This window comes from Anser cygnoides, chromosome 8 (assembly GCF_040182565.1).
Source record: "Anser cygnoides isolate HZ-2024a breed goose chromosome 8, Taihu_goose_T2T_genome, whole genome shotgun sequence".
In the NCBI taxonomy this organism is placed as follows: domain Eukaryota; kingdom Metazoa; phylum Chordata; class Aves; order Anseriformes; family Anatidae; genus Anser; species Anser cygnoides.
The window spans coordinates 31,128,834-32,224,894 of NC_089880.1; the positions used below are offsets into that span (position 1 = coordinate 31,128,834).

The window sequence follows — 1,096,061 nt, forward strand, 5'->3', positions numbered from 1 at the left end:
AAAATACAAACCCTGGCAGCAGCCTCCTAAGCAATGCCTTGTTTATGCCAACGCTGGTTGCAGCTCCGTTCGGATCAGAAGCACAACAAATTGTCTGTTTCCCTGAATCCAGCAGGCTCTGATAGCTAGTGACCATGCTGACAGAGCCCATTGCCTGCATTTGAATGGGAACGATGAATAGTAGAAACAGCTACACTTGAACACATACAAGATTGCTTTTATAAATCCAAGACTGTATTTACAAGTTCGGCTTGTAAGGCCAGGGTATTTTATTTACTTTGCTGGTTTTTCAATGGTGAAAAAGCACAAGGGCAATCCATCTGTCTGAACTGGAAGCTTCTTATAAATAAACAACAATAAAAAACAACACACGAAATTCATTTTCCCCACTTCTGTTTTGTCTGAGTCCCCCCCTAGAATCTAAATCAACAAGAGATCAGACTCGAGTTTGTGAGTAAATTTCTTTCTACTGAAACAAACAAAAATAGACAAAGATAGCCGTCCTCCTTATACTTTATGCACAGTAATGCAAGTTATTTTCCACTCCATTTAGACTTTTCACCTTCCTTTCATTTACCCTGTTTTTTACAGTTCAATAAATATTTTTCCAAGCTCCACTTGCCAAACAAAAGAGTTTAGCTTCAGTGTTACTCCTCTGACAAATATCCTTATGGTGTTGCACATGTGAGCCATTGATAAACAAATTAAAATTCTGTCCCAGCTCAGAGCTCAGCTGGCCCATTTCATCTTGCGGTATGGGTTTGTAAAGGTCTGGGTGTCTGTCATCCTCCCCTAACCTTGTCTTTGTCAAAGGGATACAAAAGCCTGCACGCTCGGGGCCTTACGATACTGATTAGTGTGAGTGACAAAGTGGAGTAGCAAGTCCACTCAGCCCTTCGTAATAAATCTATCAAAGAGTAATAGAATTCCATCAATTCTGCATCATCCCCGAGGGTCGCTGTGCTGGGATGGAAAGTGTGTTCCGCTGGGATTGTACAACTGTTATTATTCAATTACACTCTTTTCTTCCTAGTTAAAGACCATGATATCATTATCACTTAATGAATACATATAATTGGATCTGGACTCTATGTTTGGCTGATGAATACCACTCACTATTCATTCAGTCTCAGCTCATCTTCTGACCATTTATTATAGACTTTTGGCTGAAAACCATGATGACAAAGGGAATTTGAAATTAGCTGAGATTTCATTCAATGCTCAGTTAGACACAAAGGCAAAATACAATTCTGACGCCTAAACGAGGCTGAGACCACATGGAGAAGTTTTGCCTAAGTTAATAGCTGTTGATTTCTACGTAAACATATTGAGGTAAATGCAAAGATATTTTTCAAGACAGTGTCATAACTTTAAAACAAGCAGAGATTTTATCCCATCTTCCCCAAAGTGAAAAAAAGAAATTGACTCAGAGGTAAATACTAGATCTTTTAAGTTGGTACTTTATTTCCCAACTTAGGCAAAATATTAGCTTTGAAGACATCATCTGAGGCCATTATGATCTTTAACTCAGCCCTGCTAAGCCAAACACCATTTTATGATTAAATAACATTTAAATCTGACCAAGCAGAAGTGCTTTCTATACAGTATATTTATTACACCTAATATCGAGACCATCATTAAGTTTCATCAAACAGTGTGCCCCCAAAGGAAACTGGCCCTCCTATTCATATTGTTGGGAGTAAATGTAGCATACCTCCTTTGGATCACTGGTGAACAGGCCACCTCATTAATCCTAGTTAGTAGATGCTGCTGGGCATGTGGAGCAGCCAAATCCAGATGCTACCCACAGAGCCTCTCCAGGCAGTTAGGGAATCACAGAGTACCACCTCAAGCCCTCCATACATCACTTCAAATTAAATTTACATTAAGTGCTACTCCATCAGAGCCGAGAGAAGCTGACATCTTTGGAAAATGCAGATGATAATCCATTAAATCCTATTATATACATGTCTTCTAATTTTACTTAAGCTCATGCATACCAAAGTGTGAGTTTGTGTTAAAAATTAAAGACCCTTTTACTAGAACAAAAGACTTTATGAACTGTTGACTTTGGGAGGGTTTATTACAGGATCAGGCTATTCTGTCAAGACAAGTAGACTTTTTTTTTTTTTTTCCTGTAAAATTTCTGGTTAATCATTTGTTCCAGGGATCTTTTTTCAAACGCACAATGTGTCTTTGCTATTTCCATCTCAAACTCTTTGTTCTCTCAAACAGAAGTGCAGCCTCTTTAACTTAATCAAATGTTATGAATGAAACAGTGGGACACATATTGTCTCCTTTTGCAATTAAGAAAATATTTGCTGGCAGCTTCCAAACTGGCAACAGTAAGAAGATGCTATAAAATCATCACAGTGAAAAAGCTAAGGATTTAATTGCCCTATTACCACATATGTTAATCCCTTTATATTTTCATAGTCCTTAGTCACAGTTACTTTTACTTTGATGAGTCTCTTCTAATTTCATAGCAATGATCTTATTATTTTTGATTCCAGGTACTTAAATTTTTATATTTAACCACTGTATTTTATGTTTATGCTTCTGTCTGATTTACTTTTCTGCAAAACCCAAACTAAAATGGAAAATACACAGATTTCACAAAAAGGTAATAATTATTTCAGATATTTGGCAAAGCACATTACAAGAAAACATAACAAGAAATAAAATACACAGACATATACATACTATTAATTTAAAAGCTATTTATCAAACCTTTTAAAATTTAATCAGAGTTTGGATTTCAGGCACTTAGATTTGCTTTAACTTTCAAATCATTTGTTTCCAAACTGTTTTCCTGTATGTCTGCTTTACAGTACATATAGTATGCATGTGTTAGTTTTGAACTGTCATTCTTCAGCAACTGAAAAAGCAATGGGGCAGGTTGTCACCTAGAATAAATTCATGCAGCACCATAATATTCGACTGAATTAATAAGCTGGACTGAAGTTTGTGAATGGAATATTCCTGATGTGTGCAAGCTGAGGATGTTTTCCCATATTATTTTACACCAAAGAAAAGAGAAGCAGCTATCTGTATAGCCTGAGTTGTTCCAGTCTGCCAGTCCAGTCTGGGCAATGGATATCAGCGCTGGTACCACCATGTGCGTGGCTCCAGATGCTGCGGCACTGCGCCACAAAATACTTTGCACTGGCAGGTTAGCTCACCAGAGCTTTAGCTCAACACACATTCTAATTTTGCAGGTTTTTGGGGTTTTCTTTCTTTTTTTTTTTTAATATTCCATATACTGGTTTTGAAGAAGACTCACAGAGGACACACATGATTTGGAGGTGGCTGTCAGAAAGTATGCAGCAAGTTTATCTGTCCCTAGGAGAGGCACTCACTGCCTTGCAAGCCCTCACCAGCCAGCCTCAGGAGTGGGCCAGCGGTAGTACCAAGGCTCCCTTACCAAGTGCCAAGGACAGTGCTTGATGAATAAAAAGATGTTGTAACTGATAATTAAAACTGGAGTGCTTAGTTTCACCTTCTTGAAGCACATGGATTTATGAACGTTGCTCACATTAAAACTCGTAGGAATTCCCTGCCTAAATAAATTCCCATTCATCCAGATTAGAACATTATCCAAAATATATTGCTCTTTAATATACTTATACCACTCACCATCACGTACAACAGGGCAGTGCCCCTTGTAACCGTAAGAGGATCTGGTATAAAGAGCTATGGGAGAATGCGTAACTGTGATTATTGTGTTCTTTATAAATAATTGCGAAAGTTGTTGCTGTTTACACCACTAGGAAGCATTTCCAAAGAAGTGCTTTTGAATACTGAAACTGAATGCATCTTAAGTTGTTTTTTTTGTGTGTGTCCCCTTGAAATGACCATTAACACTGATGCACAACATCTGCCTAAAACACCAGTTTTTATTTAAACTTCTACATTGTATTTTGAAGATACTGCTATTTGGGGTAGGGTAAACACAGCTTGCTGCTCTCTCTCTGTTACAAAACATCTATGACCACCCCAATGAGAAACGAGTCCATAAGCCTGGAACTTCTTCCCTTACCTCTGGACATCCCTTAGCTCTATTTTTAATGCATCATCCCATTAGGAAAGTATCACACAAGATCCGTCACTTCAATTTTCTTACTTCATTTTTAACAAAAGAACTTAAGTTGCTATTTATCTGCATCTGATGGGTCAAGTTAAGTTTTCAGCATCACCAGTAAGTAACTATTGAATTGGATGATCACCCCAAAAAGCTGATCTTAACTATTACGCTACACTTAGGATTAAAATGAGTCTTCAAAAGCTGGTGCTAAGGACAAAAAGCAACATGCTGAATTTCGTATTCAAAACTATGCAGCATAATGCAGGATCATCCTCTTTCTTTTGATCTTTTAGACCGCCTTTTACGAGGACTAGAGGGGAGTCAGCCAGACGAGCACAGTACCAAATAAAATCCCAGGCTTCATTCTGGAACACGCTGCCTGACCTCCATGCCTGATTTCCACCAGAACAGAATATTTCCGGAATCTGTTATCTGTTATCTGTTTATATGTCTCTTAAGGCTATCAAAAAAAAAAAAAAAAAAAAAAAATCCACTAAAATAATGAACAAATTGTCCACAGTGTCCTGAGGTATCCTCGTCTACAGTAGACAAGGCGAGGAGTGCTGGTATGCAGGTTTTACTGAGGGAATGCCAAGTACAACCAAAGCTTACCTGCACCTAAAAGAGGGGCTTCAAAACCAGAATAACAGCTAAAAGGATCCGTGGGAAGAGGCACTGCTGCCACACATGAAAACCATTCCTGACACAGTCCTGCTGAGGCTCATGGATCTTGCCATTACATGGGAGTTCCCCTGAAGTACAAGAATGTCAATCTAATCCTTCTAGAAATAACAGACATAAAGTGAGGGCTCACCTGAACAACACAGGGCTGGGTTACCACAGCTTTCCAACCGGCCTGCAAGAGCTGCTCTGCTGTTCTCCTTGTCCACACTATATGCGATATAACATCATATAATCTAGCCTAATTTGGGCCAAGAAAGTCACCTTAGTTTCCATTTGGCACATGGCAGGAGCCCATGAGCACATCTGGCCCAGTCCCTGAGGCTCCCAACGCACGGTAAGTGCCCCTAAGTGGTGAATCCGTGCTTGGAGAGCTCAGGGCAGCTAGCCATGGCCAAAGCAGCCTTGCGTCGTGATCTGTGGGGCAGGGAATATCCTTCCATTCTGTGCTCGTTTACCACATAGCAAACGTTAGAGGCTCTTCCTCATTTCTTTCTAGCCTGCCACTGGACTGTACAACTGTCTCCCAACTCCTTCTCTTTCTGTGACTTCCTAGATGAGGGGCTGGACGTTGTTATTTACATGCAGCACCACTCAGAGCTTAAGCCATCACCCAGGTCCCAGTGTGCTAGGCATGGTACATACATACAAGCAGCAAGAGGTAGCCCTTGCCCTCAATAACTTACAGTCCAAATAAACAAGACAGACAGAAGGTCAGAGAGGAAAGAGAGGCACAAAGAAGTGACGTGATTTGCCTGTAGTCACCTAGCAGATGATTGGCAGAGTCAGGATTAGACTAATAGATCACTGAATCAATCCACTGACTAAACATACTGCTTCCCATTATTTCTTGGGAGGCAAACCAGGAAGAATGATCTCACTCGGCTAAGAGCCATAATAAAAATAACAGCAGTACTGAGGGCAAGTTCAGAGCTTTCTACATGATGTGCTGAGGATCAATTGGTGGAGAGGCTGCTCTCTCCACCACCATATTTTGAATTGTCTTCACAGCAGGAATGATGGAAGACTGAGGAATGGCTGACAGTACTGAATAAAACTCCATGTAAATTCCCCTTATGAACATCTGATCAGTATTTATACGGGCATAAAGGGTTATTTATTTCCCTGTCTCCATGAATGATTTACATGCTACTCTACATTTTTATAACGCACACGTTCAGGCTTGAGGAAGAATGTACTCTGACTGGCTCTTTTTCCAAAGAGGCAATTTAACACTGAGCTGGAGCCAGGATGCTGGGTGGGGGTGGGCACATTTCAAGTGGTTTTAACTATCTTTCATGGTAGCCATTTTCCTCCCTGCTTCCTACTCTTGACCCTTCTTTTTTTTCCCTCATGTCACTTGAGTTTTTCTTCCCATAAGTCTCTATAGTCTCAAAATCCCTTTGATCATTCTGTAGGTGGAATATCCCATTTTTATGCAAAACCTTTTCGGGATGAGATTCAGGAAAGAGACTGCGGAAGTTTTAACAATAATCACTTGGTGCAGTGCCTAGGAGCTCCCTCTGGTTCTCACAATAACTCAAGTTTTGCCAGTGTCACCTCCAAGGGTTTTCCTACCTGAGAGCCTCAGGTAGATTTTTGAGAACTCAGTAGTCCCACACCAAATTGGGACTCAGAGTTTGAGAATGATTTCTTCAGAATCTAGATCCAGTTTTGTGTTTTTTAATGGGCAAAAACAAAGTTTAGATCGTTTCCTGATACAGATTTTACAGTTCTGCCAAATCATAGTATTTTCCCTGAGCTTGTTTCCTTCTCCCTGCAAAATGTGCATCTTAATTGTATATGCAGAACACGGGAAGACGTACTGAGGAATATTACAGATAGATTTTATAAGGGACTTCTAAGGCTCTTGGCCTACAAATTCCAGGCAGATGAGTAGGAGTTCAGCTTGAGGGAGCACTGTTTTTTTTTTTTTCCTGGATACAGTCAAATGAAGTACTGAATACCTCACTTCCAGTGATACCAAATAGATGCAACCCTATTCAGCTGAATTTGATAGCAGGAGGAATAAATGCAGTAAATATGTTTAGGAAGAGTAAGACTAAGATTCATTACTTAAACTTCTAAGAAAAACCTTTTGGAGAGTTTGCCTTTTACAAACCTTTGTCTCTACAGCTCATTCTCTGACCCTTCACCTTCATCCTCCAACATCTTAAGAAAATACTGATACATCTTGTTCAGTAGGACTTCTATGGGAGTCATCCAGAACGGAATTTGCTAATGTTTTCCATCAGCACACATTTCTGTAACTGTTCTGGTATTAGACTATTTTCAGAGTGAGAAAGGCGTGTTTGTAAAATGCATTCGATGATGAAAACAAAAGAAAAACTGAGGAAGTTAAAATACAGAGCTATCCAAAAGCTGTCTCTCACAGCAGTGTGAGGGGCCCCAGGGTCTGGGCTGGGTGTGGGGACAGGGACAGGGACCCTCAATGTCGCTGTCATCTTTGCTGTCCCTGTCCTGGGACCAGTCTGACAGTGTGCAGAGGTGGAAATATCTGGGGTGAACATTCCTTGGGATGCAGTCTCCACTGCCTGGATCGTTCCTTCAGGTGGGCAGACACGTCGGCCTACAACATCTGGGCCTACACCATCTCCTCCTGGCCTCGTCCCGTCGCATTCTGTGGGACTGAGCTGCTCCCACCCAGGCAGCCCGGTGATCACATCCATAGGAATGCTCCCGGCTGTTTGGATCAGCTGCTCTGGCTCTGGGGTTTTCGGCAGCCACAACAAACGACCGGGCTAAATCCACAAGTGGCAGTCCCATGCTCTGCCTTTCCCGATGGGGCAAGGCATCAGAGGCTCACCGACTTCCCAGTGCACTTTGTAGCACTGCAGAGAGCTGTCAGTGACAGCGCTGGTCACATTCGTTTTCAAATGAATTTTGAAATTCAGGGAGCGTTCAAATGAATTGAATTGAGAGCCCAGACATGGAAGAAACCACAAGCAGACCGCCCTGTTGGAAGGAGTCTGTTTTGCTGCTGCTGTGAGCTTTTACTGTTGACTAAATGTCAACAGATTAAATTACCATAACAAAAATATGGCTAAATTTCGTGCAGGCAAAGTAGTGAATGCCCTTCTCTGAAAGCTTTCCCATAGGTAGAGCCCGCAGGCTTCCCCAGCATGTGTTTGCTTGGTCAGCTTCCCTTGGTGACCTGGTTTTACTAACATTTTCTCACAAAACAAAGAAGAAATTATCATAAACAAAGATTACATTTATTTTAACACTAAGCTTTTCACCAACATTTAACCTTTATGGGGAATCAAATTATTTTTTTCCATGACTAAGAAGAATCTGGTGATATATAATTAAAATAACAAAGAAGAGTCCCGTTCTATACAAGTGTAATTATGTTCGTGTGGTATCACTGTAATTGAAACACAGAAGATGTTTCAGTCTGTATTAAAAGAGAATTTCTTTCAGTGGGTTTCCTGAAGCTCATTAGATATTCCCTGGCCTATTCTCCTAAGTAATTAGATTTTAACAGGATTTTCAACAGATCAGAGCAATCTCTGTGGGTGCCAGTAGGAGACTCTCCCTCTGGCCTTACCAGCAGGGCAGCATGGATAACATCCAGGCTGGGAGTTAATAGGACAATTACTGGCCTCTTTTAAATGAGTTACATTAATGCACTTAAGCTAAATGGCTCTGCATATGATTAAATATTAACATCTGCAAAATATGAAATCATGATATGCAATCAAGTTTTGTTGTTTTAATTTCCCAAATGCCGGATTTCGGTGGTGTATGTAAATGTGCGTTGGATAGTGTATGTTAAACTTTCAAAACACAGATCAACACTATTTGCAAATGGTTCTTCTGGAGCTACTTAGTTAAACATCTTAAAATAGCACAAGCCAAGAGGAAATTATCAAAAATGATATAAAAATGAGAAAAGGAAAAAAAAAAAAAAGTTAATTTTGAATGTCTCGAAGGAAGCCAGGTCAAGATTTCCATTGCAAACAGCAAAAAAATCAGAAATTTAAATTCAGTGGCTCGATACCTGTTTCCCAGTAGGAATAGGAAAAAGAACGGGAACCAGCCAAAATATGAAGTGGCATGGCCAGAGTGGATGCATGCTGCAGTGGATAACGTTTGTACCAAACAGTTCTGTATGTGTTGCCTAAGGCTTCTTTGCATGATATGAAAAGTTTATGTTTGTTTCTTCATGCTCTGCATAGCGCACATCCATTTGACAGAATTTTGAGTGCACACAGGCATGTGCACATACACACATATATGTACAGACATACATTCAGAGAGAGGGATGTTTTATTTAGTAAGAAATTTTGTCACCGCACATTCAGAGGATTGAATGATCAGTCCAAGATGTACCCCTCATTTCTAAAATAGTAAACTGGGATTTGATGAAGTCTATTTGTAAGTTCATCCCTGTTGAGGAAAATATATACGTACCAACTTAACTTGCACTGGCATGTGTGACTAGGGGGAGAGGGAGGTGTGAGCTATATAACTATATGGCTCAGATTTGTCCCACATTACATTAACTTGTTCTGTGTATCTCCTCTCCTCACCAAACCCTGTGCCCTGTCCATGCTAATCCTGACCACTTTTTACATGTTGGGTGCCTGAGCACGGCCTCTCTGCACGTTGACTCAGTTACCCTGGCATGCTCCTGCCCTCTCCAACACACTCACAAAATCATCTGACAAGCTAAGTAAGTAGGGATTTTATCTGAGCTGGAAACACACTCACTTTGCAACAAGGAGACAGGCTGTGTGCTGACAGTTCTCCATGATTTTCGTAGAGTAGAGTAGAGTAGAGTAGGACAGAATAGGACAGAATAAGACAGAATAGGACAGAATAGAATAGAATAGAATAGAACAGAACAGAACAGAACAGAATAGAACAGAACAGAACAAAGTAGCATAGAGTAGAATAGAGTAGAATAGAGTAGAATAGAATAGCTTAGTCAGAAGAGACCTTCATCTATCTCAACTGCTAGACCACCTTGAGACTAACCAAAAGCTCTTCTCCAGGCTGCACAACGCACGTGTCCTCAGCCCCTCCTCACAGGACATGCCTGCCAGCCCTTTTACCAGCTCTGTTGCCCTCCTCTGGATGCTTTCAAGGACCTTAACATCCTTTTTATACTGGGGAACCCAGAATGGCATGCAATATTCAAGATGAGGCCACGCCAATGCTAAATATAGCACGAGAATCACCTCTTTTGACCAGCTGGCCAAGCACCCCAATCTTGCTGGATTTCTTGTTGTCACTGAGAGTTTTCCCTGTCAAAACCTCTGAATATTCCTTGGATTTCAAGTGTGGCAAGGACTACACAGTGCAGAAGCACTGAGCTCCATCCTACTGTTAATCCAGAAGTTAATATGTGAGCAATATGAAGCACATTCTTCCCAAAGTAGCCCACAAATATGAAATAATTAATTACCCACTGCAAGTCTGCTGTAGGGCAGAGAAATACTACTACTGTCTTTCAGCTGGGAAATTAGAGCAGGGACTGTGGAGCCTATAGGAGGACTATCAGTCCACAAACTCTCTGTTCCTCCCATTACCCAAATATTACCCTTCGTAATAGCTACCAGGTACCATGGGACTGAGCTTGGGGATACTTTGCAATAGCATCTCTAGGTAGTAGAAGCAGCTACTCCTGGTGGGTAATGAGACAGCAGAACGTTTTATCAGTTGCCTTAATTCGAAACAAATGCAGAACAGCTTCTCTTTAGGAGAAGAGAGAGAGAGAGAGAAATTCCTCTTCTCTGCCCAAATTCCCCAGACTTTCTGACCAGTTCTAGCCACGTCCCTGTCTGAACACATGCCCCAGCCACGGTGCCTGCTTCCAAGCAAGGGAACTCACCTTGGAGCTCATTGCTGTCACCATCTGCTATCTGGAAGCCCTGCCACAAGAGCTGGCCATGCGATTGCAGCCTTCTCACAGGTCTGAGGGAGAGACACAAATGTTCACGTGCTGCAGGAGCTAGTGATGGCAGCTTTTGGAACCAACACGGAAAATATTAGTGTAACAGCATGACGGGAATGGAAAACAAAAGAGGAAAAGCAGGGCAAAACAGAGACACAATTTTGGAACACAAAATTCAGTAAAGATGGAGATGTTGTAGTCAGTGATGTTATTATTATCAGCATGCAGACTTGTGACCATCGAGGAGTAAACCCAGGCAGGCTCCCATGAAAAGCACTATTATGAATACCATGAAAAGTGGGGCAGATCAGTGCCTACAGTTAAGCTTGCCTGACACTTCCCATTGTATAAATCTGATTCCATTTGCCCATATCTTTGCCAACCTCTATCCATTGGAGATGAAATGTCCCATGATAAGTGTCTGCCTCAAGCTGGTTTATCTTGCAGAAGTTCAGGAAAAAAGAAGAGAGGATTCACATCTTCCTTAAAACAAGCATAAAGCAAAAAGAATTTGGTTTACCCACATTAAAACAAATCTCATAGCCATCACATTGAAGAGACCCTGCTTCAGTGTGGTTTAGACTTAGAATTTGGCCACGGGGTTTTCATTGCTTTTGGGAGTGAACATTTGACTCTTCCCACAAAATCTTTCTGGATTTGGTCAAATTAAAAAAAAAAGAAACATAACTTTACTAGAGGTCTTAGAGTTTGGCAACTACATCCTCCAAAGACTCTGTCTTCTCCCTACAGCTCCCATCAGCCAGGCAGCTGAGCCCCTCACAGCAAGCAAGCAAAGAGCAGCCCACAGCCCTGCCACTCAAGCAGGACTTCTTCTGCTCAAGGACACGGGTTCTTCTGTGCCCTCAGGTCCTCACCCACAACATCCCAAGAGCAGAGATCAGAAAAACATAACTCTGGTGCAGAGACAGGAGTCAAACTTGGCAGTGAGGAGGCAAACACAGGAACCTGGAGCAAGGAGGCAAGGCTTAGGGGTGAGGACTGGGTGAGAAGGGGATTTTTAAGTGGGTGAATTTTCAAGCTGCAGACATTGGGATGTGAGCGGAGTGTGCGTGTGTGTTCATGTGGGCTTCAGAAGCGATCACACCCTGTTTGCCACAGGGCACACGGCACGAGTGGGCTCTTTTCTCTGAGTTTATACTGCTTTTGTTGCAGAAGTTGGAACTGCTCCGTTAGAGACTCCGCTCGCATGTACGACAGAGACAAATTAAGGCGACGAGAATAGCCCTACATCAGGCCTCTTCTAGCTTTGTCATACTTGGATTGGCACTTCAGCACTTCCCTCGTGTCGCTTTGGGTGCATTCATCTACTCCTGTACAGCGAGCTCGGTGCCCCTCTTGGCTCAGGAAACCACAGGGCCTTGTCCAGCAGAGCCCAGCTGGAACAAGCCTGGTGGTGGGATGGTGTTAGGCAGGAGATGTTGACAGCTGGAAAGAGATGGATGCTGAAAGGCTTTGCAAAAACACTAGGAGACTACCAGAGCTGTGCCACATCTGGACATGGCAGGTGTAGGAGCAGGGTTCTGGCCCCTTGGGGGTCCGCTCTGCCCCCAAGGCCAGCTGTTTGGGGAGCACATCTGGCTGCGCATTACAGCTGCACAAGGTTGGTCTCTGGGTTTCCTTTGTGATCTGGGCCAGCATGGCTTTTACAGTACTATAAGGGTGCTTTTACGAGATTCACCCCTTGCAATGTGAAGGTTTTTATTAGAAACACGCCTTCCTCTCTGTCATTTATGATAAATAATGTTTATTGATGTTCACTTCCTTCAGTGGAATAAAGTGTCAAACAGCACGTCGGTATTTGCCAATTTTCTTTTCACATTTCATGTTATGTGCTTTTTATGTTACATGCCTGATTAAAAATTTAAACATTGTCACCGTCAGTGCTAAAATACGTTGCCAGAGCATCTCTAATTATGCTTCCTTGTCTGCTCTGAGCGGGGACTGACATTTCTGGGTCAAGATCTGGTTGTTGATATGCAGCACAGGAAGTATCCAATAGCCACTTGCTGAAAAATAGCTCCTTCTCTCTCGCACAATTATGGTACACAATGCAGAGCAGGTACCCAGGGGAGACTGCTCATGCCATGGTAATTCCTGGCTCAAGAGGCCTCATCCACTTTCTGCACATCATCTTGGTTTGCAGTTGATTAACCCAAAATAAAAACAGAGCTGACAGAGTGCTAGAAAGCAAACTCCCCTCGCAGAGCCGTGCTTGCATAGGAGGTGGGCAGGGGTCCCAGCCTGCTCCCACTAAGCCACAGCCTCAGCCTGGACCCTGCAGCACTTGGAAAGGTGAAAACCTGAGCTTCAGCTCGGGCCCAAGCTTTGTTCATCCTCCTGGACACGCCGGGTGTGCGCTTAGGTCCCCACAGCAGGAGATTCTGGGGGTACCCATTTTAGACAGGCCTTGGGAAGCGTTATCCCCTTCTGGAGGAAGGTGTTCATGCACCTTGCATGGGTGAGCCCAGCTCCTTCAGCAAGCCTTCCCATTCATTTTTCCAACAGAAAGTGAAAATAGGAAGCTGCCTTCAGGTTTTTCTTCCTCTGTAGACACATCCAGACTGACAGACCCGTTACCGCTCGGTGAGCAAGCATTTAGGAACAAGCTTTTTCAGCACAAGTTTCATAAGCATACGCACATGTTGGATTTTATACTTTTGCCAGTTTGGTTTTCAAGTACTTTTTCTAAAATATGCAGGAAGCCAGGCTGGTCTGCAAAGATCCACCTGAGTATGCTAAGCGGTGGAGCAGGGCATCTAACAACACAACTGACCTCCAGGAGGAGCCTTTGTACATATAAAAATGCCAACAGTGATATATGCTGTTGGAAATATGGCTATTAAAGAAAAAAGCTACAATATTTGCTACATTTGTTTGCAATGGTAGCACACAAAGTGCAGTTAAAACTCGCCACTTTCTCCAAAGAAGCCGATATTCAGAAAACTCAGCTGTTCTCCTTGGGAGCTGATGGTTGATGAACAGTTATGAAATCCAACCATAATTTACTGTCAATGCTCAAATTAGTTAAAAGGTGGTATTATAAATGGCCCAATGTTTCACCAGTACTTTAGAGAGTGTCCTTATTTGACCCATTAAATGCACATTGTATGAAGACTGATATGTTCCAAGATATTGTAAAAAACCTTCCCTGTTGTTGCCAGAATTTTCCTGCATTTGTATTTGCTGTCAGAAAGTATTACTATTTTCCCTTTCAAAAGAGGAAGAGAATGTGCAAAATCTGAAATGAGGCTAATTAGGTGTCAATGCAAAAATTTTAAGTACCCGTTGCAATTCTGGAGGCTTTACTCAATTTCCCATCATTTTCTGAAAACATTAGAATTATTTTTACATAAAACTTCCTTAATTTGCAGCTGCTAGCTATGTGGCCTGTATATGTCTAAAGAAAATTTGCAAACAGTTGTGAGATCAACTACAGTTGTTGGATTTAGCTCTCCTGAAGCTGCTTTAAGTGCAAAAAATAACAATACCAACAAAACAGAGTCAAATTTGTGACTCACAGTATCAGAAGTATCTGTTTTGGTAGCCTTTTTCCTTTAAGCATGATACATTACTATATGTAGTGTTTCTAGTTTCCAGTCTCCAGCTTGCCAAAGAGCATGTTGGCTTTCGGGACATAAACGACACATCCATCTTATGCAGAGGAAAATGCAACCTGCCACTGTGCTGCTGTATTTGGATAGCTGAACATTTTGTTTAAATTTTTAACCAAACTTCACATATTTTCCAGTAAGCAATCACACTAGCTAAAGAAATGCATTCTTTCTACATCCAATTACTGTTTAATTTGCAGGATTTTGCTGGATTGGGATTTGGTCTTTTATGAGTGGCGTCCTGCCTAATGATTACTGGGTATTAACCATGTATCAATGATCACTGACACGTCTGAAAGTAAGGCCCAACACAGGGTTAGAATCGTAAACAATTATCAACCTCCTGGGCTTTTGTGTACGATTCATAATTTACAGCATTCCTTCCCAAAAGAGAGGGGTGGTTTTGCCATCTGGCTGCAGAAGGGGCGGAGGGACGAGGAGGACTCGCTAGCAAGGAGTGCCTGCCCAGCAGCACAAGGATGGGTTGGATCCCCAAAAAAGTCACGGGTGATCTCAGTGCAGACCTGAGCACGGTGCTGATGCCCCTCCAAGGCTGCCAGGGATGCTCATCGGGGCCAGCACTCTCTTTCTGTTCCCCACAGCACAACTTGCCTCGAGGAGAGCAGCTCACATCACATTGCATGGCCAACGGGAGCCACGCGCCGTCTGTCTCTGCGGCATCAGGCTGAAGGCATTTGTGGAAATCATGTCCGAGACCCTGAGATCCAGCTCTGAGCTCAGAAACCTGTTATCGCTAATGAGGAGGGGAGTCATTCTGCGGTAGCTGTAATAAACATTTGTTCAAACAAAAAGAAAAGTGAGATTAGAAAACACGCAATATGTCCCGGCACTAATGGAAAACCTATTTGTGCCATCTATTTTGGAAAAATTATTGAAGAACAGTTCATCCATGTGAAAATATTAGCACTGTAATTCTGTCAAGGTCAGTGAGACCTAGAGATTTGCTGAGAAATCACCTTCATTTCACCAGGTAAATAAAGAACTCGTTTTTCAAAGGAGCCTATTGAAGAAGGCACTCCATAGCAACAGTTAAATTATGAATACAGCACATATGTTCCATATCATATCATTTACAGCACACTTTAGCATAGACATAATGCTTGGTAACAAACTACAATACCATTCACAAAATGCATTTAAATAGCATAATTTAGTTCATTAAATTCAGTCATTTACAGTAAATCAAAATTATCACAGGAATTGAAGAGAGTACACAGTTGTTTGTTTGAATAGTTAAGCTAGGGAAGTCAATTCCTTTTTGAAGGTCAAGGACACAGTTGTTTCCATTTTCTGTTGTAAAAAAGATACAGCCTGTGTCATAAGATAATTTAGTATCATCTGAATGTGATCAACTCCTTTCCCCCTGCTTGTTCTGTGTTATATAACTGGCACACCTAAAATATATCGAAGTCAAGAAAACGCTTTACATATAACGTTATCAAATTAGACTTCTTTTTCTTTTACGGACTGAATGGATGTGATTCTGGCTTTTTAAAAGGATTTAGTCTTGCAAATCTGCAGCCTATTACTTGGGAGCAAAGATGTATGTTTTCCCCTGCTCCAGCCATCAATTGCTTGGCCTGTGGAAATATTATTATAAAAGAAAAGTGGATTTTTTGGAGCCTTTCTAAGAGAGATATTCTGGCTTTTGCCTTTGGAGGTGCAGTGTGTGTCCCTGGGTGGTGCAGAAAAGGTTTTGCACTGTAGATTGAGGGTCCGGCCCTGCTGCAGGGACAGAGCTGAGGGCAGGGCCAGCGCTTGGGCCTCAAAGCCAGGGAGAGCTGCGAGCATCCCGCAGTCTCACAGCACAGGCACAGACAATCCTGTTCAAACAGCAGCACCGCTTTCAGAGAAATTAAAAAACTAATTTAAAATGGCCAGCAAAACCCCAGGTCCACAGGCCACTTGTTGGGTTGTTCCCCACACTTAAAAACCACGCACTGATTTTCACTCCACATTTGCCTGGCTGCTTCTTCTTGCTGTCATCTTGCCTGATGTGTACAGATTGAAAAGACCGTGGTGAAATTTCTGTTGTCCTTGTTAAAACTTCCGGTTTATCATCAAATTATCATCAAGAAGCTTGGCTTCTTGTCCCCAAGGACGATGTGCAGGCAGCACTGCTCCCTCTCCATGCCCGAGCTGCCCTCCTGGGCACAGGGCTCCACGGGAGGCCTGGGAATCGTGCCATAGCTGCCTCCCAGCCCAGCCACCAGCTGTCTTGGAGGCAGGAACTTCGTAATTGCCCCCAAGTGTTTGCTTGGACAAAGCAAGCCACTGGGTGAGGAGCACAGCAGCCGTTCCCATTTTACAGATGGGGAAACTGAGGCACGAGGAAAACCGTTTCCTTCTTCCTGGAGAGATGCAGCCCGGGGAGAATCCAGCTTCCGCAAACTGGCCTGGAAATTGCACGTAATCATTAACTCACCCTTGAAAATTTTTCATGATAGATTGCAACTGTTCAGTCTGTCATCTCCAGAGCCTGCCCCTCGCAGGAATTATAACTCCGTACCTGCGGGCTGCCACCGCGGGACAGCAGGGGGATACATCACACCTGCTGCCGGGTGAGCCCTGACGCGGCCGTGTGTGATTGCTGGTACTGGGGCTTCTGCTCGTGCTTTAACACGACGCCGTTAATTCGCCACCAAAGCTGCATTTAAGGCTTACGGGAAAGCAATGAGCTCAAGAGGAAAATTCCAGCCTCGGTTCGAGGTAATTATAACTCTTTTCTGTTCAGACACTATATTAAGGCTGCTGCATTGGCCCAGAGTTTTTATCTCCAATTTCCCACTTCTCCTCGCTGCACGGGCTCCAGCCAGGCTCCAAGCGGAGGGGTCAGGCCGGGCGCTGACAAAGGGCCCCATTCACAACCAGCAGCAGCCCCCTCGCTGCGTCCCCCGGCACCCCAGGAGGAGCAGGGCAGTGACAGGAGACACTCGCACGTCGGACGAACTCCAGGCCTCCCCTGCAGCCACCGCTTCCTGAAAACATCGCATCTGCACTGCCGGGCACTGTGCGGGCTTCTGCATGGACCTGCAACGCTTCTCTTGCTACGCTTGGAGACTGCAGGCAAAAGACACCATGAGCCATCTGCCCATGCTGAGGTGTTAGGCTCTATGAATGAGGCTGTCCTTCCTTCCAGGGAAGCATCTCAGATGAAGTTAAAGGAATCTGAGCTACCTCACCATTATTTCTTGGTCTGCTTTGTCAGCTCAGGTGGGATTTGCTGTACTTGGGAGGTGAACACAAGAACCGCCTGTGCCTGCACACAGGAATATTACAGCCTGGTGGCCGGGGAGGGCTTGGGGGCAAGTGGTAGCTGGTAGGAGCCCCCATAGCCTAGTGCCTATAGCATAGAGCAGCCCTTGCCCCTATAGCCTAGCCCCTGTAGTGTTGCCCCTTCAGAGCCTTGCCTCTTCAGCCTCCTCTATGCCCCTTAGCAGTGTGCAGAGGCAGACGGAAGGCCCCAGCCCTTCCGTATGCCGCATGTACACACAGAAACAAGTATTAACATCCCAACTCAAGTGCACAGCACTCATCAGCTCCTCCTCGGGGTTCGTCAAGTAAAAGTCAGCCTGGGGGTGCCGCTGAGCACAGCACCCGATGCCGAGATCAGCAGCAGCACGAGCAGGCCAAGGGCTGGTGCCTGCTGCAAAGGCCATAGAGCAATTTGCGTTGGAGGGACCCTCGAAGACCACCTGGTCCAACCCTCCTGCCCTGGGCAGGACATCTTTCACTAGCTTGGGTTACCCAAAGCCTAATCCAAGTCAGCTTTGTCCATCCATGGCAGTGTCCCCACCAAAACCTGGGGACAAGGGTGGCCACCAGCCCTCCGGGTCACACCCGATGGCAAGGGGCAGCTCAAGGCCCCCATGGCACGGGCAGCTCTGCTCCGCCATCAGCCGGCCAGCCCCAGGGAAATGTTCCAGGTGGCAATAAACCTGTTGAAGGAATAAATTAGCTGCACGGCAAGGTTATGCTTGGGGAACGTCTCCGCTAAGGCATAGGTAGCCGCAGTACCTGGTGATTAGGTTTATATTGCAATGTGGCTTTTAAGGCTCACTGTGCTGAATAAAAATTTAGGCAATTAGCGATCTTATTTCTTAGGAAGAACTGCTTGCTATCGTATATTAATACAGATTTTGCTCAATTAAAATTGTTCGCAGTCAGCAAAAACAATTTCTGCACTGTAATGAAATAATGAAATAATTATATGCAAGGGAGGACTTCTGATCTTTTTAATTATTCTATTCTTCATTTTTAAAAGGGCTATTTGAAAACGCACTCTTATAATTGATTGCTATAAATCAGTCAGAAGCATTCTAAGGATCATAAATATTCTAACTTTTAAAAGACAAAGAAATGCTAAATATTCAATGAAATCCTTCAATATTCAGAAAATTTAATCTAGGGTAAAAGGATAGACTGCTCTTTTGAAAATAAAAAGTAAATTTGTTGTCCTGTGAAAAATGAAATATCTTGAATGTCAGTAACAGAAATGGAATTAACAAGAGATCTTTTTATTGTTTTTTAAGGTCATTAGGCTGTGAATTCTATAATTATGGAAATTGTCAGTCCAGTTCTGTGCAGTGTTTGCTCCCATCCATAAGGTATTGGAATGTTCAATCAGTCTCTCTCGTGGGAAAGTTAGGTCATAACTGTAAGTGTACCAGCAAAATTGAATTAAGCAAAGAGATTTCATTAGTATTTATAGCCAGAAGGCATCTGTAAAAGTACAGGGCAAAGAAGTTATGTGGAAGTCAAAGGAGAAAAAAAAATGGGTTTCTGGTGACAAAGGCGAATCTGAAAGAGATATAAGTGTATAATGAATAAGAGCTATTGAGCGCTGCTCCAAAGAGGGAGTTGCAAAGATGTCAAATATTGATTTTCTTGTGTATGCCTTTGGACTACATATGTAATTGTTTGGATTTGCTGTCTTCATGATACAACAATATTTGTTGTTGAAGGTTAAAAAGCAGAGTGTGAAACAACCCAAAAAGTCTGAAACGTGTTGGAGAATTATAATAATTCTGCAAGGAGGATTTCATGAGCAGCAGTCTGTACTTTCTAGCAAATAAACATTTTTATGACAAGCAAAAGCATTCGGCTATTGAGAGTATTGCTCCTGGTATTGCAGAAGCACACATCGTATGCAATGCCATTGAACCATACTGCATTTATTGACTGAAAATATACAATTTGCTTCTAATGAGTTTCTCCAACTTTTTATCCGTGAATATATTCTGTGATTGAGTATGTATGTGTAAAGTGCTGTGTATGTTGTACTCTGTGCTCTTTGTATGTGCACACTGATAGATAAATATATCCTCATATGTGAGTTATTTATATATGAATGACAGAGCCTCTCGGGGTATTAATGCAGAACGGAGAATATATTTCCTGATGCCAATTAATGTCTTAATGAAGTAAATGTCTTGAAACATTTTAATTCCGTAGAAGCGAGCGCACAAACCACCTTAATAATTATTCTCATCTTTAAGAGTTACATAACGCTGACATGGTGGCTCTTTATTTTCCTACACAAAACGCTATGTGACTCCGCAGTGACACAGCACATGTGACATTTCACACGTGGCCCCCGCGCTGGCGTGCAGGCAACGAGCCCTTTGCTGACGCTGGTGGCGGCTTTGTCCCTGACTGCAGCGGGACGGGGGCTTCAGGAGCACCAGGACCCAGGGGCACCAAAAGCAAAGGGCGTCCCTGCAAAGCTGGAGATAACCCAGCTGTCAGGGCCCACTGAGGTTATTCAGTCTCTTTCTAGGCAGTCAGGCTGGGAGATGAGGTCTTCATTCTTGGAAGCACCAGACTCGGGAGATCCTAATGGAGCCTGACCATCAATTCTTGAACGAAGAAGTCTCAGCAATTTGAAAGAAAAAAAAAAAAAAAAAAAAAAAAAAAAACCAGCTGTAAATAAGAACACAAATGGGATCAAACTCCCATGAACCCTGGCCCAGCTGAAGGCAGTGTCACAGCTCCTGTTGCGCCCTGCAGGTGCGCATTCATCCAGCGCCTACGCGAGCCGGGCATAACACATGGGGAGCCCGAGAAAAGGCACCGTTACCATTCACTTGCCTCAATGGAAAGATCTCTCGGGGATGAAAAGCACAGCCCTTATCTGTTCCTAATCCAGGGAGGCTGCTTGCTGGTCACTTCCTTGCTTCTGTCTTGTAAATGGCACCGCAGCGCTTCACCCCGCAGCCGCAGCGGTAGCAGCAGCAGCAGCCACGCTGCGTGCTGGCAGCACGGGGAGGTCGGGCACCCAGCCTGCACGCCCTCCCATGCAGCGAGGAAGCACTATTATTCCTGCTCAATGGAGAAAAAGGAGGTGTTTTGCTCTGACTCTTCTCCCGGCTGGAGCAGTTTTACCCTGCTGTTCACACGGGTGCAGCTCTATGCACACGTGGCTGTTGGTGAAATGGGATTAAAGCACAGGCAGATGAAATGATTTACCCAGGGCTGTATAATAGGAAAGCCAAGGACTAGAAGTCAATAACTAATATCCAAATCTATATAGTTTTTTTTTTTTTTCTAGGTTAAGCTACAGTATTTTTCCTGAAATTCAACGAATTCTTCGTAAGAACCCATTTCACAACATCCATTGCCTCCGTGGGATAACACTCATCATAAACGAAATGCACGTTTGCTGATCTTCACTAAGAATACTTGGTAATAAGGCACGTTTAACACCAACGGCTGTGGAAATAGGGCTGCCAAGCCTGTTACGCTGGGAAGCTGCCTGATTTTGCTCAGAGCCCTGCGAGTGCTGGGCAGGGATGGGCTGCGCTTCCCCAGCCCCACAGCGTGCTGAAGGGGCCGGGAGTTTTTGGAGCCCTGCTGTCAGAGTACAATGTTGCCTAAGCAAGCATTAAGAGATTATGGTAATAATAGGCATGCTTACTCCAAATAAAAGGTTTCATTAATCAAGCCATATTGAGATAAACCTGTCAGTGGACAGAGGAAACTAGAAATCAAACGCTGTGAAAGTTCTGACAGATTGTTAAATAGAAACCCTTTAAAACTGAATTTAATTTACTGTGATATTACAGATATTTATGCATCAATAGGCAAGTGCAGATTGAGTTCGGAGGTCAGCTGTGGTGCTTGAAAAATAAACGCGCAGAATGAAACAAAAGGTGACAGTTACCTTTGTCGGAAATTATGGTTTATTAAACTAAATATGAAGCTCTCACCTGACTCGCGTTCAGCAGAGAGGCGCGGGGTTGGGGCGTAATTTCATGCAGTAGATTGGGGAACAGCTAATTACAGAAGAGCTGCCCCTTTTTTTGAAGTTGTGTCTAGAAGCTGTACCAGAAGAAGCCAGGAGCAAATGCTGCACCAGGTAAGCGGGCACTACGTTAGCACGGGGCAGTGAGCGCGGAGAACTTTCTGCAGGATTAGTCGCTAATTATGCCATTAAAGCCCAGCTCTCCATCGGGCAGCGTGTATTTGACTTCTATACCTCGCATTTATTTATTTAATTTCTCCTCGGGAGTTTTTCTAAACCTCTCCATTTTCAAAGGAAACAGACTGGTCGCTGAGGTGTCCTGGGTGGAAAACAAAACTTTGCTCCTCCTTCAGAGGGTTGTCCAGTCTCATGTTTTTCTTCCAAAGGAGTGGCTGCAATGCGGAGGGAAAATTTGGACCTAGTCGTGTTCCAGCTCTGCCAATGCCAAGGGTCCTGCTGGCTCCACCAGGCACTGAAGAAGTCCTTGAATACCAGCAGTCCTGAGTGAAAAATACGCCCGTGCTATATGATATGAGCATATTTATCTGCCAAACTTATATGAGATCATATCTAAATACATGACTCCAAAACATATAGTATATTACATTTCACACGCATAAGAAACACGTAAAACACGCAGGACATGTTAGCTACAGCTATGCTGGACATATGTCCTTCCCAGAACGACAGCCCACAAAATCCTGCTGGACTCAAGGGGATGCGTGCGAAGAATGACTGCAATGGAAGCAAGCTCATGAGCAAAGCCCTCCAGGATCTGGCCCAGCTTTCCAAGAAAATTTCCCCTTTTTGTCCACACAGGGGATGCGGGACCAGGCTATTAGTTAATGGTAGAAGCCAAAATGTCAGGATACTGTGACAAAGTCCTGGCCGCGTGCCTGCTCTGGTCATCATCGCCTGGCAAGCCGCGTGTTGACGCCAAGGGGCCCTGCAGGAACCTTCTTGCCGCTGCTCAGGGCACTCAGGAGCTGCCCTCGCTGCAGCTTCAATGTAGGAATGACCATTGCTCCAGGCTGAGTCACCCTAGGAAATGGAAATAAAATGGTAAAAACTGTCAGGAGAAAGCCAGGAAGGAAGGACGATCGTGTTTCATCTACACGAAGATGAGAATTTACCTTACAAATTTTAACAAGACTTAGCTTGGAAAATGAAGCTTTAGTTCAGGTTTAGAATACAGTTAACTCGGAGCATATATTTAAGTCCCATTAATTTACAAGGTTTAAATGCTAAGATGAGTATTTCTGGAAGCACGGGCTCTGGGGCAGGGAGAACATTGAGGAGGCCTCCGCGTTCATCCCTGGGCTTCCAGGAGGGCCCTTGCAGACCTCAGAGCTGCAGGCACATACACGGAGGTGGGTCTCAATGGGGGACCCCTCTTGGGTTTCCAGGAGGAAGGACGTCCGCCCATTATTCCGGAGCAGTAAAAGCCAGGGATGGATGAGGGTGACGTGGCACAGCCCCCAGGAGGGTGAATCCTGCAGGCAGCCACGGACGGGCCTTGCCCAGGGCCATGTCCAGCAGTCAGGCCTTCAGGCAGCAGAGCAAGGAAGGCTTTGGGTCCTCATCCCCTGCCATCTTCCCAGCCACACTTGCTTGTAGCAGAATTTTGTTTATTTAGATGAGTTTAAAAGCAATTAAGACATTTCGGCAAATGCTGAGGTGCAGACTTCCTCCCTTATGATAGATTGTTCCTGGCTTTTTTTCCCCCTCTCCTTCTGGACAGGTAAATGTCTCATGGTCCCACAGATATATATTTTTCTCTGTTCTGTCACTTAAAGTCCATTTAAGCACACCTGTTGAACTCCTCCATCATGTAATATTTTAACAAGGGCCCCTAAATAAACCTCATTTACAAACTGTGCTGCCCCACATGCTCAATACACTGTCATCACCTCCTAAACTGGAATCCCTCTTGGAAACCTTTCTCACCTGGGCAAAGGCAGGGAACCCAACACAAAAACAGTGTTGACGTGGTTTAAGGAGTAAGTCACCCACGTGTGCTCTCATCATGCAAGCACTGGAAATGCTCATCTGGGCCCTCAGCGCTACCTGCAACTCCTCAAAGACGCTTTGAAACCAGCGGGGATTTACGGCATTCCTTCCTTGGAAGGCATTAAAATACTTTAATAAAATGTTTAATAAAGATTCTTCTAATAAGCTGAAGGATCTAAATTGAATTCAGTGAGTACTGTAATGGTTGAACTGACGGGCTTTGTGGGGGATGGCAGGAAGCAGCCCTGCTGGAAATGGTGTGCATGGTGCTCCTTCTGACACCCCCCCCCCCAAAAAAAAAAAAAAGAAAGAAAATGAAAGATTTGGGCCCCACAAAGTGGATTTAGGCCAAAAACTAACAGAAATTTCAGTTTCTGAAGCTGTCAGTTCTCTTTCCAAGATGTTTGTGGAGGGCACCCACTATTTATATGAAGAACTGCGCTGCATTCTGTCCCTGGGAGGTGGAGGAGGAAAATACCGGGCCAGCTGGGGCAGGCAGCCTGTCAGGACAGGCCCTTGGTCAGGTCAGGACACGGAGGGATTTTGTAGCATGGCTTTTCTTTGCCAAAATAAAAGAGTCCTCTAAAATGCCGTGCAGTGTTCTCCGGATAAGGAGCTACCTGGTTTAGCAGGTGAAAAGGAGCTTGGGGAGGGTTTGGAAGAGATATTATGGACCTGACTGCATAAATACCTAGCATGGGTTTTAACCTGCATTTTGGGTAAAATTCACCGTTCTGCAGAAGGCCCATAAAAGGCCCGCGCACCGCTTACGTCCCACCAAGGCACCATTTGCATGGTGCACGTGGCGCTCCGGTGATGCATTGGCCCTGTGCCGGCCGCCCGCGGAAGGGGTTCAGCCGCCACCGATCGATGATGCTCAACGTGGTGGGGAAAAATATTAGCAGAGTGATTTTATTAACAACGGCGCTAATTCACCGCTTGTCTTTCTGTGCTTAATAAAGGGAATCGAGGGTGTTACGCATGAGCCAGAGGAGCGGCTTACGAAACTATCCGGGAAAGAAAACAAACAAACAAAGCCTCCTGCCACCCGGGGAAGCATGAGAGTCCTGGCTGTGCTGGTTAATAAAAATAAATCCTGAGTAAGCTCGGGGTTCCCAGGGGGCTCTCACGATGTGCAAAATCTCAGAGGAGTATCTCAGAGTTTTGTAGGCATTGGCTTCGTGCTGGGAGAGGATGGGGTCAACACATGGAGGGCTCCCATTGACGCTGCTGTCAGCACAGTGATTTCCTCACAGCCCTGGCAATCCTTTTATCTCCTTTTGCACGATTTGCATCTTGCTGGCAGCGGGGAACCCCTGAGCAAAACACCCGCTGTGCCTTCCTTGCACCTTCTCCCTACCTGCAGTCAGTACCAAATCACTGAGGGGTTGGACTGAGCTTCCCTCGCAGCCTCTTGCAGCCCCTCACTTTGGGTTGCATCCCCCCTTTTTGGGTTGCGTCCCCGGGTTTTTCACCAAATATTTGGTGCCCGCACCATCCCTTTGGGCTGCAGTTTCTGCATAGATGAATGGAAAAAGATTATGTCATGTTGATTTACTCCCCTTCCTCTGACAAATAAAGGTGTCTCCAGATAAAATATAACTTCCTTCCCGAGCCCGTTGAGCCTCCCCGCTCCCTCCGTGCACGGAGAAGCAAACCCCGGGTCTGGAAGGGGGAACGATGGCCAGAGCATGTCCCCGACTCCAGCCTGTGGGTGAGGACATCACACCCAGACATCGCCCTGTGCATGGGGCCTGGCCAGGGACCCCCTTCCCAGCCGACCCTTCCCTCCGCAAAGTTGGATAAAACGCACTTAAAGACATTTTTGAGACTTGCCTCTGCTTCGTGTTTCTGTGTATTTATTACACCTCGTGGTACAGGAGCCTCCCCCAGGGATGGTGATGTGACTGGGTGCTCGGAGGACAAGTTTCAGGCATTTTGTTCGAGGTGGACGTGAGCAGGAGCCTTCCAAGAAGCGCCACTGGTGGATGTGTGGGGCGTGCGTGGGCTGCAAGCTGGGGACCCTGATCGATCTGCTTAGAGGGTGGGGTGCAAGATGAAAATCTGAAGAATAAGTGAATCTCAGTCGAATGTCTGCCAACTGTCTGTCCTTTTTTCTTTTTCCCAAACCAGATCGCAGCTAACTTTGCAGCCATCTTCCACAAAAGGCAGCAGAGTTGCTCTGCTCACACACCCCAGTTCACCCAGTGGCTCTTCAGTACTTTGACTTATTCGATGATCTTTGCTCTGTCCTTGCCTGTGAAGCACACAAATCTCTAAGCAGTACTGGGCTCTACTCTTACTTCTGATGATTTTGGCTTTATTTTGTGGATCCCCGGAGGCTGCCTCCTGGGAACCTGAGCCTACATCTTGGTGGGGACACCTGAGCACTGCCACCTGCTCAGGTGGCACCACAGGCCAGTGGGGTGCCCCCTGCAAGCACAGAGGGGCCAGCACCACGGGGACCCCCTGCCAGCCTCCACCCACCTGTGGCGTTCAGCTCCCAGGGGATGGGAAGGCAGAGAGGAGGCAAACAGCCAGCGAGACGAAGCACCTCAAGGAAAATGAGTGCTGGATTCGTGATTTTACGCATAATCTGCTGTTGGCTGGTGCTTAGATCCTGCCAGCACCTGCGGGGTGGGAGCAGGCAGAGGCTTGATGTGAAAGTAGTGTCGTAGGAGGAGGGACACGGTGCCTGGCCCTGATGGGGGGCACATCCATACCCATCCATACCCACCCACACCTATCCATACCCATCCATACCTACCATACCCATCCATACCCATCCATATCCACCCGTACCCATCCGCACCCACCCATATCCATCCACACCCACCCATATCCATCCACACCCACCCATAACCACCCATACCCACCAATACCCATCTGTACCCACCCATACCCACCTATAACCACCCACGCCCACCCGTACCCGTACCCACGTACCCACCCGTACCCCCCTGCCCACTTGCACACAAGCCCCACACACCACTCTCCATGTCCATGCCCACCGTGCAAGCCCCATCCCGGAGGCTGGGTCTCCCCTTCCCTGGGGACAGGGCTGCCCGCACCCGCCGAGTCCCGCAGCACCCCAGCCGGGGCCAGCCCCGCACAGGCGCAAGTCCCGCAGGGCTCTGGCCTCCCCCCAGCTTGGGTTTCCCTGAAGGCGAACTGGGGCTAAATAATGAATCGATCTAAAATTAACCGGAGGAATGGAAATGCTCTAAAAATAAGCGAGCAGCTGCCGCGGCCGCAGCCCCCCGGTCCCGCGGGGCTGCGCGGGGCAGCTCCGCACCCGGGCACGGATGGGGCCCCCCAAAACTTCGCCTCCTGCCGATCCGCCGCCTGCTCCCACCCCGGCTTTTGGTGATGTTGCCGTTTTCCTTTCTTTTTTATTTATTTATTTTTTTATTTTTTGGCTTGGGGAGCCGCTGGGTCGCCTCCCCGGGGGGGCTGCGGTGCGGGGCCGGGAGCAGGGGCGCGCTCCTGGGCGCAGCGCCGGGCTCCGAGCGGCCCCGCACCGCCCAGCACCGCACCGCACCCGCACCCAGCCCCGCTCCCACCTCCTCCTCGTTCCCTCGCCGACCCCCGCAGCCCTCCGGCATCCTCCCTCCTCGCCCCTTTTTCTCCTTTTGTACTCAGGCGCCTTGCCCTGGCCGCCAGGGCGAGCGGGGGCTTTTGTAAAACGGGACGGATAAAAACGAGCGACATCATATTGTTTGACAGAGGGATCCGAAATGATAAAGTGCCTTCTCCGGAGGGGGGCGAAAATGGTGAATTCCTAAAAAACAAGCGAGCCGCTTCTCGCCTCTGCCTCCCTGCGCTGCTCGCCGTAGCCTAAAGGGATCCGCCGCCTGCCCCAGCCCGCAGCACGTCCAGCCGCTCTTTTCAGGGGAAGTCCTCCTTTTAAAAGCCTCCGTTTATTTATTTTTAAAGAAATGAAGAAGTGCTGGGAGGGGGGAGAGAGGGCGGCTTGGGCTCGGGACCCCCCGTTCTGCTGGCGGCGAATGCGGAGCACAATTTTCGAGAGAAAGGCTCGTTTTGATTAAATCTGACATGCCGCTGATAACTCCATGCTAATGTGAAATAATTAACATAATAGCCATAATTAAAAGCACGCTAACAATGCCATAAATTTATCACACAATTTTACTAGCTTTCTGCCCCTAACTGCTCTCTCATCGTTAATTAAACGTGTTGCCTTTCCCGGAATGGATGTTTGTACATTTCCAATCCAAATAAATCCGAAAGCGCTTTGGAAACGCGGCCGATTTCGTTTTAACACCGAGCTCCGCCGCTTTTCCAGGCGATTTATTGCGACTGAAAAAAAAAAAAAAAAAATGGAAAGCGAACACGTGCGGATAGAGGCCTCGAAAAAAAAAAATAAAAATAAAAATAAAAAAAAAGGGATGGGGGGGGACATGAAAAAGGGTCACCAAACGCGCACCTTCGCCCAGACCCCCGTGCCAGGGGTGCGCTTGCCCCAGCCGGTGTAATCCGGGTCAGGTCAACGATTTATAGAAGTCCTCAGTGAAAGTAAGAGGCTTAAGGAGCTGAAAGGGGACACCTTTGGTTTCTCCTTCCTTTAAAACGATTACAGAAGCAGAAATTGCCCCGGCGCTGCCGTTCCCCCTCGTTCCCCCCCAGCCTCCGGCTTTATTTTTAACTCGCCCCGCAGCCCGGCTCTCGCTTGGCCATATTAGAAGCCGATGGGGCTGTAATTAATTTCTCCCTCTCTACCATAACTTATGCCATCCTCCCTCGCCCCGGCGCTTGCCGTGTCTCTATTTGACTCGCTATCGATCCGGACCATACAGTTTGTTTTTCTCCCGTCGCTGAATCTATCTGTCTGTATGGGCGCCCACTTTCCAGCTCCGGAGTTGTCGTTATCGGGGTCGCCACCCCCGCTCCCGCCGCCCGAATTATTTCCTCGCATCGCAGGGCACGGGTCCTGCCGGTGATAAACCCCGAAACGTGCCGGCCGGGGGGGGCTCCGAGCCCCCTCCCCGGGTTTATTTGGGGGATTTCCTCCAGGATGATGCCCGCCGTGACAGCTTCGCCCCTGCTCGGGGTGCGGGTTTAGCTGGCTGGGCTCCCAAAAACTTTTCCCGAAACCTTCTTCCCAAAACCTTTCCCCAAAACTTTTCCCCAAAAACCTTTCCCCAAAAACTTTTCCCCAAAAACTTTTTTCCCAAACTTCTCGCTCCCCGGAGGGGGGGGGGGGGGGGGGGGGGGGGGGGGGGCCGCCCCGTCGGGCCGGGCTTGGCGCAGCGCAGCCCTTAAGGGGGGGGGGGGGGGGGGGGGGGGAAGCTTTTCTCTTCGCCGTAATTAACGGCACCGATTAATTACCGGCGCTTTTCTCGTGCCGAGGAAATGCCCAACAAATTAAGAGGGGCGCTGGGGGGGGGGGGGCGGCCCTCCCCTTCCCCCCGAAGGGCCCCGGGGGGGCAACGGGGGCTGCGCCGCCAAACGCCTGAAAAGGGCACCGGGGAAGCCCCGAGGGGGTCTGGGGGGGTCTGGGGGGCCCTGGCCCCGCTGCCCCCCCCCCCCCCCCCGCTGGGACCCCCCCAGCTCCTCCGGGCGATGCTGCCGGGGGGGGCCGGGGCACGGCGGAGCCTCCCGTGTGCTTCCCCGGGGGGGGGGAGAGGGCTGCTTGGGGGGGGTGCCGGTGCTGCTTGGCTTGCCGGGGCTGTTAGTTTTTATTTTTCCTTTAAAATAAATTTCAAAAAAAAAAACCTGATCGGAAATTGGTCTGTCCCGAGGCTCTGTGCTGATTTCCTTGCGTTTACCGGGATCCCCAAAGCCTTGGGGGAGAGACAAGGAGGGGGAGATAGGCCGGGCCGGGGGGGCCGGGGGGGGCTGTGCCGGGCGCCGCTCCCCGGGCCGGGGCTTACCTGGGGCCGCGGCACCGCGCTCCTCGCATTCACCCGCACTGCCTCATTTCCTACGTGTTCTTATGCTAACGCCCGCAACCGGTAAGTCGTTAACACCTCGGGAAAAGAGGGGAAAAAAAGAAAAAGGAAAAAAAAAATTAAAAGGAAAAGAAAAGAAAAAGAAGAAAAAAAGGAGAAGAAAAAAAAAAAGGAAAAAAGAAAAAGAAAAAAGGGAAACAAAAAGGAAAAAAGAAAAAGAAAAAAAAGAAAAAGAAAGAAAAAGAAAAAAAAAAAAAAGAAAGAAAAAGAAAAAAAGGAAAAAAAAAAGGAAAAAAAAGGAAAAAAGGGAAAAAAGGAAAAAAAGAGGGAAAAAAGGAAAAAAAAGAGGGAAAAAAGGAAAAAAAAAGGGCAAAGAAGAAGAAGAAGAAGAAGAAAAAGGAGCCGGCTAAAAGCTTCTTTATTTATAGTTTCCCTTTGTTATTTTACGTCTTTTTTATTTCTGCCTGCACCTAATGGGATGGATCAATCAATAGCCGCGCTCGGATCTTCCGCTCCCAGCTGGTGCTGCCGATAGTGGGGAAAAAAAAAATGGGGAAAAAAAAAAGATAAAAAGGAAGGAAAAAGGGAAAGGAAAGCGCCCGGAGGGGCTCCCGGAGCCCGGGCTCGCCGGGTCCCAGCGCTCCGGGCCGGGGCCGGGGCCGGGGCCGGCGGCCGCGGAGGGCGAGGAGGAGCCGGGGGCGGCCGGGGGCTGCCGGGGCCCGACGGGGCGGGCGGCGGCGGTGTGAGCTCAGCGGGCCGCTGCGTGACGTCACGGCGGGGGAGCGTGACGTCACGCGGTCACGTGGCGCCGCCTCCGAGTATATCTTTAACGGGAAAGTAATCGATCAGGCAGTCCGGCCAGCCGCGCCGCCACGCTGCCCGGCGAGGCCCCGCGACGCCCTCCGGCCTCCCTCCGGCCTCCCTGCGCTGCCTCCCGCCCCCGTCCCCTCCCTCCCTCCCTCCGCCCTCCCTCCGCAAAAAAAAAAAAAAAAAAAGAAAAAAAAAAGGAAAAAAAATTAGAGGGAGAGAGAGAGAGAGAGAAAAGGGGGAGAGGAAGGGCAAAAGCAGCCCGCGGACGAGCGGTGCGGAGCGGTGCGGAGCGGGGAGCGGAGCGGTGGAGCGGAGGGCGCCCGGCGAGCCCCGGCGGCCCCCATGCCCGGCGGGCACCCGGCGCGGAGGGCGGCTGGGAGCAGCGGCGCCGCCTGAGCCCCGATGCCCGGCGGCGGGAGCAGCCGGAGGTGACCGGGCCGCAGCCGCCGGAGCCCCGAGGGCGGCCCCGAGCCGCCGCCGCCGCCGCCGCCGCCGGGAGAGGAGGAGCGGGCGCGGCCCCCCCATGCCCCGCGGGGGCGGCGCGGCGGGCGGCAGCCGGGCCGCTCGGGTGTAGCGGCGGGCGGCGGCGCTCGGAGGAGCCGCGGCGGGGAGGCGAGGGGGAGGCCCGCCGCCGGGGCCGCCCCGGGGCCGCCGCCGCCTCTGCCGGGGCCGCCGGGAGCGGGCGGGGGGCCCCGTCGGAGGCGCGGGGATGACCCTGTCGGGAGGCGGCAGCGCCATGGCCGGGCAGAGCGCGCTGGCGGCGGAGGACGTGGACATCGACGTGGTGGGCGAGGGAGACGACGGGCTGGGCAAGGAGAGCGACGGCGAGGCCCGCAGCCCCGGGGCGCCGCCGCCGGACGGGGCGGCGGAGCCGGCGCTGCCCGCCGAGGTGGGAGCCGAGAGCGGCAGCAGCGGCAGCGGCAGCCCGGCCCCGGCGGGCCCCGGCGGAGCGGCCGAGGGCGGCAAGGGGGGCGGCGGCGGCGGCGGCGGCGGCGAGGACGGGGCGAGCGGCGCGGCGGCGGCGGCGGCGGCGGGGCAGAGCAAGCCCAAGAGCAGCCTGGTGAAGCCGCCCTACTCGTACATCGCGCTCATCACCATGGCCATCCTGCAGAGCCCGCAGAAGAAGCTGACGCTGAGCGGCATCTGCGAGTTCATCAGCAACCGCTTCCCCTACTACCGGGAGAAGTTCCCCGCCTGGCAGAACAGCATCCGCCACAACCTCTCGCTCAACGACTGCTTCGTCAAAATCCCCCGGGAGCCCGGCAACCCGGGCAAGGGCAACTACTGGACGCTGGACCCGCAGTCCGAGGACATGTTCGACAACGGCAGCTTCCTCCGCCGGAGGAAACGCTTCAAGCGGCACCAGCAGGAGCACCTGCGGGACCAGACGGCGCTCATGATGCAGGGCTTCGGCGCCTACGGCCTGGCCGGGCCCTACGGCCGCCCCTACGGGCTGCACCCCGGCGCCTACCCGCACCCTGCGGCCGCCGCCGCCGCGCTGCAGTACCCCTACATCCCGCCCGTCGGGCCCATGCTGCCGCCCGCCGTGCCGCTGCTGCCGTCCAGCGAGCTGAGCCGCAAAGCCTTCAACTCGCAGCTCGGCCCCAGCCTGCAGCTGCAGCTCGGCAGCCTGGGAGCCGCCGGCTCCATCGTCAAGTCGGAGCCCAGCAGCCGCCCGTCGTTCAGCATCGAGAACATCATCGGCGGCCCCGCCGCCAGCTCGGCGGCCGGAGCCCAGACTTTCCTGCGGCCGCCCGTCACCGTGCAGTCGGCCCTCGTGGCCCACCAGCCGCTGGCGCTCGCCCGGACCACCGCGGCCATCGCCCCCATCCTCAGCGTGCCTACCAACATCATCGCCGGCCAGTTCCTGCAGCCCGCCGCCCCGGCCGCCGCCGTGCAGGCCAAGTGGCCGGCGCAGTAGCCCAAGCGGCCGGCCCGGTAGCCAGGGTGGCCGGCCCGGTAGCCAGGGTGGCCGGCCAGGTAGCCAGGGTGGCCGGCCAGCTAGCCCAAGTGGCCGGCCGGGGAACCCCAAGGCGGCCGGCCCGGTAGCCCCAAGCGGTCGGCCCGGTAGCCCCCGGGCGGCCGGCCCGGTAGCCGGGGTGGCCGGCTCGGTAGCCCAAGCGGCCGGCCCGGTAGCCCCACCGCGCCCCTCGGATGGACGGACAGACGGCCGGCCGGCCGGACAAACAGACAGACCGCTGCCGGCAGCGCCTGCCGCTGCTTTTCGGGCTTTTTATTTTTGTAAAGAGGCGAAAGGACGGTCGCGACCAGCAGCCGCGGGCTTTCACTTTTTTTGAAGGTTCCGGCGCTCCGAGCGGTTTTATCCGAAAGAAGCGAGCGAACGAAAAAAAAAAAAAAAAAAAAACCACGAAAAAAAAAATGTATAAAGAAATAAGCGGGGGAAATTTTAAATATTAAACGAACGAACAGCAGCAACAGCGAGAAAAAAAATAATGAATTTTGGAGACGAAAAAAAAAAGGAGGAAAACGCTGTCATTCTATTATAGAAGTCTGTTTATATATGAATGAATATATGTATTCTAAATGTTATCCCTTCGTGTTGTACACAACTTTGTAAATAAATTTTTAAAACGCTCTGCCCGGCTTTGTCTGACAGGCGCGGCGACGGCGGCTTCGGGGCCGAGCGGAGCCGAGCCGGGCTGAGCCGTGCTGAGCCGGGCTGAGCCGTGCCGGGCCGGGCTGAGCCGTGTCGGGCTGGGCTGAGCCGTGCCGGGCCGGGCTGAGCCGTGCCGGGCCGGGCTGAGCCGTGCCGAGCTGAACCGAGCCGTGCCGTGCCTTTCCGAGCCGGGTCGAGCCGAGCCGTGCCGTGCTGAGCCGGGCTGAGCCGTTCGGAGCCGTGCCGAGCCGAGCCGGGCTGTACCGAGCCGGGTCCGGGTCCCGCTGCTCTCTGCGGGGCCGGTATCGCCGCGGCTCCCCCTGCATTGCCCCGTGCTTTGAGTCCCGGCCTCGCCGTGATTTGCCCCAAAATTTCTTTAATTTTTTCGTGCCCGACCCGGCTCTGCGCGGCGGTGCGGCGGGATGCCGGCCCTTCCCGGCCGGCGCAGGCACGCTTCGGGGAGGCTTTCGCGGCTGTTTTGGGGGAGAATTGGTTTTAAATAAAAAGCCGGGGCCATCCAAGAGCCAAATAAATCTGAGATTTATTTGGGAGGGAAAGAAAAACGAAAACCCGTGCCCGTGCGGGGTCCGAGCGCGGCTCTTTCGTTGGAGGGAGAAGTGCTGGGGAAGCGGCTCGGCGCGGCGGCGGCAGGGAACGGCCTTTCTCACCTAATTCCCGGCAACTAAGTTTGGAGGGCGGCTGCGAAAAATGTACATTTCTGGGCGTTTTCGTGGCTAAAATACAGAGAGCGCCGAGGGGGAGAAAACAACCGCAGCGCTGCAGGGTTTAAAGCCCGGCTGCGGAGGGGCTCGGGCTGGCGAAGGGAAGGCGAGACCTCGGCGCTCGGCACTGCCCGGGCTCGCTGCTTTATCCTCTCCCTGGCGAAACGTTCGGGTTTCGTCGGTGCTGGAAGCCTCGGCGGATTTTGTTCGGGCCCTAGAAAGCGGCTGCGGGGGAGAAACGGGCGGCGGGCGCTGCGAGAGGAGCCGAGAGCGCAGCTTGGGGAAATAGGGGGGAAAAAAAAAAAAAAAGGCAAAAAAGGGCAAAAAAATCCGTCCTTGCTTTCCTGGCGAGGACTAAATATGATTTTTTTCCTAAGTCAATATTTACACCTCCGCGTCTATGCTCCCAGATAAAGGAGGGGCTGGAAGTTTGCAGGCAGGGAGCCGCCGGGCCGGGAGCGGAGCGGGCACCGGGCCCCACCCCCCCCCCCCCGGCCGGGAGAGCCCCGCGGGTCGTCGGCGTGCTGCGGCCATAAAAGTCGCGGGGAGTTTCACAGTTGTGTCTGGCTAATCGGTTTTACACAAACAGCAAATGGTACGTGATGCGGGCAACACGCGCGGGGGTTATTGCTATATTTAGCGGATCCCCCCCCCTGGGAAAAGAGGAAGGAGCCTCTGCTTGAATTCGCTTCTCGGCTCAAGAAGCTGCTGATCCAAGGGCTTCCAAGTGACACTGGATAACAGGGGCTCATTCCATTCCCGAGCCTTTGTTGCTCAGAAAATCGCTCGCTCATATTTCCGCGCATAGCAGCAATACCTCGGGCTCGGCATCTGCGCTCCGGGCCCGGCGGCGGGAGCTGCTCGGTGCGGCCGGCGGCGGCGGAACCGGCACCTTGTCGTGTCCCCCCCACCCACCCCCGGCGGCCCTTCCTCCCCCGGCACCTCCGTCCCCTCTTCCTCTCCCTCCCGAAGGCGGCCGGCAGCACCCCCGGTGCCGCAGCATCGCGGGGAAGGGGCGGCGGCGGCTCCCGGGGCCGGGGCCCCGCGGGCAGGTGAGGGCTCCCCGGGGGGGTGCAGTGCCGGCACGGGGCCTGCAGGGGGCGCGGGGACCGGGAGCCCCCCCCCCCCCGTAACCTCCCCCGGGGGTCGGGATCGCCCCCCCTCGGGGGAGGGGGCTGGGAGCATCCCCCCGGTGCGGGGCCGGGCTGGGCATCCCCCGGGCACAGAGCGGGCTGCGGGGCGCGGGGGGGGGGCAGCGGAAAGCCTTTTTCTTTTTCTTTCTTTTCTTTTCCCTTCCCCAGCCCCCTGTGGCAAAACTGGACGCGGCCGGTGACCGGTGACGGATGCCCCGAGGCGTCCCGGTGCGCTCTGGGGCGCTGGGGGGGGGGGGTCCGGGGCCCTCCGCACAGCTCAGCCCCGGCCCCGACCCCCGTGGCTTTTTGCTGGGGTGGCCGGGACCCCGCTCACGCCTCCCGTGGGAGCTCGTGGGCCGGAGGGACCCGGTGCGACCCCCCCCGAGCATCCCCAAGAGGGCGCGGAAGATGCGCGCCCGCGGCTCCGGCCGCCGCAGCGTCCCCGGAGCCGGGAGGGAGCACGGCGGCGTGCCGGGGGACTCGCGGTGAATTTACGTCGTGGCAGTCCTAAAACATAAAGCGTTATGTACTTAAAAGACACAGAGCATAGGTATTACACCCACAGAAAGTATTTTAAGTCAGTGAATGTTCAATGTAGCAGGTAGAGATGAACTTAGCACGTCTCCCCGACTGAGCTGGGAACAGACTCCTCAGCCATAAAATGCACTTAACAGTCTATTTAATAGTGGCGAGGTCCTTGAAAATGCAATATCCATGCTAATCTCGCCTTTTTTTCCTAAATCAGAAATGAAAAATAGGTCAGCAAGGTAGAACCTTCCCCTCCCGTTTAAAACGTGCCATTTCGTCTATTCGGAGGGCTGAGCAAACTTTATTCATTCGGGCTCGGGGAGCGGGCGCCGCGCAACTCGATTCGGATCGGGGAACGGGAGCTCTGCTCCGGCCGCAGATCCGGAGTGCCGGGGGGGGGCTTTGCCTCGCCTCCGCTCGGCTTTCCATCGCCCCAGGAGCTGGGGGAAGGCAAAGAGCCGGCCGAGCTGCCTGCAAAGGGTTAAGGGAAGGCGTTTGTCCGCCCGTTATCGGCTTCTCCCTGCTGCCGGGAGCCGAACGGCAGCCGCTTGCCGGCCGCCCCGCTGCTCGATGTGTCCGCGGTGCCTTTCCCAGCCATTGATCCGCTCAAAGTCACCGCAGAAATGCTGGTGACAGGGACTCGATTCCAGGCGGCGCGACCTGGTGCGAGCATCCGGGAGGCGTTCGATAAAAAAGCTTTATTCCCGGGAAGGGAACGATCGCACCTCGAGAGCAGGCGGGCTGCGATAACTGGGAGGGTGGGGAGCGGGACGGGTGCGGGACGGGGACGGGGATGGGGACAGGATGGGGTTGGGGACAGGGACGGGGACAGGCTGGGGACGGGACCCCCCGTCCAGCCTCCCTCGCCACCCCGGGGTGTTTTTGCGGAGCCCCCCCTGGTTATCTGAGGTGCCTGCCCTCCCCAGGCACCCCTCAGCCCCCTCGCTGGCGTTTCCTCTAGCGGCAAGGCGATTAATTCACGGATCCGCTCGCAAAGCCCAACAGCTGAGGACCCAAACGGGGCATTTCCAACAGGTTTGGGGCTCCCAGCACCCGGCGAGGGCGGCCAGCTCGGGGGGGGGGGGTTAGATTTGCCCACACAAGCCCACGAACTCTCCGTCTCTTCATCCCTCCCTGCTGAGGTAACGCTGGAAGGCGACCCTCTCCGAAAATGCTGAGGTGACTGCAGGCGGAGAGACACCGGCGGGTCTAAAAAATTTGCTCTCAGCTGGCAAACAGCTGGGGTTATGGAAATCGGCGACCTCGTTGCGTCGGAAAAACCTGAAGGGGAAAAAGCGGTCTCCGCCGGCATGCCGTGCCGAGCCCGTTTTAGAAATAATCGCATTGTCCGGTGTTCGCGCGTTTGGAAAATAACCCGCAAATGTTAAAAAAAAAAAAAATCTATGGAGAATTTTGTTTTCCTACAATCTCTTAATTTTAAACCTGAATATTTTAAGTGATCAGGTGCTTCTTGACCACGCTTCTGTTTTGCGGCGCTTGGTTTTAAGTAGGTTGGGTTTACGCTTTAAATTTTGGTTAGCCCTGAACGGGTCCGGCAGTTGGACTCTCTGTAGGTCCCCTCCAACTGAACTAATATTTTCTATCTATTTATTTATTTATTTTCTCTAAATCCCTTAAAACTTTCAGTCCTGGGATTCCAGCCCAAGGAGAACACGGTCACCAGTTGTTCTGGAAAGTCATGAAAGTCTGAGTATGTGGTGTTGGTTTTAAAAAAAAATAAGTTTTCTACTAAATTGGATGTCCTGATCTCAGTTAGACGTGCAACCTGAGGAAAAACATCAATCTTAAGAACAGAGACCGTACTTTTTGTTGTTGGTACGGGCTGTATGAAGCTGACGTGGGCTCGTTCACGTTATGTTATGTACTTTATTAGGACCTGAAGGGGCACCACAGAAATAAAGCCGAAAGGCCGTCAGACAGAAGCCCGTGGTGCCCAAGGTCCGGCTCCTGGACGTTGTCCCCCACACGCAACGGCTGAGGAGCAGCTCCCGAGATCGCTGCTGAAGCACAGATCCTCCAGCAGCCGCTTCCCTTCTGCTAAAACAAACAAATAAATCAACGATTCGGGCTCCTTCCTGAGGAGAGAACTGACTCCCGGGCAGCGCCCCCCCCCCCCACCAGCACCCCCACACGCTCTCCCCGCGCCCCGCCGCTGACAGGATCGGGCCCCGCCCCCATGCCCGGCTCCGAGCCAAACTGCGCACGCGCGGGCCTCGGCGCACGCGCGCTGCAACGCCCCTCGCCTTTTCCCCCTCCCCGCGCGCCGCCTGCGGGGCGCGCGCGCAGGCCCGGCAGCCTCTTCGAACGCGGAAGCGCGCGCGCGGCGCGGCCGTTGTGTCCTGTGAGGGGGCGCGCGCCGGGGAGGGCCGGGGAGGGGCGGGGCAGGGCGGGAGAGGGGGGGGAGGGGCCCGGGCGCTGCCCGCTCCCTCAGGGCGGGCGGGGGGCGCTGAGGGGGGGGGCGTCGCTGTGCCCCCCGTGTGGTGTGCCCCCCCGTGTGCTCCGTGTGGTGCCCCCGTGTGTGTACTGCCAGCGGCTACCTGAGGGAATTAAGGTCCCCCCCCCGGTGCCCTCAGGCACAGGTGTAGCGCAGGGCGCTGTGCCCCTGTGCTCTGCTGCCAAGGCTGGAGCTGTTTCTTCTTCTTTTTCTTCTTTTCTAACACGGACCGAAATAGTTTTGGTGTTCTGGGTCAAGATTTTGCATCTTCTGTTCTTAGTGGTTTTGGCACAGGGCAGCGTCACCGTTTTCCTGTTACTTTGTCCCAAGGTTGATGCATGTGGCAGGTGTAGCAACATTTTGTGTTGTTACATGTAGCTAACTTTTATATAACTTATTGCATAAATTTAAACCAGAAGGGAATCCCATACTAATCTATGCTTTCCATAACTCAGCTGTGCTGTGTTTAGCCCAGAAATTAAGCTACATTGACCAAATACCAGGGCATTTATTCAGTGCTATAAACTGCATGCTTGTCAATGTTTCTCTGAAAACATTTTTCTTTTCAGTGCCAAATACTAGTTCACGAGCTACTAAAGATACTTAACAATTTTGTGTTGAAGCGTGCTATGTTTGCGTAACAAATATGGTGGCGCTCCTTAGGATGAAGCCTATGTATGTTTCTATGTTTCTATGCATTTTGTCAGATACTTGGTCAGTTTATAGCTCAGAACCGGGAGAAATTATCACTACTGCCATTAAATGCCTAAGAAACAAATCCAGACAGTATCATAGCAATGTTTCTGGTGTTTTTTTTTCAGGTACCTTTGGGCTTCTTACAAAGACCAGCTATGGAGAAGTGGAGCTTAATGACAGTTACTGTTTTACTGGCACTTACCGTACGCTGGACTGTATCGCTTAGTTCTTACTCAGGTAATGCTTGTTTGCAGTCTGTAAAATAACCACAGCTATGTGAGCTATGGAGCTTGTGTTAAATAAAGTAAACTTGCATGTGAAGTAAACATGCATGTAAAATCATGCAACTAGGAAGCAGTGTGTTACTTCAAGTATTGTTGTGTTTTAGGGCCTATTTCCCAAAGGTTTGTATAGTATCTTGTTCTTATTTTTCTGGAGCGTTCAATGTTAACTTTCACAGCCATTCAGAACAAAATGCTGAAAAAAAAAAATACAACTTGTAGTTGGAGGCAGGGCCAGTAATGTTTTAGGAGTAGCAAAAGAACAGCTGGCTGTAGCTGCAGAGTATTACCACAGTCCTGTCGTATATTTGTTTACTCTTATCCTTTAAGTTCTATAACAGATATAACCTTAAATGATTTTTAGATAAGACTGTACTGGTGATAATGAAGATGGCACAAAGGTGACGTGGAGTGAGTGATTATGTTGTGCCCCATAGCTGGACTTGCTTCAGATTGTTTACAGCGTGAACTAGAGCTATATTCTTTTAATAGATGAGTATTTCTCCTCCCCATCTCCTAATACTTGCAAAGAACTACCATTTTTTTTCCAAACCTCTCAATGGCAGTGCTACGCTTAGCACAGACTTGCACAAAGCTTGCTCTCTGTGATTTTTCTCTTTTTTTTTTTTTTTAATGCACTGTTACGTTCAATCTCCATCAGCTAAAAGAATCACAAGCTCAGTCAAATTCAACTCTGTTTTTCTGTTAAGGCAATTGGGATTTTCATCCCCTGTGCAGCTGGAGCTGTTCAGTACTGTTCAGTATTCTAATGATTTTTAAACTGGTAACTCCTGGGTTTTATTTACATGAAGTAGTCTGCTTGAAGATAAATTGCATGCGTACCTTCTTAAATAGTTATTTTTAGTTCGCTTCCTGAAAATGCCATCATAAAAGATCCGTTCTGCCAATAGCTGAGGCTCTCTTCTACCCACCCACATACAGAAAAACAGCCTCTCTTTTGCCAAAATAGAGTAAATTTCCGTACCGCACATATTTACATTTACATTGCTAACTATTTTTTTTAAGCTGACAAATTTCAAACCAGTCCAGATTCTGAAAGAGTCTTAAAATAAAGACTGAACTAAAATAACATTTTTTTTCCTGTATTTTTTTCATGTGCACGCACACTTGTTCCATACAGAACAACCGTATAACTTCTTTTGGAACAAGGAAAACTGAGTCTGACCCGATTGAACAAATTATCAAAGTGTTCAACTTCCAGCTATAGCTGTCTAGAAAAAAAAAAAAAAGACAAATCTGAACGTTAGAGTTGTCAAATGCAAAAGTACACTAGAACCTTCCCCTTCCCGATTTGATTTCCTTCAGATGTAATAAATCTTTAATTACAGGGAGAAGAAAAAAATTGGTCAGGGCAGTGTTTAAACGGACACGGTCCCTTTTTGCTTTCGCCGCTGTTCAGCGCGGTATAATTGAGCGAAGGATTAGAAGTAGTCATCGCTCTCCGACGCGGGCTCTGGTAGAAATGCTGATTCAGCATACTCTGAAGCCATGCGTGGCATGGATGGCCAGATGTGAGGAAGTTAATTCTGCCCTAATTTACTGTATAGGGTTGGATTCCTGTATCATTTCCCTTCTGTTGTTGCTTGCCATCTAGCATGCCTTAGGATCTGTCTCTAGAATTAAGGTCACGATGGGGATAAACAAAAATTCTATGATTCTAAAATAGTTAACTAATACCTGGCTTTGCGAGGTTACTAATTATGATGACCTTAGATGGTCTTGTATAATTATTGAGGAAAACTAGGCTTCGTAGATCTGAGGGTTTTTTTATGCATCACAAAGCTCCTGCTAATTGAGTAGAAGCTAAATACCTGCGTTGAAAGGCAGCTTCAGACCTTTAAAAAATTGTTTCCTGTTTAATACTAAAACTGATTAAGACCACTGTAACTTTAGAGCATTTGTGACACCTTTAAAAAAAATCAGATTTTTGTTAGTTCTGGATTCTTTTTGTCCGTGTACTTGATGCATGCTGCAGAAAGAAGCCAAATACCGATTTGCAAACTAGCTGAAGTGTGTCAATCTCTGTGTTTGGCTTTTAGATATGGAACCTGTAGATTAAGATCTCATTTCATCATTCAGAAGTCAATTTCTTTTTTTCTTCTCCTTTTTTTTTTTTTTCCTTGAGAAGGGATAAAGCTGCAATAAAATGTGTGTGTGCATACGGAACCCCTGGATAACGCCTTTTTGTATTTCAGCAACGCTGTGACAGGTTTCTTTGTTCCACTTGATTTTTAGCTATAGAACGGACCCTGATAAAACTCCTATTCTCCAGTGACCTCAGTTAGTTGGGAAACTTTTAGTTAAATGTTGTACACAGTGAAGATAATCTGTTCTTTCTCCTACCCAGGAATAAATTAGGGGAGGTAATCTACTCTCTCTACTACTCAGGAATAAATAGTAGATATCTGAGCTTGTGTGTCTCCCGCAAACATAGATCACAGGGAAAAAATTATAGATGGCTTCCCTGTATTTTAAGGAAACTCTTAAATCTCTGTCTCTTTAGTGTCAATATTTTACTGGAAGCACTATCAGTCTGGTTTCTGTTCTCAATAAGCACAGGTTAATAGAAGTAAATAAACTCTGTGATGAAGATGCTTAACACACTGCCTTTATCGGAGTTCGGTTTATGTTAAGGAACTGTTTATGAGTAGACACCTGAAGTATTTGTATTGATAAAGCTTTTTTCCATGGAAAAAAAAAAACAACAACTTTATTTTTCTGAGAGACTTATATATGCATGTGATAAAAGTGTCTTTTAACATAATTCCCTTTGCAAACTGCTACATAACAATCACTCAGTTAAAAAATGTGAGAGAGAATTCCTGTAAGCTCAAATGGAACAGTTATTAGTTAGAAGGTTTTGTAGATTACAAGATTTTTTTTTTCTTCTGAACCTATTCTGTGTACTGAGCAGCCTGTTTTAGGAAGTGGCTCGTGGTAACTCTCTATTAAGAGTCATGGGGAGAAAGAACATGCAATGTTCTTGCTAGCGTTGCAGAGCAGGCAGCAGAGCAAAGGGAGAGGAACTGGGGGCTTGTGGCAGGTGCTAGTTCTAAGCAAATTCAAAAATAAGGCTGGTTGTTAATTACAATAGCAAGGTACCACATGACACGGCCGCAGTGCAAGTGGGAATATTGTCAATTATTGCTTACTGAAAAAGCAGAGTTTGTTCAAAATCAGCGTGAGATGTCTATTATGTGTGTTTTCTTTTTTTCAGAGAATGTGGCACATTTTTCATCTCCACTCGGTAATGATTTTTTTTGTCAGATGAGGAAGCCATTCTTCACAGTGGAATATCTTGATAAATGCTTATCACAGAAATATCCAGAAAGCCAAAAGAATGTCTAACACTTTTTTTAACTGTTAGACAGCATAGCAGATGAGGTTGCTATTTTATTCCCAAATGTAATAGAGGAATGGAGAATAAAATTAGTATTATGTAATTATGCAAATATCTTGAGGAAAAGCAACTTGTATAAACAGAATACGTTAATGAATACTGTAACCTCTTTTTTTAGGTGCAGGAAAGCCACCGATGTATGGGGACTATGAAGCCCAGAGACACTGGCAAGAAGTTACTTACAATTTACCCATCAGACAGTGGTAAGTAGGGCTGTTGTAGTTCAGGTTACAAAGGGGTAAATGTAATGAAACTTCGTGTCATGCCTTACTTAAATATACATTTGTCTGACAGCTCTGCAACATCTTTTACTGTTCCCAGGGCTATTCTAAAAATCCTTTTGTGGTAACATAATATCATCCTGTACTTAGAGTGAAATACTTTTTTTTCTTCACAAAATAAACATGCTAAAATTTGGAATTTTGACTTGCTAGGTATTAGCTTGTACAATGGGATGTTCTGGCTGGTAGGTAACTGTGTTGTTGTGAAGCTCCGACTTTGTTTGGAATTGACTGGAAAGGTCAAGAAGCAATTTTTAAGTAAGCTTATATAAGAGGTTGTGGAGAAGCCTCGTTACTCAGTTTCAAAAGAAATCAGTTCGGCTTCCTGAGTGTCAACCAATTCTGCTGTGCAGAAGCTCTCATGATTATCAGCACTGACAAAACCAAAACTCTGCTCATCTCACTGAAGCTGAAAGGCAGGGGCCTGCCAGTGAGTGCAGAGACTTGAGTTCTTGTGCTGGAGGCACAGTTTGTTTTTTACGCCCGTGAATTCTTTGTTCACGCCCATGTTCTTTATATAGATTTTAAACTGGGGGTGCTTGGGATCTAGATGTAAGGATAGTGAACGTATTTCTACAGATCACTCCGAAAAGTAGGAAAATTATTCCCAGTATTTTTACTTTTATATTATTTGTAACGTTCCTTCGAGCTTGCACAGAACAGTAAAATTTATTTAGTCATATATATGCCACAACGCAACCCAGAACAAATTGAAGCTCTGGGTCATCCTTCAGCAGGGATAGTTACGTTCCGTTTGTGGAGTCATTTTTTTTTCCTCAGTTCTCTGTTGGGGAACAGACGTACTTTAGAATAGAATATTAATTCAGCTCTATTTCTGCAAATATGTGGGGCCAATCCTGAAAGTTTGGCACTGTGGAACTTTGCAGATGGCTCTACGGGATGATCTGAAGTCACAATATAGCGTCTGTATTACCGTTTTGTTTCACTCTTTCTGGGATGTCTGAGCCTCTCGTTGTGCCAGAGGTGGGATAATGGAGAGCTGACGTAATAATAGAGTTGGCAGCTTCGATCCCCTCTGCTACACAGAACTGTATGTACTTAAAATTAAGAGTTATAGCAGTCATTATTTCTAGGAATTCCCGGGGGTCAGATGAAACTGTACTGCAGGCTGTGTTTAGCCTATGGGCTGCCAGTTGGGCTTCTCGGTCTTGTTGTATTAGCTCTTCGTTTTATTTATAACAGAAGTTTTTCAGATTGGGTCTGCTTTGGGAATTGAATCTCTGGTGAGGTCGTACTTGGTTTGGGGAGTTTGGAAAAAAACATTTCAGCTGACATACGAGGGATTACTTTGTGGAGTGCTAAGATCTCTTTCCCCTCCTGTGTTATACAAATTTGCAGTATCAAAAGATGTTATACTCTGGTACATAAAAATAGAGTTCAGATCTGAAGCTGAGATTCTAACTGCTTCTAGTGTTATCTGTTTAGTGCTTAGAAAAGCTGCCTAGGCAGCAAGCATGTGTTCTGTGAATTATTTGAGGTAAATGCAGAGAGCAGTTTTCTTGTGAGGACGTAGTCCTGGAAGATCTCTAGATCTCCTGATCTTTTCACAGACTGTTTTTGTCGTTAAACAGCCCTGTGTAGGTAATACAGCTGCACGTCCCACGCATGTTTGCATTGATCTGGAAAAAAGACTTTTTTTTTAAATGCTGGAGTAAACTACAGTATGGTTGGTACTTAGTTTCCTTATGTGAGGTTTCTCTGAGCCAGAGGCCAGAATTTAAGTAGTTCCAGTATATATTTTTTAGAGTCTTGTCATTATGTATTAAATGACATCCTTTCTTATTGTACCGCTAATTAAAACTGTGAAGGCTTTTTTGCTAAATATTACTGGTTTTCTTGGAGCTATGAGTTTATGGAAGGTAAAATAACATAAAAAACCACCTTGCAACATAACTGGAAAGCTTTCTGCTAAGTTGCAGGCTATTAAAATCCGTGTGAAAAATCTGAACTGCCTTGGCACGAGCGATGTTGAATGGTAGGATAAGATGCAGAGATGTAGCTCAAAGAACTGCGATTTATCATGAGTTCATAAGGTACTTCAGACAGCTCATAAGGAATTCAAGAAACATCATTTACAATAATAAATGTCAAAAATTCACTGCATTTGAAGGGAGAAACTGGAAAAGCCAAGAGCGTGCCCCTTGGCGGTAGAATAGACTAGTCAGTCTTTTTCACTGTGCGGTATAACGGGTCTGATGCCTTCTTTTTGTAACTTCTGTTTTCCTTGGGTAAAGCCTTCTGTTCCTCCTTCGGAGGTGACTTAGTTCTACCTGCTGCCAGCCTTCCGTAGGAATACGGACACGATGGAATTACAAATGGGAAAATTCTTTTCCCTTGTTTCTCGCATCCTCTTTGAGTTTTCTTCTGAAGTAGAAAAAGGTAAAGCAGTTGTGGCTGACATAACTGGTGGAGATTCATGACTTTGTGTTGGCTGTTCAGGAGGCATAACTCTGATAACTTGGAGCTTCTAAGAAACTTTTTTTTAGCCCCCTACACTGCTTTTTGTTTGTCTGTGTAATACCTTTATGTCACCTTTTTTCACTTCTGCTTAGTTGCTTTTCAGCAGCATAACTTCCACTGATGTTTCTTCAAAACTTTTGTATTAAGATCTATTGAACAGCAGCAGTCCACAGCTTGGTAAACTACAGTGTAAAAGAGTGACAGGTAAATTTTAACTATACAGAAACCATTGTTGCATATTAAATATGTCTTCCAAGTCCAGAAAACAGGAGCCTAGGATGATTATAAGGAAAAGGACTAGTGAATTCCCATTCTTTTGAAATTACCATTTAACTACATTGTTTCTATTTCCTTATTGGCAAATTGAGTGCTGTCTTCCGGGATAATCGAAAGGCATGAAAAATACAGGTTGTCTTTGCAGATGGAGGTGAGCACCTCTGAAGCCTTCCACATAAATATCCAGATTTATAGTAGATACTGATTTTGTGCAGGCTTTGTCTTAGTCTCTGGGTTTTTATCAAATGTGGTTCTTGTAAAGTATTCTTTTTCCCCTTCAGGTAAGTACGTTCTAACAGGTGTTTTTTTTTTTTTTTAAATCATCTGTTCTGCAAATACAAGTGAGTATATTCTGAATCACTTTTGCTTTTGTTATGTTGCTTGAGATTTTTTTTTGTGTGTGTAGATTAAAATGAGGCAGGTAAAGAAGTTGCTAACTTCCGTTTGAATTTTGAGTACATTGGTAAAAATACTTGGTTTACTGTTCAGCCTTTTCCTTGGGCCAAAACAAAGCTGGAAATGCAGATTCTTCACGTATATGTATGTGTATACATGCATAATTTTTTTTTCCTCAGGTACTTCAATACAAGTGATAACAACCTCCTGTACTGGGGCCTTGATTATCCGCCTCTTACTGCCTACCACAGCTTTTTGTGTGCTTACATGTAAGTTCACTGTTTGAAGTATTTACTACTGGGAGGAACGGAAAACACCAAATTGACTTTTTTTTTTTTCCTGCCTGAGGAGAGGAACTAGGAGCTAAAAACCACTGATCTGATGAAATTGGAAGTATTGTTTGCTACTTTAAAGCTAGGGAAATAAATTTTGAGTATCCCTGTCGCTTAAAACTAATACTGGTATTTTTCTGTCTCATATTTATTGTAAGGGGGACTGAAGGGTTAAATTATTCTGCCAGGTCCTTAAATTTTAGCAGATTTAGATGTGACTTAACTTTTAGTTTTTCACGTAAGCCTTTGTTGGATCAGTGATGCACAGAAAAAAAAAAAGTGTTGTAGGAATTGAGTGCGCTGCATGGGAAACTTCTCTTGTGTTGGGAGCCTGAGTGACATTTGATGACTGGATATCATGTAAATAGAATTCTGTTATTGGAATACTTTTTCCACAAGAGCTTTACTGCTATTGGAATGAGACTTATGGAATAAGAATGTAGGTTAAAGTGCACAGGCACAGTTATGTGGGGCATCTATGTGAACTGTAAATGGTTTATATTTAATACTTAAGCATGAGAAGTATTTACAATTGTTTTTTTAAAAGTCAGTGGAACTGGACTGAAGGTAGCTATCTTGTCCCAATAAATGCTGTGTTCTGTTTTCTCAAACATTTTTTTATTAATTGTGAATTAGCAGCTGAATTCTATAGTATAAGCAGGTCTAGAAGTGAGGAAAGCCTTTCATTGATCATTATTGCTCTTTGAAATATTTCTTCTCATTCATCTTAATTCTTGGAATATGCTCCTGTGCATGTCATCTTTATTGCTGAAAGGAGTGTAAAGGGAAATGAGAACTGTCTCACATTTTGATGTGCCTGTACTTTGTTTTACAGTGCAAAGTTAATAAATCCTGATTGGATTGCTCTCCATGCTTCTCGGGGGTATGAGAGTCAGCCGCATAAGTTATTTATGCGTACAACAGGTAGGAAAAATATATTTCTTAGGACGATTACACAGATTTGTATGGTTTACTAATCTAGTATGTTTCATTTCATGCATCTTCTCTGTCTTCAACAATTTCTGATCACTTGCGTGGCTTGGCCAGGTGCATGTGTTACGGACCAAACTCCTCTGTTCTCTTCACTTCTGCTGTCATTTGTGAAGCTGATAGCTTGAAATGTGCAGAGAAGTTTTTCAACCAAACCAAATCAGTAAAAACTCTAAAACAAGGCTACTTTTTTTGGTAGCCTACAGCCATTTTTTAAAATTTTCTTTTCCCTTTCATTCCAATAGGTATGTTTTTTACTTTCAGTTTAGCTTGTTTTTTATCGTAAAAATATTTCACATGTAGACTGGCCTTCACTGAAGGATCCTTACTGTGAGCTTTTATACCTTACCTGAAAAAGGGACATATTTGATATTTTCAAGATGTCACTTCTTTTTTTTATTTTTAATGGTTGCTACTTTCCGGAAATAAACCTGAGTTAACAAAAAGTAAAAATGTATTTTATCACTTCCATACTAAGTCTCATTTTCTTGTGGTCGCTATTCTGACCATTTGATTATTTTGAACTGCCTCTACAAGAGAAAAGAATAAAACAAGTGCTAAAAAAATGTAAATAACTTAATTAACTGTTTGAGTAGGACAACAAACAATGCATCCAGTGAACTTCTGCTCTCTGAGGAATGGCAGATGCCAAGTTATCTTGTTACTGTTTTCTTTCATTTTAAATCTCTTTTGCTTCACGTGACAGTATAGAGTTCCACAAAATGCTTCCTGATAACTGGCAGGATTTGTTGTTCATCAATAGGTTTTTTTCTGTACTTCCCAAACCTCTCTCTTATAATTGAAATGAAACAAAAAAATCTCTAGAACTTAATTATCCTTGAAATGGTCTTTATTAATTTTGAAATCAACTCACTTGACAAGCCACTGATGGATTTGGAGGACTGATAAACACTTTTTAAACAATAACCATTAAAATAATGTGTTAAAATAATTCAGAATGTTCAGTGTCAGCTGTTGGTGTTGCACCTTTATAAAGTGTCAGTGTATTTGTTTTGCTAGTGCCTAGGCCATATTTGTTTAATTGTGGCTTAAGCTTACAAAATGATCATTACACCGAATAACTGATTCCTTTAAACATTTTCTTCCAAAGCCCGTGACCAAAAAAGCAAAGGATATTTTTCTTGGAATAACAGCACGCTTTCTGAAATTTGTTTATAGAAATAATCTGAGACTTTTCACAAGCTATTAAGGCAACACTCGAGAAGAATTCACCTGGTGGTTTAAGCACAAGCAGGATCTGACATAGCTGTAGGGAGGTGAACATGCTGGTTCTTGTTTTCTCGCTGACCCTCTTACATATACTTGCTGTGGACAGATGATCAAAACCAACTAATTTTAGTCTGTTTAACCACATCGCTGGTAATTCACGCAAAAATATGTTGGAAATTGATTATAATTTAGAACTTGTTAATTATTTGTGCCCTTGAACTATACGTTCTGTCAAAAGAAGAAAGAAAACAAAAGCAAAACACAACCTGGACTGGATCTTCTCATAGCTGATTTCTTTTGAGAATTAAGAATGCCTTTCTTGTTTTGGCATGTGAGGAACTAGTGTATGCTCCGTTATTGACTGAGGCTGTGCCAGAAGTCAAAACAGCTGAACACATGGAAGCAGCAGCTTTTGGACATCAGAAATGATAGCGTTAGAAACGTTATCGAGATCAAATTCTGTAGACCTATTTCATTTTGTCCTTTAAAGTGAAACTACCTAGTTTATTCTAATGAAGAACTTCCTGATATTTTAATGTTTATTTGCCTTTATTTTTCCTTTGTCTTCCCCAAAATTAACTGGGGGGAGAAAACATAGCTTTGGTGTAACTGCTAAACCTGAGCTATCTTTAAAATAATGGTACCTACTGTAACACAACGTAAGGCAATGGAAAAGTGTACTCAGCTGAAACTGTGACCACCTGACTTCTGAACTTCGGTTGAGGTGATTGACTAAAATGAAGTTTTCATATTTTTAAGATACAGCTGCAAAGCCCACATTCAACAGATAGGCAACAAGTTATCCAACACTGTGTAGTTATCCGAGTTTTTACACAAAATACAAACAAGATGTGGAGCGTTAGGAGGTTAAAACTGTAAGCAAAATCTTTTAATTCAGATAAAAAATATGTAACACGAATTGCACTAAGATGAGGTATGTGGGAGATTTCTAATATAAAGGTGATCTTTGTTTTTCAGTGTTTGTTGCTGATTTGCTGATTTATATCCCGGCAGTAATTTTATATTGTTGTTCCTTAAAGGAAACATCTACTAAAAAGCAGGCAAGTATCTGATGTGTGTGCAATTAAAAAGCAAAAACGATAAAACCCATACCGTTAAAACAGTAGGAATTTAACAGGATAAGAGTTAGTTAATGTATAGAACATTGTGATGGCTTCAGTTGACATAAAACTGATGACGATCAGTATATCTTACATGACGGACTTCTCAGGTGAAAAAAAAAAAGCCATTAACTTATTTTACAGCAATTATTTTAATGTCTTCAATAACAGGATGCGCTGAAGTTTAGTAGCCATGAACTCCTGAATTGTATTTCTTTCTGAATTTATTACTTGGGTAGTAAAAGCAAGATTTGTGATTTGGCATGGGGGAATCTAGGAGCTGCTCTGTCTCATACGCTCCTTATGGTGGAACAAATACCCTTCTGGGGTACGACGTCTTCTGATTTTTTGAGTATTTTTGAAGTTTAAGATGGGTATAGGTGGTCTTTGAGCTGGTTGGTGAAGGGTAGGCTCATCTTCCATATTTTCTTATCTATTTTTATTCCTCAAAATATTATTGACAGAAGATTAAATGGAGAGAAAGATTCCTACGTCTAGGATGCATGATGGAGGGGCAAATTTGTCTGTTGGAGAAATAGCATAAGTTCCCATGTCTAATGTTTAACTTACAAAAAATTATTTTTCCCTCTCTGTTTTGATCCTTCCTTCCAGGTTTCCAGCGCTCTCTGTATACTGCTTTATCCAGGTCTCATTCTTATTGACCACGGACACTTCCAGTATCCTTGTTTTGCAGTGAAATGAAAGGAATTTCCATTTATGAAGTAACACTCTTCTTTGGTACTTGTCTTTAGCTGGGGGGAAGGTTACCTTCGTATGTGAAAGCATCTGAGGGGCTTCTGCCTACCCCAAAGCACAAGTGTTAGAGAAAACCATAAAGTCTAGAATATATGGGAGATAAAGAGCTGCTATTGGGACAAATCAATCCAAACACGAATAGCATTCTTTCTGTGCCTCAAGCTCATATTTCTGTCAGTCACTTTATTGCAGAAAACGTCAGCGGTAGTACAACAGTGAAAAGAATAATGGCTTGTGCTCCTGTGATTTGTGTTTGGAGAAGGAGTCACCTGAGATCTTTTTGAGATGGCAGAGGGGTGTGTCAAGCAGAGTAGTGTAAAATGTTCATTTCTGTAGAATGTGCCGTTCTGTCTTGTCTTTGCAATTACCTGAAATTGGATTCATGATATTGATTCATGACTTAATGCCTAGCCAGTTAAAAGTTAGGCATCTAATACGAGTTATGTCGTTGGAACTAACTGTAGTGGTGGTAGACACCTTCACAGGTGGGTCTTTTTTTAATAAAATCTCTGTTCTTACATTTACTCTGCACATCAGCAAGTAAATGCTGTTAGTTGGCTATTCCAGGCAGTGCTGCTTGGTGCCATGTGGCAGAGGGACACGGTCTTGGAGCTGATAAACACGGACACTTAAATATTTCAAGGGGATATTAAATCTCAGCATCTACTAAATCAAGTTTTGATAACCCAATAATTTACTAATTTGTGTTTTTCTTCCAAGAGAGTGCATGGTGAACTTGGAAGACAATGCGTCTTAGAAAGTAGCTTTGGAAGGACAAAAAAAAAAAATCATAATGCTATCGGATATTTGAGTTACAGTTCAGGAATTCTGAAATTCTATTTTTGGCCTCACCCTTTAAAGATATAGGTCGGCTGGAGCCATCATTTACAAGAAGAGGGCTGGGGTTGAACGTAGTTCATCTTAGATGAGAGAAGCTGGTGAGACAGTAGAAGGCTGAGGGTTAGTTTTTTGATTTTGAAGAGATACAAAGAGCAAAGTGATAATTTTTTTTTGTGTGTGTGTGCATGTTATGGTGGATAGGGCAAGAAATAATGTCCCTAAACTAGCCCAGGGAATATTTGGTTTTCAAATACATGGAAAGATATTTTAAACCTTGATTGCAATGACGTGCTGGAATAGGTTGTCTGTGGAAGTTGTGGAATCTGCCGTGTCAAATTCGTAAAGACAAGGTTCAGCAAACATTGTGTGGGTAACGGCCCAGGCGTAGCAGACCCTGTTGAAGGGTACAAATGTACTGCGCAGTCTCCTGCGGTCTCTGCCAGCCCGGTGACTCCTGTGTGAATAACTTTACTGTCTGTGATTGACTCCCAGGAAGTCAAAAGGCGTACTTTGCTGCTGCGTCTCTCTTAAAGATCATAGCCTTTTGGTTTAACAACGCGTTGATGTGAAATTGGTGCGATCTCAAGTGTATGTGGTGATTTTGTGTGGGAAGTTTGAGTGGGCTGAAAACAACAATCTGAATGTGTTGTCACAGCTATTTATACCGACAAAGAGAAAACAAAATATTTTGAAATTTCTGAGAATACAAGCATTTTGTTGTTTCTCTCCTTGTGTAACAATAATAGCAAATGACAAAGCTAATCTTTTGTTGCATTTTAATAGTATCTTTGTCTCTTCAAACTTCACTGAGCTAGGGAACCTGTTTTCAAAGTCTGAAGGAAGTAATGTTGCTTTCAGTGGCTATTATTTGTTGTTTGTACGGTATTAGCAACTAAGGGGTCTGGTCATGGATGTGTTGCAAGTGGAATATAATCTCAAAAACCCCAACAATCTTTGAACTAAAAAATACACAGTTTAAATACTGTCACTTGAAAAACAAACAGAAAAAGGGGTTACTCTGATGCACCGTACTAGGTACTCTCACTAGTTTAGATCAAAGCTTGGTTGACTGACTTCTCCGAAGAAAATAGTCACAACTGTCAAGGTATTTTTAAAACAAACTTGGAAAAACTTTTTTTCCATGCTCCTTCACACTTGTACCTCAGGGCATTTGTTACTAACTCCAGTACTAAGATGTGTCTCTTGTCCTTAACATTAAAAAAACATATACAACTCAGTGAGCCTTGGCTTTGCCTTATGGGGTGTACTTTGCTTGTCTTATGACTGGGACCTTTTGGGGTCAGTGGCATTTTGCTTGGCCTTAAATTATAAGCAAATGGAACTCTACCATTCTCTGCCTTTTTTTTGCTATTTACTTGGAAAATGCTTCAAGAAGGGACTGAAAGGAAAGGGGTAAGTGACTTTAAATCATTTTATCTTGTTCAAGAATACACCCACGCAGCCTGGCATTGAGAATGTGATTCACCTTATTTGCATGTTCTCACTTCTGAATTAATTTCTAGTGCAAGATACTTGCTTTGTCACAGTGTATTCCTCTCTTGTAGAATGAGCATTTCTTGTAGAGATCTATGTTAGAAGTTTCCACTGCAAAGATAGCGAAATCCATTAAGGTGTCTTTTCTCAGCTCTCTTCATTCTGTCCACTAAATTAAACGTGGGCTATGACAGGCAACCAGGTCAGATGGGCAGCAGTAGCTCTGCGTTGTTCTTACTTATCAGGGAACTATGAACTTTTTCTGTGGTACTGGTAGCTCGTTTTGTTCAGACTTCTTACCTTCAGTTCTCCTTTTAAAAAAAGATTTAGGTTTGCTGTCATTTGTTAAGAGCAGCTGGATTTATCTTCTCTGATGTAAGCTTTTCTCTTTATTGCAGGTTGGCATTGTTAACTAAAATAGCAGGGACAGTGGTGGTCTCCTTTGCTGCGTGCTGGCTCCCGTTCTGTACCGACGTGGAACAAATGATGCAAGTACTCAGAAGACTCTTTCCCATTGACCGAGGCTTGTTTGAGGCATGCATGTTTTCTTCTCCCCCGCCCTGCTGTAAATGTTCTGTATTCTTAGATCCCTTGAGAAACCTTCATCATGACCTTTAGGGATTTCATGTGGGAGACACACCACAGAACGAGTAATTTGAGATGGCTTCTTCAGCAGTCATTTCTTGCCAGTTATTTAATCCAGTATTTAACCCCAGCTCAGCTGGCATCTTCCAGAATATTATATGAGTAGACAACACTTATCCCATCATCAAACCCATACCTCAATCCATACATTTTTCCATTGAAATAGATTCCATAGTAATTGACAGTGTCAGAAGATAAAACCTTAAACGTTAACAGATTCAGTCTCTGTCTCCGCTCGTGCTCAACTTTTTTTTGACAGGTTTAATTTTATAAAAACATTTTGGGTGCAGACTAGTTCTTCCTTATTGACCTAGCTTGTATTTTCAGTGCAAGTTTCCTCAGTATTTTCCAAAAGTCTTGGGCAGTTCTGCTTTTACTTTTCCTCATGCTGCTGACATTTGCATATTGCAAGGTGCTGAGTACTGTGGCCTTAATCCAATAAAGCAATTAGTCACTTACCTCCTGTTACAGGAGTAGCACTGATAAAAGAAGGGGTGCTCATTTTCGAAGTAGCAGTGAGTTGTAGGTGTTTTGCTTAGTCAGGCATGAATCTCAGTATCACGCTTTTAAAGGCAGATTCTCAACTTCAAGTACAACCAGTGAAATGAAACTTCGAATTTTCGATTTTTGATGTCACAGGGATTTAAGCAAATACATGCTTGGATTTGTCTTAAATTTTCTTTTCTTTTTTTTTTTTTAAAAGAAACAAATGCACAAAAAGCTTCCCCACTCCCTGAAAAACAATGACCCCATTCCTTAGGAATTACCTGAAATTTATAATTCAGTAGTTTTGGTCACCACACTTTTTATCCAGTGCGAAGCTTAAAATCTATAAGAAACAATAACCGTTGAGTCTGACAAAGCTTAAAGATTTTAGTCTAATATTAGCCCAAATATTTTCTGAGTTGATCAGGGGAGTGACTTGCTGGATGCTAATCTAGATAAAATGAGAAATTGTCCACGTAAGCAAGGCGCAGTAAATTTATACTCGGGTGCGTGTAACAGGTTCTTTGAATTGGTTCCCATTTACAGAAGCAGTAACAAATGCTGATGGCTGTAAAATCATATTGGCTATTAAGTAGGCGTCTTGTGTGTTTGCTGGTGCTGCCAGACCCTCTGTTCACTTGTAATCCTCAGCAGATTTGAAGTGCATATTCTGTATTGCTAGTGAGCATGTGAGGAAGATGGCTCAGTTGCTGGTGCTAGTAGCTTTCTTGCTGTTATGTCTACACAGCTGTGATTCAAGCAGCTGTTTAGGGATGAGTTTCATGAGCATGATAGCTGTAGTTACAAATTTAATTTTGAAAGTGATCCTAGCACAACTGCTAATGTCTTTAGACTTCTTGATTTATTAGTGGTTAACTCTGTCATTGCTTGCAAGCAGTAAGCACGGCTAAATACTTTCAGGTATGTAATGAAATGTGACAGTAGATAGAATGCCTTCACATTTGAACAAAGGTTTGTATGTGCCATTGTTTAATCAGAGATTTCCTGGGGACAGGTGGTTTCAGAGCCTTACTCTCACAAAATGCGTGGTCTCATGAGTTAAGACATAGTCTCTTGCACTAAAGAGCTGTTTCTCATCAGGACTTGTAGCTGAGTCTCCTGGAACTTTCCACATTTGAATTAAGATGAGAATCATTTAAATTATGTCTCAGAACATGACACATACCGGCGATTGTCTTTTTGCAGTAATATAAAAACCCAACAATCCCGCCCAACCACTCTTGCTGTCACTAACATAAGCTTAAATGATGCAGTTAATGACTAATTATCTGTTTGTTTTTCTTCCCCAGGATAAAGTAGCCAATATTTGGTGCAGTCTAAGTGTCCTTATAAAGATAAAGAACATAGTATCACCTCAAACTCAGCTCAAACTCAGGTAAGACATAGCTGAAGTGCTTTAGGTAGCTTTTGATCTGCAAGGGTTTTCACAACATCGGTCATTTTTGTTGAAGAATTATGAGAATGGGTGTTTAAAATCTTCAAAAAATGTTTTCTTTCTATGTAATATGTATTAAAATACATACTAAAATATGTATTTTTCTTCCAAGTGATAAGGGTTTCCCTAAATACTGTTAGGAATACTTATGACGACAAAATTTTCTGCTTGTTTATGTAGTGACTTAAACTATGTAGTTGGTTGAGACTGAATTAAAATTCACATGCTTTCCTCTTGGAGGAATAATTACATCTTTTAATGCTCTTAAAAATAGGAGTTCATGTTTTTTTCAAATAAGTGAACCATTCAAGTTTAGGTTTACAGCATCTGAAATACTAATGGAAGTGCTTTATTCTTTTTTCAAAAGCTCTTATGTCGGCAAAGACCATTCAGTGCTGTCCTTCTGTAATTGAGTCTCCTTGAGGGATTTTATACTTCTGAAAATTACAATCAAATTTCTAACTTCCACAGAGATTTCAAAAGCGATTGTATGATATCAACAAAGTATTAACACTGTTTTTCTTGCTTATTTTTTTAGCTTTGCTGTGACATTCCTGAGCCTGCTTCCTACTTGTATAAAACTAACTGTCCAGCCATCTCTACGAGGATTTAAATTAGCTTTGGTAAGTGTATATTTTTAATTGTTCCCTATTTTACATCCACCCTGAGTGCTGGTGTGTGACTAACCATTCTACTTACAGTTTCCACAACGTGCAGAGGTGTGTGTAGCATTAAATGCTGTGTTGCTTCTGCCGAAGAGATTGGTTTAAAACTGTTTTGCTATCAGAGATATCCAGGAAGGTCTGACTGGTCTTTTAAATCCAGACTTCTTACCTTAGCCTTTTTTATTATTATTATTATTATTTTCCTCTGGAGAGTTCTTAAAAGATTTCCTACAAAACAGAACTTAATATGGAGTCGATTTTTTTTCCTCTTTGTCTTTAGTTTCCAAAGTGCTAGTTTTTCTTAATGTGTTGCCTGCAAAATTCAGTAAAAAGTCTTGTGGTGGACTTCGTAAGCTCATTAGTGGCTTCAAAAGAAAATGATGCTATTTTCCCAAATGTTTACATTTGCTTAGTCTCCTTATATCTTTGAATTAATTAACATTTACATCCACGTTACTTAAATGCAAAATCATTTTGATTTGAAATCAAAATTACGTGGAGCCAGTTCTAAGGTATCAAGGGTTATAACACAATTTTCTATTTTTAATTTTACATAAGTGATGCTTGAGAATTGATCACAATATTGCCTAAAACTAACACTTAGCCTTTCTAAGAATCGGTGCATGTCTTCCAGTGTGTTTCTGTTTGGCAGAAAAAAAAATGGCAGTTTGTTTCCTTTGGGGTATTGGCTGTTTATGATGACAAACAGAATTTATGTCAAAAAAAATGTGTTCTCGCTGTGACTGAAATTTGCCAATGTTAATGTACGTGAATATTGGGTGTACTTGGTGGGGATGCTCTTGTCAGTAAAGCTAAGCAAGACTGGGGACTCTTTACACAAAGCGTTTTATGAGTAATTCTGGGTAAACTTTCAAACAATGTGGTTTTCTTTGTATATATAGGTGGTTGCAGAAGCAGCTCTGTGTACTTGCAAATTGCACTGGAGTAAATGTAGCAGTTAATTAGAAAACTCACATCATTTAGCTCATACAGCCATGCAAAGACTATGCCAGCAGAGAAACTAGAACAGTGCTTTGCATTGCAGTCACATGTATTAATACATCTCTGATTTCCTTTTCTAAGGTTAGTTGTGCGTTGTCATTTTTCCTGTTCTCCTTTCAAGTACATGAAAAATCTATTCTTCTAGTGTCAGTGTAAGTAAATTATTTTTCTGTACATATATTCTGATCTTCTTTTCCTCATCTTATTGCATGCTGCTTTCTCACTTACAAATATATCTGATGTTAAATACTCTATACACTTTCTTTTCTGCGTAACTTGTAAATAAAAATATATAAATACAGCCATGCTGGTCTTTCCTGCTTCATTTGAAGGACCAGGGCTCTGCTGCCATTCACTGGAGCATGATGTGGCACAGAAGGGAGTTTGTTGTCCAGGAGTGGCACCAACTCAGGTCGGCCAAGTTGTGCTGCCATAATCAGCAGACACGTACTCTTGTGTGTGGTTGTCTCACCTGCACCTGGAAGGAGTGTCTGATAAAGGCAGATTCGGAGAGGCAGCCCTCTTAATACTTCCTGCTCACGCCTGAAAAGAAGCCTGAACCAGTAGTTAGAAACGGCTGTTATCTCTGCAGGCAGTTGCGTAGATGTTGCGGTATAGGTGCTCCTCAGAGCCTGCGCTAAGTCCTGCTGTCGAATGGACACTGATCAGGCTCCCCACGCATGCTGGCGGTGTGTTTGGCATCGGGCTCTCCAGCTGCAGACCCTCACGCCGGGCAGGATATTCCCAGCCTTCAGAGGGGAGCAGGGGGAAGCGCGGTGCCCGGGCAGTGTACACAACACTTCAGGTGCTGCCTGTCCTGGGCTTTCTGAGCCCTTGTTAGTGGGGCACACAGAATCCACGTGAAAGGCTGAGGTGACGAAGGGCTGTCACTTCTGTGTTTGTGTACCTGTTTTTCTTCTTCTACCTTTTAGACCAGTCTGCTTAATCCTAAATGAAATCCCTTTTATGGCCACGTGGTTCTTACTTGTATCAACCTTCAGGTGAGTCAGACATCATAATATGTTCTTCCCTGATCCCAGTAAGTGTAAATTAATTATTTTTCTACTCTTTTTATACACATTGGAATATAAGTCAATGTGCACTCACTCGCTTGTGGGTAATTCTGCTTTAACAGTATGTTGCCCCTTCTTCTGAAAGACGGCCTGATGTTGGCCTACACTGTGACCACGCTGGCGTTCCTGTTGGCCTGCGTGGCTTCCTTCTCAATATTTGAAAAGACCTCAGCAGAGGACCTGCAGCTGAAACCATTCTCCCTTTTCCTGAAGAGATACGTTTCGTGGTTTAAGTCATTTCCCAGGATTGTCAGGAGTCTGGTGAGTAACTTTAATTCCTCTAACTCTTACTTGCAGCTCTTCGTGGTACTGAAATACTTGCATCAACCAGTTTTACATCCATAACTATGAATAAAGCCTCACATGGGCAAAGCCACGCTATGTCAGTGTAGAGGTACGCTATAATTTTTTCCTGTGATGTCATCTATATATAGATTGAAGAATACAGAGCACCCAAGTAACAAAAGTAGCAGCTTACTCATTCGAGGTGTTAAATCAATACTAGCTAATACATCGTTCTGTGTCTTGCAGTTCCTGCTTTCTGTAACCCTGATGGGTGTCCTGTCTCTGATGACTGCTACAGTGCGTCCTCCACAGAGGCTGCCGGATTTATTCCCCGTATCAGTGTCCAGTATCTCTTGCTTACACTTTTTATTCTTTTTGGTGTATTTTAATATTATTATACTATGGGACTCAAAGAATAGTAGGAGTCAGAAGAAAGTCAGTTAATCTGTGAAGATCAAGGACTAAACTGTGACAGGACAGTATTTTCGGTGAACAGTGTCTGGCCTTGCAGGTGAACTTGTTTGTGATGTAATACAATTCCTGTGATCTAAAGAAAATCAGAAAACACACTCATCATTTTGTGTTTAAATATGTGTAAAGGCTGTTTTAAAGGCGAAGTACTTTGAAGAAGTATTTTTACTTGAAAATGGAAGTCGGTGTGTTTTCTTCAGAATTGTAATACTTGTTGCCATTTGTAAGCCTAAAATACCCAATAAAGGACCAAATTTTGAATTAACACTAAAATACCCTGGCTTTTCTAGCAGAACAGCAAACTGCTGTGTTAGCAGTAAGCTTCCACATTTCCCAGCATAAGAAACACAAGCAATTCAAAGAAATACAGGTTAAGTACTAAATATTAAGTGGCGACTGCGAGTTGTCTTGCTGAATTGTTGTATGGCACAAACTGTCTTGTGTAGTCTGTCACTGTCTGCAACGTTCTGCCGTCTACCACGCTGCAGATTACCCCAGCTGCTGCACGAGGCTGCGTATCGATGTGGGAAACCCTCCGGCTGCTATGATCTCCACAGAGCGGTTGGTTCTTCAGGTAACATTGCAGGGAAGAAAATTCACTGTTCACTGGTAAGTGACCTGGGCACTCAGCCACATGGTGGAGCACGGCAGGACAACGCTGTAGCAGCAGTAGTTCACCCACAGGTGTTTTTTTAGGTACTATGATGTGTTATTTTCCACAATGCCAATACTTTCAGAACGCTGAAGAGTAGCATTAGCCACAAAGTTAATGTTGGGTGCGGAAGCAGAGGCTGCATCGTTTGGAAAGGGGAAGGTTCCTGCTCCTGGGGGGAGCTGGAGTGCTTTTCTTCCTGTTTTAAATCATCAGCTATGATTTGGTTTTAACACTGCGGTGTTACGTGTCTCTCGACAAGTGTTTCTAACAAAACTGAAAAGCCTATTTCAACAGCTACTCACCAAAAACAAACAGGGAAGCTTGTATTTTCAGCATGGTTAGGTTTCACTGTTAAATACGTCAAGAAAAATATTTTTTGGAGGTTAGCTGAGAGACAACCAAAAAAGTAACATCCAAAAGAACTTGGTTCTGCTGAAGTAAAAGCTGAGGTACTACAATGTAGCTTGAAAACAGAACAAACAAAAAAAACCACCACAAAGCAGCCAACCAAAAACCCTGCCACCTCTTACTGCACAGCAATTTGCAGACGTAAATTGAGTTAAACTGCATTTTTCCCTCGGCATATTGCAGCCAATGCTGCCAATAGTTCAGAGAACACGAATTGATTGAATAATTATGTACATAAAAAAGCATAAAGTAAATCAAAAAGCAATTCATGGTAGTTTATTTAGGAGTCTGACTATTATAATAACGTTACGAAGTTTTTCCTAACTAAAAGAACATTCAACTAAAAGCTAACAGTCAGCGATTGTTTCTGCGCTACGATAATACTGCCATTCCTACAGGCTTCACCAGGAGCCATATCTCCGTATTGCCACACTATTTACTGTTTGAGCCCTTCCTGGAACTGGAGCAATTAACAAAGCCAGTAGCTTGCTTGCTAACTCTTTTTTTTTAAAACAGTGTATAGGTTGGTTCTCTGTAGTCACTTAAGATGGAAGGAAGCAGAAGAGCTTCAGGCCCCAATTAGCCTGTTTTCCTGTACTCATCACGAGATCAGGGCAGAGTCCTTCCCACCCATATAAAAACATTAGTTTTGTGTGTATCTCTTTTCTTTGTCCTTGAGATGGCCTCCAGGGGTGATAAAGTGAGAGTCATACGATCCACCTTGTGTGGAACTGGAAATGGTTCTTAACAGACCCAGCTGCTTCTGAAAGGCAGAAGCCCAGTACACAAAGAGGTCAAAGAAACAGTAACTGCTTAAATAGCTAAGGCATGTGTAAGGAGTATTTGTAGCAGAAGCTTAGGGTAAAAACATATTTCCCTTTCCCTAAAACTGATTAAATACCAACGTTCCTTATTCTGATATTGTGACAATCGTGTAATTTACTGCTGTAGCTGATTGTCCACCCTCATCCTTACTCTTATTCTCTATAAAGTATTTTCTTTTTGTTCTTCTAAGCGCTGTGCAGGACAGCTTGATGTAGGATGGCATACAGTTCATTTACAGGCTCTTTTCAGATCAATAATTATTTAATTTTCAGCTACAAAGGTTATTGTCAGGTTATATAAACTACTGGCAATTCATCCTAACTATTTATTTTTCCATTATCATGGAAGCAATCAGCTAGTGAATCCTATGTATATAACAGAAAAACAGCACAGAAAACATGATGAGAATGGTGTAGAAGTTGAGCAGAGTAACAGACACAATTTCCTTCAATTTTTTTGGAAAGTTTTATTTTTCTTTATCAGACTGCGCAGGTATACAAGTGCAAAAAAGCCTTTTATTAATAAAAATTCCCAAAGCTTGAGTACATACATGTTTAAGCATATACTGCAACACATTTAGCACTTTGATTCTCAGACTTTGAGTTGTAAAAATCAGTTTATCTGTTCAGGTAACAGTACTTTGCAGGGGTAGCAAGAAATGACATTCAATATTGAGCATTTATACTGAACTTTGCTCTTTTTTTCTTTTAAAATCACTTTTTCAACACAATAGAGGCTGTACCTAACTCACCAATTTGAGCAGTATGCTATTCGCTATGCTGTAGGGGAGATTTTGGGCATGATGAAGGAGAAGAAATGGTTCTATAACAACTTTCCCCATATATCATTAAATACCTAAACTAAAACATTGACCTAAAAAGCAAATGTTTAAATTAGAGTCCTGTGTTTTAACTGTGGGTTTGAATTCAATACCTTTATATAGTGTGCCTTGGGTTAGTGTTAGAGGAAACATCTTCACAGATGACTTATGTCCATAACAGGCAGCTAGGGACAGTTAACTGCCTGTTGTAAACAAATGAAATGTGTTCAGTAATCAGAATACTTCCTTGCATTCCGTCCTTTATCTTTTGGTCACAATCATCATTAGAAAAAGTTGTCATCTGTCAAATATTGTAACCTTTTAGGAAGCCTGTTGCAAACCCAGACACATTTGTTTAGTAAATATTTTGCTGGCTTAGTGGCGGGGTGATGAATTGATTAAATGAGCACCCCCTGCCCCAGCAGGAGCAACCCTTTCCTGGAGCACCTTATTTCTGTGAAGTTCTACATCGCTCCCGGGAGGCGTGGGATCTAATGCTCGTCTTTTAACATAGTTTCTTCTCATTCAGTTTTTGGAGGGAGGGTTACGGTGCATTTTTTTTAAGCTAAGGCAGCATAACTGTTATATTTGTGGTAAGAACATACAGAAAAAATAGTTTATATTCCATGCATCAGTAAATCTAAATCAGCCTTCTGTACACAGTTGCATAAAACAACCATGAAGAAATGTATTATTTACATTGAGATTATCTTGTTGTGCACATTGTTAAGTTTAAATAGATGCCAGAAATTTTATCTAGATGTGCACCTGCCTAGCGCAATGAGCAATCCCGAACTGGTATTTGGAGGGGAGATTGGTTTACAGTCGTTTCTTCTCTCCTTTTAAGTACCATCAAGCAGATGTAGAACTTTGGGTTGATGTGGAATGCATTTTTCACATAATATCTGTGGGGAGATAAGGAATGACTAAAATAAATAGCAATCAGAGAGCAGCAGCATCATTCATACGATCTGTTCACAATTATAGGTCTGTCCTATGTCCAGCAGTAGCCTCACTGCATAGAAAATAGACACACACACACACACACATCCTGAGGCAATGCAGAACAACAGATGGTCTCCCCTGAGCTGTAGTAACATTTGAAGTTGTTTGAGAGTTTATCTATAGAAAAAGTTGAATAATTATTAAACAATTGTTTAGTTACCACAGCTATAAACTTCTAAACAATAAGAAAGCAAAGGGCTTTACAGTGTTGGTCACATGGCAGGGGACAGAGAACCTGAAAAAGTAAGTGTGCAAATACAACTGTCAGTGACTAAACAGTCCTAGCCAGTTATAAAGACATGAACTAATAGTAGAGACGTGAGGGCTCCCTGAGCTAACTTCATGTTGAAGATGAGTTTAGCTCAAGCTACTAAGCCTGCGTAAGACTTAAACCTATTAGTTTACCATAGAAAGGCCGCTCTGCATTTTGTAGGACTCCAAAATTACCTCAATGGAGAAAATGAGCTGCTGAACAGGGTGCTAACTTAGCTTTCCTGCACTGCTTTCCCTCCCTGATTGCTCTGTTCCCAGCCCATAAGGTGTAGGAGTGCTCTGTGCACTGCAGGGAGCGAGGCGCCATGGGGATGGGATGTAGCTGCTTTGGAAAAAGCAAGGAGTGGGATAAATCTCTGGCATAAGAATTTGAAATCTCTGGCATAAGAATTTGTCATCAAGCAGGTTTAATTTTCTTTTCTCTTCTAGGTTACTTTTGATTACAAAATAGAATTTTTCACTGAAAAGCAAAATGCACGTGTCTGAGTTTACCCCCACCCTGACTCAGTCATATAGCTTATAAAAAGCAGAGATCTGATTTTTCATATTCCTCACTTACAAGTACTTGAAATACGTTAACTTTCCAAAAGGAGCGATGTTCTCACACTGTAAAGGGAAACCACATAACCTGCAGATACTCTTCTTTAGAGACTTCTTTGGCTCACTGGAATTTATAAAACATAACAGCAGCCAGCATTCCCATGCACAGGTAATATACGATGATAGACAAGGTCAGTCTCTAACTGGGCTTTTGCTTACAACACTGGAACAGACAGCTAGCCAAAGGAGGAAGAATTTAAAAACCCATAAAACATGTCTTGAGGTGTCTGCTACTGTATTGTTTTATGCTTTCTGCTGTGGGAAGGCTAAGAAAGGAGATGCAGCGGATTGCAGAATGAGAGGAGTTTACAATTAGTTTTGCAAAAGATGTGTGTAAATTTGCATATTCAATTACACCAAAATTGTGGTAACTGACCTCTGAAGATGCCCAGGTTCTCCGTGCTGTCTCTTCCCTGTACCCCTCACACATGTGTGTTCTATTCCTGGGCATTCAGAAACAAACAGGGCTTGAAACCTGCTCCATCTTACTGCTGCTGGGCAGCCCCTGCTCAAACCCCGTTGGGACTGATCAGCCAAAACAGGGAGGTGTCCTTTTACTGACCAAAATTCTTACTCTCTAACAGTGATTACCTTAACGTCCTCGTTAGACTATAGCTGTGTGTCGGTGGGTTTGCTCCATCCCAGCTCTGTTACAGCCCCGTGCAGATGCAGGCTCAGAGCGTTCCCAAAGCTGCCTTTTCTCAGCGATTCCGCATTTGCACCGTGTGCTGACTTAGAGCACATGCAGCCAGCCCAGCCTGAGGTGCGTGTGCAGAGATGGAACAGGAACATGAGATGCTCCTGGGAAAGCTGGTGGTTGGAAGCGAGCTGCTGCAGCTGCCGCTTCAGCCAGGCCATCTGCCCTGCAGCCCACTGTGCTCTCTCGGAAAAAGAGAACTGCTTGGAGGCCCTCGGCGGCTGACTTGTTCTGGGTGCCTGCACCTGCCTGCCAGCAGGGAGCTGAGCCGTCTACTTGCGCGTTGCCAACGCAGCGAGGGGTGCACGCAGCAGCTTTGCAGGAAAGCAGAGGCCCCAAGCTCGGGCAGTGAGGGTCTCCTGCTGCTAACGGCGCAGCAGGGCTGCCACAGGCACACTCCTTGGTGAATGCTGAGGAACCTATCGTGGCATCTAAGACGGTATAATCAGTATTTGTGCAGAACACAAGGTTTCTTACTTGGGTGACATGTTACAACTGAATTGTTGTTCTTGAAAAAAACCGTCCACTTACAGACTGACAGTGGTGACAAGGAGAAATGCCATCAGACGTCTTAGAGTTGGATAGATTTTCTAATAGCTTCAAAATGCCACGTTACTTAACAAACCAGTAACAAGTGATGATACATGCAGTTTTCCCATCAAGCTATTGCAGTTTGATTGCAGGCCTACATGCTGGATCACTTTGCAAATGCTTAGAAATTAAGTACCTCAGTCATTGTGATTACACTACCTGGACGTGGCAGCTGGTGGGGCACGCAGCAGACCGAGAGGCTACTGAGAGTCGAGGAGCAACCTGAGGAACGCAGCGCTACCGGCAGTCTGAGCATACTCTGCAGGAAGAAAAGCAGTTTTTCACGAACAGAACAATGGTGTTTGTACAGGACTTGTGAAAATCGCCACACCGATACAAGTTAAATAAATTTCTGCCATGGTTAGCAGAACTCCTTTTACTTCATACAGTTACTGCGTCCCAGCTAAGCAACAGTAAGCTAAGAGAGAGTCTTAATTACTTGCGAGTGTATGCACATATGCCACATCATTAGCAACGTTGACAAAACAGAATAGGATGTATTACCAGTGTCAGAGCCTGGTCTTTTTTTTTCTATTAATAACAAAAGAAGAAATAAAAAGCTGTAAGGACCACAAGTAGCAGACCTGATTGCATGAGAGGGACGACCATCCCCTGTGTCCTCTGCGAGGATGGCAAAGAGAGGTGACCGTACCTGAGCCCTGCTGACTGTTCCCCTTGCTCAGAGGGCCGGGCCAGGGTGAAAGGCTAAGCAGATGGCTGGAAGAAGCAGAGGAAAAGTGTGCAAGGGCAGAAAGGAACTCAGGGAATGAGAACATAAGGGGGAAGGGCCTGGAAGCAGGTGCTTCTGAGTGCCAAGATTTCTGAACGGCTTCCTGCAGCAGATGATCAGCTCTGGTCGCAGGGCTCGTAGTGGCTGCTGACGCTTCACGCTGCGTTTTGATTCCACCACCACAAAAGGGTGAAGAGAGAATTCAGAGTTCTTTGCTATGTATTAAACATACAGAGGAAAACAAGTGTATTTACTGTACTTACAGCTAAAAAGACTCCTCCTGTGAGGAAAGGGACTGCACAGAAACCTCCGCAGGGATGCGTCAAAGCCACTAGAGACATGGGTGATGGTGAGGAGATTCCCTCCAGTTTCCTCATTCTGCCCATTCGGCAGGCTGAGTGCTCAGCTGCCCCACACTGCCAGGCATGAGGGGATGTGGAATCCCTGTCTGTGCCTCCCGGGAGGTGCCAGGGACATTACCTGGAGCAGTCCCGGAGTAAGCCGGAAATTCTGCCCTGAAGTAGGGCTTCTGAGGTTACTCCACAAGAAAGCGTCCAACCCGGCTTTGCCTCAGGTACAACTTTTCGGCATTATACCTAATAAACACCCTTTGTTCATTCCAATTATCATAAAAAAACTACCACTAACTGTCACTTAAAATAGAAAACTGTCCAGTCTTGTATGACAAGCAACAGGATTTAATTACAAGTTGCTATTCTTTGGCTTCTTTGTGCTGAATGCAACTAATTCAGAAGTCTTTATGAACCCTTTACTCGCTGATTGCAGCATTCAGACTACACGGTACTTAAAGAACCCTACACACTGAAGCAACCGTGCCAAGGTCTGCCTTTCACTCTGAGAAGGTCTTAAAAAATGTAAGCTGCCCAGGTTCATGTAATGAAGTTCATAACTTCATTAACTCAGCTTTCTCCCATATATACCATAGATTTCCAAATATATACCATGATGTGTCACATTTATAGTAACGTTTATAGAGATGGCATTAAGATTTCAATATTCAGAGTCAAATAATACTATTTACCACCCAGATACTGCAAAACAACACATTTGTCATAGCAGCTTAAGCTTTTATTTTTTTTGTGTGAGTTAATGAGAATAATCAGTTGCTCAAAAAATGCCTCAACAAGACAAACAAAACAACAACCCCTCTCCTCGTTACCTTACATGCAGAACTCATATGTACCCCTCTCTCTCTTGTTACCTTACATGCACAACTCATGTGTAAGCTCAAGTACATACAAGCAAAGACACCAAACATGAGCAAAACGTGTGAATGAAAACCTGCTGTGGCCGCAGCAGCTAGGAAAGGAGGGGACCTACAGAGGGGACCTGAAAGACTCCTGGGGGCTGCGGGACAAGCCCTGGCTGGGTGCAGGGAGCAGCCTGCCCTCGCTCTCCTCTCATCAGCTCAATGTTTTAGGGTTGCTCACCACAAGACAGCAGCTGGACAGTCACCAGAAACCTCACCCCCCTGTGCGAGTGGGTTGTTAAAAGCCTCGCTGCCCTTTGCCAAGTCTCCTGTCCCCGGCCCGCAACAGCACCAAAAGGGCAGAATCCTCCTGAGTTTCTTCTCCCCTCCTACTTCCACCACCATTCTTCCCCAAGTTTGACTGCTCTAAAACATTTACGGATCTAAAAAGCAGAGAGAAAAAAAATGTTCACCTGTCAGGTGATATAAAACCAATCTTCTACTAAATGTGCCAGAATAATTTTTCTCCACCTCAACCACAGTTAAAACCTTCAGTCTATTCATTACTGTCTTTTTATAGTATTTTTATTTAATAAAACCTATTAAGACTACCATACAAATCTCTTTACTTATGCTTTTATCTTTTAACTGATCAATTTTTATATTGCTGACATCCCTTCTTCACCATTTGCTCATTTAAAAATTCATAGTATATGAGCTATGTCTCTGGAGAAAACGTCTATAAAATTTGTTACAGCTGGCAAATGTGTATGAGTCAGTGATAGCACATGACTAAATGCTTCACAGAAAATAAAATTTGTTTCTGTAGTAAGCAGAACTGTTTAAATGTTATTTATTTTTATGTTTCAAAGAAAATATATTGTGAAGTGCTGCATTGATTTAATACGCAACAATGTCTGTGTACACGCTGTACAAGGAAAATTTATGAAACCTTTGCACAACTCCTTTAATTGAATTTTCCAAATCTCTCACCACACACAAATAATCAATATCTTCTGCAGAGAAAACCAGTCAGAATTATTACAGTCTTTCTTTTCAATTTTGTTGTCATCAGCACATACAGAGCACCTGGATATTTGTAATGTCTGGATAGCAAGTTATTTACACCTCTTAAACATATAATTGCTACTAAGTGAGTCCAAACTAATGTTTCTTTTCTTTTTTATTTAAAATAATTATATTCATGGGAGAAAGCAGCATTTATTCTCATGTAGGAGTTACTACATGTAGCTGTTGAAGGAACTACAATTCTTTAATTTTTCATTAAACTTAATACTCTGAAGTCTAGAGCCACTAGAATTAAAAATTAATAGTTATTGAGTCTGTAAAAAGGTACACAGGAAAATAGAGCATAAACACAAGTGTGAAACTCATGAATAAGTGTGGCTGACACCTAGATATAAAACGCAGGTTGACAGTTCTGTATGTATATACGTCCGAGGCCTATAGTCATACGTCTCACGTGCATTTCTGTATCTGCCACCAAAGTTAATAGCTTAATATTTCATCTACATAGCCGAAGATGTTAAATCATTGGAGAGGTTTGTAAATTGCCCCCTTCTATCCAAAACGCTTATCATGCTTGCAACCTCAGACCCGGATACTTCTCAAATCTCAGGATGTGTTTTAAAATACGGACTCGAGAGGTGCAAGCACGATCCAACAGAACGGTGACCTGCTGGGGAAGGCTGTGGTGGGGGGGGATCCAGCAGAGACCTGTCCAGCAGCTCCCTTACCTTTCAGCAGCACTCCTTCAGTACGCAACACTACTCGCTTGCGCTGGGCAAACCACAAGCACTGCAGATTTTGGGCACCAGGTGCAGTGGTTTCTGCTCTCTCCTCTAGACTGTAAAGGCCTAGCACGGGGACAAACTGAAACAAGACCTGCTTGCACACAACGAGAAGATGTACTGTCAAAATAAGCCTGGGCAACAGGCTTTAATCCACCAAATACAAATCGGGACACAACACTCGCCTCCTTAAGGGTGCATTCTGGGGGTAATCTTACAACTAGCTTTGATTGTAAATGCAGGAGGGCAGAACGATTTCTCTGTCTCTCTGCTCGGGGAAATTCAAAACAATTTATAAGTAAACAAAACGGGTGAGTTGCAGTAAGTCCTTGTGCGCACGTGCAAACTCACACGTTCAGCACTGAACTAGTCCTAATTCAGTTTTGCTTAAGGCAGGCCCACTTAGGAGCATTCACACTGAGGTACAGCTTAAAAATGAAGCTGAGATCAACTTTCCTGCATGGCCACTTGCAGAAAAATCCTTACTAGCAGAACCACAGATAGCTGTCCCACAAAGAAAAGATGAACAAGGCCAGGTCCCATCGCACAAAGTTATGATCTCTTGAAGCTGTCTGACAAATTACACGCAACGTAACGCTCAGAAGGTCCGCTCGTTTCCATCAGCTGCTTTCAGCTCCAAGGCATCACCCCCCAGCTGTGGATGTGTGCCGTGGGTCTGCACATTCTTCTCCTTGACCTCTGCCATTTGCCTGCATGTTAAGGGTCTAACCTGCCTTTTTTTTCGGTCAGTATTAGCAGCTTTTCCCAAACAGAGTAAGGAAGAACTGAAATTCAGAAAACCCTCTCACAAATGCCTGTGAATGGGACTGGCACAAACAAAGCGCATTGTTCGTTCTTACATTCAGCTCACGTACTGGTTCTTAAGAAAGAAGACTGTAAAATTGCTAAATAAAAAGATCTTTTCTAATACCTAGGTCCTACCACTGCATCCATCTCATTACTGCCCTGAAAAGAGAGTAGTACGGACAATCATGGTATTTCACAGAGTCACAGAACAGCTTGGGTTGGAAGGGACTTTAAAGCCCATCCAGTTCCAACCCGCTGCCAAGCAGGGACCCAACCCACCAGATCAGGTTGCTCAGGGCCCCATCCAGCCTGGCCTTGAACACCCGCCTGTGCCAGGGCCTCACCACCCTCTGAGTGAAGAATTTCCTCCTAACCTCTAATCTAGATCTCCCCCCTTTTAGTTCCATTTGCTTTCAAGGAATGGAAATTCTGGAAAGAAACTCAGTTTCTGAGTAAATTAACTTGTGAATTAATTCAGTTCGCTTAGTAATTTCTGATTAGCCAGTTCATTGGACATTACACCCAATAAAGGTGTAATTTCTTACCTGCAAGAGATTGCAAAGTTGGGTTGAGAGAAACACTTTGTTTTTTTACGTTAGTTTTTACAGTCAGAAAAAAACCACCCTATAGATATGTTACTGAAAGCATACAACTAAATTTTGATATCTTTCCCTTTTCCCCAGAAGATTCCATAGGGGAAGGGGAGCAGAAAGGATAGGTGGGAGACAAACACCCAAGTATCTCTAAAGCTCAACAAATTTATTCTACTTCATCTGAGGATGAGTTAGAAATGTATCGTAAAATTGATTTACCTTCACTCACAGCAACCCAAAAGCAGTCCAGACCCAAGTATTTAGTTGCTTCTGCACAAAGACCCAATAAAAAGTCCAAACTCAAACTGACATAAATTGGGTTAAACTGTGGAATACTGTATTCTTACAATTTTATCTGTTTTGAGAAAGTTTCTATATTTTGCAGTGTCTCTGAAATGGGCTTTCACGCTCTGTGATATATGCATAGTTGTTTTGGACACCAAAAATCACCGAGAAGAAGGTAAGAAGGCTAAACTAAACAAAAAGTAAAAAAGGAATCACTTGTTTATGAACAAAGAGGTCAACGTTTTCACCGTGTACTCTATAAAGGACAGCAAAACTGGATAGACGAATGGGAACTCAGTAGTACTTTGTCTCTAATTTCTCCAGTTTGCTTTCATTACTAATTTCATGTGGCGTTAGATGAAAACCCATCCAGTTAACCCTGACCTGGTCCCTTGGAAAGCAACCATTACTGCTGCCGAGAGTACAAACTTGATTCACTTGAATTGAAAATAGTATGAAAGTTAGGAACATTTAGAACTAAACTTAATAGGGATGATCATATTTGGCCTTGGGCTTGTCAGATGAACAAAAAGACAAAAAATCAAGTATTTTTTATTTCATTACAGGACCCAGTCTGAAAAGTTTTCCCTAATGCTATATTTGATCTTCTACAATGCTCTTTACTGTTTCTTAATTGGGCAGCACAGTCATGGACATGATTTATGTCACTGTTTATCTTTTGGGAAAACAGAAATTATTAATCTAGTTTGTAACAACCAGCTTAAGTAGTTTTCTTTTTTTTAGAATATTATCTTCACTCCTTCAAACACTGAAACGATTAAACTTTCCCTTAAAATATGCATATCGCAACCTACACATTTATTCTCAACACACATAAAGCACGTTTTGGAGAGCAGCATACTGACTAGATTTCATCTCTTGGCAGCTGTTTTACAGTTTGCTTACATTCTATTCAAAAACATTTTGTTTACTGTAAATGCTAGTCATGGACAAACAATGATGCCATTTTTTATGCTGGTCACACAAGATGATATACGGAGTCCTGCATAATGCTGCCCATTGAGCAAGGAATGTTTTGTATTAAGTTGTTTTATGTAGAGATTGTTTATGTAAAGTAAATAAATTTCATGCCTCACCATGTGATGATAATGTGACATTCCATCTGTATCAAGCCACAGAATAGTCATAGGTTTTAAATTTTGAGCATAACTAATTAAAAATAATTACAGAAAACCACATCCAAAATTAAAAGGCAAAGTAAAACATTTCTAAATGCTTTCTTTTATCTTTCATCTCTCCTACTCCCACATTTTCAAGTTTGCAAAATGGAATCTATTCTTTATTAAAGGAAAATTGACATCGAAAGTTCATCAAAATCGGTCAGCTTAAGCTCATCATTCGATTTCCCATCCTACTTTCACAAAATACGCCATTTCTTATCCAACAAGACTGATCACTAGATATATGTTTAGTGTTATGGGCTAGTTTCTAGAGCAAAGATGGGACTATAAATGTGTATCCTGGTGATCATTAAAAAGCAGCGCACAAAGGAAGCAGTGCCTGTTCAAATCTGCAGTGGCCCATGGTGCTCACCATTATCACTACCTGATGGGGCTGCGATCATTTGAACAGAAGGACAGGGGGAATACAAGCAGTAAATCAGAAAGAGCAGATTGCACAAATGAATCAAATTCCTTAAAAAATAATGACGCTCCTTTTCATTTCGTGGTAATCAGGAAAACTTAAGTTTTATCAGTTTTCTTCACTAAAATGAAAGAATTCCCCACAGCAGAAAGAATTTAGGCCCGTGGAACAGTAGATACAAACAAAACCAAGGGTTTCCTTGTGATACACTAAGCAGTCCCGCTGGTTGGGACAGCTGGCAGACAAAGCAGTATGACTGCCATTGCTGATTTTGATTCTGGTTTTGCTCCATTTCACTATCGAACATATGAAACTAACAGCAAGTGAATGTGAGTTGATTTCAGTGAGAGTGAAAAAGAAAAAAAAATCTTGTTTGTATCCCCCCAGCCACCTTCCCAGCTAGACATGGCACTAAAGTGGCTATGTGGGCCATGCTATATTAAAAGCCACCAACTTCAAATATTTTCACAGCACCAGTTATGAAGAAACCTAATAGTCAGGATTTCACAGTCCCCTGGAGTGTGCTAAATACCTCCCAATACATATAAGGTGATAAAGGTTCTGCTGCAGAGTGTATGTTACTTGGCTTATACACTGAAAATGCAGGGGGAGGGAAGAGAGTGAGGAAGAACAAGGATAACTGGTATATATAAAGGGTATGTAAAGTCTCTGGGATCTGACTGCACTTATTTCTGTACCGTGCCTCAACTGCAGGACTGTTAATGACTCACAATTTTATGGAGAAATACCCAACACAATAAAATAGCTGGAAAGATGAAATTTACATTTGAATAGAGCATGAGTTTAGGCTGGCCTGCATGCTCAGAAAAAATATATTTGATTATTACCATTTTCATACGCTAACGGTTATCCAACTTATTTAAAGTGGAAAGAACTAAGAAGAAATCAACGAAAAGGAATCATCACAATACCTATTACATAGGAGTTGTATACATATATATATATTTTTATATACCTTGGGCAGGAAGTTTTCCATGGTTTCTTTCCAACAGCTGCAGTTCTTCTGCTTGACCCACTAATGAAGAAATAAAGGTAAAATCAATAAACGTTACCCCAGAGATTTCAAAGAAAAAAATGTCTTTTTTTTCCACTTTCAAAGCATTTGTATTTTTCTTCAAGAGATAACAGAAAAAAACCCCTTATCTATACATTGTGCTCAAAAAAAATTAACAAAAGAATTTCAATATGAACGTAATTTTGAAAAGTTATGCTTACAAGCCTCAGACTACATTTTGTTCCCATTTTTGTCTTCCAGTGCTGTCATGGTGCTTTGTTCCAATTCAGAGGAGTCTTTCCCATTTTAAAGGCAACAGGAAGCTAACAGAAACAGTGGGCATAACAGAAAGTGTCAACAATAGGTCTGGCATCTCATTTGCAACCTTCTCCTGGATATGGTGGTCTTACTGCCCTATCCAGGGTGTAGGGTAGTAATGTAAACACAGACTGTTTTCACAAAACTTCATTTTGTATAAGAAAGCATCTGGTTATATGCATTACAGTGGGAACTCGTACAGTGTATACAAATGCAAAATGAAAACTGAATGAGCACTGGAATAAGTCAGGAAAGAAATGTTAATTTAAACAACAGGAACTGCTGGAATTGTGTGGTGCACACATTCCACTGCTGGGGTGCATTCACCTAATGCATTAGAGGAGCCACAGCGCTCTTTGGTCAGAAACATCCTCTAGTACCTGGGGCTTTACTGTCCACCTGTTTCCAGCTGCAAACATACGTAGCAGTCTCAGCCAGAGGACGCTCTGCTCTCCTACAGCTAATTTCAGTGTTACTGAACTCTGCAGAAAACAGAGCAATCGGATGGGTTGCAGAATAATGCATACCAGTGAAACATCACATCTGCTGCAGGATAACTTTGCATACTTATCGTATTTGAATGCTTGTCCATGGAGTGGACACAGTGACTACATGTATGTATATATTATTTATATTCCTTGGTCAGCTGGGAACTGGATTATAAGGGGGTGGTAAAAAAAAAAATCTGAAGGAACAATGGCATATATGCGAACTTTTGAGGAGAAGTAGTCGTTTGGGATGTACGATCTTAGACACACAGCTGTACCGCAAACATGCCATGTGGATATGGATGCTGTTGTGCTGCTGCTGTGAAAACAAATGAACAAACTGTTCTGAGGCATAAAGATCGGGGCCGGAACACCAACAGAACTCTTTGGTGCCTACAGCTACTTTTGTCTCTACAGAATGACCCGATAAAGGAGATTTTTATTTTTTTTTCCCCAAGAACCTCTGACTTGGAGTAAGGATCTGCGTATCCATTTTAGGAAATTTTTAAAAGAAAATCTTTGACTTTCTGGGTTTCTTTGGAAAAGTATTACAGATGTGCCATTTGTAAAGTGCTCTTATCCCAACAAAATAAGCATCTGGTATGTCCATCATTTACAGACACATGAATAGCGATTTTTAAAGCCTGGAAACCTATATTCAGCCTAATCCTCCTAACAGGCAAACAAACAAAACAACTTCCTTGCAAAAAGAGAAGAAAGGCAATGCAATCAAAGTGCAAACGTTTAGCCTAATCACTAGCTAACTGCCCACTAAGTACCTAACCATTTACATAAGAAAAGGTGTTGCTCTTGCAAGTTTTTCCTCTCCATCTGTGACTGAGTTAGAAGAGTGAGCTGTTGGGGTTGCCTTTCTTTTATGTCCCTAGTTGGGTGCACAAGGACATTTAAGGTGTATTTGTTGTGAGCAGAAGAATTCACATGCTAGAGGCCTGGAGTACAACACTCTGCTATAACACAGAGCAGTGTATAAATCCAGGAAAAAATTGGAGTTGTCATAGTTAAATTTTTATAAAGGGGATAAATATTATCGAAAATCCTCCTTACTTAGCACTTGGGTTTTCTGCACTTCAGCACTCAAGATGCAATAGGAGTCCGAGCCGCCAATAATATTTTCAAGCTCTCTACTGCCCTCTAAAGCCTGGAAAAAACACAATTAAAAGACACTGTTAAGTTTCATTCCCAACCTACCTACTTAGATGTCAACAACTTATAAACAACACCTTAAAGACAGAATTTGGGGGATTTTTTCATAAACTCTCAATGATGCATGAGACTTCACCTCACAGAATCAGTGGGATTAAGGAGTTTAAGGGTGTAAGAACGTATGTTATTTTTGAAAATGGCATTCAGGTGCCTTTAAAAGTATTACTTAAAAATTTCCTGTTATTTGCACTTCATTCGTAAGTCTTCAGCTGTTTAAACAGATTAGCACTTGATCCCCAGAAAAGCAATCTTGGAGCATATACAAGCTTGCTATAATATGTAAGTAAAATGGAAATCTACAAGCATCTAACACTCTATGGAACTCACTCCCCAGCATTTCATGGTAAAAACTTATGGTATTAATCTTACGAGAAATACAAAGGATTTTTCAATAGGATTCTAAATAAACATTTCAATTAAAATATTTTAAGTTAGTAGCAGCCTTTTTTTTTTTTTTTAATAATACATTGTCAGACCACACATGCAAGTAAAATAAATCAATAAAATACTTTGAGTACACTGAACTATTTCAAGGATATTGATATACAGCAAGCAACCTTGTGCTAAATTTATTCAGGAAACAAAATTTGAATAAACCAGAAGAATGGTTTGCATTTTAGCATGTATTAAATAGATTCTATTAAAGGATGATACATTAGAGGTAAATTAAATAGTACAATCACTTCAACACAAAGGGATATTTAATTTTCAAGGACATAAAAATCTATGCAGTAATAATTCATACTTCAACTAATAAATAATAGCTGGTAACTACTTCATATGCTTTTATTCCTGTACAGAATGAGGAAAGAGATACAAATTTAAAATGGTGTTCCTGGAAAATCAACTTCACTAATATGAAAAAAAAAAAAAAGCTACTAAGTTCTGTTTTTTTGGGAGTGTGTTTTCTGTATTTCCAGGTCAAGTCTTCCTGGTTTCTAGAATTATTTTTGCTTCCCTATTCCTTTAAACTCAAATGTTGCATATAAGATTTTATTTTTATTTCAATTCCTATATAAAATGTAGATTAAAAATAAATAAAGTGGTGTAAACAAGACCTTTAGGTTTGTAAGACTTGCTCTCGTTTTCAGAAATCTAACCAATGAACTTTTCACTTTGGACTGCAATTCTGTGAACCTGCATATAAAAAATAAAATAAAACAATTTCAATTAGTCACAACACAATTTACTGAAAAATCAATGTTTACAATGTTTCCCAGAATTTCTTAACATCGTACCCAGGATGGATGGAGATAAACTGTGAACAGATGGACTATGCAACCTGGTTGTGTCATATAAACACCAAATACAGTTTGCCTTTTGTAATGATTTATATAGGAAATACCAAAAATATATATCCTAAATTTAAGGACAGGAACTCAGGTTCGGCTATCATGATTTTCTTGTGATCACACAGGACGGCAATGGTAAAACAGGATTTTAACTCATTTATTCCCAAGAACAGGAATTCTATCAACAGCTCAAGCTCCCCAGACCCATGGGCTCCAAGATCGTACACCACTGCTTGTAACCATAAGAAACACAAAAAGTTAATAGTGAGCTCCACGGGGACAAAATAGCACGAGGTCATTTTTCCAGCTTTGTTGTGCTATCTCCTCTTTCACACCACAAATATATTTTACTACCAGTGTAAAGATGGCCAGCTTTCAGAGACGAATGATTTTTGTAATAAAAATTAAAATAAAATACCATCAGATTAGATCTAAAAGGCAGACTTTAATGCATGGTTAAGGATTTGCACTGAATACGTACTGAAAAAAGTCCTATAATAAAGGTTTAGGCTCGTTTCTCTTGGAAGCATGCAAACATGTAAATTAAACAGAGGCAACAGAAATCGTCCATCTGCTGATTCTTTCCACAGAAGGGAGAATCACACTCATAAGAAATCCCAAAGACAGTACTTCGGTACTTAGAAAGACAACTACAGTATGAGAAAATAAAAGTATCATCGTTGCATTTCAACCTGACAACAGAAGGCTATGCTATACAGAGAAGAAAATGCTAATGTCAGTGTATTGTACAATGTATTCTCCACCTGCAAAAATAAAGTGAATGGAAGTTCACATAAATATTGCTGTGTGGGTGTTAGTTTATAAATGTGTTTTTCTGACATGTCACTAACTACTAATCTTCCAAAAGTCTTGTATTTAAAAAAAAAAAAGCATACTGAGTTATTGAATGCAAACATTTACATGTCAAGGGAGACTCTGATTACTCAAATTGTTCTGCAGGTTCAAGGTTCCTATCACTAGGAAATGTGCCTGTAAGTACTGATTGAGAGATTTGCCGTATCACCAAAAAAAAAGACAGAAAACAACCCACAACCAAACCAAACCAAACACCCCTTTTTCATCAGAGTTTACAGCTTTCCACTGATATAACTGTAAGATGGAATTTTTTACTATCTAGCATACCATCCAGACAATTCTACTGTCTGTCAAGCTCCATCACTAAGAAGGTACCATTCGATGATGAGGGAATTTCTACCTAATGGTGGGGAAGTGTCCATTACACACACACACACACACACACAAAAAAAAGAGAGAGACACATCAAAAGTTCATCTGCAATAATCGAACGGAAGAGCTACAACTTCAAGTATAAGAAACATAATAATTAGTTGACCAAATGTCACAAATATTAGTTGTTAGTAAAAACATACATATGAATTAGAGTACCTAACCCCAAGAGAATTTTCATCTGGGACACCATGTACAACTTCAGTGTCCCGCGGTTACTGGCCCTTTATCTTTGGCAGTTAATGCTTCCAAAAATAAGGTAAAGAATGTATACTTTCAGAAGAGTCTGGAAAGGCAAAGCATATCTTCATTTAGGTACCTTAATTACGATACCTCACTATGTAGTACTATGGGTGTATAACTGGTAGAGTGTCATATGCCCCACGCTACCGGTGAGAGCCAGAACTGGCTGGACAGTTGTGCTGCAAACCCTGCATAAATTTGTACCTGTAACTAAGCCTGCCATTCGGTGCCTTCAAATATCCAATCCTGAGGAATTGCAAGTATTAAAAAATAATCACTATTAATTTAATTCTTTATGAAATATTAATCCCTCCTAAGTAAAAATCACGGCACTGCATCCACAAAGCACTTAACATGCTTACGCATGCTTCTCTGCTTCAGGCTGCCCTCTTCTGGATAATCTGCTTTCCAAATTGTTCTGCTCAGTTTCATCTCCTGGGAGGTCTACAAGGAAAGAAACAATGATAAAAACAAAACACAGTGTTTGAAGCACGTGAAGAAGGTGCTAATATGAACCTTGACTGCTGAATGATCTTTTAGGTAGAGAAAAACACTCACTTATGAAGCAGGGCAGATTCCCTTGTAATGAAACACCCTAACTTGACTATAATTTATTGTCATAATTTGACCTCTCATCAGTTCACATGACGTTTATATTTGTGAAAAGCTTGGCATTATCATATTAATAACTGAAAGTTTGTATAATTTTGACACAGTGCCTGCGTTCTACATGTTTTTTTTTTTTATCCTATTAGCTGCCTAAATACAACATATTAGCACAGAGCTTTACCATGAAAATACTGTAATGACTGAGCAATGAAACCTCCATTTCCCTTTAATCAGTGCTTGGTCCCCAGCTCCATCTTGTAAACAACTACAAGGAGACAGCGCAAATTATTTCCAAAGGCTCTGACATACTATACTGACAATATAATACTCCAACTTGTCATACGATGGGGCATGATAAATCATATGCCAGTTGCTATTATTCTGCATGTCGAGCCATATTTCTATATTTCAGTGCACCAATACCTTGAGCAGTTGCATGTTTTGTGAGGGAACAGGAATAGGTTATTACCATAAAAGTCCATTCCTATGGATTTGTTAGCAAAACCTTGACTCACAAGTGGTGTAAGGGAAACAAACTGTCCTCCTGTCATTGTAGGCCGGGCATAGTGAAATGACAAGGTGCCAGTGTGTCTATCACAGACTGCTCTCCCACAGTGGGTGGACAGGCAGGATGCTCTGAGTGAAGCAGATGAGATGAAGAAAGGTAGAGCAGCAACAAAATAACACCTTTAGCTCCTTGGCTGCTGGCTGAAGTGGCTCAATAACCTCATTGCGTATCTTGTGTGTTATACATAATGTATCTCTGATCACAACAGGCTTTCTGAACTTCCATCTATTTAAACAACTTATCACTACTTATACAACTCAGACAGAACAAAACAGACTAAACCTTTATATTGCGTATCAATTTCCATTGCTTTTAAAGTCAGTACATTAGCTTGTCAGTCCTGCTTGCCTTCCAACTAGCACATCAGAAGGGTGATATTCTTGCAGAAAGAGTACTGCATCCCTTTTAACTAATTCCTGAAAAATAGTGTATCCTGTTACACTTCATAGGATCTCACGGCACAAAAGTCTTTGGTGAGTCTACTGAAAGTAGTGAGGCCATAACTACTCACAGTACCGTGCTTCACACAGCCCGTATGGTCACCTTTCAACACCTCAGGTGTTGTACCTATCTATGCTCCACCTAAAAAGAGGTCACATCTGAAGAGATTATTTTTGATTGTGGCTGAAGTCAAAAACATCATATAATGTGAGTTTTTAGTAACTCCCACCTGAAGAATTCCCCCCAGAATTACTCTCATTTTCTGTTGCAATGTACAATTTCACTTCTTTGAGCACAGTTTTATCCTCCTTTGTAACAGATTACTTTTGGATCTGACAGTCATTAAGGAGAGAACAGTGGAGGTGTACATAAATACATATGAAGTGGCAGAGGCATAACTGATGCATTCATTCCTTTTTTTTTTTTTTTTTGGTCTTCTGGTAACAGTGTTCCTCTTAAAAAAGGAGATCATTAACATTTTCAATGATTAGTGACTTTGAACTGCCTACCAGTCAGTCAGCTTTAGTACTTGTACTGTACTTGTAGCCAAACAGTTGGACAACAAGAAAGATTTTTGTTTGTCTAGTGCCAAAGAAGTTCACGACAAGGTGTTTTCAGACAGTTTACATCTGTCCCTACAACAGATATGTAAGGTCTTTACTGTGGCCTTACCAAATGCATTCATCCCTGAACAGACCCTCGAGAATGAGATACTTTTGATGTTTTACTTCAATCTCTCTCCTTTCTGACATCAGACTGAAAAAGAGGCCACACTAAGAATTAAACATTTTGATTTCTTCTAGCTAGATCTAAATTATTACACAGAAGCATCAGCACACAGGGATAGATTAAGTTTTAATTTTAATATTTTGTAAAACATTGAGAAATACCTCAGAATGACAAGCTGCTATAAAGTTCAAGCTGTTCCGTCACAGTAGCTAAAGGTTAAGACCCCAAAAGACTTCATGTTAAATCTAAGTACATTTATTTAAAAGTAGTATCTGTTTGATAACTGATGACTGATTTAGGTCAGTACTATGGAATGACAGAATCCTGGATTGATTTAAATATAAGTAAATTGATTGGGATGGTTCCTGTCTTCTCACAAAATAAATGTTACTTTTGAACAATCTGAGCATTCTGTAGAGATTTAGTTTTCTTTGAGGCACTCTTCCACACTGTTATTCAAAAATAAGACAAGTAATTTCCTTCTGCCTCCAGTGAGATGGATTCATGGAACTTTGTATACTTTATACAATGCAAAATAAGTTTTTGTTTGTTTGTTTTATAGCTAATGGCATTATTTTGTAATAAAAATTAATTCTGTTGTTTTCTTACCCATTGGTCACAGAAAAATAGAATACAGATTATACACTAACACCTCACCTACAGGTAATATCTATAATCTGTTAAAACACTACAACACTTAAAATCAAAGTGTCTTTTCAGAAGGAGAAGAGAAACGGTGGACTTAAAAAGGACAACTTGAAGCTGGGATATAAGGAGTCTGTTCCACCAGCTGGTAGCTATATGAATATGGGGGCAAAGATGGCTAGTACTACATTACTGAATAATTATCCATCTAAATGTCAGCTCTGATCATGTGATGGGTCTTTTTATAGGCAAAATGAATGTTCCCTTATGTCCATATTTAATAATAGTATGGAAATGCAGTACATGTTCACCTTTCCCATTGACATCCTACTAAATAGGCATTTTAGTACAAGACGTTTTGCTCCCTTTTTTCTTTTACCTAAGTGATAAGACATGTAATACAAATGCTGAGCTGCTGAAAAAAGTTTTAAAACATGTAATAGATTTCAACATCCATGTACTACCCTGTGTTGTGTCACAGAAGGACACCTGACTAAAATAAAGAGTCATTAAAGCAGATAAATACAAACACAGAGGAATATTGAAGAAAAAATATTTAATGATCCATAGTATTTTTAATTTTGTATCTCACTGCTACCATCATAAAAAAATTTAAAAACTTTTTGCAAAGCTAAGTATTAAAAAGGATAACATAGAAAGGCGACATAGATTATTCTAATCTGATTCTTCCCTCAGGATACAAGCAATCCTAATTCAGTGATCATCAGCTACTAGGTTTAACATGCAGTCACTTTGCTGGAATCCGATTAATTACTGTTCCATTCTGGGTAAGAATGTAGGATACCATGTCAAGACAAAACAATTAACTGAAGTGTGGAAGAATAACTGACTCTTCTGTGACGTGCCAGATGCCGGTATGGGCATATCAACTGATCGCACTAACAGCCAGATCTCCGATCGGATGGAGAACACCTCTCGGCAACTCTCCTCATTGAAAGGTTTCTTTGTACAGGATATAGAAAGTTTGTCACAAGGGGAAAAAAAAAAGGACACACAGACTCTTCACATAATCCAGGAAATATCAGTTCACAGTTTGTGAAGGCAAGGGTACTCCAAAATATAGGTCCTATCTGAAGACACCTGGCCCACACAACTGGTTGAGAGATGCTATCATTCACCATGAGAGTGGAGAGAAATTAGTCTAATTACTCCTCCAAAGGCTTCTTGGAATGTCGATGGCTCAAAGTCATTTTTGTACTAGTTCTGGGGGTGGGGCAAATGCCCAATTTAAAAGCTGACGGAGAAGAACCTCTGCTCTGGGGAGAACAGAAATCAGCAGTCAGCCTGGTAGGAAAGCTGTGAACCTTCCAATTGGCAGTGAATGCTCATGAAAAACGCAACTGACATTAATTAAAACTGTCTGACAGACAAGGAAGATTTAAAGACAGGTCATAAGGAATAATTGCAGCACGATAAAGAATTGGTATATACCTATTTCTGTTTAGTTTTCTAGCACGACTACTAATTAGGAGAAAAAATAAATTAATGAAAAAACACCGCACAAGGCCTGTAACTCTGCATAGCTATATTCCCACCAAAACACTTGCATGCTTTGTTACTCTGCTACTTTTATTAAGGAAAAGGGATGTAATGATCACAGATTGTAATACCTTCCACTTGCAGGATATTCTAGTAATTCTCATTTTTAGTTTGGCCAGTTTTGACAGAATTCCAACATTCCTTCCCAAAAAAAAAAAAATCTATTATTTGTGTGTGCGTGTGTGAAGAAAATCCACTTTTGCAGATCCTCATGAGAGCATATGGTGCAATAGCTAGCACAAAAATCTGCAGACATCCAGATAAATTTCAAACAGTGGTTATTCTATCCTGCTCAGAATGTTTCTACTCATCATAATTCATGAATGTTAGTGAGGCCTCAATTACTGCACATAAATTCCAAAATATATGGGGCATAAAAAGCTCTTTAACCCAACAAAAAGGCATAACAAGAACTGATGGCTGAAAATTAAAGCCAGACAAATTCAAAATCAGACAGAAGATTTTTTATTTTTAAGATAGTGATGGAACTGAACAAGGAACATGTTAACAAGGGAAGTGATGGATTATTATTATTATTGTTGTTGTTATTATTGTTGTTTTTTAAAATCATTTGAAGTTTTCGGATTGAGACAACCATCTTTATAGGAATTACAATGCAGGGAAACAAAAGCTCTTGGGCTTTATCTGGGGAAAATGACAAGTCTCATTGTATTAAAAAAAAATACAAGAAGTCATAATAGGTGAGTTAGTGATTCCTCTACACTTAAAATCCACAACGTATATAAGCATACAAGCAGGTTAGTCTACCAAAAATATACTTCTTGAGCAGTCCTAGTTTGTCTGCATCAAAAACTGACTGTGTGAGTGGACACGTGTCCTAAAATGAATGGGAAATAAATATAAAGGTATATTTTCTGAGAGCTAGTGACATTCAACGTTATGTTAACTTAATTAAACACTGCCTTACTCTGAAAAACAATGGTACAAAAGTTACATAAAAGAAGGCAAAGAAGAATAGTTAGACTAATTCAGCTTCTTTTTTAGCTTTGATCTGATAACATCTACATAACTTTCAATATTCATAGAGGAAGACTCAGAACTGAGAAATGCAGTATGTGTGCATGGATGCATTCATTTATTTTTCTGGCATGAACAGCTAAACCTGCCCCTCTACCCCAAACTGGGAAGTACATAGCTTTAAGACAAAAAAGAATTCAAACATGAGACATAAATTACTAAATCAAGCCAATAACCAGAAAAATGTTGCAATAAGAAAGACAAAATGTTCAACTAACCATTTGATAGGCCATTTCTGAGATCTTGTGCGTTATGACTTGTGGGAGATGAAAATGGACTTATCTGGCATGTTCCTGTTGTCGGCGAGTACGAGTTTAGATTCTTCTTTTTGGTCAAAGGTGTTGCTTCAGATGGCTGACATGTAATAAAAGACAAAGAATCTGGATCAACATTGGCTGAAGATATAGGGGCATCTGTGTCCATCTGAACCCACAACAGTTACAAACTTTCCCTCTGCAAAGCGAATGCATTCCAGCCTCTACCCTTCCTATCAGCAGAGTTGCATACTGCATCCCAAATCAGCCAAAGCCTTTCGTGAAAGATTTTTTTTCTAAGTAATTCCAAACTTTACTCCCATTTATGGGAAGCACATAATACATGTACAAACATCAGTTTTACTCAAAACTCTACAATCCAGGAAGAATCGAAGCCCAGGGAAAAGGCTGTATTTCATTGCTGAGTAATTTAATGAAAGAAAATATTAATGTTTATAGAATTAAATTGTTACAGTGTTATAACAAGGAAACTCCCTTTAAAAAGTATATGCTTACAGGTGAAATAAATAGTAGACAAGGAACATGAGTTGTACCTATAAGCATAACAGGCAGCTATGTAACCCTCAGAAGTTTTCTTCTCAGTTCCAGCCAGCTGTTAATTTAAGTGTCCTAAAGCACAATACTCAATTTTTCACACCTACACAGACCTGCATTCTATCGTTATCTGTACAAATGAGTGTTTTTATTACAACTTCTACTATGTTCTTGGCTTCACCAAAATTCCAGAATGAGCTCCAGAAGTCATTGTACCAAACTCGTATTAAAGCCTCCTGATCTTTTCACCTCTCATTTGAAAGCATTTCCTGTGCCACTTGTACCACCACCCATGTTCACACTCATTTTATTTCACAGAATGATATTGGTTCAAAGTATAAGATCTGCAATTATACTTTAAAACAGTGACAATACATTTAATTCTAATTCAAGTGAAGATGTGACACTGATTCATGGAACAGCCTTCTATCTCCAGTGCTGCTAGCTATTCTATTTTTATTTCTTTTACACAAAGCTGCAGTTTTGATGCCTGTCTTCCCTTACTCTCCCTTGAGCAGTTATCCTTAATTTAGAGTCTAACAGTGTTAGCATTGGTCATCAGTATTATGACTTACACTGTATTTCAAAGGATATAATTTGCTGCCCACTTACCTAGCTTTCTCATACCACCTGGAAATCAATCTGTCTTGTTTTAGTCTTGAATACCCTAAATCATTTTGCATCAGCTGTTCACACTCTCTTTGCAGACTACTGGTATTTTAAACAGTACCTGACAGAAATCATCAGTCTGTCAGCACTAATACTATGCCACGTTCACCCAGGTTGAAGAAATGTGTGTGTTTTTTTCTTTTTTAATGAAATACTAATTACTGTAAAGTATTGATACCACTTCAGGCATTTAATTGTCATAAATTTTCTTCTGTAACAGGGACAATCTGCAATCTGCTTACACTTTCAGGATATTTTTCCTGCTTAACACTGACCAGCAGTCACCTCAGCCACCATATTTCTGGATATGAATCCAATCTCCTTTGAGCAGCTACCTGGAAAAAAAAGTTACTGTAGCACTTAGAAGGACAGTATTTATTTGGCAGTAAGAACTTCTGTTCTAGATAGAAGGGTCCTACTCCAGTTATGCATATATATATATATAAAAATAAATGGTAGCATACCAAAATTACAAAGTTTAAAAATACTTGATTCTGATCTGGTCAGTTTGGGCATACTTTGGGTAGTCTGACCAGCAGGTGGAACGAGGTCCTCCTGAATAACAGGAGAGGAACTGAAGAAATGGCAATGTAAGGGGCAGAGCTAAAAGAAATACTTCACACAAACCTTGTGTGTTTATTACCTTACATTCCTTTCTACCTTCAATTCTGTTATTTAATTACGGCACACTTTAAATCATCGGTACGTACCTGTTAGAGGCTTTGTATGAACTAAAAATCATAGTGTAAACCCACATTATTACTGAGATTCCAATAAAAGTTTTCATCATTCAGATGGGCTTTTGTTAAGCTTTATGTTGAACAAGGTTTCCTGAACGCAGGTAACCACCGAGCAACTCTTCCTTTTTATCTTATGGGGAGGGAGGCAGGGAAGGAATAGCTTTAAGGCATAAAAAGAATTGTGTGTAATTTCAGCTGGACCACTCATCTACAAAAATGTTACTACAACCCAAGAAACAGATGCAAAATTACAGTCACAGCTGCATTCTGAGCAGAACAAGTTGGGTAATGGTACACTAAGCTGCTAATTAAATTGCTAATGATTTTTTTTAGTGCCATTGCAGTATTTTGCCATCTTTCTTTAAAGGAAGAAAAAATCTAGCAAATTTTTAAAATTGCACATTTCTATTTTGCAAACTACCAGCGAGACCTCCAAGTATGCGCTGCATATAAACAAATCTCTTCAAAAGGACACAGATGTGGAGATTTATTGGGAGCTCATTTACTGACCAGCTATTTCCTCTTTATATACTTTTCCAAAAATTTTCCTTCCTTCAAACACTGCCATCCTCACAAGCTTCTCTGCATTGGTGTCTGCAGCAACACCCACTGTTGGTAGAAGCAGATAATAAACTGACATATGTCATGACATGCTGGTACTGGGAGTATACTATAGCTGCATTTACAAAAAATAATAGCAACAGTACAATTTTATTTTTATTGTGATAACTGTGGTGAAATTTATTGCAGTGTTAGTACTTTATTGTTTCATTATGCCAGATTTGCTGAGGGAGGTAATTATATCCTTGTCATGAAAATGCCTTTAATGTTTTCATTTCAATTTTGCAGTTTATAATATGCAGATTACAGCATTATCATAATTCCATATTGTTACATGTACAATTACATGGCAGAACATTTGCTTCCAGGATAACGGAGCTAGTTTCTAATAAATGATTTCACCAAGGATCTTAACTCATTCAGCTCTTGCGTAAATAGGGAAGGCAATAAAAATATGCATATTTCACCCATTATTTTCAGATGATTCTTTCAGTTATACATTACTTAAAGCCAGGCAGTTCTGTGACAAATAGAATCCAACAGATTTTATACAAATATTTCCATCAGTAATTTTGTGCCTTCCTGAGATTTTTTTCTAGACAGCAACCAATCTGTAACATAAGCATAACTAATGAAATACCATGTTTACATACAGTTATACGTGCATTTACACACAAACATATCCCAAATTATCCCATACCAAGAATACTTACGTTATATTTTTTACCACCATCCAACTTCAGTGATCTCTTAGCTCTGCAAGATAAAAACATGGACAAATTTTATAATCATCTAGACACAAAGATTTCTGGTAGTAAGGTTTATAATCTGTTATTTTAAAAGACATGTTTCTTTTTCATATGTTTCACTTTTTTTTTTAATGCTGCACAAGAAAACTAATCTCATCTAAAACAAATACATTAACTGATCAAAATACTGTGCAACAAAAACATTGCTTGCTTAGAAGGATAAAGCGTTTGCGTAGGAAAATCCAATTCTCCATTTTATAATAGAGATAAAAATTAAGACACTTAAGTGAAATTGCACAGAACACAAAATGTTCAGTTGTCTCTTTCTAAAAGACTATAAACAATGAAAAAACGCAGAAGCATTATTATTTACCTACCTTCTGAGCAAGGGTTGAAATTATTTTTCCATTAGTAGAAATAACACATCAGGCATTTAAAGCCCAGGTACAGCCAAGGTGAAAAAAGTAGTTCTTCCCATCATTTTAGCTCTTAACATGATTCAGTGCTACCAGACTATGACTTAACTGGGGAACAGATGCTCTATGTCTTTACAGGTCCCCAAACCATACGAAACTATTTGCTAGTCTTCTTCACTATACTGATTCAGGAACATGCCAAGCTCTCTCTGCAAAATCTGCTCTGCTGAACTGGATGCCCAGCTGTTAATGGCAACGCTAGAAGAGGAAAGCTGAATATTTATAATACTTTATATCGTACAGCTGTCTTCTAAAGAGCAGTCATCAAAATTTTATTGAATGCAGACTAAAAGCTCAAAGGAAAGAAAGGTCAACATAAATTAAGACTATTTTTCCCAGAGACAACTGAAACTTTTAAAGTACATTCTTAAATCTTAACAACAGTTTAAAGCATTATATAAAACAATGAAGAAAAAAACTAAAATCTTTATATGAACAGTCCCCACGAAACATATATACTGTATCAAATTAAACAAGATTTGGAAAATACATCATATTTCAAGAACTTTGCTCAATTTTCATCTCAGAAAAGAATGTTTTGTCTTGTAGGGAATTAAGATGACCTTATTCCAAATACATCCTCTTCTAATTTACAGTACTGCTCCAAACCTGCATTAAAGTGTTGTAAAAATGGAAACATGGAAAACATGTCTTTGAAATGTAACTCAGGTAAAGGTTTTTAATTAATACTGGTTTACAATCATCTCTGTTACACACACACACACAAAGAAAGAAGTACTCTACCTTAAAAAAAGCCAAGTAAACATGTAACATTTAAATTAAAAAAAAAGTGACTGAAATTCTTGCCAAAGGGCAGTCAAAGCTGTAAGGGTTTGATGGAATTCTTTACAATGTATTTCTTTTTTAAATAGCAACCCATATTGCTTAAGGAATGCAGACTCCATTACATCTTCCACCCCAGTGGCAGCAGGGAAACATTATATTTATTAATATATCTACTCCAAAAGGGTGCTCTAGGGGCCGATGCATTTGCATGTTATACTGAGGCCTGTGATGATGGAAGTTTTTATGATGGACTTCAAAAGATGCTGGAAGCCAAAGTAAAGGAGAATCGGGACTGAACATAGCTGTAGGATAAAGATAAATGAGAAATCGCATGAAAATTGCACTAAATTATAAACATTTAGAAAATTTCTTAGAGAAAAAAGTTGTGGATTGGTCAAGACCATGTTATTTAAAGTCTGTCAAATATTGTGTACGGCAATAGAGCTGTAGACAGCCCGATTTGCCCTCTGCTGGCCTGCAAAACCCCAGCAAACACCCTGAGCCACGGTGCTGAAGAAGCAGCCTCACTCCAGACAAGCACTTCTATCCTGGGAGGAGCCGTATGGGTACACGTTTGGCTTCAGGAGTCAGCTTAGCCTCGCTCATCCCACTCAGATTCTGTCCTATCCAGCAGTCGTTTTTGCTCATTGGCTTCTTTTTAGTTATCGTCCTTCTGTTTCTATAACAAGAGAACGCAAAAATCGCTGGGCATTTGCCATTCACCCAAAACAAGTTAACATTTGTGCTCTTAGCCTGCATGCACTCCTCGGCTAGGATCACCGAAACACGTTAGATGCCTGGATGAGTTTTGAAGACCCAGTCAGCCAAAGCCTTTATTCTCAGATTTTTCAAAAGATGAACATTTTTTTATGTTCACATCTAAGTCCAAACAAAATTCCCAGAGCATTTTAGGAAACACCATGGAGGAAGCGCACCAACTTTAGTTTGGTTTGCCTTTTTTTACATGGCTGGAAAAGCCTTGCTATGGCTCTGGAGTAGAATCCAAAGCCAGAATGTGAAGAAGAGGCAGAAAGATGATGCATATGCGATTACAGTACACATTAACTTATTTATCTGAGTTTCCTACTCTTGAATTGGTTCAAAATTCCCTAACAAGGCTTATTTTACTTTCTGAACTATGCAGAGTATGATGACATGAGTTTATAGCTCGCTGTACACCCTGCAAGGATTATTTTACCCATAACATTTATCAGGTGTAAGAACTACATATTACTGCTATAGCATATTGCTGACCTACCATTCTAGGCCACATTGTCAGTTCCTCACTAATATTCAGAGATTTTTGCTCACTCACATACTGTTCTGGTAAAATCACTAATCTGAGGTTAACTACGAGTCTAGGTATGCAATTTAACTTTCTGTAAAGAAATGGATTTCTTATTTTGTTTTTAACTCCACATATTCTTCTCTTTTTTCCATCATAGTCCATTTATGAATGAACATAATGGTAGCAGTCACAGACAGATTAGGATACAAAAAACTGTATTATGACTATATTCTTTCATTAATAATACTCTGGTGATTATTGTAGCCCGCTTTGAGGCCATTTCATTTAGCTTCCTCATAAGTTTCTGCTTTTACTGGGGGAGAAAATAAAACACCTCCACGCTATTTCTCTGCTGCTCTCTCTTCAAAACTTGCCAACAAAACTGTATTGTTAACTGGAAAAGCAGAAAGAATGCATGATCATTACCTACATCAGTAGTAAAACGGTAGTTCAAGTCACAAACAGACTTAAACGCTAGAAATCAAAGCTTGTGTATTGATCCATTTCTCTGTGTGACTCTTCTATGATTACTTTAACTTCCAGCAGTCAACAGAAAGGCTGGCAGAAGCTGGAACCTATGCTAGATTTAACAAAACTCTTAACTTTGTAAGGAGCTGTGAAGCGGGACAGCACCCCAAGCCCACACGCAGGCGGCGTGCTGGCGTCTCACGGCCTCACCGTACCGGGGTGGAAATCAGCAACATCCTGAATTTTTTTTTCCCCTAGTTGTTCTTCAGGAGGCCACGACCAGCAAAGCTCCACAAAACAGCACCAGAGTCGCAAGACGGACAGGATTCATTCCAGGCGGAGCCAACGCGAAGAGACACAGCCCCGCGGAAAGAGAGCCCGGCGAGCCCCGCGCCCTCCCCACGGCAGGGAGAAGCCCCCTCGGCTCCCACAGCAGCACAGAGCCCAGGTGCACGACCCCCTCACCCCGACACCCCTGACACTTTGCCAGCCCCACCACAAAGCCTCCCCCCGCAGGGGGCCGAGCTCCCCTGCCCGAGCTGCCCCCTCAGGAGGCGAAGAGAGGCGAGGCGAGGCGAGGCGAGGCGAGGCGAGGCGAGGCCGCCCCCCCCCCCCGGCTCCCGCTACCTACGACATGAGGGCGCCTCCAGCCGCCGCCTCTCGCAGCTCTCCCGCCCGAGCACCGCCGTGTAGCGGCCAAACGCCGCCGGCTGGAAACGGAGCCGGGAGGGCGGTGCGCGGCCCCGGGGGGCGGGACGGGGGCGGTGGCCGGGGCGGGGAGCCCCGGGTCCCTCAGGCGGCCGGGCGGTGCTCGGGGCCCGGGGGTCGATCCCAGCGCTTCTCGGTTCCCGGGCCGGTGGGGGCCTCGGGAAGGACGGGCCTCAGCCGGCCCCTCGTCGGGCTGAGCGGCTTGGGGCTGAGCCGAGCCCTGAGGCCACCGGGACGGAGCTCGTGTGGTGAGGGGAGTCCCGGGAGCTGCCCCCCTCAGCCAGGAACCGCGGCGGCCAGCCCAGGAGGACGGTAGGTGCCTCGCCGAGGAGGGGACTCCGGGTTCCTCACACGGGTTTTTGTGTGTTGGGACCTGGGGGCTGAAATCACGCAGCGCTGTTCTCCCGCCGAGCAGGGCTGCGTAGCTCCCCTCGCTCTGGTTTTTGTCCAAAACTTCATTTTTTTTCCGCTCTGGGCCGTGTGCTGCCGGCCCCAAACAGCTCCCCTGGAGCTCCGAGCCGTCTGTGGCGGCTCTTCCCGTCAGAGCTGCAGCCGCGGACCCATCGCTTGTAACAGGGAGTCCGAGGGGCGCGCACGAGGGTGCGCATTTTATAAACTAGTTACTGGAAAATTAACATTTATTCTTCTTTTCCTCCTTGACTTTAACCTGCTTCCGTTGTGTGTGTGTGTACCGCTGGTGCTTAATTATAGTGACACCCGTTTGCAGGAACCAGACTGTATCGCGGTGTCCCTGTGGGGTCCTTCTAATGCCAGTGTAATATTAAAGTGTCAGGCAGGCGGTCTGTGTATTATAAATAGGGTACTTCATCCATGATAAGTGATTATTATCTTTCTTTCCCAAGTGTAAAAGACCTATATAACTCAAGAAGGTGAGAGTGATTTAGGCCTCCCAAGTAAGAATCCAATGAGTCCTGAAGGGGACCCCGCGATGCTGTTGTCTTGTTGCTGAACTTGAGATATTCAATTTATTATACTGGAATATATTTTCTGAAGTCAACATTGGGTAAAATAATATGAGAAGCTGTTAGACCAACAGTACAGCACGATTTAGTGTCCCTCTGTGGTGGTCTTCTAAAAACCCTAATCACCTTTGGTGGAAGCAGAAAGCTGCTGTTAAAGTTTACTGGCCATTAGTGAGCAAACAATACTAGTTACTGCTTTGAATCACTTCAAAAAAATGTTTTTTCAAAAATTCTTTTACAATTATATTGGTAGCATTCTTAAAAGTCCTAAGGCAGTTTTGTACGTGCTTAACTTCAGACTTATATAAGGAACAGAAATAAGTAAGTCTTAAAAATAGGATTAAGTGTTTAACTTCATGCTTGATGAGTTAAAATTTTGACCAATTTTACTATTGGCCATTCTTTTTAAGGAGTTATAACTGTAAAAACAGAAAACAAAAGCCCCTTCTGATATGGGGTGGCAACAGAAAAAAAGCACGTCATCAGTTTAATAATTGTGTCACTTTTTAAACACTAAATGTTATATGGTGTTACGATTACACAGTATCACTGCTGAAGCTGTATAAGACTACCCAGTTTTTCAGCTAGTTCAGAAGATGAAAGTCAACTTTTAGGTGATAGAGGGGAACCCTGACAAATACACAGTCCAACGTCAGCACACTCACCTGTCATTTTCTCTGGAGGGCAAAGGGGATTTCACTCTTCTGCTAACACCAACAAGTGTAATAGGGAGTCCCCCATCACCTGAGTCAGTCCTGATCACAGACACAGAGTAAGTACTGTATCAATTTACTTTGTTATTGTTGTTTGGTAAAAAAGCTTTTTAAATTAGTCTGTGCCTCCCACAACCCATGGCCATGCTTAAATTGGCATCTTTTCCCCAAACCACTCTATTTTTGCTACTGCTGTTGACCAATAGCAACAATGAGAGAGGCACTGGCAGCAAAACAATCACAGGTATGGTATATGGTATGTTCGTTCATTTTACTGTTGTGACAAATTGTGCAAAATAGTGGTGAGTTCATCAGAGCCAACAAGTGCACTTCTGTACAATTTCTTCCGTTGTTTCTGTCATTAGGAGAATGTAGCTAGTGTGGCAAGAATGGAAGTTCTAGTGGAAATATGTTATAAGGACAAGACCTATTGATTTATTTCTGAACGCGGATAGCAATGGTTTGCATCACAGATGATAACTTGAAAATTTGCTATTATGCTTTCAAATAACATGAACTTGTAATCACTGTGGCATCAAATGTCTGAAACGAAAATAAAATGCAATAGAAGAAAACCTTTTACTGTCAATAACGAACAAATTGTGCATAAGAAGTAGCTCAATAACTCAAGCTATTTTTGTTTGTAGGTAAATGCCATGAGATCTGCAAATGTAGATAAGTATCTCATTTAGAAAACGGGAAGCATTCAGTCTAGATGTTAGGATAATTTGTGCTAATCCATGTATCCGAGGACAAAGAAGACTCTTATCAAGCAGGCAAAAGAGTAACAAATTCTAACTGTGATTGTGTTCTTTGCAGAATGGCCAGCAGTCCTGAGAATAATGCGTCCCTCTGTGATCAGAAAGTCACACACTCAGAAAGTCCTCAAGGAAAGAAGTCCCAGCAAGCAGAGGAAGCAATCTTCTACAAGAACTGCCGAGCAGCTTATCTAACTGTTTTAAAAAGCAGTTTAGAAAATATTAAATCAAAAGAACAACTCCGTTTAGGTAATGATTTGATTTTTTTCCCCCATAACTATTGTGTGTGGTGATTGCCATGGGTAGTTTACTAACAGCAGCCAGTAATTCAGCAGTGAGAGTGTCCCAGTGCATAAACTCAGAACCTGCTTTAAGGAATTTACAGTAGTTTTAGATAGGGTTCAGATTTCAAGCGTTGGTTGCCGTATCTTTGAAGACATGTCCATCACTCACCTGTTGTAAAACGTGTCACGCAGTGATTCTTCAAAGTTTATAGAAACTACCATTCCTCAACGGTTTTCATTTTCCTCAAATCCTTAATCTTTGTTGCTAGGTGTTGGATGGCTCATGGAACTGGGAATAGTATACAGAGCTTCTCAGCTCTAAATCACCGCTGTGAAGGGGCAAAAGTCAATACCAGCTGACAGCTTACAGGGGACCTAAGTGAGTTGTTTAACACCGCCAAATTCGATGGCAGCATTGTTGCTTACATGGGGTGGACATAGGTTCTGCTTTTGGACTGTGACATTTCTGCAATAGTTGCTTTTCCCTGACACATGATTAAGTGAGTTGACCTCGGTTCAGTTTCTAGTGGACAATTACCCCTATAATCACAGAAAATCACAATGGTAACTGGCATTGAGTGACACGGAGCTTTGCAGACTCATAGGAGAGGTTTTGTCAGAGGTGTGGATATGATAATTTACCATCCCTAAAGATAGCCTCACAGATCAGTTTTAAGCTACTTTGAGTAATATGTGAAAATGCTGCCTTTCCTATACCAGATTTTTGTGACCAAATGGATTATTTCAGACATTGGCATTTCGTAAGAATTCTTACTCTTATTAAAGTTGCCCATGAGTTAAAATGTTTCCATAGACTAAAATGTTTTTTTCCCCATCTGTATTACATCTTTGTCCTTTGATGAAAAGGATTATTTGTGTTGTATGTAGTAGCATGGGATTGTGTTAGAGAACCCATGAAGTGGCTTTCAGTCCTATTTTCTACCTGGAGTTTTGCGGTTATGTGAAAATCATAGCTTACTTTATTGAAAAGAAATGTTTCTAGCTCACAGAGTTGACAAAGAAAGTATGAGACATAAACCTTCAGTTAGATGAAAAGAACCCAAATGTGTCATTTAAAAAGTCATCGTTTTTTTTTTGATCTTATGGGTTTTGAGGTACAGCTCATAATACGCTTGGGATTGTTGATACTACAGGTTGCTTTCTCCTCGTCAATTATGATGCCAGTAAGAGGTGTGCGCGTTGTGGCATTGCAATCCTTTGTAAGGAAAAACAAGCAATGACTAAAGATAAAACCATGCTGTGTTATCAAATCATTTAATTAGATCAAAATTCTAGTGACCATATTTTTTTTTTCTGCATACGTGAGGAAACATTTCTAATTGCTGCATCGCCCATGCCTAAAGTACACGAGGCCTCCACATGGAAAGCAACCAGTACAAAAGCTGAGTGTACTTTTTGGATCCATTGATTGTAGCTTCTTTCCCTCTGCCACCACTTGCAATTCTACCCGCTAGACTTATTGTTATCCAGGCTTTCTGGGCTGCAATGAAAGTGCTTTTATAACATCCTAATGGTAGTTTTGGGTAATCTGGATTTTAAAATAGGAGTGGTGTGAACAAGTGTCATCTCTTTTATATATGGTTTGGCTTTCATCTCTATCCATGTGGCACTTTGTACGTACCAGGTGTTTGGGCATTTTGGTTTCAAGGTCAACTCAGAAAAGGCAAGTAGTAGCTCAGGCTCCCGGTCTGTTCAGAGATATAAAAGAATCTGCTTCTTTTAAAATGTTAACTACTGAGAGCTATTATAGACTTATGCTGCAACTAAAATTCTGGCAATTATCATGAGTGGTGCTACCTTTGAAGCAGCTGTGACTACATGCTGTTTGGATCGCAATCTAAACTAAGCAACATTCCCTTAGAGATTGGCCCTGCAAAATTTTACTTGTAGGAGTTGTGCTTACTCACAGATAGTAGTTTCATTTCCTGTGTTGTAATATTACTTAGGGTATTTCCAAGAATCAATCTGTAAAGAAGTATAAATAAAAGGCTCAGTCTAATTGAACTTTCAAAACCACAAACTCGGGAGACATAGCGTATAGCAAGTGCTGATCTCTCAGGTTATATAAAAATACAGCAAATTTGAAGGGTACTCTGTTAAATGTAAGTGAATAGTGTGCTACAATTGCTATGTGCCCAAGGTTACCGTGGGTAAAGATGTAAGCTTTAAGCAAAATAATGGTTCTTGTGATATTTTTGTGTTATTAGAAGACTGCTGTCCTGTTTCTTCATTTTTGTGTAGAAGAAAGTGGTTCTCAACAGCATGGATGTGTCATTTCTGTGCCGGATCATACGTTGTGAGGGATGATCTAGAATGCAGGCCTAGAAACAGGCACTGCCTGGAACAAATGTGCTCAGCTGCCCCTCAGGCTGCTCTGAGCTGCCTGGTACTAACCACAGAATTCAAGGCCAGGGAAGGTCACCGTCAATCTGTATCAGTAGAACGCAGGATTGAGATTATAAACAAAACTGTCTTTTAGAGCCAGTTTTCCCTTGGATTGATGGTGCTAAAAAAATAAAAATAAAAAAATATCTGAACATGGGAAGTGATTAAAGGATGTTTTGAGGTAACTCCTCCACTGACAGCTGGAATATGTACTTAGCATTGTGTTTTATTGTTCAGTACTTCAACAGGCTGGAAGAAATCCATCTCAGAAGACAGTTAATAAATACTGGACTTCACAAACAACTACACTGAATTTTGATGATTTTTGTACTATTTTAAAAGAAGAAACACCAGCCACAAGAACTGAATTGCTTGAAGCATTTAGGAAAATAGACACAGATAACACTGGATATATTTTACATGATGAACTTTATAAAATTCTTACAACAGTAAGTATCAGATGAAATTTAATTATCCATTTGTAGCCCTTAGTAGAGATTTTGGAAATTGGATAGTAAAACTATTCTTGATCAAAAGAATCAATAACTGAGTCTTTTTTTCCTTTTTTTTTTTTTACTCCAATTTTGGGTCTTATTTTCTGTGGTCATCTACGATCTTTCTTCCATTCCGTACATTCCGTATAGCCTTTTAGTTGATAACCTGTCTGTCCATTTCAGCAGTTGCTCCTTGATGATGGAAACTGGTGAAGGATGTTTTTAATACTTTCACATACTTTGCTGAAGCTCTATCTGTACAGCAATGGAGCAGCAGAAGGGGAAGCATGTGTATGTGTCTCTCCCTTGGTTCAGCTAGCGCAAATCGCTCTATTCTCTACAGGGTCCCTCTGCACCCCTTTGGGGTTTTCAGATTTTGCAAGAGAGTTAATGATATATGTTTGCTGTTCTCCCCTTACAAGTTGTCTGTGCATATTCAGATACAAAGTTTAAAAACTAATGACATTTATCTACGTTATACATAAAATATTAAGATTAATGTTTTAGTCTTATCACAGCCATGATGTTCTGTCACTTCAGTGATTTCACTGGATCCTATATTTAGTTCATCATCGTCTTAGGCTGTGTGGGGTTAAGTCAATACTTTGGTTAGAGATGATGCATTGTCAATATGAAGCATGCAAATGTTGTAAGGTTTACTTGTATATGTCATTAATATGCCTCAAACTAATGACATATTTTAAAATATCTGGAACTTTTTATTTAGCTACTGAACCATATTATTGGATTTCACTGTATAAAGTGAAAGGTTAGAAACACATTTTTTAAAATAGCAGCTGAGATTTTTGTGGTATTCTGAGATTATAGAAACCGAGACAAACATCAAGGAGCAGGAACAGTTAAAAATTGGCCAGTAGTAGAATTCTAGTAGACTGCTCAAAAGTGGGTATAAAACAAGTTTAAGGAAATGCAGAGGAGAGCAAACTGGGACAGAAGGAAGAAACAATTTACATACTGTATTTGTTGTGGTTGACCCAACAAGCCAGACTCATTTATTCACTTTGAGCATAGTGGCAGAACCTTCAATCTTCATTCTGCATGATCAGAAAGATAAAGTTGCAACGGTAAGGAAACATTCTTCATATAGGAGAAGACAGAAATAACAGATGTTGAGTGCTACTGTAGTTATGCCATGAAGATCCATAAACCCTGAAATGTTACAGAAAGGCAGCGCGTTGCTCTGTACAGACCCAGACCGAAGAACTTACTAGACATGCCTGCAGTAGCAAGTGGTGCTGTTCTAAGAGGGGGAGATCAGGATTAGGTTTGTTGCAATGCACTGTAGCTCCAGGACCATATATCCACATCACATGTTTCTCAACGATGAAGTTCATGTTAGATTTTGGTCCTGGTTTACACCATGCATCTATAGCTGAAAAGTGACGTGGAATAGATTTCCGTACAGCAGTTGCATGCTGCTGGGTCGTTGCTAACAGTCCCACGCATCTGTATAGAGGAAATTGCTGGAGGACCTTGTGGAAGACATGCTTCCTGAGAGGTAAATCTTTTGGCCGCGTTGGAAGTGGGGTGCTCAAGATGATATTCTGAAAGGCGTCTTCAAACGTGGTTCTGAAAGAAGAGAAATTGCTTTGAATGCACACTAATGATTCCAAACATAAACAGGTGCAAGGTGAATTCATACCTGAAATAACCCTTCTAGTGAGCTCAATTGCAGATATAGAATGACCTACTGTAGGTGTCACAGGGTAGTTCAAGTAAATGAGTGAGAAAGACTATTACGAAGTCAGATCTTGGTTGTCAGCATGCTGTATTACAAGTACAAATGACTGAGAACAGGTATTCCCCAGCTTATGGAAGATCTGAAATTGAGTTAAGTGTCATTCACGATGGCTTTCCGGAAGGCACCGCAAAATTGCGTAAGCTGATGCAATTAATCTGTTCAGTATGTAGTAGCATTGTAGGGTCATATTTTTTTTACACTGTTGACCTCTATTTTGGTGATTCAGATCAAAATCCATTTAAATGTATTGCAAGACAAGATTTCCTGAAAGGATATTAAAATAATCTTCGTGTTTTTATTGAACGTGTGCTGTAGGTAATCAGTATTCTTCACTAGAATCCAAACCTGAGTTGTTTTTTGTTTGTTTTTAATTACAGAAAGGTGAAAAAATGACTTTGGATGAAGTGAGCGCTATAACTAACCTAGCTGATTTTAACTGCAGTGGCAAACTCGACTACAAGAAGGTATGGCAAACAGTGATATTAGGTGTTCTTGATGTTACGGGCAGTAATGGTATTATCAAATGCAGTACATACCAATTCCGTGTGTTGGTCCATTGATGACCTTACCCCAGCCCACCAGCTCCCTATGTTCTGCAACATGGTATGTCTTCAGGTATGTATTTCTGTTTCCCTCATTTTTTCTGGCAGGGTACTGCCCTGGCCATTTTCCGTGCTGCAAGTGAACCTAATGCTTTAGGCAGAGGCTAATAGTAAGTGCAAAGCCTAACAGCATGGCTGAAAATAAGGATTAAAGGTAATAAGGATTAAAGGTAATAAGGATGAGAACTGAAAGCAAACTTAGCTAACTTATGAGAATTGCTGTGTCTGTGATATTTCGCAATTCTTTGTATGGGGGGACAATATTGTATATGTTGAGCATCTAATTTTCAAGACACAGCATCTTATCGATTACTGACAGCATCTCTAAGCAATGACTGACATATGGTTACTAATGTTACATCTTCATTCTTAAAACTGAGAAAGAATGTTTTGCTTACCAGATTGCCTTTCTTTATCTCAAGTTTTGTGACTTATATATAGCAACCAGTGAGCAGTGCTGCAAGACTGCACTACAGAAACTGGAAATTGATGGTCGATTGAAGCGTCAGCAGTTTGGAAGTCAAGGTGAAACTTCCACTGAAGGGATCACGCTGCCAGTATTGAAACCATCACCAAAAATCTCCAGGAAGACTGATCACAAACTAGCACCAACAAAAGGTATTTATTTTTCATAATGGGAGCTTTCGTTGTTTTAGAGGTCGTGTTCTGGGTCAATGAGCAGTTGAGTATTTGCTTAAATTTTCTCAGATTAGTGAGGCTGTTGTTGACTAACATTCATTTCTACTGTGGCTAAATGTCTCAGTGGGATATCTGATTCTCCTGTTCAAGTGGACTTAGGCTGCATCTATTATCTGAAGCTGTCAAATTGTTAAGGTTGAATTTGGTTGACTCTCCTGTGACACAGTCCAGATGGAAGAGAGAAAAAAGAATGCACAGGGTGTTGTAACATACCAAATTATTTATTTCCGTTCCACATGAGAGATGAAACCTTAAACATCCACGAATAAACAGTCTGTTTGTTTCAATTATTGAGGTCACTTTTCAGGAAGAACATTAAGCTCTCAGACTGATTATGCTCGAAGTTATAAAGGTACTTAAAAACTTTCCCAAACTTGAAAAAGGTTGCAGGATAATGGACTGTAAAGGTACTACATACAAGATACTTGTTTTTGTATGGAGTGTATACTGTTTAAGTTACTTCGATTCTAAGAAATACTAAGGAAGTGCAAAGATGACAAAACAGCAGTGAACGCTGAATGTATGTAGCTAAATCAACAACTGTACTAGCAGAGTTGCTCTAACATAAGGAACCAGAAAGTAAAGGCCTGGAAGTAATTGCTTTGGGCACCTGTGCGTTTGAAGCAGGTTAAACCTATCCAGTTAGGATAGATTTACCTTGATTCCAAGGTAAGTGGAATCCCGTGGTAACAATTTCTTGTCCTTCAGGCAGATTTGGATTCCAAGGTTCTCCATTTGTATGCCCGTTCACCTGGGATGCACAGTCAGGGAAATAAAGATGTTTGGCTAATGAATGACTGTGTTAAATTATTGTAAGGGAAGTCAGTTTATCAGATTGAAGTTCTTGTTATCCATTTTTTTTTCTGTCTCTCTAAGGCTTTATGACAAATAGCACTAGAGGTGGGATACAATAATGCAATAATAACTAAATATCTATGTTTATAGGTGACAGCAGAACTCCTTCAAGACCCTTATCAGCTCAAGGTTGCAAAGCATCCGTTTCTTTCACTGTCAGCATGGGTGCCAGTAGCAACAGAAACACAAAGCTAATTGAGCCACACACAATAAAGGTATCATGTAAGCTAGTCCTATTGAGATTATTCTGTTTTCCTCTAGGCACATACGTTACTGCATTTTAAATAAGAAACTGTTTTTCTCTGATTTTTCGCTTATGTTTTATTAACAGTTTGTCAAGGGCAGCTATAAACTATCAAGAGGTTTCCTGATACGTGTTATTACTAACATTTTTATATACTGTTGGTTTTGCTGACATCTAATTATTGAAAATAATTTTTCAGGTGTGAAGGTTTAATAGAACAAAGTGTGTTTTTTTATAAATGAAACCACTGTTGGATAAAACGTTTAACGACTTTTTGAGAAATTTAAAATTGAATAATTTATTAGGTTGGTGAGAACTTTAAATGCTTAAGTAGTCTGAAAGATTGTGTATCATAAACCTTTATATGAAAGGTAATTGGAAATAAATAACAGATCTCTGAGCATATTCAGTTTGCTGGGCATTAATTTGTAAATATATGCTGTAGCTTGAAAATATTGATTTTTAGTTAGACTAATATGTCCTATCAGTATTTTCTTTTAAATAAATCACTCATTCAATATAAATTCCTGTGGGAGAAAGACAACAAAGTCACTTTGCTAAGTCAATATTTGTAGAGTGTTAATATTGATCTTTTTCCTTTGTTTTCCCTTTCTCGACTGAACCTTTACTAGTTTTCTTTCAACAGAAAATAATAGCTGTAGAAACATAAAACATTAACTGGAAACTGCTAGGATACATTAAAAATGAGCACCTTGAGACCTCCGTATGAAAGGAAAAAAATGGTTATGACCACATAGTATAACTGCTGCTAGAAAACTGAACTGATTGTTCTCATGAGTTACATTTTTGTTTCAAATAACAACTCTGTATTTGTTATTGAACTCTGAAGTCCTTTATATCTTCGGCATTGCTATACAGTGACATTTGTTCTATATTAAAATTTAAAAACATAATCTCAGAGGAATTTTTTGCAGTCTGTTTAGGTATCTGGACCTCCATGCAATTTAACCTGCAATTTCACCTTGTTCAAACATGATATGTAGTATACAAAACCATTGCGCAGTTTCCCAATATTGGATCCCTCTTTCTTTGTACAAGCCAGTAAGAGCTGCCTCGAAAAAAAGCAGCTGCAGATATTGAATACTATTGATAAGCATCATATAAAAAATAAATCAATCAATAAACATGAATAAGTTTAAATTGAACTGCTAAATATGTTAACCCTAACTATTAAGGACCCAATACAAGCTCTGTCAAAACCAATGAACATATATGCAATGAGTCATTTGAGCTATGGACTGGAATCTAGAGCTCACAAATTCTTCTTTTTTATCTTATATGTAGAAAATATATTTATTCTGCATGTTAAATAAGAATAGCTGTAGAAATTTAAAACATTAGCAGGAGACTTCTAAGATGTGTTAAAAATGTGCACCTTGAGTTCACAGTATAAAAGTATGTAGAAAAGTAATTTTTTTTTTCTGCAGTTCATGTGTCTTTTGGGGACAAGAAGTAAAAATTGTGTGGATGCCCCATCCCTGGAAGTGTTTAAGGCCAGGCTGGATGGGGCTTTGAACAACCTGGTCTAATGGAAGGTGTCCCTGCCCATGGCAGCAGGGTTGGAATTAGATGATCTTTAAGGTCTCTTCCAACCCCAACCATTCCATGATTGCCATTGTGAAGTTGGACTGATTCCAATTTCACTTCTCTGGCAGAAGATTACAGTGAAAGTCAAAACATGGTGAACATCTACACTTAAACACTTCAAAACCCATGGAATATGTTCATAGCACGTTCTATGTGTTTTCTCTGTGTTTTCTTTTTCTTTTCCTGTGGAGTTTTGTGACATATTCAAAGATGTAAATAATTTGAGAATAAGAAATAGACAAATACAGAAGTGTAACTGGTGTAAACAACACACTGACCTGTTGGGCTTCATCTGTAGCTGATTGACAGGTAACTAAAATAGTGCTGATATTTTATTTTTTTTTCCCTGAAAGAAAATTAAAGTAGAATAATTCAGGTGGAAGAGAACTTCAAAGATTACCCAGTCCAACACACAATCATCATTTAGCTCCCTACATTTACATCTCTGTTTCTAGTTTGACAATGATAATTTAGAGAATATAGCACCACCTTATGCTCTCTGCGAGGATAACAGTTTAGTATTTGGTTTCTAACACATTGTCAAACTTTTACTTAACTGTTTCTATAGAATTCGGTGAGCTGTTTCTATAGAATTTCTATAGAATTTGGTGGCAAAACTGTGGGCCAGGACTGAAGGCTCTTAAAATCATGAGTCCCTGAGTAATTTATATTCTTAAGAAACGTAGAGTTCTGAGTAGAGAAATACAAATTGAGGATCAGAGCTGCATGTGTTACCAACTGTGTCATTTTACACCCTGGGTATACGTGTACTAGCAAAGTCCAGTTCTTGCCTGACACCTTTAGGTCATTGCCTGCAAAGTACCACCAACTGAGCGTGAATGCATCGCAGTGAGGACTAACTTTAAGAGCTGCGAAATGAGACATGGCACTCTGATGAAGACTGTTTGGCCTTAAATTGAGTTAGGAGTCAGTCTCCTTGCTGGGAGTTGCGTGCAGACCTTCTGCAGACCTCCACTTTTTACAAGCTCACTTCTGAAATCCGTGTTAATTTACCTTTTACACTGAACACTCTGCATGGATAAGTACAGCCACCGGGACAGAGCTCTCTGCTGAGATTACACTGAAAGATTCCTTCTGCTAGGCTGTGCTCAGAAACTTAATCTTCCATTGCTAGGAAAATAACTAGAAATAATGGACTTAATCACAGAGAAGTAAAATCAAGAACATCTTCCTTTCTTTGAGGCATACAACGTGTCTATAAGGACTTTATTTTTCTTTTGCTAAATGATATTTGAAATTGAAAATAGTGACTTACTGTTTAAAAAAAAAAGTTTTGAAGCTTGTAGCTGTTTTAATATTTTAGCAAAATGATGGCTTCTCTAGGAACTGTACTATTCACAAACACTGCTATCTTCTATTTATGACTTTCCAATGGCTTTAACAGAAGCCAAGAAGAATCACTTGATTTTACTAGTATTTCTGTTTGGCACTCATCTGAGCAATAACTCCTCATTGTTCAGCTAATCAGTTATGTTTTTTGCTTGATTGGTCTGATGGAAGTAAAGTAGCAAAATTGCAGTGTTTCAGTGATAAATCACACAATTAGTCGATTTCATGAATACGGTTTGGTTCTTCATGGCAATTCAAATTTCATTTCAACCATTAGAGCATTGGGGTAATCTGTACATTTTGGAGCATTTTCGTAAGTAAAGCAATGCTACTAATTGGTCTGCAAAACTTGACTATGAAAAGGACTGTGTGAGAAAATTCATTTTAAAAAAGAGCAGAAGATCAGTGCTACACCTTGTGGTGAATTTTATGCAGCATTCATTAAATTATCAAATTAATATATTTCAGAAAAGGAGTCTTTATTTTGATAAAAGATCAAGGCAACACCTAATGTTTCTTTGGTTTCCAGGAATGGCAATGTGCACAGTCCAGAGGATGCTTCTACTTAGAAGAAGATGGTGAAATCATTAGTCACAAGTACAGGTTGCACATACCTCAAAGGTCTACAGTGTGTATTACTATCAAGCCTTTAAACCTTCGTCAGGTAGAAGGTAAATGTATTTGTATCTCTTCGGAGAGTTTTCCTCTCTAAAAAATATTTTCTTTCCTCCTGCTGATACAACTTGCCTTTTCTCTCTCACAGTATTTTGTGATATTTTGCAATTATTGCAAAATTTTCATAAATTTTGCAATATTTTTATAATTAAAAAAATATTTTATACAACTTCAGAAGAGAATATGATGTAAGTTTCCTAAAATCCTTAATTGTAAATATCTGGGATCGAGGAGCCGTAGTATAAAGAGACCTAATAAGTAATAAGGCTCTACTAATTGTAGAAAACAGTGAAATATATAATAGATTTTTTTTTAAATTACATTAACAGGGATCAATGCTGTAAATACAATAGAAATATCGATTTTGGATTTCCAACAAAAAACAATTTGGTGAAATTTAAAGCATTTGTTTTGGGGATTTTTTTCTTTTAGGAAAATCTTGTCATTGGTTGTCAGTGGATACTGCTTTGTATGTTCTGAAGGAAAATGAAACCCAAGAAAATCTACAGCTTGTGAGCTTTACCGAGCAACAAAACAAAGAGGTTAGGTGTTTCTGTTATATTCCTATTTAATTTTTTTATACCTTCAATGTATGTGTTTTTGTTGCATGGGAGTTCTCATATATTTGGAAGGAATTCAAAACTGTACCTAATCAGGCTAAAAGAGAGAAGAAACGTTGTTCTGTGCTTGTTCACTTTCAAAATGGACAGAATTTACACAAGGTAATGTGTAATACCGTCTTAGTTATGACCTTTGGATGGGGTGAATTGAAAGCCACGTGTTTGGAATTTTAATGAAGTGCCTGTGAGGGCCTTATTATAAAGTAGTGTGTTGGCAAGTGTTGCCAAATTACTGGTTATCCATATAGATACTCTGTGGAAACTCAGTTGTATTCATGCATATACAAAACAAAAAGTAATGTTTGTTACAATTCCGTTTAATTTTCTTTCTGCTTGCCGTATATAAGATCTTAAACTTCATGGTGCATAGAACATTCCTATAGTAGGAAGAAGGGAGGAGAAGCAACTGGTACTCAGAAAGTATTCAGCTTGCTTCTTAAACCCTAAGACATTTGTGAATTTTTACATAGGAAGTTGCTAGTTTGAACACACCTGATAAATCATGGAGGAAATGAAAGACTCAGTGGGTTTTGTCAGCTTCATTCTGACTGCTTTTGTTCTGAAGTTTAAGATTTGGAAAGAGTTACAGATCTGAAAAATGATAGGACTGCTATTAGACATTTACTGTAACAGTTGTTCTCCTCTCCTTTCTCGTCCCAAACATCTTCTAATTTTTATTGCAACTAGGAGATTCACTAGTTTTTGGGTCTTCAAAATGACATCACATGGCATCTAACTGTAGGCATTTTTTTTTTAGGAAAGAATCTAGCATTACCAGTGCTTTCAAGTAATTAATCACCTTTGTTTCACTATTACTAGTAATAAAGGAAGGTATCATTTGAGAAGTAACTTACAGATTTGTCTTTTTTAAGAGCAGATGTTTGGATGGAAAGGGGAGCTTGCATCGGGATTTTACTGGCTACTTCCATTCACAACGGGCTGTAGGCTGAAGAAGGTGAAAACACAGATTACTGGAGAAGCAAAATTGGTGTATAGAGGTGAAGACAGTGAACTAGCTCTTACCAAAGAGTGCCGGTGAGCCATTTTCTCAAATAGGCATGGTAGCTGCTACAGAAGTATGCACTCTAAATAACATCTAGCTTTTTATAAGCTATGTTACTGAAATACTGTTGTGAACTGAATAGCTATCAACAATATTATGAAACAGTAGAAAAGTTTGAAGTATTTGGAAATAGTTCTGCCTTTTTCATCTTTTAGAGCAGTTTTATTGGATATATTTGAAACAATTGATTTGGATGGAAACGGCCTTCTGAGTTTGGAGGAATACAATTTCTTTGAGCTGAGAACTAGTGGTGAGAAATGCGATGAGGAAGCATGGGCTGTATGTAAAGGTAAGTTTGTTGCTGCACTTGATACAACTAATTAGAGCTATAAATCTACTTGCAACCTGTTTGTAGCACCCTATTACGTATATAGTGGTGTATAGTCTGGAAGGGCTGAGCATTCTGTATCCTATGCTAAGAACAAGAGAAGGGGGTCCTTGGGAGTGTAGTGATAGGACAAGGAGTAATGGTTTTAAACTAAAAAAGGGTAGCTTTAGGTTAGATACTAGGAAGAAATTCTTTACCATTCTATGATATTGTTCTCTTCTCCCTCTCCCCCTCTTTTTTTTTTTCCTTTTCCAATCTCCTGTCCTTTGTTTTGCTTTCTTCTGGTTTGTGTGCCTCTGACCTTCTTTTAAGAAAATTCTTCCCATTGCTAATTGCAAAGTTCTGTAAGTTAAAGATGTTACGGCTGCGAAAAAACACAGGTTTTCTAATCACAGATCATATAGTGAATTGGGCTATAACAGGTATTTATTGATTCAATTTTCTTTCTGTAGTTTAAACAGATATTGCTTTCATATCTCACAAGGTATTGAGAGGGGCATTTAATCATGTAAAGTGCTTACAAGGGCATCTGGAGCTTACTATGGTTACCTAGAAAATTAGACATTAGAAAACACCTATTTCAACTATATAGTTTTTCAGATATAAGCAGTTTTTTCATTGGAAATCTGTCTTTCAAAGGTTTATATATGGTGTGTCAGTTTGTCCATGTTGTGCTATATGAGAGCTGTGAGATTTCTGAGGCTTCCACGAGTGAGATGGGGAAGCGGACAGATAGCCGAGCTTCTTCCAGCTGTACTTTGTTTTCTGTCTGCAGATACATCTTGCCAATGTTACTGGACATCCTGCCAGCTTGCAGGAGCAGCATTGGGCCACAAATGTCAATTTTGAGAAAAAGGGAATTCTGTGACATTGCAAAGGCCTTTAGAATTGACATATTCACCTCATAACAGGGCTAGGAAAACATAACCACCAGTGTCTGTAGGCTGCCCTGATAACACAGTGTGTGGAAGCAGTGGTTTCAAAGCATTGACAGTTTACCTGAAGTGACTGGACAAACTGGAAATTCAGAAGCCATTGTATGAAAACTAGAAGTTTCTATACAAAATACATGTTTTTTCTGCAACCCATGTCTGAAATACCTGTATGGCGTATCATCACATACCAGCCCATAGTATCTGTTAGGTACAACTGCTTTGTAGCCTATGACACATTGATTAATTTGGGCCAAAATACCTGAGATCTGGCAAGTTGTGCCAACTGTTTCTCCCCAAATCACTCAAAGATATTGGATTTTTTTTCCTAAATTATGGACAGATCATACAAAAATACTTTTCAATAAATCAGTTTCTCTTTCATCCCTTTACATGTTATTCCCCACTTGATTGCTTTGTCAGTGGTACGCATTTGTGAACTAGTCTTAATGTGAGTAGGAGGGGGGTGTGGGGGTGTGAAGTGTGAAAGAGGGGAAAGAAGAGAATATGGTGAATGTATTACCAGGTCATTAATCAGTTGAAGGGTTCAGACGAATATCATAAATCTTGACACCAAAGTTCAGGCCATTTATTACAGCATCTGTACCCTTAGATAGATTTATTAAATTGGTAATCCCTTTTTAATAATATATAGTAAAGATTTAGCATTGTTATGAAGATGAGAAAACCATTTTTAAAAATCCCTGACACAAGGACATTTCAATTATGTGTTTGCTGACATTAGAGTGGTCAATCTACCATATTCTATCAAGAGAGGGCTGTTAGGATTACTGGCATTTTATTGCTTTTTAAGAACTAAGTAAATCATTTCTATATCAAGGACCTCAAGCACTAAGGGTGCTGGCCCCACCAGACTTTCATTTCCCATTCCTAATATACCCTATTCTGCAAATCTCAGCCGCAACAGATACTGCTGGCAAATAAATAAATAAATCAATAAGAATTATTTCTGTTTCAAAACCTCACCCTCTCTTAGGTAATACAAGGGGCCAGCTGTTTCTTGTCATTATCTAAAATCCACAGTGAAGCTCTGCAAAAAGCACGCATCTTATCAAGGGCATTCTTTCCCAAATCGTGTTTGGACAGCCTGAGGCTGCAAGACGGCTCCATCTTGGAGACCTCATTACCATTAAGTGGGAGTTTGGCTTTGGAAAGACAAAGGGTGTTTGCAGAGAGCTCAGACACTGAAGTGTTACCTTCTATTTCTTTTTAAACAGAGAATTTTGATATGAAGAAGAACGAACTAACAAGACAAGGATTTTTGGATCTGAATCTCATGGAAGCCAATGACCGTGAAGGGGATCCTAGTGACCTTTGGGTCACTTTATTGTCACTGGGCTACAATAAAGCATTAGAAATGACAGAGGTATGATAGCTGTATAGCAAAAGTGCTATAGCTTCACATACAACTTGCTGCATGTTTAATTGCAGTACTGTTTCTGTCCAACATAAATTGATTTCAGTAGGTCAGTGATCCAGTCCAAACATTCCTAATACAGGATTTACACCAAGACTTTCAGTCAGTATCTCATTCTTTTTCGTAAGATAACCCTATTATTGTTGAAATAGAGAATTCACCTTTTGCTTTAGAGAAAGACAGTATTTTGTGGAGTTGTACAGGAAGGAATCTTCAACAGGTTATACCTCTTGAAAGAATTCGTGCACCTTGCTGGTGAGCAGTAATAAGAACAGTGACCTGGTAGAACTGTGACCTGTCAGCAAACCTACAAAATGCAGGACTTGCTCTGTTTAAAAGAGTTATTTTGCTGGCCCAAGCCATAAAAGAAGCAAACAGTCATAGAATCATAGAATATCTGAGTTGGAAGGGACCCACAAGGATCATCGAGTCCAACTCCCACCCTCTCAGTGAAGAACTTTTTCCTGATATCCAGCCTGAATATCCTGTCATGATATAACAAAAAAGTTACTGTAGTGCAAACACGTTGTTACTGCTTACAGTAACTTGAAAATTAATACAGTAACATCAGATGGAGAACAAGGGGACTAGAATGGATTTAGAAAGTATTGGAGTGTGTTGTGTTGACTAGGATAACTTTGTTTTTAACAGGATTGAGTTCAAGATTTTCAGACATGGCCCAATGTTGCCTTTCACAATAGTGTCTGAACATGTTCAACATAAAATTTTAATGAAAGGGCTTTGGGTGGCAACTGTTTGCTTAATGAACCAGGTGTTATTTCTTTATTTTTTCTGTGTGCTTATAGGTGTGTTTTTTTTTTTAAACACTATCAGTGTTGGCGTTAATAGTTCTCACTAAAGAAAGAGGATATTTTGAATGAAGAGGGAAAAAATATTAACAATTCATTAAAAACATTAAATATGTAGATAATTTCATAATTAGTTTTTCCCTCCAAGAAAAGATGGCTTCAGTGAAAATGCAGACATCATGGTGAATGATTATGTAACAAGTAGCACTTTCTCCTTTTCTTGCAAGTATGATCAACATTGCAAGTCCAAAACTGTCTTTCTGCATTTAACCCATAAGAGGGAGCTATCCTCTAAGAAAGATGAATTTTGAGGAGGTTTTTATCAAGTTAGATGTATCTTGTAGATATGTTGTGCCTTATTATTAACTGTGGTTCGTGGCTATAGTTTTTGCTTTCCAAAGGAAAACGTAACTTTCTGAATGCTTTACTTTTTCATTTAAAAATGTGTATCTACTTAACCTATGTCTGTAATTTAACCTCTTAATTCCTGGATTTTTGAAGATTTAGTATTTGATATTTCAGGAACATTGAGCCTAACAAGTTCAAGACAGTACTGAAAAATCCTAGCGGGTTCCAATAGCCTTTTGAAAGAAACCAAGCTGCTATTATTTAGTCTAAGAAAATGCAAACTCCTGGTTGTTACGCATACTATTCTTAGCCAAGATACGGCAAGAGCAGAGTGCTTAATGCAACATTGCAGATATTTTAAATCTGTGTGAAATGGCACGAATAGCAAGAGTGTGACAGGTAAAGCAGACAGTTCTATTTTGGACACTGACATTCGTATGTCATCTTAATTCCTGTATGTTTTGCTATCTGAGGAAGGAATGGTTATGTTGGAGTGGAAGCCACCAAGCTGTGTATCGACCGTACTGTAACTGGCACGAAGAACATTCATCTGTCCTTACCTTATGCTCAATTTAAAAGATCACCACAGCTTCAGGTTTTGAAATTTTACTATTCAGCGACACACTTACATTTGGATTATTTCTCTTCAGAGCATATATGCAAATACTTAAGAACTACGGATGAAAATCTGAAGGGAAAAACCAAGGGTAAATTAATGATAAAACTCTTTTTTACTCCATTGCAGGCATGCCCCTTTGTCATTGACATCTATGCAGAAAAATGCAAACCCAGAATTAAAGCCATATATCTAGAGGCAGGCAACTGGCAACTCAACAGGGCTATTTGCAAGTCTGTTGTTAATAAAGGAGATGCCAAAGTAATGGATGGCTGTGAAAACGTAATTGTCTATACCTACAGAACAGGCACGCGAATCACTTCTGTTATTGAAAATAAGGTACGGCATGATACTTCTGTAAGGTACTTCATGTTAATGTCCATTATTATTTATCTTCTTCCCTCTGTGCTTCATTTTTGAGAATTACATTTTCTGATAGCAAGTTTCTCTATCTAGTTCATTAAAAAAATAACTAAGTGCTTGATACAAATTCCTTTTTGAGATATGACTCGGTTCAAAAGTCTCAAAAGTTCCAGTGTTTTTGGAAAGGACAGTTTATGGTAATGAGGCTCTATTAGCAGTGCAGAATATTTTTCTTCAAATTTCAGTTTTTCAATATTTTGATGATTATTGGAGACAGATTTATAATAGAACATAAGTACTACTAAGAACAGGAAGTAGAATTACAGAAAGAGCAAAGACTACAGCATTTATATTTTCAGTGTTTATGGGAAAGTGATTTGCATTGATTGTGTTTTAGAGGCGTAATGTGGATGAATTTTTAATTTGCTAGTCTTACAGGTCTACTTCACTATTAATCTGTACTAACAAATGTAAATCCAGGCAAAAGTGGTTGGTGAGGTGCAGAGATTTTAAACCTTTTTGCGTAGATCCTAGTGGATCTTCTTTTCATTCTCAGTTTCATTTAGAACAGGAATCTTGAGTAAATAAATGCCGTGCAGTACGATGGTAAACTTACGGTGCTTTAAATCTTAAAAGTTCACAGCAAGAAGTATATTTTTAAATGGACAAACATGCAAAAGGGTGTGGGTTGGTGGACTAATATTAGGACTGAATGCTGAGGCTCTCTGGAACCACAGGTTTAGATGTGCACTTCGCCCTTTAGGGTAGATATACTGGAGTTATTTATATGTTTGGGGATATGTCAGAGAAGGAGACAAGTTCTCTACTGAGGAAACTGGATGCTGTCTGGTTAAAATCACTGACCGTTACCATTTACACCATTTCATAAATAGCTCTGCTCTGCATTGAAGCAAATCTCATCAGAGAATTAGTTGGCTGGAGACTTTTTGTATTGTAAACGTCTGGAAAGAAATAATAAAAATGCAGTTTTATTTATCTGCCTTCTAAGCTTTCCACAGTGTAAGCAGTCTGATCATGTCTTCAGTTATTGTGCTGGTGATTTCAATGGAAATAATTGTGTCTTTGTTATTCTGTAATTAAATTAAGAAAATGTACTATACAGGCTATAGTAGCATGTCCTTAGGCCTCGAGTCTGCATATTGCCTGGGGTAAACTGGTGGTTAAGGAATTTTCCATTACCTCAGCTTTCAGTTTTTTATATATTGGATCCTTCTGGGAAGCATTTGCACACCTCTAGTAAGAGTGTCTGTTCTTTGAGTGGCTGTACTTATATTTATTTAGTCAGATATTTTTTAAAATCTCTGCTAAGGTTAGCTGCTTTTCTCAAGGGAGAGTTTGGAACAAACCATGAGCAGCAGATTGTGATGGGTCACATCTTGACGAGCATCTCTTACAAATACCTGTGTGTGGTGTCTTTGATTTGTGACAGTCCAAGTGGTCATTTATTTATGAAAGGAGGTGAAATATGAAGGAATATGAATACTCCTTACGTTGGGCATTTCACGTCACTTGTTAGGAGCCTAGTCTCCACTGAATGCCTACATGGTTGGTGAGAATTTGAGAACGTATAATATGAGCTCCTGAGGAAATGGCCTTTTGCTGGAGGGTTAGGATTTTTGAAAAGTAGAATGGCTATACAATATCAGATAAAGATTATTTTAAGTCAGTGCCCTGTCTCCAAAAATGTCCTGCAGGGGATATTGCAAGTACAAAAACTGGGTAAACATCTAGCGACACTTCTCCAGATCACAGTCCTAGCCACTAGTGATCTGCAACTCAAGGACTACTTGGGACAGAAATGTGTTCTTTGTGCTTAAAAACCCTCCACGTATTTTTTTATTATTATTTTTATTTATTTATTTATTTTTAGTAAGAATTTGTCCAGTCACCTTTTGAAACTATGTAAAGTTTTAGCATCTGTAACACTGTGTGGCAAATAGTTGTCTCACTTAACTGTGCTCCCAAGTTGCACCTTCAAAAGTGCTGAAGTTAATTCAATCAGCCTTAAGTGACTTTTGAGAATGGATTTGGGCTCTGATGATGCTAAGGTACATTTGAAATTTTTACTCTTCGGAGAGAATAGCCATCAACATCCTGAAAGTCCTCGTACCCTGTAAAAATAGCATCGTTGAGGAAGTAAGAGGATTGTGTGATTGTTACATAAAGAGCAGCCACTTAACCTTTAAGGCTAATGAGCTTCTTCATGTTTTTTCATTTGCAGTCTGAAAACAAAGTGATAATTCATGTCAACAATGAGCAGAGTAAGAACTGCCTAAGTAACAGGGGACTTACCGTTTTTGCTGTGGAAGTGGCACCAAAATCCATGACGGTAAGATTTTTCTAGTTTAGCCAATTCAAAATCTGAGCAAAAAGCAAAAATCATGTGACATCTTTGCAGTTTCCTTTTGCAAGTCTTTTGTCATGATAAAGAGCATGTGGATAGTGGAGAAGTCTGTTTTCACCACCAGTACAGATCAGATACAGCTCTTGATATTGCAGAGCTGCAGGCATGTTTGATGTATCCATGTTTCCCAGCGCAGATTGCTGTATGCAGCTGTTCAGTTTTTCATACATGTATTGAACTGAAACAGGCACATGTGCCACTTACTGATACTTTTTAATATTATTTTTCTAAGGCTGTGTTTTTTTTTCCTTAACCAATTTTAATCAGATATATAGATGGCTTTGAGAAGCACACCAAGAATGTGCTAGTCAGAGGCAAAAATATGGTGATATTTTTCTTTATTCATTTATGAAGAAAATCCAGTTTTTATTATTCTAAAGCTACGGTCTCTTTCTTTCAGTGAAGAGGCATCCAAACGATTTTATGTTTCACAGCTTTCTAGTGTGGATGCATTCAGATCCACTTTAATCAGTCCCAAGACACTGGCAGGGTATAGGCCTATTTTAATATTGCTACTGACAATTTAGATATCTATAGCCTGCTCCTGTAAGGTGTTTTATTAATTTTAATTTCTGCTTCATTCAGTACAAATTGTAGGCTCAGCATCCCTTGTGGATTTTTTGCTGTCATGCAATTAAATTAAATACTAAGATCTCATTAGAGATGCTGAATGTGTGTCATTTAATGTTTGTGATATAAGTTCTGAAACACTTAATTTTGCTTACATAATATTTTAGGTATCATACACACAATTCTTCAATAAACATCAGTTTCACCTATGTTTTCTCTCTTGTATGCAGGTTTCTCAGCATGTGATGCCGCTGAACGAGCAGGAAGAATGGCTTTACAATTGTGTACATTCCCTTTTACGTTAAACATTCTAGTTAGAGAGCTGTTTCTTGGCAGTGTTCAAACTAAGCCACGATTTATTTTTTTTTTGGCAGCTTCTGCTGGACCATTTCTAGTCTTGTCCTTCTCCAAAGCTGGCTGCTTCTCAGAGTTTCATTTGTTAAAGCCAGTGAATCACATAAGTACTTATTTATTTCTGGAATCCCACTTTTGCTAATGGCTTTTAAGAAACATGAATAGCAATAGCATAGGGATGGAATAACCGTAAGTATGTAAAATCCTTTGACAGAGTAGAATATTCACATACTGCCTAATGAAATACATTGGCATGAAAACGTTGAGAGACAATAAAAGTAAGTACTGTTCAGTAATATAGCTGACAGTTGCAACATAATTGTGCTTTATAAGGGCTAGTTTCCCTAAGTATGCCCTTATTTTCTGTAATACGTAAGGTAGTTCCATCACATGCCGGAACTGCTTCACTAAGAAAAAACTTTCGTTAAATTGGTCTGATGGATTCCTGATTCAACACTCCTGTGATTTTTATGTGAGAAATATAAAGGGGTGGGGTTCTTTAATCACCTGGTAAAGGATTTGATTTTTTTCTTTTTTTTGATATTATTTTCTTTTATTTTTGTAACTTAATAATACTTACCTTACTTTTTTTCTAAATGATTACCAACTGTTTTTATATTCTTTCATATAAAATAAAGTCTGGCTTTTCACATGTGATAAGGAAATAACATTCATTGAGGAAGGCAATTTTATTTTGTGCTCCTGACTGTTAACTGCAATTAATTATTTCAAAGGTAACTGAAGCAAGGAGGCTAAAGTCCACTAATATAGGCTGCAATAGAAATGAGAAACAACTTCGAGGTACTAAAAATATCCAGGCTGTTATGTTTTTCTAGTTCCTTTAAATGTCTGTTAATGTAAAAAATGATGACCCTGGTCACTGGATGCTTAAAAAGTGCTTGAGTTTAAAATAGCCATTAAATGTATGTGACCTCATCTGCAAGGGCAGCAAGAAGTCCTGAAAAGCTATATTTATCTGCCAGCAACTCCTGTACTCTGGTGTTCCTCTGCTGTAATCGTACACTGGGAAAGTAAATGTCAGTTACAAAATGAGAGTGCTGCTAGAGGCTGGCTGTGATTTATGCGCTCCAGCAACTGGTGCTCAAGGAGGTCTACTGGTGATCGTTCTTTTTTTTTTCTTCTTCTTCTTTCCCCCCCCTAGCAAGTACAGCAGATATCATTTCATTTCCAGAACTGTCTGGAAGAAGTGTTAAGAGACTCCACATATTTTTGGTAACTTCCAGCCAACAACACAGAGCTCTGTAAATGCTGCCTCAGGCAACGTGTGGCTACATCACAAGTTCCCAGTTGCATCTCGGAGAAGGAACAGGGAAATTATGAGGCACGGTAAAAAATGAGCTCTGCCGTATTTTGCCCTTCTTCTGTTTATGACATCAGTCTCAGTAGACGCAGCAGGAATCGATCTGCTGTTCCTCCTGCGTTTCAGGACAGGAATGCTTAAAACTGAGAGACGTTCTTGGCTGAGAGCTCACTGCGTGTGGAAGGACTTGATTTCGCTGCAGTTAAGGTGTAGTGAAACATGACACAGCAGCAGGGCATGGAACCGCGTTGCTGTCCTGATCTCGCTGTTAAGAAATTTCATTATCTGGCTTTTTGAGGGGGAACATAGGCAAGTTCTCTGCTCCGAGGCAGTTTCCACCCTTCTTGCCCAGGAGATCAGAAGCGAGACCTCAGCCGTATCCGCTGGGTGTTCTCCCCTTTGCTCCAATCCCAGGCACCATAAAACCCTTCTGGCCACCACCTGAGGCCGATCACAAGGACTCAGCTACCGGCTGCCCTCCTCGGGGGGGAGGCAAGGGGAGGCAAAAAGTGGCGAGAGCCGTGACACCGCGGAGCCGTGACACCGCGGAGCCGTGACAGGAGGCGGCGGCCTGGCCGCCCGGGCCTCCCTCACCACCCCCGGGGGCGGCCTCAGAGCGGCGGGCCGGGCTGCGCGGGCCTGACCCGTGCTGAAGGAAGCCGAAAGGGGCCGAAGAGTACCAGCCCAGCCCGGCTGCGCCTTTAAGGGGCGTGGAGCGGGGCCGTGCCGAGCCGAGCCGTGCCGAGCCCAGCCCGCTCCCCCCGCGGCCGGCCCGGAACTGCCAGCGGCTGCCGGCCATGGTGCGCATCGTGACGGTGAAGACCAAGGCGTACGGCGACCAGAAGCCCGGCACCAGCGGGCTCCGCAAGCGGGTCTCCGTCTTCCAGAGCAATGCCCACTACGCCGAGAACTTCATCCAGAGCGTGCTGGCCACCCTGCCGCCGGCCGAGCGCCAGGAGGCCACGCTGGTGGTGGGGGGGGACGGCCGCTACTACATGCGGGACGCCATCCGGCTCATCGTCCGCATCGCCGCCGCCAACGGGGTACGTGCGGCTCGGGGCCGAGCCCGGGAGGGACGAGGAGGAGGAGGAGGAGGGAGGCTTCCTCTGCCATCCGGCCTCCTCCAGAAAAGCGGAGCTGAGGATGCCGGGGGGCAGCGTCAGGCGCTGGGGGGGAGCCTGCTGCGCCGGCAGAAATCGGGCGCCTCGGTGTCTGTAAAAGCTAAGGGGGCAAAAGCGCGGCTAGGCCACCTGGGGGCAAAAATTTGAGCTCGCTGCTTTCTGACGGAATAAGGAAGTGGATGAGTGCCTTTTGGAGCCGTGCAGAAATGTGCCTTCTGTGCCCCGGGGTGGGTGCCCAGCCGTCAGCCCGCGCCCCCTGACAGCACCAGCACACACGGTCGATGCAGCCTTCCCTGGCAGAAAAGCGGCCGGCGCTGGTTTATTTATCAGCTCTGAGGAGAGTTGGGGCTGAAATGTGCGCTGACAGCACCTTGGGTCCCAGTGACCGAGCAGGCTGGGGGACGTGGGGCTTCAGCCCCGGTTGGTGCGGGTGTCGTGGGACATGGTGGCCCGCCAGGGCCTGAGGAGCTCCCCTCCTGCACCTCGCCTCAGCCCCACAGCGAGCAAGGCGCCGAAGGCTGTGGCTGAGCTGGGGACCCCTCAGGAGGGGCTCGAGCCCTGTGCTTGTGGCCGTGCAGCGCCCAGGGGTCCGCTCACCAGCGGGCATTTGGCCTGCGGCGTTTTGTCCAAGTTGCTTCCAAGCGCTAGGGCAGAATTGGCTCTGAAGAAAGAGAAATGTTCTGGAAAGGCAAGAGGAAACGGGAGGAGAAAGCAGGTGGGTGAATAAGTGGGTTAAGAGGCACGACACTGCTATACGAAGTGGGAAGTTTTACTTTAAAAGCTTTTCGTTCTGAATCGTTAATTTATAAAGCAAGGAAACGGCCGTGGCCTGAGACAAAATGTTAGACTTCTTCAAGCAAAAATTAAGTGATATGACAGCTCTGCCAGTCATCTGCTTCATCTGCTTGCAGGGTTCTTTATGCCCTTGTTGTAGCAGAATAGAGACAGTGGTGCGGGCTTTCTGGAGTGCTGGAGGGAGCCATGAAATAAACTCCCCCCTCCCCAGCCACCCTGGAAAATATGAGGAGGACTGGCAGGTCAGAAGTGCTGCAAAATCATAGATTTCAGTATCCTATTTTAAAAAAAAGAGGGGGAAAAAGACCTCAAAGGTTCATTAAAGAAATGAGAAAACTACCCCTCAAATCCTTTAATAACTGAAGAGCAGATATAAATCTGAGTAAGGAACCAGAAGGAGGCACGGTGAAGTGCCCTGCAGAGTGCAGGGATATTGAAAGCTTGATACAATCCTGTGACAATCCAGTGATTCTGTGACAATTGCTGGCTAAGTTTGAATTGCACAGGCTTAAACGAAGTTTGGCAATGCAATACTCGAGTGTGGCAAAACCATCAGGTCCCAAGAAATGAGGTAACTGAAGATAGAAAGTGTCTTTATTCAATGCATAATGCTTGTTTTTAATGAATTTCTATGCATTTGCTTTTGTGTTTTGGAGTGGTTAGGGGATGCTTGCTTCATGGTTTTTCTCTGTAATCGCAAGTGCTAGTTCTCTGGTAGGCTCTTACTCAACTGCACCGTGGTAGCTATGAAAATCCTGTTTCTTCGTAATGGATGTGAAGTAACTGGAGGTCACCCACCCTTCAGAGAGAAGGGTGACCTCCTTCGGTTAATGTGTAAGAAAGCGTGCTGCAAACACATGGCAGCAGGTTCCTGGAAACTGTTTTGGCCTGAGCGCTGGGGCCTGCGGGGGTCTCCTGATTCCAGCAGCCAGGTCTCAGAGGAAGGCTCCGTAATCTCATGGTGAGAAATACTAAATAATATAGAGGAAAACTGGACACCCAAAGCACGAGTGCTGTTTTGTCTGTAGGGAAGTGATTATTACAGTGCATGCAAGGGGATCCACTGTATAGGTCCACTGGATACTAAGAACGTGGTAAAACTGAAAAACAAGTAGTAGGGAGTAAAGATATAATAAAGCCAAGTTTGGGCTACGGGCCTTTCTAACGTAACCTTTCTGCTTGTTTTGATCACCAAGGTATGTCGTACCAGGATGCACTCACTTGTCTAACAGCGGCCAGCCCACCTCCTGTGCCAAAGCAGTGCTGGAGAGCCGTATTTCTGGTCCTAGGGAGTAAGAGGTGAAGGGGTCACTACTTTAAAATCCTCGGCCTTTAAGATCTGGCTGAGTGGTCCTCTCAAAGCCACAGGAGAAACAGGAGTACGGTTCATGATTGTTAGTTTTACAAAGTAAAAGGCGAGGATACTAAAAAGTGAGTTTTAGTTTGGTCTGTATCTGGAATGGTTAATATATACCTAAATACTGGCATTTGAATAGCAACACCTCAATTTGTAGTTCCGTGATTAACAAGTGTTTACCTTATTTACAAGTTTGCCTGTATGAAAGTAAACTGAAATAGTCGTTGTTGGTTTCGCCATTCTCAGCTGGCAGCCGGCGTAGCCTTCCTGCTTTGTTTTGGTCTGTTGTGCCAAGCATCCTTTATTATTTTTTTCCCACATAGTTAGCAAGTCTGACTCCTTAATTAACGAATAAGGTGTAAAAGCTCCAGTCGTCAGCTGTTGGAGTAGAATTGTGGCTGTGCAATAGCTTTAAGTCAGAAGCAGGCACAAATTACAGAGCTGAGGTTACATACCTACATCTGATCACGTACCTAGGATCAGGCTGACTCGCTAACGTTGTCACCTGCTATTCAACAAATTTACCGTGCCCCTGGTTCCTTCTCAAATAAAGAGATTTCAAAGTGCTGCAAGGTATCTGCATTAAAGCAAATTGCTTGAAGGTGTTTTGAATGCCAGGCGCTGCTTTGCATGTTAAATGCTAGCCTGGTTTTGTTTTACTGCTGCAGGACAAAACGGTACTTCTGTTAGAAATACTGCTCTCTGCCCCAGAAAGTTTGGTTTCCTGGCTTGGCTGCTATTAAGCTTTTCCCCACCCAATTATCCCAGGGAAACCAAGTGTTTAAATTCTGTTGCGTTGCTCAGCAGCTCGTTATTTGCCAGGGCTCTGTTGTAGCTTACTTTGGTAGCTCTGCTCCGTTTTAATTTTGTGCTGTTCCTGATTCTGCACAATACTGTGAGGTCAGCCTCAGTCCTGTTGCTTTACAGCCCTTCATCCACTTAGCAGCCAGCGACGTTACCCTAAAAAACAGGCTCTGTCAGTCCTCAGGTTCAAATCTTCCCATTTAGTAAAAGCTCCTGGTACTAAAACATCAAATTCAAGTGATGGTGAAGAAATGTGCTCCAAAAAAGCAAACCCTATGAACCAGTCCTGTATGCAGTGATGCTAGATCCTACAGGCCGATAAGAAATCTCAGTTTCTGGTCTCTGTTACGTTGCTGTTTTTCTCAGAAGCAGAAGAGGAAAGTCAGGTCTGGTATCTGAAGTAAGGAGTTAGAGCCCGAGCGTGCAGTCAGCGTTACCGTGCAGGTACGTCCTGGCTCCAGATTGTGGTGGGGTTTAGAAGACAACCATACGTGCAGCAGCTCCCTACAGCTTGGAGACTATTTTTACGCTGGTTTACCTTCTTTTTGCCTCTCACATTCAGTGGTTTGTATCAGTTCACAGTTGAAGGTTATTAAGGCAGTGGTGAGGTTGTCCAGGTTCGGTGGCTTTTTGGAATTTTATCCTCTACGGTACTGAAACCCCGGCTGAAGGGAAGAACCAGGGTGCTTTGCAGTTAATCTTTGCAAATCCAGCAGCCGGAGTGTTGAAATCCACGCTAACAGGGGCTTAACCGTAATCTCCTGGAGCAGTGACTCTAAGCAGACGCCTCAGCTCTGGCTGCGCTGGGAGGCAGCCGCGCAGGGCCTGACGCCTCCTCTTTGTCACGCCGAAGTCCGGGTTAGGTGAGCTGAGCTCAGCAGATGCCTGCAGGCCTCACAGCCAGGCTGAGCTGGTGCAAGACCAGCTCCAGGAAGGCATTGCGGTGGCTCCTTGCCCTCCCATCTCAGAGCTAAGCAATATTCGTTAATGCTTCAAATGATGAACTCAGAAAAAACCTGGAAATAAAACTGGAAATAGTCTCACCGGGAGCGTGGTGCCTGGTGTGGGTACACCCCTGGGGAGGACGCGGGGTGCTTGGGGGAGGCTCCAGCAGGCAGCAGCAGAGAGATCCCGAGGTCGGGCACGTGTGGCCAGCCAGAAAGCACAGGGAGACTCAGCTTAGCCCAGAGCTGGGAAAAACGCTTGCTGTCTGCAGTGATGCTGCAGAGAAGAAGGTAACAAATCGCCCTCTGGTCAGCTGGGGACTGGGCAAGAATTAAAATTGCAGCAGGAGAGGCTTAGGCTAGACGTTAGAAAGCGTTTTTGGAAGCTTAATACTAATGGAAAGAGTGCCTTGCCTGGGGGTGGTCATTAAATGTCTGCCCGGGAAAACGTCTAGCAAGAATGGTTTGGGTAGAGCTGGTCCTGCCCAGGGCAGGGGCTGGGTGAGCTTTGCACAGCACTCCCAGCCCTTCCCTACCCCTGTGCTTTACCTGCTCCTTGCCTGCAGGTGAAGCTTTGCCAGCACGGTGTAAGTTTGTGAGAAAAGCTCCGCGTGCATCCCCCTCTCTCTCCCCTCCCATCCGCGCTGTTCCACGCGAAGCCCCTGCGTCGGGATCCAGGGGCAGGGGCGATCTCCCGGCGGGCTGGGGCCGGGATCCCCAGCTCACGGGTGGGCCTGCGGGAGGTAAACCGGCTGCGATCCCTCTCCCGTGCCCCTGTGCCAGGAAGGGCAGCGAACGCCAGGGCAGCCCGCGGTCACGGGCAGGCTCGGGTGTGCGCTGCAGAGCTGACCTTTGGACAGAAACCCTCGCAGTCGTGGCTGTGGCTGTGTGCTCCCCTTCTGGCAAAGGGGGGGGACGAGCCCCTGCCGGCGTGACAAACCTGGAGCCCTTCGTGGGGGCCGCAGCAGCCCTGCAGGTGGTAGCTTCCCCCCTAGCCCTGCAGAGCTTGTTTCCCAGGGGGTCAGGAATCTGCTTTCTGCCCCCACCTGGCTTCTCCCCGATCCTCACCGGGGTGCACGGTCAGCACAGAGCAGCACGTCTCAGTTCTGGAGTTACCGGCACGTACGTGGGTGCCTGTGTGCGTGCTCAGGCTGTCCGCATGGTGCCAGACACTCTGCCTCTCTCCCTTTCCGCCTCAAAAAAACTACATTTTAATTAATTCTTACGGAAACAAAGAATCTCGCGAGCAGAGCTCGTGCAGTTGCATAACCGACGGGCTCGCGGTTGGTTTATTTTACTTTGCCTCCATTTATCTTGGCAGTGCCAAACGTCACGCCGGCAGCAGGCTGTGATCAGGCAGAAGGTGCGTGGCTGTGGTCAGCCGCGGGGCCATCGGGGCTGCCAGCCCCTCCAGCGGGATTGCACAAGCAGCAGGGCACAGGTTTGCTGCGGGCAGGAGTTGGGGAAACGCGCTTCGTGCTTTAAAGGAAGGCTGTGAAACAATTGCAAAATACCTGGCTTGGATTCTGTGTAGTGTTCTCCCCCAACTATTTTGAATGTCACAGCGTAGGATGGGGTGGGAGGAGGAGAGGTGGCCGAGCTCGTGCAGGGAGCGGGGATGGGGCAGGGGCCAGCGATCTCGAGCCGAGGGAGGGGCTGCGTGCTCTACAAGGTTTCACTGAAGTTTAAGGGCTCTCAGAATAGCCTTGTTTGACTTCGGTTAACGATAAAAGGACAACAGTTCATGGCTTCGACTCTGCTCTTGCGTGTCTGAAGTGCAGGACTGTAAACGGGGACCCACGTGAGCAAACAGCCCTGCCTGGGGCAGGCTGCCTGTTCGGAGGGGGAATGTGGGGAGTGAGGCACCTAGGCAGTGTGGCCGCGAGGGAAAGTTAAGGAAATTGGGATTGTTTCTTGTAGAAAGGAGAGGATGCTCAAACTCTGTTAGTTAAGGATTTTTTTTTACCGTGCAAGAAGTTGTCAGGAAGAGGGTTGTGCTCAATTTGTTCTCTTACAGCTCAGGAGGGCTTGAGCCACAGCGAGGAAGACGTGGGCCAGATCGCAGGGACATGCTCCTAGCTGCGAGGCGATTTATGCGTTGGTGCCGCTTACCCGGAGAGGAAGACTTAAAGACCGGGTTACGTGAACTGTCTGAAGGGTGCCCCGGGTGTATTTGATCCTGCCCCAGTTTTGGGGAGGGAGCCGTGAGCCGCTGCGTTCCTTTCTGTCCAAGCAGTGCCTCCCAGGTCACAAAAATGGCCAGAACATGCACACTTCATCACACAGCCCGGTTCCCAACCCGGTCAGCGCGTGGGCATCTCCTCTGGGGGGTGGCCTCGTGTCCCCGCGTGCCACGGCTTTCCACGGAGCTGGAAGAAGAAGGGACAGAGCTTGCATAGGCCTTTCCCTGCCGGGGAGGCTGCTCAGTGGGAGGCTTGTTTTGGGAGCTGGGTTTTGTCCTCTGTGCCACTAGAGGGAAACCTGTGCCTTTGCATGGAAATTTAGGGCGTCGCAGCTGCAGGATAGGGAATAGCAGATGCTGGACTAGCGTGGAGGTATGAAGTGTACACTGACCGTTTCTGGCTGCCTACCCCAGGCATTCTCGCCGTTGGTATAAAATAAAGATGGCCATAACAGCATGTCTTTGCCCCTCGGAAAAATCTGTTGATTTTTGGAGCAATGACAGAGGCAGCGCCTTGGGAAACGGTCCTGTGGAAGCCTTGGTAAACTGTCACAATCCAGCTGTGTACACAACTCCTTTCTCCCCCCCCTTTTTTAATAATGGGATGAACTGAGTCATTACGAAGTGTACGGTCTCTAGTTTTCCAGTAATATCCATAAAACGCTGCCAGCAGCTCGGACAGGGGACGTTGAGCGTTATTAAAGGGGTTTGGAGGAGACCGTGATTCCAGTCCAGTGTTTGAAGTTACCTTCCCCAAGCTCAGGGAGACGATGCCTCATAAAAGCTTCTTGGCATTTGGATCTCTTCTGTGTGTAAGCTGTTCCAAACCCGATAACTTTATCATGCTGTGTTCTCAAGTATTTGATAGTTTTTTGTTTTTTTTTTTTTTTTAATAACTTTTGGCACCTATGCTGCCCAGGGTAGGACCTGTGGGGGTATTCGGTTGAAACCGTGGTTTTCGCGGCTTTGAGCTGTGCTGGGTTTTCCCCCGTTAAGCAAAGGCTGAGCCACTCTCTCGCTGTGGACGGCGTCCCCGTATCTGGGAGGGAGCCGTGGGGCACTCAGGTTGTCGCAGCGGGACTCGTGTAAGCGACCTGTGGGTAACAGATCTGCTGCCTTCCATTTTAAGAGTGACCTTTAGCTCGCCGGACTCTGCAAAACACCTCCGGCCGCGTGCTGCCGTGCCTACTGGAGGCTTTTCCTCCGGGGCCTGTCGCGCCTGTGGAGATTTGCTGGGCTGGCAAAAATGCTGGGGCAGCGCATCGGTGTGTCTGAGCGGGGCGCCGAGCTGCCTGTGCGCTGACGGAGACCCGGGTGGACGGACGGGTGATAGCACAGAGCGGCGAGGAGCCGTGCCTGCAGGGAGCAGAAGGTGGTGAAGGAGGCAAAAATCGCCTTTTCCTGCCCGTTGGGACAGCAGCGTGGAGCTGCGTGTTCGCCGTGACATTGATCCTCCTCAGCAAGTGCAACGAAACATCTTCAGTTACAGAACCCACGTTCAGCTCGATGTTCAAGGAGCTATTTTTGGGTGCTCAAGAACTTCACTCAGCTTCTGTCCAGTAGGTGTGCCATTGCTGGTGTCAAGATTGAGATATTTTTTAAATTACATAGTTTTTCCTTTGTATTTCATCACAATTCACTTCTTAAATGCGCTTATATGAAAAAAGACCATGGAAGACGCTCCTCTGCCTCTGCTGACCATGCCAACGGCTCCTTACAACGACCAGAAGCCAGGAACAAGTGGACTACGGAAGAAGACCTTTTATTTTGAATCCAAGACGAACTATATGCAGAATTTTATCCAGAGTATATTTTTTTCCATAGATCTAAGAGATCGACAAGGAGCTTCTATGGTAGTTGGAGGCGACGGGAGGTACCTGAATAAGTCTGCGGTGGAACTGATAGTCCAAATGGCTGCAGCCAACGGGGTTGGTAACTGTTAAATGACTAAATTCCTAGGGTTGCGTAGCTGATAAATGCAGAAAACCATAACGAATTAGTCACTATGAGTCACTAACTGCTAACGGTTAACTTTTTAACAGAAAATCCGACTGGTAATGCTGAAATTACCGTTTATTCACTTTTAAGTGGTACAGTTGGATAGAAGCATGGGGGAACACATGGAGCAAAGAACATAAATAGTCCACGTTTTCTGTGCGTTCCCGGTTCATGGTTTGACGTGCCTCCAGCTGTTGGCACTTGTGGACTTCGTAGTATCTCCATCAGGTCGTAAAACCCTGATAACGGTAGGAAGAGGAGTAGGTGGCAGAGCCACGGCTCTCCCTGGGGTGGCAGCTTGGCAAAAGCTCCTTCAGCCTTGCTCTGAGAAGGCAAAACGCAGGCTCTGCTGCTTCTCAGCAGGTACAGGCTGTGGCCGTGAGGTAAGTACTCAGGGAGCCTCCGAAAACTGAAATGAGATGAGAGCAGAAATGAGGGGGAGCCCTTGCAGAGATCTCTGGTTGTGCTGGAAGCGGAGCAGGAGACCGGTCTGTTTGCAGCACAGCGTGGTTCAAGTGCTGCAAGCCTCTTGGGTCGTGTCTTTGCTTCTTTTTGCTTTTTAAGAAGGGAAGACTCTGCCGTCTGTCCTGGATCTCTTAGTGCAGAGCAAAACTTTGTGCTAAGTGACGTGGCATAGGAATTTGCTTGGCAGAAAAGCTTGTTTGAGCACAACGGGGTAATTTGTAATGAGCAGGCAGATAAGAGGAGAGAATTTTCTTAAATCAACATGTTTTCCAGGCTGGAAAAAAAGAATCCTTTGGCATTGCAAATTAATGTGTTCCACTTAAGTCAGCGTACGGGCTGAGCAGAAGAGCTGGGGAATGTGCACAAAGTGAGAGCCAGGCCTGCTGCTCGGGCTTTTTGACACCAGGACAGATTTCCTGATGGTAAAGATGAGATTAAGCTGATCTTCACCAGATGAGGCTTCTCTCCCGCGTTTCTTTCCGGCGGCGTGGCCCATGTCTGGCTAACATCTAGTTCCACCGTTGGGTTTGATATTTTTCATTGGCTGTTTTGACGTAGTCTGGCCGAAACCTGTGACTTCGTTAAGCAGCGTTGTGCTAACCTCGCCCTGTAGAGCAGAAGGGATGAGTCCAAGGATGTGTTAAAATATAAAAAGGCACGAGGAGGGCATGCCTGTCGTGTCTTGGATGTGCAGAAGCGTCTTTATCGGCATGTGCCAGGGACAGGTGCTGTCACCTCCGCAAACGCGGCATCAGCAGGATTTCCGAATGGCGCCAAGCACGCTCGCTGTGCTGCTGGAGGGCGATTCACGTCTCCTGCTTTAAATGCTGGTTATTTGGTTAAAGGAAGGGATTTGGGGTTGTTTGTCTGCTTACCTGCATGGACAGGAAGCTCTGTGCTCGGGGGCTGTAACTGGTGCAGGGTGTTGTGGTGCACGGATTGTATGGGAGGGCAGTGGAGCCGTGCCCACCAGCGTCCTCAGCTAGAAAACGTGGGTTTGGTGTGAAAGCACTGAAAACATCAGCCTGTGTTGCTGGAGGGGACCCGCAGGAGTCCTTCACCGGCTGCATGTCTTAGTGGGGCTTTTGGTAACTCCAGGTGGAAGCTCTGGATTGCATCACGGGGCCATAACCCAACATGGCCTTGGGAATCAGGTTGGGTGAACGGAGCTGTCTGGAGCATCCTGTGGAAGGTGTTTCTGTACCGTTACTTAGCTTTGGCTCATAAGAAACGCCAGAAAACCGAAAAAGATGCTGAGTGTTAGCAGCTCAGCGTGCTGCTAGGCTGAGCAGCCTCTCCCGTGGTTACCCCGAAGGCATCAGCACCGGGCTGCTGGGAAATGACAGCCGAAAACCTCTGACAGCTGAGGAGGGCCCCGAATCGGAGAGCAGCCTATATGGAAGTGAGTCTCCTTGCTGCATTCACTTGGGGTTTAAAAGTTGCTGTTCCAGGTCTCTGCCCGTGGTGCTGCGGGGCAGGAACCGCCGTCATCCTGTGCCGCTGGCTTAGCACCACGCAGGAACCTTCGCTCCAGGCAGGCTGGCTTTTGTTCTCTGGTTTGTCTTGCCTTTGAATGAAATTCCTCCTCTTTCCTCAGTCGTATACAGGGTCTAATCTCCTTGGCTGGTGGGGAGTAGTCTGGTATGTTTTTAAATCTCTGTCACCTCATCTGGGGGCTATGGTAAGGGGCGTGTTCTTCCAGGAGAATATTTATCTTCTGTTTTACTACATGAACTGGATCCTGATTACCTTGTACTGCTTAGCACATCGGTCTGGATTTAATCTCGGTGATATTACCAAATTTATGGGAGGGAGGTGTGTGACCCGCTGCGAGGAAGAGAATTTGCGTCTGGTCCCACGGGAGCGGCGATGATGATCTATTTTGCTCTTGCTTTGGCTTCTCTCAATCCCATTGTGTCTTTTGAAAGCAAAGTTCAAGACCGTAGCCAAAGGGTGTTGTTTTTTTGTTTTGTGTTGTTTTGTTTAGATGGCTCTGGAAAGCTCAGCTCTTCAGCACAGGCTTCCATTCCCAGTTGAGCTGCAACATTCATAAAGGGGGAAAAAAGGCACAGCAGAACGGGGTGGGCTGCTGACCTTCAAACTATGCAGCAGAGAGCTTCACAGCCTCCCAGGAACATGCTCTTTGCTTCAGCACCCCAGCCATCAAGGTGCCTCCTTAGGAGGCTTTGCTTTGCCTGTCGCCAGCATTTGGGGGTCTGGTGCTCTTGCTGTTTTTAGCATTTGGGACTTAAGTCGTTTCTTTTGCCCTTTAATTTTCAGATCGGGCGCTTGGTCATAGGGCAGAACGGCATTCTGTCCACCCCAGCGGTGTCCTGCATCATCAGGAAAATCAAGGCCATTGGCGGCATCATTCTGACGGCCAGCCATAACCCTGGTGGGCCCAACGGAGATTTTGGTATTAAATTCAATACCGCCAATGGAGGTAAGGTTTAGTTCTCTGTTATTTGCTCGCTTTCTACTTGCCAGTTCTTTATTGGTACCGAGGAACCTGATTAAACTGTCTTGACATCACAGAGGTTCAGCGGCCTGAGCACTGGGTTCCCCTAAAAACCAAATCCCAGCATGGTCGAGGTCAGAAGGGACCTCTGGAGGTGACCTGGTCCAACCCCCTGCTCAAGTAGGGCCACCTGGAGCAGGTTGCGTAGGTCCATGCCCAGAGCGATTGATCTGCTCCCCTTGCTTCCCAGTATTCCTCTCCTCATGAGGTATCTCAGGTCGTCTACTGTACGTCTGAAGGGCACTTCTGCAGTCTGTTTCCCTAACTTCTTCCCTCTCGCCCATTATATCTCGTAGGTCCTGCTCCTGAAGGTGTCACGGACAAAATTTTCCAAATTAGCAAGAAAATCGAAGAGTACGCGATCTGCCCGGATCTCCAGGTGGACCTGGGCACCATTGGGAAACAGCAGTTTGATTTGGAGAACAAATTTAAGCCCTTTACAGGTAAACGACTGTTCTTCTTGGAAAGTTTCTTTGCAGGTGAAGTTAGTGTAGACCTGCTATGAAAGGACACTCGGGGTTTTGGAAGGACAGATGCGGCCGTTCTCACCTCTCCTTCTCAGCTGCTGGATAATCCAAGCAAAATTGTCTGTCCTGGTTGCTGTGGATTTTTATTTTTTTTTTTTTTTTTTGCTTGCATCTCACCTTGTCTAGATACTTTAATTCTACTGTTGTTTCTGTCCTACAAAAGGTTCCACTGAAGGAGGTAAATCTGATCCACTGAGCTTCACTAACATCCGACTGTTTGGTCTGTAAGGCTCCCGTTAACACGCATGTGGGAAACAAAGACAAATCTGCAGTTAAAGGTCATTTTCCGGATTAAATGTTACGGCGTTAGTGTTTAATCTTTCCAACTGACTTTTTCCAGAGTTTCATGTATAAAAGAACTGTCTGAGAGTTGGAAAGCCGTGACATTTCACGCATGATTTCTGTCAGTTAGCAGTGAAAATAAAAATACATCTAAAAAAAAAAAAAACCAAACTTTTTTTTAAAAAAAAGTTACTACAAGTATTTTCACAACCTCCTGATGATCACTCATTGTAAACAAAATTAAATCAAAAGATGCTAAAAATCTGTATTTCTCTCATTCTCCATTTCTGTGTACCAGGATTTTTGTGTAAATAGTTTTTTCTTCGCTTTTTTTTTTTTATTTTTACATGGCCCATTAGTTGCAGAGGTGCAACCTTTTCAGACTCTAAGGTGCACAGTTCGTGCTCGTGTTGGTGGAAGTCTGTTTGTGTATGTTTTTTCCCCTCTAATCCCTCTCTACGCATAACCAGAGTGGAGCAGAGGCCTCTCAAAGGACGTCCGGGGGGCTGGGGCTGTGAATGGAGGCAGTGACCAGCAGAGAGCTGGGAACAATGTTTGCCTTCAGGATTCTGTCGCTCTGTTTGGGCTGTAATCCGATTAGCAGTGGCAGCCTGTAATTAAACGGCTCTTAATATAGGACCATTATCATTGTCTTTATGAAATGATTCTGTGGGGTGTTTAAAGGCTTTATGCCAAGCCCTGGCCCTTTGCGCGGAGGACCGTCAGCGCAGTGCCACGTGGAGCAAAATTGCTTTTCTACGTCAAGTTCAGACGGTCAGAGTTAGTTTCTCTCTTCTTTTTCCAGTGGAAATCGTGGACTCGGTAGAAGCTTACGCGAATATGCTGAGGAACATCTTTGACTTCAATGCGCTGAAGGAGCTGCTTTCGGGGAAGAACCACCTGAAGATTCGCATAGACGCAATGCACGGAGGTACGGGAGGCCGTGGGTCTGCGGGTGCCTCCTGCTGCCCAGGGAAAGCTCGCTCTCACTTCTTTGTTGCTGGTGTTTGAGAGCAGAAAATCCTATTGTACCTGGATAGGTGTCAGGCAGGCGTCCGTTCCGTTTTCCTGTTACACGGGGCTGTCACACCAACACCTTGGGGCGCGAGCCCTTCTTTATCCCGTGCTTGACTCGCTTCCTTCCCACGTTCTGCCCTGACAGTTGTTGGCCCTTACGTGAAGAAGATCCTGTGTGAGGAGCTCGGAGCCCCGGCGAACTCTGCTGTGAACTGCACCCCACTGGAGGACTTCGGTGGCCACCATCCCGACCCCAACTTGACCTACGCTGCTGACCTGGTGCAGACCATGAAGACGGGAGAGTACGACTTCGGAGCTGCCTTTGACGGAGACGGGGTAAGTGGGCTGCTCTCTGTTCATCTGTTTGCCCTCTAGTCGGTCGTGGGGCAGGACAGGACGTCAGCAGAGGAGGAGAGAGGCAAAGACCTTTTTTTTTTTTTTCCCCTCCTCTCCCTGCTGTAACTGCAGGTGGACGTGAACCACTCACTGCAGTTCACCACCACGGCAGTAGTTGGCTACTGTGTAAATAATGAAGTCCAAACTGTTTTTAAATAGCTTTAAAGGTTATGAAAAATCAGCAGGAAGGTTGAAATACTGTAGAGGTGTTGCTATTTAACCGTTTCCAAACGTCACATTTAGTTCAGTGCAGTCAAAAACCTCCGTGTCGCGGGGTTCGTAGCCTGCGAAGCAGAACGACTTTGCGTTGCAGCCTGTTTGCACAGAGCAGGGACATGAGCTGTTTCTCTCTTGTCCTCACCAGGACCGCAACATGATACTCGGGAAGCACGGCTTCTTCGTGAACCCCTCCGACTCCGTTGCCGTCATCGCTGCCAATATTTTCAGCATCCCTTACTTCCAGCAGACCGGAGTCCGCGGCTTTGCCCGGAGCATGCCCACCAGCGGGGCTCTCGATAGGTAGCGCCTGCCTCTGCGCGGGGTGGCGGAGGGGAGGGACTGTCCCTTTCCTGTGGTCGGACACGCGCCCGCAGTGGGGAGCGAGTGCGTGGCCCTCCCGCAGGGTGATGCACTGCTGGGCTGCTGCATTAAATCCTCTTTGGGGACATGGCAGGGTTGGGTTCTGCTCTTTGCTCTCTTGCTTCTCTATAGATAAGCCCAAAAAACTGCCCCCCCCCCCCCCTTTTTTTAGTTTAAATCTGTTAGTGATACTTTCTTTGTTAAATGCTTTGACATCTACAACTGCACATTGCTTTAGAAGAGCTGTGTATTTGTATTTATTCCTTAGTTATGCTTCCCAACCGTCTCCCAAAAGGTAACACCGGGATAAAAGAGAGCATTGCTACACAAAGAGCAGTTCTTCATTTAAAAAACAAACAAAAAAAAAGGCAGAGGCGTGAGCTGCCTGCAGTGTTACCCCAAAAGAGATGCTGGTAACAACCCGGGCTCCTATTGCAGTTATTTCACATGGGTGCACTAAGAGCCCAGCTGTGGTGTGACGTAGCCTTCTTGCCTTCGAAGGGTGGCCCACGCTACAAAGATTGCTTTGTATGAAACTCCAACTGGCTGGAAGTTCTTTGGAAACTTGATGGATGCAAACAAACTGTCTCTGTGCGGAGAGGAAAGTTTTGGTACTGGTAAGTGGGTGTTCCTGAGCTCAGTAACGAAGGCGCTGTTCCTCCTCTTAATTCTTTTGCTGGGTAACCTGGGATTTATCTTTTGTGGGTAGCTGTTAATGCTTCTGAAATAAAACAAAAAAGCTTTCAAGAATCCCTGGTGGAAGCGTACACAATGCTGAGAGTTTTGTCAGGCAAAAGCTAGTTCTCTTTCAGTTAGTTGGGAAGGCATACGTCGATATGCAGGAAGTTTAAGGGCCTCTTTACTAGCCCGGTCATTGAGTCTATGGGGATTAAGTGCAGTGTTAAATGTATTTTTCAACTCTTGGTGGCCAGGAAAACCTTCTAAATGTTTTCATTTCTGGAAAGAAATATGGTTTGGAGCATGCAGTTTTATTAGGGGAGGTTTCAGGTCACTATTAAATCTCTGAGCTTAATAGGGCCCTCATTTTCCTGTTCTAAAAACAAGGTATGATTTATAAAGTTTAAATTAACACTTGCCTTTGAACAGTTGAAGCAAGTTATTAGGTTACTGAGAAACAAAGCGAACATCTTAAGGAATTTACTAGGGGTGCGCACGTGACGCACGGCAGTTACTTGTGCAGGGAGGCTGAAGTGAGCGGGTTTCACTCTCAATCAAAATGCGCGGCGTTCCCGGGAGGCCGAGGCATCCCACGGCATCCGCCACGTGGTGGTGGCGTCCCGACGGGGGAAACGGGGCCTGCCCTGCACGAGGGAGGTCAGCACCTGGCGCCTGCACGAAGGCCGTGGTTTATCTGGTCGGGGTTCTCCTCGAGATCCTGTTCGTCCTTCGTCTGAGGACCGCAGGGCAGCCGGGAGGGTACGTGAGGTGCAGGGGCTTGGGGGAATCTAGGCTGAATGATTTCAGGCTCAGGCCTTCTGTGTTTTCCTCCCCCCGCCCCGTATTTCAGCAAAACATTTTAGCCTGCTCCTACGTGTCTCACAGAGCAAGAGTGGCCTTGCATCCTAAAATGCCAGGAAGACTTTGGAGTCTTGCCCTGACCGTTTCCAGCATGCATTAAGTTTACTTTATGGACCTTGGCTGCTGAGAGGGCACCATTTTTGGTAAATACAAACAACAAGCAGCACAGGGTTCGCGGAGCTGCTGATAGGAGAGGGTCTCTAGCGAGCAGCTCCCTAAAACTGTTCCCAGTTTCTGTTGCGTGTGCAGTGAGCTCGTAGCTTCTCCCATCCCACAGCAGGTGACTCTGCCTTACAAATAAATGTGACTGGGACCCTTGGCAGCAGGGGCTGGGAGGGAGGTTTGGGGTTTTTGCTGTGCCGCATCGCATCAGAGCCGCTGGGGATCGGAGCAGTTTTGCAAGGAACAGAGTGGGAAAGGGCCCGGGCAGCCCGTGCTGGGCTCCCCGCGCCGCAGAGGGCGTTTGTCCGTCTGGCAAAGACCTTTTAAAGAAGGAAAAGGGACGAGGGAGGCTGGTTGACAGCAAGTTAATGAGGAGTTGTTTGGAGTCTGACGGAGTGTGGGCGCCGAAGGGGAGCGAGGTGAAGGAGCAGCCACACAGACCCGGTAAAAATTGAAACAAACTGCGAGCCGGCGGGACCGGAGTCCGGCAGCAATTAGAGTAATGCGACGTGACAGAATTCCTGCTCGCCTTCTTGGGGATTTTATTCCAGCAGGAAGTTTGATACATCACATGGGACTCTTTGTTTATGTAGCATTCCTCCCCGTCACCTCCGCGCGGCTCTCCCGGCTGCGCGGGACCGTGAGGGTGATTTACCGCCGCGGCCACAATGGTGGCGTTTGTGTCGAGCACCGCGTGGCCCCAGCCCTTCTCCCCGGGCGATCGCCCACCCTGGCAATTCTTGGGAGGGTAAAAGGGCGGCCGGGGCGTGCTCGCCGTGCTCACAGCCGTACCCTGGCTCCTTGGGGTTTCGGTAATGCCCGTTCGGAGGTTTTCCAAAGCCCAAAGGATGAAGCTGAGAAGTTGTGTGTCGGCGGGGCACGGCACCGAACGCGCCGGCCAGGAACAGGGGGGCTGGGTTGGACGTGCTCTGGGCTGTTCTTCGATCCCGTGTGTGATTTAGGTTTTTGGGGCCAGTCTGAGCTGATTTCCCCGTGTGAGCGACGTCTCCCCTCGTGCTGCTGCCTGCTGGCCCCAGTGACGGGTGCAGCCCGACAGGCGGCTGCGCCCTCCGTTGCCGCATAATTTCGGAGTCGTTAGGGTTTGGCTTCCTCAGCGAGGGCTGACATTTTTCTTGGTGCTCGGCCAGCATATGTGCTGGGCAGGGCGTGCTGATTTGGCAGACGGTACGTGACAGCTGCTCGAGGAGGTTGCCGTTAGCCCTTCTTGAGCTTTGCGTTTGCCTTTTTTTTTTTTGATGACCTTTTTAGTGTGCGTTCCCTGTTGCTTCCTTGGGAGCAGAATTAAGGATCTGTGAACAATGAGCGGGTGTGTGTGCGTTAAAAGGGGCCGAACGTTTTATTTGGGCCGTGGCTGCAAGCAGGTGATATCATGAACCGCTTTAACAATGCAGCGGGGATCCAGCTCGCGAAATGCCTTCCGTTTGTGAGGCTGCGCGGCTGCCAGGTTGGTGGAGGAGAGGAGGCAAGGTGGAGCCGGAGCGCGGGCTCTCTCCTGGCAGGAGGTGGGAAACGTGTTTCTGCTGTGGATCTCTGCAGGCTCCGACCACATCCGTGAGAAGGACGGGCTCTGGGCTGTCCTGGCCTGGCTCTCCATCCTGGCCACCCGCAAGCAGAGCGTGGAGGACATCATGAAGGATCACTGGCAGAAGTACGGCAGGAACTTCTTCACCAGGTGGGGAAAGCACGGCTGACACCTCACGCGTCCCTCTGTCCTGTGGCCAACCAAGGGCGAGCCGTCACGAGGGGGGCAGAGCCCCACGTGCTGACAGCGCCAGCATTGGCTGCCGCAGCGCTGTTTCCATCCCGTTGCACTTGCTCTGCGTGTCCCCTCGCAGCGGTTTCAAACTCCCTGACCGGTTTCCTGCAGTATGCAACGTATCTGGGCTGATTAAAGCTGGATATTCACCTCAGCCTTTCATTGTGTCCAGCGTAGGATTTGTTATGCTGAATGCAGTCTGCTCAGTATCAAGCTCTGTAAAGGTTGTACATTTTTTGTGTCTGCAGGGTAGCTTTTTTCTCTTAGCGGAGGCTTTCCCTTGCTGTTCGAGCAGCGTGTTTCTTTAGGCTACAAGTTACAAGCTGCTTTGTGGTATCTTCAGTGATGGCTCTGCATCACTGGATGGGCATCCAGCTCCTAGGCTAAATAACACCTGGTTGGGTTTCTGTCCAGTTCCAAACTGCTCCAACTTAAGCTACAGCAGACACGGGAGAGGAAAAGGGAAGGGGGAAGAGCTACGCTGCACGTGAGCAGAAGGGGAGGTACTGTCTGGAGGGAGAGCGTTAGGCAGAAATCTTTCACTTTAGAAGACCTCCGTGAAAATTTTGTCTCAAATTGCTGAGTGAAAGAACTTGCCTTTTCATTTTCTTCCTTTTTTTTTTTTTTTTTCTTCGCACCACAAAGCCAGCATACATCTAAGGCATTGAAACCTGTGGAAAAAATGCCAAAGCCTAGAATAAAAAGGCAGTCTTTTAGCACCAGAGGTATGTCTGCGCAGCAAGCAAAGTGCAGCGGTAGGCAAGTTAGCAAGCCCGTGCGTGCTCCGTCAAGCTGGCTGGGCAAATAAAAACCACACAAATCACACTGGCAATCAGAGTACAAAGTCTCGGGTCCTGATTTGCGCTTCAGCACATGCTGGAGCTGCTGCTCTCTGCTGCCTCTCTTACAAGCAGTCGTTAGATCAAAGCTGGCAGCGGTACGTTATCGTGTGCCGCAATCACCCCTTCGCTTTGCTGTGGGAGCACAAGCTAGGATGCTCCGGCAAAACTGTGATCGTGAGGAACCTGCCGAGATCCTATCAGTGGAATTAGAATAAATGCTTTGCAGTCAGTATTGGTGGAGTCTGGCCCTCTGTCCTTAACATAGCTAGCACAAGACAGCACAATTTGAGCTTTCATCTCTCCTAATGGTAAATGGGATAGGTTGTAGTGTGTCCCACAGCCTTGTGTTGGAGGATCCGTGCAGCAGTTTATGACTCCTCTATTTTCTTCCCCTCCTTTTCTCTATTAAGAGTAGAAAACATAACGTGGGGCTGACCACGGTGTTGTTAAACAAGGGCATCACAAAACGCTGCTAACTCATTACAGACCTTCCTAATCTCTGTTTTCTGGTGACTGGTTGTAGATACGACTACGAGGAGGTGGATGCAGATGCAGCTAATAAAATGATGAAGGATTTGGAGACCATGATGTTCGACCGCTCCTTTGTGGGGAAGCAGTTGTCGTCTGGTGACAAGGTCTACACGGTTGAGAAAGCCGACAACTTCGAGTACAACGATCCCGTGGATGGAAGCGTCTCCAGGAACCAGGTGGGCACAGCCCCGCCTGGGCTGAACACGACCTCAGTTTTGCCCATTGCGTCTACACTTCCCTTGAAGCCAAGCACTGCGTTTGACCCCTGGGAAAGCGTCTCCCTTGTGTTTGTCAGCGGGATCCTGGCCTGCGTGAGGGAACTTGCTGCATGAGGCGCAGAGCGGGTCAGGAGGGACGCTTTCGCTCCTCCAGGAGTGAATAGCAGAGGTGCCTTCTGCAGCTCCCCCGGGAGGACGGAGCTCAGGGATGGCGCGGGTCAGGCATGGCCACGCTGGGTGCCATGGGAAGCGCCTCGGTACCCAAGAGGCGCGTGGCTGAGAGGCCCTTCTCCTCCCCTTCTCTCCTACCAGGGCTTGCGGCTCATCTTCTCCGATGGCTCCCGCATTATCTTCAGGCTGAGCGGTACCGGCAGCGCTGGGGCGACCGTGCGGCTGTACATAGACAGCTACGAGAAAGACGCCCAGAAGATATACGAAGACCCCCAGGTAGGTGTTGCTCTGAGTCACGGCAGCGCTGCTGCCCAGCCTTCCTCGTGCACACAGATCTTGGCCCTAAGCAGGGCAGCACTAAGCGGTGTGGAGGCGCTGGGCGTTTTGGAAGCAAGAGCTTTGGTATCTTTAATCCCAGTGCAAATAGCTTTTAAAAAAGCTCTGTGTGGAACAAGCATTACTTATTCAGAACCCCTCACGGCTTCCTTTGGAGTTGCACATTAATTTTCCTGTTTATGTTACATCTGTGGCTGGTTCCAGGTGTGGAAGGACACTTGCAGACCTGAACTGACCTTTTAGGTGAAATGTTGCATTGCTAGGGATAAGATGAGCTCATTCCTATACAAAATTCAGGAAATACTTGTTTAAAACAAATAAATGCGGGTGAGAGGGTGCTGCAGTCACATTTAAGGTGACACTGACTTGTTCTGCACTAAGTTTGGTGCATGTTCTTTACAGCATCATTTAAAAATGCTCTCTAGGAGATACTGGAAGAAAAGAATCCGCATTTTATATTCTGCAGCAAAGAGTCCTTGAACTCTTTCTGCATAACTTATGCTGTTTTTTACAAAGAAGATTTGGGGGGGGGAAAAGTTCTGGGAGGCAGCAACTAAACCGAGCAGCTTGAGCCATTTGGGCAAGGGGGGGCTCGAAGTATCACACAGTGAGAGCAGCAACCCTGGAGCTGCGTGCAGGCTTTCCCTCCAAGCCTGCATGTCGAACGGTGCCTGCCTCAGCGTGCTGCTCCTCCGTCTGTCCCGCAGCTCCCGTGGAGAACCCAAACCAGCCCTTTGCTGGCAGGGACCGAGCCTGAGCCGGGGTGTGCGGGGCTGGCGCCAGGGGCAGGGTGGGCACAGCGTGTGCGGGGTGCGTGCGTTGCTCCGCTCCGCGGTTCTGAGCCATCTCTCCCCTCTCTGCAGGTCATGCTGGCACCTCTCATTTCTATCGCACTGAAACTTTCACAGCTTCACGAAAGAACCGGCCGCACCGGCCCGACTGTCATAACATAAAGGCTTGGTCCTGGCACCGCGCTGGAGAGCATGCCGCGTGAGGGAAGGCACCTGTCACCCCTGTGCTGTCAAATCGGTCACCGTAAAAGGAATATTAATTTTATCTCTGTATTTAAGTACGGTATTGAACCGCTACGGATAGACAATAAAAACCAGCCCCTGTAAACAATTTGTGCGCACGTTGCTGTGCTGCTTTCTTGCGTCACACCGCGCTGCTGGCAAGCTGTGTATGGTGCTCATTAGCACAGCCTTTTGGTTTAGCATATGCACTTTTTTTTTTTCTTTGCTTAAACAAAAGGCTCTAGAAATAACAAAGAGACTAAATTCTTCAATAATTCAGGGGTTTTGGTTCTATCTTGGAAACGGTCCTGGAAAAGAAGTGCATTTTACCCTTGTTAATATATTGTATTTAAATTCGATGTCTCTAAATAAGCAACAGCTGTGTATTAAGGTTGAGTATTTTTTACTCGTGTGGGTTTTTTTCCCCTTTCAAAAACCAGTTATGTAAATTGGTCTCTTTGCCACGCTATCTGTATAAAAAAATGTAACAAACCCTCCCCACAGAAATAAGCAATAACAAACATTGCAGGATATTAAAGTGATGTGGGCTACACTTACTGCTCAGTGCTCTTTTATTTCCTTGCATCGTGACAGGCTCCCTTTTGAAGAGCAAAGGACTGTTTTGATGAGCTCTTGTTTGGTTGAACGTGCGTGGTGAGACTCTTGGAATAATCAGATTTGCAGGCATTAACGTGCAGAATCTTATCCAAGGGCACAGAGGGGTCACTTTGGGAACAGTTGTAGCTGTCGGATGCTAACACAGCTGCCTGCCCCTTAGCTGGAGGCCAGCCCCTGCGAGCGAGCTGTGTTCCTACCGGATGGTTGGAAAGGATGGGACGTGCTCCTGCTGCTGCCTTGGAGCCCCTCATCCACGGAGGCGATGCTCTCCAGCAAGGGGGGCTCTGGCAGATACCCTCAGGTAAATCCACAAGACCCTGTTGGTTTATTGTTTTTTTTTTTTTTTTTTCAAGGCCTTTATGGCTTAAACTGTGTTAATAAAAGTCGTTGCAGTGGTGGGAGCGACAGTAGGGGACTTCCCTCTTTTGGTTGGCATGCCTTTGTCACCCAAGCCCTGCAATGCTCTCTGCCCTCACTGGGCTCCGTGGCGTGAGTCTGGCCACAGCAGCACTGCCAGCACAGCCCAAATTCGGGCTGGGTCCCCGGGCTGCCCTGAGGGAACAGCTCTGTTTGCCAGGAATGTGAAGCATCCTTAGCCGGAGACGCTGCCAGCAAAAACTTCTGAGGTCGGTGCAGATGTGCTGACAAAAAGCTCTTTATCTCATCTTCTGTAGAGATGAGGTGTCTCCTCTGACACAGGCCTGCTGCTGAATCTGCGCTAACAGATCTGCCAGCAGAGCTGTTTTGGTGCAGGGCATGTTAAAAACCAAGCCCCCGCGCCCTGCTGCCGCTGCTCGTGGTGTGCTGAGCCCTGCTGCTGGAGCTCCGGTCCCCTGAGCCGCCGTGCAGCCACGCGGTGCTGGGGGGAAAGCCCCGGCTGAGCCTTGCCACCATCGCCCTGTGCTGCTGCGTTGGGTGGGTTCAGGTCAGCAAGGCAGAAGAATCCCGAGAGAGCCTGAATAAACCCTGTGCCGTCCGTCTGAGGAAGCAATGCTTGTGCTCGGGGAGCTGGCCGCAAACGGGCAGCAAAGATTCCTGCTTAGAATGAAAAATAGCGGTGGCGTATGGGTTTCTCCCGTTCCGAGCAAAAAGGAAAACAAGCCACCAGCCTGTTTTCTGTGTGCACAGGGATGGATCAGAGTACCCGGTATGTGGTAGGGGATAGAGGAGAGGAGCTTTGGTGATGGGGGTCTTTGGAAAATGTGCTGCCGAAGGTCAGTCTGAAATGTATCGGGTGTTGGGAGCACTGGGCAGCCCCCGGCTGTCCCCAAAAATGCCCTGGGCAGGCGCTGGGCTCTCTGGGGGGCTCGCTGATTCCTGCTGCTCACAGGCAGCACAGAAGCCTCACCCAGCTCAAGCCGTGTTGGGTCACTTAACGAAACACAAGGAAGGAAATATGGAAGTCCAGCAAATGCTGCAGCTTCCGTGTTAATGCAAGAAAAGGAAAAAATGCTTAATGAAACCTGAGTTGTGTCTGAATGGAAGTTAAACAGGGCCCAGCCCCAACTCCTTGCTTACATCCTCAGTAGGTGAAAGGTGTATCAAAGGGAATTGTGCGACGCTGGCACCGCCAAGGTGGGAGCGGGGTGCTCAGCTTGGGACTTTGATCTCTGTTGGACAGGATGCCTGGCTGGGTCTGGAGCGTGGTGATGAAAGCCGGAGCCTCTCACGTGTAAATCCTTGCTTCCAGCCTCTCTCTGGGTGGCACCAGCTCCACCTCACCCCCTTGCAGAGTCCCGTGGGTCGCTTCAGGCCAGCTCCTGCCAGGACGGCACTTGTGGCAGAGAACATCAGTGGCGCAGGACTGACACCCGCTGCTTCTCGCCTCTCCTGGCAGATCTCTGCCCCTTCCCCTGGTCCAGCACAAAAGGGTTAGCGTGGGACTCAGCTGCCCCTCTTTTTATTCAAGCAAGTCGCTGCTCTGAGAGCTCCTTTCTGACTGTTTTCTAACACGTGGACTGGCAAGGAGTGATTGCAGTCCTGTGATAGATGCCCTGAGACATTTCCTGAGAGCACTTAGTGCTGGGCTGTGAGGCAAATGCCCCACCTCTGCTGCCTTGCAGCACGGGGCCGGCCCCTCGCCCCTTCCTAGTCTGCAGGGGAGGTTTGCCATTGTTTGAGCGAGGTGTTGGGGCTCTAACGAAGGGCTCCGTTTTGACACCACGCGTCAGGCATCGTTAGCACGGGTGCTGCTGGGACTTGTTGCCGAATGAATGGGTTTGCCAGTGCCAGCCGCATGGCCGGGGAAGGGCAGCTGCAGTCAGCAAGGAAGCGTCCAAATTAATGCGGGGAGTCGCCTTGCTTCTGAGAGCTCGAAAGACCAAGCCTAAATCTGCTTGACAGTTTCTTCTGGAGGGACACACATGGCGTGGAAACATTTGATCTCCCAGCCAGCTAATAACAAACTTGAAAACAATGTAAATCGGTGATTATAAAGTGCTCTGAGAGACAAAAGGAGGATTCACATTTACATCATAGAGCTTTGGTCCGATGTGATTATAAAAACAAGCTGGGATTGAAAGTAATGTATTTGTAAATTGGCCCGTGACCTCTGCAAACCTATCGGAAAGCCTGGGTCACGTCCCCCTGTGGCACAGGCTCGGTGACCCCAGTGCTGCACGTGCCCTGCCGGCGGGTTTGTTCTGCAAGCAGCTGATGGGGAGGTTGTGTGTGGTTGTGTGAGGAGCGTGCACGGGTATGTGTGCATGTGCAGCATCGTTGTCCAGCAGCGAGGCAGCCGCTGACACAGGAAAGCTCGTGCACAAGTTTGGGGGAGCTTTCTGGGCCTGAGCAGTGCTTTCTGTGCTGTGCGACCCGACCTGGCGGGGTCGGGCATCCGAGGCTTCCCCTACAAAGCAGAGCCCAAACCGTTCCCCTCCGTCTGTGCCCTTCACCCCGCGCAAACCACGCGCTGCCTCTGCTCGCGCTGCCCTCGCCCCGGCCTGGTGGGGACGCTCGGGTGGGCGAGGGCCAAGGGCTCAGGGCGGCCACAGCGGAGCTGAGTAGGCTCAGGGCACTGCGGGGTCTGTGCCACGGCCCTTGGTGACACCCGTGTGGGCTTGTCCCCGTGGGTTCGCTGGGCGGGACGCAGCTCAAGTGCCAGCGAGTTTACTGGGAACACGCAGAAAGTGAGGCAAAAGCGGCCGATTGCCAAGGGTAACTCGTATTGCTCTGACTAAGGGAGACTTCCGTTCTGAGCTACTAGGTTGGGTTATTCATAATTTTCTCAGGAAATTCACTTTTACCCTTGGGCTGGATTACAGTGTACTCCTTCCAAGTCAGCGACTGTGTGCAGCACCACAGAAACGTGGTCAGCCCGTCCGGCACCTAATGGGCCGTGTTGGACAAAGACGTGGCAATGGAGGTGTTCGCGGAGACCCAGCCCCTCTGAGCATACAGATATTCGCATGAAAAATTACTCCTGCTCTTTCTTTGCTTCTCTTCAGGCTAACGCTACAGACTGCTGTCCCCAAGGAGCCCAATTAGATCCAGATGTCTCACTATTCGTACGTGTTTTAATCTCTACCCCAACTTTACGTAATGCAATATCTGGTTTCTGCACGCAGCTCCCACCGCCCAGAAAGTGAAAATATATCACAAGGTCTCCCTGACAAAAGCAAGCACAGATATTCAAGGAGTGGAACTCATTCAAGGAGTGGCAATCGGCGCTACCGCCCCGATTTCTTGTCCCAGCCCCAGGCTGGGCGTTTCACAGCCGGAGTTGCCCGAGGCCGGGGCAGGCGGCAGCGGTGAGCGACTCCAGCGCTCGGGCGATGCTTTGATTCCCTGGTGGCATGAGTCCCTGCAGCAAAGGCCAAGTTCTTGTGCTGGCAGCAAAAAAGCTCTGAAGCCCCGTTGTTCTGGAGGACCTGACAGTGCTCCACCCGGACGGACGGTTTCTCTCTAGATGGCAGTATTGGTAAGGAGTCTCCGGGCACCACGATGGACCCAGGGTCTTGCTACACCTCGGCGCTGCGTGATTCCAGCTGAAGTCCAGGAGTTCATTCCCCAGCCAAAATTACACCTCGGAGGTCCTTAAGTGAGCGCCCGGGCTGCAAGGTGTTGTAAAGCAAAGGTCGCTGAGACTGGCTGAAACAATTCAGGAAAACGCTGCGCAGTGCTGGTTGTGTAGCATATAATGTGTGATAAATCCAGAGTCCAACCCCTGAATCTTCATCATGTGGAGTTTGGGGCAAAATTTCCAGTTACCATTGAAAAAAATCTGTTCCTCCAGCTTTGTAGTGAGGAACACGTGTGCTCAGCAGGCGTCAGTCACAGCACCGGCTGCCACGAGCAGGCTCAGGCAGAGGAAGGGGCTGTAGATGGCACAAACCAATTATCAAATGAAACGAACCAATTACCACTCTTTTTTCTCAATGTTTTCACACACAGTCCAGGCGTGTGGGACCACCAGCATGTCCAGGTGTTTGCACTTTCTCCATCATTGGCCCTGGCCAGCAAACGTGAGCTGCGACCAGCGGGGAGCGGGGCCAGGTGGGGGGGAAGGAGCCTGGCTGAGGGGTAGGGGTCAGGGGAGCGTGGCAAGAGCAAGAAGGGATCTGAAGCTGGAGGTGAGGGGAGCAGAAAGATGTATGTGGAGACCAGAAGGATTTAAACCCTCAGAATGCTGATTGATTTGGTTTTACTGTCTGTATTTCCACAGGTTGTGATTACAAGGCAGCGTTAGCAGAGGTAACGGCCCTACTCCCCGTCATGGGAAGTGGCTTTCTGTGCCAGCGCGGGGCCTGCTTTTCACAGCATCCCACCTGTATTTTAATTCTGTAAATTCGAAATTTCCTCTGTGGCTAAAAGATCAGATATACTCACATGAAGCTTGATTACAGGGAATGAACTAGGTTTCAATTGGGATGAGGCCTCCTAGCGAGGAGCAACAGCCCAGATCTGATACTCAGCAGCACAACGTGCGCTTGTGTAACAGCACGTGAGCGGAGCCAGTCCGCTTGGATGGACTCGTACAGCATCTGAAGTCGTTATTAAATATCCACCCTCACACTTCCAACAGCAGAAGTTATAATTTGCATCACCTTCACCCGTGGCAGATTGAATTTGCTGTAAATTCGACCTTTCTCTCTGCTTGTGTGTTTTCATTCTACAATAGCAGCGTGATCGCCGTTTGAGCGCAGGGCATGCACTAATGGCCTGGGGTTAAACGTTTTGCTGCCCTCGGCCCCTCCTGGCCACCATCCCTCCCAACGAAGGCACTGACACACCTGGGGCTGCACGCCCACATCTGCGCCATGTCCCATAATTAGACTGGATGAGATAGCTGTTAGAGGATTTGGGCTGTCTCTAATACCATGACACTATTTCAAATGACTCTGCACCAACTTAAAATCAATTGATATCCCTTGCCTCCTTCATAAAACCCATTCTGGAAGGGCTGTTACAAAGCCTTCATGCTCTGATCCCTCGAGGCGCCTGTTTCGGTGGCACAGGGCGGTATTTAGACGTGCTGCGCCTCGGTGCACAGCACCACTGTGGGGTCATTCCTCTGCTCTTCCAGGCCCAGCGAACCTCCCTGCAGCCACGGCAGAAAGAAAGGTGAAGGGAACAGTCAGTCGGAGGGGGAATAATTGGGCAAAGGGAGGTCTGTGTCCAGCGAGCAAGCACGTGAAGCTCTGAACTATCTGACTCCGTGTTTATCCACGGCTCCTCAGAGACAGGGGGGAGCTGGAGGGAAGCGGAGGAGTTTAGGAAGCTCGCAAGCAGAGTGCTTGTGTTATTTCTGGCAAAATGACCAGCCATGTGTGTCCCTTCACAATGACATTAACCTCCCATGGCAGGGCTGGGAGTCCCTCAGAGACGCTCCTCTCCACCGTTCCTGTTCAGGACGACCTGCTCAGTTGTTCCTGGTGGCAGCAAAGCTCGGACCGCAGGCCGCAGCCAGGAGCAAGTTGGAGCAGGATCCAGCCACGCAGAATTAACCTGACAAATGCAGGCTGAATCTCTCCAGGCAGCTGCTGCTGAAAGGAGAAGCAGCTTTACCTCCGCACGGCGCTCGGCCTAGCGAGGTGCCCGGCGCCGGCCTGCAGCGACATGGCTGCAGCTCTCCCTGGGGTGGGTGAAGGCCGCGGGGTTTGTGCCATGGCCTTGCCTTCCCCTTTGGGGCCATCTGCGGGCCTTACGCAGGGAGAGGCTTTCCTGAGCTTTGGGATCACAGACAAGCACGTCTGTAAGCATTTTCCTCCTCAGGTCGCTAATGCTGTTTCCTCCCTGAACTGAACGTATTGCCGAAGTCTCATTTTGGCTGTGTTAATGCTACGCATCTGTCCTCAAAGAGGGGAAAGGGAAAGTTTCCTGTGTCTTCTTCTGACTATGCAAAACTGAATGAAACAGGAGACAGAGACTACGAATCTACCCTGTCCCAGTGCAGCCCGAAGATAAAAGCGTTAAAATGCTCTGTAATTACCGTCAACCTCAAAGAAGAAATTTTATGATGGCAGTAATCAGATGCTCAGCTCTAACAACCCATGGCACAAAATGAAAGAACGCAATTTTTAAACAATGCTGTTTTTTTTTTTTTTTTTTTTTTTTGGCTCGGCAACGGTTTGAAGGTGTTTCTCCTTTTGTAAGAAATTTGAACTCTCACGATGTGAGAGTCTGACCTTTTGGATGACAGAGAAATTATATATATTTAAATGACGGCCTTGTCTAGTTCCAGATGCCTACATCTTTTAGCATGAAGCGCAGCCTTTTACAAAGAACCAAAGCAAAATGAAAGCATCGGTTATATGCAGCTTAGGCTCAAGAAATGAATTCCTATGTAAGTGTTATTCTAAACAACGATTTGACAACCTCTTTAACAATCAGAGTTTATTAGAATGCTAAAATGGCTACCGTCCCATTAGGGCCTGATCTGCTTTGTCAGGAGTACCAATTTTTACACCTGGAAACCTATTGCCTCGCTTCAATTTGGGATAGACGCAGAGTTAGCAGAGGCGTTAAGTGCTGGCAGCGCTACTTTGCTGCAGAGTGGCACAGCGCGAAGCCCTGGTGAGAGCTCCGAAGGCCGCTCGGGGAGCTCGGCTCAGCCCTTCCCGGGCACCAGGAACCCACACGGGACTGCTTGCCCACAGCACAGACCCGTTGGAAACCAAGCGCTCTTGGCTCTCGTGCCCACGGAGCTACTTGGTTTGTAACGGCCTGTTCAGAAGGAAGGTGTGAGGTTCTTGTGCTTCCCCCCATCTCCTGCTGTTCCCCTGGGGGTGGTGGGGCTGCACGGGGCCCCCGGCCCGGCTCCGCTCTCTCCCTCCCCTCCTAGCAGGCATGGCAGAGCTCACAGAAATCTGCTTCATCCTGTCCCTGGTCGTGGTTATTCAGCATCCAGCTTCTTTTCCACGATCCCTAACACGGTGGGAGCCCTCAGCCCTCCAAACACAGGAGTTTTGTGCTTACACCGACAAAAGGGGATGCCGTAACTCCTTAGGCCCAGACCAACGAGCAGCCACACTCGGTCAGCTGCAGAAGGAGCTGCTGGAAGGCTATATATATATATATATATATTTTTTTTTTTTTCTGTTGCTGTTTACTCAATTTTCTGCTTATTTCCCTAAGGGAAAAGTTGTGGTGTGACCACAGCCTCTGCCTGCTCTGTCCCTTGGCCAGCGTGTGGGTGCGCAGCACCAGCAGCTCAGCACTGGCCGCAGCAGGAACGCGGGGCAAGGACGGAGAGGGCAGAGGCCGGGGCTGCCCGAGGAGGTGGGAAACGGCGCTGGAGTCACGATGGGTGCTGGAAACACCGTGGGAGGCTTCTGAGGTGCGAGTATAAAGGATGAGGGGCACAACACTGCAGGGTGTCACTTGTGCTGTTTGCAGCACGGTTAAAAATTTACACTTTTTCCTTCACTTCGTGCTGCTGCAGGTACGTGTCTGCTTTGGTCTGAGAAAATCGGGGAGGCATTTTTAAGCTGAGCTTTCTGCATTTTCCAGAGAAACTTCCTGATTTTTGTACTTTTTATTTTGATTGAGAGGAATGTTTCATGTCAATTGAAGCTGCTTATTTTCTGCTTTATTACAAAGCAAGACTGCTACACGTACAGCACTGTTCATTAGTGTCCAGCTCACAGTAACAGGTGGGACAGTAGAGCTTCTGGCACCGTTTCAAGCATTTACTGTTGATAACAGCTATGTCAGTACTGGCGATGTAGGACATTTTATTTTTCTGCTTTCACTAAAAAAAAAAAGAGAGAGATGGATTAGATCCATGCAAATTAAAAAGTAGCAGAAACTAAACTAGACATTAGTGGTTTCAAATGCTCAGGCTGTACTGGTAAGCTCTCTGTCATAGTGGGAATCAAAGTCATTTTTTAAGCAGCTATTGTGTGTTCTACTTTGAAGTGATTATTGTAAATGTCTTATAAAAAGCAGCTGAGCTGCATTTTTCAATTTTATATACAGGCCTTGAAAGCCCACTAAGTAGCTGAGTGCCCCTGTGTGTGTATGTTAAACTTGTTGTGCGGCAGAAAGAAGGTACAGAATATACCTCAGCTCATGTATAAATAATATGCTACTAATTTTTTCTGCCATTACCAAGTGGGTTGATGCTGAACAGCATATAACTGCTGGGTATTTTATAGGGATTGCTTTTCAGATGCAGAGAAGTGCTGCAGATTCCTCCCACTATGCATTAATTCCTGCAAAATTAAGCACGATGGTTTGGTAGCTCAGTGCTTGCATACTGACTCTTTATTCCACCTTAATTTCTGGACTTTCTTTTCCTTTTTTTTTTTTTCTTTTCCCTTCTTCACATCCAGCTTTTTCTCTTCTTTGTTCTTCTTCACTGTTTTCCAACTTTCCATCTTCTTCATGCATCATATTTTTTTCCCTTCTGGGTTTTCCCTTCCAGCTTTTTCTCTTTTGTGGTACAGGAACACAGAATTCAAGAGCAGTATTTACCTCCACCACCTGCCACCCTTCCCTTTTCTGTGCTTTCAGCATTGACTAAAATTCCCTTCATACAACTCCAGCTCAGATGTTTATGTAGTTACTGTACTATCAGGAGGGCGTGCAGAAGAGGCTGACCAGACATCCAGTTTTTTATTATGTCCTCCAAAAGTGCTCCCCTGGCTGATGGGGCTGCCGCGGCTCCTTCTGGGCTGGCTGCGAGTGAAAGAGGTGCCTGAGAGTTTTGGCCATATAGCCTCAGCCGTGTAGGTTTGTCCTCCTAAGAGATGTTGTAATGTGTACGGGTATGTTAAAGCAACGAACACGTTCCATAGCAACTGCAGTGTTTGTAGTAGCAATAGCATATGGGAATGCCTCGGCCCCGCACTTGATGGCACTGCAGTGACTGTCTGCACTGACCTGCCGCAAGGAAAATTGGAGTAATGAAGCGCTGACTGGAAAAAAATACGTGCAAAGCCAAATTTTCACAACTGGTATAAGCAACTTATAAACGAATCCCACCGAGGGTCAACGGGAAAGAGGTTTGTCAGGCACCACAAGCTTGAGCGGGATGGATTAAACCATGCCTTGTCCTGTTGCATGACAGCTTCACGGCCACGACCCCATGTGCTCACTGCTGGGAGCAGCTCGGTACTCACCCAGCTCTGAACGTGGGCAAAAGCTTATGCACAGGGGCACTCAGGCACTGCCGAGCAACGAGGAATATTTAACCCCGAAGTAGAAACAAGCATGTTTCTTTGTGCTACGTGCAAGGTCTTGTTCCTCAGCTCCAGCTCTCCTGCCGGCTGCATGGGTCAGTGATATTTGGTGCCAATGTGAAGCTCAAAGATCTTCTTAAAGTTAATCTTGTCGTGGGACCTAACTCCCTCAAAACAACATTTAAAAACATACAAAATATCCTTCAAGAACGAGTTTTCTTTATTTTGGTCCCCTTCATTTTTTTCCCATTAATAATGATTAGCAGTATTTTAAATCTGAGTCAAGCGAGACATTGAGTGGGGGCCAAACACAGAAGGCAGCGGTGGGACGCCAAGAGCAGAATGGAGGTGTCAGTGGTAGGAGAAGGGGATGGGATGGGACGGGGAGGTGTGGGCTGTCATCTCAGAGGATCCTCTTAACAGTATGAGATTTTGCAAAGGGTTATTTGATGGAGTTTGTGGAAAATATCTTTAATTTTTATACATATAAAACTCTGTGGATTTTAATTTTCATTTACTCCATAGAAACTAACATAAATGTAACAAATGTTTTATTCAACATCTTTTAACATAAATAATACGCTAGAAACATAACAAAATATTAAGTATTCAGTTACTTCCCAGAGTCTCATCGCTTTTATTCCATGTACCATGAAAAGTATGAGGCCTGAAGCAGTTTGGGAGGTAAAGGTTAAATTATGGCTCTGTATTCAGCATTTAAAAACTCAAACAAACTCTCGAGCTCTGCAGTCCCTTTTACACAAAGAGCTTGTCAGCACGTGTTGCTGAGATTGGTGGGAGATCTGCACTGGCAACCCAGAGGAGACAAGCAGAAATGGCATGGGCTGAAAAGGATGAAGAAGAAGAGAATTAATCGTGGTCTATAAAACCAATATAACTTGTATTTGTTCCTTTGCATCGCAATACCACTCCAAAACAGAGGCCAACTGTTAACAGAGGCAAAGCCAACTTCATCTTTTGCAGGCTGACAAATGGTCATGTAAGTTACCAAATAACCCAAGACCTTAGGATTAAACTTCTCCAATTGTTTTCACATGATGCAACTTTAAATCTCTCTTTTGAACAGTATTAAATTTCCTTTCATTCCCATAAACTTCAGAAAAAGTTGACTGCTCTCACATTTCAGACTTGACCCAGCTAACTTGCACTTTTCCCCTCTGCTAGTCTGGAGAACAGAATAATGAAATTCAGACAACAGTGACCAAATGTTGCTCCATAGAACTTTCCTTTTACAAAACAGATGAATACTCCTGGGCTCCAAAACACTGCAGGGAACAAAACTTTCAAACCTTATGGAAATAAAACGGTAAGCCTATGCAGTGACTTCATCTCCTTTATCAGATCAGAGACATTTTCACTGGAATTGAAATGGATTTAAAAAACAAAAACCAAAAAACCTCTAAGTAGAGAAAAATAATTAAAAAATCCCAGTGAAGCCATTGTTGAAATAGTGCTTTATTTCAAAAAACACACCCACATGAGTGAAAGCTAAATTTCAGAGAGGAGAAAAGCTGCATCATCCTCATAATTTACAAAATTTGTGTTGCAGATAGAGTTGTGCTATTATAAGAGCCAGGAAAAGAAATATTTTAGCTTTCATTTTTTTGTGATTAAAAAAAAAGATAAGCAAATATACTGTGTATTCTGATCCTGACAAAGGGCTGTAGAAAATGACCACAGATATGTGGCTGCTGCAAGGGCTGGAATTTCTCCCTCGAGGTGCAGAGCACTCTCGGATCTCATGGAAATCCGAACAAGTCAGTCCACCCAGCATCTTGCCAGATGAGGCCCTGTATTTATATAACAAGAAATACCCACTGTGCTGCAGATTTGCTGCTGGTGTGAGTGGAATTGCATTCACTTAAGCCCATTGCAAATTTAGCCACTAGAGTCAAAATAAAAGGAGCCAAAATATATAAATCCAGCAGACAAAGTTTATGGGGGAACTAAACCAAACATTCAACATCAAGATTTAGTGCAGCCAAATTGTTATAACTAAACGGGGTACCTTACATCATTTTGTGTCCTAGGGGCACAGTCTCCATTTTAGTGGCGTGCTAAACTCACGCTGATATCAATAAAAGTTTTACATGCAAAATGAGTGGAAAATACGAGATGTTAGATAGTACGATACAAGTCTATAAACCCGATACCTAAAACCTGCTATCTGGGTTTTGGCAACCCCCCACTAACTTCCATGCAAATTCCACTGATGGATCTCTAGTTGAGTTTGTCTTAATTGAAAGTCTTAAAGGTGAATTGAAATGTTGTTGGAATAAAAACCTGTTTAAGATGCCAAATCCCTAACAAAATCCCTGTGTAGACTTACAAGTAAATAACTTGTAAAGGCAAATGTACAGGCCTTCCTATTAACCTGTCAAACCGTGAATTCTGGAATCTATTTTTCTGCCGCAAAATTTGTGACATTCTTCTTCCTCTAATGACTGAAGTGTTTTGCTGCCTTGCAGGCCTGGCAACAAAGATGATACTGTTTAGGAAGGTGGTGAAATCTCCCTTGTTCACGCTGATGACTGCGGGACCACGTACTGATGAATTTATGTTGAGAACTGGGAGGCAAAGACCAGATGCCACGGCCCTTTCCTGGCAGGACTGCTTACTACACGTTGGGCTTGGGCTACCTGCGAAGTTGTCTAATACGGTGTGAAGTCATGGATCAAGGCAGCGGAGTGTAGCAGTAGTTCAGTTTTCCAAAGTATTGCTTTAATGACCTCCTCCCTGAATTAGATTTTCTAGGGCTGAGTTAAGTGAGCCCTGTTACAAAAAGCAAACAAACTCTATAAGAGAAATTGTGGCCCCTTTGAAGTTAACACGGAGTTTCACCTGAAATTACCTGAAATATTTTGCAGAGTACAACCCTGTCACGCCTGAACCAAGCTGTAAATCTATTACCTTCTTTTCAAGACTCATTTCTGGGGATAATGAGTAAGTCAGAGATAAAACAATTGTAACTCTTTCCTCCCAAAAGATCCCTACAAAGCCCAGCATCTGAAATGTAAATTCGCCAGCCTGTGTGACTATTTGGAAGCGTCGCTGTTGCACGCTTCTGTTGCCTGTCCTGCTCTGTACCTTGTCTGGTTGTTAAATTAACGCTTTGAAAGTGCCCAGCACAATGGATACAGCACCTAATGAAATGCTGATGTGCCAGCACACAGTTATGAAAATTAAATATAAACAACAACAAAAATAATGCATAATAAGCATGCCGATATTTGCATGCGTTATTAAGCAGTTGTTAGCGTTTGTGTCCCATTTTATCACCCTCATTTTTCCAGAAGGGTAACATTACATGTTATAGAGCTATGTAATTCAAGGATATAAAGAACAGAGTCCTTCTGCTACATATATAAAATTCCAGTGTAGTACACATATGAAAGGGAAAGAATTGTGGTCTATTTCAAGGCTTTTCCTTTTATCTTTTCCATAGCCTCCTGCCAATTTTCAAAGTACTCCCAGATCACAGAACTGAAGTAGATTATCTGAACAAGATTGTACTGAACCTCCTGATACTCCCTGCTATCATTCCCTAGGGCTACAACCTGTCCTCTGACCCCTGACAGTGCTCTCTCCCTGTGTTCCCTACAGCTACCCAGGCCTTTGCTTTCCTCGTACGGCAAAGGTTTCAGCTTGAGAAGGGGACAGAGCTGTTGCACGGACTGGCACGAACACCCCCACTCACTGGCATAGCCTGTCAGCCTCAAAATAACCTGAGGCCCCGGAGGGGCTGCGTATCCCACCTCCTACGGACACCCTGGAGCTACTCCGTGGTCTCTGCAGCTGACCTGCCGGGCTCAGGCAGTGCAAAGCATGCCAGGAAACGTCCTGACAAGGACCAGTGCTGGGTTTATCTCTTAACTGAGACAACACATCAAGAGCAATCCATTACCTCCTTGCTCTTGGTGTCTTTTCTTACCCCTGCTGCAAACAGAATTACTGAAAGCAGGCTTAATTGCTTAATAGCATTCTGCCATGATCACCAGGTTTATCAACCATTTTCGCATGTACTTATGAACAAAAGGACAAGCTTTTGCTACGTGACCATATAAAGCAATACTTCTTACTTGCATGTTGGCCAATATATGTATTTCTTAAACTGTCTGTAACAGGTTTTTTACAAGGAATCTCACATGCTGGAAAAAGTGGCATAACAAGAGAGATGTCTTTCTTGTACATGCCTATTCTCTATACAGTAACTAATTTTCTTTTTTTTCTCTGTTTTTTTTTTGAGAATTCATAAAATTTACATTCACTCTTCTATTCATTTTAAAGAAATGTGTCATTATTTGTTCTGCATTTGCTCCTGAAAGCTCAGCTAGAAAGTGAGGGATGCATTGAGACAACGTCATCACGTGTAAGACAGAATTCCTAGCCTAAAGAACTGTTAGTGTAAGCCGAGATATATGTAAATCTCTACTCTTCAAAAACTATCACCAATTGCTGTTTCCTACATTGTGTCAGCACTTAAAAATCAACAGTGAAATCAGATTTAAATGCAGACTTTCCATGGATGTACAGATTCTAGGAATACATGTGAGGGTCTAGCCCTATCTTCAGCTTCCACTCTGGAAGCCTTACCATGGTCTAATTCTAACTGAATTTCAAATGGGCAAAGGATGGTTGTTATAGTCTCAGTAGTTGAAATGAAAAAGATCTGGAATAGATTAATAGGAGTGTTAGTGAGAGATGGAAAGGAAAACAAGAGCTCTCTTTTAATGTGACATGATACTTAAGAACACACATTGTCAGTAAGTACAAATGTGCAATGTTTCTCTTCTACTTTGCTGTACTTCTAACACTGTTCTCTTACAATATTTTGCTTATCATCCTCTTGTTAGGTTTATTGTACTTACAAATCATTCCCAGACAGTCTGCTTCTTAGATATCTTTTCATTAAAAAAAAAGAATAAAAAAAATGCATGTAATACATTTTCCCTGCGGGAACTAATTCCAGAAAGATATTGACTACAAGCCTTTTGTTGTTTTAAAATATGTAGACATGCATCAAACAATTGTTTCTTCTCCCCAGAGCTACCTTCTGAAGTTTTATCTGAGCATCATATCTCCCAAGCATTCTGCAAACCATGTAGGAGAAACCGTCTCTAGTTTGTCCGCCCAGCCCAGTGCTTATCATTAACTTGGCTACTTTTTGCCATCAGATCCTTATGAATACTCTGTGTTATTCATTTTGTAGTGTTTAGGATTGTGTCCACTCTAGTTCCTTTGTTTAATATATTTTTAGTTCTTCCACTGTGGTATGACAGGCTGCAGTTTGTTAAAGGAAAAGTTGGGAGAATATTTGTATTGATTTCAAAATGCTGCAGATTAAGAGCAGATGTACGATGTATTCCCAAAACGTATGTTTCAGCTTTCGTTTATGTGCTGTGCTGAACAGTCTTCAAGCCAGGAAGTGATTTATATTTGCTAATTGCATTCACTTTGGTAGATTTGCAGCTAAAAATAAGTGGTTTGTTTTTTAATTATAAATGATTTATCCTTTCACACTGTGTGTATCTAACACTTTGAAGCTAACCAAAGACTTGGGGAATCTACATTTAGTTTCCTGATCTGCCATAGACATCTTTCGTATTCTTAGGCACTCTCAGTGGGTTATCCCTGGGCCCACCTTGTAGGTGTCTGGACCTCACAGCCATATTGCTTCATTAAACAACAAACAAGGAGAATAAGAAACAATTTAGTGTAACAGCTAAATGAATCTAACAGCAGGTTGCTGCCAAAAGCAGTGGTTCCACCCCTGAACGAGGGTCCCACTCGCCTTTGCTGGACCTAACACCCCAGCAGCTGTGGGGGCAGTGACCCAGCTGGCTGATCTGGAGGAACTTTGCTCTTTTTTGTCTCATCTGAGGGTGTTTTCCACGCAACCAGTGGCTGAATGGACTTGTCATGATGAACATATGAGAAGCAAAAGAGATTTTTTTTATGGTGGGCAGCTTGCTGTTAGATCAGCTTAGAAGTAACTCAAAATGTCACCCTAGAGGACCAGTGCAAGCGAGTCTGGGCTGGTGTTGCAGAAATCCTACCCCAGCTGTACAGGCTGACCTTCTCACTGGCATTAACTCTAATATTCCTGTAACTATAAGATAAGTGTCAGGGCCCTGAGAGCACTCATAGGTCTTAAGGGCCCTGACCAGCCTCACCTGAGGCCTCCACCCACACCCCCACTGCCCACGGACTCTGTTTAAGCTCAGCTCTGAGCCCTCAGCCCCTATTTCAGCTATGTTGTAGGTGTATTTGTCTGTGATGTTACCTCAGCTGTGCCTGGTCATGTATCCTGTGGGTTTCTGAACTGACTTCCCTGCTTGATCTGGGACCTCTCTTATTGCTATGGGCCTGTCTGACCTGATGACTATCACCGGACCTTACTCTGACCTGTGACTTAATTTTTCAGCTTGATTTCAGACCTGCCTCACCATCGTGAACTTGCCTGATGATCTGAACCCCTGTCTTGGACCCGGGCCTACCTCCTTCACCTCACTCAGGGGTAGTGGGTCAGCCTCTGGCTGGTGGCGTTCCCTCAGTTAGTTCCCTGTCCCGTAAGGAACAGACAAAAAGGTGGCTCAGTGGTTTAAAATGGGAGAAACATCTCCATTCTGAAGATATGACTGTCAGCTTAGCTCTTGAACCACCTCAGCTCGTGGCTCTTTGTGTCAGAAACCACATGCAAGACTAGGAAGACCACGTAGCTGCCTAGGGAAGCCGACAGTGTGGGTCTTGAAACTCTGTTAGCATCTGACAAGAAATGTAAGATTCATATGGCAGAAAATGAACCTGGGAGGTTTGGGGGGAATGCAGGAAACAAGGAAGAAATTCCTTTAATCTTGTCGTTCGGTCCATTCTGCAAATGAACTTCTTATTAAGCAGTTACTGACTTCTGAAATCCTAAACCTAATGTAAGCATCCTAGGAATGTGATTGTTCTCCTGAATGGAAAGTGGTCGTCATTCCCGGTAGCTTTGACCAACATTGGCAGCGTCCCTCAACCCCAGCAAAACAGCGCTACTTGCTATTGACCGCAGGTACAGCTGTGGAACAAAGTACTGTGAATTGGTGCTTACAGAGAATGGAGAAAAGGTGGAACAGAGCAGAATTAAAATGCTCCTTTCAGCAGACAGAAGACTTTTTCAGGTAAGTTGATTTTTTTTTTCTTTAAATAAAAACTCTCCAGGAGAGAATTAGTATGTTACATGTTGATTTCTCTCTGTCAGAAGAGGACTGAAAAGGATTCCTAAGATGCCACTGGGACTTCTGAGGTCCTGACTGACAGAAGGACAGGCACAGTAAATTTGAAATGTTGTGAGGGAAAAATTGAAAGTTCTCAACCCATGTATGAAGAACAGCTTCCCCGCACTGTAAGCGCTTGGTTTCTTTGCTTTGTTTCAGTGGAAAATGGTCTTAAACATAGACTGGTACATCCACAGAGCTCAGCAGGATAAATCTGACATAAAACCGACCAGCTGCCCTTCCTGCTGCCTCAGCTGCACCCCGAGCGGTGCTGTTAGCAAGGCCAGAAGGCGGCTGGCACCAACTGCGTGCCTCCACCATGGCTCAGATCCATGGGTGGATCCCACCACCACCCACCCCCGTGTCGGTGAGCCCTCTGTGAGGCTTGGGTGCCCAGGCCTGGGTTAAATCGCGGCTTTAACACCTCGACGCGGGGATTTCACCACCTCCCCGCCTTGACACAACAGCCCCCTCTGAGGGGAAGCCAAGGGCCGAGCGGGGGCAAAATGGCGGCGGGCGCGGCGGGGCGAGCGCCCCCCTGGGGCCGCCGGGCGGGCCGGGATGGGTCGGTGGGGGCCGGGCCGGACGGCAGGGGGCGCTGCCCGGCCGGGCTGCGGCGGGGCCGGGGAGGGGTGGCCGGGGGGGGGGCCCGGCCGGGGCTGGGCCGGGCTCGGCGCGGAGCTGGCGGAAAGTGACAAGTGAGGGGCTGAGGCTTCCCCGCCCGCCGGGAGAGCGCAGCCCCGAGGGCGCGGCGCCGCGGGACGGGTCGGCGGCGGAGCGGAGGAGAAGAGGAGGAGAAGGAGGAGGAGGAGGAGGAGAGGCGGCCCCGCGGCGGAGCGCGGGTCGGGCGGCCGGCCCGGGACGCCGGCGCTGCGCGGTGGATGTCGGAGTAGCGCGGCGCCGGCTCAGGAATGCAGCAGCCGCCCCGGCCGGGCGGCGGGGACGGGAGCCTCTTGCTGCTCCCGCTGCTCCTGCTGCTGCGGGCGGGGAGCCGGGCCGAGCTGGCGGACGCCACGCAAGGTAAGGGGCGCCCCGAGGAGCCCGGCGGCTCCGGATCTCTCCCTTCCCTTTCCTTCCCTTCCCTCGGCGGTTGGTGCCCGACCCCTACCCGGCGGCTTTGTGGAAGCCTCCCGAGGGCCGGGCCGAGGCACCGGCTCGGGGCGACCCGCGATGGTGGCACCCCCCGGGCTGGTGGCACCCCGCGGTGGTGGCACCCGCGGTGGCCCGGCTTGTGGTGCCGGCTTCGGGCGGTGATTTGCCTCCTTTTCCAAGTGTTTCGTTTTGAACAATGACCTCAGACCTTAAAAAAAGCCTCTTCGACTTAGTTTTAACGAGGAGTATTTATTTGCAGCCCTTCTGTTTCGTCAGGGGCTTGACTGCAGCCTTTCGCACGTGAATCGCGTTTAACCCGCAGCGTAGCGCGTGCATGAAGGGCCCTGGCTTGCTTTCGGGAAAAAGGACTTATTTCTTAGGCCAAGTCAGTAAAAAGCGAGTGGTGGTTTTGGACGGCTGCATGAGAATTTCAGTGAGAGGTGGATGTTCACAGGCGCGGTCTCCTCAAAGGTATTTTATGGCGTGTGGGTAAATCGCGAGTCACTTCTGCAAAGTCCTGGGCGATGCCGTGGCCGTGTCTCGTATCTACACAATAAAAAAAGCGAACGCTAAAGAGGTATAAAGCTGATGAGTTTAAATACTTAGGGGTTCAGAAGTGAAAAAGCTGTGGTTTTGAAACCCTTAAGCCAAAGTACAGATACTGTAGGGTAACTGCCAGTAAAAAAGCCGGCTGCAGCTCACAGATACGGCACCCTTCTGCGCCCGCGCGTGGGTTTCTGTGTGTTTTGGAGCGTCCCCGCTGATGCCATTACCTGGAGCCGTGCGGTAGGTGCTGGATGCATCTGAAAGCCTGCCAGGGCCCGCAGCGGGGCTGGGCTGGACGCAGGAGGCTCCCGGCGCAGATTCAGTGGCTGGCCGATGTTCCGGCTGAGGACGGGAATTCTCCGTGACATCTCAGTGGGAAAAATTTCAAATGTTGTTTTCCAGTTTCTCCAGGGAATGCTGCGCATGTTTAACAAATAGCTGCGTTTTAAGAAAGAGGGGGAGAGAAAGCCCAGCAGACAGCACAATATTGAACACGTAGAGGATGTGACTAAAATAAATACACTCAACATCCCCCTTTTTTTTTTTTTTTTAAATTTCTTCTCCTCGTATTTTTTCAGTGTAAGTTCAAAACTTTAGGCTTATAGTAGGAAGTTTTATGGGCTTCTAGGAGCCCAGAGGAAAAGAAAACCCCACAAACATAAAGCAACGAAGCGTACTGGGTCCAAAACTGGATGTTTTCATTTACTGTGAATTCTGCTTGGAAGTTTATTTCATGATATGACTTCACTTTTATGTCAGCACATATGGTAATTAATGACCGTTGATATAGTCATTAAAGTACAGCTACTTTCCACACTGAAATGTTTCCTATATTGAAACCAGTGTCTTTGGCAAAAATTTACAACATTGACTCATGGGCAGATCAAGTGATGTTTTTGATAGACAGACATCCATCACTTATGTTACAACCATATACTACATTTTTTTTTCCCCATACATATTTAAAATATAGGTTTTATAGAAGAATTAGGGAACCTGAACATCTGAAATGGTAATAAAAAAAAAAGTATGAAGTGTTTTGTAAACTTCTGTAAGATATTTGGAGTGGCTGAGTGGATAGATTTTGCTCCACCAGGAAACCAACCAGCCAAACAGAACCCTTCAGTCCCTACCCTTCACCTTCACATTTTTTAAAAAGACAGCTAAATAAGTGAAAGGCATTATTTTTCCTGAGCATGTCAAATGAGGACCTCAGTGCAAGTCCGTCTCTGGTAGTAGCCTGACTTCTCCCAGACAAGCCCCAGTGCTGATGGGCCGGGAGTCCAAGATCTGTCTGCCTGACACAGCGGAAATGAATATTAAAGAGCAGATTCGGCTGTCAGCTCCCAGAGGTGCAGAGGGATGAGAGCCTCGTTGTGCTGCGCTTGGTCCAAACACCTGCGGAGACCCGGCTGGCACTCCAGAGAGCCCTGCCTCGACGCTGGGAGCCAGTAAACATATGCAGATGTGCGCAGACGTCCTCCTGTGAGCAGGCTGATGCGGCTCGGTAGGACGAGTCAGATGTGTATCTGCTCCTAGGGCAGGAAGCTGAGCAGCTATTGTCACGGCTCTTCGGGGGGATCCTTATGAAACCACCTATTTAGCTGAGATGTTGTCAAGTGACCAAAACTGCTTTGCTGCATTGCCTTCCAAAAGCTCTTTTTTGCCCTTTCCACTTTTCCCCTATCATCCCCTGCTTCCTTTTTGTCAGTGACCTTCCCTTGTGGAGAGCGCAGCAAAACAAAAAGCGCATTTTCTTTGTACGCTTGTGCCGTCTTTAATGCATGTTCCTCCCAAAGGTGCTCGCAGGCTGGCCCAGCAGCACTCTGAATAAAACCACAAAGTTTATGTGGATATAAAGAACAGGAACTCCAACTTGGATGTGCTTTTATTCTTTGCAGCATCTGAGGTGACTTTTGGTATTACCTCTTCAGCTTTGTTACTGTTCTACATCATGTAACTGTGCAAGGACTTGCAATGGAAGAAGCTTGAAGAATATTAAAACATTTTAAAAGCATACAGTCTAGCATACAGATCTCTAGGTTATGTTTGAGATTGTAGGGAGGGCTGTCGATTTCCTTGGAAGTTGCTCTGTTGAGATAAAGCTCCCCAGCTCTTGATAAGTTGCTGTAATATCTCGGTGGTTAATTGTTTCATCCTTAGGTCAGCAGGCTGCTGTTTCAGCTGGCATCCTCTTAGGAGTTTACAAACAAACAAAATGATTTCATTGCCATAAGCCTACAAAAGGGTGAGAGAAGGCTTCGCTGTTCCACTCAGCCTGCCCGTGGGCTCACATTTCTTGACAACAGTTGCTCGAAGTATCAGCAAATTGTCTTCCAGGACATCATTTGTTTGCTTCTGTAATTAAAGTCTACTGGAGCTGCTGTGTTGATTAGGCGCACACAGGAACTTACTTAAAGTGTTGCAAATGAGATCAGGGCAGGGAAGCATTTGAAAGCTTGCGTATGGATTTTAAATACAAATACCTAAAGCTAGGCAAAGAGGAAAAAAAAAAAGCTTCCCTGAGGTGTGACACTAGATACCACTCTTTGGAAACACATGCAGTAATGCAGTAGTCTTCTGAGACTTGAAAAAGCACCCCAGAGTTGAAAACCCTCTTAAAAAGCCTCTAACCAAATGCAGCTGCTTTCCACGTAGCGATTGTCTTGCAAGCCAGAAATATCTGGAAAGCTCACTAATACAGAATGAAAAGTGTAAACCTTCTCTTCCCCAAACCCCAGAAAAAATGTCAAGTCATGCCCTCAATGGCAAGCTTTGTGTTTAGACAATTACATGTGTTTTTGAAACTGTCTTTAGAAAAATTGTTTAATAATCCTGTAGGCTGTGGGCTGCGGCTAACTAGGGCTGCAAATAAATATCCATTAGCTGCTGTTCCTGTGGCGTTCTCCTCTTGCTGCAGGTACCCAAGTAAAGAAACCCCAAAATAGGTGCTGGTGCTTCACTGGGGAGGTTGTTCCCCAGACCGCAGGAGGCGAGGCACTGCGCCAGGGCAAAGCTGGAAGGTCTCACACCCTGCCGGTGACAGCGCGGCTCATGTTTTGGTGGGGTCTCCTACGGATCAGGACGCTTAAATGGACAGCAAAATAAGTTATTTTATCGCTGTGGAGCAGAGCCTAAAGAAATGTTTGGTTTGACTGGGGTTGGGACGGCAGTTGAATGGTTAAGTGGCTTTGTGGGGTTTCTTCCGTCGGGGTTTCTTTTTCATACTAATCGTGGAGATAATGAAAGACAACGGATCTGCTCGTTTATAAGCGGAACAATAGTTAAATGAGGAAATGGGAGCACGAGTCCGTGATTCTTTGTAAGCGATAACACAATATTAGCATTAAGCAAAGGGTTCTTCTGTAGGTTTGGTTTTACATGCTTTTACACAGTTTTACATGCTTTAGGATTAATGAAGAGCACTCAGAAATTCCTGAAATTTTACATTTGGTGTAAAATTTCATTCGGTCATGTGCTGTGGAAGAAGTTGGCTGCTTCTTCCTGCTTACAGGCAGAGCCTCCAGCGGTGCGGCGTGTGAGAGGCTTGGCCTTGTTTCATGGCCTACAGTGGGGCTGGGGTGACTGAAGGCATGGAAAGGCTCTGAAGTTTGCTAAGTGGAAAAAGTGAAATAACTTCAGCTTAAAAAGAGACTGCTGGTGTATTATATAATAATACGGCTCTAAATATTAGCATTGTTTAACAAAGTCTTCGAGGTTCTCTAGTGGATGTGATATAAATAAAATAACTTGCATATTTGGAGGCCAATGCAATGTGATACTGAAAATGGTGCTTGGCCAAAGCTGGACAGCTTGGGGAAAAAAAAGAAAAAGGTAGCTTTGGAAAGGAACCCGTTAGTGAGGGAAAGCGATAATGCAGCCTTCCCAGCACACTTCCATGCCAGCATCCCGCGGGGAGGAGCATTACTTTCCCTCCCAAAGTGGAGACGTCGCTGTGCTGCTGCTTCCAAGCACATCTGCGGAGCAGTTAATGAAAGGAAACGGCCAGTGGCTTGGAAAGAGAATCCCCCAGTGCGTGTTCGTGAGACGGACGCGGATTCGGAGGGTGGCACGGTCTGGGCTGCGCATCCCCGTGGGCTGGGCAGGATGGGAGCAGCTCAGTTGGGCTGGCCCAAGCGTGGCTTAATGCACACGAGCCTCTCTGTCCTCATGTTCTGGGACACTCGGGGCACGGTGGGACCACCAAAGGGACAGGAGATACCTGGCCTTGGTGTCAGGGAAGTTGACAAAAAAAACTGCAGCAAGGTACTGTGCATAGAGGCAAGGCACACTCCTCCTCGAGAGTTGAAGTAGAAGTGCTGGTAACTTTGTGCAGATGTTGTATGGTTTTTATAAGTGCTGCCGATGCCCTGTTCTGCATTGTGCTGTGCAGAGTCGTGCTTTCACTCCCAAACAAGTCTTCAGTACCAGGTTTCCTTTAGGACTCAGCCATCCCAAAATGCGGCGGGCCAGTTTCACGAGTAGATGAGCTCTTGAGAAAACAGTTGGCGGAGGCCCCGGTGGAAGCCTGCGCTTTATTAAAAGTGTTTTTTTTCAGACCGGTCAGGTCTTATGTTGAAACTGATCCTTCTCCATGGCTTCCTGCGACCTCCTGCTCCTCTCCTCCGAGGGCTGTCGGCTCCGTGTGCTCCTGCCCCGTTCCCAGCCGTGCCGCGCGGAGCCCCGAGCGTCTGCTGGGAGGGCCATGGGAAATGGAGAGATCGGAGATAAGCAAGGAAAAATGCTTGGCAACTTTATAACCTCATCGCGCGTCCCCTCCGGAGACTGGAAATATCTGAGGGTAGGCTTTTCTTGCCCTTGGAACTTGAGATTATCTTTGGGGGGGGATATGTCCTTCCAGATTCACAGCGTGAGAGTTCCCTTAAGGCAGCTGTGCTGCCTTCTCCTGAAGGAGGTGGCACACACACCTGAGATGCTAAAGCCATGCTTTCAATGTCAGTGCTGCAGGTACAGCGTGCTGCCAAAGTGCCCGTGTGGTGGCTGGTCCGTACAGAACACCAGGGCTGCTTGTGCTGAGGATACGTGCTGGAGGAGGAGGGGTTTTGTTACCTGTGTGGCAGGTAATTAATTCAAATTAATTTCAAAACTCGGGAGGACCTTTAGCTCCTTGGAGCTCTCCTGACTTGGAGAGGTGCTCACTTCTCAAAATCTCATCGCAACGGAGGCACGGGTCGGTCCAAGGGGTTCAGAAGCCCTGTGAGAGGTGGCGCTGCTTGAGGTGATGCAGTGAGATGTTTTGCAAGAGCCCTTCATCTCTTTTTGGGCTGCTGTCACCTTGGAAAGAACCTGGCTTTGCAATCGGCCTTCTGACCACAGCTAGGTACGAGAAAGGGGCTGACATCTGCAGGGAGAAGCGTTGTTACCTTTCATTAGCCCAGCTTTCGAGTGCAGAACGTGGGCTTGGACCTGAAAAGAAGAGTGGTCACTAATAAGACCCGATGGTAACACCACCACCTTTCCTTGTTATTTTAAATTATTGAAGTTGTGTAAATGTTTGAAAAACAGTGGTGAAGCCTCCAGTCCTACGTAGGTTGACTTGTGCTAGGCAAAGGCTGGCGGTTAGTATTTTGTTTTCTTTTCATCTTTGCATTTCCTCTAGGACGAACTCGATAGAAAAATTATTTTGATACTTGCTGCGTTGAAGTATTTTTAATTCAAGTGACTTATCCACCGTCTTCCAGAGAGTTTTTGTCTGATTTGTGAGCAGAATCTGGGCGTCTGTTGATAGGGCTGCTCTTCCCGAAGGCTTTGACTTAAAAGCAGGGTGTAAAGGTGGCGATGTACGTATATAAGGGTTCTTGGGTGATGAAAATGCGCCGAGATGGTATAAGGAATTTTGGGGTGCTGTGACAAGGCTGGCCTGATGTATGTCCCAATAGGTTTGAAGTGGATACAGTAAGGGCACGGGGGTCTCAATATTCTCCTAGAACTGTTGGTCGTGGTGAGCACTTCATCCTTCCTTTCTTAACCTTGGTACCAGTTTTTATTACAAGACATGCGCTGGGTAGGTTTGGGTAATCTAAAACAGCTTGCAAGAGACTTTTTTTTTTTCCCCAAATATTAACATGTTATGGAACTGCTAATTGTTGAAGTCTGTGAGATATTTAGACATCTGGAAAAAAACAGAAAGGATTAGTCCAGCCTCAGTACACCCTGTGAGGTCAGGTGGGTGTGTTCCTGTCTCTCTCTCATGACAAATTGAAAGGGGGTTGGATATTGCCATTAGATTCTTGCATTTGATGAAGCTTTTTAAGTTTTCAGCCCACTTGCAGAAAAATTACCTGCTCTGAGCTACCCAGCAAGCGTAAGTCACCTTTTATGACTTGGTTGGCAGAGAAGCTGTGTTGTAATACCACCATTACATTTGTAACAGCAGCCGAATAAAATGTACAAGCCTTTCTTACAGCCCTGGCATCCGTACCTTTGAACATTTTTGGAACGGACAGGGATTTTTTCTAATTTTTTTTTTAACTATTGAATTCAGTTTCAGTAATTCTGACCTCAAAGATGACTGTTACTGCGTACTCCAGCAGAGACCAGAAATTTAGCAAAATGACAAAAAAAAAAAAGTGAGTATTTGAGCTCAGATTAGACACATTTTTAGTTAAGTCCTTGTTGTAAAACTTCTGTAACCCACCTTCCTCTTCATGGATAAGTGCCATCTTCGTTATACTGCGATTATCGCTCTCATCCGTGACACCTTTATAGAGTTCCTGCATGTCTGAGCGCTGAGGAGTCTATGCCGTGTTTACAACAGTTTTTATTGCCTCTCTCAATTTTTCCTGCAAGAGGTCACTTATCATGGTTGAACATCTCTTCTTCAAAATTAACTTGGCCCCAAATAAAAGGAAGTATCTTTGTAATTGTTTTGTTTACTTTGAATTCTTGATGTGCTGTAAAAGTACCAAGTGCTTGGTACGTTTAAATTTTTAATTTTATTTTATATGTTAATTATTCATTCCATATGTTTTGATTTTTTTTAAAATACATTCTCTGGTGAATTAACTAAAAATTTGTAACCTGCTGGAGACACCCCTTTGTTTCCAGAACAAGTTGAGTGTGGAGAGCTGCATGTTGAGCTCTGCTCTCAGTATGCTTCACTCAGGGTAGCATGAAGAGGTCATTTAATTCCCAGTTGATGGCCGGGAAAATTGATTTATGTCATTAAAAACTTTCAGAAGGCCACGCTAGGTCTAGATAGCACCAGGTCAATCTTTGCTTCTGCCCATTGACTTATTTTTCTAGTGTCCTGAATTGTTTCTCTTTCTACTTTCAAAGCTCTTCTCTAAATTCTCAAGTCCGGCTTTGGGCTTGGTCGTGTTGCAGATGCTTTGTAGAACTCTGAATGGTCCAGAGTTGTGGTTTGGGAGCGTGGTCCTGTTGTCCTGCATGGCATCAAGCAGGTTAGATAAACCTGGGCATGCCGGGCTGCCGGACCTCTGAGGTCAAAGCACGTCGTGCTCCTGCTAGGACATTTGTGAGCTCGGGGCCCCTTACTTCTAAATTCACTTTTTTGGCCGTCTGTCAGAGCCCAAGTCTGGCAACCTTTTGCAAGTGAGATGCAACAAGCCTCACTTCTTAGAGCTATTGGTCTATCGCTGTGTTTTTAATTTGCTGTAATTTAATAACTGACACAATGCTGGAATAAATAAATGGGCTGCGAACATTCTTGTAGACTTCAGAAGTCCAGCTCAGGGCAAGATTTAGCTTTTAATTAACACTGTCCATGAGATTTATCGTTAAAATTGTATCCTTTTAAATAAGTAAATCTGAAGTTGAGTAAGAGATGAGTAATTGAAACCTGGTGTGGGCTCACAGAAGGCGCTGCGGAGCACGGGGCCGTCCCCAGTGGAGCGAGCGAGGGCCCGGCGCAGTGCCCGGCCCTGTTCCTCCCAAGTTACGGGTCATTCCCCTGCTGGCCCTACGCTGGATGTTGTCATTATTTATCCCCCCCTTTATTTTTCCTGTGTACAGTATGTTGCTGTGTGTTGAAAACCACATGTTCTTCGGGGCGTTAGGGAAGGTAGCATTTGACATGTGCATAAACCAGATTTTAGTGCGGCGAGGAGCTCTAGGAAGGCCTTCAGAGGCCCCGCGAAAAACAACTGTTAAAGATTTTTTTGCTTCTTTTAGCCCCTGCTGTTAGGTAAATTCTCAAAAGAGAGGCCCAGGCAAGGGAAGAAGCTGCAAAGGCATCCTCTCATTATAGAGGAATCTTAGTCATTAGCAAAAGTCTAATTCATCAGGGATCAAAAGAAGACATTCTCCTGATTCTCTCCAGTTATGTAGGGGGAGATGATATCTGATTTGCTGTTTCTCCTTGGAGAGTCTCTTTGTGGGATGTGATTTATGGTCTCACATTCTGCTTTTGTGACTTTTTGTTGTTGTTTAACATACAGTTGTCTTTAAATCCTGGTGAGTATTTCTGACTCTTATGACTGGTGCTGTAATGAAGCCTGACCAGCACCAGAAGGCTCACAGACCTGCAGAACACTTTCCATGCAGAAATTTTAACATTTCGTGTGGGTTCCTCCTAAGATATTTGGTTTCCCACTTGTCGTAGCAGAGAAGCAAACAGCTCCAGACATGAGGACTTTGCCATCAACCTTTTCCATGTCAGGCTGAAAATCTGCAGGGAATGGCAAAGTCAGACTGATTTGCTTTTGGTTTATTTTTCGGTTGTGCTACTCAGGGCTACAGAAGTGTGTTAGGTTGGGCATTAAGCTAACTGTTCCGTTCCTTTCTCCCTGAACTGGGTTTAATGGGAGCCAGATTGGGCAGCGGTCAGAATTGTCTTTCTGGTTTCAAACTCTATGAATGCTGTAATAGTGCTGGGGAAGCTCTTTGATCTGTCTTGAAAACATAAAATGTGAGAGGTTGGTACTGGGGCAATGCGGAAGAGGTCTTCTCAGTGTTCATAGTAGGTAAAGTTAATTTCCAGTAAATTTGCTCAATTAAAAAATAAATAAATAAAAAAGACTACCAGCAGACTTGCTACTTTTCCTTGCCAAAAGAGCTCGTGGATGGGTAATATAATCTTTTGTGTGAGTGCTGCAGGTGGAAACTGATCCTATAAATACAAGGATTTGGGGGAACCTGAACACGTACGGTCCCTTTTTTCCTCATTCATGGGGCTTGTTGGGTTCTGCTCCCGTTTGAGGCCAACCTGAAGACGCCGGGCTTGGAGCTCTTAAGGACTGGGCACAAGTTGTTGTCCCGCGTTATGATTACCCTGGGATACCTTTGGTGTAACGGTCCCATATATTTTAAAAATCCTTGGGACCAAAAGGTTTAGACTGAATGAGCGCTAATGTCTGACCTGGCATCGTTCTTCCTGCTGTGCCGGTGAAGGACTGAAGCTGTTGCCCCAGGCTTGTAGATGTGCACCCAGCAAGGGTCATAGCAGCAAGAGCGATGCTCTCATTGCCTTTGATTTGGGAAAATAGCAGTCTGTAAGGGTTCTGCACAGTTTTGTGCTGTAGGTATTTTTTTTTTGTCAGCCGTACAGCAATCTCCTACCCAAAGCCTGTAATTGTCGGATGTTCTGTTAGGCTTTTCCCCCTGCCACTTATTATCTCCGCAGATTATCAAGGGTAACTTCGCGTGGACTAATTGTAATAACTGAAAAGGCCTGAGGGGAAGAATTCTGTCTCTACTTTGCAAGCAGGGGATTAAGTGTGTATATATTCAGTGTAATTTGCTGGGAGGTGTCTTTGTACATAGCTGACAGAAGACCTGTAAAATCATTTGAAATATTGCAAAGGGTAGTGGCGTGGTGATACGCGGGCTCGGCTTTCTTTTGCTTTTGTTGGGTTATCTCACTGAAGCTGGTTTTTATGCGCTTTTAATGCACTTTTTTCTCTCTCTTTGCCTGCGTAAGCTAGTGTCGGGCTCCTTGAGAAGACACTTATGTTCTTGAAGGATTATTGTGCTAATTTAGCTCTCATTTCATCGGGTATTAAGGCCTGATATTATCCTGCTATTTGTTGCTGTACTTAGACTGTAAATTACTGACAGCAGAGGTGGTTGGTGATTACAACAAAGATGACTCCGGTGCAGGAAGGAAATATTAGTTTTCAATCTCTAATTGCTTCGCTGTCTTAAAGATCCTACAAGTGGATATGATCCTCTGGGGCTCAGTGATTAAGTAAGGATGATTAAAATAGTCAGTTTGACCAACTGAGCCAGACTTTTTTTTTTTTTTCCCCAAGTCCTTGAAGAATACATAATGTATCTTCCAGGAAATACAGTGGGCAATTGCTTTCAGTCAGCTAAAATGTTTCTCATCTAAAACAATCCCTGCCGTGCTGGACTCGTGATAGGAAATACGATTGTGTTGGAAATAGCAGGCTCGATTAATTACGTGTTCTCTTTACAAGTATTTCTCTAATGGTCATCTTTTGGTTTCTGCAGAATAAAATCTGAATCTGAAGAGTGAAATCACTGCATTTGCTGACTCAGAAATTCTCAATTATTTCACCCCGTGCATCCACAGTCAGCAGCAGCAGGCACCGGCTCTCCGTCCGGCCTTTACCTCCTTGTTAGCTCACGCAAATGCGTCCTTGTGCTCCAGAAATGGGCATTTCAGCATCCTGCGAAGGTTGTATCCATCTTCTTTTTGTCTCCAATTTTACAGAACTGGGAATTTAGGTATTACCTTGGAAGACTGGGTTAACCTAGACCAAATAATAATTATTAAGTCTAGTCTTTCAGCGGTCTTTCCCTTATGTATTGTTGTCTTCGGAATCTTTTAAAATAGCCTGAACATTCCTGGGTACAAATAGATTTTCCTATTTAACAATGTTTTTGTTAAAAGAAAAAAAAAACAATGTTAAGGGCCCTAGAACTGTGTTTTTTCTGCAGTGTTCCTGGGTTCCAAGCTCTGTCTTTTGAACTGGAAGATATTAAGAAACACGAGGGTCTGAAGCTACTCAGCGTGTCACTTTTATTTAAATAAGAGGTAAAAAGTGAATTATCTCTAAACTGTTTGAAAAGTTTTATCTGTCCTAATTTTGGCCTCTGGAATCACTCTGTAAGCTTTTCTTGGGACTTCTGAGTCAAAAAGAGAGCAGGTTCCAACGTGAAAGTGATGTTGTGCAGTGCAAGGCCGCCCCTTGAGCGCGGTGATGTTATCGCCTGGAAGATGCTTCTTTAAACAGTTAGCAGGAACTCGCTCTGGTTAATGACGGCACTTGTCTCCTGCTAGACACTGAAAAATTACCTCCATGAGTTCTCCTCATTTTTAAGATCCTGCTATGTCCAATCTTTTTCATAGAAAATCTGCTGCTTGCTTCCAGGCGCGTTTCTTGCAGCAGAGAGCAGCGGGAGCCCTTCTAGGGAAGTGGTTTCGGTGCTGAGCGTCCTAGAAAATCCCATCCTGAGGAGCAGGGCAGCGCAATTGTTCTCAGTGACTTCACCTAAAGCACCCGCGGTGCTTTAACTACAGGGAAGCATACGTTTTTTTGGGCCACGTTACCGAGCTGGCTACAAATCCAGAGCATTTCCATCAGCATCAGTGCTCGGATGTTCAATGGTGCCTCCGAGCTGGATGTCCCGTGCAGCGAAGGGAAGGTAACGGGCAGCTGGCGGTGCTCCGGGGTTCTGCCCCTGCCCCTTTCCCAGAGATGTGCAGCGCGCGTGAAACCCGAACGCCTTGCATTTTGTCTTTAGGCAGCATATAGTGTTGCCGTCGCTTCCTGCCCCGAACGCCATGGGAGAAAGGCCAGTTTTGATCAGCGCCGTCCGTCCGGCGATGTGGGGCCGGCTCAGCTTTCGGGGATGAAAGACGGCTGTCATCCGAAGCGCCATGTGAGAAACCAGTGTCTGCTCTCGCATGGCCTTTGGGGGAAGGGAGGCAGCGAGCGCTTTGCATACAGGAAAATGTCTGCTCGGGGGGTATTTGATTTCACTAAACAAAATATTATCCGACCTCCTTTGCATGGCTTTCATACCATAATGGGGTTAAAACGAACAGCCAAATGCAAATGGTTACTTTTCTTGTTCCCTCTGTGTTCTCATGCCCTCCACCAACCTTAGCCATAATATCCTTTTTTTCTTAAAGAAATATATGCCAGGAAATTAAAAAGACATCTCACTTTGGCTAGCACTAAATAGTGTGGAATTCAGTCGAACCCTAATGATTAGATACTGTTTATTTCTCCTAGAAGTACTTCTCAGGCTGAATGTGTGACTTGAAACGAGCGGTTTTGTTTCCAAATTTTAAATTCATGTGTACGTCAGGAAAACGTTTGCAGGATTTGATGAAAGCTGTTGCTACTTGGAACAATATTTGTTCTTGCAGCCTGTGTGTCGTAATTGCATGTGCAATTGGAGGAGAGTAGCAGGAGTTCTCTGAGCATGAACTTACTTTTCACCTTTCAGAGGAATATAAATAAATAAGAAAGGAAGTGTTTAATGTGGTATATTTAAATTAGCTCTCTTAATTGGAAAACAGCTCCTGTTTTTTCGTCTCCCATGTGGCTTCTTTGGTCTTTATTAGTCTTCTCATCACTTCAGAGCTCTGAAATATGAGTGATTTTTGTATATGCAGAAGAAGGATTTTATAATCTTCCATTTTTTTTCTGTTTGCTTGAATCTATCGAACTTTTTTTTCAATAAAGTGAAAGGGAAAACAGCTTAAAGTGGCTTTTTCCTGTTGCACAAGATCTGCTCCTTGCTCAAGTTCTGCAGAACTTGCTAGTTCGAGCCAAACTAGGAAATATTTTGGATATTTTATGTTCGTTAATCTTTGATGTTTTGGGATTTGGTGCTTCCATGGTGTGTGTTGGACATAAGCCTGGGTAAAAATGCCCTGGAAATGGGTGCGCCAGGCAGGTGAGGTTCTGGCAGCCCTTTTCTGGTCTGCACCAGCGGCTTCTGTCCTGGGCCAATTCTCACCCAGGGAGGTTCCAGGGTTTGTCTCCCTCGGATCAGACGCGGGTTTGTCTGAAGATGCAGCGTGCAGGAGGGTCACCCTTAGAGAACACAGACACTCGAGGTTTGGAAATTCACTGTTAATTCGCTGCCTGCTTGCCAAGGCAGTGGTTTTGTTATTTTTTGTGCTGTGCTTTAATGATGATCTTGCCCTCTGTGGAACTCCGCTGTTTGTTGAGATTTGGAAGTGAAATGGCATATGCTGGCCTTTGTGATTTACATTGTCTTTGGCAGAAGGCTTATTCAAAGCTGCTGAGAGCATTTGGAAGCATCATCTGGTCCAGAGCGCGCCTGCATTTCTCCCCTGTGTTCTTTTATCAGCAGCAGAGTGCTCTTTGGGGCAGTGCTGCGGAGTGACTCTGCTGAATTGTTTCTGTTGGCAATTCAAAGGCCTGGGGTTTTGTTTGGGTTTTAGTGTGTTCTTCTGTCAGCCAACATCTGCGTGGATGTTTTCTGTTAGCATCCCTTTAATTTGGGGATATGCTTTGCTTAATTGCAACTTTGAAGTTATAGGAAGATATTTTGACCAAACCTGTTCTACCTTACGCTAATGGAAATGCAGAATAAGTGCATGCTGTGACCGATGCTGGTAGCTTGTCTCTGGTGAAGAGGCCATGATTTAAAAGTTTCCAGTTCCCTTGGTTCAGCGAGACTCCAATCTCTTGACCGTCGAAGCACGTTGCCAGGCTTGCCTGCTCACCTGGGCCGCCCAATGAAGGAGAGATGGAAGGAAGAACGCACCTACAGGTCAGGAACGGGGAGTGGTAGTCACTGATAGCTGATTCATGAAATACTTCACATTTGTGTAAACCAAAAAAAAATAGTAATTAAACGCATGTTTTTGTACACGTGCCAAAAGCGTGGGACAGCTATAGACTAAAATGAACGCCCTGATCTGGCGTTAGGAACGCGGCGCGGTTCAGTTCTCATGTGCACATGATGAACAGCAGAGAAGCATACCGTACCACGAAGGAGCGCAGCAGTGCCAGCTCGTCAGTTGTTTTGTGTTTATAAGCAGATGCTTATTCTTTAATGTAGGGAACGGTCGGTATATTACCCACAGTGTGACTGATTTACCAAGAGATGCAGGCAATTTGTTTCCAAGCAGAGACGTGTCTGGGCTAATACAGTGCAGGCGCTCTAATGACAGTGCAGTTTCCAGTGCTTTTTCTTACTTTCCAGTTTGTTTAGAGACCCGGGGTTATGAGAAATAAAATTAAGAAATCCATCTGTAGCAGTCTGCGTTTTCAGGGGAGACTGTACTGGGGAGCAGCAGAATTAGAGATGCTCACACGCCCAAACCCTGTAAAGGTATTGCAACTGATAGAGCTGCCGCTTAATTCTGGCAAGTCAGCTAAAATGATTGACCTATTTTTCTTTCGGAAACTTTGTTTATATGAGAAGCTTTATATCTCATATAAAATTAGCTTTATGTGAATGGGAACTCTACTTGTAATGATTTAGTTTAGAAAAGTAATGTCAACACCCCAAAAGATTTTTGGCTTTTGATTTCCCAGTGCCCAATGGAAACCTTTCGCAGGGGCTGGATAATGTCTCGTTTTGACTTCTGCTGCAGCACACAAAGAGAAGTGTCTTGACAGCTTCCAAACCAATAATATCTTACTTATGTTTCAATATATGAGTAACAGCCCAGGCTTTCCAGAGATTATCTTTTTGTAATGTCTTCAGTTCTGTAACATGCTGTAGCCAGATGAATGCGAGTCCTTCAGCGTTGCGAAGCCCAGGAATGCATCCCTTTTAAAATGTGCGTTATAGCAGGGATGTGCAGCAACATCAGGTCCCGGGGCCAGAGTTGTATTCTTTTAATTAAGAGGTGCAGTTAGCGGAGCACATGGAATTTCTTCCTCTGCATGCTGTTCCTTTCCTTTTTTCTAATCTTTTCTCCGCTGTGTTTTTTTCACGGTCCTTGGGAGTCTTGTTTTTTCAAAGTGATCCCCTGCTGACTATTTTGAGGTCTGTCTAAGCAGTTTCTTCAGCTCCGGTTTAAAAGGAGCCATTCCCTTTGATTACTTAAGTAATTCCATTGCTGCCCTTGTGATTAGCTTCCTCGGGGTGGAAGGGCTGGGGGGGAGCGGAGGCGAGAGGTGCTGGTGCTGCGCCATCCGACCAGGGCACGTTTTTGTGCACCCTCAGCTTGTCACCCTGGTCCGGGGGTGTTGTAAATGAGTCTTTGCACCCAGAGAGCGAGGAGAAGCTGGCGAAGAAGCCGCCCCATGCAGGCTGGTGCTGGGAGGGCTCCGCTCCTGTTGGAAGAAAAGCTGTTCCACATGGCGCTGTGCAGACGTCTCTGGTCCTTCTCAGCAGGCAAGTCCTACGGCAAGGCCTGCTGCTTTATCTGCTAAGGCAAGGAGCGAGGACTCCTCCTGTTAATCTCCTTACAGAGGCAATTGCTGCGGTGATGAAAAATGCCTCAAGCCGTTCCCTCCTCCGCGGGGCTGGTTTGTTTTCCCTTTGCCCCACAGCGTACGCACCGCTCCTCGTGTTTGCCCTTGGTCTTCTATTGACAGCGAGTATCTCTTATTAGATCTTGCCTTGAGCAGAGCTTTGAAAATAGCAACGTGCTTTCTAATCGAATATCTGCTGATTCCTAGATGACTGCGATGGCAGGATCTGAAGCGCGCAGACTGGGGACATCTGTGTTTGTTCAAGAAACAACAGGAGATGCAGTGGATGGAAAATTGATGAAGTTTGCTGAGGCACAAGGAACTGCCGAGATACATTGAAGAAAGTGTTAAATAACAATCTCTGCTTAAGGCCCCAATCCAGCAAAGCACTTAAACATATATTGTAACTGTAAACAGTCGAGACATCCAGTTGATTTAAATGGAACTACTTTTGTGTTTAAAGTGAGATATTCACTTGAGTGCCTTTCTGGATCAGGGCCTAAGTGAGTGAGAGCTTGAGTTGTTGGTCATTTACAAGAGCGAGGCCTGGAAGTGAGACCTGACCAGTGGTTGCGGTGTCCTGGGGTAGCTGAGCTCTCGGGGAGCCTTCTCAGGGCTCTGTCCCTGCTGCTACCTTTCCTGCAGATATGCTGCTTTTTCCTCACTGACTTGTTTGCTCACAAGTCAAAGGACTTAAGCAGAATGTGGCTCTAAAAGATGCAGGTAATTCACCACGGGCCAGGTAGTGGTGTGAGTGATAACGTTATCAAAGGGCCTCAACCCTGTGTTAGAGGAAGAAAGGAGGAGCAATAAAAATGGCAACGTGTAGGTATGTTTCTACATCACAGGTGTAAGTTCGTACACATCAAACCATAGGTGAGGTTTTAAAATATATCCAATCCTACGTAGATAATTTGCATTTTTTTCCGAGTCTTCAATCTATCCTAGAAGCGTTTCTTAGGGTAACAGGATTTTTTCAAGCAATTATCCCCATATGGCTTTGATTAGTGGGAAGAACTAACTCAGTGTGCCTGATCCCACTGTCCCCCTGCAGCTGCCCTCACCCCTGGGTGCTGCCTGCCCCTCGAGCGCTCTTCTGCTTCGGGTTCCCCGTGGAATTACTCAGCAACCATTTGTCTCCTTCCCCATCCGTGTGAAGTAGGATAATAATGTTTACCCGCCTGTGTAATACAAGTCCAGATCCTTGCATGAAAGGCCCTACTGTGCAGAAACACCAGGTAGCACTGTCGGCAGGCGGGGGGAAATCTGTACTTGCAGCTTCAGACTATTCACAAGAAGCGAGGTGAAGTTTTCCTTGACAAATAGGTAAGGTGCACTGGGTCTGCACTAGGGCATGATGCTGCTTTAAAAGGAAATATTAGGGATTAACACTGCAATCGTCACTAAGTCTTCGAAAACTGTGAAGGGCAATTTTCTCATCCTGTCAGGTGTGGAGTTGCAGCAGCTGCTGTTCCTGAACTGTTCTGTTTGTGCTGAGCACCGCCTGCCTCCTGTGTCCCTCCTGGTTGTGTGTCCGTCCCACTTCTGACTCCCAATGGCAGATATGTTAATGGGAAAATAGTATGCCTTTGAGTTTGTTCCTCAGAGCTACGCTACTAATTTTTCAGGAGGTTGTGTGTTCATGCAGGCTTCTTGGCTGGCAGCTGCAGGCATCGAACGGCACAGAGCTGGCAGAGGACGAAAGTCCCAGTAGCAGGGTGACAAAGAGGAACGAAGATAAGATTCAAATTTGCTAAAGAATAATGCTTAACAGTAGCATTGTTTAATTGTGGGTAGCCCCTGCAGGGCTTAGACAAGGTTTATGCCACAGCTCGTGCTGCGTACACACAGCCGGTAAGGAGCAGGCTCCTTGCTCTGGCAGGTTTCTCGTCTAAATCTCAGTGGCAGCGATGTCAGTGGCAAAACCCATTGCCTTCAGTAAGGAGAGGAGTTTGCCTTAAATACGTGGTGAAGTGTGAGGAGGAAGAGCAGCCCAGAGCAGAGACTTGACCAAAAGTCCCATAAGAGGTTAACAACAAAACGAAGGCTCCCACGTGTCCGGCAGGCACCCTGCAAGCTGCCCACAGCACTCCTCGAGGAGGACCTGAAAGAGTACGGATGGTGAAATAAGCAGCTCTTCTGTTCGTCCCCAGCCGTGGGCAGTGTGTGTGTGTATACAGCCGTGCTCAGTAAGGGCCCATGTGAGTGTTCCCAGCTAAGCCCCAGGTCAGGAAGTACACCTGACAAAGCTATAATTCGTGGAGCTGCGTAAAACACCTTTTCATAAGGCTTTGTTTCATATTTGTTGGGCTAAATCCGCCTACAAATTTTCCTAGCGCACAAACTGTATCATTGTTTTGGAAAATGCAAGTCTGACCACCGTAAATGGGTTTATATTTCCAACAGGGCAGTTATTTAATTTCCTGTTGGAAGTCTGCAAATGTTGGCACTGTTCGCTCCTTGGCGGGAGGCCAGAAGAGAGCACGGTATCGTTAACATGTACAGTCCGTTCGGGATTTCACTTGGGTTCAACCAAACTTTAGGACCGCACTATAAAAAAACGTATATATTTTTTGATTAAACTTCATAAAAGTAGTTGGGGAGATACGGGTGGAAGGGGGAGGCAGGGTTTTCTCTAGCATGAGAGCAGCTTTTGTTCTTCTGTACCTCGCCTTGTGCCTGTGTAATCCTGATTTTGCTGCAGACTTAATCTCACTTTGTAGTTTTCTAGCAAGGCCCCACGAAGTGAGGGTGAGGGCTGATGCCGAGATCGACGCTTTCGGTGTAAGCACACGTTCCTGATGCAGTTACCTTCCTTGGGATCCGCCTGCAGGGTCCCTGCGAGGGTCAGGTGCTGAGGTTTGCAATCCTGGGAGGCACGGTGACGTGGCTGCAAGTCCTGGAGCCCCAGGTGCCTTCCCAGAGGATTCACGAGCATGTTTGGGAAACACTGTCCTTAGAGACAAGTGCGCTGAAATTACTGGGGAAGCAAACCCTTACAAACAAAAGAGAGGTTTGTTCAGAATTTGTTTTAAATACACAGACTCAGCTCTGCAAAAATAATCGGGCTGGTTCAGCACAAGAACACGTAAGTTACCGTGGGTGCCTGATGCTTTAAGGAAGCAGGTTTCCTCTGCACGGCGGTGCTCCTAGCTCTCTTGGGCCTTCTGGAGCTCCTCTTCTGGGGCCGGCATCCTCAGGTGCTTCTCTGTGTGGTCTGCAGCGTAGCTGTACTCTGCACAGCATCTACAGCTTGAAATAAAGGTAGTTGAACCTGAAGGTAGGCAGCCAATTTCACTTTTCTTTTGCAAGTTTTTCGCTGTGTGTTGCAAGCGGGCGTTCAAATGGTGTGGCGGACGCCTCGTCCCTTGGCAGCCTTTCGGTCGGCATCCCCACGGCTGCAAGTGGCTGTGCACGAGGATTGCTGGGGGCAGCGAGCTGTGGCCCGTGCCATGCCGGGGATCAGCCGTGCCATTATTGTGCTCTTCAGTAAATCTCGCACAAAGCGGTACTTCGGTGTAATCCGTGGGGATTTGCCCTGCTCTGAACTGGAGCAGCTGGTTTTTTTTGCAGTGGTTTTGGCATGGAAGAGGCGCTCCTGGAGAAACCCGCGCGATGTGTGCGTTATCGTTAACATTTGCGCTCACTTTCTCCGGCTTATCTGACTCTGTAGTAGGTAAAGCCAGATGATGGAGAGCAGGAGAGAGACAAAAAGCATGTTTTGAACACCTGTCATATTTTGGTATTGTTCCTTGAAAGATATTCTAGGCTGATGATAATACGTAGCTTAAGCATTGAAGCCTTTGGAATCAGAGCTGGGAGTAACGCAGGAACTGCTGTGTGCAGGGGCCGGGCTCTTTTTTTTTTCATCGAGGCCTGAAAGAAAGAGGCAGTGCAGCCAGAGCAAAATGCCCATAAAAACTGGAGCGTATAAAGTGTGTAAAAAACGATATGCCTGAACTTATGTACTGCAATAATGTACTTCTGCTGCTTGCTTTTTTTGCGTGTGTGTGTGTGTGATAACTCATTTAATAAGGCCTGTAGGTCTTTTTTTTTTTTTCTTTTTCAGCATACAGATGAACACATTCATCTGTATTTACATCCAGAAAGGCAAAGCAGAGTGTGTTCTTGCCATATGCTCACGGAGCTTACAGCAGTAATAACTGGATAGGGACAGGAGACCCTCTGGTCCTTTACAGTTTCTTTTGGGTGTTAAATTTCATGCAGAAAATATGGTTCCTATTGCAGTTTGGCAGGCTTCAGAAAAAAAGCAAATCTTTTCGATGTTCCATCTAAAAAAATTATAACGCGCACAATTTTTATTTCTTTGCTGTCTCTCAGTGATCGTGTCCAGAAGTTTTCCATTTTTATATAGGTTTGATCCAGGGATCTCAAAAATGTTTATAAACATTTTTTAAAAAAATATTTTCTCGCTGTTTGTTGCTGTGAGTTAGATGCGTGTTCTCCATTTAGGTACATGCAGAGGAGCACAGGTTTAATCACTTTTTGAGAACCTGAAAGAGAGCCCGTAGCAGGGAATAAAAGCCAGGGACGTTCTCCTCCAGATGCCCCCGTTTTAACAAAAATTTAAGATCAAAGCACTGTATTTTTTTGCAGCAGTTTGAGGCCTTGCCTGTGCCTGTCTCTTTTCCACCTGGTACACAAGCAGTCATCTTACATTCATTGCCCCTTTTTCTTGGGTTTGCCCAAACTCTTCCACCACTGCCCTTCTACCCTTCTACCTAGACGTTCCAAGCCCTGGCACCGTCTCCTGCCATGCCCAGGTTGGCAAACTGTGGAGGGGAGCGGGATGTTGGCAGAAAGAAATTGTCAGCAAATTGGTTTTGGAGCTGCTAATTTCAAAATTACCTTCATCCAACAAACGCGTTTTCTAGCATTTCATGACGTTGGGTTGAAATACCCTTTTCTACGCAAGGCCGTGTACTGATCGGCTGACCGCAGCTGGAGGTGAAGGCTTGCCCCTCTCCGGGGCAGAGGGGGAGCCGTGGTCACACTGCGGCTGCCCGAGATCGTCCCCGAGCTGTGGCTGCCACCTGCGTGCCAAGAGAAACGGAGACGTGGTCCTGGTGTGCAGCACCTTGGCAAGAGTGGGGTCCTTTGTGGTGCTGCCTCTGTGCATTTTGAGTCAAGATGAGGCATGTCAACAGTTCTAACGCAAATTCGGACTAAAAATATCTATATTTAGACATGTAAAAGCAGCCTCATGTAGCAAAAGGAGATAAATAGCTGCATAACAATGATGTCTTACCTATATAGTAATACGCCTTGCAAAAAAAACAGAACTCAGAATGTCCTGTAAGTAGCATGAAACACTTCTTGAAGTGCCACGACTGAGATGCTATGTCAACAAAAACAACAAACGAAAAAAAAATCAAAAAGCTGGACTTGCACCACCATGATAAATAGCTTTGTGTTGAATATGTTTTCCAAGGAGCACTTCCATGTATCATGTGATGTGCGAATCTTAGCTAAACCTATAGCTATCAAATATAAGATTACAAAGTGCTTTAGAGTTTGGTATCTTGACATCGAAAAGTACTTTGCTTAACGGTCCTGAATGATGGAGCTTCAAGTCCTTAGGAAACAGGGAGGACATAAAAATACTGTGATGTAGTAGGCTCACCTGGTTCATAAGATCCTATGTAAAGCAAGTATAAAGAAAAAAGTGCATAAAGGAGTCTCTCGTTCTTCACAGAGGCTACGCTGGTGATGTGAGGATGTTCTCTTCCTACGTGGGAATGACGAGAGGTGCAGATGAGAGAGGCGGTGGCCTCAAGCACGAGAGGGAAGCATTAAAACCAGAAATGAGATTACTGAAGATGAGTACAAAAGCTTATGATAAAGTAACAAAATCAGCAAAGCTAAAGCACGGAATAGGGCTTAAGCTCTAACTGCTGATGAGAGTAGCAGAAAAAGAGAAAGAAAGCCAGGAGAAATGCTGACCTGTGTTTGGTGCAGAGGAACAGTTCTTGGTAGGCGAAACCAAAGGGCAAAATGTTTAATGCCCGTTTTTTCTACTGCTCTTCACCCTGCCCTGAAAAACTAGCAGGCACGATGAATGCAGGACTGTAATCTCAGGCTAGAATAAGAAAAAGATCTCGAGAATCCTTGGGTACTGTGGGTGTTTTCGGATTGCTCCTGTGGGTTCTTTCACAGCCCCGAGCCGGTCGGTCCCAGCCAGTCTCGGGAGCCAGAGCTGCTCACTGTGCGCGCTGCTGGAGAGCTGGAAAACACGAAGCCTGCTGAAAAGAGAAGTGCCAAGCAAGGATACGCCGGTCTGCTCAACAACAGATTGATTATTTGCAAGCAGCTGGAAGGTAACAAGGAGATGAACAGACAACGTCCCTGGGGTTCTGGGAGCTCCTGGTGTCACGTCTTGTGTGCCTTTCCTGCAGGCCGTCTCCAGGCACCTGACTTTAGTCAGACCGTGGTGGAAAGGCAAAACCAGACAGAGGGCATGCCGAGGGTAGGTCTCGGGGTCAGCAGAGCACAGGCAGAGTCTGGGGCCGAGCTGCTTGGTGTTTCTGCCCACATCCCGGTGTGTGGAGCCGCGGCTGTACGGAGGCGCGCGGGTGGGAGCGTGTCGGCGGGTGTGTTGGTCTTCCCGGCCTCGCTCAGCTGGAGAAACAGTCCGAAGAAATATGCTGAAACAGGGTAAGTGTGATATATTAGGCTTGTAAAGGAGCAATCACCTGGATGAATTACAGAATAGGAATGTGGTTGGGTTGCAGCTCTTCTGAAACGACTGGGGAGTTTTGCGGAACAGAACTGGAGCGGAGCTGACAGTGGCGTACTGTGAGGAGAAGGCAAACGTTGTGTTTGGCCGCGGCAGCGGCAACAGAAGCAGCAGGGCACAAGAAGCCGTCTGTCCCCCTGCTCAGCGTGGGCGAGACCTCAGCTGGAGCCGTTCCGTGCCTGGTTTTGGGAAGCACATCTTAAGAAACGTACGGATCAGCTGGGGAAAGCCCAGTGAGAACAACGAGAATCGTCACAGAGCTACGAAAACATGACCCACAAAGGCTGAATGAGCTGGGGCTGCTTCACCAACCAACTAAACAAGCAAAAAAAAAACCAGATATTACGAGTGTTCGGTACACAAGCTGTTAGGGGGATGAGGAGGACAGCTTTTTCTGCAGTGGCAGCGATTGCTAGGACAAGAGATATTAGGCTTCATTTGCAGGAGAAGAGATTTAATTTAGATAGGAGGAAAAGCTTCCCGGGGTGAAGAAAACGAAGCCCTTCACAGCCTAGGGAAGCAACGCAGACTTCACAGACAGTGAAGGTCTTTAACAGACCAGATTTACATCTATTAAGAATGGGTTCGGGGAGGGAGATGGCACGAGGACTCGGCCACATCTCTTTTACCCTAGGTGACTTGGTGACTCGGAGGTCCTGGGGAAGCAAGCTTCCCTAGGCTCAGTGAATAATTTGTGAACAACTCCCTATCCTATTTCTTCTGGTGTTTACAAATATATACGTGAATTAAAGCCATAATGGTATTGTACCTAAACCATTTCTCACCTAAGACCTGGTAGAGCATGAAATGTTTTCTGCTATGGAAGTCCACAAGTAACAAACTTTGTTCCAACCGGAGCTGTAACACACATCCTGAAGCCTTCCTCTTCCCAGCTCCTGGGACTGCTCACACAAGGAAGGATGCTGCGGCACTGCACATCTTTCTTTTGCACGCCGGGGGAGGACAGCGGGGCTGTGGGTGGTATTCACCTGCGGAGTTTCTCTGGAAGCCTATTAGTCTTTCCTTGTAACAAAGTACGTTTTTAGTCCCGTCCAAGGAGATGACAAATACGTCTACTTTATTAATCACATGAGCCACTTGAGAACAGCAAAGCATCAAACATTTTGAAAGGATTGAGTATGTCAGAATCTCTAATGTTTTTTCTGTATCTGTGTAATAGTCTTTGATTCACTTCTGACTTCCCAAGTAGTTCGGGGCTGCCAAGAAGCCTAATCACTCAACACCAACCCGCAAAACTGAATAGACTTAGGTTCACTGTCGTTTTGAGTTAATGCATCAGTGATGAGTCTAGTCCAAGAGCAGAAAAAAAAAAATCCATCTTCCAAAGTTGTGTGAGCCATTAAGAGGGGTAGCTCTGCTGGGACTAGTTTACATATAAGTTAAATACCAGATATGAGGGGTTGTCTGTGCTGAAAAATAAGTAGTCTGTCGTTATACAGAAAACAGAGGCCCGTTTCTCTACGTACATGTGTCTAACTCACAATTTAGGCCCCAAAGGATGTGTCTGTTGAAAAGAGGAGGCAGAGATTGCCAAGAAAAAAAGGCATGCCCTGCTCAAATAACAAGTATTACTTTCCCCTTTCTCCCTCCCCTCCCCATCATACATACACATGCTTCCCCCCCTTCCTTTTTTTTTTTTTTGTGATACTCAATTTTTTATCCAAATGAGTGATTTCCCTAGCTGGGCTGAGCTGTAGCCCCATGAGTCGGAGGGCGATGTTTAACTTTTCTGCCTTCCATTGGAAACCCCAGCACATTTTTGCCCCGGTAACTTCCCCCCGACGTGACCCTCTTTGTGAAGCCTGCTGCTGCTTGCTGTTCCCTAAGGATCAGATTCATCTTTTTAATATTTATTGATTAGATTCGAGGTAAGAAACCTTGTATTGTGTATGATGGCATCAGTCAGCCCTGCCAGAATCACACAGTTTTCTGGGAGGCAGAATATCTGGATTCTGTGGATTTTCTTGTAGTGCTGGCCGAGGGGCCCTGCTGCATCGCGCACGTGCGCTTTACTCCTCTCCGTGGGTTTTGCTGTTTTTCTTCTGGTAGCTCCTCAAGGCCTTGTAAAGCTGCACGTGGTGCGGAGACATCCTGCGGAGGCTGTGGTGCTGGTAAGCTCACTGCCTGGCTCGGGAAGCCGAGAAGGAGATGTCCGGAGAAGTGCGTGCCTCTCCCGCTGCTCCAGGCCAGCCTCAGCTCCTGGCCGAGCTGCTCACGGACACGGCGGCCGTTCGTATGAGACTTGCATGTTGCTTATTCAAATAATCAGTCTTAAGAAACTGCTTAAATACAGTTCGTTCTCCCACCGTGTAAACTACTTCTCGTGCAGCGGTGGAGCTGGACCAGCTGCAGTTTGTCGAGCATTTGTTACCTGCAGCCGTTGCCGGCGTTCTCTGCGTGGTGCTGAGCGAAGGAGGAACCAGGGACGTAGCGAACGAGAAATAGGTGCTTGTCGGTGGGATCTTGCGGTGGTCAAAATGTGCCCAAATCTGGCTGACTGCTGATATTGGGCTGAAGGGAACCTGAAAGCAAATGTACAAGGGATCAGCGAGGTGAGCGGGCCTTCGCTCCAGCTGTCGTGGGAGCACGCTTACAATATTGCATACAGCTGTGGGAAAGCTAATACGAGAAAGCTTTTCAACAAATTGGGGGGAAATCTGAGAGCGAAAACATCAAAATCTTTTTTTTTTTTTTTCTTGGAATGCACATAGAAGTTAAGAGGAACGATCTTTTTGCCTGCACGTATTTCATTTGCATTACCGGCGGGCAGGGGGGTGTTATTGAGAGCAATGCAGAGCAAGACCTGGCTTTAAACAGGAGGAAGGAAATGCAGGCAAGGAAGCCTAAATTTCAGAAGCAGTTTCCTAAGAGAAAAATCTGTTGGACTGAGTAATATTGCGAGGGGGGTTATTGAAGCTATATGGCTTGAAATGTTTAAGTTGGACTGGGCAGCACTGGAGGGGAATAGGCAGCAGGTCCTCCCTGGCACGGGCTGGGATGTACGCGTTGGTCCGGCACCTGGGGAAGTCAACGGGGTCTTTCGTCTAGCTCTGGATCAGACCTGCACTGACCGAAGATGTTGCTCCAGTTTCTGTGATCTCAGCTGTGTGTAAACGTCCGTGCAGGTTTTCAGGTTTCCTAGAGCAGGAGATGGGAAGGGTGGTGGGACTCCGCTTGCAATTGGTTTTACTTATTTTATTTGTCTCCGATGGATGCTGGCAAACGCAGCCTTAGTATCTTATTAACATGAGATTAAAAGGGATTCCCCTTGAGAGGGGAATGCATTTTTTTCTCTTGATTTTTCATAGACAAGTTTAAACTATTTCATTAACATTAAAGTTGCAAGATTTTTCTGTTCAAAAGAAAAAAAACCAACACAACCTACTTAATGCAAAGTCTCTGTAATGTGAGCCTTGGCGGTGGTCTTGGAAAAACCCCAGATAAAGCTTTTGGTTGATAGCGTGTAACGTAAAGGCAATTGGCAGCATGTGCTTGTTTGTTTGTTTGTTTTACTAAGGGACAAATAAAGCACAGCAACTTCAAGCCGCTGGGAGGGGCTGCGCTACGGCCTTAGGTTTGGTGCCCCGGATCGGGTAGCTGCTCTTAGTCTTTGAATTCCAGAGCAATAAAGAGCCGTATTTTTAGTCTCTCAGATTTAAATAACACAGTATGATCCTCTGATACTGCTACGTCTCTGTGGGAAAGGGCTGTGGCATATTGTGCTTTTCCTCCATCGTTTCCCTGCCATATGTAGTTAATAGAGCAAGGGCTGGTGGTGTGCCTGGGCTGGAGAGGACGTGCCTTTGGCCGTCGCTCTGGGGCAAAAGAACTCAGCAAACTGTGGCTTCAACAGCGGAGCAAGCTCTTCGTGGGGACGTGAATCCACCCTGCTGGCACGTGGCAGCCTGCTTGCAGCTTAGCTTGTCGGCCTGTTCCTTAGGTGTTTAAATCTTGCGTTTAAATCTTGTCTATCCGAAATCACCTTATGAAGTTCGTGTTTAGCGCTTGGTATTAATGCACTCTTTTTCCTTAAAGAAAAAATGTTTAAATCTATAAAACCGTATTTTTATCCCGAGAATTGTTTGGAAAAATAGCAACTGAGTTTTTTGTTGTTTTGTTTTGTTGTTGGTTTCTTTGTCATCCTCTGAGCTTTGGCACCGCCGCCGCTCTGCTGCTTATTTCTGCGGTAAGCAGGAAGATGCCTTTTCAGTCATTGCACAGCATGCTGCAGCTGCACAGAAACGGAGGCGGCCTCAGCTCTTCTTCTGCCGTCCCCAAAATCCACAGGGCAGATTTGTGGCCACCATTTTGGATCCTCTCCTGAACGTGCATTCTTTCCCACAGCCGTTTAAGCTTTTCTGAATGTCTTTTTCCATTGGAAAGACGCACTCGGGCACTAAACATGCGCTTTGAGCCTCTGAAGTGAGTACGAAGGAGAGGAAGAAAGTATTTTAAATGGCCACAGCAGACTTGTTTCTCCTGTCCCCGGGGGAAGCATCCTGTGTGTGCATCCCCGTGCTGGCGGCGCTGGTGCCTGGGGTGTGCTGGCGCTCGGGCTGGGCGCTGCAGGGGAGGCAGGAGCTCTGCAGCGGGCCACGCGTTGGGATGTTGGGATGCCAACATTTTGCTAGAGTGAGCAAAGCGAGGGGTTGTTTGGGGCTTCGGCCTGGAGAGACTCTCGTGCATTGTTCAGAGGTGGAGCTCTTTCTGCCCAGGTATTTGTTCGCTGATATCAGGTGGAGGGATCAAGAGGGTTAGTAATTACCTGTTTTATTAAACGCGACAGAACTGAACCCATGCTGCCCTTCGGAGCACTGTGACATGACTTGCAGGCTGATTTCGGCTAAGATGCATTTTTTTCCTATCCTCTGCTAATTACGTGGTTCTTATCAGTGTAACCATCCCAAAGCCTGTCTTTGACACCGTTTTCCCTTATGTTCCACCTGAGGCGGGCATAGACTGCTGTTCCCATTGCTTGGGTGGGAAATGGAGACACAGAGAGGCTGAGTAACTTGTCCAGGCTGACACCGGACCCAGAGGAAATTATTTGGGGTTCAGCCCGGAGCTCAGCACGCTCGGACAGGCCCTGAAACCTCCAGGTGGTTTGCAGGGAGCCCCGGGGACAGCAGGGGTGGTTAAGAAACCCTCATTCATGTGTTTAGTGGACACGTTTGGGGGGTTTACTTCTTATTATACATTCTTCGTAAACAAATCTGATTTCAGTTGGAAACGTTGAATTTTACAGCAAGTTGCTTAAAAAAATCTTTCAAGGAAGAAAGAATCGCCATAGGTGAGGAAGGCAGGTTGCTCAGGAGCTCCAACTGAGGCCGCCCGGCGTTGGGACACCGCTCTGGTACAGCCTCTAGCTGTGTCACCGGCGGGGCAGGGAGCCCTGCAGCAGCCATCGGAGTGGCTTTGAAAAAATCCCAAGCACCCAGCAGTTCATTTAGGAGCCTGCACTTTCCCTGACGCCGTTGCTGAAGTGCCAGGTACTTGATTCAGCTTCTAAGCATGACATAAAAAATTACGAGAGACAGTAAAGTACAACCATACAGACGAGGTGGTGTTTATGAAATACTGCATTTTACATTTTTTATTCTGCTGTGTAATACTTAACGTGAAGAGCGAACGCCCCGCTCCTCTATAGGTTTTGCTCGGAGCAATTTTTCATGTAATTCGGGATAACTGTTACTGTTTTGAGCACTCTGTGTTTTACATGTCCTGTTCTGCAATGAAAAAGCAATGAATTAATTCCAACTGGCTATAAACTGCTCTTATTCTGTCAACACAGAGCAGAAGTCCCGGTCGTCTTTCTGTGCGACACAAATTTTTACACTTTCCGCCCTGCAGCCGCTGCCTGCTTTCTGGGCACGGGACTGGGAACGCATATATTATCCCATATTTTCAAATAATTGGCCCGTACACGTTACAGACTTTGGAACTGGATTCTGGAAAGCAGCAGTGCTTCTTGGCACTGCTTCCTGGCACCGTGCGCGCGTTTTTGCCGGAGGCAGCTCTGCGGGACGGCACAAAGGGGTTAACGCCGATAAGGCTGATAAGTCCCCTGGCTGCAGGGGAGCTGCCTGGCCCCGCTGCCCTGCCGGGGGCCTGGGGGATGCTTTCTGCTTTAATTGGGGGTCTGGGGGACGCTTTCTGCTCTGACCAGGGGTCTGGGGGATGCTTTGTGCTCTGCTCAGAGCGGGCATGCAGTCGGCTGAGTCTCCCACCAAACTCTCCTGTCCTTTCAGTGCCAGCTTTCTGTACGCTAGGCACTGGGACAGACGTTTGCAGCTCCATCCTTCCAATCTGACTACACGGCATTTAGTCTAAAAAAAAAAATAAATCTACGACAATGATGGTCCTATTTAAACAGAGCGTGTAGGGGAAAGGAGCTTTGCTATTTACAACCGAGAACATTCAATACGTTTCAGAACAGAGTAGGTAAATAAACAGAGCGCTCTTACTCTCCTATGCCAAGATAATGCTGCCGGGTTAATCTTATCTCAGCTTTTCTTTAGAAGTAAAGCCTCTAAGTTTTGATTAGGGTGAATGTCATTTTTATCTCTCCCCGAAGCAGCGATTGTATTGCGGCGCTCTGTGTAAACACCGCAGGCACGGGGCCTGACTTCTGCTGTCGCTGCAGTCCGAGCGCCTCAATTCAAATATTTTATGTGGCCACCCAAATAAGAGAGCAAAATTTGACTTTCAGGTAAATAGAAGCCTCCAAATCATTCTCCTTTCTGATGTTTCCCCGCCTTATTTTTTCCTCAGTACACAGTTTGCTTTTGCATTATTTTTTAGACATAAGTACACGAAGAGTATTGCTACAAATTTTATATCCATGTAGAGATGAGGACAGATGGTCCGTAGTCCAGAAGTGCCCTGTGCTGGATTGCTGAACTTGCTGCAGACGTTGCTGACGTCGCACACGGCGTGGAGCGGTGCACGACGTGGAGGCAGGAGCGCTTGGCCTCCACGAGCAGGGCAGAAGGCAGCGCTGCAGTGCGGACGGGGGGGGATCTCAGCTCAAACACGTGGCGCAGGAACAAAACCGCCTTGTCCTGGCTTTCTGTGATCCCTCGGTTGGAGTCTTTTTGAAGATCCTAGGGATGAAGACCCTGTGTTGAAAGACTGGCCTAAGATATGGTCCAAAGGAGGCAGGAGGAGAACGGTTTTTGAAGAATTTAGGGCCCTCTTGATCTGCTAACCCCGCTGAAAAGAGCAGCTGAAGCAGAAAGTCCCCAAAGGGTTACGTGGAGGCAGGTGTTCAGTGGACATGATAAACTAGATCCCTTTCAGCTCCCAAGGAATATCTCATTTCTGCCAGGGGATGGAGAGAGCGACGACTCTGTGCACCTTTTTATTCCTAAATACTTTCTAAGGACTGATTGGGTTTCCCTGAGACCTGCTGTAAATATTCTTATTTAACAAAAAAAAAAAAAGAGCTTTTTTCATAGGGTAAGTGCTTACTGATCAGTTGTTTTTTAGAAGGAAGACTCAATTTGTTTATGGCAGCAGAGACTTGTGTGCAGCCGGCCCCAAGCAGCCCTGGTGTGCCTCCTGCTCAGCGAAGGCACTTGGGGTTTCATGCTAAAATCCTTTTTTCCACTTTTTTTCTTCTCCCAGACAAGCTCTGTGCTAACTTTCTCTCCTGAGAAACGTGCAGGAGCCAGGCTACCTCATCCATCCGGGCTATGTTCGCTCTTTCTGTGCTTATTTCACCCAAGAGCTGTTTCCCTTTGCCTCCCTGCTGTCCTTGCCCTGTTCCAGGCATGGCAGGCTGAAGGAATTGAATTCGAGCTCGTGAGGGCTTCCCCCTTGTTCCCTTTGATGTTAACACGTGTCTGCTAGTTTTGCTGGACATCCCAAGAAGGATGCCAGATGGCATGTACGCGAGTAGTGACGAGGTTAGTGGGACATCAGGAGAAGTATTAAAAAATCCTAGTTTTTAATGAGACATCTGGCAACTCTTATTTCCAGAGCCTCTTTTGCTCCGTAGGTGAAACTGTACAGGATGAGCTCGTACACTGCAGCATTTACTCCGTTCTCATGGCATTGTCTCTGTCTCGTGGCAAGTGTTTGGTGTTGCGTACTCAGAGCCACGGGTGATTTTGGACACAGCTTGTCCGGACTTCATCTGGCTCAGCAATTAGCTTATTTTTGTTGTTTTCCCATCCTCCAGCACTTTTAGGGTAGGTGCATTTAGTTTTCCTTTCTTATAGGAGTCCCAGTAAAAAGTAAAAGAACCTTTTAAACTTTTCAAAAATGGGGGTTTTGTGCAATTTTTGGAAGGACTGACTAATTTTTTACTTTTTTTTTTTTGTGTGTGTGTAATGTATTTAAATGTGAAATATTACTGTGCGTGTTAGCGTGAACAAAAGATTCTAGGAATTTTTCATTTACCAAGATGAATTTTAATTTATCAAAAGCCCCTGACATCTTGAGGCAAGCACGATGCGTTCTTTGTGTTTCAGCCTAATGCTGGCTCCCGGCCACGAGGCTGTGAAGGATCGTTTTCACCCGAGGCCTCTTGTAGTCGGAGGAAATCAATCTTGTGCGATACAAAATGCCTGAGCGTTGGAGGCATGTCCATCTTCAGGAACTTCAAACTCATTCCCTTCCTTTCGGGGACTTGGCTTGAAGGCAAAGGCTGAACTCCCTTCTTGTCCAAGAAAAATGAACAAGCCTTGTAAAGATGCTTTCTCCTTTGACTGGGTGTCTATTGAGCTGGAAGATTTTGACTTCTGCCTGGAGTGGGGAAGATGTGGGTGGCCTTCAGCAGCGATGAGGCTGCTGAACAATGCGGCCATTGTCTGAGCTGCTCCAGGAGGGAGCGGAGCCTTGCTTCAGCGCGGCGGTTCTGTTCTGGTGGGCTGCTAGTACTGCGGCAGCGCTCTTTGTCTTGTAATTACAGCAGTGTTAACTACAGTTTTCTCCCTTGCTGATATTAATTGGGCAGTAATGCTGATGGGATAGTATCTGGGTTACTCTCTGAGGTTTTGTTTGTGCAGGTAGGAATCTTGAAGTGTGGAACCAGGGAACCTGCGTTTTCCTAAGGAGTGAATTTGAGGTAGCAGCTTTTGACTGTGCTCTGAGTTATGATTAAAAAGCAGTAATAACGACAATCAAGCTGCCATCCGAGCATAACAGCCCATCGTATACTGGCGTGGCTGAGGCCCTATTTTCTGCAGGTGATGGTGCCCAAGGCCCTGACGTGGCTGGCCGGCCCCGCAGTGCTCGAGGTGGCCCTGCAGTCCCTCTCATTTCTCCGTTTCCTACTGCAACACCTCTGATTTGGGAAATGCTTTAACGCGGACTTCTGTTTTCTAGCTGTAATTTCTCTCTGCGGTTATTTGGGGAAGAGCGGTTGTTTTCTCTGTTCAGGAGGGAGGAAGGTACCTGACTTAAGGCCCCCCCGGTGGAAGCCTTTACTTGTTGGAGGTGATCTGGAGTTTATTCTGTTTCCCTACTGCCGCTTTTTGGAAAAGGTGCAATTCCTTCAAGCTGGTATTTAAACGAGCAGATAAGAAGTCTGCTTTCTCCTTGCTGGCCTACATGTCATTTTACTGAATAAATCTTCCGTTTTAAGCAGGTGGGATCCGGACCAACATCCATGGTGACATTAGGCACGCACCGCACGGCTTTAAGTCTGTGAGAGGTGAGATCTGGCTGTCACTGGAGGGCATGCACAACGCTGGTATGTGGCAGGTCTGAGTTTTCACGCTTCCTCTCCTCAGTCCTGCCAGATGAATCGCTCCGTGATGTTTTCACGGGGGTTAGGATGCTTGTTTGGTTGGGCTTTATCTTTCAAATAAGGTAAGACTAGGCAGCTGCTGCTGCTGGCGTCATTCAGAATGAGTCATAAGAGAGTAGAGATGAAAAATATTTTGAAATGATTGCTATTTGATTAAGAAAAACAAACACAGAATTCTGAGGTGATTCGGGGCATAATTAACGTGTGGCCCTGCTTCTCAGATGTATGGTGCCTGGAACTTTCCCTGCAGTGCGTATCACCATGCTCAGCTCCTCTGCACAATGTTCAAACCATTACCTCTCCTTTGCTGAGAATGTTGTGTGTGTGGTGCTATGTTCGGTGGGGAAGGAAAGAAGATTTGCTCGAGGATTATTTCGCGGAAGGGCCGAGATCAGAGCAAAAGGCTGGGGTGCCTGGCTCTCCAGGAGGGCCACAGGCCCTCTTCATCAAGCCTAACCTCCGTGACTGGGGGCAAAGGTAGGAGAGCTGGACGATGAAACAGTTGTTACTGAATTTAATTACACGCAGACATGAGAGGGCAGAATTGATGATGTTCTTCCAGTAAGTTAAGGAGCCACCACCATGGGGGAGGCAGTAGTTGTTGTCCACTGGGACTGGGCCTTGAACAGCGGCAAGGGACACACAGAGTGAACCGTCAGTTGTACGATGGGATATCTTTCATGGAGCATTTAGGGAACTGCTGTTATTTAGGTCATTTTAGGGTGTCAGCCACTTGTGGTACGGCTGATACAGCTTTGAGCTGAAGGGAGGGAAGAGGTGATGTGTCCAGCACCTGCCGGCTACGCTCTCCCCACCACCCTCGTCAACGTGTAAAATGGGGGTTACTGAACTTAGAAGGGTAGAAATAAGGCCGCAGAGAGCACAGATTTGTTGGATTGCCACTTGCCTGTCTGCAGTACTGGTTTCATAATAATAATTGAAAGAACTTGCAAAGCGCGTTGGAGACATCAGTGGAAGCCCACTTAGCCTCCGGCTGGTAGGTGAGCACTGGCCTCTTCTCACAGCACAAGGAGCGGAGCGACGACTTGGCAAGGGCAACAAAAGAAGTTATTGTTAAAAGCAGCACGAGAAACTGCGGGCTGCTGGCTCAAAAGCCAGGACCCAGGCTCCCAGGCACATGACAGAATTTACCAACATACAGCCGGGTTTTAGCAGTTTTAATGTCGAGCATATATCATCATTAGTCTCACTCCAGCAGCTTATGTATTTTCCTTTTCTTCATTTTCTTCCTGAAAGCTGTGAGCAGCTCCAGTAATTCTTGAGAATAAATCTTGTTTTATCAAAGTGAGGGCCTCGTCAAAAGCACTGTTTATCTTTGCAGCTCTGTCTGGGCGTTAATGCTCGCGAGGAGGCCGAAGTGGCTGCGCCGTGCTTCCTGGCCAGACGTACGAATGGCAGTCGTGCGGGCACTCGGATGAGGCACATTCCTGTCGTTATTTTGCAGCGATAAGATCTGTGAAGCTGCCAGGACGGTTGGGGTTTGTTATGTTGATCTATAACTGTGCTCGTTCGTGGGATTTGATAAGGTCTGTCAGGAGCACCGGGCTGCCGAAGGGACGTGGGAGCGGACGTAATTCAGATGACTCCAAATCAACCGTGTGCTCATGTGGTGATGCTCTGCACTTTTCCATGCTGATCCAACTGTGAAGCTTGAAGGGATAGAAAGGCCGTAATTATCTGTTTATCTATATAAAGGCAAAAATATGCAAATGATAGTAAATGTTGTGCAGAGTGGCTTTCACTGATGTTGTCAGTGGAAAAAAAAAACCACACTATTATTTCCTAAAGGCAATGTTTTAAAGAGGTGCTCCAGATGAGGGGAATGGCTTTGTTTGGAATCTCTTTGCCTAAAGGTGCTACAAATAGTGATGAAGGTGGTAATAGCCAAGTTACTACCTGTACTCCTCCTCTTTTTATTTTTCTATTTCAATTTCCTTCAGTTTGAGAGTGGTTTGTGTTTAACCTTTATCCCTTTTCACCTTTGTGTTTGTTCAGTTGACCTCTCCTTCCCTTTCGATGGGAAAGACAAGCTATGAAATTTGCAGAATAATTTGGACATGCTTCTCTTTCTTGAACAAAAACAAAAGACTGGTTCAGATGGAGAATTTTTTGTTACATTATTCAAACTGGGATTTCAATTTAAAAGAATGTGATTTTTTTCACATCACTTGATGAATTTGTTATTACAGATGCTTACATTTTATTATTAACCATTGCCTATGGTTTGCTTGTAGGTTGTTTGTGTAAATAAGTGTCACTGAATTCAGACCTGTTATCAGCTACAGATACAAGCTATCTGAATGCATTTTATTTCAGTTGGTGCCAAACTTTTGTGTTCAAGCTGAGTGACTTGCTGCAGATGGTTGAAAAGGAACGGTAAATGCTGAGGTTTTTAATGCCAGGAAAGTGCCTCTTTATTTTAAAGTAAGGCCTGATGGGAAGGAATGCTCCTTCATTTTTTATAATTTGCACAATGGTACAGAAATCTTTGTTTAGTTTTCTTTTGAGGTCAAACTAAAGTACAGCGGTGAGATCTTACTACCTATCGCAAAGAAGCGTTTTCATAAAAATGAAGATATACCTAGCTGAATTCACGCTTCTGTGTTCACTTTTAAAATACTACAGTAATGGAAATAACAAGGTCATGGTTTAAATTAATTACTGTAATTTACAGGTGCGTTGAGGACAAACTGCAATCCCATGTCACTGCTGTGGCTCTCTTTCACCACGCAAGAGACATTTAATCAAACACCAGTTCTAAACCTACCTAATTTTAATACTTCGGGTTCTGTAAATGTGACTTTTGTTCCCGTGTAGTTTTGAAGTAGTCTGTGTTATGGTTAAGAAATGAACTCTAAATAAATACCGGGCAATGAATGTGTCTCAGGACATTCACAGAAGAGCAACGAGCGCACGGAGCTCTCAGCAGTTGGTTGCGTTGATTTAAACAGAGGAGAGCTTTGGGTCCTTCCCTGCTATGGTCGGAGCTGAAAGCTCAGCCTGCAGGTTCCTGATGAGGAGCAGTCACCGTTGGCATCAAGTCTAGGCGCACAGATAAAGAGAGGGCGCGTGGAGTATATGGGAAAAGCCCCCAATCCTTTACAATTCAGAGACATAAACCCCAAGTTACCCAACAGGAAATATTAGGTTGTCTACCCAGTGCTCCCATCAAGAGAAATAAAAAATTTATAGTGGCTATCCCCTGGATATGGTGGACTTGTCGGCCCAGGCTCTGGGGGGCTGTACAACAAAAAGGCACCAGCGAGCTGCACGGGCAGTGGCGCGGGGAGGAGACCCATCGCCCTGGGGGTCCCAGCAGAGCTGGCACCCAGGAGAGCTTGGAAAGGCACTCTCTGTTCCCGCAGCCCATCCCGCAATTAAACGAGGACTGCAGGCTCAGCCCTCCGCGCAGATTTGGAGTTGCTAACGAGTGCAAGCAGTCTGCTAACTGGGGGATGTAGTTGGGAATATTTAAAATTATTTCAGGTATGCTAATTTTGTTAACTTTACAATGGGAAAAAACATTATTTTTTTGAAGTTCATGGCAAACCTGCAGATTTCAGCAGAGCTGGAATTAATCTTCAGCTTTCAGTCTAGAAGTTTCTTTTTCCTTTCTGGCTGTGATGTTTTAAAACAGCATTCAGGTGCAGCTGTTGTCTTGCACTTGGGGTGCTCACGTATTATCTCGATCCTCCCTTGCTTTCCAAGCCAGGGATGCTACAGGTGTGAATTTGGCTTGAATTTTGGCTTCTTTAAGGTGAAAAAAAACATGGAGCGATTGGAGGATTTTTTTTTTTAATCGCTCCGTTTTTTTAGGATTTGCCTTAAAATAAAACGAGTCTCACATGCTGCCATGATTCCCAGCACAGAGCAGAAAGCAGCAGAGCCCCATCTGGCGGGACCATGCCTTGTAGCCCACGTTTCCATCTGTAGGGACTGGCCCCACGTCCCCTGTTCCCCATCGGCAGCCAGTTGGGGACTCGTCCTCAGATTCCTTCCACTGAGCGCGGGGAGACGCCTCTGCTAGCTGTGCAGGCAGAGCGCTGTCCTGAACTCGCCCCGATGGAAGAGCTGAGCCTATAAATGACTTTTCCTGAGTTTGGGAGAGTCCCGTGGGCACGATTTAATAAACATCTGACCCACCCTGGGGGGTTTATTGGAGCTTAGGCTGTCTTAACTCGGTGACTCAGGAGACACCGGCGCAACAAACTGTTGATACTTTTAATTTAGCTTTTTTCTACATTTCTATCAGCGGCCTCAACCTAGCCAGACTGGCTGCCTACCCCCTCCCTTGACAGATTATTTAATTGTGGTCAGTTCTGGATAGTTACGATTTATGATCTGTTGGTTGTGTTCATGAATGCTTTGGGAATGGTGCTCTTTTCTTGGACTGAGTTTGTCCAGATGTATCAATATTTTGGTTTGGATGATATAAAATAAATGGACAAGATTAACTGTCTGCGACATTCTCTTTTAACAAGGAGGTAGGAGCATTTTTCACGTTGAGAGATGTCTTTAAAACAAATACTGAGGTTTGCGAAATGGCTCTAGCAGCACATGCGCAAGTGGCTTTCCATCAGCCTTCGCTCCCTCTTCTTGGCGTCACTGCTCCGCGGAGAAGACCGTGGGGAGCCCGCTTACGATAAGGACTGGGGATTGTGTAACGGTGACCTAAGTGTGAGAGGATTCAGTAAAACCTGCTCGGTGCACGCTCCCAGGCTGCTAGCGCTGCTCTGGTGGGAGGGGAGCCGGGCTGGAGAAGGGAAACGCGATTTTGGCGTCCTTAGCTTGGGGCAGGGCAGGTGTGGAAGGGCCGATGCCAGCTTCTTGGCTGCTGCGGGTGCTCCGGGGGTGCACAGGGGGCTTTATGTCCATGCAGGGGGCTACCAAGGTGCTCGCATGACAAAGGCACGAAGCTCACGGCTGTCAGGGGGTAAAGAGCCCATTTCCCCTCGGCACCCACGGCTGCTGGCGGTGAGCGGGTCGTTAGAGCCTCCAACTGTTATGGAAAAAAAGATGAAAACTCATCCGGTTGTCCCAGACGGAAACCCACCTGCCTGCCAAGGCTCAGCTCTGCGGTGTGTATTCGTTTTTAGGGGAACTTCTGGGTCCCCAGGGGGCCTTGGGTGCCGCCGAGCATCGCCTGCCGCGTGGCCACGGCCACCCGCAGCCGGTGGCAGAAGCTGTGCGGGACCAGGACCCTTCCCTGTAGGGTTTCACGGTAGCAGCTTGAGCTGGAAGCAGTTTGTTAGTGTCGTCAACAAACTCAGAAATTCAGGTGTGTCAGACACCAGTGTAGGATGCGGGAAGACAATGAAACTATTGTAACGAAGGGTTAGCGTAAAAGAGGGCTCGTGGTTGGAATCCTAAGAGCAGTTTGCTCTTAGATGTGTTAATTTGGGCATTTAAGGTGATTCCCGCTAGGAAGGAAGGATTTTCTTCGCTGGCCCAAAGGCAACCTCTGGCTGCACATCCCTGGCTTGACCAAGGTGACCCGAGTCCGCGTTAGCTGGCACCTAGCCCTGCCCGGCCAATACCTTTCACAACGTGCAGGTATTTACCCGGCACGTTTAGGGCTGGAAACAGTTGGAGTGTTTAAAGAAAGAGCTGTTTTCACGGGATTAGGCCTTTGATATTTCTCAATTGTTTTGTTTTTCTAAGCCAGAGGAAGCTTGTGTGCGCAGTACCTGCGGAGCTCCGTTCTTTTTGTAGAAAGCTAGCTGGATGTTAGTACGGCAACAAATGCAACAAAAGAAACACTTTATTTTCCTGTGTGAGTATGTAATACTTCATATAGCAGCTTTCATGTGCCTTTTCAGGGGGATAGAGGTAATTAAAGACCAAACATTGTTCTGTCCTTACCTAGCGGTCAACACTGATAAACCAGCCTAAACTCTTACATTGCAGGAAAAAAAAAGTGGTCTTCCACAAGAAACTTGCATGTCTCACCTGAACTCTGAGACTGATCTACCTAGGACCAGTGAGATTGATCCATATGGCCAGTAAAGTTGCTTCTAAAGTGGAATTTTACCTTTCTAAAGAATTTACCAGAGAAAATCTTTCTCTGTGGATGTTTTCTGGTGTGTCATCCCTACTTCTTCCTTGGTTAGTCTCCCAGTAGCGATGCTTTATCTCAGTGTTATTGTGTTATTTCTTCTTTAAGAACCCTTACAGGAATTACTAAAGGTATGGCTACAGTGAGAACTTGATGTATTTCATTTGAAACCGATTACTTTAACTGAAAATATTTGTCTAAACTTTCATTTGGGTTGCTAACTCATTATATGGAAGTGCCAGTAGTTTAATTAGAAAACACAGTCTGTATTTATGGAAAGTGTTCACATGCTGTCTTTTGTGAAAGCTGAAGCATTCGAGAAGGAACACAATGTTTCCCACAAACCATACATCTCCGTGGCTCCACGCTCTCTCAGCAGCTGGACTAAAAAGGGTTTTAATACGAGATATGTGTTTAATTAGGGAAGGGAGCCTTGGCAGATCTTCTGACTTACAGTTCATTTTAAAGTCTTCAAATACATACATATATATATAAATATATATAAATAAAAAAGAAATCAATCCAATTTGCTGTAATTGTCATATATATTGTCATATATAAATTAAGAACTCGTTTTTTTCCACTTCACAAAGATATCTTCGCTGGCCCCTCCTGATGGATTGCGCGGGGCAATTGCTTCCAAATGAGGACCGTCGACGGGCGCTCAGCATCGCGGTCCCCAGACGGCCCCGCGCTGCCCGGCCCCGCCGCGGGTCCCCCTTGGCTGCCTTGCGGTTTCCTGAGCATTTACATCTGCCGGTCCTCCCCAGAGGAATGCCAGCCCGGGGAGAAGGGCTTCTTCCCACAGCCAAACCCTACCGAGGGCACGGCGAGAGGCATCTCGCGGGCCTTCGTGCCCATCCTGGTGGCACAAATCTCTTCTCGCTGCTGGGTCGTGTCGGGTGATGGCAATAGGAACGCGTTCCCTTCGCACCGCTCTGGCACGGGAGGAGGACAGCGTGACGAGTTAGCGACGGAAACCACAATCAGTTAATGCAAGAGTACAAATTGCCTACTGGTTGCCTTCATTAGGTCGCAGCTCTTGGTTACAAATCTAAAACGAGTTCGAAAGAGAAGAGTTACTGTGAGCTGGCTGCAATTTCTTTGGTGTCTTCACATGGAAGTACACGATAGATCTGAGTTCAGGGAATGTTACATGGTACACTTGACTTAAAAATATCGTATTTCTATGTATCTATCTCTTACCAGTCCTCATAGGGTTGGATGCAGCTAAGGATGGATGGCTCCTTTTTTCTTTTTTTTTTCTTTTTTCATCTAAAGGAGGAACGTCTGGGGGGGTTGCAGAGGTTAGTAGCCTCATTAATTAACTTCCTTTAATGAACCGCCGCGTGTCACTGGGGATGCTGCGAGGCACCGTCGCTGCCCCGCCGTCTCCTCCTTGCCCTCGAGAAGCCAAAATGTTAAAGTGGTGGCGTTTACTGGATCTGACAGAGAAATTCTTCACGTCTGGCCTGGATGTCTAACTAAATTTGGTATGTATCTTGTGGGCTGGGGCAAGTGCTGGAAGCTATTAGAAGGCTGAACAAAAAGCTCTATTCAAGGACTATCGCCTTCCTGCCGGGGTAATCCAAGTATCAGAAATTTAAAAATATGGGCTAGGAGACTGTGGCTGCCACAGAACAGGACTTTTAAAGGTGTCTAGAACATCTACGCACTTTAAAACGTTGCTTCTATGGTATATGATTAATTTGAAAAATGCAACAAAGAAACCCAACATAACATATACATATATATCCAATTAAATAAAATTGAACACTTTTATTGAAGTGGAGTTGCAAGCTGGTAAAAATTTTCTCTTGTCACTCAAAGTTAGGACAGGAAAACATTTTTCTTTCCCTCGAAATAGCTGTATTTATTATATCTGACCTGTTTAACATTGCTGGTTTTACTTAAGAACTAGAAAGAAACAAACGCTTTTCATCGTTTGATGCCTTTTTTGTAGCATGAAATTGTGTTACCAAGAAAAATAAGGTAGAAATGGTTTCCAAAACAGATCTTAGAATAATCAAATATCCTTTTTTTTATTTTTTTTAAGAACTAAGCTGGTTAATCCTAATCGTTTGAATCTATTATAAATTATTTACTTTTTGAACAGCAGCTTGTTCTCATTTTTAAGCTTTAGAACAGCCATGCATATCAACTGTATGTGGTTTTTTTTTGCTCTTTGTAGGTTCTTCAGGAAAGGTGGAAATGCATTAGGATAGTGGTAGTGCTTAGAGAAAACCAGGTCATAACAAAGGATTTGACTCCTCGTTGAGTTACCCTGTCTGTTAGCTGCTTTTAGTTGCTTCCTAATGAAAAAGTTACAGACAGTGAAGTCTGTTCTGTGTCCAGTTTACTTTTAGCGTGTTCTTTGGCTATTATTTTTGAGGTATTTATACAGACTTTTTTTTTTTTGTGTCATGTATTGTGATGGATTTGCCCAAAGAGCAGGCCTGCTCCACGCATGGCTGGGCTAAACATTTTCATCACTGCACAGCTAGAAGCGTGGGTTATTTACGTTATTTGTCTTTTATTTTCCTTTAACCATTTCACATAAGCCATGAACTGTGCAACTGCTACCAGGCAAGTCAGGGAGAACTCGGCAGCCAGGTGCTGAGGGCGCTGGAGCAAATGCGAAATCGCGTCTATTCTGCGTTACATCACTCTCATTGCCCAGAATTAATTCTTGCGTTTACATTTTGTGTTACAGACACGGAAAACGTTCCTCTTTTAATGAAAGTTACATCGAATGTATTTACTACCCATGGCCACTTCTTTGTCTCTCTTGCAACCTTTGGAGGTTGAAAGGCAGCTGAAGCAGCAAAACCTCTGCTCTCAAGGCAGCTCCTGTGCACTTCCCCTATCTTCTCAGGCAGGAATGTGAGCCAAAGCCTACTCGAGGCAACAAGAGTCTTTACATTGGCTGTAGTAAGTGGTGGATTAGCTCTATGAGGTGAAGTTGAGACTGGTTGAGACAGAAGGCAGTGGTATATCAATGCCTTTTAATTTTTCTTCCATAAATGGCAACGAGCCATGCTGGGAATAAAATAATAATAGGATCTGCGTTGTAGAGCTCCTTGTTCCTGCTGCCGTCAAAGCACTTCAAAGTTTGCGTGAGATTTCTTGTCGGAGAAACTGAGGCATGTGGAAGTCAAATTCAGAATTACACAGCGCAATTGCAAACTTGAAAACAGCACAGCCTAATATTCATCCCTTGTGTCTTTTCAGTGTCATGACATAGTCGTATTAAATAAACAATAGGAAAAGCTATGACAGCTAGTGGTGTTAAGTTTTTCCGATTGTCCTTCTTTGTCGTCTAGTTTTCTCTTTGTCCTTAGGAGCTTCCCTGAAGCGTGTTTCTGTTTTCCAGGGTTTGCTGTAGCAGTTGCAGCTCTCCCGACGTAGTGTCACAGACGCGTTTTGGACCCGCTGTAGCTACAGAGATAACCCGGGGTGGGTTCATGCCCCGAACATGGGGCGCAGTGTGACGAGCACCAACACGGTCCGAATCCTGGAGGTTTGTCTGTGCTTAGGATTTGGAGATTTTGCAGTCTTTTGAAATAAAGAGTTATGTATAAAACTATTTCTATATATTTAATCCCTGCAGAGTGGGTATTCACACTGCTTCAGTTTTGTGCTTATAAGTTACCGCATCCATCTAAGAATGATCTTTTATCTTTTTTTTTTTTTCCCAAAAAAGTCGAAGCGTCATTTGGGCAAAACTGGCACTTCTGGCTGGAGCGAGAGTCAGGGGCTAGTTTTACAGCCAGCTGGCTGAGTGGGTGTGTTGCTGATTTCTACTTAGGGATGATACCCTCACAAATTAAAAGACACAGAAAAGAGCTGGAGACTTGCACAGAACCTGCACGGAGAGGAGACCAGAACAGCTTTTGTCTGTTTTCTGCACTTCAGATGAGACTTTTATTTTAGCCTGTTTGGAAATGATTATTTTAAGCTGTCCCTTGCAAGCTAAAGCAACTCAGAGTGATTACAGTTGGCATAAAACTCGAGATAACATTAAAAAAATAAAGGATTCCAGCACTTATACCTTCCATCCCCCTGAATGGATGTGATTTGAAGGCAGATTTCGCTTTCCAGCCAAAACGTGGGGTTTTTTTTTGGTTTGTTTTTTCTTCTTCAGCTCCCATGCTGGCCTCTGTCAGAGGCAGGCTGCTGGCTCCTCTGGTCTCCCCCTGGGCTCTAGGCAATCACATGCATGAAGCTGGTGTACGCCTTTAGTTAGTGCAAGCCTTTAGTTAGTACTTCTGTAATATTGACGTAATTACAAGGATTAACATTCTACTTTGGTCCTCATAATTTTTAAGTAGAAACGTGTAAGAGCTCACTTTCAAAGTAGAAATGCCAAAAAAAATGTGACCGCTCAGGACTAATTTTATATTGAAAATTATGATATGTGAAAAATGGGAAGAGTTGTAATAATTCACTGTTTGACTGCGAGACTTGAGGCAGTCTGTCGTAGCCGGAGGGAATCATTTTTCTCGTGGGACAAGCAGTGCGGTTTCTAGGTATGTGGTGGAGCTCCTAGGTAGGCAGCACATGAACAGAGGTAATTGATTTTAGCTTTTATCACTTTTGTTCATGTAGTTCCTGTGTTTCGGCTCTGTGTTTGCTTTGATAGGGTCAAGTTGTCTCTAGTTGTAAATTGGTGAACGTTTATGGCCTCCAGTAACGTGTACCTGGCTGCACACAGTTTTGGAGGGCAGTCCTAGAACAGTTCAGCAGTTTTAATTATCTTCAGCCTGGTGCTAAGGCAGGTAGAGTGCTCTTTGTGTTACGTTTTACTTCCATCTTTTCTGGAAGAAATGACAAAGGTGGTAACAAAAAGCACCTTCCTGCTCAAAGGAAAGTTGGTTTTAATTTCCTAACAAGTTAATAATTCATTATTTTGTTTCTGTCTGTACAGCTCTTAATGAAATATGCTGTAAAGATCTACTCGATAGCCTGCAGAAAGCTGTTACATGCAACCATGCATAAAGAAATGAAAAGGGTGCACTGGGTCCCACGTAGCGCATGGCTTTAAACTCCGAACAAGTACAGCAGATGGTGTTAAAACGAGGCGCTGGGACCAGCTGATAATCCAGCACTAAATCAAATTTCTAGATTTCACTTCTCTTGGCAATGGTATTCCCAGCTTTCTTGATGCTTTTTCCATTTGGAACTAGCCGCGTGCTTTCCTTACCGCTTTTGTTCTGGGTTTTGCTTGTTCGCAAGTTTTAAACCCGTAACGTGACCGAGCCGAACGGCGAGACCCCCTGAAACACCCAAGGGTTGGCGTTTCCATACTGAAGACTTAGGCACTCTAAATGCCAGGGCTGAAATTAAGTAAGTGCTTAAAAGCTTGACCCAAAGCCTGGTGGGTCAGCAGAAAGACTCGCATTGAATTTTAGCGGGCTTTGATCAGGCTGTAAGTAACATCCAATTTATCAAGTTATTTCCATCCTATTCCTTCTCTTTTCTGCAAGGTTCGCAGAGGAAATAGGTTTTGTTAGTGACAAGAATAAATCTGAAAGATGAATGGAGGGGAAAAAGTATGCATATGCTGAGGGCTTGCTCCTGCTTTCAGCAATGCAGGTGTGGGGCTTGGTATCTTGTAAGATCAGCTGCCCTGCCGATTTTACAAGAGATCTGATGATTTATGCGGTGTGCTCCGGGAGGGGGTCGGCCTTCGCGATGCGCACCTGCGTACCTGGGCTGGGCCGGCCGCAGCTGATTCGAGGGGCAGGTATTTCTCAGGTGTCCGTCATTTGCTAGGAAGAGTTTAACAAGAGCACTAGGAAAGCAACAAATACAGAAGGTATAGCCTTCCACTGCTGGTTATTCTGTCTTTCAATCCCTGGCTCAGGGGCTGGAACCCCTTTCCAAAGCCAAAAGGTTCTGGGATAAGCAGGAATATAGAGGGGGAATCAATGTACAGGGCAAAAACTAGTCAAAAACCTGCGGGCTTTTGACTTATGTTAGCGTATAGATACCACTTCTGTGCTGCTTTAAGCTCTGTTTGTGTAAACGTCTTCTTCACGGGATCCTAAAATAAGGTAACTGGCACAAAGTAAAAGCTGTGGCTGGGAAAAGGGTGGAAAGCCTGGCTATTTAGTACGGGGCAAGTTCTCACGTGCTCTGTGTTGTGCTTTGGGGTAACTCCCTGCTCGCTCCTGCAAATATCACGGTGGTGTCACCTCTCCTGGTGGTGTTTGGGGATAAACTCTGACGGCTAGGTCCTGCGATGCCCGGCAGGGGTGCGCTGCACCTGGGAAGGAGCCCACGGTGGCCGTGTTGGCATTACGAAGTGGGAGATTTTTTCCCCTTTTTCTAGCTGGCGGCTTTTAGCGACTCGCTTCAAAGGTAAAAATGAGTCTCCCGCTCCTGCGTGCCGTTGCCTCGCATACCTCTGCTAATCCGTAGGTTTGGGAGGCGTTCCCTGACTCAAACAGATAAACTACGCAGGATGGACGGATGTGGAGGAAAAAACAGCGGCAAAAAGGAATTTGAGGGGCATGGTTCCGTAGGCGTATTTTATTGCTGCCCTGAGATAGCTTTCTCCTAATTTTGATTGAAAAATAGAGATGGAAAGCGCGGTGGGAACTTGCTTTGTTCTGTGGAGGGCTGCAGAGCAGCTAATGAGCCCTTTGATCCCAGCTCCTCGCTGTGTTTAGAGCTCAGCCCGCAGAGGTGAGGTAGACGGGAGCTGGTGTTTTGGGGGGGGGAGTGCCGGCAGAAGCAGGGGAGGGCAATACCCTCGCGCTCACCTTGCAGCGGCTTGTGTTTGTGTCTGTTTCCTGAAGTGGTTTTCCTCGTTTGGGCTGTTTTCTCATAGCTGTTTTTTCCCGAGGGTCTCTTGGGGTTTTGTGTTTGTGTTTGTTCTGCTTGGCTGGTTGTTTTTTTGAGTTTGGGTTGTTTTTGAATGAATCGCTCCGTTTCACTGCAGTTAATAACCCTCTTCTCTTTTTTTTTTTTTAACTAACCACAAGTGGTTAAGACCTGTCTCCTGGTGAGCAGCACATGCAAAACCACAGTAACTCACACTGCTCCTGACTTGCTTTTTCCACTGCCTCCTGCCGTCAGGGACCTCTGCAGAGCTGAGAGCTGCGTGTCACCTCCGGGGATCGCTGTCAGCGTTTCCTGCAGCCTTTTGCTTTCTTTCGGAGGCCTCACATCAAGGTACTGACCTGATCTGACCTCTGTCACCTTCTTTGACCTGAAACCATCACAGCCTGAGGTGCTGTTATTACAGGAACACCTGTGACATGCATATTTTTTCCTCTACTGGAAAAAAAGATCTCTTTCTTTCGTACCAACTCTGTCTAAGCACTGTAGTTTTTCCCCGTTCCAGTGGTAATGATTGGAAACTACTTAAATTTGCATACAAGACTAGCAATCGGGATTAAATAAAGACTAATGATAGAATTCATTGTCTCACCATAAAGTATTTAGGGGACTGTGAAGGAAAATAGAAGGTTAAGTCCCTGTGCACTGTGAGAAGCAGAAGGCTTCTGCCTGCGTAAGGTCACGGCATATTCTGTCCTTGTCCCAGCTTGTTAGGCAGGGGTGATTCGGAATCCCACTTCGGCATTTTTCTCATTGTTCTTGCCTCCTGCTGCCCACCGGGCAGTGGGAGATCATCACAGTTTGTGTTTAATACATATATATGCAGGGCATGGTCACAAATCAGTGTTAACAGTAGCCACTTCTTTCTAGTTCCCTGGTTTTTGCTCAGCTGTTTCCTGTGCTTGCCACCAGGTCAACCAAAGAGCGAAGTTGGGGAATTCTGTTATTCAGTGCCCATGACTTGTGTTGTATCTGATATATTCAGCATTTTAAAACGAGGTGTCTGGTGGATAGACATAGACGCAGAGCAGCGTGGGTTACAGGTGGGTGATGTGGTCTGAGCCCCCGTTGAAGGCTTTGAAGTCAGGTCCTGCTTTGGCGTTGGGTTGGGTTGCTCGTCAGGTGAATGGTTTATGCCGTGTGGGACCTAAGGGGTTGATATTAATTTGCTACGCAATAGTACTTGAGGTTAATAATATCTCTTGTACACTTAGGACTTTGAAACAAGCTTTCTGGATGTGTCCTGTGTTTCTGTGTAAGCCTGTATTGTCACTAATGGGCTTTCAATAACACTGCATTTTCTCCTAACAATGGACTGGAGGGAAAGAAGGCTTCTTGTCAGTGACTAAATGACACTTATTTGAGTGCTCTGTGTTCGGCCATTCTCCAGCTGCCGATAAAAGGTGCTTTCACTGCATGTGGAGCAGCAAGCCATCTCCTCTGCGCTAGAAAATACCGTAAACTCCAGTTGCCTTGCAACTGAGCTTGGTTGAAAAGTCACATTTGGGGAAAAAAACAACACACCACTCTTCTTTTTTTTAAATGAAAAGCCAAGTTTTGTAGGAAATGATATATTTCAGAGTCTTGTTTACCATTTTTCCTTAGAAGTACATTGCTTTGATTTTTAAATTCAAATGAAAGACCGAAAACTCTTCTGGGAAGATTTCCACCGCTCAGGTTTTAACGTGGGAGAAAACCATTTTCGAGCAGCCGTGCCTTTCGCACCCACTCCCCCCGTTCCCAGCGTTTCTCAGTAGCGCTCGTTCCCTGAGAATATTCGCAGAGAGCCGAGAGCTTTAATTAGGCCTTTGCAAGCACACGTACGCTTGCATCAGCAAGTGCATTTTATCCGCTCCATATGGGCGCCTTTGAACAGGGATTTCTGCGGGTATATTTATTTAGCGCGCGTTTGAGAACCCCCCCCGTTAGCGGAGCTGCCTTGCGAGCGCTGGCGCCACGGTTTCCTAAGGGAGATGCGCCGCGGCGCTCGCTCCGATCTGATCGCCAGGACAGCGATCGCGGTTAGCGATAACGGGAGGATCTTTAATTAAAAGGCTTGCTGGAGAGCAAAGGGCGCTCTGCCAGCTACCAGAAGCAGTGCTGCTGCGAGATTTGCGCTGCACGCTTTGGCACCAGCGGCGTGTGCCCGCCCACCCCTGGGCTTTCAGGTATGTTTTTTTTTTTTTATCTTGTCATGACTTAGTTGTTTGTATTCACAAAGGATGCGGCTGTTTCTTTTTTTTTCCTTCTTTAACTGTCATGTGGATTTCATTCGGCTGTTCCCATTGTGTCTCGGGGTGCTCAGCCCTTTGCAGCAGGCAGGGAGAAGTGTTGCCTTCGTTTATCCTGCTCTGCCAGGCTTCTGAGCATAAATAACCCACGGCGCAGCAGGGACCGCACAGCGTTTCCCCAGGAGCTGCCTTTTCGCCGGGCACCCACCCGCTGCATGGCTTCGGGCATTGGAGCTATCCCCATTTTCAGGCTCTTCTGCAAAGGGACAATTCTTAAAACGTCTTGTTATTGTTATTTAGGCTGATTCAATACTTAGATTTCTGCATTTGTGCTTTAAAGGGACTGCAAATTAAAACCAGTTCAAGTCAGGAATGTGTATTCACTGCAGCTTTGGGAACACGTATGGAATCTGAAGTTTATGGCTTTGAAAGCACTTGCCCTCTTTCAAATGTTTCTAATAAGATAGAGCGTGGTGATTTACACCTCTGGAGATATTGAACTGGTGTTCAAGAATGTTGTTTGGCTCTTAAAGAAAGCAAGCACTGGTGGGCCTGATTTCGGAGAAAAAACCGCCGATGTGATTTCATTGAGACAAGCGCTCTGCGTGTAAAAGGATCCATTATTTACCACTTTCCCTGCGCACTGCGGGCGCGTTTGGGATCCATCAGCTGTTAACTTCTTGGGGGAGCGGAGAGGCGAGGGGAGCCGCTGCCTGAGCTGCTTTTCCTCCTGCTCCGTAAGGTGATGCTGAGCCAGGAGCACCAAGTGGGACTCTGTTTGCCCCCAGGCTCCCAAAATTGGACTCCTCGTCTCCCCATGCCGGGGTCCTACAGCCACTGGCACCTGTGGCAGTTCAAGGTGCTGAACCCCAAATGTCGAGGCCAGCCTGAGGTGACACCGCTGTGCTGGCAGCAGCCCTCCGTGCTTTTACACCTCGGAGAGAAGGCATTTGGAAAGTGAGCTGGCATTTCTTTATTATGTGTGTCTATTCTAATATAAAGCAGGGCGTGTTGCTCTGAAGTGCTCAGGGGTGTGTTTCAGCCTGGATGCAAAACGTGAAGCAGGGGAGGGGAGAGAGGGAGCGGGGCGAAACCCTGCACCAGCGCCCAGCGGGAGGGAACGGGCGCGTGGGAAGAGCTTCGAGGAATCAGAAGCGGTGTCTTAACTCAGGAGCCTGAGGTACATTGCTCAGGGTGATTTCTTAAAAATATTTCCATGTAATTCTTTTTTTTTTTTTTTCCTTAGATGAAATAGGGAATAGGAAATTTGAACTGTTTTGGCTGGGACTTTTATAGGTTCCTTGCACTCACCCCATCCCCGTGGACCGCCGCTGCTTCCACTTGTGCTCTCCCTGCCCTGTATTAGAGGCTGTCAAGTCCCGTTTGGGACCCCTGAGATGAGTTACCGATTATGTTTGCCCATTTTTTTGGCCAAAAGAGCTGTGGAGGGAGGCAAAGGGAGTTAGGGAGGGGATTTGGGTCCATCCTGGCGAGCATGGTTCGTGTTTTCACCAGCGTGGTATTTCCTCCTCCTGCGGGCCAGGAACACCTGCGTTTAAGTATTGCAAGGGACCCATCTCGTTTTGAAGGGAAATGTCTCGGAGCCCATCTGCATCCATCGGCTTCCAGGGGTGTGTGCGGTGCTCTGGCTAACAACTGAAAAATCTAGGGAGAGTGAGATCTGTTGCTGGAGCTCCTGGGACTGCGCTAAACCTCCTGAACGAAGCGTCCAGCCCAGAGAGGAGACCTCGAGGTCTATAAAAATGGCCAGGGAGGCTTTGTGTGATGACGTTTTAAAGCACTTCTTAACCTTGAGGGCTAGTTCCTGGTTCTGAGCTTATGTTTTATTCCAAAGGACAGACATTCCTAGTTCCGTTGTTTTGTACGAATCCGGCTTAGAAATCTGCTCATTCATCAATCTATAAATTATGTTCACTGTTTTCTGTCCCGGACTTTTTCCACCCTGACCATGTCGCTCCGGGGCCAGCAGCACGGTGTTACCCGAACATCTCCAGCACCTTTGTTGGCACATGTAGGGCTTGGCAGGTGAGCGCAGGAGCAGCGCAGCAGGTAGTGGCTCAATCACGTTTCGGAGACAGCTCTGTGAAAGCTACAGGGCCACAAACGCCAGTGGAGAAACCCTCTGTAACCTACAAAACTGGGAAGGGTTTGTTCCCGTTTCCCTCCGTTAACCTGTTTGTGTTTTTAAAGGATTAAAGTTGGAGGTGTGTGGGGAAAGATGATTACCACTTGCGGAGGACTGGAGCGCTGGAAGGCTGCGGGTTTGTTCAGGGCTGCGCTGGAAACCAGACCTCTGAAATCCTCGCTCTGGGCGCGCTGCCTGGGGTGCGTGGAGCCGTCGACCCGCGAGCTGGGGCTCGGTACGAGACCCAGTCCTGGGAGCGATGTTTGCAAGCTCTGGGCTGCCCTTTAATCTGCCAGGTGGGCTGAAGGCAAGCCAGGAAACTGGAAGTCTTGGGAGCCATGGCTCCAACGTGTCTGGCTCAGCTACGGTTGCCGGCTCTGGCTCAGTGTCAGCTGCTGATGGGGAGCCAGAGCTTCCCAGCAGACCCGGGGCGAGCTGCGCTGGGGGGGCTGGCCGGCAGCTCGCCAAACGGGCGGGGAGCTGGGAGGGCAAAACCTCTCCTTGGTGGTGGGCCGGGGTCGGCAGCGAGGGTCCCATCAGAGCCCTGGTGGGGCTCTGCGGCAAATGCTTCAGAATTGAACCATCTCCAGGTAATGTTTTGATTGTGCAGATTTGGCATTCCCCAGTGGAAACTTGCTCTCTTAAAGAATTTCTGACCAGCTTTGTTAAAATCCAAGGACTTTCTCCTTTTCAAACAGAAATGAATTTTGTTGCTTCAAGTCTTGCTTTTCTAGCAATCAGATCACCCGTTTTTTTTCTTTTGTGCCTTTGTTGTTGTTTGTAGTTCAGGATTTCTGTTTAGCCTCTTGTATCAAATGCCCAAGTGGCTGATCAATCCGTCCTCCATATGGCAGAGCGTAAATTCAGGCAAGTACAACATGGGGAAGATCTGCTTCCCGCAGAAGTCCGTACAAACTTGAGACCAATGAACTTTACTGCCATGTATCGGGACTGGAAATTGAGGCCCTGGCCGTGTCCTCAGGTTGACATGTGGCATTGTCATTGTCATAAAACTTGTTGATTGGAGAAAAAAAAAAAACAACTTGTTGATCAGAGAATAGTTGGAAGGTGCATTGCAAGCACTGGTTGTTGTTCTGCTAGGAAATTGTGTATTGCACCTGAAGTGGGGAGAGGAGAAAAAAAAAAGGGCAAACAAAAACTCAACCCCCAAACCAAAAAGCCAAACCCCAAGGATCCCGGGAAAACCACCAGCTTTACAAACCGCTGTGAACTCATAGTCAAAGACCTCCATACATTACTTGCAGTTATTGCATAAACACATTGCACAAGAGCTATGCTGTTTGCAAAACACAAACACATGCTTACAAAGTTTGTCAGCGCCGCTCGCGCCGCGGGGCTCCCGACGCTCTCATGGACTTTGCTGGCTCTTCCAGCAGCCCCTTCCTAGCTCTGCGGGGCGGAGGAACACGAGGAGCTAGGGCACCCCGGTGAGCTTGCACTTTGAGCGCCTGTGCCACGATTTCTTGGACAGGCAGTCTTCCCGGGGCTGCAAATTTCCTTTCCCAGTATCAAAATGATGACTTTGTTTTTTTCTTTGTCGGCTGCCGTTGTGCCCCGGCCCAGCCATCTCACATGTTCTCCTTCAGCAGCATGCTTCCTCTTCTCCATTCGTGCTGTATTTTCTAGTACCTGTCCTGAATTTCTTTTCCTTATAACCAAACCCCAAATCACACATGTGCCACCACATAAGTTGGTGCTTCTTGTCTGAAATTCTTGGTCCGGCCCAAGTTCTGTCCCTTTAGAAGATTTTATATCTCACGGCTGGGGTTCCTGAGAAGCCTTTTCCTCTGTCTTGTTTATTGACCGAGGTAAATAGGAGTTGTGTGTGTAAGATTCTGCCCTCCATGTTTTTCTGTTTTGGAATGCGTGGAAAACATGGAAAAATAAAGCAGAAGAGAGACTGGAGTGTACCAACCAACCCAATATTGATGGTGAGCCATCAGTGTGGGGAGGCAGATGGAAAGGCCTAGGTGTATCAGGTAAGTGGTATTAACAGTAGCGCTGGGGAGGCTTCAGCGTAGATGTAAAAGGTCCTGGGAAGACCTCGTTAGGAATTCTCTGTGCCACTTTGGTTTCTGCCTACAAAGACTATCGCTGAAATGGGTGGGCTCCTTGGTGAGACTCAGGGTTGTTCAGTCAAACCAAGCGCTTGCCGCAGCATCATGCAGCGTTGTGTATGAATAAAGCATTTATCCCCATAGAAGCCAGGAAGGGAGGCAGAGATAAATGCTGATGCAAAATTAAATTTGCCTAAACTGGCCGTCAGTAAATTTAAGTTAATGTTTTCAAAGTGGAAAAGCTGTGAGGCACTGGAAGAGCTTCCCAGCAGGAGCAGTTGGGGCAAGAAACTTAATTAGCTGGAGGATGGCACTCGTTCAGTTCAAGAGAAGTGCAGCGTGCCTGCCACAAAAGGGGACTGCACCAGCTCACCGCCGTGGTGCTGTGCTCCTGTCGGCGGCTCCTGGCATGCTCTGGATGCTGTGCCCCCGTCTGGCACCCCCTGGCACCCCGGTGTTCCCGGCAGCCGTTGCCTCCTGCCCACCGCCGGCTGCCAAGGGCCCACCCGGTGCCGACGCCGCGCAATGAAAGGGCATTTTGTGGAGCTGATTCACTGCTGTGTTTTTACTCTTTGCTCCTTTGTATAATCCGTGCTCTTTCAAGCCAGAAGCTTCCCGTCAGATGGCTTGCCAATAGCAATTGTGATCTTAATATTTCATGCCAGGTTCATCTCGCTGTCCTTGCAGGATAAATGAGGCTTGTGAATACTCCAGAGAGCGCCTCTTCCCTTTTGTACGGCCACAGTTAATTGCAATTAAACAGTCAGCCTTTGTAAAATTAATATTATTATTGCTGTGCTATGGATGTGCTATAACTTTTTTGGAATGGCTGACAAATGTAAAGCAAGTACAAATGTAGCCCTTTGCTTGCTGGCTTTTTTAATATATTTTAATCACCTGTTTGTCTTGGCAGAAGCGTGTATTTCAGATATTGAAATCAGTGGGAACACAAACTGGTAACTTTGCTTTAAGTATAATCTGACATCTGGTCCTTTCTTCTTTTCTGTTCAGCCTTCATTATGCGTTCTCACAGGTCTCTTTGTTCTCGGCTATGTTAATTCCATGGCTTGTTTATACCACACACCTCAACTGGGGATTCCAAAGAGCTCTTGAACGTTTAAAGTTGTTCTTATTATCCCCAAACCCACTTCTACCATCACTCGGACATGTATAAACTGAGCTGTGGGATTAACCCACACGGGGGCCTTACCAACCCTGAGCGTTTCCAGGCTGGTGGAAGTTTGTGGCGTGCATTTGGTGCCTTTCCTTGAGAACGTGAAACTCTCTGCTGATGTCCCCAAGCTGCGCTAGGCTTCAGCTTCCCCTTCATATACTTCTGCCTTTTCTCAGCTCCTGTCATTGCTGCTGTGTGGGGCTGTGGTCTGACTGCAGTAAGGATCTTGTGTTTATGGGGTCGTCTCCTCATATTGGGGTTAACATCCTGCAGTCACTGTCTCTGGCACGCACGGCACGATCGCAAGTCACCCGTAGGAGGCAGATCTCTGTAGATTACCCTGAGGATTACTCGATCTGTTCTCTTGCACATGGCACAAATGATGAGAGAATATGGAGTTCCCTACGATGTACTGATGCTGTGTAATCTTCCCTAACGAACCGTGAGTGCAACTGGACGGAAATATCTGCTTGGAAGGGAAGGAAGCACTTTTAACTGTTACCACGTTAGTTGGGGTGGCAGCCTCTTGCTGTTGAGCAGGACTCCCAAAAACTTAGTTTGTGTGTAATTCCGCACCTTATGAGAGACAAATTGGGTGTTTTGATCCCAAATGGGCCACTGGATCTCCTCAGCGCTGCTGTACCGAGGAGCCTCGCCCCAGATGTGTGCCCTGCCTCGGCAGGGCCGTGCAGCAGCGGCCTGGTGGCTGCAGGAGCAGGGCTCTCCGCCGAGGCCGGAGATAGAAAGGATTCCACTCCTTCTGACCGGTTCCTAACGTTTCACAAGTACGCGTTTTTTTTTTTTTTTCTTTCAAAATTTAAGAGAAGAAAAACTGTATTTTGACTAAGGAATGTAATTCCCTCTCCCCCAAAAGAGATATTTATTCGAAAGCTGGAGCGGGTCCAGTTCAAATGTTGAGCACTGAGGCAGTACAGAGACATACAGCACATGTTCATCACCGTGCAGGTGCGAGGGGAAAGGGAGTTTAGGCTGGAGCCGTTTTGAAATATTACTTTTACCTACATGTTTGACATTTTCTAGCCCTTTTATAAGGAGTGATGGAAATCTACGTTTTTCCTCCTTTAATAAAATGAACTTCTTGCTCGTTAAAGGCGCTAGATTGACAGCCGCGGAGACTGAAGTCTTCTGTTTACCAGAGAATAAGCGCGGCATGGGAAAGCTGCAGCACAGGCTTCCTTCAGGTGCTGCCTAAGCCAACGGGCCTCAGCCTTGACCCGGTGAGAAATTCACCCAGTACTGTCCCCTGCAGCCTTTGGGATCAGACCTGCTGCGAGGGAGGAGTGAGCTCGGGGTAGCTCCAACGACGCCGTTGCTCCTGTGAGAAATTTGTTGGACCTAAGCAGACCACCCCGCGAGCCACCTCCGCGGCGTGTGCAGTTAGCAGAATAACCTCATCATCTTCGCGTTCGCTTCGCACACGCAAAACTGAGCACGGCTTTGATGAACCCCAGGTGAAAACTCAGAACTTGCCATGAAAAATAAGTAGCAGGAAAAGATGACTAACTGAACACATACATTAAGTAAACCTCAAACGACTCCTCATTTTCCTCCCGTAGACTTAATCACTAGCGCATTTGTCCTTCACAATTCGGGAATGCCTGGGTGTGTTTCAGGACAATAATAAATAGTGGCTCTGCGTTAAGAGAAGTCTGGTCTGTGTATCCCAGGAAAAGTGAAGGAGAGGAACTGAGGGTTAAGTACAAAAAATCTTTGCACTTCTCTTACGACTAGCAAAATTCAGACAATTTAGCTTTGGAAAAGTATATGACCTATAACCCGATAGGTCGTCTTCAAAACCAGTTTCTAGTGATTGACTAACTTCAAGTGGAGAAGTACACAAACAGTCCAATTCAACAAATCACTTTAAAGTATAGATTTTTGTGTAATGGAAGTACTACTGACTTCAAAAATTTAGCTTGCCAGTTAATGTTGATGTAGACAGCATTTTCATTACGGTCTTGCCCTATAACCCATTTTTCTTTTTTCCAGTTTTCCAATATTATTCATTCTGTGGAGAACTAAACTTTGGTAAAGTCACCTGCGATGAAACTGGTAACAGGGAGATTTTAGGATGTTAAATATCAGATTCTTCAAAGACAGGTTTAAAGTCAATCTAACAGAATGTGAGAAATGAGGAGTTTACAGGGTTTGCAATAAATAGTGGTGCTTAACTAAGTGGTGCTTGGTAGCCGTGCCTAACTTAGAAAACGTGAATTCAGCTCAACTTGGGCTGGGAGCGATGGAGCACACGCATGTTGTGCTGTTGGGGCAGTAATTCCCAGATAAGGTTTCCAGACATGATTTCTGTGTCAGGCTTTGCCAGTACTAACATTAGACAAGCTTATGTACACATCTATTTTTTCCATCATCTAGATACGTGGTGTTCTTAACTTAAGTTTTAATTTACGTGTCGGGGTAGATAAAACCCATTTGGATTAGCACCGCGGTGAAACTGCTGAGGGGGTGAATTTCGGGTGGGGAACTGTGTCACGCCGAGGGAAGGAAAGAGCGATGTAAGAGGCTTCAGCCTTGTTACGGATCCCATATGGTGAGAAATCACTTTTCTGGCAATTTAAAAAAGATAGCGCTGTGATTTCATCCCTTCATGTCTGTCACCACATCATCTAGCGTGGGGAGCAGCCAAGAGGAATGTGGGAAGGCTGAGCTCAGCGCCGCTGAGTGTGGTGCGCTGGTGCAAAGTGTCCAAACGCTATGCTCTGAAACCCGGCTTTTACCGAAATGGCATTTCAAGTTCGGTTCGGTTTGAAAGCGCACATTGCACGCTTATTTATTTACACACCATTATTTACTACATACGAAGTTTATGTTATTTGGATGGCTGCATAAGGCAGGATCCCCACTTAAGTCCCAAATAAATCCCTATTTGTGAGTGGGGAGGAAGAGGTGTCCTCCTGGGTCCCAGTGAACCAGCAGCTATTTGTGTGTACGTGGAACCGAAACGGCACTGGTGGTGGTTGTGGGTACGTGCTGGGTTTTCAGTGATGTGGCAATCTGGTGACTTGTGCATCATGCTTCGTTTGATAGCGTTGCCAACAAACTCCTATTTAATCTCAGCGATAAAGCTGTTCTGTCTTGCTTCCCGTACTACCCACGTTGTTTTACCATGCAGTAAAATTTAGCACTTGTAATTGGCATGGTATTAATGGTAGTCCAAAAAGGCAAGAGTATGGATTAAGCATTATACAAATATGATTGCCCTTTTCTTACTTTCTACAAAAACAGAACTTCTGTTATTTCTTACTCACGTGTACGTCATTTTATATTACCTAAGGAGCAAACTCCTACAGCGTTGTATTGGCCTTACCCTTCGCAAGTCCCATTTTGAGTCGTCAGAGGTGAGCATCTGAAACTCTACACTCTGCTGTGAAATTCATTACAAAAAAAGAAGTCTTTTAGGTAGTGTTTCCGCAGTGAGGTCCTAGTGGCTCGTTATGTATTTGAGAAGTTGTAGTTCAGAGTCAGACATTCACCTTAGCTAACTGGAGCTGTTTCCCTAAATTCTCTGTACGATGCACAGATAATTTATGCTTTCGCACCTGAGATGCTATCTACAAAGCTAGCTGTTAATGAAAGTACTTAGTATCAGTTAGAATTACCATTGCTAGTGTGTTACAGTTTTTGTTAACTTTAACCTTTCAGCTCTGTTATCAGTTTGGTGTTTTAAATTTACCTTTTTTCTTCTACAAAGATGTTTAGTACATATTACCTCCTCTAACTATTTATCTCTTGAAATCCTACTTTTGCCTTATAAACAAATGCTTTTACATGTGGTAACTGCAGATGTGAAGCCCCAGCCAGGCTTATGTTTGCAAAATGTTTAATGTGGTCACAGTATTGCCAGGGAACGTTTTCCTGGGACTGGATAGCAACTTGACCCTTCATTTTAACAGTAAATCTAAGCCATGGATCCTTTAAGCATCACAGGAGGTGGATGAGCACCAGACCACCGCCTGGCTCAGCAGCTCGCGGACTGTACCCGGTTGTGAGTGTCGTGGAGAAGTTCCCCGCACTGGCACCGACTTACACGGCAGAGCAGAAGGTCTGCTTTCTGAATTGTCCAAGCAGACAAGTGTTTGCTCAGCGGGCAAGTGAGTGTTGAGCAGAGCAGCTGGGCTGCTCTGAGTGCAGGTCTGCAGGCTTGCAAGGTGTCCTCTGGGCCAGCAGGCTGGTTTCTAGAGTTTGTACAAAAACGTGCTGGAGGGAATTGACAGTGCTGTTTGTGAAACACTCTGCAACTTCTACAAGTTAAGGGACATTTGAAAATGTTCTCATACTTGTCTAGTACCTTTATTCAGGCTTTTTCCCTAAAGGTTTCTAACTTTTTATGACCAGCTTCTATGAGCAGATTGTGATGTTCCTGTTCCTTCCTGCTCTTCCTTACCCGTTTTTAAGAGATTTAATCAGAATGCTGCTGACAGAATGAACTCGCTTGGGTTTTTCTTGGGAGGAAACGTGTACTGTAGAATATTGAACAGTCCGACTGTGCTTCTCATACTGACTTATTACCGCTGCGATAAGGTTGTGAGCTTTTTGGATATCGCCCCTTGCTCCAGTGTAGCAAAGAATTTAAGCATCTGCTCAAGTGCTGGCCGTATTAAATCCACAAGCTGCTGGTTGTTAAACTTGCAGAGGTCCCAGTGCAGATTTTACAGACCATGTGAAATACACGCAAAGGTGAAAAACTCAAAATCAGGAATCTCGATATGTATGGCACCAGAGTGGCTACTTGTAGGACACCAAAACCCCCAAATCTTCTCCGTTACGATTTTGCTTAAGGAAACGCACCGAGTAAACAAGAGCTGTTAGAAGGACGTACCAGAGTGCACAGCGTGTGGTGTTCTGATGTCTGTAAATGGTGCAAGGGCCCGGAATGGTGAGAACAGGGCAGGAGGTGGCCGAAGGCAAGGACTTGAGCCTGGCGTCGCCCCTGCCTCCTGCAGCACGTGTCCCCTGGGGTTGCTCCTGCAGAGCGCGCCGTGCTGCCGGGGCCAGGTCCTGCCCTGTTCGCTTGAGATGATGCAGGAGTTTCTCGGTGCTTTTTGGTCAGCCCCTTTGGGTTTTCCTCGAGCGAGAGCGATCAGAAGTTTTCAGTTTGCAGCTCGTTAGTGTTTAATGAAAAGATGGCAGGATGCTGGAGGTCGCAAGTGTCCATCCCATATTGGGCAACGCAAGGAACGGTAAAACAGGCTATTTGGCTGGTTCGTGTGCTTGTGAACTGGTTGCTGTTCCTTTGCTCGTGGATGAATCACTTGCTTAATTAATTAAACAGGCTTTGTTACTTATTTTCATAGGGGTGTAGGGCGCTCAGTGGTCTTTGCAGGCTGGGAGCAGTGAGGTCTCCCGAAACAAATGTGTGCAAGCGAAGTGTTTAGATACGTTTTGCCTCAGAGTGACCTTTCAAAGAATTTCACACACACTCTGGGCACTGGGTTTCTTTCCACGGGTTTACCCTTAAGTGCAAAGCCATATGTTTTAGGTAAGGTTAAGCAATCAGCAGGCTGCACACTTAACCCTTAAGTACCATATCTGGGGCCAGACGTTTTTATTACATTGCTTCAGTCTCTGCATTACTCTGCTACCAAGCGAGAATTTAAGGTTGATACAAGCACCTCTTGAATAGCATGCATTTTTTTTAACTCGCTGATTGATATTTATTCCAGATGTAGGTCGTGGTTATTTATTTATTTGGTATATCTCAGGGCTGCGAAGCAGCGGTCCTCCCGTGGGGCTGGATGCTTTCGGGCTGTTGAAGTGAACTCGAGTGAAAGTGCCTGGGGTCTGCGATCAGGGCCTCGCCTCATCGGTCAGATGCTGCCCAGCCTTTATTCACAGAGTCCTCTGAGCAGTTACTCTCCGTTCTGCCAGCTGCTGACATTTAAGGAGCTGTGCAGTGTCCTTAGGAAAATACGTCAATATTGTTGCACCCTAGATAAGGAAGTGCCGGGGTTTAGCAAACCAGTTGTAACGTTACCGAGAGCTTCCCAAAAGCTCCCGACTCCTCGGCCAGGTGGATCTGGCAGTTTTTTTTGCAGGGGTATCTCATGGACCTCAGAAAACGCAGAGATCTTCTCAGAGATCTTCTCCATGCCTGGTGGTTGGCCCTGACCGTTGAACTTGAGGTAACCGTACTCTGTTCTCGAGCAGTGCTCGGATGGAGAATATTCTCTGTTTGTCACAAAATGCAAAACCCGAGATACAACTTTTGGTTGGGAATGTGAAACTCATCCCCATCCCCTGCCTCTGGAGGAGAGGCGCCCGCCCTGCACCTCCCAGCACTGTCCTGGTGGTGCAGGTGCTGCAAAGAGGTGGCGCGAGCTGATGAATGGCAGGGCTTAGAGCCGGCACTGGGGGCTACATTTTTGAAAGACATTTCTTAAATTGAGCCACTAATGTTATTTTACAGCCTTTTATATGCTCTGAAATTCCTCTAGCAATACAGAATGTTATTTTTCCTTTTTATCAAAGTCTGGGGCTATTTCAGCAATTAAACTTGGCGTGCTTCAGCCAAAAAACATAGTACAAATAGCTCCTTTGACCTGATAAATAACAATTCTTCCTGTATTAGCAACAGAGTAAATATTGCTGTGTTTGGCGTGAAAAGAAAACTTCAAAAGAAGATGGGAAAAATATGTAAGATTGCTTGGAACAAATTTTAACATGTAAGTGAATGATGAATGTAGTTTTTTATAGCTCAGTTAGATGTAATGGAGCTACCCCAGCACCCAGTTGGTGAGGATCTGTTCTGGACTTCCAAACACTTGCAGATTTACCGTTTGTGATCCGAAAAAGGAAAAATGGAAATGGGAAAGGGTAGCAGTGGTCCCCAGTGTTGCCCGTTAGGTGCTCTGTCAGGTGCTGCGGTGAAGGAGATGCCTTGTCCATTATTCTTTAAGCATGGTAAGACAGTGTGATTATTTGGTTAGTTTTGCATGAAGCTTTCGTTTACATTTTCAGATCTATCTAGATTTTTTATCCTTTCTGCGGTGAAAGGAGTGGGTAGCATGGTGTCTTTCTGCTTAATATGTGGGTTTCTTTTTGCACTTTGTTTTTCTGCTGGTTTCCTTTCAGCTTTTCCATTTTGAATTTCATTTTCAGGGATTCTTGGGTTACATGTGAGGCAAAAGCAGAAACTCTTGTCTGTTTTTATGAGGGATTGTCTTAAAAAAAATAAATTCTAAATAATATAAAAATGGGTTTGTTTTTAATAAGTGTGAAGTTTTCCAGGCAGTTAGCTCACTTTATGGACTAGTGCCTTTTGGATAATTTGGATAGGGAAAACAATACGAGACTAAGTTACCCTCATCTTTTTTTGGGAGTCACATAGCATTCCTGCTTTTCAGCAAACATTTAGTCAAGATTCAGGACTCCTGGGAACAGCGTGCATGCACAACAACTAAATAGTCTCTGGATTTAAGACTCCCTAAATACTTGTTGGCACAATAGTTTGTAACTGCTCCAGTGCTGTGAAACCTTGAGGTCAAAAATCGCCTTTATGCAAGTCCCCAAATCCAGGTTTCCACTTCAGTGCTTTTAAAGTCCATCGTGTAAATACTGCCTGTTAGCAAAGATCTCCTGATGCAGCTGGGCCAGGGAGAGGTTTTTGTGTTGGCCCTGAGTTACGGCCTGGGACGTCGCTGTGTGCGAGCGCTTTTCCTGGAGAGCAGCCTGGGACGGAGCTGACTCGGAGGAGCCAAGGTTCACTGGATGGACGTAAGAGGGAGCAGCCCAGGAAAAGGTTGTTTCTGTCTCCTCTCTTCCCTTCTGTCTCTTAAGAGCCTCCTCAGCTGCCTCTCACCTTTTTGTTGTTGTTGTTTTTTCCCCTTTATGCCAATTTCTGTGTGCAGAAGATGTAGTAAAGCTTCTTCGAACCACACCCCAGATCTGCATCGGGTGGGAAATCCTTTTTCCCCGTACCCAAGTAAGACAACGTGCAAGTCTTTGTCTAACTCTTGAGCTGTTTGCAAAAAGCCTGTTCTTCTCTGGCAGCCTGCTGCACGAGCAGGTTCGGGGTCGTGTTTGCTTAATAATAATCTGCAAATAAAATATATAGGAATGAGTGGACTTCTTTGAGCTCAGCAAAACCACCAGAGCCCTGAAAAGGGAAATTAGATTTCTTCATAGTTCCTGTGCGTCGTTGACAGAACTACAAAAATCACTTCTAGCTCTAGCATCACCCCCTCAACTCTGTTATTCTCAGACTGTGCCCTCAGCTGTAGTTGTGCATCCTTGCGAGTAGCAGTAGGTTTGTGAACAGGCATGAAGCAAAGGTAAAGCATGTTTTTTGTGGAAATCGGTGATGCAGTTTTAGTCCTGAGTAAAAATTCTCTGCGTTTCTGATTTTCTTAGGGTCGTGCAGCAATTATCTAACACTGCATTGTAATGTGAATTCAGCACAAAATTCAGCATCGCAGCATGTGCTTGCTATCAGAGCTTAGCTATAAAGCCTTTTATGACCTCATTGAAGAGGCTCCATTTTATACATGGTTCCTAAAAGCCCCTAAATTGTCTCTTAAAAAAAGCTTTTTTTTTTTTTTTGATTATTGCTTTTAATAACCATGTCATCCATGAGAGCTCTGTAGACAAAGCCATAATCTTACTGAGGAACATCAACAAGGCGAGAACTTCGCCCTGTGTTTACAAGTGGGTTTAACGGTGTTGTTCGAGGCAAGTGGCCGAGCGAGCTGTCCCCGAGCGGTAACTGCTGCCTTACAGGCGGCGCGGTCGTGGTTTGGAAGGGAGCCGTTGGGTCTAGCCCAGGGCTGCCCCGAGCTCCTTCGCGTGACTGACGGTACATCTGAAGCCAGGTTGGGGTTGTCTTAATTCAGTGTCTTCGTTAACAGCTCCCAAGACCACGTGGCACTGAACAGACTACCTTTCCGAGAAGGTCTGGAAACTAAGCTACCTTTGATCTTCCCCGAGATGGTGCTGGGTAAATGATGAGGACGTTAATGGAGTAGTGCTTGAGAAAGCTAAATGGCTGCAATGTATGCTTTTAGCGTAGCGTGGATAAACGTGCACCTTTTTGGCTCAAGACTAAACATTCTCCCAGAATCAAATTTAAAAAAGAAAAAAAGTTTATCTGTCTAGAGAACAATATGCGTCCTTTGCTGTGCAAATGTGCACAGGCTTACATATAAACATACGTACAGCTTCATTGAACAACTTCACTGAATATATGGACATTTATGTTTCTGCTTTAATGGAATTCACTAGAAGTTATCAGGAGTTCTACCCGTACGTAAAAATCTCACAAGCAGAAGTTTTTATGGGTGGATTTTTTATTGCCTGATATTTGTGGTGATACAACATCAAGTTGAAAGATGCCACATGTAACTTTTCAGGTGAAAATCCCAACTCATTGGTGCTGAACCACTGGAGAGTGCTGCACGGTTATTGGCCACAAATTAAGCAGTTTGCTCTTGTGATCTAAGTTTTTTTAATTATTATCATTTTTAATTCAGGCTGTAGTTTGCGATTCTCTCTGATTCTGTCAACAGCACACTTTGCATAGGTAGACCTCTGCAGACCCCTCAATAAACAAGCTGTCAGGGCTGTTTGGATAAGAGCAAGGGAAAGGACAATAATAAACCGAATGTGCAAGAAGGTTTGAAAAGCCAAGTTATCTCAGGCTGTTTATTTTTAATGGGCTTCCACAAATAAGAAGGCACTTCATTGTCTGTGGTGCAAATAAATATTAAGAAGTGTGCAGGTCTTTAGCCACTGCTGAACCCTACAAGTTAAGTAATTTACAAAAGCCTTTGATATTCCTTCAAAAGATCCTTTCCAGTGCAGAAGAAAATCAATTGTACTCTCTCTCGTTTAAAAGATAAATAAAGACTGGAATTCCCTGCGCTCGCTTCGGGAAACACAGGTAAATAGCTGGTGTGCAGGCGTAAAGGAATTGCTGCATCCCACGTGTACGGGACGGGCTCTTTGTGCAGTCTGCAGCTGCCCTTTCGTAAATGGAGGTGAAGTCCCCTCCTTACTAAAAGGTTGTCAGGTCTGGTTTGTGTCAGCTCCCTGCACAGACTAAATAGAAAGAAAACCTGATCCTTTCACGAGCCCCGAAGTGCAGGTATGGGGTTGGAAATCCCCCGCGACGCCTTTAGCAGATTTAGGCTCACCTTTCCAGGGCTGCCTTGCAGACCATCGCAGGAATACCGGCTCTGAAACCCCCGTCTCTGCTCTTGGCCGTGACCCTAGAGAGCACCACGGTTCTACCACCAGAATGCATTTGGCCGTATTACTTTTCTGTATTTTGGTTGGGTATGAATGAGGGCCTTCCAGCTGTGTTTGTGGCAGAGCCGATGCTCAGGTACTCGCCTGTATCACTTTCATTGCTCTTCTTAGAAGAGACCAGATAGAATTTATTGTTATATCTTGAACAGCCACACGGGAGAGGTTTCATTTTGGTTTAAAAAGTCGGGTTCCTTATGGGGAAGGAGGAGTGTGGTGACCACCAGGGGAAATTACCAGGACCAGATCTGGTGACCATGGCCAAGGCGCTCAGCACACAAAACCACCCAATGAACTCGAGTATTCCTCTGGCGCTGACGTTTTTGTGATCAATCAGCCCGAGCACAGCCTCTCGGAAATGCTCCTCTCCACTCTCTTCTGCTTTCCCAGCGGTTTTTGTTTGGCTGCCCGCAGCGGGCCGTGGAGGAGAGCTGCCTTTTCCAGCATTCAGACTCGCTCTTTTCGTCCTGCTGGACCTTCACCTGGCTCCTCTCCATCCTCTCCCTTCCTGCTGCCTTGCTTCTCTCCATTCACCTTCGTTCCTCGGCTGTTTCCCAGCCAGAGCTAGGAAGGGTGCTGTAGCGTGGGGCAGCTATGCTGACAAATCACTTGCGGAGTGTGAGGTTTGGATCTCAACTCGGAGCAGTCAGTTTTGTTCTCTGAGCAAAGCACGGGGCTGGGAATTTGGCAAATGGTAGATTTTTTGCGAAGCGAAGCGTTTAGAGTGGAACAAATGGAAAACGAACATTTAAAAATCATTGTTAAAACTTTGGAAAAAGATTCACTTAGAGTCAAATAATTTTATTAGAAAAAATCAACCATCTTCTTTGGTTTTGACTGCTTTAAGTTTTCAATTACATTCAGCAGCAATTCGAAATGAAAGGTCATTTCAATTGAAATAATTACAATTTCCCTGAAGCCATCTAAAGAGGATTCAGGCCAGTATGAAGCTTTTGTTTTTACATAAACAATTCATTAAGATCAACGTGAACCTGCAAAAAATCGTGTCATAAATCAACACGTGTTTTTGCTTTAAAAAAAGAAAAGAAAAAAAAAAGAAGTGTGTTCAAACCAAGAAATCTGGGTTGATTATTTTGCACCAGCACAGATTTATGGGTGGCTGTAAATCAACTTTCCCCTCCTAAGCTGTAAAATGGCGATAATGCTGCTCTTGTTCAAATTGTAGATAGCAAACCTCGCTGAGGGGAGGCCGTGTTGCAAGCAGCTGTTATATATGTCATATATATATATAGATCTGTTATATATGCCATGCTGAAACCCACTTGGGCATGTGTCTGACATGGATAAGAAGGGAGAAAGTAATGCAGCTCCCGCTGGAGATGGCAACTGGCTTTGGTAGAAAGAGGGCTTTGGGAGATTTTTAGCTTTATTAAATGAAAACAGAGCAAATGGTGAGAAATGTGGGCCCTTCTGAGATCGTCTGTGCAGCCTTCTGCTGGGAATTAATTAATATCCTCTGCAGGTTATTATTCTAGGTCTTAAGTAGCAGGATATTATCTTGTCTGTCTCAGGGCTTCACCCCCCCCCCGAGCGGTAGCCAGGATGTCTGAAAAGGTTTGGAAGTTTTTCGCCTTTCGTGCAAGCTCATCTGGTCCCTTGAGGAGCTGGACCGGGAGCGTGCTACTCTTTGAGGTTTGTTTGGAGTCCCGTCTGGACTCCCCCAAAATTCCCTCCTCCCCAGCTTTGCTTTTTGTACATTTTGGAAACTTTTGTCTCCGAAAAAACTCTTTTCTCGTGCCTGTACCAGCTAAACTTGTCCAGATGCCACACGGTTGCATCCGAGAGGTGCAGCGCTCCTTTTGGGTGGCAGAAGTTTTTGAGATCTGTGTGGTGGCCCTACACTGCCTTTTCCCCCTCTACGTCCATGTATTCACCCTAAATGACTTTCTTTCCAGTCACAAATAAAATAATTGTGTTTGTATCCATGCAATCTCTAATACTTGGATTGCGTCTCCAACTTAGTGATATTGCAGAGAAGCATCATATTTTAATCTCTAGAGTTTTGCTTACTCTTGCTTTAGATAATGCTTACGTTTAACCTAATATACAGATGCTGCTTTAGTGCTTTAAAAATGAGCATGGTGTCATCATAGAATCACAGAATGATTTGGGTTGGGAGGGATCATGAAGACCATGTAGTTCACCCCTCCTGCCATGGGCAGGGACACCTCCCACTAGAAGGTGGAAAATAATATAATGGTGTATTATTTGTCTGTCATTGCTCATTTTCTAACATTTGTTCACACAGAGTGATTATTTTTGATTATTATTATTTTTTAATAATGAACTGGAGAGTTGAGAGAGGTGTGGTGTTTTCTTTTCTGGTTGACTACTGTTGATTTTCCTTCTAATGTTGTTTAGCCTGTGTGTGCAGTCATCATTTCCTTGAGGATAATGTTTCCGGTGTTTATTCTAGATTTATGTTTAATCTGAGTTTCAAAGAATGCAAAAAATTACAATACGTTTCTTTCAACCAGGTTTTCATTCTGAGGAAAGGCTGTGCTTGTTGGAGCTGATTTGCAAACAAACCTCATTGCTGCAGCGCCTATCTTCCTGTAGAAGAAGCCTTCTTAACAAGCTTTGAGGGTTTTGTGCACGTAAAGGCAGAAACGAGGGAATTCTGCTAGAGCTTTTTATCAGACTGACACAGATATTCCCAGAAGCTCTTTGTCACTCCTGGGATGTGCAGAAATCTTTCTGGTGACAGGCATCTTACGGTCGATTTCTGAAGCGAATTCTATTTTATTTCTTAAAACAAAACAAAAAGCAGAGAACTTTTCCTGACCCCTCACGCTGACCCATACTTGAAACTGGCACAAATTGCATCTCATAAATCTTTAAAGAGAGTAAGATGTCTTCACTTTTTTTTGTCTCCCCTTCTTCTCCCCAGCCAAAACTCATCAGAAGTCCAAGGACAGTGTTACTGGAGTTGGACACGCACACCAGGTTAGAGGACGGAGGATCCTGGAAGCCAAAAGCAGTAGGTCAGCATTAGGTTCAGTCTCATGCGAAGGTCCGACAGGCAGCCAAGAGCTGCCTGATGGATGCTCCTGTCCTGGCCAAAACCAAGCGAATGTTTCTCCTTCAGTTACACTAGTTTTATTTTCCCCAGCTGACTCCTTATCTTTCCCCCAGCTTCTCATTCACTGGCTTCCCAGGTGGCCAAAGCTGACTTTCCATTGAACCTCAGAGGTCAGAGGGAGCGTGAGGCTACTTTTTGTTTTGGTAGGTGAAACAGTAATTGGAGAATTCTGTAGGTGTGTCTAAATATTGCCACTGAATAGCATTTCAAGTTCCTTAACCTGAGAAAGGCATTCTTCATCCAGAGCACATGCTGCTGCAGGGAAGATTGGGAAACGAAAACCTCAGCAGTCCTAAGCACTGCAGCTGGGTCAGGCTGTTTGCCTGTGTAAATCAGATGAGAAGCAGGGTGAACCCAGGGGGGAGATTTTGTAGCCAGATACATCAAGGCAATTGTCGCCCCAAATATGATGAAGTTCCCATTTTTTTCCTACCCAGTTTCCAGTTCCCTTTTTCCCCAGTGAGACCCAGTGGATGCTCTTTTCATAACTTTAGCGGTGAAGGTACACAGAGTCATACTCAATTTTGCTGATGAAAGTCTCTGCCTGCAGCAAAAAACAACAAAAAGCACCACCACAGTCCTCCGAGTCCTTAGGAAACAGGCCAGCTGGGCTGTGGGCTCACACCTGTTTAAGGAACTCCATTTAGTAATGGAAGAGAGATGAAAAAGGATAAAAATGCAAAAGGTACAAGGGAAGGGAAGGGCTGGGATAAATCCCTACACGTTAGGATAAATCATTTAAACTTGGTTTTGGCAAAATAGGACTGTGTAAATGAGCATGTTTCCTTCTTGAAACTTTTCATATTTGATCTTTTAATGAGAATGGTTGATTTATTTTAGATTATTTTAGTGAAAAAATCACATAGGTTTGTAGTCTGACTCCAAGCTTTACCTTTTTAAAGAAGAAATGTACTCCTAGGAAAGGTTCTTAGTTAAAATAACTATTGTTTTGCTCTTGGGTCAAATAGAGAGCTTATTGTACGTTGCGTTTTCACTTGTCTGTTGTTGGTAAGTTAGAGCCAGGGAGCTGTACTTTATGCTGTGCAACATGTATTTTCCTTAGGACACTTCATTGCATCTCTTACGGAGTGGTGGAAAGACAAAATGAGGGCTCTAGCTTTAGCTTCTGCAGAAGCGGGGTTTGGCCTCCTGTTTTGGGGCTGGATGGGGTGCCATGTCCCAGCATGCAGACAGTGAAAGGGAAGAAATCTCCCTGCACGGGCTGCTGATTCAGGGAACGGCGCTGGGTAACCTGCATGCAGCGTTTTGCTGATCCAGTGTTCCAGTCATTAAACACGAAGGGCTCTGGATGGCAAACGCATGGACCGAGGTCTTCCCTGGGTGTCAGATGCAATCTGCCTCACATCACTTGCTCTGGGTTGTTTCAGTCGTGGGAAGTCACGGCCCCGACGACATGATGCGGTGCGACAGCCAGCCTGACCGAGTCGCGCATGCTGGAGAGTGAATTTCGGGGCGAGGCGGGGGGATTGCTGTCCCCTGCCCCAGCCGGGCTGCCCGAGGGAGTTCAGGCCAGCTGGTTGTGCTGAGAGCCCTGCGGGGTCGCAGCCCTGCAGCTCCCTGGGAGCTGGCGTGCGGATGCTGCCAGAGCAGCGTTTCTCACTGAAGCGTATTTTTGGACGTGTTTTCATCCAAAGAAAGCAGTGCTTTTGGGAGAGACACGTGGGATGGGGGTAACACTTTTTCGCACGAACACGCAGCAAGAATCTGTTGCTGCAAGCAGCACCTTTCTGTAGGAACTTGCCATTTCGTGCCGGGTCCGTGACCCAGCGAGCTGTAATCTTATGTGTAAATGCTGGAGAATTAATGGGAAGTGACAGCAGAGGGGTCGTGTTGCTCTCAACCTGCCTTTCACACCTACTTTGTTGTCGATCCTGCGCGAGCATAACGATACGATGCCTGGAATTTAGAAATCATAAAAAAATGTAGTTGGGAAGGAGTCGCTGGCGGTCAGCTCATCCCACCTCCTGTTGGGACAGGGCCAGCTTCAAAGTGGCATCACGTTGCCCAGGACCCTCTCCAGGCTGGTGCTGAAAATACCCCAAAGCAGAGGTTCTCCAGCCCCGCTGGGCCCCTCTTGCAGCGCCCAGCCGTTCTCATCCTGGGTTTGTATCCAGCTGTAGTTTCTGCAGCTTGGGGCTGTTTTCTCTTGTCCTTTTGCTGGCTCCGTCTCCTCTGTTCTGTGCTTTCTCTTCTGCAGGCAACGCAAGCCCAGGTCCCCGGGACTCCCTCCTAGCTCTGCTCCAGCCCCGGCCACCTTAGTGTCCTGCTGAGCCCTCTGCTTTGCTGCTCACTCTCCCAGGGGAGGCGTGGGGGAGGCAGAGCTGCGCTCCAGATGTGGCCCCGCAGGCCCCAAGCCGAGGGCTGTGATCGCTTCCCAGCCGGCTGGGCTGCGGCTAACGCGGTCCTGCGGGCGAGCAGCCCCCACGGCCCTGCTGCATGGCCAGGGGCTGTGCCCTGCTCCAGGTGAGAAAAAGCGATCCGCGTGTGTGGCTGCTGGGGAAACGGCATTTTGGGTCAAGTGCTAGAGTGCGGCTGCAAACACATCCCTTGTGTGAACACGGGTGTTGCATGACCTGAGTGCTTAATTGTCCTCTGTCCCTCGTGCGTCTGCGAAACTGAGGATAGCATTTCGTTCCCGTTGCTGTTCTTGTTTCGTCTGCTGAACTACAAACCTGCGAGGCTGGGAACTGTCTCTTAATGGGCTTCGGCAGGAGCCAGGGCTGCGCTGAGGATCCTCAGGTATGGCTCTGACCTGAAACAGCAGCGAGGAAAAGACCACAGGACAAAAAGCTGTGCAAATATTTCTGAGATGGCCAGAAAACGCCATGATTTTTAGCAAGGTAAAAGTCAGCTGCCTTAGCTGCATAGCTTCTAGCTGAACCAAATCAATCCAGCTATGGACCTCTAATTATTATTATTATTTTTAATTTTACAAATCTGTGAAGTTTCGTGTCTTTACTAATTGTTAGGGGTGTTAATCCTTCTCACTTCTCTTTTCAGTCTTCTAAAGAAAATGAGTCGCAAGCTGGTATTTAGGCAAGGAAAGGAAGAAATGCGGTCAACTTCAGGTTGCTACAAATACAATAGTATGGAACTGGTTTTGCTTTATATAGGGAACTGCTAATTGGATGTTAGAGGCTGCTAACTTTATAGTCTTGTAAAACTGCAATGACTGAAGCTGACACTTGTATGAAGTCTTTGGGGAGAAAAAGTTTTCATGTCACTGGAAGGAAAGGTTGAAAAACAGCTGAAAGCACAGTTGTTTTGGTGTTTGTGTTCTGCTTCAGCAAGTCTCAGTTCTGTAATTTAAACAAGGTTTCAGACATCCTCGTGGTGTTGCGAAAGAATTGCAATTGTAAGTGCTCATGCCGAAAACAGTGAAAAAAAAAATAGAATGACATAGATTTTTATTTGCTTATGGCCACCGCCCATTTCTAGGATTTCCCGATTCCCTCCGTGTTTCTCAGAGCTGCAGCAAGCTGAAATGGGTTTGCTGCAAGTTTACACCAGCAGAATACAGCCAGCTGCTCAATGCAGTGCATTTATCTTGCGCATGAAAACAGATTAATTGCTTGCATCTACAAAACACAGCGTGGATTTTAAGAGCAAACTGGAAATATTTGCATCAGATGCTTTCCAGAAGAAGATAGCTCTGTGTGCGTCTGCCTGCAGCACCGTTTTGCTCGCGAGCTGAATCCAAACCGTCGTTCCCAGGAGAGGGCCCAGTGGCCGTTCTGCTTGCAGACGCTGTTCCCATCCTGCCTGGGATCCAGCTCATGCAGCACCGCACCGTGCCTGTAGTTCCTACCAGCAGAGCCAAAAAGAGCCTGTTGTTTTAAATACAGGCCACCTACATTTCGTACCCTTTTTCTTGCGTAAATATCAGGAATGACAGTGAAACGGTCCTTGGGATTTTTATAAATCAAATCCCTCTGAGAGAAAAATGCATCGTTTCCGTAACTTTTAAGATGTGTTAAGAGTATATAAATCTGCAGATTGGGCCTTGAGGGACTGCACTCCTGGACTTCTGCAGGTGCACACAGTAGTAAAAGCAATAAAACACGCTAAGTGGTCGGTATACTTTTGTTTCACTCGGATCAATTACCGCGTTTTCATGGATGGAAACCGCCATGCCAAAGACGACCTCGTTCCTTTTAAACAATATAATGAAGTGCAGCGTTTCTGGAGGCTGCAGCAGGGTGAGGATAGAAACAAACCATTGCTGGGTGCCTGATTTAACCTTCAGGTTTTTCGGAGAGAGACCCCGAGGGGGTCGGGTTTATAAGTAAGGTATTGTTGGAGATGTCGAGTGCTTCGCTCCTTTCCCACTCTGCGTACGGGTGGCTGTGAAGGGGCACGGTCAGCCACGATGTTAAATGGAGCTGCCAGTCCTTTACAGCAGCACGTGGAGATTTGTGGTCTTGAAGCAACGGGGTCGAGTGCCTTACACTCAGAAAGGGGGAGAGTACCGCAGGAAGAGGGTGGGAAGGAAAATGGGAGGAAGGCCGCCGAGCCCACGCCGATGTTCCTAGTGAAATTCCCTCTGGTGGAGGAGGGATGAATGCAGTTTCCTAGCCAAGCTGGAGGTGAAAGTGTGCTGTATTTTTCGCCCCGCTGTCTGGATATCCAGGTTCTGCACGGATTCAAGTGGGACTGTGAATTAGGCGCTGCATAGCATGGATTAATAACCAGCAGAACGTGGAGACAGTGCCTTGGCTGGCTCAGGAGAGGTCAAGCAGTCTTGGTCATGCAGAGGTCTCCGAGTCTCCCAAGCTCTCAAATACCTCTGCAGCTGATGGAGATTTTCCTCCCATCCGTTACGCAGCCTTCAGACCCCTTCCCATCCCTCAAAGCCTCGCCGCCAAAGCGTGCTCCTCCTGCTTCAGGGGTGCCACCCCTTGGGCACGGGCCAGATGCCTCGGAAAAGCAGGGGGGAAGCACAGTAAATTATGCCGGTATTATTCTTAGTCGATGAAGGAAATGAGTGATTAAGTGTACATGGGACTCACGAGTGTCCAGCGTATTATCAGTGCTGGTATTTAAACTATGTATAGTATATCAGAGAGAAGTGAAGTATTTCCTTATATCTGTGCCTGCCTTTCTTCTTGACTTTGATACAAAGATAAGGCTGCGCTGCAATGAATCACTGTTATGGGAGATAGCAAGATTGATTGGGCCTATTACTGAGTGAATAGGTCAGATACTTGAAGTACAAAGGTAGACTTCAACTTTGATAGCTCTCAGGCTGTGCTTTTCATGTTTTTTCCCCCCCAAAATAGCTTTTATATCTACAAAGAGATATTTAACTCCTTAAGAAAAGCCTGTTTGCAAAATCTAGATAGACAAAATAAAACAGAATCTGGTGATGGTTTACCTACAAAGCTTCATACCTTTTGTAATTGTATTTGGTCTACACTTGAATGCCAGCTAAATTACCAAGGTGATGAGCATCTCACAGAGACTAATGCAGATTTTTTAAATTGTTGAATAACATTTTCCATCTATATTCCTGTTTAATTCAGACACTGAACATGGACACTTACGTGTTTAAATAATCTAAAGATGTCTGCAGTTGTATTTTAAAGTTGGTTTCTTCTTTCACTTTGGAAAGCGTTAGGGCCGAACTGTGTTGAGCTGCCCTGAAAGCACACGGGGGCAGGCAGGAGGACACGAGTGGCCTTCTGAATGGCAGGATGGCCGAGGCCGGAGGCACCTCGGGGTCCACCCCCCAAGCAGGGCCCAGCCTCAAGGACGAGGCCTTGTAGAGATGACCCCAACACGCAAAGTGACACCCCTGGTAGGCTGCACACCCTTGATCTTTGCAGGTGATTTCAGGACATTTCTGTATGAAGGGAGTTGAGTTTACGTGGCATAGGCAGTGATAATTACCTTACTTTGAAGCAGTTCCGTTTTTGTTAACGCTAAAAGCTGCTGTGGTCGCGGTGGGGTTCCCGTGTGGTACCTGTTGAGGCAGTTCTGGGAATGCTTGCTTCACAGCTCGCTTTGGCATACTTCGGTCGTTTGTGGTTTTGTTTGCTTTCCATCTCCCGTGCCTGTTTATTTCTAAAAGATGCGTAGTTGTTTATCTTGATCATCGGGAAGTATCAAATCTGTTGACATATAAATAAAGGAAGCTGTTGTTTGTAGAGCTTTTGTGGTCTGCGATCTACAAATTGTTATGAAGCCGTTATCTTTGCTATTGTATTGCAGTGTTGCATTCATCACTACTTTAGTGAACCAGATTTATGTGATTTTAATACATGCTATACAATGAAAAGCAGTAGTGAGTAGTAATCAAACTGTGCAAAAAATAGATAAATTCACCACTGATCACATCCCTGTCCTGATACTAACGGAGCTGTCCGTGTGAAACAAAAAAGTTCTCTGGGAATATGATAGCTGTGGATATATATATATATAAATTTATATGTATATACGTGTGTGCGTGTCCTTTTGCTGTGTAGCAGAGGTTGGCTGGAAGTGGTTTGGGTGGCTTCCTCCAGCTCCTGGACCCCGACCAGCCGTCACCCTCGTGGGCACAGTGGTGGTCTGCCTGGTGAGATGCACTGGAGAAGGAAATCTCTCTGACACAACACAGTGGTAGCGGTGTTGGGGTGTCCTACAGCAGCCTTTGAAAGCTTGGAAGCAGATGGAAACGGATGAGAAACACTCGAGTTGCTGTTGAGATTAGGCCTGACTTTCAGCCCTTTTAAAGTAAGAACCTGCCTGCTGAATTGCACTGCAGAAGCCAAGTTTTGTAACCAGCTTCCCTGTTTTCCCCTTTCATCCATTATCTTTTCCTCGGGGAGATTACTCATGTAGGTAAATGTTACTGATGTGAATCAGGTTTGTAGGACCAGGTCCATAGACCTCATGTTTGTGCTGCCGTAAGATTGCAGTTTCTTTTGATGGAGTAGCTTTAAGTATACCTTTGTTGCAACATGTTAAATTGCTTTAAATATAAGCAACCTTCATATCGTGCTTTGGGTTGATCATTGCCATGTTTGTAAAAGTAAGGCTGAAGACATTTTCTTGGCATGTTCCAAACTACATTACACAGCCCGTAACGCAATCGCGTATTGGAGGGAGTTTCGTACTTTTAGGGAAATGATTACGGGTGCGGGAGCCTCGGTGCGGAGATGCTGACATGCCTGGGACTGAAATCGGCTGTGATGTAAAGACTTTTAAAACAACCTCATGCAGTAATTTAACTTTGTTGAATGAGATTTAGACAATTTTGCTTCTAAGATCTTTTAGGTTACATTCTAATTATTTCAAATGCCCTGTGTGACACAACTGAGATAACGCTAAGTGGTTGTAGTTTACTTTTGCAGTTAAACTCTGCATTTAAAGAGAGCCCGTAGGTATAGATTTGTTTTCCTTGACACTTGGCATAGCTGAAAATGCAGAGTCTTGATAAAGACAGGATGGCTGAGATGGCTGTTAACTCAAGAGGTTTCCAGATTTGTTTTTCATACACCCCTAGCAGGTTCTGCGAAGGGAGAGCTCCAGCTGGCTCCAAAGTTGAAGCCATAAAAGAAAAGCTCTGACGTGAATACGCATGATTACCGTACTTATCCTGTAAACCTCAAATCTCGTTTGTCAGCTCAGATTTTTAAAGCAGTTTTGAAATTGGATTGTGAGCGAGAGATTTCCAGGTAAAATTTTAGCTCCCTTCAGAGTTCTTTAGAAGACAAATATTTCAAAAATATCACCCCACTGAGCTGAACAGAAACTTTTTAAACCTCCAACTCATTGAGCACCACTAATTCGTATTTATAAAATGTCACATAGATTTAAACAATGAATTCAGTCATTGTGTGAGTAGCTCCTGAAATACCATTGTTGCTGACCATGACATTACTTTGTAGGCAGCTATCACGTTTCAAAGTTATTAAATGCTATTCAGCCCTCCTCTTACCTCCCGCCTTGCAATTCCCTCAGCAAGCGTGCGCCGCTCGTAGTCCCACTTGATTAGACTCTGTTGAGAAGCGTATAGGTGAATGATCTTCTTGTCTTCTTGTCCACTGTAATGCATTATTTGAGAAACCAGGAGTGGAGGCTCCTATTGCCCCAGCGGGTTGTGGTTAACTCTCTGAATCCCTAGGTTATAACAAGATGAGTCCAGCGTATCCCCGTGTTCGCTGCTCCATGAGCACTGCAGTGGAGTCTCTTCTCTGCTGATGTCAGGTATTCTGGTTGCTCGGGCTTTGGCCACTTGGGCAGCAGAGTTTCAGGTTCCAAACAGTTCTTTTTTATTTATTTATTTATTTATTTTTCTCCTGAAACACATAGCAAAGAATCACAAAGGAACAGAGGCATTAAAATGCAGCCTCCTGGTAAGGTTTCAGGCCTCGGTTTGGGTTGAATTAGAGGTAGGTGAGGAACCCTTAGAAATGCCTGGAAGTGGTACATAAACTATGTATAAAATATCTAGAAACCGGCTGCAAGAAGCAACTCTCCCCCTCTTTCCTCAAAGTTACTTAGAGACCTCACAAAGTCGTCTGGAAGCCCTCAGAAATGTGTTTGAATGGAGAAAGTAGAAACCAAAATCAGCACCTACCCCTCAGTCTCAAGTACACACAGCTTGCCTAAGCTGCAAGACTCCGCGAGAGGGAAGGAATGTATTATCTCAAAGCACAGTGGTAATTATTACAATTCAGCCCTTGCTAATAGCTACCACGCAGTGTCGTCTCGGATGCCATCTTCTTGCCTCCGAGTTTAGAGCGGCAAATAACTCTGTGGGAAGCGCCGACTCCCTTGAAGTGGGCGGTTTTGGGTAGGAAAGGGAAAAAACCGAGCAAAGAGAGGAACTGTTTTAACGCAGTCCAAGGGAATGATGGTGAAACCGAGAAATGGAAAATCCAGAGCGAATGGCAGGAGTGGAGCCCTTAATGCAGAATTATTTAGTCTCGAGGATTAGCTATGAAAGCAAATGGTGGGAACTCCATTGCCTGGGTTTGCTGCAGTAATGTGAAATCTGCTTTTAAGAGAGAGTGGTGGGAAATAGTGCTACCTAGGTAGGAGACAAGAAGAGAGAGAAATGCTAATGTGATTTCCCAGCATAGAGGGGAAGGTTAGGCGCTCAGAATGGTCTGTTCAAGCCTCAACATCATTTAACTTCGTGCATGTTGCCAGGTTAACTTAGCAATTGTGGATTAAACAAAATAAAAAAGCCTTCTTCTGGCCTGGCCTGACCGTGTTGCAATTTGAGGGCTTTTTATAAGCTGTTAAATGAGACGCTAACATCCTGTGTCTAGTATCTGCAGATAGGTTGTTCTGAAAGCCTTGGGGACCCTGAGGGTCTGACCTACATTACTGGTACTGTCAGTACAGCATGCTCATATATCTGTCAAGCTTTTTGACAATTTAAAGGGCAGTCAGCCTAGCCCAAACAGTTAATCTCTCTCTCGCTTTCTGTCTCTGTCTCTCTCTTTTTCCCCTCTAACATTCAAAGGGAAGGGAGAGTGCCAAGAAAAAATTTATTAGAGCACAGCATGCCCATTTCTTTTTAAAAGTTAAATAAAAGAGTGTTGGATTTAGTTAAAATATGTTTTTGTTAAAATGGAAAGGGATTTAACCTCTTACTTTCCAGCAGCGAGGAAGGAAGGATTTACAGAATGCCTGTGCCAGTGATAGCTGACCTGATGTTTTTAGGTTAAAAACCACACATCGTCATCTGAAGGTAGAGGGGCTTCAGCCTGAGAATCACCATTCAAAAGCAGATGAGCTCTTCAGCCAGCAAAAAACAATCATCAAAGATGCTGGGAGGCAAACTGTGGAGCATGTAAGCCCATGTGGCGTGTGGGGGCCAGAGAGCCTCCCAACCTGCAGATCAAAGGCTGCCTGAATCCCTTCTCCGTGCCCCTTGGGAAATGAGAAGTCAGCACCTACACCGTGACTCCTCCAAAAGCAACAGTAGGGAAGCATGACACGTGCTAAATTTCCCTCACATTTTTTGTAGAACAACATATCCAGCATAGAGTCGTGAAACAAACCTCCCTTACTAAATCTGCATCCAGACGTTCTGTTTGCTTTGATCAAGGTATTTGTTCGTTGCATATGTATCTCGGTCACTTCCATGCAAAGATGTCACTCAGAGGCATATTCTCCTTCATTCCTTTCTTTACTGTTAGGTAGGAACCAAGCACCTATTACGTGTAAAAAGTCCATACGTAGACAGACATCTGAATTGTGGCATGAAGGTTGGTGGGGTTGCCCCCAGCCTACACCAAAATAGGCTGGCGGGCAGTCTCAGCGTTAATGTGGTTCTGTGTGGTTGTAAGGGCTGAGCTCACACTTCTGCCTCCCCTCTGTCAGGGCACGTAGGATCTCTCTCCTTTATCCACCCATCTGTATTAACTCACAGGAATTTAATTATAAAGCCCTTGTGCACATACGGGGACGTACACCCAACAGAGAGGCAGCCCAGAAGGAGTTAAGAGGACTCGTCTGCTGCGGTTCAGGACAAATAAATTCTTCAGCCTCTTTTTGCCCAGCTCCATTTCCTCCGTGTGCTTTCAACTGCCTCTTCTTCTTCTGCCGTATCAAATGCAAGCTGCTTCCCTTCATTTTCAAAGCCCATCCCACCCCGCTCTGGTCTCTATCATATTTCCTCGGGCTCAGAAGGGGAGCGCCTGCCTTTTGCCGGCTCAGCCTTCATCATCTACTCATTAAATTTCCAAACAAATGACTTTGTGTTTTCTCCTACCTCTCCCCTCGCGCGTGGAAGGAGCTCCCTGTCGGTATCTGCGAGGCTATTTCATTGTGCTGCTTCCGAAATCCTTCCTTAAAGCTCTCCTTTGCTGAGACCTCACAAAAAGGCCTTGTTATCAGTGGGGCCGAGCCTGCTGCCAGTCACACTGACCCTACTGTTCCCTTGAGCCTTCCTCCCTCCGGGTCACGTCGCCTTTCTAATTCTTGCTGGCAGAAAACGCAATGAAAATTCGAGCTGCCTAACCCAGCCCCCATTTTGATAAGGTCTGAGAGGGAAGAGCAGTGGAGGTAAAGGTGGGTTGTGGGGCCCGGAGAAGTTCAAGGTGGGCAGGGAGGAGGGCAGGAAAGCTGCCGCCTCGTTGCAGCGATCTGGGACACCTCGGGGACGTGCTGGTCTGAATAAATGGTGGAGTTAAGTCTGTGGTACAGGGGTGGTCGATGTCTCAAATGCTCCAAATAACACTACGTGGGTCCAATCCCTAAGTCTCAGTGTGGAAAGTCTTAAGTTTTCTATTTTGCTCAGTTCATCGAGGTATTCGAAAGCTACGCCTTTATTTTTAAAATTATATAAAATTGCTTTAAAAAATATCCAGGCCAAATAACCTGGGCAGGTACTGTGGACAGCCTGCTAGACAAGTGATCTTTCCTAAGGTCGTCTTAAAAACCAGAACAATGTTCAATGCAGAAGGGATGAATTGCTCTCAATTGCTCTCATGTGTCGTTGACTCGGCTCCCTGTGCAGCGCGGCCGTGCTCCCGAAACTCCTCGACGTTGGGCAGCCAGAGGAAGCAGCTGCAGGATAGTTTTCACAGCCCAGGAAGCGAGTTCAAATCGTCTAGATATTTATCAGTCAACGTCAGGAGAAATTTATTTGCAAGTTTAACTTAAAATATGATAGATCCATTCTAGTCCTGTTGTTTCTCTTCCTGCACTGTGTGCTTTTTCTTTCCTGAAAGTATTAAGTTGCTACATAAATCCTGGTAAGCCTTCATTCGTAGGATTTGAGGAAAAAAAATCCAGGAAGAAAGTTGTCAGGAGAACGGACGGTTCTGCGGCTATTTCCAGAGCACGTGCTGCCAGACAGCTCCTTGTTCGAGTGCTTGCAGAGCTTCTGCCCCGCTACGGAACCAGCTAAGTGCGGGGCTTTCTTGTAACAGCTTTTGCTAAAACATTTTCCCACTTGATTCGGGTCTCCCAGTTGATGTTCTCGGATGGAAAAATCCCTCTTTAGTTAACGAGAGCTTTTTTTCTAAATGTGAATTGTTGTAGACAGCCTGGAAATCTCTTTTAGGATGGGAATAAATGATAGTTAGTGATTCTGGGCTGCTAAAACCTGGTGATCCCACCTTTTGGGGACGTTTTGCACATTGCTTTGCTTATAGCTGGGACTCTTTGGGTTCTGCAATTACTGCAGACCTGGGAAGCGCTCAGAAAAATGTGGTTTTTAGTTTAATCATAAATCTGAATTATTGTTACTTTTATGATTCTTTCCCAGATTGGAACCCCAAAGATCAGTGTATTCACAGAGCCCTTTATCTCCAAAACAGATAGAAAGTCAGGCTGGACTTTGGTACAAACTTTTACTCAAGGTAGCTGCAGACAGTACTTTCTAGGCCTAACCTTTCATCTACAGTTGCAGCTAACCTGGCATTTTCCCTCTGTGCTATAATGCAAGTGAAAAGGGATGCTATAAATAAAGTCCTAGCTCCAAGCACTCAGAAGTGTGCAAATAACTCTTCTCATCTCCATCCTCTGCTACGTGCATTTCTCAAGGCTAAGATCTTTTCTTTTGTATGCAGATTTTTTTCCCCGTAAATCTTTAATTTCCTGGGATGCTAGTAGCGTGTAATTCTTTAGAGATCGTGTGTGATACGAGAGGAGAACCATGAATGTAATCCCAGAAAGCAGCTGAATAGCGGAGCTCCAAGTGGTGCGTGGAGGCAGGCTGTCGGGAGCAATCCTGATTCAAAGCCAGTCAAAGTCCACGGAAAAACTCTGCGCCTTCAGTGCCTTTTGGATCTTGGCCTGCAGTCCTGGCTTCCCACCTTGTTTCCAGCTGCTAAAGTGTATGAAAAGAGGCTAAAAATACATCAAATAGTTTTCTAACACTATTTTTTCCATGTAAGCAACTGCCTTGGTTGCCATTTTGTCTCGTGGGTGGTCCCTGACCCTGTCTGTTGGTACCATGGCTGATGCTATGTAGGACCTGGAAGGCTCTGGAGTGATGCTTTTCAGCTAGCAAATACAAGCCAGAGAAGGAGGAACCGTGCAAGAAAAAATGAATAGCGAGTCCTAGCAGCTGTTCCTGCTAACGTAAGGGTAAGGGTGTGTAAAGGGATGGTGTAGTAAGGAAAAAGAAAAAGGTTTATACTGTAAAAGGTAACTTTCATTTTTGAGGACAGAATGCACCTTCAGTGCACACAGTCATGTGTGCAACGCCTGGTTTATTGAACGTGTCGTGTAAGACTATGTGGGTGGAGGCGTCTCAGCTCTTCTCATGTATCCAGTGTCCTTTTCTTCAGGGTATTTCTCTTTTTGAGTGACAAAATATTGATAGAGACTCAAAGACTTTATTTCTCCCTACCCAAACAAATGACGGTGATAGAGGCACCAGCATCCAAAGCATGAATTTTAATTTCCCTATTCCAAGGCATCCATTTAAGCCAGTCCAGAACTCTCAGATTTCAGTAGAATTTGGGTAAAGTTTCCAATTAACGTTGGTTTTGAGGAAGGTAAGTATTCAACCTCTCCGTGGGCAATCGGGGAGCACGCATCAGAAGGGCTAGTGCAGGGCAGCGGGTAGCAAACATGGGCCAAAAATTACCTCCATCATTTTGTGTGAGTGCGGCTCCATCCTTCCTGTGTTTTACCTCCTCGGATGGTGAATTCTTTTAACATGATTTCTTTATGTATTCCAAGCACTCTCTTAACATAATTCTTTATGTATTCCAAGCACAGTAACTGGTGGTAGCAGTAGGAGTGATATTTTCTCAAGCACTGTCCAGGAAATGCTTGGCCAAAGCCAGCTGCATTGGTTTCCAGCTCACAGGATTTGTGTTTCATTTTAGTGATGTATCAGAACAAAACCCAAGGATTTGGGGTAACTGTGAGCTTTGAAAAAAAAATTGATTCTGCTCTGAACTGGAGTCCTGATGCTTTACCTTCTGGAATAAAAGCCCTGCCTGCGAGCATCTGTGAACTCTGCAAGTTCAAAAACCAGAACCAGACCCGCACTTTGTGGCTTCAGCCCATCTTTCATTCATTAATTTCTAAAGTATTTTATGGCCTTGGTTATCTGGCTGCTTCCTGATGCCTTTAACAGCTTCCTCGTAGCAAGTGAAGCTAATAAATTTACAATCACCGTTCCTATGGAAGTCTCAAGCAGACTCACTTTCTTTCTTAAGGTAGGGGAAGACTTTGTTGTTTGATCTCTCTAATGTCTGGCGGTTGGTAGGGAAACAATACAAATAATTGTGACAGATGAAATGTATAGGAAGAAAATTCGATAATTGGGCGTGCAGGAAAATGTACGACCTGGAAGATGCCAGATCAGGCCCTGGAGCTCACGGTTTGGCTTCGGAAACTATTCCCTGCAGCATTCCCAGCTCAGGGCCCTCGGCTGCAGCACAACTTGTTAATCATCACACCATCAGACCGGCCAGAATGCAGCTATATAACTTAGGCTTTTGTGTTGCCGTGGATGCTATCTAAGCATTCCTGGAACAGTAATTTCCTTTTTGACCTCCATGGAAACAGTCATAAAACAATTCTTAAAATGTCAGGAGCAACTGCATCTGATGGCGGTGCTGTAGCCAAAGAAAACATACTTCAGTTTTGAAGCATTCCCACCAAAACACTGAAATCTTAAAGCTACTAATAGGCTGTGCATCAGTGCCTGAGCACTTTACCATGACATTTAATAAAATGTAATTCATATACCAGCTTTACTGAACTCACAGTATCCACCAAGGTGCACTAAAAACTTTCCAGAAGAGCTCAGACAAAGAGAGGAGGGCACTGGCAGCAGCGGAGCGGGCGGCAGAGCCTGCCCAAATTATGGTACAGCGTGAGCATTGATAAATAGTTGAAAACATTTCACACTCTTACGTAAATATCTGTCCACTACGAATGTGCTGTCGGTGCTGTTGATAAACGTATCCCCCAGCAGATGTCACAACAAGAAGTGCCGTCTCGGCAAGTCGGTCCCTATGACCGGCACTGCACGTCCATGTGTTCGCGTTCTGCTAATTACCTGATCTTTTTTTGGATACTGCTTTTTGGCAGCAGGGAAAATTAGAAGATGCCCCGTGCGTTTTTATGGATAAGTTGCCAACCTGCCTCTTGTGTTTTGGTGAATTTGAGGGAGGAAGGGAGGGCCAGCAAGGCTGGAGCACCACGGGAACAGAGGACTTTGACATTTTCTGAGATCTGTTTCCATCCAGAAAGTCACTGCTTGCAGTCAAGTGGTGCTGATAGATACGGGAAAAAAGAGAAAAGAGCACTTAACCAAATTTCTTCGCTGTTGGGTACGGCTTGGGCATGTTTCAAAGTTTTGATGAGCCGAAGTTGGCTCTTTATAAAAACTGGCTCCTGCACCCCCAGTTTGTGAATCGTGGATTCCTGCTTTTGCCCCATGTTTCTTTAATTCCCAGGTGTTTTCACATCGCCTTCCTCTTTTCACCCTGAAATACTTTCTTATAGTACACTGTTACAGTGCAACCGAAGTGTGGAAAGGTTTTAAAAATACTCCATGAAAAAAAAAACTATTTGTGCAATATTTAAACTGCACTTTAAAACCTTCCAGACTCCTTTAAATATTTCTCCCTTACATGTTCTCTCTTAAGGCCCTCTGCACTTTGGGGCATGTTACAGTTCTGAAAGATGCTGCCTATTCGTTTTATCTTTCTAGTTTTATTTTGCTAATTTTTTCTTGGAATCGGGACTGATCTAAGCTCGTTCCCTGTAACTGATATGGATATCATTTAGCTGATGTGGGTGTAAGCTTTTACCCTTAAGACAAGTTTAAAATTATATTTCTAATCCTTTTATCTCTTCCGAAAATCATCAATCTTGCTCGTAGCTTTTCTGGAGAGAGTGATTTAATTATGAATGAATTCTTTCCATTTGGATTTGTTTATTTTTAAGAAAGATAAGCTATCTTCCTTTCCATGGGAGAGATTAAAATATTTCTAATTATAAATGTGAGAGTGGTGCAATTCCGAGTAGTTTGCTGGCGTAGCAGAAACGGAACCGGTGAAAACGTAGCAGAAATTGACAAGCTGTGAATTTGGAAGAACGGGGAAGACGAGGACTGGGCGTCACGGGGAAGCGGTGAGAACTGACCCGGCGGTGGTGCCTGGGGGAGCTGGGGTGGTTGGGGAGGGAGGCCAGAGCAAAGGGGTGTTAATGGCAAGGGGTTTTTTGATCCCGTGTCAGAGAGGAGCCTGGAGGCAGGAATCTGTTCATGGTGGCCATGTGGGTGCAGCTCAGGGGTCCAGCAAGAGCGGGTGATGATGGCCAGCCCCGGCCCGGTGCAGCACCCAGGGCAGCTTTCCCCTTGAAGCTGTCTGTAACAACACCTTAGGTCACTGCTTCCCATTAATTTTTGCAAGTATCCTGGGCATTTTGGCCTGTTTTTTTATGGTTCTGGTCCCTTTGCGACGGGGACCATGAGCCCCTCATACAGGGTATTTAAGCACGTGCTTAAGTCTTATTAAAGTTAAGTATGTGCTGAAGGACTCTGCTGAACCGGGCCCTGAAATGCGCTCAGGAAAAATGGATTTGAGGCTTTTCTGTTAAATTTATACCAGGCACTGGGCATGTGAAGTGTGTGTCATGCATGACTCTGAGTAATTAACATTCCTGCTAAGGTTCCTTTAAAAGTTCAGCAATGTGGGACTCTTTCAAAGAACTCGCTTTAAACCTTTGACCTTTCAGACTATTTCTAAGGAATTACAGGGATGGATACGTTTAAACTGTTCTGAGTCGCTCCTTCCGTGGGATAATTTATTATATGGGTCTGAGTGGCCCAGAGAGCCTTCTTCTGGGGAAAGAGAGCATAAAAAGGGACTTCAGTGGCTGTTGCTGTTCCTCAGGTGGGTGTCTGGAGGAGGCGGAGGGAGGTGTGCTCCTCGCCTCTCCAGCAGAAGACCTTCCTCCCCACCTGGCTCAGCTCCATATGCCAGGGAATACAGAAAATCAGGCTAGGACTGCTGTTCTTACGGAAGAAAACCTCACGCTTCCAGAAGAACTTATTCTCAGCGGTGCTAGAGGCATTTCTCTGCACGAAGCATTTTAAATGGCCATCAAACCCTGGCCCATAGCCATAAAGATGGGTTGTGAGCCACAGGCACCCGGGAGCGAGGATGCTCTGCGGCGGAGCTGAGCAGTGTTGGAACGGGAGAACTGTCTCTTGGCCAAAAAATAAGAACCAGCCCCTTCATCACTTGAAGCCTTTCCCTGAGAACAGTGCTGGAAGGGGCAGGTCCGTGGTATCTGACAGATGCAAACACTGAAAGAGCAAGGAGGGAAATTTTACTGTATTTGGATAATCCTCCAGCACTAAGGCAACCCAATATTTTGTCTCAGATAACTGATTTTTTTTTTTCCCCCTTTTCTATGCAAGCAAATTGGTGCTCTCTTAAATATTGACATTAATCTCCCCAGCTGGAAGCAAACCAAGCTTCTGTATTTCTTATCCTCCCGAATCGTCTGTGCTTCAGATCTGTTTACCAAGCGGACGATACTGCATTCCCATAAATCCTGTAATTCTTGTTTGCCGTGATATTAATTTATTAGTATGCATGCGTTTTCAACATCAATTACGCTCTCTCTCAACAGACATAACTCTCTCCGCGAAGGAGGCGGGAGGCTGTGCAGCTCTTGGGTCTCAAACCCCCCTCCCCTGCCTCTGGCCGGCCGAGCCCTGCTCTCAGCCCCCAGCAGTCTTTACACCCTGCAGAAACAGAGAGATGAATGAGCAGTACCCCAGCTGCAGCGCTGTTTGGGGTTTGTCTGCTATTTTGCTTAAAGGAAGGCTGTGATTATTCATTTCCTTGAACGCAAAACCCCTGTGTTGGTGTTTGTAGGAAGGAGCTCAGAACTATGACGGGAATGCAGACTTGTGACTCAGCGAGCAGGAGAGGGCATTAGCTTCCAAACGCTGCAATTTGAAGTCACTTCAGATTTTAGGGGGGAGGAAGAGCAGCAACTTTTTTTTTAACCGAGCAGCTGAACAGGTGAATAAACATCTAAAAACGTACACATCTTCATTTAAAACCAGGGCTTTCATTACATCAATGTTGTCCATTAAGTGCAAACAACACCAAATGTTCATTTCTTAAAATGAAAAATGACCAAAAACAGTTTTTTGAAAAAAAAACTTCTCACCAGAGCTTAATCTCCGTGTTTTAATATGGCAATACCTGAAGGGAAAATGGCAATGGAAAGGAAAAACTGCTCTAGTGAAAAAGGGACCCGTTAACTGCTTTCATTTTCTTCCTGCAGTCGGGCTGGAATGTAAATGGTGTCTTGCAAGTGAAAAATAACTTTTCTTTTAGATGACCTGTTTAAAACTGGAAATACTGTTATAGTTTAAGAAACGCTTGTCAACCCCTGCCACTGATGCATAGAAAAAAAATGGGAAGCACATGGGACTTTGATCCCAAATTGTACACAGTTTTACCTCGTGCTTGTAGGTGTGCAGACTTTTTGCTCAGACAGCAAGGCTCGCAGGATGTGTTTGATTTCGTTCATACAGGTTTCCAAAAATACAAACTTTGCTTATACAAACTTTGCTTTTCCTTCATCACCCATTAGGTTTTTTATGGAATTTGCATCCGAAATGGGGAGCTTTTCACAGGGACTTTTTGTGGGAAATAGTTATAATAATTGCCTCTGTTTATTTCACTCAACATTTCTGAAATTTAAGAAGTTTTCCATTCTTAATAGTGAAATGAATCAAATTTTCACTTTTTTCCTAACCAACCAGTGAATAATTGCCATCCAAATCGCTTCCTCCAGGAACTGGGACTGGGAGGGAATAGCAAACCCCTGGCAGATTGCTCACTTTTTCCCCATTGCCCACTGAGCCCAGATGGGGTAGTTTTGCATCCCATGAATGACGGCTGTCTACCTTATTTTTTCCCCATCTTCCCTCTATTTCTTTTTTATTTATTTATTTCTATTTCCCTTTTTTTTTTTTTTTGGCAATAGTTATTATTTAATAGGTTATTAATTCAACTGGAAACTGAGTGATTTTTTTAAGTGCCTTTCCGCTGGGATACCTTTCCAGCTTGCCACACTAAGCTGCAGCACAGATGTTATGCACATTTAACTGTGCAGTCAGCGTGTGCATATTTTTAACATAACTTGTCTTGAAAATATTTATTCAAGCCAAGACAACAGAAAATTAGAGTAATTTGATTGCTCAGGCTTAAGGAATAGATTACTACTGTTCCAGATGTAAGAAACAACAGACTACTTGCTCTCTCTAGACTGAAAAAATGTCATTGGCTCCTGATACCAACCATATTTGCTATTATGTTCATAGTAAATCTTTTCAAAGTTGAATACCTTTAAAGAGTTTCAGTTTAAACTTTTGCCAACTGGCATTACGAGAATTCCCCCCCAAAATAAGCTTATTATGAAGGGTTTCAAAATACCCAGTGCTCCAGAGGTGCAATATTACAAAGCAAAGTTATAAATCATCCTTGCTGTGAAATAGGAGTGCCAGATATCTCCGCAGCAGACTCGGGCTCGGCAAGGCTTTCAGCAGTCAGCACTGATTAAGTTTAAAGATCAGGCAGCTGGCACAAAAGATGCGGGCTCCGGGTTGCAGTATTTTTTTTTTTTCTGGTCTTGAACTAAATCTTCTTTGCAATTATCACTCAACCTTTTGGACTTGTTCTCGCTGTTTTTCTTTCTCGTTGCATGACTTATGTTCAGTTATCATTTTATGCTTATTCTTCACCTTTGTGTCCCTCACCACATTTCTGAATGTATAGAAATATGCAAAAGGAAAGCAAGACAGAAAAGCCATCTTATCCAGAGTTTAAAATACATATTATTAATAGCTGGTGCTACTAACTCTATGACCAGATTGTCAAGGCACTGTTGCACCACCGAAGGATATTTTAAGAGATTTTTCCGCAGCTGCAGCTCCTGTATCAGTCCTTCAGAAGTATGTTTTGAGATGTAGGCTTGTATTGCAGCACAGCATGCAAGCCCACAGATATTTTATGTGAACTGACCATAAGTGAAACTGCAGTCTGGTTTGCAAGCAAGGCTAATCCATTGTCTGCTCATTTTTCCACTCATGCATAAGAGCTGCCTTCATACATTTCACCTGGATGTTTTGTATCTTGATGTCTTTTTGACTGGTTAATGTAAACGTGGTGCCCACAGGTGTGGTGTTTCCTTTGTGTAAGAACTGCCCATGCAGACGTGGAAACCAGGCTCACCGCTCCTTCCAAGCGTGACTTCCCAGTGTCCGTAATCGCGTGGAGCTGGGCAGCTACTCACAAGGAAACACCCTTTTTGCTGTGGATCTCATCTCCATTTTCTCCTAGGTATGATTTTTATTTAATCTTTTCTTTTTGACGGTATTTGCAGCTTTATGGCACTTTTGAAACCAGAGGGTCAATGATTAGTGGAGAGAGAATCGAGGTGCCGGGGGCGCAGCCTGTTGAAGAAATAAGGGATCCTCCTCAAGCCATGTTTCTGCTGGATCCCACCAAGCAGTGTGCGGGTCCTTTCTCCATAGGCTGATCTGTTTATTTTGAAGATTATTTTTCAGTGATTATCTCTCTCTTTCTCCTGACCTTTTTACAGGAAAAACCCACTATGCCTAGGGTTTTTCAGAAACCGTGCTGTGCAACATAATGCGTGCTACAGTATGGCTCTTCCCTCTGTGTCCCACCAGCTGCCTCTGCTCCAGTCAGACATGGAGAAAAGACTATAAAACCCTTGGTCCAGTGTCTGGTTTTACTTAAGTACCTTATTATTTTAGGGTGAAGATGAGTGCGAGGAAATAGTCTTCATAGTTGCTCTTGTACAACGGCTCCCTATGTTTGAAATTACTTCCTTAAGCCCATCCTTCTTTTCTCTTCTCTGGACAGCAAAGAATGTCATATTTTCCCTTCTCTGTCTGCAGTATTGCCATTTATTTCTCCTGTCCGAGCTGTGTGGAAGGCATCATTCAGCAGGGAAGTAAAGCACTGTTTCTTCTCCCTTTTGGATCGAACCTGGTGCTTACTGTGGCTGGGTGTAAATATGGATATCCTTATCATCCCGCCAGTGCACACCTCAAAGCTGGTCTTAGCCATCAGTGCTTGGGAAGAATAGCACTTTGAATTTGCAGTTCCCTAAAACTGAGGTAATGAAAGCAATATTTAAGTGGATAAATGTTTTGGGGCTGCTAATCAAGCAGAGGGGAGCTCTAGTAGTGCTGTGTATAGTCTCGCTGCTGGAAATCTAGTTTAGTTGTCTGAAGGGAGGTTTCCTTCATTCCTGTCCTTCCACATTCACCTTTTAAAGACTACAAATGTTTGTGTATAAAAGGTTGTTAGGGGTTGACTTACTGCTTAAAAAACAGCACCTTGTGTCATTTTTCACATAATAGCCAGGACGGAGCACAACACCCTTAAAAAAGGAACCTGAGCCATACTGCTAAATGTTAACTGACAGCCTAGTAAAAACAAAAGTCTTCATTTTTCTTATTTGTCTGCTTTCTAACCAGCCAGAAACTGCGCAGAGCGCCCTTATTAGATCTCCAAGTATGCAACGCGGAGAAATCCTTGGATTCTAAAATTGCTGAGTACACACAAACGGTGCCACAGTGTCCTCTGCCTCTGCCAAAGCAAATTTCGGAGTTATGTAATTCTTCTCTCCAGCGTGTGAGTGAGGTAAAGCGTTCAGCACGTCGGAGTGGCTCCTAAGAGCACGTAATCTGTAGGGTCCTGCAGTGTTTGGGGTGCCACCGGTGGGCTGTGAGGCGCTGGATGTCACAGAGCCTGCCCCAAAGGGTGCTGGCCTCAGGGCCGGCCTGGTTCGGCTGGGCCTGGGCTGAAGCCTGTGGAGGCTCCGGCTGCTCGGGTTCCACAGACTTCCCTAAGTTGACTCTAATGGCTTCAGGGCACGTTTTTTGGCTTTGTCTCGTGAATAAGAGACCTAGCATGTGCAAATAAACATTAAATTTAATTAAAACCTAGACCAAGATGAAGTGGCCTTCAGTAGAGTGTGTGCAGATGAAAGGACTGCTGGAAAACTGGAGCTGCTTATCTAACGTAGGCAGTCAGCGCGTGATGGTTTAGAAGGGCTTTCAAACCTTTCTGCCTCTTTCTTTGCTTTTGCTTTACTTTCTTTGTTTTCCTTGCTTGTAATTGATAGAGGACTTGTGAACTAATAGCTTTCTAAGGCACTTTTCATCCACTTGTGCAGCTTTCAAAAGTGCTCAGCATTTCCTAATTCAATAGCAGCTTTACTGTTGGCTTCAATGGAAGCAGAAGTGAGACCAAGTGCTTCTTTAAAAGCTACACTGCTTTCCTCTGTTTTGTCTTTTTGTCTCTGCCAGTTCCTAGAATAAAGTTAGTACCATCATCAAGTGAGAATTGTAAGTTAAAAATTTCAGCATGTTCTTTGGTTTCTTTGCTTGACTCAAGGGTCATCAGACAGGCCTCGCGATGAGGCTGCGGCAGGGATGGGGCATGTCCAGACACTAATTAGCTGTTAAGGTTTAGTTGTGAAGGAAAAGTTCCTACTCAAATCGAATGTGTCCCTTTGCATACATGGGATTTTTTTTTTTTCTTTTCTGGTACTGCGTGTTGGTTTTGCTCTGCATTTAATTTCTTGGTGCTGGGGAATCTCCTGCTGCCCTCAGTGACCTCTTGCTGGCCCGGCTCTTTCCATTCGTTGGTGACTCTTGTTACAGCTGGGACTTTCTTCTCAACCCGGCACATAAAAAGTTAACCCACCACACTGTTTTGTGCTGACTTCCAAGCATTATGAAGTATTTTTGTATTTATTTATTTAAAAAGTAAACCCACCTGCACTGCTTTACATAAATACATGCTGAGATCTCCGCGAATCTACCAGTCAGTGTTTATCCACTTGGAGCAGAGATCAAGTTCTCCTTGCCTGGCACAATGTCAAGCATAATGGCACTAAGCAAGCCAAATCCTGAAAGCTTTGGGCAGACCTTTATTTATCCTGGTTAGTCAGAACTCCCTCGACCACAGTGGGAACTGGGAAGCAACGTGTGGATGGGAGCCTCCAGCGGAAGAGCTGAGGGCGATACGTGCAGGGCTGGCTCTGTGCGAGGTGCGGGGTGTCCCTGCCCACAGAAGGTCAGCTGCACTCATGTGTGAAGGTTTACCAGAAAAATAAATAGGCTTTTTGGATCTGAAAAAACGGCAGTCTCTTTAGGGTGCCACGGTTTGTGCCGCATGGTGTATGAATGCGGTGATTATGCAGCTTTTCTTCTCTTCCCCTGCCACACATCAAGGTCTCTGGATGTAAAGGGAGACCTCTTGCAAGAGGCAGCTGGAAAATCCACATGTTCCTCGTCCTGCTCACCACCTCCATCTCCTCTCACCTCTGGCAAGTAAGAGTCCATCTTGGGGCTGATATAAGGGTGCAGGATACAAGGATGTCAGCCTCATCTCTGATTCCATTAAGTGAGTTCATTACCTGTTTAAACCCAGTAACACGCTGGAAGAAGTTTGTTCTCATAAGGCAAAGCTGGGAAGTGTAATTTCCCAGTGTCACAGAAAACTAGTTTTGCTCTTCCTTGGTCTTCATTGGATTTGCGCAGAGAGGGGCTCTCTCAGCTCTCATCACTTATTTCTAGATTAGTCTCTTGAATTTGTTAGTGTAAAGCTGCACATGAATGCACAAGTATTTTTAGTCATTATTTCCAACCTGGAATGTGCCTAACATAAATTCTGCTCATCGATGGAAATAAAAATTGCATTCATTGCTTTGGGTACGACACTGCAGGTTACCAAAGCTCAAGGCTGTCGCTGAAGGGCTCAGGTAGGAGTGGGCGAAGTTTAGTGGCATGGCGCGTGTCAGTAATGCTTTGTTTTCAAACAGTTTTGGCCTGGAGGAGCAACAGCAAAGCCTTGGTTAGTAAACTCCTCCACACTGTTTGTCTGCATCAGTTCCATAAATGAAATGCACTTTACAGGTGGTCAGAGTTTCTGGCCGCCAGGCAGGACTTCAGGGTTCCTCATTGTCTGGCAGGACTTGGTAACTTCTTTGTTCACCAGGGAATGACTCGATCAGGTCCTTGCCACCAGTGGTTCTTGTCTCATCTGTCCTCCATGTCTGAGCCACCACAGCTGCAGATCCCCCGATGTGGGAGAGCGCCGGGATTGCCACCTCACCCCACCAAGCACCCTGCAGGGTATTTGGGTGCGTCCCTTCCCGCGGCTGTGTTTGGAGCCTGTGTCTCTGGCTGTGCATGCCGCTGCCTGGTACGTCCACAAGTGGTTCAGTTTGTTAAATCAGAAAGCCAAGAGCAAAGTTATGGCGACCACCACAAAAAACGCTTCTCAATGAACATTGTGCTGTGGTTGCTGCTGTGAAATTCATCACCGGTGAGATGTTCATGCCTGCGATGTGACACCGCGCGTGCAGGATTGTGTGTCTGAATCCCAAACCTGTATCTGCTCAGTTGTGTGCACATGCATGTGTTTGTGTGCGTGTATGGATGTGTGTTTGTATGTATTAAATGGTTTCAGAGCTTTAAGCCAGTAATGCAAGGAAACCAAAATCACAGGGCATGATTTGCTCTGTGGTTTGGAGAGAACCACATCTTCAGAGAGGTCCCGCCTTCGGCATACCAAGCCAAGGCATTTCAAACGAGACACAATTTGCTGAGAAATGTGGTCGAAAAGACACTTTCACGTGATTGATATTTATGGTTTGTGTATGTTTGCACTGAAGGATCACAGCATTGTAGAATCATAGAATGGATTGGGGTGGAAGGGATTGTCTAGTTCCACCCCTTGCCGTGGGATGTTCCTCAGCACCGTCGCAGTGGTACCACCTCAGCGGCCCTCAACACAGCAGCAGTAATTTCATCTCTTTGCCCAAAATATGCCTCTGTGTTGAGTCCAGTTCTCCTGGTCTATTGAGGTGTCATCCATATTTTTGTGAATATACCTGCTAATGGAGCTCTCATTGATTTTTGTCCTGTCTTCGTCATAAATTGAGAAATTGAGGAATTTTCAATACGGATTCCAATGAGAATAGGGAGATTTTTGCTCTGTGCACGTGTTTAGGCATCACCTGAAGTTAATGGACCCTCCAGCCTGAGTTGCAATATCCCGGAGGAGTCCTGGCACTGGGAGATCATGCACTAGGGGAGAGAAGTTCGGTCCTTTCACCCTGTGCATTGCCCACAGGATCACTCTGTCTGCTGGCTGGGCTTCCTGCAGCCGGGGTGCTTGGCTGCACCAAATATAACGTCATTATCAAATCAGATAACCTACATGAAAACCCCTTCTCTTACTTCCTTCTGAGTTTTTAATAGCTAAATTTTTGAAAGATTATTGTAATGCTATAATCTGTTATCCCTGGCACTCTGTAAACAGCATGACTAACAGCAGCTCACAAACCCGCTGTCAGAGTCAATTAATGTGGGAAGCTGGGTAAGAAAATATACAATTTAGCAGTGCCATGTTTCGGGAGGACTAAAGGCGTGCACAAACCTGAAACGGCATCCAAAATCATCATCTTTTGCTGGGTTTTGCAGGTAGCTCAGTACAGTCTGGATTAGGTTCAAATATTCCTTGAACATCCACGTATTAACTAATGGAAAGTTTTTAGTCTTGTACAGCCAGAGGGTAAGCAGTTTGATTACTTCAGCATTCAAACTTAAACTAAACACATGGTTGGTTGTGGTACTTGACCAGGATCACGAAAATGAGGAGGTGATCTGCCAGAATCAAACCCAGGCATTTCCAACATCTTTTTGGTATCACTGGTAGAGCATTTGGACCCTGTGCAACCAGCACTCTGTATCTGTCAGATGGGAGCTCCCCTCCCAAAACTACAGCCACCCCTCAAGAGGCCAGAGTCACGGTTGTGTATGGCCAGTCTTCATCATTCCTTTGGTAGCATCGTGGCTTTGATTTGGTAAAAGGGAGTCTTGTACAAGCTGGCCGGAGCTGAGAAGTGGGACAAAACAGGCAGTGCAGCTCCTGGCGGAGTGAGGACAGGACCTGTGCGTGGGCTTAAGGAAAACTGAAAGATTAAAAAAAGTTTGGCTTTCAAGATTGGGCTTGACCATAAAGAGTCGTTTGGAAACTAATTACAGATGAGTGGAGAGAAATCGGAAGAGCAGTTTGTAAATACTAGGTACAAAACTAACAAGGAGGCCAGAGGACAGTCTTTTGTTTCGTTTTCCCGGTGTCCTGTTTGCTTCGGAGCCTTCATGGAGAATTGTGTTCTCCGTTATTTGCAAATAGGTTGTGCAAAATAGTTCGAGTGTGCCTGAGTGCTGTCAGAACTGCCTGACGTTCATTAACCCACTGGTCACATTTAGCCCTGTAATACGTATGAGCTCATCTGAAATCGTCAAATTCTGCCCATGCTTAGACTTAATTCAGCAGACACTTGCCCTCATCACCTGCTTAGCTCGATGTCACCGCAGTCCTTTGGCCCAAAGAACAAGAAATTCGGAACAGCAATCCCAAACCTGGGTGCAGCTGTGTGGTGTGCAGCCTTAGGCGAGCAGTTGGCCCACCGGAGCTGGATCTGGATGCACCGTGCTCGGCCTGTTCGGACTGCCCTGCCTGACAGAGAAATCCTGGATCCATTTCCAAGCTAACGAGGTTCCTAAAGGATGGCAGTTGCCACGACTTTGAAACCTAATCTCGGTAGATCTGCAGTAGCATTACATCGGAAGCCTGGCTTTTTGTTTGTCGAGCTAATAAAAAAATCATCAGTTGGTTTATCCTTCCACGAGGCTTCCGCGGCTGCAAAAGCAGTTAAGCTTGAACAAGCCAACTTTGCCCTGCTCCTGTTTATTTCCTATTGTGCAGGCTGTTAACTTTTAGAGACTGTTTTTTTTTGTGTGGCATAGACATTACGGGGTCGTGAACACTGCAGATCTTTGTACTTCTGGGTGCAATTAAGATGGAGGCTTGCTAAGTCGTAGCCGTGCTGTTCAGAAGTGGTGCTTTTGCACTGACTATTCCTTCCGTCCTGACTGTGCTTGAGAAAGTGCTGCGTGATTTCAGGGTTCAGGAGGCTGACTTGGCCAAGCCGCGGGGTTTGGGGCCGTTGTTCAGGTGCCGGCACGAGGCTTGCAGGGCTGCGGGACCGGGACTGTGATGGGAGCACTGCAAAGCTGCCCTCCTTCTGCAGTTGTTGAAGCCACGGGAAATGCAGCACAAGGGCACGCTTAAACCACTGATGAAAGCATTTGAAAATCAAATATCAATGGCAACAAATTTGGTCCTACTGTTAAGTTTGGATTTCAGTTTTCTTGATATCAGAGAGATCTGAATCCAGGAGATGCTGCTGAGCCTCTTCTGTAGCAAATCAGTTGTAACTGCGGCTCCTCAGTACAGTAACTCATTCCAGCAATAAAGAGTTTAAAAAAACAACAACTCCACGATATTAATGGAAACCTTTTGTGCAGACTAATTACCTGTATAATTGCTTCTGTTAGCTAGCTGAGGACAGCCCCAGTCTGGGGTCCCATGAGGACGGGACCAGGAGAGCGGCCCCTCAGGCGTCCCCGTGCCGTGTCAGCGTTGCGCGTGGAGCCCGGTGCGGAGCCATCTGAAGGGATTGCAGTCTTCACCCCAGAGAGACCTTGCCTTGGGGCTGCAGGTAAAGGCAAGCTGGCCGGGGGCCACGGTGGCTGTGGTCTCTCGGCACGCTGTGCCTGCACGGGCGGGAGCTGGAAGGAGCAGGGGCAGCACCCTGCTTCCAGCGTGCCTCTCGCCGAGCCCAGTGCCGCGCACACACGCTCGCCAGCTCTTACTCACAAGTGTCGTCTGGTTGACTTCAAGGAAAAATTAAAAAAATCAGCCTTTTAGCAGAAGAAATGAGGTTTTAAGTCTACCTGCTAAAACGTGGAGGCTGTAAGGCTGCCTGAGATCAGGCTTCTGTGGGTTTCGAGCAGGGTGCAAGCTCCTCTCGAACAATCAATGTAGCTCAGTCCTGACTTGGCCAAAGCAACCAGCTCTGGCATCGGTTAAATATTTACATTCCCCCCTTTTTATATAAATTGTGCTCTATTAGCATATGTTTCACAGTGTATCGTTGTGTTTCAGCCTCTTTATAAATTTGGCAGTTTGTACATTAATCAACATCAACCGATGTAAAATCCTAGCCATGAGGCTGAAGCCGTCAAACGTGCAACATTTACTGTTTCATCATACGCAGCCAATAAGTCATGCTGCAATGTGTGCCTTGTACCAAGAGGATATGGTATAAAACGGAGCGTGTTTACACTAGGGAGACTTCTGTGTATTTAAGAAGTAATTGTTTCAGGACCGTTCATTAATTCATGAGCTGACATGGGTACGTTTTTCCTCACTGCAACAAAAATAATTATCGAGCTCGAAAAATAATAATGAATTTGCACGGGGCAGACTTCTCCTGCAATTTTCTTCACGAGTTATAAGCGTTTAATTGTAGATTGGCGGTAGCCTTATCCATTTCAATCACTTCTGGCCCTCAGGTGCTGAGGTGCAAGGAGTTACGGTGTGCTGCGATTTATGGTGGATGTAAATGATTTCTTGTTTGCCCTCCCTGTGCTTGGCTGGCTTTGCCTTCCTTAAAGCTTTCGCGGGTGGATTTAGTGCAGTGGCACTGATGGAAGCCAGGGACAGGCGAGCAGGTGCAACGCAAAGCCCTGGCTGGGCACTTCATGCTTCGTCCGCAAGCACCTCTGTCCCAGCCGTGCGCTCGTGGGCGCTGCTCGGTCGTGCTGCTTTCGGAGATAAACGCACGGGAACTTGTGTGGTTGTTGTGCCGGTGGAGGGGCAGCTCCCCAAAATGCTGCTGTGGGGCGCTGGTGCCTGTCGTGAGCCAAGCATCCGCAGCAGGCGTGGGCCGGGTGATGGGAGCACTCGGAGCCGCTCTGCGAGAGCCCCTTCGTGCCCGGGGCGGGGGGGGGTTCCTGGCACCCTCCAGGCTCAGGACATTTGGGAGAATTGTTAGGAGAGCTCCCAGCCCCTGTGCCCACATGTCGCTGCCATGGCATTACCCCAGAAAGTGCCTAACAGAGCACTGCTCCCTCCTCTTCCTCCCTGGGCTCACCCCAGGTGTAGAAATGTTTGCCCTAACAGCGTCCCGGGATGTATTCCTCCATCTCCCTGCCCTCTTGATATTTTGATGTTTCTCTGTGACTCCTCTGCTTCTTCTCACAGCCTCTTGCCCCATCTCGCCGCCTGGTGATGTCCTGCTGCTGCTGCTGGGTTTCTGCCTTTTCTCCGTTGCAGTCGTCCCGTTCCCTTTGCGGGGTTCCCACCTTCACCTCCTCTTCTCTCCTTCCACAAGCCCGAGGTGCTCAGCAGAGGATAGCTCAGGGCATGGATAGGAACCCCGTATTATCTCAGGTAGGCTAGGAGAGATGAGAAGTCGGCGCTTAGTGTGTAAATTCCCAGCTTTGTAGCTTCGCATGACAACCAGCTGTGCTGTGCTCCCTTCCAGGGTTGTTACACGAAACAACCAGCTCCTCTTGAGATCTGTGTCCAATAAAAGCTCCCTTCATGGGCAAGAAAAAGCTGTGTTCTTCCAACATCTTACTTTCACATGCCTGATGTTTCAGATTGTGCAGAGTACAAAGGATTCAACCTAGAGAAAGCACTGAGGGGCTTTCAGCGGCTGCCAGCCTTAGGGTGGTGGACGTATTCCTTCTGCATCCTCGCTCTGCACTGCCAGCAGGGTCAGGAACCCGTCCCTGACCTCCAAGGCACTATAGCCTCGAGTTAACCTAGATGCCCAGCCTTTATTTTTCCCCGGGTTTGCCCCCAGTTCCTTGGCAGGAGAGGCAGAGGGCCTGGGAGCTGGCGCAGAGCAGGACCCTGCCTGGTCACCGGGAGCCGGAGCCGAGCGTTTTCTGTGCCCTCAGAAACATCAGGGCTGGGCGATGTGCCTTGGGGTGCGAGCGTGGCCACGTTCCTGCCGGTCCTAAGCACAAAGACCCGACTGTGAGCTCTGCAGGGCTGGCGCTCAGCCAGCTGGCCATTTCTTTTCTTCGTTCCCCCGTCTTTAAAAGCTGCGGCTTGCTCCAGGGTGCAGTGTTTTGCTCTTCTTAAGTGGAACTGTTAACGACCCAATTTAGGCAATGTAAAGTGCACCCAGATTCCACAGTGACTTCTAAATCCATCCAACATTAATGATAATCTGTAATTAATAGCGGCAGTGAAAAGGAGTTGTAGTTCAGTAATTAGAAATTTAGGATTAAAGTATTAGCATATAAAAAAGGCTTCTTAAAAACCTCTTCTTCCAAGAGACAGCTCTGATCCCGTGGAAGAAAACAGTTTTAAACTGATACGACCTCAGCCAAAGAGCAGCTTACTAAAAATAGTGAGGTCAGCCCAGACTTGTGTAGGTCATTAGGAAGCTGCCAGCATGTTTAAAGGTGCTTTAACAGTTTGCAGGTATGGCGTACGTAGCAATTGTATAATTTTCTGACGGTACTGCCTATTGCTGTCCTCCCCAGTAGACCTCTTGGGGTGGGTTTTACCGGCATCCTGTTAAGTCCAGAAAACCCCTGTGGCTGCTCACGTTGGGCCAAAGCTTTCCAGGTGTATCCTCATCAAAGAGAGCAGCTCCGCAGGAGGACGGAGGGCAGAGGTGTCAGGTGCATGCAGGGCTCTTGGCTTCCCACCTCCGATCCCAAACGGGTCAGTCCTTCCACTTACCACGACCCCTCAGGAGCACGGAGCATTTAGGAAGACACCCAGGTGGAGAGGTTGTTCGTTTCGTATGTGCTAATGGAAGCGCCGGTAGCAGGGACGGGGTGGCAGAGGCTGTGGTATAAATGAGGTCCCTAACAATTTCCAGTCCTGCACTAAATTAAACCATCCTGTTGCACTTCTTGCTTTGGAAGCTGAAAATTCATGCACTGTATGTGTGAAATCCGCAGAGCTCGAATTGCTCATTGGTGTTGAAGATCTCCCTATCTAATGCCAATCATTAATCTGCCCCAGGCTATCAGTAATGATATACTGCAGATAAAGAACAGATAGCTCTGCTTGAAAGTTTTACACTGTAAGAGTGAGAACACAATTAACGTTTGAAAGCTGTTAGCATCGTGCTGTATCATCTCTGTCCCTATCTTCATGGAGCAGCCTGCAGAGCTCGAGCAAGCCTTTGCCAGTGGGAAGCGTGGTTTCTAGCAGAGCAGTGACTGCTGTGAGCTCTGCCAAAATTGCCTTGCGTCTGCCTGTGCAAGGTGCTGGCACAACAAGCCCTGCATTTGCTTTTTCAGCCACAGAGTAACCAGGCAGAGTAAAGCTGATGACTTAAAGTTAAGCATTGGAAAGAAGTGCCGTTGTGCAACATTTCATCTTGCTTACTGCATAGAGCTTTAGATAAAGTCTGTTCTCCAGCAGCTTTTATTGCATCTAACGTACAGGCTGCTCTCCTTCAGGACATTTCAAGTGACAGTACAAAGGCCAGCAGCTTCACCTGAACCTGCGGGGCTGAGACTTTCAGCAGGAATGTGTTTTCGCCGTGAAGTATTTGCTGTAGCATACCCTATTTTTACACATCACCGTGTGCATAAATCGGTGTATCCATAACTAATCGATGGAAGGTTGGCCATCAGCATGTGGTACTGCATGCCAATAAAGGCAGCATATTCTCCTTGAGACACCTGCCTTATCTGAGGAGCAGAAATGCTCTCGGTAATTTCCCGTCTTCGCGCAGTTTTGCCTCATTCAGCTGAGTGATGTATTGGTGTGATTCCTATCCCCTTTTGAAACACGAGGACTGTGTAACGCGGACACGTCTGCTGACACGCAGAGGTACTGATGTCATGGAAATAAAATCCTTTCATGCATTAAAGATGTAAGCGACATTTGGGGGATATATTATGGAAATCCAGGATGGTGCCAATTAAACAGACAAGAAAATTAGTGAATAATAGGTCGTATCCATTACAGCCTGCAGAAAGTATGTCTAGATTTCCTTCAGCGCCTCCAGGGTGGGCTGTGGATGGGATGGTAACCGGCTGATTGCAAAACGTGCTATCTTGGGAGATCAGATGAGAACGTGTGGGGAACTCACAAAGGATCAGTGAAACAGCGAATGCTGAAGGAAAAAGATGATGGAGATACGGCTAAGAAAAACAGCCACGGGGCGTATTTGTGGGAAGATCTTGGAAGAGATCAGTCAGGTAGGAACCAGACAAAGAGAAAGATGAAGTGTAGATGTGGAATGTGCAGAAAAGCAAAAATTCTGAACACTTAGAGTAATTAGGGCTTACTCTAATTCTGTATAATTTTATCTATGATTTTGGTTTTCCCAATATTATATCCAAACAATACAGCTAAAGAAGAATATGTTCGGAAGATTTTCATTCAGGTTTTTAAGGGGAATTGGTGTTTCTTCTAGAACAGCTGCTATAAATGGTGATTTTACCAGTGATTTGGCCGAAATAGTGGTGCCCAAACCTGCTGTTAAGTTGTCCTGTCCTGACCTTCCTGATGGCGTGGGACGGCTCCCCATCCGTATGTGTAGGAATGTCTTGCCCAATCTTGTTTTTAGTGTCTCGTGTAATTTGGGTTTTATCACTTCCTTAGGCAAATTCCTGCATGGGATAAGAAATCTCACTCGGCTCAGGCATTCTGTGCAGCTTCAGACAGAGATTTGCAAATGGAAAACTTTGTTTTTTATTTAGTTTAAACTTCAGTTCTGCATGGTTTAGTTCGTTACTCAGACTTCGAACTCCTTGGTCACTTTAAAGCCCTCCTTGCTCTTTTTGCTATTTTGGGTCTCCTGCATTGAGGTCTGAATTGCAGGTGTTGCAGTCACATTCCTACTTGGGTCAGAAAAAAATCTAACTCCAGAATTTTGTAGGGCATTTAATGAGGGTATAGAAGGACCCACGGGTACGATACAAAGTGTGACAAAGGATGCCCGTTTAGAAGACACTTTGAATTATTTGTGTGTGTTCTAACTAGACATACCTTCCACGTGGAAAAGTTGGGTTCCTGCAAGACCTGAGGTTTTCTTCTGTGCCACCAAGAAGAAATCCTGTCCCAGGCAACACTTCTGGCCGTGCAAAGTCATACGTTCAGCAGCCATCCAGCCTCGTGCAGCCCTCGGCCTGCCTGGCAAGCAGAATATCCACGTTCATAGACTTATTTTGCTCTCCGCTTTGTTTCTGTACAGCGGATTTATTTCCCATTAAAATCTTCAATCATCTCGGGGGTTGGTGTCGTCCTAGCTATCTGCCTTCTTCCTGTTTTGACTTATGTTCTCTTTACTTTGTGTAGCAGACGCAGAGCTCGGCGATATTAATTAGCCTGGGCACGGGGCCTGGATCTTCTCCTTTTTGGTTCTGTGGGCAGCGGACGAGGCTGCCCCGTCCTTTGATGGGTCTGTAGTCGTGACAGTACAAACACTAGGCCCTGAGTGATGGCTGCTGGTGGTGAGAAAATGAGACAGTGGTGTGTGCCTGCGATAAGAACTGGCTCTGTAGTTTTTCTTCACGGGCAGCTTTCTGTAAACCTTATTGAAGTTTATTTAATCACAAAGGCTTTAAAAGGACTGACTTGTGTGAAATTCGCTCCACGCTTATGCAATATGGTAATAAAGTCAGATGTTAGCCAACTTCTCGGTGGGGAGGGTATTTGAATACACTCGGCTTGGCTTTTCACAGGGGTTTTAATTGACTGTTGTGATTTCTCATTAACTTGAGACCAGCATTTCTTAATCGTGATAGAGGTTTGAACAGATAGTTATCTTTTGTGAATTAAGGATAAGATTCTGCATTCATCTGGGATGATTTCATCTATAAATAAAATTTTACCGGGGTAATGGGCCTCTGCTGATCACGTTTCTCGGATTGCCTTTTTTTCAAACCAAACCTTGCTGTTCAAATAATTAAAGCAGCGTGCAAGAGGGTGTTTTTAGCAGCTAAGGATTAATTTGATTGATTCTTAAACTCCTCATTTGATATCCAATTGCAGTATTAAGCATATGGGGTTTTCTTTTTCTTTTTTGTTTTTGTTCTTTGAATGGTGACACCAAATGGGCAAGGCTGTCAGTACGTCCTGTACGTGGGGTTCACAGGATGAGGGGAGCCATCGCGTGCGGGATGTTTTTAAGGTTGGGTGCACGGTGGGAGGGGTGGATGTGTGCTGGAGAGCTCGGGGGTGGATGCGGGGTGCACTATGTGCTTCCCACGCAGCCGCTGGTGGCTCACAAGCTCCGCAGACCTGCTTTGAGCGTCGTTTGTATAAACCAGCACGTTCATTGTAATGCATATGAGGGGAAGCCAACTTCTGCTGGCCCCGGTGATGCAGTTTGGGCTGAATTTGGCACGTTGCACGGCTCTGGGTCGGTGTACCCGGTGCCCCGGTCACAGCCTGTATATCACTGCTCACTGCCGTGCTAGGTGATGCACCCTGTGTGCTCCAGAGACCCGGATCTTGACGGTGCTTTCCATGCAGAGCTTCGTAATCAGGATGCGTGAGTCTCGGTGAAAATGTTTCAGGCTCAACAGTGGCTGGGTGGGCCATTAAGGGTTGTAAAGTCTGAAAAAATAAAGGGGTGTGCTCACGCATGTAAGGATCAGCTCTTCCTTGCTCTGCCTCCTGCTCCCTAGCTCACAGCGGTTCCTGCGGCTGCCGTGCAGGTGCCTCAGCCCTTCCTCCTCTGCGAAACGCCCGTTTCGTGTAGAACAGAGCTGGAATCAAAGGATCTTGCTGGTGACTCTGTGGGTTAACCTGAACTATGGTTCGGGTTAGGAGACACTACGTTATGAGATGTAGTCCAGACTCTTTTTAAGTATTTAAGAGCCTTCCAAGCACAAGAGGCACTTTCTGAGTTGGTTGGCCGTTTTTCTGTACATTTGAGGGCACAGAAACCTGGCTTTCCCAAACCCAAAGGAAAAAAAAAAAAAAAAAACCTCTTACTCATTCCCAGTCTGTACTTTTTAAATGCATTTTGCTCCTGGAGGCAGAGCGAGGTGGCTTTGGTCCCAGGGGAGGAACCAGCTCGAGACTTTGATCCTCCTCCCAGCCGTGACTCACCTCCCCTGGGCGCGCTTCTCATTTGGCTGGGGGCTGGGACTCGGTTTCTCCAAGGAGAGGTATCGCTGCTCTCACTTGCACGCACAGCAATCCTAAGTCATCGCAGGCCGACGTTAAATTAATGCTGGCCTTGATTGCTCGGTTACTTTTGCTTTCAGCATTCACCGGGTATGAACGGGACGCCCCCGCGCTTTGTGGCTGCTCAGCGTGTTCCTTTCGATCAAATAATTGTTTGAAATCAAAGTGTTAATTGAAGAAGAAAAAATAATATGAACACTCCGGAGTTGTAAACAGTGAAATACTGTATTTCGTCATGGTATTGTTAGTAGTTATTCCTTCATTTTGGTTAATGTGTTAGCTGTCTGCAACATAAAGGGGGCTCGTAGTACTGGGGTGTTTCCAGGTGAACACGAGTAACGTTACCCACAGAAAACGCGTTGTCAGGTGCAAAACTTGAATGCATGAGAAGCATGAGGGGCTTCATCTATTGATTGTGGGTTGGAGCTGCGCACTGTGGACGTATGAGATAAAGTTGGTCTCAACAAGAGGTGTGGAAGGTGGTGGCACCTCTCTTGGAGGGGTTTGGTCCTAAGCCTGCAGGAGTGGTTTGGTCACAAGGAGCTGCTCCATTTCTCAGGTAGGAGGCACGGAAGGGTGAGGCAGAGGAGACGAAGCATCCCAACCTCTGGCACCGACCACGTCCTGGTCAGCATTTGGACCTCAGGGCTGGCCCACAGGTTATTTATCACCTCCTTGACATCTGCGTCATCCTGTGTGGGTGACCATGGTCACCACGAAGCTCTGGAGCCACGCTGTTTGCCTCAAGCCTTGCAGGTTGCTCAGCCAGGCAGTCCCTAGCGTTTGGGTTAGTTAAGAAGCTGAACTTGCGCCTGGGGATAACTGTCCTAAAAGCAGTAAAGTGTGGGGGGGGTGAATTTGTGACAGTGGTGTTGGAAAAAGCCCCACGGGGCGTGCACAGGTTCGTGGTGACACCTGAAGCCAGAGCAAGAAAGCAAGAGCATTGCCCCTCTCACTGAGGGCACAGCACTGGAAAAGATGGCAAATGCTTGGAAAAAAATTTCACAAAAGCGTAAGGATGTTAAAGAGTAAACAGTTCAGGGGGATGGACATGGTGAGACAAAGCCTCACCTTGTATAAATGGGTGTCACTGCTGACTTCAGAGCAAGGCCTTTGCACGTGAGCTCAGGATCTGTCCCCATCAGTGGGTTTCGGCCCTGCGTATCTGCACAGGCCAGGGGCTGTGTTCGGAGGTGAGTTATAATGCCTGCAGATTCTGTGTTTACATTGGAAATACTTGACAGAGTCTTAAATAAGCAGTGCTACCAGGTGGGCTTTTAAGAAAGACGATATTTATAAAAAGTGCAGTGGCTAAATCTGAACTTAACTGCTTCGTGCGTTTGTGTGACATCGTGTTTACAATTTTCTCGTGATTTCTTAATGAAATAGCGAAGTTGCTCACCGATCACAGAAAAGCAGATCTTCGGGTATCCTTGTACTGAGATTGCTTTGGCATTAAAGGAACAAGCTTAAGGGACAGGGGCAAAATAAGAACACTACACTTTGTGATATTTACATTCTCGTCTGGGTTCGTGGTGATGCTCGGCGTCTCAGCTCTGTATTTGCGGGCACTGGAGGTCCAGCCAGGGTGCAGGATCAGGCCACGGGGTGTTCCTTTGTAGCGAGTCTTCTCTGTGTCTGACTCAGATCAGACACCGACACATGGGGCATATTCTTATTTCACTTCAAATGTGCTGTCCCCTCCCGTGCGTGTTGCCGCAGCACCTCCTCTTCTAGGCCAAGCCCTGTTCCCAGGGCTGGGGCACACGAGAAATTTGGAAGCGCGCGGTGTTCCCATGTCACAGAATCACAGGGTTGTCTGGGTTGGAAAGGACCTTCAGGATCATCAAGTCCCAGCATTAACTTGACCTACTGAGTCCCATCACTAACCCTGTCCCGTGGTGCCACGTCCAAATGTCTCTTCAGTACCTCCAGGGCTGGGGACCCCACCACTGCCCTGCACAGCCCCTTCCAGTGCTTGGCCACCCTCTCCATAAGGAAATTCTTCCTCGTGTCCAGCCTAAACCCCTATTGGTGCAACTGGAGATTGTGTCGTGTAATACATGTTCACCCCTCCTCTTCCCAGCCTTCCCCTGCCCCTTACTAAATCTCCTATATACGCGTATTAATTCCCAGGGAAAACAGTGTAACAGCCACGGGGAAATGCTCCTGATGTTCAGATCAGTCTCTCAAGCCTGTGTTTATGTGAGTCATGCGAGGGGTTTTCGTACAAGTAGCCCTATTAACTTCAGTGCATAAATGGTGTCTCTTCTTGTGCACATGGGTTTGCAGGATTAAAATCTCTCGTAAATGTTAATAGATAACATGTTCAGCAGCGTCGGAGCATTGGTGTTTTTCTTTGCTGCAGCACTGCAGAGTCATTCTACCTCTATAAAACCCGTGGAGAGATTTTAAGGTGGGCCAAACACATCTCAGAGATTGGTTGCTTGATTAACACAAGGCCTCCCAGTGACAGCCCTGCAAAACAAGCTCCAGCTTGGCCCTGTGCCTTTTTCCACTTTGCTGGTTCTGCTACCCATATGTGTCAGCCTGCCAACGCAGAGCATCGAGCGCATTTTAATAACTGCTGTTCTTCAAATAATTTTAGTACTGCAACAACAACTTTATAAATGCCTCTTACACTCCTCACGGTACAAGATCAATATACCAACAGCATTTTTCTTCTCTTTTTCCCTTCCAGGAGCAAATTCATCAGTGGTTGCTGATTTCATGCCTACATCATCATGGAACATCTCAAGTGAATTAGATAAAGGTAAGTGGACAAAAAAATACAGAAAGATGTGAAATCAGATTTTAAAATCTCAGTTATTCTTCTTGACTCCACCGCATCAGCAAGCAAAAGGATGAGGGGGCATTTAAGATCAACCTTGTTTGCCTTGTGATCATTTGACATTTAATTACGTGTGGTACTGTGATTTCTGGAGAATGCTGTGTTCGTTTCTTGTTCCAGTAAAATGTTCCACATGGTAAAAATATTTCAAGATGTAAGTTCTGTTAGTTTATGAACTGCTTGACATTTTGTCTGGTGGATCTTAGGATCTGAACTCAAAATTAACAAGCATCAGGCAGAGTCAGTTTGCCTCGTGTTTTATTGTGAAATTTAGAGGGTTTGAATTAATAGAAAGGAAAATGCATTTGCAAGTGGTAATTATGTATGATTTTGAGCTTTCTGAAGGGTATATATTGTGAAAAAAGGGATATATTTCTCATTCCCCTTCATTTTGTAAATTATGCACCACCAACTATTTAAACCAAATTGCTTAGCTTCCTATAGCCCTTATTCCAAGGCAGTGGCCTGCAGCTTCTGAGTCAGTCTGGTCTTTGAAATGCTTCTAATGTATCCTTTACAGTGGAGGATGCTGTTAGCCACACTAACTGTTCAATTTGTCAAACAATCTCTTTTCACTTGTGTATAATTTTGCCAACCATTAACTATTTAGACTGAAATTTCCCATAGTCGAGTTCTGCCACAGATGGTTTTCCCAAATGTTTTTGTCTGTATTTTGTTAATATTTTGTACGAACATGTGTGCATAAAGTTTAATGTTTAAGCTTAAATATGTTTTCAGTGCGTAAGTATGAAAAGAATCTGTAGCTCTGAGCTCTTTACGGAAGGGTTAACTCTTTCCCTGAGAGCAAGAGTGCATCAGTTCTCCGGGAAGCATTTATTGCTGGGAGTGGGTTTGCTTGCGGTTTTATTCCTGCTAAAATGTGGCTGAATTGTAACTTTTTTCAAAACTGCAGCTGATGCACACTCAGGTGGAAACCTTTGTGCATTTGCCTACAGATTCCTGCAGCTCTGCTGCTTGCGCTAAGACCAAATGCGTACCAGACCGGAGACGAAGAAAGCCAAAGGGCTTGTGCTTCCCAGTGGGAAAGGCAGAAAAATATGTAGTTAGTAAGGCCAGGATTTCCAACTCACTGCAAATTGCTCTAAGAAGTCCTTGAGGGATGGGTGTCCTGTCCCACTGCAGTGCCCGTGGCATCGCGGTGCCCCTGGCAGGCCCGGGCTGGGTGCTGGGAACGTCCCGAAGCTGCTGAGGAACCCGGGCAGTGATCCCCAGCAGGATGCCGCTGTGCTTCTTGCTTTGTTTGGCAGGTTTTTTGTTTTTAGGAGGTAAGAAGTGGCCTAGAAGGAGCAGGTAAAGGCCACAAAGGCAAACGCTCCAAAGTTAAGAAATGCCAAGGTAAGGCAATCGGACAGTCTTAATTCAGGCCCCCGATGTGATCCTTAGCAGGCGACCTTTACTAAGCTACAGGGGAGGTTTTCCTCTAGGAACCCAGCCCGTCATCACAGAAGTCAGAGTCACACTTTGTTGAGGTGATTGAAATATTTTTCTGCTTGCCATCATCAGTGAGATATTCTTCATTCTCCCCCGTGAGCCCCAGGGGATTGATAGGCTATGTGCCCATGGTCAGGTTGCTATCTGTCACTGGGTGAAAGCTGTGTGCTCCCAACCAAAACCCGGACAGAGGGGAAGGTACAAAAGTGATATTGAAGACGATATAATTTTACAGCAATTTAAGACTGAGCTGATCTGAAAAAATAGCCCTCAGTAGCTTCTTTGTATATTATTGCTTACGAGAGATTTTGTGTAGACTGGTTTCTTATGACCAAGGTGACTTTTTGCCCATATTTTGGTTAGGCTTGCTCTCAGCTGGCTGTTCAAATGCTGCTTTTTCAGTAGGACGTGCCCCACATGGGCACTCTCCAAACCCTTGCTTTGACTGACCAAGCCTGGAAGCAGAGCAGGCTGCCTGCTGGCAGCAGGGACTGTGTGGATTGCCTGCTTCCTTCCGAGTCTGCTGCCTTCAAAGTACTCTCAACTCCAAATTCTCAGATCATCAAAATGCAAAGTACCAGCTTGTATCAGCCAGGGTTCGGATGTCCCTGCTGTGTCAGAAAGCAGCGACTCAGGAGCTAGCAGAGGTGAGGCTTTGGGCGGCTGCCACCAGCTCGGGCACAGAAATCATCCCACCGGCCTCGACGTTAGTAATTAAACCATTTTCCATGTTATTTCCATGGCACCTGTTCCTGAGCTCCATTGTCAGGAACAGGTAAAATGAAGTTTCACGCTTCTAATCCACCTGGAATGTGGCAATTATCACTGGCTGGGCTGAATACTGCATTCCTGGGGGATTACCGGCCCCTTCGCCCGCCCGCGATTAGCATTTAGACTGCTGTAAGCTTGCACACCTAAACGCGGATTTACATATGTGATTAAAATGCATTTGGTGCCCGAAAAGCTTAGTCAGAGGGGAGGGTTCTTCCAGTGTGCCCGCAAGTGAAGCGAGGCACGCACGTCTCGTCTTGCCCAGGAAAGAAGCGGGGGCTTTCATGTGGGCGCTGCCAGTTCTCGCTGAAGGTCTTTGAAACCCTCGCTTGGGTGCAGCCCGACGCGCCGCAGCACGGGCGAAACCTCGGGGGAGAACACGAGGCATGCGCTTAGTTTCCATTTCTTTTTTGCAAGCAAGCAGCTCAAGAGATCAACATCCACTTGTCTCTGCTGCAGTCAGCCGTGAGGTCACGCAGGCGTCCCAGTAAAACTTATTTTAAAGCCTATTAAGTTCACCACATGAAAGCGGTTTCCAGCCAAATTTCCCAATTAAATGGCTGTCCGCATTAAGTGGCTCTAACTCCGTGTGCTGTCTTTTGGAAGCGAACGTCTCTTCCTCGAACACGTCTCCTGGGTTTGCAGAAGGAGGAACAGCTCATCGTCTCCTTGAACATTCTGCATTTTAAAATAATTACTTAATACGGTGCTTTCCCTAACTCGGAGAGTTCCGCAGTGACCATCTTACAACTGAGCCCTATTCAGGTTTCAATTTCTATTAAATAAGCTAAATCGACAGCATTAAACAGTTGCCTGTTTATTCTTTTTAACAGGAAATGAATTTAAAAGAGACGCAGCCACCCGTGAAGAGCTGTTGAAAGCAACGATTGATGGGAGGGAGGAGGTGGTTTCTCACCAAAACCTTAAAAAAACAAACAAACTATGCATAAAAATAAAAAAATAATCACTTTTAAAATAGGAGAAATTTAGCTATGAACATATTCCTCTTTTCCGACTGGTAAATCATGGCGTGCAGAGGGACTGCCACGAGGGAAAAAGAGAAATGAAAATGCCATCAAATAGGTATTTAATTATATAAGGAGAAATAAGGGGAAATATATATAAGGGGAAAAAAGGGTGTCTGGTGGAAGGAAAAAGCCCAGTTGGGGGCCCAATCCCCGGGGCTTGGCAAGGCTGGGAAACGTCCCACGGGGCACGTCTTCGCTGTGCCTGACTTGGGGATTTCATTGTCCGCCCCTTTCTTCCCTAGGTGTTTGAGTAGTATTTCTCCCCTTTGTTGCTTTGTCCTTCACCACGTTCGTTTCTTTCTTGTCTGTCTTCAACTGCCTTTTTGTCCCTTACTTCTTGCTCTTTTTCCTTCCTGTTGTTGAAGCCACTTTGATTTCCCATTTCTCCGTGCTCGTGCATTGCCACCCCTCTCTCCCCTTCCTCTGCGGGACAGGCCCCTGCCCCAGCTCTTTGTCTGAGGAAGCTTCACATTTACCACAAGCTCTTCTTTTCCCTGATCCTTACTTAAAATGGCAAAGAGCCCTTCATTCAGCTGCTTCTCTTTCACAAAAATGGTCGTGGAAGGGTAGGCTTTTCCTCACATCAGTCTTGTGTTTATTTACAAGGAAATAGATAGGCCTGAATTTGAACGAGAGCCTACTTCCATCTGGTACTGCAGAGGAACTGTTTGGGAGCTCTTCATCCTTAGGCAATGATACTATTGGAGTCTCTGCCAAGAAAGAGTCAGCATTGAAGTATTATTTTCTTTTAATTGTGAGTGGGGTTAAACTCCTGCGGACATTCACTGAACAGGACTCTCCATGGGACTGGTAAGACAACGGTGCCTCTGCTGAGGCTTTCCCTGGTCAGGTCCCCCCCCGTGCCCACCTGTGGCCTCATTGGGAGCTCACGTCATCGTGCAGGTCCCAGGATGGGCACCAGGATGGGTCCTGGCCACTGCTGGGCAGAGCTAAGGACATGGGTGCTGGGTTGCAGCAGTGCTGTGTGCCAGTGCCTCCTCCTCCCACGAGCTTCTCATTTCTTCCTTCATTTTCCAAAGAAAACCTCTTATTGTGAGTTTTTGCAGATCCTGCCTATTTTCCTTTCCCTTTTCATGGCCTGTCTGCTTTGGCAAACAAGTATAAAACGTTGGAATGATTCAGGGCTTGGGAACCATTTTCATTTCCAGACATCCGCAATCCCCAGCCTGGGCTCGGAGCTCCCTGCTGCTCGCAGCTCCTCTGCCTGGCACAGGCCTCAGCAGCACGCCGCAGTCCCGCAGTGCTCCAGGTGTCGTGCAGAGAGCCAACATCCCCCAGGGAGAGGGCAGCGAGAGTCAGGACTCTGCAAAATGCTCCCCAAATCCATCAGTGGTGGTTTAAGGTTAAGCTGGGGTTTATCCCTAAGTATTCAAAGGCGCATCGATAACAAGGATCACCTATAGCAAGCATCGCTCCTCTGGGATGGTGTAGGGGTCCAGAGCAGAAAATTATTGGGGTAGGGCGAAACAGGGCATGGGTGAGCTGCAGTTTTTGTTCCGCTACCTTGTGCATGGCACTGCATGTCATTAACTTCTTGGAGAAGCCAGCCTTGCCGTCCGTGCTGACAAATCCAGGCTAAAGCTGTCACTTCAGCAAGTCTTTCCAGGAAGGGATATGACCTGGCCGCGAGTCTTCGTAGAGAAGATCTTTCTGATGGCCCGGGGACAATTTGACTCTTAGGCAAACTACATCTTAAGAAACATCAACAAAAGCAACTGTGGACAAAGCCGGGTGGATCGAGGCCTCCTGACTTCGGCCCCAGTTCTTTAGAGATTTCCAGATTTTCTTTTGAAATCACTGGATGTGAATTTGATACGCGTGGTGAAAGGGGAAGAATTACAGCTTTCACATTCATGCACAATTTACCTTTTTATTTTCCTTTATTATCTGGGGGATATTCGGTAAATCAAGCTCCCCCGATGGGGCACAGGGTTCGGATTCTATTTGTGGGGTCCCGTTAGTAGCGCGGCAGTAAATTACTGCTACTTTGTTTGAAAATTTTTTTAGCCACAGTACATTAGCTCCTTTTGTTTGCTTTTCCACTGACGAAGTGCACGTTTTTATTTGAGAATTTGTGTTTCTTGAATGTCTCATTTATAAATAATACAGGGTGTGAAATTTGGAGGTCACAGAACAAAACATGAAAAAGAAACCACCCTGAGTAACATGCGGCATTCATGGTAAAAATCTTGCACGAAATGCTTCGCTTAGGTTGGATTTTTTTATAACCTCCGAGTGTGCAGTGAATATCTGACCATTATACATAAGGTAACTATATATAATAACCCTTTCCTGGCTCATCCAGCTATCTTTGTTTATTTGAAAGATTGATAGATCAGAGGGTCAAGGGACGTGTTTTATTGTAAGTTTCTGTTCCAAATTTCCTGACATTTTTGTTTTTTTAAAAAAATAGACCTTTAAAAGGCACAGAAAGGGCTAATAAGAACCAGATCCTAAAGTGATGCTATGTCAAAATGTCAAAAATAACAGCTTTTCTTTGACTCTACAGCATTAATCTTAGGGCACATACCTTTCTATACACCCTTTCTTTAATAGCTTGATTTTTTGTATGTGGCTCTTTACTGCTGAGCAGCTTCTAAAGTGACAACAAAATCCCTTGATGGTTTTCAGTAGTTTGGTTTATAGCTAGATGTGGACGTTTGTTTACCTATCCCAAATCACTTTTTTTGTGATAAAGTTTAGGGGCTTCCTACTTGTGCTATAAAACTGGTTCCTGAGTAAAGAAAAGCTTCATTTCCCCTTGCCAGATTACAGCGTCAAAGCTATCACCAAGGCAGCTGTCCTTAAACCTGGGAGTTAACTCAGAAGAGGAGAGACAGATGTGAACTGTCAGATTCATAGTAAGAATTCACAAAGGCACGAAGGGCAGTGAGTTGTCCAATTCCCATCCCAGAGCAATGGGATTCAGGTGCTCGGCCCCCAATAATTTTTTGAAAGTCCTCTGGTTTCCCTCCAGAAGCCCACCCTCCCCTGTGACCCAAGGCAGTCTCAAAGCTGCTAATTGGAAAGTGACAATTGATTGTGAAAATCCCAAATTCAGTGAATGTTGCGTGTCGACATCTATAAGGCCTTGGGCATCAGTTGGCGTGTTTCAGTTCAGGATGTTATCCTCGGGTGGCATTCGTGCCTCTAGATAATGTCTGGGAAGAGGAAGCCCAAGACACAGCTGCAGTATGTATCCTGAATCGAGCCTTATACATACACACCGCTGAGGAAACTTGTTTGAAAATGAGCTGGGCAAGCAAATGCAGTTGTGTATTTCCTTTTGTCCCAAGACAGTTGACATTGAATATTTCCGCTTCTTTGTCTGGACTTCTTTAACTCTGATATTCTTCATATGGGTTGCCAAATCGTGGGTTGAGTGCTGTATCGCTTTCCTCCCACTGTCATTCCTTTATTTTTATTCATTTAAAATAAGTGAAATTCCAGCCGGGAGTCTTCCTTTTGCCCCTTTTAATAACAAGGGTCTGTTGATCGGGCCCACAGATCGGACCTGCCGGGAGTTGTCTTCCTTTGTGAGTTATGGGCAGATGAAGCAATCAATGGTTAATCCTTTTTCCAACTGAGAAATATGTGCTCTGTCTATGGCTACACTTCAGTAAGAAATCCTGCTGGTTCCTTCTTCAGCGTAACTGGAATAGCTTAAAACCCGACTCGATTGAACATGTGGAACAAACAACAAACCCATCCAGCGCGTTCAGGCTGGGTGGGCTCCAGGTTGTTGACTTTCCCCAAAGAGAACAATTCCACACAGAAAATTTCCGACTGTCTGAGCTCAATGGTGGTGCTGATAAATGTGAGGATGGGGTGCATCCAAGTGTAGCATCAGGCTGGACTAACATGGCTCATCCAAGGCTCAGAGTGAATGAAAATGCTTCTTTCCACACTGGTATAGTACATCGGAAGGGCTCTGACAGGCCCACTGATGAGCTTGGGTATTTTTCTTTTTAGATAAAGATTATCTGCTCTCTAAGTTACCAATCGATGAATGTATTGGTATGACTGAGACTCGTTTTGCGTTTTTTATTGTCACCGTATGTTATGACAAAGCGCTGAGCCACTAGGCCTTCTGGTGCAAAAGGAGGAGGCCGGTAAGCACCCTGCAAGGCTGGTGTCCAAATGGCCCAGCTCCGGCCTGCTCAGACAGCAAGGAAGATTTGAACTTTCAGATCCAGAATTAAACTTTTTCTCTACTTCAGCAGCTGGAAATGGTGTCCCTGCATCTGTAGGTTTGCTTCAGAGAAGGTTTGGAGCTGTTCCTTTTGCCGAGAAGTGTGCTGTGAGCATGGTGGGAAGGCGCTGGGTGCACAGGCCCCTGCTGCACCTGGATGAAAGCTGTTCCTGCGACTGCCGTGGCTTGGATGAAGACTTTGAATATTCTGAAAGATCAGAAGGGCACAAAGAAGAGGATAAATGAAACAACAATTCTTCTCATAAAACGATCATTTCAGGGTCTAATCCTGCATCCCCGTCGTGCTTTAAACACCTAGTGAAACCAGAAACACGTAGCGTGCACGGTGCTTGCGAAAAGACCCTCTCGCTGTGGCCAGCAAAGTCCTCCTCTGAGCAAAGAGGGTGTTACTGCTCTAAGAAGTGTCTTTGGTAATTTAAGATAGAGTAACCATGTGGTCACAGAGGAGATTAACATTCCTTGGCCGGGGAGGACGAGCTTTTATTTTGAAAGCCACCTGGGTTCCACTTAAAAGTAGTAGAATACTTAAGAATTTATTACAACTGGGCAGGCTCCTATTTAACAATGTCAAGACGTAGCTGTGGAAATACACACACTTTTCTTCTTTCAAGACACGCAACGCAGTACATTTCGTCCTCGCACAGCTGTTGCTATTCTGTAACATCAAACCAGCAAAGAGTTTGGCCATGAAGGATACCTAATATTTGGATTTTATATGCAGTGTCTCCAATTTATGCGCTTAGAATCATGAAGATGACTTATGATGTGTTGTGTTTGCATTGGCAACGGCTCAAAACCAGAAATATATTTCAGGCTTGGCTTTCCAGATATTATCTCAAGTCATTTAAAAGTTCATTATAGGGCACCCGCTAGTGCTGCTATAGTAAAGGGGCTGTCAGCATTTTTCAAGGGTTTATAACTCAGCCATTAAAAAAAAAAATCTCTGTGGGCTGAAACTTGGCATTCAGGGTCTAGGCCTAGCAGTAAATTGTTTTTACAAATTAAAAAAAATCAGTTTGACTATTATTAAATTATAGGTGGGCTAAATTTTATTTAGAACTTTTTCCGGCTATTCTCCTGTATTTCTGTAAATTAAAATGTGTCTGAAATGTTTTTATAGAGTGCGACTCTAAAATACGGACTGGCTTTTGTTATGTTCTTGAAATCTTGAGATTTAACTTAAAATATAATAACAGTGCTTATCCCAGCGTAGCACTTTTCACCTTCAAAGTGCTTTACGAGCATTATCTCATTAATGTACATAACAGCCTCCCCATGATGTAAGAGGGATTATTATCCTCACTTTATAGCTGGAGAAATTGAGCCAAAAGGTTTAAGGCTGTTTTTAAAAGGACTTAGTTGCACAAATCCCAAGTGAGCTTTGATTGGCTTTGGGTGTCTACTTCCCTTCGGCTCTTCTAAAAATCACAGCTGAAGTGATTCACCCAAGACTGCTCAGAGCCAGCATTAAAACTCAGACTTTCCAACGGCCCTTGCCACTAGACTATTTAATTCTCAGAAGCACAGTCATTATTTTCTAGGTAAGAACCATCCTGTTTCTAAGAAATTATTCTTTTGGGCAGAGAGAGTCAACTGGGGAGCTCCTCGATGACAGGGAGGCTGTCAAGTGAAGCACGGTAAAAAACGTGCCGTGAGCTAAGGCCACGGCCATGCGACACGGTGTCGTCATCACGTGTACAAGCAGCAACTTCTTCCCATTTCATCAGTGCTCACCTCCTGCTGAGTGCACAAAAGGTGGATTTAGCCCTGTTTTTCTTGGCCTCTTCTGTCCCAGAAGGAGGTGGTGTTAATGCCGACGGCACCAGCGAGTGGCTGATGGGGAGCGGCCTGGACAGAAACCTGGACACAGGCAGGAATTACTTCCTATGTTCTTTGCATAGTTGTTATTAAAAGGAGAGGATGGTAGCAGTAGCTTTGGAGATTTGATGGGCTTTGGTAGGTGAGAGTTGGACAAAAGTGTTAAAAATAAAATTGGGCTTCTTTTTGGGTCCTCCATGCAATGCAAGGGCAGCAATGGATGGCTTTCCTGCGTGCAAGGGGAGGAATGCTCATAATTTGGTACGCCTCAGTAACACTACAGGATTTTTTTGGAAGCACCGTTAGACCTTCAGCTTATTTTCAATTACAGAAATGTTTTATCCATGAGAATCTTCTCATGATGATTCCGGCTGCTTGGAACTTGCCCTGTTTAAATCTCATCTCAGGTGCCTTATAGTCTGCTGCTTGATCAGATTTAAGATTTGGATGCAAAGTGTAGGTATTTAAGAACCAAGCTAAGCTGAATTTAGCAGATGCCTTTCATTTTGGTGTTTCTGTAGTAGTTTGTAGAGGAAAGTGGAGAGAGCTTGAAGAAGAGTCAGAAGCTCCTGACACTGAGAAGTTGTTTCTGGTTGTACCTACAGAGAAGTTTCACCATAACTCGGGCTGTAATAGCCATTTTTCACTGGCTCACTGTTGGTATTTTTGCTTTAGACTCCTTCTCCTGCATTTGGTAACCTACGTTACATCTTTACTCCTTTATTTGCCTCCTCTGCATACCATAGGACCTTTAAAATACTATATTTACTGTGTGGGTTGTCAGCAAGACCGTCACAGGACTGAGGCCATTCTGTTTTCTGTCTGTATTAGATTGTAGATGTCTGAGCCACTCTCTTTGAAATGTTATCAGGAATTATATAAATGACTGTGGTATAGAAATGTTACATTGGATAATTAAGTGTGGTTCTCCAGCTCCGTGCTATTAGTGTGATTTTATTAAACACAGATTGTGGAGGGAACCCAAAAATACGTGTGCTGATTTAGATTATGCTTCCCAGTGAGGTTGTTAAGATGCAAGTCTCAAGCGTTTCTAGTCCTGCAGTGAAGCATGCAGAACTGATCTTGGGGAACTAAAAAGCCAATCTGACATCCAGGTGAAAGACATGGAACCCAGTTGTCTGTCTTCACCAGACAGTGGGATCTCTGCTCTTTTTACGCCATGCACAGTTTGAACTAACTGGATCCGCGGGAGCAGAGGTAACAGTAGTACTTTGCAGTTTCATACCTGCACATTAAAAGACTACTTGATCAGTGAAAGAAAAATGTGTGGGCAGTTTCTTTGTGCTTAATGTTTATCTTAATAGCTCCTCGGGACCAAATGAGATCAGGGACGCGTTGTATAAAGTGCTGTGTAAATACAGGGTAGGAACTTACATGCTAAGTAGATTAAACACAAAGGGAAGAGATACTGATATTCACAAAGCATAATGAAGGGAGTAGCCAGCGAAGACATGATTAAAATAACTAATTAGGAAAGTGGATTAGTTAGGCAAGTTAGTTAGCTGAGCTGTTTTTATTACATGCTGGAGGTCTTTTTCATAATTTTAGGCAGGCTTATTGCTGGAGGTTTCAGTAGACGTACCTTAACACGGCGTAGCGTAAGCGGCACAGCACAGATTTCCTTACTGATGGGCTTTTCTTGACCTCCCGGGCTCGCTCAGAGAGCACGGGAGCAGAGTACAGTCCCTGGGTTTCTCATTGCTCGGCTGCCCTGCTGAGACAGCCACCAGATGATAATGGTTTTTGGCCACTAATGACCACCGTTAGATTTGAACCTGTGACACTGAGATGAAAGCCCGCGTATTCCATTCCTCGTACCCAATCCATCTTGCTCTCTGCCTTTAAAGGATTTAATTAAATGCTGAATACAGTTAACTAGAAATAGCCTTCTTCCTGACCAGTGCAGAATGAAATAGCACTTGACAGGAGAAGGCAATGCTCACGAATGGATTAGAAGAGATTAATTTTGTGAAATTTTCATTTAACATTCCCCATTGTAACAAAATGAAAGAATTCTTGATCTGCTACTTGTACCTATCATGAGACCTATTTCAGATTAAAGATAAACTTTAGTTCTCTTAGCAGGGAAAAAAAAGACTAAGTAAGAAAGAAAGCCTTCATCTCCTAGATATGATCCTTATTCCTTCATCTGTGCAGTTGGTGCGTACAAAATCATTCACAACATACTGCCTGCACTGCTCTGCAAGTCAATTAAAAATGGCTGTGAGACCTTCATTTCTGAGAGATTCATTCCATATATCGGTACATTCTGTGGATCCTAACACAAGCAGGGGCAGATCTCCAAGGCAGAGACAATAAAATGAGCAGCTGAATTTACAAAGGGTGTTTTTCACATTTACTGGTTAGCAAAAAGGAAAAAGGAGATAGACAGAGAAGTAGCATTATCTCCCTTTTCTGCTTTGAATGAAGTGAAATAGGATGATGTTAAGAAAGTAGAGAAAATCCATGGGCATAAGAAGGAGAAGAAACTTTGAAGAGAAACGGTATTACTATAGTGCAATGGAAATTGTGAAATTTGTTCCTTTTATTAGCATGCAAAACTATGTGGAACCTATCACTGGCCCTATCAATTAATAAGTATTTGAGTTTTTTTGCTAAACATAATAGCCACTTCCTTTGTTTACTTTTCAAAGACAGGAATGAGATGACTTTAATATGACATTTTCTGAGCTGGAATTCCTTATTCACCCTTTTTTCTTTTTCCATAACAGATTACTTCTTGACACTTGATGAACCTATGAATAACATAACTACTACCCTTGGCCAGACGGCAGAGCTGCACTGTAAAGTCTCTGGCAATCCTCCTCCCACGGTTCGCTGGCTGAAGAACGACGCGCCGGTTGTCCAGGAGCCCCGGAGGATCTCCTTCCGTGCCACAAGCTATGGGTCTCGACTGCGAATAAGGAACCTTGACACTACAGACACCGGCTACTTCCAGTGCGTTGCAACTAATGGCAGAAAGACTGTTTCTACCACCGGTGTGCTCTTTGTCAAATTTGGTAGGTTTTCTCCTATTAAGTTGTTCAAAGTGTTGCTTAGAAAAACAGTGCAGGAAACTCTGAAGAAAGGTGTGTTTATCCACTGAAAATGAGTGCACTGATGTAGTGGTATCAGCAGCAGCCTGTTTCAGCCTATTTCTGGCAGTTTATCCCTTCTGCCTGTTTGCTCTTTGCTCAGCTGAGGTGCCCACGTTGCCAGTTGAAATGGTGGCTTTTAATATATAAAAACCTGGTGGAAGCAGGACTGAAACACAGGGTCCACTTAAGAGCAATGTTCATTAATATGCTACCTGAGTGGATTCAGACCAGACAAGAAAAACTTATATTCTCAAGTGCCTGAGTGACCTCCTTTTTCTCTAGTAAGTGAGAAATTTCAGCTTGCAAAAGATGGACGGAAATGTTAAATGCAGTATAGATCGGAAGCACATTAATGATACATATGCCTTTCAGATAAAATAATCACATTTTCGTCAAAGTTTATAATGAAATGATTGCCTTCATGGATGATCCTAATACCAGGAAGATTCCGAACCAGAAACAGGTTTTCTGCATCTTCTCCTCCATCTCCACGTTCAGGGTGAAATACTTGACTCGGATGAGAGTGTTTGCATGGAGTCCTAGTTAGTCCTCACAACAACACCCAATGAATGGTGTATTCAGTGCATTTCAGAGTCTTTTGTCGTAAATGTCCCAGATTTTCTAAATCATAATAAGAAATTAATCATTAGATGTTCTCATAAGGCAGATGTCCTTTAGCTTGTATCTGAAATTTAGGAGATTTTTATCTGAACAATGATACTTTTATAGACATTCCTGTAGAAAGCACTGGGTATTTTTCATGTTTTACTGACTGGAGCAATATTTAATCTTACAATTCAGTTTCTAGAGCAAATGCTCATTAGTATGAACTGCTGCAGCAGACTCTTCAGTTTGCTCTGTGTTGGTGAACACGAGCTCAGCCTGTCGAGTATTCGCCAAAATATAAACGCCGAGGGCAGTAACAGCGAAACGCTGTCAGCCAAAGCCTGCAGAGGTCAGAGGAAATTTGATCAATGCATCTGGATCAGGCCAAGGATGAATACCCTGAAAAATAATGAAGATTGGTAGGGGGAAATGACGCTGTTTTCTCCCAGTTACAGTCACAACATGCTTTTGTATAAGCCTCCTGTGGTTTGCTATAACCTTTTTTGTTATGGCCCCGAACTCAGCTGAATTTCAGGATCCATCCCTCACCTGTTTATTGCCCTTATCTATGGCATTTCGCAGACAATCACAGCTACAGGATACGGTCTTGTCTTTGGTACTGAGAAACTGAGACTTGCCTCTTAAACTACATAAACCACATCCAACATGACAGACTGTTACTTTTATCTTTTAAAGGTTTACAAAAGCTTCCTGCTTGTTACCTCGCCATAACTCATCACACTGTTTTTTTTCTGTCACTTTTCCAGGTCCCCCACCAACAGCAAGTCCAGGATCATCGTAAGTTGTTTCATGTCTCTTATATTGATTCATTAGTCTTGCATTTCATCAGTCAGAAGTTCATTTTTCATTTTGTGTGACAGAAGCACTTTTACATTCCACTTTAAGTCAGATAGGACAGTAATTTATTGTAACTGAATTATCTGTCTCGTAGATAAATTTTCATGTTATCATGTCAACTCCTATTTCTTAAGCTAGACTTCTTAATTTCCAATATTATTTCCTTTAGATCCCCTGATGCCTTCAGCCTTTGAACTGATCTCAGTGTACAAACAGAGTATACCGTATAAGTAAAAACCGATCTTCATACTTGTCATAGCCCAGTCCAGAAAAATCTTTGTCGCTATAAGTAAATTTTAGTACCTACGGGATTCTTACTAATTTAATGGAACTAATGGTCATAAGCTGGATTTGTGTCTCTCTGTATCTGTGGTGGTAAACAGTCAAGAAACTGAGTTTTTAAAGATCAGATACCTGGGTTCGAGTAGTGGTTGTTTTTACAGCAGCCTCCCCCTATCCTGGAGCTCAGGATCTGCTCCTGCTGCTGGGTCCATGCTGCTGCCTCTGAGCAGTTGTCACCTTGTATTTGGCAGTTGAGCTTCTGTCTGTGGTAGGCTTTGAGAACATATCAATCTCTAGTTTCAAGATAAATGAACCAACTTGCTCACCTTCTATAGGCCCCCATTTCTTTTCAAGTCTGATCTTCAGCTGTTCTGAAGTTTGAAATTAATTTTGTGATTGTGTCCAGCTCTTTCACGCCTTACACATGTGGAACAACACTGAAAACCCACCTGTCCTAGTGAGGAAGTTGCTCTGTTAGAAATACCGCAGCAACAGAAAAGTGAAATGAAATTAGAATTACATTTACAAGGGATGCAAAAGTTTGGGGACGTGAATGCTCCTGACTGTCTTTACGGAAGATTGTTCACAAAGTATTGCAGAGGAAATGAATTAGCGAAAGCATCTGACCACAAAAGGACATGCTAGGATGCCCTCTAATGGAACATCATAAAATGTGCTTTTGTCTTTCCTTTTGAAGGTACCTGAATCGAAGTTACTGAGTTGGTTTAGGAAGGGGAGCTCTTTGCTCGGTCTCAAACTCCTTTTTGTGACTGCAGTGTTCTGGGGAGAAAAGCTTCACGGCAGGGAGTGGAGGCTGTTGTGCTCTGGTTTGGAGACTTTTTTTAATAATCTGAAAAAGTGTGCATTTTGGGTCTACTTCTGCCTAGTTTGGGGTTTCTAAAATTTGTTACATTAGGCGATATGTCCCAAGCTGTCAGAAGCTCACAGGAGAGCACTGTGAGCAGAGAAAGCAGGGAGCTGTGCTGGAATTTCCCTGTCTGGGCCACTGAGGATTGCCTTGCTTTTTTTGAAACAAAATTGATTTGGGAACCTTTTTCCCATTTCTCTTTCTGGCAATTTATTCCTTCTCCCCCCTGCCCCCTCCCAAATGACTACATCTTAACTAGCTAACAGCCTCACCCAGTTATGGAGAAGTGACAGCAAATGGTCCCACTAATTCAGTGAGAGTCAGACCGAGCTCTGGGGCGATGTCTGCACAATATCATCCAGACCACAAGGAAAAAGACAAACTAGTTTTGTTTTTTTCCATATGCTCCGTATCAAACATGAAATTGACTCTAAAGTGATTTAATGCAAGATCTTCATTTTGCTTTCAGCATGCCCTGCCCATTGTTATACATGCGTACAAACAAAGATGTGAAAAGGTGAAAATAAAGTGAGACTTCCTCTGCAGTAGTTGACTTCAAAATTGTGCCTTTTAAATTTGTAGCCAAGAAAGATATTTAATCGCACTTCATTACCCTGGGAGGCTGTGGGTCTGTCTAATGAGAGGCTGCATTGTATTGAACATTGGAAGGTAACGTATGCGAAGAAATGTGCACAGGCATCTCTGTTTTACTGAATGGGGAACATTTACATTCCTGTAGCAGCTAACCAGATTTAATCTATGAAATAAGAGAATCAGGAAGAAGCTTACGAGAGAGAAACGATAAACTTGGAAGGCATGCTAAATTAGAGTAAAAAAATGTCAGTGTGCATTGTCCTGAACCTGGTTCATATCTGCTGCCAGTGGCTTGAGTGCAGCAGCCTTATGGATTGCAGCGGCTGGCGAGTTCCAGCTGCACTGGGCTGAACTGCAGAGAGAAATGATGTGTCGGGGAGTGCAGGGGGGAACTGCCTCAGACTCTGTGCCTCGCTGTTTGCTCATCTTTCAGTGCTAAAAATATCTTGAGAAGCGTGTGGCTGCTCATACATAGTCTTCTCCTCGTGCAAACTAGCGAACAAATTATTAGCTCTGAAATTAGTGAAAATTTGGTGGAAGTGCCTGTAGGAAGAGTGATTCCAAATTACACAAGTAAATGTCACAAGTGTTTGAAGAACTGTTTAAAGGCAGCAGTACTCTTCATTGTAGAGGAGCAGAGCATTTACTACAGCTTTGGTAAATTTTCTTGTCTGAAAATATTATTGAAGTCCTGGAGGTTAATACCTTTGGTATTTTGATTGTGAATTTCTTCAGATATGAAGAGAACTTGGAGCCTGATCCGTGTAGGATCCTTTGAAGGCATCAGCCCTTGGACTGTGATGTTCTTTCAAAGTCTTGATGCCATTTTAGGACTCCTCATTGCTAGTAGATGAACGATAGGTACAGTCATGAGAAACATCTACGTTTACCTGTGAAAACTCCCCCCATCCATGCCAACCTCGGTGTTCAAGTTCCAGAGCGGTAGATGCACGCACGTGGCTGTCCTCCCTTCCCTTCATGCTAGACTCACGGGAGGCCAAAGGGAAAACGCTATAGGGAATAGTCCTGGAAGCTGAGTCGTAAAATATCTTCCTGCCCTTTTTTCAAGAGTTAAAGCACTAATTCTGGTGCTTTGGATAAACTGAGTGGGGGTGCATGGGTTCAGCTAATTTCAGACCGCGGAATGCAGTGACGGGAACTTAGGCCTCTCTCCCCCTGCTGTGAAGGCTGACCACTGGCGTTGGCTGAACCAATGACACTTACTGTAAGTCATCCTAGGGACATATCATTTCATTTTACAGTGGTTAAATAGGGAAAGCTCTTTAAAATGTGTTGTGTAAATGAAAACTCATACTTTGGTACTATTTGTGCCTTATCAGCATGGGTTTCTTCTCCTATGATAAATAACACAATCAACCAAGTCGATGTCGAGTAGCTGCCTTTCTCAGTGGGCGTGCTTTGCCCATGCTGTCTTTATTAATCTACCATAAGTGGAAGGTTCTGTTCATTTAAGGATTTAATTTGAGGATCATGTTTTTAAAAAAATCCATATGCTCAGCACTTTTCTTCATATAATTTATAGGTGCAGAGTTCTGCGCTGATGTGATGGCAGAAAAATAGATGGTCCAACTGTAGCTTAAAAATAAAAAGGTTAAATGGATAACTTCTGTAAAAGAAGACAGGCAATGCTAGATAACATCATAATTCATGCGTGCGTTACATCCTTATCCTTTCTGCTTTCCTTTTCCTAACCATAACGCTGTTATGGTTAGCTAGAGCCAAATGTCTGATTTGCAAATCAGTCTGAAGTGAATGGAAGAAACTCCAGCAGCAGTGTAAGGGAATGACTAAAGCAAGGTGCAAGGTACTGCCCTAGTGCAAAGCACTGGCTGACCTGAATGTCCTTCCTTTAACTCTCCTGTGTTTGGCAAAGGTCAGCTTTAAAGCCCTTATCTGCAAGGCCGGGGAGCTGCATTCCATCGGCAGGCTCTGCTGCTCAACGTGTGGAACACAGCTTAAAGATGATGATGCTTTTTTTCCCCCCCCAAACCCCTCACTCCTGCTTTATAAATACATCATTATTTATCTTTGTTTTGCCGGAAGGTGCTACAGATACAGGGCCAGCTACAAGCAGCCTGGGGAGCTGTGGGGAGAGTGCGAATGCCGCTGTCCGCAGTCCGGATGCGTGCCCAGGAGCTGAGCGGCTGCGCCGGCTCCGGCTCTTGGGCTGCTGAAATAGTTTCCATGAAGTGGATGGTGTCAAGGGCACCTCCGCAGCAGGCAGGAGTCAGGGGCGTCTCATCTGGCAGATAAGGCAGGTCCTGCTGGCTTTTGCTGTGAAAGGCCACCAACAACCAATTTAGCCCTTTTTTTTCTTTATTTTTGAAGTTCTGATGCTTCACAACACTTTGAAACTCACTTTTTATTCATTGTCCATAGCAAGGTTTGGTCCTTTAAGGACACAGAAGTCTGCACATCAATCTCAAGTCTCTCCAGTGGCTACAGAGGTAGGGGACAGCAAGGACTGAGGTGAGAGCACAGCAGGTTCCAGGAGATGAGATGATTTACTGTAACAGTAGAGGTACTTCGGCCTGGAAAATGGTTGTGTGCCCAGTTTTTTCCACGATTAATATCGTCCTTTTTTCCTCCATCTGTATTGTTTCCACTGCCTGGAGCGATGCTCTGTGCTTGCCCAGAACTTCACTCGCTAACTCCAGGAAAAACCCTGGGTGCAAGTGACTGAAGCTGGAGGAGAGGCAGCTCACCTGCACTCTGTTCAAGAACTGCTGAAGGAGCTGTAGCAGGAGAGAAAACAAATTGCCTTTTTATGTGGTCCAGTCTAAAAATGAGCTAGACAAACCCTGCTGGAGTGTAGTCCGGTGGGAAGAGTTCAGGAAAATGTCAATTCTCTGTTGAAGGCGTACAAAACCCACACGGAATCTATTGCTTTGTGAACACGTCTTGAAAAGGCTTAACCTGCAGGAGAAATGTGTCACTCGGCAAGGCAGACTTCTGGCTTTTTTACAGTGGAAACCTCAGAAGAATGGCATGGCACCTCTTAGAAGCCGCCTGTGAGTTCACAAGACGTGGTGTTTTAGATGTTAAAGGAAAAAAAAATGTCTAGTTCAGCAATATTACTGCTCTTGTTGTGGCAGAGAGAGACTCTTGTTGATCCTCTTGCGTGGCAGAGAGACAAGAGCCCGAACGTAAATCAGCCTGGACGTGTGTGCCACGGACTGGTACCTCCCGTGGGGAGCACACCCGGTCCTGGTGTCGGTATTGCTCTTGAACAGCCCTCTGATTCCTAACCGAGCCTTCTCTCTATATAAGCTAAAGATATGGTATTGTTTTGCTCTTTATTTAACCACTGGGAATGAGGAGAGGAGGAAAAGAGGAGAGGAGAGGGCTGTAATTTTAAGGGGCACTTGATTCATAAAATCAAATGGGGTTTGTGATTCCCAGAAATTGCTTGCGAGGCTTGTGAAACCACAAACCCCGCAGGATTCTCCCATCCTCTTTTTCAATGATTAAGGTTTTTTTTTTTTTCTTTAAGTGAAACACATCTGGGTTTTTTAGTAAAACAGATCTTTTATACAGTGGCTCCGTGTGGCTGGATGTCAGCATGGTTCTCTGCTGCGAGAAAACGCATAACCACTGGCCGGCATCCAGGGGAGGCTTGGCCAACTGCGTTTGATTGAGGATTTCAGAGGGACTTCTCCCCTTTGACCAGAGAAGCTAAATTTTAGAGAAGGAAAAAATACCTGTAAAGAGGCGAGAGTGGATTCACCAGGAGCTGCTGCCTGAGCCCGACCCCCCTGCAGCTGCCCTCAGCACCCAGCGCCCCTGGGCTCCGCAGGCCGGGCACCCAGGCTTGCCGCAGGCTGCAGGTGGAGGAGCTGCATGCATTTCCTTCGCCACGGGGCTTCTGAGATGCTAACTCAGGTGGGATGTTGTACAGGGAGGCCAACGTAAATATGTTTGTGCAAAAAAGTTGTGCAGCCTGAAGATGAAGTCGGAGTGGCTGACGCTGACAGAAACCGTGTTATGTTCCGTTGCATTACTTCATTCGAGTGAAAATAATGCTCTCGTGGTCTTGCCAGGGTCTGAGAGTCAGATTAGCTGCTGCGAGCGTGCCAGTCGTGGAAATGAAATGTTTCCAGGGAGAGCTGGGCTTGCACTCTTCACTGTGTCTTTGATCTGGTGCACGCTTATCTGTTCTGCCGCTGTCTCACCTTCTCCCTTGTCCTGGTTATTCCTCTGTGATTTTTTTTTGGCAACATTTCTGTGGCACCAGGTGACTGCTGCGGCCGCCAGGTGTGTGGTTCAGGAGGGAGCACGCTCTTGTGCTTCCCCGAGCAAGCACACGTCCATGGAAACCTCTGGGTAAATGTAGCACTGGATTTAGGATGCCATATTTATGTCTGGTATTAAATGAATTGGTCATAGCCAGTGTTCTAGTGCATTTTATCTACTTCAAGGTACTTACACAGCTAAATATACATGTTATCTGAGAATCCCAGGCTCCTTTGCCTCTTTACCTTCTCTTATCTCCCAGAGCACATATGGGAAACTGAGCCAGAGTGAGATTAAAGGTGTGCTTCAGTCGCCTTCGCTGCAGCTGTTTTATGCTAGCTCAGATGCAGTTGAAGTCATGCTGGTCACCTTGTCTGGCTCTGACACCCTTGGGTTTTTGCTCAAGATATTACATATACAACCTGTAACGAGACAGAGAATTGAGCTCTGTCTCTGGAGGCCCAGACCGATACCCGAGCTAATGGATTATTGTTGTCTGCTGTGGCCGTGCATCATCCAGGGGCTTTCATGTGAGGAATGCTGCAAAAATTTGAGGTCTCTGCTGCAGAGCTCTTACCCCAGCTCTTACCAATGAAGTGGGTGAAATTGTATTTTGTTATGCTATGGTAAATCTGCAGAAAAGAAACTGGCCTGGAGTTTGGAACGAGATTTACCTTAGAAAGTGCTTTTCATTTTGAAAGGGTACCTGATAAATATTTTTACATATTTTAACTACAGTGTTCCACTCTTATCTGTCCTGTAGTGCAAACAGAAAGCCCTTCTGTCTTCATGTGGTCTGAAGGAAAGGTATGACACGATAGGGAGACATAGTTGTATTATCTGAAAACAAATTAATCACACTGATGTCAATATTTTTTTAGGTAGGCAGAGAGAAGGGAGTAAAACACATTATGACTTGGGCATCGGGAGCCAGAGTTGCCTAATGCATTTTTATAATACGTAGGAAAAGACAATGTGCTATTAAGAAATGTGTTTGTTTTCATTCTGTGCATTATCACCCGTAGCAACTACATATGCAAATAAGTGTTTGGTATAGAAATGGTCTTTGTGGAATGCTACAGATAATATTTGAAGAGTATTTGTACTTGTATTTCTACAAGGCTTTAATACGACCTGGTTGCCCATAGTCGATAACCCCAGGCGTTGCACACAGGGTTTGTAGCAGGACCCCAGCAGACTTGGGGAGCTGAAACGCTGACCCCAGCGTTTTGTCCTGAAGCCAGCTTGTCTGCTTATGAATGGTACTGCTGCCTGCTCACCAAATCTTTTTCAAGCACAGGCAGCTTTGGGAGGGAGGGAGAGGCACGGCCACATCCAGGGCTGAGCGTGCGCCTGGTGCTGTGCCGGCACGGCGTTCAGCGCTCGGCTGTTGGTCACTTCAGCAGCCGCCCTGTGCTACCTGAGGACAGCAGCAAAAGCACAGTCGCTGCCTGGAAGTGAAGAGAAAAACGTGACATTGCTGTTACTTGCCTGGGAAATGCTCGGCTTCCAGCATTTTGGAAATACTGGGTCAGTCTTGTGCCTTTTATATTTAGCATGTTCAATTAGCCATGCTGCATTAGTCCTGTTGCACTGGGTTTGTTTGACTGTGTTCAGTAAGTGCTGAAGATAACACCAAAAGAGGAATTTACGCTGTCATTATGAACTAGGCTCAGATACCTTCCTGTCTTTTAACACTGGATTTAGGAAGATTTCAAATCCCATGCAGAAACCTTAAGGGGCTGATACATGAAGAGCAGGAGAGGATAGATTCTCCTTTCTTTAAGGAGTTTCAGTGAATCATTAGAAAATTAGGCTTGTACAAACACTTAAGGAAATCCTATAATTATATAATTTGACCTTGAGTTACAGACTGTGCTCGTTTTCCTGATTTGTTTTAAAAGGAGCAAAGTGAGCATCATATTGAAGTTTCTTTCTTCTATTTGGCAACAAAATGGGAAAAAAAAAATCAGGAAAAGCTGAGAAGTTGCATTCCTCACCCTGATCATCTCCTGCAGCCTTCGGGATACCATATTTGTGGAGATAGTCTTTAACTGTTGCAAAAAAATGTGATCATTATGCAGTTAGCAATTGGTGTTGGACTAAGTCTGCTAATAAACTGAGTCTTGTGAGTTAAACCACATAGTCAGAGCGGCCAAGTATTGTTCCTGTTTAAGCTATAGATCTTTAATGTCCCACGGGGGCCTTTTTCCCACCGCACTCCTTGCCAGAACTTGCCTGGTTCAACGCACCCCAGGACGGGCGACCCGTGCTGCTGAGCTCCATGTTAGGGCTGCAGCCAAGGCTGGCTGGTAAAAAGGAATTGCATTTGATTAAAAACGTTGAGACTTCTGTATCTGTTTTCATTCCATGTCGAAATGAAGCGGAGACCATTAGGCATTTTTCTCATGGGAAAGAGCAGTGCACAGCCCCCAGCCCAGCACGTGCTCACCGTAGAGGAGGAAGGCCTTGGCTGTGCCGTACAGCACAGATATAACCTGCTTTCCCCATCTCCCTCGTGGTCTTCCCCAATAACTGTGATTTTGAGGCCAAGTTTCCTCTAGCCCAGAAACCCTTCTGCTAAACCCTGCTAAAGGATTGCAGCAGCAATGGCATCCAAACCACTGTGTTTTATGAAACATTCCAGTTTTCAGAAGATGATGTTTTTTCTATCTAAGACAATTCTCCTCAAAAAAAAAAAAAGAAAAAAAAAAGTCTCATTTAGTCTCATTTAAGTCTCAAAAGTCTCATAGGGGTGATTTAAATGCCTTATAAAGATTTCTTTGAGCCTAAAGGCTGGGAGGTAAGATCTGACCGTACTACAGTAACAATGCATGTCACCCTCCTGATCTGTGTCAGGTTACAGTACTAGCTGAACAGAGCCTATCTTTGTGCTGCCTTTTTTTTTTTTTCTTTTTTTTTGGTAAGGGCTTGTCCTGAGTGCATGTCTTGACCTCAAAAAGAGCAAATAAAATTTGATTTTGATGTTTTGGAGGGTCTCTGTGATTGGCAAGTGAGTAGACCCAGATTTGTATTGTATTCAGGCAATGTGATATCCAAACGTTTCTGGCAGAGATTATTGTTCTGTTGTTTTATTTGGGTGTATGTACAGCACAGTCTCATCTCCAATGGCTTTTCATGTAAGAGCTGCTAAAATAGAGCCGGGTACTGCAGTTTTGGGGAGGGAGGGTCATAGGTTAAGATGGAGCTCTTTCTGGTGGCCAAACGTTCTTAGGGCACTTCTCTGGGCATCTGGCCATTCGTGTGGCTGTGGGATTTGGTCAGGTGTAAGGGGTAAAATAAAGAAGTAGTCAGAGTTTTCAGAAACCAGTTAATGTCAGAGGTTGTCCCCAAGGTACAGTGAGATTCTCCTTTGCTGTAAGGCCTTTAATTATAAGGGAAATCCTGTTTAAAGGCTTATAATACATACTTCTGTGGTTGTAATAAAATACCCTGCAAAACCAGGTAGTGAAATCTCAGTGGGCAAATTTCAATCTCTTTCTCGTTTCATTCTTCTTTTCCTTTAGTGCCCAACTGTCATTGATATTCCTTAAACAAACCCTCTTCTGCCATTTTCAGTCTGCACTGATGTGGAGCAACGAGAGATCTGCTGGAGCTTCATCAGATCTTGACAGCATGCAGCAGCTCAACACTGGGCAAACCTTTGCACAGCTTTTTGTTTTACCTGCTGGCTGCCAGGCTCACTGCCAACAGGCTGAAAACTGAAGTAAGGTGAAGCATTCAAACCGTTAGGGTGGTGAAAGCTTCAGTTGCTCGTGGTAGCAATTATTCAAGAGAACAAATAATAATATTAATAACCTAGAGTATTACAGACAAAACTTGGGTACTGGAAGGGAAAAAGGCAGCATAAAAACCATTTGTGGCCTCTGTGTGATGGATTTGTCTCCCGTCCCAGGCTCTCCTTCATCCACGTGAAAAGCAATCGCTCCATACGTGACCCTGTCTTCCTGTCCCCTTCCTGTGGGCTCCTTTTTCAGAGGACTCAGTACTGAGCCTTTGCCTTTTCACCTAACAAAGTGGACATTTTCTCTGGGCCCTCTGTGACATGACGTACTGAGAGTAGGGATGTGCCTTTTGCAGGGGTTTGACGGGAGCTACAAAAGCCCAGGCCTGGGCCCTGGGGCTGCGTGGTGGACTGCTCGCTGCCCACCCCTCCACATCGCTGCCCCAGCTGCGAACCGGCCAGCAGCTAAATTTCCTTCCCCAGTGTATCTATAAGTCTCCCAATTTCACAAATGTCTCAGTGATTATGGGGTGCTGCTCCTTCCAGTGTGAACGGTATCCTGCCTCCCTGGGGCTGGCCCAGCGGGCCTGCTCCTGAGGGAGCGTCAGGAGCAGCACGCTGTAAGGCTCCTCTGGTGAAGGCCACATGAAAATCGGCATGGATGAGCAGTTCAGAAGGGCCACCCAGTATCATCGGCTGGCACGCTGTAATCAGCCAGTGTCGTGAGCGCTGTGACCAAGAGCCCCGTGACGAAGGGGCGGTGAAGCCCCGCGTGAGGCCTGAGGGAGCCGTGCCCACCCTGAGCTCGCAGTGCCACACGTTGCTGTGGGGACGTGTCGATCTCCTGCAGCCAGTGTAAGCATTTACCCAGGGCTTCCACAGCCTTTAGGAGAACCAGTGGTTTCGGTCTCAGGGCGTGTGTTTATTCAGTCTAGTAAAAACATTAAAAATGGGAATAAATCTGTATTGACCCAAGCTGCTCTCACTACTGCCATGTGGTATAAAACCTTCAGAAGGAGTTTTCCTATAAAGATAGCATCGCTGCACAACCCGCTTGCATGTAGTTACCTACCTGCTCGCAATTTGTGTTCCTTCATCACAAAATCATTAAGTGCAGGGAAGAAGATTATAAGGTGTTACATTATTTATCCTGATAATTAAAAACATGCACAACACTTGAGCCTTGGCTGTTCAAAGCAGTAACCCTGGGCAAGTTCAAATACTGTAAAAGGAGTTAATCATCGATTTCAGAAAGTGTCAAGTTTATTGATCTTGTTAACAGGAAAATATGTGTGTGGCTACCTCAGTGGGAAGGAAAGGAGTTATCTGACCTGTTACTAGTTGGATGCTGTTATCGATGCTTGAGCCCACAATGATCCATGTTAAGCAAAAATTAGTCGCAAATGTTACCCTGCCATGGCTTTCCAGGCAAATGTCTTATGTCAGTAAACGTACTTAAAATAAATACATTTTCTTTCAATCATGATTTTGCTTGAGATGAATGGAGACATTCTTTGCCACAGTGCTGCCCGGCAGTTAGCACCAAGAGCGCTCAGCAAGGCGATCCCCTTCCCGAGTTCACAGCCAGTTTAGAGATTCAGAGGTTTTAGAGGTGAGAAGAGACTGGTGCAGTCCTCCACCTACACAGCCTGGGTAATGGCAGCTGTAGTTAGTTTTTCTCCCCCTCAGTTATGTTATGTTTCAGATCTTTCTTTTGACTTAACTGGAACACATCCCTGCAAAAAAATAAGCATCACATTGATTTTATGTGTTTAACTTCTGCACAGGTTTGTGCTGTGTGAAGTCGAATGCCTTTATAAGATTCTAAATATACAAACGTTGTTATCTTTACAAGTCAACTCTTGACTTTGCCAAAGTCCGTCTGAGAGGTCTCCTTTCCACAAACCCCTGGGAGCTGCCACCAGCTCTGTTACCGCCTCAAATCCGTTCTTGTTTGGGCTTCATTTCAGTCATTGCACTGTTTTGTCTTGGACGGCGTAGGGCTAGCAGACGTGGAGTCACTGGGGTCTTTCCATGACGTGTGTGGGTATCAGCAGTGCCAGAGCTTTCGGGAGGTTTGTTAAGTCAACAGCCATGAAAAGATCATGGAAAAGTTGCCTTAGATTCAAGCTCTCTTGACCTGCGTATGTTTAAAAGATCTGATTTTAGTAGCTGCTATCTAACATTTCCTGTAGTTACTTTTGGAATAGAAACTGTTTCCTTGTATTTATGTGATAAGGGTATGTTATGTAAATCACTTTTGCATTTTCTCTGCCCTGTTATTCCACCATTTCCACTGTGTGAAAAGGAGATAGGAATTATCGAGGAATCCCTTGGTCTCAAAGCACTAAAAGCATGGTAAAGCCCTTTTCTTTACTACCTGCATTTAAGCGAGTTTTAGAAATCTCCTTGATGACTTCTGCTTCTCATGGCAATTTTTAGCATTTATTTAAGATGGTGTCATTTATTTAAGGTGGTGTCAATTTTTCCTCCTCAATGGGTGCAAATTAACGTGGACACAACCGGCAGGTGAGGATCTGGTCTTCAGCGAGTGTAGTCTTTTGCAGATTTGAAATGAGCAAAAGATAATGAGAGACAATGTGCTTTTAGCGATGATAAATGTGGAGGAATGATCTGGAGAATGTTTGCTTGCACTGGGAGCTGGGTTTGAGGCTGTAGCTGGCATCAGGAGCTGCCACTGTTCGGATTCTGGTCTCAGCTTATGGGGATAAGCCCAGAGCAACTCCATGGATGTCTGCAGAGCTGCTCCATAGTTTTCCTCAGTGTGAGTAACACAGGAATGTTACACCATCCTTGGCATGTCAGGCACTTTTATGGGACAAAATAGACAGTCATGGTCTTGGCGAAATTAAGCTCCTTGGCTGGATAAAAGGAGCAACAGCGTACAAATACTGGTGTTTCCTTAGATTTTCATCTCACACGTGCTGTGCGTAAATCACTTTGCTGCATGGATTGTGTGTGTGCATGACTTTTTAAATGATGTTTGGCTTAATCCTCACTTAATTTTTTATGCAGTTGTGAAATGCATGTTTTATATTACCACACCATGATAAGAGTTAGTATTGATACAAACCAGCATTTCACCTACTCAAAGATAAAAACCAGCTTTTAGATTTGATAAAGTGCAACTGTAAAAGTATGCCAGGACAGACTTTATTAAAGCAAGGTTTTAGAAACAGTTCTCCGAGCTACTTTTATCTTAAATAATATTTTTCCAGTGAGGGAATGCATTGATATAATTCATAGCATACATATAACCTTATCGATACCAATTAATTTCAGAGTTACAGCTGAAATGTTGTGTCACGCTGTTCAGCTGGGCCGTGCTGAGGCTGGAAGCAGGTAGGAAAGCTGGCAGACACCACTCTGCAAAGTGGTACAGCTGGGTGCTGGAAGGACCCTGACCATACTCCTCATCCAAGCACACAGATTGCAAATTCTCTTAGAGATTTGTGATCCATCGTGGCAGGTTAGCCTAATTACTTCTAATGCAGAACTCAGTCATATCAGTATTTTCAGTTGCTGACACACTGGAATAATAAAATAAAACCAAATAAAACATTTGGGATAGTTTTATTTGCTGGTAACTATCAACTTATTGCGTATCTTGAAAACTTGGGCAACCAGTCCAGGAAAATGTGTAACTTTTCCTTTTTCTGCCACGTGAATCGGAAGAAACATGGCACTGGTGTGGAGAGCAGGAAAGTACATACTTTTTTCCACCTTGAATACCAGCTATTGGCTGCAGATGAACTACAAAATGGCATTATCTTACATGTTTTGTACAACACCTTATTGCAAACAAGTTGGGCTTTTCTTTGGGTTGCTCGGGCAAACATTTGAAGTTTGCAGTGTTTCTAACTGTTTGGCCTTGCAAAATCTGCCATGTTTCCTTCTTTATTTACTACAATGAGACAAAAAAAAGAAAAAAAAAACAACTAAGGGAGGTGAGAATTTGCTTGTTTCAGTGCTGCTGCCAGAAAAATAGAACGGAAGGTGTGTTGTAACCTGTTCTCACTTTTGGGGTATTAGGAGAAAATGACAGTGACTGCCTCTTGTCCTACAAACAGAAGTTTTAGGAGGGATCTGGTCTGTTTCTGAGTAGAAAGCTGATTTTTATGCAGCTCTTCCTTCAAATCAGGCTTTTCATAATTTAGGCTAGGCGCCTTTCTCAAGGCTAGCTGAAATATGAATCTGCTGGTCCCGAGCCCAGTAACTGAAGTGTGGTTGCTTCACGCTGCTCTGTGCAGCTTACATAGCGAGGCATAATGCTTTTAAAGAAAACAAACAAGTTCCCTCTGCCTTATCCTGTTACCATTGGGGAGTGGATGGACAGATCTTAATTTTCACTGAAGCATATTTTCACTCGTGTTTGTTGTGTTAAGAATGAGTTTCTTATCTCAAAAGCAATCTTTTTCACAAGACATTCTCAGTTTAATATAACTCGTGGTGCCCTTTAAAGCAGACTGGCTATTCCCAGCTGAGCAGCCTCTATTTATGTGTGTCTGTCAGTAGCAGAATTTATGATAGACCTGCAAGTTATGTGAACTTTGAATGTTTTCACAGTTGTTAAACTTGACCAACTATTTCAATAAGACTAACTGCTTAAAATGGTTTTGGACTTACCGGCTACCCCCAGCTGAAGTATGAGCATTATGCTCATAAACCCAGCAACCCCCAGACTGCTCGTCAGCAGAGAAAAACGCTGCATTTGTACCTTGACATAACTCCGAGGAAAGCCCTTCAAAAAAATGTGTTTTCCACTAGGATTTTTAAAGGAGTCTGGGATTTCAGGTCACTCTTTTCCACGTAGTTGCTCTCCTTCCTTTGCAAGGGGACCACATATGTGCATTTCAGGGCTAGACTTCCCACGTCCAGAGGAGCAAGGCTACGTGCCTGTAAAATTATTTATCCGCAACCCGTATCTGACTTAGGAGTCGGGCATCCAACAGCAGTTCAAAGAGCTGAGCAGGTACCGGGCTCGTGCATTTGGTACCGGTGTGCTGTATGTGCCCGTGCCAGGCCCATGTGGGCCATCACGCACAGCGTGTGCTCCACCATCCCTCTGGGCAGAGCTCAGCAGCTTCAACAGGGTCTTTATAAGGTTTTATTAAATAAAAGGAGAAGTAAAATAGCTAAGGTTTGCAGTGAGCTTGTGCTTATGGTGGTTACTCTTATTTTTTTGCTGTGATTGTGGACTATGGTAGTTATTGATGGGTGCAAATTTTTGGTCAAATAATAGTTTAAACAAGCGAACATTATATGTATTATTTTTAATTAACTTCTGCTGAGGCATGTGTTTCACTTTTAATTCAAGTGTCAGATTTGTGAAGTCTGTTTTTCATCATGCTTAAGGTTAAAATATTAGGTCACCAGAAGAAAGGCTTACTTGAGTCACATAAGACAAATTAAATGTTAGAAGGAAGGAGAAGGGAGGGAGGAGCAGAAAAAAAGAAAAAAAAGAAAGCTGTGCCTTAAGAAAATAAGGTAGAGCAGGAAAAAATTAGTGAGAGATAAAATGGGCTGCAGAAGTCCTGAAACTCCTTTTGTAGTGTTCAGTATTGACTTTTGGAGCCATGCAAGATTTCGTATCGGTTACAAATGGCTCCGAGCTGTACTTGCAGTGACCTGAGGCCGAGGAGGGAGTGGGATGTTGCCTTCTTCTGTTGTCCCTGTGGGCAGCAAACAATCTGCAGTGGTTTTATCAAGGAACAAGCCAGGTCTTTTAGATGCTTGGCGGGAGAATAGGATGTTTGGGTGCCGTTCTGTGGGAGAAAAGGCAAAAAATTCATAGGATGGGAAAGCAGCTTGAAAATGAAGAGACTTTCCCACGTTATTGAAATGGTCTGTGTGTTAATGCCATAAAAAAGTATCTTTTGCTTTGGATTAACTGTTTTCGTTTGTGATGTTCTCGTTTATGAATGTATGTTATTTCCTATGTATTCCGGAAGACTCGACAGCCGTGTTGCGAAAGTTGGTGTGTGTCGGACAGCAGCAGCAAAATCTCCTGCAGAACACTTGGGCAGTTTCAGTTGTCAGCGATGAATAAGCAGTTGTGAGACAGACAGGAATCGTTAGCAAAGCTAAATGGAAAATGTTAAATGTTAATTTTTCCTATAAAAAGGACATCTGACAAAGGAGATTTAATGTAAGGCAAACAAAAAGGTGTTACTTAAAACCTTGTTATTATTCTCGCTCTCCTCTGTGATTAACAGGGGTTCAAAGCGCCCTTTTCCCTGCTGTTTTCTCAAGCCAGTGCTCCTCGGAGGACCGAGCTCCTTATGCAGTAAAGCCAGGTTATGCCACGCATTTGGTGTAAAGAGACCTTCTCATGTGGTATCAGTTGCATGAGCACTCGCTCGGAGGCCCCGTTATGCCTGTAAAGGGGCAGTTAAATATTTGGGAATAAAGCCCTTAATGTCCAGATGAGGCTGTTTGAAAGGTGTCTGAACCCTGACTGTATTTCTGCTATATGTAAAGTTTCTTTTCGTTTCAAAATGCATTGCAGAGGTGCACTTTTCTGTAAATTTTGGGGGGAAAAGAGTCAAGTTTGTGGGGAAGAGGCACACAACGTCATCTGTGTTGTAGCTGAATGAAATCTAAACAACCTCCTTAACTTCATCACTAAATAATGAATAAATTCCTTGACACTGGGGGCTTTTATCTGACAAGAGGCAGAATACAATCGAAGTGTGCGCTTTGTGACGTGGCTGGCTCTCTGTGCTCCTGCGTGTATCCCCCTGGGAGAGCCCCGCGAGGCAGGAAGGTGTTGTTCTCCCGTTTCTGTGCAAAAAAATGCCAGTCTCGTGCCATAGCAGTAATTCCCCCCTGTGGCAGGATGGAGAACGGTCTCCAGGGGTTATCAGCATCCCGGCCAGGTGGGTCAGTCGGGTAGCTGTGGTGTACGTGAAAGGAGGAGGTGGTTGTGAGGAGCTCCCTTGGATCCAGAGCCTTGGGATTACTCGTGCACAGCAAGCTGCACCGAGACACGGCGGTGGCCTGGGGGGCTGACAGGGGGCTGTGGGACTGTTTGGGGGTTACTTTTGGGGACTGTTGGACAGTTTGGGTGCTACTTTCTGGCCACAAAGGAGACAAGTGTGGGTGTGACGTGGTCTGGGCCTGTCCAGCTGCTCCCCAGGGCCATCAGATGGAGGAATGAGCCCCGGCGGGGCCGCCAGGCAGCCTGGTATCGCTCACGCAGCCGATTTATGGGGTGCTGCCGACGGTCGTTCCATCAAAAGCTCCTTATCTAGAGCTAATGCCTGATGAGAGGCGGATAAGGGACGTGTGTGTGAGATCATCGCAGCTCCGTGAGAGGGTCCAGGAGGAGGGGGGGGGTGTTTTGGTGTGCAGCACAAAGGTCTGATAGAAGAGGCAATGCTCAGCACTCGTAATCTTATCCTGCCTGCCTGCTCTTCAGAAACATTTTACATTTTTCCCCCCGCATCTCGAAACTTCGGCGAAGCGACCTTCCAAGCGTAACCTTAAAATAGCTTTGTCAAACAAAACATGAGTGCGAGAGGTTTCCTGCCATTCCCATAACTGCGAGCATATGACTTGCAGTTCGTCTTGCCTAATGATGTCAGAGATCTGCCAGCAGCGATCCAAACGCTCGCACCAGGGTCGGTCCCTAACCAGCTGCAGCTGCCGAGCAGGCGCTGCCGCCTCTCCCGCTCGCAGGAATGCCTCTCGACTTCGCGGGAGGAGTTTTGGTAGGGAAGGGATTGTTATAAAGTGTTTAAGAGGAGAAAAGGAGTGAATCTCGGAGGCTGACGTCCCGGCTAATTTATTTATTTTTGGTTGATATTTAAATGAAGTTCGTGGCCACCGTTACTGAGCTCTTCCGGGCAGCTCTTGCTTTTCCGAAAGTGAGTGATGGTGATAGAGACGCTGTAAAACTTTCTTACAATGACAAAGAAAAACAAGCAGTCATGAATCGGTGCATCCTTGCCAAGGGATTAATTGCCTGAGAGATGTATTTTATTAAGCTTCCAAAGCTGAGGATTCTGCGGCGCTGCCCGGCTCTGTTAGTGGGAACCACATCAGCTCCCCCCAGCGCCGTTCCCTTCCCTGCACAAACCTACCTCCTCTGCAGCCCCGGGAGTGCTCGGGACAGTGTTTGTGAGCCCGGGAGATGTAGGGGAATCAGGATGTTCCGGCTGTCCCAGGTTTAGCAGGGAATGGCTCTAATGTGGCCTCAGAGCTGGGCCGCTCGGTGCCATCCCTTGTGCTAAGCTGTGCAGAACAGCAGCCCGAAGTCGCATTCATTTTTGGGGCTTTATCCATCTGGAGGCATCACGTTAAACCAGCTATCAGTGCGGAGTGGGGAAGAACAGCTAACCAAGTAAAATAGCTCCTCAGTCAGACCATGTTTGCTCACTGAATTATTTTTTGATTATTTTAGGGAAGGAGGCGTATCAGTGGTGCTGTGGGACTCTGTAAGTTTGGTGATGACAAAGCCCAGCATTATTCATTTTTTATTTTATACCGCTGCATTTCTAGTGATCCAGCTAAGCCCTAGCTGCCCCGTGACTTTAAAGGGGTGTCAAAACACCAATAGCTTATATTACACAGGACTTCTGCTTAAATTACACAGTGACGTGCAAGTCTGGGCAATTCTCTTCTTTTTGCAAAGCAAAATGCAGCCTTCGCATTTCTGAAATATTGTTATGAAACAGAGCCAATGTGTTCCCACTTTCAAAGTCAGGCACAAGCAACTGGTTTTTGCTCTTTGGAAAGTATGACAGAATATTATTCATCTGTTTGCTTTAAGGGCTATCTGCCAAGTAAAAACGCTTTACCTTTTCTTCTGGGTGAAGCTGGAACATGAGAATGGAACAGAACACAATTTATTTAACAATGTAAAAATAATTTATATGGCATTAGCGCATGTATAGAGGGTGTATGTGATATATGTAGCAATAAAAAAGTATCGATACACCTTTTAATTAATGGCAAAAATTGCTGGAGCAAATCTCTTCCCTCCCTGCCGCCACCCATTGGCATTCGTTATGAACTCAGCTCCTCCAGAGCAGCGCCCTCCATAACCCTGGCTTTGGGTTGCAGGTTTGTAGGTGTACAGCAGTAAGTGGGACCCTTGTGGTGCCGCTCTCGAGGACACGGGCGGTCTGTGTAGGGCTGAGGAAGCCAAACCGAGCCGCCCGCCCCCTCTTCTGTTGTCCGCTGCAGCAAGCAGCAGATTTTCCTTGGAAGAGAAGGGCATAAAGCACTCGGTTGTCTGAACTGGGCAACGTCGGCTGCCTTTTCCCATCAGCGCTCCGCTGCTGGATATAAATTATCTAGATAAACAGCTCTGACTAGTTTCGTGCTACGGTTAAAAAAAATAAAATAAAAAATTAAGACAAAACGCCTTTCACTTTGTAAGTGAAAAAAATGTCTGGAGGGTCTTCACACAGAGCCAAGGCTATTCCATCTCCACTGGGCAGATCTCAGAGAGAATAGCACATTTATTTGCTTCTATCTTCAGACCAGTCAGTGGTCCTACAGCAGTCAGGCTTTGCAAACACACCTTAATCCCGTGCCGGCTTTACATCGCCATCTTCCCGTGTCACTGAACATTACGATGCCGTTTCCCCTGCTGCTTTTATAATAAAATCCTCGCTTCCTCTCTGGACGTTCACCTATTTACATTGCTGTCAGTTAAAGATTTGGTTACCAAAATAATGGTAATCCAACAATCCCATCTAAGCATCTAACTAAGCTAAGTATAAATATATATTGGAGTGTGCTGGCATTGGAAAAAGCATCAGGAGGGAGAGCGGTGCTCTTACCTCTTGTCTGGGGACACTCAAAGCACTTGGGACTTCATCTTGCCTTGTCCTACATCTTTCATCTGTCCATTTTCAAAATTTTGTCTATGTCAATTTTTTTTTGTGTCTTTCTCATTACATACTCGTACAAATCCTTCTCAAAAAAAAAAAAAACAGGAAAAAAAGAAACAGGAATCTGTGGGGTGTGGTAGAAATGACTGCATGATTACACCATCTTTGGAATATGTATTTTTAATAAATTGGATATTGTAAAAATAAATACAACATGATCTCACAAGGTCCAGCCTTTCTATTAATTTATTAAATCTTTCTAAGTGAACTCATATTGAAGTCTGGTAACAAAACTTATGCTAAACCAAGTTCCTGGCCCGGTTGTTGGTGTTTGCTGAGGACGTTGTTTAGATGTGAGCAATTTCTGGTAATTTAGAAAAAGACTGCGAAAGAAAAGGCGGCGTGTTGGGAAGTGGGCCTTGACGGAAGGTGAAATGGTTTGTATTTACAAACCAGCCTGCGCAGGGACACGCTTGGCGGAGGTGGGCACCGTGCATCCCTCCAGCTGTAGCGTGTGCGGATAAGAAACAAATTGCGGGTTGATCGTGGTTATTGCCAATTGATCGTGGGTGACCAGGAATACCGCCGGCAGAGCAGGACCTCGAGGTGCAGCCGGGTCACGCTGAGAAAACCCATGGCAGGGGATGAGCAGAAGCACGAATTTGCACCAACCTTTCTTTGGTGTAGGGTTATTTTCTTATTTTCTTACCATTTCAGGATGTGGTGAGCTGCTGGTGACCCAGTGCAGACAGATGTAACTATTGCTAGCACAAAACAAAGGAGAGCTAACGAGGGGAAAATGAACCCAAGTGGTGACAGTGAGTTCTTAGTCCGTTGTTCGCGAATTTACTTTCTGCTGTGACTTGGTCTCTCCTGGAGCTGTCCAGGTGCCCCTTGCCAGGTGACACCTTTGCCATCTCCCTAGCACCCTCAGTAACCAGCGGAAGGATGCTGCTCGACTTCGGGGGTAAGGAAGACGCGGTGCCTCGTGTCCTGCTGCGGGCTCTGGCTGAGGTCAGGTCGTGTTGTCGAGTTGGCAAACACCCACCAAAGCTCTCGCTCTGTCTTCTGTAAACTTGGAGCCATCAGATATTTAAAGGCACCTGAGTATGGTGTAACTTCAGTCCCTGGTGCTGTTATGCGTGAAGCCAGAGGCACTGTTGCACAGGGAGCTGCAGTGGGATCTGAAGCAGTGGGCAAGCTCCAAGATAAACACCAAGGCTGGTCTAGCAAACCGAGTGGAAACCAAATTTGAAAAGAAATGATCTTAAAACATGCAAGTGCTGTATCATCTGTCAGGGATTAAAATCCAGCGATTTCCTTTTTTTTTTGTGTCTTTGCGAGAGCTTTACAGGGTGTGGGAAGAGGGAGAGGTGGGGGCAGTCCCCAGACCCCAAAGCCCGGCTGGGAGGAGCGCGTTGGCTGCTGCAAGCTCGGCAGAGAATTTGCTCAGGTGAAGTCCATCCCCAGTCAGCAATGCCTGCGGGCTTGGACTGACTCCCATTGCACTAGGACTTGAGCTCATCCGTTAATTTTAACACATTAATTGCTGTATCAGGCCTACCTCACCTCCTGCTGGTGCCACAGGGCCCCGTCCTTTAGCTGTGGGAGGATGGTATCGGGACCACGAAGCGGATGTTTGAGCAGTGACGCTGCGATTCGCTTACAAAACACATCCGAAGTACGTGACGTGTGAATCGTGTAGAAGGAGACAGCGATCTGCCTCCATCCCAAGAACCAGAGCCGCATTTTAGCGCCAGCCACCAGAGCGGCTGCCAGTTGGCAGCGGGAGGTGAGGAATGCGTTTAAGCCGGGTCTGAGCTCTGCGGCTCTGCGTCAGGCTACGGCTCGGGTTTGGGGCAGGTTTACTGCCGTTTCTGCACCCCCACTGCTGGATGAAAGCTCTGGCAAGCGGAGGGTGCTCAGCCTCGGCTATAGGTCAGTGGGGAATAGTCTTAGATGGAGGGCTTAGGATGGAGTCCCCAAATGCTGCCGTGTGGGGACTGCCTGGCCGCAGGGGTGTCTCCGGCCTGTGTAGTGCTGGGCACAGCTTCGGTCGTTTGTCGAGGAAGGTAGGGATGCCTGGGGAGCATCTAGACGCTATGTGTAAAATCTTCCATCCTGAGCCATCTTAGAGAAACGAGAAAGAAGGCACACAGAGGGAAATGAGCTCACAGGGGAGGGGAGAGGTATCATTTAGAGGCGCAGAGGCAAGAGAGGATTTCTTGTGGTACGAAGGACGATACAGAAACGGAGACAGGGAGTGCTGTGTGGCCGCTGGTGTTTGCTGCCGAGCACGTGCCAGTAACTTCAGCACGAGGACGTTACCAACACATCCCATGAGGACTCCATCAGACAGAGGTGCCGTTTGAACTCCTGGTAGCTGCCAGGAGCAAGAGATGAAGCTCGCGGCCTGATGCCCCCGGGACCACCTCCTAACCTCCATGACCTGACTGAGCAGAGACCAGGGCACTTCAGGTCTGGTGTCCCGGGGGTATTTCTGTCCCACTCCAGCGTTCCTGTTCCTTTTGTCTGATTTATCCTTCTGCTCCATTTTGGAACTGTCTTCCAAGACGATTCAAAGCAGTGCCTGCTCCACGTGAGCCACTAATCTTCAATCTTACCTCTGCAAACTCTGCTCTGGCATGCAGCCCTGGCAGGGAGAGGCTTCAGGATCCGAGCTCTCCTCTTTCCTCTAATCTTCACCTTCTGAGATAATCTGCCAAATCCTGCTCCTTGGGGCATTTCCATCAAGGTAAGCTGGTGGCCCTGCTCACAGCAGTCCTTACTGCTGCAGCTATTTCAGTTAAATCTTCTTTAGTTCAAAGGTGAACCTCGGTGTGAGGTGAATTTGCTTTGCTGATGTTAATTGCATTCCTCCCGGTTTTGTCTTCGCTAATTGTGTGCTTAAATTGCGCTGCTTGATTGCCTTCAAGAGCAGTTGCCGTTAGGTGTAGTCCCTGAGTTTAATCCCATAACAAATTATAATACAATTTAATAAATAAGGATAAAAACCAAATTGTTAATAAATAAATAATGATGCGTATCCTCCTGGGGGATTAATTGATTAAAAGATGGAGAATTAGCCTCCCGTGCCTGCGGTAGCCGTTGTGGTTTTTCAGTTCAGGTTTCAGCGGCTGCTCCTCTCCAAGAACCATCGTGGTGCTTGTGCCGGAGCCGACTCCGTGCAGAAACACGCGGCTGTGCTCGGGTCTGTTCCCATCTCGGTGTCTGTGCTGCCCGGCACCCAAGGCAGCTCAGCCTACCCTTGTTCTAGGTAATGAGGAGTTAAATTGGCAGATTAGAGGTTGTGCTTTTGCAATCCAGTTTTCAACGTACTTGGGAACATCTTGGGACCATCATCGAGCGCAGCCTGGAGCCCTTCCCACTGATTTCTCAGCTGATGCGGGATGGCTGGGGAAGGTTTCCATCCCTCCCAGCCCGCTTCCCCACCCCCTGTCTTCACAGTCATAAATTACCGCCGCTAATTCCCGCTTCCTAGCTCCTCCGTGTGAACTTACAGCAACGCTGCGTGAGTCCTGGGACCGTGCTCTGGAGCCGGTAGCTGCAGAGGGCCGGGAGATGCTCGGGGTGTCCTGGAAGGCGATCCCAGCGCTTCTTCCCGCTAATCCCATTAGCTCGCCCTGGCCGCTGTGTCAGGGCACTGGGAGCCCGGCTGCTGGGCTGGCCGCTGGCTCTAAGCCCCGCACACAATGAGTGGGTGACTTCAAAGAGGCTAAATGCAATTTGCATTTCCAAGCTCTCACAGCCAAGGTCTTCAGGAGGGGATGAAAGTGTCTTTTGTTAAGCCTAATGGCAGAGTTGATTAAAAAAGCTGTGATTTTTCCCTATTAGAGTCATAGTCTGATTCCACCGTCCTGCTTTTGGCAGCTGGGGGAGGATGAATTTGGGGGAAAAAAAGTACACAAAGTAAGTGACCTGTTGCCTACCCAGCTATGATCATACCTATACATCATATTTCCAATATCAATTATTTCCTAATTTGAGAGCTAAATAGGAGGGTCTTGGAAGGAATAAGAGAAATTGTGAAATTTTCATTAAGCTTCTCCGTTTGCTGTGGCCTCATCAGAGCTGAGGTGTCTGTTCAGAAAACAGGTCCCAAATATCTCCAACCAGATCCTCGCAGCGAGAAGGTAACAGGGCTGATTGACCCACCGGAGGCATGTTGCAGTGACCACGTATGCTCAAAGGTTGACTAGAGGTTGGACTAGATGATCTTGGAGGTCTCTTCCAACCTAGACGATTCTGTGAAATCCTCCTCAAAGCATCTGTAGGGCTCTGCGGTGTGCAGCAGCGAGCTGCTGCTTCTCTCTTCAACGTAAGCAGTGACTGCTCTGGTCTGCAGAGGCTCAGTAATTTCCTTTCTTTGCTCTGTTTGAAGAATATTGGCAAATAATTTCACATCTGGATTTATGTATTAAATGTCTCCTATAGTGTATAAAACAAAGCACCTAATGAAAGAAATCTGTCTATTTAACTCCTGTTTTAGCTTCGGTTCTGTTTTAGCAATAACTGTTACCACGCTGGTGGGGGCTGAGGAAACATTTCCTATGGCAGGGTATCAGCGCGGGGAGGGGGTGATTCTTTGTATGCGCCTTTAATTCTGTCTCTGCTCGCCTGACTCTTCCTGCTGTGCTTATCACCATTAAAGTATAAGTTTGGTTCGCAAATAGAAAACAGCGTCTTAGCTGCCTTAAATAAACGTAATTTTATTTTTCCTGGCAGTTTATGTTTTCTCTTCTGTGCAAGGCTGGGTATATTCCTGAATATAGCCCCCTCTGTCCTGCAAAAACATTTGCTTCACGCGACATTCGCGCATGTTCTTGCAAACCCAAAATGCCATTACCTGATTTTGTGATGCAACTGAAAACTCAAGCTGTTGTATATTCCTAATATTCACTTGGAAAACCTTTGCGAGCTACTGAAAACTACCTGCAGCGCTGTGGGAATCCTTTAAGGTTAAAATCATCGCGGGCACAAAGCCCGGGCCGTGCCCTCTGCACTACCTAAAGACCATATAATCCCTTATCACAGGCTCTTAATGGAGGCGAGGGCGGCGTGCGGGCTCCCGCGCCGGGCGAGCAGCCCCAGAACGAATCGCCGGCTGCGAGACAAACGCGGCGAGCCCCTCGCGTCGGCCGCGGATAATGCGAGTGCCAGCTCCCCGGAGGGACATTCTGGTGCAGAATCGCATGTGAAACGTTTCGCTCTTTTGTGTTTATGATTGATTTCAGTGACGAGTATGAAGAGGACGGGTTTTGCCAGCCCTACCGGGGGATCGCTTGTGCGCGGTTTATTGGAAACCGGACCATTTATATGGAGTCTTTGCATATGCAAGGTGAAATAGAAAATCAGATTACAGGTGGGTGAAAAATGCACTTGCCTCTTTCCCAAGAAGTTTTTCCCCCAAAGCTGCTAAAGTTTCATAAACCGCAGTGCTGTTTTTGTGTGCTCTTTATCCTCTCTTGCTGTGAGCTCCCCATCAAAGCTTGCCTGGGACCCCTGCGTCGCGCAGTGTCAGGGGAGGGAGTCGTCTGGAGAGGGAGGATTTGAGCAGCCTCATGTCTCTGCTGGCCCACTTAACCCAAAGAAGCTACAGAACTGATTTTCCGAGGAGCAGGGGCTGTGTATTTACAGCTCCTGGGGGTGGCTCAATGCCAGGCTGCCCTGAGCTGCTGTTACCCAAACAGGTTTTAAACGTGCAATTTAAAAGCATGAAATTCTGACAAGTCACTTGTGATGGTAGGAAAGCTGTCGTTTTTCACAAAGGTACAGGTTTTGTCGTTGGGCAGCCTGCAAGCACTTTATTTTTCACTTGTTGGGCCAAAAGCGTCCAAATATTCTATGACTTTGTAAGCCATTATAAATTACTTGGGGAAAAAATGTATAATTAGGTTTGGGGTTTTGGTAACATGCTTAACATTAGGCCAGTGTTGAAAACCAGATGTTTTTTCTCTGTCAGCGAAATTAGCATCGTTAATAACTTTTAATGTAATTAGTGCTGTGTATTTCTGCAAGGCCTGTTCGTCACCTGGCTGTCTGAAAATAATAGTCGCAATGGGAAGGGAGGGTTATACTGGGAAGGCGAGAGCACGGGAGCAAAATTCCCACCGGGTTAGGTAAAATCCTTTTGTATATTTTACAGCTGCCTTCACCATGATTGGCACTTCCAGCCATTTGTCGGATAAATGCTCCCAGTTTGCTATTCCTTCGCTCTGCCATTACGCCTTCCCCTACTGCGACGAGACTTCGCCGGCTCCGAAGCCGCGAGACCTGTGCCGCGACGAGTGTGAAATTCTGGAAAACGTCCTGTGTCAGACAGAGTATATTTTTGCAAGATCTAATCCCATGATTCTGATGAGATTAAAGCTGCCCAACTGCGAGGACCTGCCCCAGCCAGATAGTCCCGAAGCCGTCAATTGTATCCGGATTGGGATTCCCATGGCAGACCCCATAAATAAAAGTAAGTGAAAACCGGTGCAGAAAATACCATGGTGAAGACCGTGAAGCTGCTCGTGCCTCAGTGCTGGAGCTAGTGCTGGGCTTTGAAAGCACACAGGCACCGCGCTGTTGCATTACTGTACTCCCACACTTCTTCCCTAGCCAGTCTTGAGTGGGTTGAAATTCAGAAATATTGTTTCAGTGATCCACTGACCTTGGTCTTTGGTCAGGCTGGGCTGCAGCCTGCTCCCAATCTTTATACATCTGAACAGGCAAATATAAAACGTGGCTCCCACAAACTCCCCACCTTCATATGAAAATAATGGCTGCGATTCAGATTCCCACTGTAGTTTTTACTTCTTTTGTGTATCTTATATTAAAAACGCTTGGCATAGGCTGTTTTCATTACAGAAGCATAAGCTTTAAATCCTCCCAGGAATGTGAATGCAAAGCAGGCCCCGCGTTGCAGCCGCAGCAAATTGGGAGCCCGTGCTCCTGAGCTGGCTTTGCCGGCCTCGGGCCAGCAGAAGCACACGGTGGGGGGCTTGGTGCCCACCCCGTCCGGCCGCCATCTGTCTCACCGCGACTGACCCTTGCCTTGAATTTATTTCTTTTTCTTTTCAGATCACAAATGCTACAACAGCACGGGGGTGGACTACCGGGGCACGGTGAGCGTGACGAGGTCGGGGCGGCAGTGCCAGCCGTGGAACTCGCAGTACCCCCACACGCACACCTTCACCGCCATCAGGTACCCGGAGCTCAACGGGGGGCACTCCTACTGCCGCAACCCCGGGAACCAGAAGGACGCCCCGTGGTGCTTCACCTTGGACGAGAACTTTAAGTCCGAGCTTTGCGACGTGCCGGCGTGTGGTAATTGCTGCCTTTTTTTATGTCTCACTTTGAGAGAAAAAGGGAATCTGGTTCTCCCCGTCTGTGCAGCCCTCCTGCAAACCAGGAGCCCGCAGGAGCTGTGTGCACAGTGTCTTTTTCGAATCCCTGAAAAGAGAGCTCTAGGAAAGGATAAATGCAGTGCTTGTAGCTGAAGCCACAGCATCCAGTGCAGGAAATCCCCCTGCTCCAGGGAGGCCTATGAGCACTTACTGCCCGTGCCGCTGGCGCAGGGCTGGCGTGAAAATATTTTACTAAGGAATACCTGAGCGCTCCCCAGGAGGTGGTGGGGCAGCCCGAGCATCCCAGGCTTTCCAGGTTGCCATTCCGATCAGTATGACTCCTTAATCCAAACGAAATAGGATCAGAGAAGTTGTGCTGCTGATGCTGATCCGCAAAGTAGTTAACAAAACATTCTACTTTTTGCTTGGTTTAGTAAGAACCGTCTTAATGAATGCAAACATCACTTAACAGAGCTCAGGCCTTGTTTAAAAAATAGAGACGAGTTTGCCAGATACTTTTAGCTGCCTTTTAGGTTGGTGTTTACCAAACTGCCCTAGCTGCGTTTTGGTTTTGCAAAATGAACAAAAATTGAGGTTCGGCTCACATTTTAGTTTGCTTTTTTGCGACCCAAGGTAAGTGGATGGAAGACCTGAACAAATGGTTCCTAATTGTTTGACCTGCGTTAAAAAACAGCAGTATCAACAGCGTGCCAAGAAAACATGGAGCTATTTGCATGGTCATGCCAGAAATGTGTGCAGAAATGTTCTGGAAATCTGCAGAAGAAAGTTTCACACAAAAATTTTATGTTGCCTCCAAATTGTGACAGTAACAGTACCTTTCCCCTTGGAAAGGAGATAGCTTTTGATGTTACTGTTCGATAGCCAGAACCAAATTAAATTATTTCTGGTTATGGTTATGAACATTCCTGCAGTGAGACATGTGCTGAGCCTGCTCCAAAGTCTTTTTCAATTAATGGAAAGATGGGAATCGATGCCAAAGTGGGATCTAAATTATGTTCTTAGTGAAAGAATGGATCAGGGAAGGGCAGACAGTTTGGGATATGTCACGTGCATCACAAACCCTCTCTAAAATTCATACATATTTTTTAGAGTCTCGTATCTCTTTTCATGTTATTTCAGTGCATATAAGTTCTTTTATTTTTCTTCTTAATTAGGCACAGTGATTGACTGTACAAGAGTACTTTAAGCTATATAAACTCTGCCAGAGCCTTGCTTCAGCCCTTCACTACAGAAACCTGGGTCTAGGCAGCAGTCAGCAAGACTCCCTGTAGGGTCTGGTCAGCGCTGGGCTCTCTGCCCCAGGAGCTGCGTGGCTGTGGGTTCCCGGGCTGGTCCGGGCAAGGAAACGTGGCTTGGCCCTGGGGACCTCGGGCAGCTCAGGCTGGGCAAGCTCAGGGGTCTCTGGTGCCGCTGAGCTCGCGGCATGCCTCGGCACTGTCAGTCTGTGACCTTTCAGCCACGTGCAGTTTGTGTTTCCTACATTTTGTTTCCCGCAGGGCATCGGGATAATTGGGTAGTTGGGAGCTGAGGATGGGGAGCTGCTTCCAAGGGCTGCTCTGGATGGGCTCTGAGATCCCGGGACTGTTTTGGTCTTTTGATCTGGGATAGCTGGAAGCAGAACGCTTTTGGCCGTGTTGCAAAAGTCTCTGATTTGAACATTTTACTAGATAATAAATGAGATAGGCTGGCTGGCTTGAAGAATTCCTAACAAGGGTTTTAATTACTTCTCACCATTGCCTTACATGGTACTCTCTGTACAGCCGAGTTATATGGGATTGTTATTTTAAATACAGACAAATAGAACTATATCAGGTGAGTACTAATTTAATTGTTAAATGCCAATCTGCATATTAAAACCCAGATACCACATGGGACTTGCATTCTGCTGGTTTTGCACTGGCTGAAAGAGCCATTTCAGGCACAGTTTAATAAGTATTGTGCATTCTGCCTCACCAGGAATTGCCTAGATGGGAAATGAATTTAATTGGGGTGGCTCCCAAGAAACCTATTAACCTAATGAGGCTTCATGGCAAGGGCTGCTACTTAATAAGAATAATAATTTCCTTTGACTGAAACAGCTCAGGTGATGAACTAGTGCCCAGGTCTCCATCTGCCTCATGCTGCTGCTTTCTTTTCCTTTCTTCAACTGTATCTTTCAGTTGTCTCACAGTCTGTAAGAGGTTGGTTTCGTAAAAGTTTGCCAGCCTGAATATAGGAAGATTTGAAACATGGAGCAAGTCAAGAGTGAGGCTCGGCAAAGAAATATATAATAAGGTTTTGAAGGAGAGGGAAAGGCATTGCATGTCCGTGCTAGAGGAGGGCAACTCATGGAAGGCACCCACTGATGGCAGTGGAGTGGGGAAGGTAGAAGGGATGGATTGGTCTTTACACCCATGGGCACAAGAGAGCCTCTCGCCTGCTTGTGGCACAGGGATCTGTGCAGGCTGCTGGGTAGAGCTGGATGTTCATTACAGATGGGGTGAGAGCACGCACCGTCCTGCTGGGCACAGGGACACAACAAAGGGGACCTTGCTTTAGTCCCTCTTGTTCCCCAGAAGTTGCAGAAATGTTTGGACAACCTCCCCTCGCAACTGAAAAGCAGATGGCACGACTTAGTATAAAAAGAAGGGTCAGAAAGGAGCCCGTGTGGGAGCAGAAGGACGGGGTGAGCCTGTCAGTAGAGAGGGGCTGCGTAAAGTGACTTTCAGAAACATTCGAACTTTGCCTCTGGCACCATTTGAGCCAAACCAAGCTTCAGACTGAGTGTATGTTTAATTAAGTGCATGAAGGACATCTGTGTGGGCCATTAAGCATTTCTACAAATGCAGCTTGGAAAACACAGACAAACAAAGTGAAATGACTCTGCATGAATAACAAAACATTCCCCGGCCTGCCAGAATCTGCTCGGCCTGATGTTGCTGCAGATTTCCGCCACCTCTCAAAACAAGTGGGCAGCAGCAGCCAGTCCCGCAGCTCCAGGTGATCTTCCAAGTTCCTGGGGTGCCCTACAGTGGGTGTGTTAATCTGTGCGTAATTACACCCTCAATTTTTGGATGCTGCTGGGAAATACCAGAGCAAAGCAAGCTTCGGTGGCCTCGTGCTCAGAGCTGTGTGCTTGGACAGCATCTTTGTCAACACAGGCAGGTGCTGCATGAATGCAAGGGTGTTATCGCCTTCCCAAAGCCTCTCCCTCCTCCCGCACCACACCTTTCCCCTAAGCAACAAGCTCTGTGAGCCCAGAGTCAGCTGGAGAGAGGTGAGTGTCAGATGTCCTCACTGGGCAGTGGTAGAAGAGGGTTTTGTACTCCTAAAATTAGTCACTCTTTCCCTAGCTGTGAAGAAAGCTGTGTGCAGAGGGAGCAAAGACTGCAGCTAGTTTTGGAACTCTGTAAAATAAACTGGCATCCCAACCTCTTCCAGATCCTTGTTTTTTACAGCTTTTATCCATGCCATAGCTTTTCTTTCAACTGTCACTGCGGCATCCTTTGAAAAGTGCTAGATGTTGAGCATAGGAGGCTGGAAATAAATGGGGGGGTGAAACTGTCCCTTGTAACAGCTGCCCATAATCCCACGGGAGCCTTTCTTCCATAAACTATTTTAGAAATTATTTTTTTTTGTGGAGCTCTATTAGACCATTACTTCATTTCCCCCAAGCAATAGCCACGTAAGGCTATCCAGCTATTTCATAACCATAAGTAGGTTTGAACTGACATGCTGCAATGAAATTGTTCCTGGCCTTGTTGGTGTATCTTCCATTCTGTGCTCCTACAGAAACATTACTCAACAAAATGAACTGCTCTGTTATTATTGGAGAAGGTGGATTGCAGTAGTATTACCTGGAAGTTTTATTCTTCTTAATACTTCTAGTTGACCCAGGGGTGTATTCAACTGTGTGGATACTTCACTCATTGTTTGTTTTTTCCCCTGAACCAGATTCTAAGGATTCCAAGGAAAAGAATAAAATGGAAATCCTATATATCCTGGTGCCGAGTGTAACCATTCCCCTGGCCATAGCCTTGCTCTTCTTCTTCATCTGCATCTGTCGCAACAATCAGAAGTCATCCTCCCCTCCAGTTCAAAGACAGCCTAAACATGTAAGAGGACAGAATGTGGAGATGTCAATGCTCAGTGCCTATAAACCGAAGGTAAGCCTGCAGCTCATTTCTGCTTCTGTGTTTGCTGCCTCTAAGGGCCGGGAGTGAAATCCTTTATCAACTCAGCGCTGAAATGTTAAGCTGATTTCCAGCTTGAGGTTTCTGTTGGCTGGTGCCTTTATTTCTTGGGAGGACTTTTCTTGTCAGCAGCATAGCGAGTGTCATGCTGGGCCCGTGGAGGTAATTCCTACATGTCCATGTGTCTGCATATATAGGAGCTGGAGCTTTTAGTGGTAAAAAAGGCAGCCCATTCCTGAAGTACCTCTAGATTAATTAGCTTATTTGGAGGCCTTTTTTAAGTCAGAAAGTAGTACAGATATGATTCAGCATTTTCTCAAGGGAGTTTTTTCCTGGAGCTGCTGTAGTCATACGTCACCTTCACTCAGCTGAAGTCACTGTGGAAAGATTTGTTCCTTGTTTTTTCAGGCCATTTCAGGCTTACCTGATTTCTCAGTTAAAAGAGAAATTAGCACAACAGAGCCCAGGGATCTACCTCTAGCTGGCCAGCACAGCTGGTGCAGAGCTGCTCTTGTTGCTGGTGTTGTTTTGCTTCACTCTAGTCCCCAGTTCACGAAGCGTTTTTAAAATCATTTCAGATTGAAGCCTGATTAACCATGAGCTTCTTGTTTATGGGCTGGGCGGCCAATTTGCGAACCTGTATCTGTCACCCACTTCGGGGCTGTAAATGCCTTCTGCCACCTACAGGCAGAATAATGCCCTGGAAAGATTATTTAATTGTCTTGTTTTGCACACAATGCCAATTCTTCAACAACTTGGTGGAGATTGTTCTTTTGAAGCATTTCGGAGTGAAAATCAACATGTACAAGTAATTAGAATAGAAACGCAGTGGAGTGTGGCGTCTGAAACAGTCAGGCACGCCTTTGGGCAAGATGTTATTTTTGTGGGAAAATGACATGGTAAAATTAACCCAAATTTGATTTTTATTGAAGTTTCAGCCATGTGAACTCTAAGCATTGATTCTTCAAATATATTGCTGGTTTTTTTTTTCAAGTATTGCTGTTGCATGTATTCTTTCTACAGGGTGGAGGTCGCTACTAGGCATTAGGAAAGGTCGCACTTGCACTTCGGAAGCTGTGTTCTCCATCTCTGTATAAGTTCAGGAGTGGTTTCTTCTTAAGTTCTATAAAGGAGCAATGGGCTGCCACTGTTGCTTGCTCTTAAAGGTCAGGTTTATAGAATTAGATTATAAAGAGTTAATTGTGGCAGACCAGGGAAAATTGCTTCAGTCACTGTATCCCACGAGATGCAGGGAGTGCAGTACAAGGGGCAGGGGATGGATGGAGCTGTGCCACCCAGGCATGAGGTGCTTTTTTGGGGGTGCTGCCCGGTGTCTGTAGAGTGGCAGGCTCAGAGCGGTCGGGATAAACACAGAAGGTCGTTGCAGAGGAAAATTCCAGCTCACCACCCACTCACAGAAAGTGTAGAAGACTCTTTTAAGTCAATGATAAAGGTAAACCCACAGCGTGGTTCTGCTGGAGAATGCGGTGCTGCTTTTGCCCTTTAGTAATACAAAGTGCATGCAGAGATGTTTTTACATAGCATAATGCTAAACTGTTTTAAACAGTTACGGACATTGGGACTGCAGGGCAGCTCTGTGGGGTTGGGGTGGACAGGCAGCTTGGCCCATTGGTGTATTCTAACTCCTCAGCCCCAGGACACACACGAGCCCAGTGACTTTATCTTGGTTTTCCCTTTGATGTTCTTAATTTCAACTTGCATGTACAGCTTAGAGCAGCTGAAAATGCTTAATACATGCTTAAAAACAAAACGTGTGCTTAATGACAGAATGCAGGTAATAGTACCAGAACCATTTAATTTGGTAGGTGTCAAAAGTACATCTTGTGTCCAACCACCATGGAATATTTTGATAAATTTGGACTTGCCTCTTGGTTCCCCTTCTAAGGTAGTTTGGTAAAATCCCGGCTAAACAGGAGATAAAGGGAATGTCGGCACCACTTTAACAAGGTCACGATTTCCACCTAGGCTGCCGACACACTGATGCCTTATGCACACTACATAGGGAAGCAACTTACTCAGAAGTGTTCTCCAAATATAGACCAGACTGTTTTCTTTTGATGTTTAAAGTCATATGCTGCAAAAAGCTTTCTGTTTTATTTATGCTAATTGTCTGTTTTCCTACTGGGAAACCCAACTCGCCCTGTTTCAAATGTTTTGATTGCTTTTCAAACAAAATTTTAAAAGAAAGGAAGTAGAATCCTATTTTTAAATACGGTATCCAGTATTAATGTCAACTTTGGGTAAAAACACTCTTAAGCTTTAAGCTCCAAGTGAGGTAGATGTGTGTTTGCTCGTACAAATAAAAATGTTAGCATTTCATCCAAAAGCCTGTTTCAGTTTTAAGGGATTTTAATTGCCTTCAAAAAATATAATAAACCGAGCTTGTCCTGTCATTCACCTAATGGAAGGAGCCGATAAAGAGATAGAGGTGGTGGGCTTCGCTCTTTCTGCTCTTCCTTTGTACTCGGTTTACTTTGGCGTGCTGCCTCATATGTATTTTACACTTCTTTACATTTTGTACACCGATGTATGACAAATACTTGTCAAACAAAAACTAAGCAGATTTATAACCGCTTAACTTGAAATGAGCCCTTCCTGCCAAAACTTTATGACTTCATTTTCTTTCATAGTTTTCCACTATGTTGGTTCAAACAGACAAACCCTGCCTGAGGTCAGACAGAGGTCATTTCACTTTCATTACTAAAATATAATTTACAATATGCCAGACCTAAACAAGTTTTAGCCTAAAGGATTTGTATAATATAAACCATCTGTTCCTCAACAATATAGCTAATTTCCTGCCATCACCGTACAGTCTACTGGCTGCCTGCTTAAATGGCTTTATGATGATGATTATTATTATTATTTATGCAGTATTTGTCTGAAAATTGAAAGTGGTCAATATAATTAGAATTCATTTCTTCTAAAACGCCACTTTTTAATGATTTTTCTAGTATGTCAGTTTTCCTATATTGTTGCTGTAAAGCTGCAGCTATATTTCAGGAAGGCAAATGCTAATGTTTACACTGTTTTATGAAATGTAGATCCCAAACTCATTAGTCTTAAATTACTACCTATGGCTATATGGAAGATCCTAAATGACTGGCTTTGTGTGTAGGTGTTAACAGCACGTGTGGAAGTTGATGTCTGAATATAAATGCAAGTTCTTTATGGTCTAAGAGTGAAGAACAACAGAGTTTTTAAAAAGTTAGCCTTTTTTCTTCAACCAATATCTCATTTTTTCCAGCTGACTCTGTCCAGCATGTTTGAGATTGAACATTCAGTCAAGTGTGAACAGAAAGAGTCTTTATTGTACGTTGAAGGGTTAATAGCAAAGTCAAGGAAGAATTGGCTACAAGAACATAGCTTAAAAAAAAAAAAGGGTTTCTGCTAAAACTTTAGGCGCGGGCCCAGAAAGCACTTCAGCATGCACTTAACTTAAAGTATGTGAATTGCCTCAATTCCTGAAATCAGTCAGATTCAGTTTCAAGTATATAAATGCCCAAGCCCAAGTATATAAATGCTTTTGCTGAAATGCTGATGGTTCCTGAGTATATTTATATCTAATACTTACTACTTTTATCTGATTTTGTGCAGAGGGTAAAAAGTAATTCTAAACTTAGTTTTGGAGCAGGGTACAGAGTAAGATTAAGCAATTTTCAGCCCTGACTGTGCTGATGTTGGGATACTGGTGCTGGGATACTGAACTGGGGCTGCTGCGCTAGTGCCTGCATCTCACAGGTTCCCTGCCACAACGGTTTGCAGCCCCAGGAGCTCTCATATTGGTTTGCATGGATTTCAGACTTCCTGGGTGAAAAGATCTTTTATTTAAAAACACGTGTTCAGGCCTGTTTTTCTAACACCTTTTTGCTGTCATTTCGTTCCCAGAGTAAGGCTAAGGAGTTGCCTCTCTCCGCTGTTCGCTTCATGGAAGAACTGGGTGAATGTGCTTTTGGCAAAATCTACAAGGGACATCTCTACCTTCCAGGCATGGATCATGCTCAGCTTGTTGCTATCAAGACACTAAAAGACTTTAACAACCCCCAGCAGTGGGCAGAGTTCCAGCAAGAAGCATCTCTCATGGCCGAGCTCCATCACCCTAACATTGTTTGCCTCTTAGGTGTTGTGACCCAGGAACAACCTGTCTGCATGCTCTTCGAGTACATGAACCAAGGAGACCTACACGAGTTCCTCATCATGCGATCGCCACATTCAGATGTTGGGTGTAGCAGTGATGAGGATGGGACAGTAAAATCCAGCCTAGACCACGGGGATTTCCTGCATATTGCAGTCCAGATTGCAGCAGGGATGGAGTACTTATCAAGTCATTTTTTTGTCCATAAAGATCTTGCTACTCGGAACATTCTAATTGGAGAACAACTTCACGTGAAAATTTCTGACCTTGGACTCTCAAGAGAAATCTACTCGGCAGATTATTACAGAGTTCAAAACAAATCTCTTTTGCCAATTCGCTGGATGCCACCAGAGGCCATTATGTACGGCAAATTCTCTTCTGATTCAGATATTTGGTCGTTTGGAGTCGTTTTATGGGAGATATTCAGCTTTGGACTTCAACCGTATTATGGATTTAGTAATCAAGAAGTCATCGAGATGATCAGGAAAAGACAACTGCTGCCGTGCTCTGAAGACTGTCCTCCTAGAATGTATAGCCTGATGACAGAGTGCTGGCATGATCTGCCATCTCGGAGGCCACGATTTAAAGAAATCCATGCCAGGCTGCGCTCTTGGGAGGGCCTTTCGAGTCACACTAGTTCTACCACCCCCTCAGGTGGGAATGCCACCACTCAAACAACTTCCCTCAGTGCAAGTCCAGTGAGTAACCTAAGTAATCCTAGGTACCCTAACTACATGTTTCCAGCACAAGGTATACCACAAGGCCAAATTGCCGGGTTCATAGGACCACCAATACCTCAAAACCAACGATATATTCCGATCAATGGGTACCCGATTCCACCAGGATATGCTGCTTTCCCAGCTGCCCACTATCAGCCGCAAGGTCCACCCAGGGTAATCCAGCACTGCCCTCCTCCAAAGAGTCGTTCTCCCAGCAGTGCCAGTGGGTCGACCAGCACAGGTCACGTCACTAGTTTGCCGTCTTCAGGATCCAACCAGGAAGCAAATATTCCTTTGCTATCTCATATGTCAATTCCTAGTCATCCGGGCGGGATCGGTATAACAGTTTTTGGAAACAAAACTCAAAAACCGTACAAAATAGACTCTAAGCAGTCTTCCCTTTTAGGAGACTCCAGCATCCATGGACCTAACGAATCTATGATTTCAGCTGAATTGTAAATAAGTGAGGCCTTTGTAAATATAACTATTTACAATACAAACTAGAATGTCGTAGAAAAGATTTATATTCAAATATTTTATTAAAGATTCTTCTGGTTGTTTAACAGACATTGCAGCAAGTATCTTCTGTGAAGTTTAACTGCTTAACAGGATGGGCAGACTCAACCAGACAAAGATCATTGTGGTATGAATACCCAGCTTTGTGAATGGACTCATTGTTTCTTTAAGTGCCACCGACAACTCAAAAAGGGGAGGGGGAGATTTTTTAGAATAAAAACATTTTATCATATGCTTTTTCACAGCTTTTTAAGCATCTGATGTGGTTTAAATCACAGAAACTTTTTTATACTGAAAACATATTTTAATATTTGTCTCTTTTTTAGGAGATGCAAATATTCGGCGATCTACTGGGTGTGCAATTTCAGTTCCAATAGCTAGTTAAAATATCTGTAAATTTTGCAGTCAAGGATTATGTTTCAAGTACGTGATCTGAGAGCTGAATGATTTACTTCAGGTAGGATTTTGGTCTTTTGTTAAGTTGGGAGTCTGAGTTCCGATTCAGACCAAAAAAGTCTTTTTATATGACAGCACAATAGTTTGAGTTATCAACTTGCAGTCTACAAAAATCATCTGATATTGGCTGCCAAAGATGGCTGGAGTTGTAAGAAATTGCCTTAAAGGAAATGAAATTAAAGTATTTTAATTTCAGAACCTGGATCAACTTATTCAAAGATAACATTTCATAATCTTTATAGGTAGTTAAAGTGGAAATTTTATATCCTTTTGTTGCTATGCAACTGTTTAATGGAAAGGCTCCAAACCACAATTTTATATATGACAATCAGTTTTCCCAGGAATATTTATTGTTTCAGATCGATCCGTAATTTCAGTGATTATGACTCCAGTAACCCCAAAGAAGGGAAACTCACATTCCATCAGGCAGCAAATCCATTGATAGCAATTTAGTCTGTCAATTCTAATAATGTGAATTAGTGTTAATTTTCATCCTAGAAATATCACTTGTATAATTACTAAAGTTCATTCAGGTATAAGCAATCTAGATTATTCATTTGAAACCACTTTAATGAGTTACAAAAGTGCTGTGTACGTTACGGTTTTTCACACTCTCTTTTGTACCGAATAGTATTTTTTATTGTACACAATGAAAACAATCTTTTGCTCATTTGACAATGTTGTATAATATGACTTTATTTTTATCTTTTGCACAAAAGTGTGATGATGTTTTGTACAGCAGAAGTGAAAATACATCTCTGCATTTTATATCTTGGTCTGTTTCTTTTTATTTTTAACCTGATGTAGATGTTCTTGAAATATATTATGGTGATATTCAGCCACTACCTTATACAAATATTTTTCTTCGTTTTCACTGCATGCATTTAATCACTGTATTACTTGATGATTGTTTTATTAATTATGGGCATTTCAATTAGGCAAGCATGAAAATGTAATTACAAAGGCTATTTTATAATTAAGATATGTGCATTTTTGTATTTCACATGCCAGAGATGATATTAAACACTGATTATTTTATGCTGCTGTTTATTAAAACATTGTTTTAACGTAAATATATCAGTATTTCCTCCATCTTGGCAAAAGATATGTGAAAAATTTGGTATTTAACAGAGAGCTAAAATCTGCTCACCTAGCTCTGGTAGGGAGTCTGCTGAAAGGCTCCTTTGAAGAAGACACGAGTTTTGAAAATAATAGTTGCAGACAGGTTACTCAGCCTTAGCTGAACACTTGATTATGCAAGTATTTGTAGAGCACCCAGAAGAAGAGGGCATGTTGCTGTCTTTGCTGTGCTCTCGTAGGTGCAGTTTAGCTCAGTACCGAGCACTGCCCTTTCAGCTCCTTGCTTAGGTTTTATGTCCCGCTGCCTGTGAGCTGTCGTGGTGTGTTGTATTGCAGCGGCAGCCAGAGTCCAAATGTCTCCATTGCACAGGTGTGAAGCTGTAGTTACAGGTTAAGAACAATCAGAAAATAAATAGCAATGGCTTTTGTGACTTCTGAGATACTTTAAGTATCTGAGATGTCACCTTCCATGTGGATCAAAGTTAGGTCTGGATCAGTCATGAAAATATATTACACGTTAGGTAGAATTCAATTTTGAAGATTCAGACACTAATTACATCTTACAAAGTTCTGTATCTGCATCAGGTTACCAGACTTTCAAATGCTGAAAACTTACTTTTGAGCAGAGGTGTTTTACAGAAATCAACGAGATGTGTTCTCTCTGAGCTGTAGCTGTTAAGTAAGCAGTGGCTAGGGAGTTGCTCTTTCTCACTCATTTACACACACAGCTTTGTAGCACTCACTTGGTGTCTTGTTCAGTAGACAGTCACTGTGTTGTCATTCTTGAACCATTTTTCCTCTATGTACTCCTGCATACTTGCTTGAGTGGTTGCACCAGTGCAAACAATTCTTGTGCATCTTAAGCATCAAATGCACTGAGAAGGAAGAAGCCATTTTTTTTCACCAGCATCCTATTATGACATTTCTTAGCCTATACCATTAAGAGCTTGAAATTTCAACAAGAGTTTGTCACTTCATAAATATATAGTTTCAGAAAAAGAAGCAGCTATATGCAGCCAAGCAGGTTTGTGGTCCTTAGGCTAGGCTGCTGTTGCAAAATCTTCATTAAAGAACACGCTGTAAATGAAGGCAATAGGGAAAAAAGAATCTTTGCACCATGGATGATGCATAGTATATGGAAAAACACAGTTTAAAAAGATATGGAGATACCATGATCAATGATCTCAAAATATTTGCTCAGCACTGTTAAGCAGCAGCCTTCACTCGATGAACGTATGAAGAAAATGAAAATATCTTCAGGAGGCCCTCGTTGCTCCGTCAGGCTGGAAGAGACAGCAGTGGAACCAGCTCACTAGACATCAGGTCAGATGGTCTCTGCCAGTTGGAATGGCAAGTGATGTATGTCCCATCAGAGCAAATTTGAACATATTAGACATAAGGCCATATTTAAATTAAATTATGTGAAGACAAGCATGAAACTTAAGTCAAACCACGCTCACATCAATACTGTACGTACTGCCACGGGATTGCTGTCTTATGTATGTTAAAGGTAGCTGTGAATCTGCACACTTAACTTTAATCATCTGGATAGGACAGCGGTAACCCAAGACTGTAATCCCTAATGTGGTCCCTCACACACCTTGTGGTTCTGTGTTGAAAAAGGAGCTACAGTGCAAGCTCACTCACTGATCAGTTTAGTTTGTTTATTTATTTATTTATTTCCCTTTATTTCAAAGCAAGCTGGATCGTTAAGGTTAAATAGACTCAGAGTTACGAGATGGAAACCAGCACTGAACAATACACCTGAAAGCTTTTAGGAAGACCTCTTCCTGCCCTCCTCTCTCTCCCTCTCTCAGTGGGTGAAGTTTGTGAACCGTGAGGCTGAAATCACAGTCTTGGCTCAAAAACGATGCTTAAGGAACAAATGCTAAAGCAGAGAGGCAGGAATTCATCAGGGGGAGATTAGAGGGGAAAAATAAGTCTTCTAAAAACCAATTAGATAATGTGGAAAAGAGATGTTGCCAGAAATGAAAGAATTACTCCTCAGGTGGGAATGCAGACATACAGATAAAAGTTATTTTCATGGCAAATGAAATAAGAGGGAATTTTCCAGATTCCTCATGCTAAATGCAAGAATCATCTTACCTTGTTCCTTCAAAGAGACGGACAGCCAAGACTATTGGAAATGTAATAACGGACTGAGAAGCTCTAGAGATTTGGAAGTAAAACTCTGAATAAACACCGATTAGTAAGCCTCCAATCTGGACAATCTCATCCTCTGCAGGTGAGCTTATATTTCATTAAAAGAGAATAAATATTTGCTGGTTTAAAGACCAAAATACAGCGACTGAAGTGAAGATTTGTATCCTTTGGTCCCACAAAGGAGTGATTATAGTGGGTTTCTGCATTCTCTGGATTGAAAGCAGAAGGTAAAGCAGAGAAGCACTTGTGTGGAAATTGGAGCTGGAAAACTCAGAAACAGCAGTATATGTTTATCCAGAGCATGAGAAATTGTCAAAAAGGAATCTATTACTTGCTTTGCTTGAATAAGGGTAGCCAAGAAAGTTGCAGGCCTGGAAATACCCTGTTACATTTGCTTGTTGTTCCCATATTGTTCTGTAACCTACATTCACCAGGAGAACTTTTAAATGTCCACCTAACTCAAAACACTCCTGACAGTACGGCAGGCACTACAAAAAGTATCTCAAGTACAAACACATGCTGTTCCCTACGGACCCGATTCTATGAAATGAGTGCCTTCAGTATCTATTGGCTCTAGTTAGGGTATTTATCAAAGAGCATTTGGCTTGTGGGCAGGATTCACTCTTTTCAGTACGCCTGACCACTGTCATCGCCTCCTCACAAAATGGAGGCATTTGACCAGAGGATACCTGCCTTCTATTGTTTCGTATTGTTAGGCCGAGCTGCTCAAGGTGGCTCTCAGGAGACACCATGTAGTGCTAGTGGGGAGAGGGTGGAGGTCTAAGCCACCCTCTGCCCTTGCACTCTGTCAACACTGGATATTACGTATACTAAAGTAGCTATGACTTTATCATCCACATGCAAACGTATGACAGAATAACTGTTTGTAAATTATACATATTAATTAGAAATTCATGAAGGTGGGAGAGCTGCAGGCAATGAGACAGAGCCTTCTACCTGTGACAAAGATGGTAATGTCATAGGAATGCCACTTGTGGAATAAAAAACTTCTCGTTCCATATGGCTTGACATAAAACACCATCCGTGAAGTCTTTTCATTGAGCTTAGTGGTGTCTGAATCAGTCTTTTTACCATCTAAAGCGTCCTTAGGAATTTTAAAGAACTTGATGAAGCCTGGAGCTTCAGGCTGTACCTGTGAGAAATTTGATCTTGCAGCACAAGTTTGTAAACAGTTTTGATGCATGCACAATTTATCATTAAGCTGGTTCCCAAGCCAGCCAAAAGAGGCATTAACACATTTGTTCAAAAGACTTTAAATTGGCTTTAGTTCCAAAATGCTACAATAAACCAAAAATAGTCCTTTTTTTCAAGAAAAAAAAAAGCATCTTTACTGTATTTCAAAATTTTTCAACCAGTCCATTTTTTAGAATATGAATTAATCATCATTCTGTGGTTAGGGAATGGAGTGACAAGGCATCCAAAGCTGAATTTCACCATCTCTGGTTCTGCTGGAGAACCTCAGCAGAAAACCAAGGAAGCTGGGCTCCTGTCTGGGTTAAGCTAATGGAGAACAAACGTCTTTCGGTGAGGAAGCGCTAGCTGTGTTTTGAAACAGCGCCTTGGAGCACCTCCTTTATGTCCCATCATCTCTGTGTACTGATGCTGTCTTACATTCCCCTCCCCAGACATCACAATGTCTTTGCGGTATGTAAACTCATACCTTTGTCCCAGATACTTCTTTTGCTTGAGACAGAGCATTTATTCCAGTGGAAAGATAGTAGCCAAACGATTCTCAGCTGTTAGCCTTGCAGAGCAATGCTAAACCGAGGAGGTCTGGGGATGCTGGGACCAATCTTAAAGCATGTAGTCACACAAACCACATCCTCGAGTTCTGGGAGAGCATGCTTTCTTTTGGCTGCATCTTCAATGGCTATGTTTTTTTTGTGGCCCCAAGTCTGCTCTCTCTGTGGGCCTGAAAGCCTCTCTTAAAGATGTGATGTTTGTGGAATCTGAGAAGCAATTTTTATCTTGCTGTGGGCTTTCTTTTATAGGAGGAGAGAATATTGCCCCCAAGTCAGTCACTCTCTATCCCATCATATTTCTTCCTGTTTGATCTCTCAAAGATTAAAGTTCAGTATATTTCAGGACAGTTATATTGCTGAGGTAATATAAAATTATTAAAAACAGAGAGAGAGAGAGACAATATTGTGACTACACATCAAAAGCTCTTCAAGACAAAGGAGGGAAAACTGACTTGAAACTGGAATTATTAGAAGCATCTGTGGTGTCCTTTATTTTCCATTTAACAGTGCAACACATTTTGGAATGTCTTAACTATTCAGACTGGCAACCTGGTACTGCCCTAATTTTCTGATTTGTACCCTAAAACCTGTGGTTTATCTGCTCCTGAAGAGGGAAATCGCAGCTGTTGGTTAATGAGCTTTGACCTTGAGGTACAAAGGAATGTTCTCCAATGCTGCAACCTGCAGCCAGTATGAAGAAGTTGGGTTATTTTTTCCAGTCAGTGGAGGAATTTAAAACAAAACAGAAATATCTATTAGATTCATAAGAAGCACGTAAATTTTTAAGCCACAGCTGGTGCTTGGAGTACAATGTGCATGTGTTTGTTTATATATGTGGGTACACGTATCCATACACACTCAAATGTTTTTGGTACTTATTTCCATAGTTAAAAAAAAATAAAATCCAACAACGTTTTGAAACAGTAACTAACAGGAACCAGGATAACATTTATTTCCAGTCACCCTCAGTGTAAACACAGGCGTGTGTACTTGGGTAGATCCAGAGCTGAAGAAGGCAGAAAACGTTGCCTTTATGGTGCAATCTCTAATTTATGTGTCCCTCCAGCAGGAGCGGTGCCAGGTTCCTCGGGTTTGGATGCTGGCTCTTGGTGCAGCTGTGGGATGAATCAGCCAAACGAGGAGCCAGGCTGCCAGAGTGCTGGGGACCACGAGCAGGATAGCCCATGTGTGGAAAAAAGATCCTCTCACGTGAGATCACCTGCTTTCACACATGTAGAAATCTTCCTATTTTAAGGGCAAAATAGAAAAGGACAAGTGTTCATTCTGGCTTCCTAACAGCAGCCATAATGTGCCCTTCTTGCAGAAAGCCCTAAGCTCTGTTTGAGTATCTCCTTTTGGGCGTGCCTGGACCTGGGGAGCCCATTTAGTCTGCAGCATGCTTAATTTGTCTCACTGATGAGGGCTGAGGTAGGAGCTGGGTGTGGGGAGGCAGCGAGGGAGACGGGCATGTGGAGGAGATGAGGTAAAGATGGCTGTGGAGGGCTGCAGGGCCATGACTGCCCCAGCATGGCAGACGAGGGGGGAACAGGAGATGAAGGTTGAGGTGCCTCCACAACAGGGGATGGGAGCAGGAATGACCCCTCTGGGAGACAGGGACCCTGCTGGGTGCGGTCACAAGGGAACAGGGCAGCCATGACCGCCCGATCCCCCTGACAGCACAACATGGCGCCCTGAGGTGGGTTACCTCAGCAAGGCCGCTCCAGGAGGCCCTGCTGTGGAGACGCTGGTTGATTCACCTCTTGATGGGGCACAGGACACAGATGGGACTTCTCCACACCCAGTCCCACCAGGGCTGGAGTCAGGGCTTGGCCAAAATCTGGAGAGAAGAGCAGAGCCCAGTGAGGTGCTGTGGAGAAGCAGCTGCATCCCACACCCCACTCCCGAGCCCCTTCCTGAGCTCTCCAGAACTGACTTACCGAGAAGTGAAATATTTTCCAGCCGAGCTCTGGGTTTCCCCTGTTTTGGTTGCATTCAGCTTCTCACACCCAGGTTTCCAGCAAATGAAGCAAAATCTCAGTCTGTGGAAGTCACAGCGTGTTTTCTTTAAATACTGCTGTCTTTGTTTTTCATTGGTATTACTCAAAATCATTATGCTGAACCAATGTTGTTTAAACAGATTTTGCTGTACATGACTCTGCTCCAGTAGGTCTTGCTTATTCTCAAATTTCGCTGTAAACTACAGGAAATGTGATAAGAATCTGAGCAGAGTCCAAATCACAGTTCATTCCCTTGTGCAAAAATCACAGTGGTTCTGGGTAGTTTCACATCACGAAGCAGGGGTTTAGCTTGGCTCCGGGGTCACCATAGAAAATGTATTTGCTGTTCTGTTGTAGTTACATTTAATACCATATTTTCTTGTCTCTAATACTTTTATGCATCAAAGAACTTGAGTGCATTAGAGATACTTCTTTAAAAAAAAAAAAGAAAGAAAAAAGAAAGAAAAAAAGGAAAAGAAAGAAAAAAAAAAAAAGGCAACATACTTAAAGGCAGTACAGGTGAGATTTACCCTCTTTTTCCTTGTTTCAGGCATTGTTGCCAGACCTTTAATGAACACTTCCTGGAAAAGTTAGCAGAAATCCAAGGATTCAAGGAGTCTCTCTGGGAAGGTCTGTCATGTTCTTAAAGACAAAGTGTTTGCAGTATCTTATGCAACTTGTCAGTTTATTTCAATTGTTTCATCATTTTTGATCCTTTCAAAAGATTTCTCTGGAAAAAAAATCACTACATGCAGATTGAAAAGTGCAATAATATTCAGTTGTGTTATTATTAGTTATCACTAAAACACTAGTTTTTAGTGCAACTTATTTAACACACAGCATATTTCTTAGCATGTTCAGGCCGCCCTATGGGATGGATCCACTTCATCTGTCTAACAAAGTCCAAGGCCAGAACTTGCTGATTCCATGTGTTTTGGCTTAACAGCCACTTTCCACAGTGCACAGTGAGACCATGTGGGGCTGGAGCTCTGTGGATCACGGAGAGGGAAAGGGAGAAGCAGACAGACACCTCCGTCTCCTGACACTGGTATCAATAAAATAGCAGATTTCTCCTCCCTTTTGCTGGTAGCAGCTATTCCTGCAGCTCAGCTGCTCCTTGTCTACAGTGCCAGAGACCTGAGGAGGTTGTTACTTTCATTTATGACAATATCTTTTTCAAAAGTTCCTAGGGAATTTGTGCAAAAACGCCTTCTCTAAAAGTAGATTATTTCACTTTATTTAGGTTGCAAGTGTTCTCATTTTTGGAATTGGGGTTTGTCCATACCGGAGTCATTGCTTTAGCTTTACTGCAGTGCAGGCATAACCCAGGTACCAGCTGCATCTGCCAGTACAAGCCTCACCACGGGTGGGCTACGGAGCCTGTCTGGAGGTAAAAGCTCTGCTGAGCAGCCCAAGCTGAGCTCCAGGGTTCTGTGTCGGAGGTGCCGCTGGTAGGTGAGGTAGTCATGACTGTCCCAAAAGCTTGCAGTCCTTGGGAGGACAACTGCTGAGCAGTGCCAGCCTGACTGTTGCTTACTGTGAATATGGATTTCTACACATCAGGGCAGGTACTTTGTTGGATGGCCGTGGCTGTCTTGAAGAATATCTGTGCTAGTGAGATAAGGATATTGCTGGACAAGCAGAAGGAGGAAACTGAACAATGAGGATTTTAACATGACTTCACACAGTGACGCTGACTTCTGGGAGAAGAGGAGGATTCAGAACAGTAAGGACCCCAGGCAGATGTACAGCTGCAGCTGTGGAGGATCATGTTTTTAAAGATCTGTACAGAGTTCCCTGGTGAGCAGGAGCAATGTGAGCACTTCTAGCTGAGAAATGGGTGTTCTTCTCCTTCTGGAAGGTCGTTGCCTCTTCTCCCTTGGCACTCTGCTTGCAGAGCCTGATAGTTCCAGCAGCTCCTGTTAGGGGTTCATGCTGCTCAGAGGGCAGCAGGTCCCAGTGGGAATAGCAAAGCCCCGTGACCAAGCTGATGTGCTGAGGGTGGGTGGGATTCTGAGCCTGTAAAACCACCGTGAGTCCCAGCCGTAACGCAGCGTGAGTGTCTTGTGTGCTAGCATTTCAAAGAGGTCAGATCCAGGCAAAATAGCTTAGGCACATTAGAGAAGACACAAATAAACAGATGGTCTGGACACTACGTTATGGTATAGCAGAAAACTGCCAGAAATGGAATAGTTATTCCAAACTAGATTCACATAAGCCTTATCTTCAAAAAAGACTGTTGTTTTTTTTTTCTCCAAAGACAGTTGGCTTCAAATGGATTGGATAGAAAGGTTAAAATTGCTTTTGTATATAGGTACAAGTTAGTTTATGCTAAAAAAAATCTCAAATTCTAAGGAAGCTGGCCTTCCTAAGTAGCCAAACCATGAAGATTGCACAAGAAGCCATAAATCTGGCGTTTCCTAATTTCTGAGTGCTCAGCCTTGCAATATAAATAATGTTCCTTTCAAACATCGCTTTGTAGGCAATTTCTTTGCAATATAATTTATGTATTTATTTTCTTATCTAGTAGCTAGATTCAGTCCTGAAAATATGCAGACCACTTGCAGAGCAGGATCAAGACTTAACGCTATTATTCGTTTGTATCATACAAAAGCTGCTGCTGTGCATGGTGCAGTACTTGAATACATTGTACATGCTGTATTCCTCCTTGCTGGTGCAAAAAGAATGGTCACACACTGTTTCTCCTTTATTCTGCCATTGCAGCAGCTTGCAGAAATATGGTCAGAGTCTGGTTTGCATGCTAGTGTTCGTCTTGCTGACTGCAAATGTGTGCTTATTCACTGCCGGCTGCTTTGTGCCTGTTCATTAGCTCCTCAAAATAATGCTGGTTGAAGTGGCTTGCAGAGGGTTGCAGGAGCCCAGCTGAGGTCAGCATTCAGTTCTTGGTTCAATCCCGCAGCAATTCAAAACATTTAGGCTGTTGATATATGAGGTGGATGGTGTCAACCTAACAGCTCTTTGCCATGGAGGAAAGGTCAGACCTACCACTTCACTTTTGCCAGCTCTTGTGCTTGTCCAGCCTCTTGATGAGCCAATTTTGCTCACCAAGCTGGCAGAAAACTGTGTAAGAAGGAGGAAAAGCATGTGTGATCGCGCAGGGAAGAGAGCATTCCCAGTACGAGGTGGATGATGGTACTATATGGCCAGAAAGGGGCAGGGAGGGAGCAGGGTCAGCCCTTCTTGTAGAGATGAAGTTAACAATCAGATTGCTATGGCAATGTCCATACAGGCATGCTATTAACTAGAAGCTCAGAGGAACATGTGAATTCCTGAAAAATCAGAAAGAAGGGAATGAGGAAGATAACTGATAGGTCACCTGGGCAGTGTCGCCATGGCTGTCTCCAAGACAAGAAGAAGGGACATCTACAGCAGGTAGGACTTGCTGCATTCTGCTGTTTCAGTGCTTTTGCCATCAAAATAGGGCTGAAATACAACAGGCTGGTTGGAACTGTTGAGCTCTTGTTCTAACCTGGCCATTAAATGTCCAAAAATCTTGGACAAAGATAGAAATATTAAGAGTTTTTGCCAGGACAGATTTCTCTGGGTAGAAAAAAATGGGCATATTTGGGAAACCATACAAATAGTCCTGTAGACAGGAAGTCTGCAAACAGGTTTTGAGTCATTTAAAAATACAAGATATATAGGGCAAACAGCAATGATCTCTAGTTCCCTTAGACTCTAGCAACGAAGTCAGTGTACCTTAAAGTTATACAGCATCTGAACGTTTCCCCTTCGTGCAGAGGATTGCTACAGCGGGAGGCCATGCATAGACCTCCCTGACAATCCCGAGAAATGGAAAGTAAAGTTAGCAATAAGTAACGTTTTACTTGCTATCCAGATGAGGAAAAAGATGCAGTTTTACATTCCTCTGTAAGAAAATGTTAAAATGTGCTGTACATAGTAGCTGTGAATTTTAAACTGCAAACTCTGGGTTGACTCCAGAGCTTGGGCTAACAGGATCTGCTGGCCAGTCTTTTCTGCACGCAGGAAAATTTCTTTTCGCTTCTGCCTTTGTTGACCAGTGGCTCATTTGGCAGCGTCTTAACTCTGATGAAACCAGATGATGAAGTGAAGGGCTGTTATTGGAGCTGTTATTAATGCTAATTTTAAGATAGACCAGCCTACCTTGTTCCTTTGATCTTTAGAATTTAAGCTATTTTAACTCATGTAAGTCAACTGCTCAAAAGGTTTGTACCCACCCAGTTCTCTGTGCTTCAGAAAAATGCTTTAAAGAAGCTGATAACTTTACTTTAAAGTAAGGTTATCATGTTGCCAATCTTGATCAAGAGGGTTGGGATGAGTCTTAAGATCTGTGCTAATTTACAGTGTTGTTTCATTCTGCCACGTGGGCCTCTCTGTTTCAGATTTACTGCCCCCCTCCCCCCCTTTTTTTTAAGACAAAAAATAATCCAGATTTTTTGTGGAGCAGTCTTTGCCCTTCTTTATATCCTCATTTCCAGCCTCGCTGCCTGCCATCACTTTGAATAATATTATATTCTCCTCTCATAACTGAATATGTCCCCCAGGTGTATGCATGATTTTTCCAGACAACTTCATATTGATTATGAGTAAAACAAATGGCAAAGTCGTGTACCATTTATGGCTGCCTGCTGGGATTTAAAAAAGAATGAAGGAAAAATTGAAAGAAGCAAGAAGATTGTCTCCTTTTTTTTTTTTTCTTTTTCAAAATACTAAAATTAAAAGGCTACTATGATTGTTCTGGCCACAAAGCAACCAGTTTAACAAAACAGGGTCATATAATTTTACTAATTATGTATGAAATCAGGGGTTTGATAGCTCATGCATTAGAAAGTCATGTGTGTGTTCGTGTTTCCTAAGGTGACGCTTATGCTTTCAAATCCAGTACCAGAAAATGCAGCATCTGTGGATGCAGCAGAAATGCCAAAAACCAATATATATTTATATAGGCAAGTGCTTTTGCCGTGTGTGAGAAAAAGCCTGCACCCAGAAGGTAGGACTATCTCTTTTTTTTGTTGTTTTTGTTCATAATTAAAAGTTCAGAATTTTTAAAACTCTTAAAAAAGTTCTAGAACCTGTTAAACCAAGTGAATTTGAATGGTGATGCAATTTTAATGAAGAAGTAGTGTTTTGAAAGAAACTATATGGCCTGAGTTCAGGTACCTGAGCTTACAAATGACGTGGTGGTGAATGAGACCAGCAAAATCCATGGGCTCTGGTGAGCACAGCTGAGAGGGAACAGGGAGACGGGAAGCGCTGATATGTTCGCTGTGACACACCAGCTGGTTTCTCGACCCTCCAATCTAAGCACAGTGCAGCCACTCAACAAATACTGGCTTTATTTCAAGGAAACAAACAGAAAACAAAACTGTCTATTCAAACCATTCGGTGAAAGCAGCTAGAAACCCTCATTCAAGTCTTCTTCTCCTTCCCTGCTCAGATATTTCTGGAATGAAGGAAAAAAACTTCTTTCCCAAAGGAAAGTCCCTAAAAGTTCTCCGCCTCCAGAAACACGTTTCTGCCATTCCTTCCTGCTCTGCCCTCAGAGAAGCCCTTTAGCCAGGAATCCCGATCCTTGTTGGTTCCCACAGCAGGGGCACGGTGCTTCTCAATGCAGGGGGACGAGCTCTTCTCCAGGGGTTGTAAAGGATGCTGGTGCCATGCTTTTAGCAGAGGGGCTGACCAAGTCCTGTGCTTCTGTTTTACAGTGCTCAGCCGCCAGAATGGATGGCCTGTAGCACAGAAAAGTGTCAAGAGGCTGCTGATCTTAAAGAAGTTCCCATCGTTCTGGAAGCAGGAAAGCTGTGCTTTCAGGCCACCATAATCACGGGTCAGCGGCCCCCCCGAGTTCCTTCCTTTCCCATGTTTTTGTTGTATTCTGCTAGGGGAAAATATATTGCATATAAATGGGAATCAACCCCAATCTCTATCCAAATACATGCGTAGTTCTTGCCAATGTGACTACTAGAGAGGGGGAAGGAGAGAAAATTCCTTCTCTGTTACAAAGTCAGCACCATTTTCCACTGAACAGATTCACATTACACCATGTAGGATCTGGATGAAAAATGATTTAAAAGAACTTGTGTTCCTTTGCAGAACTCCCTCCTGTTGAGAAGGACTGGATTTCTTCTCTGAAGTTTCACCAGCCAGCTCAAGGCTCTTCTCCTGGCACTGTCAGGTAACAAATTACAATGAACATTGTGATTTCACTGCCACTATTTCAGAAAAACCAACATAAGTCCAGGATGTTTTGGGTCTGTACCCTAAAGTGAGCAATTATTTTCTTTTTCCTGTTAGTGAATATTCTCAATTATTTAATTTCCTATGGAGACATTTGGCAAGCAGTTTCCTTCCCAGCTTCTGCCAGTAACTCTTGTTCCTAAATGAAACAAGTTCTTGGCCTACAGGAGCACAGCCAGGAAATTTGTCATTGTTGGGCCAAGTGATATTTTTATTTGACCTAATCAATGACATTTATTTCAGGCAATACATATTTTAAGGTCATTTATTATATTAATAAATAGCATAAGGAAACCAGTGAATTCAATATAAAAAAAATACTAGGTCATTTTCATGATGTATTTCGTTTTGTACTTCTAGGGTTGTACATGGCATCACTGTTGAAATATTTCTGAAGCTAACTTCCAAACTAGCAGAGGGAGCCAGATTCTGTTTCTCAGTTCAGTTGCCTTTGCCTCCCTCCAGAATTTGGCAGTACTTGGCCTGCTGACAGTTGTCTTCAGGACACGAAGTCCTCAGCCCCTGTAATACTAGTGCAGTGGATTCTTAACTCATTCTATTTCCAGACCCGAGTGATGTGGATGTATCTGGGACGTTAAGGATGAAATCTGGGCTCTGATAAAGTTAAATTCTAATTCACTTTGAAAACAGAATGTCATTGTATAATTTTTGCTCTGCGTCAGAAGGTGCAGGATCGGATTGCTTACAAACCCCAAATAAATAGCTGGTTTGTCTGCACAGTACAGTTGATCTAGCTGTGCCTTCAATGCTCAGGTACAACTTCCCCTGGTTTCATCACAAATTCCAAGTGTGGAATGGAAGGAAATTGAAATCTGTAATGGAATTGTTTCCTTTTATGGGCACAGCTTTGAATATTGCTAAAAGCAAAAGGCCTCTGGCAAGCAGTTTTTGACATTTTACAGGAGTACCATGGCAAGGGAGGTTGGAAGGATATCAAAGAGACAAAAATAATGTTGATCACTGAGCGCAAGGCTCCATGTTTTTTCATAACTGGTGTCTTCCTCTCACTTTCATTGGTACTTCCTGAAAAATAATAGACAGTAGCGGGATCACAGGGGATTTCACAGTTCAGACAGTGGGTGACTCAATGTTTTGTTATGTATAAAATTACATTGGTCCAGTATGTTTTGTTTACAATTTAGTCTGCCCCCCCAGTCAACTATTTTTATAGAAGCAGGAGCAATAAGAATGAGATAATGCAGAGCTTTAGGAGGGCGCCAAGTCAGACAAAGCTGGCTAGCTGGGAGTAGACAAGAGTCTGGGGCAAGTTTGCCAGGTTTTTGGTGGAGGCCAGTGAAGGGGATGCAATTTTTGATTTTCCTCCTTCCCATTAAAATATCTTGCCAAATAACCTTCAGCATTCTGAATTGTTTCAAAAGAAGTGCCCTAAGATGGGGTTCAGTGAAGTGATCGGTGCTGGCTTTCGATGTTCTTGGCAGCTCTTAGTTTTATGGTGACTGGGCCTTCAACCAGCCTCCCTCCCACCACCCCAGCCTGCTTGCTGCCCTGGCCCGAACCTCAGCCCAACAAAGGAAGAGGCTCATCCTGGGCTGTTAGATCAGCTCAGCTTCTAGCGGACCCCAAGGCTTTCTGTTTTAAGGATGACGCTCCATGGGACTCTTGCCCTCTCTAAAATGGCTGTGGTCCTGCCCCCTCCCTGACCCGCAGCCCTGGGGCCTGCCTGACCCCGCAGGGTCCCAGCTCAGAAAGCCGAACCGGGAGAAAAAGGATCCTTTTTTGTGTTTTATTTTCCCTTAGTTTATGATGGTTTCCCTCTCAGTTCACAGCAGGATCAGATGAGCCCTGGGGAGGGACAGGAATGCACGGACATAAGCACAGCAGAAGGTGGGGTCACGGCAGCACCGGCTCGGACTGTCTGAAGCTGCCAGGAAACCGAAGGTTCCTGTTTGGCCTTACCTTAAGTAGGTTGCAGCTTCTCTCACTTGGGTTAGAAGAAGATGAAGTAGGGATAGTCTAACCAAGGCAGGAACAGGGCCTGCAGTGCGAATAGCCCACCCAGCAACGTGAAGAGCCATGAAGGAATCATAGTTAAATAGACACTTTGCTTCACTAATTTTCAGTGTTTGTGTAGCAACCTTGAAACTAAGAGAGAAAGCCCATGCAAAAATGCCAAGTAGATTTTACAAAACTCTACCTAATGGCAAAAATATTTCTTCGCTTCATAAGATTTGCTTTTTAAACAATTTTAAGCAACATTTTATTTGCCTTGGCATAGAAGGAGAGGACAGAATGTTAAAAGAATCTTTGCTTTTAGCAGCAGTAATGAGCAGACATACCACTTTCTTGTGAAAGTCATTCCTCTTGCACTCGTTGGAGCTTTGTGCACCTACTTCTTTCTGTCATTGTCACCCATAAGTACTGTAGGAGTTTTAAATGATCTTATTGAGTAAGTTCTTTTGTGAAAGTTATACCTGAGACTGTGTTACAATTCTGTAATTCTCAGTAACTCTTCCCTTGTTCTGTATTTAAGTTTTCAGAGGGATTAGAAGCATTTCATGTGAAGATTACCACAGGACGTGGTCTAGAATAGCTACATCAAAAGCAAGAGAGCGTTTTGAACTTTCATGTAAGTTGATATGCCTGTTTTAAGAAACTGAACATAATGGACTTGATGCTGTCTTCATGTCAGATTTATCTTTGTGTGTCAATTCTGACTGTACCCGGGTTGTTTTTGCAAACCTGTGTCCAAAATTTGCAGTCAAGATTATGTGTTGACGTGAACCCACGTGTGTCAGGACCCCGTGTCAGTTTGCACCTGCTAGGACTCAGGCCTTAGTTATGTGATTCAGAATCGAGCAACGCGCTGGCTGCGTGCAAGCCCAGGACAGCCTTGGGAGTCTGAGTTTGAACTGGACACCATCATGTTGAGGAGACATTGATCACAAATATTAAAGCATCGAGAGCTGAGGAGAAATGTGTGTATGTATGTCAGCTGTGGTCTTCGCAAAGACCAGCATTCTTCTGTAGGATTTTGCTGTACCTAAGTTACTAACCAAACCAGGTAATTAGTAATGATTTACGAAGCTTTTTTATGGGCTTATTATTAATCTGGGTCTGCGGCATGAGGGTTTCATTATTATTTGTAGTACTGTATGGAAAACAAATAGCAGGCAATCCCCATTTGGGGTTTTCCTTCTGCCAAGCAATTCAGTGCTAACTCTGTACTGTCCTGGGAGGTCAAATCTGACCAGTTCTCTGTTACTTGGGAGACTGGGCGTCATGGAGGGTGAGGAAGCCACACAACTAAAGGCAAAACCTCAAGCAGCACCCACCTGTTCGACCCAGGTAGCTGCTAATAAAGCTGCCTCTGGCACCAAAGTCCCCAGTGTGTCTGGGTTGAGGCAATCCCACCAGTGGAAGCAGCTGGGGTTCAGAAGCAGCATATCCAGGAGGAATCACAGTGGAGGCTAAGGGGACTAGATCATTCATCCCTTTCCTTCCCTCACACACACTTACATGGTGTCCACATTGTCTTTGAAGAGGTCTGTTCGTCTGAGGCCTCTGGAGAGTGTCTGAACTCCCTGGGGTCCGGCAGAGCTTGAGGTGGGGACACAGCTTTTCACAAAGGCTGCTGCCTGCCCTTCCTCTCATCCTCCGGTGGCTTTAGATGTAGCAGAGCTGCATTTACATGGAGCGCAGACTGCTCTGGTCTACGCAGAGCAAGTACAAGTATCTCTGAATAATTTTTGACAGCCCAAACAATCCACTCACAGGCAGAGGAGACTGACTGGTTCAACTCTGTGTGTGCTGGGTTGCCACATCCTTAAGTGTAAGTGGACAAATTTATTTCTAAATTACACTAGGAAGTGTTAGGGTGATGTCTAGAAGGCACCAGGGTGATTGCCATAGAGCTCCTTTGAATTTGCCACCCGTGGATGTGAGATCAGATGTACAGCGTGGGGAATATATTTAATTACAGTGCTGAGCAGTAAATCGGTTAGGTCCTTGTTGAAATTCATAGGAAAATTCATAGTGACTTATAATAAAATTAAATATGTGTAGCAAAGTATAATAAAAATGGTATTTTATTATCAGCACTGCAAATACCAGCAGAACTTACGCAGTGAATGGTTTTGGAGAATTTAATGGTTGGTCTATAATTCCATCTAAATGTAATTTTCTGTATTTATGCCATTTTAGTTTCTGAAGACACGGAATTTGTGGGGAACTCCTATGGCTAGAAGGCAAGAAGTGTGAAAAGAACAGAAGACTGGGAAGAGTATGCAGAAGTTTACATTGCTGAACATTTACACCTGGTGGTCTTTGTAAGTGCAGTGGCAATGTTCGGGTATCATGGTATTTTCAGATTCTGGATGTTTGTTCCCGTGAATCCTTAAGTTGTAGCAGCCCTCATCTTTTCTTAAAAGCCCCCCCGTAAGTCCAGTGTTCCTCTGTGAGGTGCATCTGCTGGGGGCAGGCTGGGAGGGAGGACATGGGGTAGCCTGGAGGCCACTTGTCCATCCGGCAGCTTCGCTGGGGCTCTCCGTACCAAACACAGCTCTGACTGTGGAAATAATTCCTTGTTGTAACTGTCAAATTACATGCTTCAGTTTCACTGAACATGTGAGCAAGTTTCTTAAATTCTTGAATTCTTCTGTGAGTCAGTTTGTGGAAAAAATGTAGGGAAATCTCAAAGCCAGGATGCTGCCTTGTCTCACACTGGTAACTAGAGTTTTCTTTCTTATTATTTCTTATGTGGTAACTCTATAACAGTTCAACAAAATCCCTTCTCCCTTTGAATTCCATTTGTTTTCAACATCAATTAGAAAGATAAGGGCTGCTTCATTGAATTTGAAGGACAGCAAGTCCTGGATTCAAATGAAGATGACTTTTTCTTTCACAAGAAGCACCTAGAATGTAGGGTTAATTTTCCTTTGACATAGTTTCCTTGTTTTTATTTCCTTTAACAGAACTCCTTTGTTTTATATGTTTGATAATTGTTTCATTATGCAGTTGCACACCGTCCTACGGGACTCTAGAAAATGCTCCAAACGTCCCTTTTTGCGCGTACAGCTCCGGCAACCTGGACTTGTTTTAGGGTGGTGTCTTCAGCTGGAGTGATTTTTTTCCCCCCATTAAATCCGTAAGAACTGGAGAGGAAATTGCGAGGGTGAACTTTTCAGCTTCGGGGAGATGGGGACAGGACGCTTGGTCATGTGGAAGAAGCACAGCTCGGTGCCACCTGGTGGCAACAGATAATATGTTTTTAACAGATTTCTGCTTGCCTTTGAACTGCTGGGTCTGATTGATCAAAGGCAGGTCCAAGCGTTAAGCTGCAGGTTCAAACACAGGGTGTCTCACTTTGTGTTTGGGGTTTTTTTCCCTCAATTGCAAACAGCTCACAAAACATGCTTGTTTTTTAAAAGCTTGCAGTCTGGTCTTAACTCCTGGCATGGGATTAGAGAGGAAAGAGGCCAAAAATTTGCTGACATAAGTGCAGCAGAAGAAATCTTAATTTCAGTTATATAATAAGGCAAATGTTCGACTTAAATATGTTTTCTTCATAAAATTGGATCTCTAAATTCAATTACTTCTATAAAAGAGATTTGAAATATAGCTTGTTTTTCTGTAATATGCTGTTCACATTACTGTGAGCAGTTTGCCCCTGTTGAGTTTTTACATGTTCGCTAATTGCAGTGGCACTGAGTCAATTCCGACTTCATTAAATCAGTGTAAGCCTTCAGGGACTACTGATTTGTCCTGCTGTAATGAGCAGCTTGTTGCACATCATCCTTAGGAAGAACTGAGCAGTGTTAAAAATGATGGTGAAACACAAGCAAATGTGGAGTTGCAAGGTATAAAAACGTGATTACGATTTGGTGAGCTTTGAGACTTGTGGGGCAAGAAGCAGAGTGGATGGCAACGCAGCACTTCAGCAATCACAGTGGAGATGGTGAGAGGAAGAAGTGGTGCTTACTGTGCAGGGATAAAAGAATAAAACTGAAAACATGTTTTCAGGGAGTTGAACAAGCAGAGAGGACTGCTTCTGCTGCACTGACCGTCATCTGTGTCAGCTGAGAGTAAGATAGAATAAATACCTTCATAGGTATGGCTATCATATCGAGAGCTTCAGTACAGCTTGAAAAAGCCCTCTGAGAAGCTAGGTGAATACTCATGTGGCCAGACATGCTAATCTGCAGGGGTCTGAGGCAGTGCTACAAGACAGGTTACAGCCAACTGAAATATTTCTGCAGCAGCTTGGCCTTCAACCAGCACCAGCATTTGCGTGCCCTTTCTCGTGAGTACCTACAAAACCTGTAAAACAAAAACATGCGCAGCAGAGACGTACTTAGCTCTTTTAGATCTCTTTCCTTTTCTCCCTCTGTGCTATAGCAGGCATTCGCTCTGCTCTCTAAAAACCACTGCTGCTAAGATAAGATAGCAAAGAGCATACAGGCAGCCTTTGTGCGTGCGTTTTGCCAAGATACCTGAACGCAGAGGTGCTGGGGTTTAACTGCATGCTAAAAGCTAGTTTGCCATCTCGTGGCTGGAAAGAGAACGCCACGAGATGCAACCAGATGCTCTGTTTTGATGAGTACTCAGTTTTGTTTCATGAGAGAGAAATCAAACATCTGAGCAACAGCAGTGTATTTAGGAACCGTTTTCCCCCATTACAAATAATTCATGAATGTTCCAGGAAGTGCGAACATAATAAATAACCTCTGAAAGCCAAGGCAGAGTGACAGGTATTAGGCAAGATAATGGGCTGGCCTGTGTTCTAAAGGATATTATTCTCTGATTTTTTTCTGTACAACAGTTCTCTCTACCAGTCCCAGTTATATTTTGACCCAGCATGGGAGAAGTGTTGAGAAGTCAAACTAAAGAGTAATACTTTACTCAAGGGAGTGAAAGTGGAGGACATGAGCAATTTTTAAGAATTGTATTTAATCCCTCTTTTGTTCTGTTTCATCCCTAGTACACCACTGCCTTTCAGACTTGTGCTTTTTGTTTGTCAGATTTAAAATAGAAAAAGAGATTGTTTTGTTTGCTAAAACTGGGATGGATGTGGCAAGTCCAAGGACCATTTCATGTGACAGAAACAAAGCTGCATGTACAAATGCTCATATCACTTTTTTTTTTTTTTTTAATACTAGGTTACATTTCTTGTGTTGTTTTTTGTTTTGTTTTGTTTGTTTGTTGTTTGTTTGTTCTCTTGGTACCCTTTTAACATTTCTCTTCTTTTACAGCATGTAAGTAATTTCAACCAATTTTGTATTTTTTTTAGACTCGGTCCTGAAAGGCGTTCAACAGTTCATGAACCAGCAAAGTCCTTACTGAATAATTATCTACAAAATGGACAACTAGGTAATTGTCTCCAACCTCTTAACTTCAGAGTGCCTTAACAGTACTTGCAGAGTTTGCTGTGCAATTAGTGCTGCTCTGGGGCTGGGTCAAAGTTCTCAGCACTTCACAGGATAAAGCCTCTAAGGCCTGTGTCGTTTTCAGCCCTTTATTTGCTGCAGCTGCTCAGTCAGGTGGCTTTTGCATCTTCCAGAGGTTTCTCATTTAAAAAATGTTCTTAGGAGGAGGTCAGAGTAAGAGACCTGTATTTGTGCTGCATTGCTGGCCCAGGATATGGGATGTGATAGTCTAATTCTCTGCTTTGACTCGAGCATGAACTTTGATCTCCAGGACCAAAGAGAGGGGATAAAGCCGAGCACAGAAGAGGAAGGAGTTTTTTTTCTGAGTTTAGACACATCAAGATACAGAGATGTCAACAGGAATGACATCCTGGTCAAAACAAGTGCACGTGCGTGTCCCCTCAAGTTTGGTTCACGAACAAAGAGCGATCCGAAAACCCGACACATTCCTTCCGACAACTCCCACTCAGCTCTGCCTCCAAATGCATTTTGTAAGCACTGCTTTGAAGATCTTTTATATAAAATTGTCTTAAGCAAGTGTATGCTAAATTGATTTTGCCCATCAAGACATATTTTTGCTTACAGATGCAATGCTATCATCTCTCAACTCATCAGAAAGTGAAGGAAACAAACCGCTAGAGGAGTGCTTGGAATGAGCAAAATAGAGCCAGCAAATCACCCATCATCAGGTAGAGTCTGTACCACATAAATTAATCTTTCCTACGAATATACATGACATTTTCCACTCTTTCTTTCCCCAGTGTGAATCTGCCACAACTTCATTGTAATTTAATGATATCGGGAGTCTTGAATGAAGTGTTTTAATGTTGCCATTTGTGGATTTAACTGTGCTTCCATCAAGGGAAAAAAATCACGTTGGAAATTATGGACAGAACAAAACTTTATGGAAGAAAATCAATGTCACTATAAGTACATGTGAAGATCCCCAGCATATTAGTAACGGTCACAGGTAATTTTATTATTTTTTTTTTTACATATTGACAATTGTAAATAGATGAACTTTTCTTCAGTGAGAGTTGACTAGAAGCCTGCCCTAAGCCAAGCAACAGATCATATTTTTACCAGAGTTTGTAGGTTGGGTTTTTCCCTACCAACTGAAGGAAATCAGGATCGACTTAACTAAAATCTGTAGAAGATTTACCGAAATAGAAGTAATACAAATGAAAGAAGAGCTGGGTTCTACATATCTGAAGTCAGGAGGTGGGTTACATGCTTTTATTAGCATAAGGTTTTATTTACTATTATTTTTTCATTTTCCAAGAGAGAAAAAAAGAACAGATGCAAAGTAGTTAGGAAGAGGTGCTGTTGAAGTACAGCTGTTGCACATTGGTTTTAAATATTTATTACTTTGTGGGAGCACTGTTAATGGCTCTCCAAAATTTATCAGTCTGCTGACAGTCTGCATAGGATTTTTGATATAATTTGTGTTGACCCCATATATTTTTCAAAAATAATGCTTACTCAGATTGCTAAGATCATCAGAAGCCTGAATAGTACTGCATTAAATCTGTTTGTTTCGGATGCCTCAATCTCTAAATTCTCTATCTCTAAATCTAAATCAACCAGCGCCCTCCTGGCTTTAGCTGCGAGGAGCTGCATCCACATGGAGATCTACTGAAATGGCAAAATTCTGACTGCAGAGACCAAAAAAAAAAAATATATATATATATATATATATTTCTGTAAAATCCTGCACCACAGTCAGTGCAGCTTGAACCCTCCATACTCAGTAAGAGAGGGGCAGGACTTGGGGCTGACAGTACAGCAGGCAGGGGAAGCTGTTTATTGAGAACACATGACTGAGCAGTGAACTCTGCAGCTTGATTACACTGTCTTATAATTGCTTTTTCCCTTATAAGCCTAACTGTTTTCATTAACAGGCCTGAGCTTGGAAAGAAAATAGGTGACACATTGAAACCGATGTTTTTGTCAGTACCTCAGAAGGAAAATCCTTACATGTACTTCATGGGAATATGGGCCATTCTTCACAACCTGAAACATTTTACCACATGTTTTGTGTGTGAAAAATACATTTGCTAAGCTCCTTTTTTTTTTTTTTTTTTTTTCAGAATAGTATACAAAGCAAGAGTTTAGTGGTTTGGAGCATTGTGATTTTTTAGCATTCAGAGTAGATGACATCACTAACTGGCTGCAAATTAGTCAGAAAAATGTTTAAAAATAGCACCATTTTCTCAATAAATCTGTTCCTTGTTTGTATTAGAGGCATATGGGCTTACTTAACTGACAAAAACAAATTATAATACTGTTAACACAGCAGAGTCCTAGAGCCATAAAAGAGTAAATAGGAATCCTGCTGACAGAATCGTTAATATTGATAATGCTGGGAGCGGTAGAAAGGATATTTCACTCATTCAGAACAGAACATTGTCATAGGCAGAGCCTCAGATAGAAAGAAACTTTATTTTTGACAGATTGAAAAGCAGTTGTCCAAAATAGTTTGGAAGAACAAATGAAGTTTGAGTTTAAATGGATTAGTGGTCAGATTTCAGAACTGTCAGACAGATGAAAAAATGTAGTTTATTACATTATCCTGCAACTTGTTATACAAATACTTCTCTATTTATAGTGCATGTGAATCAGCTTGTTCCTTGTGTATTTCCAGCAGATGCAGTTCATGTATTATGACAAATCCGGGTCTGCATTTAAAATAAAAAATATGTTTTGGCTTGCTTTAGAAGCATCCTTTCTATTCATCCTGCTGCCCTTCATTTCCTTCAGTCATTATTAATCTTTCTTGTTTCAAACCACAGATGCGCCTCACCTCCTGTCAGAAAGACAAACAGCTGATGAAGATGGTCATGACAAGCAAGAAGAACGATGGGAGAGGGAACGGGATAATCTAGTAGCTTGGACTAACTCTCTGTCTAACAAAAGATTAAGTGATTAAATCAGAGAGGCTGCATGTACAGGTAAGTCCTTTATTATTTTTAAATATCTCATGATTTTTTTCTTACAATTCCTACCAGGCAAATCTTCAGTTCACTGCTTGTTTTGTTTATTTATTTGCTTTCCAGCATGGTGCTTCGGTTAGAGATTGAGTAGGGATGGAATAAGGATCTGTTCTGCACATGCAGGCCTGGCGTTTTATCAGGATTTATGCCCTCCCCTAGTCCTTGGTGGTCTGTTGCTGTAATTTTTTGAATCTTATTACCTAAATAGCTTGGTGTCTTTAGGTATTGTAACCTCTGCTGGTACTACAGCACTGACAGATGTAGGCAATCCTATGAAGAAACATCTAGTTCTGAATGCACAGAACAAAATATCTGTTGAGCGAGAAGATGTTGTTGCTTGTTTCAGAATCAGACTACGTATTCGGAACTGAAAAACCAATAATGTTATTTTTGCACTCCAGCGTTAAATTAGATCTTGTGTTCTTTTGGTCTGTGTACTGTATATGAAATGTGTGAATGTGGCCTATTGTCGTTTTTCTGAAAGAACTGTACTCATCTCTTATCTCTGCCAGGCTTATCAGCTGTAGCCATCACTAAGGAATTAACACAGCTGTGTTTAGACCTATAGAAAGGGCAAATGACATGTAGGTAGACAGGACAGTAGAGATTCCTACAGCTTGGATCCAAGCTCAGGTTTCAAGAGGCAGCCTGGTACACTCATTAAGTAAGCCAGAGCCATGTTGTTACCAAGTCCACAGGATCACATTCACAGAAGATCTCTGAGATTACAAAAGAAACACTTTTACAGTCTTCAGGGCACTGGCTTCTTCACATGTCTGTACACTGCCTAATGAGAGATGTAAGTGTGCTTTAATACTTGTACACTTTGTCCCAGGGAAAAAATAAACCTCAGGACTGGAGCATAATGATGACAGACAAGAGTACTATGGTGTAGGAATCCATTAGAAATGTTGGTTGTGTAATTAAACTTCAAAAATACTTCCTAGCAGAATGTATAGAGATAAAAAGATATGAATGTCAGACCTCTGAAACCTGTTCCCAAGCTGACACAGCAGGCAAGCGGGGCAGCTATCATAAAACAATCCTATTCCACGGCCAGGGCTCTGTGTGTGTAACACACATGACATTTCTTCTCACTAACAGTCATCTTGGGATTTTTATGACTAGGAGGATGGTCCTGAAAGAATAAAAACATCGAAAACTGTATTATATCTATATACAGCCATGCCTGTAGGCACTGCAGTCTTTACGAAGAGAGCACAGGACTGAAGAGTAGATAACCTGTCATCTCTCCACAGCTGTGCTGCTACGATGTGACCGTGATCAAGTCTTTTCACCTTCCTAAGACTTCTTTCTCATTTGACCTCTCCTGTCTGTGAGGGCAGTAAAGGTATAGAGTTTGTTTCTTTGATGTGCTCGAATGTTCGCAGCATGCTTTCCATGCTCTGAAAAGATTGCGGTATTTCTCAAGCAAAGCAGGACACTTGGAGCTTATCAATAAATTCACTTTGCTAAAAAAAATTCTCACACTGGGCTTGCAATATGAGGCATTATGATACCTTGTGTGCATCCCAGCCTCTGATTTGTGACATCTGCTTAGTTTGGGCAAGGAAAATAACTAAACAAGGTAACAAGGTTTGGTAAACAAGGGACAAAGCTGCATCCTGTAGAGACCTATACCTGTACTTCTGGAAAAATAATCCTTCTTGACCTAAAAATGGCATTCACGGTAGCAGGCACTGAACATGCAATAGGTCTGGATAGGCATTAGCTCTGTCATACAGGCGTCTGAAGGCGTGGAAGGGCACCGTGCTGTACCTTTGGTGCCTTTCTAGAAACTGTTCACAGCTGGGAATTCAAGGCGTATCTGACTGAAACTGCAGCTTGTACTTCAGCCCATGGACGCGGATGACATCACTTAATCCTATTGACCATGTGTGGAAAATTATCTGCAGCTACAAATGCCTCACAGCTTTTCTGATGAAAATCCAGCTCCAGATTTTCCTGTGTGCAGGGTAATGGGACACTGAACTGCAGTCCTTTAAATTTCACACTTCTTTATGGGCTCTTATCTGTGACCTTTGCCTCTTCAACCTGCGTGCGTCTGCTGCGAGGAAAAGCGGCGCGGCGCTCGCGGCGGTTCCCCTAAGGGAGGAGGCTGTTCGCTCGCCATTTACCAAAGGCACGAAGTAAAACTAATTGATCCGCAGACCCCCCCGGGATCTGTTTCGGGGTACCGGTGGATCCCGGGCGGCCCCGGCCCCGCCGCTGCAGCCCCGCTCCGCTGGGTGGCACCGCAGGGCCGCGCCGGGCCTAGGCCGGCCTCGGGGCCTCGCGTCGGCGGCACCCCGCTCCCCGGCGGCCCTCGGCTCTCCCCGGCCTTTCGGGGGGCGACCTAGGGGCTTACCGCAGGGGGATGAGTCCCTTCAAAACACAGTGCCAAACGAGTCGGCTCCACGTGCGTCAGTGTCGTTTTGCTGTGCGCGCTCTGCTTTCTCCGGGAGCTCCCGGCTTGCGCGCTCACCTGCGGAGTGCTGGTAGAAGGTAGGGTGACTTGGTGCCATCCCCTACAAGTGATAAACGTCCATGTGTCACACAGCCCCTCAGAAAGCACCGTCCCTGAAGGACTGGGTGCTGGGCACGGTGCTGGTGAGCGCTGTGAAGCACTGCTGAGGGACACACACGCGACTTCTGGCCGCCACAACGAAGGGCATGCCAGTGGGACAGCAGGAATCCGTCTTATTTCTGCAGGGGTTTCTGGCCCTGTTGTTGCACAGCATCAAATGCACGTCTGCAAATTAGCACAGAAATACAGCAAAGATAGTATGCTGTCTTCAGTCTGCGATACAGATCACGGTGCTGGGAGGAGACACAGAGCTGAAGGTGCTTTGTCTCCTGGCTGCTGTACTTTCTAGCACTGTGCTATCCTCATTCTGAATAACATTCCCTAAATAATCCTGTGAATAGCTGCAGGGTTACATGCAGAGGATATTACTTGCTCTGTGCAGCTGTATCACAATGACATTTCATGTTAAGGACAGGCTGAAAAATAGGTCAGAAAGGGTTAGTGAAGTACAGAGGACCTTGTTCGTAGTGACACCAGCCTGGGGGTCAAGTCAATAAACGATTTATTACCCCTGCTAGCAACTTCCACTGATAGGCAAAGTAATACACATGGCTACATGTACTCTAGGTTTGTAAGATGTTTGTAACAATCATGTGCTCCTTTTATAAATACGCTTTTCTTTACATTAAGGGTGACCTCTCTCAGAGCCTAGCCGTAAGCTGGGGTGACTTCAAAGTGCTGCCCTAGATTAGTAGAAAATTCTGATGGCAAGGGATTGCTGAAAGGCTTCCTCCGGTTTCTTTTCTCACTAGGGGTGTCCTGCGGTTTAACATCCAACAAGCAGGTTGATCAAAGGTATCCATTGAGAAACAACGTGACTGGCTCAACCAAGGGGTGAGAGAATGAAAGTTGAAAGATCTCTTTTATCTTGAGCACACTGTAAAATATGTTAATAATTTAGAGCATCCAAGGACAAAAAGATAGCGCTTGAAAAGGAGGGAAAGAATGGCAGAAGTTTATGAGTTGTTTGCGAAGCAGCTAAATCAAACACATCTTTCATTTGACTCTAAGCATAAGAAAGAGGTGTGAACAAATTCTTAATGAGATTGATGCCCAAAGGCAAAGTGCTTTATGCTGAAGTTAGGCTGCCTTTTTTTATTTTTATTTTTTAATAGAAAATAAAATAAGAAACTAAAGTCTTGTGGCCAGGTCCCCCATCGTGCTGACTGTTGGTGTGAATAGCCCTAAATGTTGCAAGATTTGCCATAAAGTGGCAAGCCCTTGCATGCTGCTTTTCTGCAGTGTTCAGTCAGGGATTTTGGAGACTTTTAGAATAGCCCTGAGATAGCCAGAGGATATTTCTTGGATGCTCTGCTGAAGCCACGTGGCCTTATACAGCCCCATGTTTTGGGATATGTGTAGGGAGGCAGACATTATGTTTAATTTTATTTTCCTGAGAATAGCATCCCCAATTCTCATGATAACAACATCCTAGTAATGACCCATTCGGTCATCCTGAATTTGTTTTTTAGCCCCAATACCTTCCACAGGTGTTTCGCTTCTGCTAGAGATGGCTCTGGATCTTTTAATCTGGCCCGTTTAGCAGTTCTGAACACAGAGAGGGCTAAAAAGCTTTTCTCTGTGGAGCTTGGTGTAAATGAATAAAACGGAGCCTTTCAGTGGGTGAATTAAGAACAAATTCAAAATTACTCTATCTAGCTTTTGTCTGTATTTAATCACCCCTTGGATGTAACTAATACTATTCCCTCAATGTATTTGAGTGGTTTAAATAACCTGAACACATACACTTGTAGTTAATGAAAAAATAGTATCAGCAAATACATGATCGGACTTCCTTGGGTGCAAGCAATGTTGTTCTGCCATGAAGGCAGAAATAATCCTAAATAGTTTTGGGGGAGGGTGAGGGACAAAACCAAAATGCTCATAGCTGGGCAAATGAGCCTCCCAGAACCCAAGCCTTTGAAAGCTTTCCAACTATTATCCCGTCTCTGTTGGATATTGTGGCTCTGATGATTTCCGTGTGTCTGCAGAGTAAGGACAGCTGCAATTTAAAATGATGGCACATTAATTGTTAAATTACATCGGAGAGCCCAGGAAATGCTTGTTAGTGCCACATTAAAGCCACGTTAATATATCATGATTAATTGCACAAGGAATATCAAATGAATTATTGATTGCTCTCTTATTACCGCAACAGCTGCCTGTCATTACTGCGTGTGGTGGTTTGTGATAAGTATTACCCTTGTCATTTTCTGGGCTAAAACTCTGTGATGAACCATAATCTACATTCCCACAGCTAACAGATGCCAATTTTCCCACTTTCAGTGGTCAGATGAGTAGGTATTAAAGTTTAGTGCAGACACGGATTAAATAGTCTAGTAGCATTCGGTATGTTGCTAAGGTCTGAAGAATTATGTGGTCCTGGAGGTACAAGGGGCAGCAAGTGCCCCTGAGCATGCCTATTGCTGCAGCCTTTGGAGAAGGAAACTGCTAGGTTCTGTGTGTCGAGGTCAGCCTTGACTTTGACTGCTCTTGCCTTCAGTTTAGTGTTAGGCAATGTGGATCGAGTCTGCGTGGTAAGGCATAGCTGGATATACAGCGATGTGAAATTCATCTGTGCTTGCTCTGACTGGGACGAGGTGCAGGAGCCTCTCTCGCAGCTGGGCACTGTTTCTACCTGTTGACAGCTCAGGCCTTGTGCCCATCTCAGAGCAGGCAGAGGAAGGTTTTCACCTTGCCTTGCGAGGCACAGTCCTGCACTCACAAAAGGCACCAGCACGTTCTTAATTTCTAACCATAGGTTAGCGTTAGATCAAATTGCTGTTTGTGGTGATTCTCGCCAAACACAGCACCCGGCAGTAACTTCCTCTGGATGCTTCTCTTTTCGCGATTTTTTGTGAGTGAGCTTTGTTCCTAACACTATAGGAACGACTTGGTGAGATGCGATATGTGAGGATTATAATGCACCGAGAGGGTATGACTAATTGCAATGACAGGGCAGAGCTGGTGGATTCATTGCAGAGAAATTAAATAGCACATTCCACACCACTGTCTGATCAGCTGTCGGCAAGGGAGGAAGGCGCATACAATGGGAAAGAAAGGCCAGGCTCCAGAGACAACACCCAGATCCCCTCCTCAGCCAATCACCCATTCATACCGATAATTATACCAGGGTATGTATGCCAGAAGAAGCCGAGCTGACATAATGGCCATTGGTGATTGATTAGCGAAATAAAAGAAAAAATGCGGGAGCAAAGACAAGCAAAAGCATCTCCTTGGGGCAGGTATTCTTCGTGCTGCGCTGAATCTAGCATGTTTTTGTCCTCGTCCACCATTCTAAATTGATTTTAAGTAAAACTTCATTAATTCTCACAGGTCTCAAACTAAAGTGAAAGCCGCAATCTCCAGTGACAATGCATAGAAAAACATTATGTGCTTTACTAGGAAAAGCATTGTCTCTGAAGCTAAGTCATAAGAGGTGAATTAACTTACTCACAGTCACTGGAAGAGGTGGGTACCATTTCCTAAGTCATACCTACGGGAACGGACTGCAGCCTCCATCAGCCCTGCTGCTTCTGACACCCCAAGTTGTATCTGAGCAAAACCCAAAGGATTATTTAAAGTTATTGCGTAACAGAACTTGGAGGTTAATAGCTTCCAGGCTGTGGCTCTAAATAGAAAACAAGAATGATGCTGGGTAAATTAAGAGTGGAGACCAATTTGGCAGCTGTTCCCCCTTTCTCTACGGAGTACACAACTGGCAGTCAAAAAAGAGCTGTGAGTAGAGCTGTTGCTGGGTGCTAACAGCAAGGGGATCATTGTTTACGACAGAGCCTCACACGCAGTTGGAAAACATTTAAAATGTGAATGATATTGCAATGTTTTTGCCTACAGTGGAAAGAAAAGTGAAGAAAATTTCAAATGTAAGTAATTTACTGAGAAAACCTATTTAAGCTTAACCTGAATTGTTAGCAAATCTGCATTAAATTTGGCAAACACAATCCGTTGCCAGTTAAAGCGTTGAGGGGTTGCCATGCTCCAGTTAGGAGAAAAATACGGATAGGTGGAGTAGCAGCATCCTGCCCAAAACCGTTCGGGTCCGAGGGGGCTGCTAGCTGCAAATGAGCTCTGTCCCTGCGGGCTGTGTATCTTTTTTCACCGTACGCTGCTTCTGCTCTGCCCACAGGCCAGTTCTGGAGGCAAAACTCCACCAAGCAAACAATCACAGATCACATACTCCTAGAGCTCTTGACGTAAAGCCTGCTGACAACATTCAGCACTGCCTCCATCTCAGGGAGTAACGTGGCTGGAGAAAATGGAAAAATTATTCTCTTCTATGTAAAGAAAAGGCTCAGAGGCCAGGGTGTGGGGCTGGGAAGATGAAAGCTCCTTTCTTGGTTCTGCCAGGGGCCAGAAGTGCTGTGCAAGGTGCCTTGCTTCTCTGTGCTGCGTTTTCCCCAAACGCAGGACGTGATCATCACTTTGACATCTCAGGGTTCCTCAGCAGCTGTGGATGAAATGTGCAGCACTGTTATCTGTACATAAACATCGTTGTTTTGACTTGGTGACAGTTATGAAATGTTCTCCAAACTCTTTCTCCTTTTCCACTATTTTATCTGCAGAAATGAGGCTTTAAAAGGGAGTTGATGTGCATGTTTTTGATGTACCATGAGAGCTTCATTTCTTATAGAAGACGACCTCAGTCTCACGCTAACTTTTCCCTTCCTGTATAAGGCTTAAAAGAAAAAAGGAGGGGGGAAGGAATTAAATATTTAAACCTCTCAGGCTCCTTTTCTGTGCATTGATACTAAGGCATGCAAACCTAGACTCTACCTAATGGCATGCTATTTTTAAAATGCGCTGGTGGATGGCATTGCAGTAACTGGATCCTAATTGGTGCAAATGGATGTGTTCGCATTAGCCGGGTGGAGCGGTGCCAGGGCTGGCTCTGTTTTGAAGGATGCACCTCGGTCTCTCAAGACGATCAGAACATCTTCCTGTGCCCAGAAGCAGATGACAAAGCACAGACTTCTCCTTTTTGAAATCAGCAGCTGAAGTCCAGTGGAGTTAAAGGAGAGCCAGATTGTACCCAGATGTGCACTGAAAGCTGGAAATGGAGAGGGGCTTCACTCACCCTCACATCCTTGCCGCGTGGCAGCAAGAAGAGGGCTGTAGACCCAAAAGCAGAGCTGTGAGGCGCAGAGCCGCGGCGTGCCGGCCTTCTGGCCCAGCTGCAGCAGAAGTCAGCAGGCACCCTGGGTTCCTCTGCAGCTCCCAGAGCTTGCGCTCTGCTGCTTCCAGTCCAAGTCCCTGGTGCTGCTGGGGCTTCTAATCTGGGTGACCCCTAGGTGGATGGCAGGGATTTTTTGGAACTGATGTTGTCAGAGGCAGCGTTAAAGCGAGAGGCACAGGGAAAAAACAGAGCTCAGAGATGAGGGAACGCAAGGAATGGAGATGTTTCTGTGCCGCCTTCTCAAAACAAGACCTAAGAATGAAGCCCAGCTGCCTTTTCTAGAGCACCACAGCAAGGAGCAGGCTGGGGCGAAGGAGGAGGATTATCTAATCAATCTAGTTGCTTATGGCCCCCACTACCTGGTCAGTGTTTTCTTAAGAGGCATCCTACAGGCTTGAGTGTATTTGGGAAATATCCCAGAGCTTCACCTCTCCCTTCCTGCACAGAAAGCTATTTGGCCATGAAGAAGAGACTTTGGCTTCCCAGAGTCATCTTTCGTCTGCCTGGCTTACAACACAGGGAAGGGAAGAGAAGGGATGTTTTGTTCTGTTCTGTTTTTCCCTTTCCTCCAATGTGACCCCTCCATCATGAGCTTGAAAAGAAAAGGCTGAACTTGTCTACATTTTACTGACATCTTAGTATTTGGTTTGGTTTGGGGTTTTTTTGGTCCTTCCCTTGATCTCCATACATGTAAATGTAAAAAGGCCAGCCCTGGGGATACAGTAAGGTGACTTTCCATCTTACCACCTGTATGTCATGTTAATTTAAATCACGTAAGAGAAAATCTTATCTAGACAAGGGAAACCTGTGGTCTAGATTTTACTCTACCTCCAGTGTAGAAATCTGCATGGATCAGAGCCATTTTATGTGACCAAGTTAGTGCGCAAAGGCTAGAGGATGCTGCCCCATCAGGATGCTGATCCAGCTCTTGCAAGCAAAAACATCTCACGATCAGCTTTTAATAGCATGCCGCAATTTGTTAACATTTTAAAGAACATAATGTCACGTTTTATTTCATTCCACTGCTTTAATTCCTTCAGTAATGAAGATAGGCTTGTCAGGATGAATTTTTAATATACTGATTTTGGTTGCTTTGCTTTACTTCACGGGCTTCCTGCACCTCTCCGATGCATTGAAAGGACAGCAGTGCACGTTGCTTTTGCTCCTTTACCTGGAAATGGTTGCAGTGACTTGAAAATACGCTCACTTTTCTGATGTATTGTGAAAGCTCACCGACACGATAGTCTAATATCAAGGCTAATGAACATGAACCATGTTTTAAAAATCTGTTAACCTGATATATCTATGATGCAATTAGAGGCGATAAGGAGAAAGAAGTTTTGGAACCATTATGTGAAAAACTGATTGTCAGAGGAGCTTAGCGGATGAGCTGCCTTCCGGATCATTTTTCCAAGTTTACATTTTCTTCTGTCCCTGCAGCGCAGACCACAGAATAAAGCAGTCAGCGCCGCTACCAGAAATATTCCCCTTTTGTTGCCTGCTGCTTTGGTAAGAGCTTGTGAGAAGTGCAGCAGGGAAGACAAACAAGTTATTACCCGGCCTTCTCGGTGCAGGCTGCAGAGCGGCTGCGGGACACACCTCTGAAGGCCATCTATTCATAGCCAAACGCCGCCGAATGCATCTGCCCCTGCTAAAACAATTTACCGCCGCGGTGATTCACGAGCTGAGTCGTGCCACATGTTTTGCTGCTCGCATATTTCTGGGAGAACGGAAGGGAAATTCCTGTTTTTAGCAGAGAAGAGGGCTCTCCCCGTACCAGGCTGGAAATGCCTGTTGGCCCCGCTTCCCGTGCCTGCTGGGTCTGAGCTTTCTTGACAAACGTGCTCAAAGTTTAGGCAAGTCCAATTTTCCCTGGTCAGGACATTCTTAAACCTCAAGCCCTGAAGTACCGATTGCCAGACCCACGGGAGCAATTCTTAATACTTAAAATTGTCAAAGCACAAAAAGCTTTAAAAAACACCAGCTTTTAAGCACCCAAACCACCTTTGCAGAATGAAGTATAATTTTGGAAACCAGAAACTTGCATCAGCAGAAAGCGGGATCAGTTCTGCAGAGCTGGTGATGTAAGCCCGAAGCATCCTCTGTGCCTTGCTGAGGTCTGTGTTTAACATCTAAATGTTTAGATCAGGTTTGCCATGGCCTCCTGAGCCTTTTGATGAGAACCGCATGTTGCCAGCATTATTTCTCCTCCTCTCTCCTGAAACAGAAACTTGCAGAGCAATCACAAGAAGAATTTCCACTGGTTTCCATCTGTTTGGGACCCAAAGCCTTGAAAAGGAAATCCTTTGTCATGGTCTATCGCCTGTCATTTCAAAGATCCTGCAGATTTATCTAAATACACCTTTCATTTGTAGATCTGAAAGCATTTCTGGTTTGGTTAAGCTATTTATAATCTACTGTGAAAACAGAGATGTGATCTTTGTACTGTCACTCAGCAAAATACGCGGAAACGCAGGGGTCTGAGAAACCACCATTCACGTTGCCCTGTCTGAAGCTATTTAGAAATAAGTTCAAACTAATAATTTAAATTATTTATGAACCTACTTACAGCAAAGTCCACATAACATTTTCTATAAGAAATATCTGTGTAGACACCTCTTGGTAATTTGGGTTTTTTGTTTGTTTGTTTGTTGTGTTTTTAAATTTTAGGTCTTTAAAATAGGATAATTACCATCCTGATAGGTAAGGGGCTCTTTGGTTAATGCGCTTGTTAGTAGGCTGTATTGTTAGTTGCATCTATTTGTAGAGCAAACCAGCCCCTGTAGATTTTCTATCATTTGTGAATCAAAGCTGCTTTTGATGAATATTCAAGTAGGGCAAAAACAATTTTCTAGCAGCTACAGTAGAGGCACATTAGGTCGTGCCATAATAGTCAGTAAGGTCAATCAGTTTTATCTTACTGTTCCTACCATTTAGCCAATAGTTGCTACCTCATCTCTATTATTATTATAAGAAGTTTCTCTCTCTCATTCATTGTATTTCCTGAATGTCTCTGTATGACAGAAAAATGAAAGGCAATCTTGCTTTTCCAAAAGAAATACAGAGAGAAAACACGTAGTAAAGAAAGTCCTTCAGGGCTACTCTGCACATCCCTCTTAAAATACACAAATGGCACAGCTGTAACAGCAGAAAAATTGTATTAAGACAAGCATTAATTGCAAAACTTCATCTCACTTTTTAGTTTTTTAATGCTCTCTCCTTCCAAAATTAGATAATTAAGGGTGACTAATGAATACAGGTTTGCTCCTGTATTTCTTAACCGTCCTAACCAGATGCCAGCAGTACCCCAGCCGATACCTGCTGTAATTGCATACCTACTGCATTCGTGGTCTGGATACTCTTTGTGAATAATTCGCATTTTGTCAGCAGATTGGCGTGGCTCCATCAGAAAGTTTGGCCTGACCACAAGCCATATTGCAACGCCCGAGGAAGCCGAGCGTCCCAGAGAAACGAGTGACCCCAACGCATGGCACTGCCTCTTGTCCCGGTGTTCTGCAGCAGCTGGAGAGGTGAGTTCGGGCTGGCCCAAAACAAGCTCTAACAACTCTGTGCTCCGACCTGTGGAGAGGGAAGGTGGCAAATCTCTTCTACTGCTTGGATGTGGTGCTGTTTTCTTTGCTCCTTAGTACAGAAATACACTACTCTGAGGAGTATCCCTCTTATCGGAAATCACTGCTTTCCGTTTTCTGAACACCCGTGTATTTTTCTGCACAGCACATCTTCACTGGGCACCTTTACTCTGAAGTCTGCTTTTGTAGGCTGAAAAGGAAGAAATATCGCTGTTGATTATAGCAACAGTTTGCTGGAGTGTAACAAACTGGCCGTGTTTGTGCAGCTGGTCACCTGGTTAGTGGCGTACCTCACATCCCATTTATTGCTTCAGATCATGCTCCATATGTGCAGGGATAACAAAACGTAATCCCGTATATCTGAGGAACGTTTCTGATACCACAGAAGCTCAAGCACTACACGTGGATTACTGATGGCATTGTCTGTTACTGACAGCCTTGTCTATGTAAATGATATTAGGCACTAACAGGGGAAAATGCGTGTGAAATGAAAAACTATGATTATGTTCTTTCTTCATCTGTAAAGTAGTTTAAATAGCATCATTCCAGTCTGAATATGTAATTTGGCATTAAAATCTCATAACAGGATTACCCCATCACTCACAGACCCTGCAAGAGTAATTTTAAAGGAAGTTATTTATATGGAGAAGCCAAGACACTTGCGCTTTTTATGGGCAGATAATGGAGACCGAAGAATGATTTATGCCAAATGGAAACAATTCCTCATAATTGCATGAAGTACTTAATATTCCATCTCCACCCCCGTGAACAGGAAACTGTCTGGGTTTCAATTTATGGTTAATTTGTAATAATCATATATTAAATCTATCAGTTGCACTCTGAAATACAATAAGTATTTTCCCCTGGGAGTTGTCTTCCCAACCTTCACCAACCCTTCACTGTCAGCAGCGTTGCTTCCCTTCCTTACATCATGTTTCTCTATTCGATCAGCCTGTAACCAGCAGTGACACATTTAATTCTGCTGACATGTGGCAATGAAATCCCCTGCGCCCTCGTCTTGTCTCCCTCTATAGCAGAACACAAATTTCTGAATACACTGCATCCCAGGTAGGGAAAATGCACTTTCTTTGGGCTACGGGCCGGGAAGTAGCAACAGGCATGGTGCGGGGCAGCAAGAGCTGTTTGTTGTTCACAATATCCTCTGCCGGCAGGGTCTGGCTGTAGTGTGAGCAGCAGCGTGGGTGTGCAGGCAGTGGCAGTGCAGGGGGATCCCCGCAGCCAAGCACAGCTGGCACCTCTGGCTTGCTAAAGGCACAAATTGCTTGAAGGCAAATTGGGATCTGTTCCCTATCTGGCATAGGTGTCAGGGGAATCCTCTCAAAATTGGATTATGTTAAGGTGGTGTGTTCATTTTTTGAAGCTCGGTCAGGATTTTGGCTTGAGCTCTGAATAAAACCCCATAGCCTTTAATGTAGGGGGAAGGCTTGAATCCTTGCCTCTCCCCTCCAGCACACCTTGACATTAACCAGCTTCCCCACCACCTCTTCCTACTGCTATAATTACAACCTGCAAGAGCTGGCAGAGTGCATGTGCCCAAGAGGGCAAGGAGCTGATTTTTGAGGCTGCAAGAATGCAAATAGCCAGAAATATCAAAGCTGGAAATGCACTGCTTAGGTTGATCATTAGGGAGAAAAAAATGCACAGGCTGACAGTGAGGCTTATGGGTTTCTTCTCATAATTTTCACAAGAAGAGGAGAAAAAGGAAAAAAAAAAAAAAAAAAAGGAAAGATTTTTTTTCCGTTAGAGGGAAAATTAAAAGCCCTGGAAACTACACAGAAGGAAACAGCTCTGCCTTGACCTCAGGCTGACATAAGAGGCTTCCTTTGCAGTGAAACACACTGGATATTCATGCAGTCTCTGCATAAGACTCTGTGTTTATTGCAAGCAAAGAGATACGAGCACGGAGCCTGCACGTGGCAAGTCTGGAAAAATCCCGTGTGGATGCTTTGTGAGAAGCCAAGTGGCTGCCAACCTACTGCCGGTGCGTGCAGCTGCTTGCAGCGAGGGTGCACCAGCCAAAGAGTTAACAAGGGAGATGTGCAGGGATTTGGGAGGGCAGAAGAGTTCGTCTGGAGGTTTGACCAAAGGCAAGCAGCAGTCCTTCATCCCCAGACGCAAAACCCCAAAGGCCCAGCCACGCTGCCATCCTGCCCAGCCCTTGCCCGTCACTGCGTGTCTGGGGCAGAAGGGGCGCGGGGGGCGTAGGACAGCAGCTACGTGTTCCCTCTAGCAGCTGCTGCCAACTTCCTGATCCCATTGACGTGACGAGTCAGATTTAATCAGTCTGCCTAAACCATCCACAGCCCCTGAGGGGTTGTTAAGTCTGGGAGGAAAAAGGGCAGTCCGGCATCGGCGTGCGTTTACAAATAAATCTTGTGCAGCCCGGTGCAAAATGACCAGAGGGTCTGCACCCTTCCCAAAAACAAGATCACCAAGTCCCTCATATACCGTGATTTTTCTGGGTCAGATAAACACAGCCTGAAATCTTAAGGGTTATTTCTGAACAGTCATAGGAAAATCCTGAGAGATAGAGTGTACTCAGTCACAGCCAGATAAGCAATGGCTTTTATCAATGACTTCTTTGTGAGCCCGAAGATACCAAAACATCTGTATTATTTATAATCTCCTGTGGAATGCAACTGGGCTTAGAAATATTTTTCTCTCATCTTTTGATTCTTCGCCAGGAAGATGCTTCCTAGACACTGAAGCTGGTTTTGAGAAGCCCAGCTAACTGCAGGCCAGGGGTCTCTGCTCATTTCAGGACTTGCCTTAGAAAACACCTGAGGGAACCGACCATTTAAAAAACAGGTCGGCTTGGTTTGTCTTGCATTAACCACAGACTGGGAACGGAGCTTTGCGAACCCCGCTGCACTCGCAGGCGCCCTGTGAAGGCACAGCAGACCCCGAGCCCCCTCCCAAAGCACCCCGGGGCTGTTTTATCACACGAAGCCTCCCGCAGCCCCGTGCTGGGATGGGGCTGGGAGCAGCGTGGGCGTTTTGTGGTGACGTTGTGCAGTAATTCCCAAAAGCGAGTGTGCCAGCGAGTGTCTTATTAAACGCGCACGAGAGATGCAGCCGAATTGAAGAACTCACTGGCAATGTGTATGGACTCGGTAATAATATTCACTGGGAGTCTGGGGGAACTCTTCCCTCCAAGCACAAAGGTATTGGGAGAGGATGACTTGCAGTAGATGTCTGAGCATAGGGAGCAAAGAACCAGTGTTCCCTGCAGACCGGAGTCCTGCGTCTTCCTTCTGATCCTTCAGGCAGCTCCTCTGCCCACGGCGCCACAGACAGGCACGGGTTGCATTCGCAATATTGACTACACGGGACGCGGGGCATCAGTTTCAGTGCCTGAATCCGGTAGGAATCCCTCGCTGTGAATAATAACGCGGTTCAGCACGACACCCGCAGCCCTGCCCGGTCCATTCCTCACCCCTCCCTTTGCTATTGCTCTGGCAGCTTTTGCAGCTGGGGCTGATGCAGGCTGCGTCCATCTGTTAACGCTATTTCCAAAGGCAGCCGCTCGGCTATGGCTGTTCCTGCGAAGGCAAAAGCCGAACACGAGTCAGAAATACAGCTGTTGTCAGCAGGCTGCCGTTGTGATGAATGAAAACTTAACTTTTCCCGTATGCCGGCCCGTTCTACCCAGTTGCCCCATCTCCTGTCCTTTGCATTCATCAGCCCTTTCATCCTGCTGCTGTGCTGAGGACGCTGCCTATGGTCAGAAGAGCGCCGGCCCCTCGGAGTTCACATAATAGATGTCGACAGGGAATTGAACACCAAAGGGAGGGCTTCAGCCCGCAGCCGTGGCCCGAGCTGGAGGTTTAATGGTTCAAAGACGGGCTCTGCGCAAGGGGAGCATCTGGAAGAAATAACGAGCGGAGGTTTGCGCAGCTGGTTAGCACAGCGGCGCTGGTTGGCATGTTCTGAGCAGGTTGGGCAGTGCTCGTGCAGTAGGGTAATGTTAAAATTGCCCTCTAATTTTGGCCTGCCCTTCCAAAGCAGAAGTCTACTGGACAACGTGCCTCCTGCTCTGCTCTGAAACCTGCCGTTGGGCTTCAGCTCCTGGCGAGGATCTGTTTGTAATGGTTGGAGCCAGAGTCAATCCTATTATTTCTTTTAGTTATGTATTTACCAAACATATGCAGAAGCAGTTGCTGGAGCAAAAGGTAGGGTTTCTAAATGATGAAAATTGAATTATATGGGCATGCATATGCCGCTAGTAATGTAAGGCACTGGGTTTGTATTAATGCAAAATGTGATATTATAGACTAGTACGTCTATACTTGTACGTAGCGTGCGTGTGCATGTGCACACGTACATACACTTACATATGGTTTATATACACCAACCATAACTTTGTGACATATCTAACCCTAGATCTGGCAAGGCTGGCCCAGGAATAGAGCAGACAGCAAAGGCACGTAGGAGAAGGCAGGCTCTGTGCAGCAGCAGCTTCTCCAGCTCTGCAGCTCTCATGCTCGACCCCTGCAAAACAAAGCTCCCGAGGTTTCCAGCTGCCGCTTCGCGCCTCGCCTTGCTCACCACCTCTGCTGCCCTCTTGGTGGGGAAGCTGGCTACACCTCAGCGTAGATTTCAGCATCTATCCATGATGAATTTGTATTTTTCCCCCGTTCTCCAGTCTCTAAATTCTGCATGATGCTTGCCGGGAGCCCCAGGGCAGCCCTGTGCCCTGGCTGAGCTGCAGCCTGGTGGGGCCCCGGCTCTCAGCCTGCTCTGCAGGCGCTGTCCCACGGGCCTTTCGTCAGCCCACGCGGCATTCCTCTCCCGTGGGAGCGTGTCACCAGCTGTGGGCTGTGGGCTGTATCCTTAGCTAGGTACGGTAGCTGAGCACCGTTAGCATTTACAAAGCGATGCTATTTTACACCAACAGAGTATCTGCTTCGTTAAGTCTAAATGCGGGGGGAAGTTGTTTGGTTTGATCCTACAGGCATTGTCTCACTGTTGATAGCTGTGATCACGGGATGCAGATTGCTATTATTCCCTTCTTGTGGGGAAACTGTGTTTCCAGTAAGGAAGTCCCATTGATCCTTACTCCGACCCCGCACATCAGCTGGGTTGTATCCTGCCTGGCGGGCTGTCTCAGCCCTGGTGCCTCTGCGTAGGAAAACATCTGAGGGCACTTCGCTGTATTTATTTTCCCCATCTTTTTTGCAGATGCACCCAACCCAAAATGTGATCTCAATTATTTTTGTCATCATCAATGACAGTTGCAATTCATCATCTAGTTTTATTTTCTTGCACATAATAACTTCTATGAAGCAGAAATACACTTCAGCTGCACATCTGTCAGCAAACCACGGTTCCTTATCCAAGTAAACAAAATAACTTTATTTATTCTTACTAACAAAGACGTTTTCTAAAATGTGCTGTAAATATTTAGAATGAGTTGCGATGCTGTGTGATCTTTATGTGCCTCCCAGATATTTCCATCATTATGTTCTACACTAGAAAACCGGATTAAAATACAAGATCTGCGTCCCACTAAGGGAGCAAATAATAGCATCAAAGCCCTTTGTAGATGCACAGAGTAATTGCTTTTAGCACACTTTAGAAGTAAAACCATTTTAGCTTGACTATAATTGCTGTATATATACTCAAATAAATAATAACCACGTTAACACAGGAAAGAAAGGCTCTAACAAAGCCCAGCGTGGTGCCTGGGCTGCTTCACGCGAGCTGGAGGCTGGGAGGCTGACGGCTGGGAGGTTGATGGCCACGAGGCTGATGGCCACGAGGCTGATGGCCATGCTGGCCGTGCTCGAGCCATGGCCAGGTGAAGCCCCTTCCCCATGAGTAGTGGAGCTCAGACCAGGCATGCCCCCGGCCCCGCAGCCTCTCTGGCTCCTGCACGTCCCCACGGTGCGTATCCAGCACCGTGCCTGGCCCTTGCGGCCTCTCTTGTGGGCCCACGTGGGAAGGTCAAGCGTGTGGTGACTGGAAGAGGACACCCAAACGGTTATTGCATCGAAACACAGGACTGTGGCAGAGAAAAGACTAGGATAAAGCATAAATACTCAAAACACTTGAAGCGCTGTGCTTAGGTACAAACACAACTGCCATTTATTCTTGACCTCCACTGAAAGGGAAGCGTCGCCGCTGCCGTTACCGACCATGCAGCTTTCTTACATGGGGATATTTGTGTGTTCTGGGAACATGGGCACCACATCACACCATAAAGTAATGTAACACAGTTATTTTTCACTTCTCCTTTCTTCAAATTTGGCAGCTAAAACTACCATCGCACTCAACAGACATAGATTATTTAATTCACCAGTTGTCCATTGGCTGCATTTCAAATATGTGTGAAATAAAGCCAGGGATCAGGAGCTATATTTTATAGTAAAAAGAAAAAATATAACATAATAACTTTCCTCCCTCACAGTGTTTAAAACCCAGCTATTTCAGCCCAGTGAGTCTGGGACTGAGGCTGACTTCAAAGGTCCCCATTGTCTGAACCGAAATGTAAAATACAGCCAAAGAGCAAAAATAATGACAAATAAGCTGGAGCTTAATTTATTCACCATTACATTGACAGTTTCTCTTTAAATGAAGTGCTGTGGCTTGCATAATCTGGAGCATAGTCAGTAACGAGGCACTAGCAAGTCAGTGCGGGGTTTGTGCTGGTGTCGCAGCGGCAGCGGCCCCAGTAGCACGCAGTGACCCGAGCAGTTCGCATCCTGCACATGGATGGGGTCGAGCCAAATGAGGGAAATCCCTGCTGTGCTCCTGTGTCTTCCTCACAGGGCAGGACTCCCCTGCGGCATATCGTAGGTTTTGTCCGATATGAGGGTTTTTCACATGCTCGAGTGACTGCTGGTGTTGTCAGAGTTCAAATTTTATTCTTTTTCTTAGATGGGAGTAGAGAGCGACTGCCTGGATGGGGTTTGTGCAGGGCACACAGAGATGAGCCTCTGCAAACAGAGGTGGGATACAGGCACAGGTTAGGACCAGATGGGTTTTTGATGGGGATCTGTGTCAAACGGTATGGGTCTGAAGGGGACTGGCAGAAGGGCCTGTGTCAGTTTGGAAGCACACAGTAAGCTAATAGCAAGCATGACAAGGGAGTCCACAAGGAAAATCTTTCTTCTCACACCAAAGAAGTGTTGAATTCAGCACTGTTTGCGTGGATTGACAATGGGAATGGAATAAATTATTAAATGGCTGCTCATTAGATGAGCACTAAACTAGGTACTGAATGTGTCAATGGTATTTCGAGGAGAAAATATAAATTAAAGTGTCGTATGAATTAGCTGCCTCCAGCAGGGCTGAGCTGAGCTAGCACAGAGCCTCACTTCTGGCATTTCCTTCAGTCTGAATGTTTATTTTTACAATCTGAGTACCTAGGATGTGTGTACGTGCATATGTGCACAGGCAGAAATATATATGGATTCATTAGTGTATAGATCAGTTAGCATTTCTGTAGTGTTATTGCCTAGGCATTGACCCGGTTAATCACCACAACAGCCCTAGGAGGGAAATGTGTATGTCTGTCCATTCTGTCCCCCATGTTTTAAATTTTCAACAGCAGCCATGGTGTTGAGAAAGACCCGGTGGGGAAACCCCTGTGAGACCTCACGAGAGGTTTAGGGGCTGCCTGGCCACAGGAGCGTGCCCAGCACTCAGCCCTCAGCCCCTAGGTCTGGCTTGGGTTGGAAATGCTCGTGAGGTCCCATGCAACCTCCTCCTCTGCCTTCCTGAGCTTGGCAGGACTTGTGAATTACTGTGTGTTATTGTTAAATCTGGGAGCCGTAAAAAGGGGCCTAGGAAGGACCTTGAGGTGTCACCTAATCCTTTCTCCTGGTCCTGGCCAGGTACAAATGTCTATCGATCATCCTCAGCAGGCATCTGTCTCGCTCACTTTTACAGACCCGTGATGGGATCCACAAGCTCTGTGTCTTCTACTGCCATCCTTCAATTGCATAATATTCCGTGGTTTTTTTTTTCTAAGTAGCTAATATAAATCTCTCTTGCTGTGAATTAAGCTAATTTCTTCTAGTTTTGTGCTTAGAGGACATGGAAACCAATTGGTAATTGCCTTCGGTAAAGTAACCTACAAGGATTGTTACAGTCTTTGATCTGTCTTCACTTTTTTGTATGAAGCAAAGTCAACATTTCCCAACTGTCCTCGTACGTCTTACTTTAGAAATCCATCAGCATTTCCACTGCTCTTCTCTGAACCCCTTTCCTGCTGTCAATTGTGTGGGTACAGAACAATCACATCCATACAGGTACAGCATTCCTGCTAGTGCTTGGCAGACTGAGCTCTTCCATACATTTTATAGCAATTCTGTGCCTGTGCCTGGCTCAAAAGCACTAATGAGCAGTTTATCTGTGTTGCAAAGCTCCCTCCTGCTCTGCCTAGACACTCACAGTCAGCTCTGGTCTCTTCATCTGGCATTTGCTTTTAGGTAAATCTTTGCATATCAGAAGCAGCCCAGCAGAGGGGGTGCAGATCTCCTTTTTAAAGAGGGTTAAGAGATGACTTGCATTGAAGTGCATTAATTACTTTTTATTCTTGCACCACCAAAATTTCACTTTATAAAAAAAATGCTGGAGCTGTAAACATTGCCAGATGGTCGCTATCACCCTACGCCACGCATGTAAGAGTTGATTGAAATATTTGCTTTGCTGATGCTTGGAAACAGTCAGAGGAGCTGAGGTCCCTCGGCAGTGTTTAATCAGTGCTTAATGGGGCAATATTCTCTTTGACCTCTGATAGTGCTGCTTGAGCAAGAATTGCAAAATTCAGCCTTTGGAGAACAGCCGAGCGATAGCACAGGTTCTTATTACCTGTCAAAGCAGTGCAATTTATAAAGCAGGCTGAGAGCCGAGGTGAGCCAGAGGGACAAAAAGAGATTTTGAGCTTTTCCCAGAGGCCAGGATGTAATTTCAGGTTTTGGATATATTTGTCCCAGAAAAATACTTGCAGCAATAGAGCTCAAGCTCTCAGCTGAAAACAAGTAACTACCAGGCAGAGTTCTCACGGTCAGCTCTTTCACGTGTGTGTAAGGGAGGTGAGCCTGGCAGAAGCTGTAACTGTGCTGGTTAATTATCAAGGAAAATAGCCCCTGCAAGGGAAAAGAAAATGTTTGATGGAGTCAAATAAGTTACTACTAGAATATCGCGAAACCTAAACAGATCTGGATTGTCCTCTCAGTAAACTGGCACATCAGTGAAATTATCCACTGGTGCAAATGAAGAGAGACTTTGGAGCATCAGATAAAATATGTCTGGGCTCTGCATACGTCGACAGAGCTCCTGAAGTCCTTGAGATGCTTCCTGGCTAAGTGCTCAGGCTGCGAGCTAAAATAACAGTGGGATAAATGTGAACTTTGTTCGTTCCTCTTAATGGAGAGTTAAGATAACAAGTGGCCCGACTGGACAGGTTCTCAAGTTGATGCTTTTGAAAGGGCAAAAATGTGCTATAACACTGGGCTATGAACTGCAGCAAAACCCCTCCGTGCACTGCAGCTGGAGAGGCTCCTCGTGGCAGTGGGGACACTGAACTTTTGTTCTTCGCCCTTTTTCGAAGCTTGTGGTTAAACCACTTGCAATGAACGCGTAGCTCCGGCTGTGCCCGAATTCCCATTGTTGCCCTTTCAGTGTGAAAGGTTCAATAAGGACGGAAAGGAGGGCAGGGTGACAAAGGGGAGGCACGTTCCACGAAACCCCGGTCTTGGAGCTAATCCGTAAGAGAGTCTCTGAGCCAGGAGATGCCCGGTGTCGGGCCTGGGGGAGGCTGGCCCAGCAGCTGGGCCTCCAGAGGCTGGGAGGGGAGTTGTGGATCTTCCCTTCCACGTGCGGGCCAGCACCGGGGCCTCGGGAGGCTCAGGACTCCTTCTGCAGGGCTGAGGGCCTGGATTAAACCAGGCCGACCCCGCGCTGGCAGCGGAAGTGTGGATTTGAGGCTCCGCTGGTTTTGAGGCTGCATTCCTTTGAACGGAGGTGATTTTAAACAAACAGCATCTCTCCCACCTCTGGCATCGAACAAAGGGGACTTGGCACAAAGTAAGAGGAGGCGGGAGGAGAAGCGAGCGCTCGGGACAAGCCAGAACGCGGGGCCGCCGCCCCCGTCCTGCCGCCCCTTGGCAGGCCCGAGACCAAAGGCAGCCGGCAGCACGTCGGCTTTGCCTCGCCTAACACAAATTTCCAAACGCTGTGTCGTAGCAGGACAGCTGCCCTTGTGTCCCCCCATCTCTCCCTCACCCCAAACTCACACCATTGCTGTCCTCAATCTTACACTGGGAAATCCAACCGGCTGGATCTGCCACGTGTGCTCTGCCCCGGCACAAATAGCTGCAGCGGTGGTTGGATCCTTGGTGCACTCAGCTGGAAAGTGGAGGTGTGTTTGCACAACAAAGAAGTGAACCATAATTGTAGAGCGGGTAAGCGTGTCGGCTTTAATCTAGGTAGGAGCGCTGGCAAGAGTGCTGGAGGTGTGACAGTGCGGCTCAAGCAGTGGCCAGCCAGCAGGGCAGTGAGCTACCGTCCTCAGGGGAAAAAATAAAGAAAGAAAGGATATCTTAAAAATCTGGTCATCTATTTCCATTTTTAACACCTTATTTTCACAGAAATTTCTGAATGCTCTTTATCAGCCAGAGTCCGAGAGCTCCCTGCACAAGGACTTCGAGGAGTGCAGCCCCGGGCATGGCCAGCGGCTCGTGCAGGGCGGGGGTCAGGCCCCGCACCACACGGAGCAGCCGCCGCTCCGACGTTTCAGGGCCCTGCATGGAAAACAGCCATGAAAATATCCGTCACAATCACCTCTTCTTTCCTAGTGCCAAATCATCATTCTCTAATGCAAATATAATCTTTTCACATCACCAGACGCGAGCCCCTTATTAGCCAGGGCTGAAGGCTTGCACACCACCCACGCACCGCACACGGCAGAGGGCTTGAAATGCTCCAGGATTCAAACAGGTAATAACGAACAGGAGCTGACAGGACTAATGAGTCCACCAACATTTTAAAGCAATTTAGGGTTTGTTTTGTAAGTGCATTTGATACAGGTGGACTTTTTGCTCATTATTTATAATGGTTCCACCACGAAACAGGAATCACAATCTTTCTGCCAGCTAGTAATGGCAGTTTGCACTTTTATGACATCTTCTGCCTGAAGATCTTACAGGACTTTAAGCACATTAGCTAACTGTGACACCACGCCTGTCAGACAGGTAGGGGAAGGGATAAAGCAGCAGCCAACTTCCCCTGGCACTGCAATGCAGCCGCCTTTGGCTGGTGCGGGAGCAGTGGCTCGGGGAAGGAGTGGAAGGAGGGCATCGGATGCGGTGGGGAACGTAAATCCCTGCAGAAGGAGCTGACGAGGGCAGCATGAGGTAACCCCTGCTGGGATTTGTTCTCACTGCATTTGGAGAATGACCACAAATGCCATGGAGCCACACTGGCCCTGTGGTGCTTAGTTTGGATTTGGGCTTCTTTCGACATGAATAAGGCTCAAGCTCGCTTTGAAAGGACACTTCCTGAAAAAGGCGTTGTCCCGGCTTACAAAACCCCAAATGAGCACTTTGTAGCTCTCTGTAATATGACGGTCTGAAATACAGAATGCCAAACATAGAGAAAACAAAACAGAAATAAAATTCATACTCATCATTCAGAATCATAAACTATACCCACCACTGCCCCAACAGTTGCTCTACCCTAGCATTTGGTTTCCCTGCACACACATGCTTTGTTTCAGCTTGCCCGATGGATCCCGTGCTCTCAAGCAGCTCACACCAGCGTCGTGTGGTGGTTGCTTTGTGGTGGGGCAGTGCTTGGTGGTTTCGATTCGCTCCACCATTTGCTGCCAGGACCATCGCAGTGTGGGCAGGGGGCTTGGGAGGGACTTCTCGGCCAGGCACCAGACCTTCTGGCTGCTTTTCTGAGCTGGGTGTCAGGTTTTCTTCCCGCTGTTCTCCCTTTTGGGCAGCTGGTCCAGAATAGCGTGTCCTGGTGGCTACAGGCCATCCGACCTCCTAGCCAAATGTGCTCGGGCAGTTCTTGCCTGCACGTTCTCTGTGCCGGCATTGCTCCCAAACACAAACAGCCCTTCTCTCCTCTCCTGCTCCCCCACTCTGCCTCCGCTGTCACCTTCCTGAAGTTCTCTCTATTTTTATCCGTTGACCTTGTGCAAGTTACAGCTGAATATTTTCAATGCATTTACAATATCTGCTCATGATATTTTGGAAACTTCCAGGTGTTTTTGGAGAGGGCCAAGCATTATGCCCCCAGTACAGCCCACCTGCAGCTTTGCTGTCCTCACACCGTCATGTCCACGCCCAGAGCCCCCCCCCGTGCTGGCCACCTGCCTTTTCCCATAGCTCCCTTCTTCAAGCAGCATTCTGTTTATTCCTATTGTTTACTTGAAAGTTTGTACTATTAGAAATTCCTTTTTTGCTTTTGAAAATGCAATTTGTCTGAATGTCAGACATCAATTCAGAAGCGCCACGGCTGCATTCACACTTTGGGTGCCCCGGGGCCATTTCCTGCCGTGCACGGGCTCCCTGCTGGCACCACGGCTCTGCCACCGCAGGTCCTCTCCTCATCCCCCACAGCAGCCACAGCCAGCAGATGTGCCGTGGGTGAGCCAAGCACCTCTCTCAGTCCTGCCCATTTGGATGGCAGGATGGGTCTGGATTGTTCCCATCCAGGGAAGTAAAAGCATCCCCAATTTGATAGGTCTGGATGAGTTTATTTCAAGTTCCAAGCCAACTTGTTCCCTTCCATCTTGCCTGAGCCATCTGGGGGAGCTGATCAGGGTGGAAATCGTGTTTTTCCCCCCGGTGGTCCGAGTTTAACCTGCCTGCACGGCCTTGGCTGGCTCCTCATCTGCCCGCATGAGCTTTTGCACCGCAAAATAAGTGCAGTGGTGGGACAAGTGGCCAGGGATAAGGAGAAGGTGGGGATGAGTTACACCAGTTTCACCGTCGCATCTCACGCAGGAGAAGTTTGCTGTGGCCAATGTGAGACTTTTCCATGGGCTCTTCATCTGCACCAATATTCAAGGCTGCTTCTTTATTTGCTCCAGATGGGCTGTAATAGTTTCCTATCTTCCTTCTTTGGTCTTTTTATCTTTTATTTCAATCCAAGCAATTTCTGCACTTCTTGCCAAACTATATATTGTATCACATTCTTGCTTTCTTCAGACACAATATCCTCCTTGACCCATGTTGGCAGGTTTCCACCCACCCTGTTGTGTCTGTTCCTTCTACAAACTCTTACTTGAACATGAAAAGCAGGAGCAGACGGGATGCTACATCCCCTTCTCTGCCCACCTGGTTGCACACCAAATCTCCTGGGCACAAAGGGACAGAGTCCCACCCCAAAGGCCTGCAGCCTTCCATGAGGGCAGGATTGAGACCACCACATTCTCTTTAGCACCCGTCTTGTTGCATACTTCTCTTAAGCATCTCTCCAAAGTGACTCATCTGTTTGCATGTACACCCAGCCTATCTTTCAGGTTGACTCCTGCAGTTGCCTACTTCGGCACGTGCCAAAATTTTTGAATTTCTAAATTGCTTCTGCTCAGCAAGTCAAGACATTGTTTAAGTGTTCTGTGTAAGTACACAGGTACACTTCAACACCATCTACTTCAGACCAGGAATTAATTTTATTAGTTCCAATTTCGTGTTTCTCATCTTCAACGGCTAGGGAAAAAAATATATATATATCTGAGTATTTCTATGTATTTTTTCAATATTTCCAATGTAATCTCTGTATATGTTGGTTCTTTGAGGTAAAGCTAAGGATAGCCTGCATACAGAAATAAATGAAACTCCTACTGATGAAGAGTATCTGAAGTACTGATGCCGCTGTCTTGTTGCCTTTTCTCAGCACCTCTGAATGCCAGGCAATGCCATGCGACTACAGTCAATTTAACAGATGATGCTGCATTTTGCTTTCAACGCATCTCTTTTCTGTTATATTTTAAATTTATTTTACATGGACAATCCAAAAGAGAAATGAAAAGTGAGCAAATTATTAAAATAGTTGCAAGAAAAAAGAGAGAAACAGTTCTACAGCTAAGTTGAAACTAATTAGACTAATAAATCAAAACTAATTCAAGGAAATCATAATTCTGGGGTAATTTACTATAATGTCAAAGTGAGTGAAAAGATGCATTTGAGTAGTTAACTGGCCCACAGGTTTGTTTTTTATTTTATTTTATTTTTATTTTTTTTGAGATTAATGATGAGCAAGGAGGAAGAACCTGGATATGTATGAATATTTATGAGCTTGTTCCAGCATAACTTGCATAATTTAAAATAAATTTGATATCACTGTGGCAAATACTTAGTACAGAGCTAGTTACACTGGGTGAAGATGTATTTAAACTGACCTTTTTTTGTATAATTGTTTAAAATATATTTACTTTGCACAAGATGAAATGTTCTACCATAGAAGTGGCTTTTTAACCTGGAATAATTTTCAGTCTGTTTGTAGGCAAGGGAAATATTTTTATGTTGCTATCTGAGCAGCTTCCACTCCATGTTCTGTTTTAACACATACTCTTCCTATAATAGAAGTGCAATTTAGATTTGCGTAATTGTTAAATAATACATAACAGAAGTGAAAGAATTAATGTCTCTGTGGAGTCAGAGCTAAACAGACGCCAGCTAAAAGATGGACTGTTATCTGTAGATTTGCTCTGATGTATCTGAGGCTGTTGTAACCATGGCCCCATCTTAATTTGTCATTCACACTGGAAAGCAGCTAAAGGGTCTGCTGGGAGATCTTTTCATTGCTGTTGTTAAAAAAGGCCATTTTATTTGCAAGACATTTGTCTCTGCCTTGTTTATAACAGCAGGAGGTATGGCTGCATGTCTATCATACTTTAAAGGGCCATTGGTGATAAGATGATCAAAAGAATGCAGGCTCCTTGCAACCACTTGAGTCCAGCAGGCTATATATATCCAGTATGACGAATGGATTTGTCTACTTTTCTTTCATTTTAAGTATACAGTCATTTCCAATAGGACCGTTGGGTACAAACATGTTCTGCAGAATATATACAGGGGCTACGGAGTGTTGTTAAGTGAATAATTAACTGACAAGGGTATCAGGAGCATTTTATAAATGATTTATATTCCTCTGTCTTTGATGAATCATTAGCAATACATTTTCAAGAGGCTTTGTGGAAATTCTCCACCAGTTTCCACAATGCAGTAATATTATTTTCCTATTAATTTGCTATTAGGTAGAGTTAGGCATACTGAAAATGCCCGTTCTATAACAACTCATACTAAAGCAATTGGACATTAGACATTGCCTTTTGGTAAGGGTGAAGATCACCTCCATGGATGTATGGAGAACATCGCCTTATGTAGCACTCATCAGACGCTCCCATCATGAAATACACTGGTGTTTCAAGTGGGGATTGAGACAAACCCCCAGCCGTTCTAGATGCTGTGGTTCCCATAAGGCATCCATGGCTGCAGCGCTCCAAGACCAAGTCTTGCCACTTGCATTAAAGATGATTGATGTTCTGCTGATTGCAGGCCACTCTGAGCCTGTATACCTATATGGATTCCCTCCCAGGAAGGCTAACAGCGCCTGGAATAGACAAGAACCACTGCAGTATTTCCTGCAGAGCTGCGATCTCATTACTACGTAGCTATCTATCCTTATATCACATTTTTTGAATGTCCTGCTGCAGTGAAACCATGAAAAATCTTTAGATGAGTTCAGTGACATGCTAACAAAGGATTCATTACAAATGTTTGTTTTTCTCCTTTAAAAAAAGTGTCTTTGCCAGATTTTTGTCTTTCTTTAATGATGATCTCCCCTTTTCCCTTCGAATAGGATATCCTCCAGGGCCTTCAAACACCTCCAGACTGACCGTGCTGTCTTGACTGTGTACTTTCCAAACCTGCCAACATAGGGAGAAATTATGAGCAAAGTCAAGCTATGATTACATTATTTATTACATTTGTTGCTACTGGCCAATCTACTAAATGAACCTTTTAAAATGTTATCATTCTCATCTGCCCTCTGACCCTACTTTCATCTTCACTCGTAAGGAGGACTGCAAATAACGCTCTCTGACGTTTCATTCAGTCGCCCAACAAGAGGCATTTCAGGTGAGCTAGATTCAGCCTTCATATTAAGGGCATGAATAACTGGAAAATAAAGGTCTATTGCTTTACCACATTTCAGCTGTTCATTAGGTGGGGGAGCTGAAGTCTGCGATAAGAATCAGCAGGCAGAGCCCAACTGATAAGTATTCTAATCCTGTTGATGGAAGAAGAAAAAGAAAACCAGCTGGGATTTTTCACTCTTTGTTTTTTAATTAAGTCTAGACTGTATGCGTTGTGCAGTGCGGAAATATCTGGAAATATTTATCAAATTGCATTCTGATTATTATGTCAATAATTAAATTAAAAGAATGAGCAGAGAATGGATTTAGGAAAGAAATGAAATATTAGCTATACAGATCCTGGTTGCTTAACAGAATATTGCTGAACTTCAAAGGCAGAAATATTCTTTCTCCCAGTTTGAAATTTATTTTAGCTACATAAAATAAACATTAAAATTTTATTTTTATTTAACTCCTTGTTTCCATGAAACTAGAATTTTACATCACTGATGACAAGGAAGCAATATGAACGAGCTGATTTTGCATCTTGCCCTCTTGGCTTTCCATTTAAAAAATGGCATACCTGTTTCAGTCTTCAAAAAGATTTCTTCAGCAAATCTTGTGTATCATAGGAAAAAAGTAAGTACAGTTTTTTATGATTTTTTTATGAGGCAATGTAGTCTGAGGTTTTAGTTTTCACAGAATATACACAATTTCATTGTATTCCTATATATTTCATTTTAAAAGACTATCTTTAAGATAATAACTCAGGCTTTAAACGTATAATGGCTGATGTATGTGTCTAACTTTAGGTTAGAGGAGAATTTCAGATGAGTATCGGTGTACTTTAAATACAATAAAATAGTGGCAGGATTGGAGCTTTGTGTTGGTACTTGCTGTAACAAAGAAGAAATAGCAATGGACAAAGAGCAAGCCAAAAAAACCTGTGGAGGCACAGAGTAGCTCGATGCTAATCAGGTGTTCAGAAATCACTCGTCCCCCTGCTTCTTCATTAGCTACAGTACCAAAAGCAACATCTAATCTAATCACATTTCGAATTTTAGAAGAGAGTTTCTGTACGTGCAATCTGTCGTCAACATTGACAGTGACATTTATTGGCTTTTTCCGCAAAAATCCTTTAACAGCAGATAAGTGACTGGATCCTCTGGACTCATACCAGAGGTGCATGTTTTGACTGTTATTTAACTAGGCTGTAAACAAGCTGTTTAATGAACACGTAGGCTAAGTAGTTTAGAATACATGGTTATATTCTGAATGCAGAATTAAAAACCATTCTCTCTGATGGGTTCTTTATTTTCTTCAGTGCAGGCAGACTTCTCCAGCTGATTGATCAAAAACCGCAAAGTTCAAAGTAAGTGTGTCATTATTTGCTATTTTCCATTAAAATGAAAAATCTTTTAAAGAAAAATATTTTTTTCTTTGTCTTGTAACATTACAAACTGCCAATTCAGGTGCACTGCAGTCTGTATTGTCAAATCTATATTTCTCTCCTTGTTACTGGTAGCAAAATTAATAACTAAGTTAAAATATGATCCTGACTATATCCTGACTCTAGAGTTTACAATCCTGCCCATGGGATACTGGCTATTTGCAGTGATGACTAAGGTCTAAGATTTTACAAGAATAAATTCTACTAAGAAAAAAAAAAGTCATATATATCATGGTAGTGAGGTGAGATTATAGGGGGTACTTTTTGGAGGGACTTAAAGAAAAGAGATCATAAAATAGTAGTTAAAAATCTGACAAAAGAAATTTTTCACTCTGAAAAATAATGACAAAGAAGACAATTACACTGAGTTTCTTAATTTTGGTATTTGTGCACAGTCTGACACTGATTCTTTCTGATAACTTTCCCCAGAAGAATGCAAATTCTACCTTTTCATTCAGATCTTGTGAGATGCTGATATTCAAACCAGAATACGCGTTTCTGTTACTTCTGTAGGCCCTAAGAGTGGCCAGATTCCAAACCACTGGTTGCAGTGAAAATGTAACTACTTACAGATGGTGTAATTTAGGCATTTACTTAGGTGCACATTAGGTATTCCTAAAATGCAATAAAAGAAAATTCCACTTACTGACTGCCTAATTTCAGAGCCTGTAACCAGCTCAAGGTGTTCCTGGAGCACAGGCGGTGTGGGTGAGGATGCCCTCGCAGCCCTGCTGCTAAGCGCTAAGGAGGGCCAGATGTTTTGGGGCAGAGCAGGAGCACGGGGAGGGGATGACTCCAGGCCACAGACGAGGGTGTTCATGAGGCAGAAAAGAGCCCTGGATTTTGGCCTTCATTCTCGGGATTGTATTTTTATCCATAGTTGTTGGATGTAAAATCCAGAGGGGAGGAGCAGAGCCCAGCGGCCAGGCTTGGAGTCCTTGCTGCTGAGGGACGTACCCGGTAGTGGATGTGTTGGCTGGAGGGGTGATGGTGCTGCACGGAGAGGGCTGTCACTCAGTGCTGTGAGTGGAGCTCCATCCTGCCGTAACTTCAGAAAGGACTTCCCAGGATATGGCTGAGAGATGGAGAAATACCTGTGTCCTGCTGAATGCACGATCCCAAACGACAAAAATGCCCCTCAGGTACCTGATCCATGACTGCCTGCATCCCTGGTCCAGAAAGGCTGGTGGAACCTTTCAGAAATCAAGCTATTGATTTCTATTTCAGAACTTTCAAGCTATTTCAGAAATTCAAGCGATGGCAATCCCTGCTTGCAACCATTCTCAGGTTTTGTTCAGGTGCTGGTGCTGAGAGATTTAAACTCCGCTCTGCTCCCAGGAGCACGCTTGGTCCTTTGCCTAATTAGCGAGCGTGTTCCTGGGAGCAAAGATCTTGTCAGCCCGTGTTTACAAAGTGCCCCATCAAGCCCTGTCAGCAGGCCCAGCAGAAGTTATGACTTCGGCCTACAAGCCTGCCTCGCATGCGGCTGGGCCCTAGGTGCCGGCGATATTAATAGCAGTGCAGAACCGTGTGTAAAGTGCCAGCTCAGCACTTCGGGGGGGACTCGGCTCGGGGATCTCAAGGAATCCCCACTACAGGGACAGCTGAGGTGTATTCTGTTTCCCAAGGGACAGGAGAGAGATGGACGGCTCTCACGTTCTCCCTGTCGCCGCCACAAATGCTTCCGTCCAACTCATCTCCCTGTGACAAAGTGACACTCTTTTGGTCCTGTGGGAGGTCATACTCTTCTGCCCTAAAAAAAAAAATCACCTTTTACACCACCCCCCCAGTACGTGCTGGGTTCATTGCCAGTCAGGGAATAACTGCGTGGTGGGCACTGCTGTGCTCGTGTTCGATCCCGTGGCAAGACACGGCCCCCAGGCAAGAGAGAGGAATCTGCACCTTGTCACAAGACGGGAGGCTGGGAGCGCATGGAAGGCGCCCCGGTATTTTTTACTTTATTTCAAATAACAAAAATGAGATGATTTTAATTTTGAGAGTGAAGCCAAAGGAAAAAGAAAAGAAGAAATGTTTTGGTGCCACAAGTTCCATGACATCAACACGAAGATAAAAGAGGAGATGCAGAGGGAAGATAAAGAGATTAGCCTATCAGAATTATTACAAATATTGCCAGTAGCAGTGCCTGTTCCCAAGGCTGCCTGCCATTTCTCAGGGATAAGATCCAGGTTTTCAGAGCTTTTTTTCTATTTGCGCTGGAAAGCTCCTAGCTATTTTTTTTGCTGTAGGCTCCAAGATATTCATGCTGAAGGGTTCAGCCATTTCCAAGACTGAAGTTATAGAAAACTATAAACAAAGTTGTTTCCTTGAAAAGAAAAAAGCTGAGGTTGTTTAAGTTTTGCCACACTGGCCAACAGCATGCCATCTGATACACCTTTGAAAATCTAGCCTGATTTAGCCAAATTACAAGTCTCTGAAAAGCTATGTCTTGTGTATAATCAGTGAGTCTTTACTGGAGTCTGGCAGCTCCAAGGGTGGAAGCGACTGCCCTCGATGTGTGGACTGTAGGAAACCCAAGTAGTGACCACAGAGGTCGCAGAGCAGCTGGACACGTCCTTGTCCCCAGCACCCCGCAGTCTGCGTGACCGTCCTCACCCTGCAGGGCCGATGGCACTGGCTGCGCTGGTGGCTCACGCAGCCCTGCACCAACCACCTTCCAAACAGCAATAACTCACTTGGAATTTCAGATTTCTTTAAACTCCATTTTATTTCATTTCATTTTAATGGAAATTAAAATTTGGGTTTTAATGGAAAACCAGAATCATCGGTCCCCTCACTGGGTGCTGTGGAAATTGGTGCAGAATTAAGGCTTTGCCTGGAACTGGCAGGAATCTCACAGCATAAAGAAAGCCAGCGATTTTCATAACTAAGGAAGAGGCTTATATTTTTCTCACGATCAGTAAGAAGTCTGATGCTGAATGTAATGAGAGGTCCGACCCTGTACTCTTGGATACCCAGGACTGGTTATTCCAATAGCTGTTTTAGCCTTGTGAAGGTTCATGCGTGGTTCCTGTGGGTCTAACCTAGCATGTGCTGCTGAGGCAAATGTGCACTCACTCCAAGCCAGGGTACTGCTGGTGCAAGTTGATACTGAAATCGGGAACAAGTTTATAAAAACAGAGAAGGCATCTGCTGCCATTTTTAGAAATATTTTTCAAATTATTGTAAAAGTATAAAAAAGTGCAAGTGACACAATATTCTGATTTCAGCAATAATCTCATAAACAGTGTCTTCCTAAGCGTGTTTGATCTTTCCATTAGATGTGTGTAGATAAAAAATGATACAGAATGAGAACAACCACGGAAGAATGAAGATATCAAGAAATGTGAATTAGAAAATCAGCATCCTTTATTTCACAGCATGGGCACATCCTTTTATCCATAAGCATGAGAAATGATAATAATTCACACGGTCTTGATTCAGGACAGAACCACTGATATTCCAAGAATTCTTTGAACACGTTTCAAATGCCACCTGACTCTCATTCACAATTTGCCAGGGTTACCATCTGGTCAACCACATCATTCCTTAGCGGAGCTGCCTCATGAACTGGGTGCCACGTCACTGAAAGAGGTTATCCCAGGTATTACATATATGCAGTACCTGTGCTATACACACACATATATATAGTGTATATCTCTATATAAGTATGTATATCACAACTATTCTGTGATGGGATGTTTTATACCCCTATTACTGAAGACGCTTCACCAGCTGTATTTTTGAAACATAAAGTGAAGCACATATACTTATGTACATATATAGAGATGTACAGCTGATGTAGAACATTAACTGACCTCTTCCTCAGTGATTTAAGATTACTGATCAGGTCAGGGCTGGCTCCAGGCTTGGGGTACAGGAGACAAATGCCGAGGATATTGGGCTGACAGAGTTAGGAGAGACTCTCAGCCAGAGGTTGGGCCAGCAGGAACAGGTACCCAGCACCTCAGGCCCCTTCCATCAGCTTCTAGCTTCCATCCCACCCTGTCTTTCTGCCATCCTCCTTCCACAGCAGGGATTTTCTTCCTTACATCACCTTTTAGTTAAAATTTAGTAAAAGGCTAGTTGACCTGAAAGGAGACCACACCAGTCATGCTGTGATCTAGCTATGCTGCTAGCATCAGGCTTTTTCCGTCCCGAGCTGTACAGCTGGGCACAATGCTCACTTTGAAATCCCACACCACACACTTAGAAACTACATAACGTGATGGTTTTCATTAAAAATATTATCTGGTGATGATGGTGTTATGGAAAGAACGCTCTCACAGGCACACTTACAGACCCAGGCTGGGGCGGGAGGAGTGCAAGGCATTTTTTCCATTTTCTTTACTGGTTGTAATCCATAGGGGAATGACAGATTAGGTGGGCAGAGGCTGCACTGGCTATGAGATAAATCTTGGAGTTTACAGCCTTATTGGCCCTTCCACATGATACATCTGAAAATAGGCGAGTATAAGGAGTGTAGATACAAGGACAGGTATACAAATGTTCTCCCAGTCAGAAATTAACGAAGGATGTTCCAGGGACAGTTCTTTCTGATGTATAACACAGTTTGCAATCTGCATAAACAGAAACTAGGTTTCGAGAAGCAGATTTAAGATGCAATAATCAATTACTACTTGCAATCTTCCCTGCTAAATCAAAGAGTAAGAGATGCCGCTTTTGGCTTGATCCTAGCATGTCGGTATGTTCAGAAGTAACTCTCACCAGGAAGCAAAGATCAAACTTATGGAGAGGGTAAGAACTGTATCAAAACGTAACACAGAGATACAACTTCCAGAGCAGAAAATATTTAAAAACATACCGGGAGGGGTGTGAAACTAAACATGAAAATCAAAATGAGCAAAGTAAGCTCTTCTGACTTAGCTGTATACAACTTACTCAGGTTAGAAGACAAGTAGAAAAGGAATCAGACAAGCGAGTAAAAGCACATAAATTGGGAGATAGAAAAGGTAGATAGCAGAAAATCAAAAAACAGTAACCTCATAAAAAACTTAAATTTTCTCTATTTTAAGCCAGATTTATACAAAAAGATTCAATTTAGTCTTTGCTTCAAGGTCAGAAAGGAGAGGCACAAATACTTTCCCAGCTCCTTGGTGAGTGACCAACATCCCGCTGCTTTTGCGGGATGCAGCTTGCAGGCTGAACCATCCAAAAAGGGCTATGGACCGGGAGAGAGGATCAGGCAGGAAGCATGGGGCTGCCAGACGAACATTCTGCCTGCCTTTCAATTTTTGGAGTGTGTGTTGTATTGCTTGCAGGTGTGAAGATCAGTATCACCAAGAAGTGCCACTTTCAAGGAGATTTTCCAGAGATTAGACCATGCCTTTCCAACATATAATGCTCCTGACTTGCTAGGAGAGTGCAGGGACTTGCTACAAAGTGAAGCAAGTGCAGCAAGCTAAGGACATTGCTTTTTTCTACAGAGGAGAACACTGTACTCTTACAGATCCGTACTTGTATATATAGCTTGATTACAGTTTTGAAAATATAAATTAAATATTTATCAGTAAAGGAACTTCAGAAGATACATCAACAAAGTCATGATCACTACAGAGAGATATATTCAGTTAACAAACCTTGGCTCAGTACATTTTTAATAATATGCTACAGAAATAGGGCTTTTCATTGGTGTTATCACATGTACCAGCACTTGTTTTGTTACCCCTCCTGGCATACGCTAACCTATCTGCTCACGCTGCTCTCAGGAGAATGCTTACTCCCACCATGGCTCCGGGATTTATACCTGACATATGTTCCTCTTCTTCCCATACCCCAGCACTTAAACTCTGTGTTCATTTTTTCCTTGCTGTTTAGAAAAAGGACATTTTTTTTTTCTAGCATGGCCTCATTTTTGCAAATCTGAATGGCTAAATTATTTATGCCTGAATGCTGGTAGCACAGCATAGACCTGATTGCATCTGTTTCTTCCCCATCCAGTCTCCTGCTCTCTGGGACTCCTCTTCTGGCCATGCCATGACACTACTGCACCAACAAGGCCATGTCCCTCTTCTCCAAGGCTTATTCTAAGGCAAAAGGAGGCGGATTTAATCCACAGCTGTGTAACCACATAAATGCATAGAGACCAGCCTGGCTTGAGAGACTGCTGGAGCATCAGGTTGTCTGCGTTGGCAGTTTTGGCTGATGTCCTGTGACTCCAACGATCACGCAATTTGAATAGCAAAGGTTTTTTTAGATATCATATTCTTATCCCGCCCCCCCTGGCGCTTTCCCTCGGTATTTTGGAGGGAGTTGTTTCCTATTTTTCTTTAAAACTTCAGATGTGTGAAAGCTAATCTAGAAGTGGGACCGTGATGGGTACGGGATGCACACGGCTGTGCTGTGAACTGGGCGGCCAGGCTGGGAGGCAGCGACGCTGCCACGGAGCAGACGGGAACTCGGGAGCAGCCCAGATTTGCCTCGAGGGCTGCAGGGTGAATTAGGTTAGGTTGTGTATGAAAATGCAAAACCTGTTCAGTTGGTTACCTTGCCGTAAGTAGGATCCTGGGGCTCTGGAAGCAGAAGGACAATTGCCTCATTCATTTCCTGAGGTTAGTTTGTTAAAAAAAAAAAAAAAAAGACTATTTGTAGCATGAATGTTGGATTTCAGGATCAGGAGCATGAATTTGGTGCCTTGGATAGCTGGAGAGTCCGTGGTGCTGCTAATGCAGCTAGCTACTGACTTAGCTCCAGCTGTAGCCTTGATGGGATAATTTTTTATATAACAAAGTTTACAGAGATGGATTTTTCTTTTCAAACAAGCAGCTAGGGCCAGAAATGAAATAAAAAATAAAAGTGGGTAGCGAAGCCAAGATATTCGAAAACCACTTGGCTTTTCACTATAATTTAAAACCTTTGCGTCCCCCACTAGTGAATCTAATAAAAAAAACATAAAATGTAATATGAAAATGACTGGTGCTAAGAGCGAATTTGGCTCACTCTCTCTATCTCTTGGGCCCAGGGAAAATATTCCAACAGAAGTCCAAGAGCTTCAGCATGATGGAAAGAAAATTCCTTGTCTTTCAGGTAGCTAATGCTACTTTAGCAATGGAAATAAAAGATAGCGATTACAGCAGCTTTGAGAGGCGTCATTTTGGTTTAGTCCTAAACCATAATTCCTGCTCAGGACAAGTGAAAAAAAATATTTTAGACCCATAAATCACCTAGAAGGACGAAAGCCAAGGATAAACTGATACAGCATTTGTATAGTGAGAATTATATTCCATTTATTAAATCCAAACGAAAGGGGGTTGCTGAATCCCGTAGAAGCCTGGTGGCAGGGGAACCTGGTGCAGGGAGGCACCCATGGGAGCAGAGTTTTGGGTCTGACCCAGCTCCAGCCCTACACAAAGAGGGCCTGGGAATTGCTGTGTTAAAGCTGCCTGAGAGAAGCCAACAAAACAACTGTTAAAGATGGTAGAAACTCGATTTCTAGAAAATAGGATCTTTTGTGCCCAGAGAAGCTGTGGACGCCCCATCCCAAGGAGTTGCTCAACGAGGCCACTGGCCTCTGGGCTGGGCTGGGCGCGCTGGATGGGCTTTGAGGTCCCTCCCAACGCAAACCGTTCTGAGATTCTGTGATTATGGGAAATAATATTGAGGCTGTATTGATTGTACTCCATACACCAGGAGCCGGCAGCATGCGCTAAGGGGCAGTCACACGGCTTACACGAGGCACGGCACGAGTAAGAGCATGAGAGCACCGGGTCTGGTGGTGGGTGGTGATGAATCGTTAACTTGTGGAATTTCTGCTGCAGGACACAACGGGCTCTTAGGAAAAGTTATCTGAGCGTGTACCGGGGCCACTTGGGCGCTGCAGGTCAGATGCGTTTAAAAACAGCGCAGACCCTCGAGGTTTTCTGTCAGGGGTGTTAACGGAGCTAAGCCTGGAGGGTGCCGCAGCGCCTGGCGTTCGGCCTCCTGGGCTGGGCTGCCCGGCGCTGACACGGGGAGGAGGGCTGCTTTAAAACAACCAAATAAAAGGCGAATAACAAAGGGTGCCGCCTTCCCAGGTCGCGGCCCCTCAGCGCGCTCCCCGCGGCCTCCTCAGGCGGCGCGGGCGGGCGGGAGGCGGCGGCCGAGGGGAGGAGCGGGGAGGGGAGAAGGGGCCCGGCCCGGCCCGGCCCCGCGCTGCCCCCGGCCGCCTCCTTCTCCCCGCCGCCACTCCGCTGCCGGCCCCGCCGCTGCCGCTCCTCCCCTGCTCCGCGGTTTGCGGCTCTCCGCCGCCGCTCTCCCTCAGCGGCGGGGCCGCGGCGCGCAGGGTTCCCCGCAGCCGGCCGGGCAGCGGCGCCGCCGTCCCCTTCGCCGTCCCTTTCCCCCTCATGGCGGCCGCCCCGCGGCTCTAGCGAGCCCCCCGGCCCGGGGGGAAGTTGCCCTCCCGCCGCGGCAGCATGGCGCGGGGCGGAGGGCGGCGGGAGGAGGCCGCCTCCACCGCAGCCGCCTCAGCCGCCCGGGGCCGCCGCCGCCGCAGCCCGCGGGGCCGGGGGCCGCTGGGCCTCGTGTGCCTGGCGCTGCTGTGCGGGCTGGGCGCCGCCGAGGCGGAGTTCGCCATCCTGGAGGAAGCGCAAGTTGTGGCGGCGCAGATGAGGAAACTGGCCGCCGAGGAGCTGGGGGTCGTCACCATGCAGGTACGGCCCGGCCGGCCCCGCTTCTCCTGCCCCGCCGCCCTCCCACGCGCCTCCCCGCCGATCCCCGCGCTGCCCCTTTTCTCCCTTTCTCTTCCCTCTTCGCCTGCTCCTTTCCCTTCTTTGCGAACTTTCCCTCCCTTTGTGCGGCCCCGGGCCGCCGGGGGCTGCTTCGCCGCCGTCCCCGCTGCGTTTCCGCGGCCCCAAAAAGAAGGGGCCGAGCCCCGCGGGTCGCTCCCCGCGGCCCCACACGCCGGCCCCCGGGCAGCCCCTGCCGTGGGGGGAGCGAATTCAGTTTGAAAAGCCTCCCGCGCTGAAAGGGAGAAGCTTTGATGCGGTCAGCGGGGGTCTCTACCCAAATGGCCTTTTATCTGCTCCGAACTGGCCCCGTCCTGTCACCTCCGAAGCATCTTTGTGTGGGGCGGCCTCCCCGGGCCGCGTTTTGTCCAGGGAAACGCTGAGGGAACGCCGCTCTTGTCCTCGAGGCTGGGAAGACGCGGGTTGAGACGGCTTCGCTTAACGGGGGAGGTTATTGCTGTACCCAGCTCAGGAGAGTCGCTTTTTTCACACCCTGTGCATCCCCACGGACGTATTTCTCCTCAAAAGATAGGAGCGTAATCCTTTAATGCTGGGGTGCCGGGTGGTGGGAAGTAAGGCAGTGTAATTGTATTGCTAAATGTGGCCTGGCGTGTTTTAAAGAAAATCAACTATTAAAAACACCTTAATATGATCATCTTCAGTGCATATTGGCTTTAAAAAAAGCAACTTGCACAGCAATATACGTGGGTACCGTGCACACCGCGCCTTGCAGGGATGAGGGAGAGCCCCATCTCCCTGAGAGTCGCTTGTCCTGGCCAGGGAACCAGCTGGGTGCTGGTGCACGGGGATGCAAATAACGTTAGAAAGCCTTATTTACTATTACTTGGCTATTTAAGGCCCCAAAGTAATGTAATGCGGTGAAACTGGTAGTTAAACTCTGAAAACCCTTTTCATACCGAGCTCTATTTTTGTAAGCTTAATATTTTGGCTGCCTGAACTCCCATCAAGCTAACGTGCAGCCTGTCCTGTGCTCCCTCCTGTAACATTATTACAGCTGTTTAAGATTAAAAACCGGTGGAAACGAACCTCCCCCGATTTTAGAAGCTTCTTTGCTGACCTCCCGCAGTAGAACAAAAAATGTTATGACATGTGTCACTGCAGCCCGTGGTTCGTACTTGATTTGAGGGTAGAATTTGCCTAAGCCTGCCCAGACGGGGCCGGGTGGAGCTGGCGCGGAGTTCCCCTGTCCTCCGCTTGTGTGGGGCTGGTGGTGAGCGTGGAAACCATCGGAGCACAAGCGGGTGCTCTGCCCAGGCATAAGGAATGCTGGTGGGATTTCGGAAGAAGGGAGAGGGCTTTTGTGCTTTAATTGGATCTAAACTGATGGGTGTTGCCCTGGTTTTGGAGGCAGGTCCAAAGTCGGTGGGGAGCCACGGGGACAACGGGTGGTTGGTGCTTGTGGCTGCATAGGGCAAAGGGAGTGAGGGGGCAGAGGTGGGAGACATCGATAATTGCAGGATGAAACTGGGGGAGATGTTTTGGGGAGGTAGGAGACAGGTGGCTGTGGTAGTGAGAAGGAAGGTTAATATCCAAACACTTGGCAGCTGTGGTTTTATTCAATCCTATACGTCGCAGAGGGGGAAGCGGCAGGACCGAACGCTGCTCTTGCACCCTGCCGTCACGCTTTGGTCCTTCTCGGTTGCAGCTCCCGCTCCGCGTGTCCCAGTGATAGGCAGGAGGAGTGTCACCAGCCGCTGGAACGGGACCTGCGTGGGGGAGAGGGCTGTGGAGGAAGGGTAGGTCTGAGTCGGGGAGGAAACGTCCAGTGGGTGGCGGAGCAGGTGGAAATGCTTACTTAAAGAGAGGGAAGGTGAGAGGGTGGTTGGGGTGTGTCTGAGCTCAGGGAAGAGTCTGGGAAAAGAGAAAACTGTAAAAGGAGCCTCCATAAGCGAGGGAAGGGAGGACGAGGGGGAGCCTACAGAGGAGGCGTTAGAGGAGCAAGTGGAAGAGGTAAGAGGAGAACCCCCAAATTTCTGAGCCTTACATGCCTGTGAAGAAGGGCAGGGTGTAACAAGTATGGAAGCTGGGAGTTGGAGAATACACTGGATTTCTGCTGGAGCAGCAGTCAGCGCTATAAACAAGATCCGTCTCGTCTGCGCAGTGTCTCCTTCCTGTCCTGCATTCTCCTTTACCAGAACTTCATGTAATTAGTGCAGCAGTAAGACGAGCTTGGTGTTTTTAACCTAATCGCATTACTTTGCCCCGTTGGGAGGAACAAGATGCGTGTACATCGGCGTTGTGATACCGGCTGAAGCCACGGGAAGAAGGAGGATGAGAGATTTCTGATGCCAGCATCGCCCTGACAATTGTTTTTGGCACTCGCGTCTCAGCTATTTATAGACGCCTGCTGAGTGTCTGACTGGTGCTTCTAAGCAATGCTTTTTCTCATACCTGCGAGTGCTCCGGTTGCACGTGTGAATTTGTTCCTCGCTGGGGCTGCGTGGAGCAGCTGAGGGTGCAGAACCGCGGGGCAGCGGTGTGGCAGCGAGGTGTCGCACGGTGTTCGCCGGGTGGGAGCCCTCGTGTGCCGCTGGGCTGGAGGTGTGCGGGCTGCTGCCTCTGCTGGGTGTTACAGGTCTCGGTGCTGCTCCTGGGAAAGAGATGCGGTCCGTGCCGTCCATCAATAGCCTGACTTCTCTCCGGCACCTATTTATTGCTGTTCCTGCTCTGCAGGGCTGTTCTGCAAGAGCCGCACTCAGTGACGGTGCCGTGTTTGAACGCCGCGTGTGTTTCCTTTCGTGCATCGTAGCGTGGGTTGGTGTATGTGCAAATGTGTGCCCGTCTTTCTGCCCGGGGTGATCTGGTTAAGTTTCCCCCAAAATTCATCAGCGCTGCTCCCAGTCTAACCAGAAGCAGCCACCCCGCAGCCTTTCTTTCCTTGCTGTGCGGTGACAAAGGCAGGAGGAGAAGCCTCCGCTTGGCGTGCGGGTGGATGGACGCGACGTAGCAGTGCAGAAGACGTTTGCCGTTTTAAGATACAGCGTTATTGTTTGTAACTGCCCGTACTGAAGTACTCCAGTGCCTGGGAAATGAAATCCAAAGGAAGATGTCTTTGTGGCAAGATGCCTTACTGGTGCGTGCCCCCCAGCTTTGGTGGGGCTGGAGCGGGGAAAGGCGCCGCTGTGAGGGGCTCGGGCTCTGCTGGCTTCGCCCCGGGGGCAGGATCCTGTCGGGGTGTTGGGAGAGAACCACGCAAAGAAACGGGGTCGTGCACCAGCAGCAGGACGCAGGTACGGTACCTGAAATTACGTATAACCGTTATCCTCTTTTTGGTTAGTGAGAGCGCGTGGGGATGGTGGCCCTGTAGTTATCGGGAACAGATTTCAGTTTGGTGGCAGACTTCAGCGGTAACTACAAACTGAGCACCTCCTTATGCTAAAACTACAGCAAAAATGGGGGCTGTGTCGTGACCTCGTCTGCCAGTGGTATTTCCCTTGGCTCCGTTACCTGGCCAGGCTTAGCCGGGGCTCTGTGACTCAGTTGAAATTACCGAGTAGGTCGCTGCTTGAGCCAACCGAAATTCTTCGGCCGGGAGGTGAAGGCAGGAAAAGAGTAAGTGGGAACTTTTGCGAGCGTTTTGTTTTGGTTTTGGCAGGAGTTAACCCTCTGAGCGGCACGGGGCGCACAAGGTGAGAACTATTGAACCGCGCTTTCTTGGTAGCGTTGGGCAAGGGAGCATCTCCGCCTACAAAATGGGGATATAATGCTTTCGGTGAGAGTTGAAAGGATTAAGCAACGCTTTGAAGATGAAAAGCACTGTTAAGTGCGTTTATAACTTTCAAGATACACGCCGATGTTTCTAGCCAGATAGTAACAAAAGTTATAGGCCCAGAGGGCCTTGAATATTTCTGAAGACAGCTCTGCCATCTGAATCCTTTACGCTCACTCCGTGAAGGAAGCAGGGCCCTTTCTCATCGCCTGTTGGTTGGAAGAAATAAATGGGTTTTGACTGTGAAGATAGCCGCTTGCTGCCCATTTTTTTCCATGATGTGGTGGGTTTTGTTGCTCTGTTTTTGTTTTTATATTAATACTTGCTCAGATGACGTAGGGACATGTAAAAATAATGAACAGCGTAGTGCGTGCTTCTGCAGCCTGACTGGCAAATGTGTTCTGTTTATTTTGCTAATACCTCGCCCAGCCGCATGTTCTTCAAGACACACAGACTGAACGCGGACCAGAACGGTGCAGCAACGCGGAGGTGTCCCGGGGTTCCTGCGGGGAGGATGAGGTGACACCTTCCTTCTGAAAAATCCACGTTCTTTGAAGATTTCTGGGTGATGGCAAAGAGTCACAAGAACTGTCTGCTTGTTTAATCTCTTTGAAAGAGAACACTGGCAGAGTACAAATATATTTTTTTTTCTAGTGGGATGCTCTTCTGGTTAGTGACAGTGGATTTACAGCTTGGCAGAGAGAAATCCCATTTCAAGCTGCACTGCAGACCAGTCGAAATACCAGAGCCTTGGTTCTCCACCCCTGAAATAGGGGTTTCATACACTGCCCCTCTAATTTCTATAAGCATTTGTAAATAAATCTGTGGGTGACTGGGAAGTTCTTGTGCAGCAAGTGGTGTAAAACACTGCGAGTCCTCAAGCACCGGATCCGAAACCTGGGCATCTGCGGACAATTTAGAGCCCTCGACCAAATGACAGCACGGAAAACAGCTTCTGTTTTTTTTTCCTTTTATTTTCAGGTTGATTCCAGCTTGTGAAATTGAAATACAAAAGGGGAAAAAAAATAAGGAAGGCTGATAAATGTTTGAGTAGATCCTTCTTGCAATTTGGCAGTAGTGCTCGCTTTAGTAATAATTACAGGGTAGAAATCAGTGGAGTAAAATCTCATCTGGTTTACATGATTATGTCTTGGTTTGAATCCAGCTCCGCCAGCCTTTTTCAAGGCTCTGTGAAAGCCCGAGACTGCAGCAGTTTTTCATCCTGTTCCACTTGGATTCTTTTTTTTATTTATTTCTAGCATGAAACATTTCAATAGATCCAGAGAGGTCCTGGTGGAAGCGCGGGGAGGACGGCGGCGCGTAGGAGACCGAATCTGAATTTTTAATTAGGCTTTGAGTTGTTTCTTCAAAGCGGCGAGGCATCGTTAGCGCTGTAAGCCTGGGTGCAGTAGCGAAGACTGACATTTCGCTTCAAACGGGGAGAACGCAGCTGTCCTGCGCAGATAAAAGTCGCCGGATGCGGCGCAGCAAGGTGGGTCGGCAGATAGCGAGCTGTCCCCCTGCACCGCCGCGCCGAGGACCCTGCCAGGCGTGGGGGGACGGAGGAGTCGCTAACAGGAAGACGTCCAAGGGAGCCGTAAAGCAAGGGGGAATCTCTCGGCTGTGGCAGGGCTGATAACGCGTAGGTTAAGAAGGCAGGAAAGTAAATACAGCCAGCTTTTTTTCGTAGGTTCCTTCAGCAGCGGAGGTGCCTAATGGTCCTAACGCAGCAGAAGCTGCGGTGGCACCGGTAGCTTGACCAGGAGCTCGTGAGAAGAACTTTAATACTTATTGTCAAGTAAAATTGAATGCTTTCCACTTCATTTCAGATGGAAAGGCAAGATACGCTTGAGAACAGGAGAAGATACAAAGTATTGAAGGATTTTATTATGTTTATCAGTTGTTTTTTACGTTCATGGATAAAAGGATGTATTAAGTATTAGCTGAGTCTTTTATTTAACAGTTACTCTTTTCTGTTTATCAGTTATTGATGAAGAAATTGAAGGGGGGAAAAAAAGCTTGGAACCTTACCAGTTGTGCACGCTGCTGTGGAGGAGTGCCCGGCTGTAAGGAAGTGTCCCCCATTTCCCCATTTCCCTTGCCCGGGCCACTCTGTGGCCTGAACTCGTGGCTGTGATGCCGAGCTGCTTGTGTGCGATGCTGACTGCTCACGGCAACCTGGCGTGCGTCAGGGTGCATGGGAAGCTCTGCTGGGGACTTCTGTAAGGGCTCGATAACGTCCCAGGAATGATTTATTTCCATGTGGTTGAATAGAAACCAGTCACTTTGGGTTCTTTCTTTTTCTTTTTTTTTTCCTGAACACGGGTAATATAAGTTAAAAATCTGAGTAGCGCATTTCGTGTGTCAGTTTTGGTTTTGTATGTCAGAAATTCTGGCAGTTTGAACTAACAGCTGTGCTACCTCTCCTTGTATCGTGGGCTTAACACAGAATAAAGCAGAAAACTGTGAAGTACTGAGCATCGGGCAAAGCAGAGCGCTCTGCAGTCATGGCTTTCCTGGAGCTTCTTGTTGTTGCATAATGCGCAGCGGTAGTGAAGTCTGAAAGGATATCCTCGTGCTTTCTTTCCCATGGAAAACGGAATTTAATACTGATATTTATCCAGCGTCTGTCGTTCAGTCGTGCCTTTTGCAGTGTGGGATAGAGTATGTGCTAAGTCATTGCTGGGATCCTGCACTGCGCGTGTCCTTCTCTGGTACGGGTCTCTGTGAGGTGCTGTGCTAATTTTGCAGAGAATCTGAGCCGACTTGTGAAATAACGACGGTGACACAAGTCAATAGTAGTGGTTTCCGGGACCACGGAAAGGTTTCCCGGAGTCACTTATATCAGCTGTGGGTGAGGTCTCTCTAGAGTCTCCCGAGTGATTTTGCCAAAGTCTATTTGCACAATTCCAATCGTTAGTAAAAACAAACTATTACCTCTCCTTTTACCGGCTTCTCAGCCAGGAGCAGCTGATAAAACCAACTTTTCACTGGCGTCGTTTCCCTTTAAACACAGCGTTGCCCAGTTTTCGCTCTGTGCTTCGAGGCTGCAACCGTTCTCCTAGCAGAGAAGAAAAGCCGTAACACGCTTCTGAGAAAAGCTGCAATTTCACTTGCAGCAGTTCTGTGGGGCTGTCTAGCGAGTGCTCTTTGTCTGTTTTTGGCCCTCTTTTGCACGTACTCCTGCGATGCGAGAGGAATTTTTGGCTACGCTCACGATTGTCACAGGTGGGAATGAGGCCAGGGAAAAAGCCTTGAAAATAGACACATCTGGAAGTTCCTGTAAAAGCTTCTAGAAGCTGGGACTTCTTAAGCAGAGTTTCTTGTGCATGTGCCCTGGTAGGGCTGCAGGAGGATTCCTGTGCTGCTTTTGTGGATTCCAGACCAAGAAAATCCCCTGGAAGCTGCGTTTCCAGAGGCCTCCCTTGGCAGCTCAGTGGGTTTCCTACAAAGCTTGCTTCGCGGCCACAGGGAGGATGAATGGAAGAGGCAACGTTACGCTCCTTATTCTGATGATTGGTGGTTTTTTTACACACCTATCAAGGCTGGAATTTGGTTGTGTGTTGTTGCTTGGGGGTGTGTGTGAAGAAGCAGTTAATCTATTTCCTATTTTGTTGTTAATGAGCGTTTATTTGGATTAAAAGTGGAGCTGTGGAAACCACGTGCCACCTGGTTCAACCTCTGTAACTTTTCCAATTCTGATTGCTATAGCCTTAGCAGCATGTATAGTGCGAGCTAAATAATTGTTATTATTTTGAAAATTGTTTTTAAGTCGAAATCCCTGCTTGCATCCGCAGGTGAGCCGAGCGGCACAAGAGCGGGGTGATGGCACCACGACCCTTCGGTGTGGTGCCTTTGTGACCTCCCTGTCTCCAGTTCAGCTCCTGGTTCGCTCCCTTTCTGCCAAGGAACTATGAGAAATATTTCCTCCTGGGCCGTACTTTCACCTCAGGAGCAATATCGAACGCAGCAGGGGGAGGTGTTTGTGGTGTTGGGGCGGAGGGGAGAAGGTACAGATTGCCCAAAATAATTGTGGTGGGAGCCTGCTTGCCTGGAGCGAGCCGAGGCTGGGAGCCACGGCCGGAGGCAGCTCAGCAGCCCGCGGAGGGCTGCCCCGGGAGCAGGAGGGGTTTACATCTGGAGTAAGAGGGGGAGCAGCTCGTGCTGATTCACTGATACAACCTGTTGGCTTTTCAGGTGCTGAGAGCGCGCTCCTGGCGCGCCGGGGGCTGCGGTCTCCACTGTGATGCCGCAGACCTTCCTGCGGCTTTGGGGGACTTGTGTGTATGGGGGCGGCTGCTCTGTACGCACAGGAGCTGCCCAGTTCTTGCCCAGGCCCTGCTGTGCCATCCCTGCTCTGTCCTTTCCCTGCTTCTCAGACTTCATCCCATCTGTCCCTTGTGGTGGCTCTTCAGGTGCCGTGATTATCACAGAAGCTAACGAGGAAAAGACAGGTACAATTATGCATTGTTGTGCTGAAAAGCTGTGTTAGCAACGTGCCTCTTAAAGATATTCTTTTGCATTTAGAGGCTTCTGAGCTCTGCGTTGCCTTTTATTTGTTGGAAAATAAAGGAACCAGAATTACGTGGGCCAGGAGCATAAGGTCTCACAGCAGGCTTTCCTACTGCGTGCGAGCAGCATTCGGTACTGAAATGGCTTGGAAAGTCTTATGGGATGGATGACTTTGGTTTTGGAGACCTAAATACCATTTGGGCAAAAAAGCAGGTTCTGTCCACGTTGCGACAAGTGTAATACACGGGAGAAAAGTCCCCTCCAGTGGATCAGAAACTGCAATTGAGGTAATTGTACGTGGTGGAGGCTCACCCGGTGCGAGCTCTGGAGGCTGAGCTGCCAGCGGCCGGCACAGGCAGGCCGTTGGCCAAACCAACGCTTTACGGGCAGAACTTGTGTGTTGCATGACAGGCATGTGAAGGATAAAACAAAAGGATATTTAATTTAGGAATAACACCTTTAACAATTTTAACAATGAAAGGACATTTAATTTAAATACGCTGCAACCGTGGGCTAGGCGTTCAGACTTCCTTGGACATATTTTTGCCCAGGGAATTTGATGTAACGTGGGTTTTTTTAGTTGCCTTTCATTTCTCGCCCTGGTGGCTCCCCGGGGCTTGCCTGGTGTGATGTGGGATTTATTCCCTCGGTCTGCCTTGGTGGAGTTTGGCTACAGGAAACGATGTACGGGGAGAACTGCTCTGTCTGGTGCCGGCAGGAGGACGGGAGTGAGCGCTGGGGATGGCAGACTTGGCACGTCCCCCAGCTGTGGGCAGGCACCTGGTTTTAAACCGCAAATTTCAAAGTCTTTGGTCTGTTGGATTAAAATTAGAAAGTGTTATTCCTGGATACGATCTCTTGTATTTTGCTTGTAGGAGACTGTGATTTAAAAAAAAAATCACATTTGGAAAAAAGTTAGTAAATACATCGCAGAGGAGGATGAAAACAGCAATCTTCAAGCTTTTTTAGCTCTAGATTAGCTTCGCCGATGTCAGGTTGGCAAGCGACTAATGGCATTTAGAAGCCTACCTTCCCTCATGCGTTACTGCTTGGGTGTGTGATTTGCAGTAAGGTGAGGGCTGTCTCTCTTGTTTGTTGCTTAGTTTTGACTGAAACGGAGCTATCACTTCAAATTGTAATATCTGGCGCTTTTACAGCAACGTCCTTCCCCTTTGATTTTCACAGTAGTTTCGGGTGTTGAGTTTGGTGAAGGGAGCAGAGTGCAGTGACTCCTCTGGCTTTCTGGGAGGTATTTAATGGTTGCTGGAGGCAGCGGGTGGAAGACCCGGCTGTGTTTGGCCAAGGTGCCTGCGCTGTGCTCAGCTCTCGGCTGGGAGCGTGGCGTTTTATCACAAAGTTCCAGTCAGTTTTTAACAATTTAGATACAGACCTACTTACAGTACTGTATTTCCATTAAAACTTGTGGATGCCAGGCCAAAATGAAAGAAAAAACCTCAATATAACCCTAATAGCAGATATCTACCTTGATAGAAATGGCTAGTCATTTGTTTCTGTCTGGTAAGGAATTGGACCTAATGAATTTTAAAATAGTGCTTCATCATGATGATCTAAGTATAATTTTGCATCCCCCTTCGTATTTATGCATTTATTCAGTAAGTTGTTTGCTGTGGGTCTAGAAATACCTCAAAAAAATACATTCAGGACCCATGAAAAAGCAGCATTTGAAAGTCTGAGGTTGCAGTGACCAAGAATAGAATAACAGCCTCCAAAAATAAATGAAAGCCAACATCCATAACCACAGATCTCGGTGTTTGAAGTGGAGGATTTCTCCTGAAGGAGCAGAGGTGGGAAGGGAAGGCTTCGAGTCGGGCCCGCAAGGAGGGAACATGGACGTGCTCCGGGAGGGGGTGTGTGAGGAGCGGGGCCTGCTGCCTCGTGCTCTGCTTCACGTGTTGTCATCTGAATGCTTTGGAACGGCTTGAAAACCCGTGAAAGGAAAAAATAAGCAGCTAGGATAGGGTAAGATAGTCATTATAAAGGTTAGCAGAGAAACGGGCATTGTTTTGGGGTGCTTTGAAGATGTAATGAAAGCTGTTGCCACCTCTCAGCCAAGTTAGAAAGGGCTGCTAGGCTTTGATGTGCGCTTGGATAGCTGAGGCTTCTTCAGGCTCTTAGCTGTTTTTTATTCATCTACGCTTTGCTATGGGTTTGATACAAAAAGAAAAGTTCTTGTGTATTCAGGGCCTTTGGACCCGAACCTTGGCCCTTCTGGAAGCGCAGGTGACAACTTGGGTTCCCAAGAAGTGGTGCTCGTGTTCTAAGGCCCTAAGTCTGATTGCCTGTGTGTCCAAAAATATATTTAAAATATTAAAATCTTACTACAGTAAGTCTGTGGGCTGGTCGTGTGGCTAGCTGCAGATCCTGCAGAGGCCGTTATGTGAGGCTGGAGTAAAGCCATACCCACGCTGGTGAAGACTGTCAACTTGTGGCCTTGCTTTGATGCAGAAAGGAAAAAAGGTGGATTCTTTCTGTTCTCCCCTTTGGGTTGAAAAAAATAACTAGTTTTTTCCTAGGTCTGGCAGGAATTTTTTATCTACCTGAGTTATTCAAACTCTTGGGAGATCCCAGTGGGCGAAGGAAAGGGAGAAAAACGTGTAGGAAGGGATGTAATGGAGAAGGCAGGTAAGATGGCTGTTTACTGCTTTGGTTTTGGTGAGAGCAGGAGCAAGGAACGTTCAAGGAACGAAGGGCAGCTCACCAGTTGATCCTGGAGCCACCACAGACAAGCAGGATCCACATCAGTCTTTTTTTTGAAGCTTCCCGTTGCCAGCCTGCCGAAGCAGCGATGATGCTGTGACTTCCCCAGAGCGTGTCTTGGGACGACAAGAAGTGACCGGAGCAGGGCGGGACACCCCAGTGTCCTCTTTTCCACTGTGCCCAGTGGAACAGGTCAGTGAGAAGTTGCCAAAAGCACTTCAAGAAGGGAGGGCAGGGACTGCACAGGTGACTTTTAGCGTACCTGCAGCACCCCAGCTTTTGGCGTGCCTTCAGTCTGAGCGGTGGTGGCGTGCGGTGGGGTTTTGCGTGACACAGCTGTCACCCCAAAGGCCCTCGAGGCAGGGGGTACCAATATCCTCCGAGCATCGCGTTTGGTGCGGGGATGCTGTTAGGGCTTGACTCCTCCGTCTCATTTCCTACCTGAACAGCGCCAAATGAGGCGGGATCATGGCCGGAGGTGCCTGCGTGTCACCAAGTAAAGAAATGAAAGCATTAAAACGTACAGAGTACGACTTGGCTGTCACTTGTGGGTGCGAGACCTGTTTGAGTATTACTACAGAGGAGTGATGAAGCATTCCCAGCTACTCGTTTTAAACCCCGGTTTTCTAGTAATAGACTTAAAAATCTTATTGTGCAGTTGAGTTAGTGACTGAGTCTTCACTTTATAATCTCTTTATAAAAATGTATGCACATTAACAGGACGTATTTAATAGACACACTGCCTAGATGAAAGGGCGCTTTGTGGAAGGAGGCTTTTGTGCATTTCTGGATCTCTCAGCAATTCCTGCGGAGCTTCCCAAGTCTGGCTGACACAGAATGGCAGAGGAAAAGACCTTCTCGCTTTCAGCTTGAATGGAGAATAATGGGGAGCGAGAGGGGAGGGGGAGGAACCCCGGCTCCGCAATGCAGAGGTGATTGGTATTGGCACTCATGAGCCGAGCATTTAACACTTTTAGTTCTTCCTACCCCCAGCTGGGGCTTTGCATTTGCAATGAGCTCGCTGCTCTCCTGGCAGTAAAAGTGGGTCTGAGTCAACAATAGCAGCTTCCCAGCCCAGGGAAATTGAGACAACTTTTCTCAGCCCAGGTACCCACCCCCCTTTCTCCCCCCCCTTTTCTTTTTCCTGATTAGGTCCAAGGATTAGGTTTGTCTGTAGTGGCCGTTTTACCAGAATAGCATTTTATTTATTTCTTTTTAATTGAGATCTGATGTTATCTTTCATCTTCTATTTAATCCATCAGCTGGATTTCGGTATTTTTTCTATCTGTGGTGTACCACAGATTCCTGGCAAGGAAAAGGTTTTCTTTCACAAAAAATAAGGTTGCAAGCACACAGATGCCTTCAGTTTGACCTGGCAAACGTCTTCACGAGAGCAAGAATCTAGCAGGCATAAAATTAAGTTCCCACTGAAAGCTAGCAAAAAGAACTAAACTTCAATAAAATAAATAAAATCATGAACTGAAGCTTTCTGATAAACACATTTCCTTTTGCAGTTGCTGGTAATTTATGTGCTCTGTGGGTTACAGAGAGAGCTTCACCTTAATCCTGTTGCAAGAACGACGTGTTCCCAGGAAATGCATTCCAGTTGGAAAACATCTCATAGAAGATACAGAGATTTTTTTTTTCCTTTTTGAACAAAGGCCATGCCCTTTTAATTAAGGTGGTGATGCCACACAGATGGGATTGAAGTCCTTTGGAGTAGGGTTTCTAATATGGTCAGGTGGCTGTCATCTCTTCATTCTTTCATTCATGAACTCAAGCAGCTTTCAACACATCAGCATTGGTCTAACTTCATGTGTTTTTTTCCTTTTTTTTTTTTGAGTTTTCATCTATAACTGCAGGTATTGCTTCAAGTTCTGAGGAATCCCAAATTATGGCTGAGGGAGAGCTGTAGGTCAGTGTCTGGCTTGAGTGTCTGGAGGTTGCCCCAAAGCATAAAGGAGTTGTGACATGGCTGAGAGAGAAAGCTGAGGACTGGGGCGCGCCCAGGTAGCTTCATGGAAGCGTGAAACTAGTAAAGAGGAGCATGCATGGCCAAAGTGAGCACGAATCAAGAGGTGGAAGCGGCAGTAGGCTGTGCTCTCTCCGTGTTCCCAGATGATGTTGAAGGTGCTTCTCTCAGGATTAACTAAGATACCATGCACTGTTGTCATTGTTGTGAGTGATGGTTTTGTCTTAAAAAAAAGTCAGCCAAGTGACTCAATACCTCTTTGCCAGCAGCCCCAGCGTGAGGATGTAGCTTTTCTTTCGGTAAAACCAAAAGCATGCCAGCGTGCTAATTTTGGATGAAGGCGTTATCTCTTTCAAGGTGTGCCTGGATTCATTTCTGGTGCCTCTCATTTTCTTCAATGTCTTCTTGCCAAAGAAAAGATCTTGCTGCAGCAATAGTAAGCTCCCAAATCCTTGGTTTAATTCATCTTCCCAGAGGAGGGTCTCTGTCTGTCTGTGTTAGATTCCATTTAACTGTTCATTTGAAAACTTCTTACATGGATGTATGTGCAACCTTACAGCATTTGTTTCTCTCTCGCTCTTTCATCAGAACAAAAAAAAATCTGGCAAAGGACTGAAGTCCCTAAGCCATTGATTTTTTTTTCCCTTTATTACCTTTATTTACCACCCAAGTTAGAAGCTCCGTGGTTCGTGAGCTCTCCCATGTGTTTCAGTTTTGAGTACTGGCCTTTGTAAGATAGAACGAACATGGAATTTTTGAGAGCACGTTGTTGTAGTGGGTTAATTCAAAAATGAAATGAGGAGTTGATTTCTTCAGGGTTCAGAAACCGGAGATGGCCAGCACTGATTGCAGTTTCCCCGGTAATGTGGATGTTGTTAACCTGGCAGTTTTCTACCACACAGTGGTCTGGCTCCGAATTTCTCCTGATTTGTAGTTCCTTAAAGCCATGCCGTTATTAAAACGAGATTAATTGAATTGAGATTAATCTCACAGACGAGAGCTGCGTGGTGTTAGATGACAGGCAACTTTGGCGTTCAGAACGTGTGGGAATTAAGTCCCTGCTGGTTAATATTGCAGGATCGTCGGCTGCAGCGCCGAGCAGGAATGCCCCAGCGATCGCAAGCAGTCAGCTCGCTTCTAGCGCGATGCATGCGGGCTCCCGAGAGAGGTTCGTGTTGCTGGCACCTGGTGGGTGCAGGCAAAGGAAAACACGTGCTGCAGCGCTGCGAGTCGCGCTGCACCCTGTGCTCCCCGTGTGCGGGGGTTCACACCGCAGGTGTGGTGCTAGCCGGTACCTGGAGCGGAGGCGCCGGGTGGAATTTGTCGTGTTTCTGCACTCGGTGTCTCTCGTAAGCTTTTTGCGGCTTTACCAGTCAGATGCAGCTCTTGTGTAATTCTGAAATTCGGCAAGCTTCGAGCTGCTTTTGCAAAAGCAGGAGGTAATGGAGATTGTTAGTTTCCGAAGGGAGGTAGATGGAATAGGTAAAGCACGCGAAACTGAAGGGCTGTGGTAACAAGCCCCTGCACAATTATCTAACGCCTTTGTGTCCTCCTCGCTTAGCGGAATGCTTAGGGAAGCACAGGGCGTGCTGCCGTCGTCCTGTGAGCTATAAAAAGCACACGGGCTCTGAAAGCGGAAGAATTTTTCTGTTAAAATGTCACTAATTTCATTGCGTATTCAGCACAGCGAAAAGCAGCTTGCGCAGGTATGACTTTGGTGCAGGCTTTGTCGTTTGATTTTCGTTTACTTCAGTTTCTTCAAGGGATGGTTACATGAACACTGAATTGAAAAGCAGGTTCCTGGTTTGTCAGGTGAGTATTGCTCAGGGAGAACAATTTTTATATCTCCTTCATGCTTTGCAGAATGGTGTGAGCGGTGTTCAGTATTTTTGCACGACAGAAACTCCCACTATGATTGTTGTTGTTATTTTATTTTTGGGACTAAATGCTGGAACAGGAAATGACCCCGGCCCCAGTTTCCATGGCTCCCTGTCACTTGAATCCAGTCTTCAAGAAGATGAAAGGCCAAGGCAGCCGTTTGATAGTGGGCAGCTAATTGGGTGGCTGATAGAGACGGGGTTTTATGTGGGGGAGAAAAGGAGAAAAGAAGTAGAGCAGCTGTGTTTCAGGACATGTGTATAATCCCTGATAAAACCCTCCAAGGACAAGGAAATAGAGTAGTGCTGTAACGAAAGGAAAATTAAAAATTATGGGAAGCATAAATGTGGCTTTGGGGGTTGGGGGGAAGCTGGAATTTGGAACAAAAACCCACTGAGCCAAAGGTGCCACTAGAGGTTGGTTTGTGAAGGGAGAGTTGGAGAATCTCTTGCTCCTGGCAAAATGTGGTGGTGGTTTTTGTTTTTGTTTAGGCAAATTCCAAGAAAATGGAGCATGATTTCTCTCCCCGTTTCCTTCGCTGAGTTCCTACGGGTGAAGCCGTACGCCTGCCTGCTGGCGAGGGCAGGGTGCCGCTGGCTCTGCCTTCTGCTCCTCCTGCGGCTCAGCCCGGGGAGCCCATGGGGTCCCCTCCTGTCGCTGCCATTAAACACGGCCCCCTACAGAACTACCGTGTGGAAGTGGGACTTCTTTGGAAGATGGGTTTAAATCTGAGAGGTGCCTTCTGCTGGTAACTGGGGTGCTGATCGGGGGTTAATGCAGCTGTAATGGCCGTGGTGGGCAGCAGCCTTCCGACACGTGGCAAAGGTTGTTGGTTGTTTTAAATAGAGTGAAATACTTGGCAGAAAGGCTTTTTTGATGAATTGTTTGAATTCAGGTAGTAAAGCAATTAACTGTTAGATATTCAGACGGTTTTAAGTTCGTTTTATTTCTGCCACTCGACCATATGGTGCAAGTGCGAGTTCTTGGCATAAGTGGATCACAAATGAGAGTGCAGGTCCTGCAGTCCCCTCTCGTGTTCGTTTTGCCCTCTTCCCTCCCACTCAGTTTGAGAACGCTGACTGTCGGGGAACTTAGGTCTCATCCAAAAGTGGGCGGTTTAAGTCAACAAACCTACAGGCCCGTTACTCAGTGGTGTCCAGCATCTGCTCTTGATTTGAGGGACAAGTCCTGAAGGAATCCCGAGAGGCAGAGTAACACAGCGGGATGTGACTGAGAGCACAGTTTCGAAGTGAAGTGGTGCTCGCTTCCCCTAGAGCTCCTTCACGGACGGTGCTCTTCATTTGCTCTTCCTCGGAACAATGCGGTTGATTACTTTTTTTAAACTGCGAAGTTTTCCTCTAATAATGCAGCAAGAGGCTAGGTTTTAAACCTTGTTTTAATTCCATAAAAACCTTGACTTACAATCGTTTTGAATGAGTTTTCAGACTTACTCCGACGAAGCAGGGGGCAGATACCTGGTTGTGGGTTCAGCCCTGGGCAGCGGCCGGGTACATCGGCAGCTGACGGCGCGTCCAACCTCGTGGCTGGCTGCCGCGGGAGGAGGAGATGCTTCTCTCCTGCCTCATCAGGTCTTGGGGTTGCAAGGCTGCGGAGCAAGCCGAGGAGAACCTGCTTTATTTTCACCGGGGATCTTCGGACTGACTCATCGTGCAGCCTAGCAGCGTGGTTGCAGAGGCAAACCGTGGTGAGGAGGGTTACACAAGCAGTGGAGTTGGGGCTGCCTGCCCAGACGAGAGGGTTTTGCTTGCCCCTCCGCTGCCACCAGGCACGGGGCTGTCCACGGGGCTCCTCGGGCTCTCCCCGAGCTGGCTGCACCAGGAAGACACAACTGCAGTAAAACACGACTCCTCTCCCTCAACCCAAGATCAGATTGGGCTTTCACGAGTGGTTGGGTGGATTTTTATGGCTTTCGTCTTCCTCACGAGGTGTTCTTCTGTCCAGATGGAGAAGCTAATTGCCTTATCCAGTCCGTCTCTTGCTGCTCTGCCTGGGTTACCCTTATTTTCCCATGAAGTTTTGAATACCTGGAAGGTAAAATTGTTGTAGGAATGTTTAGAGGACACTGGTGTCTTGGGACCTCGCTGGTCCTGTAAACGTTTCCAGCTGGGTAGTGCTGTTACCATGCATTGTTTCATCCTTCTGACTTTTTTTTTTTAAGTGCAGAATATGCCATCTTGGTTGGCATACTTCAGACTAGAGGCAAATAGTCTGCTTTTTTATCTCATGTGTATCAAAGCAAGCCTTTTTTGAATACAGGAGATTAGGATCTCACCAGCGAAAGCTATCTAATCCAACCAGTTGCTGGTCTTTCACAAAGACTTCAGTGGTTTGTGAGCCTAAACATCTGCTGTACCACGGGTAAATGACCAGCAGCGATGGCTCTGGAGGAATTTGGCACGGCTCTGCCTGGTTGAGGTAAGACCGTTTTGCTTCACCATTACGTGCTCGTAACTTCTGAAACGGTAAGGAAGCAGCTTACCATCTGAAACAGCTGGTTTAGCATAAATAAATAAAAGCCTTAAAACCAGCCCGACTGCTGCCGTTGGGCAGCTCCTCTGCCTTCCCGGACGAGCATTTTATTAGGCAACAGCTGTGGTCGCGCTGCCTGAGCATGTGCCAGTTTTTCTCTTCAGACTAAGCCTTGGGGACTGCTTGTTAGCTCCCCTGCCTGTCTGCGAGGCAGGAGAATGTAAAATGAATGCAGGAAGAGCGTGCTGCGATCCGACACGGCGGCCGTGCAGGTGGGCTTAGGCGATGCACAGAAATGAAACCGCCGCGCTAATCGCGCTCCTCACCGGAGGGCAGCGGCTGCGCTGCGCAGCGTCAGGGTTTTCTGGGGTAATATCCTGGTGGGTTTCCAAACTCCCTCTGCTCACAGAGCCTTTAAGGTTGTGTCTTGTGAGATTTTGGGTGAGTAGTTTGAGAGAATGTTGAGAAAGAGACGGCTGTGCCCCAGCTCCTGCAGCTGGGAAGTCCTTCCCAAGGCACGGGCGCAGCGCGGGTTGTGCTGCCGCTCCCGTAGTGTCATTTCCCAGTTGCAGTGCTTGTAGCTGAAACTGCTGTGCACTTAGAAATTGCAAAATCCGATCTCCTGCCTGAGTCATGGCATGCACGCTGTGAGAAGCTGAAATAAAATCAAATTGATCCAATGTATGTGGGCAGAGAGTGGCGTGTTCGCGTGCGGCCGTGACAGTCCCACGGCTCCCACCTCCCAGCAGCTCATCCATCTCCCCCATCCCATTCTTGTAGCAAGCCTGTTTTGCTTGCAATTATATGAAAACCAACCTGAAAACTAAAAATGCCAGCAATGTGTTCCAGAAGCAGCGATTTTGTTATAATTTTGAAAGTCAATGTTAAGAAAAATGAGTATCTCTTACAGATGCTGTAGCTGGAGCCCTGTTAAAATGCACTTATTCTCGTGTGCTTTTTCTGGAAAGCATTTGTCAGGCAGGGAATAAGGAATCTTTTCTTTGCACCTTTTTCACACATTTATCTGTGGGACAGGAAGAACAGCATTTATTGACCTGTTTGTCTTGCTATTCGGGAGGCTCTAAAGCAAAGCGGAGACTGAGCAAAGTACGGTTTAGCTACGGGGAAGGTAAAAGAGGAGGTGGGAACCCGCGTCTTGTTTTCACCGGTACTGCTTTACAACGTTGCGGAGGTGCGGGTGCCTCCAGGGGCTTGCAAATGGGCTTTGTTTGCATTGTAAATATCTTGTAGGCTTCCAGGAAAGTGCAAAGCAATGAGGAGACGAGCGTTGGACTTCAGAACTGCCTGATCGACTTTGTTCCATCAGCTGCACCGCTTCCGCACACCGATGACTGCTGTTTCTAGCAGCCCTCTTTCCTGCAGCGTGCTGCGTGCCAGCTTCTGGATCTCTGGCAGGCTGGGGGGCCGTGCCCTGCTGCAGCAGCGCGAAGGGAGGCGTTTTGTCCGGCACTTTGCTGCCCACACCTGGGTGCGGGGAACTGCACCCTTCGGGTCAGCAATAACCGTGCCATTGTCACGTGCCAGTCTGAAAGAATTCCTCCTTCGGAGGCTTGTTCCCGTGCACAGCGACAAAACAGACCGCGCGTTGGTTTGGGCGGTTTGAGCTCACACTGCTTCAGTCCGAGGGCTGCTTGTCAGCGTGCAGCACGGCAGGAGACGTGTAAGAGGACCCCTAAGCTTTTCATCCGCAATTTTAGTTAGGCTGTTGGCGGACGTGCCGTAGGTACGTGTGTTGGAAAACACGCTCGGCGTTGAACAGCTTCTGTGCATCTCAGGGCGCCCCGCTTAAAACGCTGTGGACATGCAGAGATCTTAACGAGAAATTTTGGCGTGGCTCGGATCGGGTAGTGGCGTTCAGAACTTGCAGAATGCTTTTGTCTGAGCTGTGATCAGGGAAAATAGACGGTGAGTGGGTTTGTGACAAAGATCTACAGAGCACTGGGGAAATAATTTAAGGGATCCTATGAAAGGTTTTAAAGGCAGAATTTTGTTCTGTTACGTCAGAACGAAATAGCACTCGAAACCTGTGATAAGCCTTCATCAAGACTGAGTTTAGACTTCACAGTGAGAGAAAAGACCTTTTAATCCTGCTTGAAGTGCGAACCCCATCCATCACAGCTGTGGTGCTTCCTCCAGGCCTCTTGCTGGGCGGATCTGTCCGGGTTCGTGGTAGGGGCAGATCAGGAGGGCAGAACAGCCGATGCTGAGGACCCGATTCCCACGCGTGTGCCGTGACCTAGCTCCAGCCCGATCCTGTGGACTGATCGTGCGGTAGGTTAACGTTGGCAGCGATCTTTCAGCTTGCTTTCATCCAGAAAGAGCTCAGGGAGTGGGAGGGTGGACCTTGGAGTTATTCTTTGTGCTGAAAACCTGCGTGAATGTTTTCAGAATTGTTTTGAAACGTAATCCTTAGACTTGGTGGCGTTTTGAGGGGCTGTAGTGCTCTAGGATCAGCAAGTAAACCTCCCCGACCGCTGCGGAGCTGGCCAGCGAAACCAAACCCAACACCATCCAGAGGCTGCTCCCTGCTTCGTCCTCGGCAGAGCTGGTTTAATGGAATAAATACATCGGAAGTCCTCGTGAGTGTTAAATTTTGTCGTGCGTTCTAGATTTTGCAAAGGATTGTAAGGGGGTTGCTCTGGTTTTCCTGCTTTGAAGAAAAACTGTGTCCTCGCTGCCGTGGCTGAAAAGAGGGGCGGCTTGCAGCAAGGTGGCAGCTTCTCACATCGCTGTTGTGCGAGTAGTAGCTCGGGGTTCTCAGTAGGGGGAAATCGGATGCAAGTAAATGAAAAAATATTGAGTTAGCACAAGTAACTAGTGATGACTGTGGTTATCGAATAGGAGACCTTTGTAAATTGTTTTTAAACTGCTGCGATTGTTGTTGTTCTTCGGCTGATGCACTCAGATCTTTCTTGGCCATAGGGCGGCTGCTTAGGAGGGATTTGGTTAGCGTTCCACTTCCTCACGGCTCCATGTGAAGGTCACCACCTCGTAATTCTGAACATGTGGAATTAAACGCGTGCTGCGGTACGTTTTCTGTCCGGATAATTTATGTTTTTATTAGATAATGCTCCTGGTGGAAATTTGACGTTGTGCGGGGAGAACCAGAGCGCGGAAGCAGCTGGCAGCGCTGCCAGCGGAGGCGTGCGGCTCTGACAGATGCTGGCAGATGTCAGGGAGCCCCAGACGTCGCCGAGGAGTGCTGAAGACACGAGTATGAATCGATGGAGTTCACTTCATACTCGGTGATACTGTTACGATTGCCACATCGTAATTTTAATCCTAAAAACCAAGTGTGAAAGGCTGTGAATCCGCCATGGGAAGATGCAGGCGCTGCGTTAATGCCACTTCTTATTCATCTGCTTCTAAGTCCCAGGATGAATTAGGAAAAACCTGTTGTTGAAACACTGATTTAATGTTCTGTCAGGCACTGCAGAGAACGGACCTTACCTTGCACGGAAAGGTGATCTTTTCAGAGCTTTCAGAAGATTTTTTTCTTTAAAAAAAAAAAAATCAGTATTAAATGACTCATTTTTTGGAATCCTTAGTTCTGTCCCTGAAATACCTGCCATCACTTCACTGTACTGTGTTGTGTTACCTCTAAATTAGGAGGTGAATCATATTTTTTGAATATTTTGAATTTTTATATTCCTTGATATCTTTGCTCTTGTAACCTTGCCCTTGTGCTTGTATCCTTGCTTTACTTAAGACTGAAAAGGCGTAGAAGAATTAAAGTCAGGCAGGGAGGCGAGGCAGAAGCCTGGGTTGCAGTGGTATTGGAGCAAGTTAGAGATGTCTGGAGCTGACAGGTGTAACAAAAATGTGGTGAAAATACTCGTTTGAACTGCGTCATGGAAGGCTTTTGGAAATTAAAATAGAGATTGCATGTCGAAACAGGGAGGTGAAATGAAATTGTGAGTATCAGCCATTTATTAATTCCTTAAAGTTAAAATCTGTTCATTAATTTATTAAGATAATATATCAGTATCAACGCAATGAAAAAACTCTTGTCCGATAAATTACGTTTTCTTTCACTTTCTGGCTGTCAAATACAGATCCCAGGGCAGTAGTAACCGTGTTTGACATCAGGAATATTCATTCTCGGAGAAGCATTAATCTGCCTCAGTTGTGTCTGCATTCAAAGCACCGCTAATGCCTTTATTTCTCCTTGGTGTCTGAACTCGCTAATCCTGATACAAAAGTGGATTACAGAGTCATTTCTGTGTGTTCAGACATATGTGCAATACGTAGATAATTGCACGGAAAAGCAAAAGAAAAGGAATTTGTTTAGGTTGCCGAGTTGGAGGCTGTCTCTGGGCAACCTTAAATGCGTAATTCGATTGCAGGTTTGCCAGACCGCTGTTATCTCGCTCGGGGAAACGCGAGGGAAGCTCTGGCCTTTCCTCGTGCTCGCTGGTAGCACTGGAAGTAACGCAGCTGTCAGAGCCTCCTGAAGACCGTAGTTGTCTATGTGTAATGGAAAACATCCGGCAGTGACAAATAACGAGGTGGGCAGCCGCTGCTTTCCTGGTTTCTCCTCCCAGCCCTAGGTGCTGCCTGGGCGCGCTTTGGTGTGGCGTTGAATGCCTCAACCAGCTGGGCTCCCACCGGAGCGGGATGTCGATGCCCGTTAACACGGCTCATCCAGTGACCCTAAAGACTGGTATTACCATCTAGTGCTTTAAAAATTTGGGAATTACGGGGTTTAGAAAAGCACTGTTCTTTCTAATACAAGTGTAGGCTTTTCATTGATTACTTGTGTTTCTGAAGTTGGATAAAATTTTGTCTAACAAATGGAAGCTTGGAGGATTTACGGAAAGTAGAAAGCTATTTTGAGCAAGAAGCTGATACCAAACACTTCAATTTAAAATATTTTCAAGTCAAAGGGGTTTTCATGTGCATCCTTAAAAAATTAAATATGAATGAATGTTAGGAAACCTTGAACACTATGAACCATTGAGATTTTATAATTCCAAGAGCAAATGTCTGCCTAGGGATTCTTGATTATTCTTAATGAAGATGACACTGTATGTGTGATCAGCATGAGGGCTGCTTAAATAAGAGTGTTCATGTAAGTGGTTTCTTCAGAAGGAAATCAGAGCAGAGATTTATTCGGAACAAACGAGCAGTCTTTTCTCCAGAGGTTCAAAAATACTTTGTCTAAATAAAGTTAAACACGAATTGAGACTTGCAAAAAGGTCAAGCAATTCTCTTCTCTTTTGAAACAGAAATTGTTTAAATTGTGTTCATTTGACAGGAGCAATGGAGCTCACTTGATGGTTTGTCTTTTGTGGAAAAGCAACTTGTAGTAATATTTACAGAAGGAATGAAATAGTAATTGCCTTAGTCATTGTTTTAATTTTAGCAGTGTGTGTATGCATGAGTCCTTTTTGATCTTTCTAATAGGTACAACCCAGCTGGCAATGATATCAGATTATAAAAGGAATTAATATTACTGTAATGCGTTTCCAAGGCTGTGTTGTTTTGTTTTCTTTCGCAATTTGGTTCCTTCCAGTTTAACTTCCTTTTTACCGTGGAAATCCGCTCCTGAGCTGTGGTGTTCGCTCCATTCCTCCTGCCCTCACGGTGCTCTGTGAGGTTGGCTGTAAATTGCAAGGCTGTGTGGATGTGCAGGATCCCAGGACTGTGCTTGTAGGTTTGTAGCGATTGCCTTGCGTGGTTTCTATGTGGTTTTTTGGGTTGCAAGACTTAAACTTGATGTCAGTCAAATGACATCATGGAAGATGTCATTTCCATCATGACAGATGGAAGGGGATGTGGGAGCCGCCAGCGCAGCCTCTTGTCCCGCCGAGCAGTGCTGTGCCGCTGTGCCTGGTGCTTGTGCTGGTCCACCTTGGGCTGGCTGTGTCTTGTGTGGATGTGCTTGTTTTTCGGTAATCCGCAGAAGCCAGTTCAGCTAAGTATTAAAAAAAATAAAAAAAAAACACAATTTTGTATTCTTGCTCCTTTTCTTAGCATTTTCACAAAGAAGTTGAGCTTTTGAAGTAAATCGGAGTACTCTTTTCAAAGGTCTGAAGGAGAACAAACACTGAAGATTGTCCTCCCTTTAGGTTAGAAGAGGAATTCAGGAATGTGCATCTGTAAACTTTGGTATAAACTAGAAGAATTAGCCTTTACCTTTTAAATATTTATCTCTTTCAGTAAGTAGGAAGGAATCATGCCGAAATATATTTGGTTTACCTTTAATACCTAAATAATTTCTGCTCAGCATTATCAATTTGCACGTTTGGTGCACTCATCAAATGACCAGTATTAATTACCCTAGGACAAGTATATTTTGCAAAGACCTGTTAAAACCAACACAAAGCCCAAAGCAATGACAGCTTACAGAGGCTCGTAGCAGCGCAGGCCTGCCGTAGCTGAAAATACTGTGTTTCTCTTGAAAACTGCGTGGCGAACAGTGGCGATGCCGGGCCGGTCCTGGCAGAAAGCTCCTCCTGCTGTAATGCTGAGCTTGTACGGTTTTCACGTGAAACCGCAGGAATCTGACCGCCTGGTGCTGAGGATCTGATATGTTGAAATAGTTGCAAGAAGCCACTCTGCTGACCGTCCGAAACGGGGCATGGCTGGAAACGGGCAAATCCTGCGCTGCAATCGGAGGTCTTCAGAGGGGTGAAACACTTGCCGAGATCTGGGGCGGGAGGGAAATCCTACGAATTTCAGCTGCTGATTTGTAGCATCCATTTTCAAACACGGAAATAATTCGGGTGCTTTCCATCTCTGTATTGCTAATCAGCAGCTCATCAGAAGAGTGCATACGCTGATTTTTAAATTGACATTCAGCGTAATTTCTTGCTACTGAATGCTTGGAAGATAAGTGTATTTGTAATAATTTCAGAAAAAAAGTATCTTTTTTAGAAGGTCGGAATGATTATTTTCAGTTATGAAATACTCTAGATAGTGTCACTCAAAGTGGAACTTGTTTTCATGGTGTGTATTTATTATTTTTATGTAAGGTGATAAATACTGGTTTGCTGATATTCATATAATTAGAATGATGGTTTAGAGAACCTGCCTTGTTTTCAGACTTCTTTTCCATGAGCCTTTGTGCTACGTAGTGTTCTGTTCTTGAAGCATGATTTTTATGTTAAAGTTGCTGTTGTGGCAAGAAACAGAACCTGACCAGGGCTTCGAAACGTAAAAAAGAGTTAGCTAGGGACTCCCTGATTACAACAGAATCTGTCAGGCGCTCTTAGAGACCGATATAATACCTACAAAAATTTGTGTTTAAATGCTTAAATGTCCAACTGCGGAGTCTTTTTAACTAAAATAACTGTGCCTCCGTGGATAGCGTGGACCTGAACATTAAGCGAGCTTGAACTTCCTGGTGCTCGTCACATGAGGAAACACACGATGTATTGCGTGTCTGTACTGGGGAGACCCAGTGTAGAGGTGGAAAAGAAGGGGATGCCAAAGAACCATAAAAATAAAGTAAGGCCACAAAAAAAAAAAGTCAGCTCCTTCTGTCGGTGCCAAGCTCTCCTAGGGCTGGCCAGGGCGCGGGTCACACAGCCCCGACTCGTCTCGCGGCTCCGCGGCTCCATCAGCGAGATGGTTCCCTCCTGCCTGTCCCCGTCCTCCCCTCCCGGCCTCTGGTGTCCCACCCTTGGCCTGCAGCCTGCTCGGTTTGTAAAACAATGAGGGGACGAGATAAAGGCCTGCGCTTTGCAAAGCATCAGATAATTTTTGCTCCCAAAGGCTGGCTGTGGCAATTCTCCTGGGCTGCCTTGGCGTGGGTTTTGGCTGCAGGGAGGCCGTGCTACAAAAGACTCTGAGGCAAGTCCTGCTCTTCTTTGGCGCTTTCCCTCATTAAATCTTGAGCTTTCTCTCCCGTTTCTGGGTTGGAAGCTGCTCTGCTCTTGATTAACACTGGAGTTTTTGTTGTGTTTTTTTTCTTTCAACCTCCCCCCCCTTTCATGTAAATGATGTCTTACTTTTTTACTTGCTTTTTTTCTTTTTTAATTAGAAGAATAAATGCTTGCATTCATGCACAAATTGCTTTGAAGTGCCGTAGGAATTCAATTCATGAGCCTCTCCTTGGTCTCAGTTTTTAATTTCTCTGTGAGCAGATAACATCTAATGGCTCAGCTCTTTCCCGAAGACTGCGTTTGTTTTCTGCAGGTTGCGCTGCCTCCTCCTGTGCCCTGAGATGAGTTAAACGCGAGCAGGACCGCTGAGCCGGCCAGCCTCCGCTGAGCGCGCCTGCCAGGTTTTGTTTGACATCGGGGTGACTCTTGCTGGGCTGCGGCCATCACAGAGCGAGGGAAAAGCGGTCCTGGAGACCTCAGGGACTCTGCTCAGCAGGAGCAGGGCTGCTGGGTGCCCTGGGTCAGCTCCGCTGCTGCTGGTGTCCACTATCTCTGCGAGGCAGCTGACCTTGGAATGAGCTCTAGCGATTCACTTCGATGGGCTCTGGCACTTTCCTCTAGAAGTCTTCTTCAGTTTGACCATCCTAGCAAGTAGTTGCTACTTTGCACCCGTACGTTGTTTTTTGGGGGTCCAGGATACAACATTCACCCCTGGTGTAGGTCTGTTCAGCCGTGTTGATGATGTCTGGTGGTCTTCTGGCTCGTGAAACATAATGGAGAGAGATTGTCAGATAAGTAATCTGTTAGTGAGCTTGTTCCCTGAGCTCATTCACTCCTGGTTGGAAAATGAGAAGAGAAATGGGATCTTTCCAGTGCTGCTTGATGAGTAATTCTATTTTCCTTAGCACTTAAGGAAACGTTTCACTTTACTTAACACTCAGAGAGGACCGGGAGATTTCAAGTGCCAAAGCTGGAGAGAGAAAATTTCAAGTAACTTGTTTCTGTTTTTGTAAAAATCTGGTGATTGAGCCAACGTTTTGGTGTGGGGATCGTGGCTGTGGGACTGGCACCGTGTCCCTGGAGAATCCCGGGATGGCTGCAGTGGGATGTGACTTGTAGGGTTGTTGGAGGGAGGGGGCTCCGCAGCCTCCCTGGGCAGCCTGTTCCAGTGTGGGACCACCCTCGCAGCAAGTAAATATTCTCTTGTGACCAAGTGGAATTTCACTTATTAAATGTTTTAATTTGTGCCCGTTGTCTCTTGTCCTGTTCTCTGGGTGCCACGGAGGAGAGCCTGGTTCCCTCCTTCAGGGATTTGTCCACACGGGTAAGATCCCCCTGGAGTCCCAGCTCTCCCAGCCTCACCTCACGTGAAAGACGCTCCTACCCCTTAATCATCTGGCCCTGGTCTTACCGGGGTTATCACAGAGGGTGACGGTAGAATGAAAGGTCTGCAGAGCCTCTGTCCGTCCCTCAGGTCGGCGCTGCCTGAGCTCTGCCCCTGCCCGTAGCCTCGCTGCGGCCTCCAGAGGAGGCTGTACCAGGCGGGAGGAGCACCAGGCGTTCTCCAGCTGAATCCGGTGTAATGAAAGCTGCCCCGAGCACCTCTTCCTTGAGCCCGGTCCGGCTGTCTCTGCCCCAAACGCCATCTCCAGTGGCTGCTTTTAGCAGAGCGCAGCCCTTCTGCCCCTGCACACCTCCGGCTCTCCCAGCCACTGCGTAAAGCAGGTGAGACTGGTTGGAGAAGTGTTTCGAAAGGCTCCACCTGCAAGTGGGCTATTGCCCCTAGTACATGAAGGAATTACTTCTTTCTAACCCATTTTAATATATATATATCTATGCCATCCTGTAAGGCTTTTTTAACAGCACTATTTTCTAGCTGCAACACCTATGAGAGCAGGCAGCCACATGGAAGCCAGGAGAGGAGTTGAGCTGCAGCGGCTGGAGGTGACAGACCTCGCGGGCATCGGCCGTGCGCTCCCGGAGCACTTCCAGAGGCTTGTCCTGCTCACCTGGGTCTGACGGCCAGGGCTGCTGTGCCCCCGCTGCTGCGCCCACAGACACGGCCGGGAGTCAGTGAGCACCAGGACGGGGCTCGCCTCGGAGCTGGGGTCAGCTGGAAACATATCAGTTACCTGAAAACAGCTTTACATCCAGGTTAGAGAGAGCGATTGAGATAATGAAGATAACGCAAAGCGTTTATCTCCTGGAGTTAATTTTTTACCTGCTTTTAAAAGCATTTGGGAAATTAAACAGTGCAAGGCTTCAGGAGCATGAGGAATTCTTCCTGCTCCCTGCCTCTCAAACAAGGAAATGGGTGGATTATAGCAAAGCAAAACAACACAAATGAGATACGGAAATAGGTGATTTTATAACTTCTGCTAATGAATCAACGTGGTAATCGGAGGGTGCTCTCGTGCTTCTTATTACAGACACCGACTTGGACAGGAAAGCACTTGTGTACGGACAGTCTGCTTCAGGTTGTTACTGATAAATGATTTTTCTCTTGGAAAAAGTGTAGTGTCTTGCTTGGAGACAGCTGAGATCTGGCCACAGAGCGTGTTTAAAGTTTTAAAGCTCATCTCATTGTGAATGCAGGCAGTGTTGGAGGGTTACCGTTCAGAAGCGCTGCAGCAGCGGTTGCAGGGGCAGGCTGCTATCAGGGTGTTTGCTCCGAACGCTGGTGGCTCTTGCTGAGAGATCCTGAAAAATGACGCTCTCGGACACTGAAAGAAAACAGTCTGTGATTGCGTTAGTATCAGCCCATCCATTTTATGCACAGAAGTTCAGTGTGATGATTTATATGTTCCTATGTTTAAGCTGGTCGGTTTGGGACTTTTTTTTCCTGACTCAAGTAGATCTCCTTAATGCGTTGCTCTAGCCTCAGTGTTTCTGTGCTGCAGCATTTGTCCGAGCAAAGCCAAATAGCTTCTGCCTCGCTTGTGTTAAACACATCAGGAAAAAAAATCATGTGCTCTCGGTTTCCCATCCTACCCTCCCTCCTTTTTTTTTTTCTTTTGACTTCACTGTAAAATTACACACTGGAGCGTTAGGTAAATCGATCCATGTTCTGCATACTTGCCGTATCCTGAGTTCACCACCGATCGGACAGGCGCTGTAAGGATACTAAAATGGTGTTAAACTCCTCTGGCTATAGGATTACATCTATTTACCTGTATCGGTCTGCTGCTGAAATTTTGCACCGTTTTTAGTCAGTCATTTCTGACACGAACTTCAAACCAAACCAGGAAATGAAGCCAGAGTTCTCCCCACCGAATGAAGTTTCAGTTTAATTTTGTTCCCAGCAAGTGCTCACCTTTGTTCCCCGAAGGACAGGTGGCACGGAGTGAGGGAGAGCTCTGCTCTGGGGCTGCTGCTGGCTGGGTCAGGAAGAGAGGATGACAAATGGGGGCTGGATTTTAAAATCCTGATAGAGCAACCTAGGGGTAACTGCGCTATTTGAGCGATGGGCGCAACATCTAGACAAATACTGCCTGAGGAAGAACAAGGAGCACCAAGGCAACTTCTCCGTTGACTTAGGAGGACTGAAAAAAGGCAGTGAGTTGGAAAATGTTCTGTAGGAGTACAGATGTTTGTTATTTTTACCTTAAAAGTAATTATTAGAAATACGTTACAGTGCTGCACCGTGGCGTCCTGCATGCCTAGAAGCAGGCGGGTGAGATGGCAAGCTGCTCGCTCGTGTCGGCGTCGGATCATCTCACCCGGGGAGCAACGGAGAGCTCTGCCCGAGTACTCTGCCTCTGCAAGCCTCGTCCTTGGGAAGAGATCAATAAAAACGTCTTCTGGCCGTCCTCCTGGGAAGATAAAAGATAGCAGCCCTCGTCACTGTCAGTTCTTAAATCCCTTCCTGGGAAGGCTGCGAGGCAGTGTCCCGTTCAGGGACAGAGAATTGCGGAGGTGCAGCTTTTATGGGTCTTCTCAAGCTCTCAGGCTGCAGAACTTGAAACTCAGATTCAACATTTTGCTGCATTTGTGTTGCTCAGGGTTGCTCTGATAATTTCAACTCCATTTGGTTATAGACATTTAATCAGTTTTAAATATTAATCAATTTTAAATATACTGGGAACATGAAGAAATCCATATAAATATAAGTTTCATATCCTAAAGTCTAGAAGGAGGGATAAGTGCAGGGAGAAAAAAAATCCAATTTTATTGAGAAGACCATCTGCTTTATATTTTAAGGTTGGGTAGCATAACTTTCCTTTTTCTGAAATACTGCCATTGACATTGTCATGAGTATAACTTTAGTCAAGTTACATTGGCTAAATGAATAATCTTTTTAACATGTGGAACTAATTTTCCTAGGGTATTTTCCCCTCTCACTCTCTTTTTTCCCCACCTCTTCTCCATTCCCTTGAAAAAGAAGAGGGAAAAATCTGCTGGTGCCTGATTGCGTTTTTGGCAGATCCTCAGTTTTCCATAGTTTTCCCTCATTGTAAATGCCAGAAGTTTTCCAGGGAAACACGTTTACAAGAACTGTGCTAAACTCTGACTGTTTCCAAGCAATGCCCTACCTACCTCGCACCCCCAGTTCTGAATGCAGCTCTTGAAATGATCCGAAAGGCTTTTATCGGCCACAGGCTAGTGGTGGTAGGTGAATTATAAACACTGGCTCTGTGACGCTTTCTCCCCTCAGAATTCAGATCCATCTGCAAATGCACGCACGCTCGCATTTTGAGTACCGGGAGGGTCTGCGTTCGGTTTGCTTACGGGAAAGCTGTGTTAGATAGTCTGAGCGTTTCCTCACAACTGAATATCTTCCATCAATTCCTCCCCATTGCAATTAACCTTGCGTGAAGTTTACACGTAAAATAGCAAAATCACTTAATAAAGCTGCCAAAGGGATCTTTTTGAAGGGTGGTGTGGTTTAACGATGCTCCACCGAGGAAGACCTGTGAGCGTGGACTGATTTTTGCCCGCTAGCAACACGCATTTTACTTGGGAAGGCTGTGCAGGTGCTGGCATAGGAGCAAACGATATTCTTGCACTGAGCAAGATGGGAACAGGCATGGGATTTCCACGTGGTGTCCGAATGCTGTTGTCACACACTGAGCCCCAGGTAACTGCTTAGGTGCAGCCTGCTCTATCTTGCCATAATTTTGCGATCATTTACCGTACAGATTACCGTGAATAGTTGCAGGTTAAGGACGCCGGGGGATCTCAGCTGTGCCCGGAGCACCCCTTGCGCGGTGGGCTGCAGCAGCCTGCCTCGGTACCAGCTGCACGCAGGGCTCTGGCCCGTCTGCCTCGGGAGGGATTACCGGGAACTTTTTGGTCCAACAGAACCATTTTGCAGCTTGGTGAACTGGTGATGGCCCCTGCAAGAGTCTGAAAGAAGATGTACGCTCAGGCCTCTGAATTCAAAGCCAGGTGTTTTATTTACTCTCCAGTTACGTGCTGGGCACTGAATCAAACCGCAGGGTCCTGGCGAGTTACTCTCCAGTCCTGAGCAGCGTTACTGGGAAGATTTCTTGTACCCACAGAGCACTATTGCGTTCTGCTCCTCTTCCATGCCATTTAGTTCCTCAAAGCAAGAAAACTGGTGGGCACCAGGCAGTGCCTCAAGGTTTCAAACCTCGTGCTGTATTTGAAGTGGGGGCATTGCTCTCATCGGAGTTTGCCTTTTGCTATGACTTCCTCCAATTTAGTTTCATATATAAATATATATATATAAATTTCTTGGAGGAAAGCATGAAGCATATCCTTGATCTCATGGGAACCCACTATTTAATGTTTCTCAGTTTTAGAAAATGGTAACAAAACATAATGTGATACGGCTTCAGACGCTGCAAAAACAAACTCCAGAAGAAGCCACAGGTTTCCCTCATAACCGTCTAGCTCTGCGAGTTCCATCATAAAAAGGATTTGTTATATATTTGTTTGCTCACTTTAAAACATTAACCTTTAAAATAAGAAACAGACCCTGGTTAGTTGCTACTTGAGGTTAGCAAGTACAGCAGCCCCGCTGAGTTAATACTGCTTATATTTGACATGTGTACATTTTGCTACTGCTGTTCCGTATCCGTTCTTAATACGGTCACTTTTTCATCCTGCATGATCCAAATACGAGGTACCAGCAGCCCATGTCCAAAATCTGCTCAGACTTTCTTTTAAATGCCTTGCAGTATAGATGTTAAAGCAGCCTCAATGTATTTACAGCTCAGTTGATGTTTTCCTGATCTTTTATTTGTTTTTCCCAATGCTCTGGGTTTGTAAAAATTCTGTTTTTGTTGGTGGGGAGAGGGGTTCGTATCTCACCTGGCAAATAGCGATGTGCAGCTGGTTGGTGACTCTCATGAGCAGCTGCTGCTTGTGTTTGGTTGGGGATCTTGGAGGCTTGGTTTTGGGGGTTGTTGCTTTTGTGTCATTGTTTGTTTTGATGCGGTGGTTGTGCTTTTTTGTCAAGTTGGGGGCTTTTGAAGGGCTTTCTTGCTGCAGTGCGTTGCTGCTGAATTTGTTCTCACCTCAAGGCACTGAGGAAACACGTTGGTTAATATTTCGCTTTCTATGTTAAGCTCAGTTTAGTCACCTCCCAAATTTAAAACTACAGATTGTGAATGTCTAAAGCCTCGTTTCAGTACGCTGTGAAGCTGAACCCGAGCTGCCCCTTATCTCGGAGGCTCGGCAGGAAGCCTGACCCCTTTCTAGCAGCAGAGGCTGGCTGCGGCGCTGCGCCCATTCGTCACTGTCAGACCGCACCTGTGGAAGGCATCACGACGGCGGCATCCCAAATCTTCCCTGTCCCAAGGGGTCCCCCACGGACCCCTACCCTTGGAGCCCCTGGTCACATCGTAATTTATCTCGCTCATCGAGCGCTTGTCCACAAAGCTGAAAGCGAGGCAGCTGGTGGCACCGAGAAGCACTCGGTTACATGAAAGTCATTAAAGCTGGTTGCTGCAGAGGAGTATTTTCTAGGAAGTTGCAAGTAATTTGAACCAGACAGGTAATTAACGATCTTAGGAAAGCAAGGGTCTCTAATGTGTTGAAATGTGTGTTTGTAAGACAAAACCCAGTCCTCTGAGGACTCCATCCCGGCTGTGTTCACCCTCAGCGGGCTGACGTGGACGCATCTGCACCTCTTGGTGCTTCTTGTCTGGAGCTGTCGCCAGTGGGCAGAAATCCTGCGGCGGTCCCTGCAGATACCATGATTGATTAATTTTTGTTTTTATGTATTTATTTTCCCTTGGCTTCTGCTCGTGTCGCTGGGCATGAGTGCCACGCGCAGTGAAACAGCGGGCGGTGGGTGCAGCCAGCCCAGCGAGCGTGGGCTCCCGCTGAGCATCGCGGATGCTTGAAGTGACTTGGAAAAGGGAAAATGCAAACTACGCTTTCCCTCATTTCCAGTACTGTAGCCTGGCCAAATCTAGAATTGCATGTCACTGCTGCAGCTTTCCTTCAGAACAAAGTGTGGAAAATGCAGATGATTTCGAACTTATGTAGGTTCTGAAGACGTTTTCAGCTTTGTTTGCTTCTTAAGGTTGTGTTTGAAAACCGGTGCTTTGTGGTGGGAATGAGGTGAAGGTTGCTTGCCGTTCCGGGTAATCTCTGGCAGCATAAAGGGAGAGTGGTAACAGCGCTGGATTTTAAACCATCCTGAAATTTAATTCAGAGTTTGGATCAGAAAACAAAAGCTGCTTTGTCTTTGTGTATGTATTTATTTATTTATTTAAAGTTTATGGAAATCTGCTTGATGAAACCAAGCCACCTGAGGGGCTGAAATGCAGTGTTTGCCCATGCCAGGTGTGTTATGGCACATGGGGACACAGCATAGCCATGAAACAACTGTTCCCAAATCTTTAAAAATGCTGTAGAGGAATCGGGAGTGGACTGACAAGCTTAATTAGTGCCACGGCCAGACCTTGGGGAGGGAGGAATTAAAAAAAATGAAGGCATTTTTCCTGAGGGAGGGAGATGACGGTGGAGGAGAGGTGTGGGGAGGGAGCCCTGTCCACAGGATCTGCCCCCTGCCACCAGGAGCCGGTGTCTTTTACAGATGTGGGGTTTGAGGGAACTTGAGAACCGCAGGGAAAGCGAATGTTTTTCGCACAGGTGAGCGGTGTTCAGCAAGAACCTGAGTACTCCGGACAACGATACACTTAAAATAGGTGGTGATGACAACCCGGGGGTAACCTGGGAGGGATCCTTCAGGCAATTTGTGATCGTGCAGCAGGCTGGGATGGTACCGGCTGCAGGTGGGGTGTGACAGGGCTGGGTGATGGCCGTCGGGGCCTGCTCTGTGTCAGGTGGGGCCTGGTGGAGCAGCTCAGCCGGCGGCCATCTGCTCGGCAGGCCCCGCTGCACGGCCGGGCTGGGAGGAACGAAGTACCAGTGCTAACAAGTGGCTTCTCTTCACGTTCAGCCTATTTTCGTCCTGAGCAGAGGGCTGTGGCCAGGGTTAGCACCTGTGTGGCTCGTGCTCCTTGTCCACGTCGAGTTGTTGGTGTCTGGGGTTGGTCTGTGAGGGCGCTGAGCCGGCAGGCTCCTGCCCACCCCTCTGCACGCACTGAGCTTTTCAGTGGGTAGAAGACACAACATTTTGAAGAATCATAGAATCATAGAGTATCCCGAGTTGGAAGGGACCCATAAGGATCATCGAGTCCGACTCTGGGCACCACACAGGTCTACCCGAAATTTTAAACCATGTAACTAAGCGCACAGTCCAAACACTTCTTGAAGAACGTGTTTAGATTACAAATCAAGCTAAAATAGGTTGAAAGCTTAGCACAAGTAAATTCCTGCTTGTGTTGTGACTCTATATAACTGTGCATGATGGTCTCTGTCGTCGTTTTGGACTTTGGGAAGCGCAGCTGTGCTCGAAAGGCGCGGAGGAAGGGGTCAGCTCCGTGCTGAGGCCAGGAGGGCCCATTCTGGTAGCTGACAGACTGCTTCCTTCTCGCTCCTTTTGATGTCTGCAGACTAAATGCTGCGTGGAGAGAAAAATTCAATTCATTTGAAACATTTTGCATCAAAATGACATGCTTTAATGTATTTTCTTCTGATGTTTAAATTATCTTTTCATCTCATGAAGGGGGAAGGAAAAAAAAAAAAAAAACATGTTTGTAGTTAAAGTGCCCAAGCAGAACTTTAAACAAAGGTCTGGAAGAAGAGGAAGTCTCAACGTACAGGCAGCTTTTAAGAGCAGATTCCCCCCCCCCCCCCCCCCCCCCCCCCCCCCCTCCTTGGCTCTCTGAGACTTGTAAACTGAGGAGATTTATTGCTGCCCTTCCAAATGCTGCTTTAGAATTAAGAGTTCAAATTTCTGAAATTCCTGGAGCCCTCAGGAGGGAGAGGGATAAGGGAAAGTGATGATGGGAAGCGCAGCGGAGCAAACTGAAGGGTTTTCCGGGCTGCCTCTGCCAGCTGTGGCTGCGGGTGTCCTTCCTAGGAGGAAATCAGCCAAACCTGCGTCAGGAAAACTCTTGGAGTTGCTAACCGATGATTACGCTGTGTTTGGAGGAAATTGAGACTTCTTTAGTATCTGCAGTTATTGCCAATAATTTTGTGATCTGATTCTGTCTTGGTATCTTGCTGAAAACACAAGCCTTAGCAATTTCACCAGTATCGCATCAAGGGAAGGACACAAAGCAATGGGTTTTTTTCTGTTTTGTAGTGTATAATCTTAAATATCCTCACTTTATTACTAAAATAACATGTTTTGAAACCACAACCTGTTATGTTTTTTGCCTTCAAACATGAGAACAGATGCTTCATGCAGATCCAGGAGCAGGTACAGGTGAACTTGATTCCCCTTAGGTAGACCTGGCATTAGAGACTTCCAGGTGAAGTGCTCCCTCTCTGACACAGATTTCCTCACGTGCACCTTTTGAAACCGCGTTAATGTGACTTTTGGGATAGAATGTCTCTAATGCATCCTTTCTGATTTTTTTTTGCAGAGGATATTCAACTCCTTTGTGTACACAGAGAAAATATCGAATGGAGAAAGTGAAGTTCAACAGGTAAGTCAGACCCCCCTGCCACCTACTGCTGCCCTGTGGCACAGACAAAAGCTCTGTTTTGCTTCACAAATGCAGTCAGCTTAGCACTTACAGTTCTGTCTGAATTTATTGTGGCCACTTTTCTAACATGCAACACCAAGGAAAATAAGTGGAATAGAATATAAATGGAAATGTATTGTATGAGCTGACTGTGTATTTGACAGTTTTCTTTTGTCTTGGAAAGCCTTTCCATCTGCTTTCTGTGGGTCCTTCCCTTCGGAAACAAAAAAAACAAATGCAGAGGTGGGGCCCTTGTGTAGTATCTCACGTTAATTGACTGGTTTTCACATTGGAAGCGTCTCTTTTAAAACTGTTTTCATTTGAGGTGAAAACACTAATATTGTTTGTAAATGTGGAAATGGTATCAATTGCTGTGTGTAAATAAAGGACAGCTGCAGCCTCCTGTAACAGTTGTTTTAGGATTTTTTGTTGTTTTATGTGTTTTCTTTCCCCATATGAGGTCACATTTGAAGATGTGGGGAAAATAAACTTTCAATTTAACATTGAGGTGATGTATCTTTTAACATGCGGGCTGTTTGCATTTTAATGCATGTATACCTTTGGAAAATTAGTGGTGGATAAATTTCAAGACAGATCAAAGAGATCCAATTTTCATCCTTAAGAAATGAAGGTACCGGTTCTGTACTCTCCCACTTGCACCTTCATTCAGAACATGATGAATTTTGGTAGCAGTGGCAGGCACTGCTTGGGGGCTGGAACAAAGAACCGTCTTTTCCTTCCAGTTGAAGCACAGACTCATTTGTACAACCTTCAGCGAGTAACCTGACCTTCTTAGACCCCTATCAAACCAGTTTTAATGTTCAGCGAAAACAAAAGTGCCTCAGAGTGGAGCTTTCCCTGGGGAAAGGGGAGCTGCTCTCTAGCTGTGCAGGTAGTCAGATGTGCATGTGAGCTCTGTTGGATGTTTCCTAGAGCATATCGTATGTGCACGCGTGCATTAAAAAGAGCCATGTAATAGCAGCAAATTTATGTTTACTGTAAAATAGTAAAATTGCCAGATACTTCTTTTTTTCTCCAAGGAAAAAGTCAAAGCAGAGTTGGATCAAATGAGATTTTGAATCTATGTGCGATGTATTTAAGCTTTGGGTGAGTTTGAAATAGAGAGTGGGGCTCAGCTCCTCTGCTCTTTCCGAACAAACACAGTGGCTTTTGATAGGATTATGATCAATGTGGGAGCTTGGTTAATCTGCAGAAAATGGGGGAGTGCAGGAAAAGTTCCAGAAACGCTGGGTTTCTGTTAGACAAAAACCGAGTCTTTGGTGTAGGAATCCTATACCAGCACTAAACTGCAGTGTGTAGTAATGCTGACAGACAACTGTGATAATATACGGCCATGTGAGTAATGATAAGGGGTTTAAATTAGGCTGTTAGATGACATCATGCAGATTTTAGGATGAATTTCTTGTCTGTTAGCTAAAAAGTGGTAAGGTTTGCTTAAAAAAAAAAGTTGTTTGCACTTAACCTTTGGTACTGCTTGTCTCTGTTTCAGATTTTTGTTTGGTGAGTTACAGATGTATGTAAGAAATGATAGAAGAAACTAGAGCAAAGACTTAATTCTAGTAAATTACCCCAATGCTGGCATTAACAATTGCTTGACCCTGTGGATAATGGTGTCTCAACCCCTCTGATGGAAGTTAAGCATTATGGGGGTTTCTCCTAGCTGCAGTCAGCTAAGGAGCATTGATCCAAGTTTTTCTGGAGGTGTGGTCTTGTTGTGGGACCCTGCCCTACATGTGCAGTTTGGCTGCAGAAGTGGAACTAAACAAAAAAAATGACAAAAGCTGTTTTCACCTAAAGCTGAGGGGAGGGCGCACGGAGATTTTGGATGCCCGAAATGGGATGCTGTGCAAGAAGCCCGCTGCTGGCAGGGCACTGCACCCTCACTTCTGCCGCCAGCTGCTTTCCCTAGGGGCCGAGGTCGGTTGCACGGACAGGAGAGAGGCGCTGGGGCACGCGCAGGTGCGCTCGCTGCAGAAGAGGAGCTGTGGCGTGGCCTCACAAGTGTCAGCCCGAAACCAGCCCGACATTTCCACCGAAGGCTTCGCTGGCTTTGACTCAGCGATCGGGTTTTCACAAGTGTTTCTGGGTGGTCTGCACACCACAAAAGGGCCATGTGGGCTAGATTATACGTATCAGATGGCTCTTGAAAGCCAAAAGTGTTTTCGGGAAACCAAGAAACCGAATTAAAACTACTTTGAAGTTTTGACTGTAGATTCTGCCCTTAGAAAAAGGCACTGCTTGTCTCCCGGTCACAGATGGACGTATTCACTCCAAGTAGATACAAATAACTGTCTAAACACTGTAGGTAGTGTGATGAATTCTGAGCTGTCAGAGGAGAAAAACGAGGCCCCGGTGAAGCGTAATTACTGCGGTTAAAAGCTCACCAGTGAAGTGGATAGCAGAATAATTGAGCACTTCTGTCTCATTAATAACTGGGTCTTCGAGCCCTAATGAATCACAAGCGATGTAACCGAGTTTTATGAGTAAGAGTAGAGCATCGAAGGGGATCATCTTGAGCAAATGCAAACAAATGTAAGCAGATTTCAATCCCCTGTCATTTTTTTCCTGCTTTTGTCATTCATTAACATTTTCTTAGCAACTGATACCCGAAGGCAATTAATTACGGTTATGTCAGCTGGGATTTTTGTCTGGCAGGCCACTGGATTGTTGTGTGGGTTGTATTTTTATATTCCAAACTGTGTAAATAATGACTTCCAGTTTGTTGGGAAAGTGGAAAAACTACAGCTGTTGGCCTTCAGGCCGAACAATTTAATGCGCTTGGCTTTCTTCGTGCCACACAGGGAGAGGTTTACCTTTTGACGTTAATCTGCTTACACTTTTAAGGTCGAGAGTTGTAGGACTGCCATCCAAAGTATCCTTTTTCACTTTGAACAGGTTATCAAAAATGGGATGACAGTTGCCAAAAATAACTTGAGTAGCTTTCCTGACAGTTATTTCCGTAGCAGAGAACTCGTACACTAAGAAAACTGTAGTGGTGTGAACTCAAGATGTAAGAAGTTGGAAAATGGTTAGTTTTAGTCTAGGTTAGCCCTTTTTAGGGAAGGCAGCGTGTGTTCAGCATCGTGTCAGACGTCTGGGTTCTGCAGTACAGAGAGCGTGACACTGGAAACCAGAGAGGAAGGTGGACGGCGGAGCAGCCCCAAGCAGGTGCATGTTGAGCGGCCTCATGCAGAAAGTTTTGTTGCTTGAGCTCTAGCCAGAGAACTGAGAGCGCAGCAGCCACGATACCAGCGCAAATCCCAGGGGCTGTTCCAGGGAGCTGCTTCACCTGGTGGGTCCCCTCTTCCCCGCTGCCTGAACCTTTCTGTCTTGCAAATTATTCCAGTCTCAAACTGGGTTACTCAGTTCCCTTTTGATTGTATTTGTGGGCTAGGCTAAAATACCTCTAGGCTCAAAACCAGCCTAGGAAATGATGCATGGTAAAACAGATTTATTTAATTTTAATCTTCCTCCTAAAGGTGGCTATGTCTCCTTGTCCTTTCTGTCCTGATGGCACAACCAAAGTCAGACAGCAGCACGCCCATCCCGAGCCCTTAGCCCTGCCCTGCCTCCTGCAGCGGTGGGACCGCGGTCGGGCCACGCAGCTCTGCAGGGACGTCCCTGCAGAGAGAAGTGTGTGGTCGCGTCTTGTGGTTCCACAGAGCCTGCCCGTGCGCCCCTGGTGACTGCTTTAATCGAGATGGCCAGTTGTGAGGACACACGTGTCCCTTGAAAATCACCCTGCTGGAATATTCCTGGGCATGGTCACTGAAGTTTGAGGTCTGGGAAGGATGGGGACAGAGGGAAGGATTTTATTTTGCAATAAGTAAATGCGCTAGCAGTGAGATATGTCTTCTGTCACTGGGTTTTACCTGATTTAATAGCTCCTACTCTTTATGTAACTTCTAAGTGTGGAGCTGGAAAAGTCATTTCCTTTCCTGCTAGCTCATCCAGAGCATAATTATCAGCTATAAAAACATCCATAATAACCTAGAGAATCAATTTTGTGTAAAGCTGCTAGGAGCTGCTCAGGAATTGAAGGAAGTTGGTTAGGAGGCTCAGGAACAGAATTTTAAGGCAAAACACATATATTTGCACGTATACATGTTTGTTTCTAATAGAACCAGGTTACCTAAAGGATTCTTTGATGAATAGCGTATCTTAAATAAGTAAACCTCTGAAAAACCTCTGAAAGCTGAAATCATCAGTGGCTTGTGGTTGAATTGATGGGATTATGTCTGCCTCAAAAATGCCTTTTGGAGAAAAACAAAGCGTTCTCGTTAGAACAGCAGAATATATTTTTAATTTAGAAATGGTGCTCATTTTTCAGAGTTAAAGCTCAATCAAGTGGTTGAAAAAAATCAGACATCAAGTGAAACCCGTTACCTAATGTAAGCAAAACTTCTATTTTGTTGTTTACTGTGTTGCAAGGCACACCTAACCGTATTTCTTGTTAATCTGCTGGAGAACTTTTTGTCCAAGTTCGTGGATCCCCTGTTCACGGAGTTCTGTCTGCGTTGGTCCTATGCTCCCGATGGACGGTGTTATTTCAGATACTGATCTTGCTGTCATGCATGGGCGAGTTCTGGGAGGCGCATGTTGTTCACGCTTGAGCTGCAATCGTTAGAAATTGGGCACAAGTGGGGTATGGCTGCTGGGGCACTCTCGGTGGTAGGACACCTTTCTGAGCTGCTCTTAGATACGTAGCGCCACCTGAGCGAAGTGCGTGCGGTCCTGTGGTTGTGAAGGGGTCTCAGGGATGTCCGAGGTGGCAACTTGCACAGAGCTCTCTGGTGACTGTTATCAAAGGAGCTCCTACAGAGGTCAGCTTTCCTTCTGAAAATACAGCAAGGGATGGACGTGGAGCTGCCCAGACCCAGTCAGACGCAGAATTTGGGAGAACTCCCTAAAGATTAAATAGCCATTTTGCAAACTATCTTAGCTTTTCGTCCCATGGAAAGCATTAGACAAATACAAATCCCAGATGATGATATTCTGGGTTCCTTTCACTGGATTGTTGTGCTGTTTGTAAATAATGCTCGGTGTGTTTCATTTTTCCTACCATCAATTGAAATGCTGCAGTTCTGGACTTGGCTTCTGGGAGTTTCATCATCGCTGCTGCTCTCCCATTTGTTTCAGTGCTCCTGGGCTGCTCTCATCTTCTGGATTCGTGGAAGACTTCCACACAACCGGTGCAAAATGGGTTTTTGGAACTATTTTGAGAAAAGAAGGAACGGATTTTGTAAACAATTAATTGTTGGTGAGACTGCTGGGGACTCCCCGTGGTTCTTCCTCTGTAGGGTGGGAGAAACATTGCAGCACTGCCTGCTAATGACCGAGTGGCAATTAAAGGACAGCCTCTGCAGCCTCCCGATGTTTTAGCACGTGACTTGTCTCGTGTCACTCAGGGCATGGCCCTTGTTGGCAGACACGGCTCAAATTTCCAAAGGAAACGAGCACGGTGAAAAATCAAGATTTTACTGTTAAGCATGACATCTCCCTGGCTGGGAGCCACGATATGGTCACAAGATGTTGAATTTTACGTCGGTTAATCATGAGGCTTGTGATTAAAGACGGTCTGTATGGTATTTAACATTTTTCCAGAATAATTTAGGGAATTGTGGCCCTTTCTCTAGCTTCTGCTGTGGACCACATTTGAAATCCCTTTCCTTTGGTATATCTTGGGAAACCTTGCTAAAATTACTGGAGGATGGAGTGCCTCAAATGAGTGGTGTTCCCTTTGAAGAAATGTGTATTGGAAAGTAGTTTCCTGCCTCCTGATGCAATGATCTAGAATATATTTTCATTATCATCCAGAGAAGGAAGAATGATTTGAAGTTAATGCAAAGGTGTACGAATAACCTGGCGGTGGTTCTGCGTCCTTTCTGGAGACAACAAGACCCTCTTCGGAGTCTGTACAGAAGCAGCGGCTTCTTCAGGAGCCCAGCAGGCTGGGAATAAGTATGGGAAAGACCTCTTAGAACAGGGCTCTGTGGATCCATAGTACCGTGATGTGATGCAGCAGGGGGGTGTGTGATGGCCGTCTTTTGTTTCAGATTCTGCTGGTTCATAAATGGGGTTTAAAAACAAAACCACTGCCTGAACTCGTTAGTGTGTAAGCAGCACTTCCCGAGGAGCCCGGCGGCACTAAATCCCCCCTGTAAGTCCGTTAGGGCGTCCATGCCTGTCAGCCTCATTGATACATATTTTATATACAGTCTTCGATAACATGAAAAATACCTTGGCTTTTGAGATGCAGCCAGAACTAAAACCTGACCTCGGAGCTCTGCTTTCCCTCAGCGCCCCCTGAAAAAGGAAGACTTCAGAGCAGCGGGGCTTTGAGGGGAGCGAGGCTTTAACAAAGCTCCAGGGAGCGATGCAAATGAGCAAAATGTCTCTGGGAAAATTAGGGAAGCTCCCTGATGTTGTGATGAAAGGTTGTCAGTGGAGATGGTGACAATTGAAGTGCATTACCCATGGGTGCTGCTGTAATAGGAACAGGTGTCACTGTCCAACCTGTCTGCAAACTGAAAGGCGCTGGCTGCACGCCAGCTGCCAAAAAGGGGGGAAAAATAGAGCTAATGGCTGCATTGTTTGGAGCGAGCACTCGTTTCTTGGTAGCCAGTTTCTTAAAATTAGGGAGAAAACGTAAAAATCTGGCTTGGAAAAAGAAAAAAAAAAACAACAAAAAAACATGCAATGAATGCTGAGCAAGGTGGGTTTTTCTCTTTGTTTTTAAAATGAAGTGAAGAGCACTTTGAGAATTGACCCGGGGATAATAGCATTTTATGTCGATCTCAAGGTATCCGAGTTTATTTCAGCCTGCATTAAAACGGGTGGATTTGAGCCCTTCTGCAGGAGCAGGAAATGTCTGTCCCAGCCGGTCCGCACCCGTGGGTAGCTCTGGCATATGAGCTTCCATCCCCTTTTATGTGCTTGGTTAAGGACACAATTTTCCATTTTTGCCTTCTAAAATATATTAAATAAATCTGTTAGGATGTTTTCGTGTTTCAGAGCTCTGTCCCTCTGTCATTTGCCCTTTCTTTCCTTCTGTACTTTTGAGTTTTGGCCACAGACGTGGCGCGGCTTCAGTGTGCACATCCTTCAGTGTGCAGCTCTGGGCAGCTTGAAAGAGGCAGGGTGTGGGCTGGAAAATTAGCGAGCGATCTCTGGATGAAAGATTTTTTTTTTCCTTTTTTTCTTTATTATTTTTTTTAATTTAGAAAAATAACAAGCTGATTTAAGGCTGCAGCTTTTCTTCTGACAGGCGCTAACAGCCAAGTGCATCCCTTTGCAAGCTGAATAATGTTCCCGAGCTAATGATGTGTGTGCATGCATGGGCACGCCGCGCCGAGATGAGGAGCTGGGAAACGTGTGTTAGTTTTTGCTGCTGGTTTAATCACCCAGAACTGGAATGACTGTGCACTGTCCTGGATGTTAGGGTGTTTTGTGCTCCGGTGAAGCCCAGCTATGGAAGAAAAATCAAGTTAGCTTTGTTAGGCTTCATGCGGATTACACATCTATATTTGATGACTTCGAACCATTTGAAAACAAATTTTTCAGCTGATTGGTGTGTTGTCCTCGGAGTCTTAACGTGATTTGTGCATGGTGATGAATTTTCAATGAAAAAACCGCTTTTGGATCATCTCGCCGTTAATGGCGTGTTTTGAGCCAGCTGGTTTTCATCTGTTCTGGTTGTTGGGAGCACATCCTCTTGTTGTCAGGGGGTGGTGTGTTTTTGGGGTGCTTCGATGGGCCAAACTCTGCCCTTCCTGCATGCCTGTGCCAGGGGCAGGCTGGTTGGATGGGCAGCATGGGGGGGGGCTTTGGTTCCCTCGCTGCTGAAACAAACGTGACTGAAGCGTTGGAGCCCGTTTAATAAAGGTAACGCAATGACTTTGAGCCACGTAGCGGTCCTTAGGTGGGAGATGCAGTTTAGGCACGAAGCATTTGCTTTTTATCAGCTTCTGAGGTGCGGGCTCTTCTGACAACAGGTTGCTCAGATCCTCAGACTCTGCCCGGCAGGGTGAATTCAAAGGGTGCGGGGAGCTTTCATCGTGCAACCTGCAAGGCGAAAGCTCGTCAATAGCTAAATCTCGCCCCGTGCAGCAGGCGTTTATCAGCGAGAGGCAGCGATCGCAGGCGGGCCTCCTTGCGCTCTGATGTTCCACGGTAGTTTTGCTACTGCTAATGAAGGACACGCGGTTCCTTTTTCAGCAAACTTAAGCTCTTACCTCATTTAGAGCTTTCAAATAGGGAAACCAAGAAAGAAGTGTATAGATCCAAGTATCTGGACTACACAGTGCTTAAGCCCAAGTGTTTCATTTGCCCAAACTGAGAGGGGAGCTTGGTCACCAAGAAGTGTAAATGCTGCAGTGTATGAAATCTGCCTTGTGTATTTTGGGGCACTGCTGAAGATGGCGCTACCCAAGGTCGTGTTAAGACATACGGTTGGACAAAGAGAAAGTTTACCTGAAAATAGAAAAGAGAAGGAACCACCCAGCAGCTTATTATCTGACAACTGGGAGCGATTTAACAGCGTTGGATGCCTCGCATGGGGGAGACCGTTGGTAGTCCTCTGGTGCCTTGGCAATAAATCGTTACAGGAAGGTAATTAGGTGTAATGCTGCAGGTCATCTGGGCAAGGTTCTGCCAAACCCGTGCTCCTCAGAGACCTGCTGCTGAACTGCTGCGTGTGATGGGAACGGTGGAGGCCAAGTCATGGACCTTACCACTGTGGGCCTCATTATTCACATAACAAAGTAAATAGTGGTGAAGTGTCCTGTTAGTAACAGGTAGGGGAGACGTTTGTCAGCCAGGGGGTCTGGCACAACCCGCCACGGGTCTGGGCGCAGAAATGCCGCGGCACCGCTTGATGAGCCCGGCAGAGTTGGGGCGTGCAGGAGGAGCACAGCAGGACACGTGGGAGTTGTGAACTCACGAACGAACCGCAGCCCTGAAAGTTTGCAGAAACGCAGGATGAAATATTTCCGAGTATTCAGCACCACAGCATGCTGCTCAGAGAGTATTCTCTTTCATTTCGGGTGCACGTGGGGGGTGACTGTGTAGGTGTGAGAAGCACGCCGAATGTGCCGGCCCAAGTTTTCTGTATGCCCAATCTATTTTATTTATTCCTAACCTCGAATGAAAGATGGAGCAAAACCCCTAATAAACATTCCTCGTACGGCCCGATGCTCCCTGGTGGCTGCGTTTGCTGTCACGTCCGCTCAAATAACAGCCACAAATTTTCCCTTCCAATTTTCCTCTGCAAGTCATTAGGCAAGCTGGCCGTGAAGTGCCTCGCATGATGCACGAGCAAGCGGCTGCCTGCAGCAGGGCGGCTGCAGGGGTCCTGCCCTGTGCCCCTGCAGCACCCCTCGCCTCTTACATTTGGTTCGGAGTCGCTGGGCACAGGGAGAGCAGGGCCATAACCATAGCTCCGGTGGCACAGCCGCCAGCCCCACGCTGAGTGTTTGCACAAGTACCATTGCTAGATGGAAAATGTATTGATTATTTTGACATTTTAAAATAAATGTTTGAAAGACAAATTTAAGAAAGAGGCTAATGTGCGCAAATTAGCTATTTCTAAAGTTAGAATTAGTTTGTAATAGTAGCTCATCTTTGAAGGTCTGAGAATTGTTGGGGCAGGACGTCAGCCTGATTGGTTTTACTTTCCAAAAGGAGAGAAATGTGATTGCCTGCTGTTACAGGTGGTAGTGCAACCTCCAGACCTTGTCCTGGTTTGTGAGAGGCTGCCTCCGTCACAGGGAACCCTGACGACAAAAAGCTTGTGGAATAATTCTGTCTGTGAGACGTTGCCTTCCTTTTCCTATTGTATTATCATAGTAATTGCAGATTTTTCATTTTATTGTTATTTGAAGTTAAACTGTAGTTAAGTAGCTGTAGCCTATGGCAAGCCACGGTGAGCTGCTGGATCTGTAGGAGCCTCACTTGGGAGATGCTCGGGTCGGTCCCTGGGGCACCCCAGGAAGGCAGCAGGAGAGGCAAAGACAGAAGCAAGAAGTGGGAGGGTTCATTTTGCCCAAACCACGGTGAAGAGAAGTACGTGAAAGGAATTGTGAAATGCTTCTGCACCGATCAACCTGCCTGAGGAGACCGCTGATCAAGAGAAAATTTGCATGGCAGTATTTGGAGTTGTCTGGGTCCTGAGCTTGCTCTCCTAAATACGTTCAGTGCTCTGATGGATGTGCTGTTGTCTGTTTGCTCCTGAAGCTGTACGATATTTATCTACGTTTTCACAGGGGGTAACATTAGGGGTATTATTTGTGGTATTACTTAGGAGTCCATTTGTGGATGTTAGACCACAGGTCAAGCTATTTTAGTCTCCATCGTATCCTCATCAGACCTTGCAAGAGCACCATGTTGGAGCTTCAGCGCTGAGCGCATTAGTGCAGGTAGAGCCCTATCAGGGTGCCAGTTCGGTGAAAGGAAAGTTTGATATTATGGAAACTTCACTCCTCGTGCATGCAAAACTCAGAGTTCAAGTACTAGATGGTAAAATTATTATATATACTGCCTTCTTTGGCCAATGTTATTAATTACTTGACTTCACAGTACCTTGAGCCACCAAAACAGGGAGTACAGCGAGCAAGGCAGACAACTGTTAGCTTTAACATATGTGTTTTTTACTTTCTGTTCAATTTTCTTAATAAGCAACATGGTATTGCAGAGAAACTGACTGAATTTTCATCTTTCTTTTTATTATTTTTTTCAGTTGGCAAAAAAAATCCGCGAGAAGTTTAACCGTTACTTGGATGTCGTGAATCGAAACAAGCAAGTAGTAGAAGCGTCGTATACCGCTCATCTCACGTCGCCCTTGACTGCAATCCAGGACTGCTGCACTATTCCACCATCTATGATGGAGTAAGTACCGATTTCTGAAATTACTTAGGTTGCCATTTAACACGTGAAGAAAAAGATGAAGGTCTGTCTTTTGCAAAATAGCACTTATTTTCTGTTACTCTTGTTAACCGGGAGAAAACAGGGAAAGCAATACTGCAAAGGTGCTCCTTATCCTGTCTCCTCCTCTGCTCCTGTGTTTCTAGTATACACATGTTTAATGAGGAGCTCTAAACAAGGACTGGGCTCTGCTATGATAGATCGTAAAATAAAACACAAACACACACAAAAAAGTTTATTTCATGCAATTAAGGGTTGAACAAACTTTTCTACGAAATGAGCCTGTCTGTATCCAAGATACCTGTTTTGCTCTGAGACACTACTTAGGCTGAATAACTCTTCTGAAGCTGGTCATGGGACTTTTTTTTTTTCCCCTTTGAAGTGCAGTAACCAAAATCACGAGCTGGTCAGTACATCACATGCTAGAAGAATTGCGGTACAGCTTAATCAAGTTGACTTGCTGCTGCTTGATACACGGATTTACGGAAACTGAGAACACTGCTTGAAAACCGAGTTTGTTCATTTTCAGTTTGTTTTTTAAAGAGCTTTGAATAGCCCAAATCCAGGCAGTTGGTTGTCTTTAATCAACTTGTATTATGTTGCGTGTTTACAGAAACATCTTTGCGTTTCCTAGTTGCAGGAAGGTGTGATGGAGTGCCTGATTTTTCCAGTAACAGTGTAATTGTTTCTTTTAAACAATCAACATTTTAAACACTTCACTTCCGTATGTGCTAGAAAAGAACAAGAGTGACTTTCTCACCATTTATTATACACAGTAAACTTTGAATACAGAGTATGTTTTCATCGTTTATATCTCATTTCTGATTTAAAAACATTTAAGGGAGGAAGGTAATTTGGGTAATAAGTGTTAAAAGTTTTTTCAGTAATCTAACTTTTTAAGACAGCTCTTAATGACAGCATTAACCTTTATTTATGTAAGGTTTTAAAATATTCACTGCGTTCAAACGTGCGTTATGAATCCGTGTATGAAGAGAGAGGCTGCTTTTTTGGGTTTTATTTGTTTTGCTTGGCATGAAAGGAAGAAACCTGGGTAGGGTTAAGCCTCAGGTGGCTCTGAAGAAAGCAGTACCTTGCTGTTTGGTTGCGGCTATGGGGTAAATCTCATGGTCTCAACGCAGTTCCTGCTGGACAGAGGGGCTGCATAAAATGCTGGTGTACCTGGTGCTAAATGGCCAGACTTCGGGCAGTGTTAGTAGGAAGGTCAAGAATTATTTGAGGATGAAAACTTCTCGGGTGCCTGGTATCTCCATGCAGGAGCCGACCATCAGCAGTAACACCTTCAAGCGAGGGGTGAAGAGGAGGAATGAGGAAACTTATAACCTCCCCTGTCAGGATGGCGTAATTTTTAATAAAAAATGAGAGCTCTGCTCTTAGTCTGGAAGCTTCCATGAATTTCTTTTCACTTTGTCCTCCAAAATGGCTCAGGTTGGAAGGCCTTCAGAAGCGTCCTTCCCGATGGTGGACCTGAGTAAGGAGCCTTCACAGAAAGCAGCTTAAAAAATGAACTGGAGGTGACAGCTTGCAAAGCAGAGACGTGAATTTTCTATTTGCAGAGCTCCTCAGCTGGGCTTTATAATGTGATTTCCATTATTTAGTTACTTGGCTTGATCAGAGTAAATCTGTTTAAGTGGTTACCAGATCAGTCTGTCGGCCTGCAGGATCTTCCGGACTGTGCTTCAGCAAGAGCCAGGCAGGTAGTTCTGATGGAAGAACTGCAGCGTAGCAGCCCACTGGAAGTATATCCACTGCCATCTTTAGGAGGTTGTCTGCAAGTCGTACAGAGAGAGAATGTAAAACCACGTTTTTCTGGTGAAACTGAGCTTCCAAGTTGTGAGCATCACGCTTTGTGAATTGGCCGATTGCCGTCTCGTCAGTCGTTGTCTCCCTCCCTTCTGCCTCCCCTGGCTGTTGCTCTTCCCTTCGTTTTTCTTTGTTTTGTGGGTAGCCTGTTCTGGTTAAAATTGTTTGGAACAAAAGGTGATGTTGATATTCAGGTGGCATTATTAGGTCTGGTGTTTGACCCAAGGATGCTAAGGGGAAGGTGGAAACGTTCCCGGGGGCAGGAGGTGGTTCCTGATAAGCCCGGAGGTCGCCTGACACCGTTCCCCTGCCCTGACTCTCCAGACAAGAGATTAATTTCTAATACATTGAGAGAAGCTTCTTTTTAAGCAGAAGCTTTCCATCAAAATAAATAGATTATTTCCTGGCCAGAGTCAACATTGTCCTCTTGGACATCTTCAAACTTCGTTAAAAAGGGGAAATCAGTGAGCAGGGTGAGTGTCTTTGCAAGGAGACATCTGAAATCAGCAATAGTTTTTCTTTTTTTTTCCTTTCTTTATTTCTTGTCAAAAGAGCTATATACTGACTTTTTTAACAGAAAATACTGAAAGTCAGGAAACCTAAATTAATGGTTAGATTTTTGAGAACAGGGACAGATGTAAGTAGTTGCACATGGAGTTAGGAGTAGTTTTTCAACTTCAGACCCAAGGATCTCCCACCGGGACGCTGTGGTGGTATTTTGAGAGATACTGATTGACCTCAGTTCTTCTGCCTTTGACGTTTGGGCTGACGTGGTCCAGCTACGAGGAGGTCAGTACTTTGAGAAGTGAAGTTAGGTACAGTTTTGCTGGTGACAGCTTATCCTTGAAGCTTAAAAGAAGTGCGTTAGTGTTAGGCGTGAGCACTGTTCCAGCAGCAATAAACGTAATAACCTTTCTGCTTGGTTTAAAGCCTTTAGCAGATGGTGCTGTAGAAGGGAGAGCATTGAAAAAGAGCCTGATTTGTCTGTGCTGTTTAGGAGATGGTTTTAGATTGTGACTTGAAAATTTGTGCGTCCTTCGGGCTGTTGTTTTTCTTCTAGGACAGTTGTGAAATATTTTGTTACCTCTGCTGAACCCCGTGTATTCCTTTTGTTGGTTAGAGCGGTGTTTGTCCAGCAGCCTTCTTCACTTGAGTAAAAGTTTGGTGCAAGCACAGTGTCAGAAGCACGTTACCTGCAGGCTGTGTTCCTTAGGTAGATCGAAGGGCCTGTGCCGGGATCCTTGAGGCTTTCTGTCCCTGTGTTCAGCCTCTAAATACACGCTGACACTCCTCGGTTTGAGGGCAAGCTCATGTTGGCAGGTGATTCCTGCGTTATTCCTTTACACTGCTGCGTAACTTACAGAAATTGCTTTGGGAATGCAAGGAGTTTGGGTTGGGGAAAATTATGTGGAAGGTATTTATAATATCTGTCAGTTTGACTTTCTTGCTGTCCTGTGTGCCTGTCAAAGTGGGGGAGAGACTCCTCTTCCACTTAACTCATTCAGGCACCAACATACAAGATGCCCCTCCATGAAGGGAGCTGATCTCAGTAAAAACTCTCGTATCTTGTTTCTTTCCGTCTGGTCAGAAAAAGAAGAACCTGAGCTTTTTGACTGAAGTGAAAAAACTCCTGAAATGTCCTTCACGTTAGTTGGTTGCATGCCCCTGCCCATTAAAAGAAGGCGGCATAACTGGGAATCGTTCTGTTGGAAAGCGGTACCCAAAGCTATTAGAGCAGTATAATTTAAAGTGCTTTTCTCCACGTTTTTCCTCCAAGTATCTTCATTTGTTTTAAAATGTTATTGCTGTGTGATTTTGTTAGCCTGTTAAAGCCTGTATCAGTTGGTGATGGTGAAATATGTAGAGAGAGGTTTATTGTTTTACTCTTGAGATTTTGGAATGGCTTGGCATCTTTATTTAGTTTGTACTTGCTATTATTAACAAAATTATCCATGTGTGGCCTTGTGTTTGCTTGTATTCATCCTGAAAATCTGAGCGTTGGCTTAGCAGACGGTTTGTGTTGCTGGAGATAAGCTGTGAGAATACCACACCCAGCGCCTATAAATAAATGATACCAAACAGGACCAGCAAAACACGAACTGGAACAGAAAATGAACTTGGCCTTTAGGTTGCTTGTTTAGCGGCGTAGTAAGATATGACAAGGAGAACAATATTTGTTTTATTGCCGTTGTGCGGTGGTGGCTCCTGCAACGAAGAGCCCCAGTGAATGCGCTTCGTGCAGCTGTGGTTCCAGTTAGAGCAGCGGAGCAGAGGCTGTGTTTTTTCTGCAGTTTTCGCTGTTTGTTGCTTCACGTGCAGCTGTTGGTGTTTTCAGTTCTACTCAGGGTTTGGGAATGGAAAAAAGAAGATGGCAACGGCAGGAGGGACGACAGCTGAGAAGAGCAACCAGAGAGAGGCACTTCGAGCACAGCGGCAGACGGTGCAAATCTCCCCTCCCTGCCCTGCTGCCGGGGAGGACGGAGCCTGGAGCCTGGTTCCCCTTCCCAGGGCCACATGCCACACGGAGGGGCACCTGCAGCAGTTGCAACGAGGCAGCACACTCCTGCCAGGCAGGGTTGGGATGGGTAAAGTGCTCCGGGCTCTTAGCGAAGCGCGTAGGTAAACTGATGGGAGATAAGGAAAATGGATGTCAGGTGACAGGCGTCTTCTAACCCTTGAAGAAATCCCTGCTGGAAACACAGGGCTTCGTGTTCCCTCACTTATTGGGCTGCTGAAGAAGCCGTGAAAACAGATTTCAGGCAGTCTGCAGACATTCCCTTTCAGGTTCGAATTGGGAGGTCGTTTACACGACAGCGTTGTAATTAAAGCATCTTCCTGCTGAAGAGGATAATGCCTCCATGTCTCTGCTCATCAGGGATGCCTCTGTCCCGAGAAAGCCCTCGATGGGTTGGGAAGTCTGGGAACTGGGATGGCCTGGTGTATATGGGGGGAGATGGGGCTGCAGCGGGCAGGGAGATGTGCAGCTGCCGTTGGGCTCTGCCGAGTGCCTGCTGCTGCCCTGCCCTTCGGTGGGAACCCACGGGGTTCTTGCCAGAAGTGGATCTAAATAAGGACTTAAGGGGCTGGGGGAGCTGTTTGGGAGCATTTGCTTTCTGCGTGGTTGTAATTTTGCAGGTCTGTGGTGTCTGACTTGGGAACGGCAGCTGGAGCGGCTGTGCTGGTAAAAACGGGGTTGGGCTGCATGGTCGCGAGTAGGGTATGCAGGCGACTTACACTGGAGGTTTGCAGGTGAAGGAAAATAAAGCTCTGCAGAGAAGGAAAGAGCGTGTCTGACAGCGTGTGTAATGCTGGAGTGGCCATCTGCCAGGAGTAAAAACAGCTTTTTGTCCTCGTGCGTGCAGGTGGGGCGTCCCCCTTGCCCTTCGCTGCTCCCCGACACGGGTGTCGCTGCTGGCGCTCGTGGAAAAGCGTCACAGTGACCTGGAGAGGTGCGTGGCTACGCATTTAGTGCTTCTGCTGCTAATGTACGTGGTTTGAGGCAGCTGGAAAGCTATTTCGGTTCTTTGTTTAACAACGTGGACAAATGCTTAAGGAATGCCTTTATCTGAAGTTGTGAACGGAGCAGAATGCAGAAATATTTGGTGGTGAAACACGGCTGGGCAGCGCTGCCTTACCCGTGCTAATCGAGCTGTTTGAGGAAGCGACTTTACAAACCTATTTTGGAAAATCATTTACTCCCGGACCGCGATAGCGCCCTCAGAAGTGGTCTGCCTTTTTCCTTTTTTAAACAGATGGTTAAATATTTGCTAACGCGCTTGGGTTTTATCGCAGCTCTTTCGGTGTTTATCTTTGCTCTCTGAGCAGTCAAGTGGGAGATAACGGGGATCCATTCAGTCGCTGCAGTATCTTAAGAGCTGCTCTTCCAAAGGAGAAGTGGGTGGGCCGCACTCGATGAAATTTAAGCTGTGTTTGCTGTTCCTGCAGAGTATCAGACTGCAGCAATGCATGTGGCTTTCCAGAAGCTGTAGGGAGCGTGCACAGTGCCAGTCCTGGCACGGCCCGGTTTTGTTCAGGAGCTGCAGCAGGTAGGTAGGAGACTCCTCTCGTGGACAAATTTCTCTCTATATACAAATAAATACACTTCGACTTTCTCAAGCAGGAGTTGAAATAATTCGAACAACCTATATGCCATAAGAGAGTGGTGAACTGAATCATCAGTAGCTTTTTCTTGAATTTATTCATTAAAACTTTGTTTTTCCAACGTTCTGTTTAAATAGACGGTTCCTGCTCTACCTAAGTACGTAAGCACGTAAAATATGAGTGCAGATCTTGCCTTACTCTCAGGAAAACATGCCTAGTGGAGAACTTAAGAGGAAATTCTGAAATTTTCAGTGAACTTACCTAATTTCATTTGCATACTGAACCCATCCTGAAATTCGTATAAATGGCCTGGGACAGAACAAAATGAGTCTCAAAACAACGTGGACCCCGCGGTGGCTGCTCAAATGCCATTTTTGTGCACAGCTCCTTCATTTTTCCCTAAACTGCAACTGTACAAAAGAGGTTGATTTACACTGCAAATTCAGGCTGAGCAAAATCCAATTGGAGCTCACTTGAGCGCTGTTTTGATGTAAGATTCAAAGCTTCTGCAAATTTATTTTATCTTCTGCATTTGCTGATCTCCTGCTTGTAAATCCTGTTGAAGGAGAATAAAAATGAGTGCAGCCTGATGGGAATTAAATGTCTGAAGTTCAAAGCAGTTTGCACATCAGAGCAAACGTCAATCAAGTGAACATCTTGCAAGCCAGGCAGGGAGCGCGTTTCTCCATGGGGAAGAGATCAAAGTGGGAGTCGCGGCTCTGTTTGCTCCCTCGGGATGCAGTTTCGATCAGTTGTTCATTAAAGTGAATCCAGAAGGAAGGGATTTTTAGAGAGAGGCAGGGAAAGGGGGATGGGGGGAGCAGGGCTGTTCTTGAATCTGAATTTCAGCCAGTGTGGGGGTTTCTTTTTTTTTTTTTTTTTTGGCTCTTGTTTAAGTTTATACAAAAACTAATTACATCTGACTGGAGAGTTGTGGTGGTGTTTTTGTTTTTTTTCTTCTGGTAAGAATTTTGGAAGACATCCATAAGTTTTGGATGTGGTATTGGAAATTTATGGGCCAGGTTCCAACCGAGGTCTCAGTCAGACAGCTGGTACTCACTTTGTCCACTTTGTCATCTTTTCTGCTGGCAGAAGTGAGAAATGCTGTTAAAATTAAATGAGAAATACTGTTGAAATTCGGTCTCTTCTGTACAGAGAAGGGGTGGTGATCGATGCTTGTCTGCAAATCCTCAATCGCTAATTTTTAATAACTTCTTCCAAACTAAATGATGTGAAGATTTGCAAAGCTCCTGCTGAAAATGTGCATCGCGTGCGTACATCGTAGGGGAGGTAAAGCCAGCAGGTAGAGCGGAGGAAACCAGTGTTCACTGCAGCGAACGCGTTGCGGTGTTGAGGCTTCGCTTTAATTGCTGTTGTAAAGGTGAGGATCATCGGGTTCTTTAATAGCACCTTCTTAATTGAAACAACGTAAAGGCTTCCAAAAGGAGCACGTGAAATTTCCTGGTCCTGGCACCCCCGCTAGCGACGGGGTCTGCTCCCCTCCAGCGCCGTGTGTCGCAGATCAGGTGCATTGTGCAAGGTGCAAAAACCCCAAAGGCAGCTTTAGGGTGGGCTGCACCTGAGGCCAGGCGTGGAGCAGATGTCCCACACGGCTCAGGCTGGAGGAGCCCGGCGCTAGGGCGGCAGCTCTGAGGGCTGGTGTTAATTCGTGGCGTTTAATAGAATTCTTCTGTATTTCATTTATATCCCTTTGACATTAACTTTATCCTCCTGTTATATGTGTGCTGTGGCAAGAGAAAGGAGGGCTGGCCTAGGCTGCAGTAACTTTTCCCTTTCCTTCCCCAGCTCTGCTGCGGATTATTTAGAATCTCTTCCTTCGCTTTCCTGGTGGCAGCACAGGACTCCCCGAGAAGAGCTGAGGGCCTTGCCTGTGTTGATCTTTTGCACAACATTATAAATCCAGATAAATGCAACTTCTCCGTCTGGTAACTTCAAGCTGGTAGTTTGAGCGGTGTAAGAACTGTACGGCAGGGTGCACATGTTGTTTTCAGTGAGCGTGAGAGGTGATTTTTGCCATAAAATAAAATCAGGAGCAGAGGAAGACTCCAGGTGATTCTGAGTTAAACCCCAGCATTTATTGCTGGTGTTCTGAGACACGAACGATGTTAGTTGCTAATGAGGTAGGCTGTTGCCATTGCTAATAGATTTTGATGGGAGCACTGGGGCAATTAGCTAACATCCTGAAAAGTCATTATCCTTCCCTGAGAGTTTGTTCCGTAGTATTCCTTGGAAATATTTCTTTAGCACTGAGATGTGTAATTTGCAGTCTCTAGCTCTTCCCCAGCTGGTTTTGCCCAAAGATAAACGTGTTCTTTGGGCAGCCCATCCTTCATCAACTCGTCTTAATCCTGAGATTCCCTATCCAACAAAAAATCAACGCAACTTTTCCTTGCTTGGTAGGAGCTGAAAAAAACATTGGTGCCTCAGTAACTCTGTGTCCATTGACAGTCTCGTTCATCTTTTTAAGACTAATACAATTACTTTAAAATGTACGTAGTGTTTATGAGTATTGATTAAATCAGTTTTAAAGCATGCTAGTTTAAGGAGATACTTTTTTTTCAATGAGATTTCTACATAGCAGTGAAGATCCTAAAAATTAAAGAGTTGTCATCAATAATGCTTATTTTTGCATATTCCGAAGTTAAGTTAGAGGGCTTCTGCAAACAGAGCCACGGCTCTCGTGAGCTGTAGCCATGTAAAACAAAACATTTTGTGACTCTGCAGAAGTCATAATATTTAATTTGATGTTAAGACCGAAGAAGTCAGTGTCTGACGTTCTGTTATGCATTTGCATAAGAGTAATTATTTGTGGTTCAGGAAGTTATTCAGGAGCTGAGTACCAAGTTCTCAGGAAATGACTTCTCTGCTTGAGGGGCAAATTTCTAAGTATGGGGAAAGCTGTGCCGCACTCTCCACTCAGAAGTTAAGCCTCAGCTTTAAGCAAATAATTCTTCCCAACCTGAAGTCTGGCTGTGCTGGTGTGAGCAATGCCCAAAATGCCAACTCGTGACCTCTGCGTGCGGCAGCCGTGCTGCTTGCAGTGAGCTCTAGCCCCCATTTCAATAACATCAGTTTGGTTCTGTGATGATAACGTTTCTGAAAGTGGATCCGGTCATGTACAGAAGTGGTGGCCTTAAGCCTACTAACATTTTTTTCTTTTCCTTAGTCTCTGTAGATCTCTTCCAAGTCATGAAAGGTTCTGCCGCATCCTGCATGCGAGGGTCCCATAGCCAGGAGATGGGGCAGATCCTGCGTCTGGCGGACTTGAGGCAGCCTCAGCTTTGTTCCTTTAGGAAGAAATTACTTTGAATTGGGCTGAACAAAAAGATAGTGGATTAGGAGAGATTTAGTTTGCTTTAAAAGGCTCACTTCCTGTGGTCATAACTTGATATTTCCTTGCGGTAACCAGTTCCATCTGTCTGTGGGCTCAGTTTTTGTTTCTGTTGATGGTTGTTTTAGCGGGATGATTTAGAAGCATGTTGTGTCATTATCTGTTGTGCCTAGGAGGCCCAGCCATTACAGCACGCACCCTGCAAGTTCAGAACAAGAAAATCCATCTCTTCCCGTTCTTGCTGGGCGGCACCTTGCTTGTTGAACTAGTTGCATCTTCCTGGATTTCAATTTCTTAATGACAATTTTCAACCAGAAGAGCGCTGCTTATTGTCCTCAGCAGCGTTACCCCCAGCATTTTGGGCTTCCACCGTGTTATAGCACGTGTGTATTTGTGTGTGTACATATGTTTATATATGTGCGTATACACGTGCATGAAAAAGTAACCTCGGGTTAAACATCTCTGTGCAGTTGACAGTAAGCAACTAAATGAAGTGTGTATACGACATGTACGTGCTTTGATCTAAAGGGATGGCACTGGGTGAGGGTTGTGTACGTGTATGTAAGCTATTGATGTGCCACTGGTGTTAATCAAGTTAGTATCTTCTGACACAGCCGTATGTCCTCTAATTTGCTATTTCAGCCTTGACAATATTCAACAACCTCCTGTTCTGCCCGGTTTCTCTCCAAGACGGTGTTCTTATCAGCCAGCACTCCAGCAAGACAAGCCAGGCTCCTCTTCCAAAACATGATTTTCTGCAGGCCTCACTTGCAGCTTGTTGTGATTTCTCAGAAATAAATTGATGGTAGGAAAAATCTCTGATAGGAGGTAAATAGTTTTGGAGGTCCGCGAACAATGAGACTGTAAGTCAAATGCCGTCAAGAGTTCAAGGTCACAGGGATATTAATGAGCAAAACTGGCCTTATATAAATGATACAAAACTGCCTTTAAGTCCTTGAAAGCTTCAGAAATGTTTATAGTTACTTAAAAACCTTTTAAACCCTTTTAATTTTAATTTTATTAAGGCCTTGGTTTAATTAGGTTTTGTTGTCATTAAAATTACGCACTGAACTACTTTTTGCATTGACTCGATGATCTTGATGGTCTTTTCCAACCTAGATGATTCTGGGACTAGAATTAGGGATGTATTGGAATTATTTTGCCTAATGAAATGTAACAAAGCTTCAGACTCAAATTCCTTGTGCTCCTCAGAATGTAAATCCTCAAATATTGCTACAGAAAATGGGTTTGTCTTGATCTGCTTCTAGATTTTTTTCCTAAGGACGTAAAGAGGAAATCCTCTTCATAGGAGGTATTTGGTTTATGTGTTTTTTTAAAAGCAACAGAGGAAATATCAGTGCTGATGAAAGGATCTTAGTAGCAAGAAAAAATCTGGTGCGACGTCAGGAGAAGACACCTGCCGAGGGCCTGGGTGCTCTGCCTGTTCCCAACCTGGAGCCTCTACAAATCTAGATGAAAGGGCTCAGTCTCCCCTGATCCTGTCTTTCAGGGAGTACTGAGAGGAAAAATGCAACGTATCATATTAGGGAGCAGATGCAATCCAGCTGCGATGAGTTTATCCCCCCTGCTCTTGGGTTTCACAATTTGTCATGGACTCTAGAAACATGTGTAATGTTGGAGTTTCCAAACAAATAATTCTTTTTCATTGAACCTTCAGAAAGATTTATTTCCACTGTAAATGCTGTGTGTGTTTAATAGGTAATGTCTGCTCTGCTAATCCTGCTGTTGTCGTTCCAGATTTGATGGCAATTTTAACACCAACGTGTCTAGAACGATTAGCTGCGACAGACTGTCCACCACTGTCAACAGCAGAGCCTTCAATCCCGGGCGTGATTTAAATTCTGGTAAGTAGTATAGCTTGGGTATTTTCCTTCTCTTGTAGGTTTTTTCCACTAGACTGTAACATTTCCTTGGCATGGAGAATTAGCACGGATTGCCATAGCAACAAGCTATTTCTCCTTGAAACTGTCACAATGCTCTTAATTTGAGATTTCATGATGGAAAGATGATACCTAAAGTATGCCCTTAGTCTTAAGGACTTTATAAAAATGTCATGAAGATTTTATTCCAGCCTACCGTGGATAATTTTGTTGTGGTTTATGCACTTCGTTCTTTTTTCTTCCAAGGCATTTTCCTTCCTAGGCCTGTCTGCTTTGGCATCAGTAGTGCCGGCTCTTGATGGGGCCAAGCAGAGAAGTTTCTCTGATCTTCTTAGCTGAGTTCAGCTAATGTGAGGCTGTGTTTGCAGTGACGTGCAAAAACTACAAAATAGAAGGACATTCTAAAATATTTCCTTTCTTTGTCTTCTCAGGGCATTTCTATCTTGACTGTCAACCTGTTGTGTTAACACACTTGAGGAGCTGGAAATATGCTTCAAACCATTAAATGCATGTGACTTTTCCCTGAGCAATCAAGCTTTTGGTTCTGCAGTGTGGCACAGTTTGCTTTTTTCTTTCGATTTTCATTTTTTTACACGGTCAACTGAAATTAATACGTGGTTTTCAGGTTCTTCTTTCATGGCTCAGGTTTTGCCCAGCTGTTTTATCTTGCTTTTCAGCTTTTTATGCTTAGTGCTGCAAATTAGAGAGCACTATAGATTTTGCTTGAGGATTTCACTTAGCATAAATTTCTTTTTTTTTTTAACAAGTGATGCAGATTCCAGAGCATCTTTTGTACCAGACCCAGAATTCTATCCTTACCACACACAGAACATTTGCAAAAAAAAGGATAGAATCGGATTAAAAAAATATATAGATATATATGCGTAGCCTCTCTTACCATATCTCTTCTTGTAGCTTTGCATTGTTTCTGGTTAGTTACTGTCTTAACAAAATTGTTAACAAAATTACTGTCTTAACAAAAAAAAAAAGCCCCCTGAAGCCCCCATGGGTTCCTTTTCATCCCATCCACTGTATGCTTGAATACAGGTGCTGGCCAGACAAGCTAATTTCCTGATATGTCTCATCACTGTAATTTGTGCGGTGTTTCCCATCCTGAAGATATGCAGTCTTTGTTCACTTACTGTGTTCTATTGGACTTCGTTTTACTTGCAGGCTCTCTTTATAAAAAAAAAATAAATTAAAAAATAATAAAAAATAGTAATTATTAGTATAGTAATGTTTAGAATCACATTCAATTGTTCATTAAGCAGAATAATTTTTGAAAGCAGATTTTCAGGCAATGCAGTAAAGGCAAATTACTGAATCAATCACTTACTGCTCCTTTGAAACAGAAAAGCCATTCTTTTATAGTGCAGAACATCCATGTAAAAGAATGCATTAAAAAATATCCCTTCTCCTGGAGTGGTGGGAAACAACCTAAGTCGGAGTTTCCCTTGAGCATTCACGTTTGTTTTGAATTTTTACAAAAACAAAGTGAGCGCAAGTTCTCGCTGTCCTGACTTGCCGCTGAGACTCGAGTGCCTCCTCTGCCCTTGCCTCTGTCTCGAAAGCTTCCCGAAATGGCCTTGGCAGCACGGGGCAGCACACAACAAGGGCATTGGAGCGATGGTGAGAGCAGGGAAACGCTGCAGGACTTGGTGACAGTGAACAACTCTCCTCTGGCTTTCCTCTTAGCAGCTCTCAAGCACGGCCTTTGGTGGGATCTTTTCTGCTAGTGAGGAGATGCCCCTGAGAGAGGAATGGAACGGGAAGACGGGGCTGGTGCTGAAAATGGGGCAGAAACAGGTTTCTTTGAGAACCACCAGCTGATGCTGAGGGAAACCCAGGGAAACACCGAGTTAAGTTCTCTGTAGGAGAGCTGCAAGCAGTAAGCACCCCTAGTCCCTCGCCTCCTTTTCTGGAGGTGTTTGGAGGTCCGGTAGGGGAGGTTTCCTACCTTCCTTCCCCGTTCCTCAGGTGGGAACACCTAACGTGCCTCAGCTCTGCTGCCCCGGCTGGGAAACACGGGGCTGGCCTGGCTCTGGGCCGGCGCGGGGCTGCCATCGCACGCTGCCCAAGCAGCACGTCGCCTGTCCCTGCCAAACTGTTTGGGTTTGGGAATAAACGGGGTGTGGGGAGGCCCAGGGGCAGGGTGATGGTGTCTGTTGAGCGGGTGGAGGGAGCTCTTGCTTGTGTAGTCACAGGCCACAACCTACCGTGCCAAAAAAGCAGTCCTGCCCCCAAAATTTACTGTCTTGTAACAACAGATGCCCTTAGACAGGCTGGGGATGTAAACAGACCAGGGTTCTGGTTGGAGAGACAGCTGTGCAGGTTACTGCAGGGTTAGAAATGTATTTTAAAAGTACTTCCTTTGTGTCATCTCTCTCTTGAAACTCGATTTTCCGTCCTGGCTAGTGACCCGGCTCTGTAGGCCACTTGCCTTAGAAGGTGCACCTAAGACAGAGCACTTGGTCTGCGCAGGAGCTGCTTCTGGATGAATAAGTGCATGCAAAGTTGTTATTCTAAACTAACGGTCTCTTCGAAAGAGGATAAAGGTCAAACAAGAGAAGGTTTCCCTAATCTCTTATTTTCCTTACTCCTTTCGTAGGGGTCCCCACACAGAGCTAGTGAGGACTATCTGTTGCACTTCGAATCCAGACTCCTCCTCAGTCTGAATTATTTTCCTGCTCTAAAAAGCTGTTTTGATCATGTTTTTCCAGGCAGGATGGGCAGCCCTGGCTTCCCCAAAATCCTGCCATCCTGCCTTTTCCCCTGGATACGGCGTGCTGGGGATGGACCCCGAGCTTGTCAGCCTTCTAGAGAAAAGCTTTGCAAGCCTTCTGCTGCCCCAGCTCCCAGAGCAGGAGCTCCTGTACCCTGCTCTGGTTTGCTCAGGGTTTCCCAAACGAGGCTGGCAGGTCCGGCAGCCAGGTTGTCCTCCTGACCGGGTCGGTCAGTTCATTCTTCATGTAAAAAAAATCCCCGTGGGTGTCCCTCTTTGCCTGCCTGAATTTTGCAGTTGAAATAATCCGGCCTATAAAAAGCTCTCAGCAAAACGTAAATTCAGCTCCGCCGCGCTGGGCCTCGATGTCAGTTCTTTAAATGTTACTCTTGGCTGGCTCCAGGCAGAGCGTCGGAGCGCGGGGCTGGCGTGGCGGAGCTGGAGGTGTCGGGACGGGACGGGACGGGATGGAATCTGCACCGCAGGCTCCGGGCGAGCCGCAGGACCCGAGCCTCGGAGAGCCCGTGGTGCGGCCAGCCGGCCTGGTTTGTAGTCAGAGCAGTTTGTTAAACGGGGGGAAGCGTAGCTCGTGAAATTTGCAAAAATAAACATTTTTTGTAATTTTTGATTGGACTTTTATAACGTAGAAAATAAACATGATCTTGGAGAAGGGAGGAAGAAGAAAAAAATAGAAAAAAATCTCCCAGCCCTTAAATTCCACTTCTGCTAATTTTTTGTGAGATAAGATGATTTGGTGGTGGTGGTCGTCATTTATTTTTTTTCTCCTTGAAAAGTTTTTGTTTTATCTTGGCTTGAGTTTTCCATTTGGATTACCTTTAGCCATGACTACAAAATAGATGAGGAGAGAGTCTTTATTCTTCACGGGGAACCACAGGCTTCAGTCAGTCAGATTAAGAGATCTGCCCTCACTTTGTGAGTAGCCCTTTATTTATTAGATGACAAAACTCTGCCCAGAGCCTGTGCGTTATGTTATCAGATTGCTTGCTCTTTATCTTCTTGAATAAACAAGGAACCAGTAAATCTTTCTTTTTCTCAGCCTCCAAAACGTCCAAATGTCTGTTTCAAATCAGGCAGCTTTAGCAGAGTGCTTTTCCCCAGGAACATGCAGGGATGGGACCACGTTTCCCAACAGATTTTGTCTGTGCCTTATTCAAGGTCCTGATCATGTAAGACGTGGAGTGCCTTGGTCATGCTCCGTACGTTGCTGTACTTTGAGCTGGTAGCTCGGGTGAGGTAAAGGAGTTGGGAGCCGTTTGGAGGGGGTGGTAGCTCACGGCTCAAATCCTTTTAAAGCTCGGAAGCTGGGATCGCTCCTTCACGTGATGTTTGTTACTTCTTTGCCCTTCAGAGTCCAAACAGCTCCCAAGGAGCGAGCTGGACTCAGTCCTGGCTCGTGCCATCAGCAGAATTCTAATTGGGTTCAAGCTGCAGGCTTTTATTTCTGGAGAAAATGCATGAGGCAGAATGCAGCTTGACTCAGAAAGTCCCGGCTAAGTCTTGTGGGTCTGGGGAGTCAGAGGATGGCTTTACTTGTAAACTAAACACGTTCACTGTCTGCTGCTGTTCCAGAGCGTCACTGAAGTATCTCCGTAACGATGACTTTTAACAGAGGTTCCTCCTGGAGAAGAGCTGCAGCGTGTGTGTGTTTCACTGAAAACTCAACTTCTTTTTTGTGCCTGGCGAGCACTGTGAGGTCTGCAGCTCAGTAAATGTAATGCTGAAGAAGAGGACTGTAAGAAACTCTTATAATGAGCAATTATGTTCAGCAGTTCCTTTTTTTTTCTTTTTTACTGACTGTGCTTTTCTTTGAAGATTAATTAGTTAATGATTTGACTACGCTTTGAAGATGTAAAGTGGTATCTAGAAGTGCTAAGTGTTATCATATCGCATTCCCTTTGAAGTTTTATAAACTCTATCACACAGGGCTTTCTCTCTAAAAGTCCTTTTTGCTTTGTTAGATATTTATAATTAGAGAGAATGATCATTTCAAATGCTCTCATGCTAATTCTTCCCAACTTCTGTCTGCGGCAGCGTTTGGGGTCAGGTGGTGCCGCGTCACGCGTGGCGAGGACGGGGACGGAGGCTCCGGGGCTGCCTGCTGGTGGCAGCCTGTGGGCAGGTCCCAGCTGGACATTTGTGTCCCCGTCCGTGCCCCCAAGTGAGGGACACCTCTGGGATTTCTGGGTTAAGCTTAGACCTCCGGGTTCCTCCCAGTAAGTGGGATATCAAGGCTGGGTCTTTGTGGAGCGGGGAAGTTCATTTTAGAACTGCAAAATCATTGGATGTAAAGCAAAGTAGTTTTTGTGTTACAGTAGGGAGATAGGTGGCTTGCTGTACGTGCAAAAATAACTTGAACCTGACCAGAAAATGAAAAATTATATTGGTGTTTGAGTTAAAATGGTAACCACAGGTCTTAGCAAGCCTACAGAAGCCTAGAAAATGAGTAGCGGTGAAATGCCCTGCGCACGTTTCTGCTGCTGCTGCCTGCTCGGACAAACGTCGATGTTAGCCCTAGGCTGGGCAGGCAGCTCACGAGGTATTTTTTGGGGGTCTTTTGATTGTATAACCTGTCCAAAGCCTGGCTTTGCTGCAGGGATGAGGCGATAATTAAGTACAGGCAAGCAGCTGAGGGAGTGAAAAGTTTAGGGGAGGGGAGGTTTGTCAAAAACAAAACAAAAAAAAAAAAAAGAGAGGCAGAACATTTGCTGTGTGTCCTGGCAAAGACCAAGAAATGATGAAGTATCTGCAGGGCATTGTTGTGACTTCAGTAGATGGAAAATAAGAGTGCACCTACAGAGGAAAAAAAAAAAAAAGAGTATTTTTCAGCTTTTGCTTATCTGATGGGAGTTTGTCTCCTGTGGTCATGGGAAAAAGAAATAAGCAAGGAGTCATGATAAAATTGGTAGTGTCTAGGGAAGGCAATATTGACCTGATGTACTTGTCAAAGGAAGCATGAGCAGAGGAGGAAAAGCAGGCGGGGAGCACTGAGGCTGCGAGGAATTTGTTAGGGGTTCAAAACCAATTGTTTTATTGGGAAAATGAGCATCTAAGCCCAGGTGCTGTCATGGGAAAGTAAATACAAAGCATGGCCTTGTGGGAATGAGGAGTTTACCTTCAATATAGCAATGATTAAAAAAAATCCTTGTAATTATAAACTCCTTTATTTTAATGCACTTGGTGAAATTAAAATGGGCACGTTGTTTTAGCCAGGCTTTGAGTGCTCAAGTACCTGATTTGAAAATACAGTCTTCAGACTCTGTAAGACATGAGAAGAATTTAAATGCCAGAAATTCAGCCTCTTTATGATGGCAATTATATTATAAATATATAATGCTGCTAATGAGCTAAGTTCAGCACTGCTGACTTCTGAGGGCAGGTTCAGCTCCCCTAAGCCTGGGGTTTTGGCAGCTCAGCGTGCAGCTGGCGAGGACGACCCAGTGAAGAGCCCTCGGAAGGTGCCACCTCGGTCTCGGTTAGTAAAAGCAGTCTGAGCAATTAGCTTAATGAGACACCTAGATTTCCCAGTGGTTACAGGAGGGCAAAGGAAGTCTGGGTCAAAGTCTTTCAGAAAATAAAACATTGTCAGGTGATGCTGAGAGGCAGTGTTGTTTAAAATCGATTACATTTTGATGTATTTATGAACTGCGTCTATATATTTCCAAGGTTTTGGTGCTTTTGGGGAGGTGGTGCTGTGTTGTTGGTTTTTCCCCCTTAAGTGTTTCTTTGCAGCTTAATAAAAGGCTACCAGATGCTTCCCTGGATCCCCACGGCTGTGGCCAAGCATCGTGCTCCCATGCGTGGAGGACGAGGCTGAAACACCTTAGATGAGCTTGAAACACATACCGGCTTTCCAGACAGGATTTTGGAGAGGAAAAGAGGATGGGTGCACTCAGGAGGGGACTGGGGAGAGGAATTGCTGGTAGGCCTAGCTATAAAAGCTAGAAATTCGGTGTGGTTTTAGGTTTACTTCATTTGTAATGGAAAGTGATTTTTTTCTTAAAATTTCTGATTTGGCAGTATTAAAATTTCACACAGCTTTGTGTCCCTGCCACACAGAAACTACTTGTCCGTGACAAAAACCTGCTTTTTTACAAAACAGCAATGGCACCGATAAACTGGCATCGTCTCAAGTGTGACACCAGCACAAGGACTTGAGAGAAATTTAGTAGAGAGCAAGAGTGAAACAAAAAAACATTTGCAAATGAGTTTGACTTTTGTTTGCAAGATCACGGATGCTTTCTTTGAAAGTGTGAAAATGAAGTGGAAAAATGATTCGTGCTCCCTAGAGCATCACCAGGTTGATGTTACCTGCGCGCAGGGGCAGAGAAACGAGCTTTTGACATCCTTGTGGGGATTTGGAGCCTTGTTCTTCTGTTTCTTCCTGGGTCCTCTTCCTCATCTCATAAGACAGCAGCTTCTTCGGAGTGAAGATCGTGCAAAGCTGCCGCTTTGGGCAGAGGCCAGCGTGATGCAGCCACGGGCTCACAGGCACAGTGGAAATGCAAACAACTGCAGCACAGGGTGATGGGGGGGGGAGAGATAGTGGTTTTTATGGGGTAATTGCACTGAGCTGAATGCTGGGAGAACGTCGGGGCCACAGCCAGCCTGGGAAACTCGAGAAGGTGCTAAACTGCTGAGGATGGGAACTTACACTGGGGCTGCCTGCGTAGTTTGTTGTAGAACATCTGGTTAGGGTTTGAAATGTGCCCTGCGGTGGTTTCCAACCCAAATATTGGGGTATTTGATAATGAATGAGATCCAGGAGAATGAAGCTGTCTGGCCTATTTTCAGTGGCAGCCCAAAGGGGAGTGCCAGAAGTGAACTGCTCAAGGAAAGGTGAAGAGCGGCGCAGCAGGGCTCCCTCCGCCAGTCCTGCCAAGTCCCTCAATCAAAAAACATGACGGGAGCAATGACAAGAAACGTGTTTTGTTTTTTTCTTTTTAGCACATTTAGAGCTATAAGGTGCATTTAATTGTTAGATGAAAATTACAGAATTCAAACCTTTGAGTTTTGTTTTCAGCTTGCAGCAGCAGAGATGACTTCCCCTAGGTAGAATACAGTCCTGCTTGCGCTGTGTCGGTGAGCGGTGTGGGCCTCCCGTGCTAGTGACTTTCCCTTCCCTCTCTCCTGGGAGCATTTTGCTCTCACTCTAAGGGACTCAGCAAGCCCACGGCTGCCTAATGTCACCCGTGTGGCAAAGCTGGCGATGGCTTTGGTGAGCGCTGTCCCTGTCCCCTCGCCAGGCCTGTGGGGAGCAGCGGAGGTGGCAGCGGGGACATCCCTGTGTCACCGCAGGGCAGAGCCCAGTGCCACCTCTGCAGCCAGCAACTCAAAGCTGGTTCTCCTGACCTGGGCTCTCGGTGCTCATGATTTCTGCGATATCCTTACAAGCCGTTCGTTCAGTGTGATTTAAATATCTTCAAGTTGTTAGCGTGAACGGTCTCAGCCCCGGGGAAGCTGCTTTACTTGGTCGTTGGTTTTGGCGGTGCTTTGTGTTTTTACTGATGCAGGCGGTTTTGTTAATGCTGCTGAGCTAGAGCTTTCGAGTGACTTTGTGGGTGTTAAGTAGCGCTTTCTTAAAGATTATTTGAAAGGGAAGGTAAGCGCATTTTAAGAAGAATGAATGTGGTCTATAAACTACAAGAGGGTTTGAGATCTGTGCTCCCCAGTTACGTTCTGAACTCGGTTCGTGCTTGACCACACCACCTGGAAACGTGCCACGTACCTTCTTTATTCATAGCTTTTATCCATACACTGAGTAATTAATAATCACCTGGCACAGAGGACTTTGAGAGATTTGGAGGAAAGTCACTGTGTAGCTGCTAAGAATGAATGTTACCTTCATTCTTTCTCTGCTTCGATTTTGAAAATGGGAACCTGGTGGTGATGCTCGTGGTGAGTTTGGTGGAACCAGCATGGAGCCACCAGCTGCCAGGCAGCACTTGGACAGGATGGCTGCTGCATAACCCCCAGGGGAGATGCTGTGATTTTCCTGAAAAGTGGTTATTTCTCCTAACAAGCAACATGAGAGCCTGCAGCCCTGTCAATTATGGCATGGGGATAATGAGAAACTTGAAGAAATTCTTCAGCCCTGAGAGTGGCAGTTGTACCTGTCTACCCTTCACAAATGAGAGCATGATGAACAAAGAAAGATTCTCCCTGTTCTTTAACCCTTTCAGCTATTTGTTTGGTGAGGTTTTCATTGATCCACATTTGTTTGTAAAACTATTTTTGCCAAATGTTCATGTAGACATTTTTAAACAGGTGATGTTAGTAGCTTGGGTTACGGGGCTGTAAGCTGCAAACCTATTTTGTATTTTGGAGTTATTTCAGTGTAAAGAACATACTACTTTTAAACATTTCTTTTCCTTTATGAAAATTCCATATGGACATTGTGTTTATGTGTAAATGTATGTTTGCATATATGTTATATATAGTTGCCTTAATCTCTTCCTTCTTTGCTTCTGCCTTGGCTTCTTTCGTCGCAGTTATGCTTCAGAGGTTCAGAAACACTCATCCCATTAAATAAAATCTATCAAGTCTTATGTTAGGTTTCTAAAAGACTTCAACTGTTTGCAAATCAGACATGAAGCTCTAGCAGTCCTCAAACCGAGCTGCTTGGGACCCTGGTTATTCTTCTCCAAGTACATATGAGAGAGGCCTTTCATTAAACATGGCTCCAAGTTTGACCTCCCTTCATAACTCTTCTTCATTTGTCATTTTTCCTGTCCAACTTCCAGTTCTTGCTGATAATCTGAAGTCAAACCCGGGAATTAAATGGCAGTATTTCAGCTCAGAAGAAGGCATTTTCACCGTTTTCCCAGCCCACAAGTTCCGGTGCAAAGGCAGCTACGAACACCGCAGCAGGTACGACTCGACTCCTTACCGTTTGGGGAGCAAAGCACAAAAATTGCATTCCCCGAGTACTGATTTCTTTCCAGTGTTTTGCTTTTCCAAGACAACAACATTCCTGAGTAACTTCTGCTGGGGTCCCTTGGTTTCCTTAGGTTTGTTTTTAAAGTGCTAGATTTCACTTAAGAAAAAGAAACTGTAGAGTACAATACAGTTGCCAACAGGTTCCTCGCCTCTCTCAAATCAAACAAGCTGTACAGAGCAGTAACCTGTAAATTGAAGGTCAGCCCACAGGCAAAATTTGGTTTGTGTTTGACTCATACTTGACCCCTATTAGCAAAGCAGTAAGCACGTACTCTGCTGCTGAGGCAGGTGCATCGCTTTGGGGAAGGGGGCTGGAGATAACAGATGGGAAAGGCCACAGGAGCGCTTCTGGAACCTCCCCCCGAGGTTCAAGTGGCACGTCGTGGGTAGCAGGGAAGCAGCAATAGTGGACGCTTTCTGTTTCTACTGAGAAAATTGTAGGAAAAAAGGATCAAATGGTGACATGATTTTCTTATTCAGGGTAATAACTTGCCTGTTCTATCTGTAGGCATGCAGCAGAGCACTTGCAGTGTGGTATTTTACCCCTGGCGTTTGCTGTCAACGCTATGGGGATTGATCAAGACTGAAGGGTGGATTCTTCTGAGAAAGTGCAGCAGCTTTAGTCACTATTAGGTCACAAGTTAGCTAATTGTACCAGCTAATCAATCTGCGCGGGGGAAGCATTAGCCCATCCAAGTACATTTCCACAGAGTTGAATGCACAGAAGCTGAGCAGCACTTTGGTTTCTCGACAGTGTTGAGCAATCAGATGTTTACTGCTGCTATCTTCTATGTATCATCAAAGCTTGAAGCGTCTGGGCTTGATTAAGTTTCCTGTAGTCTTGGAAAGGTGCGGTCTGAAGACGTGAGAGCTGGGAGTACCCGAGTCTCCATCAGAACTTTGACACTAAAACCATTGGCGATTTCATACGTATCACCTAATCTTGGTCTTAGCTTCTCCATGGATAAATTAGAGATATTATTTTTCTGCTAATATTTACCTTACAGGATAGTTTGGACAGATTAATTAGTTAATACTAAGTGCTTTGAAGATCAAATGCACTATTTAAGTTCTAGGTATTAATACCACTGTAGAGCTGCAGGCTGTTCTACAATTAAGAACAGATTTGTGCCACTTGTATACTGCAGTGTCTTGTCTAAAACCTTCTGCATTTCTTTATCTGTTGATACGATTGCTGTGGTTGTCTTTAATATAACAGAATTTAGGTTCCAGAGCTCACACTTGACTCTTAAGTAGTTTTTGGGTCTGGACTAAAGAGGAAAAAGGGGCCTATCTTTTTTTTTCCCCTTCCTTCTTGCTGAAGATCCTCCTAATTTCTTCCAGGTTGAAACCTTGGCGAGAGAGCTCGTGAAATCTTTCTCACATACCTCACAATATTGCACTATACCTGAGCAGCGCTTCACTGAAAATATGTTTTTTGATGTTAGCACAAACAGACGCGTGGCAGCACTGAGCCCTGACCCAGGTTTGACACAGGTGGGCCATGCGGCTCAGAGCTGCGCATACCCGAGGGGATGTGGAGCACAACCCGTGTGAAATCCTCCAGGGCTCCAAGAGAAAAACTTTTCTTGGCCAGAAGCCTTCTCTTATTAAAATAAACCAAGCTCCCTATGCTAATACAACTCTGCACAGCTGCACAGGTTTTTACTTGTCATGTAACCAGCAAATACCCACCATTGCACTTACCTTTCCATGTGAGTAATGTTCCCGGCACCCAACAGTTATCATTAAACAATTCGTGCTTATCGTGCTCAGTCCAAAGCCTGCTGTGAACAGTAGTCCCAAACACTGCCACTGCTTCAGCAAAATTTTTTATTTCTAGCTGGAAGCAGCTGCTGTGCTAGAGGGAGAAGGATCTGACACCTGACTTGGGTTAAAGTCAGAGGGAGTGAAAGCAAGGGCCTTTTCTTTAGGTCTGGATTCCCAGCTGGTCTTTCCTGGTAGAAGTTCTATAAAATCAGAAATTCCTTTTGTAAGTTACTGTTTCTACGTGGGGCTGTTTTTGTTTTTAGTTCTTGACTATTTTCACTTGTAAACATCTTAGTGGAAATGATGACTCACGGCAGTGCTTTGCGTTCCGTTCTCCTGCAGGCCCGTCTACGTTTCTACTGTCCGACCTCAGTCCAAGCATATCGTCGTCATTGTGGACCACGGGGCTTCGGTCACTGAGACACAGCTTCAGATCGCCAAAGATGCTGCTCAGGTTATTCTGAGCTCTATAGATGAACACGATAAGGTGAGCTTTCTGTAAGTGATGACCATGGTTCTGCTGGTTTCAGCCATGCTTGATGTTTTCAGCCCAAGCAGTGTTTTTAACTTGTGGTCCATGGATTCATGGAGATCTGTGGTCTGCTTCTCATGGGTGATGAAGAATCAAACTCACTTTTGGAAGCCCGTGTTACTGTGGAGGAAGCATTTGGGGATCCAGAGGCTGAAAAAAATGAAATCCACTGATTGAAGGCAAAATCTTGTTTCTGAGTAATCCTTAAAGGCTATCGATCTTGGCAGAGACTTTAGGTGATGGTCAGCAGTGAGATTCAGTAGGCAATTGGAACCATGCTCGGAGCTTGACGACTGAAGTGTTGCTTTGAGTGACTCATTTTGCCTCTGAAGCTGTCCTCTTGCCTGGGAAAATGGAAATGATTTATTCTGCTGTTATACTGGAGCGATCTGAAATGTAATTAGTGTTTGGAAGATTCCCAGACAGCCGTGATACCAGCAAGAAAAGGATAAAGCAGAGGGCCAAGAAATCTGTATTGTATTTCTTGTTCTACCATATACATTCAACTTGACATTGAGAAAGTCACTTAACCCATCTTTTTTTTTGAAGTAGGAATTACAACACGGGCACAAAAGGTGCTTCTACAAGTCCACAAGCAGTCCCCAGTTTTGTCTCCACTTTCAGTAATTCTCTGTTAGTGGGACCTTGCTTGTTCTTGCTGCTTGTTTTCCTAGTTGGAAGGGAGTTTTAGTCAAATTACACTGAAGAATTACTGGTTACAATCTTTGCCTTAAGTAAATAGTATAGAAAAAACACCTCTAACTTCTTTGCTTTTAGAGAGTTTTAATGCAGTATAATAATGCTTACAGTTAACCAGAATTAATAGTACTTAAATTTAAGTGTCAAACATATTTGTCTGAATACAGACCTGTAATGAAGAAAATGCATTTGAGAGAGAGATTACTTGGTCAGTAGCTCAGTGGTTACGGAACCTGTTAAACGAGTAAATAATTGCTGCTTTATTCTGTGACTTTCTTGCATCAGTCATAATTTAGAATAAAGTATGCCACTCATTTAATTAGATTGGTATGTTGTATGTATATTAATGCAAGTGTTACCACTACATGCCTTAACTTATTTACAGGATAAAAATGGGTGGTAGATTTGGGTCGCTTTGATTAAAACATTTTAAAAAAATCATAACACTTCTGTGAAAATTCTGTAGAGGGTTTTCTTTTTTTCATTTTCTGTGCACCCTCCACATTTCTATAGACACCCAAGGATTTCCTGGAAATGCTCTCCACTGATTTTGTTTTCAGATATCTCCAGTCTGCTTAGGTTTGTGCCCTGAACAGAGCAGAGCTGACTTCATCTGAGAAACAAAGACCGAAGTCTCTTTTTCTTGAAATCACCATAAGTCTAATCCTTTTCAAATTTGATGGATTTATGCCTCAAGCATTTATTTCTTAACAATCGAATTTAAATCCACCAAATCTCTTCAGTTGGCTTATCATTGTGTTTTCTATATTGGTATGTAAGGAATTATAAATGGTAAGGTAATCCAATATAGTTTCTTCTCTTTTAAGATCTCTGTGTTAACCGTGGCAGACACAGTAAGAACCTGCTCGCTGGATCAGTGCTATAAGACGTTTCTGTCTCCTGCCACTAGTGAGACAAAAAGGAAGATGTCCACCTTCGTTAGCAGTATAAAGTCATCTGACAGCCCTACACAGCATGCAGTAGGATTTCAAAAGGCTTTCCAGTTGATACGAAATACAAACAATGGCACGAAAATCCAAGGAAGTAAGTCTCTTGTTGTGTAATCCTGATTATTTCTGAGGCTTGCAGTTATATTTTTTTGAGATTCTCACTTTGACAGAGGCCAAAGGAATGTAGTGTCTGGAATATCCACCCCCCACCCAAATATACTCATGGCTTTTATTAAATAGCATTTACTTGATCTGAAATCTTCACAAATGGCTGTTGAATGTCGCCATTCCTTTTAAAGTTATTCGACTTGCTGACTTTCCTCTCATTTAAGCTATAATATGAAATTGCAGGAGTGCATTGCTGATAACAGAATTATGTCCCGGAGGTATGCAGGGGTCCTTTCAATGGAAATTGCTGTTGCTGCAGGTTCACTGGCATATTGCTAAAATGTATGCATGCGGGTAATTCCCTTACTGGAATCCTAGGATGTGGTCCTTACTTCTCAGGGAAAAGGGTGTTTTCAGAATACCAGTTATGGATGATATTTTATGGAATCTGAGGTTGGCCTGGCCAAATTTTTTCTTCATCTAATATCCTCCTGAAGTTTGGTGTATGCATAATGGGCTTTCTCCTTCCCATTCCCCAAACTGTTTTATTTTGTGTGTTTTTTTGTAATGGGGACGTGGTGAAAGATGTGGAAAAGGTGGATGTGAAATCGAGTGGCACGCTTGCTTACCAGGAAGCCAAGGAAAGGCAGCTCTTAAGGCTGTGCTCGAGTGCTCGCGGGAGTCAAGTAGCACTGTCAGGGCCGTGGCAGGGTGGAGGGGGCAGCCTCATCTCTGTCATTTTAGCCAATTTGTTTATGTAACGCAGATCCCATAGCCTGGGCCTGGGCCTGCTCAGACGATTGCAAATTTTTCATTGTCCTGGAGGGCAGCAGCTCAGATTGCTGTACAGAACGGAAGAAGGTTAAAAAGAAAACCCCAGGGATGAAAGTGCTTTTGAAAGACTAAGGAAATGTGCTCCTATTTCGGGTCACTTTCCCTCAGTTTGTAAAATGGTGCTTTTGCTATTAAAGGTTCATTCAACTTCTGAGCTTTAGGCCATAGATAAAATGAAGCATTTATCTGTCTGTACATTGCTTAGCTGAAAGACAGGGTTGTCAAGGGCAGGTTTTTACCATCCTCTGGCAAAATGATGAAAGGGGTGCAACTTTCTAGAGAGAAAAAAAAATCTATGGCTGCTGAAGCTGGCTGGGATAAGACGTATTAGTCATGGGTAGTTATTCCAAGAACATTGTCTGTGAATCTTACAACATCCTCCTACGTACCTTTCTGCTTGGCATTGTTTGTGTATTAGGATGAGAAGGTTTTGGCGTCCTCTTCACTAATGTGGAAGAACACATTTTTACTAGGTTTCATTTAGAGCAATTATTTGGGAGCAGAAGTATGTAAAATTAAAACACAAGGTAAATACTATGGATTTTGGTTTTCTCTAAGTAAAAGATCTTTGAAGATCTAATATGAATGTAGCAAGCTTCAGAATTCGTAGGGTGAGACACAATAGATTTGAGAAGAGGATGTTTATAAACCATGATTCGTTTTCTTATAAATAATCTTTTTATCTTCGAAAACATAAAATAAAGCTAGAAAAAGCATTATTCATTTGAATGTTAATTTTCTAACATCCTGTTCCTGAAGAACAATGTGTGGGTGCGTCAGGGAAGCTATTGAGATACAACCTTGCTATTGAATTCGCATTGGAAAAATTAGAAGGGAACTACTGGTATGTGATGGAGGAATTGTGCTGCTGAACACGTCAGAATTTCCTGCCTTGTGCCAGTTCCTACTGAGTCCTGCTCAGCAGACCTTCATCCCAAAGTGTAAGAAAATGCTGTCCCTGAGAGCCAACACTCCTTGAAAACTCTAGGCAAATAGGTAGTCTGTCTATATGTGTGTGTGTATACACACAGATAGATATGTTAAATCAAACATATATGTTAAAAAAGTGTTAAAAGCACCGTGCCCAGGCTGCGATATAAAATATCTGTGCTGTAGTCTGGGAAACAGATGAATGGTTTTCCTTAAATACAGCTAAAGCTGTATTAATATCTGGCTTTGCTTTTATTTCTGGCTTTAGCTTCTTAAAAAATACAGCAGAAATTCCCCGCAAATAAACAGCTCCTCATAGTCGTTTGTGTCATAACCCAGTTCTGGCTGAAGGTCTTCTCAAGTCAGGAGGACAAAATATACAGGTCAATATTCATAACTACTTAAAAAATAAGAGATAACAGATGGGACAACAAAGTTGGCGTGCAACCAACAAGCCTCATGTGCTTCAGATTATGTGGTGTTGCATGATCACTACAAGTGTCTTAATTATATGCATAAAACACTTCTAACACTGAGATGATGAAATCAGATTGCGTGTAAGCAAAGACCGGGATTTGCATGTTCAAAGGCTTCGAGGCAGGCCGTTCGCATAGAACATAATCGGCTTGAAAAACATGTTCAGCTTCATGCAAAGTGAGCCGGAGATGAAGGGCTGCGCGTTGCGTTGCGCTTCTCAGGCATTACGCTCTGACCTACACCGCAGGAAAGGTAAGGTGCCCTTCGTCCCCTGGCATCCTCAGCTCCCGCGCTGCCTGTCGGTGGCTGAAGAGCAGCAGCGCCGTGCCAGTGCAGGGTGGGGGCCCCGCAGCAGCGGTGCTGGACCCCTGCATGGGGCGGGCAGCAGCCACAGCCAGGACAGCACCACGCACTTCTCTTGTAGGAAAAGCTCAGATGCTGTCCTGCAAGGCACACAGCTCTGCAGAAGTGCACGAGAAGAGCAGGGCTCAGCAGGTGAAACTTGCGGGCTTTTTGCTTTTGTTAAGTCCTGTCCACGGAGTCACAAAAACCTCTGCAGCACGCTTTGTGCTCCTGCCTGGTTGCAGCCAGGCCAGACTGTGTCGGTGGGGTCTGCTCTGCAAACCCCATCAGTGTTCCTTCTGGGTAGCTGGGAGGCACCAAACCAACCAGGGGTTTGCTAAATGGTGTGAATGGACATTTAATAACGAAAGATGTAATTCATAAGGCTCCAGCATGTTTATACACTGTAGATTCCTGTGGATCTTACAAATGAAGCTGTTGGCAGTATATATTTGCAAACAGATGTAAGAACTCTTACCACAATACTTTACTGAGTTAAAACTCTAATGCACCTTCTGCTATATCCGTTTTAGATACTGATATGGTCATAATTTATCTCTCGGCTGGGATCACATCGAAAGATTCCTCAGAAGATGATAAAAAGGCTACTCTACGCGTCATCAACGAAGAAAATAGTTTTCTCAACAACTCAGTAATGATTCTCACTTACGCGCTTATGAATGGTGAGAAATGTTCTCCTTCCAGTGGATGGAAATTCCCTTTCATAGCACAGCCAGTTTATTAAGCTCATCCGAGTGTAATTCCACGCCCTGTTGGGAGCAGTTTGTTAATGGATTTTGGTCCGTGTAATCCCCAGGCCATATCCAGATGTTGCCTCTTTAATGTATAAAACCCTGTGCCACTATATGCTTGTATATCAAAGTGCAGCTGCTCAGGATACAAAAGATTTTTGCCTAGAATGTCTAGTGGTAATCAGACTGAATTAAATTTGATAACTATTGCAACTGTAAACCTTCCTGGCGTTGCCAGTGTTTCTTGCTCCCACAAAATGAGCGTACATGTGACTTACATTGGAGCTGTTAGCCAGTGAGCATGAATGTAACATCAAACAACCTGAAGTGCTTTGATAACTTAGGACCTAACTTGAGAGTGAAGATAAATATGAAGATCACCCGCTCAGTTTGGCTTCCTCCGTTTTCCAGCAAAGCTCTTCACTAAGTAGGCTACATGTTGCATTACTGAAAATGGCACACAGACTCTAGCCAAGGAAACTAATGCTTAAGCTAATATATCATTTTGCTGTACGTTTAAATACTCATTTGAGTCCTAATATGTACAAAAGTCTTTGATTTGCTTGCAGGAATTGAGCCTGGGACTTATGTAAAACGTGAGGCTTTAATGTTTAAGCTAAAGAACAAAGCCTGTTATCTCCAGGGGCGTATAATATGCTCCGGGTTCTTTACGTGGACTAGTCACCAGTGGAGAACAAAGAGCCGTCCTGTGGATTTATAGGTCACATAAGTCTTTGTTAAAAGAAATCTTTGTTTAAAGTGGTGGTATGAACAGCGTGTTGAATTTTTGTGTGCTGTATGTCAGAGTATGTGAGAAGTAACCTTGTTACATTTTGTACTCGCTAATTACTTGCTTGTATTTATGGCGCTTTAGAGTAGGATGCACAATTCTTGATGGACAGTAAGCTTCTTTTATCTCCTTCCTTATATTTCTTGGTTTCAGAGGGAGTGACAGGTTTGAAAGAACTGGCCTTCCTGCGAGACTTGGCAGAGCAGAACTCGGTGAAGTACGGGGTGCCAGATCGAACAGCCCTGCCGGTGATCAAGGGCAGCATGATGGTCCTAAACCAGCTGAGTAACCTGGAAACTACAGTTGGTCGATTCTATACCAACCTCCCGAACCGAATGATAGATGAGGCAGTCTTCAGTCTGCCTTTCTCGGATGAAATGGGAGATGGTAAGTGCTTACATTGAAACTGGGTATAAAAATCTAAGAGATTAGGTTCCCTTTTGCTTACGTATTCCCAAATATGCTGTAGTCTTGTAAGGTGATGCTTCTGGGCATGTTTCCAAGGCAGATGTAAAATTAGCCTTTCATGCCCATAGGCTTGTTATCTGCAGAAAATCTAGTTATGAAAAAAGGGGTAATGGGACATGGAGGTAGATAGATTTAGGTTGGATTCTCAGGGGTGAATTTGTTCTCATGTATGTGAATATATATATATATATATATAGCATCCCTGAATTTAATCCGTGGAGAGAAATTCTTTCTAATTGAGCAAAGCAATCGTGTCACGTTGAAGTGACGCCCACAACCATGCTGCACCATTGCAGGGTTCATTATTTCAATACTTGCATATGGCTTGAGATCTTACAGTAGACTCAGAGGATTGCATAGTTTCCCACAGTGGAAGAGAGAAAACTTATCATCACCTGAGCCTCCCTTTCCTCCTCTGCTCTGGAGCCATGCACATGACTTTTGAGCCATCGTTGCTGCTGCAATTTCCTTTTTTCTGTCCTGTCTGTGAAGATGGAGATGCCAGGCACTGGCAGTCAGACCCCTGGCAAGAGAGGGAAGGCAACCAGCTTAACAATGGCATAAAGAGATTATTAAATGCTGTCCAAAATGTGCTGTCCTTAGCTCTTCCTCTAGCTTCAGCAGAGCTGGGCTGCCCTGACAGCCAGCTGTCCGTGGCCCCGAGCAGTCTGGCAGCAAGGCATACATCGAATTTAGTGGAAGCCTGCTGTCAGTTTTTCCCTAGACTGTGATTGCATCCTGAAGAATACTTTAGTGCAGCGGATGTCTGCAGCCTGGTTCTCCCATCAGTGGCTAATTTGTGTTGACGTGGTGGAAAGTGCGTGGATCTGCCCTTTTACCTTAAAACTCGATGCCACGTTACCAAACACAGTGTGTTCAACTTCATCTGATTTCACTCCTACAGCCAGATAATGGAGAGAATCAAGGAGTAGGCATTGATGGATGTCAGTGATGGCTATCAGTGTATGTACCTGAGAGGTCAGAGCTGTAGGGTTTACCCCTGCTTGGCCTTGGGTAGCTCACCTGACATATCTCTAGGACTTTCTGTAAAGAGAGGTGAAAGACATGACGATGATGTAAGGAAATCACACTGGTGATTTTATATTGCTATGACAATGTACAAATTCTGTATGTGTTCATTCAAGACCTTGCTTATTCTTAGTGTTGGCTATTACCTAGTAGTTAGGGGTTATGTTGAATGGTTTTCAAAGGTGCCTGAGTTTAGGTTTTGAGTCCCAAAACAAATTTAAGACCATTCCCGAGTAAATCTGCTCTGAGTCAGAGTGCTTGTTTCTTGCTGTGTTTCCTAACCTCTGTAATTAAGCTTTATTATTATTCTCTCACAAAGCCATATCCAAGTATAATGGAAAATGTGAGCATCAGAAGGATTAGAAATGGTGCAACAGAGAAAGTTGTGCTTACATAAGCTTTTAAGTACGCTTCAGTATTTATGCATGCAAATAAATTGTAGATTGGTTTGAAGGAAGAGTTTCTAAATAGCAATGGCACAGAAAGTAGGAGCAGTAAGGTATTACCTAAAGTTCCTACCTCAGGCACAAGAGATGCTTCTCAAACGATCGTGTAATTACAGGTATAATTCCCAGTACAGTGTCTATATTGGGATTTAGTTAAGCAGAGGAGGTTTAATATTCTGAATATGCAATTAGATGAGCAATAATTCATCCCTGTTGTTGCTTTACAGGTGTGAATTCTCTGTCTCCCTTCCTCCTTCCTCCTTTTTTGCAGTTGCCTTAAATGATAGCATTGAAGGAACAAAATAGTATCTTGGCTTTTCATGTGAATGATTCTTATTTGTAAGGCATTCATTTGTAGGCTGACAAAAAAAAAATCAACAAACCCAAAACATTACATGTTCTGTGTATTTTAATAAATTGATTAAATGTACCTTAGGTCACTATCAGCAACAAAAAATAACTGGTGAGAGTAGCTAAAAACAGCCAGACACAACAGATGACCTGCTCAGCTTCCCCATAGGTACACCATTTTTTTCCCATATTTCAGCATGTAATACTGTATGAAATTTAACTGCATAACATTTTGAAATGATAAAGCACATGCTGTTACCTCTGCCAGAAATTAACTGGAGATTGCTGATGTTTTTCTGTTATTTCTATCATTCTAAGGCCTGATAATGACTGTAAGTAAACCATGTTACTTTGGAAACCTGCTGCTGGGGATTGTTGGAGTAGATGTTAATCTTGCATATATCTTGGAAGATGTCACCTATTACCAGGACTCCTTGGGTTCCTACACGTTTCTCATCGATAACAAAGGTAACTTTTTGGTTAAAATAATCTTACTCCCACTGAGGTCATTAGCTATCAAAAGTAAATGCTTAATTCTCATGTATCTAAATTGTCTATAAATATTGAATGGTAATGTTTATTAGAGGATTGTGTGGTGTTTGGTTAGTTTTGCATGAGAGTTGCCAGCCAGCTAGAGGCTGTAGGTGGATTCATGACACGAAATTTCAGTATTGGAGTTTTGATGTGGAAATGTTTATTGCTGCTGAAATTGTTGTTACGTGTTCCTGTGTGTAGGGCAAAAGGCAAAACTGGTGCATACCTTTGTCAACTGTTTTCTTCTGTTCCCGAATTGTTTTTTATTGCTTGGTTCTTTGAGCTGTCTTTTGTTGGCAACTTCAGTAGTTTTTACTTTGCAACTTCTTTGATGATAATATTGCTTGTTCACTTCTATTAATATGTACAATTTGAGCAGCACCTGTATGTAGTTACTGTATTGTTTTTCTTTTTTCCCTATAAACATTCATTCTGGGCTTCGTTATCTTAATGCATTTAGTGCATGTCTTTGTCTTTATTTTTTAGGATACACTCTGATGCACCCATCCCTCACCAGGCCCTACCTGCTGTCTGAGCCACCGCTCCACACAGATATTATACATTATGAGAACATTCCGAAATTTGAGCTGGTGCGGCAGAACATCCTGAGGTAAGCGATCCGGAATGCAAATCCAAATGAGTAAATGAATTCTCATTAACATGATCATTAATACAGGACTTTCATTGTGTCCGTTACCTTGCATTACTGTGCTTACAGCTGTAATTGGGTATCTCCTAGTCTTAATCATGTAAGATTTTTTTTTTTGAGGGGGTGAACTTCCTTCACCTTCTTTCCCTCTATGTCTGATAGACTTTGGAGAAATTTCACTTTTATGACCAACATTGCAAATCTTATACTTCACTTCCTTCTTAAGAACTGGCATGTTGCTAAAGTAGACTAGTTCTCGTCTTCAGGCATGAAATTCAACATTTCTTGCCAGGAAGCATAGACAAAGATACAACACGATATATGTAAATGTAAACCTTGCTGATTCTGGAAATTACATCTAATTTCAAGTCTGCCTTGCCTTTCCTAGTTTAAATTTAAAGTGATACTAAATGAGGACCATTCCAGTATTAATAGTGTGCCAGGAAAAGATGAGTTGTGGTCATGTGCTATATGAATGTACAGAACAGAAATTGAAAGGCTTCTTTTTTCTTTTGTTGGAAAAGACAGCTTTGACTCAAAATGTGGTGGTACACAAGTACACTTTCAGCAAACAATTTTTCTGTTCATTGAAGACAGGTAACAGTTGACCTCTTCATATCTTGTGATATGTTTTATAAGCATACTGCTTAGGAGCTTTCTCTGTGTTTAATAAAGCGTTGGATGTTGTTTTTGCCAATGTAGCATTCCCCTGGGCAGTCAGATCATTACGGTTCCTGTGAACTCCTCACTGTCTTGGCATGTAAACAAACTGAGAGAAATTGGGAAAGAAGCCTACAATGTCAGCTATGCCTGGAAAATGGTAAGTGCTTAAAGTGACACTGTTGCATGTTGGCATCAAGTAAGTTAAAGTATTGAAGAGTAGATTAACATATTGAATATAGTGAAGCACGAAACGTTACTGTTAAGGCATGAAAGGTTTCAGTTACTCAAACTGCATGAATTTGTTTTTTTAGTAAAGAATGAGTGAAATTACAGTTTCACGTTTGTTACCATGTAAACTTTAGAGACATGTCTGTATGGACATGTGTGTGCTCTTTCTTCATGATGGCACCCATTTCCTAAGACGTGATGTACAGTTACAGGGTGACTGTGCCCTGCGTTCCCAATGGAAGTAAATCTGTGCGGGGCTGAAGAGCATACTGCGTGCTGAGTGATGTGTAAGGAGGCCAAGTACAAAAACAGGGCTGAGGCACTGTATGGCGTTAAGTCATTCTTTTGTTTATTACTGTTGTTATGTTTGGAGCAGAGTGGTGTTATTCATTAATTAATTTAATAGGGAAAATGTCAGCTTCTCACTCTGATACTATCTCATTGCAGAATTATATCAGAAGCCGTTAATGATGTTTGCTGTAATTTAACACTTTTCTTATTAACATTAGTTATATAACAGCTTTCCTTGAAGCTGAGTACAATGTATATGCAACAGGCTATGTTACCAGTTGTAAGAGCTTTAACAGAGCTTCTAACAGCCGTCTTCATTTCTTCAGTTCAGTTTTTGAACATATCTGAACACTAATCTTGACCTTGGGGTTAAAATGGAACCTAAAATTAAATTTAATCCAGGTGAATTTTACTGATGCCAGAAATAATTGGCTGCTTCTATGTGCCAGCAAGCTTAAGAGGGTGCCTGTGGATCATTTCACAGTATTAAGTTAAATAAAACTTTAAAGATTAAGCTGAGCAACTTTAAGAGATTAAACCTGTCATTGGGTAACAGAAATTCGCAGAAGAGGTTGTCTAATGTTGTAATGCCACATTAAATATCAAACACCCATACAGGGCAGCTGGGCAGCTCCAAGTTTTGCTAGTCTGAAGTACTGGAGGGTGCTTAAAAAAATATAGATAGATATGCAAACCATGAAAGCGTGTGGCACATGCAGCACACAATTAAGTGTGGCAATGATAAAATGTTATTCTCTGGAGTTAAGTTGCCAGTATTCTTCCTAATGCGAATGCCAGTGTGTTTTTATCATGTGAGCTTGGAGCCTCTCTGTTAATGACCCTTCAATAAGTATCCATGACCCGGTGTTAGAAATCACTGCTGTCTAGGCAGTGGAGGGGAAGGTATTACTGACTTGTCTGTGTTTTGCAGGTCCAGGACACCTCCTTTATTCTGTGTGTCGTGGTGATACAACCAGAAATACCCGTTAAGCAGCTTAAGAATCTCAACACTGTCCCCAGCAGCAAGCTCCTGTATCATCGACTGGATCTGCTGGGCCAGCCCAACGCCTGCCTGCACTTCAAGCAGCTGGCAACCTTAGGTAAAGCTCTCGTAGTCCTTCTTGAGGTCATGATGCTGCTGGGGAGCGGGGCAGCAGAAAGTAAATCTCTTCTCACAAAACGCTGGAAATACTGTCCTCTGGAGAGACTTTTTTTTCCTCCAAGGCTGATTAGAAAATCAGCCTTACGTGGCTTTTTTGCTCTTCAATGGTCACAGCTAACTTGCTCATTGGAGAGCACGTGTGTGGGTGAATGCAGTGGGACTGCTCATCCGAGCAGGAGGTAACTACGCTGTCAGTCCTGCTTGATCAAGTTCCCAGAAAGTGGAGTGGGGAGAGTGAAAGATGTCTCACCAAGCTTAAAACTAACTGCTGTTCTCTTGGCTGTAAAGCAGTTTGTTGGCACAAAATACATCCTAAGAACATATACCTTTTATATATCTATATAAATTGCTAACATTTACATTTAAATCTTAATCTTGGTGTTTTTGCTAAAATCTGTGCTATTTTATAAGAAGTTCTGCATTAACTGTTTTTGTTTGTAGGTTTTAAGGTCTTATGATGGATTAGAGAGACAGTAGTGATGTTTTCTTAGCAATAATGCAGTGCCACAAACAGTGAAGTGAGATTAGACTGGAGGAGTAATGGAGGAATTTGACAAACCTATAGAAATCACTGTCAATTGTTTAAAATAGTGGTTTTTTTTCTTTCTTTCTTTAATGTGGTGCCTAGTCTTGATTGTCTTCTATCCAGAAAGACAAGATATAAATGGAGAACATCCAAAAACCACAGTACTAAGCTGACAAGTGGAAAAACCTCATGCAAAGCAAAATGTAGTCATATCAGAATATTTGGTCTGGGAAGCAGATGAAGGACTATAATAGAAGTTCATAAGTTATGACTGCAGTACATATGGTTGCTGGATGTACACTGATGTGTTTTAGAGGAATGTGAATAAAAGCAGATCGCTTCACTTACTCCAGTTAATATTTTCTTCTGGAGACCATTGCACACTGAGAATTGGGTTACATGGGTCAAATATTCAGAAAAGATGTTGTTCTCAACCTTCAGCCCTGTACCATCATCATGATTTTTCTTTTTAAAAAGAAAAAGCTGTCTGGTATTGCAGTTATGTACAATGAAAAATTACTTGCTGGTCTGTTCTGACAATCAACCCTGCCAGCTATATATTTATCAGTAAGCTCCCTCCTCTGTATTTGTAATTCTCTGATTGTTCATTGTCTAGAACTGAAGGCTCCTCTTGTGTCTTCCTCTGCCATAGCCAGCCTTAACATGGAGAAATAATTTCTTCTTATCGCAAAATCTTTTTTTCTTAAGGGAAACCAACTCCTGTAGTTTTTTTCAAAAACCAACAATTCAGAAATTGTTTAGACTTTGAGAACAAGGGCACTAAAGTCTACCAAATAACACACAGAGATCAGAGTAAATGGATTAATTTTGTCACTTCTGTGTTTGAAACAAGAAAGGTAGTTTGTGAGCGTTTAGCGTGGTCTGTTGGGTCGAGAGCTAGCTTCAGAATTGGGAGTTTGTGTTGTGATTTATGTTCTCCACTGCCTTGTGTGAGAGTTGAAGTCCCTTAGCATTTCATATGACTTGCCATATGACGCTGCATCATTCTCTCCATTCTTAGCCTGTTTTATGTGGCATTTTGGGGTTTACGAAAGCAGATAGTTGACATTGGGCCATGCTTTCGTAGCGCTGAGTGAATGCAGGACAACTGTTGGGTTCCTCCAGCTGTTGCACTACTCCTCTGTTTCCTTTTGAGCGTTTCCATCTCTGACTCTTCAGTGGCTTCCCTTTTTTCAATATCTGCTTTTTTTTTTTTTTAAACTTCACAACTCTATTCATGTTACGGTAAGACATTAAATTACTCCACTGCTGCCAGCCTGTTTTCCCAGTATTGGCTTCCCTTGCTGTACACCTTTACACTGTCCTGAATGGCCAAAATCCCATTTAGCCATTTCTTTGTTTTCATTAAGATCTCCTTTCAGGTGTATGGGTAGCAGCATAGCAGATCCGATGCAGTGAGCTGGTATTAACTTTTTTTTTCTCTTCAATTAAGACTATTGCCAGAAGCAAAGAATATGTTGTCTACATCCTGGAAGCAGCGTAGCCCAATGGGCCAGAGCTGTGCCTAGATGACTGTGAGATCGGTACTTTGTCAAAAACTGTATCCAGCGCTGTAGAAATGTTTGTGCAAAGTGAGTTTTGACAGGGCCTAGGGAGACAAGCTGTGCTCATAAGTGTCCTGGTTTGGGTGGAGAGCTTCACATTTCCTCACCGCACTCACAGCCCATTCATTACCCCAAAAAGCTGTGTACTTTTCCTGCTGACGTGTGGGAGAGTGGAGGAGCAAACTGGAGTAAAGAGCACGCTGGTGTAATTCCTTCCATATATCCTCAGACAGGACACCAACATCAGAAGCCCTTTCATGATATGAATGTATTTACAATGCAATACGTCCAATTCACTGTCCTTAACTTTTTTTTTACTATTTTGCTCTTTTTAGAAAGCCCTACGGTAATGCTCTCTGCGGGCAGCTTCTCTTCTCCTTACGAACATCTCAGCCAGCCCGAGACAAAGCGGATGGTGGAACATTACACGGCGTACCTCAGCGACAACACGCGTCTGATTGCTAACCCTGGCCTTAAGGTATGTCCTTGGTGTTGGCCACTCTTCTGTCCCTGCTTTCCTCCCATCCAGGGCTTCTGACTCGACCTGCTGGATTGTACAACATTCATCCCAGAGGGGACTACCTGAAACATTTATTTCCTGGTGCTCGCAGGGCTCTGAAGTGGCATTGTGGTTTAGAGTGGTATCTCCATGCCTGGAGAGACGGCCATGGGCATCAAGGCCCACAGGAGCAGAGAGAGGAAGGGGAGGGCATCCTTCCCCAAGAGGTGGAAAAAAGTTGATAAGCAGCTATTGAAATGAATGTGAGGAAAAATAAAGCTGCAGAAAATTGTTAGTTGAAATTACCTTTGTGTTTCTAGGCATATAAATGAGAAAACTATTTCTTTCTGTGAGCAAAGCAGCATTTTTATTTACCTGAATTAAAAAAGCAAGTGCTGAAAGCCACAGAGATAACGACAACAATATTTCATTATAATAAGCTTTTCCTTTGCTCGGAATGTGCCAGATCCGTCTGATGTGAGAAGACTTTAAACAAGTAATTGAGTTTAGATGATCTCTGATCGCGCTTTAGGAAACCCCGCGAGCAGCTTATTATCTTTTCATGCAAGTCTTAGAGGAACCCTGCTAGGTCTGCCTTTGTTTTGCAGTTCTCTGTCAGAAATGAAGTAATGGCTACCAGTCACGTCACAGATGAATGGATGACACAAATGGAAATGAGTAGCCTGAACAGTTATATTGTGCGCCGTTACATAGCAACCCCCAATGGGGTGCTCCGAATTTACCCCGGTTCCCTCATGGACAAAGCATTTGATCCCACCAGGAGACAATGGTGAGTTTTAGGGTCCTGTTATCAAAGCTTCGGATAATCTGGGAGGGCAATAAAGAAAAATATTTGGTATCGATTGCATAGTCTGGGTTTGTTACGGTCAGCTGTGAACTATTTAACTAGAAATGTTTTCATCGTGGGTAAAAGGTGCTTAAATGCAGCTAATTAAAACCTTTATTGGTTCTAATTTCAAACCATTTTATTTTAAAGGATCGTTTGTTTCGTATCCCTGCTATAGCAGATGGGAATATAAATATTCAGAAAATGAGCATCCCCTTTAGGGATTAGCTAATTCAGCCCTCAGAAGTCTTTTCAGCTCCTCGTGCCATTTTTGGTTGTGAATATTTTAGTCATCTTGTTTGTTTGTGTACAGCGGGTTCTTCACTGCTTCAAAATAGGAATTCGCTGGCTTGGCTGCGAGCTATTAATTATGCACTAGCATTTGATTTGGGAAAATATTTGTATACATTACAAATGAGAGCCTGAGACATGAGAGCCGTCTGGAGTGTGTTTTGACGTGCGCTTTGTTGAAAGCAGCCAGCCAGGTGCTGCCGCACTGTGACTCGGAGCAAGCCCATGAAAGGCTGCGAGGCACGAGCTGAGCCTGGCTCCCGGCCCTCCAGCTGTCCGGGGGGGGCTCTGAATGCTCCTGGCATCGCCACGCTGGAGCTCTCCTGACCCACGTTTTCCCCTGAAAGATCATTACCGTAGTTCTTGATTACCTTTTCTTTAGGTTTTCTTCCTCTTTGTTGTTGCTTATGGTTTTACTGACAAATAAGATAGTGGAATATTGCTCTTCTTTTGTAGCAAGATAAATGGGGTGCATTCATGTTGTAAATGAGCCGACTGTACCTTTACAATCCCTGGTTTCCATTTTAAAGGCCTTTCTTATTGTTTTTATTATTGGTTGTTTTTTTGTTGTTTTTGTTTTTTTGCTTTCATACTTCACTGATTTCCTCAAACCACGTTTTTAAGTCTCCACATGCAGCATCAGATAGTGTCTTGTTTTTAAATAGGGCCAAATGTTAGTGTTTTGGGAAGAAGATGCAAGCAAAACAGTAATAAAGTACAAGTTGGCTCAGCTGCTTGCACAGAGCAGCACAAACTTGCAAGCTAGTACAGTGGGGCAGAAAAAAGCCAGGTGATAGCTTCTTCATGCATAAAAGCGTTTCCAACAGTTAGAATGTTTTAGAAATTTTCTTGTGGCAGTAGGAAGATATTTGACAGGGTTGTGGATTATTTTACATTGACAATAAGTTTTAAAAGATTGTGATTTGTTACTGCTTTCTGACATCTTTCCAGATTTTCATGTGTGAATTCTGCCGGTAGGATGTACTTTCCCCTCTGTTTGCGATGTCACGATTTTGATTGTATTTCCTTTGAGAGTCTGAGACTCCGCTGACACCGCATCATGCGTTATTGTGGGAGAAAAATGTCCAAAATGACATTACACATATTCTATGCACAAGTAAATTGATTTATTTTTTTTAAATGCAGTTGTGTCTACTGAGGAACCATTCATTGAGCTAGTCTCTTTTACATCTGGGTCCTCGTCATGCTTAAGTACTTGGTTAATATTAAGAAGCATTAATTTGGCAGCACGTTGTTCACAGTGTGCAGAATTCAATGCTTGTCTGTGTTTCTGCAAAATCTAGGATACTGCCTTAAAGTTTTTAAAGTAACTGTTTTTCACTAATTGCAAATGTTTCTTTTGGCTCCCCTTAGGTACTTGCATGCAGTGGCTAATCCAGGACTAATTACCTTCACTGGTCCCTACTTGGATGTTGGAGGCGCAGGCTATGTCGTTACCATCAGTCACACAGTCCATTCTTCCAGGTAAATTGTGTTTGTAGGTTTGTGTCAAGTGAGAATACTCTGAAAATCTTCTGAAAAGATTTGTTTTAGGTAGGACTGAAACAGGCTGGGTGACTCCTGTGTGTTCAAGAACTGAAAAACAGCCTGTTTTTTAAGTGCATTTGATGAAATGTAATCTAACCTTGGGTAGATTCACTGGAAATAGGATATTGACGTTGTGAAGAATCCCTGGGATATGAATAAGTTTATATTCTGGTTTATTTATTTAATATATGAATAATAATAGCATAAATGAAAGATTGATTGGGTGGGTGAGAATGTGCTTCTGGATGACCATGAGGAGAAATTTCATGTGTACAAGATGAAGATCTAGGAGAGGGAGAAGGACCACTTCCTTGGGCAGTTTGTGATCTGTTCCCTCTCTGTCACTAGTCAAATAGAATGATCTACTTTCTCATCAAGACAGCTAATCTCTAAATTTCTGGAAGTTTCCTGAAGTTACACACACACAGAAGTCATATGTACCAGGGTGATGTTCGGACAGGGATAGGTGAAAGCAGGTCTGCTGAGCTGCCAGTGGAGGTGAGTCCACAAGGCTGCTCCTTAAAGAGCTGTTTGTGCTCCAGAAATTCAGAGAGCTGCTCGCCTGGGCTGTTTAAATTTAGCACTTCTGTAGCGAGTTGTTCAGGAGGAAGAACAACTTGTGGAGCAGCCCGTAAACCTTGAGCTGTACTTACAGGACTGCAGAGAACAAGTCAGAGTGAAAGCAGCAGCCTGTGCCTTTGGGGTTAAAGCACCACATATAGCTAAAGGAACATCACAGCCAGATGGGAGGGAACATTTTCATAATTAACATCTTCTGTGATTTGAAAAAGGAAAAAGGGAACATTCTAATGTCTCTTTGTTCAAAGTTGATGAAGAGAACCTCGGTGTTCCCGTTATTCTCGGTGCAGTTAGTATTGCTGCCGTGAAGTGGAGGCTGTCTGTCTGGGAAAACCTTCTCAGTGCTGAGGTGACCCGTTCCTCAAGGACCAGACCTTCAGTGTTTCGCCTCTCTCCTGGCCAGGCCCCCAGCCTAAGGCTGTGGTTCATTCTGAGACTTAGGATGCTTACAGGAGTTGGGTTGGTAGAATAGGTACTGAAGCTTTCTGTTACAAGCGCTCCCAAGATTCAGAAATATTGGTACTCAGTTGGGTTTTTACATGGAGGCTCTCCCAAGGTTTTCACTGAGCACGTGGCTTACTTGCACGCTCTATCTAACAGATACAGATCACAAAGCCAGCAAAGCTCAGTTTTTTAGTTCTTGGATGCATCTTTTAGACACGGTTTTTTAGTTCTCGGACACATCTTGGCTTTGTTCGGGGCTTCCCACCGCACAACATCTGCCTCTTTTTTGTCAGGAGCGGTATCAAGCCAGATGCCTGTGTGGTGCCTCTTGCAGAGATTTATTCAAGGGAAATAAGCACTTTTGTAAGACGAGAAGTGCTCTTAATCCAAATTCCGATTTTTATCTAGTAAGAGATGTTTCAGTTGGCATTAAAAACTTAAAGGTTGCGTGGGTTACTAGACCATGATTAAGGAAGAGTTAAATGAAGTCTGGCAGATGTGAGTGTGATTCCTGGGTAAATATGACCTCTGAAGCTTAGAGTCACATGCAGTTATAATCTCCCCCCCAAAAAGGGGGGCGTGGAAGGGGATCAGTGGAGTTAATACACATACTTGTTAGAAACAGCTGTGCAACAACATCAATTTGTCTGGAACTGAAGTTTATCTCGCATTGCCATCTTATGTGTATCTTCCTTCTTTTTTGGAGTCTGGGGATAGAAGATTCATGCAAGAAGTTGCTTAATACAGCTTGCATCAGTAAACCAGAAGGAATTAATACTTAATAATGAAGCTACAATATTTACAGCATTCCTCATGACTTTTTGTCTCTTAGGACAGAGGGCTAACTTCATAGCTTGATGCCTTGTCACAGACAGTTAAATGTGTCTGTGCTGCTTCACTGTCACTCTTTTTCCATTCCTTCTTCCTGAGATGGATAATACTAAAAATAAATTCAATACCATTTTTTAAAGCTACATCTAGAAATCTACAAATTAGAATTGACTACATTAAATTTCACTACATCTTCACTGTGCCTCTTTAAAAGCAAACAAACTTCAGTCCAGTAAATGGAGTTGGTTTTATATGCAGAGGGGGTTGCCAGCAGCCTCCACTTCATACAGTCCAGCTGCGCTGTTCACTTCTCTTCTAAACATTTTTATTCCTATCTTCAGAGATAAAACTATTTTAAAGAGTAGATTAAGTAGCATGTCAAATGCATCTCCTATGTCACCAGTGTAAGGCCTACGTATGTGCAAAATAGCACGCCCTGCCCTTTGCGGATGAGCTGATGGTTTACGTCCTTCAGGGAGGAGAGGTAACGTACTCTCGTCGTGCCAGCTCAATGAGAATGTGGCTGTTAGAAATGTGACGGGATTGCCTGGTCATTCAGTCCAGCCTCAGGCTACTATAGGCCGCTGCAAAATAGGCAGTTTACAAAAATAATTGTAATAAGTATTAGGTATTTTTCCTCTGTTATTGCATTAGAAGGGTTTTGTTCCAGGGCCTCGCTGCTCTGATGCCCAACTTCCCAGTGGGGATTTGCACCTTAATTAATGTGCATCCGGACATGTCTCCTGAGGGGAAGATGGGAACTTTCTGGGACAGAAAGTTATGGAAAAATAACAGCGTAATTGAAATATAACTTCTCTTTGGAGCTGTCAGCAGCCAGATGGTTTCAGCCAAACGTCAAGGCTGTGCTTCTTCCAGGAGAGCTCTTGCAATTACTGTACTGATGGTGGGGAAAGTTAAAAAGATAGGACTGAGCAAAAGTTGTACTTTTTTACCTTTGTAGAGCTGCAAGAAATATGCTTCTGTACATCAGCCTGAGACTGCCTTGTGGTCTTTCATTTATCAGTTGCCAAGGCAACTGTGTATATTCCTGGACTGAGGCACAGAAATAGGAACACAAGCACATTTTCAGTGTGGGCAAGATATTGCAATGCATAGCAGCTCTTGCTGCCTCTGCTTGTAAGCATCCACAGAGACTTCAGGTTCTGCACTTTTCCTGTGGTTTATTGTTGCCCTGCACCGGGGGAAAAATACGGGATCAGAACATTTGTTACGTTACGGGGATTGAAATGTCACTTGGCACTCAGTAGGCAAGTGGGAGACAATGTGAGGTTAATCACTGAATTACTCGTGTTGAATTCCCGCTAGTAGGGGTAGCTGGCCTGGTAATAGCATGCAGTTTCCCTACGTGAGGCATTTAACACAGTGCTCGTTAAACAGCGCCTGATAGAGGTGCTGGAGCTTCGCTCCTCTGCAGGCAGCTGGTGTACGGATGGATCTGAGCCGTGTACGGATGGATCTGAGCTGGTTGTTCACGTGCCAGGGAATCCAGTCCCCTGTTCAAGTAGGGAGCTGAGCAATTAAAATATTAATTAATACAACCGTTAAAGCCTTTTTGCTTTTTTCTCCTCGCTTCGCAGCGCGCAGATGTCTTCGGGACATTCAGTGGCTGTGATGGGCATTGACTTCACCCTGCGGTACTTCTACAAAGTTCTCATGGACCTGCTCCCCGTTTGTAACCAAGACGGAGGAAACAAAATAAGGTAAGCCTTTTCTTTCAGGTAACACCTGTCCTCAGAGATTTTTGGTTTTGTTTTTTTTTTTATTTGACCAGGTGACCCAGAGGTACCTTCCACCCTATTTTACTCTGGGATTCTGTTACCGTTGATACGCATTCCCTGATTCACACTAGAACCTTGTGCTGGTTCTCATACAGATTATGTGGACGTTTTATTGCTCAAGATCAAACTAAGATCATGAGCTAAGAAAACAGTCTGCAGTAGTACAAAAAAAGAAAGATAACTGATTTCCATTTGTTATATTTAGGCTTCACTGAAATCTTGGGGGGGGAGATCGATAGTTTTCATTAAATGAACACACTTCCTCCTTCTTCTGTTTGTTTTGATTTGGGTTTGTTCTAGATACCTCCCTTCTGGAACACTGACCAACCAAGTTCTTGTGAGCAGTGATTATTCATGTGTAATAATGATATATTAGCTCTAGTTATTTTAACTATGATTATTAAAATACACTTTCATTATATTTTTAAAAAATACCTAGCACAGCACTAGTTGTAAAAGGTCCAGTTGCGTCCGGAGTATCTAATGTTAGTTTGACCTACGTGTATCTAATTGTTCTTCCTCCCTTGGTTGTCTTTGAAGAATCACGGGGGAGGGAGGCTGTAGTTTGGATCTGGAGTAACTTGATAATGTAGTTTGGGCATTGTTGTTTTTTCTTTGTTTTTAAATCTTGAATTTGGGAAAGGAAGTGGTTTTCTGTCATCCTTCCAGTTATTTTCTGGTTTGGTTTGGATGTTTTTTGTATATCTTATTACGTTTAAAAAGCGTATCAGGATTTCTGGTTTGGCATTCAGGATTTTTTTTTGTTTTTTTTTTTCCCTCCAGTTTATTCTTTACTTCAGAAGTAAAGAAGTTCTATACTTTATTCTGTTCCTGTATTCCCTAAATCAGGATTTTCAAGCATTATCATTAAATGCTTTGTTAGACCATTCTAATGTAGAAGCTGGATCTAATGCTTACAGCCTTTGCATAAATGCTTGCAGGTATCAGGGGATATCAATTCTAACTATTTGGCAGGCATTTGTTTGTTTTTAAGTGTATCTCTACAAAGCTTTTCTCTGCAGTCATTCTGGGGTAGTCACGAGCCCGCTGGTTTTCCTGTTTCCTTTAACATCTTTTAGGAAAAAAATAGAAGACACCATCCACAACATGAATTTCTAACGCAAAACCCCAAAAGATTGAGGGAGTAAAGATAAATATATGAAAGAAAACCAAGAAAAAACTATGAGATGTTTTCGTGACTCCTTTGGGCAGTGTCGGGCAGCCGCGTTGCCCTCCTCCCGTCTCCCTCGTGCCGGCAGCGGCTCTGCGCAGCTCCCCGGCCTTCCCAGCTCCGTGTCTGTGGCTATGGAAACACGCAGCCCAGGGCTGCCGCGGGCAGGGCAGGCTCCAGCCTCGCAGCATGCTGCTGTCTGGCTGGGGGCACGGATGGGGCATCGCTTCTCTGAGACCACGCAGGAAACTAACAGGAATTGCTGCAAAGGGAGGGGAAAGGTTGGGGGGGCTGCGAGCGAAACAAGTCGTTTCTCTCTCTGTTAAGATTTAATTCTAAAGCAGGACGTCATTAAACGAGTGTGAAACCTCTGTTTAATCAGTAACATGGTAGATTAATGAACTCTTAAAGCTTTTCAAGTTCAGTGTGCTTCCTTTAGTTCAGGATCTTTCCAGATCAGACATGACCATGCACCGATCGGTTTCCCTTTTTGTTGCTAACCAGTTCAGTTTTCAAGTTCTCCATAGCCGAGGCTTGCAGCAGCAGTAACAGGCTTAAGAGCTTCAGGGAAATACTGATGCAGCCTTCAAAACTGTTTTCCAGTGAATTTGTTTAATGGCCCTGTTATTTTAATAAACGGAAGCCCTTAAAAGCTCTTCCTCCAGCTGTAAATTGAAGATCATGCTTTATTTCACCGTGTTCCTGTAATGCCCAAGGAAGCCTAACGGGTGGGGAGACTGACGGCTCTTGTTTGTCGCGGGCAGGTGCTTTATCATGGAGGACAGGGGGTACCTCGTGGCCCACCCAACCCTCATCGATCCCAAAGGACATGCGCCAGTAGAGCAACAGCATATTACGCACAAGGTCTGGCTCCTTTTTTCTTGATCTCTTCCTCCCTTTTTTAACTTCTGAAGTGATAAGGACTGTAGAGAAGTTGCTCTTTGTACCTAATTTAAAAGGCATAAAATACTGCGTTTCTCACTTAGGAGCCGTTGGTAGCGAATGACATTCTTAACCACCCAAACTTTGTGAAGAAAAACCTCTGCAACAGCTTCAGTGACAGAACAGTTCAGCGGTTTTATAAATTTAATACCAGCTTAGTGGTAAGTGTGTTGTTTGTTTTTATTTATTTATTTTGCTTTTGAATGCGCATTGGTTGGGTTGGGTTTCTTTTGGTGGAAACACAAAGCCTTGCCAGGATCAGCAGACATGAGTCTAAGCCAGCCTTCTGTGTGGATTGGCCTCTGTTCCCCCCCTCCAAACACGAAATCAGTGATCTGAACCGCACAAATAGTTCTCACATGAGAAGTCAGTTGACACACAAGGGATTATGGATGGTCGACTGTGGTTGCTGTCAGCAAAGTCTAGGCCAGCATCAGGAAAACGAGAGAGGTTTGCTAGGCAAGCAAACAAATGCATTTGGCGATGCAATGTGCGCGAGCATTTCCAGGTTATCACTTGTCAAACTGCAGTCTGGAGACCTGAATTCCTCTTGTGCTCAGCCGTGCTTCGAGGTCCAAGCCAGGGGCTGTCATCTCTCGCTGCGTGGTGAACGCCGACTGCAGTCTAACAGATCCACCCTTGCAAGATTACTGCAGAATTATTCAGAAGATGTTAAGCTCTGTGGGAGAAGTTGCTCTTCAAATAATACTTTTCAATTATTAATGAGAAGGTGGGAAATGAGTGTCAAAAATATTTGAAAGTTATGTCAGAATACATTGATTTGTGTCAGGTAGGCTTAAACATTTGCCCTGCATTTGAAATGCAAAGCAAAGAGCGTATTACTCTAAAGGAAATTGTATAGGACAGAGCAAAACCTTAAGATTGCGCTGTGCAAATCGGAATCAGAAATTAGCCTGCCTACCAAATAAATCGCAGCTGTACAGTGCTGTGGTGTATGGGTTCTTTATGTACGTGTGCCAGCAAGTTTTCAACAAGTCATGATGGTGTCTCCCCGTCGGAGCTGAGCCTCGTAGCGGAGGTCACGGAGAGCTGGCGCAGTGGGACGGGTGGGGAGAGCAATGCCACAGAGTGAAACGTAACCTGCTGTCAGCGGGATGTCAGGCTCAGCCCCGCCGCTGCATCTCATAATGTTTACAAGCTAAGCATCTTTTTTCTATCTTCATCAAAGTCTTTCCACCCAGTAGCAGCTTGGAAGATGTGCAAAACTCAACAGGTTGAAGAACAACTTCATAAGCCTCGTATTTGTAACAGCAGCTCTCCCATGCATTTTCGTTCCCTCGGCTTTGTGTGTTTCCCGGGAAGGGGGAAAATCTTCAGCTGCATAAAGAACAGGTTTCTTGGTATATCATTAACAGAGCTTTTTTTTCTTTTTTTCCTAGGGAGATCTGACAAACCTTGTCCATGGCAGTCACTGCTCCAAGTACAGGCTCACAAGGATACCGGGCACCAATGCCTTCGTGGGAATCGTCAACGAGACCTGCGACTCGCTTGCTTTCTGTGCCTGCAGCATGGTGGACAGGCTCTGTCTGAACTGCCACAGGTCAGCTGGAGATCCAGGCATTTTGTAAAGTTGATAAAAAGTTTTTTAAAACGTGTTTATTTTATAAGCTAAACAAAAATGTGCAGTGCAAAACTAAAGAGAAAACCAGTTAATTTACTCGTGCTGCTTGTAGGGGTCATGGTGGTTTAGCATTCCTTTAATCCATAGTGTCACTATATTAAGAGTAGTTTGTTCTTGCCATGGTCGTAAGAGGGGGTAAGAGAAGAAGGGATACTGGACAGACAGCTTTCTCAGTGGTGAGCAGCTGCACGGTGGGGTTAAAATTCGCGAGCCGCCTGATGCGTTGTTTTTGTTTTCTGCCTCTGAAGAATGGAGCAGAACGAATGCGAATGCCCGTGCGAGTGCCCTCTGGAGGTAAACGAGTGTACTGGCAACCTCACCAACGCCGAAAGCAGGTGAGGACGAATGTCCTGTCTCATGGGACAGAAGTTAACAAAAATGAGCGTTTGTTCATGCAACTAGCAGGTGGTACGGGAGAGAATATACAGTACTTTTTAGTATATTTAAACAAATGACAATGTAGTAGGTAAAATGATGTTTTTCATGGATTGTTACTTGACCGCTTCTTATGTTACAAGGCTTTACTTTTTGCCCCAATATAGGAATCCTAGTTGTGAAGTACATCAGGAGCCAATGACTTTCACAGCGATCGATCCAAGCCTCCAGGATGCTCTCCCGCAGTGCATTAACACTCAGTGCAATCAGAGGACAGAGAGCGGGTAAAGTGCAGTTCTCCCTTTCTGAAGATACATGGTGTTCTTGAAATAATTAATATTATTCCTTTAAGTGAAAATAGCTCCTCCTTACACGGTTTGAAGGAAGAAAAAAGAAAAAAGGGAAATATGATACCAGAATGAGATATTATAGCAAACACCAGTGATGACATTATGTTGTAGTGCAGGAACACAAGACCTCGCTATTTCTGTCTGAGTCACATAACACCATTAATAACAAACAAATGGCTTTCCAGTCACACTTCATGACTCTATGAAGAACCGAGGGTTGTGCAAGTACAACATTTGCTGTTGAAAGGACAAATTCTTCTTTTTAGTAAAACAGATAGTACTGCTATGTTTGTCTGCCTTCTGGAGGAATATGTGGACTGAAGTGTTCACAGAAAGGAGACAATACATTAACAGTGGTGACTTTGGAACATGCTAGCAATGTTAGCTGCCTGTCAGCTTCCTGTGTCTCTCTTCTACTCTTGGCGTTTTGTGGAGATGCTTGAGGGCTTATTTAGTTTTGGCCAGTTTTGAGTGGTCTCTAGGGAACTGAGATTGCTAGAACACATCATGCTCTGACCAGACTTTTCCAAATCCTTTCTTCTGTCTTCCAAAGGATTGCAGAAAAGGGGTGGAGCTGTAGTCAGACTTCACTATGCTGAGAAGTGTCTTATTGGAGGAGTTACAAATAGGAAGTTCTCCCTTTGCTCAATGCAAGGGAGGGAGAAAAAAAAACACAAATCAAACAGGCTTGGAAGCTCAAGATACAGCTCGCCTGTATGACTTACCTTGTTCTAACTGACCATTTTAGTGAGGAGTTTTTGTGGCCATATGTTACATAATGTGAGAGTTTACAGATGACTTTGGCCTCCCTTTGTCTCATCATTCTAAAATAGGCTGAGCTGTGTCAAATGAAAAGTTCTGGACTTGGCAGTAAATGTTGTTTTCTTTTGTTCCTGATTTTCAGGGATTGCTTTGGTGTCTTGGACTGTGAGTGGTGTATGGTAGACAGTGATGGGAAGACCCATCTGGATAAGTCCTATTGTGCCCCGCAGAAGGAATGCTTTGGTGGCATTGTGGGAGCCAAGAGCCCGTATGTGGATGACCTGGGCGCGATAGGTAACTGTCTTTCTGAACAGTCGCTACATTAACTCTTTTCATTCGATAGCATTAAGCTTTCAATGTCGGAGCATGCTTCAAATTAGTAGAATCATAGAACGGTTTGGGTTGGAAGGGACCTTAAAAATCACCCGATTCCATCTCTAGTCATTAGAGATGTTGATTTAAACCTTTCTGCAGAGCACTTATGGTTTTTTTCCCCCTATGTTTTGTACCTTTTGATTTAGGAGATGAGGTCATCACTCTGAACATGATAAAAAGTGCACCAGTCGGGCCAGTGGCTGGAGGCATTATGGGCTGCATTATGGTGCTTGTCCTAGCCGTATACGCCTATCGCCACCAGATACATCGGAGGAGTCACCAGCACATGTCACCTTTGGCTGCACAGGGTGAGCTGATAACTGTTGAGAGAAGTAGTAGTTATGGGAATTAAAAGCTGAAAACAACAACAACAACAAAAACACATGCAGAAAAAAAACTTATTTTTTTTTCTCCCCTCAGTGCTTCACACCATTTTATTTCTCTCTTGCCAGCCTCTGTAAAAGGTCACGTCCAGGGCGCTTGTGTATTGCTGCCCTCTTCTGGGTGTAGTCCAACCTGCTGCCTCCAGAGAAAAGTCTGCCCGAAAAACTCAAAAGCATTTCCTATCAGGAAGCTGAAGTTATGATTTTTCCAGAGCTAAAATGATAAGCCCAAGTTCACGGCTTTGGGGGCCTTGTCATAGCATGCTGGTCATCTATGTTTATTTCTGCACCGGAGTGATGATTTTGGGAGTATTACAGTTTTCACACCCCTTCTGCTTGGGCTGTCTGGGACATGTTTGTTGTTTTACTTGTATCCCTGCTTCTGTTCCACGTGATGTTCTTGATCACAGACATCAAAGAGGCAAAACAGAGCAAAATCCTTTCTACTGTGGCTGCCTGGGCAGGGCACGGAAGCTTTTCTGGAGTCACAGAGCCCTTATAAACTTGAGATGAGAGGATATTTTTGTGACAGAAGCACTGAAGTCTGAGAGACTAAACTGTATTTGGGAGAAAACGTTGTTGAGGAGTGATGGTGGTTAGAAGGTTACAGAGGGGAAAGTGTGATTGGTGCTAGTCACCTGTATGTTTGATCACCCTGTCTGCATTTTGAATCAGTTCTCTTTCTATAAAGCCTGTTCCGTTCAGGGATGTGGCGTGTATCATTTTCGTGGTATCCCTATGCCCCATCCATCTTGGAAACAGAGCACACCAAGCTGCATCTCTTCAAGCAGTAATACAAAGTGATTCCACTATAATACCAGGGTAACAGCCATTAGTAAGTTGATCCAAAATTTTTCTCTTAACAGTTGCATTTTTCTGTTTGTAATGGTGTGTAGAAATGTCAGTGCGTATGTCGAACCTGGAAAATGATAGGGACGAGAGAGACGATGACAGCCATGAAGACAGAGGAATCAGTAAGTACTAAATCAATTCTCTGTCAAAAATATTAAAGTAAATGAACTATTTGTTTTCTTAATAAGCTAGATTTTTTTAAAAAGGAAACTCCATGCTGATTAGCCGTACAAAATGACTGGACAGTGTTTTAACTTCAGTTGTAACTTCCAGAGTACTTACAGTCTCATGCTGAAAAATTGCATTTTTTATTTTTAAAAGATTATAATCTCAACTGTGTGGAGGAAGTTTTTCTCTTTTGCCCCCCCCCCCCCCCCCATCATGACCATTTCCAACAGCAGCTGAGCTGCAGTTTAGAAATTACAATTGTGACAATATGCAAAAGGTATGCAAAGCTGCTACCTTTGTTCAGCCTTGGCAAGGAGAGGCCAAGTCTGGCATGTACCTTCAACAAATGTGTCAGTAAATCTGACTTGCATTGAATTTGGGGTGCTCGTTCTTCTTTGTCAGTAAAAGTGGCACTTTGAATGTAATGCTGCTGTATTGTAAAATGTCACAGGTGTACCTGAATTTTGGGAGAGCTCCAGATTCAGACCAGATCCCTGCCTCTGATCCCACACCAAAACAGTACCTAAGATTTGAAACTCTGTCAACGCTTACAGATTGGAAAAAGAAGCATACCTGAGCTTCATGGCTTGCATCTACTGTTTTTCCAAGTCCTTCCTTTAGCGTGGATAAGTTAATACTGTTAATTCTTTCAAGTTGATGAGGTGGATCAATTTGGATCTTGACCTATCCCACATTTAGATACCATCTCTTTACTTCAGTCCTCTGTCACTTGACAGTCTTAATTTAGTCTTAATAGTAGTATTTGGGTAGAATTAGTTTGCAGAAAGCCTGTTTCACTGTGCCTGATTTGTCCCACTGATAAAATTCAGTAAAAGCACTCTCATAAAAGTCAGTTCCGTTTCTTTTTCTCCCCCAGTCAGTAACACTCGGTTCATCGCAGCGGTAATAGAGCGGCACGCCCACAGCCCGGAACGCAGACGCCGATACTGGGGTCGATCGGGAACAGAGAGTGACCACGGTAATACCTTAAAATCACCATCCTAATTACAGGTTAATGATTGTGGTTATTCAGATGTCTAGCATGTTGCAGATAAGGATGCCAAAAAAAAAAAAAAAAAAAAAAACCCTTGCACGTTATTGCTTCACAGTTAAACAGTTTTGACACCCTTCATCAAATGACACTGTCCAGCGAAGGAGCTGTTTTTGTCAGAGCAGTCGTGTAAGAGCACCTAAATGCTGTGCTCTCCCTGTCTGATCCTTGGGTTCTGCTAGCTTCACTGGGTGACCAGAATTCAGACTAACAGAAATGTTGCTACATTTACCACACTGGTTTTCCACTGCCAACTCTAACAATCTAGATGTTCAGTAGAGATAATAAACCTCTCCTACTCAGTGAGAGAAACAAATCCCTTGCAATCAAGTCAGCATCTCTGCTGCTTTTTGTCTTTGATGGGACATGCATGTCTTTCATAAAATTCCAGCAACGTGCTGGATGCCTGCATTTGTTAGGGTAAAAAAAAGCATGGATTAGAGGTCAGTGACTCTCGTGCCTCCTTAGCCTTTCTGTTGCCATTCAGTCAATATCATCACCATTGATCATCACCTTATGTCACTGTTAGGCAAATATCAATATTAACTGTGTACATGGGTAGCAGTTAGAAGGGTGTTCAGCCTTGTGTGGTTGTTCCACACACAGGCCCATACGTACTGTTTAGGTTCAGAGAATTTTAATACATCTCTCATGTCCTGAGGCTACTTAAGTCTTAAAAGCAGTTAGAAGGTGTTGTGCTGTTGACTCATGAGGAGAGCTTAACAGAATTTAAGAGAAGGGCAGTTAGGGCAGTCTGCTACAGACAACAGCCTGCCATAGTGGGTGTCAATTGTCTGGAAGACCTGTTCAATTTTAAGACGGTGGTTGCACTAATGGAATTACTGATGGACAGGAAATCTCAGTGCCAAAACCGTGCAGTGTGAATGAACAGATGTCTGAGAGACAGTCTTGCTCTAGGAGGCATTATCCGGGATTTGGGGTCTGATTACCTGCGCTGAGACAGATTTGCTAGACTAATGCTCCTTTTGCTCCATTTCTTGTAGTCCAGCAGATCCTTGCCATCTTCCCTTGTTAACATGTGAGGGTTAGCAGGGTTACTGTCTACCTGTCTCTGGAATGTGCACTTCTGTTTTCAGTCTCTGTAATCTGCAGAGGCTGAAATCTTCTGCCCAGTCTTCTCCCCCAGTTCTTCTCTGCCAACTAGAAGCCATGACTCAGACCATGGAATCATAGAATTGTTCAGGTTGGAAAAGACCTCTAAGATCATCCAACCTTTAACCTAGTGCTAAAGTCTACCACCAAACCATGCTACTAAGTTCTAAATCTACATGTCTCTTGAAGACCACCTCCAGGGATGGTGACTCATTGAAGTGAGAACCAACTTTGGCTACTTAGCCTGATATTTCTTAACACGCTGCTTCTAGGTGTCTCAAGCTGAAAACTTGACATGCTCAGAAGCACTAGGAGTTGTTCAGCTCTTAGCCAAAGTTTTCTCAGAAGGATTATTGTTCTAATTAAAGCAAGATCTTCAAAGAAGAAAACTTCTGTTTGCGTTTCTGCATTTAGAAATACTGAGGTGTTTTTGTTGGGAACACTGCAAACTGGTTTTGAGTGGTAACAGCTGGTTTTAGTGGTAAGTCCAAACCTCATAGCAACTAGCACCTGCTTCAAAAGAAAGGGGCAGGTCCAAGGGACCTGTTACAAGATGGCTTTCTCACTGAGGAAGCACAATCTCGTCTTGCAACAGCTAGCATTTAGCTAACTCTCTAGCGACGTAATTTCCCTAGGATAACCCTGTGAATGCACTGCCTCGTTACTCACAAACATGATCTGGCTGGTCTGGTTTGTTTTTGTTTTAACTTCTCAGACTTTGGTAGCAGGTTATTTTAGCCAAGGAAGAGCCTCAAGTCAATTATGCTGTGTGTGCATGCTTATCTGGAAGAGTCAGAACTATTTGGCTTAATGGGACTGTGTGAAACACTTCCATGTGGATTCAGTAGATTTCTTCAACTGTGTGGAAAGATCACCAGCATTGAAAACATATGTTTGGTGTTTGCAAATAGACCACTAATAGGTGACAAGTGTTCTTTCACTTTTAAAAATACAATGTTGTGATTAAATGTAATATGATGAGATGATCTGAGTAAGTTTTGCTACTTTCAGTGCTTTTCCTTACTAGGAAAGTTGCAGTTTGATAGTAACAGAGGTAGTGGTAGTAGAGTCCACTTACTTCTTTTCACTTTGTAAAATCCAAGTAATATCTTAGAAGATACCATCCCCACCCCACACCCAAAAAATCCTTCTACTATGTTTTGGTTTTAAATTCAGTGCTAGCAATTCTACCATAACAAACTGTTGAATGCACAAGTGGTCTTGCTGCTAGGTGTTGTACAGGCGCTAGGTTCCAAACGTGACAGGAAAAGGGATGCATTTTGTAATTACAGGAGAAGGTGGGTTTTTGCGTTGTTTTCTTTTAATTGAGGCAGCTACTTTTTTATTCTCTATAAAGCACCAGCTGTGCCTGATTCCATGCAGGACGTGGCAGTCAGCACTGTGGATGTTGACCTTTTAGTCTGCTTTTAATTCTCATCCCTGCTGTTTTATGTTCCAGGCTACAGCACTATGAGTCCTCAGGAAGACAGTGAAAATCCTCCATGCAACAACGATCCGTTGTCAGCTGGTGTTGATGTTGGAAACCATGATGAAGACTTAGACCTGGATACCCCACCTCAAACAGCTGCCCTGTTGAGTCACAAGTTTCACCACTACCGGCTGCACCACCCAACTCTTCACCACAGCCACCATTTACAGGCCGCAGTCACGGTACACACTGTGGATGCAGAATGCTAATGAACAACAAAAGAAAGAAAACTTGTGAACAACGATCCATGCAGCACTGGGCAGCTTCGTTCTGTGCTTTTTACCAGGAACAATTTAGCTAACTTCCTGAGTAAATTGTTAGGCATAAAGCTTTACATTTTTATAAATGTAAGGTTGGCTCAGAACTGGAAGGGAAATGTGCTTGATGAATGGACCTGCCATAACATTTAATAAAATGGAGCAGGAGGCACATTAGACCTCCAAAAACAGGGATGCAAGTTTATACAGCAGCTGAAGCTTTGGAAGCCCTGTTATGCTGAGCCAAGAGAAGAGAGAGCTTAAAAGAGCCAGAGATGATTTGGTTTCCTTAACTGGAAGAGCAGAAAACTCTGCAGCTGAAGACTAAAAAGGTGCCAGACAGAGAGGGCGGGGGAAAAGCCTGTCGGGTTCTCTGCAGTTTTTTCGCTTGTCGAAAGTTTGTTGCTCAGACAATTGCTGTATGGAACCTGGGACAATGCATCTCAAGATTTTTAAGTAAAGGATTATTTTTCTACTATTTATTGAACTTGAAACTTTGGGGGGAGGGAGAGGAGAAAACATGTTAGCAATTTTCAACAACTACCACATATATTCTCTGATGGTGAAGTGGTTCTTCTGAGGAAGACGTCTGTTTCTTATTAGCTGATATTCATCCACTGCCCCACTCTGCAAAAGAGAAAATGAAGAAGTAGTCTCTGACGTGTTTACATTATGAATGCTTTCTTCTCCACAATTGTTTTCTGTTAATTTTACAACCGGATTTACATTACAGTATTTTCTTCCTATTTGCAGAGGAGAAATCCTGTACTTCGTTACTAAAATTCTGAGAATTCTGCCCATAAATCTCTCCATCTTAACCTCTTTGGTCATCCTTAAAGGTTTCCTTTTTGGAAGTAATAAAGGGTTTATTTAGCATTGGTTACTGGAGAATTCCAAATGAAATCTGTGCCATTTTTGTGTTTCTTTAGGAAACTGTCAGGATCAGAAGTAGGGATAAACCAGTGTTTTGTACAACTTGGGTTACTGTGGAAGGTATCTTTTTGAAATCATAATTATAAGCTGCTGCTGTTTGTCTGGAATTTAACATTGCTTGGTAATTCAAACAAAGATTAATCAATCTGTCTACAACACAGGGCATCATAATTATAAATTAGTTTTAAATCACAGTGTTGTACTTTAGATTCACATTTTGTGATTACAGTGATATAAAAACATTCTTGCACTGTGCATATGATAAACATCCATTTATATGTAGTTTTTTTAAATCACTTGTTTTAATTAATATGGTACTTAATACTGTATTATGTAAAAAAAAAATGGTTCTTAAACATTACGGTAAAATAACTATATGTGTGATATCAGGATACCCCTTTATACTATGTATAAATTTAAAATCTCTAGTGAAATAAACTGTATATAACGTATAGTTCTGTGGATAACTGGCTAGATTGAAATTATTCGGTCTCAATTTTCTTGCTGAATGGGTGCTGTAGCAGGAATGAAGCATTTGATCAGGTTCCTCTTGGTTTTATCAGCTATCTTGAAAGATCTACGCTTTACATATAAATGACTGTACTGATGTGTGATTTAAAGTTTTTTTTCTTTTTGTAGCCTGTTGGTTATTGTTTGGGAAGTGAACAATTTTGAAGTGGTCAGTGACTCTGTAGGCTCACCGAAGCTAAATGTTTATTTTTTCATGTGCGTTACTGAAAAGTCAGTTGCATTGGATTTGTCATTCTGTTGTGTTTTGTGTAAGAGGGGGTTGCGTGTTTTTTTTTGTTTCATTTGGTTGGGTTTTTTTGCTGATGAGACAGCTGTACAAATCTATTAAGCACCGTTTTATGTTTTCGAAGGGCTGAATCTGATGTCCTGTAACAGTTTATAGTTCAATCTGTAGACCCAACTTGCTAGAATCTCTAATTTTGAATCCAAAATGACACTGGCTGTTGGGCACTGCACAAACTGGTTGTTTTTTCAGGTTTGACTTTAAAAGAAAATGAATTATCTTAATGTCACTGCTTGACCAAACAAAAACATGCACAGCCAAGAGGCAAAATTTGTAAGCATGACGGGAAAATAGCTTTCAGTGTGGAAACTGTTGAACTATATGTAAGTTTAATAGGAGTTTGTGTAAAACACCAAGCAAGATGCTTTGTTGATGTGTCCTAGTCCTGCAGCACTCATGAAGGTGATTGCATTAAAGTTTCAGAGGTAGATGAAATTTGAAGTTCTAGCCAGGACTTTATTTGCTTGAATCTGTGAATGTAACAGAAGAGGGCTTTCAGCCAAAAGTTGTTGCTACGTGACAGTGTCCCTGGAAGTTACCGACTTGTAAAACATAATTTAAATTTTATCTTGTCCATCTACATGCAAAGGAATCTCACTGTGCTGCTCAAGTTCTTGAAATTAAGTATTTGCTCCCCAGTCATAGTTTTTTTAGGGCAAGCAACATTAAAATTGTGCCCTTGCATGTAATACAATATTAACAAAAAATAAAGAAAAGTGCACCTCTGGCTAGATCTGCACTTGTCTGCCTGCTCTGATGCCAGTCTTAATTTATACCAGGTAAGTTATGGAGCATGTTTGTAGTGCAAAACAAATCATTGAGTCCCTCTCTAATTAAACAAGAGTGTTCTCCAGATTGTATTGAATGCATTATTAACCTTGCAATGTCCATACCCAGCCACACGGGCATATTCTGTACTTTTTTTTTTTTTTAAGTGTGAGAAATCACAGTAGTTCAAAATGTTAGAAAGTAATATGAAAATAAGTACATAAAGCGTAGAAGACAATAGGTCAAAATGCCTTTCTTAAAATACAAGCAAACCCAAATTAATTACTTCCTTGACTAAAATACTGTTTCAGTGGAGAGATTTTGGTGGTGGTGTTAGAATTATGTGCTGGGTATAAAAGTGTGTGCAGTGCTCTCTGCAGCCCTGCCAGAAATATATCTAAGTGTTATGTAACGTTGCTCTTTGAACAGCTATCAAAAAGTCCAAGCCATCAAAAGCCCTTTGCCTTTATCTTGCTTTTTATTTTACCTTTATTTTTTTTATGAGCCACATCTCATCGTTGTTTCATCGCTTTTGTTCTAGGACATACAAACTGTTCCTGATTCATGGGGTCTGGACAGCATTGCTTACGCTTGAGGTAATGAGAAGAGATGAAGCTGTTGCTATTGAGGAATAATTAAGGAAAAAATACACATCTAGAGGTGTGTCAGATCACAAATTCAAATGCTGACAGCTAACCTTGTTACGGCAGGAATACATTTAATGTTGATAAAGACGCTGCTGTTCGTTGACGTAGTCAAGGTTTCTAAGAAGCTGCATGATAGCACTACCAGTTTTATTGCAGGCGTTGCTGCCACGGCCTTCCTTCCCCATAATTATTTTATTGTGTTGACTGAGGAACAAAATGAGCAGTTATTTGCCTGACATGGATTTGTATCCTGTATCTTCCTTACCTATAACTGGTAGATATCATGACCATCAGTTTGTTACTTGTTTCATTTCTGAAACTTAATTGCCTTATTTTCCTGTATGTTTTCTTTCATTCTTCCAGGAAGTTATTTTGAATGTTTTTTTTTCCGAGATTACAATGAGTTTTGCCTTTGGTTTGCATTCAGTAGAGATAAATAGACTTAATGCTTTCAGTCTGGGAGCACTGAAGTGTATTGACTTTTCCTATACGTAACTAGCAGGTCATCCATCCACAAAACCAGCTAGCCTGCATAGAGATGGAAGCTGTTCACGTGTTCAGAATACGCTGCTTCTAAATGAATTGAGACTTTTTTTAATTTGTTTACATTATTGCCTTGATAAAAATGTGATTTGGAAAGAAGAGTATGTTACATTTGGCTCATGAACACTTTATAAGGCCACTTACACCATGAAGTATTATCTTTACCCTTGCCCTTTGCAATGAGAGAGGACAGGCAAGAATTCATCAGATGTTCACATGGGCAGCAGTTATGACTATAACTGGTCAAAATGAGATCTCTAGCTTTCGAAGACTTTATTCTGTAAAGTAACCCAGAAATGGTGATGAGGAGGGAAAGTATATTTGTCAGAGTAGAAATTTATTGCACAGCTGGCACCAAATAGGGAGGAGAGGAGAAAATAGGGTGCGAAAGTCCTGGGTCAAGTTAAGAGAGTGCAGGTAATCCAAAAGGCTGTGTGCAAGTATAAAGATTAGTTTGCAGCATTTGGAGCTCTTACATACCAATTTCATTTGTTTTCCAAAAAAAGAATCCCAGCTATGGCTGGGATTTTCAAAGGAGCCTGCACTGAGCTTTCAACTCTTTTGTCATTCAGTGATGTTTGGAATATTAATCCCTACAGCAGTTAATTCAGTAACTGTTGGGTTGTTTTTCTGTACAATGTCCCCTTTGCCATTGATCCTAACTATGAAAAAATAATAGAAACGTCAGAGTACTTCATACTACTTATTTGCAGAGTGTCTCTGTGATGGGACGTAATGATTTTGTTTCCTTGATGTGCTCTGAACTGAGTCACGGAAGGACCTTGGCCCAGAAGGGTTTGTGTTCCTGAAGCCAAGGCTACAGTGGAATTCAGACACTTAAGTCCAAGAGTGAAGTCCTCCAAACCCTGCCTCGTTAGCAAAGTGCCAAACATAACTGGTATGTTGGCCAGTGCTTGCGCAGAATTGCTGCCAGTAGAAGAGCCTGATGCTTCCCTGCCCCTGCACGATTTACACTGCCTGCTTCGGATGGTGCTTTTTGAGGCTGGGGTACACAAAACCTCTGCCTGGGAACTCAAAGGAGCCTGAATTAGCAGGAATTTAGAGCATATCCAGCACGATGTGAACAGCAGTTTCCCAAAGTGACTTACTGACTTTGCATAGCAGGCCTGCACCAGGCACAGGGTAAACCTCTTCTACCTCTTCTGCAAACTTCAACTGAGATTTTTCAGTGACTAGTTGATCCAGTAGTATATTCAGGGGGAAAAAAGCATCCCAAGTACAAAAGGAAGAGTTTCCTTCAAATGATAAGATCTACTCTGTTTTAACCAAGGCAATTTTATGCCCATCAGAAAGTGACAGTTGATAGCAGTTAGCAATACTGACAGCCTGAGCGGACAAGTACAAATTTGGTGTCAGGCTGAATATTCATAAGGTCTGGAACTTTTACCTTCAGCTCAAAGACAAATTGTAATGGCCTCATCTAAGTTCTGTGGAAAAAAATTAACTTTTTATTCCTGGGCTGGCTTCATCAGTGGTAGCAGTAAATGGCGCTGCTCTCAGAAGTTGGGAGCCGGCAGTTACCATTATGTTTTGTTTTGTTTTTATTTTATGTTTTTATAGTTGACACTGGCAAAACCACCAGCTTCTTGGAGCACTGCCTGAAGAACTGCTCTCCACTGTTATTACCACTAATGGAACAAAAATAATGATAGCGAGGAAGGGAAACTGTTGGCCAAAAAGCATAGTCCAGGAGCCTTTCTACCGCACCCTGCACCTGGCAGCAAAGTGTGAGGGCATGAGTACAACAGCTGCTCCGCCACTAAAGTGAGTAACCTCAGTCTCCAAGACCATCAAGCCAGCTCTTTTTACAAGCGGTATGTCTGCATGAAAAAATGTGAAGAAAGAGGTATCGCCGTGCCATACAAAAGCTCTTATAAAACTGGCAGGCTCTGCTCTTTAAGTGCAGGCAGCATCACACCCGTTGAACAATGGGCTGGCCTTAGATTAGACTGCTAAATATTTCCAGTTTGGTCAACATCGGTGGTTTTACTAATTTTAAAACTCTTCTGCCACACCTAGAGGTAATAAAAAATCAGGCACTGAGATAGGTTGGCACTGAGAACAGCAGGAAACCGGGACCTTGGTCAGATAGTTTTAGTATACTTATTTTCAGTTTTCCAACTTTCTGACAGTTTTCAACATTTAATTTGCTTCAGATATCAGTTCTCTTGGTATACTGTATGTAAATCACACGCAACTGGGAGAGATTAAATGCTGAGTAATTAAACTAGATAATCCCTGCAAAATAATATTAACCTCTCTGAGTGTGTTTATTTCATTTGCAGCTTAACTGAGGAAATCTCTCTAAGCAAGCCAAAACATGTTACTGTTCCAACCCCTGCCAGGGAAGCTAGATAACAGGAAGCGGATGGGTTTTTTTTGCTCCCCATGAAAGCAGAATAAACGTGTAGAAGTTAGTTTGACACTTCGGTGTGTTTATAGCAAAAAGTCATGCTGCATGACAGTTTCTATGGAAACCTTTTTATAACTGAATGGCAGAACACTTTAAACTCTCTTAAATTTTTTAAGAACACGTTAGGAAAAGTGTAGCTTGCGTTATGTCCCCCATGCCAGTTTTCCGTATTGAACAAGTTGCAGCATTTTTCAGGACAAAATATTGCGGTGGTGTTTCAAGTCTCCAACCTCTACTAGCAGGGATAAATCGCTGGCTGCTTTACCACATCCAAACAAATGGCTCATATGATGCCCGTTTCACTCTCAATACATACCAGCGATTCAGTCATTCATCTCGAAGATTTTCTTCAAGTTTATAATTAGCCAGGTCTGTAGGGGCTGTAAAAGAGACAGTATGGAGATGAAGTGATTTACACTAGTGAATGCTTTAATTCGGTATTAGGATTGCACTATTTTTTAATGTGAAATGGTTTCATGTTTTCCTGTGAATTATCAGCATTTGTTTCTGGTTCCTAGAAAACAGGCGCTTACGGAGAAGCTGAAGCAGAATGATTCCAAACTACGACTTGTAGCATATCAACAGGTCAGCCCATAAAAACACTCCAGGAATGAATGCTGGGTGGGTTGTACCTGCTTTTACTAGAAACCCAAGGAACATCACCTATTTTTTTATACTAAAATTGCCAAAATATACTTTCTGTCAATGAGTTAAATTTGAAATTGAGTCTGAATGAGGAAAAATAAAGCCTGTGAAGGCGAGAGTGGTGATTTAAAGCAGGAGGAGAGTTGTTTTAGGAGGAGGTATTGCAGAGGTTCCAGCCTTCAGGGCCATTTATGGAAGAGGACTGGACTAACAGTTGCTTGATCTTACTGTCTTTCATTCTCAGTTATTATACAACAAGCTGGGTTTGTTTTGTGGCTTATTTTGAGTTTTACTATGCTTTTACTATCTTTAAATATAACCTTCACGGTGATTTGCTAATGATACGCATGAAGCAACAAAGGTTATAAATTCTACTGCAAAGACCATGATTCCGAAAATAGCCCATTACACTCCCCTTCAGTGTAATGGTTTCCTCGGAACAGTTACTCGCTTTATAAGTTATAGTTCGTACTTCTTTTATCTTTACTGTTTATTTGCAGACCACTGTTACAGAATGGAAACTGAGATGTTGCTAACCAGTTCTGTTACTGACTTAATCCATCATTCCTAACGCGCTTAGGAGCAGTGTTATTACCAAGTTTAATAGCTATCAAGTCCCACTTAAAAAGAAAATGTTCAGCTGCAGGCAAAGTTACTCGGCGTGTTTTTGTGTCTGTGTGGAAGAATGTTTCAGGAGTTCAGAAACATCCCATTTTTGGTCATACACTGCAGTACCTGACAAATTCCTCTGAACGTGTGAGCTCCATGTGGTACAGACAAGGCACCCCGAGAGGAGTGCGAGCAAACTGAAAATACTTGTTTGTTGTCTGCATCTCTGAATGAAGCATGTGGCTGCTGTGATCTCTGAGGCAATCTGTTGCCCATCTGGCTTCTCTTAGACAAGGGATTGTCACAGCTGGTGAGTTGTGATTTGATGGACCTGAAGTCTGATCCTGTATTACTGCAATTCCTAAGTGCTCGGAGAACTAAACTGTATTCGAAATACCTCTGGTATTAAAATGAGCTTAGCAGCTAATTGGGAAGACTGACCGTGTCATAATACTTGTTCCAACAAAACTGCAGTCTAGACATGCTGAGTTACTCTAATGGTTAACTGGTGAATTAATTGTACAGACGATACAAGCAAAGCACAAAATGATGCTGCAGCTGCAGAGGGGTGTGGTGAAGTTTTTGCTCCATCACAATACCGACGGTATCGGTTGCGTGCTGTGCTGTGCTAGGTTGGTAATTTGATAAGAAATTTCATTTGTTGCTTAATGAACCACACAGTTACTGTGTGACAATGATACACTGAGAACGCTGAATGTATTCAAATTTGTTAGTAAAAGGGTGAAAGGAACTCCTTGTGGCACCTCTGGTATGCGTTGGAGGTAACTCAGATGTAAGATGAACATGTTGATTGAGTGCCTGTGTGATCATGGCTGAACGAATTGTTGTTAATAATATTGTTGACTAATATTGTTGACACTCAAATCTACATCTTTGGGTTTCAAAATTGTAGTTTCCTGATGAAACAAAAGGACTATCTAGAGATTGAAACAGTGGGGGTAATACGGACTAGAGAGAACAGCATTGTTTACACTTTGCTCACATGAAGTGGTGCTAGCAATCGTGGATTTTAATGGACGCTGGAATTTGCAGCAACTGATGGATTCCAGACCCTTGTTGCAGGAAAATGATTCAAATTGTTTCAGGTTTTAGAAGACTGTTTGTATTTCTCTTTCATATAACCAAGAAACCAACTTTGTAAAGAGCTTACAGATACATTCCCAGTATACCCCATACTTGAGAACCTAGCAGAGGCTAAAACTTTGGCTTTTATTTTATCTGCAGAGATCTGAACCTGTTTGTACATTTGAACATGGACGCTTACATCTGAATACATCCGTAATTCAGAAAGGACGTTTGTGCCACAATTCTCTTTTAATGCTCTCGTCCCTTAAATAAATAAATAAAAGGTTTGTATTTCTTAAAAGCTGTAAAAGCATGCGTAAGTTAATTTTCAGCTTAGAAGAGCTACAAAAGCAACTCCTGTGGAAAGGTACACTATTCTTAATTAACAAGGAATTTAGTGAGCTACAAATAAATTACTGCAAAGTGGTTTATCTCTAATAGCATCAAGCTAGCAACCAATGTTACAGTTGCAGATCACTCTACTTTTCCAGTATGTTTTTTGCTTATGCCACAAATTTGAAACCAAATGGAAGTTCATTAGCAAACTGAAGAGTTTGAGTGCAAAACAACATGTAGGGTATTGTTTTGAAAGCAACATAAAGTAACTATACTCATACAAACATTTGCATACATATAGATGGATGATCTGTAATCAACAGCAGGAAATTCTTTAAGGAAAATAAGTACATGCATCCTCCGCTGAGTACAGCTGTATTGGTGGAGACTGTTACCGCTTGCATTTCATCATGGGTTGCTCAGCACCACCCTCCTGAAGAGGTTTCTCGGTCCTGTGGATGCAGCAATGCAGAGGCTCATGAGAGGGTTCCCTAAACTGTGTCAGTTCTCATGGCAATGGTTGGCAAGGACTGGTAAAGCTTGCAGTTTTTCTCTGCTGGCAGTTACAAGGAACAAAGCTGAGAGCCACAATGGCTGATCTGAAGAGGTAGTGGCCAAAATCCGCTCAGGGGACAGAAACCTGTGACACCCGCCTGGTCTTTTGGAACTTCTGGCAGAAACTATATGGTGAAATGGGAGGATTCCCGAGGGCAGAAGATTAACTTGTGAAATAAGATCATTGCATATCTAATGCATTGATATTTCTGTGGAGATTCAACAGAGGCTGAGCTGTTGGTTTGCGCCATCTCTATTGTGTTAACGTACCCACAGGTGCTCTGTCAGGGCACCAAAGGATTTGGGTGTTTTACTTAACTTGGATTGTTGTTTTATATCAAATAACATTTTAATTCTCCAGGTACCTGTTGGATGGTGTATTGTAGTTCAAAACAGGCATGACATTTGGGTTCAAAAAGGAATATTTTCTTGGGTCAAACTGGTTGTTGCTGCTGATGCACGTTTAGCTGATTTCAGTTGTCACACAAGGTGCTGCACGGCCTCCTTTCCTGTCCCTTCTCATGGACCATCCCCATGGACAACGGCAACGTCTTCAAACTTTTCTGCTCTCGTCCTGCAGCACTTTGTAGCTGCCTTGTAGTGCAGGCAGTTCCGTAGCCTACCTGTGCAACGCGAACTGCCTGCATACAGAATGAAATGTGAGCACTGCAAGGAAAAGAAAAAAGGTGAATATTTTTAGCTGTAAAATACAGTCTTTTAAATAAGTATCTCTAAGCAAGAAAAATGCTTACTTTTCTCTGGAGCTATTTAGAACTAATAGTGCAGTAGGTTTATTTTTGCTGTTAGAACTATTAACTTCTGAAATACTTTTAGCAATGCACTTCTGACTTGCATTCAGGTACACCTGCAGCCTATCAAAAAAAAAAAAGACGACTTTTGAGAAGGTAATCACTATAGGTAGGATTAATTATCAGTAAAGCACAGGTGATTCAGTGTGCCCACATTCAAAAATTAATGCGATAATTAATTACTCTATTTAGCTTCACTAAGCTGTATAATGTTTGAGCAGAACCATAATTTATACTCTGGTTGCTTAATCTGGCAGGTATTTCTGAGGAGGTAGTTACGTGTTGCAGTATTCTTAGCAAAGTGATTCGACAATTTATATCACATAATTTACGATACGACTTGGAAATGTTTCGAGAAGACAGTATCACTTCTTGAATTTCAGAGCTTGACCTGAAAATCAATTTGTAAATACTTACTAGCAGTCTTTTCAGTCATTACTTTCTCTTTTTTGATCTTTTGCAAGGGTAATTTTATAGTGGTATTAATAATTAATACATCCATAGGCATAAGAAACCTATACTTCAGCTTATACTCATCAGCCTTACCTGATTCTCTAGATCAGCTCTCACTAATAATGTGTTAAAATATTTTTTCCTGGTTTGTGGTTTAAGTATGAAGACTAAGCTAATGTTGTTCAGACAGGCTGAACCTGGCAGCTCTAAAACGCTTCCATGATAAATACATGAACTGTTTATAACTGTCCTTCATACTTTGGATTTCCAACAATTGGTTAAACATAATGCAGATATGTGGAAGGAAAAGGAACACTACCTGTTTAAAGAAATCAGGGAAAAGGAAACTTGACAGAAGCTTGTTAGCTCTGACCATTTCTTTTGTCAGCAACAACACCAAAAGAAAAAAAAAAGTACCTTGGGTGTTGATTGCTCAGTATTTTGAGAATTATTTTTTAAAAGTAATGAAGGTCCTATACGCTTTGTAGTCTTAACTTGCAAGCTTTGGTTTGGACCAAAGCAAATTTCTAAAATCACTATTGGTATTTGCCAAGTTTTTGTTTCCTGTAGCTAGTAATCCAGTCTGTAAAATGGCACTTCAAACTTAGGAAAATCTAATTCTGGATGAAATTATTCTCTGATAAGGATGTGTTCACGTATACCCATTTTAACTCAAAGCGTGTTTCCAATTTCCTTTTTAAGACTACTGTTTTTCAGTTTGGATTTTCAGGTTTGGAGATTTTCTTTTGCTCTTTGTGGTCAGGCTCGTATCTAAAAATGGATACAACTATTTAAATTATTCTTCATTCATTTATAGCTATGATGACAACGTTAAACAGCTAAATTTACTGCATTGTAAATGGCTTTGCAAGTTGTTATGGAGAAATTAGGTTTCCAAGAGAACACTTTTTTTGATGCACCAACGAAGACCATGAACTGTTTTTAAAGATGGAGGCTTCGTAGAAGGCAAACCTTCTTTTAGAGTGACCTCCCGAACTACTTTCCTTCGGGAGGGATGTTGCCCTTCGCTTCTTTGCGTGAGCGCTGCCGTCTCTGTGCCTGCACGGCCCTCATTACAGCGCGTGCCTTGCCACAGGAGGGTGACTTTTGCCACAAGCACAGCACCCAGGGTTTGGTTTACCCATTTGGATGTTTTGTAATTTGTTTGGTATGTTTCTGGTGAAGAACAAAATTAGAACGAGATCATCTTGGGCTAGCGCGCCCGCTAACCCTCTACCCGCTGATGGAGAATTCGGGCCCGTCCAACATCTGCTTTATTTTGGTGTGGCCCTGCGGTTCGGTGTCGAAGGCAGAGTTGTATTGGAGGAAGGTAGCAGCAGGGGGACTTTGTGGACACGATCCCCTGCGGGGTGATGAACCCCGCGGAGGCAGGGACGAGCCCCTTCGTGCCAGGGCTGCTGCCCAGTCCTCGGCCTGTCTCCTCGGGCTGCCCCTGTCACCACGGCTCTCTGAGGCTTCCCCCACACCCCAGCACCCCACGGGCGTTCGCCTCCTTCCCCAACCCCTGACTCAAAGGTGTTAGTGCGGGACGGAACTGGGCCCTCTGCACCCACGCTGCTCAGAGGGCTCGCGCTTTGAGGGGGGGGGGGTTGCTTCAGCTTCCCCCCTCGGGCAGCGGGGCCCGCGGCCCCCTCACGGGGGCTCCGCCGCTCTCGGCCTCCCCCGCCAGGGGCAGGGCGAGGGCGGCCGGCGGCGGGGCGGGCCCGGCCGGGGGCGGGCAGCGCGGCGGGGGCTGGCGGGGGCCGCCCGGGCCCCACCGGCGGCCGTGCCCCGCGGCTCCCCCGCCGCCCTCCCAGCGCCGCGGCGGCTCCCCCCGCTCGGCCGGGCGGCGCTGCAAGATGGCGGCAGCGGCCGAACGCGGCTCGGAGCTGCCCGCGGAGCCGCCGCCGCCGCCGAGCCCCGAGGAGGTGGCGAGGCGCTTGGCGATCACCCGCCGGGAGCTGAGCAACAGGCGCAAGATCCTCCTGAGGAACCTGCCGGCCGAGAGCAGCAGCCAGGTGCGGCCGGCGGCGGCGGCGGCGGCGGCGTGGCGGCGACCGGGCGAGGGGGGCTGCGGTGGGAGCCGCTCCCGGGGAGCCGGCGTGAGGGAGAGGGAGGGAGGGAGGGAGGGAGGCTCGGGGCTGGCCGGGGCTGCCGCGTCCCGGCCCCGTCGCGACCGAGGGGAGCCCCGGCGCTCCGCCCGGGCTGCTGCTCTGGCCGCCGATCGGCTTTGTTACCGCCGGCGGCTGGGGGCGGCCCCGCTCTGCCCCCGGCCGGGGCCGCGGGCTGCGCATCCCCGCCCGGGGGGCTCCGGGTGCCTCCGTCGGGGGGTTTCGTGTGGGAGCGCCCCGCCAGCCCCGAGTCCTGCCCGGGGGAGGTGGAGGCGGCTCCCACAGCCCGCTGGCGGCTGGGGGAAAGCGCTGCGGGTCGCAGGGGAACATCGGCGACCTCCTGAGCCTGCGGCACGCCGGTCAGCTTCGCAGCGATTCAGTCGCTTTGTCGGGTTTTGGCCACCTGCAGACCGGTGGGCGCGCTGAACTCGTGCACGAGGTAAAACCTGTAATTACAGCTTTTGTTCTAAGCCGCTCCCCGGGTCTCTTTCCCTTTGCTTTCCCGAGCACAAGGAATTTTGTTGCCCGCGGGTAGGTGCAGCGAGGATTCACGGGGCTCTCGGCAGCTCCCGAAGGTCCGCTCGTTTTGGGGAGACTCTGCCAAAGATCCGCATAACTCGATCCAGAGCCCCAGGCGTGCTCACCGCCGTGCTCCGTGCCTACATGCCGGGTGCCTTCGGTCTGCATGGCCGTAGGTGGTCACCGGCTTAAAAATGCTGATTTTGCTGTGACCCAGCGTGGTGATTTACACGTAGAGCCTCGCTGCCACGCGTAGCGACCTCACGAGCTAATCGATAAAAAGTTCTCGCTAACTCGCAACTTGGAAAACCTCGCTCGTCTTCGTCTTCTCTTCGAGGAGCTGCCAAGCACGGCTGTTGGCACAGGGGCTTGCTGGTGGATCCCCAGCTGCTTGCTGCCCGTGGCTGGCACGGCATCGCTCTGTCGGACGCCCGAGCGGGTGTGTGACTCGCTCCTGTTCCACACGGCAGGTGCTGAATTCACCTGAATTCACCTGCATTCACCTGTGGTCCAGTTAAAAACATGGCTCGTGTACGCAGAAACCATCAAATTTGGCGTTGCTTGGTCAGACAAAGACTGCTGCAAGGAAGCATTAGCATGAAGGTCCAATTCGGCAACCGTGCAGCACTGCGGGAGTTTGCCATTTTGTTTTGGTGACTTAAAAGTAGCGCTTTGGTGGCTTACTCTCCATACGTAAGGTTCTAGCATTCCCCTGCTGCTAGGCTATGGCAGCACCACCACATACAGATTCTCAATTACAGTTGGAAAAGGTGCCAGTGTGATTCTTAACATCATCGAGCTGTTGGTGTTCATGTGCATAGGCAGCATATTCGTGCTGTAGAGAGGAAGTTTCTGTCCTGGAGCAGTTTTGGAAAGGAGAAGTATGTTTGTGGTCAGGCATGTTAAGTATACCTTTGTACTTGGCTGTCAGCTATTTCCAAATGTTACCATGAAGCTTACCGTTTCTTGAATCAAACTAATACCCTTGGTAAACTGTGCAGAGGTGTTTTCTCTGCTGTTGTCTTCTTGAAATGATTGCTTAGACGAGAGAAATCAGGTAACATACTGCTCACCTGGCCAGTTTATTCTCCAATAAGAAAGAGATGAACATCATGAAAATGCAAAGTCTTCCAGAATGGGATTTTATAAACGTAATTATTAACCTCTAATCACTGGGACATTGGTTTGCTGCCATTTGTTGTTACTAGGTGAAGATTGAGGCCAAGATTTACCAAAATAGTTTCCAAGTGGGAAACAGCTTTTTTGCTGATAGCGATATGATTGGTGGAGGTGATAACTTTTTTTCGGAAGGTTCAAAATGACAACCAAACTCCATTTTTTTCAGGTGAAATTAAATAACAAACATTTTCCTTTGCCAATTATAGCTACGTATTAACTTATTTATTTGTTATTGGAGCTATAATCTTCTGTTACCTTTAGAGGTTTCTGACAGAGAAGCAGAGTACCGAAGATTTGTTGTCTCAGAAACCAAACAAACAGATCTGGAAGTGTCAGAAGCCTTCAGCACTTCAGGTGCTGGGTGGCTGTAGCGAGGGGGCAAAGGTAACCCACGCTGGAATCTTGTTAAGTGGGGTTTCCCTCAAAATGCATTTGGCAACATCTGTACTGCTAAGGGAATCCAGAACCTGTTTTCAGGAGCAAGGGCAATCTGGAGAAGGCATTTTGCAGTCTGTTGAGCCAAGGAGATCAGCATTCCCTTTAGGACTTTCTTCCTTGAGTGGCAGTATGTAATAGGTCTGATGGGAGAACAAATTAAGTCAGAATTAACCCAAGAACGTTCTTTCTGCTTTGGGTTTTATAGCTCAGTTTGCAAATACGTACTTGCAGGATTAATACTGTTACAAGCAATTCTCTTGCTACAGCCACCGAGAAAGGTATTTTTGCAACAGACCTGTGGTAAGCATTTTTATTACCACCTTCACCGTTCTTGCAAGCAAAGTCTCCGTTTACTGTTCAGCTGGCAAGTTACTCAACTTGGTAGCGCCCTGTCGCAGTGAAGCCTTCCAGGCGTCCTGGCGAGCGCCCGCGTGCGTCCCCGTCCGATTCCTCCAGCGCGGCGCCTGGCCGTGCACACCATCGACCACGGGGCTCGGCAGCCTGACGCATGAGTGCTGTCACCTCTCTGGGGCTGAGATGAAGCACGTGGAGAGCCGTGCAGCTATATACATACTACTTTTTAGGTTGCTGGAACTATAAAATTAGATAGAAATGCGCTTTTGTTGGGCTGACTGATTTCTGTCCATTGGGTTAGTGCTGTCAGTAGAACAACTTGCCAGATCATCTCTTGTCTTAAAAAATGTTTTCCTCCCTCCCTCAATCAAGTGTTTATCATTGCAGCTATATGAAAGCTATGCTGAAAATGTGTTCAGCTAGCCATCGTATTCCTTGTGGAGCTTACCTGCTCACGTCAAGGATGTTGCGCTGCATACCAGCCTTCGGGTACAGGATGTGCTTTCCAAACCACGGTCCTCTCTCCTCCTGCAGCCTTTGCAGAGCATACTCTGCTGGCTTCTATTTCTTCTTGCGATAGTGGGGAAGCGCTCTCATCAGGGTAATCAATTTGTGTCTCCATTAGTATGAAGGGCGTTAGGCAGGATCCAAGGAATCCTAGGGGGGCAGCGCTATGTGATGTTCTACGGTAAGACAGGCAAGATCGTCCCACTGGTGTCCGTCTTCTTGAAATGTCAGCTGGTGGGTCTGTCCTTCTCAGCGTCAATATCATCTGATGCAATGCTGTGGTAAGACTGAGGTTTGTATCAAGGATCTTTCTAAAGAGCCTGGAAGGTAAGCTTGGTTGTAGTTGTTTGTTTTGCTCTGGTCAATGTTTGGTAATCAATTGGCAATCCCACAGCTGGATGTCTCTTGCAATTGCCTTGTGCCAGTGCCTCCCCGATGAATTGGTTAATACATTTCAATAGCAAAGAACACAGTTGCATGTGATGTTGAAAGTGCAGTGTTGAAAGGCAGGTATCGCAGATTGAAGGCTCCTGGAACTGTCAAAAAGCTGCTCCAAGTGCCCTGGGAGGCAGGAGGACTTTTGGGGGTGGAGGGAGATTGGGAGGGAAGGAAGTGATAACAACTTCTCTCCGTCACTGAAAGAGACACCAATAACTTCAGGATGTGTAAGTGAGGTTGGTACCATACTAAACCAGGGAAGTTTTATTTCGTTGGAGTATCATATGGCAAATGAACTTCTGTGTGTTTTGTTTTTTTTTTTTTGCGATTATCCCAACGGATTAGAAGAATTGTTTTTGATTTCCCCAAGTCATTCATTTTTCAGAGTTAGTGGTTTGTCATCTCTGTCTGATTAACTTCCATAGAAGCTGTAGCTCACAAATGTGATGGAAGTCAGCAGTCTGGTTCTCTGGCATACCGGTTAGGATCTCATGGAGTTGCTTTTAGACGCAGTAGGACTTGGATTCTCTTTCTTGCTGGTCGTTGCTGGGATTTGTAGCAAAATCTCCAGTCTTCACTGCTAAGATCCGATGACTGACAAGGGCTGTTCACTTTGTGATTCCCCTCTTTGCAGGTAAGGAACCTGTGCTGCAGAAGTTGCGCTTGTTTTCAATAAGCTTTCTTCTGCCCCTTGTAATCTTTGAATGCAGCTGTGTTATAGTCACAATTCTGCTTTTCTACTTTAATATCTGAGACTAGAAGATGAAGGGAATGTTCTACTTTAATGTAGGTCATGAAGTAAATTAGGGCTGATTAATTATTTTAATGCCCTGTAGTTCTTCTTTGGTGTGGCAAAATCTAAAGAAAGATGAAACATTTAGGTATTCATAGGAAACTGGTGCAATTCACCCAGAACGGGGATTTATTTTGTGTTTTGGGACCTGATGTGCCTGTCCAGGTTTTTTATTGGTGTTTGTTCCTGATTAAAAAACAAACTACAACTTAGAATGATGCTATTTCAGAGGTTTTATTCTTTCTGTCTTTATTAGCCACAGTTTTTACGTGTTCTTTTTTAATCGAAAACCTTTAATGAACTGTGGTGATTTGAGGAAACGCTCTTTCCCAATCTGTTGTATGCTGGACTTTTAAGTGGAAGGGGCCTTTGTGTTTCAGATTGTCCTTCGTCACACTGACTGCACGTGAAAGGCTTATTGGCCGGGTAGTGAGTAGCCCTCATGCCTTAGGATGTACATGCTTTTTGATTTTCTTTATTGCTTTTCTTTTGTTTTGTGCTCTTCCTCTCTCACATTACCTCTGCAATGTCTTTGTCATCTTTCATGTAGCTTCCGTATAACCTGGCATACCCAGGATGATGAAATGGGTTTCCAATCCCATAGTCTTCCTCTTATCAACACGCTAATGTGTTTTTGGAAGACCAGAGAATTACCTTTTTCATTCCCATTATAAGTCTGCTAAGAAATTGCTCTTCTTCTGTCTTAGTGACAATATTTTCTTGAATTATCGTATGAAAGATCTTTGCAGGGTATGGTCTTACAAATGTGAAAGTCAGTTCTCAAACAAAAAGATGCCATTGCTTTAGTATGGCCTAGAGACAGTTTATGGCCTAGAATCCCAGGCTAGGTTTTATTTCCAGTTTCATAGTTTGTGACCCTGGGGCAGTGCCGAGGGAACGTGCTGAGCAGAAGACTCAGGGCCCACCTCTGTCCTCTTTTCCTGGATGCCGGGTAAAGATCTGCTGCACATCCTGGGCTTGATCCTACAGCCATTGCTCCCAAAAGAAGAATTTTCTTTAAAACAATTTGAAAACTGGAGAATTTTTCACAGAAGAGAACGTATGTCACCATGAGTTTATACGTGCAGCTGGCATGGTGAGCCCAAACTTTGTCTGCACCTGTGCTTGGTAGGAGCAAGGGAGGCTTCATCTGGCAGTCGATGCCCAGGTGGTGAAAATTTGGGGATTTCCTACCTCAGGAATCACTAGCAGACAGGGGATGTTTAAAATTGCACCTTGCACCAGTCCTTGTGTGCTGTTCTCCAGCCCTCTTGTTGGTGCTGTGCACTGCACTTCTTACTCTCCGGCAGATTCTCTGTGATTTTTCCTCAATAATAGAAAATTATTTTAAAGCATGTTGCTCTTCTCTTGCTTAAAACTTTTTTTTTCTTCCACAACAGACTTTATATATCTGTAGTGAAGTCCATGCGGCATGTCATGGACTCGATCTAGTGGTCTAAAACTGAATTAAATGAACTGTATCATTCATAAACGTAATGCTCTGCCTCTTTCCTGCGCTCACGGTGCAAATTGCCAGGCACCGTTGGAGCTGTTAAACGCTTCTGTTGCCAGAACAATGTAATTCAGTATTACATCTAGAGAGAGAAAAATACTTGGTTTTGGGGTGCTGTAATCTTGCATATAGTATGTTGATCCAGGTGGTGACTATATATTTTTTGTTTTTTTCCTTATGCTGTTAGATCACCTGGTGTGACCAGGTGATTTTAATAGAATTAATAGCTGAGTTTATTGATTCGGTAGGTAGGGCAAATGTTCCTGCTAATGACTCACGTTGCTGTTTAAAGAAAAAAAAAATCCAGGTCATAAAGCATAAAGACGGATTGTCTCTGAGGAAGGCATTCTTTCCCTTTGAGAGATGCAAATTTCAAATTGATAATATGTGGTAAAAAGTCACGCTGACGTTTTTCTACCCGAGACAAGACAGGACAGGACAGGCCAAGAATTAAAGTATTTCAAGACGATGTTTCTTGTGGCAGTAAATAATACATTTTGGAAGGGTATCCAGCCTATATTTACTTGTGCTTTCTCTTAACTCCCCTTGAATATATTTGGTTTTTCTTTTCCTGCCCATCCTTAAGTATGAATGGATTACTGTGTGGTTAAGATTTTAATTTTTACGAGTGCTTAGACTAACTAGCTTTTGAAGTCCACTTCTGAGAACTCGTAACGGTTACTGGGGGGCCAGGGTGCTGGCACTGGAGCTGCCACGGGGTTCGTGACGGCTGTAGCTCTTGGTGTAAGTGCCTCCAGCTCGTGCTGCCCGAATCCTGTAAGCTGGCCTGGCGCTGGGGGTGGCAGCGAGGCCTTCCCGTGATAGTGCACCTTGCCCTTCTGTTTAGACGTCGCAGGACACAGTTAGATCGTTGCTTCCGGTGGGTGTCAGCCCCGTTTTTTAGACTACTGGGTTAATTCGTTTGTAGCAGGAGACATTTCTTCTCAGAAAGAGCAGTCAGGCGTTGGGATGGGTTGCCCAGGGAGGTCATGGAGTCGTCATCCCTGGGGGTGTTCAAGGAGAGGCTGGACGTGGTGCTTAGGGACAGGGTTTAGTGGGTGACATTGGTGGTAGGGGGATGGTTGGACCAGATGTTGGAGGGCTTTTCCAGCCTTAATGATCTCTGACCGGGGAGGGAGGAATCCTTCAGGAGAAGCAGTTTGGTAACCGCCACATGGAAGACAGTTGGAAGCGCTCAGGTGCCCTAAGCCGGGTGGCTGCCAGGAGCTGGGCCCAAGCCATGGATATTTGCTTCTGCCATGCTCAGGGGACAGCCACAGCCATTGGTTACATCCCATGGGGTCAGGGCCTGCCAGGCACACACCCCGTTAAATACATTAAAATGGAAATAGTCTTCATTCTTTTCTAGCAGGCACCAGCGTTGGAAGGTAAGGGTGAGATTTACAGAAGCGCCCGAGTCGCTCTTTTAAATAAGACGCGAGCTCAAAAGTTGGCTTCGTACTTCTGAAAATATTATGGAGAAACTTAGTCTAATGTACACAGATATGTAGATATCTGTTTAATTTGAAGGAGTATATATTTGCTTAAGAGTCGACGTGCTGTGTTTTATTTTTGTAAATTGTCTCAAACTGTCTTTATGTGAAAAATGCCCTCGCCAAAATAATACCCGGACGCAGTCAGGCAGTTGCAGGTCTCAGCCCCACAGCGGGAGTGCAAGACGCTAGCAGTGTGTGCCGCGACCTGGGCAAACCGCTGTTAAAATCCTTACAGTGGCCTTTTAAAGTGACTTAGCTTAAACTAGGTTATCGTTTTAAATCTTCTTTTTGTTCTCATAATTTTTAACATGAAGACCTCATGATTATCCCATGAAGATAAGTTTGCTACAGGCTATTTTCCCTCTCAATTAAAATTTCAAACAGTTGCTGGGAAATCATCTGGCTCACACAAAAGACCTTCAAGAGAGTGTTACGAGCCATTTGAAATAGCATTTCCTGCTACTTAACCGCCAGATCAAACTTTCAATGTTACTCTTGTGGTATATGAAATAAAAAAGGGTGACTGTGTCCCCCTTTTTCTAATCAGGACAGGATCAACTTATGTGGTGTCTTTGTACAGTTGAGCTGTACGACTTCACAGAAAGTGTCATTTCTCCTCAGTATCAAGGACCTCAAGGACCTCTCGTTAGAGAGCTGCCCTCAGCCAAGTCACGTTCCTGACTCGGGTCTTCGCAGTGTGCCTGGCTTATTTTGCTTTTCAGAAACCATATCCTTATCACGTCTGATTAGGGTGGCTGGTAGATCGAGAAAACAGCCATATTTTATTAATGCAGTATTTGACAGCTGTTAACTAGTGAAACTAGAGATTGGCGTCCCTTTGACTAAAAGGGGTGCACCTGATACCAGTCAGAGAGCCCAATTAACCCAGGCTGTATATCGCTGAATTAGCCCACTGGCAAGTTGGCTGGTCTGCTGGAAATTGGCTGAACTGAAACTTTCAGACAAAGTTTGTTGATTACTTTGATACTCAGATGGTCTTTTGCTATCACGTGTGGGACTTACCCAACTGAAATATAAACATGCCCGAAGTATTGCTCTCTTCCTAGGGGTGCTTAATGTCCATCTCTGCATTCTTGCCACTGAGCTGATAATAGTTCGTGGGTTTTGTGGGGCACAGGCACGTGTTTTGCTTGTGTTGGGGAGCAGCTTTAGCAAACTAACACACCTCTTGCACTTGTTCCTACCCCGCCTCTCCCACTCCCCTGCTCTTTCCCCATTAGTTAGTGGGAGCAAATAATGCCGTTGGGGTTGATTCTTCATTGGACACCTGTGCAGTAATTGATAAATGATACTTTCTGTGGGGTATTCTGGGCAGGATTCACTGCTGCTTGAAAGAATATTCATTATTAAAAGAGCAAAAATCTGCTAAAGTGAACTTGAGCAGTTAGAGGAAACTAAAGCAGCTGTTTTATTTTATTACAGTGTTGCCTGTCCTCAATAAGTTGCATGATGTGATGTTGCTGATATCTCATCTGTGTGGCATTTTAACTCTACTAGCTGTACTTTTGAGAAATAGTTTGGTGGTTTTTTTGCTATTTAATGAGCTGTGATGTTATTTGTCTTTATCAAAAGACAGTCAGCAGGACAGCCTGTTGTGCTTATGAGACGTTGTATAATGAAACGTAAATTAATCACATTCAGTAAGCCAATTCTTTACATGAGATAAAAACATTGCTGTAGTAGTATAAGCAGCTCTTCTGAAAACAAATATTTGATAGTGTTTCTATGGTAAAGTTTTGTGTTTATCGGGAAAGTTTTTGTTTAAAAAGTGAAGCTAAATTTATACACTTATTTATTTGGTCTGGTGAATTATTTCTCTGATGTTACTTGTACTTTTCTCTTTCAGGAAATCCATGACTTATTTAAAGATTATGAAATAAAGTACTGTTATGTGGACAGAAATAAAAGAACAGGTAAGAAATTAAAATCTTCCAGTGTCACACATTTCAATTCTGTGGTGAAACTAGTGAGGAATATTGTCTGCTATGCATGAAGTCATTAACTTGTCTGCCGGCATGTAGCCTGATTGCCCCTTGGCTGTATGCTTTGTCAGCCTCTTCTGAAGCCAGTGGAGAATTGGAAACTCTATTGATAGTAGTGAGAAGTAGGTTGGCCCTGTATGGTATCTATCAGGCATATTCCCCTCAGTCAGTGTCTCTTTGAGACTAATCTAACCTCAACTGTCCAAATTCCTTTGAAAAACTAATCCTGAGGCTTCTCTTAGGACAAACCTTCACATGTGCATATGACTTGATCAGAGGAAAACGTACCTAGCTCCAGATGCATTTGTTTCAGGTAACATGAGCCAGAAGTAATTTAAAGGAATACTTAAGTCTTTGAAGGAAACATTGACCTGCATTAAGTCTTGTATTAGCTAAGTCAGATCTTCCATTTACAAATCAATTCTCTACATTAGGGGAGTCACGGATTTTTAGCACTTCTGAGTACAGAGCTGGACAAATGTTTCTCTACATGATCCTGTACATCCAGATTGCCATAGATATTACAGCCTGGATTACCTCAGGAGGTAATCTTGGATTGAAGGACAAATGTGGTGACTGTGGCAAATTGCTGTCAGGATTTTGCTAGGATAATGATGTTTCTGACGCCTGTCCTTGTAAGACTGTGTTTGGTGTGATGGGAAATTTTTTAAAATACAGCTATTAACATCTCCTGGGTTACAGCATCTTAACTTGATGATATACAACCAAAGAAGTTCTTCTGGAGGTTTTCACAGGCCCACCTCTCAAGCCTGTCCATGTCCTTCTGTGGCATCCCTTCCCTCCAGCGTGTCGACCACACCACGCAGCTTGGTGTCATCAGCAAACAGGCCGAGGGCGCGCTCAATCTCACTGGCCACGTTGCCAGCAGAGATGTAAAATAGTACTGGTCCCACTACTGACCCCTGAGGGGCACCACTCATTCCTGGTCTCCACTTGGACATCGAGCCATTGACTGCAACTCTTTAAGTGTGACCGACCAGCCAATTCCTTACCCGCCGAGTGGTCCATCCATCAAATCCATGCCTCTCCAGTTTGGAGACAAGGATGTCATGTGCGACAGTGTCAAAAGCTTTGCACAAAGCTACGGGGATGACATCAGTTGCTCTTCCCTTATCCACCAACACTGTAAACCCGTCATAGAAGACCACCAAATTTGACAGGCATGATTTGCCCTTAGTGAAGCCATGTTGGCTGTCACCAGTCACCTCTCTCCTCTCTGTGGTGATGGCCATAGATATTGTAGCGTGAACTACTTGCGTAAGGAACTCCATTTGTATTGACTTTTTTTAGATACACTTAATGTCTTTTTAGTTTGATGGACATAATCAGAACTTGTAGAGCTCTGAAGACCTTCCCAATGAGATCTTGTAAAATTTTCCAGAGTAAAAATAATGTTTTCACTTGATTACGCAAACTAATTTAAAATAGTGATAAACACAAGGAAGAAGTCCTTAATGACCTCAGAACATTTTGAAAAAGCATTTTTATCTTAAAAAAGATGAGTCTTTTTAAAATTCTTTTCATATATCCTTATATTCTCTGTAAGTATTCCTACATTACCAAGTATTATGCTGTTACAGAAATATGTCAAAATGCTGGATTGCAAAGGAAGTAATGTAGATAGCCCAGGAGTATTTTAATCTGTCTGAGAACCAGATTGTTGATTTCCATGCCTTCTCATCTTTATCTGATTATCGATACATCTCTTGAGTTACTGCAAATTGTAAAATCCACTGCAAATGCATTGTTTGTGTGTTTGTTCAAGTTAATTGCTTCAGGATGTGTAACAACATCCCCTTTGACTAGAACAGCAGAACTGAGATCTCAAATATTACATGTTTGCCACCAAAGTTTTACTTGCTTCTTTTTCTTTGCTACAGGATAGGTACAGTTACAGCACAGATCAGAACTTGCTTTAAGAACCCTGTGAATGTTTATATTTTATTTAGAAATCTTCGTTTTATATTGTTTTAACTTCTAGTTATTTAGACATGAAAGAAAATAGCATTTCTGCCTCTGAATGGTGTCATCTTACAATTCATTTGCTTTTTTCACATGTGCAGCGATGTTAGTGGAAACGGATGATTAATAGGTGATCTGGAATAAAAGATGTTTTCTGTTTAAAGAATAATCTTGCAACCAGAGCTTCCTGGAGTTGAATTTCAGGAAGCGATTGTATTGCAGTATGGTAGGTTTTGCTGTGACTAGCACAAATCTACCCGTAGTCATGGTGTGGTAATTGATAGCAAGGAAAGCAGAAAGCTAAAAAAAAAAATATGCTCTGTTTAAAGGGGAAAAAATTAAAAAGCATTGTGTAATAATTGTACTAGGACATCTAATTTATGACAAAGAATTCTGTGCTGCTGTTAGGTTCAGGATAGCTAGAAATATTCTGTGCTTTTTGGCTTGTGTGACTCTTATAAAAGTGATAATTGTGTACTGAGGAGGAAAGTATTGTTTATACTTGTTTCTGGACAACTGAGACTCCAAATTTGGGTGTAGGATAAGCGCAGTTTTCAGGCTGTGGTTTCAGACACGTTTCTTGCACTGAACAGTATTGTTGCTGCCGACTTGCAGCATATTTATTTATGAATATTTATTCAGTGTGGCAGACACTTAGGGGTGGCGTTTGAAGAGTTGAGGGTGAAGCCTGAGACAAAGTGTGAAGGGATAACAATACCTTTTGTGGGTTACCTTTCCAATTTCATTTTATTTTCAAGTTAGAATGTTTTAGCTTTTTGAGTGCTTCCCAAAGAAATTAATTCTAGACATGTGTAGGAGCGGTTTAATATTTTATGCATACAAAGGATTGAAGTGTAAATATGGCCTCAGGGCTGAACAATGGGTATTATTAAGTTTCCATTGGTCTCTGTGGGAGAACAGCATACAGGAAATCAGCAGGAAACGGCTAAAAGATACTTCAGCACAATTCATAGTGGTTCTCATTACATTTTATTAAGGTTACACAGACAAATTCATATAGCAAGTGTGGGGTGTTGCAGAATTCTTGTCCGCAGCTGATGGCGCCATCTGCTCATCTGTAGGACTGTCCTGTAGGTAGTTAACGCGTCTCCAGCAGTGCGTCAAAGAGAGGTGGCCAGCAGCTTGGTATCATGGGCTCGTGTCCATGTCCAGCGCTGAGGCTAGCAGAGAAGCAAGCAGTAGCACCATGCCAACCCCTGTGTTGTGCCACCCACCGTCTCACCAGCCCCACTGTGATGTGGCCGTGACATCACCAGGGCCTGTGCCAGCAGCACAATATGGGAAGGGGTTAGGAGTTGACCTTCCTTAGCATATGGCCATGGAGTCCATGGATCTCTGCTGTAAAATGTTGACACGTCTCCAGCGACGCGTCTCGTGTCCATGTCCAGCACTGAAGCAAGTACTGGCAACAAGAGAACCAAGTATAACACCAGGCGTCTCCTGGGCCCGCCATGTCACTAACCCCACTGTGATGTGGCCGTGACATCAGTGGGGCTGGTGCCAGCAGCCCAGTGTGGGAAGGGGTTGGGTGTTGACCTTCCTTAGCATGTGGCCATGGAGTCCAGGGATCTCCTGTAAAACCTTGAGCCGTCTCCAGCGGAGTGTCTTGCTCTGTCCTTTTCCAGGCTTCTCTCTGTAATTAATAAAATAATAAGAGAAAGCAACTGAAGGGGAGCACCAACCCTCCATTGCCACGATAGACCTTTGCCCTCTCAGCCCGAAGTTGTCTGGCTGCTCCTCTGCCAGACTGACCAGACTGGCCTGCTGCAGCCCCTTTTATAGCCGCCAGGGCTGGCCGCATCACGGGCTCCCCCTGTGACATGGCCGCCGCCAACATTCTGTCCCCTGTGACATGGCCATGGCATCACCAGGACTAGTGCCCCCTGAAGAGATGAAACGGTTAAATAAAATAAAATAAAGTAAAATGCAGTAAAATAAAATAAAATAAAAGTATAATAACAAACAACAGCCGCTTGTCATTCTGGGGAGGGAAATTCAGTAGCTGCAAGATCGGTTTGAAGGTCCGCAGCTCAGCAAAGGTTAAAAGAGAATCAAATCCTGCAGGTACTACCCACTGCCACGTTTTAAAGATTTGTGTGGTACCTGCTGCTGAGATTTGTGGGCCTGAAGGCTCAACTCCAGCAGAAAAATGTTTACTGTCTGGAGGTGATGCTGCATGCTTTGGGTCTGAAAGATGTCCAGCGCCCAACCCTGTGTCTGCAAGTGGCTGACGGTGCTGAGGATGTCTCAGCCAGAGCTGTAAACTTGCATCTTTCTTTCCCTTACATGAACCAAAGATTTTGCCAGGGGCTGTCCCGTGCTGCGCGCTTGAGTGGGACTCAAGAACAAAACCCATAGGTTATCTTCATCTGCTTGATTCACTGCAGACTGTTACATCCCCTATAGAGGAGGGCAAGAAGATGGCAAGAGGCAGCAGGCACAAAGCAAAACACAGCGGGGTTTCCTCTGAACATCAGGAAACATTTTGGTTTTCCAAACTTAATAATTTAGTAATTCCAAACTAAATTTTTCTGTGACTTCTATTGGTGGGTTTTGGGTTGTTTTTTTATAGAGGCGAGGGGGGCTATAGTGATTATTTGTAAAGTAATAAGCGATGTAACTTGTTTTGGTCTCTTACAGCATTTGTTACTCTGTTAAATGGAGAGCAGGCTCAAAATGCGATTAGGAAATTTCACCAGTATTCTCTTCGGGGAAAAGAAATATCTGTGCAACTCCAACCAACAGATGCTTTGCTGTGCATCACTAATTTGCCCATTTCATTTACGTTAGAAGAGTTTGAAGAACTTGTGCGTGCTTATGGCAACGTTGAGAGGTGTTTTTTGGTGTATAATGAAGTTACTGGCCATTCCAAGGGCTACGGTTTTGTGGAATATATGAAGAAGGACTCTGCTGCGAAGGCGAGACTGGAACTTCTGGGGAAACAGTTAGACGAGAGCACTCTCTTCGCTCAGTGGATGGATGTGAACCAGCTGACCACAAGTCTTATTCACTCCAAGTGCCTTTGTGTAGATAAATTTCAAAAAGACTACGCTGATTCAAAAGAACTGATGCAGGCTTTCTCACTGAAGTATAAACCTGTATTCTGCCAGGTATGTTGAATATGTATCTTTTGGAAGACCAAGGTCATGATTTAAATAGTTCTGTATTGGTGTACTTCACTGCTTGCAATCTTATCCTTTTATTTTCCACTTAAGTGGTGAGTGAGCATGCATCTGCATTGCAAAATATGATGTGGTACAAATGTTTTATTGGTCCGGGTTCACAGTGATTGTTACATGTCATCTGGGAATTCTGCAGGAGACCGCTCCTGTTAAGCACCAGTAAAATGTTTATAGCACATCCCCTTCTCATGTATTTTATGGAAAATCATTTTAGAAATATTTTAGAGAGCTTCTAAAGTAAATGTTGCTGATGGTTTTATTGCTCAGTAAAGCAAGCCAGAGTGTGTGAATGCTGTAAGTGCGACAGTTCAGGGAGATCAGGAAGAATATATATATATAAAATTAACACATTTAAGAAACCTCTGCAAATATTTGATGAGTTTTTCTTTAACTGGGGAAAATGAGTCACTGGGCTTGATGGGGATAGAAGTGCTGCATCTTTTGGAAAGCTTGCAGGTACAGAAGAGGTAGATCCTTGCTAGCCTTTGCACACATAAAGGTTTCCTTTCTGTCTTTATGGCTTGTGAGATACTAGACCACACATAAAATGTTTCTCATAGAAGTGCTGCAGACAAACACACCTAGACAGACAGTAAAAAGAAAGCTTTGTTTGTGGTCGCAGTTGGGTATGATTTCACTTGTTTTTTGTTTTCTTAAGTATCTGGGAAGGCTGCTTAGGGATTAGCTTCAAGGATAAGTAACCAGAGACTTTCAGCATCCAAGACAAGAAGGTCTGTCGGGCTGTCTGGCCTGACCCACCTGTAGGGCAGCACGTTTTCCCTAGTGCTGTTTTGGAGCCCCAGTAATTTGTTGTCAGCTAACCATATCCATATACTTGCTTGATCCAAGTACATGGGGAGATGAATAAATTGCAAGTAATTCTTTCCAGAAACTGCCCATCCCTTGTTATTTTGTACTCGTGTCTGTTTCCCGGATTGAATGTATCTGACTTCTTCTTCACTTCACTGCTTACTAGGGTAAGCAGCCAGTGCTCCCCAATATTTTCTTCTGAAAGAAGGTATTGCGTGCTGTAATGAAGTCACTTCCCTAATCTTTTTTTAATTAGCTAAATACATCGATGTTTTAAAGTCTTCTAGTTTGGGGCATTCTTCCAGCTGTCAGATAATCCAGAGGCTGTTATCAGCTTCCCCAGCAATATTTATCAAGATATGTGTGTTCTTTAGAGCTCTTTCTGGAGGTGAGTCTTTAGCAATGGCATTGAAGATTTGACAACCCCTCTTTCTTGAAAATCTCTGAGATTTTTATTTCAATTGTTACTGTAAGTTTATGCAGCCAAACTGTTGGGAATAGGCTGTGGGTTTTTTTCCAGTAAAATCTAGAGAGGTTTTTACTTTTCCGCTTCGCAACCAGTGTCAGTGTGTCATTTCTGATCATTTTGGGAGTGGATATTTTTGCCTAAGCTTTACTCCCTCCCTTTTCACTCTCATTTTTTTGTTTGATTTAAATCTGCTCATTCTGTTATAAAACTCTGCAAACAAAGGACAGAGCATTGTTTGACAAGTAAGCCTGTTTCCAGTCTGCTTGATTGATCAGTCTGGCATCTTCTGTTGGCACTAAATGCAGCCACAGACTTCAGATTCTCCTAAAAGGCAGTATATAGCAGTAGAATTTGCATTGTTACATGTTTCAACAGCTATCATGCAGTCTGATGAATGACATTTTTGTTATTGTAGTCTGAAAAACTGAACAGTAAAGAGTTTATAATTCTTATCCTGCAAAAAAAAAATAATTAAAAAATGTAGAACACAGCTGTATTTAAATTCGTCTTCTCACCCTTTTTATTCTGTAAAATAACTGTTAAATATGTTTCACAACGCAGGTTCTCCATGAGATTACATGGAAGTTAAAGTGGTAATTCAAGTAGACACAGCATGCATGCCAAACCTAATATGAAGCTATGATACTTATATTTAGCACATTTGAAAAAGAAACATACTAATTTGGGTAGGCATTAACGTGGTACGTCAACTTTTAGCAAAGTATTTTGCAGGGGATAGGTGAAAATATTTCAAGACGGTTCCTGAAATTCTCCGTTTCGCTCAGTGTGCTGTGAAATGTTGTTTCAGTTTGCTCAGGATGAAGACAGCTGTATTGGTGACTTTGCAGTGGTTGAGTACGAAACTGCAGAGCAGGCTGAGAAAGTACAAGAAGTCACCGATGGCATGATTATCAAAGGGAAGAGAATCCAGGTGTCCTACTGTGCTCCAGGAGCGCCAGGCAGAAGCACGTTAGCAGCACTTATAGCAGCACAAAGGATGGTAAGATTTTGCAAATCTGTTTTCAGAATGGGTTTGTTATGCCTTGAGCAACATGTGTTGTGTCAAAGGGATTCACCACTTTGCATTACAAAAACTGGCCAAGCTTCTGGAAGCCTTAGCTGTTTGGGGTTTTTGTTTGGTTGTTTGTTTTTTATCTAGTCAGCCTAACTCAGTCTCTTTCCTAGGCTAAAGAAGGCAATACACTGCAAAGAGGAAGGCTGAAATATGGTTAGAAGATATTACAAAGTTATACTTGCATAGCTTTGGGATTTTATTAAAATCAATTTTCTGCAAGAGAAGTTGTACTAGTTCAAAAGAAAAGTAAATTGAGGTGGAGACATTTGATGAGCTAAAACAGAGTTTTAGTTTTGGTTTAAAACAGGCAAGAATTTGTCAATTTTAAGATAAATTTCAAGATAGGAGAAATAGTTTAATTTCATGCTCAGTATAGAAGAAAGCTTTTTATACCCACTTGTCATATCAAATTATTTCCTAGAAAATTGGATTTGATAAGTGTTACAAGAAGCTGTCTTAAAAGTAGAAGCAGAACAGTTTCATTACTTCTGAGAGCTTTAGCCCACATCTTTATAAAAGTGATGCATGGTGCTATTACAAGATAGCACGAGTTGTTGTTAACACTGCATTTCATATCCTCCTTTATTGATAACACTTCCTTGGTTAAAAGGGAAAAAAGAAATGCCTCTCAGGAAAATAATATGCTTGAAGTTTTGGAGGAGTAGTTAGTTGTTTCCTTTGAGGGAAAAGGAGCAGGGAACAGGGAAGCAGACGGTTGGATTATTTTTTTGTATAAAAAGAAATATGTACATTAACGTCACACAACTTTTAGCTCTTTGTGATCCGAGAAATAATAATTTGTAATGTGTAAGTTGCCATGTTGACCTATGATTTATACCTTTAGCTACTCCAAAAAATCTTGGAGAGAGGGTGAAAACATCGAGATGCTGTTAAATATGTTAGGGAGCAACAGAAAAAGTGTGAAAGTAGAAACGTAGACAAGGCAAAGAAAGACAGGTGAGAAAGACAACATGCGTGTTACCTGAGGAGAGGTAGTGCTGGAAAGTATTGTCAGTTAGCTCTAGAGAACAAACGTGGAAGGAGTTAATAGTTTGGGTTGGCATGTGGATGTTCAAACTTCAATCTTTACCATACCTTATTCAAGGAAATTGAATTTTTCCAGGGATGTAAATGCATTCTTTGTTATCTTCTGTTTGTAACATTTTTGTATCTCTCAATTTGAGATGAGAAACAATAGAAAAGGATTGCTTCCAGAGCCGAATGCAGTGCAGATTATGAAAAGTTTTAATAATCCAGCAATGTTGCAAATACTGCTGCAGCCCCAGTTGCGTGGACATGCTGTTAAACCTGGTAAGTTGTTTTACAAAGGGGTTAATAAAGAAACCCTGTTCTTAGTGAGACAATGCTTTCTGCAAAGGAGAGAAGCACCCATACGCTTTCAAAATCTGTGCAGACACTGTTTCAGTGTGTCTGTGTAGATACTTTTTTACATTTTATAAAAGCAAAAGCAAGAGATGGTTTGATAGGCTATTGTGTCTGGGTAGAAGATAGTGTTACCTATAGAAATGTTCTTACATTAATTCTGTGGTCTCTCAGTGTCATTTAGAATTAGGCTTAAAATGAAATGTCTTTTGCAGATTTAATTAAAATTGCAACTTTAAATCTGATTTGGGATCTGAATTTACAGTCCAAGAGTCTCTCCTCTTGATTCCAGTTTAAAGTTATTATTCTCTTGTATGCTACCATAGTTGTACAAAACAGTAAGAACAGCATTAGCCCAAAACATTCTCTGCCTTCCCATTAGGATGGATGTGAATAAATGTTTTAAGCAATCATCATATTCCAGATAGTGAAGGTATTAGGAATAGGCGTGGAGACGGATAATTTGAAGACTCAAGTGGAGGACAGCTAAGTTGTGTATTTTGTAAATACTGTATTGCTTCTCGCTTTTCCGTTTTTACAATGACATCAGAAGATACAAAGACACTGTGTGGGAAGTGACTATGTGTTTCAAAGCACCTTGGCTAATGCCCTGGTCTGGCAATCAGCTGCAGGCATTTCTGCCTTGGAGCTAAACTGCCAGCTTTAGAGGAGCTCCAGGAAAGTACTTTTGATCTCTAATGCGTTGTTAATTGCAGATCAAAGCTGGCTGTATTGAAAAGTTTCATTATAATGCCCCATAGTATACTGGAAAGTTTTGTGGATACCAAATCTAAAAAATATAGAATAACTTTTATAAAGATCATTACTTGCCTAACTTATAAAGTCACTGCAACTCTTTCTTGTTTCTAAAACAGTTCTTGGAGCATCTGCAGGTTTTCCTCACCTTATAAATACGGCAGTTGGCCCTCCTTTTTTACAGCTGAATAAAGTTCATCAGGTAGGCATCAAAACAGCTATTTCTGGAGATCTCAGCATGACAAAATATTTTAAAACTTTCAAAAAAATGCAACTAAGAGCAAGTGAGCTTATTAAAGCAGTCTTTTAAAAAACACACTCTATGATGAGGTTCCTATGGGGGTGTAAGAGCAGCAGACTGTGCTTGCTATTCACAAGTGACTTATTTTACCTTACTATAGCTTTTTATTTGCTAACACCTGCTGATGTAGCAACAACTGGAAAAAAAAAAAAAAGTCAAGCTACTTACACGTGCTTCATACAGAGACTTAATTGTTTTATTTTATTCAAGCCAGGAAGTTTAGCATCAATGTTTTCATTTTAAAGCTCGAAAGAACCAAAATGTGCTATATATGCCATAAAAATAGTAACTTGCAAATGTTAGCTCTTAGAAAAAAATGAACAAACAACAAAAACAAAGCCAAAACAAAACAAAAGACTATAGGCTGCTTCAAGTGTTCTCAGAGTATCTGTAATTCAGTGTAAAGTTGATGGGATTTCCATATGGACTCTGGAATTTCTGAAAGATCCTATAAGGGATATTGGGGATGAACTTGTCCTAGGAAGTGGTGAGGAGAACAGGCTAATGTGGCACCCATAACCACAGAAGTTCATTTGGCCAGTAGCCAGCGTAGCTTCCACCTTGTGTTGAGGTTCTGTCAGAGATTTCTCCAGCTCTGCAGGAGCCAAAATATGCCATTAATGTTAACGGGGGGATATTCCTAAGTGTCTTTGAGGGACTAGTCAATTGCTTTGACTTAACTATTTCTGATGTTTCAGAAATTCCCCATTTAAAAATCCACTTCGTTATTAGTTCTTATTTGTGCTTTTCTTCTGCAAACATAGACTTAATAGATCTTTAAAAAGACTAAATTAAAATACGGAGTTACTCATTATATTAGGTACATTTAGCTTTTCTGTTTCTTCTCTGCTAAAAAAACGCAGGGTGAATATATCCATTATGCATGTGAAATATGTTATTTAATTTTCCCCCATCAAATGAATTGCTTTTGTCCTCTTCAATGAAAAAAATATATCATCATTTGCTTGTACTTCTTGTATTTAAATGACATTTTCAATTGGTATATTTAGTTACTGGGGCTCTCTCTTGGAGAATCTATGCTTCCTTGGAAGGCAATGTGAATGTTTTCTAATCACAGCTGGAGAGAGGCATGTTCTACAGAGCTAACAGTGTGATTGATGATGATCCAATGTTTTTGGCTTAGAGTACTGTAGCCAAACAACTTAGTTCTTTCTTTTTGGATAGACTTACTTGTCTAATTCACTTCCAGGGAGCCTCCTGTCATTTAATTAGCTCCAAACCTGATCTAATAACCTGAATTTTACTGACAGTGATTTGATTATCCCAGATCCTTCTATTAGGCACATTTTTCTGTTATTCGGTGACTTATTTCAGAGTATTCTCTAAAGCCAGAGAACCAGGTCACTGTTGTTACTGTCCCGAAACTCAGTATACAGCATACAAGAACAAACAGTGTCTTGGCTTAACTCTCCCCACCACCTCCTCAGACACACACTGATTCAGCTTCCTGTGTATCTTGCTTTTGCTGTTTTATGTTCAAAGTTTTGTAAAGTAATTTAATGAATATAAACAATATTTTTAGAATAACTGTGCCACAACATTATGAAATAACTGATTAAAAAAAAGAATCAACAGAGAAATTTGAACAAGTAGGTTATTCATCCAATACTCTTTCAACTCTGGAGGTAGCATGACTTTTAACTTTTCTTTTAATTTCTCTTAGTTACAGTTATCATGTGCCAATACAATGTGTTTTGAGCTGTTGCAGTGATGTTTTCCTGAGTCATTCCGCTATTTACTAAGTTTTTATTAACCCAGAGACTTTCTTCTGAGGAATCTAACCAATCTGATTTTCTAGTCTTTTATTTCTGAAAGTTTTGCAGTTGAACTTTTGTGTATTTTCTTTATTGATATAACCAAGTTTAGAAAGAACATGCATTAGTGACAATAAACAGCCATGGCTAATTTCTACTGGAAATTGCTAATACAATTAAAATAGCAGGGGCATAACTGATGTATATGTGGCCCTTTGTGTTAGACTGCTTGTTTCTGAGGCCAGAATCCAGCACTGCAGCTCATCAGATTTTGTTACACTCTGATTTGGTGTATTGTGTTAGGTTTTAAAGAGTTAGAAAACCTCTGAAGGAATTTGTTTAAGAAAAGACCACGTTAAAGGCCTGGAGAGCGTTTACCCTTATGAATTTGACCCTACCACACAGAGATACCTAGACATGAAAATATGTGTGAGGCGTGTTGCAGGGGACAGTAAGATCTGCAAAGCCGTACATCCTGAGAGCTGCCATCTTTTTAGCTTCTTTACCTGGCTTTGGTGACCTTTCCTGTATAGGACATTTCAAACCACAAGGAAGGCTATACTGGTTGTGATTTGACGTGGTCAGTGCACTGCCATACGAGAAGGTTTGTAGAGCAACTAATGTTTTGTCTGGCAAATCACTCTCAGGAGCTGCTGCCAGGAAAACGGTTTCAAGCCTGTGTTCAGCTAGCATGAATCACAACGTGCTTTTGTGATACAGAGTGGCCGTAAGTCTTCTTTTGAGCCCGAGCACAAATTGCTGAATATACCAGTGGCAGAGTCTGACCATGGTGCCCCAAGGTTGTTGATGAAGTGTCTCAATTGTGGTGGCAACCGATGGGCCAGGAACTTTGAATGAAAACTATTAGTATTTGGTAGACTTTATAAATCACAGTGCCAACAAATTGTCAGCTTTTTAATGTTTCTGGAAGAGAGCTTCATGTAGATAATTCCAAATAGAAGAGGGGATAAAAACATATGTGGATATTCCTCTTTGAAAGTAATGATACTGTTTGGCAACTGCAAAGCAAGGGTTGAGAGTCCCTGCCAATTATAACAGTCCTGGAAACTGTGTAGATGTTTGACAGAGATTATGTATTAGAAATGCAATGCAAGACACAATGCAAACATTAACAAACAATGAAGTCCTTATTCATACAGCTCATAATCCACTGAAGTCCTTGTGTCTCATCTTTCTTACTGGCACGCTGTAGGTAACTCCCATATCTCTGCCTTGCCTAGTCTGTCTGCAGAGGCTTCAAACACATCTAACTTCCCCTGTTGGCTTAGATGCAGGGGCTTCAGTGGAGTCTGGATTATATTTGGACTATACTCTTGATCCTTTAAAAGCCATCAGAAAACATATTTGTGGTTGTGAGGTGAAAAAAATCTCTAGGAAAAAGAGGTTGAAAGAACTCAAAGTCACTTGCTATGAATGAATCAGGAATTTAATTATGTGGAAGAAATAGTTACGTTCCTTTGTTGCATTAATTCAGAAAGTAGTTTAAATTTCTGTAAGCAGTATCATCTGAAAATGTTTCAAGAATACGTTGTTTTCCATGACTGTCAACTGACACTTCTTTTATTAATTTCACAGAATTCAGTTCTGGGCAGTGCATCTAGCTTACTGCTGCAGAGCCCTGCTCACCTGCCATTGCCACAGCAGCAACTGATGAAGATCGAAAATGTCCAGGCCAATAGTGTAAGTTCATCACTTTAATTTTGGCTGTCTTTGGACATTCTTAGAACTGATAAACAATTGTGGTGTGTTTTTTTTTTTTTCATCTAGTATAATTTAACTATTTAGCGTATGTAAAGAATAACTGAATGTGAAAGTTATAAGAAATAGCTACAGACATTATGTTAATCGTTTACACGGTTTTCTATTCTTCCTTATAGAAACCAGGTTTGCTGGGAGAACCTCCAACAATGCTACTTCAGACAGTACTGGGAATAGGGGTAATGCCATCAGTGACTTCAGGCATGGGAACCCGTGGCGAAGCTCTTAAGTGTAAATGACATTTTATTTCATACCAAATCAGTAAAAATGCTCACCTTGAAATTAAACACCTTACTTTCTCCCACTTTACTAAAAGCAATAATGTGTTTGAACCTTGTTACTGCACAGGAAGGTAGGCATAGAGCTAGACAATAAAGCAAGTCATGTAGCTATATAGTTAGGCAAGTTAACAACGCACATAGCTATATAACTGGCTTTAGCCTGCTCATCTGGCAGGCTATTGCCATCTGAACTTGAAATGCCTTGCTTTGTTGTACCTGACTTATCTCATACTCAGGGAAGAAAGAGTGCACTGTGCCATTTGTTGAATACTTGCAGGTATTTTTAAAATCCTGCTTGCTCAGTTACTACCATGCTAGTACATGTGGAATATGTTTTTATTCAGGATCAAAATTTTGGGGTTTGTTACTTCAAAGAAGATAAATCTGAGTAGCTGGAGAAGTACTGCAAATAGAGTTTCTTAGCATTCCGTTTATTAAACTTCAATGTCTGGTCTATGACAGATATCAATTTTGAATGCAAATTCTTGCGCCAGTGATGCCCTCAATTTTTATGAAGCAAGATGAGTTGTGATACTGCTTAGAGCATCACTCTCGTTTCCTCCACAGAGATGTGTATTCGGCAGTTCCACAAGCAGTTAGGTTAATGGTAGTAGCCAGTAGCAAGGAAAACCTTTCTTCTGGGGAAAAAAAACCAAACTATTCTGAATGTCTAGAATTTACTTTTAGAGGATACTTTCTAGCTGTTTAGTTTGTAAAGAATTTTACTAATGCAAATTGAAGTCAGGGGTTTTCCCTGCTTTCCAGCACAGGACCCTCTAAGGATGTTGTTCAGAGGTTTTTTGAAAGTTAGTAACTTTCTTTTATAGTTTTCTTTAGTTTTCTTTTACAGAATTACCTTTAAATAAAGTTTGCTCCTAGGATGGTAAAAGAACAAAAACTGTCATCAGAAGTCAGTGTTCTTGTACAGCTGTAAAATAGATCGCTAAGTGTTTTTTTGCATCACTTAATAAAAACCACAAACAAAATGTACTGATAAATCTTGTCTAACAGAAAAGTTTCTCCATTTATGGTTGACTGCAGCATCTAATCTGCCTACAATTCAAACAGCAGCAGCGGCAGGGATGGGCATGTTGCCATTCTTTCCGAATCAGCACATTGTTGGTCAAGCTATACCAGGGCAAAATAACGCTCCAGAGAAACAATCAACTACCGAAGCGGTTGTCTCGGGATCACAGCCTTATCATCAGACCCTAACAAATCTTCCTGCGGGAGCCTTGCGGGCTGGTCATGCCAAACAACAAAATCAACTAAAAAGCACTGATACAAGTTTGGGGGTAAGGAACACTGAATGTAATTGGTTCCTTTTCTTGTGGTACTTTTCATCGTTTTTTCTTGCGTGGGGATTTGTTTGTTTGTTTGTTTTTGAATAACCTTTAGAGTTAACTGTAACTGCTTATTGTATTTCTTCACTAAAATTTGTTAGATCACAGGATCATTCATGAGACATTTTAAGGTCATTTCAGTTGTGAATTATAGAGAGAGAACAATAATGCTCTTTGGTGGTCCAAATGAATTAACAAAGGAATCTTTTACAGTGCTAGAGGGTTTTTTTTCCCCTGTGTATGCCTCATAGTATTTGATGATGAAATTATCTCAAGGGCAGTGTCCCTTTTAAAGACTGAAAATTGAACTTGTGGTTGAATGACATGACTAATCAGGAGCAGGTCTGCTGGTACATGGGGCCTTTGGGTTTCCAGATGGTGCATGTTGTGTGTGTGTGTGTGTAAATAATCCACTTTTAATCTGTACACATTCAGGCATAGCTGACATTTTCTTAGTCTAAAATCAGTTTTAATATTTATTCCCGTGAAGGCAAGAGGGGAATGGGATGGGATTGAAGTTGGATTAAAATGATCCATTGAAATTTTTTCAGCATGTCCTGTCACTAACAGAATTTGGTCTGTGCATTTACTTTTTTTTTTTATTATTATTAATAATATGCATAAATACTTTGACAAGTTCTTAATTAATTGATACCAGATCTGAGTTTTCCCTACATGTTTTTGGAGCACCTGAAGTGATTAGATTATACACAGTAGTGGTGCCTGCGTTTGCTAGACACCTTTGATCCTACTTTAGAAAGTATGCTTCTTAAATCACTTTTCATTGTAACGAAGTGGGATTTTACCTATGGGTAGATACACTTGGATAAAATACACAGTGTGTCTGTGTATAAATATATAAAATCAGTGTTTTATTTCTGCATTTCATTTAGTTAAAAAGAAACGTAATTAAACCACTAGAAGTCTAGATACTCCATTTATTTCTATGAATACATACGTTGTTTATCAGGAAAAGTTCTTTTTGGAAATCCTGGTAGATGTTTTAATTGACTCCTTTTCTGCAGCAGTAGACAGATGTCCCAGTTAGCAAAAATCACTTCCTTTGCAAGGCATCCACAAGCCCTGTCCTGATACTGAACAGTCGTACTATCTCAAATGCCTGTTTTTGCATCGAGAGAGAGGATTTCAGCACTCTGAAGTTTTTTGTGTTCAAAAACCATGCTCACAGTTTTTGAAAAGTTGATGATTTAATGCTATTTTACTGAAAATAGCATTAATCCATTAAAGTAATGGAGTTTTTCTTTAATGGGCTTTGAAAAAATGAGCAGACTAAGCGTAGAGTAGAATGCTTTGTAAACATCTTTGAGCTCTGTTATTTCAGACAAGCTATGTAACTTGCCATAGCTACTTATTTCCTCCATATTCCTGATGTTTTTTCTAATGCTGTGCATAAATCTCTTGCTCAAACGCGTAATGTAATGTTTTGTCTTACCCAGCCACTCAGTTATTGAAACCAGCAGCTGTTGGCAATGATTGTTCCCTTGGAATGAGCTTTGCTTTTCTCTCCCATTACACTCTGTCTATAGCTACAGATTTTCTTCTCTTCCACAGAGAGCTCTTCCCTGTCAAGGGGACATAAGCGGGTAGTGTACCCTTCCTAGTCCCTCATAGGAAAACACTGGTGGTTTGGAGAAGTGAGTCAGTTCTGATGCTTCATTTCCACTCATAAACATTTTCCTCTTTTAAGTAAGGGTTTATAAATAGAGTGATTGGTAAGATGTGTTATAATGGCAGATCGCAGACGGTATCATTTCTCCAGGCCAGGGTTCATTTGTCCTTCATTTGCTTGTGTCTGGGGGACTAGAGTTGGTTTTGTCCTGGCCATGTACAAAATGCTAACTACGTGCATCTGGAGGCATTATGGTGGTTATTATGCATTTACTTGAATGTAAAAGGTTTTTTTTGTTGTTGTTTAATATCCTTTAGTAACTTACAGTCTAAAGAGAAACATTCCTACAAAATCATTTGTCAAAAAAATGTAGGCAACGTTTCCAGATAGTTGTCCCCAGTATTTATTTTAATAGTTTGTCCTGTTACATTTCAGAGGGCTAGACTTTTTTCAAAATCATGCAGAGATACTTATCTTATTTCTGACAACTCTTGTATGAACATAATGCACACTGATCTGTCCAATTATTTCACAGGCTCCTTTGAAAAAACAGACTTCACTACTAGGAGAACCGCCAAAAGAAATACGTCTTAGTACCAACCCCTACTTGAATTTGGCAAGTGTGTTGCCTGGTATATGTCTTCCAGGTAAGCAAACATTCGTCATTTTTAGCTGGAAATTTCCTCAATCCAAATGTTCTGTTCGGCAGGTGATTCCAGTGACCACAGCATTTATCTTTAAGCAAATATTGAATTCTGTCTTAAAATTACAATGTAGTATATCCTCATAGTTAATATTTTATGTGAGAAGGGTAAATTTTCAGGGCTGATGGGCTAGCTTGATGTAGATAAACTTGTAGAAATCCGTTCAATTATTTGTAGCACAGTTTTAAGCACGTCCTAATCTGAATTAGCGAATTTCTGTCGTCATCCCAGGATATTGCTATTACATTAGTGCAACCTAATTTGTGGAATTTATGTGAACTGTGTATATTCATTGTGTTACAAACAGCAATTGCCAGTAAAGCCTCCAGTCCCCCACAGCAGACTGGACTTCCAAACAACATCGTGGATGCCGCTGTTTCTCAGGGAGCTACATCACAACACGGAATGGAAAGTTATTTTAATTACTCCCAACAGCATGGAGAGTACACCCAGGTACGTCGTTTTGCTGCACTTTGTTTTGAAGCCTGGTTTGTCACTCAGAGCTCTGGTAGCAGGATTGTTGGCAGGCTGCTCAGAGATCCCTGCCCGAGTTGCTCGTTGTTTTTCTCTGTGTACCTTTAATGCACCTCTCGGTACGCGTGGTCTGATAGCCCTGCATGCAGTTGAACAGTATTGCCCAACATCACGAATCACTCTTAAGGAGTCCTAGGCTTTCCTACAACCGAAGCCCACCCTTTTTGTTCAGAATGAACCCTTGTAAGTCCTCTTCGCTGGTAGCTTATCTCTTTCAGTGGTACAGAATAGATTTAGCACAAAGTATACCTGATGTCACTCACAAAAAGCCCTGGTGCGTTCCCTGCTGCGAGGTCATAACTGCTGGAAGATTGCTTCTTCAGAACCTGAATTCAGTACAGTCAGCTGAAATAATTATTCTCTTATAAATTCCAGCTTGGCTTTTGTCTATTTTCAAAACCACAAAGTTTTTCTCTTTCCCTTCCCAAGACAGTTTTAAAGTTTTCTTGAGCTTTGGCTAGATCCCAGAGAAGAGTGTGTTCTGTGTACCAGAAGTTCCTGTGTAGCTCTGGGAATTTGTATAGCCTCTGCCAGCTGGATTCACTGCTTGGGATTTCTTCACCGTGTGTACCGTTTGGTGGTCAGAGCATCGCCATGAAGGTGATGGGCTGCCCCTGGGCTGGAGAACGTTTTGTGGTAATACCGAAAGCAATGCAGAATCACAGCAGGGCCCCCCCGAGCAGGGCCCAGGCCCAGGCGGCCCCGGAGCTCCCCCCGAGGACCCCCAGCACCTCCCAGGCCATGCCCAGGGCCTCCTGTCCTGGCACCGTGGAGCAGAGCCCAGCCCCATCCTCCCCGCACCTCCCGTCAGGTGCTGGTGGGCACGGGGGGATCCCCCCGAGCCTCCTCTCAAGATCCTCCAGAAGGATTTCACAGACATTGGGATGCTTTGTGAAACATTTCTATATTTCTGTTAGCCAGTGTAGAAATGCAGTATACAAAATAAATACGAGAACTGGACTGTAGAACAGGTGCTCTGTAAAAAATCGTGGGCGTGCTCCGAGACACCCACCCTGACCGTGCTTAGCTCTCTTCCTGCCCTGTCCCAGCTTTCCCTCTTCCCCAGAGTCTCCTGATCTCATCCCACAGCAGGCAGACAGAAACGTGCTGTGCTCCCCTCTCCTCTCCTGGGCTGATGGTGACGAACCCTGCCTTGCCCCAGGACTTCTGGGGGTAGAGCAGGGCTGCTGTGAGGGTCGGTGGGGTCTGGAGGACAGAGAGCAGGCGTGCAGGTGGGCACGGGGTCGCTCTGTGTTAGGAGGGTGTCCCCTCAGCCAGGAGGGCTGGCAGGGACGGGGTCACTGCGTGGCGTTCGCTGCAGTGGGGACCTTTGGTGGGCCAGGCTCCCACTGAGATCGGGTCTGGTGACAAGCGTGGGTCAGAGGAGCAGGAGAGGTGACCCGCGGGCAGTCGTCGTGTGTATCATGCAAGCACTAACGTCGTCTTGAATATTTTTGTTGTCTGATTGTTGGCTTTAAGTTCATTTTGATGCCTCCTGGAGGTAGTTTGCATCCCCAAATCCTTGAAGTGTGCTGTCAAAAAGTTAGTAGTATTGCAGTATTAGAGTACTTAGCGTTACCTTTAGTATTAGAGGCACGAAGAGCTCCAGAGATGTCACGTAGGTGTAGAGATGCCTCTTGCCATCACTCACCTCCATTTGTGCTGTCCGTTCCTCCCGTGTAACAGCAATGACCCACTGCAAGGCAGCGGTGCCTCGGGTGTCTTTATGCACTTCACGTAGTTTTAAATGTTTGGATTGAGTTTTATCGTTGATGTTAACCATGTTTTGATGCTTCGAGAGCTTTGCCTTTTAATTCATTCTTATGTCCCATGAGGTCATAAGAAGTGTTTTAATTTAAGGGGATCTTAGTAGACAGCTAATGGGAAGAGGTTTTTTCCTCCTTTATAGGAGGCTGCTCAGCAGTGGTATCAGCATTATGCTCAGGCATATAACTCTACCCAGGCAAGAGTCGATGAATTTGAAAATGAAGCCTCTGAGGTGAGAACGAATTTTATTTTCTTCATGTCTCCGTTGGCTGTTTCTCCCGTCAGCCCTACGGGTGCTTTAGGACTCCGGACACTGCTGCACTGTGTTGGTACCGGGAGGGCGGCCCTGCCCCGCTCCCTCTGCAGGGCGCCCCGGCACAGCCACTCCCCAGGATCCGTACTCACGTTGCCTGCTGTTCCTCTCCTTAAATCCCTCCATCTGAAGTTACCTACTCCGTTCAGGAGGATATTAAAATACTCCTACCGAGAAACAGTAGACCGTAACGTTATTTCTCAGGGTGTCTGTTGAAGGACTGCCCCGGGCCATTTTATAGCCCTAGGTTTGTGTGAGCAATGAGGACACTTTTTTTTTTTAAAGGAATTGTGTAAAGTAAAAAAAAAAAAAAGAAATCCTACCTTTTGCTGAAGAACTTGCTGAAGAACTTGCTGCATGCCTGAGCTGCTGTGAATTGTGCACTCGTGTTTTTAGCAACAGAGTGGGACTCAGATATTTTTCTCCCTGCTCAGTGCTCATTACTGTATCGAGTAAACGTGAATGCTTGAACCTATTTTCTTTCACATGCTGGTTTATCACGGATCCCGTTCTGCATTTAGGAATCTACAGGTGGATCTTACCCAGACTACAGTACCTGCTTGCAGGTCATGCCTACATTTTACAGTGGAGCCCAGGGATCATACCAGCCAGGCAGCTTGCAGCTTCCTCCACAAAACCCATTAAATAAGGTGAGAGGAGATCCCGAGCAGAGCGGTTGCAGATGCAGCCCGAGCTACAGCTGCTGGCGGAAGCGTTCCTATTTGTCTTATGCTGCCACCAAGTGGCTAAGTGGTAAAGGAGAGGGTTTTGGAGGCCCAGCTCTGCCGAGTCCTTTCCCCAGCCTCAACAGGAAAAATAAAATGCTTTTTGTAGAATTTGGACCCGTGACAAACTAAGGCAGAGCTTTTCCGCCGTGTCACAGCCAGTCAGGATCCAGAGTAGCTCGGGAGCACACGCGGCTCCTGGTGGATGTGATGGATGAAATCCGTGGTAGGGCAGATCCCTTTGGAGCCTCCGGCACCGAAGGGATGAGTGCCCACCAGGCACCAAAACCCGCAGGCAGGGATAGGTCGGACATTTGTCAACAAACTCCTGGGAAAGATCGTATCCGTGAGGGCGAACCTGCAGAAGTGCCTCGAAGTAGGCAGGTGAAGGAGGTGAACAGAGGGTGAGGAGGTGGTTCGCGCTGGTTTCGGGTGGCTTTCGTCTGACGTGCAGACAGGGCCGTGTTTTGCATTGAGTGCCCCTGGGGTGAAAGCTCTGGAGTGGAGTGATTAGGTTATGGCAGCGTGTGGGTGGGTCACCTGCAGCCGGCACTCTGTAATAGTGTGAACCACGGCCTGGGAGGGAAAACACGGTTAAATAGCTTGCACTTGAAGTGCATAACGCGTCAGATGCAGCCTGCCTCTGTCAGACTCCGCGAGCAGAGCAGTGTTGGACCCAGCAGACACTTGGTTTTCATTAGTAAAAGAGCCGAGGGGTGAGGAAGGGCTATGGGGGGTGAGGACCAGCTTCGAGGAGGCTGTAGGGTTAGACCGACCGGAGGCCGGTTCAGCAGGATGGGGGCGAAAGCTTTCTTCAGTCTGAGCGCAGGTCTGCTCGCCTCCCGAGTGGCGGCGAATCCCTGTGGGGGTCAGCACGTGGTGCCCTGGCATTAAAGTCCTCGCATCTCACACTTGGCGTGAGATTCCCCTTTTTTTGGAGGAGATACACAAGGAGCAGGCAGCTGTAGGAATTCACAGCTGGGTAGCAGACGAGGCCTGGCTGGAACCGGCTTTGAGATGTTTGGGGATAAAGGTGGGCAAGGCCTGAACGTGTGCAGCCTCTGTCTGCGTGCTGTGAAGGTGTGCTCTGAGCTCCCCGGCAGCTCCGATACGACTGGAAACTGGAGAATTGTAAAGGCATCAGAGAGAAGTTTGGGGTGTGAGTTAGCTGCTGCCTTCCAGTTTATTTCCAGTCTGAAGAGGAAAGCTTGCGTGTGAAGGCGATGTTGAGCAGCTTGCCCTACAGTTTGTCTGAGTGCCAGATTCCACAGGAGGCAGAACGAGAGCAATCCCCTGGCACGGGCTGAACAGCAGCAGAATTTGCCGTAACGCCAGGTACTGCGCTCATTCCTAGAGTTAAAAGAGAAATCTCAGTGAGGAGGGCAGGCAGAGAGGCCCGCTGTGCTTTTGTGCGCGCTCTCCTTAGCCCTGCAATGCGTCTTCCTCCCGCTGCCCTGAGCTGTGTGGCAGAGGCTCAGAGGAGCGGGGCCTGTGTAGGAACCACAGCACCGTGTGCAGGGGCAGAGCTCGCGGCCGGCGGCCCCGCAGCTGCTGGAAGTGCAGGAGAGAGGAAGGGGGAAAACCAGAGCCTTTCCTCAAGCAAATTCCTACTTGTGATAATGACAAGGGCTCTCCAAAGTGGAGCTGGACATTTGCAAAGGGTAACTCGAGCTGCCACTGTGACCTAGTAAGGGGAGCCTCAGAGGTTTGTTGAGGAATGCTTGGCTCGGAGGCACTCGGTCGGCCCGGCTGTTCTTTTGATAAAGGAATGAGTTTCCCGGTTTGTGAAGCGTGTTACGGTTCCTAAAATATTCATCCCAACATGAGCCAAACCCCGTATCATCTGATCCAGGAGCCAGACTGGACGCAGACTGCTCGCTGTGCTCGAGCAGGATGTGAACGGGTCAGGGCCCAGTGCTACTAGGGCAGATAGGGCAGGCTTTGAGAGCAAGGTGAGCATCTGAGCCGTCTGGTAATGAAATCAGTGACATGCTGGGGGAAGAGAGAAGTGGTTAACGCTCACCAGTGCGGGTGGTGAGCTCTCTGTAGCTTCTGTTGCTGTAGGTGCCATGGATTTTGTAATTCCCTGCTCCGATGCCTCCCAAAGGGGAATTGAACGTGAGCCTGGGGTGCCCCTGTCGCAGGGCACTGGGGCAGAATCAGGGGAGCTGCGCCCTCACCAGAAACCCTGTTGGGGTCCGCCAGGACTTTGTGTATTGGTGTGAGGCATTTTGCTGAAGTTTTGATGAAACACAACTTTACTGCTCTCTCCTTCTGTTCGGTACCACGCGTAAATTCATGCCTGCGAGCGGCAGGTGGCCGCCCGTAATCCCCAACACAAACACGCTTTGGCACGGCCGGGAAACAAGGCCTTAAAAGTCCTGCTTGCAACGATAGCGGTGCCAGGGCAGGGTGACCCGTTCAGCTCTTCAGGAAAAGCAAGAGGAGCACCGGGTGGCCCACTGGGGACCTGCGTGAGAGGGTGACCGTGCCTGGAGCTGCCATGACGCCGCAGGGTGACAGCATGGCCACCGAGCTGCTGCTTTTTACACGCGCATCGTGGAGCACGGCCACCTGGCCCAGCCAGCCCCTTGCCCTCACAAAAATGCATGCACAGCAGGGCACCGGTGCATTTATGGTCGGTTTTTTAGGGAAAGGGCACAACCACTGACTCATGCGCTGTGTATAGCTGGGCTGTAAAGCAGGAGCGGGGCGTTCGGAGTTGGTTGTTGGCTCCTGGTCCTTGGTACTTCACAGACTGGAGCTTTATTTATTGACGCTGTTGCTCTGGATCATGTGTCACTTATTTTCTTCTTGCCCTTAGGTGGCTCCATCGAGAAGTGAGAAGCGAGGCTCTTCGTACCTCATTTCCTCCCCAGAAGCTGGCCCGGTGGAGTACATTGGCCAGCAACCTCAGGGCTCAGCCGTACGTTACGCAGAATCCTCTCTGAAAAAAAAACGCGTTTATTGAGACCTAACTAATCCGTCCTGCCTTGACGTGCGAAGGCAGGCTTTTCATACCTCTCCTATTTATTGCTGCCTTAACTTCAGACAAATTTCTTTCTGCGTGGGTTATAAAAAATCCCAAGAGGAACAACGCTGTGTAATGGGCAAATTCACCAAGTAACCCGTACGTATTGATCCGACGTTAGCCATTTCTCCGTAATCTGCCTTGCCTTTTGAAGGGATGGAATGGTGTTTCCATTTTTGTCTACCACTGAAATTAACAGTGGGCTGAAACTGACCAAGAGAAGTAACTTGGTAATTGTTGGTAGCTTATCAGCTGAAAGCAATAAAAATACTGAGGAGGGAATCATGAGCCTTTCTCTAGTCCTCACGCTGAGGAATTTAAAAGACAAAGTCTTAATAGTAATTTTTTTCTTATTTTTTTAACTCAGAATGTGGGTTTTTTTTCAAGCTTACTTATCCCAGGATTAAGACTTCTGCATTTACAACCTTTATATTTTTAATATTTCCTCTTAATCCTGGAGTGGAGGTATACCAAATGTATCACTAGAGTCGCTGTGATGTTTTCAATAAATGTTTTAAGTAAGATGCTGTACTGTGTGCTGCCTCACAATACTGAATTGTGTTCGGATAGGTGACATCTCAACGATGGAGTAACCTTTATCTGCTTCTAGGCAAAGAATCCACAGCTTTTCCCTGGAGTAAGTAATTTAGTTTGTGAATGGAGCCGAGAGTAAAACAGTGTCTGTGGAGTCTCCTAAAATCTCTGAGCGCAGTTGGTTTGCTGTTCCTGCACCCATCCTCCTCCCAACAGGACCGTATGGCCGTAGGGCTGCTGGAAACACGCGGACGTGGTAGGTGATTGTTAGAGGTAACCACAAGGGGAAGAAGGTGTATATGCTGTCTAGTTTACTTTTTCTGGATGTTTCTGACTTAGAGCAGAAGCAATCTTAATGGGCTCAGATGACTTCTTCAGTCCTGCCTTCCTGCTCTCCAGCCTTTTTTTGTGTTTTTTTTTTTTTTCCAAGTGTCTTTAGAAATTTGCTGCAACCCAAAGCCTGCTAGAGCAGAGCATCCTGGCTCCAGTTTTTGTTCCTTCTTACAGCTTGCCTTTTGCACAAAGGACTTCTTATTCAAAGGGAAAGCTATTTACTTGTTCACCTAGCACACAGAGTACCGGCTCAGCCCCGTGCAGGCTGCGTGCAGGGAGGCTTGTTGAGCAAGGCAGCTTGATTGGATTTCTTTTTAATTTTCAGTTTTTAAAAAGACTTGGAGTTTTTGGTTTATTAATTAAGCACCTTTGGTACAGGCTTTTTTTCCTGCTGTTAAGCCTTGTAGCTGAAGCGTTAGAAAGCTTTGTTGTTGGTGTTGTTTGTATATCAGTGTTTGTGACAAATTATGAGCCAGCCAACTGGGATGGACAGTGTGGGTTTGCTGCCCTAGAATCCTGTTGCAAATGATTTTGGAGTTAGTTCACGCAATGATGCCACTGAGATGGCACCAGCAGGCCAGCTTACTCTTGCCCTAGCTCAGCAGACAGTAGTGAAGCCATTTTTTCAATATGGATATTTTTTCTTTTTAAAGAAAGTCTTAAAATGGCAGGTCAAGCTTTGTGATGTGACCAGGATACGTATTTTCAAGGCTTAAAAAAAAAATCCTCTCCTCCCTCACTTACTATGTTCTATAGATAAGATAGTCTGCACTGGGCATGCAGGCAGGAAAGGCTTAAGACAGCCACCTACCCATGCAGTTTATGGACTTAAGTTTTTCTGGGATTCAGTATGTATTGATAAGTTCACTTGTAATATTTTGTTCAAACTCTTTATATATGGAACTTGCTCAACCTGTTACCCTTTTCAATGAAAAATACATTGTTGGTACACCTTTAAAGTGGCATTCTGCGGAACAGAACCATCTCTGGACTACTGGTTAAAGTGAGCTTAGAAGGTAGGGAAAGGTTGTTTTTAAGGCCATGTTCTGAGCACTATTCCTATGGCATACACACTTTAAAAATCTTTAATAGATGATGTAAAAAGAAACACGTGGAGGAAAAAAAAAAACTTTATTAATTTCTTTGTATAAAGAGTAACAAAGTGCTTACAGATTTAAGTCGGGCTCATACGTGACATACAGAAAAAAACAGGTAATACTGTAAAAATAAATCTGACCTGGTTGCTGCTCATAATTACAATTTTATATATATATATAGATAGATAGTTAAAGACATCTTTCTCTGTTATTGCCAGAACTATTTCCTCAAAGCACTTTCAAAATCCAGGTTTGGTGGAAAAACAGTGTTGCCCAAGTGCTAGGACGCGGGTCAGCAATAGGTTTCCAGTTAAACTACTGTTCATCGAAGACTGACAGATGTACAAAACGAGACTACACTCCTTCACTTGACTCAATTACAGTTTAAATGCTGGATCTGGTCCTGACAATAAAACTTCCCTGGTCCCAGTCTGCCCCAGCTGGGCTCTGGCACTCCTGGTCAACCAAATACTTCACAAGCATATGGCTGGAGACTAAGTCAAATTAAACAAAGGCCAGTGATATTATTTAAAGCATAATCACCTTGCATCAAGGGAGCAGCTTTACTGAAAAACTGCTAAAATGAATTAACATGCTGGCCAAAACTGACAAAAAAAAAAAAAAAAAAAGAGTACGGTGTGCACTCCTCTGGTGGCACTGCTGATAACAAGACACCTATTTTGTGTGTCTGAGGTGTTCTTTCCCTCTCCTAGGGACAGTTTTCCTGGTGTTCAGTCCTCTCCTTTACAAAATTATTCTTTGCTAGGGGAGTGTCTCCCCCCAGTCTGTACATGGCTTAATTTTCTTTTCTATCCCCAAAGAAGTTATATGTTTTCCTGCGTACATTTCCCCACACCGTGCACTGTGGCTTACCTGCAACACAAGCTGAAGATCAACATGTTTGTTTGCATGTTCAATAGCTACATAACTGGTGGAAGCTTCAGGGGGTAGAACTGTGTAATGGGGGGGGGGGCAGATGGGCTAGGAAAAGTAAATGCATTTATCCAGAGATGGGGTTTCTCAATGAAATGCATGCTGATTCATGCTTTTTTTTTTTTTTCCCCATTTTGAAACATGATGGTAGAGCAAATTTTTTTAAAAAATATGATTGATTGAGAGCGCAGAACCGCAAATGGCTTACGAAGAGTTATGATACTGTTTTCTCTGAATTTTTGCGCCCAAGTTGTTTTTTTGTTACTGAAAGGTAAGTGCACCTCAGCCAAAATTTTCTAAAAGCTTCCTCAAAAACGCCATAAAAATTATGAGTTCTCTTATGTCCACTAGGTTCACGGAATAAATGTGAACCACAGACTTGTTTTAAATGCTACAGGTTGCACTGAGATCCATGCACTGAGAACTGTAGCATTTTTTTTGACACTGCTCTTTCAGCTCACGTTTATCTGGACAGTTCAAATTGGAGCAAGACCATAATCAAATAAAGGTGAAACTGTGTTGCAGTAACTGGCGTAAAAGGAGTTGAAGCTATTGTTTCTGCCATACCTTTTAAATCAATTTGATCCAACTGTTGACTAAATAAAAAAAGGAAACCTGTTGGAAAAATAATCCTTTGAACACATTAGCACAGTCAGAATACAAATTACAGTAGTTAAAAAATGAAAGGTCTGGGCATTTATATTTTGACACACATTTAAAGCACTGACATTATAAAAAATTAATTATATTTTGCTCATAATTGTTTCAAATCCTTGAATCAGGTTGTGAAAGGTTGTCCGTTTATCATGCTTGAATATCCAGCATTTCCTCATCAGCTGGTCAACCTAGCAGAAAAAAAGAGAAATTTTTAAAGGGTGAGTAAAACAATTTGTATCTCCAATGAACATCATAGACCTGATTCTTACCGCTGTGAAGTCAAGAACGCAGGATAGAAACATGCCAAGGATTCTGCTCAGAACTGGCAAGTTTTTGAAAGCAGGGCTTTTTTTGGTTTTGTCTATGTAAAGGTTTATGTTTGATAGCGCAAACCACTGACACAGTAATAACATAAACAGCTGAAAACAATGCAACAGCTTCATTAGTTTCAGGAGTGTTTGTTTAGTCACAATATCTAGTAATTGCCTATCAGTGGCTAGGGCACTGCTTAACCAACAGCACCTGGAGCTAGAGGACTGACTGGCAGCCTGACGCACCTCTCAGTGTTGCACCCGTCTGGGCACCAGGAGCTCACTGGCGACCAGGACCTGCTGGTGCTGAGCCCTTCCAGGCCGGGGCCCACAGACAGCTCCCCTCCCCATCCTCCCGAGTCGCTGCGGCAGCTGCCTGCCCTGCCCTGCGCCGCACTGACCAGCAGCATCCTGCCTCCGACAGCCCACAGCCCGTCCCCGGCGCAGCGCAGCCAGCCCCTGGCTCCTCCACGGGCAAGAGGCCACGGGGCAGGGTCTGCTGGGGACAGCAGTCTGGGCTGCCACACACCCAGGAACTGTACTTCAAAACTCAAGGACTCCAAATGAATTTTGTGTGGAACCAGGTCCTTTAGCCAAGTTCTTAACCCCTCTGCAGGGATGTTGCAATGTGGTAAAATCAGTGCTGAAAAACATTTAAAGATAATACTTAAAAAAAACTTGCAAATGCCTTTCTAATAGAGCTGAAGCACTTCTCACTGAGAGCGTATCCAAAACAAATGTGTGGTGCTTTTGCTGCTAGTTCACTGTAAAAGGAAGAAGATTATAGAAGTGTAAAATTGTTTGCTAGTGTTAGTTTATAAAATTATAAAAGTGTAGCTGTGTTACCTCTTCTGGGCAGTTGGGAGGACGTGGCAAACGCTTTTCTTCTTGTAAGACACGCACGAGCCGTGCTACTGTCATCTGACCCTGCGTGGGACCGATCATTTTCAAGAACTCCTGTGAAAAGAGCAAGAGTCAGCTGTGCATCCTCTTACCCAGCACAAATCCAGACTCCTGCAATTTGACAGCAAGATGGCATTTCAAACTCAAAATGAAAAGAAACTGTAGATGACTGCCATGCAGGTAACGTGCCCCATACACACACACATTAGAAAACGGGGAGTGACATCTGTAAATTGAGTTTCCTCGCCAGGACGTGCAGCCTGTCACCCCAACTTACCTCTGTCTTAGTGAAAGACAACCTCGAGGGTTGTTTTCAGAAGAGAAATTCTTTCCGTTTCTTGTTTAAAAAATAAAACAAAACAACAAAAAAAAACAACTGATTTAAGCAGCCTTAACAGCAGTTTCTTTCACAACCACTTACCGCCATCGGGCTGGACTCCGAATCACAGTAGGTTAGCAGCTCATACAGTGTCACCCCAAACGACCAGACATCTGAAGCGATGTAAAATTTACTCTGAAGCAAGCATTCTGGAGCATACCTGTGGACACAATGTGACAGTGTTACATTTTTATTCACAGCTGCACAGATTTACTCGTAAGTACACATATCTAAGGTAAGCAAATTGAAGAGGTGCGCTCTGCATTTATAGAGGCCTTATACATTAAAGTGTCCATAGGGCTTGGAACGCCACAGAAGTTGTAAACAGGGTGTAACTGTTACACAGCAAATCACTGTGAGACTAAGGAGACCAAAAACAAATACAAAATAATGCAAAAAATACATCATTCAATGCAGGAAGAAATTAATAACACAAGAGCAGATTATAATCTATACTTATACAGTTTACATATCTCAGGTATAATCTACCATGTGCCTCTTTCTTGCTCTGATACCGTCTCTTTATTGAGGCCTCTTACCAAAATAGGTAAAATTATCAGGACACTTAAACGCCTAAGCTTATGGGAGCAGACAGGTTATTCTGCTGCACAGTCTGATTAATGAAAATTAGTTCTAATTTATTACCAAAAAACAGGGCTGTCGAGGTCATCTTTGACAGTGTAGTACTCCTTATCAGTCTCAATTGCTTTGGTGAGACCAAAATCACCAATCTTCACTCTGTTCTCACTTTCAACAAGGACATTTCTTGCTGCTAGGTCACGATGCACATACTGACGGGAGCCCAAATAGTGCATTCCCTGCAAGAGAAGAAAGACTTTTACTCTAGTTTCTCCAACATTTATGTCACTGTTTTTCTTCCAGTTTCCCCCTCAAATGCTCCCTTATTGATCTGGTAATACTCCAGGCAGATATTCAAATGGCAGGCTCTCCTGTTGGCACTTCCCAGGGTCCTTTTCTGACCCACATCCTCCCTCTAAACTCTGCCTCTGATTTCCCCCTGTTGAAGCAGTTTGTTGTGCTTCTGCTTTTACTCTGTTTAACTTTCAGCCAAGTGACCACCGTGTCCACAACCACCTCTCCATGACACGTTTCTTTATGTGCTGCTAGAGCTGATGTCTGTGTTTATGCTTCTTCTAATTGCCTGGTCCACCCTAATCACAAAGCCGCAGCCTCTTAAAGCACGTTGCTTCACGCAGTCTCACTCGCTGTACTGTGCACTTGCATCCCTTCCTCACTTACAAGATGTGCAGATTGCTCCTTCCCTCTTACCTGCACACCATTTCTAAATGCTGTTCTCCCTCCTCTCTATTACTTCCAATTCTGTAGTAGGAACAACTTCTTCTCATAGTAATCTTTTATGCAAGCGAACCAAATAATTACTGCCTTGCTGATCTTTGTGCCAATAGCATCTGCAACACTGGAGAGACTGCTTTAGGATACAGGTTCTTGGGGACAAAGCAACGAGAATGGTTTTGTTTACAAAGCAAGCCTCCCTTTCCCTTCTCCCTTACTCTACAAAATGAAATAAACTAATTAAACTAATAATTAAACTAATCAAACAGAGGAGTTGGCAGGAAGTATCTGGTGCCATGCTCACCTTGCAGATCTGAACTGCGTATTTGAGAAGTTGTTTGAGATTGATTTTGTTCTTGTTCCGTGGCAGATACTCCTTTAAGCTCCCAGAAGGAAGAAATTCCATGATGAGTTTAATCCCATTTCCTCCTAAAAACAAGAGCGTATGCTTAATTTGCGAGCATGCATCCCTTTATGTCATTAACACCTTTTGTACGAGGCCCACAGCACTGGTAATATTTGTTCTGGAATAATACTGACAACCTTGGCCAGACTATGGGCTACCTCCCGCATCAGTCATTGTACCAATACAGAGGAGAATCTATTCCAGGCAGCACAATTACTGAATATAAAGTTCTTAAGGCTTTTAAATATTAACTTAAAATAATCGCTTTTGCAAATGCAAAGTATGAGGCAATGGAGCTCTCTTTGATGATACCGCAGTTTATGGGGTTATGACCTGGCTGATGCTGTCAGCTCACTCCTGGAACACAGAAACCACCACCCTGCCCAGGTGGCTCATTCCTTTTAATGGATTTGGTGAGATCATCAACCCCTTTGGTCACATCAAAGTTAGCTAAGCACAAAGATGGGCAGGAAGAGGACAACTTCTGCCTCCTTCTGCCTCTCAGAGAAATTGCTGCTTCTTCCATGAAGAAAGAGATCTAAACCCGTAAGATAGAACTAAGACTGTTCTACTTTTTAAAATGCTTAACTTTTAAAGGAAAACTTTTATACTTTGGTGTATAGTTTTAGTATTCTTTATGAAGATTTACCGTCTTCTGTGCAAATTCCCTTATATTTGACAATGTTCTCGTGATAAAGATTCCTCAAGATTTCTATTTCCTTCTTGAGGTCAGCAATGTGATTCCCTCCGCTCTCCGGCTTTAGAGATTTAACTGCCACTTGTTCTCCTGTGTTGTCGCCTTCTGGATCGTATCTGCACAGTTCAACCTTGCCAAAGTGGCCCTAATTGTCAAAGAAAAGATAACATTATTTAACACAATGCTCAGTAACCGTAACGTCACTGATGCACTACTTCAGGCATTTACAATTCACATCTTCCTGCTGCGACACAGAAAGCATACGGAGCTATGTACACACACACACACTCATTTCTATAAAAACACAGAGACCAAAAGACCAGAAATTCCCCTTAGTAACAAATGTGCAAACATGATCACTGTTAACTGGCTATCCCCAGAAGACTGCCTGAATTTCCATACAGAGCACACCTACTTTCTTGAAGCTGGATTCACCAGGAATTCCCTGCCGCCCGTGCCCCTGAGCAGGCCTAGTGCATACAAAAAGCCTCCTCCTCGCGTTGCCTCCACCACCCCCATACTTCGTGCAAAAATTTTTGCAGCTGCCCTTCATGCTCAGCCCTAACTGGACTTAATGGCAACCTGGTCCAGAAAAAGTTGTATTTCTGGCTTCCAGCGCAGGGATCTAAAGCTGACATTCCTCTTACCTCTCCCAAATCACGGATCCTCTTCAAGAATCGTTTTTCAAAGAGCGTGGGGTCGACCTCTGTAACGGGCTTCTTCTCTGAGACAATATCAGGATCTGGGAGGGGAAAAAAAATGTCCTAAGTTAGGCAGACCCTTCTGCAAGGACTTCTTGGTCTTGACACTTCAAGGTATCCTTGGTCACTTCCAACCTGCTGCTCTAAGTGCCTCTCTCCCTGCTGTCCCAACCTATTATTTAACCTTTGCCTATTTGTTGACAGGGAATTCCTCCCATTTGCATGTGCCAGTCCATCATTTGCTTGCTGGGTCTTTCTGCAGACTCTGACTCAGTTTTCTCTCACAGTACTTCCCACAGTACTTCCCGCCCTGCAGGAGTTATTCCCCTTCTATGACTCTGTACTGCTAGACGGGCAGTACAGCTTTGCCCTTATTACACGCTGATTTTCTGTTAGCTGCTCTTTAGTAACTACAACAGAAGGTGAACCAGGAATGTTGTTAATGCTCTGATTCAGTCACGCGAGCCCTGTGGAAATCTCATGGAGCTCAAGGATTGCCTTAAAACTAACTTAAGCTGTTGCATAAAATACAGGCTATCAAATGGCAGTAAACACCAGCATAACTTAAGCCACATATTCAGTACAAATTAAACGCTTGCATCCTATTTGCACTTAATCTATAGAAAGGGGCACTTCCACTGTCATAAGGACAGCTCCCGTCAATACAACCGTACATTGCGTTGTTACTGAGATTCCTAATTCCTGAGATGCTGCTGCTCAATTGCCTACTTGTAATGCCCACTAAGTTCTAAAACACCTTGTTTCTTAGAACACAGTCAGCACATGTTCCTTCTAGCTTCTTTGTTTACAAGCTGTGAGGGCAGGAATTTTATTCCACAGAGGAGCAGCAAGTGAGTATCTGACAAAGTATCCACCTGCAAGATCACTGTGGAGAGGAGCCTGTTTTGTACAAGGGCTACACATTACAATAAATGGTTTCTAAGGCTCAAAGATTAAAAAAACACCTGCATATTAGCAGACTCTTACTAAAAATAAATCTGTTCTTACATAAACAAAAATGGAACATATGACAAAATCGTGTCAACTGATTTTATAGCAGCCGCTGTAAAGATAAGAAAGGATTTATAATTTGTGGTATATGGAGAAACAGGATTCAGAGTAACAGGATCTCTTCTCTCTGGTGACTAGCAATAGGACCTGAGGGAATGGCATGAAGCTGCATCATCGAGTTGGACTCGATGATCCTTGTGGGTCCCTTCCAACTCAGGATATTCTACAATACTGTCACCATGCAACAATGCTGCTGTAAGGTGTCCAACTTAGCCAAAAAACCAGGCCTTCTTTATCCAACCCTTCAGCCAACAAGCAAAACCAAGCCTTACTTTGCTCCTCCAGTTTGTTGATGTCTCTCATGATTGCTCTGAAGAAGGGTCTCTGGTGGGGATCGTAGTTCATGCACTGTTTCATCAGGTCAGCTAGTTCCTTGCATGATGGTGTTGCCAGCACGAAATGCCCCTCGTAGAACCTCTCCTTCTGTAAGGTGCAAATCACAGAATCACAGAATCATTAAGGTTGGAAAAGACCTCTGAGATCAGCTGGGGCAACCATAACAAAATGGAAACTCCTGCATGAATTTTAGCTTGTAACTCCATCAACCCATGTTCTGTATCAGAAGGTGTGACCGTAAGAGCCTGAACTCAGGAACTTTTTCGTAAGTTCATCCTCCTTTTCAGCAGTGACTCTAAATCATCTCCTGCTAGTAGAGAGCTATTATTGAGTCTGGTGCCGTCTGGAGCAACCACTTACAGCACATGCAGTTCGCAGTATGTGCGGAGCATTTCACCTTTCAGAAGGTATTTTTCTGCCAGGCGCCAGGCTCACCACGTTACTTAGGCACTGGGACACACGGCTACGTGGAAGCACTTGCCAAAGAAACAACATAATACTGGCTGCTCTTCACAAACTCTGAGAAGGTAAGAGCTCTGGGACAGATGGGACGAGGGTGGCCTTGTGCAAAAGCTCAAAGCAAAACTACCCCGCCGTCTACCACATGCAGGAGGTAACCTGCAGCCAGGGCAGCACGTTCCTTTCAGTTACCTCCTGTTAAAACAACTCAGGCAGTGACTCAAGTACTCAAGTCATTTCCTTCAGGCAAGCAGCAGCTGCCTTGCTCCATCACCTTCCCAACACAGCAAAACTTCAAGAGAGAAAAGGCTGATATGGAACAATGCTGAGGGACTCTGGCAGCGATGAACAGAAACTGCCAGCAGTAAAGTAGAACGATTTTTTTTTAAGCTTTCAGATCAAGCAATGTGGAGTCCCAAGGAGACTAGTTACGAGCCAATGTCCAAAAGGAACAAACAAGAACAGAAAACTAGGTGCTTTTAAGCAGAACCTGAGTAAGTTTTTAACTGGACGTATTGATTAGAAAAGGGCAGGTGTGACAGCATCAGAAGCTCTGTTCAGTTGTCACCATGCTGCATTCTGAGAATCACCAACAAGGTCAGGTTGAAGCAATAAACAGCATCTTTGTAGTAAGGACAACAATTTCTGCTGTGATCTGTGGCAATTTAAACAGCATTCGCCCCTTGTCAAGTACAGCTGAGCTGGTTTTGGTACAAGTTGAAAGCAACTTAAATTGGGTATAGAAACTGAAGTGCCAAAGAGGATGCATGCCCTGGTAAAGTTAATATAATGTAGTTTTACCTCTGCTAACGTCTTGTCTTTCAGTGGTATTTCTCCATTGTAGCAGATTTCCCACAGCGTTGTACCAAAACTCCACTTATCTGCTGCAATGCTTAAATTTTTTGAGTCTTCAACACATTCAGGTGCAATCCAGGGAATTCGCTCGACACATTCTTAGATAAAAGACAGAACCAGAGCATTTTGGAATTAATACTGAAGGGCTTAAGACTTCCAGCTTACTTATTCTTGCCTAACAGCTGCTTAACTAAAATAAACGAAAGCTGCAGTATTTGTCCAGTTTCAGGGAAATCTTGATTCTCAAATCCCTGTTCTCATACGGACATTTTTGTGGCTTTTATAAGCCCTAGCTTTGAGCCATCCAGAAACTAAGACTCCTCCTGTATTATCTCACTGGACTTTCACATGACTTTAGGAGAAATGAATACAACAAGCACTGACCATCAGCAACACCCCTTTAGTTCAGTGTAGTTTTCAGCTTCACAAAAGCTGATTGCTGTTATTTGAGAACCAATTCTAGCTGGTATAATCTTCATTATTTCCCTTCCCCACCACACTGAAGACGAAAATCCGATTCCTGTAGCATACCTTGTCTGGACAGCACGGTTATTGGTATTCCCGGGTCGCTCAGCTTTATGAAAGGACCATATTCAGTATCAATTCCCTCTCTTGCCAGTAGGATGTTTTTAGTACACACATTTCCATGTACCAAATCCTTATCCTCCTACAGTAAGGTAGGAAAAGAAAACGGTGAGTGCAATGAGCTAGCAATGCTCAGCAAGTGCTCTAACACACCTATGGCATGGGGGGAATCACTGTAGAATACTCCAAGCTGAAATCCAAAAATACAGCTTGGAAGAAATCATCCTAGAGAAAAAGAGGGAAAGGAGAAGTAGGAACATGCTGTTCAGTCTTAAGCATTAGTATTTGTAGGTCTGATAGATTTTAGAAAAAAGACCAACATTTGATTCCTGTTTCATGACAAGAAAAACTGCAGAAATGGAACACTGACGTGCAACTACAAACAAGGAACCAGTGGCAAACACAAGCATGAAGTGTTTGGCTTATTTAAAGTAATATAAAGATTTTTTTAAAAAAATTCTATACATTGCACAGTCCCACTGCCTGCGAGAGGAAATTCATTAGTTACTAACGCAGATGAAATCTGTGTAGCCTTAGATTGCAGCAAGCTATAGACAATGCTTTTCTCAAGGTGCCTTCTTACCAGGTAGCTTAGTGCACTTGCAAGTTGCTTGGCTACTTTGAATTTCCAAGGAGTTGTCAGGAGTTCACTTTTCCGATGCATAAACAAATCCAGAGGCCCAAATTCAACAAACTCTTCAACCATGACATCTACAAAGTCGGGTACATAATGGCAGTATTGCAATGACCAGTGTCTGGAGAAACCTAATAGGCCTGTTCCCAACTTCTCTTTCCACCCCCCACTTCAATACAAACTGGTTGTAAGATGTCATTATTCCACCTTCTTAAAGTTTATTTCAGTGCTCAAAGAGTCCACACTAAAAGGCTGCCAAGAGAGGCTTTGCATAGTAGAAGACCAGAAAACTTGGAACAAAGCATTTCCAAGGCCACGGGGCAGAGCCTTGCCAGGGAAATGGCTGCTGCTAGAAGGCTAGTTTGTATTGACGCTACTGTCAGCACTTGGCTTTCTGACCTCAAGGAATCACCCTGTAACACTTTTATTCAGAGACAGCACTGGAAGGGAAAACTCGTTAGTGAAAGGACTTGGCAGCTGCTTGGCTGTTCCCATTCCACTTCTGTCTGCCCTGAAAAATCAACCACATCTCCCTCAAGGCTAGCTCTGAACTGAATGGCTGCCCTGTCCTTACCAAAACCTGCTGCTTCAAAATCTGTCCAAAGAGATGTTAACTGAACTCACCTTCTACGTCCCGGACACAGACTCCGTGGAGGAGGACAATGTGCTTGTGGGAAACCTGCCTCATCATGCTCGCTGTTTCAAAGAATGCCTGTTAGAAAGTGAAGGAGATTAGCCATTAAACTGCTGATCATCGTGGCGGTCGTCCATGCCCTTAACAAACTACAAAGCAGCAATAACACAAACATTTGCAAAAGATCCCTGTGTTTTCCAGTAGCATAAAGGGATCGACATAAAAGGATCATAAAAGGATCAACAGCAGGGAAATGCTGTCCCGCTGCAGTAACGGGGCAGGGGAGGGCTGTTGCGGATGTGTTGTTCACTGGGTCATGTAAGCAAGCTGTGCTCTCCCTGGCACTCTCGCAGACACACAGATACCAGGTCTGATCACCCCCACTGTGATGCGTTATTAGCTTCTCTTAGTAGATGACTAAGCAAAATGCAAATAAAATAACTTGCCTGTGGCCTTGTTGATGACAGAGCTGGCAACAGACTGCCAAGCCCACTGCACAATGCAGAGGTAGTTTCTGGCAGGTAGCGGTGCCCTCACTGAACTCCCTTGCTCTCAGACGACAGTTCAGACCTTGGTATGGGTATGCCCGTGCGTTTCACACCACTGCAAGGTGTGGGTCCATGTGCAGGCTAGAAGTAAATAGTGGATTACTCCTGCCAGAACCCAGTGCTGCTTCCTGTCTAAGGAAATCAACTTTTTTAGCTTCTCAAAGGGCTGATCAGTGATGGATTTGACTACCTGGAACGGTGAGAGGTATCTTCAGCGTTTTTCCATTCCCCTACCGCATACACAAACACTAAGTTTCTCAGGCATTGCATAGTTACAATGTGGTGAGGCCCAGTATTGCAGGACAATAGAAAAAGAGAAAAAACTTGCCAAAGAAATGTCTCTGTGGCTGGGGTCCAAGACTTTGAGGAGGACTTTAATCTCTTTTTCATTTTGATATCCTTCATTCTCATCATCTTTGTAGTTGAGAATCCCTGAGTAAATCTGTGTTCTTGTCCCTCTTCCAAGATGTTCACCCTAAGACACAACACGCCACATACTTTCAAACCAGGACACGAAGCAAACAAATACACATTTACACAAATAGTTGAATCTGCACTCAATTCTGCCTCTCAGAATTAGCCCTCCACTTAATCTAGCTACATGTACTTAAAATTATTAGAGTGGAAAAAACAATGACCGTATGTTATTCTTCATTTTAGTAGTCTCTCTGAGAACACTTACCCCGTAAACTCATTGGATATTAAAGGGCTATTACATCTCCACTAACATCAAACAGGCTCAGTGTGATTTAGTGCGATTAGACTAAACATCAAATGAATAAATAGTAACTCTTATTTACAATAAGCTGCTATTGAGGCAATCTTTTATGTGTTTCCAAAAGTTAAGGAAGTAATATTTCAATGGAACACTTTGTTTGGGAATGTAATTTCCTCCTAAATAACAGAGGATTCCGTCCTGGGATATTTTTGCAGGAAGTCTGCATACTGACTGCAAATTACCAATCAAAAAAACAATTGATACAAACTCTATCTGTCTTCCCCAGTCAGTAATGTTTTTGTTTTGTTTTGTTTTTAAAAAAGAAAAAAAAGATGAACCTTTATTTAACCGAAGAAGCTAACTGCATGATTTAAGAGGCAAAGTCTTTTAGAAACGTTCAGTGTGATCTGTGCATTCAAACAAATGTTTTTTAAAATTTATTCAGGTTACCTGCACCACTAACTGCAAGTGACTGTCACAAGATTTAGGAACATATCTGCTACATCAGTTTGGAAAACAAGATTCTGAATGCCAAGACTCTGCAGACCTTTTGAATATTTTACCCTTTTTTGCTGTGCTTTTTTGTGCTTATTGTCTTAAACCTCAAGTTGCCCATTTCCCCAATATGCCAGGCTTTAAAAGATACAAGTACACTTAGTAACAAACCAGGTAGCAACAGCAGGTCCTAAGACTTCCATGATTTTTTAATAATGACCTTACAAGCATCTTTTTTCACATGCATTAGAAAATTGCTTAAATATTCATTTGATTTCTGGTGAAACGCATTACTCCCAAGCTTTGCTTCTTTTTCCATGCAAGGCCACGTAAACATCTGGATTCTGCAATAAGAAACTTTAATACAAATAAAGATTCAAAAAGTTTTATTGAGGAGAAACGGGAATAGAAGAACTGTCCAACCAGCCATAATGTAGCGATTCTCTATTACCTGACTGGGTATGGAGGGCTGCCCTACTTGTTGGATTTTAAGAGACAAACAGTGTTCAGCAGCTACCTACCTGCGTAATTTCTTCTTTGAGAATTCGATGGAAACTCAGCTGCCCTAGATGATAAACAGGCTGCCATTCCTGAGCCTTCTTGGTTGCAACTAGCAAGTTGGAGATCTCTGGAAGGCAAGGAGAGAAAATACTCGTTAAGACTTCTCAAAGATAACTGCATACATTCACCTTTCTCAAACAGTAACATTTTTGTATGTTCACTGAAGTAAATTCCCAAATGAATGAGAAGGGAGAAAAGAAGAAACTTTGACCAAATTCCTGTTCAAGTAACTTCTGCTCATCACTCAACAGAGAATTCACCAAAACAGAGCTATATTTTTTATTTTATGTACACAATCTAACATGAGCTGTATCACAGCTGATAAGAAACCATTGGTACTTACTGCACAGAGAAGTATCCAGGGCCCAAAAAGACACTACTTCGGCCACAGATTAAGTGAAATAACACACATTCCCTCCTGCCTACAGGTATGGCCCTTTTCCACTGTCCAGGTGGATATGAGACAGCTGGAGTCTCATTTCCTCTCTTTACCTCCTTGAAAGTTTCTTGTGCTCTGGGAAACACTAACAGTCTGTTTTCAAAGCATAAAACTTAAAGTAGGGAACGCGAAATAAGCAGAAGGAAAAGTCTGTTGCTGCTTCCCCCTGTTTCTGGTCAGGGAGAGGCATCATTAGATCCAAAAGCCTTACACGTTACTGTTGTCTTCCTGCATCTGACAGCTGGCGTTATTTATTACGATACAATGGTTTTAGATGTCTGCGTGCACCTGGCCCTCCCAGTACTGGGAGCATAACACATACCTGCATCAGGACTAAACCACGGTCTAGCACCTGAAAACAATCCGTTAACAGACCATTTGTTGGAAATGTTCTTCTCTTTCTTCGGGCCCTAAGCATCTTTGTGAATAACCAATTAAACAGACAGATTCAAAAGAAAATGAAGAGAGAAAAAAAAACAGGGAAGAAACAGAATAGGGAACAGCAAAGACAACACACTGGGTCCAACTGAAGTTCAGAGATGCAACTGTCATGACAAAAGCTGAGGAGGGGAGAAAACTCCTTGATCTGTTTTGCTTATTTCATTCTGAATACAGCTGTCAAAATTTAATTGAAATGTCAAAACGTTTAATCTCTCCATGCTCCAGACAATTAACAACGTTCTTGAGAAGTGCTAAAAAACTCAAACTAGCTACACAATGCTCTATGACCTTCTAAACAAGCAGGTAATGAATGCAGCTCAGTTATTCCCCTTATTCTAACAGGAAACCATTATCTGATCAACACAACCATGCCATTGTGTGTTTCCTTTCATAAAAAATTCAGCTGCAAGACACTTGTAGCTTACAGCAGTTTTAATAAGTGTTGGCATTAACAGTTTAACAAATGCACAGTTGTCCCAGTCATCTAAAATCTGATCTCACAGACAAATCTACTGACTTCAAGGGTGCTCGGCTTGATAACAGCTCCAGACAAAGCTTTCCCCACTGCTCTGTGAAGATTAATAAAACAAACAACACATCATAATGACAGCAAATAAGCTTGAAACCAAAGGTTGCCATGCAACAAGCTGAAGGTTGCAAACCTCTGCTGGAACAACATAACATGATGCACGGCGGCACTGCCTGGCGTACGTGACTCAGTGGAGAAAAGGAAGAACCGTATATGGTCCCTGCTTTGACACAACATCGCAGCTCATGACTCAGAGTCAGCTGTGACATTTTCTTCTTAAACAAATCTAGCGCTCTGCCTCTGCCATCGATACTGCAGAGGCCAGTTGTTCAGGTGCAAAAAGGCAAACCACTGTCATCAGAAAAGTTCATACAAACAAGGCTCTTGAGAAGCACCAGCCCCTGAGCATCCTGTACTGAGCTTGTAACACTAAAAGGAAACCCCTAAAGCCTTGTTCACAGCATTTGCTTTTGCTTTTTGACAAGATCCCCAAACACAAGAGAAGCAAGAAACTTAAGTAACAGAAGAGCTTGACACAAGAATACAGAACAAACAGAGCAGACTAAAAATGCCTCCAATGCTGAAGCTTGTTTTCCTTTCAACAGCAAAGTTTGTAGTTTTTCTTAAGGGACAGAGACTACCTCTTGGTTTTGGTTGGCAGCACCTCTTCAGTGTAAAGCTTATGTTGTCTGTCCGAAGTATTTGTCCTTTAAGGTGATCCATCAGCTCTTTTAAGGATGCGAAAGATTTGTTTGAACCGTGTAGGAAGTACCCGCCTTTTTTCACCTCAATCTGGAAGTTCTTGTACTGGATTGAACTATTTATCATCTGGAGAGAGTGGGAAAAAAAAGAAAGGAAAATACTGATCACTAAAGTGAAAGAACATTTGTAGGAGTGAATAAAGCCATAAAGCCTTTGAAATTACTTCTAGGAACAATTAAACACTTGCTCCTATGCTAGCTAGGTTCCTCTAATCAAACTTCAACAAAGCCGGAGAAGGCCCTGCAATTCCTGTAACCTTCAGTCCCAAGAAGGCTCATAAAAAACAGAGTGGAAAAAGAGCAACATAAAGATGCGAACTTTTAACAGGTCCAAATTACAGCTTCTGTGTTCTGCACAGCCTGAGAGTATTCAGAAGCCCTGACTCTTCAGAAGGAATTTTCTTCCATGCTCAAGAAGCATTAGGTAAGTTGCAGTGACAAGCATATGAGTTAAATCAGCTTAATTTGAACCATTCATGCACAGTTCTATTGCTATGAACAGAAGTGTTCTGGATGTAACAAAACATATTTGTCAGAGAGAGCACAAGAGTCTGGGGAAAATAAAGCTATGAATACTAGTGTCTACCCCCTGCCGCATCAGCTGTCGAAGAAAACTAAGAGGAACTGCCCTAAAGAAGACAAATATAACATCATGGATTACAGGGAGCCACTAGTCTTTAGCTCATTACCAGATTACTGCTGGGAATGCCACACCTGACGTACCTCTGAGCCTTCGAAACAAGTCACTGTCATGAGGATGTGGTTAAAGTTCGTGCAGCTCCATCTCAACACGTACATTCCTGCTTCATTTCCTTCCTGTCGCAGTTTGTTGATGGCATATTCGGTGCTGAAAGAGTCAACGTGCAAATGAATAAAACCATCAAATGAGCAGTTGCATCCAAAAGCTATTGTTAGTAAATACACAGGGAAGTAATCCTAAATTTGGAACAAAAACATATCATCGTAACTTTCGTAACTTACAAATATTTATACTATTATTAAAACATAATTTGTGTTTATTACATATGCTCACATTTATCTGCATAAGAGCAAGGAAAGATTTATTATGCTCTTAGCATGCTTAGTGGGGAAACTCTGCTTCCAACACAGTGCACACGTAAGTTCTCTTAAACACAAAAGGAGAAGCCAGAAACATGAACAGAAAGGAAAATAATTCATTCAGCAAATTAAAAATAAAAAGCAAAGCTTCGTACATCCATTCAGGGACTCCCAGGGTCAGCACAGATAAGAGTAGAGTTTACCTTTGTGTACCTAAAATATTCCCATCTGCTCAACTGATGATTATAGTTATTAGTGAAATAAGTCTCAAAATACTCCTACGCTGATGACGAGAGAATTGGTGACATTATTTTTTCTTCTGATTACATGAAAAAAGTTGTCCTACAACCTCTTGGTAACTAATACTGGCCATTACAGAAACCTTTTAAAGCCAGATTTCCTCAATGGATTCAATATGCCGCAGAATTAGAGGACTAATTATTCAAGTGGGTCAGTTCAAATAAAACCATTTTACTAACCAAATGGGTCCGTGGCATCCGTTTTTTATGTTGTGCTCGATCAGTGGGGGAGCCACATCTGTGCAGAGATAATGGTGGGCATCTGCTGTAAGTCTGAAGTATCCATCTATCAACGATGCAAATGACAAGGCCTCATCATGTGAGGACAGTTTTAATTCCTAAAACAAACAGATATTTTAGTCAAGAATTCTTACAGTCCTGTTAAAATATTTGAGAAATATCTAGCAATTTATTCAAAGTGAGTAAACAATTGTTCAGAAACACATGATAGAAAACCATACACATTTAGGAGGCCAACAGTGAACGTTCTGCACCCTCCCTACTTATTACTGGCTAGAAACTCATTCTGTGGCATGACTTGCGTTCTGCTGTAATCCTGGGTGAGATCTGTAATGCAAGCTCTTGCAGTACTCATTGTGAAACCTCACAAGTTCAGGACTAGGGCAGGCATGTTGGATTTGAAGCCAAGGGCACTTTGGTAGCTCCTTTCTAAATTCTAACAGCTGACAGCCCACAGAAAGAAAAAAAAACAGTTAGGACACTAAAATTAGTGACTCTCCTCCTCCTCTCTCCCAAGGTCCCTCTGCCCTCCCTCACTGAGCTCCTCTTTCTTGACGCTGCTTTTGGCTGTTTCAGGCTGTACCCAGGAAGGCCACGGGCTGAGAAGCACAGCTAGGAGATCATGAAGAGCTTGGGGAGATGATAAACTCTTACTGGTATGCAGTAACAAGTGTAGAGAAATAACTGTCTTCATCAACTTGCTGCTCTTCTAATTAGCACTTTTGCATTTGTACACTGTTGAAGACAGCACATTTAACTACTATTTAAAAGTCCCATTAGGAAATGTTCCCCAAGGAGGTTGTCACCTGTCGCCCAACAATACTGTGCCACTGTAACAACCCACAGGAGGGAAAACTATCCAGGTTTGGATCTTACCATCCTTTTGTTATCCTGCTTGTTAATGCTCACAGTAGACTCCTTGATGACAATGTGGGTGATTTCAGGGAAATAGGAAAAATTGTTCCATAAATCTCGAATTTTGTGTTTTTCTTCTTCCTTTTTGGTTTTGCCATCAGATTTTTTCTTCTTCTCCTTTTCTGTCTGTACAGACTGCAAATATATTTGGGATAAAAATATACCAATACAAACATTTTTTTAGCACAGTGCTTTCACTACGAAACAAAAATTCACAACAAATTAATCTTCTACATCTAGTTAATTGCTGAATGCCTTTGCACTGAATTATCAATTCTGTGATCACTGCCTGTATTGCCAGGACTTACTTCTATCAAGAACTGTCCATAAGACAACTTTCGTGAGGATGAAAGAAACCAGTTGTTAGCCAGGCAAGTTACCTCTCTCTCTCTGCTAGCAATAACAATAGTGGCAGTGCAGGGCTGAAACAGCGATACTGAAATTTCTGAAGTATGTACATGAAGTACACTTTCTGAGCTCAGCCCAAGAGCCAGAGCGACACTCTTCTCACGGCGCCTGCCTGAACTTCTGCCGACAGCAGCTGGAAATCTGCACGCAGACCACAATGACACTGGTCGCCTCACAGATCAAAAATTACTGAAAACTATTACTAACTACATACTTAAAAAATACAAACGTTCAGACTAAGCAAAGCTTCCTGCTAGTCACTGAATGCTTTTCACTGGGATGAAGTGTTTGGTTTAGCCATTTAAATAAAAATAATCTACAAATCAGTAGAAACAGAAGCCTTGCAAGAAACAGGCTGTACATCTTGCAAGGTTTTCTTCTCAATATCCGTTCTTCCTTCCCTCCCCCTCATTAATATTATCATTTCAAACAGAAATTCTCCACCAGAGATAATTAGCTTACATCTAAATGTAGCGAAGCACAACATTTTCTGTGCTACAAAAGATAGCCATCAGTAGGTTTCTCATCACAGTAGGGAACTGAGGCAAGCAAAAAGAGGTCTATTTGTTCATGTATTGTATGTGGAGAAAAACTATAGAATATGCCATAATCCCTTCAAGCACAAAGTACATTTAATATTTATATACACAAAGTACAAAAGAGGTTAAACAAAGTGAGCTCAGCAGCACTGAAAGTACATCATATAAAATATCACTGGCATGAGAAAGCTGAGCTTTAATGTCACTATATTTTAACTTACTCATGAAAAGTCTATCAGTATGAGTAATTCTGGCATCTGGGGTTGCCAAACATACAGAAAAAAGCATAAGCAGACCTTGATATCAAGACAGAGCACCAAACCGTAAGGGCCTCCACGTGCATTAATCTTTCATGACTTGAATCTGGTCTGGCAGATACAGCAAAGTCTTAAGTTTTTCTGGTGAAACTTCCAGGCAAAGAGGCTGCCAGAGAGTATGTGGAGTGTGCATCCTTGGAATTTCCCCAAGACCAGAATGGCTAAAGCCCTAATCAATCTGGTCTCACCTCGGAGCTAACCCTGAGCAGGGGGTTGGACATGACAAATCCTGAGGTCTCTTCCAACTTGAATTATCCTACGATTCTATCAAAGGAGCCCTTTTAAAAAAGAAAAAGCTGATCTGCAGTGTCTGAAGATCATGCACACTTTTTAGCAGTTGTTGTGCCCCCAAAAGTAATCCTCAAATTCCCATTTATCAAAGGATACTTACATTTGGCTTGAGCCTCCACTGGATTCCATTGTTTCCTGTCACGATGACTTCATATAGTGGAAGGATTTCGTTGTCACCACAATTAAATCTATTTATTTCATTCTCGGATGAAATCAGCAGAGATGAAGTCTCAAAAATTTCTGCTCCATAATGTTTAGTCAAAGTCTCCATTGTTGATAAGTATTTAACTTTCAGATCGCGTGGAGACACACTACTGTCACAAATGGTTTTGTTGTTAAACTCTTTAAGGAAATGCTTGAAAACATTATTTATCCGAATCCTGGTTAAGAAATTCCTTTGTCTGATAGTCTTGTTCAAAGTTTCAGGAATATAATGTTTATAACTAGGAGGAAAAACAACAGTACGAGTTAATACAGTTGATTCCTAAGTTTTTAACTCTAAAATGTGGTACTGCCTTACATTTTGAAAGTAATTTATAGAGAACAAGAGGCAGTAAACCACAGTGCAGCTGGTACTGCAGAGGCAGTTTATGGCATTAGTAGCCAACAGGAATTCAAATAATAACCTTACCCTGAAAGCTTTATAGGCAAACGGATACAGCCCACCCAAATCAGTAACATTAAGTTGCCACTTAACAACGCTACCATTTCTCAACTTATTAACCTGGAGTCCTGAATTTACAGCAAGTACGCAACACATCAGTACACTGGCTGCACTAGTTGCATAAATTTCATATAATCTTCAGGTAAGAAGTAACTGAAATTTTCTATTACATATCCCAATTGACCAGATTAGGAAGACACACATAGCAGTATTAGTGTTGGGGCTCGTAACTCCTACATAGTCAGACCGTGCAAAGTAAAATGCTTCAGATCCCTTTAGGAAGAGAAGTGAAGCATATCCAACAGCAAGGAAGAATTCAGCCCAACTTACCTGATATCTTTGGGAAGCTCTGGAAGCTTCAACTTTTTGTTGATGGCATAGTGAGAGATTGCAAGGACAGCCATTCCCAGACATTCATTTTCAATTTCATGAACTTCTTGATCATTTTTAGGGTCACGGATTGGTGCTAGGCCTTTCACTAAGTCATACTGACCCTTAACAAGGAGAGAAAAAAAATATGTAACAGGTTTGGCATTTGTCATGCTAGCAACCGAAGTCACAAGATCAGAGGCTCTTCTTGAGCAAGAAAAGTCACCCAAAACTGAAAGCCATGACAAGAAGGGGTAGAGGAAGAAGATAAGAGCTATGCAGTAAGATGCCATCTTCTCTTAGACCAATGAAACAGGAACGTAGGCAAGCACTAGTCACCCCACAAACCCTGCCTATTTGAGAAAAAACATCAACACTTGTGCCTGACAAAAGTTTATTAAAATGATGATTCATGGAACAGGTGGAATCATTGCAAACATCATCACAGCACATCCACCCCATACACAGTCTCTATTGTCTGGCAATACTCACTAAGGTCCCTACCCATTGTTTTTACCTTTTTTGCTGGCAATCAGAAAAGAAAGAAAAAAAAAGACAAAACACACTTTGAAGCATGTTATATGCTCATATAAAACAAGGCACAAATTTGGTAGATTTCGCAAAAGAAACCCTTTGCTTCTTACTACTTTAGAATGCAAGTGGTACCATTAAGATGTATTTCTAGCTGTAGCTACCTGGGTATTTTCTCATATTGTGGTTTCACAACAGAACGATTTTCAATTAGGAACACAAGCTTGCTGAAATAGAAACTGCACCTACTTGCCACGACGAGCATGCAGCATGCTACCAGCAACTGGGAGGCACAACAGAAGGGAAGAAAAACTGCATGCAAGTAGGGAGTGTGACAATGGCTCACTCAGAGGGTGGTGAGGCACTGGAACAGGTTGCCCAGAGAAGCTGTGGATGCCCCATCCCTGGTGGTGCTTAAGGCCAGCTTAGACGAGGCCCTGAGCAACCTGATCTAGTGGGCGGCGTCCCTGCCTATGGCAGCGGGGTTGGAGCTAGATGATCCCTGAGGTCCCTTCAAACCCAAGCCGTTCTGTGATTCTATGAATGGCATCATGTGCAAATTTTTCACAAAAGGTATAGCATTTATATAAAAACCAGTTAATAATAAAGCAACTGTGTTATAAAAACGTAGCCTGTGGCTACATTTTTGGACTGTGAGACAGTTTCTTTACATGTTCTGCATATGGCCTGATTGTTCTTCATTAGGAAATTCTCTTTTCACCATGTTGTGTAAAGTATGACCAATGCCAACAGGTAAGGTTAAACATACATTAAAGCTTGAACATAGTTTTTTAAAGCAGACACAATTTCTACTGGATCAAATAGTTGTCGTGCTAGTGAAATGGCACAGACACTTGCATGCAACCTCTTACCTGTGCAAAGATGTACTCTAATGAGTTTGCGTCAAGGATCGGGGTTCCTTCTGGAACGTGCTTCTTCTCGTAAGAATTCTTTGACTTCTTTGGCGAATGCCTCCACACGGAGGGTTCATTTTCACTAGTCCCATGCCAGTTTGTAAAGTAGTATCTTGCAAGAAAAAGAGAAATAAACTTTAAAAATCCGGGAGAAAATCCTCAATTTATATTAGATACATATTCTAAACTTGCAAAACAAAACAAGGTACATGCCAAAAACTTTCGATTTTCTGCCTCAGTGTAGGAGACTATGCCTCTACTGTGCATTAACCAATAGTTGACATTTGCATTCCAAATTAAAATGGCTCATCTAAAGGGTTAACATGGCTTCAGACCTCTTCCTCTATAACCGCTGAGTGCCTCCCTCCAGGCCACAGCTGGAAGTACTAGAAGCTATGCACTGGAATTTCTGCTTCCCTTTGGTTTTGGATGGAGATGGTGAAAAAGACACTAATTTAAATCATCCAGCTTTAAAGGGACACAGTCAATCTTCTCTGTGTATTACAAATAAGCTTTTTAATCTATCTGCACACAAAGCTTTTTAAAAACCTGCTAAAAGAGTTGGCATCTGCTGCAAACGAATGAAATTGTTGAGATCAAGCGTCAGCCAAAAGCTTTGAAAAATCTTTGTCTGAATTGCTCCAGAAATTTCTTTCTGAGTTCTGTTAAGATTTTAAATCACATAAAGCTTAGTTAAATCTGGTTTGAATCAATGTGCCTTTTGCAAGAGTTCATTCCTTGCACATGATCATGACGTACTTACAATTAAAAGGTTACAGGAGAGCAGATTTACCCAGCCGCTAAGTAGGAAGGATTTCTGTTAGAATACACCACTAACTCCAGAGAAGCATTCGGCGCTACCCACAGCAAACAATGCAGAACTACTTACTAATACAAGGGGAGGTGCGAAAGGAGGCTTTCCTGATGGACAGTGATCACAGTGAGCTCCACATAATGTTACCACAAACTCTTAACAGCTAAGATTTTAATGTCTGCCTAAACGTGCCATTGGCGAAATCGTAAGGAGCTTGAGTGACCAAAATAACATTGAGAACAACTTACAAAGGAAAAAGACAAATGAATGTGAATGATAATAAGCGCTGCACATAAAAGGAGAAGTAAAGAAAATTGAGTAGAAAAAAAACTAAGTTTTTACAGTAAAAAATGCCGAGGCATGAGGGATTAATATATCCAACTCCTGAACTGGAAATACACATTTTCTATATTGAAAGAAAAAGCGGAATAGATGAACTAACTTATAAGCTACAGGCACATTTGAAAATTACAAATAACAAATCTGTTTAAGTAACAAATCATAACGTTGCCCAAACAGTTTCAATTCGAATGTAACGCAATAAAAATTGCAAGAGGCGTATCCTGGAAGACAGGAAGAGAGCGGGCAGGCAGCAAATCAGTCAGCAAATGCTTACGAACGCTGCAGGACAGGACAACCCTCGTGCAAGTGTGCAAGGTCTAAAATGTGTGACTATAATTTCGTGATTTGTCTCTGACCAGAATGGGAGTTCATGGATTAAATCCCAGTTCTGCAGTGGTCGAGGTTGGTGCGTACCAGCCTCAGTGCAGAATTGGGATCTTAAAGAGCAAAAGAAAATTCGTGCGCTTAGTTTGGGACCACATGTTTTCATCGCGTTATCTGCACAGTAAGCTGACTGCCCATATGAAGAATTATGTATTACCCTACTCCTAAAGATACTCTCCGCATTGTGTTTTTGTCCTTTCTTTCTTTTTGCCAAGTCTTTTTAAGACCCAAAAGGCTTACATACATAGCATGGGTAAGAACACCAACACACAACTACGCTAAAAACTCCCAACACATCCTGTAAGATACTGCAGAAATCCTTTGGTTTAAGCACAAAAAGCAAAAGGAAAGAAAGCAAATCCTTCTGCCTCCAGGAAATTACTTTTTTTTCCACATGCTACTTTATAAAATGACTGATAATTAATAACACCAATTGTTTGTTATTTCCTGAAAACAATTATGGGCAAGATATTGTGGATTGTTTGTAACTGAGTGGAGAATTTGTTCCTTTACCTATTAGACTGCCATGATTAAAACAAGACTTATAAGTTACAATAAAAATTAAAGCCCCATTGTTTGCGGAACCATACACACAAAGCAGGAGAGTCTCTGTCTTGAAGGGACTGATTGACTTGTGGCAAGGAGAGAAAGATGATTATTATTCCACTTTCAAAGACAGAAATGGGAGCACACGTTAAGGATTCAGAAGTCCTGCAGAAGACCTGGAAAGGAGATCCATTCAGTCTGGCCAAGAAGTGGTGAAATGCTGGAGGGGCACCTGCTCTTCCTTCTCTTTCACCTATGGGTGACTCTGATGACCCTTCTTTCCTGGATTTCCAAAACCTACGCCTTGGGTCCCTTTGCCATGCCAACAAACACTGCTACCTCTGGCTTCACCACCATCCGGCTATGAAACAGTTAAGCTTGTGAGCTAATTAGTCAGGATATTACAAAATACTGTGGTTTCTTATGTTGTAGACTCCTTTTTCACTGGATGCAAATACGGGTCCTGTTACAAAGTTTCTAGTAAAAAGCAAGTCCTTTCAAAATATTACCAAAAGTATACTAACTAGCATGGATTTTCCAGGGAGAAGAGGAAGATGGGAAGTCCACGCTATCAGAAACGAAACACAAAGCTTTCAGCAGTGGAAGAAAAATCTAACATCTAAAAGCATTTCAAACTACGAAGTCACATACCTTCAATTTATATACATATAATTTCAATAGGAAAAATCAAACCTATCAAGTCAATGAAATTTCAGAAGTAAGGTTGTCGACATAAAACTGATTTAGTCTCTGAATGATTATATACAATCTAATACAGTGCACTATTAAAAAAACCCAGCCCACTTTCCTTTTTCAAAAGGAATTCTGCCTCTTGCAGAGCTCTGAATAAACAGTATTTATTTAGAGAACAGTTTCACAATCCTGTGCTGTTCATAATTTCTTAGTGCCCAGCCCTCTCTCAGTTCAGGTTCCCAAGCCAAGACACCAAACAGATAGTAAACGAAAGAAAGGAAAACCCCACTTCACCAAGGCACTACAGTATTCCTGGACAGACAGGAATCTCTAGATTTTAGCACCTAAATTTACAGAAGTTCCTGGAGTGAGTCCTCATCACCCACCCAAAGTGGAAACATACAAACACTAAACACAGTGGAAAATATTTTTTAAGAATTAAATTAAAATAGTTAAAAACAAAGCATCAAACTTCTAATCAGAGGATTAAATTCACACAACTGTATGTTTAAAATACCCTCTTTTTTTTTCTATAGAGAAAAGCAGACCACATCAAAGAATTCCAGTATCAGGGGAAAACGTCCCAGATTCAGATTATACGAAGAATTTATTATTTTTTATTATCAGTATATTGTTAATCTGACTGATCTCTTAAAGTAAGAAAGGGCACTTAATGCTCTGTAACAAGCTTTTAGAGTCTTCAGAGCTTTCTTTAGAGTCACTCAATTCCACTCTTGTAGGGTGTTTATCTGCCAAACTTAATCACAGCTGTTTAAATCCAAGATTAGCTGAGGTTAAGTCACTAATGCTGCTAATAACAGCATTTATGCGGTGTTGCAGAAAAAATAAAATACTATAGTATCCTCTTCCTCCTTTGAATGTAGGTATCAGTACCATGATTCTTCGAAAAGCAAAGATCTTTGTGTAAACTGACAGTATTTTTTTTCTCGTAACAATTCAACCAATAATAGTAACAATTCCAGTATAGCACAAGTTGTAATCAGAATTGGAATACTTTACAGTTCAAAGATCCCATTTACAAAGCTCTCTTTTTGTATCTGCATAAGCAAAGTGTCTGTTATTCTCTAACAAGCCTAGAAAACGGTTTGGATGCACAGCCTGAGGCTTACATGTGCCAGTTCCCTCATTAGCATGTACAAGTGATAGCGATGTTGATTATCAAGAAAAAGATATTACAATGCATACAGCTATATAAGCACCCCGTTTTAGAAATGTTTTTCTCTGTAGCCTAAACTGACCATATATGTGAGTATTACATTTTATGCCAAGGAGGGGTGTTATATAGAAGCTTATTTTCTTATAGTTGTTCCTTGAAGAATCAACAAAAACGTGATGATTAGTGCACTTGCTTCAGGAACATAGGCAAAGCTTCAGAAAGTTCAGAAAGTTTTTAGACTAATTATTCCTACATTGCACACTTAAAAGCTCATACTGACGCAAAAAGTCAATTTTTTTTTTTTAAAAAAGAGGAAGCATAATGTGCAGAACTGGATTTCTATCAAAATAGAATAACAAAAAATATATCAAAAAGGAAGGACATCTTTTCTTCAGCTAGTGAATGTGGCAGTGCTCAAGAGCTGTCAATTCTGCTGCTTTCACTTTGCAGTGGATGAGAGCCACTACTCCCATTCTGCCCCACACATCTCAACAGGGAACGCGCTATATTCTAACAGTACCCCCTGAAGTTCAACCTCCCGGTATGTATGGAGGATAAAGATCCTGCCAACAACGGCTTTGATTTTCGGATGCTTTCTCCAGTCTAGTAACTGCCACCCGCAGTCAGGCCACATGGATTCCCCTACGGTCCTAGAGGAGAATTTCAAAAGCAACAGCGTGTTGCTTTCTCCTTTCAAGCTAACAGCAAAATTCCCATTGACTTCAGCAGGAGTACAGTTCACTCTGAACACTTCAAATGGAAATTGAAACATGCAAACTACTGATATGATGAAACAACGTTTCTGAGCCATTTTTTTTTCAATTTAGCTGTTAGACAGTTCAGTCACCTACTGTTTCGTGGATATGGGTTCTTGTGGTTTTCAACTTCTGGGGTGTTTTTCAGGGTTATATAGCGGAGATGAAAAAAAATCAGGAGACGTTTAAAGCTTTTCCTGTTAATCTCTTATCTATGGTGTGAAGAGCAAGCTGCTGCTTTTGGTTTTACTTTTTAGCTTCTTTAGTGAGTTCAGTAGTATGAGTTAGAGCATCTATCTGTTGTTAAGATAAATGCCCCTGTTCCTAAGGAATCATTTTTCAGATGTTTTACACTTACCTCATTCGATAATGCAGCCGGTGAGAAGTTTTTTCATCTATCTTAAAGACCTGGTTTGGTGCGTACCAGAGTCTTTTGTTCTCATCAAACAGTGCAAAGAGATTATGGCACAGAGGAGATATAGCTGTCAGAGGAAAGAAAGCAAGCACGTGAATTCACAAGGCCACAATACATATGCACAACCTAAAAACATAAATACATAAATTAACTATCTGATCTTGCAAAATATACCATAAAGAAAAACTGACACAAGGATTAGCTTAAAACAATTATTAGAAAGATATGACCAAAGGGGAAATGCAAACTGTGTACTGGTCGACTCCACTGATTGTATTATGTATTAAACAGCCTGACATTTCTATTAGCTATTTCTACCATGGAATTTATTTGGAAGTTGATGTTGCCAAAGGTCTGAACTTAAGAGGAAAAGCCTTTAAAAAATTCACTTTTTCCAAATTACAGAAATGGGTGTTTTAACAGAACCACTCAGCAATACCACAACTTTGTTCTCAGTTTTACTTTATTAATAAATTTTGCTCCCATAGCTGAAAGAGAAGGTTTTAGGAAAATGATCAAAATCCCCTTCTCGTTAGCAGACAGGCACAAAGCATAACGTATCATTTTTCCATTCTCAGCTAATTCAACAGAGGGTTTTCCAACAAAGAACAGACTTTAACTTGTAGGTCTAAGCTGACCTGCTTTAACCTTTGCCTTTACATCATCCCAGAGAAAAACAAGCTACGGTATGTTTACAGGGCTGTGTTTGTTTGAATTCCTTGCTTCAGCTTCCTGTTCAATAGGAAGCAGTACCTTTTTGCAAAAGCCCCGTCCAGGCAAGAAGCTCTGTCCCAGAGAGCACTAAAGCATGTGCTTAAGTGCCGTTCTGAATCAGGGCCAACTGCCGAGCACATTGTTTGGGTCCTACAGAACTCAGTGAAACCAATTCTGCTTCGAATTTGTAAGAGAGAGTGCAAAAGAAAAGAAGAGAAACCAAGGAAATAAGACCTGAACAACCTAATCGCAAAGTTCACAGAAGATGGGGCTGGACACCCACTACTTCCAGCAGGCCAACCAGCAGCACGTAGATGCCGTCGGTGGTTTAACTACGCAAGCAGTGATTTACAGCAGAGACCAGCATCACGGGCTTGCTGAAATGGGTAAGGCTTTTGTCCTTCACACGCACTTGTTGTGGACTTAGCAAAGACCAAGAGAAGGCAGAAAGAAGGTCCCTTAAGGAAAACTCACCTAAAGTCATTTCTTTAAAAGTTGTAAACTTTCTAATAGAAGTTACTGGCAGCAGTTGCACAGTATGTGGGCTCACACCTCTACAAAGAGCAGCAGCTCATAGCTCTTACATGCTGACACAAACAGGTTTTAAGTATTCCCCATTCTCATTAAAACTATTCAAAAACAGTATAGTGCTTATTTGATGAGATTTGTCCTTCAGATTCCTATCATTCCTGTCTTTAGAATGAAAGAGAAGTAATTAGGTAAATGAACTGGAGGGTGCTCAGTCCCACAAGAACCAAGATGGCGTGGGAATAGAAACTATTGTAAAACTGCAGAAAGCTTACGCCCAGAAACAGACAGTTAGATGTTTATACAGCTGGATTTACTACTCCCGTATCAGCTGAACAGTATTTAGTATTCCAGGAACCTTGGGAAACAGAAAATTCTGGGGGATAAAAGAACCTCAGAAGTTCAGAAGTGTAAATGCAGAAGTACACTACACCTAAGATTCATGAGGCTTAAACATAGATTAAACAGACTGATTCCAGTAGAATATATATTCATATATAGAACATATATTCAAATATTTTGCTGAGTCAAGGAACACAACGGCAAAGCAAGAAGTTTTCATTATACATTTCTGTATTACCACAGTTGTGCACAGTTACGGTAATCTTAGCCGGTGAGTTATTAACACTACAGACACTGTAATTCTGCAAAGGAGTGTTGGGCAACAAAAGAGAAAATTAAAACTGGGAAAGCAGCAAATGGTTGTATTTTCTCCGATTAGCCCTCTCCAAAATAATATGAAACAGATCTTGACAGGCTTACCAACTAGTATAAGGTAAAAACAGCTTTGTGTAACATATTGTACACTGTGTCTCCTCTTCTCCTATAAGAGGCCTAATCAATCCCACTAAAAGAAATCAGTACTTGTATCTGCCAGAAACCAGGGCAAGAGATCACCATTTTACACAAATCTCAGGAAAGTCTCTTCCATTTCTTCCACTCTAAACAGTTTGAGAACTGCCCAAGCAGACCCTTGGAAAAGGCTTCCACCCTAGACTTTATATCATGCATACTTTTTCTATACGTATTGACTGATGTGGAGAGAAGGACATACCACTTTTAATGCTGTCACGCCTTGTCACTGAAAACTTGTACAAAATCCATATACTCACAACACCTCCGGGCGGCTTCAATGCACAACTCTTCCGAGGTAAACTCGCCACTGGTATACCGAATGGGATCTTCATCTTGCAGGTAGAAAAGTATTTCTAAACCCTGATGCTGAGCTTCCAGGTTTACTTCGCTCTTCTTTGTGCTCCTCATTTTCGCACAGAAAGCCATGGCTTTGCAATCTTCTTTTACATTTAGATACTGAAAGTGGAGGAAAAGTATTTAAAGAAAACATGATGAAGGAGAGTTTGATTGATTTGGTTCCATGTTTTTAATTGCCAATTCAGTAGCAAACATTCCAAAACACAAATTTCCATATTGAAAAAAAAAAGACAAAAATAAAAATGTGACTGGAAATAGACTATTTAGGTCATAGAATAAATAAAATGCAATTCATAGATAAAATTACAGATTGCTTGAAGGTACAAAATTGAAGGCTCAGTTTGGCTCATCCTTATTTCTTGTGAAAATATTTGTCAGTACACAAATGTGTTGCCTAGAAAGGTCACTGAACACTGTGATGAGCTAGGCACAGCATTTCTCGATCTTTTCATATTGGTAACCTGATTATTCAAAGCCAACATTTTTCATAAATGAGGGGAAAAGTGAAGAAAGAAATGTCAATGGTTATTCTGTTTCTGGTAACTGTTTCAAATAATTCCCCTCAGCTGAAGTTCTGGTTGTTCCACAACTATTCTGAAAGGTTTCTCTTACTGTAAAGCAGGAATAACTTTCACATCCTTAAGTATCTAACTGATTGAAAAACAATACTTGAGGCTGGCTAATATAAACAGTACAATTTACGTTTCCTTAAAAAAAAAAAAAAAAAAAGAGTCAGCTTCTATTTTTACAATCTATCTTAACAGCCAAATACATCTGATAGCTTTCTCCCATCCCACCCTTTGGTTTTTCAAACTCCTTATACTTTGTGTGTCACGGTGAAAAAGTGGGCTTAATGAAGTATCTTTCAGACTGCCAAGAAGGCATACAAGGGAGCTCTGACTCGAAAGGAAAGGCGCGTAGCATTTTATACTTGGTACTTAAATAGAAAGGGCAGAAAGGAGTTAAGTGACCACAGACTTCATTTACTCTGGGGTCTGTGTTCCACATTTTACTAAACTTCAGTTCAGTTAATAACAAAAGCCCAAACCACCAATTCTGTATTTACAAACATAATCCTCCCACCGAAAAACAAACAAAACCAAACCTCAGAACCCAACACACCTGCATTTATGTGACTGTCTGATCCTCTACGTGACTGAAACAGATTATCTTCACGCTCTCCAAGAGCAACTTGTACCTGGCTGGAAAAAAAGAAAAAGTCAGGAATTCCTTTATACAGTATCAGAGGCACCAAATATACGGTCAGGATGATAAAAAGCCACGTGCAGTCTGACAGATTCTTCCCATTAATGTAACCCAGATCCAGATCTAGTCAACCAAGTACAGACAGAGCAAGCATCCAGGAGTGCAGCCCACACACTCTTCCTAAATCTACTAATTCCTTTTGCCTCTTTGGGTGCACTGGTTGAGAGGCAAACAAAAAGCAGGTGGAAAGCCTTGACTGTTTTATCGCTTTTCCATATTTTCAGAGCATCAACAATCTGTCTGGTCATGCCCACGGCAACCCTGGGAGTATTTTTCCCTTTGCTTCACCTCCTTCATGGCTTTTGAAGTCACTTCATTCTTCGTAACTTTTAACTCAATATTAGCAGTTGTAATTATTCCCTAGACCCTCCTTCCAGATTATCAGGTTCTGTTCTTTGCCCTTTTACTCTCCTTTGCTCTGCTGGAGATGCAGAGCCTTGGCTGGGTGGCAGAGGATAAGGGAACTGCCCACAGGAGTATCACTGCAAGGCTCACATTTCTCTTGGAGGAACCTTGTTCACAAGGAACACAGCAGTAACTTCCATGCCTTCAGGCAGCAGGGACACCTTCCAAGAGCCTATGTTTTTTTTAAGCCTTTCCCATGAACACAAATAACCTCAGTATTCTGGGGCTGCTTTGCAAAACTAACCCCACCCAAAGGTACAGCTTATCTGTACCACCTCAAGCAAACTAGGAAAACATCAATACCTCTCTTTTTTAAATGGTAGGTGTGACACTGCCTCTATTTAATGTAGTGTCTGATGCTGGGGCTGTAAAACCAAAGAGGTGCTACAGGGATGCTTAAGAAGCACAGGGAAAAGAGTGGGCATCAGTAAGGAGTCTCCCTAGTCCCAGTCCTGATGACAGAGCGCGGAGCATCGGCGAAGGAGCTGGCACGTGCGGATGTTCCTCTTCAAAGCGCACAGGCAGCATCCATCAGCCACTGCTCCATGCCGTCAAGGGGAAACCTGACCAGCTGCACGCCAGGAACCACTAACTGGATGCAGCAGTAAAACAGAAGCGCCAAAATATCACTACACCAAACATGGCGGCACCGCTGGTGTGGTAAGCGTTGCCCCTCACCCATCTGAGGCTGAAAGACTCCTCCATTTGTATCCTCCATCTCTCCTTTCTCTCTTCTCCCCTCTCTCTGCCAACATGTACTTGAACTAAATGTGCATTGGGTTCGCTGCAACAGCATCAGGCCTTAATCCCACACAGCAGACTTTAAAGATATTGCTTTATAAGCCTTAGGCTTAGTTTGGGGAAAGCCTGGCACGGAAACACAAGCTTCCCTTGTGCTTGGAAAGTGCCCAGCAAGCATCACACAATCATAACAAAAATAATGTTTAACAGCACAGCACATATTTACAATTAAATTGCATGTTCCTTTCATCTGTGTCACGTTAATGTTAAATTTGAGTTTCTAGACACATTCCCTCAGCAATAATATGGGGAAGAAGTAATTGACAGCACGATTACTGGAACATGCAGACAAGCCAGTAATTATGTCTGCACAGCACCAGAAAATGTAAATGCAAAAGGTTAAGGATGGAGCTGTTATCTAACTGAAAACACTCCCTTTTCAACGACGTATCTTGCAACTGAAACTCAATATATTTTAATGTCTGCGTGGGCATAACATTGAAGAGATTGCCTAGAGGTTTTAAAATGTGAAGGGAAATGTAAAACCATTGCCCTTGCAGGTTCATAAATCAAAACTGTTTCTCTTCAACATAGCATTCCTTGGTTTTGCTTAATAGCTGGTGCTTGTTTCTAATCGGGGCAGCAATTCCCAGAACACAGAAGTACCACGCTGCTGCTTCCACTGCAGCACACTTTTGGGGATAAGAGGAGAGCCCAGCATCCAGCTCCCACCTTGCTGCTCACTACCAAGCCTTCCCGAGGGTGCTGCGTTCGCTGTCAGGAAAGCACCTTGTCAGAAGGGCATGGTGATGGTCTGAGCCCCCACTGACCTCTCCCCGGCCCCAGAGTAACATCACTGAATGCCCCGGTCCCGAAATGGCTGGGCTCCTGGCCCGGCCTGCCCGAGGCCACCACGTTCACCTCAGCGCCTCCAGCCAGAAGCCCGCCTCACGCGGCCCTGTCACAGCTTCATCACAGAAGAACCCTGAGGGGAATTTTAATCCTTTGCCACTTGACAGTTTCAGAGCCTCGGCGGAGCACTGATTTTTGTTTATCTTCTGCAGATTATCTCCTTCCCTCCTGAGTGTTTCGCTGATGAGTCTGTGGGCACCACTGCAGCCCTCCCCTCGCCGAGTTCATTTTGCTTGGCTCGCGCCACGCTCGGCGGGCCTCATCCTGCCCGGCGAGCCCGTCGCCCAGCGCCCACGCCATCCTCCACCGGCGTCACCCGGGTTGGCGGGGACACGATGACAGACGTGCCCGACTCTGCTGGAAGCCGTGCGACCGCACGGCCCTCACTTTTCCCAGAGCACGTTTCTCTTCACCGCTCTCTGTTCCTAATGCGACAACAGTGTTCTGCGACGTGCTTCGAGAAGATATGTAGGGCAAGATAGGAAGGCTCTTCCCAGACACCGTCTGCTAACACCACACCTTGAAAGCTGATGCATTAAAGTCTTTTGAGCTCTCCCCAAAGCAAAAGGTTTCTTTCATCACTTAAATCCTGCCCTACCTACACACACATACTTGCCACCTCCTTGGAAGCCCGTATTGGAATCACCGAGTAGCTCAGCTAGCTGGCAGGGAGAGCCAATTCCCAGCCCGGGGCACCCACCAGCAGAGGGGGACAATGACTCATCCTTCTCACAAAGGGTTTCAACCACAAAATTCGTGATTTTTGGTGCACGGGCACATAAACAATACCACAGCGTCACAAGTGTCAGAAGCGACATCTAATTTCTTTGGACTAGGTCAACCTACAGACCTAAGACCTGCAGAAAGCTTTCTGTCCTCATACACAGATGAGAACCCTGTAAAAATTTGGTTATCAGAAAGATGCAAAGTTAAAACCTACAGAGAGGGAATTCTAGAAGGCAGGTTGCTCAAAATCAGTTTGCTTCTGGTCTGGCTACTGAACTATTAATGAAAATTTGGAAGAAAAGTATCTGGTGAAAACCTCCAATTCCTGCCTAAGATGCTGCAGCCAAGATCTCATCAGTAAAGGCAGAGCAGTTCAAGCCCAACACTCCTGCCATTTCTAAGGAAAAAAAGACAAACATACAACATTGTTGAATAACCCCTCCCAACCCCTGTATGCCTCAAAAGTCAAAGAAAGAGAAGGAAGGGGAATAAACTGAATATTTTGGAATCTATTTGCCAATCTGTCCCTGACCAGAAGGCAGCTGTCAATATGCCAGCGGGGATGGAGGAGCAAGAAAAGCCGACGGGGCTGCGACACCTCCTGCCAAGCTGGCACATTCTGCACCCGCTTAGAGCCCACGCTCTACAAAAATACCCAGAAACGCGAGAAGCGTTTCCCTAGAATAAGGAAACAGGATTAAATTGTCAGCTGGGGGATATTTCAAGGTATCAGACACCACAGAAATTGGCTCCGAGCTCCACCAGGCATTTGTAAATCTCATCTCACGTGAGCTCACACAAGGCTCTGGATGCCCCCTACCTCTGGTTTCCTACGTGAGCAATGGAGTTGTAAGACATTTTCTCAGGCAAAGGCAACAAATGAAACCTCCACGAGCTTTGAGAAGAAGCCCACACAGCTCATGTCTACACTCAAGCGGAGGCAAACCTGTGCGCTGAGACTTGCTTGGACCTGAAAATTAAGTTTTGCTTCCTGCACGTTTTGGGGAGCTGACACGAAAGCGAGACACGGACGGACGGTGCTGCCCAGCTGCAGGAAGGCGACGGCCCCGCTGCACCTCCCCGGCCATCGCTGCCAGGCACTCGAACCACCACAGCCAAAGAACTGGAAGCAAAACGCAAAGCTGGAAGGCCTGTTTCGGGGGCAAAAGTCCCTAAAACACAAGGAGAGGAAAATCCCGGAGAATATCTGACCAAACTAGAACTTGGTTTTATGCACCATTTTCAAGCTCTTCCTCTTTTTCTTCTCTCGCAGCCCGCTTAGTTTCTTGTTTCACGAGAAGGACACAGGGGATGTTTACGATTGCTTACGCTCACAAAGTAACATGTAGACTTTCCTAAAAAGTTCTTTTTGAAAATTCAAACCCCGTACTACAGCGCACAATGAGGTTGCCTTCTAAACTGCATCTGTCCCCTTTCAGTGCATACCCATTATTACTTCATCCTCGCGATGGATGCGCTCGCCGCCCCCTTTTTTCCCACAGGACCCTTTCGCTGAACGCACCGTTCGGGGTTGGCTTTGTTCTCAAGAGCGATGCCACCCCACGTTGTTTACCTCTGCCCTACAACAGCGTTATTAATTCCCCTTGGGTTTTTCTACAGTATTCATTCTGCGATGTGACTGATCTATGCTGAAAAACTTTGTTTTAAACATCGGGCTGAGAACACAGAACGGAAATTTTCAGCAAAATTAGTTAACGTTAAAGAGTAGTGAAGTTCTTAAGAACTGAAAAACAGAGTGCACATGATGGGTAGGGCAGCCAGCCTTCACTGTACGCACGCTTACATGAACAGATGTGATATATTTCCATTTTTAGCAATCTAACTCTGAAAAGCAGAGGATGCAGGCTCCTATAGCGTTCACGTACTGACTACTTCAGACCAGACTGAGCGCTTTATGAACCCACTCAGTTCGCTGTCACACTATGAGAACTAAGCGCGCTCATTTCCTGTGCTTTTCCAACTCGATTTCAAAAACTTCTGCGAATTTCATGACATGTCACCTATGTGGGAAGAACATTTTCAGCTCACTCGAAAAGCTGCGTGTTAATTTACCACATCTGGTCTGTAACTGCAGTTGTAGACGTGTGAGCACACACACAAAGTCCCGTTTTCCTCTCTTTCCAGCCCAATGTTCCTTTGGACACTAACTGGGCTTCCCCTGGCTGGGCTGGTGTGGAAAGAGTAGCCACCAGCGATTCTTTGAGCTTGCTTCTAAACTATAAACTTGTACCAAACCCTTTCTCATCCACAGTTTCTGGTATAATAACAACTTCAAGTGATACAATCTGTTATTATATGCTTCAACAGTCAATATTAAGCAGCTTTCAGCTAAAGCAGAACCTTGGAGGTAAATATATCTGCGTATCAAGCTTCAACCCACCTTGGAAACCTACCACACCTACCGCACAATGACACGATTTCTGTGTTACCACCTCACAGCCGATACTCCCAAACTCATATCACACACAAACCAGATAAAAGTTCTTTTGTTGCTTTTGTTTTGTTTTTTTTCCCATAAGCCGACCAGCTAAAAAAAAAGCTTTATTACTAAGACCGATGCTACTGGGATTGCAGGGGGATTCCAGGCTTGAAGAGAGAGGATGGACAATCTGATTTTTTCATTCCTGCCCGGGACACGACACTAACGATCCCTTTCCTTCCTCTGAGTCCCCCTCCAGGCTGCTCATCTATGTCCCCTGTGCTGCGCCAGCACGCGGCGGCTCGCCCTGCGCGGTGGCGACGGAAGCCTGCTGGCCGAGAGCCACCCCATCTTCCCAGCAGGGAAGCAGGTCTTCAGGAAACTCGGCCTCTTCCTGGTGGCACGGCGCTGATTTCAGGGCTTTCCTGAGGGTCAGGTCAGATGTGTGGAAAAGCTTGCGGGACAATCAGCCGGCGTGGCAAAGAGCTCCACAAGCCCACGTTTTCTTGGAAGAGGCAGCGGCACGGGCGTGCGAAGCTCGTTGCTTCAGGGCTCAGCTGGCAAGTGATGCCCGGCAGGTGCCCGCTGCAACGGGCACGGCCAGACTACGCACGTGCCCTCAGTGCCCGTCAACAGCTAAAACTCCGCTGCAAGACTCTGCCACGCAGAAGGACCGGAAGAAAAAAAACAACACGTGTGACAACTGAAACACTGCAGGGACTGACACCGGCACGCAGCTCACTGCCGCGGGCGCTCAGGCAAGAGCAGCCACCCGGCCGGGACGGTGCTCCCAAACACACAAGGGGAGCCGGTGTCCTGCAGTGTGCCGGGACTTCAACACCTCCCTTCTTCCTCCCTGTAACACCCTGGCGCCCCGAGCTCCCCGACCACTTGGGACTGCTGTAGGAGCCACCAGCAGTTTCCCCAGCAGGAAAAGCCTCCAGGAGGGAGGTGAAGAAGCACTTTGACCTTCCAGATGCAGACCTGTGACTCGCAACAGCTCCTCTCTTTAACTGGACTGGATCAAGACAGGTCATCGCTTAGTCCTGCTTCACAAGCTTTCCAGCCTCTCCGATGCCACCGCGCTGATACATGCAACGAAGAGCCCTGACGCCTGGGGACTCGCCATGCATCTGCACACTCTCTGCAGGAGTTCCACGTGCCACGATCCATCCAGATCCACCCTGCTCAGCAATCCCAGCTGCCCGGCAGGGTGCAGGTGCAGGGGAGATGAGCCCCAGGTCCGTTACAGCTGCCACGTTTCTCCTGGGTACCTATTTAGACTTAGGACATACCCGGGGGCATCTCTGTAGCCCACTTTCACAAAACTACATCACCTTTAGCATAATACAGCAACGACATGTCCCTTCAGATATAACGGCCATCTCCACGGTCCACTGGTGCTCCCCAATGGGGGAATCCTACGTTGTATTTATTTTTGAAGAAAAGGAGAGCTTAGATTTACGATGATGGCACTTGGACTTCTAATCCTGCCTTCGATCTTTCCTAAGAAACGAACCAAAACAAGCAAACAGCTGACACCCAGCAAAGGCAAGAGTGCTTAACCAGCACAAGAACGCTATCAGCACGCCTCTTCTGCAGGCGAGCAGAGGAGGAGAAATTCAGCGACGTGCCCACTTACCAGGAAATCGGCACCAGCGCTGGTAACCAGCCCGGCTCTCCCCCGTCCCACTCGGCGGCCTCTAGCACAAGAGGCAGAATTAGCAGCAGTAGTTCCCCCAGATACCAACGGTACGAGTAGGCAGACTTCACACGCGCTACAGCTTTCTAGTTCGAGCGTATGTAAAACACGCGAAGGGGCCGGGACTTCTCGGTGACCACAGAGCTCCTGCAGAGCTACCCCTCGCCGCGGCTCGCCGGCTGCTCACAGGCCACTCTCGCGAAGCTCCCGGCGCGGTAACCGCACACGGTCACTTCTCTCGTGCTCAGCCCTGTAGCCACTTCCTTGAGAGCAACTACAGATGTTCTTAACCTTTCTCGCTTTCAAATCACAAAATGGAGACTTTTGTCCCAGTTCTCCCCACCCCCTGCTTCCTGCTCCCCGGCGCCTGGCTGCACGTGGTGGCACCCTGGGGGGCACCACCGAGCCCCGGCCCCACGCCTCCCCTCCGTATGCCGGGGGCACCAGGCCTCAGAGAAGGACTGGGTGAAGGAAGAGGTGTCGCTGAAGCACAAGTTCCTCAGCCCGGAGGAGGAACTCACCCAGCACCATCCAGAAGCACTTCTGGCACCCAGCACCTCCTGAGCAGCAGGAACCACCCGAGGCGAAGAGCAACCTCGGGCCGATCGCAGCAGCCCTGTGAGGGGGAGCCGAAATGCTAGCACCTCTTTGCACTTTCACCATCGCTTGTAAAGGCTTGAACAGTTTTAGCTATTTGGTCAACATCTCCTGTGCACATGGCAAGACGCTCGAACCCCCCAGACTGCTTTATTCACGAAGATTTCTGGTAGTCACGGGCTTCCTGTGGCGGCTTTGCACTTTGGTAAGTGTTTTTTGATGGTTTGCTTTTTTTTTCTTTTTTTTTTTTTTAATGTGGTGAGAAGATAATTTTAAAGCTCACTCTTAAGGGCTCACCATTTAAAACAAGTTATAAACAAAAGCAAACAAAACTTCGCCAGTTATCTTTGCCTTTTTGTGCAGAGCAAAACCACCAACAAAGACGTCTACTAACCAGTAAACATGCTTTCTATAATAAACCTACAAAACCATACCATTTCAGAGCCAACTTTGGGTTTGCTATCAAGACTAAGAGCATTTTGGTCTCAGAAGCCTCTTAACCCTCTCTGAATTCTCCTGGTCTTCCCTATAACGCCGGTAGCCCCAACACTACAGCTCTGCATGCACTTCTGGCTGGACCACGTAGCCCCACGGTACCAGAACAATTTCAGGGTTAAAGACGGTCTCTCAACCAAAGCCCTCCCCGTCAGGTGCCACATAAAGAGCTCCAACGCGACGCGGTAAGGAGCTGGGAGCTGAAGCACACGCATCTCCGTGAAGTGGCAGGCGCTCTGGTAGCGGAGGGGGCGCCAAGTGCAGCTGCACGTCGCGGTGCAAAGACACCTGTACAACTCTCCGCATGCAGTCAAGCAGAACAGGAATGGAATAATGAGAAAAAAAAAACAGTAGGATTTGAGATCTGAGCACAGACTGCCTCTGGTCTTACCGACAGGGCTGCAGATTAAGTTAAATTGGCAAAAAAGGTTGAGGCACGTTCCCTGCCTGCAGCCACCAAACAAAGACCACCGCTCATCTGCTGTCCTCACCCAGCTCCTCCAGCAGTCGCACCCGCTTCTGTCCATTACCTCTGACAGGTGAATGCACAGCTACGCTGCCAGCAAGAGAACCAAGGAAAGCAAGAAGGAAAAACGCACCTTATCGGTGACAAAGGATGCTCCGGTGGCACCCTGTGTCCTTCAGGCAGGGCCTGCCTCCTGCCAAGGCTCCACCTGGCACAGCAAAACCCAGCAACGCGAAGCAACGGAGCGTAGCTTCTGTCTCCCTGCCCCCCTCCATTCCCCCAGCACACACGTAAGGTAGGAATATGGCAGTACTACCTGCCAGCACTGTCACATTCCTTCACCAAGAAGGACCAGCCAGCCTTTCTCCAACGCGTGAAGCCCTACAACCATCAGGAAAAAAAAGATGCTTCTGCATCTAGGAAGTTGGAGGCACTGGTCCAAAAGCGGCACTACCTCTCCCTCTGCCCGATATAAACTGCATTTTAATTTCTGCTACATCACGCAAAGCACCACCTGCGTTTGGAAACAGATTTGCCCCATGCGCGGCTCTCTTCTCCGTGACCGTAAGCAGAGCCCCTCCAGCCCACCCCATGCCCCACACACTGCGCAGGTCCCCGGGCACCCTCTGGAAATAAGATGCAGGTTACCACTCTCACCAGTACTAAAGCAGTCAAAAAAGGGAGGGTAAATGTTTTAATGGTAGTGGATGTTGCAAAGGGGAACCATTACTTAAAAGCCAAAAGCATTCAGGTTAATTCACACTGCAATAAACAGGCAAAAAAAAAAAAAAACTTATTTATCCATGTATGCGCACGAGAGACGTGCTGAAAAGAAAGTGAACGCCAAGGAGCTTTCCAGCCCAAAAAGTTCCCATGGAAAGCCACTGGACTACGCTGATTCAAACCATTTTAATGATCAAAACTATTTGGGCTGTGTAAAGAAAACTTGTTCCAAGTTCAGAAAAGCCGGAGAAGGACTAGCTCAGCACTTCATGTGAAAGCACAGCCTGCCCACGGACGAGGCCTCCGGCATCTGAGGACAGGGAGCCGCGCGGTGGCAGAGGATCCGCTCAACCCGCAGGAGCGCAACGTGGCCCAAACGCCGCGCCTGCTGTTAGAGCTCTGCTCAAGGGGGAAGGCTGGACGGAGAGCTGGGGGGGCACGTGAACGAGAAGGCTTCAGAAAAGGAGCAGCTCACGAGTCCTTGTGTCATTTTCCTGCATTTTGCGATCGGCGCGTGCTGAAACGAAGTAACTGGATATATTTGGCTCAGTTTGGGCGGTTTTCTCTACAAAGTGGTACGGTTTTTGGTGGTTTTCTGGCTCAAGTTACACAGGGCTTCCTACCCGCTCCTGGCAGCACGATGGAGATCAGCCCTGGGAAAGGAGAACCAGACTCACGTCCCGACACTGCTACTTGCAGCTAACTTTATTCCTATTTTACTGTGACTGCCTCTGGCGTGCACCGTGCATACGCTGGCCTGCTCATGCTCACGCATTTCTCCAAAGACGTGTACGACCGAGGAGGAGAAGCACTGGCTGCTGTTGGGACATGGTTTTTTATGAGTGGGAAACGCAGGTCTTTATTGCCCAGCTGTTGCGATAACCACGCGGAGCAATTACTTTTTATGACTGACTGATCACCAGAGCACACCTGCAGAACAGCCAGCTGTAAACACGTTTATTCCCATTAGTCAGAAGAAGGAACCCCACCACTTAATGGGGTTGTCAGACACAAAATAAGAGACAACGACACTGAAGCTTCTCTTCAAGTCCATTCACTGCTTGTTTTCTGCTCCCCTCACCACTTCGCCACGGCTGGAGCTTCTGGGGGAGGACAGGTGAGCAGCTCATCCCTGCCAGGACTGCTCCATCCTTACCACCAAGGGCCTCTCCTCCTGCGGTTCATACATCCCAAAGGCCAGCCAGGGTGGTTGCATGCGTGTGAGAAACAGAAAAGGACAGAAAAGGGTGCGTAAACTGACTTTTAGAAAAAAGGAATAACAGTGACAGATCTTGAAACCGGTTTATTTTCAGACTGCCTGGGGCAGGAACTCCTCTTTTCTCTTTAAAAAGCCGAGCGCTGCTCTACCTCTTCTCCCACTAATGAGCAGCACACGTCAGAGCTGAAAAAACGAGTCCGCGCTGACCCTTGCTCGCTTTGGTCTCAGGTAAGTGGTTTGTTAAGAAAAAAGTGCTGTGTTCAAAACACGTTCCCCAGCTGGAGCTGGGAGGGTGCCTGGCAAGCCTCGCACATTGTCCTTTTCTCCTGCACCTGACCCAATGCAGGCGTCTGCCTTCGAGCTGGATGCCACGTGCTCCTCGTACCGCCGGTCTGGGCAATCGAGTCCAAGATACTTCCTACCTTGCCCTAAAACAGAAAACTAGAGTAGGTCAAACAAGGCTTCCACGTCTTTCCTTAGACTACAAGGGACCTCAGACATCCGCAGCCAAACTCATCTCTTTAGCCTGAAGGTTCAAAAGCTGGATGAGCAGACTCTCCCCCAGGATATGCTTCAGTTTACTTGCAATTATTTCTAGATTCCCAGGCTTTAATGAATATATTGCCTACCTTACCATAAAGAGGAGCACATAAGCCCTAAATATCACCTGTAAGGGCAATAAGCAGCTGCAAATCTCACCCTAAGTCATTTTTCTCTGATCCAAGCCATGACAAAGAGCTGAATCTGGAAAAAAACATCGCTTTTCACAGCTGCAGGCTTGTTTCCTCCTAAAAGTCAAATACAAGTAAATCAGCAGAAGCCAATTAAAATAAAGGAAACCAACCAGTGAAGCTATTTAGAAACGAGGTTTGCACAGACACCTTGAGCTCTGCCAAGCGGCAAGGTTACCAAAAAGCAGAGCCCAAACCGCGGTGGCTCTCCAGCAATAGGATTTGATGCTCCTTCTCAGCTCTTTCGGCCTTCCGCGCACAGCCCTGCAGCCAACACTTGCTGCTTTACGCACGCGCAACTGTTCACCTGGAGAGGCATCCCCCGCGGCTTTCGGGGTGCAAATGGTGCCAGCCACATCTCAGGTGGCCCCTGGATACTAGGACAGCACAGGTCCTGTTGTTTTATACCCCTACAGGCCTTGAGAAATTGGTGTAGCAGCGACGCTGGCTGCCAACCTCTGCAATTAGTCTTATCTAAGAGCTGTTTTTTTTCTGCCTGAAGCAGAGCAATACGCTGCTACCCGTCTAGGATTGTTCTGATCTCCCGAGACAACAAAGGTAACCGACAATTCAGCGTTTAAGCGCCGCCGACTTAGCCACAAGCAGCTTGTTCTGCAGGAACGGGGGCTGAGAAGGAACCCGTAAATCAGGTCCACCCGTCTGCTATCCCCAGCGTGGCACAGACACCAGCATCCAGCCTGCCTGCACACGCCTGGATTCGCTGAGTAAAGCGGGACGGGGTCTCAAAACACCGTGCCAGTAACGGTGGAATTTTTCAACCAAAGTTTTAACTGATTTCGTCGAGTTCTCTGCTTTCTACTGAACAGCCACCCCCAGTCTAACTGTGAATGCGACGGCTTGACGTGGTGTGCTTGTCACAACCAAGAGAACTGCTGCTGCGCGTATTTTGTCAGCGATGACTTATATCCTAGTATCGCCCTATCCGACAATCCAAATATTTGCATTCAATTCATTCAATCTCTTGGACAAATCCCCAGGCTATTTTTAACTAACCAGATAAACGGAGTAAGTTCTACATATTGACCTCAGAGTTATGTCAACAGCGGCTCAAAGGTGGTAAGACACAGCAGTGGCTCTAGCGTGCATCGCCGAGCAGCAGAACTTTGTTTTTCTTCTCTCCTCAAGTCCTGTTTGCATTACAGGTTTTGGAGCTTACGCTGCAGATTTCAGAAGCGTCCTCTGGCTGATGGTTTGGTCACAGAATGACTGAAGCTCGCCTTTATGTTTATCTGTACCCAGGCAGCCTCTAGCCCTTGACACAGAGGTGGGGCAATGGATGGGACCTCACCACACACGACAATTTCTGAACAATTTCAGTCTGACAGTCTGAACGCTTTTCTGCCTAGAAAGTCTTGTACCTCTTCCGGTTCACCCGTCCGACTGAACTTTTCTCCAAAATCCTGATAGGGTTGAATCATCTCGCGTTTGTTTACAGTTCGTTGATTTCTCTTTTTAGAAAGCATTGCCTTGTCCTGTTCGCGCAGCTACTGCACGGCAACTTGGTGGTCTTCCCTTTAACAGCGAAGCATCCTCCTCTGAGCGTCGCACGATGTACGGAAATCGTGGAAAAAGTCCCAGTCGCACATACTCTGTATTTCAGAGCATCGAGTGAAACTCTTTGAAGTCTAGCTATTATAAAGAAGTCTGCCCAAAGAAAATAAATAAATAAAGTTACACGATGGTTGATGTAACATCTTCAGGAGTCTGCTGGCACTCCCGGGAGTGCCTTTACATTACACAAGTTTACAGGAGCTCGCTGTTCCTCCATTTCCAGTTTTGGCTAAGAGCAATTTAATACAAGTTTATGGCCAATCCTCACCACACACTTCCCAGTCTGGGTCCAGTTTCAAGGCAGCTCTTCAGAAGCACACGGAAGCAGACGTTGCTTGGCTGCAGCCCTCCTGCCCTCACTTCTGAGGCCCCTCTCCCAACAGCTCCAGGCTCAGGACCATTTCACTGCTGCCCCGACTCAGCACCAACAAGCCATCAGGTCTTGCTTTGCCTCCCGCTGCTGCTGAGTCCCACGATACCAGCTGCACACACAACAGGTCGGCCTTTCCTTCCAAGAGGCTGATGACCACGAGTTATCTCACCTTTAACAGCCGAAGCATGCCCAGTTTATCCCAACTCAGCCACAGTGCCTCTGGTCCGAAGAATCGTGACCCCAACCAGCTTCAGAAACAACACGGAGCTCGAGGAACCGGGCTGCGCACCGGACGCTTGTTTGCACAGCACGAGAAGAAAGCGACTGCCAGGCCCTGCGTGCGCCCCACGGCTGCGGTCCCTCCTGCAGCACCTTGCCAGGAGGTGGGGACGGCAGGGGAGAGGCAGCTGCAGGCCGGCGTAACAGCGAATCCACAAGCCACACTCTTGCACCTTCTTTGGCCCGAGCCCAAATCCTCACTCAGCAGCAGTAAACAGGAAGCCACCGCTGAACTCCACGACACACGCACGCACCCCAAGCGACCTCCTCTACTTCTTCCTCCTGCAAATACAGCTGTCAACACCTGTAAAGAGAATACCTGTGTCTGTCAAGGCGTGGGCCAGGGCCGCACCTTACCTTACTGGTCTTAAGAACTGCAGGGCTGAACGCGCTGCTGTCCTGAGAAAGGCAGCACTCGAAGCACTACGGAAATTGCAAGCAGGGTTATAAAACAGAAAAACTGTGAGTTGAATATTCGTGGTGGATAAAACCCCAAAATACTTCTTAAATGTATTAGATCACATCCCTTATGAAACACCTGGTGGGGCACAGAAGCATCCCTAGGTGCTACCGTGCTACTTTCACCACCCCGCCTCGCTGCTCCCGCTGCAGGGTCCGGCCCTGAGACCGATTTATCCACGGGGCACCCAATGCGGCGCAGTGAGCACTGGACAGCGGTACTTCCGAAAGCACGAGGCAGAACAAGAACAAAAATCACGCCAAGACCTAAAACTCTCAGAAGAGGCAAGACCAAAGACATCACTCCAAATCAATAAAATAAGTTGCTGCCATAAAAAGCAGCTTAAAGACCTAGCAGCTTTTAACTACCTTTCCTGTAAAGAGCTCCGTACAGTAAATGTGAGCAAGCAAATATTAAAAATAGCCACACAGGGACTGTCTCGTTCAATCACTTTTAGCACTGACTCAAACGTGGCTGACTCACCCCGAGTAGCTCCCTCCGTACCTACTTTCCCAGGGCTGCCTGAAACTTCTCTTATTTTACGCCCCGGCCGCTGTCACCGCCGACCTCGGGGCCTCTGACACGGCCGGATCACGCGTGTCCCCACGAGCAACACCCACTGCTAGCATTTCATCAGAATTTTGTAAATATGCTTTCAGCCTTTAATGATCACTTCTAAGTAAATGACTCACGGGATCACACTACCATGGACTGAAAGCCAACGTGAAGAAGGACCAGAAGTTCAGAAGTTTTCACGGCTAAATCACTCTTGACAAATTCTGCTATTACCGCCAAGCACCTCGCTCTACAAAACCTCTTCCTAGCCCCTTCCCTTCCAGCCACAGCCGTGCTGCTACCTAACAGACCACGGGTCTAGGAGCTGGCACGTCGTGAATGCAGCCTGCCATCCTTTGTTCAAACCACACCAAAAAAAAACGACAGAAAAAAAACCTTCTAAAGCAAGCCTTAGTCTTATTTACTGTAGTTTACAGGAACTAGCAGTCACATATAGGGAATTTCCATATTGCTAAGTTCGTAACTTCTATGCTTCAGCTGCACATTTACGATCAAAACAGCAGCAGGGAATGGAACAGCTATCACAGAGCCTTCGCAGCAGCTGTACAATTTAATCAAGGCCAATCAAGCTATTCACATCAATTGCAATCCACTTAATACCGCGCAGACGCTACAGGTGGCAAGATGGGATCTGGACACCTTATATACATAAGTACTCCTCCAGAACTGTGTGTGGTGTATATGATTTTTAGTCAAAGTCTTTGCCAGCCTTGCTATAGCATCCACTGATGCAAATAACTTTATTTTTATATCCATGCCTTAGAAGAGATCATAAAGAAAATGACCAAGGGAAGAAGCATGAGAGGTCGATGGCAGCAAAGCAACGCGCAGTCGGTTCATCAGAACACAACCTTCAGAAGTTACATCAAGTTTTTATTCCACCTTCACTTCTCGCTGGCAAAACAACAAGTGTGAGTTTCTGCTGAGGCTGAGCAATCTGGGGGGGGGAACAACATCAAGGGAAAAGAAAAGGCACGAGGAGAAGCACCACCTAGAGCAAATACTTGCTATTTCAGTGCGGCTCCAGGCTGTGGGGTGCTGTATTTGCACTGCTGTGCTGGCTGCCATCGGCGTGAATCATCCGTAGTAGCTTTTCTACTATGTTACACTGCGTCAATCTTTCAAGTTATCACTTTCTGTTCTTCCCTGCCAGGACAAGCCTAACACGGCCTAAACACCCCCCAGTTTGGGGGTGCCCCAGCATCACTCGGAAGAAAGCAAAGGTAGATAAACATTACATCCAGGCTGACCCATTTGTTCACCACCAGACAGTGTTTGTGTGCTTCCAAACCTACCAAAAACTAGCAGCGATAAAGTCTGAGCTCAAACTGTCAAGTCAGAAAAACAGGAACTGTGCTCTAGGACTGGGGTTTCGTGTTTCCCCTTTTCAACTTGATAACAGAACTGACAACACGCTTTGCATGGAGGCCATGAGACGCGACGTCTTCTGTATTTATGGTGGAGGGAACGAGCCTAAAATCAATTCTCTGCTGTAAAGACACGGGTATAATTTTAAATATAGAGAGAGCGTAGCTCCGTGCTATGTTTACTCCTTTTCGGAGCTGTACGAATGACAAAACAAGAGCAAAGGCAGCTCAGAAGGAAGGGGAACCAGAGAGGTCTCCCCGTGACCGCCCCAGCAGTAAGTTAGGAAAGGCAGGGTGGGGGAAAGAAGAGCAGAGAAAGTTTGAGGAAATTTAAAACGCCGCTCCCCTGGTTTTATACGCTGTACGTTTTACAATTACAAAGCCTGAATTTCAACACTAAGGACTATTAAGAAAAGGAACTGCTGAAAAACAGCCGGGCATTCCCTGCTCCGCTCCAGCTCCGCAGGCTGACAACCTGCAAGCACCACAGTGCTGCTAACTGGGAGAAAAACGTTTAACTGTAGCGAGAGATACCTCCTACAAAAGAATACCTGGAGAAAAAAGCTTAGGGGAGCAAATCCATCCCTTAACGTGCATGCACTTGTGTAGAGACTTATGAAAAAAGAAGCCGGGAGGCGCATGGGCCACGTGCCACCCCCCCAGCACAGCCTGAGCACGCTAAGATGGCTCCCCGAGCCTCGGCTCTGCGCTCTTAACCATAAAAGTACTTCCTTTTTCTGTCCTTAGAAGTAACTTACAACTTCACTCCTAAGTTAGCACGCAGGAATTTTAACAGCAAAGCTTCTGCCGCGTTTTATTCTTCTGTCGTACACACGTCCCCGTATTTACGCACACGCCATATATAAGGTATACAGACTGAAACTGTCCAGACCCTACAAAGACCTGCCGCGCCACGTGAGTGAGGCGTCGCTCATCATTTAGAGAAGCCCTGGGGAATTTTAGGCAGATGAGAAGCTTCACGCCAAACCCCTGCCCTAAATCACTGCCGGGGGGCTGCTGTCCCCTGCAAACCAACACACGAACGTCCAGAGAACCACCACGCCCGGCTAATTGCAGGATTTAGTTAGGAGGCAGCCGGTCAAGAAGAGCATTGATTTGTAACCTCATCAACTGTTTTAAACCCCGGCAGGTTTGCTTTGGAAGGGAATAAATATTTCATTAAACATTAGGCAAATATTAGCTGCGTTAAGCAGCCGTCTGTATCGAGGAGACTTCAGACAGAGCAAACGCACAGAGCAGGTAAAGCTGACCTCACTCTTCTTTTTTAAAGAAAAGCCAAACCTGGCTCCAATTCCTGCAGTAACTTGGATGCATCGCTCCTCCAGCATCATAGACCCGACCTTTCCTCGGGAATAGAAAATTTTATTCCCCTAATTTCTAAGGGGAAATAAATCCCAAACCCGCAGCACGCTGTAGGTTCACAGATACGTAACAAGGGCAGAACTTGCTCGTGCCCTGTCGGTGCACCACGACGACTGTCACAGCACCACGTAACAGCCACCGCAGCAATGTCACCTCCTGCTGAACGCCGCCCTGGAGGCTCCCAGCACCAGGTTGAGCGTCCTGGGCACCGCAGAAATCGCGTCCAAACCCAGCCTACGGAGTACCTGCATCCTCGCAGGACTCCGAAGCAGCAAGAGCTGGGGAGGAGGGGATTTCAGCACTTCCCACAATTTCTCCTTTCCTCTCCAAAACGCATCTTACGACAACACGTTGGAGGGAGTTCTGGGAGCCTGTTTTTAGAGATATACCTGCCAGTTTCTGCTCTGGCAGAAGCGTCACCCGCGCGGAAGGAGGATGGTCACGCAGAGCCCGTTCCACCCTTGGTGCTGCTCCGCTCCTTTCCAACCAAAAGCTTGAGCAGAACAGGGTTCTCAACAATGCCCTCAGAAGAGGGCACAGATCTGATTTTATGTTTTTTAATGCATGACACCCACAGTTATCAGATCCTCACACTGAATCCTTTTTCCATTCTGCAACCAAACCACCGGAGAGCTGACTGTCAGCATCCATCAGCTCCCAACGAGCCTTTCTGTCTTTCCCCAAGCGCTCAGCGTACGATTGATCTCTCAGCATTAATCTCTCCTGAAAACCTGAAAGTCTAGCGGAAAAAGACAGGCAGAAAATATTCTCATGAACAGGTTCACCTGAATGTACGGAAAAGACCAAAAGCCCTTTCCACAGAGCCATGACGAGCAGATCCAGCTCCTAACACCTGCGAGGGGACAGAAATCTGCCTGCTACTGTTTTGTCGCCAACCACAGCAAGGAAGGCCAAAGTACGCTCAGATTCAAGGAGTCAGAAAAAAATGTTCTATGTACTTCATTTCTTTGATGATAACAGAAGACCTGATTTGTTAAGTGTTAAACCCATCATAAATACCAGACCACTTTTTTTTTTTTTACCCCGCCCCGCAAGAAGTTTTGACAGCTAAGGGACTGTGACCAGCAATTGCTGGGATCAGGGCAAAGGCCTTCGTTCAGGCTGCTCCAAGCCTCCTTTTCTGCTGGCTGATAGCACCCACTCAACCTGCTCTCCAGAGCAGCAAGGCCTCTGAAAGCCACCCTGCCATTTCAGCTAAGAATGACGGAAGCTTAATTGACGGTCGCAGAAGCCAAAAAATGTACCCCGTTATTAGCACATTCTATACGGGATGTTCCTGGAGCGGAGCTCTTGGTGCTTTACACAGGAATGCCACGCTACCAAGGTGCCCTCAACCAGGGTTTGACTCTGAACTAAGTCCCGAAAAGTGATCTCTTAACATTAGCTTCTTCTTCAGCCTTGGGTTGGCGCTCAGCAAATCCCATTTGCAGGCTCTCCACTGAGAAAAAGGATTTTAGTTTAGAGCGTAAAGCAGTTCTTGAGGCAGCAAAAAAAAAAAGAAAAAAAGCAACAAACTTTTATTAAAATCTTTGTCCTAAATAGAAGAAACCCCTTCTACCTCTAGCTGTGCCCCGGCCCTCTGCAGCTCTGTCTTCCTACCCTGACCATCGTGTGAGCCTCAGCTGCTGCGGCAGCACGAAGAACCGGGCTGAGCTCCACGGCGGCTGCTTGGGCAAGCAGAAAGGGAGCAGCGAGCACCAGGGGATGGTAACCTCCGAAGCCGTATCGAGCACACGTGCAAGCTGCCCTGGCTCTGAATGAGGAACCAGCGCCAGTTCATCTGCTTTAAAAATGTGAGCTGAAATACGTGGCGCGACTTACTTCTAGACGGAGCCACGCAGAAAAGACGTCGCAGTTTAAAAGCCTTTGCCAGCTTCAGCAAAATTATCAGGAAGAGACAGTGGTTTGCATCTCCGCTGTATTTTGAAGGCTGAACTCGCCACAAAGTTTGGTACAAGTGAAGGTTTTGAAGCTTGTAATTACTCAGCCCTACCGGCACGCACTGATTTGTCTGCACCGCGTTCGCTTGGAACTCCCAACACAAGCGGGACTCAGCAGCGTACGTGTATAAGAGAATAGCAATTTATATTAATTGGTAATTAAACTTTATCAAGTAGTTAAGTACCAGAGACATAATGGATTGAAGAAGTTCTAAGGGACTCGTTCCTCGGAGAAGGAACGAAGATCTCAAGGCCCACAGTGGCAGCCCTGCAGGGATGGAGCTAACGCATGATCCCCATCTGTCTCCCTTCAGAGGCAGAGCCCCGCCACAGATTTATAGGTTGGCAGGTCCTGCCCTTGTCACGTCTCATTAACTCTCTGAGTGTAGAGAGCAAGAGGGTGGTTCTAAATAAGCGCTTCTCCGCGTGCTAGATGGTACCAGGTCAGCAGGCACACACCGCGGCGCAGCTCAGCTCCAGAGAACGCTTCTTCGTGTACGCAGGGCTGGATGAAGCCGAGCTGCTTCCACTTCAAAGCACACCAGCATTTCTTCGGCAGGACTGTCACAAGAGAGAGCATTCGGGTTCACACATCCCTGTGGAAAGCAGGGGAGGGAGCTGACGGGAAGCCTTCTGCGCTGCACAGGCATCCTCCGAGCGCGCTGCTTGCCCTGCTGCAGGGGCGACGAGCCCTGACAGGAGCGCCCTCAGGCAGCGCCGCTGCGACCCGCCGCGTGAAACCCCGGTCCTGCCGGCACCCCCGCAGCACGGCTGCCTCCTCCCTCCACACGCACACTGTAAGCGAAGAAAAATCTCGGCTCATTTTTCTCTTAACTCGACGGCAAACTTGTAAGAATACGGCGCGATAAAATCGGGAGACGCCTTCTTCACTGCAAGGCAAACTTTCGGTCAGTTCCAACAAAGGGCAAGCAGGGAACCTGTACAACGAAGCAAACACGACTGGCATCTCAGTTTTCAGGCTGCGCTCCCATACACCAGATATTCAGGATATGAAAGTTGCCTTTTTTTTTTAAAGCAAAGCGAGCCCTCTGTTTGCCAACGTGCCTTCTCATACAGATGTAACTTGCCTGTGTTGCAGTCACGTGTGCAGGAAGCTGACAGAACTGTCAGAACAGCAGGATTTTTTCTTTTAACTTGGCCGAAGATCGCTGTTCGTAGTTTGAAAAATGATTTCTTTTTTTTTCTTTTAAGTCAGCATTCCTTAAGCGTCCTTTCACTTACTAAGTCTATCTTTAAAAGTGAATTTAAACCTCTTATTGAAAAGACTCGTAACGCACGGTCGTGAATCACTCCCAAAGCCAGCGCTGGCACAGAACAACACAAGCTGATTTTTTCCAGACAATGCCAGTGGTGAGACCAAGGCTTCCAGGCAGGAATGCCGGTGGGCAACGCTCACGCTAGCAACGCGCATCTACGTACAACGCGCCCATTGAGCTGCAGGGAGCTTGTTCTGCATCACCAAAAGGCACGGCCCCCGCTCCTTCCACGCGCCAGGAACTGCCATCGGGGCAGCGACACAGCACACAAGTCCTCTTGGCAATCAGCAGCCGTGACCCTACAAAACAAGGGGACCGAGACAGGCTCGTTTGCTCTGACCGTGCCATCACTTCAGAGCTGGATCGACTCCTGACTATTCCCTGCCTCTTACAAGACACAGTTATTGAGAGACTTTGCAAAAATCAATACATAACACTGCAGTAAAATGCATTTAAGCCACTCTCTAAGCCAGGCGGTGATGTTTCTCATAGAAAACCCGTTGCAAGGGTGCTGAGGTCCTATCACTACTTCAGAAGAACACGGTGTCCATCACAGCCTGTACCGACTCGTGGCGGACTAACTCCGGGCACGTCAGCATTAGACGTGGTGGGAGGCAGCACCCCCGCTAAATTACGGAATCGCAGCCACTGCTGCAGCAAGCACACCAACTGCACCTTGCTCTTCCTTCAGCTTACGTCCTTGAAGCACAGGATGCCATGGACCCCAAGGAAAAAGACTATATATAAATTATGTATTAATATGTCACCGATGTATTATTAACGGGGGAACAATTATCTGAAGGTTCCACGAGGAAGCTGCAAGGGGGAGAGGTGCTGAGGGGCGCTCACCCTCTGGGTGCTACCGACCAGCCCATCACTCAGCTGGCGTCACCGAAGTGCTGCCTGGGTAACAACCTGGGGACCACCCAGCCAACGCAGAGCTCTGAATCTAGGAAAAAAAGAAAACCACAGGAGGATTAAAGCTGAAAATTCACAGAGTTTGAGGTCCCGGCGAGATGGGAGAGAAGGCATCCCTGCCTGCACGCTGGTGGGGAATGACAGTTTGTGCTCTGCTGGCACAGATACTTTAAAAGGCTTCCAAAAACTGGAGAGGTCACAGAAACAAGCAGGAAACAAGATTTCTGCAGTAAGACCTGGTCATCAGAAAATCTGCGAGGCCACTTACTACTGAAGTGCTACCGCTGGGGAGAAAGCTGGGGATATTAAATGGCTCGTTAGTGGAAAAATGAGAATCAAAGTAAGGGCAGAAGATTCAAATAAGGGAAAAGAAATAGTTCAATACAAACGCAACAAATCGGTGAGAGTAGAAAGCCAAAAAGGAAAACAGAAAATGTGCTTTTTTATTTCCAGAGGAGCGGGTAACTCCTGCAGAGCAGCGTGCTCCAGCTCAGGCCACAGAGCTGTGACGGGGGGCCAAGGCTGGGTGATTTAACTGCCTGGTTCCTTCTGAACTCTCAAACTCTCTAAATACACGGGCTCAGACAATTTCAAAATTATTAGTATGTTTTGCCATACTTTGAGGAAAAGCGAAATGCAGAAGCATTCGGAAAGTGAAAGGTTATTTCTTGTGCATCCTCAGTAAATATGAAAGAGCGTACAGGAGAACGACATAATGTGAACTGCAATCGGCAGCCTGTGATTGTTCTTGATCAAAAACATCGGAACTGAGGGAGGCCACCTCTCCTCTCCACGCGGGAGACCGCCAGCCTAAGGTGTGAGAGAGCCTGACATCCTTGGGTCAAAAATTTAAAAAAAAAAAAAAAGGAGAAGAAAAGCAAAGCACCATGCAAAGCAGCACGTTTAAACAGCAAAGTATGTGCGTAATGCCTAGAGCAAGATTCGAGCTAGATGGTACCTTTTGTACCTTTTTCTTGAACAACTAATGCCCTGCAGCCTAACAGAGCTTTACCAAAAAAAAACCAAAAACCTGCTCTGAATGTATTGTACTCCAGTGAAATCCCAAGCGGTGCAGAGACAGGTATTTATGGATGGCAACCAACGGGAAGTTACTTAGACTGCTCAAGTGCCAAGGCTTTTAGGGCTTGTTTTGTTAAATGTACTGCTTTGTGCTGCTGGCGTCTCAAAACGGGTATAAAAGTTCGGTGTGCCAAGCTCATTTCCTGACGAAGCGAGTCGCCACACACACAAACTTCTCACCGAGCGCTCCCTCGCTCCCCTGCCCAAGTCAGGATGTAGCACCTCCGTCTGCTTCTTCTCCTTACCTACGGACGCAAAAGGCCTACTTGGAGCACTTTGTGTATTTTAAAGCTGCTCGTGGACGCGCAATGTCCTGTTACGTGCTTTCAAGCGAGCTGTTGCCCAGCAGTGGTGTGTATTCCAGGCTGGAGGGAAGAGCAGCTGTCCCATCTGATTTTCCCCAGCCTTCCTGCCTCTCTAAAGCCAAACCACGAAGAAACGAGGTGGGGAGACGGCAAGCTCTTACAAACCTGAAATAAATACTGCACCGACAGATGTTCGCTTTGCTTTACAACGTAACTCCAATCTCAGAACAACCTACTGCACTACCAGCGATCCAAGTCTCGGCAGAAGACCACAAGAGACAAGTCTGGAACTTCCAAGGCTGGAAGGTTTGGAGCCCTTTCTCTTACCCTGCAGCATCTCCATACATACAAGAGTTTCAAAGCCCTTCAGCAGAGAGCTGCTCCCCTCTCTCCATTTCAGGTACCAGCAGAAGAGCAGCGCTTGTGCCACCAGCTAAGGCAGGACGCCTTCTCTCAGCTGGACCTGCAGCCTCTGGCATAAAGGTTTATAAGAAACCAGCAGGTCATTTCACAGGAGGAAATGACAAATGTCTATACCCCTCATTCTTTATTTACAACTGAAAAATATTCAATACTTTGATCTGCAAGAAGCTGTGCTCGCCGCACCACTGGGAATTAATTCAAAGAAGGCAATTACTGTTGAACAGGAATCTTCTCTTGTTTAAAATAGCAAGAGCCAATATTACCTCAATATATGGAGAGGGAATTCAGCATGGGCAGGAGAGTCTGGGGCAGAAATGCACTGCAGGAATAAACAGGCTGTTTGGCCAAAGTCAGGCACCGGCCAGCAACAGCTGAGATTAAAACAAGGGACTTCAAACCCAACCCAAGGCTTCAAAACCCATCCAGCACCGCATCACGTGCTTATCCATCCCGCTCCTATCTTTGTGAGCCTTCCTGTCCCCTCCTCCGGCACACACACAACCCGAGCCTTGACTCACGCTAACTCTTACCTGCTGCAAAACTCGGAGAATTTAGCGCTAAACACCAAATTCCTCCAACTTTACGGCAAACTCTCATTTACCCAACAGTCCAGCTTGAAGGGGCAGCCTAAAGCACCTCGCAGAACGAACTGCCAGACTGGTGCATTTAGGATGGATGCGTTTCCTGAAGCCAGTCACCCCACAAAGCCTGCTCGCTGCTAGCGAGCCCTCCTGCCCCCCGGGGAGCTGGCAGCCGTGCCCTGTGTTTCTGGAAGGTGGCTGCGCTGCCATCAGAGCTGCTGACTGAGCAGAACCAAGAGCAGCGCTCACCCACTTCCACTAACACAAGCGATTTTCCTTTTCTTTGTCAGCTGCAACTGCATTTAGTCACCTTAAGCCTTCCAGAAGCTTCTGCATCAAGCACCAGCTCTGATTTGATTGTTCCAGGCCTTCAGCACTGCCTCTCTCCTTAGTTCAGCATGATGTGCACATCCCAAGCTTTTCCCATTAACTTCCAATTCTCAGTTCTTTCCCTTTATTTCCTATTTTTATCTTTCACATCCTGCAGGGAAAAAAAAATCTACCAATTTTGTGCGACAGGTATTTCAAAACATTAAACAGTAACAATAATAAGCATATAAACAAAAACATTTGTGTCACTATTGGCATCAAAAGCACGGTAAAAGGCCAATGCATGCAGAGAGACATACAGATCACGCTTTTCCATGTATGAAGCTGCTCTTCCAATTTCACATAGCTCAGGTTTTCTATCATTTATGCAGTTATTTATATCATCAGCTCAGGAACAACAGAAAAAAAATATTCTAGCCAGAAAAACTGTTTGAAGCTTTAAGCCCTTCAGCCACCCTCATAACGAACAATTCTCAGGACCTATTCCTTAAAAACCCACCCAGCCAGGACATAAAAGCCACTAAATCACGCTTCCTCACTTCCCCCTCCACTTTGAACCAAGAGAAATCGCAGCCGGCTTGCCCAAGAGAGCCAACATTACCCCACCACCCCCACGTAACCGAGCGGCTTTTAATGCCGTGTTGGCTCTTCCATGGGGCCAGGCGAATGGGAAAAACCGAATACTGGATGGGATACCCAACGCGCTGCCAAGAACATCAAATAAAATAAAGGAGCAGATCGATCTTCCCCTAATCTGTCACTTCAAGCGTTGGATCAACGCTATAGAAACAGAGGGGAGTAACAATTTAGCTGCCAGACACCCCAAAATCCTGCTAAGACTCCGCTCTCCTTCTCTTCACGTTTCGCCCAAGCAGCAGAACGGCGCGGTCGGTCCCTGGCAGAGCTCCCTTTGCGAACGGCGGGCTGTAAGGACTCACTGACCGAAACGCGCGCTGAACAGGAAAAGCCATTTTCTATCAATTTGGCAAGTGTCTGCCATTATCGATACCTGAAATGTAATTGCATCTTAAGTGCTTTAGAGACCCAGAGCAATCTGAGTGCGTTTACAGGAACGATGCCTGATCAGTAAGAAATGACAAGCTGCTGTTCCTTTGTCGCCTGCCCAACTTGAATATCGACAGTTTATGACAAAATGTTTTATTCTGAATGATTTTTAGGTACTGATGGACATGAGGTAAGTCAGGAACCAAGACCAAACTCTGTCTTCTCTCTCTATCTCTGATCACACTTTCTGGTTTATGGCTTCTGTTAATGACCCTTTTCAGATCCAAACACAAGCCAGCCTGAAGGGTTTGTTTTCCTATCTAAACAGCTTAAGTTCTCAAAACAATTCAAACACCTTCCTCTTTATGTAAACACACAGGGCAGCTTTCTCGTGCAATTCATGCCCGACGCAGCATGCAGAGTCAAGGGTTCTCCATTCGGGTTTGTGCCGCATTTTGAATTTCTTCCTCGTACCAAAGCGAGCAGCGGCCAGGTGCCAGGAAACCCGGGGCCAGCTCTGCGGGGGAAAAAACGCCCTCCACCTCCACGCCGAGGGAGGATGGGGAGGTGCGTGGTAGGAAAGAGGTGAAGCCTTCCTGTCCGCAACAGCACGCCTGACAGTCAGGATGCTGCCTGAGAAAACTCAAAGATTTTTTCCCCTCTGCACAAAAAAGGGAAGCTGCTCTCTGCCAATTTAGGCTTTTATCTGCAAGACCAAACTACAGAAAAGTTAACCTAAATTTACCAAATTAGTAGCGCTTACTCTTCCAACCGAGAACCCTGGATTACCTCAGGCCCTCTAGACATGAGGTAGAAGAATTAAAGTAACTTCAAACTGTGGGCTCTGCCCACAAAAAAAAATGAGTTTAAAAGGTTTGTTGATTTTACCCACTGAGTCTCTCCTGTGACTGCTCAGGGATACTTCACTTTTTGCTCTGCAGCTGATGCAGGTCTGCTTTCCAAAGCTTTTCTACCAGATACTCTCTCCAGGTTTTGCTTCTCATTTGTTTCATAAATTCATTTAGCAGACAAGTCAATTTGGATATGCACAAACAGCACACTCCCTATCAGTTCTGGATTTCCAGACTCTGCTTCTTATTTTTAAAGAAGTTTGACATTAATTCTGAAATATTTTTGCAGCACAGAGACTTCCAGGAGCTGACAAGCTTAGATTCGTTCCCGTTCCACGTTTATATTCTTGAGCAAATTTAAACCCACTCAGTTTGGCTTTTTACACGTTTTTTCACCTAACCTTTCCTAAAGGTCAAAAGCTCGCAGTTTTGCTCTGTGTGAGCATAGAGTATTCTCTGTTCCACTGGGCCTTGGGGCAAGCGGCACGCAGACACTTAGACAAGTACGATATTCAAGGAGAACCAAATCACCATGAATATATTTACATAAAAAACAGAAATCTGCCTGCGATTGCTCGCTTGTAACACCGCAGATGACAGCAAGGGCTTGATGCGACCTGCCGGCTGCCGAGGCTCCAGCAGCGTGTCCTCGACCTGCTCCGGGTTCCCAAGCACCTGTCCCACGGCATCACCCAGCACAAACCCTGACCAAGGTGCAACTTCCTGCGTGTTTTACAAACAAGTGCCAGGAGGAAATGCCTACCGCTCCCCTTATATGGGCAAAACAGAACTTGCAGCTATCTTCGGCACCGGCGATTCGAGCGGCACCAGCGTACGCACCGGAGAAAAACATCTCGGATGTTCGCTTCTTCGAGCGAGCGCTAACCCGGGCCGACCGGAGTTACATTTCAACGCTGGTGCGACTTTGACTGACTGCATCCTCCCTCCCCCCAAACTCTGCTGTACCCACCTGGTCTGTTCTCCAGTCCCGAGGCCTCAAAACAGCCCTGATGTGTTCCCCTGCCTCCACGCCAGGTCCTGTCCGAGCAGAGCTGGGCCCAGCCGTGCCCGCCGCACACCGCAGCCCCCGTGCCGCCCTCCTGCCACCAGCCAGCCGGCTCCGCGGCGGGGCTGGCGTTCAGCCTTTTATTTCCTGGTTCTCCTGTATAAGCTTTCATAGGCGTTTTTTCCACCCTAACCCAACAGGAGGGCCTAAAACAACAGGACGCTCGGTTTTCTTCTCCCCCGCGCACAGCAGAGCCGTGCTCCCGGGTGGCCGGGGAAGGTGGGCACGACTCGCCACACAGGGCTACCTGCTTCCAGGCCGGGCCGTACACCCACCGGGCACCGTCCCCGGAGGCAGGAGCACCCCCGGGAGGTGCCGAAGGCTGCCCAAGGCTGGCTCTACCCGTGGCACTGAGCAGGCACCGCACCGAGCGCTGGGCCCGCATCCACCCGTCCAGGCCCCCCCCGAGCCGCACCGAGGCGTGAGGCAGCGCCGCCTCCGAGCCGCCCCGCTCACAAAACAGAACCGGGGGCCCACAGCGGATCCGCGACCGGCCAGGAACACCCAGGCGGTTTGGCGTTTTCGTTGTGGGTTTGATTTTTTTAAACTCCGACCCCCGTCCCGCACCACGCGGCCTCAGCCCGGCGCTGCTCCACGCCGGTTCCCCCCCCACACACACCCCCCCTTCCACCACCCCCATTCCCCCCGCCCCACCGCGGCTCCCATCGCGGGCCCGAAGCCCTCCGAGCCCGGCGGGTCCGACCGCTCCCCCAGGGGCTCCCTCCCGGCTCCCTCCCGGCCGCCATCTCCCCGAGCTTCTTCTTCCCCCGGAGGGGGGGGGGAAGCGCCGGGCCCCGCCGCCCCGAGCCCCCGCCGGCTCCACTCACCGCCTCCTCCGCGCCTCGGGCGGCCGCGCCCCTCTCCCGCTGCCCCCGCGGGGCTGGGGGCGGCCCGGGCCGTGCGAGAGCCGAGCCGGGGACGGACACCACCGGAGAAGGGGCAGGAGCAGGGCGGCGGTCCCGGCACGGCGGCGGGCCCGGCCCGCGGAGCATGCGCTGGGCCCGGCCCGCCCGGGGGGTGGCACCCGGCCGCGGCCGCCTCCCGCTCCGGGGAGGGGGGGGCCGAGGGGCCGCCGCCATTTGGGGCGCTGAGAGGAGCCCCGGGAGGGGCCCGGCAGGGGTCTGCCTGCCGGGGGGGGCCGGGGAAGGCAGCCCAGCGCCCAGCTCTGCGTCCACAAGGGCAAAAGTCGGTGCCTAAAAAAGCTCCGTCGGGCAGTCTGTGCCGAGCGGGGGGTGTCCGCTGTCCCTCAGCCTTCGAACAGCCGTTCAAAGCCGTGTTATGAAATGTAGTTAGAAATGGGGTGGAAGGGTTCTCGTGGTCAAAAATTACTAATAAAGTCTCCCACAGCACCTGGGTGCAGGCAGGCACTGCTGCCTGGCAGGCTGATGTTAAGACTTTTAACCAGGACTTGCCTGTTTCTTCCTTAATCCTAGCCAAAAAATCCAAAGCGGAGCTTGCCTGAACGTCTTGCGTTTGCTTTTCTCTGAGCTCTTCATCTTCTAGTGAAAACAATACTGCCATAACGCTGGTGTGTTTTGATCCGCTTAAAAAAAAAAAAAAAAAGCCTATCTGTCTCCACGCAGATGTGCACAACGCGGCAGCGTGAATACCTTGGTGTTTACACCGAAATGATGAGATAAACAATTCTCCCCTCTGCACAGAAAAGAAATTGGTTTCTTCATTGTGGTTTCAAACTCTCAAACTCACAGGAAACAGTCTGAGTGGAAGTAATATCAGTAAGAAAACAATTCACTTCAATAAAATGATTGCCCCCTTCCTGCACATGCACACACGCCCGGCATTTTCTTCTGAGAGAAGAGCCAGGCTCCAGCTGCATTTCACAGGCATTGTCCTAATAGCCAAATCGAGCATTAAAAACACACAAAACAACAAAACAAACAAAGAATGGTAAACGTGATTGCTTTCAACACAATGCTAGTTTCACGTCATTTGCTTTGGTTTAATCAGAGCACGCTGATGGCATCTTTTTGTCGAGGCCTTCTCACGCACCAACAGTACATGGGTGCGCAAGTGCCGTTGCTGTTACGAAGTGTTTATACGCTGGACCCGCTCATCAGTCCCAGCTCATCTGCCTCATGCTTTGGCTATCCCGATTTTCAAAGCTTTTCTCCTTGGAAATCACCCCAAGGCTTTTCATCTCCCACACCAGAGCTGGGCGGCGGGGGCTGATTGCACATCACTGCACGTATGCGCATGTCCATGTGGTTGTAGTTTACAAACTAAAGATAGATGGACATGGATTTTTTTTCCCACTTTCCCAAGAGGAAACAAGCCAGCACTTCCCCGCCCCTCTTTTCAGAGCTGTCAGGGAAACAGCAAAGTGTAATTCGGATGCTATTTCACGGTGTTCATCTTTTTTCCCTGCCACGTGGCGTTGTTGTCTCTGGATTACCAGTGCTCTGGGTGCACGGGTATGGCCCCGAGCAGAGAGCACTGGGGTCTCACCCCATTTCCACCGTGCTGGTGATCTTTGCTGAGGTCGGAAGGAGAGAGGTCAAACCTGTGGCTGCAGCTGGTGGCACCTGCGGCCGTGCCATGGCTCTAGGCCTTGACTTTTTCTTCCTTTTTTATTCTGATTTTTTATTCTTCCTTTTTTATTCTGATTTTCCCCCTTGATTTGCCTGACAGGGCTGCACTTCCGTTGATTTTGTTTGACTCTTGCTAGCCCTTTCTGCGGCTCTGCCTGCATGGTGATAAAATCAGCTTTCCTTGGTGAGTTTTCATGCTTCGTAACATACCAGATCTCTATTACTTATGCATTACAGTCAGTGTTTGTTTCCCGGCACAGCTACTGATGCTGCAAATGTCCTTAAATCCAGATCAGAGCTGCAAATCAAACCAAAGCCAAGAAGAAGGCTGTGACGGAAGGATTGCATAAGGGGCTTAGCCCGGGGCTGCTCACAGAGGCCGCAGCTCAGAGGAGAGCAGCTTTACCTCCGCCCCCATCTAAACCAGTGCTCAGAGCCCGAGACCTTGCCCAGGGGTGACCCAGGCTCCCAAGGGCCACGTCCTTCAAAGAGGGCTAAATTCTCATGTGCTCACACACCTCCATTCCAAAAACGGGGCTGGGCTCCTGTGGCACCTACAGTCTTACAGAAACTGTGTGTTTAGTCTCCTGGCCCTGCCTACAACATGAGCTTTTTGCTTTTTCTCCTTAATTTCAGGACTGTGGTGTCCTCTGATTTCTGCTGGTTGTTCTGTGACATGTAGTTTCGGTGAAATCAACGCGCTTCTAGAAATTAATCCCCAAACTCTATTAATAACAGGATTTCCTGCCCATCCCCAAACATAGTGACCGATCTGCCCATTTTCCTCATTGGGGCAGCACCGACGTACACCCCTCTGCTCTTTCCAGCTATCAGTTTCACAAAAATCTTCAGGAATTTAGTATTTTTAACACCGCCATCTCCCTGCTAAGTTGACTGGAAGCGACCAACGAGTTCAAAAGCTGTCAGTGGGGACGTCAGGCTGCCAGACAGGCGGACGGACAGACAGACTCCATTTTCAGAAAACCTATTCCTTGGGAAAGCAGGCTAAGTGCTCAGACCCCCCAGTCTGCTTTCACCACAACACACCATCCTATGGCAAGGATGTAATTTTATATTAAAACATTGAAAGTGGTTTTCTCTGTGGAATTAATCACAGGTACTTGTAGCTGAGTATGTTTTCCTGCTCATAAAGAGAGTGGGCCTGCAAAGAGCTGCAGAAAAGGTCTTTGATGCAAAACATTTTTTCCTACCCCTGTAAGTACCGTACTGGGGTGGAGCGACAAGTCGGACGAATTGCTTCGTATCTTACTTATTTCTTTATTTTGCAACTTCCAGGAAGCACTGATGTCCTCCAAGAAAAAAAAAAAAAAAGTAGATATCTAGACTTGACTTTCTTGGTATTTGTGAATTAAAACTCAAATGAAATTCAAACGAGTTATCTCTTACAGCCTTCTTTAAAGAAGAGGGTGGGCAGTTACGTACAAATTTTCCCCTACTTCAGTTTTCAAGTTTCCAGAAGCCAAACATCACCTCTGCTTTGGTTATCTTTGAAAAGGTGAGGTTTTCACACGATTTAAAACAGTATAAATGTTAAAAAAAACTTTTTTTCCATAGCGCTTCAAACTACAGCAAGTGGCTCTGCGTACAGTAAAGTGCTATAAATCGCTGATGCCATCAGCTTGGAATTGACTGCACCCTTACATAAATGTGATTCAACACCATCTGAGCGGTTTCACTTGTCTTTGGTTTGTTCCTGGCAGTACGTCTGGAGTCTGGTTCTTCTCAAACGTGCTAGCGAAGATCAGGAGGAGACAGGGAAGCCGGAGGAGCTATGTAAGGTGTAAAACTGGCCTCTGCCTTTCAATGTCAGCAATTCCTTACGTTGTAATGGCACTAGAAAGTACACTGGCAATAAATTTCTGTGCTCTTGTATGCTTCTGCAGAGCATCAGGCTATGCTCACTGCTGTTCAAATTAGAGTTTATTTTATAATTTTTTTTTTTTCCCCAAAGAAAAACATTCTTCCAGTTTTCCCTCCAGGGATGGGAGTTACAAAGTAGAGCATGTCGGGGATTTTTTCCTTAAGATCATCAAAACTGATCTTCTCACTCAGAGCTATTTTTCCTGAGGCAGATGGCAGGAGCTGTTCCCAGCCGGACGCACGCCAGGCTGGCCTCGCCCCGCGGCCGTAGTGCAAGGAGCAGCCGGGACACGGGGCCGGAGGAGCAGGACCAGCACCGCGGGGCAGTGCAGAGCTGGGCCAGGCAAAAAGGGTGCCCTAAACCATCCGTTGGATGCCTGTCAGCGGTGCAGCGGGGAAATTCGGGCAAGACATCCTCCCTGCGAAGCCTCCCCATCGGTGAAGTGGATAGCACCGCACACCATCACCACACAATATCTTAGGGAGTGCGAGGCCCCCGGATACTGCAGTGACGGGGTGGGACTTGCCCCGGGGGCTGTATAAATAGATATGCAAGTGCACAAGCCCTTTCATCTGATCTGTTGCTGAATTTATCTTAAACTTCCTGTGCTCACATAACATGCGTGAAAACGTGTTTGTGACACTGCTTTCAGAGTGCTTGTCTCTGCTTGGAAAAGCAAGTGAGAGAATTTATTTTGAGACAGCTGGAATGTGGGAATTATTTCTTCCTAATTAACTACTTCTAAATACCGTTCTCAACCCCAACCACCACCAGCACTTTTTTTTTAAAGCTAACTGGGGTTTCTAACAACCTCCGTCTGGGAAGGCGAGGTACTCCTTGTTGATGATCTAAATTTACTTTGAAAAAAAGCTCAAATCGTGCCTGTCCAAAGCAGTCCCTGTTCCCAGGGTGCTGTGGCAGCCGCTGCTGAAAGCCAGGCTGCGGGGGGATTTCCTGCTCGGGGCCTGCGAGCTGGCAGAGCCGCGTGGGAAGCCGAGCACGTAGCTCTGCTTCCCGACTTCCCTCTTCCCTGGCTGGGGACTGGAGCTCGCACGCTTGGCTCTGAGCTCGGGAGCGCGGGGATGCTGCTGCCGTGCCTCGGTCCTGCAGCGGGAGCGTTCGTGTTGCTACCTGCATGTGTCTGCTGTTTTTTTTCCTGTTGCCAGCTTTCTGGTTCTTCCCTGTCACCGAAGCAAAAGTCTTATCTGGATTTTCTTCAGCTTTCTCTGATGAAAATATACCAGCGGCTGGCACGGCACAACCAGTGCAGCCCAAAGCCTGTGGCTTGTCCCGGACGAAATGGAGCAGAGTGGTGGTGGTGGCCAGCTCCAAACCCCACTCCTCATCTCCTTGGTCTCTGCTGGAGAGCAGCAGTTTTATGTGGTGTTCGCCGTATTCCCCCTTCCTTCTGTCGCCCGGAGAATTACCGTCATGTTTCCAGGAAGGGTGGTGTTCACGGTCAGAGAGTCACTGAATTAAAGAATCAAAGAATCACAAAATAGTGGCACAGGGGGGGGCTCAGAAATAAGAGCTGGACGGCAAACTCCAGATCTGGAGATCTGTGGACTTTCCAAGCCCCTTGAGACGAGCGGTGCCACCACCAGGAGGTCAGCGCCCCCGTCTTTGCCTTCCTCCTGCCGCGCTGCTTCGGCACGGACACAGCGCATGCAGCAGGGCTGCGTGTCCGTCTGCGGGGTGTTAGGGGGGAAACGGACAGTGCCAGCGATCGTGGAGGTGGGGACGGCGAGGCTGGAGGGAAATGAACAGTGCCAGCGATCGTAGAGGTGGGGACGGTGAGGCTCGGGCCCGTTCGACGGCTGGGCTGCAGTAAGAGCGTATTGCTGTGGTGCATTTCGGTATCGTTAGCCGTGGGGCCAGAATATTCTGACAGCATTCGGGTTGCGGTGCAAACTGCTGTAAAAAGAGCTGATGTTGCCGTCAAACTCCGTGGAACTTAGGGAGGTGAAAAGCAGTGCAGGATTTGTCTCCCGTTTATGTAACTGCTTGGCCTCTTTAGCAAAGCGCTCTGTATTTCACTTAATAGTTTTGAAAGGCTGTGGTGTGTTTCCTTGCATTTATCTGAGTTAAAAGGGCAAAAAAGTGAAAAATCCTTAGACTAAGAAGGAGCTGAACAGATACTGTGCTCCTCTAATCATTGCCAGATAAAACACCCACTGTGGGGTTTGATTAAAATGACTTTTCCTTTAATGGGGATTCAAATGCAACTGCAGCAGCACGTCCAATTTACATCCAAAATTAATTAGGCTTCATTAGCAACAGGCCTCTGGAAGCTTTAATTTCGAGAGTCCCCTGGAGCACTGCGTTTCACCCCAGAACGCAGGAAGGCTTCGGATGCTGGAGGGGCGGTGCCACAAGCTGTCCCGAGAAGCTGTTGTTCTGCACAGGATGGAAGTTTCTCTCAAAAACAACACATGGCATTTTTTTATCATTCTGGGAACACGAAGCCGACACGTTTAAGGAAATCGCTTGTAAATGAAATGCACCGAATCGGCGGGCCAGCCCGGGCAGTGGTCAGGAACGTCGGCATGGAGCCTCGCTGCCTCCTCCTCACCGCTTCCCTCGGGAAGGGCCGCTTCTGCTCGGCTGCTCCAAAACGCTGACCCAAAGGGCACCAGCGCCGTCGCGTTTCTCTTTGTGTGCTTCTGTTAAAGTCACGCTCTGTTCCGTACCCACAGGACGTGAGACTCCCAGTTAGAGAAAGCAGAGAAACCCCGGGAACTTCAGAACTACGACCAAAACCACCAGCCTCACCTCCTCTGCTGGCCCTTTCCCCAGGGATCTTTGCAAGCACCAGAATTAAACCCTCTGGGCCGGTGCTGCCCTTGTGCCTGCAGCCCTGGACGCTTTCCCTTGAACTTTCCACCCTCATCACCCCCGGGTTGGTCCCAGCAGCAGGGACGAGACCCACGGCTGGGCTCCGCTCGAGCGGAGCAACAAGACGGTGCCAGGATGGGGTCCGTGGCTCTGCTCTCCATCTGCCAGCACCTCTAACGGCAGTAATTTGCTCTCTCACAGGCTTATTTTTAGCCAGGAAGAATCTGAGGCTTTTGCAAACGTTTAAACACATGTCTCTCTTGAATTATTCAGTGTACTTTGCCTGCTTCTGGAGTTAATTAAAATGGAGGGCAATCGATAGTGAGCTCTCTGGCTCACTGTGGGGAGGCGGCGGCAGCAAGGAGCAGCTGTGGGACCGCCGATAGCCTCCTGTCCTCTCCATCCCTCCCGAGCCACCGGGCTGCCGCTGCTCTGCTCCCTCGGCAGCGCTGGCCAGCAGCTGCAGAGCACCGAATCATACTGGGTTTGCCTTAATTTAAGGAGACCAATTTGTGCACAGTACTGGGGATGGACATGTCCTGAGCCACACAAACCAAGGGCTTGGTGGCCGCGCCAGAACCAAAACCCAAATCCCACGGCATGGTCCGCGTAAGATGAGCACGTGTCTCACAACTGATGCAAAGCCAGCACTGGAGCACGGCCCAGAGGATTTGCCAGGTGCCTGCGATGTGTATTCCTTCTCCTCGGTAGCTCCTCGTGGTCTTTGGCTTTACAGCCAAGCGCTTTTGCCTGGAACAAGAAGGAATAATCTGCCTACCACCCTCTGCAAGAGGTGAGGGGCCACGGAGAGGCTATTTTAGCTCAAAAGCCGGAACCTATGGTGCCAACACATCTCTGCGTGTGGTGGGTGCTCAAGGGGTTTAGGCAGAAAGAGCCCCCCATGCCCACCTCCTGCTCGCAGCCAGCAGCGGCGCCTCTTTGTTCCCTGTTCTCTGCTACAGCTGAACGAGTTTTTTCCCAGAGTCAGGTGAACCTTCCCCTGTATCTCTAAAATGAAGACCAAGTGCAGCCCTCCTCCTCTTGAAGTCAGTGGGAAATCTGGGACCGGGACCAGAGTTTCACCTTTCATCTGAAGAAAAGCGCAAGGTTTGGTCCCAGAAACGGTAATATCAGCACAATACAAAAGCGTGACCTTCTGTAGGAGTATATTCATCCACACATACCTCCGTGCCCTCTCCTGCTCCTGTGAAATGTTACGAAGAACAAACTACGTATCAAGTCAAACCATGCCGAATTTATCACCTGCCTGAACGCAGACACGACAGCAGTGGCTTTGGTATTGTGCCACAACACCCAGCTCCTTGTGAGTAGTTCTGTCCCCAGCCCGACATCGATTAATGCCAGTCTCCCTTTGTGAGTCAAGCTACTGACAGAAGTCTAGGGTTTGCACACTATCCGAGTCAGGAGGAACCATCAGCGCTGGATGGAGACACTTTTGTTTGTTCCTATCAGAGGTGGAGGTAGATACGGGGACGCAGGGGTGCTGTGCAGCCAGCTCTCGGCCCCCAAATGCTCAGCGGTGCCCAAACTCCCCCCCTCCAGCCCCGCGTGCTTTGTGCACAAGCAACGTGAGATGCGGGCAGAAATATTTTATGCAGAAGGGAAAAACGATCGCATCATCCTTTGTTCAGGCAGCACACTCGGGGAGCACTTCTCCCCGTAGGAGGCACGTGCCGTTGCCATCCGTTACTGCGGCGTTTGCTCCACGTGGAGAGGGACCCCTCTCACCTGGCAGCGGGAGCGGGGAGACAACCACGGCACTCCGCTGGGAACGGCTGGAGGGGAACGCAGCTCGAACGCGTTCATCTGGTTTTATGCTAGGTGAAAATATCGCCACAGCTGAGCTGAGCCTGCCTGTCACGAGTCCATGCTGAATTCCCTTCACGCTCGTGAAATTTTGCAGGCAGCGTGCTGTAGCTGCGATTGTTTTGGAGCTGGTATGCCAAGCAAATACCCTTGGATCTGAAGAAAAATAATGTTGCAGGGCTGAGCTGGTAACGTTTCTCATCACTCCACCAGGCTTCACCGGAGTCTTCACCAGCTTCTTCCTTTTGTTTGTTTGATTTTTTCACTCTAGTTTGCCCAGCATTTCTAGGCTCACATTCAGCAATTGCTTAACCTGACCTAAAAACAAGTTTGTCATCGTTACATTCCAGGGCAACTAATACTTGCACTTATCAAGACGTTGCAGTTAGGGTTCTTGATTTATAGAAATGTTTAATCAAGAAGGCCTGGACTAAAGTTCAAGTGGAAGTGCTTCGTGCTAGCCAGAGACAATTTGAATGAACAGTAATTAAAACAGTGCCTGATTCATATGGGGCACTGCTGGACTTTGGAACGACAACTGCGTGCTTGGAACTCTGTTGGGATGGATTCCTTCTCCTTTTAGTACAACCACAGCCAGGTCTGTTGGTGCTGATGCTTTCTGCTGTACAGTAAGTCACATTAAAAAAAAAAAGAAAAGAAAAAAAAGGGGAAAGGCAAAACCTTCACCTGGTTCCAAGGTTCAGTGCTAGCAGACAATGGATGTCTTTTATCCCGCTGTTGTCAGAGGCAGATAGTGGCTGGCCGGCTCCCTCGGAGCAGAACTTCTTACCCTAAAAGGATGGTTTGTGGACGAGAGCCAGGAGCCGAGCAGCCGTTCTGGTCTGCAGCCTCGCGGCCCCGAGGAGATGTGGCAGGAGCAGAGCTGCTGTTCTTCGGCGAAACGTGGGTGGGACAGCGACAGCCTCCAGATGGGAAAAGGGACTTTCCTGGTGAAAAAGCCTGAGAACCGCTGGGGCAGAACGAATCCGTCCAGCATGACAGCTGAGAAATGTCACGAGAGAATCGCCTTTCCTTGGCATCAAAGCTTTTATACGTTGCAGAAAGTTTTATCAGAGAACGGACGGCCCTCCGGGAGCTTATTTTTGAGAAGAAAGTGATGTGATATATCGCTGTGTGCATGTTGTTTACATCTTGCTTTAACACAGTTCGTGGGAGGAAGCGTTCCACTGCCAAAAAAGACTTGATAGCTGCATTGTTCGCGTGTAGCAATATTTAGACATAGCAAACCCACAAGTATTTATAATAAGTCTGTCCGATTATGCTATCAGTCGGAAGCTACAGGAAAAGAGATGGACGCTGTGTCCACTGAGCAAGAGAGGGAGATAAAGGCTCCCGTTAAATCTGATCAGAGAGGTGCCGTTCTGAGGCACAGACAGCGTTTTCAGTTCCTGTCCCATGCCAGGGCTCGAAGCTGTGCTTGTTTTAACAGGAAATGAGAATCACAACCAGGAGCCCAGCGGCACTGTCACTTCAGCTGGCAGCTTCGCTCTGGCTTTCACCAGTGCTCGGCGTGGCAGTTACCGCGTCTCACTGAGCAGCCTGGCTTGCTTATCCGCCCTGAAATCTGACTCAAGGCTAGGCAGGTAAGGAGCCTTATTCCGTGCACCCGCTCCACAGCGAAACTTGCATCTTCCTCCCGGCAGTTACGCTGCTCCCCATGGGGAAGAGAGACCTGCCCGTGCCCGCCTGCAAGCCCACGAACGCTCCCACAGCCCCTCTCATCTCCCCTCGTGGGACTTCGCGTGCAGGCTGCCAGCAAACCCCGAGCAGGGCACGGCCGGGAAGGGGCAGCGCAGGCGTCTCGCTGCCGTAGGACCAGGGACAGCCGTGGCTGCTGCCCGCTGCCAGGTGACCCCCTCTGCCTCCGGGTGCTCCTCCTGCCCCGGTCAAGGGGTCCCTTCGAGCTTCGGAAAGAGGCAGAAAGGAAGTCGAGGGTTGACTGCTTAGATTTTAATCTATCTAGAACTTTAACTCTTGTTAGCAGGATGTCTTTTTTATCATCTGCACGGTTTCTAGTACAACAGAGCCCTCCTCCAGACGCAGACTTGAGCCGCTATCACACCACCAGTAATAATTTCCCCCGCGTAAATGACGCACGCTGGCAAAACGTTCCATCGCAGCAGCACAGCCCCGACCCTGGCAGGGCTCGCAGACGCAGCCAGCAGCACGCTCGGGCAAACACCTTCCAGCGAAGAAGATCAGAGAAATAGCACAAAGCGTGTAATTGCCACGTTGGAGCAGCCGCTGGCCGAGCTAATCCTCTTCCACGAGCGGCAGCGGTGCAGGGCAGCACAGGGCAGGGCCCGGACGGTTATTAATCACCCCGTCCAGAATTAAGAGCCTTCTAAGTGCTGCAGGGTTAACAACCACAGGTAGTGTCAGTATCAAGAATAAATCGTGACCTCCGCAGGTTTCTGCCTCCAGCCTCTGCAGGCTGAGGACTGGACGTTCCCCCGGGGGGACACTGGGGACAGGCACACACCAGCAGGTTGGGGGGACACTGGGGACGGGCACATGCCAACACACCAGCAGGTCCCTGCTGGGCTCACACCAGACCCCACAGGGCTGCTCGCTGCCCACCACTCACGACCCCGGTACACGCACACACCTCGGCCGCCCAGCACTGCTGGTTTGCCACCCACACGACGACGACGGACTCGAGCTTCGCCAAAAGCGGGGGCCCCAAAAACCTTTTCTAGGTATTTTCTTGGAACTGCGACAGAAGTTACCCAAGGAAGTTGCAGTCTTGTTGGCCAAGGCGGAGAAGCTCCAGCCCCAAGCGAGCACCAGACGCCCCACCGTGGCTGCACTGCCTCCCTGCCGTGCCCGCTGCAAGCGGCCGCATCGCCCTGGGCTGCTGGAAGATGTGAGATGGGCCCTGCCCCTCTGCCCACTCCCACGTAACAGAGCAAGTGGGGACACTAGCCGGCTAAAATCATGCTGTCTTTAACAAGAAATATGTAAACGTATCTACAAAAATACTGTATAGCTGCAGAGTCGTTCCCATTTTTCTGGTACCACCCATTGACCCACACTGCTTTACCTCTTCTCCCAAATACTCCCCCAGCCGCGCAGGACCCCACTTTTGGGACCCTTATTGAAGCTTCTCAAGCACGGCATTTCTGGAATGTCAAACAGACAACTAAGAGGCAAACTCCCAGTAAAGCACAATTTTTATTCGAGTCAATCTTAAGTTTTCTTAACCCGTGACTTTTACATGACAAGGTGTGTTTAGAACAAGGACACTTGAGCAGGACGTTGTGTGTACGTCTGTCCGTCAGCTCCTGGAATCAAAGGGATGGGGCGCGGTGGGCGCGGGCCCCGTGAAGCTCAGATGGCTGCCATCCTTCAGTTATCACAGTACTGTACCTTTACAAGAGACAGCATCAGCACTGTGATAACTGAGCCAGGGCAGCCTGTCAGTCATCGCGGCCTCTCCACGCACTGCCAGGTGCTTCCTCTGTCTTCTCATCCCTTGCACGCCTCCGAGCCCCAAACTGCCCTCAACGGGTGCCCAGCTGCCAGGTGAGAGGCTCGGGAGTATTTAACTGAAGTGGCTTTGCATGTTGGGCTCCAGCTCAAAAAATTATTCAGATAATTAGTGCTATCTTAATGACCGTGGTGACCAAAACAGCCTTCAAAATCCAATTCGCCAATGCTGCATGTAATGGAGAAAGGTTAACTTACCCCTCTACAGTTAACGCTGGAGAAAATGAGGACACCCCTTCTCCCCGTTAAACTCACCGGAGCTAGAGAGCAGCGCTTGGTTTACGCTACTCAAGAACCGAATGTCATGAACCAGACAGTCAGCAGGCAGACGTGGCCGCGAGCCAGGTTAAGTCGGCGGAGCTGCACCGCGCGCGCGACAGCCGAAGGCTGGGATCACGACCAGCACGAGTAGAGGGCAGCACCACACCGCGACCGCGCTGCATACTGCACCGAGCGCGCCAGGCGCTCGCCCAGGCAGCGGAGCACTCTGGCAGGCGGTGGAATTTTACAGCGCCGCGAACGCGTTCAGCTGGGCTTCATCAGGGTTTGTCACATGCGCCGCGAGAGCCGGGATCGCGGGCGCCCACTCCTGTGCCTACCGAGGGGGCTCCCGACGGGAGCAGCGCCGGACGCCGAGCAGCCAGCTGTGCTCACGAGGGACTGCAGCTGGAAGAGGCAGAAGGGGTGCCTCAAGGCTCCGCGGGCTGAAGTACGCAACTGGAACTTTTAGGTCACAGGATCCAAACACACAATTGTGAAATCAAAACTTATACCGCAAGTCACACTTATATCAACCAGTATTTTGCACCCCACTTTTTCTGTTTTTTTTAAACAGGTATTGCTGAGAAGATCACGGAACCACTACTACACGCACACACCTCTGGTTAAGGGAATCACGTTGACCTCTGAAATAATTAAGTTTAAAAAATAACATTTTTTTTTTACACAGAAAAAGTTAACGTGTTATTATAAAAAGTTAATTTATGATGCTGATGGACTTCCTCAGTACAAGCTGCTCTGGTACTTCTAACAGCAGGAAGCAAAAACTCCAGACATGGTTTACTGCTCTAAATAACTTACCTGGGGAAGAGCATGTCTGGAGATGTTAAGTAGGTTGTTTTTAAAAGAGAAAGGCGTAACGCTCAGACGGATCCAGCTACCAAAATGGTGTTTTACAAGTTTTTAACGGAAGAGGGCAATGGTGAGACAAGCAAGAAATATCTGAGGAGAAGCACGCAGTGGAAAAAAATATTTGTACATTTTAAAACAAACTGCAAACATACATTACATAAAAAGGGGACAGTCAACAGATTATGCAATGCTGACGTCAGATGATGACACAGATGACTTAAACGTATACCCTAAAACTTGCAGATTTGCCACCAATTGTAATTAATTACATCATCTGCTGCTGGAAGAAAAAAAAACACCAAAGAACTTTGTAAAAAATGCTGGAGAAAATCTGTACGTACAGCTGTGACTTTTGGAAAGGAAGGGACGTGCCTGACAAACGAACCATTTGCTGCCACTCTGAAGCGTTTTCACACCACATTGTTCCAGCAGAAAAAAAAAAAAAAACAATCTACCCGTTTCAACAGAACGGAAGAGGAGCGGAATTGGGAATCCCACATTTCGGAGGCCGAGGCGGTTAGAGGAGAGCCGCTACTTGGCAGTTCAGGTGTGTCTTCATCTGAGCCTGACGATTTTACCCTTGCTCCGGCGGTTACTGGTAGGCTGCTTCAAGAAGATCCGTGACCGCAAAGGTGAGCGGTCCCACCCAACTCCCCGGCACCCCGACGGTTTGTCTCACACCTATTCCAACGTGCTCGGGGCTGGGGCCGTTCTCCCCCAGAGGACCCCGCTCCTGTCCCCCACAAACCTGCTGTGCCTCCTCACGCGCCGAGTCTCGCGCTGCTCCAGCCGGACCACGCACGCGGGGCGGGCTCGGTGCAAACAGGTGTGCGAAAACGCAGAACTTGGCTCCTTGTTACCGTCTCGAGAACCCTCCCTGCCTTTGCAAACAAAAAACATTCAGCTAGCCCGGCACCCAGCACGCGGACTCGCGCCACGGCCAGGGCGCCGCGTTATTTCCACGGGGGTTATTTAAGAATATCCGATCGTCAGCGCAGGCTGCCGCCCCTCGTTTCGGAAAGCCTCCCAGCTCGGCCTGGCTGCTCCTGAAGCTCCGGCTCCCCCTCCAGCCCCCGGGGGCCGGTTACTCGGCGTGTTTTCGCGTTGTTTTGCGGGCACGTTCCCTCAGCGCGGCCCCCTCCCCACCCGGGCCGGGTACCAGCACCGAGCGCGCTCGGCAGCGACCCGGGGGGGGGGGGGGCTCTCGGTAACCCGGCGGCCCCCAGCGCCTCGCCCCCTTCCCTCCTGAGGCACGGCCGCGCACGAAGCCTCCCCCCCGGAACCCTCCCGGCCCCCCGCAGCCCCCCAGCCGCTCTCCCCCTCCCACAAAATAGCAGTGCGCAATGAGGGGGGGGGGGGGGGGAAGGAAGCACCGCGCCCGGCCGCGCTGTCGGAGCCGGGAGCCCGGGAGGGGGACGAGGGTCCCCGCCGGGCGCCCCCCGCGCCCCGCTCAGGGCCGGGCCGGGCCGGACCCACCTGCGGGCTGGCGGCGGGGCCGGGGGGGGCGCCGTGACGCAGCACGGGCGGGCGGGCGGCGTGAGGGCCGCCATCTTGGCGTGTTTATGGCAGCGCCGCGCGGCCATGTGATGCGCCCGCCGCTTCCTGGGGGAGGGGGGGGGGGGGCGGCGCGCGTCGGGCACGCGCGCAGCGGGCACGCGCACGGCGTTCACGCGTGGGCGCGCAGGGTGCCCCCTCACCGCCCCCCCCCCCCCCTCACCGAGGGGGCGCCCCCCGCGGTGCTGCCCCCCGGGGGTGTGTGAGGGAGGGGGGGGGACACGAGGGGATCGGGGGGGGCTCCCCGTGCCGCCGGGGCTCCGTGAGGCGGCGCCGAGCCCAGCCCAGCCCAGCCCAGCCGAGCCGCGGGGGCCCCGTCGGGCGGCGGCGGGACTACAAGTCCCAGGGTGCCCGGCCCGAAGGGGGCGGCCCGAGGGGGCGGCCGTACACACCCCCCCCCCCCCCCCTTCCCCGCTCCGTGCTGATGTGTACGGGCGGCGGGTGAGCGGCTCGGCACGGCTCGCCTCGGCTCCCCCCCCCCGCCCCCCCCCAGCACGCCATTTTGCGGGGCTCCCCGGCATGCGGGGTCCCGTCGGGGGCGGCGAGGCGGCGGGGACCCCCCTCAGTGCCCCCCTCTTAGCTCTGGGTCCCCCCCCGCGGGCTGCGTGAGGCGGGGGGCGGGGGGGTGTGCTGCGGCGGTGCCCCCCGAGGGACCCCCCCCGGGCCGGCCATGGCCTCCAAGGTGCTGCGGGCCGTGGTGCTGGGCCCCCCCGGCTCGGGCAAGGGGACGGTGTGCGAGAGGATCGCCCGCAGCTTCGGGCTGCAGCACCTCTCCAGCGGGCAGTTCCTGCGGGAGAGCCTCCGCCGCGGCGGCGGTGAGTGCCCGGGGTGCCCCGACGGGACGGGGATGGGATGGGATGGGGACGGGGATGGGCACGGGCACGGACGGGGCGAGCCCCGGGGGGAAACCTCCGTGGGGGGTCCTCGCCTCGCTGCCGGCCCCACGGGGACGGGGCGGCCCCGCGTGTCCCCCCGCTCGGCCGCCGGTGCGCGTCCCTCTCCGGGTTTGAGGCTGGATTTCGTTATTAGGCTTCTCCCTCCATCTTGGCTGTGCCGAGCTGGCCGGGGAAAAGCGGGCTGGGGCGCAGCGGGGAGCCTTCGTCCCAGCCCCCCGGGTGGGCACGGCTGGGGAGAAGCCCGGCCAAAAAAACCCTGGGTGTTCGCGCACCGACGGCCGGCCTCGGCGCCCGGGGTCACGGCCCTCCCGTGTCAGCTTCACCGTCCGCCAGGGTTTTGTAGGAGTGGGGTTAAATCGCCCAGCTTGGGTCCCAGCGCCTGCCGCGACACCCGCCGTGCGAGGGACGCGCTGAGAACATGCGCGTGTTCACGGGGAAAGCCCTCGGGGAAGCTTGCTGTGGGTTGTGGGGTGTCCCGACTGCGTGCCGTGCCGTGCCAGCCCCTATGGTGAGGCCACTGGGGTGGCACGGGGCGCCCCTGTGACCCCCGAGTCCTTATTAAGCTCCCCTACAGGATCAGGGAGGCCGGGGGCTGCGGTGCTGCCAGCCCACCCCGTGTTTCACATCCGAAGCCCTTCGGAGAGCTGACAGTCTGTGCTGTGCTTCGCTGGGGGCCGTCCCAGCCGGTAACGGATCCCGCAAAGTTTTGGGAGCCAGCAGCCGGGCGGCGCGGGGCTGCCCCCAGCCGTGGCTGGGCGATGCCAGCGCCGCTGCTCGTGGCGGGTGTGCGAGAGACCTGCCCGGGGAGGAAACTGACTCAGAGGAGCCATAAAACGACACAAAACAGCCCATAGGAACAAGGCGCGCTTTGCCTTTTTAGAGGTGTGACAAGAAAGGGAGAGAAAAAAAAAAAAAGGAGGGGGGGAGGATAAACTTTCAGAGCTGTGTGCTCTGTGGGGCGTTGCACGCTCGTTTAAAAATACCCAGATTTCCTTCCATAAATAAAAAAAAAAAAAGCACGGTAATATTTCCTCTGGGGAGAGGCTCGAAATTTGGAAAATCCCAATAACTCTTTTGGCTGAGCCGCGGAGCACCTGGGCGAGGACCAAGCGGTGCAGTGGCGGGTGGGAAACGTGGGTGGAGAGGCAGGTAAGATTGCTCAGGAGTAGAGCCGCCAAAATTTCACACAGCTGACGTGCCTTTCAGGTGCCACCTTTGACTTCGCCTCTGGTCATAGCTCTCACTAATGTGCAGCTGTTTCTTTGTTGTTTTTTTTTTTCTTCTTCTTCCTTTTTTTTTTTAGCTATTTGCTTTGGACAAGCTGTTACATGACCACGCAGCGACGTGCCAGCTCTGGAGGAAGCTGGATGGAAGTAAATTCCCTTCCTGAGTTTGTCATCCGTGCCACTGGCTTTGCGTTGTAGGGGAGATGAGGCCAGCCGTACAGACACCCCGCTGCCCTCCAGAGGGACCCGCCAAGGGGTTTTAGAGCAGCCTCTGGGCAAGGATGCCGTGCAGGAGTGGATTTGGAGGTGATTTTCCCATCTCAGGAAGCCGGAGGACACCCGAGCATCCCGCACAGAGCGAGCCCTGTGGCTCCACGTGCTGCGGGGTGGCTGGATGTGCCGCTGCCGCTGAAACCCTTGGGGTTTTGTAACAGTGACTCGGCAAGGGCATCCGCTGCCACGGATGTGTTGGTTAATCAGTGCCTCGTTTAGTGGCTGCCCTGCTGTGCAAAAGTGCTTTGTTTGGACTGCTTTTGGTGCTGTGCAGGGGGTACTGGAGGGCAGCGACCGTTTTCCTCGGCCAGTTCTTGTCCCAGTGCCCAGGTCGTTGCCTCTGGTGCCTGCAGCGTCCCGGGGTCTCGGCAGGGCTCAGCTAATTCCAACAAAACCGCACGCCCTGGGAGACGCCCGGGTCTCGCGGGCGTCTCACTGCTCCGCTCGCTGCCCCGCTTTTGGGGGGCAGAAGGGTGCTGCGATGACGGGAACCATGAGCTGAAAGGGGTGGGAGAGGGGAAAAGCAGGGCAGCTGGGAGGGGGTCGGTGACGGCCCCAGATCTGTGGCCGTGCCATGCTCCAGCTCCCCAGAGGGAGGCCAGGCTGGCGGAGACGGGGTGAGAACGAGAGCCCTGGATTGGGGAGGTGGATTTGGGGGCTCCGAGGACCCCATCCAGCTGGGGTTGTTCCGGCTTGGTGCGCAGATAACCACGGGCAGTGCTGCATTAACCACCCGGAGCTCCTCCTCTCCATTAACGCTGCGCTGCCGTAGCCTAAATAAAGAAATCCTGCAAAAGGTTGCCCCGGGGGGCCCAAAGTCTGCGTTAGCTCGCAGTGTCCGGCCAGGGGGCCGCTGGCAAGCGAAGCCCTCGCGCCCGCACAGTGCTTCCAGCCGCAGCCCGCCTCCTGCGCCCCGTCTTCGGGAACAGCCTCTCCTTGAGCCCCTGGCGGCCTCCGCAGCCCCCAGGCGCAGCGGGAGGCGTCGCTGGAGGCCGGGACCCGCTTTGATGATAAGGGCTCAGGGGCACGGGTGCGGGGTTGCGCCGGGAAGGGACGGGGACAGCAGGGTCTGAAGTCCTGCGGCCGTTAGCTTAGCGGGACGGAGCGATAGCAGCGTGGATTTTGGCCCCTGGGTGGGATCTGCGCCAGGCCAGGCGGCTGAACCCCCCGACCGTCGCGTGGCGGGCCCAGGATCCGCAGGGAGATGTCGTGCACGGGCTGAGGAAGCCCTGCCCAAACCCTGCCGCTGCGCGGCTCGGGGCTGGGGCACGCTTCGCTGGCGAAACGCACGAGGTGGGTTGGGAAAACCCGAGGTAAAGCCTGCCTCGCCGAAGCCATGCGGTGGGAGCGGGGCTGTGCTGCAGGGACGACGAGGTCCAGCACGTCCCGGGTGCCGGGAAGCTCTGCGGGTCCTCCGCGAGAAGCATCTGCCCCCCTCCAGATCCCACCAGCCAGCACGCGGCAGCGCGCGGGCACGTGAATAAATATTAAAAAACCGTGGGCGGCCGCGGTGGTATTTACGCCCTACGAGGTCTCCGTGCTGGTCGCGTGAGACGTAACGGTTCCTTCCCATCGCCGCGCGCTTCCCCGAGCAGGAGCGCGGCGTACGGGCAGCGGCGTCGAGCCTGTCGTCGGGAAAGGCTCCGGGTGCTGCCCCTGGCGGGCGCTGCGGCTCCGGGCAGAGCTGCTCAGCAGCGTCGGTCGCTGTGATTGTGGGGCCGGGGGCGAGGGGCTCTCTCCGGGAGCCGTACATCCCGCACAGAGCCTCCCGCCTGCCCGAAACGCCGCCTGTGGCCAGGTGCGGGTGCCTGCCGGGTTTGACGTCTCGCTGCCGTCCGGAAAAGCAGGGCCTGGAGAGCCCCTTCCCCTTCGATCGGCTTGCGCGTTCCAGCTGCTGTGCTCCAAACTCACCGGTAACGGATACCGGGACCAGTACGGGGCCGAGCTCAGGCAGAGGCGGTGCCGCGGAGGTTGGCGGGGTCTCCCCTGGAGGGAGAGACGAGCGATGGGCAACCCCGCCGGGGTTGGGATTTGGGGGGCATCGCCCCGCCTGCGCCTCCCTCCGCGCGCAGCCGTCGGTGCAAAACCCCAGCAGCTGGCCCCGTGCAGCATGGCTCGTGGGACTTCAGACGGAGGGCTGGTGCTCTGGGAGGGCTGAAACGCGCTGTTTTCACTAGAAAACACGCAAAAATGTTCGTTTTGGTTCCAACCGTCGTTAGCTGCTCGGGGAAGGGGAGCGGGTCTGGTCCCCGTGCAGACGGAAGGGGCAGAGCCTCTCCGGGGGCAGGGGCAGGGCTTGCCCCAGCTGGTGGCAGGGAGTAGCTGTATTTTCCAAACAGTTTCTTCAAGCTAAGAGAAGAAGAAAGAGAAAATTGTGGACGATCTGTAACGCAAGACCCAGCCGAATTTGTCTCAGGCCCCTTTTCTCACCGGCTGCCCCGTGCTGGCCGTGCCCGTTGTGCGGGGCCGGTCGGGGGGGTAGGCAGAAACCCCAGCAATCCTCCTCGCTGTTCAGAGTACCCAAGCTGCAATAAAAATGGGGGGGGGGAAAAAAAAAAAGTGGAACCGAGCCTGCTGGTGGCCGCCCGGGGGACTGAGGCTGCAGGGAAGGTGGATCCGGGCCGGGTTCGTGCCGCAGGGAACCATCGCTGCCCCCGAGGCACTTTCTCAGCTCCAGCTGATGCAGGGGAGAGTCAAGCAGGAGCCTGCTCAGGTGCAGTCGCCCTGCAGGTACGCTGCAGTCATGTTCTCAGGTGTTTGATCTGGGAAAACAGTTTTCTTATCTGAGTGCATCTTGAGCTGAGCCTCTGAAGTCTTAAAGCCCCGTGGACGGAAAGCTGTGTTCTGCTTTCCGCAGCCGTAGCGAGCGCTCCGAGGCTTGTGTTCTCAAACGAGCTTCCTGGTGGTGCCTGTTTACTGCCGCGGCCTGCATGTGAAGTCTTGAATTTGCACCTCTTAGGATAATTTCTAAGAGAGAGTGCCAGCTTCTCACGAGGACGGCTGTACGTGGAAGCAGGAGGAGGCAGACTTGGTGCCTCCGAGCCAGGTGCTGCCGGCTGTACAAACGTTACCCAAACGCATCGTTTGTCTTCATAACTTCACTGGAAACCTCTCCGAAGCGCAGTGACGGCCGCTGTAATTCTGTGCGGTGTAATTATTTGTACAGCAGATGTACAGATTTGTCCCCTCTGAGGACAGGGATGCTGCCGAGAGGCTCCCGGATGAGCAATCTCAGAGGGCAGACAGAATTTGAGGGGGAGCGGTGTTTTTTTAGCAGAAACGTCACGCACTTTTTTTTTTTCTTTCCTTTAACTTGAACAGAAGTTGGCGTCTTGGCAAAGCAGTACCTCGAGCGAGGCCTCCTGGTGCCGGACCACGTCATCACGCGCGTGATGATGACGGAGCTGGAGAAGCGGCGAGCGGAGCACTGGCTGCTCGACGGTGAGTGCCTCCCGGACGGGAGCATCCCAGGGGCCTTTAAAACGTCATTGTGCTGCCGATGGCTTTGCAGCAGCAGGAGAGAGAAGACCAAAGGTGCCTTTTGGGGTCCTGCTGGCAGCAGGAGTGGGGGCAGGTGGCCCTGAACTGCTCCCAGGGGCAGTGCTTTCGGGGGCCAGCGCGAAGTCCACCTATCATTGCAGTAAACCAAGAGCTCGAGGTAGGGCTCCACAACCTTTAAGCTGCAGAGCTAAAAAATAAGAAAAAGTTCGCCCCGAGCTCCGGCTGCCCTCGTGGAGACGCTGCGGACAGCCGTGGTGGCCTGGGAGCGCCCAGAAGGGCTGTGGGATTTGGGGAGGGGAGGGACGGGGCAAGTAGCTGTGCCCTGGGGGTCCGGCAGCACTCTGGGACCTTGAGCCCTGTGGGGTCAGGCTGGGTTGAAGCAGCCCCTGAGTTCATGGAACGTGAGGAGAGTTAGTTAATAGCCAGTAATTAACAACCGCGAGCCTCATTTCCTTGTATCAAAGAGTTTCTTTGATTGTTTCCTAAGTTTTTAAGTCACAAAAAGAGGCAAGTGGGTGAACAAGCCACCCCAAACTCAGTCCTCGCTGTCAAAATTTCATTACTCTTATGATAACATTACTTAATTCATCTGCTGGTTGGCACACAGTGCAGCGAGTAGCGCTGTATGAACAAAGACGTACGTTTGCTGCGTTAAAACTCAAGTGTTTCAACATCCACGAGCGTCTGCGTCCCGGCGCTCAGATCCAGGCTCGTGCAGCGCGGGGCCGCTCTGGGCTGGTTGGTGGCGGTGCGTGGGAGCTACCCGCAGGCAGCACGGCTCGGGGACAAGCTGCTGTCCTGCCGCTGCTTTGTGCCCAACACCGGGCCACGAGGCGCAAGGAGCGGGCTTAGTTCAAGCAGTCCGTACGCAAATAACAGCCCGACTAGGCGCGGTAAAGCAGACCTCACGTATTCTTCCTCATAACGACTCGTTCATTAGCTGTGGTGGCGTCCTGACCGGGCTCTCAGCTCATAATTCTTTGCTTGGGAAAAAGCCTGGGCTTTTTCAGATCTTCGCTGAGCTCTGTGGCGCCCTGGAGAGGCGGGGAGGTGGGGCAGGTCCTCCTGCTGGACGCGGTTTCTCGGGAGAAGACGAGCCCGCAGCGACCTGCGTGCTGTATTTTGGGAGCCGGTGCTGGGGGAGCTATTTTTTGCCGCAGCCATCTGGTGGATGCCTCTCTTTCACACCATTTGGGCTGCAGCGAGGAGCTGTGCTATCTTTACAGCGCCGGGGCCGCGGGGCGGGCAGGCAGATGCTTTCCTGCCGCTCACCCGGCCCCTCTCTGCCGCGGCGCGTGCCCGCAGGTTTCCCGCGGACGCTGGGGCAAGCCGAGGCGCTGGACAGGATCTGCGAGCTGGACCTGGTGATCAGCCTGAACATCCCCTTCGAGACGCTGAAGGACCGCCTGAGCGCCCGCTGGATCCACCCGGCGAGCGGCAGGGTCTACAACATGGAGTTCAACCCGCCCCACGTTCACGTAAGAGCCCGTAGCGCCGGGGTCGTGCCCGTCAGGAGGGAGGCGAAGGTCAGAGGCGCCTTGCGCTGCGTGGGTGGGCTGGCACGATCCTAAATTATACTGGGGAAGAAATCCCACGTAGTGAGACCCAGGGGCTGCGGGGGTGCCGGAGGGCTTTGTCCTTGGCAGCTGCCCCGCAGGAGTTGTGCAACGTGCACTCAGCCAAGCGAGGTTTGCGTCAAGCGCCGTGCGAAGGCGCCCAGGCCTAACCGCCTCGAGCAGCCGGGGCGTGGGGCAGCGGGGGCAGCTCCCCGGGGAGCCGCAGCCCCTGGATGGCGTTGGCCTTTCCGCAGGGCGTCGACGACCTGACGGGCGAGCCGCTGGTCCAGCGCGAGGACGACAAACCCGAGGCCGTCGCTGCCCGGCTGAGGAAGTACAAGGATGCCGCCAAGCCAGTGATAGAGCTATACAAGTGAGTGGGACCGCGCGAAATAAACCACAGCGTGCCCACGGCCCCTGCCGGGCGCTGGGGGGCAGCTCGCTGCGCTCAGCAGCGCATCGGTGTCCACGGAGGCGGCGGCCTTGCAGAGAGCGCTTCGCTGCGCTCGCAAAACCAGCAGCATCTTTCTGTGCTGCTTAAAATAACACAAATGGACGAGTTTGTTAAATAACCCCCGGTGCTGTGCAGCCCGGAGCGGTGTGTTTGCCCTGCAAAAAACAGGCTGAGGGCCCTGCCCTTTTAGGTGAAGTACGGGGCAGCTGGCAGCAGGGCGGAAGAAGGGAGAGCAAAGGGTGGTAGAAAATGCGTGGGCTGGGAGCATCCACGCTTGAGGGGAAGGTGGGAAGGGGTCCTCCAGCCGCTGCTCACGTGGGAACAAGCTGTGTCGTAAGCGTCTCGGTAACTCTGCGTCCTTAAAACATCCCTCAGAGCTCAGCTGTTGCAGCTTCTAACCACGCATTGCCGCGCCGACGCCCAGGGCTGGCTTGGGGGGCTCTGCTGTAAGCGGCCGGACGCGCTTCAGGCTCTGTCCCTTCTGCACGTGCTGTTGTTGTTTCGGGGCAGGCATCCCCTGGCCACGTTGGGGATAGATCTGGGGTTGTGAGATGCTACCAGGACCTGCTGAAAGGGCACGAGGAGCGTTTTAAAAAGGAAAATTGCCCTTACGTTGGGCAGGGTGGGAAGCAGGGCCCTACTTGTCCCACGCTCTTAAGCATGTGAATAAATCCTGCTGCCTTAGGCCTACACAGTGCTTTAGTGGGGACGGAGGCGAGCTGTGAGGTGTGTGGTGGGATTGGGGTGGCCGCCTGGGTTCGGCTCACCCATGTGTGAACACATTTAACCCCTCGCTGCCCCTCCTGTGGCCCAGAAAGCCACGGGGAGCTTCCCTGGAGTAGCTCTGCCTGCAGATGTCCCGTCCCTGGGCGCTGCTGGCACTGACTTTTCCTCTCAACTCTCTTCCAGGAGCAGGGGTATCCTGCACTCGTTTTCGGGGACAGAGACCAACAAGATCTGGCCGTACGTGTACGCTCTGCTTTCCAACAGGATCCCCCCTGTGCACTCGGAAGAGGAGAACTAACCAGTTTGGGTGGAGGACCAGGAACTGATGGGATAACGTGTTTGGTTTCTCCGCACAGAGCTAAAGCTGTGCGCTAATTAGGTGATCAGGCAGTACCTATGGCCGCTTCCCCAGGCGTGCTGGATAACAGCTGTGGAAACACACCTATAGCCAGTATCAGGGTGAAAAGGTCTTCGCTTATAAGGTCAAGTCTGCTAGAATAAGTGTTTTTTTTTTCTTCTGAGGCTAGAAAGTATTCCTGCCGGTGATCCCACTGCACAGATCAGCGATGCAAACCTAGGTAATGATTATTTCAGGTTTACACAACTTGCCGTGATTTCCCTGCCACCCCCCTATGAAACCCCAGCCTCTCTCTAAGCCTACACCGTGTCATTCCATTGCTCCGCAGCACTGTTTACTGCAGATCACTCTGTTGTAGTTTTTTTTAAATTATTTTCTATTAAATTTATTTCTTAGAGAAATAAAGCTCTAGAATGCGAGCGTTAGCCCCGTGGGAACTGGTGAGGAACACAGAAAACGTTCACGTTACAGAGCTCAGAAATGTGAAGATCACATTTCCAGTAATAGAAACAGAAGAGGGAAAACATGGGAGGTAAACTACACGCTTGTGCTTTTTCTGTAAAGAGAGATGAAAAAAAAAAAACACAACACATTATGAAAAGCTGCTATACAGTCTGCTTGTCCTGAGCTGGTGTGACGTGGAGCAGGAAGGTGAGCAGGTCGGTGCCAGGGAAGAGCTGCACTCCTCGTGCTTACCTTGCCCGTCGCTTTTCATACCGTGAGACATGTTGGTGTTGTAGTAGCTTCTCCCAGAGATTTATTTTAACGCGTTTTGCTCTGGGGGAGAATTTGAGTCATTCCTTGTTCCTTGCTGCCTTTGTACCCGAGGTCCTTGCGGAAGCCCGGGCTGTTCCCCGAGGAAATGCCCCTTGTGGAGGGGTTCGCCCGCAGTGGCCGCAGGCTCTTGCGCTGCCGTCCCGCTGTCAGTCCTTATGCCCATGAGGGCTGCCAGAAGTGGTCGCGCCCCGATGCTCAGCCCGTTTCAGCAGCGTGCACCTCGTCTGAAACGGCATCAGCGTGCCCCTTCCGCCCAGACCTGTTTGTGTAACTGGGATTTAAAGGCCCTGCGGGTGTTGCTGCTGCCCCGTGCGCAGGAGCTTTGGGCGCAGACCCCAGCTTTTCTGAACTGGACGTGCCGTGAGCCCGCGGGGGGCTCGCTGCTGGGGCACAGCACCGAATCCGTGGGGATGCTCTGCTGGTCTCCTCGCGTTGCCTTATTTTATAGACTATGTATTTAAGAAAAAAAGCAAGATGTGTATTTTTTAATGGTTTAGAAAAAAAGCACTGAGTTTTAGCATCCGCTTTGGAGAACGCTTCGCTGAGCTGCTTGCCCCGGTGGAGCTGGGCAGCGTAGCAGGGATGCAGGAAAGCTGTCGCTACCCCAGCCCCGTGGCATCAATTAGAGCGGCCTGGGCAAGTTTCTGGTGCTGAAGTGTCACTGTTTTGTTGCTGGGAGAGCGGGTCTCTGGCAGGGCAGGGGGAACCGACTTTGGGGTTTTTTTTTGGCTGCTTGTGCAAAACTTGAGCACATCTTAATGCCACCAGAGGAGCCCCTGACGGTTGCTGGCTCAGTCAGAGGCAGCTCGGCCGTGGCTCTCTCCTGATAACGGAGCCAGAAGCCGTTGGGCACCCGCCGAGCAGCAGCAGCCATCCCCCATGTGCTGCCCAGCCCGGGGCAGGGCTTGCGGTTGGGTTTGCCCCAGGAGAGACCCTGAGCACTTGTTTTAAAGGCTCTGAGCCCTTCTGCAGATGCAGAAGCCCTGCGACCACGCATGCCTCCAGCCCTCGGGACAGATTTTTCTACAAGAATTGTTGTACTGTGCACTTTCGTAGACCAAACCCCGCAGCGGCACGCACCCAGCCCCTCGCCTTCCCTCCCTGCCGTGTGCTCCGTGCTGAATCCTGTTCCCTCCAGCGCCGGCCGTTCTGCAAGGACCAAGGTGCCGCGCGGGGGGCACTGGGGGCCCGCGCCCCGGTTTGCTCTTGCAGCTTCTTCCCAGGGAATGGCCACCACTGTGCTGCTGCTCGAAAGATGTAAATAAAATTTTTCTCCTGCTTATCCCTGTGCTGGTGGTGTCTGTCTGTGAGTTTTGCTGGACGGTCACTGCGCTGGGCTCTGCACGAGCCCTTTCCCCACACCAAGGTAGTAATGGGCTCGTGTTTGACCCAGGGTTTGTCCACGGGAGCCTCTGGAACTGCTGGGCACGAGGGGGAGGAGGGTGGGGAGGAAGGAGAGGAGCTGGAGCATCCCCACTCCAATGGGAGGAAATCCCCCCCTATGTTTTTTTGGCTTGAACACAACGCTGCTGTTTGGGTCCTGCCTTACAGCCAGCTCCTTTAGTTGGTAAAATCTAAACTAAAAAGTTTAAAAGGGCAGCTCGGGTGCTGCGGATGAGGCTGGCTGTTCGTCCCCTTCCACCCTTGTTGCACAGAAAGTCGTTCTCGTTTCCCCGTGTAACTTCCCCCAGTAAAGGCACTGGAGCATTAGGTGCAGCAGCAACGCGCCAGCTCGCACTGTGCCCCGAGTAATCCGTCACGTGGATCGGGGCAGAGGGAATTAAAAGCTGGAAGTGCCCCAGCTCATCATTACCAGCTCGCAGATCCTATCGGTTTTTTTTTATTTCTTTTTAATTACAGCCAGCAGCTCGGGGCCCCGGTCCCATGCGTGGAGTAAAGCAGAGGCTCTGCAGTGACTGGGAGGGGGAAAAAAGGGCGATGGGGCTGGAACCGCTGCTGAGAGGGGGGAATGGGGACCAAGGAGCTGAACCCCTGTGGGGGAACACGGGGGACGGGTGGGTTTGGGGGGAACCCCAGGGGGCTCTGCAACTTTGTGCCAGCTGCGGCTGCCCTTCGGCTTGCTGCCATCGCCAGGCACCGCTACCCGGGGGGGTAAAGCACAGGCCCCGTTGGTGTCACCGCCCCACGATTTGTCGCCCCCCCGTTTTCTCCCCCGCGACTTCACGGAGGGGAAAGCGGCTGCGGGTCTGCGGCTGAGGGCTGCCAGCGTTTCTTCGAACCTCGCCGCGACCCTAAACTCAGCCAGCTTCCCACCTCTCCGCCTGCTCACCTGCACCGCACAACGCCCCCCCCCCCCCCCAGTTTGTGTAAGGCCCGTAGCGCCGTGCTCTCCTCATTCCTGCCGCTTCTTTGCGGCCAGCTTGCCCCACCTCGGCCTGCGGGGCCGCCGGGCGAGCAGCCCCGGGGCCCCCCCGACCCCCCCGGGGGTCACCGCGCATCCCCGGGGCCGGGGCGGGGGGGACACAGACGAGCTACTGGCGGGGCTCGGACGGCGCTGGGGGCTCCGCCTGTCCGTCCGTCCGTCGCTCCCTCTGTCCGCCCGTCCGTCCGTCCGCGCGGCCGCGTGCGCGTGCCCGCGCCGCCGCCACCGCCCCCGCGAGCGGGCGCTGCCGGCTGCGGCGCGGCCCCGGCGGGCGGCGGGAGCATGGAGGCGGCGGCGGGGCCAGGTGAGGCGGCGCCGGGCAGGGGTCGGGGTCGGGGCCGGGGGGTCGGGGCGAGCAGCCGGGGGGAAGGGGCCGCTGGGGGGCCCGGGGGGCCGCTGCCCGTTGGCTGCGGGGGGGCCGCTACGAAGCCCGCTGCCCGCTCGGGCCGCCCCAACGCGGCCGCGCAGCCGGGAGCGGGGCTGGCTGCGGACTGCACCGAGAGCGGGCGTCCCGAAATCCCGGGTCCCTGCAACCCGAAATCTCGGGTCCCTGCCTCCCTGCATCCTGAAATCCCGGCTCCCTGCATCACGGCATCCCAAAATCCCGGCTCCCTGCCTCCCTGCCTCCTTGCCTCCCTACATCCCGAAATCCCGGGGTCCCCGCATCCCGAAATCCCGGGTCCCCTTGCATCCCGAAATCCCAGGTCCCTGCATCCCGAAATCCCAGCTCCCTGCATCCCTGCATCCCGGGTCCCTGCATCACAGCATCCCAAAATGCCGGCATCCCTGCACCCCAAGTCCCTGCTTCCCTGCATCCCAGGTCCCCGCGTCCCTTCACCCCGGCATCCCGGCATCCCGGCTCCCTGCCTCGCTGCGTCCTGACATCGCGGGTCCCTGCAGCCCTGCCTCCCTGCAGCCCTGCTCCCTGCTTCCCTGCATCCCAGCCCCCCGGTCCCTGCCTCCCTGCATCCCTCCCGGCACCCCGAAATCAGTGGCCGTACGCGGCAGCGCTGTGAATGCCTCTTGGGCATACCGCCTCCCCCGAAGGGAAAGGGAATGGTTTGGGGGCTCGAAAAAATAATAACAGCTTGTATCGGGGCCTCCCTGCGGCAAGGTTAACCGGTGTACGTGTAGCACAGAAATGCTGATACGAAGCGCTGATACGCAGCCTCCTGCAGCACATCTGCTGCGGGGCTGACCTTCAGAGCTGCGCGCTTCGTTACTGCGAGACAAACACGGCGCTGCCTTCCCCGCAACAGCCCCGCTTCAGGCCCGAGAGAAGGAAAAAAAAAAAAAAAAGAAAAAAAGAAAAATTCGCGGCTGCTGCGGGAGGGGCCAGCAGGGCCGGGGCGAGTGGTGGGCTCGTGGCCTCCGGACCTCCACTCGCCGCTGCAGTGCAGGTGCGTGGCTGTCCTGCCCGGCACTGCTGCTGGATCGCCTGAAATCAGGAGATATTTAATGTTTTTCTGATGTATTTGGGGCTGTCATTACTGCAGCCTTATTTTGCGTGCTGGCAGGGGGAGAGGTAGAGGTGGAGGAGGAGAAGAAGAAGGGGGAGGAGGGGGAGGAGGAGGAGGAGGGTGAGGAATATTTTGGCCAGGACTCCGGGACTGCGAACGACGGACTTTTTCAGTGCCTGCATTTAGCCGAGGGCCTCCATCTTCTGCTGTCCCTTCCCCAGCAGATTTCTCTTAGTCATAGCCTTCCCGGAGAGAAAAAAATAAACACGCATCTGTGCATCGAGCCATTCCGATGGCACAGGCAGCATGAAGGCAACCCGGGCCGCACTATATTTAGACAGCCGTGACACAGCCTGCTTGTTTATGGCCCCGGAAAGACTCGCAGCCCACAGATGCAGTATTTCGGGGCGGCCGTGGCCTTTAAGGAGGAACCACGCTGTGGCCTTGAGCTCCGGGTTTCTCTGCTGGCCCTGGCAGTGCTGGCTGCGGCCTTTAACTGCTGACCCAACTCTTCTGCCCCGGGCCGCACGCTGCGCCCGCCGCCCTGCCCCGAGCAGCTCTGGCGGGTGCTCGGCCGGCCAACGGGACGGATTTTTGGTGGGGATTTGCTGAAATCCGGCCCTGTGCGTGCCGGCCCCTGGCGTGCAGATTTGGAGGATAAAACCCCGGGGCTGCAGGGACGCGGCCTGGAAATCCCAGCTGCCAGGGCGCCGCCGTCGCTGCCGCCGCCGCTCAGATGGGATTAGGGGCGCGGGAGAAGCTGCCGTGAGGAGCTCTCAAAGCCGAAACGCTATAAATAGCTCTTTTTATTATTTATAAGCAAATATGAATAATAATTTATGAACCTTTAAGGTAGTTCATGTTACGATAGCGTACGAAGCCCTATTTTGGTAGGCGCTGTAGACAATACAGAGATTTTATTTTCCTAAATATATTTTTGTCTTCGGTAACCCAAAATACACAGGATGGGAAATGGTATCCACGTAGATCTGAATCCTGGCAGGGAAACAGATTTGTGCTGAGCAAACTCATGAAGGGAGGCTGAGGCGGGGGCCAGGATTGTGCCCGAACCCTCTGCGGTGGGGCTGTTGCCGTGCAGGAGGTGTGGGACGTTCGCTTGGCGGTGCCGATCCCAGCCCAGGGTGTGCCGTGTGTGCTCAGGATGCTCTCCCGGGAAGCCAGGACAGAGCTGGAGCTGCCAGAGCCGAGGTTTTGGGGCGAAGGCAGCGCTGGGTGGCACGGCAGGCGCGGGCCGTGCTGTGGAAACCGAGAAGCCGGCTTCTGGCTCCTGCAGCGCTCCGTGCACGGCCCGCAGCCACGGCCCCGGCGATGCGCTGCCGAGTCCCCCCACGCCGGTGCAATTCAACCTCCTGCCCCTTGAGACGCATCCAAGCCGCTCTTCCGAAACCGCGGAGCGCGGGCAGCGCCGTGGGGAGAGCGTCGCCTGCCTGGGGGCGGCTGCAGGAGCACGGCCGAGGAAATGGGGAACGGACGCAGACCTGGGCCCACGCCGCACCGCCGCCGCGATCGAGGGCTGTAAGTCAGCCGGTGCTGTGAGCGGAGGCCGGCCCCGCGCTGCAATGCTTCATACAGCAGCCAGAATGAGCAACAAGGCTCTGATAATATTGTTCTTCCAACTAGTTGTAGAGCAGCAGCCCACTACCAAAATCTGTAAGAGCGCGGAAACACTTCAACGGGGGAAAAAAGAAGTGCTGGCTTCGTGGAGAACCTCCCGGTGCTGTCAGGCCCACCTGTATCTCCCCACCCTTCGCAGGCAGGACCTCACGTAGATGTTCGTCAGAGAGAAACTCTGAAAGCTGTAGCGAGGATGCTCATCCCCTGCCCCATCCTCTGTCCCGCGCAGGTGTGCCGGCAGGAGCGGCATGCGAGGGGTGGCGGTGCCGCCTGTGGTTCCCCTTCTGCTCTCGGGGCCATGCTCACGGCGTGCAGGGCTCCTCTCCCGTGCCCCGGTCGTGGCCACCCGAGAGCCTCGGCTGATTATTTTCAGACACAGCAAGTGCTGAGGGAATCGCATCATGTCTCTGGAAAATGAGCCAAGGCGGTTTGGGACTCACGGCATTGGTCGTGCCAGGTGAAAGCTGAGCTGCGCGTCGCAGCTTACACGTTTGATCGGGGATGTTAGCATTTGCCACAGGAAACCCATTTGCTTCCTTTAGTTTTCAATCTTTAAATCAAACTCCTTAATCTTCCTTTTTTTTTTTTTTTTTATTTTGCCTTTTTTTTTTTCCTAATGAAAGTAAAATCCTGTTGAACTGCCGCTGGGGTCAGACGCAGAAGTTAACCGCGGACGACTCGCTTGCTGTGTGAAGAAGCTGTCTAATCGCCTCCCTCCTTGTTTGTACCACCAGCCTTTCCCGACGCAAACGATGCCCTGAAAGGGGAAATTCAGCATGGCGCTGGGGACGTTTTGCGTGCGTTTATAAGTGCAGAGCTCTGGGTGCTAGCTTTGCGTTGTGTTACACGCAGCAGAAAGGAGCAGCAGCACAACCTGCAGCCGTGCACCGGCTGCACGGAGCGTTCGCCTTGCTGCTCGGTCCCGAGGCTCAGCGCCACGCTGGGATTTTCCCGGGGCACCAGCTGCGGGGCGGGCGCTGGGTGCAGGACTTGCGCTGACGGAGATGCCGCTGTGGCTCAGAACTCGTGCCTCTGCTTCCAGTCGGCATCACGCACAGGAGTATTTTGCAGCCTTGCAGACAGGCTTCAGGAGGCCCGGATTTTTCATGGCATTTAGCCATTTAGTGAATGGGAAGCAATGGGCGGTAGGCAGGCACTGAAATACCCGATTTTTACCCAAATACCTGATTCGGCCTCGATGCGCTGTATGGACGGCCGCACAGCCTCCGATTTCCCAGCAGCTTGCAGGCTGGGGACTTCCTGAGCTGACGGTGACGCTCCCCGATTTAATGTCCCCTTGGGGATTGGCGTCCCTTGCGTTTCCCCAGCTCTGTGAACCGCTGCTGGGGAGCCCCCCGAGTCCTTGAACACTCGGAAACAAAGTCCTAGGCTGGCGTGAGTAAGCCGTGCATCGTCCCCAGCAGCAATTTAACGAGGCTGAGAGGCGAGCTACAAAAACATGCAGAGGCAGCAGTACGCTTAATGGCGTGTGATATCACGGAGGGCAGGAATGGACGGGGAGATAATAACAGAGTCACGCTGAAGTCACTGGAAAACAAAATAATGGCAAGCTGTATTGATAAAAAAGGGGGAAGAAGGCAGGGAGGGTAGCGCAAAGGGGGTTGGTTTGTATGTGCTAGATTTATTTCATGGCCAAGTTGTCTGCCCCCAAGTCCTGACCCACAGCGGGAATGCTGTGCACTGCGAGAGAGAAGACACAAACCCAGGAGCCCGAGGGGGCCGCTTTCTTTTCAGATTTTACGTTTTTGTCTCCCTGGTAAGGTTTAGCTTTTCTTTCAGAACAACTTTTCTAAGCCACTTCACAAAGGATTGGATTATCTGACTCCCCTCTCTCCACCTCCGTTCCTAAAACTCCCCGCCTGATCTGCCTGGGGCCCAGCGCATCCCACAGGGGTAGGGTGCTGCGCCGCCCTGAGTAGCTGCTGCCTGAGCAGCTCCTTATTTCTCCAGCAAATCCAGGCCCGGACAAACCATTCCCATAGCCACAAGCAGAAAAGGAACCACATGGCTGTCCTTGACTCCGGTCCAAATATCCCTTATTTATCCTCAGCACAAGTCCTGATACTGCTCTGAAACCGTATTTCTGGCTCTGTGCCCGGGGCCTGTACCTGTGGTGCTACCACGTGCCTGTTCCCCGAGCTGTGCACGGGTGTCAGTGCTCCTGGCCAGCCCGTGGGGCTGCACGAACGATGAGCAAAGCCCCCGGGCGGGAGGGCAGGGAGCGTCACCCTCGCTGCACCGGTCATTTACGCCCCAAAGTCATTCGTGCTGGAACTACATCTCATGCCTCGTGTCTGAAAGTGGCGACAAAAGTTTTGAGTTTGTTGTTGTTGTTGTTTTTTTAATATTTGAATGCACCAGGCCAAAAGTAAAATGGAAACATTAAGATATTCTCCACCTGTGGCAGCAGCAACCCAAAACGCAGTGGTATTATTTCTTCCAGTCCATCTGGGCTGCCTGCTGATGGGAGCCGAGGCAGACCTGGCCCAGGCGAGAGCTTGCTGGCTTTAATCAATTCAATCAGATTTGCTTAACCAGGGTTAAACGAGCAGCCCTTATTTAAAATGCTGGCAGCTGGGGAGGGTTTGGGTGTGCTGGGCTCTCCCTGGGGAGGAGGGTGGTGGGACAGATATTTCTCCTGAGAGTAAAGCTCGTGAGCGCTTGCTGGAGTAAAATACCCATGGGGCAGGTTCAGGAGGACAAAAAGGTTCAGGTCTGACAAAAATGTGGTGATGCTCTTGCTTTTCTGCTGAAAGAGTCAAAATTAGGGTCAAAGCTAACCCATGTGAGGCGTGCTCTTCCCTGCCCTGTGGGGCTGAGCTGGCGTGAGCAGGGCCGTAACCCCACGGCCATGCGTGTGGCTGGGGAAGGGTTATTTTGGGGTTAGGTTCTGGATTTCTGCCACGATGTGGGACTTCCGAGGGTAAATGTGACGCTGTGACAGATGCAGCCATCAGGTCTGTACCAAATCAGTTTTTAGGGCAGGGAAGAGGCTTTTACTGCATCAAATTCCTGAAGGCTAATTAGATTAAGCATCAAAATCTCAAGTTGAAAATACAAGCAGTGTCCTGCTACCTAATGCACTCAGCAGTGGCTGTGCTGTAGACTTGGGTACTAAACGAGCACAAAAAAGGTGGTGGTGGTGGCAGCTGTCTTTTTTGTTTGCTTTTAATGTCAAAAACTGCTTTGATTTACACAGGCGTTAAGCCTCCTGGCCCTGGCAGGCCGCCTTCTATGGCACGTAGCTCGAATCCTTGATAAGGTGGCAGGGTGGGTTCCTGGGCTGTTGAAGGGTTCTCCAAAACATAGCTGTGGCTGAATGCCATCAGCCTTCCTGGAGAAGTTGCAGGGAAGGTAAGCAGAATTAAATGAGCTTGCAATGGTTTTTTTGTTATTTTTTTCCCCTCCCAGAAAATTAATTTTACAGATTATTTGTTACAAGGCCGTTGAAGGAAGTTTAAATCTGGGAGCCTGTGAATTAGGGTGGTTTGGTTAGGGTTTGAGCCCTTTGAAGAGAGAGGAGGTAAAAATGTTAATTCTCAGCCTGCAGTGATGGCACAGGGTCCCACCGCAGAGGACACAGTGCACGTAAACACAAAGAGAAAGGAAAGAAGAAATTACGGTGCCTTGAGGTGCAGAGAGAGTGATCTGCCCTACAAAGCAGTACCAGGTGCTTTGGGAAGTGGGAGTACAAAATCAAGCAGTGGGGACAAGCTCTGCCTGCTGTTTAGGGTCAGTGATAGTATGGAAACAACAGGTGGTCTCTTGGCCTTTTCTTTTAAGGTAAGATAAAGGGAAAATTTCAAACATGAATTTTCAAGAAACAAGTGTTTCAGTGAATAGAGTGAATTTGTTGTTTGCAATGGAATAACATTTGAAAAAAATGTTTAGTTCATTGGATTTTAAAGGTATTGCCTGGGATAGTAAACTAATTTTCAGGCGATAGCTGTACTTCTTTTGGTACCGCACAGTTAGAATGTGTTCATGAAGAATGAAGAGTTTAAGGTTTCACCTTAATTGTGCATCTAGTTGGGAGAGAGGTGAAAAAAAGAAATAATGCCTCCATACATTTGGTGCTTGATTACAGCTACCATAAAAGACTTCTGCCCAGGAGAGGCTGCAGCCCAGACGGAGGAGCAGACAGTGTTAGAGCCTGGGCAAATCAATTGACATTTGCAAGGTCAGCAGTGGGGAGGGAGTTTGTATCTCCCGAGTCTTGAGCAAGATGCAGTCCTCTTCATCGCGTTGTTAACATCTCCCGCAGTCCTAATGGCACCTGCCAGCCTTACCGTTCATACATTATAAAAACGTCTATATTATTTTGTAGCATCATTAGCCATGGCTCAATAAGCCTTCGAGGATGCTAATGAATTTTTCTAAGTAGCTGTTTCCCTGGATCTCTTTTTTTTTTTGCTCTCATTTTTGAAAGCCATCTGCAATTTTCTTTTTTGTATAGCATTCTTCATGCTGCAGACCTCCAAACAGGAGAAATTGTACGACCATTGACAGACTGGCCCAATTTAAGGTGTGAATTGGGTGAGGAAGGCATATTACTTAACATGTGCTCTTTGGTTAAGCTTCCCGTGGGGCTGGAAAATGAGTGAATAGGTGAAAAATCAAATCCCACATAACGTAGTCCCCTAATTCCACCAAGTGCTCTCTTTCCTTTGTAGAACTGGTAATTGCCCCGTGGTGCCCCGGGGAGGCTGTGCTGTCCCTGCTCCGTGCCTGTGCTGATGCTCTGCAGAGCCCAGGCCTGGAGTGTCAGGGTGCTGTGGGATTCCCCTTGGGGAATCCTTGGGAGAAAGACAGCTATGATCCCCCAAATGCTGGGACAAATCTGGAAAGAGAGGAATTAATGGATTCAGCAAAGAAAATCAAGCTTTCTTTTCTGAATGGGACTGCAGTCTGCCCACTGCAGATGCAACGGCAACATCGGCGTTGGGTAGGAAGCGCCGAACCCTTTTCCCGTAAGAACACTTTTGGAAGGACTTTCCTTTCACTGCCTAATGCAGATAGTCCTTTGCAACATCCCCTTGCTGCTCACCTGTGAGAGATGACTCATGGATTCAGGGCACAGTCTCGTCTAAGCTGAGCTCAAGGTGCTGGATGAAGGCCACAGATCAGGCTAGCGAGCACGGGTGACAGTTCAGCATGGGGGTTAGGCTGTGTAGGGCATGTGCTGGGCCAGGTTCCCCAGCTCGTTCCCTCCAGCGTGCGCGTGTCCGAGTGCTTGTGGTGACATTACATGGCCTCGATGTGTGCTCTTCACCCAAGAGCCTGGCTTTGCCTCTTCGCTGGTGGGCTGTTACCTCAGTGAGCAAGATAAAGGAGAATCCATCTTGAATCCCTCTCCTCCCCTGAATTTCCCATTTTAATACTAGAATGCAGAAGGAATTGCCGTATCCCTGGTTGACTAGGACAGACTCACAGATATCCCTCAAAAAGTGCCTGCACTTTTATTTTTGTCTTTGCTAGGTTGCTGCAAATGGGCAATGTGAGGGAGAGGGGCACGTTCCTACTGGTGAGCACCGCAGTCTGTGTATCGCTCTGTACGGAGCAATGTATTAACAGCCCACTAACGAATGGGTAGCAAATTCCCATTTCTAACCTTGAGTTCAAGCTGTTACCGTGAACCACTTATGTCAGGTTAATTCATTTTAGTTTGTTGCTTGTAAATCTGCTTGGATTTTTCTGAGACAATTCTGGGTCACAGATGTACCCGGTCTGCAGCGTAATGTGAAATTGTGGGAGTTACGTAAACAGGCATGCCTGACGAGGTACGGCCCTACCAGCTGCCCCCTGCCCTGCAGTGCCAAAGAGGGAAGTTTAAGCTAAATGGTGGAAATATTTCAGGTTACGGCCATTGCTTACAGAAGTGCTTGGTGGTGGTACTGCTTCAGAAGCAACCCCGCTCTGTTTTTCGAAGCAGAGTACTTTGTGTCCTTCCCGTAAGAGACCAAAGGCGTGTCTGTCATGTCTGGATGCTACAGATTTTTTTTTTGGTCTTAATTTTTCCTTAAATTAAAGAGAAATGAATGTATTAGAATGAGTCCAGAGGAGGCTGTGAGGACGATCGAGGGGCTGGGTCACCTCTCCTGTGAAGACAGGCTGGGGGAGCCTGGAAAAGAGAAGGCTCAGGGGAGGCCTGATGGGGACCTTCAGCGCCTAAAGGGGACTGCGGGAGCGATGGGGAGGGGGTGTGTAGGGACAGGGCTGGGGGTAACGGCTTTAAGCTGAAGGAGGGCAGATGAGAGGAGACACAAGGCAGAAATCCTTCACCGCGAGGGCGGTGGCCGAGTGGGATCTGAGCAGCCTGAGCTGGTGGCGGGGGGCTGGAACCGGCAGGTTCGTGAGCCCCCTTCCCCTCAGAGCCCTCTGAGACCCGCTCAGCACTGCCGGCAGCGGCCGCTTCCCTTGGGGCCTCCCTCACCCCCCCCCCCCGCTCCACACGGAGCGGGGCCGGAGGAGCTCCCGGCGGAGCCCCGGCCCCGTCACGGCCCCGGGGCGCGGAGGTGGGCGCCGCTCGACTCCTTCCGGGCCCGCGGGGGCGGGCGGGGGGCAGCGGCCGCCCCGTCCCGGGCCCGCCCCGTCCCTCCCTCCGCCGCCTCCCTCCTCCCCGGGGCCGCTTCTCTTCCGCCCAGCCCGCGGCGGCTCCCGGCTCGGCTCGTCCATGAGCCTGCTCGGGGGGTACCGCAGGAAGCCGGGCGGGGAGGGCTATGAGGCCCTGCAGCTGGTGGAGGGCGGCGGCGGCGGGGCCGGCGAGCCGGGGGCGGGCGGCCGGAGCCCCTCGAGGCAGCCGCAGCAGCAGCGCGGAGCCGATGGCACCATGGACAGCTCCGGTAGGGCCTGGGGACGACGATAGCCCGGCGGGGACAATGGCACCGTGAGGGGGGGGGGGGAACAATGGCCCCGCGGGGACAATGGCAGCGCGGACAATGGCAGCGCTTTGTCCCGGCCAGCCGCAGCCCCCCCCCCCCCCTTCCCTGCGGCCGCGGGGTGGGTGAGGGTGCCCTAAATGCACCCGTGGGTGCGTGGCTTTGCCCTGCTGAGGGCTGGTTTGTGGTTGGGGGGGGGGGGTGAACAGGGGCGTGCGGCCGCCTCGTCCCCGGGGGGAGCGGGAGGCTTGCTGTGGTCACCGCTGCTCGGGTCCCTCCTCTAAAAAGGCAGCCGTAGAGGTCGGGGGGGGGGTGGTTCTGGTGGAGGACGCGTTGCGTGCACCGCTTGTTTATTTTTTTTAAGCAGGGAGCGTTGGTCCAGATGGTGTGTACGGCTGGAGGTGGGACAGAGCCCGTCGCCGCTAAACCGCAGCTTCGCGTTTGCCTGGGCCGCCAGTAATGGAGAGCCCGCGTCTGAGGGCTCCTGGGGCTCTGGCTGGGCAGGGTGCCCGTCTCACCCAACGCCCGTAGCCGTCACAAACTTCCAGAGATTGAACTCAGGCAGGGAAATGCCCCCATTGACTTGTGGGGGGACCAAATTTTGTGTGTGTCCGTCCGTTGCAGCGGCACCATATTGCAGAGATACCCGCACCTTTCCGTGAAAGGAAGGCGTGGGCCCGAGGCACTCAGCAAGAACTCAATTCCTTAATTCATCGCCGTTGTTTTAACGTGGTGTCCTCTTCTGGGGGAGCAGGGGGCTAATGACCCACGTCTGGACCTGGGCGGGGAGAGTCTTACCTTGCATCTTTTCCACGTTTTCTCTGCTGTAATGGGAGTAATGTTTCCCTCTTTCCCCTTGCCATTTAAATGTGCTTTCTGGAGTTCTTCTCGGGGCTAGCTTTGTTTTTTTTTTTTAACTTTTTTACTCCTGGACTTCAGAAATGCAATTTAATTTGCTGCTATGATATCTTTGCTACAGTTGCTTGTAATAATAGTATGCGTCAGTAGTTTCTTACTCACAGTAGGCTGCTGTGTTACAGTTATTTGGATTCTTACATTGGCATCCACTGAGTTGGTTAGATATTATGGTCAGTTTAATGGCTGTCATTAAAGCAATCGTTTGAATGAGTTTCCTAGAACTTGAAGAACCAAAGGCGTTAGTGCTGGGGAAGGCGGCGTTCACATCTAGCCAGGTGTGGGAGCATGCTGGAGCTCGTGTCAAGCCGTGGCTTTTGTCTCGCGTCAGCTTGCTGTATTATTTGAGCGTTGCTGTTGCAGTCGTTCTGTTCTGTTTCTTCAAGCCGTTCCGCTCCCTGCCGAGCCAAAAAGAGGTGTTCGCGGATAGCTAGACAATTCCTGTGTTTACAGGTTCTGTGCAACACCCAGCCATGCCAGCAATTCAGCGGCAAACTGCAAAGACATCCCAGAGTGGTAGTTGTACGAACACCCTCTGTCTGTTTCGAGGATGCTCCCCCCTTAAATGCGTGGACTTGAGTAAGGACTGTCTCTGGGGCTCAGAAGGCGACGGCGCGGGGGTCTGCGTTAGCCCAAGCTCCCCTCCTCCTGGGCACTTGGTACTCACTGGAAGCTCCTTACAGTCCCCTGCCTAAAGCTTACAGGCACTAGAACCAGCCACACGCTTGGCAGCAGCAAACCTCAGGCCTTATTGTGGCCCTTGAATTGGGATTATATAGTTTTTTTTAATACTGTATCTGTTTCATAAGCCTTTTTGGGGGAAAGGGGAGATGGGGGCTCTAAATCTTCACATGAAGTTCAAAAGGGCTGTATCTAGTGCGATGCTCTGCTTTAAATGTGGGGTCATACTTGTATCTGCCTTGTTCATTTATTGTCTGCTGATAAATGACCAATTTTTATCAGTTCATAGCAAAGACATTTTTCTTTGCCAAGTACGAAATTATAAAAGCTTAAAGAGCTGTATCCACCCCTCAGGTGTGCTTTTGACTTCTGGTGATTCAGTAATTGAAGCTGCTCGTGAATTGTGGAGCAATTTATCTTTAATGCTGTGTGGAGATGGATAGTTCTGGTGGGGGAAATTAGGTAGCAGTATAAGAGAGGGACAGGAAAGGAAGGTGGCTGGGGTTTTGGCTTACTAGTAGCAAGGAAAAAACACCAACATTTTTATTTTTAATAAGTAAATAATATGAATATTAAATACTTGAGCCTCCTTCAGTAGTGGTGACAAAGTCTAAATTCGCACGATGGGGTGCAGCAGAGTGTGTGCTGGCTGGGGGAAGAGACCTGAGTCCCGGGGATGGAGGGGGATGAGGTGGCTCGGTGACCTGTGACAGTGCAAGGGAGCTGCTGCTGCCTCGTGGTGGGGTGCGGGAGCCTCTGCCCTGCACAGGGATGAGGCCGATCCCAAAGGTGGAATCCTTGAGGGGTCCTGGCTAAAGCAGAGCTCGTTCTGTACATCCCCTGTACCTGAACTCCCTTGTTTCTTTTTTTTTTCTTCTGGTTTTAAATGATGGTTTCATGTGTGGCAGAACAGCTGCTGCCTGCGTTATCAAAATGGCTGTTTGCAGCTGAGGAGTGAAATGGTCCTGAGGTCCCAGCCTGCATACCCAGCACCGCGGGATGTTTAACGCAGCAGGCTGCGAGGGCAGGGGCTGGGCTCTGTCTGGCCGAGTCACTGCTGTGCTTGGGGCTGTTACAGAGCACCCCGGTGAAGCTGCAGAGCTGGAGAATCAAAGCTTCCTCCCTCCCTCTTCTTCTCATTGCTCATCTGCACTAGGGCAGCGCACTCCAGACACAGAAAAATGGCCTTTACTGTCTGGAAGGTGTGTGTATAGATTAATATTAGGTGGTTATGGGAGTTAGACCGGTGAGGATTTGTGCTGAAGGCAAAGTGCTGACAATTGCGGGGCAAAGTGCTGGTGGATGTAACTAGCTACACCTGCTACTGCTGCAATTACGTGAGCTAACGTGAGCTGAGAGCAGGGCCCTGTTGGTTTTCATGATTAACTGTTTTTTTTTTTACTAGTTCATAGAAATCAATCTTAAAGTATCATCTCTTACCAGGGGCTTGCTATCTCATAAACGGCTTCTTGCAATGCAAGCCATCAGCGGTTACAGCTGTGCTGTTGACTTCCAACCACTTAGGATTATTGGCTTAGTATTTGGGGGGCTGGTGTGGGGCTGCACGGAGCTGCTTGCCCCCTGCTGCTTGCGACTGGGGGCTGTGAGCACTGCAGGGCTCTGGCTGCTGTTTGCAGCGTCTGAGCTTGGGAAAATCAGACTGCGAAAGTCTCTGGGGCTGGTAAACACTTGGTCCAGATCGTTAAAAATTCATCTGCTCCCGTAGCCTGTGCCATGCAAGGAAGCACTAACACGAGCGGTTTAACTGGAGAGGTGACCATTTGGGCTGCTGGAAGCCTGTCCTAGGGTACCTGAGCTCATGCTCCCAGGCAGTGCAAGTGGGAACTCCTTACACTGGAGTCCCTCACTGTCAGGGTTGGGTTTAGCTCAAAGGAATCAAGAGCAGAAACTTTATTTGACGTAGGGCAGCTGTATCAGTAGGGCTGGTATCTGAAGCTCCCTCCGTGTGTTATCACCGTGTCTTTGCTTGCTTTAAGCTCTGCTAGGCTCAAACCATTCAGAATGAAATGCTGGCCTGTGTGTGGTCTGAGATTTAAATTGCAGTGTAGCTCCCTCGTATAGGATTATGTTTAAGTTCTGCGACACCTGGGGTGGGCACTGAAGCTCTGTGCAACTGCAGCGTGTGCCCTGAGTGCTCAACTCTTGATGTAACACTTTTAACAACCCCTACAGAATAGGCTAGTTGCCACATAAAAGCACAATCGTAGTGCCTAAGTCCATCTTGGTCTCCAACGGGACTGATGTGTTTCTCCTCGCTGCTCATTCATCCAGAAAGCTGCTGGGTTTGAGGCTGGAGGGGAAGGGAGATGGAGGGAGACTCGAGCTGGATCTGGCAGGACACAAAACATCGCAAGTCCCAAAACCGAATTCCAGGAAGAGCGTTAATGTAGTTCTCCTTTTGTCTTCTTAACCTAAGTTTCTGGACGTGCTCAGAAGATGAGAAGCAGGCGGTGAAGAAGCAATTTATTTTGGCTTTTGCTGTGGCATTCAATAATGCTTTCTTAGCAGCTTGCTGTGTACTGAAAGAGGAGGAGGAGGTTCTAGGAAATGCAGAGAGATAAAAGTAACAGCAAGGATACGTGTTACAAAAGGAGCAAACTCTCTTTCTGTGCTCTTCTGGGATGTTTATAAACTGCCTAATCTACAAAATGGCTTTTAAACACTCGGAGGCTAGCCTGGCTTGTGCTACATACTTCCTCAGGCAGCATAACTGCAAAATAAAACGTTTTAAATAAATTGCGAGTGTTCGAGTCGAGATTTCTTTAGCTGTTTTACTCTTGCAAACCTAATCTCTTGTATGCTGGTGATTACTTTTCACTGAGTCAGGAGAGAGACGTCTCCATGTCACTGGCACGGAGACAAAGGCTGGCGCTGACAATGTTGTCTTGTCTTCTTTTCTAGCTGCATTTTCAAACAGGGAGGCTCAGTTTAATAACTCCTTTGTTTGTGTGGTGTGTTTTGGACACTTGAATGGTTTGGTGTTGGCAATAGCTTTTTTTTCCCCCTTTTTTTTTTTAATTGGTAGGGAGGTGAGGCAGAGAGAATGTCAATCACCTTTAAAGACCAATTTCACGGTCTGTGCCAAAATGACAGCGTTCCAGCCTCAAATGCTTTTTGTTCACTGTAATATCACTTTGATAACTAAGGAAAAATACGTAACAAGTTAAACAAACTTGGCACAGTACTGAGGGGGGATATTTTTCCTCTCTCAACACTTCTAAACAATGAAACAACAAAAAAAAACCCTCTCATTGTTGAAATCTTACATATTGCTTAGTTAATGGTGCGAGTGGCATCCTTAACAATTTCTCAAGCAAGGGCAGGGATGTCTTAATTCTTAAAATTTCCATGAAGTTTACATTTATGCAGTCTCAAATGAACCTTCAAATAATAAGCCTTGGGCTCCTGCAACGTTAGCTTTAGAACTTTGTCTCAGGAGGACACAGAAGGAAGCTCCTGAGCCTCCCTGCCCTGTGCTGCCCGGGGCTCCGAGCGCTTCCTGGCCAGTGGCCCCGTCCCAGCCCACGCACAGAAAACCGAGCACAGAAAGGGACGTGAGTTCTCGTGGGAGGAGGAGGAATGCAGCTTTTCATCCCAGCCCCGGGACGGAGGCACCACTGGGCATGTCACCCAACGTCTGCAGAAATGCACAGGTACGTATTTATGTGCATATCTGTGCATTTCACACACTTAAGGTGTGAGCCCAGGCCTGGTCGTGTTGGAAACGTCTCCTTTAGGAGCTTCACAGTTCGTAGACTCACAGGCTGGTTTGGGTCGGAAGGGACCTTAAAGCCCACCCAGCCCCAACCTCTGCCATGGGCAGGGACCCCTCCCAGCAGCCCAGGCTGCCCAAAGCCCATCCAGCCTGGCCTTGGGCACTGCCAGGGATGGGGCAGGGGCAGCCTCGGTGTCTCATCACCTTCATAGTAAATAATCTCTTTCTCATATCTAAACTAAATCTATCCTCTTCTAATTTAAAGCAGTTAACTGTCTTTCCTCCCAAGGTCTGTGCCGTGTGAGCCCCTTGTAAACTTACAGTAAAGGAGGACTGCTCGTAGCTTTCTGGGGTGAGAAAGGCAGAACAACACAAGGTGGCCTTTCTGACAGAAAAAGACTTCTTGACAAAGCTGCCAAGAAGTTCTTGAGCAGGCAGTAACACAACTCCGAGCCGTGAGGCGGTTTCTCGATGATATGCCAGCTATGTCAGGTTTAAGGTCTGGGTGTGTGCGGTGCCAGATAACCGCAGGAAAGCTGTGGTAAATAAAGAAGCAAAACAAAAAAAAAAACACAAAACGACAACAAAACCCAACTATGCCCTCGCTTGAATAAATTATTTAAGATGCCTTAGTGCTCGGGATGTCTGCGCCACAAGATGGGTCTGTGCTGAACCCGCTGTGTGCTGAAGTGGTCGGTCCCTGTGGTGGAAGGAGCAGTACTGACTGAGGAGCGGTGGCTTTGGTGGCCACACACCCTTCCCGGCCCTACCGAAGGCTCCAAATTCTCGCTCTGTGCTTATGTCCTGTAGCCCATCTTCTCCCAGCTTCACCCAGTACTGCTCGTCTTGCAGTTTGCGTTGCTGCCTCTGCTCCTTATGCAGACCACCTGGTTCATACGTGAAGGCCTGGCCTTGAGCAATGTGGCCTAGTGGGAGGTGTCCCTGCCCGTGGCAGGGGCTTGGAACTGGATGATCTTTAAGGTCCCTTCTAACCCAAGCCATTCTGTGACTCTGTATTTGTTTGTCCCCCGTGTTTCTGAGCTGGCTGTGTTCTCAGGGAGCTCACGCGGGCCTAGTTCCTCCCAGCGCAGCCAGCCCCTGCTTGGTTCCCCCAACACGCCTTGGGTGAATCCAGCTTTTTCTTCCTACTCCAGAACTGCTGGTTTTGTCTTGAACAGTCTTGTTGTTAATACGTTTGCTGCAAAATATCCCAAGGGTGCGGTTGTTAGGGTGAGGGATGACTGCTTTATCATCTCCTGATCTTGGCTCTGATGAGGCCTCGTCCTGTGCTGGGCTCATGGCACATCTCCCTCTGTGGCGTTGGTCTGGTCAGGGTCTGTTCGTGATTATAACCCTCCCCTAAACCTCCCGTTGGCCATGCAGAAGGCAATCCCGTGTGCCATAGCCTCTTTTCTTGGGGGGGTTACACTTGCTAAAACAACCTCCTGCTGTATGCCTCCAGTCTGTATTTTAAACCCCAGGGAAGAGCGACGGCCGTGTGTGGGTTTTGGCTGGACGAGCGACGACGTGACCAAACGGCACGGCTGTTCGGTGCTGCCATACTGCAGCTCTGCTCCACACGGGTGTTGCTGTGTGCTTTTGCAGAATAACCTTTTAGTTTCAGCTATCTGTGCTCGGTCTGGTGGGGAAGCTAGCGCAAGCAGGAATCTGGGGCAGCGCGGGAGGAGGGGACAGATGAGACTGGTAGCAAAAAAATTAGCAAAAGCATCAGTCTTCAGGGCCTCTGTGAGTCTGAGGAACTTGCCCATTAATTTCGGAAGTAGCAGTGCTCTCCTTTCCATTGCTGCTTTGGGTGCCTCTGTTGCTGCTGATTTCTCCCCAGCCTTTTCTAGTCCCTTTGCAACCCACGCAGTTCCTTTGAAAAAGTCGATGTAATCCTGACACGTGGGCTCTCTCTGGCCTGGGAGAGGGTGTGAGTGAATGGAATAGCAGGGATGTTTCGGAGTCTTTGCTTAAATTTTACAAAGCTTAGCCCCCCCGAGGAGGGCTGTGCGCTAGGAGGAATGGTGAAGGAAGCTTGGGCTCAGGGCTCGCAGACTGTGCTCTTTAAAAACGTATCTGACAAGCAAAGCACTCAGTTTTAAACACTATTGATTATCACTGGATGCAAAGGAGCTGCCTGCCCAGATAACTTCATTTAGAAATATTTGCCACCCTCCCCCTTGAAATGGGAGCTTTAGCTCTTCCAGTAATGCCTGCATTGATTTGCAGTCTCTGAAAGGTGACGTGCTGAGTGTGGAGGATGCCTCAGCGTGGGGATGGGAGGACCTGGGGGTGCTGTGGGTACCCAGGGATGTGCACGGGTTGGTTTCTCTGCCCCTGCTCTTCTGCAGACACACAGCCCACCATTTTATGAGGTACCTGTAGGGGATGCTTTAATTACCTGATGGCAGGGTGCCTGCATCAGGGCTGCTCCCCCTCCCCTGCGTGGGCTCCTGTGTGATCCTGAAGGGAAGCTCATAAATACGATGGGGCTGCAGTAACCTGGGTTTGTCTCTCTTAATTCTGGTTTGAAATCGTGGCCTGCCTTACGCAGCCTTTGCTGGGAGAGGAACGTGAGCTGAGGCTGCTCCTCAGCATGGCTGCCTGGGGGCACGGGGGGGCAGAAGCACAAATAGTATCATTTTTTGATGGGTGCTCCTTAAAAAAAAAAAAAGAAACGAACAAAACAATTCGGGCGTTGTTGCTGAAGCCACAACAACAGCAGCTTGACTTCTTTCAGATGGGAACCTTTAAAAGGGCCCTTTCTGTAAGGCAAGGGGTGGGTGCCCGCCACCGCGTCTCTTGCTCCCCGTTCACATTGTGCCCTGGTCATCACGTGGGGCAGCGACAGGCAACCCCAAACCCCAGAAGTGCTTGGTGCAGAGGGAGAAGGCTGAAAACTTCCAGAAATCTGGAATTGGGACATGAATGCAGCAGTTATGAGCATTTTCTCAGCATAGTGTCAGCCTCTGGTACCATAGAAGCAGAATACAGAGGAGCACATAATGCTCCTAGACTACCCCCATGCATGGCTTTGGCTTGAGGGAGAGCCGAAATCCTCCATAGCTGGGTTCTCTTTAACTGATCCATCTCTCCCATGCTTGACTTCAAGTCAGGTTTTACTTTGCTGTGGAAAAGTGACACCTGCAGTGACATCGATTTACAGGAGCTGCAGCCACTTCGGTGTGTGTAACGCACTCGTACAGAGGTATGCATGCAGGGAGGGGGGGGAAACCAGTTGTGTCCCCCTGCCAGGGACCGAGCTGCACGCAGCGGATGGAGATTGCAGCAGGTTGTGGTGAGGAAGGTATCCACTGCTTTTCGAGGGGGTGGCAGATGAAAGTTTGACTGCTTTTCTAGGAAAGATCCGTGGTGAGGAGCAGGGAGGATTTAGTTCTTGACTCCTCCTGAAGCACAGGCAGTAGCTCTCTGAGCCAAAAAAAAGAGTTTGACATTGAAGATACTATTACATATAGCTTTGGCAGGCCAAGATGAACCTGCTTCCTTTCCTATGGTTTCATGTCTGCTTTTGCCCTTTCAGGCAAAAAGGGTTTTCTGACTCTCAGTAAGTAACATGTGAAACGTAGCACTTAGCTGCCTGCTCTTCCATTTCTAGATGTCTTGTTTTCACCTCCCCACTCTCAAGCAAAGTATTGCTTCATCAGCGTAAATGTTCAAATTGACAGAGTCTTAAATGTCACTTACATGTCGGCTCGCTTCCCCCTTGATTCCCGGTGGAGCTGGAAGCCGTGACCTGTGGTTTGTGGGTCTGTGGGTTCTGGTGCTCGGGGACCCCCAGACAGACAAGGACCCCAACATGCAAATCTTGAAGGAAAAGCTTCCAAAACAGGCGTTGCTCGCTTGCCCCAAGCAAGGAGAAAGCTTAAGTGCTTTAATTAAAATACCAATGCTCTCCAGCTCCCATCCTGTACCACGCAGCACAAGGCTGGTGCTGTGCAGAGGCTCCTTTGGTTGCGATCTGCCCAGATGTGCAGAAATCCCACCCTTTGGCTGCTGACGGGAACACGTTGCGGCAGGAACACCACCGTACGACAGGCTTGAGTTCTGTAAGAAGGCACAGAAGGCTGTTGCTCCATTTGGCGGAGCAAAAAAAACCACCAAACTTAGCTTGTCATCGGGATTGGTGAAGCTTCTCGCTTCCACACTGCTCCGTTGGCTTGGAGCACTTGAGTGCGGTCATCACTGCCGTCCCCTAACAGAGGTAGTCCAGGAGAGCTGTCCCACGCGATGTCTCAGGCACTCTTTGCAGCACTAAAATCCCGACATTAGAAGTTCCTTGGCCAGGAAATGGAAAGGCCGTAGTTAGCAAGCAATCCCTCTGAAACCTGTGCTACAAATACAGGTCAGAAGCGTGTCTCTGAAGCGCACCGAGTCTCAGGGAATATCCAGTAACTGGGTTAATACCAGGTTCTTGCTGTATAAGGAGCAAGATGCATCTTGTGCATGGAAATTAATTCTCCCTAACAAGACTTCTGGGCAGCAGCTCTAACGCGTGGCCTGAGTTAGCTGAACTGCTGCGTGATGACACGCTGAAAGCTGGGACGTGCCTTTCTGCCACTACCTACTGCCCTGCCCAAAGCAGCGGTGATCACCCCAAAATCTGAACCCCTTCCCTCCAGGCTCCGAGGGAGCCCCGGCGAGCTCGTCCCTTCAGACCTAGTGAGTGTCCTTGGTAGCCCGGGCTTGGGTCTGGAGGCAAGCAAGGGCAACCGTGTCCCATCTCATTTGCAGCACTGAAGCCCTCTCTGTTAGAGGGGCCATCTCTGGGCGTGCTGCAGGGACATGCAGTGGCAGCGGTAGGTGACACCCAGACAGGGGGCTGACTTCCAGAGCACCTGTCACACGTGGGAGCTGTGGGTGTCCTTTGGAAAGGTCTGCAGCAGCTCTAAAGGTCTGCGTTTACAAGAGGGACTTAGCCCAGAAGTGTTTTATTCAGCAAAAACTGCAGGAGCAGGCTGGCGTTTCTTTTTTCCTTTTTAATGAGATTTTTCAGCTGTTCTCATGGGTTTCTGTGTACGTTGTCAGCTCCGTGTGCTAATGCATTAACACTTTCTGCTCTGCTGTTGGGATTCATCATCCCTTTATACACCTTTATGCTTTGTAGGAGATGCTGCCTATTAGAGGAGCCTTCAAATGCATTTGTTTTGCTCCTCTCTGAGCAGCTAGCAGAGGCTGTATCGTGCTGTAACAGAAGGATGGCCTTTGTCAGCACGGGGCATGCTGCTCTGATCCAGTGGCTAAAAGATGCCTGAGCAAATTAGCGCACCTGGGATAGAACTAAGTGATGTTATGTTGTAAGCTTCCTCAACAGCTTCCCAATAGCTAAGCAATACTTCCCTCATGGTGGTCATGTAGCACCAGCTTGCATTTCTTGTTCAGCAGTCCTTTTGGTCTCTCTGTTCTAGTGCATATAGTAAACTTGGAATTAATTGCTAGCTTTTTTTTTTTTTTTTTTAGGAATGGAGTGAAATTCTATGTCTAGTTTCCCAAAGATTCTAGGTTTTCCATGTTCTTGAAGCCTTTCTGTTACTCACAGAGCACTTCCAAGAATAAAATGTGTTCAATACCCACTGGCTCTCTGATCCCTTTGCTCCCCCTTTCCTCATTCCAAGTTACCATCTTTCTCCCTTCCTTTCCTTTAAAAGCTGACCTGCAGCTCTGCACATGCCTTTTGAACTTCACTTCTCTATCCCTGAGCCTCCTAACACAGTAATGTGGAAGCAAAGTATTTGAAGAAAGATCAAACGCTGATTCCCTATTTGGAAGCCAATGAGCTACTTCCTTTTTTAATTTTTTATTTTTTATTCATATTTGAAGTAGACACTTCAAAGTGGTTCGGAAAGGAAATGTTCCTGTGCCTTGAGAAGGCATCTTCTGTTCTGAATCAGCAGAGTATTGCCCATCTTTTTAGAAGCACAATGCAGAGGAGAAGCTATTGCCTCTAATGTTACCAGTTTTGCACGTAGGTCACGTGCATGTGGACTGTGGCCGCATCACAGTGCATTAAGCACTCTTGGGCATAGGGGAATAAATAGCATCACTTTACCAATGGAGTCTCCAGTTTAACAATATATATTGCATTTATTGATAGCTGACGCTGGGTTTGAAAGAGTGAATAACGTTTAAGTGGGTTTGGATCTAGGTCTTCTGACTAATCTGACATAATAATGAGGTAGCAAATGTTTAATTAGAGTAATGTAGTTGAAGTTTGCTAAGTCAAAATAGTTGAGTCCTAGCAAACAAAAAGTAATTTAGGTAGTCAAGAGCCTACCTTATAGCTAATAAAATATAATTTTACTGGTTTGTGTCTAACAAAATTCTGCAATAAAACAAAACCATGTTTACTCAAGTCTACATTCAATTTATTATATTTGTCTAAGAATGACTTATGCTATTAACACAGCAGTGGTATAATAAGAAAAACTGCAATGAATTGGTTTTCGGTTAAGGGAGTGGAATAGTTATTCTGGTATAATTGCAAAATACAAACAGTTGAGGTGGAACACCACATCACAGTCCATCAAAATAACATTTAAATGGCTCTTGCTCTACGTTAGTCTCCTCTCGACTGTGGGAAAGGAATTCGCAGGGAGCTTTGTGCTGTTTCACATGTCCCTGAGTTAGAGATAATGAGGAAAACAGCAGCAGAACCAAAAACTTGAGCAAGGTCGAGATAAAGTAAATTGGCTACGGTGTTAAAGATGAGCTTTGGGCAGTGGCCGATTGCTGGCTGGCTCAAGGCGCGTGTCTGAGGGTCTCTAACCAACTGTAAGACAGATTCGGGCGCATGGACAGCGCGTGGGGCTACGAGGAAAGTATTTGTAGTAGTGAAAAAAGGGCAATAAATGTTCTCCTGTTCAAGAGCCATCAGGAGTCCATGTCGTGCATGCCTTCACTCGACTTTGCAGCTTCACGATGTTTCAAGCTGTGAGGAAAAAGTATACCAAGGAGGTGAGCCTTGCTCTGCTTTCTCCTTGTCTATTTGCTGATTCCTATCCTAATGCTGCAAATGTAAAAAATATCCCAAAAGGTTCTATTTCTCAGGTAGAAAGTTTAATTTCTGGACTTTTCTCTCTTTTCTTTCCAAAGACCAAACTTCTGCCGTCTTTCACTCAAGGAAATCTGACCGGACTCTTAAATGACTTGAAGTCACTCTGATTTCTCCTGTATGCATAGTCATAAGTCTATAAGTCCTATATGCATGTAGTCATAAGGCAACCTTCAGTCATTTAGCTGCAGTCAAGTTGGTAGCTGTGAAAGTCGTGCCAAAGAGCTGTTACATATACTAGTCTCTCTTTCTAGCCCCTGTAGAGGTAGTTGTTGGTTTGGACTTGGTTATGATCAGCAGATCAGGTACGTGCTGAAGAGCTGGCCTTGCTTTGGGTTGGGTTGAGAGGCAAGGGAGCTTGGATGGCAGTTGTCTGTACTGTACCGATACCATGCAGTCAACCTACATACAATGCCGAGGGTCGCTGACACTTTCTGTGCCTAGAACATGCAATTTCTCTGGAAAACCATTACTTTAATAAGCAAAACTACTTTGGGCCTACACTTGACTTGCGGCAGTTCACATGAATATGTTTGGTCCGAGTAGAGCAATGGGTTTGTTGGCTCTGTGGATTTGTTCCAAGTAAGTGACGTGGGGTTTGCTTTCGTTGTATTTGAAGGTGCCTCATCACCAGACATGGAGTCCAGCTATGGGGGAGGCTTGCTGGATATGGTGAAAGGAGGAGCGGGGAGGCTCTTCAGCAATTTGAAGGATAACCTGAAGGATACCCTGAAAGATACATCTTCAAAGGTCATGCAATCTGTTGCCAGGTATGGTACAGCTGGAGCTGGCTAATGCAGGTAGTATCGCTAGCTTCTGGTCTGACTTGCCATCTTAACTAGCACAACACAAAGAAACTACATTTCCAGCTACGTAATGAATGAAAGAGGTGAAAATCACAAGTGACTCCTACAATTGTCTCACAATTGGGTATTTGGCCTCAAAGAAGCAGGAAAACCAAAGTAAATATCTAAGCGTTAAAATAAATGAACACCAACGTTCAGAAATCTGGAAGAGGCCTCCCCGGTGAAAGCGGGGCACTTATTTTCCGATTCCTTTGGCCTCTGTGGGGTCCTGCTACTCGGCCACTGCATGACTGTTTTGTCACTGGAAATTGGCTCGTGTTGCTGTTCAGTGAGACTCTTCTTGCTGATATAACTGTTCCCCTTGCTAAGACCACTTCCTGAGTTGAAGAAAGAACTGAAGTGACTTTGCTTTGGTCACCTCTGCTCATGGTGGCCCTTGTGCTTGGCACTCCGCCTGCCTCTGAGGGATATGGGGCTAGAGTAAATTAAAGAAATTTAATGGAGGCAACTCCTCAGAGGCTTTGATCTGTGAAGTGTCTAACAGCTAGAGATTCTCCTGAAAACTGGCACTGAACATTAATGGGAAAAGGGACTTTTTTTTTTTTTTTTGAAGCTTCTGCATCCATTTAATAGTGTATGTGAAAGGAAGGCTGGGTCACTGTCTACAGTAAACTGTTTGTAGCCTCTGCTTAAGACAGAAAGAAAAGAATCGGTTTTAAGATCATTCTCTTCCTTGTGTCAAAAGCAGATCTATGTGGGAAAACAATGTCCTTCTGGCTCCTGTAATGGGCTGTCTTCTGTAAATGTGCATAATGTCTGTCTCCTACTTTGTCTTCTTTTAGTTACACCAAGGGAGAGCTAGATATTTCATACATTACCTCGAGAATCATAGGTAAGTACTGCTGATGGGATAAATAGAACTTGTAGTACCTCGGGGTTCAGAAGTTTATAACCATGTTATGGTGCATGCTCAGCCTGGCTTCTTCTTACCCTTCTAGTGATGTCTTTTCCGGCTGAAGGCGTTGAACTGGGGTTCAGGAACCACATTGAAGACGTACGGACGTTTTTGGATTCCAGACATCCTGACCACTACACAGTCTTCAACTTGTCACCTAAGTATTATCGCAGTGCCAAGTTTCACAACAGGGTGAGTGTCTTCCAAGAGGTTAACAAGCGTGGGGGGAAGCTTTTTTGTGAAACGGGGCAGAAGATGATGCTTCTGTCTCTCCTGTGTGTGGCGGAGTGTACTGCGATGGAAAAGGAATTACAGAATCATTGAGTGGTTTGGGTTGGAAGGGACCTTTATTATGGATGTTTCTAAGTGGTCATGGTCTCTTCTGGGTTTTAGCTGATGCCTGGGACATTAAAGAGTATTAAAGAGATGGAAAGTTCAGGGCATAATGCTTCTATCAGCAGTCTGTGAGAGTGGCGCTGCCCTGAGTTGAGCCTGTGCTGCTCTTGACTCCTACATGGTTGCCGGAAGCTGCTGCAAAGAAATAAGGAGTAAACCCTTCAGTTTCCCATGCACTTACAGAGGTGAGCTTCAGAAGGAATTAATGCACAGACTCAAACATATGATGTGGGTGTGTAGGACTTCAGTGTGGTCTGAGCCCCAGTAGATCACTACCAAGAATCTTAATAAATAGCAAATTGCTGGCAGTGCCTTGAGCGTGGAGTACAGATAGCTGTGGGTTACCATATGGGATTATCTGAGGGGTGATGAGGAATTAATGGGAATTATAAAGAAGGTCTAACAAGGATCCTAACAAAAGTGCTTTAAAAGAAATTATCAGTAAAAGGACATAGATAATTTTCACATTGAAGAATCCTTCAGTGGTACTTTAATCAAGCAGAAGCACTTAAGAGGCAAAGCACAGGACTGGAAACTGGATTTGAGGTGCATTTTGGCTCTTCCACTAGTGCATGATTTTAAAAAAACCACCTCCAGTCTGTCCCAGTTTCCTTCTCTAAAACTGAAATGGCATACAGGAATAGTTCAAGACTCTGGTTCATTAATGGCTTTTGGAGGATATCTCTACAAAACACTGTTGTTGAAATGCAAGGTTAGATCTAATCTAAAAAAAAAATCCTGTTCTTTCCCTCTCCCACAAGGGAGTGATGATTTTCTTATTTTTTATTAACGTCAACTGAAAGGGCAAGAGTAGTCGCCAGACTTAACCCTCTGTCAGGGTAAGAGAATCTCATGCTGTGTGTAAGCCTCATGCCACTTTACCTTGAGCTGTAGCTGAATCTATCCTCAGCAATTGCTCTGATCACCGGTAACCGCTCAGTTATACTTGAAGGAAATTTCTCTGTAGCAATCGGTAAGCAGCCATGACTTCAGCTGTGAGTAAATGAACAGGAAAGACTAATTAAAAGATATCAAAGGCTCTGAATCTTCAGTCTTGCTTTGGTTTGGTGCATCACTGTTGCTGTTGGTGGGAGGAGAAAGACAGATCTCTTTTTGATAGCCCAGCATTAAACACCTGTTGGTATATTGCTTGATCTGACCGTAACCCCTCCATCCCCTGGACTTTGTCTCCTACTGTACCTTGACAGATGACTTTGTAGGTCACTCTCAAAGCATGACTAGGTGCTTTGTAGGCTGTCGCCTTGACACACACATGAAGAAAATGATGCATCTTTTATTAAAAGATTGTACTTTCAGGTTATGGGATAGGAAATACTGACTCCAAGTATTCTTCAGGAAAATTAAATGTGCAGAACAGAATACATGAGATGAAACAATTGTAAATATGAGGTTGAACTTAATCTGTAGTGGGGAAAAAAATACTAATGGGCTATCAAGGAAATAAAATTACATGAAAAGTATTCTCTGCTTTGGATAAGGATACCAGACGAGCTGAAGTTTTGAGAGGCACTTGTTCTTTGAAGTGAATGGCTTCGTAATTCCTATCTTCTTCAGAGCTGTTTTTTTTCAATGTCAAACTAGGTCACTTTGCATAGTGACAGAGGAGGGAGATGACAGTTAATGTCCTGCCAGCCCATTTTCTTGCCCCTATGTGGCTGTGTGGGGCTCAAAGCCCTGAGTGTCCAGTCTAGTGAAGAGAGGAGACAATGTGAGCAGTAAAAGCTGCTGCTCAAGTCCAGTTGTGCTCTGCTTTTCTCCCTGCCTCGTCACCCCAGCAGGAGGGGAGAGCTCACATCTGCTCGAGAAAATGTGAACAGTTTGAAAACATATAACTCAAATATAGCATTAAACAAAACCGAACTTCAAAGTCCCTGTAGGGTCACGTTCTTGGCCGTTACTACCCTACTGCTAGAGAAAAACAAGCACTAGCTGCATATTTCCAAAGCTCTAGAAGAATTCCTGTTACTTTTCTGTAAGGCTGCCTTTTGTGAGTGGTGTTGAGGTTATATTTGAAATAAATGAAATGCTACTTACCATGTATTTAATTTCCTAATTGCGAACCAGCAGAAAGACGTGTAATTATAGACGAAGGAAATATATAATTATGGACTGTGGGAAATGTGTATTATTTACTTGATAAGTGATAATGGCTTTTCCAGATGCTTGACAGTGTGTTGTCCTAAGACCTTTTCAGAGAATCATCAATGGAAAGGTCGCTAGTCATATTAATTCTAGCAGCCGCTTGTAATCTGAATTGTGGTTTGGTGCTCTAATTGCAAGTGGATCTTGTACCTCTAGAAGCCTGGTGCAAAAGTACTTGGGGTTGGAAGGAGAAGACTTGCCTGATAATACAAAAATAATCGGCGGGCACCTCTATCTCACTTAGGGCATCAGCATTAGGGGTCTATTAAAGAATTGAATGAATGTTTCACTCTCTAGTTCAGAATCTGCAATGGTCCTGTACTTTCAGCAAAGCAAACGCTGTCAGGTCTGTAGAACAGAAAGCTGATGGTGCCCATTCCTGCACAGGAGCTACCACATAGTGAGCCTTCGGTTGTTTTGTCCCCCTTCCTGAAAAGCCGCAGAAGAGGTATAGGCAAGAGATAATCAATGATGTGCTGGGCTAGGCAGTGCTGCATGCATGCTCTGTCCCTGTGTCCTCTGGGTGCCACTTGAGTCATCATTTGAGACAACACTGCTCAGTGGTTCTCCAGTTTGAGTCTGTGTGGAAGGCAGGATTCCTGCTTCTGCTGTCAGCTGTTGTGCGGGTGTACGTGTGTAAGGGAGAATCTTAAATGCAACTTTTACGAATCCTGGAGCGTTGCCTTTCTCTGAGAGATGGCACGGTCAGGTATGAAGACGGTGTGGCCATTTAAGAACACCTGGTCAAACAATCTTCTGCCTGCCCCTGGTTTTCATTAAACAGAAACCAAATCTCGGCTGAGAGAGAAAAGCAATCATTGGTCTAATGACAAATATTTCTCCTTTAAATTTCTTCTAGCCAGAAATGACATTTAAAAAAGACATTTCAATTAAAAACAGATGAAACTGAGATGTCTGTAGAAGGCTATTTGATGTGCTGTTTGAGACTGTGAAGGCTCTTTTTGAGATGTCGTGACTCAGAACTAGTACGTTGATGAATAGTAACCAGGCGTACTTTAGGATTTGTGGGTTTTCAACTCTAAGAAGTCATTCATTTTTTCTGGCTCATATCTTAACTATGCTTACTCAGATAGGATTTTTTTTTTTTAAACAGAAGTTTCCCTTTCATCAATCTAATATCTGTCAAATGGGGCTTGAAAATCCTATTACACAAAATGACTGAGAATAACAGATGTTCAGTATCCTTTGAAAATCAGAGCCATATTTTTTGGGGACAACTTGTACAAAGATTTTTGACAGAAATCAATGTGCAGCTGCGAGACTGGAGTGCTGTGGAAGGCCACTCAAGATAATCTGACGTGGAATGCAATTAAAAAATAAAAACATGTCGTCAATGAAAATACATCAAAATCTTGTCATTCAATTGAGGGTTCCTTTTTGTTTGTACATTCATAATTCATGAAAGTCGGGGATCAGAATTACACATAAGAGAGGGAGTAGATTTCAAGCGTGGCTGCAAAGGAGAAGTGTGTTTCTTGGCAGAAAGCATTTGTAAAAGCACACGCTGCCTAATGCTCTTATGAAGCTAGCTTTTGTTCACTGTGCAATTCCTGTAGGTATCCGAATGTAGCTGGCCGGTACGACAAGCGCCCAGCCTGCACAATCTCTATGCTGTCTGTAAGAACATGCACAACTGGCTACAGCAGAACCCCAAGAACGTGTGTGTCATCCACTGTATGGTAAGTACAGCCGAATGTAACCGGATTTTCAGACCTGTGGGTCTTATGTCATACTGCGTGTTGCACATCTAGAGTCTGTGTACGAGGATGGTGACAATTTCTAAAAGGAAAAGAAATGTGATAAAACCAGCCCCCGTAGAAAGGGGCTTTATTTGCAGCTCCATAGCTAACCTGGGAGACCTAGCACTGAACGCGGAGCAGTGCAAGGTCAGAGAAGTTGCAATTGTTCCAGCAGTGAACTATGAGCCTGTGATGGCTTGAACTTCTCTCGAGAACTGACTGTAAGGATTGTCAGCCTTCTATTGCTTTGTGTTTAATTGTATGTAGTCACAGGACTAAACTCAGCTCTAGACAGAGGGTTGCTGATGGAAGTGCAGGAGCAAACACATCTTTGGGAATTCTGTTTAACTGCAAAACTGAGGTGGTTGTCTCTTGCCATGGTTGCTTGTCAGACCTGGCTGAAGACATGCAGTTGCCTTCTGCCCCTCGTGGTGCACCACAGCCAGCTGGGCTGCTGACTCCCCCTTAAGGGTTCTTCAGGACTGGGTAACACGTAGGTCTGATGCATGAGGGTGCTGTCATTCTGTATGACTAGCTTGTAATTTACCCCACACCACCTTTTATGTTGACAGTAATGCCCAAGAGGAGAGTTCTGTTTTGCTCCTGGAGCCTAAATTAAATCCAGGAGGCTGTCAGTTTTCATCAGTGTAAACTTGGGAGGAGCTGGGGAAATGACTGATCCCAAACTGCGTAAACCTTACGTATGAGTCTGGCAGTTCCTGCCTCATGTAGCACAGCCAGCGGCTCCAGGATACAGGTTCGCCTCAAACAGAGGCTAAGATGCACTTGTTGCCTCCAGTCCTGGAAATTTAGCTCAAGAATCAAATTCCTTTACTGTCCTTTGGGCAACGAATGTCAGGGTAATGCTGTAAAAGATGGTGAGTCCTTCTGAATACTTTCTGATGAGTCTGGAGAAGCCTACTTAGCCCAAGTGAAACTGAGAGATCTTTCCAGAGGCAGGGGCTGGACTTAAAAAGGCAAATAGTCTGTTAACCTTGAGTAGATCCTAGGCCTGGGCCAGGAATGGTATGGCAAATCCTACAGCTGGAGACAAAACATGCTGCTGGGCATTGAAGCCAACTCTGAGCCATCCTCGGCTTTGGCTGCTTTTTAGATGTCAGCTTTGACCCAGGCCACTGCAGCTCACTGAAGTCCTAGGCAGTAAACAAATGACACAGGACTGGAAATTTCTTGTCATCATGCAACTCATTACTAGGCTTTCTGGAGAAATTATTTTATGTGACTTAGGGAACAGTGGAGAGTGTTCTGCTGAAAATAAAGGACATCTCTGATACTTACTCATTTCTTCCTCCCACCCCGCTCTAATTAACAGGATGGCCGTGCAGCCTCAGCAGTTCTGGTCAGCGCGATGTTCTGTTTCTGTCACCTCTTCTCTAATCCAGGCCCTGCTGTGCAGCTGCTGAACACAAAGAGACCTGGAATCGTACTGTGGCCATCTCACAGGAGGTAGAGTGGCTAAATGCCATGCAGGGGAGCTATTTTCCTCGCACTAAACACTGCACGAGTATCTGTGTGCATTTTGTCAATGTGTCCCCGGCCCCTAGGCTAAGATATGCATTCAGTTATCACTTTGTTCCCCAGAAAAAAAAAAAAAAGTGGTAAAGTAGTGATGAGGCACTGGAGCAGGTTTTCCAGGGCATCTGTGGGGTCTCTGTCCTCAGAGATCCTTGGCTGGGTATCACCTTGAGCAGTATAATCCAGCTCTGGGGTTAGATGCTACATTAAAGTTAGTCCTGCTTTGAGCAAATACCTTCAGAGGTCTCTTCCAACCTGAGTTATTGTCTGATTTTATGAAATAACGCATGTGAGCTGAAGGGTGTGCATACGGTATGCCCCATTTTCTCCACCCAAACCAGCCTGAAGGTGCTGGCAGGAGGCAACAGACCGAAAATCCAGGATTCCTGTTGCAGCTTGAGCAGTACTCATGCATTAGTTGTGTAACTTAGCTTTGATAGGTCTTAAATGATATTTATGGCCACTTCCATTTCACTCACATTGATGTAATAGTAATGGAGGAATAAATGTTCCAAACCCTTTGTGCTCTAGCTCGGGAAAGCTGACAAGTCCATAGTTAACAGGACCTTGGTGAATTCCCCTCCCTGTGTCAGCCTCATCCTTACAGGAGTTTAAACTGTAAAAATATCTTGTTTATGATTTCCATTAAGCAGAGGCAAAAGTGCCTGTCAGAGCAAACAGAAGATGTAGTGTTATGTAGGTAATAATAGCAATCCTTTGGTACATGACTAACAAAGTACTTCATCTGGTATGTGCATGCAGAATAGAAGGTGAACTTCTACTGGTAAAGCAGGAAAAAGCCATTGCTCTGCACCTTCACTCCTGAAAGGTGCAGAAAAGTGACCTTCAGCTTGGAGCTAGAGGGTAATTTCCTTCCCCTTGGGCTGTAGTTCTCGTAATCAAACACAAATGGGAGTGTAAATTTTGTGCCAGCTGCAAACCTGCTGGAGTATACGGGAACTCCCACGCTGCGACTGTGGAAGAGTTGCACGTTTAGTGGACGTCAGGGTAGACTTCAAGTACAAAATGAAAATTGGTTGCCTGGGATGGAGATTTCAGTAATGGCTTTCTCTGCCTGCAGATACATCGGATACATTTGCGATCTGATAGCAGACAAGCCCATCATTCCTCACTGCAAACCGCTTACTATCAAGTCAGTCACCCTCAGTCCAGTCCCCTGTTTCAACAAGCAAAGAAACGGGTGCCGGCCCTTCTGCGACATCCTCAGTGGAGAAACCAGAATCCTTACCACGTCCCAGGAGTACGAAAGAATGAAGTGAGTTGCTGTGATCTCCTGTCATCCTCAGGAGCTTAACGCAAGGAGGCTTTGGTTTTGCTGTAAGGTACCTGAGGTCTGTGCTGCAGTCGTTGTCAGACTGCCTGATAATCATGGAGTGCAGATAATTAATTGAAGGCTGGTGCCTAGTGTTGAAATAAACTGCCAGTCAGCTGGAAGTTAACGTGCAGTGGGATATCTTCACTGAGATGGTTCAGGGCTATGCTGGCTTCCCCTGTGAAGTGTTTGCTTCACCTCACCCTAACGTTAAGTGGAGCGCTGAGCGTGGCTTCTGTTTGCTCGGCCTGCACGAGATGATAGCTTTATGTTGACGTTGTTTTTGGGTGGTAATGATGTTATGGAAGGGAGCTTAACTGTGGATTTCCTTCTCATCCCCTCAAAGAGAATACCGTGTGCAAGAAGGGAAAGTCCTAATTCCACTGGGAGCCACTGTCCATGGAGATGTTGTTGTTTCTGTCTACCACATGAGGTCAACCATTGGGGGACGCCTTCAAGCAAAAGTAGGAGTTTAACTTCTCTTGCATGGTAGAGGCAAAGTAGTTAAGTAAGAGGGGGCTAACGATGGGGCCTATGAATGCATGTGGCACTCATGATATAGAAAGTTTTCTGAGCATAGACAGAAAACACAAATTTGATTGTTTCCAAGTGAAAATGAAGAACAGCATTTGGAGAAGTCCATGATGCCTCTGGGGTCTCTTCATGGCGTCAGCGTGTACTGATGGTGTGTAGGATCCTTCCAGCTGATGCAGAAGACAGAAACAGCTCTATCAGTAACCAGCTAAGGGCAAAACACCACCAAAGCTTCTAACTACTCAGCTTAAATGAGTATAGCTTAGTGAGCTGTCGCTCCTGTGTGGTGTCTGTGTTGCTTGTTCTAGAACAGCCTTCACCTTATTGATCATTAGGGCAAAAAGGCAATTTGTGCTGATTGGGCAGCCGTGGGGATGGGAAAGACTGTATAAGCCAGAGGCTGGCCAGGCAGCCACCCTCCCCGTAGACAAAAGACCTCTTCACACTGGCAGATCAGAGAAATGGGAGGCAATGGAAACTAGGGGGAGAGAATAGAGGGGCGTGAGTTCACCCACAGGGGAGTGAGTTCACCCACAGCATAGTAGCAGTGCTGAAAGTGAAAATATTTATTGGTCTATGCAGTTCAAGGATTTCAGATTGACTTTAAAATGCTGTTCTCTGAGTCTTGTAATTGCAGAAGAGGAATTTGGAAATGCAGGCTGTTCGGACTAGCAAACTTTTCTTGGGTTTGCGAAAACTGAATCAGTGGTTGTGATAGACAACTTGCTCCATTAACCTATTGTAGCAATGAGGTTTAGTTGGTTTAATCAGTGAAATAATTTGAATTGTTGTGACTTAAAGCGTGAAAAGTGATGGGGGGAAGTGGGGGGAAACAAATGTTTTCCCACCTGCTTGGAGTACCACCTCATTTGCTCCCTGCAGGCAGATCAGGCAGAACAGCTTCAGCCTGCAGCTACCAGCTGGGTGTGGTGGCTGCGTTCTCCAGTGGTCACTGTATCCACTGATACTTTAATCTGAGATCTTAATAATTTTCCTGAAGATATGTTTGAAACCTTAATATTCAAGTTGCAGAGTGACTCATGAATGTTTCTCTTCTTCATTCATCACTGGTGCTGCTTGCGGTATAGATGACACTTTACTGAAGCTGCTACTGCAAGTGAAATGGTCTTGTATGTTCCTGGGGTACAAACCTGTTTCTCCGATGTGTTTAATGGAAATATATCAGCTTCATTTAAGTGCTAAAATGTAAAGTAGATCCGAGAAATGAAGACCTAGTCCTGAATGTTGTGAAGGCGCTCCACTGTCTGCAAGCAGCAGCAAAATTTGAGGCCGGTGGAAATATTGGGGTTTGAGAAGGGAAAGCTCTGCCTTCTGTAAAACAATGAGTTAGCTTTTGTAGCAGTTATAATTATTGTATGTAGTAACAGGTAGTAAGGTAGACTTAATAGTCTGTATGTGCAGGGAACAAATATTTTAATTTCATCAGTTTAAGCTCTTGTTCAGTCTGGTGCTTTGTTTTCCAGATGACCAACACACAAATATTCCAAATTCAATTTCACACTGGATTCATAGCGCTGGGAACAACCACATTAAAATTCACCAAGTGAGTATTTTAAGCTGAGCATTAATCAAACCTGAAGCATAAAAGCCTTATCAAGGCTGAAGGAGAATGTTCACAGCTGAAACATGAAAGTCTGTCTGTGGGCATCTATTGAAAGACTGTATGGATTTGCAGAAACATCCTTTTCTTTCTAATTGACCAGTTCTTGTCCCCATTTAGACCTGAACTGGATGCCTGTGACTCTCCAGACAAATATCCCCAGCTCTTTCATGTCATACTGGAGATAGAAATACAATCTACTGATAGACAAACAGAATTAACTCCTCCTTGGGAGAACTTCACAACAAAAGACATCAATCCAACCATTCTTTTCTCCTCTCATCAGGAGCATCAGGACACTCTTGCTTTGGCAGGTCAGAGCTGCACAGGTTTACTCACTTGATTTACATGCTCACCTAGACGCTGAAATTTGTTTTGATTTATTTTAATTTTTATTTCTTTATTTTGGTGTTCTGTGCTACAGGTAAAGGTCCTACAGATTCACCCCCGGACAACATCAGAAACGTTGGACAGAGTGCATTCTTCTCATCTCTCAGCTGGCAAGGTATGCAGACTTTAAAGTAAAATCTGCTTAGAATGATATAAACAACTTTTTTTTCCCCCTCCCTGAAGCACAGAGGGAGGCTGAAGGATCTGACTGTAACATGCCTTTCACATTAGATCAGTGCATTGCTGGTCACACCCGTATGTTGCAATTGAGTGGAAATTAATTTCCTACAATGTCCCCTTCAAACATCGTCTGCTCGTGCTGTGTGTGACAGGCTATTGACATAGTTCTAACGTAAACCTTTGCCCTAGGCATCCTTGATGCTAAAACAAAATTCAGCTGCTTTTTGCTAATGTTGTACTTCATATATGAGGTGCTGTGAGAATGCAGCGCTGAGAGGGTGCCTGTCAGAGAGGCCATTCAATAGCGCTGAATGCCTCAAAACCCTCACGGTGGTGCCAAACACAGCGTTCCTCCCGTGGCCCCAGGGATATGTTCGGTACGAACCTGGCCTAGGTTCCAAAGCTAGGAAGGTGGTTTATGTTACTGCTCCTTTTTAATGAGCCTTGTTTTGCCTGGTTTGTGAGGCATGGCTGGAGATCACCATGGATGCTTGGTCCTGACCCAGAAACTTGCTCAGTTCTCCTCTGTGCCTGCTCTTCAGACTTCAGGAGAGCCAATTAACCTCCCTCTGTGTTTCCTGATCAATAACACTGACTGCTTACAATGCAGGCCAGCAAAGACTTTAGATTAATCTTTACCATGGCAGCGTTTTGTTAGGTTTCATTCTCAGTAGCTTTTTGTTCTACGTGTAAGCTGATTTTTATGGGAGCTTTGTGATGAAAAAACTAACAGCTACCTAATTTTATTTTTAATCGTCGTTTAGATCAGAAATCTGACAAAAGTAGCTCTCACCCCACCTCAGAGGATCGAGCAGCGTTGGTGCATGAGGAAAGCGAACAGTCAGATGACGAACTCTTGTCCCTTTCCAGTCAGCACAGTAATGCCAGTGGTGACAAGCCTCACGGGACACCAAAACACAGCAAAAAGCAGCAAGAGCCTCCGGCACCACCCCCGCCTGAAGACGTTGACTTGCTGGGGCTGGACGGTAGCCCCATGAGCAAGAGTTTTCCCTCGCAGCCCGCCGCTGCCCCCTCTAACTCAGACTTGCTGAATGATTTGTTTGGGGTTGGCGGGTCAGGTTCCCAGAGTCAAAGTGGACAGCCCGCTGCTGAGGAGGTCTTTCACGTGGGGGGACCTGGATCGGTGCAGTCAACTCCTCGGCGTTCTGCAGCTTCGGCGTCTCCATCCCCGTCCCCAAGGGCAGGAGAAGGTAATGCTGGCTGGGCCTTGCGTGTGACATGGGGCACGTGCTTGAGAATGCCACCTGGGTGATCTGCTCCAGGCTGTTCGTTCCTCCTTGGGTACACTCATTTCGTGAAACTAAGAGCCAGGAGGGATCCCAAGAGGCCTCCCAGCTCCTCTACTCTGAGACAGGAGTCAGTGCATCGTCACAGCCATGAACACAAAGCAGATCGCCAGTCTCTTGGGTTTTGGTTAGACCTGCAGTGCTTTGGATTTATTTTTTTATTTTTTTTTAACTTCAGTGGGTCTAGAGCGATGGGCTTGTCTTGGACTATGAAATGTGGCTACACACTTCTGCTGTTTCCGGTCATTCTGCAGACAAGATAGGCAATATGAGAATATTTTTAAAATTATTTTTTTATCTTTGTTGTTCCAAAGATTGAAATCAGACTGGTGGAGGGAATGGTTGAATAGATACTAGGAAGAGGGATCTTTTGGAGGGTTAAGTGAGTGGAGGAGGGTAAGTGAAAACCACGTGTAACTGAATAGGGTAAAGAGTCCAGTCCAAGTTGCTCAGATTCACTGAGGGTCTCTGGAATAGGTGGTCGGTTTTGCCGAAGACGAAACGAGAGCAACTGGCCTGCTCCGACAGCAGGTCTCTGCACCATGCTTAACTGCACAGCCTCCCTGGGTTTGGTTTGCCTAATCCTTTATGTTACAGCTTGAGAGCTGACATGTTGTCAACGCGTGCATAATTCAAAGAGCACAGTATGCTTACTTTACTTTTTCTCAGCAACTAATAACTTAAAGTATTTGCAATGCCTGCCAACTTTCTTGTACAGAAACAGTATTTTTTTTTTTCATTTTGTTAAGGAGGCACTGGCGTGAGCGATGCTGTAGCTGACGTCAGTGGCACCTTCCAGAGGCTGGCCGTGCAGCAGTCATTGTACATGGTTAGTGATTTTGTTTTCTCAAATTTGTTTTACAGCAACTGCCTTTGATCCATTTGGAAGTAGCCCTAAGCAAGCTGGTCCAGACCTCCTGGGTTCCTTTCTTGGTTCAGCAAATGTCCCTGGTGATCCTTTCCTTCAGGCAACGAGAAGTCCTTCACCAACTGTGCACAGCGATCCCTTTCACATGGGTAGGAAATTGAGGATCTTCTGGTGTATTTAAGTAAACATGAAATGCTGCTTTTAAATTGTGATGGAGCCATTAAGTACAAACCAACGCTTACCATGAAATGACTGTAAACCACACAAACCCCACTACACAGGAAAGGGCCTTTTGTCTCTAGACTTAAAGCATATTCATATTTGAAGTGTGGTAGGACGAGACTTGTTTTGTTCAAGTCTTATACTTAATTAATAAGCTATTTGTATACATGAGAAAAGAGGCCATGAAGAATGTCTGCCTGTGTATTCCTGTGGTTATGAGGTCTTGTTTGAACAAACTGCCATTAATTGAACTAAACAGAGCATGGCATATTAAGCCTGCTAGAGAAAACACATGTCCTTTGGTGACTTTAGTTAAAGATATCTGCTTTCTTTAGATCTGATACTAATCCTGGCCAAATTCCCAGTTAAATTTGACTCTCTAAATTCTTGTTTGAAGAGAATATTATTTTTTCTTTGGGCTCTTTTCATCTTTTTCTTCATTTGAAATAATGTCCCTTAGCTGTCCGTTTCTCCCCCCGTGCCAAAACTTAGTGTTGTAACCTTCTCTGACTGAAACACATTCAGATACTAATTTGTTTGTGTCTGACCATCTAACACATGTCCCTTGGGTAAGAAAGCCTCCCTGGAAAGTCAGAATGACAAAAGGGGGAATTAATGTGTTGCTGGCACTGCTTACATCCTTGCTTTGCCAAATTAGGGTAGTGGATATTAACTCTGTGAATAAGACATTCGGGTCACACTTGGAGCTGGCTGCACTAATGAAAGGAATTTAAATGGTATCCCAGCACGATGAGGTATTAGATTACAACACTAGTGTCTATGTATAATGAAAAGCTGGCAGGGTGAACTGTATAGGTGGACAGACTTTGATACAGGGTTAAAGAAAAGACTGCTTTCTTTATGGCTTCCATCCGTGTGGGTGCTGTTCTGCTGTATTTGTGTTCTCCATCCTTGCCCTTTGCATATAGAATATTTGCTGGGGTTGTGTTGTATTCAGAAAGGCAAAAACCCGTGTTATTCTGGTGATAAGGTTATATAAACCTACATACAAAGCCTCTGGCCAAAGTTGCCATGAAATTAAGACTGCACATCTATGTCCTTCCCTGCTTACCTCTGTATAGTATGAGATCAGAAGCAAATTGTAAATATGTAATGTCCTTTGTGGGGCAGAAGTTCACTGCAATTAGCAAATGGTAAATGGACACAGCCCTGTACTGTCTCTCTTGCTTCTTGCTCCCTACTCTTCCTATTATGTTGTTTTTGCTGTACTGCTTTGAGATATTTATACATAGTCATTCTGCTTAGCTTCTAGCACACCAACGGTTTCCATACAACCAGATGTTTCAGGTGGTTGGGACTGGCCCAGCAAGCCAGGTACGTATCGTAAGAACCTAAGGACACTTAAGAAACCCTTAGTGAACCCTGAGAGAGGAGAGGCAGGTGGAAGATGCTACCAGTGACTGCAGACAATGAGTTGCCACTTTCTGCTGCTTAGCACATTAATACAGCAAAGCTTCGATCAGGATTTTGGTTTTGTCTGAACTGCAGCAGGTACACTGCCCCTATTGTCCTCGTCTCCCAGTCATCCATGCGAGGATGTGGCTAGAGATTGCTAAACTTCAAAAATCTGTCTTTCCTTCCTCAGAAGACCAGGGCCTGAGGTGGGACAGGCGTTAGGTGAGGGTGGATGCAGTTGTGTTTTGTTAAGATGTGGAGTCAAGAGAAGGACCTGGGAAGTGCTGTGCGTTCCTTGGATGCTGCTAAATAACAGCATGATTCTTTTTACTCCTGGGAGAGTATGTGTGTCCTACCAAAACTTGCTTCCTGAAAGCTTTTAGTTCTTAAAATATACCCATTTATCATAATTACTCTGTCACTGCAGACAGTCTAGGGAATGTTCTTGTTGCTGAGCCTAATTGTGAGTGGGAGTGCAAGTAGTCTGGGCCAATGCTGAATTGAGAGTGCTTAGGAACCTGACAACAATGTACTTAATTTTAACAGCAGTCTTGTAACATTATGTGACTGAGCACTGGTTAAGAGCTGCACTCAGCTAAAATAAGGATAAAAACTGAGGTGTTTTGTTTTTTTTTTTTTCCCCCTTCCTTTCTTTAAGGTGGCCTAGGTGTGGGAAGCAGGTCAGCTGCCACCAGTCCTACAGGATCCCTCCATAGCACTCCTACGCATCAGCCTAAACCCCAAACACTGGATCCATTTGCTGACCTGGGGACTCTTGGAGCAAGTTTAGCAGGTTTGCATCCCTTACAAAAAACATTACCAGCTTCCTCTGTTTTAGAGAAATAAAATGAACAACTTGATATGTGACAAAGAACTCTGGGTTTTCTCAGCCTAGCTGCATGCCAGTGCCACATTCAGGCATTCCCTCCTGCCTAACTCCCTGTAAGTTTTTTTTTTTTTGATGGAACATCAGTAAAAGCACAGGTTTGCTAAAAAAAGTGCTAACAACCTGTTGGGACCTTGTAGGCTACATGGTTTGCAAAGTGAAGCCTCAGTCTCAGCAGCATCCTTAGACAGAAACTCTTGATACTGATCAGTTTAACTCCAACTGCAGAACTGTTGCTGCAGACCCTGGAGCAGTACCTGGGAACAGATGCTGGCTCTTCAAAGCTACTGGGGTCCTTGAGGAAATATTTTGTCCTTCTAGCCTTGACTCGCTTTCCTCCTTTTCTGAGGAAGCCTGTGGTACCTCACTAATCTGCCTCCAATTTACAGTACTATCGGAAGGTGGAGTCCAAATCCATTTTCATTTGCACCTGGCCACAAAGGACTGTTTACTTGACTCTTAGACAAGCATTTTCTCCATGTTTTATCTCACAAAACTATCAGCAAACCCTCAGCCCCAACATTTAAAAAGTCAATTTTGACAAATGATTTAAGTTTTCCTTAAAACCCAGCATGTCAGTCTCTCTGACTCTGGTAAATAGATTTTTCTTCCCTTTGTCACTGCCCTCAGCTCTTTGCAAGCCATTGTGGTTTTATCTGATGTTTGTTTTCTCCTTTGCGTCAGTACCAGCATGGTTCTGGAATTAGGTTTCCCAGTTCCCTCTGCTGGATCACTAGCTGCTCTGCAGGAGCAAAATAAAAAGAATGCCAAGACTCATGTCAGAGCGGTTGAGGTGCTTTTAAAACATGTATTCTGTAGCGAAGCTATGGAGTTCAAAAACAAATGACTTGGCTTGCACAGGATATTTAACCACATTTTTGTTGCTCATAACTAAGTCAAAAGCACTTGACCCACTTTCCATGGCATGTTCCAGAGCTCGAAGTTAAGTGTGGAGATTAGTTTCAAATAATAAAACGTCAACACTAAATATCACCCAGCACAAACTAAATCAGAGAACTATCCCCTAAAGTAGCAAGGTGCTGAAACACACACCTCTGTGGGATAATACCACAGCAGCATGGCATAAGGAGATACTATTTCAGCGTGTCAACTTGATGGTGCCACTATAACGCAGCAGCTGTGGTTCCCAGCTAGCTGCGTGTCCCTGTCCCTGCTTTTCCCCAGTAAGCTGCTGCTCTGATATCACTGCGAGCTCCAAAGGCGGGTGCTGTCTTTTAAGCAGTTTGCAGAGCAGTGGCAGGAAAGTTGTAGGGCTTTGCATGATGTTGCGAAAGTACGTTTGTGGCAGAGCCGAAAGTGGAAGCCAGCTGCCTGGGGGATTTTGTTTAGGTTCCCTTTTTCGGAAAGTGAGTCATTGCCCTGTTTCCTAATGCATGCCCTCACTCCTTTTCCCCTTACTGTGCAGGTGGGCCTTCATTTGCCAGTAAACCGACCACGCCAACAGGCATGGGCGGAGGATTCCCCACCTCGCCGCAGAAGCCCTCTCCCCAGCCCATGGGCGGCAGCAGTTGGCAGCAAGGAGCTGGCTACGGCTGGCAGCAGGCACAGCCCAAAGCCCAGCCAAGCATGCCTCATGCCTCTCCCCAGAACAAGCCCAATTACAACGTGAGTTTCTCTGCAATGCCGGGAGCACAGAGCGAACGTGGAAAAGGACCAGCTAATGCTGGTAAGCATTTCAGAGTTCAGTGTCCAAAAGGTTGGCTCTTTGCAATACCGCTTTAAGGCTCAGACACCAAAACAGGCTAGAGTCTGGCAAGCAAGTCATGCTGATCATTTGATATATGAAGTTCAACACTAGTTGTCCTGTCCTAGACTGTAAAGCGTGCTAACACTCAGAAAATCCTGGATTAAAATGGGTGATTATGATAATTCTAAAGTAGCATTAGCTTATACCTCTTTTGTGAGAATCTACATATATTCATCAGCACTGTGAGACTGGTATAGTGATAAGTGTGGGGGGGGTGGCTTGGGTGGAAAAGCTGTGTTAAATAAACCTGTGTTGTGAGAACAACTTCTTGCTTTTCAAGATACAAAACCAAAAGTGTCTGCAGATTTCGAAGATCTATTATCTGGTCAAGGTTTTAATGCTCACAAGGACAAGAAGGGGCCCAAAACAATAGCTGAGATGAGAAAGGAAGAAATGGCTAAGGAAATGGACCCTGAAAAACTAAAAGTAAGCAACGTTCTTGTTTATGCTCTTAGCGATTCAATCTGTCTTTCACTCTCATCATGCTGGAGGCTGCTTAAACACCGCTCCTGAAAGGTGGAGGGGGGCAGTCGGTCACTGGCCTTACTGCCTGTGAGGGGCAGCGGAACAAATGGAAAGATCATCTAGTGCCAGAAGCTGTGCTCCTGTTTTAGCACTTAGTCTAGTGCACATCCTCCACGGCATTGCTGGATGGCGAGCACACATGGTATCTCTCATCCTTGTTTTCCATAAGATAGGTGTCTAAACTTGGTACTGTCATGAGCTGCTGTGCTCCCCATTTGCATCCCAGACAGCAATGTGATCAGAAAACAGTCGGATACTGCAGGTATTGGAGAATATCTTAAAGAATCTCCACTTTCTCATCAGAATGAGAGATACCACGTAGAGAAAGGAGTGAGTTTTTCTAAAAATAACACCCTCTCTTCTGAAATCGCTGCTCTTTCATCTGGCTTATTTGTAAGAAGCTGCCTGTTCTTCTGCCAAACCCAGCTTTTGGCCAAATGACGGACCTTGCCTCATAACGAGACTGCCTTGGGGCAGAAAGTGAGAGCTTCCTGCTGTTTGTTCATATAATACATTTTCACACCTTTCCTGGAGAGGTGAATGTCCTTTGGAATGCAATTAAAACTCCAAGGATGCATTTCTGTCCTAAGCGAGACTGTGGCAAACAACAGTGGCTTGCTCAGTTCATGGCTGCTGGTCTTCCACATTACTCCAGCTCTGATTAGCAGGCACAGCTGATTGAACTAAACCTCGGTCTCATTAATCTTGTCCACTTTGGAATTCTTACTTTTCTCCAGAATAAATTGCCAAACTACAGGTCTATTATGAAGGGAAGGAAATTAATTCTGCCCCACTCTGCATTGGGAATATAAAGCCACAAATTATAATTACAGAAAGATACAGAACTGAGAGTGAAAGCCCAAAGCAAAAGCCAAGCAAACTTCTACAAACCAGAAAAACAGAATGTGTGGTTATTACTATTTTTTCTTTAACCTTTTGGAAAGTCTTTAACATTTGGAAAGTGTGTGCCAGCAACCGTGCTGGACGCTACCATCAGCCACTTGTAACTGAGCTGGACAGCAGTCAAGCCATCAGCTGGGCACACTTCTCTCAATTCATGAGCTGTACAACTTCAGCTATTCATGTGGTACCGCTTAATGTCTGCAACGTTTTCCCCTCAGCAAACCGCAGAATTACTGAAGCATGATTCTCCATTCCCAATACCGTTCACTTTGCTCTGATGCATTTTGATTCATGGAATCACTTCTTAAGCCTCAGAATCTATTTACACTTTGGTTTTCGTGTTTGCATCCCTGTCCTCCTCCCTTTCTGTGACTGTGGGCTAAAATGGCAACCACTAAGGGGGACTACATCATGTAGGGAAGGGCTTTATTTGACTGCTGGATTGCAGATTAATAAAAAAATAGGCACATGGACAGAATTTGAGGCTTCTGACTTAGAGTTTGAAAGGATTTGCAATGAAGCCAGTTTTCAGCATGAGTCTTTTGTGCACGTCTAGAGTGAAGTCTTCTAAAGATGTGTATCCACAGCAGAGTTCCAGTCAAGCTTATTTTTAAGTATGCAGTTAAGCTTGCCGAAGAGCCACACAGTTAAACATTTCATTTACTTTTGACTATTCCATCTAATGATTGTTCAGAAGTGTTCTTAGCAGTGGACCACCTCAGTAATTTTGGCAGGGGTGTTGCTCTGGGTGTGTCTCAGCTTTCAAGTGGTGATATGAAAATTAAAGAACAGATTGACGGATATCTTCAACAAATATCTCCCAAAGGCTTTCAAAGCTTAGGAAGAAATACAAGATGCTCCTTGGAGTCATTGCTTTTCAAATGCAGAAACCTTTTCCTACTGGAATATCTAACGTAAGGCGTAAATTGAGATTCGTGTTCTTCTCTTCAGGTCCTGGAATGGATTGAAGGGAAGGAGAGAAATATACGAGCGCTGCTGTCCACAATGCACACTGTCTTGTGGGCAGGGGAAACCAAGTGGAAGCCTGTGAGTATGGCAGATCTTGTAACGCCAGAGCAAGTGAAGAAGGTCTACCGGCGGGCAGTGCTTGTCGTTCATCCCGACAAGGTAAGATTTTCCTAGTTCACACTGATCAGAAATTGTTACTGTCCTCAAAAAAACAAGGTTAATTATGAAGTGTTAAATGTGGTTGAATAATTAATTGGTACAAACAAGTTTGTAGAAACATTCTCGTTCAAGATTTTTTCAAGATTTAAAGGTGAGAACTGCAACCGTGTCCGGTCCCAGGTCTGTGCTTGGTACAAGCCACTCTGAGCAAGAGATTCTCGCCCTCACTTTGACTCTAAGCTGCGTTTCTGGTGAATGACAGTCCAGAATATTGTGCCTGCTAGAGGAGACGGGGCTGTGGTGAAGGCGTATGAAAGGCAGGGGTGGGTCCTACAGTTGAACTTCTAAAACGGAAGAATCAGGTTCTGATTATCAGACTTGTGGCTTCTGGTCTTGCTGCTTACACTTAGCAGCCTGCATGCAGTGACACAATCTAGGAAACCGTCTGGTGGTGAGGCTTCCACCTTGAAGGAAATGGAGGCTCTGAGGTTTTCAGTGCAGTGGGTGTCAAGGCTTGAGAAGATGCAGGCTGCAGAGAGGATTGCGGGGCTACTGCTTTTATGAAGGAACTGTGTCAACTGGTAGCTCTCCCCCTTCAGTGAAGGTAAAGTGACTCTTGCAAAGCTTAAAGTTTTTTACCCCTCTTGGGACTGCATTGCTTTACTCTATCACATCTGGGGGGCTATCAGCTCTGAGGAGCAAAAGAGCTGGAGAGCTAAGAAACTTCTCAGCTATGAACAAGGTAAGCAGCCCTCAGCTGTAGTTTTTTCTTGTCAAAGAAAAAAATGAAAACAATTTATGGAAAGTGAACGATAACTGCTTGAGAATCTAACTGCACAGAGGTCTGCTTCTGGTAGTTTCACTTGGTAAATGTGATATCTCTGTTTCTGTTTTTATTCTAGGCCACTGGGCAGCCATATGAACAATATGCAAAGATGATATTTATGGAGCTAAATGATGCCTGGTCAGAATTTGAAAACCAAGGACAAAAACCCTTGTATTAGATACTTTCTCAGTCTCCACTACAGACCTGTGCTAGTGCTTGTATAGTCTCTTGTCACAAATGTCACAGATCAACCAAACTCTGGCTGGAAATTCAGAAGTTTCAGAAAACTAAGAGCCTAATACTTATCATGAAGAACAAGAGAAAGGTTTCCTTATACTTGTTTCAGGAATCCTGAGCTCAAAGGAACTCTAGCCACCTGGCTTGCCATATGGGAGCCAAGGGGCTACAGTTACTTGTAACTTTTTTTTTCCCCTTTGGATTCTAGTGGGGTGAGAGAGAACACATTCTGGGAAAAGGTGGAATTGTTCTGTCTCTGACGCAGTGTATCTGGTGAATTTCCTACTTTTTTTCTGTGTGCAAAATGTGATATGGCAACACTTCACTTGAGTTCTATAACTGGTGGTGAAGCCCAGACTTGGATGTACTTTCTTCCTAGGTTTGAATCAACCTTTATCAAATTTAAGTGCTCATTATAGGCACATTTCTAACAGTCACCATTTGCTGCTTAATTGCTCATGTAGTATAGTATGTCTGAGTAGAGACAAAGCCGAAGCCTGGGTTGATCAGTGTGGCAGCTTACTGCTGCTTTACGCATTAATACTGTACTTCACCTCACAGTCCAGCAGTGAAATGTATTGAACAAATTCCTCAGCATCATGGAGCCAAGTGTCTTTAAAGCAAAGAACAAGTAATTGATGTTAAACTGCACCTTGTTGGCTTGTTAAACAGCAGTTCTGGGGGAATAATGAGCTGGGAGGAAGGGTGGTAACACAGTTGTAAAAAGGGAAGAATGAGCACTGTACTTCCCATGAAGTTCTCATCAGTAGGTTGAAAGCATCAAACAAAATAAATGTCAACAAGCTAAAACTCTGCTGAGAAGTTTTAGAAACTTCCTAGACTATAGGTAACACTTCCCCTCCTGAGCATTCAGAAGACTTTTTCCAGCCCACTTGCATCACCTCTATGCCTTTATCAGCTCCAGAACATGTGGCAAAGGCTCTTGGCAGAATGCAACCCATTGCAATTTCACTTTCAGACCACGGTGTACAAGCTGTCATGTAGACATCTGTGGGCCAGGTCTGATTTTTGAGGTAAATACAATGCAAATTGATTATCTTAGAAGTTTGTTTTGGACCAAAGCAATAATATCACAGTGAAATATCTTTGCTGAAGCATCTTTCCTAGTTAAAAACGAAATTATGCTCCTCACCCCAAATCTGACTTTATCCTTTTATAGAATCGCTAAAGCTAGCAGTTCATTTACCAACAAATCGTATCTGTATTTGAGCTTTGAGAAGGCAGGTATATTGAAGATAGGCAGGAAATCATTTGTATTTACTGCTTGAGGAACAGGTTGCCATCTGATTCGAGTCTTTAAAGCTGGTAGTTTTTAAAGACAATCCACTTGTTGTTGCACTTAAATTTTCAAGTGGCAAAACTTTTACTGCAAAGACAGTGTGTCAAAGTACATTGCTTTCTGTATAAAAGTCATCCTTTTGTTGTATCGGTCCATTATTTACTACCAGTAATTGAAAATGTGAAACCAACACATAGGTCTCCTTTTATATAAAGGACCTTAAGATAATAGTAACAAACTGGATGTTATTTATTAATGTTTTGATCCAGTATGTGCTTGTCTTATTTAAAGAGATATCTGGAATGTGAATTATGTTCCTGTGATTTGTTGGTTTGTTTCTCATTCACATTTGTAGATATTGTGACCTATGCCTATATAATAAAAAGGATCTCATTACTATAATGTACTTTTTTAATAATGAAAACTACATTAGCTTTGTATCAAGTTTGTCATGGCAAAAAACTCTGGATATTCATGTTCACAAGATCCAAATCCATCATTAAACTTTATCTACCAAAAGAAACCTTACCCCACTTAAACTTTGATTACTTCATCCCTAATGTTTTTATGGATGCATGAAAGTATTAGGACGTATGTATATCAAGATAATTAACTAAAAAAAAATTCTTGTCATATCTGGTAGTGACAGAGGTTATCAATGTTCAGGTTTACTGTTTGACTAAATTATTGTAATTTTTGTAAATACAGTATATACTCAATGAAATTGTGACTGGTCTAAAACATTTGTATATACATTAAAAGCTCAAATTAGCATTCTGGTATGTTTTGTGCTTGGAGGGGGGGAATTCTGCCTTCTTGCTTTCAACACAGTTCAGGGTACCTTCTCTGTAAGTGCTGGATAAGCAAAAAATCTGAGTATATTGCAGGTCCCAAATGGTAGCAGTAGCTGTACCAAGATGTAAACTTGTATTAAATTTCCTGGGTTTTATTTTTTTTTGAAATAACTTGTCTGTATCAGACCAAACATGGAGTGAGAGGTCATAGCCCAAGATGGGGGCTATCTGAAGAAAATCTCACTTGGGAGGCGGGTTGTAAGGGCTTTGCAAAAATTGTTACTTCAAAAAGGTGGCTTTTGTGCCAAAGCTTCACCTTTGTATGATGAGGAGCCAAAACCATTAATACTTGAAGAAGCCTGCCCTAAAAGCGACGTGCCCGTCGTGGCGGAACTGGGGGTGAGCTGGGGCCTCCTGTCACGGGTGGGTGCTGCTGGGGGAGGCACAAGGAGACAAGCAGGTAGCTGGGCTGTTTGGGGCAAGACAACAGGTTTTGGAGGGGGCTGTGTGAAGCTGTGCTTGTGTACTTGAGCGGTGCCTGGGCTCCCCTCAGCCGCCTCAGCGCCTGACAGGAGCTGGCGCAGCACCGCCCCGTTACCATGGCGACGGCCGGCTCGCGGCCCGCCCCTTCCCGCCTCCCGCCCCTTAAAGGGCCCGCAGCCCCTTTCCCGAGCCGGGCCGGCGTAGCGCGGGGATCTCCTCCGGGCCGCTTCCGGCCCTTTAAGGCGGCCGCTGACGTGCTGGGGACGGGCGGGGCGGAGTGGCGGCAGGCGGAAGCGGCGGGCGCCACCTCAGCGGGGCCGCGGAGCTGGGCGCCGGCCGGGAACATGGCGGGCATCAAAGGTACCGGCCCCCCCCTCCCCCTCACCCCCCCAGCACCCCTGAGGGAGCGGCGCGGCCCCGCTCCCGGTCACCGACGGTCACCAACGGTAACCAACCGCCGCCTTGTCCCCTTGCAGCTCTCGTGGGGCTGTCGTTCAGCGGAGCCATCGGGCTGACCTTCCTCATGCTGGGCTGCGCCCTGGAGTACTACGGGTGAGCCGCTCCTCCTTCCCTCACGCCTTATTATTATCATTATTATTATTATTATTTAAACACCCCCCCCCTCGGGGCTTCTCACAGCCCAGCTGGAGCCAGTGGGAGCGCTCACGGGGCGCGTGTCCCACCCAGGGCGTGCCTTCGTGGCTGGCTCGGTTTTGGGCTGAAATCCCTCAGATTTGGGAAAGCTTCCGCTGCTTCCCGTCCTTCCGCGTCCCGTCCTCCTGCGTCTCCTCTGGGACTGCGGTTTCCGTGAGGTGGCGGCGCGAGTTGAGTCAGCGAGGTGATGCAAACAGAAGTAAGCGAGTTTTAGGGCGTGCCAGGGAGGCCCCTGCCCCGTGTGAGGCCGTGGGAGCACTGATCCTGCCAGGCAGGGCAGGGGGGTGGAGGGGGGCCCTTTCTGGCAAAAGCTTCTGCTTAAATCACTTTTTTAAAACCCAGTTTTCCAACCACAAAGTAGGGCAGCAGCCTGTGCAATCGCTTTTTTCTAAACAGAACTTACTTCCCGTTAAAGCGCGCGTCTAATCTGACAATGTATCTTTTTTTTTTTTTTTCTCTCCCCAGCGTGTACTGGCCGATGTTTGTCTTAATATTTTACTTCATCTGCCCCATTCCCCACTTCATCGCAAAGAGAGTGAGTGACGACAGCGACGCGGCCAGCAGCGCCTGCAGGGAGCTGGCGTATTTCTTCACCACTGGGATTGTGGTCTCCGCCTTTGGGTTTCCCATAATCCTGGCACGGGTCGAAGCGGTGAGTTCGGCTAGTTATCTTATAAGAAACCAGTTACTGAGTATAACCTTTAAGTGTGCCCTTGTTTCTTCCTAAGCCAGGTGAGCCACTTGTGTTGGTAAATCCTTTCAATAATTTCTTGATTGCGATATTTCTAGATTTTGATGAAAACTGTCACTGCTGAAACTCGTGTCTGTGCAGCTTTGTGACCTGAACAAATGACTTACATGACTAAAAAGTTTTTAGATGTTTTCTTCTAGCTTTGCTGTGGTCCACTACAAGATATTGCCTCCTCCTTCATCTCATGCCTTTCTCTGTCATCAGCTTTTCCAGTGCTTCTTACACCACCTTTCTTATTTTTATCTCAGAATGTCTGCTTTGTCCATGTAGGATGCTGAAAACTTGGTGACTGGAGCACATTATCAGTTAAAAGATAAAAGGCCAGACTGCCAGAACTGCCCTCCTGGTTTTCAGAGCATTTCTCAAGCTCATGCTTTGTCCTCTCAAAGTCTGAGGAAATTCTGTTAACTTTGCTTTGCTTTATGAACTGCTCTTCAGTGGTGAGATTTTTGTCACTTTTATTTCCAAGGCAAAGAACTCTTTTGTCCTGTCTCCCAAACTGCCTAATGAGATTCTTGTGTTTGTATTTTTTTTTCCCCTTTGGTCTTTCAGTTTTGCCTAAAGCTTTGTCTGCTTAGCTTTAATTTATTTTTAACGCACAATTTCCCAACGCTACGTTTTTGTTCGGTTGTGGACCCGACAATAGGCAGAACCAGAAGTGACCACGAGGGGGAACTCTAATTCATAGCTGTATCTTTTAAGAGTAAATGTCGTTTATTAGAGTAAACTTGGCTAGGCAGATAGTTACAGAAAACTGTTTACCTTTAAGGCCCTGTGCTGTTTTCTGTGCTTGTTCCTGGCATTTATTTGAAAGCCTATCTTTTATTTTCATACGTAGTATTTAAAAGAGAACGCTAATCTAACTGGGTTTTCCTGTGACATAGGTATGTTTTAGTGACTTGTATGGCAAGGTAATCGTTTTGGTCTAGAATATAGCACCATTAGTCTGTCTGTTGAAGTCTTGTGTTAATAATGAGTAGTTGCTAATTAAGTAATTAGTAGTATAAATTGAAGTATTTATAGTTTGTTTTTTCTCTTCATGCTTTTAGCACCTTTCTGTAGTATTTTGTTTAGTTTATCTAATGCATGTAATTAACTGGCCTGTACCTGTCTTATGAGAACTGCTTTGATTGTTTCATTTCCTTGCATTTCAGATCAAATGGGGAGCCTGTGGCCTGGTGCTGGCTGGCAATGCAGTCATTTTCCTTACTATCTTAGGCTTTTTTCTTGTGTTTGGTAGAGGAGATGACTTTAGCTGGGAGCAGTGGTAGGACCTCACCCTGACGCTGGTAACGTTTTGCAGCGTACATCACCGTGTGTAGCCTCTGTGTGTATCTGTGTCTGTATTGCAGCATATGTGTGTGTGCACGCCGGGGCGTACGTGTGTGCATATGCATGTAATGTAGTTTTCCATTATCAGATCATAACGTGCTTTTTAAAATGTCAGCCAAGGGGGAAGGGCCTTTGTGGCAGCTCTCTTAACGTGTTCAGTAAAAGCTGGGATCACCCTTGCAAATTTGTCCGCAAAGAAGTTTGCAAAACGGTTTTACTCATTTGTTTTACTCATTTTTTCAGTATATATGCATTAATTTCTGCTCTAATCAGAGTAGTATCATTGTATGAGATGTTGGTCAGCATGTCTGTGTTTTGTTATTTTTAACCATGTAATCAAAATAGGTCAATAGAAAGATTATCCTACTTACTGTTGTTCAACGTGATTGCCTTTCTACTTTGATTATGGATAAATGAGTACTTGCTTTCCATTTGAGTAATTGTTATTCTAGTTGGTTTTCCTCATAACAAAAAAATAACAAACATAAGTTATGCGAACTCTTTTATTACCTAATGAAAAAAAAAATGGTTAAAAATCCTCCCTTCCATTTATGGTGTTCATTTATAAACTACTCTTTCCCCCCCCTAAAGATACTCTTGATTTGTCCCTCTTCAACTTAATGACTGTAGATGTATTTGGGGAATAATCTAACGCATTTTAATGCTCAGAGCTGACATTACTTCTCTCGAAGGTTCACGGAGGAAGAAACTACTCTCAGGACACTTACAGTCACAACACAGCATACAACTCTATTCCTGTGTGTAAAATGCTTAAATCGCAAAGAAGTGAGTGTTCTGCTGGGTAGGACTTATCTCCTCAGTTCTCATTGCTTTTAAAACGTACTTACTCAAACTACTTTTCTTGTCTGTAAGAGAAGATCATTATATTAAAACTATATTTTTCTGATGGCATTATCTTACTAAACATTCACATAAAGTTTACATTTATAAGCGAGATTGTTACTATTTTGTCTTGCTGAATCCTTTGAATTCTGGAAGCGTGTAACTTTACACAAATGCATTCTGATACAACCCTAAGTCTAGAAGACTTTTCAGTAGTCTACAAAGGGATAAAAGAGGAGACACGTAGACACGTTAGTTCATTATTCCGTAGGAAAATGGACATAAGGAGATTCCTGTTCTGTGAAGTAAGAAACTGAATTCCCACGTGGGGTATGTTTTACTGTTGAGTTCTTTAGATTAGCAGATTGCAAGCGAGTATTTTATAATTCATTTTAGCTCACAGCTGACTGCTGTCACCCAGCATTAACTGTAAGGGACCTTGTGCAAAGAGGTAACAGAATCAACTCTACGAGATGTGGCAGCTTCACTGTTGCAATGGTTTCTGCCTACTAAATTGTATGGAACTACTTATGATGCTCTCCAAACTCCCTCGTTACTGGTGTACTGCAAAACGGAGTCCTGTGGATTGCTGCACAGAGCAAAGCTTAACAGGTTAATGAATGTTAACTGAGCACTCTGATACTTGGTCTTTTGTTCACTCTCAGGGCCCTAGGAAAGAAACAAAAACCACAGTATAAAAGTCATTCTGGGGACCAAGTAACACTTGTAGTAGCACTCCAACAGGAATGTGGAGTGTCGTGTTTCAGGAAGGTAAATAATTCTTGTATTTGATTAGATAGAAAGCTGTTAATGACATGCTTTAAATGCAAACTTCAGGTGTGTAGAAGGTGAACACTTCAGTGCTGAGGAATGCCGAGTAGCTCTAGTTCATACTGAAGTGTGCCTTAAGCTGTCATTCTTGTAAAAGAAGAGTTAACAGTAGAGGACAAGTTTTTTTTTCTGAAAGTTAATGCTTCCTCACAGATGAAGCAGGAACATGCCTGTAAAGATGCTGGGTGTAAACAAGTTGTCTGCCAGTTTCTTCTTCCTCACTTCAAGTGAAATCTGCTGTGTCCTACTGATTTGTAAAGTACTATTGGGGAAACTATTTGCTCTAGTGATGAGCTGAGTTGTTTAGAGCAAGCATAGTTTCTACATAGAGGTCCTGCTTTAATTTATGAAGAAGTCGCTTTTTTCTCCTAAATCACGGCATTTTTCATTCAAGTGGGTGAAGTGAAACCAACAGTAATACACAAACGAAGTGCCTGATTCTACACAAACCTGAAGTCATTGCGAATCATTCCATTTAACTCCTGTTAAAATACCTGGGCTTGCAGCAGGTTCTTGAGTATTTTCACTCCTCAGAATTTATGGACCGACGGCTGCGATAGAAGTCTGCAGAACTATTCAGTTACCACTGAAATTTTGCTTTTGAGACAGTGGAGTAAAAAGCAGCTGACATTAATTTCTCTTTAAATTAGGGAACAGTTACTGTAGAATCTGTTGGCAAATGGTGTGTGTGTGTGGCAGATACAGGCAGCGAGCATGTGACAATCTGAAGTGAAAAGGAGGACTAGAAATAGTAGTACATGGTTAAGGAGGGGTTGCTTCTTTGACAAATTATGCTGTTGTACTGTATTTACTTTGGATATTACTGTGGTTGGTGGGTACCTCATGAAATGGCAGGTAGATATTGAATGAAGAAAGCGAACGCTTCTCTTTTGATGCAGCTACGTGCACTAATACTTAATGTGAACTTCATGCAGATTTCATCATGGACTTCTGTTTTAAATTGTTTAACTTTTAAAATTAATTTTAACAATGTTTCAACCGTGGAATTCTTCCTCGAACTCCTTAGAAGTAAATTTCCTTGAACGAGTTTTCAGTGTTTAATTGTCAGGGTAAAAAAAATCTCAATGCTAGCTTCACTCAGTCACACAAACCTGGTGCTCTGATGGCCAGTACTGGGCATGCCGTCACTATCTACCAGTAGCAATTTCCTGTGGTTTCTCTGAAATTGTTTTCATACGTGGAAGTGAATATTATGTATCCAAAGTGCCTTAATTACAATACTGTGCTGATTTTGTGAACGCTTATACATGGAAAGATCGTTATTTCATAAGCAGCTGAAAATCTGTTATTGCATTTTTATAAAGCTTCCTCGTCAATTAATCTCATTTCCTGTAACTCAGAACGCAGTGCAGCTTTTGTAACTTTTGTAAACACTATTCTTATTTTTCTGTGATCGCCAGGTTCTCGAGATGAAGTATTAAGACACATCCTACTTTTCTTTTTGTTTTGTCTAATAAAACTGAGTAAACATACCTGGTGTTTTAAGTCTTTGTCTTTATTATATTTCAAGAGCTGACAGAAGATTCCCATGTAAGAGGAAAGATGAGAGAAACGACATATCCAGTGATTTCTTAACGGTACTGCAGCTGTCAGACATGGCCACGGTGGGGAGGTTAATGAGCTCTTCAGATGCCTCTTGTACTGGTGATGATGTTCCTTAGTGGGTGAAATTGGGTCTTGGAGCGGGTTCTCAGGCACTGTGATCCCTGGGGACTGTCTTGCCAGGTGTTCTCCCACATCTTCACCTCCTTTCTGGAGATGCATAGGATGTGTCTCAGCTACCCGCAGACGTTTTGGTGCCTGGCCCTCCTGATCATTAGGAGGGCATCAAAGCTCTCTTCCCTTCCCACATTTCCTTCCTGCTACTCCTGTAGCTCACTTGGTGGCAATACCGAGTAGGTGACCTCGATCCCACCGCTGCTTGTGAAAATGAAGCCTGCTCAGTTGGTTTAATCCCGGGTGTGAAAGCACCCGCCATCAGGAGGAGGTGGCTGTAGCGTCTGGGTTCTAAATTCTGATATTTTCTTTGCTTTGATTTGAGCATCTAAGCTTTGGAAGAGGTGTGAGTATGCTTGAACTTATAATCAGTTAGTTGATTGAAAATCATTGCCCTGTTTCGCAGAACAAATATTTGGGATTGCTACTCTGTGCTGCCTCACCCAACTCGTAGTCTGCTTGTAGAGTGACTTCAGGCTCTAGATTTTTGAATGGGAGACTTGGTTCCTGAACTCCTTTATTCCATCTAATTTTGGATTTGGCAGTACTCTGATAATATAGGATGTGACTTATTTTTCCTACTCCTCCCACCCTTGTTTTTGTAGCTGCTCAGACAGAGCCGTTTCCTGTCAACTTGTTTAGCTGGGGAGAAAAAAACAAATACGCTTGAGCCTTGAACTGGTTTTACAGTCAATTCAGTCCTCTCAGCTTGTCACTTTCCGAACTGGTTATAACCTTGGATAATTTTCTAAAAATTTAAACAGTCATAAAATGAATCTAAGCTCATCAATACCCCGACATTAACCAAACAAACTTGTCCTAGGAAGCTGCGCAGAGGCTGTTACTGTTAAACTGAAAATTATGTAAAGCTCTAAAATGATCTCTGTAACTCTGATCTTAATTGTTAACGCAGTGTGACTTTTAAGATCCTGCATCATTTACTCTGCGGGGATTGTGTCTGAGCTATGATAATGGATGAAAAGACTATTTCATTAAGCTGGATGCACACCAGGTACTAATGACTAATTGATTTGTTTAAGTGGCCTCTGCAAATACATGACCAGTACGTACTGGAGGGCTGCACAGGGAAGTGTCTCGTGATAAAATACGGAGGGGAGCATTGACTGCTGAGTTGTGATTGAATTTTAAAGATCAGCTGGACACTCAGAGAGAAACGTTTTCTCCTGTGGCCTGGTCCTGTATTTCTCTCTTTCTTTTTTTTTGTCTTTTTTTTCTTCTTTTTTCTTTTTTTTTTCTTTTTTTTCTTTTTTTCTTTTTTTTCTTTTTTTTTTTCTTTTTTTTTTTAATGTTGAGGTTTATTTTAGCTATGCCTCCCTTTTGGGGATTTACATTCGCAAACTGGTAACAGCAGTTTACGCCCTACAGGTAGGACTTTGGCTGGAGCTACTTTACTTTCTATTCTGGAATTAACGTTTCCTGTGCGCTAGTTTGAGATTTTAACAAATATTCTGGATGCTGCTTCTTTCTGCTGGCTGGTTGTAAATGGGCAGTTTGATTGCTCCCTGTTTCCTCTCCCGTGAGGGTGCTCAGTCCTTGTCCGCGTGTGCAGACGGCTTCCTGCTGGCCCGCAGCACTCGGGGGCCTTTTGGCCCTCTCTGAAGCAGGTATTGCTGGGCAGGAGATGGGGGTTTATAAATACATACCCCCCTTCCTCCATCCCTAAAAAAAAAAAAGAGTCTTAGATGATAGGAGGAGGATTATTTTCCCAGTGCGACTAAAGCTACGGCTTTGTTTATTGTAGTAATTTATGTTTAATTAACATAATTGTATGTAATTGCGTATTATACAATCTCACTTACAAGCTCACTTTAGAATCTTTGCATATAGGAAAGACTTCTTCCTATGAAGCATGCTTACGGCATTGCTGTCCATTATTAAGGTGAAGAATTTCAATGAAATCACAGAATCTTGGTTGCAGCCGTCCTGGCAGAGGAGGTCTGAAACCCTGACCTTGTCTTTGCTGGCTGTTGTTAAAACAGCTGAACTGGAAGGTGCCTGCGTTACACTGTATTTTTAATTGCATGTTTTCCTGGGTTATAAAATTAATAAATAAATAAAATTTCCATGCTTATAAAATTAACCCGTCACTTCCATGGAGTTTTAAATAAGCATACTCAAGCTGGATACAGCTGCGGCCATCCATGGCTGTGAATTTTGCTTTTTATCGCTTGCTTTGAGCTGCTCTTTCGACTGTATTGGCAAACTTTCTTTCTCGGCCAACATGAAGAAATGACACCATGCTTGGATGTTTTTGTTTGCTTGAGGATTCGGAGAGAAGTTAAATGGTATTTATCGTGCTCTGCAAAGCATGGGCTGGAAATACGAGGGTTGATCGTGACATTTATATGATTTGCTTACTTCTTGTTTTGACTGTTAAAACCAGGCTTGTGATGTTGTTACTCATTTAATTCCTAAGACTGGTATTTCAAAATATAATAGGCTCCTTTGTTACCAGTCTTCCATCAAAAAAAAAAAAAAAAAAGGCCTTCACACGACATAAAAACCAAAGCTGCAATAATTGTGAGTTACTGGCCACCGATCAAGTTCTCCTTTTTGAAGCTGGTGGGAATTCGCTGTCGGGGTCAGCGGGGCAGGGAAGGAAAGATACAAGAGGCCGAATCCTGTTCGACGCTGCAGCCCCTGAGGGCTGAAGGCAGTCTGTGAGTGCTGGTGAGTCACGCCGTGAAATGGATCGGCCCTCGTGTTTGGTGTCCGTTCCTTCTGGCAGCACCACACAGGGAACGTGGGCAACGGTGGTCACAAAAATCCACGTGCCTGTACTTCCACAGAGGGCTCTTTGCTACAGGAGGGAGCTTCACAGCTTGGCCTTGTTGTAACAGCCTTGCTCTGGTGTCACCCTCCCTGGCCGGTCTGTCTTTGTGCTGTTTTTTCTAACAGCATAAATGCTGATGGTTGCAACGAGGGGTTAGGATGTTTTTAGGACAAGGACATGATAATAAAACAATCTCCCATGTAATAAATTTTAGAAGAGTTGTCTGTTCTTAGTTTCATTTGAAAATATTAAAAATGCACAATACTTCTCATGCGTGCATAAAGTAAATTTTACCTTTTGAATCAAATTATACAAAATAATATACCTTAGGCAGTCCAGAGCGTGCTCTCTCTTCTATCCACTCCTTCAAGAAAGCCTGCATTCTTAAAAAAAAAAAAAAAAAAGGTATATATTTTTGCTGTTTAATTAAAACCTACAGCAGGGCACATTAATTTACAAGGTTCTTTAATAGCTAGACACACATTCATTAGAAACAATCATTACAAAATGCACAACCTTTCTGGTAGAGACTTATAAGTGAACGAAGTTAACTGGGATTCAGCAAATAGCCTCGGCTCGAGTTCAGATAATTCAACCCTGTGAAGATGCCTAAGGTGCGGTGCAGGTGTCTGCTCCTCTCCTTGCTGAGGACAGGGTCATGGTCTGCTCTCATGTCTCTTTTCCCGCAGGACCCAGCCCTCCAAAGAAGGCTCAGAAGGTCCCAGGCTCTGTCTCAGCCCCTGCTTGCAGCAGTCCTGGCTCCAGCCCTCCTCGTCCTGCCTCCTGCGGCTGCTCGGGGGGCTCCCGGACCCCTCCTCTGAGCCTGCCCTGCACGCAGGCCCAGCTCCACATGTGCCTGTAGCTAGGGTTCGCTAACAAACAAACACAAAACCACCCCAAAGCGACTCTGCCTTTAATTGCTGCTGGCATTTCCCGTTTCTCTGCAGTAAGGGAGTGAACGTTCCCCCCACAGCCAGCGATTGCAGCCAGCTCCTGCTTCTCAGCCCCGGTGGGACCGAGCTCTTGTCAGCTTTGGGAACCCCGAGAAGGCAGCTGAGCCAAGGGCGAGCCGCACATCAAAAACACTTACACATGGATTTGTGAGTTGTATTAACAAGATGGAAAACAAGGCAAGCGAGTGGCGATTTAGGAAGAATTATGTTGTAAAATCCTAATTGGTCCTGGATGTGGATTGATGGCTCTGACTTCCAACTTCCACTTACCCAAACCTTATGTTTAACAGGGAGGGGCTAAAAATACCCGGTGCTCTTTCTGTGAGGATTTTCTCAGATGCACCATCTAAGAAACCATTCTGAGATAGCAATTTCTTTAACCAGAGAAAAACAGGTTGGGTGATTGATTTATCATGAGCTGGAAGAACCCTTCTCTTGCAAGTCACTGAGTTGTGACGATGGTGGTGGATTGTTCGGTAACTAGTGAGAAGGTTCCTGCATGAATAAATGAGGCAATCCTCCTCTTCCTCTTTGATTTGGTGTGAAAAATGGCCCAGGTAGCTTAATTTTAACTTTGCCTTCTGCTTATGCAGGGCGTGCTTCTGATGAGTGATGGAAGTCGTAGTTAGTGACAGCACTGATATCTGTGCATACTTCTTTTTCTCTAATGACAAGGATCGTTACACCAACAGACAGAAATAAACACAAAGCCAATGTTTGTGGATCGTTTACCAGCAGGTCCTGAAGTTTCTGATTCCCAGTGAAAGGCTCTGTGTACGTACCTCAAAGGGCAAGCCCATCTTTCTTCCATCTGTGTGTCTGACGTTCGAGTGGCCGTGTTTGTTGCACCCATCTCTGCTGAGTTACGGTGCGAGGCATTATAGGGGACTGGAGCTAATTGTATTCTCAGCACTAAATCTCTTCTGTAATGCGCAGGTAATGAGGAAGTCTGCAGGTAAACTCATTATGAGGATCAGTCAATGTGTGTTTTCCTGTAGCGCTTTTAGTAATCATATTAACTTGATAGCATTTCCCTGGCCTTCTGAAAACTTTTAAATTGCAGAAATGGGCCATTTGTTATTACTGTGTTTTTCCTTGGAGTGTGGGAACAGGATTTAGGCTATTTTGTTCCCTTTTAAACATCAAAAAATCCTACCCAAAACCAAACCTTCTGAAGTGAGTTTTTATTAACCACAGAATCATGTTCATTAGGCTTTTTTTTAATTTTTTCTTTCTCTCCTTAACCCGTGTACAAAGAAAGTGGAGTGGCAGAAATGCAAAGTGGCAAGGTGGAGGAAAAGGCCACCGGTGCTCGGCCGGGGTTATCCTCGGGTGCCGCGGTGTTGGCCATTCCTATGTCCTGCAGCCAGACCTGGGACGGAGTGGGGCTGCATGAAACGTGACCTTTCCGAAGGTAAACCTGTCTGAGCTACATAATCAAATTCGACCTGTCTTTGACACATGTCAAGTGGAGACCTTTGGACTAAAATACCTAATCAATAAAGGAGAGTCTTGATGACTGGGGATATCTATACGCATTATTTCTGCCCCAGTGGGATCCATCTGCTTGTTGTTCATTCTTCTTCCCATACTTGGCCCATCCTAGCCCCTTTTTCCCTCCTTCCCACCACACAAAGTTTCCATACCCTTGCCGTTCTTTTCTCATGCTGCTTTTTCATGCTGCTCCTTTTTTCTCACCCTTTATTATTTCTGTAGAAAACAAGTCATGCGGAATGTCAACATCTCAGCATAGAAAGAGCTCCACCCATTTCCCATTTTTTTCACTCTGTTCTTCTGATTTCCTTCCAAAACTATTGGCTACTAATGCTGGCAAAGTCCCTGATGTTTTGAAATTGTCACATCTGGCTCTGAAAAGTTACTGAGACAGAAATGTCTTCACTGCTGAACATAATGTCTCAGCAACCCAGTACATCTGGTTTTGAGATGCTGCTTCCTAATAGGTCTTGACCGCAGTGCATCTTAATGTGCATAAAAGACTGCTAGATTTTGGAGTCTGAGGCCTAGGTCCCAAAGGGTAGATGCCAAGTTCCCACTAAAATTAGTGCCTAAAGATGTGGTTTAGAGCAATGTTGGAAAGCTAGCAGCTTAAAACTGGACATGGTATAGTAGGACTTTGCTCAATATTTGAGTAAAATAATCATATTTTTAGAGTTTTCTTTGTTGCAGCTACTTTGGGACAAATTACACAATTTTCTAGAATTTAGGAGAAAAAAGCATATCCTCTGTACCCACTCAGTTATGAAGCAGATCTAAACATGAATACACTGAACAAGATTTGAGGGCTGCGATAACTTGACAAAGGGCAGCCGCCAAAAAGCTGCACAAAATCAATTAATAGTGGCTTGACAAACCATGCAAAATATCAGCTATTGCTGAGCTGGGACCTTCTTCTTGGCATCATAAAACGATCTGTGGCTATTCCCAGGGTTTAAACTGAATTCTAGAGGCAATCACGATCGGTAGTAGGTGTTATGTCATGAGCGCAATGCGCTTACTGCTGTGATCTGTTCCATTTACTTTTGGCCCTGACACTGCGAAGCAACGCACCCATTCCAAAAGCAGGGCAATTAAATCTTTTCCATGTAAAGCGTATTGCAGGAATACAATGACTGTATTTCCATATATAATCCCCATATAATTTCCATATAATCCCCAGACCTGGTCCCCAGCAATACTCAATAACTGTGGCTGAAAAAGTTCTGGATTAAGGCAGTGTGATTTAACACACAACACTAGGAGTATTTTGAAGGAACTTTAAAAGTCAGGTCACCACAGAGTACCTAATTCCTCAGCAAGGCTTCTTATAGGGAGGAAGTTAGTTAATGTGAACTCAGGTTGCATCACTGAATTTGAAGTAGTAAGATAGACTTGCAGCATTGCAGAGCCTCAGTCACAGTTTAAATTGGCACTGCCTCTAACTTCACAGGAATGAAAGAGAAAAGCACATCTTTCTACCTTGTCGGCTACTGGCAGAAAAAAAAAAAAAAAGTTGTTAACATTAAAAAGTAATTTTTTTTAGGACATTTCACCAAATATGTAATATTGAGTAGTAACCGGACTACAAATGAAAGGGAAGATGAAACAGTAGAAGGTACTTGCATGGCCTTAATTTACGTGGCAATTGACAACAACCACAATCTGCAATGATTTATAAGTGCCTTACACCGCTCACCCTTGAGACAGAAAAATGGGATTCCCACGTAATTTAAGGGGAGTGCAATCCCTCTCAAAATATGAGAGTCTGGGGTACACTACTGAGTGCTGAAAATCTTAAGACTAGGCAGCACCGAACTCGACTGAGAAGGGAGGATGAGCCTCTTTGGATCTTCATGTAACAGAAAGGAAACTCAGACGTGTTAAATCACACTGCCTTAATCCAGAACTTTTTCAGCCACTGTTATTGACTATTGCTGGGGACCAGACCTGGGGACCAGATAGCAGTCGTCGGTACTGTGCAGCACCCCATCTGGGGCTGCGATGTAGGAGCAGCTAAGTCTTACTTGCTGTTAATGGTCCTCTTGCTCAAGCTGCTATTTAAAACTCTGATTTGATATTGCTGATCGGCTGAGACTAGTACTCACTGTGATGGGCAAGGAATGAGCCTTTCTTAAAGGAAATCGCTTGCCCCGAGGATATGGTGCTCTAACAGACACGGACATGAAGAATTGCCAATATTAGCAATGAATACCTCCTGATGGGCCGAGACCAGTTCCGGAGATGTGCTTACGATCAAGTCTGAATCAAATCTACACAAAGGTGGTGCAAGCAGCAGAGAACTAAACTGCCAAGTCGGTATGGCCAGCGTGACACCACGAAATCTGCGGGCTGAGCCCACCACCGGCCCGTTCCTCTGCGGCTGTGCTTAAGGCAGGAGGCTCGGCTCGCAGTGACCCGGTGACTGCCCCCCAGCACGCACGACTTGCGTGGCCAACGCCGGCCTTTCGGACTCTGCTCAAGCTGACCTGGCAGTGGGTAAGCAGAGCTATGAACCCCGCTTTGTAAACCTTGTAAGCCTGGCTGCTTCGGGAGAGAGGAAATCACTCCTTGGGATGACACAGAATACTGAATGCATCTCTGCGTGTGTACAGATACAGGAATGCATTTGCAAAGGAGAAGCTAAATATTTAGTCTTTTCTTATTAACAACATTTCTAGTTTTTTTTTTTTGTTTTTTTTTTGTTTTTTTAATATATATTGATTAAATTGTCATTTACTTGCAGAAATTAATTTCCCCTAATGACCAGGTGCAACTTCCACAGGACGATAGGGTCACTGGGTGCTTCAGTTTGGAAGGAACCTCAGGAGGTCCGTACAACAACCTGCCCAGAGCAGAGCCAGCTATGAGATGAGACCCGGTCGCTCAGGCCTTACCCATTCTGGTCCTGAGAACCTCCAAGGACTGAGACTGCGCAAACACTGGGCAGCCTGCTCCATTGCCTGATGCTCCTCCTGGGGAAAAAGCTTTTATTTCTGTTGGCTCTGAACCCTGGCTTGTTTCAGTTTATGCCTGCTGTCTCTTGTCTTCTGATCATGCACGCAGTGAAGAGCCTGGCTCTGTCTTCTTGATAACCTCCACCCTGGTATGGGTGCACTACTCACCAATTCGTGAACAAGGGTGGCACTGATGTGTCCAGAAGATTACGTTTTTCCTGCTAAAATGGCAGCAGTCTGTAAGTATTTTTAGTATTGTTTATGCGTGTGCTTGAGACACTCCTACTTCATAAACTGGGAGATGGTTAAGAGAAGTAACACGGAACTTTAAAAGCACAAGAAAAGAAAAATCCAGAAACCTGATATATCTATTGACTTGAATTATTAATGTGTGAAAAAAGCATGATGCGCAAGTGGGCAATTTGTCGCGTATGAATCAAACGTTTTAACACTCCTCTCATGAATAATTTTCAAGGTTTTTATTATCCTCAGACACTTATCAGTTTTGTGTAATTTCTATCTATATGACTCACAGAATTACTTCATCCTCTGTAACTATTTTCTTGCCTGAAAAGCTTCCATATAAGATGGCAATAGCTGTTTATACCACAATCTACATCTATTTAGGCCTCTCTCCAATTTTTTCTCCCGCTATGAGGAACGAAGTGTTCAAATGCACACATTTCTGTAAGCGCCCAGAGCATGCCATTGAGTATTAATATTCTGAGCACAACGATTCTTACATTAGCCTGGCAGGGATTTCTTCCCTTAGCTTCTGTGCGTTTCCATCAGGCGTTTAGTAACGTCCCGCTAGATTCAGTAAGGACTGTGGTGTCGGTCGCGGGATGCTGACATCCTTCAGGCGTGCTGGGGGAGTGATAGTGAGAGGCCAAACAGTTCTAAATCGGAGCTCTGTTGAATATTAGCATCAGGTTTTCATCTGCTTCTTGGTATCCTTCTGTTGTTTCCTGTATGCTTTTTGGGATGGGGAGCATCCACTCATCGTGCATTCCTGGAGAATCTGAAACATGAAGTTTGTTGCAGGTTTAAGGTTAATGCAGCTCCTGCAGGGTGAGGTAGTTTTCCAATAATATTCAGTTTAACCCCAACGAGAGAATTCATTAACTAGTTGTTAGTAATTTTTACCTGGATTTTTTTTCTCAGAGAAGCATTTACACCCTTGTAGGTTCTTGCACAGTGTCAGAGAAGGAGGTGACTTCTCTTCTTTCCTGTAAAGACACGTATTTGGGATCCCACTTCTCATTTTCCCCATGGACATTTAATAGCATGTTACCAGGGCACTCTGAGATAAGTTCTCTGCTGACAGGGCAGTTCCACTATTCACAGACAAACTGGTCTTACCCTGCCATCCTGTGAGAAAGAGATACGAGTTTTACTGAGTTTTTTTTTTTAATTTTTTATTTTTCAAAGAGATCAATTTGCACTACACAGAGCTGCTCACAAGGTTCTCTTGACGCTAGCATAAAGTGTCTGAGGGTGAGTCAGGGTTTTGAGATCGGTGCCCTGCTGCCAGCATCTCCGCAGTTAAATGGGATTCATTCCTGTATGCCCCCGAGGTGAATCACTGTCAGTAAGGCTCCGACAGCTCACCCTGAACGATTCCCTCCTGGAAGGGGAGCCTGGGTGCTCAGCTGGCTGCCTTTGTTCCTCAGGTTCAAAGCAACAGTTTAACTTCTGTTCCTAGAACAAAATAAATAGCAGGAAGGAGCCATTCGGCTCTAAATTAAAAAGGTGCGTCTCTAGGATTACCTTTACTAGATTAGTATGGTTACGCTTGCATCAGCCTGGGGAGGAAATTTGAGCACACAGCTGCTAGGGGTTTCCAACAAAGGAGGAACATGCATTTAATTATACATTTGATTATACATTTAATTATCTGGTTGTGTTTTATTGTGGTATGCTCAGTAAGTTTTAATGTCTATTCAATTATCCTTTCGTATGGTTATAATAAGCCTTTTTTGTTTTATTTTTATTCTAAAATCTTAGTTTTTTAGTGTATTTGATGCCAATTTATTGTACCAGTCAAGGTATATGACTGTAGTACCTGTACAGCTGTGGAAAATATGAACCTTTCAGAGAAGGGAACATTTTTTTGTACAGAATATGTTTAATCTCTACCTGCTGCAATTTAAAATTTGCAGTGTGGATTGCAGAGAGCATTTCTGTAGGTGTCCAAAAGTGAAGTCTAATTCTCTTTGTGGTCTTAATGCAGTAGCAAGATGTTGGTTGGTTGATTAGACTTGGGTGCTGGTGAGGAGGTCCAGGGAGATTAAATGCAAATTAAATTCAGCAACAAGAATATCCCTGGAGGGAAACACTGTGAAGGCAGTGCCCATCTTTGCATCAACTTAACAATAAAGCTAGACTTTTCATTTCTGGTGGCCATTAAATGGCTTAGAAAAACTTCAGACACGCACACATACGCATGATTTGTTTTTACATAGCATAAGAGTGTTTGATTTTCTACAGCAGTCCCATAGTCAGTCTCTTTCACCTGGCTAAAAATAAATTGGTTAATCCAGCATGAATAAATTAGATGAATTAGAAAGGGGGGGGAAAATGACAAAACCCATGCTATACACCCAGAAGAAGCTCAGCTGTGCTCAGGACTGACAAATTTAACCTGGGAGAACTGGTGCTGAATTTCTAACATTTTTTCTAGCTCTTTCAGATGCATACGTGCTAAATTTGCATGAAGTTACTAAGGTTCAACATGCTCCAGATTTCTGCATCTTTATTCAGAACTGTAAGCCTCAGAAAAGGATTTATGTTTAGACTTGTTGTGTTGGCACCCTCCTCTTACTGTTGGGGGAGATGGTTGGACCATTTTTCCTCAGCAGTAGAGGAAAATAGCGTATTTTTTTTTTGGTTGTTGTACTATCTGGCAGGAAGATTAGCATTACAATAGGTATCTGTATGGATGTAAGATGGTACAGGAGATTAGTCACTTTTTGTTGGTGAGAAGTCAGGGTACTGTCATTGTCCGCCGACACAAAGGCTACATGACTCTATCCAGCATGACTGGTGGAAGGGAAAGAATTGGTTTAATGCTTCATTATTTAAATAAATAAAGAAACCTTCAAGGCTAAATAACATTTTTTTTTCTGTCTGAAACTTTACATACAGTTACATATTTCTTGCTCTCAGTCAATTGCACATGGATTTCTGAAGTCTTCTCAAGTGCTTTACAAAACATTTGGGACTTGGTATTTCATGGTATTTTGTTGTTGCTCAATGTGTAACTCTTTGAAAGGCTGCTGGACCTTTGCTCTTTTTATAGTGCTTCGAGGGAGAAAGTCTGAGGTGAAATGTGGAGGCTGAGAGAAAATAAATTTCACTGCTGTTTGCATTTATAAAGACATTCTCCAAAAACTGTTCCACTTCCACGAAGGGTGAAGCCCTAAGAAGAGGGGATGCTGTGGTGACACTGGAAAACATCGTCTTTGGTCACAGGCCTGCCAAACCAAGGGGTTTTCCTTCAAATTCAGACTCAGAGTGGACGATGGCACAGGCCCAATGGTTAAGAATAAACTCAGAGCATGGAAAAGGTGCAGGAGCTAGGGAGCCTCCTGAAGATACGGTTATAGGAGCAAAAGAGGAAAATCACGGGGCAGCTGGCTGAACATCCTGGATGTCTGTATGCAAATGCATAAAGTGTGGAGAAAAAGGAGAAACTGAAAATTTTTGTATTGAGTCAAAGTGAAAACTGCACTGGTAAAGTAGATCATTTGTGGGGTAATTCAGACATGGAAGAAAAGACTTGTTCGGAGAGGTCGGAAGGCACAGGAGGAATGAAGGTCTTTACCAAAAGGATACGATTTTTGCTGAGATCCAGCATATGTGGGAGGTGAAGTAACTGGAAGTATTTGGGCAAAGATGTAAAGAAAAGATCAAGGCAAGGGTTTATTGTATGCTGCAAAGGAAGTCAGGTGGGCAAGGAGCTTTTTAACTAGAGCTGGTTAACATCTTGAGAAAATACTCTTCCAGATTGAGACTGAGAGAGAGGAATTAACCAGTTGAGAATATGAAAATGTAAGGACACAGTAGAACACAGACAAAACTATTTGGGAAAGAAGACTCCAATAAGATCAGTTATGGTGAATATCAAATGGCAATTAAGTCTAACATGTGGAGTTTTCCAGGGGAGTTGGCATTTTCTTGAAAAAATATATGTGAAAGTAAACATCATCAGCTTCAAAGTGAATTAAAGGCGGCAAAGTTAGTAGGGGAGCAAATATTTTGAATTTAATGTGAAACCTTTGTTAGAATAGAAAGTTGTGTTACATCACTATAGAGGACTGGTGAAAGAATAACACAAACATGTAGGGGTAAATCAGAAAGATAAATAGAAAACAGATTGGACCAAATGGCTCCATTCGGGTCAGCAAGAAAATGTTTTTGGTAATGAGAAGAATTCCTGCAGATAAGGAAAGCTTATAACATAATAGTATACTATCTTCAGTGATGTTTTTGATACTCATGTGACTTCCTCCTAAGCAAGCTAGGGAAGTCGAGCTTACATTAAACCATAGAATCACAGAACAATTTGGGTTAAAGATCATCTGCATCTAGTCCAACCCCCCTGCTATGGGCAGGGACATCTTTCTGTAAAGTGCTCAGATGAAAAGAAAGGGACTTTCAAAACCAAACAAGAACAGAACAAACCCTCAGCCAGCAATTCAGACTGATGGGCTTCAGGTAGGGTGGCTGTTCAGGGGTGCACCTGAAGCCTAAAACTGTCTGATATTTTCAGTAAGTACTTGAATAGTTGAAAAGTGTATGCATATTAAATCATCGGACAACAAAATGCTAGGAACAGTTGCAAACACTTTAGCGAACAGGATTAGAATTAAAAGTGATCTTGACAAATTGCTGAAATGATCTGAAATAAATAGGCTGTAATTCAATAAAGACGAGTGCAAGGTACTCAGAAATAATCAACTGCACAAACAAAAGTTCTGCAGGAAGGATCTGAGGCTTAGGGAGACATGCAAACCAAGCCTGAGTCAACATAGGTACAGAGCTGGGAGCGAAGAAAAGCAAACACCCACATGGGATGAGTAAACAGGGTTGTCTTGTGTAAAACGTGAGATGATCCTTTCCCTTTACATAGCAATTGCTGGAACTTCAGCTGGAGTTCTGGCTCCAACTTTGGACATCACCCTTTAGAAAAGAGAGCAGCAGGAATGAGACCAGAGGAGACCTGTAAGCCTCAGCAGGTCTCCTGAAAAGGTGATCTGTGAGGAAAGGCTGAAGGAAGTGGAGCTGGTTAGTTTACACGGCAGAAGATCAGTATGAGACAATAACATATCTAACATACATAAAGGGACTTCTTAAAGGAGGATTACATCTGCTGTCTTTCCCAAATATATGAAAAAAGTAAGAGGATTACGCTGCAGGAAGATTTAGCTTAGATATTAAGAAAGAAAAAAAAAAACTTTAAAAATAATTATGCACTAGCATAGGCTATGTAGGGATTTTTTTTTCCTTTCACTGAACACCAGTGGTATATGGCAAAGTGAAATAAAATTTACTCAGTCAAACATTTGTCTTGAGATGTCTCAACCTAAACAGAATATTATTTCCACGTGGGCCTGTCGTGTATCTCACCCAGCAGGGATGTGGCAGATTAGCTGGCTTGTGACAGTTTTTGCTTGCGCTACGGAAGTCCAGGATACAAAAGCTTCGTCAGTTTCCCAGCCTCTGAACAGAAATTGCATGTAGTCAGATTTCCGAAACTGTCACATCAGAATACAGAAATATTTTAAAAATAGAATTTATATTCAATTAGAGATGGTGATTCTTTTAACGAGGAGAGAGATTGGCTTCTGCTGCTTTGAGGAAATGGATCATGAATTACCGAAAGGCAATAAATAAATTAAAGCCAGTCCGTAGGTTTGTGTTTACGGCCATGGTGGAGCTGTTTACACAATCCAATAGATGGTATGATGAGACAGTCGAGTCTATTTACCGAGAAGAGCTTGCAGTAGCTAAATCAAAATATTTTTCTTAGTAGCTTATGAAACAGATTTTTTTTTTCATTTGTTTTAAAATAATACTGCTAAAAATAAAAAATGTCATAAAAACCTCTGCTGCACGTATCTGGGACTTATCAGCCTCTGGTACCTTGGCTCTAAACTCTTGCTGTCTTTTCCAAGAAAAAGGGTAAGCACATATTTTCTAGCTGTGTTCAGTCGTCACTTTAAGTTCCTTGATATAACGGAGAGGGGTACCAAGGGCTACAAAATGGGGGTGAAATAGGTAAACTCCCAAGGAACTCTCATTGGTAGCAACGAAACCTGAGGCTAAGACAGTCTGTCTAGATTATTTTATCCAATTTTCTTGGAGGTACAAAGCTGTATAACTATTCTTTTCATTAACTTATTAAACCCTCACTTAAACTGTTCCTTTTCTGTCCTGTTTTTCTGACTAGAGGTTCTTCCAGAAATGAGTATCCTTCTACTGACCAAGACTCAGATTTTAATAACAGGCCTAAATGTTTTTGAGGCAGGTTTCTACCCATCAGATTTCATGCCAGTAGTGTCCTTGTAATTCCTTCTGCTTGGGAGTTGCTCCCCAGCTCTCGCCCCTCTCCCCCAGTTTGTTATAAAGTCCGTATGCTTAAGAAATCAGATCTTATCACGCTCTCCTCTTTTGTACAGAAGCACTATGTATTTGCTCTTGACTCTTACAGTACTACTTCTTAACAAATTTGGTTTAAGTACCAGTGCCTGGGACTTGCAATTTCATGTGCTATTTTTTCATAATTCCGTTTGCATGTATTAACCCTTTCAGCATTCTCCCTGCTGCGGCTATAGTAACTTTAGTTTCCTTACCCTCTTGTTATCCTTCCTGCTACTGTGGTCAACGTAGTTATCTTTACAGCAAACTAAGGAGATTCTGCATTCAATGTGGGGTTATAGCAAATTTGTAATCTCTACTTCTGCTATTTGTTTTAAGGTTGTTATCTTTAATCTGTAACCTAATCTCTACTTTTGCTGTTTGTCCTAGTATTTTTTTTCCGAGCCTCGTTTGTGATATCTTTAGTGACTTCTGGCATGGACTATAGTTAGAGACAAAGTACTCTTGGTGCATATTCGACTGTGTGCCTGATCCGAACTGGCAATTCACGTGCATAACTGGGCCCATAGCTATGCATTAGAAGAAAGAACATACACATAAAAAGACGACATAAAAAGATCTTTTATCTCACTTAGTAACTGGACTTTTAACTTCTGCGTAAAGGTAGCTTCTAAGCTATAAACTGTACAGCTTCTGGAGAAGTACAGATTACTACAGCGTGCTCACTGCTCATTTTAGAACCATTTTGTATAACCTGGGGATGTTTTTCATTTTTCCAACTTCAGACCTGGTCTTTATAAATTTAATAGTTGAAAAACTCACAAGGTCAGGATTTAAATTTAATTTCAGTTATTAATTTTCACCGTCAATTTCTTCACTATGACTCAGGATTTGTAAGTTGCAGAAGAGTAGTATAGTAAAGAAGAAATTAAAGTAGTCTCTCTGCGTCTAGGTGGTTCACAGAAATGTAATTAAAAAAAATAATGGGAAATAATTATCGGTCTTCCAACTGGTTCATAACTGTGTTAAAGCCTATTGCTTTTTTTTTGTTTTTTAAACATATTATCTTTGACAATTTTGTGATGCAGAAATCAATTCCAGCTGGAAATTTAGGTGTTTAAGGAAACCAACCTCCATTGATTAATATCAAAATTCTAAACAGAAAATAAATTCTGCAGAGTTTTTTCTGGAGAGTAAATTCAGATTACATTTCAGAACAAATTGCTTCAGACCAGCGAGTCCTCTGTAGACAGCGAATGTTAGTCATGCTCAACTGTGGTGTATGCCCACAAGGCAGTTTCAGTGAAGAGGGATGCATGTAGGGTAAGGTGGAACCTGGAAGAACAGAGGTCTTCAGGATCATCTCCTTCTGAAGGTTTCACTGCAGTGCATGGAAAAGTAATGATCCAAGTTTTCTATCTGCAAATACGAGTGATTGGATTGGCAAATTGGTCAGAAATGATCGCTTGTTACATGAAAAGAGGAACAGACTTCTCTACGTATCTTCCTGTATGTAAAAACACCACGTTTTCTGACTTTCTGTACAGATCACTGCGTTTGGGCTGTGGTATTTGTTGGTGGTGGTGGTGTCTTTTTTTTTTTTTAATGGTGCATATGACTGGGTTGCCCTCTAAGGAGGATCTATATGTACCACAGATGTTACTTTAGAACTATGCATGTATATCTTATGTACATGTATATCTTATGTATGTACATGAACTGTATGTACAATTTTGTGAATATAACCAATGCAGCTTAAAGATGATAGGTTAAGCTATCTTCCTTTCTAAGATATTTAGAAAAAAAAATGAAGACACAGGGATAGTAAGGATACTTTGTAAATAAAGCTCTGATTTTTGTTCTTAAACAATCTTAGGACAAATTACTATTTAAAAATCAATAAAATTCAAATGATCCATAATACTGCAGGTTAAGTCATCACTGCACTGAACTTGATGGCAAAGCATTTATGATTTTGAGCAACATTACATGCTGTCTTGGGTAAATACATTTTTGTTGGTTTTAATAAGAGACACTTTATAAATAACTGTTCTTTTAAAACAATCATCTACAGATGGGCTATTTTGTAAATTTCTTGTATCTGTCTTATTTGAGGTTTTAAGATCACATTTCTTGATCAAAATCATATTCTTACATCAATGCATGTGGTGAACACTGTGGTGTTCACACTTTTGGATTCAAATAGTTAAATATAACAAATTGCTTATGTCGAACGTTCACATACACCTTGGAAGTCTCTGGCTAGCTAGTAATACTAACATTTTCACAACTTTAACGAACAGGATTTTCAGGACTAACTTCTGGTACCTTCACTCGCTTTTAGGTATGTAATTCAACAAACAGACAAAGCTGAACTGGACAGCACTGCTTGCAGTTATATGCCAGTTAGACGCAGTGCATCTGAGTCAGATTTTTTAGGGCACTAAATAATCTTTGTCCTTCTGACGAGTATGTTTGTGTCAGGATCAGTACTTCACAACATTTATGCCTATCATTTTGTGAAAATTCGGAGAACCTTGGGAAGCACATTAAACAGGCTACATGTTCAGAAAGCGCTGCCTGTGCTTGTGGCCGCTGTCACCCCTTACATCTGCTGAGCACAGCCCCTGCTGCGAGATGCACCGAGATTAACCGAGCGTTCATTAAGCTCCCAGCAAACGTTTCCGTGGCTTCAGGCAGCGCTGGTCGTTCCCCGAAGGTTCCCTGTTCACGTAAAAAGGAGGAAAAAGAAAAGAAGTAAGAACGGCCCTTAACTTTCCTTAGTACCCGTGCCGCGTGGAGCCGCTATGACAGGAGCTTGTCAGCCTCCCCCCGGCCGCGCTGCCCTCCCCCGGCAGCGGCGGGCGCTGCCTCCGTGGGCTGAAGCCCCCCCGTCCTCCCGCGGGCTGTGTGGGGCTCAAACTTTCCCTCGGGCCGCCGCCATCGTAGGAAAATTCAGCTGAAAAGCCCGGGGGAACCCCCGGTCCCGCTCCGCCCCGCGCTGACGGGGCCCCTCCGACATCTTGTCCCTGAGGCGAGGCGGCAGGGCCGGGGCCGGGGCCGGGGCGGGCCGGGAGGGGGGAGCCGGAGGCAGGTGGGGCCGGGCCGGCCGCCGGCAGGGCGAGGCGGGGCCGCGGCGGGGCGGCTCCTGCGCCCCGAGCGGGGCCGTGCGGGGCCGTGCGGGGTCCGGGGCCGGGACCGGGACCGGGACCGGCGCCGCGGGAGCGAAGCGGGGTAGGTCCGGGAGCGGGGCGCTTGGGGCAGCCGCGGGGCGGCTCGTGACGGGAGCGGGCGGCACGGAGCCCGCGGCCGGACCTTTCTGCTCTTTCTCCTCTTTCCCTCCTGAGCCTTAGCGCCTGAAGAGGGATAAACCTGCCGGGGTGTGAGTGCCTTGCTGAGGTGGTGTGAGTGCCCTGCCGGGGTGTGAGGGCTCTGCTGAGGTGTTGCGAGGGCTCCGCCGCTGGATCCCGCGCTGCGGTGGGTGCTGGAGGGGAGCTGGGTCGGGGCACCGCGGGTGTCGCGAACTGGGGGCAGCCTCAGCACAGCCGAGGGGAGAAGCCGCTCCAGGGTTTGTCTGGGGCGTGCTTAGGGCATGTTTGGGATGTGTTGCTGCTGGGTTTCACCACCGGACCTGTAGCCTGTTACCTCAGCAGGGATTTCTGCTGCTGCCTCCGGAGACAAGGGTAGTTCTGCCGCGGGTCTTACTGCGTCTGCTGGGGGGAGGTGGGCATCTCCACTTGCCTCGGTTAAAGCTCTGGTGGGATCCGAAAGCAAAAACTTCAATGCAAATAATTTTCATGGCTATTGTGCGCTTCATTTGGTCCGAACTCCTTATTTATGCTGCTTGCTACTGTGCTAAATGACAACAGAAATTCGTGCCCAGGAGGGTTAACCACAAATCACGGGTGTTGTCAGAACCCCACAGGAATGGAAACCCCCTTAGCACCCATAAAGAGCAGGCCAGAAGGTGCTGTATGGAGGCATTACTGCTCAAATATTTGTATGCATCATAGAGAGCTTTTGAATAGTTAAAAACAGCTGTAGCAGAGAGCTTGCAAAAGTCAGGGACAGTTTGTGTGCTCGCGGTGTTATGTTCCTGTTTCCCATTAACTAGCAGCTGTTGTTGTTTTTTTTGGGAGGATGGGAGTAAGAAAAAGGAAAAAAAAAACGTTCAGACTCTGTATATGTGTGTGGGTACATTACTGGAGGGAAAATATGTGATCCTGGCAGCTGAGTTTCTGTAACTCTCTGTAGGTTTGAGACTGCTCGCTGACAAACCGCTGCTATGTGAGGCTCTGATCCCGCAGCGTTTGCTCGTCTCGTCCCTCTGTTCCTGTGATCTGATCCCGCAGCGTTTGCTCGTCTCGTCCCTCTGTTCCTGTGAGACTGGGTGAGAGCTTCAGGGTGAGATCAGCGGTGTCAGGGCGCGCTGCTCGCTCACGGCCAGGCTGGGCTGATGCTCACACCTTCCTCGTACGGCAGTCCCCTTCCCACGTTAACTTTGTGGTTTGGTTTTGGTGTGAGTGTAGTTCAGGAGGGAGACACGCAGAAGTGCAAGCTGTCGAGGTAAGAAACTGTGTGGGGAAAAACAAGAGGAAAAGGGCAGCTTCAGAGGGCAAGGGCAAACTCTCAGTATGTTTTTCTGAGCCCACTGAGCAGGTTCTTGTGGATCACCAGCCATGTTTCAGGCCGTGCTGAAGCTGTTTCCCATGCTAGTATGCCAGTGAAGTGTGTGACTTCTCAGCCCACCTGTAGCAGATGACCTTATATTCACTATCATACTCCTCGCTTATTGTATTTGCTGTTTTGTTTTCCTGCCTTGACAAAAATCCCATTGAACGCTCCCTAATTGAAGTTTTTTCTGCATCAGTGAGCATGGAGAGGGAGAGTCAGAAACTAGAAAATGTCATCTTCTACGCAGCAACAAACTTGGTGGTTTCAGGTTGCAGCATCTTATGGCCAATGTGTTAAATCAGGCCCCGATTCTTCCCATTTGTGTGGAGACTTCCCCCACCGTGCACAAAACCATTTGTCCTCGCTGTGTTAACTCTCTCCAGGACAGAGCTGTAGTTACAAGGTTTCATAATGTTCCTTTATTAAACTTCCAGTTCCTTTAACTCTTCTTGTAAAACTTTTGTCTTTCTTACAGTGCAGTTAGGATTTATGGTAAATTCGATATTCTCACTGGAAAAAGTGTTTAGTACTCCTGCCCAGTCCAGTAGGACATTGGTCGTGTCCTGGGCATTACCTGCAGGTAGCTATTTTTTACCCAGCCCCTGTGCAAAGCATCCAGGAGGGATGCTCAGTGGACCAAAAAGGAGCTCATGCCGATGCCTTGTAGTTTGTGTTGCTTTCTTGATCCCGCTCAGCACTGGTTTTTGTTTGTGCGTATTGTTGGGACCAGAGGTTAAAAGCAGCAGCTTTGTGGTATCCGCTTACGTCGATGCAAGAGAAAAAGAAAATGTCTTGAAGTGGTCTGAGCTATGTTTTTGACTTCTGGCCCAAACATTGTTAATTATGGTTAAATTAGTGCTGATATCAGAATCGCTTTGATTTCTCTATCTGGATGCTTATATGGCAGCAGGAAGTGAAGATGCTGTTATCTTCAGGAGGCTGCATAACTACAGCTTTCTTCTTTGAAGCGTTCGTGGTCCTGGGCATCTGCGGTTGCTTTCCTTTCAGTCTGTGCGAGGTATTGCCTTCTTGCATCCGGGGACAAGTGAGAGATGGTGTTTCACTGATGCTGCACGTTCTGCTTTGAAATAGTACAGTGAAATGCGAATGGCTGCTGAAATAGAGGTTCTTTTCTTTAAACATCTAGGAGCAGAAGGGCTAAGGTACCTGGGTGGCAGCTTTAGCTTCGTTCAGTGTGGGATCTCGCAACGGGAGAGTGACTGATGGGCCGTGACTTTATGGACCATTTAGAGCTTTTGTTGGTGGAAATATTTTACTTGTGTTCAGAGTGAGAGCTCTAAAGACATTTTCAGTAACGTCCATGACATACCAATAACTTTATAAGCCTTTGGTGTGTAGGTCTGATTTTCTTGCACAACATACAGAAGCGGTCTCTGCCAGTTCCTACTGAGAAGTGGTTGAGCTATGAACTGCAAATTTTTGTTGCGCCTATAAAAGAGGAAAATGGACTGGCTTTCATTAAACTGTAGACTTAATAATGGGAATGGCATATGTTTAAGCCAAGTAAATTGTTTTAAAAGCATTTTTTTTTTTTTTTTCCTCCAGTCAGAAACTTTGAAAAAACTAGGTAACTTTCATCATAGGCTTTTGGAAATAATCCCAGCCTGTATCTTCGTGAAATGGCAGGCCTAATAGAAGGCTGTAGCTAGTCTAATTCCGCTGGCCTTCATGGCTTGCTTATTAGGAAATTGGCTAATGGCAGATATACAGGGAAGGCTGGCCTGATAACAGCTCTGCTGAGAGGCAAATTTTCCTCCGAAGTAGGGATTGTGGAGCACTGCCTTTGAAATCTTGAGCTTTCCTCTTTAATTGATCAAAATGTAGCTTAAAAGGTAGTCTGATTATAACCTGGGTGAATGGGGAGAAAAGTGGACGGGACTGACTCATTTTTCAGAGCAAAAAGAGGACAGCGTGTGCTGAAGGAACAGCTTGGCTCCAGCCCCCCTGAATTTCCAAGGGCTTTTATAGTAAGAGAACTCGCAGGGAGACAACACTACGGAAATACTGTGGCTGCCCTGCTCGGAGCTCTGCTGCTGCAGGTAGACAGCCATGCCCAGCAAATCGCCTTCACTTTAAGCCATGGGCAAGGCTTAAAGCAGCGTCAGGGTCCCTGCATGATCGGGTTAGTCTCCGGCGGGGACTTAAGGGAGAGGAGGGATAGTTCTGGGTGTAGTCTGGGCACAGAGCAGCTTTCCTTTCCGCAGCCAAACCCCTTGGCTTTATTAGCAGCCACCGGTTCCCGTGTGCTGGTGCCCCTCTGCCCCGCGGTGGCTTTGCTGGGGCTCTGCCCAGGGTGAGGCAACGAGGATTTCTCACCTTCTGCGCAGGCCAGAAGAGCGGGGAGTGCCCTGCTGCTTCCCTCCTGCTCCTCCACCACCGCGGCAATTTGCTTCCATGCAGCTCCCGAGACCACGTATCATCGTGCAGCGCCGCGTGGTGCAGTGCGTGCTGCCCCAAACCGAAAGGCCAGGGGATTACATACGTTGGCACCGGCTCTCCTGGCAGCATCGACGGTCTCGAGGAAATTGTTCTCAAAATTATGTAAGGAATGAGAACGCCTTTGGAGGGACTCCCTGAATCTTAGTTCTTGCCATAACATTCTCCGTCGGACTCGATCTGTAAATTTTACTGATCATCCAGTTCTAGTTAACTACAAAGGCAACCAAATTCTGCATGTTTTAGTCTGATATCCTCTGTCAAACTGTTTCTTAAAGTATAAAAATGCTTATATTTGGGCTTCAACAGAATTTGTGTGGCTAAAGGGTGAAAATCAAAAAGAACAAAGTACCTCAAATGAAAGAAAAGTATTTAAACATTAGTGTAAAGTTTAGTAGACTCTTCACCAAACTGATGTTTGGGTGCTTTTGTGTATGCTGCACTCTTTTTTTTTTCTTTTCTTGGGGGAAGAGATACTTGAGTACCCCTTGGGCATTTTTATGTTTTAGGTTCATAGTGCCTTTCAGATTACCAAACCCAGAAAGTGACCAACAGTCAGCCTGGAGGAATAAGGTGCTATATAGCTCTAAGGATGTAAGAAAAGCTGCACTGATATTTAATTGGTATGCTAAGCAATGTTGATGAGTTTTATTATGTGACATTCTGATTTTGTTGTTGCTTTCTGTTATAAAGTTGTGAAGACCAAAGAAAAAGAAGTGCACTGTAATGAAACCCTAATGATAATTATCATTCTCAGTTAATTTTCTATATGTTTTTCAGACTGGCTCTTCAAAACAAGATGTATTGGCAAGTCATTCTGACCACGGCTGTGCTGTTGGGTAAGTTAACAGTGTTAAAAATAAATCTGTTGGGAATTGTTTAGAATGAAGAGTACTCCCGATTTCTGTTCTGCGGTGGTGTTTCAAGTCGTGTTACTGCATTAGGATCTTATCACAATATTCCGCTAGTATATGCAAAGGTCCTGATTTATCGTTGTGCAGAGCTGAAATGTTGATACTTTCAGGGCTGTACGTTTGTACGTTATCCCAAAAAGCAGCGCAGTTGATCTGTGAGATCAGGATACATCAATGGAATATATCTGGTGGGTCAAAATGCATTCAAATGAATGCCTCACTCAAAATTTGGGAAGATGAGAAGTTCACACGAGTTTTGTTCCTAGCAAGGAACAAGCCTAGCAAGCCCAAAAGCAGATGGGAAAACCCAGGTTCCGTTGGAACCGCAAGGTTTCTGTTTAGTTCAGTGTACCAAGGCGTCACTTTGAGTTTGAGCTTTGCTTTTTTTGGTGGCTGACATTTTCTTTCATGTGCACAATGCTGTTAAAAGGTGCTCAATTTACTGTAAATGTTGACGAATGTAATAAGCTGTTTTTCTAGTTGCGAAATGTCCACAGCAATATTGGTGTATGCTGTTCAGGGACAGATGGTATTTGCCTTTCATTTTTTTTTGATTGAAAAAAGAGCTACTTAAAGACTTGATGATAATGTTCATGGAGAAAGCAGGTACCATGATCCGACGAAGTTAGTTTCAAAATCTGTATCTTTTATTTTCATGAAAGATGAAGAAATCATTAGACAGTGTACGTACAGTGTCAAATACTGTGTTGATGACAAATTCTTCTTTCAAATACCTTACGTAATCTAAAGATGTTGTGTACCTTTTCATTAGAAAACCTGGATGCTTCAGGGGGTTTCTATTAGGCTTCAGAGCTGTTGTGTCACTAACGGGTGGCCTGCAATGACAGAAAATCAGTGCATCTATTGACTGGCCATCTCTGTGTCCAAATAAGCAAATACCAGTGGTTAGCATCTTTGTAGCTCTCTTAACCCAGGCACTTAAATACACCTCTACTCGAGAGGCAGATCCATGTGTGATGGCCTCCCATGTGTCCGTGCCACAGAGAAACAGTTCTGTCTGGAGCAGGGAAGTGTTCTTAACGCATGCTGTGATATCAGGCCTTTAAGAGCTGTAGCAAGCCTATGCTAAACATTCTGTATCGTAATTCATTGTAATTCTTTTATTTTTAAACACGTCTGTGGAAATGGCAAGTAGCTGCATACATTTTGATTTACGGGATTTAATTAATCCTGTGGTATTGATAGTGGGATAAGAGAGGGGAGAGTATGTTTTTTAGGAGAAAGGTGACTTGGCAGGAATCTCTTTGCACCCCTCAATTGACTCCGTGAATTGGGCAGTATGTTGGTTAACTGTCCTGCTTCGTAGGCAGTCACGTCACTTACTCATTTGTTCTTCTTTTAATCATGTATTTTGGACTAATAGTCTGTTCAGTCAACTGAATCCTCCACATGGTGCCAGGGAGCCTAATGAAGCTGATATTTACAGAGGCACAAACTCTTTTAAATGAGAGAGGAGAAAAGAGCAGAACCCTTCAGGAGCCTGGCATTACAAAATCCATGTAAAGACAAAACGAATCGCTTCAACGCGCTGCATAGTGACATGGTGTCCGCTTTTAATGTAGCGTGCATCTACTTTTAAAAACCTTTCATTTTGTATTTTTACATTAAGCTTATGCACTATTAATCGAACAGTGCTAGAGAAAAATTTTTATTATTATTTTAGATGTTGCAAGGCATAGAGTATGAATTAATTTCTATCTAATGAGAGTTTTAAAATATTTATGCCCTAACTGAGTGGAAAGCTAAAAGCAAAGAAGTGCGCAAATCACCCTCACGCCTTTCTGTAACTGGAGCTTTAATCTTTGGAATTCATTCAGTGTTTTACAGTAAGCTGTTTCCAAAAGTGATACGTTCATCACTCTCAAAATCACTGTTAGCATAATTCAAGCCATGGCTTACCAACAAGAGCTACGGCTGCGGTCGGAGCGCTTTTATTTTGAAGAAACTAAGTCTGATGGAAAGATCGTTGATTCTGTGACCATTTTTTTCCTACATCTCATTTCCCAGATAATGCTCTGGCGTTGCATAGTTGCGTCCAGTCGTATCTTCTGGTAATACTGTTCTGTGGAATTTAACAGTTACAACGTGACTGTGTTACATTTACAGTGGGATTATTTTTTGCTGCAGTAATGGCACCATGTTATTAAGAGATGGATTGCAAAAGTCCCAGCAAAGTGTGTGAATTTAGAATTAGGATGTGGCGTATCTTGAATTAATAGAAGCCAGTTTACCCCAAAGTGATGCTTCCCCTACAGTCTTGATCTTGACCTATTTGAAGAAGTTGAGAAAACAAAATGTTCGTTGTAGTGACTTTGGGAGAGGAAGCTGGCATTTGGCAGTTGTGACACCAGTTCCTGGGGGATGGTTTTCAAAATTTTTCTTTCCAGCTCAGAGGAGATAAGCCCCTGGGATTGATTTGATATTTTTTCTTCTGTAATGAAAGTCTTTCTGTATAACGTCAGCCACTCCCTTCATTGTCAAGTGATAAGAACTTTTACCTTTATTTTTGGTATCTTTTCCTTTGTCTTTTTATTTGCAGACTTCATTCACGCAGCAGTTGCCCGTTGTATGGTCCATCAGATTCTTCCCAGGAACTTCACATTACCCTGTATGTTGCTGAATGAGACAGTTTTGAGTCCTTTCTCTGCTGGAGTTGTAGAGAGCTGGTCTGGTTTGAGGAGAGAGCGTGGAGCTGCTGAAACCAACCCTCCCTTCCTAATGAATGAAGAAAGTTTTCTGTGTTGCCTTTGGAGTGATAACAACATCGATTGTTCTTTGTACAGAGCAAGCATGCAGCCAAGGATGTTTATTCCTTCAGAAATAAGCATCTCTGCTTCTCAGGAAAGAGGTAGGTTTTTCAGTCAAAGGCATGGTAAGTTAGTTGTTCTCCAAAAAAAAGGTTGTTGTGTTTCGGGTTTTTTTTAGTAGCTTTTTGTTGTTTGTTTTAATGGGTATTAATTTTTATCCAGAGCAGACAGCATAGTATAATATATCGGAAGACTGCAGTGGAAGGCAAAAGAACATGGTAATAGCACATACTTCATTCGGCATTTCTGTAGAAAGACAACTATTTTTTTTCCCTTTGAACAGGTAGCACTGCTTATGAGGACGCAAGCCCAGATCTTCACAGGTGTTTAGATGCTGTGGAAAAGAGTTTGATTTTTTTTTTTTTTTTGGTGGATGTGGGCCTTAAACTCCTTCAGGATGGAGGAGATGGGAGGAGGACAGCAAGTGCCATCTTCCCTGACTAAATTGCTGTGCCTTAGTAAATATCTGTACATGGATTTGATGGAATTACTTTTCCTAGACTGTCTTTCTCCTTCTGTAAACCACACTATGCGAGCAACATAGGGACCTGGTGGTCTGCTGACTTAGGCAGAGTAGAATTCTGTTTTATAAGTGTTGTCCCATGGGAAAAAAAATCTCTAAAGACTGCCACATGAAATGTGCTGCAGTTGTATATGCTGTGCAACTGCATGTGTGAACAGAGTGTATACAGTGCAGCCACACAGAGGCTGTACGTGTTAGCAGCAAAATCTTCAAGCAGCAGCAGCTTCATTTCTTACTTTGCCTTGTTGCCTCGTCCCTGTGGCTATGTAAAATATATTCCTTCTCTAATAATCAGAATGCAGCAGGCTGTTACCGTACGAGTGGTTAGCCTTTTCTGTGTTTAAGGTTGTATACTGGTCCCCAGTTCAAAAAAGGACTATTTATACACATTTGCATATGTGGGGTCCAGCCTTGCCTTCACGAGTATCTGTTACTTGTCTCTTTTTTAGGGAATTGTACTCTGGCTCTTCAGTTGTTCTTTGCTTTTAATATAGTTCAGAAATGTTTTCTCTCTTCCTTTTGTTTAGATTCAAATTGGAACATTGAATGTTGGATTAAAGGCACGCTGGATCTGTTAGTTTGTAGCCTCCGGTTTTTGAAGCTACACTTGGGACCTGATTTGAAGGTTAATCTTTTATATGCTGTGTAAGTACAGACTTAAATTTCTCACTGTTGGCATTAGAAATCCGAAAGCATTTTCAAAAACATCAGCATTAGTCTCCCAGGCTTGCAGCACATTAGTAGCATTAGCTTTACAAGCAGATGATGCAGTTTATACCTTGCCTTATCTCAAAGTAATCAAAGGCAGTGCAGAGGAAAGCATGTGGTTCTATTTTTGAATGAGAAACGATAAGCTTGGAGGGCCCCTCTCCTCTGTTCTTTCTGTGCTTCTTGAAATGCTTTAGTGACATCCCTATTGACTTGCTAAAATATCTTTGCTTTTACACTTGCTTAATTCTAAAGCTGTGATCTTGGTTCTGCCTTTTTGATGCTTTTGACCATAATGTTCTCTCAAAGTAATTATGTGACGTGGCATTGTATTAAATGTTGCTGTGATCACACCGGTGCTGCTGAGCAGCACTCACCTGCGTAGTTGTCACCGTCATAAATACTCCATGTGATGGCAGTGCATGGTAATCGTCCTGACTGGGGGGTGGGCACATCTTTGATACAGAACCTGTCTGATTTGATTGTAAATTGATCTATTTGATTCCACTTCCAAAACCACACTTTCTCCTGCATTATTGGTAGGTTGGAAGGAATAGTGTGGACATGCAGACTGAATTTCTTCAGGAAACAAGCTAAGTATAAGTAGTTGGCCGTGCTGAATTTGCAGGTGACAACTTCTGTTTAAAATACAGAACTGGATGACAGATACCACTTACCACAAATTTATATCTGTAGTCAGTGTAGGAAGCAACACTATTAATTGATAATAAGTGTGGTTGTTTAATTGGCATCACGCGTTAAAGCTGAAACCAGATTTTGAGTGGGTTCCTACTTTGAGTGTTCCTCACTCTGCTTTGTGGCATACCGCTACGTGTGTGTTTGTGGGAGAAGCAGATCTGACTTCACCTCTGTTCCATTCGGTCTCAACTGCAGCAGAAAAATCTCAGCCAGTAATCCTAGCATAGTAATCTGTATATTGATTTTTTTAGGTACGGCTAACATCCCTGGAACAGCAGATTCAGGTCCCAGCTGGTATGAAGAGGTTCTTTGTATTATGAAGGGAATTCAGTAACTATCGTGCGATTTATGAGAGGAGGCCCTAAAGGCTCCCTAGAGTACTTGTGGCATTTCTGCATTTGATTACTTTTAGCTGAAAAGGCAAAATGCAGTGCAGTCCCTGACACCAGAGAACATGTTTCAGTTCCAGGACTTAACATTAATATTTTTCTTTTAGGGTCCCTGTGTTCTGGGGGAACAGCTAGCGAAGCATTTCAGATTGTGTTAAGGTGACAGCTTCCCCTCTTGGCTTGCTGATACCTTAACATTTTATTTGCATGAGCCAAAATACCTTGAAAACATTCCCAGTTTTAAAAATATGCATTCCTGGCATGTGTTACTCCCTGGGAGTCTGGAGCTTAGGCCAGAATTCTCACATATAAAACAAGCAATGTATGAAAATAATGACCTAGAAGAATCACAAAGTTTGAGTCCTCAGCAGTTTTAAGTTTTTCAGGATTAGAGGTGTGTATTTTTTTTTTACACATCCACAGTTTGCCTGCTTGTAGTAATACCAAGTTACTTTGAATAGAAGATGTTTTGTTCTGTCTGAAACAGTGCTGTGATGGAGCTCTTACCTTCCCCGGCAGCGTGTCTTTGGGAGGAGAAAGATTATTCTGAAACATAATGAGACAAATTAGGTTAATTGTCTCCCAAAAGTGAATGATCTTTCCAGTTGCATGTATTCTAGGAATGCTGCAAACCTTGATGGTAATTACATTAACCGAAATCACTTAGCCTTGGGGATGCTTTTGCAGTGACACAGATGAATGCTCCCGGTTGAATTTTGAGCGCTGCCTATAATTTGCCCTTTCGGTGGATGGTGATGTATAGGGTGTGCTCGTGTTTCTGACCTGTTCGCAGTACCTGTGGGGCACTGCTTGACTTCTGGGCCTAGGCTCCTGTGTTCTGAAGGAGAAATCACACAATTTACCTCCTGATGCCTCGGTTGAGCACATCATTTATACGTGGAGTGTTCCTTAGCTGGAGAATACGAACCTTTCCTTAGAGACTTGGCATCCCGTGAGCTAGGCAGCCATCAGATGTCCTGTGATGGTAAGGGGCAGCTTGTTCAAAGAAGTGTCGACCTAGAGCTACTATATTTCACGTGCGTTTATATATACTTATTGAAAGTCCATAGAACCCCAGACAGCCTTGCTCCATCAGTTCCTAATAAAGATTGCACTTGCACAAGCAGGGTATAGAGAAATACTGAAAGCAGTGTTGCAGTGGTGACCTCACTTCTGGCAGGCCTTAACGTAGCTACCCAAATGTGCTGTTGTACCTTTCTTGAAAATAGGAGAATTGTATTTCTTGTATCTCTTCTAAAACAATTCTGACCCTTTGTTTTCAGTCAGATGTTCCAGTTGCAAGAAATAATTTGAACTTCTGGAGGGAGATTTTTCAGCTTCTCATTTAAAGTCTAAAAATTCAGTACAGGGCCACAAATTAATTTAGCAAAAGTATCAGCACTTTCTGAAGTATGTGTGAAAACATCTGGGAGGCCTTAACTTAATGTGTTGACTAAAAGAACTGTCCCTGCACAACTGAAAATGACGCTTGGAGTAGAAAAGAAAAGCAGGCGTTGGACATATGCCCATGTTAATTACGCTGTGGCTCAGGGCAAGCATTATTACATTTTTTTCTCCTGTTGTGTCTTGTGCTTTAGCCACTTGTTTCCATCTTAGTCACATCTCACATCGCCTTTGCACGTTTTCCTTCCCTTCTCTGTAAGCTGTGGAAAGCTTAACTTCAGTTCTTTAGTTTTCTCGTGAATGTCAGAGGTGGGCACTTATAATCCATTCACAAGAGTCGGTGTGTTTAGTACCTGTCTGTTTTTTTTGCTCATCCCTCAGTGCCAAGACAAATCTCTCTGATTCCCCAGCCAGCGCTATAGAAGTGAATGAGGACAGCAATATGCACTTGTGTATTTGCTAAGCCCTCTGCCTTGCCTCCCCCCCACAACAAGTTGGATGTGGCTACTGTTGTGAGATGTGAAGTGCTTCCTGAACTAGGATTTATAGCTCTCTGTGTGCTGCAAGTCTCATAGGAAACTCCATTTTTTAACAGCCTGTTGCTTTGTTTTAAGTTTATCCAGAGTTCCTCCTCTCACCCTACTGAATGAGGACGCTGACCTCTCCTGAACTTCTGAGGGCTGTATAAGCATAAACTCCTCTACAGTTAGTATTTGCAGTTTGGGAACAATGGTTATTCTGTGGCTGGATCCGTCTGCAGCCAAACTGGAGATGACAGGCAGCTCGTGCAATCCCTCGCTGTAGCTGTTCTCCAAAATACTTTGGCTTTCTGTTGTTCTGCTTGTAATCGAGACTCGTGTGTTTAGTCCTGGCTTAGCAATTTGGAATGAGGTGATGTGGGGGCCCCTCAGAAAGCTGTCATCCGCTGATCCACTCTTATCCCAAACTCGGTGTTGTGAGGTGGTCCCTGTGTCTTGCCAGCTCGCTGAAATGCAGAGGTCATTACCTTCTTTCTCAGTATCTGGCTATCTTCCCCTGGGAGTGCATCTGGTAAAGTGGCTTAGAATTTTCTTCTGCTTTGCATAGTTGCCTGGAGAGGCAGCGAGGTGTTGGAGAAGCCTTCAGTGTACAAGTGAGACCTTGGTAGTTTCTGTCACAAAGGGGCGAAAGACGTGCCTGGTACGGACCCACTGGATTTTCTTCTGGTTGTGCCTGCATTCCTACGTAGAGCACTTTATACAGTAAATAGATGAAAAAATTTGTTTCTAGAAAACATCAGCACAGAATTAATAATTCTGGAGAACACAGGTGTCTGGTTTTTTTTTTCCTGAATAATGTAAGTTGTTGAAAATTAGTACTAATGTATGTTCTGAATGGTGAAGTTCTTTAGCCCGTTGTTATTACAAATACTGTTTTTCACTTGAATAAGAGATTTTATCTACTATATTACTTATAATGTTTAATGGTAGCAGAAGCTAGAATGAACATTACATTTGTTTAGATTTTATTTTGGTGCCCCACAAGTAGGATTTCAAATGAAATCTCTATGGGAGTGGCAGAGAGCTGCATTTAGTCCAGGGTAGGGTAACTAACTTTGTGTGCTCAAGGAGTATCTAGTAATGGTTACCACCGGGATTTGGAAACTAGTCTGACTGAACTACAGGTCTCATCTGGTATGGTAATGCATTTGTTTTAAGGTCAGTCCTTAGGAATACTTTTCATTAAATCATCTTAACTGCTTTAAACCATTTAAAAAGGGAGAAACAGCAAAGCAAACACAATTAGTTACAATTACTGTCTTTTTAACTTTTTTCATTACAGGTGTTTGTTTTTTTTTTTTTTTAAATAAACTTTACCCAGAGGATAAATCTCCTCTATTGAAATAGCGTTGAGAAAAAAATCCATTTTTTTGTTGTTGTTCTGTTTGTTTGTTTTACTTTGTAGATCGGATCTGCCGCTGGGAGATGCGTCTACGAGCTCTCTAAAGGGGACTGCCGTGGCTGCTCGGTGTGGCTGCAGTGAGTATGGCAAGTGTGAATGCTGCGTGCCGTCTCCAAGACTCAACTACACCTACATCATGTGGCTGAAGATTGTGACTGGGGTAACACCTCTTTGGTCACCTTTGATGGCAGTCAAGCCCACAGACATCGGTAAGCATTACCTACATTTTAAATGTTTTTTTTTTTTTAGTGGGGAGCAGGATGTCTTTTGTGGAGAAGGAGTGCACAGGCAGAATAGGAAAAGACTTGCTGGTGCTGTCTCAATTGTTCAGGATGGTGCCGTACACATTTCTTAGCTGTCTAACTCACGTTGAAGGTCTAGTACAAAACCACAGTCAGTAAGGCCAACAACCTTCAACATACTTGAGCTTTTATTTCTAATTGGGGCCTCTTTGTGCCTGAGTTTGGGGCAGTGGTGGAGGTTAACTTTCTGTGTTGCTGAGGACTTAAATTAAAAAGTGAGGAAGAAAAAAACCTGTTCTTAATCTTACTTTGCAGTTAAGACTCTCTCTTCTCTCAAGCAGCTCTGTTGTTCTGATGCTTTCTTCCTTACACGTACAATTCCAGCACTTTCCAAGTTGAAAGACAGTCCTCTAATATTTAATCAAGTGAAAACCCTACTGACATAATGAATTTGATAGGTGTTGCTCTCCAGTATGCACAGTTATTACAGATCTTGGCAAAGTTCAAAAGGTAGGCACTGTCAGCTGAGGGGGAAAAAGTAGAATTTTTATAAATTTCTTTCTAACTGATGTGCTTTGCAGACAGGGCAAGCTAAAAGTCTCTGGGTGAGATAGTTTTGAAGGTGAGAGGTTGCACATATATCATGTTGCTTTTAAGTAATGCCACAGGAAAAAATTAAAAATTCAGAGTCAAGCCTGCCAGTGTTTAAAAATGATGTTATTAAATTGTTCTGCTTAGTGAAGTATATTTGAAAAATGCATAATATTGGAATGTGCTTCACCAAGATTTAGCTGAGTTAAAAAAATAGTTGGAAAGTGAAAATCTGAATACTTAGGTAATATATCAGTAGAACAGGTGGCAGCAGAATGAGAAAACGATTTATATTGTAAGATGCACAAAAGTGTGATGTAAAAGTTACGACTTTTTTGTTTTAAAAGCTATGAGCCTCCACCCACATCAGTCATTTCTGCAGGTCCTTAGTAAGTTAATTGCACTGAGATGGTATAGAGGATATGGAGGAGTAATAAAAAAAAAAAGTTCTGACTTAGTATACTGAATTTGAACAACTGCTATTATTTTCAGTACAGTAAACTGAGTCACGTTCCAGTAATACCACCTGAATGAGGTGACTTGAGCAAAGAAATCAAAGAGTGGCCACTTTGTATCTAGCCCAGTATTGCTAGGTGCAGGCTCTTACTCAGTGAACCCCGGGGAGCTGTAGGAGTACACGTCCCAGTAATATTACATGACATTGCTCTGTCACACGTTATCTGTAGAGCAACTCTTGAAAACTGAACTTAAAGAAAAGAAATTTCAGAATTGGTAAATCATTACAGCCAGCAGTCACAGGCAGTGAGGTTAGTTGTAAACTTGTCAATTAATTTGTCCGCAGTAAAGCCTGAACCTCCTCTAAACCTGCATCTAGAAATGACAGAGAAAGGTGAAGTGAAGATCTGCTGGTCTGACCCCGTGCTGATGCCATTTCCCCTCCAGTACGAAGTGAACATCTCTGGAAACGCAGGTCAAAACGGCTGGCAGGTGAGTCAGCTCAGCTCTGTCCCTCTGCTTTTCCCTTTCTTTTTCCTAAATTATTATGTGGTAGTAATGGCTTCTGATAATCCACTAGGTGGTTCAAGTTGCTTTAAACACCTCGCTGGCCATAGACAATCCGCTGCTCGATTCCTCCTATTTTGCTCAAGTGCGGTGCAAGAATCGTTATGGTCCAGGGTTCTGGAGTGACTGGAGCACACCATATAATCTGAAATTGGGAGGTAGGTCATGTGCAGTCACCCTGCGTAGTAAGTAGGCTTTCAGAATACGATAGATTTTCCAGTTTGTTTTGTTTTGTGGAATCACTGTATGTGAGTATGTTATCCAGGGACGTGCACTACACTATGTGCATGATTTGGGCTGAAAACTCCTCTGGAAACTCTTTAACCTGCTGCATCTCTTCCGACATAACTTTACCTGAGATCCTACTCTTTGCTTGGCACAAAATTTGCATGGAATGATTAATGCATGGAGACTGCACAGTCAGCTTCATGACACCTCCGTGTGTGCCCTGTTGCTTGCTCACCAAGCACCTGTTCAGACCCAGAAGCTCTTTTTCTAAGGGCTTTTCCATTTCAAAAGACAGCAGTGTTTAACTTTCTACTCAATTTAAAAGAAAACAACCAAACTTTCTCCTAATGCTTTCTCTAACTTTTAGTTTAGCACGAGGCTCTGTAGCTGAAGTAAAAGTGCAGAATACAGATTAGGGTTTGTAGATTTAATGTAACCCATTTTGGTATCTAGGTGCATACGTGTACACCTGGTAGCTGTAGGCAAAACAGAGTAATGTTCTCTCATGTACACATACACTCTTATTTTCAGAAGAGGTTTCTGAGCGTGTTGAGAAACAAATATGTATGTAAAAGAGGTAGATACTGTTAGATTTATTTATTTTTTGTAATCCTGTTATGGGATATGCAATTGTATTAAACATACATCTCATCAGCAAAATAACCCCATTGTGATAAGCCTAATTCAGCATAGAGAGAGTAATTTCTTCACTGCAGGAGGCTCAAATTGACATATTTTCCCAACGGCCAATGTTGGGATGAGCCAGTGGAAGAACAGTGGAGTGTGCAGCACAGCTGGTAGTTGTTAACAGGAATGCTGCCTTGAATTCAGGTGTGCACATTACTGCCAGAAGAGTATATGCTGAAATCAAGCAGTTACATGTTTGTACAGCTGACTAGTTTCATGTTCTGATTTATATTTAACGAGAAAGTCTCTGACAATGACAGTATTTTAGGTCTCCTCTGCTATCTAAGAGGGCCTGTGTTTTGGAAAAATGCTAAAAATATCTGAGGTGGTTCCTGAACTGCAAAAAGCAAACCTGGCCAGTTAAGGAGTTCGGTGCTGGCTTTGGGTCTCTCTTGGACAAACTGTTCATTTTCAGCCAGTGTATAACACATGCAGCTTCCCAAAGTACTTGACTGATGGAGGCTGAGCTTATGCATGTGTACGTGCTTTGCAAAATCACTGTCTTTATGCTTAGGTGAATTGCTTATTGAATCACTGCTACCATTTGGTATCAACTACGTTGTTCAGATTGTAAAGCATTTTTTTAGAGATTAATCTCCTGGTGACTTTAATAGGAGCAGGATTACTAACTATTGGAAAGCTTGATTTTTCTGTGCTTCTGAATTGCAAATCTCTCAAAGCCTATGTTCCAGTATTACAGTCATGGTTCAGCTAGCATATGCCTTCGACATCCTTTCACGGTTCAGAGAGTTGGATATATATTTTTTTAAACCTAAACACTGCTCTTCACTCAATTGGATTTTCTCTCACTTCTACCTGAGGACAATTTTACAGTTTTAACATCTGTGGTGTATGCACTGGTGAGTTGTGCTGCAGAGTCTAACTCTTTCTAGGCTCCAAGTACTTCTTGCAGCATTCAAATAAGATGATTTTTCAAAAGTGGATAAACACACTCATTTAGTTGGACCTGATGCCTTTAAAAAAAAAGTGGGCTGAGTATGAAGTAGCAGTGTTGATCTAGTTTCCCAAGATTTAATTTACAAAAGCCTATATGACTCTGTTTCACTTATGCTGCTGTGCATTGTTTTTCACTCTACTCCCCAGTGATTTTCTGCTCATTTAATTCCTGTTTGCCTAGGGATATTAAAGATTATTTTTATCAGAATTTACAGACATCAGTTATAGGAGGAGACAGTCAACGGCCTATTTCTGCTCCTCTGCCCTGTAATGATTAATAATAATCAAGCTGGAAGAAGTAGGTGATTTAGAAATACAACTGGATAATAAAGATTTTCTATTGACATATGTTTTGTTGTTGTTCTGATTCTGATCTCAATGGACTTTTTTCCTTCCTTGTAGCTGAAGTCTTGTACTTCCCTTCTAAGATACTGACCAGTGTTGGTTCTAATGTTTCATTTCATTGCATCTATAAAAACAAAAACAAGAACGTATTGTCAAGGAAGATTGTTTGGTGGCTGAATTTAGCAGAAGAAATCCCAGAAAGTCAGTATACGCTTGTGAATGATCGCGTAAGCAAAGTTACTCTTTTCAACTTGAAAGCAACAAAACCTAGAGGAAATTTCTTCTATAACGCATTGTACTGTTGTCATCAAAATAGGGAATGTCATCATAGATACGCTGAATTATATGTAGTAGGTAAGATTCCAGATGATTTACAATTATAATTTTGGTGCATTTTAATAGTAAGGTTAGAATATTTCAGTCTTAAACTCTACTTAGCTTTTATCCAGTAGTTATGTCTTGTAATGCATGTTTTATGTATAAAGAATTATATCTTTATTAATAAACATTTAATGTGTTTTTAATTAGATGTGAATATCAATATCAAATGTGAAACTGATGGGTACTTAACTAAAATGACTTGCAGATGGTCCACAAACCCAAACACTTTGCTCGTGGGGAGTTCCTTGCAGTTAAGATACTACAGGTGTGTATAGCTTTAAATGCACTCTTTGTTTGGAAAGTGCTACCCTGGAAATACTTTAACAGCAAAGAATTCTGAATAGTTGTAATTATGAAATGTGCAGTTTCTGTAAGCTGGATTTTTCCTTAGCTGGGACTCCAGAGGCATCAACCACACGTGCAGAACAGGGACTGTAGATATCTGAGCATGTAATGTGGATTTTATTTACCTGTTTTTTTTTTTTAGCATTTGTGAAACTTGTAGGTGCAATTCAGAAGCCAGTTCTGTAAATACAGTTTAAAAGTAGAACACAAATATTAAACAGCTCAGTTGTGACAGCAGGCCTGAATCTAATTGAACTAATATGCTTTTTAAGCTTTTATTTTTCTTTCGAGCCAGTCTTCCTTTCTGCTTGCATTAGATGACTGGATGTAAGTTCATCTGGCTCTTAAAGTGGATATGTTCGCAGGTATCAGTTAGGAAGATCTTCTAGTTGCTTATTTCTACAAACTACAAGGAAATAATTAAAAAACAAAGCAAAACAACCAAACAAAAAACCCCACCTCCTAGTGAGAGTGACGGAGCACTGAGCACTAACCCAGACTGGCTCTAGCATCTCTGTCCTTGGAGATCTTCAGACCTCAACTGGACAGGACCTTGGGCAGCTTCATCAGGCTTTGACTTTAACCCTGCTCTGTACTGGGGGTTGGACTTCAGACCTCTTGAGGTCTCCACTTCATCATCAAGTTTTCTAGAACTTTTTTTTTCTACTTGTAGATAGTACATAAACATAGAGGAACAGCATGTATTTCATTCCAGATGAAAACAAAACAAAACTAACTTAGTTGGAGATAAACTTGGTTCCTAAAGGGACTGTTGCTTTATGAAGGTAGTGATTTTGGTGGCTAGAGCAATTTTTACTTTTCATGGTCTTGGTCGGGCATTTTGGCCTTGCTTGTTTTCAGATGGTTGAATACAAATCAACTTTCAAGTCAAGACCAAATTCTTATGATGCTATGACAGTGAAAAAGCCGCTGATGCCAATGGAATCTTCCCAGACCCAGTCCGACATAATGGGTCACAAAATGTCAACTTTTCTTGAGAAATGTTTGAACAAATGTTTCTGGAACTGTGAAACAGGCCTCCTGTTGAGATCCTCTGTTTTTCTGAGCTTTCCACCTTGTTTTTTTAAAGACTAGGAGTAGTTAAAGGACTAGGAAGGAGATTTCTTACTCTACAAAGAGAAGACTGAGTAAGCTCAAGGCAATGTTTTGTAGACAGCTAACGTTACAGCTGTTTCTTTGCCTTTAGGCATCTGTTCTACTCTGCAGCTAACGTTTCTTCTTGTCCATGCCCCTCCATTAACAAAGCAGTTCTTATAACCTCTACAGGTTCCTTCTTAGCTCCTTGGAGCTTTTATTTTTTTTTTATTTGTCTTTTGGACACACAAGAAAACTGGGGTGGATTGCAGAAAAAAAAAGTTTAAAAAAGACAAAACTGATTATTAAATCAGTGATATAATAATCTTCATTCATACAATTAGTGCCTGTGAAAGTATTGCTTTACCATGAAATAAAAAGAATCCCTGTGAGATACTAACACATTGAGTTTGAGAGTTTTCCTAGAACCATGCTAGTATTTATACAAACAAGATAGACAGACAGCCCGTCCTGAGGAATAATCTTTTGTTTTACTGGACTCTTTGCTGGACTAGTTATGCAAAAGTTTTGCCAAAATAGGCTTAAATCAGTCCTCAGAGCCTAATCCTTTGGAAAGCTGGACTGTTTTTGCTAATGAAGGTGGGTTTAATTTCTGAAATATTATCGTACCACGATAAATATTTCTCAGGATTTTGTGGACTAAAGCAATAACTGGAATGGTTGAGATTTCATGTGGAGACTTTTAGGGCAGGATTAGTGACTGACTGACTAGTAAGGTAGGTTTTGTTTTGACTGTCTTCACAAATATGAATGTAATGAGTGCACTGCTGGGCAGGGAGCCTGAAATAAACACTGTGCTGCTCTTGCCATGTCTTTTATTCCCACTTCTTCATTGTTCAGGTTTAGCTAAAAAAGGTGTGGTTGGTTTTTTTTTTTTTGAATGCTACATGATAACCTGTCCTACATGATAACCTGTCCATTTGCTGCAGTGTTCATGCCTGATGAAACACTGAACAGTAATACAACTGAAAATGCTTGCCAAATGCTAGTATTTAATATGATATTTCCTTCCGTCTGTTGGGTTGCTTTGTTTTGGTTGTTTGGGGTTTTTCTGAGTTTTGTTTGTGTCTGGTTCTGCTTTGTTAATACTAAGGTCTGAAAGATCAAATAAATAAACAAATGAAGTTCATGGGGAACCCACATGAATGTAATGACTACCAAAAAGTTTCAGGATAGGACTTTTAAAGATTTATAGCTATGAAAACAGCATCATCGTTTGCATAGCATTCTATTGTATATTGTGAACAAAGATACAAAATGAACGTTTACTAGGCTGAGATGTGCTAAAATGGTCATTTTTTTAAAATTGTCCAAGCTTGATTATAGGAGGCAAGGATAAATATACTGGAGTTCTGAGTGTTTTGTTAGACATAGGCAAGTCTTCAGGATAAAGGTTAGAAATTAAATGTTGCACTGACATCAGACGCATCAGATTTTCCAAGAGCACACAGCTATTCTTCTTACTGATGTGATTACATTTCACAGATGAAACCCCATGCTCTGTAATAATGTGGTGTGCTAGCTTTGCATGTTGGTGTTTTGTTTTCGTTGGCTTGTAACTGCGTCTTCCTCTGCAGTCAGTGCTGCCAACAGCAACAGCGCAGAAATGATCATCCTAGAAAAACAGAATGCTAAACGAAAGCTTCAAAGCTCCAGACAACTGTTTAATCAGTATTAGCTATGTTGACAGGAAGAGGAAGGATTCAGCTAAGTCTTAACTTTTGTGGTCCGGCTGAATAGCTAATACCCGATCTGGCCACTCTTACCACAAGTCTGAGCTGTGCCCAAGCTTAGGAGAAATTTGGAAACTTGCTTTCCCACCTCAGATAAGGTGTCACTGCCGTTTTGTCCAGAGCCCAGGTCTCCTCTTCTGTGGCCAGATGTGATACCGACCACATGTGGGATTTTAATACCACCCTCTAGCATTGATACTCATTTGGGATTTCAGTCTCCTGGAGACTTCCCTGTGCAAATCTGTTTGGGCCACTTTGCCCTGGACATCAGGTGGTGTCTGGAAAGGCATATTCCTGGCTGGAGGGCTGCGTTGTTAAGGAAAAACACTGAAGTAACACGATTCATGAGTATTAGAGATGCCCGTACCTTTCTTTTTGTACCTCTTCACGTTGTTAGTCTGTTACCAAAAGATTTTGCACTGGGGAGAGCCTTCCACACCCTGCTGTTCTTTTCAGGCTAAGAGCCAGAGCTTTAAGGAGTAACACCACAGTGTTATTTATCCATTCAGTGCAGACTTAGTTTGGACAGATCTTGAACTTATCATCGAAAAAAATCACACGTTTCCAGTGACACCATCTGTATTAATTGCCTTCTGAGTTCTATTTTTTTGATGTCGTGAGCAGCTTGTTGTTGCAGTGTATTAACTTAATGTTTTTTTTCCTCTTTTTAAGGAGCAAAATTTATTGTCCTAACTTTCCAAGTATCCCTCCAGAATCAGAGGTGAAAGAATGCCTTTTACAGAGGAATCATTCTTATGAGTGCATATTTCAGCCTATTTTTCTTTTATCTGGATATACCCTGTGGATAGAGTTTAAGCACTCGCTAGGAACACTTGAGTCCTCACCAACTTGCGTCGTTCCAGCAGATGTGGGTAGGTCAAGATTTCTGCACGTCTTTCTTTGCTTGTGACCTTGGATTTCATACCTTATATGGTATAGATAAAGTACTTCATAGCATTTTAAATGTATTACATTGTGGAAAGAACATAAAAACATAAGAGTTTCAGTGTCATCTTCTAGAAGACATTGGATTAAATGTTATTTCCATAGATTTTGCTTGGCACAGGAGCAGACTGTAGCTGCAGCTAGTACCTATAAAATGAAACATTCAGTTTTGCGTGTTTGTCCTCAACTGTTTTGCAAAGACATCTACAGAAAAAAAAAAAAAGGAGTATTTTAAAAATCAGTCTAATTTTTAAGATTCTTGACTAGCTAACTTTTCTGCTCTTCAGCTGGTTAAGGTTTTCTCCTATGAGGAGAGCGCAGGAGAGCTGGGACTGCTCAGCCTGGAAAAGAGGAGGCTCAGGGGGATCTCAATGACTGTAAATAACCGAAGGGAGGTGCAAAGCCTCAGCCCTACTGTGATTCTCTGGAGGCCGTGCTTTGTTGCAGTGTAGTGCTACATGTGAATTACTTACATGCCTGCTCATTCCTGTTTAAAATCACAGGAACTGTTTATGTTCTTGCACGCTTTTGCAAAGTTTATTTTGCAACACACAGAGCACTTAAATGTGTGTGAAAGCTAGAGGCAGAAACAGTGTTTGAGTGTTTTCAAACACTGCAAAATGTGCAAAGCAAGTCTTGTTGTCTGGTCCGTGAGTCAGAGCATTCGTTGGACTGTGTATTGCTTTGGACACAAATGTGAACATATGCAGAGAGAACACGCTGCAGCTTTGGCTTTGTGTGACTTCTGCAAAAAAATTGTTCTACATCCATCCACAAAGAGGAAATAGCAGTTTTCTACCCACAATTAGTGTTTTCAATAGATAAGTTCCTTCTGTATTCTAGGTAGACCACAGAACTGCTACATGAAATAAAGCAAAATAATATATATCTATGTGGGGGGGCGGGGAGGGAGAAGTGTGCACATAACATAAATTAAACCAAACTATGCTTTTCATTTCAAATTTTAAATAGAGTGAGCAAAAAATGAATTTATAGGAAGGAAATGAAAAGTTTAATGTATTTATAGCTAAGTGGGGTATGGGATTTAGCATTTGATCATTACTGTTTTGGTGGCCTTGTGGTTTTCAAGGTTGCTTCTGTCTAGTTCAAAGAGGATTGTTTGGCAGCCTTGAGCTTCAGAAATAAAAGTGGTGTAAGGGTTGGTGGGGGAGGTCCTGCACTTTTACTGCTTAGAAAATTTGCCAAAAAACCTGGCGCTTGCCTGCATGGCAGCTGTACTGTTAGTCTGTGTCAGGGGCTTCTGTGCTCTGCGGGGTGTAAGAGGTTGGTTGGCTGTGTTCTTCTGGGGAGAGGTAGGGGCTCTGTGTGATGCTGCCCAGTGAGGAGTGCTAGCAAGTGCAGGCTATCAGCTGCAGCAGCCCACAGACCTTCAGGAGGCTGGTTTACTCAAGCCAGCCCTTCAAGGATAAAGCAATGAATGGAATTGACCTACATTGGATGGAGGATGCTCTGTATTGTCGTAAAATAAAACCTGTGCATTCTGGCCTTGCCCAGGATTTAAAGCTTATTTCAAGTTTTTTTTTTTTTTTCTTTCTCCTTCCTCACCAGGTAAGTGATCAAAACAAATTTATTCTAACTTTGCTTTGTTAGCAAACTGGGGCTTTCTGACATTCACATCCAGTTTGTTGGAGAAGCTCAGTTCTGATGAAATTTTCTGTAAAAAAAAAAACCTTCACATAAAATCTCCATTAATGTTTGTATAAACCTGCACTTTCCACATCCTTTAGAAGATTTGCCTTTCTGGGCCACATATGCTTCTACTTTGTATACTGGGGCACCCTGTTAGTGCCAGGCTGCATCTTTTGCCGTTAGTACCAGGGGATGAATTGTTGTTTGCTTTATGATCCAAGTTTACCTGGAGTAGCAGAGGCCATGATGTTACCTGCCACCCTAGGGAAGGAAGAAGGTAGACCACAATGACTTGATTTAATGTGAAATGTCAGTGCAGATATTAGTCTTTTTTTTTTTTTTTTCAATTTTCTAGTGAAGCCACTTCCTCCCTCTGACATTAAAGCAGAGATCACCAGAAATGATGGGCTGCTGAATGTGAGCTGGACAAACCCTGTGTTTACAAACGATGATCTTAAATTTCAGATTCGGTATGCTGAGAACAGGGAAGAACTAACATGGGAGGTACTGTTTTTTTAAAATCTGTATTGAAGTGTGAATTGTTGCAGTGTTATTTAGTGTGTCAGCTAGGATTTACGGAGTTTGTTGTATTTAGTGAATCACAGTTCTGAGCATTGCATTATCTAGCAAAGGATGTGACTGAGGGGGCCACTTTTCACTTGATTTATTTTTAGGAGTTTTGATCGTAACAAATGCCTAAACAACCTTTTTTTCTTACTCTGACTATTTCGACTTCTGTTACAGCTGTATGAAATTTCAAATGTGCCAACAAGATCAGCTATGATAAAGGTTCAGAAACTCTGTGTTGAGTATGTTGTTCAGGTCCGCTGCAGAGCACTGGATGGTTTAGGTTACTGGAGCAACTGGAGCAGATCAGCTTATGCAGTTGTGAGAGATATCAAAGGTACGTGTGCTTTCAGAGCGTGCTCTGATGCTCGGTCCGGTTTCAGACTCAGATGTGACACTGTTCTTTCAAAACTGTAATCTTGCAGCTCCCTTACAAGGCCCTGAGTTTTGGAGAGTTGTTGTTGAAGATCCAGCCAGGAGGCAGAAAAATGTTACCCTCCTGTGGAAGGTGAGAGCACTTAGATTTTGGTCTTTCACTTTGAAAGATGCATGACCCAAAAGCATTGGTAGAATTAATGAAAATGATAATGATAAGCACGTGCCTCCCTGCCCTGAGAGGCAACCTAGGGTGGTCACTGTTTACAGGACTTGGTTTGCAGCATGCTTGCAGGTTTTTGCTGCCAATTTCTGCTAACCGAGTTCTCTGAGCAGAATGTGCCACTGAGTCCTAGACAGCTGCCTGTACAAACACCTCGGCAATGGCACGTAAACTGGGCAAAGCTGTGTTAAAAGGTTAACACAGGATAGAGGGGAAAAAGTGCATCAGTGGCTGGCCGCTCCTGTTTGTCTGTGCAGCGATGTTAGGTGTGCAAACAGTCATCTGTGTTTTTCAGTCCTGGAAAATGCTAACAGAAAATTGTGAACTGTTTGAGGAGTGTGAAAGTTTATATTTCCTTGTATTCCCCCCCCCTCCCCGCTTCAATGGAAAGATAGCAAGTGAGGGTGCCAGCTTTCAGATAGAGAAGTTAAGTCTTTAAATGGACTACAGTGTCTTTGCTAAAATATATGTCTATAAAATATCTTTCTTGGGTCACGTTTTCTTAGAACTCTTTAAAACCAACACCTTCTGCCCAAATGATGTTTCCTTTTGAAATCAAAGACTGGAAAATTAATTAATGCCACTGTTTGCTGCAGCCACTGATGAAGAATCACTCATTGTGCAGTGTGAGCCGATACATTATAAAGCATCAGACATCGGAAAACACCACGTGGTCAGAATATGTCGATAAAGGCACTACCTGTTTATTTCCATGGACTGAACACACACATACCATTACAGTTTTAGCCATGAATTCAATTGGAGTTTCTTCAATTAATTTTAATTTAACTCTATCACAGCAATTGAGCACAGGTAAGAACACCAGTTAGTTACCATTTTGCGATGTGGAATATGTTAGGAATTCTTGTAATGCTTTTGGGCAAAGCTTTCTTTGTAATAAAAATCCCTTTGTTAAAAGAAAAATCATGATATGTTCACCTGTATTATGGGAATCAGATTCTGTATCTCTCCAACAGATCTATTTGAAAAATGAAATTTCTATTGTGAAAATTGTAATGAACTTTAGATTGGGAAAAAAGTCATCCTTAACAGTTGTCCTTCACTAACAGAATCTAAAGTAATTGATCAAATAAAAATGAAATCGTACTGTAAAACTGATCTTTCATCCTCTTTGTCTTGGGAACACCCAGCATTCCTGCTAGGGAATGTTTTGTTGTTTCCAAAATGAAATGTGGTTTAATTTCTCTGGCTGCTCACCTGACAGGGTGCCAGAATGCATAGTTCTCAGAGGTTTGGCTTTACTCCCTGGGCAGCCTTTTCATCGGTTCAGCTGCATTCTGCTTTATTAATAAAATAAAGGCTATCGGTTCTGACAATTTCAACTGTGTAACATTCATATGCAAATGTATAATGTGGGAAATGTTACTGCAGTCTATCATAGAACTTTACAGCTGTAATGCAATTTTAGAAGCATTTTTATAGGTAGAAAGGTCTTTCTGGTTGTTCTGGAAAGCCTGTAGTTGGTAGCACATGTAAGGGGAAGCATTTGTTTGCCTGGATTGTGATCTGGGTATGTTACTTAGAGAGATTTACTGGGATTTAGCTTACAGGCTCCCAGTGCGTGTTTTACTAGCTAAATGTTGACAGTCCATTTGTTGATAATTTCTTAGCTAAGCACTGATAATTAAGGCGGTACATGTGAGAACCAGGCTATTTGTTTAATGTTTGGTAAGAAACTTGGTCTGTTTAGTGTTCAGGATTAGTTGGTGTGAACCACGCTTCACTGGCTTAAAGAGAATTAAGTTTGCTTACGTGAACTAAGGATCAAGCTTTATTGTATAAAGATAACAAACAAACAAAAACACAAAAAACTAAAGAAGTAAATAGTGAAGCTCCAAAACTGTCATGCATTTTACAGCATACACCTCTGCTGCTAAGCCAGCTCTCATCTCACCTCTGTCAGAGTTCACGTAATTCACTCTTTTGTCCTTGTTTTGGCAGTGGATGCTGTGCAGTCACTCATTGCTTACCCAGTGAACAGCACTTGTGTGATTTTGACTTGGACGCTTTCACCTCACACATATGTGATAACATCTTTTGTTATTGAATGGAAAAACCTTAACAAAGAAGAGGAGATGAAATGGGTGCGAGTTCCTCCGAATACTAGTAAATATTATATTTATGGTGAGTGTGTACTTGAAAACGTAATGCATTATGTTAATTGTTATTGAATAGAAAAATCTAGCATTTTTCTGAGTTCTTACATTTCTTCCCCCTATCTCTGTTTGTGATTTATATTTTTTTTATGGTAAGGAACAGTAGAACAATTTTTAATTATCGTTAGTGGACTGACTGTAAAGGACTGACTGTTGCATTCATAATCCAGGTTGACAAAGAATGAAGCTCAGGTGTGTGTTCATTTTTTGGCAATACGATAAAATTAGTTCTGGAATACTGACCATACCAGCTAATTATGTAAGTTAATATGTGTTAATTCCATCTGCATTTTTGGCTTTAATCTTAGAAAATTTTATAATAGTTGCATAAAGGTGTTAATTCCATTGAAAAAAATAATGCTAGATTATGCTGTAAAGATTAATAGTTTTAATCTTTTGATATTAAAGTGCATATCTATAAAAGATGGCTTTTGTTATGACCCCTCTGGGCTGGTCTGAACTCTGATATGTGACCAGAGCCTCTCTGGAGGTCACTGTTTAATAGCAGGGTAATAGTTTTGATTCAAAAGGCTGATTTCTTCTTTCCAGATCACTTTATTCTTATTGAGAAGTACCACTTCAGCCTGTACCCCGTGTTTGCTGGAGGAGTTGGCAAATCCAGAGTGACAGATGAATTTACCAAAGGTGACTTACGGCATCTTTCTTCATGTTATGAAATAGGAGCTTGATAGTAAAAGTTAAGTTTAAATGTGGAAGAAGTCTGTAGTTTATCAGAAGAAAGTCAGTAATAAGGTAACTTTAATACATCTATAAACTGCTCGAGATTTCAGTTGCTTTAATTTGAAAACTGTGTGAAGTTAATTGAGGGAGGGAGGCAACTGAATTCCCATCAACCTAACTTAACAGCTGAGATCCTAGGTCTCTGTGATTCTTCGTTCTCCAGTTATGGGCTATTCTCTTATTTTATGTGCTCTGATTTCATTCCCCAATAACAAGGGAGCAGGGGGGACCTCCCCCAGTGATGGAGGAGTCACCTCTACTTAAAATAATTCATTCCCTTTTGTCTGTTTGTTCTCAAGGTAAAAGTTCATTGATCTGCAATAAAACTTTATCAAGGTTTTTTTTTTTTTTGAGGGAGGGCTTGCGCTGTTGCTTCTACTGTTTATATAAATGTTCGTTATTTCCTGTTTACAAACTTTTCAGAAAAATTATTTCTCCTGCATTATCTGCATCCCTTTTAGTTCCAGATGGATATGAAAACCAGAATAATGCTAGCCTCTATATGGTTCTGCCAATAGTTATTTCAACCTTGGTTTTGTTGCTTGGAGCATTGCTGATTTCACAGCAAAGGTAAGTTCATTTTTATATAAAAGTCACGGCCTTCTGAAGGTGATGCAGCTTAGCTGGCTGTGTGCTGAACTGGTGGCCAGTGTCTTTCTGGGGAAAGCTAGGAATTATTTTTATCACTTGTACTTTTGAGATGTACTCAAAGGCAGCGGACTCTGGAATATAGCACCAAGAATTTAAATGTCTCGAGTGCACAGGCTTGTTACCTTGTAAAAGTCAGACCTTCCAGGGCTGGTGTCCTTGTGGTAAGGTGATGATCAGTGCTGTTCTTTTTCCCTGGGAAATACCACTTCAGCCTATACCACACACTGCTTACTTTTGCAGTGTTTTGTGGACAAGCTAATGAGTGTCAAGTGCTTTGAAGCACTGTGTGTCCCAGATTTAATTGTCATCGCAAATAAAGCCAATTTAAAAAAAAATATCTGAGTTTTGTGGAATGTGGGTTGGGGTCTTACTCAGCAAAGACTGCCTGTACATTTCATAATTTACAAAACCGCCATATGATATCTCACTTTGTTATTTTTCTATTGAATTTTGACCATCTAGAGTATCTGAAATGATCGTTTCATTGTCACACTGTTCTAGATAAATAAAATCACACATGTTCCCTTTCTGACATAGCAAAAGTACAGAATGTATGAGAACAGTACCAACTCCAGAATTTACCTAATATTTCAGAATGAAGAAACTGTTTTGGGAAGATGTTCCAAACCCCAAGAATTGCTCCTGGGCACAAGGAGTTAATTTTCAGAAGGTATGCATTTCCCTGGTGATGCTTCTTCCCCCACCCTGTGGGTCAGGCTGCTCTTTGCTCAGTACTGAACTCTACGTATTGGGTAGACCAAAACCTACCTGAATTGCTTGAATGAAGCTACCTGGAACCTCTGAAGTTAGTAATACAGCAGATCTGTCAGCTGCAGAAATGGGCTAGGACCAGAGACCAGCATCTCTCTTGAATGGAGGGGTGTTTAAATTTCAGGGCTATTAGTAAATCAGTTGTAGAATCAGAGTGTGCCCCATAGGTGTAATGCTCATTTATCTCATTGAGTGCCACATTTGCATCAGTGGCCATATATTTTGCTGGGGTAAACTGCCTCTCAGCACATGAATCAAGAGCTGTGATGTGATGGGCTGTGGCAGGTAAGAGCCTTTACATGGACTTAGCCAGTTTGCAGCAGAAAACAAAGTTTCTCACGGTGTTACGGGTTGACAGTGGGTAATTGCTGAAACAATAATCTAAATTCAGGCCTGTTACTACTAAAAGAAAGAGCACCTCATGGCAGAAGATTTTTTTTTCAGGTATTTAATTTGCATTCCCAGTGAAGGTTTCTTTTCTCATCTTTAATTTTATTTCATTTCATTTAAACAGAGAATGGACATTCTTTGAAGTCTAATGGTCACTGCCTGCAGAACCACTGGGCCAGCTCCCAGGCTTCCTATACAGAATTATTAGAAGATTTTTCTATTTATATTCAGAAGACAGGAAACAGATACAATACAATGCTGATTTGCTTAAATATAATGAATCCTGGAAGTAGCTCTGTCAAAAATCTAAAATACCCTTGCAAAAATTAGGAGTAAGTGCCATGTTACAGATCAAAAGATGGTTTGTCACTTGCGTAGGCAGAAACACTTTAGATTTGGTGGTTTTAGTGCCCTGCTGACTAAGGCTGTGACTAGCAGCGGGCTCGATGCTTTCAAGCCCTGGCCTTCAAAAGGAGTTGAAAGAGGAGTTGAAAGGCCTTTCCCAGGATGCAGCCGTGGAAGCAGAGATATCAGACAGGTTTGGGATTTATCCAGTTGAAAGCAAGATCTGCCTAGCTGTTGGCTTCACGTTAAAGTGTTTTTTGTTGGTTTTTTAAATTTTTCTAATGAAATATTTGTTTGTTCTAGTCGAGAGGTAGCTTAGGAGTTTCCACTGACTCCAGGCACATCGAGGTGATCGGATCTTGTATTTGCACAAGTACCGGGTTCTTCCGTTAAGGTCTTCTGAAATTATATGTATATATATATGTGGGTGCAGCAGCAACTCAGAGAATGCAGAAACTGTGCCTTGTGCCTTGCTTGATTTTTCCTTGAAATTCCAATATGCATGCTGTTTACCTGGCTTCTTCGTTCATTGTCATTTAAACATGCAGCCAGGTCAGTGCAGATGCCTGAATAATCTGACGTTACATCTGTGTTGGGGAAGGTGCAGTTGTGGTCTGACAGAGGTCGATCAGGCGTTCTCCAGCCTTGCGGCAGCAGTCACAGTGGCTGGCGGTAGCAGAGCCTGCGCCTCTTGGCTTGGTCTAGAAAGCGAAGTGTGCTGTCCCTGTGCAGTTCGTTAAATCCCAGACCGGGCTGACGTGTCTGCTTCCATGGCTGCATCCTGGGAGGGGCTGGGCTCTTTGAACAAGTAGCTGTGAGTTGCAGGAGTATCAGTTGCACCAGCGCACCTGTATTTGTCTGTTTCATCTTTTCATCTGTAGTGATAGGAGCTCGAGACGATCCTTATTATTCCAGATTGCAAAGGTGTATGAAATTTGCATGGTGGATTTGACACACTGGAAATGATTCTCCTCACCAACTGCTAGAGCCGAAATAAGTGTATCGAAGTTGATGATGTTTTTAACTAGGAGGGGAAAGTCATGCCCACGCTGACACCCTGGTGATACTGCTCTGTATTCATATGCCTTGTTCCATACTTAATTGGAAAGAAATGATGCATGCAAGTATGAAAGAAATTGAAGTTTGACATGATTTTTGACAGCTTGTTACATAGTAGAAAGCATGCCTCTTTGATACGGTGTACTAATCTTACTGGAAAACATTGCTTAATGTTAATTGCACTGAAGTCATAGTGCCTGTCCCCAGATGAGCATGATCACCTCTCGCTAGTTTCCTGATGTCCGAGGCTGAAACACGTTCTTCAAAGCACCGTGTTTAGGGTCCAATTCTGCATTTGTACGTATGCATGCAATTTCCACTAGCGAAAGCAGTGCACAGGACTGGTATGGTATTTACCGCTCACTGTAATAACCATTGATTACACAAACGGCCTGGATACCACTACTAGAAAGTTGCGATGTCTTTCTGAAGGCATCTGCTATGGAACACATTTTGTCGTGGTACATAGCCGTACTAAATCCTTCAGTCAACATCTAATCATTACTTTGTACGTCCAGTACAGCGTATTGGTATATGGTACTCCTGAACTGCATTTATAGAGTATTCCTTTATCGGGATTGTATTGCTTACAGTAGCAAGAGATTAAAATCACAATTTAAAACAGGCAAATCTTGCATCTAGATTCAGTCTTGCGAGCTTTTACATAATGTCAGAACCATGAAAATTTTGTTACTTGCTCAGTAAAATAAACCAAGTTTTAGTGGCTGCTGTTGTAGAATACTAAAGCACAAGTACAAATGCTTTCCAAGAAAATTCATGTAAATCCTTCAAAGAATGATGCATATCTAAATTACCCTACTAAGTCCATGGGGTTACTTGCAACGTATAAAGCTAAAAGCCTGTACAGTCACAATCTGGTCTTGATGGAATTAGGCCAACAGCATATTTTGCTGTATCTGTGTTTAGCAACTAGAGTGCAAAATATTTTCGACTTGAACCTGTCTCAGGCGTGGTAACTGGCGTACAGAGATAGTCTTGCTTCTGACAAGTCTGTGACAAATGCAAGGTAAAACCTAGACTGACCAGGAGGGCAAAACACAACATTGCTTGAAATTCCTTCTTTGTTTGGATCCCGTTTCATCTGGTCAGCAGAGTTTGGGAACTGGTGACCTGGGACTGTGATTTTCGTCCTGAGTTTTACAGAACTGCTCGGCCTGCTGTTCAGCACACTTTGTGCCCAGATTATTCCATACGTGTATATACTGTGGAAATCCAGCGCTGTTCACCCAGCTTACTCTGTAATTCTTGATGTTTTGTTCTCTCAGGATGTTGGGTTATACATTGTATTTGATCTTACTTGTTTTAATAAGTGACATCTGAGCTGGCAGGTGGAGGCTTTTGCCAAACAGCCTACCTGTCTTTGAACGCGACGGATTTAGTCTCTGCAGGCAATGCTATTGACGTGTTTTCTGTGGTGCCTATATGCATTTATAAGAACAGATACTGGAGGCGGGGGTGAAGAAGGAAGCAGATTTTGGAAGGAGATAAACCGTCCCTGCTCAGGACAAACCAGCTGCCGGTTGCAGGAGGGTAGTTGTGGCAGGAGGGCCGTGTGGGGGTCTGGTTGTTCCAAAGCTGCCGGCTGGTCTCTGTCTCCTCTTGGAAAATGCTGCTGGGGCAGTGTCCCCTGCCCGGACCACTTGTCTGCTGGCCACAGCAGTGCCTGTGCAGGTCCCTAGCAAGCCTGTGAGGGAGCAGGTGGCTGTCGCTGGGCAGTGTAAGTTAGGGTTGTTACGGCTTGATACGCGCAGCATCGTAGCGCTCCTCAGCTCCTTTCAATAGCTGGCCAATTTTTTATGTGCTGCCCGACACGGTCGGAAGCCTGGGAGAGATGCCAGGGTGGGAAGGCGATGGGCTCGTGGGGGCAAGTACCAGAGCAGGCAGAAACCTGCTCACAGGCTTTGCCACACGAGGGCATTGTCACTGCTGGTAGCTAGGCTGAAGCAGCAGCCCGAGCCGTGGAAGTTAGTACGCTCTTTCTATAATTGCGTACCAGTCGAAGTATTTTGACACGTTCCTAGTTGTTCTGGCAGCTTTCCTGCTGTAAAATATGGTTTGCTAATATACACAAAATCTGTTTTAATCTATTTGTCTTGAATTCCTTAGGAAATATAAGTTTTTTCAAGTGATTTTTCCTTTGTAGCTAGGAGTTCCTGTTCTGTTCAGCTCATGCTGTTGTATATTTTATATGTATATAGATTAGGTAGTAGCAAAGCACACATTTCTCCAAAATAAACATGTTTCTCTTTGTGCAGTTCAGACATACAGCTGTTACGTAGATGGGAATGCTTAAAAACACAACGGAAAGACTGAATTTGACCCCAAATAACATAATCCTAGCAGGAGAAGTTATTTTAGTTGGCTTGTATATGATTTAAGATGATTTGTTTATACAGTCTAAATAAAAAGCCAAGAAAATCTAAGGGTATAAGATCTTTGTCTTGCAAAGCACTCACGTGTGTTTTTAACAATATGTGCATGTTGATTAATGTCGAAACGTTTGGGACCACTCAGCTGCTTGTATTTCAGCTTAAAGCATACGCTGTCGTGGCTGGAGTACTGAGCGCTTCACAACACGCTTGCTTTGCAGCACTTGCCCCACAAAGAGGTTCTCGCTTTGTCTTTCCCCTCAGTCTTCACCAACACACAGACGTAAAGAAAAGGGGAGATGATTTTAGGGGATTTTCAATTATATGCTCTGACTAAAACAGTGGAGGTTTTGTCTGTGATTCTTAAAATCAGTAACTTCATACTGAAATAAAGCTATTAGGTAGTAGATGAGCATTAAAATATATCTTTTCTTCTAGCCCGAAACTTTTGAGCACCTTTTTATCAAGCACCCCGAAGCAATGTCATTTGAGCCTCTTCTTCTGGAACCAGAAATAGTGCTGGAAGACATCAGTGTTACCAAAGCGTTGAAACAAGAAGATACGCAAGATTTTTTAGTAATTAATTCAATGTTTACAAAAATTCAAGACTCTGAACACGACTCTGCTTGTTCTAGCAGCCGTTTCACTAGCAGCAGCTTCTCTGGGAGCTTTCACAATGACCACATCGCTGGAGAAATTACAAGGCAGTCCGACATAAAATATGCTACTATTATCAGCAACTCCAGATCCAGTGGGCTTTACGAAGAGAAGAAGAATCTCAGGAGTTGTTTTGAGAGATGCTTCTTAGCCGAAGATTCCTTAGTTGCAGGTGCTTTCTCAAGTAGCTCTTGGGAGGTGGGAAACCAGGCTTTTCTCCTGCTGCCTGATCAGCCTGGCAGTCGGCCCAGCAAGACTCTTTCCCTTTCCCTGATTTCTTCAGAGGGGTTTTCAGAGCCTTCAGATCAGGATGACACCTTCACAGATGGAGGCAGTCCTGAGCGAAGCCTCTATTACCTAGGGATAGCATCACTTGAAAAAAGAGAGAGTGACATTTTTTTAACGGAGAGTTCCGGAGTGATGTGTCAGTTCCACGCAGCTGATCTGCTCAGAGACGTGGGGTTCCTTCAGAACACGCCTCCTAGTTTAAATGCATTTATCCAAAGTAGCTTTAAGTATAACGCCATTGTGCCGTACATGCCTCAGTTCCAGATGCCTGCTGCCAAGGTGCAAGACGCCGCAGAGAACAACTCTTAAGTCATCACACCACAACTTGATGCTCATCGTGGCTTTTTAGGTGTTGATGTGTTCCCCCATTTTCCCTCTCCTGACTTCTTTCAGGGGCTCTCCTGTTTGGAAGTTGGGTGACTAATCCTGTACTTGAGTCCCAGGATTTCAGCAGGAAGAAATACCGTTTCTCGACCTAATTGACCTAATTTTCACATGAGGGGCCTTCCTTTATATTTGATATATAAATATATTCAAATTAGCCTCTGGTGCCAAATAGTTTATTCCTGTTACGCGCACATCCGAGCACCCCTGTGCAGAACTGCCCTTGCCCTTGGACTTTGTGCCACAGGCGTTGCGGTGAGGACTGGCTGGGACCCAAACAGGCTCCGTGCTGCGGGCTGTGCCAGGATGGGACCGTGGGCAGCTTTGCCAGCCCTCAGGAGCCGTACCTGGTGCTGCTCCCGCGGCTCGTGTGCGGGCAGAGCACAGCAGCCCCGGCTGGGTGGCCTCAGCGTGTGGCAGGAGCCTTCCTCCAGCTGGGAGAGGCAGAGGAGCTGGGCGTGGAGATTCCCAAACACTATTAAACGGCTGGGAAGGGTTCAAGCAATGTCCCCTGAATAAAAACAGCTCTGGTTTCATGCACTTGCTGAATGACACTGTACAGCCTTCTTGTGGCTTGCAGCCAGTTCTGCACCAGCGGGCTCCTTCCAGTTTGTCACTGCCAAGCATCTTTGGGGGCATAGCTCGTCTGTTGGCAGTACAGACCCGTGCACATGTTTCTCTCCATTTAGGAGGAAAAAAAATCTCTATTTAACACGTTGGCCAACAGCAGTGAAAGAGCTCGCTCTTGCTCTAGGTTTTATTGGGGAGTCCGAGGGCGAGACAGAAAGGAGTGACCTAATCCATAGCATTAAAGAGCATATTGAAACAGAAGGTGCCTACATTTTGTCTGGGGGGGAGAAACTCTGATGTGTACAAACTCGGATCCTGTACAAGTACCAGTGGCTTTTTTTGTTCGTTTGTTTCTCCAAAATCCTGATGTATTGATTGCTTTGCTGGCACCTGCATTTAATTGAGCCTGTGGGTACACAGATGGTCCATACGAGAAAGCCGTCAGAATCCTGCCCTTCAGTGGCTGAAAGGGAGGCCATGACCAGTGGAGGCAGACTTGGGGCTGTTTTTACGTTGTCTCTTTTACGGTAAAATGAGAAATGTTCAGCAGCAGCATCAAAGAGCTGTAAGAAGGGCTGTGAGGGCAGAGGCCTGTGCTGAGCGGTGCCTCAGCACATCGAAGATGCCCTGAAGGAGCGACCGTTCTGCTAGGCAAGGACTTGTGGCGCTGCAGCAAGAGGAACAGAGTCAAAATCCTTGGGGCTGCACAACCGCGGGGTGTTACCTGGCTGAAAGCGTGCGCTTGGAAGTAAAGCACCCATGTTTTTGTTGACCATGAGATCCTAGTACAAATGGTATTGCGGTAAAACTAACATCTCTTCCAAATCTAATTTGTAAGAACCGCAGTAGAAAAGGCAGTAATTTGGACCCAAGAATCCTGTATTTTTGATCTGCAGTGGCTGTCCGGACATGAAGTCAGTTCATGAGCCATGCTCAGTTCAGCTTTGGCTAGGAGGAAAATCAGATCTTGCATCCCAGCTGTGTTTGTAGGTAAACAAAACCACACACTTACTTGCAAGCCAAATATATTTTTTTCTACTTCATAGCTAATAAATATTTTTGTATACGTACTTTTTCAAAGAACTATTTTGAAAAGCTAAGAAAGATGAAAATACTGTGTATTCCAGAGATAAATTTCTGTAAAACTTACTTAGGGAATTAAAAACAAAAGGGCAAAATTCAGCAACAATAGTAAACAGTAGGTGTGTGGAAATATTTTAATATATTAGTGATAAGAAATCCAATGGAGCAGAAGGGACCAAAGCAAGTATATGGTTGCACTTTCAATTTAAGACGATTTAAAAAAAAAAAACACAACTTTTTCTCAAACAAGCTGCTAACCTGGCTCTTGCTGGGTGTCTGTGTTTTGAATGCTGACATGACACAAGTCTGGTGTGGTTGTTTCAGAAAAATGGGGTGTGCAGGGAGGTAGTTGACCAAAGCTCCTTGTCACCAGGAAGTGTGACTGGAGCTGCAGGGACGAGCCTGAAGCCTTGAAAAGGCTCCGGTAGGGTTGGGCAGCCTTGTTGCAGGTACCGTGAAGGCTGGCTGCTCTGCTGGAGTAAGCCGTGCTTCCGAAGCCAGCAACAGGAGCAAAGTGAAGCTGTGGTTATCTGCCTGGAGAGTGCTAAACCTAGAACGCCTCTGAAGAAAAATCCACTCCTGCCGGCGTGTGGATGTGACGCGGCACAGCCTGCGGGGCCCGGGAGCTGCCCGGGCGCTGGCTCCTGCCTCCCTGGCGTTTGCCCACCAGACCCGGCGTCCCCTGGGTGCATGAAGCCAGTGAGCGAGGCTCTGCTGCCCCACCGCACCTCCCCAGCAGCCCCACAGGGACCCCTCGTGCGCCGCATCAGGATTGGGGGTGGAAGACCTCGATTCTCACCTGTCAGCCTTGTCGTTAACCTGGGATGTGAGGTGATGTGAACGCTCGAACCGTGGTTTTGTAACAGCTGCCACAGTGCAATCGCGCCGCCTCTGTTTGGAGAGCCCCTCCCTGGGCCCAGCAGCACCCCGTCTGCCAAACCTGGCTGCTGGGAAGGGAAGGGGCCGTACGGCTCCATAAACCGGGATAATAAACGCATGGTTCATCACGGAGCGTGGGTTCCTTTAATTATCGTGTCCTGCAGAGTTGTCTGGTTGCATTTGAAGATCTTTCTTGAGAAATGAAAAACCTGCACTGATTTTATCGCCGAGTGCTTGTGGCGAGTCCTCATCCAGTAACTGCTGGCACGGGAGCACCCTTAAGTATGGGAGCGATCCGCAGAGCGACTCCAGGAGGGCTTTCCTGGGCTGCAGCCCGTGGGAAAAGGCAGGAGTTAAATCCTGTCCCCTCCATGCAGGGCTCTGATGTGGCTCAGAGCTATCAAACAGGAATTTGATCCCGCTCTTCACTTTTCTTCACTTTTGTGTGAGGCCCAAGCCTGCATGCCCTGCATCCCCCAGCTGCTGCCTCTGCTCTGCCCACGGCCAGCCGCTGGCTGGGAGAGGAAATGGGGAGCTGGGGCAGCTACAGCTGCCTTTTCTCACCGAGATTTTTTTTCCCTTCAGTTTCAGGTCAATTTACTCATTTAACAAAGCTGAGTGCCTTCCGTGCCACGTCAGGTAACGTTTTATTCCGTGTTTACAGCAGTCTCCTTTTTTTCACAGGGCAGCCTATGTCCTTGCTTTCTTTATGCGGGAGCAAATCTCGTTTGCTTATTCCTGGGGGTGACAGAGATGGGCAGGTGTCAGAGCACGGGTGTTTTGTGATTTCAGAGGGCTGTTCTCGCGGCAGAGCTGCCAGGCAGACAACCCTTCTGCTTTCCCTCAGCGGCTTTGTGTCTGGCTCCGTGTGCCAGGCCCCTGCTCTGCGAACCGGGGCTGGATCTTGGCTGTTGCCTCCCTGCGGCACGGCGAGGGAAGGGAGGTGCCGCAGGAACACCTTTCGGACATCCCGGGGGCACAGCACCACCACACACCCAGGCCCTGGCTACATATTTCTGTTACCTTCTAGTAGTGAAACCGTCAGTGCTTTCCTATAAATACACCTGTGCCTCAGCTACAAATAACTCGGTGTTAGCCCCCTCTTCTACCAGTGCTAGTAAGTTGGTCATTTTGCAGACATTTTTCTTTTACATTTTTTGCCGTGGCTCTGTGGCAAGGAAAGGCCTTTTGGTTTAAACAGGAAAAGCAATTAGGAGGTTCCGTGTGCAGCTTCAGAAGTACATATTAAGCCCCAATATTAACCTCCTGCAAATTAATTTTGAAGAGCATTCGAGAGTCTAGCTCATTTATCTAAGAAAATTAATGTTTTGCTATTTCTTTTACAGGTCATTTGCAGCTAAAGTTAACTGCCCGTTTTTTTTTTAGTGCGACTGATGTGTGAAGCAGCAAGAAATTGTTTTCCACATTTTGTACATTTGTTAGTCTGTCTTTGAGTCATTGACCTGTCTCATCAGCCTTGGATTTGAAAGTCTGCAGTAAAATGGGTTCTGTGTTTTTCTTTTCCTCTTGCATAAACTGTGAACTAATTTCTTTTCCAAATGTGGCGCTCACTTCTGGAACATTTACAGTAATCATTTCCCACTGATGAGAATATAACTCGAAACACCACCTCCCAACAGCGTCAGAAGAATTTTGTAATTATTTTTGTGAATAAAATGTTTGTTGTTAACGTTGAGTAGCTGTTTGTCTGTCTGAGTTTTCAGAGGCTTTGTGTGAGAGGCAGTCCTGCCCCTGCCGGTGGGTTCCCGTGGATGAACCTGGTCGCCGAGCTGTTATTTAAAAGGGGAAAATCTTCAGAGTTTCTTTTTTGCAGTTTGCCGTGACTGGACCTTGGAGATGACGGAGCTGCTGTATGGTGCACGATGATTTTGTCAGGAGGCTCCTAGATGTAGGTGCCACCAGCCTGCAGCTGGTCCCGGGCAGGGACAAGGCTCACACCTGGCTTCAGCCTGAATGTGAGTCTTTGGTGACGGAGCTGGAGCATTCCCTGTGCTCTCGGCTGCTCCCATCCTCAGCCATTTGTCACCTGGTGTTGGGTGAAGGGACCGAATCCCTCCCTCTGCATCGGCTGCTGCGGGGCTCTGCCAGCGCGGGGCTCTGCTTCGGGGACCTGCTCTGACCTGGGCGGATGGATGGGGCCAGGGAGATGGGGCAGGAGGAGACAGGACAGAGCCTTTTATGCATCTCCCTGTACAAAGAAAGCTGCGAGGTGCTGGGGGAGGATGGCAGCACCCAGCCAGGCCCCAGCTGCCCCCAGCACCCCAGGCCTCCTGGCCCAACAGCACTATGCTAGGCCTCGGCGCGGGGAGGCCGTGGTGGAGGGCCCAGAGCACCCGGCACCGAGGGCTGGGGGAGCTGGGGCTGCTCGGCCTGGGGAGGAGAGAGCTGGGGGAGCTGCCCCTGGGTGCAGAGAGCTGGGGGAGCTGCCCCTGGGTGCAGAGAACTGGGGGAGCTGACCCATGGGTGCAGAGAGCTGGGGGAGCTGCCCCTGGGTGCAGAGAACTGGGGGAGCAGAGGGGATGCAGCCAGGCCCTTCTTGGTGGTGGCACGGGGAAGTCCTGCCCCACAGAGGCTGAGAGCGAACAAAATATCCCTGCCCTGGAGGAACCTGTCACCTAAGAGCATTACCTGGTGGTGAATCACATCTGCTGGTTATAAAAGCGGTCCCTTAACGACTGTGAGCAATTCTCTGAGGAGGAAAGGGGAGCCTGGGCCCAGGAGCAGCGCAGGCCGGCAGCGGGGTGGCACGGAGCAGGGGTGCTGTGAGAGCCCTCCCTGCCCCTCGCAGTCACAAGAGGCATTCCCCGGGCTCCCCAAAGCTTCAGAGAAACCTTTCTGTGGGTCTTAGTTTTAAAAATACAGAGCTGAACAGTATATGCTGCAAATAGTTACCCAGACTGTGCTTTTGCTGTGGATATTCCACTTTCTGTGTTCCCTACTGCAGAACACCTAATTAAAATGCAGATTTCTACTGCATGTCCCGTTCCTCCATCCTTCCTTCTGCTGGGAAAGCAACGGGAGTTAATTTTGTCCAGACTGGAATGAAATCTGAAGGCCCTGATGTGATAAAGCACCGAGTTCCATGCTTGACCCCGTGCCCGCTTGGTTTTGGCAGGTGTCATTCAGTTCAGTAATTATCCTAAATAAAAAAAAAGGGAATTGTCTGTGTGAGACTCTAATTAACTATGACCCATCAGGAGCTTCTTATGCAAGAGCTGTCATCAGCAAAGCAGGGGAAGGCACTGAGAAACTCTCACTAGGAAATCTGAAAATCAGCCTCAATGGCTTATGAAAGAATGCAGTGCCCCGCTGCTAGGCGTGAATGGAAAAGCAAACGGTGGAGGGAGGTGGAGGAAGGGAGATCCTGGGGGGCTCTTAATGCTGATGAGAAGCCCCGGCCAGCGAGGTCTCTGGGCTGTGCTGAGGCTGCGCGTGGTCGAGGTCCCAGCAGCGCACACCCCTGCTTGTACTGCAGCCATAAATAGAGCGCCTTGGCTGGCCTGTTACCACCCGCAGTGCACGGTGCTTCTTTGCACAGTCACGGACGGGTCATTTCCGAATGCAAACTGAGCTAATTTCATTTTTAAAATGTTTTTTAAAACATCCGTTTACGTCTTTAAACCCGAGCAGAGCACTAAGGACAGATACCAAACACAAAACTTTCTGGTGCTACTTTTACAAAGCTGCCTCTCAGCAGAGAAACTCATTTCAATATTGAAAGTAGCGGCTTGTCAGCGATGTCGCTCTGCGAAGAAGAATGGATGTGATGGGGGAGCCAAGGAACAGACTTGCTGTTAGTTCTCCCAAATCAAAGCTGGCAAGGCAGCGCTGGGAGACACACGCATAGGTGGGCAGGAGACACAGCACAGGCTGGGGCTTGTGGTGGAAAGACGCACGCAGTGACTGACTTCAAGCTTCAAATGATGATTAAAGATCTGGGCCAGAAGAGCTTGGCAATTAAATAATTATTTAGTTTTTGGCCTGCCTAAGGTCAGGAGTGAGCTGCAGAGACCTGATGCTGCTTTGCCAGAACAGCTTGCCACCCCTCTGCCCCCAGCCACGCGGCGATGAAAACCCCTTTCCTAAAGCAAAAGGTCCCCGGTACAGATTTATGGCTGCAGAGAGATTTCTTCCTACGGCTGTATCTGGGGGATGTTTGCTGAGTTTGTTTTTTGTTTTCACTTCACAGGATTTTGAAATGCTCTCTGAAAATGTATGCCACGTTTTATTTGCTGCCCGTCTCATAAACACGGGTCCCTTTTGCTCTTTTTCCGATCAGTTAGATATGAAAAGAGATGGTGAATTAGGAGCCCTGTCCTTATCGCTCTGCGATGACTAACATCCAATTTCCTGTCTGGGGTTTCAATAGATTGCTCTCTAAACCACATGGAGCTATCTAGCTGCAGCAGCCACTCCTACGTTGTTGCACTAGCAAGGTTAAAACTGCACGAGCGTTTGCAGAGATCTTAATTCAGCACATCTGAAGATATATTTCAAGGTGAGCGCTGCTTTGTGGCCCCCTCGCAGTGCTGTCCAGAGCCATTAAGCGGTGACAGGGACCAGGCTGGTGTCAGGGGCCGAGGCAAACGGGAAGAGCCCACTGCTAGCGAGAAATGAGCTCTTTAAAGCTTGCCTAGCTGTAACGAGCAAAGGGAGGAGAAATTCTGCTTCGGTGATGGTGCTGACAGCGTTGGGAAGAACAGATTTCTGCCCCACACTTTCCCAGCTGCCCACGCACCCTGCGCATCCATCGCTGAAGCCCTCCGTCCTGCTTGTGCCATCACCGCCAGACACCAACCAGCTGGCCGCGTGTTCAGCGCTCCTCTCTGCTACTGTTGGATCCACGGGAAAACACAGGGGGCTTCAGAGAGCAAACATTTCCACTGCTGTCACGTGCGTTAGCAAAACAAACCGTCGGCGCCGAGCTTAATGCGCACCACCCGGATCACAGCCTCGGCCTGCACCGCAGCCCCTGCCTGCTGCTGAAGTGGCAGGGCTGGGGCTCCCCTTCCTTGCTCTTAAGGGCTGTTGTTTATTTGATCTTGTTTTCATCTACCTCATTTGTGTTGGATCAGCTATCGTCAGGCTAAAACACAGAAGGTTTTTTATTAATTTTTTTTTTTTTAATTTGCTCTGTTTTTTTGTAGTGCAGTGCATGAAGGACGGAGGGACTTTTCTTGCCAATGGGGGATCTTTTGTCACTCCAAAAAAATAAAAAATAAAAAAACCCACAGGATTAGGGTCTAAAGTCTAAATGGGTAGTGCATCGGTATATTTTTAGAGCGCTGATGCTAGTTAGCTGAGTCTAGTGAATTATTTTGCAAAATTGTTGCTGTTAGTGCAGCTGTACCCTGGCTGGATTAGACACACTTTTTGGAGGTGCTTTTCTAAACCTTAGCAGTAAAAAATCTAGATGCAAACAAGAAAGCCAGATAAGACCTTATCTTTGTAACCCTCCTGACAGGCCGGAAAATCACTTCGCTGGGCGTTTATCAGATTGAACCTGCAGGTCGTGTGTGCCTGCCCCAGCACAGGGTCCCCGGCAGAGCAGGCGCAGGACCGGTAACGGCAGACGGCTGCGACTGGCTCGGGCCCTGTTTATGGCATTTGGAGGCCCAGAAGGGGAAAAAAAACAAATTCTGGCTCCAGTCATCGAAAGGCCACGATTCCTAGGGAGAGCAGCAATGCGTCAGCAGCCGAGACGAGTGACTGGAGAAAGGGCTCAGCAGCACGGGAGCAGTGGCAGCCAGCACAAAGGGCCGCGCGCATCCCGCTGCGGGATTTAGCTCTTTCAGGAAAAACACTGCAAAGTACAAATCTACAAATCGAATTGTGGCCCTTAACAGGCAATTTGGAGCCACCCATTATTCAAGCCTGATGAAAACACAGTGAGAGCTGAAGGTGTGAAATGGCGGGGACCTCTCTTCTAGACACCTCAGGGTCTTCTGCGATGAAAGGCTTCGCCGGCCCCTTCACGGCCCTCACTCTAGGCTCACGGTTGCAGAGCAAGACCTGGAAAAGGAGGCCAAAGTCTGCAGAAGAGGTGTCGGTTTCAGTCCCCGTGGCAGTGTGAGAGATGGGCTGATGTTGCTGTACGTGCCTCCTGCAGCTGATGGAGCGACTGCGAGGTGGCTGCTGTCATCCGTACTGGTAGCAAAGAGCTCTGCGAGGCGAGGGAAGGTGTAAGTGGGAAGGGGGGGTCAGGGGCTGGCGAGAGCTCGCAGGCGTCGGGTGTGCATCTGGGCGCCCCCGGGCAGGCAGCAGCAGCTCTGTGACAACCGCGGTGTGTTTTCTGGTGGTTCACAGAGAAACGGTCAGCGAGGACACGGAGTGGGCACCAGCACTCCCGGTAAGCACCCTCTGCGGGCACAAATCACTTCCTGGCAATAAGTCCACGCAATAAATGATCCAAGACCACGAATTACATTGCAGGGCAGTGAGACAACCTGGCAGGGCGCCGAGGGCACTCTCAGGTCTTTACGGCCCTGGCGTGGCACAGCCCCTGCCCGAGCCTTCCCTGCAGCCCCAGCACCCCGCTGCTCCCAGCCCGAGCACGGCTGCCCTCCGGACCTCGGGACGGAGGCTTGGGAATGTGCCTGGAGGAATGGCGAGGGTGATGGGGGCCGCAGTAAAAGAGCTCAGGCCTAAATCTGATAAAAAGCAATAGCTGATTTATTTATTTATTTACTTGCGATCCCTCAACGTGCTTTCTCCTAGGCAGCCGTAAGGAAATGGTATGCAGAGCAGATGATCTGGATGAATATATATCCAGTTTGGGCGGGTGATTTTGCAAATACCCTGCCAGAAAAAACACTGCGTGAAGAGAATCGTAAAATAACTGAGGCCGGAGGGGCCCCTGGGGGCTCCCCGCTCACAGCAGGGCAGCGAGAGCAGGCTGCTCCTCGCAGCGTGCCCAGCGGGGTTGTGAGAGCTGGCCAAGGGTACGGGGCAGCTGGCAAAAACATCCTGTTCTGTGGAAAATGGGTTGTGCAAGGATTGCTCTTTGGGACTGCATCAGTGGGTGTGGGAAAAGAACGGCCCGCTGAACGACTGGGATGGAATTTAATCGAAATTTGCGGTTGTGACAGGTATCTGCTACGGGTAAATGATCTTAGCCTGTATTTTATAGTAGGGCTGACCCTCTAATATCTGTTCCAAAGTAAATCCATTTTCCTCTTCCGTGTAAAATACTGTTTACTTACATTAAGTGGCTGGAATACAGACACTTTGCAAAATCAAACATTTCCCAGCGGATGAAGAATGCTAGCTTTAATACCAGGGCTTTATTTCTTGTATTGCTCGTGATCAGATCAGTTTGTTAGACGGATCTTTAGCTGGTTCCTCTGTAAAACACAGGGGCCTTCCAGCCTTGTCTCTTATGCAAGATGAGCTGAAAAATGCTGTTAGTGGCTATTTTTTCACAGAACTCATCCACATCTAGCCAACAGAGCAGCCCTCCCTCCCACAGGTTTACGAACTGGGCTGGAAGCACCAACACGCGGGTTTGGGCTGCCAGCCAGGGAGCCCCCACCGGCAGGATCAATGTCCAGCAGCAGGTTCCCGCTGCCGGCTGGGACCCTGACCCTCGCCCTGCACTTTTCACCTTGACCCTCTCAGGGATTTAGGTTTTCCCGTAGGGCCGGGCTGAATGAATCAGCTCTCGGTGCCTCACAGCCCTGCCAGCGAACACCGGGAGGCTGAGGGGGAGGAAGAGGAGTGAAGTGCTCGTACACGCAGCAGTGTAAACAAGGAAGGCTGCGGAAAAGATGCTGAACCCTGGATAAACGGCATCAGCTATTTCCTTGCTAAATACTCTGCCTGAAGGAAACGGTCTTGTCCTGCCCTCCCTGGTGAAATCAATACCGATCCTTCGGGGGCAGTGGTTACGGCGGTGACTTTTGGTCCTGTCACAAAAGCAGCTGTTGAACCTTGAAGTGAATGAATGAGAACATCCAGCATTTCTGGGGCATAAAGGCAACAAGGCATAAAATAATCCACCTTTCTGCTGGTGTCTTTTTCTGCTTCCTTATGTGTGATTTACACGGCATCCAGCTCTTCCCAGCTAATGTCTACGATGCCCCAAGGCTATGAATTCCCCCGGTGCCCAACCTCCCTTTTAGAGCCTGGTCTATGGAGGCTGTAACATTACATCAGCAGTGAGCACCAAAGGTTGTGGTCAAATTTCTTTCAGAAGGAGAGCTCACCAATGGAATTACCCTCACTGGCCTTAGATTGGAAGAAAACAGTTCATGCCACCCCTGTCCCTACCTAGCATCCTGAGTGCTGCGAGCTACGCGTGCGTGCTGGCTGATAAATGAAGGCTTCCCGTGGCTGCACCCCGACCTCGGCTTTGCTTTAGGGCTGCAGAGAAACCAGGCTCTGTTTAAAACCTGCACTGCGTTTTAGAAGACTTTTAAATTAATAAAATGAGCTTCAGAGGTTTAGTAAGCTGCTGCTGTTTTCCATAAGAAAACCTAGCTGATCATTCCTACAGCAGGCAGCGTACTGAGACCTGCCTGCCCTGGGAGGCAGGAGTCAGGCTCAGCCTGTCTTCCCTCGGCTCTTGGAAGCAAAAGCAGCAACTCTGCCGGTATTAAATGTGGAGGGTAAATTTCACTGCCTGATCTCAGGATCACAGCAGCCATCGCAGCCCGTCCTATTCCCCGTGTTTGATATGTGAGAGCTTCCTCAGCTGTTTCAGCTGCAGTGGAAGGGCAGAGATGGGAGCACAAGCTGTCATTAATTATGCCTAACGAATTAATTCACTGGTCTCTTACAGCAGTCAGTGTATTTTTTTCCTCCCCCTATTTTCATGCTGCCCTATAAATGCAGAGGGGGAGGCACCAGCCACCTTCTCCATGTGGTGCTGGCAGTAGGAAGACATCTCCCGGTCATCTCTTTGGTAAGAAGAAGAACTCTGGAGGGCTTGCAGAAAGTCGTGCAAAGGCAAAGGATGGGAAGCACCTCCTCAGTGGCAGTTCTGGGATGGTGGAGGGCACAGGAGCCACAGGAACTGAGAAACCTTTCTGCCAGCGGTGTCCTTCGTAGTGTGATGCCAACTAACCAAGCAGCACAGCACGGCCAGGGGAGGGAAGTAATTTCACCTTAGAGACAGGAAAATTTTCCTTTTTCCTTTCGGCAGTGAAGTAAAGGCTGTGTTCCCCTTATTTTTAGCATTGCTAATACTAGCCGTCCTCATTCAAAAACACAGTTGCTTTTACTCCCTCTCTATTTTAATAGGAAACATATCTTCTTTTTACTGTTTTGACAATACCTTGCTGAAGCCATTTATTCTATTCTGTGCAAGCTCTCCCACCACATTTATCGCCAAGGTATCTGAGTGCATTAAGCAAAATGACTAGCATCTGCCAGCTGATTTTTTTTCCTCATAGTCTCTTCAGAGAAAAAAAAAATGGATACAACATTTTTTTTACAACATCCTATTTTGGTAGGTGGGATTTTTTCCCATCCTCTTTTGCATATCCATTGCCATATTTTTTTTTGCTGTAGAGAAAGCAAAGCTCAAGAGATGTACACTTCTTATGGACCAGCAAGTGGTGACATTTAACGGCACTTCTTGTTTCATTGCGTATCCTGGGATTTGATCCCGTGACAGCTCTACCTGCTGACCACAGAGCCATCGCATCCCTCCTCTGACTGCCAGCCACGACGGTGCCAGTGGCGCCCTTCGTCCTGCTGGGTCACCTTCTGGCTATGGTGGGCTCGGAGCACGGAGCGATAGCAAGGTGAGAGCACTGCACTTGATTTTATGGGCAATTAGAGCCTAGGGTGGTTGTTGGTGGTGTTCGGCAGCGTCCTGCATGCTCGCTGGCGTTTCTGAAGTGCCGCGAGCTTCCTTTCCAGTCACGTCACAGTGATAAAGACAATACCTAATATTGGTCAGGTCATCGTACACCAGAATGGGACAGAAGTGGTAAGTCATCACCTGCAGACGCTGAAAAACATGACTCAGACTCTGGTGAGAGCTCAGTGTCAGCAACACATCCAAAAATACTCTCATGTTGCCGCCTGAGCTGACCGCTTGCGCATGGCCTCCGCATCGCTGGCACCTGGGGGTTTGTCAGCGGACGGCAGTCCACTGGCCTGCAGGGTGAGAGGTGTAGCGGTGGAGGAACGAGGCCCCATTACTGGGACATAGATGTCCCCCTACGGAGAGCATTCGAAGCCTCTGAGTAATTATCCTGTCAGTTCCTGTAAGGAAGGCAGTGGGATCCCAGGGCCTAAAGCTTAAACGTGAAGCGACTCGAGGGAGAATGAGAACAGATGCCTCCCTCCTACCTCCTGAGGAGGAGATCAGTTCATTGCTGCCATTAAAACTGTTTCATCCGTACGCCTTGGCCTAAATTTGTGCTGGGCCCTGAGCGTTACCTCAGGGAGAGGCGCTTGTAGGAGGCCTCTGGGCAGCTTCTCTGTGGGCTCGTACAGGAACGGGGGGGCCTGGCCGCGAACACCGGCTGGACAGCCTGATGTGCCCCCAGGTGGGACTCTTCAGGACTTGCCTGCCACTGTGTGTGTCTGAAGGTTAAAGACACATCTTCAGAGCATGGCAAAAGCGTTGATCATGTAGTATTCGTCCACATAAGTCGCACACAATCCTTTCTCTTGGCTGGCAGGATATCGGTCAGATTTGTGAGCCTTGAGTCCTTTAGGATGTTTAGAGCGTCTCGAAAATGAAATATTTCTGTTCAGGAGTGGTATTTGGTAAATAATACAGCAGTGTAAGACCAGCAAACTTCTCAGCCTTCAGCATTCAGTTGCAGTGCAGATTATGAGCTCTCAGGGTCGGTGGAATATCTTAATGCCACGGACGACTTCTTGAAGTAGGCTTGGCAGACTTGGGAGAGGAAGATAAGAATAACACAGCCTGTGATATGATCACAGCATGAGCTCTAAAATTTCTTAATTTCATCCTCCCAGTATCAGCCTTTGCTATCAGCGTTTGTTTCCAATAGGATGTCAGAAAGCTGGAGATCTGCGAAGAGAGGAGGATCATGGCAGTCACGGCCAGGTCCTCCTCCACCGGGGGAAGCTCTGTTGTCCGCTGGGAGGCCTCGGAGCTCGGTCGGTGTTCCCGAACCGGCATTACTGGTGGATGGTCTTGTTGCCAGGGAGCTAAAAGGTACTGCACGCTGCCTGGAGGCTGCGGGGGGCTAAGAGCAAGACTCTCATTTTCTTGGACTTGTAGTCAAGAAGACAAGGTTTTCTTTTAGTATCAGAGCCATTTTATTTGTCCTGTCGTGACTTATGTACAGTCAGTGCTCATTTAGTTAAGCAGAGCTTAGAGGTGATGTTCCTAAATGCTCCACACCCAACAATCAAGGACTTAACTCCTTCCCAGAAGTGATGGACACTGAATTCACTAGGCAATGCTACAATTATTTCAAAAATTACTAGTTTTATTCAATTGCAAACTATATGAAACTCTCAAGGTTGAGATGTATTTTGCAAGGAAGGAAATGTGGGCATCACCCAAACCTAGAACACAGATTAAATCTGGAATGCATGAAAGGGTTGCTGACCTCGACCTCACTGCAGAGTTTCACGACATTAATACCCTCACACTCCAGATTTTTCATCAGAATTTTTGTGTGACTCTCTGAACAAGGCAGCATACAGAGAAAAAAAAAATCTTGCTTCTACTCAGTGCTCCAGTGTGTAACCAAAAATTTTATTTCAAATGGGAACAGAAGGGCTGATGTGATCCTTAGATGTGCAAATAGGAAGCAGGGAGTGAGAGTGGCCAAGTGATTTATGGAACTGATAACACTGCTATCAGAATACTAGAAATAGTTTTGCAGCCCAAATATTGTAAAATGTATTTCTAGGTTTTGAGAGGCCTAGAAAAAAAACGTGAAAATATATGTTTGAAGAGTGGAGAAAATGCCACGTATAAGGAATTTAAAGAGCTTGATCTGTTTATTTTACCAGAAAGAGGAGTAAGCTGTGGTTTGATTACTGTGTTAAATACTGTTAGATGTTTTGGTTCACCAGGGAAGGGCACAATAAGAAACACTGCTTGAAAGCTGAAGTCAGACAAGTTCAAATCGGAGTCTTAAGTACATATTTTCTTGTTGTCAGTGAGCAAACAGTAGAACAGACTACCAGCTGGTGACTTCTCTGATGTCCTGTCTTCTGACTCAGACTGGGTGGCTTTGGGAAATATGCTTTTCTCAGACACACAGTGCTGAGCGGGGGGAACTGGTGACGGCTTATGAAGTGCAGAAGGTTAGACCAGACCTGGCGCTGGTCTAGCTTGTGTCTTCTGGAGGCACCTGAGACTTGTGCACCTTATTCTTTCTGAAAAGTGTGTGCCTATTTCTTTCTGTTGTCACATAACTGAAATGAAGGTGTTCCCTACCAAGGGTGAAGCTCAGGGCAGGGAATGTCTGTGTATTGGTGCAAACCAGTATGTGTCCATCCATGTCGGGCAGTGCATGTGGCCGTAAATCACTCCAGGACTTTGGGACCAAGAGTGCCAGGCTCACAGCTCTGTCTCAAGCACAGTTCCTGCACACAGTGCCACACAGGCTGCTTTGGCCACTGTGGCTTTGCGCTGGGGTGAGTTATCCCCCCGAGAGCTGCGTATTAAAGCAGTACAACACAAAGTGGTGTTGCTCTGCAGGAACTGGAGGTGGTCACAGAGAGAAACATCCAGATGGCCACTCTGCAAGGTGACAGCTCCTGTTTCTGCTGGAACTCAGCTCAGTCCCTGTTGGCCCTACCTCTGATATCCTGCTTTTATGTGAGAACAAAATGCAGCTCATGCAACTGAATGTAAGCATCCTGGGTTCCACTTCCAAGCCAGAAAGTACATTAGGAAGAGCTCTCCAAGATAAAGTGGTGCAAATCTTTCTTTTTTTGAGACCGCATGCTCGATAGGCTAGGAAATGTCAGGAGCGGTATTTTATTGGCAAAGAAAAGGATGAGATGATAAGTGTTAAAGGTGCAAAACGGTTCCACAGGAATGCTTTTCAGTTGCTGTAAAAAATCTGGCATTACAGCATCATGTATTCTTGGAGGTTACCTTTCTTCTTTGCTCTTGTTTGTGATGTGAGGTAATGGAAGGAATAGGGTATATACAAATCATCGTTTGGGTTATAACTATTAGCAGCCTTACACTCTCTTACATTACAGAAATAAATTCCACCTTATTCAAGAATGGAAAAAAGTTAAAAATGGAACTTTTACTGGTCCTTAGTAATATATACTATGTATGCTAAAAAGTTACCTAAATGTATTTTATGGAAATCCAGCAAGCAGTTACTAACTTTTCATTTTACCACAATATAACTAAATTGCTATAGAGGCAATCTTTTCTTTTTTTCATTTTTTTCTTTCTCCCCTCTTTATGATTGTGGTACAAAACTTTCATTCAATATTGTTCTCTTACCCTGCATCGCATAAAGACTGGTTTATCAAGATCTGGTCTGGCCTGCACTGAATCTATGGGATGCTCGGCTAGGGGATAGTACTTCAGCAAGAACTACAACACAGCAGCTTTCTGTTCAGCTTGCAGACACTGTAGTCATTAATCACTGAAATCACGGCTCTGTGTCATCTACAAGTAGTGAATTTAACTTGTAATTCAAAGGGGTTTACAATGGCTACATTTTATTTTTGGATTCTGAGGTTTTAGGGAGTTGGAGCTGCTCCTTTCAAGCCTTTTAAACGTTGCTCCTCAGCTGCGGAGGGAAGAAAATTACTCTTTTAAAATCCGAACCGAGTTACATCATTAGATTGCTCGGCCTTCGGTAAGGACCTCGGACAGCTGAAGACCTACCAACGAACCGACCGCCCCCAGACCCAGCGCCAAACACAGTCAGCCCCGGTGAAGTGACTCCTAAAATTCCCCATCGGAGGCGTCCCGGCTCCGGGGCAGCCCTGTCACGGCCGCGCCCGGCTCCTGCCCCGCGCCCCGTCAGGGGGCCGGGGGCGACGGTTCCCGGGGCCAGCCTTGAGCCCGCCTCGGCCCGGCGATAACAACGGCGGCCGGGCTCCGGGGCTCCCCGCTCCGCTCCTGTGCCAGCCGCCCGCGGCTGCCGGGCTGCGCAGGCCGCTCGGCGCCCCTCAGGTGCCGCCGGGAGGGGCTCCGGCCTCGGCGGGCCGAGTGCCGGCGCGAGGGCTCCGGGCGTCCCCGGGGCCGGCAGCGCCGCCCCGGCCGTGCCCGCCGCGCTCCTCACGGGCGGCGCTCGCCCCTCCCGCCGCCTGCCGGGGCTGAGGCGAGCCCGCCCCGCGGCCGCGGGGGAAGGCGCCGCTGCCTGCCGGCAGCCCGCGGCCGGGGAGCGGAGCGGAGCGGCCGAGGCAGGTGCTGGCCCCGGTAGCTCCGCCGCGCTCGGCTGCCGCCGCTGCCATTGCCGGCGGTGAGGAGCGGAGGAGCCCCGGAGGAGCGGCGGTGGCGGCGGGCTGAGGGCGAGCCCAGCCCCGCGGCGAGCCGGGCTCAGCCCCGCGGGCACGACGCCGGGCTGCCGGCGGAGGTAAGCGCCCCCCCGGATCCGCCGTGCCCCGGGGTTGGGTGCCCGGGGCTGGGGACCCCCCGGGCCGGGGGTGCCGGGGGTGGCGGGGCCGGGGGCTGCGAGCCGGGGGCTGCCGGCCCCCTGCGGGCTGCCCTCCGCCGGCTGGGCGGGCAAACGCCGTAGTCGCTCGTGGGTTGTTTTCGGTGGTTTCGGTAAGTTTGGTGGCGTGGAGTCGCCTGGCATTGGGAATGGGTAGTCTTTTTTTTTTTTTTTCCCATTAATTAATTAATTAATTATTTAAAGAGGGAAAAACGTGTTTTTTTTTTTTTTTTTTTGTTGTTGTTTCGAGTGTTCTACTGGAGTTGTTTTATTGCTAGAGCTGTGGAGGGGGGTGAAGGGGGTGCCAGGGCTGAGCCTCACGCGCCGCCGTCGTGTCCCCGAGGCCGTGGAGCGGGGCCGCGTGTGCCCGCCGTGCGGTGGTGGAGGGGCCCTGCGGCCCCTTCCCTCAGGTCAGGGCTCCCCCCGCGTTGATTTCCCCGTGGCGTTTTCTCTTCTAGGCTTTGCTGCTGTGCGCCACGTTGGCTGGCGGGTGGTTTGAGTGGATTTGTGTGCCCGGTTCTCCTTCCCTCAGTTCAGCGCCCGGAGGCTCGGGAAGTTTGGTGCTTGCCCAGGGCACGGCCCCGCAGCCCCAGCGGTGCTGCCTTCTGCTCCTGCCCGAGGGCGAGGGGTGGAAGTGGGCCCCGAGAGGCTCCAGAGGCTCTGGCTCCTTACCAGGGTATCCCCAGCGGCCACCTGTGCTGAGGAGAGAAGTCCTGGTAGATTTCTGTGTTCTCTTAGCAGCAGAATGCGTACCGCGGCTTGTGTTTTTTCCTCTCTGAAACTCAGACGTCCAGAGGAAGCAGTGGTGAACAAGCCGAATGATTGCATTTGCAGGTTTTAAATCCAGCGACCCAGAGAAGTTCTTACGCGGCTTTGAGCGAGGGCCTTGTTTGCTGCGTCCCTCGCAATCGGCTGCAGAGGTGGTGGCCAGATTGTAAACAAATCTCTGATTTATAACTCATCTGGACCCTAAGCTCTTTAGTACAAAGAGTGCTTTCCTCGTACGCTATTAAGTATACTGGCTGCATATAGCAGATTATTCATAGTAATTGCCTGTCTGTTTCTCACGTCATCTGATCTGCCTGAGTCTGTTACCACCTGCCTCCTCAGGTACGCCAAGTTACATCTGTACCTTGTTTTATTCTTGTCCTTGGACATCTTGGATTCCAGTAAACCATTTTAATGTAATGTTTAAATTTGAGCCTGAACTAAAATACAAGATTCAGCCTCGCTTGGCTGCTGCTTCCAAAAACATGCTGAGGTTGAATTTGCACTTAGGTGCAAAGTTCAAGCTCAGAATACAGCGTCACGGACGTAGGAAGTGGACCAAATCCTGGTCCCGTGCTGGTTTGGGCCCTTTTCTCATTTTCTGGTAGCAAAGAGGGTGCTGCAAATACATCCCGTTCTCTTTTAGGTGCTAACTTTGTCTTTGTGCCAGCTCCTCCCCTTGCCCAGCGCTGGCAGCTTTGTGTCCTGGACCTTCCCACACCTCCCCAGCCACCTCGGTGCTTCCCAGCAACTTGGAACTCGCACGTAGGCCTCCCCTTCTTCAATATTCTAATCCTTACTGAAGAGCCTTACGTATCTATCAGGAAGCTTATAACAGATTAGCTGACTAATCGTCTCTATGAACAGTAGTCTTATTTAAAAGTCGTTACAATCAGCTATCTTCCATATTTAAAATGGGTAACCCTGGGCAGAATCATAAAATCCTTCCTAAAACGGCAATTTTTGGTGCTGATAACTTGGCCGGTTGGGATGACTCGCTTTACCCACACAAAGCTGCCTCGGAGTTATCCACGCAGCGCAAGCTATCGCTACGGCTCCTCTGGGTTCTTTGTAATAGTACAGTGGATATTTATTATTAGCGTACAGTTATTAGCAGGAAGAAATCAAGTCTAGGTGACGTGCTCTGCAGTGCATCTGGTTCTGGGCATCGTGTAGAAAATGCGGTTGGCAGCTGCGCTGCTTGGAAGTGCCCTCTGCATCTGGGAGCGCTGGTGTGGCCGCTTTTAATGCCACTTCCCCAATTCCGTGCGCATTTACAGAGCAGGCGGTTAGCAGCCAGCATCCAGAAAGGAACGCTCTCAGAACTTCCTTCAACTTCTGTTTTGTAATGTGAAACTTCCCATGCTCGCACGGCACGGCACGAGGGGGGTTTATTGCACTGCTAGCACCGCTTGTTCTCTGTGTAATGGGCTCGTGGTGTCGGGCTTAAGGGAAATTCACAGTACAGACGTGGTAGTTCTTGTGCATTGAGGAAAACAGAGACAAAATGGTGTGGAGAGACACCTTTATTTGTTTAAATGAAGTGCCTGTAGTGCAGGAAATAAAGCATGCAGGTCTTCACGCTAGCTACATCAGTAAATGAAATTGTATAATTATGACAGTGGGATAAATATAGCCTCAGCAGATGGAAAAAAAACTATTGGAAAGGCATGGAACTGAGGATATGAAAGAACTCCCCTAAACTGGAAGGCTATTGCAAACAAATGTGTGTCTGCATGTATTAAATATCGCTTCTAAGGCAAAAGGATATTAATCTGATGTTATTACTCATGCTCGTTTTTTTTTTTCTTTCTGTATTTCTCCCAGTTTAGAGAATTAAAATAATTTGTCAGCTTCACTTTCAGATGCTTGCTGCTGTAATGTTTTGGTTTCAGGCAATGCAGAGGAATGGTTATGTAGCCGGTTTAGGTAAAATATTTTAACTGAACTCCTTAATTATGAAAATATTTTCCAGCTCTAAAAGCTTGTTTAAAAAAAAAAAAAGAAAAAAGGGATTTAATTGATAGTATCACTCTGCTTGCTAAAAATATGCATGAAAGGCCTGCTTCTCGTTTCTCTTAGAGCCGTTCAGTGGCTGTGCAATTCCACAGGTTCTGTTTGTCTGCAAGCCCGAGGTGCCATCACATCTCAAGACATTTGGTAGTATATTTCCTTTATTCAGGGTAACAGGGTGGGAGGATGGTACAGAGAAGGTTGGTCCAGAACCTTTCTCCTGGTAATACGATACAAGAAAAAGTGGGCATGCGGTGGAATTGGAAAGATTCAAGACTGTTAATTTTTTTAATGAGGTGTGGAATTAGATTGAAGGACTATTTGCCAGAGCGTTCTGGAAGCATGGGACTTGGCCAGATCCAAAATCATTTCTGTAAGTCACAGAAGAGTCCGGAAATATGCAAAACTTTGCAGATACTAGAGACAGTTTTGGAGCGTTAGAAGAGGTGTAAACGTCTGTCCTTCGTAGCTGAAGCCAATCTCTGAGAAACAAGGCCGGGAGGAAACTTTCTAGAGAGCAGATTATTCAGTGCCTGCCTGCAGTGGAATTTCTTGCGCTTCCTGCTGCAGCATCTGGCGTTACTGCCAGTGATGGGAAATGGATTAGTGGATCATGATGGATTAGAGCTGTGGCTATTCAGATGCTTAAAAAGTGTAATTCTGTCAGAGCACGTGTGCGCTCCGCGTTGGGCGTTTTCTCACGTTTGAGCACCAACAATACGCTTTGTCTTAATATTAACTCAGGGGAGGAGGACCTAGAAAAATCGCATGCAACTGTCTTTTTCTCCCTCTCCTTTCTATGCGTGGTGTTTGCCGTTGTTTTGTCTGCTTGTTTTTCCCTCCTAAATCCAACAGAGCCTCCATAGCTAACGCGAAGGTCGGCGCCGTTGACTCCCCAGTTGGTTTTTGTTGCACGGATGAGTCATGGGGTTGGTGTGGTTGCTGGTGCTCTGTGGGCTGGTGCATCCTGTGCTGCTTCTGTGGGCTCCACGGTGCTGGCAGGAAGGCATGGTTCGAAGCTGGGGTCAGAAAGTCAGACCGTAGGGCTAGGACTGAGGAAACAGGACCGCAGGCAGTGAATTTACTGCCAGGTTCTGAGAGGTGCGGTCTCACCATCAGAAAGCGGGCTTGGGATGGGCTGTGAGGTGAATGGATGCTAGCGAAGGTTTGGGACTGGGACTTGATTTCTGTAAAGCTACAGAAGATTTTGGTGGGGAAGAAGTACCCGAGAGTTCAGCACAGCACCGCACCGCTTATAAAGCCACTGGGAAACAGGTGAGACGCGACATGAGTTGAGGTGGTTTTTTCCCTTCTGTGTAGAATTTGTAGAAGTGCCACAGCAGCTTGTAGTATGGTTAAAATCGGGGCAAGGGGTTGGCAAGTGGATCATTTCTTTCTGTATGGGCTGGTATCAACAGGGGAAGATGCCTCGGAAGAAGAGTCTTGATGAGATCGTGGTCAAGCTTGCTGATAAGCCCAGCTGTTTGCTCCCTGCTTTGCTGGCTTTAGGCTTAGGAATAAACGTGGATGTTCTCTTCTGAGACTCAGATGAGTTTAGCTGCGGTGTCCTGCCCCTGGGGGACGTGCACTGCCCAGCTCTGAACACCGCACGGCTGCCCAGTTTGGGCTGTGCACCCGAGAGCTTCCTCCAAACCTGGCTGGGGAATCTGCCTTGGAAACGTGGAGCCCGAGGCGTGCTCTGCCCGGCCCTCGCAGGAGGGTGAGCTCGGTCCTGAAGAGCAGCAAGCTCTGTGAGTTTTTATACTGTTGATGGATTTAAATCCTTAGTACTGTTCTTCATGGGTATTTTTCCCTCTTGTTGTATTCCATTCTCTGAAAATGGCAGTACTAAGCTGGTCGAGTCTTTTAAAGTTTCTTTTTGTAGTTGAAGCGTGAGTTAATTCAGAGGACCTTTTGATTTCAGATTGTTGAAAGCTTCTGTGATTTTGCTGTTGGCTGACCAAGAAATCTTACAGCAGTTCTGTTTTCCTCGGGGCTGTAGGTAACTTGATGAAATACCAGCGTTTCACTGTACGACACATTAATTCATGTGTTAAGTGAGTTTCCAATAACAGCAGAGCGACAGGGGCCACCAGGATCCTTTGCAATGCATCCAGAAGTCGAGGTGGCCGGTTCAGTTGTTTCTTGGAGCATCCTTAATGATGCACAGAAGGGGATGGAAACCCTCCGCCGTGGTTTTGCGTTATGTTGAAGGCCTAGGCTGTATTTCAATGGGAGCACCAGGATACGAAGTATTAGATGCCATTTTGGAGAAATACTTTGAATATCATGTGCTGAAATACACTTCATTTGCAAATAGCTGCCTGTTGAGAGCATTAAACTGACCTGACTTAGCTGCTCAACAGTTGACGTGTACTCATTTGCTCTCTAATTATTTGCAGCACAGCTGATAATACCCTTCTTTTGACCTGATTATAAGCAGCAGATTTTGCAGGGAGCGGTGGCTATTTGTGGCAAAAAGCATGCCTTCCGACTATGAAGCATTGGTGAGCGGCGGCAGAAGTGGAATGACTGTGGTTAATGCGTGAGAGGTAATAAAAGGCTGGCTTAAAAGGTTACCAGGCAGCAGGAACTAAGACCCTTTTTGTAAGCAATATTTTTAAACTTGCACCAACTAGGACAGGGCTGGTTGGTGCGGTGCTTGCAAGGAAAGAATGATTTTGCACAAGACATTCAAAGCGTATGCTGTGAGACAACGTACTGAGTGGAAGCTTTGTTCTGTGAGTAAAGAAGCGGTAAGAGCGGAGAGGAAGCAGAGAGGTCATCTAAAGCAACTTCAGGCAAACAGTATGGTCTTGAAGACTGCAGAGAGCCGGGCGGGCACGGCAGACGGGGGAGCAGCTGATTTGCTGATGCCATAGGGTAACTTCGTAAGTCACCTCTCACAAGATGACATTTAGGAGGTCAAGGGATGCTGAACGTTTCTCTAAAACCACAGCGCAACACGCCCCGTTGGCAGTGTTTTGCAGGCAGTAATCTGCTGGAGTGGTTTTGTGGTTTTTGCAGACAAAGACAGTGTGAAGAAGCTGCAAAAGAGTGAGAGCTCAGCACCAGGATTTCCTCCTCGGTATTCCTTTAAGTGTTTTTCCTTTATAGCAGCGTTTGTAAACTTGTAAACAAGAAATTGACCCTTTTCTTTGCTAGAATAAATAACCCTGCTGCTTTCATTTTTGTTTTTGCCTGGGGTTCCAACTGAACTCAGGTGCCACCGACAGACACAAGAAGCAGCGTTTCTTCTGGAAACTAACCCAAATAACGAGGCTGGCTGCAGCATGCCCGGGTCTGGGAGCTGCTGGAGCTGCAGAGTTTTCTCACGGACGTACAGGATCAGTTTGGGGGACGTAAACTCTGAAAAGCTCAGGAAAAGGAGAGAAATCTCACTCGATGGGGAGAACCTGCTCTAGCCATCTTGTTGCCTGACAAAGTTCAGTATCTGAGTCACGCAGATTGATGTGGGCTGAATGCTCTCTGCCTGCTTGGTGGACACCCAGTGAAAAATGGTTTCAGAGCATCGGTTGAAGTAACGGTACTGTAGTCAGATTGAAAAGTAAGTTCTTGCAATTGATTTTTGTTTCATTCATGGTTTTGTAACTCAGTAATTGCTCGAGGAAGCAATAGGCTGTGTACCACTTCAACAGAGAGTACCAGAAGAACCTTCTGAAGTTGCCAGAGCACTTGTTAAATGTGAAAGATAAATTGGGAACGGAGCTCCTTGCGGCAGGGATACGTTCAAGAGCGCTTATAAATAGTGAAAACAGGAACTTCAGGAAGAGGGGAATCTGAAATGATTAATCCTTGGTAGTAACCATTTCTCAAACTACAAGCCCAAATAAGAAACAGAAAATGATCCAACCTCACAAGAGCTCTTGAGAAGAAAATCAGTATAAAACATATGGAAACCTTCAGGGTGAAGCTGCTCTGTTTGATGGGATTCTGTTCAAAGAAAATCATATTCTCCTGATGCACGCTGTGCTCAGGAATACTAATCACAAATCTCACGCTGCCTGTGTGTGGTGCAAGATCTAAACCCACTGTTACCTATTTTGGTCATTCCGCTTGAGGAAAAGGCATCCGCACGTAGCGTTTGCAGTCACTAGAGACATCAGCTGGGAGAATTGTCACTGAATGAGCACAAGATTCCCCATTTTTCATCTGAGGATGGCTAGTGGCGTTCTGGTTCGCAGCAGCACTAGCTATTCTGGGATGGGAGGCAAAGAACATTGAGAACCAGGATGGGAAGTGTTATTTTGTCAGGTTTGATTCCACAAGTGCTTCTCTTCTCGCTGAAGAAACCTCTCTGGGTATTTAGGGTATATCTTTTAGGATCCTCAAGCAAGAGCAGGAAACTTGTTCCAGAATTGCCATCCTTGAAAGCCGCAGATGTTCTCCAGAGAGTCTCGGTGGGGAGGAACAGTGCAAAAAGAGGAGAGTGCAAATGGGTCAGGTGTAGCAGCATCCTGCCTGCTAAGCCCGAGGTTTTAAAGGATTCTTGCTTGAGACAGCTCCAAAAGAGGTACATTGTCGAAAACTCTGGGCAAGTGGCCTCCTGCCATCATAACGATTAATATTCTGCCATAATAGTTCTTAGGATTCCTTTCCCTACTTCCTTTCCCCAGGCATACGGGGTTGGAAGTGAATGTGCCCAAGTTTCATTTTCTCTGTCTCAATTTTGTACTAAAATTCCTTCAGAAATTTGTTATAAATCTTCTTCACCAGTGCACTTTGCTAATGAATAAGGTACGTATGCAGCCTGCGGACCTCTGGATGAAGGCCATTAACTTGAAATACGCAGAATGATCAGGAGCCTGGCACTTCTACAAAACGCTGATCTTCTTTTTCCATCCCGGGCTTTACATTTGCTTTCAGCCTATGCATAATGTTTTGGTGTCCCGAAATCCCCTGCCTGTACCGTTACAGATCTGACGTGATGCTTGCCGTCTGACTAATGCTTCCCCTGCCTGTAGGTGAGTTGGGCCCCTGCGCATTTTCACGTTTTTCATTAGTTTTCATTCATTTCTGTAATTTTTGGAGGAGCCGCAAGACCATTATTTTTTTTCAGGCAGCTTGTGGGTCACTGGTGAATCAAATCAAATAGAAATCGAACACTTTAAATGCCTTTTCTCAGAAAGGCAAGAAGGAAGCAGTGTTCAAATCAAATCAAGCATAAGAACTATAAAAAGAAATACTTGTTTACCTGTTGCTTAGTGTGCTTCTGGATCCTATTGGCAAATTCACAGGAAAACATACATTTATTAAGAAGGAAAAATAGTCAGGTCACAGATAAATACACAGGCAGATAGCTAACTGGAGGGAGGTATAAAGATGCATTGCTTTAGCATCTTTCCTTGTTTCTTAATCATTCAGTGTGAGTGTAAAAAATATTTGGTACGGGTACTAGTCTACGTGTGTGCAAGTACAAGTCTGGTAGTGTTCTGATGCAGGACTCCTGCTGCGTTGCCCAGCTGGAATGGAAATGAATTCCCCTCTTCAGTTATGTGCAGTGGAAGTTGGGAAGTAGCAGCTAAGTAAAAGATAGGTTTTTTTCTTTAGACTAATGTAAAAATAGAGAAGCTTTGGGTTAAAAAATGGCAACTTAGTCCTAAGCAAAATCCTTTTGACTTTATGCCCATCAGTAAAAATCTTTGGCAGATTTTGCTAAGTTAAATATTGCTTCTCCTTTGTGGTGTGAGCTGTTAGTGCTGTGGGGTTTGCTTGTTGTCCTCGTTACCAGGAGGAACTGCTGGAATTTACTGAGCAGTTTTGTGAGCTACGTTGCTTTATTTATAAAGTTAGGAACAAGCAGAAGACATCTTCCAGGCAACTCTCCATGGAATGGATCAGCTCCATGCGCCTCTCCACCTGCACAAACACACGTTCTCCTTTACTCCTTCACAGCAGGTAGTGGTTGTGATGGGTCTCCTGCTGCGCTCATCTTTTAGGGCTCTCCTTTCTTGTGCTGAATGCCTCAGAGAGAGCCCTCGCAACCAGCCCCCAAGGAAAAACGCCTTTCTGCCTTCCCACAATTCGCTGTCTGATCGGGCTGCAACAACACGGTGCAATCCCTGGAGTGGTTCTTGCTGTAACTTTTTCCATTTTACTCCGCGGAGATGTCTAATTGCTTCTTTATTTGGTAGGTCTTGTGGCTGCCTAATGGATCAAAGACCTGTGTGTCCGTAGGCACCAGCACTTGCTTTCCCGGATTACAGTGCAGAAACAGAATAGAAATGGTGAACCAAAATGGAAACCTCCACCTCTACAGCCGCGGTGCTGCTGGCTCCAGGCACATCTTTGTAAAGTCTGCTTGCATGCGGTAGGCTGGGCTTCACATTTGGTTGTTCAGTGCTCTTTGAAAGAGGTGGATTGCAGCCAGGTAAAAAGGCCAGGTCGATAAGGCAGTGCGAGGGGCAGTAGGTACTCTGCGGCGTCTGTGTGTCTCCTGGTTGGGAAATGAGTGGTGTGCTCCGAGCTGTTGCACCTCGAGCTTCTGTTCAGTACCTTACGGTGCTCTGAGCAGTGCAGGGATCTTCCAGTCTGAAAATTAGCTGTGGATTTGAGAAAACTTGTGAGGGGTAGCTTTAGAACCATCCTAAGGCCTGCTGCTTCTTGGAGACTTGGCAGTCCTGTCCCCAGTACTTCAGGCTAAACACATCTGCAGCTAGTAATTATTCCCAATGCTGCTCCTGAGCACATTCCTTCTATTTCTACACTTGTACCAGTTCTCTGTGGTTCTGTAAAACAGGTTTTCTTCATGAAACCGTATGCTTTTCAGGCAACCAAACCCGTTTTATTTTTCGTTACTGATATTGTGTCTCGGAGCAAGCAAGTTACAGAAGGATTGATGCTGTGAAATGCAGTCATGTGCAAGCCCAGCTGCTTCACACTGGCTTTTACTTCAGACATATTCCTTGATTTTTTTTTTTAAATATGGTTACAATAATAGGTTTTAAATGGGTACCCGTAGGTGTCTAAGAAGTGTACATTGTAATCAGGGTAATTAAATTCGTAGAAATTAGTAGTTTGAAATAAAAAAAAAAAATTGCAAGCAGCATAAAATTATTTGCCCTGTGTTCTCGTATTTGTTGTTGGATACTTGATTAAAATGTTGTGCATGTTTTTACACTGTAAATATAATCAACTGTTATTATTGTTTCCATGATTTTTTTTTTAAATTTAGAGTTCTAGAGAAGATTTTTTCCCTGTGGAAAGTCTGTAGGATCCGATCCTCTTTGCTTGTTCTGCAGAGGAGGGTGAAAGGAGTGTTCTCCATATGTCTGTGGGGTTAAAATTATCCTGAATGATGTGTGGCAATGGCTCTGCAGATAAATGCAGCTCCATGCTCCACAGCTAAAACGGATAAATCTAAAGGGAGAAAGGAGCGCGGATGCTTTATTCCCGAGTCGTGCAGGGTTCTTCGCTGGACTCTGTTGTCCCCATGCTTATGGTTTGGCCCTTTTAAGTAGGACTTTTTTTTAAAGCAAGCAGTAGATGTTTTTCCAAAAATGTGTGTATAAGGTAATACTGTAATCTCCACTACCTGGCTGTCTTCCAAAACGTCAGTCCCTGCGTTTGCTGCGATGCTCCTGAACCTGGGGTTTGCCTCGTGGTTCAAGCGTTCCCTGCCGCTCCCAGCAGCAGAGGCCTGCCCATCCGTACCCTGAGCCTGCAAAGGTAGCCCTAAGGAAATGTCCTGACCGCTGCTTTGCTTGTGCTCGGTAGTTTGGCTTGCGAAGTGCTCATTTTTTTTCTTCTGGGATGCATTATAAATGCCGCTTGCAGCCAGGTTCCAACTGCTCCGCGCACCGTATGTACCGCAGAAATACAGCTGAGGGTACAGCTTTACAACATTCATCACAGGCAGCTAACTTGGTTACAGGAAAAAAAGAACGTTCCTTTCTGTCCTGAGTTCTGTACGGAGGGAATATGAGCATTTCCTTACCGCAGTGGAAGGGGATTTATGGGGGGCGGGGGGGGCACCTGAGTGTTGGAGTTAGGAAGGTGGGGGCCCCTGAAAGCAGAAGCTCTCACATCGTGCCTCCTCCAGCAGCCAGTACGAACAGATTAAACTGAACGCAATTAATAACATCAAAAAGAAATCCATTAAGTTGTTATAGTAACTGGGAGGCTGAGGTTTAAAATGTATGATCCGAGTGACTCAGCCATGGGGGAAGGCGTGCGGGAGCCCGCGTGTGGCGTGGCCGCGGCCTGGCCTTCGCACGGTGCCCTGACGGCCTGGCCCTGCCCAGCGCTGCCCCGGGCTCGTGGCAAGGCCCGGGCTCTCAGCCCGGGTGTCAGCAGGGGGATGACTTTATGCCACCCACTGCAAAAAAGCACGTGTTTTTCCTGTAGGATATCTGCCTAACAGTTAGCTCTCGTCTTTGCAGCATCTACGCTCGATCTCGTGTGGTGATACTTCAAGAAATTTGGCAGAACTCACCTGAAATAACTGGCAGGGGCAGCAGCGCTAGGTGGCTCTGAGAGGGCTTCATAAATAGGCGTGGGGGATGCTGTGGGTTCCTGCCCCGCAGCACCTCGTGTCTGGAGGTGCCCAGGAAGGGGGATAGGTGCTGGCATTCCAGTTGCCTTCCTGCGGGTTGTTTGGATCTGCTTACAGATCTGGAAGGAAGTACGTTACTTTCTTTGACCTCATTGAAAGTACTTGTGTAGAGTGAATGTGGGAAAGGATCATTGTATTTCCCGATCTGTGCGTTTAAATCATTTGCCCTCGGTGTTTTCTCAAGATGTGGGATGCAGCGCTACCGGGCGAGTGCAAGGGAATTCACCTGGTCCCTCTGCAAGCAGGGTGTCAGTGCGTGGCGTGGGGTGTCTGAGGACCCGACGGCAGAAATCTGTGAGGCTTCTTGCAGCTTCTGTAAAGACATTTTTTGCCACTGCAGTCTAGCTTGATTCTTCATATGTAGCTCTGCATAAGAAATTAATAATAATTCTCTCATTGCTCTGTACAGGGGTGATAAGAACGAGGTGAAAAGCTGATACCATTTTTTTTTAACCAATGCATTTTCCAAATTGTAAGAAAGTTGTCGATCTGTTGCTTTAAATTTTGCATGGAGACTAATCCGTGCTTTAAAACCCAGCTAGTAATTTAATGCTGCTGTTTTACTACAGGAGTGCAGGTGCCCTTTGGCTTTTCAGTAAGGTAATCCTGAAAGACGGGCGTTTGAAAACTCCTCCGTGTTGTTTATGCATTGGGGATTCATGTTGCTGGGTGGTAATTTAATGATTTCGAGGAGCCGTGGTAAGCCATGTATCCTCTTAATCTGCTATTCATCTTTGAAAATCCTTACCTTTATTTTCTTACAGCCGTTTAAAGAAATGAAAGGAAGCAGGCACATAGTTGTTACTCAGGTTTCTTTTCCCTTAATTGTCACATAAAACCCTCTTGCCTGGGAGTCGTGTTGAAAGCCTCTGGTCGCCTCACAGGGCTATAAAAAGTTTGTGGGTTTGAAGATTTTTCCACGCTGGAGAGGTGAGTCTAGAGGGTACAGTGAGGGGCATGTTTCCATGGCAATCTCTTCCGTGCGGGGCTGAAATCTGGCTGTAGTATTTCCATACAGAGGCGTCGTTTCCGAGCACAGACACTGAACCATCCAAGCCACCTTCGCAAGCCTCTTCTCCAGTGCCCGGTGCAGTGGTGCTGCCTCGCCAGAGGGAGTTTTGCTGCTCAGAGCAGCAGCAGCACCGAGGTCAGGTCTCCAGCATGTGATGTTGCTCGTAGGAGAAGATTATAGGACGGGCAGGACTTCTTTTATCTTGAAAGCTGGCATTTCTCCTGCCCGGAAGGAAAGTCTACTTTGCCATCCAGAGAAAGCAACACTTTATTTATTTATTTATTTTGTCTGAGTAAAGCACATCCTGCAAACAAACCAGGAAACCTTTAAAAATGCTAGGGCACTCTTGTGACTTACTAGCATTTTGTAGGCTGGTGTGATGTGGTACAATAGGTCATTTTGTGTCTGCATCGTGCTGCTATTTTGACTTTTTGGCATTGGAACAAATAGCAACATATTCTTCTGAACTAGGGGAAGGTTAGTTTGAAAGAATACTGTACTGATAATACCCAAATATGGTATTTCTGGAAAAAAAGTGTAGGAGCTAGTACTTGATGATCTGTGGCCAGTAGTGTTACCTGTTTAAAAAGAACCCAAATGTTTCAAAGACGGTATTTTCCTTTGTTGCTGCAAAGGTGAGGAACTGCCTGTTACCCCTCGATTTCCCAGTCTTATTAAAAGAGCAGTATTAATTGCAGCTACCAGCCGCCTCCTCAAGCAGTGCCTGAATGTCTCCTGCCTTATGGGTCAGAGACGACCAGGAAGGTATGAGTTGCTGCGTCTAAAGGTAAAAACATTGACCCTTTTCATCAAGACTCCCGTTTTCAGTTGCTGTAGTTTCTCCACGTGTCCTGCTCTGTGCAGAGCAGAGGTCATTTTCTCGGTGGTTGGGATGCCTCTGCCCGTGCTTTGGACGACCTGGGACTCTCACACATCCCAGCCTTTTGGAATTTCCAGCTTTGCAGTTCACTTTGCAACTTCAGCGTTGAACAATTTGGAGAGAAGAACCAGAATTTTCCTGGTGACACACACAGGAGAGCACAAAGCTTGTCCCAGTGAAGTGTGAAGTCTGTGCTCTGAGCACGGGTATGCTGAAAGTAGATTACTGAACAGTGCGCTCCTCGTTAATTGCACTCTTTGAAGTGACTGAATTCGATCAAAACTTTCAAAACTATGCAGCACGAGGCAGACTCTGAGTGTTGGAAGCATCACCCCACATAATTAAGGGCTTGAAGAGCTTTAAATAACTAGGGGGAGAAATTACAATGGGAAACTTGAGGAAAATGCTGGTGTTACCACTTTCACCTAACATAATAGCACTTGATTTCTGAGAAAATTGCAGTGTTCTAAACTATTCTTTCCTTTTAAAAAAAAATGCTGATAACTTCAGCCTGAAATCTAGAAAAATGCAAATATTTTCCCAACAAACAAAATATCAGATACTGAATGAAACAAAATAGCAGTAGGATAAAGAAACAGTGACATCTGCTAAAAGAAAATCCTGGAATAAAAAAGCTTGAATGCTCTTGTAAATGAGGCTTTTTTCAATCTCTTGTTATGAAGTAGTTGTTCAGAATACAAAAATGTTGTCGTAGATGCCTCTTGAAGTGTACGAATTAAAAGATTTTAATGGAAGTGGTCTTAGCCAGTGGTTGGGAGGAAACATCTGTGCGTTTGAAGACTGCTGAAGGCTTTTCATTTGGTCTATTTTTCCCAAGGAAAATATAAAATCTCTTTAATACAGCTTCTTTACTGGAACTCTGAGGAATACGTTGTGTGAGCTTTGGGCTTTTTTTTTCCCACTCTGCCAGAATTTGGCTCTTGACCCTTGTACCCTTTTCCTGTGCATCATCATCGCGCTGCTTTTCATTACAGTACTGCCATATCCTGAGGGTGTTTGCCATTGATCCAGGGCTCTGCTGGCAGCGAGTACGAGGTCACTCCTGATGGTTTTCTGGTAGTTTCTTCCCTTCCATTTCCTTATAGGTAAGGACTGAATGAAATAGTGTTTCATCTTGCAGGTTGCTTAGAGAGTGCCTTCTTCCAATTATTGTGGCTGCAAATCGAGACCCTGGGTGAGGTAGTGCAGGAGGCAGAGGGTCGCTTTCCAAGGAAGGAGTGCTGCAGTGCCCTCCTTTCTTTCCTTTCCCATCTTTCCTCCAGCGTGTCCTCGTCTGTGTGCATTTACTTTCTGTTCTCCTTCCACCCTCTAGCTCTGTCCCTCTCAGTGGGCTGTTAGGGGCAGTCAGCACGAGCCTAATTTGCTGCTTGCTGCTTTCATCGGGGGACTTTTATGGGGTGGACAGCCAGGATGTTTCGTTCTGCAACAGTCAGTGTGGAAGAACTGGGGTAAATCAGGTTTGCAGTTGGCCATGCTGCGCTAATGCAATAATGTCCGTTTTAGTACTCCAAGCGCCAGGCTTTGCCTCTGCAGATGAGGCTGTGCAATTTAATTTTTACTCTCTGTTTCTGTGTGGAAAGGAGACTTTCTGAAAACTGGAGCCGTTCGATGAACCCCTTACCCTTCAGAGTGAGAGCAGTATGTCAGGTGCTCTCCCTTAGACATGAATTTTGGGAAGAGTTTCGCTCTCCCAACAAGCCTTACATCCTGCAGGTACACAAGTGCCTTGGTTCTAAATGAACAATTATGTTATTTTCAAAATCTCAGAATTTAGCCGGTTTTAGATGAATAGTAAATAGGGGAGCTAGGGGAGAGATGTGAGTTAAAAATAGGTCCTCTTCTGATCTGTGTGCTTTTTCCTGGGCGCTCCTGCGCAGCGGTGAGCGTAGCTGGGTCTGTTTTCTTTCCAGCTCTGCTTTGACTGCTACGTGATTTTGAGTCAGTCGCTCGCTTTCTCCGTGCTTGTGTGTCCGCTGCTGTCAGACTGAGCCCACTCGGCAAAGCCTTGGAGATCTGTGGGTGAGAAGTGTTGCAGGGATGTTGTGGTTCGGCGTGTACCAAACCTGGGTAGGAGGTAGCTGAGGCAAGTTAGCTTTGCTGTGGGTGCCTGGCCATTTCTCCTAGAGATGACGTCTGTGTTCCTGTTCGTTTTATAGAATTTTTGAGACTGCAGCAGCAGGGAGTGGTTATTCCTGTGGTTAATAATAGAGTAATAGCAGCTACTCCTGCACAAAATCTGTGATCTAGAAAAAAAAAATAAATCCGTTGTTTTTCACTAACAAAAATGATGCTGCAGACAGGCAGAGCTGTTAGAAACGAGGCATCGAGTGCGAAGAGATGCTGTTAGCCCAGAAGTAGCCTCATTTTGTACTCGTTTAACGGCACAGAGAGATCTCTCAGACTCATCTTTCTCCTTCCTTGGATTCCTTATGGCATTGTCTTTTATGTGCAGGCTATGATAGGCAATTTATGAAAATGCAATTTATCGGCTGCAGAACCCTTCCTGGTGCAGAGATGCTGCAGGCGGGCCAGAGACACATGGCGGCAGCAGGCTGCCCTGGAACTGGGCATTGGTTTCGCTTCTAATAATTTATTTTTTTTTTTAATCTCTGCTCAGAAAAGCTAGTTACTCTTTTCCCTGTTCTCACCGCAGAAACCTTTGCTGCTGTTTGCCGTGGAGGAGGTTTTGCACCAGGCAGCGTCGCTGCCCTGTGAGGCGCTCGGGCCTCCCAGCCCCCTGCCCGCTGTGTAAGCTACCTGGGAGCCAGGCACGGCAGCAGGAAGGGTGAGGGAGGACTCTTGAAACAATTCAAGATTAAGGATGCTCCTCTGTTACGGGTGTTGGAGGATGTGTTCATGCTAGGATGCTCTTGGTTTGCAGGCTTGTCTCCTGTGCTTAGGGTCGCTGTGTTGCTCGCAGCATGGCTCCAGTGTTTTAGAAGTAAAAGTCCTCCTTGCATGCTGTCTGAAGTGGCCTCTCCCCGTGGAAACTGCAGGGGGAAGAGAGCTGCTCGGTGGATTTTTAGAGCTATTGCCCTTGGAACGAAAACAATATTGGAGAGACTTCAGGAAGGTAAGAAGTAAGCCAGTGGCAGGAGGCAAGAGCCGTGTTAGCTGGCGGTGGTACTGTGAGGTTCCCCACGCTGTTCAGCCAGCCCAAGCTAATCCTGCCTGATCTGTGCTGCTGTTACCTGGGGAGACCAGCGAGGCTCAGTGAACCGGGCTCCTTCCCTAATAAAAACACCTGGGGAGCATGAAGTCTATTGTTTTTTGTTTTTTTTTTTTAAAGCAACCTTCCAATCTAAAGGGGGAGATTTGCATGACACGCGTTTTGCTGCACCATTTTTTGTTGTATTTTTAAACTGACACAGTCTCTTTAAAAAGCATAATTAATAATTGTTCTCTGCTCTCTGAGTGCTGTTCAGCTGCACTCCGAGGAGTGGGAGGCTCTGCTAGTCATTTGCACATGGAACAAGGAAGGTATAAATTGTGTCTTTTAATAGTATGCTTCACTTTCCAAAGTAATTACCTTGGAAGTCATGTATGTGCTGGTAGCCACCGCTATTTCACTGCATCCTTTGTTGCTGTCAAAATTGATTTTTAAACTAATTGCTTTTGACCACAATATTAGACAAACTTTTAGAAATACGATTTTAAAATCATTGACGCAGTGAAGGAAATAGAATAGCGGTTTTAGCTCTTTCCCCTGCTCAGGCTATTAACATTTGTTTGAAAAATTCCTGAAAAAAATACGGTTGTACTTCCTTAGCAGTAGTAGTGAAAAAATACGGATTGTATTTCCGTGGCGTTCTGCAGAGCAGGATAGGCCGTATGACAGTCAGCAGTGTAACAGTGGCTTCAAATTAGTTCTGCTTTTGCTGATCAGGCCTGCAAGAAATGAGGAGCAAAGGCAATCTGAGTGTCCCCTCTGCAGGAAACCAAAGAGTTACTGGGATTTCGGGCGTAGACTGCCTTGGTTATTCTCAGCTTTAATGATTAGGTTGCCGGAGAGAAGATGAGCCTTTGCAGTCCTCTTAACCTCGGTGCTAGCTCAGTAAGCAACCTGCTAATGAAAGTTAAGACACTGTGTTAATAAGGATAATTTACCCGGCGATAACATGGGCAGGGAGGTTTTTGAGAAGTTTTTTATTTGCCCCCGCAGTATCCTGCCTTTGACAGGACTTCCTCAGATATGTACGTGGAGTATCCTGGGTATGGCATTGCTGTTTTAAAATCAAAGACCCGATTTCATTTACCAACTGTAGGCAAATTTGCTGTTGTATTACATCACACAGAAGCCTTCTCGCTGAAATCACCTAACTCAGACTCGGTTTGTGCATCCAGCCCGCAGTTCACAGGGTGCCGGTTCCAGGAGAGCTTTGAGCAGTGGTGGAGGACAGAGGCGAGCAGGCTCGGCCCTGGTTGGGTGATACCGGTAGCTTGTTAGCACTCCTACAGCAAACGATTTGTGTGAGAATTGTGATTAAAAAAAACAAACTGCAAACAAAAACCTGGTTTGACCTCTCAGGGCAATTCTGTTTTCCTAGGTCCCAAGCATTGTGGCAGTAGATGCTCTTGCTTTTGCTTTGTGTGGTGCTGCAAGCCTGCAGTAGCCTTTCTGGTGATTGATGGACATGGGAATGGGCTGACTTTTCAGAGGAGTGAGTCTCCCGGGGCTGCCATAAGCTCTGCAGACCAGTTCAGTTGTTTCTGATCACAAGAACTGGCAGAAGACCAATGGAAAAAGCAAATAACTTTTTGCTCTCTAAATAGAGAAAAGGGCTGCTTGGGCAAATCTTACGTAGGTGTTTCTGGGAGACTGTGCGAAGGTAGCTGGACTGGATCGTGGTGGTCACCCAGCTAAAAGTTCAGGGCTCGGTGCTGGGGAACAAGAGCCGAAAGCCTAAGCTGGTGGAAGGGAAAAACGTGCGGGTGACTATTGAGTGGCTCAAGACTCTGTGTGTGTGTGTGTGTGGTGCAAAAAACCTAAATTCCTGCGACTAATTTTTCAAGGAGTGTGATTTCAGCAGAACCGCTTGACTGGTATTTCCCTGAAGGTGCTTTTGTTGTGGGTACAGCCTGCTCCTGCTGTGGGTGTGCAGCTCCAGCGCCGCTGTGCTGAGGGCCCTGACCTCATTTCCTTGCCTGCAAGCAAGCTGAACTTCCTAGCAATCTGAGGGCAAATACTGCTTTTTATTTTAGACTTGCTGGTTTTATTAAAAATAAAATGCGAAGCCATCACTGGTATCAATTGCTAGTTATATCTCAGCTTGTCTTTGACTAATGCTAAGTCCACGTAAGGTTTATTTTTCTTCCAGCAACCCTGTGCAATTTCCAGTCCACGTGCTTCGTCTGGGAGAACGAGATGTGAGATTGTCACTTTTTTTGGTGACTGTCACCCTGTCGGAGGATGCGCTTCGTCCTGTGAAGCTCTGCTGATCTCCAAAGAGAATCAGGTTATTTGAATGTGATCCCAGCTCGCAGGTGATGTAACTGTCTGTGTGGTCAGAGCAGCTCCTTCATCCCAGCCCTTTCCTTAGGAAGGCTTTTTTCGATCAATTTTCTATCAATTCAGCGTTCAGATCAGCTGCAGTCTTCCCGGCCCTGCCATGTCTGGGTGTCATCAGGAGGGGTGGGAGGGCGAGCCTGCTTCCATGTAACCCTCTGGCTCTAAACCTGCCTGTGCAGAGGCCGGAATGTGTGGGGAGACAGTGTCATGGTGAAACACGTGCCTGGTATTGCAAATCGTAGCAGAATTTGCACATCAAGATGCACTTTAGAAATTTCTTTAAATAGTGGATTTCACACTGGATGAATTCAATGGCTATTTTTAAAAAAGTGTGTAGGAAAAGTAGGCTTTATCACATGCATCCACGTAGTTTTATCCGCACCGCTGTCAGTTGCCAGTTTTGAACCCTGCTGTTAATTCACACCCCCAGTATCAGGCTTCATCACCCTGAAATCACAGCGGCAGTTACTGTCACGTCTGAACAACGTGGTCAAGGAGCACGAAAATGGCCAAGTGAGGACCCGGGTCAGCTCGGTGTAACCAGAAATCTCATACCTTCCTAAGACACAGGCCAGCAAAATGGATTAGACCCAGCCGTGGCACTGAAAGAATGCTTTCTTTGTCGTCTGATACCACATGCAAAGTCATTCCCTGTTACCCACACGTAGCTAGCCCACTGGGATCATGTCTTTTTGGAGAGTTTGGGTAGAAGAGAGGAATTCTTTGCCTGTAATTCATTTTACATGAATTAGAATACGTGCCTGGAAAAAAAAACACACTTCTGGTAAAGCCTCTTTGGGGTGGGGAATTTTTGTATTTTTGAATTTTTATTTTTCTTAGATGCTTGTCCCAGGTATCAGATCTTTTGTGTAAAGGCACAAGGAAAGAACGACTCGGATTTTACTGGTAGTTTGGTCATGGCTAGTGGAAGTCTTAGGATTTTTCTTGGTATCAGAAATGCAGTCCGTATTGAAAACAATATATGAGGTTTTTTATAATTGTTCATGTTCTGCTTAAACTTACTTTGGCAAACTGATAAGCATTTATGAAGGAGGGGCAGTTGTGCTGTGCGAGGGCTTTGGCTTCCACAGAACCAGCTGCTGGTAAACCTGGTCCCTTGCTCCCCACCTCGTATCCAGGGTCTGTTCTGATCCCGGAGTTCAGCACAATTTCAGAGACACCCTTAAACTCGCATTCTTTCAGATTTCTTTCCAAAGATGTTTTCCTCAGTACTTGTTTCTTGCAATTATTTCTTTTATTTACGCTCTGTTACTTCTCCCAGTCGTGCTCCCTGCGGTCAGTAATCCTCGTGGCATTTCTTACCGTGTCTTCTCACCAGTGCGCCCCGTGCCCGCGTTCAGGATGTGGAAGGTCGTTCATCGCTCTCAGAGACTCTGTACGAACTATTTAGGTTGCCACTCCTATATGAGCTGTGTAGAGTTGGTCGTTTTAGTCTCTCTGAATTACTTAATCCATCAGATCTTAACAATTTCCTCCCGAGGCTGACCGCCAGCCCGAGGCACGGGGCCCTGCGAGCGTCTCTCTCCCTGTGCCCCAGCGACACAGCTTTGAGCCTCTTCGCTGACAGCAGCCACGTTTTGAGGAGCTCTGAACCTCCGAAGCGTGCCGAATTCCAGCGCCTGTGTGAAAACAGGTAGTCCTGTCCAGGAGGGAGCTGTGGTGCGTGTCCCGCGTTAAGGCGCTGGGGATCCAGCTGTGCCAGGGAGCTGTGAGCTGCTTGTTGTGCCACTCAGGAGACCGCTTCCTCCTTTTGTTCCTGCTCGTGAATTTTGCCTCTGTGTTGTAGAGCATTGCATATTATTTTTGGCAGCAAGTAGTCATCACGCTGGAGTTACTCTTCCTGCTCCGTGAATTCATGCCGCTGTCTTGGGCGTCGTTACTGGTGTCTCATCTCGTTTGCTGTCCGCTGTCTTTTTTGGATTCCTTTTTTGTAACACGGCTGCATGGCTTCTCCCAGGTGTTGAAGATGGATTCAGATTGTTAAGTTTATTCTAACGTTTTTTACTGATAACGTAGTGTGACTTCTGTGCTGTCAATACAGTGTGAACTTTTCTTACTGCTGGGCTGCTCATCTAATTAATTACATCAGGCCTTACAAGCCAGGTAAGGTTTGCAAGGAGAAGCGGCACTGCCGGGAAGTAGCCTGGCCAGATTTTGTGCCCTGGTTCCCCGCCTGGAGGCTGTTCTCTGCCCTCTGCTCTTCCTTTTTTTCGGAGGGAAGCCAGTGAGGCACTCAGGCAGACGAATCCCCCTGCTCCTTCCCAGTGCTCCTCCGTGCAGGGCCGCAGGACGAGGCGCCCAGCCCCGCGTGCTGGCGCTTGTGCAGAAATGGCTGAGCGCGTCTGGCAGGGATCTGAGCGCGCCCAGCGCTTTGGCTGGCGATGAGCGGGGACGTGCGTGTTGCATGTGTGAGCCCCGAGGAGAGGAGGGCAGCTGGAGGCGCCTGTGTCACCGCCGGAGCTGCAGTCAGCCTCAGCCACTGCGCTGGTTCTGTGGCAGGGTTTGGTCTGAGTTTATTTTGATATTTTTTCTCTCTCTCTTTTTCGTTTTTTCCTCCCGCAGCGTGGTCTGGTGCAGAGGGAAGCAGGTTCATTCCCTGCTTTCCTCCCGCAGGGAGCAGCAGACGAGCGGCTGGCTGCTGGAGGCTGACGCTGCCGTAGGCCTGCGAGCAGAGGCACCGCTCTTTCACTCCCATGCTGCGCCTGAGACTTAGCGTGCATTTGCTGTCCCCTTTTAAAATTTAAATAGGTAGTGGTGCGAGCTGAACAGCGTTTCACCTGGACGCAGTGGCGTTAAACTAAACGCGAGCCCCCTGCAGCACGGATGCGTGGGGGCCGTAAGCCGAGGCACGCTGCCCTGCCTGAGCCTTCTCCCCGAGCTGCCGCCGCAGGTGGGGACCCGAGGGCGGGTTTGCCCACCCAGCAGCGCTGTGCGAGGTGGTGCTCAGTGCCTGCCCTGCCGTGGGGCTGTGCACTAAGGGCAGGGGTACGGGCTGCTGCTTTCTGCCACGCTGTGTGCCAGGGGAGAGCACCGGGAGCCGAGCTGCGGTGCCACGTCCGCCCCTCTCCGGCTGGGTGCATATGGCTGGATTTGTATGAGCAGTAAATCCGCAAAGAAAAAGAGCAGGGGGCTCGGGAACCCTGCAAAGGGGCTCGGGAACACTGCAAGGGGGTCATTCCCCTCTGCTGGTCGCCCCTGCTGCCTCAGTGCTCATCGGTTCAGCGTGGCTGCGGTGCCACCCTTGCCAGAAGGACGCGGTTTCGTGGCTCAAGTGCTCGTTGTGTGCGTGCCAGCCTGATAGTAAATAATGCCAAGATTTACAATTAATTCTTAGAACCAAATGCAAATGCAATTCTTAATTATGGTTTTTCGGACTGGCTTCTGTCAGAGCCAGCTCAAGCCTTTCTCTAGGACTTCTTGTACTCTTGAAAAGAGCTCAATTAAGGAAAAATCTGCTGCAAGTGGAACCTGTTAGCTTTGATCCTGTATCACTAGATATGTTTCAGGGCTTGCCTAGATTATAGAGCCTTGTGAATACCGATTACTTTTAACAAGATTTGAGTAGATGTTAAATTACTCTTTCACTAATGGAGAGCTACGCTTGCATAACATCCGCTGCCAAGTGTTACATGAAAATGGGCAGTAAGTTATGAATCAGCTGTGATATCAGCAGTTAGCTGCATAGTTTGTCATCAAAAAATGGTTTGTTATTCAAAATTACAGCTGCAGCTGTTTTTTCTTTCAGGTTGCTCATCTGAAGAAATCGGATTGAACAAGAAGTTCATATAGCAGGGTGCACTTTAATCTCAATAATGAAGAAAAGCAGAAGTGTCATGACAGTGACTGCAGATGAGGTATGTTTCTTCAAAAGGTGTGTTTTATTTATCCCAATACTTTATGGAAGTAAGGTCAAAAGTTTGTTCTTTTCTTACTTTGTAACTATCAGCTGACTTTGCTTCGGTCACTCATTGATTTTCTTACAGTTGCTTGCAGCTCATACACTAAGCATAAAATAAGGGCCACACACTTAAAAACAAAGAAGAAAAAACAAACACCCACACCATGAGTTCTGAAGAGTTTTATGCAGAGCTCGTACTTCATTATTCTTTGCTCTGTGCAATAATGACATCTGGGAGGACTGAACATTCACTTCCATATCTTGTGGAAGCTCTGTTCTGGATCCCATCTTTGTGCATGTGTAGTTTTATACTTGCAAGCATTTCGACATCTCTTGCTACTGTAGTTGCTGAACACCTAATGTGATGCATGTGTTATTCCATTACTACACTTGCTAATCATCATCGTAATCCCCTATTAATTAAATGCCAGTTCCCGTTCTCTGGAGAAATGCATCAGCTTGTAATGACGGCATGATAACTGCAGCGTTAATTGTCTTGCTTGTCACAGCTGGGACTCTCCAAAACTGGAAAACCACAGGAATGTATAGGAAAATACAGTGGAGGAGTAGAACTTAAGTGTATCCTATAGCACTCCTCCAGTAGATAAGTGATTCTTTTACACTCTTAGACCATACGTTGCACTGCTTCACGGTCAGTTTGCCTGCATGTGATGCTGGGGTTGCTGTAGCCATCTCAGTCCTTGCTGATAATGAAAACAGGCATCTGACATCTAATGGGAAGTTAGAACACTCTGCTGTACGTTTCTTAAATAATAACAAAAAGAATAGTCTTACAAAAATTATTCATAAAGGCATGTCAAGTCAGATCCCCCTGTAGAAGCCAGGCTTTTCTTTCTGGGCTTCTTAGGAATACTTTTGACCAGATTTTAGGCTGTGGAAGAGTAGGGTTTGTATCACTGAAGCTCTCTAGGATGTTTTTGAAAGCACAGCATGCCAAATATTTAAACTTCCATCTAGGTCATTATGATTTTGATGTTTTAGTAACTTCAGGGCCCTGCACCAGCGTGCCCTGTAGCACTTCAGACTACAGTGAAGGAGTGCGGTAACCGTGGGCCGTGTTGTTTCCTGTCTGGATGCTTTGCATGGTTGTGGGATGGGCAAAAAAGTAGGGAAAGTTGAGCAAAGTGGTGATGTGCCATTCTCATGTCATTCTTGTCTCACTCCTGTGTTGAGAGTCCTTGCTGCAGTAAGAGAGCAGGCAGTACCGTAGTCTCGTGTCTATGGAGAACATACTTTCCATTAGAAGCTATGAGGCAGTGGTGGCCTCGTGCTACTTTGTAGTTGTTCCTGAAGGACCTAGGAAGTGATTATGGAAACTTACACCACTCGTTTATTTTTCAAAGTTACCAGTTACCTGTTGTCACTCAATGCTCAACATGTTTCCCCAGCGGTGAGGCAGATCCTTCCACGCTCAGTGCTGGCTAGAGAGGTGGAGGAAAGGATGCAGTGGTAATAGCTGGACCAGAAAGTGAACCTAGGGATTTGGGGAGGCTGGAAGGTGGGCTGAGGGAGGTCTGAGAAGGGTGGAGAGAGCAGGGAAGAGATCAAAATTCGGAAGCAGGTAGAAGAAGTGTAAAAATGTAGAGAGGTGGTCATATATATACGTGCCTATTACAATAACCCTTCAGTTTAAACTGCTCACAACACAGAACTATTCTCATTTGCATTGGACCAGCTAAATTCTGTAATACCAAAAGTGATAGCCTTCTTACAGTGCTGTTCTGCTCTGGGAAAACCTCCGGCTTGGATTTGGGAAGAATGATGGCCAGCTCTGTGATCATGTTGGCGCTTTGAGATAGAAATAAATAGAAGCTCTGAGAGAAAAAAAAAAAAAAAAAAACAAAACAAGCAAACAAACAAACAAAAAACCTATTTCTATTAGAAATGACAAGCACAGGGGGTAGGGTAGCCCAGCAGGAAGTTCTTCTCACCGAGTCGTCAATGATTCAAGATGTACCTGATTCAAGATGTACACTTCTCTGTGCCTGGTGAATCATCAGAAGAAAAAAGTGGCAAACCAATGTGTTTGTGCTGTGGAGTGGAATGATACGTGAGATGGATGTTGAGTGGACTTTTCTCTGAAAAAGTGCAAAATATCAAAAGTTTAATATATTACCAAAGTGACTTGGATTATTGAAGTGTTTGTTTAGATTAGAATTTAGCCTAGACAAGTTATGAATGAGTTTTCAAGTTAATTCATAACTTGATAAAATAACAATGCAACGCAGTCAGACTCTGCCAGGATTTCATAAAACAGTTATCTTTTGTGAGTAGCTGTGACTGTAGAACAGTGTAATTGAGTGTGGTTTATTCGCGTGGAAGAAACTGATTGTTTGAAGAATTTCGTTGGCTTTTCTCTTTGCAGAATGCTCTGGATTACCTGGAGTGTGGGCTGAGTAAGTCCTACAGTACTTCCAGCCATGCTCTGGGCATAGACCTCTGGAGAGGAAGAAGGTGTTGTTCTGGCAATTTGCAGTTACCACCGCTATCCCAAAGACAAACGGAAAAAGCAAGGACACCCGACAGAGACATTGTCTGTAGACCAACAACTCTGCCTTTGTTGACACCTCCAAGTATTGCGATCACCACTTACCAAGACTGGTAGGTTATTTTCCTTATGAACCTCATGTGGTTGTTTATTTACGGTTTGCTGTTGTTTCCTATTTTATTTTTTTAATTTTTTTTTTCTTAAAGGCACTAAATAATGTGTATATTAATCAGTATTGTTGACGTGTATCAGTTGGTGTATCGTGGACTTCTGTTTGCAGAGTAATTGCCAGCCCTTTTTGAAACTCTTCTTTTGTTATGGACCTCTTCTGTTCACTTTTTTATGCATTTTTTTGAAACTTTTGTGTTGTAAATTCTGATCTTGGTGAAAGGATTTGTGTTATTAGCTTTCCACCCGCAGAAAATGTGGATTGCTCAGGATGGCGATAAACTCTTTTAAAACAGTTCGAGGAAAGAGGCTTTAGCTCTCTGGCTGTTTTCTGTGAAAATGTTAGAAGGAAGGCTTGGAAAAGCATTTGAATCTGGTGTTAAGCTAAAGAAAAGTCCTGAAGAAACTATAGGAGAGCTGATAAAAGGGGGTTGCGAAGAGGTGAGTTCCAAAACAGAAACTGAATGCTAAGTGCCAAAGCAAGGAAATTCATCTGGAGAGAGGAGAGTTAGACAAGTAAGTGTTCATGATTTGGCATTGCAATGATAGAATTTAATGACAAAATAAAGTCAGATGTCCAGCTTACCATATGATTTTTGAAATGGCATTGCTATGCAATGGTAAACACCGTCCTTTTAACTTAAAGTGTGCTTTGGGTTCTAGTTTTTAAATAATCCGTTCTCCATTTCATTTTCTGGCTGCAAGGTGTATTCACTTCGTTATTTCAAAATCTGAATCTGGTTTTAGCTTCTGTTAAGCTCAGCACTCTTTTTGGAGGACCTCCAAAATTCCTTTGTTACGGTACTTTAGGAAAAACAGTTTTCCTATTGAAAATGGGATTTTAAACAATGCACTTGACATAAGGAAATCAAAGAGGAATTAACAGGTGTTTTTGCTCAATATTTGCATTTAACTGCTGTGAATAAAGTTAAAAAACGAGTTATCTAATTTCAGATGGATCATGTGTTTTGACAGTAAAAGGTTTGGTTCGCCTTTTTTGAGCATTTTAAGTGTTTCCCTCTCATGCACGTTAAGCAATTTGTAATCTTGTCTACAAGATGATGTAGAGCCTATTCATAAGGTGTGGTTTTGAGAATGAATTAATTTTGGTCTTTGAATAAACCTTCATGCATGACTTAAGAAAATGCAAGGACTTGCAATGAATTTATGATTAGCTTCATCGGGACACAAGGGGGCATTGCCGCGCCTCTCTCCCATTACAGGAGAATCAGTGTGTATTGTACGAGGTGTGTTTTTTCTGGAACAGTATGCCAGTCAGAGAGAAGGCACTTACAGCTGATACTCGGGTTAGTGTTATTTCTTTGTCATTATTCATAAGTAAGCAATTAGCTTCTGACTTCTTAATTTTGCTTGAATCTTGCATATCTGTTTGTAGCCATATAGAAAGTCGGTGTTGCTGGTTAGCGTGACTCTTTGCAAGCAGAGTGCTGTTCCAACACACCTTAGCACACAGGTGTCCTTGTGTCTCCATCGCCTTTCTGACCCGGGCACCAGCTAGACTGACTGCTCGTACAGTTGGCAGAAAGTGGGTCTAAACTGCCCCATTTTCTGTTTAAGTTCTGGTCATCAAGGGTCTCGAATAGGTTGACCCAGTTCTGTACCCCATGCTGGGCAGCTGCTTACCTACAGGATTTCAGGTTACGTGGGGCCTGAGCGTGCCCTGAGGGAGCGCAGCCGTGCTCGAGACGTGTCAGTGTAGGAGTGGTACAAGATGGATCTGGTCCCTAAGCTATTTTGGCTTCTATGCCATGGTACAGTCCTGCACGAAATACACTCCAGAGGCAGCTTGTATTTATACAAGCCCAGTTTGTGCCATTCTGTTGGAACAGCCTTGGAATGATATGAGCATTAAGAGACAGTGAGTGGGCAATAAAATGATAGGAAAATTTCAGTGTAGATAAATACAAAGTGATGTATGTGAGCACGAAAGGATCGTAGCTGCAAAGCAATATTACTGCTCAGCAGCAAAATCCTCGGTACAGGAGAGAAGTCCGATGGAATTGCAAGGTCAGTGCTCGTTAATGGTGAAAAAAGCAGATCAAAAGTTAAGGATCTAAAGGAAAAGAACGGAGGTTAAAACAGGCAGCATCAGGACGCCGTGGCAAGAGCCCATTATTTACTACGTTTAATTAACTACCATTATTACTAGTGCGCTAGGAATGCGCGGGAGGCTGGAGCTGTCCCGCATGGAAAAGACACAGCTGAGGAGAGGGATGAGACAGACATCTTACGAGCGGCGTGAACAGAAGAGGTAGCTGATCTAACACCACTGCTCCGCCGCTGAGTATTCAGGTCGCGCTGCTTTAGGCCTGTAACCCCTGTCTCTGCGCTATGGAAAGGGTTCCCTGAATTTATTCCTTGGATTGAGCTTCGGGACCCAGGCATTTCCTGGCCTCTGCGTATGTTCCCTGAGGTGCAGCCTTCCTATGGCTCGTACAAAGTAAGTTTGTTGATGCTGTTATAGAAATGATTTTTTTGGGCATGCGATAGGAAACTCTCCACTGACATTTAAATGTAAGTGGCATTGGTTGAGGACACTTGGGGTTCACACAAGTAAAATGCATAAATAATATAAGGGCCAGACTTGGGTTTTCTATAAGGCATATAGGGTGCATAAGATTTATCGTGATTTAAAATGACATTCACTTAGTATGGTTTTTTTTCCTGAGGACTCACAGAGTTGTAGCGTGGAGACACTCTCTAGAAGACTCGTTCAGAAGTGTGTAGGTTTACCTGAGCTTTCTGCGAGCTATTTCTGTGCATACAAAATCCCGTAGACGGTTGCAAAACACCTCATTATTATGACATGAAACATGAGTCTTTGAAATAATGTCATTATTTCATTTGTCGACTGTGCGCAAATTTCTCTTTTCATTTTTTTTTTAATGACTGTAAGTTTATAAAAGAGCTTCCTCGTGGTATCAGCTGACTTTCCTTTCTGAAACACAAATTCCTCGTTACACTGTTATATTTGGTATTTCTTCAGGAGTGCACACAAAACATCTATAGGAGACGTTGTCTCTGTCACCTAGGCAGGTTTGGTGGAAGTGAGGCTTTGCATGGGCATTACGAGCTGAACAAAGAAATCCCTTTGGTTTGGGGTTTTGTTTCCTGTTTGTGCAAGCCATTGTTGTCTTTGTAGAAATTTATCATCTTAGCCAGAAAAGCAATAAGGTGGTTTGTGGAGACGCAGGGATAAATCAAAACCCTATCGCCAAAGGATTGCTCTGAACGGTGAATGCTCTAAAGGGGTGCAAAACCTCTGCCTTTGCTGGGGTCACTTCGCTCCTGTTAAATCCATCAAATCCTTGGGAAAATGCTTGCTGCGTGTATTTGGGGTGTGTGTTCTGCTGAGCCAGTTTCTACCAGTTTTTCCATTTCTTATTGGTACAAAACCCTCTGCTACACGGGGTATGTTAACTTCTTGGAGGGCAATGGATAGGCTGAGATGACTCTGGAGGTAATAATTAAAGGAGTTCTGTTGACGTCCAAAGATGTGAAAATAGATCAATGGCTAGGAAGGGGAAAAAAAAAAAAAACCCAAATAACAACAACAACAGAAACTAAATCAACCCCTCCCAGCCTCAATCCCTACGTACCTAAAAGATCTCAGCTGATTTCCAGCAGCACTTGGTAGAGTAAGATCACAATCTAAATGATTGTGCTGCCTGTTGACCACTGCAGGATGCCAACAAAGCAAGTAGGATTAATTCTGGTACACGTAGTAGAGCTCAGGTGGGGATTTTGGAATAGCCGTGCATCTTGCACAGAGCTGTACGTTACCAAGCTCTGCAAAATCTTGCATCTCGTTGGAGAATATAGCCAGATTATACTGCAGTGGCTTCAAGACTTTGTTTCCTTTTAAAAATACTGGTCACTGTTGGTCAGGTGAAATTTGGTTCTGCCATCACTGTAGTAGTACAACATTCATCTGCAGCACCAGTGCTATGTTCGAGGACGTGCTGAGAATGTGATTGTGGAAATCCAGCTGTTCCTGGGGTGGCAGGGACTGTGATTTGAAGAAAGGCATAACAGAGTTCAAATGCAGAACGTGTTATTTGGGAGGGGCAGAGGGAAATAAGGCATAGCTCATTCCTTTCATAAGTGTTTTTCTGCCACATTTTTTCAGGAATCACCCAAAATTCACCTTCCGGTGGTAATACAAAGGTAAGAACTATGGGAGGCTGAGCCATGACTTACATAACATTTTAACTGAAGATACATGGGGACCTAAAAATAAAGCAGCTCCTGAGGGTTCTCTCTCTCTTTCCCTCGCTCTCTTTAATGTTAGAATTGTATTTTCTGGAGACCAGTGCTGCTGTAACCAATAAAGAGAAAAATGGGCAGGCTGACTCCAAAGCAGTACCGTTAAGCTGGCTGTGGTGGAATAACATTTTGTGTGAAAATGGCAAGGCAGTACCCATACTAAATAGCTTCTGTAATTTGTACAGGGGAAGAGGGATACAGGATATAGACCTTCACGTGGCAGTCTGAAAGTAGAAGCCTTATAAGCAGCTTTCGTACAAATATTGTCCATATTTTCATAACAGTTGTCAAAATATTTGCAGCAATCCTTTTCCATGTTTCATAACTAAAGCTTTGTGATGATAAATCCAGGCAAGAGGGAAGAACAAAGGTGTGAACGATGCATTTGTAGCTACACCTGGAGCATTCAAAATAATTCTCTTCCCCTGTTCTTTGATCCTTACCAGCTCCTGGGTTGGGTTTGGCAGAGAGCACTTCTCCTTTACACCATTTCCATGTGTTTGTTTGGGCCATGGAGATGCACTGACCATCGTGCATCAAGTTTCTGTGGTGAAACAAAGCTGTTTCATGGTCATAAGGAAATAAGCTGTTTATAATAATATAATATAATAATACGCAGGGAATATGGCTGTTCCAAGCCAGAAGGAAATAAGGCAGTTTTGAGAATTCTGTAAAGAGTTGATATGCTTAATATTAAATAAACAAATGAGTGCAATTTTTCAGGGCATAGAAATTCTGTTAAACATTTAGATGATGGTGTTAAATGTTGTATTGGAACATCTGTGCTAATTGTCCAACACAAACCACGCCTCGCTCTTCTCTGAGAAGTAAATAAGAACTTTTGAGGTTTGAAGGAAGTTGCAGCCTAACAGAATTGGTTGCTCTTCAGGTTGTGTTCTTTTCACTTAAAAAAAAAATAAATAGAAGAAGAAGAAGAAAATAAATCATTAATCTTTGCTTTTAAGGAATTTTTTACAGCACTCACGATTAACCAGTAAACTACAGTGTTCTGTGTGTTTGTAAGCTTGTTGCATTAGCGCTGGTCATTTGCCAGTGCAAACTGGTGGTGGTCAAAATCTGGAAGCAAAATAGGCTTGATCCTATTTTCCGTGTCCATCTGCAGCTTGCCGAAGCAGGTAGGAAGCGGGGACGTGCGAAGGGCACGGGCTCGGTGCATGGCTGCAGCGAGCAGCACGGTGCAGCGCTACATCATGTGCAGCGTCCAGGCCGGTGCCTGCAGTGCTGCAGGTTGTTCTCCAGGTGGTGATAGCGGGCAGCACATTAGATGCAGCATTAAAACCAAAACAACAAAATTCGGTGTGATTTTGGGCAACTGAGTCCGAGGCCGCGCCTTCAGCAGACGCTGACCTCAGCTCGGGCTGGGCTCGGCCGCTGTGAGGCTGCCGTGCTGGCGGTGCTGAGCCAAGGGGTAGGCACGGAAAGTTAGGATGTGAAAGGGAATGGAGGTTTGCTCACCCCGTGAAACAGGCTGCAGTTTCGTTTCATAGATCATTTCAAATACAGCTGGATAAGAGCTGACGACATATGCTGCAACCCTAGAACAGGAGAAAAAATAGATGAGCTGGCTTTGTGAGAAATGAAAACCTAGAGGGGAAAATAAACAAAAACACGCCTGTACTTAAAAATATTTAAATGACAGACTGGTTGAGGTTGGAAGGGACCTCTGAATGTCATCTGCTCCAAGGTGTTTATTACTTATATAAATCCCATCCTGTTCTCTTGTAATGAAACAGGATCGGTTCTTCTGATTGAACATGCTGCCTGTATTTCAAAAGTCTGTGCTATGCTTCCAGAGCACGCGTGAATCCTGAAAAAGGAGGAAAGGAGGTCAGCTGTATTCCTCATAACATATTGTATATTCTACAGGGAAGGTAGTTTTTAATTACATTGTGGTGTTTCTGGACGATGTGTATGGTGATGTAGGTTTGAATAACGGAATTACTGGGATTTGTTCTAGGTCTCTTAACAACAAGAAAGATGTAAGAGACTGGGATGTACGAGATGAAACACTGGGAACGGTCCTAAAAGATTTTACCTGCTCAGTGATTTTGTTTGTTCTTCAGTGGAGCTTCCTTTGAAATGTTACCTACTGCATTTAAGAACTGCTCGTTCCTGGTGCTGAACACCGGGTTTCGTAGGAGCTTGGGGTGCTGGGAGCCCCTCAAGATCGTCTCTGAAAAGCTGAAAGCGTTCTGTGTCGATATACTTCCTATGGTGTCTAGAGGTAGTTCATAAATATCCCATAAAGAAGCTCACTGAGGTTTAAACCTGTTTGGGTTCGGCAAGGTGGGAGGCAGGGGGGTATCTGTCTAGTATGAGAAGAAGAAAATTCCTTGAATTTATTGTCATTGTTGCTCCCCCTGCCCCAGCTTCCCTTTAACACCTCGCGGAGACGAGGAGGAGGAAATCAGATTGAGGCAGTGCGGAGCAGTGTCTTCTCTCCATGTCGCTGGTTACCCTCAGCGAGGTGTTTCCCCCAGGGAATATCCTGTCCTCATCGACCCGGCTGGGGCAGGGTGCTGATCCTGACCAGCAGCTGAGCAGAGGACCGGAGACACGAAACCGAAGCGCGGTGCGCTGTCACCATCAGCCCTTGGTCTTCCCAGCTGTGACTTGGAAATGCAAGCACCTCGTGGTTTGTAACTGGATTTCAAGTGTCTTCTGCCCGGTGTGCTGCAAGCGGGTCGGTAGCTGTGCTGCCTCCCAGCTGCGAGGCCGAAGCCTCGGGTAGGCAGCAGAGTACAGAGGAGAGCTCCTCGGCTGGCGTCCCTCTGTCGAGCCCTGAAGCCAGCTGCCTCCCTCTGCCAGCTCTGGAAGTACGGTGTGCAGGGACAGCGTTAAACCGGGAGGGATTTGTGCTGTTTCCTCTTGTTTCCTCTTTGTCGGGATTGCCTCGCTGGCTGTGAGCACGCGGCCGCTCTCCCTTTCTGGCCAGCGCAGCACCTCTGAGCTTGTAGGCTGCCCTTGGACCCTAGGTCCGGCCTGGGAGACGAGCGGCTTCCAGCTGACAGGAGCTAGGCGAGGAGCCGTATTTCTGCGTTGTTTCTCGTTTCAGGTTTTCAGCAGGAGCTGAGCTGTGTTCAGCACTCCAGGGCGTGAGTATGGGCCATGTGCGGAGGGCAGAGGAGAGGTGCCAGCCGTGCGCTCATGGCACAGACCGCGGTGCCTGCAGGCAGGTGGTGTGGCCCCCGGTCCCTCTGACGTTCTGCTGCAAATCCTGCAGACCTTCCCGTGAGACTGAGTCACAGGAATCCTCCACAATGGGAAAACTGGTGGGCAACCCGAATACACGGGGCTCGCCGCTAGCTCGTTGTACAGACAGCAGTTGGGTACGGCCGCAAGCCCAGTGCTGCGGAGATAAGGCGTTATCTCTGAGTTATCACTGCAGCTATTTCTCAGCTAAGAATATACAGATAAGCGTTTTGACTGCCTATTTTTAGACATCGTCTGGAGCTGTTTTTTTGAAGTTCTTGGATCTTTGTCCCAGTTGGAATATTTTTTGATATTCATGTTTTCCAGAAGTTCTAGATAGGATAACTATGATTTATATGTGGTATAGTTGGTACAGGGGAATTTTCAGAAGAAACATAATGTTAGATTAATCATAGGTTTCAATTTTTAAAATTCATTATTTCTCATTTTTTAATTTTGTACAAAATGTCTTTTTGCAAATTATTAAAATATAATATTTTTCATAGTTTGCATTTATTTGATTTGTTGGGTTTTATGCTTATATGCTCAAAATGATAGCAACCCTTTTTTTTTTTGGTATGAATTGCAACTTGAGGACATGAATTTTATTGAAGATGATCCAGAAGTTTGGTACTGCAAGGTTTGCCTGGAGGTACTAGTCGTTCAAAACAGAGGTAGCTGTCGGCACACAGAAAAGGCTTTTAATGATTCAATTATAATTATACACCTCTCTCCAGAATGAAGTAAGACAGCTTGAAATGTATCTAGAATGGAAAGAAATGAGTCAGTGTTAATTAGAAAAAGACAATGAAGCTTCTGAAATATTATGTTCAAACTTCATCCTCCCAAGAATATAAAATAAATGGAGATTATGGAAATACCGTTGATATAAAAGCTGAATCAGACAAGAATTTGACACAACTTTCTTTTATCTCTAAACTTCTCTCCTTTCAGATGAAGTTATCATTAGTCAGATCAAAACCGGCTTGCGTTGTTACCTGGAGAGCTGCCTTCTCCTTCTCAGCGGATCCACGGCGTTAAATGGGTATTAAAATGGGGTGGGTGGTGGGCTGCTTTGTGCTGCCCCGCGAGCCAAGAGGTTGGTGCAAAGGTGTGCGTAGGACACCCGCAGGACAGGGGAGCTGTGCACATTGTGGCTCCGTCTCTTGCTGTCGCTCTCAGCTTTTTGGGCGCGCTGGCCGGCGGCAGGCAGGGCCGTGGTTATGGGGCCACCAGCTTCTGCTTCTTGTACCTCTGGGAAGCTCGGCTGCCTGCAGTAGGATTCCATGCGCCACGCGCTCTTCCCCAGCCAAAACTCAGCAAAGTCCACTTCTAAAGCACATTTCTAACTACTCGTAACCAAGCTACTAGCTCAGTTTTTTAACAGCACTCGATTATCTCTGATCTGCTGTGAGCAGTTCCTCTGATTGTCGAGACTCCCTTGAGACGTGAGGGCTCTGGTTGTCAGGACATGATGAACCTGTTCGTTCTGTCAGTGCTCAGTCCTTCATCCCTGGGTTGGGTTATCCCACGTGGCCGTGGTTATTGCCGGACGGCAATGCTGGGCACGGCAGTGGAGCCAGCCCTTCGCCCCGTGGCTGTGGCTGTGCTGCGTGCTCCAGCTCGGGGTCTGCTGGAGGAGGGGGCTGCTGCCGGGCAGCCTTGGCTGGCATCACCTGGGCTTGCAGCTGGTGGCTTGGGCTGGGAGTGGGAAACGTCTCCTGGGATTGTGCCTGCTCTCGTTTTGAGTTCTTTGGAACATCTGCAGCCTAACTGGAGACCAGCTCCTTCAGCTGCCTGGCACTGGTGGGTGCCAGATGCCTTTAGACCTCTGTGCATTTTGAGTAGGTAGGTCCTGAGCTCCTGGTATCTTCCTGGACTTAGTATTTGTATCAGCTCCTCTGAGCAGAGTTGCTTACAATATTGAGAGCTTCATCTGAATGAATTGGTCACCTTCTGCAGGATCTCACCCTCAACTGCTGCTCTGAGGCTCCTAGATGGGTGCTGGACACTACATGCTTGTGGCTTTAGGGGAAAAAAAGAGTGTGTGCTCCAAGAGAAGTGTGTTGCTGGAGCCCTTTAACAATGGAAAGTGCTTTATGTTTGATTTGGCTAACACTGTCTTTCTGATAATGAAAACCTGAGCCTTTACGCTTGGAGGGGCCAGTGCTGCCTCCTCTTCACCACTGGTTCTGTTGGCACTGCCAATTCACTGGTCTCTAGGTTTGTGGCTGTGAATTTATTCCTCTCATTGAACTGTAATGGATAAAGCAGGATGTGAGTTCTGATTACGGTGCACATTTGGTATGGTTTCTGAGCACCAAAACTCAAGACACTTGGCAATGCTGGAGCTTCCAGCCTTGCAGTTGAACAGTAAATGTAGTGATTTTTTAAGGGAACAATAGTTATAAATAAATGCATTTGTAAACCTTCTACTGTTTAGTTGGAGAGAGGCGACAAGCTGTAGATGATCTGAACCACAATATAGTAACCAAGATCACTTGCGTGCGAACTGGGATGATGTTTTCTCGGTTAACTACAGCAGAACTAAGAACCTGGGAGAGCGAGAGTAAAGCACTGGAACTAAACAGATTCAGATTAACGGTGCAGTTGTTGGGTCCTGTTCATCAGGTGAGACCAGTAACAGGAAAATATGATTACTCATGGAAATGGCTTAAATCCTTTCTTTGAAAGGAGGGGAAGGGGTTGTCCTGGGCTAAGCGTTTGTTGTTAGACCATTTCCATTGCCTGTGTCAGTGGAGAGGTAGCCAACCAAAATGAACCGTAATTTTTCCGTGAAACGTACGGCAGAGTGCCCAAACGAGCTGGCAAAGGGGACACTTGGATCGGTTAGATGGGGTTATCTGTTACCAGGAAGAACATTGCTCTGGCAGAGCAATATCGATTTTTCACGCTTGTCACTGTCTTGTGTCGTTTTCATTCTAGTTGCATGAAAACTAGATAATTGTTTGCACTCTGTATTGAGTAGGGAGGCTCCCTGACCGACTCACTGCATGTCCTGGCCAGTAACAGTGGCAGGAGCCTCTGGATGCGGTGCAAAAGCAATCGAAGAGCCAAAGCTGGCTGCTGAACGGGAGCGACCCCGGCAAGGTGCACTCTTGCCACGCTAGCCTGTCCGGGCAAGTATCTGTACAGAGATTCCTTAATGCTGTCTGTGGAGAAGCAGAAAGCCTTTTCTGATCGCTTCTTCCCTAAAGGATGTGTGAAATTGTAAGACTTCCTTGCATTAGCTTCTTTTTTCTCCGGAGCCACCACCGAGGTTTCTGCCTTTGAAGAATAAGTTTGCATATTGTAAAGTATTAATCTGTAGCTCTGAAATCAGAAAATAATCTTAAGTAATACAGATCGGTCTGACATAAGTGATTACTCACTAGGGATAATGTAGACGGCAGTTAAAATTTGCTAAGAAATATTCTAAATCAAGCACAAAGTTGCTAAGGAAATTACTGCTATGAGTACTGTATCTTACATCATGCCCCAGGGGTTTATAACACGCAAATTTATCTCCTTATTTGTAGCTACTAGGAGGTAACAACGTAAAGACCTACATGAAAAAATGGCATTGTAGCACCATAAGAAACTGTATTTTTTTTGTTTAAATGTTAAAAAGTGCAAGAAACACACATGGTACAGGGGTCTGCTTGACCCAGAGGGCCAGTGAGCAGCTGGGCGTCCAAGCCACCAGAGACTCTCAGGGTGTCTTTCTTAGGGATGGAGTTTTGTGATTAGTCACAAATAAACAAAGTATTCTGGATCGTCTTCAACTTGGTAGAGGTACTGGATGTTTTAAAGACTTAAAAACTTAGGAAGTGGTATGCAGAGACTGCAACTGTTGGGTGCTAAACCAAAAACTAACGAATGAGCTGCCTAATAAATAAGGAATAATCTGTTTTAAAGCAACTGGATGCTAATTAAATGGGAAGAACTCCAAAGGATGCCTTCTAGATAGAGTGGGTCCTGTTCAACCCTTGGTAAACTCTTAAAAGTGCGTAATTTCTTTGTGCTGGTGTCCGTCCAGGCTCCCTGAACTAAATACAGACAGACTTTTCCAGTTGCTTCTTGCTTTTGCAGTTGGCTCAGCTCTTACGCTGCAAACGTAAGTGTTGCTAGGTGCTGTGGTTCTGTCTTCTGTGGCCATTTATAGCGCTCCAAAACGTCACGTCAAAGCCCTGTGCAAGAATTGCTGGTGTCTGCCCCTCAGGAAAATTCAGAGGCCTCTAAATCTGGGGGAACGGAGATTCAGGCTGTATAATTTTAAACTATTGAATATAGAAAAAAGTTATCTTCCAATGGTAGTATAAATTGCAGTGAATTGTAATTATTATTTTTTTCCCTTAAATCTGGGAAACTCGTCTTGCAAACCAGTAATTAGTGATGTTTTTCTGCCTCTCATTCAGCTTTTCAGTTTTGGAAACATTCAGGAAAATACAAGAAAAATCCTCAAACATGTCATTTAAAGCTTTCTGTCACGGAGCTATTCAGAGGCCATCTTTTAGAAGTTCTGGCTTGTGAGACAGCAGGCATTGCAACTGAGCAACGGCAAGGAGAGAGCATGAGGTTTTTTCTAAGTAAAAAGATTAAAACAGAAGAAGATGAAAACCCCAAACCATAAGGCCTCCCGCTTCTGAGCCCAAAAGACAGTTCCCTGCATTGGGCCTCTATTAAAGAAGATATTAAGGGAGGGTTGAAGGAGTTCACTGCATCAGCAGCTCTTCACAGCTTCCAGATAATATTCCTGTTGTGACATTTATGCTATTATTAGTCCTTAGACTAGGTTTGTACTGCAAGCTTTGGAAGTGTGACTGCTGGGCTGTGTTGAGGCTTTCCTTTTCCGTGTTGTAGGATGTTGGAGCGGATTGAATGCATCTTAAATTAGAATGACAAATTCTTAATATTCAGGCTAAACTCCTATTCTAAAGCATCAGGTTTTGGTAGGGTGGTTTAAAGCTGTCAGTCACAGCTATGTGTTTAAGTAGAGGCTATCACTGGGTTTGCTGCTGCTTTGAAGGGAGCTAACGGTGACACGAGGATTAGGATGGGAAGAATTAACGACTGCTGCTTCTGATTCTGACGTGCCCAGTAGCACTCGCCAGTGGAGTAGACGCAGCACGCCGCTCGGTCGTGATGGAATTGAAATAAAGAAGGCACAAAGCACACGCTTTAGCACTTCCACTTGTGTCGGTCTCTTCAGCTTATGCTCCTCACCTTCCTTTTCCCTTTTCCTCCACTTCTGTTGTAGAGTCCAGGGAACTAACTCCATCACTGGAAGGGCGTAAGGTCTCCACCACACGTCCTTACATACAACACTGGCTGTACAGCTTTTTTATGTTCTCAGGGTGTTATCCATGTGGTTAGCAGTGCTGCAGCTAGCTCTTCTTTTCACAGTGTTGTTGCCTGCCTTGATCTTTCTTGCGAACCCTTGTGCTGGTGTTCCCTGTCCTTATGTTTCCATCTGCAGTGACTTCTAACTCCACGCAGAAACACCATTCCTTGGCACCTGTTTTCTTGGCCACTTACCTTTCTGCGACTTCTGGTTCATTGATCCATTTGATCTTGTTCTGTTTCCTCCTGGACATTCCCAGTTTGCTTCCAGTTTACCTCCCCCCTTGCATCTTTGCCAGCCTCCCATTGCCTGTACTGCTTTTACCTATCGCCAGTGCTGGCTCATGCCAGCAATTGCATCCTCTGCCTCCGGTCTCGAACCGAAGATCTCATCCATGGTGGTCCTGTGACTTTTCCACTGCAGATTTATTCCCTGCTCTCCTGCACTCTTTTTAACTGAGTTATTTTCCAGTACCAGTAGCTATTCCCGTATTGTTTACTCTCATCTACCTTCTCATTGTCTCTGCCTCTCTCTCTTTACTGGTTTAGTTCAACAGAAAATTATTTTATACCTTTTTTTCTCCCTTACCTTGCTTTCCTTTTCCTCTTCTCGTCCGAATCTTCTTCCCTCCTCTCACAAGCGCAGATGTTCCTCTGCTGCTCCATTCCCCTAAACTCTTCCCTTATTTCTGTGACCCGATTGTAATTCCATTTTCTAATTTCCTGCATGATTACTCCTACTCTGTCATCAACCCTTTTCTTTTAAAATGGAAACATGATTTGGCTGACCTGTTGGAGGAGGAAGGTGATTTAAGTGCTCCCTACTTAGGATCAGGTCGCCCCTTCGTCTCTCTCTGAGCTAATTGAGCTAATCGGCCCCTCCAGCTTCTCTCCTGGAGGTCCATCTTAGATCCTCGCTCAGCCCATTTTCTACCTTCTGCCATCTTCAGGAATAGCAAGTACGTGGGGCAGAAATCCAAATGTGAGGTAGCAGCAGTGCTGTGAGATTCCATAATGTCGCAGGCCAAATAGTTTTTAACATCAACTGCGTTCAAATTAGAGTCTAGAAGAGCGATACTGCTTTCTGAGTCCTTCCCTTCCTGTGCATCATCAGCTGCTAATGAGGGCTCTGGAGATGGCCATCTCTCCGGAGTGACCATTACCTCCCCGTGTTTGCACAGATGCCTGATCTATATATTTGTATATATATATACATCTGTGTTTGCTCGGTTTATGAGGGGCTGGAATTCGGTGCTCTCCCCATTACCATCAAAGTCCTTCCAGGAATAGCAAGTACAAAAGAATTGACTCTCTGTATTGCTTCAGGAGCACCTCATATTCCTTCAAATCCCTTGAACAAAAATTAAAAATACGCAGGGAGAATCTGTTTTCTATTTGTTAGTGATTGGCACACGTAATATTCTTAAAATTATTGATTTTTGCTTTTAAAGACACAATACTAAAAGCACTTCTGAGAAGGAGACCATACTTGATTAAAAACGTGTTTTTCTCTATTTTTTTTTAAAGTAAAAAATAGTACCAGCAAACTGCAATACCTTGAAAGATTTTTCTAATTACTTTGTTGACGGGTTAGCATTGTCCTTTTGGGATGCCTTGCTGATGTGTATGGATGGCACAATGACCTGAGTAACAGGGAGAGAACTTCCTAACCGTTTTTATCTAAATGTGCTTCTGTGGAGTGTGCCTTATGGAAGAATTACCCAATTTGCCACTGACAGAAAACGCTGTGCAAAGTTAGCTAACCTCTTTTTGTCTCCTACTGCAGGACTTCTCACAGTTGTCTCTTCCCTGGCATTTTGTTTTATCGTGGCAACTACGACTTAGAAACAGGTAAATAGTAGTGCTACTGTAAGGAAAAAGTATGTATTCTTGTTGCTTAGCAATTGTGTGTGCTCTCAACATAACGAAGACCAGTCTTTGATGAGCAGTTACATGCTTGAAAATGTTGCTTTCCACCTATATTAGTTATTCCAGTAAGAAATATGAAACCCTTCTGCAGTCCTAGGCGCTTTGGTGCATTAGGAAGGTTGTATGAAAAATCACCCAACTGCACTTAAACTTTTGAAAATCCCTTAATTTCCTTTGTTCTTGCAAGCTCTTTCATTTTCCTGCCATAGCTACCAGGCCCTTCTTTAATCACCTGTTCTGCCTCCACAACTCTTTCTTTGTATTACTGGTCGCTTTTCTGATGATCTGGAATTACTTGTTACTCCTGGACTGCTGACCCTACTGCACGGTGAGCTGTAAGGACAGGCAAGTTGTTGCCTTGCTGTGTTGCAGGAACGCTGCAGGAGGTCAGGCACGAGTGAGATGCCTGTTGCCCGTTTCTGTCTGTATACAAGGGGAACTTCAGAAAACTGTTCCTTGTGCCTGGTAACCTCTGCAGGTGTTTGGTGCTGCACGTGTCCCTTGTTTGCTGGTGCTGACTGTAACCTCAGCAAGCACTGTCCTTCTTCAGAATTACCGCCAAGTTTATTCTGATACCAAGCTTGCACGCCAGTTAGTTCAAGTCTCTTGATGTTCTTCTTTTCACCTCTTCTTGGCTTATCCCGAAGCAAAGCAGCGTGTCTTGACAGGACTCCAGTACTACAAATGGGTAGAGACTGTGTAGACGTCGGCTGCATGCAGCGTGTGCGCAACGGCAGAAGCTGGCAGCGGGAGGGACGGCAGCCCAAGCGGAGAGCTGCTCTGCAGCCTGGCTCAGGTAGCCACTCGATCCCACTGCTGCCGAGGTCTGGGAGATGTTTAACAGAAGACATATGCCATGCCCGTGGTCAGCCTGCAAAATACTCGCCGGTTATGTATCAAGCACCTCGCACCTTAGACCTCAGCTTGGAGAAGCACCCGTGTTCTGGCTGCCCAAAGCAGGGTGGCACTTTGGCTTTTCATTCTTCGTGCGTCCACAAGGGAGATGTGGGCTTGCTTCTCCCCATGCTCTCCTTTCCCATCTTCCTAGCTTAATGTTCCTTGTTTTTCTTCCCTCCATCAACAGCCTTAGTGCATCATCTTACCACAGCATCCTCGATGGGCTGTGGGGTTGACACCTCATTACTAATTTATGGTGTCCAAATAATGAGAAGCGCTCCCTTAATGGACACTGCTCGTGAAACAGCTCTGAATTCTGGTAGGGAAAGTACATGTGCAGTACGAGGAGCGTGCCATTGTAGAGCATGCTTTATTGCAGAGCTCTTTTAAAGGGTGGGCTCCCCATTTTTCTCCTTGCCATTTGAATAGCTTTATGAAAAGGCACAGAAATACTGTTTCTCTAATATAAGATGTATTCGCACAAAACCCCTCCAATATCTCGTTTTGCTCCCTGGTGAGTTAGAAAATTATTTTTTTCCTGTCTGGAATTCCAGATTCTAAGCATTTGCATGGATTTTATTTATCATTCTGCATAGCTTTCAAGCTTCCCTTTGTCTTTCACTGGCTGTCAGTACAGTCGAGATGAAGAATAACAGATCGCAGTCTGACACGTCATAATTCCTAAAGCATTAAACGTTCCTGTTCTGCTACTGTGTGAGCCTCTAAGCATCAGATAGCACTGTAATTTCCAGTATCCTTAGGTTAGGCTCAGGGAGATCTCTGTACTTATGTTTTATTTCTTTTAATAACTGTGTATTGCGTAGTGGCAAGGGTGGGCAAAATGTCTGGTAACCCTATGGTCTGAGCTGTACAGGGAAGCTCTGCAGAGAGAGCCTTTTGCTTGATGCCGAGGAAGGCATGCTAATGTTTTTGCAAAGGCATGTGAATGTTTTTGCAAGATGTTTGTGAACAGGACTGAAAAGACCACTGGAACTGATGGTGATTTGCTGTGTAATTGATACCTATAGCATGCAGTCAACCTGCGCGCAGATCAGAGCACTGTCACCTTAGTCTGCCTGGATATTCTCTTTCCTTTCTCCCCCTTCTTTAAAAAGAATTACTGTATTTATGTTTAGAGGGTCACCTCCTTCTGGCCAGTTAAAAAGATGCTCCTCCACTCTCTGTAGTGTTTTCGTACTGTAATCATCTTGTCTCTAACTTCCTTGCATATTTGTTTTTTTTTTTTTCCTTACAAGTGTAGAAGTTGTTTTTGTGGTGTTTATGTGCAGAACAGATTTTTTGTTTGTTTCTAAATAGCGATATGGCTTAAGTTATTATTAATTAATATGCATTGTCCTTGCAGGGAAGTGCCAGGACCCCCACCCTTCAGCATTTCCCTCTGCTCGCCGTGTGCTGGTGTTTGGTGGTGGGCTTGGGCTGTGCGGTGCCTGGCACTGATTTTGCCCCTTGACCGCAGGTAGGATCCCACAATACCAAAGCAGGCTGCTTCGGCAGCCCTCAGCTTCATCTGTGAAGCGTGCATCCTCACAGTCTTTGTTCTTGCAGAATATCATTTGTTGCTTTCCCCCCCCTTTGCCCCCCCATCAGACCTTTTCTGGCTGGCTCACCCCAGGCGCCGTGCGCATCTCTTGGTGCCAGCGCTGCCCTCCGTTGGAGCTGCGATCCTGGGCTCGCTCCCGATGTGCCTGGGGTGCACTCGCCGTGCCCGGGAACAATGTCACGGGCTTTAACATTTCATGAGAATCCGACACGCTCACAGCACAAGACGGAGCCGAGCAGAGTCCAGTTGTCAAAATAATATCGAGCCAATAAGCACGTCATGGGTGGAGCTACTGCGGTATGGCTAAAACTAATTCTGAATGAAGACCTTTTTGTTAAACACCCTGGGCCTGAATGAATTGGGTTCCTTGGCTGGTGATCGATTTGGGAATCCCTTTATTTTATTAGCATCCACCCCAAAACCCAGCGTTTTTCTGTTGTTTAAGAAGCCGAAGCGTTCTGTGAGAGGGATTGATCAGGAGAGGGTCCTTATGAATTTTTCATGAGCTGGTGCGCTCAGCTGAATGAATGCAGCGAGTGTCGGTGTGTAGCTTGCAGACAGCCCCATCCACAAGGAGGCTGCTGACACAGAAACACTTTGGCGCATTTTCAGAGGGAGAGCTGGGCTGATAAAGGCTTTTCTGACAGCGCTGGCTTATCGTCTTTCGATTTATGCTGCTGTTGCTCTAGGCAGCCTTTGCATTTGGAACCCAGCCTTGTGAATGAGGGGGATAAGCTTTGCCGATTTATCAGCATTTTTAATCTGCGGCGATGCCTGCGTGATGTGTTTTTGTTATGGTTTCTGAATGGTGAGAGCTCACACAACGTCTAAGCTATGACAGCAAAAGATTCTTCCAGGGAACTTGCTACTCCGGAGTCGGAGATTTACATAAGGACTTTCAAAGAACAAATGCATTTAGAACTTGAGCTTCCCAAGCTGCCTGGGAACAGACCTACGTCTCCGAAAATTTCTCCTCGCAGCTCACCGAGGAACTCTCCATGCTTTTTCAGAAAGTTGCTTGTGAATAAAAGCATCCGTCAGCGTCGGCGCTTTACGGTGGCACATACGTGGTAAGATCTGCCGGGTATTGGGACGGGTTTACAAAACAATGTATGTAGCTGTGTTTCCAACTGGAAAACACACTGAGATTCATTCACAGCACTTGCTGCAAGTGTTAAATGAATAGAGCAGAAGGCAGCCAAAGTATGTATAATGCAGTGCCTCTACGATTGTCATTCAGCTTCTGTTCTCCAGAATAAATCCAGCCCATTATTCATGTGCGCGGTGGCTAATCTCCGCTGAACAAAGACGGCAGCCAGTAACTTTCCCGGGCGTTGTGTTGCTGTTGGTGGTAGACTGTACGAATTGATTTCAGATCCTTCAAGCTATGTTTTTGCTTTGCGCCCGTCAGCTCTGACTGCAGATGACAGTACAGCAAAGACCAGGCTGTGTGGGCAGGGGACTCCCGGGGTTAGATTATGGCGAGGGCTTTAACTTCGCGATGCGTGGCTTTTGACAGTTTTTGCTGGCTTCAAACATCCCTTCTTTCAGCCATTTTCATAGAAGCTCCAGCTAGCAGCTTTCCCTTCCCTTCTAATCGCTAACCCCGAGTCCATTTGCATGCCGTTACAGGTGATTGTGAGCTGCCTCTGACTGTCACTCACACTGGTTAAACCGTGTCATAAGCAGTAACCAAAATACATGACTCGGGGAAAACCAATGAGAACTGCGTTGGTTCATGTCCTAAATTTGCTCTATATGCCTTGTGCAGCCCACTTTTTAAATTCCAAAACTCTCTAAAATATGCACTAGTTGACTGTGAGGATTAAACCAGGAAACTTTCAGTAACCTGAGGATTTTTAAACCAGCCATGTTAATTACCTTCCTATTCCATAGATTGGATCGGAGGAGGGAGGACGAGGCTATCCCACTTAGATCTGCATGGGCCGGATGTTTTGGGGTATCTGAAATACCCATTGATGTCAGCTACTTTTGTAAATAGGGTGTTATTTTAAAATGGTTTGAGTCATGCTAAAACCTTTCAAAGCTGTAATTCATTCTGTAATTTAGTAAAAAGTGGATTACTAAAACTCTGATACTTGCACAGAATGTATTAATAGCTCTTACAGTTGTGCTGTTAAACAGTAAGAAAAACAGGAGGAAAAAAAATTAACTTTGATATCAGGGAGTTGCACTGAGTAGTACTGGGATAACTGATTGTTATTTGATTGTTTGTTTTTGTTTTGTTTTCAAATACAGTTTGAAATGCGTTTGAGATTTGGCAGCCTTCAATTCAAGTCCTAATTCTGGAATCACACAGACTTTCTGCTTTTCTGTCCAGGCAGTAATAACAGCTACCCAGCCTGCTACATGCTGCAATGGTTTCAGCATAGCGCTGTAGTTGGTTATAGGCAGCAGTGTTTAGGTCTGTGCGCATGAATTCCTCGAACATCTGTCATATCTCTCAGCACTGTAGCAGTGGGGTGCTGTTCCTCTTAGCCCCACCAGCACGCTTTGAGAAAGGCGTGCTGTGGAAAAGCAGCACTGCTGGGAATGCGTCGAGCAGAATGTGGCCAGCCTGGGTACCTGTGTTGCCCGATGAAATCAGCGTGTGTGTACATACAGACATACACTACTGATGTATGTACATACTGATGTATGTACTTACTCCTCTGCTTGGAGTGGGAGTATTCTGGGTTTGTTTTTAATGGGAGAGTGGAAGGTTCTCGTGCTCTTTCGTTTTTTTAAGATTTTAAAATCAGGAGCTTATGAATTGCACATACGTGTGTTAACCTTAGATAAGAAGTAAACTACTGTCAAAATAATAAAAGTCGCCCTTGCAAGGAAAGGTTTCCAAAATGTATGAGTGCGTGTACTTGTGTAACACAGTCAAGACAGACAGCCGATCCAGACATATCATCAGTTTGGTTTAGCATGTTATAAAACAGGAGGGAACTTAAACTATTTAATTGTGATATAACGTCTCATTAGGATGTCTGTATAGCATGTGTGCTGTGAGCAGGACTTTCAGCGAGGTAACTGTATTTGCTTATTAGTTGTAAATCTGCTGTGCAGTGCATGAAAACATTCATCACCTGTGCGGAACAGAGATGCCGTTTTTGTAAGGTGTTCTTTTGTGTTGAGCTGGGATGGAGTGTCTGGGTAGGAGAGGAATTGCCTCAGGAGTAAACATACAAGAAATACAAACTACACAATAATAAAAAGGCAGTTAATCCACGCTGTTGAAAATCATGTAATCTATAGTCTCCATAGCCTTGTAAACAGGAAACTTCTGCAGTTTGGGGATTAGTGACATGGTAAATTATGATCTTTCACCACCTTTATCCTGACTGCTAATGTCAGTACTTGATGAATCTTCTGTTCGTTCCTCTATGCCCTTCATTTTCAGTTTCCTGTCTTCCCTTGCTCTGTTCCTTTGCTTATTAATTAATTGTCTTTTCTAGGCATTTTCTTTCCTATTTAACTAAATGCATTTCAGCTTTTTTCTCCTGATTATGTTGATGAGATCTCTGTCATCACCAGTCTTCTCCAATGTCCAATCATAAGATCTTACGCAAAAAGAAAGAAAAAAAAGATTTTTAATTTTTTCATTTTTTTTTTTTAAACAAGACCATTATTCAAATGCTTCTATATTCTAAATCTTTCTTCTCCCTCAGGATCCAGTTCTCATGACAGTACATATGACAATACATTACCAACATGTCAACATAGTGGCCTTCAAACATCTGTCAAGTTGATCCCTGCCTGCCTGAAACCCCTTCCATAGTTTGCCATGGCTGGTGTTACAGGGTCCAGTCTTTAAATACCTCATTCGTGTAAGCTAACAGTACAAAAACTGTTAAGCCTTCACTCTTTTTCCTCCACCAGAATCCACAGGTCTTGTTCTTCCTTTCTTACATCCATCATTTTTGCCTTGGAGATCTTGAAAGCCTGCATCCTCTTCCTTCCTTAACGTTGCCTCCACTGGTATCGCTTGCGTTAGCTGGGATCTGGGGAGGAAAAGAGCAGGCAGGAGCTGATGTGAACTGATACGCGGCACTAGCCATCTGTATGTCGAACACGCAGTGCTGCCTGCTTGCAGAGTTTGCTCTGCAGTTTCTGGAGAGAGGAAAGCATCTCCAGAAGCCAAGGAGAAGTGCTCGGTCTGCAGCACTTTCTCGTGTGAGCCAGCGCTAACGCAGAAACATCACCTTCCCTACCCACTGCTCACGGACTGTCCTGTGAAGTCCTGCCCTTAGCCCAAGCACTTTCAAAACAATAGTTCTAAAACCAGCTTTTATTTTCTTCAGATCTGCCATCTTACTTTCATCAGTACTGCTGCTATCACCGTGATTACACCCAAAGCATAATCCTTCTCAGCAACGTCTTGCAAGATCCAGCAATGTCTTCTAAAAGATGGTAGCTATTTTCTAGTGTGCTCTACTGCTTATAATAGGGTTTTGTTTAAATATTTATTTCAAGTTTATTTATACTTCTTCAATAATATTTATACAATCTAGATCACTTGGTTTCATAACATACAGTCAGTCATCAGCAACGTTGTGTGATGAGCACTTGCTTTTTAATGAACTGATTTCTTGGAATACAATGTTTATTGTCTTTTATCTAAGACTTGTGTTTTTGTGTTTTTTTTTTTTTTCCAAATTAATTCATATTTATCTTTCATCATTTTGGTAAGTTTAAGCCTGCTTTTTCTTTATAGCTGTTATCTATTATGTAAAGAAAATACAGGGTAGAACAGAAATGGTATACTAGGACATTTTGCTCTGTTTTTTCTTTTGGTTATACTTCAATGCAATTGAAATACCCACACATATTTGCCTTTTTAAACTATGCCGTAAAATTTAAATCATATGCTAGCCTTAATTTTTTGAAAACATGATCTGTTTTCATTACAAAATAAAATTCTGTGATGGAATTTACTAAGTTAAATAGTATGGCACAATCCAGTCGGAGGGGTAGCATTTGAATTTTTTCCAAGCCTGGTGAATAACAACTGATCAATTTAATGACTTGGAGCTGCACGACATGCTGTCAGCACATCAGAGCTATCAAATGATGTCACGTTTTGTTTTGCTTTCTGATCGTTGTGCTTCTAGAACCAAATACTAAAGACTTACCTAGTGGCAACCAACACTGCAGCAGTGCTTCGGAAAATTCTGGGTTTGGAGACTATCTGTATACTTGAAATTGCTGAGGATAACAGGCAGGTTTACGAGATCCATCACTTTCTCCAGTCATTTGGTCACAGACTGGTTTGGGTTGCAAGGGACCTCAAAGCCTACCCAAATCGCCCTTCCCACCACCCCAGGCTGCCCCCAGCCCCATCCAGCCTGGCCTTGGGCTCTGTCAGGGATGGGGCACCCACAACTCCTTGAGGCAGCCTGGGACAGGGCCTCACCGTCCTCAGGGTGAGGGATTTCTGCCTTATATCACGTCGTGTTGGCATGTACAAGTTGCAGAAGAGACGAGGGAGGGAACTCCCGCAGTGGAGTGGATCTGCTGGAAGCAGCTGCTCCATGCCGGGGTCCCTTTTGGCACCCAGCCTGCCCACGGCCAGCCGCGGTGTGGCGGCCTCTGCCTTGCTGTGGCACCCCACACACCTGTGCCTCTGACCCGAGGTCCCCGCCAGCTCCGTCAGGTGCTCGGGCATAGGATGGAGCCGCGGCACGGCCCTTCGGAGCAGTGAGGTGCAGGCCTGCAGCGTGGGCCTCACCTGCCCGAGTCCCGCTCAGACAGTGAGATCAGCAGGGCCGCGTTAGGGATTCGCTTCTGGTTTTGAGGCGAAGCTGGTCTCTCATAGCCCGTCTCCCTCTGATAATTTTGGATGCGTTTCAACTTTGCTGTATACATAGCAGGATGCGTTTCCTTAATTCCGGCGTTGAATAACATGCTTGCCTTAGCTTCCGTGAACAAATCTGGTTTTGTTTTTCACTGGGCATTGATGCGACTTCAAGTTTGTTTTTCTCCTTTTGGAGAAATAGGATGGTTGTCTTGCTTTCTCTTGCTCACTGGTATTGGACAAACTATGTTGCTCAGTTGTCTATTGAAACTCTTCGGAGAAACAAACTGAAGTGGGTAGGGAAAAGGAAGGGGAAAAACAGAAGGTTCCTTTTTTTTTTCTCTGCTGAATACATTCCTCCATGTGAGTTGAGCAACCTCAACAAGGCAGCAGGAAAGGTTCCATGGGACATGAAAGTAAGGAGGGAAGAGCTCACTAAACAGCAGAATTAAGCACGCACAACAACAACAACAACAAAACCAGCAGCGTAATCTTTAAATATGTCCCGTCTGCACGTATTGCTCCTAAACCCTGCCTACAGCCACAGAGGACAGGAAGGAGAAGCTTCCTTCATTCCCCCACCTTTTATGTGGGAAAACAAACTTAACTCGGTGTCAAAAACATAATTACCAGCTGTTAAAGATTCAAGCAAAATACAAGAGATTATGATATTAATGATAATTTGATTTTGATGAGCTCAGCTGTTCCTCTGGGAGGGAGATAGAAAGAGTGGATCCGTTCGGAGAAGAATAACCAGGCTTAGGTGTATCTGTCTGTCCTGCATCCGTACCTCCACCTAAAGTTTTAGGTGTCTATGGATTCATGGAAAATGATGATTTATATCATATTTGCCCCTTCCTGAATGGTTTTTGGTACTTTGTGAAGCTTTGTTAACAAAATCTGAAATTTTACATGTAAAGCAGGTAAAATGGGTGCTTTATAAAAGCCTCTTCCGACCCTGTGGATATGAGTCCCACAGGTATTCCCTATCTTAATTAAAAAATAAAATAAAATATCTATTTCTGGCAGTTTTGATGCCTGACTTACACTGGAGTTCCTGACTTAGAGCGGCGGTGGCTGAGACCTGCAGAACCACGCAGAGAATCCAAGAGCAGCAACTCGCACGCACAGGCTCTGCTACTCAGTCAGTGTTTTCTGTGCTAAAATGGTTTCTTAGCAAAGTTCTACAGTTGAATTTAGCTTTGTTGAAAGCTATGTTGATATGTGAAACTTATTATTGTGATAGCATCTACAGATTTATATTTGCACTGTACGTTTCCAGGAAGCGGGGTTTGCTTCTTACGTGTTTGAGTTGGTTGCCAGTACAGACTGATAAAGCACGAATGTGTCTGCCACATAATTTATGCAGTGTAGATTAGCTTCACTGCAGAGCTATATGTTCTCTGGTTCTTCACTGCTTTTTATCTTCTTCAGCTTTTTTATTTCTGAATAACCACAGCTAGCTCTCCAAAATGATGTCTCTGTTTTACTTGTATTACCTTGCATCATCTTATGAAAACATCCCATCGATTCCAGCACGGTGGCAGGTTTCTGTGCCCAGTGCAAGTTTGTAGGTTCTTCTGTCCTGGTCACACAGCACAAGGCTTTTGCAGTAGTCAGAAGGGCAACGATCTTGGCAGAGGTGAATTAAAGCAGTGTCACAGAAAATGCTCTGCTTAGTCTGTGACAGGCGTCTTTGCAAACATAGATTTGGAGAAGTAGAAAGAGGAGAACAGATTCAGGAAGTTACAACATGAAAATCAGAGTTGTTCTCGGTTTCCTGCTGAGGACATGAATGAGTACGAGATACAGAAGTAAATCAGAACGCTGAACTTTTACCAAGCACCATGAGATGCTGGATAAGACGAAATTGTTTGCATCCATGTTGTTCACTCCACCTTACAATTCGCTTCTTGCCTTTTCTACTGTACTGTCTGGTCTGACAGAAAATATGGTGCTTTATCAACCAGTAGGCAGCTTTGCTTGACCCGTGTTAGTTTGCTGTAGCATAATATAAGGCTATAACTGATAGTAAATAATAGGCATTTGTGTAACACTCTGACATAGTGACACAAGCGGAATGCTAAGGTAAAACAAGGAGACTGGTTACAAGAGCAGCTGATGGTGTTTTGGGGTGAAGCACTGTCACAGCTGCCCATATAAAAATATTCATATGAAATATGGTTTTATTTTTCCAAGAAATACGTGCAAAGCTTGAGTCTGATAAACCTCTACCACCGGGAAGCACTGAAAGAAAAATCAATTTTAAATTTTTCAGAGTTTTTTTGTTCTCAGCTCTACAGATAGGTATTGCTGAGGGGCAGGTCAGGCATTAAATAACACCAGAATAAGACTGTGGAAAACCAGCAATGAATTAAACGATTTATTTTCTTTTTATGGTAAAAAAAAAACCACAACTGTTTTTTTGTTGGACAAAACACTTGATTGGCCTGCTGGGCGTGGGGAGCGAGGGGCTGGTGGTGCAGGATGGCCGGCAGGGCCCACCAGGCCCTGGGCCCAGAGCTCCCCTCCTGCGGCCTTGCTGTCCTGGGCACGGGGCGGCTGGGGACATGGGCTGTTTTGGTGCCTTGATCGTTTGCTGTTAGGAAGCTGCCTACGTTGCTGTCTAGAGCTTGTTTTGCTAGGAAAGGAGAGCTTTTATGGGTAAGGTTAGGATGCCTGCGCTCACTGGAACTGAACTCACCTTTCTGTGTGAGCATCGGGTAAAGGCCGCACGCTCTCTTTTGTTGAAGTTGCATTTTGTCACAACAGAGCGATTTATTGCAGCTTTCTCCACAAATGCTGCGAAGGCAAAACATCTACACGGCAGTTAATGGACCTAGATGTGAACCGTTTTTATCAGTTTGTGTGGAATCAATCTGTACCCATGTGGTGCAAGGGCTCTTGTAGCACTTCCAGCAGCTCCACGTGTCCAGCATTAGGTAGCTCGGTTACTGCTACGATGATGATTTCTCATTCCAAGTCGTGTACAGTAAATGATGCATCTTAATGCAGACGTCAAAAAAGGAAAGTCTTGTTTCTGAATGAAAATGTACAGCAGGTAGATTTTTCCTTATAGACTGAATAATTTCCATTGCACTGCATTGCCTGTTTGTCTTGATAATGAAGCCTGTATGTCTTCATTCTTCTTCTTGGATTCCATCTTATTGATTTCTGACGTAGCTAGCTGTCTAGACATAGGAATGGAAAAGCGAGTGTGTTGTGCCATCTGAAAACATACATTCTGAAAAGAAACATGAGAAATTAATCCCATTTTATCACTAAAACAAAAACAAAAAAAAAAACAGAAATCAATTGATGTTTCTTTTAGCTTAGGCACAGCTTTTGCACTGATACAGGTTGTCAAAGTGCATGCAAACACAAAAAAATATTTAACGAGTTGCCTCCTTTTATAATATTGGCATGCAGTTTTTACCATAGTCTCACAGTATTTACTGTATGTTCTTGAAATGCGCAGAATACAGTCTGTAAATGAACATTTGCTCCCTACCTTTTCTCTTCAGTATATAAAGAACCATGTAAAGAGCTCTCTGTGTGAATTAGAAACGTTTTCTGCTGCTACTTCATTTTAAAAAGCTTTAATGAACCCTGCTGACATTGTACATATGCAGGTAATAATTGCATAAATGATGGACAACTTCATTAGGTTAGAGGGAAAGTTTTCTTTCATAACAGTAATGTAAAATTAGCTCTTCCATTTTATTGGATTCATTATTACCAAGATAATTGGAGGATCTGAATCTGTACTGAGCCCAGTGTGTTCTGGAGCTTATGCCACAGAAATGAGGTTTAAGGGAACTCAGCATAATTCAGAATTCAGCCCTTGTATTTTCAAGTGTATTTTCAGATCTCTGCTTCTTAGAGTGATAATTCTTAGTCAAATTATGTGTTATGGTTTAAAATTAATTTTATCAGAGGCCTAAGTAAGCATCCAGTTCGGACTGCCATTCTCTCTGTTGGGTGGTATAAACTACAGCGTTTCTCTTCTTTAAGCATAGAAGATGGGATGGAGGAAGAAGAGCTACCAAAATGAACAAATTAAAAGTAATTCTCTCATTTATGTATTACTTTATTTTGTATTTTTCTGAGGATGATGGGGACAGAACAATCAGATGTAACATGAGGAAACTCAAGAAGAGGCTGACAGGGGGCACAGAGCCAAGGCAGAAAGAGAATAAGAGAGGCCGAGGAGCTGGGCAGGAGCTGGGCAGCACACTAATCCTGCAGGCAATTCCCAGATTACTCTGCATCGATTCTAACTGACGCAATCCCTGCCCGTCACTGGCAAGTCAGACTGTCCGTAGGTAGTTACCAGCAGAGCCGGCTGCTGGAATTAGAGACCGGTGCAGCTGGGAGAGGCGAGGCTTTGAAGCACTGACCCTCACTTTTTCCTCAGCCTTCCAAATCTGACCGTCACCTCTGAAATGCTGCCTTTGTGTTCTGGCTTCGGAGGAAGTTTTGTCTGTTTCTCTCAGGTGAGGACCTGATGTTAGTAAGCCACACATTTCTTGCCTCCAGGATCCTTTCATCTGTGAGCAGTTGTGTCTAGTGAATACATTGCCAGCCTCCAAGGGGTGTATAATCCAGCCATCTACTTTTTAAAAACGCAAGTTTCTGTGAGTATGCAGGAGCCAGGTGAGGCACAGTTTAGATAGGCCTCAGTGCCAGCTTTCACGATCTTTATTAAATCATCTGTAAGAGATTTGAATGCATTTTTGCGGAAGACTTGCCAACATATATGCAGACTATTACTATTTAAATATTGAAGAAAGCAACATGGAGGACTAATTTACCCAGCTAAGAAGGTAAAATCAAGTAGATCCAGATCTTGATGCTATTCAAACAACATTGTAAAACCTAGGTGAAAATAAACCGTGTTCACAGCATGGTACACTTCTGTTCCTAACCCTACCACATCTTCAGGAGCTAGAATTTTATCCTGAAATATCAAATTCCTGTGAATGTTCGTAGCAGTAATCATTTGGATTTAAGATGCTTAGACAGTGTACTGTCCAAGTGCCCTTCTCTGCCCAATGCTGTGGATATATTTCACAATATTGATGTTTTCCTATGAATATGTTAAAAGCACAAAGTTTGTAGTGTATTTTTTTTGTCTTAAATATCTTTGTCTACTTTGTCATCTCTTGTTGCAGCTTCATAACCTTAGTTGAGTAGATTTTGGACATAGACATTTCTATCTATACACCTGGACGTATACATTTCTACGGGATTCCCTTACCTCCAACCTGGAACGTACTCCTGTTCTTACCAAAGACTGCTCATACTGCAGCTTACACAGGAGCAGAAGCAGCAGCATAATGACCATCAATATGAGTACACTGAGTTAGAGCAGTGTTTCCTCTCTGTCATAAAACCAAGCTGTTGTTATGCACCACAGATGGAGACACCTCTCTGCTGATGGATAAATGGCATGGCACTCAGCGTGAGAGCCTCATGGTGTCTGTTAATGGCTGAGTGGCTGGGAGTCCCGCTGTAGGAATTCATACACACGTGTGGGATCGGCTGAGGGTCTAATTCCTGGACATTAACAAGTGAGTGCTCATTTAAGAGGCTCTCAGCCCATTTGCCTCATTCTGTCCCCTCTCAAGCAAGTTAGATAGGGAATTGGAATATTTGTGTAAAGAGCAGATGAGGCAGATAATCCTAGGGAGGCTCACTTCTGTCAGCATTCAGTTATTATAACGATGAGCTCGTTCACAGTATATGCAAGGGCTTGATTTCCCAATGGCCATTCAGAGCTCTGAGCATCTTTGTGGTGTGCCCTCTGTGGCGCGCAGTGCCTAGGGATCACCGAGTGCTGTGGCAGGAAACCATGTGCTTCCCACCAGTCTGGAGCAGAGGGCTGCAAGCCATCCCGTTACACACGGTGCCGTGCTCTGAAAATGAACTGGGGCTGCTGGTGGTTATTGGGGTATGCGGATAGCGTTCTTTATATAAGTATTTCTTTATTGGTTGACTTAAGCAGGAAAGATTTCAAAGCAAATGGTAATTATACATGTCTTAACTATGATCACTGTAAATTAATGGCATTAAGCAAGCCCCGGTCACCCGTAGCTTTTTGAGGCCTGGGTATTGGTCTGTTTTTAAAATCTCTCTCTTCCCCTGTAGGGAATGTGTCCTTCCAAATCTAGTCAAGGTCTGCATTGTCAGACTGGATCCCTTAACAAACTGTTCTGCTCAGCTGTTGGAGGGCAGAGGTGGGACATGAAAGCAAGTGGCTCTTGCATTGTCCCTCCAGTGTTTGCAGAATGGGTTGCCTCAAGCTGCTGTGGGCTTGCTGCTTGCTTTTTCAGCAGCTTGCTGTTAGACTAAACCAACATACATGTTCATTTAACAAACCCATCCTGAGGCCACACGCTGTATTGATAAATTCTTACAGCCCTTTTTGTGTGATACTGAGCTCCTTATGTTCCAGATGAAGCTGACAGAAGCTGAAAATGCTGTGTAATTCTCCATCTTAGGCATTGTTTATTTTTGCTTTCAAAGACAGCTGGTAACAAATGATGAATTATGTCCTTATAAAAAATAAACCCCCCCCCCCAAATCAAAAGAAAACAAACAAACAAAAAAAAAAGCCAACCCTCCCCCCCCCAGGAAAAAAGAGAACTCCACTGTTATTTAATTGGTATTTACAAGACAAATATCCTTAAACAGTGTAAAGACTGTATGAGAAATATTTTTTTATAATAATAACCTTTTCAAAAGATCTCTTCACCATCATCTTGGTAATGATGCAAGTGATGACATTGACATAATAACAAGGAAGGAAAAAAGAGGGTACACGGTGGAGAAGGTAACACTGGGTGATGCAGACTGAGAATTGCTGTGAAGAGAAACCCACACTTCCTCCAGAAATTATTTTGAAATAAGCTTCTCTTGAATACAATGGCTTGGCAATATCTGTATGGCCAGGGCCTGTGGTCAGCTGCTGTCTTTTCTTCTAACTTCGGGAAGCGTTAAGCAGTCACCTCTGTAGGCACAAGGATGTTTTCTCACATTCCCTGCCTACAACAGAAGCACCTCTCTAAATCACCAAGTCCTAGGGCTTTGCCCTGCTTTCAAGAAGAGAGTGAAGACAATCTGCACTGCCGTACTTGAAAACTGCCTCCATAAGGGAAAAAAAAAATAAATCGCTAAATGTCAGGCTTTGCTATTTTTACTGCATATCCCAGAAAAAAAGCTGTTGTGTCGCTGTATGCATTCACAATTGCAGCACACTGCATGCCTGCCATGGATGATTATTACCGTTTGTCTTGTACTTGTCAGTTGTTACTTTACAATGAAAGAAATTTCTGTAACAAGTTGTGAAAGCTTTCTGTTGGTCACCTTTTGTGAACGGGATGTGAATCTTCTTCAGCTGTGCTTGGAAAGCACTGAAGATTTTTTGACAATGGACTGTGTACTTTGGGTTAAATTTTCGTTTTCTGGAATTCTGTAAACAAGGACTCCACACAAGGCTAAATGAAAAATGTCAGGAGTTTGCTCTGTAGGACAGAAATATTTTCCGACGGGTTGTTTTGTTGTGTTCTGAGCATATTTACATTGTTTGGAATCACATACTATTAACCACTAACAGAATTTGACAGCGTACTCCCTTTGTAGTATACTCCCTCAAAATAGCCTCAAGCTGTACTTGAGAAAGGAATTTGGTTTTAATGGTTGGTTAAAATAATTTAGAATGAACTAGAAGGACTTGGTGTTAATTCACAAAGTGAAATTTGAAAAATATTATGAGTAAGGATCACGGCCCTATTCTGAAATACCAGCTGTGGAAGAATTGACAGGTTCTCCCAGTGGCCTGAGCTGGCGGCTGTGCTCCTGTGTCCGAGTATTTCCATCAGCCTCGACCTAGATCGCTCCACCGCTCGCTGCCACCTCTGTCAGTTCACCTCTCATCGTTCAGACTCCAGTGTCAGACCTGGCTTTTTGCTCAGGCTTTCTGTTAGTTGACTTATTCTCATTTGTAATGTAAGCCCCAAAAGAGCAATCAAATTGAGAAACTGTGCTCCTGCCTCTGTGCAGAAGGGATGGGAGACGGAGCGAGACAAGAAGGCAGGAGGTTTTCGAGCACAATACTGAAGGTTGAGCTAGGAACTGCCATAGTGAGTAAGGAAATAAGCAAAAAATAAATAGGACTGAAAACTCATTTAAAGTTGCGTGCATCACGATATAAGGCAGGTATTCAGAAGTCTTGGAGTGATGTCACGTATCGATCATGTAAGTCAAGATGTAGAAGACCAGGAGTGCAGTGTTCAGCCCTGAGGCTGTCACTGAGAAGTGACCAGGCATTCAGAACACTCCCAAGTTGAGAGCAGCTCCCCCAGGTTGGTGACGTGGAGCACTCAACCCACAGTTTAAGGCCCAGGCATTCAGTTGCTGGGTTTTCTTTTCCTTCGTGTTTATCGTGCAAACAAATGAGCACTGTATTTCATTGTTAAAAATCTAATTTCTAAGTTGTTAAAGATGAAATTGCTCTCATAAGAAAGGTCTTGGTTAATATCCGATTTCTCTTGCTAGCGTGGCAAAGAAAAACAAATTCTAATTATTTCAAGACTTTAGGGAAAATATTTCCTATGTAATAAACACCACAGGTTTGCTCATTCAAATGTATTGGGGTGGAAACTGATTTCTTGGTGAAAGAGCAATTGCTCATTGTAGACAAGTGGCAGCAGTCATTGTCAAATCCAAATTTTTTTCTTTGCAAACTGAATGGTCCTGGCTAGGAGTGATACAAACTTGAAATGGCATTGCCTGAGGCAAATAATACCCTGTCTAATGTATTTGATTTTGCAAAGATAACAAGCTGAGTTACATTTCTGCTTTCAGTTATATTAATGGTTCAAGAAAAGGGAAGATAAGAAACTGAAACAGATTATTAAATCTGCCTTTTATTCTAGTATCACTTAAGGTAAAAGCTAGTGATGCCTTAAGGAAATCTTTGGAAAAAAAAAAAAGTAGTATTTAGTGCTTTATCAAGAAAAAATAGAATATATAATGTATTTTTGTTAGATTTACAGCTACTGGGCATTTTGGTAGAGCATTTGGTTAAATACCTAATGAATAATTCATAGTCACTAATTTATGAGCCCTGTCATATAGACTAAAAGCCAACTTTCAAGGCCTCAGACAAAGAGAACAAATACATAGCATTTAGCGAAACTCCGACCGAACTGGGAAGTCAGCGGGGTGGGAAGGAGCGCTGTGATACGGCTGTGACCGCGTGAAGGGCATCGGCTCTGGACTGAGAGGGGGAATGATTTAATTCCAGTGGATTTTTAATTGCCAATATTAAAATCTCCCACTGAGATCAGGAAGCCTGTTTTATTGGCAGAATCACAGCTCCGTGGGCAGAAGCCTTCTGCTGGAAGTGGTCGATGGAGGACCTCTGCACCCGCGCTCTGTAATGCCATGCGATGCGTCTGCTGAACTTCTCGTCTGATGCCTTTGGACGCTGCACTTCTGCCAGGCTGCTACAGAAATGGGAAACAAAAGAAGAGGCAGGTTTCCCTGATGAGCTTGCAGTCTTAATTAACAAGACTTAACAAAAACAATTACCGCAGACGAAGGTTAAAAAGAGATAAGAGAGATAAAAGCAAATCTCAAACAGGGACAAGAATGCAAGCAGAGGCTTTAATGTTCAAGAGTACTTTGCCTCCACCTAGAACAGAAGGCTTTAATACAAATGCTTTTCCAGTGCTGCAAATGGCCTATTTTCATACCACATCTCTTGATCTTACATTTTCAGAAATTTAAATTTCAAAGCCGAATACAGCATTTCAGAGACTTAAAGAGCAGTTCATGGCAACATATGCTCTTCACCTTTCCAAGTAGACGTGCTTTGAAGGAACTTTGGGTTTAAAGTAATACAGCAATCTCTAAAAACAGCAGTATGTTGCAATTGGAAATAACTTTATTTTTCTCTTTCAGTGTGACCCAAGTGTAAGCAATTATCTGATATTCCCCATTTGACATAAAGGCCCTGGGCTGGGAATCCTGCAGCTGGTAACAATTGAGTGGATATGGCTACTTTAAGGGAGAACTGTTCACAAAAATTACCCGTCATTTCATCTTGGTGAAAAGAAATAGCAATGATCACTTAAAGTTTCAGAGCTGTTTAGTACTCTTCAGTCAGCTTTTCCTTTGGCAGACATCTCCTTCAAGTAACTTCTGTTGATTGTGCTGGCACAATTGTGCTTCTGTGGTCCAATTTTTTTATTCCTCTGTCAGAGACGGTACAGAGGTGTCTTTGTGGTCACCTGGCCTTGCGTAGCGCTTGCCGAATCTGCTGGGATCTGGGAACTGGGCAACTGCAGCAGCGAGGGTTTTGTCATGTTGAAAAATTGATCTTTGCAGCTTCTCGCAGCTGAATTGGATTTGGCTTCATGCACAGAAGTTAAATTGATGTGATAACTATGGCTGGTTTTGTCACCCATAACTCTTGCCTAGAGCAGGATATTAAAAAGGACAAAGGAATTAAAAACAAAACTGCTACTGACTGTGCATTTTTATTGGACTTTCTTAATGTTAGGTGATTGTTGACAGAGATTATTCAGGCAGATTGGGTTTGTGCTATAGTTTAAATTAAGCCATTGTGTTCTTACTTAGCATGCAGAAAAGATCGTTCCAAATTTTGAAAAGGTCACTGCTGTTAATCATTTCAGAAAGGCAATAAAATATTCCAGTAATGACTCAACTGGAAAGAATAACCAAGATTAAAAACTTATTAGTGCTTAATAAATACAAGCGTGGTATAACGGGGCATGCCAAAGAGAAGCTGCCGTGTTCAGATGAAAGACTCTTGGTGAGAGTGTTTGCAGCTGGCAGCTGGTTCTGGTAACTCGCATCGTCAGCCCTTGTGGCAAAGGTATTCTGTACAGCTGAAGAACATAGTCTTGGGGGGCTGCTTGTTTTGAGTTCTTTGGCTTACTGCCAAAATTTAAAAATGGGAGATTCCTCATGGGTTAGATTTTAGACTGCTCCGGTCTCGGTGGTGTCTGCTAGCAGGTCGTCGCGGCTGAGTTTGATTCTGATGAGCTGCAGAGCTCCCGGCGACTTCGGTTATGTCTGCAAATCGGGACTCTTCTAATTCTCCAGCTGGGCACCCCAGTCACGCTTAACATATTTTCAGGTTTCCTCTGTTGTATAGTTATATTAGTATGTCTTTTGTGCTGCTGGAAATGGCACTCACTTTGGCAAAGCGTTGGTGAGGAGGAGTCGGTACAGAGCAAAAGAAGGTACGGGCACGTGATTAACAGGAACACAGTGCAATGATTGCAGATCAAGGGTTATTATAAATATATTTTCCAGAAGATAACTTCTTTATAGCAAACTTTTAATATTCCTTATTGAAAAATTGTCACAGGTCTCATAGGAACTAGATCACATTTTCGTTCTAAGATTATTTTATTTTTTATTAGTTTTAGTCTTGAGATACGTTTCAGGATCACAAAGTATTTTTGAAATAATCCACTAACCTTCTCTACATTGATTTAACATATTTATGTTAAATAGGATGTATGCATACAGTACAAATAAAACAATTTACAAGCTATAAAGTAAGTCAGGTTTTTTGTTAGCCAAGACCCTAATGAGGTCCTTTTTCCCCCTCATCTCTCCCTGGAAATTTATGGGTCCTTACTAAAGAGAAGTACCTTTACTTTATGGATGCACAAACAGAATAGATATTTAAAAATTTAAGGTAATAGTGATTATTTATTGTGTTTTTGGATGTTTACTCCATTTTGCATGTACCTGATCATTATGGAGCATTATATTCCCCACACTTTGCTGCGCTCAGCTTGCTCCATGCTCTCTGGGTCCCTGCATGGGCCCAGCCCAAAGCGTGCCATTACTGGTCCCAGTAACCACTGGAGCAGGGAAGTCCACGGACGAGTGTTCCTGCAGGTCTGGGATAGATGTGCTCGGTGTCAGAGCCTCTGCAGCTTGATGGACTGTTCCTATTGAGTGAATATTAGGGTCCAGAAGCTTCTTTGTATAGTGTAGACCTTTATTCTTCATTTCATCCCATTATTCCTAGCAGTGCTTTTATCTGTTACTACTCTGATATGTTTTTTACTGCTTGTATTAATACCTGGAAACAAACGTTGACAATCAGAGTGACTGTGTTAGCTGTGACATGCCTAAAAGATGAGTGTCTTCTGATTTTAGTCTTCCTTGATGTTAATCCCACCGGACCTGTTATGCTTTCTTTATTTCCTTTCAAACCCATGTGATTCCTCTGTAGCATACACTGTCACTTGGGGTGTCAGCATTCAGTTTGTTTTTCTAGGCCTATCCCTCTCATACTAATGTTTACTGATAAGCGAGGGAATTTCTAATGTTTTAGACATATGAACTACAGAATCCAATTTCATTTGTGTCCTGCTGTTCCTGTATTGCTCACGCTAGTGTGTTTTCCTGTGGACAGTTTGTTTAGCTGAGGTTATACACAGCCGTAGCATCTATTTGTTTTGTTCCTGCTTTAGCAATCTGTACTTGCAGAGAGCATATGAACCTGGAATTCAAGCCGAGGTGGAATATGTTGACTTCACGTTTCTAATCTTGCATTTACTGTTCAGAAACAGAGCGGACATCTTCATATCTTTAAGTATTTTTAAGATGCTGGCTGGCTTGTTTAGCTGTTGAAACATTTTTTTCATTCCACTGCAGTAATCCTTTCCTGAACCGGTGGGGCTGAGCTGTTTTGATTGCTGTGACATGTGTGGGCCTCCTGCTGCTCCGCTTGGATTTACGTTGCGTGCAGAAGATTAATCTCTAGGTCATCACATTTAAGTCTTTTGAGGACAGACCAAGAGGAATTTTCTGCGCTGAATGTTTCCGAGTTGCTGTTGATACAGCAGGCCCCTTACAAGCACCCAGGTAGCAGCTCCTGCCACGCTCAGAGTCGCTGTACGTGTAGGCCTCGCGGGGCCGAGCCGCCTCGCTTCGTCAGGCCAGCCCCCGCCGCGTTGCTTTGCAGCTCGAGGCATGGAGCTGCAGGACCACCGGCTGCAGGGCAGCCCCTGCTGTCTGCCAGGCCCCTTCCACCCTCCTGCTGGGAGAGGAGAAGTCCTGGCACAGGCCGTGCCTGAAGGCGAAGGTCAGGGACACCCCTCTGTGGGTACTGCAGCCCCAAGGGCCAACGAGGCCGCTGCTCCCCGTCGGAGCGCTAGTGTTGCTGCCAAGAGGCCAGGCTTGTCCCCAGGGCTGAGACCCAGCTCTGCCAGGCACCCCGGGGGACCCCAGTGCCCTCCCAGAACATGATTTTTAAGGTTTCAGTAATTAATGCACAAATTCTGCTGTAGCCAGGGTAAGTCCCCGCGTATGAGAGGCAGCGCAGCTCTGGGACACGTGCATCTGCAGGAGCATGTGTTGTGACAACTCCCATATGGTGCCACCTACACGAGGAAATGTAATTTCTGCCTCATCAGCCTTAATCTTTCCTCAGTGAGAACGTTTAACGTTTTGAAAGGCACTTGGCTATTGACCAGTCTTCCACCACACGCATGTATGATATCGTCGCTCCAGGTCTGTCGCGTCGCTTCCCGAGTCTGTTGATACCTTTACACCACTGAAGTCCCTGCTGCTCCCCATACACCATCACTGCAGACGTTTTTCAGGAGCGTTTAATCCGCAGTGTGTTGGACAGGGAAAGCTCTGTTGCAGGGAAGCTCTGTGGAGAGCAGGAATCCATCCTCCTGTGAGCACCTGGGCAGGGCTCGTTCTCTCCTCATCTGGCCCCTTTTCCTACATCGAAGGTTTCGGAGAGCTGTCACAAAGAGATTATCCTAAAGTACAAATCGGATCTGTAAAAAGAGATTAAATTTACTTTTTTTTTTTTTTTTAAGCCAAATTCATCCAGGCTTGTGGAGTTTTTTTGTTGTTTTTTGGAGGGGACCGGGGGGAGAGAGACACCAGCACTGCAGGGCAACATGCTGTGACTAAAGCAATAGTAGACTAAGTCCAGTGCTTATACCAATTGCTGTTTAGGTTCATTTAATATTTTTAATTGGACTTTTGGCCCTTAATAAGCTATCCGTTGTCCTGCAGATCATGCTGTTAAGTAGTGCAGTGTGTATACTTTTTCTCCACTCTCAAAATATCTGTGTATAAAACAGCCAGGGTTTAAACTGCAGTCCTTGACAGAGCACCACTGGAAATCGTGGAGCCAGATTTCATGAGAGTTTTGAAAAACAATTTGCTTTTCAGTATAAGTAGTGCTTCAGTTAATGCATTAACATTTAAGGGCTGAAAATACCAGTGGAATGTCCACATGGAGTAACAGTGAAAATTGTTTCAGTTTTCTTGTCGAAATAAAAGGAAATTTGGCCAGTCCAAAATTGGAGTTGCTGTCTGATTGTGGAGAGTTGATGATCTCTGGTAAAAATGAGGGTGAAAACAGAAAGTTGCACCACAACCCCCAGGTCTGTGTTCTGCTTCCAACACAAATTAACCAAGCTGCGGCATCATTTTGCTGGGATTGTTTTCAGTGCCTGTTGGTATGCTTTTAACAAAACTCAGCAGGAGAGGTAACACGCAGTTTTCACAATGTGTTTCATTTGTACTTTTTTATTTCTGACCTTCATAGTCATCCCATAAATTATTTTATGAAATTTAAGCAGTATTTCACTGATGTAAATAATACAAATTGTGGATATAAATGGTTCATTTCTGGTTCAGTGAATGGTCAGGATTTATGGGCATCAAGTACACCTAGTTTGTTGGCCTCCAATCTGAACCAAGGAAAAAGATGTAGTTGAAGTTCTCTTTGGCCTAACTGCAATTAGCAATTCCCACCAGGCTCCTGTGTAAATTATTTCACTCTACATGATGAGAAAAGAGGAGAAGATGTGAGCACAGTGTATAGGAGACTTCTTGGCTGACTGATCCTGACAGTAATGGAGAGATGAGGAGTATGTGCCCTTTCCCAGGTAGGGTGACCGTTCAGACAGCGATCCTCGTGCCTGCCCTGGGGCCGCAGCATTTACGGGACAGGTTCTGCCCAGGTGAGGAGAGATTTGCCTCTGTGCAGCGCTCCATGTCGAAGCAGCAGCTGGCCCTGCAGGCTGAAGCTGATGGTGTGTAGCACCTGGGTCGCCCAGCGTCACCTTCTCAGGCCAGGGGAGAAAATGTGATGAATTGTAACGAGCCTCCTTTGCCCACCCCAACGTGGTGTCGGATTCTGGAAGGAAAGAGTCCCAAGAGATATATTTATTTTGTGTAAACTTATACATGGATGACGTTTTTTTCCCCTTGAGAAGCATGAACGTTCAGGTGGTTTCTTCATTGCTTTCTTGTGGGAATTTCAGCGCCACTGAATAAGCAACCACAATAACACGTGCGCATGTTGCAGCTTGTTTACTTGAGGAAATATTCCTAACACAAGTTGTGGTTCATTAATCTGTATGCATTTCCCCAACTATAATTGTTAAATTAATCTTAGAATATTTTTAACCAATTTCATGGTTTTGATCTGCGTGTCAGGGCTGTGTATAGACATAAACATTTGAAGAATACTTCCCCTGAAAAGCCTCTACTTTTGTTGAGAAGCGTTAATATTGAATTATTGATATTAGGCCAACAGAGTGGATAGATGCTCTTGCCTACAGCACTGGAAGCATATTGTTCAGTGCATTGTAATCTGTTACAATAATATTCTTTTTCTTGCCATACATATCTCGATCTGGCTGGCTGAGCAATGTTGTTGCTTGTAATCTCTGTATCCAGAAAGGCAAATATAACATTCGAGGAGTCTGGGGAAACATCTCGGGAGGTCAACAAATCACTTGCATTTTCACATGTTGTTTTTATGAGATCTTACGGAATTTTACTGTGAAAAAGTGTGGTAGACAGAGGCAAGGTAAGATATTAATTAAAAAGGTGTCGGGTTCTGTGGTTATTTTTGATCAATGTATGTAGAACAGCAGCAAACCAAAGAGGTGCGTTTCTGGCAGTCGTCCTGGTAGTCTGGAGGTGGCTAAATGCAACATAGTCGGGCTGGAAGTCAAGGAACAGCTAAGGCCTTTCTGCAGGCTCTGAGCACAACGCTCACTGTTTCAGTTCTGAGTAAACTCACAGACGAGAGGGATCCTACCCGGCTTCACGTAGCGAAGTCACAGCTGCAGGACTGCGTCCAGTTCGGGGGCCTCGCTTCAAGAGGGAGCATGAGAGAGTCTGGAAGAAAGTGGCAGAAACGATCGTAGTGCAGCAGCCATCACCTGTCGGGAAAGATGGAGAGATTGGTGGTGTTTACTCAAGGGGCAATTACTTTCTTTTAGTTACGTGAAATGTTTCAGGAGGAGGAAACTTTCCTCCGTGTCTGCTGGATGATAGGGCAAGAAAGAATTAGCAAGTTCTGCAGCAAGAGAGGTTATCTGGGTACGGGCATTCAGAAAGGCTCCCTTAGAGGGATGGCGAGGAGCTGACCTCCATCTGCACTGAAAATAAGCCTGTGAGGGTATACAGTGCAGTGAGAAGGAGGATCGTAACAGTCACATTACTGCTTTTACCTGTGTTCCTTCCCTGCTGGTCTTGCAGTTGCTGCGTGCTGGTGGCTTCGTACTCCTTGTAATTAAAGCACATCTCTCCACGCTTCCTGCGAGGGTGTTAAGTCACCTCACATATGTGTCTGGTGTCTGGGACCGGAGGTCAGAGTGGAAAATAACTGCTGGACAGATTGATGGTTACGGTTACGTAAGGCAGCAGGGTCACGCATCCCATCCGAGGCGCCCTGCGGCCGCGCTCCGGTGCTGGCTGGCGTGCCGAGGTGCGCCCCGGGCACCCTGCTGTCCGCAGCTCTGCTGGGCTCCAGGGCGCACCGTCCGAGGCTGCAGGGGGCTCGTTTTGTTTGTTGGGTGGTGTCTTTCCTCTTCTGGTGACCTCTCCGGCCTCCTTTCCCCATCTACACTGCTGGAGAAGCCAGGTTCAGCAGCAGCCCTGCACCAGGCAAGTCCCTTCTCCCTGGTGAGACCAAAGCCCGCTCTCCAAAGGAAGGCGATCTGTGCTGTTTTTGAAGTGCGGATTCTTAAATACTTGAATGAGAGCGCAACATCTGCTGGGGACTGACATTTGTGAAGCTGTTTTCAGCTCTGCAGGTTCTCCAAGAGATAAATGCTGTTATGCAGCAGGCAGGTGCGCAGGCTGCTCTCCTTGCTCTTTAAGTTCTGCCATCCTGGTGGCTGTAGGCAAAGCCGTCATCGGCACGGTGAGGTTTAGCCCACGCTGGCAAACAGTAGGCTCAGTAAGAGCAAATGAGGAGAGCAGTGGTGAGGCGCTGGTGTCCGCAGACCCTTTGTGTAAGTGCCACAGCTCGGAGGGTTCGACTTGGGGCCGGTTCCATAAACCAAGTGCCCGTTCGGGGCTGGAGAGCTCCAGGTGCATCTGGAGCACCCCTTCCAGCTCAGTGTCACCTGGAAAGATCCAGTCGGCGTCTGTCAAGACTGCCGTATTCCTTCTTCCTTTCTTACAAGTAAGTTCAAGTGTTTTGCATGATGCAGAGTATGGACAGAAATTGTCCCTGTGCTCTCACCTCAAGTATAACAACCGACATTAAAATAAGAGGAGGGAGTCTGCTCCAGATCCACTACTACCTAGTTACTATGGCAGTTAATCAAGGGACCATGGAAACAATGCAGCCCGCCTTTGGTTTCTCACCCCCCCCAAGGAAAAAAAATAGCTCCCCAAAATAGGAAATCTTCCTAATGGTCTCGTACCCCCCAGATTACATCCAGGTTGTTTATATAACAGGAATGAATTAAAAAAAAAAATCCATTGTAACTCTGTCTCGTCTAGCACTTTGGTGAGAATGAAATTGCTTTGTTCAAAGTATTTAAATGATGTCTGTGAATCCTGATAATTGTTATTTAAATAGACATTTTTAATTGGGTTGAGAAGCTGACAAATATACAACTCGCCCTCAGGAATTTTCACCTTTTCTCATTCTTGGTGAATTTTTTCAGTTAATGTCTGTATCCCCCAAACTCATTCACATCTGACTGTAGAGATGAAAATACTGCTAGAGGACAGCGGCTGTTCCTAAATACTCTCATTGAGAAGTTAAATAACACGCATTTATATGCTGTTTGCCGTCCGTGCCAGAAGGTAATTTTTTTTTCTCTTTCTTTTTTCACCATCGTTCGTTGTTTCAGATGACGTTAAAATGGGTTAGGGGCTTGCTTAAGGCTGAACGTCTCACCCTCTGATGTCAAAAAACCACCAAGATTTGCATGGGCAGGGTTTTACTTCATAGTTGTCTTTCTTCCTAAGGTATAAATCTTTGTATCATTAATCTAATTCTTGGGTCTCTTCCTGTCTTACAGAACAGAGTGAAAGACAGCTCTTTGTGTTAGCCAGGAACACTTTATACAAGGTTAATTATAATTTTGCGGATAATCCCATACTCTGTTTGATTCCAGCTGTTCTGGGCAGAATTGGACGTGCCTATCCTGGGTTTGGAATACAGCAACATTGCATCTTTAATAAGTTTTTATTTTGTTTATAATGCATCTTGCCGTGGCAGTTGGCAGCCTGGATGTAACCACGTAGGTACCAGCCTCAGTGCTGTAATTCTGTTTGTTTTATTTTTAACTTCAGTAGGACTTGTACTGGGAACCGCAGTCAAGCCATCCTTCTTTTGTATTAGTGACACTTGTGTTCTGCATATTGTATTAAGAACATTATTTTGTGTCACTTAAGAGTAAGTTAATAGCTGCTTCGCTTCGTGTGACATGTGGTATGTTCACTCGCCAAGGATTTTGTTCTGTAAGATAAAGTCATGCAATTTTCACTAAAAAAAAATCAAGTATAATTTCTATTAATTAAGCGTGTTATGAATGTTACCTAACATTTTCGAGGATTAAAACAAAGATTATTTCTCTTCGCTGTCAGCATCTCATCGTACAAGCCTCTAAATGCCGTTTATGTTCTGAGAACCGTGAGGGCGTGAGGGTATCGCAGCGTTGGCCTCTGGCTGCAAGGTCACCCGAAGGCAGGGATGCTGTGCGGGGCTGCGCTGAGCTGACCTAATGAATTTGTACCTGGACAGAGCTCTGTCCTGGGCCTGGGGGGTTCTGCTCTGCTTCTAGGAGTCATCAAGCGCTATCAAATCGCTGCTTCCCAGCAATGGGTGCCCTTTCTGCTGGGATCTCTTTTGCCTTTGCTGGCTGTGAATGGAGATTCTTGCTTTTAAACAAATTATGTAATTTTCAGACTGGCCGGATTTTGTTGTCAGTGTATGCAGTAAAGTTCAACGCAAACAAATCAACAATGGCAAATGACCATTCTGGGTGAGCCAGAATGAGAACGAATTCAGGGTGTTTATTAATTCCAGGTAGTGAATTGATTTGTTCTTTTCCACTGAGGTAGATCCTCCACTGGGAGGGATTTCTGAATGTCCCCTGCTTCATTAAGCAGTGATTCTTACCGTAGGCACAGGGAGAATGCTTAAGACATCTAACACCACATCCAGACAAGGAAGGATTTTTGCTGTTATTTGTAGTGCTCTAGAAGAGATGTGTTGGGCGTGTTGACCTTTAAACAAGTACCTTTGGTGCTTTGTGATATTTAAATTGAAACAGTGCTCTTCCTTTACTTCTCATCTCCTTCAGGCTTTAGAATAGCTCTGTAAGATATTTGAATGAAAACTTGCATGGCTTTACATTTCGCTAATCCCAAAGAAGAAGTTAGGGCTGCCATCGTTACTGTGAGGAGAGGACGTGGAAACCGTGCTGACGGCAGAGGCAGGCAGAGGGGTGCTGCTGCAAGCGGAGCAGAGGAGCTGGGGGCACATTGGGTGGTGGAAGGGAACTGGAACTTGGCTGAAACGAGGAGGGGATGGAGTGGGGTGGGGTGGGAAGGCAGGGAATGCTGGAGCTTTGGGTTCCTCTGCTGCCTCTGCGCAGTGGGGCTATGCACACGCCAGACGAGGTGCCGGTACCAGGTCCGGCAAAGATGCTAGAGCTGTAAGGAGTAAGTGCTGTATTTTCTGCTGAATAACGCCAAGGTGGGCAGCACACACACAAAGCATCCTTGCAGTGGGACCTGAAGCAGCAGACACTAATAAAGGAAAAGAAATGTCAACCTATAAAAAAAAAAAAAGAAAAAAGTGCCTGTTTCTTCCAGTGGAATTTTCCATTCTGTCTTGCAGTTTGATGTGTTTGTGTGCTCAGACTTCCAAGTCACTTGAGTGAAATACCAGAAGTTATGCTAACACTGAAAGCAGCAGCAGTTACTCCTTTTTTAATCAACACAAGTCAGTAGATTGTATCTTATAGCAGGACTTAATGCCAAACAGCATTGATTTCAGGCAGGTATTCTTGCACAGTGTCTGATTCTGCTGGAATCTTAGAACAAGTTTGTGTAGGAACTGGCAAGGAGCAGTGACGGATGTGGATGCCGTAGCAATGCTAGGATGTTTGGGCTTCAGTGAATCTGACTTCTCTTGGTTTTACTTCAGTAGGAAGTCTTGCTTTCCGTAATGCATACGCTGATTCGCTGGTAAAGAAAGCATGAGAGGAAATCGAGAAAAATAAAGTTATAAAAAATCTCAGAGAAGTAGTTTGCTCACTCTATTGCCAGTAGGAGCCAAGCCAAGTGGCATGGCAGTGGGGACGGTGCGAGCCCTTCTGCAAGCCCGTCGTGCTGCTCGTGGAAGCTGCCCTCGCCTGCCTGGCACCTGCAACTCGCTAGGATGGAAAGTAAACCATGGCATGCCTAAAGTGCGGCTGGTGCTGCTGGCGGTCTGAAAGTTTGAAATGCAAGCAGATTTTCACAGAAATTGAGGTTTATTTTTTTATTCTTATTTGTATTTTTTTTTCCTTGGGGCTATCATGGCAAAGAGTGGGCATGAGGCTCTTTGACCACTAACATGTGCAAGGCTGTCAGCTGATCAGTAAAAAAAAAAAAATATTGTACAAAGGAGGGATAGGCAAAAAAAGAGAAGAAAACAAACTGGTGTGGATTTTGCCCTTTTCAAACTTCCTTGATAAAGCCCTGTTTTTATCTGTGTTGATCCTGTGTCAGACACAGTGGCCAGACTTGCTGGAGTACGCGCAGGCACAAGTCATTCTCCATCGATCTGCCACTTCTCTGTGCTGACATTTAATGGCTGTCAGTCGTTCATTATTTTAAGAATAGTGGTGGAGGGAAAAATGGTAGTCTGATAATGGGTAAGCAACCATTATGTCAAGAAAATGCTTGAAATTCTGCAGATTTAATTAATGCCTTCTACCATGAAAGACACAGGTGGGAGTCATTAACTTGGAAAAAAATAAAAAATAAAAAAAAACAACCCAAAACCAACCCACCCCAAGCCAACCTCTTCTTCAGTTCTGATTTGAAAATAGATAATAGTGAAATTACATTAGTATTCAGTAATGTGAAAAATGAGAAAATTGCATAATAAGACAAAGATTGACCAGAGTAATCTTCTTTTCAGGATGGACCAATAAGTGGCAGAAAAAGGGATATAGTTTGAAATTCAAAACAAGATTTGGAATTGAATACAACAGTATCAAGATATAAGCAAATAATACTAAAAAAAAATACTGCAAAGCCCAGCTGATGAGATTTCTGTCTGAATAAGGTTTGCTTAACTGTGCTCAGAATCCATTATTTGGTTATTGAGCTTGGTAAGGTTCTGGTGAGATGAAAAATTAGGTTTTTTGTGTTTGTAAATGGGGAAAAATAGTATGTAGAATAGGCTTAAATTACACATCTCAGAAAGAAAGGTTCAAAGACCTCTGCTAGAGCCTGCAGAGCTTATTAAATGTCTGTTTGTGTGGTATTGCCCGCTTGTTCTTTGTTGCATGACGTAGGGACTTGGAAAAATTTGCACAACAACAAGCACAGCTCGTGGTCAGCTAAGGAGCCTTCCTAAGTGCTGAGTAACTTTTTTAATAAACAAAGACCATTAAAATATAATGAGGAAGCGAGGGCTGTGTACATTTTGCTGTTAAGTACTGCTGGGCCGAGCCGACAGCTCGTGCCCACGCCGTTACGTGACGAGTGGCCGCAGTCCTGCGGCCCCCTCGCCAAGTCCCTGGGTGGCAGCGGGGTTGTCCATGGCTGGCAGCGAGGGGAAGGAAGGGGCCTGGCAGCGGCTGCGCCGCGCCGAGGGGTCCCTGGTAGCAGCGGGAGAGGCGGGAGCGAGGCTTTGTGCGGCGTTGTTGTAACCATGGCACTGCGGGCGTCATCCAGCGAAAATAGCACTTGGAGCGTCGGGGAAACAAAGCTGGAGCAGCTCTGCCTTGCTGCGCGAGGGTCCTTAGCGGACCGATACCTTGTGCCCGCTGTTCATTTACAAACAGATTAATGACCCGCTCTGAACTGCTTCCTGGCTTTTCGAAATGCTCTCGGGCTTGGGGTGGTGGCCGCGAGGCAGCCATCGTGCCACACAGAGGAGGCCCTGCCCCACACCGCTGCGGCTGGGGTCCAGCGGCCCAGTGCCTCACGGGTCCTGTCGTGACCAAACGAAGGGGGTGAAGGCTGGTCTGCACATTGTTGAAGCACTGATGTGCCATTAAAGTGGCTGTCATCGCCATGAGAGCGCAGAGCCAACCCCTAAATAAAATCTCCAAAGTCTTCGCCTGCTTGTGTTTGTGCCAAGGCCTTTCGGCTCCCTTTCAGTTTCCCCTAGAGTGGTGTGAAAAAAAGAATGGGATTACAAGGGAATCATCGCGTTTGGAATGCGAGAGAAGCAAATCCGCCTCTGTTTATAAAGGAGCTGTTTGACAGGAGGTCATAACACAACAAGGCCTGAGAAGGAGCGGCAGCTAACACAGGGAGGCCCACGCGCGCTGCCCGGCTGAGGTGCCCCCTGCGGCCCCGCAGAACCTGTGGCCCTCTCGCAGGGAATGTCGCCTTCTGATGAAAATTCACAGTTTGCTGGTGATTAACAAAAACAGTGAACAGGGAGATGAATTGCTATTTTGGACATTTGAACGCCTTTTCAAAAAGAATGAGTTATTTATATTCATAGATAAATATTATTAGTATAGCTCTCTCCTTCTCTCCTGACAAAATATTGTCAGAGAGTAAAGTTGATGTTAAACATTTTTGTCTCTAGTATTAAAAATGAGCCACAGGTTTTGAGTAATATTCAGACCTTTTTTTTTATACAACTGGGAGAATTTGAGGACAATTTTACTTGACTTCAGGGAATATATTCAACAGAAATGCTAGAGAATTTGATTTTCTCTAATTCCTATGGGCTTTTCAAGTCTAGAAACTGGACATAATTTTTATATTAAATGATCAGGGTTGTGTAACGATTTACATACTCTGTTTTAAGCTTAAGGTGCATTTTCTTCCACTGATTGTAAGTTAAGAAAATGCAATAAATGATAGAAGGAGTTCTGTACCGTGTTCCACAAGGCTGGTTGAAATGTGATTCTCCCAGCTGAGAGAAACACTGGGATCCGTTTTTCCTGGTACACCTGAGGGCTTCCGTGTCGTCTCCAGTAGTTCAAAGCTGCCTTTGCATTGAGTGATAGGTCTGAGTCATCTCCATCCTTAGCTTACTCATACTTAATATTGAAACATTCTTCAAAGGAAGGAGATCTAGAAAAACTTTCCACTCTTGGCAACACCCACAACAAAGACTTGAGTCAATATATTCAACGCAAAGCAATTGACATAAAAGGGATCAAAACATTATATTTTATTTGGCAAAAGACGTTTCAACCGAAGAAGAAAGGTAAATCCCTCAACTAACGGCACGACCAAGACGGTATTGCCGAAAACAGTCCATCGTCTGCATCAAAGGCACTGCCACTGCTCTTGTTTTGCGTCCTCAGATCAAAGTTTCTTTTATCCATAAATTATCTTTACTGGAAATTGTTGATTAATTTTCCTTCAGCTCCTTCTCACTGCAAAATCCTGAAGGTGTTGTTTAGCACAAACCATGTAAGAGAGGACAGGAGGAATAAGCTCACCAAGCAGCTTTCTCAAGAGCAAAATAAGCAGCTGTTCCATTGATTTTATTTTGCAGGTTGGTCTAATGTATCCTGGCATTTGTATTCAGTATTATTGTCTGAGGCAATTATTCCAGATGCATATTCCAGACCCATTGCATCCTAGCAGGAGACTGTTAGAGTAAGGAACATCCTCTGTGCAACTCAAACATGTTTGAGTCCTTGTGTTGGGCACCAGGGCAGAAAATGGGGGAAGTGACTTGGTGACTTCTCGGTCCCTATTCACAGCATGGGAAGCAAGTCCAAACCTCAGGTTTTCTGAGCTCCTAACATTGTCTACTTGTAGCTAATTAATGACTGTATTTAATAAAGATAGCAGTTCTTATACTTAGCTTTTAGATACACTTCTCCAGTTGGAAATACATCTTATTTTCTATCCATGTTTTCTATTTCTAGTCTAGATTTTCAGCTGGGACAAACCCTTTCCTAACATATAATGCATATTTACAAATGGTCAGCATTTCCCATGACGAGGCATGATAGCAAGTCATCTTCACATCCTTCAAGAGGAGATGCCCTCAGTCTTCTTGTTGTCTTGCAGGTGAAACTGCATTGTTTCAATTTTTTTTCAACATTTAATGATTATAAGATATTTTCCTTCCATTGATCTAAGAAGGAGAATGAATGTCAGTAACTTGGGGGATCTCCTGAGGAACTGCAAACCTTATAAGCAGGCTGTCTCTTGTTTAGTTTCTAATCAGGAATTAGTGAGCATGGCTGAAGACTTGTGAAATTAGTCACTGTTAGCACCGGGTTCAAAATACACGCACAGATGTGACAGCTGCTAGATCTGAGCTGGCCTCAAGTTGTGCCAGGGGAGGTATAGGTTGGATATTAGGGAAAAATTCTTCACTGAAAGGGTTGTGAGACATTGGAACCAGCCGCCCAGGAAAGCAGTTGAGTCACCATCCCTGGAGGTCTTCAAAGGGCGTGTAGATGTGGTGCTTGGGGACGTGGTTTAGTGGTAGGCTTGGCAGTGCTTCGTTAACGGTTGGACTTGATGATCTTAGAGATCTTTTCCAATCTAAATGATTCTATGACTTGGTGATTCTCTCTCTTTGTGCAGGATCCTCAGGTCTGACGCTGGCTTGGAGCAAGGCGAGCAGATGCCTGCTCCTGCAGGTAGCGAGCATCTGCGTCTTGGGCTTTCCGGCAGAGGAGTAGATCTCAGAGATGTACGCAGCTAATAGTTATGGGAAGCCCTTGCCTTAGATGATGTGCTTTTAAGATCCTTTCATCTACAGATTGCGTGGTGTACCGGGGCTGGTGCTAGAGACCATCAGTCTCCACAGGAACTTCTGGAAAGGCTCTCAGAAAATTGGCTCTGTGTTATGTTATTAAAAAAATAATTTATCACCTGGCAGTGCAGAAGATAAAAGCTGGCTTTCTGGATGTTGCAAAGCTGCTCTTACACTACGTGATCCACTGTTATGTTGTCCATTTTCACACAAAAACTGATTTTCCAGTGAGATAAGAAAATAAAGTATCACTGTTATGTGGGCATATACAACTGTATGCAATTTTTCATCAATTCTTAAATTGCATTTGCACTTTGTCTGGTGCATGGCAGTCAGTATGGTGCATGTATTCAGCCTTATTTCTCCTCATATTTGTGGTATCTAGAGTTTTTAAAACTAGCTATATTTATTCAGACTATTTCCCAAGGATATGCTGAAGTGTGATTTGTACTACTCCATCTGCTACCTGAGGAGGAGGAAGAGAAATGAGCGTCAGTAATGAGAACTTTAAGGAGACAAGCATATGTATTTCAGATTTTGTATTTTTTTTTAATTGTTTTGTGTCATCAAAGTGGGGCCGACAGTCTGGGTTTCTCAGTAAAATGCACAGGGAACATTTCTGTAACTGAACTCAAACACCACAGTGATATGGACAGGGCCAACCGAAGTGGCCGCATCGGGTATTGCTTGCTGTTGTAGGTTTTTGGTCATTACACGGACTCTTACGGGAGTGCTTCCTCCTAAACTTAAATCAGACAAGCGGGGACTCCCAGCACGTTTACCAGACCATCTCACCATGCTATTTCTAATGCGTCTCTAAGCGGGGCGCAGCGTGCGGCCGTGCGGTGTGGGTTTTGTAGTGGGGCAGACCCCGTGAGTGTTTCCTTCGCCATCCATCGCGATGGATTCTGCCTTTGGTGGCCACACGGCCACCACAGTGACAGAGGTCCCTTTGTAACAAGGGGAGCAGGATGGCAGGTAAGTTATAACTACCTCAGGGCACTATATACGTTCCAAATACAGGAAATACCACAGTGATCTTGCCATGGTATGTAATGGTGCTTTTTGTAAATTTAACCTTTTCTAACCTTTATTTTCAAGGATTCAGGCACTCTGCTCTGACCCACAGGCACCAAAAGATCCGCACTTCAGTGTTCAGTCCTACCTCCTAGAGCATTTAGGTGACTTTTCATGAGACCTTTGCCATAAATAATTCAGGTACCAGAAAATACTTGGCTAAATAAAGATTATGTGCTGTAATAGCCTTTTTATATTTATAATCTTTATAGACTCCCTACATTTATGGAAAAGTTTCCATTGCCAGCCATGGGGCCTGGTAGTTTCCTTCTTTATGCCTTTGTGTTCCTTCCCATGGCAATCAGTCAGGTTACAGGCGGGTAAGACGGCAGGTATTTTTTTGAAGTGTGTGTATGTTTATATATATGTATATATATATATGAATAAAATATAAAATACAGAATTGGCAAGCAATTCAAGCATTGCCACTCTGCCCTCCTACCAAGCTGCAACCACTTCTGCAAAACAGTTCTCGATCACAGAAGCAGTTGAGGAAAAAAGAGTGTACAAATTTTTGGTATAGTGTCTCGAGAGAGTGGCTCATAAAATATGCATGAAGCTAGTCACGAAAATGGCTCATAATCTTCCCTCTGCCCACGTTTTCCTTGTTGCAGTGCTGTGCACCGCGCGTTGCAGCAGCAGTTTGAGGGGTCAGCCCTTGCGGCGGCGCTGCTGACGTGTTGGGGCTGGCAGCTCCTCGTCCGCAGGGCCGCCTCGGTAACTCCTCTCTGGAAGCAGGTCAGCGGCTGTTACAGCAGAATTAGCCTTTTGCTTGCCTGCAGGATTGTCCCCCCGAAGTTTCCCTCGCCTTTGCCTTCTTACAGATCAGCTGTGGATTTAAAACATTTGCCGACCTTTTAAAATGATGTAGAAGGCAAAGCAGCCGGCTCGGCGCATCGGGTCCGACGTATCCCCGGGCCTGTCCGCCAGCGCTAGAGGCGATGCTGCTGGCTGGTTTGGCTCACGCAGAGCTGGCTTCCTTCTCTTGTGCTGTGGCCGGAGGCTGCCAGGCTGGGATTTGAGCAGAGCTTGTGGATGTGGGACGGGGACACGGCCCCAGGGCTCCCGCTGACCGCCCCTGCCAGCAGCGACGCTCCTGCAAGGGACCCCGCTAGCACGGGTTTTAACCTGCTGGGCCACTCTGGGGAATTTTGTCAGGGTTGTCACAAACAAATCGATCATTTCTGCCCGTCTCCTTGCCCAACGAGCTTTGTCTTTTTATTTTTTCCATTTTTTTTTTTTTAAATGAGCTTTTTAGGCTGAGGTTTCTGTGCGATGGCCAGCCTTCCCTCACTGTGACAGGCTGAGCTCTTCTCGGAGCCGTGGGCTTTGCAGATGTGTGTCAGCCAACGCGAGCGAGCAAATGTAAACTTGGGCCGGTGAGTGCTTCACGCTCCGCTTTCACTTGGATAAATACAGCAGACCCGATGCGCAGCCCCAGCACCGAGCTCAGCTGAGTGCCGCATCCTCGCCTGGCCGAGATGGAAAATAAATCTGACCGGGTTCGTTGTTTGCAGAGGGAGATGCAGCCGGGCTGCAGTTACAGGGCTGCCGAGCTGTTGTGGCACAGGTCTGTGAAGTGTTGACACAGTTCACACTGCCATGGGAACAGCACTTGTATAATGCTTTTTAATCCGCTGTAATCAAGTACATAATCAACATAATTAATTTCTATACTGTTGCTCTCCTTGCTTCAATTGGAAAGCTATCAGAAATTGCTAAATTGATCCTAATTTGGGGGGAGTATTTTCCCTAAGTATTCTAGGTAATTTCCTCTTTAGCTAGCTGCTAATTGCTAATCATTATATTGATGAAATTCATTTTACCTTATGTTACCTTTACCCGCCTGTTTTGGGATTTAACTATGTGGAAATACTAGTTTGGGGATGACACCTCTTTCCTTGCTAAAAGGCAGTAACGTTCACAGATCCGTTTTCTAAGCCTGGAAAGACAGAGCTACACATTGAGGCCAGTTTGAAAAATTTACAACCAGAAAATAATTTCACCGAAGATACAACTTTATGCGATGAATAACTGGAATTGAATTACTGACCCAAGGGGAGCACGAAGTTTGCATCGTCACCTTATTTATTGCTAGTTTTAGCGGAATAGCAACGCACATTTCCGCGATCATTTCTGGAAGTTACTGGCTAAGGTAAAGGGCTCGGGGCTGCTCTCCGAGACGCACGTGGTGATACCCAGCGTTTCAGCACACCGCCTGAATCATCAGGCTGGGTGTGGGTGAAGCGTGGGATGGTTCAGGAAACAAAACTCTCCTGCTCCGGCTGTCGCTTGCAGTTTGGCCAGCCGGCGGCAGGTCAGATGGTGCCGGCAGAATTCAGGGCGCTGCCCAGGTGTGACCGTGCCGGGCTCAGACGGCGCCTGGAGCCCGGTGCTGAGTGCTTGGTAGTTTGTTTTCCTTGGCGTGCTGCATTGTGCTGTGCAGGACTGAGCCCCACGCTGGGCAGGAGCATCTCTGCGTCCTCATCCTGCAACTGCCGATGGAACTTCATCACCTGAGCCGTGAGCTCCGGCTGGGTCAGTCGAGCACTAAATTTTAACTTCTGCTCATCAAGATAACGGCATGCGTTGTGCTGCCACTTCCGCAGACACAGTCTGTGTTGCCCAAGTTGTTTTGTTTTTGCTTTTATATATTCCTTTTCTACTGAGAAGGGGGATTATTATAGTTGCAATTACCATGGAAACAATTACCATAAAGTATTGATCGACCAAGATAGATTAGTAAGCACAAAAGGATAGAGGTTGTCTCTATGGAAACATGGACATTCAGAGAATTGTTTTTTCTTAAGAAAACAACTATTGTTTCTTTCCCTTCAACAAGCATCTGGTCCGGTTTAAAATCCCTTTATAGTTTTAATTATAATTGCTTGTCATCAGTACTGTGTTTTAATATCATTCACCTCTTTATTGAAGGAGATCTCTGAAATAGACTTTTTTTTTTTAAAAAAAAAAGAGTTTACCAAGGAGCTGCGTCATTTGCACGGAATTCTTTAACATTAAAGACTAGCTGAAACGTATCCTTAGGTGTTAATGAGAAATGGGTCAGCAGAATTAGCCGTTTACTTCTAAAGTTAAAGTCCAGAAGAGTTCCACGTTACTGGATCACCCAAGGGAAAGCCTGTCGCCCTGTATCGAGCCGCAGCACGTGGCGGTGCTGCTGGTCGTCCCCGCTCCTGCCTCGGACCGAAGAGGGCATCCGTGCCCGCCCGAATGTCCTTAGGCAGAGTGGTTTCATTAAGCTGTATTCCGTGCATCTTCAGCTGCCCGGTGAAATACTTTCTAGCTGTGCCAGCTGGCTTGTTCGCCGTTTCTGAAGACGAATTTGTAGGGTTGTTGTCCTTCCGTGACCAAAGCCCTCGCAGGAGGTGCGGCACGGGTCGGCCAGCAGTTCGTGCACGTGTACCGCCTGCCTTGTGCGTGTCTGTGTCCCGGGGATGGATATGGGTTGTGTGGGAGAGGGTGCTGGGGTCTCAGGACACGCGTTTACTGTGCAGGTGAGTTCCCGAGCATCTCGGTGGAGCAGGAAAACGAGGCAGGTGAGATGTGATTTAGGGAAGGGTTGAGGCGTCTGCGTAAGTGCGTGCGTGTAGTCCTGGGAGCTTAAATGAAGTCCTGTGCCTGGTGGCCAGCCTGCCGTGAGCACGGTGCTGAGCCAGGGCTGCCGAGCAGGAGGTGAGCGGGGACTGAGCAGCACAGACGGCTCCTTGCCCCGCTTTAAACATTAGGAGGGAGTTTAAAGCAGGTGGCAAAGGAAGGCAAAATGGAGAAGAACTTGAAGGACGATCTGATAAACAAGCAAATTATGCGATTTTATTCTTGTCTGTTTTTTTTTCCCCAAGTGTTGAGAAAATACCGTTCCCTTTCCTTTCCCCAACAGGCGAAAGCAACCCTGAATGAAGAGATCAGCGTTGCTGTTACTGAACTTGTCGGTACGATAGTCATATTCTCTGCTTTTATTAGATGGAAAATAGAGCATATTGTTTGCTCAGGTTGTCCAATTCATTGTAGTACACGCTGCTTAATGAAATGGGAGAGGTGCCCACCGGTGTCCATAGTCACCCAGTTGTTCCATCTCTTTGCTACCAATTTTGAGAGGACCGTTCTGTTTTAATGGATTTCTTTTGACTTGACCATACGTAAAGCATTCGATGAGCTAATCTGTTCTTGCGGGATGTCAAGTGCCTGGTCTGCTGAAATGGATGGAGAAGTGTCATTGTCACCGTGCTTCCCCTGGCACAAAGGGAACGATTTTCTGTCGAGGCCGCTCTGAGTTCCGTGATCAGGAGAAAAAGTGCCAGTAGCTCTTGTCTCAGACCCAACGAATGTGATGTGAGGCTAGAGCCTGTTAATTGAGAGAGATTTGGAAACGACTGTGAAGTAGAAAATGCAATGGGGTAGACTTTTCTAAGCATTCACTCAAGTTTCAGCGGACAGGTAACAAGATTTAATGCAAATAGTCTACCAAAGTGCAAAAATACAGGAAGTGTTTAGTACTTTGCTGCCCTTCAGTTTTCAAGTTCCCAAATGCAAAAATGTTTTTGCCAGCTTTCCACAGAGAAAGGAAGGAAGCCGGAGAGGCCAGGCGGCTGCCGAGGAGCGCGAAGGCAGCCTCTCTTCGGGGCTGGGGGGGATTTTTGCCTGAGTTGCACCTTCTGTTATTGCTCATTAGCGCAAGTGTCTTGGAGCAGGGGTTTGCTTTTCCATTAAGTTTGCACAGCAGCAGAAAACAATGACAGCTTGTGCGACAAATTGAATGAAACAATGGCACTGCTTGGGCTCCCCGTGCATTAACATAATCCTGCAAAGGGTGCAGGGCTTCGCATTTATCCACTGCACTGTGCTTCGTTCTCCTAAGCACTGTGCTCATTCATAAAATATAAGAGGGTGATATGTGAAGATAGTGATCCAGCGTAGACTTTTTCTGTGTGCGCTAAGCTATAATTTAAAAAATAATGTCATCCTATGCTTATACATAATCGGGTCTTCATTACAAATGATGTAATTAAAGGCATAAGATAGTTCGATGTCAGGCTGTGATCTTTACAAATAACTGGTTTCAGTAGCACAAGCAGTTTGTGATGTTTCTTGCCATAAAGCATTACTTACATTTATTTTTTCCGTTGCTTTTGTAGGTGTACAAATGTTACAGCCATATGTAATATTTATGCCATTTCAGGGAAAGTGGAGATTTTAGGCTGTATAATAAAAATGTAAATGCATATATAGCACCTTTCTTCATGAGAAATTCCGTGTGTCATCTAGGTGTGAATCACCATAATTTCACAGCAATCTTAAAATATTTAGCATAAAACACAGAGAGGGGGCAAATGCAAAAAAGAAAAATAGCCAGGCTGCTGCTGGATAACGAGATTCAGCGATGGAGCAAATGTTGCGTACAAGAAATGTAAAAAGGTAAGATCTCATTGCGGTTGAAAAATGTAGGGCTTCGTTTACTTTCAAGATATTCCCCTTACTTCTCTGTTAACTGGTCTCAAAGTGAGTGAGATGAAAACGATCTCTTATCCAGCAAGAGACCCGTGTATTTACTCAGTACTTAGCAGGAGAGGAGAGCAGAAGGGCTGTGCTGCTTCGCTGCTGTGTGTACACCATGGTGCATCTTGGCTGCCCCACAGCTGCCCCATGGCCGCCAGAAACTTTTAGCGTTTTTAGATTTTAAAAAACGTGCAAAATGAAAAATACCAGATATCTTTAAGGTTCTTCTTTGTATAGTTTAATATATAATGGCTCTCAGAATCACTTGGATAAATTACTGGGACGTGGGCATTATACTGTTGACACAAACACAGTTAAGGCTTTAAAGAATTGCTATTGAATGCTAATTAGGTTTTGATTAGATGAATTCTGTGGACAACAGTTTCTGTTTCCTGGGAGAAAACATGCACTGGTGATACCAGCACCACTGGATGTTGGAAAGTTTATTTCCGTTTTAAAATGTACTTTATATGCAAATTATATTATAAATAACCAGCCTGTGTATTTTGACTGGTGGTTGCTTGGAAATTTTTGAAATTATTAGGCAGCATTGCTTATTGGAAGCGTAGGCATGAACATTGGAGCCAAGGAAAAATATGATTTCATTTGTTGCCTTTTGATAGGCACACTATATTAATGCATATATCTTGGTGTTGTTTTTTTTTTTTATGTTTCAAAACAAAACTGTTCATTTTTCTCTTAATTTTCTAAGCCAAATGTGTATTCTAGCTGTTGACATTATTTATCTGCAGATATACAAAATAGTCACTTTATAAGGTCTTCTCTGCCAAAAGCCTGTAAGGTCTCCAAACACCAAGGTACATAGTCCAGACAAGCTAAATTCAAGAAGTTTATCTTCATCTCTCTTGGTAGCAACAGACTCCTTTTGACCACTCCTTTTGACTCTTGACCACTTAAAGCCTCCCGTTGACCACTTCAGTCTGCACCGCAGCTTTCGACCTGCCCGGCTGGAGGCAGATGTGGCCTTACACGTCAGGGTGCTCACCTCCGGGGAACCGCGGGGCCCTTTGGGTAGTCAGAGCACCAGAAATTCACCTTGAAAATGCTGCATAGAAACTGGTCTTCGTATTTAGCTAAATACTCTTAAAAGGTCGCTTTTTCTTTTATGCATTTCCATCCAACGTGCCAGTTTCAGAAAGTCGTGATTCTCTTCTATCTTCCTTTTAAAAATCAAATGTAGTCTGGTCTGGAGCTGGCCCCACTGACAGATGCTGCTTCACACTCTGTTCATCGCTGCTCATCATGTTTATATCCCAATTATTTCTAGCAGTGTACACACAAACACAACATTATTCCTATATGCACTGTCACAAAAACATTTGCTTTCTGTACTGTGTCTTCTAGGGGTCTGGTTCCCTTTGTTAGCACGAGATGTTAAATATTTAGCGTTACGTTAAACATTTCATCAAGTAACTTTCGGGCTCCTTGAACAGAGCTTGCAAAGAATGTCTGTCTGAAAGAAAGTAAGCCCAGGGAAGTAGGAAAAGTGGCATTTAAGCAAGAATGTAATATCCTTGTCAGGTACAAAGTAATACAAAATAATTGCAGACTTCTAGGTTGTACATAGAGGTTTCCTTCTCTTCCCGAGCTCGTCTCCACGCAGAGGCAGGGTGACAACGTGCTGGGGGTTCCCACCAGCATGCGTAAGCAGGAATGCACCGGCCTCCTCTGCCGCTGTCCTGAAACAAAGATGTCCTTTCATCCCAGGGCGACTTTTCAGGCTGTCAGGCCCCGTGTTCCCTGCACTGACCAGATGTCAGCACGCTGCGCCTCGGGGCTTTAGTGCGAGGTCACTGGGGGAAGCGGAGCTTCGTGTTAGGCTTCCTTCTTCGGGCTTCTTCCCAGGGGGCTGGTGTCAGGAACAAAAAGTTGTTCTCCTTCCTGGCACGTGGGTAAGAAAATCCCTCCCGTGACGTCTGCGTGGCACGACGGCTTCCAGAATGAGATGTCACAAGACAGTCAGGGTTTCCTTTCCTTATTTTTGCAACACGTGGGCTGTTTTAATAGTACGTGGCAGAGGGTTAAGAGGAGAAAGCACCAGAAATGGCTGCACTGTCCCTGTAAATCAGGTTTTTGCAGGGTTAATCCCATTCATCTTGCCTGTTATGAAAAAAGTCTGGATTAAATATTGCAATATAGAGAGAAGCACCTCATTTTCCATTTAAGAATGAAATTCATCCATTCTCTGGCTTAGCAGAACTGTGCGGTTAGAGATGCTAGGTAGAAAGGACACACTTTCTTGCTGAGGCCTTCGGTGAAGTTCTTGATCTCTCGCTCAAGCGCAGTCATCTGTCACGAGGAGGATGCCATTAGCCTTCCCTGCCAGCCGCAGAGCAACCCCAGCTCTGCCGTCCCTGCTGGGGTGCGCCGCTGCGGGCCCTCGGGTCAATAAGCCGCAGTTTCAGCCCCCCACCGCAAGCCCCCAGCTGCTAAGGAGCCCATCTGGAGCATTTTTAACCCAAAACAAAACCTCTCATGTATAAGAGTATCAATTACTCCTTCCATTTTGGTAGGACTTGAGTTGTTTTTGTATTACTTCAGAAAGAATATTTAAAAATTTACAGGCTGCTCTCCGTCTATGACAGCAAATTGACAAAGCCCAGGAACTAAAGGGTAATACTGCACAGCGTTTGCAGCTTGTTTATAAAACCTCCTGTGCTTAGCCATTTTATATCCGCCCTGAGATCCATGATGAAAACACATCATAACTGACAGCCTGTACATCTCTGTAAGATTTGCAATTGACGCTTTAAAGTTTTATTAGCAACGAATAGTTTACAGAAGTTTTTTAATGGATTTTATAAATCTGGTAGAATAAATGACCCAGAGGAAGCCGCTGGTATACACAAGTCCCTGCAGGGCAGCGTCAGTGCTAGCGAGGAGTTCTTGCTGCAACTGGAGTATGACGTGGGTTATGTGACAAAAAATGAATAATGCTCCTCGGGGAACAGTTCTGGCTTAATTTCCCAAAGTGTTTGGGGAGATATTTTATAACCCAAAATGTTCAGCAGATTCAGGAAAAATCCGTCGATGAAGAAATTCCTGTTCTTTTCTCTGCTGTATTCTGATGGCCTTGTCAGAAAGGGAGGGGCAGCTGAGCAGATCTGTAGATAGGAAATACCAGGAGTAATGAATAAGAATTATCGAGCTATGATGTGTAAGGGAGAAATCATATTGACAAGTGCTTGTGCCTGCTGTTTGCTTTCAGGAAAGTCATCATGTAAATCAAGGATGGGTTTCACTAATACCTTCTTGGAGGGCTTTGTTTTCTCTTAGCCTGTTCAGTTCAATTCTTACATATAACGAGTGTGTTCACTTTGAATTATAAAAGTATTATTCTATGTTAGTTCTAAACAAAATGCCTCTTTCCTAAAGAAATGCATCACATCTTTTTAGAACTAATAGCAGAGATTTGAATTTCAGGTTTTAATTTATCGTATTAGTTATAGGGAATAGTTTTCATAAAATGCAGGCTTGTTCCTGTGAGATACTTACTTCTTTTCAATCTATCTTTTCCATCTGTAGTTCAAAAACATCAGTTTTTCTAAAATATATTAATAAATAAGTCCTCCCCATCCCCCTGAAGAATAATTCTTTCGTGTATCATCACTTAATTGACATAATCTGTTTTGTTAATTACTTGGTAGACCTAGCCCATTCCCATTTTCTGGGCGGTTTTGCATGTTTGCCATCATCCTTTAAGACATCGTGATAAAATTTACTAATCCTATCTCATTAGCAGCACTCATTGCTCATGCCTCTAGATGGGTTAATAAATATGCATGCCCCTGACATCAGGCATGACTCATGCGCTTGCATGCAGCGGTGAGGGCAGATTGCTGGGACTCGCCGCTTGCCTCGCTGCCCCCGTGAGCTCTTCGTGAAACTCGGGGAAAGGAAAATCATCTCCCGCAACAGCGCGTTTGTCTCGTTTTCGTTATTTTTAACAAAGAATAGAGTAAATGCAAAAGCGTTTTTACTCTGTAGTGTCAAGTGAGAGATATTTCTAGACAACCACTAGCTGATTTTTTATTTTTTTTTGGAAATGTAACTCAGGGAGGATGTTGACAGGCCGTTGCCGCACCCAGGTGTCCGGCAGCCCAAGGCCGTAGCTGGCACGGTGCGAGCGGCCAGCTCTGTGGGAGCCCTCCCTGAAACCGTGACCCCAGGGAGGTATCGGAGCTGCCGGGGACTGCGGTGTCCCCTGGGCTCCCAGCTGCTGCCAGGGCCCTGCAGCAGCCTCTGGTTCCCCAGCTTGTCCCTGTGACAGGGCGGTTTGTGGTGGCTCTTTGTTAGCAGGTGAAGGGGAAGGGAGCAGTTCTGCACAGTACATCCTAAGTAGGAACCTAAAAGTTCAGGCACAGCAGGGCGGTGGTATGAGCTAGCCTAAGTTCCCTGCATTTAGGGTGGTTAATAATTCATGCCCAAAGCTTTGGGGATGTAACCCAAACGCCCTGCTAGTACATGCAGAGGAACGTACGCCTCCTGCTTTCTTTTTGGTATATGCAGATGGTATTGATGTATATCGCAAATGTCTCCATGTGCTTTGTGAGAGTAAACAAATGACTTTTGCCCAAATAAGTTAAATCTGGTATTGTTATTGATCATGGGACAAGTCGTGTCCGTTCAGACCCATCTGTTTCCAGGAGCTGGCCAGGCCAGGATCTGGGAAGGGCTGAGGTTCGAGCAAGGCTGCAGCCAAGGCATGGGGCTCTTGGGGAGCGAACACCCCTACCACGGCACCATGAGGGATGCGTTGTGTGCTGAGCCTCGTCAGGTCAGTGCTTCTGGTCAACCTGAGTATTTGCCGTACGAAAGGGGTGGATAACATCTTCCCCTCATACTTGGTACATTATTCCTGTGTCCTTCACGGAAATACCTAGTGGCATTAGTGGGAGAGTCAATTATGTTTTTAAAAACAAAGTGTTTATATCATGGTTTTGAAGGGTACGTGTTTTTTATCACTGTGATGTGGATGTTCACTAAGCCATTAGCATTTTTTAAAGTCCATGTTTTTGAAGATGCGTACTTCCCTCATGAAAAATGAATGTGTTTTGATAACATAAATGATCCCTATGCTTCAGTTCAAATTAAAATCAATTCCGATGATACAGTGAATATTTAAAAAGTCTATTGTTTGTTCGTAAAGAGCTGATGGGAATGATGAGTACACTTTTAAAAATAGCAGCGATTTCTGGAATGAAAACCAAATTCCAAGCAAAGGCAAAACAGCATAGATTGAATCAACAACAAGAAGAAAATAATTAAAAACATGTAGGCTGACAGGAAGGCACAAATTCCGACGGTTACATCGGTTTACCGCGTGTGACGGTGCAGGCTGGGTGCCACTGAGGTGGAAAGCATGAAGGCCTCGGGGGGCCTGGCCGAGAAGCCGAGCCCGAGGCATGGCAGGCCCCGGAGCGACGAGGCCACCAGCTCCCAGGCCGTGTGGTCGGCCCTGCCACCAGCAGGTCCACAGGGCACGTCGGCATCGGTGGAGAAAAATGGGTTTGGTCAGCCTCCGGGAGAGAAGGAGGCGGGGAGGTCGTGGTGCTGGCCCTGGTGTCCAGCGGCATGGCGTGCAGAGGCACAGCCAGCCTCCTCCTTCCCAGAGCAAGTTGTAACGTGGGCAGTTCTGGCTTACGGCAAGGAAACACGGTCTGGCTGGGCTGGGAAGGCGTCAGACCGAAGCGCGGCTGTCAGGGCTGTGGGATTGCCGTCCTTGGAAAGGCTCGGAGTGCGCCTGGTCCTGAGCAAGCTGGCCTAGCAGGGCCTGGGCTCAGATGAGAGCCTTCCAGAGGCCCCCTGGAACCCCAGGTGTGTCGAGTCTGTGACTTCTGGGGTCCCAGCAGCGTCCTTGGAGCCCGGCCTTTCGTACTGGCCGGCTCAGATATCTCAGGAAAAAGGGCAGATACCTTGCAGCTACAGACTAATCTGATTTCGTACTCGAGCCCAGCTGGAACGTTTGCAAGCTCCTGCCTATTACCATTAGGAAAAATCGTCTCACAGGACCACTGGGAAAAGAGAAGAAAATAGAGGAAAAAATGGGAAAGTTGGCTGGAGCAGCAGATGTAAGTGGTGCACCTTACACACCCTGGTGTTCTGTCTCAGCTGTAACCAGCATTACTCTTTGTTGCAAACATTTCAGATAGGTGTTTGTCACTTTCCAGCAGGCAGTGAAGGAGTGGATCTTGGTACAAGCTAGCCAAAGAGTTGACTAACTTGCATGGCTAACGCATTCAGGTGGGCTTCCTGGGGTTTCCTCCATGCCTGGGCTACAGGGTAGTGCTCACAGCCAGCTGAGGTCTGGGAGGCGAAGGCACGCTGCATCCCGATCGTTTCCCTTAAGCATAAAAAGCGAGGTGGAAAATAGATCCCTACTATTACATCTAAAACTAGATTTTTATATAGAATTACCATCGAATGTAGGAATATGTAATTATTGAGAGGATCTGTCCAAATTAAAAATGCTGTCATAGCGATCTTTGTTCAGGTGGTAACTGATATCTGCGTGGAAAAATACAGAAAACTGAGGAAAATCTCATCCAGTTTAATCATTTACGTTATTTTAATTTCTTTGTGTTCTTTGCGAGAAGACTGTTTTCAAAGAAGCTTTGCAATTTAATTTGCTGACTCCCACACGCGGCACAATCCTATTGCCTCACAAATGCAGCAGGTTAATGCGTAACCTGGAGCAAGGCAGGCTGCAAGGAAAAAAATGAAACATTTTGTTTTGCTTGAAACCTAATGCTGTTATCTGAGTTGGCAGTAAAGGTATCAGAATGTGTTCCACTGTTTTTCTACTTTTGTATTAGATTTGCCTCTAGTAAGAGGATATAAATAAATTTTATATGTTGGTTCCTAGAAATTAATATCTTTTTTAAAGCCTTCTTTCTGACACCTGGGCTGCAGTCTATGTGAAAGTAACTTCTGTAGCTCATGGCAACAGCATTTTTATGCTTCCTAGCCTGTAGTTTGCCCACCAACTTTTAATTCAGAGGGGACATTGTGTTTAGCTGATGGCAACTCTTCGTCTCGATTAGCGTGTGTGGCAGTCGGGCCCCTGGGAGCGACTCAGTATTCTCGGTGCATCCTTCAGCGACCTAAGCCTGGAGCTGCATCACGTCCTGTTCTTTCCAGGCAGGTGATTTCTTGACTACAGGCAGTTTTCTTTCTTGTTTAAACCACAGCAACAAAGAGCATAGCAGGGATCCCATCCGAGCAAAGAAGCCTTTCTAGTGCAGCCTTGATCAGCAGGAAGCCAGAGAGCACCTGAGTCATCTCCTTTAGCCCTTTGCAGCCGCATGCCAGAGACAGTCCGAGGGTGCCCACGCACCACCGCGGCGGTTTCCAGCACCCCAGAACAAACCTTAAACCTGCTGGAAAAGGTCAGATCTGTGTTTTGCTCCCGGAAGAAAGCAGAAGAGGTTAAAGACATCAGCAGTGCGAGCTTCTGTCCATCCTTTGCTGGGCCACTGCGCAGGGGATTTAACTCTCTCCTCTGTGCTGCTTGTTGCCACCCGGAGCTGGCGAGGAGATTTCTCCCTGGCTCCTGGGCATATCGACCTTTGGACTAGAAGAAAGGTTCATGAATGTACCAAGATTGTATTGAGCAGTCTGTTTTTGTCCAATGCAAAGCCACAGACTTTAATGGAAAAGTAATTATAGCATATACCTACAGAAATGAAGGCGTATTTTGCCATCTCTTCTGGAAGCCCACTGATACGCACTGAGCCTGGAACGCTCATTTTGGCAGTTGAGTTTCTTGCGTTTTTATCACTGTAATATTAATTCCAATACATGTCGGTTGCTTATTTTGGTTCGCATTTCTTTTGATTTGATTAAGGGGAAAACAGACATCATCTCTGAAGGATTTCTAAAAAAATAAAACAATTCGGATTTTCACCGGAGACTCCTGGGTAAATCTGGCGGCCGCTGCAGAACGGTGTATTTTTATCCACAAGCTCAGTCTCTGCAGGATGCTGCAGGGGGTAGACACTGTAATACAGATTTTATTGTTTCCTGGTGGAATCCCACCGAAGCTCACAAGCCCCTTTCCGTCAGCAATTCACTGTTCAGCGGTCTCCATTGTACACATTTGGAGAGATCTTTTGAAGACATTTTATTTACCAACTGTATTAAAACACCCACACAGATGTCACTATGGGTTCCTCAGCGAACGCTGTATTTAAAATGTTTAGACTGCTGTTACTTGACTGATAGGGGGCAAGTGGCTCATTTTCAGCCATTGTTTCTGCTGGCTGGATCGTCCCCACAGCTTCTTAACAGCTTCAGAGGCAGTAAACAAGGATGGCTTTTACCGAACGGCCTTCGGAGGAGCGGCTTTAACCTGGCGGCCGGACACCAGCCGGTCCTGCTGCCGCTGCCTCATGCTTCAGGTGAGAGTCTGCCCCTGGGTGTAACGGGCCTAGCACTGGTCCGTAATGATGGACAGCTAGGAATCTATTTTAAATGGCCTTCACTGAAAGATTAAAGCATCGTTTGAAGGGGGGTTGGCCTGTGGTGGGTCTCGCTGGCCTTGCGGCCCACATCTCTAGCGCTGGAGCAGGCCCTGCGGCCGCGCTGGCCTGGGGACCAGAGCCCGAGGAGCCCTGTGGGGCCGTGGCACCATGAGGTGGCCTCAGCAGCAAGTCAGGAGCCTGAGGCCATGTATTTGTCCCACATAGCCTGTTTTGTCACACGCAGGCCAGTCAGGAGCCTGAGTCCATATATTTGTCCCACATAGCCTGTTTTATCACACGCAGGCCGAGCACCTCGGATCAGAGGCAAGCTGGTAAATTCAAATAGCTTTTGCCAAGGAAATGAAGTGCTCAGAGACAGGTATCAAACAGCAGGAAAACGCTGTAGGTATTCACCTGGAGCTCGCCTGCAGCTTTCTGTCTCTCTCTCAAAGATTTAACCGTTTCTGGCACATCTGCAGAAACGGGTTTTAGCTCCACATTGTGTGTATCCCAGTGTCACTGCTCACTGCATCTGTCCTTAGGCTAAGGGTTTAACCACCTGCAGCTCCTTGGACTTGAACCCTTCTTGGAGAACGGGCTGGTCCTTCTCCTGGCAGCTGGGGCAGAGACTTTCCAGCCCCCCATGTTCCTCCCAGGCATTACTGGAATTCCCTGTAGAGGTACTTGTCTGTGACAACTGCTTGTTTCCTGCGTGTTCTTCTCAACAGCATCCTTTGATTTAACTCTGCACCATCCATTGGAATAAAACAAAGAGAGATCTCCTTAATATACCTACAGAATAATGTGTCTTCCCAATTTTCCCTAACAAGCTGATGACCAGCACTCTTTCTGTTTTGCCCAGCCACTACTGGACACTGCTTAACTGTATAGCAGTGCTTGTACGTTTAACATTAAAACTTCCAAGGACGTTTGTCCTTGGTTCTTTTTGAAGACCAGTGGACTATACAAATTAAAGTTTGCTTTCTTATTTATCTGGGGATGTCTAGGCACCAGTCTGGCTTCACAAGCCCAAATTGAGGCAGACAGAGGAGTCATATCAGCGTTGTTTTCTACTGCTATATTTTTGTTGCAGTAACAGAGATGAAAAGTTTATGGTACCGCAGAGAAAATCCTTCATTTGTAAAATCCCATAGTGTTCTCACCTCCAGATGTACAGATGAGGCATCGAATACAACAACCAAAGCCAGAAGAAATTGGTTCACAGGTTTTTAAGATTTAATTTGATTCCCTTTTGAATTGGCTCAATGCACTGTATCCTTGCTCAAGTGAAGTTCACTCTTTCTACTTATGCGATCCGTGTATGCTCATGAAAAATAAATATAAACAGTAAAAGAGCTCTGAATTGCTCAGAATAATAATGCAATGCCATGAATACAAAAGCAGCAGGGACATTCAGGAAAGTTTAAAGATGGTGATGTACATTACTTCAATATGCAAGAGGATGCTGTGAATTACTGTTGATTTTCAATAAAGAAGGATGCATTCATGGGTTTCCAGGAAGTCACTGGATCGCCCGCCTTCACTATATGCTGATAAAGTCTTCAGTTGTTCATTTTATAGCTCTCACTAGGTGCTGATTTGGGATGTATTTTGTTACTATGAGGTAAACTATTCAACAGATGTTTTCTGCCCTACGTAGGTATTTGTATATTTGTGCTGTAAAGATTTAAAATAAATACAAGGGAGAAGAGAGGAAGAGCCAACCCAAGCCTCTTTGTCTCAGCTGGCGTCTGCTCAGCCTCCGTGGTCGCATTTACGACCCAGGAGTGGGCTGGTTGCAGGCAGGACGACTTTGGGATGGGTGCTTGTCTCATAAAAAGTGCTTTGAAAAAATTGTTCCTAAAAAAATGGCATTGGGTCTCATGCCGTGTTGCAGTGCAGACGGGAACTCCGGCTGTGCTTTGAGTTATTGCAGCTGGGTTGCTCCTCCAACAAGTCAGCCATCCAAACGGAGCTCAGGTCTGCTCCTGGCTGTGGGACTTGTCAGGGAGAGGAAAATACAAACATCCTCCATTTACAAAAGCATTTTTTGCATTTTTGACTATAGCAGTTCTGGTCTCTGATCTCTGGTTGGGACTAAAGAGGTTGGCCACATTCAGGAAAGAACCGAAGAATGGCTTTGTGCCATATCAGCTTGAAGAGCACTTCTTTTGGTGACAGCAAGTCCAATAAAAATGTGGGGGAAAGCCCCTAAAGTCTGTGATTTTTCCATCTTTTGTTTTTCATCTGTCTTAACTATTGTCAGCGTCTTCCCTGATGAACTTTTATGTCGTACTTACCTGTAGTTATTGCCAGAAGTTCTTGTTGTATCTCTCCATAGTCATTCAGTGGGTTTTATATGCACCCCACATTAGGACAGTGAATTTTTATTCAGGTAAACCCGTTCCTCACCTTACATCGACTCACATCCTTGTGCAGTTCCAGATGTACTGTCTTTTAAATTTATGCTTGCATATATCATGTAAAGCTTACTCTAAGCATGAAAGTGTTGTTTAATTCTTATTTTATGCCACACCTTGCAGTGCACTTTAAATTATTAGTTTACATACTACTTTGCTGCAATGAAAAAGACCTCTACTACATTATAAAGAGTAAATTCTCATTTTGGAGTTATGTATTTGCTGCTGCTGTCATTTTGATTCTTTCCTAGTGTGTGATTTTCATTTTTTTTTTATTACTCATGTTTGAAATAATGAATATCAGTTCCAGTAAATTTTCGCAAATGAAAAAAAGGTTACAATTTGTTATTGCATTTGGTTGACTAAAGACTTTTTCTGAAAAGACTCAGACTAGCTGTAAATATTGTTGGAGCGTGGCTGTATCGGCAGAGGCAGGGGGTGGCTGGCGGAGCCCGGTGCTGCACGGCAGCGGGCTGCTCCTGGTCCTTCCTGGTCACGGCCTCCACGCCGGCGTGGTGGGGCCAAGCTCGATGGGATTCATGCCATGAGCTTTCCTGCAAGGGGACGCCAGATCGGAGAAGCCTAATTTGTGGGTTCAAGCTGAGTTGGGGTGGGAGCTGGGTATGATGGTAAATAAGGCTGTGGTAGTCCTGGATGGATGCAGAAACCAAAAGTTGGGCAAATGAATACCCTTACTGGTGAAAGCGAAATTGCACATTGGCAGGTTTGAATGGATTTCCTTGGAGTTGATTCTTCTGAATTTGCATGCTTTTTTTTGATCTGTCCATAGTTATTTTTTCAATATTCATCTTACGTTTCAGTATTAAAGCGCTACACTCTGGCAGCATTTTATGTGTGCCTAATTTTTAGCTTTGTGAAGTTCATAATGAAGCCATAATGAACTTCATAATGAGCTACCGGGACAATGAGGGAAATGGGGTTTTAAAGCGATTAGCGTGTACTGCATGAAAGGATCTATTTCATGTGCGTGGGGGCGAAGTTGGGCTTGTTGAGCGCAAGTTTCAGAAGATGACTGGTAGAGTTGTGTGTTTGTTGTTCTTGGATACTTGCAAATTTCTCGTGCTGCATCAAGGAACTGCAGTGGCAGAGCTAATCCGTCACTCAGAAACCACGGTTGGTTCCTGATGTTCTGTTCCCTAGAAGGGAGTGCTTCAGCAGACGCGGTGTTGTTTTAACTGTTGGTAAACGAACTTTTAAGTGGTGGCCAATTCTGTGCTTCGTTGAAAATGAAAGTATTTGGCCGTGTGTTCAAAGCCTTTCTGAGCTGGAGCAGGCAGTGCCCAGCTCGGCGTTGGCAGGAGGCAGAGCTCTTCCCCTGGAGGCCATCAGGTCCCTCAGGGGTGCCGAGAGCAATTCTGGCTCTCCTCGGGGCTCGAGGTAACACACTCGCTTTTCAGAAAGCTTTTCGTAATAAAAGTGGCTGGTGAGCAGTGGGTTTGACAATTTCTCCCAACAAACACAAGTGAGTTTAACAGGAGTTAATTTAACAGTGCTTTCTTAATTATCCACCTATACTCTAAATGAACTTTGGATTTTTATTAACAAGTATTATCATAGCTCCTATGTGCCCTCCTCTTGCTGACTGCTGTGTTGGAGAAATGTAGCCAGTTATGTTAAGTATTTGTTAGCAAAATATGAGTTTATCTCCGTGGCTGCCTTCAGTCAGATCTCCCAGCTGTTGCTGATACATCAGCCTCTCGTTTTGTAGTCTTTCCAGGACAGATTTCCAGATATTCTAAAGAGGTCTTCTTGAAGTCAAAGGCATTGAGATGCACCAGCTTCCCTCTGGTAAAGAAAGAGTTAAAACCTGGTGCAACATGAGAGGAATCTGACTGAAAGCACAATAAATTACTCTTTTCAGTTTTGAAAGCAGAGAGCATGGGGAAGAGAAACTCCGTAATGAAAAAGTTGGAATAAAATACATATTAAGCCTTTTTTTTACACAAGCTGAATTATTCATGCGATGCTGAAATTCCACGGAGGGGCTGCTGTGAGATTAACAGCCCCTCAGCCTCCTTAGTGCCACTCGAAGCCCCCTCCCTGGAATTACTGTCATGTACAATTAGACAAACATGAATCTATATGCAACTGTTTTCTTTAGCAGAGATGGCATTTAACTGGTTTCTGATTCCGTTAACGAGGTACAACTCTCAGCTAATCTCAGACATAACAGCTTTCGGTCGCTCCTCAGGTAAAAATAATACATGGTCACTGGTCTAGGAGCCGTTCTGTCCAGTGTTCATGTCTAAAGAGACCCATGCAGAAGACTAATGTACTCCAGATGTGCTTCTCCCGCAGTGGACTTGGAGAAAAGTCAGGCAGTGTCCAAGTTTCCATTCTCCAGACGTCAAGAACAAATGCACCTTACAAATGACACCGCTCTCCCCTGCGAAGGCTGGTTCTGAGTTGTGAAGCCTCGCAGGTTCTCAGGCATTCACCTCTGAGGTTGTGGCGGAGCTCTCGACTGACCACAGGCCAAGATCCGCGGTGACTTCGCAACCTGATGTGAGAACACAAGCAAGTGCAGTTGCTTCATCTTCTTGACACGGGCTGGCCTTGTTTCTGGTGCTCCAAAGGAGAGACGGGCCTGTGGCCCACGTTGCCCTCCACTACATTTATCATTTATGCATGCTGGTGATAAAACGTGTTCCCTTCTGCGTAACGCTGCCCTCTGTTGCAGACCAGAATCTGGTATGCCCTGGAGATTGGAGGAGTAATAAAAACATGAAGAAACCCAGCTTCTCATCATTCAAAAACAAAATAGTTTCCACACCGGCTGCCTCCCGGTATATGTATTTTCTGTGACAACTGAGGCAATTTTCTGTCTCAGCAGGCAGGTTGGCTCTGCAGCACGTAGGGCTGTACACAGCCATTGTCTAGGAGGAGCTGAAAGGCAGAGGCACGGTGTTAGGATCCAGCGCAGCTCCGAGTAAGCGGATCTGTTCTCTCTGAACAGTAGGGGTTGAGCTGAACTTCTAATGAAGCATTTCTTAGGCAGACAGAGGAGTGTCATTTATCAGCTGTGAATTGCCTCATTTAGGCGACTAGATCCATCTCTGAATTTTCTGCCGCTGTGTCAGTCTCGCTTTCAGAATAGAGAGAGAATTTAATATCTAACCTGCTCTTTCGGGAAAAGTAGCAACACATTGCATCTGCAGCAATATTTCTTATTTTGGCTGGCTGGCCCTTCTGCGGTCTCCTTGCCTGATGGAACCGCCGGGGCTGGGGCAGGGGTGTGTGCACACAGCGCCCAACCAGCCGTGCTTTGACATTTGAAAAGGTCATCACTTCTGCCTTAACTAGCTCTTCTTCCTTCGTAACGAGGCAGCGGTGCGATCCCCTGCTTGCAGGAGGACTGGGACGTGAGCAGAGGACGTTTCACGAATGCCTGTTGGTAATGGTTGCAGGCTGTGCTACATCGGATAGCTTTGCGGCAGTTTAGGGTTATGCAGTTGCTGTCGATTGTGCAAACATTGATAACGCTTCCCTGGCAGTACGCTATTCTTCAGTTGCTGTATGAATAATAAAGAGAAGTGCCAAAAATACGGAAGATGTTAGGTTGCCCTTTCTAGCTTTCCTATGAAGGAAGGCACAAAGCCCATCTGAATGAAGGAGGCAGAAGACGTTTCTTGTAAATCAACTTAAACACGAAGTAGTGCGTACTGTGCAGGGAGCTACTTTCTCCCACAAGGGAGAAAACCTTGCTCAGCCTGGCTCTATTAATATACCTGTAATGTCAGTGTATCTCTAAATCCTGGTCTTTAATAGGAAGAGCTTTTGTAGAGGTAAGAGCAGATGGCCTCCCAGCTCTCCACCAGAAGGACAGCTTTCTTTCAAGGCTATTTGTGTTTCCTTGTGCACTATGATAGATTTAATCATCTCAAGCAGCTTCTGACCAGCTTCATTGCCGAAGCAGTAGGCTCTAGAACTTTTCCAAGCAGACTAAAACAGGATCCTCACACATTAGCTTCTTGTCTTATTTTCCCCGTGACAATGGTTCCTGCCCAAAAGCCTGTTTTTGTATTGTCCCAAGTACAGGACAGCTCTCCTGTAGTGGAGCTAGTTTCTGGTTAATAGAAATATCACGTTTGCTGCTGGCAATACGTTGGGGCCATCTGTGAAAACAAGCAGAAACCTTCCACATCCAAACCCTACTCAACGGCGAGCCCAGGCGAGCTCTTCCATGATCCCCCGTAGCAAGGAGCCCCGCATGGGGAGCATCACGGCGCTTTCGGCAGCAAGCAGCCTCTGGAAGGTCCTGCCGTGGTGCCGGCCAGACACCAGTAAAGGAAGTTCACAACCCTCACGCTTCCCGGGTAGCTGAGTTTGCCAGACTTCCAGTGGGCAAGCGGGAAGAAAATTCCCTTCCCCGTGATTTACCTCTGTTTGCTCAACTGATTCAGCTCAGAAGTGTCATGACACTGCCTTTTATTGAAAATCGCTCTATTTATGGTGGAAAAAACCCTGCGGTGTAATGTTTAATCAAAAAGACATGATGGTCGGAGAATAAATCCTTCTCATTCTAAAACATTTATATAAGGAAAGGGAAAATCTATCAGCAGCAAGTGAGAGAATCTCCAGAGAATGGCAAAGAAAAGCCAAGCGCTGTGAGCCGTTCTCGCTGCCGGGCTCAGTTGTGCTGTGTGGAACATGAGGTTAAACTTTTCTGAATCTCTTTTATTATTATTATCCATTAGCCCAGTAGCAGAATTCAACAGGAATAATGTTTTGGTGCATTATAATCTGCTCAGTGCTTAGCAAATGTACTTTATAATTCCTAAAATTCTTAAAATCAACAGTAGAATGATAGAATGCTATAAAATTACAGATTTATAGAATAATCTTTTACAACTTCTTTTTAGAAAAAAATACTAACTTCAGAGTATAATTTAGTAAATAATTGTTTTCATTGTATCTTTTCAGATCATTTTTTTTGTAGCATTCAACTGCATCTTTTAAATTGAAATTGTATAGAGCTTTTCCATAGGAAAAACATCAAGGAATCGTAAGCAGAACAGAATTATCCAATATGTTTAAACTGAACTGTCCAGTTCCTTTTAATGAAGCTCCTCAGACCATGTTTATAATTTGGCCAGAAGTCGATGCTACCGGTGCTGGTTCTGATTTTGTGACAGTGTTTTGTGCGAGAGCCTGGGTAAAGTACTGACAGCAAAAGTGCAGGTCGCTGGTGCTTATAGCGCTTCGGTCTTTGTGGCCAAATGCTGTTTTCACAAGCACTGACAGCAGTGCGTCAAGGTTTTGAAGTCTCCTAAATGAATAAATGTTACTTATTTATTGCTTCATTTTTGTTTGTCACTTAGAGGTTTGCTTTTAATCCTGGTGCACGGCATAGCTAAATCAAAGTCTCCCAAATTCTGTTAAATGGGCAAGTAATAATATTTCTTGGTGTAGTTCAATGGATTTACTGTTTTGGTTGATGTGAAGACTTACTACTCCCATAACTGAGATGTGTGTTTTCATGGTGTTCTATTGCTAATAAAATAGTTGTGATTTAACATCTTGCTGGCTTAAAATAGCTAGACCTTGGGCCTAATTACAGAGTTTTCTTTTGCTTAAGATTCTGTGCAATGAAGGTTGAAAGGGTTTGTTTCCAAGGAAACAAATGCAGTGCACTTTCGTTGCATAAAATGTTTCCTGTAAGAAAATTCCATAACCAGGCTCCTGGGAGATAAAAGTGTCGTAAGGTAACTGCGGCGTGTTCGGAGCCTTCTCTAAAAACATCTGGGTTTGTGTTTTCCTGAGCCTGCCGGTGCATTTCTCAAGTCTCTGTCTGGGTGCATTAAGAAGTGGCCCAGTGTCAGAATACTAATTCCGGCGTCGCAGAACTTGTCAGCCTGTTTCAGCAGCATTTCTTCTGTTCACCTGTCTAAGTGCTCTTAAAAAACATGCAGTGTCATGGGAGCACACTTTATTGTAAAATAATGCGCCTACCGTTTTATACTACAGCTCTACTTTTACATGTTGCTTTTAGTTTGCATATTAGATAAGGAAACTCTCAATGTATTTTGGGTAGAGACATTTTTGCATTGTCATGTGTCTCAGTCTACTCTCAGTCTACAAAAGTCTGCGGTGCACACGCGCTCCGTGCCTCGGGCTGAAGAGTGCAGAGGAGAGTGGCTTCCAGGCGCCTTGTCGTTTTCTCTGGAATTTTCTTTTTTTTTTTTCAGGGAAATGGGAGCAGTGGTTGAAAATCGTAGCAATGGGCAAACAAATTGGAAAGATTCCAGATGCCAACGTTCAAAAGTTGCCTTTTTTTTTTTCCCCTAAAGTGGGAAACAGATAGGAAGAGCGTGCCTTCTGCCTGTGCCCGCGACATTTGGAGGGTGGCGAATGTGCGAGGCAGTGATCACCATTTAAATGTACACGCTCACGAAGCAGGGCTGTGACGCGCACTATTCTGAGCTGCATGAGTAAGTCTCTCGAAGGACTGAAACCCCTTCATGAAATCTGTTCTGGGAATAGTATTTTGTAGCATATCCAATAGGTCATCCGGAGAGCCAGGCAGGAGCAGCCCATAGAAAGGTCTCAGAGGCCGGCGGGTCCGGTGCGACCCGGGGGCTCCTCTGCCAGGAGGGGCAGGATTTGTGCAGCCCCGGGATCGAAGCACCTCGTTTTAGCCCTGTTGTCTGCCGAAATGATGCACAGGGTTCTACATACAGCATTGAATTGTACAGACAAGCTGGATTAATCAGCTTTGTCTATTTGAAACTAATAAGTATGCGTTAAATTATGTGCAATACCTTTTCTCTTTCAAAATGCTGCTCTAACGCCGAACTTCAGTGAAACAGATGTGTGCTTTCTGCGGGGCATTGGTTGGCAGAGCTTGCTCTCCTGAAAAGCGACATCCCCGGCTTGCTGCAAAGTCTTTGCTGGCAGGGCTCAGCAATCCGAGAGTGATGCTTTGGGATTTTTAAAGCTGGAGCCTCGTCTGCCGGGAGACGCGGCGCCTTCAGCGACGGCAGGAGAGGCGTGTAGGTTCTGTAGAGCGCCAGCATCGCCCAGGGCTGCACGAGCGCTGGGAATTAGATGCTTTCCCACTGCTGCTAATGATGACAGGAGAAGTTTTGTTATCTGGGCGAATGCTCCTTGTGCTGCTATGTTACATAAACTTGTTGGGCTCACGTCGAAATGGCAGATTGGTAAAATTGCTCACGTGGAGACTGCTCTGGGGGCTCTGTTTATGAAAGTGCCCTGCTTGGAAGGAAAAGGAGATACCCCTCAAATTCTGCCTGTGTATCCCTCTTCTCTAAGTAGGGTCAACTCGGACGATAAACTCAGAAAATAAAAATGACGTTGACTGTAAGAAATCCTTTCCCTCTGTGGCTCTTCAGGTCCATCCTTTCGGTTTTTGCACGGCTGGTTTCCCACCGCCCCATCCCCCTGGCGTAGGGGTGGTTCTCCTGCGCTTCGGTTTTGCACTTCAAGGGACAGTGCTGGTAACCTCCGCTCTGCAGTGGCCTTGCAGCCCGCTGGTGCGCATCCCGTGATGTGGGCTATGTTCACAACCGCAAGGGCTGTCTGGGAAGCGCTTTCCCTGGGCTGCACTGTCCTGCAGGTGCGCGTGCTCACCAGGTGCAATTCTTCTCTGGCGATCGATTTTTTTTTTCTTGAGAATTGCGTGCCACCCCAGACCTCACCCTCCACGGACCTGGCTCAGAGCAAGCTCAGGGCAAATCGTTGCTCTGTGTTCCGTGTGTATTTCATGGTGTGCTGGTGTAATGATGGCACGTTCGTTGAGTTTGCCAATTGTTTAAGAAGTATTATTGTTCTGATTTTGCACAAAGTCTGCTGGCTTAAATGAATTAAGTAGAGATGCATATTATTCTAATGCTGGAAGTTAAAATGAGAGTCATTTCAATATGAAAAAACAGCTATTGTCAATATAAGTTAATTCGTTGTTAAAGAGACTTATCATTGAAAGGGAACTTTCAATACGCCAAGGAAATGATGCATTAAACAAAATCATAACATTGATAACTCTGGCGGTGTTGTTTTAGCTTCTGAAAACTGATTCAGGAGGGGTCAGAGGAACTGAAGATTCCCTACTGTTTGGGGTTCCAAATACTGTACTGTCTTCCTTAGAGTGACAATCCAAATATCAGGGATTGTAACGTATGTTAAAGGTGTGCAAAGAGCCTTGTTCTGGGACCTGTAGGTGCGAGCCTTCTCTACGTCCCGGTCCTACAGGGCCTCGCGCCGTCCCTGCGCGCCGTGGAGCGGCTGTGGCCTCGCTGCTGGTTTTGCTGGGCTGGCATCAGCCTGCCCCGAGCGTGTGGCGGCTGGATCATGTCTGCTCAAGCAGAGGCTGAGGGGTAAATGTGCAGGGACGGGCGATGCTGAGGAGCCTCTGTTCGGGGGAATCACTCGGTAGCCTCAGGAGTTAGGTGAGAGCTGGAGGTGAGGCCGTGCCCATGGCTCACGGCAGATGCGAAATACCTGGTTGCAACTGAGGAAGCACGGAGAACGTACTTAAAATTTCCTGTCTGCGTTGGGGCTTTTTTCTTGTCACGAAATCGGATGGAATAGAAAATATTTTAAAATATTTTCATGCAGAAGGATTTGTACTGAAAGGAAATTGAGAGCATGATGGGAGTTCGCATTATGGAAGAGAGCAGAAAGGAGCAATCTGAGTACCTGAGGAAACTGCTGCTTTGCCTCGTCTCCTGTCAGGAAATAGCTCCTTAAGTACTGCACTCCCAAATTGTCATCTGCTTGTTTTAACGCAAACTGCCATAATGTAAAAATATCCCTTCTGCACTCAAGTAGATATGAAAGCTAATGCTCTTGAACGCTGCAGCTTAAAGGGTTGAAGACAAAAAAAAGACGAAAATAAAGTGTTGAGGGTAATAAGTCATAATATTATGACCTGTGTTGAAGAGGCGATGATTCTTCTCACGCACACACCCGTGCTGTAGGTGAGGCGTGCGAAGCCGGCAGAGCTGCGTGCCGCCGCAGCACGGCACGACCCGAGCGAGGTGAGCGCCGCGCACTGCGGGTACCAGGCCGACCCGCGGCCGGGCTGGATGCCGTAGGCACATCCAGAGGGCCGGCCCTCTTCACAGATACCCAAACATCAGTCCGGCTGCACGTATTTGATTTCACAAGCGCTCAGGCCACGGAAGGCCCCAGAGCTGTGTCCGATGTGCTCGCCCAGAAGAAGCCCAGCGCGGTGTGGGGCTCCAGGCCCACCGCTCGGTTTGTCTCCCTGGCCTGCAGAAGTGGTCAGGAGGGCAGAGGAGGCTCTGGGGGGTCAACATGTGGTTCTCCAGGTGGTTCCACTGATGGAGAAGCTTGGGAAGCCTCCTGATGTTCGACACGTTGCTGCTTAAGCATCCTGCGATTCCTCACCTCTGATTGCCAGTCTGTTACAGGTGGCGATATCCCGAGATACAAACACTTACAGCACCTTCCCTCTGTTACTTCACCAAATTCCATCCCGAAAGCAACCAGCAGCGAGTGTTTCTTTACCAACCGAGGTAATGCAGCAGCCGCATCTCAAAAGAACCGGAGCATCGAGAGCTAATAAATTTCGTGTTAGGCATAAAGCTCATTTTGAAAAGTTTGTGGTAGTTTCTGCTTCAATCAGATAAATGATTATTGGTTTTGGTTTAGTCACTTCGCGTGCTGCTGTGGGAACTCACGTCCCCTGCAGCATCTCTGCCACAAATTGGTTTGAGAAAGCTTTAAGAGTTTGGAAGTCGCCAAAATGGAATATAAAATTAAAGCCCCCTAAAGGTATAATAAAATTGTAGATCAAAATGTAAGCCGGTTGGAAACCTGTCCAGCACATGTACTTCTGCTCTGCACGGTGCGGGTGTAGCGTTAAGGTTTTGGCGTGCTGTTACCAAAAATGCGCACCCTGAAATGCCGTCCTGTGGTCTGCTGGCGAGAGGTGGATGGGACCGGTCCCGGGGGGGCCGTGGGACGGGTCAGCACCGGGACCTGCAGAAGGTCATGCCATGGCATTGCATCTATAAATGCGCTGCTGGCGTCAGCTCGTTGCGGTATTTTCTGTTGGAAACTTCTCAGAAAGGCTCGCCGCGAAGTTGCGGGGTGGATTGAGAATCACTGAGCTGATTTTCCACCTTTTTTTTTTTTTTTCCCTTTGGTCTCATCTGCTTCTTGTACACACGCTTTTTGCCTGTCTCCTGCTAGCTGACAGCAGCCTGCGGAATGAGCGGCGGCGCGCCTGCTCTGGCCGAGTCCGCCCACGGTTCCTGTTTGCTTTCTGCCTTCCTGCCTCTGCCTCCTGCTTCGGCTGAACGCCGCTGTGGCGGCGAGGCAGGACGAGCCATCCCTCTCCTTGATGAATTGGGGAGCGCTGGTTTCCACGTGAAACCATCCCAAATGTGCGCAACGGCGCGACAGAAGCCGAGCCCGCCCGAGTCTCGGTTTCCCTTTGAAGGGGGCTGTACTTTGTTCCCTCCCGTACCTGCTCCCAGCCGGAGCATAAAGCACGCTGCCTGCTTCAATGCCGGAGCAGTCACCTGCTCAGCTCAAAGGCATCGCGCGCATTTTTTACGTAAATGCTGCTTTTTTGGGCTGCGGCAGAACGTAAGAGCCAGGTCGCGCATTTGGTGCACCTGGGAGGCTCTCTGCAGCACAGGTGCGTGGTTTCCTTTGAAACACCTCCTCTTCCACATTTAAGTTGCTTAGCTTGAATTTTACCCATTTGAAAACGGGGTTTTATCTATGGGAAGAGTGGAGGGAAGGTGCTCGCGAGACAGCTGGAGGAGAAGTGTCTGCTTTGAAAAGACGGGCTGCTCCTGGGGGGGCTTTATGTTTGCGTCTGTCTGGGGTCTGTTCGTAGCACTGCTGCAGAGAGCAGGGTGACTGCCACTGACACCACCGCTGGAGGCCCTGCCATGCCGGTGCTGGCTCCCTCCTGTATTTATTCTGAGCCCCTCAGAGCCCGTATTTATTTCAGAAAGTGAGCGTGAGGCAGGGCCCAGGGTGGGCACGCATCCTCCGGGCTCTGGCTGCCCTCATGCCCGAGCAGCCCCAGGCAGCGTGGCCCTGGGCAAGGCAAGGGCTGGTGGCAGGAGATTCCTGCGAGCAGCTCCCTAATGAATGCTCACCTGTGACTGTGCTCACTACCTGCTGCAGTCCTGCGCTCGGTTTGTCTCAGGGATGTATTCCTGCGGGGTTTTGGCACGCCCCTTCTGCAGAACAGCCTGCATGAGGTCCAGCTCGGTTTTGGAGCAGGCAATTTCCTGGCATGCTGAGTTACTGGCAGGTGTCGAGTCAGCTTACGGCAGTAATAGCTCATTATTTGGTGATCAGAATTTAAGAATTAAAGAAAAAAAGATTATCTTAAACTTATGTTTGATGAGTTAATCGTTTTAAGTGGATATATGCTTTATGATTGCGTTTCTTAAATATTTTCTAGTATTACACGGAAGATGCTGGTATTTGAGATCAGGGTTGGTAAGGCAATGCACTCCTTGGGCAGCCTACTTTAGAGAAAAAAGGGAATTTGAATTGCAGATCAGGATGTCATCAGTATGAATCAGTGTGGCCAGAAAGAAAGAATGAATGAAAACCTTCTGCATGGCCGAGTGGTTTGTTTGGTGCCCAGGCAATCACATCCCTTCCAAATCAATAGATAGCTTTGTACTCTGCAAATCAGCCTCTGGTAGTTGCGTGTGCTGGAAAAAACGACGACGCAAACATTTGCAAAAGGGTCAGTGCTGCTCTGCAAAACAGCTAATAAAATACCAGGGAGCAGCAGGAGATGGGGAGTTTGCTTCTGACAGGTCGGAACGATTTTCATGCTTTCAGATTATAAGCTAGGATGTTTGGATATTATCCTGATTTGCCACTATTAACACCTAGGAAGAAGACAAAATATTCATCTCAGTGTTTTAATATCTTATTTATTTGGAGCGAAAACCCCAATATACTTCTGAATTTGTATAAGGCTTTTAATCTGGAAAGAGATACCATGAAATGCGAACATTTTGATAAAGGTACTGTGCTTCTGTTTCGTCTCAAAATATCAAAAGTATCAGGCAGATTTTTTCAGGCTACCGTATCTGTACCTTCTGGGGACAGAGAACATTCCTGAGCCTTTGCAGCAATCTGCTGTTGATCGAGGGGAAAAAAAGGTTAAAAAGTGCTGGAGGACCTGGAGTGTTTTAAGGCAGCATGATAGCGTTCCGGTTGCACAATAGCTGCATTATGTAACTTGCCTGAAAGACAGGAGAAATGTTATCTGCTGCTTTCCTATCAAGGGGTTGTAAGAATCCCCGCAGTTGTTCACAGAACGCGCTCAAGGTGTTTCCCTCGAGCACGGGCGTTGGGGTGGCCGGGGTGAACCCATGGGGCCGGGGTTCATCTCCAGTAGGGCCTGCAGAGCCCTCTAATTAATAGACATTAAATATGCAGCTGTGGCACCCAGTGGGTAAGGATCAAAATGAGCTATCTGATGATTTTTAAAGCGTGTGGGGTAGGGTTGGTGTGGGAGTAGGAGGCAGGGCACTCGTGGCGAGACCCAGAGGTAAGGGAAAAGTGGCTCCTGAGCGTAGCCTTGGAATTACATTCTTGCATGTCGTGTTGGTTTTTCATTTGGGTCTCTAGTGGGGGATAATTATTCAACTGTCTGAGTAGCTATAGGAGAAAAAATAACAGGAGAAAGACATGGTCCTTCCCACCCAGCCACCGTTTCATTACTGCCGTGTTCCCTGCAATTATCCACATCAAGTTCAGGATGCTCGGGGGAAAGAGAGGGTTGGAAACGTGAAGTGAGATACTGTAGAAATGGGAGCAGGGACAGAAAATGCAGAATCTCAGTAGATTCTGAGTAGATAGAAGAGAAGCAATAGCACACGGAAACTTCTGCTACCAAGTGACCAGTGAATTCGTTTGGTCTTTTTCAACAAAACCAATGAGAATCACACTGAAGGCCATTTTTTGATATTTCAGTGTGCCAGGCTGAGCGCTAAGGAAAAGCAAAAAAGGGCAGGATCACCTAGGGCAACAGGAGCATGTTACCTCGGAATTTTCGTGTCCCTCATGAAATCGTGAACATTTTCAGCTTGTTTGGTGCAAATGGGATGGGAAGCCTGCGGAGGGGCGTGGGGGTGATCGTGAGGGTGGCAGTTTGTTAGCCCCCAAAGCCCCACAGCGTTGACATCTGCACTGAGATGGCCACAGGCTTGGGTTAAGCTCGTTAAGTGAGCTGAGTTTCTCTTATTTAATGGTAAATTAGGTTTCAGCCTGCCCCACGGGTGTTGCTGTTTAATTTAACTTCCGCATGCAGTGCTTTTCAGCGTATGAGGTATATCAGTGGTTTTGTGATGTATAAAGCCTACGTGTTTACAATACGGCTGTGGTGCTGGGTTTTGTTTCTCCAAAGAAATGGAGGGCAGGATGGAGTCCTGGTCGAGAAACGTCCGCATTGTGAAGAAATGCCTAAAATATTTCCTGATTGGAGTGTGCAACTCTGTCCAAAACAACATGCGTTCCGCTTTTAACATAACATGACTTTTGAAGATGGAAATTCCCTTTTTGGAGCCCATAACTGCAGGACTGACATCTCTGCTGGCTGCGTGGCCATTTGTCCAAGGCCTGCTGTGCAAGCGCAGTCTGCTGCCGGGGCTGCAGGTTTGGGTATGGCTCTGTATCTGTGTATTGCTCTCCATCCGTATATGTTCGTGGGCTTTTTTTCATATATGAGATGCATAAATCCAGTCTGCACAGAGTTGAAGGCAAAATAATTCACCATTTCATGTCAAAGTGGCCCATTTCAAAACAGACAAACGTAGAGATGCAGCAAACCAACTGGGAAGGTCCAAACTATTTATGTGCTGGTTAACCCTACTCCATCTTAATAGGTACGATTCCTTTTTTGGTGTATTTTAATCACACCTACATTTTTTGCAAAGTGTTTTCAGCGTCGGCCAGCACAGCAGGACATGAATGAATGTTTCCAGTTGGGTGCTGGCTGTGGCCTGGTGCTGGCTGATGGCCGGTGGCACGGTCAAGGAGTTTCGCCCTCGGCATCGCGTGTGGCTCTGGTGGATGGTAAAGCACGTTCACGCCTTGTGGAGGCTCTGGGCAGGGCGGCCGCTTGCCTTTGTGGCATCTGATTGCAGCTGATCCTAAAAGCCCTTCCCTTTGCATGTTGAAGGGAAATGTCTCGAGACTTTCCCTGGGGGAAAATACCCGGCGAATGGAAAATGTGCCCATCCATACTGCGCGTTTCTGAATGGCCGAGCCCCTGGCTGCCTGCGCAGAAAGCCGGGCAGCGCATCTCAGCCCGTCACGGGAGCTGTCACCTCCCGCCTGGCAGCGGCGCGGGGTGGGCAGGTTCGCTTCCAGCATTCCCGAGCCACCCAAGGGCGGCTGCTGCCGCCGGCGGTTTCAGTTCCCCGTCCTTAATCAGCCCTCCCCTGTCACCACGCGGGCCCCTCGGCGGTGCGGGGCAGGGACCGTGCCCAGTGCCCTGCGCACCGGGGCTGTCCCCGGCAGCGTCCCCGGGGCGGTGGCAGGGGCTCCGTGCGCCACCCGGCTCCGTGCACCGCGAGCTGTGCAGGGCTGGATGGTTAGCAGCAGGGCTTCAATGTACATCCTGTAAAATTCCACTTTATGCAGAGACGTACAAATCTGCTCTTGCTCAGAGCCTCTGGATGAGATTGCGGCTGTGGACGTACCTGCTCGGAGGATTTTCCTAGCGCCAGAGCACCTCTCCGACCACAAGGAGGGGGCTGGAAAGGCAGCTAGCGGCCCCGCTCGTAAACACCGACACGTCCCCGGGTGACAGGAACGAAGCGGAGCGCGCCGGTGTTTATGCAGGATGGCCGGCACAGCCCCTTGCAGAGCGCCTGAAGCCTTCCGAAAGCTTCCTCGTTTCTCGCAGTTCGATGTCACTGCTAATCCAGGCCTTTTGTCATAGAGCCCTGCTCCCTCCCGGCTCATCATCGGGGCTGCTCCCGGTGTCACCGGGACGTGCTGCGGTGACAGAGGTGCCCTCTCCTCCTGCCCCACGGTGCCACCAGCACCGCCGCGGGTGCACGGGACGCGGGAGCCTCGGGAAACTCGGGTTCATCGGCGACGGCGGCGGCTGAATGAACGATGAGCGTGACCTGGGAAGGATAAACAGGAACACGGGGATGCTTCTTGAGTTTGGAAAATGCACGCTTTTCTTTTTTTTCTCCTGTGTCAGTGTCATTGGAAGGGATTATACAAATGAGAGCAGGAAACTACAGTCAGGGTTTTGCCAGAAATAGATTTTTTTATTTTTTTTTTCTGATGTAGATGAAGAAATATGGGAGTCTGTAGAGGCTGCTCCACGGCACCCTCACGTTTTGATTGCCAAGTCATTTGCATTCGTATATAAAGTGACATCCACCCTGAAATGGGAGTTGACATGTAATCAGAAAGAACAAAAACTCCTGCAAGTAGCTGTATGCCACTGATAAAACTTAGGCAAGACAGAAGTTGGGAGTAAGCGTGAAATGTACTGAGTGTTTTCAGGCGACTAGAAGAGAAATACTGTCTTGGAAGATGTTAAATATTAATATTACACGTAGTCGCCGTCATTCGTGGATTTGGTAAGTGGTAATTTGGTACTTGTTTTTGTCCGGATCGGTGCAATTCTGGTGGGCAAAAGAGCTTGGAAGTGTGCAGCTTTACATCTGCAAAAAGCGGAGAGGTGTTGGTGGGGACGTACGTGTTCCCCGAGTCCTGACATTTCCCTGGTGCTTGCTGAGTGTTTCCTTTTGCTCTCTCAGGCCTGACCAGATCTCGATCTGGGATCGCTGGCACCCTCACGCCTGGGAACTGGGGGGCACGAAAAGGACGGGAAGTGTTGTATTGTGCTTAATTATTTCTGTTGCAATCTGTCCTTGTCGTGCGTACTTCTGAGTCACTTTCCAAGATCTTCATATGTGAGGGCCATTTTTCAGTTATTTCCTTTGCAAGGCTTACTTCAAAACCGAAAGAGGGAGGTTTTTGCCTAAAAAAGCTGTGTGAGAAAATACATTTTCTTTTCAAAAAAGTAAATGAGTCCCTGAAACGCGTTTTCTCTTGCACGCTTTGGTGGCGTTACCTCTGTAACTTTTCCGATCTGCCGGCAGTGGAAGTGGCACCGCAGTGCCCGGAGGTGGCTGCGGCTCTGCCTCTGCCCTGGGCTGGCGGCCGTGGGCTGGGAGAGACGCTGGAGGGGCTCAGGGCTGGGCCCGCGGCGCGTGGTGCTGTCCTCGTGAAGTGTTCTGCCCCTGGACGGGGCTGGTTTCACCGGTGGGGCTCTGCTCTCGGGGTCACGGTAGGAAGTTATCGGATAGAGTGGTGTAAGTGTGCCTGTAGTTGCAGATAATCTGTGTGCTCTATATAGGACTATATATACCCTGTCAGCATATAGACTACCTAGAGAATTCAATATTCTGTAGGTTCACGGATTATATTTGCTAATCTCGCACATACAAACGTGTATTCTGTTCTTACATAGAACGAATTCTCTGCGTTAGTACTGCCCGTACAACACATTCCGCTGCGGCCCCTCTGCGCTAGGCTCTCTGATGAGGCTGTAGCTCAGTGCGTGTACAGGGTAATGCAAACTCCGAGGTCCTGGACGGCGCCTTACAGACGTGCAGGTGCTCTCCCGTTCCAGCACCACACCGGTAGTCGTGGACAGCAGCGGGTGGCGCTTCAGGGACAGGAGACCGAAGAGGTAAATATTTAGAGAGGAGGAAAAATGCGTTATAGATGCATTACTAAAATGCATTATCTTCGTACGTCTGTCCGCGGTGCGGGAAGGAGTTCTGACGCAGTGTCTTGGTCAGGATCCTGGCAGACAGAGGCAACGCCGCCCTGCGCCTGGTGCCCGAGCCGCGCGCAGCCGGCGAGCGAAGGAGCCGAGGGGTGTCCTCGGTGCCGAGCCAGCACCAAACAGCCCCGATACGAGACACAGCAGGGACTGCTGCACGGGCAGGACGCGGAGCAGGCCCATCTGGAGATGGTTCCCTGCGGTTGTGGCAGCGGGAGCTGTGGGCCTGCTGCCGTGCGCTCCTCTTCTGGAGAGCCGCCGCGTGCCGGGGCCGAGGAGCGATGCTTCGGGCCGGCGGGGTGGGAAACGTTTTGCAGGGACGGTGCACAGCACACAGCGAGAGTGGCAGGAGTAATTTTAGCTCTGGGAAATGTAGAGCTGAAATAAAGCCCCGCGGCACCGCGATCGCAGGCGTCGGGGCTGTCAACGAGTCACCCGGACAAGGGGGCCGCTGAGCTGATGTGGTCGACCAGTACAGTTTGGGGTGGTTTAGACCAGGCATTTTGTTGTTGTTTAATACATTTTTGGTCCTCTTTTGAGCTTCCCTTTCCTCTGTCCCATCATGCATACACAAACTCTTTAACAAAACTTGAATTAAAAAAATAATGGTGCTTTGGTGACAGCATAACTGGTCATCAATCCTGAACTATCCAAAATGTATTAATTAGAACAAATCAGCCCAGCAACCGTGCACTGATAGGTGGGTATGCAAGTGGGAAAGCACTTGCTGTACATCGCAAAGGGATTGTTAGAAACAGACACTAACGGTGTCTGGGACGGTGCTGGAACGGTGCTGCTGCATCCCTGGCTGGATCAGTGCTGGAAATCGTTAGAATAACACTCCGGTTTGGAAGCAAATAATGTTCCCTTTTGGAAACAAATAATGTTTCGTTTTGGAACCTCCGTGGTCAGTGCCTGCTTGTAGGGATGGGTCAGGGTACGGGGCAGGTGTGCAGGACATGAGGCTGGAAGTGTTTTGCAGACCATAGTACCACATAGACTGACCCTGATTTGTAAATATTTTCTTAAACTACTTAAATTGAAAATGTTTAACATAGCCTTTCAGTTCCTCTGCATGACTTTCTTCTGGGAGGACCCTACAAACATTGCTGGAGTGAAACTCGGGCGGTCTGTCTGAGGCTAACAGCGTTTTGGCCTCGGTTCATGCAGTATTCGCGATGCCCTTGGCAGGTGTCACTCACTGAAGGGCCCGGTCTGATCCCCGCACCCTGCTCGCTCCCTCGATCTCTGCAGCCACCGGTGGCTGCCCCCATTCGGTGTCCCCTGGGTGCAGCCCAGGGCCGCCCCTGCCCACCGCCCTGCCTAAAACCCCTTTGCCTCCAAGTTACCTGCGGGGCCCCAACGATTCGCTTCTCCTCCCGGGTTAGTTCCGTAGCCTTCTATAAATGGGTAGGATCTTCAACAAAGAAACGATTTATATTCACAGAGTGTGTTTGAGGGACGTAGTTCAGAAATCTGTAGGCACAATTTAGGAAGAGAAAGCCAAATATTTTTCTTATGCTCACAAATGGCTGTAAAAAGCAAAAAGAAAGCACTGTTGAAACGTGTCTTCAGTGAAGACAATGCCTGGCTGAAGCGTGATCTTTAACAATAAGATAATTGTGCTTTAATTGGCTCTGAGCAATCCAAAGAAAGACAGGCGTTTGCTTTTGCTGTTTGAAAAGCTCGTTTCGGAGGGGTTCTTGTGGAGAAGTGGCTCTGGGGGTCCGGTAGCCTTCCCCGTCCCAGCGTGCGGTGTCTCTGCCTGCATTATCCAAGCTCCTTCAAGGCAGAAGGCAGCACCTAGAGCAATGGGGTTTCTCTTGCCGTAGCTGCATTATCATATTTACGTTATTTACCTCGAATGCAAATGAAATAATCTTTGTAACTTTATAACAACAGGAACCCTTTGGATCGCACAGCATCCTAGTTCGATCGCTTCTTGGGCTTGTTTTCGTCTTTCATTAGGCTGATGGAATTGTGGCATACTCGTATGTGGTGTGATTTCCCTAAAAAGAAAAAGGAGCTAAGAAGGGTGAACTTCTATTAAAGGCTTGCAGATATTTTTATTTTCTAGCGTTTATATTGATTGCTACCTAAAAAAGCAACAGAATGTAGTAATAACTGGGGGAGGAGAGGGATCCTGTAAAAATAATTAAATCCTTTTATAGGAAAAGCAACGATTTTGCCACCTTGGAATTTTATTTTTTCTTCCCCAAAAAAATCAACTTGCAGAATTCAGCAAAGAGCTTCAGTGTTTTAATACACTCGCCACCTGCAGATTTTAATCCCATTTTCATTGCTAATTGCACTGAACAAAAGAAGACACTCCATGGGTGAGCCGAACAGTTGTAACGGGGCCGTTGGCCACAGTGCCCTGGTGCGGCACCGATGGAGCTGCCGCGGGCTTGGATCGCATGAACCTGAGCAAGTGCAGCAGCCAAGCCATGCTCTGCGGGCCCATGGGTGCCCCGGGAGCCTTCCAGCCATCCCCGTCTGCCTTTTGGGCGCTCACAGAAAGGCAACAAACGCAGGAAGGGTGATTCTGGAGTGATCAGGCTTCTGGTTCTCTGGTGGGCATCAGGAATCCTTCTCTTCATACCACACTCTTTTTAAGAACTTTTTTTCCTTTTTGTATCTAGATGCAAGCAAGTGTTTTTTAAGGAAGCAGCTGCATTACTGCAGAGTGGGCCTAAAGATGTGAGCGAGAGCTTTGTGGGACGGGAATGATGTTTCTGAGACGTCCCTGCTGTGCCCTCGGGCCAGCACCGGTGCGGGCTGTGCGGATATGGGTGCGTTCGCTCCCATGCCGGAGCGGTATCCATTTGTGGGATGCATCGCTGGTAGTTAATTCACAAGGATAAAAACGAAGCTTGTTTCTTGGGAAACTTCTGTTTTTTTCTATTTTTACATCCCATATGTAGTTAGTATTTCAATAACTAAAACGGCAATTATAATAAGCATTAGGGATCACCTGTGATAAATGGGGCAAAGGTTCAAGGTGCAGAAGAGCAGCTCCATGCAGCCTCCTTGCCGTTTAGAGTTTCCAATATGACCAAAACCAGTGCAGTAGGTATCCAAAATTTCCCTCCTGCTTTCTGCAGGAACCAGATTTCAAGCCTGTTTTTTTTTTTTCATCACGTTATTCACTGTAACAGATAACTGAACGTTTGTAGCTACAAGAAATCTTTATCCCCGTTATTAACCTCTGTAAAAGAGGTTTATGCAGGAAATCCCGATAAAGCTTTAGAAACAAGCATCTGCATTCCAGAGCATGCAAAATACAAGTGCAAGAAAAAGAACTTCTTGGAGAGGGCAAAAAGTGCTCCTGCCTTCCCGGGGCTGGCGGGTGCTGGCACCGTGTCCGTGCCTGGACTCGGTACCAGCACAAAACTTGGGTTTGTAACACAAACATCAGAAGGCTTCAGGGTTAGATTGCTTTAACTGTGCTTTCCAGAGAGCTGCTGGGACTCTTTTAGCACCTAAACAAAGCGTATTAAATACCCCCGATTTGCCATTAAAAGAGAAAAAGTTTTTTTTTTTTTTTTTTCTCTAGTTTTTCTCTAAAGCTTTCTCTCCTGAAAGCTGGAGGACACATGAACCCACGGCATACTCCTGATATCTTAGAGGAAGGCAGTAGGTGCAGGCCTGTTAGTGACGTGGCAGGGAGCTGAGTCAGTCCAAAGGGCCTGATTTTATTATACAATATGCTTGGAAGCTGTGAATAAAACATGACAGGTTGACAATATAAAGTAATGTAGTGAGGGCATTATTTGGTGATTTGAGTAACGTGCTTTTGGGGTAGGGGCATAGAAAAAGCAGAAGACTGGAAAAAGCAAATATAGCACGTGTTTGTAGAACTGAATAGGTGGCGGTCTGGGCAATTACTTCCACGGGATTAAAGTCTGTCATCATTAAGAGCCTACTAAGGGACGATTTGCCACATTTACGTGCATATACTGGGCTGCCTACACTGGCGCAGAAGCTTTTTGATTTCGGTGCTTGGCCCGCTGTCAAAAGCACAAGCATGAGCAAAGCGCAGCATATGCGATTGGTGGGTTTGTTTACAGAAGCCAGGGAACTGGGAGAGGAGCGGGACTTGACAGACAGTATTTGGCTTTCAGTAGAGCATGAAGTGAAACTTGGGGGATCCACGTCGGCTGTCGTGAGCGACGCGCTGGGAGAGGGCTGTGAGGGCCGGGCGGCCCGGCGAGCACCGGCGAGGTCCCGCAGGGAGAGGCCGCTCCTCGGAGCCTGAGGTAACCCCTCACGGCGGGAGGAACTGGTGTCTGCAGAGATCGGCAGAACTCTTACAGCCTAAGCTCAGAAACTCCAAAAGCGTCTGCTTTCCTGCGTGTGAGGATGAAGGCAGCGCCGGAGGAGGCAGGATCTGGCTGGACAAGGTGCTTCGGTCCAGTGGAACCGACCGGGGGGCCCCGCACGGCCCTGAGCCCACCTCACACAGGGAAGGGCCTCGGCTCACGGCACCCCACGGCTGTCCTCCTCCTGCCACCCGGCCCACCGTGCCCCCCTGTGGCTCAGGCCTGACGGGGACGGATCTCCTCGACTCGATGATCCCCATGGGTCCCTTCCAACTCGGGATATTCTGTGATTCCTGGCAGAAACCATAGGGCTGCATGGCCTGGTGCGTGAGGACGTTTAGCGGAGTCTGCTGAAAAGCAAACATTACGTATCTGAACGCTGCTTTAGTTAGCTCGTTGGTTTGCTACGAAGACAAATAAACATTTTTGGTAAGTTTGTGTGCTGCTTTGGAGGACAGAATAGGAGTTCTCTTAAGAAATGAACATAGTGGCCTTTTTTAAAAATTGCCAACATCCCAAAAGGAAGGCCTGGAGAATTAGCGTGGCTGGTAACATCTCAAGGTGTAGCTTGTATAAAAGAGGTAGAACTAAGTTGCTTGAGGTGGTAACGTGTTGGTAATGGCTCTGTTGGCAGGACGCAGGGCACCAGGCCGGCCGGTCGGCATGAGGAACCCACCGTGGGTTTGGTTTTTCCCTTTCTCCAAAGCATCAAGCCCCTCTCCCCGTTGATTGCCGCGGCTCCAGCTGCATTGCCCACCTGTAGGAACAGGGCATGAGCTTTACTGCTCGCCTCCAGACAAAGTACAAACTGGTTCTGAGCGCACACTTGGCTTGAATCCTGCCAGAAAGTGGTGAGGAGGAGTGAAATGTCAAGGCTGAAGGGCAAAAGAGCCGCACGCGGTTATTGTGAGCAGGGAGGGATTGTGAGTGGTCATCACTACCCTGTGCTTGGTGAGCAATGCTGTGACTTGCTCTGTGTTTGAACAATCCAGCAAGTGGATTTTAAGTTTATTTACTTATTTATTCATTTATTTTAGTTTCCATGAAATATCCCTCATTTTGAGGAAATGCAAAAACAAACTAGTAAAAATGTAAAGGCTCACTGCAGTTACCTCAGCCATAATCCAGTCGAAGTTCTACGTGGCGTCTTGTGGGCAGGTTCTTGGTTGGTATCTCAGTGACTGTGCTGCATATGGTTTTATTTAACCTTTCTGTTAATGATCTGGAAAACAAAATAAACAGCAAGCTAATTAAATGAAGAGATGCCGCTAAACTGAAAAGTGTTGCCAAGCCGGTAAGGAGAAATAGAGGCAGGGAATAAATGACATTCGTATTGAATGGTGGAGAGAAACTCCAACCAGACGCGGCGGGTTTTAGTACAAGGGCACTCTCTGAAAATCGATAAGGCTGAGAAATAGCCAGGAAGAGAACATTTACGGCTATTTACAGAGGAACAGCATGACCCAAGGAGGGGGCTGGAGTGAAAACATTGCTGATCTGAAGAGCGACAGTGTGCACAGAGGCCAAGAGATGGTGATGAACGCAGGAGAACGTGGTGGGACTGTGCTTGCTGTCAGCGTGCTGTGTCATAGCTGGCATCTTACCCAGAGGACACACACAAAACGGGTGGAAATCTGAGAACAGGGCTCATTTACAGGAAGAGAAGTGATGAGCAGCATTAGCCTGTTAGTTGTTTGCCCGTATCAGTGGTGCACGTGCTCAATGTCACTTGCTGTGAGAGCTGAGAGGGAACCAAGAGTATTTTGCAGGAATTTACGGTGAATTCGAAAGTGGATAAAACTTGTAAAAAAGAACAAAAAATATTTCACTTGTTCAGCTTATAATGCACAAGGAGAGGGTGCTTTTTCAGCTGAGAAGTAAACTTCAGTTGTCCTAATGTTCTTTCCAGCAAATCCCTTGTGAAGAGGGATATGCGTATGTCATTAGAGGTGTGGGTAGTGCTGAAGATGGAAGAACAGGACGTGTTCAGGAGTGAGAAGTTGGGGGGCTGCTTTCCCACTGTCAGTCTCTTCTGTGGCGTACCCAGACATCTGCTGTACAGCTTGATGACTTGTGTTATTCCCTGAAAAGTGCAAACAAACCACCCTTAGGTGGGGCACGTAAGCATAAACACCACGTACATGATGTGCAAGCATGGATGGATCCCTTAGAGCAAACCACTGCTGTCTCTAGCAGGTTTGCTGGAGGCCAAGAGGCTGGTTTAGTAGCAGGAAATTTCAACTTTTCATTCTGCTTTGGTGTGCATCTCGAGTTAGGCTCCATCAAAGCAACACACCGTTGGCTTTGGTTCGGTAGGGCACACCAGTTTTAACTAGATGAGCTCTTTCCTTTTAATAAGTTGTATCAGACACCTGCACTTGTTCCTTCGCGTTTCAGTCAAAGTGCTTGCATTTTTCTCTCGGGATGGCAGGTTTTAGCCGCTGGGTGTGACAGGGCTGCCCTGTGCTAGCCCAACCAGAAGGGTGTGACACAGGACTGTCATCCCAAAGCCCTGCGGCCGGTGCCTGCGGGGCTGGGGCTGTCCGACCGAGAGGAGGTACCGCCAGTCTGATACAGTCCAGTAAAATGTTTAACAGCTTTTGTTTTTATGCTATGACCACACGAATCCTAAAACCCCAAATCTGTTTCATTTAATAGTAAGTCCCTCATGGCTAATTTTGTATGCAGTACACAGAGTAGCATGACTATTCTGGGATATGATCCCAGTAACAGTGGTGAGTCATCAGCCGCAGCAACAGTAATGATATGAGGATCTATTTATTACTGCTCTTCTAAGCTGTGAGCTCTTCTAAGCAGTGAGTTCATCTAGAAATTATGTAATTATTCCTCCTGGATGATTTTTCTTATTGGTTTGTAATTACAAAACATTCTCAGAACACTTCTGTATTTTAAAATTAAGTCGTCAGAATGACTTAATGCAAGAAGAGCGAAGAGATTAAATCTTACCTTGTTTATTTTTATTTTTATTTTTTTTGCAAAGCTATTTAGAACATCATTCACTAGTTCAGTGAGTTTATAAATAAATGTTTTGGGGTAAAATCACCCAGTCTTGGAAATGAGTCGGAGGGGAGATTCCACATAGGAGCCCCTGGCTCCTCGTGTCCTGGGAGGAGAAGGGCTGGGTCTGGAACTGGTTAAGGAGTTGTCCTCATTGCCTCCCGATTCCCAGCTCTCCCCGGAGAGGGAGGAGGAAATCACGAGCTTTTAGGGAACGCACGCTGCCACCCACGTCCTCCCCCACTTTCTGCTTGTTTGCGTAAACAGTTCCTTTGCCAAGCGCTGCTTCGTCCGTGTTTCCCCAGGAAAAAGCAGCACTGCTGCTCTGCGAAAGCGAGGGGCAGGTTGCTGGCAGGAACCCTTTCCCAAAAAAAGGGAGGTGGTTGGTTACTAACCCCTTGGAGCCCCCGTGTGCCGGGGGAGCGTGGCACGGGGCTGCTGCCAGCCCCATGTGCAGCCCGTGGGACCCAGAGTGGAGCCGGCGGGGATGCTCTGCAGCGGCATTCCCAGCCTCGGTTCCCTCCCGAGCAGCCCTTCCCAGCGGTGTGTCATTCTGCTTTGCCTTGCACCCCCTGGCACCCGTTCGCACAGCCCCCGTTCGGTACGTGCGGGATTTCTGATCGCTCTCTGCACCGCCAGCAGCTGCGGAGGAGCCGGTGCCCGCTGAGGAGGTTCCCCCCGTACGGTGTCGGTCCCGCAGGGCGCTGCTGTGCCCAGGTGTTCCCACAGCCCGTGCCCCGAATCACCCTCCGGGATGGCTCCTCAGCCTCATGCTGCACGTGCCAGCAGGGTCACACCGAATTTCTGGGGACTGCAGACATGGCCCCCCCTACCCCTGCAAAGACCTAACTCAGCAGTGCCTCAGATGTTGGGACTTACACCAGCAGAGGAAATCAGTAAGAAAAATATATTCAGAACTGAAATTTCAGGTCGTTTTTTTTCATTCACCATTAGCTGTGGGTCTGCTGTACTCATCTCTGCTGCGGCCACCTTGCCCTGGTGGCTCTGGCAGCTCAGAGGGGCTCCTCCGGTGCCGCTGCAGGAAGCTCGGGGTGAAACCCCCTGCCCGGCACCGTGTGTCCATGCCAGCAGAAGTGCTGAGTGACATCGGGAGGAGAAGGAACGAGTCTATGCTGACGGTAACTCCAGTGAGCTAAATTCCTGGTTTTACTGGCAAAGCACCCAGAGGGTAGGCACGTGTCGCTCTGCTTGCCTGCAGCTGTGCCCGGGGGCCGGGAGCCGGTCGGTCTCCTGGCAAACTTCTGTGGTGCCGAGGAGCAGAGAGGAAGGGGTTTGATCTGCATGCTCCGTTACGCATCTGCAGTGACGGGTCCTGGAGATCAGCACACACCGAATACCAAGGGTGCTGGTGCTGAGCCAGCTTGTCTGGTCCCTCAGCACCACCGCTGGGCTCCCTGGTGCAGGACACCGGAGGTGCGGGGCACTGAGCCCACAAGCTCGTGGCTCAATTTGGGGCTTCGTGGTGAGGCACTCGGGGAAGCAGAGGTTTGCTGGAGGAAGGAGGCAGCCAAGGAGCTGCTGTACCTGTGTCCGGCTGTGTGGAGTGCATGAAAAGGCATTCTTGAAAATGTAGAGAATAAATACTAGCTGAATGAATAGCGTCTGTGAGTGAAGTTCTGAAGTGGGTACGTATTGAATGGCCTAGTTTCGCTGAAGTCATAGAGGGCTGCCTACATTTGTTTCATCTGTAAAGACGATAAATTGTTTGGAGTGGAGTCTAGGAGAACAAGCTGACCCCCTTTTGCTTTACTGCAACGAAATTACACGGTGCTTTAAAAACTGCTTTATTAAGCTCTACGCTTACTGCAGGTTTCCAAGACGAGCTTTAGCACCGGTAGAGCAAGCCCAGCTAATGAGACCAGCTGATGGCTGGTGCCATATTATATATTTATTTCAGATTAAATGTGTTAAGAACTGGATTCAGAAAAAAAAAATTCTCAGGGGGAAACACAGAAAATTGCCAAAGCTGTAGCAAAAGTATTACCTTCAGTCAGGTTTGACGTTAGCACAACAGCATGTGCAGTGCAAGTAGTGCGCTGCGCGCTGAGCAACAAAACCCGTCTGCTAAAGCAGTCTTGAAACCTGCATTAAGCTGCGTGTGCTTCAAGGGACCACTCGCAGAGGTCATCTCTGGGCTGGGCCCGTGGGTCGCAGGTCCCCGAGGGCTGTCTGGGGTCGGGCTGAGCTCCCTGCGTGGCCGCAAGGTGCTCGGCCCCGCCGGTGGGCGCACAGCGGAGGAGCGCGCGTAGAGAAAGGGGCACTTGCCAGGTATCGACTGGCTTCTCACAGGACATTTTGCTTTCCCCGTGGGCACTCCTGTGCGTCCGTGGATTAATCCTGTAAACAGACAAAATCTTTGGAAGAGGAGTAATTCTGCAGCGCTGGGTGCCTGTGAGCACGGCCTCTGTGAGCGCTCGGCCGGGGACACCGACGGCTCCAGCCCGGCGCCCGGTCCTTTCACTGCTCTGGGCTGTGAACTTACCAGTCACACGCCTTTGTCCCATTTAATATCCTTTACATGGCTGCGTTTTCTCTTCTGTTATTAAAAAAGAAAAGGAAAAGCTCTCATGGGCATGAATGAGGATTTATATAATAGGTTGCAACGGCTCCATCAAAGCCATTGTGCTCTATCTTGTGAGTATCTATTTAATCAGCGGTTAAAAAAAAGGTCTTATTTGTGCTAAGTGATTTTTCTTTCTTAGGTTGCAGCAAGAATTTCATCCTCTTGTGAAGACTGAGTGCAGCCAGTCCAGCTACTCTAGACTTGAATGCTGCTATTGAACTGTCTTTATGCTGGCAAGAGGTTCAAGTACCCCCAAAAGGCCATTCAGACGGTCACGGAGCTGCTCCACGAGTCTAGGAAGGAGCACTGCTCCTGTGTTAACACTGTGACGAACCAGTGGGGTTTATTAACTAATCAGTTAAATTCGACAGTCATTAAGCAACTCAGTTGTGTTCATCCTCCTTCCTTAGGATACAGGCCACGTGCCTGATGAAGACTATACAGATGCCATGAACATAGAAAATATAGATTTATATGAACAAATATACAATAGGAAATAATCAGTATACAAGGACTTACATGTAAAAATATCTTTTTTACTTTGCCCTTTTCATAATTTACAAAAGCATGCAAAGTTTCCTATTGCTTATTGTTAAAGCAGCGTGAGTAAACCCTGGATGTCATGTTCCCATATAGCTCTTTAAGCGTGCACAATATTGGCTAGTACAGTGTTAAATCTGACATTCCAGATGTTAAAATATTCTTAGGACACATTCTAAACTTAAAGCATTAATTTAAATGCAGTTTAAACAAAACTCACATGTTTAGTTGAATTGTGCTCATATTACAAATGAGCCTGCTGCAGCTGAAAACTTTCCATGAGAGTAACCTTGGAAATACGTATTTCAGCTGGAGGTGAGTGTGTTTTGTGTACTCCCCGAGTGACTTTTCTGACGGAAGGAGAGCCATCGGGGGCCCGTGGTCGTGGTCGCAGGCTGTCTCAGTGGTGGTGGCTCTTGGCTTCCACCTTGCAATGAAAAGGGATGGGAGTTAATTCTGCCTTTGCTTCTGGAGACTAGTGCGAGTATACGTTTAGACAGAATTTGAGCGATTTCAATGTGTGGCTATTTAACAGCACACCAAGTGCCTGTATTGTTAGATTGAACTGTTGCGAACATTTCTGACAATAGCAGGCTAAGAACCTGAAGCACACCCTGCAAGGACGCTGAGGCCATCATGAATAAGACGTGTTCCTACCAAACGCCAGGAATGAATCCCTGCTCTTAGGCAGGGTGACCTAGGCATGGCACATGCCCTTTCCCTCTCCGTCTCTCCTGCTGTGTGTGCCGAACAGCCTCCCTTGACCATTTAAAGTAGCAGAAGATGAAAACCACGAACTGTTCGGGGCTGGCTCTGCTGGGAACAAAAGGGCCTGACACGGAGGTTTTGTTCTGCGGTTGCATCTCGCAGCACCCCGCTATCTTGTTTGCTCTTCACATGACTCGCCACCAGGTCCTTGATATCTGCCTGGTATTTTATGTTCCCCTCGGTCAGATGTTTCGCTCGGTGACGCCAGGTTATTAATATAGCCTGTCACATTTTATCCCGACGGACCGGTACAAAGGGAATACCCGTTATTTCCCTCCCACCCTCTGCCTGTAATCTTGATCTTTTCCAGACGCTCCCCGAGGCCGGCAGGCAGGCAGCGCACGCTCCGGCTCGCCCCGTGACTGATTGCTTTCTTGGACACCGTCCAGTTCCGAGTCCGCAAACACATTTACAGGAAGGTTTTCTAACCTGGGAGCTGGCGGCTTTCGTACTGCAGGGAGGGACGAGCCTGATTCCTGCTGGAGGTCAGCGGCAGCCCAGAAAGCGAGGGGCAAAGTTTCAGAAGCTGCACTTCAGCCCGGCTAGGGCGGGCAGGTGCCCCCGCTGGCACTTCACCCCGGGAAGGGTTAAAAGCCCTTGGGGGCTTCCAGCAGCTCCCCACTCATCCCAGGTGTTTTCTCACGTGTGTTTCATCACTCAAACCAAACAATTTTCTTTTCTCCCTTGGAGTAATTCATCTGTCCGTACTATTTTCTTGTTTTGAAACAGTTAGTTGCCATTTTTGTGCAATTCCTCTTTTTTTTTAATGGGCCCGTTCTGCCCTTTGATTACTTCTACCAACTCACCCTTCATTAGCTTACTACAAACCTCCCTAAATACAATAATTTCTCAGGGTGTCTAAATTCTATTAGCGGAAGAATGGAGCTTTAATTGTGATGGCTTTGAGTCTTAAGCCGCAATCAGATATAGTGATTTTGTGTCATGCCTACACATTTATGCTTATTCACACTGAAAACTTCACCTACTGCATTATTCGTAACGGCAATCAATTGTAGCAAGCTCTCCACTACTTTTTTTTCCTAATCTCCAAGTATTTATGGCTGCATTGCTGCGTTGTTTGCTGTTACAGGCCTTGATGACTTATAGCTGCATCTGGTTTCTTGTCGTGCGGGGCCGCGCTGTGTTTTCCTCTGTGCTCCCACGTCTCTGTCTCTTTTGAACAGAACAGCGTTGTGATTTGCAGCAAGTGACCCCAAAATAGCGATTCCAGCAAGTGCTTTCCAGCATGAAACAGATCTTCTAAGAGATTGTTAATTAAGTAAGATCAAAATGAGCCCTGCAGCAGTCTCGGGAAGATTTGCAGGTCTAGAGAAACCGAGAGTGTTACTACAGGACGTTTTGGGTGCCAGCAGCGTGCTCTCTGCTGCCACACCAGAGCTTTTGAGAAGCGGGGCATGGACGAGCTGGGCCAGGCACAGGGCTGGAGCCCTCCAAAGGGTTTGCAGAAGGACTGAGCTTCCATGAGGAACTCGAACACATGGGCAGCTCAGTGCTGTAAGGATGCAGAGTGCTGCAAGCACTGCAGGGGAGGTGTGAGGTGGCTGAGAAGCTGGACGTAAAGGCACGTGGCACGTCAGACTTGTTTTGGGATGGGGAGCAAGCTGCAAGGATGCGAGAAAGGTTAAAGCCATTAAAAAAAGGGAAATAATGGGTGTACTGTGCAATGGGTAATGACATTTGCTGCCTCCGTGATGTGTTTTGCCATCACCAGCTGGCAGGCCCCTCGGGACCAACACTGGGGCCCTGCCATGCTCAGGAAGCCCTCGCTTTTTCCACGTATGTTCACCGTGTCAGCGGGCTGCAGGAATCGGTCGCTGCCAGGGGAAGGTTTTCCCCTTGCTGCCCGCCACTTCTGGCTTCTCTTCGTGTTGGAGGAGGATTTTCTTCTGGTGGACCCAGTTTGCCAACACAGAGTCATCAAGGTTAGTTTTAAGGCATGTACCTGAATAGCAGAAAGTGAGAATCTGAGAATGGGATGGGGTGGGGTGGGATGGGATGGAGTAGAGTAGAGTAGAGTAGAGTAGAGTAGAGTAGAATAGAATAGAACAGAACAGAACAGAATAGAATAGAATAGAACAGAACAGAATAGCTCAGCTCAGCTCAGTTGGAAGGGACCCCCAAAGACCATGGAGCCCAGCTGCCTGGCCACCCTGAGGCTGGCCCCCAGGCCCATCACGTTCACGAGGGCATTGCCCGAACGCCTCCTGCACGCCGCCAGGCTGCCCTGAAGTGTGGTCGGTGTACTTGGCCATTTGTTACGTGCAGTGTCTTTTGCTGTTGATTTAAGAGATGACAAGTACGGACATTTGAAAGATCTGAAGCAAGTGAAATCTTGCTGAAATGTACCCAACCAGATTAATTGTTTTTGTGGAGGGCTGAGTAACCAAAGGATTTAATAATCTGCATACCATTCGAGGACATTTTATTGTCCTTTTGCTGGCAGGAACACAGACACCAGTTACAGGAATAAATCCAAAAATCAGGTCAGATAGTTATTTTATGAATCAAGCGAAAAGGCTGGGCGCGATTCTTGGTGCAGCAGCTTTCCGTGCAGTCGCCAGTTGACTTTCAGGCATTGTAGATGGGCTGAGGGAGGTTTAATAGGTTAGTGCAAAAAAAAGGGTAAATCCTAGGACTGACTGAAAGGCTTTTCTGGCTCAGCTGCTCTGCGGTTTGGTAGCTGGGGTGTTTTCAGAAGGAGAAAGAAAAGCCCTTAGGAGGTGGCAGTGCTGCCTGTGCAAAGAGTGGTCGTGCATGCTGCCATTGTACACACCCGTCGTGCACACTCCAGTCGTGCACACCCCCGTCGTGCACACACCGGCCACGCACACACCATTTGCATTTTCATTTTGCTGGTAATGAAAGTAGGGAGGGTGTCTGCTGTGTTTGACTGTGCCCTGTGTTTCTGAGAGCTTAATGGCAGTGAACTGTAGTGAGATGATAACGTAGCCGGGGATGTGCATTTGGGAAAATAACAACTGGTTTATGAAATTCAGGATTTCTTCTGTAGGGGGCTTAACCAGCCACACGATGTTAACTTGTTAGAGGATAATGTCAAGCTACTTATCTGCAGTAAACACGAAAAGGATTAGGTTTCTTGGAAGCCTCCACGCGAAAAGAAAATCCAAACTCATTTCTGCCTCCCTCGTGCACTTCCCCGGCCGCACCCAGGGCTGTTGCAGCCCCACCAGAGGCTGCAGCCATGGGCACGCCGTGGGGCACGCCGTGGGGCAGGCTGGCTTCCTCTGGTGCTGCTGGAGGAAAAGCAGGAGCAAGGAGAAGCCACAGCCCTGGTAGCTGTGGGTTTGGGGCAGAGCTTGCATCAGGCCTGGGGCAGGGAGGTGGCACAAGGAGCTGCCGGGGCTGTGCCTGCGTTTCTGTTCGCCTCCTGGGCACGGGTGGAGGATGGCTGCGGGGCAGGAGAGCTGCTGGGAGGGTGAGCTTCTGCGTCCAGGGATCACCAAGTCAAAGAACAAGCATTTTTTTGCTGTGTAATACCCACAGAGGCTCAGTAACGCGTTGCAGCAGACGACAGCTTGTGTTACCGGTGCTCCAGCAAGCCTGGGGGGATGTTCTGCGCCAGGCGGCGGCGATGGGGGGCACGGGGAGCTCAGGAGCCGCGTTTCAGGGGAATGAACGTTTGGGCTCCAGGGGTAAAAACCAGTCAGGACCCACCCCAAGGGTCCTGGTGAGGGATCTGAGCACTAAGGAGGCCCCTGAGCAGCAAGGTGTTCTCGTGGTGGGTCCTCGTGGTGGCACGGCTTGGCTCCGGACCCTCCCACGCTTTTTGGGGGGCAAGCTGCTGGTGTAAAGGTAGGGACCCAGACCCACTCAGGTCGGCTGTTCTCCTGCCCAGTTTACCCAGTTGCTCCTGAGCGTGGGCCGAGCTGGGAGCGGCCGCCAGCTCCCTTGGTGTCTCAGGGCGGCAGGTGCAGGATCGGGCCCCCCGCTCGGTGGAGCGCCGTGCCTCTGCATCTGTATCGGCTGTCAGCCTGCTCGGTGCAGGCGTGCCCAGCCCGCGCGCCCGAGCCCGCTTTATGAAGTGCTGGTGGTTTCAAGCACAGCCCTTTCTGCGCAGAAGATCGTTCAGAAAAAAACAGCAAGCTGTTCCGATAATGGGAAACAGGTGCACGAAATTAGATAGCAGTGAGAAGCGGTCGTGCTTGTGCAGATCCGAAGATGTAAGAAACGGCATTTCTTCGTTGTTCGTGGTCTTAGAATTCCAGCTGAGTGTCTTTGTGACAAACAGGGTGGTAACGGTTGCGAGAGGATCTTTGTAATTAGCAAATTCTGCCCAAACGTCCCGAAATGCCGAGTTTTGGAAATCCATTCGGTGCCGTGGTGAAGGTGGGGCTGTATCCAGAGGCTCGGGGCTCGTGCCTCAGGGGTGAGCCCGGGAGAGCGGAGCAGATGGGGAGCTCGGGGAGAGTCGGTGCTGTCGTCCCGGGGAAACGTGTAAATTCCTCGTACGAGCAAAGCCCACACAGCCCTGCCTGCCTGGCTCCGCAGTCTGAAATGCGTCTGTCCTTGTGTTTTATGTTACAGATTTAGAAGCAAAGCGCGAGGCTGCGTGGCTCTCACGGTAGCCATTTGGCTTGCAGTCTCTATTCAAATGCCTCCGAACCACACGGAGCCATTTCTGTGTCCCAGCCTTAACCCAGAGCTCCCCACACACCGGGGCTCCCAGAGGGAGCACGTTTGGGATGCCGCCTCTTCCTTGTGCCACCCCACTGGGAAGTTGTGCGCCAGCCCCCGCTGGGGGAGGCAGAAAAAAGGGCTTGGAGCTGCTGGTTGTGCTGGAGAGGGCGCTGGGGACCTGTCCTCGGCCGCACACGCTGGCAAAGACAGCTGGAAGGCGAAGGGGTCAAGGCCCTGGTCGGGTTTTTCCCCTATGGCAAAGGTCTGCGGCGGTTTTTAATGTAGAGAAATCGTAGTCGTTGCTGCCAGACTGCAGGATTTGGGCACTGGGGGCTTGTCTTAGTTCATTTTCTTTGTTTTCCGGAACGGTGCACGGAGGCTAGCTGTGTCCCACGGCTGTGCGTGATTCCTGCCGGCGTGTTGTTGCGTATTTCCTCCGTTCGCCCTCCGTGCCATAAAATCCTTCCACAGGTCTCCAGCCAGTGCCGCCGGCTGCTCGGGGAGCGAGCCGCAGCTAACTCCTGCCACCTGCTGCCTCCCTCCTCGCTCTTCACTTTATCCTCATTCTTTTTCCTAAAAAGCGCAGAGGGATGGAGGAGAGAGGCCTGGCCACCCCGCTGAGCACCTTGCCCACCCAGCCGTGCCACGTCTGCGGTGCTCGTTCACGTGCAAAATAGGACCAAAAGGGGCAGTGCCCACCCTCTGAGGGGATAACTACAAAATCCTGACTAGCTGTCGCTTCTGGGAGGGGGATCCTGTGTTAACTCGGTGGCTGAGGACGTGGTTGGCCAAGCATGGGATCAGGCCCAAGGAAGGGGAAGGGGTGGCAGCGCTTGGTCTTGAGAGACCACAGATGCTGCAGAAATCTGGAAGACTTGCACGGGGCAGGAAGGCTGCTTCCTGGGGAGCTCTGTGTTGGCCAAGGTCCAACGTCCCTGCTTCTGACCCAGGTCACGGGGCACTGGGGCTCCTTCGCCTCGGGCTACGGAACTCCCTCCGAAGGCACTGAAAATCCCGCAGGGCTTGGGTGGGAGTTCCTGTGCCCGATAGGCTTAGGCCGGCAGAGAACTTCCTTCGTGCTGAAAGAGGGATAGGGGAGGGGAGGGGAGGGAGAGGAAGGGGTTTGAACATCTCCCACCCCCCTCGAGACAGAGAAGCCATACAAAGCCAGATTTTAGGTGGATCCCCTCCATCCACTGCACGTGCTCTATTACTGCTGTGTAGTCTTTGCAAAAACCCTTTTGCCAGCCTTGCCCTCTGCCTCCCTCCCTTCACTTCTACACTTTTTAAAGCTTGCATTTTACCTTTTCCTCCCAAAGTGTTTGCTGATGCCTGTCAGCAAGTGGCAGGTACAACAGCAAACCACCAGAAGCGCTGTGCCCAGCGAAATGCTCAGGTTTGCCTTGATGCTGTATTTCCATTTGTGTTTGTAAGCTTAATGTTCATGATAGAGGGCATTTGTGATAAAATGTTTTGAGTAATCAGAATTAATTTTCTGAGTAGGTATGGATTAATTATCAGCTGGTAGCAGTTTGTAGACATCATAGTTACAGCGCTGGGTTTCTTCTGTTAATTATTTTGTGGGCAGAAATAAAGTGTACTCAAGCAGTCGTTGGTAAAAGAGCAGAAAAAAAAAAAGTAAAAGAAAATAAATTAATTGAACCAGGAACTTTTGGCTCAATGGGATGAGCAGGGTCGCCAGCAGCACGAAACTGGGAGAGGAGGAATGGGAGTAGGGAAAGGGGAGCGTGAGGGCTCGGCTCCTTCTGCAGGATGGAGCCTCGGGCTTCCCAACTGGAACAACTTCCCAACCCGTCGCTCATGTGGCGTGGCCGGGACCTGGTCGCACATCTGGGGAGTGCATCAGGCAGGGGGGAGCGGGGGCGACCCGCTCGGTGGGCTGTACGAGGGGCGTCGCTGCTGGGGCGGCCAGCCTGACTTCAGCCCCGGGCCGCAACGGCCAAGTTATGAAAGCATCAGGAAGTGGGTGTAGAATGGAAACGGTGACAGAGGGCTCGGGTTTTCTCTTTCAAACCTCCCTTTTGCAGCCCAGCTGTTTGAAATTCGCTGAAGTAATTTCTCAGGATGGCTAAGATGTGAAATGTGGCTGAAACGGGAGGCCAGCGGCTTCAGACGCGGGTGCCCCATCCTCGCAGCTCTTGCAGGATTTCAAAACCTTGCTCCAAACCTGGACGAGGACGGCGTGGTGCTGCCAGCGTGCGGTTGTACAGTGCAGTGCCTTTAGTCCCCGTGAGGTTTGCAAGGACTGGGGTGAGATTTGGCACAGCCGCCTCGTGCGCACTGTGCAACCGTGGGGCGAGCTGCAGAGCCTGGCACTGGTGCTCAGCTGCTGCAGGCTGAGAGCATGTGCAGGGGACAGAGCAGGTGAACGCAGGGGAGAAGCCTTGAGGGTAAATGGTGGATCTTAACGCAGAGCCCTGCTTGCACGCAATAGAAATACGTCGGCGGGAGGCTGCAGTGAATGCAGCACCGCGTCTTCTGCACTGCGCGAGGGACGGCGCAAGTGGCATCGATGTGCTGCACCCGGAAGAACGTGACAAAAAATGGCTTTTGGTAGGCACGTGTGACACGATCTGTGCTTTGTTTGCAGCTTCGATGTGGAAAATGGCCCGTCCCCAGGTCGCAGCCCGCTGGACCCGCAGGCCAGCTCCTCCTCGGGGCTGGTGCTGCACACCGCCTTCCCGGGGCACAGCCAGCGCAGGGAGTCCTTCCTCTACCGCTCAGACAGCGACTACGACTTGTCACCAAAGACGATGTCCAGGAACTCCTCTCTCCCGAGCGAACAGTAAGCACAAACTCGGCTCTCGTCGTGTTTCACAGCAACTGCGGCTGGGAGCTCTGAGTGTCCTCCCGTAGTCCCCAGCACACCATTAAGAGGCGCCTATGGGTGGCTCTCACATTTCACAGCCCAAGCACCCGAGACAGGTGCTCGCACAGCCTGCCAAGGCACGACTTCCTTTTCCCCATCGCACCCTTCAAATGCTCCCCTTTTCTCCACAATCTGGTAGAAGAGCTTTCAAAGCCGTGTTGGGAACTAAAAGGGAATGTTTGCATGTGCCCTTCTGCACTTGTTTTTCTCCGTTACGCTCTCACCGTGCGTTCTCAGTGCCTGGTTAACATCACCGCACGCCATTAGCCTGAAAAACAGAAATATGACCGTACGCATATTTACAGTATTCCTCTTCTCCATCCCGTTTTTCTGTCATGAGTTGTTTGTTAGAACCGAGTGAAAAATAAAGCAGAAAGCCGAGCCAGATGGTTGGCTTGAGAGGATCAATATAACTCAAAGCACAAAGCTTAAACGAATGTCCTGGATTTGCAGCCCTTTATTTTAAAAGGCAGTTTAAAGTTTTAAAGTGACCATTAAGCTATAAAAAAGTGCTCATAAAAAAGCTTGGCTGTTAAGAAGGCCCTACAGGTTTTGCCATGAAGTAGGAATCTAGATAGCAGCAGGATCCATTATGAGTTCCCCTGGAAGAGAGCATCCCTCCGTGCAGCCAGCGCGCCTCCTCTCCCTGCTTTCCAGCCGCGGTCAGGTCAGCCCCGCACAGCAGGAGCTCGGCCCACTCTGCGCTCAGTTTGGGAAAAATAGATCCCTTTGTACGGGATTTATCGCACAGACACAAGTGCTTTGTGCACTCTTGCCAGCAAAATCCTTCCTATTGATAATGACGGTCGTGATGTATTTTTCTCAGAACTTGTGCTCACATCTTCCATGATGAAAATGGCCAGGCGAAACCCAGTGTTTGAATAACATTAAAGACTGTGACACAAATCAACAAAAGCCAGGAAATTCAAAGCCGACCTTTACCCAGACCGTGGCGGGTTTTTCCACCACGGTGTGAGTGTGCTGCCTTCGCTTTGAATTTCCTGGCTTTTATTGCCCCGCGTTACCAACCCGAGCGATTGTTCCAGCTTGTCGGCCCTGGACGTGCCCGGCGAGCCGAGGCCTTCCCAGCGCCCGCGGTTTCGTGTGGTGTCACACGCAGAAAGGCTGCGCGGGCTGAAGGCTGTGTTCTGGGTGCAGGGACACCTGTGATATGCTCCTTGGGGTGACTGGAGCGTTGCTTGGGGTACAGATCTGTCAAGAGTGCTCGGGGCCGGGGTTGGGTACGAGCCCGTGCTCCGGCGGCGTGCATCAGTGCCCCGCTCTGGTAAACGGGTCCGGCACAGGGTCCCCGTCCACGCAGCGTGCTGTCCGAGCTGACGCAGCCGTGTTCTTGTTTCCCCCGCAGGCACGGCGATGACCTGATCGTCACACCTTTCGCCCAGGTGAGTCGGGAGCCCGCTGCCTCGCGCCGGCTGGGGACGCGTTGGGTCGGAGAAGCGCTGACGCCTGCTTCTGCTCGCCCTAGGTGCTGGCGAGCTTGCGGAGCGTGAGGAACAACTTCACGCTGCTGACCAACCTGCACGGGACGGCCAACAAGTAAGGCGAGGCTTCTCCTCCCCGAGCGGGGCCGGGGCCGCCGCTGGTCCCTCTCCGCCCGCCTGAGGGCGCCCGGCGGCAGGGGCTGGGCCGGGAGTCCGGGGCCGGCCGGGGGAGGCCGCGCGACGCGGGTGTGAGGGGCTGCGAGGGGCCGTGGGCGCCGTGCCGTGCCCCCGAGCACAAATCCGCCCCCTTTTGGGCTTCCTTGGCCGTCCAGCTCAACCCGGGGTGCCGGCCTGTGCTACCGCAGGTGTTCACGAGGAGCACGGGCACTGGGAGGAGAGGCTCTGTCCACCCTGCCCATGCCACCGTCACGTCCCCGCGGTGTCCCCTAGCAGCAGTGACACCGAACAGGACCGAACTTAACGGCTGCTTTCACACTGAACAGGAGAAACCCTGAAACAGGAGAAACAAGCTCCTTCATCCACAACCCTCGTTTCCCCTTGGCCATTTACAGTGCGCTGGTCATCACCGTTTTCTGCCCGGCTTTGTCCCCGGAGAGCCGTTGTGCCCCAAACCACCATCCCTCGTCCCTGCAGGTGTCAGGTCTCTGAGGCTGTCTCTGAGGCTGGTGGCACCGCCTGCTCCAAGCCCCTCGTGGCACCTCGCACACCGCCCCGGTACCGGCAGCCACCACCGCCGCTTTGTGTCTGCCGGCACCGTCCTGCGCTCCACGCGCGGCCCGGCGTTTCGTTTGGGCGTGAGGTTTTCCTCCCATTGATTGCAGTTGGCGAGTTTTGATCGGAAATGAAGCGCCGCATTCCAAGATGGAGGTTAATAGAAAAACAGATGGCTGAAAAAATAGATCCGTTTTTTTTTTGTTTTTCCGCTTTGCTTTTTTGAATAGTTGAAGCATTTCGTTCCTAATGAGGAATCTGAAATTGGACGGGGCCGGAAGGAAGCGAGGGCGTAACCTGTAGGACACAGAGGCATCTCGCCGTGTCCTTTTGAAAACATTCCCAGATTTGATTGAGGTATAAAGTCATTTGCCCAGCCAAAGTAAAAGTCATTAAATGTTTAAGCCATTATGTGCCAAACATCCAAGTCCGTGGTGGAATGTGCTTCCAGGCGCTGCGGAGCTTCCCGCACAGTTTCCAAACAACTCTGCTGGGTTACAGCCGCGCTGCCAACTCATGATTTTATCATATGTCTCATGATATGTGGTATTTTTCTTAAACTTCTGCTCTGGGGATCATGAGAATCTCAGCTTTTCTTTAACCCTTCCTCATCCCTCTTTTTTCCTCCTCCTTCACCCCCACTGTCCCAAGAAAGAGAGAGAGGATGCTGTCCCACTTATTTACAGAAATGCTGGAAAATATGAATCTTAAGGACTGAGGGAAAAAAAAAAACAACCAACAATGAAAAACAAGAACTCTTTATTTTTTTGGACTTTAACATCGGGGTTTTTAAGACAATTTCCTGCCTGGAAAAGAGGAGAGCGTGATTAATGGTTTCAGAGTGCCTGAGTTTGGCAGATGCGGCCGAGGACACGGTCAGAAAGCATCCGGTGCTGGCTCCCTGAGATGCCCATCGGCAAGGAAGAAGGAGTGGGAGGCGGGAGCCACGTGCACGTGGTGACCCAGAAGGGGCAGTGGCATTGAAACGCAGATCTCCGGGGCTCCGCTGCCCGCTCCCTGCCTGCTGTGCAAACCAGGATGGGCCCGGCCGGACGTAACTCGAGGGTGCTGGGTGCGGTGCCGTTCCCTGTTCAGGCTCTGACACGGGGAATACCCTTCCGAGAATGAGTTCACCCCTCCCTGCCCCCCGAAGGCACGTCTGTGCACCTCGGCGCGGTGGTGGAGGTACGTGGAGCGCTGCTCTCCAGACGCTGGAAGCGCCGCAGCCGCAGCGTGGTGTCCCCGCCGAGGAGTTTCTGTTTTCGAAAGATTTCAAGATTTGGATTTTCAAAGGCTCAGCACGGGCAGGTTGGGGCAAGCTTTTAGAGAAGTCAGCATCCAACGTGCTGGGCTGAGCCCTTCGAAGAATCTGTGGCCCACGGTTCCCTCCAGAAAAGCCGAGCCTTTGCCATCCCACCCAAAAGGCGAGTGCTGCGGCCGCCGAGCCGCCGCTCGCTGCAGCCCTGCTCGCCCTCGCCCTGCTGGTAGGTTGGGAAGCCAGGACCAAGGTTTTGGAGCAGGACCCTCGCTGCCTTACTGTAACACAGATCTTACCTGGCTAGCGAGGCCCTCCTGGAGCACTTCTGAAGAACCCCCTGGAGCTACAAGTGCAGCAGAATTGAGCTGCTCGCTTGCTTTGATTTTAGCTTCAAAGGAGAGCTGGCAAATAATGGATGTTTCGGTTCAGTGGCTGACTCAAAAAATTGGGGTTAGGAGGTTGTCTAAGAGAGAGCAGGGGGAAATCCGGCTTCAGTTAAAACATATCAGAAACTTCTTTGGGAAGAAAAGCGCCAAGTTTCACTTTTGGTCAGCCTGAAATACCACGTTCAATCCCAAATGAAGTATTTTTATTTTTGTGTTAACTCCTTTTAACTCCTTTAAAAAAGAAGTCTGTTTTTTTAAAGTAAATTATGGTTTCAATGTGAAAAATCAACCGTTTTATTTGGCAAATGTCACAATGAAATCATCTGACATTTGGAGAAATACTGCATCATTTTTCCAGTCAAACCTGCTTGCTAAACTTGAGCCGATTTTTCAGATAGCTCTTGATCCTTCTGAAATCCAGAGTTTCCTGATGAAATTGTTGCTCCTAGTCAAGAAATGTCATTCAGCTTTGTTTCAGAGCTTGTGCTAGTGACTGCAGTGTCTCCTTATTTGTTTCCAGGTGCAATTCAGGCTGTTAACTCTGGGGTTTAAAGCCTTATACCTGCACACTGGTATAACAGTTGACATTACTTCAGGGTCCTGTCCAGACTTCGTTGTCTTTTGGCCTTGATTCTGGACCCAGCGAGCCCTTCAATCACAGAAACTGGCCCTTGCTGACCTCTGGGCGTGTTTTGACCATGAAGCTGCCAAGGCAGCGTGGGATGATGGCACATCTTTTCGGATGTACGCTCTTTCTAGCATGTGTGTGTGCTTAGCCGGGGGACAGGGCACGTTTGGGTTTTTCTAACAGATATATTGATATTGCTCATTAACTGCCAAGTCATTTGAAAGAGTTTTGGGTTCTTTTTTAACATGGAAAAGGATTTCTAGCTATGGGAATGGATGGTAGCAGTACTTGAAGAGTTAAAGTAATACCTATTTATAGAGTCTTCTTTATCCCTTTTAGGAGATCTCCTGCAACGAGCCAGCCACCTGTCTCCAGAGTTAACCTACAAGGTACGTGTGTGACTTTGATAATCAAGGCCAAGTGAAGAGGAAGGGATTGCACATCATTTCACTAAGGGCTGCTTCTCTGCTCCCCCAGCCCAGCGCAGTTCTGGGCTTCCAGTGCTGCTTCTGGTTTACTCGTGCAAAACCAATACGGGAGAACCATCAGGGCCAGATTATTGTTATTGTAATAGTTTGGGGTTTGTGTTTATCCTTGCGTGTTAGCATAAAAGACGAACATGATTTTGGTTTGATAGTCATGGCCACAGTGACTGCTGCTCTTCTGAGTCCCTGTGCTGCACAGGCCTGGACAAGCACCAGCCTACAAGCCTCGAACAGGCTCAGACACAGCTGTATTTCTTATCCTGTTTATTTCAGTTGTTTGCATGTGCTCTATGTAAAAATTGCAATCTCAAAAACCTTTCTCAGGTGAAACTTCCTCCGCTTTTATTAGGCTGCCCTAGAATGGCTTTTTTTTTTTTTTTTGTTACGTTGTTTGTTTGCGCTCTTTTGAAATCTGCATTTAGCAACCGACCGAGAGCAGCAGTCAGTAAGTGAGGCTGATCGCATCGTCTTCCCTGCCTGTTCCCCTTCTGCGGGCTGCGGCCCTCCGTCACCTTGTCCTCGTCCCTGTGTCAGGTCAGGCACCGCAGCAAACGCCCAGGTTCAGCTTCAGCCAGGGAGGTGAACAACACTGAGCAGAGGCTCTGGGCAGAGGGCCCCGAGCAGTGCACTGTGTGCAGCTCGTGGTCCTGAGTGCTTGTGGGACCCCTCTCAAGATCAGAGCTGGTCCTACTGACGCTAGTTTAGATGTTACTCCCACAGAGACGCAGATGAGATTTGGAGGAGTGCTCGTGTAGGGTTTAATCTCAGCCTTTCTTATAATTCAGTGCTAGGAGGGACTAGTAAAATTTAATTATTACAGCGTGTGAAGCCTGGATAACTATCATTTCCTCTCATGCTGTGTGTTATTTACTGTCTGGGGACACGTACAGCCCAGGAGACTTCCGGGTTAGATTCCTCAAAAATAGTTACTGGAATGTGGAAATCTCAGATGCAGAAAGAGAACAGGACAACACGAGCTTCAGCTCCTTCTCCTTCACGCACTGTCTTGTGAGCAGCATCGAGTCGGGGCTAGCAGGAATGCAACTCGTCACTTTATTTCAAGATTTGTTTTAGCAAGACTTTGCTTCTGTGGCCTAGGTAAAAGAATTCATGGAAAATTTCATAACCTTTGCATAGATCTGTTTATATAGGCTACAGAATCTGATAACAGGGAGATAATTCCCTTCCAGGAATTTTTTGATTAATTTTCTTAGCACTTTCTGTGGAAACAATAGCTTTCTGCTTTTTAACACTTTGTGGACATTTTTCTACATTTATGAGGACATTACAGTGTATTACAGTATTTGCAACATGAGCGGTACTTGATACTTTCTAGCTAGCCCAAGCTTCTAACACTGGGAATAGGTGAAAATTTCAGCTCCCTTTTTGACTGAAGGGTCTGGCACTTGTCGGGAAAGTTTTTTTGTTACTCTGGAAAGCTCAGAAAGAGAAAGCAACTGACAAGAATCCAACTTTTAGCATTTTTAACCAAGCCCTTGTGATCCTGACTCACGATTTTCAATGTTTCAGTGCTCTGTGGACAGGTATGTCTAAATAAACTGCATTAACGTCTTAACCTGAGGTGTGAAAAAAGAAAATGTCCAGTGGTGGAAGTGAGCCACGCTGGATGCCTTTTCCATATGCAGATTTTTATTTAATACAAACGGGCTGTGGAAGAAGAGGCAGGAAAGCTCTGAAAAGCAGCCTGGTGAAGCTGCCACGCTCGCTGCCAGGCGGCTACGAGGCTTGTAGCTGACAGGGGACGCGCTTCGTGTGGCTCTCAGGTGAGGCCAGCTGAGAAAGCAGAAAGCAGTGAAGGCCATGTGCCTTCTAAGGAAGTTTCCATTTAAACGCAGAAAGAGCAAAGATCTGTAGGGGATATTTTTTTTTTCGGTGCGTGCAGTTTTTTTCTTTTCCCCTAGATGGCTTCTGATTTGGAAATTAGGAAAGGAGGGAGAGATTTCCCTATCAGAACACTTCCACTTTTGTGCCGGTGGCTCCTGTGTCTGAAAGGGTGCCGAGTGTTTTTCCCATAAGCTTTGGAGAAGGAAACAGTAATGTTTGGATTGGGACTAGGCTGTGTTACATCCTTCTAGATAAAAGAATGTGTTTCGAGATGAAATGTGTTTATGTTCTCCAGACGGGTTAGCCGGCAAAGCTCGGTATTTTATTTTAGCTCTCCCATGTCACACATTGATTCATAGATCTACCACAATCAATTGACATCAGTATGAGCACCTCGTATATGTCTCCTTTTATTTGTCATTAGCGGAGTGATTTATATCCTGTTATGAAAAGTACAGAACTCGGGGTTTAAAGCGAACTGGCATACATTAATAAAATTACCCTGGAGGGAGACAAATTGCATTCAGCGTTTGCACTGGAAGTAATTCGCGCCAGCTGTTTACTCCAGCAGAATATTACGGGATTTGTCAGTTGTTTGAAACAGAGAGGAGCCAAACCCACTGCTCGTGTGCTCCCGAGGAGTTGCATCACTCAGGACCCAGGCCCATGGCGAAATGAATGAGCTGTGTCGAAATTATGAAATTCCTCTTCTTTTTGCTTTCATTTTCTCGAAACCATGAAAAATTCTGGTCAGGTTTTTCATGGGACAGAGGGCTTTCAAAGCCGATACTGATGTCAGTGTAGATTTCAGAGCTTTCTTAACCTTACAACCACAGCCATAAAAGGAAGAGGAATATGCATTGGACATCCTGTGTTTTGTCCTTGGTATCAGCTTAAGTAAATCTGGCAGATTTTTCCTGTTATTTTGTTATAACCGCAGATCACAGGAACAAACAAAATTGCTTTTATGAATTAACTAAGAAGCCATAACATGGAAATATGAAGCTGTAGCAAAAAGTCCATAAATCCTTAATTAGCTCATGTACTTCACAGCTGGGGAGGATAATGGGGATTGGCAAGGCCGTGAGGTTCCTGAGCAGTCCGTGGCACTGCGCAGTGCCGTCGTGCAGTGCCAGGGTTGTGAACAGCTGCCAGCCTGCTACCTTTTTCGGTGTTACTGAAACAAAAGGTATAAAACCATTGTCATGCACGTGTCTGTGATGCTTCCTTCTCATATATTCCTTTTTTTTTTTTTTTTTAATGTGGCCTCTGCCACAGCTCCTTTCTTTGACCTCTGCGCTGCCTCGGTCTCAGTGCATCCCTCCGTGCCTGCTCTCCGCGATTCAGCTCCCTCCGCCCCTGGTAGCAGCGAAAGGTTCAGCTCCTGCCCAGTTAACTCAGCCAAGAAAGCCTGTAACCAGCAACAAGTCTGGCAGTTCCTGCTCAGTTCTGTTCCTTCCTCCATATTTATTTTCGTTGCTGATCCTGATTCCCTCCAAACTAAATCATCTTTCACTGGCAGCCACATTCAGCACAAGCCTCTCGTTCTCCCACCCGCTTTAGTACAATCTTTTCTCCGTCTGTTTCGTTTCCTTTGCGTTTTTTTCCAGTACTTTTTCATACAGTTTCGTTTCCTTTGTGTTTTTCCCAGTACTTTTTCATGCTGTCCCGTTTAGCAGCGCGGGATCCGTGCTGTTTGCTTAATCCCAGTACCAAGGCCTCAGCGTCACCGCGCGGTGGTGGCTGTGGGCCTGCTTTCATGCCTGGCTTCGTGCTTGCCCGAAGCAGCCCAGGCTCTTCAGGGCATCACCTCCACCTCCACCTTCACCGTAAAAGCCCCTCATTTCCCGTGTGTGTGTGTAAAAGGCCCCTCGTTCCTGGCGGGCGCTGCTGCCCTGATGAATCCCGGGCCGCAGAGGAAGCGCCGCACCGGTGGGGATGCCACGGGGAGCGAGAAGCCGCCGCTGGATTCCCAAGGGGCTGGGAGAGGCGGCCCAGCTCTGCTGGCAGATCGGTGCCCAGCACACAGCACAGGTCATTTCCCCCCAGCATGGGTCATTTTCCCCCAGCACGGCTCATTTCCCCCCAGCATTTCTCTCGGGAGGCCGGGGCACTGCAGTGCTGCCCACGGGTCCCCTCGCACGGTGTGCTCCCTGCAGCCCTGGGGGGGTTGCAGAAACTTCTCCCAGGAGCAGGCAGCCAAGTGCCCCTCGGATACTTTCAACACTGAATAATTACAGTATGTCCTCACAATTAATTATATACCTAGCAATATAATATAGCTGATTGGCTTTGCAACCCGAGGCTTCGGGGGGTGTAGCGCTTTGGGATATGTCACACACAGGCTTTTCAGGGCTCATGGGATTAAAGCTTTGTTAAAATTCCTCTCTGGGGGTGGGAGTGAAAGATTGGTATTTTTCTTGCTTGTGCCTCAGTCTCTGCTTCCCTGCTCATCCGCACGTTTGTCTGCACTTCTCACATGCCTTTACACGAACTCAAAACTCGTACTCTTTCATTTTTTATGTGGGTGTAAGACGTACACAGACTCGTGCACGAACATTTGTATAAAGCATAAACAAAAGACTGGATAAAGCTGGTGCTCGTGCTAATGAGAGCCCCAACTTTCTGTAGGAGTTAAGAAGCCCTGTGCATCAAAGTTACAAATATCTATAAATCCCGTGTAATTAGCACGGAGCTGGTGCTCTTGCACCAGACTTCCTCTGCTCGGCGTGCGGACAATGGCTCTGGGCATCTACAAAATAGATGATTCATCCTGAAATTCTGTTCTCGTGGTTTGCTCTGCCGTGAGTTTGGCTGAGGACTGCAAGATCTGGACTTTAGATTTTGAGGCAGCTTGTGCAAGTCGATGCCGTGTTTTAGGCTTTCAAAGAGTGTGCGAGGGGAGCCGCATGCCACCAGATAGCCGAGCCAAAAGTAACTGATTGCGCACCGTAAAGCAGTGGGGCTGCGCGCTTATCTGCAAATGCTGCTGCCCGCAAATGTTGCTGCTAAGGGCTGCGGTCCTGTAGTGATGCAGATGATTTAGAAACTAGCAAAACTGCCGAAGAAATCAGATAGATAGCAGCTGAGTGACGCGACTGCGTAAAATTAAGGCCGTTGAACAAAGAGGTGATTCGTGCTGCCGGGGGAAATCAAAAGCGTGTTTCGGAGCGAGCCGTAAGAGCTACCTGCAGGAAAAGGCCCGCTGACATCCGGGGGCCGATCCCCGCTCGGCGGGGGCAGTTCATTCCCACGGCGAGTCCGTTTCGTGTGTTGCTCCTGCCTGCGAACACACACCCCCTGAAAGTTGGACTCATGCATCTTAGTAAGTATTTCAGTTATGCTATTGACGTCAATGCAGTCATTAAATAGATTGCCGGCCCTCCCATCAGCAAACCTGTGCCAAAGACCTAGAGGCAGACACATTTTAAAAGAAGAACATCAGGTTTTCTTTTAGCAATTGGAGAGAATAGGGGAAAAGTTGATTCTGAAATCACCGTGCGTTGCAATACTACCAGTTTTTGTTTTTTTTTTTTTTTCCTTAATTTTCTGAGGCTCGTTTTCTGCAAAGATAATGGCTGCGTTTTATTTAGCGCGCTGTCGTTACGTTACTGTGCACGTAAACTCCAAATGAGGCTAAAGAGTAATTTTTTGTGATCAACTCCAGCTGAAAAACGACACCCGTTTTAGGTCTCCCGGCTAGATTTATTCGTATATCAAGTAACAGAAGGTATTCGGGCAAACCTGCTTAGCCTTTGACTCCAGAAATTCTGCAAGGGTTGATTTCATGACATCTATATAAGAAAATAGCCGTCGTTTCTCCTCGGCAGGCTCTGAAGACATACAAGCTAATCGCGGCTCCATAGCAACAGATGAAAACTGTTTTCCCCTCCGCCCCACCTGTGGATGTCACATGAAGATGCTACACGTGCTGCTGCCATCAGGAGCCTGTCACTCCCCGGGGCCCAGCTGCCACCGGCGGCCCCGGGGCGGCGGCGGGTGCCAGCGGGACTCCCCGCGCGGTCCTGCGCTGCTCTGGGCTCCGCGGGCTGGGCTCTCTGCTCCTGGCCCTGCTGGGGCACCTGCATCCCTGTGCCACCTCTGCTGCTCCTGGCCCTGTGTCGGGAATGGCCCCGGCCGTCGGACAGGGGCTCCGGCGGGGCGGTGAGCTGGGAAGCTGAGGACATGCGCAGGGGGCAGCCTCACACAGGTGGAGGGAGTGCCCTTCCCTTGGCGAGGTCGGCAGGTACGTTGTGGTCGACTGCAGAGTCGGTTTAGGAGCTGAAACACTGGTTTTTGGTCATCTCACTGGTGATCCCACACTCTGCTGTGTAGCGTAAACCCATTAAAACAGTCATAGGTTATTAAAAGGGCTGCTGGCTGATTTCTTTGTGAATGATCCAGCCAACTGCGAAGCCAAGGTGGCAACGAGGTGGTCTTCCTAGTGGCGTGCTTTCATTGTGTCCCCACGTTCACTCTGCTCTTTAAACACAGGTCAAGCCCTGAAAGCCCTGCATTGCTTTCCTCAGCTCCCATTCGGGCGGGATTGCTTAAGGCCTCCGTGAAGACAATAAGGCTTTGCCATCGCTAATATCGGAGTTGATAAAATCTGTGTTTCTTTTGTTTTCTGCACAGAATGATAATAGCTGTTGTGGGTGCGATTTTGACATCGCAGCCTTCAATGCACTGAATCAGTTCCATATGAGTTTGAGAAATATGTACTTGGACTGTGAAAAAAAAAAAACACAAACCAAAACAAACAAAAGCACCCAAATCAAGCTGCTGGCAGGCGGAGTTATTTTTTTAGGTTGCGGGACACAGTTTGTGCATGCCTTAGTGATGAATAGGGTTCTTCATTGTCCCACTGCTTCGAGCCCCTTCAGCTTCCATGTCATCAGCATTTTCCAGCCAGAGAGAGCTGAAACGGGCTCCTGAAAGCACCCATGGCTCATCCCCGCAGCAGCTATATATAAGTTTCTCCTTCCTCCCCCGAGGTTGAGCTCACTGCTGCAGCATTGTGTCCCGGACACAGCTGGCAATGGGAGTGTGAGAGGCTGCATCGGAGTATCTGTGCCGAGACTTTCCCAGGGTAATGCACCGCACAAGTCCCAGAGGCAGCAGCCTGTCCTCGGACAGTCCCAATGTTCAAAGCTGTGTCCTCCTGCGGGATCTGATTCCGAGTGTAAGTCGCTTTTTTGTTGTGTTTTAAAAAGTAAGTATTTCTGACTTTGTCTTGTGATTGTCAGCAGCCAAAGCTTTTGGTCCGTAGCCGGGCAAACGCTCCCGCTGAGCGTTTGGTATTTATTAGTCCTGGTGGGAGCAGTTTCTAGCTCGTAGGGACGCGAGAGGGTAAAGCGCTGGCCTCGACGGACAGGATTTGGATTTGTTTTTGGTGTCCTCAGCGGGGTAAACGCTTTGCCCACCAGAGCTAACTGTACAGGACGGCATAACAATTGTAAAGATTAAAAACAAAAGATCTTTTAAAATCGATATATATTCCAGGCAGGGTTCAAAAGGGGAGTAGGGGATTGCTGATGCGCTTTTCCCTCTCGTCAGTGCCTCCGTTCCGAGCTGCGGTTCGGACTCGGGGGTCCCCCCATGGCAGCACCGAACTATGACCCCCCCCGACTGCCTGCAGCCTTCAGGTCACCCAGAAATGCTGGGGGTTTGTTGCCGGTATCTTTTCATTTCCTGATCGACTGAAGAAGATTTGTATAGCTAAGCGTGTTATGCCTATTAATACGGGCATAATGTCATTGTGCAACTGGTAAAGAATGTTACGCCAATAGTTAATGAAACGTTTTAGCGTAATATTGTTTTCTCCGTGAGAAGTGTCTGTGAATGACAGCCTTAAGTATTGTATAATTGGGATACTTTTTTGACAGAAAGGAAACAACTGTTAATTATTTATGGTTATTAATAAAACATGCTAGGTTCTTAAGTTAATTCAGTTCACTGGAAAAATATGTACGCTCGCAAAGATTTACATTTTTAAGCAGTGAACTTTAAAAAGCATCTAAACACGTCCCTGTGGGATATCTTTTCGTGTCTAAAGGTATCGCTGATTGACTTTGTCGTGCGTTCAGGAATTTAATCATTTTAGGAATTCAAAATGAAAAAAAAAACAACCTGCAAAACCTGGCAATGCATTGGTTTGATAATTAATGTCTTTTGGTTTTGCGTTCAGTACTGGGCCTGTCAAAGGCCAGAGGCAAAGAGCCTTTCATCAGCGATAAGGGGCGTAGGGTCTGACCCAAGGTTAGGTGCCTGTTACTTGGTTTTTGCTGTTTACTAGGAGCCACGATCAGTGGCCATTATTAAGTACTGAATACTTATGTAGTTAATTTATTTTTTAAAAAAGCTGTGCTTTCTGGTATAGATACTTTAGTATAAATATCCTGCTGTCATAAGTATAGCTTTGCAAGAGGAAGCCGAACGTCTGTGCATATGAAAACTCCTCTATCACACCTCCACGCTCTTCAAAAGCTCTACCAAACAGACGTTTTCGCATCGTGCCCAGGGGACTCTGGATTCCAGCCCTTTAAACAAGGCTGCTTTGGATCCAGCATCCCAGGCCATAGGGCATATTCTAGATACCCCAATGTTTTCACTTAAAATGAATTGAATCCAGTTAGGCCCTTCGTGCTGCAGGCATGTGTTCAGGGAGGCTTTACAAGCGTAGCACTTAATACCAAAATGATTCTAAAAGGTCACATTTTACAACCAAGGTATTTTTCTTTAAATACCGCGCATTAGGCCGATGAAAGCAGGACACAGCCACAGCAATTGTTGGCTTCTCTGAAAAAACAGCGTGCTCTTCCGAGAAGCAGAGGAGCCAGCCTGGCCTCCTGCTCCTGCTCCGAGCTGCGCGAGAGGTGCCCGGCAGCGGCGGCACTGCTGCGATGGGCACGGCGCGCTCGGGTCGGCACCGGCAGCACGTGCTGGTCTGGGACAGCCCGGACGATGGGCTGAGCACGGCCCGGGGCCGATCCCGCTAGCAGAAGCCCAAATAAACGCTCACAAGCTGAGGATGCACTAGCGAGTAAGGGTGTGCAGGTTGTCATTCACAGATTTTGCTAGCATTTGGCGTTTGGGAAGGGCTTTCCTTCCCTTCTTCCCAAAGCTGCTTCTGGAAGAGGAGAAATCCAGACCCAAGTTTCCAGTCTAACCGGAGTGTCTGCTGTTTTAGCAGTAATTCTTTATGGGACATGGGCCACATCCAGATCCTAGTCAGACGCGTTAGTTGGGCCTTCTCCTTTATTCAAGTTTTTTGGGCAGGGTATTTCCCGAAATTCCTATTGCTAGAATGTCACCAACTGTCAGCAGCTTCCTGGGTTTCAACGGTATCGTGTGAAACTCTTAAATATTTCCATCTATGCTCAGCGGGAACACGCTACCCAGGTATAAGCCAAAACTTCGTTAATCGCACTTTATAGATCAGGAACCGCAGAACTGGAACGCAGAGGAGATGCTCCTCGCACCACATTTTTCAGCAGCAGCTGCTCGTTCTGAGCCGGCGTTTGTAACGCGTCCAAATGTGGTCAATTTAGTGTGCCGCTAGAATGCCTTTTATTGCAAATTGCCTTAAATGGAAAGCCCCGGGCAGCTGAAAATCAGATGTTTCGCAGAAATTGTATGAATTTCACTGAACTTATGACACAGAATTAATTACTTCAGAGAAGTAGCGTGAGTTACAGCGCTGAGACCTTGGCCAAGGCTAACATGAGGTGCCTCTACTGTGCTGCTGAATGTAAGAAATCCTGAAAGGTGCCACATAGCATAAAACTTAAGCAGCAACCACTGGAATAATTTGCAGTAGGTCAACCTGTGTTTGACCTTCAGTGGGGGGACATTTCAATTTTCACGTCCATTTAATCTGATATTTTAACTCAGACAGTTAATAAGGGTGCCGTTAGTGTAGCTGACATTTTGATTTCCTTGTATTTGATTTGAGGAGATTACATAGGTGTATTTTGAGGGCCTTAGATAAATATATTTTGAGGCTCTTAAATAATATGATTCAAGAGGGGAAGGCCGTTCTTGCCTGCAGTGGCTGTAGCGATTTGGCAAGCACTTGCGCTTCCCGGCCTGCCTGTCGGTGCTGGGTTGGAGTTTATCCTCCCTCTGCCCTTCGGGGCAGCTTTCCGACGGCTCAGCCCCAGCATGAGGGCCTGATTCAGGTCAGCACCGAGACCTCAGGCTCGAGGAAAGTAGTCCCGCGGGACTCAAACCTCCACGTTTAGTCACTTTTCTGGCTAAAATGAGCCAGATGTGAGAAGAAACGCAAATTGTTGTCTGCTGTTTCTATACAGAACCTGTTTCTGCTTCTGGATAGCCACGTAGTGATTCCAACGCTGTGTCCCTGGGTCTGTCAGGCAAAATGTGGTCCAGTTCTGCCCCGCGTCCCAAACAGATCTTTAAAAGGTGACCAGGGTGTGATGGCCCCGGCCTGAGGGTGATTCAGAGGCATGGTGGAGATCAGCACGTGAAACTATTAATACGGAATATTAGAAGCTGTCAAAACAAATGATGCTGGTTTGTAGGATACTGACATCTCCCTCTTCCTCCCCACCCTTTTACCCGTGGGACTTAATCTGTGATTTTAAACAGATTATTTTAAAAGGCTGTACGTGCGGTTTAGTAAACATAAAGCACACTGAGTCACAGCTCCGAACAGCTGAAATGGTTTGCTAGGGCAGATTAATACAGATGATTAGCACAATGAATAGTTTAGCTCTGTTTTCGGCTACTGCAGGTCTGAAGATTTGTAGTTTTGTGACTTAGAGCATACTCCGAATGTTCGCAGAGTTACAGCGTGTGGATGTGTTAAAAGTGAATCCATACGGCTCGGGGTGCAAGCAGAGAGTTCTCTGAATGACTCTAGCCTGACAAGTAAAATATCCTCATTTTCAAAAGCTGGGTGATCGCGGATTAAGTAACATCTTTTTAAATTGCATGTGCTTCCAGATTATTCAAGCAGTTTCTGCTGGTTCTGCTCTATGACCAGCCCACGATCTCCAGTGAGCAATCCTCTGACTTCCCACAGTGCAGCTTAATACAGTCACAGATCGGTTGATAGCGCTTACTCAGAGTATCACCTGAAAACCAAATATGTCAAAACAGGTCATTTTTTGCAACGTGCTGCATACCTGAGTGGCTGTGCTCAGTGCAGGGTAACGATATCTTTGCCTTTCAGCAGTAGGATGACAGTCATGTGCATTTATTTTGAGAGGCTAAATAAGGACATAAAGTTCAAACAAGGTAAAGCAGCGAGGTAGGCACTATTACTCTGTGAGCGCATAAAATATCTATGGTAGCAGGAAAGATTAAAATTACAAACAAAATCAATTTTTAAGCTTCCGTCCCTAAGGATAATGCTTTCAAGAAATTAATTTAGTAATGAAAAAATCTATTTAATTGTATTTTATAATTAATATAATGTGTCTGGCATGCTGGCTGAACACATAATGGATGACTGCATGGCCAGGCTTTCAAGGCAGGGAGTGGGGCGTACGGGCACGGCGGTTTGTGTGCGTCCTACAGAGTTCCTGGGAGTTATGGCCAGGATGCTTTTGGGAGCCACGTTCTTAACTTTCCTGTGGAAGACCTTAAGGAAAGTAAGTTGAGATGAAATGGAGGACAATTTTATGTTAAATTGTGACCTTTTCAGAAGCCAAGGAATCTGAGTTAAACAGGTCTAACATTTTTCCAACAGCATGTTCTACATTGCTACGGTCACCTGGGTGGCCTTATTCTGACCCTCCTTTAAGAATTTCTGAATAATTTGCCTCATAAAGAGCTAAGGATTATTAATTAACTTTGTCTTTATGTCTAATGCCAGTGGCTGAGAGGAGCTTTTCAGGTAGATCAGGCACCGTGCTTTGTAGCTCCAGGATTCGTTCCTGAGGTTCCTCTTCCATTCCCTACCCCGGTGTTTGTTTCACCACAAAGGACTTTCACTCTTACAGAACACGTATACCATCAGATTTATTATCTCCAGGTTAACCTGGTTCAAAACTGGGTTTAATTGCTATGGATGGCTTTGTGGATGAAAACGTCTGAATTCTGTGGCAGATCCAGATGCAGACTCTTTTACCTGTGATTTACAAAAGTGAAATGAAAACAGTGAAATACGGTGCGGCTCGTCCTTTACATCACTCATGGTTTTTCCCCTTGTTGAATCACAATCATCGCTGTGGTCTCCTGTCTAGATAGCTCCTTCTGTGTCTGAGGCCTGCTGTGAGAGCCAGCTCATGGTTTCCCAAGGAGGAGTTTCCAGGGCATCAGGAGGGGCGCAGGCACTCCATTTTGCACGGATGCGTGCACAGAAAGCTCGTGAGGGCCCCAGCTCCTTGATTTCTGCCGTGGGGCCACGTGGACAAGAGCCCATGCTCCAACACACGTCGTCAGTGCACGGCACAAGGCAGCGAAGTGCCGAAGCCTTCGGACTCGCTGTGGGTGAGCCAGCTCCGGAGCCGGAAGCCGTCTAGCCACAACAGCACAGGATGGTGCCCCACCTAATTAAGCCTGTTGAAAGGCAGGGCTAATTAGTTTAGGTGGAGTGCCTTGTTAGCACAACGATGTTGCTTCCAGGATCCAAGTTGGTTTCCCTGCACGTGTAAGCTTACCATCCCTCTCCGAGCCAGCCCACATGCACCCAGTGAGATAATACGCTGCACGGTGCTGCTAAATCCTAAGTGGGCAGCTAGGTAATTTCATAATCATATCCTGATTTTTCAGTGCCTTTCTCACACTTGTGCATTCACATGCACGCCATGTGCTCAGGAAGAAAACATTTCTAGTCACACACTAAAATGTTCATCTTGCTGTGATCCGGCCTTCCCTTGTTTAGCCAGGGAAACAAAAACACAGTCCGGGCTCCCCGTGGTGTACAGGATGCTGGAATTGGGATTTAAATCCTCGTCCTCAGTTCTAGATCGGGGTTGGGTGCTTATTTCTGCCAGTGGTCCTCTCCTCCCCCAGGCTGCAGCCCCCTGGGACAATTTCATGTCCCTTTGAGGAGCATGTCCGGTAGAGGTGTGATGGGATTCACTTCATTTAAACATTTGTGTCAGCCCTGGGAACTGTGGTCTGTGTTCTGAAACTCGTTTGAGGCATGTATTAATTTCCTGGCGAAATGTCATCTGAAAAAACATTTTCAGCATTCCTCCTCGAGATCTCTCCCGTATGTGTGCCGTCGGTCTCTGCACTTCTGCTAGGCTCTAAGGGGAGAGGTACCCTCTTACGTCGTGTTTCTCCTTCTGCCTTGTGATTAAGGCAGGGCAACAAGGAATCGAGCCTGGTCAGTAAAACGATAACGTGCCAAACCGTGTGTTTGCTCCCCGAGATCAAGTTGGAGCAGAGCAATCTTTCCTGTTCATTCACCAGGCCAAGATTAGATTCTGCCCCTCTTGCCATTTCGGCTTCTCCCTGTCCCTGGACCGAGGAATTCCTACTATGCAGGCAAATCCCGTTCCCAGATTCCCCCGTGATATCACTGCTAAGTGACATCTGACAAAATGCTTCCTGCATTTTGTTACTTCCATTTGGCACCATAAAAGCACTGTCACTTACGCTCCTGATTTGTGGCAGCCACAATGTATTGTTCCCCCTGGGAGGGGGGAAAGGAGGCTGCAGGCACTGCCCTGTGCTAAAACCCTGCAGGTGAGACCCTACCTCCAATCTAAATCCTTCTTCAGAGCTTCTTCAGCTTTCCTCACTCATTACCATTTCAGATTAAATGTTTAGGCTTATCTTCTGATCAGAAATGGCTTCTCTGGGAAGTCTCCTAGGCTTCTATTCACCCCCCTTAAGGTTTTCATAGTGTTTGTGCCTCGTTTTTGCACCTCATTGTCATGCAGAAGGTGCAGTGGGGAATCTTTATCATTTGTTTTTATGCTGTAACATTTAAAACCGAGGTTTAGACAGCTGTTTTAGAGCGCACGTGCATCGGATGCCTGCAAACACACCAAGTAAATGTAAGAGTGCTTTCCGAGCTTAATTCAGGACCTTAACTTTTTGTTAGCTCGTCCTTTCCAAGCGGTGTCCCGTGCTCTCTTTCGGTTGGACAGATGTCGGCATTACTTTTTCTACGGGAATGGAGATTCATGACAAAACGTGTTCTACTCTCTGCGGCAATGCCCAGCGAAGCTTTGGTCCTTCCTTCTGAGCAGCGTTTGGTAAATCCAGATCTTTGCAAGGCAGTCCCTTGAGACCAGCACTCTGACTCCTCCGTCAGCTCCTTGTGCTCAGCCTGGCGCTGAACTGCTGGGGTGGTCCCAGCCGCATGTCTTGGTTGCCTCCTCCAGTTCATCCTCCTCTGCTGGAAGGAGCGGTGCTCCTGGGGCTCTCGGTACCCTGCTGCCCAAGCCAGCCGACCATTAGAGGACTGCCTGCAACGGTGCGCGCTGCTTGGGGGCACCCGCAGCGATTGCCACAAAGCCCAGCGAAAGTATCGGGAGAGCTGAGTGACTTCGCCAGCTCCCAAGGTACCAAACGGCAATCGCCCTGCTCTAGGTTAATCGGTAAGCAGTTGCCCGCTTACTGCTAACAGTCAGGGGTCTGTTCGTCGAGTTGCCAGCCCGTGCGGGTCCTCGCTGACCCGATTCTCACGCCCCGGCCGCGGATCCGCCCAGCTGCCCACGGTGCCAGTGGGTACAACGTGGGCGCTGCAGGTTTGGCCAGTTCTGGCCGAGCTGGCTTCAGCGCTCCCAGCCCCGGGCTGACCTCTTGCTATGGGTTTCCTTGAAGTGTTTCGTTTTTGCCTCGAACCAGGGGCAGGGCCCCCTGTGGCCGCTCTCCCTGCCCTCACCTTGGGGTGGTCACGGGGATCGCGGTCGAAGCAAGGCCTGGGGTGGCCACGCTGCCCAGCACCAGGTCTCTCCGGCGTGCCAGCTGCTCGTAAACGCCTTTGTTCGCTTTTGAGGGCTTCCATTCGCTGCTTGGCCTCAAGATACTGTCATTGCCACGAGATTAATGCAGCCTAAGCAGCCACCTAAAAATTACAGGCCGATTTTGAAGAAAACGCACGGCGAGCTGAGGAGCCAGCCATCCTGCTGTGCAGGAAGATCAGGAATTTCAGCAGGAGCCAGCTCGATGAAGCAAGGAGCTTCTTAGTGGACCAAAGTGGAAAAGGAGAGCAGGGAAAGAGTGAGAACAAGGACTTGTAGCACAGGAGGGATATAAAAGCTTTGTGTAGGTGCGGGGGCTGATGTGGGGCAGGCCGCAGGCCAGCTGGAGCTGCGACTCGCGGGGGGCGTGAGGGGAAAAGAGGGGAAAAGAGAGACTGTGGTGTGGAGTAGAGAGGGAAACCTCGGGGAAAATGTGGGTCCGTTGATCCGTGGGGGAAACAGCCTAGTGAGAGCCAATGCACAAATGGCTGAATTGCTCATTCTTGCCACAGCCGTCCCAGACAAAGCCTTTGCTGGGTCTCAGCGCCTGCCAGTGCCTGGGAAGGAGAGGGATGGGGAGCAGCAGGTCAGGGGCAATTTGGAGGGGGCGGCTGTGCTCAACTGCATGGCGCTGGGCAGGAGTCAAGCTGGAAAAGCTGGTGGATGTGACTGCAAGGATGCTCTGAGGCGTTTGTGAAAACCCATGGTGCTTGGGAGCGTCCGTGACAGCAGGAAGAAGGACCCTTCCTGAGAAAAGCGAAGGGGGTCTGGGGAGCCATGGAGCGGTCAGACTCCTCGGTCAGCACGGAGGGTGGTATCTGTTTCTGAATGTATAAGGACGTGAAATCAGGAACGGTAAATGCAGATTTGTAGGGGCAAATTCTTTTTGAAAGCTCTGACCTCCTTCTGCATTGTCTGTGGGGACGGCGTGGCTGTGGGGACGCGGGGCAGCCTGGGTGGGCACACGAAGCGGCGCTTTGGCACCGTTTCCCTCAGCATTCCCCCCTGGATGCCGGGGCAGCGTGGGGGGCCCAAAGAGGTTGGCATTGCCGGGCCTCCGGGCTCCACCTTGTCCTGATGGCTGCTGGCCTAGCAGTTCCCTGCAGCTGCTGGGAGGAGTGGTAAGGCGGCAGCAGCAGCAGCAGCAAGGCGATGCTGGTGGTGAGCCCCAAAGCCAGCGCTGGGGACAGTGCTGCTCTGGGGGGGCTGGAGCAGCCGCCCCGTGATGCTGCAGCCGCGAGGAGCCTCGTGCAGCTGACGGGGGAGGACAGGCACCCCCAGAGGGTGATTCAGCCCCTCGCAGGCGGCGTGCTGAGAATAGACCAGAATCACCCTTTGGAGGTCCCAGTCACTTTCCACTGACTGTGCAGGGAGCTTAGGTGATTAACTTTTAACTGGCTAAAGATAGATCAGATGACCCCCCACACACACCCCGGTGACATTTCTCCGGGCTAATATTACTGCTTGTCAGTGGTGCTCCAGTTACATCGCAGCTGGCTCGGTGGTCGGGCAGCGATCACATCGGCTGTTGACTCAGAAACATCACCGCTACTATGGCACTGAATGACTAGCAGACGTCTTCGCGCTGCGAGCCGTGTAAGCCGGCCGAGTCACGCTGCAGGCATTCCTCCCGTCACTGGGAGCCCCCGCGCCGGTTGTTAAATGAGCCCTGTTCCTTCTCGGGACCACCGCGGCACGGGGACGCGCATGGCTCGGTCTGCCACAGTCCTTGTGTCACTCCCCACAGGCAGGACATCTTTCTTCCTCCCTTTCTTTGCTTTCCACAGCGCCGTGTCCTCCCTCTGCTTGCTCCCTGCAGCCTTTCTGCTCGAACCTGGCCGAGCCTTTGCCACTGCTGCGGGTGCTGCTGCAGCCTCTGCCTCGGCACCCTCGGCCTCTCCGGAGCCACTTCTCTGGGGGCTGAGTTTTCCCAGCAGCTTTTCTGGGCAGCCACGCTCGTGTGTCCCAGAAAGGACCCGTCTTTAATTAGAGTGCCTTACAATGGCTCCGGAGGGCGAATGCCAGACTCCTCGGCAGTGTAGCATACGAGTTGGTTTCTATTGCCGCTCCTTGCTTTGAGAAGGCGAAACCCAGAAGTGCCCACCGAAATCTTGGCCTTGTTTCCCCTGAGGTCGGAGCGCATGTCAAACCCTTTCATCACCAATTTCAGCATTACAAGCGTTATTCCTGGCAACAGCATCTCGCTCATTTCCTGTCATTTTTCGCAATTAGCCGTAGAAAGCTTTCGCTTCGTTTTTTTCCCTATCTTCCTCTATCATTGCTGAATACAGGCTCCATTGTTCCTGCTGCTCCAGAGCCCGCGTGGAGCTTTTCTCTGCTTTCCCCCACAGCCGGGTTTCCTCCGGTGCCACCTCTCCAGCATCTCCCTGGGCGAGCCTGCGCCAGCTGCTCCGTGCCTTGCCTCTTTCCAGGCCTTTCACCACCCTCACCTCCGTTACCAGCGGAGAAGCCCGTGCTTTTGAAGCGGGGTTTGCTAAAAGTGTTACCCGCAATGCGCCACGTGCCCTCCGTTTGCCTGCAGTGCCATGGCACCGGCTCCCACCCGGCTGTGCAGCGCCGGGGGGGGACGCCCAGAGCCCTCGCTGCGGGACGGCTGCAGGTGTGAGAAACGTGAGAGGGGGCAGCTGGAGCGACGGGCAGGACCGGAGTCCCAAAAATACGATCCGGAGGGGGCAGAAGGGCAGGCTCGTCCATTTGTTCGGGGCTTGCTCAAGAGGACTGGCTCCACCTGTTCCGCAGGTGCTGGGGCTTTGTGCCTCTCTTAGCACATCTGCACCTATCTTTGCAAAAGATATAATTAGTTTCATTGCACACAGTGAAATGCTGGGGGGGGGGGGGGGGGGGACAGTGAAGCTAAATGCTCTGTCGTTCCCATGATTGGAGATAAGGCCGTAACTCCGGCCCCGCAGCCTGCTGTGCCGGGAGCACACGAGTCTCTGGGACCCGGGGACGTGTTCGCGCGCTGTGTGGCATTGGGTGGGCGGTCTGCTGGGTGCGTCTGATCAGCGGCAGGTCTTCTTTGGGGGGGTTTCTAGCTTTTGTGCTTGGGCAAAAGTAGAAAATGTGGCCCCCTGGATGCCCTGATCACCAAAAAGCACGCAGCACCTCTCCAAAAAGCCCTGCTCTTACAGGGCGCAGGCTGCTTCAAGGCGTAGGATGGCGCTACAAGGCCCAGGCGTTTTCATTCTAGATTTGAAATGAATCGCTGCGGTTGCGCTCTGCTCCTTTTATTTTGTTTCCTGTGAGTTTTCCAACCCATCCACAGAACAATTTTCTCAAGTCTGTTTGTTGGGTCTGCTGGAACAATGGCTTAATTCAAGGAAATGGCTCTCTGCTCACGGGTAGTCATGAAGGCACTAACAGGATACATTAACCAAATAAATTATTTAGTGTCAGCCATTCACTCAGCATTGTCAGGGATAAATATGTAAACACGTCCGCGCCATCTGTAAACAACCACGGCTACCTTGGGAAGGCAGAGGGTGAATGGCTGGCAGCCGGCACCGGTCCCTCTTCTGTCAAGTTTTGGCACGCCGCTCGTTGATGAACCTGTTCTGCGCAGCGTGCGCCGTGCTCCGGGTCCTGGGGTGATGCTAGGCGCTGGCGAGGGATTGTCTCGGGGCATGTCACGAATCTCGCTCTCCCAGGTTAAAACAGGCACGTTCTTGTGTCGAGGGGGGCTGGAGGGAGCACCGCAGCTCGCCTGGATCTGTTGGACTTGTCTAAGCCGTGACCACACACGTGCCCTGGTAAATCACACAGGCCACCACCCTCATGGTTTCTTTTTCCTCTTTCTCTTTTCTTTTTTTCTTTCTTTTTTTTTTTTTAATTTTTCCTTTTTTCTGTTTTTTTTCTTTTTTCTTTTTTCTTTTTCTGTTTTTCTCTTTTTCTCTTTTTCTCTCCTTTTTCTCTCCTTTTTCTCTCCTTTTTCTCTCCTTTTTCTCTCCTTTTTCTCTCCTTTTTCTCTCCTTTTTCTCTCCTTCTCCTTCTCCTTCTCCTTCTCCTTCTCCTTCTCCTTCTCCTTCTCCTTCTCCTTCTCCTTCTCCTTCTCCTTCTCCTTCTCCTTCTCCTTCTCCTTCTCCTTCTCCTTCTCCTTCTCTTTTCCTTCTCTTTTCCTTTTCCTTTTCCTCTTCTCTCTAATCTGCATCAGGGCTTGCAATCCAGGGGGTCTCAGCTGAGGCTGGTGGGTCAGGCTTTTGTGGCTCAGCTCTTCCGTGAGAGTGGCACAGAGAGGGCTTCCACCAGGGCAGTGTTTTCAACACAACATTTTGGGTGCGTTCTGATATCCCGGTCTGTTGCTTGCTTAGGCATAAGCTCTTAGTCATTAGTAGTCGAGGACTGAGAAATGTGAATGAAGCCTTCAGTAAACATTAGTGCTATCTATACTGCTCACAAAATTATAATCTGTCATTCAAATGATTATCCAGAGGATCTGCCTTCTCTTCTTAATCATTTCTTATCATCTCTAACAATGACAGCAATGACAGCAATGTGTAATGAATATGTTATATAATTAAAAATGGGTTGTCTTAAGATCCTCTGGCAAGCGCTAAGTGATAAAGACTCGTAATGTATATTGTTACATTTCTAAAGAAACATCTCTATCTGAAAATGTCTACTTTTTTATTCTGTAAGTTATTTTAAATATTTGTAAATAAGCAAAATATTCCTGTATGCCTAAAACCTCTAGAACCGGAGCTCTGTCCTGATTCACACTGAGCAGTAGGTACCTTTAGAAATTGTTAGTCTCATTAACAATATTATTTAATATTATTACTTAATATTATTTCCAAACACTTGTACAAGTTAGGAGGCTGGGAGCATGCTTCCGGACATTTCCTAAGGCAGAGTTTTCAGTGCCTGTAAGCAGTTTCCAGCACCACGATACACATCTACGTGTTTCCGTGCGAGGACACTGGACTCCAGAGCCCCCAGCTCACCGGGTGGCCGCAGCCCAGCTCGCCCACCGAGCGCGGTGCCGCGCTGGCAGTTTGCTTCCCTGACACTAGTGGGAGGTAGTAAGCATTTTCCTCTGCAATACCGGTACTTCAGTTCATTTCTGATGAGCGTTCTGCTTCAGGTTTTGGTAGATGCTGTCGGTTTGTGAAACTTGTGCATTCGGGGGACGCTTTGGTGCCTGCCCACTGGCGGGTGCTCCATGCTGGTTTGGGGTCAGGTCCGGTACTAAAGCCTTCCCAAGGCACAAGTGAGCCACTGATCTTTTTCGCCTTAATTTTAAATGAACAGATTTGATCCTGAGTCTGAATTGTTCTTGAGGTAAGGTTAAAACGGAGTGATCCTGTTTTTTTATTTAATGGACTGGAATAATTGAGAAAATGGGAGTGTTGGTGAACTCGGGGGCCTTCCCTCGTGCCCCAGCTGATGCTGCTGCGCCGGCAGACTCGAGCTGTGTGCGGAGTGCTGGGGGGAGGCCGCCCTTAAATGTTCAAGAGGTTTATCATTATAAATAGCTGCAATTTATTGCAGCCAGGATGTAATTAAAAGTAAATAACCCAGAAGGTGCCGTACTGGCACAGTACACAAACAGCTCTGCACGTGGAATAGCACATACCTTAAAAGGTTGGGACTGCTGTGAGCTGCTGTGACTTGCTTTTGAACCTTCACCTCAAGATCAAGGCTATCTTTGAATTTTTCAGTGTGAAATGTATTTTTTCATAGGGACTAACATCTTCTTGTAGGTCTTAAGGGTTTACGAGTGAAGTTACAATCCATTTGAAGTAACTATTTCTTTTTTGCAGAATGAGGAAGTCTTTTATCAGTACAGTCAGTACATAATTTGATGTGTAATTGCGGAGGAGAGCTGAGTTTGTACAGATGTCTGCAAATACTCGTATTCAACCTTTCTCACCTGCCAGACTGGACAGTCTGTTCACGAGGCAGTAACCTTTAGCAATATGAGCCTGCTTGGGTGTGTTCTGTTAGTTTGTGGAAGACTTAACTTGTTTGGCACCGGCAATAGCCTACTGAGCAAAGAGAACTGCCGCTTATCTCCAATTTTTTTAGCTCACCTGCTTGGGGTCTGGTGTTTTGGCCACTCTTAAAACATTCTAGCCTTCCCACTTTCAGCCAGAAGCAGGAAACGCCACGTCTTTGCTTATCTATTTAAAAGTGACGAGGGTGACAAGAGGATCGTGAATAGATCAGGAGAGGGAAGAACTCACTTTGAATTTTGGCATTTGGGTCTGGTTCCAGGATGCTTCTCAACTCAGTTCATCTCCCGTGTGAGTTGAGGTCAAAGCTGCCCCTTTCTCCTGAAGCTTCGGGAGCAGCTCTGTGCCTCGGGCACTGCCGGCGCTTGGCACTGGGCTGGGGGATGGCTGGTTTGTGGGCTGAGAAAGGAACCACGCCGGGCAGCTGCAGCTGCAGATAACGTCGGCCCCGTGCTCAAGGATATCCTGGCCCGCGGTGAGGGCTTGCCGGCGCGGTCGTGCCGCCGGCGAGAGGCACAGCAAGGGCGCGCGGGACGGAGCGGGCTGCGGGGAGAGCCAGGAGAGAGCTCATTGTCCAAGCCCCCTTCACGGGCCTGCCGATGAGGTGCGTATTTGATCTTAGCTGAATCGCTCCCCAAAAAAGAGGATGATCTCCCAAACCGTTCACCTTCCAAGTATGCAAGGAGAAGACAAGCCTCAAGTCCATGTTCATTAGCAGCTCTCGTAGGGAGGAAAAGATAACAGAGGCGAGTCAGTAAATGGGACAAAACTTCTAAAAATGGGCGGCTAAGTCACTTTTCTAGTGAGAAGTATTGTATGTTTCATCAGCTAGCAGAGATGAAAAGAAAATAGAGGGGAAATAATACAAAAAAGTAGTTGTTGCAAAATACCAGCACATACATAAATTGCATTTAAATGCATTCGAATATAAGAATTTTCAGAGTGCCCATTGAAAAATGTTAGACCTTGGGCTTCTTCTGAGGGCTTGGCAAGTGCGGCCTCTGAATGGACTGGCAGCGACCAGGGCTGGAGGTGAAATGTCACCTTAGTTCCTGCTAAATTGCAATCTGGATCAAACACCGTGTAATACTTGTGGTAGAACTGAAACGGACTCCTTTCGTTAATTAGTTCTTTATTCTGTCTCAAAAATGGTTTCACATATGGCACTGGAAAAAATTACGGAAATGCCAGTTAGAATATGGAGGTAATTTTACGGGTAGGAGCTCGGTTATGCAACACCCAAATATAAACTGAAACACGATACAGTTGAAGAGACGTCATGTAGTATTCCAGGAGACTATATCCAGAAATTGTACAACTGCTTCCGTCAGTGACTATGTGCGTTCGGCTCTACCGGCAGGGTTATCGAAACCTTCGGGAGAGGTTTAGCAGTGTGTCTGGCAGGGGGTGTTGTACTCCCGATGCCCGTGGGAGTTTCACGTGGGTTTCGGGGAAAGAAATGATGACAAGTAGCATCCGAACTTCTGATTGCTGTTGATGTGAATCCTTACAGTGACGCTAGGTGCCATTCAGCGAGATAATCCCCATGCACTTCATTTTCCTCCTGTCAATTCTTTTTCTTTTCTCCCCACTTCTGTATATTCCCTCAGTTCTGCCACTTGTGTTTTTAACTCCCCTGTTGCTTCCAGTGCCCCCTGTGCCCTGCCCTGGCTCCACAGCAGCCTGCACTGCCGGGGCCAGCCCCGGCCCCAGAGCGTCACCAGCACCGCCACGGGGTTAACCGGGGAGAGGAAGGGGCTGCAGGCACCATGCAGCCTCTGGTGGACGTAGGGACCGAGGTCACGGTTCCGTGTTTGCAAGGTTACCTTTGTCCAGCTGAGACGCAGCAATTAGTTTTCTTGAGCCCCCCTCCCTGCACTTAGGCTGCGTAGCAGAGGCCTCAATGCCCCGTGTGGGCACATACAAAGGACGGGCCACACACTGAACAGACCTGGTGCAGACCAAAGTTTCTTCCCTCTAAAAAAAATGGTTGAAACCCCTTGTATTTTTTTTTCCTTGCAGTTAATGCTAACCATGTATTGACGTAGAGACCCTGCTGGCATGTCGCGGTGTGCACATTGATTCCCGTGACTCAAACAAGATAAGCCAGTAGGTCAGACCTCCCTTGTTAGGACTCACAAGGCTGCTCTCGCTGGGTCCTGGGGAAGGCTCTGACTGTTCAGGGTGTGTGGTGCTACAGATGCAGCGTGCATCGTGCTATATCAAACGCAGCACCGGCTGTGTCGTCTGCAGGGGCTGTTGCTCCAGGGATGGGCTGGTTCTTCTCAGGTTTTCTGTCTGGGATTCTACTATAACACATGTTGTCCTTCATCATTAGCAAAATGTACTGTTAGTTTTAAAATATTCAAATATAATTAACACATATATGCATAAATATTAACTGCTAAGAAAGCTAGATTTATGTTATTCCCTTTTAAGATCATTCCCATAAAAAGTTAGCTTCTAATCAGCTTTAAATCTGATGGCTCTTTTGGCTGGTCATGTAACTTTAAACTTTTAGTAGGGGCTTGGAGAACGTGTTTTAATTTTACATGCTGTATTTCAAAAACACCTGGTGCGAATTTAGCTTTATCTATGGAATCACAGCCAGGGCTTTCACAATGTATTTGTAAATAGTCACAACAAATTAGCACACAGTGAGTGAGCAGAGCAGCTCGTGCCCGAGGAGGGCTGGTTGGATATGTGTTGGTGTCCTGGGGCCGGTAGGTCCCTGCCTGGCTCACTTAGGAAGAGGCTGAGGAGATATCCACTGAGCTCCTCAGAAGGGTTGAGCTCTCGCTGTCTTCCTTCTGTCGAGCAGGATAGCATCTTTCTGTCTGCATGGCTGAATTTCTTGCAGCTTGTAGGCAAGGGGTGTCTTGGCCGAGCACATGGAGCTAGTGAGAGAAGCGGATGGAGCCACCGATCAGTAGTATCATTTACTTAGGAAAGTGAATGGGAAAAAAAAAAAAAGGTATCAGTCAAAACCAGGAAACTGCTAAGAACTGAAGAGTCCAGGGACACGTGGTCTGCTGCGTCGGGTCTGTCGGGAGCCCTGCCGCTGCTGCTGCGTGCGACCTGGGGGAGTTGGGGGCAGCGAGGCGACTGTGCCAGCTGGGGAAGGGGCAGAAACCCCAAGTTCTCTTAAGCTGGGTTCTGAAAAACAACTGCGCTTTCATTCGCGTGGAAATGTGCACACTGCTGGCCTGGGCACTAAATCGAATTGAGCAGTAGCAGAACTCACTGTTTTTCTGTAAAGGGACACTTAGCAAAACTGTCTGCTAACACTTGACCACATGCTTGCCTTTGAAATGACTAGAGATACCTGAAGGGGCAGTTTTCAAAACATCTGCATTTAAATTGTTAATCCAATGTCCTTTAAACGTTGTGCCTGAAGAGGCCCAACGCTGGATTTTGCCACATTTTGTGGCCAGTGACCGTGCTCCAGCCCCGAGGAATCCCCGCGGGCACGCAGACTGTGCTCAGGCGGCCCGGCGACAGGCAGCTCTGGGGAGCAAGGGGCATTTTGCACATCCGTGCAAACACACCGTGCTAAAAATGCTAAGTCCTCTGTTTATAGATCATTCATTGTGTTTTCATCTCATTTTATAAAAACTAAAGCTAAAAGAAATGTAGAGCTGGCAGTAGCCTAGCACCAAACTTACTTTCTCCATACCTAACAATCTGAATTTTCCTTTTCCATTAATTCTCATTGTTCTTAACACATGACATTTTTTCCATGCTTCCCCCCCAGTTTGCTACACAAAACTCAGACTACAGAGCAGGGGAATAGCCTGGACCCTTGCTCAGCTCCATGGAAAACACGTACATTATCCAGGGCAGATTCCTCTTCTCATCCTTTGGAGGTGAAGGCTTCAGGCGAAGCAGAGTGGTAGGGGCAGGCAGCGAGGGACGAGGTCCTGCAATGCCGACCCCTGGCAAGGCTGGAAACCCCCAGATGGGCTAAACTGGTGCCTAGCGCCAGAGCCCCTCTCCTCCACAAAGCTATTCCTTCCCTGCCGTGGGAACGCACTCGTAGCTTGCGCCGTGGTTCTGCTTACTTAGAAATCTTAGAGCAGAGTACTCTGCAATAACACGTTGCAGCCCATTATTTAAACATATGGCCAGCTCCTGTTGGTTTGCCTGGTGAGATGATTTTTCTCCTATTCCTAAAATAATGATTTAGTCCCTGTTAGTTTTATCAATGCAAACATTTTCTATTGCAAGAAACTTGAGCCCTTCCAGTTCAACTAATTTACATGATAAAGTAGTTGGTGGAGAATATGCTTGTTAGACAGGGAATGTGCTCAAGTTGTGTATGGTTTGGCTGTTTCTACCTGCTTTTTGATATATGTATCGCAGAAGCATGCATTCTGAGAGAGAGCGCTTGCCATGTTTGGAGCTCCGTGAGCACAGAAAAAAAAACCACTAACCTTTGATGACAGAGATTCAGACTTACTGTTTCTTTTCTTTATCTGTGCTAAGTGCTTCCTGATAGTTCGTTGCTCAATTACTCCCTGGCAGCATTTATTTTCTGCTGTGGAACTTCAAACGCTGAGCGCGGGGTCTCTGCACAACGCTTGCTAACGTAGCTCAGTTGTGTTGTGGCTGTGGGTAAGGACGAGGAGGATTTCCCCTGCCGATCTTGAGGGGCTCTGCAGGGAGTGCACCCCTAGTAGGGAGGGCTGGGGTCTACACACATATGGGGCACGCGTATGGCCAGCGCGTGTGCTAGAGAGCATTCACTTTGCTGTATATCATAGCAATCCTGACCACTGATGTCACTGTTACCTGCTCAGCCCGGGCCATTAGAAATGCTGAACTCATTAACTCTGACAGATTTATGGGGTAAAGCGTATGTCGCTGGTATTATGAGAAGCAGTTACATTCATGGGGAGATTTTATGATTCACCGTATCCGCTTATGTAAACCTTAACTTTTACGGCAAGAGCCGCTCGGGAGCACGTTGTCCTGCTGGCAGGGTCAGGGAGCGGAGCTGGGGGAGGCCGAGGAGCAGGGCTGGTGGGGAGCAGGTACTGGTGAGGCTGGGGAGCGGGGCCAGCGTGGAGCTGTGGACTCAGGAGCAGAGCTGGGCAAGGCTGGGGCGCGGGGCCTGCGGGGCAGCACAGGCGGATGGCACCGGGGAGCGGGGCCACCGCGGTGCTGGAGACGGTGGTCAGGGCTGGTGGGGAGCGGGGCTGGTGTGCTTCGGGTTGACGAATACTAAGTTGGGGAGCAGGAGTAGATGAAGTAGGGGAGCAGGCGTAGATGAAGTAGGAGGGCAGGATTAGATGAAGCGGGGCAGGATCACTACAGAAAGCAGGGCAGCAGCACCACACGAAGCAAGTCAGGACCACCACACAAAGTGGGTCAGGACCAACACACAAAGCAGGGCAGGACCACTACATGAAGCATGGCAGTAGCACCACATGAAGCGGGGCAGCACCACCACGCAAAGTGGGGCAGTTAGGATCAACGTGAAGGGGGCCAGGACCACCGCGCGAAGCGGGATGGCACTACCACACGAAGCAGGACAGTCAGGACCACATGAAGGGGGTCAGGGCCACCACACAAAGTGGGTCAGGACCACCACATGAAGCAAGTTAGGACCACCACACAAAGTGTGTCAGGACTACCACATGAAGCGGGGCGGGAGCGCCACATGAAGTGGGGCAGAACCAGCACATGAAGCGGGGCAGCACCACCACACGAAGTGGGGCAGCAGCACCACATGAAGCAAGTCAGGACCACCGCACGAAATGGGTCAGGACCACCACATGAAGTGTGTCAGGACCACCACATGAAGTGTGTCAGGACCACCACATGAAGTGTGTCAGGACCACTGCACGAAGTGAGTCAGGACCACCACATGAAGTGTGTCAGGACCACCACATGAAGTAGGTCAGGACCACCGCACGAAGTGAGTCAGGACCACCGCATGAAGTGAGTCAGGACCACCACATGAAGTGTGTCAGGACCACCACATGAAGTGGGTCAGGACCACCGCACGAAGTGAGTCAGGACCACCGCACGAAGTGTGTCAGGACCACCACATGAAGTGGGTCAGGACCACCACACGAAGTGAGTCAGGACCACCACACGAAGTGTGTCAGGACCACCACATGAAGTGGGTCAGGACCACCGCACGAAGTGAGTCAGGACCACCACATGAAGTGTGTCAGGACCACCGCACGAAGTGAGTCAGGACCACCACATGAAGCAGAGCAGGACCAGCACATGTAAGCGGGGCAGCACCACCACACGAAGTGGTTCAGGACCGCCGCACGAAGCGGGGCAGCGGGGCCGTACCACCCGCCCTGGCCAGCCGCGGGGCTGGCACGGGAGCAGCCCTCGGGCACCACGGAGCAGCGGGGGCGGCCCGGCCCCGGCCGCCGGCAGCGGAGCGGAGCTTGGGGGGTGGAGGGGGGGCACGGAGGCGGGGGGAGCCCGGCCGCGGCCCGCGGGCGCCTCAGCAGGGCGGGCTGCGGGCTGCGGGTCTGCCCCGCCCGGGGCGCGGGGCCGGGGCGGGCCGGGGCGGGCCGGGGCGGGCGGCCGAGGGCCGGGCGGCCGCGGCGGGCGGGGATTTGCTCGGCGGCGGCCGGGGGAGCGCGGCGGCGGGCGCATGATGAAGGAGCGGTGCGGCACCTCCGGCAGCGCTGGCGGCGGCTCCGGCGGCCCCGGCATGGAGAGGCTGCCGCCGCGCCAGCCCGACTACATGTCCGTGTGCCTGTTCGCAGAGGAGCCCTACCAGAAGCTGGCCATGGAGACGCTGGAGGAGCTCGACTGGTGCCTGGACCAGCTGGAGACCATCCAGACCTACCGCTCCGTCAGCGAGATGGCCTCCAACAAGGTGAGCGAGGGGCGGCGGGGCTGGGGGCTTCTCGGTGGGCGCTGACCCCCCCGGACCCCCGGGATGTCACCCACCGCCATCCGCCCGTCGTGGCGCGCGGTCTGACCGCTGCGTTTTGCCTTTCAGCGAGCGTTGCGTGGTGGCGGCACGTGGCGAGGGTGCGAAGGCAGAGGTTGTGCGTGGGTAACGGGCTCTGGGGGAGCGTCGCGCCGCTCCCCTCCTCGCTCGGCTCTTAGCGCGCCGCGAGCCAGCGGGAGCCCGAGGCTTCCCGCAAGGACTGAGGTGCTGCAGCGAGGTGTCCCGCATCGTGGAGCGGGATGAGGTCGGTAGGAGCACCCTGCGGTGAGGGGCAGGCAGGCAGAAGGGGCGGCAGTGGTCCCGGGGGTACGCCAAGAGGCAGCGCAGCGGAAAGAAAATGAAGTGTGTTGTCCAAACGCCCTTCCTGACACTACTTTTTGAAGTTCGTTTTCCTCGCCTCCCCCTCCCAGTGCCTGGAGCCGTGCTCCCCAGCTTCCATCCTTCCGAGCCAAGCAATCGCAGCTGCATTTTGCTGAGAGATCTCCCGAAGCGAGCCCTTGATCCGCCAGCACTGCCACCGGTGGGTGCAAGGCACCCCCTGCCCCAGCATCACCAGGCCAGAGCTTGGGGGGCATCCGACGGCTCCCCGTCCCCTCGCCAGCACAGTTTCTGCAGCTGTGCCTTTTCCTTTACTGCTTACACCCACGGGTTGCCCGACGGAGCAGATCACAGGGTCCCAGGAATGAGTGTGCGCTGTCTTTGGTGCGAGAGCTGTGTCCGCTACGTCCACACCTGCAGCCCGCTGCTGTGGTTAAGGCCAGCGCTGGGCTGTACTGCACAAACCCAGTGCTATTATTTTTTTTCCTAATTGGAAATTAATGAAATCAGAAATGCTGAATCATAAGCTGATTTTATGGAAAACTTGAGCAAACAAATCCCGTGTTGTTTCAGCTTCCTCCCTCTGGTAGCGATTACTACGACGTGCAGGGGCAAAGGAAGCAATAAAAGTTTATAGATCGAGCTTTCAAGTGAGGAATACTTTTTATTTTTTTTTTTTCTGAGTTTGTGTGAGAGATACCAGGCTGAAAGTTGGGAAGGGTTTAAGCTGTAGAGAAAGATGCGCCTCAAATGTGGGCGTTGATGCCCTTCATTTAGAGAGATTTCTTCTTTGCCAAGGGCTACATCTGGATTCGGGAAGGTGAAAGACTAAATTGCTTATTGTAGTAATTAAAAGCTGTGGTCCTCTGTGTGGAAATGTCTTACAGCTGGGTGAGCAAAGATGTTCCCAAAACTTTGTTCTTTCAAAATCAGTTTTTGCAATGTCCACACTTTTTGGTCAACTTCCAGTATCGTTTCTGTCTATGAAAGAAGAGCATAAAATAGTCTCACATCCCGCTTCCCTCATCAGCAGTAAATGTTGTCACAAAGTAGTTTGGGGCTTGGGGCTTTGGGGTTTTGGCGGCACACACACACACGCCTGTAGTGACCTTGTCAGTGCCACAAGCGGCTGGGTTGGCAGCATGCGTCTCAGAAGGGGGCTGCAGCGTGCCTTCGTCTCACAGAGTATCCAAATCAACTGCCCCTTTCGGTCAAAGGCATTTAAACTTGTCGCTGGTAAATACCAAAACAGCCCGATGTTTTGAAAACAGGATGCTTAGGCTCCACATTATTAAAGAAAAACGGAAAGAGAAACAGTATAGATAGGAAGAAAGCAAATAGACGCAGCATGCTCCCGAGTGCAAGAGCAGTATAAACAGTGACCTATCTTCCTGACCTCTGCTATTGCCGAGTTCCTGGCCCCGCGCCACTCAAGCCAAACTACGTCATTTGAGACTGATAGTAGGCATGGCACAGCTGTTGCAAGTGTGACTCGAATTTCCTGTCTCCTTCCTGACAGACGTAGTTTAGAAAACCCAGAGTTGCAACAACAGCAGACGGAGAGGGAGGATCTCCGCATACGTGTTTGCAGGGCGATTCTCAGAAGTGCTGCACCAAAAAGGAATTTCTGGGGGGAAACACCATGCAGGACAGCATCCTGGCTAAAACCTGATGGGTTTCGGAAAACATCAGTTAAGGCATGTGCGTATACTTTTTTAAGACGTGAGTTAATTACAGGAGAAGCGAGGAAATGAGCGGCTAATCTTGCTCTGAGCTAACGAGCCTGATTGCACTGACATCAGTGTGAGCCGAGGGAGCACAGCTGCTTGCACGATGGGACCCTACGGTGTGAGGGGGATCGGACATAATAAATAGGCAAAGAAGGGAGCTCTGTTCCCCACGTGCTGTGAGTCTGTGATTCCTGACACGTTCATTACCCACTGAAGAACAACTGACTGCACACCCAGTGCCTGCCGCGGCGATTTGGTGCTGTGGACAAACAGGAGACCTGCATCCTATCCGTCCTCTCTGTTTGGCAGCCGTTAGACACTTAACTTTCCAAATCAGAGAAAAAAACTACCTGGAAAAGTACCTGCTTACGGGGAATGCAAGCAGCACGAAGGGAATTCCCTTTCCTAACACTGTGCTTACCTTCGGCTGCGAGCAGGGTACGGCGCTGCAGCTTTGCAGTGAAACAAAATGACCTTTAAAGCTCCGTAGGCCCCTGGTGCTGCTTGTGGAAGCAGGCCACACGTATTTACATTACTGTAACACATCTATTCCTTTTTTTTCCCCTGTATTTATTACCCTGTCCAGCCCAGGCAACTGCAGAGCCTCAGAAGGATCTGTGACTCATAGGCCTCCCGATAAAGAGGGGTATTTTCTCTCTTGGTGGCCACGCTGTGATGCTGCATTTGGCATCAGGCAGCTGTCCGCAGCCTCGATCGTCCTGGAGGCGGAAGCACAAGACCCTCGCGTCTCCGTTACCTAATATAGTGTTCAGATCTGGGGAAGGACATGCTCAGTGCATCCATCCCTCGAGTAGTAAAAAGGGACAGTTTTTTTCCCGGCTGAAACACTGGTCTGGGCAGCTCCCGAGTTTTTACGGGGCATCAAAGTCAGAAAATTAGGGGCAGAGGAGGTGTATTATTTCTCAGAGAGCTGCCTGCCTGTCTGTGCAGCATGTAGCCCAGGTCACGAGTGACGTGGATGTATCGGGACCTACGCAGCACCTTGCCACGTCCTTAAGGTAGACCAGTCTTGTTTGGAGCTGTTTGCAGCCCGTCCAGTAAGGAAATGGGCAGATAACCTAATTTGTGGTCTGTGGGAACATGCTAATTCTGAGTAGACTGAGCTGTTGTCACCAGGGTGTCTTCCTCGTGCTATCACAACTTTGGAAACCTGTTTCGCTCCTCGCTCTCTTCCCTGGAGGACCCTTCCCAGCCAGGACTGCCAGCGCAGTCGCAACATGCAGAGCAAATCGTTCAAGTCTCTTATTTCGATTCGGAAAAGCTCTCTCCTAAAGAACCCTCTGTTACTCCTGAGCTGATCGACCTGGCCCCAGCCCTGCCGCCAGGCGAGGTTTCCAGCCGGCAGCTCCCGGGGCAGCAGCGCGACGGCTCTCCGTGCTCCCCTCCGTGTCGCACGGGAGCCAGGAGCCGCTAAGATAAACAGAAGTGATTTCATCGTGCGTGCGTTTCAGCGGGCGTTTCGGGCAGAAAAGAGGAGCAGGGCCGCACCTCGCTTTGAGGAGACAGCGGCTAAATAAACATCTGGGCACTAATGTAAACTCGCGCGGGTCTCGGTGGAGGTTTGGCGCAGCGCGGGGCCGGGTGCCAGCAGGGTATGTGCCGGGCTGCACAGCGTCCACGTTCGCGCGAGTGTCGGCCCCGAATCTTGTCCGCTTCGTACGTGATGTTTCCCTTGAGCGGTGCCAAGCTGTTTAGTCTTTCGGTTGCTTTGCTGTAACTTCCTTTGTTTAATATCCTTTAAAACAGCCGAGCGCCTCACAAAGAGAAGCTTGTTCGGCTGTGCAGCAGCCAGCGAGACAAAGAGACTTCCACGTCTCCTGTTTTTACAAGCCGGGATGAATCACCCAGCTCCGCACGCGGTTCCCCAGCCGCACGCCGGTATTCCCCTCGCCCGGGGACTGGCGCTGAGGAAGCAGAGATGCGCGGCCGAGCTGCCGGGAGGGCTCACACGCGGGCCGGGAGGGCTCACACGCGGGTCGGCTGCCGTCAGCATCCCCTGGCACCGCGCTGCCCTCCCCGCCGAGGCGCTGCCCGTGTCGGGTTTGACGTCGGCGTGCTCCAGCGCCGTTAACTGTTTCCTAGTCCTCCAGCTGCAGGGCACGAGAGCATCGCTGCCGCCAAGCCGTTTGTGGCCGAGGCTGCAGTGGTCGCTCAGGCTTTGCTTTATCGGATGGCGTCTGTTTGTGTGGAAGTGCCCTTGCTCCAGAGGAAAGGGCTCCGTGTTTCTTAAGGCAGCGCTGCACGCAGTGAGCGACCCGTTTGCTTTTAACGGGAGCGCTTGGGAGAGGTGTACGTGACGCTGCGGGACGAGGAGGGAGCAGCCCCGGCCCGTGAGCCCCCCAGAAGCTGCGGGGTGCTCGAGGCGGGGGAGCTGGCTCTGCCCCTGCCGTGTGCGTCAGCTCTCAGCGCTCTCACACACGGGCCTTCGGGTCAGCTGTCTCTTTATCCTCCCTATTCCTCCCCCTCTCTCTCTGGCCTCTACAGTAAATCATTCTGGTTCTGTGAAATACGGCACAACAGCGGGGAGGAATAGCGGGCCACGCACAGGCGGATTTGACAATCTGATATTTTTGTCTTGCTAGCCCCGTGGGCTGTCAGTTTCCAGATATCTCAGTTGAGCTGATCCAAATATCAAAGGCAGCGGCGCGTTAGGAAGGTGCGCCGCTGTCTTTGTGAAGTGCCAGCACGGCGGGGGGAGCCAGGGCTGCCGTCCCAGATACCCTCCTGGAGCAAACGACTTCATTTCCAGCGGTGGCTGCTGCCCCGTCCCACCACGCTGGTGCCGTAAACGGGTCAGAAAAGCCCGTAAGAGGGCAACCCCACGACCACGCACCATGCTGCCAGTGCACGTCTGGACAGCCACCGCAGAGGTGAGGATTTGGGGCGCTGAGTTTTGCTTCAAATCCATCATCCCCGGACCCCTCCTGGGGAGCCGCCGTCCATCAGGACGCGATGGTGCCCAGGACTTCCGAGCTTGTCCCTTAACATTTTCTGCTTGTGCCTGGATGTGACGGCTGTTAAAGTTCTGCATTCTCAGACTTTTACGTTATAACACATCAGGGTGGGGCTTAAATAAATAATAGCTCAAAGGCAGGTTCGAAATGAATCATGATTCGAGGGCAGGACGCGAGGGTGACTAACTGTTCGGAGCAGTGACCTCTCTGGAAGTGAAGTGAGGATACCGGAGACGCATGAAATCTCGGAGGAGCAGCACCGCTGCGGATGGAGGCGGGCAGTGAAGGATCTCAAAGCAGGATTTAACCCTCGGAGCAGTCCTAATGCTGACCCTGATGCTGTGGAGCGGGCCGATTGGCACAGCCTGACTCGAAACCCTTCGATTTTTACCCAGGTGCAGAGCGACTGCTCTCAGGGAGGCTACTGGCGATCAAAATATTTTCACTAAGTGAAACTTAATTGAAAGATGTTGTGTTATCAAAGCCAAAACATGTTGTGGAGATGTATTGGTTTGAAAGCTCATCTGTCAGAGCTCCTAGAGGGAGAGATTTCTCTGATTAAAGTCTTTGCTCTGTGTTTAAAGCAAACAAACGAGAAGCGCCTCACCTTGCTGCTATTTTAGCACAGCTGGGCAAACGCTACATAAAAATTACTCTGCAAATCATTTGCCTATCTCTCTGTGAGAAGGATTTTTCATTTGAATATATTTACATTAATTAGTGCCTTTCATATGGTTTTGATGCCTGCACTGGGCTCATTTTCATTTTGGCACCAAAACTGGGGGGAGATCCTGCCTTGTAGGGTGGCGTACGCCGTTCGCCAGGCCCGCAGACCTCTGTGTCCTGCGCTTCCCGAAGCAGACGTCTGCTGATTAAAAGTTGCCAGAGTTTCGCATCCCTGCAAGCATCTTTGAGAAGTCGTTTCAGGGCACCGGGTTATTTGAATTTTCCAAAGCCTGTTCTCCTACTCAGGTAAAACCCCTGCCGGATTTGCCTAAACGAGGACTGCGGAGCCTGACTCAAATTTAAATTAAATTTAAATTGCTGCTTCATACGATTAACAAAATCCCGCTTTTAATTGCATTGCTCTCTTGTTAAACGATAAGCACGCTTCCCCCTCTCTGTTGACGAAGGCCAGGGAGGCAATCCAGGTGCTCAGCGCCCTCCTGCCCTCCGTCCCCAGGCGGTGGGCAGGACGTGGGGTGCCCCCCTGGGTGCCGGGGACCCCTCGGGTTCCAGGGACGCGCTGCAGGCTCTGCTGCTGCCTGGCACGGGCGAAGGAGCCGGGGAGGTGCTCTGGTTTGTGGGCTCTTTTTACGAAGTTGTTTGGCTTCCTTTGGCACTTGAGGCTTCGTCAGTGTGGTTTGCATGGGTGGGACTGACAAAAGATTTTGGTCTGAGATCTGCAGCCTGCTGGAGCGTTATCTGCTCTCACGGCCGCAGATGTTGTCAGCTGCATCAGGGCTTTCTTTAATCAAGTTTTTATGTCAACAAACAAACTGCTGCAGTTATTAATTTTGCTGTTGCTTCCTAGCCCCTAGCCTTCAGCTCAGGCCGGTGCTCATCGGCTCTCGCTTCCTCAATTTTCTCGTGCACTTAACGCACAACAAACATTTTTTCAGCTGGTAAAACTCTGTAAAAACGATTTTGCAGAACCAGTGTTTTCGCTTGTTCCTGCTTTTATTGACGGGCCTCCTGTTAGGCTGAAGAACAAAACGAGAGCAGGACTGACAGCCTGGTGCTAGGGCTCGCCAGGCTGGCGCCGGGCTCGGGACCTGCCCCTCGCCTGTGACCCGGTGCCGGAGCAGCCCTGTCCCCGTCCCCTGGAGCGCGTGCTGTTTTCCAGGTAAAGGGCTCCGGTGCCAAGCGTTTTTGGGGTACTGGTGAGGACATTGATACCAAATACGATTCCGTCAACGCACCAAACGTTAACCCAAAACGAGGGCTGTTGGTACAAAGAGGGTATGGAGAGCCCGGGGTACACCGGGACCTGAATTCATCGGCAGGAGATCCTGCGGGCTGCCCGGCCGGAGGAGGCTGGGAGCAGATGTGGCCCCGCAGGGCACGGCGCGCATTTCTGAGCGTGCCAACAAAAACTGGGGCGGGCACACCTTGTAAACACATGACAAATTCATTTTCAGGAAAATAAGCAGGGTGGTTTCTCCGTGACCTCGCCGATCCCCCAGCATCAGGTGGAGGGGTTTTTTTCTTCTGGCTCACCATTTCCCAGCAAGTGAGTAACGTGCCCCGAGCCTGCTTTTAAATGAGGAAATTCGGAATCGCTTCCACGCAGGGCTAAATGCACAGCGCCTGCCTGGTGCAGGACCGTGTGGGGAGTTTTTCCTTTCCGGCATTTTAATTCAATTTGCATATTTCAAGTCTCATTTATCTGGAAATGAGCTGGAAACGTACCGGTGATAACACTGGTGGTTCAGGTTTCATTTCATCACTTTTTAAGTGCTGCGTTGCATAAATGCATACCACCCAAGGGAGGTTTCAGATGAAATGCTAAACTTTACGGGTAAAATCTGAATATTATGCCGTCTACATCAGATATATGTTATTGCTTTCATGAGCAGCCACATGCTGATTTATGGCAACGTGCTATTTATTTATCAACATTTACATTGTGGATTTTTAAATTATTCTAATAACACAAAGCCAACAAGTTGGTCATGATGTTTTTCCTTTAAAGTCTTCCTTTGAACGCATATATAAATCAACGCTCCTTTGATGTGAAATTGGAGATTTCATAACCGTGTGTTTACTTTTTGGTTTAAAAAATAAGCTGAAGGGAAAACAAAAAACAAAAACCAAATAGTACTTTGTATCTCATTAGAAATAGTTTCTAGCACATTAAAAACTATATTGTTTTAGGAAACAAGAACTAGAAAGAGTTGCAAAAGCATTTGATTTTTTTAATGACTGGCTGTTGACTGCAACCATTCCACTTTTCTTCAGGCACTGAAATATGTCTGAAAACCTTCTCCTGTAGTATTGATTTAATGTGAAATTAGGCTTCTTTTTTTCTTTAAACATTATATTTAAATGCGCCTTCCCGACGTCTGTTGTGCGAGTGCTTGAAGAGGAGAACTGATAGAAATTGTGGAGTAACAGGGGCAGCTGCGGGCCAGTTTGGCGATCCTTCTCGTAAGGGAGGTGACGCCGGGAAAGCACAGCCAAATGGTCGGGTCGCTCCTCCGATAAATTAAAGAACTTTAACTCTTTTGGCTTGCAAACTTTTAAAGAAAACAACAAAAGAAATACCTCGGCCCTACAAAATCAACAGGCTTCCCAAATGTGCTTTGGTGAACAGCAGAACGGTGACAAATTGCTTCTGGGTGGCGACCAGGTGCTCGGCTGCAGAGACTTTTTTTCGGCAGCCTGTTTGAGTAAGGACCAGTACGGGACAAGGTGCATCAACGCCGGGAAGAGAGGTATTTAAAACGTTTCTCCCAGCTCCTCCGGCGCTGGTGATGCGATTACTCTGATTTTTTTTAAATCTGCAGTAGCACATCTGTGTCGCATCCATTCTCTTAGCGCGACCAGAGATCTGGACAAAAGCATTACGCACTCGCCGCTTGACCTGGGAGTCGTTTGCATGCATGAGTAATTTCCCTCCTGCGTGTAAATAATTTCCGCCTTGATTCCCATCGCCGTCCTGTCCCGGGGCAGGTAGGTGTCAGCTGTTCCTCCCCAGCTCCCGGGGGGCCGGCCCGCCATTCCCAGGAGAGGTGCTGCTAACACGAGTGGAGTTACACCGCGATTTAATTGTGCCTCCAGAACTGAAGTGATTTACCAGGGCAATTAAACCGAGAAGGATTAAGCCCGGCTGCATTTGCGTAGAAATCAAAGGCGAAAGTTGCCCTTGTACCACAAATCCCTTTGTTCTAAGGATTTCCAAGCGCAGTGGAAGAGCGAGGGATGTAATATTTGCGTCAGAAGGGTGGGTCACCGGGAACAGAGTTTATAAACATTTTTACACGCTGGAGATCTGCAACGAGATTCCCCCATCAAAGTGCGGGGTGGGACCCCACTCTCCGTAGGTATTCCAGGCTGGAGCCCCACAGCATCTTAGCAGCTCTTTTATCTTGCAATTGCCCTCAGCTCCTGCAAATGACTCAAACTTTTTTAGGCAGCCTGTTTGAATAAGGACTCGTGGCCTCAGGGAACCTCAGCTGGTATACATTGACTTCAAAGGATTTGCATCAGCAGCAGATACATCCTCCTGTCTTTGTGCTGTCTGTAAGGCACCAGGAACACCTCTGGTGCCGCGCTCCAAGGGGCAATAGGAACAGGAATGACAACGGGACTATTGCCCGAGCCGGCTTTGGGCTGGAAAGGCCAAGAACTGTGTGTACATCTGCGTAGCTCTCTGACGAACCTTCCTGGGAAAGGAAGAGAATTATTTCTTCCCTAAAAAGCTAGAAAAGTAGGATTTGCCACACTGATGCATGAGGAGGATCTCCCGGCTTGTGGCTGGATGCTGCCCTGAACGCCCCGTGCCACACGCATGGAGAGGGAGTGCGGCCAGTGCGGCGTGCTCAGGCTCCTGGGTCTGGCACACCCCATCACAGGCAGGGCCACTTCTCTTCCTCTGCGTGAAAACGAAGGCAAGCAAGCTTTGCCTGCAGAGCTTTCGGTGGGATGGGTGAGAGGGGCTGTACCAGCTCGCCATAAGGTTGTGGGAGCTGTCGTGCACTCGGTGGCAATGCCACCACCTTGTCACCGCGCTCCTGCTCGGTGGGCACGTCCTCGCCACAGAACCTGGTGCTGGGGCAGGTGCTCAGCCGCCCCCTGCAGCTGGAGGGGCTAACCCCATCCTGAAAATGCCCCTACCGAGGACGTGGACCGAGAGGGCGCGACGTCAGGAGTGAGGAGGGGAACCGTGAGCTGAGTTCCTGAGTGGTAATCAAGGAAATTCCCACACGCACGCAGAGTTGGAAGGCTGGAAAGAAACTGTGACTCCCTCTACCAGGGAATACATGAAAAATTAATCAAAGAATGATTCAATTTCTGGGAGGCTTAATTTGGTTCAGATGACTTCTGCAGTTACTTCAGAGCATGCGAAACAGGAAGGCTCCCCCCACTGTGATGTCTTTTTCTCACACGATCCTCCAGATGGTTTTAGACTTCTGTTACTTGATTAGGAGGTCAGGTGTGCTGCCGTGTGTGCTTGCTTATTGCAAATTTCAGGTTGGGTTTCATGTCATTCACGGGATTTGCACTCTTTTCATCAGCTCTACGTGTTGATTGCAGTGGTCGGAGTTGGGGTAGAGGGAAGGGAGCCCCAGGACAATTCCCAATTCTGCCTCTTGCTTCTTTTGCACGGGACGCAGCCCTTGAACCCCTGCACGCAGCCGTTCATGTGCCTCTTCCGCATGCCTCAGCTCCCGTCTGTACGGCGAGGTTATCAGGGCCTCTTTCCTTTGTAAAAGGCACCGAGATGATTATTAATTATGAAAATAACAGCGCACGTGCACGTGTTGCTGATACGCGTTGCTGTAATTGCCGAGCCGAGTTCTGCAGCCACGCACGAGCTCTCTAAAGCACACAGCCTGCTCTCCCCAAAGAAGCAACACTTCTGTTTGCTTAATGGCAAAGCAGTTGGTATTTTCTCAGTGCTAGCATGCAATCTGTTTGTTTTACCCTTCGCTGTCAAATCGATTTAACGAAGGAATCGTTACCGAGGTTTGCACATGACATCACGCATTGATCTGTGCGGAGAGGGAGCAGCATGCTTTCTCCCCGCGGGTGCCGCAGGCAAATGGCAAAGCAGCTCGGAGGAAACAGCACCGCTCCAGAGCATCCTGACGTGGAAAGAAGCTAAGGAAAAACCCCCAGTCCCCCCCACCAGCAGTGAACACGTTGGGATTGCCATGCGAACCATCAGCGCGCCTTGTTCCATACCAAGATGAGTTTTTTTTTTTAAGTGTGTCGTGTTATTAAGGAAATCCTCCTTAGGTGCCCGCATCATCCAGGTGGTAAATTCCGGTAGAAGGTACAAAGCACGGGGGTACTCTCGTGCACATACCCGGCACTGTGGGTGTCTCGGCTGGGTTTGGCAATGACAGACTTTCCAGCCGTGCTGTAACACCGCCGTCTGTGTTTATAAAAGGTTGCCGATTAAAAGTCTGGAAAAGCGAGCAAGATTAAGGCTGTTGGAAGAGATGAAGGGGACAGACTTCTGGTTAAAGATCAGATATGAGGGTACAAAGGTCTTTTATCTGTCCTCATCTCTGCTGCGGATGGCTTGTGTGACCTTGCGGAGGCCGTTTAATTGCTTTGTGCCTCTGTGAAAGGTAAGAGCTACCCTTTGTACTTTATTAAGCCAGATGTGAGGTAAGGGCACTTTTTTTCAAATGTTTGCCCACCACTTGGCATTATTTGTCTGAAAGGGGCGATTGTTTGTGTAGAAACCCCAACTGATGTAACTTTACTTAAAACTTGTTTACTTGTTTGTGTGACCGTCTGATTATGGTGTTTTTCTTGTAAAGATAAAGGCCTCAATCCAGAGAAATATTTCGGCACGTGCTTCACTGTAGGTCTGTGGGAGGGTTCACGTGCTGCTGGCTGGTGCTTGTGACCCACGAAAATACGTCACTTTGAGGAACGATAGGGTCAGAGCTCTCCTCTCATCCCAGAGGCTTTCTCCCGCTCCGTTTGCACTCCTTTTGCCACTAGTTTTCTAAGTTTTTCATCACTAAGGTTTCTCAGCTCTCCGCCTCTGAGCCTCGTCAGCTCGAGGGGGAGAAGGAGGTGGCTTCACAGCTCCTTTAGCTCTGGTCTTGTCACGGAGAAGGTGCTTGTCACTGGTACGCGGGGCATGGAGGCTGGGATCCGGGTCAGTGACGGTAGCTGCAAGGCTCGAGCCTGGTTTGTGTGCGAGGAGGAGATCTGGGGAGTTACAGGGCATTAGAAGGAGCTTTTCTGTTCAGAAGGAGAGCGAGGGAAGTGTGTCATGAGCATGGACAGCACCGTGACTTGGTGTTGTCCCCCAGCTCGGCTTCCTGCTGCCCGCAGCAGCCCGGCCTGCTACGGCTGTGGCTGCAGCTGTGGAGCCCCAGTGCGGGGCCTGGGGCAGGACTCTCTGGAGCCTTCGCCCAGTGTTTCCAGCACGGTTCAAACTCCGTTATCATTATTACCGAGGTGAGCGTGTGGCCGAAACCCAAACGCCCCATCCGGCCGGTGCTGAGCAGCGGCTGGAGCATCCCTGGGCAGGGGGCTTTGGGCCCAGCGTGGCGCTCAGGGAGGGCACCTTGCGGGCCGGGCCTTCTGCCTCTGGTGGCGAGGTCAGCGTGGAGGAGCACAGCTCGGGAGCCACGGAGCGCCCTTCTGTGAGCAGCGGGCGAGGAGTCCGCCTAGGTGCTGGCATTCGTCAGGATCGCCCCGAGGCGCTGTGGCTCCGCTTTTAAAGTCAAAGTGAGAAACGGCTCCGAAAGCAGCCGCAGCTCCGCGTGGGGCAGTGCCGGGGTTCGTGGGGCGATGCTCCTCGGGGTGCCCAGGGAGCTGTGGGCTCTGCACCTCACTGCACCCAGAGCCCTGCGGCCAGGGCTGCCCCGCAGCACGCCAGGGAGCCTCGTGACGTCGCGCCGAGCACCACTGATAGCGTTTAACCAAAGCAGCCTGAGAAAAGAAATAATTCGAGATGAAGGATTGCCCTTCTGTTTCGGGAGCCCCAGCCGGGCGGTGTGGCGTGTTGCAGGCACCAAGGTCGCCCGAAGGCAGCGCGGGCGCTTCCCCACAGGGGCGATTCCTTGCTGCGATCGCTGCCACGCACACCAAAACGCGCTTTGCTGCTGGTTTGAGGCTAAAAGGGCAGCTGCAGCTTGCTAATAAAGTGATTGTATTTTGGCTTAACGTAACAATGAAAGTAACGAGTGAATCTCCGAATTCAGGCTGTGCCTATATCCTAGTGAGAAAGAAAGAATTTATTAAAATCCTGCATTGAGACTGCAGGCTGACATCGCAGATGTAAGGTTATTGCTAGTTTAGCCTTCTTCGTTGAAAGATATTCCCTGTTGTAAAGGTGCATTTTCCTACATTGCTGCGTTTTGCCCTCTACCATGTGGGGGAAAAAAACAGCGATCCCAGTGAAAACGTGAAAAATCGTGGTCTCAACAATCCATCTGAATACTTGCCTTGAAAATCCTCAGCCTCTGACATGAAGAGGATTTTTTAAAAAAGCATAGCCGGAGAAGAGAGGGCTGCCTACTTTGACTTATTTAAATATGCACAGAGCTTCCTCCATTTTAATCTTCCTTATAAAAAGATGGCTGTGTTACTAAAGCTGGCAGCCCCTCAGAAACCAGCATCATTTTTTTGTCAGCCGGTTCAGCTGAGCAAGGCTAATGTGGAGTGGGGACCCCCTTCAGCCAACTAAGCAACCAGGACGATTCATAATTCATAAGTGCTCGAAGCCATCTCGCTGAATACATTTGGATTAGTTCTTGTTTCTTCGTGCAATCCCTGATTTCATTATTCTCTCCTGCTAGCAAATACACCCACGTTCAGCCCTCTGCAAAGATGCTGTGCCAAGGCTGGCTTTGTCTGGGATTAGCGACTGCCGGGCTTTTGGGGATCTCTGGGCTTGATGAATGCTGATTTTTTTTACTGACTGGGAAACCGGGGTGTCCTTGTGCTTGTGGAGCTCTCCTCTCTTGCCGGCGATTTCTGCATAAGGATCTGTGGACTGTGGTGTGGAGTTTTCCAAAATGCCTGAAGCAAACTATTTGTTATCTGTATCTTGGGGTTATATTAAGGTGGGTTAAATCCGGAAGGATCACAAATGCCTGTTTTTTGTGCTGTATTTCTAGGCTAGAACCCCTAACAGGAGAACATGCACGTTAACTGGTTATTTTTGTGTACTGTATGGCATGAGATAAACGTGTGCACGGTGCATGCAGCATACATGTATGTGAATTATTTTTCCCCTTTGGGAATTCACTTCTGTGGGATAAAATGATACTGCAATGAAAATGTGTGATTAGAAAATTAAGAGGATCGTATCTTGTATATCCGGGTGAACAAATGCTTAAATCCTATGTTTTACTGCAATGATCCAAGCAGATCTTCAGATTTATGGCATCTTTGCTCCTCTGTTATGTTTTGAGCATATGCAGTTGTATTTTGCTTGCATATTTCAAAATGGAGCAAACTTATATAATGAAACTGAGAACAAAAGAAGGTTGCAGGATGTGAAAATAAAAACCAATATGGGACTTCGATCTTTCAGGGAGATTACCTGAAACATCTTCTCATTTATGACAGTGAAAATTAATATCTGCCTTTGCAGGAAATGCATTTTGCAGTGTAGTATGCTGAAAAGAAATATCTAGTCATGGTGGTTCTGAGAAGGACCTAAATCAAACCACATGTCACTGATTCTGTTCCAAATATCTCCACAATTTTGTTTTTAACATCTTGTTTGTGCGTTGCTTGTAATAGAGTTAAAGCTGTATTAATTCAGACCAGTGTTCAGAAAAATGCCATCTTTGTGTGTGTGCTTCTCCCCTGCCAGTTCAAGAGAATGCTGAACCGCGAGCTGACACACCTCTCCGAGATGAGCCGCTCCGGCAACCAGGTGTCTGAGTACATTTCCAACACTTTCCTGGGTAAGGCGTTGCATCCCGAGCTTTCAGATGACTCAAAGATAACAATTAATGGCAGCCTAATACCCACCAGTCTATACTTGTGCCCAATTTCTGAGTGGTGCTTTGAGGCAGAGCGTTATTAAAACGTTTTGATTTTTCACTTTCAAGATGGATATGGGGAGGAAAGCAGTATAATGTTTGAATAATGTTATCCACAGAGGAATTCCCTTTCCAAATCGAAAGATTTCTCTGTTCGGGTTGAATTAAGCTATTGTCAGCTGCATTGTGCAATATTTGATTTTTGTGTTGACCTTATGTAAAGGACAAAGTCACACAAGCCCAACTGCATGCTCTCTTTGCTCCTTCTGCCTCATAAAACTGCATTTTCCCCCTGCGGAGTCAGGGGTTCAGACAAGCAAGTCCAGCCCAGACATTTTTAATATTACTCTGTGTTCATTTGCTCATTTTGCACTGGAAGTCAAAAATATTTGTAAAAAAAAAAAAGTATTTTGCATGTCATTAGTTTTGTTGGAGCTCATATGACTACCAACATGAATTTAAGTGGTTTGAGAATTGGATCCTCTGTGCTTGCAAAATACATCTTTTACAACAAATACAGTTTGCTGTGATTTCAAACAGCTCTAGAATTTGTGATCGTTTGCTTATAAAATGAACCCTCATCCATATATGTCTGAGCTGAGTGTGTGTGGTGTGCTGGAGCTCACGGGGGACTCATGCCCTGCGGTTAAGATGGCCCAGAATGCATTCACTGTATGACACACAATTATTTCCATTAAGGGATTTTAAAGTGATTTCAATAGCCAGTTGCAACTGGAACTACCGCGTGCATTTAGGACACATCACATCATTAATAATCCATGTAAAAGTCTGTAGTTGCTTTGTGGGAATCCACTGGTCCTCTCTTATCACTCAGCTTAATCATGACATCCAGAACATGAATTAATACAGGGAATAAAAGCAAGACTGCCTCGCTGCCAGCCAGCAGGCCGCTTCTGCAGCTGGAGAGCCTGGAGTGTGCACAGCTTGCTGGGGATCATGACCACCCTGGCATTTTCAGGGAGTTTGTTGTGCATCAGCACTTCCAGTAGGCGCTCATCTCTGGAGCAGGATGCGCTGCGGCAGAAATACCCCATGTATTCGTGATGCTGGGTGTGCAAGTAATACACAGCGTTCTTGTTAGCGTGGACTGAATGCAATACTAGTAAACCCCACGTACACCCAGGTTAGGGTAGTCTGCATCTCAGCAGGGGCTAAGGAGCTCGAGCCGCTGCTGCTGCTGCTGTGGCTGTATTATTCCCTGTGCTCAGGCTAGGTCAGGGAACTGCATTTCCCTTCATGTCTTGTTTATTCCTGTCCTGCTTATTCTCACATATTCCATGGTGGTGACGTACTCGCTGTTTGGTGGCAGTGTAAGGGCCACTCAGCCACTCGGGGCTGTGTTAACGCCGAGTGGTGCAAGCTCTCCGCATTGGGCCAGATCCCACCTCGATTGCTTGTGTTAGAAAGAAATGAATAAAGCTTTTAAAAGGACCTTAAAGCTCCTTTGGGAAGTCGTGCTGTAACTTTTTTATGAATTTGCTTTTTTTCATAAAACTTGGCTTAAAATTTTAATGAATGCACAAAATAACAAGAGTCTAAAGCTGAGGAAATTGAACCAAAAAGAAGGAATACGTGGGTAGAATAGAACAGACTTATCATTTAACTCCAGTGTTCGTAAGATGGGGATAGCTTATAGATAACTAAAACCAGATTGAATAACTTCATTTGGTCTATTGCCTTTATTAAATGAGCTGAGGAAGACCCCAATAAAGCCATGTCCTCTGCCAGTGGGGCCAGTCCTGCTGTCATCATTTGGTCAGTCAGAGTAAGGACACCAACCTTAGGTCTGTATCGAGGCCAAAGATTAAAAATGGTGGGTTTATCCTTGGCCCCATCGTGTAAATGGGAATGAGCACAATAGCCTTTTATCACCTGCCCTTTCCTACAGCAGCGAGGGGTATTGAGGTGCCGTGGTTCCTGGCACTGCTGCAGGGACACCCTCTTGGCCGAGCGGCTTGCTCAGAAGCTGGAAGCAGTCCCCAGCCCCCTGCAAGCCTGCAGGCAGCAGCGTTAACCAAGCAGAGTCCTGCCAGCAGCAGTAGTCCTGGTGCTCTCAGCCCCCACGTTCAACATTTTGACTTCCAAAGACCGTGGGCATTGTAGAAAGGTCTTGTGTGCCTGTTGTCCCTGAGTCATGGATGGGGACGCTGCTGCGAGCTGTGCGATGGGGTCACAAATAAGATCTGCAGAAGCAGTAACATCTCAGTGAAAGGACGAGAGCCAAAGTGGGCAGGAGCCTGTGTATAATAACGCTTAAGGCACAGGAAACCACATGTGCCCTCCGATAGGCATTGAAAGCAACGAACGTGATCTGTTAGCCAACTTTGAAGCATTATGAAAACACCAATTAAAGGTTTAAAATCAATTACCATATTTTCATAAGTGCTACTTTGTGCTGTACGTTGAATAGCAATATACACTGTGTAGCTATATTGTCTTTCTCTGAGAATTTTGCTTATTTTGTGTTGCTCAGATTCTCCACTGCACTACTCCTCAGGCTGTTAGATACATTGAAAGGATCTTTTCCCAGAATTCACCAAGTTTGTGAAGCTCACGGTTTAATGAATTGGAGATTTCTGTTCAAGAATCTCCATTTTACACTGCCTTAGCATTAGTCATTGCTAAGGAGATTATATATAGGAAAGTCCTTCTGTTGTTCAGCAAAGGCACACAAGGGAAACACCCATTGATGTCAGCTTGACTGTTGCTGTGAATAATGGCTTCCTTCTTAATTGCAGCGTTGCAGACACACTGGTAGTTCTTATTTCAGAGATTTTTAATTAAGCTAAGGCAAAAGTAACTAATGCTTGGATGCCTAGTCCCTCCGGAGGTCCTCAGAAAGGTGCAGAGATTATAGTAGGCTATTTTAAAAGTTCATGAAAAACTGGCTAGTATGAAAGTCATGAGCCACTGTATCTCCATTTTAATGCAGCAAATGGAGCGGTTTTGAAGGCAGCAACTAGCGTTTGTGGATAGATTTATCTATCAAACACATTTCCCCAGCCAAGTTTGCGCCCCACTGCGAACCTACTTAATGCACACTAATATTGCTATTATCTCGAAGCATACTTGACAGCAGGGATGTACCCTGCACTTTGTATGTTATTCTACACATTTTTAGTAGAAAGAATTGTTGTAGAGGGCAAACCTTTAATAAATAAGTGCCACCAATTTATTATTGGGTTGTTGTTTTAGGAGCAGGGAATATGGGCCCTAATATGCATCAGCTGGGTAATACTTAATCATATTTAATGATCGAAGGTAAGGGTTGACTCTAAGGGGTGTGATGGGTGCTCACACTCTGTTTCTGCAAATGGTGTTGATTCATTTCACCTTTATTTGTTACAGACAAGCAGAATGATGTGGAGATTCCTTCTCCCACACAGAAAGACAGAGAGAAGAAGAAAAAACAGCAGCTCATGACACAGATCAGTGGAGTGAAAAAATTAATGCATAGTTCAAGCTTAAATAATACCAGCATTTCACGATTTGGTGTGAAAACAGAAAAGGAAGACCATCTGGCCAAGGTATGACAGATCCTTACGGTTCTGGGAGAGTCAATATGATCTCAAAGCAGGGGATGGATTGGCTGGATTGACTGCCCCTAGGTAAAATTGGAACCAGTATCCCCTAAGTGATATGGCCGCTACAGATGTTGTAATTTATGGGACCAGACCCTAACAGCATATTCCCAGGTTGACAAATTCTTTGAAAATGTCACTAAAATAATCAGAAACTGTGATGAAGGCTGAGTAGAGTAATTATCAAACACAGGAACATAAAGCAACGCTATGTGCAACAAACTGGCTACGAGGCCTTTGTCTCCATCAGGTGCCTTGCTTCTTGCTACCTGGGAACAAACATCACAAATAATTCCCCTGGTGCAGGGAAATGTGGTCTCCTTGTACAAGTGCTTTGACATCAGCACTTCACAGTCACTCTGTGTTCATGTACTTTAATAATTACGTGTGCTCATGCACTTATTTGATTACCACAATTAGGGTTGAATTCTCTGTTTAAACTTTTGGAACATTCAAAAGCCTCAGTGAAAGTGATAAATGCAGAAATGTCTTGAGAAATATTTTAATTGTTCCCTTTTTGTCTTTTCAAAAGGAACTGGAAGATCTGAATAAATGGGGTCTCAACATATTTAATGTTGCCAGGTACTCCCACAACAGGCCGCTCACCTGCATTATGTATGCTATATTTCAGGTGCGTGGTTTTCTGATCACATTTGCTATTCTTTTACGACGCTATTTGAGTTTCTAATTGCTTTCTGCTATGTTGCCTTCCACAATATGACATCCTTATTTGATACATACATCTGTACTTATTTGTTATACAGGAGCGAGATCTACTAAAAACATTCAAGATCTCGTCAGACACTTTTGTAACGTACATGATGACTCTAGAAGACCACTACCATTCGGATGTAGCTTACCACAACAGCCTACATGCTGCTGATGTTGCCCAGTCCACCCATGTTCTTCTCTCCACCCCTGCACTGGATGTGAGTGACCTAGTTTGAGCAAAGTGGTCTGTGTCGGGCAGTTGTCATGTTTTAACGTGGGATGTTTTGAATGGTGGATTAAAACCAGCACAGTGCTTATATGAACACAGAAGAACCTTAAACTGAGTCAATCACTGATAGCGCTCAGACTTGAAAAAAAAAAAAATGCAGTGGGCTGCCTGTGCTTCTGAGGGCTCAGTTTACTACCAGGGAAGAAAACATAAAGAAATTTCAGCAGCAGCTTTATTTGTAATCTCTGTTTCATCTTAAAGGGCACATGCTGCATGTAGATCTTTCTTCTGAGTAAATGCCTTGTAATTCAGAAAGCACAATTTGTTTCTCTACATCAGCATCCCAAACTGTTGATCAAGAAAACATAGGGACTTTTCTGACAAATTTCTGTTTTCCTTCCTAGGCTGTCTTCACTGATTTGGAAATCCTTGCTGCAATTTTCGCAGCTGCAATTCATGATGTGGATCACCCTGGTGTCTCCAATCAGTTTCTTATTAATACAAGTGAGTTTTATTTCAAGTACAATTATAACTTCATCTGCAAACTTGGAGTACATTTTCCATTACAGCGAGGTCACAAATTATGACTTTCAGACTGTGTTGCCTTCTCAACATATTGTGCAGTAAACTAGTCCTACATTTTGAAATGGAGCAGTAATTAAAATTAAACTCCTATGAAAACAAGGGAAGCTATTGTAGTGCAATTTGCGAAGTGGCCTTGAATCTTGTGGTTATTACTTGATAAGGCATAATAAATCTTCCCATCCTGAGTGCAAATTTTATCTCTAATATAAGGTTAATAATGCTGTTGCTATTGACAACAATAAAGCCTAAATATTGTGGTTCATATTGTATTCTGCAACAGGCTAAGCATGTATTTTGATTCCAAAATATGTGTATTGTTCTTTTTTGGAAAGTGCGTTTGCAGGATTCATGCTTTCTGTTGTCAGTGGTTCTGAAGCCTGTAACTAAGTCAACCAAATACTATTTTGTTCATTAGAACTGAGCAAAGGGCTGTTTATGGTATTTACATATGTGCTTAGATTAGAAAACTGTGTGCTCTTGGCACATGTGAAACAAAAAAAAGAAAACTTTCCCGATTTATTGCATATGGATAAACATTTCAGTACCCAGTGTCAGTGTTTGCTGTTTGAAGTCACGCATTTCTCATACTGGAGTCACATATTTATGTTGCTCTGCTAGATTCTGAACTAGCCCTGATGTACAACGACGAATCCGTCTTGGAGAACCACCATCTTGCTGTGGGTTTCAAACTGCTTCAAGAAGAGCACTGTGACATCTTCCAGAACCTGACCAAGAAACAGCGTCAGACTCTCAGGAAGATGGTGATTGACATGGTATGACCTATGCTCATGCTGCTACCCTCAAACATAATACTGGCTTCTTTGCGTGGCTGCCCTTGCTGAGATTGCGTTTTCTCTTCGGTAAAGGTATTGGCAACAGATATGTCCAAGCATATGAGTCTGTTAGCTGATCTGAAGACCATGGTGGAAACCAAGAAAGTGACCAGTTCAGGAGTCCTCCTTCTGGATAACTACACAGATAGAATACAGGTAGGTCAGAGGAGGTTCCTGTAGCATTTCGTGTATTTTGTTTGGTGCTGAAGAAACCATGTTCCTGTTTTTGCTGTGGCTTTTCAGTAGGCTATATATAGTAAAGTTGCTGACCTAGATTTTCAGCAATCACGCAAGAACTGTAGATATATTTTCTTCTGTTCTGCACCACGGAGACCAACAAGGTGGTACAAGGTGGTCTCCTGTCTTTCAGGTAGAAGGGTTTACATTTTTAACACTTAGAGCATGCAACTGCAAGCATGCATGTTCTTCTGAGGTTAATCTGTAAGGCTCAGCTTTTGAGGGCTCTTGAATTTCTTTTCCACTTTCCCCCCATTTCTTTGTCTTAACAAAGAAGTATAGCCAGATTGCTATAGCATTGCAAGATTGCAAGAATTTAATTTGTAACTCCATACCTAAAGCAACTCTTAAACTGGGTTAAAATTGATGATGTACGCTCTGTTCTCTGTATAGTCTAATCCTTGGTTTACAGAAATGACAAAGCAGTACTGGTAGGGGGTTACGTAGTTGACACGTAGGACGAGGTACATCCTGATCCTCTCTCTACTTTGATGGCCAGCTTCTTAAGAACAGTCTCATAGGAAAACTGACCTTACATTTTTGTTTAATACTGCTGCTGTTGAAACAGGTCACTCCATTGCTGTCTAAATCCTTGTAGCCACAGTTAGTCAGGCACATTTTTGTGTGTGTGGAAGGGATATTACTCATTTAATAAAGAAGGAGCGTTTAACCATATGAGAGCATGAAAATAAAGTTTGAATGGTGGGAAGCACCTGCATTCAAAAACAAACCTATATGATGTAATTAACATTGCCACCGCTGCACCCTCTGTAAGTACTGAGTTGTCTGAAAAACATATAGCACAGTTTACTTTTGGAGCAGACCATAGCAGCTAGTCACATATATGGAGATATTACGATGTTAATATTTTTATGGAATGTTGCATAATCAAAGAGTCTTGTGGTTAAATGTTCTGAATTAAGCAAGCAGATACAGCTTGAAGCCGTCCTCTTTTTCCATTTGATTTTACGAGTTTTCTTATTAATATAATTGCAGGTTCTCCGAAATATGGTACATTGTGCAGACTTGAGTAATCCCACAAAGTCTCTGGAGTTGTACCGGCAGTGGACAGACAGAATCATGGAGGAGTTCTTCCAGCAGGGAGACAAAGAACGAGAAAGAGGAATGGAAATCAGTCCAATGTGTGACAAACATACAGCGTCAGTGGAAAAATCACAGGTAATTGGCCTTGAGCTGCATTTTTGTATTGCCTAAGCTTGTATTTTTAAAGCAGAGACAAAAATTCATCTGCTTTCTCTAATACAATTAGGCAAACAGCCAGCTGTTCAGAGGGTTGGTTCTGATTGACCCTGACATGCAGCTGTGCCTGAAGCTCATATAGACTCACCAGGCTGTTCAGCCTCCTTTATGTACTCCTTGGCGTCTCCTCATTTCTAAATGCATGCTTATCTTGCCTTGTTTGTGTCCCAGTTTCCAGAGTGAGCTGGTTTCCTTTTGTTCCCCAGGCTGGAAGAGTGTGATTCTGATCTCCCCAGGTCTCTTCTGTCTTCACACCCTACAGCCTCCTTCTTAGCTCTTAATTAGCACCTCCTAAACCTACTGATATTGTACCCCACATTAGAAGTTTATAGCAATGCCAGTCCCACTGAATGGCAGCGATAGAAGCGTCCCCAAGCTGAGCTCCATTTCAGGACACGGAAAAAATCTGAATGTTGGTTGTTTTTCAGCCTTGTGTAGAACAGTTTTGCACTTCTTGATTAGGCCAGTAAAGTTGGCCTAAAAAGCCTGATGAAGTCTCTGTGTTGTGAAGTCAAAGAATAGGTATTTAAGTCACTACAAATCTTAAAAAGAATTTGGATATTTCTTTTTTTTTTTTTTTTTGAGATTACCTGGCTCATTCCTAGTTCTGATTCATAGATTAGACGATATAAAGGTCGAATTTCTTCTGACCTGTGTAGCACAGGCCATAAAATTTCACCTGGCTGGTCTCTAATGAAGCCAGTAATTTATGTTTGCCTAAACTTATTCGTGTCTTCATATAATGGTGTCTTGGTTGTTGTTTTTAAATGACTTGAGCAAGCCATCATCGAGGTTTTTCAGCTTGAATAAGTAACAAAATTGACGATAATTATTTCCAAATGTCCTCTTGGGCTAAGCCAAGTGGTTTCAAAATTATTCACTCAACCGCATGGTGATTTTGTTGGAAAAATCTGTCTTATTTGTTAACCTAACAAGAAGTGAATCCTTTGGCCAGGCTTGGCCAGAAAATGCCCATGTGCTCCACATATAAGCTCCAGTTATTTTTTTCGTTTCACATATGCGCTTCACAGAGGTTTCAAAATGGCATTTTTGCTATGCAAAAAGAACAGGAATTGCACGAAATGGCTGCCATCAAAATACCAACTAATGGCGGGGGGGGGAGGGAAGTGGCATTTCCATCCTGGAGCGAAACAAAGAACCGATGGGCAGACAGTATGCAAGTATTGCAGGGCTCTGGATGTTCCCTCTTTACATCAAAATATTTTAAGACCAGCCTTCGGCCATCTGGCCAGCTATTCTGTGATATGGGATGTTTGTTTAAAGGAACAATGGCTTTGCTGCAAGGCGCCCGGTTTGTAGCCGTAGGTCCTGCAGCCCTTGAGCGTTTTGGGTGGCGGTGAAGCCATCGGCTAACCGTACAGAATTTTTTTCACTTTAAAAGTGCTCCGGAACATGTGCTGCAGGAAATTTTCATCACCTTTTTGTTTAAGCTGCCTCAACAGTACGTTACAATTGAATGTTAATGGTTCTATTGACATCCTGTTGTGTCTGAAGGAGGCATGTGTGATTTCCAAAGCAAACATCTGCACGTTGAGTCTGGCCCCTTTGAGAGCCATTTTCCTGCTGCACAGAAATGTTGTCCAGCAGAGCGAGGAGAGAAGTGACACACGCTGCCAAGACGGAAGAATTTCAATCCTCTTTATGGCCATTCAGTTTTCTCCATCCTGGACGTACGTCCTCTTAGTCAGACAATTGAAAAATGATTTAGCTCAGAACTTACGCGCCAGCGGGCGGATGGACTGACGGACCCGGCCGCAAGCCTCACTGTTTCCACCACTGGCACGTCACTCCGCGGGAGCCAAGCAGCAGTGGTCTGTCCACGTTAGTGCAGGAGGACTTCTTGTCAGGGTCAGTTACCCTGCTTTCTGCATGCTTTCCAAAATGAAGCAGAAGGAAGGGAAATCTCTACAAGGTTCGTGGAGGTGGCTGCGTTGGCAGCGCAGAGGAAACACGCTGAAGTGTTTAAAGATGCAGCACCACAAAAGAGTTCAGAACAGATACAAACTGCACACTGTAGTAAAATACATCTAAAGGTCAAACTTAAGTCCATAAAAGCAGTGACATTCAGCGTTAGGGCTGGTGCTCACCCTGAGAACACTGGCATTTTCACAACTGCCGGCCAAACGAAGCCCCTGGGGTGAGACTGCACGTTGCCATAAATACACCAACCTTGTCCGCAGTCCCCAGGAGCCCTGGGTGAGATACAGCACATTTTCTCAATTCACGGGGCGGGGACAACAACTGTCTTAAAATGTCTCTGTGCACTGGCAGTTGGTAGGTGGCATTTCTGCAGGGACCTCAGTGGGACGTTCTGCCTTCAGAGCAGTAACTCGCCCTGCCTCCTGCACAGCAGCGGTTGATTCAGTGCTCAGGAAAAGACACCTACAAGGACATTCAAAATCATTCATGCAGCCAGGGATGGGAGTGGCAGCTTTATCGCTGAGTTTCCAGGTGGCTCCTGCTTTTCCTCAACCTTCCATACAAGGCTTGGTTTTGGACAAGAGGTCAACCTAGCCGCAGCTTTGGGGGTGCAGCTTTGGTAGGAGGTGATTATGTCTGTGATCAGACTGTTCTGGGACGGGGAGCTTGCTCCCAGGCAGCTATTTTGCTTGTAAAAATCATGTATTACGGTCATCTTAACTCTTTAGACACCCATCTGCTTCCCTTCCCTTAACTGTGCGTGTTCTCGTGTTTCTCAGGTTGGGTTCATCGACTACATCGTCCATCCGCTGTGGGAGACGTGGGCTGACCTGGTGCAGCCCGACGCCCAGGACATCCTGGACACACTGGAGGACAACAGGAACTGGTACCAGAGCATGATACCTCAGAGCCCCTCTCCTCCGCTGGAGGAGCGGAGCAGGGACTGCCAGGGCCTGATGGAGAAGTTCCAGTTTGAACTGACCCTCGAGGAGGAGGATTCGGACGGACCTGAGAAGGAAGGAGACGGCATCGGCTACTTCAGCAATACAAAGACACTCTGCATGGACGACCCAGGGGAAAAAGATCCACAGAGGGAGGCGAACATAGAAATTGTGACAGAAGACACATCTCCTGTTGACACATAATGTCCTGTACCTGTGTAAGTGGATTTTAAACACTTAATGAGCATGCGAGCAGTCTCGAGGGACTCGCCTGCAGCCTGGGTCTTAGGCCTGTGTCTAACATTGGCTAAAAGTTCTCCCCAGCTACTTGAGATTGGAGTCAGGGTTGGAGATCGTGTAGTGAATGATTGCTCAGGAAATTGCCAGATGATTTACATTGTGGTTTAAGCCTTGTCAGCTAAAAGCATCGTGTTGTCCTGGAGCTGGCTTGAATCGTAACTGAACAGTAAATGACACACAACTGAGAGATTTTATACTGTTAGTTTTGGAATTTATACCAGTTAGACTGATAGAAACTACTGATTAATAACTCTACGTATAAAACCTGTCCACCTGACCACCTGTCTGCAGACCTGTGTGCCTTCTTTGTAAACACTTTCATGTCTTTTCAAGAGTCTATTAAATACACGGAGTTTAGTATAAAGAGCAACACAAAGTGTTTCAAAATTGATGGATACTTTTTTGATTCTTCCTGTTACAAGAAGCAGTCTTCCTTTTTTCATGGGCAATACCTGTCACTTTATTGCAGTTAATCACTTTTACAGACTAAGTAGAAAGGACACCCTCTGTTTTGCATTACTGCACCTCTAGTAGCCTTCTTACTGCTCCAGACGACCCATTTAAAGTCACTTCATGCCATCGTGCACCCTCTCCGTTGGCTTGCTAGAAGTAACAGTATTTTTTCCTCAACTGGGTTTTCCTTTCGTTGTGCACAGGACAAAGGGTAGTTTGTTTTCACGGCACCGTGCAGTACCTATATCAGTAAGCGTAATAAGGCAGTGTGTGACGCGCGCTCCCCCTCGGCAGCTCCTTGGCTCAGTGGAAGTTGCACGCTCAGATGTTTGTGTTTCTCTCGCCTGTTGTTCACGTTTCCTAGGTTTAGGTCCACCGTCCTCCTCCCGCACTGCCTTGAGCTCTAACACCTCCATTACTGTTTATAACAGTGTATTTATTACGTAATGTATATACTGTAATGTTTTGTAAGTTATTAATTTATATGAATTAACATTGCCTGTCGGCGGCGATGTTAATTGTGTAGAAAACTCGGAATAAGAGTTGCCTTTTTTTCTTGTAACCTTTTGTATTGCATAAAATACAAGAACCTGAACATAGCTGAAGAGACATACGCAACCCAGGAAGGGCATTCGGGTGGCAGCCGCCCGCGGGCTTCGTCCTCGCGGCGAGCGGGGGCGAGCCGGGCCCCAGGGGAGGGGAACCGGGGGGCCGTGGGCGCCGAAAGGCTGGAAGGGGAAAAGGAAAAGGAATCCCCCCGCCAGTGGGCCGGCTTTTAAATGTCACGTTCCAATTTCTGAACAACCCAATGTGAATTTCTATGACAAAAATGTGAACTGATGTAATAATTGTGCTGTGAAACTTCTTCTGACAAAGCTTGTTAGGCATCGTGAGCGGTGTCAATCTCAGTTTGTAAAATATGTTTCAAGCTTTTGGTCCAACTTGTGACTAACTAGTTAATGAAAATAGCACAGTTGTGCATGATCAATGGGTTTGTATGTCTGTTGAACACTGCATTGTTCCAGGTGGTTATTTTATTGTTTTCAAAAATTTCACACAATGTATGTTATAGTATTATATATTGTGTTCAGATGCATTCTTAAGAGATTTTTATATGAAGTGAATAAATGAAAGCATGACCCTGCCTTCGGCTCTCCTCGGCGTTGTTTTTTGTTGTTTAAGCAGGTCGGTTTGGGCAGTACCTAACAGCGGGCACGGTACCTACAGTCACTTTAGGCACGACAGGAAGCCGGCTGGCACGTGGTTATCGAGCAGCTCTGGGAGTAAAGGAAAAACGACCCCTCCTGTGGCTGAAATCCAACAGCCACGCACAGGGGCTTCCTGCTCTCGGGCTTATGAATGGTGACGCAGCCAGAGGGCACGGCACGGCTCTCCGGCACCCGGCGGCACCATGGCTGGGCGAGCACGGCTCTCCGGGTGCTGGTCCTGAGCCTCGGCAGGGCCGGGGCCGGTGGCCGGCCGCGGCGGTGGCGACAGGAAGGCGCTGCAGACAGGAAGGCGATGGCCGCGGCCGGCGGCACACCAGAGGCCGTGGGCTGCTTTCATGTCCTGGCCTAACCCAAAACAACCGACTTTCCAGTAAAAACACATCCTGCCAGCGTGCGGGAGGATGGCCCGGGCAGCGCCGCGCTCCATCTGTGACGCACGGCCGGGCAGGGCCCCGGGGCCGCCCTCGCTGCGGGCGATGCACGGGGTGCCCGCGGCGCTCGGGGCTGGTCCTGCGTCGGCGCGGCGAGGTGCTCCGGCTGCCGGCGCGGCGTGGGCTCCCCGGGGCTCTCCCCAGACTTCCTGGCTCCGAAACGAAGCCACTTGAAAGCGCAGATCCCCGATGCCGCGTCTTCCTTCCCACACAGCACTTAATGGCAGCAGCAATTAACAACCAGCCTTCATCAAAGCCTCGCAGGCCCAGATGTAAGTGGGCTTCAATGGAAGCTGACCTCCGGGTTGGCGAGAGGCGCGAAAGCTGAGCGCGCACGTACGCCGCCGAGCTCGGGGCCGCATCCTGCCCCGCAGCGTCCCGCAGCGGCGCCTCCGGGGTGCTTTGTGCCGCGGCTTGCCAGGATCCTAACCACTAATGAACACCTTTCTTGGCAGCGCTGGTACAAATTTCCCTGTTCCGCTGAGTGTGCCCCTGCGCACGGTTTGCTCATACCCTGCTGCGGGTGCGCTCGGCGAGCCACGCGCACGGCTCTGCCCTGCAGCACCGGGAGCCGCGTGCCTGCTCCCGGGACGTGCGGAGGTGGGGAGCGGGTTGTGGGGCTGGGAATCCATCCGAGGGCAGAAAGCAACGAGAGCTGCGAGTGCAGGTGATCCCCCAAAACCGCAGGCACGGTGGGCGGATGAAGGGAGAACGAAGCGATCTGCCGAGGGGGCCGGGAACAAGGGGGTGCGGCGCGCTCTGCGTGGCACCCTCCCCCCCCCGGCTCTGCCCCCCTTCTGCCTTCCTGGGCTTCATTTTTTTCCTTTCCAGTGACCCATTTCTGCCCGGCAGCAGCTTTACCGTGAATATATGCAGCGTGGCGGTGCTCTGCGCTGAAATAGCAGCCCCCTTTCGCTCAGCAGCAGCAAGAGCCCTGCCGGCAGCTCTGCTGCTGAATAACCCAAATCCTCCCATTCTGGGGTGGGAAATCCCAGTTTAGGTGCGGGCTTGCTTGGTAGCTCACTTTCCTCGGGGGATGAGGCTGTGTGCTGGCTGTGCTTTGCTGGCCCCCAGCACCAGTGCGGTTCCTGCGGTTTCCTTCGGCACCGGGCGCACGTCCGCGCGCACGCTGTGGGTGCGGGGCCTCGGCTGCGGGTGCTGCTGGCGGCTGCTCCCCTCTCCCCAGCCATTCCCCGGGGTGCAGCCGCACGGCTCCAGCGTGCAGCCGGGTGTGCAAGCAGGTGTGCAAGCAGGGGGTGCCCTTGGGGTTGAGGTTGGGCATGCAGGGCCGCTACCTGCAGGCAGTGCCCGCAGTTCCCCAGCTCCCGGCCGTCCCGTGCCAGGCACAGGACATCACCATCCCCTTGTCCCAGCGGCACTGGAAGACCCACGCTGCCCTGTGCCGGGGCTGTGGGATGAGGGGAGCCCAGGCTCGTGTTTCAGCAGTGGCTGAGTAACAGCTGGGCTTGGGAACGTAGTTCTTGATGTTCTTCCTTTTTTCGGACACGCGGGAGCTGGATACCAACCTTCCTCCTCTCATCAGCCCCAGCGATGCAAAGCCACAGGGCTGAGCCACACACGGAGTGCACCCCCAAAAGGTCTCAGAGGAACCTTGGGTTTCTTCTGAAGGAAGAGGCCGTGGTTCTCTCGTCTGGGTAAGGGCAGCTGCAGGATCGTGCCACGCCATCGGTGCTGCCCCATGCCGCTCACCAAGGGACAAGGGACAGGGACACGGTCCCTGCACGGAGGCCCCCGGCTGCAGGATGCTGGGCTTGCCGAAGCCACAGCAGTTGCCTCCACCATGAACAAGCAGCAGAACCACCTCCAGAAATGTGCTTTCATTGTTATGGCTGCTCGGCCTCCGTCAGCTCCTGGTGGTGTTTAGGCCGTGCCCAGGTTGCCTTGGGGCCGGCAGGCTCCCAGGGGACAGCCCCGTGCTCCGTGGCGCCGTGTCCTCCCCGGCGGGACAGGAGCAGCTGGCAGGGCAGGACTCAGCCCCGGGGACCTGCGAACGATACTGAGAGCTGGAGGCGGTTTGCTGGCTGCGAAGATTTAGGTGCCATTGGCTTAGCGTTCAGCTAAAAATCCTACAGATTAAAAAAAAAAAAGAAATGAAAATCCCAAGCGCTGACAGTCTCGCAGTCAAAAAACAGGAAGATGCTCGGGGCTGGTGCACAAAGCCCAGATTTTATCGTGCCCGCGGCGCTGGAACCAAGCCCAGCGGCAAAGAGCCCCGGTGCCAGGGAGGTGGTGCCGGCACGGCGGCTGCGGGGCTGAGCGCGGTGCTGTGACCACGCGGTGACCGAGGAGCCCGTCCCCAAGGGCTCCCCGTCCCGAGGGCGTCCTGGCCCTGCTGTCACCCACACAAGTCCCTGTTCCGGGTCCCTCTGATGCTGTTTTGGCACCTGCTGAGATGCCAGCATCCCCCCAGCCCACACGGGACGTCCCCGTCTGCCTGCCCGGAGCAGGCATCGCCAGGAAGCCACCCGTGGCGGCTTTCCCATCCCAAAACTTATTGGTGGCAGCACCAGGACTCGTGCCATGCCCAGCTTGCCGTGGGGCACGAGGGGCCAAATGCGGCCCGTGTTCGGGCAGGGTGTACCGGGCCGTGCTGCTCCCCCCGGCACTGTTTGGCCCCATTTTAGGGGTCTGCAGTGGTGCTGGTGGGGGGCTAAGCCCCAGGACCAGCCCAAGGACATTCCCTGCACCCAGGAACAGGACCTGTGGGCACAGCACAAGGTTCCCCGTGGGCACCGGGGCTGCCTTCCCCTTGCTCCCTTCACGCCGGGACTGTTGCCGTCAGCCCAGGCGTACACAGCCGCAGGGATGTGCCAGCTGGGGGGGGGCGCAGCACGGGCAGCAGGACACCGAGCCACGGTGCCCCCGTCTCCCCCCACCCCACTGCTGGTGGCTGAACGCCCTCGCTGCCCCTCGGGGCGCAACGTGCCACGGCTTGGGTGCCCCCCACGCAGCTCCGCCTGCGTCCCGCTGCGGCCCCGCGGGACAGAGGCGGGGGCCCCGCCGTGCTGCAGCCCCACATTGTGCCAAGCGTGGGCAGTGCCGCCCCCGGCGCTCCCCGCACCCTGCTCCTGCACCCACGCAGCAGCCTTGGCAGCCAGGGCTCGGCCTGCTGCAGCCCCGCAGCCAGCCCCGGCCTGCCCGCGCAGCCGTGCGCAGCTGCACAGCTCCATCTGCCGAGCCCCAGCCACCGCACAGCGCAGCGGGCGCAGCACGGCGTGCAGCGGGGACACCCAAAATGGGGACAGAAAGCAGGGATGTGCGCGGCGGGGTCGGCACGGCTGGAGCTGGAGCGGGTCCCAAGCAGCTGGAGCCGTGCACAGCTGGATCCTGTGTGGCTGGAGCTCAAGCACAGCTGGATCCCACACACAGCTGGATCCCATGAACACAGCTGGATCCCGCACACAGCTGGATCCCGCACACAGCTGGATCCCATGCACACAGCTGGATCCCGCACACAGCTGGATCCCGCACACAGCTGGATCTCTTGCACACAGCTGGATCTCTTGCACCCAGCTGGATCCCAAACACCCAGCTGGCAGCAGTGACTCCAGGCCGCTTCCATCCCCAGGGAGTTCATTTTGGGATCTGTCACTAGTTTTGCCCCCCTTTGCACAGCCAATTCCCCGCACAGCCCCTCCATCCCCTGCCCTCTCCCGCTCCCAGCACCGCTCCTGCTCGCTCCGAAGGAGCTCAGGGCTTCATGCAGCCATGTGCAAGCGCAGCTGGTCGCTCGCAGGCAGAACCGTTTGACCCACTGCACAAGCACGGCCCTGCTTATTTTTCTCCAGCCTCCTCTTCCTCCCCTCTAATGGGCACCACCTTCAGCTCTGACACTTCTTTATAGGGTCTTAATACACAGATCTTGCAGAAAAATCTTGTTTTTACGAGGGAGGGGTAAATACTTCTTCCCTGGAAATGCAGGCCATGTTGCTGGTGGATGCAGTCACCTGGAGCACATCCGCGGGCACCTGCGCTCTTCCCGGGTGCAGGAGACACAGGGCCAGGGCTGTCACCTCCCTCGCTGTCACCCACGGGGACCCGTCCGCAGCAAAACGCGGGGCAGCCCCGACACCCCCCCAGCGCGCCCCAGGAGCAGAGGCAGGAGGCTTTCGCAGCACGAATGTTTTCAACGCTGTTCATATATATATTTTTTCCATAACCTCATTCTTCAGACTCAGCCGAGCTATTTCGGTGGAAACCTTCCTGATAAAAAAAAAAAAAAAGAAAAGAAAAAAAGAAAACAGCCCGAGGCAGGCAACTGTCAGAAGCTTTTAGCACGGGCGGTTGGTGCTGGCAGCGGGGGCGGCGGCGCCTGCCCATGGGCACGGGTGCAGCTGTGGCCGGGGCACGGGGCAGCACTTCCAGCGTCTCACGGGGCCGGGGAGCAGCACCCAAATACATGAAGTTTCTTCAAAATACCCAAACCTGTGCTGTTCCTATAGGTTTTACATTGGATTTAAAACCCAACCCTTTGCGTGCTACTGAGCCTCCGCTTCTCACCTTGGCATGCAACGATTCGAATGTGGTGTTTCTTGGGGCAGAAACGCACGAAATGGGACTGTTGGGTTCCGGGGACCAGGCACTGCCTGGGCTCATCCCCGCTGCTCACCACGATGTGGGGCACACGGGGAGGGTGGCTTCCATCCCAAATCACACCCGGGCTGACGCTCGCGGCGATACCGCCCCAAAACAGGCTGGGCAACGCTCAGGAGCACACACACGTGTGCTGCGGGGCGGCGCTGCCGTCTGTGAAAACACACACCCATCGTTTGCATGGGGATTTTTTTTCCATGTTCCTGAATACCTTCTTTCTAACTAAAAAAAAAAAAAGGCACAACGGCCTCGCTGCCAGGCCAGTTAGCATCCCCTGTGCTGCCCCGTCGGAGCAGCTGGGGGCTCGGGGGCTGCAGCTCTGGCTCCAGCCCCGCTCCCCACCATGGGCAGGGCTGCAGCAGCTGCTGGGGCAGGGCAGGAGCAGCCCCCGCGGGTGCGGGGCCGCAGCTGTGCCTCATCCCATCGGGCCCGGGCAGGATTTAAGCTGGGGAGCCCACCTGCAGGGTTTGGCCTCCTCACGAGTGGGGGCAGAGCTGAGCGGGGGTGCGAGGCAGGTGAGTGCTGGCTGGGAGCTCGCTGCTGCTGGTAAATGGGTGCTTGTGCTCCTAGCTGTGGTCGTGGGAGCTGCTGGCAGGGTGTGTGTGGGGCTCCCGTCGTGCTCCAGTGCCCCAGGGCGCAGCCTAATTACCTCTGTGTGCATGAGAGCCATTAAATAAGGCAGAGGCTGCTCTGGCAGCGTTCAATTGCTCCTGGAGCCCTGCACCCTGCTGCTGCTGCCCGGCACGGAGCTGCTGCCCAAATGGGCACCGTGGGTGCTGCCGGTGCCTGGGGACGGATGTGGCTGTCTGCTTGGTGGGTGCCCTGGCATGCCGCGCTGGGTGTAAGCTGGTCTTGGTGGTGTCGTGCTTGTGATGGGTGGTGCTGGAGCTGGGAGCCCATCGGAGCCCCGTGGGGTGCTGCTGCCACTGTCCCCATCCTGTGCTGGGGGTGGGGGGGATGCTTTGCAGAGCTCAGGGTGTTTTGGGGGGCCCTTGGCAGCACACAGAGCGCTTGCAGGGCCCTGGCGTGGGCAGGGTGCGGCTGTGCAACCCGTGGGGCTGGTTCCCCACGTGTGCAGCAGGGCCGGGTGCCAGGCGGGGCAGGAGGCAGCGAGTGGAGGGTGCGGGGGCCGGGGGGCTGGGGCGCTGCGTGCTGGTGCTGGGCTGTGGTTGAAGAGCCTCAAGCAGCCAATCTCTGTTTAAATGTATGGCAAGCGTGGCTTCCCCTACACTGCTGGGGAGCTGTACCGTGTTGGTGTGTAATCCCCAAGGGCTGTAGCTGGTGCTGGGGCACAGTGAGGGCTTGCTCCTGTGCTCTTCTCCTTGCTCACTGGGATGGGAAGGGCTCAGTGGCTCTTTGTATGGGGGGAAAAATGGGATGAATGGAGTAAAAAACAGTGGAGCAGATGGTAACAGTCCTCGTTGTTGAGCGTGGAGCTGCTGCATCCTGGAAGGGGCCCTGGGATGTGGGGTGGGCACAGCACCGTGGGCAGCTTGGCTGCTCTCCTGGCTCGATGGTGTTGATTTGGTGCTTGTGCCAGCTGTCAGGCTGAGCTGTGACACTTGGGGCAAGCTCCAGGAGGTTGCACGGCCCTGCTGCCTCTGCACATACCACGAGTCCCATGCACACAGGAACATCAGCTGTGGCGAGGATGTGGAGTGCTGGTTACAGACAGTGCCATGTGTATGGCTGAGCCCAGTAATGTCTTGGTGTTATGGCCTTTTCCAGCCCCACATGATGTGCCCAGGTGCCCCATCTTTTTGGAAGTGCCCAGCTACCGCCACGCCTGCCTCGGTGACCCTCGAGGCTCTCCCAGTGAGGCCGTGTTTCAGTCTTCCCCTTGTCTCACTGGGAGGAGGCGTTCGGAGCAAGCAGCCTGAAAATGTCACTGTACCAAAGCCCAAATGGCAGCCTATAAAAGGCTTTGGTATTTTTCAGCTGTCTCGCAGCGAGGCACAAATGTTCACAGTCTCTAAATCCTGGTGAGGCGGCCTGCGTGCGATGGCTCCCAACCATGGCCCCGCGTGCGGCCTACCCTGCGCAACGGGCACATGAGGCACGGGGCCTGGTGTCAGAGCCCTCTGTGGGCAGGCGGGGAGAGACCCCCGAGGAGGTCTGCCTAACTAGCTCTTCCCAGGCTGTTTGGCCTCTTCAGCTCTGGTCCCACCCGGCACAGAGAAGCCCACAGGCTTGTTTTCAGTCAGATGCCCCATTAGGCTTAGCAGCGGGCTGTCGAGGCAGGTGCGCGGACCTGCGACCGACTCACTGCTGCCTGTTAGCGCTGTTAATGCTGCGGGATTTACGGGGCTGTGCCCTGAGAGGGATGAGGCTGGTGGATTTGAGCTTTATTTAGCAAATCCCTTCACCCAGGGGCGTGGGGGCACCTTGCCCTGTGGCGGGGACGCGCCGGGATTGCCCGTCACATGCGGTGCGAGCATGACTGCTCCGGCATGAGTAATGCGCTGCTGTGACTCATTTTCTGCCTTCTTATTTTCTCCTTTGAGGCTGACTTCCCCTGTTTATGTTTACACATGGCATCCAATTGCGCACCCAGCGGGGCCTGGCTCCCTCCTCCTGCCGTGATGGGAGGGGGCTGTGCCAAGGGCAGGTTTGTGGTGTCCTCTGCGGGGCCCTGCCCTGGGGCTGCCTTTGCCCGCAGGAGGATGCCGGGATGGAAGATGTGGGGATGCTTCATCAGCTCCGTGCCTCTGGGCCAGGTGTCCCACGGGACCCAGCCGGTGCCGTGTTGTGCTGTGCAATAAGCCATGGGTTTCTTCCCGGTGCTCCTCTATGTCAGCGCTGTGTGGAGGCTGCCATAACTCCTCACTCAAGTGAGGAATTAGCAAAGATAACTCGGTTATGGGCTACCTGGCTCCGATGGGTTTGCAGCAAGTCATAGCTGCAAGCTTCCCGCAGGGATATCGGCAGGAGCCGTCCTGCGGGGACAACCCTGGGGTGCTGGGTGGCTGTGGCAGCACACTCTGCTTTGGAAGAGCTGTATGAATTTTGGGATAAGTGTTATATTGCAGAGGCTGCCAGCTGTCCCACTGTGATCCCTTGCTTATTTAGAACGCTCGTGCCCTTTTCCGCAGGTAAACTGGGGCTGTTTGGCCTCGTGGGGAGCAGGTATTTGGGGAGCCCCAGGGCTGTGGGTAAGCCCATGGTGTGAGCTGATAAAATATGGGGAGCAGCGAGGTGCAGAGTAAATCCTGCCCCAGCTGGAGCCAGGGTGGTGCCAGAGGAGTGCCAGCGGTGGGGACCGACAGCGGGGAGCCTCGTGGTGGCGGAGGAGCCATGTGAGGTGGTCTGGGGAGCAGCAGAGCAGTGCTACGTGGGCTGTGCTCCCCATGGGTTACAGCCGGATCTCCCGAAGCTGCTGGGCACCCATTCTTGCACCTGCAGTGCTGCTGGGGTGGACGGTGGGTGATAAATGCCCCCTCTGGCAGGTGATCCCAGTGGGCACCTGCCTGGGGTGGGTGAGGGTGTCCCCGTGGATGCATCCAGCTGTGCTTCTCCATTATTTTTTCAACAGCAAAAATGCTGAACCCAGGCAAAAATGCTGCACCCATTGGTGTCCCAGCTTCTCAAAGGGGCAATCCAAGAGAATCCTCAGGCTAGGACGGAGCCTGAGGGTGGTGGTGTGGGGTGAGGGGCTGGGGTCAGCCCCCCCTGCAGGCAGAGGGTGATGCTGGAGGGCTGTGCCCCAGAGTGCTGGCTGTGCCCGATTTGTCCTGGGGGGTGGCAGCTGTGTGCCAGAGGTGCCTCTGGGTCGTGGTTTGCTTCTTGGCCCTGCCAGAGCCACCCAGTGACCCCGAGCAAATCCCCTGCCACATCCTAACTTCACCAACCCCATGGATGCTGCATTCTTTTATTCTCATTGCACCCCCTCACATCTCCTGTTCACGCACAGCAAACTCGCAGATTTCCTGAATAATGCTATTTGCCGCCCCCCCCCCCCCCTTTATTTTATTTTTAAATAACATCTCCAGAGCTGCCCATGGACCCTTCCGTAGGGTTGCACCTAGCCCCAGAGCCCGGTGGCTTTGCAGCCCTTGCTGGCCTCTGTAAGCGTGTTTCCCGGTGGGGGTGTGCCTGGGGGGGTGGCACGGGGCAGCATCCCCCTCCCCAGGCGTGGCAGGGTGCTGGTACCGGCTCGGGGACTGGGCTGTGTCCCCCAGCCCCTCGTGGCAGTGGGTGCTGCCGTGGGAGCGGGGAGGATGCGGGGCTGGGTCTGCTTCAGGGCAAGGTGCAAGGGTTTTTAAGGCATAAGTTTTACCAGGAAAAAAAAAAAAAACTTTTGGAGGTGGTGATTGCGTGCAAATCCCAAATTTATATTTTTGTGGGGTAGTCCCAGCAGTGCCAGGTGTAACTGGCGTGCTGGTGGTGCCCCGTAGTAGCTCCGGGTGGTGCTTTGTGGCCGAGGGGGTTTGGGGTCAGGGTGCAGCGTGGTCCCCTGCCCCCTGCAGCACCTCCTGTCCCTGCTTCGGCTGCTCCCCACGGGAGACGAGGTCCCGGTGCTCCGGCAGGCGGCTGGGAGCGATCCCTGCCGGGGCTAACTGCGACGTGACGTCAGCCCCATCGATTTCTCCCTCGGGTGGCTGCGGGAGAGGCGAGGGACGAGCAGCCGTGGGTGTGCGGCCCTGGTGCGTGTGCCCTCGGCCGGGGGGATTCGCTTTCCCCCCCCTTGCCCAGCCCCACCGCTGGAGCGCTCTCCTTAATCTGACAGCGCCGGGTAATTAATCTCGCTCCCCCAGCTGCTGCAATAGGATTACGGGGAGGGGAAGTGCGTCACGAGGTACGAAAAGGGGTTCTGCTTTTGGTGAAAGTGGGGGGAAAATGGGAAATAGGTTGGTGCGCTCCCGGGGGCATTGTGGCAGGGCTCGGGAGCGAGCGCGCATGTGACGAGATGTGGGGCGGGAGGGACGGGGGCAGCGCCGGAGCCGAGCCTGGCTCATCCTGCCTTTCTCTCAGCATCCTCCGGTGATCCTGGAGGTGATACAGCCACAGCAGCATCCATGGCCTGCCCTCGGCATTAGCACTGGCTTTTTCTTTTTTTTTTTTCCCCCCCCCTTGTTCTGGCAGCTAAACAAGCCGTGGATCGGAGGCGTTTGATTTAAGGGCTTATGTTAAGCAGCTGGTAACCAGGATTGTGTTCTCCTGTATTTTTTCAGGCTCCTTGGAAATTGAGGAATGCAATTCTGCCACCATGATGGAAGGTAGGTGATGATCTGAGCATGTCTTTCGGGATCGCCGGAGTTTTGAAGGCAATGGTGGGGGAAGGAGAATGCGTTGAACCCGGGAGCGCGAATCCTTCACCTTTTCCTTTCAGAAAATAGAAATAAGGATGATTTAAAAACCCCTCCCCTCCCCCTAAGCCGAAGCTCCCTGCCTGCTGTCAGCAAGCTGGTGGGTGCTGTAATGCCGAGCCCGGGGGATTATTCGCAGCGCTGTGCCCGTGCCGGGGGGCAGCAGCCAGGCAGGGAGCTTGGGGCCGGCGCTGGCCGCTCCGCATCGCGCTCTGGCGAGCAGGAATTCGTCCCCCGCTTGGAAACCCGCTTGTTCCCCCCCGATGTGATGCGGAGGATGATCTTAAATGTTCTCTGCCCGCACAGCCCAGGGGCCTGTTGACGATAGATGGGACTCCGTGCGTCTGTAGCACAGCGGTATGGATGTGAACCTTTCTGACGGGGAGCGAGGATGCTGGGCTGAAGGCGGTTTCTGCCATGCAGCGTCGCTGGCTTGGAGATGCAGGCTCTGGGAAAGGAGGGGGGCGGGGGGTGGGGGGACACTGCTTTGAGGCTTATTGGAATGGAAAAGGAAACGAGGAGGAAATATGGGCTCCGGGCATCAGATGCTCCGGGGAGCGCTGGGAGAATGCGCGTCTGGTCGTGCGTGGGAAAAGCCCCCGGGCATTTCTTACACAGATTTTAACCTGTCATCCGTCTCGGCCGTATGCAAACCTCCCCTTTATGCCTTCTTGAGCAAGATGCCACGGAAGGGAGATTTTTTTTTTATTTGCTTAAAGCAGGGTAGCTCTTGGCCTTCGGGGCCAAAAAGCTCAAAACGCAGGCGATTTATTTTATTTACGGCCCCTCGGCTGAGCCGGAGGCCTGCCTGGTGCGATGTGCCCAGACAGCAGCATCCAGCCCCTGCGGGCACGGGTGGCCGTGGGGGCCGGGGATGTGTCGCTGGGTGGCGATGGGGGCCCAGGGACGTGTGGCCGGGTGGTGATGGAGGCCAGGGATGTGTGACCGTGCCCAGGCCAGCCGGGAAGGCAGCTCGGTGCCCGTGGGCAATGCTCGCCTCACCTTGGGAACCCAGCGCCGTGTGTGAGCGCAGGATGGCTGCTCGTGCTTCTTGACCCCTTGGTGCGAGGGAAATGGGTGCTGCTGTCCTTCGGTGCCTTATTTGTGCCTTGGGTATCGTCAATAGTAGGAGATTTTAATCTTGAGCCCCGGCACGTGACGTGTTTGTGGCAGTGGCACGACGGCGCGGCTGCGGGGAAGGTGCCGTCAACAGGGCCCCTCTCGAAGGCGCCGACGTGTCAGGAGGAATGAACGCAGGGAAATGAAAGCTGGCCTGCTGCAGTGCGTGGCGTGTGCTAGCTGCTTCTGTGGCCGTGTGTGAGGAAGGGTTCGGTCTTGTTTTCTGCTTTTTGGTGGCTCTGCTGGAGGCGGAATCAGGCCTCGTGAAAAGGTCTTGCCTGCCTTTGGGAAAAGGGGACTGGCCACGAGAAGCGCCCCATTAGCTGCGACTTCCCGAGCTGCTTGGTGTGTCGCTCCCCAACTACCCGATGTGCATGGGAACCTGGGATGGGAGTGAGAAAATGGAGTGAGAAGAAATAATTAATGCTTCTGATTAATTTTTAAACAGTTGGAAGCTAGCTCTATTTGTGGAATAGCGAAACTTTTGTGAGCAATGCCCTGTTGAAACGTTGACACCTCGCAGAGGTGCTCTATTTTAATACAGGAATGGCTTCAAATGCCCTCGCCTTAGAACTGGTCTGAAACTTGGAAACCTGCGTGAGGTCCCCGTGGCTCCCTGTGCCAAACAGGCTGGGGGGTTTCCAGTGGTGTTATTTAAATGGTGGTGCCTAGGGACACGGTTTAGTGGGTGATATTGGTGGAAGGGGGATGGCCGGACCAGATCTTGGAGGTCTTTTCCAGCCTTCATGGTTCTGTGAAATGGCCTGAGGAGCACTTCGCCGGCACGCTGGGGCATCGCCCTGCAGGCAGAGCGTGGGGCTGTGCGTGCTGGCGCCCCTGTGCTCCCGGCTGGCGGCACGGGGTGGCTCTGGGGCTGGTTTGGGATCCTGCCTGGGAACGGGAACGCTTGGCCTCTTGGGGGGGACACAGGGCTTGCGGTTTGTGTTTGTTCTGAACCTGATATAGAGCATCTTCTAGCAGATGGCAGGGGAAAAAAAGCCACAGTTATGTTTCTAAACACTGTGTTTCTCAATACACCTTTAAAAAATCAGGGTGCATAACCAAAATCCACATTTCTGCCTGTCCCAGGCAGCCAGGCCTCCCCAGGAGGCCGGTGTGCACTGCATGGCGCTGGGGCACCGCTTGGCCAAGTGGGATGAGGCCGCCAGCAGCAGGGGCTGAAATCCCCAGCTTTGAAACACCAAAATGGAAATAACCCATGGCAAAACGGCGTGGCGTGCCGGCACTTGGCCTTGGGCAGAAGCCGGTGCTGGAGAGGTGCCGGCGAGCCCTCTGCGTGCGTGGCCGCGGGCTCTGGACCTCCCCTCTGGTGGCTCAGGAATGCACCCGGTGATGATGTTGAGGCAAACATCCGTGCGTGAGAACAAAGGGGTGTATTGATCTCTTTTTTTTAATTAATCTGCTGCATCTCAAACGCACTGAAGGTATTTTATATGGCTTAATTAAGTTTTGAAACCGCTGCTGCAACATGTCACTCCCGCAGACGCCGTGCAGCCTTCGGGAAGCTCATCCAACGGTGGGAGAGGGGAAGGGCCCCGATGGTACCGGGGACGGCGGTGCCTTCCTCTGCAGGGATGGCTCTGCTTTTCTGCCTCTCTCCAGAGCCCAGGAGTTTGCTGGGGAGAGCTGGGAGAAGCTTCCCCAGAGCAGGAGTTTCTCTTCGCGGTTATTTTCCAGGTCTCTGTGCCCATTTCTGGGGCATCACGCCGGGAACTTCCATGGGTGGCTGGTCACATCCCATACGGCAAAGGCTTTGTTGCGTTGCCTCTTAGCGGTGCTTGTCGGATATTTTCGTGGTGCTGAACGGGCAGCGCTGGGCCTGGAGGCGGCAAATGGCACAGAGCAAAGCCTCTGCCTTGACTAAGCAAGAACATGGGCTTCACATGCATGGGGGGGAACGCTGCCCCCCCCCCACCCCTGTGGGGCCAAGCTGTGGCAACGTGCTGGGGTCTCACCCTTACAAGCCCCTGCTGTGTCTCAGGGTCCTCAGAAAGGCCTTGCAGTGCTCGCAGGGGTTGTTGCTGTGCTTGGAGGATGTACCTGGAGCATTCGGAGGTGTATGGGCTGGCTGGCTGCTGGTGGGCCTGGCTGTAAAAGCCAGCCGAGCTCTGGCCATACAAACCTTTCTGGCCAGCCTGGTTTGGGTTTCCCACCTCTGGCAGCGTGTTTCTCAGTAGGTCTCGGTAAGGGAGGGAAGGGGCAAAGGGATCCAGCTCCAAAACACAACAAAACCCCACCCGAGCCCTGGGAGTCAGGGAAAAGCTTTGGGTTAAGCCTGGAAATACTTCCCAGTATTGGCCATGAGAGATAGCAGGACTTCCACAGATGAGGCTTTTTGGGTGGAAAGGGTAGAAAGTAAAGCCAAACTTGATAAGTGCACATGATGCAGGTTTGCAAAGTGTCCATTTGGTGGGTCCTGGTTTAAAGCGTGCCCACGGGCATCTCTGGTGCCCAACGCAGCAATCACAGTCTCTGCTGGGGCAAAACCGCTGCCTGATGCGCTGGCGGTGTGAAAACTTAAAGACACTTAAAAAAACCAAACAGGTTAAATCAGATGCGTGTTCTTCTTGAGTCCTCACCCCAGGGTCTTAAGCAGCTCAGGGTGAGCAAGAGGCACCTCCTTGAGTGCCTGTGCTGAGGCTGTGGGTGGTGTGGAAGGGGGCGATGCTCACACTTGTCCCTGGGACCCCCAGCCGCCGCTGGGGCAGTGGGAGAAGCAGAAGAAGCAGGGACAGGAGCAGCCCCACCAGCTGCCTCGGGCTGCTCGGACACCCAACTCACTCTGCTTATCAGGAGGACTTTGGGAGCCACCAAAATCCCTCTGCCCTTGGCAATTTGGTGGGGTTGGATGCTGCTTGTGTGGTGGTGCTCCCGCTCCCAGGGCTGGCCCACTGCATCCCTCTTTCTCCCCCAAGCAGACCACACGTACGGTTCCTATGAGCCCAGCAGAGTGCCTTGCTCATGCTTGCCTTGTGAGCTGCTGAGCAGCCGCAGCTGTTGGTTTTTAATTGAAGCTCAGTTATGGGCGGAGGCTCCTGAGGGTTTGGGTTTTTTTTTCGGTGTCTTGGAAGAGGAGGAAGGCCTGCAGAATGGCCACAGCTGCTGTCCTCCCCATTGACAGCCCCGCAGAATGGCCTGTCTTTAACTTTGGGGTTGGTTTTAGGGGTTTTTAGTTTCACGGCTGCTAATCATGTAGGGGGAGGCTGCGAAGGAAGGAAATCCCTCTGGGTGATGTGGTCCTTTCAGCATCATGTGGGAGCACCGGGGCTGGATATGGCCACGTGCCGGCAAAACCCCACCAGCCCCCAGGGGGATTTAAGCTGCCTGCTACCAGAGCAAACACACAGAGCATTAATGTGTTGATGTTAGGAACCAGTACGGGGGAAACCACACTTTGCAGCCAGCCCATGTTATCCTGTATCTGTTTTGTGTGGTCCATGCGGCGAAGGCACTGCTGGTGACCACGACCTGACCAGACCTGGCCCCCTGGCACTTCTTGGTCACTTGGGGGGATTTTTTGCCTTGTTTTTGCACATGTTTTCCTATGTTTTTTGGGAGTTTTTGAAGGAATTGGGGGGTGGGGTATTTCCTAAAGCCTCCCACCTCCAGGCCACAGGGAATTTAGCAGACCTGCTCGGGGTGGGCATCAGGAGCGTGGGATGTGCTGGAGTGACCGGGGGGTGGGAGGGCAGGGGGCACGGTGCCAGGGGGGCTGTGCGGCAGTGGGGCGCATCCCGCTGTGTGCGGTGCTCCCCTGCTCCTCTCCAGAGCCAGATCTGCAGAACCTGATGGAGAAACCATCAGGGATGCACCCTGTTATTAGAGCTAATTAATAATAAATGGGTGCCAGGCTTTCAAGTGTGTGTGTGTGCCAGTGGGCATTTGTTGTTCTGTGCGTGCCTTAAGGCACCTCCAGCATCACACCGACCATCGCACGGCCGCTTCAGACGGGTGGGCTTCATCCTATATCCTGCCCTATATCTCAGGTGCTGTAAGCCTCATGAACAAGCTCACCTGGGTGTGTGTTTTTTCGTGGTGGCTTCTTTTCATGGCCTTGTCACTGAGGTTTTCTGGGAGCCAGTGGTGTTTTCAGACATGCCTGAAATGGGCTCGTCTGGGGCACTTCTAGCTCCCCAGGGGTGCCCTCCCGAGTGTGTAAAGGGATGGCTTCAGTGATGCCTTAGCATGGCTTATTGAGTTTGGTGGGGTGTTGGCCTGGCTTTGGCCCTAGCAGAGAAGATGCAGAAGAAGCCAGTGTGGTTCACTAATAATAATGTCACTTGTGCTCTGTTTGCATAGCTCCTTCCACCTGGGACCTGGAGCTCCTCTGCGGGGAAGCAGATGCTGGGAAGAGGCTTGGTTGTTGTGTTAAATGCCTGGCAATGGAGCCTCTCTTCCGGCTCAGGTCTCCTCTGCTTATTTTTAGTTACAGCATGGCTGCGGTTAGTCGCTCCTTTAAAAGCCGAGTATTTGATGGCAGAGCATGGGAGGGATGAGACAGTTAATGGAACTGCCATGCTGTGCTATACTTTGGGTGTAAATCTTCATCTTTTATATATGCACACTGATTATATATCACTTATATACTACATAACATTAACATGATATATTCATACTTGCATATTAATCATAAATAATGTGTGTGTATGTATATATATAGCTGCATGCATCCTAGGCAACACCAGCAGGGTGAGGAGGGGATTGTCCCCCTCTGCTCTGCTCTCGTGGGACCCCACCTGGAGCCTGTGCTCAGCTCTGGGCCCCCAGCACAAGGAGGACGTGGAGCTGTTAGAGCAAGTCCAGAGGAGGCCACGAGGATGCTCAAGGGGCTGGAGCACCTCTGCTCCGAAGGCAGGCTGAGGGAGCTGGGGTTGTTCAGCCTGGAGAAGAGAAGGCTTGGGGGAGACCTTACGGTGGCCTTCAGCCCCTAAAGGGGGCTGCAGGAGAGGTGGGGAGGGGCTCTGTTGGGGGCGCAGTCATAGGGCGGGGGTAACGGTTTTACACTGAAAGAGGGTAGGTTTAGGTTAGATATGATGAAATTTTTTACTGTGAGATGCTGTGGGTGTACTGACCCCGGCAGTGCTCAAGGCCAGGCTGGGGGGGATTTGGGCAGCCTGGGCTGGGAGCAGGGTGCCCTGACCATGGCGGGGGGGCCAAGGGGGGGCTTTGAGGTCCCTTCCAGCCGAAACCAGTCTGTAATTCTACAATCTCTTAAACTTCATAACTGCCTTAATTCTCAAGGCTTTTGGTCGTTCACATCTCACACTTCAGGTTTTCATCTTCGCAGGCCAATTCTGTTAGCGTTTTCCTTGGTGCCCAAAGCCCCGATCTGAGCAGGTTCCCATGGGCTGGGTGCCCTGCTGCGGCTGCTCGGTGCTGGGAGCGCCTTCGTCTCCTGATCCCCACCAACCCCAAAAAAACAAACCCTAAAAATAGGGATCTGAGCATCCCCGGGAGGGAGAGCCTGTCCTGGACAACTGCTCAAATAGCACAGCAACCTTTGCAAGTGCATCTGGCGTTCCTGTGCGCGTGCCAGCCCTGAATGAAAGCCACAACTGTATGCCCGAGGTGCCGGCAGCGCTGGCGGGGACGCTTGTGTCCTGCGGTTCTCTGCAAGCTGATATCAGAGACCTGATTTCTGGGGCAGGCGGGCAGCAAGCAATTCCTGTGGCTGCTTTTCTGAGGTTAGTGCATAACGTGTGAGCAATGATTTACATCCTTCCAGCCCTAGATATTCCTCAAACAGAGTGCCTGTGGGCAGCCGGCCGCACCAAGCCATGCTCACCACCGGGTATGGGTGCAGAGCCCTGGCCGTGCAGCCCACGGGGAACCTCCGCAGGGAGCCAAAAGCTGCTTTTAGCCTCTGGTGGGTTTTGGGTGCCTGTCCAGAAGTCCTTGCACTATAGATGATGGCGGTTGGATTCCACTGACATGAATTTCTGCAGGCCCGCAGACGTGCGGAGTGTGCTCCCACGTGCTGAGGCTGCAGGCACAGATGTGGCTTGAATCGGGGCTTTAGGGCAAAGGGCCAGCATGAGGCACAGTTGGGGGTTTTATCTCCGGATGGGCTTAAAGAAGCTGGTGTGTGCCTCCCTCGTCATCGCCGTGGTGTGTGCGCAGGGGTGCCGGCCGTACCGGGGGTGCTGCTGCAGCGCAGCGCTAGTGCGAGCCCCGCAGCGACCACCTGGCCGCAGGAGCTGCCTTGTTCCCCCTGTGCATCCAGCAGCCGAAATAGTGCGTATTTTTAGCAAGGTGTCGAGTGTCAGTTGGAAATCTCCTCCGGCAGGGCTCACCACAACCTGCTCAGAGGCTGGATTACCCTCATGGCACAAAACAGGGCCCCGTTTCTGAATGAAGCAGGGGGCCCGGTGCTCCCTGCCCGCTACCACCACGCTCCCTTTCCCGAGGCAGGTCCCGGAGCAACCTCATCCTCTGTAGGAGAAAAAGATGCAGGAGCAGTACCGGCGATGTTTTATCCTGCTCAGACTTATTCACAGCTCTGTTGCAGGCTCTCCATCACAGCTAGCCTGTCAGTAAAACAGATTTTACTTCCAAGTAAAATTTCTGGTGAGGGGCAAAGTTCTTGGCGTTTCATTTTTGAAAGCCTGTTGCCTGTTCTTGTTTTCATGTACCTGCTGACCAGAAAGCCGTGGGTGAGGATGCCCCGCTGCAGCAGGGAGGGACAGAAGTGGCCGTGAGGCCACCGTCCCTTCGCCCTCAGTGGGGGAAACTGCTGAGAGTGTGTGGAGGATTGTAATACACTTTATTTGGGGTTTATGCATGTGGGATTTGCTAACTAGGCAAAAATATTCTCAATTTTTGGAAGCCGAGTGGTAAAATTAATTCACATGGGTAAAAGGGAATTCTGGTGACTGGGCAGCTCGCTGTCAAAGCTGGCTTTGCCAGTCCCCCTCACAGTGAAGCCACGCGGAAGGGCTCCGTGACTGGAGGTTTGGTTTATTGGAGCGAGGTGAGGACCACGGTGAGGTTTGGTTTATTGGAGCGAGGTGAGGACCACGGTGAGGTTTGGTTTATTGGAGCGAGGTGAGGACCACGGTGAGTTCCCGTGACCACGGGGAAGAGCAGGATGTGCACTGGTGCTGCATGCACAAGTGGCATAAATCACTTAAACCTAACTTTGCCACACTTTGGTGTGTCGAAGGAGGCACCTGTGCAAGCTTACTATCTCAAGGGTTTTTCCAATAAATTTTCAGAAAACTGAAGTTTCCTGGGTGGTCAAAATGCAGACTTGGCCTGTGGGGGAGAGAATGAGTCTTGTCCTTGCCCTGGGATGCTGCTGGGCTCCCACCAGTGAGATCTCCAAGATTATCACCGCCAAATATCTTCAGGTCTAGTCAATATCTTCAGGGCTGCCCGCCGCAGGGCCAGGGAACGCGCTCTGCAGGCTGGGGGCAGCGCGAGCCCTCGCGGGGTGCGGGGTTGTGATGGGGGACTGCAAGTGCTGCTGACAAAGCGAGCCTTGGAAATGCACCTATGGCAGTAGCTGGGATGTGCAGCAGTTCAATACACGGTGGGCAAACACCGGGTTAAATACGAGGTGGCAGACCCAAGAGTAGCACGGACAGAAGCAGCGCATTTTCCGGGACTTGACTCTCCTGCTACCGAGGCCGTGGTGGTGGAGACTCCCCGTCTGTGCGATGGACCAAACGTGCCCGTTCCCACGTGAAATACTTGCTCGGCACAGCAGCCGGGCCTGAGGCGTGCGGGGCTGTGGCTGTCAAACCAGGCGCGAGCCAGGTGCTGGGCTGTGGTGCTGCTGTTGGGGTCACGTATTTGGGGCTGCATGCCCTCACACCCTCCCTGCTTGGAGTGCGATTTGCCTTCTGACTTCCTGTCCTCTGGGTGCGACTTGAGGGATTTCGGCTTTTTTTTTTTGTCCTCCCTCTCTTTTTGTTTTGCTGAGCAAACTGAGGGTTATTTCTTTAGCAATGCAAGCCCAGAGCAAGCGCAAGTCTGTTGGTTTTGAAGCAGTGGCAATTTCCCCGCCTTTGGACCCAGCGAAATAATTCAACAGGGGCAGGCGTGTGAGCAGCGGGGAAAGGGAACAGTTCAAACCCAGCTCCAAGCAAAACAACAACGAACTGACCACGAAACAAACCATTTCCTACTTCTCATGACAGCACCTCTGCCTTCAGCAGTGCCCGGGTTGCCTGCAGCAGGGGGTGCTCCTCCTGCTTTATGTCTTCCCCCATCCAAGGGCCCAAATTCACATTTTCTTGCCCATTCCTCCCAGCAGGGCTGGTAAAATGCAGCCTCTGGGGCCGGCCTTGGTGCTTCGCCTTGTCCCCATCCCGGGCACCTCCCCTGCTGCAGAGCAGAAGCATGCACCCGGTGCTGTCCCTCTCCCCAGTGGCACTCCGATGGGAATTTCCCCCTTCTTCCCCACCCCCCCCCCTCTGCTTTTTCCCTTCCTCCAGCGGTATTTTGGGCCTTGAGGCTCTGCACGTTTATTTTTAGTGCTGCTCGCTCCGTGCACGGTGAATCAATACGTTTCATTGGCTTTGTTTTAATGCTTTTGTCGTCAAAAGAGTGTGTGTAAGGCAACGGCGGGGCCGTTGATGTCTTCTCTGAGGTGTGCGTTGCTTTCACGAGGCTCCTCCTGCAAAGCCCCCGAGATGTGGGGGACCAGAAGCACCAGCAGCCCCCACCCGTGGGGGTGCGGTGGGGAGGGCGCTGGGTTCGGGTTATTTTTCTTTTAGAGCTGCTTAGTCGCTGGTATAGAAGACGTCTGCACAGTTTTTAAGAATGAAGCTCAGGAAGCTTCATGGCGGTAAATACAAACTTGTATTTCTCAGACGCTGATTCGTGGGGGTGGGGGGGAGGAGGAGGGTAAGGATAAGGGAAAGGTGACAGTGCACTGGGTCAGGGGCTTGTTGGGAGGGGGGTCCCCAGGCACGCTGCAGCTGGTCCAGCCCTGGTTTGTGGTGCCCGTGGAGCTCTTGCTTGAAGCCGCACGCCTGGATGAGCGCTAACTGCGGCCCCGTGGTGTGGCCGATGGCTTCCCGTTGAGGGAAGGCTGGGTGAGGTCGGGCTGGTGGCTGCTGGCCTCGGGGGGTCTGTGGGGTCCGTGTGTCCTTGTGCCAACAGCAGGGGGTGGCTCGGGTGCAGTGGTGGTGCCCGGCTCCCCTCTGCGGGCACTTCTTTTAATGTCCCCTGCAGCAGAAGGACGCGGTGCCCGCCTCGGGGAGCACAGGGTTTGGTGCTGGCGGTGCCCTTGGCCGGTCTGGCGAGGTGGGGCTCTCACTGGTGCTGCTGGGGGGGCTGCGAAGGGCCTGCCCCACCTGCCTCTGTTTGATCAAGGCACTGGGAGATCAGCTGTGGGTCCCTAACCCAGCAGAGCAGCCTGGTGGCTTGGGTGAGAGCGGGGCTGCGGGGCTGAGAAAGCCGGGGCAGGTTCCCCCCCGTGCTCTGCTTTCTGCTCCTGTGCTGCTCCTCCCGCTGCCTCGTCTCTGCCGTCTCCCACTTGCTGTCACCTCCTCTGTTCCAGCATTAAATGTTCCAGCATTAAATCCGTCTCTTTCTGCATCTCTCCCGAACCTGCAGTGTTCCCGTTGTGCGTTCCCCCCCATGGACAAGGTATTTCTGTAAGGGGACTTCTTGCCAGGGCTGTTTTCACGGTGCTTCAGCACCCACAGAAAGCTGGGAGTGAGACTGAAGGACCGGAGGGCTCTCATCTTTGTTCTGCCTTTTCCTAAATATCCCTTTCCTTTCCCTAATCATAGTTACATTTCAAGCAGATGGTGGGCCTATTATATAACCGAGCAGAAGGCTTGGTTACAGAACTTTGCCAAATCAGGCTCTTCTTCGGATAAGGCCAAACAACTTATTTTTGTGGTTTTCGTCCTTCCCTGTTCTACTTCGGGTCTGGAGGATGAAGTTATTCTGGGGGGGGTGAGATCAGAGGAAATCTCCCCCTGGATATTAATAATTTGCCGGAAGAAGTTGTGGGGGAGCTGGAAGGCGAGGTGCGGCAGGAGCAAAGCACGGGGCTGAGCGTTGCAGCGTCGCCTCCAGGTCCCTTAGCACAACCCCAAGCTCCATCGGAGAACCCTCACCGGGTCCTGCCCTGGACCAAAAAACACCCAGCCACAGGGTATCGAGGGCCTGAAGCCTCCCCTGCGTCGTGATAACTCAACCCCAGCGCCTTTCGATGCGCCGCAGAGAAGCAGCGTTTGTGGTGCTTGTTGCGTCAGCGCCCCGAGGAGCGGGGTGCTCCAGGGAGAACAGAAATACCTTCCGTTTGGGGGTGTGCTCAAACCAGGAGGCAGACCAAGGAAATCCACAGAAAAGCACGGAAGGAATCGGAGCTCCTGGGAGCCGTGCAGGGACCACTGGCAGCCGGGGACCTGTGGTGGTCCCTGGGGGCTGGATGTGGCCGCGCACGGCGGTGCTGTGAGCGGCACGGGTCTGCACCTGGGCGGCAGGAGGACAGCGCCTGGCTCCCTGCTCTCTGCCAAAGGTTAAAATGCTCCAGAACCCCTCCTTGGTGTGCTCACAACATTTATGAGACTGCTCCCAGGGCTGGCTCCTCCAGGAAGCAGGAGGGGAGTCGCAGAGCGCCGCTCTCCTGTGCCTGCGCTGTGAGTGGTGCCCTGCTGGTACTGGGGCTGCTCACGGCTCTGTCCCCATCTCCCGCAGGCTGTGGCGCTGGTGTAACTGTGGGAGATGGCCAGCCTCGTGGTTCAAGCTGGTTCTGTTTTGTTTCATTTGTATTTACTCCAAAGAGGGGTTTCCCTGCTGCACGCAGCATGGCAAGGGAGTGTATCATCAAGGTGGGAAGTTCAGGAACACAGACTGTGAAATGTGGAGTCATGCATGCCAAGAGAAAATGAGCGTTCATTTAACAAATGGATGGTGTATAAGTGAAGTGTACACCACTTGCAACGTCCTGCTGGTGACTCCTTGCGTTTGGGCCTCTTTTAGCTTACAGCTGACAATCGGATAAGTAGCCTCATGGGGGATTTATTTGATGCATAACGTTAATTTGCGTTCTTATTTGTACTCCTCCTATCCGCAGGATTGAAAAAACGTACAAGGAAGGCCTTTGGTATACGCAAGAAAGAAAAGGATACCGATTCCACGTAAGTCCCTGAGATGCGAAGCACATCACGTAGTGCTGCTGGGGAGCAGTGTGCCAGGGCAGGAAGAGCTCGGTGCGTCGGAAGCATCCGTCGTCCTTCAGCCAGGTCTCGTAATAACGAGCGCATCGAGGCTGTTTCCCCTGCACGGCCAGGGGCCAGCAAGCAAGGCGCGTGCTCCGGGATGCTGCGGGTACAACGAAGCTGGCTCCCCGGCTGCTTGCAGCGCACGCTGGCAGTTAGTGGTGATCACAGGCAAATTACTCCTCTGAGAGGTCCAGCAGGTTAATCTCTGCCCAAACGACTGATTTTCCTGTCTGTTGATTATTTTTTTAATGCAAATTCCATCAGAACAGGAGTCCTGATGGTCAACGGTGGCACGGTGCTTGCTGGGGGCACGTGGCTGCTCCCTCCCTGTGCTGCCAGAGGGGATTTTGCTCCCGAGGGGATGTCAGGGATGGGGGGCATTGTGCCCCATCAGGGCAGGAGATGCTGCAGCACTGCTGCCGGAGATCTGAGCCCTGTCCGGGCCCTTGGCTCTCCCTGGTGCGTGTTTTGGGAGATGCCCCAAGGCAGCGCCTTCCCCAGAGCGCTTTCTGCCTGGCGCTGCAGAAGCCCGATGGCGTTCTTGTTCTGGATCGGTTTTCCTGAGCTGTTCTGCACGTCAGCAGGCAGCTGCTGAGGTTTTCCTGTGTGAAAGCTGTCGCACAGCGAGCCTGGCTGTGCCAGCACCACGGGCGCTGCCTGCTGCAAAGGGGGACCTGAAAACGTGGGGAGGTGAGGAGCTCGTCCCCAAAGAGGGTGGCAGGCAGAGTGAAAGCTGGTGCATTTGTGATAAGACGCTGGAGGGAAGGCTGCAGTGGGGGAAGCCAGAGATTAAAGGCAGGGTGAGAGAGCAGGCAGACGTGCTGCCTTACGGAGAAGTTTGCTGGGAGGCATTAATCTCCATTAAATCAGACCCAGCCCGGCAGCAGCTCCCTTCAGATTTTCTGCGCTGCCGTGAGTCAGACGTTAATTTGTGGAAAATCTCTGGCAATGCATAAACACGGGGCTGTGTGGGAGGTGAGGAGCCAGTCTGGCTCTGATAAACACATCTGTCTCTTTGCTAAATAACTCGGCATCCTCGGCCAGCGCTGGCAGGCGTGTGGCTGCCAGACCCGGGGTGCTCGCTGTGCCCGAGGTCCGAAGTCCGTGAGCCTTTGGGGACCGCGACCCCCACAGCTCCATTGGTTTTCACACCTGGTCGTAAGCAAAGCCGTGATGCTGCTGGCAGGAGAAAGCCGTCCTGGATTAGATCTAAGTAACTCGCATGTAATTTCTATCATCTTCATCAGTGCAGAAGCACTTTATGTACTAATATATATAGATATATATTTGTGTGTTTGATAACACGAGCACAGTTGTTTAGACTCCACGAGGCGCACACAGGTAATTTAGATCTGCTGGCACTGCTGTAATTAGGCCTGTTGCTGCTGTGGGTGCCCGCAGAAAACAGTTTGTGCATTTCACCCGGCAGGGCTGCGTTGAGCTAACCCTGCTGCCTCTCTCTCTCTGTTGCAGGGGGTCGCCGGACAGGGACGGCATCGTAAGTACTGCACGGCGCTGCTCTGCGAGATGGCTTCCTCCTCTGCCAGCCCCCGCGGGTGTTTTGGGAACCTTCTCCTCCTCTTTAATATAGAAAATTTCAAAGTCCATTGCAGTAACAAGCTGTTTAAAAAAAAAAGTCAGGATTTCGTGCAGGAAATCCTAGCTCCTGCTCCCCCTGAGCGCAATTGGCTCAGGGCATCTCTGCTGTACAAGGAGTTAATGGAAAATGTCCACCTGACCTGTTTCTTATGTCAGTGTTTTCTATATTAAACTGGAAACAAGAGGATAGTTGTTCTATTGTTACTGCTGCTTTTACTGGTTTTGGATGGAAATGCCCCTGCTAGAGCTGGGCAGGGGAAGGACCGTGTTCAGCCATTTGACAAGTTTGCAGTTAAGTATGTTGGGCTCGGGCTGGGACTGTGCAAATTCGGACATTACAGGCTTAAAATAACCCGGCTAGCCCAGCACCAGAGACCACGCAGGGCACTGCGGGTACCCACTGTGTCTGGTCTGACATCACACAGAAATTGGGGTCCCAAATTGCTCCTTGAGAGAGAGAGCTGCTTTTTCCACCTCTGACCCAAGATCCTTGGCTTTGGGCTCACTCTATGTTCCTAAGCCCTCTGTTGCTGGCTGTTAAGGACTGGTGATTGAAAAAGTCTGCAGCTCAGGTAGTGCTTTAATCAAGGCTCTATTCAGCAGTGAAAAATAAAAATTAAAAAAAAATATATTTCCAAGTGTCACAAAACAGTGCACTGAATACAAATGCTCTGTTCAGCAAAACCAAGTTTAATTTTGGAGAGTGAGAACCCAGCTGGCAGCTCGCTAGGGCATGGCTGGAAGCAGGGCTGCATGCAGACAGCTGGGGGACCCTGGGTGGCCCCGATCCCCGAGCTGGAAATGGAGCCCCCAGGAGAACAGGGCCGGAGCTCTGAAATGATGTTTCCAACCCTTGTCGGCAGCCAATGCCTTCTCCGTAAGGCTCGTATTTGGGGTTTTCCAGGTGGTTTGCTTTTTATCTCTGTAGGGCAGGTGGGTCTCCAGTGCTCCAGCAAGCTGGAGGAAGCAGAAATGCAATTTAGTTTTTTTTAATATAATGAAGCCGCTGAGTGTGTTGGAGACAAAGCGTTGGAGGGTGGAAATGTTTGAATTTTCCTCCTCTAGTACGTTCTTGCAAGAATACTCGTGGTGGGGTCAGCAGCCCCGGCCGGTGCAAACCCTGACTGCTGAATACGACCCTCGCCCACCCCGAGCACCCCACGCTTCTTGGGGGGCCAGGCCAGGCCCTCCCCTCCTACAGACCCTACAGCCTTTGCTAACTCCTTGCCATTTGCTTTGATGTCGAAAACCAGCCACCCGACGCGTTAACCCTCTTTCTGCCCAACCCAAATCCCTTCCAGCCTCTCAGCCCTCATCCCACTGAGCCACCTTGCCATAGCAAACCCGACAGCGTGCGGGAAGGAGGAAAAAAAAATTCGGTAAGGAAAACAGTGCTCGGTTTACAGCTACGCACGGGTTATTGAGAGCAGTGAGTAATTTGGGGTTAGAAGCCAAGCCATAGAAAAATGCCATTTAGGTTGAGTCAGGCCAATATTTGGGCCATGGGAATGCCATCGCTCTGGTGGGGCCTGTGCCAGTGCTTTCTCTGCTGGGAAGAAAAGAGCATTTCTGTCGGTGGTCACCGCCACGTGGCAGTGATTTTGTGATGACTGCAAGCTCTGAAGTAAAGGGTGGTGTCTTGCTTGTCTGTATTTTTTGCCTTGCTGACCCTCTGAAGTGGGCAGTGCTGTCCCTTGGCACGTACTGCTGGGTGCTGAGCACAGGGTGGCATCGCCCCGAGCCTCGCCAGCCGCAGGCAAGCCCCTCTTAGAGAAAAACAGGAACTTTGGTCACTGCCTTGCTGCTGGCCTCCGGCACACGTGGCTTCTGCAGGAGCTTGGGGCCGGCAGAGAGCAGCCACGGCTCTCGTGGGCGATGGATGCCCAGGGCCCTGTGTTGGGAGCAGCAAGAGCTCACCGTGCCCTGTCGGCTGCAGCCGCTTGCTGTGGTTTCGTGGCGAGCCACAAACCCAGCTTGGGCAGGGGCACAGAGCTGCCCTCGTTGAGCTTCTTGCCCTCCAGAAATGCCACGTGCTCGGCCAGCGGTGGCTCCAAGCAAGCTGGTGCTGGGCAGGTCAGGGCCCTGCTCCGCTTGCACAGGTGGCCACGGTGCTCACATTGTGGTCCCAGCGTCAGACGCACAAACACAGGTGTGCCGCGGTCATCTTGTTTTCCTTGCTTTTAAAATGTGGAAATCTTGTTTTTTCCCTGTGTTGCAGAAGAAAAGTAATGGAGCCCCCAATGGATTTTATGCGGAGATCGACTGGGACAGATACGTAAGTGCCCGAGGGCCCCTCGTCCCGCGGGGCTGTGTGCGTGTGTGCTGTGGGTTTGGCTCCTGGGCGGCTGTGGGTGTGCAGGGCCGTGTCCTCATGCCCCGGGGTCTCAGCCCCACTGTGGGAAATACACCATGAAAATAGTGATTCTGGAGGTGGTGTTAGAGTTGTGCAGGGAAACCTGCCCTTGCCCTGAGACATCGTTTGCATTTGCGCGTTAATTAGGCTGTATGATCCCATCCAGGAACCAGGTGGCTCCGGTGCCAGTCACCCTGAGGAGAGCACTGCTGTCTGGAGGACATTAAGGCTTCCCAGAGAAAAACCTGGGTTAAAAAAAAAAAGCATGGAGGGGGGTGGGAAAAAAACAACCCACGGGCCTGGCTTGCTCAGTGCCCCAGCGGGTGCCGTGCTGCAGCCCCGGGTAGCGCCGCTCGCTGCAGGAGCGAAGGGCAGCCTCAGCTCCCGGCGGCCGTGGCCCTGACCCTCCGCGTGTTGTGCCCCATGCAGAACTCCCCGGAGCTCGACGAGGAGGGATACAGCATCCGGCCCGAGGAGCCAGGCTATATCCTTTGTGGGCTCAGCCTCTCGGCTGGCAAAACCGTAAGATGAGCTGGGTTTCACAGACAGGCCACTGACTTTTTTTTTTTTTATTTCTCCCCTTTTATTCTCCTTTGAGCTGTTATTCTGCAGCCAGATCCAGCTCCCCCAGAGCACTGCCCGAGGCAGCAGAGCAGAAAGTTTCTGGTTGCCTTTGGTCCCTGCTGTGGTACGAGGAGCACAGCGGTGGGCGCTGGCCGATCCCATATGCTCTGCTTTTTGGGATGCTCTGGGTCCCTAACATGTCCCTGCTAAGGGGCAAGGGAGTGTGGATGCAGCCCGTGCTCACAGTCCGTGTGCTGAGCTTGTAGGAGATGGAGGAAATTGATGTCCTGCTCATAGCTGCAGGAGGTGGGTGGGAAACCAGAACTCTCCCTCTCCTGCTGCTGAAGGACGCCGTCCCCATCGGCCCGGGGGGGGATGCCCAGGCTCCATCTCCGCTTCATCCTTGCCAGCCCCGATTTTCGTGTTCTCTGCCCACACGTGGTGCAGCAGGACGTCAGCGCAGAAATCGGCACAGCGGGAGGGGTTGTCCCTGCTGCTGCTCCTGCCATCCCGGTTAGGGATGAGCATTTCAGGAATGCCTGATCCACGTTTTTTCAGTGAGATGCGAGCTTTTTGAATCACTGCTGACATGCAGGGGTGCTCCTGAACCCGTGCCTTGCTCCAAGGCCAAGGCTTGCCTTTGGGAAGGCTGCGGCACGCCGCGGTGCTGCTGCGCGGCCGCGTCCCCTGCAGCCCGGAGCTTCCTTAGCTGCGCTGCACCCACCAGAGGAAAGCACTTCTACTCCTCCAGCGAGTCCGAGGAGGAGGAGGAGGCCCACAAGAAGTTCAACATCAAGATCAAGCCGCTGCAGGCTAAAGACATCCTGAAGAGCGCGGCGACGGTGGACGAGCTGAAGGCGTCCGTAGGCAACATCGCGCTTTCTCCATCGCCCGTGGTGAGTGCCCTGTGCCCGGGTTTTTCCCTGGCTGTGGAAGCAGGAGTGCTCAGTGTGTTCGAGCCCAGGGTTCCTCTTCCTGGGGTGCGAGTGGGGAAGGTTGGCTTCGTGCCCTGATCAGTGGGGTCTGCTCGGTGCAGAGCAGCGCCGGGGGTTTATTGGGGTGGTCCCAGGAGCGCCGCTGGCTGGCACAGCCCTCCCAGGCTCCCCAGATCCTGGCACCGTGTGCCCTGCTTTTCTTCTTCTCCCCAGTTTGTCATTCAGGACATAAATCGTTTGATGCTTGCCCTGATCCCTAGCTCAGGGAGCACATCTGCGGGGTTTCTGTAGTGCTGCTGTAAGATGCTAAAGGGTACTCCCTACCCAAGGGGTGTCTGAAGGGAACGGTACCTGTCCCCTGTCTCCTCCCTGCTGCAAACGCTGATAGCTGCTGATTCTCCTAAGGCTTGTTGGGATTTGTCATCTCATCCCAATCTGTTTAGCTGGGTTAAGATTTGTGGGTTTTGTGTTTTCTGTGGGCTTCAGCGTGGGCTCTAGTGTCTTTCCATCTTTCCAGCTGAAGCTGTTCAGGGTTTATAACCAGCCTGCATGTGAAGCGTGAACGAATTGCGAATAGAAGTAAAGGTGAAACAAAATCAGTCTCACTTCCCAAACCAGTGCCGCGTTGCCAAGCCCATGGAAAGCTCCTGGCAGAAGCTGGTGCTTCCCCCAGGAACGCGGTGGGGCTGGGCAGGATCTGGTGGCTGCCACTGGGGCACCGCTCAGGGCTCCTCCCGGGATGTTTTTGGGAGCTTTCTGTGACCAGGAGCTCTGTGCTGGGCTAAGACTGACTCGGCCCTGGCGAGCACCTCTGGGTGCAGTACGAAGCCCTTCGGGTGGTGTCTCGGGACAGCCCCCCCAGCTCCCTGAGCACACAGCGCCCTGCCAGCGGCATGCCTGGGGCTTCTCCTCGGGTACACACAGCCTGCTGTTGTCATCCCCTTACAGAAACACCTTTTCTCATTATATTTTTTTCTGTATTCTTTTAGAGGAAAAGCCCGGTAAGATGTACATTATTTTTTTTCTTGCACTTTTAGCACAGGCTTGACTTGTGCTCTGCCTGCATGCCGCCTGCTCTGCATGTCTCTAGAGCTGGGATGGGAACTGTGAGCAACAAATCCTGACGTTTTGGAAGGCGTGCCGTTTGTTATTGGCCCTCTCCCTCGGGTTTAGCTCGGCATGCTTAAGCAAGAGCTCGGCTGTGCTTGCTGTGAACGTGTGTGGTTGGGGGGCATGGCCCTGCTCTGTGCGGAGGGGCTGGGGCTGGCTTTGGATGAGATATGTGAGGGCACAGTGTTGTCCCGGTGGGTTCTGCGCGTGTCCTTGTGCACCAGCACGTAGCAGGAGGCAGGAATGCCTGCTGTGGTGCCACTGGGTGCAGCAGCCACGCCATCCCCGCCAGGACTTGGCTTGAGACTGCTCTGAGACGGGGCAACCCCAGCTGTTCGGGGTGCAGGGTTCCCCTCCTGCTGCTCCTGCCTTGCTGCGGGAGCTGGCTCCGGCACAGCCAGCCCTGGGTTCCAAAGGGTTTCATTGCCAAAAAAATCCATGTCCGAGTGCATTAAAGGGCAGGTGTGGGGTTTGATGCCTCCTGGGGTGCATGTGCACGGGTAGTGCTGCATGGGGGAGCCCCAAAATGCTCTGGGGTCAGCTCTGCCTGCGTGGACCCTGTGGTTTCAGTTGACAGAGGGAGATGCCTGTGCCTTGGCGTGCGGCTGCTTGAGAACCCAGGGGAAAATGAAAAACCCAGGGGAAAATGAAACGCATCCCCTCTTCAGCTCCCGCCCAGGGGTGCGCAGGGCCCCGGGTGCTTGGTGTGGCACCAGGCGTCCCTCCCTGACCCGGTGTCTCACCAGGTGTCTGTTCTCTCTCCCTTCTCGCTGACCGCAGCGGCGCAGCCCGGTAAGCTCCCTCCGTCCCTCCCTCAGCTCGCTGCTTCTGGCCGGGCCTTGGTGCGGGCGTTGTGCCCGTCTGGCCTCCCGGAGGGGTTTGGGGGGGGCTCCTACTGCATGCAGGCACCTGTGCTGCGCGGTGGGAGCGAGGATTCGGGTCGCTGAAAACGCGTTATTTGCCTCGGATCAGTCCGTGGTCCATCAGAGGTGAGGATTTTGTTTTGATGCTGCCTCTGCCGGGCACCCGCTGGGTTTAAATGACGAACGTAAGCCGTTTACAGCCGGGGTGGCTGCGGGCGCAGCGCTGCCAGGTGATGGGTTTAGGGGCTCCAAATCCTCCCGCTGGGCTTTGTCTGCCCCAGTGTGCTGGGAGCAAACCTGGCTTCCCGGGGCATACCTGCAGGTGGGTGTCTCAGTCGCGTAAAGCAAATGTTGTATTAGCCGATGCTGCCCTGATTGCTGTGCTGCCGTGGGTCTCGTTCGGTGCCGGCGGCAACGTGCCTGTGTCCCCGCACACCCCACTGACCTCCTGTGTTTCTAATTCCAGGGGACGATTAAGAGGAATTTATCCAGTAAGTATGTCCTGTAGCCTTCCAGAGCAGTAATTAGTGTGCCGGTGGTTAAAATAAATTAACTTTAAAAGGCGGGGAGAGGTGGGTTCGCTTTAACGTGGTCACGGCAGAAGTGATGGCACCCAAATGTCCCCTTAAAGAGGGCCACGTGGACATCCTTGGGGGGCCCCATAGCAGAAGTAATGCCTGCTAGCCCTGTCCTCTGTAAAAATAAATAAATAATAACTAAAGCCAGACCTTTCTGCCAGTGCTGCTGTAGCAGGCTTGGTGCAGGGCATGTGCTGGGTGCCAGCAGCACGCCTGGGGTGCCGTGGTGCATGTGGGACATGGGGGTGATGTGGGATGGGGGCACCGGCTCTAATCCTGCTCTGTCCCACCCTGCACAGGTGAGGAAATCGCACGGCCCCGGCGCTCCACGCCCACGCCGGACCCCAGCAGGTCAGTACAGGGAGGCTGTATGTGTGTGTATGTATTTGCACACACCCTGTGCACGTGCAAAACCTTGCTTTGGCACCCCCCAGAACACCAAAGGCCCCATATTTCAGCATCCGTCAGTGCAGCTCTCCCCTACAGCTGCCATCAGATGCATCCCCCAGATGTAATTAAAAAAAAAAAAAACTTGGTACACAACCATGTGATTGCAGTATTGTTCCAAGGGGGAAATATCAGCCTTCTCCTCCAGGTTCTGATCCTTCCTGCGTGTGTGCCAGGCTGGGTCAAACCTGGAAAAACACCCCAAGCTCAGTGTCACTGCCTGCCTGCAGCAGGCTCAGCAGAGATGCAGCAGCACCAGGCTTACAGCGTCTCAGGCTCGTGAGCCCAGCCCTTCACCTTCTTCCAGCGCTGAAACGAGCGGGGTGAATGCTTGGCACTGCTGGCTGCAAGGGGCAGGGAGCGCGCCGTGCCCGTGGGACCTCCGGCAGCTGCCGCAGGGCTGCGGGGTGAGCGGTGTGGCTCCTGCCTGGGGCAGCAGGGCTGGCACTGCCCACCTTTGGTTTAACAAAAACGCCCAGAATTGAGGCACAAAATAGTAACACCACCCTGATTTTAGATGCTGCCCCTCTTCTTTCCGTTCTCCACGCCCCAACCTGTATGCTTTGCAAGCTGGACACAAACTCCCCACGAACAGACACACCTGTACTCAGCATCAATTCTTACGGAGTTTTTGTTGAGGAGAGTTATTTAAATCCTGTACAAGCTGGAAAAACACGCAGGTGCCGTGCTGGGGGGGCCACCACGGTGTTGTGCCCCCAGCCTGAGGACACCCTTCCCTTCTGTCCCCCTGCAGCAGGAAGCCCCCCGAGGACCCCGCTGCGCTGGCACCGCTCTTCGGGCCCCCGCTGGAGTCGGCGTTCGAGGAGCAGAAGCTGGACGGTGTGTAGGGCACAGGGGGTTGGGGATGGTGTGTGGGGCACGGGGATGGTGTGTGGGGCACGGGGACGGGTGTGCAGAGCTGGGGCTTGGGGCCAGGCCTCAGAACAGCTCCAGTTAAACCTCCTGTTCAAAGCAACCTCTACGTGCAGTTCTTCGCGCGTAGCCTAAGAAAAACAGCACGTGATGAGCAAATGAGAGTCGTGGCGCTTTCCACTCGATCTTTGTGAATAGTTGGATCTCTTTATTTAATACCTGTTGCTTTTTTTTTCTGCGCATCCTAAAATTCCAGAGGATCTCTGCAATTAATTCAATGTTTCACTCGATGCAATAAGCCTCCAAATACACAAATGGCATTGTTTTGTTTGTCAAGCATCATGATTGTCAAACTAATTGCGTGTCCTGTTTAAAAATCAGGCAGGCTTGTAATTATCTAACATTACAGAAATAACCCTGTCTTTAATTAGAGGGGGGGTTGCTGTCAATATTTAGTTTCCTGTCTTTGCATGCCTCAGATGAATGCACCTTATCTGCGTGATTCTGGTATTTGGAAGAAAACAGTCACGTTTATCATCACCGCTGCACGTGTATTTATTTGTATCGTCACCTCTGCACGTGCATTTATTTGCTTTCTTTTCCCAGCTCCTCTGGACCAGCCCGAGATCTGGGGCTCCATCCAGCCCCCCAGCAGCGCCGACTCCCCGAAGCTGCCAAGACCTTTTCCAACTGGAAGTAAGTCGACCGAAAATGAAGGAGTGCAAACGCGCACAAACCCAGCCTTCCACTTCTGGCACTGGCCCTAGCTCGTGCTGGCAGAGCAGCTCAGAGCTGTGCAAGGGGGGGGGGGGGGGGGGGTGATGGAGAAGCTGTGCGAACCCTTTATTGTGATTTTTGTGCCATGTCCTGGGGCTGCTCCGCCTTCAGCCGGGCACGGAGCGGGTCCCCCCCCCCCACAGCCATTTGGATTTATTCCAGCTGTGCCCCGGTGGGATGGGACACAGGTACCTGCAGTGGGTGCCCCTGGCAGCTCAGCCCCTGACCTCCTGCTTCTCTGCTTTGCAGCACCGCCACCGCTGCCACCCAAGAACGTCCCGGCCACGCCGCCACGCACCGGCTCGCCCCTGACGGTGGCCCCAGGTAAAGGCCGGGCACCCCGCTCCTAGTGCCTGCTGTGGCACAGCCGCGTCCGGACCCGTGGGGGCTGCGCTGCTGGGGCTGGTTCCCTCCCCCCCCCCATCCTCAGGGTGTCCCGTGTGACGGCTGCGTTTCGGACGTGGATTTACCCCTGCGCATCCTCCTCGTGGCGTTGGTGTTGTTTCGGCGGTTGTTGTGTGCGGGGCGATGCTGCAAGGAGCTGAGCCCAGGCGGCACCGCCCTGGCTGGGTGCCTGCTGCTCTCTGCTCCCCACGCTGCTGCTGTTGGTCGCTGCTGGGAGCAAAATGCAAAGCTCACCTGAAACCCTGCTGAATGCCTGCAGGGGGGACTTGCCGCCCCTGCTCCTCGAAGCCATGCTGCACAAGGCTGGCCATCCCCTTGTGCTGGGCATGCCAGCATGTCCCCAAGGCCAGCGGCTGCGGCGTGCAGCCCCTCCGTGTCCCGGGGCTGCAGGCAGGGACCAAAGCAACCAAACCGAGCAGTGGTGGGACCGGGGAGCATCGCGCCGTGCTGCAGGCGTGTGCCTGAGCTGCCGTGTCCTGCTGCCATGTCCTGCTGCCGTGCTCGTTAACGTGTCATCGTTAACAGCCGCCTGGTGGCTCCGTGAGTGAGCAGAGCCTTGTACCTTTATACCTGCTGCTGGTCGCAGCTGAAATACATCCACGTGGTCGCTTCCCTGTGCTGCATGCCCTCGGCACTGTCGCTGTCCAACCAGCATGTCTAAGTGTATATATTTATATGGACCTGTATATAAATATATGAGCGGAGTGCGCAAGAGAGCTTTCGTTTGAGTTGAGTGCGTAACTTTAGTGTCTTCTGGAAGCTGAATACCTTCTAATAACTGGTGCTGCTGCTGCGTAGCCGAGAGGTAAGGAGGGCTGCGTGCCAGCCGTGAAGGGTGCGAGCAGAGGGGACCGGCAGGGGCAGCCCTGCAGGAGGCAGGGGCCGGCATGCTTTCCCTGCAGTGTGTGTGTTTCAGTCCCGTGTGGCTTGTTACACGTTGCACATGTTCTGGTGTGGATACTCGTGCCTGCATCGCGGTCCTGGCAGCTCGTAGGAAAACCCTCTAGAAAGCAGCGGGCGCGAGCCCCCCCCCCCGGTGTGCCGCAGCCCCCTAAGCCTAAACCCGACTGCTTTGACCGCAGGAAGCGACCAGCCAGCCGCCGAGGCCAAAAGTGACAAAGTGCCGTCGATCAATGACTTGGACAGCATTTTTGGCCCCGTGCTGTCCCCCAAGTCCGTGGTTGTGCACACGGAAGACAAGTGGGTCAATTTTTCCGATCCCTCCCCGGAAAGCGTGACGGTGGCGCCGAGGCCCTGGGAGAAGGTGGCGTCCCCCCCGGCGGGGGCAGCGGGCAGCCCGGTGGCCGAGCCCCCCCGCGCCCTCCCGTCCCCGCTGCGCCTGGAGGAGCTCCAGAAGAAGGCTTTGGAGCAGCCCCACGCTAAAGAGGAGAACGCGGAGCCGGCCACCTCGCCCAAGGATTTTGGGCCGGGACAGAGAGCGACCCCGCCGCCCCCCCCGCCGCCCACCTACCGCACGGTGGTCTCGTCCCCCGGACCGGGCGCCAGCAGCGGCGCGGGAAGCCCCAGCGGTACGTCCCTGCCGCCCCCACCACCCGCTGTGTGCCTGGCTGCCCTCGGCCCCCCGTGTCGTGCTCCCCGCTGTGCCTTCCCCAAAGCTCGGGGGCTGTCGGTGTCCCACGAGCCGCCCTTCCCACCCCCGCTGTGTGCGTAACCGCCCCTAAAACCATTTGGCGTAAGCGTTGCTCGTGGCTGCGTCCGCTGTAGGCTTCAGAGTGAACAAAGGAAGAAACGTTCCCAGCTGGTAATCAACTTCTAAGCAAGCCTTGGAACCGTGGTGCTTTTACAAAATGTGTTGCAGGCAGACAGCTCATCGTCCCCCATCACCCCAGGGCTGCCAGGAGCAACCCCCCAGGACAGCAGTGGGCACAGGGGTGAATGCAGTTGCCATCTGCACGGCCCCGGGCTGCGGGAGCGTGAAGCCCCAGCCCCAGTTGGAGAAAGGGCTTTCAGAGCGTGTGTTTCGGAAAAACCACCCCCCCAGCTTTGTCTGACCCGTGCTTCCTGCCTGGCTTCACCTGCTTAATTATAAATGTCTGTGTGGTGGGGTCAGCTTACACCTGCTCTCCCCCAGCCTGGCCGTGCTGCTGCCACCCCCCAGAGCAGAAACTACCCAGGGTCGCACGGCCCCAGCCTGGCACCCATGGGTGCTGGTGGTGGTGCTCAGCAGGGCTTGGCTGTGCTGCTCTCACCACGTGTTGGCGGGGGGTGGTGTGGCCCCATGGGGCCTGGCTGGGGCTGGGACCTCTCCAGGAGGCCGGCAGCAGGACGTGCTGAGCCTCCTCCTCTGGTGCTCCCTGCCACAGTGACAGCGGTGCTGAATGAGCTGAGGTGGGCAGGACAGGGCTGCGAAGGCGGCTGCGTGTGTGGGGACCGATGGAGCAACCCCACTCTGAGGGCAGGGGCTGGGATCACGGGGTAGCAGCGCCTGCTTCAGAGGATCCTCACCTCTTGGCTAAAACTTGCCTTCTGGCTCCTTTCCGTGTGCTTTGCAGACTGCTGGGACCTGGTCCTCAGCTGGTCTGGATGTAGAAGCCAGAAAAGCGGACTGTAAAGCAGACTGTAAGGCTGCTGGGGGTTGAAATACGCACACAAAGCTGGTGCGAGCCTTCAGAAAGCCACCTCAGGTGGCAGCGGGTCAGGGTGCACGGTGCCGGCCAGGTTCCTTTCCTGCTCCCGGCTTCTCCACCTTCTGGAGGCCCCTGCTGCTGCGTCCAGCCCCAAGGCTGTTGGGGGGCTCTGCTGCAGGGCCAGCCCCCAGCCCCCTCCTGCCCTGGCATCACGCAGGAGCCTGGGGTCAGTGGTGCCACCACGGCAGGGCTGGGAGCGGCATCTGGATGGGTTCCTGGTGTCCTGCTGGCCCACACGGCCGTGCCCCTGGTCTTTGCTACAGAAAGCATCCAGAGGGCCCTAAAATGTGGAGAGCGAGCATCCCCCTGCTGAACCTGGCGCCTGGCAGGGCTTGGGACTAACGGCACGTCGCTGATTCTGGGTGCGATGAGCGTTCAAAAGCCAGCTTGTGGCATCCCTTCAGTGCTGTTAGGTTACTGCCCTGAATAGCTCCCTTTTTGCTAGGCTTTCGTGTGGACAAGGAGGGAAAAAAATCAACTTGGTACCCAAATTAGGCTTCTAAATAAAAATGACTTAATTTTCCGAGGTGCTCATGTGAACGGCCAGGACTTGCTCTGCTGAAACAAGCCCCTCTTCTCTTAGCAGCCTGCCATTAGGTCTGATTGCTACAGGTCTCGCTCTCACGGTTTCTGAATCAGAGCTACCATCCCCAAAGCTCCGCGAGCTGTTTCTCTTGTAAGCAGGAGAAATAAAGCTAAACACGTCAGCTTGGCGTCTGCTCAGGCCAAACACGTCCCTCCGCATCAGAGCTTGCCTTCGCGGAGGCTGCTGACAAACACCGCGCTGCTCGCTGGTCCCGCAGATCAGGTCGGCAGCGCCCTGCTGCCTTTCCTCGTGGGCTGCAGCAGCCTTCGCTTGTGCCGCACAGCTCCGAGTAGTGCTGAACGTACCCAGGAGGGACTCCTGCCCCCACGGCAAAGCAGGTGTCCTGCTAAGCATCTGTTCAAATTTGTTTGATGGCACAAGGTCGGCCTTCGTGGCATGGTCACAGCCACTACTGACTGCATGGACCATGAAGGCATCGCCATCATGTTCATGGAAACTCTTCTACCCAGCTGGGAAACGCTTTCTGCTCCCAGCAGAGCCCATAACGTTGCTCTCCAGCGCTTTCTGCCCTTCCTCTTCATCACTGGGGTAAAGCCCCATCCCTCTTGGTATGCCCACGAGGCTTCCCTTCTTTGCGGGGCAGGACTGACCCTGCGGTGGTCCTGTGAGCTGCGGGAGCCATGCCGGGGCAGACGGAGGCGTGTGGTGGTTTTGCAGCTCACGAAGCCTCGGGGCAGTCGGGAAGAGCCCAAATCTCTACTGCAAGCCAGCAGGATGGAGGAGAAGCAGGGCCTTCTCCCGCAGCCCTTGGCACGGCAGCATCAGCCGCCGCTGGGGTGAAATGTCTTGATGCATCATCTCCTCCTGCTCAGGCAGAGCTGCAGGGCTCCCGAAAGGATTGAGGCTGGATGGGGCTGGATATGGGGCGAGGGGCTGTCCTGCGCAAAGCCGCTGCCCTGAAGCAGCCATTTGGGGATGCCGTGGGTCCCGGTCCCCGTCCCCTCCCCGCCGCCCACACCAGCTCCCGGGGAGCGGCGTTTGGGCACCGCCGTGGTGCTGACATCTCTGTCTTTGTTGCAGGTTCCTCGTCCCCGGCTCGCCCCGGCACGCCGCTGGCCGCCTGCGGCACCCCGCCGCCCCCACCGCCGCGGCCCCCCTCCCGGCCCAAGCTGCCCCCCGGCAAGCCTGCCGTCGCTGACCTGGTAGGTGCCGCGCTGCGGCTTGGGGTCAGGGGCTGGCTGGAGCTTTCCGAGTTACGAAACGAGGCACACGAGGGAAAAGGGGGCACGCGAGCTGGGGGCTGTTTCCCAGGGTTCGCGCAGGGTTAGCGGGTTTGGGACGGGCACGAAGCTGCTGCTCCTGTGCAAAAAGGGGTGGGTTTGGACACGAAGCAGCACAGAGAGCGGGGATGGGGACGGCAGGGCGGGCTCCCCGTGGCCGTGCTGCAGCCGGGGCGCTGGGCTCCTCCCTGCTCGGGGCCAGTGCAAGCAAGGAATTTTGGATGGGTGTTACGGTACAAAATTATCCCAAAAGGAGCCATGGAGACCCAGTGAAGGTGCATGGGCACGATTGGCACGGCTCTCTTCCCGATACCGGTTACATTAAAGGCACCCAACATTTCCCTGGTGCTGTGGTGCCCTGCTGCTCTCTAATGAGCCGTGCAGTGGAGGATTTTATTTGCATTTTTCCTGGATCTAGAAGGAAATGTCTCCGCATCAAATAACTGAAGTCGCTCAGGTTTGCACCGACCTGGCAGGGAGGCACCGGGTCCACCGGGGAGCAGCCTGCCTTGGGGTACACAGGGGTCACATCTTCAGCACAAGCTTCTGGTTGTTATACGTGAATGTTCTGTGCATATTTCCTTTAACCTTGTGTTATTTTATGTTTTTCTACAGTCCAGGCCTTTTAGCCCTCCTATTCACTCATCCAGTCCTCCTCCGATAGCACCTTTAGCCCGTGCTGAAAGTACTTCTTCCATATCTTCCACCAATTCCCTGAGTGCAGCCACCACTCCCACAGTTGGTAAAAAAAAAAAAAAAACAACAAACTCCAGCACTGCTTTTCTTTCACCTTTCCTACCTCCAAACAGCCTTGAAAGAGCCCCGAGCCCTTTCGATTTGCTAGATTGGTCTTTGGTTTCACGTTTGCTCGTTTTAATCAGGTTTTGAAAGGCAAAAAGGGACTGGAGGTGGGCGCAGCGGCCCACCGGGGCGATGCTGCCAGGGAAGCTTTCTCCTCCTGTCAGCCCCAAAAGTTGTGCAAAATACGTGTGGTGAGGGTAGAGGTCATCACCGAGCGGAATGCAGCGGAAAACGTGCTTGCGGTCTGTAAATTTGGTCAAAACAAGCTTTTTGGGGGAGCTGCTCACACCCTGGAGGGGAGGGGGCTGGAAGCCCGATGCTGGGACCCAGGGAGCGATCACCGCTCAGCCCCTTCGAGCCCCCGTTAAAGTGGGAGTGGGAAACGGGATCTTGGCAAAGGCCCTTCAAAACCCTGAGCTTCGCACGTCTTACATCACAACAAGGTGCTGCTTCTGGAGGAAACCTCCTCAAAAAAAACCACATTTCTTGCCAAACCCATCGGGTGCCTGGTGTGGCGCGAGGCAGTCGATGCAGGCAGTCGGCGTCTGGCTGACAGCTCCGAGGTCCCCACGCTCTGGGTGCTGCCGGCTCCCCCCCCGCGCCTCTGCCTCCGTCCCCGCTGCCGTCCCGCCTGCACCCCGCTTCCTGCAGCTCCATTTTCTATCAGAATCGCCCCCCCGCTCCCTTTTATTTTATTTTTTTCCTGTTTGCTGCCCTGATGTGTTGATGCGCTCGGCGGGGGACATCCCGACGTGCCACCTGCTGCAGGCTGGCAGCGGCCGGGGGCGCTCGCGGAAGAGGCAGGCTGGCCGCTAGGGAGGGAAGCTGGAGCCCAAAAACTCTTTAAAAACAAAACAAAAACAACAAAAAAAAGCAGATTTGCTCGGGTCTGTACGTGCTGGGCCATGGCGTGAGGCACTCCCATGGGACACCCCCATACGAGGCTGTCGGGGACGGCGGCACCGCAGCCCCGAGGGAGGCTGGAGCCTCCCAGCTGTGTCTCCGTCCCGCGGCTGCTTCACCCTGGAGGTGCCGCGGGTGTTTCTCCGGTCTGTGTCCGTCGGTCCCCGTTACAGCACACTGCTCGGATAGCACGCTGCCAGCAGCCCGTGTGCCCGGGGTGCTGGCCGTGGGTTCTGGGGGACCCGGCGGTGGGCACGGCCGCTGCGGGGAGTGTGGGGGGACGGAGGCTGTGGTGGGAGGACGGAGGCGGTGGTGGAGGGCAGAGCCGGGCTGAGGGCAGGGTAAGGGGCTTAAGGAAGCCTGGAGACGGTGCTGTGAAATTCAGGCTGTGCGTGAGGCCGGCAGCCTCTGCCCTGCCAGGGCTTGGGTGGATTTTCCCATAGGGTGAGCATGAAATAAGCCGGTCAGGCACTCGCTTTTAAATGTACGTGTTTTCCCTTTTTTATTTTTGTGAGCAGAGCCGCCTCTCCGTGTTTTGTAACGGCTTGTTCTGCGCCTGCTGCATGGCCAGGGAAAAGCGGTGGCAGTGCAGAGCGGGTGCCCCAGCCCCGAGCCCCATGAGCAGCCCCGGGGCACCCCAGCACCCCCTGTGTCCCCAGGGTGACCAGTGCCGGGCGAGCACCGGTGCAACGCTCCCCTTGCTCCACGGCGGAGGAGGCAGTGTTTGCATTTATGATTTCTTCACGCAGAAAGAGGAAAAAGATAAGGAGAAGCCAGGAGGCAGAATAGGGGCCGCGTGGGCAGGAGGGCAGGCGGTGCACGGCAGCGGGTCGGGGGCCCAGTGGCCCTATGGCTCCCCCCCGGGATGCCCACGGCCAGCACCACGCTCCCGGCCTCCCCTTTTGTAGGGGCAAAACCGGCAGAGTTCGTCCCGGCGCGCTCGGAGCTGTCGCCTCGTTTACGTGTCCCTCGTGCTGTGCTGGTGTGCTTCCGTCGGGGCTGCATGTGCGGTCATTGACTGCGGAGAAAGGCGCTGTTATGTCTGTGCCAGCGAGCCTGCAATTATTTTTCTCGTTAAAATTCTTCTCCGTGTGTTCTTGTGGACAGACGCGCTGCTTGATTTCGCTGGGGACTCGTTTTCGCATTCTTTTTTTTTTTTTTTTGCTCTTCGTTGCGTGTCTTCTGCCCGCGTCATCAGGAGAGAGTGCTCTCGGTGGCACGCTGCCCACCTCGGCAAGGCGCCGTCAGACGCCTGCGGGTGCGCTTTGGGGGAATCCGGCCTAAAAGTGGGCACGCCGGTGGCTTCTCGGTGACAGACAGCACCAAGAGGTGCCACGCCATCGCCTCCTAAATTCAGAAGTGAAGGGTTGTTGCAGCAGCACCCGGTGCCAAGCGCTGATCCTTCTCCAGTGGTTTTTGGGTGGTGTGAGCGCAGGTATCTGGTGAAAATGGGAAAATCCCAGTTAGGCATCTCCTGCCCTGCGTACACGTGGTTCTGCAGAAGTGGCGTGTCCCAAAATGCACGCACACACACCTGCGTTTTGCTGCACGCGCTGCCCCCGGCACTGAGGCTGGAAGCGAGACCCCGGCGACATCCCTGGGACCGTGGGCCGGGGAGCCTCGTCCACTCCACCCGTAGACAGAAAAGAGAAAACCAAAAAAAAAAAAAAAATCGTTTTTAAGTGGGCAAAAATTCCCTTCCATCTGGGCTTCCATAGCTTTGCTTCCTGCTTTCTGTTTTCCGAGCAAAACCCAGAGTGCCTGCGCCCGCTCCCTGCCCCGCACGCTTGGCTTGCGGTGCCGCTCCCCGCCCCGTAGCGAGACGAATGTCCTGCTCCGTGACTCACTCTGTGTCCTTCTCTCTCCCTCTCCTGAACCTTCCCCATCCCGCTTCAACTCCCGGCCACACAGAGAATGAACAGCCTTCCCTCGTTTGGTTTGACAGAGGAAAGTTTTATTTGACTTTCGAAGGTAAGTAGCGCACAGCACGCCGCCTTCCGCTCGCCCCCCGCTCCCGCTCGCTCCCCCGGGCTCCTCCGAAGGCTCCAGCCCGGGTGGCTGCGAGGTGCTGCGGCCAGCTGCCACCGTTTGGGTTCGATTTCTGCCAATCATCTTATTTATTTTGGAAAAAAAAAATAAAAAAAATAAAAAAAAATTCTGAGACCTGGGCTGAACGCCAAGTGCTCTGAAACCTCCCGCGCCCTCGCCAGCCGCCTGGGACCCCGCGGGAAGCGCAGGGCGCTGGGCACGGAGCCCCCCGGGGAGCTCGGCGTCGCTGCCGGCTGCAGGGTGCGGGGGCTGCGGGGCTGGGCTCCCCGTCGGGCTGTGACACGGGGCGTCCCACCACCGCCCGGCCCCGCAGCCCCCAGGCCCTGCAGCGGGGTCCCCGCCTGCCCCGCGGCATGGCCTTGCGCCCGCAGAGACCCGGCGGGGCGAAGCCATCCCGAATCGCTTGCTGCCCGCCTTGCCAGCAGGGCTTCACCAGGCGGTAAATTCGGACGAGTCCAGGACAAGGCCAGGTGTTTAGAAATGCTCACAAACTGACAGCAATTCTTATTTATTTTTTTTTTTTTGGCTCATCACATCGATTCGGTTGCCTTTGAGCTCTGTGGTTCATTAAATGTGCCCCAGCACACAGAAACGAGCGCATGGGAGCAAGACTCCGGAGCACGGGCACGTGCAGGCAGCGTTGGCGAGGGCTCAGCTCCTTCCCCTCGGCCTCGCCTTTCCCTTCTGCTGCTGGGCCCTTTCCTTCCGACGCTCGGTTGAGTTTTGCATTTTCCAGCTAAGCCCTCCCTGGGCTCCTGTCCCCAGGGTCCGTCTGTCTGTCCGTGCAGCGGGAGCTCTTCTGGGGCTCAGGGAGGATGGAACGAGGCAGGACAGGGCACGCAGCAGCCGCCTTTGAGCCTGCACGTCCCCACGGCGCTCCCTCCTCCTCCTCCTCGCTCGGTCGGGCACGCGACCCTGCGAGCACGTGGCAGGTTCACCTGTGGGTTTACATATGAATGGTTTTGAACGTGTTTTTTTTTTTGGCTGGTGTATCTGGATTTCTGCAGTTCGTTGTGGCAGTGTTTCTGTAGGTTGGGTTTGTTTGGTTTGGTTTGTTTTTTTGCTATGATCAAAGTGTTTGTGGACCATGGGGTAATTTATGCTCAAAATGCTGTGATGCGGCGCTGGTGATGCTCCTCTGGACACTCCAGAAGAGCTGCGTTTCCTTGGGTGAGGGCTGCTCGTGGTGGCTTCATGCCACCGCCTCTATTCCCCACCTTTGTGCAGGGAAAAGTAAGGGAAATGTCACGTTTCTGTAAAAGCCACCCAGCGCTCAGGGGTCTGGCTGTTTTCAGGCCAAAAATCACGGGCTCAGGTGCCACGTTCCCAACAGATAACGGCAAATGAACCCAGCGCCTGTGCCCCGAGCCCCAAAGGTGGATTTATTCTGTGTTACCGGGATGTTTTGCCAAAATGAAATGTTTCTAAAAGCAACTCCTGAAGCAGTAACCAAAAAGCACAGCACGTGCTTAAACTAGAACTGTCTCGCAAGCTGCTGGGAAAGAATGTTAGGGCTTAGAGTGGAGAGATTTGTACTTCTCTTTTTGAATTAAAACTTCGTGTTAAAAAAAGAAACAAAAATGGTTAGGCTCTGAACTCGTTAGAATAATACAGGGGTTTTCCTGGGGAAGGGTGGAGGGGGCTGAGAGCCCTGCATGCCAGTTGCAGCCACAGGATTTCTCGGGAGGTTTTTCCCGTTGCTCCTGCCCAGATGGACTCGGGGTTGCCCCCTCCTTTCGCCCCGTTGGCACCCAGCCCTGCTCACCCCACCGAGCCCCTACACGTGTTTGCCTGACCCACAGCAACTGGACCTTTCACTCCTCAAATCCTCTTTTTGCTGCCTCCATCGCTTTGCAGGTGGCATGTGCATATTCAGGGGGATTTCTTTTTTTCCTCTCCCCCAAAATCATAACTACACGGCAAGGCAGCTGCCTGCCTAGAAACCTTCCTCCTGCCTCCCCTGCTGAAATGTGGTGCTGGGCAGCACCTCCAGCACCTCCCAAAGCCTTCGCCCTGGTTCCTGCAGCGGTCGGGGTGGTTTTGACCCCCGGGTGTTTCTGTACGGGTGCAGAGAGCCCCCTCGCTCCATGCCGGGGCCAGGACGTGTGCGGTTGGCGCAGAGCCGGGTTTGGGGACGTGGTGATTTGCTTCCTCGCGGGTCCGTGAGGCCTCCGCTGGCGTAAGCTGTCCCTGCTCAGCTCATCACCTTTTTTCCAAGAGGAAAAAAAAAAAATGAACTGAAGGCAAATGGTGTGCTTGGGACGTGAACACGTCTAGCAGTGTTTGTTAGGGGGGTTTCTGTGCGTGATGGACGTGCCGGGCGCGCTGGCACTCGCTGAGCATCATTTCTTCCAGGCCAGGGCTGAAATAATGTATTCTCCTGGGTCTTTTAAGATGTATGACCAAGAGGGAGATGTGCGGCTACATTAATTTTTAACACCCTTCCATGCTGCGTTAGACCTCTGAAAGGAAAATGCCGGCACTGGAGAGGGCTGACCCGTGCCGCGGGGAGGGAGCAGCGCTGGCTCCGTGCGGTAACGCGCTGCCTGCCCTGGGGTCTTTGTAGGGCGTGCGGGATCGTCGGCTGCGGTGCCGTGTTCTTTCACAATTAATCTGTCAAAGCCCAGAGTGTAATTTAGCTGGCAGGGGTGCTTCTCCCAGGGGACTGTGTGAACCCTGACTTCCCTACCCAAACCCCGTACCTGACTCGCAGGGCACCCGCAGTGCCACAGAGCCAAGCCGCAAGGCAGGGCCAGCAGCCAGCAAACACACACACACCCCCCGACAGCAGGGGAGCAGCAGGTGGAGAAGAGGGGATTATTGCCGAGGACAGCCTCCCGAGGAAAGCATGAGCTCGCAGCAGCCCGCTCGCTTGGCGTCTTGGCGAGGGTCGCCGCACGGCCGTGCCTGCAGCCTGCGCTGGGAGCTTGCATGGGAGCATGCTGCGAGTGAAACCACTCCGAATCAGCCCATTTTGCCCTTTTCCATTACTTACGATCTATTCTGGGGGGCAAAACAACCCCTGCGTTTAGCTAATGTACAGGCAGTGATATTTTAAAAAGCGTTGCAGGATGGTGCATTGCAGAAATTCGCTGGGGGCACGCTGGAGCCGGCAGGGCTGCGGTTCGTGGGCAGCACCCGCTCCCCGCCACCTCCTGGGGACGTGCTCTGGTCCCAAAGGCTCAGCCCGGGGGGTGGTGGTGCACCCGAGCTGGGCATGTTGGACCACGAGTAGGGGACCAGAAGCTCCCCTGGGGCTGATGTTTTGGGGCAGAAACAAGCACTCCGCATGCTGGTAGCTCGTGTTTGCGCTGCCCTCGGTGATGGTGGGGTTGCCGGCACGCCTCAGGGTTTCGGGCAGCCCCTCACACCGATGCCCCTTCTGCAACCCACCACGAAATGTTGCAGCCTTGATGGCTTTGCAGCCTGTGGAGCCACACATGGGGTTTCCAGGCATGCAGGGCGGGCGGCAGCATCTCGTGTGGATGCATGCAAGGAGAGGGACGTGCACGGGGGTCCTGCGGGCAGGATTCGGGCGGCGCCCTTTGCATCAGGGTCTAGCCTGGAAAGCAGCGCCTGCTGCAGGGAAAAGGCAGCGAGCATCCCGCTCCCTTGTGAATGGGGAACCAAACTTCCCAGCCCCTCCAGGGGGGACCCAGGACCCTCAAAATGCCCAACCCACCCTGCACTGCCCGCCGTGCGGGGCTGCCGGTGCCCTGTGCTCCTGCTCATCTGTTTTCTTTGCTCATTTCGGGGTGTGGGGGGGAAATAATCACGTAATGGCGTTAAAGCTTCGTCCAAAGCCTGGGGGATTTTTTTAAATATCTGCCCCCAAAGCCCCGTGCGGGGCTCGGTTCTGAGCGGTGCAGCGGGGTGGGAGCGGTGGCCCCCCCTGCCCCAGCGAGCGGAGGCTTTGCTCTGTTGCAGGCTCCTCGCGGGGCCCCAGCCCGCTCACCATGGGGGCGCAGGACACCCTGCCCGTCGCCGCCGCCTTCACCGAAACCGTCAACGCGTACTTCAAAGGGGCCGACCCCAGCAAGTAGGTGCCGACCAGGGGGCTCTGGGTGCCTGTCCAGGGAGGGGGGTCCCGGCTGGGAAGGGGGGGCTGTCACCTCGCCGTCCCCCCCGTGCTGCATTTCGAGCCCCCCCTTTTCTTCCCCCGGGTCTCTGTGCCCGGCGCTGCAGGTGCATCGTGAAGATCACGGGGGAGATGGTGCTGTCGTTCCCGGCGGGCATCACCCGGCACTTTGCCAACAACCCCGCTCCGGCGGTGCTCACCTTCCGCGTGCTGAACTACAACCGGCTGGAGCACGTCCTGCCAAACCCCCAGCTCCTCTGCTGGTAGGTCCCACACCGCCGGCTCTTACACCCAGGCAGGGCACGGCGGCTTTCCGCGAGAGCAGGGCGCTCGTAAAAACACGTGCTGGAAGTCTCTGTCCTCCCCAGGGCCTGGGCAGGTTTTGGGGAGGAGACTCTCAGCCCCTAAATATTGGCCAGAGTTTTTGCTCTGAGCGCAGCCCCTTTGCCAGGCAGCAGAGAGGAACAAGCCCTTTCCTGGGCTTTGCTCATTTTCTGCTCACAAAATGCTTCTGCGGTGCCTGCCCTGAGGCACCTGAGCACAGGCAGAGATGCACAGGGGGGGACGCGGTGTTTCTGTAAGCACGGGATTAAACCTGGCCACAGCCTATGGACGGCTGTGTCCTGCTGTGGAGGCGGCTTACGGAAAGGGTTAACCCCCCCCTAATTATAATTAATTCCGTTAATTGCTCGCAGTGACAGTGCGCAGAGCGACGCCAGCACGAAGGAGTTCTGGGTCAACATGCCAAACCTGATGACGCACCTAAAGAAGGTATCGGAACAGAAACCGCAAGCCACCTATTACAATGTGGACATGCTCAAGTACCAGGTACGGCTTCTGCCCACGCCAAATTCTGCCAAAAACGTGTGCTTGGCCTGTCGGCGCGAGGGGCGGTGTACCCTAGTGCAGCATGAAGGTAGCAGGAGGTGGGGGCGTGCTGTCCTGGGATCCCCTCCGTGTGTCGATAGATTTTGAGCCCCGTGCGCACTTGCGGTGTGAATGCAAGGCGTTGCCTCCTCTGAAACACATTGCAATCGCTGCGTCTGTAAAATGGGATTTCTCCCTTCACCCCTACGGAAACTAAATGTTTTTTCTGTCATTTTGGAAGGTATCTGCCCAGGGTATTCAGTCTACTCCATTAAACCTTGCAGTGAGCTGGCGGTGTGAACCTGCAAGCACTGACCTCCGCATTGACTACAAATACAATACAGAGGCAATGACCACACCGGTAGCTCTAAACAACGTCCAGTTCCTCGTCCCCGTCGACGGAGGAGTAACCAAGCTGCAAGCCGTGCTTCCGCCCGCTGTCTGGTAGGAGCCCTCTGCGACGGGTGCCGGGGGGGCTGGGGGGGTGCCGGGACCGAATCCCGTCCTCGTCCCGTAGGACGGGGCACGTAGCTCTGCTCTGCAGAGGGCCACGGTGTTTTCTGCTCAGGGCAGGCCCGGGGCCTCGCTCCCGAAGGCGCAGCTCCGCCGAGCGGCACTGGGGCCCGGCGCACGTGGCTTTTAGCAGCCTTCAGATGCGGCCTCGGGAGCGACTTGGTTCCTACAGAAACGCTCTTCTTCCTCTGCTTGCAGGAACGCTGAACAGCAGAGGATATTGTGGAAGATCCCCGATATCTCTCAGAAGTCAGAAAATGGAGGTAATCCCACAAACGTGCATGTTGTTAGTGATGAATGCTGCACTCAGACCTTGGCCTCTTTCTCTTGTCTGCGCCCAAGTCCAGACAAAGCAACCCCTGCCAGCACTGGCTGAGGACGATGCTGTTGAAAACCCCACAAAGCGCCTTGAAAATCCGGGACACGTCCCTGGCGTGGCTCTGCCAGCCAGAGCTTGGCATCACGGAGGGCGTTACCTCGCAGGGCGCGGGTTCGGCTGCTCTCCAAGCCCCTCGCTCCCTCAGCCCTCCCTGCGTTTGTGTTGCATCCCACTGGGGGGGGGCTACAGCAACCCGTGGGTCACTTCTCACGTGTGCTTCATGCGCGTCCCACGCTAGGGTGTCCGAAAAGTACAAACCTGGCGGCAGGACGAGGGGGTTCGCCTCCTGCCCCCTCCTGGGGGCTGCTGCCAGCCGGGGTGCACCCGTGGGAGCGGGCAGTGCGTGCCAACCCGTCGGCGGGGCGCGCGGCGTGGCCCTGCGGGCCCCTAAGGGACTCGTGCGGGACTTTCCACCCGCAGGCGTGGGCTCTCTGCTGGCCCGCTTCCAGCTGTCGGAGGGGCCGAGCGCCCCGGCCCCGCTGGCCGTGCAGTTCACCAGCGAGGGCAGCACGCTCTCCAGCTGCGACATCGAGCTCGTCGGCGCCGGCTACCGCTTCTCCCTCATCAAGAAGAGGTTCGCGGCAGGTAGGTGCCAGCCGGCGGCTCTCCCGCGGGGCGGCAGGAGGGCAGAAGCTCCCTGGCGTGAAACGCCCTGTGAAATCCCCCAAATATCCCCCCCGTGGGACCCGCACGGGGGTGCGGTGTCTGCACGTGCAGCTCTGGCTCTCCGGCTGTGCACGGGCAGCGCCCGCTGCTCGCGCCCCGCTGCGCCCTGGGGCGGGCGGCTCACTTCTGGTCCCATTTCCAGGTAAATACTTGGCCGATAACTGAAGGAAGCTTATGCAAGTCTGTGGAAAATAACACGGAAAATAACCAAGGACTGCTCTGCGTGGAACGGGTTTTAATTGCAGTTTAAGGAAAATGAACTAAATCCTGCACTCGGGACATTTCTGTTGGAAGTGTCAACAACTTTCAGCGTTTTTTTTCCTCGGAAAACACCGTCTTGACCAGTCCTACAGTATTTACTTCTAGATGTAACATTGTTAATGGTTTTAAAATGTAATTATTGTATTTGTAAATTGTACTCATTCCAGTAAGGCTGTATTTTGGCAGTTAGACACTTGAGTTTTAGCATTTTACCATTCATGAAATGGATGTAATTTAAACTGTGGTATATAAATTTAATAGTAGTACTGTTGAATGGCACAATGCTTACAGAGGTAGATTACATTTTGTCAATATATACGATTTAAATACAATACTGATAGCTGTTATAAAGGGGGTGCCTCAAAACAAGAGAGCTAAGCAGAGCCGACGTGCTGGTTTACTTTTTCTTCAGTCCTTCGTATGTCTGACGGAGATGAATAAAAAGCTCGACCTTCGGGTTTAGCTGGTCGAACTCCAGAACCACATTTCCGTGAACGTGGAGGCTCCTCGTGCAGCCTCCCAGCAGAAAGAAGGGAAAACGCCACTTCTGTACAGAGCATTTACTTCAAATCTCCATTGCCAGACAGCTCCGGGAGCAAGCCCGTGTTCCCCGAGCCCCGCAGGTCCGATGTCAGGGATCTGAAGACGTGCAGCCCCCGTGCCCTTCCATTTTACCAATTAGGCAGGCAAAATATGTATATTAATATACACATATTGAAAAAGTCACGCAGCCCGAGCCTCACCCTGCCAAAAGCACCTGGCACTGGGATCAGCATTCGCGTGGCCTGGAGACGTTTCCGTCCTGAGGTGGCTCTAGGTCGGGATGTGTGTGGTAGGAAGGTGGTTTGTGTGCACGCTCACGAGACGTGCAAACACGGAAGGTAAAGCACAAGTTTTTGAGAGCAAACTCGCCGGTACTGCCAGATGGAGCACTCAGCCCGGTTACTTATTTTCCCTCCGAAATGGAAATATGCATCAGCTGTGCAGCCCACCCCCTTCAGCCATAGGGACGTAGGGCAAAAATCTAAGAATCAGTTTCCGCATAATTGGTTCATGCTGTGTACGATTGTTATAAACTCATGCTTCCAGAAGAGATCTATGTCATAGTCCTGAAAAATAAGGATTTTATAATGTAAATATTACCAGAACATAGATATTTTACTTTATATTTCGTTTGAAAGACAAGGTGTTTACATTAGCATTCGGTTTTTAGATGCTTTTTAAAGAAACAAACAAAAGAAAACCAAACCAAATAACCCAGAGCTCCCAAGTTCGTCCCACCCGTGCTGTCCCACAGACCAGGTCCCTTTTTCCAGGCGCGTGCTGGGGCTCAGCACCTGTCTTGGCCGTGTGCCCCATTCCCTGCGCACGCGTGGGCCCCCGCCGCCGGCGATGCTGGGACCAAACCCAGCAGTTTGGGGCAGTTTTCCTTCCTGCCGTTTTTGCCAGTGTTTCGCATAGCTTTTCAGTTCACTTGGTGGTTTTTTGGGAGCATTGAACGGTGTCTCTGCTCCCCGGCCCAGGCTGCTTCGCAAGGAGATGCTGCTCTGCGCTGACAGCTTGGTTTTCCTGCCTGGCTGGTGTCTGAGCAGAGAGCAGAGCAGGGACGTTTATTAGCCGGGGTATTTCCCTTCCCGCATGCCGTACAAGCACGGCAGCAGACACGTTTCTGCCCTCCCCAGCAGTGCCATGCTCAGGGAGGGAACAGAGCAGTTGTATTTCTACATCTGATGCGCAGGAGCCTGCTTGGCTCCTTCCCCTGGCTTTCGGGAGGTGTCAGCAGAAGAAAGGTTATGGGGAGCAGCCTGCAATGTATCAGACTTAAACTCAGAGCAGCAAATGAGGGACATTTATCATCAATTAGGTAGGGACAATCAATAGGTAGGGACATTTATCATCAATTCCAGCCTCTGTAGTGGTGGCAAGAGCCCCCAGCCCCATCACAGCCAGGGCACTTGGGCTCCGCAGGCTTCACCTCTGCATTTAGGCAGGAAATCCTGGGTGTCTGCAGGCAGAGGGCAGGCGGGCCGGCAGGAGCTGGAAGGCAGCGAGGGTCCGTGGTCTGTACGTCACCGGGGTTCCTGCAGCTCAGCACCACCTCTCGGGCTGGGAGCGTGCACACAAACAGGTCAACAAAAGCTGGGACGCTCCGAGCTCTAGCCCTTGCCTGGCCCTCCTCCCTCGGCAGCACTCAGCCTGTTTGATTAAAAAAAGGAAGCACTGAAACAGTCACTAGGCTTGGTGCATGCACAGAAAGGCCTCAGCGTGGTCCCTTCGAGCCCTGTTCCCTCGTGCTGGGTCCGCAGCCTCCTCTCACCACCTGTCCTGACACCTGCAGGTTCATCGTGTTGTAAATGGGGCCGGGGTGTTTTTCTCCACAGGCACCTGCAGACTTGGCTCTTTAGATGTAAGGAACAGAAAGTCCTTTTTTTTTTTTGCAACTTTTCTTCTCCTGTTTGCTGCAAGTATTGAAGTTTCACAGCCAGCCGAGGGTGCTCCTTGCAGGAGGAGCTCCAGAGCAACTTTCTACATGAACAATATCTAATAACTATGAGACCATTCAATACTAGAAAACATTACCAAATCAAAAGAATTTCATTTGGCGTTTACTTTTGTTCTTAAATACCGCTCCCCTGTTGTGTAGCTGCTGGTTATTTTTGCTGTAAGGCCGCTGGCCATCAAACTCCCGGCTCTGTGCTGAGCTCTCGCTAGGTGCGTGTGGCTTCCCTTGCAAAACCTTGTCCCGAGCGCAATCGTGCAGCGAGGAAGTTGCACAACTGCGCGCTCCTCCCGGTGCAGGCTGCTCTTAGGATGTCAGCGCAGTTATGTGATATTTAAATTACGTTACTTTTTTGTCTTCAGCATGCCCTTTCAGGATTTATCCATTATAGCGGGTTTTTTTAACATAGGTGAGAAAAAAAGCCATTGCCCCTTGTAACGTTAAGGTGAGCTCCGCCTCCCAGGGCAGCATTTTCCCTGGCTGTAGGCACCGGGACGCGTCGCAGCGGGGTGCTCTCGGGGTCCCTCTCGCCTGGCCTTTGGGCTGCACCAGAGAAAAATGCTGCTTACACCCATCGTTTTGAAGCCATGCACGCCCGCAGGTGAGAGCCAGCTGCCTTTCCTTTTAACATGATCAGGGAGACCTAGGGAAGTCGTTCAGTGCCCAGGTGACAACTTGCCCTGCTCTTGCAGGGGCCGTTATTTTCTCAGCGAGACCCCACGCGCCGTGCTTGTGCTCCTTTCCCGGGGCCTGGGTGGTTCAGGGCAAACATCCCAGTGGTGCTTCCCGCGGCTCCTGCAGCACGAGTGTCACGTCAGGAGCCACGGCTTCACCTTTTTGCAACAGAAACATTTCCAAATGGCCAGACTACCGCGAGAAGGTGTCGTATTTTTAAATGACCTAAGACGAGGGTCAAGCATTTTTTACCGAAAATGCCCTCAGACCTATGTTGCAATTCTGTGTCTCGGATGAACCCATCTCCGTTTGACTTTTTTTCTTAATAGAGCTGATGGTGCTCTCCCTGAACACGTAGCACCTATTCCAGCTCGTGCTTGAGAAAGCCAGTTCTATACCCTGAATATGGAGTGATTCTCCCCTATTCCTCTGTTGTCAAAGGCGTCATCTTTATGTGAAAATGTCTTTGTTAAAAATCCTAATTTTGAAGCTTACCGTGACTGAAATACGGAATATCATCACATACTTTCCCTGTAAGAAATTTCTGTCTCAAAGACTTCATTTCATAGCCAGAATTCTTATTCTTTTTCTCACAAATTTACAAGGAAAGCAATTCTCGTAGAGCTAGGAAGTTTTATGATTTTTTTTATGATGTATTTTAATTCTCACTTCATTGCAGGGCGGGAAAAAGGCCTGTAGAAATAGCCCACACCTCCTGTACGATCTCCCCTTGCATTTCAGGAGGGACTGCCTGACAATTTTCTTGAAAATCGCAGGTGTTGGTGAGGCAATGTTCCCCAAGGGTTTGCGCAGAAGCAGGACTTCACTACAGGCCGAGCAGTATGCGATAAGATACGGCAGGTTTTAACAGGTGTTTAGAATATTTATTTCTCTGTTAGAACTCTCTCTTTCCTGACAAGCAGCAAATTGTCGGGGAAATGCCTCACTGCATTTCGCTCCTGTAATCCATGCATGGTGTGTCTGAAACCCACTCCTTTCTCCCAGCTCCAGCTACGTCCAGGATGCTCTAAGGCTAATGAAATTGGCCAGGCGCTTTGGTGGCACAAATCTTACCCAAAACTGAGTCACCGTTTGAGAGGGGAATCGCGTCAGGTCTCGGTTTGCAGCTCCGGTCCTGCACAGGCGGGCTGGCAGCGGGGGGACAAGGGAGGCTGGGCTGCGCCCCGCTGCTGCAGCCCCTCGGGGCTCAAAGGGAGCCCCAGCAGCGAATTGGGTTCCCCGGGGTATCGCCCTGTGTAAGCTATATCATTTTATGAAAATCCCTCGTGTATAAAATGTTTATAAATATTTGTGGATTAAGATACACAGGTCTATTTTTAAGATTTAAGTTAAATAAGTTAATGAATGGCTGGCCTTTCTTGCCTAAACGTGCAATGAGATATATTATACCTTTAGTCTACGATGGCCTAGGTACTGCTTAGTCTGTGATGAAAACTTTGCTGCTTACCTAATGTTCTCAGAGAAAAACTGTAAAAGACGTACAGGTTTGTTGCACATGGACTACTGCAGCAAAGCTTTGTATTTGACCACTGGTAATATGAATGTGTTGTATTGACTTGTTGAAGATAATCATGAGACAACATATTTTAAATGTTACTTGCCTTATAGATTAGGATACAAATATGTGGATATCATTTTTGTAAATAATGTTTTTTACAAATGTCTTTCCTCCATTCTCCCTATCACCCATTTCACAAAATCTTGAATATGCAATTATTTACCATGCATAATATTGCAACAAATAACCCCCCCACATCGGAACAAAGTTTATTAATTCTATACATGAGAACCACATTAAACACCCAATTAAGTTGCGATTTAAATGTGATTTTTTTTTTTTTTCCTTGAAAATAAAAACCAGAAAACACTACTTTGAGTGCGTTTTGCTGCCACGTGCAGGAGCACCCGGAGGAGCCATGCGGAGGGGTGGAGGCTGCCATGCTCCCCGGGGGAAGCCGTCCCGCAGTGTCCCTGCTGTGCGCAGCTCCCCAGCTGGGGCACGGGGCGGTGGTTGGGGTTGGCATGTGGGGACCTGTGGGGACATTTCGGGCTTGTGGGGACACGTGGGGGCTGTGGGGACATGTGGGGGCTGTGGGGACATGTGGGGACCTTGCCTGCGGGGGCACGTGAGGGATGCGAAGAACCATGGAGGCCACGGGGACTTAGGGACCTGCGGGGACCACAGAGACCTGAGGGGACTGAAGTGACCGGCGGGGACCTGTGGAGGTCATGGGGACCCAAGGGGGCTGCAGGCACACGTGTGGACCAGTAAAGACCACGGGGACCCCTGGGGACCCACTGGTGCCATAGGGATAATGGGGGAGGCTTTGGGAACCCGTTATGTAGGACCCATGAGACCCACGGAGGCCGATGAACCCTGCTGGAGTGCTTTGGGGACACATGAAGGGGGGCCGTAAGGACACACGGAGACCATGAGGACACAGCGAGGCACAAAGGACCTGAGGGGCTCACAGGGACGTGTGGCGGCTGTAAGGGATGCCGTGTCAACAAAGGAGAGACCCGGGGGGGGGTGGCCCATGAGGGGCTGCGGGGACACGAAGAGAAATAAGGAAGCTGTGGCGACATTATGAGGGGACCGGGGACACGGGGGGACGCTGAAGGGCCGGGAGGGCCTCGGCCAGCGCCGCCCCGCGGCCGGCGGCCGCGGGGCGGCGCTGGCCGAGGCCCTCCCGGCCCTTCAGCGTCCCCGGGGGGATGCGTCGCGGCCCGGGCGGTTCGGGCACGGAGCCCCGGTGCCCCCCGGCCTCATCCCGCCGGCCCAGCACCGCCTCCCGGCCGGGCGAGGCGCAGCGGGCCGGGGAGGAGCGGGGCGGCGGAGCCGGCGGCTGCCCCCTCACGGGTAGGGGCCGGGGCCGGGCCTGAGGTTGGGGGGGGGGGGGGGGGGGGGGGTGTCAGCGGGGACCTTGCCCTGGCTTCAGGGCGGTGGGGTTTTTCCTCAGGAAATTGGGGTTTGGGGTGAGCTTCAGTGTGTGTGTGTGCGTGTCCCCCCGCTCTGAAACAGGTCCTGCCAAGCGCTTTCCGGTGGGCGCGGTGGATGCCATCCTGCAGGACGTGCTGCGGGGATACCTGCAGGAGCAGCCCTACGAGCCAGGCGTGTGCAGGGAGATGGCGAAGACCATCGCCGAGGTACCCCCGACTTAAATTCACTTTGTGGGCCGCTTCATCCTCCTGCGGCACCGGGGCGGCCGACGGCATGGGGAGGTTAGGGAGGGGGGGTCCCACAGCGTGGTCTTGCAGGCGTTGTTCTCCCTTGGTAGGTAACGAGGCATCCGTTCACCTCCCAGCGTCAAAACTCGAGGTTTTTGATTTTTTTCCGGCAGCACACCTCTCACTTGTAACTGCAGGCAGAGCAAGGGTGGTGGGCGCCATCCGGGGTCAATAGCAGCGTAAAGCAAACGCTGGAGGGGCCCTCAAAATGCGCCAAGGGTTGGTCTGAAACGGGTGCAGATCTATGCAGTTTGATGATGAGGGTTGTTTGAGCGGCAGTGGCTCCGGCCAAACACACGGTTCAGAAGAAAATTCTTGTCCTGTCCAGAAATGCTACTGGTAAGTTTGAAGTGTGTTTCAGACCTTTCCAAACTAAGTCCTTGGTAGTACCTGTGTTACTATAGTGGCTTAATTCTGCGCAGTGACACGTGCAAACTCCTTGTTGGCTAAATCCTGTCTTTCTGCACATGCTGCCAAGAAAAGACTGTCCTGAGCTCTTAGTTTTTCAGCTGATTTGGCCCAGGAGGGCTTGTCGGCATAGAAAAAGTAGTACTGGCCGAGGTACCTTTTCCCTCCGTACTCAGCAGGTAAGCGTGAATGCGTATGGGAAGGTGATCTGTGCAGTGGGAAGATGGCACTCACGTACGGTAACTCCTCACTTAACATCCGTGCTCACATTTCTGTAGTCAGGCGGAAAGATGTGCCTGCTTTAGCAGATGGAAGTGTTGGTTCTCCTGTGAAATGACATCAGCGGCACACATCCACCTGCCCGTGGGGCTGGGGTGATTTGTGTAGATGTTTCAAATGCAGCGTTTCAAAGATTGTCATCAGGATTATTGCAAGGGCTCACTAGTGCAATGCTCGCGCTTCTGTGTCCCAGAAAACCCAGTCACTGAGCATCCCCTGCGAAGAGAACTCGCCATTTGAGTCTAACCGTGCTTCTCTCGTGCAGGTTATCAAAGCTCGGGTAAAAGACCTTCTGGTGCCCAGGTACAAGATCGTTGTGGTTACGCATATTGGGCAGCTGAATGAGCAGAGCATGCAGATCGGAAGCAGGTGCCTGTGGGATCCTGCGACTGACACATTTTCGTCGTATGTGTTCAAAAACACTTCACTGTTTGCTCTTGCAAATGTCTATGCTATCTATTTTGAATAATGAGGTAGTTGAGTTTTAGCAGTGGGAGAAACTAACATTCTCTCTAATTCTTCCTGTTTCTGTTTCTGAGAACAGTTGTGAAGGACCAAGGCAACTCTAGCCTGTTTTGTAACGTGGTTACCGTAAGGTTTTTGGTGGTGGATGTAGTAATTGTATTTCCCAGGGCCTTCTCTGGGAAGTGATTCTCTGTAAAATGCCGGTTTGCACCTGATTCTAACTGCTTTCAGAACAGCATACCCCTGTAATACTTTTTCTCCTTGAATTTACTGTGACTACATGATCCCCAAGGAGAAATCACGGGAATTTTTCGAAAGTAAAACAAAAGCATTTTGAAATAGTCCACATTAAATGGCATTTTCAGGCAGTTAAGCATGTGCCTGGCTCTGCAGCAGTGGCTCCGTGCACACGCTGGAGCCACGTCCCCTGCACACCTTGCGTGGGAGATGGAGGGGTCCCTCCAAACCTCCTGCCCCGGGAGCTCTGTGGCAGGAGGGCAGCAGCTCATGCAGGGCACGTGGGTTGTGCCCTGAGTGCAGCCCTGTGTGCAGAGAAGGCGGTTAGCTGTGCCTGGAGAATAACTGTCCCACAGCATTTGAAATCAAACGATAAATGCCTTTAAATTGTATCATGTTTAGAGTATATACATCCAACTTGTCTGGCCCCTTTTATTTAAGGTGCTTGAATCTAGCAAAAAATTTGAATTGGGTTTCTCAGCTGATTCCTGCCTATAGATAGCAGGAGACATACATCTCTGTGCTCAGAAGCAGCTTTCCAATCAGTCTGGGTGCAAATTAACTTGGGTAGACTTTCTTGGAAACAGCTGCAATAGGAAACAAATCATGGCACCTGCCCTTTTTAAGGGGAATCAGTGCTGAATTGATCACAGTCTCTTCTGCTGTAGCAGTTCCTGTGCTGTGGCAGGGCTCTGACTTGGAGGCCTCATGGTGTGATGCTCTGTATTGAATTATTTGGCATGGCATTGTTTTTAGTCTGCTACTACCGAAGATGGGCTTTTTGCTACCCGTATTTCACAGTTAATACCAGGTCCAAAATCGGCTGTTGGATTTTTGTAAGTAAGAGAAAACACCTGTGGTAAATGGCTTATGTTACTACATTTTATGTGCAAAGATGAAGCTGGACTAGTAGTTAGATGGAAAGAAAAATTGTTCTTGTGTCTAAAAATGTAATGATTTTAACATTTAAAAATTAAAGCACTATACTTTGTAGAAGGTAGACAAACCAACCTGAGCTGCCGTTGCAGCCATTAGCTGGTTTGCACTACAGCATTTACCATTCAGCCTTTACTCGTTAGCGTACTCCAAAGAACAAATTAATTAAAAAATACAAGTGAAATAACTGTGTTTATGTCATGATTACTTTAATACATGAAAGCTATGGATGGCAGCGAGCCTCATCAGCATCTGCTGCGTTTTAGCACAGCGAGCTTATATCTCTCTCGCTGCAGCCGACGCTGCAGCAGGATGTGGTGAGCAACTTGGCTACTTCGCGCTTTCTCAGCATCGACATTTTCCTGGTGCGCTGTAAGTCTCGCTTTGTCTCGGGCTTGATGTTGAGGATTTCCTCGCTGTCAGTCCCCAGCCTCCTGTCCGTGTATGTCAAGGGATCTGCATAACCGTTGTTCTCCTCAGAGAAGGGCAGGGGATTTTCACTCTCTGTTGCATAAAAATTAGAAGCTAAGCGTTAGAAGTCATGGAATCACAAGTCAATTACAGATGTTTATCTTTACCAGAAGGAAAGTCAGACCAAGCTGCAGCTAGAGAGCTGAAAGTATTAGCCACGTTTCCGATGTAACAGCTGAGATGGATGGGATCACTGTCTTCTCACCAGGATGGTGTTAAGATAAATATGTGAGGTAGACGTTCTGTGATTAACATGTTAAAATAACAGGAATTCAGGGATTTGTACTGAAGAGTGTTCTTTGCAGGAGCAGTTGCCTAATCAGTCTTACACTGATACGTTTGCTTCAGAGGATAAAAGTGATTTGATGTGTCAGTGGCACTTGATGAGCATGTTAACCGAGAACTTCTTGTGGGTTTCCTGAGATGCAGCTACTGTGTTAACACATCAGACACACATAGTTCCTGGATGTTCCCACTTAAACCATGCTTGTAATTCATGTGCATTTTAAACACCACCGTACAGCCAGGCACTGCCACGGGGAGGTTATAAAGCTGTAGAAGATACCTCGCTGAATTCAGCAGCGGTGTTTTCTTCTCCTTTAACATACTTTCTGATAGGGCGTTGCAGATGGGATCGCTTTTTCTTTTTAAAGCTGCTGCTACCATAAAATTTTCAAAAGAGGCAGTTGTTATTGCATGGAAGATGTAGGAAGCCTCTGTTCCTGTCATCTGCCTCACTTTTTTTTTTTCTAGTTATTTTAACCTGTCACAGTATAAATTTCGAGCAGTGCATGTAGTGGCTGAATTTTCTGTCTCTACCTAAGAATGTACTAATAAATATATACAAGAGCACGTGAAGGTACTTCAATTGCAGAGCATATATTTGATATTCTGTATTCTGACTTTTAATATCCTCAAGCTGTTTATAAAGTTTCTGGGCTTTGATGGGGAAAGAGGTACCTGCTACCCAGGATAATGGTGAAACTTGTATTGACTGCAGCAAGACTTTTCTCTGACCTGTAAAATGTTATAGCATAGAAATGTTCAGTGATAACCTTGGACTTAACTCACAGTTCCTCAGGTTGACTTGGAAAATCTTGATCTGAATCTTTTTAATTTAGCAAAATAGCAAATAAAATAGCTAAGCAAAACAAGGAAACAAGAAATGTGAAGTTGCACCACAACACTGGCTGTCTCAAAGCAAAGTCCACGCTGTTCATCTTTTTAGGAGGGCAGCAGAAGGCAAGGGCTTAGTTCTGCCCTTAGACAGAGCCTGCAGGTAACTTGCTTCTTCTGAATCCCCTCAAAGTCAGGCACACCTAGCCCTGTGATAATGCGTTAATTAGTACTCACCGAAAAGGTATTGGTGATCAGCCAAGTCCCTTTTCCACCGAGAGCCGCCGCAGGTGAAAACGATGGCTCTGACAAAGTCTCTCCCGCAGAGCTTCACGGCATTTCCCTCCCCGTGGGCTTGGTGTGCCGCAGCCAGGAGGGCGAGCGCGGCGAGGGCCAGCAGCGTGCTCCTCATTCTGCGGCGCTGCGAGGCGGTGTGGGCAGGGAGGAGGCGGTGTGCGAGGCCGAGGTGGGGAGCGCTGCTGAAATCCCCGCATTTATACGGCTGCTCCGTGCGCTCGGCTGGATAATGGCTCGTTCTGAGGGTGACGATGTTTGCCCCAAACAAGTTAATCGCTTGTTTCTGGTGGCGATTTAAGAGCTTTGGGGTACACCCTGGGATTTGGTATTAAAGACATCTTAAGACTATCTAAGTGCTTTAAAATAGGGACACGTGTAGCGTGGCACCTTTATAGGGTATGGGCTTAGATCAATACCGTTAATGTGTATGTTCTGCAAAAATGTTCGTTACGTGTTCTGTAGGTAATGGGTTTCCTCCCTGCGAGTCTCCCACACAGCTGTGCCTCCACAGCCTGTTGCCCAGGTGTTGTCACAGTTCAAGTGACACTGGGCCTTTTTCCGTTAGCGGTCCCAAGTGCAAAGGGAGTTAACTTCTCCCAGGGATATCCTCGGTTGTGCACCTCTCCGTTTCCCCTGCCTGGTTCTCTGGCCAAGCGGCAGCCACATGCCTCAGAGGAGCCTGCGGTGCAGGGCAGCCGCTCCTGCTGTGCAGGAGGACACCTGGGCAGGAGAAAATCACATCCCGAGGGGTGTTCGTGGCCAGTGTAGCCATCCAGACCTGCAAACGCTATGCTTCCTAGCGTGCTAAATGATAGGATACGATCCTCCAGCACGTGGAGTATTTGAGCATGGTGAGCTTGTTGGAACAAGCAGTAGAGCCATGTAGTTGCTCCATGCCTCGCATCCATAGGTACTTGCTTTGCAGATACCTGGGGGCAGTGAAATGGCCCCACTGCAGCGGTCTGCGTCTGTCCAAAAGGCATGGAAAAGGGCGGGCAATGGCTCTAAACAAAGCACTGATAGCTACAGAGCAGTGTCCTGGCCATCCTTTTCCTTTCAATAAACACCTGAAAGGCAGAAGTGGGTGCACGAAAGCAGCATGGAGCAGCTCTGGGACCAGGAGCTGGCACATCAGCTACAGGGTCCAGAGCTCGGTGTTGTTCTGGATGTTGTTGGCTGCAGTTGCCATGAACTTCAATTAAAGATTCTTTCAATAAAATGCCTTAAAGAAAAATACGAGTCAGAATTTCCATATTTGAGAACAAAATACATGAGGAACTTTGGAGATCTATAGCACTTCCTAGCACCATGAGTGTTTCCCAGCACCATAATGTTACACTTACGTGGCTTACACAGTGTGCAGGGTGAATTACGATATGTTACAGCCTTGGGAGAAAGCTTTTTTTATTATTTTAACCAGTTGCATCAGTAAGTAGTCACGAGCACTGATGAAAAATATATGGTGTATTTTGATCTAATTTGTAATAATGATTAACTAATGATTAACACATGATTCACCTTAATGGCTGGATGTCTTTGAAATGCACGAAGATTCATTTCACATCAAGGGTAAGCTTGCATGCAGGTTGTGTAATGTGCAGGCTGCAGAAGGAAGTGAATGTTAATGCATCACAAATGATCTTTAACTTCAGTGATGTGTTTAAATGTTGGGCATTTACTGTGAGCCTAATGAGAGTCTGAATGTTCTGTATCTATAAAATATATGTCTCGCTACATAATGCTCTCAGGAGCAGACAGCTATTGCCTTTGCCAGTTGACAGGCAGAGCACTTTACTGCACCGAGCCCTTGTGACAGGGATCTCTGCTGTGCTGGTCTCTTCTGTGGCTATAACCTAGCTCATGTTCTTAATGACTCATGTTTAAAAACTTTACGTATTTTGTGCGAGCAGTCTCTGAAAATCCTCTAAGACACCATGGTGCAGCTGGTGGCCCACTGGGCACTGTGTGTGTGTGTGTGCACGAATGTGTGTTGTGTTTCAGATCCTTCTGTTCTGCCCCCAAGAAGACAGCCTGGACTGCCGAGAGCTGGAGTGCTCCACGCTGACTGGAGTTCCTGTCCCAGCCCCTGCCCGACGGCAGCGGTTGCTGCAGCGGAAGCACCCTGACCTCCCGGCGCAGGCTGTAGCTTTTCTACTTCCTCACCAGTTCCCACCAACAGCTTTCGGCTCTCCCGCTGCTGGGGGTGGTCTGGGGGAGGTGGTGACGTTTCTAAAAGCACAGATCTGGCTTCCAGCGCTGCTCAAGTCAGTCCTTTGCTCCACGGCCACGCTGCTGTCTTGCGTGAGGATCTTTGAGAAAAGTGTCAGGGTGGAATGCAGTGAATTCAAACTGCGATTTCACATTATTCAGATTCGTCAGGGTGAAAAAGTCAGCCTCTACTTCTGCCTGGTGCGGGGCGATCTGCAGGTGGCAGGAGCACTTGATGCCTTTCAGAGCTTGGCTTTCAGCCTCAGCTGTGGTTTATGGGATGGCAGGCAAGACAGATCTGAGACCACAACGGAAGATAAGGGCTACACATGGCTGTATTCTAGGACTTGAGTCTGGATTTAGGGTGTATTCTATTTCCTGACGAGTGGCCAGCACAGGAGGAGATTTGGGGCATCTATGCTTTTTGAGTAACCCAAGGAGAAAATACTTTAATGGAGGCCTTTCTACTACCTTATCTGTGTTACAGGGGAAGGCCCTCTGTGTATTAATACAACAACCTGATCACATGAGGGGGGGATTCCTGGGGAAAATTTACACCATTTAAAATTTCCAACCCATATGGTTCCAAACATAAATTTTAATGAATTTAAAAGCAATAAACACTTTATGATAATACTACCAGAAGTCTTTCCTACTGTTTACCAACTGGGAAGGGGTGTCATTTAGCTACTGTTAAGTAGTTAGAGCGGGACTGATTACATCACTTAAGGCATCAACCTGTAAAACAAGAGGTGAGAGGGAAAACAAAAAAGGCTGTGTGGCAGTACAATTGCAGTATAAGAAATGCAGTGACCCCAAATTCCTATCTACAAACTGGTAACAGAATTGCTTGTGTAATGAACATCCAGAAAGCAGGCTAAGGTAGTTTGTATTATATTAGCTGATTCTTCTTTGGACTGCTGTTAAAACTATGCTCACCTCTAACAGAGCTTCTTGAAAAATAGCACTTCTTGGCAGGCCTGTTTGATCACGTTTGTAGCACCATACTTAGGGGGCATAAACATACTATCTTGTTTATAAAGCAAAATAATTTTCAAGTTGATATATGTGTGGTAGCTGTACTTAGAAGTGATTGCCCATGCCATAATAACCTTTCTTTAGTACTAGTTGTACTAATGAGAGGATCCATGCTCATTAGAATCCTGTCTAATGAGGCTCTGTGACTCAGTCACCAGTTGTGCCACATCTCCCAAGTCTGAAATTAAGCACTGATATACCCAGAAAATGATTCCTATACTGTTATTGACTGGAAAACTTATGTTCAGAGGACTTGGACTGCTTCATGGTAACTTGTAGGGGAGAAAAACAAACAAATATTTTTTATGTTAACAGTGGCCTCACTTCCAGTTTTTAAGGGAAGTATCTTTTTGCTCTGCGGTTTACAGTACTTAGCAAATGAGGCTGCTAGTAATTACCAGAACTTCTAAATGCAATGCTAGTAATCATGAATTACTAATTCTTAATTCCCTAAGAATGAAAGTTAGATTAACACCAGCATTTTAATCCTCCCAAAATTATTTAGTGTTTGCACTGTATAACTCAGAAGTGATTTTTAAAAGTACCAGTGCCATTTTACAAAGTGGGAATGCAAGTGCAGCAAGGCAAAGCTCCTTGCTCAAAGCTGAAAGGATGAAGGGAGAGCTGAGTTCATTAAGCAGCACTGTTCAGGGCTCCAGGCCACGTGCAGGCAGATGATGGGAGGAGGGATCTGCCTGTTCTTCCAGTGCCCAGGACGGCATTTTGTACAAGGGGTTATACAAGGAGGGCCAAGTGGAGCTTTGATATAAATTAGCACCGGTTTATGCTTACTGTCAATTGGTAGGACCAAGAGTGACCACAAGCAGTTCACAGCTGATCTCACACCATTGCTGGCCCAATATTTGCACTAGTAGGGTGGGAAAGGAACCTAACTTTAATGCAAGGAAGCTGGAGAGAGAGACCCTCTAGGACAGTGGGGGCTAAAAGCTCAAGAGACTAGCTAGTTAAGTAGTGGCTTCTAAAGCAATGAAGGTATCACAGAGCCAAAATGCCGGTGGGTTTGCTGACACCGATGAGGTGAGACTATCTTCCAGGCAGCCAGGAGAGGGCACGTCGCTCCTGCCTTGGCAGCAGGGGTGGCACTCTGCCACTTACCTGCCTTAGTGGGGAGCTCGGGCCTCCAGCCCTGCCCCACGTGTCCTCCCGAACCCAAATGTGGGGAACCTCTGCATTTGCAATCAAGTGCAACCTGAAGTCTGAAGTTGACTTACCCGCTCCTTCTGGTTTGAGAAGTTTCTGTCTGTGGCATGCAGAAGAGCAGGAACCACCTCAATTTTTAATCTGGCCATCTGATTGTATCCGATTCCACCTATTTCAGTATCTACTAGCTAGATCTTCAACTAGATTCTTTAACAGAAATCCCTTTCTGAAGAACGAAGTGCCAGACGTGCAGGCCACTGAGGACCACCGCCTGTTCCTAGGGAATCATACCTTAGTACTGCTGGAGGCAGCCAGGTTCTGAGGCGCAAACACACTGACTTCTCCTCTACTGTCTCCTACTAGAAGGCAGTCAGTGTTCTTAGCAAAGAGTACAGATGTGAATTTCGCTTCTGGGTTGGCAAAGCGAGTGATCACGGGGTCCAGGCTGCAACACAGGAAAGGCAGATATTGATGATGATACAGGTAAAATTGCATTTGTCTGGAGTATATTATCATGTAAAGTCTAGTGGTAGTGCAGGCCTGATGAACGCCACATGTTTTGCTTTTTATTTTCTAGCTTAACTCCAAAAGTAAGAAGTGAGGCCGGGATTTTTGTTCTGGTAGAGAAGTGAGGCAATGTTTTGTTTGTTCTCTACCAAGAACAAAAATTCCAGCTGTTATTAACTAAGATATCCTGGTTGCCTAAAATCTGTCCTGTTGCCTAATATTTGGGCGGTGTATGTGTTAATATTCTTACAATATGAATAATTTGCTTTTTGCTAACACAAGATTCAGTGGGCTTCCCCCTCCACTGCTTTCTTAATGCTGTCATTATTACTAAATAATTCATACTAGCAGTAGTACAAGACCACAGATTGACTAAGATTAACTAAACTCACATAAAATATGAGTGATTCTCAGCTACTTTGCAATAGTGGGAAAACATGAGATGTATCCAAACTTCTGACAATCTCTCATCATTACAAAAGGTCTGAAGTAGTTCGGTTTTGTTATTTTTCTTTTGGCTGTAGATGTGGTAGAATCTATAATTTCTGCAGCAGAAAAGCAACTTTACCCTTTATCAGTTTGGAAGCACCCAGCTTCTTCTCTTGTAATTAAAATTCTCCGATAACTAGCATTTGTTTTTACAAAATGAGTATTTCAAAATGCAATGCTTCTATCAATAGCTAAGCAAGCAAAACAAATGACATGGACTTGTAATGATCTGATAACAAACTGATTAAGCAATAATGTTTAGCCTCTGTGCTGTAAATCTGTTGTTTCAGAATCTTCTTTGAGAAAAGTTGTTACTTACATGCTGACACTGAGATCCCAAATTTCTACTCTGCTTTCGTTCGCTGCTGCGAATATAAAGACTGATTTTGGAGACCACATAATGTCATGAACAACAGTAGTGGTGGAACTGAAAGTTAAAATGGGCATCTGTGAGTTCTGGTGCCATAACATAATGGTCCAGTCCGCAGAGCAGCTTAGGAACATGTCAGTGCTGAACGGATTCCAAGCGACTTTGTACACAGGACCCTTGGTGTTTGGGAAGGAACAAAAAACAACTTTATGTTACTCCAGAGCTACAGCCTCAGAGGATGGTTTTTAATAGTGCTTTCTTCCCACAGACCTTTCACGGAACTCCCTAACTGTCCTCTGACCTTAGCAGCAAAACCAGCATTGTTTTATGTGTACCCATAGGAAATTAGGATTCAGCCGATGTGATAAGAGAAGAGAGGTCTTGGGAACAAAAGCATTCAGCTGATTCTGTCCCTTCACTTGTTGTTAGGAGAAGCTGATGCTGAAAGAGCAGCTTCTTGGCTGAAGCAAAGACTCGTAAAAAATAGGAGGTGCTGTTAAAGTTCTGGCATCTTTCTTTCAGAGGTAAGCTATTTAACTGTGGTTTCCAGGATAATCGAATCACTGACTGTTCTCTTTAAACAATGCCAGAACTAAAGCTTTAAAACAGTTTATAGTACAAGCTTTCATAAATTACTTTAAAAAACGCTTCTAGTGTAGAAAGTAATCCTGTAAGACTGTGATACTTTGTGCTACAGGAACTCATTCCTTGCGTAAGAAAAGAAGTTTAGTTTTCTTTTGTTGCAGGTGTTTTGTTTAGGAAATAAAAGCAAAGAAACCATTAAATTGGTAAACTTTATTGAGTGCCATTTCTGCTCTCATTACTTTTTTCTATGCATCACTCACCTTATGTCCTTTGTATGTCTCCAGAAACTGCTGATCGTATGAACAAGAACACTTGTGAATAAGACCCTCTTCGGTTCCAGCAAGATAAAAATTAGTGTCCTGAAATAAAAGTAAAAATAACCTAAGTTGGATTAACCTACTTATCACTTATCCAAAAATATGTACAGAACTGGGTGAGTTTGGGCAGTGACAGTCCTCTGAAGAACTAAGGTGGAGCTGCTAGGATGTTGTGGTTTGGGCTGCCTGCATGTGTGCTATGCAGAATAGATGCCTGATTTTTGACTCCTGAAAATCTTGGCTTTTCTGTGATTCATGTGGATGAATGCATGGATTCTTCAAAGGCTCTGTACACACACACACACACACACACACACACACACACAAAAAATCAGCTGGATTGCACTGGTAAGCATTTTTGGAGAGGCAGAAACATCAGAGTCCAAGACTCGGGATATGTTGAACAGCCAAATTCTCACAGCTTTGACCAACACACAGAGGAAAGCTACCGCAGGATCTAGCCCAAAGCAAATGTGAGTAACATGGCTGAAACAACTCAGCTGTTCACATACAGAGATCACTCACGTGGTTTACCCTATCATCCAGTTGGGGTAAAACTGTTACTAAGAAGTATTTGTTTCAAAACTAAATATGCTTTAAATGCCAGTGGTGAATCCCAGGCTAGTGCATATTACAGTAGCTTGAGCCGAGGATTGGACTTCTGCTGCATAGTTTTCTGTACAGTACTTTAGCCCCGATGGACTTGCTGAGCCTACCTTTGGGTGGAAGTCGAAGCACATTCCAGCTGCCTGCCGAGATATGAGAACTACACTTTTCCTTTCTTTCTCACATGGTAAGTTTTTCTTCATACTTCCTGCTCGCTTTATTTTCATCAGGTCTGTGCAAATAGCAAGAGTTTTTGTCAAACAGATATGAGTTATTCATAGCACTGTCACATGCTTCTCTGGAATTCTCAACAGCTCTTAAATGTTTTGCTTGTAATAACTGTGTATAAAGAGTGTCACCTGAAATAAAATCAGGCAATTGCTATTCCAGTTATTAGCCCTGTGCAGAAAAGCTGCAGGGGAAAATGCTTACCAGTGCAATCTAGTCCCTTCTGTATAAGCCACTTGGTTAGTCGGCCATCTGCTGAGATGGAGATTAATCTCTCTCTCTTGTCATCATCTGCTGTGTCTCTGTCCTGTTCCAACCACTTCAGTTGCCATACAGGACCTGTATGTCTTGCTGAAGAATCTCTGGGACAAAAAACACACGTGATAAACTATATATCAACAAAGACAACATTTTTGAAAAATATTTGGGAAATAAAGTGGAAATAACTTTCCACTTTGTAATGAATGTCAAGTATTATGACAGAAATGCTATTTAGCTTTTCTTACAAATATGTACCTCCCAGTACCAGTTGTTTACACTAAAATTTTATTTTATTTTTTTATCAGAAATGTTTTATATTCAGTTTCAGCGCCCTTTTTAAAGTGCTGACACACCTTCTGTTGATTCCTGAATCATGAAATCAATCCGTGTCCTGTAGGAGAACCACCTAGACCTGGTGAGCTGGCCTCAGGGCAAATGTCTCCCTCATCATCCCTTCTCTCTCATTTCTTTGTAATTCCTGCTTATCTCACTTATTTTTGATGTCTATGTCTCGCTCCCTTTTTTGGCAAGTGGAATCAGTGAGAAAACACAAAAGCCACTGCTAGTCTCTAGTAAGTATTTGTTTATTGGAGCAGGACTGTCCTACTTAGTACACGGCGACTACATCAAATCGTAAGAGGTGGTAACTTGCTGCTCTTTCTTAAAAAGCTAGAACATAGTACTCATTTTCCCCTTCCAGTGCGGGGAATTTGTTTTGTATTGGTGTTAAAGTAATGTAAGCATTTATTGGCAGAAAGAAGATTAGAGAGTGATGGCAGTGCAGAGGGAGAAGGGCAGCGTCTGAGGATTTGGCTGTATCAGTGTAAATAGGTGGATGGAAAAAAGTCTGGTTTCCCCACTCTGTCCCTTTCTGGGCAATTGTGCACTATTACAGATCTTTTGTGCCTTCAGTTTTTCTCCAGAAACCTCTATTATTTGAGAATACCACGTGTTTATATAGGCATTTCCAGTCAGAACTGGAAGGTACTGATGAAAGTTGGAAATGAAAGAAATGAACAAAATCCCTGAGTATTCACAAGCAAGCTTTACTTAGCAAGTGTTACTATTCATGCAGCAAATAACAAATAAAGAAATATCCATAACTGGGAAGCTAAGACCTGACCAAGGTGGGATAAGACAGCAAATCATAGCCTTACCTGCTACTCAGAATTGCAGTGGTGGTACAACTCCGTACATTATAGATTGTGATGGTACCACTGTACATCCCAACTGCTAAAAGGTTCGGGCTTGCCATAGAAAAATCCAATGCAGTAACACCATGCTCGCACTGGAAAATACGCTCTGGCCACTGATCAGTAAAAAAAATATAAGAATGTTTTGATTTAGTTTCTTGATTTACCTTGGTGTTCTCAACACTGGATAATAAATTGCCAGGCCATGCTGGGAAATTAAAGTACTGATGACCATAGTGACTACTTCTAGACAAAAATTAGGGATTATATTCTGAATGGTTGAGTTTATTATTTCTTGGTGTACTGATAAAAATAGGGAAAAATAAAGACTGTGCAGAAATATGACACTGTGAAATAGATGGGCCTATTCCAACCAATTACCTAAAAATCAAGTTCCCTAAGATTCAGCCTAGTACAGTGTGGGGTTTTATTGTTGTTTGTTTTCTCTTTAAAACAAATGACATTTTGGAAAGTTCTTCCAATTGTTTTCTATCTTGCAGTTGGAAGGCAAGTGACTTTCTAATTGCAGAAACTTAGCTGAAGATGCAATATAATCTAACGTACCTCGGGTAATCTGTAAAACCAGTATTTTCATGTTATTTTTCCTAAAGAACTGGTTCAGCTCTGTTGTAAGGTTAAACCCTTAAAGTCACTGCACTGATCTCTTGGAATGTGAAACAGTAAAGTATCAGTATGCAAAGAACTGTATTTCAGCATGCATGCGAGGTTTAATTTCTTAATGTTAGGCACTTGAGGGCTATCATGATGCTAGGGAAACACGTTTAATTGTTGTCGATGTGATAATGATGCATCAAAAGTTAAAGAAAGTTTGAGTCTGCATGATTTAAATTAGTCTAATGCACATTTTTGGCCAAGGAAAGTTTGTAGAATAAATCCAGCTGGTGATCAGATAATTTTTACTGTGTCATTTTGTACTGGAAATTTCCAAGATTCTTTTTTTAAAATGTCTAAATTTAAAAGAAAATCTGCAAGGATCACTTTTCAGATGTATATATGAAAATTTAAATATTGCATCAATGAAATCTACTGTCTTTTTGCCACTCTTATGAAAAATTACATTACATATTTAATTTTGTATATTTTTCCTTCAGGCTAACATTGAATTTCATTGTATAACAGAAAATGGATTGGAAAGGATAATCTTTAAATTTAAAATATGGATGTATTGTAATCGGAGTTTGCACGTATTGAACAAGTGTTTGAAAAACAAAAGGTAAAAGGCTGATTTTCACATTTGCTGTACTCAAGGCTCTTAGTCTAAAAAAATTTTTTTTTTCCAGGAAGATCTGCACACCTGGGTCTACCCATAATAATAACAAAACTGATGTATAGTCTTGGGTAGGTTGCTCTAGGAATTGGAAATGGGATATAGAGGTCTGCGTTGTTAAGTTGCCTAAAATAGACTGGTATTACCTGAGAGCTGTAACCATCTGTTAGTTGTTTGGTGGCCTACGTACAAGGAGTGCAGTTCCTGCAAACAGATATCCATATTACAAAACCACCAGAACAGTTGGCACCTCTGTTGGCACTGTCAACTGAGAGGATGGACAGGTGCAGAAACTAAACTGCATCCTATAGGCACTTTCTTTGTGTCAAGACTTAAGCACATCGCCAGGTAGTGCAGTCAAAATCAGTTTTCCATAAATGTGTGGTTTGGGCTAGCCAATTAAACCTTACTGGCTAGATCCTATGTTTTGGTTGGTTGGTTTGGTTTGGTTTTTTGTTTGTTTTTGGAAGAGGGGATTAAATATAGCAGAAATAGTACAGCAGGAAAATGCACTGAAGAAGAAAAAACAAACTTGATACTGCTGTTACCATGGGGTTCTTCAATGACCAACAGCACGCCAAGCCTTTCTTCTGTTCTTTAAAATCAAACGCTCCATAACCAACAGCCAAAAGATCCTAAAAGCACAGATTAACAGATACATCTCAGTTTAACTTGACGTTCAGTTGTACATTTTTAAAAGGCAACTTTCTACTAACAGTGACTCTGAGTGCAAAGCTTGGAAACATGTTTATATTGTATGCCAGTAGCATAACACACACAAAGAGAATTTCTAGAACAGTGGAAACTTGTTCAACTAAAAGTGCAATTATAGTCACTGTCAGTTGTGTTTGCAACCCTTTCCCCCCAAGGCCATTAAAAAAGAAGTCCCTTTCCAAAGATGGATATACAGTATTCTACAAGTGTATTTTAATGTGCAGTGTTTAATAGAATATTTAATACTAATTTTACTCTTCTCTATCAATGTTAGCTATAGAAGGAGTTTCAATGATCATCTCAAACTTAGCTTTCAGTTGTTGGTGGCTAGGTTCGATGAATTCCATTAACTCTTTTCCGTAAGGAAAAATAAGAAACAGCATCAGACTTTAGTCTTCAACTCCCTTAGTTATATTTTTCCTACACAAAACAACCAGTTTGTGAAGCTAATATTCTAAAAGTAGGTAGGTATTTGCCTTCGAATGCTAAGACTGAAGTCTGTTAAGTGTGTCATACTTCTTTACATCTGGGGATCTGGTGTATTTACATTATGCAGTGTTCTCCATTTTCTCTTTTTTCCCCATGGGGAAATCTGAATGGTTTTATGTTGCTCATCTTCACCTGCTTTTTACCTTCCTTCTATGCATTATTTTTGTTGCAGCTCTAAGAGAGCTCTGTTGAAAAACTAAGCCTTACATTACTCTGAAAGTGGAGATGTCCAAGGCATTCTCACCTCCACTGAAAACGAATTAAATAAACTCAGGCCAGCTGCTCAAAAATCTGCACCTGTTATTATACATCTTCTGCTCAAATCTTGATGAATGCAGCTTTCTTGGGAGATTGCTATTAGAAACAAAGATGGTCTCTAAACCGTCATGGATAAACTCTATCAATGGCAATAGTTCAGTGGTAGGGGTTTATACTTCGACTTCCAGTTCTGTAATAGACCAAGTTTATTATCTTAATGTTGTTGGTCGGGCGACTATCCATGGTAAACTGATGTATTCTTGACCAATTAAAGCTGTTGTGATACATGTGTAAGGAAAGCCTAAGGCAGCTGTACAATCTGTAGAATAATGTAGCAATACTGTTATAAGGAAGGACAAAATACAGATGTTGGGATGCAAACACAACCCACCTGACTGTAGGGATGCATACAGCAATTCGAGATCCCTCCCAGCAAAGTATATAAAAATCAGGAGTTTATATACCCTTACAGTTACGTATACCACTATGTAAACAGCTTAGAAGAAGCAATTTTTAACTCACTGGGTTTACTTTGCTCCAAGCCATACTGCTCACATTGTGACCCTTAGTTAAATCACACGTATATGACCATAGTTGTTCCAGACTGGGAGGCACAGTTTCTTCCAAGGCTTTATTTAGATCTGACGGAATTGATGGGTCAATAAGTGCTTCCTTCTGCGCTTCCTTATCCTTCTTTCCCTTGTCATGCTCTTCCTGTTTAGCTTCTTTCACAGCAACTACCGTACTGACATTGTCTGATGTAACAGCAGGATCTAAAATGCACAGACATAGTAGAATCTGAAAAGTAACACTTCACTTCTTTAACTCAGTCATTCACCTCACAGGAAAAAAATTGTCCTTTCAGCAAATACTTTACAGCAAAAATAAAAAGGGAATTTTTGAGGCATTAAGATACCCTAACTACTAAAACTGTGGTTGAGATGGTGACAGGGACATAAAAGATGTCTGGATCAGGCTGTAGTGTGCCAGTTACGTTCAAGGTCTGTGTAAAGAGTGGATTTAGCTATCTAGCAACTAGCAGTTATGAATTTATGTCCACCCCACCAGGAATGTTTCTAATATCTTGTATTAAAAAGCTAGTTTAAACAGGGACTTTATCGAGTTAGATACCAAATTTTAAAGGGACATACTTAAGCACTGATGTTGTAACACCTTAGCTAAGTTACATGTGCTGTAATGAAAGTTGCTCGTTATTTGGCAAAACTAAGTGTAGAGAATATTTTTAGACTAAGTGCTTTTTTTGTTTACTTTATGTAATATGCAAATCATAAAATGATCCCAGATCACTGGTAACAAAATAATATCACAATAACTGTCATAGTGACAGAACAAAAGTCCTAGTCATTATCACGCTCCAACTAGCCAGTAGCCCGTTAGTGACAGAATACAACAGGTTTGTTGCCTGTGAATCTGAAGCTCTCTATAATATGAAAAGGTACAATACTGTAAAAGCAGTTTGAATCTGCTTATTGGAATAATTTTTTTAATAACCCATGAATAATTTTTTATTCCTGTGTTAACTTGGAACTCCTGTAAGAGGTACGTTACTTAGTGCTTGGGTCTAGGTAACACCTCCGCAATGAATGCACTTTGTTAGAAACCTAACAGCTATCAAGCTAAAACTTCTGTTTACCATCAGTCTAGACTGACCTAAAAAAAAAAAAATTAAAAAATTTGGAGAAATAGCAGAATTAATCTGTATCTTAGCTGTCAGGAAACAAGTTTGACCAATATCTCAAGTAATTCAAGCTCAAAACTCATTTATTCCATTCTTCCACCAAGTATTGTAGGAATGTCTGTTGAAGTGAGTGTAAAGCTGCAAAATTGATGTTGACATTTCATAAACTCTTTTTGTCTGTTTCTTAAATACCTGTCATCTGTGAAGACCATCAATGAGGGACACCTTGACTTTCAATAGTATGCAAGGCCTCGTGCTGAAAATGGGCTAGCCAATAAAAAACTAACCTATAAGGACAGGAAATTGTCGATAAGCTGCGAGTTTGGGTTGAAAAATATTTTCCATTAGAACCCTCTCCATGAAAAATAAATCCTGCTGAAAGTTTTCTGATGTCAATATAGCTTCTAAACGGTTTTTCTCCCCTTCATGGATTCTGGCAAGAGCAGCACTTTCCAAAGTAGTCACAGAAGTTATGTTGCCTGACAACAGATAATATTGGAAAATACAGTTTTAATGTGATAACATTTTGCACATAAAAGTCAGAGATAAGCAGTCTCCTCTTCCTCCCCTGCAAAAAGCATAGAAGAATCTGTCATCAAAAAAACCTTCCACTATTAATTTTTTCTTGCTTTAGTTTTGTTTTCTCTTACTGCTCAAATATTCAATATGATGAGATACTTCGAGAATTTTTCACGATTTGTGTTTTGCTTCTACTTTCCAAAGTAACTTTGTACCATCAAACTTTGTCAACGACTATTTATCTTTATTTAAGATGGTTTATAAAGGGTTTGTATAGAAAAGTCTTGGTGTAGATCTGAGAATCTTTAGCCATCTCTCCTTCAAGTGCCAGACAGGCAGACCGAGCGTTTTCTTCATGTAGTTTGTACCATGCAACAGAGCGATACACATGGTTTAGAAGAATGAAAACACCGCAGAAATGTAAACCTCCTAGAAAAATGTTACCTCTGGCAGAAGTCACAGATGCAGTCTGGTCATGCTTTTTAGTCATATGAGATGTGCTACTCTTCCCATTTGTGGCTTCTCCTTTTGATGTAGGTTCTGTTTCTGATACATTAAAGGAATCATACAAGTCCCAGGAAGTGACCACCATCCCTAGAAATTAATTACACTGTATTGTAAAAGCCCTTCATTTCTGTACATAATTATAAAGAATTACAGCTGAGAAAGATTTACTTTTTATACAATACTGTTTGACAGAGAGGCTTCAAAACTGAGGGTCAGACAGCAGCAAGAGCGGCTGTGTGATCGCATTGGCTGCGTCACGGTCTTCTGGGTGCGTGGCTTCCCTTCAGTGGGGCCATCTCCCCACAAAACAGTGCTCTGTAACCTTGCCTCTGTGTGCTCAGCTCTTCAAACATGGGTTGGAATGAGCCCTGCTGACGCTGAAGGCACACAAAAAGGGAAAGATGTGTTTTCAGACCAGATTAATATCTGTTTTAGTTCTCCTTTTGATATTTTCTTTCACTCGTTTTACATACAGTAAAGAGCACAAAGCAAAAATGTTTGGAATAGCATTCCCCATAGTTTTCTTTGGCCTCCCATACAAACAAAAGATCCATAGTGAGGGAAATCTCAGCACACACATCCAAAACCTTGATATTTCTTCTATTTTTTTTTTTTACGGCATTGAAGTTGAATGTTTTGTAAAATTGCATTTTCTTGTGAGACTGCCAAGATTTTCTGTTTTCCCCAAGATTTTAAATCTTATAACAGAGGTTTTCTTTGCATTATGACAAATAGAAATGCAAACTAGCATCACTAAAAAGTTAAGAGGAAAAATGGGAACTGTTTACTTTCATATTTCAAGGGCATAGTTGAATATTAGGTGAAATTCTGCCTCCTAAGAAGCACTCTGTTTGTAAAGTGCAGAGGCAGATGGGACACAGCAGCTCTTAAACAGCATAATGACTATTTTATTGCAACAAATACAGTGTACCAGTACCGATTTTCAAGTATTAGGAGAGGCAGAGAAGGCCACCACCATCACACTAGCCTGTCTGAACTTAAAGCTCTGGAAGTGAAAGTTGATGAAACATCTTTCCCTGCTTAGAGATGACAGAAAGAAAAGAAAGCTTTCCTCACTATCCTACCTGTGTGGGGGGAGTCTTCTGAGGTCCCACGACCTAGCTATGTACTAGTGTTTTCCCAGATTAATATTTAATGAAGAAACAAAATGTAGTAATAAACCCAACTGCCAAGGATACAAATGGCAAGGGAACTTGTAGTAAATGGGAGCCCACTCTTACTAAATAGCCTTTCCTGTATGGTACTCAGAGTGTTTACCTTTATCTTCCATGACGATTTTGTCACATTGCACTTCCTTGTTCTTTGCAGCTCCGTTAATGGTTTGCATCATTTTTTCTACGAAGCGATCATTACCAGGTCTATTTTTGCAAATGTCAACATAAATCTTATTACGCTCCCTTGGGGGGGAAAAAAAAAAAAAAGGGGGTATATTTGCTTTCTGAAAAACATTTGCATTCAGCTTCTCAATGTCGTTAAGCACAAGTTGAACAGAAGAGTATAGTCCATGTCATTAACTTTACTGCTCTTTTTTTGGGGGGGTTACAGATTTTGTTTCGCTCCACATACCACCTTTCAGCAGCTATTTCTGACCTTGTGATGCTGTTCTGAAACAGAGATGGCCTGTTGAGATGGGCCTTAGCAAAAATTTCTACTCCCAACTACCTTCGAGCTTGGGCAGAATCCAGATGAGTTCAGAAATACACAGCTCTTGTCACCTGGGAGTGAAAGGCAGTGCTTCCAAGAGACAAAACTGAATTAGTACATTTCTGTTTCTTACAGCCCTCAGGTCTGCAGAAATGGTCAGTGGGAACCGTGAAACATTTTCTACTGTCTTGGTTTCAATATTCTAACAGCAGACGTGGATTATACCTGGCCTTAATCCACCAACAGGTTGCTGTACTCAGGAACAGTCACTGCCTGTTCCTATAGAGTTGGCAATATGTGCTGTGTACGCCAGCTACATCTGATTCATAGAATGTTCTTCCTCTTCCTTCTTCCCAAAAAAATTACTCCAGTGTGATTCACAGACAGTGGGGGGGTTGGAGTCCTACCACGAACTTAGTATATTAGCAGAAAAAACTCATTTACCTAAGTTGTTTAACTTGCCAGCTGCAGTATGCTGCATCCCAGGTTTTGGGGTTTACGTCTACAAAAGCTGTGTGACAAGTCTATCAGTCTGACATCCATCACAGACAACTTTGCTGCACTCTGTCACAGTCAGCTCCTGGGTGAAAGCCAAAAAAACTGCCTTCTGGGTTAACTCCCTACCAAAGTTCATGCTAGTCCAGGGAGGAGGCTCTGAAGTGGAAACAAACCAGATATTACCGAGGGGAGGCGTAACATTTTAAAAGGCAGAATCATCTGCGGTGGGTGAGGTTTCTTCTAGCTAGAAGCACTGTAAAGAGCTTCAGAAGAAGCCAAGACCTGCCTAGTTTGTTTATATCTTTGTTATTAAGAAATTATTGGCTGTAAAGCTAAACATAATCAGTCCAGAGGTTTGCAATTTCTGACTGTTAAATCATGAAATTCATGTATACCCCACTTCTCCATCTTCTCTTTCCCCCATTCCCTGTGTGTTCTCTTGTCAGCATCCCCTGCTTTTGCTAATCTGCATTCATTTACCAGTGAAAGAGGACATGAACTTGATCAGCAAAATGGAGGTGTTAAAAAGTTCAGACAGTCTTGTCAAAAGAGAGAATTCAGCCCAATATGGCTTCAGACAAAGATGAAATGGCAAGCTGTAGTAGTCAAAACACCGAACCTATGTGTGAGCAGCCTGTTGAGGACTTTGTGGTCAGGAGAAATTGGGTGTGCTGAGCATGCTACACGCATGTAAACAACTACAAATATACATACAGAATTCTTCCCGCATCTTCTGATTCTACAGACGCCACAACAGATGGCATATCCAACATCCAGATAGTTTCCGTCTCCGTGAGATAAATATCCACTCTCCTATCTAAGTCTTCTTCTGTCAGTTGCTCTTCTATCTCCTCTTGCCTCACCTGTACATCTGACAAATTACATGAGGTTAGCAAGCGAGACTTTTTCTGCTCCAACTTTAAAAGAAGGCAAATTAATTCTAAAAGCGTGGCAGCGATCGGGAGCCAAAACTTGTGAGGCGCTGGGTTCCTTTGTAGTGCTGGGCATTTCGCATGCACTGTGACTGCAGTCTCTCACAAATCTCAGTGCTCCAAAGAACCGTTTAAATCTATAATTATGCAGCGTATGTTCTTTACCAGATAAGCTAACAGCTGTGTCTCCTTGAGAGCCAGGTTCTACAATTTCATCTAGCATGAACTCCATTGTTGATGCGTTTGGTTTAGAAATACTGCTGTTTCCACACGTCCTTCTGTAACAAAGAAATAAGCAGAAATGGTACGTGAGAGTCCATACGTGAGAGTCCAGACGTCGTTAGCAAAGCACTACAAAAATAGCAGCGTTGTTATCAGGATAAACCACAGAAGACTGTAATAGCACATACAGGAATGCCTGCCTTGTGAAGGAAGTCATAGAAGGCTTTACAAAGAAAATAATGAAGCGGATTGAAAAAGACTTTAAAAGGAAGAATTCCTCTGACAGCATATCCCAAGGCATTAAATAACTGATGGAAAAGAAGCTGGTGAGCTTCAGATTCATTCTTAGCATACAATAATGCCAAGTGTTGGTTACCTGCTGTGTGATAACATGTACCTACAGATAGCACTGTTCTCAACTGGAATTAAGATCCTCTGGGGCTTTGCATGTGCCGAAAGGTCTTTGAAATACACAAGAAACTCATTTGAAGGGATTAGCTTGTTAAAAAAAATAGATAATGTTCATAGAGGGGATAGCTGTGATAATAACTAGAAGTAAAACTCAAAACTGATGTACAGTTGAGAGGTTTTTTTAGCAGATTTCTCTTCCTCAAAAGCTAAGTGTGAGCAACTGTAAGCAAACAAGAGGCATTTGAAAAGACATTTTTAAGATTTTTATTTAAAGCTAAAGTAAAATAATTTCATTTTGTCTTTTAAATTAAGAGCTCTAGTCTCCAAAAGGGACGTATTTATTTTCAGGAGACACTTTGTATTTTTAAGCCATTTTTTGTGTATATTTGCTCCTGCTCAGTATCCCTATCTCTAGGATTACCCCTTACGATCAGCCACCCTAGGAAGCATGACAAAAAGACTGTTCTCAAAGAGCAATCTCTTTTTCTCAGAAATTACAATGGCATTAACTTTGTCAAAGAAAACAGTAAATAACGCTTCTTTTTTATTTAACTTGTAGTTTTTTTTTTTCCTCCATTGCTGAATTTGTCTTTTAGTCCCCGGGACTAAATAAATAGAATCTCTTCTCCATGCAATCTGACTGTGTACACACCATCCGATAAAGCGATGCGGCTCATTATTTCTCATTTTAAACACAAAAATAGGTTTTTAAGTAAGTGTTGACGTATTCCAGTTTGCGAAGACAGAAGTGTGAGGAAGGCAGAGCTGGGGCAGTATATGGAAAAGCTGCAGAGGCCCCTTCTTAGCTGTGCAGTCTTGCTCAGACAGCTGGAACACAGCTTCCCTTACCGTGGAGACAGTGCTTCGCCACGTGTTTGTGCAGAGGTTCTAACGTAGCTTTGCACGCAGGCCTAACCGGTACACAACCTGTAGGATGGATGTCTGCATTTTCAAACTGTGGTGCGCACGTTTCCTCTCTAAAAATGGTCCGTATTGGAATGTTACATAGGAGAACGTGCTTTAGGAGGGAGAATTTGAATAAAACTAGAAGTAACACAGCAGCGTGTGCTGCGGTCTGCTTTCAGCTGCACGTATCAGCATTCAGCAAGTAGTTCTTACACAGAGCCAGTCGTAGTCACCGGTACTGATCGATTGCACTTATTCTATTCCTTACTTTCCCTCAAATTTTAAATTACAACTATGACAAGTAAATTTACGTATTTTGGTAATACAGTGTAATTGTTAGCCCTGCACAGTGATTCCAGCTCTCATCCCCTCTGAAGAGCAGGCGTGTGCCCGTTGCAGGATAGGTACGCTGTGAGGCAGGAGCTAAGAGACAACAGCTAACTGACTTACCTTGAGAAGGGCTCTACAAAACTACCGTCCCCTCCTGTCTGATGCATGGGAAAAGAGGAGAGAACACCTCCAGAGTAATCACTTGATGCTAGGAGCTTGGCTTGCCTGGGTACAGCAGTGTCGGGATCTGAATGGAAGAGCGGGTGGGGTGTCACATCCTTCCCTTCATCATCAAAAACCTGAAGGGGTGTTTAAATAATGAGAGTGGTTTCACTGCCATCCCCAAACAAGCGACAGTGAAGACACATGCAACGTTTTTATCTTATCTGGAACAAAAAGAAGACCCTGATCCATGCAGCACAGGGAGGTGTTCGCCCTCTGACAGGACAGACAGGTAACCCTGTCGTGCAAATGATGCCTAATACGCACCAGTGGCAGGGGCGAGGAGGGTTGCATTCCTGCTCTCCCAGTAGGGTTCAGCCTTGGAACGGCTGTCACCTTTGCTTGGGACTTCTTTGGAGGTCTTTTTACAGAAATGGTGCAAAATATCTGCAAAAAACTGCGTTCATCTCACTATCTGAGCTGCTTCTTGTTCATCCCTGTTGTCTTTTCTGGCTTATTTATTCCGTAATCACTACCAAGAGTGGCTTATTGACTGTAACTACCCGTATCAAATTAATGGTACAGCAAAAGCAAGTGGAGAAACAATGCCTCTTTTTTATTATACTGCTCAAAACATCACTCTGCTGTAAGGTATTCAGCAAGGTCTTTGAACAGGATGCTCACGTTATGGTATGAGTATCTTCTATTTTTTTAGGCAAATGCATAGAGACGCCAGAGTTAACATCTCTCTTGTAGGTTTGAAAGCAGCAGTTCTTAAAGCAGAAGTGTTACTTTTAAGTCGCTTACCTTCAAATCAGTGCGGGCAAATATGTGAAAAAGAACATCATACCAGGCTTAGACACTTTTTTGAAGTAACTGCACTTGCTTTAAAATGCTGTTTACGTTAATTTATGTAGAATGTATGATTGGCTTATACAGCTGACTTCTGGAAGTCTCTCAAGTCAGATGTAGCCCCTTGCCCCAAACCACCAGGAAAAAAAAAAAAACAACACACAACTAACAGAAAGTTTAAAAAAATAGCAAAAACAAAGCAAACCGTGTTACTCTTTGGGGTTTTATACCATGGAGAAACAAAGGTGCTTGTTTGGCTTTTCTTCTTGCAGATTGTTTTTGGGCACTGATGGTCACCGTTTCAGAATGTCTTAAAAGCTCTTGGATCATTTTCTCCACAGCTCTACAACTTCAGCCAAGCCTTTTCTTTCCTCTCCCCCCTCCCACTTCATTTCCGACAACTTTTAAAATCCCCAGTAACTGACATCGAAACCTTTCCAGTACTGGTGGCAGTGGTTTCTCACCCGCACAGCGTACTTCTTATCCACAGGAGACCCTTTGTCCGCAGCTTTGCTGTAGGAAATGGTGACTTGGCTCCTGCATCTCGCTGCCCTGCTCGCGTAGGCGCCGCTTGCGAGGCTGCCTTTTCTCTGGCTGCCCAAACTCGTTCCTGATCCTTGCCTGACCCTGCAACCAGGATTAGAAGTGATGGCACACCAAACGACAACACAAAACACAAGCAACCACATACGATGTACAAGTCCACCTATTCCTTGACTTGCATTTAAACCGTTCGGGATGATGAATAATAAATAAAACGAGTAACGTGGCTCTTCTTTTTTTTTTTTTAAACTGTTTGGGGTGATGAATAATACGCAAAGCGAATACCGTGGCTTTTTTAAACCGTTTGGGATGACGGATAATAGACGAATAACGGGACTCTTTTGGAAAAATCCCCGATTAGCGTCTAGAGGGGCTTCCCTCACAGGTAACGGGGAGAGGCGGGTGGGCGCGGCGGGGAAGGCCGCTGTAAGGCCGGGCTCTAAAGCGTTTTATTGGGCTCTGGGTCTGCGGGGCCGCGCTAGGAGGGGCCCAGGAGGACACAAGGGCCCCGCGGCTTCCCCCGCAGGGCCGGAGCCGCCGGGGGGTGCGGGGGGAGCGGGGGGGGGGGGCAGGGGGGGGCCCGGTCCCGGTGCCCACGCACCCGAGCGGCCGCCGGGCTCCGCCGGGGCCCTGCATGGCGGCGGCCGCGGGCCGGGGGCAGCGCGTCGCGCGGTAACCACGGCAACGCGCCGCAAGACGCGGCGCCCGGATTGGCCGCCAAGAAGGGCGCCGCCGATAGGTGCGGGCGCGGCGCGCGCGGGCCGCGCTGTGCTGGCGCCCGGCGGCTGCGGCGGGAGCGGGAGCGGCGGCGGCCTGCCCGTGCCGGGCCTCTGCGCGCCGCCGGGCTGCGCCTGCCCGGCCGCCCCCGCCGGCCCTTCCCCGCTCCCGCTCCGTCACCGGAGCGCGAAGCTCCTCGGCCGCCCGGGCGGGAGGGGAGCTGCCTCCGCCCGCCGCCGATCCCGGCCCCGGGAGCAGCGGGGAGGCGGCCGCAGCCTCGCCGTGAGGTGCGGGCCCAGCGGGCGGCCCCTCGGTACCGGGGCGGGCCGCCGGGGGTTCGGGGAGCCGCGCGCGCGTCCCGGGGAACGGAGCCCGGCGGTGCGGTGCGGGGCCGTGTTGTGCTGGGCTTCCCCCGCAGGCCCGGCCGAGCGCTGTGCCCGCACAGGACCCGCGGAGCCCCGGCGGACGGCGGCGGCCCCAGGTGGGTACCGGCACCGGGCCGGGGCGGTGGGGGGGGGGGGGGGCGGGCCGCGCTGACAGGACGGGGGCGTGGCCTCTGCACGTGGGGGCGTGGCCTCGACCGTGATTGACGTGCGGGGCGGGAGGCGCGCGCCGCTCTCCCCCCCCGCCCCCCCCGCCCCGCCGCTACGCGGTGACGTAGCCGTGCGTGCCGCCGGCCCCGCCCCCCGCCCCGCCGCGCAGCCCGTGCCCGCGGCGCCGCTCCCCGCCGCGGCGGCGATGTGAGCCCGGCCCCCCCGCCCGCCCCGCCCCGCCTCGGCCCCCCCCTCCCCCGTCCCCCCCCACCTCCCGGGCCCGCCGCGCTGCCGACATGGCGGAGGTGAGAGCGCCGCGCCGGGCCCCGCGCACGGGAAGGAAGTTGCGGGACGCCCCGGCCCGGCCGCGGCACCGAGCAACAAGTTCCCGGCCGGGCCGCGCCCCCGCCGCCGCCGCGGCCACAACCCGGGAGGCTCCGGCTCCGCCGGGCGCCTCGGGAGGCTCCGGGGGGGGGGGGGGGGGCGCGGCCCGGCGGCGGCCGGGGGGGGGGGGGGGGGGGGGGGGGGGGCTGGGGGATGCGGGGACTGGGGGGGGGGGGGGGGGGGGGGGGGGGGGATGCGGGGCCGTGCCCTCCCCGGGACCAGCCCCACCTGCTGGGGGCGCGGGGCGGGGGGGGGGGGCACGGCCCCTTCCCGGCCTGGGGGTATGGCGGGTGCCCGTCGCCTTCGGTCGCCGGTCCGGGGTCGCTGAGACAAAGCGGGCTCGCCTGAAGGGAGGAGAGGGCAGCCCCTGCTGCCCCCTGGGGGGAGACCCCCCCCGGAAGGGGGAGACGGGCTGCTGGGGGAGGTGGGAGAAGGCTTCCTGGCCGCTTCTGGGGGAGCGGAGGGAGATCTGTGCTTGGGTATCGAGGTGTGGGTTCGTCCATCCCGGTAGGATCTGTAAGAGCAGCTCCTCGGCTTCCTGGGAGGCAGGTTAGGACGGCCAAATGGATAGTTCGTCGAGTTTTCTTCAAATCATCCTAAGGTTCCGGTCTGAAGGTGGTTTGCTGCTTGAACGGCGTCAGCAGATGGGTTGGAAATGCTTGTGCGAGGGGTACACAGTAAAAAAACTCATCTCTGGGATGGACGTGCCTTTCAGCCAGACTTGGGAAAGGCAGGAGGGTTCGGTGTTACAGTGTCTTACAGATGAGGTTTCTTCCCTCTCTTCCCTTGAAATTCCTGAGTAGATGTGAATTTTTACTTAGATTTATTTTATTTTTCTCTCCCAAGTGAAAACTGCGAAGTAGCGTTCTTCCCGTGACTGGTACGAAATGTACTAATCTATTCTTAAAAGTTGAGAATCCATCTGTTTTTCTGCTGTGTCTCGAGGGGCAGAGGATCGCAGGTCTTGTCCCCGAATAATTTGTTGGCTGAAAAACTGTGGCTTTTAGACTCCTGTCATCTGTGAAGTTGGCGAGGGCTGGGGCGTGTGCCGGCCTGAGCATCGCTGCGTGCGGGGGGTTTGTCTCGAGTTTCACCAACCGCTTGTAAGTTTTGTTAATTAAACGCAGCGTTATTGTGAAATACCCTCGCTCTGCTCTGGCGTGAGCTGAGGCTCTCTGTGACCCACAGTCAGGGCGCCGAATTACTTCCTATTCTGTGCCGTCACGTACTGGTCCTGACGTGCAGCACCCAGGCTTGTAGGGGATCCGTGCTGCAGGGAGCGCTACAGCCGGTGGGGTGTGGAGGTCAGGCAGGTTTTTCACTTCATGGATGTTGTTCCAACGCGTAAAGCTTTTACTACTTGTTGGAATCGATATTTTACTAAGAAAGGAAGAGAGTGGTTTTTTTTCGCCATCGCTTTTTTTTTTTTTTTTTTAAGAAAAGCTGTGACAGCTTTTTGTCCTGTTGTGCTTTCTTTATCTCGGGTTAAGGGGCAGGAGAAATGCAGGGAGGCTCCGGGAGCCCTGAGCCACCTGTGGGCAAGTTCAGTGGCACGGCACCGTAGGCTCGGCTGATGTTCGTTCGCATCCCTTGAACCGCAAACAGCGGTCGTACGGCCGCGCCGCGTTCTAGGTCTGGAAACCAGTCCGAATTTTAGAAAAAAATAATGAACTGTCAGTGATTTAAGCTGCGAGCGATGTGCTGAGCGCGGCTCCTGGTGTGGTGTCTGAAGCCTGTAGGGGCTGGGGTGGGAAGGGGAAGGAAGGGAAGGGAAGGCTCCCCCAGCAGCAGCCGTTGGCCTGCAGGCGCTGCAGAAGAGTGCCGCTGCGTGGTGGTGTGCGAGGCGACGGCAGAGCTCAGCTGGGAGCGAGGGAAGGCGGCGAGCCAACAGCCTCGGCCACACGAGGGGCCTGGGACCCGGCCGGGTATGAAAGCGTAGGCGGGAGGTAAGGCTGCTCTCGTGCCTCCTTCCCCGTCCCTCCCCAGTGGAAAACCCTGGCGTCGGCCCTGACAAAGAAATGTGCAGGAATTCATCCCGAAGTCAGGAGAAGCCCACAGAGCTACAGCTGTAGGCCTTAAAAGACGAACAACTTGAGAGTGGAGCTTTGCGAATCTGACGGGGAAGTTCTCCAAGCGGGAGCTCAGAGCCCGGTCAGCAAGGAAATGAGTCCAGAAAGTGAAACTAAACTACCAAAAAATGCTCTTTCACTTTTGTAGGAACTTACCGGTTTGAATACAGCACAGAAGGGAGGGGGGAAAAAAAAAAAGGTTCTGAATGAACGTACGTTACAGTGGGCTTGGATTTGGGATGAATAACCTGAACTGGGGTTTCATTCTAGTCAAAGCAGGCTCGTGGGATGGGTCTGAGTGCTAATGCTCTGAAATGTTGGAAGATTGTTCAAGTCGTAATCAGAAGGAAAACATCTCTCACGTAAGATCAGCTCGGGCTTTGTGAATATTACAGAATCGTGCGTTAAGCAGCTTAGTTAGTCTTCGTGGTGGAGCGAACGCTGGCTGATGCGCATATTTTCTCCAAATATAAGTATTTTAATGTCTGTTCGGAAGAGAAAAATTTGACTTAAAAGCTTGATTAGTAGTTGAAAGAATGTGGGGTTTTTTTTTGTCTTTTCGGCCTTTATGATGTTTGGATAAAATGTGAGAATGAGATCTTCTGATGCAGAGCACTTGAAGGGGTGGGGGCAGAAAAATCAGGCAGCTGGGACCTGCTGTGCCTCCCAGAGGTGCTGCGGTCCTGCTGCCGCCTCGCTTTGCTCCGTGGCAGCACGCACCAGCCAGGCACTTGCCAGGACACCAAACTGGCAAAACTGGGGGTAGATGCCGAGGGTTTTTTGTTTGATTTTGTTGTGTTTTTTTTAATAACTCCCTGCAGAGTAAGAAGCGCCAGGCCTGGGGCATGGGAGAGAGGGTGCCCAGGTTTGGTCGGGGTGTGGGTGAGCAAGGGCCGTGGTGCCCCCGCGTTGCGTTGGCACGGCTTGCTGGCATTTCAGGCTGTCAGGAGGCTGGAAGCAGCCGAGGTGGGCTCGAGGTGGGCTCCTCGCTGCCGGAGGGGAGGCCCTGCTCCCCCACTGCCGCTGCTCAGCTCTTCCCAGGCCGCCTCCTGGGGGTTGCTTGCGAAGCCGGCAAGCTGAAGAGCGGAGGAGCTTCCTGGGGTAACCCGTGGTACCGCCCGATGGGAAGGTCCGGAGGTAGAACCAGGCACGGGGATCAGCGGGAGGATGTCCTCCTGCTTCCAAAAACGCTGGGCCGTGGCGTTGGCTCAGCCCCTCCTCGGTCGGCGCCCTCATCTCGGGCACTCCTGGCCGCTCGCGGGTGCTGAAAATCATGGCCCTGTTTGCCGCCGCTCCTGGGTGGGCAGCTGACGTTCCTGACGCCAGCTCCGAGCGTTTCTTGCCGCGCAGGGAGGCGGTTCAGCCTGCTGACCTGCTGCAACGAACGACTTCAACTTCCTCTGCGGTGTGAATTTGTGGGGCTAACAGCTTGAATCGGCGTCCTGAGGTGTCAGCCAAGCCTGGGGAGAAGCAGGCGCGCGCCCTGTCGGAGGGGAGCAGGGCACGGTTAAACTTCTTGGAGTGCGCTTGAGTAGCGTTTGGATTTCTGAGAGTTTAGTTGCTTTTGATCAGAAAACCAGTTCATTAACGTTGCGTGGAAGGGCTTTAATAACCCTTCTTTAAATATGTAATATCTGGTAAAATTCCCTTTTATCCAAATGCTCCACTTTGTAGCGTTGGAGCGTGTTAAACTTTGTGGATCTCCCTGAAAGCATTTTGTTTGCATCCCGAGACAAGTTCGGGACGTCATGTTTAAGAAATGCCATCTAATAACATTTTTCACATTCTTAATCGTTCTATTTTTATTACGCTATACTGTTGCTTTAAAATAATACACATAAACGGGTGGCGGCCTCCCGCGTAGGAAGCAGTCGTGAAGTTAGCGTGCCCACAGGTGTGGTTCCAGCCCGAAATGCTCTAGCAGCTTGGGAGCGATGCCTGGACACAAAATAAGGCCCGCGCGGATAAAACTGAGGTTTCCCGCTGACTGATTGAAACCGGTGATTCACATCACTCCGTCCTGGTGAGCAGCACTCTTTTTTTTTTTTTCCTCTTGTTACCTTTGACTGCCTTTTTGTTTCGCTTTGGGGCCGTTTTTGCAGCACGCCTCGCGGGAGTGGCTGCGCAGCGATGCGGGCCCGGGAGCCCCGCTCCTGCCGTCCTCAGGGAGCGCGGCGGCTCCCGAGCGCTTGGGTGCGCTCGCTGCTGCCGCTCCCTCCGCTCGTCCTACAAGCCATTGAGGAGAAAACAATAGCGGTTAGTATTCTGCATGGCTAGGATTGGGAAAGAGGTCTTTCCTGTCACGGCAGCAGAACTTTCTGGAGTTCTGTGCACGCATGAAGGAGCACCGACGTCTGTGGTTCGCTGCCTGAGCCCTCGAGTTCTTCCCAACGCAGCGTGGGGGACCTGAGGTAAATGGTGGGATTGTTGGGAGTTCGGCTTCGTTCTGAGCTTCTTCCCGGCCAGAAGCCCCGCTCTGCATTAATGTTTCACTGCTCGTCCATTCGTGTCACAAACGGCGCGCAAGAATGCTTGCTTGTGGTGCTCGGCATGTGGCGGCGTCTGGTTTCAGCCGCAGCGCGATGTGATCGCTCCGCAGGCTCCCAGTCGGTCCGAGGAGGAAACTTTGGGGGTAGTGCAACAAGTTGAGGCTGCACCTTGTCGTGGAGGTGAATAATAAATGGCCAGAAAACGCCCAGCTGGAAGCGTGTGTCTCGGGTAGGACAGGTGGGTGCCTGAGCAGCTGCTGTGGCCGTTCTCCTTATGCCCTGAGAAGGAAGTTCTCCTGGCGCAGCCCTGGTGAGCGCTACGGTGGGTCTCCCTCAACAAGTCCCGTCGTTCCCCAGCGGCTGCAGCTTCCCCACCTGCCGGTCTGCTGCTTGCCTCGGAGCATCTGCGCTCCTCCAGCTTTCCGGATGACCCGGTCCTGAGGTAGGACACGGTGCGGTGGTTCTCGAGCAGAGCAGGGCTGTCTGCCGTGGGCTGCGCCCGGTGGCTCTGGTTCCAGTCATCTCCTGTGCTCCGAGAGGAGCAGGAATCCACGCGCTGTGAGTACGTTAGGGTAGTGTGTGAGCTCAGTACGTGGTTCCGCGGCAGCATGGCCGTGAGCCGTGGGTGGCAGGCTCTTCCACTGCCCTGGTGCGCTACCTCTCGCTTTGACTCGGAGCCATGGAAAACGTGGGGCAGTCCGCGCTTCGGTACTTCTCGCAGAGAAGTAACAGCCCCTACTCTTGTTAGAGGCGCCATTGAAATACCTTCGTTGAAGAACTTCTGCTGGTATTTACAGGATTCGAGAAGTCTCCAGGCAAAGGCTGCTTAAGCAAGGCTGCAGTTGGCTTCCCCTCAGGCGTGCCACCGCAGAGTTAGGGAGCCAAACCAGGTGTCCGGAAGGCCCAGGTTAATGATCCCGGTGAAATCCTGGGCATCGCCTGCTTCTCCTTTCCAGCCTCCTGGTGAAGAGATTTACGCAGCTTTATATGGGGTGGAGGTGGGGTGCGTAAAGGCAACCCGGGGCTCTTGCCAGCTGGGTGCCATGAAACTGATCGGGCAGTTTCTTCAGGGAAAAATTTAGACTGAGCTTGGTTTTGGGTTTTTATCAAGTACTAATAAACAGAAAGAAACTATATCCATTGCCTAGCTGGTCTGGTGTGAGAAGTCGTCACTAGAAACTCGGAAGTGGAGTTGGGTTTCTTCATTTTTCTTCAATATATTGCTTCTTTCTGAGATAAAAACAAGGCAAACCGTTTTCAGGCATCAGAGTTATTTTGATACGCAGCACAGGTAGAGAGGGCCAGGAGGGAACTGAAAGCCTTTCACTGAAATACCCGTAAGTGAAAAGGGACGCGTGCCCTCTAGAGAAAAGGTTGTTCTTTGCCATTTTAACTACTTGTTCTCTCCAGGCTATCATTTAGCTCAGCTTACTGGAGAGGTTATTAAATGGCTGCCACAGTCAGTTCTTAAGGCTTCTGCAGCTTATGCATGGGTCTTACTGATATTTTTAGCCGATGCTCTGAAATAATTTGAAGAGGAAGGGATGGATACCGGGTTAGTATCTAAATTGTGCATTCAGAACTTCAGTTTTCTGTGCAGCCTTTGAATGTTATTCATGTAACGATATCTGCGTTTTGAGAACACCAGTTATGCTGAGAACAGAATACACACGACCCCGTTCAGATCAGCAACGTACTTTTAATTAGTCTGCTTAAGGAAACGTGGCTTTAGCCCTGTTGGAGCAACGTAGGTACCTACTTCTGAAGTGATGACATGGACTCTCCGCCAGCTGCTTATGCTTCAGTGCTTGTGGTGTTATACGATAGGTAACGCTGCTACGTTTTAAGGTTTAGTTGCCAGTTACTGTTGTGTTTTCAGCGCCCCAAATGTTCTTAAAGCAACCCACTGCAACCCAGAAACTAGCTTCGATGGTTTCCTGCAATAGAGTTGAAAGGACTTGAGCATCTACCTGGTGATTTGTCAGGCTTATTCCCATCAATATAAATTTAATTTTAGTATCTTAATGTTTTTTTAACAGAGCTGCTAAACATAACTGAGTAAATTTGAACAGAATATATATTTGCCGTTGTCTGGTAGAGTCTGTAGGTAGTGTGTGTTAAGATGTTTCTTTATAAATCGATTACTAGGCGGCATGAAAGGTGTTAATTACAGCAGTGGTTTTGGAGGTAGAAGTGAAACTGCAGCGTCAGTTCTGTTCAGATGCTTATTTGTAGGTTGTGGGAGAGACGCTGGGAGCAGACTCGGTGAGGTACTGCCACAGCTTTCGCTTTTGGAGTGTCACATCCAGACGGAGCAGCGATGAAGCGCTGGAATAAGACGTGAAGATGCCCTGCCAGCCTGCGGAAATGAGCCTTGCTGGGCGCGTACCTGTGCTGCAGCTTCTGAAGTAGTGGGTTCAGAAACAAGCCGTGCAAAACGAGTAATGCAACCAGCCTCCTGGAGACCTTAAATAAATCTATCGCGATGTCAGTTCAGTTTTACTTCTACCACTTATTTCATCACAAATTACAGTAGTACAGACATCCCAAAGCCCGGGGCGTTCCTGTTACCAGAGTAACACAGTACATCGAGCAGGTATTTTTCTGTGTCTGTTACACATCTGTTAGGCTCATCACGTGCCAGTCCAAAGACGTCTGCAAGACTGGCCAACTTCGCTTCCACTTATTATATCTGTACGCTGCAGAATGGTTTTGACCGAAGATTGTTTTGGCTCAGTTGCTGCTGCGAGTGTCGCTCCCCCTCTCACGCACCCAGTCTGCACCTCTCTCCTCAGACTCCTGAAAATACACACAGAATAAAAACAGTGACCGATTCTTCAGGTGCCGCCCAGGCCTGATGTTTTGTTCAATCTCTTTTTTCCCTTTACCTTGAGGTACGCTTCGTATCTCAGAATTACTGTTTCCTTCAAGTTGCTCAGCTGGAGCCTGACCAAACGTGCTCTGCTGCGCTGTGTCCGTTCAGCAGCGCTCCTTTGGTCCTTTGAGTTTTTCCTGGTTCTCCTTGAGTTAGGTCACAAATACTTCTTCACTCCTTTGAACCCACAACAAATATTCACTGTAACCTTTTTTGGGGGTGCTGTGCATAGAGTAACTTGAGCATGTCAGCCCACATATTCTAAGACTCCTATAGTTTTTCTTTACTGGGCCTTGGATGCCATTATCTTTTTATAGGTAGCAGCTCTTTGTTCCCACAAATGCCCTTGAGGCAAAAAAGCACTTTGCACTTCCCTGTGAATTGCTGCAGCAGAGAAGGAAAAGCCTCTGAAGTACCGGGGTATCCTTTTTTGTAGGAATTGCTCTTATATTGACATACCGTAGCTTAGGACTTGGGATACAATGATCCTGGCGTAGCCATATGATCTTTAACTACTGCCAGGAAATTTTCATAAGCAAATGCCCTCAAAACCATCTGTTCTGCCCTGGCCACAGTCATGATTGCTTGGAGGCAAGGAAATAAGGACTGGGTAGTCAAGAATTGCGGTAATCGCAGCAGCTCTTTAGTCACAGGATGCTCTTTCACCTTCTGTGTAACACCAACGTTGTCGTTGAAGGGTTGCTCCTCATCTCCTGCCTCTCCTCCCTGAGTCTGGCGTCCAGCCTGGGCTGGGGATTCTTTGCTGCGTGTCTAGCAGCTGCAAAGGCCCAAAACGAGAGTGTGGCTCGGCGGTAGGATGGAAAACCAAGGTTACTGCTCTTTGAGCTTGGTTTGCTGGAGAGGCACGTGCCGCGGCTTCCCCAGCGCTGGGCCCGACACAAGTGGCAGAGGCACGCGGGGTGGTGGAAGGGGCCAGGCTGCTACTTTGGGCAGCAGCTGGCCGGTAAACAGGCGAGCTGTAAAGTGACACCGCAGCTAGCTGGAAATAGAAGGCAGAAGGTGGTTGGCAGGGCATCGCTCGCACAAGAACCGTGTGAAATGCGGAGATGATAGTCCACAAGCTGGGACAAACTAAGCAGATGTGGTGGGCAAGGCTTAGAGGAAGGGCAGACAGGCCTAGAGACTGTTCTCCTAAAGTTACGTAGGAAGTTTTTAGCAAAAACGAGCTGGAACCTTTCGAGGGAGGTGTCCGTCCTGGGAGGTAGCCTGCAGTGAGTGCGGTGTTTGTGGAGGCGATCGGGCCTTTGCAGACTTTCTGGTTTGAGAGTTGAGTTTTATTATTTTCTATCTTTCCGTAGACTAGGGTTGCACTGGGTACGTATTTTGGAGCTGTTCAGAAGTCATGGGGTCGCTCTGAACTCCAGAGATGTTGCTGTAGCTCAGCAGTGCTCCTGAGGCTGGGGAGGGGATGGCGTTGGCAGCATTTCGGCCTGCCGGGAAGGCGGTTTGCTTTCCTGAGCTGTCCTGCCTTCTCCCTGCTACCTGAGAATACCGAAAGCCGAACTTCGTTTCTTAAGGCTGGCTGGACTTTTATAAGACCCCGTCGTGTCTCGCTGTGGTGTTGTGGCCGCTCTGATCAGAAAGTTGGGGTAGGCTCCGTTGCTGTACGTGTAGGAGTGCTCGGATCCAGAGGGATGTGCCCAGAGCGCTGCCGGCGGGCTGGGGGGGCGACCCTGCCCCTCTGCTCGGCCCCGGGGAGACCCAGCAGGGCTGGTCGGGGACACGAGACACGGGCAGAGACAGGGGGAGGCCAGCAGAGACCCCCGAGGGGACGGAGGGCCCGGAGCAGCCAGCACTGAGAGGCTGGAGGAGCTGCCCCGTGGGTGCAAAGACCTGGGAGGGGGAGCAGAGGGGATGCGGCCGGGCTCTTCTCCGTGGTGCCCAGGGACAGGACAAGAGGCAGCGTGCTCGCGTTGAAAATGGGGAAATTCCACGTAAACGGAAAAAGCTTTTTTTACTCGAAGGATGGTGAGGAACTAGGTCAGGTTGTCCAGGAAGGCCGTGGAGCCTCCATCCTTGGGGGTATGCGAACCCTGACCAGATGAGGTCCTGAGCAGCCTGCTCGAGGTGACCCTGCTTTGGGCAGGGGGTTCAGCCAGCGGTCCGTAGGCATCCTCGCAACCCCAGCTGCTTTGTGAACGTGCTGCTCCAGATGTGGTGTCACCAGGGCCGAGGAGAGGGGCAGGATCATCCCCCCCAGCTTGCCGGGAGCTCTTTGAGCGCAGCACGGGGCGCTGGCGGCCTCCTGTGCCCCAGGGGCACGTTGGTGGCCCGCGTTCACCTCGGTGTCCTCCAGACCCCCGGGTCATTCTTCACAAAGCTTTTTACACACAGCCCTTGGAGCTGGGCTGGTAATAGAGTAATATCCTCGATGCCAAGCAGTATCTCAGTTAACCGAAGGCGGTGGAGAAAGGGGTACTGCAGCTCTCTGAAGGAGAAGTCACTTTCTGACTTTGGAAAAAAACCTCTCCGCGAGGTATCTTCCTGAAAGCAGTGGAACCATTTCCTTGAATTTTCCAGACAAATGAGGTTTGCACGTCTGACATGCAAATTTGAGCCCAGGCCGTTAAGGGTTGGCCAAGCTGTGAGCAAGGGAAAGCAGAATTTGATGGTTTTGTTCTGGAGAAAAGTAGGGTTACCAAGCATGGGTGTCTGGTACGTGAAGAGTGTTGTCAAAGCGTGATGTTTTTTTCCGTGTTTCAAAAAATATTCTTGTTTTGCAGTCTGTGATTCTTGTGAGTTTGTGTTACACTTGGGAAGAAAGTGGCTTGCAGAATAATTTTATTTTTTTTCTCTCACAGTTGTGTCAGAGATTAAATGGCTTTTCCCTTTTGTTCTGTGAAGAGTCGTTACTGCGCCCTGTGTCTGATTGCCTTCTAAAAGTGTGCCTGCCTTTAAATACGAACGGGATTTTTGTGTTGTGTAACATGCAGCTTCGAGTATGGAGGATAATTTATTTTACACCTTTTAACATCTGAAGAATACTTTGTTTTAAATCAAATTGTGCTTCCAGTGTCAGTGTCAGTTATCTGGCATAACCTGGGCTGTGGAAAAGGGGATTTAGCACGCAGGGCCAGAACGGGGACGGATCCGTTAAGAACTAGCCCGTCACTACTGTCAGCTTTCAGCTTTGTGTTGGCACGCAGAAAGGGGTGGAGGTGAGCAGCTGGGGCACTGCTGCTTCCTCTCCATCCCCATACGGCAGTAGCACCAATTGAAGCCATACTAAGCTGGTTGTGGAGTTGTAATGCTATTTTCAAAACGAATTGTTTTGCTTTATTTCATACGTTCATGAACTTGGTTATTGTATCACAAAATAGGTGGTTCTTCCAATTATTCTCACTAAAATAGAGGGACGTAGGTGTATAAAGCAGAAAATGAATGCCGTTTACTGGGATTGCTTCGGCGTGTTTGTGGTGCCCTACTTGTCAATATGTTTGCAATGACTTGCTCGTTTGTAACCTTTTATGTCAGACGAATTATTGAATTAAGTCTGTACACATGCAACATAGGAAAAATAATTTCTTGTGTTTTCTTTTTTTTTTTAGCCTTCTGTTGAGTCTTCAAGTCCAGGTAAGTATTTTTAGCATTTCTTAAACTTGCGAGGGAAAAGGGCACTCCTGAAATTTTCTGTTTGCAGCTCTCTTCCAGCTGGTAATCTACGGGTAGAGTTTGATGGATAGGTTGGTGGCAATATTCCTTCAGGTAGTGACTGCTTTCTTCCAGACTGTACCAGCACAAGTTTCTATATGGTAAAACACCCCGGGGAACCTGTTCTGTTGTTTGCAAGGCTGCACCAACGCGTGTTGGGAGCGCTGGTGTGTTCGGAGGAGCACAGTGGGAGCTAGTGCTGGCACCGTGGAAGAGACCGCTGGTTTGGTCGCTGGGACGGGCTCCCCGTTGGTATTAGAAGCAGAGTCAAAAGTGAAGGGCACCGTGTGCTCCCCAGTTATCAGATATCAGCCATCGCTGTATGGCTTTGTACATGGAAGCATCAAGAACAAAAGCAGCAAGAAAAGGAGTATTTTTTTCCTCGTTGGATTGCTAAAAATGAGGATTTTCATGACTTCGGCTTTTAAAAAACGGTTATTTTCTGATATCCCAGTATCCCGGAGTTCCTGGGTATTTAGTAGTCAGCCTAGGTATAAATTACAAATGTCTGTTTTTATAGTTTGGTACCACTTTAGTCAGTATTATGTACGTGCAGGGTTTTTGGCATCCTACTTGTGGAAAAGCTTTCCACTAGTTACTTTGGCTGGACTGCCGTTGTCTGTTTCAGAAAAACAATCAATTATAATGCTTCAAATTACGAAGTATAGTTAATCCTAGCCCTTATAGTTAACCCTTCCCTCTTGCACCCATAGTGTTGATACAGTCTTTGAGCTTTGGAAAATGAAATTTCAATTGTTCACGGAGACAAGTGGAAAAACGCTAGCAGAGCTAGAATTAGAAATCAGGTATTGCTGAATTACATCAGAGTGCCGCGTCTGCCAAACCGTTCATCCATTCATTTATTTTTCATTGTCACAAAACATGATTGATCATCAGAAATAAAATCTGCATAATTGTGAAGCTTACTCTAGGTTTAAACTTTGAAAAAGTCATTAGATTATCCTTGTAGGTGTAAACAAGAAAGCTTGCAAAGTATCAAGGAAACAAGTGCCCTGAATTTGTATTTTGAATATGTCTACTCCCAGTAGAACTCATGATTTAAAGAGATTTATGATTATTTAGGAATTAAGTCTTCAAAAACTGAACATCTTACAAACATTTAACTAGGGATCTGATGTCCAGATGCACAGTACTTCGAAAACTGGCTGGTTAAACGTTATCTCCTGGTTCTTTTTCCCTTGATCTCTTACTACCTGGAGGACAGCTTTCATTGTCCTCTGAATAATGTGATTGGCTTTCCCGAAGATAAATGATCGAGCTATTTTGAAAATATTTTAATTTCTCAATATAATTTGAGTATTAAAATGTCACCAAAATAATAATAGTAATAAAAAAGACACAACACAACTAAACTCTAACTAAAAAAATTCTTTAAAATGTTTTCTATCAGGAGGTTCAGCAACATCTGATGACCATGAATTTGATCCATCAGCTGATATGCTGGTGCATGACTTTGATGATGAACGGACATTAGAAGAGGAGGAAATGATGGAAGGAGAAACAAACATCAGTTCTGAAATAGAGGATCTTAACAGGGTAGGTAGTATTAAGTAGTTATAAAACATAACCACAGCCCACAGTCTTACGCAAAACATATGCAGGTTTTTGCCCTTATATTTGGGGTTAAAAAAACAAACCACTCATAAAACATAGGCAAATAATGTAGATAGGGGAAAGGGGCTGAGCTAAATTTGCACTTCTCAAAAGCTGGGAAAAGGAAATTGGTACATAAGTATTTAATAATGTATGACGCTGTACTTGTTTAGTATCTTGTTGCATATATATACGGGTATGTGATTTACATTTTAGAGCTACTGTAAGTTAAAGCGTGCTCTGACTAAACTCGTATGTTCCAGTGTTACTGTTTCCTAAAACTATTGCACTTGTTTAGTGCATATAGATTTTGATTTAAAAAAATCCAATAATGTTGCATTCCGTTCACATTTTTATAGAACCATTCATGTAATACTTCAGTAGAGAAGGTAGGAGTCTCTTCACTTTTTAAGGTAGAGGAAACAGAGATGTAGATTAACTGATTTGCTCAAAGCAAAAAGTTGTCAGCAGAGCCTGGATTAGAACTCCCATGTATTGATGATAGTGATAAATACATCTTAAAATGTATATCTTCTGAAATAATTGCATATTAGATTTATTTTGCATTTTGAGGTTATGCTGTCACTTATGTACTGCTTTAAATTACTTCTCAGCCAGGAATAGGATCCTTAAACTACAAACTAGGTTCATTGTAAATGCAAAGTAATGTAGATACTGTCTGGGACCTCGCTGGCTGAAAAGGCTGCCGGAGCAGGTCATTAATGATTTTTAAATGCATATTTAATGTACAAATCCTGTTTAGCACAAGTGGTTGTGCCAGTACGGCATTAAATTGACTGAGTACCTTTAATCTACATTTTGGATGTAAGTGATAATTTCTTTCTGGTAATTTCAAGTTTGATATTAAATGGTAAACATAAAGATAAATAAATTGTATGTGACTCCAAATACGCTTCATTGAGATGAAGTGAGAAATGAAGCCCCACGTGTCATTTTTTTTAAGTTGAAAAAACGTTTTTTTTTTCTTCATAATTTGTGAGGAGTCAACATCTGGCTGTATAGTTCTATCACCACATTGCAGTGCTTTGTTGACGAGCGTAGTTCAGCAGTCGGTGTGTTCCCTCTTGGTTGGCGGGGCCGCACGTTCACATTTCTGCCCGTGTCAGCTCTTCCCTGGTCAGGACAGCATCGGATGTTGTAACTGAGGCTGGCATTGCTCCCCGCGGGACTCGGGAGGATGCTCTTAGGGGCTGGCCCAGAAACTTGGTCAGTTTCTGTGCGTGCTGTAGGTAGAGCTTGCACTGCCTTTCAGATGCTTCCCCCCAGCAGGGTCTTGCTGGGGACCCATGGTTATTTCTGGCTGGGGGATAGCAGCCACACATCGAGGCTTGCTTCCCTCTCCTTTTTGTGCTGCCTTTCTCTCTCTCTCTTTTTTAATTCATGCCTTTTCTTAGACATGGATGATAGACAATCTAAATCTCAAAACTATTGTCAAGACAAGTACTATCCTGTCTTTTTCTTTCCCCAGACATTTACCCCTATTACTTCAGATTCCCCCAGGCTGTAAGTGTGCCTGATTTACTAGCACAGCTCCTTCAGAGACGAGATGGCAGTCAGGTTTTGCAAAAGAATTTTTGAACCTTAGTGATTTAACTCCTGAGTGTCATAAAAATTAGGCATTCCTCCTCCCAGGAGGAGGATCTTTTCTGCTCATTGTTTGAAACTGGTAAATCTGTAGTGCTTGAGGTTGGTCAGCGTCCTACATTTGTGTGTGCAAGTAAGCACGTACATTTTTGTCGAAATAACAGTACCGTATCTATGTTTAGAGAAGTCACCCTCTATGCTGCTCCAGGATAAGGAAAAACCACAGTTCCCTGAGAGCAGAACAGTACGAGAAGGGAGTAAGAAGTACCGAATTTGGTGGTTTTTAGTAATATTTCCTGAAAGGTAAGAATTTTTCTCGGGGAGGAAGGCCACCCGCAGTGTCATGCAGCAGACTCCTCGGTCATACCCAGACGTGCGCTCAGCAGTGCTGGTTTTGTTTGGAGGAACATCCCTGCCAGGCCTGACCAGTGCTCTTCCTTCAGCAGCCTGAGGGACAGCGCTCAGGAAGGCGCTCCTGGCGTGAGGCACAGCTCTGGTGTTCTGGGCACGCTGGTGCTGCAGTTCTTCAAGGTGCAGGAAACTTGGCTGCATCGCGTTGGTAGGAGGAAGCTGTCTTTACGCTCTGCCTTGGAAGCAGTAAGGGACCAGGCCCAGCAAGCTGCAGAAACTCAATTTCCTCTCACTCTTAGCTAAGCTGACGGTACAAAGTAGCAGCAGGAGGGAGCCTCAAATGGAGGATTTCAGGAACCTGGAGCCCAGCTCTTGGCCTTTGTGCTGCCCCGTCTGTGGGCAGAGCACTGCTGGGTGCTGTGTGAGGCGCCCTCCCTGCACTGCTTAGGGATTCGTAAGCCTTTGACCCCCCTCCTTTTTCCATTTGTTGTACATAATCACTTGGGTTCTCCCCCCGAGGTCCCCCTTTTCAGAGAGGGCTCTTGGGTTTTCTTAGGTTTGTGCGACAGCTTCCTTTTCTCGGTAAATGAGAGATCCATGCATGGAAGTACGCAGTGGTTCTCCCAGATACTCCTCCAGCCTCTAGCAGGGTGCAGTTCAGGCACATACGAACCAGATGTTGTCTCTTGTAATGCCTCTCAGCGTTATTTTTCCCCTTCTGTGGATTTGTTCATTTGATTTTTAACCTCTGTAAACTTTGTGTCCACAAGGCATGTGGCAGTGCCGCACAGTTCATTTAGCGTGAGAAGTGTTTGTGTTCTTCAGATGTGTTTTGTGTTCATTGCAGAGGCTGCCCCGAGCTCTTCAGTTAGGAGAGTGCAGTCATTTATATTGACCTTCTCTGTGCTCCTTATGAAACAGTTCTCTGGTATATCACTCCCCCTCACTTACCTCTCCTCCAGATGCATGGTTTATCATCCAGTTCTTGTTATTAAACGTCTTCCACCTGAGAAATTTCTGTGCCATTGATTATCCAGGTTACTTTTTTTTTAACCTCTGTTTCTGCAATATTTAACCGATACAGAGATGATGATCCTGGTACTAAGAGCATTTTGTCTTTGAGAATCACAGGCACTCGGAGCTTTGTAAATTGCAGTGGGCTACTGCAAGGCTCTGTCTAGGAAAAATGTCCTAAATACAATACCACTTTTAAGCAACACAGAGTAATCCCCCTGTTGCATAATTCACACATAGCTACAAATGATAGTAGAAGTTCTTTCTAATTCTCAGTCTGTATCTACAAATAGCATAGTGATGAGGAGTGCTCCGTAAAAGTATATTACTTTCAAAAATGTACTGGAGAGCATTTGTTTGGATAATTATATGATTTTTTTGATAGCTGTACTGTAAGGTTTTAATTAAGATCACAGCACTGTCATGTTGTCCATGTCATTAAAGCATGATTTCCCCACTTCTGAGAATTCATTCTGTAAAACGATAAAGTAGGGACCAAGAAGTCAAACAGGGAAGGTGAGGAGATTTGGGTCCACATGGCCTGCATCTACCGTGGATATAGCTTAACCAAAGACTAGCCCAGTAGGTGGGTGAAAGGCTTAGTGCTTTGAAGCAAAATAAAATAAAACACATAGACAATGAGTACAGGTAACTCCTGTGTTACTTTTTGTTTTACACAGCAGAACTAAACACACTTCCATTTTGCGAAAGGTAGTGTTAGTGTGCTTCCAGAAAATAGAGGTGTGCTGAGCAATGAAGGCCCTTAGGGAAGGAGTTCAGTGGCAGAAGTATATGGCCAGCAGATAACTAACACTCTGATTGGCAGCCAGGATTTACACTACGTACGTATTTATAGTTGCATACACCACTGAATAATAAACAAAGGATTTGATCTTCTGAGAGAGGTAATTCGAAAATGCTCCCTGAGAGTTTCATCTCCGAGAAATCCTTTTAAGGGTTCTGTATACTGCCCCTGAATACAAGATACTGAGGTATTAAAAGCACTAAAGTGACTAATTTGCAGACCTGGCAATTAATCATTCGTGTTAATAAATCGAATGCAATTAATTGGTAACAGCTCAGGAGTCACCGAACTTCAGATCTGGCTGGATCATTTGAAATACCTCTTCAGAGTAGACCAGAATTCTCTGTAGAAAGATTTTTAAGTCTGCACATATTTTTGTAGGTTTGCTTCCTACCTACATCTGCTTTTGTAGGCAGCTAGATTAAAGCTTTGTGTTTGTAAATGAGGAGATGTGTATGTAAACACTGCTGTCTTTGCCTGGATATTAGGTGATGCTGAATTAAGGCAATCCCTTACCCCTATCCAACTCCTCATGGTTGGTTATGCACAGGAAGGGGAAATAAGCATAGGTGAGGTGCATTTTTTGTGTTGTTTTGTATTGAAAGTTCAGGTTGTAGAACCGCGTGGAACTGTCCCTGTAGTGCAACTCTCCAAGCAAAGATTTAACTCCATGTTCAAGCCAGGCACTGCGAGTTCAGGTCCTTATTCTGCTGAATTCTTGGAAACACTGCAAAAATCACTGCTTTTTAGTAGAAAAAGCCCCTGCCATGCAGCTAGCTTCATATTTCCTGCAAAACTGTCAGGAACGTAGCTGTCTGCTTGAAGTGGTTGCTGCTGACTCACGTTTTGTTTGTTTCCTTAGATAGGCACAAAATACTACAAATCCTTTGGGTAGTTTTTGGGTGGTAAAGGGAATATCGTTTTTACATTCCAATAATGAGTGTGCTTGCTCTACATATACTAAAAGGGTGTGATGTGTGGATCACACCTCATACTTGGCTGCCAGAGTAATGTCTTCAAATAATCTCCGCTCCTCTCTTTTCTGAGGTCACCTTGGAGCTGGGCACGAAAGAGATTGCAGGCGATGGTTTAGCTCGGTAGCCTTCAGTCAGCTACACTGACACCACCTCCAAAGCACATAACTAACCCACAAACATCCCCACTGCATGACTGGTTGGACGTCCAGCCACCTTTTAGGATCCAGTGCAATGCGTGCCTTGTTTCGTAGGCATGAAAGCACCACGGGATCGTATCGGAAGCATCTCTCCGACATACGTAGCCAGACGTTACCTGCCACGTTGCAGTGCTTGTGGTTTGGTTAAGTAGTAGCAGGCGAATACCAGGGAGGGGATGGGGCATGCAGCCCTCTGGTGCCCTTTTAATGAACTTTGTGGCCCCTTTGAGAGTTTGTGGTATGTGAAGTCTCTATAAATTTATAAAGGATTAGGAAATTTAAAGTTCTGCTGCATAAAAAACCACACGCTTTTCTTAGGAGCCAAAACTTCTCACTGTCCATTCATTTTAGAGTGGGCATTCTTAGTATGCCTGCTCATCAGCTATCTGGTTTTGCTCTTACGTCTAAAACGCACACCTTTGGGCTGTAGAGCAGATGTGGGATGTGAAATACCTCTGATAAACCTCCAACTTTGTTTGAATATTTATCAGGAAAGTGATATGCCAATCCAGGAGCTACTTAGCCTTTATGGCTATGATGGTACCATTCCACTCCAAGAAGATGATGATGATGAAGATGATGAAGAGGAAGAGGAGGAGGGAGAAGATGATGATGATGTTGATAATGATGACAACAGTGGCTGTAGTGGTGAAAACAAAGTAAGTGCTTACACTAATTTGATTTTCATACAGCCGTTCTGTAGACAACCATTCAAAGTCCCAGATCCCAGCAGAAATCATTCATAAGATAGTTGATTTCAGATGCTTTGTGTACTGAACTCTGATGTTTCTTCTTAATTACCCATCAGTATTGCTCTTAATTGCTCTTAATTCCATCTGTATCATTCCAAACTGTTGCTGAGGCAAATGAGAGTATGTGTATACATTTAGCATTATGTAAGAAGGAATTGTAATTGTCCTTCAGAAATACTGGCTGGCTTAACTGAAGTGTTGAGTGCCTGGAGGTACCTTCGTAGATATGGCTGAGTACTTGTTTCAAGATGAAAAGCTGATCTACTGAAACTGAGCAGTAAAGTATGGAGTTGAATTAAAAGATGCCTCTGTGAGCATTGAAGGTTACTGCAAGTTTTCTGACTTCAGCATCTGAATTGTATTTTGTCAGCCTGGCAGTAATCGCCCTGCTTGTTTTAGGTTGTTAATTAAATCTAATGCCTCAATTATCTTTGCAGAATGTATAGTTTTGAATTTAGCATCTTTAAAGTCCTGTCCTGTGTACTCTTAAAATAACTTACCTGATTTTAGAAGGGTCTTTTCTACTTGTGTATTTTGTATGTACTTTTAATAATCCTGTCCTGTCATGGGCACAGCTGTAACTTCTCCATTACTGGTGGCATTCAGAGTTGCTTCCTGAATTCCATTAAAATATGAAAACCTTTGTACTGTCAGTGACAAAAAAATCACAGGCATTAATGGAAGTTGAATTACCTAATCTGGGTTTAAACAGGATACATTTTCTTCTTTGATATCTTACCCATTTAGAACGTCTGGAATGAGACAGAAAGATGAGAAATGACATACTTGATTCCGAAAATGAAGTTCTTTAGGATTTGCACACTGCCTTGTTATATGCTGTAAATGATCTTTTTTTTTGTGGGTTGAATGGTTCAGAAAGAAGAAAGATACGTAGTTACATTGCATTAGGAAAGCTTCAAGAAGCTGGAGAGGCAGAGAGATTTACGTACCATGAAATATGCAAAATTAAAGACACAGAAGTGTTTAATTTTGTTGTGCCCAGTAGCATTCCTGAAGCCCCACCTCGTTCTACATCCTTGTCTTAACTGCTTCCCAACACAACTTCCATCTTGTGCTCTCAGGGCCTCCTCTGGCTGTCCAGTTGTGGTACTAGCTGATGTAATAGCGTGATAGTGCCTGCCTTTTCTCTTAAACGGATAAAATCCCAGTGTCTGCCACCGCTAAGGTGTTAGCAGCGAGAGGAGCAGTCCTTGTCCCCCTGTAGGGGACCAACGCAGAACCAGATGTGTTCCTGCCCGGCAGCAGCCACAGGCGCCGTCCGGTGCGGTGGCCACAGCCAGTGTTTGACCGAACTGCACGCTTGGAGCTGTGGCTGGATCGAAAGTGGGTGCTCACTTACCCTACCCCAGCCTTCGGAGGGCTGGGCCAGAGGTGGCGGGGAGGACTGGGCACGGAGCGAGCGAGCTAACCCGTTCCGTTCCGCTGGGTGCCCTGGGCTACAAGGAGAGCTCTAGCAACACTCGGTGCTTTTAGCAGGGAGGCAGTAAAATGCATCCATGGGGGTGGAATAATTTTATAAATCATTCAGGCTTTCTCTGCAAGCGCACATCTTTCTGCAGCTTTTTTAGCTCTGCTGCACTTAGCTGCTTTCTATTTTTAAGCTGCTTTAAGCTGCACGTGTGATAACACCGGGCTCGCCGTTAAAGGTACACACAACCATGTGTTGTGCCGTATGCCTGGGTGCTACAGCCGGCAGGTGTGAGCGCTCACGGGTAGTCATAAAGCCCGTGAATGATGGAGACAACATGCCTCAGAAAAAATATCTTTTTTAGCCTTTTCATTTTAACTAATTGTAACAATTCCCATTGTTGTTCTGAGTTCTCTTCTAATAAAGTAACTTATTCTTATCTTTGTTCTTTCGGTGACTCAACGATGTACTTACACATAGCATGCAGGTTTAGCAATGTACTGTTCCTGTAGGGTTGAACCACTCTATTGACATTTATTTTTATGGAACATAACATTTCCGTTTGATTGAGAAAAGTAGGGCCATTAAAGATCTCCTGCTCTTCCTGCTGAAAACTCATAAGGAAGGGCTTTGAAGACTGAAGTAAAATTTAAAGTTAAATGAAATTAAATGAATACTGCAAGGATTTTCTTGACTTATTTTAAAACTAGACATGATGTTTAACTGTGTTTGTGTTTCTGATTTGTATGTTAGCATCTGAGTGTTGAGTCTGATTTGCTTAAAATCACGGTCAGCAAATAATACGATGTGCTTACACATTTGTTATGGCTCAGTCTGAACAGACCACAATCTGTACAGTCACTTGAAGTCAGATAGATAAAGGATATCTGTTTGGTTTTGATGCGTTGGCAATTTTGGAAAAAATACTGCCTAAGTAGTATTTGCCACGCACGAGGTATACCTGTCTCCTCTTTGCTTTCTTATTTTTAAGGAGGAAACCATAAAGGATTCATCAGGTCAGGAAGATGAGACACAGTCATCTAATGATGACCCAGCACCATCTGTTGCTTCTCAAGATCCACAGGAGATAATTCGCCCCCGTCGGTGTAAATATTTTGATACAAGTATGTACAGTTTAGTACTACGAACAGTTATCTCACCGTGATTGACCTTTGCTTTTGAACAGCTTCGTTAACACAGTATTCCGTTTCTGAAATACGCATCTAGACATCTGCAAATGTGTGTTTGCTCTCTTTCTCGATTTCCCTGTTCTTGATTATCATTATACTCAATAGGCACCAGAAATTCCTATTTTTAGCTGAATGATACATCTTCTCCCCAGATAAGGCACTCTCTATAAGCCTAGATATTCTGTCTTCATAAAGGGTTGTATATGTGGAAATAAATCAGAATTTCTGCAATTTGGAAAAGCATGCTCTCAGCCAGTGTAACTCCTTTCATTACATTACTCCTGGCCTAGTAGCAGTCCAGTTTATGATCCCACAAACTGGCTTGTGCGGATGTGCCCTTCAGGAAAATTTCCTTGCACGTGGAGTCCAGGTGCAGTAAATGGCTTCGGAGACCAACTTGCACAATGAGGAACGTGCTCTTCCTAACAAATACTCTGCTGTGGAATCTACAGCCTGTGCATTGCTACGCTCTGCAGTTGCAGCATTGCTGTGGAGCGTTCAGTAGGGGTCCAGCAACACCTGGCTGTTCAGTATGGTATTACCTTACTGTCAGAGCTTCAGCTGCCGCTTCACACTAAGGACACAGGTAAAAAATACTGCAAGTAGAAAACGCACTACTTCAACTAGATGACTGCTGCACAGTGTGTGGTCATCTTGAGAAGGCCAGGTGGCATTAGTTTATGTACTCATTTGAAGGTGAGAGTCTGAATGAATAAAAAGTAAAAACTGAAATTAGCTGGAAATAAAACCTTTAAGATCACTAATAGATAAAACAAAAGGAATGAAATCCGAAAAAGGCTGATAGATTTTTAAACCTGAAGTGATGAAGGGAGAGATAACAACGAAGAAAATTTAGTTCAAGAATTCCACATTTGATACCATGGCCAGCATTGTGGACTGATTATTTTCTCTCGTTTTGTTAAAAAATTGGTTTTGCATCTGTTTGAGGCTGTTGAGCTGCTGTTACGTAGCTGTCCCCTTAGGCAGTTCCCATTTCTGTGGCAATTTTACTTAGTGGGATTTGAACCTTTTAGTACTGAGCTGTCAGGAGGGCCATTTGGACAACAGATATTTTACCTTTGACTTTTATATACATACCAGTCATCACGGTCGATAATGTTTAAATTCCTACTGTACTATGTTTTAACTAACACAAATTAAAGCAAAAGGTTCCTTCTGATACCTTAATAGTTATAGCATAGTAGATTTTTTTTAATCTGTAATTAATGCAATTTTTTAATCTGTAGTTTATTTTAATCCAAAAATGTCAAGGAACCTCAGCATGTAGCTATGCAGAAGGTGGCAAGTATCTTAAATGAAATCTCTTCTTAGGATAATGCAAGTGTATTGCACTAGCTTTGGATTTTTATAGTGTTCAGCTGTATGTAAATTGTAATTTACTGCACAAATCATTTTAGTGCTGATGCTGTCTTTTGCCATACACACGAACCAGGTATCGTGGTTGCTTTCACTCTGCTGTGAAAGGCAGCTACCCCCTATCATGATCCATTATTCAAAGCACCGCTGTGCAGCTCTGAGCAGTACGTCCAAGCCTGTTGCACCCCAGTAAGACTGAGAAGAGCCCACCTGTGGCTTTCTCACGTTGTGCTGTAGTTTACCTCAAATTCAGTGACTGCTGCTGTAAGGGAGAAAGAAGAGCAGAGCTAGGAGCTCATGGAGAATGGTGTTGAAATCCACGTGTGGATGCTGAATGTCCACACAAAAACACTTTCAGAAAGTAGCTGTTAGTAGTCAGTTCGGAGGTGAATCATCTCAACTGCTTCACGGCCGGCTGAGGGAAAGCAAAGTTTTATTAGGAAGCATTAAAATTGGAGGATGTATTCATTTGTTCCTTAACTTTTCAGAGTCAGCCATGTATCTTGAGCCGTTCTAAATGTGAACGTTGGGTGGGTTGTTTTTAAAGCAGTCAGTACTCGAGCGTCTGGTCCGTCACTCGCGCTGCCATTTGCACTTCTGTGGTGTTAGATAAGGCGGCCGGGAGGCAGAGCGGGGCTGTGGGTGGGTGGCCGGGCTCGTGTCCTCCCCTCACCCTTGCACAGGAGCCCGCTGAGATGTCCCGGGCTGCCTCGCTCGGCATGGCTCCGGCGTGGCTCCTTCTCTGTAAGTAAGTGTTGGAAAATTTCTCGTAGATAGCGAAATAGAAGAGGAATCCGAAGAAGATGAAGATTATATTCCCTCAGAAGACTGGAAAAAGGTAACTATTATGGGCTGTTAAAAAAGTATGTCTTCTGTGAATAATGAGCTGATCTGTTACCTAGCAACTTTGAGCTCCATAGATCACACAGTTTTTCTCCGTTTTGTCCTGACAGATATTGATGTTTTTATGGTAATGACTGTTAAAGACCTCCCTAGGTAGTGAGAAGTAGGTTTCTATATAGTGCCTGTTTGCCAATTTGCTTTTGATTTTGAAGAATGAAAGTTTTAAGAGAGAAAGAATGATACGGTCATATTTCCTTTCACTAAAAAAACCTGCAAGGCTGTGGTTGCTGGTTGCTTAACTTTTTGTTTCTGTTATTTCTAAACAGGAAATCATGGTGGGCTCTATGTTTCAAGCTGAAATTCCAGCTGGCATCTGCAAATACAAAGAGAACGAAAAAGGTGAGACATAGCGCTGTTGCCGTTGCTTGACTTAAGTTTCTAGTGGGGAAAAATAAAAGATATATTGGACTTAAGTCATGTATGTGGCAAAATATAACAGCTCCTTCAAATGAAAAATAGAACCACAATCTCAAGCTGTAGTTCTTCGTGTGCTTCACCATCAGAGCTTGAGACTTGGAAAAGAAAGATTATATTGCTGGCCTATTGAGCCCTTGTGTTCTAATTTGGTAATTTACACAAGTTTTCATACAGAATGTGTTAATCTCTTCACCTGATGTATTTTGTTTATGTGAAACATAGTAAAGAAATGGTGTTGCTGGAATTGAATTAACATGTTAAAAGAGACAAAATGGCACCAGCAGCTTTTGTTTTCACATTTTAAAACTTTTAAGTCATTATTTAAATACCTCTTCTTCTACTTTTTTTTTTCCCCTCCCAACCAGAGTGTTTGTCAGTGCTTTCTCAGTGTAATTGAGTAAGGAAAAGCAGACACGGTTTAAAACCAGTTGTGAGCTTAAAAGAAGAAATTTTCTTGCTCATTCAGCCCATTACTAAGAATTCATTTACTCTGCAGGTCGGTTGGAGACTGCAGTTTTCATACAAGTTAGTTTTTAAGCTAACCGGCAGAAAACCCCATGCCTTCTTAGAATCTGAGAATATACTCAAGTGGTGGCAATTGTCTTGCTTCAGGCTGCAGGTTGCTGTAGCCGCGCTGTGGCCTGATCTGGCTGGAAACTGAGAAGGGCATCGGTCGTGCTGCTGACAGTGAGGCTGACACATTTTGTCAGCTCTGGGCTTGGTAGCCACAGAAGTTGAAGAGCATGTAATTTAAATCCATGTGAGAAGTCAGGAGCTTCCACGGAAAATGGAAAACAGTAAATTAGAAAATACCTGCTTTTTGCTGTGAAGTTGCTCCTTGCATGCTTTCCTGCTACAGTCTAAAAATAGAGCTTGAATTATGTATTTACCTAAGATGTGGCAAATTATGCTTTATGGATCACTCACCTGCTCTTACTGGTATTTACTCAGCTCTAAATGGCTTCTGGCCTCCAATAATAAAAAAGATAGAGCTGTTTTATGCACTGCTGTAACCTATATAAAACAGTTTTTCATAGTCCTGCACACAGCTCTTTGCAGAATGCAGAGCCTACGTCATGGGCAAAAACTGTTGAAGGGGAAAGTTAAATTTTCACTGATGTTCTAGGGTTGTTCCAGTCTTATATACCAGTGGGGTTTGGTATCTTCTGCCCCTCCTTTTCCTTTCTGCTGTGTTTTAGATTAAATCTTTGACAGGACTCGAGATGGAATATTAATGAAATCTAGAGCTGAAAAACAAGTGTCTGAGATTGTGTATTTAGTCCTTTTATGTACATATCCCATCTTCTTTGTTGTTCTCTAAGAAGACTAGTCCTCTTGGATCCACTCCCATAAACGAAAGCACAAAAATGGTGGAACTCTTAAGAATAACCACCTTGCTTTTCAGAATGTGTTCTGACATGCTGGTGTACAGAAAAAACAACCGTGGATGCTGCACTAAGCCTAATTACAGTGGACTGGCTCTCAGAGGACTATGCCTGGAGTACAAGTAGCTACTATTAGAGAAATTCAGGTTATGAACAATCTACAGAATTAAACAATATGTTTTTCAGAAGGCTTGGACTTGAAAATCAAAGGGTAGCTCTGAAAACTGAAAGGTGCTGAAGCTGCTTTCAGACCTACCGACGTGGACCTTAGTAAACATTGCGGTGCGCTTAGCTTGCATCACTAGGGGTGGCTTGGAACCAGTTATCAGTTGTCTTCTGAAAAGAGTCGTTGCTTCTAATGGGGTTTGTATCCCAAGATAGCTAAAATCCTTTTCTTAAATGGGCAACCAAACATCAGATTAGAACTAGCCTTTGGGAGGAAAAAAAAGCTCCCAGAAAACTGTTGAGGGCTATTCCCGAAGTGTGTGTTATTTGTGAAATGAAGGTGTCTTCCTTTCCAAGACACTTAGTTATTTTTCTTACCATTTTTTTTTTCTATTTGTATTTCCATTCTGTATTTTTTCTATTTGTATTCTATTTAATGTAAAAATTGCTTTTTTTCAAGTTGCGATGCACCCAGCCACCACTCTGACCTTTCCAGCTGCACACAAACTACTGTATCGGCCCTTTCTGTGCTCACCGTACCTTCACAGGGGCTTGCTCCTGCTTTCTCTTGTTGAGCAAGAGTCAGAGGTGCTCACCAAGCTAATGGAATCAGTGTTTAAATTACTTTCTTGCTGGTTTTTGTACAGTTATCTTTCAGGGAAGACCAGGCCACAGGCAGGTCAGGATACTTTCCTGATTCTGTTTTAGTTAATAACTTGAATTTTATTTTACTGTACTGATGTTTTAATCTTGCAAAGCTTGTAGGCTATTCAAGATAAAAATAGGAGATAATTTAGAGGATATGGCCTTTGTTCATGTTCCTTCCATTAATGTAAGTTTATGAAAGTTTCCCTGGTCTGAAAGCTCGTGCAAAAGCTCTGAAAAGACAGTAGAGATCTGGTAGAATTAAAAATCAACATTCTTCACCTGAATGTTTTTGTTTTAGAAAGTATTTCTAGGATTTAGTAGGAAAGTCCAAGTGAAATTTCCTTGCAAAGTGTCAGTTTGATTGCAGAATGTTTGGCATCTGGGCATTAACTGTGATGGAGGAGCAGTGGACCTTGGTGCTGGCTTTATAAGAGAGAATAAACATCTGCATGGTTGTTTTAGCTCGCTTTTCTTTTTCTTCTGGTTATTTCAGTGTATGAAAACGATGACCAGCTCTTGTGGAATCCTGACTTCTTACCAGAAGATAAAGTGATTGAGTTCCTAAATGAAGCATCAAGGCGTACGGGTGATGAGAAAGGCCTAGATGCAATTCCTGAAGGATCACATATTAAAGACAATGAGCAGGTATATAACAATAGTAGGATTTGTAGTTTAATATTACTGAATGAATTATCCCTTTATTTTATTTTAATCCCAATAATTAAAGTAGGGCTTGAAAAAGCTTTATTGTTCTTTTTGGAAATCAAGATACGATGTTTTTTTTTTCCTGTCAACGAATACCGAATTGTTAACTTCGGCTTAACCTTGGTCTATGCATCAATGCATTATTTATAAATAATCATGCAGAAATGAGTTCTGTTCTTTCAATTACAGATTTTTTCTAAGCTTCATGAATGCGTGAAGCTAAATGTATAAGGGTCTTTATACAAAAAAACATCGATTTTACAAATGCATGCAATGGATGAAAATGTTAAAATACTTTTCCTGGGTGTATACCAGGTTTTGTAATTAAGAGAAATGGAAATTGAACAGAGGGAATATGTCTTTGTGCTTTTGTAAATTGCAATACATTCATTCAAAAAGTTTATTTTTAATCCTCTTTGAATTAGGTTTTAATGATTTACTGAGTATGCTCCTATGGCACAACATAAGTTTAGCACTATTTAGATTGTTAAACATATGTCTTTTTGTCTTTACAGGCATTGTATGAACTGGTTAAGTGCAATTTTGATACTGAAGAATCATTACGAAGGTTGAGATTTAATGTGAAAGCAGCCAGAGGTGAGCATACACAAAAACCTAGCTTCCTGTTGTTGAACTTTGCTTTAATTTGTTACACAGATAGCGGCTTTTGCTGTCAGCAGACTGAGACATTTTATTAGAGCTTGACTGCACGTCAGCATTACATATCAGTGCTCACTTAAATGCAGCCTTCAGTGAATGTCTTTTTGTTCTCTGAGAGAATGAAATTAGCAGATGTAGTGTAAACAAGTACATCCCCAAAGACAGCAAGTAAATTAGCCTTCTGTTAACAAAGCTTGATATTTATATTTGTGACTTTAATGACAAGTTAAAATGTAAAATGAGTTCTTAGCAACTGAACTGTGCATTTCCTTGGTATTTCATTCTTTGTTCTACACCTCTTCAGCTCTTAAAGTTAATGGAACAAACATGTAAAAAATGAGATAACTCAGTTCTAAATAAAGGAGAGGGAGCATCAAAACCTTTTATTTGAAAAGGTATACCACTAAAAAGATGCCGGTCTTGAAGATCCTTTTGAAGCCTAAAGCATTTGCTGTTTTGGTATTGATCTTTGTGCTCACAGTAACAAGCAACTAACAAAAGGTTCTTCTTTTAAGCAATTGGCTTCTCCAGAGTTTACTGTGCAAATCACAAGACAAGGGTGCTCAAATCAAGATCAGTTTGTTCTCACACTATTTTAGTCCTTACTTGTGACCTGAGGATTCAATAAGGCCAAATTATATTAAGTTCTTAGAACTGTGACTGAAAGTTTTTAGGGGTTTATTCTGGCTTCAGCGGAGCTAAGATTTCCCATCCGTTTCCCATTTTTTTGTGTGAGCAGCACAGTTTCTTACTTTACCTGACTGGAATTCACATCCTATCGTTGCTGGCTCCTGCCGGGGGTAGGGGAAGATCTCATTCCCCACTCCTTTTCCCCTGCTTCTTCCAAATACCCAGAACTAGTTTGAGTCCATAGGATGAGCTAGCTCCCTGTGCTGTGTGCTGGGTTGAAGGATACCTGCCTGCTTCCTGTCGTTGTAGGGCAGAATGTTGAGACCAGGTTTCTAAGCCCGTTCTTTCTGTTGCCATTTCCTGCATGCAGCTGGGCAGGAATAAGGGACTGTTTATAACAGTCCCTACCAACGAGCTCCTTAAGCCAACCAAAATTTCCCATCTTCTGACTAGCAGGGAGAATTTTCAATTTTGTACCAGTACGTGAAATTTCTGGAGGTGGTTCTCATTAGTCAGAAGGTGCTGTAAGAAACTTGAATGCCATATGTTTTCTGTCACTAAATTCTCTTCTACTGGCCATATGCTTTTATGTAAAGTGTTTTCTTTATCTCATTCCTTTAGAAGAATTATCTGTTTGGACAGAAGAAGAATGCAGGAACTTTGAACAAGGGCTGAAAGTGTATGGCAAGGATTTTCATGTGATTCAGGCAAATAAGGTAAACACCTTACAAATGTAAAATGTAGTTCTTGCTTTCTATTTTTTTGAGAAATGTAGATAAGTTCTTGTGCTCAATTTCTTTCACAAATCAATATATTTACTTCTAGTTTTGACTACGCTGGTAGTCAAACTGGTTTGTCAAAGTCCAGAATCCTCTGTGACTGTGAACCCTAGGTTCAGGAAAGTGCAAAAGTCTTGCTATGCGTACATACAGGAAGGGTCTACATCCCTATAGTCTTATTCTGGTCTGAATAGAGTGGCGAAACAGACATGAATATTTCTCCCGAAGGTTTTGCTCGCAGCACCTTGAGATGTCATCAGTATTACTACAAAGTGTTTTAATTTCTGGGCCTCTGAAATTTTGAGTCAATAGTTTCCTCTCTTTTGTATGTTGTATAAAGAAGCATGGACTTTGAATTTCACACATTTGGATTTAAATGTTAGCTTTTTGACAAAACACATATTTGAAGTCATCAAAATTTTCATGGCACATATTTCCTAGGTACGAACAAGATCAGTTGGTGAGTGTGTAGCATTTTATTACATGTGGAAGAAATCAGAGCGTTATGATTTCTTTGCGCAGCAGACCCGATTTGGAAAGAAGAAATACAATCTTCATCCTGGTGTAACGTAAGATGTGCATTTTTCTTATGTGCTTTTACATGCTGGATCTAAATCTTTCTTTTGTACCTCTCTAGTCTGAAATGGAATGACAATCTAGAGATTCCATAGTGCCAGGTTTCGGCAGGGCTATAAGAAAAGCAAATTGGTGTGTATAATGTAATTTCTAAAGTACGTTTGTTTGGAAATAGGCCAACAATGTGCATTGATCAGCAATTTAATTTGGTGTGTTTTCTGTTTAGATGTTTCACAAATGTAACGTTTCTGCAAATATGTGATTTTTTTAAGTACTTGCTTTTTAAGTATTGCTTTAAATGCATGTTTTGTACAGAGGCATGAGTCACAAGTTGTGGCACATGCTGTGGTGTATGCTTGGAATACATCGTCTGTAAAGCATTCTGGCCAACACAGTGCCCTGCACTAGGGCTTTTTTCTTGGTACATAGCTTCTTCCCACATTCACTCTGCTAGACAGGGAGGGAAATGTCTGTGCATAGCTCTTTATTCTCATCCCTCAAATCTGAGCAAGTCAGCCAGCATTATCTTCTGCCCTTCATTCCAATGCTGTGATTTTTGTGTCTTGCTCTTTCCGCAGCCTTTCTCCAAGTTTTTTTTACAATTATTTTTTCTTATAATTTGTTTCTGGCTTGTCTGTCCTTCCCTCTTTTAAATATTATTGTTTCTGTAAACATTTTAGAACTGTGTGTTGGAGCACCAAAGTGAAATAGCAGTATGACATTGAGGGTTGCCATCTGTGGCTCCTTTGATACGTAGACTGTTACAGAGCTGCTGGATTTTCTTCTCCAGTTGCCAGAGACAGTCTGTCTGCCCGTCTTCTGCCCACCCCTTTTTTTTCCCATTTATACCCAAATTGATAGACATTCTTGCTTGTTAATCACTTAAAATATCCTCTGATTCTTTTGCTGTTGATTGCATATGGTGTTCAAAAGTGTTACCAGAAGAAGGGTCATTACGGATTGTACTTGTCTGTTCTTGAAAGCTTTTGCAGATAGATGTTGGAATTCAGAGTGCAGTATCAGTTCCAGAGTAGCTGTGTGTGAGGTTATGCTGCTTCTGGAGTTAATCCAGACTAATGCCCTGAATGGAAGGGCTTTACCAACTGGCTGTGTTTGTTTGTATCTGTCATAAGAGATTTACAATTAGTGACCTAAATTGTGGGACTGTAATAGATTTCAGATATGGGAACGTGTCTTACGTCTAACTGAAGTTTCTCATTTGCTTTTAACTCTTACCCCTTTCAAGACTGTATACGCACAAAACTTAATTAATAGTGTGCTACCACTGCCGCAGCAAACCGTGAGAGCTTAGTGTGAACCTGCCTTGGAGCAGCACCTTGAAAACGCAGCCCACAGCATCACAGCATTGTTGATGTTCCTGCTCGTGCGTGATCTTACAGGATGTAGCACAAGCGCGGGCTGAGTTTCTGTAAGCTGACTGCAGTGCTCGGTCAGCAAATGGCAGTCGCTGTGGTCAGACCGACCGTGGGCCAGTTAACAGAGCTGATCTTACAGTTTTAAGTTTGCAGAAGTTGTGCATTTCAGAGAGATACAAAGATGCGAACAGGTCACACGTGCAGTATGTGCAGTGAACGCTTTTGTACAAACAAAATCAGTCCTTTCAGGAGCGAGGGCAGTGCTGAGTGTGCTGTTTGTGTTGTGCAGAGATTACATGGACCGCCTCCTGGATGAAAGTGAAAGTGCTGCTTCCAGCAGAGCTCCGTCCCCGCCTCCTACGACTTCCAACAGCAGCACCAGCCAGTCCGAGAGAGAAGACAGTGCAACCAGCAGCAGTAATCAGAATGGTGAGTGCCCCGTTGCTCCGAAAGCGGGTTGCCAAGTCACAGCAGCGTTGCAGATGACAACCCAAAAGAGAAGTTCAGTTTCCCTCTCCAAAAACAGCTCTAGTTTAAAGTATTTTCCAGGGTGTTAGCAGCTTTAACTTAAAAATGTTTTTTAAAAAAGAGCTACGTATTTGCATGTAGCCAGTAGCCATGTAGTGAAGATAAATCTCAGTAGAACCTTCCTTTTAAATGCACTTTACCTGGTCTTGTCTTCCCCGTGCTGCTGTAGTACTGTAATGCTAACTTTGTGAGGAGTTCAATGCAGGGCTTTTAAATCAACTGTCTGAGATGGAAACTGTCGGGCAGTGCGCTAGTGCTTGCCTTGTGCTTATCCCAGGAATGCAGTTAACTGGTCTTACCAGATGTGGGGCATCAAGGGCCAGTTTGGAATGGGAGAAGAGCCAGGGCATGGCATGCTCGCTCCTGAAAAGAAACCTCAAAAGCAAGGGACAGCCGTTCTGGTGGAGCTGAAGTAAAAGCTGAAGCAAGTGGAGGGAGGGGCTAGGGAGCTGTTTGAGATTGTGAAAAGAGGGGAAACTACAGAGAGTGCCCAGATGAGGGCAGTCCACCTGCAGCTTGCACTGTTGTGGGTTTCTGGGTCATTTTCTTGGCTGATAATGCTTCTGAGGGCTTCCATAAACTGTCATGATATATCTGTCATTTGTATGCAGATAAACCACTTGTTCATCGCACAGTGAGGACACGAAGACCAGTACTGGCTTTTTAGTTCAGTGGGAGTAGTTAGGCTTCTGTTTATTGACCTGTCACAATTTTTCCTGTTCTACTTACACTTCTACTCTCTTTATATGTCTCTAACGCAGGGGTGTCTGCTAACGGGCCAGGAGAGATCCCAAATAAAGATGAAGCAAAAATTGAAGGATTGCATGTAAATGGACCTACCAGTGGCAAGAAAACACCTCACACAGATCTGGATACAAATGGGTATGAAACTGAAAACCTTTCCATTGACCCAAAACTTGCTCATTCAACTTCAAGAAATGAAAACGATTTTGAAGAAAAAAGTGAAAGACCTCTAAAAAGAAGAAGAATTAACAGCAATGGAAAAGAGAGTCCTGGTTCATCGGAGTTCTTCCAAGAAGCAAACTCACACGGGAAGCTTGAAGAACTAGAATCTTTGGATGACTGAATATTAAGAGCTGATTTTATTCCTTGGAGTAAATTTTGGGTGTCTAAAATTTTCAGGGTTGATGGGTTACCTTACAAAATCCAGTTCTGTAAAACAATCTGCTGAGATTTTCTTTATACCTTCTAGTTGGCTCTAAAGATCTGATTATTTGTTTCTGTCAGTGCTGAAAAGCAGTAGGAGAATATTCTGTTTCTCAGAGCTGTCAGCTGTAGTTCTGGGAACACTAAGGCGCTTAAAAATATTTGAGAGACAAATCGGTGATTTTCTGAAAAAATGCTTCCAGCCTAATAAGTTAAAGAAAATTAATTCTGTGTATATACACTATTAAGCATTGTACAAGTGAACAAAGCGTCCTATTTTAAGCAGGGGGCTGGTTTAAATTTCTGATTGTTGTGGGGAGTTACAATGAAATAGAGAATTCCAAGACACGCATCAGAGTAGGCACAGAGACTCATTCGAGAGAGAAAAACGTGTCACCCCATTGCTAAGGAACCCTTATGAATCCTGAAAGTTATGAGCACAACTATTTTTATATATAGAAGTTTTAAAAGGTAATAACTAAACCAGGTCAGGTTTGTATATGTAAAATTGTTGACATCAATGATGTCTTTCCATATTCTTATCTGGGCTAAAGAAATACATTCTGTATTTTTCCAGATTTCTTTGTAGCCTTTGAAAGATTTTTACAGTACTTATGTCTTGATTGAACTGTCCTTTCTTAAAACAAAAGCTTGTATAATTTTCTTAACTTGTACAGTTGGTAAACTTTTATGAGAGAATTGATATCCTGAGTCTAATGTCAGCTTCATTTTATTTTGCTGAACTCTTTTCTTAAAAAAAAAAAAAAAAAGACACAAAAAAAGACAAACCAAACCAATTGACCTAGAAAAAAAAAGAATGCTTATCAGTCACCAACATGTTATTTTCTTCTCAAAAAAAACAGGAAATCATTAACATCAAGAATGGTTAGAAGTCATTTGATTTTGAAAAGATTATTTTTCTTGTTTTATGACAAATAGTGATGCTAAGAATTTGTTAAGCATGATGCTTGCATTGCACAAATTTTCTTGCTTTCATTTACATTTTCTCATTTTATTTTGAGCTCAGATAAATTTCATGTCAGCCAAATGCTTAAGTTTACTAAACCTTGTCCACCAGGGTCAGGTTTTAGATTATTCATTGATCTATTTTCAGTATATCTCTCATCATCTACATTTCACCGAGCACAGGAAGGACAGGAAATGGGTCAAGTGATTCTGGCTGTACCGGTTAGAAATGGACGTGCAGCTGGTAACCTGGTGCCTGAGCTTGAATTTCTGAATACTTACGGACCTTACGTCGATGGATATTTCAGTGGGAGCAGAAACATCACCCAGAAGTACTTGGTACAGTATATACACATAAATACGTTTGCTATATAGAGATTCACATGTGTAAGAAGTGAGAGTAGGTATGGGTAACTCTTTTAAGATTAATGTGCTAGAAACTAAAATTCTTTGTAAATGTGTGTGGAGCAGGGCGATGCTCACCTTCCCACTAGCACAGTTTGAAAGGTGTTGAAGTAGGGCTTACATCCATGAAATAGAAAGATTCTTAAGTGTTTTTTTTAAAAACCATTTTTTTAAGCCACAGCTACAGTCTACTGAAATAAAAATAGGAAAAATTGTTCATTTGTATAATTAATAATCTTGTCTCCTCCTCCTGTGGCTTACAAGTGTGCTGTTAATTTTTAATTGGTTTTTACCTAAATGATCTTAAAATGTATGTCTTCACGATTCCAGTTTTAAATGTAGGGTCCCATGGCTTGAAACTGACGTATCAACCTAAAAAAAAAAAATCTGCTAAGGGTTTCGTTTCGTTTTGTTCTTCAACTACATGTACTTGGACTTCATGGTCATTAACGAGCCAAATTCCCTGGATCCAGATTAGCTTCATCAACGTGGTTAGTTCCTGGACTGCATTTACCTGCTGTTCCCAGAACCGTTTGGACTGATGTTTTAACTGGTTCAGCTGATGTGTGAAGTTGACATCTACCTACCTTCAGACAGTAATTGATGTTGAGAGGCACATGGGTAAGGATTGGTAATGCATGGCCTGCGTTAATCACTTGATTAAGCAAGCAGTTGCGTTAGGAAGAGGTTGCTGTTGATTTGCAATCCGTTTAATTAACGGAGCCCTGAAGTATCACAGTTATCTCAAAGGTGTGGGCTTGAGACGGTTTCAGACTGGAGGGCAGTGCAGCGCTTCTGAGAGTTGTTGCAGCTAGAGTCCTTTTTTCAATTGTATTGTTATGCATTTCTGTTTGCAAGTTGGTTTGCAAGTTGGAGATACTTCCAAAAATTTATAGGAAAGTTTATAAGTCAATTGTCTCAGGCTTGTGTGTGAAATACAGCACTGTGTATATTTTCAGGAACGTTGCTTTGTTGTTTTTTTTTTTTAATCTTACCTTTTTCTGGTGATACATAGAAGAGACCTGACATTCCGTAATCAACACCTATGTAATGCTCAGTTAGACTTTAAGAATATTTAATTATAATTTACAGTTTGTTCATGCTGGTGTTTTATACAATACTTTGTTCATGTTCTTCAAAATGCAGCCACTATAACTTGATAAGTCATTGCACTACTAAAGCTATTTAAAAAATCTAGAACTTTAGTAACTTTGATTTTGTTTAAAAAGCATTCAGTGCACTTTGGAGCCCAGAAATGGTTGAACTTGTTTCCAGCCAGCACTGGCAAGGTTGGAGCTTGCAGTAACACAGGGGTATGTTTTTCAAGCACTACCACGATGTCTTCAGCTGGATGGGGAGTCTGGCTTTCACAGAGTGCTTTGTGACTGCAGCCTGAACTGAAAGCTCCAGTTCAACTGAGTAAATCTTTGTTGGGCTTTCCAAAGGCTATTTAAAGTGATGTTAAGACCAACAACCACAGACACACAGAATTTACAAGTTAGTTTTTATACAGTTTGTCACACATAGTAATTTTGCACTGTTAGTAACTCCCTTGTCTTATCCCTGTTCCCTGTCTGCAATTCTGAAAAAGCTTATTAAACTATTTTTTTAAACACACTGTCTGCATACAAGATTCCTGAGTGGTTTGATCAGAACGGGGCGGAGTGGTTCTGCTTCTGGGCGCCTCACAGACCCGTGCGTGCTGTAGGAGCGTGCCAGTAACTGGCTACATCAGCACAACTTGCAGAAACCCATCCTTGTAGGCAAAAACGTCATCCTGTGACTCCCACACGTGCCCTGGGCCCCTTCCCTCCGATGAATTTCACTTCGGGGCCACAGCCTGCCGTTGGGTGTTGCTCTGTGCAGCCCCGGGCACCAACCTGATTCGGCTCCAGCCTCCCCTGCTTGCCACTGGAGGGAGCGAGCGGCCGGCCCGCGCAGCCACATTTAATCACAGACAAGGACGAGGTAGGAGGAAGGTCGTTGGTTTATTGGAAGCCGGTACAAAAATACGTAGGCACATAAAATCCTTTTTTCGCTATCATTACTGACTTACATATAAAGCCTGCCATACATTCAAATAAAAAGGTCACCCTTTTAATCACTAAAATGGTGAATTTTGTAAATAGATTCTGTATAGAAAACAATTTAGTAGATTAATAGCATAGAAAATACTGTTGTAGGAACTCTTTGCTTTCCCAGTGTATACAATACCATCCAGACCCAGCACTGAAGTGTGCACATTTACAAACAAAATAAGCTTTAAAAATATTTTAACCCTTTGGACAATAAATCTAACCAGTAGATTCAAAATTAAACCAAGAAATGCTCTCAACAGAATCAACAGCCTGACTGCAAATGCCTCAGCAGAGCAAAGTTATAAGTGAACTTGGGGGAAAAAAAAAAATAAAATAAAATCAAGACTTACGAGAGTGTGCTCAAGGAAGTGCCACGAGTACCTGCACTGCCCTACGCCCCTGCCGGCCCACCGAAACAGCAGCTCAGCGGCAGGCTGCAAAGCCAAGGGTTTAACAAAACCCAGGAAGCTATAAAAAAGGATCGGGGAGCATCTGGCCCGCTGCTTGCTGCCGGACCAAGCCGGGGCAGGGGGGCACAGGCCCCGGCCCGCAGCCCCCAGCGCAAGGAGGGGGGCACAGGGCAGCAGCCCCCCCCCGCCTCTGCCAGTCTCACTCACGTGGACGAGCCCCGGTGGTCAGGACGCCACTCCAGGCAGCTTTGCTGAGCACCAGTGACATTTTTAGCAGTTACCTTCCAGAAACAAAAATGTATTGCCTACGGAGCTTGGTCTCCTAGTTACCAAAGGAAAGCGTACAAAAAACTCACTAATACAAGGTTTTACTAAAGTTTTTTTTTTTTTCCAAAATTAAAAAGAATTGTTTTTAAAACCAAAAGACAATCTGAGGACAGGCCTAGAAAGAGGTGCTGTATAAGACAACCTTTAAAAACCCGTCAACGCTGCTGGATGTATTAAAAACCCGGTCCTGTCACCACGCCACGGCTGGTGCCAGACAAGGCCCAGGCGCTGCAGGTGACGGCCCGGCCTGGCCCAGCCCAGCTCGGCACGGAGCCGAGGGCCACCAGCCCTTGCCAAGGCCGGCCGACCCCCCGTTTCCAGCTCGTGTACCTTTCCCAGGTGCTGATGAGTCCTCCGCAGTCCAAACCCTTGCACCGCTTGCGCGAGCCTCTCCTGCCAAGTCTCAGCATGATTAAAACCCCAGGATTTCCTCACAATCAATCAGCCTTAATCAGACGAATTCTTACACGTGCAGTCATTTATCTTCCCCATGATTTTTGAAGGCAGCAATCTGGATTGTGCAAATTAAAGAGCATCAACGTTCCTCTGCAGCGGACACCCCTAATTCCTTACTGTACTCTGCCAGTGATCAGCTCAACAGAAACATTCTGCTTTCAGAAAAAGCATCCCCCTGGTCACACAGAGCTTTTTCCTTTAATATCCATCTTGATGCCAGCTTCAGACTGCTTGCTCAGTTGCTCCTCTGTGAAGGTGATGTAGGAATACACCAGGCTTCCAGCAATACTGCAAAAAAAAGAGATAAAGGCGTGAAGCAAGGCACCACATCGCCGAGGTCTGCCAGACCCTGGGCAGCCACGAACGCTGGTGCCTGAGGAATGGTCCAGCCGTGGTTCTGACCATTAAGGAGCCAAAGCAAGCATCAACTTGCAAGAAAAAAAATCTGTTTTCCTCCAAAGCCCACGTGTTTTGCTTAACTCATACCCAAACGCCTGCTATTCTGAGCGCCTGCTCTACTCCTGGGCTTGCTCCATCACGGGGGTAACCCCGCCGCAGAACGGGAGCCACAGGGAGACGTTTTGCAGCAGCCAAATACGTTCCAGCGCACAAAAGACTTTTCCAAAAGCTGCACTAAAATAGCAGGCGAAATAAAGCAAATATTTCTTCTGCTACCTTAATTACACGCGCCGGCTGCTCTGCGCCATGCCACGAATGGAAACGAGCTCCTGTGTTGCCAGGCAGTGAGAGGCAGGGGAAAAGCCCCACCAGCGCGCTCTGCCAGCGCGTTACGTCCGAAAGCAAAGCACGACCCGTCCGGGTCAACAGCGCTGTTTCACCAGACAAAAAGGAGCCTTTCCACTCCCTGTAAGCTCCAAGCAGGAAGCTATTTTCCTCCACAGGGTTTCAGCGTAAGCGTACCTAGTCTTCCTCTCTTTTTTTTTTTTATTATTATTTTTTCCACTTTCCTAAAAAAGCAGCAGCTAAACCCACGTCAAACACGTCAAAGCTGCGCGGACGTGCCCCGGTGAACGCGTCCCCCCGGCGGTGCCATTCCCAGCCCGGCTCACCGCGGGGCCGGGACTCGCTCCGTCCCAGCTCACGGACAAACGTGGCTGTTCTTCCTGCCTGGATCAGCTGAAAACCACAGCTATGCAAAAAGTCAAAATCCCACAGTTTTGTGAGGGAAGCGTCTCACTGGTCAAACCGTCTCAGCTTCACGGCAGCTTTCACTTGCAAAACGTGAACATTTGCAACCCCTACCGCTCTTACCTGATATTTAGACCAATGAAGTTTGTCCATGTAAAAATATAGTCTCCTCCAAAAAACATCCCAATATAGGTTATTAAAATATTCTGCAAAGGAAAAAGATTGCAAGAACAAGAGTGAGTGTCTGCACAACCCGAGCCAAGCGTACGCTCTGGTTTTTAAAGCAACGTGGAAACAGGAAAGCCTGGACGCGGACAGTGTGAAATATGCGAGCGCTGGTAATCCGGGATTAAAAGGGGTCGCGTTTAGTGCTGCTGGATGAATGGAGGCTTTGAGTCCTCGGGCAGCGGTGCAGAGCAACGTGGCACAGCGCACAGGGGGGCAGAGCAATGCCATTCCCGGCCCCTGGTGCCCGCGGCAGCCGCAGGGCTGCAGATCCCCCCCCCTGCTCCGACACCAGCCCTGCCGGACGGGCAGCTGATACGTGGCAGAAAAACCAGGAAAACCCCCCAGGAGCACCCATTGATTTTTACAGCCAGCTTGTTCCGCCCTGGGACGAGGTGACCCAGAAGATTTGGCTCCTTCTGGGCGTTTTGCACTTCATTAGCCCAGGACAAGCTACACCAGAGCTGTCCGTGCGCAGCTGCTGGCAGCAACCGCTGTGCAAACACGCCCGGATCTCCTGCTGCGCACAGCGACGGCCTCGAGGCACGACCCCAGCACGTCCCCCTGCTGCTCCCAGAGGTGCTATCCCACCTCTGCCAGTCCCGTGGCACCAGTCCCGCACCTCCGTGTGCCCGAGCGGCCAGCGCAGCAGCCGGGAAGGCTGGGTGCTGAGCACCGCGCTGACGCCTCAGCCCCGCTTCCTCCCCAGCGCCCCTCTCCCAGGCTTCTGGGAAGCACCAGCGTCCCGAAACGGGATGCAGGGAGGCTGCTCGTTACCGGAATAAGCTCGCCCCTGCTCCAGGAACAGCCGCGAGCTCCCAGGGCAGGCAGCCCGGGCACGCGGCCACGCAGCATGGGAAGAGCAGCGCCGCCGGGCACGTCACCGCGCGCAGCCAGCCCACACGCCGGCAGCGCGGCGCGAGCGGGAACCACTGCAGCGCTCGCCCGGCACGGAAAGCTGCTTACCTTAATGCAGCCAACTATTGTAGTTGTAAGAGCAGAATTGTACTGAGTGCAAAGAACCGTGGAGTACATCAAAATAAACCTGCGGGAGGAACAGACCGCGGGTCAGGCTCCGGGACACGCTCAGAGCACGGCAATTCAGCTTCTCGGCCCGCGCCCCCTGCTCTAGAACGGCGTTTTCCTGGTGAAACCTGCACTGAGTCATTTCCGTCCACCGTAGCTTTCAACAGCATCGTGTCTATCAGGACTAAAGTTATTTTTTAACCCAGAATTACTCAGGCGACCAAAATTCGCCACTGCTGTGCCTCCCAGGCCGGGAGCCCCGGTGCTGGCAGCCCCCGCCACGCGACCAGGACGGACCCCGGTGCGGTCACGGTGCCCCCCTCCAGCCCCACACACACACCTCGGGAGCACCACCGGACGCAGCCTTACCCCATCACACACGACAGCGTGAACTGCACGACGAAGAACACATCTGCCCAGCCCTTGTACTCCATTGCCTGCGAAGAAACGGAGGAGGAGGAGGCACGGTAATTCACAGCAAGACAAGCCCCAGCCCCCAGCTTTCACCTCTCAGCAGCAAAGAGCCGCCCCCGGATGAATATCCTGCCACCAGCATCCCCCCCAGTCCAGGGGGGTCAACGCACAACCTGGCCCAGCACCCACCGCAGCCCTCCTGGAAAAAGGGGTCCATGGTGTCACGGGAGCTCAGAGGAGCAGGAGGCACCTCCCTCCCCAGCAGGTGCTGCCCCAAACCCCCCCAGCCCCGGGCAGCAGCTTCCCAGGAGGCTGGGATCACTTTGCCACGAGAGCAGCGTGGGGCACCCCAGCCCTTGCCCCAGAGATCCCGACCGAGCTGCGCCGCCGCCGTTTACAGCTGCGCTCCCGGACCTTTGGCCACGAGCTCACGCGGAGATCTCATGTAGGTGCTGGGAGAGGTGGCAGCTCAGGGGGGCTGGCTGGGAAACCTCTCGCTCCTTGCCCGAGCGGGAGCTGGGGAACACGAAGCTGAGCGCCACGAAGCTGAGCACGACCCAGAAACACATCCCCGGGGGGCAGAGGAGGCCGACGGCAGCCCTGGCTGCCTCGGGCAGAGCACTGCCAGCGGGGCAAGGGGCTCTGCCCCGCCTGCAGCCCTGCACGGCCTCGGTTTTGATCTCCTCGTCTGCTGACGGATTTCTTAATTACCCCCGGTGCCCTGCCAGGCCCGGCGGGGCGAGACGCTGCTGGTGCCGGCCAGGTCCCGCGGCTCTGCCACGCGCGGCGGCCGTGCAGGAGGCAGGGGAGCAGCTCCTGCGCCCACCCCGGGCAGCTGCCGGCGCTCACAGCAGCGCCGTTCATAGCGGGAGCCCCGACAGAGCACGGCTTTGTCCGCCCCGACCGCCAGGAGCTCGGCCAGTTTATTCAGGGGGAAGGGAAAATAAAAAAAAAAACACAGCGAGAGGAGATTTCTGCTGAGGCTGAACAGAGGCTGCTCAGTGCAGCACACAGCAACGTTTTCTCCTCGGCTGCCAGCTCCAGGTTATCAGGGAGCACTCTATCCCCAAAGGCTCCCCAGCTCAGCCGGCCCGCACGAAGCCCCTCGCTCATCGCTGCTCCTGGTCTCAGCAGCTCTCGCCGGGTTCATCACCACGGCACCGGGCTCCCAGCAGGAGAAAAAAGCCACCGGCCCTCCCCAAGGGTAACCGGCTGTGAACTGGCGTGACAATAACGCAGTGCGCAGTTCGGGTACACAGAAGCACAGGAAAAAACAAAACCCCCAGGGATGAGACGGCAAAGGAGGCAGGAGTGCCTCGGAGCGGTTCAACAGAGCTGCTACAGGAAGGGGGAAGGACAACGGAGTTTGAGGAAACCCATTTACACTAAAAATACTCCTTTATTTTAGATAATATTTGGTTTCACTTATTGCCCCTGTACTTCCCCATTCCTGCAACTTGACAAAAACGCTCAGATGAGGCAACTCTGTGGATTTTAAGCCAAACGTAAGACTTGCAGTTTCTTTCTACTTAGCCAGTTCCCCCTCTCTACCCCAAAAGCTGGCCTCAAACCGCTCTCTGCCCTAAACTCACCCACCAGACGCCACGTGGCATCTACCTACAAGCCAGGGTAACGAGCTACTTCGCAGCTCCACGTTTGGAGCACTTGCCACCGTACGCACAGAGGCCAAGCTGCAGAAAAGGGCCTTACAACCAACGCTGAGATGTTCTTCCCAGCAAGTTTTTGCCCGCAAGGTATCGTGCCGCCACAGGTTTTGCTTTCGGGGGCAAGAATCCTACCTTCTGCGCGTCTCCGGTGAAGTAGGCAATGGTCAGGGTGGGAAGGATCATGAACAGTGCGTTGTAGTAGAGCAGACCGTATTTTCCCAGCTCCTAGAAATTGGAAAAGTCTGAGTCCTTAAGCTGGCTCCGCACAGGACCACAAATCCTTATCCATATTGCTGCTGACGAGCTAAGTGCACGTGGGATTCCTGGAGGCACGAGGGCTGTACGCCAGCGAGACACCAGCCCTACGGTGCTTTAGGACAGGAGCTCAAGCTCTGTAGGACAGGAGCTCAAGCTCTGCCTGTGGGGCTCTCCAGCAGCCAGCGTGCTGCTGACAAGCCCCTGGGTCTCTCTCCCAACAGAGGAGCAGCACAGGAAGGTTTCGCAGGGCTGACAAGACGGCTTGGGACCAGGAGAGCCAACAGCATCACACAGCCTGATGCCTCCCGCATGCCGGCTGCGCCTCCAGCCACCAGCGCGAACCAGGCCAAATAATCTGGGTGCAAAAATGTCAACCAAGCCCCCAGCGGGGCTTCGCTGCCTGCAGGGGACGATGCTGGACCTTCTCAAGGTCTCTGGAGCATCAAGGCACAGAAACAGAACCCACACCCCCAGCAAAGCATGGGATTTCCCCCCAAAGCTTGCTCCTTAGGCAAGGTGTGAGCCAGAGGGAGGAGATTTGGGGAGAAGGACGTGGTGGCACCAGCTGGAGACCCCAGACATGGCAGAGGTGTCCCCCAGGGGTGACACATGCCCCGTGTCAGCCTCCCTGGTGCCACCCCCACAGGCCGGCCCCAGGCAGCAGGGACAGAGGTCAGCCTACCTTGGAATCCAGCTTCTGTTTGACGTAGGCACCGTTTGCAGCTGTTAAGGCATCGTTAACGAGGATAAAAATATACCCTTCCAGATCAAACGCCAGGTCAGCACTGCGAAAGGCGAAAACAAAAGTTACGGGGTTGAAGTTTCACGGAGCGTGCCGCCTGTGGGATTTCTTCCACCTTCCGTTTTGCCGGCAGCTGCCAGAAAGAGTTAATCGTGCGGGGAAGGAGCGGGATCTGAGGCTGGAGAACATTCCTTCCTACCGTACAGCACGTCTGCCTGAAGGGGAAGAGGAAAGGTCGCCGCGTACTCCCCGTGCCAGGCCGTAACGGGACGGTCAGACACTGCCCTCACCTCATCCCCGCGCAGGGGCTCGAGCTGCGCTCTCGCAGCTTCCACGAGAGGAAGCAGGCGCCTTTGTGGGGCGCCTCGGCTGTTTTCTGAGCAGTACACGTAGCTCAGAACACGCTGCCAAGATTTCACCGGGGAAAGGCCTCCACGCGTGCCGTCCCGCTGAGCGCCGCTGGCTGGACAGCGCTGCGCCGGGGCTGTCAGACACCAAGCAGAGCCACAGGCAGGCCAGGTGCGAGAGCAGCGGACGAGGGGCTCACCTCGCAGCCACAAACGCGCCGATGATCATGGCGAACACCGTCATCTGGACGCCCCACGAGAACTTCTTCCTGGAAGGAGAGGGACGGGGACACCCTGGTCAGCCGCGGGCAGGGAAAATCCTCGTGAAAGCAGCCCAGAGAGAGGCAGCACCGGGCGGGGGAACCAAACCCACAAAACTCCACGCTAACAAGGAGGTGCGCAAGCAGCAAGCGAGACCAAAAAGTGTGCAGTTTGGCAGGGTTTTATTATTACTGTCTGAAAAAAGCTGGGCAAGGTGCGCGCACCCGGGGGGCGCTGCAGCCCTGCCCACGGCAGCCGAGGGCACGGTGCGGGACGAGGGGCCAGCCCTGCACCGCCCTGGGGTCCCCCACACCTCATCCCACCCCCGTGCCCCACAGGTTGGGGCTGGAGCCAGCAACGCGCCGCCGCTCCGTGCCCGTTTCCTCCTCCCACCCACGCTCCCGAAAGGCAGCCCGGGGCCAGGAGCCGTGGCCACGCAGCCCCGAAGCCGTGCTGACGCGGTGCGTGCGGCCTTGCGGCACCCTCCTGCCGCCCCGGAGGAGAGCAGCCGCCAAGACTCACTTGAGCAGGAACCCCTCGGCGAACATGGTGAACAGGATGGAGAACCGCCGCAGGACGGTGAACATCGGCAGGCTGCAGGGGGAAGGGTTGGCAGTGAGAGGGGCCCCGACGCTCCCCTGCTGCTCCCGCCCGCCGTGCCCACCCCCTGCGAAGCCCCCAGCCCCGGTGGGGGGGACACACGGCAGCTGCCCCCCAGCAGCCCCGTGCGAGCGAGGAGACGGCCTAGGAGGAGGCAAAGCAGCCCTACTTCAGCTTCTTGGTGCTGAACAGTCCCGTGATCTGGTTCCCGAAGTACAGGAGAGGTAGAGGAAATGTCTAAAAAATTAAAAATAGAAGGGGGGGGGGGGGTTAACGGTGCGAGTAAGGGGCTGGGGAGCTGCACCCGGGCACACAGCACACGGACAGACGTACCCGGGGAAGTTCCCCACGCACGGGCTCCCCCAAACCCGCTGGGGAAGGCGCATGGAGCAGGGGGTGAGGAGCCCCCAAAAAGGGGCTGGGGGGGAGCCGGGGGTGGCCGCAGCTTACCCGGCGGGGTATGTGCCTGTCCAGGTCGGGGAAGCTGAGCACCCGCAGCGCCTTGCCGGCCCACAGCACCGCCACCGTCGCCACCATCTGCGGGAGAGGGGACGGGTGGGCGCCGGGCCCCGGGTGGGGACTGGGGGGTTATGGGGGGGAGGGGGATTGGGGGGGCTAAGGAGGGATTGGGGGGGCTAAGGAGGGATTGGGGGGGGTGCTGGGGGGGTTAAAGGGGGCTAAGGAGGGATTGGGGGGGCTAAGGAGGGATTGGGGGGGTGCTGGGGGGGTTAAAGGGGGCTAAGGAGGGATTGGGGGGGCTAAGGAGGGGGGGTTAAGGAGAAATTAGGAGGGCTAGGGGGGTATTTTGGGGGTACGGGGGGGTTAAAGGGGGTTAAGGAGGGATTGGGGGGCTTATGGGGGGGTTAAAGAGAGATTGGGGGGCTATGGGGGATTAAGGAGGGATTGGGGAGGCTATGGGATTATTAGGGGGGTTAGGGGGATTGGGGGGGTCAAGGGGAAAATGGGGGGATTATGGGGGGTACTGAGGAGCTTAAAGGGGGTTAAGGAGGGATTGGGGGGGTTATGGGGGTACCGGCAGGGTTAAGGCGGATTGGGGGGGGTCAAGGGGGGATTGCGGGGAGATTGGGTGGGCTAAGGGGGACCAGGGGGGTTTAGGGGGGACCGGACGATTTAGGGGGGCTTAGGGGGGACCAGGGGGGGTTAAGGGGGGGCGTTACGGGGAGCATCGCGGGGATTACCGGGGGCGCCCCCACTCACCTGTCCCAGCCCCACGCACAGCGAGGACGGGAACCTGCGGGCAGAGAGCAGGCGTGGGCAGGGGGCCCCCCCCTCACCCCGCACCCCTGCCTCGGGGCCGGGGGGGGGCACAGGGCACGGGGAGACCCCCCCCCAGCACCGGGCTGCGGGAGGGGGGGGGGCACCGGGAGGGGAAGGAAACGGGGAGCGCGCGGAGCCCCGGGGAGGGGGGGGGGAGGGGAGCCGTACCCGTAGGCGGTGAGGACGCTCTTGTTGACGACGACGATGAGGAAGGAGCTGAGGCCGTAGAAGGCCGCCGCCAGCAGGCGGAGGCACAGCGAGAGCCCCGGCGCCGCCATGGCCCGGCCCCGCTCCGCATCGCCGCGCGCGGGGGCTCCCGCGGGGGCTCCCCCCTCGGCCCCGGCCGCCGGGCGGCTGCGCGCGGCCCGCCGCGACATGGCTGCGGGGGCGGGGCCTGGGCGGGGGGCGGGGCCTGGGGGGCGGGCGGGGCCTGGGGCGGGGGCGGGGCCTGGGGCGGGGGGCGGGGCCTGGGGCTGGGGGGGCGGGGCCTGGGGTGGGCGGGGCCTGGGGGTGGGCGGGGCGGGGCCTGGGGGTGGGCGGGGCCTGGGGGCGGGGGCGGGGCCTGGGGCGGGGGCGGGGCATGTGGGCGGGGCCTGGGGGTGGGCGGGGCTTGAGGGGGCGGGGCCGCAGGGAAAGGGCGGGAAAGGGGGTGCGAGGGGGAGCTGCGCGGGGACATTGCACGGGGACATTGCACGGGGACATCATTGCGCAGGGATGTTGCACGGGGACATCATTGCACGGGGACATGGCACGGGGACATCATTGCACGGGGACATTGCACGGAGGTCGTTGCACAGGGACGTTGCACGGGGATGTCACACTGTTGCACAGGGACATCGCACGGGGACATCATTGCACGGGGATGTTGCATGGGGATACGGCACGGAGACATCGCATGGGGACATCATTGCACGGGGACATCGCACGGGGACATCATTGCACGGGGACGTTGCACAGGGACACTGTGTGGGGACGTTGCATGGGGGTGTTTGTTGTGGTTTAACCCGGCCGGCAGCTAAACACCACACAGCCGTTCGCTCACCCTCCCCCCTCCCTCTCTGGGATGGGGGAGAGAAACGGGAAAGTGAAGCCGGTGAGTTGAGATAAAGACAGTTTATTAAGACAGGAATATAATAATAACAATAATAATAATAATAGCGATAATGATAATAGTATTAACAATAATAATGTGTAAGAAAACAAGTGATGCACAATGCAATTGCTCACCACCCGCTGACCGATGCCCAGCCTATCCCCGAGCAGCCGGCCCCCCACCCCGGCCAGCCACCCCTATATATTGTTCAGCATGACGCCAGATGGTATGGAATACCCCTTTGGCCAGTTTGGGTCAGCTGTCCTGGGTCTGTCCCCTCCCAGCTCCTGCTGCACCCCCAGCCTGCTCGCTGGCAGGACAGAGCGAGAAGCCGAAAAGTCCTTGGCCTGGTGTAAGCACTGCTCTGCAACAATTAAAACATCAGCATGTTATCAGCGCTCTTCTCATCCTAATCCAAAACATAGCACCCTACCAGCTACTAGGAGGGAAATCAACTCTGTCCTAACTGGAACCAGGACAGTGTTGCACGTGGGACGTTGCTCAGGGACGGCAGGGGGTCCACGGGTGCCACGCAAACGACAAAACGCGGTAAGGCAGCCTAGAAAGGGGAAAAAAAAAAAAAAAGTAGGTTACTTTAGAAAAACCGCCTCGCTCAGTGCTTCGTGCGAAGACGGGACCAAACCCAGCCCCCGGCCCAGGCACCGCCGCGCCTCGGCCCTGCTCTCTGCTCATCTCCCCTCGCCCCGCCGCCTCCCGCTGCTGGCCGCAGCCTCCCGTACCCGGCCGGCACGGAAAGCCACAGCCACGGAGCTTTTCCTGCCCGCAGCACCCTTCTGCCCGGTGCCACGCCACGTGCCGCCAGGGCCACGTGCCGCCGCGTCCCCGCCAACCCCGGGCACGGCAGCGGCGCTGCGCTCCCGGCCTGCCCCAGCCCTGCCTTTCCTTCCTGCCCAACCCGGCCGCTGGCTCGCCGATGCGATTTTAGCAATGCCCGGCCAGCGCTGAGCCCACCAAGGGGGACGAGCAGGCGATCGATCCCTTCTAACCCTAATTGTGCCCGGGGCTCCGGGTGCCAGGCGGGCAGGGACGCGGGGGGGGGGGGTGCCGGGGGGACACACGTGCCGCGGGTCCCGGCGGATGTCACCCGCGGGGCGCACGGCGGGCGAGGAAGTCTCTGCCAGATGCAATCGCCTGCGCGTGGGCGGCCGGGAAGGTGACGGCAGCGAGGAGGCGTCTGCGGGCCCCCCCCCCCCCACGTTTCCCTTCCCCACTCAGTGTGGGGCTGGCGGGTGGCCCCGAAAGGCGGGCGCTGATGGAAGGGGGGGGGTGGGGGGAAATCCAGGGTGCTGTGTGCCGTGCCGTGCCGTGCCACATCGTGCCGTGCTGTGCCGTGCTGGGGAACGTGGCCGGTGTAAGCTGCCATGAAAAGAGGCCAAAGCACCGGGGGCTTAGGCGAAGAGCAAGAAAGGAGACCCTGCTCTGGTCTCATCCTGCCGAAGGGGGGCTGCTCGGGGGTTGCAGGGGGACGCTGCCCCGCGGCCCCTCCCCCCCAGATGTGGCTGCTCGGGGGTTGCTGGGGGAGCTGGGGCACAGCTGCACCAGCCCCAGATGTGCCACACCAGCTCCAGATGTCACACCAGCCCCAGATGTGTCACACCAGCCCCAGATGTGCCACACCAGCTCCAGATGTCACACCAGCCCCAGATGTGCCACACCAGCCCCAGACGTGCCACACCAGCCCCAGACGTGCGTGCCCACGCTGCTGCCCCAGCCGCACGCGATGCGCGCCCACAGTGGGGCCCCTGCTCTTGTTTCAGGGGGGGGCAGGGGGTTCCCTGCCCTGCTGTCCTGCTGCCGAGCCCCGGCCCTTCCCAGCCCTGGGGTGACCGCGGCCGGCGGCTCCTGCTCAGCCCCGGTGCCCCCGAGCCTCAGCAAAAGCCGCCTGCGAGACGAGAGCCCCCCCCATGTCGTTAGATTAATTAATACCCTGATGCGTGCCGCCCTGAGCACATCAGGAGCACGCTGGAACAAGGCTTGCCGCTGCAACCCTTGCGGGCCTGCCTGACACGGGTACGTGAGGCCGTACCCAGCTACGGAGCGGGTGTTTCTCTTGGCACCCCAGGCTGCGCCCTCGCGCTGCCAGCTGGCTGCTGCCGCCCGGCTCCGGCTCCCCCGAGCCCCACGTTCACAAGAAAAAACAGGCGGATCGGTCAAATCCCGGCCGCGGGCAGGGGCTGCTGGAGCCGAACAAAGGGCTGCCTTGCCCGGAGGGGAAACCAGTTTCCATAACCTTTACTGGCGCAGCAGGGCGGGCGAGCTGCGGTATTTCCTGTGGTTGCAGCCTCGAATGAGGTTAACACCGTCACCCAGATTAACCCTTCGCCGGCGGGGCGGCCGGGAGGGGCGCAACGGCAACCGGGGGGCACCCGCACCGGTACCGGGGTGCGCCCACGCTGGTGGCACTGGGGTGCACCCGCACCGGCACCGCCGCCCCGACCCTGTTCCCCCAGGGCTCCCAGCCCAGGAGGAAGGGCGCGAGGGGTGCTGGTGGGACCACCCCCGGTCCCTGCAGGCTTTCTCCTCGAAGGCTTTTGGGTTTAGAAGCAGGAAAAAAAGAAAAAAGAAAAAAAAAAACTAATTTTGTGAAGTTTGAGGGTCGGCAGCCCCCCACAGCGGCCGGGAGGGCAGCACGAGCTGCGCACCACGTAGCACGAAGCCATGGGAACACAAAAGGCGCTTGGATGCGCTCAGCGCTGCGGGGTGACTAATGGTGCTGTGACAGCTTGAAGACACGAGAGAGAGAGAGAGAGAGAGAGAGAGAGAGAGAGAGAGAGGAGGGGAAAAAAAAAAACAACCACGACTCAGTCTGTTCCTTCAGGGGATGCTGGGTTTTCCCATGGACTGACTCAAACTGGAAACTTCTTCGGTAGCAGCGGCAGCAGCGGCAGCAGCAGCAGCAGCAGCTATCTAGGTCAGGGCTGCTCGCAGCCGCCGGTGCTCCTCGCTGCACCCGGCGGCCCCGGCCTCAGCGGGCGGCAGCGGGGCCACGCCAGCCCCGCCGGCCCCCGGCCCGGGTCCTGAGGACTGGGGAGGTAATGGGGAACGGGGAACGGGGAACTGGGAACGGGGAACGGGGAACGGGGAACGGGGAGCAGGAGAACCGCCCGGGGCCGGCCCTGGCCTCGGCTGCTGCATTCGCGTGCCCGTGGCTCCCAGCGCGCCCCGTCGGTAAGGGTCTCGTGGGGCTCGAGCAGCTGGAACAGCTCTTCTCCTCCTCCTCCTCCTCTTCCTCTCCTCCTCCTCTTCTCCTTTCTTTGCTTTGCGTGTATTTACGGGAACCTGCCGGGAGAGTTTTTAACAGAGATGAGATCGCAGACCCGTGTCTGTAGGCAACGGGAGCGGGCTCGTTCCTTCTGCTCTGGAGCCTGCAGACGCCCGTAAATCGGGGTAAAAACACGAGCGGCAGGAACCCCCCGAGGAGGCAGAGCCCGCGGTCGCGCACTCCAGCTGGCAGCCGGGGAGATTTATTGTGTTTTTTTTCGGATCTTTTCACAGCCCACGAGGTGCGTGCGTTCTTTGTAAGCTGCTGTAGGTTGCAGGAGGCTGGCAGGCAGCTGGGGGCCGTCGAGGTCTCTTTCTGGGTCAGGTTAACGAAAGGGCGCTGGAAATTGGACCCGCTCTTACGAACGCTTGAACGGTGCTCGCAGCAAAGAGGGCAGCTCGTACCCGCACCCGAGGTAACAGGGGGAGGACTACGAGAGCATTAGCTGTGCTCAGCAGGCTGGTTTGGGTGGAATACTGCTATTTTGACGCTTTCTCCGCGGACTCCGCCGTGCCCCACTTCTGACACAGCCTGTGCACGGCTCTTTGTCTCGTTGCTGCCCCAGGACGAGCGCCACGGAGGCGAGGGGGGTTCGGCAGCAGCGGAGCCCGGCCGTGCTCCCGGCGGGTGCAGCTCTCGGAGACCCCCTCCGCCACCTCCCCTCGCGCCCCAGCCCCTGCCCCAGCCGTGGCTCCCCCGGGGCAGGCGGCTGCGCCGGGACGGGCGGCACGTGCCCGGCCGGGAGGGAGGCGAAGAACTCGCTGAAGTAAGCAGCTAAAGTCGGGCGAGCTCGTGGGACGCGAACACGAGCCCCGGTTTGGGGCTCGGTGACGCGCGGCCCCGGGGGTGAGCACGGGGAAGGAGCGGCTGGAGCAAGGCGGGTGGGAAGGCGATAGGAAAACGGGGGGATTTCTGCCCAGGGCACCGTGGGTGGTTGGGTTTGGCCATCTCCAGGGATGGAGACTCCACGGCAGCCTGCTCCTGAGCTCCGTCACCTTTGCAGCAAAACGCTTTTTCTTACATTTAAACGGGATTTCCTGATTTTTAATGTGAGCCTGAAAACAAGAAGCCTGGCTGCATCCCCTCTGCTCCCCCCATGGGGAGCTCCCGCAGCTCTCCCAGCCCCTTGGTGCCGGGTGCTCTGCGCCCTCCATCCCCTCGGTGGCCTCCCCCCAGGCTGCCCACGTCTCCTGTCCCAGCCAGCCCCGCTGGGTGTCACCAGGCCGAGGGGCAGGATCGTCCCCCCCAGCTTGCCAGGAGCATTTTGAGCGCAGCACGGGGCGCTGGCGGCCTCCTGTGCCCCAGGGGCACGTTGGTGGCCCTCCAGACCCCCGGGTCATTTTTCACAAAGCTTTTTACAAACAGCCCTCGGAGCTGGGCTGGTCGGGCACCTTTTGGTCCCATCCCCAGCGGTCCTAGTGTGTCCCCGCTGACAGCTCCCATCGCCTCGTGTCCTCCTTCATGTGCTGGGAAATGGCACCCAGGAGGGTTCGTCCCTCACCGGCCCCGGGGGAGCAGGGCAGGCTGGCCAGCCTGTGCTCCCCCGCACCCCCTCGTTCCCCATCCTGGCAGGGGCCAGATCCTTCCCTCCCACAGCTCCCGGCCACCTCGGGGCTGGTCCCTGAGCACCCCGCAGCCAGGGCAGGCGCCTCTCGCCGCGAGGCTGACACCTTTCCTGCCCCCCAGACTATGCCACGCACGGACGGCGGCTGCAGCCCAGGCCATGGCGGGGGCCGGCAAGGCTTTGGTGCTCCACGTCCTGCTCTGCTTCCTCTGCAGAGGTAAGTGGCTGCTTGGCATGGTACGGCACGGCATGGCACGGCATGGCATGGCATGGCATGGCATGGCACGGCATGGCACAGCATGGCACGGCATGGCAAAGCATGGCATGGCATGGCACGGCATGGCGCAGCACAGCAGGGCATGGCACGGCACGGCATGGCATGGCATGGCGCAGCGCAGCATGGCACAACATAGCACGGCATGGCACAACGCAGCATGGCATGACAAGGTGCAGTATGGCACAGCATGGCACGACACGGCACGGCACCAGCCCCGCAGACTGCTGGAGCACACTCCCCAGCCCTGCTCGGGATCAGACGCGGGGCGGGAATGTTGCAGCACGGCCCCCATGGCTTTGGGGAGCGCTCCACCAGCACCACCTTCTCCCATGCCCCTGCCCCACCTGCAGCCCTCTGCTCCCTGCTGCAGTCCTCGCCCCGGGGGCTTGCCCAGCCTTGCTGAGCTGCCCGGGGGGTTTCAGCAGCCCCAAGCACCCTGCGAGCTGCTGCTGTTGACGTGTGCTCCTGCCTCCGTGCTGCGTGAGCTCTGGGCGCAGCTGCGCCCTTTCCAGGAAAGCCAGATCGAGCCGATACCGTTCGAGCAGCAGCTTTATCAGGGCTTGCTGCAGGGCCCGATCTGATAGCAAAGGGCAGCGCACGCCTCCCATCTAGGGGCTGCCGTAATCTCAGGGGATCAGAGATAGCAAGCCGGCGCGTTATTTCCCTGCAGTCATTTGAGCGTTAGAGCAGAACGTAAAATTGGTGAAAGTAGCTGTTTCCGAGCTGAGTGGGTGAGTCACTGGGTGCCTGCTGGAGGCAGGGGGATTTACCCCGCGCCAGGGGGGCGTGGGGGCGCCGGGGGGACCCCTCCGGAGGCGCTCGCCGCCGGTGCCGTGTTTGAAGCCGCGGGCGCTGCGCAGGTGTTGCCCGAATCAAGTGCCAGGGCAGCGTGTGGATCGAGCCCGCCCTGGAGGTGCTGATGGGCTCCAACATCTCCATCAACTGCGTCTCCACCATCGGCTGCTCGAGGGCCAACCTCTCCATCCAGCTCAACAGCACGGCCCGTAACGAGACCCTGCGCTCCCTTCAACAGCAGCGCGGCCCAGCTGCGGCTGCACGACTTCAGGCTGCCCTACAGCACCGTCCTCTGCTTCGACCACTGCCGCAGCTGGGAAACGAAAGCTCTGGTCTGCGGCACGGAGGTCTGGGCCGGCTGTGAGTACGGCCGCGGGGCCGGGGCGGTCGCCGTGAAGCGGGGAGCGACGGGGACGGCGGTGGCGGGGATGTGGGGAGGGGGGAGGCGTCTGCGCGCTCCTCCTGACGCTGCCTCCCCAGACCCCCCGGAGCCCCCCGGCAACCTGACCTGCACCATCGGGGAGCGCTCGGGGAGCCTGGCGTGCACGTGGGACGCGGGGCGGCCGACCCACCTGCGCACCGAGTACCGCCTCCACCTGAACAGGTAAGGGCCCGCGGGGACGCGTGGGGCAGGCGGCAGCACCAGGGCGCCAGAAGGGTGCAAGCAGAAAGGGTGCAGCCAGCAGCACGCACCTAACGGCGCCCAAACCCCGAAACCTGGCTGCTGCCGGCGTGTGAGGGCTTGGCTCTCCAGCAGGCACGCTCGCTGCGGCACGGTGCGCGCACTGACCCTGCGCACTTTATGCCACGACCGATGCCAAAGCCCCCGCGACACAAGGCTGCCGGGCTTTCAGAGTCAGCCTGGCTCAGCTACGCACTGCAGCGTGTTCAGTGCAGCCCCGTGCAGGCTGTGCGACGGGCAGTGCTTAGCCTCCTGCCGACAAAGAAGCCCCGCCGGCGGAGCCGCTTGGGTTCGAGCCCCGAGCCTCGCAGCTGGAGAGCTGCGAAAGTCGCCTTTCTGCAGCAAAATCGCAAACACCGTTCAGCGATGCCAGGAACCAAAGAGAGTTACTTTCTAGTTCGCTTTAAGAGTGAAAAACTCCAGCTCCAGGGATGACTGTGCCCCGGTTGTAACCCGTCGCTGCCGGCTGACGCGTGGGTGCCTTCCCCGCGGGCGCGCACGTGCTGGGGTGGGCGCGTGGCACCGCCGCCAGACCGCAGCCCGGTGCCTGCCGGGGAGCCGGGTCCCTCGGTGCCGGGACGGGCTCTGACCGGGGCTGCTCTCCGCTTCCCAGCACGCAGACGGCAGAGGAGGAAGTGTTCCCCGCGGGCTCGCCGGTGCCCCTGAGCGCGCTGCGCGGCGGCAGCCACTACTCGGCGTGGGTGCAGGCCAGGAACGCACTGGGCGCTGCCCGCTCAGCCCCACGGCACCTCGACCTGCGGGAGCTCGGTACGCGGGGACAACGACGAGCGGCACCGCTCCCACCGGCCCTCCCGTCGCTCGCGGGCCCCTCCGGCACGCTCTGCCCGTGCCACCCGTGGGGAGACGGGTGCCGGCCGGGCTCAGGGCTCTCGCTCCCCCCGCAGTGGTGCCCGCTTTGCCCTTGGCCGAGGGCGTGGAGACGACGCTGGCCTCGCCTCCCATCACCACCGTCCGCTGGAGGCAGCAGACGCAGCTGGAGAACGTGCACTGCGAGGAGCGGCACAGGGCAGAGGACGCCCCAATGTGGCATGTGAGACGGCGCCAGCCCCCCACATTTCCCCCACTGCAGACCCGTGGGACGGGGCCCGGTGGGGACCCCCCCTGTGCCAGCCCCCCCCGGGGCTCCCCAGCGCCTCCAGCAGCCGGCCTTCCTTGCAGCGTTATCTCTGCATTTTAAGCAAAAGGGCAAAACTCAAAATATTTCCTAATGTTATCTAGCTCTGCGAGGACAAGGCGGAAAAAAGCCACAGAGGGTGCTCAGCGTACGCCCACTTAATCAGTCTCCGTCTCTCTCGCAGACACAACCGCACCCGGGCCTGCTGCTCGGGGGTCCTGTCTGGAAACCTCCTCAGGCTGAGGACCAGATCCCAGCACTTGTTGGAGCTCCAAAACGGGGGCACTGGCCTGGTGCCACTGGCATGGGGCTCTGCACAGCTCTCAGTTAAACCTTTTTTTTTTTTTTTTTTCTCCTGATTTTTGTGCTCCCAAGTGATGCAGGGCAGTCAGGACAAGCCCATGCAGCACACCACGCGTGGGCACCCTGCTCACCGGCTGCGCTCACCCCACGCCCATGGGTTCAGCAGCCCCGTGTGCTCGGGGGGCCGTGGGGTCCCCGTGTGCTCGGGGGGCCGTGGGGTCCCCATCCGTGCAGACGGGGAAGGTGCTGGGCCCCGCTCCGCCCTAGCACCCGGCTTCCCTTGCAGGTGGAGGCGTGGGACCGCGCGGTGCGTGCCGGGCACCCCCTGCAGAGTGACACCCGCTACGTGTTCCAGGCCCGGTGCCGGCTCAGCCCCGCCGACAGCCCCTGGAGCGCCTGGAGCCCCCCCTTCGTGTACACCACCCCCGAGGCCGGTAAGCGTGTCCCGTGCGCGCTGCGGGTGGCGGTGGTTCTGGCACTCCCGAGGTCACTGCAGGCGGGTCGAGCCGCAGGGAGACCAGAGAAAGGAGCATGACGCTCTTACCCATCTCGGGGAGTTCGCTTTCCTCCAGCGCACTGCCCCTTGGCTGGCCCCCCACTACCTGCCCGTGCCCCCCCAGGGCAGATTTCCCCCATCGCAGCTGCACCATCAGCACCGGGATGGGTTTAGGTGAAGCCAGCCGAGCTGCTGCAGTGCTGTGAACCCCGTGCGATGTGATGTGAGCTGCGCGGGGCTCGCGGGGCGGCCGTACCTTCACCCCCACCCCGCTCACGGCAGGGTGAGGGATCTGGGGCTGTGCTTGCCCTAAAAAGCCGTGTCAGCCGCTGCTCTCAATCTGGGCCATTTCCTTCCCCGCGGCGGCGAAGCCACACACGCCGGCGGCTCCGTCACCTCGCTGGCGGCACCCGCTGGGTACGGTGCAGCCGGTGCGAGGCAGCTGCTGGGGGGCCACCAGGGCGATGCGGGTGGGCGCGGGCCCCGTGCCATGGTGGGCGATGCCCCCAGCCTCAGGACCACGTCCCCCTGGTTGTCCCCGCAGCCCCCACGGCAGCACCCGACGTCTGGCGACGCCTGGGCCCGGCTTTCCCGAACGGCAGCCACGAGGTGACAGTCTTGATCAAGGTAAGGCCTTAGGGTTAAGGGTTGGGGTTTGTAGGGGTGGCAGTGACGTTTTAAGGCCGTATCGTGGAGGCGGGGGGTGGAAAGCGACCTCGCCGGGGCCCCTTTGACCACACGAGGGTGAGGAGGGGACCTGGGGCCACCGGCACGGGGCGGAGGGGGGGCACCCCGACCCCGTCTCCACCTCTCGCCCTCCGCAGCCGCTGCCGCCCCGTGCTGCCCGCGGCAGGATCCTGGGCTACGCCGTGGCGGCGGGATCAGCGCAGCCCCTCTGCAACACCTCCGGCACCTCCTGCAGCGTCCTGGTGCCCCCAGGGGTGCGCGTCCTCCACGTCACCGCTCACAACTCCCGGGGGGCGTCCAGCCCGGCCAACGTGACGCTCGGCCGGGAGGCCGGCCAGCAAGGTAGGACGTCGCCCACGCCAGCGTTGGCCGTGGCGGAGGTCTGCTTTTGTCAGAACCCGAGGGGAAAAACGTCACGCAGACACGTGGGTTCAAAGCAAGAGGCGCCCCGCCTAGGGAACGCGGCGTCCTCCACACAAGGCCAGCGTCCCCCGGAGATGCCCCAGCCACACAGCCCTTTGCCTCCGAAGGCTGCAGGAACAAGAATAGCTTGTAAAAATAAAAATAAGCTTGTCCTGCCTGTGCCTGGCACGGCTCAGGGCACCCCTCTGTGCCCACGGCTCCCGAAATAGCTCCCGCTGCCGTCCCAGCCGTGACGCTGGAGCCTTTGGGGCAGGAAGGGAGGAAAAAGAGCTCCTGGGCTGCCTCGGGTTCCCTGTGCCACAGGCTGTGGCTTTCCCCGCGACCACGCTTTCCTATTTTTGAAAATGTCTCTTTTAATGAGCAACGGGAGGGGAAAGTCCCGTTCAAGTTAAGGACAAATAGTGAGCATGACTAAAACGAAACTGTGCAGTGTAAATAAGGTGGAAAAAATGCTCTAATCTCATACTTATCAGAATGATGCGTGTTTCTGGTAAAAAATGTCAGGTAAAGCGTCTCAGACAGAAGAGGCGTGACAAAGCTGAGCACGTGCTTTTGTGAGGTAGACACGTGTATATATACACACACAGGTGTGTGCGTATTTCATTTTTATTTTTTTTTTATTTGAATATGATTTATATGATATGATATGGTATATATAGCACGACTACATAAAATTCTACTATAAAATTAAATATATTTACAATCATATATATATTATACATGAAAATATATTAAATATTTTTATATAAATATAAATATAAACGTAAATTTACATGTATATATGAATACCTACACCTATATGTATACCTATACCTGTACCCAGACCCATACTCACCACATCCTAGAAGGCTTTTTCCCTCCTAGCCCTGTCCCCCCGATGAAGACCTGCTCCTGCCCAGGCACAGCGGCCTCCCGGCTCGCTGCCCGGAGCCCAGCTCCGACCCCTCTCTCCTTGCAGCCTTCCCGGCGCCGGCGGCGGTGGAGGTGCGGCGCCAGAACCAGAGCAGCGTCTCCGTGGCCTGGCAGCCCCCGCGCGGCAGCAGGAGCCCCCCGCTCTGGTTCATCGTGGAGTGGGTTTCTACAGCGCCGTATAGCAAGGAGGAACGCTTCTTCTGGAAGAAAGTCCCGTGCCAGGACACGCTCACGTACATCCAAGGTAAGATGTTCCACGGGGCCTTTTGCAGTTCATTGAGGCATCGCAAAGCCGAAATCTCACTGGGATTGAGCCCTGCCCACCACTTTGGGAGCTGGGGGCTGTGAGGAGCCCAGGGAGCAGGAGGGAGCGGAGCAGTGCGGGATGTAAGGGCAACCGGTGTGTTTGATCCCCCAGGGGCTCAGCCAGAAGCCCTCAAGCAAGTCTACAGCTTTAACAGCAGCTTACAAATACGTTTTAAAGGCAAAAAATGCTCTATTTCAGAAGACGCAGCAGCGGCAAGCCACATCAACGTGTCGGTTTATGCAGTCTACCCTGACGGAGTGAGCAAACCAACCTCTGGCCAAGGTAAGCCCAGCTGTGTGGAGAAGTTGCCGCTTGCTGTGGTGGAGCTGCAGAGTTCAGGCTGCTGCTTCGTGCCTGCTGTCCTCACGGCCTGCCGGTTTTATGGAGTTAGAGACAAGGGGCAAAAACCTGGCATGGGCCAGACAGAAACATGAGGCTGCCGAAGGAAACTGGGAGAGGTCAGGGGCTTTAACAAACCTGTGTGAAAGGCTTTTCTAGCTGGTACTCTGCTCTTGTGCACAGATCTCTAATGCACATGAGAACAGCATCTTACTCCACAAGGTACACCAGTGGCGTTGCTCTCCCTGTTCGGGATAGAAAATAGGAGGTTGCTGCTTTGCCTATTTGATAGTAAATTGTTATAGAAAAGACAACTTTTACAGAGAACAACTGCAGGCTGTCCTTTCTTACCTGGAGCTGCATGTAGGCAGGCTTCAGTTCTGAAAACTATTTTAGATAAAATAGGGCATGGACCAACTTAAAAAAGACAATGAGGATGTCTGTGCATCATCTCCAGCGATGTGTGCATTGGCTTTGATCGCTCTCACGAGCTGGGCGTGCTGAGTCCCCTAGTGGCCCTCACCTAGGCCAGGACAAGCCCTGCACAGCTCCAAATATGAGGGCTGAGGACACGTCCCAGCACCACCAGACCTGTCCCGTGGGCACCACCATGCAGAGAAAATTCACCACCTGTGCTTTCACGGAGGCCCATGGGCGCAGTGAGCATCCTGGGGAATCCCAGCCCCAGGGAGTGTGCTGAGGGCAGGACAGGCTGAGCATAAACCAGGTGTAATAATGCTCAGGGTAGGCGTTCATCGTTCCAGACACGTAGACTGACTTCTTATCTTACACCTGCCATACGGCAATATCTGGAAATAACCTTCTATTTGTGCTAGCTAAATGCTTTAAATGCTTAAAATAGAGAGCTCATCATTCTTAGTTACATAGACTCCTGTGATAAAACCTGGGGATTTATGTGGGAAAGCACCAACATGAGGCACCCAGCGGGCACAACCAGCACCTTACACCCTGCCTGACCCCACAGGATGGCCCTCGTTCCCTATGTTCCTTACGCAGACCGAGCCCATCAGTAAGGCATTTCTGTAGCCGTATTAACAGATAATACAAGTTAAATGTGCCAGTGACACCAGCCCAAAAACGTGCCTCGTTCCAAGGCTGCTGAATAATTTACTCAGCCGCTTCCCGTCCACAGTCGGGGTGTAGCCGAGGGCTGCTTTGGGACGCGGAGCTCCCCGGCTGAGTGGGCAGCGCTGTAACCACACTGCTTAGGGAATTAACATGCTGGGGACTCCACGAGCTACGCTAGGAGAAGCACGTCTCAAATCTACAGAGTTATAGACGGTACCTTTCCTGTGATTTTTTTTTTTTTCCCCCTGATTTTGTGAGTGAATTGTGCTTCGGTGAAACAGCGGCAGCGTTACCCAGGTCAGCTCAGGTCGGAGCCTGGTGCCAGCCCGGTGACACGCGGTGTAACCGACACGGGGACAGGGCCGCGATTGCCACGTCCCCCCCCGACAGTGGCAGCCCGGGACACCCCCTCGGCAGGAGGTCACCTCCCCGCAGAGCCACCCGTGGCACCACCCGCTGCCGGCCGCACGGTGGCAGCCCCGCGGGGATCATGGAGCCAGAATCGCAACATCAAGGCTGGGAAAGGCCTCCAACACCTGGTCCAACATCCCCCTGCCACCAGTGTCACCTCCAAACCATGTCCCCAAGCACCACGTCCAACCTCTCCTTGAACATCCCCAGGGACGGTGACGCCACCACCTCCACCACATCCCAACGCCTGAACCTCCCCGGCACAACTTGAGGCCATTCCCTCTAGGCCTATCACCGGTTACCTGCGAGAAGCGGCCGACCCCCAGCTCCCCACAGCTTCCTTTCAGGTAGTTGCAGAGAGCAATGAGGTCTCCCCTGAGCCTCCTCATCTCCAGACCGAACACCCCCAGTTCCCTCAGCTGCTCCTCACAGGACTTGCGGCTCCGGGCCCGTTTGCAAGGACAACCCCAGCAAGGGGCTGCTCACGGCGATGTTCCTCCAGCCAAACCCAGCGCAGAGCCACCGCCACCACAGCAGCAGCACTCACTGCCAGTACAAGATGCGGCCCGAGCCATTTTCCTCACAGGAAAACCGTAGGGAACAGGGCTCGAAAGCTGTATTACCCGATCCCGGGGGAAGATCAGCAGTATTGCTTTCGTGTGCTGAAACTGTTCCTGGGTTTCAGGCAGAGAGGCCTCTGGGCTCCCAAGACAAGCTACCCCCGTGCTCCTCATCCTCGCTGCCCAACAGTTTTCCACTTCTGTGACCTGTGCTTTAATTGCTCTGCTTCAAGATGATGGCTCCGGGCCTGCCCGTGGCCAAAAGGGAACCCTGAGCTTCCCTGCCCGCAGCAGCACGTGCCTGAAGCCCCAGCACACCTCCTGCCTGGGCTGCTCCCTCGGGACGCTTCCCCGAGCGCTGAGCGAGCACCTCACGGCGTCCCAGCAGAGCCCGTTTTTCTTGCAGGCTGGCCCCAACCTCAGCAGATTGCCCCAGATAGGGGCTTGCTGTAGGGCACAGCGATTTCTTCACTCCCTGCCGGCTCAGGTCCCACCGAGGCAGGTTTTACCTGCGGGCTGGGACCGGGGTTATCAGCGTGGTGAGGTGATCCCGTCGGTAAGAGTGAGGACAGAAGGCACTTGCTGAGGAGAGGAGATGGCAAGGGAATTGCTTCGTACGGCCAGGAAAGAAAGCTTGCCGCCTCTTCTCGCAAAAATAAGCTTCTTGCCACGGCAGACTCAGCTGCGGCTCATCTGGTCAGACAAAACAGTGCTGCCAGAAAACTCAGTGCTATGGGGGTTGGACACGGGGACATAATCTTGTAGGTGCTCGTGGAAAACAGCCCGGGGTTCCTCAGGAAGAGTAAATTCTTGTCTCAGGTACTGAGGTGTATGGGGGAGATTTCTTGTAATTTGTTTTATGGTTTTGTTAACATTTCGTTTAATTAGAACTCTGAGAAATACAAGATGATGTAGAGTCCAGATACGCAGAAGATGATAATTACCTTTATGGGGCTTTATTTTTCGTATTATACCAGTATTTAGTTTCCTAAAAAATATTAGCAACATGAAAATAAACCAGAGCTTCATTCACCTGATGTACATTTCCCAAATAAAGTTACGGCCTTTTTGTCTTCTCTCTGCTTAAGTCTCCTCGGAGGAACGGATCCCGGACTTCAGCTACAACGAGACTTCCCACGGTAAGAAGCGTTTCAGGCTTGGTGATCGAGAGCCTCTGCTTGACCAGGTGTGGACGTTTCAGCCAGAGCCGCGAGCGCAGCATCTGGTGATATAGTAGTAAAAGGGAAGTGAAAGCTCCGTTGTGATTCGGGGAGGTCAGAGCCAGCAAAGCAACTTTTCACTTGACAGGAAAATGAGCCACATGGCAAGAAAGGCTGCAGTCCTGCCCTGGGGTGAATGCAACTTGCATAATTCCTGCCTTTGAGTTTTGTTTTCTTATGAGACGTAATAAAATGTACGTTACAGCAAGCAGGAGTTAAGAAAGCAAGGAAAATACGATAATGTTAACATACAAAATAGTGTAACAGTGACGGACTGCTCTGGCCTTACAATCTGAGCCGAGGGCTGGTTTAAACATTTCCCATACATTTCTCTAACTGCAGTTATGCTTTTGGTTTGCATGTCTTCTGGTAAAGGTTATACTATGGTCTGCTTCAGTATTTAAAGCAAAACCAAAACCAACGTAAGCTGAAGAGTTTGCTCAAGTATTTCTGGAAGGTAATTCTGCGTAGGAAATGGTTAAACACAGTGACCACACTTCCTAGAATTACTTGGCTGGAGGATCCTGGCTGGGTGGCGACTGGCAACCACCTCGGGGCAGCGGAGGGGCGGCTGCTGCCGAGGACCACGCAGAGCCTCGGCCGCCCGCTCCTCCGCTGCTGTGCTCACGGTTCTGAATCAGAGATGGGACAGAGGGCTTTGCCTCGATGTTGTTATTGCTTTGCTTCCCTCGCTGCGAAGCAAATGCTAAGCTAAATGCTAAGGACTTATTTTATCAGCGATCTCCACTTCACATAAGTTCACGTAGCAGCATACGAGGCGGTGGGAGCAGGTTCGCCAGCAGCTGCCCGTGTCTGGCAGCGGCATGGATGAGCAGCAGGAGGGCCCTCCAGAGCCTGGCCCAGATGCCTTCGTGGCTTCCAGTTCTAGATAAATATTGCCCCTCCACCAGACCATTAGAATTGCAAGTGCAAATGTATAGGAATAACAACAGACACGCAAGGAGTCACATTCAACATGACGGCTTGTGATGCAGAATTACTCACAAGTGCGACTGTGGATTTCGCCTGTAACATCTGGTTTAAAATGGGAGCTCCCTGATAAACCTTTTTCCTCTTTATCCTCTTTCAGATGATGACACTGGAGTTTTCCTGGGAATGGGTGTCAGTGTGATCGTATCGTCAGTTGTTCTTGCAATTCTGATGTTTAAGAAATCAGCTAGAATAAGGTATTACTTTCATCACAATTTTTTCTTTATTTGTAACTCACGCTTTTCTTCCACAATGTTCTAAAGTTAACTAGAGAAACCAGTCCTTCTCACTATGCTCTGCTCCTACTGAGGGTAGCTTTGCCCATTCATAATATTGCTGCATAAAAGGCTACCTGTGCACTCCACAGTAAGGCAAAGACCAACAAAAAGTAAAAATCATTCCTCTGTAGAAGCCAGACTTAGCCAGACTTGATATATTATTATTATACAGATCTAGGGGGAGTGAAAGAAAAAAAGAGGAAAAACATAACCTTCTTTAAGTAAGTTTTATACTAGGATCTGTTACTCTTACTTTTGAATGAGGAAAGGATGCTGTCCCTGGCACAGGCTGCTGGCTGCCCCCACGTCTGCACCCTGGCAGACTGGCAGAGGCCAGGGAGTTGGAAAAGAGCTGGAAAACCAAACAGGGAGAGTCTTCATTCCATTTGGTTAACACGACTGCCGCATACCTAGCTCGGCAGGCGGCCTCTCCGCGGTGAGAGGAGTCCCGCCAGTGCTGTTCCTGGTACAAATAAATGGAAACGATTGCCTCTGTGCCACAGAGCTGGCTGGTGGACACTCCTGATAGAGCAAGAAAGAGGGTAGAGAAGACCTGGGGTTAGAGGACGTTGAAGGGCTGTCCCTTTCAGTTCCTGAGCCCTGTCTAAATTTTTCTGCTGCTGATGTAATTGGGAAACACAGCAAGAACTGAGCGCGTGTACTTTCTCAGGAACACAGCAATCCACACAACATCAGCAAAGCTCAACTAAATTAAAATCTCTTGCAAATGATTTTCATTTCTGCAGCAGCTTCGTTTGTCGGAAAATAAATTTTCGTTCCTGCAGCAGCTTTGTTTGTAGGAAAATCAACTTTCATTACTGCTGTGTATTTTATTTCATCAGCTCAGGACCATGCATCCTCTTATTTATGTACTTAGCTTGGGTTCCACCACCCACCTCGGTTTAGTAACATTTTCCCATACAGATACGTTTTACACAAGGGATTTAAACAGAGTAATTTAGTTTCCAGACTTGCTCAATAAATGAAGCTCTGAATTTCTGAAAGTAGCGCAGTGACAAAAAACAATCCTGCTCTGAGGGAAACAGCACGTGCTGTGTTGCAGCCGTACCGCGTAACGTTAGGGTGAGCAGTCTGCCCCTCAGCCCGCTGCAGCCAGGCTCCACCACAGCCAGACCCAGGGGAACCGCGCTGAGAGATGAAGAGATGGGGTTCAGGTGGGAAAACCTACCCACGGGGGGGAAAACTGAGGCTTCCCAGCCCTCCACAATGGCCAAGAATGATGGATATGCTTAGTGTTCCCTCCCTGTCTGGGGACAATTTCATCTAGAACAAACAAGTAAATGACTAATAAAATGAACTAACATTTTGCTTTTTTTTTTTTTTATTTTTTTTTGGTAAAGAATTAAAGCAACAGTTGCATCACTCTTACCAAAATGGCTACTTGAAGATTTTCCCCACATGGAAAACAGCAATGTGATAAAGTCACTCCAGGTAATCGCACCATTATGTCCAGCTTTTTTTTTTTTCTTCCCCATTTACGTATACTTAAAAATCATTCTGCAGCTGTGAGAAACACAGACAGAGCAGGATTCAGCTCTAGGGGATCTAGAGCTGATCAGAGAATCATTTACCAGCCATTTGCAAGGTGCAAGGAAGCTCAGCTTAGCTGGAGTCTTTAAACCTTGCTTCAATATACATTTTATCCAGTAGTGACGATTGAATCAAGCTGACCTTGGGGTGCATGCAGAACGGAGACAGGCACAGCTGCTCCCTGTCTTCTCTCTTCCACCTCGCTGTAGTCTGTTCTATGGAGAGGATTAGGTGAGAGAAGCGGAAAGGATGTTGAGATGAAGACAAGAAGTCATTGCCCTATTTCCTCCGTGTGATGCTCTAATGATCTCTCTCCCCTTGGCAGAATTTGCCAGTTTGTTACTACAGTCATATTTTTTTTCTAGGAGAAGAGTGAATTCACAAGCAACAGTTCCTATGAGCCGTTCCTGGATGACAGCGATCCCACAGTCATGGAAATAGAGGAGGTATCCGTGCATGAGAAATACAAGATTGTGGACATCAAAAAGAAACCCAGCACAGCGCTCCCCGAGAACGTGGTGCACCCACAGAGCTCAGCATCGGCCGTCAGCGCCGCACCTGAGCACGTCAGTGACTACAAGCCTCAGATTTCCGACGGGAACCTTCTGGGATATGTAGCTGCCAATATTTACCAAGCAGAGTCCCACACACCGGCTCCAGAACCGGAGACAACCTTTTTCTTCAGAGACTACACCAGCCCTGTCAGCTACCTGTGGAACGCCGAAGGAGCGGGGCACAACGTCTGTCTGCTGGAAAAGATCAACCTAATTTTAAACAACAACAGAAGTGGGCAAAACTATGCGTTCAGCTCAGCGCAGGAGGAGCAAAGTACCCTTTTGGAAAGTCAGTGGGGAAAAACACTGTCGAGTGAAAACGTTCAGGAACAGACACTGGTCCCAGATGAGCTGGTCTCTTGCTTAAGAGCAATGAATGAGGAATCTGTGGATATACAGACCTGTTTGCAGCAACGCATTGGAAGGTTATTTTGAGCAAAGTTATAACTGGGATTAAAAAAAAAAAAAAAACACACAAAATTATGAGCGGATGATCATGGCACATGTCTGCCTTTGGGATTACAAACATCAGAACTGGAACAAAGCTCCAAATCCAAAACTCACTCCCTTAGTTGACTGTAAATAGTTATGGATACATGGATCACCTTGGCCAGTAAATCATCATTTTACACTTACCTCATATTTTTACAAGCATAACAATGCATAAACGCAGGGGTTCCTGTAAGAACTGAACTACAAAACAGGTGATTTTTACAGGATACAATATGCTTCAATTATTATTCTAAGTCACTCTCGTGTTAAATACTTGGGACATTCAATACCTGGAGCTGATATCTATTAAGATGGATAAAACGGTCCCTTAGACATTCTGACTGAATTGTGTGAAATACCTTGGGATCACTCATAATGAGGAGACACTACACTGAGGAGGATTTATCTATCGTGCAGCAGCCATGGCTACCATATGAAATCTTTTCTGTTTGACAGGATAACTCAATTTCATTTTCCCTTCCATTCAATAACAAAAAATGCATCAGATAAGAACAAGCCTTCATCAGCTTGGCCTACCAGCCGGATTTAAAAGCTCTAAGTTTGTCACTGGACAGATTCTTCGTTTTGGGTGAAGGATTTATCGTCTCACATCAGTTTGTCAGGGGTTCAGCTTTGCTGTTCTGCATGAAGCAGAATACGGCACAGAGAAATGGCATTTACTAGGCATGTAACAGGAAATTCGGATATCCTGAAATACAGAAAGTGAAAAATGGGAGCCCCCTTCCTGCTGAGGGGTCTTGGAACCATTCTAAGTTTGCCCAGGACTTCGGAGGTGGTTTTGCAAGATGTTCCTAAGGCAACCATAAACTGCCTGGAAATGGGAGACGCTGGATTTTGTATCTAGCCCTTACTTGACTGAGCACCCCAGCCTTTTCCAGGAAACACTTTAAACGCTTTTAAGGAATACAAGCACAAAGGAAGTTTACTACACCCTGTAAAACACTGAGCGTTCAGTGAGCAAGGCGTAGAACAAACCTCCGTAAGGTTTGTTCTCTCGGCCCTTTTCTCCTACCTTCTGCATTACTGCTTCTGTTCCGGAGCTGCCCCAGGGGGAGGTGAAGCTGCGTGGGGTTGGGGTGGGAGGGCTGCGAACGCCCCGCAGCCGCTGCCCTGTGGCAGCACTGGAAGTGCTCAGCGCGGAGCAGCAGGAGAGGGCCCTTTGCTGTCTGCCTCCTTCACTGCTCGTCCAGGGCAGCGCTGGCCCACGAGCAGGACCCTCAGGTGCCACAGCAATGCTAAAAAAATGTATTTTTAGTGCCCCGAGAGTTGTAACGCCCCAGGTGCAGCACCCAGAGCATAGTCACACTGCTGCTTTACCTTTGAGCATGGCCAGCCAGCAGCACGGTGCCCAGGAGGGAATGGTCCTCGCTGCCTTGGCCAGCTTGGGGCAGCTCCCTCACGAGCCCCTCGACCTCCGCAGGCCACCAAAGCCGTGCTCTGCAGCTCAGCTGTGCACGTTTTGGGGCTGTATAAAGCATGGCATGGAAACTCTGTAAAAGCTACTGTCTGCGAGAGCTGGCTGTGGGCATCCCAGAGCCCCCGCTGCAGGCTGGGTGCTTAAAAACCCCCGTGGGTGCCCTGCAGAGCAGCGTACGGACAGCTCTGCGTGATCACGGGCTACCCGTCGCACCTGCATGTAGGTCTGAGTCTCCGTTCACAAGCAGTAGCACCGAGGAGCCTCTGAACTATGTAGCACTACGTGTGACTTCTGTTCACGGGGCAGTCTGCGCAATTAACGGGTCTGGGTAGCTCAGCTGGATACGCGCGTCGCAGCAAATATATGCAGGGGATGTATCTTGTAAGGCTGATGGCAACATCATCACAATAAAAGGAAAAAAGATCATCTGACTGTGCATTACCAAACTGAAGTCTGTACAATCGTAAGAGCAAGACTCAACACGTTTTCATTAGACTTACAAAGCTAATGTAAATGCTAACCTGTCTGGTATTAGGTATCTAAAATTACACACTTTATCACTTCTTGCAGTAAAGCTGCTAAACCTGGAGATTATAACTTTTCTTTTGAATCTTCCGAGGCACCGTAGGTGCTTCTCTAACGGCTGCTGCACAAATCGATCGATTTTGTCATTTAGTCCTGGATGCCTTCAAACCAGAACAGCTGGGTGCTGTTCTCGTCTCCTCTTAAACCAAGAGATCTGCCAGTCGTCACTTAAATTGACTGAGTAGTATTTTACCTGGCAAGATGTGGTAGGTTTGTTCTTGAGAAGCAGCAAACTGTTTCCAAGCCTGAAATGTTACTCTTACATGTAAGCTAGTCTAAAATTAGTGATTGCTGCCTGTGCAGGAAGGAAATTGTAAAAGAACAGCCACATACTATCAGCAGCCAAAATGTGAGGTGTGGAAGATATTTTTTTTCAATGTCCACATCCTGAGACTCGAGCTGCCTGTGTTGCCTGAACAAGCAACACGCGTGGGGTGTTTACTGCTACATGGAAGCGCTTGTTTTCTCAGAAAAACTGGACCAAAAGTGTGATCTTACATTTCAGGCACCTGCTGTTAAAAGTCTGAACGTGCAGCTTTGATAAATTACCCTAGGAGAGATACCGGCAAATATGTTTGTGGATGAAGGAGGCTAGTTCCTTTCCCATTGAGGAACTCACCGCACACAGTCGTGAGGGCTGAATCCTCTGCCCCCCTCTCGCCGTGCACGCGTTCTTCATCAACGGCACAACTGCCACGGGTTTCGCTGGGGCTGAAGGAAGCCTTTCTTCTCTACGTGGGCAAATGGATGCATCTGGTAAATAAGGACTGGTTACCGGGGAAAATGGAAGGAGAAGGGCACAAATATACAACGCAGTCCCCCTATCCCCTCCTGCTAACCCATTAGACGGTGGTGACGGGTTAGGTCTGGAATAAATGCCTGCGATGCTTGCCTCTGGCAATGAATGCATCAGGGCATAAACTGACCAGAGCGTGAACAAAGCTGGGATTCTGTCAGCTGCCTGGCACCACGTTGGGTCCTCGGTTTCAGATTTTACTTGTTAGAGGTGCTCCTGACTCTGCTTTTTGTCTTTGCCTGCTTTGACCTTACAAGGCCCTTGCATCAGGCCCTGAGCCCTCTTTCCACCAAGTGCAGTGCTTAGTGGTAAAAACCAGCATCCTGAGTGACGGGAATTGAGCTAGCTGTTATGCAAGCACGATACCAAAATCCTTGCAACAGGCAACTCTTGAATATATGGACAGCTCAGCACTTAAAATCAAATCACACTGCCATTCTTAAGGCAATTGCTTTAACACGTACACATTCCCTTCCTTCCCCAAATATTATGAGCTCCCTAATTCTTGGTACCAGCACTTCCCAACCTTTTTCCAAGTTTGGTTGTGTTGTTGGCAGCTGTATCTCGCGGCGGTGAGTTCCACGGGTTACTTACCGGTTTGGCAATGAGTTTCATGGGCTCTTCGGCTTACTTGTAGCATGGGTTCGACGTGCTGCTGAGGCACATCAAGGAAGCGTATGCTGACTAAAGTCTCTCCCCACAGACAATATAGACCAAAAAGCATTGATCTCTCACTTATCTACCACTCAACCTGTGAGACTGCAGACTCATCTGTACATTATCCCATGCAAGTGAAATCTGTATGTAATTATTTTATGACAAGACCTTACTTTTTTTTATGCCTAATGAGTAACACAGAGAAATCAGCTGCTGTCGAAGTACAGTGTGGGAGAACTTCGCACAGTGCCGTCGTTCTTGATGTAGAGAAGCTGTGACCCTGTCCCCTCACCCTGGTGTCTGTCCTGGAGACAGGGACAGTCAGAGCCCCCCAGAGAATCCGTGCTCAGCAGCCTGAGGACGAGCTCTGTAACAGGAATGCTCTTAGCGCAAGCCACGTCAGATACCCGCTCATTTAAATGTGAAGTAATTAAATTTCAAAGCACTACAGTTCCTGATCCAGAGAGATGCACCATGGCTGTTTCTCATTGCTATTCACAGATCTAACACAACCTCGGGAAAAAATAAAAACAGGCAAGAGAGAACAAAGTAGAAAGAAGTAAGAAATGGAAAGCAGTCTTTTCAAAGCTCAGACAGGCTCTGACAACAGCAAAGTTATTCACTGCCAGCTCTTACCTCCAGCCACTGTGTCAGTACAGGGTGTATCAGGTGTGATCGTGTACCAGTGTGAAGTCTAAGCTCGGATGGAAAACAGTTATTGGCAGCATGATACAGATTAGTCAGAGACACTATCCTCTGGGACTTGTTGCTTGCTGCTACCCTTCAAAAAGTATGTTTAAAAATTAATTAAACCAAGTGTATAACAAATAAAAGAAATGCATAGTAAGATATGCATTAAATATGCATCACTAGTTACAATTTGTAATCATCTATGCTACTGCACAGCCACCATCCCATGCATCCTGTATGAGCGTTTGAAGCACAGGAGAGCTGGCTTTCAGTCTCGGCTCAGTCACCGGCTGTCTGCAACCAACTCACTTTGCCTCAGTTTCTTATCCACAGAGCCAGGGCAGTAATAGTTGCTATTTCCTGTAAAGCTTCAGGATCTAGCGTGTAGCACCGTATCACATCCAGTAATAGGAACAGTGCAAGAATATGAAGATAACGGAAACGTTCAATGAGTAATCTTGTGCTGCTCGTTTTTATTCTGCATGTGCTCGTCAGACTGCTCCATGCTGAAAGATTTATAAGCATTTGCTTGGCCATAAATTGTGAAAAAGATTTAGCTACAGATAAATATGCTACAGAGACTAAAATTTGATTAAAAACTTTAGTTAAAGTTTCACAAAGCAAAATGCCAACAGTAAACATCTGGGGATTTCTGAATGCAAAGACAAAAGATCAAAGCCCAGGTTGTGACCAAGACTTGCAAGCAAAGCTGCAAATAAATGCTTGGATCAGCAAAATCATTCTGAACACAAAGCAGCTGAAAAATGGCAGCAGGTGAAACGGTTACACAATGAAAGCACGAATATTCACTAAAAATACGCTACTCGGTATGCCTCATATCTCTTAGCCTTCAACAGGATTCATTCTTTAAGAGGGAAGAGTAGTTTTTCAAAGGGTAGAAGGACTGAGCACAGCAGCAGAGACTGAAACTAAACTTGAATTTCGTAGAAGAGGATGTGAGAACTAAGGCTGTGGTTTTGTGTCTTTACTAGCTTCACTGAATGTTAGCTTCATAAAGCCAAATCCTATGAAAATGTCACTTGTAAAACAACGGAAGCAGCACTAGGATAAAATATCAAAGCACGCATTAAACGCAATAAATACAACACAAGGCATAAAAGCGATCGATTAAAGAAGACTTCAGGATTGCTTTTTTCCAAACCAGTCAAGTCTTTCCTTAATAGAGAGAAATCAGTCTTGGCACAAGACTATTAAAAAGCAACAACAGAACAGCAAGAACAAAACCTCCATAATTCTTAACTTCAGAAAGACGCCAGATGACGGCGTGACTCCTACGTCTTTCATATGACTTCCTAGGATTGCGCTGCTGGACTCACGCTCGCTGAATGAGTTCAGCCTCACCTTGCTCAGTTACGAGGAGCCAGGGCACCTGCGTTTACAGAACTAGGTAACTGATTTCACTCTGCTAGGTAAAGGCAAATCTAGGATCACGGGCGTCAACAGAGGATGTAAAACTAACTGAGCCAGCACACAGGCTACCTGGGATATCAAAGCACGCACTTAATTGCTACCTGACCTGTGGCTGTAGCAGTTACTTCAATACCACCACAGCACAGAGGGCCACAATTCTGCTGGCCAGGTTGCAGGGAACCTGATATCTGAGCAGCTGAAGCCACTGACGACACTAAAGACAGGGCAGCAAGAGAGGCAGATGGAACGAACAGCCCAAGCTCGGTTCCTGGAAGCGGGGCAGCGTGCGCTGAGGTTTGACATTCAGCAGCGGTGCAGTTTGGCCAGCCGGAGCGGCTGTGGCTCCTCCATCACATTTAGGGTTTCCACCTCTTCCACTGGGGCCTGAGTCATATTCTTCCACAGCAAATTGGATCAAAGGACTGGTGGGGCTAAAATGTCAGCTGGCGAAACATGAAAAAACGGTATTAACGACTATTTTTCAGGCAGGTGCTTCCCTGCTTTGAGCCACCGTCTGGCTCACGTCAGCACAGTGGCTGGGACCCCGGCGACAGAGGCAAGCAGCTTCCATCGCGAGGGTGGGAACTGCACAAACTGCAGCCGGTGCCAGAAAATAGCTCACCGAAAGAAACTTTTGGGAAAGGTTGCCTGAACAAGAGAATTTAAATGCAAGGGCATAGTGCTAGTGTAAGAATTGGGAAGCCACTGAGCAAGAATGGTCAAGAGGCTTAAAGAGGAAAGGGGGAAGGGAAGGGGGAAGGGAAGGGAAGGGAAGGGAAGGGAAGGGAAGGGAAGGGAAGGGAAGGGAAGGGAAGGGAAGGGAAGGGAAGGGAAGGGAAGGGAAGGGAAGGGAAGGGAAGGGAAGGCAGAAGGCTGGGATGTGGACATGACTAGCTGAAACAGGGAACCTAGAGGGCTGCTGCTTTTAATCTGCGAGGTGCCCAAACCATTACACTAATCCTAATTCCAATAACAGCATCTGCAATTTGTTCTTGTTTATCCCTGTATTCAACAACGAATTGGTGTCACCTTCTTTGAGCTCCTCACGGGTTATGACTGCCTTGGTGTTGGTGGTGGACGCTGTTTTGATGTGCAGATAGGGCTGATGTGTGGCTCGTTGGTGTCGCTGGTCTATCTAGCACGACCTGCTCAAGCAGTCACTGTCCTCGGCTGCCCATGATGGCCCTGCCATCGAGGCTGCTCTTCCCTGCCTTCCTGGCCATGAAATCATGTAGCTCAATTCAAATCAGCAGTTTAAGCTTGGCACTGAAGAACTGGAGAGCTTCTTATATGCCGCGCCCCACCAGTTCTGCTGTGGGGAGAGTGACCGATGACGGGGGGTTGGCAGCTTCGTAAAAAAACGCAGATTAAACATGAATTTGCAACAGAATGTGACCACAGCTTTGACAGTGAGATCAACGCAGTCCTCGCTGGGTGAACGGAGATCCAACAGCTAGTGCTAGACACAGTTACTGCTGCACATCTTTGCCTTTACGGTCCCCTGTACAATTAGATCTAGAAACTGTACTCTCATCTGTTATTTCATCACAAAAAACGCACCGAGAAACCACAAGATATTCAGAAAAAAATTAAAAATGTGCAGCCTGAAAGGAGTCACCCTCCTACTGGGTAAGAGACTCCAGTCTGAAAGCTGCCTATGAACCTCCGAGGTCTTCAAGCAGGCAGAAGAAGCATTTGTGCTGGCACAAGAACATGGAATTGTGTTGGGAAAAAAAAAAATAAAGGGAAGAAGAAAAAACCTGTGGTACACTTTTCAAAGAAGGGGGGTGCAAACACTGCAACAGCTTTCCCTAAGCTAGACTAGACAATGTGGTAAAACCAAGAGCTCCAGAGAAAGTCACCAAGGGAATACATTAAATAAACAACCATTACTCTTTCATGACTGATCGCTGATGACAATCACTGCAGATTTTTGGATATACTCACATGCTCTTTCATGGCTTTTAAGCACTCAATAATTAACTCCCAGCAATCTGTCAGTCTTCACGTATCATTTTGTTGGTGATGACTCACAACCATTCCTTCACAATTACTGCTTCTCAAGGTTATTTCCAGATCTACGACTTGACATAACCAGAGAGTGCGAGGTCTACACCTGCTGATTTCACTTTTGAAGTTGAATTCTGTTTTCTTCAGCAATAATTTTAACATTAGCACTTGTCTATTTTCTGATCGAGCTCCAGTCTTCTTTCATCAATCATCAACTTTCTCTGATTGCCATTAAAGTATTTGGAAAAAAGGCAGCTTTTCACCATTTACAACTTCTTGTATTTAAAAATTTCTAATTGTACTTACTATTCTTATTATTTAAATCTTATATTTAAAAATATGTAAAGACAGCATTTTTTCCTTGCAAAGTCTGAGGAAGCCACTCCCAATCTGCTTTGTTTTGCTTTGCTTTGCTTTAGAAATCTCCTTTTATGTTTACTTTTGTTCTCAGAAAAATTATTTCATCTTTCACTTCCAGAAGCTGAGCAGGAATTGCCAGTGATAGTATACATACAGGTTTCATTACATCATTAACGTCCACTTTATTTTCACTGCGTACACGGAACATCCATATTCTGTACTCACTGTTTTCCCTTGTTCCAGCATTCATCGGATTACGAGAGTGGGCTGAAGCTGAAAGCATTTTGAGAGCTTGGTTTACCTACCACTGGTGATTCCTTTCAGATTTGTAGCACTGGAGGCTGTGGTAAACGTGACAGAGAGGCATGGTAACACCAGACCCGTACCTCATACCCCACTTGTGAGAGCAGCCCTCCCTGCCTCTGCTTCTGTAGGCACCATAATGTTTTAGGCAGTAAATGTCTGACAGGAGACAGTTTGCAGTTCTCCCCCGGCAGCAGGCTCCACCCAAGGTAACCAGGATTCCCTGAAGCGCATACTCAACCAGCGACCTCATGTCTTGCATTTACAGTTATGCACTGGCATATTCTCAGTTTGATCACAGAGGCTTCGCCCCTTGAAAACCGGCTTACTGGAACTGCAGGCCTGCTCTTTGAACCAGGCAGCTGCGGATCTCAGAAGGCACAATGTTTGCCTGAGCGACCATTAACGACGTCTTGTGGTAGCCTTTCTTCGGCCTCACCGCTCCAGCCCTCTGCTTCGCTACAAATGCTCCTCAGAGCACTGACACCGCGATCACCGAACACCACGTTATGTCAGCTACCGGTGGTGCTTTCCCAGGCTTCATTTTCAGAACTGCAGGCGCCACCTCCTCGCAGAGAACAGATGACTCCGTACTTTCCTTGACATCATCTTCTGTCCCAGGCAGCTCTCGGGGCGCAGGCCGGCTGGCACAGCGTTCGGCCAGCACTCGGCAGCTCCGTCTGCAGCAGGGAACTTTCCTTCTGCTCTTTTTGTGCAGCCGAGCCCTGGATGAAGGTTTCGGTGGGACATCTGGCTGCAGGGAGAACAGTTTTCTTTACGATTCTGAAGTACTCGGAGTTTGCCCGTGCAGCACCGTGCCTTTACCCAGACTTGTGGGAGGCAACACAGAATTACCTCGGGCTCGGGCCCTAAGACAGAGCTTTGCTCTTGAAGGAATACCCGGCGCACAACGTACCTGGCTAGTCCAAGCGGCTGGTAGCAAAAAGCATTTTCCACCAGTTTCTGGAATCCAGTAACATTTGAAATAAGAATAATACTTAGCAAATATTTTGCTTAAAAGCCTGGTGGAATAGCAGAGGGTTTATAAAACAGCTGCAATATCAAAGCTGCTCCATGACAGTTCTTGGGAACATACGCACTATTTCGACACAACTCAATGGGAAGGAATCGCATGAAAAAGCAGACTCTGGTCTTGAGCCTTAGGCAAAAAGAAAGAAAAAAAGAAAGTAGCTGCATTTTATGATAGGCAGTGGATTGGTGTTTTCAGTTTAGTTTCCTGTCATCGTGACACAAAATTCTGATCACTCGGGCCACCTGACGGGCACCTTCCCTTAAACGCCTCATTGATGAGTAAAATGCTACTCAAGTTTTGCTAATGCCAGTCGAGCACCTCATATAACGGCTGCGTATTTTTTTTTCAAAAAATGAAAAGCAAATACACCCAGTGAGGGGGAGCAATGGACAGGGTACCACAGACAAGATTCCACATGAAATCCTCTTGGAGCCCTATTTTAAAATGATACGAATCCTGGCTTTGCAGACTGTAGATGAAGCGCGTGCTGGGAAGAAGTATTGTAAAAAGCATAAACTAAAAAAAGACAGAGGGGAAATAAGTTATATACTTAAAAGGAAACTGGTGATATTTGGAGTTTCACAGGGTACAGACTTGCACAGTGCATGCATAGTATTTCTGTGAACTTCGTCAGCACTTTCTTCTGTCTAGAAAAAAAGTGCAAATGTTACATAGGGATTTGGAAGAGAGACAAAGCGTACTGGAGGTTCAAACTCAAAGATTCTGGACTCTACGACTTCACACTTCTGTAATCATTTGTTTGGATGTCAGTCCCCAAAACACCTTTGCTTCAATACTGAAGCTAGTAAAAGTTAGTCACATTAAGCAAATGCTGCCGGGAAAGTTGAGTTTTGTTATCGACGCCTAACAAAGAGGAGGGACAATAGTAACGAGGACCTTTTTAATGATAAGCTCTTTCAGACACGGTGGCAGTCTGCCAGAGGGCTGATTAAAAATGTGAGAAAGTAAGAATCGAACGACGGTGAAATAAAACAAACACGGGGGTGAAGTCGCAGCGGCTGTACCTGAGGACAGGCTCCTCTCTCCCACCTCTGTCTTGCGCTGCGGTTCCCTGAGCACTTCTCGTTCCAGTCTACCAGGCACCGAGCAGGTAGTGGGAGTTATGCTTTGGGTTTCACAGGCTTTTTTTTTTTTTTTTTTTTTTCTGGTAATCTTCACTCTTTTCTCATACCTAGGCTTTCTGTAATTGAAATTTCCTGTGCCTTACCTTCCCTGAGAGAAAAACGGGGGCTGGGAAGGGGAGGGGGAGGGAATCTGTGAGCAGCTAACTTTGAGCAAGCCTCTTTCAGCAAGCCTCTTCCTTGCCTCTTCGCCTACCACCTGCAGCCCGGCCCGGCCCGGCGGACGAGCGGGGAGAAGGCCCCGGCCGCTCCCGGCCCGTCCAGCCCCGAGCTCTCGGCCCCGGCCCCGCCGCCGCCGGGCCTGCCCCCGGCCGGCACCCCGCGCCCCGCCGGGCCTCACCGGGCCCCCCGGCCAGAAGAACCGGAGCCCGGGGGCCGGGCGGAGCCGATCGGCGCTGAGGGGAGGCGGGCCGGGCCGGGCCGGGGCGGGCCGGAGCCGCCGTGCACATGCGGGAGGCTCCCGGCGGCTGCGGGCTGAGGGGAGCGGCGCGGCCGGGCGGTGAGTACCGGGGCACGGCGGCTGCCGGGGGCCGCTGAGGGCTCCGCCGGAGCTGGGGCTGGGGGGGGGGGGAGCTTCTAGAAGCCGCTTGAAGGCAGCCGGGGAGCCCCCCGTGCTCCGCCAGCCGCTGTGCTGAAGCGGGGGAGCTCGTGGGGAGGAGCAGAGGTGGTCCGCAGCCCCCTGCAGCTGGAACCTCGGGGCACTGCGCCCTGCCAGCCCCGCGGGGCTTCCTCTGCCCGCTGCCCGCACGGCTGTGTGCCCCGCGTGCCGCTCAGTCCGCGCACAGCAGTGCGTTTTATTTCATTTTTCTGGCGTGGAATCTGGGGATTTTTTTTTTTTTTTTTTTACAAAAGCTTTCCGTGTACCTTCGATCCAAGCGGCGGGTTATTTCTCCTCCCCCTCTCGTATTTTGCTCCCGTCACGGTTTATACGGCTCGCTGCACCCATTTGGTGCCGCGCCTCGCGCCTGCCTGGCGAGCCGGTGGCTGAAATGCCTTGAAGAGGTACCGCTTGTGTGTGTTGACTCAGGTGTTCGGGGCACAGCTTTGCTGCCAGAAGGATGTTTACACGTCCCCGGGGCGATTTCAGTTTATTGGAAGGCAGGGCATTTACTTGAAGACCTCGGGCGCCGTGATTGCTCATCCTCGCGGTTGCAGAGCACCTACAGAGCTCAGGCGTTACGTGCACCGGGGTAGGGCTGAGGCGCTGCAGCGTTGCGATCTGAGGAACCTGTGGATTTAAATAAAAAAGCACGGTGTTCATGCATCTGGGGCAGATCTTACACGCTTCACATCAGATACGGGTTCGTTGTCTTAAAAAAACGTGGAGTGGCTCCTGTCCCGTTACACAAAACCGACCCGAAATAACTTTTTTTTTACGTATTAACACACGCACCAAAGGCTGTGCTGTCGGATGCGTCCCCCTGGAAGTGCCCCTCCGCGGCGGCACGAGAAGCCATCGGGCTGTGAAGTTTCCCTTTGCAGTGGTTTGCTTCAAATATAACACCAGGCCGTTAAAATAGCTGCGTCTCTGCGACGGGCCAGAAGCTATAAAACTTGGTCGTTGGTGCGTTCCCCCCCGAAGTACCCGCTATGCTCTCGCTGCTTCTGCCGTTCTGCGGCGGCAGGGCAAAAAAGGAAACAGTTGTTAATGCTGATCGCAAGCGCAGGGCGACTCTGAAGTGCTGAATAATCGGTGTGGCCGATGGCGGTTGTGACTGCCGGTACCCCCGTTTGGTTTAGGAATCCTTGGCATGGCATAGCTTTGCATTTGAACCGAGTTTTCGAGCAATCCTGCGGAGTTAAAAACGTCTCAAAAGCTCTGTTTTGTCTGGTTTATTCTTAACAATGTGCTCCCTGCCCATGTCTGCAGTTTTGTTTGTTAGGGTAGAGTTAAACAGTCATAAATGAGCTGTGCGTGACGTCTTTCAGTTTGGAAACTCATCTAAAGAAATTACAAGATTGCTAGTTCCCAAAGTCACAGCCAACATTTAATGCGCGATACTTCAGCTCTGGGAATCTTGAGTCTGTGTTAGTCACCCGGCATGAAACCGGCTCCTTTGGGTTTGGGGGCATCTCCGGGAAGTCTGGGCACGGGGTCTGTTGAAATGCCTTTGGTAACGGGGCTGCTGCGTCCTCTCCCCTGCAGCGGTGGACGTCGTATCTGGCTCCAGATCGCCGGTCGGGTTCTCCTGCCTAGCAGACGCCCTTAGTCCCTCCTCGCCGTTCATCAGCTTGTCCTTAACTCCCTCTCCCTGGTGTTCCCACAGCGCTAGGCTGCCGCCTCCGAATGCGTGCCACGGCTGCTTGCCCCCGCAGAGATGTGAGAGGTGAGCCAAGTGTCGGGGCTGGGCGCTGGGAAGCACCAGGCATTTCTACCCCGTCTCTTCTGCCACCCTTCTCCCTTTTTCTTCCTCCCTCTGCATTCCCCATGAACCAGATATTTTCTGGGCAGCTCTGTGCAGGGTAAAATGGAGCGTAGGGGAGCTCGTACTGGACACCGGGGTGCGGGGTTTCAAGGGAGTGCCAGCTGCGCTGGATTTGCCATCCAAAAATCTTGTCCTGGGGAGAAGTAGCACGTGTTCTTACTCCCCAAGAAGCTGCAGGGAGTGGAGGGTGAGGGGGCATCGTGGAAATGTCTGTGAGCATCCCCGGGAGAGAATTAAGAAGCTTGAGAGTTGCTGCTTCTACATAGCGGGTGTTCAAACCTCCCTCGTACGGTGTGTTCTCTCTGCTAAAGGTTCTGCCAAATTTTGGACGTTAGGCAGCTGCAAGGAGCTGGAGAAGTTTACTTAAAATTTTTGGGTTCTGGCCACTTCTGCACAGAAGTGGAAGGCAGGAGGTGTAAGAGCAGAAATGAATAAGGAAAATCTTCATCCTTTGCACAAGGGGTACTTAGGGTCTGTTCTGGGTGCATTTCACAGGAAGATTTTTGGTTCTGGGCTTGCAGGGCATCTTTGGGAAGGAAGGGAGCAAGTATGTCTGTTTTGAAAGCACAGAGTTGTAAAGTACCTGTAATTCTGACGTTCCTCTAGCTATTGTGCCTGCCTCTAGGGAGAACCAGTCTGAAAATCAGCAGCTGCATGGGATAGCATCTTGAGAGTCACTCTGTGCAATGTTAGCAGAGACAGTTAATTAGAAAGGACTCATAAAATAAGCATTTTGAATTTTGTGAAGTTACAAAATAGTACCAATATTTTAAAATGATTTTTTCACTTTTTAGGAACTGGTAAAAGGTACTCATTTCTCTATAGGAAGCAAAATGTTATTTGCATGGATTGTGCCTGCAGCTATTTGTTTGTTGACGCACTTCACAGCAGGTAAGGTTTTTTTATATATATACAGCAATTATCACTTAAAAGAAGCACCCTGGCTACTTTTTTTTTCTTTCAGCAGTGAAAAAACAGTTCTGATTGGTAGATTTTGCCTCGGGTTGTGCTTTTTTGTACGATAACTGGTAGCTAGGCTTTGGTTTCTGATCTCCAGGTAATCGGATCAGTGAAGACTCTGCACAACAATATATTACGAGTTACTTATGCAGAGACAGGAATTCTTACACTAAAAATTCAGGAAGACCCTCTTCCTAGAGTGCATCATGTTTTACAGACTGAATGATGTATTCATTTTAAAGGTGTGTTTTCCCATTTTGTTGCAGAAGCGTGCAGTAAAGGAAACGTGACTGCTAGCAAGCTTCCCCACGGGGTTGCAGAAGTATGCGACAAAGGAAATATGACTGCTAACTCTGCTTCGCATGTCCAGCCTGGAACTAACATTACCCTCTCGTGCCAGCTGAAACAACCGAAATACAATGAGCAGTGCAAGATAGCTATTTTCTTTAACAGTTCTGAACTGATTATTAATTATGGCACTTCCGTGAGCACCGAATTTCAAGTCCTTACATATGGCAAGCACATGTTTACTTGCAAAATAGTTTGTGAGTACAAGAAAAAACTCATTTGTGGAATCGATATAATGTCTGGAAGTAAGGAGAATTTCATTACTTCTTGTTCTTAAACATTTTCTGGGATTCCTCTGAGACATATGTTAGGAACTAGTAGGTGGGTGGCCTCTTCCAGAAAGGGTGCTATGTTTTATTGGATTTGTATCTAAAATATTGCTGGCTGGAACTATGCAACACAAAAGGGGCCTTCCACACCCAGATTCCCAGCCACCCATACGGATGTCAGGACTCTGCGTACCTGTCTGTCACTCTGCACCCACTGTGTATCACTGTGCAACCTCTGAAAAAGCTAATGTGCTGCTTTACATGTAGTGGCACTTAAGTGCTACCCAACTTGTTCCACAATAGCAAATGAGGAAGGGAGTTCCAGTAATTGAAAAACGGAGAGGTGCTAAATGAAACTGCTTGTTCCGAGCAAACATAATAATGCTCACTGTCTCCTGTTCTACGCTTGAAACACACCAGTCTCTTCAGGACACAGGAGACTTGCGAGAATAATTCTAAGGAAATTTTAGATTTTCTTCTTGCCGTAGATGAACTGCTGCTGCTGCAGTAGTCATCTTCTGTAGGAGTGATTTGTTACCTTTTTTTTTTTTAATAAGGAATAACGGTTGACTGCTTCAAGCAAAGCTTGAGGTGCCCAGTTTGATAGTTGTTAAGCACTTGTATTCATTTGGTACCCTTGCAAATTCACTGCGGGTTTGCTCAAGTGTCAGAGGTCTCACAAGACTGCATGATAGACTCAGCTATTTTCACGTATAGTGACCTCTGAATACTTTGCACTTACTTGCTTGTCTTTAAAAAACAAACAAACAAAAAAACCCTAGCATTTCTTTATATTTGTCCTCTCAACAATTTTAAGGAAGAAACTGATAAGAATATCTGTTTAAGATCCTCCAGATCAGCCAAGAAACGTGTCGTGTATCCAGTATGGGACAGATGGCAATCCTACCTGCACCTGGGATAAAGGGAGGCTTACATACATAAACACTACATATGTAATACAGTAAGTAACACAGGGAAGTAGGTTCCTTAATACCTATAATAATAACTTAGAGGGTTTTTTATTTTAGTTTTGCATTGTTTGTTACAGATTCAACCTTTTTAGCAAATCACACAGGAGTTGCTTTATGAATCAGTCAGTCTAAGGCTGCCATGATCACAAAAGCCAACTGTCTCAGTTAAAAAAACCTTTCCTGTTTACATTTGTGTGTGCTGCACAGCAGTGGTTTACTCACTGCTGGGTTAAGTGGGTAAAGAGAATAAGCCAAGTCATGGCTCCCGTTTTGGAAAGGGAATGTTAATAGTGGAAGTGGTCTTAAAATGTCAGCTTAAACCTGCTGTTTTCCTGCGGTGGATTTTCTGTGTTTAGTGATTATGTGATTAGCAATGCCTGCAACAGAAAACCTCTATTCAAGCAAGAATGTGGGTAGAAAGAATTAATGTTGACACTTGCAGTCAGCTGGACAGACATTTATTTTTGGAGGTACTGTATGTGACCATCTCTTTGTCCTGCTAAGCTCACTATTACCTGCTTCTCTTGGCCAAAGCAGGAGCAGCATTCCTAGTTTATAGAAACCCATCATTGCACTTTAAGCAGAAGGACACTAGATGGTTAATTTACAGAAGAGTGGGGAAGGATGAGTCCTGTAAGTGTTGCAATGGCACATAGAAATACAGCAGTGCTTACTAGTAATTTATTAAGTATATTATAAAATACGACAGATCAGCCCAAAGCAACGTGATATAATCATCTCTGATTCAGGTGGAGGAAAGTACATGGAGAGCTAGATGAGTTACCCAGTACAACGGGTTGAATGACAGATTGAGAATGAAAAGTCATGTTTGAAGCCATATCATCTGACTGTTAGACTACAGATAAATTAAATATTTAATCACTGATCAAATTTAATCATTTAAGTTGTTTAAAGAGTCACAGTCTCGGCAGATCCGAACCAGCACGATTGGGTAGAGAAGTGAGCTATACCTCTACGAACTCAGGGATTTAACTTTCACAGCGTACAGGGAAATATTAACCGAGAGGTTTTGTTCTTTTCTAGGCTATCAGATGGCACTGACATCTTCTGTTTTCTAGAAGAAAATCTGAGTAATAAATTTGGCTCACTGGTTCTGAGCAAGAAGTTGAATTTTGACTCTGCTTACACAGTTGTGGTTGCCGCCTCCAACGAACTAGGAAGTGCTTTTTCACAGCCACTCATGTTCATGTTAATAGACATAGGTAAATGTATTACTTACCTTCGTTCAGTTAGAACAAAGTGAAAAGTTTGAGCACTACATCTTTGTTGCTTAAACCCGTCAGAAGAAGTATCCATCCAGTCTCAACTCGTTAGTCTATTTTCCATCAACCCTCTAGTTGTGATGCGTACCTGAGTGCCGTTTTCTTATTTTTGTTTTTGTCTCTAGTGAAACCACATCCTCCGAGATTGTCAGTGGAATTTGAAAATTCTGTGACAAATTTCGCATTTGTTTGGCACGATGAAGTACGAGCACAGCACTGTAGGATAAGATACCGTCCGCTCACTGGTTACACCTGGAACACGGTAATCCTTTGTTGGAGAATGAAGGAAGTGATAATCCTTGGAGGTTGCTTTAATATCCTTGTTTCTTTTTAGAATCAGTTTTTCCAAATTGGTCTCTCTCTGTTCTCTAGCGTCATATTTAAAAAAAAATATATAGACTACTGATCAAAATCTCTATCATTGGTCTAAAAATGGAAGAAGGTAAGAGTCTCTACCTGTAAAAATCTGCATGCATGAATAGTTCAAGTACGATGCACTGAAGAATCAGAGCTTATGTTTGGCACACTATTTTATCAAAATGTGGTCATAGCTGCCCACTGTAGCTCATGGCTACAGGTGCTCCATTTACAAATGCTTGGGACTTATCTAATGCTGGTTGGAAGTCTTTGTATTTATTTTAAATGCTAAATGCATTGCTTGAAGTTGAGTAGAATATGTGAACAGAAGATTTATCAACTTTATTTCTTTGCGAGTTTAATGTTATATGTCCTTTATCTTCATTAAAGGTTGAAAACGTAAATAGTGAAAATTTCAGTCTTTATGGTCTGGAGCCTCATACAGACTACGAATTTCAGGTTAGCTGTAAAATTCATCCTGAGAGAGGACTGTGGAGTAACTGGAGTGTGTTCCAAACCCAGACTCCAGAAGAAGGTAATACAATATGTGGTTTGGTACACTAAGCCTGTCTCTAAAGCGTACATAGAAATGTAAACTTCAGGTAACAAATTCAAAATGCTGCTTGGTTTTCAGTCCTGGTAAGAAGCTCTGTAAATCCAGAAACAAAGCCAACAGAGAAGTGAACTTGTGTAACAAAACAATTTTCTTCATGAACAAAAAATTAAACTGTTTAAGTTCCTTACAAAACAGGAATTTCAAGAGCTCATTGACAAATTCTGAAGGACATATTCTTTTGACATTGCTGGAAGTTGGAGAAATTTTCTCCTTGTTGCCTGGAGCCCTAGCAGCAGCCTCCTGCATTCCTGCACATCTGGAAAAGTCAGAGAAAGTTTGTGCAGCTTAACTGGGAAAAGGAAAATGTTTTGTATTGGTTCATATCTAAGCATTTTACTGAATTACTGCAACAATACCGTACAAAAGTCAGGATGGCAGCCAAGTGGCCCTCAGTCACTAAGGAACCTCAGGTTTGGGAAGCACTCTCTGGGTTCTTGAGCTCACTTGACAACTTGCTGAGGAGCTGAATGAATCGGCCAGGACTCTGCCTGTTCTGTCAGCTTCAACAGAACTGAGGGAGGTTTTAACAAAATGGTTTGATTTTGCCGATTCATCTTTTTCCAAGTAAAGAAAATATTTCCTTTGGAGAACTCCCAGGTAGCTCCCTCCGCTAAGTAGCGGAGTCATTGGAGATCTGAATGGTTTTAACCTGGCCACACATTCCGGAGAGCAGTCCCCTAATGAATTGCAACGTGAGCAGATAATGTTCATTGCTTCATAGGACTGCACAGCAGATTCCAGGGGACACACAGCGCAAACACGAGGGCAGTTGTGTTAGTTTGTACCAGTTCTAATACTAGAGGTCTTCGCGTTGCTGCAGGCTCCTATATGTGCTTGCTTGACTTCCCACTGAGCTGTATGAAGTCACAGGCTGCAGAACTGTCAGTTTGTATGAAAGAAGAAAGCTTCTCAGAGGTTTGTGCTTTAACGAAGATGTGTTGGCTGCTTTGGCATCCTCCTTTCATATTGCACTTGGCTTTCGTTGCTCTTTTTTGTTGTGAATTACTATAAAACCTTCAGGCTCCTGCAGTTATTACTCATGCTGTTTACCACTACTGACAGCATCAGTTTCTGTAAGAAGCATTGATTGATGCAGAAGGTGTGAACTTTTCCTTCCCTCCCCCACCTTCCTCTCAACAGTTTTCTTACCTTCCTGATGCAGTCTGGGTTGCTATGGTGTTTGTGGTCAGCATTCCTCCTCCCCAGCCAGTGCTGTAAAACAAGAATATTTCCAGCTAATCAATGTTTTCTGACATCAGACTAAGTGTTAGCAAGGTGAGGTTGCAGGTGACGAGCTCTTTGTACACAATGGTTGCTCTTCTTCAAAGGAGTTGAAGTTCTACACGAGAGTTTGGCGTTCAGCAAATTCAGGAGAATACCTTTTTAAGACTTTTTTTTTTTTTTCTGGGTTTCTCTAGCCCTGAGCTGCCACAAAAACTTGCTTTATGCAAGCACTGTTCTAAAGTGAGCATTTTTTTTCTAGCTAACTTATATAGTTCACATGTGAAATGAACCTTAACATCTGGGCTGGAGTCCAACAGAGGCAATCTGATTTATTTTTTTTTCCTGCTTTGAGCTCGCCGCTTCCTCCCTCGCTCACAGTGAGTGCATTTGGATTTTATTTCTTCTGTGGGTCCTGTTTCTTTTTTCTATTCCAGTCAATATACAGGACTAATAGTTCTTAACATTGCTGGTATTGAGGATTTTTTCTGTCCTTGAATTTAGCAAGTAACAGACAGCCCTAGTCCCATTCTAGGTGGGGTTGGGCGTCAGCTGCCTGCTGCTTATGTTATCCGTAACACTTATTATTGTAATTTTATGAGTTTATTGTGTGCCGGGACCTTGAAGAACCAAGCTTTATCATCTTTCATCACACTGGCTTTCTTTGTATGTCTTTATCTGATTCTGAACTGTTTGAGCACATTGTTCAGTAGTTTTTGCAGCGAGAAGTTTGCTTTAGTGTTATTTTGGAAGATTTACTCAAAACTGTAGAGTTGAATGAATATCAAACAGTCTACACATCAAGGGTTTTTGGGAAGTATCTTCCTGGGACTGGAAGGAGGCTGTGATTCTGCTTGGTGTTCTGACTACTGAATGTTAATTCTGTAAACATAAGGAGAATCTTGGAAAGATCAGGGCTTTTAAGCTATATATGACAAGGTGCTACCCAGCTAGTTGTTAAAGACATTTATTGCCTAGATCCAGGTAGCAAGGAGCGGGTACACAAAATTCCTATCACCTTAAGCTGTCCGTTGTTTTAGAATTGATATAGCCAGCCCTAAGGACCTTCATTAGCCCAACTTCTGTGCAAAGGTCAGAACTAATACTGTCACTGTGATTTATAGGCTCCCGTGAAAGTCAGTGATTACAGAGTGCAAAATAGTGCCTGGAAGAGCGTAACCCTCTCTTATTCTGGTGATTTGGTCTCTTCGTGACTGCAGTCCTACGGGCAGTCATCACGGCAGCTGAGCTCCAGCTGGAATAGCAAATATAGACTTAAAATACAAAATAATACTTTAAAGGCCACAGCACGTTACATCATTTCAGAGGGATTTTAAATCCTAAATTTTAGTCATTTCAGGATTTTTACCTATGTAGCCTATTCAATGTCTTGGTTGTTTGCTTCAAAATACAGTCATTAATTCTGCTCCCCTTTTTTTCTTTGACATCCAGTGCCCACTGGTCTCTTAGATGTCTGGTACAAAACACAGGATGTGGACTCTCAAATGCAGAACATTTCTCTTTTTTGGAAGGTAAGATGTTTAAGTAAAACCAGAGCATATACAGTAATAATCAGCAACTTTAGAGGGGGAACTCTACTTTACGTGTTTGCTGGAAGGGTCTTTAACCAAATAGAGCACAGGGCTCTTACCACTGCTTTGTCCAGAGATATAGAATAACTTTGCTATCCAAGACTTTCCTCACCAAGATTTAATCAAATCTTTTCAGTCTAGAGTGTCCCCTTAAAAGTTCCCAAAGCTTTCCAGCATTGTGTCAGTGAAAAGCAGATAACAGGCGTTAAAACTGGAAGCATCACTACTCAGTTACCACCTTTCTCTCAAAGACAGACATTCCCTTCCCATTTTCACACTGGGTCTCTGATGATGATGTATGTAAAGGGACAGATAACAACCTTGTAGCCTTTCTAATATATTTTCTAGTTAATAGAATTTTCTATTTTTTTTAATTAATAGAATTTCTCTCTTCATTGTCTACCTTGTTGTTCTTTGCAATGGCTGCCATTCCCTGTCAGAAGATAAATTCTTGGAGGAATGGGGGATGCCATGCCCCATATACTCAATGGGCACCCACCTTCTCTGGGTGCTTTTGGATATGAACTCCCTTCAGGGGCGTTTTTGCTCTGATATGAAAAACAGGGTGATAAAGAGTGGGGGAGGTAGAGGAGGTGACTTATTTTAAAAGGCCTTTATTATAACCAAACTGTATGAAGCTTTTAAAAGCTGGATATAGTCTGGGAAATCGAAATTGTTTTGTCCGTGTTAGTGCTTTGTCAATGGTCAGTTGAATCTCGTCATACTGCAGTAGCAGAAGGAAACTGTTTTTCTGTACAGGTGTGACACAGGCAACAGGCAAGCCACATGCAAAATAGTTGGCTAATAATAAAGCTGCAAATCTGAAACTGGACACACTCAGAGCAAGTATTTTCATATAGAGGGGGCAGAAAATATTTGGTTGTTTGTGTCTGCTCAGTAAGCTGGAGGGCTGGCGGCTGAGGCCCTATAAAGGAAATGATGATGTCTCATACGGAAAGTAGCTTCAAAAGAATTCAGATTAAAACTCAATTGAATTACCCGCGGATTAAAAATTCCACATTACTTCCAATTCAGGCTCTTCCCTAACAACATTCGCAGTGAAAGTTTGTCTTCAGGCAGCAGGGAGCTGTAAGTGACATCTCTCCCACATCGTGCTTCAGATTCTGACCTCAGGGACAGCATTAACAGAGGGGAGCACGGCAGAGAGAAGCAAGGCAGCCAGCCATAAATAAAAACGTGTCACTTGGCTTTACAGGCTCCTTATTGCATCTTTTCTGTGGAAATTGATACAGAAAGGTGCCATCCAAGGTGCTCGATAACTCATTTTCTCCAGTCTTACCAATGCAGCACTAAGAAGTCAGGTCTTAGGAGGGGTCTTCAGATTGTGGGGTGTTTGTTGCAGTGTTTTTTTCAAAACCAGTAGGATTTTTTTTAAGCACGCATTTTCTTTGACTTCTAGTTTTCAATCTGTAGTTAACCTTCCAAATACTAAATCTTCTCTCCACAACAAGTAGTACTACGCTGTAAGTGAAAGCAGCAATTCTCGGGTAATTATTTGACTTTGTGGCTTTAAGATGTTTAACTTGCAGTAGAGAGTTGGCCACGCTTTCTTTATCTACACAGACTTCCTGTAGTATCATTCATAAAATGGGTGTGATACGTTGTTTTTATAGTTTTCAGAACAGATCCAAAGCAGAAGACAGACCATACAATGTACTACCAGTATATGTTTTCATGTTTTCCCATTAATACCAAGGAAACTATTGCCAGTTTAGTTTCATCAGGGTTTCAAAAGGTTTTCAGAATAGCTTCAGACACTGTATTTGTCCTGAGACACTGCCAAAGTGTTTGTAAAACTGCAAACATTTTCCTATTTTTAAATGTTTTTTTCCCACTTCCTTTTGTTTGGTTTTGTTTTGTTATGACCAAAAAAATAACAACAACAACAACAACCCAAACAGCCAAACATAATTATCTAACTACGTAGGAGCTGTAGGAAACTGTGAAACTGATAGTATGAAGAGTGCTTTCAGTCACCCAGAGTGGAAAAAACAGCTACATAAGTGTTACAAATGACAGTATAGATTGACTCTTCAAAGCAATGTGTATTTAAGTGGTTGAGTTTAAATAGTTCTTTATCTCATTGTGGCTTTTATTAAAATTCTAGATTTTACCGAAATCAAAACTTGCTCATTTTTACATGTCTAGCTATGCAGTTAGTGCTCTTTTTCCCCTTGTGAAAAGCGTGACTTGAATCTGAAGAAAAAGAAATCAATATGTTTCACTGACCCTAGGTATATTTCTGTTTGGAAGGGCAGCAGCTCAGCAGCTGAAGAGCTTCGCTAAAATGGAATTACATACGAAAAGCAAATAAGAAATAAAAAGAAAGATATGTAACCTTAAGAGAGAATTTCAGGTAAAATGTGTGTTCTTGTCCCTATAATTAGGGAATTAATTCAGTTACACTTTTGCTTCAAAACAAACAAAACCAGCAATCCGATATGAAGATACCCGACATGACATGGATGCAGAGTCTAATAAATTTAGCAAGGGAGAGATTCCAAGGGTCCTTCTTTCTGAGGGTCATAACTGGTACCAGGGAACTCTGTTCAGCAACTGAACACTGAGCATACAAAAGGGGAAAACATCTTTGTGGAGGCACTAAATCGCTGGGTAGCACACTGTCATGTTACGGTCTGGAGAAAGAGAAGAATTTGGGACTTACCGAAAGGTGAGACTGGAAAAATGTGGCCAGATGCTGTGGGTTCCTAAGAGAAGAGCAGTGAAGGAACTGGAATGAGGCTTGGGAACGGAAAGCACAGGTCACAGGGCTGGGCTACAGCAAAATCAAAGGGAGAACTCAACTCAGGTGTTACATTTTACAGCTGTTACACAAATGTGCAAAATCAGGGGGGAAAAGGGAAACTGCAACCAGTACACTAGTTGATAAAGCTAGGTTGCTTGGAAAGTACATTTATTTTTTTGTAGTAATAGAAGTACCAGTTCATTTGTGAATAGTATTCTCAGGCTGGCGTTGAGGAGGAATTATATTGCCTTTAAAATGCCATAACCGTACTTAAGGCCAACAGATCTCTTAAAAAAAGCAGTCTCAACAAGGTGACCAAGCAATCCCTCTAGCATTGCCACGCCATGTTTCCTCTTGCTTTTAGAAAAGAAAAAAGTAAAAACTGCTCATCTGTTACCAAGAACATTAGCCGGAATTTGCTGTTGTCCAGCCAGTAACATTGTCAGTGTAACTAACTTCTTCTCTGTTAGAACAAAAGGGAGGAAAAAGAAATTACTTCCAGGTGAACGCTCCTGACTTCCATTGGGTACCTTGAGCATTTGAACTGGAGGGATGCTCTGAAGCCACCATCTGCCATGAGGCAGGAGATCTGGAGTTCCAGAAAAAGAGGCTTTTCTTTGGAGGGCTGATAGCAGGCTTATAGAGAGTCAAGTGATCTGTCTGATCTTTTAATTATGACCACTAGCTCCTAGGAGGTGGTGAAGTGTTACTTTGGACGTAGTGTTTCTTGGAAAGGAAGAAAAACATGTTGATTCATTATTGCCAGGAAATAACGCTTTGGTGGTGGCTGAAGAAAGGCTTTTTTCTGTGCTTAAATTCACCGCGGGGAGCTGTGCCGGTGCTGCAGCTGTGTGGTGCGTTGGCCACTGCGTGCTCATCCTGCAGAGGCTGCAAACCAGCTGGCTTTGGCAATGCACACCCCTTTTGGGGAGCCAAACCAGTGCCTCCCTCCTGGAGCAGTTCTGAAACCTTCCCAGGCAGCTCATGGGTTTGGTACAATCAAAGAGTGTTTGCAACGCGCCGAGTGTTGGTGGTTGGGTTTTTACTGTTATTTATTATTCCCCCTGTCTCCCAGTCCGTGCTCGTGTCAGAAGACTGAAATGGTAAGAAATGCGTTTTCTTTTCAGGCCCTGAGCAAGTCAGAAGCAAGAGGAAGAATCCTGCAGTACACAGTGACCTTTGAAGCACTAAATCACGGGGGTTCCAAAGCGGTGGAAGCAGAGGTTACGACACAAACCAGTTACACCAGAACCACTGCAAAGATGGACTACAGGATAACAGTCACTGCTGATAACTCGAGGGGAAGCTCACCTCCTGCAGCCATCGTGACCGACCTAGGCATCAGGGGTAAGGCCTTCCACTGCGTCTGAGCCACGGGAAGTAGTATCAGCTCTCTGCCGTACACTTCTCGTGGCTACGTGCCACAGAAGCATTCAGATTCTACCACTTTGTGCTCCTTAGGGTTGATCTCAGTGAATCCGCGGTGACTGGAGTTTTAGATCCAGTTACAGATGTTGTCAAGGGCAAGGGTGCAGGTTCATGGCAAGTCAAGTTGCCCTGAATTAGTACGGCTGTAATTGTAACTCCTTCTGCTGACACGGCTGTAAGCTTCCCTGTAAGCTAGGCAGGCTGGCGTAGCAGAAGAGTAACTATGCAAAATTAAAAATAAAAAGTCATGGGAGAGGGGAAAACTGAAGGGAGAGTGATGGTGAGGTGAAATCACAGCAGAAACAGAACTGTGTATAATTTCATGGAGGCAGTAAGACAAGGACTGCTTTGCAGGCTCAGTCCAGTTGTGTTTGTTACAAAAAAACATTCAGAAAAGATGTTGGTGTTTTCATCGCACAGATGAAAAACTGGGGACTTTCCCAACATTTCCTCCTGCGGGACAAAGTAACCTGGGCCTAGCTGTGAAAGGAAGAGCTTTGGCCTTGTGGGGATCTTGCACGTTTGTGGTTCTAACGCAGGAGCAGGGGTGTTACTGGGTGCTGTGACGGTATCTTTCTAGGGCTTGGGGGTGGTGTAAACCAAGCTATGTATGTTCAGACCGCCACACCATGAGACAAGGTAAGGATATGGCTGTATTCCTGTCAGCACAGGCGGAGATCACCCTAGTAATCACGACCTTTTCTTTCAATTTTAGTTTATTTTCATACACTGCATAGCATCAAACTGGATGAAATGCAGTAAAAAACATGTAGCAAACTTGTCAAGTCAACCTGGTTACGGCAAGCTTGTGCTGATGGTGTGGTTTTTGTTTGGTTGTTCTTTCTTCCATGTAAGATTTACCTCCTCCTCAGAAAGTCTCTGCTCTCCCGATGGGAAATGGCAGCATCTTAGTCAGCTGGAAACCTCCCGATAAATCCACTGCGTTCATCAATGGATACGTAGTGGAATGGATGGACACACACAGAAAGAAGAGCCTAGAACCTCATCCGACCTGGATAAAACTTGTAGCATCCAACCTGTCTACAGTGATATCAGGTAACTGCCACGTGGAAATAGGATAGTGCTGGGTGCCATTTTATTTTGAAAAGCTTTTAAGAAACAAGTCAGGTTCTAATTTTTACTAATTCAGCATAAGAAATTACAGTATTTAAAGCTTTTTATAGGGGAGAAAAAAAAATCAGTGGCTGCTTTGAGCTCAGCTCAGCAGTCCCTCAACTGAGATTTATACCTGATAAGTAGAATGGCTCAAAAAAAATCAGTCCTTCTGAAATGAAACAAGACATTTAAAACTCAGCTGGTGCACAAGATTAAAGACTTAAGAGTGTTTCCATTCTAACAGTTATTTGCTATTGATCCAAACCAGTGGCTGTATTCTTTATATCAGCTATAGCTGTGAAGTTACAATCAGAGTGACAGTCAGTGTTATTCTAGTTAGTCTTCCCTATTTTCCGTCCTGGTGCTCTGCCTCCCTGGATTTGAAATCCCTGCTCTTGAGCAACTGGAAAAAAACCAGAAAGCTCATGCCGTTGCTTTGTAGTCTGTTTTAAAAAATAGAAAAATAAATTACTGTCACTCATTCATAACCCCCATTAAACGTTCTGGGGGGAGGATGTTCGTATGAAGTCATGAGGAAGAAAGGCTGTTAGATTCTTGTGCCTCCTCGGGGACCTTACACGTAGCAAAACCCTCTGCGTCATATTGTAGAGTAATAAGCTGTGTAATAGCTACTTTCCTCCTCTGCTTACCTCGAGCACAAAACGTGGTCCAAGGTTTTCTTTGGAGGATTCAGGTCTTCTGTCTGCCACTGCTTCATGAAACAGCAAAGGGTTTCACCCTTGAGGAGTGTCAGTATGACTTTTTAATACATGGTAAGGTTGTGCTAAGCTAAAGAGGAGACCACGGTGCATTTTTTTTCTTTCTTTATGAAAGATGTGTAATAAACCAGACAGTTCATCTCGGATCTGAGCAGGTAATGAAAATATTTATCCATAACTGTAAATACTTTAATTGGGTAATTATCCACTTTTATTTTTTTTTATTTAGAAAACGTAAAAGATAACGTGTGCTATGACATCAGGGTATTTGCACTTTATCTGGACAGAGCTGGACGAGTGGCATCAGTTAGGGGATACTCAAGAGAACAAGGTAAATCACGATAATACCCTTCCAGATATTTTTAAGCCAGCTTAACTTGTTCAGCTTTAAAAGTCAGTCTTATGTTTCGTAGCACCATCAGCTGGGCCCCAGATGTACACAACACCACAGACAAATGGTGTCTTGGTTTCGTGGGAGGACGTCCCTTCCCACCAGCAAATGGGCTGCATCACGGGGTACAACATATACCTGCGAAAAAAGGACAGCGAGGTAGCTCCGGCTGTCTTTGGTAGGTATTTGGTGAAAAAAACGACGTGATGTGCACATGGTGTGTATTGAGGGGAGAGGGCTGGGGGTGAAAGATGCCTTCAGACGGCTCTGCATGGTTGAGGAGTCAGACAGCCACTCCACCATGAGGTTTAGCAGCAAGATTCAGATGCAGATCTCTGCTACAGCTGTTCATGAACAGCTTCTCCATGCTCCAAGTTCTGAAAACCCCACTCTTTAGTGTTAAACACAGTAAAAACGTGTGCTAGGTGCTTCATTTTCGTCTCCCTCTCTTCCTTTCAGCCATTTCTAACGCAACTTCCCAACGCGAATTTTACATCACAAACCTACAACGTGGTGAGAACTACGTCCTGTGGATGACAGCATCAACGGCTGCTGGGGAGAGCCCCTGGGGCAACAGGGAGCTAGTTTGCTTGGAAAGTAATGAATCTCTTGGTCCCTTGCCCCCAGCAGAGAGGTTCTGTCCCTGGCTCAGTGTTTTGCACACACTAGAAATGCTTTACACGCTTTTTAATTGCTGAAGATCTCTGTTTTCAGCTGGGTTTAAGATGCACCATACCTTTCTTTGTCTTCCGCCTCTGGTTTTGTGCCAAGCTGTTCTCTGTATCGTTGATAGTTCCTGGCTAGCAGCCTTGCTTATTGCAAAGAGGGAAAGAAGGGTTTGACCCTTGCAAGTTGCTTGCCCAGATATTTATGCACATCAGGGTCTGGCACAGACCTGTCTACGTACAGGTCTTGCTTGCCTCAAAGTCTCACATGAGAAACCTCACTGTGGTGCAGAAGCAGCTGTCACCTCAAGGAGCACAGCACAATGTCAGCTTCTGTAGCGTGCAAGGCTATCTTGTGTGGGCCTTGCTTCTGTGCTGCCCAGGGGATGCAAAAGCAAGCCCCTTGACTAAAGCTTTTCAACCACAGGTAACGGAAGTAATCAGGTTTTGTCCTGCAAGGTGTCTTGTTTTGATCATATTTGTTTTGAGCCCAGATCAAAAAAACCCTGAGAAGGTATTTGATAAAATTTGTGCTCAAGTACTGTCAAAAAGTTTCTTTTGCTCAGTTTCCTCACAGTATGCCACAACAGGAATCAGAGTGGAGAACGGGAACCTGACCTGTAAATATAGCACATCTCAGCAGCCGCAGCAGGCACGGGCTCACACAGAGCACAAAATAGTGACAACAGCTCTGGTTTAACAGCTCCATTCTGTGCAGACCCACACGCAGGCTGAGGGAAGGATCTAACCTCTAAGCAGCCGAGCTGTACGAGTTCAGAAATACATCGCCGCAGCGTGGGAGCCTGGCGATGCTGTATAGCCCTCTGGAGGCACGCTTGTTTCATGGTCTCAGAAGAAATCTAGGGAATTAAAACAATCTGGACAAGTTAAAAGTTTTCCCAGCAGAAGAGCGTGGGTTTCTGAAAGTTACATTTTAAATAGATGGTGCAAGCATGTTGAAGCCAAGCTATTCACTGAGACCAGTTAAGTCACTGAGAGTTTATTAAACACGTACTGATCTCCCTAGGATCTTTTCTACTTAACACCCCTCCCTTGCGTGCAGTACCCCCAGCTGACTTCCTCTGTCAGGGGCAGGTTCAGTACTAGAAGAGCGAGAACAGCAATTGGCATGTTTGGGATTGAGGGCTATCTCTAGAGACAGTAGTAGATGTGCTAATGTTACAACGTACCATTGGCTCCAAAAGCCATCAGTCCGTTCAGAATCCTGATTTTAAGCCTAAAAAAATGTTGGTATGTTTTATGAGTGCAAACACTAGTCAAGCCATGATTGTTATCCTGTTTGAACCCTTTTTTTTTTTTTTTTCTTATTTAAAAATACCAATTCTGTATTTCAGGTGCTGTGGACTGGCTCATTATTGTACTTATGTGCAGCTTCTTTGTATTTTCAGTCTGCGTGTGCTCTATGCGTCCTGCAAGAAAAGTGTGAGTAGATCAACCTGTTTTGTTCCAGTAGAAGAGGGCAGTTTTGTTAGAAGGCCCAGGAATGTGCTTTCAGGACATCTTGGGGAACAGCAGGGATGGTTTTGAAGAAAGGTTTCAGATTACGAGTGTAAGAACACATACTGTGCTTAAAATATAGCTGTAGTTCACGTCAGATTTTTTTTTTTTTTTTAATCTAGAGTTTAAGGCCTGCTTCCACTGAAATGAATTTGAAGTAGTACAATCCATGGTAACTCCCCGAGAACAAAGTCTGACTGCGACTAAAAGCCATTTTTCTGTAAAGCAGCATAAACACCTCCCCGGGCAGAGCTTCCAGGACTGCAGTGCGGGGCCATACCTAGCACGCTCTGCTAGGTGCTGCGATTACTCATGAACAGCTAACGAGGGCTGGCGGGGAGAAGATGCTGTGCAGCATTTATTTTTGCTAAATCAGGAGTTGCTCAGCATTACCTCACCCCTGGCCTTGCACCTGGGAAACGTGACCACCCAGAGCAAGCACCCACTGGTAGCAGCAGCTGGCTGCTCGGGCCAGGCCCAACTTCAGGCCTGCCCCAGCCATGCCATCTCCCTGCTTCGGCCTAGGCTGGCTTGCCTGTCCTAAGTCCTTTCATCTCTAAATTGATGTAAATTTGGTTCTCCACTTGCAGGGAAAGCAGCAATAGCAAACAAGGAGTAAGCCTGAAAGCCAGGGGAATACTAATTTTTCTAGTCAGATCTCTGTCAGAAAAAAAACAACAAGCAAAATGGCTTGATTTGAACTAAGACTGGGGGAATTATTGTATGCTCTTGAAGTGTTGTGATGGCCCCAAACATTTGAAAAACCCTAAGTCGAAAGCTGTTCTGTCCAGTCAGCCGAAACCCACGCGTTCCCAAAAACTTCAGCAGGATGTGCCCGTCCCACACAGGCCGGGTTTCTGCTGATCTCTGCTAACGCAGCTCTGTGATTACACAGAACTCGTCAGTAATTACGTGCGCAAGCAGCACAGCCCAGTTCAGTAGCACTTGCAGCTATTGGCATTCCTGCTTTTAATTTCACGTGTTCAATTTGCAGATTATATTCTCTGCTTTCTGCCACTGTGCCTCAGTGGCACAACAAAGCCATCCCAGATCCAGCTAATGCTACGTGGGCTAAGAGTTGCGCTTCTGTGAAGGTAAATCACGCTTTTCTTCTTCTCCTAATCCCACCATCTTCAGCGGAAAAAGCAATCAGAGCTTTGTACATTGGTAATCTCTTAATGCAGCAAATCCAGCAATTTCTGGCACTGGATAAGCTCCGCTCTGTGTTGCGTTAGGCTGCGGTATGCATCACGCAAATGCAAGAACAACGCAGAGGTTTTTGTTTCTAGCAGTAGCCGCTGTGCAGAGGTGCCTGCATTTCAGGGGTGGGAGGTCACAAGGTACTGACTGCAGGCTTAACGTGGCTGCTGTACGTGTGCCCCTCCGCCAGGGCGAGCTGAGCGTGCCTTCCAGTCTGTTCCTGCGGGACACAAGCAGCTTTGAAGAGCCTGAGACAATAGAGGTAGAGGAGGGCTTCATAAAGGCAGACTCCCAGATTTTCCAGGACAAGCTCATCTTCAGCAACGTTCACGGCAGTGAAAATCACGACTGGCACTCGGAAAGCAGCTTTGAGAAGCAGGAGTCAGAGTACAAGGCCCTGCCCAGCACAACAGACGGAGGCAGTTACGAACATCAGCTCCCGTACTTGTACAGAAAGATGGCAGAGGTGACGGAACAAATGCAAAGTGTTTCGGAGTACCTCGCTAACCCCATCACCGACAGAGCTCCAGGTTACCTGCCCGCAGGCATCCTGTCCCCTGCTACAGACACTACTGACGAGCACCAGGAGCTCAACTGCAGCCCGATCTCTGTCTTCCCAACAACTTTTTTGACACCCGTATTTTCCTATGGAGGGAAACTTAATTTGGACACGGTGAGACTGAACTGCAGCTCTTTCACAAGGTAGGAGGACAGAACAGACTGGCCTTGATTTCTGTACCTCAGTGAAGTATTTCAGCGTGTTTCACTGCAGCTGGTACAACAACGTGCATGTCACACCTCTAGGTGACAAAAGCCAGCTCACAAACCTTGCCAGCAGTGTCAGTCGTGCCTTACATTGCAACACAGCAGCTCTTCGCCCACAGAGCACATTAAGGTAGAATTAAAGACAAAAGAGCCAGGATTGCTGGGGCGCAGCAGCCTGGCTTTTTGAGAGTTTAATTGCTCAGGCTGCCTTTATACAGCCTGGTTTGCCTCAGGTCCCTGTCCCGCTGACCACAAGCAACGAAGTCTGGCTTGAACTACATCAGACACGAGCTAAAAATCATTTAAAACGATGCTTGCCCAGAAGAGCAAGCACTGACTTCTGTAAGGGCCAGCCCTCGGCAGCTGACAGGGTCACGGTTGCAGTCCGTGCTCCAGCTGCACCCAACTGAGAAATGCAGCATTTGGAAACCTGCATGAGCTGGTGCTAAACTGACGTGCCTAATACCCCACAGCGTTCTTTTCTGCAGACAGAACATTGGCACGAAGTCGTTGCGTCCCCATGACACTGGTGCTACAGCCCCACGCGGGCCCCAAAGGACGCGCGATTCATTGTTTCTGCAGCAGGGCTGAGCAGCTCCACCAGGAGCCTGCCCCCACGGCTCAGTTTGGAAAAGAAATCCTCACCAGAAATAGAGAAACAGGCAGTGCATGTACCCAGTAAGCCAAATGGACCGGGGAGAATTTAAATGATTTATTGAAGTATTCTAATTACAGGCTTGGAGGCCATGTTACACGTGTAATGACTTTGTTTACTCGGTGTGTGTATGTATGCGTATTTATAAATAGAATGTTGGGAACCTGAAGTTTTGTTTTCTCTGTTCAAGCTCAAGTGCAGCTAGGCACAGAATAAAACACCCTTAAAAACAAAGCTGAAGCTTTGCTCCCAGAGGTGAGGTAGTCCAGATTTGAACTTACCCGGAGCACCAGTTCTTTCTCTCCTCTCCCTGATTGGGGTGCCTTCCCACCCCCAGCTGGTCACGCAAGCTGTTACGCAGTGGCATACATGCATGGTGACAGCCTCCTGTGACGCTGCCATCTCAAAGCACCTCCACTAAAAGTTGTTACCTAGCTTCGGGAGGAAAAGATCCTTGGCAGCTCTGCAGACATCTCCTTTGAAAGCAGAAACAAACCTACCTGCACCACAAGACTGCTGCTTCAAGGCCACAGCTTTTCCTACTGCGTTTCACTTGAAATAAAAACGTGAACTGTACTGCTGCATTAGGGAGATCTCTGTCTGCTCGTTCCCCTAGTCAAGATCCAGCTATGTTGTCTTCTACAAGAGGTCTATAAACTGCTGCAATCCCAAGTCCAAAGACCACTGCATGACAAGACTGTGATTTTTAATGGTAACACTGCCTTCTAATTTGGTCCGAAACACACGGGGATTATCAGCATCACTAATTTTATAGGGTTCTGTACCTCTGCTTCCACTGTGACACCTCTACAGCGGGCGGTGTCTACAAAAATGGTTGCGTGCACATGGGTTTTCGGGTTGCTTAGAAAGGTGAAATTCAAGTCCTGGCACCAGCTCCTCTTGTGTATGGCAGTCACTGGATTTCACTGCAACGCCCGGAGCGTTTCCTTTTGCTCAGCACAGTGATCACAAGTACCCCGGCTCCTCTCAAACCTTAGTTTTCCAGTCTGCTGTTCCTGTGCACTGAAAACAAAGTCAACATTGAGTCAACTGCTGTTAGATTTGGTCTATAGCTGTGCACCCCGCAGCAGCAGCAGCCCCCGTGAAGGCAGAGCAGCTCGGGTGCCCGGCCAGCCACGGGTCCAGGAGCTCCAGCACGCTGCGTGTGGGCAGCCACAGAGCCCCGGGGCGTGCTGAGGGCTCAGCACCCGGCTGGCACGGTCAGCACGTGGAGGCTGCGAGCTGGGCCAGGCACCGCAGCACCCGGCGTTCCACCTGGAAGCAGCTCCCTGGGGATAAGGAGGTGCAGAACAGGACGATGCCGACCACCGCTACGGTCTGGGAGCTCTCCACGGCATCCCCAAAGCACAGGGAAGGGCGCCGGCTGTTGGGAAATGCTGCAAGAGAGGAGAGCCGAGGAGGAACCCCCCCAGTAACAGCTCCCGGGACAGCAGCACACCGCTGCACGGCGGCCTCGTGCTGCGCTCCTCGGGGCTCCTCCAACAGCAGAGACCGCTTCTGAAAGGCGCGTTCCTGGGGGAGCGTCCCCCTGGGCTGCCTGCACCCAGCACGGGGAGCGTGCTTCTGGCACCTGCCCCTGCTCACCTGGGGCAGGGCACAGCCCAGGCCCGTCCGCAGGCATCACAAGGGATCCTGCTCTTACCGGGGCTGGGGCAAGGTTTGTTCTTCCCAAGGTTTATTCAGTCCCTTCTGGATCAGGATACTTACCCCTTCTGTCCAGCCACTTGATGCGAGCTCACTGCATTCACGGCAAACACCGCGCTGAAGAAAAAGCGACCCCCAGATGTGCCTCTTGCTCAGGACACACACACACAAACTCGAGGCACAGCACAGTCTGCCGCACCATGACGGCATCAACACAAGCAACGCGCACTCTCCCTCCCACCCCCAATTTTGCCACGGAGTTGAAGCAGCAGCAGGCGGAAACCCACCTGTCAGACAGTGCCGGCAGTGCCCGGGGCCTGCAGCCCCGCAGGCTCCAGCGCTGAAGGCAACAGGAACTGCCCGGGGGCTCCACGGCCCCGCAGAGAACAAAGCGGGGCTGCTTGTCAGGGGGAGCTCAGCACAAGGAGCTCAGCTTCGTCACTGCAGTACGTCTTTTTTTTTCCCCATTATCAGGCATTTCACCCGGGAGAACAGCGCATGCAACGAAGTACCAGCTTGGCAAGTTCCCTTTTGAGATCCGCAGCTTGTCCCAGGTTTTGGCCCCCAGCCTGGTGCTCAGACTTCTCCCAGGGGTGCAGGCGTTACCCGCAGCAGACAACCCGCACCTACTCGGGTCAGGCACGCGAGGTGTCCGAGCTCCCCGTGCTCCACCCGGCAGCCGCCCAGCAGAGCCCTGCCCGGCCATCGCGGACAAATCACCACCTGTCAGCTGCGCACAACCGAACTCGCCGCCCACTACCAAAGCGGTTTTCCTTCAAAAAGGTTAGAAAAGAGCGCTACTGGCAGCAACCTGCTTGTGCACCCTGACCTTTCACTTCAGACACGTTGCTAGCCGGTTCCAAAATGACTCGATCACAGAGCACCAGGATGCCTTCCTCCACGCTCCTCAAGTATGAGGCTCCCCAGGAGTCCTACTCCAACTTGACGACACAAATGGCACCACCAGTAGGGGCGAAGACCAAACTACTGAACTCCTGGGTGTCTCCTAGTAAGGCCACACAACCCCTTTTCCCCGTCAGGCTCAAGCTCCCCAGCACGAGCACCGCACTCGGCTTTTCCAGCCCCAAAGCAGATGAACACTGCCTTGGGGCACTCGGCCCTGGCTCAGTTACACCCCGAACCGGGCACGGAGGCTTCTACCTGGCAAGGGCAGATCAAACACGGGTGTGCAATGAAGGCAGAGCGGTCTTTGTAACGACTGTAGAAAAAGAAGCAGGTTAGCAGATACTGGAAGCGTCGGCTTTAGGCGTACGTCCTGCATTTATTAAAACGAGAGGTGTGGCTACGCAAACCGGTCCCAATGGGCAAAATCATTACAGGTAAGAGCGGTGTCAACTCTTCCAACTGCAAACACCACAAATTCACACCACATGCCGATGTTCCATTTTCCTCAGAACAACACGTGTCTTTCCCACACAGACACTCGCATTTATTGGTCACTCGTTTCCTCCCAGCATCAGCGGCATTTAGTCCGTAAGATGAACTTCCATGCTCCAACCTTGCCATCGTTAAATTCACAAGCCAATTTGCACCGTGCGCTTCTCCCTCTCCGACCTTTTTTCTGCTGGCCACCTTTTCCAAATTGTTCAGATTTTAAAAGGTTTAGTCCTCTGGATTTGGTGCGACAGCATAAGTAGCAAGCAAAAGGTTAGGAAGTGTTACTGAAGAGGAAGCTCATTCACGGTAAATAAGCTACTCGGAGGGAGATGTTTTCCCAGAGTCCCTTCCCAGCAACGGAGGTGCCCGGGCACCATCGCCACGGGAAGATCTGGACCCACTTGGGGCAGGACCTAGATGACACACTACTAACCTAAGCGTTTTCATCTCCATGTGTTTCATGATATTTTTAAAAGAGCATGAAAATAAACCTTTATTTCAGTTAACACCCACCAATATTAAAGATATATGTTCACAGTTTTAGTTCTTGACAGGAATGGACTGAAAGAGGCAAATTTACATCTACCAGAAGAGCAGACAGACCAAGGGTAAGCTCAAGCTGTCCTGAAAGTGATCCACGACATGCCATCGGGAAACTGCTCTCTGCCCTACAGCAGGGAAAGGGAAAGCTTCTGGCCAAGTCCGGCCAGCAGGGCCCCGAGTGACTGGATGGCCCAGAAGCGTTTCTGCACATCAAGGCATTTGTTTAGTTGAATTATCTGAGGTGTCCCGAACGCTGGAACTGCAACACGTTCTACCAAGTCACAGAGGGAGGCAGAAGAGAAACAACTCAGAGCCAGAACTAGCACCCAGCACCTGCGTAAGGTCTGCTTGGTCAGGAGAAGTGAACAGAGAGAGATCGCCGTCCGCTGTTTGAAAGCTTGCCTCCTTCTCACAGCCTAGTACCTCAGCTGACAGGTGAGCACATTGAAGTCTGATGTGACGGTATTAACAGTGGTTTACAACAAAAGCTTTTGTAGAAAATAGTTCAGGTAAATCAAGCCAGCTAAACCCCGCCGTTAAGGAGTTGGATATTACATATTCAAAGGTCTCCAATACTTTTTGCCTGTCCTGTACAGCTTTTAAAAAAATAGGGCGTTACCATTTGTTTTCTATCTACCTAGTTAAGAAACTACAAATGTTACAGGCTGTCCAAAGTGTAAAACATTAAATAAAATGAAAATCCCGCGTCTAGGCTCCTTCTGGGTGCTGAGTGGTAATGTTCCTGTTCACAGGGATTAAATTAAACCTACAGGTTCCTACGGCGATCTAAAGAACTTCTTACAATCGCTCTCTGGAAAACATTCATTTGTCAGCTAGCAATCGACACTGCACAAAATCCAGAACAAAATTTAGATGAAAAAGGTGAAGTGTCAGGGGTTGTT

General features: G+C 46.6%; 22 protein-coding genes and 8 long non-coding RNA genes across 89 annotated transcripts; 21 read left to right on the plus strand and 9 right to left on the minus strand.

Moving 5' to 3' along the window:
• Nucleotides 1-21,370: 21,370 nt before the first annotated feature.
• Nucleotides 21,371-28,795, minus strand: LOC136791414 (uncharacterized). Of its 2 annotated transcripts, none has more exons than XR_010833422.1 (4): nt 26,606-28,795; nt 26,082-26,224; nt 24,955-25,851; nt 21,371-22,625 (listed from the first exon to the last, which is right to left on the minus strand). It is a non-coding gene; the product is annotated as an uncharacterized lncRNA (long non-coding RNA). The 2 variants fall into 2 exon arrangements; XR_010833421.1 differs by having other exon boundaries at nt 26,584-28,795.
• A 1,395-nt stretch (nt 28,796-30,190) lies between these two features.
• Nucleotides 30,191-32,913, plus strand: FOXD3 (forkhead box D3). Its single transcript, XM_048061999.2, has one exon. The coding sequence runs from the start codon at nt 31,026-31,028 to the stop codon at nt 32,235-32,237; it is 1,212 nt and encodes a 403-aa protein (XP_047917956.2). The 5' UTR covers nt 30,191-31,025; the 3' UTR covers nt 32,238-32,913.
• Nucleotides 32,914-34,066: 1,153 nt separating this feature from the next.
• LOC136791415 (uncharacterized) lies at nt 34,067-35,599 on the plus strand. Its single transcript, XR_010833423.1, has 2 exons — nt 34,067-34,707; nt 34,957-35,599. It is a non-coding gene; the product is annotated as an uncharacterized lncRNA (long non-coding RNA).
• Nucleotides 35,600-37,532: 1,933 nt separating this feature from the next.
• Nucleotides 37,533-62,006, plus strand: ALG6 (ALG6 alpha-1,3-glucosyltransferase). Of its 3 annotated transcripts, none has more exons than XM_067001947.1 (15): nt 37,533-37,678; nt 38,593-38,704; nt 42,288-42,372; nt 45,783-45,872; nt 46,771-46,859; nt 49,134-49,216; nt 49,889-49,953; nt 52,100-52,285; nt 52,765-52,900; nt 54,808-54,893; nt 55,492-55,576; nt 56,702-56,772; nt 57,553-57,621; nt 57,756-57,954; nt 58,225-62,006. In XM_067001947.1, the coding sequence occupies exons 2-15, from the start codon at nt 38,623-38,625 to the stop codon at nt 58,420-58,422; spliced, it is 1,524 nt and encodes a 507-aa protein (XP_066858048.1). In that variant the 5' UTR covers nt 37,533-37,678; nt 38,593-38,622; the 3' UTR covers nt 58,423-62,006. The 3 variants fall into 3 exon arrangements, with proteins under 3 accessions (XP_066858048.1, XP_013031890.3, XP_047917959.2); XM_013176436.3 differs by lacking the exon at nt 37,533-37,678 and adding an exon at nt 37,785-38,118; XM_048062002.2 differs by lacking the exon at nt 37,533-37,678 and having other exon boundaries at nt 37,785-38,704.
• On the minus strand, nt 60,828-90,079 carry ITGB3BP (integrin subunit beta 3 binding protein). Of its 2 annotated transcripts, XM_048062003.2 has the most exons (9): nt 89,960-90,079; nt 86,275-86,317; nt 83,001-83,136; nt 77,555-77,636; nt 75,468-75,546; nt 74,251-74,344; nt 72,341-72,400; nt 64,483-64,582; nt 60,828-62,062 (listed from the first exon to the last, which is right to left on the minus strand). In XM_048062003.2, exons 1-8 carry the CDS (start codon nt 89,962-89,964, stop codon nt 64,524-64,526), a joined length of 558 nt encoding a protein of 185 aa, XP_047917960.2. In that variant the 5' UTR covers nt 89,965-90,079; the 3' UTR covers nt 60,828-62,062; nt 64,483-64,523. The 2 variants fall into 2 exon arrangements, with proteins under 2 accessions (XP_047917960.2, XP_066858050.1); XM_067001949.1 differs by lacking the exons at nt 60,828-62,062; nt 64,483-64,582 and adding an exon at nt 64,589-66,706.
• EFCAB7 (EF-hand calcium binding domain 7) lies at nt 89,756-115,146 on the plus strand. Of its 2 annotated transcripts, none has more exons than XM_013176195.3 (14): nt 89,756-89,776; nt 92,552-92,739; nt 95,418-95,629; nt 97,814-97,900; nt 98,461-98,656; nt 99,683-99,807; nt 103,324-103,465; nt 103,902-104,011; nt 104,967-105,124; nt 105,308-105,441; nt 107,651-107,799; nt 109,753-109,962; nt 112,229-112,336; nt 113,212-115,146. In XM_013176195.3, the coding sequence occupies exons 2-14, from the start codon at nt 92,553-92,555 to the stop codon at nt 113,284-113,286; spliced, it is 1,893 nt and encodes a 630-aa protein (XP_013031649.3). In that variant the 5' UTR covers nt 89,756-89,776; nt 92,552; the 3' UTR covers nt 113,287-115,146. The 2 variants fall into 2 exon arrangements, with proteins under 2 accessions (XP_013031649.3, XP_013031648.3); XM_013176194.3 differs by lacking the exon at nt 89,756-89,776 and adding an exon at nt 90,084-90,348 and having other exon boundaries at nt 113,212-114,516.
• Nucleotides 115,147-115,308: 162 nt separating this feature from the next.
• Nucleotides 115,309-136,783, plus strand: PGM1 (phosphoglucomutase 1). 2 transcript variants are annotated; one of them, XM_013176136.3, is made up of 11 exons: nt 115,309-115,699; nt 126,603-126,765; nt 127,137-127,283; nt 128,455-128,580; nt 128,812-129,002; nt 129,427-129,581; nt 130,143-130,258; nt 132,900-133,035; nt 134,485-134,668; nt 135,023-135,157; nt 136,081-136,783. In XM_013176136.3, the coding sequence occupies exons 1-11, from the start codon at nt 115,454-115,456 to the stop codon at nt 136,168-136,170; spliced, it is 1,689 nt and encodes a 562-aa protein (XP_013031590.2). In that variant the 5' UTR covers nt 115,309-115,453; the 3' UTR covers nt 136,171-136,783. The 2 variants fall into 2 exon arrangements, with proteins under 2 accessions (XP_013031590.2, XP_066858049.1); XM_067001948.1 differs by lacking the exon at nt 115,309-115,699 and adding an exon at nt 123,122-123,787.
• Nucleotides 136,784-154,437: 17,654 nt separating this feature from the next.
• ROR1 (receptor tyrosine kinase like orphan receptor 1) lies at nt 154,438-311,030 on the plus strand. Of its 3 annotated transcripts, none has more exons than XM_067001266.1 (10): nt 154,751-154,768; nt 221,018-221,111; nt 258,959-259,030; nt 271,165-271,452; nt 272,904-272,934; nt 297,856-297,983; nt 298,767-299,084; nt 299,687-299,932; nt 303,907-304,118; nt 308,055-311,030. In XM_067001266.1, exons 3-10 carry the CDS (start codon nt 258,988-258,990, stop codon nt 309,477-309,479), a joined length of 2,691 nt encoding a protein of 896 aa, XP_066857367.1. In that variant the 5' UTR covers nt 154,751-154,768; nt 221,018-221,111; nt 258,959-258,987; the 3' UTR covers nt 309,480-311,030. The 3 variants fall into 3 exon arrangements, with proteins under 3 accessions (XP_047918208.2, XP_066857367.1, XP_066857366.1); XM_067001265.1 differs by lacking the exons at nt 154,751-154,768; nt 221,018-221,111 and adding exons at nt 199,957-200,043; nt 200,343-200,532; XM_048062251.2 differs by lacking the exon at nt 221,018-221,111 and having other exon boundaries at nt 154,438-154,768.
• Nucleotides 311,031-319,510: 8,480 nt separating this feature from the next.
• On the plus strand, nt 319,511-369,673 carry LOC106033101 (uncharacterized). Of its 4 annotated transcripts, none has more exons than XR_010833110.1 (15): nt 319,511-321,988; nt 322,704-322,825; nt 323,092-323,173; nt 325,748-325,843; nt 327,418-327,542; nt 330,503-331,129; nt 331,224-331,327; nt 331,400-331,608; nt 333,431-333,589; nt 344,803-344,942; nt 360,852-361,129; nt 361,620-361,764; nt 361,938-362,103; nt 362,450-362,497; nt 368,534-369,673. It is a non-coding gene; the product is annotated as an uncharacterized lncRNA (long non-coding RNA). The 4 variants fall into 4 exon arrangements; XR_010833111.1 differs by lacking the exon at nt 368,534-369,673 and adding an exon at nt 367,855-368,102; XR_010833108.1 differs by lacking the exon at nt 361,938-362,103.
• Nucleotides 369,674-370,723: 1,050 nt separating this feature from the next.
• CACHD1 (cache domain containing 1) lies at nt 370,724-473,517 on the plus strand. Of its 3 annotated transcripts, XM_048062248.2 has the most exons (27): nt 370,724-371,220; nt 406,357-406,419; nt 417,215-417,363; nt 428,432-428,538; nt 438,058-438,184; nt 440,366-440,510; nt 442,082-442,298; nt 445,429-445,578; nt 446,591-446,824; nt 449,050-449,199; nt 449,752-449,875; nt 450,617-450,734; nt 452,028-452,196; nt 454,685-454,827; nt 455,457-455,638; nt 457,361-457,471; nt 460,987-461,109; nt 463,123-463,222; nt 463,345-463,461; nt 464,701-464,861; nt 465,191-465,277; nt 465,485-465,601; nt 466,572-466,723; nt 466,951-467,112; nt 468,084-468,161; nt 469,085-469,186; nt 471,831-473,517. In XM_048062248.2, the coding sequence occupies exons 1-27, from the start codon at nt 370,984-370,986 to the stop codon at nt 472,067-472,069; spliced, it is 3,864 nt and encodes a 1,287-aa protein (XP_047918205.1). In that variant the 5' UTR covers nt 370,724-370,983; the 3' UTR covers nt 472,070-473,517. The 3 variants fall into 3 exon arrangements, with proteins under 3 accessions (XP_047918205.1, XP_047918207.1, XP_047918206.2); XM_048062250.2 differs by lacking the exons at nt 469,085-469,186; nt 471,831-473,517 and having other exon boundaries at nt 370,726-371,220; nt 468,054-468,161; XM_048062249.2 differs by lacking the exons at nt 370,724-371,220; nt 406,357-406,419; nt 417,215-417,363 and adding an exon at nt 423,248-423,266.
• Nucleotides 473,518-474,605: 1,088 nt separating this feature from the next.
• On the plus strand, nt 474,606-523,270 carry RAVER2 (ribonucleoprotein, PTB binding 2). Of its 7 annotated transcripts, XM_067001272.1 has the most exons (15): nt 474,606-474,643; nt 475,174-475,228; nt 493,965-494,031; nt 498,745-499,214; nt 501,374-501,565; nt 502,825-502,951; nt 503,899-503,981; nt 507,452-507,556; nt 507,754-507,865; nt 508,957-509,210; nt 511,424-511,535; nt 511,900-512,045; nt 514,036-514,125; nt 514,728-514,856; nt 517,756-523,270. In XM_067001272.1, the coding sequence occupies exons 1-15, from the start codon at nt 474,621-474,623 to the stop codon at nt 517,900-517,902; spliced, it is 2,112 nt and encodes a 703-aa protein (XP_066857373.1). In that variant the 5' UTR covers nt 474,606-474,620; the 3' UTR covers nt 517,903-523,270. The 7 variants fall into 7 exon arrangements, with proteins under 7 accessions (XP_066857373.1, XP_066857372.1, XP_066857369.1 ...); XM_067001271.1 differs by lacking the exon at nt 474,606-474,643 and having other exon boundaries at nt 475,118-475,228; XM_067001268.1 differs by lacking the exons at nt 474,606-474,643; nt 475,174-475,228 and adding an exon at nt 484,497-484,767.
• Nucleotides 475,120-483,184, minus strand: LOC125182598 (uncharacterized). 2 transcript variants are annotated; one of them, XR_010833112.1, is made up of 5 exons: nt 483,069-483,184; nt 482,240-482,359; nt 481,284-482,153; nt 478,573-478,636; nt 475,120-475,222 (listed from the first exon to the last, which is right to left on the minus strand). It is a non-coding gene; the product is annotated as an uncharacterized lncRNA (long non-coding RNA). The 2 variants fall into 2 exon arrangements; XR_007162678.2 differs by having other exon boundaries at nt 475,120-475,253.
• On the minus strand, nt 519,899-578,642 carry JAK1 (Janus kinase 1). 2 transcript variants are annotated; one of them, XM_067001261.1, is made up of 25 exons: nt 578,477-578,642; nt 550,542-550,621; nt 549,320-549,518; nt 546,909-547,032; nt 541,798-541,951; nt 540,356-540,519; nt 539,462-539,804; nt 537,768-537,941; nt 536,832-536,989; nt 536,017-536,140; nt 535,174-535,360; nt 533,084-533,190; nt 531,678-531,824; nt 530,792-530,879; nt 530,117-530,244; nt 529,480-529,615; nt 528,895-529,046; nt 527,571-527,721; nt 526,174-526,268; nt 525,479-525,671; nt 524,728-524,852; nt 523,755-523,927; nt 523,152-523,269; nt 522,674-522,784; nt 519,899-521,704 (listed from the first exon to the last, which is right to left on the minus strand). In XM_067001261.1, exons 2-25 carry the CDS (start codon nt 550,545-550,547, stop codon nt 521,603-521,605), a joined length of 3,459 nt encoding a protein of 1,152 aa, XP_066857362.1. In that variant the 5' UTR covers nt 550,548-550,621; nt 578,477-578,642; the 3' UTR covers nt 519,899-521,602. The 2 variants fall into 2 exon arrangements, with proteins under 2 accessions (XP_066857362.1, XP_066857363.1); XM_067001262.1 differs by having other exon boundaries at nt 550,542-550,617; nt 578,477-578,639.
• An 11,276-nt stretch (nt 578,643-589,918) lies between these two features.
• On the minus strand, nt 589,919-593,319 carry LOC136791337 (uncharacterized). 2 transcript variants are annotated; one of them, XR_010833107.1, is made up of 3 exons: nt 592,860-593,013; nt 590,508-592,264; nt 589,919-590,421 (listed from the first exon to the last, which is right to left on the minus strand). It is a non-coding gene; the product is annotated as an uncharacterized lncRNA (long non-coding RNA). The 2 variants fall into 2 exon arrangements; XR_010833106.1 differs by having other exon boundaries at nt 589,919-592,264; nt 592,860-593,319.
• Nucleotides 593,320-593,350: 31 nt separating this feature from the next.
• On the plus strand, nt 593,351-603,986 carry AK4 (adenylate kinase 4). The gene is made up of 5 exons (XM_048061898.2): nt 593,351-593,752; nt 598,654-598,773; nt 600,139-600,311; nt 600,644-600,762; nt 601,753-603,986. The coding sequence occupies exons 1-5, from the start codon at nt 593,608-593,610 to the stop codon at nt 601,865-601,867; spliced, it is 672 nt and encodes a 223-aa protein (XP_047917855.1). The 5' UTR covers nt 593,351-593,607; the 3' UTR covers nt 601,868-603,986.
• A 1,284-nt stretch (nt 603,987-605,270) lies between these two features.
• On the plus strand, nt 605,271-651,317 carry DNAJC6 (DnaJ heat shock protein family (Hsp40) member C6). 4 transcript variants are annotated; one of them, XM_067001264.1, is made up of 19 exons: nt 605,271-605,391; nt 628,105-628,255; nt 629,134-629,183; nt 629,290-629,438; nt 633,383-633,505; nt 634,899-635,032; nt 636,183-636,377; nt 636,781-636,898; nt 638,453-638,532; nt 638,710-638,903; nt 639,014-639,094; nt 639,924-640,370; nt 641,331-641,483; nt 642,823-642,891; nt 643,631-643,765; nt 645,285-645,545; nt 645,907-646,052; nt 648,006-648,182; nt 649,085-651,317. In XM_067001264.1, the coding sequence occupies exons 1-19, from the start codon at nt 605,370-605,372 to the stop codon at nt 649,184-649,186; spliced, it is 2,787 nt and encodes a 928-aa protein (XP_066857365.1). In that variant the 5' UTR covers nt 605,271-605,369; the 3' UTR covers nt 649,187-651,317. The 4 variants fall into 4 exon arrangements, with proteins under 4 accessions (XP_066857365.1, XP_047918109.1, XP_066857364.1 ...); XM_048062152.2 differs by lacking the exon at nt 605,271-605,391 and adding an exon at nt 614,854-615,045; XM_067001263.1 differs by lacking the exon at nt 605,271-605,391 and adding an exon at nt 614,948-614,963 and having other exon boundaries at nt 628,103-628,255.
• Nucleotides 651,318-652,028: 711 nt separating this feature from the next.
• Nucleotides 652,029-657,726, plus strand: LEPROT (leptin receptor overlapping transcript). Its single transcript, XM_048062160.2, has 4 exons — nt 652,029-652,182; nt 652,299-652,374; nt 652,942-653,128; nt 654,382-657,726. Exons 1-4 carry the CDS (start codon nt 652,167-652,169, stop codon nt 654,496-654,498), a joined length of 396 nt encoding a protein of 131 aa, XP_047918117.1. The 5' UTR covers nt 652,029-652,166; the 3' UTR covers nt 654,499-657,726.
• A 17,780-nt stretch (nt 657,727-675,506) lies between these two features.
• Nucleotides 675,507-714,795, plus strand: LEPR (leptin receptor). 13 transcript variants are annotated; one of them, XM_048062150.2, is made up of 22 exons: nt 675,783-676,005; nt 677,026-677,161; nt 679,794-680,007; nt 680,683-680,741; nt 683,377-683,445; nt 683,621-683,685; nt 684,695-684,812; nt 689,312-689,517; nt 690,944-691,089; nt 691,178-691,322; nt 693,439-693,735; nt 693,910-694,027; nt 697,629-697,828; nt 699,907-700,055; nt 700,296-700,455; nt 700,544-700,626; nt 701,313-701,529; nt 702,679-702,861; nt 703,443-703,538; nt 704,096-704,204; nt 704,880-704,955; nt 709,679-714,795. In XM_048062150.2, the coding sequence occupies exons 3-22, from the start codon at nt 679,861-679,863 to the stop codon at nt 710,492-710,494; spliced, it is 3,459 nt and encodes a 1,152-aa protein (XP_047918107.2). In that variant the 5' UTR covers nt 675,783-676,005; nt 677,026-677,161; nt 679,794-679,860; the 3' UTR covers nt 710,495-714,795. The 13 variants fall into 13 exon arrangements, with proteins under 13 accessions (XP_047918102.2, XP_047918107.2, XP_066857966.1 ...); XM_048062148.2 differs by lacking the exon at nt 675,783-676,005 and adding an exon at nt 676,017-676,248; XM_067001865.1 differs by having other exon boundaries at nt 675,882-676,005; nt 679,867-680,007; nt 683,377-683,685.
• Nucleotides 714,796-721,927: 7,132 nt separating this feature from the next.
• PDE4B (phosphodiesterase 4B) lies at nt 721,928-913,953 on the plus strand. Of its 8 annotated transcripts, XM_067001866.1 has the most exons (18): nt 721,928-722,024; nt 722,633-722,868; nt 750,240-750,348; nt 752,779-753,014; nt 854,158-854,352; nt 855,803-855,839; nt 855,923-855,993; nt 859,222-859,271; nt 886,812-886,924; nt 901,546-901,639; nt 905,087-905,265; nt 905,852-905,950; nt 906,084-906,248; nt 906,664-906,763; nt 907,463-907,617; nt 907,711-907,833; nt 908,911-909,093; nt 911,895-913,953. In XM_067001866.1, exons 3-18 carry the CDS (start codon nt 750,307-750,309, stop codon nt 912,258-912,260), a joined length of 2,208 nt encoding a protein of 735 aa, XP_066857967.1. In that variant the 5' UTR covers nt 721,928-722,024; nt 722,633-722,868; nt 750,240-750,306; the 3' UTR covers nt 912,261-913,953. The 8 variants fall into 8 exon arrangements, with proteins under 8 accessions (XP_066857967.1, XP_066857968.1, XP_047918111.1 ...); XM_067001867.1 differs by lacking the exons at nt 721,928-722,024; nt 722,633-722,868 and adding an exon at nt 727,441-727,617; XM_048062154.2 differs by lacking the exons at nt 721,928-722,024; nt 722,633-722,868; nt 750,240-750,348; nt 752,779-753,014 and adding an exon at nt 770,857-771,369.
• A 5,331-nt stretch (nt 913,954-919,284) lies between these two features.
• On the plus strand, nt 919,285-967,074 carry SGIP1 (SH3GL interacting endocytic adaptor 1). The gene is made up of 25 exons (XM_067001312.1): nt 919,285-919,598; nt 924,255-924,299; nt 936,568-936,631; nt 938,189-938,213; nt 939,616-939,693; nt 940,533-940,589; nt 941,097-941,151; nt 941,952-942,127; nt 943,156-943,167; nt 944,606-944,630; nt 945,017-945,068; nt 945,919-946,004; nt 946,644-946,733; nt 947,064-947,138; nt 948,302-948,748; nt 951,495-951,616; nt 952,310-952,436; nt 955,310-955,369; nt 959,375-959,486; nt 959,633-959,788; nt 960,221-960,353; nt 960,634-960,836; nt 961,104-961,168; nt 961,705-961,869; nt 962,093-967,074. Exons 1-25 carry the CDS (start codon nt 919,427-919,429, stop codon nt 962,113-962,115), a joined length of 2,625 nt encoding a protein of 874 aa, XP_066857413.1. The 5' UTR covers nt 919,285-919,426; the 3' UTR covers nt 962,116-967,074.
• Nucleotides 967,075-968,072: 998 nt separating this feature from the next.
• DYNLT5 (dynein light chain Tctex-type family member 5) lies at nt 968,073-971,136 on the plus strand. The gene is made up of 3 exons (XM_067001955.1): nt 968,073-968,267; nt 968,430-968,554; nt 969,588-971,136. The coding sequence occupies exons 1-3, from the start codon at nt 968,123-968,125 to the stop codon at nt 969,789-969,791; spliced, it is 474 nt and encodes a 157-aa protein (XP_066858056.1). The 5' UTR covers nt 968,073-968,122; the 3' UTR covers nt 969,792-971,136.
• Nucleotides 971,137-971,205: 69 nt separating this feature from the next.
• On the minus strand, nt 971,206-972,975 carry INSL5 (insulin like 5). The gene is made up of 2 exons (XM_013193119.3): nt 972,785-972,975; nt 971,206-971,464 (listed from the first exon to the last, which is right to left on the minus strand). Exons 1-2 carry the CDS (start codon nt 972,957-972,959, stop codon nt 971,223-971,225), a joined length of 417 nt encoding a protein of 138 aa, XP_013048573.3. The 5' UTR covers nt 972,960-972,975; the 3' UTR covers nt 971,206-971,222.
• A 2,028-nt stretch (nt 972,976-975,003) lies between these two features.
• Nucleotides 975,004-994,529, minus strand: DNAI4 (dynein axonemal intermediate chain 4). 7 transcript variants are annotated; one of them, XM_067001950.1, is made up of 17 exons: nt 994,404-994,529; nt 993,724-993,886; nt 992,366-992,544; nt 990,542-990,654; nt 990,159-990,315; nt 988,560-988,699; nt 987,219-987,368; nt 986,543-986,734; nt 985,079-985,329; nt 983,644-983,730; nt 981,772-981,923; nt 980,558-980,715; nt 980,236-980,357; nt 979,463-979,561; nt 978,567-978,793; nt 977,543-977,696; nt 975,004-975,153 (listed from the first exon to the last, which is right to left on the minus strand). In XM_067001950.1, the coding sequence occupies exons 1-17, from the start codon at nt 994,436-994,438 to the stop codon at nt 975,004-975,006; spliced, it is 2,529 nt and encodes an 842-aa protein (XP_066858051.1). In that variant the 5' UTR covers nt 994,439-994,529. The 7 variants fall into 7 exon arrangements, with proteins under 7 accessions (XP_066858051.1, XP_047918137.2, XP_047918140.2 ...); XM_048062180.2 differs by lacking the exon at nt 994,404-994,529 and having other exon boundaries at nt 993,724-993,948; XM_048062183.2 differs by lacking the exon at nt 994,404-994,529 and having other exon boundaries at nt 992,366-992,492; nt 993,724-993,865.
• LOC136791417 (uncharacterized) lies at nt 980,938-994,030 on the plus strand. The gene is made up of 2 exons (XR_010833427.1): nt 980,938-981,029; nt 993,532-994,030. It is a non-coding gene; the product is annotated as an uncharacterized lncRNA (long non-coding RNA).
• Nucleotides 994,530-994,607: 78 nt separating the features above from the next.
• MIER1 (MIER1 transcriptional regulator) lies at nt 994,608-1,030,779 on the plus strand. 4 transcript variants are annotated; one of them, XR_010833424.1, is made up of 14 exons: nt 995,269-995,357; nt 1,006,439-1,006,463; nt 1,007,953-1,008,098; nt 1,013,596-1,013,763; nt 1,016,277-1,016,409; nt 1,018,626-1,018,690; nt 1,019,022-1,019,094; nt 1,021,864-1,022,015; nt 1,022,591-1,022,672; nt 1,023,987-1,024,081; nt 1,024,586-1,024,713; nt 1,026,386-1,026,525; nt 1,027,386-1,029,096; nt 1,029,493-1,030,779. XR_010833424.1 is itself a non-coding variant. In XM_067001953.1 (13 exons), exons 3-13 carry the CDS (start codon nt 1,008,000-1,008,002, stop codon nt 1,027,709-1,027,711), a joined length of 1,461 nt encoding a protein of 486 aa, XP_066858054.1. In that variant the 5' UTR covers nt 994,608-995,000; nt 1,006,439-1,006,463; nt 1,007,953-1,007,999; the 3' UTR covers nt 1,027,712-1,030,779. The 4 variants fall into 4 exon arrangements, 2 of the variants coding, with proteins under 2 accessions (XP_066858054.1, XP_066858053.1); XM_067001953.1 differs by lacking the exon at nt 995,269-995,357 and adding an exon at nt 994,608-995,000 and having other exon boundaries at nt 1,027,386-1,030,779; XM_067001952.1 differs by having other exon boundaries at nt 1,027,386-1,030,779.
• On the plus strand, nt 995,693-1,006,416 carry LOC136791416 (uncharacterized). Its single transcript, XR_010833426.1, has 2 exons — nt 995,693-1,000,232; nt 1,002,230-1,006,416. It is a non-coding gene; the product is annotated as an uncharacterized lncRNA (long non-coding RNA).
• Nucleotides 1,030,780-1,031,131: 352 nt separating the features above from the next.
• SLC35D1 (solute carrier family 35 member D1) lies at nt 1,031,132-1,040,801 on the minus strand. The gene is made up of 12 exons (XM_067001954.1): nt 1,040,569-1,040,801; nt 1,040,341-1,040,374; nt 1,039,573-1,039,659; nt 1,039,292-1,039,359; nt 1,039,045-1,039,116; nt 1,038,462-1,038,530; nt 1,037,855-1,037,957; nt 1,037,047-1,037,139; nt 1,035,203-1,035,270; nt 1,034,774-1,034,852; nt 1,033,706-1,033,788; nt 1,031,132-1,032,721 (listed from the first exon to the last, which is right to left on the minus strand). The coding sequence occupies exons 1-12, from the start codon at nt 1,040,775-1,040,777 to the stop codon at nt 1,032,613-1,032,615; spliced, it is 1,074 nt and encodes a 357-aa protein (XP_066858055.1). The 5' UTR covers nt 1,040,778-1,040,801; the 3' UTR covers nt 1,031,132-1,032,612.
• A 3,475-nt stretch (nt 1,040,802-1,044,276) lies between these two features.
• Nucleotides 1,044,277-1,061,710, plus strand: IL23R (interleukin 23 receptor). Its single transcript, XM_048062013.2, is given in 18 exon segments — nt 1,044,277-1,044,546; nt 1,045,010-1,045,191; nt 1,045,342-1,045,542; nt 1,046,463-1,046,557; nt 1,047,478-1,047,638; nt 1,047,640-1,047,772; nt 1,047,893-1,048,016; nt 1,048,708-1,048,862; nt 1,049,000-1,049,145; nt 1,049,819-1,049,966; nt 1,050,573-1,050,655; nt 1,050,853-1,051,057; nt 1,052,097-1,052,294; nt 1,052,556-1,052,639; nt 1,055,845-1,055,895; nt 1,057,067-1,057,163; nt 1,058,606-1,058,696; nt 1,059,161-1,061,710. Coding segments are annotated over 15 exon segments (2,358 nt in total). The 5' UTR covers nt 1,044,277-1,044,546; nt 1,045,010-1,045,191; nt 1,045,342-1,045,542; nt 1,046,463-1,046,499; the 3' UTR covers nt 1,059,785-1,061,710.
• Nucleotides 1,061,711-1,068,377: 6,667 nt separating this feature from the next.
• On the plus strand, nt 1,068,378-1,091,712 carry IL12RB2 (interleukin 12 receptor subunit beta 2). 7 transcript variants are annotated; one of them, XM_067001766.1, is made up of 18 exons: nt 1,068,378-1,070,785; nt 1,072,433-1,072,464; nt 1,072,554-1,072,613; nt 1,073,507-1,073,603; nt 1,073,939-1,074,265; nt 1,075,136-1,075,250; nt 1,076,305-1,076,483; nt 1,076,669-1,076,805; nt 1,077,291-1,077,435; nt 1,080,190-1,080,269; nt 1,084,224-1,084,443; nt 1,085,380-1,085,580; nt 1,086,589-1,086,690; nt 1,086,773-1,086,928; nt 1,087,210-1,087,347; nt 1,088,771-1,088,858; nt 1,089,928-1,090,027; nt 1,090,324-1,091,712. In XM_067001766.1, the coding sequence occupies exons 4-18, from the start codon at nt 1,073,546-1,073,548 to the stop codon at nt 1,090,837-1,090,839; spliced, it is 2,562 nt and encodes an 853-aa protein (XP_066857867.1). In that variant the 5' UTR covers nt 1,068,378-1,070,785; nt 1,072,433-1,072,464; nt 1,072,554-1,072,613; nt 1,073,507-1,073,545; the 3' UTR covers nt 1,090,840-1,091,712. The 7 variants fall into 7 exon arrangements, with proteins under 7 accessions (XP_066857867.1, XP_066857869.1, XP_066857865.1 ...); XM_067001768.1 differs by having other exon boundaries at nt 1,068,378-1,070,255; XM_067001764.1 differs by having other exon boundaries at nt 1,072,433-1,072,613.
• Nucleotides 1,077,709-1,083,551, minus strand: LOC106043600 (uncharacterized). The gene is made up of 3 exons (XR_001211791.3): nt 1,083,016-1,083,551; nt 1,078,666-1,078,728; nt 1,077,709-1,078,587 (listed from the first exon to the last, which is right to left on the minus strand). It is a non-coding gene; the product is annotated as an uncharacterized lncRNA (long non-coding RNA).
• Nucleotides 1,091,713-1,096,061: the final 4,349 nt, after the last annotated feature.

Bases quoted from the DNA above. Each gene is read 5' to 3' on its own strand.
- FOXD3 (XM_048061999.2), top strand. From the start codon at position 31,026: ATGACCCTGTCGGGAGGCGGCAGCGCCATGGCCGGGCAGAGCGCGCTG.
- ALG6 (XM_048062002.2), top strand. From the start codon at position 38,569: ATGTTTCTGGTGTTTTTTTTTCAGGTACCTTTGGGCTTCTTACAAAGA. The intron at 38,705-42,287 runs GTAATGCTTGTT...CTCTTTTTTTAG, and splicing joins ATCGCTTAGTTCTTACTCAG to GTGCAGGAAAGCCACCGATG. The intron at 55,577-56,701 runs GTAAGTGTATAT...TCCTTTTCTAAG, and splicing joins GAGGATTTAAATTAGCTTTG to GTTAGTTGTGCGTTGTCATT.
- ITGB3BP (XM_048062003.2), bottom strand. The intron at 83,137-86,274 runs GTAAGTATTCTT...ATTACATGTCAG, and splicing joins ATGGTGGTAAAAAATATAAC to CCATCTGAAGCAACACCTTT. The intron at 72,401-74,250 runs GTAAGGAGGATT...TTTCTTCATTAG, and splicing joins GCAGAAAACCCAAGTGCTAA to TGGGTCAAGCAGAAGAACTG.
- EFCAB7 (XM_013176195.3), top strand. From the start codon at position 92,553: ATGGCCAGCAGTCCTGAGAATAATGCGTCCCTCTGTGATCAGAAAGTC. The intron at 98,657-99,682 runs GTATTTATTTTT...CTATGTTTATAG, and splicing joins CAAACTAGCACCAACAAAAG to GTGACAGCAGAACTCCTTCA. The intron at 105,125-105,307 runs GTGAGCCATTTT...TTCATCTTTTAG, and splicing joins GCTCTTACCAAAGAGTGCCG to AGCAGTTTTATTGGATATAT.
- PGM1 (XM_067001948.1), top strand. From the start codon at position 123,530: ATGGAAGACGCTCCTCTGCCTCTGCTGACCATGCCAACGGCTCCTTAC. The intron at 123,788-126,602 runs GTTGGTAACTGT...TTTAATTTTCAG, and splicing joins AAATGGCTGCAGCCAACGGG to ATCGGGCGCTTGGTCATAGG. The intron at 126,766-127,136 runs GTAAGGTTTAGT...TATATCTCGTAG, and splicing joins ATTCAATACCGCCAATGGAG to GTCCTGCTCCTGAAGGTGTC.
- ROR1 (XM_048062251.2), top strand. From the start codon at position 154,660: ATGCAGCAGCCGCCCCGGCCGGGCGGCGGGGACGGGAGCCTCTTGCTG. The intron at 259,031-271,164 runs GTAAGTGGACAA...TTTCCATAACAG, and splicing joins CTCAAGTGAATTAGATAAAG to ATTACTTCTTGACACTTGAT. The intron at 299,933-303,906 runs GTAATTGCTGCC...CCCCTGAACCAG, and splicing joins TTGCGACGTGCCGGCGTGTG to ATTCTAAGGATTCCAAGGAA.
- CACHD1 (XM_048062248.2), top strand. From the start codon at position 370,984: ATGGCGCGGGGCGGAGGGCGGCGGGAGGAGGCCGCCTCCACCGCAGCC. The intron at 417,364-428,431 runs GTAAGTACCGAT...TTGTCGTTCCAG, and splicing joins ATTCCACCATCTATGATGGA to ATTTGATGGCAATTTTAACA. The intron at 455,639-457,360 runs GTGAGTTTTAGG...GGCTCCCCTTAG, and splicing joins GATCCCACCAGGAGACAATG to GTACTTGCATGCAGTGGCTA.
- RAVER2 (XM_067001268.1), top strand. From the start codon at position 484,609: ATGGCGGCAGCGGCCGAACGCGGCTCGGAGCTGCCCGCGGAGCCGCCG. The intron at 502,952-503,898 runs GTAAGTTGTTTT...TTTCTAAAACAG, and splicing joins TGGACATGCTGTTAAACCTG to TTCTTGGAGCATCTGCAGGT. The intron at 514,857-517,755 runs GTGAGAGGAGAT...TCTTGCCCTTAG, and splicing joins CACAAAACCCATTAAATAAG to GTGGCTCCATCGAGAAGTGA.
- JAK1 (XM_067001261.1), bottom strand. The intron at 540,520-541,797 runs GTAAGAGGTTGC...CTCCTTGTTAAG, and splicing joins TAGAGTACATCTTTGCACAG to GGTCAGTATGACTTAGTGAA. The intron at 536,141-536,831 runs GTTAGTAAAATG...TGACTCTTTCAG, and splicing joins GGATGCCACGGACCCATTTG to CACCGAATATGCCATCAACA.
- AK4 (XM_048061898.2), top strand. From the start codon at position 593,608: ATGGCCTCCAAGGTGCTGCGGGCCGTGGTGCTGGGCCCCCCCGGCTCG. The intron at 598,774-600,138 runs GTGAGTGCCTCC...GCGTGCCCGCAG, and splicing joins GGAGCACTGGCTGCTCGACG to GTTTCCCGCGGACGCTGGGG. The intron at 600,312-600,643 runs GTAAGAGCCCGT...GCCTTTCCGCAG, and splicing joins TCAACCCGCCCCACGTTCAC to GGCGTCGACGACCTGACGGG.
- DNAJC6 (XM_048062152.2), top strand. From the start codon at position 614,877: ATGAGCCTGCTCGGGGGGTACCGCAGGAAGCCGGGCGGGGAGGGCTAT. The intron at 629,184-629,289 runs GTAAGTACTGCT...TTACCCTTCTAG, and splicing joins CATTACCTCGAGAATCATAG to TGATGTCTTTTCCGGCTGAA. The intron at 636,899-638,452 runs GTAGGAGTTTAA...TTTGTTTTCCAG, and splicing joins GGGGACGCCTTCAAGCAAAA to ATGACCAACACACAAATATT.
- LEPROT (XM_048062160.2), top strand. The intron at 652,375-652,941 runs GTGAGCCGCTCC...TTCTCTCCCCAG, and splicing joins TGCGCCCTGGAGTACTACGG to CGTGTACTGGCCGATGTTTG. The intron at 653,129-654,381 runs GTGAGTTCGGCT...CTTGCATTTCAG, and splicing joins TCCTGGCACGGGTCGAAGCG to ATCAAATGGGGAGCCTGTGG.
- LEPR (XM_048062139.2), top strand. From the start codon at position 677,228: ATGCTCACACCTTCCTCGTACGGCAGTCCCCTTCCCACGTTAACTTTG. The intron at 694,028-697,628 runs GTGTGTATAGCT...CCTCTTTTTAAG, and splicing joins TTGCAGTTAAGATACTACAG to GAGCAAAATTTATTGTCCTA. The intron at 703,539-704,095 runs GTGACTTACGGC...CATCCCTTTTAG, and splicing joins GACAGATGAATTTACCAAAG to TTCCAGATGGATATGAAAAC.
- PDE4B (XM_067001866.1), top strand. From the start codon at position 750,307: ATGAAGAAAAGCAGAAGTGTCATGACAGTGACTGCAGATGAG. The intron at 750,349-752,778 runs GTATGTTTCTTC...TTCTCTTTGCAG, and splicing joins TGACAGTGACTGCAGATGAG to AATGCTCTGGATTACCTGGA. The intron at 909,094-911,894 runs GTAATTGGCCTT...CGTGTTTCTCAG, and splicing joins CGTCAGTGGAAAAATCACAG to GTTGGGTTCATCGACTACAT.
- SGIP1 (XM_067001312.1), top strand. From the start codon at position 919,427: ATGGGCAGGGCTGCAGCAGCTGCTGGGGCAGGGCAGGAGCAGCCCCCG. The intron at 952,437-955,309 runs GTAAAAAAAAAA...CCGGCCACACAG, and splicing joins AGCCACCACTCCCACAGTTG to AGAATGAACAGCCTTCCCTC. The intron at 959,789-960,220 runs GTAGGTCCCACA...AATTGCTCGCAG, and splicing joins AACCCCCAGCTCCTCTGCTG to TGACAGTGCGCAGAGCGACG.
- DYNLT5 (XM_067001955.1), top strand. From the start codon at position 968,123: ATGCGTCGCGGCCCGGGCGGTTCGGGCACGGAGCCCCGGTGCCCCCCG. The intron at 968,268-968,429 runs GTAGGGGCCGGG...GCTCTGAAACAG, and splicing joins CGGCGGCTGCCCCCTCACGG to GTCCTGCCAAGCGCTTTCCG. The intron at 968,555-969,587 runs GTACCCCCGACT...TCTCTCGTGCAG, and splicing joins TGGCGAAGACCATCGCCGAG to GTTATCAAAGCTCGGGTAAA.
- INSL5 (XM_013193119.3), bottom strand. From the start codon at position 972,959: ATGAGGAGCACGCTGCTGGCCCTCGCCGCGCTCGCCCTCCTGGCTGCG. The intron at 971,465-972,784 runs GTGAGTACTAAT...TTTATGCAACAG, and splicing joins TGATCACCAATACCTTTTCG to AGAGTGAAAATCCCCTGCCC.
- DNAI4 (XM_048062180.2), bottom strand. From the start codon at position 993,948: ATGTGGTTGCTTGTGTTTTGTGTTGTCGTTTGGTGTGCCATCACTTCT. The intron at 978,794-979,462 runs GTGAGTGATGCA...CCAAACACCAAG, and splicing joins AGACATACAAAGGACATAAG to GGTCCTGTGTACAAAGTCGC. The intron at 977,697-978,566 runs GTAAGTAACAAC...CCTGTGTTGCAG, and splicing joins TGGGATCTCAGTGTCAGCAT to CCTGGACCCCGTGATCACTC.
- MIER1 (XM_067001952.1), top strand. The intron at 1,024,082-1,024,585 runs GTAAACACCTTA...CATATTTCCTAG, and splicing joins ATGTGATTCAGGCAAATAAG to GTACGAACAAGATCAGTTGG. The intron at 1,024,714-1,026,385 runs GTAAGATGTGCA...TGTGTTGTGCAG, and splicing joins AATCTTCATCCTGGTGTAAC to AGATTACATGGACCGCCTCC.
- SLC35D1 (XM_067001954.1), bottom strand. From the start codon at position 1,040,777: ATGTCGCGGCGGGCCGCGCGCAGCCGCCCGGCGGCCGGGGCCGAGGGG. The intron at 1,039,360-1,039,572 runs GTAAGCTGCGGC...TTAATTTTTTAG, and splicing joins ACAGGCACATACCCCGCCGG to ACATTTCCTCTACCTCTCCT. The intron at 1,033,789-1,034,773 runs GTAAGCAGCTTT...TTTCCTTTGCAG, and splicing joins CAATAGTTGGCTGCATTAAG to AATATTTTAATAACCTATAT.
- IL12RB2 (XM_067001764.1), top strand. From the start codon at position 1,073,546: ATGTTATTTGCATGGATTGTGCCTGCAGCTATTTGTTTGTTGACGCAC. The intron at 1,073,604-1,073,938 runs GTAAGGTTTTTT...ATTTTGTTGCAG, and splicing joins GTTGACGCACTTCACAGCAG to AAGCGTGCAGTAAAGGAAAC. The intron at 1,087,348-1,088,770 runs GTAATGAATCTC...TCTGTATTTCAG, and splicing joins GGAGCTAGTTTGCTTGGAAA to GTGCTGTGGACTGGCTCATT.